The sequence below is a fragment of the Tauraco erythrolophus genome, chromosome 7 (assembly GCF_009769465.1).
Source record: "Tauraco erythrolophus isolate bTauEry1 chromosome 7, bTauEry1.pri, whole genome shotgun sequence".
NCBI lineage: Eukaryota > Metazoa > Chordata > Aves > Musophagiformes > Musophagidae > Tauraco > Tauraco erythrolophus.
In genome coordinates this window covers 44,568,339-45,721,771 of record NC_141471.1, presented here as the reverse complement: position 1 = coordinate 45,721,771, position 1,153,433 = coordinate 44,568,339, and the positions used below count along the sequence as shown (strand labels likewise).

The window sequence follows — 1,153,433 nt, the reverse complement described above, 5'->3', positions numbered from 1 at the left end:
TTTCAAAACAGCATATCCCTCAGTTAATGTTTCCTTTAGCCTTTGATGTCTGTTTACTGTTCCACATACCTGCTTCTATTTTAGGTCAGAGAGCGTTTGTATGTATCCAAGTGTATACATATCTAAGCGACTATTTCTGCATGGGTAATACAGAGGGTAATTTTAGGTCTAGAACACATACTGAGAAGTGGACAGGCTGCCAGAAGGATTATAAAACCAGTCGTGTGTGTTTCAAATCTAAAGGACAGGTTTCAATTAAGCAAAGCTAGGTTCAGCTGTAACAGAAATCGGTGCCAGGTAGACAAGACTTCTCCAATCCCTCTCCTACCTCACCCACCCTTCCCATTTTGTTCTTTTGGCCAGCTATGAAATGAACATTTGTTCTGAACTTGCAGAAACCTTTGCAGCGTGATGGACTATGCTAAAGAGTTCTAAGGTAAAGGGTTTCTATATAGCTGAAAGACTAGATTGGTGCAAGAGGCATGTCAGAGGCTGGCCTACAGCCAGGACGATAACCTACCAGTTGGCATTCTGGAGCTCCCTTGCATTAAACAGGCAGGAAGATGCTGTGTATTTTGCCATTGTATAGGCTCTGACTCTGTGCCAAAATAAGCTCCTGAAATGGATGCACAGCGCAGCATCTAAAACACTGCACTGTCCCAACTACGGTAAAAGGAAAACACTTTTTTCCTCTGTTGCTATGTACTTTGGCAGATATCCCATCCAAAGAATTGTGCTCAAAGTACTCTGGAAACACCTGCCAGGAGACTACTTGGGAATGTTGTTTAAACAAGCGTACCTGCCAACTTTCCAGCACTGTTGACTTTACAGTACCAAAAACGCGTCCTATTTTAAAACAGACTTGATGGATAACAGGAACTGGGCCATAAGGATGAAGCACAGAATGTGCTTAAAAATTTGCTTGTAATTTTTGAAGCTACTCAAAGTAACTGTCTAATGTACAGACATTTCAATATGTAGAAGTACACGTGGTTGGACTCAAGACAGGAACACATACGTAATAATGGTATGTGTTGATGTTGTGTGAGGAGAGGAAGGATATGTTTTTCCTACAGTAATTTACTCTAAAAGGGCTTCCACGTTATTTTATGCTGATAAGACATCTTTTTAAGTGCGTGTGTACAATATTTTTAGTAAAGCTATAAACATTTGCAGGGGAAAGCTTTCACACACAGTGGTTGTTCTCAGGAGAGGTCATGCAGAAGCAGAGGTAAAGGCAGAACTGTCAGATCTGTCTACTGAAGGGAAGAGAAGGTGAAAAAGATAGAGAAAAATGTCCTTTTTACAGGCACAGACTTAGCATGCACAAATACACCAGCAGAGTCAGAGTTACCAGGCAATGATGAAAATATAGTGTGCTTCATTAACATCAGTCAATGCACGACATGTGCCAGATCTTCTAATGGGAAAACTAGATTTCTCGCCATCCCCACCATGCACGTATTTCTTCTATTCCCCCATATAGTGTGTTTATTTCCAGACATGGGTAGCTCAGTGTTCATTGACTTAAAACCCATTTGGTCCCTTTCAGGATTTCAGAACTCTGTCCATGCCTTTGTTCTTGGCCCACCTCTAACATGTCCCTGTACTGGAGACATTGCAATTTTCTCTCTGTTAAGATCTGTGAGGTTCTCTCACCCTCCTCCACTAGTTGTAGTAATAGCCTCACTCCACATATTTATATTCCAGGAAACTTGAGCAAACACGGAAAATGGTGCTCTCAAAGATTCTCTCAGGCACAGGGAGGAGCTCAGCCTCTCTGAATCAATCATTCGCACTAGACGGGTCCAGTCATGCAGTAACTCCAAGAAAGGCTGCACTAACGTTCTGCTGACCCATCAACATGGTACATGGCAAGTTCTCTCAAGTTGTTTTACTCTCCCGCTAAGTGTTTCTCATTGACCCACAATAGTAAGAAATACATCTGCCACTTGTAATGCAGTATTTTGTGAATTTTAAAACTCTGCTCTAACCAAATAAAATCCAGAAGTTGGTAGAAGTTTATGTCCAGATAAAAAGAAACTGTCTGCTGTGTCAGCACAAGTATATAACTCCATCCTGAAATATTTACAGCCTTTTTGGGCTATTTTCTCTCCAGCTGAAGCTAAAGGAGTTTTGCCTGAAGACCACTGACTTTGTAGGTCTATGTATATCCAGCTTCTTTTGAATGTCAATGGAAAGACTCTTGTTGACTTCAGTAGGAGCTGGATCAAACCTGAAGTCATACTTCAGGAGAAAGCAAGCTCACGAGAATTAGCTGCAGCTATTCCTGAGCTAATCAAATAGTGTTCTAGGTAACGTTTATCGCTGATCTTTTCATTTCAAAGGCACCTGTGCCATCAGAACAGAGAGTCTCATCTGCTATTCAAGGACAATTTAGACAACATTCACAAATATTAGACACCTTTTCTCCATGTAAGGTGATATGGCTCTATCCCTGCATCTTCCTTGTTGCACAGGCACAGGTATCACTAATGATCAGAGGAGGGTGAATAGTACACAACCAGCTCCATGGAAAACACTGAAATGAAGAGCTCCAAGCTTGGCTTGAGGACGTTTGGCACTTCTTTTCACAGCATCCACCTTTCATATACAGTATACTGTCAATGACAGAGTTTATATCTCCAAGAAGGCAACATATCCATGAAAATATAAACCCCTCTCAAATCCTTAATCGACCATTGAAATCCATAGCTGCGTGGCAGGGAGAAGCAATGTCAACAGAATACCTGCATATGTTTAGGTTATCTTTTTCACTCTATATAGTGGGATTGACTTAGCTTTAAATGTGGTTTCCCTTTCCTAATATAGCATATGTAATTCCCTTTACTGCCATTACAGTCTCGTCCTAGATAGCTCAGTACATCTTCCTCCATAGTGTGGGTTTTTTTTTTGTTGTGTGTTTACTTTTCTACAGGAACACTGCAGCATTTGCTCTGTTTTCTGGCTTCTGCTTCATGAGATTTTCTTTTCTTCTGAACAATATAGAAACCAAAACCACAATTGTGTTTCTTAGAAATATTTTTAGGAGGAATAGTGCTCTAAGTAAGGTATTTATTTTTAAAAGCCTCTATGGTATTTAAAAATATTTAGTTTAGTGCACAGAAAATATATGCAGTACTTTGATATTCCTGCAAGGTTCAGATCTCTGACTTCATGGGAGGAAATTTTGTTTTAGTTATAATGAGCTCTTTTATCCATTGTCTAATTCTTGTTTCCTGTATTTTTAAGCATAGGACAGTGAAGAATTAAGCTGATTAAAGCCGGAGAAATGTTATTTTAAAAAACTAAACATAATTTCTGAGATCAACTGTCCTATACATAACATTCTTAAGGATGAGATTTTTGCAGCACTCTGGCACTGAAATGCTTTCTATTACAAGATATTGTGCTTAAAAACTCTAAAAGATGCTTGAGATACTTGGCTCAGATTTGTCTTCTGCGTGTAATGAAACCATTTAGGCAATATGATAACAGATACTAAACTACTTCAGCAAATATGACTGAGGTGTGGAGGCTGTATTCAGTACTGTTTGTGATGGAGATCAGAAACTCTCCATTCATATTGTGCCTATCAAGAACTCAAACAGCCATTATGTTTCTCATATCAAATTTTGCATTTAAAATTCCCTTATCTATGCCTGAACCTACAGTGTAGCAGTCGTATGCAAAGCCCTTTCCTTAAAAAAGGCATCATTTTTTTTTCCCAAAAGGAACAATATTTTGCAAGCAGTCAGTGAAGGCAGTTGTAATTGTTCTTGGTAATTTAGTCAGGAAAACCTTAATCTTTCACATAACAGCACACTGAATTTTCTGAGCAGGGTCTTGGAGAAACAGGAGTTTGAGAGCTAAAGGCATCTAACTAAAAAGCCTCCCTAACCTTACCAGTGGTTTGGAGAGACAAGGTTAAGAATTATGAGAGGTTCTTCCACTTTATTTCTGGGGTGACAGTTTTGCTCCATCACAAATGCTTTTATTTTCCTTCCCCTTTCCTTCTCTCTCTACCTTTAATATTTGAGACGGAGCTACTAAAGATCCAGTCACTTTACTCAAGCAGCAACTAGACTTAGCATTCCTTTCAGAATTGACTGTATTTGATTTTAACCATAAACCCTAAGTCTGAAATGCTGGCTGAGCTTGGCAACTTGAAAACAGTAATAGTAGGAAAAAACACATTCAGCTAGGAATTACAGAGCTAGTTGCTGGAACTTCACCAAAAAATAGTGTCAGATCTGTCTGTGCTGGGCAACTGGCACTGCAAGAGACTCTAGAGGCCTTTGGGGTAAATGGGTCAGATCAGGGTTGCTGCCAGCCTAGTGAGAACTGATAGCTCTACGATGACTTGCTCAGCATGGCAAGAAGGGAAGAATACAGAGAGTAGCGTGAGGAAGTGTGACATATTGCTGATGTACAGGCTTTTCTAATACTAAACCAAAAACTTGTTGAGGTTGCTCCAATGTACACTATTGGTTGGTGAATAATGTTCATTTGAGGCATCTTCAAAGGACACGAAAAATCTGCACTGGACTTTGTATCTCCATAGCAAAAAATTAAGATGAGTAGGTGTAAGAACCAGCTACCTTGGTCTTATGCCATCTGAGGACTTCTGGATATTATATACAATTTTGGCTGGACAGCCCAAGCCAAAACCATCCCCCTCAGTAGTAAAAACCAAAAAGAGCAGTGGAAAAGAACCTGTTAGTGTTTTTTTCCACCAGAAATAATAATAATGAAAAAATGATATGTAATATAATGCATAGAAACACAGTGATAAACAGCAGGGAACCATATGTAAACAGCAAAAGTAACTTTCTACACTATTACTGACCTAGTGTTTTTCTACTGAGGCCAAGAAGCAAGGGAGCAAAACGTCAGGCTTAAATCCAAGCAGACATCTATGGAGCATTCTGGGACTACAGCAATATCCCCAGCCTGTCAAATCAGGTAAGACCATACATGTGAAGGGACCAGCTCTCATCCCATAGGTGTACCATGCTTCTCCTCCTCACCTGCCTCTGCTACTGGGTGTGCTCATGGCAGGGTGGCTGTGGAATCTCTAAATGGCAGGAGGAGAGAGGGAAGGAGGGAGAGGGAGATGAGGAACATAAGACAGTATCAGCAGCAGATGCCCTGTGGGCCAGGACTCTTGGATGGTATCGAGACAGGGCACTCCTGTCTCTCCGATTGTGGCATCTAGCCCAGGTGTCATTTTGGTGACTCCTTCCATGCCTGATAGTATTGAACAGTTTTGCTGAAGTCACAACAGTTTGTTCTTCTATTGAAAAGTGCTAATCAGATTCTTTTCCAGCAACTCGCTCCAACAGCATCAACAGTCACCTTTTCATTTATGGCCACTAACCTGCTTTCTTAAAGCACATTTTATTTAGCAACCTGCTGTTTTGTAATGGCATCTGTTCCATTCTGATACAAGCGCAGATGCAAAATTTAACAGTTTTATTTATTCACAGATTTTACATCTTCAGCACTTCCCACATTTGCCGCACTCTGACAGGCAACATTATCATAGTTTACTGGGCATAAAATACCAGTCTTGAAACAATTCTGCATTTTTTTAATGAAGACACTAATGAATGTGGAAAATGTCTCAAGTTAATTGGTTCTTTTGAGAGGGACTGGAATGGGAAAAGGAAATGACAAGGGAAATAGGTATAAAAATAAACCATTCTTGTGCTCTAAATTTCCTGATCTCCTGAAATTTTTCATAAGCTGAAGTAAAGGAAAAACCTCACAGCTGGTGCATTTATGCATTTTAGATGCATATGAATAGGAATATTTATGCTTTAAAATACCAGCATAATTTTAAGCCACCATTTTCTAATTGCAGTTGATATATGCTTCATGTGTTTCTTGGCGGCTTCATTTGGAAAAGACACAGGGACCTCAAAAAGTGTAGGATTTCATTAGAAAAAAAAATGCAGCACAGACTGCCGTATATATTGAGGAGCTTGCCAAGCCTATGGGAAATCAGAGGAACAGATAAGCCAGCCTCCTTCTCCCAAGCTCCACCTCTGTGAACTAAAACCAGGAACATTTGCTGCCTGGGACAGTACTACTTTCTTGGAGAAAGCTGTATGTGCCTAGGTAAAAAAGAACAGTATGTGCTTAGGCTAAGCCAATTGCCCAAACTCATTTTCCATAAACAAGGCTCTGCTACGGAGACATAACTCTGTTTAATCCTGTCTGGATGACTTCATTTACTAAGCACTCCAGAGCTTGCCATAAACCATGTGATTCACCCGGCTTCATTCACTCTGGAAAGCATCTCTCCCTTTGACTCTGGGGTAGCAAAAAAGGTCATTTATCAAAGTAGTGGAAGAAGTACTTGTCCCACTGGATCATGAATACCCTAAAAGGTCTATCTCCCTTCCAGGAAAAGTCTTTGTATTTCATTGATTTTTATTCTTTCCCTTTGTTTTAAAATAACTTCAAAACCACCTCCAATATGGATTCACAGTTATTTAGCAATTCCAGCTACTGGATTCAGCAGTGAAGAATTTCATTCTTAATGTAAAAGAAATCTATGGTTTGATTTCTTGCCAATGATATGTTTTAGGTGCATATTACATAAGTGCTTCATGCAGCAAATAATTTTTAATTAACCTTTATGCATTTTTTTTGGCCCTTTTCTGCATCCCCTTACTCACAGCATAAAATCTTTTTTTTCTTCCTTAAAAAAATTATTTAAACACTTTTGCAGTGTATGCAACGCTCGCTGGCTTGTAGCAGAATTACAGATCAGAGGCCTTTTTCTGTAGCAAATGTTGAGTTCCGGCAACACTGCAGAAAGTTTCCCTGACGCTATTCCTCAAGCTCTCTTGAAGGGCAGTGGGTTGGGGATGAGGCTAGGAAGCAGTGGCTCCTCCATTCTACCTCTCCAGGTGACTGCACTTAGCTCCCCCATTACATGTCCAGTAGCAAAGCAGAACAAGCTGGATTTTGGGTGCCTTTATGCCTTCTGTCCTAATTCTCTGTGAACTACTACACAGAAAACATCTGAGAGGACTCACTTCAGGACAGTGAAGGTTTTGGCCTCGAAGGTGAGGCTTTCAAAGCTGCCAATGAATGAGAGGTGCCACGTGGGTTTCTCAGGCTGAACTTCTTTCCTTCATGTCCTTGAGCTAGAAAAGCAGGCCAGAGAATAACAATCCCTTGAGTCTAGTTAAAAGATCCCAGCTAGTAGGGTGGGAAGTGCCTCAGTGCTGTTCTGTCATGAATAGCACTTCGCTGCATTGAACAAATTGTTCTTAAAATACAAAATGAATGTGCTGATTGTAAATTGCAGTTATGTTTTTATTTTATTTTTACTGAACTAAGGAGTTTGGCTACATGATAGTAGCAATCATGTAGCAAGTACAATCAAGCACAAGTACAGGCTGGGCGGAGAATGGATTGAGAGCAGCCCTGAGGAAAAGGACTTGGGAGTGCTGGTGGATGAGAAGCTCAACATGAGCCGGCAATGTGCACTGGCAGCCCAGAAAGCCAACCGTATCCTGGGCTGTATCAAAAGAAGCGTGGCCAGCAGGTCGAGGGAAGTGATTCTGCCCCTCTACTCAGCTCTCCTGAGACCTCACCTGGAATACTGCATTCAGCTCTGGAGTCCCCAACACAAGAAGGATCTGGAGCTACTGGAGCGAATCCAGAGGAGGGCCACGAAGATGATCCGAGGGCTGGAGCACCTCTGCTATGAAGACAGGCTGAGAGAGTTGGGGCTGTTCAGCCTGGAGAAGAGAAGGCTCTAGGGTGATCTTACAGCAGCTTTCCAGTACCTAAAGGGGGCCTATAGGAAAGATAGAGAGGGACTTTTTACAAGGGCGTGTAGCGATAGGACAAGGGGCAATGGATTCAAACTGAAAGAGGGGAGATTTAGATTAGATATAAGGAAGAAATTTTTTACATTGAGGGTGGTGAGGCACTGGAACAGGTTGCCCAGAGAAGTTGTGGATGCCCCATCCCTGGAGGTGTTCAAGGCCAGGTTAGGTGAGGCTTTGGGCAACCTGGTGTAGTGGAGGGTGTCCCTGCCCATGGCAGGGGGGTTGGAACTAGATGATCTTTCAGGTCCCTTCCAACCCAAACCATTCTATGATTCTATGATTACGAATAGGGACTGGGCAAATCACTAGAGCTATTCCAGAGTGGGCTCCAGCAGTAATCAGAGGGCAGTGACTACTAATGAGAAAAGAAATCTGATCAGGAACATAATTGATGTGAAACTCGGCAAAATCTTCAAAGCCTGAGTTTGTCATATCTGCTGTACAACAGAGTGCAATGGAGGGGGCCCAGAGCTGGAACAGAATAAGGTAGCTCAGGAATATCCACCATGGTGCTGCACCAAACATTGCTTTGGATGGCTTGACTCCATTTTGCTAACATAAATTCATTCATGTTCACAGTTTACACTAAGAGGCCTAGAGCAAGCTTTCTGTTACTTCTATTCCATTGTCAGGTTCTTTTAGCAGATCAAGAAACCAAAACAGATACCATGCCTTAAATCTGGAAAAACCTGTGATCTTTTCCAAACAGGAGATACTAAAACCTAGACTGAAACAGTTTGTTAATCTCACACTTAGACCACAAATTCCTGGAACTGAAAAACATTTTCCAATTAAAATTTTGTCATAAGTGATGCATTATCCTTAAAAAATTTAGTTTCAGTATTTTTTTTGACTGAAAAGGAAAAAAAAAGAAAAAAATCAGTAGAAGTTTCCAAATCACCTTCCAAGAGCTGACTGGAGTGCGTAGATTTGAGGGCCAAGTTTCTCAGGAAGGGATGAGGACGGAGAGCAAATACAGGCATTGACTGTTAGAAATAGCTGAACAGAAAAGAGGCCCAGCATGTAAGGTGCTTCACAAAATAGGAAGATATGGTCAGCCAGTGCTGAGGAGGTCTTGTAAAATAACGTATATTCATGTTAGATATTTAGGAGGGAGAGGGGCAAATTTCTTATAAGGTGCAGTATGCTGTAGCTTACTCAAAATTTCGTTGTTTCTCCTGTTGGCTTTGTATTAATATGGCTTTCAGAATGGTTTTAAGTTTTTTATGATCCCAACTATTGCAAGCTTTGTTGGTTTTTGTTTATTGCTGCTCAGTTGAGCTGATCCCAAATTCTGGGACAGTGTCTCTTGCAGAGAGATCGGTATCTCATTTCTGCATTGCTGCCTTTCATAGACTTGGCTTTTATTCCATTTGCTAATCTCACTGAGATTGCCTATAAATCATTACCATCAGGGCTGTTTTTCTCATTTTCTTCTTTTGTTTCTAGGGTATTTTGCTGTCTGCCTTCCTCTAAGGAACAATTCCTGCAGGCAGGCCTAAGAGTTTCTTCAAAAGGGACTTATTTAAATGCCTCTAAAAATTGAAGACGAAATATTCAAACTTGAAACTGTCTTATTCATCATAGAAATAAGGAAAGGGAATGAGAGGTGGAGATGCCTCGGGAACTAAGCAGCACCACCGCAGCATCCTACTCAGTCTCACAGCACACTAGCCCTGCTGCCCTTGTACAGGTTGGCATGCAAGGAAGTAGTTATTCAAGCTGCCAACTCTCCCTTGGTGTCACAATAGTGAACTTACTTTCTTTTCAGATTTTACAACGCAGACAACAGTAGCTTCAGATCGCATGCATAGTCTAGTAACTCCATAAAGCACCATGCTGTCTCACACAGTAGAATTACACGGGTATACACATATGTATACATATATATACATGTACTGCATATATTTCTTTTGATGACAAATGCTGTCATCAAAATTATTAGCAAAGGCTACAGCTTGGAAAGAAAAATGTAACATACTAAAATGTGAATTATGTGCTAAATCTGTCTCCTGCCACACAAGGATTTGGAATTGTTCCCCACCCACAGTGTCACAGGCTGGGTGTATTATGTGCAAAAAGATGTTTTTTAATCAGGTTCTGCAGGTGAAAAAACCCAATAAAATCTGTTTGTCTTTTTCATGCCTCAAAAAATGAAATCTGTTTAAAAAAAATCAGTAACAGATGGTAAAATCAGAGACCAGATTTCTGAAGCTAATAAAAAAATTGTTATGATTCCCAGTTAACCTTGCATTTCAGTGGCAAGAAGTATTAGACTTGCCTAGGCATTTCGAAACTCCCAACCAAAAATACTAGAAACGAAATATGGGCTACAATCAAGTCGTTATCACAAAATGAATATTAGGAAGAGAGGAAAGAGAAAAAGGCTTTTTGTTATTCAGATGAAGCATTTAGATACAATGCACATGAGTCAATCCCACTTCTCACTGGATACTGAAACAGGGACTCTCTGGTCATGATAAATTGTTCTTCAGAACAACTTAATTGGAGTTACTGGGATCGACCTTGAAGGACTTGTGGGAAAAAACTCTAACAGTTTGTCCCCCAATTAACACTCCCAAATATGTTGTACAAAATCAAAATTTTAAGAACTTAGCCTACTTTATAGATTAGCTCTTTTATCCCATCCTGCATGAATACGAAAAAGAAAGCAAAAGTCACTTTTTGGGCTAATGGTATGTCTTTAGGACAAAGAGGGAAAGAGAAAGACTTGCATCATGATTAAAATCTACTTGTCACTGAGGCTGTCTCTCTGCAACTCTTGTGAGTCTATCGTGAATCAGTCCGGTTAAAATATCACACTATACATCTTGCTCCTTGCTGCTGCCATGACATTTTGATTTTAGGAAGAATAATGTCAACTCATGTCAGCTGCGTTTATTTGGTAGTTTCTTTTTTCTTTTTTAGTCTGTATGTGTCTCACTTTCCCAGTGTCTTGGTGATGGAAACTCTTGTACTTTTGCCTTTCCCCCTAATATTTCCTGTAAGTCTCTTTTTAAAATGACAATCGATGTTGCAAAATAAATGAGAAAAGGATACACTGTAAATATCACCTTTCAGTTAAAATCATGTGCCTGGAAAGAGATAAGACCATTTCATATAAAAAGTGAAACTGTCCCCATCCCACAGCTGGACTGAAAGTTGATGAGACACAGAGCTTTTAACAAGTGCTGGGGTAAAACGAGGTGTGGTCTCTAGACATTTTCCTGGATAACTAGAATGGACAGCATTGTAAGTCAGAGACACAGCCCCCCACACCCCCATCTTTACCTCTCCAGTTTGCTTCATCTAAAACTAATCCGTACTGCCCACAGCATGGGGCTTTTATCAAATGGACTGAGCAGAGACAGGGTGGGGATCCTGTTATGGCAGGGTGTGGTTTTTCTGTAGCTGAAAAGACTCATCTCCCTTCATTGTATTTACAGGAAAATAAAATCAATCTTTTGAGCATGTCCAGTTGCTGCACATACAGATAAGAATGAAATCCAAACTCCCCACCTCCCCTAGGCTTCATCTAATTTCTGTAAACCTCTAGATCCACCATGTATTCTAACACTAAGATATTACTTGTAGTTTAGGAAGAGAATCCTCAAGGAAGCAAAATCTTTATAAAATCATAGGTAAGTCAGGATCAAAGTATTATAGCAGATTTTAAAACAGGCATCTGAAATAGGTAATAGTAGAAATCTATTTAGCTCCTAGACACTATTGAAGGCAAATAAGTGAAAAACCAAATCAAAACCCTACAGTAAGTTTTATTTTAACTTTAAACAATCCTTATTAGGAACATGGAAAGCCATATCATCTCCAAATCTGCTCCTCTCTCTCAGCTTTGACACAGGACTCATGCCCAGAACTTTCTGTTCCTGACTTTTGCTCGGCTTTCTGCTATAGATGTAGACGAAGAGACTTGAAAGCTTCATAGCAGAGGGGAGGGGGCAAGGAGCATGCACCAGGGCTAAGCTGCAAGGGGGTATTAAAGCTGTAGTTCGGGTTCATCCTCTGGTGAAGAGAGAAGTCTAATGAATAAATTGGATGTACAAGAGCTTTGGAGGAGTAGAGCACTCCTCACAGTCCCAGTCTCCAAGAAAATTTTTCAATATTTTACTGCTAGGCATAATTAACAAGCTGATCCCAGTTTTGTCCACTACACCTCCAAAGCTCCTTTCTCCAGCTCCACCAGACTTCCTCCTCCTCCCATGTCACCCTAAACGACCCAAAGGGAGGAACCACATTCTCTGTGCCAGGGGGCAAGGAGGACCAGAGGACTTCTCCACAAGTGTCAGGGCTTTCTGCTGTGCCCCCACAGCTTGGGCTTTGCTGAAGGGCTGGTGCATACCAAGAGACCCGTCTGGCTCAGCAGCCACAGCACCAGGCGGCGTCCCTGCGGAGTGCTGCTCAGATTTGAAAAGGCAGCTTGATGTCTGGACTCCCATGTGACTTGCCCCACAGAAAACCTTTTCTGTCATGGGAACTCGAATTGCACAGACTTAGAGAGAAACAGAAATCAGAGAAATATGGAAAGAGTGGTATGATTCTTACTCTACAGAAGCTGTAAGAATACAGTTCTCCTGGTCTGTCACACAGCCACCACAGCACAGGAGTTAACAGAGCTCCTTGCTGACAAATTTTCCTGTCTTTAGGCTTGTTATTTTAGGGTACTGAAAATAGTTTCAATCCTAAAAGTAAGTTTTAAAGTGTTCTTAGCTTATTCTTAATAATAAGAAGTTATTTGAGTACATTTTTTCTTTTTCTTACAGACAATGAAACCAAAGAGAGTGATACAGTTCAGGTATTTTTCTCAAAACGGTGGAAGAATTGTGGGGAAAGCTCTTATATGAACTACATAATGGTAGGTGTATCAATACAGCTATGGAATAAAGCAGATAGATATGATCATTTTTGACAGGATATTTTGAAAAAAAGTTGCATCAGGATTTCCTCTTTTTTTTTTTTAATTAAAATGATGCCTTTTTTATATGTTGACCATCCTTTTTCCTTTCCAAAATGAATGATTTTGATCAAAAGATGCTTTTCCCATGAAAAAAAAATGTTTTGGTCAAAAAAAAACACTTTTGCTTTTTGCTTTTGTTGAAAAAAATGTTTCACAAATACCCACAGAATAGCTCCAGTCAAGAATTTGGTTTCACTCTTACAGTTAATGCTACCGCATTATTTCCCCTCACACGTAATAAGTACAACCATTAACAGCGTGGTTATTAATATGGAAGATACAGTTTCATACTGTTCCATAGAGCAGCATTCCTTACCAGAACTTCACTACCCAGAATATTAAAAAGTAAGGCAAGATAAGGTAGGAACAGCCAGGTAAGTGCTACAGAGCCAGAGAACAAAGCTGAGAGGACTTTATTTCCTGAGGCATTGTGCAGATGGAGGACAGGCAACGTGTTTGGCAGAAACGAAGTGGTCGCATTTTTTGAAGTGTGGGAGGAAGCTTATGTGCAGGTACACAGCCAAAAGGCAGATGAGAAGATGGAGGGAGTTGTCCTGGGGAACAAACATGCCTGAAAGCTTTCAGCAGCATGGCCTGACTTGCAAACTCAGCAGCCCACTGTACAGCCCTTCTATAGTGTATTTAACAGTACTGGTGTATACATTAGTGACGGACCCTGGAATACAACCCTTTTTCCACTCTGCTATTATGTTAAGCCATTGGACGGACATGTTTGCGTAAAAACATTAAAATACAGCATTGAAAACACGCAGTATTTACCAGGAACTGTCAGCTCTCTATCTCCTACAGCCATTTTGCTTCCTCATATACACATATATTTACATCATTTTTAAAATGCGTATTATTAAGCTGACTGTTATGGCTCCATTGGAGTGGTTACCGTCTATTATGTAAACATATCACTCTTACAATTTATAGCACTCCTGTTATTTACCCAATAGAATGTGTAACTGTTCCAAGTGAGCCATTACCATCTGTCACGTAAAGTAAATCCATCTTCAGCTGCTTTTGCAAGCATGAGTTATCATGACACTTAACATTTCAATAGCACCATACACGTTGGAAGATCTCAGTGCACCTTATAAACATTAATGAATCAATTCAGATTTAAAAGCAGTCCCGTGTGGCAAGAATTGGGACTAAGCCAATAATTTACAACCAGGTCCCGATTCAGGAAGAGGCTTAATCGTGGGCACCGACTTCCAACGCAGCTGCTTTTGTGTCAGAAGCTTCACACGTGCCCAGGTTCCCAGGTGACTATAATACTGCGAGGTCCACAGCATTCGTTTTTCATCTCTTTCTGTTTGCAGAACATGATCAGCTTACAATCTTAACACAGGAGGTCTCTCTGCAAACCAGTTTTAATTCTGTCAGACATTTGGTTTGCATTTCGTGCACACACCCCCACCCCGCCAACTACACAGTCAGTTCATTCTTTTCAGGTTCCTTTTATTTTGAGCTAACTCTTCCCAGAAGAGCGTTTCACCCGTTAGTCACTCCACTGCACGGTGTTCTTAGAAGTGCTGAGGGGAGGCAGACAGTAAAGTCAAGGAGAGCTTTCCTCAGATGGGCAGCAAGGACACAGCTCTACAATCAGATGTTTCTGCTGGCTGGAGGTTTGGAGTCTTGAAAGCTGTTAACAGAGAGAGGAGCTGCAGGTGTCCAGACCAGAACGTTAAAAACCCACATGTGCCAACTGAAGGACAGTGTGAGGACAGGGACATGGTAGGGAATGGTAAACAAAAATACAAAAATCACCTCTGGTTACTGATTTTTTGTCTTTTGAAATCCAAGCTTTTGGATTTCTTAGATATGCTGTGACCAAACGCTATTGCCCTGAATTTATTTCCCCATGACAGCTCATCTGGGAATAAGGGAAACAGAAATGAAATTTCATATTAACTTCATTAGAAACCTAAATACAAAAAATTGAATTGTCCTCTAAATCACACTGGCTGTTGAAACACTAAAAGCAATGGAGTCACAGCAGCACAAATAAGAAGAAAATAATTTATTTTTATTCGATTTAACTAAAAAGTCCAAGACTCTGGATAAAATGACTTAATAAATACAGTCCCTATAATAAACAGTAGTAAATTCATTTAAAAGGGCTCATAAGAGACATCGGTTTAAGTTTACTGTTGTTGCAATCTATGCATGCTCCTGTAACTGAGGTAGTATGACCTATGCATGATAGCATTTCTCCATGGGAGAAGGCATAGTAAAGTGTGTCAAGTCTTTGCACTTTAAGAAAGGGAAGAAGTATTTAAGCTCTAAAAACTATCAAGGTTGCTAGTGATGACTTATACTGGATTATATTTTGTACTGATAAACTGTTTCTACACTGCATCAAAAGCATGCAAATGTTCTCTAAAGTGTGTACGTTGCACAGCAACTCCAAGTAGAAGAGACTGTACAAGCCAACTTTTGATCACAGATAAATTTTAGAACTGAAACTCTGATACTAAAAGTGTTTTCAGGAGTAAATTCCTACATGATTTGGTGCACAGATACCAGATGATTTACTGATTCAAAGGTGCCAGACCACTGAAAGTCTCCAAGAAGAATAGCTCAGGTTCACATGCATTTATATGTGCCTTCTTAGATGGTACGTGGAAGCCAGGTTGCACATACACGGTGCGTTAAGTAAATAGTGGTTGGAGAATTGACAGATGTGCTAAAACAGTGTGTCTTGCAACAGCTTGACATTCTGTGGGCTGGCAAACCAACTGCAGGCGAAAGCAATGAGTAGCAGGAAAACAACTCACAGAAAGGTTAAAGTTAACCTCCCCCCCTACTTTATCATATCCTCTTCTGTTATTTACTGCTGCTTATAGCTTCCCGTTCACCCTGCAATGATACGGGAAAATGCAACGTCTGGAAAATTGGTGGAAGTCACTCCCTTAGCACTTAATGAACCTGGTTCTTGTGTGGCAGCTGATAGACCTTGGTGCTCCTCCATTTAAATCCATGGAGTTTAGTTTTGATTAACACTTGCGTAACTAAAGTGAACATCATTTCCATGGTCTCTCACACCTGATATTTAATTTTCTGCAGTGACTGACCAAAGACTTCCATTAAGTAGCACTCTTTGCATTAACAGCTGAATTCTGGGCTCCGTGAATTTGATGACGAAATGCTCACTGCTTTTGATTTCTTTCTGTTTTTTCAAGGATGTCTAAGCAATCTAGAATGGACAAGACAAGTGCACAGTCTCACAGTACAGACAGACACTGATGTGACAGATGAAGATGAATGATACACTCATAAAAATAGAGAACTTTGAATATCCCTTCTTCTGTAGATTTAATTTAAGTCAGATCCTTCAATATTGTATGGATGTGTTTTATATTAAAGAGTTTGAGAACAATCCCTAAGCAGTGAATTGAACACTTTATCATTCAAAAATGTAATACAAAAATGAGTTAAAAAATACAAGATATGAAAGACCTGGGAAAAAATTAATGGTCATGCTCTCATAGCTCCTAATGATAAATGGTGTCTCACATATAGATTGAAAATCGCTTGCCTTTTGCTTATGATGAGTTTTTCCATTTTAGATTAAGGAAATAAAAAAAGAGGACTTGAAATATTTCTAATTACAGGGAAATTCTGAACTGGAAAACACATCTTATTTCTTTACATGCCTCTTACTGGTTTGCTGAGAGATACATGAAGTGCCAATTTGAAATCCAGCAGATGTGGATGGATTCCAACTCCCTCCAGAGAGCAGAGGGTTGTATGCAGCTGGGCTCTGTGTATTAGCAAACATGGTTATTTGAAATGTAAATGTATGGGTCCTTTGTACTATGGCTTTGACTACAGCAAAAGACTAAAGAAAGGTTTACATTTGATCTTTCAGCATGAAAGGTACTGTACCACTAGGCGAAGGAGCCTCCCCCATCAACACAGGTTGTGGGAATGACCCTATTCCAGCTCTTCTCTCAGCTCCCACTGAAATGGCACTCCTCTAAAACTGGAACAAAAGACACAGGCAGAGTAGGGAATGCTAAAACTGTATTTTCTTTCTCACGGCCCATTAACAAAACATACTTTAGAGAGATCTCAATTTACAGTGGGAGCCAAGCAGACCTAAGAGCACAAAAATACAGGGAAATCAAAGACGTGGTTTAAAACCTCTCTCTCTTTCCCCAGTCTCTACACTAACCACAGTGACCGAAATCAAAGAACAGGGCTCATGCCACTGCCAGCAAAAATTTTGAGGTTAGAAATTCTGAACTTTTTTCATTAGACTTCTTCGAGCAGTAGTTTAATCAGTTGACTTCCAAGGGTCCCTTTCCCAATTAATTTTTTTTCTATGTTTTGATGATGATTATGTAACAATGGATCTACCAGTGAAAATAATTAAGTGACATCAGCTTTTTGGAGCTTTTAATCCATCTTCTATTTAGAAAAGTAACTTCATGCATTTCAGGAAGTAAAGCTCAAATGAGAAAATGCAGATCAGAATAACTTTCAAATGATCAGCTTCCAGAAAACTGACCTCGTCTTACATGCGTTCCCACAATAGTGAAGAGATTTACAGAGCCTTTTTTCCTTCCTTTTGCAATCGTAAAACTTCAAACTTAACACTAAGGCATCCCTGAGTAGTGCCTTCCTATTTCATTCTTTTCCAAATGCCTTTCAGGCCACACAGCAGTTTAACAGCTTCTTTTAGCCATGTAGTTTTGCAGCCTTAATTCCCAGCACTACTCCACTCTTCAGAAACAGATAGTGTTTCTGGATGAGAAATTTCAAGGGCATGTCACATACACTGATGATAACTCATTGTGTTTTCCACACCTATTTTGGGCATCAGCAGATTTGCCTCTCGACTACATGTAATTTGCTTTTGATATCCTACTGAAAAGATTATGGTTAGCATTATTTCCACCCAAATTCAGGGATTTAAGTCAGGGCCTGGAATTAGGAGCATATTCACCACCTGTGTTTGGTGAATGGCCTTCTGGAAGTCCTTAACCACCTTCACAGAGGCAAGCAGATCCTTAGGGACACACCAAATGTTAGACAGTAAAAAAGCTGCAAGTTTAGACTTGATTATCCTTTTGAAGAAAATGCGATGGAGCTAATAATTCCATGCGACTACTCAGATGCTTGCAACTAGGCTTATTTGCATGTTTCATGGGATCAGGGCGCTTGAAATTTAATAAAACTAGTATTGAGCATGTCAAGGGATAACATTTTTCTTTCATTTCTGTTGCTGCACAGCTACTGGGTGTAACAAACATTAGTGTTTATTTACTAGAATTTGGATTTCTTATTCCTACTAATCATACTTTGAAGGTGCAGTTGTTTGTACTGAGCCACGCACACATCAGCTTACTAGTCTTGCTCACATAAGCACATAACTGAACTTTTCTGCCAAGACATTGGTCTTATTGGTATATATTAAATCAATGTGCTTTGGATTTGTTGCCTGTAGTCTTGGCTTGAAAGTATAGGTTGAGCTTCTATCAGCTCTATCTCTTTTCACACCAAATCTATTAGAGTGAACGGGGTGACATGAGGTAATCACTGAAGATGAGATTTGGCCCAAAACTAATAAATGGTCCAATCTCTCTATCGAGCTACATAATAATTTTATATGACAGTTTTCTTTTTGCCTGAATGGAGATGACTGTAAGGAGAAGTGGCAACTTGGCAAAATCTAAAGCAAAGGCCAAAGTCTAATGACTTCGTATTTGTAGAATTGGCTCTGGGTAAATTTATTCTGAAAAGCATCAATTTAATTATTGCAGTCACAGCCTTTTCTAAGGAAAAGAGAAATACAAAGGTAGAGTAGAATAACCAATGAGAAATGGCACTTTTATTTTGGGGAAAAACATCTGTTTCAAAATACCCAGATTAAGGTTTACCCAGAAATTTCTTCTGTGGGTTTTAAGGCTCCTAGAAAGTGGTTAGATGCCTGTGAGATGCAGAGTAGGCTCTACTATCAGTACTAAAATGAGTCACTCTCCAGTTCTGATAAAGACTGAAGGAAAGTGTCTTTTGATAGGATCTGCAAGACTGCATTTTTCTCCAATAAACCTTGTTGCTGCATATTATCTAGTAACATTTTTGCAGAGTCTTGTGGCTAGGTTGCAACATGATCTGCATTGGAGAGAGCATCTCATAGAGGGACTCTATATGGGGGTCTTCATACAGTCTGAAGAGCCAGTGCTCCCCAGCTCACTTTAGGATCAGGTCACACCATAGTAAATATTTCTGGGAACTTAAAGACCCCCCTCAAAGTGGACTGTTCTGGTCATATTTCCCTGGCCTTAAAAAGGACATTTATATCATATTCTTTATAAACGAGAACTGTAAATAAGGGGCTGGCTCCCTGCACCCCACTGGTTCCGTCAGCATGGAGAATGCTTATGGTCTTCTAGGCTTTAAATCAAATATAGATTGCTCCAGCTCTATTGCCTTTACTACTAGGATCCTTAGGATTAAGCTATCCAAACCTCCTCGTGGAACAACAATCCCCACTTTCCCCTCTTTATCAAAGTTACCACAGACGCGGGATTGTACAGCACTGAGTCTGACTCTGCTTTACAGCATGTCTGCTAGAACACCACTTTGGCTGTACAAAGTTTTGATTACTGCACCTCTAGGACCCTTTGCAATATAGGGATAAATGCTTTGGACTTTATTTCTGCCAAATGTTGAGAACTCTTTATAGATTGTACAGCGTAACTGCAGCATTTTTTTTTTCCCTTTGTTTAAAATATATATATATATATATATGATAAGAAGAGAGGCATCATCCTGCAGGGATCCTGCCAACTGATTCTATACCCACTTTTTTTCCTTTAGTGCTTCTGAGAAAAACAGATCAATTAATAGGAAGAGGGGACAGGGGAAAATCTAGAGTTTCACTTTGGGAAATGGGGCTCATCTCACCTAACTTCAGCTGTCTTGAAGAAAGGCAATTCGAGACAGTCACACAGGACTATTCATCCTCTCTAAAGAGAGGTGGGTTGAATTACTCTCAGGAGCTGCCTGCCTCTGTTCTTCTATCTCCAGACAGAACTAAGATACTTCATGTAGATTAAAGGGCAAGCCTTAAGATGGCTGAAATGAAGATGTAATTAATATGACCCGTGTATTGAAGCCCACTTCTTGCATAAGAGAAAAAAAATGTAAATTCCAGTGAGTAAATGACAGGCTCTGTTTTCCTTTTAATGCAGGATACAGTTTCAAGTAGCTTTTTATACCCCTGTTTCTAAACTGGGATTTAAATGATGGATTTGTGCTTCCTTGCTTGCCTAATAGATTTTGCTCTTATTTACAAACTGAAAAGTCTCATGCTTGGTCCTAATATTTTGTAAACATAGAGGCATTATTATGGATATGAATAGACACCAGAGAACTAGCCTTCAAGCTGGAAAGAAAATGAAGATCTGCTGGGCTGAGGGAATATGGCCTTGCAACTGAAACAAGGCAAAAGAGAGGAAGGCAATTTTAAAGATGCCAGCTGATAAATAGTTTTGTGATCCTGTTAAGCGGTCATATTCACTCTGGAGTCAGATTTGTGCAAGTAAAAATCTAGGAAAGATGCCAAACAAAATTATTTCAGTTTGGGGAACTGTTTCTTGTGCAGAATACTAAAAATGTAAAGAACCCTTCCCCAGCTTTCTATTTGCTATTTCCCTGGCATTTTTACAGAAAGCATTATAATACAATAGTAGCGGTGTTTCTGTAGCCATGATGGTTCAGCGATATTAGTTAGTGTGAGCCTGCCTGCTCCTTCTCCCTCAGACCAGAAGAAAGGTTTACATGCGTGAAGACTGCTCTCTGTTCTTTCGGTTGGTCTAATGCAAACTATGGCCGCTCCATTCGAACATGTAGTGGCTTGAAAGAGAACATGCAGACACCTTTAGTGTCAGACGTCACTGAACAAGACCAGGATGAATGCTTCCTTAGAAGAAAGGCCTTTGAATTGAATTGAATGCATGATTTGATATAGCAAGGAAAAAGGCAGAAGCAGTGCTGGGGGAACACAACGGCAAGCATGGAATGTGAAGAGGACTTTGGGAATAACACCCGACACCTGCAGCCTCACTAGCAGGCAGATACTCAGCTCTACAAAAATGACTCATACTAATTTTAAAGTGTAGAAGAAGAGCTTTGGCAGCACAGTGGAAGAGGCAGCTCTCCTTCCATAGAACCCAAAGGTTGTTCTTTAGGACACAGCATATTTGATGTCATTTTAATCTCACCAGGATCATTTCCAAAGATTGAGAAAGGAAAGAAACCATGGGTGATCAACTAATCAACATTCATTCTCCTGCTAAAAAGTACTATTGATGAGCTATAGCATTACTCACTGATAAACAGATAATTTCAGATCTATTAAAAACCTCTAATTATTTCAAGTCATTTATGGAAAGAAAAGGTGACAACAGGATGCTGAGGAGGGAGTAGCAGAGATGAGATTTCAAAAATGCTCTGCTTTTTCCCCAAATTCTCTTCTGTAATTTCTGAGAGTGATGCTTCTGCTTCTTTACTACAAGGATTAATGCAATTAGGAGTTTGCCAGTTTGGATAGTTTCTTAATAGAAATAACAGTTGAAAAATCCCAATGTGAGAACAGCAAAACACGTGAGCAAGGTTTGTCAGTACAGATGACTGCACCAAAGACTCACACCTCTTAGGATTTGCTGGCAAGTCTGCATCCCTACATTCATTACAGCTAGAGCTTATTATGTTTGGCTGGCAAAGCATTAGCACTCTGCTGTTCCCAGATAAAAATAAAATGACATCATAGAAAAAGGACACTTCAGATTGCCTCCAGCTATTCTACCCAGCTCCCATCATTCCTAAGGCTGCAACGCTGTGGCCTCTAGCAAGGATATTCCTGAGAACACCACATTAAAAGCTGACATTTCTTCTCTGCAGGAAATTCTAAACTTTTTTTTTTTTTCTTCTTTGGAATGAAAGCGAAAAGTTCCCAAATATTTTGTTTCCAAATGGCTAAAATTACTGATTTTTCAAAAATGTTGAAGAAACTGAAGCTGGAGACCATCACAGATTCTTGCTTAATGCCCATCTCCCAGGGAAACAACAGGAAGTCAGAAACAGCAAAGCCCTAGGAGTCCATGGGTGAGGCTACAGACTGGGAGTGTGGGAATAAGCATTCCAGTTCACTGGCAAAGGTGTCCAGGGTAGAGTTTTTACACAGAACAGGCTTTTTAGTTGGCTTATTTAAGTCCTGCTTTCCACATGAGCCACCATCAAAAACCAGAAAACAATCTCACAACCTTTCTCTCAAATATGGAAGGAAGACTGTTCTGGGGAGAATGAAATGTTGGACTTGAAAAATTTGTGGTTTTTTTTTTTAACTTTAAATTTAGGTAAGAGATTTGTTGACTCTATATTTCACTCAAAGTATCTGTAAATTACTGGTATGGCTATAAGTAGGTATTTTTTCAGAAAAAAAAAGCATTTTATATGTGGAGAATTTCAACAGTGTCTACATGAAAGCCCTGAGAGAGGCCCCCAGCATGAGCTCTCAGCTGCACAACAGTGGGCCAAACTCCAAGTGGACCAAAGGCTCCTTGGGCTTCTGGCCTCCAAATGCCTGTGAGAGTGCCTGGCAGTTACAAAAGCCCATAGAAGTCCCATTGTGCTGACGAAAGGACTGTTGCTGGGGTCTACAACTTCCTGCGAGACAAACAAGCGTGAAATGATGAAAACCTCCTTATGCTTCGCTGTCAATTTGCTAAAACTGACAGAGTTCCACAAATCGTTCCAGATGTGATGAGTCACCATTTTCTGACCAAAAAAAAACCCAGTTTGACTGGAGAACATCCAACCCATTCTAATCTTGGGGTGGCTAGAAATTCCGTCATACTAGACTTCCTCTGGTTCTTTGACCTACGGCAAAACACAGCCCCAGCTAACAGAGCCCAGAGCAGCATGGCTCAGTTGGTCCGGCCTCTGAGTGCAGTTCCCACGAGTATCTCATTTCAAGGACTACCACTACTTTCAAGCTAAAACCACCTTCAGCACTGCCACACAAATGTGCTATCTCTTTCTCTGTGACTGCCAAAAACCTTTGCCCTCACAAACAGAGTTAAAAAGCAGAGATAACAGAAAGATCAACTTATATTAAGAGAATTGATCTAAGTACAGTTTACTTTTCAGAATTAGTGATTTTTAAAAAAATATTCCTAAATTTGTTCTACAAGTGAATTTTGGCAGATGGAGAAGCATGTATCAGAGTCTTACAGTAAACTGGAAGAAAGTTAATGATCCCCTGAAAATCAGGTATGTCCCACAATGTGAGTTTGACTAGCCTAGCTACAAGCAACACCGTTTTCTACCCTTGTTAGTAAGGTACTCGGCCTCATGTGACTTGTTCAGTGACAGCAGTCTTAGAGGCATTAAGTTCCTAGAGGCTCCATTGAAGGCTGGGTAGAGCCAGTGACTCCCGTGAGGTAAAAAGGTGCAGTGTTTATTAGATACCAGGAAGTGTGCAATAGCAAAAGCCCCTCTAAATGACCTGACTATTGGTAAGGCTTGAGCAAGACCTAGCATCTTAGGCTGTGAAGTCAATCACCAAAGAAATTCGTAGGAAAGTAAGTTTCCTTCCCTTTGATGTTTACAGAAAAACTGCTTTTCTATTAGAAGAAAGCAAGACAATATTACTAGGAGATTTAAATTTTTTTCCCCAACATTTAGCAGAGCAGTCTTGGTCATTTTCTGCTTCTTTACTACAAGGATTAATGCAATTAGGAGTTTGCCAGTTTGGATAGTTACAGACTTGGAGTCAATCTGGCTGTGATAGTCTCTGTGAGACAAGGTGAAAACAGCTTGCATGGGCAAAAACTTGTCTATCTTTTAACTCTGTCGTAACTGTTATCCGTCTAACAAGATCTTACACCTCCATACAGAGAACGCTTCATCAATCACTACATAGTCATAGCTGGCAGTGATTTTGAAGGAAGATTTGCAAAAACAATAGATGGCAGAATAACTGTAGGATTTTGCGTGAACAGCCATGTCACATAACACCTGTGTTGACTCTGGTTTTGGTAAAACAAAAAATTATATTAAAAATGAACATTTTGTCCTTTTTTTTTGAAAGACTGTTGCCACAAAGTCTCCTCCGTATTTTGGATGAAGTGATAAACACACTCATACATTGCACAAAGGAGAAATAGGGAAATCTGGAGCCTGTGGCAAGTGAGAAGAGATCAAGTGCGGATATTGAAAAGGCCATTATGATTTAAATCATTTTATCTAGTTTGGAGAGCAGAACGTTTGAATTGCTAAATGTTAGGAAAGAAAGAAAGCAAACTCTTCCAAGATCCTTAAGCAAATTATTGACACATAGTGTAAAATCTGCAAGGACTCAGCAGCAGTGCAAATTTGCATTTCCATAGTCATTCCTGCTGAGATGATCTCAGATGAAACAGTGGGATCCACATATGTAATTTAGTTCAGGAACTATTCAAGCCTGCTCTAGTGAAATGTATAGTATATTCAATTATTTTTATGCATCCTTGTTTGCCAAATGATGATGTTCCTTAAAAAAAATTTCTAACCAATTTAGCTTCATTCCTGTCAGGAAATTAGTATGTAATGACAACCGGCTTTTTTAAAGAAGTGTTGTCTCGACTGTTCTGATGTGCTTAGCAGGATGATGCAGTGCAGCAGATGTTGTTAGGGTGAAAGCAAAGAGAAAAAAAAAGTAACAAAATGAGGATTCTGACCTCATGCTCCTGTTTAAACACACCTTTGTTTAGCAGAACATTTAAACATCTGCCTTGCTGACTCAAGGGCCAATGGGTGTCCACTGTGTATCTAGTATGTGATTACACAGTTCTCTTTTATAATGTCCAACTACCTCTGAATTATTCATTTCATGACACACTTGATAGTGAACTATTCATTCTATCACTGGGAACTGAAGCATATGTTTCCCCTCTTTGTGGTTTTCACCTATGAGTGGGCCCATTGCCTTGGCCAAGGGGTCCAAAGTAGTGCATATTGTCACTGCTCTTGCCTAGCCACACCTAGCACCAAGCAGTCAATTCCACACTGCACACCACTTAGTGCAAACCTGGCTCCACAGCTGTCTCATACACTTTCATTTTTGCTCTGTCAAAGGCATTTCTAGCACATGGCTCGTTCCATGCACAGTACTTGTTCACTCTGTGCTTGATTTGGCAGTTTCCTTCCTTGTGCCTTAGTATAGATCAAATTTAGTTTCAATGCTGTTTTTAAACTCCTCCAGATAAAGCCACTCCACATCTCTGTAGGTGACCAAAGTCATAGTCATGAACTTTCCTCTCTTACGTGGCATAGTTTGAGGAATATTGGTCTAAAGGTCCCATCTCTCCTCCAGGTCCCTTATTGTCCCTTTTTTGGGTTAAGACATCTTAAAAACCTTTTAAAAGTGCTCTAAGCATTCATCTCTCTATGCTCTTGCAGGAGATCATGTGCTGGTATGATGCTTTCTGGAATGGCAGTGGATGACGAGACTGGTTGGAGGACCAGTACCAGAGGACCCTTCTGCCCAGTGGAACAATCTTCATTCAGACCTTATGTAACTGTTAATTTTGTGCAGAAAGAGACTTAGTTATTCCATGCCAGGTGAAATATCAGGATTGGTCTAGCAAGCAGACGGCGTGTACAGTCAGGGAAACGGGTTGCTGAAACATAGTCAGGAGTCAATCACACTAGTAAGCGCAGTGGAATAAAAGCAGATTGAGCAGCTGGTACTGAGAATCATGTGAAAGTCATTTTATGTGTTTTATTTCAGACTTGAGTTAGCCTGATTCCCCAAAATCAATGTTCCCACATTTCAAGGTGGCTTTCTCTGCGTAAGGTGTCCCACAAGTCCAACCAGGCCCAGTAAACCTGCGCAAGCCAGACACCACCCGAAAAGACAAACACTGCAGCATTTACTGCCTTTTCTTTGCATACAGCAATAAGGAATTCACAGCAGGTCACCAGATATAGGTCCATGGCAAAGCTGCTCATCAAATTCAAATTTCAGTCTAACCACTGGATTACCCTTTCACCTGCAGAAGGGGGCTTAAAGTTCTATCAGTATGTAGGTGGCAAATGGAACAAGTGGTTATCTACACGCAGAGAGCAAAGGTAGAAAATATGGTTAGCAATGACATTTTAAGCCCTTCTGTGAAATGATCCATTACTAAATACAACTTTTCTTTTACATACCATATCTTAAAGGAGGATTATGATCAAAATGTCATTTTTAATTGTATTTTCTGTCCTTGACTTTGTAACATTTAGAATAAACTCCAGCTCTTTTCCTCTAAAAAAAGAGAGACTGTATTTTTCCCAGGCATATAACATAAAATGAATTATTTACAGCTCTAGGAGAGAGATTTCTCTTTAATTAGTTAATCCTTAGTTTTTGTTTTTATAAATGGTTAGTACTTTGTAAATTCTTAGAAAACTAATTTCTACATGATGATTTGAATGGTAGCCATGTAAACCTGAGCAAAAATGAGCTGTTTTACAAGACAGACAGAAAGGCAGGAGGAAAATGTATACAAACTTTGCCATTATTTCATTTAGGATTTGGTTCATATGGTCACATAGTTTAGTACACAAATAAAAAGCTGCTTAAGGTACTACTTTTACCAATGCACATGTGAACCACAGAAAGCATGAACAGGAAGAGATGTATGTGCTGTGCAACAGACAGTGTGAACAAAAGGTAAATTCCAGAAAATGTGTCACTTTCTGCCATTCGAGTGTGTTTATTTTGACTCTAGGAAATTTATAGCTGATGTAATTTTATCAGATTTTTTTTTTTTTTTAGTAACCTGAAAACCAGAATCCCTAATTTCAGCACTAACTTTACTGTAACTGAACAGAATTAGACACAAAGAGCAGAATATTTTTGTCTTCTGACGTAAGGACAGAAGCTGCAGCTGTTTCAAAGGTACTAAAGCTTTCACATCCCTAATCAAGGGCAATGGTGTAAGAGATTAAGAACTCAAAAACTGAAGCAATCATCAGCCATATTTGGACTGCTTAAATGATAAAGAGATTCTGTTGTGTTCATTTGCATTTTGGACTTCTTGATTAGGAAAATTTTAAGGCAGACTCTCAGCCTCCTTGAAGTCATGGCACAGCTGTCTGGACCCATCCTGTATCAGGACTGCTAACACAGTACAGCCTGGTAGCACCAGATTGTATATTAGGAAGTAAAGAAGGGAAGGGAACTATGGTCATGACTTGTGCTCCTAAATACATCAGAAGTTAGGAACTTTTGCAAATATCCTTCACAATAACTTGTAATGTACAAAGCAAAACATTTCTTTTAGCACTGAGACTGATTGAGAGGGAGTCGGCAATCCTTTAAAGCTTCTTATATTCAGACTTAAGTGATTTTGTTTAGATTTGCTGAAAAAGCCTGACCGAGAAAAGCACCAAGGTTACTGACACTGTCTTCCCTTCTTCGCCAGTGGTGGGAAGTCTGGGGCAATGAAGCATTTTAAATTGCAAATCTGAAGAGGGAATATGCCAAGGCATTAGGGAGAAAGCAGTTCGTACAACGGCAAAAGTAGTCTTTTGAGGCAGAGCGGTGACTGTTACATAACTGAAGTGAACCATTTCGAGATACACAACTATCTTCTCCAAGCACAGAGCGTCTGTCTTCGTTTCATGCCGTCCTAATGTCTAAAGAACAGGCATAGCAAAGCAAGGACGGCCTGCAACTAAGAAGCAGGAGAAAAAAAGGTTTGCAGGAAAGTGAGGAAGCAGCAAATTGACAAGGAGCTGATAGTTTAGACTACTAAGGCTTGAGGATGTGTTGAATTATCAATTTTTTCTAATTTACCAGACATGGACATATGTTTGAAGCCACCTTTCAAGTCAGCAGGAGTTTTGCTATTCACTTTCAGAGGATAAGGAACTCAGGACCTCATTACATTAATTCTTCTGTTTCTTTAGATGCAAACTTCTGTTTCGATGTCTTTGCACTGCATTTCTAGGCAAGTTCTGTTTCAAGTCCAAACAGTATTATCAAGGTAGTGCAAAAGCAATATTGCTACACTTAAATTTCCAGATGGAGATATCTACTGATTCCAAACATGACACAAAACCAAGCAGCTTTTATTTGTATCATTGTTAATAGTGGCTTGGGAATCCAGAGAGATGGGGATCTATTTATAATTTTATGTGGTGTCAAATGTCATTAAGGAAATATTAATGCTTGCTGCTTTGCACCTGCAAAAGTGTCTATTTTGAAGAAAGACTTTTTTCCTCTGTCTTTGTACCAGCTAAAATGTTCATTGGTAAAATTACCATTTATGTGACCATAAAATCAGAATCAGGATCCAATCCATAAATTCCTTTGAGATAGGTAAATATTTCTTCCATTACACAGGAAAAGTAATAAGTTGTGTAAAAGCTGAGTGATTTTCCTTGAAAGGCACATATTAGAACTGGAGAATTCTTGTATGTCATTTTGTTCATGTCTCTACCATGTTGCATTTCAAACTGGAATTCTTTGAGGATTTACATTAGGTCACATGTGGACAATATGACAATCTTAAGTTGATTTTTTTTTTCTTTATTTTTTCCTGTATCAATTCGTAAACTGAGTGGCTTTTATAGCTTTCTAACAAGGAAGGCCAAGCAATTGCTTGATGGCTACAAAAAAAACCCAAACAAATCAAGAATTCGACATCAATTGAAATTGAATTTTCTCAAGTTCTTGTCTTCAGTATGTCAATTTTCTTTAGAAATATATATGCAGTCACCGTCTTCTTTCCCCTCCCCATCTCAGTCTATTCTTGTCCTTTCAGATTTTTGGAATTTATGTGACAGGGAGAGAAAAGAAAAACAAGTGAATAATTTGTTCCTCAAAACTACATAGGTATTTTCTGTTTAAATATAGGCTTGCTACATCCTTCCATCTAACCTCATCATCTCAACAACATCAGATGAAACTTTCTAAAGGTTGTCTATATCAATTTTAACACTTGTTTATTTCCCCCATTTTAGCAATAAGAGCATCTAAAAGGCTTTTCCCTTATAAACTAGCCACTAATTGGAGACTGCTCTTTGCCCTAAGGTGTCTTTGTATTCTCTCCTCCCCTTGGCCACGAGAGTGCCTGGCCATTCACTTGTCTTTTCCATCTGAAAAAATAAAATCTGTTCCGACATCCCTTTTTAAAATATTTCTGCCCTTTTCTGGTCATCTTATTCTATTTCAAAATGGAGGAATGTGGCAAATAACATTCACATCAGTAAGTTGTGCTTTGGATACTCCACAGCTGACTTAGAGTTTTATATTCTTAATGGTTACAAAGTTTTATCTCTGGAAGCTAGAGCCTATTTGAACATGTTAAGCACTTGGTTATTTCCTCTGACAAGATCTATTTGGTACCAAATTGGAAACTGTCTAACCTTCAGTAGTTTGAATGAAATGAGTGTTAAAGAGACAGAGCCTCTATTTGTTGAACTCAAAGTGAAAGAAATTCTAAACTTCCAGTAACATTCCTGAGCTCACTTGTACTTAGATTACTATCAAACATTATGGGTCAGATTTTGATCTTGTTCAACAATATAAGAGAATCTCAGTATCCTCTTAGAGAATTTTCCATAACGCAAAATTGACACTAAACTTGTATGGGGAACCTCAAGCTGCTCCCTTAGAAGACTCCAGACAGGAGTGAGGCCAAAGCAGCTGTAAAACTGGGTCTCAGGATTATTTCTAAATCAAGTAAAAATTAGCAGAAGTTACTGTCCCCAGTGGGCTGCTCTAACTTCCAGTGCTGGTAACATTATCACTAGGCCAGGCAAGGAATTTGGTGCTTTTCAAGTCAAAACATCAGAAAAAAGCAAAAGCAAAGACAAAAAGTGTATTTTTAATTAACCAGGAACATTTGTAAATGGGGGTAAAGGGGGAACCCGCTTTTTGTGGACCATGGATCTTTTTCTTAAAAAGTTTTCTTAAAAGATTTCTTCTTTTAGATAACAAACTCTCTCCTCCTTTCAAGAATATTCTGGACAAGAAACTCCAGTACTATTGTACTCAAGCCAACATTTATAAAAAAGGAATTTTGACCAGCTGTATGTACAAGTATAGCTCTGTTCCCAAGAGGTCAAGTGTGATAACCATCTTGTAGTGATTTTTAGCCAGTGCACATCCTGTATCTTTCAGCACAATCAAGGAAGCACAATTCACATTTTCGATCAATACAATTTAGCTGAACGTTTCTGGAGCAACGCTGTAAGAAAGCGCCCACATCCTCGAGAACCTGGGTTTTAACATAATTTGATTTCTGAGGAGGTATGGCTGAGACTGATGTAAACGGCACCACTGTGCTTGCTGAGGGATTTCTGCAAAGCAGCTTTTCTCATGCATTCTGACTTCACCCCAAATTATTCTTCAAGAAGAGGCCTTGTTCAGAGGTGCTGAGAATCCTCAGTTCCTCTGTAAGTTAGTGAGCTATTGAGTTTTTTGCACATTGCTACAGGATGCTAACATTCTGAGTGCTGTTTCAAATCCTACCTCTCTCAGCTGCTGTTTTCTGCTCTAATTTGGGATTTGGCCAGAGCACAACATTCACATCAGTTCTATCCTGACATCAACAGTTACTTAACGTGTCTTCATTACTTCACTTTTACCAGCTGGCCTATTATATTATAACACGTCACAAGGGACTGTATCAATTACATGAGGTTATGCTACATCTGTGAACATAATGTAGAACTGGGGTTGGGAGAATGGGGTTTTCTCACAGCTGTGGGTAAGCAAAATAGGAGCTTTACAAGAACGGGTACTAAACAGTAAAGCAGAAACTTGGAGATCACCTGATTTATGAATTACTGTTATGTGAATGAGTTATGTCACCATAAACATATACCAAGCAAATATGCAGTTAAACTGCTTGAGCAAGTCAAGGACTCTCTTTGTTTTTCTATCCAGAGGCACTCTGGAAGCTTATGCTTAATGTCTGAAGTTGAAATAAAAAATTCTTAAAAGCACTTCAAATACTCCATCGTGTAAGCTGCAGTGAAAAGAAGTCTACTTGTGAATGAGAGCACCCTGATGGGTGGGGGGAAAAACCACTCAACTTCTACATTGACTTCATATCACTGAAGAAGCTGGCAAATTCTCCAGGCAGATGAATCCTGAGCCAGGATAAAATGGCTGTGCCAAAATGTTTCCTTTAAACCATATGGTGGCATATGACAAAAGAAAGACTTGAACAAATCTGAGCTAATTCATACCGGCTGGGAATTAGCTCCAAAACTCACTGTTTTCCTTCTATTTTACAAATCATAAAGCTCTACTCACGTTTTGTGAGGGTATGTTTCATGCAGTAATACTTTTGTGCCCATGGATATTGTGAAACAACACACATTTGGTGAGAGAAACCAACATCTGCATCTTCTGCGTCCGTGGGTACAGAAGAAAATGGTACGACACATAGGACTGTACTGCGGCCTTTAGTCTGCTACTATTCAACTACTACTGTGAAGAGAGCTTTTGAGAAACGAAAACAATAATGCTACTATTGTTACCAAACAATACTGCCCAAAGAATCAGTGCTATATATAAACTCCTAAGAATGTTTTCATCAGGTTGGGAAGCCAAGTCTTTGTGAGGCTGAAAAGAAGTTTTAGTAAATGAACAAGTGTCCTTTCTGTACTGCATTCCCCAAGGGTTAGAAAAATGGCAGAAGGCTACATAGTTTATGGCATATTAGCATTTTTTTCATATGTAGAACTAGAAATATGAAAATATATCTTTGTTTTATATGGATTTTCTTTAGCCTTCAGACTACTGAGCTATTCTTCAAATGCCTTTCACTAACAAAGACCTAACATTTAACAGAGGATCGGGCAAATTCCTCAGGCATTAGAAGCTTCGTTGATTAAAAAAGCCTGCATTTAGTAATTAAAACAGAGCAACTAATCCACAACTTGAAATATTTTGGAAGCATATCATGGGGTGAATAATGCAGCTGTCAAGTAAAGAAGAGCTTTTCTCATAAAGGATCACTTCACAATATGAGCATTTCCAGATCCCCTCCAGCTATAGTTCACTTTTGCATAGTTGGAGATTTTTAATATTTCTTAATAGCCAATATAAATCACAAAATTTCATAACAGTGCAAGATTTCCTAAGGTTGGTTTAACACTTACAGAGAGCAGCAATTTGCTGTATTATCCAGCTAATGCTTACATGCAGGTGGTTTTGATTCAAGCAATGTAATTAAGATGAGTTTTATATTTTGTTGGTCTTCCTTTTGTAAAAGCTTTGCCATTCTACATGCTAAGTGGCTTAAAACTTTAGCTTATGCAGTTAGTCAAGATAGACAGGTCAGGAAGACTGTGGAACCCCCAAATTTATATGAAATGAAACTCAAGCACAAAAGGGAAGCCTACAGAGGGTGGAAGCAAGGACAGGTAGTCCGGGAGAAATACAGAGAAATTGTCCAAGCTTGCCAGGGATCAGGTTAGGAAAGCTAAAGCCCTGATAGAATTAAATCTGGCCAAGGACATCATGGGCAAACAAGAAAAGCTTCTATAGATATGTCACTGATAAAGGAGGACTAGGGAAAATGTGGGCCCTCTCTGAAGGAAATGGGAGAGCTGGTTACCCAAGACATGGAAAAGGCTGAGGTCCTCAATGACTTTTTCACCTCAGTCTTTACTGGCAAGTGGTCTAGCCACACTGCCCAGGTCACAGAAAGCAAAGGCAAGGACTGGGAGAATGAAGAACCTATAGGAGAAGATCAGAAGATTCTTCACTATGAGGGTGGCAAAGCACTGGATCAGGTTGCCCAGAGAAGTTGTGGATGCCCCATCCCTGGGTGTGTCCAAGACCAGGCTGGATGAGGCTTTGAGTAACCTGATCTAGCAGAAGGTTTCCCTGCCCATGGCAGGAGGGTTGGAACTACATACCTTTAAGGTCCCTTCCAACCCAAACCATTCTATGTTTCTATGGTTATCTCTGTACTATGCATATTAATGTAGTATACTACAACTGACACTATCTACTATCACTTTCCTATTTAAGCTAATCGAACTGAAACTGGTCCATGTAAATTACACAGCCTCTTAACAAAGGGCACATTACTGCTTACCTTTACCTCCTACAAAACCACCTCTGCAGATATTCTCAAATCACACAAGAATACAAACACACATAATCAAATTGGATCACATTAAGATGATTATTTTTGAAGTAATTGAAAGGCACTACTAAATTTCTCCAACATTCCTACAACTCACCAAAAGAGGTGAATACAGTTTCTCTGAGAAATTTCCCTGCAATCTCAGTTGTCTTCTTGGTACTCAAGATTAGAAAAATGGAAATGTAAAATATAGAGCTGAGGGGATATGAAACTCCAACACAGCAGTTATTTCCAAAGGAATAATGCAGATGAATCACCAGGCTCTTAATTGCTTTTAAATTTCACCTGGAGTTTTAAGAAAAAAAAAAATCCCAAACCTTTTCCTCAAGTCTACTTATAGCCAATTCAAAGCCTTAGCTCTGTTACAGCAGGACAAGAGAAACACAAATTGCATTGCAAGATGTCAGTGGAAAGGTAAGCATGGGAGGTCTTGACTATTATCAGACAGTGGAAAACCTTAACTGGTATTTATAACTGCTGTAGAAGATGATTGTTGATCTTGGATATCACAGACTACAACATGAACATTCTTTTCTCAGCATATAGTAAATTGTGATTATGCTTGTTTCTGCATATATTATGCTGATGACATTAAATAAGAAACGCTTTTTTCGGAAAAAGAGTACAAATACATAGACACATTTGGGAGACGGACTCAAGAGGCTGGTCATTGTGGGTCATCTTAGTTTGTGTACGTTGTATTACAGCCAGACAAACTGCATCATGACATGCCTGCTTTCTCTTCACGATGGAGGCTACACAGCTGAATGCTGACCTCCACATTTCTGTTTCCTCAGAAGGGGTGGCATGGGAGAAGGCTCTGTTGGCTTTAACCCAGGTAAGAACTGCTTACCTCCAGGCAAACAGTTGGCTGGCTGGCCAGGGTCAGAGGTTCACTCTTTGTTCATAGTGATTTGATTCAGGACTTGGATATTACACAGCCCTTATATTCTGTCCCTTGTCTTTTCATGATATTTGTTTCAGAAGCTGGGATTCAATCCTTCACGTATATGAAGTCATAGCAAGCCTTGCTTTTTGGCTTTGTTGGGAGCAGTACCCTGTGTGAGCACACTGAGCTCTATCTCCCTTTAACTTACTTGTCAACACATTCTTGCAGCTCTATAGAAAGCACTGTAATCTTAAAACAGATGCTTGTTGTAGATAAGAGGGAATGCCATGCTCTATGTTGATTCTAAATCAAAACAGTGCTACTGAGAGCTATTAAAACCACTTTGGTCGTCTTCACCAGCCAGCAGCAGTGTAAGGGATACTCTGCTGCTAGCTTGGAAAACTGTCAACCATTTATTTTCTAGAGCCAGTATTACCTGAAGTTCTTGTATAATATTGTTCGCAATACACAAGAAGAAGATATGGAAAACAGACTTCTCCAAACACTTCTGCTGTCTGCCCATTTTAATCCTTGGGAACCATCAATTAAAGAGAAGATTGTATTTTTCACTTTGATTCCCAACTTGCTTTGTTTTTAAATCAAAGAAGAGTCACTACCTCTTCACTCTGTGCTCAAATCTAGTGACAGCTTTCAATGCATTATTTTAATTAGGCTTCCAAATTTGTTCATAAGCTGTCCAGGTCACAAGGAGAATTAAAACCAAACATTGGTAATGTATTTCTGCATTACTTCTACAGGCAGCTGTATTTGACTTGCATCCAGAAGCAAAGCTAGCAGAATCCACATGACTGGAAAGGGCATCCATGAAGTTTGACATTTTTTAAGCTTCTGAAGCTCTGCTCTGAACTCTGCAGTGCCTCTGTTAGTTTGGGATTTGTATGAGAGACACAGGCTTAGTAACTCTCAAACAACACACAGGTATTAGAAATTAAAAGCTCAACACTAAACTGCAGAAATTATTTATGCAATGGTAACAGTTGTGTTTTCAACACAGACAACAGATTCCTCATTCCTATATGCTCCTGGAGACCATACATTAATAATGCTTCATCTACAATTTCCATGATTATCTGTAATTTTGCCCTCATTCTGAAATTTGCCCCTCTACTCCCCGAAGCCAAGTTTCAAAGCAAAGGCTAGGATATCATTTCCCCTAAACTTGTGGTTAGGTACAAAAGAGAATTTTATAGTTATTATATGTTCTGAGCCTTCCAGGAATTCAAAGACAGACAGTTTTTCAGCATTTATGAGATAAAACAGAAAAGCCACATTCCTTCCTCAGTTTTCGCCATCTCACAGCAAAAACATGACAGAAAAAGAGAGATACAACATGATGCAATGGATATAGCAGGCAGAGCTACACACACAGAACCAGAGTTCCCAGCAACCCATCCTGACATTCTAATTTTAGCTCATCAGCAGCTCAGAGACAGAGAAGAGCCAACCAGAAATGCAAACACACACAGAAACTTTGATCCTTTCCTGGATTTTCTGTGGAAGTACAAGTGCAATAGCTTTTTCAAATTTGCTGATTTCTTAAAGTATTTAAAAAACGCTTGATCAAAAAATACCGTTCACTACAATGTAGGTAAAAAAGAATCTGAGGTGGCGGTATCATCCATGGGAGTGAGCCAAGCAAGCTTGTGGACCTTAACTGAATTTTGAAACATTCGAGTTTTCAATGGCTTGTGAATTTAAACTTAACTCTGAATTCTCTGGGCTTTAAAAATCCATCTATAAATACCTTTCTGCCAACTACAGCATTCTTGTAGGAGTCTTGTGCTGTAACTTACTACTGTTCACACTGAAGCCAAACTGCTTTAACTGAAAAAGCAGGTTTGTTAAAGCATATGCCATTTCTGGTACCTTTTGCTTCAGTGCTTTGCTCTCCTTTTAAGTACACTGAAGATTTTTATACAATGGTGACTATCAATACCTTTAAATCCAGTGATGTTATGGGCAGAGAAATGAGCTTCTTCCTCCTGCTGCCCCAGGCAGTTCTGTAGGGTGGCATTTCCGACGTGCAGAGACCTCACACCAGCTGCTGCAAATCTTCTGTGGACGAATTAACAGAAGATGTCACTGTACAGAGCTGTCAATCAAGGACTTGTCACAAGTGCTACAATAAACTTCTGAAAATTACTGTCCAAACTAAGCTGTTACAATGCCAAAGATCACATGAAACCCTGTAAATGTTAATAAAGTAGCAGATTGTGGTTCAGATGCTGGCTAGGAGCTCTGAGGTGAGACTGAAGGACAATCATTTGCCTTTTTTGCTCTCTCCATTTCTCAGATGCTATTCATCTAAATACAGAAAAAAACTAAACACACAACCATACTCCACTGGAAATTACAACCATGAGATATCTATCTATTTTTTTTATTTCAGTTTACAATCAGTCTGTGTATCATGAACCAGCAAACAAGTTGTACTGAATTTGTTAACCACCTTAAAATTAATTTTGTTATTCAAGTTGCCATGATAACCCTGCATGTCACCAGACGAAAACCCATTCCTTCAGAAGACACCTGAAAAATATTTTTTTCATGTTTTCAAGCCTGCAAAGTGGTGAATGCTTGCATTTCCAAATTATATAGAGATTCACTTTCTACAGTCTTTTCTGTGGTATTGACTGTGAAACAGTAACCATGACATTCAATTACAAAAAAAAAGAAATATTTCAAAGTGCATTCTGCCTCATCCTTCCCATACAGCGAAGCATTCCTGCATTGACTTATCATTTGTCTGCATGATTTGTCATTTCCTGTAGTGGTATTTCCTTTCGCAATGAAATAATATTGCTATTATTTTCCCACCATAACCTAGAGATCCATTTTACATATAGCCCATTGAAACCATTCTGGTCTTAATGTTCTCTTGTTAATGAATGTTCAGGATCACAAAGTTCACCCAAATCATTCTCTACTTTTCTGTAACATTATCTACAAAGTAGTCTTTGTGAAGAACTTGGAAACATCTTTTTTGTGAATAATGACTTTATCAAAGAAAAATAATGATCAGGCAACTAAAGTATTCTACTAGTCACAAAGTTCGGCAAAAACTTTTGATTAAAAACTTGCAGAAGTGTCAAAAATATTTAAAAGTTCAATTTAAAACATTACTTTAAAAATTACAGAAAAAAAGTAAAGTAGGCAAAAAAGGGATTAAGAAACATTAAAAACACTTAAAGACTTGAAGACCTACCCTATAGACATGGGAAATACTAATTATAACAATGCATCCTGAGGAAAAGTCCATACAAGGAAGTAGTAGTCAGAGTGTTAGTTAAATACAATTGTTAAGTGTAAAATAAATACCATTATTAAATATCATAAATTGTTTAAATGAATTGTGAATATTTTTTAAAGTAAAAATTTATATCTGACAACTCACAGCTGTTGAAACATAAAAAGCAAATTGTTTTGCTGGATTACCAGAAGTGTTTAGTTATTCGCCTTCCAAAAATGGTTTCTATTTTTTACTATTTCAGTTTGAGACAACAGAAATGACTAAGCATCACCGTAGCTGGAGGAGCTACAGGATTTTCACATTTTTTTAAACAAAGACTCATAAGAAACAACACAGATTTGGAAATTCAAAGAAGGGAATTAGAAATAGAAGGTTAATAATTTTTAACTTTAGTGCTATCAGGAAGAAATAAAAATTTAATTTTCATAAAGCTACATGTTGCCTTTCCAATCTTGGAAAAAATAGTATAATAGCAGGAATAGAAACAGAATATTTTGAGCAGCAGGGGGTTTGAGAGTCATACTTTTTCACTATATTCACTTGTAATCAGAGTATCTTAAATGAAGATTAACCTTCAGCAGCCAGTACACCAGCTGTTCCTCAGATACTCAGAGTCTGATGGTCTGGTCATGTATTTAGATGTGTACTAACTTACAAGGGCCACTAAGTTTCACATCTGCAATGAGAAATGTCTTAAAAAATTACTCTTGTCCTTTCTACTTTCATGTTAAGTGTCATAACAATGAAAAGAATGAAATGAAAAAGGTATCTTTTAGGGCAGAAATCTACTGGGAGATAGTTGCACATATTACATCTCTCAGTAGGAAGCCAGATCATTAAGTCTACATAGAGCTCTTTGCTACTGGAAAGAATTTGGTGCAGAGAAATCTGTTCTGTTTGCATTTTGTCTCAATTCTTATAAGTGAAAGTAGCTTAAAGATTTGCCTGTGTTTCCCTCCAAGACAGCAAGTACTCCTGTGATAGCACCTTCTGGGGTGACAGGGCGAAAGTGCTGTGGATCGTTTTGGACAGACACTATCCTTCAGTCAACTCAAGTATTACTATTGCAACAGAACTGTGCAAGGCAGCCTGAAGAACCAGCAAACTGGGCTTAAACTTGCTCCTCTGACGCTGTATGTTGTTGAGCAGACATGCTCAATAATAGAAAGGAGGAAACACTATCAGGAAACATGAGGAAAACAGCCACATATACAGAATTACCTCACCACCTGTAAACAGTCATCAAAATTATCATTCTGCCAATATACCAAGGTCATTGCACATAGGGGCCACAGCCATCTCTGGAAGGTGCTTTGAAAGGCAGAACAGAGCTTCTCTTTGCAGCAGCTGTACACACAGTAAGCAAAGTTAAATATTAAGAACTCCAACCAACTTTCCCACAGCACCACTATCTGCAGACTGGTTTGGAGATGCAGCTTGACAGAATGAATGGAGCAAGAGCCTTGAACAAGAAGCAAGTTTGGTTGTGGACAAGCTAGACTCCAGACTAGAGGTCTTCTACTCTTTTGCCCAGTAGTAGCAGGAAACAGCAGCATGCATAATTATTGCTAAGGAATTTGAATTATTAAGTTCACCGAGTTTCACTTCCTTGAGCTTAGTAGGTGGACAAATGTCACCAGCAATATTTAAAAAAGCAGCAACATTTAAAAAGAGATAGCAGACACAACAAAAGTGTCAGATTATCTAGAAGCAGTTAATGTTCAGTCTCAGAAACTCTCCTTCCTCCACATCAAATTAAATCTATGAGATCGAAAATTAATGTCAATTCATTTTCCTTATTTTAAAGAAACAAATAAATAAATCCTCACTGACCTGTAAAATGCAAAGCATAACAGGTAAAGATCTCATTTAAGCACTACTATGCAACTAAAAACGAACACATAAGTTTCCCACAGGAAACTTGCTATCCCAAGCTCGTAGTGTGCCTGGCTATATGAACACTGACTTAATTGCTAGCAATCGTTTTCACATGCTGTTAATTAGTTTCAACTGGCATTAAAAGCAAAGCATGCTGTGTTTGCACAGCTGACCTTAGAAGCATTTTTCAGGAGAAGCATTGGCTATTTATGATATCTGAAGTGTGTAGACAGTGTGTTTTCTGTGGATGCTTCATATAAGAACCAACAGGTGAACAATGAAGACACTTAGCTGATCCTAACGCCTGAGCATTCAGTCAAAAAGCAAGTTCTACTTTCAAATTGTACATACAAAAGTCCTGAACTGCAACTTAATCATATCCTTGAGATATTCATGACTCAGAATCGGCTTCTTCTGAATGACTGGCTCTGTGTAATATCAAAGCAGAGGTTCTAACAGTCTCAGGAATAAATAACCAAGCACTTTCACTTCTGTAAAAGTTCGAGTGCTTTGTGCCTGTTCCTAGAACTCCATGCTCTACAGATAAGCTTGGTTGAGAGGACCCTTCCTGATTTCTGTCCATGTCATAACGTAGAGTAGCATTATTTTCACAGAAAAAAAAAAAAAGGTAGGTATTCTCTGCACTATCCTTTTTACTTTTGATCACTATTATGATATTTTTCTCTATCAAAATCCACAATCTCTAAAATCAGCCATGAAAGTCCTACTTTGAGAAATCTCTTTTCTTTTAACTTCACTACACATCCTGCATAGTGACTTGAGGACACTTTCTGTGTAAATACTGAAGCGGTAACCCATGTGAGGATTTTATACCCTTGTTTCCAGACAAGATTCTAACCTGTCCTTCTGCAGCTAAGCAGACCAATTGAGGAAAAATGTAGTGCAGACCTGTAGATTCTCCCAAAGTTGTAGAAAACCTCACATGGCTTTTCCAGCTGACTTTGCAGTTGATTTATAGGCTGTCACCAAATCAGTGGTCAGAAGCTGACACAAAATGTCTTCTACAAGCTTTGATTCCTTATTCATTATAATGTCTTCTTCATTTATATTCTATTGAAACAAACAGCCCAGGATTTCCTCGCCCTTTGTTACATAGCTTCCTGCCCTGCAGCTGCCTTCTGTGATGTCAAAACATGAGAGTTAAGTGTTGCCTGAGGATTATATTGCCCAAGTCCACCAAATCAAATCAGATTTGAATGTTTAATCCTTTTAGCATCTCCGAATATCTGAGTTTAAACAGCAAAACCTCCTCTGGTAATGAGGCAACTCCTCTCCTTTCCCAGACAACTTCTTGACAAGTAAAGATCCAGCGTGACTTGCCTTGAATCTTACACATTGCAATATACGGAAAGTTTCCTGTTATCTTTTCTCCTTTAGTGTAGCAGAAAAAGACTTTTTCTGCATCAAAGTCTTACACAAGCAGGTTTCACTATATGTATAATTACATATCATTCTTGCCTTCCCATTTGAGCTAAGTCAATTCTTCTAGTGGCAGAGTCTGTACTCTGACTCTGTATTTGAATAAAGAATCAGTTGTATTGAATGTGCTGGAATTGGCAGATGGTTGGTCAGTCATTCAGTTTGATATTAATTGCTTCTTTGAGATTCCTTCTAGAGAACTGAGGACAAAATGCATAGTGTCTTAATACATTAAGAAAATAATCACATCTGACATTCTTTGATGGAAGATTCGTCTGCCTGGCAGACAATGCCCTTTCTCCTTAAGAGTTAAACAATGACTAAAAAACGATTTAAAGATTATCTCATTTCCTTCCAGTGAATAAAAAAACCCTAGACATAATTTTGTTTGGAAGAAAAAACATTTTTTTTATTGCTATTTGAACAATACTTATAACCCACGAACAGAGAATGGGTATTGGTTTGGTTTCTTTTTCTTTTCAGGAAGAAGGTAATGTAATTTGTTCATTATTATTAAAATTCCTCACCTCTCATTTATGAACATGTTCAGCTGTGTTCGTGTGTGCCTTGTAATGGCTGATGTTGAAGATTATAGTAGCGAGTAGTGGTAGGATCAGGTAAAATCAAGAATATTTAGCACTTGTTTTTAATAACTGGACATGTAGAAGATGAACTAAACATCTGGGATGAGGGCTATAGGTCTGCTCTTCATGTATTATGATGGGTCCACTGCTGGAGCCAAATAATTTTCTTCAGGTATAGAAGGTACTCACAGGAACTATCCAACATACTTGTAATGATATTCATACTTCACATCAAAAGCAATTTTTTCCTCAGCATATTAAACACGTCTAGCACCTGAAAATCATTATGTATGATTTAATCTCAAATTCATTACTTCACAGATGTGTAAAATGTATGTCACATCATTTATTCATTGGCCATTAGAAATACATAAAATAGCTGTAAGCTTTTTAAAAGCGTGGCACCCTTTCTGATAGTTATGTATTGCTATTTCCAGCATAGCAATTACAGCAGGTGCCGAATGGCACCTACTTCTTGTTGATAAATGATATCTTATGCAGTATTTAAGTAAGTAGTGTGTCTGCTCACCCTAAATATTTTTTAAGAAGAGATAATCAGTTAAAACTGGAGGCTGTCTGCTTCTGCCACTGTAACACTGTAATAGATATGTGAGCTAAACGCCTTGTTTCAAAGGTAAATCTCTCTCACATCAATGGACACAAAATTCCTATGCCATTGCTGTGTTCTCCCTTCTGCACTTTCCCTTAGCCCTCTCCACAGTAATATTTTATTTTTCCATAAGCACAGTGGACACCCCAGTTTTCTCCTCCTCCTCCTCTACTTTTGAAGACATAGTGGATAATATCTAGACCTCACACTAAGACACTGCATATCATGAATGTTTTAACATCTGCAGCCTATTTACAAACAACTTGAAGGTACAACAGTAACACACCTGGTGTTTGTAATTTGAGTAAAATCCTCCACTGAGTCTCGGGGCTAGATCTTGAGCTAGCAGGGATCGTGTTAGCTCCATTAATTTTAAATGGACAATCTAAATTTACACCAGCCAACTCTTTGACTTCAGAAAGTCACAACGTCTCTTGGCACCTTACATGCTTCATCTGGAAAGATGGATAAAGTTGGGACCAAATTTAAAAAAGAAGAGATTTTGCCTCTAAGCTGAGCTTTCTTAGGTAAACAATAAAAATGGCTTAGTTGTGTATTGCTATATTTTGCTCTACATCTGCAAAAATGGGCATTAGCCAGACATTATTGACATTGGCTAAGGCTCTTCATGTAATATTTTACTACAGTAAAATATTAAGTCTACATGGAAGAACCACCAGAACAACACTGATGGTAGCTTGGATACTGTGGGCTCACTGTTCATCAGCTCACGTGGCTGCACAGGAAGAATAGTAGGACACAATCACAAAATTCTGCCTGAAGCTATTAAAAAAGGAAAAGCTATCATATTGGCTAACCTGTTAATCATTCAGGTAAAATGGCAAATGCAAAACTATGGAAGAGTTAAGAGGAAGGATTTCTTTCTTCGCAAGCTTACCTGTCCCATCCTTTCAGCAAAATGAAGCCAACAAATGAACAAGAACTTATTGTCAGAGAGAAGATCTGCAAGGAATAGTCCTAAACCAGAAGAAACGTTCAGCCACAGAAACAATAAAGGAGGTTTACACAATCAGCAGAATTTCTAAGCTTATGAATAAAGACAACAACTGAGTGAGAACAGAGCCAAAACTCAGAGTAGAAACTACATAGCAATATTCACACCTCTAACGAAGCCAGGGAATTTCTGGCTCTGCATCTTTGGTGCTTTAAATATGACATTTTTGGCATTTGCTTCTTTGTGTGTGTGTGTGTTAGCAGTGAAAAGAAATCCTACCTTTAGGGACTATTTCATTTTGCTTTTTCCAACAAAATACTCTGCTAACAAACTCTAAGGTCAGGGCCACATGAGCATCAGAAAGCTGGGCTCAAAGACAAGCAAAAATAAAATTAGGCCAGAATGAATTTTAGCTCCCTGAACACTGTCCTGCCATGCACGCAGGTTATACTTTTCATTATATAGGTCTTCAGTTTTGGGCATGCTGGTACTCCTATATGTTTCTGAAGGTACTTAGGGGCTAAGCTAGAACTGAAGTCTAAGTTACTTCTTACCAGCCCCATAAATTTGTTAGATACGAAAATGCTAAAATAATCTGAAAAATTACTCCATCAATTATTGCTGCCTTACAAAATATCTTGGCAGCGTAGTTTTATTTTCATTAAACCATCTTGCAAAAAGTTTGATGGAAACATAATGTTTGGACAGATTTACTGTTAAAATTTTTTCTAGTACAACACTTGCAACAATTTTAGCTTTTAATAGAGTACGGATGGAAAAAAGTTACACACAAATGTTTGTAAATGGTTACAAGTGGAGTCGCTCAGAGGTCTGCCCTGAGGCTGGAGAAGGAGACAGATTTACCCTCATCAAGTTTGCAGTGACCTGAAATGGATGGGAATGGGGGTGCGTGCAGGGCTGCCATTCAGAAGGTCCTAGTATAGGAGAACCAAGCTGACAAGAAACTCATGAAACTCAGGCAGGACAAATGCCCTGCTCTGTGACTGGGACAGACCAACAGCCACCAGGAAACAGACTGGGATCTCCTGGCTGGGGAGCAGCTTTGTGGAGGAGGGCTAGGTGGTGCAGGGGGACAGCAAGCTGAGCCTGAGCTGGAGGGTCACTAACAGCACGAAGTCTAAGAGTGCCTGGGACTGTGCCAGCAGGGGCAAAGCCAGGAGATGGAGGGAAGCTGTTATTCCCCTTAGCTCTGCATTTACTTGACCGTATCTGGGAGACTGGATTCCACTCTGGGCCTCCTAGTACATGACGGTTGTCAACAAACTAAAGAGAGCTCCAGAGGAGGCCAAGGCTGGAGCACTTCCCTGCGAGGAGAGGCTGAGGGAGAGGGGCTGGTTCAACCTGAAGAAGGGATGGCTTCAGGGGAGCTGCTGCGCCTGGTACCTACAGAGCTTATTGAGAGTAGAGATCGCTGAGGTGAATAGAGACAGAGATCATAAACTGGAATGAGGTGTGTTTTCCTGGGTATAATGAAAGTAATCTTACTATGAGGACAATTAAGCAATAAAGCAGAGGCAGACCTGGCAGGACAAAGCCCTGAGCAACCTGGGTCTGTCAATACTGGCCTCTTGTTGGTTGCAACATACTGTCTTCCTCCAGCACTACTGCCTGTCCTATTACCTCAGCTGCTCCAGCTGCACATTAATTCCTGTGGAGGGGATGTAGCTGATGAAGTATGTTAGTTTAAAACAGAATTTGTAAGTAGAAGGAACAAAAGAAACAAGTTTGGGGAGCAGGCATAAAAACTATGCTACAGTGCTGAGGCAGTAGAAAATAACTGCTGTATGCCAATACAGTTAACAACTGAAATGATTTGTACTCTCTGATTAGATTAATGGACATGAACTTTGATGTATGTTGGGCATTTCATCTTTTAAAATGAATTTTCATGAGAGAATGTGCTTGCCCACTCCATATTCACCAGTGATGACGATTTTGCTCATTTTCTTCAAAGGGCTTTCTTCTTTATAGACAATCCTCCCACTGACAAGCTAAGAGGAATTTGACCCACATCCTTTCATTTGGTACAGATGTCTAAACCGCTGGTGTGGAGTAGCTTGTAATAATTTCTGCTTCCCTCCCTATAGATACCTCCCTATCACCACACATCACTAGAGACTATTACCCAGATACCTTCTGATACCTTCTGGATCATCTAAGGAGATCAGGTTTGAGTGTTAAAGGAGAAGGCAGCGTGGGAAGTGCTTGAAAATTCATGAGCTTACACAGTGGTCAGAATAGAAAGGTAGAGATCTTGCTGTGGCAACGAGGAAGCTTTCACATCATCAGTTTAATATTCTATTCTGCATTCCACATCTGGAAAATGCCAGTAGATATGCTGGCTGTTCTAAAAAATATTGGTGTGCCATACTATCTCATAACAGTTCATTTAATCTGCTGATTTTACAGACACTTTCCCTGTGGAACTTCAAGGCTGAACTGCTGAATATCCTCTGCCAGCTCATGAGGACCTTCTCTCTGCTCAAGCTGAAGACAGCTTTGGGATTTTCCCACCTTGCAGTACAGTAGGTGTAGGCTCCTGGGCTGCAAGTGGGATGTACAGTGCCCGTAGTGAACATGCTGGCTGCAGAGCTGTCACTGCAGCACATGCTGCTGAAGAGAATTTCCTGTTTGAGTCAGCCAGAACTCTCCCTGGGGCTTTTCCTGTGGTACCGCTCCTCCTTGGCAAGCTCAGAACTCAGAGTCACAGCCAGGCCCTATCAGATGCTATTCTTATCACTGGTGTAGGCTAGGAGATAACAGCAGCAATATGCAAATGGAAAATCCTTGTGGTAGCTACCAATACTTTCCAGACTAAAACTTGAACCACTAACATTCAAGACATAAAGGACCGATTTCAGTCTCCGAGTAGCTCAGTTAACTTCTAGAGAATTACTCTGACCTACCCTGAGCAAAGTTTTCTCCTAATCCTGAAACTAGTTAACACAAACAGCCACACAGAAGCTGTGTAGGTCATTGATTTTTTACCTTTTTTTGTATGTAGACTAAATTCACCTACTGGATTTAATGAGTGTTGATTCAATTTTACGGACTGTTATTTCTTCAGTGGTCCTGAATCACATAAAAATTTCATAAGGAAAGAGTTCTCTGATTCCAGGCAGTAAAAATTAGCTGCATCTTCATTCTCCACCTGTTCTTCTTTTTGTTAGGATCATGTACTTTATTGTGGTTTTGTCAAAAAAGTGAAATACAATTTGATAGTTATGATTTAAGTAACAAAGATCTTGTGGGTTTGGATGTAGTAACCAAGACTGTCTGTAAAAGTAGAGGTTTGTGGAAAGTGATTTAGTATATTCAGTGAGGCAGAGCATGCTAGTTCTCATAGTTATTTAGACTAACTTAGAAAATTCAAGCCTTGTTTTCCTAACTGGAGTTTCATTTTTTTTGTCCGAAATGTATATAATAAGTGGTCTGAGCTGGTTGCACCTATTAGCTACCAGTCTGTACTCTCCCAACTCTCAGACAGCAAAATATTTTTTTCTCAATTATGTCGAAGTTAAACAACTTTCTGAAACACTTGCACTTTTGCAAGTGTTGATTGTAAGGCAGAGAACATGTAAAGCTGAGAAGAAAGTTCTGAGTATTCTTCCTCAGACAGCTCTGTAATGAAGAACATAAAGTCTCTTTAGTTACTCTTCTCTGAAAGAGACCTCTAGAAGCTAAGGCATGGATACTCAGTTATGAAGTTTGGAAGATGAAAAAAGATGCAGGAAAATGGTGTGGAAGGTAGACATTGAACAGCCTTATGGCATGGTATGCTTTAAGTATACAAAGACTTCTGAAAGAAACCCAATGACTTTTGTGGTATAAAATTACCTTTGCAATGTGGCTAGAACACTTATGCTAAATGTAAATCAATAAAAGATGAACTCCAGCACAGAACCACTGAAATGAGCCCTGCTTCCACTTAGTAAAAGCAACACTGATACTTCAGAAACTGAAAACTGATTTCTTCTCAGAGAGTTTCCAATGCTCTACTGTTTGCTGCAAACCAGGTAGAGCAATATAGCTATATGGGATTCTGCTTGCAAATTGAAGAACCCATGAAAATTGTTCTTTTTTGTGCCTGAAAGTATTTCCAGAAATATAACACTGGTATGCTCTACACTTGATCCTGTCTCTGTGCTATGCTACGACACTGCTCATGACATTAGTGAGATTTACTTTGCAAAAAACTTAACAGAGAAATCGAGTCTCAATTGTGACCAAGTAATTAAGACAAATGTTTTTCTCTTGCACAGAAAAGTAAACAAAATAACAAAGCTGTGCATTCCTGAGGTTATGTTAAAATGCATTTGTTTCTGTATGTCTCTGCTTGTGCTAACAGAACCTGTGTATTTTGACTTATTACTGCAATCTCTTGTGTTAGTCACCTTGATAAACAGTGGAGGTGGACTTTCAGATACTGTGGTGATCAGCAGGTTACACAGAACCACTTATCCACAACTGTGTTCTCCTACAATCTATGCCCAAGCACTGGTAGAAGCAACAAAGCATTTCACATGGGTAACTGCAGGAAAGATCTGGTCTGTAAGTACCATTCAAAGCAAATCATGGTCAGAGGTCTGACACCTGAGAAAAAGAAACAGTTTTAATGAACCGTTCCTTTTCTCTGGAGTTAGGTTGTACTGTTCTTGCCCTTGTTGGAGTCAAAGAAAAAGAAACATACAGTATTTCCTCACTAGCTCTGAAATACTTACAATAAATGACAGTTTTGCTGAAAGACAATAAATACCAATTTTAAGATTTCTCCAAATACAAAAATTCAAAAAGTTCTGACCTTTACTTCTTTTTCTGAAACACTCTGAATTCCAGAAATTTAACATCTACCATCCATTTTATTGCTGATGAGAATCACGTCTTCCTTTTCTGTGAGCCATCCATCTCCTCTTTCTGTGGGCTGGCATAGGTGGCCAACCATATAAATAGACTTATCCTCAGGAAGGTCCCCAGCTAGTGTAAAAAGAATTTATGCAGCCTGTTTGTTTCCTTCTTAGGGTTTGCTAAGAAACAAGGTAAGTTATAAAAATAACTGGATGAAGGAGGTTTGAGTTTTCCTTTGAATACGAATGAAAGTTATTATTTCCTGAGCATTGGTTCTTAAATTCTGTTAAAAAGCTGAGTCATCTGATTGAGGACAAAATTATGGTGATGAAGATTAATGGTTTTCAATGAATGTTCCATACTTAGTAGGAGCTGTGTTCATTACGGATGGGGTGCTTGACTGTACAATCATTACTACTGACTGACATCAGTGAAACTACTTAAAAGATTCATGGGCTGAGGACTGACTGAAGAATTGGACTGGTATTTGTTCTCATCCTCAGGTAGGGCTTGATTTTGGTTTACAGGAACAGCATGACTTTTCTGATTGATCTGAGGAGGAGCAGGACGGAGCTCCAAATTGACAGTGTGGTTAATATTGATATCACAGTGATGCTCCAGCCTGTTTCATTAAAATGGATCCTGAAATTGTAACTATAGAGCTGCTGCTCCTCACTTCATCTATGTCCCAATACAGGTCTTCTGAAGATTCAGTAGCTGAAAAAATACGTAAAAGCTAAAGGCCACCAGGTCTTTTGCTGCTATAGGTCATCGCAGCTCCACTGAAGGGCAACAGAATTTCAGCCATTCGCACCAGCTGAAACCCTCCAGATGAAACACTTCTTGCAACCTGGCAGGAAAGGCAGAGCCTGTATGCTTCAGAATCTTTCAGTTACTTTTTCTTTTGTACCCAGGGAATGCGCAGGTACTAAGGAGAAAGCGGGAATGAAGGGAAGAACAGAAACCAAATCATGATGATTGTGCTGAAGGAAGAAAGAGCTGTAAAAAACTGAGTCATAATGAAATAATAAATGGGGCAGCTGGGGTGGGGGGAAGCCCATCATGTTTGGTGCCTCAGTAAGGCTAATTAGCAAGTAAAAAATGTGAAACAGGATGCAAAAAGCAACACATGGTAAATATCAATGAAGTAACTAAGGCCATTTAGTGCATTTCCTATCAAAATTCAAACACATGCAAAAATAGAACTGCAATAATCTATTATAGAGCATATAGCTGTTGTTCATAAATTCTGTTTTATGCCTACTGGAAATTACCAAAGTACTTTTTGCATGAAAGAAACTTGAAAGGCCTGTGACTGTGAATATTTTACTCGGTTTGAAAACACTCCAAAACCTGTTAGCTGAAGGGGGGGTGCAAGTTTCACATTGCTCCGAACCTCATTCACTGAGCTGTAGGACTGTGAGCTATTTTCTCACAGAGGTGAACGTCACTTCTGTGGAGGGACTCAGAGAATTTCATTGCCGTCCACTCTTTGTTAGCATCTACGGTAACATCATCTGCTGGAGTTGCCCAGGATTATTGTGTGCCCTGCTTCCTTAGCTATCTTTCATATTTGCAAGCAGCTATGCTGCTTGGGAACCCTCTGCAAATGTATTTGCGTGAGCGTGTACTTGTGTTTGTGTGTTTGCCAATACGTTTGGCACAGACAGAATGCATCTGGCTCAAAGAAACTACAGGATATCTACTCTGACAGCATTCCAGTATTAGTAACGACATTCAACTGAGGCAGACGTATCTATGGAACAATCATGCATTTGTCTGGTCTTTTGAATCAGAGATGCTAACTTGAATTGGAAAGGGCAAGGCCCTTTCGGAGTGCTCATGAAGCAGTTGGGAGTAGGAGATCTAGAAGGCTAAGGTTTTTTTCCATCTTGTTCTTTGGAGCCTAAATATGAAAGAATGGAGCATAGCCTGAGGGAGTCTTTGCTCAGGCCTAAGCCACTGACTTCAAAACAGAGAGCTTGGAGTCAGCTAAATCTCCCTGACAACAGAGAGGGGGAAAAATGGAATTGGCACCCCATGTTATTAACTTTTTTGGATTACAATTTCATTGTCAAATGGGAAATAAATTGAATCAACAAACAGTGATAAAGAAGTGATCTCTTGTCCACTGCAAAAAACATACATACATATATACATCTATCTCCAAAGATCAGAGAGACAAAGTCTGCTTGCCCTTGCGGGCATTGCAGGCAGTGTTGGGTGTGCCAGAGCAGGAAACAGCACTTATCCTGTGGCATTTTGGTGTCCTCTTTGAGCCAGGAAATGCCATCATGACCTGCACCAGATAAGATAAAGCGGGCTTCGGAGTCTTCATGAGAAATCAGTTGTTCAAGTAACTGCTTATATTCTGTGTATTTAGAGAAGTTAGTACCATTTTCCCCACTTGGTTCTCACATGCAAGTGACACTGCCAGCATTTCCTCACAGCTCTCTCTAACCCCCATATCTACTTTGTATTGTAATAAAAGAAAAAGGAATGCTTGGAAACTTGAGGAATCCATGATGAAAACAAACCTTCTCCACCTTCTCTAGTGCAGTTTCACTACCTAGTAAAACAAAGAGTTAAAGTGAAAGGAAATGGAGTATGACACAAGACCTGAGGCCAAGTCCTTAATATGTTTTTTTTGCTGGGGCTGAACTCAAGGAAGTCAACTGGATCCTTGCCTGAGTAAGTACTGAGCAGAAATTAAGGAAGGGCTTGAAGACTGGGTCTTTGATGATCAGGTCAATGCCTTCTGTGTAATCCCAAGTGCTCAAGAGAGCACAGAGCAAAAAAGAAAACTGGACCCCTCAGCACTTCCCATTGTCAGCTCAGGCAGGACTCCAGTGCTTCTCATAGAATCAGGATTCTGTAACAGAACTGATAAAATCCCAGCGAAACAGGAACAAGATTGAGGCCGGGCAGTTGCAGCCAGGTGGCTGAGAAAGTTAAAATAAAATTATTTACAGTTTTGGCTATTCCCCTCTCTTCAAAATCACTGTGAAGCACAAGGCTATATGCATACATCTCTTCTGCAATGCTGAGCACACTGCAGGGTTCCAAATCAGACTGTAGATATAGTCTGCAAAGCAATTACCCAAGGATGTAATCCAAATGTCTACATCACCTACTTCAGTGAATTCTTTGCCTGATTCAGTGAAGTCCAAGACTGGGTTTGCAAAGCTTTCATTGAAACTATCATACACCGTGCAAGCTATGCGATTACAATAAAACAAATGACTGCTTTTACCTACCATTATGAAAACTGTACAAAGCAGACTGGTTCTACTAACAAAAAATATCATGCCAAAAGTTCTCCCTTAAAGAAGCCATCAAATACAGAATGATAATGCTCAAAAGAGTAACCAATAAGTGACTCTGCTCAGTCTCCACAGAACAGAGGAGAGCATTTTTCTTGCATACAAATGGTATGGCCAAATTTTGTATTGAGTCATCACTCAGACGGGTGATGTCTTACTGACTCCAATGGAATTGTACCAATCCCAATCAACCCTAGTTGTCCAACATCCTTCCCTTGACTCCTAATTCCTTCCCTTCCAGTCCTCTTCTTCCCACCTCATCAAGCATGCCTTGAGCTAATTCAATGGCAGGAGTACAAATACAACACTGCAGAACTGACCAGCTTTATGTATTCACAGCCATAGGATCCAGAGAGTCAGTAATCCTGGAACCATCTGATTAGACTGCACATAAAGCCAAATTTAATTCCATTGTTTTGCTGCCTGCAGCAGTAGTTGGGAAAGGAAGGCTATTAGTAATCCTCTTCTGTGTTGCTCTCACTGTAAATAAGTGTTTTTAGTGGATTACCCGAGGATGTAGATTTCATATTTTAAAACCTCCTTATTGCTATATAAACTATGAGTGTAAATTAAGCTGTAAGAGGTAACGGATATATAACCAAGAGTGCTCAGGGTATCAGTTCTGCTTCAAAGGACTTGATTAAAGACTCAGATTATAGCATCAGCGAGCAGATTTATATTTATACTGTCAGGTTGATCTGAAACAAACAAGATCTTTCTAAACAAGAGAGTGACTTAGGCAGATTAAATCAGCTTTGCACAAATATGCACACAGTTCTGGTTCACCTAATTGTCTCCCATGCACATCACTTGTTATCACGATTTCTTTATTATATTAAATGTAGGAAAAAAAATGTTCTATTCTTTAGGATTAAATTCATAAGGAACAGAAAATGCTGAGGTAGGTACTTGATGGTTCAGCTGGCTCCAGTACTAATCAGGCAGCTGGAGCACATCCTCATTGCAGGCTGTGTCAGGAACTGGTGTGTGACTCCACTTAGTGTGAAGGGGAATCTCACACCCGCACCCCCTGGTGCTGAGAGACTTTTCGTGCTGAGTGTGTCTGTCATGGAGCTGTTCTCACCTTGAGGAAGATCAGAGCCAAGTGCTCTGGGATGCCTTTACGCACCATTGGCTGATGCAGGTGAGCAAGTTGTCAGCCAAATGGGTCCAATCTGGGAACTCTGCCAGCAGGAGGAGGAGGCAGCAGAGAAGAGCCTGTCTCTGATAGCTGTAACTAAAGATGTTGTTGCTACAGGGCTCGTAAAGGATGGTTGGCAATACCACAGGGAGCTTCTAACAGAAAGTGGGACTTTAGCCTTATGAGTTTTTTTTTTTTTTTTTAAATGCTATTTACTATGCAACTGTTTGCGTTTGGAAAAGGCAGAGCCCTCCGCAGACATTTCTGCTTTCCCCTGCTTCCCTCATGAGCATTTAACAACATCAGCTTTTTGCTCACATAAAAATTGTCCACCAATTCTTTTGTGCCATGCTCTTAGGAGATGGCTTCAGGAATCATTTTGTCAGTAATAGTTTGCTTCTACCGCATGTAGCATATACATGTACCTGGAAAAGGACACACATCCAGAACATATGACCTCCCTTGTTGGCTGGCTGATCAGACATGAAGTCTACACTGCATAAGGCAGACAGATAGAAAGGTTTTGGGAACAGCAAAACTCACAGAGGCAAAAGAAAATTATGCCCATTTGGCTTCTTGCTGTTTATGGGTTGCCAACAATGAGATGAAAGCGTTCATGCATTTATCCTTTATGAACCTAGCCATGTCATAGTTATCCAGCTGTCAATCCTGAGCCATACTGGGACTTGAAGCAGAAATTAGTTTCTCTTTACAAGAAAGCAGAGTGTGCATATGTATATGCAAGACGGCACTGTACGCTGTAATGCTCATGATTCATTTGAGAACGATGCAGGCTGTAAGTAGTGCATTTTGCCTTAGCACAAAACACATTCAGCTTAGGACACATTTAATGCCAGGTATAGAATACGAAAAAGCATCTGGTGCAAACGCTTTGGGTTGAAAAGTTCAAAAGTCACTTTCTAACACTACTCCCCCTTGCCTGTATGCAATTTGATGGCAGATATTTGCTGGTTTCACCTACGTATTCACTACTGAAGTGAGAAGAGCAGGCTAATACAGAAAGTACAGAAGTATTTCTTACAAGAAAAGTAGTTTCAGGCAAATGGAAAAGATAGATGTCTCCCAGCTCAAATCAGGAACATGAATGTAGACCATGTAGATTCTCATACCAGATTCACTAGAAGTTGGACATTTAGTGCGTACAAGGGAATATATTTCTGAAAATCTCTCCCAGAGACACTTTTGTAAGAACGAAATTTCAAATCCAAACAGAAGGAGAAGATTTGAAAGAAGATCTTCCATCTTCTGATGCTTATCTAATTAGTTGTAATTGATTATACAATTCCAAGTGTTAAATTACTGCATACTGGGTGGTGTCTGACAGCCTCATGCAAGGAAAACGAATGATAGTCAAGATACAGTAAAACAGTGTGTTAGAAACCTTTTAAAATAGTCTGGTTTTATATCTCGCTCTTTTCTGAAGCTGTCAGATGAACCATTGTAGTGCTTTGCAGAGTCTGCCATGACATTATGGCATCCCTTTCCAACCATCATGCACATCAGCTGGGGCTCAGCAGCTCAGCCAGCCGCAAAGCCCAGACCAGGCACAAAGGTCTGGCTTAGCCTGTCTGCTCCCACCTGACACCTCACAGACAAGCGAGTGACCATTTGTGGGCCACAGTAGCTGAGCTGCCAACTTCTATAATCCTTAAGAGATACTGTAGGCTCTCAGAGAGGCAGGCAAAAGTCAAAATACTTAGTAAAATGCTGCAGTAAGATCGTGAGAGTTTAGTCAAGAAGTCTGAAGCTACAGATTTTACCTCAAAAGCATATGAAAATCTCACCCAGGAGCACAGCACATAACAGTTACAAGTTCCCTTTAAAAAACAAACAAACAAAAAAAACAGACAAAAACAAATCCCAGTTTATATTGAAAGAAGCAATTTTGTTTTAAAAAGCCTCCCTCCGCTATTTCACCCTTCCCTTTGGTTGCAATTGTTATTCAAATCTTAAAAGTTCTGCATCAGTCCCATCATTTTATAGAACCAAATTTCTGTTCTGCCGAGAAAATGGAATGTAGATTCAATAAAAAGGCAGAAACTCAGTGAGCAAAAATAGTTTACTTATTTCAAAAGGACATGCCCCTTTCAAAAAACAAACAAACAAAAAGTATGTGGTTGGAAGTGTGCAGCTGATAAAGAAATCCTATAATATTTTGACTTGGAAGCATTTGAACTGTTGAACAATAACATAGCAGGGCTGAAGAAAAAAATCAAAGTTCATTGGCCAAATTCTGCTCTCAGAAAGGTACAGCTAAGATCAGAATCTCTCCCAATTGCTATCTGTTCCCCTATTTTAAAATTAAATCTTGCAATCTTTCCTCAGACAAAATCATCCTCTGGGATTGCTGGCATTTTTGTATGATCTCAAAACTTGGCATTCAGTGTTCTCAGGAGGAAAATCTTTAAGAGTTAAAAGAATACAGCTGAATTGCAAAGAACTGGCCAGAAGTGGCACGACCTCATTCCCTAGCAACAGAAATCAATAACAACAAAGATAACATAATTACACCACAGAAAGGATCCAGAGGGCAGATTATGTCAAGTATTATGTTGTTAAGAAAGAATGACATGTGAAAGAGACAGCATGTTTTAAACGTGGAAGAAAATACAGAAAATGTTGAAGGTAGACAGGGAAAAGTGAAATATGAACACAGAATAAATTAGCCTGCAGACTCTTAAAAGACAAAGAAAATTGTTCCTGTTCCTATTTTCACTGTTTTATTTATTCAGTACACAGAATTAGATTCCTGGGGGAGCAGAGGAAGGCATTTTATTTCACAAGAAACATCATGCCGCAGGGAAAATAGATGACCCTATGACGACAGCCTTGTTCTGGAGCTCTGGAGACCCAGCTCATTTCCTGCTTAGGTACAGATGGTCCATACTACTTAGGCAAATCGTGGGCTTTCTGTGCCTCAGTCGCCCATCTGGAAAAGCGTGCCAATAGAAGTATAAGGATTCAGAAGTGAGATTGATCAGATACTTCTTCAGTCTGGGAATTACACAGAATTACTTACAACAGAAAGCTTCCTGTCTGCGTTGGCAGGGGACATACGTTTGCCTCTTGAACAACATGTTCGTTGCTGTTCAGGTTGCTCATACGCTTAGAAGAGGCAGGATGCTGTGATGGGGCAGTCCTCTATTTCTCTGCAGTATTCAAAGTTCCAGCATCACACACCTGCCAACGCCAAGGTTTTTTAGGAAGGCGTTTACTGACATAACTCTCTGCTAATGCTTTTCTACAGGAAAGGAAGATCTCATTTTGAGCAAAGCTGACTAGTACCAATAAAAGCTGATATGCCTATTGCTTGACATAAGGCAGTAACGTCTTGCTGCCAGATCACCTGAGCCCCCTCCCACACTTTTGCCTCCCTATAGACACTCAAGTTTACTCTCACAGCCCTTTTTGCCTCTCTGCTACATAGAGCAGTAAGATGCGGATTCCGTTACTCAAGGTTTTCCTATGTATTACATGACTGAAACAACCACCAAGTCATCTAGTTATTTTATTAACAGTCTTCCGACGCTTTTACTCATTCCTAGCCAGCCAAGCCTACTACATTTCACATTCTCACCCACTGACCACAGCAGAGGTGGCTCAGCCACTGGCACCATCCACCTGCAAGGCCTCAGGCTGTCAGCCATGTGACCGTAGCTTTCTACCCAGGGCCCCCGCAGGCTCTGATTTACGTCATCCTGCCCTTTTTAGCTACACGCCAGATATTTGCTGAAATTAAACTACTTAAACTAACAGAAAAAAACAAACAAATTGACAACAGCAAAAGGAACATTGGAGGTTAATACTGCTGCCTCATCATATTTTCTATGTACTGGTACGTAGGCTAAGCTACAGATTGGTGAACTGCATTTCCAAGTACTCAGGGAACTCAAAAGCAGGATCAGAGTGAGATGTTTGCAGTAAATTTTGGGGGGTGAAGGTGTACGCTGAGAGTGTGATTTCCACTTGTTTTTTTCTAGCATTTGTGAAAGCACCTTCTGAACCACAAATGTGTGCTCAAGAACAGTCTTAGCAGTTCAGCCAATAATAATGGAAAACCCCAAATTAGAAAGACACACAGAGAGAGAGTGTATTAGGGTGTATATGAGGTGTAACATCACACTGTGGGTTTTGTCTGGGTGTCGTGGTTCAGCCCAGCCAGCAGCTCAGCCACCACCAGGTCACTGCCTCACTCCTCCCCTCAGAGAGGTGGAGAGGAGGAAAACATAACAAAAAGCCTGAGGGTCGAGACAAGGACAGGGAGAGGGCACCCACTGACCACGGTCCAGGGCAAAATAGACTTAGCCTGAGGACAAAACAGTTTAATTTGTTAACAGTTCATTCAAAGAGGATAACAAGAAATAAAGGGAGATCTTAAAAAAAAAAAAAAGCCTTCTCCCTACCCCTCCCTCCTTCCTGGCTCTACCTTCTCCCCCAGTGGCACAAGGGGACAGGGAACAGGGGGATGTTGCAGGACAGTTCATCACACATTGTTTCTGCTGTTCCTTTCTTAAAGAAGGAGGACTCCTTACACTCTTTTCCCCTGCTCCAGTGGATGTCCTCCTCATGGGACAGTCCAGAGACTTCTCCAACGTGAGTCCTTCCTGCAGAATGCAATCCTTACCCATCAGATTGCTCCAGTGCTGACTTCTTCACCATGGAGTCATTACTTCTTAGGGAGCTGCCACCCACTCCGGCATGGGGTTCTCCACAGGGCTTCACATGCCTCTCTGTCTCATCATCAGTCTCCGGCAGCTCACGGAGACCATTCTCTACGACCTCCATCAGGCACAGGCATCTCTGCTCCAGATGGGGTTCTCCATGGGCTGTGGGTGGATCTCGGCTCCACTGTTAATCTCCACAGGCTGAAGGGGGTCCACCTGCTGTCTCACCACGGCTTGCAGAGGAATCTCAGTTCTGGCACGCCTCCTCCTGTTCCGTCTTCACTGACCTTGGTGTCTGCGTAGCTGTTTCTCTCAAGTCTCAGTCTTCTCTCCACTGCAGCCATGCCGGGCCTGACGAATCTCGCCAGTCCCAGCAGGATGAACTCCGCCCAGTGGGCGCCCCGGGAGCGGGATGCTTTGGAGGTCTCCAAGCTGCACTGTTGTGGCCATCTCCAGTTGGGTAGTGGTGGCCCAGCATAGGCAGCCGCCCACCTGGGAGGCTGGGGGGACAGCCCTCTGCCTCCCCCCCTCTCTTCAGTGTAGGTCCAGCCTCAGTTCAGGGTCCTTTGTCCCCATCTTAAATAGGGCATTCACAGAGGTACTGATGGGCTCAGCCCTGGCCTGAGCGAATGGAGTGTCCAACCTGGCCAGAGACCAATCCGACCAGTTTTGGAGGTGGGGAGGCTTTCCACAGTTACTCACAGGGGTCATTTCCGCAGCCTCTCCTGTAAACCCAGCACACTCAGTTAATGCTCAATATTTCTACCTCTGTATTGAATTTTAAATTGACGGGGTTCAAATGGCACACACGGGGACACACAAGCAGAGATATACCTGAACACAGAGCCTACATCTACAGCGGCAAATGAAGCGGTGCCAGGAACAGTCCTGGACACTGTGCCTCAGTCATCAACATTGTTTAATTGTTGTAACGTTCCCAGGCACAGCTTTGGCCCAAGGCTGGCAGCCCATCTTGCAAACAAGTCCTGGGCTCGATTCAGAAGTTGACACTGGCCAGGGATCATTCCCAATGGCAATTTGAATGCAGCCACCCTCATTTGGAGGGTCAGAGAGTTTAACAGTATGGACAGGCTCTTCCGTGCCATTTGGCTTCAAAGCCAATCCTGAGCACACTTAATTTACTTGTATGTACATAATCTATGACTATTTATGCCTTCTTACCATGGGAACTAGTGTGTTACTAGTCTCAAAGTCTTCCTCATTCTTTTGATTTTGAGCTAATTCTTAGAGAGCATCTCTTCTTGTCTCCAATCTATGCAGACTCCTACTGCATTTTTTGAACCTTTGCAGGCAAGAGCCACAACTGGGCACCCATCCAGGCCTTCTTTGCTGTGGTACCCATCTTCACATCTCTTTTATGAGTAGCAGGAGCTGATAACAGACCAATTATGGTCATTATTCCTGTCATAAGATGTAAAACTCAGTACAGATGGTATCTTATTCAACCTTAACATGATGCAAACAAAAGAACTATTTTAACACGCTGTATAAAATCAGGGGACTTTCCACACTTTTTCCCAGGAGAGCTTGAGTGCTGATGATTTATCTGTCTTGGCACCTACCCTAGAAGCACCAGCCAAACCAGACTATTTTTCCTTCAGAACAATACAATTTGCAGATATTACTAAATCCTGTTTTTTCCCCGGCTTCATGTAGAACTGTACTAATCACAGCTCAGTGGATGGGAGAATCAGTGCAGTCCATGCAGTTTCATAAGCCCTTCTCAAAGCCTGCAAAGTCAGTCTCCTCTGTTACAGTTCCCCTATTTGAGCTGCTGTTTAACTCGACTGCTTTCCCTTTGTGTCACCCTGCTCATCTTTTCTAAATCCTGAAAAGGTTCATCTAAGACTAATCAAGTCACTGATGGTGTTCCCATATGACAAAAATGAGCCAGACTCTTCAACCAGAGCTCCCTGTTGGTTAATTTGAAGCAAGGTCATTACCTGCATTTATTAGCATTTTTTGAGATGAGAAATGCTTTTGCAGAGTGAGGTTAAAAAAAATCAGGCTGAGATGAGTTAATACTTTTTTTTTTTTTTTCTGTCTGGTAATCTTGCAATCTGCAGGGACACTGAGATTACTTGTATTAGTGCAATTTACTGGTGCGTATTCACATGAAGTAAGAAGATTTTCCACATGAAGTAAGACTACTTTGATTCCTCTGTGGCAAGTACTTTGTTTTCAAAAAGATCAGATGTTCTTGCAATTTAACACAGAACAACGTAGAAGTACATGGTAAACAGGTAGAAAATATGCCAGTTTAAGCAATGCATAGATTCTGTCCCATTAACAAAGAATTTACATAGAGTATCCTGTCAGACATAACATTCATGATTATTATCTGCTGTGTTTAATATTGGCATTCCTTAAGGACACTGTAGTTATTTCATAGGTTGTTAAATGATACATTGGCATCTGCCAGGAGAAAAATTAAATTGTGATTGGTCTAGTTGGAACTGTGGAGAAGAATAGAAAATCTCCATTATTTTATAATTCAAACTTATTACATTTAGCTGTTTGTCAGTGACAATGACTCTGAGTTTGTGAATGTCCGCTGCTAAAAATGATTGATTTGATTTTTTTTTTAGAACTCACTGTAAACAACAGACATCATTAATTTTTGGTCAACTTTTTTGGAATGACTGCGTGCTTTAGGTAAGCCATATATTTCATTGCCTCTAAAATCTCCTAGTTTAGCTCAGAACTATTTAAAAATGAACCAGTGCAGTACTGAATGTATGTGTATATAAACAAGCATATTATTAGCCTGGATCCAATAAATCACACAGTTCAATAGCTACAGGAAATGACACCAGCATTTTATGGATCAAATAATGCACACAAATCTCTATAGCTAAACTGAATGTAAGTTATTGAAAAATTCCTCTCTAATTGGTGGAAACATTTGTCTACTACCCCACCCCCAGCTTCCTTCATAGCTGGTAGGTATGAAGGCATGTTGTTGCTACTCTTGTTTCCACATTCCAATAACATGTTCAAGATCACATGCTTTTATGAAGAAGTTCAGTAACTTATGATCTAGTTTGGATATAGACAGCAATATTTGTGTGATGATGCGTGAGGTAGAAATGTGATAGCTTTAAGATATATGACTGAAAGAATGCTAAAAAATGTTAACTGATTTGATGTACAGTAAAAAGAGAAACGGCTCATGTCTTGAGCTGACTGGAGAAGGGTCTGAGAAGGAGAAGAATACACTGTCAAAATCAGTGATTATAATGTTAATATTCAAGTATTTGCTGGTTTTCTACTTGCTGGAATTTGAAGTCCAATATAAAATCTCAAGTTTCATATTTTTCTGTTTGTAATTTTTTTTTTTTTAATTGTGGGACCATAAGATCAACAAACTAATAAAAATCCCAAAATAATACTAATTTATCCAAAAGGTTTTCAGGGCTGAAGGCAACACACTGCTTCCCAAACTTTCTTTAAAAAAACACAACACCCCTGCAATCTTTTAGCAAAGCTTATTGTTATAAACGCTGACCAGATTCTTCTAGAATGTGTCTAGATGATACTCCAGAGGGAAGTTGCAAGGTGCTTGTATACAGCTAAAAAAAGGGAGAAGCTATAAGAAAAGAAAAGAATCACAAAGAGCTTAAAAGAAAAAGTGGAAGATGAGAAATGAAACCTTACTAGGAACCTGAAGTTAATAAGCATGTGATCTTGGAAGAGCAAAACACTGTACATTAAGGATATAGAAATAGCATGATAATACTGGTAATTTTATTTCAAATGAGGCCTTGATTTGCCATGACTGATAATGCTGGAAGTGTTGCCAAGAGGTGATCTGACTGTCTTCCTGAGTATGTTTCCTAAAGAGCCATCAAAGCATAGAGGTGTGAAAGAAAACATCTTGCCATGCCATTCACTTCTGCTGCACAAGGCCCTGAAGAAAGCAAGAAGTCATGCGAAATTGTAGCTAAATTTGCCTTCAGCATCTGTTTCTCAGCAGGTCATTCCTAAGCCCAAGGTTTTGCAGGGGAGTAAAGGGCACTGGTATTCAAAATGAAGGGCCTGCCCTTGACCCTGCTAACCCATCTCTGCTCCAAGACTGATATTATTTCTTACATGAAGTAAGAATATGTTTGGTATATACATATACCTTGTTACAAGTGCTTCTTCCTGATTGGGAAGCCAAATAGAAAAGGCTTGCCCAGTTTTCACCCACTGGCAGAATGGGCCTGTTGGAGGAAAAGTTCTTCCTTGCCCCTTAAAATATAAAGGGTGTGATTCTTCCATTTGCAAATAAATAGCAGAAACAACTGCTGAAGTGAGTGGAGCTCAACAGCAAGGAACATGAGAACCACATCCTAAACATCAGCACAGGCCCTCTAGATTTTCAGTACTGCTTGACACTTCGACAACACTTTTTTATTGGAGGAACTCAAAAAGACAGTTCTTAGCTCAATTTTGTAATACCCCTTGGAGTTGGTAAAACGCCCAGCTAAGGGAACTTGAGTACAGAAGGGTTAAACAATTTACTGACAGTCACAGACAGTCAGTAGCAGAAACCAAAAGCCCAAATGCCCAGACCTGTGCTGTAAATGTAACAAGCAATAAGCAAATTCTGGCCATTGTCAGTAGATTTGTGTATCTATTCTTTAATGGAATGCATTGACTATGCATCCTTTGGGGCTTAAATGCTCAGTAAATCAAACTGAGCTAAGGCTTGTTTTAAATAGATGTAGATTTCTAAAACAAATAACAGCATTCACTCAGAGAAGTGGATCATAACTCACGGATAGGCTGTTGTTTTGGAAAGAATAATCAGCAAAACGCAAGAAGAATTTTTACAGTGTTGTCTAGTAACAGTTATCACTCCCATACCATATTACATTTAATAGTGAAGTCTCTGCTGAAACTGCAATACTGCAAATCCTTAAAATGCTTCTTTGTGGAGGATAGGAATTATTACATTTAGTTTCCATGCAAAGAAACTGATGTCCACTTGGAAACTAGAAAAGAACAGGATTCAGTTCAAACCAGTTTATATTCTGAATGCCTCGAGTACTGACATTAGGAAGAAAATAGAACTAAAATTCTACTCCATTTTAGAATCTGTCAAACAAGACTTCTACAAAAACTTGATGTAAAATCTGAACTTGCAGTTCAGGACTTCTGGAATTCTAGACCGGTGTGTGACCCACATTAAATCCTGTTCAACAGCATTTTCTTAATTAGTGAACTTTCAGCAAGTAAAGAAGAAACAGCAGCATTCATAGGAATAGTGAAGTCAGCAATAATTTACAATTATGGAACATCTTCAGGGTGTTTTTTGTAACCAATATATATTATAGGAATTTGCTTATTAAATTTGCAAGTGGCATGGAGCTAGGAAGAACTCTGAGTACCTTGGAGGACACGACTGGGATTCGAAATGATCCTGCCAAATTGGATAAATGGCCTAAAAAATAGGGTGTAACTCTAAGAATAAATGTGAGAATCTACAGTTAGGTAAGAATAATTAACTACATAACTGTATAATTGTAATAGGAAGGGCAGCTCATCAGATGGGAATCCTTTAGCAATGATTTGGGGTTTATAACAGTTCAGAAGCTGTGGTAAAAGTGTTATGCTGTTTGGAAAAAAAAAAGGTAAATATGATACTAGGATGCATATATAAACCAGTTTTCAAGATACAGGAAGCCATTCTCCAGTTTCCTTCAGCTGATGCTATATCACACTCTTTATATTTTAAGGGGCAAGGAAGAACATTTCTTCCAACAGGCCCACTCTGCCAGTAGGTAAAAATGGGGCAAGCCTTTTCTATTTGGCTTCCCAATGAGGAAGAAGCACTTGTAACAAGGTGTATGTATATTCCAAACGTATTCTCACTTCATGTAAGAAATAATATCAGTCTTGGAGCAGAGATGGGTCAGCATGCCTGCTTGAGCTTGATCAAAATGACACTTTGTTTAGCTTGAAGCTAACTAGGGTGGTAAAGAGAAAATGATAACCTAGAGCCATCTCATGCACAAGTACATCAAACTTATAAGTTGTGTTGACAGAAACACCAAAATGCAGAGTCAAAAAGTGTTTTAACAGATAAATCATGCCTGGCTTTGACCAGGTATATGATGCATCAAAAACATTTTGATTAGAAAAAGCTGAATGGACATATACTGTGCACCCAAGCCTATACTCCTCCAAAATTATTTTGGCTTTGCTGCTTCTTACAACTTAAGCTGACAAAAGTCTTTACACCAAAAGTTCAGACTAAGGTGTGATTTTAGAATCATCTTCCAGCTATTCTTCTCCTTGATAGTTTAAAAATATCTATACTGGCCCTGAAAAAGCAGGCATGTGTTAGCTGATCCTGACACCAATTATCTAGAATTATAAAAGCTTACAGGAAAGACATCCTCAACTGCAAAAAAACAGCACCTTTTTAAGACCCAAATTGTACTTACTACATCAGAATAGCTTTTTATTTTTGTATACCTTCAAATGTATGGATCAGAGACAGAATAACAGTGAGGGGAGACGAGGAGAGGAAGAAGAGAGGAGGGAAGGGGTGAACACTCCTAATCGTAGTACCTCATCTTTTTTTTCAAGAGACTTTTCCTTTAGTGTTGTAGACCTAAGAAGTATCAGTAAGCTCAAATCATACTGGAAAAAATGCTGTTCCATGATTATATTTGCTCTGAATTCAGTAAATTTGTATCACTGTTAATGACAAAAGAATTTGGCCCCTGAAGTTTTAGATGCTTATTTAAATTTCCTCCCATTAAAGCACTTAGAAAAAAAGACTCTTTTTATTAGATTTTGTGGCATTCACCAACTTAAAGAACAGAAGATCTCTACCTGCATTCTTCAAAGAATTCCTGAGTTAATTGCTTGATAAAATTAAATTTATTGCAGCCCAAAGGTTTCTAGGTGCTTAACAGTAAAACACATAGAAGCTTGGGTCTCGTATGTATGCTGAATGAACCAAGGCCAGAGTGTATGTCTTCCATTGTGCAAAACTGAATGTGTAGTTAAATTAAGAACAATAGGTATTTATAAATCAGCATGAGTGCCCATGAGAAACAAGTCTTCTAATTAAATAAGAAGAGAATCGGTGTTCCTTGTTCCGGGAATTGTTATTTGGTATTGAGGCAGAATATATTGATAGTTAGTAGAGAAGCATTTTTTGTTAGAAGAATTATTTTGTTTATTTATCAAAAACAACCCCCTTCCTACATAATATTAAGGTTAATTTACAAAAATAACTGATTTGGAGGAAAATCACATGCATGCTTTTTAAAAAGAAGCTTTAAAGTTCTCTTACAGAAAAATAAATCTTTGTGATCAGAATAAAACAAAAGTAAAAGTAGTATTTGTGTGGAAGCTGCTGCAGTGTTTCATTCTGGTTTGCTTTTAAGCTAAAAAAAAAAAAAAATTAAGAAAACCCAAACCCAACAATAAAACCAAGATGGACATGAGTATCCTTCCTAGGAGAGAAAATTCTGCAGCCATTTAAAATAAAAAAAAATGACTTGAATGATTTCTTGTTTTCACAATACTTCAGAATTTGAGTGGAAACTATTCAAAGTATTCACTACTGAGTGGTAAATGTGGTTTTAGGATGGTTTCATAATTTTCTGATCCTGATGCTTGATGCCTGTAGCTTCACGAGTGCAGTGAGTTACATGTTTTCCCATCATCTCAACAAGAGAAGATAGAAAGCAGCGCATTAATGTTTTCTAATTTGGGTCCTGCAAACCCAACTTTCATCCATCCAGTATGACACCTTGCAGCTCTTCAAAGCACTTAAGTAGGTTACACTTGGTAATAAATAACATGTACTTTCAAATGATAGGGACATTAAACATCAACATTGGTTTTAACCTCTTCAGAAATAGGAAAAATTCTAAAGAAACTTTCCAAAATTTGTCTACAAGTCTGCTGTTAAAAAGTCAGCTGTTATAGAAATAATTTTCGGTATGTCAGATTGACTGAATCACATTAATCATAGATTGAAGAAGGTAACTACATGTTTCCCGTACAAAGTGCAAGTACTTGGGTCACCAGTCTATGAACTGGATTCTGTTCTCACGGTTAATCTGAATTCCCTTTTACGGCACGTTAGTCTCTTGTATAGACACACTTATACGGATTTGAGCTGGCTTTGAAATTCTATCTTCAGTTTTACTTGAACTGCCTGCACAATAGTTAATACATGTAAATTCTAGTTAATTTTCCTTTATGTCCCTCAATGTACAAGATCAAAGCAGGGAAATCCTACAAAGGTCTCACCTCAGATGAGGCTAAAACTCAATTTTGAGATTGTCCTCTATAGTATTTCCATGTTAATGAACATTAGGTTGCCAGGGCACCTTGCTTGCCTAACCAAGAAAGTACACCACACAAACTGAAATATATAGTGTATATACGTGACACATTTGAAACTTTTTATTGTTACAAAGGATGGTTTTAATACATTTTGTCATGAGTGGGATTTTAGGATATAAAGGCACCTTTTTGCTATAAATGCTTTTTTTTTTAACAGACTTCATGGCTTTTGGATTAGTATCTTTCCACCCAGAGCAAGCCAGCTTCTAGATATACATTTTTGTCCTGTGAATTATAGCCCAAAAGATGGCACTTGCTTAGTATTTTCCTTGAGATTCCTCAATGGAAGAAAGAGTTAGTACTTGAATAGTCTAGGTTGAAAACCTTCAAATGAAGAAAAAAATTAGGTTTGGAACATTCTGGGTTCAAGCTGCTGTCTTCTACTCAAACTTTACATGTCCCATTAGACACATTGCATCCTTGGGTTTTGTGCCTTATCAGTGCTCTTCAACTCCAGTGTGAGTAATGTCAGTAACTTGGAAATGAGGTAACTGGCATTGTACCAACTCTCTCTGTCATCTAACTCTGGTCAAACTAGAAGTATGATGGGATTTCTAAAGCAAACTATCTTCTATTGCCACTACAAGTCAATTGGCTAAGACACTTCTGAAAGTCTTACCCTAGGACTTCAGATCATGAGTCCTGCTGGAGCCCAGTCAGTGTAACAGTGGAGGGAAACCTTTTAAAGTACTCTCCTGCTCCAGTAAGAGCTCTCGGAGCTGAAAATTTGTCTTTATTATTAGGTTACTTGCATCATTCCATGGCAGCTTCTAAAAAATTCAGTAACTTTAGTCATTCATCAATGTGCTTTGTAGATTCGTCCACAAAGTCCACAAAACTGTTGTTACTGGTATTTTATATTTTTTAACATAAAGCAGGCTTTTCTCACAAGGCTCCTTTTAAGTGAACGCTGCAGAAAAACTACTAATTCTCCAAGCATTTATATAGCTCTACCTTCAAACCTGTTGAAGGTCATCATTCACTTTATTCCATGCAAAAATAACAACTAAGGAAATGTTCCTGACATTTTTGTATTCCTGGTTTTGGCTGATTTTGGTGACACATCAGAAAGACAGAACCCAGAAGCACAAGGAGATAAAGACACGGTATTATTAGGTCCAATTCTGTAGTGTCGAAAAACTTCTGTGAAGGCTGCTTGTCCAGGTCATTCTGTTCCCCTTGAGCTTCCAGAAACCCAGAACAGTGACAGACCACACAGCAGAGATCATCAAGGGCATTCTTGCCTTTTAAAATCTTTGATATTCAGCCCTACAAATGACACTATTTTAATGGCCATTGTAAGGTTATGTTTTTTCTCTGCCTGCAGCATTTTCTATGGAGTGAACTCATAGCCCATGTAACAATTCATATAGAATTTTGCCATCATGTCACAGAGGACACACATTGTCAGTGCCATTGTACCCAACTCCAAACACAGGATGCTGGTCCGCTGAGCGTGCAGCACCAACTAACAACATTTTACAAGACAGAGGAAAGCAGTCTAAAGAAACTGAATTTAACACGAGAAAAAAAAAGCCTATGAGAAAAACCCACCCAAGCAAGCATAGCTACACTGAAATCCATTAAAAAGAAAAGATTAGGACGACATTACTATTTTTTCCCCTCATTGTTAAATGTAAACTAAGCTAATGGTCAAAAAGTCATGGAGGATGAGGGAGGGAAGTTTTAGATGATTGCTGCATTCTTTGTTACGTCCTCTCTCCATCCTGGCGAGCTGGAACATCAGTGCAGTTCTCATGCCAGCTTCCAAGTAAACAACACGCACTTCCTGGCTATCTCTAATCTGGGCAGCAATGTGTGTGAAGGGAGAGTGCTGAGTGATCTGTGGTTCTGACCAGGTATCCTGTTTTGACAAGGGTGTTTGTCCTTTACCCAACATATTGCATAAGTTATTCTTGACATTTCTGTGCTATGTTTTTTTTGGGAAAGGCCTAATTAGGTCTTTTGGGAAAGATTTAATTTGGATTACTGAGAAGTTTAGAGGGCCAGAGGTAACAATTAAAAAACAACAAAAAAGAAGCTGCAGTGATAAAACGGTTTTTGCATTCAACATTTTAAATTACAGTTAATTAAAAGATACTCTCTTTCCTCTAATTAATATATACACTAAATATTACTTGGTAGCCTGTGGTTTAAAAGCAAGATTTAAATTTGCTTCTGAAAGTTTTGAGGTGATAATGGAATTGTTCTAGCAGCTATCTTACCTTTCCATTCAATAAGTAGAGCTGCTCATAAATTATTTTCAGCAAACGACTTCTACTTTGGAAAATGCCGGTTAAGCAAACCCCCTGACCAATGGTAACCAATGCTTCTAGTGAAGATTTGCTGGCAACAGCAAAGATCTGAAGCAAATTTAAAAATTAACAAGGTGCAGATTGGTGTAATTAATTATCTGGTACTTGGATAAGATGTGGTTCAAGGTCCATGTTTTAAAGGAGGACCTGCTGTCTCTCAAGTGAGTAGCCTAATCTGTAGGCTAAAGAAAACCTTAATTTGACTTAGTGAGTCCTTTGCTATACTAAGTTGAAGAGTGCCCACAAAAGAGTTTTAAAAGTGGCTGAACACTAGAGATTAGTGATTAGGACACCTAGCTGACATGTAGAAGATCTGGTTTGCTGTTCCTCTTCTGTCTAATGTAGTGCAAAGACTCGAACGTGCGGTTCCCATATCCCACCTAGTTGCAGTAGCCATCTAGATACTGGCTTTTTCTATAGGGGAAAGAAAAACCTATGGTCTGAGTGAAAAATATTAATATTGCAGTTTTGTTTCCCAGCCAGCTTTAGTAAAATACTTCGTAATTTAGATGAAGAAAAGAAAACAACAAAGTTTACATAATCTCTATTTTTTAAACGGTCTAGTCCTTCACATGCTGAAGATTTGCTGTGTTTTATCCCTTTATGATCCCTTTGGACTTTAGACTAATTTAACAGATGACTTCGTTGGAACCCAGTTCACTGAATAAGATGGATATAACCCTCCCACTTGTGGCCCTAGTCCTAAACCGAAGAATGCTAAGGTAAGCTTGCCACTGACTTCTGTACGAGGGGAATGGAGGCCTGTATTCCTCCCAAAACAAATCACTTGTCATTTATGAAACTGAATTATCTGACTTAAATCTAACATAGCTATAGATTTCAGTAATGATAAATAGCACTGGCATCATGTCAGAGAAAGAGGAAACCAAAAGAAGGCAGGTTACTTGCATTAGAGGGATTTGAAGGATTTAGACAAGCTCTAGGCTGAGAGGGCATTTAAGCAGCTAACAATTCTGACTATCTACTGTGTCCAGTAGTGACAGAATTTAATCTTTCTCCAGCTAGCTTGCTTTATTTACTCCATGTGCTGACAAAAAGTATTAATTCAAAATGGCTTTCAGTTAGCTACAGAACCTGTTCAAAATGTTCAACATTCAGAAAAAGTTAACTCCTCAAAACAAACATGTCAAAACCAGCTAAAAATCTCTAAGATTTCCCATGACGTTATCTTAAAGAAAAAAAAAACTTTTATTTTCTTTTGAAGATGAACTTAACCTCTAAATCCTTTGAAATTGGCAAAGCTTTCTACTGCAGCCAAGAGAAGGAAAACTGGAGCCACAAGTTCTCCTTAAAATCCACCTGTTTCACAAGGGTGACCTGGGGATGACTGCCCAATTATTTTATCACTCTAGAGTTTTGCCAGGTAACTCCCCTTGCTTTCAGAAACCCACAAATCCAAAGATCTGTGAAAATTATGAAAGTGTTAGGAATCTGCTCTGGGATCTCACATTTCTAACTCACGTTTTTAATTCTTTTTGAGAATCCATGCACCTATTTTCTATCAGATCATTTCTGTACTTGAATAAAGGCAATCCAGACGCACAGATTCTCATCCATAACAACAGGACATTTCATGGAGAAATATGCAGTAAATATAGTGTCTGACAGTGATTTTATATATTGTTGGGAATCCTGTGAATAGATGAACTTCGAGCAGACCTCATTAAACAGCATTATTTTTCTTTTTCTGAGGCAAAATTCCAGTTCCCTGATACGTTGTAATGGATAGTGATTCCAGGAGTCCTTCTGAGCACACTGCTGAAATAAGGACCACTGGAGGGAACTAGTTAAAAGGATTTACTTTGAAATTATCCGGTATGAACTGAATACATTAGAAATAATGAATCATTACAAGCTGATGCTTTAGAATGCTAAATCCTCATTTTAGTTAAATATACTGGAGCTGCACAGAAATGATCTTGGAAGGTAATGAAAAGCAAAATAATGACAGATTAGCCAGCTCACTAACTTCACTGATTAAAATCTTTCTCCATAATGAGCAAGCCAAATTAAACGGAGGTGTGAGGTAAAAATATAAAACATACTCTTCTGTTGAAGTTTTAAGTACTTCAGTAAATTTTGTGAACAGATTTCAGATCCAAAGATCAGAAACGTAACCTGAGGTCTCTCCCTATATTTTACTTGGGGTATGATGATTTTCCAGTGATAAAGGCTAAATGAGTGCAACAGGTAAGGCTTACAATACTGAATTTCTCAAACTGTGACTAGAATTCAAGACTTGCAGTTAATCCCATGGCTGAAGCAAGTCAATAGAGAGAGATTTTATTCAGGTATAGCTTCCACGAGTTAACGTCACAGTAGAAACAGTAACTTAGAAACATAGAAAGCAAAAAGTCCAGCCTTGATACTGCCCTAAGTATTTTTGTTTTTAATGTCCGATTAACGCATACAAATGCAGCTAATTAGCTCATTTGAGAAGCACCATTAACATCTCAGTTCCCACAGGAGAAAGGTATGTTTTCCAAGAAAATGCAAAGCAATCCAAGAACTGCTTGGAAAACTGAGGCCCCAAACTGTCATGTTGTCTTATGGCTCATGTGGTTTGCCGGCCTTCACAATCCACCTGGTAAGATTTGTAAAACTAGTGACCCTTGTGCATTCTTTCTTATTTCACAGCCCCAAACCAGCCATATTTTAATTTCATTTGCACTGCTGTCAGTCTGAATAAATTCACTAGGTAGTGTCCTGACATTTCTTAAGTCAAGGACAAATCTGCCGTTTACTTCACTGAGATAAGGAGCTGTCTCTAAATTCAGTGGAGTTACTCCAACTCATCTCAAAGCTATCAGCTCAGTGTCTAGTATTTTATATCCTGGGGTTACAGCATAAATAAGGCAACAATTAGAGATGCAAAACAACTTTCAGTATCAATCTCGGAAGTGGAATGTGTCACCCTAGGAAAATAGAAATGTGAATCCCAAATGATTTAAGTAGAGCTGCCAAAGGGAGTATCTAGCATTTCACTAATGGAGAAAGTGAATGCTAGATAGTAGGCAAAATTGGAAAAGTACAACAGCACTTGAAGCTATATGACTGATTTATATACAGCATAACTTCAAGTATGTTCAACTGTTATTTCCTTTTTAAGGTCTTTAGCAGGAAATCATTGGTCATTTTTTCCAGGGGTCTCTCAAATAGTGACAGATATGTGGAGACACTTTTCTAGATACTTTGGTTTCGAAAATTATTTTGCTGCCATCTTTTGTTAAACATGAAAATCTGGAAAAATTACAATGCATTTCTATTTTCTTTTACCTGTTTTAGTTGTAGCAATTATCTGGGACTATTTTAGGACTCTAAGTCAATAGAGAGCAAATTATTTTAGAAAGGAAACTAAGCAACCCAGTGCCTCTTTGTTAGCAAAACTGAAAAGTCTGCCCATATCAAGTCAAGCCAAAAAGAATACTAGTTCCTGCTTATTAGGAAAGCTCCAGCTTCCCATGAGTTGCAAAATGGTAGCACCTCCAAAATCTTCACCATCTAGGAAGATTTACTGTTGGACTTCGTGATCTTAAGGGTCTATTCCAACCTAAATGATTCAATGATACTGTTTTTGTTCCTTGGAAAGATTGCTTTAGGCTATTATCTAAAGGGCCAGTTTCTGATCCTGGAACATTGACAAAGAATTTTTGGAATTTTAGATGATGAGTTGGACTGCTTGCATGCAGGATGGAGTAAGATTTCTTCCAGTCTTCAGCTTCATGTAGATCTACCCTGCACAAGCAGTGTGGCTGTGTTTGCCTCCTATACTATGTAGCATATGGGCAAGAGAAGCAGGAAACCTGGAGTCTTTATTACAGTTAACTGCTGTTACAGACCAACCCAGAACAAATCCAAATCAAGAAACGTAGACAGGAGTGGGTATTTCTGAGACATAGTGCACTTCGAGTCCCTTTTGCTCAGAACTGATCTTAAAGGGTACAATCTGATCCTTTTTTTCAATTTGTTAAAGAAATCCACGACATCATATATGTTACAAGGAAGCACTTGTTTTTTTCTGTATTCTGGCAAACAAAAATAAATCAGAAAGTAAAATCCTACTTCTAATAAAGAAATAACTATTAGGGGTGAGTGAACCATGATTTTGGCTAGGCCTTTTGGCATAAAGGTGTGTGACTGAAATGCACTGTGAAAGGGAGTAGTAATTAGTAAGAAAAAGAAGAGGTAAACATGTCTTTTAACTGTAAACCATAGTATAAATGATCTTCAAGATCTTAATTACATTTCTCAGTAGGAATTAGTTCAAAAAAGCAAGAAAGCTCACTCCACCTAGGAAGACTTCTTTCATAACACAGAGCCTGGTGGTCATAAACTACTGAAGGTAATTTGGACAGGAAACACAATATGAACTTTACAGGTAGATCGGCAAGAAACCAAAGACCCTCAAGTGCAGATAAAACAAATCCTATCTCTACCTCCCTCTTTACAGCAACAGATAAATCTGTCTCATGGTTTTAATCGAAAAACCCTTAAATTTCTCTCCATTTTTAGCTAAGATTTCTGTGCCTGGGTTACATTCTTAATGGTTTTACTTTTTACTAATTTATTTTCTGCAGTGGAATCTTCCTTTTCTCCTGTATAGTCTCCTTTTTATGCAAAGCTTGGTGCACCACAGATTATATTTATATGCCCAGCCTGCACTCCCACAGAGCTTGGTATGTGTTTTTGTCAGCTACTGGATGCGAGGAAAGCCGTTCAAGTGCCCTCTAGTGACTGAAACTCACAGTAAATTTATGGCTCGCTAGAGCAATCATGAGTATTTGATGGACCCAGTAATAGCAATAATGTGGATGTGATGTGTTGTGGGCATCAAGCTTTCCCATTTTAGTTTTTGATTTCCCTGTTGCTGTGACCAACACTGGAATGTCTCACAAGCAACATACTGCCTGCAAGCTATAGGGTACGAACCATCAACGTGATGCAGCATAGAAGACAGATGCTAAGATGACAGGAAACCACATTTTTTTTATCACTTAGTCCATCTTCGGACTAAGAGATGCAGGAAATAAAAATAACGATAATCTATAAATAGTTTATTGCGTTCTTCATGAAGTAATTTCTGCCGCTACTTTCATTACTCTATTTAAGAAAATAATGGTAGAAACGTAATGCAGTAGTGGCAGGCAAAGTTTCCATTTGACTACTCAGTCTAGAAAATGGATTGTAAAAATTATGCTCTTTGAATGAGTTCAGATTTTGAACACTTGAATTATGTAACTAAGCCACAGGCTAACAACTTTTTCTCAGAAATGTGCTATTTATTTATCAATTTATAGGCTTATTAATCTAGAAGCTTAGCCATTGGCAATAGAGAACCATATAATACAATACATGGAAGCGTTAAAGCCAACACAGCTTGATAAAATGAATACAAATTTTAAGCAGTAAAGGATGAAGAATAAAAGCAAGTTTAGTTTTAAATTTAAACCATTCAAGATGATAAAAAAATGGCAATGATACATGGAAATATATTTTTTATTTTAGGTCATAAGTAACCTTTCTAGTCTAAACAATCAGTGACATAAGGGCAACAAGCCTCATCATGGGGACTTTCTGTCTCACTATAAGACATCCTGGTAAGTGGGTTCATACAATGAAGGCAATCTGTTCCAGGAATGAATTATCTACTGCACATACAGGTCTTAGGGAAATAGCAAAACATTCTCAACCTGCTTGTGGCAGCATGGGCAAATCAATTTTTTCTCTGCTATCTAAAGGAGGTATACCACTGCTTTACATACTATTTTTTAAAATGAAAAGGTGTACTGCACTGACTTAGCCAAGAAAACCACACTTATTTATGGCACTCTGGCAGCTGTTTTACACCAGGCTAAGTTTGATTAAAAATATGTTTAGATATTAAAGCCAGCACAAGTTCTGTGAAGCCTGAAGAATGAAGAAAGTAATGAAAATTCAACAAAGGGCAGTTCTGGGGTTTTTGTATTGGTAAGGTACTCCTTTGGATACCCTTGGAGGACCTGGTATTGTCACAAACTGAACACTTCTAATAAAGGCACAGTGCTTTACTCAAAGTAACCCACTCCTCAAACTCTTGTTGAAATGGGATAGTTGGTGAGTAATTTGTGAGGCAGAATAATCACTTTTACAAGGTGTTTTGCAAAACATCTGCCTTCTTTACATACTTCAGTTTTCATGAGTTATAACAATAAATACCCATTCCTCATGTGGATGTCCTTTAAAATTTCTCTAGTGTATGCTTCAGTAAATCCACAAAGCTCAACAAAAAAGTGCAAGAAGCCACAGCTGCATGCTTGAAACTACAGCGGACAAAAAGTTTCAATGTGTTTAAGGAGAAAATGAATCTGTTTCAAAACCAGTACACAACATGACAACAGATCCTCTACAGGTGTGACTGTTGTCTGGCTTACTGCTAGTGCTCTGAAGTGCTGTTACTTTCCCTCCTTTTACCTCAAACTTTTTCAACTTGAAAACCATTCATCATATAACATTTTAATCCATATCGTCTTTTTTTGTTCTCCATCCTACTTCTTCCTTGTCAGTGTCACCCTTAAAACATTACCTACAATATTATTTTCTTGGTACTCTCATTTTCTTTTTCTTGTCCTTCCTTCTCATAATACGTAAGACAAAATGTTATATTGCAGTCCTCTTACAGAATTAACATTCCTGAAAACAAATCAAACTCAAATTTAAGGTTGAAGAATAAACCCTAAAAATATACAAAACTTCCACTCATGTTCCACGGTCTCTGTCTTTCAGAAAAGCCTGCAAGATTGGGCTTTAATAGGGGTGTTTTATTGTTGCTACAATGGAGCAGGATTTTTTATTGTGGTTTTATTTTTCAAGTTTGCCTCAGAGAAACTCTCTGAAATGTTTTCTATCCCTCTTGAAGGTCTCAAAAACAATCTTTCAGCACTACCAATTTCCCTTTAGCAGCAGGACAAGTTTGCCTGCCAGCAAGCCAGTTCTCTGTCAGAATGAAGAGCTTCTCATCAGTAAATGCAACATCTTCAACACTGCATTTCAGTCTCTGCAGTAATAACATAGCCCTACCATTGACTTGAAAATAATTAGCCAGCAGTAACGTCGGTATTTTCTTCATTGCCAGCACAGCTCTTCAAAGCAATAATTTGTCTCTCTTCAGGAGCATCAAGCTCTTCAATTGAATAATGATGGACTTGAGCAAATACTGGTCTCAGCAGCAAGATTCCTACTGGGGAAACGTGTAATCCAGTTTTCTTATGTAGCAATCTAGTGTTTTTAGAACTACAATCAAACCCTCCATAAAAGTTATGTAATTGTGTGCAATTAAAGCAAAGTAGCTGAGACCTAAGCTTCTGAGACCAGTGTTTTCCTTTCAACACACACTTCAAATCAGTCAGCAATTCTCAAACTTCCTCCATGTTACTACCATGTTCTCACACCCCAAACAATTTCAGTGACCAGTCTGCTCTTTCAGCAGTGAGAGTGCAGCAGGTAACACTGTCCCATTTGTATCGGCATGGCAATGCTCTAACTGAGCTTCTCTGACCTAGACGTCAGTCTTCTGAGCAGCCCATCCAAACCCCTACACACATGGAAGTCCTGAAGCATGTCTTGTGTGCCCAATTCAGTACTTTGATTTACACTACGTCAGAAATTCAGAAAAGAGTTGGTTCAAATGCAGGCTCTGCAAATATTTACCCTTCATTCTCTGCAGACTTTTTTTTTGCCCCCATGCACAGACTATTTTTGCCTCCAGGCATAGGACTGATACTGCGTATTTCCACTTTAGCAGGACTAAACAAGGTGCTGTCCAGCCTCCTCCAAGCCTGCAACAATACTCCAATAATTTAGGAATTACTGGTAAGAAATAAACGTCATTTATTAAAGACAGGCCTGATCTGATAGAAAAATGATGGTGAAAAGAAACATGTGGAAGGGAACAATACTGGACTTTTCATGGACAAAGTCAGGTTGCTCAGATGGCTGGATATCTTAATCTGAGTAGCAGTAAATTCCTGACCTAGTAGAGAAAGAAGGTGAGGGTCATGGAAGCAATGCACAAGACAAGCCTGAAAACAGTAGCAGGTATTCAGTGAAAAGATACTTTAGGTGAACTATGAAAATGTAAGTTCTTCCTGAGTTTGTTGGTGCTATGGTCTGAAACAATTTTCTTCAGTCCAAGTCCACTTTTTGTTTGCAGAGGGTAATTTTCTTTCTGTGTAGTTACTCAAAAGCACCAGATAAAGCAGCTAGGTATTTTTCTGACATCTTTTTTAAAAGATCAATCAAGGCTGAGCATTTATGTATGCAAATATATTTGGAATATTAACTGTGTAAATCAACAGTTGATTTCCCAATTAAGCTAACAGGTAGCAGCAATTAAGACAGCAATTGGTAAGTTCTAACAGTGTAGTCAAGAGGCTATCTCCATTTTTAAACTAAATGTATTTGTGTGTGCCTTAGTGAATAAGCAAATTGTGGTTTCTTTTACTACAAAGTCTGTTTTGGTTTGATTTGAAAATAAACCTCTTTTTCCTCTGTGCCAAGAACGTCCTTTGAAGATAGAAGTGAAAACTCAAGACATAGTCTGGACCCTTTCTAATAATCAAAGAGCTCTTGACTGCGGACTGACACACACTCCTCTAAATGGGGCTCTCTCTCAGATCTGCCTTGCAGTACAGCCCTCCTACTTAATTATTTGCATGACTGAAAGCCACTGGTCCTCTCTGCTTCCCTGCTGATGAACAACTCACTTCTACAGATGTCTAAGAGAAGGTTCTTCCCTTTTCTTCCTCTTGAGACTCTGCTCTCTTTCTTCTGTTCCTGCTCCAGTTTCTCACAATGTTCTTCTCTAGCCACCTGCCGATTAGGCAGAACTGGCTGAAATTTGTCAGTTTTAAATACCCATGTTTTGGAGAAAATAAAAATAAACACCAGAATATTCTGTCTACATATTCACAGTTTTTTTTTCCTCCATTTCTGAACCATTGATGTACTGCCTTAATGTACACAGCATGGAAAAAAAACTTGATTAGGATGCTGTTCATGCAGATCCCATCAGTTTTGAACACATATCCTTTTCTTCACCTTGCTACTTGATAAGTAGAGCTGGTCAGAAGATTTTCTAAGAAGGCCTACTCATCAACAAGAATGCTGATTGAAAAAATCTGTCCCAGTCAAGCAGCTGGCCTCTTGGAGAAGAGGAATTAATCCTTTGTTTCTCCAACACAGTGCCAGAATAATAGTGCTTCTAACAGTACTGATTCATGAACGGCATTGTTTTAGTTTAAGACAGCTACTGAGGCTACCACACTCTGTTCACTCCACCTTGCACTGCTACATCAAAGCAGAAACTCTTGTGCACTGATTAACCTTAAGATGCTGTATGGGAACTGACGCCGCCTCAGGAGTTATTTCACAAGTAGCGTGGCCATCTGTTTAGGGCTGGCTACTCTATTAGCTATGCCCAACTATGCCCTCATGAAGAATATATAGGTAAGAAATTCACTGTTGCCTGGAACATGAACAATTGCTCTTGAACTTTTGCAGTTTACATTGTACACTGGCCCTCACTTAATATGAAGCAGCAAGGAAAAGTCTACGTACTGAGACAGGTTAACTAAAACTGTAGAGCAGTCCTTTCCTCAATCTGTCCTTAATTTCTGTCCAAGCATACAAATACTGAAACAGAATTAAAACTTTAAAAAGCTTCAAAATGATTTTTAAACATACTAAAAATGGAACAACTGTTTAATTCACAAACAACTCAGAAGTTTAGGACTACGCATACTTGCTGCAAGCAAAACAAAAAAAAATAAACAGACAAGAGTGTCATAACAACAGGAAAATACGATGAAAATGCCTCCAACCACCACAAGCTAAACATTTTGATGCCATTCATTCCACCCACAACTCAGTAAAACCAATGTTAAATAAACACAGAAATGGCAGATTCACTTGGACTGAAGTCATTTGACAATTCTGAAGTAAAGAGAGTTGTGCAGGAAAATGTGTGGAACTCTTAAATTCACAGAATGCAAGTTGCCATTCACTTTCTTGCAGTAGTGACTAATGAGAATGTACATGGAGGAGAGTCTGGTAAACATTAACAGAAAGAAAAAGAAAGGCACTACTAAAAATATTGCAGGCTCCAATTCCAAGTTTACTATTTTATGGCAAATTACCTAGCTACCATTATTAAGATTCAGTCTAGGTAAAAAAAGCAGATAAACTACAGGATGAGCCCATCTGCACAAAACCCATCTTTCTCATTTGCCCAATAACTCAAAGTTTACTTCTGCTTGAGCAAGCTACTGTTTGTTCCCTTACATACTCGCCTTCTTCCATTAATATTTTAATCTAATTGGCATTTAACTGGAAATTTTCCTTTTAAGAAATCACACCCGGAAACCAAAGTTTCTGAAATAAATGTGTGTCAGCTTACTGCAGAACACTTCATATTTGAGCAGTAAAACCATAAGCTACCATTTTGTTTGCTTATAGGACTACAGGAGTGGGGTTTTTGCTATTCGTTTTAGCTGAGCCTTCTATTTCTTAATTACTATCAAAACAATGTTGCTCGTAACAAGTTCTAGTACCTGGTTCACACTGACTTCAGAAAATATACATAGATAATGAGAAATAATCGTCTACTAACAGCCACTCTTATGAGCAAATGTTTATAGACACTACAATTTACATAACTGATACACATTTTTTTTGCCTTTTGAATATCCATCCAATTCACATCTCAACAGCCTTATAGTCCTTCTTTTGCTACGTTTTCAGTGTGTTTGCACTACACTACACTATTTTGGTTTCCTGTGCAACTATTCAGTTTTGCCATAACTGACACTTAACTGCATTATTTATAAATGCGAGGTAAAACAGTCAAGATCATGGTGAAATCTTACATGACAACTACAGGTCGGTTTACACCACATCAGTGCAGATTAGGCACAATGTAGGGTTTTAATCTACCCTTCCTTACTTAAACGATATTTAGGTTAAAGGGAGCAGAAGCTTTGCCAGTAAGATTTACACTCACATTCTGTCTCAACTCTGTGCATTAAATTCTTTTTAGAGAAAACCAGCTTTTCACAACATAGACTGTAAAAATTAAAGAAAGAATTAAGAGATCAATGGAAAACAGATTCATTAGCCTGAAAAAATGGGAGTATTCTGGACGAAATTAGAGTATTTGAGAAGGATGAAGAATTAATCCCACAACACATTTTCTCAGAGGTATTTGGAACACAGTGGGAAAATAAAGCAAAGTTGTAGCAAGATGTTAAATCTAGAAGGCATTGGAGAATAGGAAAAACTAAACAGTTAATATCTTTACCACAAAGGCAACTAGGCAGAACATTTAGACTATTCAATTTCAGATATCCGTCTTATTATTTTTTGGTAAAACAAAGCAAGCTGACCAGAAAGCAAGCAGTAAAATTTCAGTTCAAACACCTCACAAATTCCACAGAATATGTACTGCAGATGTTCATTTTGCACAGACAAATCAAAACTAATCCTTTACTGAAAGAATAAGGTGATCATTTCTCAGATAAGTGACTAGTTCTCAGTTGTAGGGTGCACTGCACTCATACTTTTTTTGACTCATACTAAGGTGGAAAAGCTTATTAAATGGTTGCACTAGTGAATGACTCACTCATCACTGTAAACCCTGATGCTAATCAGGAGAATAAACATGAAAGTTCTGTAAAATGCCCTCAAGTTTCAGTTAGTCAGGAGAAAGTGAAAACAAAATCTTGACAGCTTTTCCCTGGAACGGTGCTGAGGTTATCACTGGTGATGTATCACCAGCTCTTTAAAGCTATGACTGCAGAGAAAGTGCAGTAGCCAGACTGACTTGCTACATAAAATGACAAGCAAACAAGGAGAGGCACTGAAACTGCAGTGTGCTGCGCTGCGTTTGCATATACTATCCAGAACGGGGACCAGTGACTAAACGAAACTGCAAGGAATTCCAGTTATTTCTCAGCCAACACGTAATTTTTAACACTGATCACTGTCCTAGAAAGTGAATCTGTTCCTCCAAAAAGCAAAGTGCTTTCAGTTCCTATTAGAGAAAATTCTAAAGGCAAATGACCTGAAGCCCAGCAACCTTTGTGGCCTCAGCATCTGCCTGTTGTGGAGAATTCGCACTGCTACTACTTATGATTCGAGGACAGAACTTCCCTGCATATCAAGCATAAGACAAACAGAAAAGATGGTCTCTGTCTAAAACAGCTTGCAATTCAGATTGAAAAAAAATGAAATGTGAAGCAGGCATGATAAACAGCTGGGTATCCAAGAAAACAGATGACAGGCTGAAATACTGAAAGGATTGAAGTCACACGTTCTGAAAGTCACAAATGAAATCATTGGGCAAAAGTCCCATCTCCTACTTAACTGCTCTAAACATATATCTCAAGTTACCTAGAACAAATCAGGGACATTGTAGCATGTAAGCAAAAAATCTGTGGCATCTCATGCTTAGATGCCTGCCCCTTCAAAATATATACCAAACTCATGCTTGAGTATTGAGACTCTTATAAATGACCAGCAGTCAGAATGAGAACCTACAGGCATCAAGATGGAAGAGGAGCTTCCTAGAGCAAGCCAGCAGGAAACACTAAATCTAGGGTCTATCTGAAATCTTCACCCTTTTGGTTGCCATCATGTCCTTGTGCAGAGTTTTATGCCAATCCCAAGGCCAGGAGAGAAGCACAGAGGTCTGGCAGGTTGCTGTCATGTCTCCCAAAACTATATGTATGCTTAAACTGTGGAAAAAGGAAGCAATGGAGGAAGAGTCCAGGACTGTCCATGCTCAGCTGAATCCCCTAGCCATGGATGCATAGCCTCGCACCTCTCCTTGTGCAGCTCAAGGATTGTTTTGTGGGGGGGTCATCTTTCAGATTGATCTACAAGCACTATCATCCCTCTTCTTTTACCTTTGGGAAGAGCTTATAGTCTCCCCTTCTTTAAAAAAAAAAAAAAAAAGACATCAAACCCAACAAAGATTCTTAAACAGTAAATTAGCATTCTCTGTTGAACTGTTCCTTAGCTGCTCTGTCCCTAATGCTGATGAATGTTAATGTGACCTATGAAAGCACAAAGGGAATCCAAGGCCACTGCTTTGTGCTTGGACTTGTAGGGTTCCCATTTCCTGAGGTTCTTTCCTGCTGCAGGAAGTGGCATGGCTGTCTCAGTAGAAAGATCTGAGTCAGTATTGAATCACTGCCCAACACGATGTGAGGGGGCAGGAGAGTGCGTGCGGTTTTTGTTTTGCCTCTTTTTACCGTGGTGTCTTTTGAATATAAGGATAAAATTAAGACCACAACCATTTTAAAGATCAGACACACCAAGGTGCTTTTCACACAGTTACCCTATGATGGTTGCATTCCTAAGACCATTTCATACAGATACAACATCCTGCTTTATGTACAGTGTTGCCTTAACAGTTAAAAAGCTTTGTATCCTACTTGGGAAATAACATATTTCAACAGTGGACAGGAAGAGCAGGAGAGGAAGAGTGACCTCGTGCTTCAACTTAGAGGCTTGAAAGATCTAGATTTGAGTTCTGAAGTGAGAATATGAAACTTTTTTGGTGAAGTTGGGTCAGTTGCTTAGAAACGCATTCAAAGGAGGTGTTTCATGCCTAAACATCAGCCACATCAAAACCGTAATCCTTAAAACCATCATGCCCATCAGGCCCGTCTGCCAGACTTCCTGGAGAGGCTAATTCTCAGAAGACCCCAAATACAAAACGTGTTGCAGAGAACACTAGTTTTGACTGCCCATGGAGGACAAGTAGAGAATTTTGTTTCTTTAGTTAATGGCTACAATAAATGAGCAAGATGAAGTTCCAAGTTCTAGGTCTTGCTTCAAAGTCAGCACAGGTACTTCATCCAATAGTGGTTTTACGTAAAACAAACCCTCTCCAAAGGAGTAACTTGAACCTAGTTTTTTTCTTTTCCCTGATAATTGTCAAAAAAAATACAGTAAGTATCATGTTCCCTCTCACTGGGCCAGTGAATCTGCAACAAATTCCCATTAAGTGGAACAACCTAAACAAAAGGGAGGGGAGTATGGCCAACAGCCATAGGGAGTGCTGACTTTTAGAAGATGTGGCTGCCTTCCCCGATCAGGTGAAGACAAGAATCAATCACTATCTTCTCTGTCTTGGATCAGTGTTCTAACCGCCAAGATTGTCCTACTGCAACAGTTGCCTTCCTATACTTGAAGGAAAACAATGACTCACTCTCTTTTTTGGCAGATAGATTGCAGGCAAGCTACCTTAAAAAAGAAGGTATTAGGGGCTGCAATTCCTGGGGAAGGAGTATTTTTTTCTTTGTAGAGTTGTATGGATGGAGAGGGTGGGACTTAAGATTTCATATTAATGTGCTAATATTAATTATACTATTAACTCCTTATTAACTCCTAACTGACCATTCTGGTTCCCAAATCTCTCAAGGCATCCAGTCTTCCCCCGGTAGTGTTTACTGGGTGCAAGAAGGAACCTAAACACCAGTTTATAACTCTCAGCCTGCCTTGTGTTGGAGGAAGAAACACAATGGGCTGTGCTTTGCCCAGGGCCTATGGCAAAACCATAACTGAATTCACAGTTTGTAAAATGCTCAAGGGCTCTTTCAGGACAAAGCATTATATACAACAGAAGATACTGTTGGATTGATTTCCACACCAGAAAGAGACCAAACTGTCTTCTATCGATGCCAGTGGCAAAATTCCTTCTTGTCAGTGACAGCAGAAAGAGGTTCTAGATAACTAAAAAGCCAGTATGAGACAGAGTAAGGAATACCACTCTAAGCGGCTTTGAACTGTGATTTATTACGTTATTGGTACTTTATGTTAAAGCTCTTTCCTGTTTTGTAGCCCACGGTCTAGAGAGCTGAGGGTTTGTATTCACTGCCCTGAGCCAGGCATTTTCTCTGCTTCTTAGTGATGCTTTTCAGTTGGGTGCGCCACCCTGCTGGATCCACCAGCACAGGAAGACCAGGTGCAAGTAACTGAAAATCTAGCAATAGTAGGGAGTGAAACAAAAGACAGTTGCTTCAAATTTTGCAGTGGTCAAATGCCAGATCTTTTTAAAAGTGAAGAAGATAGCTCATTTATCACTCTCATCTCTTTCAGACCTGTATGTCACAATCTTTTAAAATAGAGTTTCTCCTAGTGCAAATAGACTGACTAAATTAGCAGTGATTAATAAGGGGACCCTGGACATCACTTTGCATGCCCAGAACATAAATTACTATCATTCTGCATGAAAAGTATCCAAAGCTTTCGGATAGAAAGAATCTCTAAAGCTGTTATTCCAACAGTGGTCTGTGCAGTGAACTAAAAATGGCCTGGACAAGCTGTGCTACTATCGAAATAGTTAATTCGCCTTCCTCCCTAGCAGTCACATATAAAAAATAGGAAGCAATATTGTCAAGGCATAAATGACTTTCTAAATCCCCTAAAAAATTAAGAGTCACTGACAGTGATACTAGGTGCTATTAAAAAACTGGAACATATACTATGAATTGAAAGAATGACAATGATGTAAATCTGAAAGTGTGAAATTCCTGGGAGATCCCTAAATGATATCCTCAAACCTTAATGACTTGATGCATTAGTACAGATAATAAAAGTTACTGTAAATTATAAATATGCACGTCTGCAGCAAATCATTCTTGTTCTATTGTACTCTTGTACTATTCTATAAAATAACTTCAATTGTTCAGGAAAGCAGAGAGATTTCAATACTTCAGAGAAATAAGAAAGCCCTAAATAAAATGATTCTAGAAAGAAAACGCATGCAAACTGACTAACTTCAAAAGTGAGTGCATCCAGCAAAACACTAAAGCAGCTTATTAAGACACACATCTATTTTTGACAAAATTCCCTTTTCTGTCTAGGCTGAATGTAGACTGTAACTCCCCAATGCCAACTGAACCTAGAGGCTCCGTGAATAAATAACAAGATTAGCAGCAGGGCAGTGTAAAGCTGAGGGCTCAGACCTATTGAGTCAAGTTTTGAACTGATATGAGTTCTCATACAAGTGAGCTACAAAGCTCTGAATGCATTTATACGGCCCATGTTGACAGACCCATAACTACCAAGGAGGTGCTACTCTAAAAAAACCCGTAACATTCCAGAATAAAGACAATGCAAACAGCTAAAAAAACATCTGAGTGAAGTCTTGCCCATTAGTCAGAAACCAGATGAAATGTTTAGGTTTTGTGTAGGTTTTCTGGCTCAGGACAATTTCACTCCAATAGATGATGTTTTTCGTGCTAACACACAGCAGTATATGTTTCACCACAGGGTAGATTAAGCTGCGTTTTTTTAAAAGCTCAGCATGTCTATTCTGGGTTTGTGAGCATATGTTGGGCTGAAGAAGACAGGAAAAAGCATATTAAAATTTGGAGAGATATGTTGTTTTCCTCTCTCCAATCCAGTGTTCTTGTGGGATTCTAACTACACTTTATTTGTTGTTTGTTTTTTAACTTTTGAATTAAGACATTTAATTCATTAATTCAGATACGCAGAAGACAGCCTAACACAACTTGTAGGTGTTTCTCAGGAAAAGTCTGAATCTTTTCATGGCGTTTTATTTATTTACTCATTTTTTACTCTCACTGTTTCTTTGTTTTGCTTAAAGGTAGGCAGATGCATTATCTCCCACTTACTCTTGGCTCTACCTGCCTGTCCCTTTAATTAAGTTGCCGTTTTCTCTTTTAATAAGCTCTGGAGTCATTTGTTGTGGAAGCAGTTTTCTCTGCAAATAGGGAGTTGTTGGTTTATTCCTTCTACCTAATCTGCAAAAGTTTTTGGCATTATTAAGTGCTTGCGGTTATAAATCGTTATTTCTTTAACAATTGCAAGTCAAAACTCTTACTTTATACATCACAGGACAGGAAGGCGGCACCATTTACATTTTTTGTGGTGTCCGTCACTTTGAAAGACACCAGAGTTGCACACCACGGCCCAGAACTGAGGGAGCTGACTGGAGAGGTAGAAAGGCAAAAGTACCAAGAAGTTTTAATGCTTGAACGTGTACTTACATGAGCACAGATCATCACTGTCTGCACTATTCAAAGCAGCATGCTGAAATGTCACTTAAACAAGCCCTCTAAAATATGACCCCTCCAAACCAAGCATATTTTGTCATGGAGATAGGCCCCTTTGAGTCCCTGGGTTAAAAACAGCTCTTCAGGAAAAAAGCATCAAGGAAGCCTTAATTCCGAAGGAAGGATCCCCATATCTCCCTTCCCTTTCCACCCTGAAATGAGCCACCGCAGTATTCTTAGAGTTGCATTAGTATGCGATGTTATATGAGATTGTTTTCAAGGGCTTAATTAAGATGTTTGACAGAAGCCAACAATCACAAAAAAGTGTGATGTGGATGTGTGGTGAATGTATGGAATACAACACACATTTCAGCCTTTAAAAAAGTTAAAGTTTGCTTCTGGAAAGCATGTAGTTCCCTGGGAGTTATCAGAAACCTAACATTTATAGAGCACTGAAAATTTCTTCCCTGAAGCTGGTACTACAGTTCCAGTTATCACAGATCACCATGCCATCTGTGAGCAATTACCTTGCACTTCCTCTTAAAACATAGTCAACATGGTAAGTCCAGCCTCAGTTCTTTCCTGAGGTTTGGATGCATGAACAAAGACATTTACAGTAAGATGAAGTTCAGCCCAAGCCTTCTCCTCCAACTTGGCTATATCAAGAATTACTTCAAGATCACTCATTCTGTACTCTAAATTCTCCCTGCTTTTCTCTCTCTACTTCAGAAACCCCTTAAATCTCCATAAGAGGAATAGCACTCCTTGGATGATACTTCTCTTTTATTATGAGCCACATAAAAGGTTGTTCCTCTAGGGGAACAGATGCTGCAAAGCTAGAGTTATTTCTACCACTTTTCTCCAGGATAGACTGTTAACTTCTCCATCCTCTTATGTTACCAAGTTCGTTCTTACACCATTACATTAGTGACAATAGTAACCCTGGGGACCTGAGTGACATCATAGATTTAAAAAGACAAAAAAAAAAAAAGACAAAAAAAAGACTATTCTACTTTTCTGTAACAGTTGAACTACATCTTACGAAAGATTAAAAGTGGCTGTCAGTACGTGCTTAGTGCTGTCCAGTTTCTGGTTTATGTAGTGGAACAAAGAAGTGTCACAGCATTACATAAGAAAGGTCTTTCTTAAAGTCTTTAACTGTTTCTTCAAGGCAGGCAATCATTTTTTCCTATATTTTTTAAAAATTCAGAGGACTGATTACTTATTACAGCAAGGACCAGCAGAGCTGGGAACAACTATAATACCTGGTATCTACTCATACTTCTACAGCACCTCTACTAAATAGAGGTCCTCAAAAGATTACCAAATTTATCATATCTGAATGTTCTGAACAGCTCAGATAAGTGTTGAAAAAGCACAAGTATTTTTGAATTCACATCAAAAGTTTATCCAAATACACATTTTTTGACGTTTCCTACTCCCATAATCCCTGAGAGCTGTTTTATCACCCACTTATTTTTAACAATCAAGAGCAATAATTAACAGTATTAGCATCAGTAGACACTGTTGCCAACAGGAAACATTTTTCACAAAGATGCTTGAATCATGAATGGGATTAGAAAACCTCAAAATGGAGTTGATTTATCCTGGTGAAGCACTAAAAGGTAACTGATACTCATCCCTGTTCTTGCTGCTTGGTGGAAAAATTTTAATCTCTGTAATTTTCAGTCCACCACCAACCTCGTTTAAGAAGAACAAATGGTATAATTATGGCAGTGTTACTGTGGTCTTTGCAATGACCTTAACTACCAATGCAGTATCTGTAGAATGATCTCAAAAAGTCTCTTGAAGGTTTTCAAATAAAATATTAGAAATGCTTCTCTTCTCCCCATTACTTATCCAGCTGTAATACTACCAGTATTCTTCATTATTTTTCTAAATTCATACTATATTTCTACCACTAGTGCCTACTAGATGTTTACTCTAGAGCTTAGGGTTAAGAGAATGATGAATGATTCAGGCCTCCCTGTCAAAGACAGACAGTTCCACAGTCAAGGGAGAAACAATTAAAACTACTAAATTAAGCAGACAGTGGGTGGTCTGCTTATAGTCCCACAAGCCTTGTTTAATTCAAATACATATAACATACCACTTCTGCTGTTCACAGTAATTGTGAAAAAAATTCTATTCACTGTTCAACTATAAAGGAAGACAAAAATCCTTGCCTCAAGACATAGAAAGGCTAATTCTTATTGCTTCAATAACACTCTAATTGATAGAAACTCCCTTAGATTTTCTAAGGGAATTTCCCTTAGAAAAATATAATTTCTTTAACTGTGATGGAGTCTTCCATAGAGCAAATGTGTGAACTTTCAGTTTTTGGAGCTCTGTTGGTGAGAAATGTGTGACTTTAACCACAAAGTGACAGCTACAGGTGTCCTAGCATAACTTCTTATGCTCACTGTACCAGCACTTCTCTAATTCCTTGAGTGTTGCATAGTGTCCATCTAATTTTGCTCACAGGATTTGTTAGTGCCAACTCAAAGCATTCTATGATTCTACAAAACATCAGAACAAAAGCTAGGCTGTGAATGTGACATTGTTAATGGGTAGTGAAACTAAAATACACTGAAAAGATGTGACTGGCCAAAAGACACACTGGAGACTGATAATAAAAAAAAAAACAGAAGGAGAGTCTAATTGTGCTTCCTCACGAACTCTACCATCTCCAAGAACTCATACAATGATGAAGCAGGAAAGGTGAAATGAAAGGCACCATATATTTCTTGCAAACACTTACTCTGTCATACACACAATTATGAGCTGTCACTTCAGTCCCACATTAATTGTTCCAGCATCCTCTGCCCATGTTTCTAAGTGAAGTACTTGCACTCTCACTTCTCAACTTTTACACAGGACAGTTTCAGCTCTGTATGAAAATTGCCATCTAATGTCTCCATACTTTGTCTTTTAGCATTCTTGTAGTTGTTTCAAAAAAAGAGATTTCATCAAAGATTTGGCAAGTAATGAGGTAATAGTTTTCGGAACTGTTTAGATAAGTTTTGAAAAAAGTAAAATACTGATTCATTTGCCATGTCAATTTCGTCAAACAAGATTTATAAATTTCACACTTACTGCTGAGCTTCTAACATAAGTCTTTGATTGCAGAAGCTGAAGTGCTTTGTTCTACTTCCTAAAATAATTTTTTCCCCCCCTCTGATATTTATAATTCTGATGCAGTCTTATAATTTCTGTAACACCAGCCTATTTTTTCAAGGGTTTCATATTCAGCCTTAGGCAACAACCATGTGAGACTCTAAATAATATTGCCAGTGGTTTCTTTTTTGCTATTCCCAGAGTGGTTTCACTTGTTGGTCTCTGTACGTGCAGTTGCACAACCCACTTTTAAGCTGTGCATGACATTTTTCAGTATGTCTTTAGTGCTTCCTCAGAAACTTAGATGCTGCATTTTTACTTAAGTTTAAGAGTTTAAAACAACTCCTGCCAAGAATGACTTCAGACACCATGATGCTAAGAGGCAGTTCTGTCAGTCAGTGTCAGTACTAAGTGACGAGAAAGCTGCATTCATGGACGGGGGTTTGAAGAACCCTGAGGCGCTCCTTTACAAAAACTGACATTCTGAACATTAAAAATAATAATAACAACAAAACCATAGCATGGCTGTGAAATGAGACTGCTCAGAAGTCAGGAAATGAGAAAGCAAGCAGAACCTACAAGCACTTTCTATATGCAAAGTGTACAGAGCTCACTCTTGGACAGATACAGAAGGGCTCGACTTGCACACTAAAATGCAATGGTGTGTTGGGAGTTAAGTATGGCTGTGAAAGCATTTTGCTCAGCACCAGTGTTTGTATTCATCATGGGAACTCCTCACCTGTGCTGCCGTAACTGAGCTAAGCACTTTTGCAAGTGAGGAAAAAGCCACTGTCCAAGTTCCCTAAAAGTCAAGCATTCTTCTTCAGCATCCAGTAGTCTAACAAGGTGGAGAGAGCTGAGCCAATTGACAGCCAAATAATATTTAGAAGGTAATTACACCACTTGCTCTTAATTACACTGTGTGCCACATGCATATAGCTATACTTCTCCCTACTTACCCCAGCTCTTTAATCCAGTGTCTCCTGATTTTGAGCCTTGGTTTGGTCTGATACTAGGCTTCTAGGTTCTTGATAAAACCTTTTCTTGACTTCTGAGCTTCCCTGCCCCAAAGCTAATCATGGATGTGCACTTCCCATCTCACAGTCCACAATATGGATACTATATAGTATACACGTACATTACATAGGTAAAGAAAGGTAAAGAACAATTATTGTCTTCTTCCTAGCAAAGCAGCAATTTCTTAGCTCTCAAGGCCAGCAACACATCATACGAAGGAATTGTGCACAGTACCACTACGTGTAAGATCCCTGGGAAAATAATAAATTAAATCCTTGGATTCATGTCAAATGAGAACTTTCAGGCATATTCAGGAACTCGGCCCGCCATTCCAGGCCCGGGTTTGGTGAGGCAAGGCAGGCAGTACAGGCTACCCTAAAAGTTTACCAGGTTAATTCAGACCAACTCCTGTAAGAGAGAGGCTGCTCCATAGCGTGCTTGAACCGGCTGGGCTGTGCAGAGACTGAAGGCTAGCACAAGCCATGCCTAGGCTTCCTATGAACCTCTTGTTGGCAGCCTGAGCTATGAATGCCCGTACATTCCACCAGCCCTTCCAGCAGATGATGTCTGGGCTCCTTTAGGAAAGCCTTTGGCCATAGTCTGCCTGAGGCTGTTTTTATGGCATTTCCAAGAGGGGAAATTGAGTGCCAGGTCTATCACAGTGCATCCAACTACACAATATACAAGCTCAGGATGAAGATACGGGTGTTGTAAGATGAAGTTTTCTCTGGAATTTCCTGAGGCCGCCTTAGCCATCACCTGAGTGAAAACTTAGTATAGACAAAGCTATTGCCCTTGCATGAAGCATCATTTCCCTGTGTGCCTTTGAGAGCTGTGTAGAGCTGAAGGCCTTTTAGAGAACGTTGTGGCATCAATGTCAAAATCCACATTAAACTTAACCCTACTTAAGAGATCTCAGAACAGTCAAATGTTTTGCAGCATCTAGTAGAAAAACCAAAGCCTTATACGAACTAATTATCCTGAAAGGTTTTTTTCCTCTCAATTTTTTTACACTTTTTGTCCTGATCATCATCAATGCTTTCACTTATTTCATCCAGTGTGAAGCAATTCAAAGTAAGTTCACACATTTGTATGCTCATAACAAACACCTAAACAATTTTTTTTTAATAATTCATTTTAAAAAGCTGCACAATAAAAATAAAGCTTTCAAACAGGCTCATATGGAATATTACTCTACTGGAAGCATAATGTCACAGAAACAATTTCCAATTTCACTCTTTGTGCTATGCAGCAGTTTTCCACATTTAGTTTTATCATCCATGTCTTATTGTATTGCCAACATCTGTAAAAGAATTCCCTTTACCTGCCAACTTAAAACAAAACAAAACAAAGCAAAACACAGACAAAAAGTGTGTTTATTTGGAGTTCTACTTATTTATTTTAATTCATTTTTGCCCATTCAACCAATAAATTTTGGGTACAGGTAAATAACCCTTCCAGCTCAACTTCTGACAGGGACCAAGAGAGATACTTTAGTTTCAGAGGGAAAGACATGGCCTAAATAAATATATGAGTATTTTTAAAATCTCGTGTCAGCTTTTGATTGTGTTAGAGGGAGTTTTTTGTTGCCTTGCTATTTTACGTTTGAGTTTGTAACGCTCCTCCTTCAAAGGGAGTCAAATCTTTTTGCTCAGCTCTATATACTCTAACTCAGGCACATGTGAAGGGCTCCCCTTGTACAAGCTGCGGAGGGAGTGTGGACAGTCTTGCTTTTTTCCTCAACTATTACTGAAATAGGCAAGGTTTTCCTCAAACCATGCTCACCACTTTTATTTCTGTAATATCCGTTGAGAAGAAAGATGACAATGACTGTACATTGCAGCAACGAATTTACCTTCTGAATATAGCATTTGTCATTTATGAGGAGGTTATACCTTCAATGGAGTGGGACCAGACCATCTCTGTGGAGAGGAGACATTTTTGCAGGTAAAACATCATGGATTCTAAGAGAAGTGACTATGTCTGAAAAAGAAAGCGATGTCCTCTCTCCTTAAGGTAGAGAAAAACTTAAACATCCACATGGCATACCCACCAGCTAGAGTAAAACACTAGAGCTAGCATGCAGAGATATGCAATCATATTTTATGTCACCCCTTGAACAATAATTAGATTCAAACTATAATATGCAAGTCCAATATTTCTTGGCTGGCTTTGTTCACTCCTTTCTCCTACGTGCTTTTTGGAGCAATGAATTAGAAACAAATCTGACTCACATGGAATTTGAATAGAACTTTAAAATAAAGTGACATTGTGGGAATAGTAATTACTTTGCTAATGGTTAATAATCTAATCGTGCCTCTTCCCAGGACAATGAAATAAGAGGATTTGGTGTTGTCTTTGAATCACAGACAAATTTCCAAACCATCCAGTAGGACTAAAACATGAAGAACACAGAAGCCCAAAATCTCCATTTTATTTTAAAGTGGTCAAAATTGTCATTATGTATCTTATACTTACTAAAATTGACACCAAAAAGCTATTGATAAGAAGTGAAATGATGCAAGTGCAACTGTACTTATCTACTAAAAAAATCATATAGATATTTTACTTTCCTCCTCACCTTTTCGTTTCATCCCTACCATTTAGTGTGATCTATTAAGAAAGGACAGTTAATGTTCTTGGCAGTAGGAGACACATCTGGACAATAATGGATTCCTAGGGAGGAGCGCTTCCCAATATATCATCTCGTCACAGAATCTGTGAGGAAGCAGGTGCCCTACAAACTAGGGCAGTATATTATCTTTCCTTGTGCTGGTTGGCTGAATGGGAAAAAGGAATACTACAAGTAAGCCCCAAATTTCCTGAACTGGGAAAACACCACCATAAACTTACTGTCTGATACAATTCTGTGTGACATGCTAGAAGGAACGTAAGGAAGGAAAGAGAAAGTCCAGTCTCAGTGAGGAGCTGCCAGATTTAAATTTGGCCAGCTATGTTCACAACAACGTACAAATAAATTACTCTCTCCAACTACCAAAAAACCCAAACCCAAACAACTTCTGCAAAAGCGTAATTGATATAGCTTTTTAAGTTTCTAAGAAAAATGACAGTATGCCTGCAAGAATAACCCCTAGTTTCTGCCAAATGGTAACTAATAAAGAAACCTATATCGCTATCAGAGGATAAAAAGTTCTCAGAACAAAGCCATCCTGTTTCCAATTTTGCCAAACACTAGCATAAGTTTATTTTCCAAGGGAGCACATCCAAGACAAGGCACTTTTCGTAGTGCCTACTTTTACTAACTTATGTCAAACAAGGAAAAATAGCAAGCAAGTTTCTGAACCTTGAATACCAGGTCATAAGACTCAAAGGAGGAGAATACTTCCCTCAAAACCAGAAGAAACTGTGGCAGACTTTCTAGATTCTTTCTGCAGTGGGAACTTGGGTGTTCAAGGCATGTTTGTACAATATGGGAAAGAGGCAAGAATAAGCCAAGAAAAGTGGTGACTCCAGGGAAACCGTTGTAGAAAATGCCTGCTGCGTTCATAGTTCAACAAGGGACCCTGTGCTTTAGGAAATCTGTAAGAGGGAGCTGCAGCAGCACTGTATCTTATGAAAAAAACTTCACATACCTGAGCATTCAGAAGTGTACTCTGCATGCTTTTCTGCATACCAATGCCTTACAGTTTACAGTTCAGGACTGAAGAAACCAGTATCTCATCCCAGCACATTTCAGTGCAGTATGTAAACACAAGCGATGTGTTTTAATTGGCAGCCACCAGTGACCTGTGCTATGACAGCACAGGATGCAGCTGGACGTGTCACGAATACAGAGCAACAGGTTCAACACACATGCCATTGTGCAGAGACCACATGCCCAAACACGGAAGTTTAAAATAGCCCTTGGATGTTTTGAAACCAGGCGGAACAAAATCTGGTCTTCACTTACATGAGTGAACTGAGTTAGTGGAGAATGAATAGAGCATGCTTTTCCCTCGACTCCCATCCCAGGGAACTATCAAAAAGGCTTCCAGCTTGAGACTCCCTGAGTGCCAGGACAGGGTTCTGACCTGGTAGTTAGCTTTGGAGGTCTGTCAGGTTCCTAATTCTGGCTCCAATACCATGAATTAGCATTAGCAAATAGATGTTAGCCTACTGTTTGTTGTGGAAGAGGGAGAACATTTTATTTTCCGCGCTGCCACCACTCCCACACCTTCAAATAGCAAAGGACTGCAAGGTTATAAAATGTTTCTAAGTGTTTATTTCCCTTTAAATCTATCCACCTCCTGTGATTAATATCAATCTGCCAGGATAATTTTCCTGTAAGTATATTATTTTCAATACTAAAATAAAAATTAACACTTAACTCAATAAAGCATAGAATGCTCTGTATAGGTCTACTGAAAACCAGAATTGTGCATCTGTGTTCAAAAACATACTCCTGCTACCAAAAAGCATTCACGCTTTCATTATACTTAATTTACAATTCTTTACAAATGAATGAAAAGAAAGAATGTGTGTAGTTATTTGCTCCTTCTTTATGACACAATAAGTACTGCATTTACCACCAGTTTGAAATAAAAGATTTTTCTTCCTTTTTTTTTTGGTAGTGGTTTTACTGGCAATTATCAAGATGGCAGGAAAACTAACTAGAAAACAAGAAATCTATTTCTTTTTGCATTAAGATGGTAAAATACAAGCAGGTTTTTGTACAAAATACTGTGGTTTTTTGGCTAAGGTTTTTGTTTTTCACTTTTTAAATAAAAATATACAGAAATGTGATAGTTTGATGTGTGGGGGGGTGTTCTGGTGGCAGGGGAGGGGATTTGCTCCCTGTGCCACCAGATCTGAGTCCCATCCCCCCCGGGGGAGGTTGAGCCAAGGCGGCGCCTCTGCGAATTGCCCTATTTAAGTTGGGACAAAGGGGCGGGAAAAGGGCTTTTTTGCTCAGGAGCGAGGAGAGAGCAGGAGGGCGCTGCCCTCGCTCCCGGCTCCCGGCCGAGCGGCCGCTCGGGCCCGGGCCGGCGCCATGTGCTCAAGATGGCGCCGGGGGAGCCACATGGGGGACTCGGTAAGCACCCCGCTCCCGGGGGGCCCGCCGGGCCGAGCTCCCCCAGAGAGGATTAATATCTAAGAGAAGACAACCACAACGACCGGGTCAGCAAAGATGGAGCAGGAGGAGGTGTGCTGGAGCTGAGGCTTCCCTTGCAAATCGGTGTGAGATGGCAGGCGGCCCCCCTGCAGCCAGGGTGTACTCGGCGGAGCAGCGACCCACTCGCGGCCTGTGGAGAAACCCACGTCGGGAAGGAGATGCCTGAGCCCAGGAGAGGTCGTGGAGCAGGGGATGCGCGACCAGGTACTGTTGATAATGGGGCATGGAATGCACGACGAGGTCGTGGAGGCATCTGGAGACCGTGGGACGACCCACGCCGACGCGAGTGGCAGCAGCTCCCTAAGAGGCCGAGACTGGTAAAGCCCGAACTGGTGCGATCCATGGGGAGGATTGCAATCCTGCGGGCAGGACTTACTTTGGAAAAGTTTGGGGACTTTTTCTTTGTGAGTAGGGGATCCACCGAAGCAAGGGAAAAATGGTGTAAAGACTCCTCCTCCTTTAAGAAAGGAGCGGCAGTGAACAACATGGATGAACTGACCTGTACTCCCCCATTCCCTGTCTCCCTGCGCCGCTGGGGGGAAGACAGAGCCAGGAACGAAAGGAAAATAGGGGGTGGGGAGGTGTTGTTTTAAGATCTGGCCTTGTTTTCTCTTTTTTCTCCTCTCAAGTAACCGGTTTCGTTCCCCTATGTCCCTTGTTTAGTAACTGTTAATAAATTGTTTTGTTTTTTTTTTTAAGAAGATAAGCCTGAGTCATGTTTTGCCCGAGACCATGTTTGGTGGGTGCTCCCTTTCGGTTCTTGTCTCGACCCTCAGTCCAAAAAAAACCACGACAATTGTGGCGCCCAACGTGGGGCTGAGGAATTCGAGATAAGAATAGTGATTGGGAGAGGTAACGGGCAAAACATGGACTCCAGAGTGGTGAAAACAGAAGGACCTTAGGAAACTTTGATTGTTGTGTTTGGTGAAGGGACTAGGGGTGGATTGTTTGTGAAATGTGTGTTCTTGTTTAATGTTTTAAGTAAAGTTGTGCCTAAATAGGGAATTCGCAGAGGCGAGGGGTGGAATGTGATAGTTTGATGTGTGGGGGGGTGTTCTGGTGGCAGGGGAGGGGATTTGCTCCCTGTGCCACCAGATCTGAGTCCCATCCCCCCCGGGGGAGGTTGAGCCAAGGCGGCGCCTCTGCGAATTGCCCTATTTAAGTTGGGACAAAGGGGCGGGAAAAGGGCTTTTTTGCTCAGGAGCGAGGAGAGAGCAGGAGGGCGCTGCCCTCGCTCCCGGCTCCCGGCCGAGCGGCCGCTCGGGCCCGGGCCGGCGCCATGTGCTCAAGATGGCGCCGGGGGAGCCACATGGGGGACTCGGTAAGCACCCCGCTCCCGGGGGGCCCGCCGGGCCGAGCTCCCCCAGAGAGGATTAATATCTAAGAGAAGACAACCACAACGACCGGGTCAGCAAAGATGGAGCAGGAGGAGGTGTGCTGGAGCTGAGGCTTCCCTTGCAAATCGGTGTGAGATGGCAGGCGGCCCCCCTGCAGCCAGGGTGTACTCGGCGGAGCAGCGACCCACTCGCGGCCTGTGGAGAAACCCACGTCGGGAAGGAGATGCCTGAGCCCAGGAGAGGTCGTGGAGCAGGGGATGCGCGACCAGGTACTGTTGATAATGGGGCATGGAATGCACGACGAGGTCGTGGAGGCATCTGGAGACCGTGGGACGACCCACGCCGACGCGAGTGGCAGCAGCTCCCTAAGAGGCCGAGACTGGTAAAGCCCGAACTGGTGCGATCCATGGGGAGGATTGCAATCCTGCGGGCAGGACTTACTTTGGAAAAGTTTGGGGACTTTTTCTTTGTGAGTAGGGGATCCACCGAAGCAAGGGAAAAATGGTGTAAAGACTCCTCCTCCTTTAAGAAAGGAGCGGCAGTGAACAACATGGATGAACTGACCTGTACTCCCCCATTCCCTGTCTCCCTGCGCCGCTGGGGGGAAGACAGAGCCAGGAACGAAAGGAAAATAGGGGGTGGGGAGGTGTTGTTTTAAGATCTGGCCTTGTTTTCTCTTTTTTCTCCTCTCAAGTAACCGGTTTCGTTCCCCTATGTCCCTTGTTTAGTAACTGTTAATAAATTGTTTTGTTTTTTTTTTAAGAAGATAAGCCTGAGTCATGTTTTGCCCGAGACCATGTTTGGTGGGTGCTCCCTTTCGGTTCTTGTCTCGACCCTCAGTCCAAAAAAAACCACGACAGAAAACAAAGGCAATTGTTTTCCTGACAAGCTAACACTTACAGATTTTTTTATTTTATTACCAAAAAAAAAAATCAGATAATTTCAGAAGGAATTACAAATTTTACTGAATAAGGTTGTTCCCATTAAAATACTTTTTTGTTTTGTTTTGTTTCTAAACTAATTCAATGACATTTTCAAAATTTGACTCAAGGCCATGGGCAACCTGAGGTTAGACCTGCTTTGAGCAAGATTTTGGGCTCTGTGATCTCCAAAGTTCACTTTTAACCCAAATTTTACTATGAGTCTAAATAGCACAGATATTTCTGGTTTATTCTCTATGCAAATTAATTGGTTAAAAATATCCAGTCAGGCCTGCTTCAGAGTAAGGCTGAAACAGCTACCTACTCCCAGTATCAGTACAGGTACGATAACCTCCATAGGATACTGTATCTCATGCTGTGGTCATATCCTTGTTTTCTTTCCTGCCTCATCTTTATGTTTTAAATTAACACCTACTTAATTCAAATCCCTGGCAAGCCCTAGAAGAAGAAAAGCTTTTTTTTTTGTGAAACATGGATTATCCATATCTTCTAAGCCAAGGACTTAAAAAAAAAAATTAACATAGGTTTTTTTGCTCTTTCAACAAATTATTATGACCAACTACATTTACAACAGCAATAGGTATTATTGATTTATAAGATTAGTATCTGTTTCCACATTCTGTATTGATTTATTGGGCTGAGACCTTTCCTCCAGATTTTGAAGCGTCTAAGCTGTAGGAAACACTAGTATCCTAAAACTAGGAACATAGATGTAGCCCAAACCTAATTAAAATATTACATTTTGGACTTAAAGATGTGGCGACTAGCATGTGTTTATGCTTTTACTGGCATGCCGTGGATGTATGCCAGCATAGCTTGCTTTTTTTTTTTTCATAAACACAGCTGTTTGCAATGAATCAGTTCTTATAATTTCCCAATTGACCCATAATGAAGGAGAGCCGCCAGTTTTAAAGCACCAGTTGTTAATATCCTTTCTTAATTCAAGTTTGTGAGGCCACCTTTGCAATAAGCGTATTTTGTGAAGGTGAAACACACACATGTGTATTCTTTCTACAGAGAAACAGAAATGCAGAATGTCATTGGAAACAGATGGCAAATACATAAAAATTACCAGAGGAACCACCTCAAAGAGTGAGGTCCTGCCTTGGTTACACAGCGTTCCACTTAATGCTATGATGAACACGTCATCATGTTATGCTGTTCACACCATAGCCTGGATGTAATTCAGATCCCAGGGATCCTTTGAGGTCTCTTCCAATCCCTAACATTCTGTGATTCTGTGATTTAAATGCTTTTTAAAAGTTACATTCAATGATTATGCTGCAAGAACTTTTCTCCTTATTTCCCAGTGAAGACAACCAGGAAAATCCTTATGCCACCAGAACAGACAGCAGCAAGATTATGACGTTGGTTTGGAAGAAAAATTACTTGGATAGTTCACAGCTATTTGACATCATACTTATATCTTCCTGAGACCACAATAATGATCATGGGAACTGAAATTCTGAGTACCAGAAAAGAAGTTATGCAAGATTAGTCTCAATTCTACCTTTCTCAGTTGCTTTGGTAAAAGCCATTGATACGTGGGCAGTAGTGTTGAGCTGCAGATTGCTACTCTCTGACAGGATTTTCTGCCCTGAGAAGTGAAGCTGCTTCTGCTATATTTAACAAGTAAAAGTCAGATGTTGATACTCCTAAACAGATTAAGCAACGGTAACAATACATTTTCTGAAGAACATTGACATTTTTCCTGTGATTAAAAAAAGCTTTTCTAAGGCCATCTGTAGACAAGTGTTACATAATACACACCATATACCACACAATACAACAGTTCAAATAGACACTTAAGTTTATGAAATAGATACACAGATACTACATTCCATTTTAAGCATCAAAAAAGGTACCTTAGTCAAAAGACATACGTGTGGTATGATCTTCATAGTAAAGCTAGAACACAAAGTTGTCCAGTGTTTGACTGATCTTTTGCTTGTGGTTTCCTTTTGATGATCACTGACTGATCATATTTCCTAAAAAACTACATTTAAAGAAACTCCATGAGTCACACGCAGCAAGTTGTAAACGTCGCTGCTTTGAAGCAGCCAGAATTCTTCCAAGATTCTCTCTTCTGACAAAGTTTGGATATCTGTCAATCACTTGCCTTGGTGTTTAATGATAAGAAGACCAGACAAGTGAAAAAGATATTCAGAAAAAAGATACATAATAAAAAAAGCTATCAGACTTGATCAACACTGCAGATCCAGACCACAGCATGTAAAGAATCTGTGTTACAGGTAGTCAATAATGTACTTTTCTCATTCTACTCGGGTAACATTGTGGTAGAAGCAAGGACAACTAGCTTTGAACTGAGCATTCAAAGAGGTCTTTTGAAAGTCCAAGTAGGAAGAGTTGATAATACCAAGAATTAAGTGGAGTACATACTATAAGAAAAGTAATATATTTTTAACTGCCTCAAGAATAGAATTTCTCAAATAGAATAGTAGCATTAGAAGTGCTATAAACAGGAGTAATACTGTGGGGGTCTAAATATGTTTGGCTAATAACCAATTTTAATATATAACACATAGCATATTTATGTTTAGCTCTGTAAGAATCTGCTAATGTGTTTTCCAAGGAAGGGTGATATACCTCAAGTCAGAAACAGTACTCTATAATGAAAAGGATTTACTGACAACACCAGTTTTGCTTCTATCTGCATGAATTGGGGCATAACACTGAAACACAGCCCTGCAAAGAAAACCTATCAGTCAAGGCCCAGCATTCTTATGACACAACAAGCCTTGGAGGTGGCAAAAATATCCAAGACACTGTACACATAGAAACAAGTCTATGTTGCGATGTAGGAATTCCTCTACAAAAACAGTGTTTTGTTCAAGGGCTCTCAAATAAATGAAGATGGGAAAGATCCTTTGGTAGGTATTACTTTCAGAGATGGATTAGAAAAAAAAGGAAGACATAAGAGGCACAGGAAAGTTCTTTCTCTCAAAATCATTTTGACAAAACTCAGTGGTGAGAAATTACTTTATTAACTTCACATATTTCAAGTCAAAGGTAATTTTGGCAACAGCCCATTGACAGGTGACCTGAGCTGTAACTCAGGGGAAAAAAAAGAGAGAGAAAAAAAGAAAAAAAAAGAAAGTACATTCCAATGTTTCTTTTCCAACAGTATAATCCACATAAGCTATGCAAAATTCTCTCTATAACCTCAGCTATTTTCCAAGGGGCCAAGAAGGTGAAAAGTAGCCTAGAGGTAAAAAGTGATTTTTAACAGGCAATAATATCTCATTATCTCAATGCTACAATGAGGTACAGTGTCATGGGAAATAACATATTCCTTCATGTGAAAATGTAATCATCTACATTGTAGTCTCCATTCAAGGAGTTATTCGGGGAGAGGTGGGAGGTACGGGTTTCAGTCATAAAACAGTTACACAGAACCATAGATGTCTCCACAGATATTTGTTAACATTAGATTTGCTTTCCGATATTTTAACATGTACTAATAGACAGACTGGAGTTGGAGAGTGGAAAAAACATAGATAGATAGAAAGAAAAAGAAAATGATGAGTGGAACTTACCCTTTACCCTGAAGGGAAATTCTGTAAGAAAGTGTCGTGGTTTTAGGCTGATCCAACAACTAAAACTCACACAGTCGCTCCTTCTCCAGTAAAGTGGAGAGGAGAAAAATATAATAAAGGGACTGAGGGTTGAGACAAGAACAGAGGGAGCACCCACCAACCATGGTCCCGGGCAAAACAGACTTGGCTTTCTCAAAGCAAAACAGTTTATTAACGGTTACTTAAAAGGACAAAGGGAAACAAAACCAGTTACTTGAGAGGATAGAAAGAAACAAAGCCAGATCTTAAAACCGACACCTTCCTTCCCCCCCCCCTCCCCCCTCTTTTTCTTTTCCTCCCGGCTCTACCTCCTCCCTCCAGCAGCACAGGGGGCAGGGACTGGGGGAGTGCAGGTCAGTTCATTCTGTGCTGTTACTGCTGCTTCTTTCTTAAAGGAGAAGGAGTCCTTACACCCTTTTCCCCTGCTCCAGTGGATCCTCTACCCACGAGGAAAAATCCACAAACTTCTCCAGCGTGAGTCCAGCCCACAGGGTGCAATCCTTCCCCACAGATTGCCCCAGTGTGGACTTTACCACAGTCTCGGATTCTTAGGGAGTTGTAGCCACTCGCTCCAGCATGGGTCGTCATGCAGACTCCAGATGCCTCTCTGCCTTGTCGTGCGTCCCAACACGACCGTCCTCCGGCTCAGGCATCTTCTCTCCATGGGCTGCGAGTGGGTGTCTACTCCACCAAGGCCGTCCTGGTTGCAGGAGGGCTGCCTGCCATCTCACCACCAGCTGCAGGGGAAACTCAGCTCCAGCACACCTCCTCCTGCTCCATCCTCACTGACCTGGTGTTGATGTGGCCGTTTCTCTCAGATCTCAGTCCTCTCTGGGTGAACTCAGCCCAGTGGGCACCCCGGGGGTGGGGCACTCCCCGAGTTCCCCAGCTGGCTCCGCCGCCGCCATCCTCAGTGGGCGGCGCCGGCCCAATGCAGGCAGCTGCCTGGCCAGAAGCCAGGGAGCGGGGGCAGTGCCCTCCTCCCTTCTCTCCTCACTCCTGGGCAAAGCACCTTTTCTGGTTCTTTTGTCCTGACTTAAATAGGGCAATTTGCAGAGGCGCTGATTGGCTCAACCCCAAGGGGGATGGCAGTCTGATCTGGTGGCCAGAACCAAGTCTAACCTGGTTCCAAAACCAGGGAGGTCACAGGGAGCAAAGCCCTTCTCCTGCCACCAGAACCCCCACCCTCCCCCCCACATCAAACCATGACAGAAAGGCATATCATATTAAGAAAAGTAATTATTCCCAAATCAACAGGAATAAATTAGCTGTAGATTATATGGTTGGTTTGGTCATCAGCTGCTGTATCTGCACTATTATATGTGTTTTTTCACAGCATGATTTACTTTAGCAAAAAAGGCACAATATAAGGCAGCCTGAGTTTTATGACTTTGGAAGTAAAAGAGTGAGATCTAAATTTCAGAAGGACCACCTTTATGCGAGTTTGTTGAAGAACTTAAGCTCAGCAGACTGGCATGACCAGAGAGGACTTAAACTACTCATTTCAGTCCTGCAATACTCCACTTGACTCCCCTTTCTGAACAGATGAATGAATGCATGAATGATAAAACTTAGTTTATCTCTCAGCAGTCACACAGTGACAAAAACAGTAGAATTAACATTTAGTATGATTTTATATAAGAAATATTGTGAGCATTGAAAGGGAATGAGTTCCTTTCATGGTGATTTTATCTGCCTGATGCACACTGCGCCTTGAGAAGCTGCAGGTTGCTCCTGTCAGCATGTGGGTTTTTAAGTCCTGCTTTCAAGAGCATTTCCATTGCTGGCTCTTACAATCTTGCTACAAGGGTTTCTGCAGCTCTCGGAAGAGTAGCGCAGCTATGCTCTCACAGGTTCCTGCTAGACACGTGGCACTTGCTGACAAAGAGTTTCGCTTTCTGCAAAGCTATACCACCTCCTACGTGACAAACTAAGCCACCGAAACATCTCCAGCTTCACTTGCAGCATCCTGAACCTGTGTTATCCCAATATTGATCTGAAGCCATACTCTTCCCATTTAGTAATAGATCTTGGTCAGAATTTTTTTCAGACTGGATATTACAATAATGGCATGTTGGACAAGGACAGGGTTATGAAGCATTCTTTTGGCAAGTTTGTTATTGCAGTGGGGATAAGGAACAGCAGAATTTCAATAGGGTTAACTCTAAAGTACTATGTTTTGTATCACATGCAGTCATTTGTGAGACAAACCCACAAATGAAAAGCTACAGCTCTACCAAACAAGTACTTTTCTAAGTCTAGTAATAATTCAACCCATATAACCAAATGTTCCAGTCCATTCTGATCTAGTTCTGTCAGACATTCCTAAGCCATACTGGAAAAAAAAAATGAAAACCAAACCCAACAAAAACCATAAAACAAAAACCCCACCAAGAATCCTGAAAATAATGACTTTGCAAGCCTTATTTATTTTGTTATAAAGTAAGGCTCTTGGAAAGCTTTCAAGACACTGCTTATTCTTGAATAAAAGCCATTACAAACTTCACAAACATATAGGATAATCAAACCAATGTCTGAAGAGCAAGCATCCAGCTGAGCAAACCACGGTGCCCTACTGCCCCACTCATATCCCTTGCTCCACACAAAAGCCGGAAAACAAATTTCTTCTAGATAAAGTGAATGCTGACAATTGCCTTTTTGAAAAAAAAAATTGCCACCTTGACAAAACCTGCCCATTCGCTCTATCCCTCTGTGAAACCAAGATTGCTTTTCTGAAACACTTTCAAATTTCACTTACTGCCAGGATAACTGAATGTTTTATCTATTAGGATTGAATCCCCCTGGCCATGACATTATTCAAATACTGCTGATACAATGGTCTCCACATGCAGCTGCTTCTGCTAACACAGACCAGGAAGAATTTTATTGTGACAGCTTATGAAAAAATTTACATAATCAAAGGGAATGTGGTAACACTTTATTTTAAGTGTCCAGTAACCAGTACTTCATCACAGCACAACACCTACAGGAAGTGCATATGACATCCACATGAGTATTAAATGAATCCATTAGGATTAGTGGTATTAAAATGAATACCAGATGCATTAACAAGAGACTGTGTAAAACAAAATGCTGCACAAATGTTTGCATCCCAATCCCAGCTTTCAAATAACATCAGCATATTACCCTAAAAATCATTACTTTGCTATTCTAGTTCCTTTCCTAGGGAGCTCTAATGATAGTTCTTGCCCTACAGTGAATTCATATTGCATCTGGCACAGGAAATTTGGCATTTCAATTTACATAACTGTTTTCAATTGCACAAATTTGCTGTTCCCTAATTCTCAGAGTACTTTGGACAACAGCTTTCAATGCCTGACCGAGAAAGAGCAAAACTCCGAGCCAAACAACTTTTCTTTTCTTCCCTCCCCTTTTATCGGTGGGTTCTTGTGTTTTTTCAAATGGAGATAAAGGAAGGTTAAATGTGAGATTTCTAAGAACAGATGTTGTCCATCACTTTGCATAGTTCAATTTGGATACCTGAGACTGATTGACGGAGACTAGATCATGTATTACAAGTGAGAACCGCAGTCTGGGTGAAAATCCAGACACCAAAAAGTAGGGCATTTCCCAAGAAATAGCATTCTCCTTTATATCAGATCAAAAGATACAATGATAAATGATAGTATTTCTATGAAACCAAACAAAATCAGTACAACTTTAGTATTAACTAAGTTTCAGCTGCAGCTATGGAACACAGATATAATTTTTTAGAATATGTACACCTCCAGGTTGTAGACTGCTGGATGTTGAAGGAATTAACTACGAGCGAACAGTGATAATATGCCACAGAGTCTGTGTGAAATATCAGTGCAGGATTTAGAATGAAGACAAGAAGGGACAAGAGGTGCAGGTGGACTGGAACGGAGCGAATGTGACACGAATAAATCAAGTTCTGAGAAGCTGCAGATTCTCTAGCTTAATCTAGCGGTAAGCAAAGTCCTCAGAGGGAGTGCTTGTAAACAGAGGGAAATGCCATTATAGTGCGACCCAGGGTTTCAACTCATGCACTGAAACTATTTACATATCTTGAGAGAGAAAAAAAGATGATATGGGGAAGTTATAGAAAACTACAGCTGTTGAAAAGGAGAGGCAGGCTGAGCATAGTGAATTTTGTTGCCAGTGTCTCTGCCATTAGGAGCAGCAGTGACAAAATTACCTCTGTTTGCCATTGCCATCCCGTGGCTTGCATAGATGTTGCTCAATTTTCCAGCATTGGCTGCAGTGATAGATTCAATGCCTGTCATTACCTGCCTGTGGCAAGACACCTAGTTTTTGTAGCAGCGCGTTCTCCGTGACTGAGTCTGATGTCTGGGATGTGAAAAGAGCCAATTTGCCTTCTGAACAGGGCATATCCTGGGTAAAGGAAGCCAGCACCATCTTCATCTAGTACAGAGGAATCTACTAACAGGAAAGATAAAGGCACAACAAATGGTATTTCCTAGCAGCTCTCTATGAGATATGTGGTTCTTCTCGCTGAGACAACAACAAAGAATTGATGAGTAACAGAGCTCAAGGGAATAAAGTTTGCCAGAACTATATTGTCTCAATGTGAATCCATGTCCAAAGCCTCCAGGCCTTTTTGAAGATCACAATGGCAGCCACAGGGTGGGCTGAGGACATGGAGACAGCAGGAATTTCCAAGTGGAGGAGAGAGGAGGAGCTGAGCTCAGTGAAGCAAAACACCATGCCAAATTTCTCAGGTACATCTCAGCCATAGAAAAGACAGGAACCACTGGTCTATGCAAATCCCTTCTGTCATCCTGAAACCTTCTTGGCAGCCTGGCCCTTCCTTTTTTTCCTGCTTCTATTAACTGCTGCAACCATTCCACCCACTACAGCTGTTCAGCCATCTCCTGCTGCCCACTCACTAGTGTGTCTCAATCCTTTCCTTCTCCTGGCCTTTGTTGCTACTTCCCACTGCTCAGAAGGAAAATATGCCAACCTTAGGGTCAGCAGGTTTGGGAAGAAATGAAAAGGGCAGATGTGACTTCTCAGCCACGCAATGTCTGTGACAGAATTAGATAGAAAGCCACAGAAACACAAACTGCAACTATAGGTAGCATAAATATGGTTTTCACAGATTTCACTCCTTGATTTTTCTCTGCTTGTTTAAAAATTCACTGCACAGAATAAATTATCAATTCCATCTGGAAGATCAAAGTAAACAGTTTTCAGAGATCTTGGGACAGTAATTTTAAAGAGAAACAATATATTGTTTTACTTAAGAACTCTCCAAAACGTAGTGTGGTATAAACACATACAGGTTTCTTGAGTTCCTAATAATTGAATGTAGAGAGATGCATGTGTGTGCAGTGCTGTGGACTTACTGTACTCTGAAAATAAGTAGAAGTTCCAGTTTACATCAGAGAGATCTTTTAATTATGAGGCAAGAGCAAAATATTCCACCATTAAAGCAAAACAACATAGAGGGTGAAGAAGTTGAAGCTGTATTAGTTGCTTTGTCCCCATAGTTAAAAACAAGAAAAATATATCCAAACCCCAGAGTCTGTGTTGAGTCTGCTAATGTCACTGCCAATAAGAGTTAAAATTTCAGTTCCTATGTTTGTCTTCTTTGGATACATTTCAGACTACTTTTACAATATGTGCTCTGACAGGGAGGTCTAAAAGAGAGCTGCCAAACTCCTCTTCCCCCATACTCACAAAACTATGAATAATCACCTCTTCCTTAACACTCTCGCTTTTTTTGATATTATGGAAGCAAAAATAAATTAACTATGCCAATTTAAAAAGAGAAAGGAACAAGACAGAAAAACTGAAACAGTTTTCAAGCATTAGCATTTTCAGAACTACTAACAAAAAATTAAATCCGATTAACACTTAAAATGGCTGCAACAGTTTAAGGTGTGCTTCTATAACTGAAATTCAGTTCCAAAGCCTTTTGTAACTCCAATGAAGTCAACAGGATTTGGATGAATTTGATACACTACATTTATAAAACATGAACAATCACACTACTTACTACCATTCAAAAGATTTTTTACGATTTTAGCTTAAAGACGCTTCGAGCTTATAAAACTGGAAAAAAGTGATTATTAGTTTATCATTAGTTTATAGAAGCCTTAGTTCTTTGGGATTATGCACCTTCATGTCACTTCGTATTCAGTAAAAACGATTCTATACTTGATCGAATCCCGATTCATAAATGTGATAGGGAGAATCCGCTTTGAAATACTCAGAACCCCCCAAAAATTACAATTTCAAAGAGAGCTTGATGAAACAACCTACCAATGTTATGGGGCAGAAAGAGGTAAGATTAAACAATCCATAATTTTGTATGCTAAAAAGCCTGTATATTTGAATTACTTACATAATGTGGTCATAAAAGGCATAGTCTGCCTTTAGACATGAATTTCAATAGTTCACATCAACTTCAGTCTAAGCTGTGTGCGGGCACTCACAGGCAGAATTGCAAGGGAGAACAGTCCGTTTTCCTTTTTATCATCTCTGAAGAGCAGGTACAAATCACCTAACTCCTCCGGTTTAGTCTTAACATGGGTCTCATTCTCAGATTTAAAAACTGAATGTCAAGGAGAGTATTTCACAAATCTCTACTGCATTGCCTGTTGCTTTCTCTGTAGAAAACAGCTGCTAATAGTTAATCCGTTTTGGTGTTACCATGCTGTCTTTTCTGCAGCTGTCACAAGGGCAGTACTTTCAAGATGCTTAAATAAACTGTTGGTTTTAACAGAAAAACAACAGGGTATAGTTGGAAGGGCACTAAACAAGTACCAAACCAGTGAGAGACTATTTTCTATTTCAGAGCCTAAAGCAGACACAATCAAATACTCTTGGTTTCTGGTTTTGTAATAGTGAATAATTATGGCTTGAATTCTTCCAAATGGAAACAACATCAAACACTTAATCCTGCCTTTAGAAGGTTTCTATACTGCCTAGCAAAACCATTGCATTGTGTACTCCTCACTGGAGCCTCATAAAAAGAAAAGTTAAAGAAACAGAAAGAAATTCCACATTGCACTCTAAGATTATCTGTTTTGCTTCTCATTTATTGTTCCATCATTCTAGTTATTACTATTTTCTCACTTCTTATGTAAGCATTGTCTTCCCTACTTCCCACCTTACACAGGTTATCATAACAAAATGTTAGCTGACTGTTGGAGTTTTCCAAAATTGACTCTAAACAGATGTCAATGCATGACTCTTGAAAAGCTTTTCAGCAGGCATATTCAAATGATCTTGGGGAAACAAAGGGGAAGTTTTGACAAACCTTATCCAGAATGAACTGAAGCGCTTTATGAACGACAAAAAAAGATCTACTGGAGAAGAGCAGTGCCCTGAAGAACTGTGCAAGTGAGAGCTCTACTCACAATCTACATTCTTTTCAAGCTGAGAATGTCATTAAAGGAACACTAAAAGAGAATATGTGACTCTAAACAGAAGCAAAAACAACTAGCCAGCTGGGGCACTGCTTGTTCTGGCTACTGTCTCCCATATCAACAGTGCCATCTTAGGAGGTATAATGCATGAGGAGACTGAGAACAGACACAGAGCAGCTCATGAAAAGAAAAAACCCAAACATTCAAGATGCAGAGACTTGTGAGACTGCATACTATGCAAATTTTGAGACAATTAATTTAAGCAAAACAGAGTACCAGGTCAAGGGAGCCAGCCCATCAACATATCTGAGGAATTTCTGCTCTTAGATATATTAGCGACAATCAAAAATGCCCAATCTAAGCCATATCCAAGACAATCCAAATTTGAGTGTTCCTTGCAGAAAAGAGATCTTCCAAGGAAGACTTAGTTTAAGGGAGAGTTTCAGCCTTGTTTCCTTAAAGCTCTGTTCACTTTCTATGCTTGGTTATTCCTCCAGAACTTCTCTTCCCATAAGAGATAAATAACAGTCTTCAGGACTGCTCTAATCTGTGGTGGCTAACATTAATCCAGCTAGAGTCTGCAGTAGTAGCCAGCTCTCACAGTGATTCCTCACTGGGAGCATCATCCCAGTGAAGCATTCAAACAAGAGGAGATGCTTCATTGTTCACTTCCTCATCATTCACCATCGCAGCTCCTGGACTCCTACACATTTCTATGGACAGACCATCAAGAATGGGAGCAGACAGACATGGACATGATCAAGGAAGGATATGACAATCAATCCCAAGTTTTGATCTGGAGCCCATTGCATCAGAGACAATGGCTTCAGTGGCAGCCTACTGAATTAAATATATTTAGTTATAAACATTTCATAAGCTTTTTGTATTAAGGAGTCTAAATTGCTGCAACAGTTCTTCCTGACATACTGTCAGTGGCTCAGCACAATGCTAGAACTTGAAGCAGCCAAAAGAACAATGCAAAACTCAAGTCCCAACAACTGCTTTGCAAAACAAAGATGGAAAATCTTTAGAACATTCTATCTCCCAGAATCCCTCCCAATCCCAACAGAGAATAAACCTCTTTTCCACACAAGTTTATATTTACATGCCAAAATGATTAAAACCAAGAATCTTGTGTCATCTTTTGACTTGTAAAAATGATATCACTACCAGTAGATGAAAGAACTAAAGCAAAATGAACAAAAATATTATTAGCAGCAGGACACTCCTGTACTAGCAGAACACACCCTCATGGTCAGTAGTCCTGAAGTTCTAATGCTAGAATTGCCAGGACTATAGTGATGCATCTACCAGTAATGAATCACTGTTTAGATAGCCATTTACACTCTCAGCACGATGATCTCTTGCTTTTCCAATCTACACCGTCTTCAGCTTTCACTTCACAAGAAACGTCAAGTGCACGGAAAAAGGGATGTAATAGCTCACAATTGGGCAACACCAATAGTCATCAGATGTTCAACAGATCAAAGCAATTTTGGCTCATTATCTTAAATATCTTCTTGATTACAGGGAGGGCTTCTCAACCTGTGCTGCTTAAAACTAGTTCTAGAGGCTCATACTGGGCAACAAATAAAAAATCTTTGTATCAGGATTAACCTTAATTACTTGCTGACTGATTTTATCCTGGGCAAGGAGAAACAATGATCCACTATGGAGAATTCTCTTAAGATTTGCCTGTGGTTCTTATTAAGTTCTTCAATTCTAAAAGATTGTCTATATTTTTTCCAACAGGAAGCCGCAATTGTCACCTCCCTTGCGCCTTGATACTTACTTATTTATAATAATCTTGGGATGCCCCAAGTTTACTAGAAATAGATAGGAGCTCTTTCAGCTCTTTACATTTTCCAGTTCTTTTTTAAATGTTAAAAAGCTTCTCTGCCATTTTCTAATTCTTTTTACCATAAGCAGTCATGTTCAAACATTGAATATTCTTTTGATTTTTTTTTTGTCACTTGTGGTTTTCTACTTCAGCTTGTGAGCAGTTTTGCAGATGGTATTAATTTCAAAGCTTAAGTGAAGTGATCTTTTATATTATTACTGTTCATGCTTGTTCATAACTGGCTTTCTTTCAACAAAATGCAGTATTTGTGTGCTCTGTTCCACTAGTACATAATGTGCAAGAATTTTTCTTCGTAAGAGTCAGGAATCTCAGCCAACTTCAATCTCTCTCTATAAACATTTGTCTGCACTGTTCTGTTGTTTATCCCACTCAAAGAGAGATGAGGTGCAATGTGGGGGGAAGGGAATATAAATAGCACCATAGACTATTGCATGCAAGTTAATTAATCAAAATAGACAGGAATGGGTCATAGAGAGGGTGATGGTCAAGTGAGCACTTCTCAGAGACATTGAAAAACCTATCTGTTCAAAGCAAATAGCTTAGACTAACAAATGATATAGCCGCAGTTGTTTTAAGTAAATCAGGGATTAAACACTCAGTGAATCCATTGGTATACACAGAGTCTGCACTAGAAATTCAACCACATCCAAATTCAGAACAAACCCAGAAAAAAAACAACAATCTGACTACAGGTGTGGTCAGTCTTAAATCCCACTACTCTACCTTGAATTCCTTAGCCCTGGAGTTTGTCTTTTACCAATACGAAACACACACACTAGGGAATACAACGCCCTTAAATTACTTGTCTTTTCTATAGTGCACCAACCACTAGATGTGAGAATGGTGAGGAAAACGGCTTTATGTCATTTTTTATAAGTAGTCACACAGTTATTTTACCTTTGAAAGCCAGAATTTCCTAAGTGTGACATTTTTGCTTGTAACAGTTCACAACCTAGCAGTTAGAGTGAGAAATACTTGTGTTTTGTCTCAACCCAGAGTAAGGCACGGTGGGGAAACAATAAAGAAGAACAGATAAGGCTCTAAAAATACTTGTTCAGGTAGCGCAGTAGCTGTTGATTGCTATGGAGATGTGAATGTCATCTGGGAACTCCTAGAAGTACAGAATCTGCAAGACTTCTTTGTTGCTACAGTGGCCATTCAATGGGGTATGCTCCTACTTTCCGTGAATTATCCCCATAAACACAGTGCAAAATGAGCTGTACACTGAGTGCCTGGGTGTCAGCTGGAGAGGTACGCTAAATGCACAAAGATGTGATAAATATTTTAGGCTTCTACTCCTTCTGGCTCCAAACTCAAAATGTTAGTAAAGCCAACATACCCCATGATAGTTAAACATCACCAATCTGCTTTTTTTTTTGTTCAGGACTAAGTTTCAATTCTCAAGAAACACTGAACATGTGGCAATGCTGTAAAACCTCTCTGCACATCTGAACACAGAGAAATCTAACAAAATTTTATCTATAGCCATTCTTCTGCTTAGTATCTCTCCATTCTTTCTGTTGAAGGAGATGTTTTCTGCAAGCACTCTCACCTTCATGTTGTAAACGACCCTTGTGCTCCATCCCTGACACAGAAAGTAGGTGAACCATGCTCAAAGTCCCTGAGTGAAAGGTAAGACATTAAATACCTGGCAATTTACTATTATTCAATAGGAAGGATCAACATGCCAAGAAGTACAGCATACTAGATTCTCCTATTAATAGGAATTTCAGAAGAAATTGGAGAAAAAAGGTCTCCTGGGGAAACCATTCCATTAACCTCACGCAATATGGCAAAAGCTATCTCAATTTTTAATCCCTAACTTTCAAGATATGTGGCTACATGAAAGCAGTAACTCAATGGAGTTCAAGATGTTGCAATTTCCACTTCCTATTAACCTGGCAGGCAAGGAGGATGTGTCTGCCTGCAGTACTGTTGGACTACCACAAACATTTTGCTGTAGTTTAACTGAACTTTTTAATTTACTTTTTTTTTTTTTCCTGTATTTGACAGACAAGCAGCATGCCTATGGTCCCATTTGAACTAAACGAAGGCATTTCCATCCGTTTTGACTTTTTGCATCTCATTCGGAATCTAAGTCACTTCCTTTTGTTTATACTCCTGAACCTTGGTAGGTTTTCTTATGTAAACTTGCTTACATCACTGCTCTGTCATCAAAATATAATTTACACAACATCTGCACCCATCCACCTTGTTTTGTCCTGAGACTGCACTGGTACACACCAAGCATAAAAATAAAGCTCCAGTTAAAGTTCCAGTTGCTTGTTTACTGAGTTACATCGACACAGATTCTTTGTGATATCACTGAAATAGGTGCCAATAGATGCTAGGAATCATAGCGAAGTATAACACTGCGTGCCATTCATACATCAGTTCAGTGTACTCGCAACGGTGGCAAAAAGCGTAAGGGCATGCTTTGTTTGCTTAATGTTTTTTAGAAGAATCAAGAGATTTTTCTTTTGGATTTTTACATTTCAAGGTCATTTACTGCATGTCTTGTCATATACTTGATGTCTTGCATTTCATCATCTTGATCATGACTCTCTCATAGCAAGCAGTCCCCCTCATCACAGAGTCATACTGTGAAGGGAACTGTCGAACTTGATTGCACCCAAGAGACAGGATGCAATTCAGGATATTACAAACATCATTGTTGATGTCAACAGAGAGAGTCACTGCTAAGACAAAGTTGGCAGATGGAAGCCAGACAAATCAGAAATTGGAAAATACTACAGTTGGCTGCCAGTGTGAATTACTTTCAGGTGGTCAGGTTCATCTCTAATTAAGATGGCACCCTCAGCATGCAATCCTAATGAGCCCTCAGCAAAGGCATAATGAGTCCTAATTCTCAGCTTGCATAGTTGCATTTCTCAATGTGGGTTGGTTACTATGCAACAAGTGAGGCATAGCAAGTATCTTGCATTTGCTAAGTGAAGTGGGAGCCAGATGAGATTAAAAATTTGATTAGTTCATTTATGTACATTCTAAAGCATTGGAGAAAAAAAAAAAGAAAGGAAGTTTGGAACTTACCCTATCAGTAAGCTGGAGAAGTTTTGCTGGTTTTGTGGAAAAGTTTATCTTAATAGCGTCTAAGTAGACAAACAGTATACATGATACACAAAGATTCCTTTGAGTCTTTAGATTATTCAACAGCAGATCTCAGACTAGGGAAAAAAAAATAAACTTCCAGCATGGTTGCCTTGCAGTATAGTGAGCTTTATAACAAAGCTTTAAAAGGAAAGACGGCATGGTAGCATAAAAGTTAGGTCTTTTCTTGGGATGCATGTCCAAGAGATTATAGGGCTAGCAGGAAGAAGACCTGGCCATCCCTGGCTGAACAACAGAATTATTCTATTGACTTTAGAAAAGCTATTTTCTCTACTGCAAGAAGAACCAACTAAGTAAAGATACATATGCAGTCTCAGTTGCTGTTTTCCATCTATAACACCAAAATAGATTTGTTTGTCTCATGGGCATTTTATGACAGCTGTTGTTTACAACATCCTTGAGCAAACTAGCCTTCAGAGGTGTTAGTTAACATGACACGGTTTATCACAGACAATTCTGAAGCACAAATATTTGTCCAGAACCTATTTGACTTGTTACTTTCAAAACAAAGAACCATTTTCACTTCAAAACCTATTTGAGACCTGCAGATGCTCCTGTATATGAATGAAGAATGAAATTAATATTTGTAAACTCTGTGGATAAGAAGAAAAATAGAAAGCTTACCTTCCCTGACAGTTTCATAGTACGTCAAATAATGATGGACATGCCTAGTTTACTTCATCACATAACAAAGGCGGCTAAATAGAACAAGTCTTTTAAATGTGATATCCTCCAAAATATTTGTTCATAAGGCAATAATGAGTTTTAACAGGTATCTAGATTACTATCTACTCAAATCAACTCACTTGGTAGTATCTGGATTATAGGTATAGTAAAAGATTTGCTTGGCCTTCACGCTATATATGAACTTGCTTACATTGCATTTTGTTAAAAATATTTGTCTGCTTCTGGTTATCACTCATTCATATTTTCTTATAGGTACCAATACTTCGAGCATTTGTGAACAGACAACTCAGTTTAGTAAAAATCACGAAGTGCCAGATGTTCCATTAACACGAATCAACATTCAAGAAAACCAGTATGGCAAGGAAAATATTGTTACTGTGTCCAGGCTGGTGTGCATAAAGGTACAGAGCTCAGCATAATGGGGCGTCAAATTCCATGGCAACGTAGTCCGAAAATAAACTGGTTGATTTACAAGAAAAGTTTCCTTCTTTTTTTTTCTCCTCAGTGTCTCAAGAAGCTGCCAATGTAAGCTATCAATGCCACAGAATGGTCCTGACATTCACGCTATTCTGACCTAACACAGATATGCCGAATACTGATTTAAGAAACTTTAATATCTTCTTTTGCTATAGAGTAATCTCATACAACTATTTAACCCTCATCTCCCTCTATGTAACTGCATTTTCATCTTCCTTTACATTCTTTTTCCTTAGTATTAGGCATTGCCAGATACTAGCACACACTTTTCCAGGAATTTATACCACTGTTAGAGCTGGCTGGGATTTTCTGTGATTTTTTTGTTTATTAGGAAACATTACAAAAACTAAACAGGTCATGGGAAAGTCAATTTTGTATGTTTGATGTATGTTACACAGTTGCAAAATTGTCATATTTTTTTGACATTTTCAAAAGGAAACAGTTTATTTCCTTAGTCAAAATGAATCTTAGTTTTGAAATTAAGTTAATGTATGCCTGAACTAAAGGTTCAGTATTAACACCACGGGGGGGAGGTTGGCTTGACAGGAGTCAGGGTAAGTGTTGCAGCACAGAAGAAAACCTTCCTGTGATTATCAGAAAGTACCGTGACAGTGCTGTGCAGACATTATTCCATTTACAATAAAAGCAGACGGGAAAACCAATGCAAAATTACTAGAAATGCTTTGTGTGAATACTGAGGCAAGAACTCTGATTCTTGTGATAGTACAGCTAGAACTGGAAGGCATCTTACCATATCCCAAAGGCTAGATATCAAGTGTGCTTAACAAGGTCCGAGAAGTGTTCCTCACCCTGCTCCTAAGAGCTGTCAGTGGATGACAATGCAGGGTCCCTAGTGATTCCCTTCCAGTCTTCAAACGTCTCCAGTTTTACAGACATAGCTACCAGTAGAACCCTTTAGCTTTACTAGACCTTGACCATAAAAATTAGCCTCAGAAATGCTGAGAAAGCCTGACAATTCACGTCAGATATCTTCTGAAGCTATACTCAAACCTTGCAGAGTCTGGAAGGTCCTAGAGCCGCACAATAGCTGCCAGAACAGGTCAAGCATTGTTTTAACACAATTTATGAAATTAACTAGTCCAGAGGAATTTTATTTGTTGTTGCTAGTAACAGACTTCCTTCTAGTGAATGACACTAAACACATGTCCAAAGGGCAGCAACGAAGCTGGTGAAGGGCCTAGAGCACACGTCTTATGAGAAGCAGCTGAGGGTACTGGGATTGTTTAGACTGGAGGAAAGGAGACTCAGGGGAGGCCTTATCACTCTTTACAACTACTTGAAAGGAGTTTGTAGAGAGGTGGGCATCGATCTCTTCTCCCAAGTAACAAGTGATAGGACAAGAGGAAATGGCCTCAAGTTGCACCAGGGAAGATTCAGATTGGATATTAGGAAAAATTTCTTCACCAAAAGGGCTGTCAGGCATTGGACCAGGCTGCCCAAGGAAGTGGTTGAGTCACCATCCTTGGAGGTATTTGAAAGACATGTAGGTGTGGTGCTTAGGGACATGGTTTAGTGGTGGACTTGTCAATGCTAGATTATTGGTTGGACTTGATGATCTTGGTTGTCTTTTCCAACCTAAATGATTTTATGATTCTAATAGAAAGCACCAGCGGGAAAAGATGGCACAAGATCATACTTTTCTGTTACAACCAGCTTTTGATAGAGGTCTTACTGCTCTGACCAAATTGTAAAGACTGCTTGTTAGGACTACTGTTTTTCCTCTTGATGAATGTTCTACTTTGCCTGCTCGTGGCAAAGATATTTCAAGTCACAGACAAAATAAATAACTAAGCAATAGGGAGGTAGCCTGCTACACAGTGAGGCTAGAGAAGGCTTGAAAGGATTGCTTGGGTACATAAGCAGCACCAGGGAAAAAGCCTTGTCCTCTGCATTGTCTGTACAGGATGACAAAAAGCAGAAATAAAGCTGTTGCTTTTGCCAAGTAGGGTAGCAGTTACTTCAGGGAGAAAGTTACTTCCCAACTCAACAGCAGCAACTGTCACTTGTAAGTCCTCTTACTCTATTTCCCGAACAACAGCTGGAACAACAAACCTATTTTTTTTCCAATCTGTATCTCAAGTTCATCCTATCCTCTGGCCCTGGCTGTGACTAGAAGGACTTTGCCCTTCGTCTTTACGGCAACAAAATTCAGTTTTGCCTACTCTGCTGAAAGGCTCTAAGAAAGATCTGCTTTGGGATCTGCTAAAGGAGAAGCAGCATGAGGGTAAATGGCATTAGCCAATCTCATTTTTCTATTAGTTTCAAATAAACTTAAAAAAACAAGCTGTAATAACACCACTTAACACAAGCAACAAGTTACTGAGTCCCATCTCATAAAACTAAAATTATGTAAACAATTAGAAGTATTTATCTAAGCAAGCTGTATAGTTTTGAATGTTATAGATTTTGATGAACTTTATCACATAGGTTCCAGAGAGTAATATCTTTCTCCATGGAGAGGGTTCCAGTCCAAGGTAGACCTGAATTTCACTGAATGACTAAGGCTGATGTAGAAAAACCTCCAGCATTCTTGAAATTCCAAAGTTTATAATAGAAAAGTTTTATTAGCATCCACAAAATTGCCTTCTCCCAGCTGCGTGTTATAAAATCAATTCATGTTTCACATAATTGTAATCTCAGTTATTCATAACAATTAACTTCTTTGTTAAAAGGTTATTTACTGTTGGAATGATAGGATTTATTACTCAATAATATATTTATAAGTAGAGAGGGGCAAAGCCATAGGGGATTTCCATTTTACACAGTCATTCTTATCTTCACTTTGCCATCTGAGATCCCAAACTATTCAGAAACAGATAAACCCACAAAAAGTTCTACTGGTTCCAGTTTTTTATTATTGATCTATAGATATTCTTCCCCTTTTAAAAATGTTATTTTTCCTACTTTTAGGAGTACAATTATGACAAAAACTGAAATTCTAGTCCTTGCATCATAATAATGCAAGTTAGAATATTCAAGGCATCAGTATAGCAGAAATGTATATACAAAGAATGGCATGAGGTTTTATAGTGCATATCACAAATGCTTGCATCAATATTTCATCAGATCCAGGCTAGGAGACATCAAGCAAGAGATGACTCCAATACATGATAGAAACATTAATTTCACACAGAATCTAATGTCCCATTACCACGCCTCAGTTTATATCAGATTAATTGGACCAGATATTCACCTCAAAGCTCAAGAGAGTTAAAGCAGCTGTTAAACTTCCCTGCTGAGTATCATAACCATCCTTCTCATACTTCTATGGAAGTGGCTGTTTAAGAGACAACAAATGCAAGCTCAGATGTCACACAGACACTGAGAGGTCTTACCAATCAGCATCACTTAAACAGCACTAAACATTGTCTAAAGCACAATCAACAACCCAATCAGTCCTGAGCAGCAGAACGTGGAGAGCAACAACTCTTTGTGCCTCCAAGTCTCTGGTCCTGTGATAATCATAGTCTAACCATCAGGAGGAGCAAAAACAACTGTCCAGCTGTGTCCTCAAAGCAAAGCAGACTGGAAGCATGGTACTGGCCAGGCTAGAAGAGTGTATAGTGCCCAGAATCTGACAACTACATGCTGCTCCGCATTTCACTGCAGGAAAACATGCAGGGATATTTACTTCTACACAACCCTAAACAATTGGAAGCTTAATTTATGCACCTATATAAAAGAATCATCTGTAAACTGTGCCACCACTCAAACATGTTCATCCTGCAGCAGCCCTGATAGCTGTGAAGTTTCAACTGTAGCTTCTCCTCCAGAGGAGGAAACTTTCAAAGCCTCAGAAGTTATTGTTGTAGTAGGAGAGATCAAAGGCCTTGTAGCAGGTGTTTCAGTAGCTGTTCCTGTCCGATTTCTGCCCAAACAATTCACAGCTGGTTATGAAAGGGCCTGCAGAAATAGCTCTGAGAGCTACTCCAAGTTAAGGGAAGTCTTAGTTTCTCTGACTCAGGCACCTTTTTTTTTATAGAGGAAGTAGATTATTATTACATGACATTTTGTATGTAACAGCATGAAGGAAAACTTTTCTGCTCAGCACCTGGTTAGCTAAGGACTTACTTGGACTGAACAGCTGTGCCGAATTGTTCTGAAAGGCAGCTTTCTGTCTGGCCAAAATGCATAGGAACACTTCTCAGGGAACAGAGCTAGGTGCAAAAGCAGGGAAAAGAGAGAAAGGGCCAAATCCTTTACATGGTGCAGGACATTATAGCTCAGTTGCAATCAAGAGAGATCCACTGACCTCCTGATGTTATTGTAATGGCGTCCTATAGCAATAAGTAAACATACTCTGAGTAACAAATTTTGCCTGCTGCTTGCTAGTGTCTCTTGGAAGATTGGAAAAGGTCCAGAAAGCAGCCACACAGAAAGGAAAATAAAGCATACAATGAAAGAAAAACTCAGCTTTTCAGAACAAAGGCATTTATCTGTCCATGGTTTATACTAAACAGGCAAAAAATTTCTCATGATGAAGATGCACGAAATCCAAAGCGTAAAAACTGAAGCCAGACAGTTTGTGTTGGAAATACTGCACACATTTTAGAGTGACAATAACTAACAAATCCTTATTTAACAATCAGATGAATTCTCCATTGTCTGACACCTTTAAAGTTGAGAGGTTGTTCAAGCTATGTGCTCCAGCTTCATCAAAAGGTTTATGATGGTGGAAAGCATTGGGCTAAACTGCCTCAGGACATGTGAATGGATGCACTGTTCGCTTCCCATCCTGGAAAACTTAATACTGTCATAAGAAAATCACATAATTGGAGGATATGTGCAGTGCACACCTACATACACAACCATCCTTGGGAGACTTAAAGAGTGCCATTACTACCCACCGGGGCTGGCATAACAACGTTGTGTTGAAGTAGCTGAGCATTACTCCAATGCACAACAGACTCAATGGTCAGTACACACCAATGTGATTAACATCCAGCTTTGTGCTAGAGCTATAAAAGACCCTAGAACTCCTATCATGGAACAATTTTAGTAGTTAAATATTTGCTCATGTTTCCATTTGAAAAAAAAAAACAAACCAACCAACCCAACCAAACAAACAAAAATCCTGCACAACTGCAAAACCCGGAATTTTTCCTAAAGGGATAGAAGTTTCATTTTGGCATGAACTTTGAAATATTTATATTAAAAACTGAAATACCAATTTGAAATGAAATATTAAATTATTTCACTCCCAGTGTGAGCACCATTGAAATTTCTAGGCAGATATTTTCCAAAATGAAGTGTCATTGAAAGGTTTGACAGAAGGTTCTGATTTGACAAAGTTGCTTTTTCCAAACAGGAGACAGAAAAGTGTTAGAAAAAATTATTAACTCTGCTTAGAGACCTCTGGAGTCAAGTGGTGGTGCATAGTCTTTGACTGCAACTGAGGAAATTAAATACAGTCTACAGTCTTGAAAAAGCAACATTTTAAAACCAGCACTTTTCCCCTCCTTTAACTTCTATTTAAACAAATTTAGCACACCTGCAAGGAGTCAAGGGGACTGTCCTAGAAGCTGACCTCCTTTTGATAAAGAATAGTTTGAAAGCAAGGAAAAGCAGATTTTGCTTCCTTTTATTTTTTTCCTGATTTTGAGCAAATCAGCCCTCCCCTGAGTAGACCATCCACAGCTACGAAAAGAAAGTTCAGTATCCATCCTCTTTCATCTTCTTGGTCTACTTCCTGAGACATACAGTCGTTTTTTCATTTCTTTCAAATGCAGAACATTAAGTACTAACTCAGGCATTTTAAAGCAAACAACACAAGTTGACAAAAAAAAGTAATGGAACCAACAATGAAGAGACGTCTGCTGACCCAAGCAATCCTAAATTAAGGACGGACAGTAAGGGAACCACCATAATCCCACAGATGAATGGTAGGGCGAGGGATACAGATTCTATCCCAAAAAGCACAATTTCCTAACCATGCTACCGTAGCATTCCACTTAACCTCTGTGACAGAAATAAATTAACCACTTTTATAATACTGAGACCTACAGATTAAAGTAACTTTACATGTTATGCATTATTAATGTAAAATATCAGATAATAGCCTGAGGTTTGCACAACTTAATGCAGTACTTTTACTCTTGGATTGCAAGACACCTACGCTGCAACTGACTAACCAACCCCAGGCAAGCAATTTCAGGGAATTTGCTCTTTGTCAAAGTGTTTAAGAATGTTGCTCTCTTAATGGGTTAAAGAAGACACTATGACACATGAAAGGATAACTATGATATCTACTTCACACAACATAGAAAAAATTACCTTTGGATTTAAGTCATGTGTGCAAGGAATTTATATAAGGGTATATACAAATACATAAGTTCCTGGCACATCTGTGTATTTGGAAGAGCTCAAAGGGTTTTACAGTTTTATACGTTTACAGCACAGACTGTTCAAGGGCTTATTTTGTGCTTTGTAAACAAGATAAATAACCACCCTTGAATTGCTTTATGGACCATAAACAAACATATAATTCAAATATTTCAAAAGCTAAAATACACTGCACTAAACAGGGCCTAGAACATGTTTTTTCACAGGCACACATCAATTTTCCAGAGAAATAAAGGGAACTGTAGCCTCTGCTTATGCTTTCCTAGTTACCATTGCTGGGTGTGGCATGAAGTCCACGGCAAACAACAGCGTTAAAAAAAAAAAGGAAAATAAAAGAAAAAAAAAAGAAAACCAGCCCATTCCTGCACTATTTTCTTCTTCCAGCTTCACCATTATAACCAGCCCTTCTTGTAAAGTAACACAGACTTCCTCCTTTTTGGATGCAGATATATATGACTAGAATAGGTCCATACTACTAACCATACCCTCATATTGAAGGTAAGACCAGACAGAGGCAATGAGTTGAACGTAAAAACTGAACTCCCCATCTCCTTCCCCCAGAGGCTAGTGAAAACAAGTTTACCTCTTTTGGCCTTCTGTTTTGCTCCAGCTGTTTAGCCATGTTATCCCCAACAAACTACTCTATGAACTCTTCAAAAGCCTTTTCTCCATCCCCTCCCTCAAATCGATTCACTCTGTGCTTTAAATTAATGCTGCTGAATTGGCCTAACAGCTGAACAGTAATGTCAGGAGTAAAAATGGCTAAGTTATGAGGTCTGAGACTGTTCAGCCTGTGGCTCTTCTGATCTTGACCAATGAGTCATTACACACCAAAATCGTTTTCCATTGGGCTGGAAAGAAGATAAATCCACGGTTTTTTACCAGTTGCATGACAGCCCAAGCATCTTCAGCATCCTGGATCTTTAAATGTATGGCTTCACAGGGTTAGGAGACTCATTACAAATGTATAAAGCCCTCTGAGACTCTTGCAGGAATGATCAATAGCTATGACAGTGTCACTATTATTACAAACATATTGCAGTTTGTCAGTGTTGTGCCTAGTAGAAGTGAGGGAGAAGGGAGTCATCTAATAGGCAACTATACTTTGATCCGAGGCACAGCACGAGTTACCTAACTGTCAAATTTTAAGAAGTGCTGGCTACCTGCATCTCCTGCTGAAGCCATCTCTTGGGACTTGGCTCCATTTGTAGGGAGTATGGGACCTGCAGGGTTGCGCAATGAGAACAGGATCAATGAAGCTGAAATAGTGAAATTAGAGTAGCGTGCAGGGAACTGTAGAGCATGGTGGATCTACACAGACAGCTGTAAGAGCCCTTTTTCCTCTATAAACCCTGCTTAGTGCCTGCTTTATTACAACTCCTAAGGAGTATGTATCTACACAGCTACTATAGCTGGCACTAGCTGCCAAAGTGAAAGAGGCTTTTTATAACCAAGATGTCTTGTCTCAGTCTATACAAAAGAAACATGATGATGATGATGTATAAAACAGATACTCGACTGTAACGAGATCAAATTCAAAGATGAAATATTGCCAGATTTAAACCTCAGTGTTACAACCAGATCTGCCTGGCCAAAAAAGCCCCTTGCAGTATTCAACTGTAGCATCAGAAGTTTCCTCTGAAACCAACCCTTCCTTGCTCACATGCACCCCCCAAGACATCTGCTATCAATATTAGAAAACATAGCTTTGTACTAGCCGGTCTTATTCACATTAGTTTACCTATGTGAAAGCAGATGATCTGTAGCCAGTCATTTAACTCTCAAGCTCAGTCCTCCTGGAGTTTGATCCTAAGGGAGTTATTCCCAGACTAATCCAGTCTCACTTCCTACCTCTCTCCCAGTAAGCTAAAGGAGTTCTAGCTGACTTCACTACTCAAATAAAAAAGTAGGAGGAGAGACCGAGTCAGTGCAGTTGCTTCGGCTTCCATAAAACTGTTTCTAGTGTTCTGTAAGTGAACTATCCTGATTCCTCCAGACAAGACCATCAAGCAGGAGACTGCTGAGTAAAAGGTGATAAACTCTCTGGTTGCTTGCCTCTCTTCTGCAGAGATCTCAGTGAAGGAGAACTCCTTGCCACCACCCATGCTGAAACAGGAGCGTGTGGTGACTACAGTCGTATAGTCAACCCTGTTCACACTGTCATACTGAATCTTACCTTCTTGATATCCTTGTTTTTTTCTTAATAAACAGGCCCTTGATTTGAGCCCACTCTTGACTGTATGATAAAATTTTGGGTCCAAATCTGAGTGAGGATCAAGCAGTTTCTCTGAGGTCATCATTCCACTTCTGCGAGCTTAGAAAAGCTTGTCATTTTTCCAGGTCTATCAATATTATTCTTGTCCTAAACTGAGGCATCATGCCACTCCCTAGAAGAAAATCCTCTGTAGGCATTTTCTTGTTTGCCTCATACTCAATACCTTAAAGTCATCCAAAGTCAGCATCTGCTGCTGCTATAGCAACTGTAGCAGCAAGGATGGGGGCAGCACTACAAGCTTCCACTTTACTGCATCTGGATTTTAAAATACCATGCACAATTATTAGCTGCCTCCCCTGGCCGTTTCCTTCATTTATTTTGTTCAGGAAAGCAGGCCTTGCAAACCTGAGGCTGAGTAGCCTCAGCAGCACCAAATGGGCAATGATTTATTAAGTCAAGCTGTAGGTGCAGTAATGCTCACCAGGTGGCTAATAAACAGGCTTTGTGAAATAAAACTAGAGGAGAAGGGAAAAAAAAAAAAAACAACCTAAAACCAAAATAGTGCTCTTTTCTTGAGATAGTTTCAAAAACTTTAAATATGCACCAGAGCAGGCATACACTTTTTTTTAAAACAAGCAAACAGTTAGACATGTGCTTTGAATGTTAACCAGACATAAACTCGGCATCTTCTAAGTCAGTAAAATTCCACAGTGAAGTAGGGGGCACATATTAATGTAGAAATAGCCTCCCTTCTGTGTGGAACTGTGCTTAAATCTCATAGTGAAACTGTCTTACGGAATGAATTGCAAGTATAATCCAAAGGCCAAAGAGGGCTTCCACCACGCTTCAACGTGTTTCCCACGCTGCAGTGACACAAGGTAACTGCGAGGCAGAATAACGCTGCAGCCAACACACTGGGAGAAGTGGAAACAAAGATATACTGTCCTTTTTCTTTTTTTTTTTTTTTTTTGTTTGTTTGTTTAGTTTCTTTGCTAAACACAGCAGAAGCTGCCACAAGAACATGCGTTCCAAAAACTGTAAAACTGTGGAACGAGAGTAAAGATAAAGTGTGCTCTGGAGTGAACATAATACATATTTTAATAATAAAAAAATGGCCTTTTCAGACAGGTCATCTATCTTGGGCATACAAAAAGCTTAGACAAGTTAGCCTTGATAGCTTGATAACTATGCTGGATCCCTAGAATTTAAATTTTGATGTTCAAAAAAATTTTATATGGAACATAAATTTTTCCAGAAATACAAAACATGAAATCTTGCATTAACCTTTCGTTCGTATTCATCAGCCGTTATAAACTTGGGAGGGGAATCTTTAAATTAAAAGCAAAAAGTAATAAAGAAAAGAGAAGAACATACTGACAGTAAGACAATAGACATTAAAAACTGATACAAATTTTGAATCCAGAAATATACCTGATTACGTAGTTTCAATAAAGGAATAAGAGAATTTATTTTTACAAACATCACTTTTTCTTTTCTTTCATACTTCTTATTGTAGTAGTACCTTGCTTTGTCATTACTGTTAGCTGGTAAACAGGTTGGCATGGATCAGCTCTTGATGGGTCATTTGAGAACAGACAGCACCCTCTTTAGATGGCATCTTGTTTTACAGCCCTCTCTTTACCCGAAGGCCAGACCCTTTGGCATAGCGTGAACCTCAAGAGATAATTTGTATAAATAAACAGGAAGAGAGACTATTTCAGTGTATTCAGCCACAGCATATTTCTGTTACCAAATGTCCATCCATTTTTTATGTTGCTTGCTAATCAGCACTGAGAGAAGACATACAGCCTGTCCTGTGATCATCCATGTATTACATGTTATATGAGCTGCACAAGGCATTTCCCACAGATTGGGACCCAGCAGTACTACAGCATTTCAAAGTAACGTGCAGAAAGCATGTTTGATTACAACTGGATAAAGGTCTCTTACCGAATCTATAAATAGGTCACTGAATTTGCCGATCCATGAAATAGGCAAGCTCTATTTTGGAAAAATTAAACATTTGGGAAAATTAAACACTATAGTCTTGCAAGGCTACACATACATCACACTCTCCAGTATACTTTTATTACCTCTTTAGCACAAAACGTCCTGTTTTCCTTCTCCTGCCACTAGGATTACTTCACTGAACTTCCTCAGGTTGAATTGTTTCTTAACATGGAGCAAAACCTGATCTCAAACAGAAACAAAATCTTTGGCCTATAATCTAAGACTCTAGTCCAGAAACATGTGGTTATTACTGCCCATGTTCAGGAAAATACTTAAGCATCTACTGAAGTCGGACTGATCTGAATTAGATTAAAATACATTTAAAATTATCTCCTGAATGAAAGCAATAGGAACTCCAACTAAGCATATCCCTTAACCTGCTGGGAGACCTACACACTTCAGAGAGGGCTCGTAGCTGTGCTGGGATCAACTCACTTGATGAGCCTTCTGGGAAAAACTCTTAATGTAAGCAGTGTTAAAACAATATCTTGTATTTTGCCATCAGCTTCTCTTCCATCTTAAGTATAACACTGATGCCATATTAGTCACTCTAAATGTAGTACTTATGCAAGGTGACAGATGAACACTTTTGTAACATGAGCAGGTCTTCAGCAAGGATTTGTGGAGATTATAGTGAATCTGTGGGTACACCCAGGGTATAAACTCCAATATACAGAGTTTAATAATGTGAAATATGTATAAATAAAAGCACTGCCCACATCAGAATGACTCTCTTTCCTGGCCTCCACCATCACTTGTCAGAGGAATGACATCTCTCACTGATGTGCCAAGCAATGACCCCCTCCTCCTTCCCAATTTCAAACAAGGAGTATCATCAAGTAACTTGTTTACCTTTTCAAATTTATGATGCATGGTAAAACAGTGCTGCCTTCTGCCCCTAGTAGTCAAATTTCACAGAAATGGGTTGTCACAGCTGACAAAATTTCTTTTGAGAAATGGCCTCTTTTCTACTGAAACATCCAAATTACCAGTCCCAGTGGAGACCATAGCATCACCCTGGAGATGCAAGACCATCAGGATAAATAACCAGACAGAAGGACACTCATCTCAATTCTCAGGCAGTGCTTTGTCATCTTCTAAAACTTCCTGGTCCTGAGAGATTTAAAGTACTAACTAGATAAACTATAAAAGATGGCAAGGAATGATCTACAATGACTTGTGCATCTTTCTCTAACCATAAATAACTTTATATTTCATTTCTGGCAGCATGACAAAGCAAGGAGGTAATGAGCCATTATGGAAAACCCATCTGTTGCTCATAAGGGGAAAGGCTTTGTGCTGGTAGATTTATAGAGAAAAATTTTCAGTGAAAGTCCCGTTATTGTTAATGAGAATTGCACATCTAATTGCCCATGCTGAAAGTGTACCCCATTATGTTTCTTCCTGTCTAGATGGCTATTGTGTGCTTCAGCAATAAGAGAAAATTATTATTGAAAGAAACCCCAGTGTTCAAGTGACAGTGACATTCAGATGATGGGGGAGGGAACATGAAGCAGAAGAGGGAAGGCTGGGAGAAAAGTGCGAATATATTAGTCAAAATTTCTGATAATACAACAAAAACACAAAAAGATTATTTTTTACATGCAAGTGGATAAGCTATTTAATACCACAAAACAAACCAGGGAAGTGTAGTGCCTTCTCCAGAGCACTGGAGACCATCTTCGGGTCTTGAACACCCTGGCAATGCCTTTAGATTTCCTTTTGCCTATGATTTATTTAGCTCAAGCACATGTGCTAGACCCCACCTACCAGTTCTGTACCAGTTTGTCAAGGCTGAGCATCCTGCAGCAACTGGAACAGGGCAAGAAGCCAGGGGAGAAGGAACCTGCGCCAGTGGTTCCACCTAGACCTTTTGGACAATAAGCCTGAACTTTCCAGTGCTACAGAACAAAACAACAAGTGTGCAACTCCAGAGGCTTGGTCCTGCAGGCACCTGAATGAGCAGCTCCTCTCCCCAGATCCAAGACACTCAGCCTTGGAGACACTGACATACCCTGTGGTTTCCTGCAACCGTTTCTCTGGTACGGCATCTGGGGCCTGAAAGAACTATTCCCTGAGCCAGCCAAGAAGTCTGATCTGATATTACAAGAGTTCACCAATGCCAAGAAACGTGGAACAGGTGGAAAGAGAAGCATAAGGAAGCAAGGACAACAGGTTCCTCCTTAGTTTCATATTTGTGGAAAGGACTGGTAAGCACCATGGGAAGAGGAAGCACAAGAGAGTGATAGCTCTATCCCAGTGAAGTGAATTAAAAAACCAAACAAACAATATCTATTTCATCAAGTACCACACACTTAGTCCTAGCAACAGTGACATAATGCTACTGTTATTCAGAACAAAATAACTTTGCCCTTCTCGTTTACAGAAGAGTGCACAAGGAACAGGCCCTGTAGCCAGAGTGAAGAAACAGCAACATGTTACCTTAGTAGCATTCAGATGTGCAAAACAAGGCAGCTTTAATAGAAGCTTCTTTGGCTACAGTCCCCCAAAGATGCCTCTTTTCCTCCAAACTAAATCTGTGTCAAAAGCACTGGGCATTAAACACCACTGAGCTACTTTATCTTTCCAAAATAAAGCTACATAGGATAATCTACCACTTAAAGGAAAAGAGAGCATTGTAACCATTTCCAAAGTTTTCTCCATTAATACAGTAAAGCTGATGATATCCCAGATATGTTCTGGGTATGCTTCTGATGGCTTGATGACCACCAGAAAATTTATCATGCTGCAACAACACGATATGGATACAATCGAAGTTAACACTGAATTTAGCAAAGCAGATGTCTAAGTAGCAAAAGCAACATGACAAATCATACAATGCACATCTTTTGAGGAACTGGTATTCAGCAGCCTTTCCTACTGGGAGGCTTCAAATACTGTACAAACATGCCTTTGCTTCGCATCAGCTCAGTGAGGTAGAGATGACATTCCATATGCTATCCCTGAAACAGTCACATCTGGAATACACAAAACAGCCTGTGAAGAAATCCAATTGAATCTGCTGAATCTAACTGAAACTTCAGAAGGACTGTAAGTAATCAGAATGTGGTCAGAAGTTTGGGCAGATGACTGTTTGACATGAAGTAATCTGTGGGTCTTTAGTTGCCATTAGTTGCAATATTATCTACATTAGTTTCCTCACCAAGAACAGTTTAAGAAATAGTGGTCTGTCTGAAAGAGCTACTTATTGATTCAGTGCTACTTTAGGTGGGTGATTGTAACATCATCTTTAAATGTCCTCTGTCCAAGTACCAATTCAGACTACTCCTTTGGGAGCTGGTGCTAACAGTTTGATGTGGCACGCTACAACCAGTGATTTTGAGAAGCACTAGGGGCTCTTAACTGGATGCGGAGCATACAGAATCATCAGAGAACTACGTTGATGTAAGTATTCTCCAGTTAAAGGATCATACTCTTTGTTAGCTTGTGAAGACTAACATGGAATTTCAGAAGATCATGTGTGTGAGCTGCAGCTTTGTGAGAAAGTTTTGAAAGAAATGCTATAAAGAATGAAGAGAACTATTTTAATTTTATGTCTCAGCCTATATGTATGTATACATGCAAACATCCACAAGCCCTGAATTTAGAAAAGTTTAATTTTGTCTCAGAAACATTCTATGGGGATACGGATTAAAAGTGAAGATAAGGGCTCAGGGAAGGTCAGGGCAGCATAAAGAGAAATAAAAAGTTAGACAATGAAAACCAACACAGTACAATTTAACAGAAGCCACCTCACAACACTAAAAGCAGAAAAGAAGGATGCTGTGTCTCCAAAGCACACATATAACATGACTTTAAACAACAAAATTCCTCTGAGAGAAAAGCAGAGGAATAAAAAGCCCAGGCTGAGCTGTCAGCTGGTACATCTCCACATCAGAAGATGCCAAGTGGCACCAGAAGGAGATCTGGCACACACTTTACATAGTGTCCTGCAGAGCTCCTGTGGACAGAGAGGGAGTACGCCTTTTCCTAAAGGCATAAAGTGTGCCTTTACTTTGCTGCTGTGGAGAAAAACAGGATCGGAAAAATCTATGTTTAGGTAACAATATAGCTGCAGGGCAAGACCATAACTGGAAAGGGCAATCCTTATGCTTCAGCTGGCCAAGGTACAAAGCTCTGAAATTTGCCTTTCCTACCTGAGTCTGTGTATCTGTCCAATGTCTCCAAGCTGCCTGGGCCTATAAAAGGCAGCACGAAGAAGCACTCTGTCTGGAAATTCTGCATTTACAGCTGTGTATCTGTATTACAGTACATCCATAGAACATCCGTTTCCCTACTTATTTAGGCTTATGCCACATCTAAATTTATGTGCCAGAACATCTATGTGGCTCAGCAAATTCTTGTTAATAAATGCAGTTACAGGAACACAAAAGGATAGATCACTCCATTTAAGAACTCTTTTAAGATTCTTTCTAGTACAAGCCGTAGTGCCAGTAGCAGGATTTGCTGTTGCAGTTCTACCAGCGTAACTTTACCAGCAAATCCCTTCAAATTAGACAAGACCTTATCGCACCAGCAGAAGGCCTAAAATTGTTTTTCTCGGAAGACCTCCTCTCTTCCGTCGCACAGCTCTGACTAGGTTCAATTGCTGTCTCCCTGAGGACCTGCGGTGTGTACAGGTTTTTTTTTGATCTCTACAGGCCTTGAAAGCAGCATGATCAAATGGATGATTGAGGAGACTTGACAGGTACGCAGCTGTGTGCTGCGGCTCCACTGCCCCCTGACTTCCGCACTCATCTGTCTCTCTTGTCTCACAGCTCACAGACAGGAGGGAACAGGAGATTAAAGCCACATTACATGTTACTGAATTACAGAGGAAAGAAAGCAGATATCAGCAGAGGGTAGAGATAATGCTCCCAAGTAATAAAGTAACAACAAATTCTGCAAGTCCTTTTTCTCTGATTGAAAGCAAACCTACATTTTATTCTCCTCCAGATCTATCCGTGTATTCTTCTTCAGATTCTAGCAATTTTAGGTTATTTAAGGCCAAACGCATTAGTTCCCTATTAAAAAAAATATAACAGCTGATAAACCTTCCAGAAATGATACGGTTATCTGTTTACAAATAATCTCAAAACCAAAAGATTCTTTTTTCCTGAAGAGTTACTTAAGCTAGATCTGTGCTGAAGAACACAGTGTAAGCTAAAGAGATTTCTCCTGGATTTAAACTGACTTACTCTATACCAGAAACAATTTCACCATATCTGCATAAAAAGCTCAGTACAGGCTGACTTATCCTACAGTGGAGCATCCAGGCAGGCCTATTATAACCATCAAATATTTAAAACCTGTTTTCCCGGAACAACTTTGAGAAGACACTGTAGTTCACTCTCTATTCCTTTCTCTCAGGCAGCCAAAGAATTGTGCATACCTCACCGGGAAATTTATATGACGTTAATATTCAAGACAGTTTAAAGCCTATGTCTGGGGCTCCAGACTGCTTCTGTGTGTTGTATATCAGCTTCCATTTCTGAAGGCTGTCCCTGCAGGGTTTAACATTGCCTTGGACTTAGGACAGTTAGGCTGTGTAATTCAATGTGCAAAGGAGAAGATGGACAGGAATCTGTATCTTGAGAGCAGATCCAAAAGATACAGACTTCCTGAGGAAACAGAGAGATTAACAAGACTAATTCTTTTATTGATATGACTGAGTGCACCATATATGTTCTGGGTTGCATAGCATGGTTGTGCCTGCACAGGCAATTGGAGGACTGTACACACAGCATGGCCACATACACCTAGCTACCTGTAATGTTCGTAGACTCTACAGCCTGGATCAGTGGAAGAAACAGGTGAGCATCCTTGAGGGTCACTTTAGGCAGGCTTGTGGTTCCAAAAGCCTTCTGTGTATCTTCTGTCATGCTATTGGAAGCATGAATATTAGTTTCTTCCGTATCTTGGATACCTATTAGAAACACATCCACATCTAGTGTGTCAGCTCATAAAAATCACACTTCTACTTCCAGCAACACCTTCATAGGTTGCACTTATCTCTTTTCAAAGATAAAAGAAAAAAAAACAACCAACAAACAAAACAAAACCTGCATGTCTACTTTTGAAAATTTATAGTGAAAAGGCCCCCCATTTTAATTTCATTTTGTAGATGGCACAGCTATGATCATAAGCTGACAGTCAGTCTGCTGAAAGTGTGTAACACTCACTATAGCAAGAATGGTATGCTCAAACCAACCTCCCTGGTGAAAACCTGGAAAAATAATTAAAGTACTTTATCTCCCTTTACTAAACGAAAATGAGGGGAAAAAAAGATATCTTTACATAACCAATTTTGAATTAGTCTTTTGATTTAAGCGCCATCTACAACAAAACATTAGAAGATATCCCATAACGCGGTTGATTATCATTTGATAGCATAAAGTTCAAATTCATCAGGCAAGAAACAGATCCGTAGAAAAAGCACAAAATAATTTGGACCTGACTGCACAAGTCTGGTTGTGACACTGCAAGGTCTCGTAATGTTGGATACATCCCCCAGTATGCCCTCCTTTCCTATTCATTGATCTGACTAAGCATTCTGCAGGCCAGAAACAGCCAGCACACGTTACTCCTGTTAATATGTCATACAGTTGTATTTACCAGCTTGAAAGAAACTTCTTCATTAGACCTTTCTGCTTTTGATATCCTAAGATTTTAATTAAGCAGTGTCACAACAGGGTGTGCATTAACAGACCATTGGCACATGCCTTTGAAGCATTGTGAAGCACTGGACCAGAGACCAATTACCTTCTACCACCCAAGCAGTACAACAGCAGCCCGTTAATGCACACCCTGGTGTGGCCTGTTTCAATTAAAGTATATTTGTAAAGCAACGAAAGGACAGGCAGTGTTGAACCACCGAGGAAATCAGATGTTTTTAGGCTGGGATCCCGCTGATTACGCGAACTGTTACAAACGTACAGACTGAAATTCAGCAAACAAATTGCCCAGCTTACTTTGTTACACTGCATAGTAAGAAACGGGGCTATTAAGGGTACAGGATGTTATTTCCATTTGAACACAGAGAATTTAAGGAGGAAGCTGTGGTGTCAGCAGTTCTACTGTCTCCACTCCCCCAAAGGAGGCTCAGTTTCAAGAATTTGGCAGAGACGATATTGAGGAGAAACAAGCTCTACTCACTCCACCACAGACTTTATCCATGAGAGGAACAGATAGAGTTCATCCAATTACATAGCACAGTTAAATTCATTAGGAACTTAATATCATTCCTGGGTTGTTTTCTTTTTTTTTTTTGCTTTTACTACAAAACTATTTTTCTACTTCCATAAAAATTACATGCCTGACTTCATAAAAAGGCGTATACCCACTTAGCAAAATATATTTTAACTAAATGTAACTAAAAATCCTGTGCACATCAGGTGAGTCTTGTTTTCTCTATGGCTTTCATTTCCCTCTTCTCTCCTCACTCCTCTTCCATCTATTCATTTATGTCAGTGACTGTTTAAGATAACTATGACTCCTTCTGAGATGCTCATACAGCCCCAAATAGAACGGCTCCCACTTTTAATGAGGCGCTTTCAGCTACTCTAACGCAAATCAAAGACAGATAAATATAAAGCATAAACCTGTGGCCAGCTAGCAGAGTATAATTGCCTGTTACAAGAGGAAAGCACAAAGCTGTATTTTTTTATCACTTCCCTTCACTCTAATTCAAGTGAGCAACGACATCAACAAAGGCCATAACAATGAGTTGCAGAAAGCACAAAATAAGGTGGTAAACAGTTCCTTGGTATCAGTCTCATTCAATGCCCGTGGAAATAAACTTCTAATAGGTTAGAATAAAGGACTCTATAACTATAGTGAAACCATTGCCAAAATACAACGCTGAATGAATCCAGCAGGATCATTATACATGTCCTAAAACATCCTACCTTACTACCTACTGCCCTTGTTTCAGCTGGGGCAGTTAGATTTCTTTTTAGCAGCTAGAAGAGCTCTGGGTTTTGGATTTAGACTGGGACTCGTTCTGAGAAGAATGCTGATAGTGCACTGATGTTTATACTTGGTACTGAGACATCAAAGACCTTTCAGCTTCCCATGTTTTTGCCAGTGTGCAGGAGCACAACAGGCTCAGGGGGGAACATGGCCGGGACAAAGGTCCCACAACTCCCCTCATGATTTGACCTTCGATCTAGGGTTGAGGGCCAAATTAGCCAATAGAGTATTCCATATCATGCAGCATCATCCTCAGTGTATAGATGAGGGTTGACCGCAAGGTTGGGAATAACTGTCTTCTGAGGACTCTTTGGGACTCTCGGAGTTCTCTCTCATTCTTTTTTTCAGGTCTCTCACTTGTCTAAGATTGCGGTGTTGGGACTTATCTGTTTCAGGATCACTTGCCAGGACAGGACAGGTGTTTGTCACTGGATGGTGAGCAATTACACTGTACACCACTTGTTTGTGTGTATTATTATCATTACATATACACATATATGCATAATATTATTTTGTCATTATTATTTTTAATTTTATATTAATATTATTACTAAATTGTTCTTATCGCAACTGACGAGTCTTCTTCCCTTTTCCCCTTTAATTCTCTATCCCGTTTCCCAGGGAGTGGAGGAGGGCGAGTGAGCAGCTTCATGACATTTAGTTGCTGGCTGGGTAGGTAGCACCTACCTACCAGGGCAGGCTGAGAGCTGATGGACTGGACAATAGTCTACAAATATTTGTCAATTAGAAGCATCAGAAAAAGAACTAGTTAAGTAGCAAAAGTTAGTAAACAACTAGGAATGATGCTAAACAAAGTGATGTCTGTCAGAGTGCAAGACAATGTTTTTAAAAACAGTAACTGTGGAGAAGTACCCTGTAGGAAATTGTGGTTTTACTAGCCAGAGCATAGAAACTGGTCAAAACTCCAAGAAGTAATTGTTCTAGAGGGAGAAACTGGCATTCATAGGAAGATGAAGTAGATGGCAGAGAGCTGCTCGTCCTTCATCTTCCTGTGTTTTTAAAAGACTCATCGGCCCAGACATGTAATGAAGTGAAGTCACATACACCAGCTACCTTCTCCCAAGTCCCTAAGGTATAGGTTAATAAACCTGCAGTACAGCTAGTTAGTTACACAAGCGGCATTAAAGCCTCTAGAGATTTTCACTGCACTATTGTATGTAGCAATTGGATTTGCCTCTATATTCCAGGATCTACCTGAGCCAAATTTGAAATGAAAAATGAGCAATGTGATGAAGACACATGGCAAAATGATGAGATATTGTCCCTCCTATTTTGTTTTCTTTCCTCAGGGTATGGTCTAATAACTCTAAAAGAAGATGTCATCTCATGTCAAATACTCTTCCTTCTCTCTTGGTGTAATAATGGATTTTGTCAGTTCTAATTTGAAAGAAAGTACGCCATCTTCTTATTTTGAATCATTATTTAAGTATTAAGATACTACAAGTTTTTCTCCTGCAGTTACTCATTGAGCTGAATGCTGTGCATATTCTCAATTCCATATTAACAAACTCTTGATGCAGACACTATGCTGCCAGAGTGATGGACATGGTTGAAACATTAACAATTAAATACCAACTTTTAAGTAAAACTGCAAACATCAATTTCAAACACATTTGAGCTGATGGTGCTGTTTCTTCAGCTACCAATTGTCCTGGCCTCTTATCTGGTTTTAGGGAAATCTATTTTGTGATTGACAGACTTAATCTCCCTCCCATCTTTTCACTCTCCTTCAAAGGAAAGATCAATCTTTCAATGCCAGTCATACAGTAGTCAGAGAAGATTGGTAAAGAAGCATCTAGACCTTTCACTAGAAGCAGTAAGACACATTTCTTCTATTTTTTTCTCCACCACATTAAACAGGATGTCTTGTAGGACTTTCAGGATCACATAAGAATCAAGTTTCTTCTTTTTCCAGATGAAACAATCCTATCATCTTAAATTTCTCTTTAGATAAGTATCCTATCAAATTATTGATCAAATAAAGTGTGGCTATATATAAAAAGTATAAAGGCAATATATAAATACACTGCATACACATATCTATATAGAGAGATGAAGTCTGTATCAACAAAAGTCATAGAATGGTTTGGGTTGGAAGGGACCTCAAAGATCATCTCGTTCCAACATTCCTGCCATGAACAGGGACACCTTCCTCTAGATCAGGTTGCTCAAAGCTCCATCCAACCTGGCCTTGAACACTTCCAGGGATGGGGCATCTACAACTTCTCTGAGCAACATGTTCCAGTGCCTCACCACCCTCAGAATGAAGAATTTCTTCCTTAGATCTAATCGAAATCTACCCTCTTTCAGTTTAAAGCCATTGCTCCTTGTTCTATCACTAAATACTCTTGTAAAAAGCCCCTCTCCAGCTTTCTTGTAGGCCTCCTTTAAGTACTGGAAGGCTGCTAGAAGGTCTTTCTGGAGCCTTCTCTTCTCCAGGCTGAAGAACTGCAGCTCTCTCTGTCTTCACAGGAGAGGTGCTCCAGCCCTCGGATCATCTTAATGGCCCTCCTCTAGACTCACTCCAACAGGTTCATGTCCTCCTTGTGTTGGGGGCCCCAGAGCTGAACGCAGTACTCCAGACTGGATCTCACAAGAGCAGAGCAGAGGGGCAGAATCACCTCCCTTGACCTACTGGCCACGTTTCTTTGGATGCAGCCCAGGATACAGTTGGCTTTCTGGGCTGCAAGCGCACATTGCCGGCTCATGTCGAACTTCTCATCAGCCAACACCCCCAAGCCCTTCTCCTCAGGGTCACTCTTAATCCATTCTCTGCCCAGGCTGTATCTGTGCTTGAGATTGTCCTGACCCATGTGCAGGACCTTGCACTTGGTCTTTTTGAACTTTGTGAGTTTCGCACAAGCCCATCTCTCAAGCCTGTCAAGGTCTCTCTGGATGGCATCCCTTCCCGCCAGCATGTCAACCACACCACACAGCTTGGTGCTGTCAGTAAACCTGCTGAGGGTTCACTCAATCCCACTGTCCATGTTGCCAACAAAGATATTAAAAATAGATATGTATATCAAATATGCCTATTATTAAGTATTAAATGTGATTCCTAATTCAATTTATTTTTAAGGAAGAAGCCAAGAATAGCACATTCCAGATAGGGCAAGCATATTTTCTGCGGAAATACTATAACCCATTTCATTCTTGCTGTCCTCAAAGTTCTGTATGTTGATATCTACTGACAAAGCATTAGTGTGAGTTTGACTCAGACTAATATCTCAGTAAAACAAGGTGTAGAGCATTAAGAACTGAACTCAGAATAATATATAATGCAGTTAATTATTGATGTTTCATATTTTCTGTTTTATTTGTAATACATTGTTGTTCTGGAAAAGATGTAAAACCAGACAATACTCATTCAAGTTTAGTAATATGTTACCCCTTATCTACCTTCAAAGAACCTTTGAGTACATTTTTTGCTTTCACAATAGGTTTCTGTTCAGAATGAATCAAGGTATTAGGATATGGCTTGCCGTAAGCTGATCTGATTGAGCACTGCATATACAACCTACTATGAAGATTCACTTGAACATTTGAAGATAACCACTTCATTCACAATGTTCTTCTGTTTGCTTTATGCAACGTTTCATATGATTGAGAGCTGTTATCATAGGGAAAGCAAGTAAAATATTCCCCAGAAGAGAACTAAGTGTGCTTTCCATAAGCATTTGCATGCAAAACATAAGGAAAAGATACTAAAATTTCCATCAAGGCGTCTCATGTTTAAACTAATACGCAGTTAATTTTTAGAGATTTTGGAGTGATTCCTTATGTAACATTTCCTAAAACTTTCAAAATGAGACAAGAGAAATAAAGCATAAATTAATCTCTTTAATGGCCTTTTCCAATATGACCTAGATTAACCCCTTGAATCTCTCCTAACAAAAGTCAATTGCTAACGGCCAAAATGAATAGGCACTAATTTTTTCTTGCTGACAATCTTTTTTCAAGACAATGCAAGATAAAAGTTGAATTACTTCTTCATGGGTCAAAGACTACCTGGCAGAAGTTGATACCACATAAAGTGATATAATGGCCTTCCTGGCAGAAAGAGGGCATAAGGACTTCATTGGTGTAAGGGTATTACTTTACCAGTCCCACAGAAGAAAATTATTCTTCCATTAAGAATGTCTTTTATCAGCTGCTAATATTGATTACTTGAAGTCAGCAGTTCACTGCTGCACTGGAACCATACAAAGTTGAAGCCATTATTCCAACAAATACAGGAAGTTTTTTAAGTTCAAGTATTACATGTTGTTTAAAGTCTATTTAAAGTATAAAGAAAAAAATAAGAGTTCCTCTATTATTTTCCATGTATTGTGTTGATAGCGCTGTTACAGCTCATGAAGTATTTGTAGGTTTCAACTACCAGCTCGTGATTTTATTTTGTCCTGACACTTCACTGTTTTTTTGCACATCCTACTGAAAAGGCAGGGAGCGCTAGATTTCCATGTGTGTTTTTTAAACAGCAGCTCATGGGGTTGATCACTAGTTGGATTGATTTATGTTTTAATTTTATGGATGATATCACACAATTATCTCCAGATGGAATAATCGGGATGAAGCATTGCCAAAGAACATTAGACACTAAAGAAGTCAGCCAATGAAATCCATTCAGTACTGTAATTATTTTTGGTTTGGCTTCAGATGTTTGTACCGAGGCACAAACTCATTCTGGTAGGGCCTCATTCAGTGTCTATTTAAGGCAATGGAAAGACTTCCATAGGTGACAGGAGATGCTAGCTCAACACCCCACAACCCTTCATTCTCTCCACGCTTTCTCCTATGGAATATCTCAGAGGTATCTTCACTGTATTTGCTTCCTCTTCTCCTCTCTTTTGGCCTCAACCCCAGCTTGCCCCCTATCCCCCCCCTTTTTTTTTTCCTCCTTCCCAGTTGATATTTGGACCCATTGCTGTGGCTTATTAAACACACACAAATGAAATCAAAGTTGTTCAGCCTGGGTAAACTAGAAAAATATGAATTCCTATAACAATCCATATAGTTCTGATTTGTATTCATTTATTGGATGAGCAAATAATAACAAGACTGATCACTTCAGGTTTCTCGGTGTTGAACTCAACCAAATATTTCTTCCTAGATTAAATACGACAAGTCGAATGGATAGACAAATTTCTTTTTTTTTTCCTTGGGAAAACAAACACTGTCACTGTTTTGCTTAACAGGCTGTGCTTCACTGAGCATTCAACATTTGAATGCATATGATTAGTTTTCTAGGAGTAGATTTTCAAAAGGACCTGCCTCAGCTAAGAGCATAGATCCCATTCCAAACCCTCAAACTATATCTAGAAATTTAAATAAAACAAAAAAAAATGGATTTTGAAATGTAAGCATAGGCTTCAAGTTATAACTATTTTGGCTGTATTGCCTATTGCAGAACTTTGCCCAAAGAAGTACCTGGAGGATTATAGCAGATGACTGTCTTAGGACATGTCTACGATGTTAACTGCACTGCCATAGAGATAATCAGCTACCTAAGGAACTGGAAGCAGTGTCATGACACCAGTGGAGCTTGCTGAAAGATAGAGATAATTACTGTGGATTCAGAGCTGTACCAGTGTGTTTATAATGCTTTCAGGACACGCGTTTCATCATGATGCTGTATTCTTCTTATAGACCCACCTGGAAGTAAATCAAATATCTTCTTCAAATAAACCTGACCTGCCCATACATCTAAATGAGTTACTTTCTCTTCATCATTTGCTTATGCTATGTTAAGTATGTTTTTTTACTATTATGTATTTATATCTGGCTGAACAAGGCATGATAATCTATACAGTGTAATAACATACAGAGTTCTACTTGCTTTTGTTCCTCAGTCAATAAGCAAAGCTTTCAAGGCTTCAAGAGCCTGAGCCAAAATTCCTGAGTTTCACAGCTTCCTACTAGGTTTTGGATCAGATGCATTGATTGTCACTGACATTTATTCTTAGATGAATAGCATATTCTCTTTCTTCCTACAAATATAAACACATAAAGGTTTTGGGGTAGAGCAGCATATCTGCTTATTTCAACTAACTCCTGAAAACACAAATGGAATACTACTTTGATGGTCTTGTGTCATGTCTGGGAGTCCTTTAATGTCATTTCATTAACCTCCATTGCAGACTTTTCCCTTAAAGAAAAGTATCTTCTGAGAGATCCTTTGCAGAATATCATTGATCTAAATATAATTAGGCAGCATTAGGAAAACAAACATTTGAGAGAAGTCACTATGTTCTTTCTCTTCTCACTAAGCATTCAAAAATTCAGATAGCTGTAATGATCATTTCCTTACAAAATACCTAAGATGTTCTGTCAATAATCATACAAAAAAGTACTACTTGCTCCTCTTTTTCATAGAAAAGAAATTTATACTCGGATTTTCAGCCATAACCTAAGAACCTAGGATGAGAGTTGACAGCTTATGAGCTACTCCGTAAGTGCCCCTTTGTATGATCTACAGTAAACAGCAATCTGTGGTGGCTTATCCTTTAACACAACAGCAGTAAGCTATCTCAAAGGGTAGAAGTATCCTGTAAAGCAGTTGTCACAGATTAGCTAATGCTGTGCAAATTCCCTGAGCTTGCACCAAGCAAGCAAGAGGTAGTGCAGCCTCTTGGTAACTTGCTCTATTTCACCACACCACTTGGGTGATTTCTCCATCTCTACAAGTAACTTGGCAGGACAAGTTCCATTGAAAAGTCAACTGTATTCCACTGCAGTGCACACAGCATAAGAAAAAAAAAACCTCACAAAGCTGGGATCTGAAGCACAGAGACATCAAAGGCTAATATGTGATACCTTTTCCACCAGAAACTTATGCTGAGTTCAAAAAGTTCTTGCTGAATAAGGTGTTTGCTCTAGCCACAATACAAGCAGACCTGCTGACAAGACCACGAGTGAATTTATTAGAATAGTATTGAACCTGAGCTAATAAATCTGCTTGGAACCCCACGTGGCATAGAGATGTTCAGGTGGCACTTAAGCTTGTCTGGCTTTGAACTGCCTCTGTGTGGTCCCAGTCCTTGTGGGAAATAGGAATGTAGTACTGAAGCCTTCCTGATGACTCCACAAAATGAGCCCGGGTCTTTAGGGCTATTAGCCGGTGTTCTACAGACACAACGTGGCTAAACTGCTCACAGACGCGGTACAATTAAACCTCAAAGTAGTTAAGCATCCACAGATAACTGAATGGTGATTACACGTGAGTTCAGAATCACACAGAAGTAGTAGGGCCAAGGGCTGTATCTGTATCTCCTGCACCTACAAGAAATAGTGTAGAAGACTGTTTTCCCTTTACCAGAAAGGTACAATTTCAGTAGCATGCCAGTAGATAAAAGGTTGCTTCTCAACCCAAATTTGTTAGTGCATGATAAAGTCATAATTAACAGAAGATATCTATGACTATGTCTATGTTGCTAAATAAAAATGATACAACAAACAAAAATTAGAAATAAAATAAAAAGAGCTAGGGACCATTCCTTACACCTGATAAGTGGAGCACAGCCACCATGCTTTATAAGCAGTGCCCCTGCAGCAAACTGCTTACGTGCAAACTACATAGCATTTCTTCCCAAGTCCCCTCTAGTGCCTCCATGGCCCCAAGACATAATTACCAGTTAGTGGTTTTGTTTCAGACTCTTCAGACTGACCGATGTGATTAGTGACTGTGCTGTAAGCGGTCCGAGCATGAAGCTGAAGTCACATAAGCACATTATGAGGATGCTTGAAGGGGTAAAGCCTGCTGGGATTGTGTTGACACGTCACATGTGGAAAACACCCAGACCTATGGCAGCCTTGAGCGCTGAGCTTTCTGGGGGCAGTCCCTTGAGTGTGTTCCCAGAGTTGTACCCATGCAGCAGCTTAGAGAGCCAAGCTATGTGGCCCAGAACAGAGCCAGTGTGGGGAGGGGTGCAGGGAAGGCACTAATAATGACAATTCGTGATTCACAGCTTGAGTATTATCTGGTCTCTTTTTCCTAAGCAGTGTACATGCACCTTGATGTTTCCAAACTCACCTGGTTCCAAAGAGAGATATTTATATTTAGAAGGTATTTATGTATTCTGGGAGTGGTGATAGACAAAACTTGTGCATACTCTCAGTACATCTTTGTCATGTAAATAAAAAAGCTTTCATTAAAAATCTTGTTAAACTTGATTTCATTTCCCATCCTAGAAGTGTGCTTAGTGCCAAAAATACTGTAATAGGAAGAGACTATGAATACTTCTTTCTCTCTGTCCCCTCCCCCAGTTATTAAAACACAACATTTGATGGTGAGGAAAATAATCTGAGAGGGGGAAAAAAAATATAACTATTAAAACATGTATGTGAACTTCATTGGGAAAAGGGAATATATCCACCATGGTACTGTGACAACAGATCCCTTTGTATTTGTTTGACACACACAACGAGTTTGTACAGTACAACAACAAAAGATGAGAGAAGTCACCTTTGCTTTCTCCTAATTATTATCAAAGATTGTGCAATGAGATTGAAAAATTCCATTACTGGCTTATGACTTTATTTTTCGCAGCAAAATGAAACTGTGCTAATAACGATAACAAAGGTAAAGGAAATGCAAAAGCATTCTGCATGCATGGATAGAAGGGTAGAAATTAAAACGCAACACCAACTTAAAACATCCTGCCTGACCTCTCAGTGGAGGTCAGTGGCATCCTCCTCTGCATTCATGGACACGCATTTTAGAGGAACACAACTACAGAAGGAATGCATGGGTAGCAGAAATAAAACTACAATAATCTCAGCTAGCCCCCTTTGATGAGGTCAGAACTAGCTACTTGGTCGCATTCTAAGAAATTTGAGCTCCATCTTGTGCTGCATTTGATGGAGCATACTCCTAAGCACTAATGAAATAGTAAAACTAGCAGTAGAAATAGCTCTGGGAAAAAGGCAGTGTAGACATGTCTAGTGCTTGCGGGGAGCAGAGGGTACTGGTAATGGCTGAAACTGATTCATCACCAATGGTCTCCTGCATTACCCAAAGCAAGACCTCACTTTTCCTACTCTATGGAGTCACACTGTAACCAACAGCTTGGGGGTTGTGTTAGCTCATAAATAACAGCATCAATCTTTTGTGTTCTGACATGTTCTCTAGTGTTATTTTGGGTTTTCAGAACCAACTGCTTAAAACAACATGACTAAATATAAATTCATTCTAGAAAAGCACTTTGAAGTGTTCCTGAAACTCACATCTGCAACAGACCCAATGGTGCAGCCAGGTACCTACTATTAAAGGACTTGCAGCTCTATAACTTATCGTTCTCAAGTCCTTAAAATAAGGCATTTATACTGTAACGATGTGCAAAATTTGGGTCCCAGAAAACAAAGTCATGAACTAGGGTGAAAATCTCATGGATTATCTCAACCACCGGTTACAAGTTCCTGAAGTTAGAAGTCAATGAAACATACTTAGGAAAGACATGTAAATAAAAAAACTCACTGAAGACAATCGTATGAATCACAATAAGTCATCATGAAAAAGTAACGATGACTTGTTCTTGAGATTGTAGAATTTAAATGATGTATAGCTATTTAGAGGACCTAGACTTGTCCAGTTAAAATGTGTCCTATCAACCAAATTTTCTCCTGTGCTACAGTAACTGCCTTGGGGCTGGGGTGGGGAGAGAGGCTTAAAAACCAGCAGATGCAATATATCTCCATTTTGACACAGCCTTTCCATCAGCAATCTGTGAAATAAAGCATAGATTAAATTATCATACAGTGGGTGAAAAAGTGATTGCTTTGGCTTCCAAATTGGTTATTACAGAAATCTATTGTAGGCCTGATTCTACTTAATGCTTTCTTGGTGACCTATATGAGGTATGAGAACATATGCTTATATATTTGGGAATGAGAGTAACTGAGATTGCAAAGGGTAGGATTCATAATAGCGTTGAAAACTGAATATGATTGAAATCCACAAGTAAATAAAAAACAAATGTGAAGTACTACATGCTGGAAGGACATATCAAGTATAAGACACGAGATAAAATACGTCAGCTGTTCCACAGCAAAAGAGAAGTTGGGGAATTATAGTAGGTAATAAATATATTTTGAAGCTAGAACATGGCATTTCTTCTGGTGCACTGTATGTAGTGCTGGTGAAATTTGTCTGGTGCGCTTGGTTCAGTTTTGGGCATAACAAATTGGAAAAGGGCAGAAAAGACCAGCAAGAACGGTATGAGTGCTACAAAGCTAACCAATGAAGAAAAGTAGATTGATTTGGTGAAGAAATCTTCTCTGGAAAGAGAAGACTAAGAGGGTGTACAGTTGAAAATACACATTACAACAATCTTCCAGTATATAAAAGGGAGAAAAATCAAATGCTACTGTGGGTAGCCAAAGAAAAATTCTGAGCTTCTCAGTGTGATTAAGAATTGTGATACATTATTTAGAGAAAAGAAACAATTAAGAAGTCTCTTCCATTACAATTTAGATTTTTTAGATAGCTCCAAGAAGGACTGCTAGATGCACTCATCTTGCATCAGGACAGGGGAAATTCTCTGAAGTCCCTCCTAGCCCTATACTTCTAAACTTACACCAAAATTTATTTGTGCATGGACGAAAAAGGGTTTAGTACAGAGCTTTTATATAAATACGTTCAAAGTTGAACAGCCCTACGCTGACTCTCTTCAGTGCCTTTTAGATGTTTGTGCTAGGACTTCACAGGAGTTTAGGCACACAAACACTTCTATGCTTCAAATTATACGCTTTCCAGAAAGCACAAATCTAGATCTAACTATACTGTGTATAAAAATTATGTTTGTGGTTTGCATTTCTGTTCCGCTTATCTGGGTAACAGCATATAAGGTAAAGCATTACACTTTCTGCAGGCGGTGGGAGTTTGGTGCACTAGCAAGTGCTTTGACACTCTAGAGCAAACATCAGCAAAGGTCGAAACCCGGTTTAATAAAATACATTGTTTAAGGAAGCAATGTCTAATTTTTGAATGGCTTCTACTACTTTTGTTTCTTTGTTTAAAAGACAGATTGCCCAATTCCTGTACATTAGAGTTACCCCTGAAAAACCTGCTATTGACATATCCGTGTGTCATAAGACACATGCATAAACCAGTCTGGACCACTGACATGTGACAGATTGTCGGGGGAGTCTCTGGCTGCTACATGGGCTAAACAGAAAGCACCTGTGCCTCATCAAGACAGGTGCTGAGTCTCGTTGGTCAGCTGGAGACCATGTGACCCATGGAGGCTTAAAGGCGGGGCACTCCCAAGAGAGAGTGGGGCAGTTCCCTCCTGGAGAGGTAGGAGCCCCTGAGAGAGTGTGAGTTGGAGCTCTCTGTTGGAGATTAGAAGAGCCTTCTGATTGTGAGATACATTGTGGTCGCAACAGCTGTTTGGTTGCGACCCACTGTGAGAAGATACAGGCAGTCCGCGACAACAGATGAACTCACTACTTGTGCTAATTTCTAGGAAATCTCCCATTGACTACTGAAATGAAAAGACAGCCAAGGGGAGAAGTGAAAATGGTATTTGTAATACGCTTTCAGCTTGTCTTGAACTTCATGGACACTAAATCATTCTTTGTTGTATAGTTATGAAGTGCATATCAAAAACTTGATCTCCTAGAAAATAACCTCCAATACCCATCTTTTGTAAAGCTCAGTTCCAGATCCCCTTTTCACCTAGGGCTAAACCAAATCTGCATGGTCTGCGCGGAGTTAATCTCTGTCACCCAGTCAGCAATGGCAGTCTTTTGACTAGTCAATTGGAGGAATGAGAAACATCCTCTTCCCATGGCCGTCTAAGTTCAACTAATTAGGGAAGGGAAAGGCACCAGAAGGGAAAACTGGGACAAAATCTTCTGGCATAGAGTTTTAAATTAATTTACAACCCCTCCTTTAATTAAACCATTCCATCACCAATGCCAACTTTGATATTGTGGTAAAATACTTTATGGGGCCCAAAGTAGATAAGTATTTAAAAAGAAAAAGCCCTGAGAATGAAGGATCTTGCGAACAGAACAATGAACTACTAGCAACTGCTGCATGGCAAGCCCTGTGGCAGCTGTTTGTTGTGAGGAGAAGATATTTCGTCTAAGAAATTAATCTCACTTTAAAGGTAAGCCTTACTCCCAGTGAAGATGGAGGCAAAATCAGAAACAAATTCACCACAGATAGAATTTTACACCCACCTGTCAGGAACAAAGTCTGGCCGGCTCTGTAGTGGCACTGCCCCAGTTACTGTAGCAGGACAAAATATACAGCCTTCTACCCTAGTTGACCCTGATGATGCATGTAGAATAGGAAATGCGTGCAAGGGTAATTTAATCTATCTGGCCTGTGTAAGGCTGTCTTGATAATCTTGGATGCCATGCCATGTCTCTGAATAAGTGAGAAGCATGCCTCTTTTTAATTGAAACCGATTTCGGTGCACAGACTGCCATTACCAGGCTGTTCCCCTGAGATTCTGCTGAATCCAGGTGATGACAGCATCGCCAGTGCCGAAGTTTATTTCTGTGCAATCTTGCATAACATTGCCCTGTTGGGAAAGAGCCCCCGAAAGGACTTGAAAAAGTAACCAGTCTGGATAAAGAAAGAAAGCAGGCTTCAAAATCTGAATTCTGACTGCCTACTGCCAGCCAGTCTGAAACACTGCCCGATTGTCCGGGGTAGCCTGCAATCATGTGGGAATACAAAGCTACACTTGTAATCCAGACAAGTGAATTGGCTGCTATTTCCCACACAATGATACGGATTTAGCTGGAACGGTCTCCACTGCAAACACAACAGAGGCAGAAACCTTTAACACTATAGCAGACCAGCCTTGATTTTGTTTTTCTTCTCTCCTTTTCCATTGACAAGTATCAAAAGACTGAATCGAAAATGCAGACATTTAAAATTGGGCACGTGTCTGTTAATATTCAAAGTACATCTGCTGGAACAACCAATAATTCGTTTCCCTCTGCAGAACTTCAGATGTGATAGTCCCTATTCTGATCACCTACTTAAAATTCTAACCAAGTTTCTCTTATCTCCCACCACACTTTATACAACAGGTCTTCCTCCAATCTAAATAAACACAACCTTGCCCTACCCTTATACAGTCAAATATAATAATTTTAGCTCATCTTTCTGTTCATCTCGTGTGTTCCATGTCTTTAATTCTTTCCCTGGTCTTCTCACTCCACCAAATCCAATCCAAGCTATTTCTCTTCACTTTTTACACATACCAGAGCCTAACTGACTGGTGACTTTTATCTCACTGTCCATACCTGTCATCCTTACCTTCATTTGCATTTGGTATCAGTTATCTAAGATGCAACACTAAATAATTTGGTGCAGAAACCAGCTTTCAGTATCTGGAAGTATGAGATTTTATTCCATAACAAAAACTCTCAGTCACTACAGCAATATAAATTATAAGAGATAGCACTAATCTAACATACTACAATCTCCAATAGTCTTCTACTGGCCACTGGGTTTAATTTGTTAATTACTAAATAAATAGAACTGAGCTTACTTAAGTCAATAATATTTAATATTGATCTTTCTCAACCACTCCAGTTCTCAGCTAACCTCATTGTTGGTATTTTTATAGCCATTATCAGTGTAGCACATAAGCCTGGCAAAAACATTTTCCTGGAAAAGCTAGTTTGCCATTTTATTATAGGTGTGATCAAGAACACATCTCAAAGCGATACACATCAGTTATTGAATATACTTAAGATTCAATCTTCATTCCTAACTTTAAGGACTGCCATCGTATTCTTTAACGATTCATATTTTTGAAGAAGGAGATCTTGTAGCAAAGATTCTTACCATGTCACTGGGAAGCGTGGTGGTGTAAGAGTGAAGTGCTCAATTATTCTTTGTCTCTTTTGGAAAGAGTACACAGAAAATTTGGACCCTTTGAATTTCTCCTGCTCCCCACACTTCCTTCTGCCCATATGTATGTGTTTAAATATATCTATAAATATAGATATATAATATATATATTTATATATATATATAAAACTTGTCCTCCTGAACCTTGGTAGCTTTGAGTGGAACGTCTCTGAATTGTGGTTTTGCAGAAGTCAGAGATACAAAGTTTAGCATGCTATTATCAACTGAATTACATTTAATAGATCTAAGTATTCTTTAGATATTTATTTCAAATTTCTTCCATTGCAGAGACTACAGACTAGTAAATTGACAGAACACCTAATATTTAGTCTAAATCATTCCCACAAAACACTTTTTAACCTGTACTCTAAAACATATCTCCCCCCTAGCGTGTCCCAGTGCTCACTGACTCTAAAGTTAGCATTCTCCTGTTGGAGAAGTCAACTCTCTCAGAAATCTAAGCCCACCACTTCTCACCTGTCACTGAGACGGAAAGCAAAGCAAACTCCTTCCTTCCTTTCTACAGCACCTTTTTACATATATCCGAAGGCTGCTACGTTGTGTCCTCCCACTCTTCTGATCAAACAGCCTTAATCTTCCTAGATAATTTTTCCTGTGTCCAATGACTATCTCAAGACTGCTGATTTCTCCACATCCCTTTGCACCATATGTGTTTGCCTGTATAACACAGTAGCTGTTCTAGGAAACTCGACATGAATCCACATGAATCTGACAGGCATTTAGGTCCCCATTCGTCTTGTTTTAAAGTTTGTAGGACTCTTTACATTGCCTTTAACAGGGGCCGTATCAGATCCCATTCACGGGCAGCATGTGTGTTCAGCTTGCTTACTACAGGTATTCTGAAAGATATGGAAAAGACAAGATTCTTATGGAATAAAGGATCACATATGTTTGTAATTCCCTTTAGAGATGAGATAATCCATAAGGACAAAGCAGTAACCTTGGCTCAGACACATACTGGCTTTGCTCTTTATGTTAGGCTTCAACATTCCTATTCCTTCTGCATAGTGTTTCATAAGTATCACAGTTCCTCCATCAGTGAGGCTCAGAGCAAGTCACCAACTCACAAATCAAGCTTCCTTGGGGATCTGGTTAGCAGTTGGTCCAAAAGTACATATACAAACTCTTCAGCTGGTTGAAAACCTAGTTTACAGAATCCATGTATTTTCTGAATCATGAAGTCAAGAAAATTGCCTATTACAATTGTAATCTATCGATGAGGCTTAACATCTAACAGTACAGTAACTCCTATGGTTGAAAGGTAAAAAATAAAGTATTTTAAGAAAAACCTAATTTGACATTATTTAAAAGACTTTGAACTGATTGGAATACCAGTGGTTTGTGATTTTTTTTTTCTTCCCTGTTTCATAAGAAAATATGTGAAAGCCAGAAAGACCACCAAAGATCAGACATGGGCAGGATATCTAAAAAAAAAGAGAGAGAAGTGGAACGCAGCTTAACCTTGATCATATACATAAAAATCAAAGTAACCCCTTCAACTGTACAAATGCCAATTAAAAAAACACAGTAGTAACATGAAATTCTCAAATATCAAACTTAATGAAAAAGCCTTTGATAGTGACCATGAAAACTGAAGCTAAACAGTTTGCAGATATCATTTGATGAGCTACATGAACAAACAACTTAGAATAAGATCCTTGTAGTCTTAAATGTTTTTATCCAGCTCTGTAGTGGAAGGATTTATTTGGGCTGGAAACCAGCAAATAACTGCAATGATCAATGAAGCTGACAGCATCTAAAGAGAACTTTTTCTTAGCTTGAAAGGCGTTTATAAACACTGCACTAGTTAATTTATTTTACTCTATGTATGTATTTTGTTATCTTAATGTCATCTTTCACCTGCAGGAATTCATCACACACCACATGCTGCGAAATGAATTACTCAATCTGCATCTTAGACAGGAGAATTATCTTATTTCAACTGGACTGCAAGATCAAAATAGATGGAAAGACTGTACATGACTTGTAAAACTAGTGCTGACTGCTACTTTACTGGTCAGGATGCATCATTCACACATTCTCTTTAGGACCACCTCTCTGCAGCATTTTTGTCTACATGGGACAAGACTACTGATTAGAAACTGATTCTAGCCAATGTTGAGTCTAGTCTAGGATCAAACTTAAGTATAACTTCATGATTCAAGGCGCAAGGTGCTGCAACCATGAGTATAGTTTAGGAAGCCCATTGGACACAGTTATTACCTGCAAAAGCCAACACAAACCACAATACTAGCTTGTTATGATACAATGGGCATCAAAAGAACAGGTTGTAATCATACAAAACATCTAAAACATCCCTTCCTCTGAAATAGATGATGCTGTAAGGCAGTCAACTCATTCCCCAAACCAGGCAGCATGATCAGAATATGATTAGGATGGACAGGGAAGACCCGGATTTATGTTTTCACACTGGCTTTGATTGGGGAAGAATTCTATCAGTTTTCAAGCACAGAAATACACTGCTGCCCAGAAGGGGATTTCAGAAAGTTTGGTGGTAGAAACAACTCCTCTTTCTTTAATGGATATTTATGCAGAGTAAAAGGTATACATGCTGTCCCACTGATGCTTGAAATCCCTTCATAATTAGACCAAGGGAAGTCTCCATAACAAAGACAAATAAAACAGTTTTAGTAGATTGGGGTGGCAGGTTGGGGATTATTATTAGCTTATTTGGATAAAATTCAGCGCACACACATATACATACAGAGGAAAGAATGCTGCAGCATTCCTTTTGACAAATACAAAACAAAAACATTCTGTTTTCTTTAGACCTCATTTGCAATAGGATGTAGTGCCATTATCTCCCTTCTAATGTGTGTATTCATAGTTAAGACCTTGAAAGACAAGAGAATCAAAGCTAGCTTCCAGCCATGCCCACTTGCAGTAGGGCCTCTCTCAGAGGCCTCTGTTGACTGAACTGTACTGGAGTGCATGTCTTCCAACTTTCCCAGCAGAGACCGTTAAACTTCATGTATGTGGCCAGACGTATTGAAACAATGACTCCTATCTCACCCTCAAACAGGAGGGTACCATCACAAGTTACCTGTAGGTGTCCACTCTTTTTCTTTCTATCCTGACGAAGACGTGACAAGTGATACGTGTCTAAGAGAAGACATCCTCTGTGCACAATCTTTTTGCAGTGGCAAGCCCAACCCCTTACTCAGGCACCAGAAGCAATGATGATCCAAATTCTAGTTCAGAAGACTACCTGAGGCTGGCTGTGGTATTCATACTTTTATATTTAAGACTGATCTTTGACCACATTTTCTTAAAATTAATTCCAGTAAGGTTTCAGCTAGCCATTCTACACTCTTCATCTCTATTCTACCTTCTGAAGTACTGCAGGAAAGAAGGAACTTTTCTGCTCCAAAATATCTACAGAATTTAGGTCAGAATAACATTATACTACCAATACTATTAAACTAGAGAAGGCTTGCTTTCTCCACCTAGTGGTTAAAATACAAAGCTAATATTCTATACAAGTGCCCTAAGGAAAAAAAAGCAAACCAGAAAATTAATAACAATATGAAAGATAAGATATATCCCCTGATTCCCTAACACTTTTGGGGCTTCATTTTATCTGAAAAACTGACAAGATTTTCCTCTCTCTTCACCCTCAATAAAAGAAATTTTACCTTTTCAGTCAAATCAAGGGACACGGATTTTGTCCTGAACTAAAGCTGCTAATCTAGGATCAAATCATCTGTTTTCTCATAGAAGAGGCACAGTGCAAACAAATCAGCTCACTGTCATGACACAGATCTGCCCAGATGCGTGCTAAGCAAACGAGAGGAAGAAATGCAAAGGTATTATTTTTCTCACATTTGTGCTTTTAAGCTCACTGTGGGTAAGTTTTCTCAACTGCCATAACGTAGAGCAGCCCAAAGCTCTTGATCAGGTTGGCAAGAATTCCCTTGACCCAAAAGAACAGACTGGAGGTTATGAAGTCATAGGAAGTCACCAGCCACATTGTTTCTCAGTTACATCCTTCAGATTTACAGTAATAGGAGCAAACTCTATAGCTGTCCTGAGTGAATACCTCCAACAGGATTGCCCTTCATCTGAGTGACCCTCCTGCTTGTGTTGCTTTGTAGGAACATTATATGCTTGATCTGGTCCACAGGATTCAAACTGGTTGTTTCATGATTGCATACAAAGTTTACTGTGCATGCAATTATTTTCCAAGGCCAAATTAAATCAATATAAGGAAACAAGAATGCTGTTGGGTCCCTATCTAGAATGTGAAGCAATTGGGAAAAGTATCCAAGTTGCTGCCCAGCAAAGTTGTTCTTACTAGCCTGCCTTTCCTTCTCCAACTTCAAGTAGCAATGAACACCGGTATCACCTGCTGGGAACAGCTGACAGAAAACAAACTCTGAAAGTTTAGATACAGATGGAAAAGAAACACATTTGTGGTTCCACAAGCTGTCATTTCCTCCAAGATACAAGAGGGAAACAGTCCCTTCTCTGATTACTTTAAGGTAGGGTCTCACCTAAATCTGGGTACATCAGGCTGGACTTCCAAATGCAGTGTAATCTCCCAAGGCTCTCTTTGTAATCAAAGGAGAGAAACAGGCGCCCCCAGAGAGTGAGTTGTCTGCTCTTTCTCAGACCTTGATTCAGGAAAAGCTGCACAGGCTTCTGCAAGGTTGTTCTCCCTAGAAGAGGCCTAGAAAGATTAGGTCAGAATCAAACTGACTGTAAACTGGGGTGCTAACGTTGGGCAGATGATACGTACCCCAGCATACTAGGACCGGAATTTTTAAACGCTACATGCTTTACGTTTTAATCTAAAAAGCCACTAGCCTCTTAGAATAAGTAAGGCTCAGAGGGAGTGTTTTATTTTCAAGATGAAAGTCCAGTCAGCATATTTTTTACTCTTTCAGAAAAGGAAGGGAAGACGGGGAGGGAGAAGAAAATTTTCTATTCATGTTTCCCCCTCCATCAGCTAATCATCTAATCTAATTGGCTCTAAGTTTCAGAAAATTGAGACAGGCAAGAGACTGAGAAAATGCTGAGATAAGTTTTTTTTACTTTCTAATGGCTGAGTCCAGAGAATTCTGAGATATTGTAGAAGTAGTCTGGCTCAGCAGCTACCCACTACTTATTGACACATGCACGTTTGCATGGAGATCACAAACCCCTCACTCACTGTCATAAGGGGCATGGCACTGGAAAAAGCATCTCTACCATCTCTCCAGTAATCAGAAATGATGGAAAAAGCTTCATTCACTCTTAATATCCATTAAACCCAGTCACGTCAAATATATATATATATTTGTGCTTATTCTGAAAACCCAGGGAATTCAATGTGCTTATGTTTACAATAAAGAGAACCAGAAGAGAGTCTCAAATTCTCCACATAGAATGAACTTTGCAAAATAGCTGCAATTATTAAAAGCATGGGTTTAATTGTGGAGAATGTGTAAGGTTGGCTTGAGTTAAACGGAATCTATGTTTGCCGTTACAATCCAGCATATGGTTAAATGCTTTCCTGAACAGAGATTTAAACCTGTATTTGAATGTTTTGCAGGTCTGGATCATCTGTACATTAATGACAGTCATAAAAAGAACCATTTTTATTTCAGGACGACATTACAGTAGAGTTATAAAGCAAAAAAGACCCCACAACACAACATATGGGGAAAATAGACACTATTTTTGTAGTTTCTAAATCTATTGGGGGTGGTGGGAAAAAGGACTTGGTTTTATAACATTTATACTGAGGACATCCAGTTTATATACTACTACCTCCATCAACAGGTCATCTGTATCTTAAAGGATGAAAACCTGAATGACACCACATGTGGAAATATAAAAAAATTTATATTGTGCAAGATAAATCTGAGATAGATTATTTCTTCATTGACAGTGTCTGTTCAGAGTTGTGATATCAAGTGTCTCTGAATGGCAGAGGAAGGTGCTTCCTTAACAACATATTTTAAGAAGAAATATTACTGACCTACTTCCACTTTTCAAGCAGCAAAAAGTACTGAACAGATACTTGGACTGTTATGAAACATTCCAACAGTTTAATGCAACTTAGGAAGCACCATCACCCAATGGCTTAACACTCAGCTTAGAAGTAACAGACTTTTCTCTCTTTCTAGTTAGTAATGCTAATTAGTAACGTGAATCATAAAGTCTCTTGGGTTGGAAGGGACCTTAAAAGTCATCTAGTTCCAATACCCCTGCCATGGGCAGGGACACAGTAGTTCACATTAGTAAAACATCTTCTGCACTCAGACAGCACGGTTTAGAAAACAAGTAACCTACTTCTGATACACACGAAAAAGCCCAGGAATTCTGCCTCTACATCTTGCACTTTTCACCTGTGAACAAGTCTAATACTCAGAGGTAGCTATTGCATGACACTCCATTCACCGTCTTTTTGTGGATTTCAGTATTTGTTTTCATGCCAAATTGAAGTAAGAACAACATATCCTGCATGTTTCCATAAACCAGTGCAAGGTCACAAGATGTCCTTCAGCTCAAACAGGTTGTTATTACTTTAGGTCTTACCTGAGCCATATCCACTGGGCAATGCAGCACCAAGCCATACAGCCCTGAGCTAGAACAAGAGATGCAGTCTACTTACATGACACTGCACACTACCATGCAAATCCATCAGCTGGCTGATGTTTGGCACAGACTAACAGGAATAATCTGTCTGTGGTTGTGCAGTTCTATATCCAGGTTAATCCACCTTTTCTTTTCACAAAGCTGATAAGTACTGCTGCAATTTAGTAAAGGAACACGGTACAGATAAACACGCGCTACACAGAAGTGAACAAAGTAAGTTACCTCAGAATTTTTGCTACAAAAGACCCAAAAAATCTCTATTGACGTAGTATATTGAAAAAGTAACTCAAAAGTTCTCAAGCGCTGCGTTACCGACAATACTTTTCTACAGTGTGGGTAAGATTACTGTAAACTGCTAAACATGATGAAATTGCTAGTCACACTGACTTTCTCTCCAAAATCTAGCTTTGCATCTGCCTCTTCAGTGAAGGATAACACCAACCCAACAATATATAATAGTTGACATTGCTAGGTTAAATCTTCTTTTCTATGCTATCAAGAACCACGGTGGGAATCTTGAAGCAGCTCCTTTGTTAAATCCCTTACTAGCAATCTCCAATTTAAGTTCCCTCTATCTGACCAAAGGGATAGAAATACAGATCAATAATAGTACAGAGAGATAGAGCAGGACAACTCTTTCAAGAAATTCACAGCATTGCGGGAAGAATTTGCAATTACATTTCAAGCATGATCCAGGAATACCTGTGCACTATGTCTGCTTTGTGACTTGTCTTAATGACATCATCTCAGCACAAAACGGATTCTTCGGCCTATCGCTCAGAACACTGTGCTTTGGGCCAAGTCTGCTTTATTAAATCTTGGGCCACTCCTGTCCCCACAAAAAGACACCCCAAATATAAGTGAGGGCATTCACACTTTCGTCTAAGAAATTATCCAAATACTTGGAATCTAATACAGGTTGACAGAAGTCTCACAGGCAGGCTGCAAGAACAGAGCTGTATGCATTTCCCACTCCGACACAGGCTATTTTTAGACAATATTGGCTCACTAGCCAAGTAAGATTTACTGCTATCCTAAAGGTGAGATGGAAAGGCAGTACAACTCGTCACCGATGCAGTAAAAACAAATGTTAGTGTTGCAAACATTAGAGGTTTTTGCCTTTATTTTTTGAAGATGATAGTGAATATTCACTGAGTTACTTAAGAGGTATTTTTTTTTCATTTTGCATTTATGCAAAGATTGCTTAGTATCCTACTTAGATACACAAATTACATGTGTGTATATTCTACAGCCAGCAAAGGTGATCATGTATTCATATCCCACATTTCCACCAGGAAAAACAATGTATTGGTGGTATAAATGACAGCTATTTGCACTACTTAGTCTTCAGACCTGGCAAAGGTTATTAATAGTCAGCATGCACCTGAAGACTTTTTTTTTTCCTGTGCTCTTCTGCAGTGCTTGGGGACTGAAATAATGAAGCTGTTGGCAACATCTTTTTAAAAGGTAATTTCAGGTAAAAAATACAAGCAGAAATGAGAAATAAGAAAAAAGTCATGGCTATAATCAGTTAATTATTTGAGCAGAGGGAGAGAGAAGGGAAGCAAAGGCTCCAGTGAGCCTGATCCTCAGCCTCTGATCCTCACCAGCTCTGCTTCTTCCCAGACTGTCCCAAGCTATTTCACTTTGCTGAATCAAATTCACATTGAAGTAACTGAGACTTTCAAGGGCTGATTCCCCATCACGACACACCTTGTATTTCTACTGCAGTGCAGTTTCATTATACAATGTTTTACTTCGAACGTCTGCTTTGGCAGACAATTAAAACATCGCATCACATTAAGCTTATACTCCACCACCTACTAGAAGAAAATTCAGAAGATGAAAGATCCACTTCAAAGTAGAGCTGCTGCAAATAAGGAAGAGTTTGTAAGAGCAGAATCTTGAGACAGAAAAGAATCAGTTTATCCAAACCTGTTTTTATCCCCCAAAATACGTGTTACAGCTTTCTGAATCTCCAAGGCATTCTGATTTAGACCGGTACTTGAGACTGAAGCCATACTTCAGTTTAGATATGATCTCACAGGTCCATTTCAGGTTGTCTCACTATACATATGACTTAAAGTTAGACATATTTTAAGTGCATCAACACACTGTGTCTTAATTCATGCCAGACATCATCTCTAACACATCACCTTTTTTTGTGGCAACTGGGGTAGTCTGAACCAGTAACATTTTTACCTGTAAAAACTATTTATCCTTCAACTCCTGCCTAGCATGGTACCAGTTGTAATTCCCAGACAAATCTCAGGAGACAGACTGATGACAAAGAAAGAGAGAAGCCTGCAGCTACGCAGCCTGTGATACATGCCTAGCTCTCATCTACAAACGGTTCCTAAGAGTGGCTTAGAGTCATAATAGGCACTGATCTGATGGAGGGCCTTGTTGTTTGTAGGTAGGGGTTTATTTGTCAGTTTCTGTTCGGTTGGTTTTAAATCACATGCCCCACAGAGTTAGGCTAGCTGTAATTGACTAGTGTTGTAATCAACACCATAACATGTTTTTTGATGAGTATCACTCATTCATCCCACTTCAGTGTGACATGCTGATGCTTTTTCAGCCTGTTTCAGTGTTCACGTTTTATACTTCAGGTATAGCACTGAAGCACCTCTCAAGATGTGCTTTCATGGCCCCTTACACACTCCAAGGTTACTTCAAATTCCACGAGTTCCCTCCTCGTCTCTCTCATCTCCCAGTAGATACCCAATACCCAAAGTTAACTTGCACACAGGTTACACCTAAGTGGCAGACAAAGCACATTGTGGGTGCTCAGCAGTCCTGCTCACCAGTCAATCGACTGAGGGAGCAGAGGAGCATCTATTACACTCCTGTTCCACCCGTGCACTCAAGAATGTCCAGGACATGCACCTGCATTGTACACTATAAATATAGTCTCAGTTACGCAAAATTGAAAGGATGTACCTGACAGGTATTCCATGCTGTTTCTCTAATATTAACTAGGTTGCTGAAACAAGGACAGTAGCTTTAAGCTAAAATTTCCAAGATGCAGAGACCTGCTGCCTCCCTTGACCTGAGAATAGTGCTGCAGAAAGTTTCCTGATGCCCTGATCTTCCTGCCCTCCTCCTGCAGTAACAGGATTCGAGCATCTGTGCCTCAGAAGGGTACCTTGTCCCCCTCTCCTCTCAGTGGCTTCATTGTACCACCTTCTTGAAAAAAAAAAAAAGAAAAATCTCACTTTTCTGCTAAGACAAATACATCTAGGAATATACCATGCATTTGCAGGAGCTGTTTTCTTCCAGTCTGGTGTAAGTGTGCATTTTCAGTTTGTAAAAACAACACAATCAAACCCAAAACAAAACCACAAAACAACCCCAACCAAAAAAAAAAAATCAAAGCACCAAAGAAAAACACCAAAACCCACATAACAATCACCAGTCACTCCCTCCCCAAACCACTAGGAGAGTGATTGAAAAATAAATTATCTGAGTGGTTTGTTGCTTAGGTTTTGTTTGTTTCTTGTTTGTTTGTGGTTTGTTTGTTGTTTGGTTTTTTTTAACTGAGGAGATTTTTACATTTTTCTATTGTTTTCTGCCTGTTTGGATTTTTTAGGGAAAAAAGATATTTCTGTTTAACAGATCACAGTTAATAATTTATGAACCTGTTGGTTAACTTTACCAAATTTGAGAGTGAAGCAGAGGTCTCAAAGTAACAGTGTATTTCTTTTCCATGTGTTTTTTTGCCATTATAAGGGGCAGAAGGAAAGTTCAGACAGGAAGATGGACACCACTGGTGAAGCACCAAAAGGCTAGTTAGCCTAGGCAGGCTGGCCATTTGGCTCCCATCTATCAGGCAGCCAGTCAAACCACATGTAGCTCTGACCCAGCCATAGTATGGTGGACTTCTAGATCTAAGGGCTTGAGTGGGGATAGATTAGAGATGTTTTACAAAAGGATAATAAGAGTGTAATGGGGAAACAGGAAGACATGTAGGCATTGCAACAGGAGACTGATAAGGAGGAAGGGAAGTGAAGAGGATGCAAGATCCAAATCCGTAGGAACTCAGGCTTCATTAACTCAGTCACAACTGATTTAAGGTTCTCAGTATTCCGGTTCAGAATTACAAAAGACAGTTTCATTTATTCTTCCTGGTTTGCTGATTATTTCTATGGGAAGGACTCCAATAAAATAAATGTAACATCAACATATTAAACTTTTCACAATCACTCACACAGAAACCTAACATTCCTCTCCCATCTTCTCCCATACAGTACCCTCAGAAACATACATTAGGAAGAAGGGATGGGCAGAGATGCCATTATGAAGTAATAAGCCAAAGTAATGCTTATTACTTCGCATTGGTCTGTGAAATGAAATGTTGACATATGTTTTCAAATTCTGATGCAACACAGTCTTGTATGGTTGCACCCATAGAAAATAAAAAAGATGGCTGAAAATTAATTTTAGCGGGAGATGTGCTAGATATTGGTTAAGTGGATGAATTTGTTACTATGTTCATCTTCCTTAATATCTCTAAAGTAGGCAGGCAATTGTGTACCATTTATTTTGTATAAAAATTGATTTTCTAGAGAAAATGGCAGACTTACAAAAATATTGCAGCATCCTTGGCATTCAAAGGCAGTCATATATCATGATTTCATCTCAGAATGCATACTGACCATGTTTTACCACGTGTTTTATTTCTAGGAAGCATATCCTATTGAATATGTTGACACTGTAATGTAATACACACGTATTAAGTAAACACAGGGAATTTTTTATCCTTAGACATAAGCGTACAGCTTCCACTCACTTGAGTGACCACACAAGGGCAGGCCTGGGCCTCTGTTTTCAGTGGAAGTTCAAAAGTAGCACTAAAAGTCTACAATCAGGAAAGCAGATAGGAAATAACACTGCTCTGAGCGAAACAGAAAGGAAAGGCTAGGCTATAATTTTACTGTATGTGTTTAGTATTTCTTAATGAATGAACTGACAAAAAAAGTATAACCATGCAACTACTAGTCCAGCTAATTATAGGCCAAGAAAGTCAACTGATGATCTGTCATATTTCCACTACTTTTTACACCAGTTGAAGGTACGGCCTCTGTTATCATGGAGTAATTATTGGCCTTGTCCTATAGACCTATGAAATAATTCATTATCAGTTATTGCTGAGAAAGTTACATTCCAAGTTGTGTCTTTTAGATCATAAGAGAAAATTTGAAAGAATCAGTTCACAATTTAGAAGTTTCCTTCATTTGATTTTAAGTTTTTGGTTAACAATGGGGTTGGCTTTTCCACCAGGCTTCTGTAATGCACCAAGTAGTCATATATTGGGTTGAAATACACTGCTTTAATATGATTTAATTTCCTGATTGGAGAAAGTACCATGAAAAAAAAGACAAAATGACACCTTACTTTAGTCCCAGAAATGGTTCCCTCAGGTACTGATAAACATAAATACAAACCCAGTAAAACTACATTTTACAGTTAGTTAACTCACTACCTCCATTTTGACTTTACCTGAAATCAAATCACCTGCTGCATACTCATGTTTTAACACGTTCACCTGCCAAAACAAACTTTCTGGTCATCAAGGCCTCCTCGAAAATGCAATAAACAAAGTAATAAAATCCCTGAACCAACCAAAAAGAACCAAAACAACAAAAAAAACACTAACCCCACAACAAAAAGAAAGTAAAGTCTTGTAGCATTGGCTCTCAGTGCTGAATTACGTATCAAGGAGAAGAGTTTTATTTCCATAGGTTTGTTTGCTTTGGTAATCAATGTCTTTCCCTCTTGTGTTTTAAAAGGTGGCTTTAACAAAATGACAAGTTAAAAGCCCTCCTTATTCACAGCTTGAGGTTGAAATGGAATCAAGTCAGAGCTGGAATGGTTTTCAAATTAGCAAGGGAACCTACTGTTGAAGTAGACTATTACCCTGCATGTGTTCGTGCGTACAGCCTTATTTCCTCATACCCACAACCGGGCTAGTGATCATTTACTCACCTCACAAAGCCGTCTTATTCCTGTTCTTCTTATCAAAGAATTTAGTTAAAACAAAAGAAAAATCAACATCAAGTCTTTTGTGCTTGAAAGCACTTTGTCACTTCAAATGGCCAAGCAGCGTTACATCCTTTAGGAAAAATCAACAAAAGAGCCTTGAAGCATTCAAGAAAACACATTGGGCTACATTTTCAAAGGGACTGCACAGAAGCTCTGAACATCTCATGTCTAGCAAGTACTTACTTACACAGTGTGAGTAGCTGCACACAGAAGGGGCCAGGGCTGCCATCGCAGCAAGGAAACACACAGTGCAAATTGCATAGACCAGCTGGCTTGCAGGTCTGCTAAAGAAGCTCTTAATAAATATGCAAAGTCGAAGGTTTTTTATTGAATGCACCTGATACCATACATTTTGGTGAGACTGACAGATGCAATCACTTTAGAAATGGGAAATCTGAGTCACAGAAAGGCACATAAATATAACAAGTCCCTCAATGAGTTAAAAAACAGAGACAGAACATGTCCTTCCTCTTCTACGTTTCCTACCCTTGCACAGAAGAACCCTGAATTTCAATGGAGATTAAGAGAATTACCTAGGTATCAGGCTGACTTGCTTACAGGTGTTAGCATTCACAAAGCAGCCTAGCACACAAAGAGGACAGGCAGTGATTTGCCAAGTGTCTCTTGATCATCTCCGTGATTTTAGGTTGCACTAAAATCTACAGAGATCGTCAGTAAACACACTCCTTGCAGAGACACTCCAGAGCTCAGAAGCAATGAAGAAGGGCAAGAAAGAGCAGCAAAGCTGCTCTGCAGCTCCTGGGAGATGAAGGGAAAACATCACATGCTATCAAACTGCACGTCTACAGGCTGCAGTCATGGCACAACCGCACCCTGCAGCCCACGAGCTCTGTGCTGACAAATTTTAAAATAAAAAGACCTAAAAGCAGGAATTTCATAACAAAGCAAAAGGCAAATACAGAGCCTAAAACCACCAGTAAAGCAACAACAAACATGAGACTGCATGTCAAGAACACTAAAGAAACTGCTGACAATGATAATGAACTACCCTTAAAGAACTACAACAGAATTCCACCTTGTCGAATGAGTCAGACCACATAGCAGCCCCCAAAGCAGTGGTTGTTACTCACAGTTTCCTTTCTCAGTCACCTTGCTGTGCTCCATGGACCCAAACCACCTAGGACAGAGCACCACACCACCAGGCTCTCCCAAGGCAGCATCCAGGGCCAGGTAAAGGGGATCACATATAACTTCACACGCCTGGCGGCTCTCCTCACCAGCTGCAAGCACTTCTAATCATCCCTCCGGAAAAGGCAGATGCAGCTCGGATTGCCTCAGCTTTGCCTGCCACACGCACTAATCCCCAAAATCTGGGCAAAATTCAGCCCAGCCCTGGTGATTATCTTCTTCCAACAAGATGAGAGGCCATCAAAAGCTGCCTGATACAGGAGATGACTGCCTGCTTCATGAGAGGCCATCAAAAGCTGCCCTGACACAGGAGATGGCTGCCTGCTTCCACGCAGCCCTGGCGAGGGGGGGAGGGAGGGGTCGGTTTCTGCAGACCTTTTCCCGCCTCTTGCGGTCTTCAGGCGTGGCACAAGCCCACGGTGAGGGGACAGCAGGCGGGTGCCACCTGCTTGCCTGCGATTTACTGCGTGCACTGGGAATTTCACTGGAAAAGAGAACTGGGGGTACCTGCTGGGTGGGGAAGGCTGACAAGCTCCTGGAAGGGGGTGGGCGTTTTTGATGGTGTTCGATCCATCAAATCCATGCCTCTCCAATCTAGAGACAAGGACATTGTACGGGGTAGTGTCAAATGCTGTGGACAAGTCCAGGCAGATGGTGTCAGTTGCTCTTCCCTTACCCACTAACACTGTAACCCCATTGTAAAAGGCCACCAAATTAGTCAGGCAGGATTTGCCCTTAGTGAAGCCATGCTGTCTGTCACCAATCACCTCCTTTTTTCTCATGTGCCTTAGCATAGTCGCCAGGAGGATCTGCTCCATGATTTTGCCAGGCACAGAGGTGAGACTGTCCCACAGTTCTCTGAGTCTTTGTTCCTTTTTTAAAAATGGGGGCTATGGTTCCCTATTTCCAGTCGGTGGGAACTTCACCAGACTGCCATGACATCTCAAATATGATGGATAGTGGCTTAGCAACTTCATCTGCCAGTTCCTTCAGGACTCACAGTTGTATCCTATCAGGTCCCAAGGAGATGTGCACCTTCAGGTTCCTTAGATGGTCTCAGACCTGATCTTCTCCTATGGTGGGTCATTCTTCATTCTCCCAGTCCCTGCCTTCGTCTTCTGTGACTTGGGCTGTGCAGCTGGAGCTCTTGCCAGTGAAGACTGAGGCAAAAAAGTCATTGAGAACCTCAGCCTACTCTATATCCTGGGTAACCCCAGTTCTCCTGTTTCCTTCCAGAGAAGGCCCACATTTTCCCTAGTCCTCCTTTTATCGCTGACATACCTACAGAAGCTTTTCTTGTTGCCCTTTTTGAATCTCCTGTTTTAAAGCAGTTCCGTACTTGCAACTGATTCTCTTAGCAAAGCATCTACCTTGGGATCAGAGATCAGCAGGCTGAGACAGAGAAGCTGCTGCAGATTAATGTAGAAGCAGCAAGGACCAGAGCTGCCACTGCGCAAGCAAACTAACCTTGGCGAGGAGAGAAGGCAACGGTATTTGTGTTGTGAAAGACCAGGGCTGCTGAAACTGTAGTGGAAAAGAGACATAGGCTCCTCTGGGCAGCAAGTGTCACGTAGTACGAGGTGGCACTGCTCACAACTCAGCAATTAACCGGAGGTGTGCATGCAGATCATGAGAGGCATGGACTGTCTGTGCTGGCTCTTGCGCTCTGACACATGCTCTTCAGCCACTCTGATGTGAAAATCATGACTTGTAATAACACCAAACTTTTCCTGTCTCTCTGGACTTTCTGTTCCGAATTCTGTGCAGCACTCAAAGGGGCTCTCTAAGTACTCTTGTGTATGTCCCAGTGGCTTCATCGGTATGATCTGACTCGCCTATGGGACCCAGTGAAGTGAGAAAGATGGATTGGCTAAAGGGTATTAGAAATTAATCTTAATGGTCAGGAAAACCTGAAATGTATATTTTAAAATAGGAGTATGGCTTAATATGTTGTAATATTATATTTAATATGTTGTAATGTTATATAAAATGGAAATGAATCAGAACAATTCTTTGGGGGAAAAAATTCAGATCTACTATACATTGGGGATGGAGGGGGAAGGCCACCTTCCTGTTTTGTTTTGGTTTGTTTTTTTTTCAGGTATTCTATCAAGCAATAGAATCAGTCTTCACTTAAAATAAAAGATATGCGCCAGTGCAATCTAGTACTGCTTTCGAGGGACCTATTTTCACAACAGAGTGCTGCCTGGCATGAGTAAGCCCGCCTGCCACATTTTATCTGTCAGAAAGAACCTGCTATATTTTGCGTGCTCCCTCACAATACCAGCAATTTTAATATCCACAGCTCGCTAGCCTTTGTTCCCCAATCTAAGTCTCTCCTCCATTTCTTCTATTTATCTCCTTTTTCAGTTTTCAAGCCTCTTCCACTTGCCCCTCCCTCCTTTTGTTCTTTTCCATATATTGCAGCCCTTGACTCACACCCCTGTTGCCAGACAGTTTGTCCTCTGCGGTGCCGAACGGGCACTTCAGAAGGCAGCGGGTCTCCTTTCAGGAAGCGACTGCTTATTTCACACACGGAGAGGAGCATCCATTCAGCACAGCGGGAGAAATTACAGAACAGAGCCTGGAGGGGAGGTCGATGAGACAGAACGCTGTTCTGGAGCATTCTGGCTTCATTTAACCTCTTAATGAAAGTAGGTTAGAGCATCCTGATATTAAGGACAGTGTGAAAGGGGAAAAAAAAAAAAAAGACAAAAAAGCGTAGAGGGGGGAAGGAGGAGGAGTCAGGAGTTCTCATCTAGGAAACACGTCCTTGCTGATAATGCACATAGAAATCCTTCCTGATGTACAGTATATAGGATGGTATTATCATGCTCTGCTCAGCAGTTTCCAAGTGTGCATTTTTTTGTCAGAGTGGCAAGTCTGAGCAGCCACACCTCTAGCCATACTTCTTCTGCATCTGGGGGTGGGGAGGGGTGTGGAGACTTAGGGAAAGAGGGTAGAAAAAACATTGTCACTTCCAAATCATACGGACAAATCTAGAAAATAATCTGTGCTGCATCCTTCAAAAAAAAAAGATTAGGTTTGTTGTTTGTTGGTTTTTTTTTCCCTAACAAAGAAATGCCTGAAGGTCCCAAATACTTTGTAAACATGATCAATTATGCTTTCAAACAGGTGCTGAGAAAAGACTCATTCCCATTTTTCTACATGGGGAAAGTGAGGAGCCTTTCCTAAAAGTTAGTTTGAGACAGAGCTCTGGACTGGCCAGGCACTGGAGACATTGCCACTAGACTGAAATGCAGAATTTGCATTGTTAACAGAAAACACCCGGAAAAACATGAGGAGGCCACTGTTTTAACTTCATCACACTTATTAATGTAGACTGATAGTAAAGGAAAAAAATAGACCAGCAAGCCAAGACAGTTTTTACCTCTGAGTTATGATGGATAGCTGTGATCCAATAAAGACATTTGAGTGGGTTTTCATAATGCACTATTTCTGTTTCAATCAGGCACTATAAAGTAGCAACAGGACTTACATACTTCATAGCCACTTTGGATTATTGAACGCACACAGTAGGCTAAGAGAGCACTTACAGCTCATCAAATTAAGCAAAAATGTACAAATTAAGTACCATCAAGCCCACAAGCCAATGCATTTACAGGGAGTGAAGAAGGGGAAACAGAAGAGAATGAAAGGATGAGGCATTAAAATGTACTTTACGGTGCACTTTTAAGAAATGACATTCACGACTAAAGAAAACAATTAACAAACATCTCAGTTCATCCCTTGTACCAAGCTAAGACCTATTTCCACACCTCTCCCTGGACAACTATCTGTCTTTCCTGGTCATTGATTATTGCAGTGTTTCTGAAGAGCATGATTTATTGTCTCCCCCACATGCTGCAGCTTATATAGCATGCCTGTCGTGTGAGGCAGGCTCAGCCTGGAGCTTAACAACTGCAGCATGGATACCAAGCTCAGGACCTTGCACCAAGAGCCCATTTTGCTGGGTACTATGTGGAGCAGAGACACTGGCATGTTATGAGCCAAAATTGCAGCATTCTGAAAGCAGAGCAGCTTTCCTGTCTCATAAATGCCTTGTCCAGGTTTAACGATTGTAGGAATTACATTTCTTCTCTCTCTCTCTCGGCTACCATTGAGGGTACCCAAACAGAGACTTTCAGCTTGCTTTTTGGCATTATGAGTTTGCCAGTAACTCGATCACTATTCCTTTTCTTTGCTGCTTGTTCCTGGACACTCATCATAAAGTGGCAATGCATTTTTCTTCCTGGTGGCTCCCACGCAAGTTTTCAATACACTCAGAATTGCTTAGGCTCCCAGCTAAGGCTGGAGGCTTAGGCAGGCTGAAGATGTGTTCAGCAGGAACTGGAGGCAGCAGGTGCTGCCCGTTTCAGAAAGGGTTGGAAATTAATCCTTTAAATGTGTAGGGTGAGAAGAGGGAAGTTTCGCCATGGTGACACCTAATGAGGAGGGAGGGAAGGAACAGCTGGAAATGGCCAGAGGATGAAAAAATGCAGCAAACACTACTTTTTTTTCTATCATATACACTACCTAAGACTGTATCATTTGTGTAGTGCCTCTTATTGTTGTGACAGATGACAGGAATTACCACAAAGTAGTGATAATAGCACAGCTAAGATAGTTCTTCAAAGCATGGAGGGAAAAATATTAGACATTATGAAAATGTTAGAAATTAAAATAGCTTGGAAATGAATCACAGACCAAAAAAGACTTTATGGATCTGATAAACTGTTTGCAAAAGATAATGATATAGCTTTAATCTACATTGCAGCATGAAACAGCACTTTTCCAGCAAGGACTTTACAGTAACAATTGAATATGGTTGTCCTCAAAACCATTTACATTAATTCACACGTCTGTGAAGGCAAGACCTCAGATATTAGTCAGCTGACAAATCCCACTGAAGACTCTTCAGATCAAGGAGAGGTTTTGTTTCTAAAGCAAGCTGAAACAACTGAGAATTAAGAAAAAAATGGGAACACTAAATAACGATTAAATTTGTGTGTTTTAAATATATAACCCACAGTATAACGAACATTTTATGAGTGTTATTTGCAATTTCTTTTAAAAGGATTTCTCTGTGTGCATTATTAATTTCCACTCATCTTTCAGATCTCCGTAGTGTTCTTGGAGTGAAAGTGATCAAACTATCGAAGAGTCAAATTAAGATAAGGAAGGTAACCAGTTATGATATAGAAAATACATTCTCTTTCCATTTCCTACTAAAGCATTGGGTAGAAAGCCCATATTGCAATGTAGAACGGTTGGATTGAAAAGATTTCAAATTTGGATTCCAAAGAATAATCCTTCAACAACTGAGCTGAGTTTAAGAAAGACCATGCAGCTGGTATTGCAATTTAGAAGAAAGTGGCTACTGTAAATTGTGCTAGAAAGTAAAAGTTCATAATACGCTTTGTGTCTTTAATCATCTTTATTTTAAATAGTACAGGGTGCTGGTACCATGAATGTGTCAAACACAGAAGCAGTATTTCTAGCATGGTCTCAATGCCAGGTGTCAGTTGGTTGGTCTTTCTCCTCCTTCTGTGGTAGGATAAGCAACAGGTAAAGTCGTTGAGGTTTGTAGGTGTCTAGCACTCATACGTTTGCACCAACAAAGACATGCCCACGTCTATGTTCATATACACATGCATTTATACCAATACGTATACACACACACATATAGCTCATGGCTATGGACTACAGTCTGTGGTGCCATCTGGTGGAAAGAAGTCGGCAGTAGCTCTACTGATAACGTTAAAAAATACAAGTGCAGGTATCTTTAAAATAAGGAAGGAATGAATAAACCCCCAAAACTAGGAGGGTCTGATCCATACGATTTATAGAAGCCACAGTGTTCATCAACAAAACAATCAGCTCCAGTCTGTCTCAAAAACTAAAGCTTCTTACCTTGGCTGTCCCAGACTGTCACACTCATTGATATGGATCAGCAGTCTTTGAGGAGCTTTAAAAACCACAAAAAGCTTAAATGGGTTATGGAAAAATGTAAATACTCCCTGACGTTTCTGTCTCCATCCCTGATTCTGTCTGAGGCAGATGGGTTGGAGTCTTGCAGATTTACTGGAACGGCAAACATCTTCAACGTCTTCAATGTCTGCGTCTCATAGTGAACCCTTCTACAGTGAGTGAATATTTACATGAATACAAGCTCAATTATGTTTTTCTCTGATGCCCTACCAACTTCACCTGTCATGAGTTGTCTCAATTTCTCTCAGTAGATGCAGTTCTTGGGATAGAAACGGGCTTCTAGACAATAGCAAGTGATCATTTATTTGAAAGATTTCTGGGGAGTAACGTTTGCCACATAGACAGAGGATGGCAGTCCTCATGTTTTATTTGAAGACTTTGCGCTGCCTTTCTCAAAATTCCCTTTAGTTTTTGAAGGAAAAAAAAATGTATAAATGGACTAGTTACTTTCCAAGAGAAAGCTTTTATCTTCAAGGACAGCACTCCCATCAGAACAGACCAAGGACTGAGGGAGTCTGCCCAATAAGAATGAGGTCTAATTCTTCACCAGGTTATGCAAAATTCGATCATTTGAGAATATTCATTTATAAAGAGTTATTATATACTTATGACTGCATTTACAGTCATACTGGGGACTAAGGATCAGGCACAACATTATTAAGGTTTTCATGGCAGAAATAAAGGCAGAAAAAATAGAGTGTTGTAGAGAAACAAAACCGAAGTTGAAATGTTCATCAGTAAGAGTAGCGACATTATATCTTGTCCATATTTTTTTAAAGGTAGCTTCACCTATTTCAGCTTTTTTATTTTCAGATGAAGAACCTGAAATGTGTCAGTTAGTTAATTAAATAATGATCGGGGGTGTTTAAAAAACAGCTGGAAAATTTGTCAAAGCTTCTGTGTCTCACAAAGAAAATACCCTGGAAAGCAGACACTGTAAGCAGCTAGGTGAACAAGCACAAATACACGTCCATATACCAGCTGATAATTAGCTTCTGCAGCTAAGAAAGCTTCTACCACCTACACTTCTTCTTCCTTCCTTTTCTTTCCCCAGGCTCTCTCTACCCCTTCCCCATTCAGCAGTTGTCTATCACTTCCCTCCTTCCTTCTCAAGCTCTCACAAGACTCCATCCACGTCCCTGACAGCCATCAAACCCTCTCCATGAAACAGATGGAAAGGCAGTGGGGAAGAAAGGTGATATGACTAAGCAGTAATCCCATCTCTGCTGAGATAACATCCTAATCCAATGGCAGTTTTTCTTGATAAAGAGGCAGCAATATCTTGGATAAGATTTTAGGACTTGAGTTGTGGTTAAACCATCTTTATAGCCAGCAAATTAAATTTATTGCTTGCCCTCCAAAACTCAGTATTGTCAAAATGTGTCCTCAAAGCTCTATTAAAAGAAAAAAAAACCCTCACAACAAACCAAACAAATAAACAACAACAACAACAAAACCCCAGAAAAAGAAGTTAAAATGTCTGACTTCTGTTTTTGCCATTGCCTTATTTCTGCAATTCTTGCTTTTTGCTCATGTTCCTTTGTCACTCATTGCTTATATTGTGACGTCTGAAACACAGGCTGCTTCTTGTATCCAGTGAACTCAGCGGAATAATTCTTATTGACTTTACTGGGTATAGAATTGGATTTACTGTCCATTGCTCTAATCTGTTAGATTACTTTCCTACTGCTATTTCTTTCCTTTATGTAAATAAACTATGAATACAGGGAAGTTGTGCTAATTGGCTGATGTAGTTGTTGGAAGAATGGAAGCTAAACAAAAGCAATGGCTATTTTGAGGTACAATTTTTGTATGTTTTTAACAAAATATTTGTCCATAGTTTTGACTGACTAGGACTGACAAAAACAAACTTTCATTTACTACAGAAATTAAACCCTTCTCCAGTAACTACAGTTTGCCCTTTCTGTCTTCTTGTAACTGAGGTTCTTCTCCACCCCACTCCCATCATTAAAATACATTGGGAGAAAATTATCTATTTTGTCCCAGTTTTTCTAACCAAGCTCCTTGTTTTCTGTGTAAGCCGAGAAATAATTACTGGGGGGGGGGGGTGGTGTTCATTTGTAGGACAGTCCAGCAAGTTCAGTGGTGAATGCCTGGAAGACCTTGTGATGTGCATTGTTACTATGATTAATGATTCTTATTATTGATGCAGAACCATAAATTTATACAGGATCTGTCATGAATAAATAAGAGAGCAGTGTGTTCTGCTATGAAGAGTTACAGCAGGAAAATAGCAAAGATTTATAAAAAGTAAATCCTAACATATAAACAAACTCATTACAAAACTGTGAACACGCCTTGTGTTTCCTTTGTACTTGGGAATGTTGTCTTTTCTCTACGGTGGGAGGGGGACTGGGCTCTTAGTGGCTCTAAGAAAACCAGAACGTAAAATAGAGTTGGAATTTAACAAGGGAGCTGATTCATTTCCTCATAAAACCTTGAAAAAGTCAATTCAAGACAGTTTGTTTATGAACACTCACCTGAATTGATGTCCGACTGAAGAACCTGAGTAAATGGGAAGGTGTCACAATTTTGGGGAGCAGGGAAGGGGGTTGCTTTTTAGCCTCAGTGATTTCATTGCAGGTTCACAATGGAGTGTTATCACCCGCTGTTGCAGTGCATTCTTTTCTCTGGGGTACTGCTGCACATCCTCACTCAACAATAAACTCTGCTCGTAGGTAGTGGCACAAACCTGGAGCGTGGAAAGCAGGGGCTGGTAGTGCCTGCTAATCTGGAAGGTATTTAGGCAATCAACGGCAAAGAATATACACCTTGGGATTTGGTAGTATCTGCCTTGCAAGTTTAGATACACACCTCTGCCTAGGGCTAACGAAGAGGAGCCACTGTAATTTCCTCTGAGGCCTCAGCGACAGTCAGAGAGATACAGCAGAAAAGTCCTTCAGAGATCTGGGGATTCCATATTAAAAAATATGCTTATCCTATGGGTCAAGCTGACTTCTCTTTCAGTGGTTTTTGGTTGTAAAACTGTAGGAATGTCATCTGATTTTGTGCATAATGGACTGTATCTCTGAAGTGATGATGATGTTGCAAAATGTACTATGGAAAAAGTAAGACCAAAACTCTTGAGAAAACCTCCAAACCCTGTGACTGGATGTGGCAGTGAAATCTAGTATCATGAAAGTGTACAAAATACGAAAAAAAAAACCAAAATTCAAACCAAGTCACACATGGATGCTGTATTAGCCAACAGGGAGGGAAGAAACAGAATCAGAAGTGTTTCAAAGCTGAGGCAAGAGGGGGTATACTATAGCATTTATTCCTCAGTACCTCAAAATCACAAGAATACCTTACACTCCCACATGCATCACTCTTCTTTTGAAATCATCTCTGCCTTTCCTGTGTCCTCACACACTACTCAAAGGCATAAACTAGGCTCCTTCATGTGCGATTCTTCTGGGCTGCTCTTTACTTGTTTCCTCTGTGATTGAATTCCATAAGGTTTCCCATTACACATAGCGCTCAGTTGGCACCTCTCACACGTTGCTTCTGGCTTCGTTCTTAACACACCTCGTAGGTATTTCCATTGCTTTTTCTAAGCCTTAATTACTGCAAATGCGCCTGGGCAATATCAACCGACACTAAAATGATTTCCTCTTTAATGTCAATTGAAAAATGAGTTCCGTTTCTTGCTCCAAACATCACTTTCATGTCAGTTATTTCACGAGCCCGGGAGAGTTTTACTAGAGCAGCCAGCTGCCATGGGTGGAATCGTGCCTGGTTGGACCAAGCTCTGCTAGCGCACGCTCAGCTGGTGCTGGCAGTCTGCGTTTTGAGTGCTCAATACCGATAGCAACACCAAGTTATTTTGAACAGATCTGTATTTGGTGGGAAGTGGAGACAGTGCTGCAGGGGCTACTGTGCAGACAAAAGGAGTAACAAAATCTAGTGCAAGGAAGGGAGGATAGGGAGAGGACCAAGAAGGATTTTTGTTGCTCATTATGGTGAGAATATTCACCTATCTAGGTCTTTCTCTGACCTCTGCACAGAGATCATTTCATTTTTACCGTCTAGAGTCTTGAATTCACGTGGTTTTTATTCTCCATAGACCACATCTCTCTGCTGTGTCTGTTGCACCAAATGACACCTGCAGCCATTAAAAATGAGGGGAACAAAAGCCCAACTTCGCATTGGCATGCAGCGAGGCGGATCAGATGTACAAGCACGTTTTACACGTATGCCTTCCTACTAAGCACTATTACTATTTATTACTAAAAGTGTTGTGGGAAGAAAGAAACAGGTTGTCAGCTGAGCAATTTGCTTTTTCATTCGAGTTCTGAGGGGTGCGTTATGTTTTAAAGAAGATTGAAGATAACATAGAGAGCCTATCTCAAAAAATTATCATGGGTCTGTTTGTATACATGCACATACATTGACATCACAGAGCGCAATGACTTTCTTAAATGGCATTTTATAAATGGGCAAAAGCAAGCAGAACTTTGCAGAGGCCCAACAGCAGCCATTTTTCTCGCTTCTGGTCAGTACCTTAGCCTACAAACAAACCTCTCACATGACTGTGAATCTTAAAGAGTGTGTAATTCTTTCATTCTACTTCAATTTAGGAAGTAAGAGATTTCAGTTCTACCTTACCCTCTGCAGTAATTCTATTTATGGTTTTGTTTTGCTTTTTTTTTTTTTTCTTTTAAGCTTTATTATTTTAAATTAAGTTACTTCTATGTCATCTTTCTTGGAAAAGAAAATCAACAACCTCATATATGAATGATACCAAGGAAATAAAGAGAAAAAGGTCTGAAATACTCAGGGCTACAGCAGCCTCTTCCACTGCGTTTCTACTAATGTCTATAGTCAGGTGTAACTATGCCGATGAAATGCATGTCTGTGTGTGCTGGGGCGGGGGGCAGGCAACGAGTAGCTGAGGGAGGGAAGAGACTGTGGCTTTATTTTGTAAATCATTTATTTTAGATCACTGTAGATATCACTACTAGGAAAAGTAATCCTGCTATAAAATTTTTCATCCCATATTTCTGAGCCCTTGTTACTGATAAAATAAATGCTTGTCTGTGCTACAGTGAGGAACAGACAGTTTTCTGGGCCAGGTGTTGATGCCCTCCTATCTGACATTCAAGTTTCCTTGTTCCCTCGCTGCCTGTGTGCACCTCAGCCATCCATCCTGCTTCAGTCCTTTTCCTTTTACCTGCGTGAAGAATTAATCAAAATTATTTGCTAATTCATTCACCAGGGCAGCTCATGCTCGGTTTACCTCAACGTTCTGAGGCTGTAGCTGCCTCCACGGAGAGGCAAAACAGGGCAGAGCCTCACCAGCCTGCACGTCTCTTCCAAGTTAGGGAAGGTCATTTCCTACCTCTTCTTTCAGGAAGTTTGTCTATTTTCATCTCTTTTCATCTGATTAGCTACAGCCTTTAATACTACTATTCAGCAGATGAACTGCTTCTCTCAGGTAAACAGTCTACATTACCACAGTGAGCTTTGATGCTCGAATCCATATTTTTTTACAAGAATTCTTTCCAAGCCTAATAAAAAATAACATGCTTTGGGAAGAAATAACGAAAGAAGCCCCAGTAGAGAATCCAGTGCGGCTATAGCTTGGTGTTGGGTGCTTTTTGAAGGTTTCTCCCAGACGAGGAGTAGGCAAGTCATGGAAATCACCTCAAAAAGCTCACACTGCCTGCCAGAGAGGATGCAACACGTGGATGGGACAGAGAAATCAGCTGGGAGTAGATTGAGAGGAGGAAGTTACAATAAAATAAACTAGAATTTAGCTGAAGAGCAGAGGTTTTTGCTTTCGCAATTCCCTGATCTTGGGTCACCACAGCTGGAAGAAGTTTCTGACACCTTTTTTTTCTTTTGAAAAGGGGACAGGGAGGACTTGTTCTCTTCTACTTTCTGTCAGGAGGAGCTGGCTACAAGAGCTGAAACATATTACAGTAATAAACATATCTCACGCAGCCAGGGCTGGCAAATGGAAGGATTATTGCTGCATCCCAGGGAGGTCCTTGATGTGGAAGGAAACCATCTTTGTCCAGAGGCATCTCGCACCTCGGTGCGAGGGCAGATTCCTCATTAGGGGCACAGACACCATTGTCAGTATGCAGTGAGCACCCAAAGGCTCGTGTTCAAGGGAAAAATACAGAAAACATCTCCAAGGCAACCTCTGCCCCCAATGCGGAAGTAAGACAAAAGAAGGGACAGTTTTATGGCTAGCTCACTGCACAAGACCTTAAAGAAAAAATATCTAGGTTACGTTTAAGTGAGGACCTCTTTTACAAAGACAATTCAGCTGCCTCGTATAGAGGAAGCAACTCTGCCATGAGCATGCTGTCTCAGTCATTGCTGTTGGCAACATTCATCACTAGTCAGAGCAAGCTCAAAGCTTTGGCATCATTTAAAGGTCAGTCAGGCCTCCAACAAGTTTTTTTGGATTGAAGAAATATCTCAGCTAAGCCCTACAGGCCTGCACAGAGGTGAATCATACACCTCAAGATGATTTTGGTGGCAGCACTTTCACCAACTGGAACTACCGGGTAACTATATTTTTCTAAACAGCAGTAGATGTCTCTTCTGAAAAAAAAAAAAAAAAATAGAATTGGATATTCTCCAAAAACTGTCATCTGCAAACAGCTGTTTACATCCCAAAGCCCTCATAGTACAATCAATATGAGAAAAGGGAAATGGATTTTGGAAAGCAGTCCTCAAACTCTGTGCTATAGCCAGCTATTGCTATGAAAAGTAACCAGTAACACTGAAGCCCACTGTACTTGGCTGTGTCTGAGGGTCTAGCAGAAATATGAGTCACTTAATGGATTAAGCGGATCATTTTTCCTTCACCTCATAAGCCTAGCAGAACATGCCTTTTTTCTGTGTTTGCACAGTACCCAGCGGAGACTGGGGCCTCTGTGTGTTACTCTAACAAATATTTATTTATTTGCTCATTTGGAAGCACGCAAAGGACATAATACCAAAGAGACCGAGTTGAGAAACAGGGAAGAGACACTGCAAAAATGAAACAATTTAAAAAAAAAGAAAAAAGTGTAACTTTTCGGGTCTCTTGGAGACTCACCTCTACAGAAAGCAAGCCAGACTGTCGGGGTGCTTGTTAAGAAGACAGCTGTTCACTGCTGGAACTTGCAGCACAAACAGGAAGCATTGGATCAGATCTCCACTTCTCCTGATGGCTCACTCAGTTCTGTTCCCTGTGCAGCGGATGCTAAGGCTCAGGTGAGCGTTGGAGTGGCTATCAACAGGAAGACACGTGTTTGTTTAGCTATGCCAATGGCCGCACACTGCGCCTGAGAACACGCACACACAATTTTAATTCTGTTGGCTGGCTGTGCACGTCTCCCAAGCAAGAGAAAGAAAGAGTGAGGGAAGTTTTAAAGAACTCTGATTTCTCCACTGCTTTGCCTTCCTCAAGCAACTTCTTCCTTGCTTTTCTCCGGTGAACGATGGCTGCGTCTTGGTATCAACAGATGAGATCTGTCTACTCCTCTCTTTCTGCCTCCTCCTCTGTACTAAAAAAGGATTCAGTGGTAGCCAAGCACCTCCTTCACGTGTCACCAAGATTAACTAGAAAATAATCAGATCATGTGTGGAAAGCTCAGGGGAGCCCAAGTTCCACAACAGAGTATTTCAAATGAGATAGGCACTGGGTAGGAGTTGCTCTACCTGGGGACGAGAGCATCCTAGTGGGCTGCTGTGTGGTGTAGCACAACGGTTAATAAGGAGGAAATGATTTCTGAGTGAAAAATGTGGGATTCGATCCCACAGGAATGATGTTCAGGGAACTTAACACAATTTTCAGTTGGCCATGTATCAATGGCTGAGTTCCACACAAGATAGAGAATATATTGTCTGGTAACAAATGGTGAAATAAGTCAAATAATAGGTGTAAATCATGCTTTCTATCTTTTTCTCAGGCGCTGCTATTTTTCAGCAATATTTCAATGCAGCAGAGCTAGCCACACTATAAACCCAAGCCCATTCAACTTTAAAAACCAGCTACATCATTTAAACTAGATCAACTTTCAATTCCTCCACTTAAAGCAGTGCCCATCTCCAAATAATAACTAGATTATTTAGTTATCATTTATGTCCCTCCAGATACGTTCAGTGATGTACCAGTGCAAAACAAGCTGATAAAAGCGAGCATGCCTTTGGCAGAGGTTTATACGCACAAAACTTTAGAGGAAGGAAGTGGTTTGGTCACAGCATCTTTCCCCCAAAGTGGATTTTTTCAGGAATGTTGTAACATCGGTAAACAAACCTTGCTGACCATGTCTATGTTTCTCTGAACTGACAGGCTCTAGGAGGGCTTAAGTAGAGCTGCGTGTCTCCTGCCTGCTTCCTACCAGCTGCTGCCTGGCGTGCAGCCGCGGGCTGTTGCAGGCTGCCTGTCCGGATGTGCCGGGCAGCGCGCTCCCCGCCGGGCAGCCTCACTATGTGCCTGGCGAAATCACTCCCAGTGTCATGCAACCTCAGGACCGCTTCTGCCAGTCATTAGTCACCACCACGGCTTGCGCTCTGCTAAGGCGAATGGAGACTTCTGCACGGCATACTGTCTTCTCCTGAAGACCAGACTGACAAGAGCGGGGCGAGGAGCCAAGGCACAGAGAAGGGCTACAGCAAGTTTACCAACAGTCAGGCAGACGCTTAGGTTCATATCCTGGGTTTTTTGCTACTTTCGGTAACTTCTGCTGCAGTCCTGTCGGCTCTTGAACCTTTGCTTCCGTGTTTGCTGATCGTTATTAGCACATTGAGACCTCACTCTTCATTTGCAATCTCTGGTCACACAAAACAATACCAGAAAAATGTATTTCAATGTGGTAAGTGTGGAATTTTCCACAGTTTATTCCACACCAGTTGCTGTTCTGTTTTATTTTTTTTTCTCCATCTCTGCCTGAAATCTTCTAAGTGATAACCACAGCAAATGGCTTTCTCCACATGGAAGCCATGGACTTCCATTCCAGATGCAGACTATTGATAAACACAACCGTTTCCCTCTGGAAGCAACATACCTCACACATTACAAAGGCCCATTTGTCCTTGTTATTTTAATTCTATAGTATAGATAAGGGACTTAGTGTCAAAGACAAATCAATTACCAATTAACTTTTTTTTTTTTTTGACAGTGATGGTGGGACCAGGAAGATGAGAGGAGAAAGCCTTCTTACCCACACTTCTGTGGAAGACTGATGCAAAACCCCTTAGCCTGGTTCAGTACGCACACCTGCAGCCAACTGACAGACAACGAAACCAAAACCACTACCACCACAGTTGTCGGTCATACCTCTTGTCAGTAGAATTCAAAGTGGAATGATCTTGGAAATGGAGCAATCTCGGAAATGACAGATATGAACCTGAACACCAAAACATCGGCTATAAACCACCTTGGCATCACCTGTGTTGGTCGGATGAAGTGTTCCACTTTCTGCTGCTCTCCTCAGGCTCCTCAGCTACCAGAGTGCCAGGCAGGCTGTAGCTTCAGCCTCTTGCGTTCCTCCTCTCATCATCACAACCAGCAGCAACTGGCACTTCAACATAGGTGCAGTTGAAAAAAACCCTCTCATCTGCTTCCTCCTCCTATCCCTCCATCTTCTAAAGATTTCTTTGGGCTTTTCTGATTAGGCTGAAGGGAGAGAGCAGCTCACCCACAGATATTTCATTGGGCAGAAAGAATGAAAAGAGAAATGTGCAGGCAATCCCACAAAACACGTTTAGTGCTGAAGGAGACGGTCACGTTCTTGGTAGGTAAAAAGGAGCACTCAGTGATTTCCAACCTGTGAATAAAGCTCCTTGGCTTGGGAGGAGAGTTACTGGACACTTCTAGCCCAGCCTCACCTTTGTCATGGAAATAGCCCTCCTGGGAAGAAACGCTCATGGCAACACGGGGGTCGCCCGACTGAAGCAGCCACGGGGAAGTGCACCAAATAGCTTTCTCATTCCCCATGAGATGTGCCCGAGGAGGCAATTTACTTTCCAGTTCTCTTTCAAGATGAAGTATGGCTTGTGCCACCACTGCTTAGGCTCTACTTATTCCGTAAATAAAGATTTTCTGTCTTCCATGTGGCCACTTTTGCCCTGAAGTCACTCTTTAAAACAAGCCTTTGAAACAGAAGCAATGTTCCTCTAGCAGGTGAGCACAGCTGAGCGCCCGGACAGCAGATACCTATTAGTATTAAACACTCAGCCTTGGTATGGGAAAAAAATTCTCCTGTATCTCACCTCCTAATAGGTGGGTGGTTGTGCTGCTCACAGAGCCGTCCTGTCTCCCCGATCTTTTCCTTCCATTTGGTGGAGATGCAGAAGAGGCAGACTTTGCTGCAAAGCCTTTCTGCTCCTTCTGTGCTCAGCACCAGAGCCACAGCCTCAGGAAGCCTCTGCAGAAAGGTGCTACAAGAAGACAGAGTCACCCAGCTCTTTTCTTTCTTTATTTTTTTATTGAAAGCTTCATCAAAGAAAACAGAAGTTTAAACCTAACATCCACTGATCTACAGAAAGCCCCAGGAGTGGGAAAATGGCAGCTATTAGGATTGTGGTACAAATGGAAAACATCAAAAAAAATCATAGCAGTACAGATCTTTCAAAGACATTCTGAGACATCAGCACACAGATGCCCATATAAATAAGATTCATAATTTAATGTATCACAGAGGTTCTGTATTCTACATTTTGGCTACAGTGAGGTCTGTAAGGGCTTTAAAGAACCTCTGTCCCATTTGTGTGATGCATGTTTTCTTGATAGGAAGCTTGTCTGCTTTCAAAGCTGCTTTGATTTTTCTTACAGACAGAATCTGTTCATTCTCCTTTAAAAAGGAAAACAATTAAAAATTCCTGTATGAATTCTGTACGCTTCCTGGTTTTACATAAAATTGTTTTGCCTCCAAAAGATAGTAGAATTTTCTTCTGCTCTGGAATACAGCATATTTAGTCATACTTTAGTTACATAAACATCATGTTCTCTTCTCTAGGCTGTATTTTCAGGCTTTTAAAAATATAACTGACTGTAAATTTCACCAAATTCATATAGTTATTATCCAAGAGAAAGACACTTAAAGGCAGAAATCAATGTTGGGCAGATACTCTCTTAAGGACAACAGATCCAGATCTTGGAAGGTGCTTGGAACCTTGCAGGCTTTAGCCCTACAAAGGAAAATGGATTTGTGAACCTGTCAAAGGCTGACATTTTTAACTTCATTACACATTTTTATTACGGTGAAAGAGCTCAGCTGTCACTGTTGGGGAATTAACAACTGAATTAAACAGCTGAAATAAACACAATCATTTTTCTCATCATGGAAAGCTAAACCAATATCGAGATTATTAGTATTTTTTTTTTATTTTACAGGTTTTCTCTCATAATTTTCTGTTTAACTTTAACAAAGAACATGTTAATAAATGGAGAAGAAAGGGTCTCTTCTGCCTGCTTTGAGGCACAAAGGTGAATAAATCTATGGGGTACATACAGAGCTTTTTGAGGGGAAAATAACTCTCCTTACACTGCATCTTTGCTGCTTGCTGAGATTCTAGAAATCTGCTTCACTGAGGCAGAGAAGTCTGCTGCTCACTCAGCCCTCCTTCTGAGAAAGTGTGCGTGCATGATTGTGTTTATGTGTATTAGAAATGAAAGGAATCATCATTACTAGAGTCAATCGTCATTAAACAGAAAAGACTAATATACCAAATGTCAGCGTTTCTGTTGTTTCCTGTCTTGCACTTCCATCACACTGTGACTGTTTTCTTAGTTCACGTGGGCTACCAAGAAAGACCAGGAAAATCCCCTACCCAAGGGCACTCCTTTTATATCCGGACCAATTTCATGTTAAATAAAGCTTTGAAAGGAAATGTTGACCATGCGTGTATCAAACATTACTATCTTCAACTACCACATTTGGTCTCATCACTAAAAATGGATTGATTCATTACTTTAAGCACATTATCACTCTTTAGCATGACTCTTGCTATAGGTGGAGTTCAGCAAGTCTGTCTAAACCTGTTTTGCTCATGTCAACCTCAGCATTAAAATGAAGTGGCATGAGGAGCATCATCAAGCTTAAAATCATGAAGCATAGCAATTTGTTAAACACTTAGTATCAATCTCATCCTTCTGTACCATAAACAACATAATATAGATCCAAATACTATGACATATTAAAAATAAACTTTATTACAATGCAGGCTTCCTCAAATTTGCTGAGTTTTGGTACACATACATACATAAATAATACCCTTCGTTTGATTTTTACTTGAGTAAAAATCCATTCAAATGCTTCAGCCCGTTGCCCATTGAAAATTTAAGCCCTCACTTTTCTAATCACCAGCCTTTATCTTCCAGAGTTGGGCACACATCCATAGCAGAAGATGATACAACGTGATGCAATCGCTCTCAAATATGCCTCATTCTGCATTACGGTGGATTTCTTGACCAGCACAACCAAGGCAGTCTCTTGGCAAACAGAACTATACAAGTAAGCACAAGCTAAGGACATTTCAAGAGTCTGTTTCACTGGAAGGCAATAAGAGGACATTCACAATTCAAGGCCTGACTGTCACAGGTGAAAAGTGCTTACAAAACCAGCAGTAGAGCCAGATAGGAAGAAGAGTCCCTCAGCAATCTCACTGCGAGCAGTGAGACGCTTCAGTGCCCTGATCTACACTTGGGTCAGCACCTGCAAATATAATACTCTTTTCAGTTCACTGTATCCATTTTTTTTTTCTCAATGTTAAGCGATGAGCCCAGGTATTCAGAATCTTCTAGCCATAATTCATGCTTTTTCTGACACCCCTTCTGTATTTAACTTTTAAGGTAAAAACAAAAATACCAAACCTGAACATCCAGATTTGAATATTTACAAGAGTTCAGGTGTGATGGAAAGTACATACGCAGTTCAGCTTATGATTTGATGTTACTTCTAGACCTCTGGGCCAGGCACCATTGATTGCCTTAGACTTCTAGAGTTGTTTCTGCAACCTTTCAGGAACTCTCCTGATATTTAAAGCTAAATTGGTAAGACAGACATAGATATTGACTTTACAAATTCAGGTCTCCAAAAAAAGAAAAAAAAAACAAAAACAAAAACAAAATCAAACCGATAACAATAATAAAATTTCTGAAAAATCTTATTAGCCAGAACATAAAGAAAACCAGTTTTAGATTTCAGAGGCCACCAAGTATTCCTGTCCTATGACAACACCCATGCAGCAAGTGTGCTGCTCTTCCACTCTTCTCTTTTATTTCATCTTTAACTTTTACAAATAAGTTATCACTTTCTGAGCATTGTGCATGTTCCAAATAAGTTTTTTCTTACCTTATGATTTATGACTGCTTATACTCTAGGCTCGCATTGTTTATAATTCACAGACTTTCAAGTACCAGTTCACTTTTTTGGGGGGGATCAGTAAGATGATCAATTGTATTTAGGGGATCCATTTCCTTTCCTCTTCTTCTTCCTCTACTTCTTTGCTTTGTTTCTTTTGATTTCAAACACTATTAAACATTATAGCATGGAAAAAAAAGGAAACAAGTCTAACACAGAATGCACTTGAAACACTTTTAAAGTGACAGGCGTCACGATATCATGTTGCCTGTCTGGCTTAATAAAAAACACTGAGATTGTTTAACTTTGTTTGCTGAAAAAAATAAGAAAAATGTTTCTGAATGTATAAATAAAGCAGCAGAGTTCTGAATAGAAACAAGAAGGTACCTCAGCATATTCATCAGCCACATGGTAGCTACCTTGTAGCCTCATTGTTGATAGTAAATGAGACTTTTTGTGTGTCACATTATAACTAGCACAGAAACAAATGTGTTTATTTCATATTTAACTGACTTGTGCCTGGGGTTATCTCTAGTTGTACAAAGAATTCAGAGAGAGACAGAAAGAGGGTGCGTGTAGAAAGGAAGAAAATAAGGCTAGATCGATTTTTTTCCCTCATATGCCCTCCAAAGATAGAGGGAACTTTTATCCAAGGACAAAATTCAAGTGCCATTCTCAAAAATCAACAAGTTATGAGACAGCATGTGAAACAGAAACAGATTATTATTTATTTTTCCTGAATTGAAAACATGTTGTGGATATTGTCATTTTACTTTGGCATCATCTGGTTTTCAGAAGTTTTGAATATCAGTGACTACTCTGGAGCGAACAGTTGTTTTACCACTTCTGAAAATCAGGCCCTTTTCCTATGGTGAAGAACCACATGAACTCCAATTTCTCTCTTTTCTATGTTGCATATCTAGCAGCCATTTAATTGGGAAACCCCCACCCCCCCACTATGTTAAAAAATACGATCTTGTTTTATCAATTTAAAAAAATAATTGTGTTCTTTTCCCACTAAAAGTCAGGCTAGGGAAACACAGATCTCTTTTTAGAATTGGGCAGCTGAATCAGATTGATCCAATATATACGTTTTAATTTCATTATTTTTAATGGATACCCTGTCTCTAATGCACCACAATAAACGTGATGAAGCTTCCCCTCTCTTCTGGATGGAGGAAAGTTTAAAAATGTTTGGTTTAATTTTTACATATAGATATATGTGTATGTATGTATATATTTAAATGCTGCTTCTCTTCTGCCTCCTTAAGGAAAAAAATCATCTTTTGACTTGCTTCTCACCTTTTTTGTTTGTTTGTTTGTTTGTTTGTAAAAAAGTAAGGGCCATAATCAAGATTTCTCTATGGAAAATCAATGTCATTCCTAAAACAGATTTCAGGGGATTCAATTTAGTTAGTGTCTTTTTTTGCCTAATTATACTAATTAGTGATTGTCAGCCAACATATTAAGACAACAGAAATCATAGCAGAGAAGAATAATTTTAAACTTCCTGCCTGCATGACAATACTAAGTCATTTTCAACATTTCTGCTTGTATGGGAGAGCTAAAACGAGAACAAAGATCAAGTTTGCTTTCTCTTGCATCTATCTAGCAACTCAAACGCGTCACTGAACACTGAAAAACAAATGCAGAATTAAGGTGGCTATGCATGCTGGACGATGACAAAGACTGAGGTGAAGAAATGAATCTGTGGTATGTCGGAATTCAGAAGGAAGACTGTTGTTTCAGTAGAAATACCAAAGATCAGGCAATTTAACAGAAAAACTCACCAAAATTAAAGCCCACCTGGACAGATTAGTTGGTAACCCACTCCCCCCTGCTTTGGGATGTTCTCCAAAGCACACCATCAACAAGCTGCTAATACCAACTATTCTGAAATTTCCACTATAAACATATGCAGTATGTAAAACACCAGTGGAAGATAGTTTAAACAAACAAGAAAGTAAGAACTGGTCCGGCCATGTAGGTCAAATAAAGATAAAAAAAGAAAAAAACCTCTATCTTCTGGACTGCGTTAGGGTGTCACTTCATCTTTGGTATAAAATAGGCCATCCATAGGCTGCATTTGTTCACAACTAGGAAAGACTACAGAAATTGTCAACAATTTCTTCTATCTATTGCTTTTTTTGCACTTTTTTGACCATAAGCTCCTATCTACTTAAGTTTTTTTAATGCTCTTAAGCTAGGTTTTTGCAATGTGACAAGCAAAGCAGACTAAAAACTTCTTAAAGCTCATAAAAAAGACTGCAGATAAAAAGCACTAATGCTTTTGCTAGCGATCACGCTTTGTAAATAAAAAAATCTGCATTCTGCAAGAAAAAAACCCTGCATTCTCTATAATGCAGCAAGTTTTTTTCTCAATTCAATAACTTTACTGTAAAATGCTTTAGCCTTCTAGAATTTTTTTCTGTCAACACTTAAGACAAAGTTCATAAAAGTCCCAGCATTTTTCCAATCCTTTCAGTTGCCACAGTTCCTTTATCATCAACTTTTCTTCAAAAGAAGAAAATCATTTTCTTTTAAACTGTACAGTTTATTTTTTGTTCACCCCAAAAACTCAGTCTATTAAACTTCTGCACCAGCACCGGTGTGAGCAGTTTCAATTCATTCTCGGGTTTTCTAACAAGACGTTGACAGCTTGCCTTGAGAGCCTTTGACGTCCTTAAAATTAAGGCAATTAAGATTCAAGATAAACCTTACCTAAACATTTCTTTAAAAAAAACAAAAAACAAAAAACCAAAAAACACTCTAGATTCAAAACAAGAAGAAAAATAAAATGAGAGAAAAAGAGTAGCTTAATTTTTGAGGAAGACAATTGGTTTTCATTTCAACTTGCTCCCTCTTGACATCATCAGTTTTTCCGTTACGCAAAAAAAAAACCAAAAAACAAAACCTAGCTACACCTCCAGGTAAATTCTGAATTCAAATGTTCGTCCAGATGAAATGTCAACCCAGTGTTTTTCTTCTGGGTTTTTCCTTTAGTTAAAAAAAAAAATTATAGCAAAAATAAAATTGTCAGACTACATGACGGAACCATTTGCACAGCACATAAAAACACTGTTTTGTTTTCGTTGGGAAAGGTAGAAAAAAAAAAGCATTCATTTGACGCCTGTGCAAACTGGAAGCCAACTTCTTGTTCAGCGAAGTTTCTTCATTCAAGGCAAAGATTTCAGACCGACATTCTTCAGTCCTGTTTATTGTCTGTAAAAACAATTGAATTAAAGTGGTCATTAAGTCAAAACAACTTTGAAATAGGCTCCTCTCCTTTTTTTTCCCACCCAATTCCCTTTAAAAGGTATCCAAGCTAAACTAAGTTTGCAGCTGTTTAAATATGATACCACCACTAAGCTGAAAATAGTCAGGCAGAAATAGGGAACTCCTGCTTTGGGGACGCTAACACAACCTAGGCAGACGAATTTACTCTTGTTAATGCTGTCCTTAATGGGCAGTCTAACTACAATAAAACAACATGAATATGTGGCTTAACACTGTGTAAATATTTCAAGAGTAATACAATAAGAGAGCGAATGTTTTCATAATAATAAGTGACACCATTTATTTTGAATGCTAATAATAAAATGAATGATAAAATTACAATAAAAGGACACGTCCAATTTGCTAAAAAGAACACATTTTCTAATGGCAAGAACAGTGAGACTGTGGAGCACTCTGCTTAATGAGCCGGTTATGGCTAACTTTGTAGAAACATGCAAGATAATATTAATTAGAAAAATACAATTTTTGATCATATAGTGTCAAACCTTTCTAAATTTAGCACAAAGAATAAGCTAAACTATCAACCTTTTTCTTTACAGAACATAACTCTCATTTTCTGTTTTAGAGGTTCCATGTAATTTAAAGATATGTCACATCAAACTTATCTTACCAAGACTATAGGAGATCTTTGGGCAGACGTAGAACCTACATATAAACACTGTTTCATATCTAAGGCCCTCAGTAAGGGTTAGCTATTGCTTTTTCTATAGTCCTCAAAAGTTGCATGAAAAAAAACAAGTTTAACACAAGAAAATCTAGCACCTTTGCTTTTGCAAGCATGAATGCATTTGCTGTGCTTAGTTTTAAATTAATTTTAATATTAGGAGTTAAATTGTGAAAAATGTTGATGACATAACATTTGCCACAGAACTATTTCTCTGGCATGGTAAAAATAAAACTAACTTTAATTTTAAATATTAAATTTACCAAAGTACTTTTTCATTACCGAAAAAGTCAAGCCTGAAAATTAATATTTCGAATGTAATAGTAGATTTATGTGGAAAGCAAGAATTAATTCTTTTCTTAGGGTTCTTTATGCATAACTTCCAGTAGGCGTACTCAAGTTGGATGCTCACCTCCTGAGGTTTTACTGCCCCTCTGAGTCGAGTGGCCACCATATGCATGAAAGACCAATTCCACCAAAGGGTCACAGTACACACTCTCTAATCTAACCTGGCATTCAGTTTTCCCACAAAAGGCTCCAGGAAAATGTAATTCTTTCCACATTTAAAATCAGAGTATATCATCCAGTGGAGTTTTGCTTAGAGGTAAAAGAGTACACTTTTCAGGGGGGAAGGATCTCCATTTATGTCCCCTTCATGGATTTCACACTTTCATGTGCAAAATTAAAGATTTACAAGGAAAAAAGGGAATATGGGTCTAAAATAATTGAGGTGATTTCCTTATAAAGTAGAATCCTCTGCTCAGAAACCAAGGGCTATTTCTCCTGTATCGCTACACAATAGGTAGCCAGGGTTTTGACATGAAGTTATCATTTCTGAACACCTATGGGTGGGATTCTCAAGTACAGCAGCCAGCATATTAAATAAAAGAATGTGTATGCTGATTAAAAAAGTAGAACTTAAATTTTAAGTCTCGTGGTTTATTTTTACTTACAAAGAGAGTACAGAGTCCTTATACCACCCAGTTCATTCTGAGTACATTGCCTCTCCTTCGTTGCCTGCAATTTCATGATTGTTGCAAAGAAAATAAATATAATGAAATACACCGTTATAACTTTTCTCCTGACTGATCAGCTCCTATGAAATAATTTTATAGTGTCTTCCTTTTCCTTTGCCTATATCTGACAAGATCATTTTCTGGTCATGTTAATTACTTCCTCTCATTTTGCTTTGAAAACAGCTGTTGTATATTGGGCATGACGTTTGCTATTAATAAATGTACTCTTTGAAGAGCAGATTAATAAAATAATATTTTAATGATGAAATAACTTCACTTGGTTTTATATTAAAGGTTACTGAAATATTCCAGTAGAAGTTGTATTTTTAAGACAGAGATTGTGTATATTTTGGGTTGTTTCTACAGCTTCCCACACTTTGCATTTCTGCCTGCAACTGGCAGATATAAATAGAGGGCGCATTTCAGAAAAAAAAAACCTAAAATAATCATAATAAAAGATCAGTAGCGGATCTGTCTGTATGATTAAAAGAGAAAGAAGTCCCTCAGAGTATAAATGCCAGTGCCATTAGAAGTGTATCCATCATTGCGAAAAGGCAGTAGCTGACATTCTCTCATTCTCAGAGAAGGTGGGAATTCACCACACTGGCAAGTAACACAGCACCCATTCCAATAAGGAATTGCAACGTAGTTCCCTCCTGGAAAAATGCCAGAATCTGCTGCTCACAGCTACCTTATGAGGGCTTCTGAACCTAAGTCCTTCTGCTTTGAGACTTGAGTGAAAGCAAACTGGAAAACGGGAATGAACAGAATCAAACCCCTACAGAACACAGTCACCAAAACAAGCCAACAGGAAGGTACGATCACATGTGTTTCTCTCTGTCCATTAGATTCTGCAAGTATTTTGCCATAATTTATTTACAGGTGCTAGAGAGACTGATAGCTAGAAGGGATACACATGCATAGACTGTGTCTCTGATTAAGGGCATCAACAAAAAGCTTGCGATCAATTGCTTTTGTAATATGTACATATAGACACATATGGGTGCGGGAGAAGAAATAGTGAGGTCTTATGTTTTACGGTGGTAAAAAAGGGACACTGTGTGATCATAAACTGTTTGCCACTCTTATGCTAGAAAATTAAATGCATCTTCCACTTCCAGAGGTCAAAAATGAAGTAAAGTAATTGAGAGATTGGTATAAATCTAATCTTTCCTATATCAGCTCCTATCTTATGCCACTATAAGTACTATGTTATGATGCATTGACTGATATATCTAACATATTTATGGTCTGATTGTTTGTCTGCTTTTTTCCCCAAGATAAAAAATGTGTATTTCTCTTTTCACAGTGATGCTCGTGTTCAGTACACATGTATTAATAAAGGATTGGCTTTGGGCTTCTTCCTAGAATCTGTCCAACATTGATCAGTCCCAGTGAGCACCCTGTCGCTAAGTAACCTTCCCGTCGTAGACCAGTTTTACTGTGGCAAAGAGAAGGAGTGTTTGAGGATTATTCTGAAGATGAAGGGACTCTTTAGGAGTTCTAGATCCATCTGTCAGTGAAAAAAATCTGAATTTTCCAAGGTGTTCCATGGGAAGCAAGCAAAGGAAGCAGAAGATAAGAGAAAAACAGAGCACTACTTCTTTCTATCCCTTTCTTCTCCCTTCTTATTCCATTTGCAGTTCCTGCTCACTCGGTGTCTGCACGGCACCAGTTTTGCACAGTCACAAATACCAACTTGGGGCAATTTATACTGCTTCACTAGCTACACTTTCAGAAAGAAATCTTTACATGTCTACTGCACCAATATTTTCACTCCTACAAATTTAAGCCCTCTTTTTAACCTCTAATGTCAGATGCTGCTTTAGCCCAGCGTGATAATTGCCAATGCAGTTGTTGAGATCCTTCTGAGTCCAGAAAAGCAGCAGACAGTTAGAGAGCATATCATTGAAGGCAGGAACTCAAGGACATCAGCCAAAACCTTTTGCTAATTATGCTGTTATAGATCCAGAATTCATATGAACTTAAGGAAGCTACTCAGAATTTATATTGCTGAAATGGAGAGCGGAATGCAGACCACTATAACAAAGAAACAAAACCTTCTGGTCACAAAGCATATGCCTACTTACTTAGACTGTTGGTAAGAATATGCAGGTGCATGTTCACTGGATGTTTCCACAGTCATCTGTTGCTGTTGACCACTGGCTTCCTGTGATGAAGATGCTACTGTCTGTGGAGAAGTATCAGCAACAACACCCTAGGGAATCAAATGAGAACATGAAAAACTTAATACTCACTGCAGTGAATTATATAGAAGTGCTCAGCACCAGCTCACCATTCCTGTATTCCTCTAGAGATCAAGAGAGTTTGAGATAGCAGATCCACATGCTAATGCAACAAACTCCATCAGTTTTAAAGAGATAATCCAGCAACAAGAGGCTTCTTTGGCGTACCAGCCCCTGTAGTACTTTGTTTTCACAGGCTGCCGCGGAAAATACCTCCACCTTTGAGGGCAGTTCCCTGCCCAGTCAAAGCCAGAGACAAAACTTCTGACTTCATTGGAGTCTGGATTTTACCTCTTGTCTCTTTTACAACATATGTATGGCTATTCTGAATAGCCATACACTTCACTTCGCTACCCCAACTTCACAGCAAGTCCACATTTATTTTGTTTGATATGCAATGAGATAAAGGCAGAATCTAGGTCCACCACTCTCTGCTTTACTACACATCCAACAGAATTTTAGACACCTTAGAAAAATACTGCCCTCCTCTACATACACTTTTATGCATGTTCCCTTCAAAAATAAATTTACTTTACACTAAAGACTTTCACCTGTTAAGTCAAAGCTCCAATGAAGTTTATTTATGTGTTTGCAAAAAAACAGATAAGTAAACACACAAGAGATTGTTATGTATGATTATAACATTGTGCACTATTTCTTTTTCTATGCAGATAGTCGGAATAATATTGTTTTATGTATGTTTATATGCTTTCAAAGTAAGTGTTATTTTCTTTACTCTCACGCTTGGTGTGTTGGTCACATGAATAACACTAGCAGGTCTCTTCAGGGACCACGCTTTATGACTGTATTGCACACAGCAGAGCCAGAAGAGGGAGCACAGAGCACTTGCTTTGTTTTTATTTGAGTCTTGTGTAAACAACAGGTAGTTTACTTTAAATTATCTGTTAAAAATATTAGTTTCATCTTTCACAAATTATTAACTTCTATGACTTAACATACTGTCTGTATTGTCTTTTTCTTTCTACTTCCTGTTGTCTTTATCCTTCTCCTTTTGTCCATCCCATTTTGAGATTGTAAGCTTTCTAGGGCAGAGACTGTATTTTTTGATCTCTGCTTGTGGAGCATCCAGCATAGTAGGATCCTGGTTCATGATGCTACATGAATACAGACAAATGTCATCACTGGATCAGAGCAAGATAGCAATAGGCTATCTATTCAGATAATATTTTGACTATTATTGTAGATAATTACAGCATCATATTACTTCAGCAGGCATGACTATACCAGTTAGTGATGGAGAGGAGAGCCCAGGAAGAATTAACTTAATTTCTCATTCACTTCTGTCAGCACAGGACGCAGTCAGTACTTCTGTATGAGCCACTCTCAGTCCCATCATCTCCTTTTAATTTGGATTTGTATCTGCCTAGTTTAATACCTAAGAATAGCAATTGAAAAGAGGCACCCATGGCCTGTTTGTAAACAAACAAGGTTTAGGGCAACATTATCCCAAGGCAAAAAAGACCAAAACATGACCAGCTCAGTATGACAGAACAGCAGCAGCCTTTCCTGTGGGACCTCATTTGTGAATCTCAGTAATTGCAAAAAACTGGGAGAAACCAGGACGAGTCCACTTGACTGCTGGTGGAGCTGCGCCAACAGTATCACTAGTTCAGCATCCTCAAAGCACAGACTAGTAATAGCACAAAGTCCAAAGTCTACGCAGTTGAAGACAAAAGTACGGAGACCCTGGCACTCCTTGCATTACCCCAGAGTAGGGGAGAAATTATTAATAAAAGAGGGTAGCACCAAAGAGAAGCACACAAGGAAGAGGATGCAAGGCTCCCTCCTCTCACTGAGCTCAGTGGCCCTTAGGAAGCTTCACAGAACTGGAGGCCAAGCTGACGCTCTCCCAGCAGCTTGTGGTCTACAGGGTTGAGTAAATACTTACTCATTAGACTGTCATCAGCATGACTCAGCCCCAAGAAGGGAGGGAGCGAATCCTTCCTCAAGGATGAAAAGCACTCAGTCAGTGCAGCATCCTCCACGTCTGTATATACAAGAGGAAGGTTTCCATTGCTCAATCACTTTTTCTGGTGGCTAAATGTTTCAGCAAATACCTATACTTGCTAAGGACTGCATCAAACCCTCTTGCAATCTTCTCTTCTTGGAATCTCTTTTGGGTTCGTGGTCTGCCTGCTGGGTTTGTTTTCCTGTCTCTTCCCATCTCCCTCCCAAGTACACGGGGAAAAAACAGTCATAATCACTGATGTTTTATTCCATGTCCTGCTGTACAACAAAACAAATGCAAAACAAAAGCCCTTGCAAATAATTAAAAAAAAAAAAAAAAAAAAAAAAAAGGAGAAGGTAAAAAAAAGGAAGGAAAAAGAAAGAAGGAAAAAGAAAGAAAGAAATGTGCAGTCCTAATTTTAAAAACTGGAAGCTTCCAGCCACCATTCCATGAAGTAAATTTAGGCCCCTTTCAAACAACAGGTGGAAGAAAGCATAATAGATAAGAGTTCTGCTACCCCTTCACTCTATTTTCATAAATGGAGATAAACTTACTTCAATAGGGACAGCTGTTGGAGGCACAGGAGTGTACTGGGGAATGTAGGTCCCTTGCATAGGTGCAGCAGCAGTCATGTACTAGAACAAATCAAAGGCAAATAAACATTAGAAAACCACAATCCAGATGCATAAAACCATATTAGAAGCATGACACTGTTTCAATTTCCTATTCAGAGTTTATTGGTTAGTGTATAGCCTGTTATTTCTTTTAATTAAGGATTTTAGGCAACGGAAGGAATTACCTAGCTATTCAAAATCATAATCTTGAACTTCAAAGTCAGGTCATATCTGAATATAGGCAATAGCAAACATCTTGCTCATAGATTCAGATTGTTCACAAGGCTTTTAAAATTGAGAGACTCCTAATTGTGCTTACAAAAAAAACAGTAGAGACACGATAGCAGCACATATATAGTGGCTAGATACAAAATCAGTCTAAACAATATTTTGGAATCTTATTGATCTTATCTAATGACACATACAAAAATGAAGCCTGAAATTTGACAGGTTTATTCCAGTCTACATTTAACCCTATCAATAACAGCTGTTGAGTTTACAGGGATACAAAGCTGCAGGGAGGTGCAATCCGAGATAGGAAAAATAAAGGAAGAGGAAGATACCTCCGGGAGTTTCTCCTTTTGTACACAGAATCCCTAGCTAAATTCTTACGACTTATTCTTAATATCCAGGGATCTTTCCCATGCATTTTGAAACTTCCAACAATTATTATTACAGCAACACTTTGTACTAGCTTCTCTAAAAAATTGCCTCTCCCAAGCACTACAAGACAATAGTTTTTAAAATTCATGAGCGCATCTGAGTTTTGCCATTGGTATGGCACTAATCTCTTTATATACAGCACTTCTTAAAAAGCTCTTGAACTGAATGCAACAGATATTGTCCAAATCTTCAAATAAAATATCAATATTAAGTCGTCAGATCTGTATGTACTTTTCTTTCTACAATCCAGTCCTAACTGCATGTCTTCTCTGACAAGAATCTCAGAATGTGCCCTATCCCACAACTGACTGTATGACACTTTCACTACATGTTATCTTCAAAGACACACCGAAGATCTGAATCAGCCCAGAATGTATTTGATGAATTTTAAAATGAGTTAAATATAGCTTTGCTTCCTGGCAGAGCTAGGAAGTGCTTGCAAAATTTTGTTCTGCTGTTTATAGCAAAATTTACATTTAAAGCACTCTCTCACCTCAATTCTAAACTAACTGGATGGTTTGATATGCCTGTCACAAACATGCACTATGAAATTGCATAGTGGGGTGCAGACTCTGCAGCAATGCTGGAGAAAGGCCTTAGGGAATGAGAACAGCATATTTAAGAATCCCACAGCTAAATTCGGAAGTCTTCATTCAAATAGAAGAAAAAAAATTACTTAAATGAAATTGTATTCTACAAAAAAAAAAACCAAACAACAAAACAGTGAGGAACATAGATGACACAGAATTCATACTTGCAGTATGTGTAACATATTGTGTTGAAAACCATTACAATATTTTTGCTAAAATTCACAGTGTTTTCATTAACTTGAGCAAAGAGACAGGAGTTTCCCCGGTGTCTGTATGCCTGTAGCAGGCCATGGATTTTCTGCAGCTCCTTTTACTTGTTCTTTATACAGAGAATTGAATTCAACAGTTGTTTTATGAATGCTAACCCACCAAAGACATTAGGCCAACTATCCCTATTGTACTTTGTACAATCGGGCTATTCTCCTGCCTTACGGATTAGGAGCTAACGAGAATGTTACAGCAGGGTGTTCCAGAGCTGCTTCCACTTCATTCATTCTGCTCTGTAATGTTACCATCAGGTTGGGACGACATCTGCGGTGTAGCATTGTTCTAAATGTGTCAATATTTAACATCGACCTGAAGCACTCATTCTTACTAGTTCTGCAAGGACCTATGAGGGTTTTAAATACCTACGCAGGCTAGCTTCACTCAGACAAAAACATACAGATTTTAATTAAACCTGTTAATTTAAAGAATAAAGTGGCCTCGTTCAACTTGGACCCCCTCAGAGTTCTTCCCTGAACTTAGCAGAAGATCAGCGCTCAGACTCTTCTTATAAGATGCAGTTGTCTGCCGTTCCCTTACCTTACACACAAACACAAAGGAGTTTTAATATACAGATATCAAATTATTCAACTGCCTTTTAATTCAGGCCACTCCACTTTTTGCAAAATTCTACGGCATTGAGTTCTGTACCACAACATTTGAAACTGTCCAGGAGCTAACTGGTGTCTTTGCTGGCTCTGCAAACACTGCTTTCAGTAGCTGTGCAGTTTCATACCTCTATTGTCATTGTTTTCCTCTTGAGATAGATCCTGATTTTACTTGCGAGACACTCACACCTTCCCATGCTCTCCCAGTTTAATTTATTTGCATGAATTTTAACTGAATTCAGCCAAGTAGCAGGTGATTTACAATGCTGGATACCAAAGCCATCTAGTTACTTGCCAGACTCCCTGAAGAACTGTAGGACATAACATATTCTGCTTGTCTCAATGTCCACTGTAAGGGTGGTTCAACCTTTTGGTGAAATCATTTAGAGCTTTACAATTAAAACAAATGAACAAATTAGTTCCACCAATGGCATAGATGAAGTCACAGTTTTTGTAGCAAAGAATTTGGTTCTAATAAAAGTTAGGTCAATCCTACAGAGTACTGCTGCATAACAACTGGCCATTGACCACACGGCAGCAGACTGGTCTGTATTAAAGGTACACACGTTGTGCCCTTCAATGGAATATCTAAACATATTTAAGGTATTTATCTTTATAAATGTAAAGATACACTCATCATTTCAGAAAAGAGTAACCAGGTCGACCATTAAACATGTTATCGGGGCTTGGAACTGATTCTCACTCTCCAGGCTCTCACTGAAAGATCCATTGAGGCTTCTGTAAAAAACCTTACAAAACTATAAAGGACAACTGGCTTAATGTCAGAGATATGTAACTGGTCTTAAGTATCTAAAGTCTCCTCACATGCAGAGGGAGTCCCAGCTAAGACCACATGAATTCGGGAGTGTCTGCCTTGCTGGATCTGTTTTCACCATGGGAAGCCTACCGCTGAGAAGCTGCTTTAGTTTAGCTTGTTTACTAACAGTATAATGAAGAAGAAGGACAGATTAATTTTTGTTATAACTGACATTAACTCAACCAAGTTCACGTCTATTTCTTTTCCTTATGAACTACATAATCCTAATTCTCTGATCTCACAGAATAAATACATTAAAGATTACATAGTGCTAAGGTACAATGTCAGTGTCAATACTTTGGACAAATCAATGGCTTTGGACAATGTGAGAGTTTAATCTCTTGTCATGAATATTTACAGCTGGTTGTGAGCAGAAAGCTTCCTGAACGCTGCTTTTCAGCAGCTTCCATACCCAGCACATACTGAGTCCACTGGAGTCCGTGTCTCTCCCTGGGTCCCCCAGACACTTTACCTAGCTATTCTGTGAAACAGTGTGCTCTGGATGGGTTGGAGTGAGTACTGCCCATGCTGGGAGGTGGAAAAGAGCTTCAGAAAGAATTGTGAAATTCAGAAGAAAAGTTAAACATTTTATATCTGCCCTGCTCAAGACCACCCAGGATGAAGATTCTGCTCTAAGGACATCCCTTAGCTGAGGGACTCTGTAGTGTTGCAGTTTCAGGGGGACCACAGGTCATGCAGATGTACATGGTCTGCATACGGCTTCCCATCTACCTCAAGAAACTAACGTAACTTGGAAGGAGGCAGATGAGAAGCAAAGAAGATATCTATGTCAGAAGACCATCACTGAGGTTTATTTTCTCCACGAACCACACTCACTGAAGTTCTTTATTCACATGTACATGTGAGACAGCTTGACTCGCATGCTCAGTTTAGCAGTGGCCAGATAATTCCACTAAATATTAGTATTGTAAGCACTGAAATGAGAGAATCTGAAAAATCCAAATCCATTCTTTCTGTGTCATATGTTTCCATCAGGATTAAAAATTCTTGAGGGGTAATGCGATTGGTCATTCAACAAAATATGTGCAAGGCAGAAGAAAGCACTGCTCGTTCTTCCATAACTGTACAGGCTTTGCGGGTCTAAAAGTAGAAGCTGCTTATTTCTGACAGTAAAATGAATAGTAATTCTACAGGCACAGATGATGGATCTGGACAGTATAAGGGAGCTTTTTTGGCACTCTGATCCTTTAAAAGATGACAATTTCTACCACAGAAAGAAAAAAGAGACATTGCTGATGGCACTGTGCTCTTCATTTATTTGCAAACTATTATTGTCGTCATACAGTATACAGAATGTATGTTCTCAGCACTGAGGATGTGCACTATTATAATATAATGCACGCTTTACAACGCCTGACTGCTTAATTCAGCTTGCACTTATCAGGGCACCAATTTAGCCTATATGCTACATAAACAATTCTACTCACACCTTGTCCAATGGGTTTTTTGTTTTTACCTTTTTGGTAACTTACTGCTTAAGTATGTGAAAAAATATACTGCTAGAAATTGAGAGACTAGTGACACACACTCACACCTCTGCTCTCCTTTCAGATACTACCCTCCATAAATACAAAGAGTTAAATGAAAGGAGGTAAGAAATGAACAGGAGGTGTGTTGAGGGAACAAAATGAAACTGTGAGAAGGATCATGTTTAATTCAGAGAGTAACATCAATTCTTACAGATCTGCAAACAGTGGGGTATCCCAGCCTGACTCCAGCAAGACTCCTGTTGAGCCTGCGGCAAACACTAAACCCATAAAGGCGTCAGGCATTGGGAAGTAAAAAACAAGAGGAAGGCAGCTGCCTGAACCAGAGCATGTTGCAGCAGGATAACACGTTTCACCCATCAAAGATGGAGCTGAGTAACTTGCAGGGAATTTGCAGGAACTTTTACATCGAGACTGTGGCACAGGTAATGTCCATTTATTCATTTGCCATAGTAAGCCTCTGGCCTGCCTTTCTCGGGCCCAGTGCCTAACAGCTGAGATCCATAGCAAACATCTCTTACACCAGCTATTAGTTACTGAATTTCAACCGAGACAGTGCCTCAAAGAGTGAGGGCCTCTTACAAGACCAAACGATTTCATTTACGTCACCAGAAGACTTTGGCCACACACTTTGTTTAAATTCTGAAGGTCATCCTTAACATAAAGTATAAGAAAACACCCTAAAGTACCATCCTATTTATAGGCCTAGCTGCCTACAAAATAACACAGCTGTGATTAGAAGGCGGCTACTGAATAAACGTTAACTCTCTTGGTCACTACAAGTACTGTGAGATTTTACAGAGTGACAACAGATGATAACCTATCAACGTTGAATAAGTTTCCTGGTATAAAGAAAATCAGAAATAATTGACAAAACGAGACATTAACATATAAGTTTGCAGTAGATTTTGAAACTTTGAACAACACTTACTCAGAATTAGTAGGCTTACTAAGGACAAGGAGTAATGTGCAAGGAATAAACGTTAAAGAGGTCATTTATACAACCAATTTGCAGATGCTGCTTTCTGGTGTTTCACTTTGTTTTTATATAAATGTATATCTGTTTGAAGAATCAAAGATCGTTTTCCTTATTTCATCAACCTCCATGCTCCTGGGAAGGCATAGAGCCTTTTCAGGCAAAGTGAGAGCCAAATTGCAGAATCCTTGTACATCACAGCAGCCTGCTGAAGGGAGATTAAATGGGACATCTTATGCGAGTAAATGCTAACCCATGTGTCTGAAATAAGCAAGGATTCTAGAGTCTGGTCTTCAGTGACTATTCGTGGTTTCATATCACTGCATGAGCTATAGCACAGTGATAATGACTTAGCTTTTTAGGATTCTCAGAATTAATGCCAGGGTTTGTTTGTGTTTTTTTTTAAAAAACCATCTGAGAAGTCTAGACACTGCATCACTAACAGAATTATGTGAAAACATTTGCATTGCTGGAACACTGAAGGAAATGAGACTGTTGGCTGGATTTATTTTTATCATCTTTTTTTTTTCTCCCATGAAGGAAATCTGCCCTCCCACTTTCAAATCTCTTTCCCTGCAAAGAACAAAAATTGCATCTCTCTTTGACCATTGTGAAGCGGTTATAACTTTAATGAAATATAGAATAAAACTGCTGCTTTTTTGTCCCTGGTTCCACCTTCTCATTTGAAAATACTCTGTTCTCCTATAGAAAAGAATATTGTCTTGCTGTGTCCTCTTATCCCTTTAGTCTGGCATGGAGACATAGGAACTCACGAAGAGAAAAGGACCACCTAGTTCATCAGCGCCAGTGGCATTTCAATGACATACAATATCCAGCCACCATAGTTTTTTACTTAAACTTCAAATATCTTTTTCTACCCAGGAGCATTCTCATTTTCCAGCTCAATCCTGTAAGTATTCAATGGCTGTTATTAATCTTAGGTCTTCCCAATTAAAGAATGAGAGAATAAAAGATATGGAGTTTTTGCATATATTAAAATATTTTTGCTAATAATTACCAGCCTGGCCTAAAACGTAATAATATAATGCTATTTACCACACAATTACCATAGCTCTATCACGAATAGCACTGTCATTCAACAGAATCTCATCACTGGGCCACTGCACTCATTGTTCAGGCAGAGAATAGAAATCTTTACAAGATTTAACCTTCCTTCCTTGCTGCTCAGTAATACAAATGTATTTAGAAACACCAGCTATCGCTTCCCTTTCAACCTTCCTAATGAGATGTTACCCAATTCCCTGAGCAAGTTAAATGAAGGTAGAGAGAATAACTACTTCAAGAACTATATTTACAAACTAGTCTCCTTTTCTCTTCAGGAGTTCTAAACATCCTTCACAAATCCCTACCCTTGGAAAGCAGAGTAATACAAAGGTATAGGAGAAAGCACAGATGACCAAACTCCCTCCCCCTCAGCTAACAGGTCTTTTCTTTATTTCAGAAAGTCAGATCCGCTACTAAAACAGAGCGATCAGGACTAATCAGATAACGACTATTTAGACTAAACAAATGTTAGAACAGTCAGATCACCACACACAGCTGTGCACCAAGCTCTCACTAGCATACAAAATCCTGTGTTTGTAAAAACTGTAGTAAATGCAAACAGCGCTCCAGGAATGTCTATAGAAACAGATAAATAGAAAACTGGCTCACTCGTTTTAACCACTTCTTAGAGTCTAAAGGCTGGCATTACAAAGAAACTTGATGAAAGTCTCAAATCACTTTCAGATATCTCACTAATGTTTGAAAAGGGGGAAAATGGAGGAAAACCCATCAGGATGTGAAAATTAAGTTCCCATTTTGATTGTATGTTTCATTAAAGACAAGTGAAACTTCTTGTAGGAGTACTACTTTATAACAAATTGATCATATCATGTTTATCAGTTTATACATGACTATGGAACTTGACCTCAGGGTGCTGATCATCCTTGTAGTCCATGTCAGTGTATATAGGCCCATGCCGTTTTCAATCTTGTCTTCCTTGTGACAAAGCCTCCACTGCAGGCAGGGATCCATGGAGGCTGTACAGAAATGCAGACTGATTCTCTATGTATGAATACATACATTAATAGCCTCAAGATGTGATAACTGCTTCTTTGCATAATTCTAATAATGCCATAGGTCTCAACGATACACTTGCAAGAGAGTAAGACTACTCTCACACTTAAAACAAAGACCAAGATTCTGGTGTTCCGTTGTACTTTCAATTTTTAATTCTTCTGTTCCTATTCATCTCTCTACAAAAGAAGTATTTTTTTTTTTCTAATATCCTCCCATGAGCATGGGTTAGTGCACGATTTATTACAGACTGTCCTATCTGCAGCACCCTGTATAAAGCCAAGGTATAGTGACTATATTGTAACAAAAGAGTGTACTATTTTGTATACCAGTATGAGTCCTGGCCAGCCAGGGTCGGTAATCACTGAGATTCTATCACATTTACATTCTTTCAGATTCTACATCTTGAAGAATAAAGGGATGATGCAGCAAAATTATAACTCCTTCTTCTGATATAAAAATTCCCTCTGCACTCCTTTGGTTGGAAATTCCTAGGAATTTCCATCTGAATACAATTCTTTCAATTAGTCCCTGATGAATGGCTGCTAGTAAGATGTAGGAAGACTGTTTTGTACATTTTAATAATTTCAACACAAGTAAATAAACAAATGTGTCAGTGAAACTCTCAACATGAGCACATTAAGCTATTATTAACAACATATCCATTTATATGAACAAATAATTTCTTTCTAGAGGTAAATGTGTCTGCTAGAGGCTATTAAGTCTAAAGAGAAGCAGACTACTGCGTGCAAATGTCCGTCCTGAATGAATGAATATGTTGTTAAAACAACAGGAGAACTGCTTAGACTTGTTAAATAACAGTTGCTCATCAATCACATACACCTTCCATTTGCTCTTTCAGCAGACATTAAGAGTGGACAGCTCATGGGCCAACTGTCCAAGAATGAAGCAGATGAAAACAAGAACAATTACAAGCTAAAATAAATTTTTTAAAAGTACAGTAGAAACACAAAAAGTCACCCGAATATTAGCATTTCTAACTATCATAGAAACAGGAGGAATTTAATCCCCTCCTGCATGAAAACACAGTCATGCCTGACAGTTGTAAGGTTTTAAGATAACAGCATTACATCAACCAAGTACACCTTAGATATTCTTAAGAGCAGCTCAAGCACAGTATTGCTCTGTCCTTTGTCTCTAAAAGATCCTTAGAATCTAAAATATTTGGTAAACTGTAATGTAAACAATGTAATCATTGGCTTAAAAAAAAAAAAGTAAAGCAAAAAGAGAAAAGAACAGAAACCATCTCAAAACTTCATAAAAAACAACTGTCCACAAGTATCCTGCATCTAGAGATGAAGGAGAACTTGCTAATTCAGTGAGCACAAAATGCCTTGCAGACATTGCCTGTGGTTCCTGTTGGGGTTTACACTGGAAGCTAACAGTGGCACTAGGGATGCCTTGAAAGCTGGCCTTCCTGTATTGATGGTGAACATGCAAGCCCAGGCTTAGGTAGGGGGAAATGCATTCCCTCTGAGAAACGCTGGGCCCTTACGCCTAAGGATGCAAGGGATGTTAGCTGCCTGTCAGGCGTGTGTGGCCACGTCCCACAAAACACACACTCGTGGCTTCCAGGCTGCTCAACACAGAGGCGGAGTGATTGAGTTGGGAGTTTGCAAGCCCCAAGAGTCTGCCTAGCATCTGAGTGAAGTTCTGGGATGTCCTTGCCTCTTCCTGCACTCCTGGGAACTGGCAGTCTCTGAGACTTCAAGCCTGTGCCTTGCTTTTCTTCCAGGACAATCCCACCAAGTCACCTGCCCAAAGCCACATTCCTGGGGCTTTCTGACTTGGCTCCCAGGACTAATCTGGTGCTCAGTAAGCAGACCTGTAAGCCAACTCATTAGGAGATCTGGAAGCCTGCCCAAAGCATTGGACATGGTGGCGCTGATCTGGAACATGAAATCCTGGGAGTGCTTTGCAGCTGTTACCTGAAAGCTGACATGGAGCAGGACAGCAACCGGGAGTGATGTTTAAACCAGTTGGCAGCTGTCAAGATCTTGCGGAGTATATTTTGTATTGGAAACACCATGAGCCATTGCTTCCAAAAATTAATTTTTGTTTGGAATTTCTGGCTCGTGGAAGAATCTTTCTGTTTTGTTTTGAGTTTTCAAAATAAGAATTAGAATGAAACCAAATTTCATAAGATGAATTTTGCACAAACTGGAAACCATGGATGTTGCTCAGCCAGCACTTCTTGCTGTAACTTGGGCAAAAGGATCAGCCATGTTCATATTTGGAAAGGGTGGAGATAACAGAGAACACTAACCTCTAATGGCTAGTGGCAACTTCAATACATTTAAAGTACTATGTTTTAAAATAATGCAGTACAAAATATTGCTGCTTATTAGCATACGAAGTGGTCTGTTAAAATCTTCAAATATATTTACATGATCATTAGGTTTGCTTTAACGGCAGAGCTCTGGAAGGTGGAAATAATAAGCATTTTTGTGAGGGCTTCTTTTTTTCGCTTTCCACAAACTCTTAAAATTCTTATGGGAGAAAGGTCTCCTTAAAATTCATGTCAATGCCCTACTGATAGAGTGTGACTGGGTAAGAATATTAAGAGAGTCTGCCCCTAAGTATGTTAATTATCAGCTGTGGGAGGATCTTTGAGACACACCGGACTGCATTGGCTCCTGGGCTACATAATCAAAGGAGAAATCTTGCCTTTTAGTAGGGTGCTGGCTAAGTGGACTGAACTGTATCACCATGTTACGAGCTTGTCTACCCCATAAAGAGTTGCTTACAGTGTTGAACTCCTAAACTTACTTTATGGTAAAAATTACACAGAACCTCTTTCTGTTTGTCATCATTTCATCCAAATGACAAAGAGAGGAGGTAGGGGAAGAGGAAAGACATCCAAAAGTAAAAAACAACAACAACAACAACAACAAACAAAACAACATCAAAAGAACAAAATAGAAAATGAAAGAAGGGAAAAAAGTGCCAATACTTAAAAAAAAACAGTCCTTCCTCCTTCCCTTAAGCCTTCTTATTCTGTCATCTAATCACTAATTCCACCCTAAACTGTCCTAAAGAGGTCTCTTTAGAAAGCTCCCATTTTTTTACTACTGCAGGTCTTTCACACTATTTCATTGTACTATTTTCTTTACCTTGTACTGGGATGCTCTATTTTGTTGGGAAAGTGCGATCAGCACAGCTGATGAACCATAAGTAAAGCAGTCAAGAATGCTCACTTGATGCTTCAGCTCTGAATCTCACTTTGCTCACTTTGGTGAGCAACTTAAGACCTAGGACACCTGAGGTGTATTTAAAAAAAAAAAAAAAAAAAAGTGCAAGCACCCATTCACCATAAGACATTATTTAATATAGCTTTATGGGTGTGCTTAGTACTTATTTTCCCAGGAATCACATTAAAAATGCTTGAAGAGGCCAGTAAAACAGATGTGTTTTAGTGCTGGTGGAATAGCAGCATTCCAAGGCTGCTCTTTGTATTCCTTCGGTGCTAGCTTTCCAAAGGAGACAGAGTCAGCTCATATACATTCAAATTATACACAATTACCAATCAGTATGGATTTGTGCTTTAACATCCTCTTACAGTTTTGGACAGTATAAGCACAAATACTAGTGTGTGAATTTTAATAATTTTTAGGGCTAATAAAGTCTAGGACCAGTGAAAAGCAATTCACTTCAGTGGAGAAAAAACCCCTCTTAATCAGTTTTGTCCTCACTCTCAGTGTACTGATCGTAAATAGTTTTAGACAGGGCTAAAAAAAACATAGCAGCAATCTCAGGTAAACACTTGATAGAAGAGTATGCCATAACGGTTGTTCCTGTTACATGTTTTCAGGTTAGCACATTCTGTGAAAAATTAAAAGCAAAGCAAAATGTAACAAAATCTTCCCAACTTCCTCATCTCTGTCTAATTCTGATAGGCGATGCAATATGAGGAGGATAATCCATGAAGGGAATCAACATTGGGGAAGACATTAATACATGTACAAACACCCATATTTCCTCCTTATGAATGCCCTTTATATGACAGACCTGTCCAAACAGCACTTAAGGAGCAACAGCAAAATGCTTGACAGACCGGCGTGATAAGTTATGGCTCGAAACGTTTGCTTGCCAGACAGAAAGAGGGACTTTTTTTTGCCGCTTTTTTTTTTTTCTTCTGAAAATCCTTTAAGGTAAACTCAATCCATGTCTCCTGGCACGCAGCCATTTTTCTATAAGCTCATATTACAATGCTGTATTTCTAATGGATTGGGTATGGTGCTTTTCCATTTTGCTAATGAGAAAAGCTAAAGGCCATTACTTGTTCTGATTAAGATCCCAAGGGAAGAAATGTGATGTGTATATTACCAGGCCATACGTAAAGGAAGTATGTGGCATTTCTAATCAATCAGATGAAGGGTAGACAGAAAAAGTCTTATCCTGTGACTGCAGAGGAAGAAGATATAGGGAGGAAAAAAACCATAGAAAGTGTCTTTAAAAGGTGACTTACGGGAATCAGTTATAATGATATTAGTGTGATCAATGACTATGGCTGCTATCTCGGAAGGATGTAATTACCAAAATGAAAACTTTCAAATAGGAAGCCTGATCAAGGGCAGAGGTACCATCATATTTCTTGGAGCACTGTCAGCTCTCATCCAGGCAATGTATTACTGTGTCCATCACAAGCATTACCACACCACCATCTCGAGCCGTGCGTCCCTGGGGTGGGAGCAGATCAAGGGAGTGAGGGGTTGTGAAACTCTACATCCAGCCCAGAAACGTGGATAATCTTGGCCCAAGGGTAAATTCAAGGTAAGAAAAGGTAAGGCTGGGAAAAGGGAAAATGGAAAAGAGAAAAGTCCTAGTCATGACTGGCTTTAAGGAAAGTTTTGCAGTGGTGGACATTTATAAACGGTTTCAACCAAAAGAAAGGAAATGATGTAGATCAGTGAGCTATTAACTCTAAAGGAGATCAAACAAAAAAATGTACTAAGAGATGCACTGCTGAATTTGCAGAAGGACACTGGAATATCGACTAAGATGTTTCAGTATGGAACTTCTACATATTTAATCCTGACTGCATACAATTATACCTGGTTGAAATACAAAGTTTAGAGATTTTTTTTTCATTCTTTTTTTAAATGACTGCATAGTTACAGCTTGAAAATGCTACAAGACACATACTCCAAATGGCAAATGAAATCAGCTTGCTATCAACGTTCTTCTCAGAGCGAGCCTCTGAGTAAAACCAAAACATGGAGCTCTTCTAGCTGCTAAAAAGAAGAGCTAACTCTGTCCCAGCTAAAACCAGGACAAGCTTAGAGAAGGGTGTTCTAAGAGAGGACAAGATCTTCCGAATGTGTCATAATGCATAGTTAGAGCTGTAGACATATTTTTAATAATATATTAATTTCACAGAATATTATAAATCACTGCTGAGCATTAAAACTGACAAAAATTCTAACTTACTACATCCTCTCACATGGAATTCCATGTGACGGATTAATGAAATATTACTGTCAATGACAGTGAAACTGTAACAAGTGATAAGGCCAGATAAGGAGAGACAGTCTCATGCTCTCTCCCCAATCTCCTACAGGGCATCCGTCTTTCCTCTATGGGACACCATGGCTTCTTTGCAGATATTTGGAAATGCTTCAGATAGATCCACTATCTATCTATCTATCCACTATCTATCCACACTTGGGAGTAGAAGAAAAGGCTGTGACACTTTCCCTCATCTGCTTTAAAAGAATAGTCACAACAAACTCTGGGATTGTGGATTTGGAAAACATCTTCAACTCTTCCTTTTATCAGAAGGCAATGTTGAGAGAACATACTCTCTTAAATGTCATCGGTGACAAGGCATGGATGCCACATACAGTGTTGGAAAAAAATAAAAATCATAGCTGAGAAAGCCCATCTACATCTATCAAACTGAAATTCAATCATCTTTAGCTTTCCTTAAAGGCTTACATTTAAAAAAAATTCTACACAGGCCCTAACAGGAGTTTTCAGTGAACTTTTCTGATCCCTCTGCTCCACTCATGCGAAAAGGAACAAATGCTGCACAAGTGCATCTCAGCCTGTACAGGCAAGTAAGCAGGATGGGGGAAAACAGCCTGGCCTCTTCTAAGTGTCACAGCCCAGTCAGAGACTGTTCTTCTCAGGAGGATCTTGCAGAGTATCTATTTCTAGGCCAGGTTGTCCTTTCTGGTTCTTTGATGCACTTCTGACTTTGGCACATGGACTGACTGGAAAGCTCAGACATCTTCATTTTGCATTGATGCTCATGGATCTGCAAATAGTTCCTTTCTGCTTTCCTTCTACACTCAAAAAAAAAAAAAAAAGATTAAGTGCTGTGCAAATATTTGCAATGGAGAAAGTCCTAACTGCACGACAGATTTTCTTTTCCAAGAATATGACAGAGATGACAAAGTAGCCATTTTTCCATCAAATACATTTATAACAACACCTTTAAAATCACAGGACTTTCTGTGATTCGCCTTACAAAGAAGGATCACTGCTGACATACAAGTGTTATACTGAGCTCCCAAGCCTCACTCCTAAAATACAAATTAGCAGAGTTAACATTTAGAAAGTGTAAACCTGGCTATTTCTGGAGCTGAATAAGGGCATTTGCAGATTCCTCTCACTTAGTGGCTGATGTCAGGGACGATAAATTTAATCTTAGGAGGAAGGAGTGCGGGGGGCTGGTCTGCCAGCCTGTCCAGCTGTAATATCCCCTAATAGCCTTGAAGGGATTGTAATTGTGAACTGAGACAGCATCTGCTTAACTGTCATCCTAGCCTCAGGACTGGAACTTTTTGCTTGTTGTGAAGGATCATGAGAAAGACTACACACCACATGAAGATGAAAACAGAGTGAGATTAAAACGATTAAATACAACCAACAAGACACAGCTGTCCATACTGCTAGTGAACTCTAGGAAATACGAATGCCAACATGTATTTGACATTCATGATGTATTTTGGCAGGGGATTTTAGAACACTGAGTTGATGGCAAACTTCTGGTTTACAATATTTTTCATTATTATTATAGAAGATAGATTATAACAGACTATTTGGTGAGAAGCAAATACGTTTCAATGCTGGATGTGCATACTGAAGAGGTAAGGAGTAAAGCCAAATCTAACCAAAACTGGTAAAATCTACTCTCTTCTTACTGGGAACAAGAGGCCAATTAGTTCAGCTGCCATGACTGGAACAGTTTCTAGCAGTACATCGTGCTGAAAGTCTGGGCTTTACCTCAAATGTCCTGCTTGCATTAGTGGTACAGCTGAGCCAAACCTCGGTTTGGAATAGGAACTGCTGTCCATGCTATAAGAAAGACTACACTGTATGGAGTTAATTTTCCTCAAAGGAAACCGAAGGTCTTGCATTAATTTGCATATTTAAGTAGCACTATAAGGTTTAATTAATGCTTTAACAGCACTTTAAGAATATAAGATGCAATATAGGTGCTACTGATGTTTTTTGCCCGTTGTTTTCTCCCTCAGGGTGTCTCTCAAAAGACTGGGGTCCTGTTGTGTTTGGGAGAAATGGCAAATGCTATAGGTTCCCTCCTGTCTCACTTGTACTTCAGGGGAAAAAAAAAAAAAAGAAACGTTTGGCAGAAATCTGCATGACACATGCAGACAGAGTTAAAATATTTTCACAGAAACTCCACAGCTACATAAACTGAGCTGCCTACAAGAAAAGTGCTTCAAACTAACAGTAAGTGCTGCAATTTCTTAGTGTGCAGTGGGCCTAACTTTGCCTGTGAAGATCTCTATGGAATAATTACAGGCCAGAGACACTAATCCTTTACACTTCTGTGCCAGACTTGTAATTGCAATCATATATTACCATTCCCTGGAACACATATCTAATAGTGTATGCAATAAAGTAAAAATCCTAATATTAAAATTAAACTTGAGATGATGCTGTGATGCTTAAGCCCTATTTTTCTGTTTTGAAACACAAGAAAATATAATGCTGCTTATGACATTTGTATGAACATTAACGAAAAGGAAATGTGTATTTATGAGCCTTGAAATGTGTAATTCTTTTCTTTGCCTTCTGTTGCAGGTTAATTACTTTAAATTTTTCCATCAATCATTTTCTGATTTCCAACTCTGTTATATTCAGTGTTAAACAAAGCATAATAATTTCAGGAAGGTCAGTGGTCTTCTGCTCTCAATAGTTCAGGCACAGCTATACAAATATAATAAGGAAAACCCTTACTCAACCAGTGTTCATACATCAAATGGAATTTGTTTCTACTATTTCCATAGTCCCATAACACATCAAGGACATCTGAAGTTGTTGCTACTTGCATTATTTCCTACTTACTAGTATACTTTGTGTAATACGATTAATCTTCCAGAAAGTATCAATGAGAAAAGATAGTGCCTTCTTACATCAAAGTAGAAAGCTTCAATTAAAATAAAATATAATGAATCAAGTTATGGCCACCTTGATGAAGCAGCCATTTATTACCAGAAAACTAAAGTTTCTGAGAAAAGTCTGTTTTCTTCACAGGAAATCAGTCCTGCTAATAGCTAGTTAGGAGCACCTGCATGTTAAAAGAAAGGCAGCAAAATAGTTTCTGCTGGAAAATTACCTTTGGCTACTAAAATTCTAAACGCCAATTTGGACTCTGTGGATTGACCAGGCAAGATCATTCACAGGAATACCATCATAGCTAAATACTCACTTTACCACGTTATTATAGTTTTGTCACTGCGATTTGCACCGTCAAAAGCGGTCATCAAAAAAATAGAAATAGAACCCATTTTTTAGCCCAGTGCAGGTGTTTTAGGTGGGAAGGGTTGACAGCAGAGCAGAATCAGGGTAAACAGTACGGGATGAAGGGAATAGTCAGGTGCCTTAATGATTGGAAAAAAAAAAGTCAGTTTGGAAGTTATAACATCTTTAGTCTATGCTGCAAACCCCGAGTACAACAGTGGCTGCCAGGCCAGAGAACACAAACAGCATGAAGCTCTTCCATCAGCGAAATCAGTTTGCATCATAGAAATATTATACTGATTTGAGGGAAACTCCTGCAAGAGAAACATACTCAGCCCAGGAAAACAGGGAATTGAGGCTGGCGAATGTACAATAATTTGGACGTTTATTAAACTCCTAAGAAACTGGTTGTTGCTATATTACAATTACTAAAATCAAAAAGGCAAAATTAGAAGCACACAGGTGTGCCTATCACATTCAAAAGCCATAATGAATGCCAAAGGACAGAGTAGTCCTCCACAGGACTGGAAAAGAATGTGCCTCTTTGAGACATGATTGCTCCATGGACCCATCCCAATGTGGATGATGCTCTCATCTGCCACACAGTAGAAATCTGCCGTGTTCAACAGTTCATTTACCTTGCTAGGAAAACAACTCAATTCAGCAAACTCCCAAATTCACTCAATGCAGCTGCTCTCAACCCCCTTGTTAAAGTTTAATGAAATGTGCTGACTGAGCTGTTTCATAGTAAATATTAGTTATAGCAGAACTCTTCTCCCAAATTGAGTCTTTTAGGAGCAAGAGGATTCTACAGCACTGTAGCACTGACACAGAATCGCCCATAACTCACAAATAATAAAATACCATCTGAGGGCACAGAGGTTATTGCGATCGGCAGCTCCCTATGGAATTGTAAATCATCCAAACAAAGCTTACCTTTTTTTGAGAAATTCAGGCTGAAATCACTGTAGATACAGGATACCAGTGTCTTACACAGTGTATGAAGACTGTACCTTTAGCTCCTTCATTTAACCTTGCTTCACAAGTGAGTGAACCCTGAACAGGCTGCTCTTTCTGAATGAAAATAAGAAAGATACTGCAAAAGCACTGGCAATTTGTCTTAGAGGAAGTGTAAACCTTTGGGCTACCAGCTTGCCAACCATCTGATAAGCCATGTGGATTGGCTGTGAAATGCACTGTGCACTGAAGTTCAAGTGGATACACTATAGGAAAAGGCAGTGAAATTCAATGGAATATCATTTTTGTGAGCATGTGCAGGTCCAGGCCTTTACCCAACACACAGGCTGTGTTATTTCTGTCACTGTGATTAAAATACGAAAAATACTGAACAACCTTCAAATTAAATTCAACTTCAACTCTGTGTTCAATAATGTGGCAATGTGGCCCCTTCAGAAACACTGCAGCATTTATAACCTAGCGTTTCTGTGAAGTCCCAGCACCCCTGGAAGTGAAGTTTTCCCTATGAGATAATACTAGGAATGTAACTCCAAGGTTGCCGCTCGGAGCAGAAATATTTTGCTTAACAAAATGTACTCATCCCATTGGAGAAAAAAAAAAAAAAAGCCAAAAGCAAGCAGTGTACTTACTAATCCACACAACACATGTTGAAATGAGTCAGTCTTAACTCTTGGTCCCAAATGTTTTTTTTAAGTGAATACTGTCACTTGCATGACATGGTCACTTCCAACATACGGTTACTCTTTGTGTAAACTTCAGACATTGAAAATAACATGTTATTTTGACGTACAGCTCTTGTCTGAGTCTTGGTACATCATGCTCAGTAAACATTTTAAAAAGTTTTTATAATTTCCTAAATTCTCAGCACTTAAACAAATAGAAAATAAGAATTACATTATTATTTCTTGTTTTGAACTAAAGTAACAATGTTTCTTTACAATGAAAAACAGAGGTTGGAGATGAAAAAAGGCTACCATAACCTTTCTCTGATTAATTTCAAACACTAGTATAGTTCTTAATATATTAGCAATTTCTGCAAGATAATCAAGTTACGCTTTCCCTATTTTACTTTCAGCTCCTTATTTACATTGTTAGCACCATTAAAACCATCTCCTCCTTTCAGTGCTTAGCAGAAACTAGCCATTCTTCCATATAATTTATCATGTTGTTATTTTCCGTTGAGGATACAGCTCCTTCAAGGATTCCAGGACTTCTTGCTGTGCGTACACACACTTGTAGCATGTGGAGACATGACCACAGGACTGTTTCCCTGCTCTTGGAAGAGGAGAGCTGTGGAAGCACCACCTCTGGGAGACAGTTCTTGCTTTTCACATGATCACAGTTTTGCAAAAAAACCCTCACCTCTCTAAAATCCTCAAACTTGTCTTGGATTACAGAGGCCCCACAGAGTTTGTCTGCACCACTGATAATTCAGATTTATTACTTTTCATCATTTCTGTCACCATCACCTGAGCCTACTTTAAACACAGGCAGGACAATAAAATCAAGTTTTGTTCTAATAAAGCAAAGAGCTACAATCTTGATTACAAAATTGAAAACACATTTACAAAAGAGAAACACATTAAGAAAATACAGATGTCAGATGTGACATTTAGAGGACTTTTGTTTTCCACCTTTTATTGAGTTTGTCAGTTGTAGGTGTGGCAGGATGTTTCAAATCCAGAATTATTTTCAGCTCTTTTTAACCTACTATTTGTTCCTTTTTTCTACTTCCCTGTCTGTTAAATTAAGAGCCTCTTTCAGCTAAATCCTATACAAATCACTAAACCCAACCAAATCAAACTAAATCATCCTTCTCTCCCCAAAACCTGTCTTGTTATTTGTGGCATCAGCACAATTTGACATAAACAAATGTGACCATATACTTTTTTTCTTCCTAACATTCAAAGATTTTAGGGGAATGATCTACTAATTGCTGCCAAAATGAGTTCACAATCTTGGTTCATCTCTAGCAGACATAGGAAAAAAAATTTCTGGGAATATGACTAAAGATGAGCCTTTTAGGGGAGGATATGCTGCAGACCACTCACTATACGCCAGATACTGTAAGTTTTATGGCTTTCAATTTCTATTCACTATTGCAAAATAAAAAAGCTCATTTTATATGCGGTGCACGGCTATCACTAAATAAAAAACATGCTTTAGAAGAGGTGGCTTTGAACTACATTCCTATTGCTCTTCAACGCATCACCAGGTAGCACTTCTGGAAATCACAAAATAGAACTGCAGCAGCCATATGAAAGAAAATACTAGAGAAACAAACCTCTAAATATCATAGTTCACAGACAGGTGACATCAGCTGCAAATTAATTATATGAATGACATTTGTCTGATGCTGAAAATGAAGTTATATTAGTTATGGCTCTTTCGGCTGATACTTTTTACTTTGCTGATCCATCACTGTTGCTTTGTGTTGATTTAACTTTTTATCACCACAATCATGGAATTCGAGCCCTTCTCTGAAAGGGAATCTGGGCTAATGTCACTTTGAGTCAGTAGCTGATACCTCAAAGAGAGGCAAGGAGTCTTCATCAAAAGCACTTGTTCAATTGTGCAAGCACCATGTGAAAGTAAAATTTAACACAGAATAAAAGCTACTAACATGCTGGGCTCATATGAAGGACTTCTTGAACTGAAAATGGAATTCCCTCCATCTGTATTTATTCTGCTTTTACATTCCCCTTCTCTGCCTATGGCATGCAGTGGCTTTGAAGGTAGGCACACTTGCACATAAAGGCAAACAGTAAGCCACTACCAACAAATGGTAGGAAAGTAAAGCTGAGTTTGGAAGACAAGAGCGAACACTACAGAAATGGGATTTCTATAAACTCTATTCATTCAAAAATACCATCTAACTACAGCTACGTTCTCATACAGACTGTGGAATGTATGCTGAGACAGCTGATTAGAAAGAGCCTCCTCTGCATGAGGGCTGATCAGCCTATTTCTCACAAGAGTCAGTGGGACCTGAAGATGGTCCAAAAAGGGAAAAGATCACAACTTTCCTTGTTCACTCTACCAGGTGTTCAGCCTACATACCATCAAATTAAGAATTTTTTCACGCTGCTGTTGCACCTGCAAATGTTTCCTTACAGAAACATTGAATATATTTTTTTAAGATTGTTAACGTATTTGTCTCAATAATATTTAGTGGCAGTGAATTCTGCAAATTGATTAAATGCTTCATCAAAAAGTTATTTGTTCCTTGTTGACTGCTTGGAATCTGGTGCTTTTCAGTTGCACTGAGTGCCTCTTTTTTATCTCAAATTATGTATCAGGCAAATTGGAGCTGCCTTTCAAGAGGCTGTTTGGGAAGGAAGGTGCAGGAGTAGTTATTTTTTATAAATCTCTAGTGAGCTTATGCTGTTCTTCTTCTTTCCAACCAGAATAATTTCTCCTTAAATGGCTCTCCGGCCCCAGATAGCTCCATGTTGTTAATCACTTGCATTTGCCGTGGACCTTTGTTGAGTAAATGGACAAGGATAATCTTAGTTTCAGGCTGAACTAAGGTAATTTCACTTGCAACGGGTTCAGTCCTACATTTTCCACACAAACAGTAACTGAAACAGTCAGTCAATAAATAAAATAAAAGAGCTTCAAGATTAACACCTGATAACATGAAAGGCACAAGACTGCAAAGAAACTTTGCTCCTGTAACTCTCCAGGGACCTTGTGACATACGATCAGAATAACAGAGAGTGCTTTTTGTAACAAGAATCTGAACATCAGGGGAACGCGATGATGTTTCAGCTCCATGTAGCTGTAGTATGTGCAAATAGAATTGCAGATTAAACAGGAAAAAAACAACCCTATCTAACAAAGCAGTTATTCTGCTGAGGCCTTTAGGTGACATTTTAAACCACTGGTGACCATGGAGTATCCAAAGGAAATAAAAGATAAAAAACTTATAACAAGCTTGTTGTTCCATTGAAGGGTTCTGGAGATATCATCAAGCTCTGCTGGCAACAAAAAGAACTAACAAAGTGAAAGATAAGACTGATGTACCCGCATAACAAGCCTGTTATTCCACTGAGAGATTTCTGGTGATACTATAAACCAGGAAAGCCGAGTTAGGGTCGTTTGCAGTTTCAACAGAATCCCACATTATGTCAGTACAGTTCTTCTACCCAACTGCATTTTTAATATATAGGTATCTGGAACAATTAAACACATTTTTTTTTTAGGGTTTTTTTTTGGTTGTTTAAAAAGTGCAATGGAGACCTTATTTCGTAAGTTGCCTATTATGTTTCTAAATTAGAAAATGAAAGCTAAGTGAACCGTTTGCGAGCTTGAAGAACAATCAAACAGCAAAACTGAGCTAGCAGTTTTAGTAAAAAAACTGGCTTCTACTCACTTTCTCATTGGTGTGGGCCTCAAAGTTTTAAGATGAAACAAGCCTATGCTAAGGTAGTTCCGAATGAGAGAGTGAGAAAAAGCTGAAATTACCCCTCTGTCAACAAGGACTAACAAAGGCTGCCTCAATCTGTTGGATGAAACTGGAACCCAAGCAGTATCTGAAATGGGTGCTATCAGCAGGGAGGGCAAAGAAACTTGGACCAAGAAAGTGCAGCGCAGAAAACTCCCTTCAGGAATGAGAAGCAGAGGAGAAAGAATAAAGCAAATCTTCTTCCCACTGAAGAGGCAGATTGTTGCTGCTGATGGCCAAATGTGGAAGTGCCGCAGTAAAAGTGAGCCGAGCAATAAGGACCAACAGCAGTGATCAGACTGTTCAGTTTTTATATTTCTAAAGGTTTTTGTATTATATCCACTCAGGCCATCAATCACAACTTTATTAAACCACGAAACAGATGTCAGATCAATGGCTGTATTGGAAACATTTTGAATGACAGGCTGATGATGGAACAATTCCAGCCTTCATGCATTATTAAACACATGCTAATGCTACTCTTTCAATGCTACCCATACAGACTTGCTCACTCTGTTCTCGCTTTACGGTATCTTTTTAACAGCAGACCTAATTGTAGATGAATATTACATAGGAAAAGCAAGACTTACTGTAATAAATAATAATAAACTAATAAACAAAAGAAAAATTTCAAGGTTAAAACCAATAGTCTGTCTTCACATTATGCCTCCTGGCATTAAAATTTCGTTTTAATACAATTGTAGGAGCTGAGGCTGAATTGTCAGCCTTAATAAAAGAATTTGAAGTTATCGCTTTTTTACTGTAATCTTAACATAATTTAAGCTTAGGTTTTCTTTACATATTTGCCCACAGCCAGCCCACCCATGTAAATGTTTTCTGCTGTTTTTGAGTGAAGAGGTTTGTATGAAAAATACATATAAATAAGGCAGAAATCACCCCTCTGGCAGATTCTCTGCTTAACTCCAGTTTTCAGGCAGGTTTGGGGAGGCGATCAGAGCAGCAGACTTGCCTCTCAATTCATCAGTAACGTAAACTGTATTTTCACTGGCAGAAATCAATTTGATTTTCATAAAGGCAGAAAGGAATTATGTTCCTGGTGGATGAAGCACAAAACACAGTAACTGGGAGATTCAAATGCTGTATGCAATTCTCTCACAGCACAGGACCACAGGGTCAAGTTGCCACAAACTGCAGACCATTACCTCCTCTCTTCCCTTTGTGCCCTATACCATCCTTTGGGCTGGAATGTTTGCTGCAGCTGTATGTTTTCATGAGGTGGGCAGTGAAATCAAGTAAAGATGGATTTGCAGCTTTTCATTTGGCCTGGCATCTTGAAAGCCTTAGTGCATCCTCCTGATCAGAGAAGTCCTTAATATAGGAGAGATGTCTGATTTTACGCAGACAATTCAATAAAAAATAAGAAATAAAATGTTAAAAAAGATAATGAGATAAAATTAAATACGCATTCTTTGGGGGTTTTGGAGGGAAGGAAAACTTCTTGTTCCTATTCATGGCAAATGGTTTCCTAAACAAAATTATTTGGTTTTCGGTTCCAGTAACTGAAGGCTTCCCATAGCACAAGGGGAAGGCAGCTGGCTGTGAGAGGGACTGTAGGAAAATGACTCTGTTCTGGCTGCTGAATTAGATGCTTCCAGATGGAAGTGAGCAGCTCTGCCAGCATTTAGCCAGAAATGCTCCCCCTGGCCTGGTGACTAAATAATCAGGTGCAGGCAGGGGTGGAGGCAGCTGCCCCCTTGAATTCCCAGGGAGTTTTAACCTGTGCTTCAGGGACAAGAGATCAAAACTCAAATCCAACTTTTGGTGTTGAGGCAGGAATTGGCAGAGGCCGCTCTTACTCAAGTAACTTGCCTCACTGAAGGGCTGAAGACCGCTTCTCTGTGAAGGGTCTCCCCTCTGGAAAGGCTCCAGCCTGGACAGAGTATTTTAATCTTTAGAGAGGCAGAGTAATTCTCACAAGATACGAGGCATGCATAGGCCCTTATGCTTTTTCTCTAGCTTACTCGCTAGAGAATAGATTTTCTGTTGAAGCAATGTTTTAGAAACCCAGCATTCATCCTGAATTGGGCAAGTTGGAAGTTGGTTTGAAGTCAACTCTCACTTAAGTGACCACAGAGGTCTGTTTTGGCTGAAAAATTGCGTTATGTTAATTAGCAAAATGCTTTGTCTAAGGAAGTGAATGTATGAAAGCCTTTTAATAAAACTGTTTTGCATACTGCAAGCCTTTAAATTAAATTGGGTCAGAGTTACAGCCAACACTGAGCATAATTGTTTGTGACTTTTTGGCTTGTTTGCTTAAAAAAAATCTGGCTGGTTTCTTGAAAGATAGCTGGTGGCTCTTTATGGCACCCTGTTGCACAGTTTTAAGGATAAAATTAAAAAACATGTTCAAAACATAAATGTACGGCTTATGTCTTATATCTCCCATAAAACTTAGTCTTGCTGAGATACAGTAGCATAGTTTGGACTTGGCTCAATCTGTCATGGCTTTATGCTCTCAATGCTCCTCTCTCTGGACTGAAATTCAGACTTCAGAATAAATGAAGTAAAATATCACTAAATAAATCGTATTTCTAAATTGGTTATCCATTTCCCCCTCTTTTTTTTTGAGTGCACCCTCAGCAAGTTTGCAGATGACACCAAGCTGTGTGGTGGTGTGGACACGCTGGAGGGAAGGGATGGGAGGGACATCAGAGGGACCTCGACAGGCTTGAGAGGTGGGCCTGTGAGAACCTAATGAAGTTCAACAAGGCCAAGTGCAAGGTCCTGCACATGAGTTGGGACAATCCCAAGCATAAGTACAAGCGTAAGTACAAGCTGGGCAGTACAATGGATTGAGAGCAGCCCTGAGGAAAAGGACTTGGGAGTGCTGGTTGATGAGAAGCTCAACATGAGTCGGCAATGTACGCTGGCAGCCCAGAAAGCCAACCGTATTCTGGGCCGCATCAAAAGAAGGGTGGCCAGCAGGTCGAGGGAGATGATTCTGCCCCTCTACTCTGCTCTCGTGAGACCCCACCTGGAATAATGCATTCAGCTCTGGAGTCACAAGAAGGACACGGAGCTGCTGGAGCGAGTCCAGAGGAGGACTACAAAGATGATTCGAGGACTGGAGCACCTCTGCTATGAAGACAGGCTGAGAGAGTTGGGGCTCTTCAGCCGGGAGAAGAGAAGGCTCCGGGGTGATCTTATAGCAGCCTTCCAGTATTTAAAGGCCTACAGGAAAGCTGGAGAGGGACTTTTTACAAGGGTGTGTAGTGATAGGACAAGGGGCAATGGCTTTAAATAGAAAGAGGGCAGATTTTGGTTAGATATAAGAAAGAAATTTTTCACTCTGAGGGTGGTGAGGTACTGGAACAGGTTGCCCAGAGAAGTTGTAGATGCCCCATCCCTGGAAGTGTTCAAGGCCAGGTTGGATGAGGCTTTGGGCAACCTGGTGTAGTGGAGGGTTTCCCTGCCCATGGCAGAGGAGTTGGAACTAGATGATCTTTAAGGTCCCTTCCAACCCAAACCATTCTATGATTCTATGACTTTAACTGAATATGGTGCTGATGGTGTTTTTACCAAAGAGAAATCCTGTATCCGATAAAGTAGGGTGTCATTTGAGATTTATGAAAAGCTTATGAATATTGTAACACCCATCAATCATTTACCCTTTCTTGGTCTTACATTTTCTGTAAGTGAGTTAGGAGTTTTAAAGATATTAAACATAAACCTATATGGTATACCTCTGAAAGTATTTCAAGAAGTTGTCAGGGAATGCTGTGACCTTGAAAGATAAGACTCTGTAAATAGCTAGGAAAAGGAAGGAAAGATTTTCCTTACTTTCAATTGCAGTACAATAAATTCAGGATTTTATTAATATTGCCTAGATCACCCACTGCCTTTCAGAGTCCTTCCCCTGCCTCCTCAAATGGATTTGTTACTATGAGCATTTAACATGGTCTCAAGCTGGAAGAGGACATTAGCTGGGAATTTTCTAGTTTGCATTAAGGTTGCAAGGAAAAAAAGCACAGAAGACAAGGTTCGTAAGAGTAATGGAAATAAAATGACAGAGAAAAGGAAAAATTCATAGGAGCTGCCCAGCAGCACAACCAGAATTAATTTTCCATTTCCTTGTCATAATTTTAAATACACTTTTGAATCACAGTAATTACACATGCAGAAATTCTCACTAGTCCTAGTATTTCCTTCAATTCCATCTCTCCAGAGGGGGAAAAATAGTGATATTAACTTTGAGATGTAATTCCTTCTTTTGATTGTTGAATGAAACATTTAAAATAACAGGAATAAAAAATGAACTATCATATTCAAGTTTCCTCAGAAATAAATACAGAAGTCTCAGATCTCAACAGAGGTGTGGTGTTTTGTTTTTGTTCTGTTGTTGTTTTTTTTTTTTTTTAAGGGGGAAAAGACACTAGAGTAAGAATTAATTTCAACAGATATGAAAAAAGGAGAGGAAGAGAAGACCCAATATAGTGAGTTAAATAACTTGTAAGGATGTAACTTATTCAGTATCTTCTTCAATTTAAAAAAAAAAAACAACAAACAAAAACCAAAGTTGGAAAACTATGTCCTATAGATTAATATCAAGTAGCACATTGGTGAAATAGAAAAATGTAAATGGAAAAAAAAGTAAATAATAGATCTTTCATCTAATTATTACATAAAGGACGTGTGTGCTAAAGACATGCAAGTGTAAAGTTTATGCCTGCATTTTCCTAAAAATATACATTTACTTGCAGTGTGCACACATTCACATATCAAACCACTGTATATTGTGTGTCGGCTGTTGCATTTTAGGAACATTTCGGAGAGTTTTAATAATTTTTATTAAGAGTATTTTTTTGCCTTTCTGTGACTCTGAGAGAGTTAACTGAGTCTGACACAGCTTAATGAGAAAATAATTGTTGAAATATACATGTTTAAACATGCTACACTGGAAACACAGCTGACCTTGCCCCAAAATCACATTTCTGAGCCTGAAACAAACTAGGTATGGCTGGCTCCTATGGGTTACAAGTGAGTACTGAAGCCTACCATGAGCTGGAACTCCCATTTCCCCATGGTATAAAACTTTCTGGACTGACAAGCAAACAATTTCTGATTAAAAAACTAACTGATAGGAGTACCTCCTTATTTACATGAGAATAAGTACAAATAATTCCCGCTAAGTACAGAGCAGATTTCGTTGACCTGCTGTTTTACTACTCATACTATTTGTGATTTCTATTCTGTAATACCTAATGCTAACTGTATGATGGTTTTAGAAACATATCTATAGATACATGTTTGCATGACACAGTGATATGAGGACATCATTTGTGTAGGACATCATGTTTGGGTCACGATGAAAGGCACTTTGATATGTTTGCCATGCACTTTGAGCATGGAGAAAAAACAAATTAAACCACAGTAATACTAAACTGCAAAAAGGTGAAGCACTGAAACCCAAGAGTAATAAATTACCTTGAGAAAACTCAGTAAGCAATAAATGTTTTGCAATATAAACATTAAGTAGTATAATCTATGATCCTACCGTTCCTGTTGTGCCCAAGGAAAGGTGGTTCATCTGTTGGGTCAGAGGGCCCATCATGCTTGCTGGCTGCATTGACATAGTGTGGTCCATTGTTGGTGTTATCACAGCACCCTACAAACACACATCATTTACACTTCAACATTTCACATTTGAAAAAAAGCAGCATTCTCTAAATGAGTGAACCTGGCTGAAAACTTGACATGAATCTTGAAAGAGACTAATATATCTGTCAGGGGAAATATGTTTTGTTCCTATTGACGACCAAGCTACACATATATATTATTTGTACTACTAATGAGGCCATTTATGTCAGTGCCAATTAACTGTCATTTTTTACTTCATTGCTTCTGACAACAAATGCATATGTTCTTTCCATGATGAATGCTACTGTACATTGCAAAAAGCCTGTCATTTCTATTTCTCATATCCTATATAGAACAATCTTACAGACAGAACACATATGTCCCAATTTTCTCTGACTTTTAAACCTTCAGTCTCTGAGATCTTCAACCCATTATGGTAATTATCTTGGATTTTTCGAGTCTCAATTAAGAACCCTTACTCATGACGTTTTATAGTTGATTAAGTAAGACTAGCTATTGACAGTGAGATTGGTAGTGACACCCATTTAAAACACATACAGTGTTTAAAAGCATTTTTCTTCACTGCATGAAAACCAAAACATTAATAACAAACAGCATACAAAATAAAGCAAGAACAAGACTTTGAACAAAAAATGAAACAAAAGACCTGCCAGAGGAGCTTTGGAGAAAGCTTCTTTGTCATTCATATTCCTTGGTTTTTTGCTCTCCCACTCCCAAGGTCCCATGTTGGTAACCTCATGCCTTAGTGAAGTGTTGATTCTCTTCAGTTCTATGGTGTAAAATGCTATTTCCTGTGTTGGTTAGAGAAAGTCAGTCAGAAACAGAGTGGTCTGCTTTTTTGCTTGCATATAGTGAGACAAGGAGGTATTTCCAGCTATTTCTTCATATGAAATAATAACTCTACTTGTTCATATGTATGTTTGTGTGCACACATTATAAATTTGCACAATCACAACATTACATCTGCTACAAAGAGTGGATAATGTGGATGAACATATTTGTTTAAAAAAAAGGAAAATGACTTTTTTTCCATCGAGATTACTGATGGAATCCACCTATTAACAGGAATTTGAAATAAACTAGTTCCAAAACTACAGAACACCTGTTCTTAAGTGTCTGTTTCACATTTAAGTAGAGCTATGTGACTTCATTGCCGAGAATCTGATTAGAAGCAAAAGACTTCAAATTTTCAGTTGCAAATAAAAATAATCAAAAATAAAAAATGCTGGGGAAGTACCAATTCAATTTTTTCTCACCTTCCAGCAACATTTTGTCTATGCAGATCCTATCTGAGAAGCGTATATTCTGCAGTCTCTGTGAACTCATTACTTGGCAAAGAGGAGGTAGGCTCAGCTTGGTCAGTCCTTTCTGTAATACTCTCAGTATATGAAACATACACACTTGTTTTATGTCACATAGTGGATATGTTTCTTGCACTGACAAGAGTCCCTAGAGAAATTTAGCAAATTACAGAAACTAGCCTCCACAGAATATCTGTCATGATTCCAAATAAATGCTTATAAAACGAGCTGATTAGTGTGCAAGTATCAAACCTGCAACACTTGCAAACACTTCTGCCTCTTTCTTTGCTATATTAATTTGCACTGGTTTACACGGATACATAGATTAACCCATAGATTAACTCATTCTAACGAACTACCACGGTGCTAACCTTCTCCTTTGTTGGCATGGGTCCTTACAAATCAAGATGGTCACAAACTTTCACCACAAAATTTCTTCTAGCATAGTAAGGTTAACATTTATTCAAAAAGCCCTTCTTTCTTCTTTACATGAGATTCTTCCCTTTCATGCTGCTCCTCTTTTTTTGCAGAAAAATATCTACCCTTTTGCTGAAAGACTGTGAAAGCAAATCTGCAGGGCGTACACTCATCCAGCCATTTGGCAGTCCCTGCATAGTAGATTCAGTGTAGGAGTCTGAAGTAGCACTGTGCCCAAGGAAAATGATGTCTTGCTCTATGTTCAAAACCAATGGCCTGGAATATCAGGGCTGCGCCTCTAGAGGATCTTGCAGACACCCAGGGTCTTGGGGTTTGGACATCACTTGCACTTCTTGGTTACGGTAAGGAATCACGATCTTTATGTTCAGAATGATCCATACCACAAACCAGCATTTTTACTGTACCAAACCATAAACACGTAAACCATATTTGTCAACTGATAAACAGTTCTCAGTTCCCTCTACGAGCAGTTCTCTCCTTTGGCTTAGAGATGGACAATCGCCTCAGGGCTTTCCGTGACAGACAAGGTGAGCTCCCACTTGTGAGGTGTGATGGGTAAGCAGAAAGTCACACCGGCACCACAGCTTCACGCAGCCCCGCACTGCCGGCAGTAGCGGCTGCAATTAATTAAGGATGTCCCAAAGCCTTAAAATACCTAGCTTTCTTTGCAAAGATGTTTATTGCAAAGGCATGGTTGGAGGAACTTGCTGTGATTACAGATGTGACAGACTGATAGCTATTCCTGTGTATAAATTCAGGAACCTGGAAATGAAGAAAAGGGCAGGGACGAAGGAAGTCTTATGATTTAGTGTAGCAAACAGAAGTGCCAGACACACAGCGGAAAAATCTCATAGCAAATGTCTCTCAGTAGCAAGACAGTTTTTGCCTCTTAACTATTCAGAAAAAATATGGACTGGAGAGGAAACATATCAAGGACAAAAATTACTCACAGACAGTAAACACATTATTTTAAAATAGAAAAATACATATATTCTAGTCTCTAACACACACCGTTTAATACATTAGGAAAAGAAGTTGGGGAAACAAATCAAGTATTTGCAGCTTTCCTAAGACAGCTTAATGTGTTTGAAGCTGACGGTTACCTAGAGCAGAGAATTACATGCATTTGCCAGACCATTAATTCACCAGAGTCTGCAGACATCCTCTTGTGATCACGTAGGGAAAAAATTATACTTAATTAAGGAAATATCGTCTGGTTGTTAGGGCGACACCCAGTCTCCAGACCATTATGCATTTCATAATACATGCTGTCAAGTCCATTCATATTCAACTTCTTTAGCTGTAGAAAACAACAATGTCTTGCATCAGATGTGCCATCATATTAAAAGTAATTTACTCTTTTCAGCCTGTAATCGTTATTGCTGACAAACATCCGCTTGGCGACTGGCAAAGGGCTACAGCGAACGTATTTTTCATCATCTGTTTGGATGTCTGATTTTACTGGGATTGTAAACCATATAGAGAGACATCTTAGCATGGCATAATACTACTGAAGGCCCAACTGAGCTGAAAAAAAACTGTAGAAGAAATTATGATGAGGTTTTTGCCACTGTCTTTGCCAAAACAAGTAGCTGGACTGCCAATTACTTAGGTCTGCCCTGTTGCTTCAGTACGATTAATGTTTTTATAATTCCTGCAAGAAACTGGTTACTATAATGCCTTTTTAAATATGGCAAGATATTCTGGCATATGATTTGTCATGCAATTCTGTCAATGCTATAGAGGCTTTAAAAGAAATGAAGATAACAGGGAAAACTGGTAAGGAATCAATGATACAGAAGAAAATGCACGATTTTTGTAACACTGTGATAAACCTAAGATAAGTTCATTGACTATATCTCTCACTTTATTTGAAAGACCTTGCTGTTTTAAATGATCTAAGCTTTATGGACATACCTTTACTACAAGAAAGTGAATATATTTATGTCTGAATATTTCTAGTCTATCACTTGCAAAGAAAGAAGCCTGACCTTATTAACTACAAATACTGTATACTCTCGTACAGAAACAAACTGAAATCACAGGAAGGACGCTAAATGCAGCTCATTTATTATATTAAGTAACTATCTTAAGTACTTGCCAGTACCAAAAGGCATCAGCTGAAATAAGTTTATGTTGGCGCAATGACACATGCTACCTTTTGTGCCATGAAGGGTGAGAAAGTGACATCAGAAATAAAAAGTGTATTAGGGGGCTTTAGGAACAGAGAGTTCACTAGTTGAGGGAAGCACTTGGGAGCCAGTGGGAGGAAGGATGAGTTAGTCCAGCTTTCTAGCATAATGAACTGTATTAAAGGCTTCTGTTTTATTCCGGCATTCTAATACTGATACTGGACGTAAGGCACAAATACCAGCTGAACAAATAGTTTTTAAAGCTTACAGTAAGCATCTGCTTATTTTACAGTTTACTTTTTCTTTATTTAGGAAGTTTGAACAAGTTAAGCAAACTACAAAGTCTACTTTGTAAATACTGGGCCAACATAAAGCCAATACACATACAGCAGCAAACTACTTTCAAATTTGTTTACAGCCACATTGTGCAGTCATTTAAGCACCAGGTCATTCCATCTGAAAAGTTATTACCATACAACCAAGTGAATGTCTTTATGTTATCAAGAACATGTTGTTCTTGAGGTTTTATTAAACTGAGTGAAAGGATGACTTTCCTTATACTTATCAGACCAGACATGTCCATCAAGAATTAATATGAAAAAACCCCAACATGCACACTTTTTTGCAGATAAATGTACTCTCTCTGCATACTGAATAAATGACGACCATATTTCTATTGGTTTACTGTTCTGTCTAGATTGACTTGTCTCATCTCCTTGGACTGCCTCTTACAGGCAGCATCAAACCAGAGCCCCCTTGTCAGAGCAGGTGAGTCTGGCGAAGTGCTCTGAACTGGCTGTTAAGTGGCCAACCTGTAATGACTACAGTAGGAAGACTGAAGGTAGCTCTGAAATCCTCTCTGCCCTGTCATCAGCTCTGCTGGCAACACTTGCTGATATTCTATAAAAATTTATTATATTTCCAAAATAAAAGAAACCTATTTTTATACTTTTTTCCCCTTTCTCAATGAAAAGTTGCCAATTGCCTTGGCATTTACTAGTTGATCAGAGATTAAATCACGATTTGAGTATGGTGAGAACAAACATCAGCTAATAATGTATATTCTGCAAATCTTAGGATTTGGTTTCATTTCATTACATTGTTGAATTTAAAAGCTGCTAAAAATGAAGAAAGTGAGCAGGAAGCCCAAACCCCACACTAAATTAAAGCAGCTTTAACTTTGGAATGGGCCAACCCTGATACAGACCTTCACCAAATCTGAGTTCTGTTTTGTGGCAAGTACTAAACACAACTTCATATTGTAATAATTCTAAACTTAGGCATAAATTCGAATTCTTATCTGACATCACCTTCATACCTTAGTTGAACCTCCTTGGAGCAACGGACAAATTTGCTTTCCCTTTCTCATTTTTTTTCTGCATGTTTGTGAACTTCTTTACTCAGCTGAAAGTATATGTCACAGGTCCAAGAGAGTTACTACCCAGAAGTAACTGATTTTAAAGGATTAAGAATCCAAATATAGTGTGGTAAATAATGAACAAAGGTGACCCTTGTATATGCAACACCTTTCCTACAACAGCAGCCAAGGTTTTTGATGGTTTCTTTCCCATTGTCCTTCTTGCCTTTAACTATATGTCCCATCTCCTAGTTTGAAATACAGCTTTTGATAGCATACAGGTACTAGACCACACGTATAATTGTAGATTAAAAGGATATAGAAATAGGAACATCAAGAGATAAAGAAAACATTGTTGATGCAATAGAAAGAGTTTTGTATCAATAACTGTGTGCACAAATAAAGCAATACTTGCAACTATATTAGTACTGATTAATAAATGCACTACATCAGGGAGCACCACGGTGATATTATGTCAGTAGTTTATGCTCCTACCAGAGTTGAAAAACCAGTAAATTGCATAGCATATAGCTATCTGTTAATCTAAAAGGACTTAAAGGAAAGAAGAAGATAGCATTTCCATTGCAAACAAAAGTTATCCGTGTCACTCAGTGCCTAAAGTGACTTTTGTGTGGTGACTTAAACCTTTCCACACAAAATAAGATCTCAAAAGAAAGGCCATTGAGCAAAAGGATAGCATTTATGGAGGGAGAATATACTTGAATTGCTACAGGGACTCTGCAGCAGTTCGAGAGCCATGTGCTATAGTGCTATATCTTTGCTCTCACTGTCTGCACATGAAGGCTGGACCACGAGCCCATGTGCTCTCTCTAGGTTATGACAGAAACACTGGTTTTCATACCTTTCTCCAACTTGCCCCAGAAATAAAATAAAATCACTGGTTCTATGTGCCTGGAGAAATGGGTGTCGTTTTGCTGGGGCTTGCTAAGAGGAGGAGCCCACAGCAGGTAGGAAATGACCTGTTGCAGTGGGGCATTCATTTCAGCAAGTGCTGGAGGAGGCAGAGAGGCCATAGATGGCTCTCGCTGCCTCTTCTGACATATTCTAGAGGTGAACAAGAAATCACATTTCTTTTATTTTCTTCCTACCCTTCAGTTTGCAAGTACACTTGGCTGTATGCCAGCTTCATATATCCAATTCATATAATAGTGCTTCTGCTCTGTCAAGAACAGCCATCACTAACAAGAGCATCCTCACAAGGCTCACATAAGGCTTACCATCGCCAGAAGACAAAGAGGAAACACAGAGGTTGTGATTTGCCTGGGACATAACCACTGGAATATACAGAACAAATCTCCTGCCCTTCTAACTATCAGATCTCACAAAAAATACCTAAAGGTCTTTTCATTCACTGTCAATATATGCACAGATTTCAAAACCTCAACGTTATTAGTGGAGATAAATCTTTATTTCCTGCACAGAACTCCCAATGCTAATTAGTATGTGACACACACTAAAGTGTTTTGCTTGGCAATTCCATTCTGTTTATGTTCTTACAGATATTTTCTGATGCAGACTAATTCCTTCATCCACTGTCTCCCAGTGGCTGATGTGCCATACTAATAAATGGGAATCAAGAGTCATAGAATCATAGAATCATTCAGGTTGGAAAAGACTTTTAAGATCATCAGGTCCAACCGTTAACCTAGCACTGCCAAATCCACCACTAAACCATGTCGCTAACTGCCACATCTACACATCTTTTAAATACCTCCAGGGATGGTGACTCAACCACTTCCCTGGGCAGCCTGTTCCAATGCTTGATAGCCCTTTCAGTGAAGAAATTTTTCCTAATATTCAATCTAAACTTCCCCTGGTGCCACTTGAGGCTGTTTCCTTTTGTCCTATCACTTGTTACTTGGGAGAAGAGATTGACACCAACCTCGCTACAACCTCCTTTCAGGTAGTTTTGGAGAGCAATAAGGTCTCCTCTCAGCCTCCCTTTCTCCAGGATAAACAAACCCAGGTCCCTCAGCTGCTCCTCATAACACTTCTTCTCTAGACCCTTCACCAGCTTCGTATCCCTCCTTTGGATATGTTCCAGCACCTCAATGTCTTTCTTGCAGTGTGGGGCCCAAAACTGAACACAATATTGAGGTGCAGTCTCATCAGTGCTGGGTACAGTGGGACGATCACTTCCCTAGTCCTGCTGGCCACACTATTTCTGATAGAAGCCAGGGTGCTATTGGCCTTCTTGGCCACCTGAGCACGCTGCTGGCTCATATTCAGCCATCTGTCGACCAATACCCTCAGGTCTTTTTCTGCTAGGTAGCTTCCCAGCCACTTTCCCCCAAGCCATGTGGTTGTTGCGACTCCATGTGCAGGACCCAGCACTTGACCTTCTTGAACCTTATACAGTTGGCCTCAGCTCATTGATCCAGTCCGTCCAGATCCCTCCCCAAGCAGATCAACACTCCCACCCAACTTGGTGGTGTCTGCAAACTTACTGAGTGCACACTCAATCCCTCATCCAGACCACTGATAAAGATAGTGAACACAACTGGCCCCAATATCTAGCCCTGGGGAACACCATCACAAACTGGATTTAACTTCATTCACCACAACTCTTCAGGCCTGGCTATTCAGTCTCTTTCCTGTGGACTACTTTTTCTTAACATTAAAATGGAGTTTCATCTATTAAAGTGAAATCCAAAATTTACTTGATGGCACATCCTAGTTCTCACAAGGTGCAAAATGGAAATTATTAAACAGGACAATTAAAATATCAGTCAGCACCAGTGTTTAGCCTAAATTTTTACTTCACTGCCTTACTGGGTTCAAATGAAACTTTCAAAAAGGATGCCATAATTGTATCCTCAACAGTCTGATCTTACAGATATACACATATATACACACTTACAATTGCATATGGAAAGACAAATGATATGGTCAATCCTATTACACCCACGAAGGCCACTCTGTTTTTTTCAATATGTGGGTAATTTTTTTGATGTTTGAAACTCTCAGTCCAGGATTTATTATGACAAAAGTAACTAAAAGCAACAGTGACAGGTTTTTAAACTTCTTATTTATGAGCAACATTTAATAAACATTGAGTAAGAGCTTCTGTTACTGGCTGAATACATTTACTTATTTTACTTTACTCAGAGAAATATGCTCAAAATACAAGAAAAACAAGACTTGCCTTCAAAGCTTGTGCTTGGATGTAGAGGAGCAGAGCAGGTTGGTGGCATGAGAACACGCATGGCGTGTTTAATGTGGTACAACCTTGCCTCTCCCTGGGTCTCAAGCCTTTCGGGCAAGGTGAGGCAGCCCTGCCTGTCTGTGTGTCTCCACGAAGTCATGACAACAGACATTTGATCAGACCAAATGTCTGAGACACTGCACTGTTGATCTCTGCTTTTCTGGCGAGATTTAGTACACAGGTCATTTGCCAGGCACAGAGAGTGGCTAACTGGGTTTTGGGAGGAAATGTTTGTGACATTTCTTCTACGTGCACTTCTAGCCTCGACACTACAACGGCCAGTGGCAGGACAGCAGCTGTGATCTGTAACAGATGTGCTGTGTTTCATTTCCTGCCCGAAATCAGGAGGGACTCATGCTGTGTGAGCTGCAATCTAGCGGCTGTGCTGGAAGGAAAGATTCACTCATTAGAAGGACAAATACTGACACTGGGAGACATCAGAAATGCTGAGGAGCTGGCTACCAACAAGAGGAAAAAAACCCCAAACAAACAACAAACAGAAAAGCAGGTGGGTAATATAACCCTATGTATCCTCCAGAGGCAAGATGACAAAATGACATCCTACACAACCGCAGCCAGAGGAAAATGGTATGGCTGTGCGTGGTAATAGCTCCACAGCACTAGAAGGACCTAACCACAACCAGTTATATGGAAATATCCAAAATATCTTCAGCTTTCAGAAAAGTGACGTGGTATTACTGAATGAAGCACCAAGAAGACACATTGAGGTACCAGGGTGGTAGACAGTAGAGGGCTCCTCTCTGAAATCCCTAATCCTTGAGAGGACAACAAGAAGAATGGTCAAGGGACAGGTAGGTATCAGGAGGCCTCCCTGCAACTCCAAGATCAGATGGCCTCTTGCAAGCCAGAATTAACTAGCGATGGTCAATACAAGTGAGAATGCTTCACATGGTTGCTCATGGAATGCACGGTGGCACTTGCAATGTCAAGCCAAAGGTAACTCTTGAGCAGTTCAGGGCTAACTCCCAGGTCAGGCCCAAATCTAGGCTGCACTCTCAGAGCCATGATGATGCAGGAGCTGGCACGTAATTCAAGTATCCAGCTGCATGGGATGGGGAGAGAGCCACCTTGAAATGCTGCGGCTGACATTGCTGCATCACTCTTGAATTCAGCTACAAATCCAATGCCTATCCTCCACAAGAGCACACTGTGGAGCACTTTCATCTGCTGCCTATGTCTAAACTCATTTTTGTGCAGCGCCTGCACAAAGGAAGATTAAAGGTCTGAGGAGCGAGAAAATTATGTCCTTTTCCTCTCCATCCCATTTTCTGAACTCAAATAATTTTAAGTTCTGGAAGGCTGATGAGGGGCAGTATTATCTACATAATCTTCTCAGGAATCCTTCCTATCCTACCTATTAGGAAAGACAGATGGCAGAAGATGCTGGGAATGAAACCCTGAGTGGGTAAGGACGTTTTTCTCAAGATATCTTCTGTTCAATAATAGATTTTAGACTTGAAGTTGATAGACGGGGGAAATTCTGTACTAATTCACAGTTCATGTTATGTATCGAATCAGTTCTAGATCACAGTGTTTCATTCTGATCTTGAAATCTAGAAATGTCTCCTTATTAGAGAGGACAAATACAGAAATCCGTATCTCTGTCATGTTCTGTTAGATTTGTAATCTGTTATGTTAAACAAAGCCCTTTCTCATGCAGCAACAGAAGGAAAACTATTCCAGTCTTGTCTTTCCTCTCATTTTAAACCACAAGTTTTCAGAGCCTAAATTCCCTGCCTCAGATCTCAAATTGCATTTCATTTTCTGGACTCATAACCCCTCAGGGCAGGCTATGGGTGAAATCTATTCTTTTCTGTATTGGGATTTGTCCTTCGATGGGTTAAAGCTGGCTACCTGGCAGTGCCAGCTTTGTGACAGACCTCAAAACCAAGACCGAGGCACAAATTTGGAATAGTGCCTTCTTAACATTAAATGTAATGTGAGCCTATGCCTCACTCATGCCTTTACAAATTTTAACTTTGTTTTTTCTGATTCTAACCAGATCAGTTGCTGCTTGGACTCGACCCTGTACAAGCCAACTGCCTCCAACATGTGGCTTTTGCTGCACCTAGACAACTTGACCATCCTTGGATGATGCTTTCAGCGACAACTTGCAGTTTTCTATTGTTTTGAACAAGCAATAATATAGGCACAGTATGGAGAAACTGTGGCTGCAAAAAAGTCCTTGCTTGAAATTTACGTCCCTAATGCATGAGACCAAAAGAAGTAGGTAAAGCTGATGGCAGCAAGCACACAGAGCAGGGAATTCAAAGGCAACCACATTTAAATCAGTGAGATACAACTGATGTAAATGAAATAAAACTCAAGCCCTCTGTTTGGTGTCAATAGTCAGAAAATAGGAGTCTATAGAAGGTGAACACATTTTATAACTAAAAATGTGATATTTTAATTTCTCGTTTGCTTTAAAGTACTTCCAGTGAAACCAGCCCGTGTATTACAATAAATGCTTGACATTTATAAGTCTCCCTTCTACCAAAAACATCTCAGTGCTTTACAAACTGTGTGATATATAGAGCACTGAAGAGCTGGTCTGCTATCAAGGTTATGGGATGGGTCTAGATCTACATCCAAACTTTCCCAAGTCCATGAGTGTTCAGACCGGAGATACAGCCTGCGTCATCACCATTGCAGGCCTGAAGAGAACAGGTGGTTTCGATCATACACTCCAGTCCAAATTAATCAAGAAAAGGAAACATTTTACGTCTTGATTTATGCTGATCGGATTTGAGGTAAATAATAGAAAATGGCTAGCTTAAGTCTACTTTGCTCTACACTTTATTGTCTCTTGAAAGAAGATGAAAACATTGAGGAAAAGTACTTTAAAACTGACCCTTGTGAGTAAAACTTCATTGTGCAAGTGGTCCAGCTAGTCCAAAATACAGACATGAAAAGTTCAAAAAGCTGTAGATTTTGGCTATTATTAAGCTAAAAAGAATAAAAAGTAAATAACTGATCTGTTGAGGATTACTTCTTTTCTTTTTACTATATTTGTACTGATTAAGAATGACTAAATTGATCTATTTTCCCTTTTTTTTGTCCAGATAAAGTCACTCTTGGGCTGAGATCTTCCTTATAAAGTTTCAGCCCGGAGCACATTTTTACAGCTGAGTTATTATCCTTAAAATATGAGTTCATACTGGAAATGCTGGCAGCTCTCAACTATTGTATAGCAGTGAGTACAGCTGTAACGTGTTAAATATGTTGAAAGTACATGGCGGGAACAGAGTGGCTCAGAGGACTGGTAACAGAATAGGGAGTCTCAATGCTGGGTCACAGGGTTTGGTCATTGCTGGGACTGAAAGTCATTATCAAGCTACAGCTGTTCAGTTACGTCCAGGCATCAGCTACCCACAGAGGAACTCTCCACCAAAAAAACACATTACTGCAACTGGTGATGTCCAATAGCCTTCCCAAGGATTGCAAAAGGTGGGGGGATGCACCCCCACAGCTGCATCCCCGCACGTTAACTCTGAGATGAAGAGCACAGATGGCACAGAGGGGAGAGGCTTGCACGGGCACTGCCCTGCGTGCTGCCTCGTCTATGGAGGGTGTTCATCTCCAGCCTAACGCTACTGTGTCTTTGCAGGGCACTCCCTTTTATCAAAAGTTGTTAACCACTGAAGACTGATCCCAAAAGAGTCTGTTTTCCACATTAGTGAAGGGACCTCATCCACCCCATCACACTACCGCTTTCAGAGGAATTCTGGTGCTATCGGTTAAATGAAGGCAGAAAGCAGACGACACGGCACATTTTCAGCTCCTCAGTTACAGTAATGCCTGGAATGACCAAATACTTCATTATTACCTCTCTACACTGATAGCTGGTAACCTCTTGCTAATCACATCAAATTATAATCCATTTCAAGCTACCTCAAAGCAGTAGTCAATTTTCGCATAGGCAGATGAATGCGGAACGCTCTGCATTTCTCAGAACAAGGCTGCCTGCTCCAGTGCAGCCTTCGTCATAAACCAAAGTAGCCAAAAAAGTAGTTAAAGCAATATGGGAAAATGAAATCCAAGTTTGCTGCTTCAGTTTTGTAATGTGAATGCATTTATTGGAATAAATGAAGTAAGCCTCAGGTTCACATTTACCCATACATGCTGCAGTAATATCTATAAAAAGCTTTGATTTCTAATAGCTTTTCGGTGCACCCCCATTTCTCACCAGTCACCATGAACAAGCCCATGTGAATGTCCAGCAGTCAGACCCTGACATATAGCAAAGACATTTGCTACTCCTTTCCAGCTTTGTGTCTCCACACACAGTCTGATTTGCAGAATTCTAGGTTGAAGTAAAAAATGTTTCTCTGGGCTGCTATCCTGAATATCTTTCAGCTATTTGAATATTGTAGAGCTGCTCAGTTTTTGCTGGAAAAGATCTTTATGTCTGTTTTATTTTCTCCAGCATCTAGAAATCAAACTACTATTGCAGTCAATACACATTTCAGAGGTCCTAAGGATGAGCCAAGAAAGAGCAGTTCAAGAATCGTCAAGATCTTTTTCTAAACCGTACTCATACACTTACCCAACAGAAGGCAATTCTTCAGGCTACAAGACAGCTGACTAGGAACTGCCTACTACCAAATAATGCTGTGAAAATTTCTCAGACAATGTAGAGCACCTTGTTCTGCAGCCAGAGAAGAATAAGCTGATGGCCCACTATTGAGGTGAATGTACCAGAGTGAGTCTTCAACGCAAACTGGACAATCAGCTTTCTGGGCAGCACACATCGAGCAGCTGAGTATGCCACGAGTTCAGGGAGATGTCTTTTACATGAAGGTAAGAAAATCTCTATGCTTTGGAGGAATAAATCATAGTATAAGCTAGAGAAATAAGGCCAGCTGGACAGTATACACATACTGCTGAGATGTACAGTAAATTATTTGGAAAAAACACTTTGAGGGAGAATAAAACATCCTGTGAATTCAGGTCACACTTGGCACATAATTGTGACAAAAAGAATGAAAAAATTGGAGCTGTCAAAATGCAACGATTCCACCATATTTCAAAATGACATGTCATTTCAGAATTTATCTAAATTTGAAGGGAAAAAAAAGCTTAAAATTAGTTCTATAACCCAGAAATGAAAACAGAAAGATTACAGATATTTTGTCTTTGTTCTTCTTCTCACCCTCTCCCCGCTCCCTAAATTCTCTCCTGGAATGGAGTCAAAAAAACATTTTCACAACTTTTTCTATGTCACTGCCCTCGCCCTCTGCACATTTTAATTTCAAGACAAGTTTTAGAGTTATTATTTGATTCTACGCACAAAGCCAGATTTTATTATTCAGAGTACTATATATGTAATAGTCTTGTCAGTCCTAGCCAGAGGCAAAGGGTAGCCTCAGAGGAAAAGGAAACAAGAAACATCCAAAGGAAGATAAATAGGAATGAGATGATAGGAAAACGGGTAATACTCCCATTTTTTCTTGAGAGATGTGTGGATAGAAAAAAGAGTGCTCTAATTAATTCCAGAGTGACAGGGACTCGAGGGCTGGACTCTGTGCACTACATGCTTGTGAATCTTCATTCCATGGGAACTCCTTTCCTCCCAAACCAAACAAACCCTTGTTTTGTCTTTGACATCAAAAGACACAACATAACTAACAGCAGATGTTCTGATAAACTCCAGTAGAGACCATCCTCTTGGCAGCCATATTTCTGTGCTGCAGTGGCTTTTCCAGGCGCACAGAAAATCCATTTGTGGGACTGAAGTACATGAAATGGTTTTCTGGTAGTATTTCTTGCGGTATTTTCTGGTACTATTTCTACTATCGAGGAATTGCAGTACCATGAAAGACCCTGTTTTGTGGTGTTTCAGCCCTGTGTCATGGCACATGATTATAAACGCAGGGAAGTAGTGCAGAAATGTACAAGCTTGAAGCATAAAATTGGAACTAGATGAGGACAAATTTTTAGCAGAAGCCGTTTGCCATTTCAGTGCTTAAAACTTCCATAATCCAACAATCACAGTAACATACAGATCTTAGTTTAGTGAATTTTAAAAATTCGGCCTGCAGTCCTGGCCCCACTGAACTAAATTAGAATTTTGTCACCAACTTGAACGCTATGAAGATTTCACATTGTTTTAATCCTTAGAGACAGAAGCCAAACTGTACATTACTACGCACTATATATTGCTATGCAGGTACCCAATAGATTTTTATACCACAGACAGATTGTCATTAATTAATAATCCCAAACAGAGATGATTTTGCTCTTGTTTTCAGATTCACACTGTAATTCAGTGATTTTATTTTTATTTTTTCAACAGCCCAATTTGAAATTTGGACTCATTTTTATTTTCTGCGGTACTTGCCATAAAGGCAGCCTATGGCTGCCTGCAGACTTGTTTGATCAAGAAACAAAATCTTATTTTATGGCAAGACAGTAATCGTGTCTAGAAGCTGAAGTAATTAATAAAGATAAGGACAACCAACCAGGGAACAGGAAGGCGGCAAGTCTAATAACAACTTCCAGTATGAAACCATCTAATAAATACTTGTTATGCGCACTGAGAACAATCCTTAGGCTGAAATGTTGCCATAAATTATTCATATGAAAGTTTTGGACAGTAAACAAATTTATGAAGATAATGATCTCTTTGCAATTCATGAACAAAAGTAGGGGGAGGGGTCAATCCCCAGAATAAATTGCAATGTATAAATCCACCAGCTGTAGGCATAAAGTACTGATGCAGAGATTCGCTGCAGAAATTGTAAAATAATCCCTGTGTGCTTTCTGTTTCCAGAAAGACAGCTCTGAAGAGCAACTGCAGAGCCAAATAATTTAGCATATACTCATTTGCTGTTCTTGACCAGAGCACTAATCACAAGTTAGGAATCAAAGCCTTTGGACTATAATGGCTGAATCAAATCAGAACTGTGCACAGCATTAGCCCTGGTCTGTTTAAAACTAACAGCAAGCAAGCGTGAAACCTTTGTCAATACAGACAGCAAGAGGTTGTTGCAAGTTTGGGAAACACTGATGTACATTTTTGTTTGATGTACCAAACTGCCTTTCCTCAATTGAGGATCCATACTGAGTGCCTAGGTGGTTTAAAAAGCTGAATGAATTTCACAATGGCAACGTTTACTTCCAGTACATTTATTTAATGGCTGAGGCAACTGATGAAAGGGAAATAAAAATCTGATGAGGAGAAAAAAAATTAGACTAGAATCTAGACTCCCCCAGGACAATTTCTTGTGCTTTGTATCCTCTGTACTGACAGACAACATATTTGCTTTGCAGCTAATTACCAACAAGACTAAAATTTTACATCTTTGATGTGTATGAGATCAAAGAATATTAGGAAATATAAGTAAGATTAACATAATTGTCTTGTACAGTTATAATAAACTATGACTACATATACAATCAGGCACTCTGCTCATGAGGAAAGCATAAACTAGAATCAACTGAACTAAACAAGAATCTTGTTTAGCTTTGCTTTCTCAGCAGCTTCTCACCTCTCCTGACACCCACTACTGGATCACAGACGCAAAGCCAGGAAAGATGCCCTCTCCCAGAGGCTCATCTGACACCCTGAGACCCACAGGAGCTTCTGTTTCAGGTGTTGAGCCTTTCAAAATATGTAGCTGCCTCATGCAGATACAGCAGGCCATCAGTAAGAAAAGAACTACAGGATCTCCAGGTCCAAAATCACATATACCTACTACTTACTTGATCTAAAGGATTAACTTCTATTTATTTCTTTTGCTGCTATTGTCCAGCTATGTACACACACAGACTGGGCATCAATCCTCTCCGGGAGCATGCTTTTGTCGTGCAGCCTTTTCCTATTATGCATATAGGATACATTTTTCATCTAGTAAATCTGTGTCCTGGTTAGTGTGTATGTTTTGGAAAAAGAAAAAGAAGCCGAATTGGTGCTTTGGTTATATACCTGCATCCAATTCATACTCACTGTGGCTAAACTACTGTTAGGAGTATTGCATTTTCTTTAGACTGTCTGTGAGAACAATATTGCCCTGTAATAACCAATAACCACCTGGCTTTGACTGATCTTTCTTCAGCCTTCATACATACAGTCTGTTTCTTTACTCCAGAAATATCTAGTATTCCTACTTCCTCATCAGCTCAACTGCGAGAAAAAAATCGAAGGCAGCCAAAAGTAACTGTCTCCTAAGAGTAAAATGGGGTGGCAATGTTTGCATCGCTTCTGCTCATTAAGGTGACGTGAAAGGTCTACTTCTGGCTAGGAGCTGTGAGCTACTCCTCAGAGCAAAACCATTTTCAAGGTTTTATTTGTCATCAGGTGGCACTGACAATGAAAAACGTCTATTGCACTTCAAGACAGCTGGTAATAAAGCAGTGTGGTGAACGACTGACAGAAAAACAGTTATTGTACCAGTGTAGCTTCTAAGCTTTTACAGCCACTCAGCTGGAATTATACCATTGTATTAAAAGTGGTTTAGGGTATAAAAAACATTTGGTACAGAAGGGGTCTCTCCCTCCCCATTGCTGTATCAGGAATAAGAGTCACAAAATTCGGCAAAAGCGGGTCTTTTGCTTGATTGAGTTTAGATATTTTTACTGTGTAGTTTTGCTTTAGTTCACACAAGGGCAAGCCTGAAAATGTTTCCTTGCTGACAACTGCCTCATTCAGCACCCTTGCAAGCAGCTCCCAACAAATCACAGTCTTCAAAGGCACATTGTTTTTGTTTGTTCTCATTGTAACAGATGTTTTGTATCATGTACTTCAACGAACTAATTCATCTGCAGAGGACCGCCTACTCTGGCTGGTGTGCATCCAGCTGTGGAAATAGCTCAAGTGTCATCTGTGGCCACTTTCATTCCATTCTTCTGATCTCACAGGATCTCAGCGACCGCATCCAAGCCCATAAAAAATAAACAGACCTGAGAACATCTTTTTAAAAAATTTCCAGTGGAGGAGGAATGTTACTCCAGGCAGGAAGCCTTTCTGGAAAGAATGTAACTGATGCTGAAGGAAGATTCACTCAGCTCTGGAAGACTCCTTCAAAACATACTGCTTTTATCATATGAACTACCCTGTCAATATTAAGAGGCACTGAAGCAATGTCATGTGTGATTTTGATGGAGCTGAGGGCTTCTGACTAACTCAGTGCCGTATCAATTAGCCCGAGCACTAGGTAATCAATCACCACTTCTTCTCTAAATGTACTGAGTTCCCATTAGGAGCTGCATATACCGTGAGGCTAGTTCATCTCAACACACTGAGCACTTTTATATACTGTGAGTCTACTGTAATATATTTCTGAAGTAGAAACAAAATCAATCTGAATTGCTCTGGAGTGGAAGCATATCCCATTAATAGCTGTGCACCAAGATTAAAATGTATTAGTGGATAAAAAATAGTCTGCGTCTGTAAGAAGTCAATTACTGCTTTCTTGAAAGTGACCAAATAAAACAACCAATACTAATAAAGAATAGACTTTCTGAAAATGCCTTTACAATCAGCAGGGATCACATCACCACAAGTCAAAACACGCCTGGGATGGTACAACCATTCCTTGATTAGCTTCCTTAGAAGAAGGAGCAACAAGTTGTCTTCTGAATTTGTTGAGAAGTCTACCAGTTTCCCGCAGGAAATAAGTAGTTCCTGATAAGGCGCTGATCATACACTTCAATATCAGATCCACTGCGTTTGCTAATTACTTTCAAACCACTTAGTCAAGTCACCCATTAAGAGGAAATGATTCAATTGCAGATCCACTGAACTGAGAAACTAGGTGACCAGAACTCCTTGTGGAGCTTGAATTATCCACCTGCGTAAGAGGGCTCACAATATGCCACCAAGTAGTTAATTTCAGTTTTGAGAAGCAACTGTGGCTGTATTTAATTAGACAGTTTGGCAGGATTTTTAATATTGTACAACACCAATTATTGGAATATTTCAGAAACATTTCAGAAGCCTTTGAAAACCTTCAGGAAAATTAGAGCCTTATATCAATCATCAGAACTGATTCATCACTTTTAGGAAGTTGCATTCCAAGTCCCTTAACTCTACAGAGAAAATTTTAAAACTTGCTGGCAACTGTCCTATATTTTAGAGATGATGACTCATCTTTCCACTTCTGATCAGACATATTTGCTATAAACTCGCTATTTGGGTATACCTACGGGTCAGCTGCTTCCAGGTCTAAGCAGATCATCGAAGAAGGCCTGAACAGCTCACTGCAGCTCATGACATTTACTGTAGTTCCTAAGTTGGAGGTTGGCAAAATGGACTCGCAGTGAAGCTAAACAATTTCACATTAGTGTGTACTGATGTCACAGCAACTAATTAACTGATGATATTTAGGGTAAAAATTGGTGACTGTCAGAAGACTCTTTTGGGACATTTAAGTCTTTGTCTGCCATGCTCTAACCTTCTGATGATTCTGCTGTTGCTTGGCTTGGGCTCCCACTTTGGAGAATGTCATAATGATAGATAGCATTCTTTGAAATATAGAAAATACTTCTCAGAGGGAAACCACCACATTTGAGCAAAACTATTGTCCTTTAGAACATACAATATACAAAAGCAATGCTTATGACATGCCTAGGACTTAGACTGGATATTGGAATTATTAACTTCAAAGAGTTCCATCACTTCTATTTATCCACATTAATTTTACCAGCACAAAAGAGTTAACATAGTCTTTTCTTCTGTGAGAAGAAGAATAAATATGGCATAACACCCAGTTACATATTGTCCCAGCTTGGCCAAGAAGATGAAAGGAAAGAGCAAGGCACAGTCTCATACTTCAGTGGACAGAATAGCAATCATGGCATGTTCCCTACTTCGTTACTTGTCTGTTGAACAAAATGATGAAAAGAGGCTAATAGAGAATTCAAATACATTGTGTATTGGGGAGACAAGCAGATACCATTACAAACAGATCATGGCTAATTACCACAGCCCACACTCTCAAAACCATGAGCTGTACCACTGATTTTTAACTGTAAGACAGATCTGAATGGCATGTAAAACTCCATGAAGAATTAAAAATGAACACAGATGAACATCTAGTCCCTGTGCGAGGAAGTTCTCTTAGATTATGGTACATGAAACTCGTCAGGCTCTGTTGCAAAATCTTTACAATGAGCTCAGCTGGCTTTTAGCAAAAAACACCTCCAATATTTTTTTTCTGAATGGATGACAGTTGCATACATCGACCTATCTATATTATCCCTGTGGAAACATCTGTGGTTATTATCTGCTGAAGTTCAAAACCCAAAATCTGAAAGATGTGCACATCACCTATACAGTCCTCCTAGCAAAAGGTTTCTCAGTGTTACGGCCAAAGCTGAACTTTGTCAGCCAAGGATAAATGGCTTGGCTTTACTATCTTGGAAAGTGGAGGCAAAACGAAGGAAAGGGCAAAACTAGTATGGAGAGTCTGTGTCCTCCTCCAGGAAAGTCACACTGGTCTGTAACATGAACCCTGGCATGGATTGAAGGGAGTTTTGCTGTTGTGAGTCCAAATCTGAGCACTGAGCCCAAACTTCCTCTTGGCAGCAGCAATAGCACCAAGGCTACCTTTCTAAGACCATTTCCTCCCATCACCCTACCCTAAGCGACTGCCTAAAATTTGCTCTATAGTCATCTCTCATTAAAATCAACATACCCAAAGTGTTGAACATCTGTGAAGATTTAGGCTGAAATGTTATAAAATAAGATATCAAGTGGAGGTTGAAGACGTGAACTGGGTGTTACTATTTGTAGAAGGCAGCATGAAACTAGGGGGAATTGCATAGGTCTTTCCCTTCAAATTGTTTTTCCTGTGCTCTTTCTGAGGGAAGATGTGGCCTGTTGCAGCTTTAGCTGTCATGATGAGTGGCTTTGCTTGCTGAACGTGGAGCGGGAGTTAGCAAGGGAGCTAATACAGCTTTGCTACTTGCACAGACACGAATCAGGAAGAAACAGCACTGCATCTCTCTGTCTATCAGAAACACTCAAACTGCTCCTGACAGATGTCCACCCTCTCCTCCCCCTGTGACAAGCACCAGGAAATGCTCATTGCATCAAACACTTCATCCTCATTTAAAATAAGTACACCTGGAGCAATCCTCTCCTTTCCACAGAAATGACATGGCCTGCCAGCAGAAAGAAATGTCAGTGATGGAGCGTGTACAACCACAATTTTCTGAAAACACTGCTGGTGCTCTTGGTCCACTTGAGCTCGGGTTTAGCAAGGAGCAGTTGTGACAGTGTGGATGGACTAGCTTTACAATGGCAGGTCTCTCCCCAGACCTGCCAATGGAAAATACGCCTCTAGCCTCAACCCTGTCAGATGTGGGGCATCTGCAAATGTGGCGCCCACCCTCTTGGCTAGAGGCAAGTGATAGACTTGTAATTTCCAAAGCTGCAAGGAGGAGTTTTTTATTGATCGCACTAAAGAGGAAGGCTATCAAGCTGGGAGCTGACACACATCCTGTGTGGATTGGGCAAAGAGGGGGTGCATAATGATTTACAGATTGCTGTACTGGAAAAGTACAAAGGCTGTTTGAAAGCTGGCTGTCTGCTGTGTGAATCATATGCAATGCTCTTGTCCCACCACAGAGATCAGTAGCAGGGTGTCAACCCTGTGACCCTCAGCTTGGAAGTAAAGAAATCATCCAAGTTATCCTGGACCGAGCCCTGGATGAGGACTCTTCACATGTTTTTTCTCTGTGAGTTATATAGCTTTTTAAGAGGCAGAAGTAGACATCTGATAACAAGGAGCCCAATTTTCTTCCTGCTTTGGAGTGTGTGTGTTGTGGGCGGAACCCCCACCATAGAGAAAAGGTAACTTCCACTTGACTACTCACTCTGAAAAGCACAGTGGTGAAGGGCTAGACCTGGGATTTGGGGTGTATGTTAGAGACTGGAGCTCTCCTGGGCAACAAGGTCTGCAGTGACATTACAAAACTTCCCAAGTAACTTTTTAAAAGGCAGGAAGTGGGAAGGCTGTTCAGCAGACTTCCTTGAACTAGGTACGCTCAAGGCTATAGTCAGTAATAAGGAATAACAAATTGCATTTAAACCACATTTAGAAGAAGTGAGATTTCAACCCCTAGTTTCCACTTTCCCTTTAACAATAGGCCATTTGATAAGAAAGCCTACCCTGCTGGAAGTTCATCTCTCTTTGGCAGGTAGTCCAAAAAATAACCATTCAGTGGGTTCACTAAATAACAACTCGGCACTCCTTCAAAATTCTTCAGATTCTGTCGATCTGTCACTGTGTTACACAACTCATTCTTCTTCAATCCACTGTGAAACAGTCAAAGAATGTTCAGTGTTTATAGTATTATATTTCACTATTTGTTTTTGCAATCATGCAAGAAAGAGGTTGAAACCATATGCTCAACAATGTTGCAGCTACTACTGATTCATAACAAGAAGCTTTTTGACACAGACCGTTGAACGTATGGACTTAGAATGGATTTACAGCTAATTTCCACCAGTTTGAGAAGAAAATAAGGCCATGAGGTTACAACCTGAAAACTGTAATTAAGCAATCACTCCACTTCAGTGGGACTGAAATCAGTTTAGGAAAGATACACTTGATTTGATCGAGATTTGCCTCTGTACTGTGAAGCTTAGGTCAATATTACATTCTTTATAAAGACATTTGAACTGAAAAGAAAGCATTTTATCTAATAGAATAAAAAATGACTGGCAAATACTGTTTGACCTGACTATATTCAATAATAAGCTATTACTTATGATATCTTGGACGTTTGTAACTTCCACAATGTCAAATCAGTGTACATTTATACATTGATATAAAAAAAACCTGTTAGAACTGTCTCTGCGAAAATAATTTAAAAATAATTATGCTATTAAGATGCTTCACCAGTTATAGTCGAGGAGGTGTTAATTAGTCAGCCACTTACTCAAACACCTCAATAAAAATATCAGGAATGAACACAGAAGGGTAAAAAGAAAAGACAAAAAAGCTACATCTAGAGGTCAGAAGTAAGATTTGCTAAAAATCTGAGACTTTGCAAATGATATTCCTAACAAAACACCTAACAAAACTCCTAACACCTAACAAAAGGCTTCTTACATAGATAAATGAAAAACAAGGACAGATCCCAGAGGTGGGCTCCCCACACAGTAAGGATGGGGTACACATTAAAGGTACTTCAGAAGCAGCCCCAACAGGATGAGGACATTGCCTCAATTTCCCACATAAGCCATTCAGACAGCAGAGGCAGCTTTCTGGGAATGATGATTTGGGCGGACAAATGAATACAGTCATAGGAGATGAAAAACCCAGAGAAGTCACTGAACTCAAGGTGGAGGTGCAAGCAAAATGAGGAACCAGGACTGGATCATCTCTACTGCAAAGCAATGGAAGAGCTGGCACACCTAAGCACAGGTCCACTGGCCAGGACTAAAGTATATTAATGAAGACAGAACATAGATAAACCAAAGATAGAGCTAGCTAACCTCATTTTTTAAAATAAAATGACCTATTTTCTAGACAAAGGACATGCAGCAGATCTAAACTCTCTGAAGGTCAATAAAGTATTTCAGGCAGTGCTACACAGAAACTACTAAACTTTGGGGATGATAAAGAATTACCGAAAGAGGAAATGACAACAGGTTGTGCTAAAAGACAAGCTATACTGCTTCAGTGGGAGCGTCACTAAAATCTCCGTAAGGATTGTTCTCATCTAATATTTTTAATAATGCCCTTGAATAATAAGATTTAGGGAAATTATGAAGTTGTGAGGCACTTTTGGTAAAGAGGCAGATTGAACTATCATACAGGAAGGACTGAACAGAGCAAGGTGCAAATTCATGAAGATAATTAGGCTAATATGTGATTTCCTTTATATGATAGGAGCATTTGCTGGAAACCTGGAAGAAGGAGAAAACCTAGGTGTATCAGTGAATTACAGGATGACTGCATCACCAAGGTCATGTGCTCAGGGGAAAAAACATGTCATTTTACAGTGCAGCAAAGTAGTCCCAGTGAAGAGAAGGAAGCATTAATGCTATTGTACAAAAGGCTGGAATACATTGAGCACTGGCTGTCCCAGAAAAACGAATTCAAAGTGGAATAGATCCAAAGAAGGGTCATTGTCACAGCCAGAGGTACAAAATCTCTAGGTTACTGCAAATGCATATTAATGTTGGCATAGTAAGCCTAGCAAATGAAGATGCAGGCAAGATTTTTGACTATAAATTAATGTGGTGAACATCCAGAAGGGAGAAGAGTTACTGAAGTTAGGGGAAAATGATTGACCAAGAACAGATGGACGTAAAATGAATAGGAGACCTTTAGGTTGGAAATTAAAAATGCTGTGCTAAGCCTCAGATCAAAGGTGTTCTGAAACAAGCCTCCTGATAGGATTAGCAAGAGGCAAAAAATCAAACTATTTAATCAGGTTTTGGAAAGGATTATATAGCGTGGTTCCTGGATACAGCAGGAATCCTGAGTCTTATAAACTGGTCACTAAGTCCTTAGAGTACATTATTATAATTTTTACACAACTCCTGCACTAGATAAATCATGATGTAATAAAAAGTAATATATAGATCAGCTAGTTTCCCCTACTTATGTAAATTGGTCCTTGAATACACTTGCATAACATAATGATAATTTATGGAAGTGCTTTTGTTCTAAGGATTAGGAAGGTGCCAGTCTCCTTCATCAACTTATTGCTGCAGGCGTGATTCTCTTCTCATTCTCACTGTTTCATGCCTAGGCAACTCAATTTTCTTAAGCGAAGTTAACTCTTGATTTATAATGGTAAAAATCAGATCCAATATTTCCCTTTGTAGCTAGGACAGGCTTATTTTAATATTTAACATGAAACCCCTAAATGTTAGTAGTATCATTGTGAGGCCGTGTTTAGAAACATCAGTCAAGATAAGCCCTTGTTCTATCAGACTTTTCACAAACATCTAGTGAAAGCTATTTAGTGGTATGACAGTTCTATAATTTAAATAGATAGGATTAAAAAAAAAGACAAATGAGAAACTGAGGCTGAGAAGAAAGATGTTTTCTCCAAGGTCACACAACAGATCAGTGGCAGAAGAAAAAGTATCTGTCGCTAAGTGCTCTAAGCCTATGTGCATCCTCTGAAACCAGTGCAAGGAAAGGCAGGCTTGGGTCAAAAAGGAGCTCGGGCAAGGCTGAATACAGCTATACATTACACTTACAGCTGAACAAGTATGCATAATTTCCATTTGGAATTTGCTTCCAATAACAGTTGAATTCTCTGGGACAAAACTCCATAAGAATATAATATTTTTAAAAAATATTACAATAATTAACTTTGCAGTTTACACCTTTGATTCTTACATGACCCTCTTCCTACTCGGTTGTATATAAAAGGACATTTTGTCAATAGCTTAAAACTTGACTCGATCCTTCACTATCAGGATTCACATTTAAAACTTTGATGGGTTGTGCCAGTCTTAAAAATTCTTACTTTGGAGTCATCATACTACAGTGCTGCCCCGACATTAGTTCTATAACACAGCTGTTCCTCAATACTGCTCTTCTGGGTTCTCAAGGCTATTCTCTTCTCCAAAGCTGGCCAGTGCCTCATCTGTAATGGAAATGTTGATTTTCTGCAGTGTAGGGATGGAGTTTGGGAATCCTGAAGGAGATGTGGGTCCCTTTCCACTGGAGAGCTGTCCTGCAGCAACATCCTCTATCTTTAAACTGCACTAGGGAAACAAGAACACATCTCCATCGTGGGAAAGGGACCCACTGCTGAGTGCAGTAGGCACCCACAGTAGATCCTTCCCAGCCTTGGCACCAAGTACTGTGAAATCTCTGTGCTCCCAGAGCACAGAGTGTATTCAAAGCTTTTTGCTGCCTGTGGCAGATGAAAATTGTTGCCTTGTGTTTCCACCCTCACAGAACTTGCACGTCTGGTAACTGCACTCTATGACCATCTGTGTTGCAAACGGGTTTGTATCCTGCTTACTACATGCATATCGTCTGATTTGCTTAAGCCAGCAGAGCTCTCACTGCAGAGGTTGGATAACATGAGCATCAACTGCAAGACAATGGACATTCCTAGGCAAAAAAAAGAGGTGATCCCTGACGGAGGATGAATTTGAGAGGACTGTAATATACATGTATAACATGCCTCTTTAGTTCACAGCACACACAAGCATGCATAACCATAATGCGATACACATGGTAAAATATCTGATGGCGAGCTAAACTGAGAAATCATCTGACAAATTTATATCACGTGCTTACCTAATTCACCTCTCTGCTGAGCCCATTACTTTCTGCACACTCATTAATCTAACTCTTGGCCTATAATTAATACCATGTGCTTACGCAGTCCATCGCTCTCTCCTGATCCTATCACATTCTGCCTACTTATTAATCTACCACCTGGACAATAACTAACTTGACCAGTGCTCAAACAAGGAATTTTTGCTCAAAATGGCAAACACGATATATTAACCTTGCAGTTCATGTTCAGGTTTTTGACTTAGTGTAAATTTAAAACTTCACGTAAATGCAAATCTACACGTCACCAGAGACGTTACATATATTATGTGAAACAAATAAAGTATTAGTGATTTTCAGTCTTAGTTGATGTACATGAAGTTGGAAAAGTTAGAACAGGCTGCAGGCTTTGTACAAAACGAGAGATTGATTTTTTTTAACATGCACTGCATTCTTCCACAGAAGGCACTCTAATGTCTATTGATTAATAACCATGTTTTAAAAAAATAGCCCCCTTTGATAAAACTTACTACTTTTAAACAGTTGTTGTGTTAAGATTTTTCTTGACAACGAAGGCTGACGGTTAAGGTTGCATCTTTTCTGTTAAAAAGAAATCAATATTCCATAACCTCAACTAGAATTTCCTGGCTTCAAAATCTCTAGGGTACCTTTCAAATTTAGTGTCAGCCTTCTTCTTTTCCAAATATCTTTCCATTTATGTCTATAGATTTGTATGAAAAAAATCTGTTTTTTTCCACTAATGTAAATGTCTTTAAAAAAATCTTAGACTGATGGTTTATCCATTTAGTATTCACACTATCTGTAGAATACTTGAAAGAAGAGAAAATCTTACTAGAACTGTTAAGCCTTTTTAGCATAAACCAGCAAAGCACAAGTTCCTCAAATGCAAGGGCTTGTCTACTGGAAACGCTTGTGGTTCTCCTTTCAATGTTTTCTAAGTGAATCCACATGTGGTGTGTCTTGCTGTCATCACAAAACATGTCCAGTTTCACTAGGGGGCTCTAGCAGAGTGTCAAAAGGGTCTGGAAACCTAACTTGGATATATCTTTTTCTGCCATTCATATTAATTTGTATTAATTTCTACAACAGCAGAACAAATGACTGCAGCAATACTTTGATGTGATTCCAGAAGAGCTGTATAATCAAACGTACAAAACCCTACGCTTGAGTACGAGATGTAACTTGGGCGAATAGTTTACACCTGTTTCCTTTTAGAGGAGTGAGTTGGTTGAGCTTGGGCACTGCTTTTCTCTCCTGGGTACTTTCCTCAACGCAACAGCACTGGGCACTAAAGAGGGTCAGTAAGCCTGTGCTCAGCTGAGTCTGAAATTACCCACTTAGTAGCACTGAGACAACATCCATATACAGCCGGTGCTGGGTGAGAGGCAGGCAGAAATGACCTCATGCGAGCCTGCCTGTCCCAAAGGAACATTGCCAATTACTGTCTTGATTATCAGAGTTATAGAATTGGCAGTCCTTGATTTTCTGCATCGGGAAACACTGGGATTAAAATTGTTCAGCAGAACTTTGGCATTGGTATTTGGCTAGTTATTTCAACCTCTAAACTCTTTAGCCTTAAAAGTTCAAGTAAGTTCATGTTCAAAGGATCTCTTAAAAATACACAGCTAAAAGTTAAAAGACTAGCTGGAGATTCCAATTTCTAAGGATTATTTCCTGTTTACTTTTCATACCAGCTAGCCGAACTCTCACATTTCATCTTGGAGGCAGGACTCAACTGTCTGCAGAGGACATAGTTTGTTCCCTTTACACTCATACAGGCAAAGGCAAGACGGACTCCCGGCTCTGTTTGCTAAAAAGGTAGTGCAACAACCGGGAGGTAGAGAAAGCCGTCTCGGGAGAGCGACACTGAACGCAGCACAAGGAGCTTCTTTGTTCGAGAGCATAGGAATCAAAACACTGAAACTGCTGTGGTATTTTGGGTATTATCCAAAACAACAGAGTCACTAGTGAGAAAATGAAAACTGATATATTTCAATTGGACAGTTTGTACTTTTTATGCTACATTCATGCACAACAATCAAAAGGCAAGAATCTGGAGTCCTTACTCAGCCTCACTTCTCACCAAAGTAGGGGTTTTACTCTGCTTATGAAATAAAAAACGTTTGTTGTTGCTTTTAAAGACAGACTGATTACATTCAGCCATGGGCCAGAGGAAGACAGAAAAAAAAATAATAAGGGCATTTGTTAAGACATTGACCTTTCTAAAAGGCCTGTAAGGGCTTGAGAACTGGCCAGAAGAGAAGTTCTCCCAAACACACTTTATAATTATCAATAGTAGTTTTTCCATATGCTGCTCTGCTCGCACCCTTCATGCTTCCATTGTCATATTTCTTCTGCAGCCATTATGCAGAAAATATTCCAGACTGACAAGAATATCTATCTGTGCAAACACAGTGACTACTTATGGTCACATGTTTTTTCTTGCAACTAAAAGAGAGTAAGTGTAAAACCAGTGTGCACATAGAGTATTAGGGTAGAGCATTTCTGTTGGTTCACTAAAACAAATAAATTAGCCTTTAAAGAGGAAGAGTACACGTATTATTTGTAATAAAGATTTGAATCAAAAAAGTTTTACATAAATGCCATCATTAATAAAAATGATTATCTATATGTGAATTGACTTTAAACAACACATTGTTCAAAGTTTTCCCTGAGCCATCAGACAGCCTTCGGGGACTACAGGAAAAACACACTAATATGGCAAACGTTATAAATCCCCAGAATAACTCTTATCCCATTTATGTTTTGATTCTGTCATTGCTATCCATCTACCCGTATCCCGAGGCAGTAACGAAATACAAGACTTGTTTCAAGTAGGGATGACTGAGCACTGTACTTTGAAAGCTATAGTTTACTAAACAGAGCCCAGACTGCCGTCAGTGCATTAAATGTTATGCCGATATGAGTCCAGCCTCACACTGCCATAACTCTTCTGGAGCTTGTCTTCCATTGCAACTAGTGAGAGGGACCAGGGCACATGACAAAGCAACAAAACTGGCAAATTTGAGGCATTCTCATTTGGACACAGTGCAGTCAATATGGTCAAAAAGTCGTGAAGACTCCCTTTATGAAGGGTACATTTTCAAGAGTCTGAGTCACACATGAGCCTAAAGGTAAATTTTTCATCACGTACACAAGATTCAGGAATCTTGTTTCACAAAACCCCAAAGGTTGTGCAAGCACAAAGATGTGGGAGGTTTTCAGATGTGACCCTTCTATGACAGCAAAAGAAAATTTTTTATACTATTTTTTCTGAAATAGCAATGCTACCTTAACCTATTTGATATTAATTTTCCATGGCTTTTAGCATGAGACTAGCAAAAATCATTGATAACAAAAAATAAAAACCCTTTCAAGATTGTATTCACAGTTGGCATCAACCAATTGCTGGCAAGGTTAAAGTTACAGGAAAAATCATGAGTTAAATTGTGATATACCTGCAGAGTCCTTGACTGCCCATCTGACTTTCATTAGGAAAAAAATTACGACTGTTTTTTATTTTGGTTGCTATCTGCCTTTAAGGACATCACAAAAGTAAGAAGACAAAGGAGGCTAGGGAATGGAAAGCAATATATGCAAATGTTTTCCTGTTAATATATATGTTATTGCTATCTGTTAGGGTCAGAGGTTTATCTGGTTGTAGTGAAAAAGCTACAGAAGGAATTAGAGATACAGTCTTTTACTATAGTGGTGATTTTTTAATCCACCAAGTAAACAGATACAGAATGCACACATGCACATGTCAGGAAAATGCAGCTGACATCGATATATAAAGGGAAACAAAGGAGCAACATCTTTGGCAGCCCCACCTACTGCAGGGGATGTCACTGAAAAAAGAACACAGTATTTAAATGAGTGGGCAGGCAGGTAGCAAAGGAGAGGAGATGGGCAGGCAGAGCAGAGGCAGGCAGACACCGGGTGGTAGCGCCATGCGGCACAGCTCTTCCATCCCACTGGCAGCTTGCCAGCCTGGGAGGAAAACTGTCCTGTCTGTGCACAGGCACGTTGAATGAAAAACCTCCTCGTCTCCTCTACAGCATCGTCCTGCCTATTCTTCTGTCATTAGGGACACTACGTGCTGTTAAATTATACATAAATAGCAAGTAGGACTTTGTCGGAAATGAAAAGCTAATCATCCCGTAACATGATTTAGTGGATACTTACAATCAAAACAAAGAATAACCACCAGCATTTGAGTAATTCAGACTGTGCTTTCTGTAAGAGTTCATCTCTACTCACAAAGAATAATAGAGGCTTAACAAAATATTTTCCTTCCTGGGGCAAGGGGAATGTAATATTTATCTGCACTGTTTTCCAGTGGGACATCACGTACCACAATCAATCATCTCATAAAATATTATGAAGTAAAGTGGTGGCAATTTAGATAATACCATGGCAAACTAAGTTACATGAAGAAACAAAAAGCTAACCAAATCAGAAAGTTCCCAGTTTCATCAGCTCACATGGTTTACAGAAACTCACATCTTAAATTCTGCCAACCTTTATCATAATCTTTTCTTCATTTTTTTAAGCTATGGAGGTGCCTAGAATAGAGTCTATAGTTAGGCATGAAACTACAGCAAACTTACAATGGACACAGACTATTTTCTTTCAAAATAGGCCATTAATTCTGATGCCTCTTGAGTCCTCTGTGTAGTAATTCTCCGAAAACTTTTCAGACATTTCTAATAAAGAATTCATCTCTGAGTGAAACCTGGGGAATGGTAGTTCTGCCTTTTTGCTTTTATACTTCTTCAGTACTAAATGCCTTCATGTCCATTATTTAAGAACATAATCTTGGAAACACATGGGAAAAATCTTTCAGTGAAAAGACTGGAATTGCTACAGACAACACATGGAGGCAACCCACAATGGCAAAGACACTGGAACTAAAACGTTACACAACTTGCCCACTGTCCCTCTGCTTTTCCTCCTACAAGCACATACCCTTTCATTGACACAACCCTCTGGCTGGCAACGAACACAAATTTAACTCTGCATATTGAGGTATCCCTCACTATAAAGTTATTTTTCTTTTCACAGCCCTTTACCAAGGGGTAAATACATCCAACTACCACACCAAAATATTCACCGATTCTAGTATTGCACAAAATGCTTTGCTAAACATTGGTCAAATAAAAACCACACATATACACAAAAACTGGGATTGCTAAAGTGCTTAGGTTCTCCTTTCAGAAGGGAGTCTGTCTGCAAGGATCAGAGATCTTTTAGCTTCCACAAGTCTGATAACTCATCATATACACATATTTAAGATTTCTTGTGGTCTGCAATTAAATCCAAATATAGAATACAGGACTGCTTTTAACTGGGAGTTTGTTCAATACAGCTTGTCACCCTGCAAGTGACAGCAAAAAAACCAGCAGTAGCTTTACTCCATTGAGATGGAAACTTCCATCGGGGTCCTGGACAGAGGTGCAGAACCGCAGTGGTGGGAACTGGGCTTCCAGGAGACAGTCAGTTCCATGCTATGGTCATTGCGTGGAGAGAAAAAAGCTGAAGAACTTGTCTCCAAAGAGTTGAGGGATGTGGAAGGGGGATTCAAATGGCGATGAGAGTCCTGTGCTACTAAATGAGCATGTGGTGTAATTATACCCATGTTGTTGTATAGTAACTCCCACTAGAGGTTACTCTATTGTGAAGTCAAATATTTGAACACACATGCCAATTAAAAACAATTGTAAGCTATACACCTTCATTTTAATTTTACCCTCCTCATATAAATCAATGTATTGATGCTTATGTGGAGTGCACATTTGAATTTTGATCAATGACATCTTTAAGCGGATCCATACCTGAGAAACTGACCAAAGGTAGGAAGCGAAACTAAAGCAATCTGTACATAGTGGAATTCAGTATGTTGTTTCCTTCTGGTATATTGCTTACATTTAGGCAAAGTGCATCAAAACTCTTCTATGAGGTAAACAAAAAATCACCTGCATTGCTTCTAATGAACGTTAGTATAAGAGTAATGTAGCTTTAAGTAGGCGTTATAAATTGACGAAAGATGACAATTTACTCAGGGAAGAAAAAAGACGTGACTGGTCAAATCATAAAGCAGATTCTTCAGATTTGGCAGAGACTCTGCAAGACAGCTGTGCTTTACCCTTTTCCAGTACTTCAAATGCATTACTGAGGCATTGAGGACCCCTTAAAGTATATACAACTACAAAGGACTTTTTTGATGGATAAGCATATGAGGGAGGGGTAATTTCTTGATCCTGGCAATTCAAAGTATGCAGGAATGCAGTTATCTTGCAGTCACTGAAGCAAAGCTTCAGAAGCAACACTTCAGAGCTTGTTATTCTCTTACAGTCAATGCAATTAGATAACATATCATCCATCCTCCCCTTTGGACAAAATCAAATGGTGCTCTAAGCTTAAAGAAGCAGAAACTTTACAGCAGAGGGCTTGTCAAAGGAAGCAGCTGGCTGATCTTACATGACCTAGGACTTCAACCTGGCTGACAAGTAGAATGAGGCTGCAGTGTAAGCACTTTTAGCTGGATATAAGCAAGTATCCACTTACTGTTGGTTGCATAACATATGGCGGATGAGGCATCCATGAAGTACTCTGGACGCATATCAAATACTTTTAATTAGCACAGAAAAGTTTAAAAACAGAACTCAAGATTTACTTGAAAATACTCTTTCTATTGCAACTACAGAGCAAATTTTGGCTAACAACTTAAGCCATGTAACTCAATGCAAAACTTATTTATGCTTCATGAAGTTATTGACAAAGGAAAAAGCTTTCAAATTTCATTTGATAATGTTTTCTACCAAAGTCAGAAGTCTGAGCGATTGCAGCCCTTCTATGATCCACACTGTTTTATCTCATAAAGCAGTCTTCAATATTCCATGTTGTCCTATTTTTTCAATTGTATTGTTTGCTTTCATCCGTCAATACAATAATGAACATGTCATCCGGTTGACAGTGCAGAAGACATAAAACGTTCAAAGTTTATTTCCAAAATTATTCATATGAACTTTCAAAGGTATAACATTTTCAGAGATCCCAAAACGATTTACCCAATTTTCGTTAAGAACTGCAGATCTAATTCAGAGTTTCTGAAGCTTGTTCTAATCGAAAGCTTCCATGGCAAAGCTGGCTTAAGATGTCCCTGCCCCCCAGGATCAGCTCTTACCTTGGGCATCGTGGGCTCTGTTTCCACCAGAACTCTATATGCCTCACCAAAATCTGTCTTTGTTGTTCTGCCTTGTTACTGATACATAACAGATTCCATGGATCTACCAATTTTACTAACAACTAAATGCACTACAGAGTTCTTGTGCATTTGTGGTGGCATCTCTGAGCCGTAACTCCCTCTTGTGCTAAGTGTGAACGGCCCACAAGCTATGACAACTCATACTCAACCCCAAGAACTGTGTATCCCAGTTTCCTTTTGCATCAGTTGGCTCCACAACACACAGGAAGTACACATAAGTAGAGCTGTGCTACAGCCATCAGTGGGAGACTCACTAGCTATCCCCAAGCCCGCAGAGATGAACATGCGGCATCTCAGACTGAGCATGAGCAGGGATGACTAGGAGAAAACTACAAGGTCTCGATTCTCCAGATGCCCTGTGATTTTGTTCATGAAGCAAGTGGTGAGAATTAATTGTATAATTGTGTGCCTCAACACTTGTTGAAGATTATCAAAGTAGATTTTTTATTGAAAAGCAAGTTCAGCGAAACATCTTCACAACCAAAACCAGTGCACACATATGCAAATACACCTCTACTACAAAATTTTTTGTTGTGAATCCCCACAAGTAAAAATATATTAGAAATGCCACAGCTTGCTGCTGTTCATTGCTCCCATTCTGGCACGCTTTGCAGTTCCTTCTCTGGGACAGGGCAAAAGTGTTTGGGCTCACACCACAAACTATCCAAGGAGAATGATATGGGTTAAAGAAAAAAATTTAAAAAATCAATGTTTAGGTACAAATGCATCCAACCATGCAAGTGTATCAAAACATGGTTTCGATGCAATGGTTTGAGTCATGACGGCAGAAGGGAGGAACTGTGAACTGTAGAGCAGTGATGGGAATAAGTGGCTGAGTGGCCTGAACTCAGTGGCCTGAGAGAAGAGGGAGGAGGTATGACTCTTAAGCCAGCTTTGCTACTGAGAGAAGTGCATGTGAACTGTACTCGTGTCTCTAGCACTGACATTTCTTTGGTGTTGCCATTTACTGAAATTTATTGAATTTATCTCAGCAAAACAACTTTTGTTTGACAAGTGCTACATAGCCATCTAAAATTAAATACACAAAAAGTCAAAGAAAATTACAAGAATCAGTTATCTTTGACGATCAAGTTTAAAACACAGTAAGTGTAAGCACAACCTCCCTGAATTACCTGCGAGTAGTAGCATATTGTCTCAACAAAACCACCCCAACAAACCAACTCTAGCATTAAGAACAACTCACCATGCAGCTTTGCAATTTTAGGTAGCTTATCTCAGGTAAGGCTCAGGATTAGAGGAGCCCTGATGCTAAAGGACAGAAACAACTGAAATGGGAAAATGTATAGCCAATGACCAGCTTTAGAGTGAAGTGATATGTTGCCAGAGAACAGCTAGTAATAAAACTATACAACCTGGTTTTGACTTCCATCTCAGAAAGCCAGAGCATGGCAATAATTTCCCAGTGGACATCTGTGAGGGATATGCTGAAAAGAGAAATTCTGAACGACAAAATGTGTGGGAGACTAAAGAAGGATATGAGGATGGTTATCCTCAAGTAACTTGCTTTGTCAGGGATTACTGGATAAAAATGAGTGCTTTTAAAGGATGCCGTTACTGCAGCAAATACAGCTGAGGTCAAAAGGTCAAAATACGAGGCAGTCAACATAAATTATAAAAAAAAACATTGAAAAAAAACTTTTGGCTAATGAACGGAAGTCAAAATGACAAAACATTTCAATAAGAATGAAAAGCTTCTGCTGTTGTCAACTGGAAATGAAACAAAATGCTGTTTACTAGAGAAGCTGATTGAAATAAGAAAAAAGTACAGTGGCTTTCATTGCAAGTGTAAAGAATGCAGGAAACACTTCAACTCTACACCAGATGATACCTGAATACTACTAGAAAGTCTTTTGTTTAAAGCGTGACTCAAGAGCACAAGCACTCACACAATTTTCTGTGGTACACATTCTGCCTTCATCCACATCCAAAACATAATTAACTGGGAAACATAGTAGACAAGCACAAATCTGACGTACCTGATATGTAGAGACAGGGGAAGCAGCAATGAATGGCGTGATTGATGTCTGTGGAATCATGCGGTTTGTTGGAATACTGTATGGTGAGGAATAAAATCTGAAACAAAGAACAAAGTGAGATTTTTTGAACTTTTCGACTGCTAGGCTCTGACTAACTAATTCACTGCCTCCCGGGCAAAGACAGAAAGAGTCTACCCAGGCAATTATGTCCATCTATTTCCAAAACCCAATATAGAAGCTGTGATGGCTCCACTGAATAGATCTCAAAAATGGAAAGGAGGAGGAATATTACACCAAGCATATTTTTTTCACTTCAACTAGCACAAATATAGAACTTCACAATACAAGAAGTAATTATCTGAAATGCAAAGACAGCTGATTTCCAGAGTGCTAGCTAGTGAAACGAAATTTCTTACGCGATATCGAAGACAATATTACTGAATTTCATTTTTACATGCAGTACTGTTTTCTTTTCAGATATTAACGCTTCAGTGCTGGGAATAACACATTCCATATACATGCCTGAATTATTTTATTAAGGGATGGCTACAAAAACTCTGGCTGAAATTTCCATATTCATGTAGGCAGAGAGCAAAAAACCCACCTTCTGGTGAATGTATCATGACTTATGAGACTAAATGCCCCAGGCAGCACTGAAAATCTCAGATTTAGTTGTTTTTATTTCCACTGTTGCATGCTATGAACAAAAGTTGCACTATCTCTTGCTCAATGGTAATAAATGTTACATTCTTCTCCTTCTCTGTGAGTTAATTATTATTGATAAAATTATCACTTGGAAAATAATCACTACTCATGGATTGTGTAAGTACTTAATATGTGTGTGCTTGTAAAAATTTTGCCGTTTTTTCAGTTTTAACTGTAACCCAGAAAATAAAATTATCTAAAATAAGAATTTTTGTGGTCTTGCAGCTATCAGAATACTGATAATTTGGACTCCGGAGAGAGAAACACTCCTGTGCAGAGTTCTCTTGTCCGATTTAAACCCATGCAGATCCTTCTTGTATAACGTGCACAAATCTACAAGTAACAGAAGATTTTGCACATAGCTCTCTCTGTATCAGTGAAGTGGATTATTCTCCCTGCCTTTTTTATGTTTTTTTTCTCCCCACGCTGAGGCAATCAACAGTAGCTTTCCATGAGAGCCATGTAACAAAAAAAAATCATTACTGGTGTTTAAACAAGTGCTCTATTTCCTGATCACCCTGGCATCCCGGATTTAGTGCTAATCAGTCTAGTTCAGACTGGATGCATTCATTCTGGATGCAGGCTTTAATAACCACTGACTTTGTTCAACCAATAGCCTCAGAAAAACAGGCTGCCGTCTTTGAAGGTTGGGCAGAAACGTTCGAAGTTCGGAGGGAGAGGGAGACAGAGAAGCAATCATTTTGTTCTCTCCATTCCAAATAAGATCTTAAAATGCCAAAAGCAGCAGGTGGCGTCTGAGTGATTTTTTGTTTAACAGAAATATATGCTATTTTAGGAACATTTATCTGCCCTTACAATGCTTGCACAGAGACTATTTAAAACTGTGCCTTTGCCCAATTATATATATGTCCTATTATGAGAATCTTACAAGCATTTGTATTCCACTGCTTGTATCAAACACTGAGTTCATAAAACATTGGAGGAGAAAGAACTTTTACAGCACTAGTCAGGTTGATCTATGGCATTAGTATGATGCATATGTTATCTAAGTCCTGTTACAAGGGTCTTCTCCAAGATCAAGGTTAACCAGAAATCACTTTGGCTGTGCTGTTGCTAAGTGGATGAACTAAGAAATGCTGCGTGCGGCAAATAAAACCCAACACTCTACAGGTAAAATGTATAATAGAAATACATAGAAATCTCTTGAACTGAAGGACAGTATAAAACCAAAATTCTTTTGAGAAAATAACATATTTTTGTTCATTCTGCTCTCATTCTGTCCATCAGCCTGGCACTGATGCTGCACTCACACCGCATATGAACTGCTCGGACAAAGACAAGTGCAGGGAACAAATGACCTTCCACTTGGAAGTAATGCTGACTCTCTGGAATAAACTCTCCAATAAATCCTAGCAAATACTACCAAAGTTACAGAAAACGTGCTAAGCCAAGAAATTGACAGACAGCTAACCATTTCAGTTTCAGCTTAGAGATGCAGTTATCTGAATAGTACATAAGCTTGTAGAATATACACTCTGGTAATGTGAAAAATACAACCCTTCCAACAGCCCTGCCAATACCATTTATCTGTCACAGTTTGGAATACTCTCAAATAAGCATCAAATAAAATATACTATCAGGACATTCAGCTATATTGTAAAAATGCATGCACCAAAGCGTCAAAGTAGAGCAAGGAAGGAAATCTGATGCAGCAAATGACAGTGTGAGAAAATTCAGTTCATATATTTCAATTTTAAAAATAATAAATCAAGTTTAACAATCTGAGTCACTGTGACAGGCTGTAGGTCAATCATTTTGCAAGCAGGAATCTCTTACACCCAGAGAGAAAGGCTTGTCTTCCTGCCACAGAGTCACTTGTGCCCAAAGGGATTGAAAAAAAGGATGTGGATATCTCTGCCATGCTTGAAGTACAGTGGTATGGTGAGGATAGGAGTGTCCTCACTGGGGACAGACTCAAGCAAAGCCCCCCCAGGTGTGGGATGCTCAACCTGCCACAGTGCTGGAACCACACACTGCCCTGGCAGGGCCTTCTCACAAAGAAGGCTCAACACGCTGTCACCCATGGGACATGGAGGCATCTCCTCAGATGCCTTTTACATACAAATAGGCTTATGTCCTAATATCTAATTGGCATAAGTGACATGCTGGAGACTTAAAAAAGAGACAGAAAAAGTAAAAACACCAGAGTGTTCTGTTCTGGTGTAAACCCTGCAGCATCCCAACAAGATCTGCAGCTGCTGACCTTGCTATATTTAATCTTAGGCTTTCTTACTTTTTTTGTTTAGGCTTAGTGAGAGACGACATGTGGTGGAAGGTGCATGTTGTAGATAAATCCAAGGGAATACAGGATTTGCAGTCATCAGAATATGTACATCAGAAAGAGGGGTGGAAAGAAGTATGAATTGTACCCATACAATGGGCGTGGACCCATTTTAGATATATTGTTCAATTAGCCCCAAGTTTCCTAGCATTAAAATGTATGGTGTGTTACAGTGTATTTGAGAGCTATAGGATTTGTGATAGGTGACCTGTGAGCTCTAAGGAGAGCTCTCCAAAAGGCTCAGCTGCATTTTCCACAAATGCAGTTCACATCTTTATACTGGCCTGTGCAGTTTTTTGCAGGTGCGAGCCAGTGTCCCTGCTCCTCAGCTGCAATTGCAACGGTAGAAGCAAAAGTGAAGAAAGGCAGGTGGTAAGGACAAGGCAAACCAGACATTGCCCTTGTATTAAAAATAGATCTTTGCAGCACACTCAGATTCTATAAGCACAGGGAAAACTCATCACTAGGAGGCAAAAGATGTTCCTGGATGTTGATGGAAAGGAGTTTATAAAGGGCTCAAAGAAAATGTTTTAAAGAGATTTTAAAAAGAACCACATTCCCAATACATCATCAGGAACACACAGGCAATGCTTTAGGAACAGTTTCTGTTGCTTAACAGACAAAGCACATACTCCCCTCCTACATCAACCCTCCCTCCGCATTTGGGGACTGCATTATCTGTAGCGTCTGGTCGCTATTTCCCTGCCAAAAAATAGAAAAAAAAAATCCATATGGTTCCCATCCTATGGGGGAATGTGCAAGCTTCCACACAGAATCTGCACAAGAGCAAGACCCTATTTGCACTGCAATAAACACCATTTGCTCATGCCTCGTGCCTGCAGGCAGTACTGAAAAAGTTAGATTCATAAATAGTATCCTGGGGCTCACATAATGTAAGAGTATACCAAGCGTTATCAAGGCAGCAATTTTCTGTTGCAATAAGCCACAGAGTCAGATGTTTGAGATGAAAAAGACCTATCTGAATACTGAGCCTATTGGCCAGCAAATGCGCAGTATAGTCCCCCAGATATCAGATATTACACTGATACAGTACATCGCAATCTTAGTCAAATGGCCAGGAGGACTCAAGCCTCAGGAACATTTTAAATGAGCATCCTCACGGTGCAAGTACAAGAGCTCTATTTTGTTCTTTGTATAAGTGCATTAAACCACTAAAAACAATATTAATACCACAAATTGAAAAATCAATAGCATATTACAACAGGCACACTACTCCCCAAAATAAAACCTGAGTACCTTTGTAAATGCAATTCAGAAAAGGCTGATTATAAACCAAAAAAGGCACAGAGAGACTGACAGGGGAAAAGAGCTTATCTACTGAAGTGTGTGGTTACCACGTCTTCAGTAACTCATACTGCAACTCTATGGTACACTACAGGCCAGATTCTCCATTATACCAGTTTTTACACTGACGTAACTCCTCTGGATGCTTAAACAGAGTTACATGGGCATAAAAAAACAATATAATGAAATGGAGAATCAAGCTTTACAACGTAATAGACTCAGAAGAAAATTATCTATTCCTTTGTGGGGAAAAGATCTTAGTTATTTTTAGTGAAAGCCTCTCTCTCGTTCTCTTCTGTTTTACTCCTGCTATAGATTTTCAAGGTAAATACCCAGTTATGCAGTAATAAAAGGGATAGTACTACACCATGAGCAATGAGAACCCACCTTTTCATCTGGACAACATACAAAAGTCCAGATTCTTCCCTGAGGTTTAGTTATGCCCAAATCCAAACCCTACTATAATCCATGCCTCTTAAGGAATTGCAAATTTTAAATAACCACCCCATGCCACCTACAGAGACATGTTTCTCTAGTAGGCTTCTATTCCACATATAATCCTATGTGGACTTAGCAACTTACATGCACCGAATGCATCTGTCAATCCTATAGAGGACCCTATTAAATTTCAGCATGTGCAGTTAATCTTTCTTTTTAAGTTTTATTGGGAATTCATACCTCACCTGAATCTTCACCTCGGCTTGAGTATCTTTACATCTCCCATCTCCAGCCTCAGTTCGCTAAGCTCCACACTGGTGGACACCCAAAGGACTGAGCAACTTGTGCTTAGCACAGTACGTCAAGAACTCCTGAGCTGTGTGCAGGGTCAACACCTGCTTAGCCTGACTGCACCGAACAGGCCTGCTACAAGGAGACAGATTTTGTTTTACAGACCTTTGGGTAACATTGCCCCATGCAAAACTTTGGCTTTGTCCACCTTGATGCCAAAGTATCATGCAGTATTTTACCCACAGAGCCGGTATGGGCACACCATCAAGGCAACAGGGCTGCAAGCAGCAGCTTTGTGCTCACTTCCAGACTGTCTTCACTGTGAGGAAGAGCAATGTGTTCGGCTAATGGCCCTTCACTGAAGACTAAGATAACCTGTTTTACCTCACACTGATTAAAAGCCTTTAACTCTCTTCCACCACGGCCACGCACCTGCTATGATCCCCATGTGTTGTGTCTGTCAGCAACAAATCGCATTTGCACATTTTACAAGCAAAGCATCGAGGTGCTCCCGGACTTAGCTAAACTAAAACCCACGAGCTAGACTTTTATTGTACTTGCAAGTAAAGAGGCTTATGAAAAATAGTAAAAATTTATAACTCCAGGATATGCAGAGACTGTTAAGCAAACGCCTGGGGAGCTAAAAAGAAACTGTGTAACCAAAGGGTCCTGGTGATCCTCAGGTGACAGCAGGTGTAACTTGTGGTGGACAAATCAATTTTTCTGCATAGTAAGAGCTTCTCCTCATGATACTGCATACCATCATAATCTCACCATAAGAGCATTTTAAATGAGATGGTTTTGTCCTGATGAAATTGAAAACATTTTGACACTCCAGAAAGAGATATGTCAAAGCAGTAATTAATTGTCACTCAGAGAGATATCCAGTGCTGCAGTTTATTTCATACTTTACAAATAAAAGAACATTTAAAAAACTGCAGAGTTGAAATTCTCCATTGGGTACTATTTTCTTCTCCCAACAATCACCGACAGCATGTTCAAATAATCTAGTGAACAAACCGCTTGAGCAGCCTGAACACCTGAGAAGCATGGATATTCTCTGGTACAGATAATGTCTGATTCTGAGATAACTTTCATAATTTCAAAAAAAATATTCTTGAAGCAAAATGATATTAATCTCAAAGGATCATTCAAATTAAAGTTTCCAAAACATTCATGCAACTGACATGCAGGAATTCCTTTGAAATAAAAGCCAGTTGTCCAGATGAAACACTAGTGGATTATGAACTAGCGATAGTTTTATTTATAGCCTATAATGTGTTACCAACCGAAATGTATGACGAGAGAGGAGAAAGACTCGTTTGAGAGGTCAGAACAGGGAAACAGAACCAGAGGATTCTGAAAACACAACTATCCAAAAACCCTCTTTTTTCTGAGTTGCAATGATTTGGCCGCTTCTCCACAACATGAGAATATCATGAGTCCTACAAAGCTACTGCTTGTAAAGGTTAATTAAGTAAAACATACTAACTATTATGATTTTTCTTTTAAAATTACTAGGAATGTTATTTTTTTCCTAAATGCTTCAATTAGCAGTGCCCTAACAAATATTTCACAAATAAACCCATTCTCGCCTGTATCAATACATTCTCCCCTTCAGCTGGAGAACACAGACAGCAGTATGCATGGAATTTGATAATCATATCAAACATCTCTCTGATCAAAGAGTGACTGTCAAAGAGTTCAGGGCTGACCCTCCTGCTTCTCTTCAAATTGTTGTTAACCTATCTGAAAGGATAGCTAGATTTCAAGGCTCTGTTTTTCTAGCTCATTAAATAATTGGAAATGTAATCGCACAGGTAAAGAATCCGATGATGTATCTTCTCTGCTAAATTTGAAAAAAAGTTACAATTCTTTGTGTTAGCAAACTGTAGTTGAGAAATGAAGAAGAACGTTGCTCAGAATTTTACACCTAAATCTCATCTGCTTACACACTAATTTAAGGCTTTCTCCCTGTTTGGCATTTCTATCCAGACAATGCCATGGAAGCCAGCCAGCCTGTAGAGAGAACCCCACATGAAGTAACAGCTCTATTATCCAAAATATGCTGGAACCTTCAATGATTACTTTAACAAAACCAAAGTCAGTAAAGGGAAACTTTACTGGTTTCCATTTCATGACAGACAGATTGAAAAAACATCCACTAGCATTTGCCAAATAGAGATGGAAACTATTAGGAAAAACAACTTCCCATTCAAATGGATATTACAAACAAGAGAGCATAAAAACAAAAGGGAAACTAAAAGAACTCGACAATATAGCATTATATGTTTCAGACAAAATATGACTGAGTGAATTTGCTTCTGAATAAGTTTCACCACAGAAAGAAAAAACAGAAGATGGCATTCAAAATAATTTTTAAAAAGGCATAAGAAAACATGCATTCCTTACCCATTCTGTATAGCAGCTGTTGGATCGTAAGTCAAAGCCATGCCAGCCTGCACATAGTTAGGGGAGAGAAAAACAGTTTTTTTACTATTACTGCAGAAAAAAAAAAAAATAAAGAAAAAAAGAAGACATTAAACATATTCTAAGCCAATATGAATAAAAACTGAATGCAATTTAGACGGAAATCTAAATTCTCCAGGGAAGCTCAGATGGCCCAAAGCAGCACGGACAGATTGGCTACATCCCCTGCCTGAGAGATCCCTGAGAAGCAGATCTGTTCAGTATGTTGGTTGTCATCTCTCCATAACATTTAGGCCAAATGGTGTTTTTGTTGCACCAGTAGCAGTTAATAACTCCGCTGAGATCAATGCATTTACATCCCATTGCACACTACAACAAGACAGGGCCAAATCCTGCTGTTGCCTGTGAGACAGGTGGTTGGTGAATACTCTAACGCCAACTTCACGAGAGCTTCTCAGGAAGGAGTCTCTTCTTTCCTACAGAGTCCACACCCTGTATGACCCCAGACATCTACCATTTACCTGGGTTGTCACTCGTACTTACAGTTAATTCGTTACCATGAGACAAGAAAGAAAGTGGGCTTTGAAGCAGAACAGACCACGAAAAAAAAAAAAGAAAAATAAAGTGCTTGAGCTTTTAAACAGAGCTTTTAAAATACTTTAGAGGTCTGGACAGCTAATGAATTTGTTAATGGGCTACACAAAGCCTTTCAACTGCAGTTGACCACCAAGCAGATGGTGACCTGTGCGAAAGGATTTGGCAGTGTCAAAACAGCATCCAGTTAACAAACGTCACCACTGCCATCATTAGCAAACACATCCACAGGTACCGCAGGAAAGGCAAGGAGAGAGCAGAGCCGGAGACTGAATTTCCCGCTCCACCTTATGCTCCAAGACGGCAGTCAGGGCCGTGTGGGCAGGACCAGCCTTTTCCTCAGCATCCGCTTTAAGACCGACAATCTCTCCTCCCATACATTGCATTTGCTTTGACTTTTTGTCTTATTTATTTTTTTTTAACCCCCTTCATGAAGTACTTTCCAACACAAGACACTACCAAGAGATGGGAAGACATGTCTCTTTGTGCAGGGCTAAAAGGAGAGAGGAGAGGACCCCATTACTCAAGGTGCTCCTCTCTCTTTGAAAGCATCTGAAAAATGGCCATGGCACCATCCCACCCCAAGGCACTGTATTTCTCTCCACTTGTCATACAGACCATATGCTCGCTGCCTGAGACAGGAGACAGAAGTGTTTGTTTCAAGGACAGGTGCTTTACAAAATGTGCAGCAGGGTCCATGCTCCTGGTGGGAGTTTTAAGGGCCCTGGACCCATCTACCAAACTACTTTTGAATAATAGCATCTGCTCCCTTCCAGATGGCTGCTCAGACAGGTCAGGAAAGCGTTTGGGCTTGGCCAGCTCCCATGCAGCCAGGTGAGCACCAGGGTAAAAGCTCTGGTGACGAGCAGGCAGAGCGGGCAGCACTCCTGGAAGAGCAAGGTTAGCCCATCAGCTGCACACCGGTCTACGAAGAGATGGGCCAAGTTTCCAGAGGCAAAAAATAATTTCTGGTCTGAAAGGGTAGGCTTCACACTACCTTATCTAGCTAAAAAAAAAAGTTCATGTCATTATTAAATTTGTATATTTTTCTCATTATTCTTTTAAGCAGATGCTAGGGCAAATGCTTTGCTTATTGAAAATGTCATGATTTTAATAAAACATGTACTATCTCTCAAGCAAAGGATAATTCAGGAGACTAGATAGCTATTTTTTGAAAATGTATTCATTTCATACAAAGAAAAATGAAAAGGGCTATTTCTTTAAGTTTAAAATGTCAAAGAATCATATTGAGGGTGATTCCAACCACTGCTAATTTTGAAGTAAAAAATAAATTAGCTTAGAAAATCACAAGGGATCATCTCAACTTGTTTTTATATTCTCATGTCTTATACATTCTCAGCATATTATATTGTTTGGTAAGGTTGGATTAATTACTACTGGAAAGGTATGCAGTTCATCCCAAAAGAGAGCCAATAAAACTTTAATATCATAAACATTTTTTGTCTGCAATACATTTTAGAGAAAAAAAAATCCTCTCTTATTTTTCTTTCTCTTTTCAACACTTGTAAAATTTGTTATTGCTCTTTTCATATTCCCACCCTGGTAAAGACAACTTAAATAGTATGTACAAGCCCTAGAGGGACAGAAAAATTAGTTCCAACAATTTAAAAAAAAACCTTAAAAATAACTTAAGATATTCTCTATAAATTGAGGTGTTGACATTTTAACATCTCATCACACATCTACTCAAGACTAAGAAAAAAACCCCTTACATTCCCTTGGGAAAGGAGAGATCCAAGCTTTCTAAATAGGGGAGTTTCTAGACCTAACGGTTCTTAGAGTTGCCTGGATGAGAGGTCACTACATCCCACAGCTCGCATTAGTGTAACTGGGGGACAAAGTCACAGTGGGGGAGGGAGAGTTGGGAGGAAAGGGGAAAATGTACAATTACTTATTTTAGTTTCTTTGACATAAATAAGTTTGAGGGTGCAGAAAGGATAAACTGCAGCAGCTCTTTCACTGGAGCCCTAACAACGCTTAGTGTCCAGGCGAGACCTGCAAACACATATTTATGCTGCTCTCGGTTACTTATCTCATGGATATTTGAGCAGGCGGTTGTGCACAGCCCCTCAGCTTCCCCTCCAACCCCATCACGCCCTGCACCTGCAGATGGGAGCATACAAACTGCAGGTACTCTGTTCTTCAGATACTAGCATCATGTCCATTACATATCATTGGTGCTAGGAATAACATCATTGTGGGCCCCATTAGCACAAAATATGAAAGGCTAGATTCTCATCTCCTTACCCATGCTCCATATCCATACTGCACGGTGACAAATTACCAGAATTTGTTCAAGTACTTCAGCAGTGACCACTATAAAAGTCACTATCATGTTTGCCAGTGAATAGAAGTTTCACATCAGACAAATACGCCGCCGCGTGCGGCAACACGCGCATATGGCACACCACCTACAGTTGGCCCAGTAATATTGCTAATATTCCCCCTCGCTGAATAGCCTTAAACAGCTGCTATTTCAAATAGCTGCTAACAGAGGACTATTTACTTCTTTCTCATCAAGTTGTGCAATTCCTCCCTACAAAATTACACTGGCTGAAAGCCCAGGAGAGGCAACAGTTAGCCCAGACCAGTAAAAGATTTATGGTGTGAAGCATCCTCATTCATCAGGAATAAAAACTGATGAGCAATAATAACTTACTGGAAAATTGTCTGCACTTTCCTCCATAGCACACAAACAGGAATTCCAAAAATACCAAATATAGAATATGAGGGTTGGCCTCAGACTTCCATGTGATAGAGGTCCAACTTACTCCGTCAAAAATGCAGAACTGAATATAGCTGTCACTATGCTTAATATGGTATTAGCTATACTGAGGCACTGGCTGATGCCTCTGTAGCAGTCCTTAGTTGTGCTGAAGAGTATTTTCTTCCAGGTCTTTTCATCCACCATTTTGCTCATGTTTCAGTAGAAGGACAGGGTCTTATTCCTTCTTCTGATACTGACACTTCCTGATGAAATGCCACCTGAGAGAGTGGCACTGATGATGGAATGCCGCCTCAGGAAAATATTTGTCAGATAAATCTTCTATGAAGGAATGACTGAACCACAGAATTTTTATGTCGTTCAGCCAGATAATGGACAACATACTCAGCTACTGAGTGAAAATTCTACACCTCAACATTTCAATATGCAATCCCTTAAAGTAATTAATAAAAGGAGTACATGCTATCAGTCCCATATATCATAATAAATAAAGGTAATTCTCAATGATTACTTAACAGAATGTCATAAGTGACACAAAAATAAAACCGGCTGATTTAAAATACCGATTCTTTAAAAAAGACTATTTAAACCATATGTGTTTACTTATCGCTTATTTTTTACCAAAGTGTCTGAACTTAGGACAAAGAAATGAAGATTTTTGCTATTCTGTTGCTGCAGTTTTCTAATTATTGACATCGATAAACAAAAAGATTCTAATAACAAAAGATGCAGTCTGTACCTTTCTCTAAATTTAAGCTTTTTCCTTCAATAGAGTGCAGGAAATATCAGAAAGCCTCTGGAAGGCAAGGGCTCCCCCAGGAAGTTTGAAGGCTTTTTTTTGTTCAACGCTTTACTGTGAAAAAATTTCCATAGGCAAAGACAAGGTGTTCCATTTCTGTTTTTTTCCCTCTCTTTGTTATGATTTGAACATAAATGAGCATATTTGCCTCATTAAAAAGAGTCTTAGACCATCACATTTGCATTGCTTATGTAAATTGGATTTGTAAATCTCTCAAAGAAATGATTAAGTTGTGGAGTGATTATTATAAAAATGATCACATCTTCAATATCATGTGAAATAAAGTGGGTTTGTTATTTCTCTTCCAAATCTCTCTGAACTCTCACAAGAACAATCTTTATCAGCCCACTATCTGTTTTCCAGCAAACAGAAGTATCTATAAATTACCAAATTTTAGGTTGCATGATGTCTTCTTTGCTGCTGGGAAGTAGCTTCCACAAACAGTTTCACCAAGATATAATTTCCTACTCTCAGTGTACGGGCCTTTCCCTCACCGTGTGCAAGAATTCATCATAATATCGACCTACTACAGAGATGTCCAACGCCTCTTCCTCAGAGAGGAATCTTACCACATTGTCTCCTTGAATCTGCTCTGGCCAGCCTACGCCTAGTGCTGGAGCACCTGCACAAAGCAAGGCTGCTGTCATCACAGGATTTCTTAGTATGCAGAAGGCCACAGTCTCATTGGAAAAAAAATGGAGAAGCCTACAAAGTAAAAACGGGTGAAATTCACTGATGTAGTGGGTTTTTCAAGCAGGAGAGTCCCTGGGTTTCTCCTCCTTAAGGTGAGATTATGAAAAATAAGGTTGTACCTTAGGACTCAAAGGATTTCGTGGTGAACCTGTGTGGGAGTTAGACCAGAAGGTAGGTCTCTCTTCCCCATCTCCTCTGACTCATCCCCTCATTCTTTCATACCGGAGGATTGCCGTCCCAGGGGAATGGGTGTGCTCTTGGCTACTACAGTGGAATCAATTGAAATTTCAACACTGAAATTCCTGTACTTGTTTTGTTACCGCCGCTAATATCTGCCAGACATCACAGCACAAGGATCTCTTGTGCCCTGACAGCAGATACTCTGACTGAAACACTTTGAAGAACGAAGAGAGAGCAGGGGGAAGGAATCAATGACCCAAATGAGATTGGTTTAAAATACTGATTTAATAAAATAAGCTCAGTCAACAGTAAAGTTAACTTGGCAGAGTTCCTTCCTTTGATTATTTAAACAGCTTTGTCAGAAATATTCCACATTATTAGAAAGATTTCTGAATTTAATTCTGAATAAAAAAACACCTTTCTTTTTAGAGAAGAAGAAATCTAAAATGTAAATGTGACACCTCTTAAACATATAGATGCATATGAAAGAAATGGAGCATCTCCCAGTGATGTCTGCTCCTTAAGCAGCTGCAAGCTCTGAAACGAAAGGGGTTGTGGAGAGAGAAATAAGTAACATTGAGGTCAAACTTGGGAAGTGTTTCATGAACCTCAGAAGGTCAGAGGTTGAGCTGATAAACACAATGACAAGTTCAAATACCCAAATGAATGACAAGAAATCATTTTGTCCTTCAGAACTGGACTGGAAGTCTAATCTACACAGCTTCTGTTCTCAGTGTTGAGTCACTTTGTTCCCACTTCTATTTATCTGATGAGTTAAACAGTAAGTGCTGAAGTTTACAAAAGTCAAAAAGGAAAAAAAAAGGATAATATCCTCCTCATATAGATGTATATAATACAATATAATTATTATGTTTCCACAGCCAACTCATATATTTACTCTTGTATTTACTCTCTTCAGGTCTACAAACCATCTGCTTTTGGGGATCTGGCACACTCATTTTGCCATCAGTCTGATCCAGCGTTAAATCAGCTGTGGTTTACAGTCATATCTGCACACTAGATATGTGTGTTACAATGAGTTGAGAAGACTTTCCAGGGATGGCTTGCAGCACCTACTGAAAATGACGGTCCACCAAATATCTGTGAGGGATACAGCAGAGTGCAGAAAAAGATATGTCTTTTTCACCTGTCTCTAACATCTTTTTTTTTCTTCAGAAGAAAACACTGTCCTAGCAGCAGAATTTGGAGGAAAACTCAACTGCAAGAAAATCTCTGGGGCAAACAGTATGACATTTTTCACCACAGAAAGAAATTCAAAGCCAAAATGAAGAAAACTAATACAAGAGAGCATGTACAGTTCTGATTCTACTTTAACCAAACCATGGCCCTTATTATGAGTAAAACGGTCCCTTTTAAAATATTGATTTCAGAGACACTCATTTCACATAGGTCATTATTTTAAAATATTTCTATGTGCTTTATAAGCTCAAAACCCAATCATTTAAACTGTTTTTTGTTATTTCTGCCACTTAGGCATCTTTTCAAAACGTTGCTCACAATGACAGCATCTTGTGTCATGAAGAATTTTTAACCCATTGCTCTGTATCTTTTCACATATCTGCTAGTCACCTTTTGCCCTTCTACTTTCTCTTTCTGTGTAGGCTTTTCTTCAGGTTCAATTTATCTCTTTGTTAAACTAAGCATTTGCTGAAAATAAGAATGCAAAATACTGACCAATGTCTAACTTACACAAATGCTGAATATATAATATATATCTTTGTGCATGGTTTGCACGTGAAGGTACTACTGCATATCTGGACAGGCCTGGAAATTGTCTCCTACAGAAAAGAAAAAATTATTTGTCTAGGTATAAAATACATCGGGCCTAGACACTGAGGATTATGCAGAACAACTAGGTAGTACCTATCTCCTTGGAAAAATAAGAAGAAATCTATGTCTGAGTTATAAATGGGCCTGGAACAGATCTACTAATCATTTCTAAATGCCTGCTGCTGGTGGTAAAGAAGGGACAACTGGCACTAGAAGCAACTGCTTCAGCCCTTCACTGGTACTGACTTCACAAAAATAACGGAAAGTCTCTCAAATTACCTATTATACGTTTTTCTCTCCAAATTACTGTTTGCCTTAGATGAAATTGCAATGAGTAGTAGATAAAAAGAGAAACTGTTAACAGAAGCAACATTCCCAAACTACTAGGTCATCTTATTTTTTTAGGAAAGAATTAAAACCATGTTTAATTCTTTATAGACATTTCACCAACTAATCTTGAAAGACAACAAAGGAGAAACGGGGAAGGAAGAAGAGAGAGAAGGGGAGGAAATGGAGGTTAAGAGAATAGAGAAACAATTGAGAAACAAAAATGTAACCCAGATTAGAGAAGCAAGAAAGCAATCAATAGAAGAATGATTGGTGGCAATTATCAAATATCATTACAGACATCAGGCCAAATTCAATAAAAAGTGGGTGACATTCAATGGTGCATGTCGCTGTTGTGATATATGCACCAATACTGTAATGGTGATATTCCCTTGCAAGAAAGAAAATGCAAATATATAAATGGTCTAAATTTTACAGAAACTTGCAAATGAAGTATCAAAGTTTTCAAAATATCGTGAATGTACAAAAAACTTAATCACGTTGGGCTGATCAGATATAGAAAGGCTACCATTTCTAGAACTGTTCTTTCTAGAAGAAAGTAAACAATAATAAACTTTGGGCTGATGTAAAGCATTTAGTTTGTTTTCAGTTTATGTGAGATTTCTCCCTTTCTACCAGATAAATTTCAAATAATCCCCCTCTTAAATGCACGTATCAAAAGATTTTATTTCTGAATAACCAAAACAAAGTTTCAGTAAATCTGCAGTAAAAGATTATGTTGCAAAATTTAAGTTGCAGTTTTTAAACCAATCTGATCGCAATTTCTAACTACTCTTGATTCCCCAGATGCATTTCCAGTTAATGAACATTTTTTTTTTTGAGAAATGTCACTCACCTTTAGACTTGTCAATTGTAATTTAGAGGTAAATTAAATCAAATATTTTACAGACAGAATTTGAATATGATTACCCTCTGTCACCATCTCAACATGATCTTGTCAGGGAAAGTTTCAAAACAGAGTGCTGAATTAAACTGGTGCAAGTCAGAAAAAAAATATCCTGAAATTAAAATTAAACTAACAACTCAGTTATTAGGTCAGAATTTTACTGCAAATATTCCCAACATTTGCAGGTTTAACTGCACATTTACTGCACCTGTATGTTAGATGTATAATTTGACAGGGTTTTACAAAGTCATCAGTAATCTAAGCTCTCGGCTCCCTAGTCCAGGACTGGTCAGCCATCACAAATCCTCAGTCAAATGCCTCAGTAAATCTGCTGAGTATTTCCTGAGGCCTCAAACAAGAGTGAAAGCTAAGGAGTAGAAAGTGCTATTCAAGGTCAGGCATTCTTCCCTGGTTACAACTGGCCAAGTAACCAAGTACCAGAAAAACTGCCTGAAAAGCCCTAAAGAAATTCAGTGTATTCCTAGGCTTGACTTTAAAAGGTAAGCCAATTTAACAGCCAACTAAAGTATTTCTATATGGTTATGAAGCAATCTACAAAAACATATGATAGGAATAAAATTTTCTATTACATTCAGCAGTATGTCCTGAAAACTTTACCAAAAAAAATATTCCTCTCTTATAAAATTCCACAGACGCTCTCCATAAAAGAGAGCAAAACCTCTGAGAACAGCATGTCCAGAGAGGTAAAACCATCTCGGTCTCCTGCCATTTTCCCCCTACAGCAGAGCACTGGGCACAGCTGTCTGTCTCTGCTTTGTATGTTCAAATTTGAGGCCACTGACAGAACTGTCAGTGCCATTTCTCTGGGGTCTGCCCTTCCAAGCAATAATCCTCACGCACGCTCAGTGTTAATGCTGGTTAAACCTCTGAAGTTTTAGAAATGCCCTTCACATAAGTATTCAAGAATACACAGGCTTATCTGAACAATAGCCAAAATACATCTCGATCTAGATACCACAGGATTTGGCCAGGGTGGAAATGCTGAGGGAGTAATCTCGTGGACACTATTTCAATGCTTTTCTTAGGGGAAGAAACCAAGAAAAAGCAGAGATGCGGGGAATATTTCCAGATCCTTTTTGTAACCAGAACTATGATACTTGTCACATATCAATTATTTCTAACTACTCACTGCCTGTTCTTTTTAAAAGAAATTAAAGTTGACAGGAGTAATTGTGGGAAGGTTATCCAAGTGTTGCTAAAAGAGAACAACTGAATGGTACACCATGCTTAAAGTAGGATCATTAAAGGACAAAGATTTAGGAACCCCTATTGCATATAAAATATAAGAGTAATTACACAGAAGGATTTTACTCTGGAAATAAGAAAATTAGCAATGGTGGGGAAGAAATCCAATAAATGAGTGACCCTAAAAGAGAACATGCATTCTTGTCTTTGATGCTTTGATTAGTAAATATCCAATGTGCAGCAAGGTATTAACCAGATGCTAGTAAACAGAGAAAATCTAAGAAAATCTAAGAAAACAGAGCACATTCCTAGCCTGAAATATTAGAGTTTGCATCTTTACAATCCTTCCTCCTTCGTAGATTATACCATGACAACAGCCCTGTAGTTGACTGTGAATAGCAATAAGGAATGATGTCTCCCAGCAATGAAAACCAGTTTTTAAACGTTCATACTATAAACACACTAACCACACCCTGCCTTTAGGTCACAGGGATAGCATTGTGCTTAATACGAGCCACTCTACTAGCAGCAAATGAACTACGTATGTTGCAATAAGCTGACGCCCTGAGGCCATAGGCATAGTGGTGGCTTGTTGGCTTTAACTTTATATTCTCTTGTTTATTGATTTGAACTGAAGGAAGCATAGAACAGTGGAGATAATAGCTAAGATGGCATTTACTATTTAAACAGCGATTTAGAGGTCTTTAAAATATGGATTGTTGACCTTATTGAGGGTTTATTATTATCTCCTACATATAAACCTTTGTTTTTCAAGCTTTGTAGACAATGACCTGAGTCTACCACTTGAAACACTTCTTGGGCACTTGTTCCTCAGCAGATTCCTAACACGATAAACCATAATGGCTCCTAAGTAGATGTCTCCATTTCTTGAGACATGACATAAGAGACTGCAATGAACCTCTGGAGACTTCTGAAAACTCTCGTAGCAAATGTGGCTGCCACATTGGCACTTTCAGCCCAAAAAGCTAAAAATATTTTGGAGCACTGCTATTGGAATAGTGTACAGTAGGCACTTTGCTGGAGGAAGAAATTTCTATGCTTTCAATATGCCTTTCTGTTTTAGGAGCTCGCCAATCGTGCTAAAGTATATATGTCACAAGCTAATCGTCTGAAAAGTATCAGCTAGCAAAATCAAGTAGTAACAAACCAGCAGAAATCCTCTACAAACACGTAACTTAGAAATATAAAATAGTTTTCTTGTTTATTTGCTTTGTAAAATTGAAGTAAGTATAGCAAAACCTACTAAAAAAAAAAACAAACTCAAAAAAAAACAATCCCACAACTTGTATTCTAGTGGGTCACAGTTGAGCAACATATCTTTTTTTTTTTTCCCTTTGAAGTCTAAAACATAAATACAAAGAATAGATGTTTAGGATAGAAATACTTATAAGTCCTTCAGCCTTTATAGTTATAATCATGCGCAAGAAGGTACTATGACCAGATCTACCTCATTTATTCAAGTGTCTTTATCCGATAATAACATCCAAGAATAAATAAACTCTTGAAGAGTCAAATACGTTCCTTTCTTATTTCACCCACATTTGGAGTCACTTCACATACAAGTACACAGAAAGGAAACTCCACTAACAGACTATTTGCAGCAGAGCAGAAAGCAACTGTTAGATTTTTTTTTTTTTAAACTTTGTAGACATGATGGAGATGAGGCTACTGTAAACTGTTTTGTCTTGGACAGAATGAAGAGCCCAGCTCAAATAGGCTTTTGGAAAACTTTCACATGGACCATACATTTGGATGTGCAAGTGCATCTTTCCCTTTTATAACAACCCACCTATTTCCCGATGATGTTTTATCAGCAGGAACTATATGGAGGAAATAACGTTGTTGAGTTGCTTAAGTGTAAATTGATTTGGGGTTTATAAAAGGTACGCCACGGGTGCTGATGGCACATCAGTAAGAGAACACTAGACTCAGGTTCGGCTGCAGACAGAAAACTCATGATGGGACACGGCTGCACACAGTTCCACATCAAGCTCTGAAATTCTCTTTTCCTGTAACTTTACACTCCGCACATTATTATAAACTTCCCTCTCCCCTCTGCTTATATACCTTTTTCTGTGTGAAACTATTGTTACTTTGTGTGCAACCTGATTTCTTCGTAGCCCTGAAAGGTAGACCTCCAGGTCTGCAGCTGACTTCTGCCAAACCCCTGGAAAATAATTGCTGCGTGGCACTTACCTCTCCTTCTCTGGGCCACGGCCTTCCATTCTGTGTATATTTGCTTTGATTCTGGCGCTTCTTTTGCCCTCCATCAGCAAATTTGCACAGCAAAGGCTCAGTGGGGGCTGTGAAGACAAGAAACCCAGTCTATATTAGCATCCCCCCCAAAGAAAGTGATTATAGCAGCAACAGTAGTGCTTTGTAATACTGATCTTTTGAAGTAAAATCTTGCCTTCTGCAGATATTTTTTGCCTCTTTTAGCCTTGACTCTACTGGCAGCTGTTCTTACTAACTAAGCTTCAAAAAATATATACTGGCAGCCCTTAAAAGAATTTAGCAAATATTGTTGAAAAAATAATCAGCCTACGCAGAATGTTAAGTTACTGTAGTGGAATAGTAGAGTCAGGCATTAGTTCCAGCTAAGTTAGACACGTATTCATGATCAGCATTAGTGCAAGGATAAACACTGCTTTACTAAAGCAGATTTCTGTTTTTACTGTAAAAACTTTGCAAGAATCTGTTTAAGGAATAAGTGTTCTCACTATTTTTGTGTTTCTCGGCACACAATCCTTTAAAATTCTGAATAAACAGAATAAAGCAGAGACTTTTGCCAAGCACAGTCCAATTAGCTTTCTTTTCCTCTTAACTCCTCTTTTAAGCAAGTTGGCAGCTGGGAAAACCCTTTTCCTCTCCAACTTAGATCTGGTGTGTGTGAATACAATAGTCAGGGAGGCTGGAGCCCCAGGAAGAAAGGATATTCGGAGCACTACACACCCCAAAAGGCAGCTCACAATAGGGCCCCCTAGTGAAGAAATTATCACATGTCAAATGGGTACAACAGGAAGGGAACTTTGTGTCTTGGGATCTTTTCTCATTCACCCAGCTTTTAACAGCCTCCTAAAATATTTTTCTGCCAAAAAATTGTAATTAGCTTGCCAGTAGGAGCTTGCCTTTTCCTGCCTCTTTCTTAAAGGAGGGGCCAAATTCTAGCCCCTTCATTAGGTGTATGTCAAGACTGTTCTTTATTGCCTATGTCAACAGATAAGTTGACAATATTGGCTTGGTTGAAAGACATCTAAAAATGATGTGTCACATCTGAATTTTTTCAGGAATTTTTTCAGTTCTCAAGTATGAAAAGTAGAGGGTCCAGTTAATTAACTAGGAGTTTTGATGGAAAAAAAGAAAGAAACCTGTTTTTTTTCCTCCTCATTTCCTGTTTCTGGGAAGCTAGAAATGTTGAAAGAATAAGAGTGCAGGGACATGAAGGAAATGTTGCAGTAAGTCAAGTCAAGTTGCTGACTTCTTTATTTGTAATAAAAATAATGATTTAGTTAAAGGATGAAATAAGTTCATATAATATTAAAACAAGCTCACCTCCCCCAGTCTCTTAGTTATAGCCAGCTCAAAATGGCTATAAAGCATAGGTTAAAACTGTGATCACTTCAAAACTGCAACCAAGGAGCAATGCACATAGAGAATCTCACATCAAACTCACAATTTCTCATTGGGACAGCATCACTTTGGCTACTTCTGAAGCTTTAATGGCTTTGTTTTTTCATTACCGTTTTACCAGGCTAGTAATTTCCAAGGCCACTAGAAACTGAACTGCAGGGAACAATCCATTATTGGCAGAAAGCTCAACTGTGTGATCCCAGAGGTCCTTCCCCACCTCTGATTTCGATTATTGTATCAGATTTTGGTAGACGCAATGCTCAGCCAACCATCTGAAATTTAAAATAATGAAGGTTTAAAAGCATCCAGGTGGCTGTGGAGATTCTTTCTGCAGATGCAGAGATTTTACAGGGCCGACTGCCCTGCTTTTCACCAGTTTTCTCCACAGCGCAATGCTGTATGCTTTCAGAGCAGTTACTTACAGTTCACTTTGATGTGACTGTGAGGGAGGAGCAGGTGCTAAGCCAGCATTACAGAAAGACCTATTAAATGTCACATCTGAAGCTTCAAAAGCTTTTTGGTTTAAGCACTGAACAACTATCAAGCAACATATGATACCATTAGGAGCAGCGTGCAAAAACAATCTGCACGTTGGATATTTACACATGCCATGATCATCTGCGAATGTACACATGCGGTGTTAGCCCACATACTATGATGTGGCTGAGCAAGCTAGGAAGTCATATGGTTTACTACATATCCTCTGCATATATTAGCCAATCACAAATAGGAAGCTGTCGGTTTTCTGGACTTCCCAATATCCAGCATTACCATCTGATGACCTCTTACTTGTTAACTTGGGGCTTCCTAAATTTGACTGAAATCGAACAGAACTGCTGAACAACTTTACCCCACCCCACTTAGGTACCATGCCCTTCACAGGCAAGTTTCTGCACAGGAGTTATATTCCCCTACAGCAAACTGAGGGGAATTCTGGGGGAAAAGTCAATCCATGTTGATCAACATCAACGTAAGCAAAACGATCAAAAGAAAAGGTTCTGACAGGAAGACAGAGTCCAGATAAGATAGTTCGGGGTTGTTTGTGGTTTTTTTTTGAAAAACAGGCACATAGCATATTACATCCAGCAAGACAGAAAACTACCTTATTAGCTCTGAAGTAGTGTAGGTCTTAATGGTTTACACCTAGAAAAAACTATGATAACCAACCTCAAAATACGAAGAAATCATATTAATAAACTTTCTTCTTTCAGGACATAAGGTAGAGTGTAACAGCGTCTTAGGAGTTCAAACATGTTGCTCTAAGTAAACAAACAACTCAGATCTCTGGTTTACTTCAGTCCTCTTGAAATCCCTTGTAAGAAAGATTCTCTAGGCTTTGCAAGATCAGATGCACGTGAATATTTGACATTAGTACCATCATTCTTACGAATGGTTTCAGGAAATGCCAGAAGTGCTTTAAAAATAATAAATTTACTTCAGACAAGGAAAAAAAAATCACAATTAGGTACTATGGCTACCAATTCAAAAAGAAAATATTTAGGAACTATTCAAACAATATCAACGTTACGTCAATAATATCCAAGGGTTGCAGCAGAAGTGGGATATTTTACCTCCAAATACTTCAGAAGGGGAAGAAAGAAAAAAGGAATCTTTTAAACTTTTTCAGCTTTTCTCTCTTCTATTCCAGACAGACACTCTTCAATTCATGAACTGAATTTTTACTTTTCTCCTTTTCCTCTGTATGAACGCACCGATGGAAAATAAATGCCTGTGTCCCTGTCTCTTCTCTCACCTTTTGTACTGCTGACTTAATAGAAAATGTAATTTAGATATCTGTAGATGCTCATATTTTAAACCAATAAGCACATTTTTTTTTGTATGGTTCTTGACATCCTCAAAGTTTTGGGCATGTGTGGTATTTTGAAGCATATCTGAAAAATCTATTGTTGGTATTTTCCTGTCAGAAAAGTGAGAATTGATTCACTTGAGACAAATTTCAGGCTATTCCATTCTGATAAACTCTTCAAGATAGAAGGCACTGCTCTTTCTTTGACTTCTACCTGACAGTAACAAATAGAAATATCAAGAATAAATAACAGCTTTAACTTGAACAAGGTTCATTAAGCCATAACCCATTTTTCAAGGAGAAGATTTAAATGCTTGCTGTAGTTCCCATCCAAAGCCTGCTCTAGTTAATAAGATATAAATAGCCCTGAACTTGGCTTTCAGTCCTGAGAAGGAAGTGGGATCAAATTGATAGTGCTTCGAAACAGCATTTGCCAAGATATTCAGGGCTGTTTTAGGAGAGGGCAGTAGTTGCTAGTGTTCAAATTCTGTTCCCATGGAAGTCAATGGCTAAAGTCCTATCTCTCTTCAATCAGGCCCTGAATTTACTCTAGTAGTTCAGTGGAGGTGAAAGAGAGAAACTGGTTTTATGTCAATCAAGCCTGTCGATACTGTTGAAGTTCCCTTAGGAGATCAGCTTCTCATGCTCTGCTACTTTAGATGGACAGACTGTGCAGACAGAAGCACTGAACTGCCAAAAGGCTGCTATATCACCAAAAGCAACAGCGATATTTAAAATAGGACAAAACCTTTAGATGGAAAGAGATGGCGATAATAGTGTCCCTTCTCGAATCTGGCAGCTTCTTAGAAAGGTTCCATCTCAGGAAAGCAACTTCAATTAAATTGGAGAATTCAACAAAAAAAGCAAACTTCTAACTAGTTCTGAATACACAATTTCCTTATTCTTTCATTCATCAGAAGGCAGATACACTTGAGCTTCTACATATGCAAAAATGTATATATTCATGAGCATGTGCTCCATAAAGGAAGATGAAAGCTGTCATTTGCATTCAGAGAATCTTTTTCATTATTTCAGGTACTCTGAAACTTTTTCTGTCTTAAGAGTTACTGAGAGAAGCTTGTCCTCCACGACTTCCAATTCATAGTCATATAGCATCATCTGTCCAGCAATGGCAAGAATTACATATATAAAAATGTAGTAACAAGAATATATTTACGTATTTTAACTGCTTTCACTATGAATATTTTTGAAACCAGAATATTTTTCAGCATGTCAGGAAGAGTTTAATGTCTTTTTCTCATCTTTTGCAAAAATGACAGTAACATTTCCAGTAGACAGCCTAGCAACAAGTGCATTGTGAACATTCATGTGGGTCTTTAAACACCTTGATTTTGTTAATGTGAAGAAAAATGATGAGAAACTCATTGGTATATCAATGAATGGCCAGTGCACAGTCAATGATCTTTTTCAAAGTACGTTTTTATGAGAAAGGTAGATGAATTTATTTTTCAGCCTTGGCAAATGCTCTTTCACCATAAAAAATGAAGCAGAGCAATAATTGAGTTCACAATTACACCAAGCATCCAAATCGATCAAGCTTTGATAATTATTTTTCTTCTTAATTCCCTTCCACATATTAAGTATTTTCATAACATTTGCATATACAAATCACATAGAATATCTGATTGAAACATCCATGCAAGAACCAACCCCTTTGTCTGCCACAGAGCAATCATTCTTAATCTTTGAGAAAAACTTCATTCCATGGTAACATCAAAGCCACTTTGTAAGCAGACCTGTTTACTCATACAGTATTTCAGAGGTAGACATGAGAGATACAAAAGCTCGAGAAGCAAGGCAGGACAGAGCAAGTTAAAGTTCTGATCCTATACTTGAGACGGATGTACCTGCAGAGTTTATTTACAAAATGAATTTTGTCCTTGTAAGCTTCAAAATTGTAAAAGTTTCAGGACCCAACAATAGAGTGACTTTCTGCTCTAGTCGAGTCCACTGGCTTCTAGGAAAGTTCTGTCATGCAGTACTTACTCATCCCAAAGTCAAAAATAAACAAAACTCAAACTTCAAGGAAGATTAGAAAACACAACCATAGCTATTCTGCTCTTGGAAAATGAAGATGAAGAATTACAAAAGATGGAACATGACACAAAAGGACAAAAGGACATGCAAGGACAAGGCGTTAGCTGAGTACGGAAACCATAAGTAATGAAGCAAATAAACACATCATCCTACCCCCACACGGATGCTTGACTTGTTGAAGGACAGAGTTGGTAATTTTGTGGAGTAATAGATTTTGTCCCAGAAGTTCATGATACTGGATGTGATGTCACAGGACATTATACACAGAAGCACTCCTTTCTGCTCAGTGTTTTTGCAAGAGCCAGTGCTTTTGTACACGTTAAGCAATACTTGTCCAGTGGGTTTACAGTTAAATTTAACTACATGATATTCAGTGGATTTGTACAGCTGATTATGGAAGCAAAACAATGAGTTAACATTGCATTTTAGTTTCTACAACATACCACTTTCACAATATAATTATAGAAATTGGGGAAACAGCTTTACATAACAGAAAAGTACCCCAAAGCAACAATTAAAAAACAAACATCTGCTTGGCTAGCAAGAAAAAAAAAAGTGATTTACTTTTGATAAACTGTATTGTAGCTTACTTAAGTAATTATCTCTAGTTCAACTTTTTGTCTTAAGAAATGTGAAAAAATCCTTTCATCTTTTTTGTATAATTATTATTTCTAAAGAGCAAGAATATATTAGAAAAGGAAAATAAATCCCAGAAGGGAAATAGTGTGTTAAGCATAAAGTTAATGTTTCTATTCTGCGAAACAGAAATTACTTAGAGCAGGTAGAAGAGCTAATTGTATGCATATATTGGAGAAACAGCGTGCCAACTGTGAAGTGTGATCCGGATCTTGTTGCAATTGATGAAAACTCTCCAGCTACTACATAGAAAAGTTATACTTAATTATATTGATGTAGAAGCCCCCATAAAGATTTGTTAGAGCAGATCAGAAGCTAGAGTCTCTTTTCTATGAGAAACTGCAACATTCATTTCACAGTTTGTTGTTGTTTAAAAAAAATATTTTCATTTTTAAAATTTTCAACAGGAGCAGATTGAGACTGCCTGATTCAGGCCTATTAAAATGTTCCATTCCAATGTTGCTGATAAGGAGAAACTGTTATAACTTGATACATTATTTTATGGAGATAAACAGATGCTTCAATATGGTATTTAAACTTAAATAAAATCAATCAAAAGAGCAAAGCTGAAATGCAGTATTAAGCAGTGCTGAAAAGTTGCAATACGACGGTGTATTTTTATTTTAAGGAGCTCAATTTCTCAACCAACTCTAGTGGTGGTCTCTATTGGAGAGCATGAATGGATGAGGAGCAAATCCAGAACAGAATTAAGGAGTTCATTAATTAACTTTATTAAATAATAACCACTTAAATGATACACTGTACTTTAATGTTGGATTCTGCCTTTATTTTAAACAAAAGGCCTGAATCTGAGCTCACAGAAGTTAGAGAGAGATTCCCAGTGAACCCAAAGCCACTCTTTAGTGGCTTTAAACTTGAGGTGACTGTGATTAAGAGCAGAGTTGGGCCTGTGAGTTTTGTCAGAGAAAGCAGCTTCCTCAAACTTGATGATACAGGAAAGTTCTGCCCTGTTGGAGGTTTCAGGCATAAAGCTGAAAAATATCAGCCGTAGTTCATCCTTTGTGCCCAGTGCTATGACAGCTCTTCACAACCTTAAGCTACTAGATGAAAAGGAAGTGGGCTTTTTGAGGAGTGATTTGTTTTGCAGCTTTTATATTCTCCAAGAGGCATTACAGCAAAAGAAGAGGTCCTTTTATCGAAGGACTGTGCAATCAAACCAACTAAGTATGTGCATCAGTTTGCAGAAATCACTTCATGCACCAGTGCTTAGACCACTTTGATAGACTCCCTTGGATTCCTGCCTCACTGGAAGAGCCATGTACTAAAAAATTGAGACAGTAACATATTTTGAAGAGGAGTATTGGTTACAAGTCATTCAAAGCACTTCACCTATTATCTGTGAGATAGATAATAAATAAGTATTGAAACAAGCAGATAAAAAATGGATTTTTTTGTTAAATAAGCAAAGCCCCACGCGTGCTCAATCAGCACTGTTAAAAGTGAATGCTTAAGAAACCAACCCACCTTTCCATGTTTGAAAACATTTTGTGTGGAGCTTATGTGCCACTGCTCCCCTGTATTTCTCCTGTGCCAGAGTAACTAAACAAAACACTGAAGGAAAAAGCTATGGAAACTATGTAAGTAATTAGTAGACTAAAGATATGATAATGCAATGGTCCCCTATCAAAACTTTCTCCCCATTGATGACAGCTGGTGTTAACAGTTTTCAAAAAATAAAAAAAATATTTTTTTTACATTTTTGTATAGATTTTGCAAATGCTAAGTACTGTCTGGGATTTTGACTTCTATGATTTAAAAACAAAAGAAAAAAGTGGTTGCTTTTAACATTTTTATGCCATTAGCTTCTTGAATAATTACTGCTTCAGAGGCTTACTAGACTACACGTTTGGACAGGAGTTGATTCCTTTAAGTGAAATGAAAAAAATGCCAAACTTAAAAAATATTCTTGAAAGCATTTGAAGACATTTAACTGTTTTTCACTGTGAATTCCCAGACCATGACTTGCCACATAGGCACAAGCTTCTGCCATGTGTGACAAGGAACTAGGAAGGATCAGGTGAATAATATCCAACCCAAGATCCCAAGATCCAGTGAAGTTGATGAGAATGCCTTCAGTACCTTCATTGGGTTTTGGCACAGGCTTCCAGCCTATGACTTGAACTGGAAGTAAATATGACAGCAGTTACACTGGAGTCTCTCTTATGAACTTTGTTTTCTCTCCCAGCATTTTTCTTTCAGGGCCACCATTCAAAAAACTACAGGTGCTAGTGTTTTATTGGGTCTTTAAACTTGAAGCTGCAATCCCGTCATATTAGTAACAACATGTAAAGAAAGCCAAGACAACCACTAGTCTGTCATCAGGAACTAGTTTTCAGCAAAAAAACTACTGAGTGAGGTCCTGCAGTCTCACTGTGTTGCCTCTCATCCCAGATAAGCATTAAAACTCAAAATTCGTATCTTGCAGCAGTGAACTAGAGCACAGGTCTGAGTTTTATCATGTTTTTAAACAAGCAGCACCCTGACTTTAGTGCATTTACTTCATACTGGTGTATCACTTCAATGCTCTTGTACCAATGTACGCCAGCTGAGTGTGTAGTCCCAGGACTCCAATCTGCAGGTAAAAGACGACTGAAAAAACGTCCTCCTCTAAATGTGAACCCAAACTCACTCTTTAAATCCCCTCTGAGTTGGCCCTATGAGCTTTTAGGAAGATTGTACTTCATACACCTTTTGCCCTCTCCCATAATCTCAGAAGTTATTTTGTTTGGATGAAAATGGAGATCTTGTATTTCTTACTGTTCAATTATTAAGGAACAGCAACAGAGTCAGCTCCACCTGAAAGGCTCAGCGATTTTTAAATGATCTCATGTACCATAATTTATAATGGAAAATCAGGTGCAAATAGTGTGAGATGCTTTCTAGTTCCCCTCTAATGGAAATAAAATGAATCCCTGGTAATGGGTGACCCTACTTGCTTCTGTGGTCACCCATTTTACTTTTTAGTGTTCTCTTTAGTAGTCTCCGGAGAAAAGAGCAAATGCAAAGCTTTTATCCAAAGCTGTATCTCAAAACAATAGGTCTGCGCTTCTGCTATAAAATCTATTTTTACTATTCTCATAAACTAACGTTATTGATCACAGAGGCTTTGCTATTATTCCACTAAGCAAAACTTACTTGCACTGACAGTCCCAAGACAAAATGATTGGGATTTATGCAGTGAAAAGAATGAATTCTGGCTCTACTAACACAAAATTACTTCATGTAGCTGTTTAAGTATTTCTTTATTATTTAGTATTGAATTTATTTATTTATTATTGTTTTAATTAAATTATTTATTACTTTTTATTTAGATAAACCAGACCATTACCATCACATCATTTCTTGTTTGTGTGACACTACTAGAGCTAACACTATGGAGAAAAGAAAATTCTTTTCAAACATATGTTTTCAATATAAACAAGGAAACCTGGCCAAATGTCTTATGTCAATACAATGATTTCTTTCCACCAGTATAATGATAATTGCTGTACATAGACATTTATTTTTGAGTAATTAAGGTTAAGTCTTGGCATTCACTGCTCACACTCCAACATATGTATATCATTAATGTCCAGAAAAGCTTATGCAACACAGTGTTAAACTGCATAAGGAAAAAATGCTTCAGTTATGACCATTAGCTTATTTAATTCAGACATACATGCTTAAATACTATGTTTTGTTTACTGATTGTGAGAAAGACACATCTGTTGTGTCTTTGTGAGCAGTCACTGCAACAAAAATGTGGCTATACATATAATGCTAAAGTTATTTGCAGCTCTACTCATAGCCTTTTAAAAAGTAGAAGTAGAGAATCATTACAACAGGAAAAAAGATTTTGTTTGTGTAAAGATGCCCTGTGCATGGTCAAAGCAGTAATATGATCTTCTTGATATCAGAGCTGAAACAGCATATTCCTAGAAGCACTTATTGGTGTGGACAGATGAAATATTTGTGTATATGAAAAAATAAAAACAGTTTTTAACCAGCTATCAATCTGTTCAACAGTTTAAAAATACTCAAAAATATTCAGACTTTTTTTTTTTCTCAGACTATCTAATGAAAATCCTTTTATTTAAATCAGTTCTAATTAACACACATTCCAACAATGACTACTGGGTGCAGCAGCAAAAACTCCAAACATTTATAACCTAAAACATAGCTGAGCAATAGAATTTTGCCACTACTGTGAGATAGAAGGAAAAGCTGAAGGGAAAATTCTTTTTATTGTTATTGGCCTTCTTTCATTTTATTCTTCTGCATTCACTGCAAGACATAATGTGTATGCTCTAAAATGAGGGAGTTTGCTAGAAGCTAACACACAGCATTTCCAGCTTCCTCACTTAAATGCAAGAACACCTTTAAAAAGTGGATTTGACCCTGACTATGTCAGAACCGTGGCTGGGTATAGGCTACACAGTAGAAAGTATTTACAAGACGGTGACTGACTGATTCTTAAAGGCAGGAAGAATAGATCGCTATCGCTGCGGTAGAGAATATCCAAATCACACTAAACACCTTGGACAAGATAATTACTGTGTTCCACAAAACCTCACTGCGTGCTCGACCATCTTCTCCTGTAAATAAGCCCAACAGAACAGAAGGGATACTTGGCAAACAACATATAAGTAAGGACACTGATATCCCTTTCCTTTTTCTCCCCAGCAGAAGGGGTGAGCAGCAGCTCAGAACATTGACCATTGACTGCACAGCGCCATGGGACACACTCAAACTCCTCGCAGCTCCAATTTGGTGCATCTGCTGCTCCTCATAGCAACTTCCAAGCCGTGAGTCTCACAGACAGGCTCTTCCGGGTGCTACTGAACTGAATGTCACTGCTCCCCTCACCAAGCACCTGCAGGTAGGGAGCAAATGTGGCACTGGTATGTATGTGCCAGGAAAGGAAGAAAGAACCTTAGAAAAAAAAAAAAAATTGGCTCAGTGTCTCCTGTTTCCTTGAAGGGCAAGAAGGTAGCAAGCCCCTGAAGCACACCACCACCTGGAGCTCCTGTCAGGACACGGAGGCTTAGCACCAGCTTAAAGTAAGACTCTGCCTTCAAGGCACAATTTTACCTGTGATTTCCATCACAGAAAACTGCACAGTGGTTTCAATGGGAATTTTCCACTAAGTCACCTATTTATGATGATACTTTATCCAAGGGAAAGACAAAAAAGTGAAATTATAAACTTTTCCCAAGACAATGGAAGATCTTACTCATACCTCTTAGATCTTTTCAAAATGTGTTGATGATACCAACACTGAATCTAATGTGCTATGACATAAGGAAAATTCTAACCTTTGCAGCTTAAAGATCCTTTATTACCATCTGAGAGAATATCCTGGAATATTAAATAGATAACACTAAACCCTTCTGAAATTTTCAATTGCAGATCTCTCAGCTGAGGGTAGACAAGGAAGCAAACTTACGTATTAGAGACTGAGTGATAGCCTAATCTTCTTTAACTCTGTGTAATACATGTCTCAGAGGTTGTATGAAGGTCATGCTAGATCCTGCTTTGCCATGGGTCCAAAAATTACAAAAGGAGTATGATCTCAATGCTAAGATTGGCAAAGCAAAAATCAGTCCTCTACTCTTTTAGTTAAAAATACTGAAATAATAAGAACAGGAGTGAGCCAAGCACAACACGGAAGAATAGGTGAAAAAGAAAAAAAAAAGGTATAGAAATAGGCAAAGAAAAACACCTTAACAAAATGAAGGAAAAAACAGGAAGAGAAGGGAGAGGAATGCTTCTCAATCGCCCTTGAAAATGTTCCAGCTTCACACAAGAGCAAACGCAACTCACGTTCTTCTCCATTTCTGGATGACAAGAGGAGCCTTCACAAACACAAAGACTGCAGAAAAAAAAACATTGTAACTGAGAGAGCAACGGGCAATGAAACAGCAATGGATGGGCTAAATGTCACTGCCTATGGCAAACAGAATGACAGAAGTTTATAAAGATTGTTTGTTTTTTTCCTGAAAACAGAGATTGAAGACCAGTTCTGTTGGACTGTGAGGAACCCATTAAGACTGCAGATGGTCTCAGAGTAAATGTATGGCATCAAAACATGAACGAAACTGAGAAGATTGTAGTGTTATCTCCACAAAAATACCAAGGCTTTGTTATCAATGTCAGTTTAAAAGATATCTCCAAACTCTATAGATGATCCAACACTTATGTGACACAGGATATAAAATTAGAGATGACTACACAAAAGATGAAAAAGCAAGGACCTCTCTTCCAGATAGACTACATTATGAGAAACAGTAACAGGCTCTGACATCAAGATCCAACCACTCTTTAAGGTTTTGTCCCCATTTGGGTGGGATCCTTCCTTGGTTTACAGGCACATGGACACAGCTACGCTGGCATGATGAATCTACCTACAGCTCTATTCAAAGCATGATTACAACCAAACAGCAGTATCAGGATCTGGTCTGACAAAAGCCGTCTCCAGCTGATGTGAAGCAGCAATTTTCTTCAGAGCAAATGATTTCATGAATCAGCCAGCAGGGAGTGACAACATTCTGCCGCCAGTGACTAAGTGTATGACCTCTGGGTTGCAATTTCCACCAGCTTAATAAGAGTCTATTGCAAATGCGATCACATTTTTCACTCTGCTGTTAACAGAGATGCTAATCTGGCTCTCGGTTTCCTTCCTTTCTTTTTTTTTTTTTTCTTTTTGCCAGGTTTATTGCTTACAATGTAGTATTTCCCTGGAGACAGAGAACAAAGTCTACTCCATGTTGCTAATAAAACTTGAAGACAACACAGCAGAGTAAGAATTAAAGGGCAGCAACTTTTCTACTTTGAGGAATGTGGCAGGCCTAGCAGAGACCTCATGGCTTTCTCCTGTCAGGAGAAGTCCAGGTCAGTACTGAACTTTACAATCTGGTGAGACATAGACTGAAGTGAGAGGGAGAAGACCTTTTCTAGAATGTTTCCTGGTACAGATCCAGAGATGGAAAAAAAATCCTACAGTCCTGAGGATGGTCAGGAGAGGAACAATGACATTTAAATAAAGGGTAAGATAAAGACTGAGTAACAAAAGCATGAATACTACTAAAATTTTCAAAATTTTTCCAAATACTTCAGCTAGGATCTGCACACAAATAAAATATCCAGGTAATGAGTCCCAGCCCACTGATGTCAATATTAATGCTACAAGATTAACACAACAGCAGAATACCGTACTGCCTTGTCAGACTTCAGTGTAACTCTCAAACACAGTAGGAAGTCGTTTATTTATTATTTACCTGTAATAGCAGTATTGAGGAGAGGAATAACAGAAACCTAGATTTTATTTAGCATCAGGATTCTAGATGATTGTTGATCCTAAAAGGAGCCACAAATAATGGTTAAAAATGGTGCCATTAAGCCACATTTCTTCCCACGCACTGCAGTTCCACTTCTGGGGCTGTTACCAGTGGGGAGGACGGAGCCTCAGGCTCTAAAATCCAGCTCTAAATTGAGAAGGATGAACTTCTAATTCTGGAGATAACTAGTGATACTAAGACTCCACGCCAAGGGTGCAGGAAGCTTTATCGAATAGGCCAGCATGGACATATGAAAAATGTAAGATTTCTTTGTCTCCACCTCTGTCTGAGGTGCCCAGACAATTGGACTACTTGGACACCTACCATATAATTAATGTGCATCTATCAAATTGTGCATTCAGTGGGACAGAGTCATATCAGATTTCCTGGAAACTTACTCGTTGGCTACACGGTATGTGCACGGGGTTTTTAACTAGCCTGGTCAGAATGTATTTCCTGGACAGAAATACAAGTACATGTGAAACATGTGACATCAGATGCAATCATGGTGACCCAGGACTCAGCCCAGCCTGTTCACACCAGACTGCTTTTGCCCCTGGCTAAAGAAAGATGAAAATGCATGTGGGCAAAAGCTCTTACTTTTTGGGTGTCTTGGTGCCAAGTCAGAATAATATTGCACATTTGCACTAGGAAGATTTGCTTTACAAATACTAGAAGAAAAATATAGTTATTTGAAATGGTCAGCTTGGGCCAACTTGCTTTTATTATCAGTTTTCATTGTCTTTACATAACTTATAAAATGAACACAGTTATTCCAGGTTTAATCTTGTATCTCTTATTCCTGCTTTATAATTCTATTGTAGAAGAGACTTCTCATACTAACTGAACTATTCATATCTACATTATGCAACATGTAGTAGTGTTGCAGGAATAGGGTACGAGCATGCCATTGTAGTTGTCAAGCTGTGTTATGCCATGCTCCTTCAAGGTAACTCCTGTTGCTGCTTTTTGTATACTTAAAAAGGTTTGTCGTTGTTTTTTGTTGGTGGTGTGTTTTTTTTTTTTATGGTGCTTATCACAGACTTTGTTTGCAAACACCTCACAAGCACTAATTAATTCTTTCTCCCAGTAGGTTGTAAAGTATTTCCTTTGTTTCACAAAGAGATGAGCTGCAGCACAGGGATAATGCAAGTTGTCCAGTGTCACACAATCACTGAGTACAGATCTCCCGAGTTGTTGTGCAGTGGTTATTCACAAGATAACCCTCCTCAAAGAGCTCTGGCTAGGTGCCCTATTTTCTCAACCTCATATCCCACTTCACTCTATTTGAGGGAAGATGTCTTTCACCAATCCAAGTTTGCAACGTCACCATCAACTCTCTAAAATGCCTCATCAGAAGACAGCTTGGTCTACAGTGCTCAGGAAAACTGAGCTTGTAAAGACAATTAGGATTGGATGCCATTATAGGTGTACATATATACATTTCTCTGTGTGTGTTTGTGTCTCTGCACATAACACATATACATACACATATCTATATGTGTGCATGTTACCAGGTATCTGTGGAAAGTTATCAAACACAGAACATCAGAACAGTCAAAGTGTATTTATCTAAAGATTCAAATAAACCTGTATTATTTACTGTAATATTTAGCTATTCCGTGCTCACACTCCTATATCCCTAGAGGGCAATGTCACTTAATAGGTTGTGCTCACATCCTTGTCATCTTCACATAAAGCCAAAGATGATGCTATTGCGAAGGCAGACAGAAATAAGTATGTACATAATAAAATTTAACTTGGCTAAATATAGACTCAACCCTGTTTATTTTCAAGAAGTTTTGCAACCCGATTTCAAGAACAGCAAAGTACAGTTGATTATCCAAAATTTACCTACCTTCGCAAACCTCTAAGATTTTCCGACCATGTCCCTATGTTGAACAGTCTTAGGCACAAGTAAAGAGGTAGTTCAAGACACTGAGGCCTTAGAGAATAGAATGCACAAATCTGAATGCCTGCACAAGAGAATCTTGAAGGGAAAACAGAATCGCTTTCTTACCAGCATTTATTGCCTCACTGCTTCACAATCAATATTCTTTTTTTTTGTAAAGTCCAGTTTCCTGTTGGCGAGGCCCACGTCCATCCCCAGGTCTCATTCCACATTTTCTCTCAACATTGTTCACCTTGCATACTATGGCTCTGACAACTCTGGGGAATGTGGTTTCAATGGTCTCCTCTCCTATGTGTCTGAAGTGAAACCCCTCACGTCAACAACAATGTGTTACTTCTGAACAGAAAATGATGTTCGGGAAGTCAGGCTTTCCAGCAAAGCTGCTGTCAGTGTGACCACCATGGAAGCTACGACTGTTCAACATCTCTTAAAATTAGAAAGATGCCGTGTAATTGCTTTATTGATGGATTTAGCAGCCCAGAGAAACATAAAAATGTAGGCTTCTGTTGTTTGCTTCCTTTTTGTTTTAAATGATTGATAATTATTTCACAAATGTCTTCCCCTGACATTTGATTTGCTAGATAATACATAAACATACAGTTTCTAATGGGTTTTCCGGCCTTTTAACCTAATTTCTTTTCTCATTACTTTTCATTTCATTTCCAATTCTGATATAAAATCTATTTTCCAGATTTTTTTTGCATGATCTGAAGCTTCCTCACTTTAATAATGTACACAATGATATTTTAAAACAACAACAAAGCCAAGATCAATGATAGCAGAGAAGTGAAATCAACCCATATTTTAAGCTTTTCTCTTTCATGTTGAACTGCTTCACACACACTCTCTCCAAGATGGTTCCAAAATTATGTTTGAAACTAATAATTATTTTGTGTATGTGAACCGTTAAAAAAACCTGTCACATAAAAACAGTTGGGTGAGGACAAAACAAGACAGTTCAGCATGAGAAGACATATATTTTTCTCTCAAATACTGGCTGTCATTGTTACTCTATTGCAAGGATTTATTAGCTAATTAACGATTAGGCAGATCATGGAGATAATCATTAAGAAATGAAAACTACATCCTTTACATTTTTATAACACGGAGAGAGGAAATAATGACGAGAACTTGAGGGACATATATGAGTGTGTATAAAACAATGAAAAAAAATCTCAATGTTAAGGGAAGAGAAGTAGTAAGTGTTCCAGTACACTCCTAATTTCAGTGGCAGTGACTAAGAAAGTCCAGTAATTTATTTTCCATAACAGCATTTACACTCTTTGGAACAAAGAAGGTTGTAGTAGTAATTGTTCTGAGTATATATTTGGGACTGTATTCATTTACTCAAATTTCCTCTGCATTAAGAATTAAACTGTTTTTTTTGGTCTTCCTCAGCCAGTATAAATCTGTTGAAGCAAGTGGGACCATGTGTTTATAGGTCTTACGGCACTCCATGTCCATCCACCATTCATAAATGCATGAAAATGCAGGTCAGCTTTCTGAAGATAACTACTTAAAAGTTTAAGGGTCATTGCCCATTTTTTTCACTTTGACAGAATCCTACATGACTAGGAGTGAGACATAAATCTTTTCCGGTGAAGATTCTCAATATGCCATCTGTATACCATCATTCTTTACACAAAGGCCTACCGAGATTTCCTAGCAATACATTAAGCAAATTAAGCACGTTTTTGTATTGCTACATTATTCAAAGCATTGCTGACATGCTCTAAGACTCAGAACAGAGGAAGTCTTCAGAAAAAGAAGTCTGAAGAGAACATGTCCGATCTGCTATTCGACCTATTTCTCCATTCTAAAGCCTCTTTTTTTTTGAAGGTGTGGCTGTAGGTAGAAAGGATAACGCAATAATGATCTTCAAGCAACAATACCTGTATTGTAAAACTGCAATTTATTCAGATGTCCTTTCCAGTGTAGCCTAAAGAAATAACCTGACATGCTAACAGACAGGTTTCTATTTAAACAAAGAAGAAAAAAAGAGAAGTCCTTAAGAAATAGCCTGTAAAAAACATGGTTTTGACTTTCCTCCTTGAATTCCCCTGACAAAAGTAATGAGTGAGGTGACAGGAAACCTGATATCAATTCTGCAAGTTCTAACTAGATGTGCAGGACATCTAAGCCCAAGGAATAGAGCTGGAATGCAGAGCAAATAGGCAATTATTCTGAGCAGAAGAATTCTGTGCCTGATGATGACTTGCCTGTCTCCGTTCTCCGGTGTCAGTTCTACAGAGACTGTAATCTTCTATGTTGATGCCTATATTCAATCTTAATGCCTGATATTGAGTGATGGGAAGCTGTAGGGATTCTTGCAAGATTCATCGTTAATGGGTTTAACTCAATTGGAATGCCTGCCCGGGATATTTCATAAATACATAACCTACACTACGTGATCAGAATAATTACTTAGAACCATGCGGAGCACCCATCTCAAAACAGCGCTTTTTTTCTACAACTTTTGCCACTTTCTGCTTTACCTTTAGCCACTCACTTATCTTTTAAAAATAATAAATGCTGGTAAGAAGATATGCAATGATTTCCCCCCTTATGCATGCATTTACGTGCGCTCACACAGTTCCTGCCTTTGTGATCTGAGACTCTGAAGGAATCCTGCTCTCAGAAAGCAAATTTTTGCCACAGGCTGGGATGGCTACAGCTTTCCTTCTCTACTGTTGTGTGGACCTTTCTATACTGATGCAAGTTAAACTCAGAAAAAGAAAACTCCTGTCAAAATGACAACTAAAGATATTGCATGAAAAATTTTTGAGAAAGAAAATCCTGCTGCAAACGTGCTTTTCAAGTAGCTTAAAATTTATCCAGCTATTTTTTTCCACTATTAATCTTCTGCCTCTTGATCCTCTCTTTTCCAAATCCAATATCTGCTACCTTTGTTAGCATATGACGTGCAGATTTATTTGTCCATAAGGCCTTTCTGTACATAATGCAATTGCTACGGTTTCTGACCTATCTGAACACTACCATTCACAGTGGACTGCATTCATTTATATGAAGGGGCTTTCATGACAAGGATCTCAATGACCCACCACCAGTAAACATTCTCAGTATTTGCTTCTCATCATTATTGTAATAAACAAAAACAGGAAAATGACATAGGGTCTACCCCAGGAGAAAGTGCTCAAATTTACTATGTCAGGCATGTGACAGATGATTCAGGCATGGTGACATCATGCACGGCTCCTTCCTCTAAATCTACCTTCTGTTTTTCTGCAGCCTTCCCAGTCACTTCAAAATTAAGGAAGCATACTGAATAAAACATATGTTCCGATGTACAGGACTATCACACGATGCAAAGTGTTCCCACCCAGCCTGTATGAGCGCATTGGGTTTGCGGGGCAGGGTTTTGGTAGTGGGGAAGGGCTACAGAAACAGCTCCTGTGAGCGGCTGCTAGAAGCATCCCCGACTCCAAATTGGACGTACCTCCGGATGGTGGTAGTGCCTCTGTGACAACATATTTAAGAAGGAAAAAAACAACTGCGGGGGCCCTGCAGCAGGGAAAGGAGGGAGGCAGGGGCAGACCGTGGAGATTAATGGTGGAGCAGAGACACACCTGCATCCCGTGGAGGATCCCATGCTGGAGCAGGTGGCTGCACCTGAAGAAGGACGTGACTGTGGGAAGGCCACGCTGGAGCAGTCTCTTGGTGAAGGACTGAACTCCATGGGAGAGACCAATGCTGGAGCAGATCGTGAAGAGCTGCAGCCTGTGGGAAGGACTCATGCCAGAGAAGTTCATGAAGGACTGTCTCCTGTGGAAAGGGAGCCCCATGCTGGAGCAGAGGAAGAGTGTGAGGAATCCTCCTCCTGAAGAGGACGGAGCGGCAGAAACGATGTGTGACGAACTGACCGCAAACCCCATTCCTTGTCCCCTTGTGCCACTGCAGGGGAGGAGTTTGAGAAATCAGGAGCAATGTTGAGCCAGGGAAGAAAGGATAGGTGGGGGGAAGGCGCTTTTAAGATTTGGGTTTATTTCTATTATCCTACTCTGATTTGATTGGTAACAAATTAAATTGATTTTTTCCCCAAGTCAAGTCTGTTTTGCCCATGACCATAATTGGTGAGTGATCCCTCTCTGCCCTTGTCTCAACCCCTTGAGCCTTTCGCTATATTTTCTCCTCTCCATCCCACTGGGAAGGGAGGAGTGAGCAAGCAGCAGCATGGTGTTTAGTTGCTGACTGGGCCTAAACCACAACAATGAGAGAGTTCCATAGTTTTACCCAGTTTGCTAATACCAACCATGCTGTGGAATCGTTACAATGCACTATTCATTTCCAATCCTATCACAACACATGGCTAAAAATTATTTTCTGAAAACTGGATCTCATCAGAGAATTAATTCCTTGTTTTGCTTTGCTTCCATGTGCAGCTTTGACTTTACCTATTAGACCGTCTTTATCTCAATCCATGAGGTTCCTCGCTTTTACCTTTCTGATTTTCTCCCCCATCCTACTGGGGGGTATTGAGCGAGCAGCTGTGTGGGGCTTAGTTGTCAGCTGGGGTTAAACCATGGCAATATCAGAGTTTGTGGCTTTTCAGGAGACCAATATGAACTAGTGAACATTGGCCCCAGGAACTAAATAAAGCAAGGTTGGCATGCAAGAAGCCAACAAAGCTAAACAAGGAAAATCATATGATTTCAGTTTTAAGATCAGATTGACAATGGATTGTGTTTGTTTTTAATAGTCATGCCTAGTTAATTCCCTTCAATTAGTAATTGTTGAAACTCTAGTTTGAATTTAAAAAAAATCATACTACAAAGTAATTTAACAATGGTTATTACCTCTTAAGTCTTTCAGACATGCAATTATGCAAATCCATCACGCGTAACTCTGACTATGTTTTCTTTACTTGGTTGAAATCAGTTAGAAGAATGAATTTACATAATGGCATCTGCTACTCCTCTTACAATTTGTATTTCAAAAATAAAGTATGTGTAAGGTAACTTGTACAACACTTTCATTATTCCTCATTTAAAATAGTTACCATTTCACCTTTTTCCTCCTTGTTTAGTAAGGATCAAATGCAGAACTGAGAATAAGCAAGGAATCAAGAATATAGTTTAGGATATTTGTCAGTACTGGTCTCATTTCTAAAGCACATGTTCTCTGAAATGTGTGTACTTCATTTTAGATGTAGCGAGAACATATATGCAGAGTTAGATACAATAGAAGTTCCTGTTTTTGGAGTACCATGAAAATGCGTACATTTTACAAAATTCAAAGTATAAAATAAAAATTTAAAATATTCGACTCAATAATCTCTGCCGACTCCCTCCTCCAGTCCTCCTGAGTGGGGTATAGGAAGACTCTGGGCTCTTCAGTACTTTATCACAGGGCAAGTTAACAAAATGGTCCTTCATCCTTACAGCCTCATGCTCTGGCACGTTTCATATCAGCTCTCATTTTGTAATCTCCTTCTGATCTGATTTCCTATCAATTCAGTTTTCCCTATTGCACTGAATGACTCCATATTTGGTGACATCTTATTTTCCATTACACCTATTTCTTGACTACTTAATTGGTTGACTTGAGTCTAACATGACTCAATAAATCAAAAGTAAAAAAACTTGACTAAAAATAGCTTCATGTTTCAATAACCCTATGATTCCACTTACAGAATAACCCAAAGAAGCCTCCCTCAAAAAAAACCCAAAAACCTAAAGGCATAAATGGATCATTTTATTCCTAAAATACTGTGGCATACTGGGCTGAACATCCTGTCATCACCCTCACCATTATTACGGGTTTGAATTACAGGAATGCAAGGCAGTCTACTGAATTAGGTTCCCTACAAGCAAGGAACAAAACGCTTACTACTGAGGTATGAAACAAGAAACAACAGAAACATAAGACAATATCTGGCACTGTTCTTTATGCACAAATAATGTAACTCATGTCAATTTTCTGGTAGTGTCATCGCAAATAGAATTTTAAAGGTGGACCAAGAGAACTGTGACAGGGACTTACAGATGCTTCTGTATTCCAGATACACACAACACAGAAAAAGAAAAAAGATTGCACATTTTACAGTAGAAATGGACCAAGAAAAAGGTGTTACAGCTCAACTGAAAGTTAGTTCAAACTCATGTTCAGGACCATTGAAATATCTGAGCTTTCACTGGTCATAACGCGGGAACTTTTTGCCATTTTCATCCAGGAGAGAAATGCTAAGAAATCACATCACTTTGGGCAGAAAAATAAATACTTGGGAATAAAATAAAACACTGCACTTTCATCTGGTTCCAAGTTTTCTGTTTGTTTTCAAATTTTCTGTCCTTGTTCTCAGTTTTCTTTGTTATTTCAACTTAAAAGTTTCATTCTCAATTTTAAATGGGAAAAAATCAGCACTTCTTTAGAGGTTGTCAACTGAGTTCTCTAATGTGTGTCCTTGACTAGCGATATCTAACTTGGACTCCACCTTTTCCTGCTTTGAGTGACAAAACGAAAATTAGATCAAAGAAGCTGAAGTTCAGCATTGCTCTTGTTGACACTTTTTTTGAGAGTCCTTTTCTCACCATTTTCACCTAAGATATTTCTTTTGGTTATTCTCACTGTTTTCATTAAAACATTTAATTTTTAAATATCTGACACGTATTGCGCTTTAGAGTTTCTTGTATATGAAAACACTGAAACTGTGCTTTAACCCACCTTATGAAACAAAATTATTTAGTTATGGAACATTTCACAGAATAGTGTTTCCATTTTTTGGCACTTCGGAACTAACTCTAACATTGAACAAACAACAACTGCCTGCCATTCCCCATGTTTCTCTAGAAACAACAAAAGCAAAGTAAGGTACACACGTTCAAGGACTTAAATCCTATGTCCATATATCCTAACACTACTAACATTCAGAATGATTCAACAGTCAACTACGAATTGTGTCACACCTGTACAGTCAGAATCTCAGAAATATGAAAAGACTTAGTAGGTGATTATTCAATTATTACTAAAAGTGGCAGTAGCAGTGCACGTGTACTGCCTTGGAAAATACCAAGATAATATCTATGCCACAAAGAGTACACGATCTAAATTAGGGAGACAATATAATGAGAAATGCATACAGCCTTTGAATAGCACATTTGCACACAAATGAATTGAAAATAACACATATTCCACATAAACATTTCTTGCTCTTTTTTTGTTAACTCCTCTAAATTGACACATCTTACCACATTGCAGCACGACTGCTAAATTTGCAAAGATATTAACACCAAGAAATTCTATCTAAGTGTTTATTTATGCTTGTAGCATGCATTTGGGAACTGTGAGAGAACAACGAGGTTGGGCTGGATCCAGTTTTCTCTGAAGCCCATCCATTTAATGTGTTGTTTTATCTGTTAGCAGTTCAAAAATCAGTTTCTTTAAAAATGAGGCTGATAGCTGCTTGTCTTTGGCATTTTATGCCATGCTGCTATATACTTTTTTGGCTTTCTACTTAAATGAAGAAAATTTGTGTATGTAATAATAACCCTGGCTATTCCTTACTGTTTTCTCCACCTTCTGTAAGTTTGCTAACCCAATACTTATTGATTTGATACTGGTAACAGGCATTGCCTACAGTACGACATCTGGTCAATCAATCACTATTACCATAGCGCTACATTACAACTCGGTCCAAGGTTTTTGTGTTCACTGCACAAAGTAAATAATGTTTATTGCTGAAAAACTACCAACTCCAAGCCAAGCCTGCTGTGTTATCACATATTTTATTATAACTTGTGATACTAGACCATACTCAGCATGCTCATCTGCACACTGGCTTTCTGAGGGAGGAAATGGAGGAGTCTCATCTCTCTGCCAAAATGAACTGTAAGAGAGTCATTACAGCTAAGCCCATAATAAAAGATTGTACCATGGCATCCACAGTTCCAGTAATTTCTCGTATTCTGTTGCATTCAGTATTCAGGCTTAACACTGAACAGGTTACTTTTCTCTCTTACTGACAGGTCAGCACCTTTCCAACCACTTTTAAAAAGACCTGGCAAAAACAATGCTGCTGTTCCTCTTGCTCTGTGCAATCAGAACCAAATTTTTGTTGGAGAGAAACATGCTTAGACCTCCAGCCCAACGCTTTCTGTAGGTACAATCAATGAGTTTGTTTTCTACGAAGTAAGGTCCACGGGGAAGACTTCTCAGGATGACTTCTCTAAGCAATATCTAATGCTACAGAGATGATGGCTACCTGCTCCTGCCAGAATCTAACCAAATAAAACAAACTAAGCATGTTTCACTAGGGACAACTGTTATATTTTGCACCTAGTAATATCATGTCTCCTATAAAGACACACTCACTGGGTGAAAACTCTGCTTACGGTAGGTGTCCTCTCTCCAGATACAGAGACAATGCAGCAGAAGGAACTAAGCATAGAATGAGCAAATGGTGAAACAACACCAAGAATGAAGATGCCCTTTGACATCAGCTCCATGGTTAGTAAGCAAGATCCTCTCATCATACTGAACCACTTTTGTGGAGGATTGGTTTCACCTTAAAACAGATATGGGCATTATAGACGTCTACAGGCATTATAGACGTCTACATGCAAGCCGGTCCTCCTGAGATTCCTCTATAATCAACTGAGAAATAAAGAGCAGATTTATGACTTCGGACATATAACCAACTTTAGGACAAGATGAAACACGAATTGAAAATGCCTATTTCTTTCTGTTAACTGTAACAGCAGACCAGGTGACGTAGTGGGATGTAAGCTTCTACATTCAGCTTCTGCTGACTGAATTCTCTTGAGCCTGAAGATTAGAACTGCTACTTATAGAGGTGCTTACCAAAATGGAGTGATTAGATCTTTTCTAATCTTTCTGGCTGTCAGCATTATAAAGACAGCAATATAATTAATATAATATACTGATCATGTTAAAAAGAGGTAGAAAAGAAAAAAGGGACAGTCAAATCATAAAATCAGCTAAGAAAGTAAGCAATGATGCTTTACACATGGAAGTTAGTGATTCTGATTAAGAAAATCTGAATTCATTGGCTGCTTGCTGATGACATGGCAGGAGTTGATGTCATTGATTTATATCAATGCTAAGAGCACCTTATGCTGCCAGTATCATGACAAGTGGCCCTACTGTAAACAGAATTAATTTTCCAAAGCCAAAAAGAAAATGAACCTTGATCTTATACATTAAATGTACCTGTTTGTGTGCACGTGTGCATCTGTACGTTGGTGAAAGAGTGTGTATGTATGTGTATCAGCTCTCTTCAATAACGAGCAAAGCTGCTTATGCACAAGGACATTCTCTTCTTTGTTTGGTTTATGCTACTGTTACGTTCATTTATCCTTTAGCTTAACAGGTCTTGTTTTTGACACGGTGATGGATGAATGTGAATGAGAGTTCAGGGTGAAGGATTCCTTTCAGCCTTTTTTGTTGTGCAAAACTAAAAAAGAGTATTTAATATTAAGGAGTTTGATTAAGACTCCAGTGTGTCTCTTTTTGACTTGTCTGTGAAAACTATATGGATGGGTAAAATACAAAAATAATGACAGAAATCACTATCACCCAATTTTCTCTACCTACAGAAGACATTCACATTTGATCCACATTGCGGGCGCAGTTCTTATCTTCTTCAGAATAGTCAGTCCCTTACTTCTCTTAGCCATACGCTTATTCTTATATCACATCAGTCCAGCACAACAGATGCTTTCAATAAAAATGCTGAGAAATAGAGATGACTGCTGGTCTGGCCTGGAATTTGGAAATAAACTCAATTTAAAATCAAAATGAATTTAAATGTCTCTGGATATCGCATTGCTGAAAGAAGCACTGCTGAAGCTCTCAATTCATTCCACCAAGAAATTTCAGGCTAATATATATTAACGTACTTTTGGTAGGTCTGCAATGCAACTTTGATTTGTTTGTCCTAAAAGGAATTTATGTTTAATTTCCAAAGCTGTAGGCATCTGAAGAATGCTTAGGTTGATTTAATCATGGGAAACCAACATATACAGGGATTAAAAGAAGACAACATCGTACATAAAGTATATTTAGAGAAGTTCCCACTTGATAGCATTAAGGTGGGATAAAAAAAGAAAACAAACAAAAAAAACTTTTAAAACTTTCAATCAGATTTTTAGACTTAGAAGGTCTGATCCTGGTGTCTAACCAACACAACCGATTACCTTCAGCATAAGAGCTGAGAGAGGAAAATAGTGAAGAAACCTGTTTGAAAGCTGTCTTCACATGCTCCTGATGCATTCACAAGCCTACTCTGACCCTTCTTTGAATTAAAGGAGATGTTGGAGAGGAAGATGCATCAAGAATTTCAGCTGCAGTGGGCAAAGGTTGTGAGGCAACAGCTCTCCTCCATGGAGGACAGGATTTTTTTTTCCTATTTCCACAAAATTTGAACTAGGAGAGACAGCAGGGCCCATTGGGACTCTTCTGTCATGACGGGGATCTCTGGCATCCAGGCGTCGGAAGAGGAGAGGGCAAAGTGTAACTGTGGGAGTGGGAGGAGATGCTTAACAACTACGATTGTTACGAATGGTAACAATCACTGTATGCAGAACATTCAGCCAAAGAGCACTCCTCGGGAAAGGAGGTATGCTGGCTTTTTTGATGTTTGACTTGGGATGCCTTTTTACAATGATGTTCACTTTAACAAGGGAACTTCAAGTCTACTAACCTTATCCTGGGTTTCCTTATCTTCATGCAGCTGCCTTTCACAACACTGGCCATTGATCTCATGGTAGTTCACAAATTCATGCACAACAGACAGCAAGGTGTTAACAGAAACAAGTGGCAGGTTTCTAAGTGATCTATTTTTGCTTCTGCAATGTTATATTTTCGTTGGAAAAGCTAAAAATCCTATTAAGATAATTTGGCTGGCTTTCACTCTCTTTACTAATCAGACTGGCTAGCAAGTGACTTCTTGGTAGCTGAGAAATACCTGCCTTCCAGACTTCACTAGTAACACCAATTAACACAGCAGGAAATATAAATATTTCTACCATGCAAGTGATCATTGCAAGGCAAGCACACTCTGTTGATCAGGGTGAAAAATGACTCCCAATACCTGTGCAAGTTTTTACTGTCCAGCACGGGAAAAAAGAATAGGAGAAATGTATTTTTAACCTTTTTCAAGGAAGAATAGCTAAATTCTTAATGAAAAAAAGAAAAAAACCAACAAACTGTATTTGTCAGAATGTGAAAATGCATGTGAGATGTAATGTCTATTAGCTTCTATTTAGCGTCTTCCTCACACCAGGGAACTTTATAATAAGAAGCAGCTGAGAAGAAATCAATGTTGGCCTTCGTGGATGTTCTGTATTCATAGGGATGGCTCCTCTGATTGATTTGTTGGCAACATGAGATAAAAACAATTTAAATTTAAAAAAAAAGAGCCTAATGAGAGCTAAAGTCTATATGAGAGACGAGTGGGAGACTAACACCAAAACAAGGAAGAGATCCCTAACAGCTCCTCTGACCTTGTTTTATTAATGTTTTGTGAACACACACAAGTACAATGGAAGGAGAACGGCTTCTCCCCTAAATTTGACCCCCCCAAGGTAAATAATCAGGTAAAACCACTTCAGTCGTTGCAAAATAAGAGGAACTCTTTGGCTGAAATAATAGCAGGGAGCCATTTATTATTCTCCAGTTTACAAACTAGACAGCCATATTCTTACTTCTTTATGCTTATAATAACGTCTCCCTATTTGCACTGCTGCAAAGCACTGTTGGGACAATGCAAGAGTACACAGTAGCTGCAGGTCAATTCAGCACTTGATACTACCTTCAGAATATAATTCTCTCCCCGCTCAAAAAAAAAAAAAAAAAAAAGAAACACTTCTGAAAACTATTAAAACACACAAAGAGTGCCCATTTCCTCTTCCACGTAGAATTTTATACACTGTATTATATACATGTATGCTTCATAGCCACAGATACCTATCTCAGCAAACATTAAACAGGGAGTCTACACCTGAAGGCAGCAGAGGGGGACCTGGGGCGTTCTCAGATGTATAGATGAATGAAGCTTGAAAATGGCAAGGAACATAAATTACACTGTACATAAATTCAGCTCAGTCAGTGCCACTCTCCATGTAAAAAGATAACTGTATGTTCTTGGTGGGCAATCTTCTGATGCATATTTCTTTCCAATCGGTGTTGTGTATCTCTTATCTGCACCACAGGTCTCTGCTGTATATCCTGACAGTGCCTAGTGCACAGAAATCCTGTTGAGATCAATGAAACTTCCATGCATAGAAGGGGCAGGGAATGAGCAACAGAGATCCCCGAGGTAGATAAGTCTTAAAAATCAAGTTCAAAGAAGGTGAGTTTGCCCTGTGTGACTAGGAGAATATTTATTTCAGGCTTTATAAAATTCACTAAAAGCCAAAGAGAGGTCTGGGGTTTTACCTGTTGTCATTGCTTTTTAAGGGAACACTGAACTAATTGTATTTAGAAGCAGATCATGCAGCTTTGTACACTGTCCAACAAAGAGCAGCAACTATTGTCATCCAGCACAGACAGAGAGTCGGCATATAGATGCACTGAAGTGTAAAAATTCCAAATCGTGTGGGAGTTTCAAGCCTAATGTATAGCTGTGCACTTAGTCTGAAGTGCTTTTGGCAGAAAAGAATCAAGACATAACATTTAGGCTTAACAGCAGAGTACTTACTCTTGTCTTTTGTCTCCTGGTGGTGGTTAAGTGGCAGAACAGAGCTGGTTATAATGTAAAGTGCTTTCATCCATGCAGGATTACACCCTGCTCTTCCTCACGATTCCATTTGTGTGCTTTTCAGGATCAAGTATACTTCCCAAATGCATGACAGAATGATCGGGGAAACTGAGCTCTCGTAAGAGTTCATACCTTATTGTCACTGAGCCCATCCTACCATTTCATACAAACTTCCCTGGATCACAGTTGCTATAAACCACAACTAACTGAAGGACACCAACATTAGGCCATTGGTTGACAACACCATCAGGACACAGAGTAGAAAGCATGCTTTAAAGATTAGCTGTTTATGTGATTCACTTTGTCTCAAAGCTTTGCAGTTAGATAAATGCTTTTTTTCTTCATCTGAGCTAGTACATTCCAGTGTAACATCACAGTTTCTGCAGCTCATCCCCTGTAACTCACCACTATAATCAAAATGTTAACATGAACGACCCAGAAAGCATGCAATCACTCAGCATCGACACAAAACTACCTCTGTCAGGCCACATGGGCTTATAAGGTACAAAAGAGCTTTTTGCTGTGAAGGACAGATATTCCAGCAAATACACTCTGCTAAACATCCACCTACAAAAGTTAAAGCTTTTCATCACACAGCTGTGATCATACAAGTATTCCCAACTAAAAAAAAATATGCCCTTGTATTTTATGCTCTGCAACATGCTTCCACATATTGTTAGTCTGTTCCACTGGAGTGTTTGTCCACTCAGCTCTATTTTTTCTTAACTTTATGATTTGGCACACCTCTTACACTTTTCAGTTAATAATTTATTTTTTTTTTAAAGTAATCTTCTTCCTCCAGAATGAGGAATCACTGCCTGTTTTCTCCTGATGAAGTATGACAGCTGCCATCCACTACAGGGCCTTCTCTGTTACCAGTTGAGTTTCACCACAGGGCACCAGTTTGTAACTGTTTCAGCAGTCCACTAAATCTTAAGAGGAATTGCATATTACTGCCAAACTGCTGAAACATAGAAAACATATCAACTAAATAATGCAAATAAATGCGTTTATACAGGTACTTTCAAGAACATGTTTAGCTGAGCATAAGGTTTGTGCTATAATTCTATCCCATCCAGGTTACTAGCACAGCAACCAGCACTTTGTCATTTGAACATATAATGCATGAAATGTGGAAACCTGGAACCTGCAGCAGGGGATGGCAGGGGCCACTTCCTCATGTCATGATGTGAAATATTAGGAAATATTTCAGGAAAAATGTCAAGCTTCAAATCCTTTGTCAATCATATGCATAGCAAAATGCATCATTGTACGCAGAGCAGAGAGAGCTTTCCTCACTCATGGATGCCCACCTTGGCTGACGTATGCCCACGAGCGGTTATGGAGGATACAAGAGGTGGTTGTATCTCCCATAAGTGTGAATTTCCCATCCTGCACAGAGAGTGCAGAGTCATTAGTCTTAATGATTCAGTCAACTCACCAGAGGATACATCTGGTCATGACTGCTCGGCAAACCTCGGGAGTTCAATTCCCAACTTTGGCAGTGCAATTTATTTACATATAGATGATGAAAAATCAGCTCAAAAATGTAATACAAAACAATAAATCATATATTCAGATATAGCTGTCTGCCACGAAGAAAAACACTCCAATAAAAATCAGTGAAAAACATTTTAGACAGAAATGCTCCAAAAAGCATAAGACCCAACCACTTACACTAAAATCGGTTCTCACTAATCCCAAGATTTATACTCTATTTTGAGGGCCAGTCAATAGAGATTAGGAAGATTACAAACATTTGTTCTGGTCTCAAAATTAAGGCCCAGGTTTAGAAACCTGGAGATCTGGGTTCTGTTTCTGTCTAGGCCTCCGAGAGTCATGTTGAGAGGTTTTCACATGGACTCCACAGCAACTGCCTTTCGGTTCAGTGGGCAAAATGTAAGGGGTTCAGTTCCCCACGCGTTTCACAGAGAGAGCAGGAGGCTTTGGAAGGCCAAGTCAACTTGTGTGAGCAGGATGCCAAGTACAAAAGGTGTCAAGCACTTCTACCCATCACCTCACTGTATGCCTCAATCTCTTTACTGGGGAAACTAGGATATTTTCCTCATATACAGGAACTGAAGGAAGCTAAAATAGTTGGCATTTGGAAAACATTACCTTGAATATTGCTGACAGAAACCAGATTTCTTAACCTATTGAGAGTATCTGACAGAGAAAAGAAGATAGTATCCCTGTGCTGGTCCTAAACATGAACAACTTTGTATCCTCAGGAACAAGGAAAGAAGGGGCAGCTGCAGTTGTTGTTTGTCACTCTGTGGCACCATCAGTCACTGAACTTTCCCAAGCCCTGACCTCAGTAATAGCCATATTTTCATACAGTTCCACCCCACAAAATCACCTAGATGAGGATTAGGTTATAAAAGGTGCTCTGTCCCTTCTAACACCGATGTTGACATTAAAGACTGTAAACTTTAAGGATCTGAAATGCTGGATATTTATGTTTGGGCTTAGACGAAACCTGGACTCCGAACAAAACATGACCCAAATCTTCAGTGAGTATCACAGAAGCTCAAATCATTAAAATCCACTTGTCATTGAACACCTAGAAGAAGAGGAAATCCTTCAGTCACATAAAATTTTCAACTTAAAGCACTGACTTCTTTTGCACCAGCTTTGTAGACATCATAAACGTAATTTCTTTACATAGTGTGAACAAGATCTTCAGGGATTTAGTGAGAAGCATGTGTGCATTTTGTTTTACTCTCTCTGCCAACCTTCCCCTCTAAACGCGTAACCAGGTCTAAGGGATGATTAAATAGGTAATGAGATGAGGCATAATGTGACATCTTACTGAAAGATAAGAGGGCAAACACAAGTATTTAAACCTTTCTTCTAGCTCGTGATAGGTAAAGCAAGCACCATTATGTAGAATAGTCTTCATGTTACTTTAAATATCCTGTACATCTCTCATAAAGCTTTTGTGTAAAATTCTTCCCCGCATATATAGAAATGAATCATATCACATTATAGCTGGCTATGCATTCTTCCCTGAGCACACTATGTTTTAAATTGCAAAATCCATTTTTATTTTCTTTTTCATTTGTCACCTCACCACTGGAAGGAAGGTTTCCTGGAGCGTATTCCATTGCATGTCTGACAATATCAAGCCTGCCTTTGATACATTAGTATGAAAAATTGAGGATAAATGATTACATTTACATGAGGTCAATGAACAAGTAGAGGAGACAGAAAGCCTACACGATTCATTGTATCTTCTGCTACAAACTTCTGAGCCTTCTTGATGAGAATATAGGTATCATAAATAAGCAGTTAGCAGGGAAATAACTCATTTTTTAGTACTGTGATAATTTTCAGGTAATTTCATGAATATTTGGACAAATAAATCTGATTTGAATATGTCGTCTTTGTTATCCACCATCTCACAATACAGCAACACACTGCAGTGTTAGCTTCTCCTTGTCCTTATTGTAAGCCAGCCACTTGGAGATGAGGCACTGATAGATTTTATCTCTGAGGCATTCTCCCCTTTAATTCTGAATTACTACATCATCCCAATCAATGTATACATTCAGAACATGCTAATGCAGTAAAGCTTTAAAACTGGTGCAAGCATAGTATAATGCTTTATGTCACGCTTGTGTGCTTGAAAAAAAAAAGAGGAAAAAGAAGAAAATACTTGTAAAACATACATAAAGTAGAAAGGTTGAGCATCCTCTGCAGGGCTAAAATACTCCTCAGGATACTAAGGGAGAACCCGTAAATATGTAACATTGCTACAAGCAGAGGGATTAACAGAGTAGAGCTCTCTGATCAATACTTGCAGCATCATGTATTATTTCCAACGGGCATGAACAGCAAAATGCTATTTATTGACTAAAGTATGCTACACATCATTGAAGTTTAATACAAGGGAACATGAAATTCTCTCTTCATCAGGAGTAAGGCACTGACCTGACCGTAGCCTAATCAACCATTTCTTACACTGCAGTAGCATTTGATGGTTCCCAGTCTCATTTTTCTGAGAGCTTTCCAAACCATAGACAAATCCAGAATCTGACATCAAAAGATTGAAGTATTAGATAATTTAAGATGAAATTAAATAAAAGTGGTGCAACAGAACAAATGGAAGTATGAGCAGTGAGAGGGTAAAAAGCACAAAATCACTTGGGTTCATAGACTAATTAGGTGTTCAATTAGTAGTTCTGAATAGGAAACATTTTTTTATTATTTTTATAGCTTATAAAAATAATAGAGTTTTGGTAGCTTTTGTCCCAATTTCATTTTATGCAGTGCCATGTACACGAAAAGGAACAGCAAAGGGGAACATGGCAGCCAGACAGAAGATAGTGCTTGTTGTGGCAAACCAGAAAACATCTGATCAGACGGATGGCCAGTCTGCCCCAGACAACTCGCTGTATCTGATACATAAAAAGAAAGTTCAAGAAAGCAAACTGCAGACATCTGTGAAATAAACAGCCTGTAAGAAAACATTATTTGCCTTGTCATTCTGAGTCTCTTAAGATATATTGCAGGATTCTCACTCATTAATCTCACCGGAGTACATAAGAAATTACCTGGCACTACTTGGGAAAAATCAACCTGTGAACCTAACTCTGCTCTTTTAAATTTCACGTTCTTCTGGTAGCTGAAACGCCTTGAAACAAATGGTATCATTCCCACCCTTCATGCAAAACTCTGCTGCACATTTGACTGCAGTGGAAAAGCACAAACAAAGAATTTTACATCAGTCATTCCTATTGCTAAGACTTTTTGAAGATAAATTGTTGCAGTCCACTGTCCTCAAAGTCTGCTCCCAATCTCCACCTTTTCCGTTGTTGTAACATGCAATGTTATATTTACATAAAAGTTTGGACTATACAACATATCAGATAAAACCCCATAATAATACAAGTGCATTACTTTAAAGCCCAGCAACATACACCTGTACAGGTGCAACAAAGACAACAGATTCAAAGCCCATGTGAATCTCTTTTTCTCCCAATGTTGAACCCGGATGAATGAATTCCCTGACAGCCTGCACCTGAAAATGGTGCTTGCCTGCTACTGAAGAGACCAAACTCTCACTGAAGTGCAAAGGGAGGACTTCCAGTGCACGTGAGCTCAGCTGCCTCCAGATTCACAACCTCCCAGGGCTGAGCTGGTTTCCCATAGTTCATAACCTATATTTGACAGTGCTGCACACTGCTAACCCCAAATCTACGCTGCTTATTTCGAACTAGGTAATCTGAGTAAAACGAAGTAACTGTGCTCAGAAAGGAATTCTCAATTTTCCCTTCACAACTGCATTTTCTGTTACTCAATTTCAAGGAAGCCAAAGTGACTGAACACATTTGGCCTAATCTTTTTAAAGGGCTCATATATGGCTTCCAATCTCTTCCTCGCTGACTGACGTTGTGTCATATCCAGGAAGCAAAGAGGAGCTTCCCATGTAAACGCTGAATAAACTTTTCCAGAAAGTGTATTTCAACTCCTATTTCTAAGAAGGAAAAAGGTTAGTCATGTAGACAATCGCTATGTATTTCACTTTTTAATTTCATTTATCATACACCTCTCATGAGGTTTCTAAGCAATACATGTCAAAAGCTACATGTGAAAGTCCAAAGAAATCAGGTAGACACAACCATACATCACCTTACGTAAAATGTCATTTATTCCTTCAAGAATGATTCTTCAAGATAATTCCTTAAATTAGCATTTTATATTTTTTTTTAATTTTCAAACATAGACCTCCTTTTCCTCTCAAAGCATTTTGAGTTTCCTTTTGCAGTTATAAGCTTTTCTTATGTTTCGTCAAGAATTCCGATAACACTTTATGATTGCTTTTAACAATTGCACACAATCTTAAACACCTATAAGGGATTTCAGAGAACAAATTTTAGCAGTCACTGAAATAAGAAGTCACTGACTTTAAAAGTTTGCCACCTTAAGCTACCGGACTGACCTCTTTTCTACAGCTGGTTTAAGAAATACAAGCAATTCCACAATGCTAAAACAAATTGAACCAAACCAAACACTGCAATCATTGAAAGTACTCACAGAGGAAAAGAAACCACAAACTGAATAAAATTTGAAAATCAAAATCCTTTCCAGCACTGCAGCCAGCCCACAAGAACTCTTTAGACCGTCTGAGTAAATGATGGATATTCTCTTGGCTGATAACAGGACCGATGCGCAGAACACATTGTGTATATAAATTATGTGAAGTGAGTAAAGAGGATGAAGAGCAGAGGATGTATGCGCTTAAAGAGAAACAAAGACATCAAGAGTAAGCGAAAATATCCTGGAGGAAATTTCTAATGGCACTAAAGATATGACTCATACTTAGACTCAGAGAGACAGATGACAGCGTATGCTGAGGTAGGTGGTTAAAGGCAGATCGCAGGTATACATTCAATACATAAAAAAATACGGAAAAAAAGAGAAACAGTCATGTTAATGAACCTCTTTGCCATAAAACCCTTTCCCACCTTTTCTCCTTTTAAATGCAAACTGTATACACAAATGTGTGTACGGAATTTTAATGAGATGTACACTTTAAATGTATTAAAATGAATTATGCAGGAAAGCAGCAGGAGAGCAACAGATGTACAGATTCAAGGGTGACATGCTTAGTTTCACTTGATGAATGTTTGTTTTGTTGTTTTGAAAAATTAATGTAATGAAATATTTAAAGTGAACAAGAAACTTCAAAATTGACTTGGGGGATGGATTACTTCCTTACAAGGGCAGGGTTTTATTAAAGAAAATATGCTGCTGGCATCTGAATCAGGACTCTATGAACAACCATTATATTATTCTAGACATTTTAGGAGTGTCTTACAATGTGTTTCCAAACCATGGTATAACACCTCTCCTGGACCATGAGGCCAGAGAACAAAGTCTTCACAGCAAACTTACAGAATGGTGTTTCTAATTAAAAAGGTGGTGACACAATAATCTTCAAAACTTTCTGAAGGCTGACAGAAGACAAAGGCTGTCCTTTAATCCAAAGAAACTCTGGACTACTACTTTTACCTATACTAAATAGAGAGAGTAATAATGCTAGAAACACCATTATAATTTTTAATCATCTTCTTTCCAGATATTTAACCAAATGAAGGAATTAGAAAATCATGAGAATCTCACCATCTCATACTTCTGGTCTTAAAAGAGTCTAGTTTCTTACCCAGAGCATGATTTTCTGAGTTTCATTTAAGCAAAAGAACTTTGGATGGTCTTCACCTTTGAGAACTACCTTCGGGTATTTAAATTTAGGCATCTAAACCAAAAGGACATCTGAAAACCAAACACGAGATTCTCTGCCTAGGCTCTTCAGCTTTCACTGGCAAGAGCTATGAGGGATTCAGATACGTATGCTTGCTTCCCCACTGCAGCCTGTACAGCATATAAAGAAAAAGTAAGTACTAAGCCTCCGATTCCCCAGCCCAAAGTCAGATCCCAGAGTTGTAAATAAGAGTGAGGTTGCAATGCCCAATGAAAAGTGATTGTGAATGCAGCAACAAACAGGAATTATTAACCTTGCCCACAGTGTCTCAGGGAATCACAGAATTTTTATTATTTTCAAAGAGCAAGAATGTTCTTGAGAATATCCAGCCTCTCCTCCATGAGAAAATTGTTCATGAAGCAAGTAAAGAAGAACAGAGGAGGTTATGATGACATAACTTGCATGCCGAGCCTTTGAAATGATAGCTTCGTGAGAAAGAACATGAATCAGAAGGATTCTTTGATTTTTCCTTTAAAAACAAACAAACAAAAAAAAAGCACAACACAAAAATGTCACATTGTCCAATACTACACTCTTTAACATTTAGAATGGCAGGTAGCCAAGAAATGCAAACCAACCACATATGAATGATACAGCTGCAAGGTTGTTCTGCAAAAACAGAAGAACTTTTTGTGGCCTAATAGTGTTCCCTGACTCTAATCCATCTATGAACAGATCACCACCAGTAACGGCAGCAGCAATGAAAAACCTTCTGGGTAAAAACATCCAAATTGCATAATGTGTGGAAATTGTATTATTTTTATAACAATTTAACCTCAAGCCTCATCTGTGTATCTGATGGACATCCTCCCTCCCCTCAATATCTTGATCCCCTATACACAGGATCCACAAGCGGAACACATTTTCATGGTGGACTTCACTAAAGTATATTTTAGTTTCATGAAAATTCAATTAAACAACAGAGTGCAATTATCTGTTTACTGGCAAACAGGCAGTCCACATTAGTTCAGCTCCGCTTTGCTGAACTGTGTTCAACTGCTCAAAGCATTCAAATGTTTCATTATGAGATTTCATCAGACACCCCTGGCTCCAGCACCATGGCACAGAAAATGGAATGCGCAATGCCCACTGCTCTCCACATTTTGGCTGCCTCTTTATAAAAACTGCCTCTGCTCTCTACAGAAACTGTTTACAAGCATATCAAAGTTTAGGATAGCTTCATGTATATGTGGTTTCCATTATTCACATCTTATCTAGGCTGCTCCCTCTCTCCCTATTTTTTTTTTTAGCATGGAAAATTGAAAATTAATTGTAGTGGCTTTGCTTTTGCCTCACTTCAGTCATAATGCCTAAAAAATCAACAACTGTATTAACCACACGCATCCTTACACCCCGGTGTAACTTCCCATCAGCACACACGAAGCCACCCTGTCCCTGCATGGCTGAGCTGGCATCCACAAGCTGATGGCACAAGATACATCTGATTGAATTGCCATTTAAGCCTGAAAATCCTGATGGAGCCAGAAAAAGCCTTGATCCTGGGAAATGTTTCAAGTGAGCTGTCCTCCTTCCTGATGCAGACAGATCTCAGGTCTGAAATGTCACGCACAATTACCCTAGAGTCCTTGACTCTGAATCTCCAAATAACTCCCGGCATTAAGCAGGCTCTCCCCTTTCCCTGGCAACTTTTAGGACTTGATTTTAGTGAAGTACAAGATTTGTCCTTTAGAAATATTGGCTAAAATGAGAGTCGTGACTTAAGACAGAAAAAATATACAACATTCATTCTTACAAATTAAGCAGTAGAATGCAAACTATTAGGAAACAAATAGTAAGAACGCCTCACTATGCCGGTGATCTGAAGATTTCCAGACTACTTTTTATTCAATCCATACTTGGGACCTCTCTAATTAGGACAAAACCTCCCTCTCTGTGATGGTGGAGCATATAGACATCGGCATTAGGAATCAGGTTGTATTATGATTCAGTATTACAATTGTGAATTACAATTGCTGTTATCATGCTTGTGTTGTGATTTCCATATACTGTTAGATCACTCTTCTAAATCAAAATCCTACAGAACATCAAATATCTTCAAATACGTAAATTTGGTATTAAAACATTAAACTCTCCTGCTGCCTCAGACATGTTGGATAGATGTGACCTACAGCCTGTAGGTCAGGACTGGCAGATGCCAAGTCTCCTTGGCACTACAGAGACGAGGAAAATGGTAAGTTGTGGGCCAGCAGCAAGGGTGTATGTTTCTAAGGGGCTCCAGAAGTAAGGCAGTGAGGTGGCTCATGATATCAAGAGGCCACTTTGATGGCCACACACGGGCCACCGTCACTATGGCCATCGGAGCAGTCCTCTGATGCTCCATGTCTCCAACGAAATCCGGAGTAAGCAGGATCCAGCCAAGCAGAGGCTGCTGTCCTTCAGGTAGCGTGCCAGACAGGCACTTCACCCAGCCATGGACTGGATCATTCGCCTTGGCAGGAAAAGGCAACAGATTAAGAAGAAGAGGGACAACTGGGATGACATCTTTTGCATATGAGTCACCATCAGTGCTTGTGTAAATGATGACCGAGTGGACTCCATGGAGCAAAGCAAGAGAGCTGAACCCATGGAGGTGGGCCCACCAGCATTCCCTATAGGCATATGTTCTCATCCTCACTGTGCCCAGGCAAGAGGGCTGGTCATTCATGTGATAAATGTATCAAGCTCACTGTGCAACACCAGTGATCACCAGTGCAGGTCTGAGAAGAGGGTAGAAAATCACCAGTCAACACCTCCTTCTCCTTGGAAGAACATTTAGAGAAGATGGGCACAGATGAGGCATGTGTTCCATGGAAGATATTGGGGGTGACCACAGCATTGTAAAGAGGGCTGAACTGAGCTCAATGCAATGGGCACTGTAAAGTTTATGTAAATGGACTTCCCTGAGTTAATCCAAAATTGTGAATGTCCTCCTGACCCAGACAGACCAGCATGGACAAAGCGTCTACACATCCCAAGTAAAGTATAAAACAGGACAACTAATACAACAACCTTGGAAAAGACCAATAGGTTTGAGCTGGCTTCAAGCCACATATTCCTTTCCAGCAACTGGGGATACTCAGAATCATGATCGTGAAGCATATAGAGACCCCAGCTCTGGAAATCATGTTTCTATTGTGATTCCACTGTATATAGCAATTGCTATATCACGGTTGTGTTGTAGTTTCAGCATAGTGCTGTATTGCTCTTCAAAACCACAATCAACCACATAATGTCAGATATCTTTAAATAAGTAAATATTGTGTTAAAACATTGAAACCATGTGAAATATCTGAAGGAACCTGGTCAGGGATTATTGGACTCTGACAATCAGAAAGAGTCTCAGGAGGAAGAATGTTTTCTGTGGGTTGTTAAAATTATACTATTTACAGCCTAGTGCACAGAGACTCCAAACTTGCCCCTTTTTAGTTTTATACAATGAAAAAAAACAATAATCATAACAAAGAATATAAATAGAGTAGATTAGAATCTTCTCTCTCAACCAAGCAATCAGAACCATGGGAAAGCAGTGATGACGTCGTTAAGTGCCTATTCCCCAGCATCCTCTTCCTGTGAGCTCACAAACCCAAAGACATTCTCAGAACTGTCATCTTGCTGCACATGGCAATGAGCAACCAATTCTAGGGCAAATAAGGGGGAGGGGGGAGGAGACATTAGAAAAAAAAGGAAGGGAAGTCTTATAACCAGGAAATTAAAGGCAGGATCTAACAAAAGCCTTAAGCATGTTTCTAATTTTGGCAAAGGAGAAGACTCAGCATCTTAAAGACTATCTTTTTGTCTGGAATAGAGCTTTGAGATTTCCAAACAGGCAACAAGCAGTGAAAAAATTTCAACACACAGGAAAAAGAATGAAATTGAAGACAAAATAGCAAAAGAAAAATCTATCAGGATGTCAAATGCAAGGGAACGTGCTGAGAACTGGCTGTTTTTAAGACTGATGCAACTTTTAAAAGCTAGCACGGAAGAGGAGGAACTGTTTTAAGTTGGTAGATGCTTTAGAGTTCTTAACAAAGGAAAACAGGAAATACCTAAAGAATTGTTATTTTGGTTTTGGCAGATACTAGGGACAGACCTTTAAAGTGCCACAAGAGCAAAAGGATATCCTCTTTGAAAGGAACATGAATCCATTTCTAAGAGCTAAGCTCAATTGCAGGAGCCCGTAAAAACGAACTGATGCGTGTGAATGTTAACATTCATGGCTCAATTCCCCATCCACCTCAGCTGAGATCTAATTCCAAGAGACAGGTATTTCAGCACAAAAGCACATGGCAGCAAATTAAAAGCAGTATCCAGATGGAAGATGCAGGCAGCGACGGTCTCAAAAATCAGCCCACAATGGTAAAATACCAGGAGACTTAATTCCTTAAAAAGGATTACCTAGGAAAACAGATTTATAATCTCTAAAACCAAATAAAACCCATCACAACCATCAAAACAAACACAATCTGACTTTAAGAAGAGTTAATGAGCTTGAACTAAAATGTAGGATTAAACCTCAAATTTCTTTGAGATCTGCTAGTGAAAAAGTATATGGAAAAGCTATGCATTAATTATTATTATTATTAGCACTCTAAACCTCCTGCATGATATCAAGTAAATCTTCCCTTCTTTGGTCTCATCTTCCCTGTCATAAAGAATAGCCAAAGATTACTCAGTATACTACCCTGTGAGTTAACTCATTTGTGAGACACTCAAGTATTAGGAACATTGCAAGGAATGGAAATAGATATGCATACTGAACAAACGAAAACGTCCAGTGCATTCAAACCATAAAAAGAATAGGACTGTTTTGTAATGTAACTGGGCATCAATATGCCTCTATAAACTTGGTGGTTCAGAGGAGTTCTTCGCTTGTTCAAACAATTCAGATAAATGGATTTTCACCTATCCAAAATGATTAACTTTCCTTTGTCTTTAAGAAGAAGATTCAAAACCTTCCTTCAAAACCTCAGCAGATGTTAGAAAATGAACTTTGCTCTCTCACTCAGCTCCTCTTTCACTTTTTAAATAGAAGGTTCAGACTTGGGAGACCATTGCTGTTCAGGACAAAAATCAAGCATATTCTTAAAATCTGAGGAAGGTTTATTTAAGTATGTGCTAAGAAACCTTTCTTAATCAAGGTCATCAATGACATTTCAGGGGGGAAAAAAACCCAAACATATATATTTTTATACACACACAATCCTATGAGAATCAGCTTTGATGAAAAAATGAGCTTGTCAGCAATTCTGACATGTCACGGTGGACCACAACTCAAATTTTCCCAGATTGGTAGGCTTTATCTTCATCTACAAAAATCAACAATGCAAGGCATATTCAGTCAACATCTTTCACATGTATCAGAGCTCGAAAAGCTCAAGCAAAACAGACAAAGCAAGACAAGTAGCTGTCATACAGATTTAGCTCCAATGATACAAACTTGTTATCAAACGAGGTTATCAGACAACAGAAGGTTTCTCCTGTCTAATCTGTCACAGAGTAAAACATTAAGCAATTCTGACTCTGCATTGAGAAAAGGACAGCAATGGATAGGCTCTAGGTCCAAGCCGTTGGTGCTCAGTTTTCCTACTAAGAGTGGAGGAATCTGTGCCATGTCATCAGCTGGCAAAACCCTTCCTTCAGGAGCAGATAAGTGACAAGATGCAGACAGTGTCTGATCTAGTGCTGCAGGCACAGGACATGTAGATGCAGGACTGTATTTACAAGAAGTTCAGCGCAGCTGAGGCTGCTCAAAACCCATGTAGGAAATTTTTGAAAAGCTGGCATAAAAGAGATGGTGACAGCAAGGCAACGCTAGCTGCAGGGAAGACACACCGCACTAAGCCTGCTGGGAATGGGAGAGAGTGACGGACAACCATTTTATTAACCAAGATACTCTCTCTAAGGTGCTTAGCAGCAAGGAAGTGAGATGCAGTCAGTAGTTCTTCGAGTAGTTGCTTGTGCAGGTTAACCTTGTTCATACCAAGGAAGCAGTAGGTTAAGAAACACTAACAAAAGTAACAAAATGAGGATTAAACCAAAGAGCAAACCTATGGTATTTCTAACAGATGCAGCGCTCTCACAGAAAGCATGCACTGTGGAGTTTCTGGTACCTAACAAAGATCTATCTGCTCATGGGTCTGGTGGAAGGACTGATATCCTAGCTAACCTGGAGGTGTCTCTTCCCTGACTGAGCTTTCCCTGCCACATCCCCCTTAGATGGTGTACATAAACTGTCGATAGACTCATAGCTGGAATCCATCAGCTGTGTTAGATAACTGAGTTATTCTCATTTCTTAACTAGCGTTTGTAAGTTCTGACAGCCATATTTAATTTTATTAAATGCATTTATGCTGGCTAAAGCCTTTCACAATGCCTCCTTAGGGCTCTATTACAGGTTTCAGATTGAGACTGAACTGCTTGGCATTCATTGTGTTCCTGGAAAAAGGGCTAGATTACAATGGCAATTTTGCACAGCAGCTACCACTAGTCTCTGCCTGTATTGCTCTTCCCCTGCAGAATGTTAGAAATATGAAAATAAATAGAATTAAGTTTGTATTTGCTATTAGAAGACGTGCTGTAACCAGGCAGAAAGGTTTTCATGTTCACTGCTAGGTACAGGATCTGATGCATGAGAAATGGTAATGAGATAACAAATTAGCCATTGATTCAGACCCGCCAGTGGTGACTGAAAACCATTATGTGGTGACGGCTCTTTTCTGGGGGTCTGTTTGAAGTATGTTGGTGGTCCTCATGCATTTCCTAGGAGAAAAACATCTGCTGAACAAAACCCACTATCGAAATCAATATAATTAGCACCTTTTTGAAACTCTCAGCTTAAAGGAAGGGTGGGTCTTTTTCCAGATCCCGAGTTGATCTTTCTTATGTGACAAATTGAAGATTTCAGCTTCCAAGTTGTTTTTGTTGGATAAGGAAACAGTTTTATTTCCCAGGTCTGACAGTCTGGCTCTATCTATTAGTTTTCATACACTTGGTTATATTAATGTTGATTAAGGGTCAATAGTTTCAAGTGAGTCTAAAAGACTTCGGTACCTAAGTATCCATGCAATTTAATGGGACTGACGTACCTCTCAGTACAACTACTTTAAAAAGACCAATGATAGAGAATTAGTATGGAGCCCACTTACAAAAAAAGCATTCTATACATCACCACTCTGACGTCCAGAAAAACCTTCTGGAATTAAAGATCACACAAAATAGTCAGAACAGAAGAATCCGAATCCTGAGTCCGTCCTCTCATTATGTACTTTTTTAGGAGTAATGAACACTTTTTACTTTTCCAAAGTGAGCAAACAAGCAACATCTTGGGAAAATTTGAAATTAAACTTAGACATGCTCCAGTATCTTCAATATTTTTCATCCTGAACTATTTCTATCTCATATACATCTTTTATCTTCTTAGCACTGAAAATAAATACAACTTTGGATGAAATGCCTAGTAAACAATGCTAAAATCAGTGACCTGGGTCATGAGGTGCACAAAAGGACTGTATTTGCTTTAAACTATCGGCAGGCAAAACATATAGTTACATAAATGAAATGTTGCCTACCAACACCTCAATCCTGAAAAATTGCATTTAGGATATTTAATGACTATTCTTTTTATATTATCTGCGGTATGCTGAAACACAGATAGCCCATACGCAAAAGGAAAAACTGCTCAACCTAATCTTGCATCCACCACACACCACGCCTGTTGGAATCTCCGCCTCCTAGGGCAAAGGCAAGTATATTGGTGCTGCCACTCACACACAGCGAGAATACTCTGCTTTTACAGAATCCAGCTCACTTTTCCCTGGTTTCTATTAGAGTCACCCTTGGGGCTAGACTGAAATAAGATAAATTAGAGATGAAAATAACCAATGACATCAACTCCTGCATCAGTGAAAGACAGACTCTCACAATATGTTTACTCCTATGCTACCAGGCTTCTTTCAAAAATCCCAAATGCTGAGGTTTTCATTACACTGTAACGTACAACTCAGCTGACGGAGAATTTCTTGAAGGAGAGTGCTTTGGAGGGCAGGTGCTCACTCATGGTGCTGCTATAGTGGGTAAGCTTGGAAGGGGAAATCCAGACAACAATGTAGTTAGTAGGCTGCTGGATCATAATTTCTTAATTTGAAAACATACTAAAAAACTTTATAGTGACAGTTCTGAACTATGAAACTTTACACTTCATCACAAAGTTATGGTATTTACTGAAGGGAGGGGAGAGAGAAGAAGGGGAAGGGGAAGGAGAGGAGAAGAGGCAAAGAGGAGAATGGAAGAAAGGAAGAAAGAAAATTAAAAGGAAAAAGGAAAAGGGAAAGGGGAAAGAGGAAAGGGAAAGGGAAACGGAAACGGAAAGGGAGGGAAAAAAAGGCTCAGAATCAGTGAATTCACAGTGTAATCAGTAATCTAATTGAGGAAGATGTTGATTGTATTCAGTAATGTCACTGTAACTGAAGAGCCACCCATGACAATTGTAACATTTAGTTAGGTTTTTTTTTTGTTGTTAAAATTTGCGTCTTTTGAAATGGAAAAATCTTATGTGAAGTAAGGCTTATAAAACTTGGCCTTTGAAAAGTATTTTCTCATAGCATATCCGTGCAATCAAAAAATTAAATCACTCCTTTCCCCCTTTCTCTCTCATTTTTCAGTTTCTTTTTCTTTGCTGAACACCAGCAATTCTGGAAATACTCTCTAGTCAAGGACTATATACATGCTGGTGGGGTAATGCTACATATAAACCACTGTTTTAATGAGCTTTAACAAAAAGGATAAATGTGGAATCAGACATCCAGCACCTTTCCCTTCCCTCTTGATGTCTCTTACATTGTAGAAGGTAAATTGCAGACACATCATAGACACTAAGGCAGTCCTAGTAAAATGTAGGCTGTTTTGCCCCTCTTTCAAGTTCCTGTGATTGAACTTGGGAAAGACCTTTCTATGATCTTGTGATCAAATGCTGCCATTCAAACAAGAAAGACTAACAGAAATAGCCAAGAAACGGGGCTTTTACAGCTGCTAAGGACTGCTGACCAGCATAATGACATTGTTGTTGTGACTGAAAAAAAAAAAATCAAATAAAATGTTAGCCTCCTGCTTTTCCAGTGCTTTCAGGCTGAATTGCTTTTCTCTGTTGTGCAGTACCATTTGAGGAGGAGAAGGTGGGGGGGGATAGAGAGAGAGAGAAAGACTTCAATTACACAAGAGGCTCCTGATATTCAAAACATATGGAAACTGCTGTTGTGACACCACTCCTCTTATTTTGTCTGGATGAATAACAGAGGCAAAGAGCTTCACACGCTACTTCAGATACTTCATGTCACTTCACGCTCTTGGAGGGGTAGCCCCGCGGAAGGGTCCTCAATCCCCTCTGGTGGCAGAGAAAGTTTCGCTTCTAGAGGGAGGGAGGGAGGGAAAGTGGCAGAAAGGCAAGACTAGGAAGGGAGGACAGGCCTCATATACTCCTTTCTCATTCTATCTGCCTTTCCTCTCTCATTACAGTCCCTTTCTCATAACACAATCCTTCCTAAAGGCATCAGCACCAAATTTCTCCCCAAACACTTAAGCATACATTAAGCATGTGTAGGCTAACTTTTGTTCAAAAAAGGTACTCAGAACTTCGGATACATATCCTCTCTTTCAAGTCACATAGTTCTTCACAAGCACTGCCAGTAAAAAAGCATTTGGAGAAAACCCTCCATACCAGCCCTGCTGGTGCGGACCCACCCGAGAGCCTCCATAAGGCTGTCTGCCACCCAAGTGTGCTCGAAGGCAGCAGCCACCATGCTCCCACTGAGCCCTGCAGGCACCACAGACCAGCTGAACGTCACCTGGATGCTTACTGAATTACAGTGGCTTTCCAAAACTTGTGAAAAATCAATGCTTCAATTTTATTGGGATATCTGAAAAGGTTAATCCCAGAGGCCTCCACTTCTGGTTGAAATATGGATGTCATAGAATCATAGAATCATAGAATCGTTAGGGCTGGAAGGGACCTTCAAAGGCCATCTAGTCCAACCCCCCTGCAAGGAACAGGGACATCTCCAACTAGATCAGGTTGCTCAGGGCCTCATCCAACCGGGCCTTGAACGTCTCCAGGGATGGAGCATCCTATCACAACTTGCCCTCCTGAACAGCCTCTCCCCATCTTTCTTGTAGGCCCCCTTGAGGTACTGGAAGACCGCTATAAGGTCACCCCGGAGCCTCCTCTTCTCCAGGCTGAACAGCCCCAACTCTTTCAGCCTGTCCTCATAGGAAAGGTGCTCCAGCCCTCTTATCATCTTCGTGGCCCTCCTCTGGACCCTCTCCAACTGGTCCATGTCCTTCTTATGTTGGGGACTCCAGAACTGGACGCAGTACTCCAAGTGAGGTCTCACGAGGGCAGAGTAGAGGGGGAGAATCACCTCCCTCGACCTGCTGGCCACGCTCCTCTTGATGCAGCCCAGGATATGGTTGGCCTTCTGGGCCGCAAGAGCACAATGTCCAAAGGAATGTGTCAAAGGATACCTATTTATACACTGTTAAGCTTCAATAAAACTTTTTTGTTCAGGTTATCTGGAATTTATGGGGCAAAGGTAGCTGAAACTTCTGACTTGAACTTTGACTTTGGATTTAAAAATGTTTAATGTGAAAGCAAGGGGAAAAGTGTGAGGGAGGGAGGAAGGAGAAAAGAAAGGATTTTTCTATTGAAAGGGCTGAAAGGGAAATGATTCCTCTCAATTAAAAAGAAAAAAGTTCATGGAGACCACTTGCTGGATATTATTGAGCATAGCACACTATGAGCTCAAGTGGTTAGTCTGTGCTTAGTTAGATTGATATCCTTGCTCAAGTTAGCTTTTTAAATGAGTTTTAAACTAGCTGGCTCAGGTGTGACAACAGTATACTGCAGCAGTAGGGCCTGCAAAGCAGATGTACTCCATCATTTGAAGTGTCCTGAAGGGACTAATAAAGTAATGCAGGAGAGGAGGAAACAGGAGGAGTTGTGCCACTGCTGGCCACAGCTGATACAAAAGCAGAATTCCTCCCTGAAATCTGAATCATTTACAAATGACTTTACAATGTTCCACGTTGTTTCATGCTCTGATTTGCATGTTTTTATTTGTTTTGCTTTGTTTTAAATTGCCAGCCCTTTAGACCTAAACAATCTGAAATTCAAGCTGTGAATCTTTCTGGCTCATAAATTTTGCCTGCCGTAACACCTGCGCAACTCGTCTGTCTCGTCTTGGATTTTGCAAGTGCATCCAAGGAACAGCACTGTCCCTGGACCAGAAACTTGTCGACACTTCTCCTGCTGATGTATGAGGCACGACAGAATTCAGTGCACATGCTCTCAGCTGTGTTGGTTATGCAGCAGTAACATATAGAAGAGACTTTTTTGTTCATAAGCAAATATATCTGCCTTCGCATACAAAGTGAATGGATTTGTTGAATTAGAAGATCTACATAGTCAGTCTTCAAAGCAAAAATGCACTTTGAGTTAAAAGAAAAATTGTATATATTAAAATTAGTTTAGATAAACTGTGACACAGTTCATTACCACTAGATATTACAAATGAGAAAGGAATGGGATTCTCCATTTATGCTGCAGACTTCTGGAAATCTTACTAAAGATATGACAGGTGATACTGCGACAGAAAGAAACAAGGAATGATCTTTTCTCATTTATATGCCATATTGTTCTCTAACTTCAATCTTATAAACCAAGGGAAAGATCTTAATCTAAACTGCAGTAATGGTGTTTTATACATCACAACCCGCATTACTGCAATACCACAAACAAACTGATCTTATGCGTTTTTTATTATTTCCAGTTACAAAGTAATAAAAAAATCTGTGAAAGGATTTCTCATTAATTATAAAGCCAGATTACAAAAGTCAGTATTTCATAATATGGTTATTTAAAATACAAAAATATATGGTTATTTTCCTAAGAACTTACAGACATAAATATTTAGCACATCAGATCTTTAAGACCATCCCCATCATCAACATCTTATATTTCTGGAAAAGCAGGCCTTAGACAACGTCAGCACTCTGTCTTCTCTCACACAAATTCCCTGAAGAGCTCAAACTATATGATTTAGCGCTGATGCACCTCTCCTAATATCTGAAATACAAATTAATCCAACTCATGCTCCTCCAAGAAATAAGTACATATCAGTTATTGGAGTTTACTGGGTAAAGATCTCATTTTGTATCCTGCTAGTTAAAGAGAGTCTTTATTTGAGCTAAATGGAAATGAGATCAAGTCTTGAGTAGACAGGGGAACTTTTTTTTCCTAGAAAGTATCCCTTAAAGTATCTTTAAAGAATATACAATCTTCAAATTCCAAGACATCTAGGAAATTTGAAATGGATCTTTGCAGCAAGACATGGAACGTGTGCTATGAAACCAGAAGCATCTACACAAATGTCAGCACAGCAAGGACAACTGAAGGTTACATAAACATAATTCTGAAGGGAAAAAAAAGGAGCTAAAGATAGAGAAACCTGTGTTGTTTAATGATCAAAAATGACACACTTCACATTTGAAATTCTCAAGAATGCCATGAAGCATTTTAAAGGCTGTCTTTGAAAGGAAGGAGGCAGTTCAATAAAGACTTGATTTCAGTTGGAATGACAACCTATAGGAGATCTGTGGCTGAAGAGTCGGTACAGGCTGGATTAACTACAAGCAATACTTGGCCGAGTACCAGAAGGAGGGCAAAGCCAGGAGCCTCTGCCGGCAGTGTGTGACAGTCACGGCTCTAAAGGGGAGAGCAGAACACACAGTACTGATGAGGTTGGCCACAGCACAGAAACCTGCATGAGCCACAAAACAAAGCCACAGAGACCTAAACAGGGAACTGCTTTCAAAGCAAAAAGGTTTGTATTTTCTACTAATTCGATATCTATCCTGTAGTGTCTTGGTTAGAAAGTCCATCTTTACAGCCTTCTCCTGCAAAGTCTGTGTGATCTTAAACATTTTGTGATGTCCAAAACATGAAACTCTATTTGCCTAGGGACACTCTCTTCTGACAGCTGTGTATACCACCGAGGCACCTCTTAACATTCAACATGACCCACACAACAGGTCCACAGAGCCCATTCTGCACTGGGCAGTTTGACAGAGAGACCTGAGCTGAGGACTGCTGCCTGCACCTTGCAGAGGATGTGGGAAGCAGCTGGGGTCCAAAGCAAGAGGAGCAACAGTGGCCTCATGGCCATCACCAGGACTCAGGCAGGACAATAATAGAAGGAATTAAAAATGTTAAACATGCATCAAAGATGAAGACTGGGAACTGATGGAAGTTAAAAGGATGTTTAGAGGGTTTGAGATGTAAAAGAAATTTCTGCTAACAATGACCTGAGCACGTGCATTCATGGAGCACAGAAAGTGAAAGATAACAGTGATTTCATAAAAAACTACAAACAGGAATTGGAAATAGGATAAAGAAATAGAAAATTTGTTACACAGGTCTTTTTTACAAAGGTCTTTACATGGATTGTATTTTCTGATACAGAAGGGAAGGATTTATATACTGTAGCGAGCAGATAATGAAAATATTTACAAAACTGAATTCTTAGAAGGTAGACAATATAAAAGATTCAGATAACATTAACGTCATACATGTTAAAGGAACTGAGGATACAAATGAGGGAATTTGGGTTTTTTGAATAAAGATTATTTCTGAGGATAACAATACGTAAAAGAAAAACCCCTTTTCTAACCAGCTCCATTGAGTACTACCAGTACCAAACATAGCAGAATGCCCTTTATTCTATTTAAGCTCCCTGTAGCACGCAACAAATGTTTTAAGCCAACTACAAAACAATATCTAGTTTCTACCTTTGGCTTCTGTTTCGTCTTGTTTAAAATGTCAAATACATACACATATTTACAGAGAGCGAGATAGAAAGACAGGGATATTTATAGTAATGTACCACTTACCCTGACAAAGTGAGGTAAACTCCCCAAGAACATAGTTTTGGACGAGTTTCTCAGTGTTTTATGAACGAGTTTCTCAGTGTTTTATGAATATAAATGAAGAAACAATGAAATAAAAAAATAAAGCACCAAACTAAGAGAAATGGGCTAAAAAGTTATAAACCAAAACATTTGAAGTTCATTCATTCAGCAAAACAATTTACAGCATCACTAATGAAAAACAAGATATCATTTGTTCATCCACTAAGAGAAAAAGGAGAACCGTTTAAAGTGTTGCTACTATCCATTGCACAGTTAACTGGAATACTGTTTTCTCATTACTATTTTAGCAACAATCTCCTAGAAAGCATGTTGCTCTAAATACATTATTCCATGTTCTAAGTCTACTTCTCTGAAGCAAAATTAAGTATTTGAATTTACTCTCCATGGTTGAAGAATCTAAGAGATGACCTAAGAGAAATATTTAAACTAAGGAGAGAGGCAGAAAATATCCAGTCATTCTGGTGAAATGAGTCCGTAAAAAGGCTGTGCTTCTGCCCTTTTCAAGAGAAAAATTCATGGCCAATAATTATTCAAGTAAGATATGAGGTATTTGCAAACACATCTCTATTGTTGATGATAATTTCTTTCTATTTAAGAGTTTCTGCTCTAGTAAAAGTCAGTCCCCAAATGCCACAGGTGCTTGTTACTTGTGGGGTTCTTAACCTACACAGGAATAGTACTTCCCTCTTCTTCCTTTTTGTCAGATATTTTTAACCTGGCATTAAAATTAGCAATAAAGCCACACAGAGCTACTATGAAAGAGGAAGATTCTTGACTGTGCATTGTATCATTCATGAGTCTCACTTTCTTGGAATTTTCCCTGAGACAGGAACAGGCCCAATGTTCTCTGACAGCCCAAAGTATTTACAAAGCAAATGAAATTTATGAAGTACTATAATGACTAGAAAATGCTGTGAGGGAGCATAATGGACGTAACAGAAGAGGATAATTACTGCAATTGGGGAGTGTTTCTGTGAAATTCTAGAGAGCGAAGTAAGAACTCATTAAGTCTTTGCATTTATTCAAAAAGAGAAAATTAAGTTTTCTTAAGACATCCAAGGATACTGGGAGCTGAACAAAAACTTTTGTACCCTAAGCTTGCCCATCCAAAGAGAAGTCAATTCGTCACTGACAGAAAAACTGGTAATTTTTACTCAAATTCAGTGATAGCAAAATGTGTTAGACTAGCAGGATTATATAAAAAGTCCCCTACTCACCAACAAAAAGACATGCAGCACTGAAAGACTGAGGGTGAGCTACCTTCATCATTAATAGTGCCCTTCACATCTTGATGGAGACATACAGTGCTAGAGTCTGATGCATTCAGTTACTGACTTCTCTTTCAGAGTGGCAATACGGGGCCTATACAATTGATTTCACGTGGGGTGCACTCTCTACAGGAAGAAAATATATCCAGTAGGCCCTAGTCTATTTAACTCAGAAAAGTAGTGCTGATAAAGCGAAAACAAAAACAAACATAAAAAAAACCCACTAAAAAAATAGTCACTCAAAGCTACTCTGAATATTTATGAAGTTCATACGGAATCTGCTAAGCATTGAGAATTTGCAGATTTCTGGAGACAACTGTACATTCTCAGTCTGGAAGAAATGCAAAGATGTTAACTCATTATTTATGGGACAATCAATTATTTTGTACTGTATATTTAAAACCGATCATGAAATGCTTATTAGTTGACAGGACAGTGGAGCAATTCCCTTTGGAATGGAACAAAGCCAAGGAGTTGGACAGAGAGGTGCCCTTACTGAGAATAATTCACTAACATAGACACAATAGTGCTCAATTTACCTAAGCATTACACATCTGACCAGCAAGATGTTTCAAGTGCCAGAAAATGACCTTTACATTGTCACTGGGTTGAAGCAGAGTGATCTGGAGCTGCAAGTTCTCAGCTCTAGAATTTTTAAGAGACAACAGATAGAAGTTGAAGTTAGAAAGACAAACAAGGAATGATATATTTTTGCCTTGGGAACATACAGAACACAGAGCCTCGGGAGGGCCCTGTGTGCCCTCCTTTCCTTGCAGATGCAACACGGCTTTACCCTTTCCTGCCATATTATTGGCCTGTTTCAGCTTAGATGTGTGACTCCTGGCTGGGCTCAAACATCCAGGTACCCAACAGCGACTTTTCTGTAATTTCTATCTCATTTCCAACAACAAAAAAGTACATCCAGTTAAATTTACATCTCATTTTCCAAAGAAACACTAGTTGGGAAAGAGCTCTGTATTCAAAATGAGGGTTTGAGATAACTCTTTGGGAGGATAAAACCAAGCCATGATCCATGGTTTATTCGTTGTGAAAGCCAGAGCCAGGATTCCCAGTCTTTATGATGGGCTGTCCAGCATCATGTTAAAACTACCTACTCTAGTCCTTCTTCCTGCCTGGTAACCAGGCACAATCCTCCCCACAATATGTGAACATTTTATCCTACAGACATCATATTCCCACACACATACATCCCACTGTGTCACCAGGATCACATCTCAGGAAACAACTGGGAAAGACAACATGGACGTAAGCTAGCTGCCAAAAACGGTTTGTCTGGTCCACAGTCCTGCTGCCTCAGGAACAAGGGTAGTAAAAAATGGCAGCAGCCAGGCTGATTTCTTTCCTGATGGGCCTCATGCAACCTTACATCAGCTGGCAAGCCTGAACTAGAATATAAGAGCTTGGGTGAGAAGAGATGTGGACAAAAATGTAAAACCCTCCCAGTTCACTGCTACGCCTGAAAGAAATCCAGCTGAAAATCCTAAATCAATTTAATTTAACCTTAAAAGGATTGATTAATTTTCTCTCGCAGTAAGATCATGTCTTTGAGCAATAGAGGTTAATAACAGATAATGTTGCATACTTCCGCTAATGTTCTCCGGTTCCTCATTTTTTAACTGAAATCCATAAAGAGGTCACAGCAATAACTAGAGATTATTTTCTTTCTATGCCAATTACTGAGATGCTCGAAGGATAAATTTCAGACTCTGATTGTGATTTTCCAAGTACACTAGGAGACTTGATTTTCCTTCCTTCTCCATGCAGGAAGATAAGCAACTGCCAGGAGGGGGATAAAGCATGACTCTTCTATCTTTGCTGAGAGGCTTAAATACAGGTTCATAGCACAGATGTATAAACTCGATAGAAGCACATACAGGAAACTACGTCAAGAAGAAGAAACTAGAACTGAATGGTTTTTGCAGTGGATCAAAAGTAAACAAATATGAGTGGCCAGTATCACTTGTATCACTTGAATTGACCCAACTGCTCAAGTGATCGTTTGTCTTCTGGCTTCTTAAGAAGAACAGGAATGAATACGAAAAATCTTTTAAATATGTATTTGAGGAGTGCCCTACTCTAATAATGAGACATAAATATTCTCTTTTATGTGGATCAAATACCCTACGATAATTCCTAATTATCAGTGTTTGGAGCTACAAAATCTGTCCTCCAAAAATGGATGACAAAATGAGATCTTGCAGATATTTAGTGTATAGTTGACTGAGTTCAGTTAGGGGTTCAGTGGCTTTGCCCCAAGATGCATTATGCTTTATCTGCATCTGAATGGTACTCGGGTAAATGAAAACTCTGAAAAAAAGTGACTTTCCAGGTCATCCTTGCAACTAAATGCCATCTGATCACAACAATCACAAGAGAAACACAGTAAACACTTTTCCCACATGGACATCTTCTTCAGGAAACGGAGAACTGGTTCATGTCCTTTAATTGAGAGAGCAGCAAAAGTTAGAACTATTAAAATCTAATTTCAGTGTATCTCTTGGAATAAAAGTAAGTAATTTTGCTATCTTATCAAGACTCCTATTTTGATGTCCCACATTGTTCATGTTGAATACGCAGTACATTCCTGAATAATTTAAAAATAATAAAAAAGAAAAAAAGAAAATTAATTTCAATTTCTAGCTTTCATTCTTCACCATGTAGCCTTTTTGCCTGAGGCACGCACTGTAAGAATATTCTACTTTATTTCTGGCTCAAATGATGTGTCCTCTCTGAGACAACCGAGAATGTGACCACGGAGCACACAAGGTTATAATGTTGAAGCTGCACTTACTGATTCCTTGCTATTCACACTCTTTCCATTGGGTGTTGCTATGATATTAAACAGATTACTACTGGGACTCAATGTATGCGTACAGAAAGGCATGCCAAAGGTTTAAGGTCTTTGCCTGTGTTGCTTTGCCCATTGTTCTACGCAGGCCGAGTCTGTTGTACTTCAAAAAGTTGGTGTTGTACTTCATTAGCTGGTGCTGAGAAAAATTGTCAGCGACTACTTTCGAAAAATAAATCCATAAAATGGAGTCTTCCAGCTTGTACTAAAAGTTTTACACTTTCATGAAGGTGATCTGACTAAAATTTATACGTACATTGCAGCATTCAATTACTGTACACAGCAGCTGTGCAGATGGCTCTTTTAATTAGAGTATTTAGTGTATCTTCTGCAGAAAGAACCAGGCAATGAAAAAGGAGAAATTTAATGAAAGTAACAAAAAATGGAAATAGTTTAATGAAAGTTAAAAAGAAAAAAGGAGAATAACTTAGGATGCAATTCTTGCAAGGATTTCCTGCTCTTTGAAGGTAGCTCTTTAGACAATCTGAGGGAGAAATCTTTGCAGATTTGTTGCCTCGGGAGGTCTTGTCAAGCACTAAGAATCAGGTAACTGATCACTAAGCTTTGCCCAGCTGATGACCACGTAGATGACAGCTGAAGACTTCAAAAGCAAGATACTGTCTGGAACTCAGTTTTTGATGGGGCATGGACACATCACTGAATGCATCCTATGGCTATCGTCAGAAAATGGCTGGATCACATTAAGTCATAGCACGTACAAATGCTATAAAATCACTTCATATCCGAAACATCCTGAGTTAGTAACACTAACTACTAACACCATGTAGTAACTGTAAAGAATACAAAGCTATTAAAATCAGAAATCCTGGCTATTTTTTAACCTATAATGCAGTTGCTGATCTAGTTATATTCCTCGGTTGTTAGAACAGCACCAGCATTTACTTATGTGGCCTTTGCTCGTATTGGAAAAAAAAATCACACACAATATATGTATTAAAAAGGAAAAAAATGCACTAAGACAACACGATTTTTATATATACTTAAATTTACTACTGTCAAACATAAATGCTTGAATAATACTAACTTGGGCAAGGAAGACGTTTTTAAGGGTCATAAATGATAGGCTTGAACCAGGAAAGCCCTCTTAGCAGGACCAGTAATACAAGCCACTCTCAACATAAATTCCAGCATTTCAATATTCTAAACTCTTCAGTGAATTTAAAATTTCATAATTATGGCGAGCCTTACCTGGTAGACCGGGTGGGGTTTTCAGATATTTGCCATTAAAATGTTGAATTACTACTTCACATTTTTCTGTAGACTCCATTCTGGAAAAGACAAGAGGGTGGGATGGGGGAAGAGGCAATGTGTGTTAGCAGACTTTTATGAAAGTGCTCAGTCAGCAAAAACAAAAAGCCAAAGGAGAAATAAAGGACAAGCACAGATGCTGCGAGAACTCTTCAAAGCTGTTCTTGCTGATTTCTGCAGAGAAACTGGTTGAGCTCATTATGGTACGGTGTGACTTGCAAGAAGGACCTGCCACCCTCAAAGCCTGCAGCTGCGCTCCCGGCTGTGTGTGAGCTGCAGCGATGTCAATGAACCGTCCCCTTTTGGCTCCGGGGATCACCCTGAACAAGGACATTCTTTATGCTCTCACGTGCTGCTTGGAAAGGCAAAGGACATGTTTCTAGATTCCTTGTGTACCTAAAATAACTTCAAATGGCATGAAAAAAAACCCACCAGGATTTGGAGAAGAACCCAGAGGATTAAGCAACAATTATTAAGGATTACAATGTTAAAAAGTAACCTGCAAAGATTGATTGTACAGCAAAATCAAAGACAATGCATATATTCCTATTAAACCACAAAGCTCAATTTTGGGTTAAAACAGTCATTCACATGTAATACTTGTAGGTGAAATGCCTTACTGTTCATCTTATATGACCTCGAGATAACTTTAAGCATTGAGTGAACTGGTACATATATTATTGAAGGAACTGTAAAGAATACAAAGCTACGAGTCAAGTCTCAAAGCACCGTTATACCACACCTGGGAATTCACCATTCTTTCAGGTCTTGTACACAGACTGCACGCTAGTCCAGAGAACAGTTGTCTTTGCTACAGAGTGAGCATAGAAACTTTAAAGAGAGGAAAAACAGGAAGCTAATAAGGAAGCAAAAAGCAAAATCATACGGCTTTTGTTTTTCTTAGAAAAACTGTGTTTAAAATCCATGTTCAATGCTCCTTCAATACACCAGTGCCCGCCTTCAGGTACTGTAAAATCACTCCACTGACATAAATATTGTCTACGTCTCACGAGTCTGGATCTTTTTAAAATGAATTTATCTACCACCCTTCCTGTCATGTGGTTTAAGGAAAGAGTAACATGCGTTCTGGGTGGCTCACATAGAGTTCAGAGCAGCAGTTTGTTTCCTGGGGTACAAGTTTGCCAGAGTTTAAAGGACCACACCACCATCACCAAAAAAAGAGAAAAAATAAAAAAATAAAATTAAAACAAATAATCCTGATTCCCAGATTAATACTCTGTGCAAATCAAAGCCTTTTGTCAGTTTGTTTCAGGTGGAATCATTACAAATTATTCCTTCCAGGTTTTATCACTGCATATCATGTGGGCTGGGCTATTTCTACACACACAAAGACAGCAACTTAGATTGTTCACTTTGGCTTCATTCAGATTTAACTAAGTGAATGTCTATACTGAGCCTTTAGAGACTCTTGTCTCTGAAAGAATAAATGCAATAAAAGTCTGTTTTCTGTAGCTGCAGGCGCTTAGTGTCAAACCATGTTATGTTGCACCACACAGCAGTGACAATTTCATTTTAATACATGGGGTACATTTTAAGCAGCCAAAGCAGCCCCTGCAAAGAACGCAATATATAAGCTGCCAAGTGAAAGAGACTCAGTGCACTTCATGCATTTTATGTGGGAAGAGAACAAAAGCGAAACCCACAGTGTTTTGGGATAAAAAGGCCATCATTCGAATAGCACTCTGAAAAAGAATGTGCACATTTTCTTCTCAAGTTTCACAATTAACGGCTCTCAGATGCCATTGCTAGCTATCTAAGCTGGCACACGCTTCGCTTGAAACCGACACTGGCATTATTGACTGAGTGTGAAAAGGCAGCACAATAGACAAAGCCGTCTATACGCGCTCCCCTCAGATGTGCTGCTGAGTGACAACTGCACCCATCCTGCCTCTCCCCTACCTGAGTCCCCGCGTGCTTTCCGCAGCGTGGGCCTGTAGGGTAGACCTTCCACTCGGCCACGCCGAGACCGGCCCAGCAGCTGCTCACTAATCAGGCTTGTGTCTACCCTGGGCCACCTACCTATGAATTATAATTTTCACTTGCCCACGATACCTGTTTTTTTAAGAAATAACCCTTTCAACTTGTGTTCGTCAGGCTGGTTAGCTCACTGACTGGTTGGGAACAAGGGAGGCAAAGTAACCAGAGATATTACTAAAATAGTCCGATATTTGCCATCACAAGACCCTGGGTTTAGTTTATTTAAAATTCCCATCAACATCAGCCTCTTAGGTGGCAATTCCTATGGCGGGTGCCTACCCATAAGCTGAACCTATCTGCACACACCGATTCAGACAGTGCTCTTTCTGTTCTTGCTTGGTTTAGCCATAAAGACTAGCCATACCTGGGAAGAGGCCCAATAAAAGTACACTTTTCCTAGGTCCACGCTAATAAATTCTACCTACTTTTCCTTCAAAAAGCCGTGGCGCTTCTCTATGGTAGAGCATGTTTGGAAACTTGGGGGAGATGGACAAAACATGCTTTTTGTCATGAATTTATTCTTCTCCTCTGAGACAGAAATGTTTCAAACATTGGTTGAGACTGATATTTAAGCAAAATAACAAAAAATAACAAAACTGTCATTAGCAGGAATGTTACATATTCAAAGTTAGCCTCCAGGAGACAGGTTTTCTACAAAAGAATGTCATTAGAGCACAGGTAAACTTGGGGGAAAAGCACTCTTAAAACCATTTTTTTAGTGTTGTTTTTTTTTTTTTCATAATTGATAGAACAAAGATTATAAATAATTATAAATTATTATAAATTACAATATGCAGGATAAAAGATAAAGATATTAGATGCTCCAAAACCTTCTATTGAAAGACACAGATATTCAATCCTCCTGCTGGAATGTGGAGGACATCAGCTTCATATAGCAATAGAAATTTACTTCTGATCAGATCGTTCACAAAGTATCATTTTCAACTTCCCTTCACAGTATGTTTTTGGTGCTGATCCTAAGAGGATCTTAGATAACAATTCATGTTTAAATGCAATTTGGAGATAACTATCATGCACGTGAGTATCACTTTGAATCAGGGAATGCACTGCAGAAAATATCAAAGTCACAGGCCAGATTCTTATGATATTTTTATGGGTACAGATAATGATCTAAAACAAAGAAACTAACAAAACTATAAGAATTTATTTTCACCTGTGTCTATATATCTCCATGTTCTGGAAACTAAGTTGTAAAGTTCTCAAATACAAGATGAGTAACTAGACTGTCTATATTTTATCCAATTGGAAAGGAAGCAAATTTTAAAAAATCTGAAAAGTAAGACTGTTTTTATTATATTTTTCTAGCCATAGATTGCAAACTTTTAAGATATTTCAAAATAATTAGTAAAAGAACAAAAAAATTGGGGATGCTTAAGCAAGTATCCCCAACCGAATAATTTGATGTTCACATCTTGCTATTAAGCATTTCTTTTAGATCATTGAAAAAATGTATATTACTCTCTCTACAGACCATAGTGGCTCCAAAGTAGTCATTATGTGTTGTTATAAGTAATAGGGAATGTTTACCATGAAAAAAAAGGAAAAGGTTGAGTTTTTTTTAAAAAGAACTAAAGCTCTTATACATGCTTATTATAAAGAATGATACAGTGTCAAGAAACAACTTCATAAAATTTATATACAAGGAATAACATGATGATTACATAATTATTACATGAGAAATGTTCAGTACCATGTAATTACCAGTTAGTGGTAAAATGTGGGTTTGGTTTACATATACCCTGTAGTCACTTTGCTTAATAATAATAATAATGTAAATGAAAATCAAGACTATATATTTTATATCCAGAGTAAATCATAGAATCAGAATGGTTTGGGTTGGAAGGGACCTTAAAGACCATCTAGTTCCAACCCCCCTGACATGGGCAGGGAAACCCTCCACTACACCAGGTTACCCAAAGCCTCATCCAACCTGGCCTTTAACACTTCCAGGGATGGGGCATCTACAACTTCTCCGGGCAGCCTGGTCCAGAGTCTCACCACCCTCAGAGTGAAGAATTTCTGCCTTAGATCTAAGGGAAATCTCTCTTTCAGTTTAAAGCCATTGCCTCTTGTCCTATCACTACATGCCCTTGTCAAAAGTCCCTCTCCAGCTTTCTTGCAGGCCCCCTTTAAGTACTGGAAGGCTGTTAGAAGGTGTCTCCAGAGCCTTCTCTTCTCCAGGCTGAACAATCCCAACTCTCTCAGTCTGTCTTCATAGAAGAGGTACTCCAGCTCTCTGATCATTTTCATATATTTAAAGATTAAATTGTTACTATCACATTTATGTTATGATCAGCGTACAGATATTATTGGGGTTTTTTATAAAAGCAGGAATAATAAATCATGGGGGGCAATGTTTCTTTACTATTTAAGGCATTTTAAAACATGGAAGTAGGTAGGTAGTAGCAATATTATACAGTAGAGTCATCCAAAGAACTGAAGTCATAGTTAGAATACACACCAGAGTTGTGACAAGAACCAAATAAATTTGAAAGAGAAATTAGGGAGAAACATTTAACTGCAAGGAAGATGATCCACTGGCACACAATAGATAGAAAAGAGGTGGCTTTTTTTTTTCTGGTTGATGTCTTCAAATCACTTCTGAAAGTTGTATTTTACTAAAAGACAAGTGTCATCTCAATATTAGGTAACTGGGAGTACTTCAACTGCCTGTGATTTGAGAGAGGTCGGGGAAAATGATCTTCAGGTTTTAAATACCCTAAATCTACAAAATAAGTTTGGTTTATATGAGGTTTTCTTAGCACCTCCTATGTTCTACTCTTCATCCTTATATGGTAATGTGTTCACTAATTAATTTATTTTGCTAATTTAGTTCCAGGCATTCTAAGACTCTGATATGGCTACAACCTCTGATTTTCTTTTCTCCTGCAACTGGCTTAGGTATCTTATGTCCCCAACTTTTCAGCTGGTAAGATGTTGCTTCAAGATGCTTGTTCTTTTTGGTTTGAATCAATTTTATGCTGGAAAACTGTTCCCTTTGACATTTACAGCCTACGGAGAGATATTAATTTTGACAAGTTCTCCTGATAGCTCATAAATTATATCCTTTCCCAACATGTCTTGCCTGTATATTCTTCATGTTCAGTCCTGTTTGCATGAACAACAGGAGATTGTTTACTATCTCAGATGAATACACAAAGTCTGCAGAAACCATTCTAGTGAGGACAGGATAGGGTCCTCTTCTCTGGGGATATGGTTCATACTATACCTCGCAACACGACCCATTATGTCAAGGTGACTGTTCTGAGCTGCCTGAGTGAGTATCTCTGCACAGGGCTATAGTGTTCTAGACAGAGAAACCTCTTTCTTTGTTTCAGAAGAAATTCAATATAACTAAATGACACCTACATTATCCTGAAAAACCCTGAAAGGTGCGCAGCTTCCTTTGAGGAAAAGAGAATACAAATTAAAGACTTGGCTCTCTCTTTTGCTTCAGTGGAAACTGGAGCACATCCATGTCTACTGAAAACCATGCAAAACTTCTATAAATAGAATAATGATCCTGTGGGGACTCAAAATCTTTTTTCCCATTTTCTGTTGCTCTCTTTCAGTCAAATACTGTTTCCAAAGACTAAACTTAAGACACATAAAACAGAGATAAGCAGGAGATAAGTTTATTAAAAAACATATGCAGGCAGAGAAAAGCATCCCATTGAAAGCTCTTCCAGAAGAACAAGGTAAAGAAAAGACAAGGATGAAGCCCAAACTCCCAACAATAAAATGGGTAAATGCCCCACTACAGATCCCCCAGCTCCGTCAAAAAGGGATGGAAATATCTCCTTGCTATATATTTTTGCTCTGAGATGATAGAGACAGCTAATGGAGAATCTCTTGACTTTGGTCATTTGCTGGGAAGAGCATCATAACATTCTTTTATGACAGTTTGTGTTGGACAAATTTTCTCATGTTACTGGAAAAGAATAGCATGAACACACAGTCATTTCCACCTAGACCCAGGCTGATTTATGCTACTGTCTTCACGGTCTCAGGTTAAGTATTATACTGGTGCCCGCCAGCAGTGCAATACTTGACTGTCTGACTGTCAGCATTTCCATCATAAATTTCTGTTTTCAGAGGCTTATGACTTCGTTGTAAAATGTCGCTCGGGGGGTGAATCTTGCAAGGTCGTTTTAAGTTACAAGACAGCAAACAAAATAAAAAAGTTAGTGGTTTCTAACTCTTTCTTTGCACTTTATCATTTAAAAGGTCCTATAAAACGCTTGCTCCACTGTTCAGCTGACTATGGTACATGTATGTATGGTATTATTAATATTACTATCTCTATAGGGAGGATACTTAAATAACACTTGAATAGTATTTTACTTTGCAGTTATAAAATGCAATTTTTATTTCACTGATTCAGTGGTATCAGTAAGTCCCTCCCCAAGGTATATACCAATGCCTCCTTGCCCTCTTTTCCATGTTCCAAGGAGTTCTTCAGTTAAACTCACAGTACCTCAGGCTTGGATTATGAAAACTGCTCAGCTAAATTATCTGGTGGCTCCTAACTTTCCTTGTTCCTCCCTCTTCACCTTTAAGGGCTTCATATCCTTTTTCATGTTATGGAGTCCCACCGATATTTGCCCCGGGATCCTGTCCCACCTGCCCCTCTCTGGAGTTTGCTTCTCCCTGAAAGTGCAGCTCCATGTCTGGCAATTTTCTTAGGGATGTACTGAGTCTACCAAAATGTAGTCCAGGTTGCAATGCCAGGTGAAAATATGAGGGTCTGGGAGACAGATAACATTCTCCTGCAGACTTCCCCAGCACCCTGCAGTGATGTCGTGAGCCCCTTCCAGGGAGGCCTTTCCATGGAAATTTATCACCACAGGCACTGGATTATTTTACAGATATCTCACAAAGTCTTTGGGGCATGTTGGGATTTCCAGTTTCATTTGAGATATCCAATTATAAAGTGATTTCCTGTGTAAGATATAGGATGTGACAGATTATTCTTCCGACTGAAAGTAGGAATGATCCTCATAATATCTGAGCCTGCGCTACCGTCCCAGATGATGGATTTGTTCAAGCTAAATTTATAGCACCTTTTCAACTGCCTTCAATTAAGCCCTTGAATAAGGAAGAAAAAAAGCATTTTCCCACTTCACAAATGCATCCTTAAACTGCCTGGATGTTCTCTATCCCTTGGTGCTGCTGACACTTCTCTGCCTCCAAAGCATCATCATCACTGATTCTCTGAAATCTCCCTCTGAATACTCTACCTTTCATTTAGCAAAACAGCACCGCTGCTTTGGCTCCACTTTGATTGTGTTACTTCTTCCACCTTAACATCTGGAACTCACCCTTTACAGGCCTGTGGAAAGGCAGGTCTTCCAGCACGTAGTTACCTCTTTATAAGTAACAACACATCTTCAGGATGAAGTTAAGTATTTCCCTCCATGCTTTCAGTACCTTCTCCTATCCATTAATTCCAGCCTTCCTCAAAGACTCTCTCACTTACTACCTCTGATCTGCTTTTTACTCACACCAACAACTATATTGCTAACATCCTGTTCGCAAAACTGAAATCATAAGAGATCAGCTTTAAAATTATATCCTGAAAAAAGTCTTCAAATTAATTTTCTGTGGCTTTTTTTCCTTTGATTGTTTGTTTGTTGTTTTTTTTTTTTTTTTGAGGATGAAAGACGATGCTATTTTTCTAAGCTCTGAGGAATCCACTTCAACTTTTAAAATGAAAGATCAGAAGCTGAAGTCATTAGATGACTCCCAGAAACAGGGACTTAAGAGAACCACCTAAAATTTTAAGTCTTGTGATGAAATCCGTATGAGGGCAACACTGCGTCATTCCCTCATTCGACATGCAATCTTACAACAGATTGAACTCAAAGCTTCACATCCGCACTGCCTCCTTTATCCAATTCCCTACTTCTAGTAAGTATTTCCTCCCCCTCCTCCTCCTCTTAATTTCTCTCTCTGCTATACGATAGGTTGTGTTTAGTCCCAGCTTCTGCTTGCTGGCCTCAGCAGAAACCCACACTGCCAAACGACAAGAGCAATGCAAGCGCCGCAGAATGCCAGCTCCCACGGAGAGCCTGGAGCCAGGTAGCACGGCTTTGAAGCATAAAGCACGGGCAAGGGGTGAGGCAGAGCTGGGTGCCCAGAGGTTATGGCAATTCCCTTTCAACTGGATGGACTTCTGTGGAGCCATAGTCAGAATCTAAAGCTTCCCTTCTCTGGCCCCTTGCTCATAACTCTCCTCCCCAAAATCTCCCCTGGGGCATACCTAGTCACAGTCAGGTTCAAACCACAGTGAAATGCTCTGGAAAGTTTCGGGAAAATCTGTTCAGTTGCTTTTGAGCGACGCAAAAGAGAGGAAATACTTTCACGTCTTAAAAAAGAGACCTAGCTTTGTACGGGAATACTTTAAAGGAGGCTGAACTCTAATGTGGCCAGACATTACTTGAATAATTTTGATCCAAGAACATTTGAAATTATCTGGGTTATAAATGATTAAGTAGCCACCTGTAGTACTATGAAACTGATAATCATATGCATTTAGGAGAAAAACCCGACAAAAGCTGTCTACCGTGAGTCTTTACTTCGGTTGCTTTTTGAATACACTTATTTCGAGATTGACTATTCACATAATTGAGCAGAATCAAAAAGTGATTTTTAATCATCATAGCGCTTAATTAATAACTTTGAAACACCAAATTGCAAAATTGCTGTATGCTGCATCATTTTAGCATATGCAAAGTCAACTTTTTCTCCTGTGCTTCTGTGGCTCAGTTAAGAGCTACAGTAAGCAGCATGGCACATTCCACAAGCAGGCAAGATATACTGCGATAAAAGGACCCAGGTCAGAAGGTATAACAGCCAGCATCACCACATGGGTTGCTGATCTGAACTTCTGAAATCTTATCTGGACTGAAATACAGCTGTCATTCCCTACCTGTACTGCATTTATACCCACTCAGCATGAGCTCCCACTGTAGGTACACTAGAACCTTCATGACTTCAAGCAAAGCTAAGCAAATTCATCTGTTTGGATTAACATGCAGGAAAAAGATACCAAATAGCACTTTATGCCAAAACGAAGGTCAGGTGGTCATGTAATTAAAGCTTGTATTGATAATTCTGCAAAGACAAGAGTCAGCATTCCACTATGGATCTAAATTCCTGGATTAACTCTGGCCTCATTCAAGTCTATGGGAGATCTGCTCTATACTTTGATGGAGCAAATGTTTTACCCCTCCGTCGTTTGCTTGGTGAATTACACAACCTTCATGTTGGATCACTAAAGGTTTCTTGAAATATGCCACATAATTAAATACATTTCCACAAACAAAGTCATTTTTTAAAAAATGCAAGTTTATCCATGAGTTACATTAATCTATATTAGTGAACTAGAAAAATTCATGTTATTATCTGCAAGAATGCGTAAGGAACAGTGTGCCATCTTTCAGCGTAAATGTTTTGCCTTTTTCCATTTGAATTCAGACAGTATTATCTTAACATTCTTCGTGCATGATGATCTTGCACATCAAGGACAAAGGTAACACTACAATGTCACTTATCTTGCAAGCTACCTTTTTATCATACGGTACCTCATTTCAACTCAGTGGTGTTATGACACTAACAGGAACGCCACGATATACCAAGATATGGTGTATTTCAAAGAAATTCACAAGATGACTAAGTCATTTTTCCTCCTTTAAAAAGCATAATGTTATGAATATTCTGTAGAAACAAAGATTGAGGATTTTTTTTTCTTTTCTTTTGAAGCAGAATACTGATTTACAGCACAATTCCAAATTTCTCTTCATATTTGCTTTTTCAATACCTTTCTATATAGCTCTTTATTCTGTGTTTTTTCAAAAGAATTATTTGATTTAAGAATGTTTCAAGCTGAAGAGAATCTATGTAAACATTCCCTGAGAGTAAACATGGAAACTTGTCTATCTGTACTGACAATGAAGTACATGGTAATAATATGTTGCCCATTCTGTCTAAAATATCTGACTACTCTGACATGGGTTGTTATATGCAAATATTTCATCTCTAAGCTCTTCTCACAGGCTTGAGTTCCCTGCAGCTTTCAAGGAAGCCACGTTTCTTCAGTTACAGTTTCTCCTCTTTGCTCTTCCAACTGCTAAATTTACTTTTTCCTGTTGCAAAGTCTTTGCTAAACATTTAAACAGTTTCTTCACCAAGTGTGTGCTTTTGGCTGTAGGACATTTATTATTATCCAAGCTTGGTACTGCATGCATAGCCCACTATTCCTACTGATTTTTATTTACATATACAACCATACAATGAACTATTTTTTAGAGCAATGAAATGAACATCCATCTGCATTGGTATTCTTCAGCCCAGTGGAAAGAACATACACACAATCTGATAAAGGTGCTGCTCTGTATTTTCCATAGCTATGAAGCTTCAGAGTTACAGAATAGACAGCATTTGCAAAGGACCAAAGCCAAAAACTGTGCATGAATCGAAAAAGAGTAAAGGTTTCACCTGGCAAAGCCGACTCCTCTGCTGACTCCATTAGCATCTCGTAATATTCTGGTGGAAATGACATGCCCAAAGGGTTTCAGCATATTCTCCAGCTCCTGCTCATCCATGGAAACGGGTAAATTTGAGATGTATAGATTTGTGGGATCTTGCTCTTGTTGCTATGACAGAATAAGAGAAATATCCTCAGTTAAGCTTAGCACAATAGAATAGCCTATGGTTCATACAACAAGGGCTACTCAAAATAGGACCAAGCCAAGAATTTACAGCTGCATTACAAGCAAAGCTGGACAATTTGTTCATGATGACAACACGTTTGCCAAACTTCTGCAAACTCTCATGCATGTACTTAATTCTGTGCGTGACTGCTCTTACTGAACTCAGTGACACTACTAATTTATAGAAAATTAGTCTCATGCACAAGCGTTCTTGGGTTGTGTCCTAATTCAGCAAACAGATCAAGAAGAAGACATGTATTCCACAAATGTACTCACTGTTAACATAAATAAATAAAGAAAACTCAACACATGTTTTAAGCAGATGTGCTTTCCAGCCTGCAGACTTCCCATTCAACCTGTTCATCATGAGCAAGGTTGGTTGAAAACACAGAACGCTTTCCATAATATCTTTTTCCCTACCAAAAATGTCTTGGTTGATAACATGTAACAAGACCTAACTGGGTAGGGGGAGTTCTGCAGTTCAATCTAAGGGCCTGGTGAGATAGGTCACGTGTTTATTCTCAGATTGAATTGAAATATCTTATAAAATAAATCCTGTAACATGAATAATGGAGAAAACAAATTTAAGACAGCTTTCTTGTTCTTTTTCGGATTTTTAGGCTAAACTTTCTATTTGGCAACCATTCCAACTTCTGTTCTTGCTTGCCAAAATACTGCAAAGAAAAATGAGAGAGACATATATGCTGTATGTAAAATAAGTGTATTAAAGCTGTAATAAAAACCTTGTCTACAGAAAACTAGGTCTTGATCACATTAAATCAATTTAGTTAAGCTCTTGCAAATTTTTATGGCTCTGGTTCCATTTTCATTGATAACAAGCTTTACATAATATTTGATCACCTGTCAGTACAAGCCTGATCGGGATCAGGCATGACTACATAGTTTTAGCTAATTCTTAATAACCAAAATATAAGATACAATCTTTATCCTGTGCAGTAAGCCAGACAATACCTTATCTGACAAAGTCTTCTGAGACAGATTTTTGGATTCTTTTTCATTGCACATTTTAACGGGCAGAATTAATTCGTACTTGTTCAACACTGAGATTTATATGATGACAATATTACCTTTTTTTGCTGTGAAGTGTCCTAAAACCAGATTAATAATCTTGCAGCAGCACCACAACCTTACATTGAAGAAATTACACACAGTCCTGCAGCCATCTGCCCTGGCTTAACTAAACTAGTTTCAAATTACACTCCATTAAAATCGGTGCAGATGGGTCTTGTCAAACACAAAGAATCACACGTCCTATTTCTAGAAGACATATGAAGACAGACCAGAAGCAAGATGTCTGCTCCATCCCTGCCTTGCACATTCAAGACCTCGAAAATGGAAGAAGAAATCGTTTCAAGCCGTGATCCATAACCCTCATCTTTACAGGGACAAGAATGACTAAACAAAGTCTAGCTTAGCTAAACACCAGAATCAAAAGTCAAGAAAGTTTTCAGTTTCCCTTACCCCAGGCTCAAGGGAAATTTTAGCCTTTTTGGATGTGAAGAAAAGCTGCAAATGGATACCCCAAAGGGTCCAAAATCAGGAGGCGTGTAATACTGTTTTACTGCATAATTTGGATTCTGACCCAAGAGCTGTGAACACTTGCCTTTGGACATATTGCTTAATGCCCATTGCATTCTAGCTTTGCATCTCCATTACCCCACAAAACAACACATTACCATGCAGGTTGAATTCCCCACTATTTCACAAAGCAGAAATAAAAGAACAAAGTAGACACATTTTCAGGCTGCTGTCCATAGAAATGTACCCAGTTATTACCACACCTTACAGTAAGGGGCAGAGGAGAAGAAAACCACACACAAACAGCGAGCCTACTGCAAATTGAACTGAAAATACCAACTCCAAATCTAGAAACATTCTTTCCCTTTCCAGTCATCTTGCTTTCTCTCACTTCAGTTTACATTCATACAGATCTGAAAGTTAGTTCCTCTCTGTTAACCAAAAGATATCAGTGAGGGGTCAGAACTGGTACAATATTGACAATGCAAAGAAAATCATGAAGAGTCCTGGAGGGGAAGTAGGCGAGAAAAAAAGAGGAATATGAGCTTCAAATCACACTTTTAGCTTTGGGAAAAACAAACAAAACCCCGAAACATTTTATTTCTCCTTTTTTTTTTTTTCCCCACGTTTTTCCCCTTTTCTGTATGCAAACTATTTAAGTTTTATTGCTTGCTACATTTTTTTTCCCTGCACAGGCCACAGAAAAGAAGGAAAGATATAGGAGATTAGGAAGCATCTTCAGTGTTACTAAGTACTTTGAAAACGTGAGCAATGGAGGCAGTTAGAGCAGAGGCATTACAGAAGCAAATCAAAGTAGAAAAGTTTGCAATTCCAATAGGCGGTTTTTCAGAATCTCATTGTTATGCAAACCTCTACCCGTTGATTGGTTAAGGACTTTGATTAATCAACCAGTCGGTGGTCAGCGATTGACATTCCTTGTCAATATTTAGAAAATAACCTAACAGCCTTATGCAGATGAGATCCCCATAGCCAAAGCACAGACTAATACGGAAAAAGCAAAGTTATGCATCAACACCTGCACAACAGCCTTTGCTTTCACTGAAGCAATTCAGTCACGCAGAATATTAAAATAAGAACTTTTCTTTTGACTACTCAGTTTTCAAGCTGGGGCAAACAAATAAAATAAATAAGAACCACTGCCAATGTGTCTCACTTCTGGAGTAGGAACACATAAGCCTTTTAACTGTGTTAGAGATTAAATGCCGTTGTTTTAAATACCCGTGGAAAGTTTAGCTACACTCTGAGGATGAATGAAAGACTAGCAGGCCATAGTCACTCTCTCACAAGGATTTACCAAGCCTATCTTTTATCAACATGATAAACAAGAGCTGCAAGCAGAGAGAGACGGATGACGCTGCTCATGCCACCTCCACAACACAACAGTGTTTTCTAAGAAAGGAAGAAAATTCCACCTTATTTTCCTTACTATACAAATATAACATTTAGAGAAATACTCCTTTCCTTTACAGAGGAATATCACCCCACTGAAGCCATATCTCACACCACAAACTGAAACAAGATGAAATGCTTTCCCAGCCACGACGCCTGGAGCTGAGCAAGCTTTACAGAAGCGGTGCGGAGTCTGGCTGCCCTGCCACCGCGCAGACAGACCCCACGGCCACCTACCCTCGTAAACCCCTGTTTCTCAGGCTCGACCTCTGCTCCCAGCCTCTGGCACTGGGCTCCTCATGATCTTTTTTCAGTTGTGCAGGGATCCCCTCTGCAGCATGGAGGTGCTGACACATGCTCCTCGTTTTGCCTGAGCCTTTTCATCCCAGATTCCCCAAGCTCCTGCGTGACATACTCGCTTCCCCGGCCCAGGGTAACTGCCGAGTTTTCTAGTGTGAAAGACAAGCGTCCTACTGTTCAACATGTGTCCATTTGTTGACAAGATGAACCTAACCAGAACCATAAATCCAAGCACCCTGCAAACTCCTAGCCTTTCATAATCCCAACTAGTAGACAGATAGGTTTCTGCCTTCAGTGAAGAGTCACATCCCAGTGTTGCAGGACTGATGGTGACAGCGGCATCTAGATCCACACAGTGTGGCCCAGGCTCCCACTGGTTCATTTAATTCTTTCTATGGCTTTTCACTAGGTGTTAAAAAATGCTACTTCCCACCTTGGGATGCTGAAATCCCATTTATTTTTGTGTCCAGTCCCAAGCTGGACTGACTGATCAGTCATCAGTGAGAGAGCTGAAAGTCATTCGTGTGATACTCACAGTCACTTCAGAAATGCATTTTCTTCTTACGCCCCCAATATTTTGGACGGGAACAGAAGGGGTGGGGTGGCAGAAAGTCACACGCTCCCCACAAACACCTCCAACAGCCCCGTGCCTTGGACACCTCGCAGCTGTCGACTTAGAGCCACTGCAGTGAGGCCACCAGCCAAACAGAGCCCCACTATCACCTCAGCTTTGCGGTCCCTGTCCCACATTCCCCCTCCAGACCACACTGGAGGCACCAGGTTCATCCCACATCACCAAAAGCCTGCTCCTGGCCATCCTCACTGAAGTTCCTTTTACCCAAGATCTCCCATCTGACAGCTCAAGGAAGGTCACGTTTTCCAGGTACAGCTTGCACTTGCACTGCAGCCCCAGAGAAAGACGGGTGAACTTGCACGGCCAGCCCCAACCCTCTGAAACCCGGCACAGCCTCACACCCTAGACTGAGCTCATTCCAGGGTCCTGGTGTGTGCCAGTCTGCAGGGGCACACTGAGAACCACAGAGTGGGTCAACAATAAAAAAAGTGATTAAGACAGTTGAAGCTCCTCTCCAGACAAGTGCAGGGCTTTTTGCAACTCGCTTTGCTCCCAGCCCAGCCTGTTTCACCACTGCTGTATCCCAAATACCTCAGTTGCTCTGGCCTGTGGGCTCCAGGGGCATTAGCTGCATGTATACATTGTAGTTAGGCCATTCTGGATGGGGGATGTACGTGACAGACACTCCCAACTGGCCAAAAGCACAGCTAGGAAGGTTTAATATTGTGAAGACTAAAAACAAACAGTAGGTCAAACCCAAGTTTTTTATTAGCTCAGAGCATTTCCAGCATTCAGCAGCAGGCGTCCTGCTGCAAGGCTCTGGAGTTCAGCAGTCAGGAGCAATTGTACTGGGGAAACTGCCAGAAATTTTGTCGCTGCCTTTTAGCAAGAACTGGCCCAGTCACTCAGCTCTCAAGGCCCGTGCCAAGGAGGCAGAAGAAGTTTATAATGCAGAGCATTCGAAATGCACTACATCAACAGCATTTGAAATGGATAAAACCCAGCGGAGGGCGTGCTGCAACTCAAAGTTGCTGTTTGCTTTGCTGGACACTCCCAGCCACTCTTGAAAGAAAGGACAATGCTCAGATGGGATTTTCCCTCCCATCTTGAGATAATCTTTGGAAGCAATACATGAGAAGCTGAAAGAACAATTCCTGCTGGTGCGAGAAGAGGCTGAGCCCCTTTACGTAGTACATTTAGTAACGCATTCTTCAAAGACACATGTGTAGGGAGGGGCGGGTAGATTTTAGCTACGCTATTTTTTCCCAAAAGGAACTCAAACCTCCTGTAATCTCAGTAGGACTGGCAAACGACTGTGTTTGGTTTGTTTGGGAGCCCCATGTGTCAATTCTTTTTATTCAACCTAAATTATTTCTCCTTAGAGCAGCTTGCTCTAGGAAGCTAAGCACTGACTATTAGTTCAAATGATTCCATTTACCATCTTCCAAACTCATTCAGGGAGTATAACTTTGTATGTGGATCGATATGAGATTCTGAACTCTTCTTTTAAAGATATGATCAATATTTATATTAATAGATCATATGCTTTTCCTGTCTTTAATAAATTGAGACTTCATCATATTAACACCGACACAGGTCAATATTACAGCTCACCTTTAGAAGCATGGTCCTGCCTTTTTGAACATTTCAGATCCTGCTTCAAATCACATTCATTTAGTATTTTCCCCAAACTAGTTAACCTCTGCCTACTGACTACTGCCCAGATCTACAGGCTATGTATGTACCTTCTCTCCTTTAAAGGTCTGGGTTGAACTTCTGTCTCCTCTCTACATAAAAATAGTTATGCTTTTTATGGAAAAGCCATTTATGTGGAACCATTTATAAGAAACCAGATAATTTATATGGAAAATTTTATATGCCATTTCATAAATTTTCCAGTGTTTGCTCAGTATTTTGAAAACAGTTGTACGTTAGCATCAGTCTCATCTTCAGTTTTATTAGATTCTTCTAAACTGGATTCTATACAAGCCACTGAGCTTAAATGAAATTTAGAGGAAGCATGCAATACTTCTCTCAGTAGATTCACATTCAATATCTCTTCGTGTTGTTTATTATTTAATATTACTTTTTTAGTACTGCAGATCATGAGAACTTCCAGAACATCTGAAATAGACATTCATTTGAAAGCTGATTTGAGATGCATTTGATTGGATTCACATACCAAAAATCTGAATTAAAAGGTTTTTTTCCCCTAGTTTCCTATTGGTTCTCCACTTATTCCTGCTGTTTTTTTCACATTTATGTGGCATATTTTTGCACATATGTAAAAGAGGCCTGTTTTACAGAGTAAGCTACTGATTTTATAATTCAGGTGTTTAACTTCAGATCTAATACCTGACATTTGCAAGTAAAACTTGGAGACGTTCTCTTTTGACTGACCTATCCAAGCATGGCAGGATGCTCCTAACACAGTTATCACAGTTAGGTAGGATGGAATATGGGCTGGTGGTGTGAAAGTTAAAAGAAAGTCACCCCAAACACCACCACCTCCTGTACCAGAGAAGCGATGGCAAAAAAAACTTTTGCTCCCTCTCAGCGGGGGTGGGAGGGAAGGTTTTGTGCAGTGGCTGGGGACTGGGATCTGCCGTGGCAATATATGTAGCAATGGTCCAGACCATATAGGCTTTCAGAATTGTTAACGACATATTTCGAGCCATCATTGCAGTAACATGAGGCAAACAGACTGAATCAAGTGCAGCTGCCAGGGTTCCCTTTGACTTTTTACTGGCTTATTTGCTTCCCTTTGTGTGGGCACATTTTTAACAGCGTAGACAGCTAAATCAAAGGCCAGTTAACTATTGATCCCTGGCTGGTTTCACTCTCTTGTTGAGCAGCACACCAAAAGGCTTACAAGACTGTACAGAAAGCCTGAACTTCACATGGATTTTATTAGTGCACTAAGTACCGATAATCCAACAGATACTGTAGAAGGAAACTGGTAATGCGATGCTGGCTGCCTTGTCAAAGTGTCCTTCCAAAGCTCTTTGCAGCAGGCACTGCCAGAAGCACGAGCTATCTCCTCGGCCAAGACTGTGTCTAAACACTGGAGGTTTCACAGGGAGAATACTGCGAGCAGAAGACATTGGTGTATTCAAAGAAGCTTATTTTGTCTTAGGTATCTTCAAAAGAATCTGTTTGCTGTTGATGACTTTCCAAAGGCTCCAATAAGTCAAGATTTAACATTCTGAGATATTAAATCTCTTGTCTGCTCTGATTCATCTACTTCACAGTAGTCACTGGGCCTTTTTAGACTGAGTGCTATGTTTCCTGAATCATCTTTCTTCTGTACCCAATCCTATCTGACTTTTACACTGCCATGGTTCAAAATTTCAACGTGTTTTTTTCCACAGCACTGCAGGACATTTGAACTCAGCATAATTACACACCTATTGTACAGCAGTAAAGCCCAATCCATCAAATGTTATAAATATATCTAAAATTGTAACGACAGCATGCATTTTCTGTATAAGGTTGATTGTCAACAAGTCATGTCAAAAGCCTGTTAACAATGACAAGGACACTTTCTGAAAGACCACAGTGGTTTCTGCACATGAACACAGAAAACACTCACGAGTGCTATTTTGAAGAAAGCCTTTCCCAATGATCTTCAACACCTTTTTACAGTGATTTGCATAAGTAAATTTAAGCACTTCTGAGCTTTATAATGACTCAAGAGAAGAACTCCTGCTATTAGGAGCCCTTTGTCTGGGATAACCTGATCAGAAAAGAGAGATGTGACTTGGGCGACCAGCCTTACCATGCCAGCACTGAAACACTCTTCACAGTTACTTCTTAAACAAAGCATAGGTTAAAATTTTCCTCTACTAAATTTTGTCAAAAACTGCAAACAAGCAAATTCCTAAAACCCATGCCCTATGAAGAGAAAAAGAACAAAAGTACTGTAGGAAATTGTCACAAATATCACTACCAGCTCCACAGTGAAGTATTATTTATAAGCACTGTTTTAATTAAAACCATGAACTTTAAAAAGAGGTTCACAGTTTATATATGCTTGAGATTTCTTTCTCACTGTGCAAACTATCAGACTGCTGTGATGTGCTGTGCAAGCTGGACTCAACTTTCTTTTAATTAAGTTTGTTCATGGACAGCACAGCATTTGCTAAAGCTAAATATTGCTGGAACTGAATTTTTATTGGTTTGTGCAGCGCAGAGCTGCTGCAGAACCTTCCATCATGCATGTGATCTGCCAATGGTGATTTGATTTGCCCTTCATCTTGTGTGGCAAATATGGACTTGAGTTGCTACAGTTGTTGCCTTTAGAGCATTGTATAAAATACATGGTATCTCCTTTTATTTCCTCCTAATATGATCATAACCAGAACTATCACAGACTGATATAAAACCTGGTTTCATAGTTCTGCCATTATAAGGTGAGATTTTTAGAACTCCTTACTTCTTAGTTTTCCTAAAAACAAATTTCCACAGTTTACAACTTGTACAGGGCACTGCAGCCAAAAAGGCAGCTCAACATCTGCAAAAATCATTGTGTCACTCTAGCTTTGAAAGTGTTCAGCTGCCTTCATATTCTCTTTCATACTGTTTTAATGACCACTTTGCCATTTATATTGCTGTTAAGTAAGAATTGATTAATCATCTCAGATTACCTGAAGCCTGTCTATAACAATTTCTGGAAATGCTACAAAATCTCCTAGCCAGTAACCCTAAATTAGAACTCACTGATGACCTCGGAAGCAAAAGGCTGATTTGCCAGATGAGCTGCAATCTAAGTTGAACACCTTATTTTGATTTGTCACTGACTGTGTATTAGTGAAGTTAAGACACAGTGTCCTATTGCACGTTAGACAATATTGTATTGCATATGTTTATTTGCTTTATGCTATGCCAGGCAAATTAAGAGCTGATTGATGTATATTTTCCAGGATTTTCTTACCAATATTTAGACAGGAGTCAAGTCCTTTGCCCCTGCACAGAGTCAATGTTATCTTGCAATTTAACTCCTACTATTTGCATTCTCAATGAATTGTGTTTTACAAAATACTATCCCACAGAAAAGGTGCATTTGTACATGTGCATGTAGATATTTACACAAACAGAGAAAGAAGACGTCACAAAAGAGATTATTTGCTTTGCAAAGGACATAGCATGAAATCAGGCCACAGTATAAACCTTCTATTATCAATAATGGAGGAAAGAAAGCTAATTCAAGCTAAATGCCATATGTACTAGATCAATAAAATTAAATTAACAGCTTAACTTAAAGTGCACTTGAAAATGGTCTTAGAAATATGAACAAAACACATCCCACTGTCATGGGTTCTTGTGATTATTTGGCATCTTGAAGAATACAATACACACAAATAGTAAGTGTTTAGTAACGTTACTTTCTTCATTCTTTAAAAAAGATCTGCAGTGCCAGTGACACTAGTTAGCTGAAGTGCAATTTTTTTTATATGCAAAATGTTCAGTACAAACATGTCCAATTCTAATAATATCTAAAAAAGAAAAGTACAATGATTTTTGCTCTACTTAAAATTGTAATACTCCCAAACATCTGACATAAAGAGTTACAGGATGGAACTCAGACAACATAAAACTCTTTTATGAATTCTACAGTTCTCTTTTGCACAAGCTGAAATCTGGAAAAATATGATAACAGATCCTGAAAAGCAGGATTTATGTACAAAGCAATGGAGATTCTAGAGTAAGTATTTAAAATTATTATGGAATTTCTAGAAGATCTCAATTTTTTTCCCCCTCCATTTTAGTCTACATTTGTCAAGGCAACAACTCTCAAGCCATGGTCTGGTGACACCTGGAGCTGATTGGACTGTGCTATTTCTTCCCTCAATGTTTCAAGCAGAACGTCTCAGTTCTCATGACAGTAACACTGGACAAAAAGGATTACAAATAGTAGTGGAAATAAATAGGTTTCTCCCTAATTTATCTCAGGATACAATAATATCACTTGCTTAGTGCAGACAGAATCTGGCCTTGTAGAGAATAAAGTCGGGTTCCTCAAACTGTAGATGTAAGCAGTCAGATCAATCTGTGGATAACCCTGCCTGTGTAATTTGTGGAGACTGCGTCAAGTGTTAGAGCAGACACTGCACTTTGCTCTTCAACCTCACAAAAGGAAGTGACGGGACTTTCTAAACGACAGGAGAGTGTGGCAAAGGGGAGGGCTTTGCTGTCTGGTCTTCCAGTGGCTGTAGGATGTCATAATGAAGCTGCAGAGGCACAAGTTGCAGATGTTTTCATGAATCTGTAACCTGTACTTGGTTTGGGTGGCTTTAGGACTTTCTGTCCACTATTTCTAGCAGCTGTTCTCCCTACGGACAGAGTATTTGCTCTATCATGGCCTGATCCTTCTCTAACTGAATCCTACAGCAAAATTTGCATTGGTCTCACTTGGCAGTATCAGGATCTGTGCTTGGAAAATATTTTCAAAACTATATTCAGATTAATAAAGATGCAAAAAAACAGATGGATGCATCTCTTCCAATGATTGTCATCCATTTATTGTTTGCCTTTAATATTTCCTTTCAAAGCTGACAGTAAAACAAAGACAACATAGATTTGAAATGCTACATATGCACACGGGTGCGTCCATCTGTAGATCAATAGGAACTTAGGTGTTTCTCTTCCAAAGCTTCTCTAGGTTGGGGTTAAGTCAAGAAATTCAGATTTCTTCATGTAAATTCAAAGTCTTAGCATTTAACTGTCTACACTTGCACTGGAAAAAGACCTGTAGCTATTAATGGTAGTAAATTATCAGCACTGAGAAAGCATTAGAAGCTTTAAGAGGACTTTTTGGGACAGTATAATGCTTTTTAGTATTTGACCTATTGACCCAAAGGCGAATTCAAGCAGCACACATATCCCATGTGATTGCTTGTGAAGAAAACCGAATGCTTTATTTTGTCATGTTTTACGTTACTTCCTATAAACCATAAATGAAGTCAGAATTTCTTGTCTGGGAATTCCTGTTGGGAATAAAGGTTGAGGTCTACTTAGCCTGAGTCTATACAAATTGCTAGAGAACAGTTATTCATCTTGATGTACACGCCAGAAATGGAAACCTACTAGTCCTTGAGGATGTATCAATTTCAGGGAGTCTGGATTCTTTAACTACTACAGAAACTTAAGAAAAAAAATCTACATAGATACTGCTTAAGGAAAACAAAAATCCACCATAAAACACAGCCTTGAGACCAGTTTATTTGAGAAATCTGTATTAACACAGATAAAAATACCGTTCCCATTTAAGTTCAGGCACAACTCACAAAACATATGCTGCAGAATACTTATGCTTTTCCTAAATGCATCAGATATAAAAAGGCAACCAAGTCTTGTTTCAAATGTGACAAAATGATGGTTATTGCTCAGAAGTATGGCAGACACAGCAATATCACATTTTCCCTGTGTGTGGAATTCCCGGTGCTAAGTCAGCAAGTCCTAGCAGAAGGTTAGCAAAAGGCCATGAAATACTCTATTTCCACCTTTACAGATGGAAAATGAGGAAATGGTATTAGTCAGTGAGGAAACTGAAATTTTGCTTTTTTTAAAACATAAGATATTAAAAAAGAACAAAGGCAGGTTGAATTGCTGTGATTATCACCGCTGAACCCCCTTGCACAGGGCAGCTGAGCTGGCTGTGCTCTCTTCAGCACCCATCAGAACAGCTCTTGCTCCGTGTGATGAGATTGCTCTGGTAAATGAAGTTGAGATTAGGAGCCAACAGCAGGAAAAGCAAGAAAAAGGGCTAATGCACAGTGCTAAAACCCTGCCTCTTCGCTAAATCAAGCAGGCATGGTCCCATGCTCTCCAGGTTGCAGTCTCGGCGGCGCTGGCACCATCGCACAATGTTTTTGCCGACAGAGAAGTTCACTGTCCCACAGCTACAGTCAATGTCGAAAAGCAGAGCCTAGACAGCAGGTAGCCTGCAGAGGAGACTGGGAGGTGTGTGGTCACCTCCCTTCCTGCTCTGGCCTCAGCTAACCTGGGCTATGCTCAGCTCTAGAGGAGCAGAGGGACAGCCTGCTCACCATGGGCTGCAGGGGAATCTCTGCTCTGATGTCCTGGAGCACCTCCTCCTTCACTGACCTTGGTGTCTGCAGAGTTGTTTCTCTCACATATTCTCACTCCTCTCTCTTGCTGACTGTTGCACAGCATTTTTTTTCAGTTTTGCTTAATATGTATCCCAGAGGTGCTACTATTATTGCTGAGGGGCTCGGCCTTGGCCAGCGGTGAGCTCGACTTGGAGTTAGCTAGCATTGGCTTTATTGGACACAGGAGAAGCTTCTAGCAGCTTCTCACAGAAGCCACCCCTGTAGCCCTCCCTGCTACCAAATCTTTGCCATGCAGTCCTAGTACAGTGAGGGAAATCAATAACCCATGGTGAAGCAGCAGAAGAGGAGGCACTACATCAGTCTCCAGACGGACTGGACATAGGGAAGAGGGCCAGGCATCTGTCATTCCTCATAGCCCTTTAAGGAGAGGCAGACAAGCAAAGCATCAAAGTTTCCATTCCCTGATACAAAAACTTCCCATCACTGGGAAGAAAGCATTATTTAAGGGTATATTATGCTTTGTAGGACAGAACATTGGGAGCTGGTGACCCAATGCATCAGCTAGAGGTTTAGGGAAAGCCAGACGAGAGTAGTGGCTACTCCTACAATGTACAATATTGGGGAGGAAAATAAGGATAGAGAGGGCAGTAGGAGAAAACATAATTCTTTTGCCAGTTGATGAAAGCAGAGAGAAGATGGAATTTATGTGCTTTGCCATCTGCAAAGAACATAGCTTCTCCACAGATGTGGGGCAGTGAAGCAGAAAGGTGTCTATGAACTCTCTTACTTCTCAAAATGAAGGAAAGCGTGAGTTCTTCATGAGTTTTCTACAAACCTTTCATTAGTTCCTTCCACCTTTCTTGTCAGCTAGAAGAGTGCGGTTTTGAGCAATGAATGCTGACTCAAGCTTTCCAAGCCAATGAATGTTCCAGTTGCATATTCATATAGAAAAGATAAAGTCAACAATTTTCTGCAGAAGGAAGCAGAAAATCACTCAGAAATTAGAACAGGTATAGCAAGGTGGACAACGTGGCCAGTTCTATCTACTCAGTAAGGCTCAAGACAGCTATAAAGCACATTTTGCTGAGCCATGAGGAGCCATAACCTGGTCCTACCATGGAGAGAAAATTAATTTCCCTCTGCTCACAAAACCTATGTGAAAGTGCACATGTGCTATTCTTGTGGCAGAAATGGAAGAGCTTTGAGAAGGCCAATAAGCAAAGATATCTGCATTTGAAATGAAATACTGCAGTTGTCTGCAGTCAGCTGGTGAGATGCAGCAGAAGTGGGGTGGCCAGACAGGAGCTCTGCAGCACAGGACTGTTCACAGGACAGCAAGGACAAGCTCAAAGGCATTGCTGCATGAAGGATTGCCTACCTGCAAAAGCTCGTGCAGTTCAGCTCCTTTGTAACCAGAGACCAGGAGGCAAACTATACAGGAATGGCACAAAATGATATAAGAGAACAGTATAGCAGAGATTCGAAGATACTACAAGTTGAAATTCAAGACAGAACACAATGCTGGAACCTGAGTACATGTGATTGGTCCCTGTGAGGAAGAGGAAAGGAAGAAGGAAATGCTCCAAACCCTGTAACTCTGTCTTTCCATCTATTTCCATAAATCTGGACTTGGTCACCCTGCCTAGCACACAACTGGCTATGACTGCTCACGTGTCAACAATTTGCTGTGTTGTACTAATCTAGCTGTGAGAAAACACACTAGAATTCCAATACTGAGCTCCATGGCTCAAGCTTATCTGTTCTTCTGATGTCTATACAGTATTTCAGCTGTGTCTAATGTATATATGTGTGTGTGCGCACCCATGTGTGTGTACATGCATGGGAATGACGTGTTTAAGTACATAAGTACAGCTCTATATTACATATGTAACAACAAAATATATTACATACATAAAAGCGCATTCCAGTTTAAGCATGCTTTCAGTTTTGAAGATCTGGGTAAACAGATGCCTATGTGTCAAGACATACCAGCCTATACCCAGACTTCCAAGAAAGAAGGCACATTTGCAATTATGCATACGTATGAATGAGTTACTGTTGTATACGAAGAGGGTATCCCCATACACAGACACTTAATGTGCTTAGCTGGTGCACACTTGTGAGTGATTAAATATATCTGCACGTTATCATATTAACGTATATTTGTATATGTGTATAAACTGTTCATATAAAAAGTGATGGCTCTATCAATCCAACAAATGAAGGATGTTATTATGCCTTTCTCACGTACAAATCATAAGCAACTCTAAGAACTTACTGCAGTAATAAAACTGTGAGACAAGATACACAGGCATTCCTCGAGTCCCAGACAGGAAAGGAATTACAAAGAAGGCATTTTGGATGTAGTGGATGGCTGGGAATTAAAAAGCAAAGGAGAATCTGTGGCAGGGGGTAGAGGGAGTAGTGTAGGTCTTCTCCTAGGATGCTGAACGCTGGACCTGGCTCTTGCACTGGTCCTTAAATGATCCGAGGCATTTTGCTCTGGTTTTAGAATAGTTTTTTTAACTAAATAGCCGTGTTAAAGAAAGGAACTGAACTACTTGAACATTTTAGCCTTCTGGATTACCTCTCCCAGGTGCTGTAGTTGCAAATTGTTTTCAAACTAGTTTTAGTGAAAAAGAAAGCTGAAGGCTTACACACAAACATCTTAAACTCTCATCTATCTAATATTGCACCACCAGGGCAAAGAACTAGAATGAGAGCGGGACATTTTATCATATAAATTAAGAGTGTTTTGTCAGAGGTAGACTCCTTCTTCTAGTGCTTACCCTTTCTGATACTGGTATCAGCAGTTGATGACATAAGCAGAAAATCACCGAATACTCAGAAACAACTCCAACCATGTTCTGAGGAGGTAAAATACAGTTGTTCCTAAAGAGGTAAGACTGAAGGGTATCATTTACAATGCCTTTAAGTGGATGCCTGTGAAATTCCAGAATTTGCTTGTAAAGTTCCCATCATGACTGTAGCAATTCCTGGTGGCTCATGGTAAAACACATAGAGCTGTGGACATCTGTGTGGTTTTTTACAAGTCATGTAAACACTTTAAACCTAAGGGACCAAACTTGATACTTTGCAGTCCTGAGAAATTTGCGGTCAGCTCAACTTTGTCAACAGACCAAGCTCATGTAACATGTATTCTGAGGCCACTTGCAAAAACCTCCTCAAAACACCAAAAAACACCTCTATGTTCTAGTATGGAAGTCATCGTATCTACACAAAATCCCTTAAAAACTCTCAGGTTCCTCAAGAGAAAAATAATATCCACTGGGATCCCACTGAGTAATGTCTTAGACTGATGTCGACTCAGTTGTGGATCTGCAGATCAGTGATTGTCCACAGATGGATGCATATCCAGCAGCCTCAGGATGGATTGATATTCAGAGGCTTCCCAGCCTACCCTGCCAGGGAGGGGATGAGGTTGGCTCCAGAAGAAAAAGCATCAACAACCTCCGCAGCTTGTCTGCTTGTAAGGGAAATAGTTTTGAGTTACGTGACTTATTTTTATATATCAATGAACTTAACCTGCTAGGCTGCCCTTTCACAAGTTTTTGAGATACTACACTGTTTTGAAAGATGAAGCAATTCCCAGAGAAAGTGAAAGTTAGGGAGTAGAGCCATTGCTTTTACTCTGATATTAATTTTAAGACCTAAAATAATAATATTTAAAGAGCTTAAAGTGGTGAAGTGTGGGGAAAATATTTTGAGCGAGCCAACCAAATCAGAAGATGATGCAGTGAATAGGAAGAAGAACAAAATAACACAACCGGCTTCTGTCGCTTGAGATACAATTAGAAAACTGTTGCACTATCCCCAATCCTGCTGATCCCCATGTAAGTAAAAATGTCCCCGCTTTTCAATTCTGCTAAACCTGCCATCCATTCTATAAGCTACAAAATTAACATGAAGAAAAGAAATACTATTCAGAGACAAAACACACTTGAAACCAAGGTCCTGACTACTTTGGGACAATTAAAGTGAAGCCTGGGTATATTAATCACAGGTCTTCTGGCCTGGTTCCAAGCTGGGCAATTACAATCTGCCTACCTCAAACTCTCCCCAGAGTTTCAAATGCAAGACTTATTTGTGATTTCCTTCCTATAAAAAGTGTTGTTTCGTGCAGCCAGTAAAGACTGGTTTCATTCAAGTGATGGGTGAATGACCCACATTGACTATAGAAAATGTGTAAAAAGCACTTTGGGATCCTTCAGGAAGAAGGACACTATTACATGCTCACTTTACAGTGCTTTTATTATTCTAAGAGGAAGTACTCCTATCTAGATGTTTCTTCACTTGCCTCTTAGTAACCAAGTAGTTCAGAGTTTGGACTTGTTTTTCTAAAAATTAAATTAGGTTATTTTTTCTGTACATTTAAGATGATAGATTTGAAATGCAAGCACTGTATCACAAAGACAGTTTAGGAAAACATACACAAACTTCTTCTACTTTGAAAACTATTCAGATCATTTTTGAGCCAAAAAAGATTAATGATTTATTATGGGGCTCATTAATCAAAAATTGTGTATGCATGTTTTTTAAGGACCAATTCCACTGTTCGAGTCAATTAGGTCCTCTAAAGCTATTACATCAGGAAGGAGCCGCAATATTACCAAGACTTCCTGCAATATTGTTGAGACTTCCCCGAGCGTATTTAGAGTATAAAATAAATGCTATTATTCAGGAGATACTGAATTGCTAAGCTTCTTAAATTTGTACAATTGGAACTTGAAGTACATTAAAATGCTGAAACTCATTAAGAGCCCTTTTCACAGCTGCAAAAGCGTTGGCATTCACAGCACCGTGCAGAACAATAAAACACTCCCCACACCTTTGAACGGGGCGACTTCCGTTCCTGCAGCTCTGCTTTAATGAATCACTGAGGCAGAACTGGTATCTAACCTCTCCGTCAACCTCCTCCATTGAAAAGGAGAAACAAAAAGCCACAACAACGCTGATATTCCGAACAGAAAAGCAAAACGTAGCTGCATACTGTACTCACCCTCCCCCAACACAAAGCCCTCAGCTATTGCTGCTACTTTGTTAGAATATAATTCAATTTTCTCCATCACACCAAACAAAACACCTTCAGAGGCAGAAAACAATCCATGTTCTTCTCCCAAGCCACCCACCAAACTATGCCCAAGTAGACTTTATTTCCTGGGTGTCATTTTTCTGGACCCAAAGAACAGGACTCAGCATTTTGGTGAGCATTTTCACTAATGCTAGTTGCATACGGTCACTCTACATGCCAAAAATGCCGAAAATGTCCTCCGGCCCTGTTCACCAAGGGGCTGGATCTTGTGTCTGCAAAGTGATGCCACAACAAACAGCCCAAGTCCTCAGTAAACCTGTAGATGCCCTGTATATGTTTCCTATACATTTTCCAGCAGATACACAGCATTGATTCTGATGGTCAGAAGACAGCACCTTTCCAAGATTCAGCAAAATCACATCTTTCTCTGAGGGCATCAGGATAACCAGTGCTCAATCGTTCTCAGCTAGAAGCCAGCCACTTTGCATAACGAGTGATTGCAAACAGCACTTAAAAACAATCCTTCTCTTTGATCTGGTAACAGCATTTCCTTCCTCCTCCTCAGTGAGGAGGATCACAACTGCACCTCCAATATCGACAGGTCTCACCAACCCCAGGACAAAGAAGCCCCAGTTTTTATCAATGCTATTTCGCATCAGGCTGATTTCTCCAGCTGAGGGATTTGTCTCTAAGTATATCTCCATTGGGCCACCTACCACACTTCCTTTGGTATTTGAAAAACAGAAGACAAAAAAGCCAGAAACTGACCAAAAATGAAGTGTGAGCAAGAACTATGAGAATAGCGACTACTCTAGAGATTTCACAAGATTCATCATAACCTTGGTGCTGGACAAAAACTGAAAGAAACAGTCTTGGGACTATTATTTAGCTTGTTAAATTCTATGTGCAAACTCTCTCTATTTATTCCAAACTATTCCCCAAAGCAATGAGTGGATTGTCTCCCTGAGAGGGGGAAATTGTTCCCTTTCCTCCTCAAAACATTTTGAAAGAAATGGAGGAAAATGCAATGCCAAACTGGTGAAGAAGTTAATGTATTTCAGAAATGGGTTTGAAAGATTCAACAAGAGATATTCTCATTAAAGATTACAGAATCAATTACAGAAAAAAAAGGGCTGGGGTTCTGTGTGGGTGTTCCTGTCTACATCAAACAAACTCAAAGAAAGCAACATTATGAGGAAAGATTAGAGTATGATAAAAATAAGGCATGCGGTTAAAGCAAAAGATGCTTTGACAGTGTACAACTGAGGCAGTTTTGTTATGGGCAACGAAAAATATATCTTCCAAAGCTTAGCTGAAGAGTACTACTCAAGGCCTATGGTTCTTGACAAAACATAATACAATTGCTCTTGAAATCCAACTATTTCGTCACACGATTCTAACTCCATATGTTCAGCTGGGACTGCCCAACTCATGCCAAATGAGGAGAGCAGGAAAACCTGCCTGCTGACTGACACAGGAGCGCACACACATGCACCCCTCCACCCTGCACTGTGATCACACTTCTCAACTTCTTCCCAGCCACAGAGGCTTGGGACCAGCCACCCTTGGTGTTTGGCCAGCAGAAGCATGGGCAAAGGAGGGGGGGGTCTGCCTATGTGTCAAACACTGCAAGTGACACAGCAGTGGTGAATCCCAACTTTTTCCCTGAAAACAGGCCCAGTAAGAAAGGATTGTGCCAGTTTCAGCTGGCCAGATTTTGGGAGTCTAAATAGATTGATACTTGAAAGGAGACAATACAAGAAGAAAGAAGAAACCATCTTACTCGTATTGGGTCATTTCATTACAACAAACTGGGGTGTCAAAGCTGACAGCTTTAAGATATAAATAAGAGTGGATGCGATGAGGTTTTCCAGGAAGAGATCACTCATCATCTCCCTTGCTGAGCCCAACAGAGCTCAACATCTTCCACCTTGAAGTCATGCTGCAAAAGATGTCTTTTACAGACAACTCGAGGCTTTCCTTGTCCTATAATTTAGAAATAAAATCTTGTATTTTTCAAAGACTTAAAATAGAATGGTAATCTTCTATCACAATCTTAAAAACAATCTTAATTTTTTTAGGTTAAGCTTTTGTTCTCTTGGAAAATAACACAACCATGCTTATGTGCAAGCAGTACAACTAAGCATCCCTCCTCTGCAGTGTGATCAAGTACACCTTGACAGGTATGGTAATCTAATTTATTCTAGAGAATGGGTCAGTATTTTTACACAATAGTATCCTTCCAGAGAGAAGATCTGGCTTGCAGAGATTTCTTCGGATTCTTTTAAAAATCCAAATTAAAACTTTATATTTTGCACCCCAAATCATTGCAATAAAAGTGCAATGCACTGCAGTTGAATATACTGAGCATTTGGAGCTGAAGGCACATGGTTGCACTTAAAGCTACTCGCTAATGATTGAAAAGCACACAAAAGGCAGAAGTATGCGCTCAAATGTCTGCACGCCTACACCATGGAGGTTCAGATGTGCACTATGCACCTGGCTTTGTATATCCCAGTCTGACTCTTCAAGTAAAGGGAAAAAGACTTCCCTGATTTTAAACACAGTGCCTTTGAGCAGAAAACATTTCTATTTCATGACTTTTAAGAACAGTTTGAATTATTCACTTTATTTATTAATTATGTTTTGGCCATTAATGTGGGCTCTGCTTTCCAGAAAAAAAAAAAGAAAACCTGAATATTTTCCAGGCGTTGTTCAGACCTGCACACTGTGGAAAGAAAAGCATTTACTAAGTTTAAGGCTAAAACCATAAATATTAATATTTTTGTGCAGTATTTGGAGTATTTGGCTAAACTGAATAGTAGTGTAGGAGACAAAGCCCCTCAGGCCATGCTGGAGATGACAGCCCTTTCACCTTGCCTGTTTGCACTGGGGCACAGTGGCAGAAAGGAGGAGAGTCAGGAGTACCTCATCACATATAGTTTACCTCCAGTATATGTGAGAGACATTTAAGAGATGTTTAGCTTAAGCTATTGTCATAAGGGACCTCAATTAACCTAATACAAAACTACTCTGCTTTAGCACCTGCACCTGGTGCTAAAGTTCATGTGAACAGGCAAAGAGGACTGCGTGGATTGCAGACCCCAGCCTGAGGATCGTGTCTCGATTTTAAAAGCTTTTTTCTTTGCACTGTCTATGCTTAACCTTTTAGAAATGGAAATGAGAGGAAGAAGTAGTTCTAAACAACTGAACTAAACTTAACTTTGGTATCTAAAGTCAAGAACTTTGGGTAAGAGTTTGGTTTATGCTTGCTTTCACTCCTAAGTTCCAGCTTGATCCTAGAAGCTCCTTGCAGCAGCTGAAAGCGGTACCATCCCTTCAGACCTCATCCTCATACAGGTCTCAATACTATCCTCTGCAATTCCCTGCGGTTTTGAGCATCTGGCCTTTCCTTGCCTAATGACGTTAAAGGGACAAGCGGAAAGCTCAGGGTGGGGCAGATGAACAGCTCGTTTTCACGAGCAGCCCCTGATGTGCAGATGCAGCCTGAAAAGTATATGCAACACCAGAACCTGTGTTTCTAAAACAGACAGTAAGCAGAAAAATAAACAACCAAACAACATAAGAACCCAGGGAAAAAAAAAGAAAATGTGAATGTATAAATGGATTTCCGTTTCAGTTGTTTCAAAATGATGTCTTAATCAGCAGACCGTTTTGCTAATCTAATTTACACTAGCTATTTTAAAACCTCTGCCACTGGCAGGACCAAAATTAAGCTGTAAAGGAATACCTTTCCTAATCTTTTGCCCTAAACACTGTACACATAAGTAAATCTGGAAATGAAAGGCTTCTTACATTTGTGATACAAAGTTGCTATGCTTTGGTCCAACTGCATTCAAGCAGTTTGTCAATTATCCAGGTTTGAACTGACAATAAAAACAAACAAAGAGTAAATATTAACTTGGCCAAGCAGGTTCAACACCAGATTATGCTGAATGGGATGGGTTATGCACAAGCTAAAGCACAATATTTGTTTGTAAATCTCATGATGAAAGGCTATAGAAACAATAAAACAGTGCACATCACTAATCTCATAAACTCCTAAAGAATACCTAAAAGTAAGGAACATTCTTAACCAACATTGGGAAAGTATATATTGAGTGTTGTTTTGAATTACTTTTGAAAATGCAGCCCTCTGCTTTTGGGTTTGGGTTTTGGGTTTGGGTTTTCTTTTATGCTAGTGCCCATTCTATTATAAAGAACCTTTTTTGGTTTGGTGGTTTGTTTGGTTTTTTTTTTTCATTTTTTAACAGTCAAACTTCTAGGTATACTAGAGCTACTGGACTCCCATGTTTGCATGGTTTTAACCAAACTCTTTAGTTTGTCAACACAAAGAGGACCGAACTAGAAAAACATGTTCAAATCTAGGAAAGATTTCTGCTCCCTGCAAGCTGAAAAGAGTTCACTAGTTAGAATTTAAGCATAGTTCAAACCTCCTGAGAAGAGTGCTACAAGACCACTTTCCTTCTGAAGAGACATAAATAGTTAATAGAGGAGTTAACAGTAAATGATGCTTAAAACGCGGATCTTAATTCATGAACTTTATGAGAACAATAAAATATAGTGATGGGCTTCCTAATGGCTTCCACAGTTCAGCCATCATCTCTTAACGGGTAGGACCTCAGGCTTTATAGTAAGCATAAAAAGGCAGCCTTTGCCATCCTGCGTGAGGCTGCCAGTCCACCTAACCTGGAGATGGCATCCCTTTGGTATCAGCTTTGTCATGGCAATGTAAGAGCAACAGCAGCTTTTACCAATATAACAGTGGAATTTACTCATATATAAGGGAAAATGAAAAGATGAGAGTCATCACTGCTTTTATAGCACATACACAATAGCCTAAATTAACTTACATTTCAGACCAAAAGTTTCTTCAGGACTGCTCCTTGATTGCCATTAAAATTGAAGGCTGGGTTAGGAACGTCCAAGGTCATCCGTACATCATGACACTGGGTCCTGCCTGGCCCCTGTCTCGCTCAGCATGGCAGCGGCAATGATTTAGGAAATCCACTGTTCCCCTTTTTGGAGACCCCAGGACAACACCTCGACTTCTGCCGCATAGAGGAATGGCAAAATGTTTTCAGCAAAGCGTGCCTTTCAAGTTGACATCATCCTTCCAGAACATGTCAAATACAGCCACTAAAACTGCAACCTACATATGGTCTAGATTAAAACTAACAAACAAACAAACCAGCCCTTAAATTAGGAGGCCTTCCAGAAGCAAGAAGCCAAAAGTACAATCAATAATTGCTTTATACTGTACTGCAGGGACTGACAGTGGAGTCGGCCACGAGCGCAGCGCTGCAGCATATCCAGCACCACTCAGAAAAGAGATCGCTCGTCGTTTCCTGCGAGCACCATGGCGTAACACCCGCTCCCGGGGCAAAAGGGCTGCCAGGTTGCTCTCCTACACGCCGTGCCCTATCTGGCACACATCCCCGAGAGTGTGTGCACTGCTGAAGAAGACAAAAATGCAACACAAACCACAGAAAAACACTCCGTGTAACTGTGTGCAACAGGCTTCAGACCTCAGCCTCGAGGAGCGAAGAGCTCCAGGATGGTTTGGTATTAATGACAAAAATGAAGAAATTAAATTTGTGCAGCTTCCTACATTTAGTAAAGGAAATTATGCATTTCCCACAAAGCCTAATGCCAGCTCCACAGGGATTATATTACTATTTATTGTTTTGTTTGCTCAAATAAAACACCTGTCAAGGTCAGCTATTCGAAGAATTTTTAATATACCAGCCTTACACTATAGAGAGTAAGAAATGTTTATAGAGGCACTCCTGGTAAGATTGTTGGCTTTTTTTTCCCCCCAGGTAGGTGCATAATGATTTAATAACAGAAACAGCATGCCCACAAACCTCTGAACCTCAGATTTAAATAAAAACTAATATATCTGAAATCTGGATATCAGTCTCCACAGCTCCTTCAGCTTTCCCTGTTATGAAAGGAGGCGTAACCCTAGGATACGGCATCTTTCTTTTATAAAGTCCCGTCTTAAAGTGTCAGGAGTCAAGGAATTAAAAACAAAAGTGGCATAAATCGCTGTCAATCATTAAAGTCTTTGATCTGCTCTTGCTTCAGAAGGCATTATGCCTCCTAAATAGAGGGATCAATCACCGTGCGCCAGACCCGCTGCTCGGTCCTCCTGCGCTGTGCGGCCCGCGCAGAGGGCAGCTCACCATGGCGCATTCCAGCTCGCCTTTCACATAAACTGATGGGCAAAAACGTGCCAGCAGGAAAACAAAACAACACGACACAAATCCCTTTGTGCGGCTACACGACACGACCTGCTTCCCTTTTGGGCTTCTTTTTAGGCTTTTCTATCAAACGGCAGCTCGTTTCGGCCTGTGTTTCCTGGTACGTCTTCACCGGGCATTCCACCATCACCATTCCTTACTCACAAACAGGATTATTGTATTTTTTTAAAAAAGGAAAAACATTCACTCATTCATAATCATATGAAATACTATGCTGGCCAGCCTTAACTGGTTTGCTGTTTTTTTACAGTAACTAAACAGGCTGCAGAAGTAAAAGGGGGAGAAATTTATTTACCTCTTCTTCAACTGCAAAACCTCCCAAAATGCAGCACATTTGTCTCACTAAGAAGAACGTACAGTTAAAAGAGAAAAAAAATAAAAAAAGAGATGAACTTTCACTGAAAGGTGCGACAGTTGTTTTGGTATGACAGATACATATGCTGACTTGGAAAGCCACGGTTAAACCCAGACAGGCCCTGCTGTCCTATGGGGATGGATCCTACGCGAAGGCTCCAGAGGAAAGCAATTGCAATGCTCTGTACCCGCGCACAAGATGCAATGTGATCCAAGTAAATACAGCAGGATTAGGCTTTTAATTACAATGCTGCTTACTGGTAGAGTTGCCTGTATTTGGTGAAAAAAAAAGGATTGTAACGATAGCAAATGAGATCAACTGCTGGCCAAGAGACAGCATAAACAGAACACCTGTTTAACAGGGGTGTGCTTGCCTGTGACAAAGGGTTAAACAGATTTTCATTCTAATTGAAACAGGTTTGTCACTTTAAGACTGCTGTTCCTCACATGTCTCTCTCGCCTGAATTCTGCTGCCCTTATTACGAGGAGTACTCTTTTCCATAAACATTCCCTTTAATTTCAGATTATGGCAATCATGGGCACAATCTGGTCTTTATAAACAGGGAGTTGAAGAAAAAAACAAATGTCAAACAGAGATAAAACTAGCATTGTACTTTTAATTATCAAAGTATTTTATTTCATTTAAAGGAACAGATTCACTGGTCTTTTCCAGCTGCTTGCATCATCACAGCAATGCAAAGCGTTGTAAATCCAGTTCACTCAAATGGTTACAGTGAATTAGCAGCTGCTTTACATCACTGGAGCAGCATAAAGCAGCAAGCACTTGAGCATAACCCATACTCTTTAAAGGCACTTTTCTTTACTAAAAAAACCCTGAAGTTTTTCTTCTCCATCAGTGACTGCTGCTTAACTGAGACAGCAGAGCCATCAAGTCAAGAGGAATATAAGATACCAGAACAAATCTCTGCAAACAATTTTGAGGTAAAATACGCTCACTTTACTCTCCTTGGCTAGCAAGAACATTTCATTCTCATTGGTGTCACTGATGGGAGGAAACTGTTTAAATTAACATGCCTCATTTTCAAACCTGATTTTAGACAGTTCCAAACACAATGCTTCAACGCAAGGTAGAACGGCAGATTCACTGTTACTTAGGACTCAGAGCACAGAGGAATCAATACACAGAGATAAAGACAGATAAGCACTTTGGGCAGATATGAAATAGGAAGAAAAATATCGCTCTCCAAACCTCCCTGCTTAGCTAATACAATGTAAGTGGAAGTGTGGTATCTTCCACAAGGTGACTGCAATGCTTCTTTCACTTGCTTTCAGTCTTATACCTGTCCGAGGCTCCCTCTGTTCATGCATTGCACTGCAGCATGATTAGCTGAGCAATTAACTATGCCCTGCGTTGTTCTTTTTTCACCTAATTATTGCTTCCTTTCTCAATTGGATGGAGCCATTGCTCCTGTTCGGCTAAGCTCTTAGGAACTACAACTACTAATTTCCCAGATTTTTTTGCCTAGTGAAGACAATCTGCGCTCAGAGTGAGTGTTTTCTTCTATATGAATGCCAGAGAGAACAGGGGAATAGTACCATGGGAATGGCCTCCCTCAACAACATGTGCTCCACTCTGCGTGCGTGTGCACACACACACACGCGCTCATTCACTTTCAGTTGTCTTCTTTTACCCTGCCGCGTTTGGAAGATGACTAGGAAAACAAAAGTAAACTTCATTCCCTTTTCCTATCAGCAAACAGTGGCTGCTTTATCTAAGTTCCTAGGGAAATAAGGCAAACATGCTGTTTGTCTGTGTTCATAATTTAACATAATGGCAGCTTACTGCCAAACCCAACAGAAAGCTAAGGCTTTAAAAGATAAACTGAAGTTCTACATGTCTTCTGCTGTAAAGGGACATAAGAGACCAAGCATGTTCCCCCAGTTGTAAGAAAAAAAGTAGTATGTGTTCAGATTTTGTTAGACAGCAGAGTATCTATGTAGGTGAGGTGCCTTATAAATACCTTCATCATGAAAACGTTTCACTCAGATCTTGTGAGCTTCTGAAACTCCCCCATCAACCAAGTTTCCAACAGAAATCTGCTGGAAACTAAGCTTTGTTAGTTCTGGTGCTCAGGGAATGATGCGTTAACAATACCGTTGCAGCTAACTGTGCAGCATCCTTTCTTGGCTCCACTCTCCAACACGCCTGAACCATGGGTGGCTGGCTTACAGAACACTCAGGTTGCCTGAGTTACCTCTGTATTTGCATCCCTATTGATCTGCACCGATGCTGCAAAATGCTGAACTACTTGTACACACTGGGCTTCTGTGCATGAAATTGTTCATCCTTGCATCCCCCTCCCACCAACTGTGGCATGTCTTAGGTGAGGCTGGGCTGGGCACTCTACGCTGGCTGATGCGTCACTCCTGATGGATGTCCCAGAAGCACTGTGCTGGCTTCCCAGTCTAGAAAGGGAATATGGAAACTTGAACGCAGACAATACTTCCTCCAAACGACAATTACTTGAGTTCCTTCTTGCAAGCCATTTCAACTCAATTACTCCAGTGAGCAGTAACATTTAATTTTACAGCCTGGGAGCACAGTGATTCTGTAATTTAAATGTTCCTGGCAATTTCAATCACACTACGGTTTTCATGCAATGTTCTGTTCCCGACATCCAGTGGCAGAAACTGCAGAATCGATGCCACTTGCCTCAGTTGCACGCACTCATAATTGTGCTGTCACAACAACCTGGCAGCCTGGCGCCCGTGCCACCAGGGCCTGGGCATGTCCGTAGCTCAAAACTACTGTCCAGACGGACAAAAATGACACCAGACGATGGGGAAGAGGGCAGAACCCTCACCAACACACCTGCTGCTACTTCAGAAAGCCAACAGCAGTAACAATAGCAATTCACCCTCCAAACGTCCCATTTTCTGGATTCCTTATAACCAGCACTTTACATCCCAGAGATTTCAAGCTCAGCCCATCACACCAGACTGCCAGCCTCATTTCCTACTGCTGGCTTTACCCTCCCTGAATTTGCTGGAGGGACAAGCACTCTCTCTTCCCCTCCCTGCATCACAAGGAGGGGCTCAGTGTGGTGGGGCAACGTGGCAATTCACGAGGTGACAACACAGATGCGCAGCTCTCACAGTCACATCTGCTCCGTATGAGAAATGAGGATTCTGTCTTTGGAGACAAGTGGAGCTGCTGTCACTCATAGACAGGAAATGTGTGCACTCATAGTGAATGTGCATACCTTATTACTAGGAAAAATAATAATTAAAAAGACATCCCCATTTTAGGTGTTAAATCAGGGAAAAAGCGTAGCTTTTAGACCTGTCTTTCCCTTTTCTACAATTAAAAAGAAAAAAAAAAAAAGAAAAAGTCAATTTAAAACTTCATTTTGAAAACTGGTCGTAAACATTTCTCATGACTTTGTTTGGACTGTTTGGATTCCTGGTTTACCAGTACTAACACTCTCACTTTGTATTTTCATGCCTGAGCAAGGTAGCAATGAGTGACAGACATGGACAGTGCCCATTCGAGGTAGGCACCAGTCAGAAAATCAAGAGTTCATTTTCCTCCTGTCCCTGTCAAAATGAACAGGAATGAGATGTCTACCACGGCAAAATAGTGGGCAGTTGAACGAAATACCAGTGGCACCACTGTCATTTTGCATAGCTGCTCTTTCATTCCTGTAGCTGCAGCTCCCCTTGCCACCTTGCCAGCATGCAGCAAGGCGAGATGGAAGAGAAGCAAGGGATGCTGACCTGGCTGCCAAGCATGGAAAACTGCAGGGATGGCTCAGCGCCAGGCACAATCCTCCTCCCTACATCTAGGCTAGACAGGGAATACCATTTCCCAGCCTTCCTTGCCTTCCCTCCTTCCTCCACTCAATTCCTTTCTCCCAGAGGACAAGCATCTATCACAACAAAGGTCACTTTAGAGATGCAGAGTTTCTCTCTGGCCGAGAGTATCCTCAGCTGAAGTTAGTGCACATAGATAATGCTGGGCGTGAGGCAGAGCCCTGCAGACCAGCTTCTATCCAATCCCCAGCGCTATAATTAGAGTAATTGCTATGTCCAATGAAAGAGCTTTAATTTCACAGGAATTCAAGCAAAGCCAGAATGTGTCTTTCCTTCGTGAAGGCTACGTAACAAACTCTAATGTCATGGGATTTTTCTTTTGTCATTTTTATTAGCTATTAATTTCAAGGAAAACACCTCAAATGTTTTCTGCAAGTATGATCAAATATGTTATTCTGTGGAAAATGTACTATCTGCAACCGAAAACAATCACAGACAATGTAGAGAAATGCACTACAGCAAGTCACTTCTTTTAAGAAAAAAAAAAGTCTACTCCAAATGAATACGCAGCAGTAGTTTTACCAAAAGAAAATTTTTGGAGCTGGAGCAAGTATTTAGTCTCGCAGGACAACTATTCTTTGAGTTGTTGATGTCAAAATTAATAATACAAATTAAACGTAATGAAAATTACAAGCAAAAAAAGAGACCCAGTGCATGACATCAATGACATCACACTACTTTTTCTACCCAAGCCTTATGAACTTACTCTCCTGTGCAGACTCCAACAATTTTATCCAGGAATTTTTGGAGAGAAATCTATGCCCGTAACTATTGTACATGGTAAACTCAGTTTAGGAACATCATACTCTGTATGTTCTCTACAAACAGTTGACATGTCCACATGTAAATCCCGACACAATAAATGCTGGATTTATTGTTTTGTACAAATCATCCGGTGACACATTCATGGCTCAATGCTTTGGATTTACTGTGCATTGCGACACAGCATAGCATGCATGAGCAGTGACTCCAACCACACCGCACAACATCTGCACGCTGTGGACATGGCCACGGCCCACGGAGTTGCCCCAGGGATCCTAAGACAGTTGGCAGTGAAAGTGGAGTAGAGTTGAGTTTAACAAAGGTCTCATACACTCCCCAAATAAAAAGCCTTGAAAATCTCCCCAGACAATTCTGTTTAGAGAAGAAAGACATTAACGGCGAAAAGTGGGTTACACTCCTTTTACGAAACTCCCCTCCGTATCTCCATTATCAAGGGTTGACCATTGCATGAGCAGGAGGACTGCTTGGGTGGTTACCTGTTTCCCACAGAGGCACAGGAGCTGTCTGCAATGCACCAATTCCTGAGAAGTAAACTCAAAACATCTGGAGTCTTTCTTTCTTTCTTCCCAAAGAAAAAAATGAGCTAAATGCTTAAGAGCCCTGGGAGAGTTGCCGTTCAACTACACATGAAACATCCACTCCCCTCAGAGTGTGAATCAGCTGCTTGATAGAGCTATGTGGAAACTGGGGGACTAGGGGAGCTGTTGGGTAAAAAGGATGAAAGTACATTTTTCCCTGAGGCTGTAGTTTCAGTCCAGCTCCAAAAGCCAACGCTGTTGCTGCCAGACACCATTTCAGTTATTCCCGCAAAATGATGGATGGCCTCAACCCGTTCCTTAATGAAGATTTCATCAGGAAGGTCACCATTACAATTACCTTCTTTTTTAGGGTAATCTTAAAGGGCAGGCTAAAGAAGGAAAAAAAAACCAAAACCAACCACCACGCTTCTTCCCTATGCACTGATGTGAGGGCAATTTTGTGAGTCTAGAGTTTAAAACAAGAGGTAGGGAAGAGTCCAAACTCCTGCACCACAAGTTGTACCTGTTTTGTGGGGAAAGTACAGCCATGGCTGCTGAGGTCTCCCTCTGCCTCCTCACACCACTATCATCTACAGACAAATCCAGGGTCTCAAAATCTGACACCATCTCTATACACTGCTGAAAAACAAGATACTAAATGGCAGCAAGAACTTATTTGAGAGGTTCTTCTAGGTGTTTACTAGTGTCTCCTTGAGAGGAGAGGAGAGGAGAGGAGAGGAGAGGAGAGGAGAGGAGAGGAGAGGAGAGGAGAGGAGAGGGAGAGGAGAGGAGAGGAGAGGAGAGGAGAGGAGAGGAGAGGAGAGGAGAGGAGAGGAGAGGAGAGGAGAGGAGAGGAGAGGAGAGGAGAGGAGAGGAGGAGGAGAGGAGAGGAGAGGAGAGGAGAGGAGAGGAGAGGAGAGGAGAGGAGAGGAGAGGAGAGGAGAGGAGAGGAGAGGAGAGGAGAGGAGAGGAGAGGAGAATAAAATAAAAGAGGTCTCTCCTATAGGCTAACATACCTATTTTTTCCACCTCTCAGCAAGAAAGGCAATCTTTAAAGTGTAGTATTCAATGAACGCTAATAAAAGGCAGTGGTGGAGGAACCAAACCAAGCATGTGGAACAGTGGCACTTAACCTTCCCAATACAACACTGTGAATTCAGGAGGCCAGCCAATTATAATGACAAGGAATTTCTATTAAATTTTACAGCATCGTAGTGGTCAACAGGAAACGTTTCATTGGATACTCTTGCAACAGTTGCTGCTGAGTGCTCCACCAAAACCTCTCTCAGGTCCCTCTTCTTTTCTTCATTGTGTTTGAAACAAACTTGGCCATGCTTTACATTTTATCTGAGAGAGAGTTAAGAACAGAGGAAGGCTATACTCTTGTATGCAAACTTATACATTATATCAACCTGTAAACTCATTATAAACAGAAAAAAAAAATACCCTTTTTTGAGTCTTTTTAATGGTAATTCCTACACTAATTGAAAGCGCAAATAAAGATAGGCTAGTAAAATTAGAACTGAGAGTGTTCATCTAAACAATAAAATAGAAATTATTCATGCCTAGTAGCATGAGTGATGTATTTAAGAAATATCATCACAAAGCACCATCATTGTATTTGCTGCAGTGTGCAAAGTTTTTGTTGCTCCATTTGACTTAGGAAAAAAAAAGATCCATCTTGCTCTGTGCTTTTGGCAATAAAATATGCTTTACATGTAGAATACATAAAATGTTTACATAAACCTCTGAATATTTTAGAATAGATCTGTCTCATTTGATTCGCGGTCCTGCAGTTGTTGTTCACTGAACTTACACTCCCTTTTTTGACACAGTCACATACCCTGGTTCTCAGATGGAAGATGACATTCAAGTAAATCAATTTCATTACAAGTTAAACTATTCTGGTTGATTGCTTTCAATAAACAGGGTATGCGCCGTTTCCTTCTCTGTCTCATACAGATCACTGAGGTCTACCACTCGCTTTAGACATTGTTTACTCTTATTCATGATCTTCCAATAAAAGCACATACCATTCCACCTCCTCACTCCAATTCTGGTTACGGCACTTAGCACATGGAAAATATGACTGGCACACATCAGAAATAATGTGATACAGATATATGAATTATATTCGTATGGTCTATTAAACTATATTTATCTAATTCACCAGCACGACCACCAAATAGGCCACCGCAGCTGAGGTCTGTCTATGACAGTTTGACCCATCCCCCAGCTCTGATGTGTCTTCGTTAGCAACTCCCTCTCTCCAAAAATCTTTTCAAGACTGTAGACATTCTTGAACATCATCACAACTGTGTTCCCGACTCCCCTGTATTATTGTCGGTGCTTACAGTTGTCTCCTCCAAATCTCCTGATGGTACAGCAGAGAAAAAGCCCAGAATTGCTCAGAGAGGAAACGAGGGTCCTGCTGTTGCCCAAGAAAATATAGCAAAGTACAAAATTTGAGTTGTAATTTTAATGGTTACCATCCAAATTTCTAGCATGTCTGTGGCTGGTTGGGTTCCAAAAGAATGAATGAGGGTTCAGAACATTTCTAATATTATCTGAAACAGGCAATGCAGCCCTACTTCATATAAAAAGGACATAGCATAATGAAACACAATATTATTTTAGCTGATGAAAACAAAAAAGCGCAATTCTTACCTTAAACAGCCTCTGGTATTATCCAGATGTAACAAGGACGGACAAAAACTCAGCAAAATAAATACATCCAGTCATCTAAAATTAATGTTTATTCTTTTGGCCATATTCTTTTATCTCAAGTACTATGATCATCTTTATCCATCTTTTGGGGAGGAATAGGAGACTAACCTTTCACCAGTGTTATACAACTTTTTCAGTCATTGGCTACAACATTAAAAAAGCTAAGTGCTATTTAGTCATCTCCTCTATAATAATGTTTTATAGGAGGATTTTCCTCTCTAAGATTAAAGACAGAATAATGCAAGTAGACATGGCACATTTTTTCTAAAGAAAAGAGCACTGTCTCCCTTAAAGTAGAATAAAGTTCTAATCCTTCCACAAAGCCAGCAGCTGAAAGTGGCACCAGGCTGCTCCCGTTGTCTTCTGAGAAATCACAGAAACTTCTTGCTTTCAAAGCTTAAAAAGCATTGTTATTTTTAATGTGCATCCAAAAAAATTCACCTTCCTTAAATTTGCCCATTCATAAATGGGCACAGACTGGTCATCCCACCAACAGCAGACTAGGTGAACAATTGATTTGTAACACTCCTCCAGATGCAAATAATTAAGTTGAAAAATGAGCAGCATCATAGCTGAGGCAGGTGTGATTTTAAGAGTGCTGAGACCTGTAGAGTCCAATGTCCTGTCTTGACTCAGCTTCCACTGTTGTTAGCAGGGGTAAATGCTACAAAGAACATTGGTAGTCACTGTTTTCGTGGCTCAAAGCCTAATGAAACATTATCGCTTCACTTTCATTCCCATGGCAATGGGTTACGAAGAAGCACTGTTTCAAACAACAGCAATATTGATAACACTAGACTTCATAACGGTGGTGTACACATCACAACTTCAGGGCACTGTATCCAAAAGCGCCTGATGCACTCTAAGTGCTACCATTAATGACCAGTTTCAAGTTCCACATGAAAACTTTAGGGAAAACAAACGTGTCCTCAAGATAACTACACTCAAATACAAAACATTCTTTTACTTGATGCACATTTTGAAACAAACTGCTGGGCTGCAGACTGTATTTGCTAGTATATGCAAGGATGTAGACTTTAGCATCGTAAATAGGGGGTGGCTCTTTTAGGAATGTGTTAGTGTTTCCAACAATCATATTATCTGTTTTGTTATTACTCACTTGTTTCCTGTGTGGATAAGCTTTCCTTGTTAAAAAGTGTTTACCAAAAGCAGAGCAGAGAGCAAGAACAATTAAAGATGTTTCAAAGTTTTATAGAAAATTCTTTTTCCGCAGCAATAATATAAGTATTTAAAAGTCTAAAGTAATTCAGGGATAAAACCAAATCTTAGATCATTGAGATGCTGGGTGTTTCTCTTCTCATTTTATGGAAATAAAAATCCCCTCCTAGCTACCAAAATGTGTGTTATTATAATACTGCTTAGAGAAACACCCTATTATACTTTCACAGTGCTTACGTCTCTTCCTTAAGCCTCTGCTAAAAGCCACTCTGATGAGCCACTGCACTTGGCCAGCTTCAGCGCAACTGCTCTTACTTTGTAGTGGACAACAGTCCAGTCCAAAATTGTAAATTCCATCCTTTTTAAAGTGAAAATGAGATCAGAGCAGAGAGAGTACCCTCTCCTTTTCAGATCGCCAAAGTGATGTGTGCTTTATGCTGTTCAAAACCTTCGAATATGAAAAACAAATCCCAAGAAAGACGAACTAGAGGAATCTGGAGGTCAAAATGTCCAAAATTCATCTTGTACACAAGCTGGTATACTCAATGCTTTATTTTCGTACATTTATTTTCCCTTACGTAAAGCAACTTCAGAAGTAGCTGTCATATTCTGCAGTCAGAGGTATAGAGAGACATGTACAGACACAATATTCCCTTCACTGGGAGCTGGTATTATACTCTAAAATACACTTGTATAAACATACTTGTTTAAATAATTCTGGTTGCTGTTCTTTTCCTTTTCGTATTAATCCAAATTTTTACCTAAACGTTATTTTATTCTTACTTATCAAATCCCTTTATCAAGCAAGAAACCAGCAATTGCTCTCTTTACTAGCCCCATAATATTACAAATGCAATACAACTAAACTGTAATAAAAGAAAAGGAATAAATAATAAAAGATGACAAACTGGCATTTCTTTGTAGCTCACTTGGGTGTTGTGAGGAGCAGGTCCTACCTCAGGAAGCAGCACTTAGTTTCAGCACATTGTAAAGCTATCTCATGTTGGGACTTGGGGAGAAATTGAAGCTTCTATTCAACTCAATAGGCCATGTCAGAAATTCATCCTGCCTGGTCTTCATTAAAATTGTAAAACGTGAGTGCTAGAGTGCAGTGCATGACACCTTCTAATAACACAGTTTAAACACCAGTCAACACAATAGAAGAGGTAGAGAAATGTGACAGAAGCATTAAAGCTAAGTCAGCCCTGAAATGTCTGGAGCTGTTTAAATGCCTATCCAAATCTTTTTGGACTTGGAATCAAGAAGAGAAGTCTTGTGTGAACACAGTGATGTTTTTCTCCAATACCTGTTTGCAGTCGGGTTTCAAATACAAAGAAAAACACCCCAAGAATACCAAGGAAAAAAATAAATCATTGGAATAAAAAGAACCATTCTTGTTTTATTCTTTTTCACCTCTCACTGACTGAAATCACTCCGTCACCCGACAGAATACTTAATTCCAATGAAATGTTTCACTTCAAAGAGTTCCTCTATTATCTTAAAAAGGAAATATGAAGCAAGTATTCTCCAAGGGAGAGTAAACAGTAACCTAACTTGCTGCTGCATTTTATAGTGTGGGTTGGGAGAGGCAGCATTCAGTAAAAAACAAAACGAGCCCCAAATAAAATGAAAACAAAATTAAATTAAAAAAAAAAGCATAAATAGCAAATCCAATGATAAGGTAAATCGATTTTGAAAGAAAAGACACTTTTCTCCTTACTGTTTTAAGCATTAGGACAATTTTCTCTTAAAAAGACTCTATCTATTATTTGTCTCTGAGCATTTTGAAAGAGTATGTGTGGGCTTTTACTCTAGCTAGATTACTGGCTTATGGCATTATGAACGAAAGGTGACACTAAGGGGGTTCAGTTTCAGAGAGGTATGTCTAGTCAAACTTGTAAGTTTTGCAGGAAAGAGCATGCTTGCCTTCAATGTTTTTAATCTTGGGAGAGTCTTCCCCTTTGAAGATGAGATCTAGCAAAATTTCAGTGCTGTTGACTTCATAGAATTTATTTGATTTCAAACTTCAATATTAATAGAAATTCAGTGGAGATATCTGAAAATGGATTTATTGAACTTATGTCAATCTATATTGATGGATAGGAAAGTAATGTCCAACGCATAAATAAATGTATAGAGTTTTTTTAAGGATCTGAAAGACTCCCGTCCAAAAGATGATTGTTTCAGTACGTCTTTTTCTATCTTTCTTGCTTAAGTACTACAGGCAATAAAATTATTTCCACAATGTTTCTTCATAAAGTAAGTGTTCAAGTGAATCAGTACTTGTAAACAAGCTCTACTGAGGATTCATGCTGCCAATTTAAGATAAACTGTTTTGTATATTCAACTCCATTTCTCTGGTAAAATTTCCCTAATGAAATGTAGTAAAACTCACAAACCATCAGATCAACACACACCAGCAAAATTAAACCCCTGAGAATATTCACTGCTTTATTTTTATTAGTACTGCTTTAAATATTCAAAATGTATGGGTCATAAAATTATGCTTAGGGCAACATTTTCTCATAAGTTCATTTGTGCATGTTTTAAAATAGATTTAAAAACTAAATAATTTCAATCTCAACCTTAACGCAGAGACAACCAGTAGAAGTAGTAACGGGGACAAATCTTAATAACCCCCTCCTCAAATTGTTAATTTTAGGCTATTTTAGGGCTAAAGAATGCCCCAGGCAGCAAAAGGAATGTATTTAAACGCCTGAAGCAGTTTATACAACGCTTCAAATTTCTCGAGTAGCCTCCAAATTCCCTTCCTTACGAACACAAGATAAAATTACTTGGAATTTCCTTATATTATTACTGAATATAGGACAAACAATAACACTGTCGAGAGTCAGACAAGGTGACCTGTGATTATTTTTCATGGAAAGATCACAGGACAATATAAAATCAGACCAGCTGGACAGAAAAATTGGTTTCCACGCAGTTTACACACATACCCCTCGGCATACAATTTATCATGTCATTACCCGGGTCACAAAATCAAAGAAGAAAAGTTCACATCCACATTCTTGTAGGAGACGCAGTGTAAAACCATGCTCTGGCATGCCGGCTCAGCATGCCCAGAGCGAGCAAAGTGCTATTGGCAGCGCCCAGACTCGGCTCCGCAGACTTGTACTCCATGTATCTCATGGAGGTATTGATCGGCATCCCTGCAGCCCCAATGCACAGAATAAGCGATGGAAAGCCACAATGTGATTTGAAGGGGAAGGTTTTGATTTTTTTTTCCCCCTCTCAAGTGAGCCAAGACAGTCTGTGATGCGATATGGATAGCTTCAGGAGAGCTTCAGACTTCGTTATCTGCAATCTCTGGGAGAAGGGTGTCCTTGTGTTCACCCCAAGAATCAAAAGACGCTAGACCCCTGCTGAGTCGCAGAGGACAGCCCCACAACTACTCACGAGTTTTTTGCCAGCTCTGAATGTAAAAGCAAGGCTGAGGAAGAGTTGCAGAGAGGCAGCAGGTTGTGCGGGGAGCCTGGCACTGGGGGAAGAGAAGCTGCTGCTAGCGGGATCTGCAGGGGACACGACACCTTGTATTTACCCACAAGAGCTTGAAAGCATCAGGGAGAATACTCAGCGCAAGCTACGCAGCTCCATAAAGCACACTCTAAGTTGAGCTGTAGTCTGCCCAACTTTTGGGTTAATGCGTGCTAGAAGGTAGACAGGGTCTGGTGAGATAGGGACATCATGAGAAGGCAGTGATATATTGTTGCAGGACTGTGCGTGTCATCAGGGGAGTATGCAGAAGGTTCAAGAAAATCCTCTATGCACAGCCACCTCAAGCACACGAGAAAGCTTTTCCTTTCTCCGTCCCTTCTCTCTTTCTGTCTCTCTCCTTCCCCCCACCGCGCCCCCTTTTGTCTCATCACTCTGTCCTCTAGGAACAGACATTAATTTTCACTTTCTTTTACCCTTTGCTTGCAGGCAGGAGCAGAAGCTTCCACAAACAGAAAGTCCTGATGCCAGTGACTCCTGGATACAGACAGGGCAAACTGTCCAGTACTGTGAGGGATCTCCTGTGTGAAGAAGTCACTTGTGGATACCTGTATCTTGACTTTTTAAAAAATGTTGCCACAGTGCAAACTGGCTGGAGACTCCCTAGAGCAGAAGATTGCCTGGCTGGGGCCCTTTTCAGTTTTGAGACAAACGTATTGCCCATGGACAACACCAGTTGACAGCCCAATTGGCAGCACGGTCAAGGAATCCTGGGAAGGAGTAACAGGTCAAGGGTTTGGATCCAGCAGTTATCACCAGGAGAAGTATGGAGCAAATCCCAGATTGCTCCTTTGATCTTGAGTCAGATCTAGGTGTGGAGTTTTATCCTTCCACGTTACAAAGTTTTGCATCCAAGAAAAGTCTGCCTTGGCTCTCCCTCGTGACAGGTCCTAAACGTAATTTCACGGAAAACTATTCTTGAGGAGAATCTGAAAGTGTACATCTGATTATCTCTGCAGTCCCTATGAAGAATATCATTTTTCTAAGGAAAAGGAATGAAATCCAGCACCCATCACACAGTACATGACCTTAAGAGAGACAAATGGATCCGAAATGCACAGCTTATGTAGCTTCTCTTTGGCTTCTTTTTTGGTTCAGCTATCCCATGCCAGAAAACTATGATAAGAGAAGAATCCAAACTGACTGGCAGTACAAAAACCATTTTATTTGACTACACAGTGATGTAAGAAGAAATTTCTGGCTGAGAGTTTAAAAACACTTCTTGGGGAATCCAGTGAAGTCACAGAGCAGCCAGAAGAAGAAACAACATCAAGGAGGTAAAGACTTTTGTAAACTTTCTCTAGAAAGTTCTCAATATCAAAAAATGACAGGACACAAACCCACAAGTGAACACGTACAGAGACCATCCCAGAAACACTGCATGATGTTACAGCTGGTTGAAAACCATTTTTAACAAAATAAGTCTTTCAAATGCAGGGGGGAATATAACAGCCAACAAATCAGCTAAATACTTTTCATAACAGATTCTCAATACAATATTATTTAAATATTAAGACTTATAATTGATGAAATTACTATTATAATGTATTATGTTAGCAATAATATTTCCCAAAACCTCCTCCTTGCATTATACTGCTCTTTATTCTAATTTCAGGCAGCCTGTCTAAGATGAAATGCCAACATGGTACACATCAATGGCCTCGAGGGTATAATTAACACTTGTTATTTACATTTATTTTTTAAAATAATTAACTAGGAGCATGTCTAATGAATGGTAATGGGGTTTAAATTGAGACACAATATGTCAACTATCTTGCCATTTAGAAGCGAACTCCCATGCAGCTCAGGTCTGATCAGAAGGACTGGGCTGAAGCGAGAGCCCTGCAGATAACACTGCTGAGTGCGTTCGCCTCTCTCTGCTGGTATAAAGTCAATGACACAACATGTATTGGCTGCCTATCAGGAACTTTGTAGAACCTGACTTTCACATACGTCAAATAGCAGTGAGTTAAGGCACTGGTTTGTTTTTCATAAGCTTCAGAGATTAAATGGAGTCTTCCCCATAGGTTAAGCTAAACCTGTCGTGGCCCTTTGTTACTGCGCTCTCCCCGCTTTCCACTACTCAAAGGTATGTCCTCAGTTGACACAGTTTATAGGACGTGGCATAAGCAGCTACTCACGCCAGAATAAGCTTCTGACTCAGAAAGAAGCTATGCATAACGAAAATCCTCACACGGTGATGTACTTTCGAAATGCATGACCTCATTCTTCTCCAGTCAGGCTCTCAAAGAGAAACAGACCCAAACAAAACATTTTGTGGAGTGAAACATGAAACCAGTGTCTGCTAGTTCACTTCCAAGAGTGAAAGGCAAACTGCAAATGTGTAATCGATGTAACAATGTTTCTGTCCACTTAGTAAAGGAATAAATCCATTTTCCCCGCATCTTGAAAGTTTTTGCCAACACAGTATGCTTGGGGTAAAAGCAAAGAATTGACTTATAACCGCATATTCATTCAAACCGGAGCACTGGCTGGGGAGCTGGTGCTAATCATGTCCATGACTTAAAAAATACGCGATCTGTGATGTTTCTCTAACAGACTCACATAATCAGCCCAACTCTTATAGGTTTAGACAAACTCACTAGTTTTTCATGTATGGCTACAAATGCATTTTCATAAATGATGAGCAGATGTTTACGTGTAATACAGGTATTCTAAAAAATCACAATGGGAAGAGAAGCAGAAGGTCCTTGTGCCAAAAGCAAAACACCTACCACATATCAAAATATCATATGAATGAAGCTCCAGGTTGTAAATAAGTAAGAGAAGGAAGTAGAAGGAACGTGGTATTTTTCAAACACAGCATCCATAAGCAGAAGAGTAGTTGCATACATATATATATATATATATCACTAATTATATCTCCCCCTGCCCCGACCTTTAACTTCTTCCCCTAAGTCTGTCCATCTTTAGGCTATTTTTTCTTCCTTTCAAACTTCTGTTTGTCCCCCCTCCTCCCAGGTAATTTTCCTGGCCTATTGCTGTGGGCTGAAGTGCTGATATCTGAGGTAATCTACTAAATTTAGGAAATTCTTGCAAATAACGATACTCAAGAGTTAGTAGTAAAAGCTGCAGTACCTAGCAAAGCTAAGTTGACATCAGCACAACTACTTGAACTACATAGAACTGTATGAGGACAAATTAAAGAAATGCAATATGGAGATTAAAGAAATACAGGGATTTATTTCTCTAGATCCATATTATGCTGCCTGATATATACTGGGACACAGTAGAAACCACTCCCAAGTAATGGGGCAAAAACCATGAGTGAGTTCCTTAACACAGCTAAAGCAAAACTACAGCCCTTGCAATTATCACTTCAGACTATAGCAAGTCTATTCCTTCTGGTCTGAGGGTCTATTCCTCTTTTTATATACATAAATGTGCATGTATGTGCCTCAGATCAAAGTAAAAACAAAAGAGAAACAATAGTCCTTTTTCAATCCTAAATAGTTGAAGTTTCAAAACAGTCAAATATTTTTGAATAATTGTATAAGCAAAGGCATTTGCTGTAACTAAAGAATGATGTTTTGACTACCAGTATGATATACAAAAAAGGGAAGTGCATTACAAACACATATATACAACCATGTGCATTTCTATACTCCAAGTAGGAAAATAGCAACAATAATGCTTATGCTAACAGAAACTAGAAGGTGGTATTCTAGACAGAAAATGTACTGTACCTGTAATATCTGTCAGTGTGAATAATTTCTTGGCTGCTGGCTAGAATATATTCTGAAGTTCATTTTGTTTTATCACATTATTCACACTTTTTTCTGGAACAAGCAGTTCTCTTCTTATAAGACTACACTCTAGTGGAACAAATGAGCTCAAGCCTATGATTGATTCTCTAACATAGTTGAGATGCTATAGCTTTATTCACTTTTTTTTTTAAATGGCTTTATTCATTTACTACCTCCAGCATGACTCCAGAGTGTCAGCTGCTGAGAAACTACATTGTGAAAGGTTCTCTACGTGCTCAAGGAGGTGGCAGTGGTTTTTTTTTAATAGTAAATTCCACGATAAGGAGGAGGAGAAGTGCTCGATACAGACAGACTGTCTCTGCTCACCAGTTCAAAAAGTGCACTCCCAGAAATATTTTCTAAAAGCTTATCACTCTAAACATTCCTCTTCAGCTCTGTTTCCCTGATGAAATGCTGTGCGAGTCTATTTAGATCAAGGCAGCAACTCCCTGTCTTATTTCCTGCTGGGGAACTGGCAGGCATGGGAAACCAGCAGCATCCTGACCAGGGCCTCGTAACAAGTTAAAGTCATACTATGGACGAGAAGGTTTTCACACAATGCTGTTCTGCTTTAGTGCCACTGGAAAATAGCTCTTTAAAAATATATATACATATAAATAAATAAATATCTTTTTATTTACCTCTTTAATAGTCAACAAAAATACAGGTATTTGGGGGAATAACACAAGTCACACAGAAGTGACCACATGTGCTTCTTGCATGACTCTCATGCTATGAGTAGAATGACCAGGACTGGGGAGAAAAAAAGGCCATTTGTCTAAACCCACCACACGTGGGCTGAATGGCTCATGCACTGATATTTCTGCTCAGGAAATCCCATGAAGAAGTATGGGGCAAATTTATTCAGTCTCATTTTCAAAACAGGCTCTCAGAATAAACCTGGACAAATAACAGCATTTCTGAAACATCCTAGTAAAGCAGAGATTTTCAAGAGGCCACCAGGAATACAAAAAATTGTCGTATCATCTGCTAGTTTTACGACTCAAACAAACAGTAAAAAGATCAAAGGAAAATGTGGAGGTTCTTCAGGTTTAGGTACAATCTAAAAGTGACCTAAGTTATTTTTCTTTATGACCAAGGAAAGGAGCTAAACTGAGTTGGGCTTCATCAACTGGAAACAATAGCACCATACAGTGAATTCTACAATATAAATGTTAGATGTGTGCAGGTGAAATGCAATGGCAAATAAAACTGGTATTAGTATAAATGGTGAAAATAATGATGCACATGTGGAATGATAATATCCACCGATACTTTATACTATGTTTTTGCTCCTACTTATTCCAAAGAACTTATTTTTTCTTTTAAATGCAAGAACTTTTCATTGCATAGTAGACGGTTTATAAAAATGTAAGCCTCTAAAAGGGAGACAAGAAGCAAAAACATGCATGTAACTCAAATTTCATGTAACAAAATGACCTTTTAAAGTTCCACTTCAAAAAAACAGAAAAGCAGCTGCATAATTTACACTGCCACAATCTTGAAAAGGCTCAGAGAGTTGGATAAGTAAAAAATTCAAATATTTGGAACTCAACCACTGGATTTTGGACTCCTTCCTTTTCCAACGTCTTAACTTTGTTTATCAGCAACTCTTCTATTGTACAAATAAAATTATAACCATGTAACTGAGCAAGCAAGAGATGCCTTAAATGAAAAGCGCTCTGCGAAGATAACAACTGTGTAAAAGCAACATGCAAACCAAGAACAACTAGGAGCAGAAGCAAGCTAAGCAAGCTCATTAGCTCCAGGATCTCAAGAGGAGAAAGTTTTCATTCTCCAAAAGCTCTTCCTCCTACTTTTCCAACATACAAGACATGAGAAATGAAGGGAGCAGGACTTCCCAGGGACTGCAGGGGCAAAGAAACAGAGGAAGCCACAGCTGGTTCTTGCTTCTGCTCACAGAAAGGCGCCTTCCTTTTACAAAACGTCTCATAATGTCAGATACTTAATCCTCTTGTAGGGAGAGACTGAGCCCCTCTCTCTGCTATAAAACTAGTACTCACTAAGTGCTATAGGACTGGAAAAAAAAATAAAAAGAAGAAATAGCAAATATCACCTTCGTCTCTCTGAAGGACATAGGGGTGAGAATCACTGACTCACAGAATTTCCTTTAAACTTGACTTGTAGATGAACACCAGATCCATTCCCCTGCAGCAAGGGAGCAGCCTTGCAGCGCTGCACCCTGCCCCTGCTGTTACACACTTATCTGCCATTTTGTGCTATTACAGTTGGTATGATTCACCTCAGGTTTGTACTAAACGTAAAGCCTTTTTCTTTCTTCCCATTTTTTAAATCACTAATATTATTTTCAGCTTAGGGGAGAACCTGTTACTCTTCTGGGTCAGCTAGAAGCCATTCACAACTTGCGGTTCGCCCGTTTTCCTCATGTTGCTTCGCTTGCCGTCCTTGCCAGCAGTTTCAGAAGAAGGGGAGTTCACAGCTACCGAACTGCCCGGCACCCTTTCGGCCCATCCCCACTGCCGTAGGCTCCGTAAAGCGGCGCACCGCGGCACGAGCATCTTCGCTCTCTGCTTGTAAAAGGGGCTGAGCATTTGGCACTCTGCTCACTGTTTAATCCAACTACAGCTAACCGGGAAGAAACGTGTGCTTGATCTCAGCCTCCTCCTCGCAAGCAGGGACTTCTCATCTCTCCTCCTACCCCTTCAGTGCTGTAATTTAGAGCACAATTCTGGGTCCGTTGTACGCTACTTGGAAGTTATCATTGCTCCAGCTATTCATGGCTCATAAAGTATTGTGCTGTCAATTGCATTGTACGGCTCTTTGTGTGGAAATGATGGATGAAATGGGATACATATTACTTAATGATTAGACTTCTGCAAAACATGTTCAAACAGATATGCCAGGCTCGATGATACCTTATTATCATCAATGAAACAGAGACAGCATAATGGCGCCATGTATGTATTTCTCGGCAATAAATGAAAGCGAAATGTTTCTGTTTCAAACCCCAACAGTTCCTTAGTCTCAGTTATTTCAGCTCAGCTAAAGATGACATGCAAAAATGAGGGCATTTATTACTAAGTGGCATTAAGAAGGGGGATATTTAACCTACCATTGAAATGCTTACAGCAATGTATGGAGAAATCATCTAATGTGTGCTGGCAGTAATTTATGACATTGGAAAAAATGCTATCATCTTTTTTTCCACCGTCTGTGGTCTGGCTTTGCAAACTGCAAGCCCTGAGGAGCAAGTTTGATATAATACAGCTAATGAGAATAAGTGAGCACACTGCAATATTCTTAAAGGGTTACACTGCTGAGTCTTTGACTCTTTATACTTTTTAATTTCCTTGTACAAACAGTGCAGCAAAAATGGCAAAATCCATTTGGCTGGTCTGTGCTACAAATTAAATCCTTGATTAAATTTTGGCAATTACTTCTCCGGGTCTTTTTCATTTAAACATTTTTAATTCATTTGAATAAGCTTCTTAATCATGATTCTGGCAATCCATTGTATAGTAAGACAAACTCTAATAAATACTATAACGTGGCACCAGACAAACAGAAAGATGGATGGATGCTGAAAAGGAAGGGTTCTGTCTTTTTTTTTTATTATTTTGATAAGTGTTGCCTATACCCATCTTTTGTTAAAGCTGTATTCCAGTCTTCTGTGATGTTGAAATTTATCTCATTATGGGTTGACATTTCCCTTTGTGATGTCAAAAGCTAATAAATACTCCAGGTAGGGTTTCAAACCCTCTTAATAAGAGGGTGGAAGAAAGATTAAATCATCCTTAATGCACAAATCAATACTATAGTCAACCAAAGGGTACAAATTAAGAGGGAAATGTGAAGGGCTGTCACTCTGCTAGCAGGAAAGATGCTAGATGGACATTTTCAGCGAAGGTGCTTGAATTTAGGTACTCAGCCTTTACTGCACAGCATTGTATTACCTATTGAAAAAGTATCCCACAACTTGAGCTATTCTCTGGAGGTTTGGTTTTTTTTTTTTCCATCTGTGGAGACAGACGTGAGATAGCAGGCGGTGAAGTACCTCCTTAGCTAGAGAGGAAGGTCCAGAGCCCTCTGAGCGTGGAGAGCAGCACCATACCATTTTCTGTGCAAAAAGAATGTGAGGAAAAGCAGTGGCAACTGCATGAGCAGTAAGAGGTAAGAAAGAATAGAAATTAAAATAAACCCTTCAGGACAAACAAAAATGAGTGGAATCAATTAAATGTTAACCATTTATTTTTAATTATTGTGCTTCCAGTCTACTGCTGGTATAATATGTAGAAAATATTGACAAATATAGAGGCTAAAAAATTCACACAATGTTTATCAGTGGCTCTAGAAAAGAAAGAGTTAAAGTCTTAATGCAAGGACAGCTCTCTGTTGGACATGAAACATGCTAATATATAACCTGCAGCATCCCTACTCCTGTAACCTTGGGAAATGCTTAATCTCACCAAAAGAGAAAAGACAACCTCTGTGATGCTGAGAGGATAAAAAAAGGGATATCAGGTGCCTTGTTTTTTCCCCTTCCCTTTAAATCAGAAAACACCTGTAGATGAATTTGCTTCTTTTTCCCACTGCATTCCAGAAGCTTGGTTTTATGTAGTTCAGAAAGGCAATGAATGTAAAAGCCACACATTTATTTAGATGCACTTAAGTGTAATTTCACCTACACCTTACATTGTGAGCTCAGCGTGAAATAAAGGTGCAAAGCAGCCAGATAAATAAAAGACCAAGAAAAGAATCCATAAATTGTATTAAGACTTAAAAGAGGGGAGATGCTGACTCTCGGGAAGCAGTAGTAATGCTGTATCTGCCTCTTCTTATCTCCAGAGACAAGGAGACAGTCTTGAGGACATAGGTTGAAAGATGAAGGTTCTGAATACTGGCTAGTTAGCATGGAAGGGATATAAAGAGTGGGTAAGCTCAGGTGTTTGGGATAAAACAGCTGGAAATAATGCTATATTAACCAAATAAGAAATCTGTCAATGCCATACATGTGTACTTATTCTCCATTTCACCAATACATAGAACCATTTTGAACTTCAAATGTTGGGCCACACAACTCAGTCTACAAGTTAATAAAATCATGGTTTTCTTTTTAAAGCCTTTTCTCATGTCAGAATTTCATTCTCTAGAGTGTTCTTATCAAACACGTGTTATGATCCTGAATGAAAAGCTAGTGCCTGAGTACCACAATGAAGAGGGGGAAAAAAAAAATCCCAAACAAAGCAGAAGAGAAGAAAATCCTTACCAAGATAAAAACCTTTGGTGAGTCACAACAAACTATATTAGAGCACAGCTGACATCACACTCCAGATCCATCACCAGCAAACAAAAATAAGCCACCATGATCTATTTATACAAGTATAGTGATAGAAAAGGAACAAGTAAAGAAGAATTCACCAGGAAATTACAAGCTCTGGGCTTCTAATTTTGTAGATTATTCACATTTTCTCTACACAAGTTGGCAGAGAGAGGCTTCAAGAGCCAACTTTAACCCTCGATTCTCTTCTTGCATAAATGAGGGACTATAAGCCTCCCAATACTGGATTTAATATAATCTGAAAATTAAGTTTGGCACAAGTGAAAGCAAAACGCCATGTATAAATGTTAGTGTGTCAAACATTGGGCCTCATACGTCAATTTAGATGATTGAAAGGGGAAGACTCAGAAGTCAAAGATAATACCTTCAGGATCAGTATTCTATTGCAAACAGATTTTGTTCCTGTAGGATTACTTTCATTTAATAAAGACTGGTAGAAGATGCAAAGACTTTCTCACCATGATTAGAAACTAAGACCCAAATTGCACTTTTTGGTGCATAGCAGTATCTCTAAACGAAGCACGGCAGTGTAAGGGAGATATTCAGATCACCATCTTCTATAAGTAACCAGATGATGACAACTACGGCAAAACCTCAAATTCTGCTCGCAGGTGGGCTCTTCAGATATGCCTATCATTTGCTGGTAAGACACTTCTATTTTCTATGCAATCTGAACATTACTTTAGTTTTGGTGTGAAGGAAAAGGTCCTTTGTTTAGAAAGCATTGGGAAATATAACTACTGGCTGATTAACTGGTGCATCGATAAATTTTTGACATTGATTTTTATGTATTACAAGCTTGGCAGCAGGAGCGATGTATGACTTCCATGACCAAAGGCTGGAGAAAGATGACACTACGTTCAGACAATTCCCTATCTCAACTAGCCATCACCTGGTAAGCTTTTTTCACGGCTCCATTTTTTTTTTTTTTTGTAATTTTAAAATAAAATCTTCCTATAAGCTTCATCTCCAGCACATCACAGCCTGCCAAATTCATTTGCTTTTAGCCTTAGGCTGAAACTCTTTTAAATCTCAGTTTCTACAAAGCCCAAGAAGGACAATTCCTATGCCTGTGTTGTACCCACTCCTTCTCTACCCTACCCTGCCCAGCTGGCACCTCCTGCCCAGCCGGAGGGGCACCTTCAGGATCCGACACTGGCAGAGAGACACTCTTTGTTAATAAACGTTGGGGGCAGGCGCTCGTCAGGACATTACCATGCAAGCCAGCATGTTACTCTTCTCTATTCAGTCCCTGAAGGAATCGTGTTTGACAGAAGTGAACAGCTGCTGTGTATTTAGAGATGTGAATGTATTGCATTATTTAATGAATTGTGTCATTTTAATATAATTATTACTAAAAGTCTGAACGTAAGCCTATTTTTACTTATGCTTTGAATTTTTACCCACTAAGCATTTTCAACTCCGTTTGCAGCCAAAAGTGCTTTCTTTCTTTTCCAGACAGTACCAGGACTGTAGCCGCACTGCTTGCACTTGAGCCAGCTCCCCTGTGTGCCACTAATACTGCTATCTTGCGTACAGTATTTCTGGGCTTTTCACAAATTACATCCACGCAAGGATTCCTCTTCCTCCTTTGTAAAAGTCTTATTACCCCAGTGCCTCCACCTACATATTCTCTCTTACTTAATACCATGACAGAAGTATCTATGCCAAAAAGTCTTGCGCATGAATTATTCCCTCATGTGCGAAGCGAAAGGATGAATTTCAACAAGCCACTTGATGCTACCAGTATCTTAACACACTTGCAGCCCGACAGGCTCCACTGCAGTTCAGCAGCTCTCGCTGTCAAGTCCTCGTCGGAACTTGGATCCCACCACATCCAAGGACACGACATGACAGTCTTGATCCTGGCGTTCTCTTTCCTTTCAGAACAGCACCACTCATAAACTCATGGGATTTTCGAAACAAGAGGGAATAAAAAGGGAACACAGGTCGTGATGCTTCACTTCCTTATTGCTGGAATCCAGAGCGTCATTCAACTTTGCCTATGTGCCACTTAAAATTACAGCGAGGTAAAAGGCTTTCAGAAGAGCCGCTCTGCCTCCAGCAGGGGATGGATACAAAACGACCGGTCACAAGGCTCTGGTGAGCACATGCATTTGCAGGCGTCTCATTTTATGCACTTATGCAATAACCTCATTTTGAAAGTCATCTGGAATCCTTCTCTGGGGCCGGGACCCTGGGCCTGACACATGTTCTTTTTGGAAGGTGTTTCTGGTTTCCCAACTGTTCTTCTGCATTGCTCTAGGGCTTACCAGACACTCCAGCACTGGACACAGCCTCATGCCTCATTCACATACCTTTATATTGCTACATTACTGGGTGGACACCAAATTACTCATCACCATGGGTCAACTGAAATCGTCACCTATTACTTCATTTGCAGTAGATGTTCCCGTGGATGCAGGCCAAGTTAATGCTGAATATGTTTTTCACTTGCAGCATTAGACAGAAGATGCCTTCCTTTTTTTCTAAAATACCTCTTGCTATCAGAAGAAAAATATATCTCTACGTATCTTCCCATATATACCGCATACCTCTAATATCTGAAATTCATCAATTAAAGTCAGGAGTGTTGCTAGCCTGCCTTATAAAATGCTTAAAGGTAAAATGTGTGCACATCAAACTATTCCATCCTTTTTTTTTTTTTTTTTTAAGATACCAAGTAAGTGTTTAAAATAGTCAGACAGAATGACCTGCTAGCATACAAAATCCAAATCAATCTTAAACAGCATAGAGCAGGTGACTACAAAAGGGTGATGCCCTGTTTCTCTCTAAAGAAGTAGAGAACATCACATGAAACTATCAGGCAGCAGGTCTAAAACAATTACACAGAATTTAATCAAACTGTGGAACTCACTGCCACAGGACGCGTTAGATGTGTGCATTCACGAAGTAATAAGCATGGAAAAAAGATCCAATCTGTGTGGAGCGATTCAACCCAGAGACCTCGTTATGCACATGCCTGTATTTGCACGTACGTTACACCGTACCCTCACACGCCTCAGAAGAAAGACACGAGCACATCGAAAGCCTCTTGCATCAGTGCAGCCAGGCACGCTGCTGTTTAATGTGTCCCTTATTACTAGTTTTCATTTGCAAATTGAAAGGGGGAGCTGTGGGCAGGAGGGATGCCACTTGTTCCTCCCAAAGGGGTGCTTAAAATCCAACCCCCTTTCTAAGCAGCCGTGAGCGCAGAAGGCAGCAGAAAATCCTGACAGGCACTCTAATGAAAACGCAGTCTGTTGTAGTCCCTGTGATACAGAGAAATTCAAAGAAAAAGAAGCAAAAGCCAGGGGGGCTTCACAAGCGACTACTCTGAGGATTTAAAAAAACTGGGTATACTGGAAATAGAGAAAGTCCACACAAAACTACAGAGAATCAGTTAAGACTTGCACAGAGAGTAAGAGTAACAGACAAGCAAGAGGAGTTCATGCTAGACAAAGGGATTAAGGGGAGCAGGAAAGGCTTTTACAAATACTTAATGTCAGGCAGAAAAAAAGATGGAAGAGGTTTACCAATAAATGAAGCCTCGGACAAAGAAAAGACAGTGACTCTAAAACGAATAAATAGGCTTTTAACAAGCGACATAAATAAGAGAAAGTTGGATAATAAAAGGAGTGACAGGAGAAAAGGCAGGTAGAGGAAAGCCTGGAAAGCCTGACAGCCTCAGCCAGCGCTGAGGGTGCGGAGGTACAAGGAGCACGGGGCAGCAGAGGAGTCTCTGGAGTCGGTGCCCTGTGGGCACTGTCCCCAGCCGCGTGGGGCAGAGGGGATGGCAGGGCACAGCAAGGGCTCCCCACTGCCCTTCTAAGGCACAGCGTGTCTGTGGCCATGCCGCCTCTTCTTCCCGCTGGTAAGGAGAGAGTGCAACAGCTTTCCTCCTCCGTCCCCTTCTCTTCCTCCTTACCTACCTCAGAGCCCAATGGAAGGAAGGGGAGCTCCTCTGGGATCTGGCAGAGATAATTGACTGCACGAAGCTCAAGATGGGAACATCTGAAGCCAATAGTTCATATCTTTGACCCAGAACCATGTTGTGAGGCAACTGGGCAGAGGATTAAGTGGGGGATTCCCTGCCTGTAATGTCAATATACCTACAGGCACTTCACATACGCTGTCTCCCTGTGAAGATACACTGGTCCTAACGTCATGATTTACAGATCAGACCTGTTGCAATATGTCTTATGGCAACTCCACCAAGAGTTATGAATTTAACCTCTTGATCGAGCTCAGGCCTTTTTCCAAGGAAACACAAAACCTCAGTGGATAGCAGAGAAGGGGTAGCAAAACTCCTCCAGTAGACTTGGCTCGGCAGTCACCAGTGGTGCACACCTGTGGAGGTAAGTGGCACAAAAGGGCTAACAGCTCAGGTAGTTGCTTCCAGATCAAAGATAATCTCATTGTGAAACATCTATAATACAGGTAGCAACAGACCAAAATCATCCATTGGTTTTAAACTGCCCTTCAAGCTTGACCTTGAAAAATGCCTCTCTGGAAAGGATCAGACTATCAGCATAGAAGAATGCTACAAATATGATGGAAATGTGTGTATCACTTGGTTGCTGTGTGCCCTTTACCATCTCTAAAACAAAGCCAAAATGTTAGCAATAGTGTAAGACGTCAGTGCCTGAAGAATCACAACACAATTTCTGAGAAACCTTGAGAAACTGTCTGTCAGAGGTTAAGATCTTAAATAATTTAAATACATTTATGGAAGTTTTCATAATAATTATCTGATCCAAAAAACTAATAATTTGCTAAATGTAAACTCTGTTATTGGACTGTCCCATTCAGCTATATTAGTTTTTCTCTGGGAAAATTTTGCAGTTCTTGAGTGTAGCCCAAATCAAGGCAGGGGAACAAGCCTGCAGTTCCCAGCCCTCTCACCCCCCTATGGCTCAGATGGTAAGATGGTTTGAACCATAGCTGAGTAAAGCAATGCTCCACAGAAAGCGGCTTCCATCAAACACACGGCTGTTAACCCAAAGCGACCCAAAGGCTGTTACCCCACGCAGTAAGCCTCAGCTTTGCCTGCAGGAGTGGCGGGATGATGCCTGCAGCCCTTGACCTCTCTCACGTGGCCTCCATCCCTCTGTGTGAGCACTGCCTGTTTCTCCTTCCTTTTCAAAAAAAGAGTCTTTAAACAGTTTATCCATATTCTGCGTGGAGGCTCTGGGCACAGGCAAGGAGGCTTGCTGAGCCCCACTGGGAGGCACAGCTCAGCCCTGCTCTCAGCAGGTCTGTCCCCAGGGATGCCAAGCACACCCCCTCCACTGCTGCATTTACCGCTGGTTTCCTACTAATGATCTTCTTCAGCTCCATAGTAGCAGACAGAGTAAGACAATTTACACTGGCAAATGAACATACACATAACAGATATTTTGCTCGTTCCCCGTAAATTCTAATTTCAAACGCACCCGGACTCTTTAAATTGCTGATCAAGGATGATTAACTCTGAGTACTTCTTTTCATTTTGTCCAGCTTTCTCTTTGTTTTTCCCATCACACTCCAGATGAATCCACTGAATTTGTACAGAACTTTTACTTATTACTTACAAAGAAGAAGCAAGAATGGGTGGAGCCCTAATACAATTTGCACCAAACTGAAAGTAGTCAGAGTTGAGCTATCATATTGTTGGAAAATACGCAAACCCAGCCATTTACACTGAATCTTTCTCCATATATCAGTCTCTTGACAAAAGCATCTGAAACTGCTTCTCTTGTTTCAGACAAGATATAAATTAAATTCACTTTAAACCAGGGTGAATATTTAAGCTTGGGATGGATTAAAACCTTGAAATCTGATTTCAAGTACAAATGAGATTGTTCTAAGTAATATCACAGTACACATGAAACAATATATGTCACAGGCTCCAGAAATTTCCAGGCATTAAGACAAAAGAGAAGAAAATGCTGCTAACGCACTGACCCAGATTAATTATTCTACTGGAATCGTAGAAGCAGTCAACATTACTCTAAGAATGGACACAACAAAATATGTTAGAGAAAGAAAATGTTACCTCAAAGGCTATCCATTATTCTTTGTTAATACCCCTCACCTTCCCCTAGGTTTTTTGATAAGCTAATGACACAAGCTGCTGGGGGAAAAAAATCTGCCGTGGAGAGAGAATTGGGTAAAGTCAGAAATCACAACTCATGCAAGAGTCAGAAAATCAAAACCTTTTTTAGATATTTAAACAGACTAATTTATGCACTAACTTTGCTTTTCAGAATAAATTTGCTGCTGAGGCCCCAAGGACGCCTCTCACCGAACTAGAATATTATCAAACAGGAATGAGTGCTTTGCTTTCTCGAAATCCCAGACAACTCTAAGAAGAAAAGCCGAAGCTTATTTACAAGCATCAAATGTGCACCCTCAGCCATGAGCAACAGATTTCCATTAACACTCTGAAAAAGAGCATTTGATTTTTATAGACAAGCTGCAGGCTGCACTTCAACTTTGAATGCAGTCAGTGACCAAGCGAGATGCTTCAGTGATTAATTTTTATGTGAATCACAATTATTATGAGAATGTCTGTGCTGTTTTCTTCATTTTCTGATTTTTCACTTTCATTTATTTATGTCAGAGACTTCAACAAAACAGATTTATAAACAGGGATTCGCATTATTACCCTTGACTCTTTCATCTTCTGAAATAATCTAACATCTAGTGTAAACTTGGACAAAACCAATATGATATACACAGTTTATCTGTTCACAATAAAATTACACAGAATAAAAATGACTTAAAGATTATTTCATCTTTTCTTATCTTTCATGTAAATTGAATTTTGCTACTGTGAGCCCTTTCTACCCACACAAGGGGGAAAAACAACTACTTTTTATGGCATAATGAACACTTAGATAGCTGCAGAGAGAGGCATTCAATTGCATTTACATTTGGCAATTACTTAATGTCACCTATTAACATCCAGCTACTGTCTCCGGCAGTCCTACCTTGCAAGGCGGCTGAGCATGCTAAATGTGCTAAAAAGGAATTTCCTCCTCATTTCCATCTTCGCTATACCTAACCAGGGCTCCCACAGTACCTGTTTGCCCCTGGGAAGGCAGCCCACCTTTAAGTACCCCTTCCCTCCGTGCTGCAAGCCTGCTGCCAGCACACCGCAGCAGATGCGCTGCTCGGCTCTCAGCGCCGCTCCTCTTTTCTGCTCGCACATTACAGCCCCTTACTCTTTCTGTGTTTTTTTCTATAATCACTACTCTATTGTTGCCTGGGTGGTTGAGTTCCTTGTCTGCCTTGAAAATAAAAAAAAAAAAAAAAATAAAACCCCATAGATTTGAATCTCCCAGGTTATGATCTTGTCTTATCTTTCCATCTGAGCAGAGTTGGAAGATGCAAGTGCAACATTGAGACTCAGAGAGCCAAGTTCACACTGTACCACTGGTGTTCCAAAGCTAATTTTCTGAGAAGCAGGCATCTGTCTAAGCTGATCTCATGGCTAAATTCCAATTTTCATAGTTTGGACCCCCACGTGCCTTACCTTTGAGTACTATTTTCCACCTGCCTAAAGCACTGAGTGGTACTGTTGTGTCTTGAAAACCTTGTGGTGTATCTGTACAAAGATGCAGAGATTCATGTAAAACTGTGCACAGAGTGATGTGAGGTCCTGCAGTGTTAGAGGAAGCTCGCAGTGCACTTTCGGGGTTTTACCATATTATTGACCCTTTTCTCTCACTTAATCAGCTTTCAAAGTTTTAGTTTCTTAACCCACCTTCCTTCACCAAATCCACAAGTTGATTAGCGTGTCCCTCAGGAGCCCTCATCTCGCCTTAAAATGAACATACACGAAGTCAGATCAGCTGGTGATTAATCCCACTATAGTTCTTAAAGGGTCCAAATGCTGGCAACAGCATAAAGTCAAGAATTACTTGAAATCAATAGTTAATCTTTTAATGACCTCAGCAGGACTGTGATTTCACTGGTACAAGACAGCTTACACAGAAAGCTTGCTACCATGTGCATCTGCTTTGGAGCCCCAGGGTGTTACAGAGGTGGGCAGCCAGAGCAAAGATGGGCAAAAATTCTCTTAGTCCCATTTGCAGATGGACTTCTAAGTATGCTACAACTAAGTCTCCAAAAGCAGAAGAAACCCTGGCTTCCTAGTATCATTTCATTGCTGATGGTTGTCAGTATCTTTCAACTCTTCTCCATTATCTACTCTGTTAGGCCATTTGCTCTACAAAGACTGTGCTAGCAGAATAGAACTCAGTACCTGAATCCACAAGGATCAGCGGCCCAAGATCTTGACGTCTATAGACTCACACTCATGGTTGAAAGATGTTGTGCGAGTGCAAAGATGGTTGGCATCCTCTCATGGGGAGAGCCCAGACCAGACTAGGGGAGCCTCTCCCCGAGCAGCACAGATAGCCCATATCACATCACCTGGCCGGTGGCCAGATCTGAACTGAAAACTTGGAAAAAATCTTCCTTTGCATTTTACCATCTCAGTGCTAATTTTTCATTCCATTAGTTAAAAATTTATAAGATGACATGAGGAACCTACAGTCCTGGGTTTCTCTGAAAATTACTTACAAAATCCACCAAAATCAGCATCTCCAAACATGCAGCAGCTTTTGTCTGTTTAAGTACATGTATCAGTAAAAAAAACCAGCAAATGAGTAAAAAAATTAAACTTAAGTCTCTGCCTTGCCCATGTCCATTTTGTATGTAACAGTTGTTTCTTCTGTTACTCCTAAACATCCCCCCTAAAGGAGACTCGTAAATGTCTGCTTTGGAGGACTGAGAAGCAGAATAGGAGACAAGCAGAAGAAATTAGCTCTTACAGAGAAATCTAATGGCAAGTGATTTCTTTTATATTCAAGCACCCTTGCATATATCAGCTATGGCAATCTGGCATCTTACAGAGCATTAGTTTTGAAGCCACTCAGCTCCCTGACAAATTTGCCCATTTTGAGGAAATGTCAAGCCCCTTTGACACCAGCAGAAAAACTTTCCTCAGCTTCAGTGGGGGCAGAAATTCATTCCTTAAGTTTCATTCAAAAAGCCCCAGGTTTACTCAATACTGTCCCTCTGAAAACTCATAAATGTATTTGGGCGAAAAGTTGAAGAATTCCTGCAAGTCTACTATGTACCATGAACAGCACAGAAAATATGTTGATTTTAACTTGGAATATGAAAACAAAACTGCAGAGAAAGGCCTATTGTAAACCAACTGCTATCATCTCCAAATTATAAGAGAGATCAGCAAATATTTATGCAGATTGTTCAGCTTGGAGAAGAGAAGGCTCTGGCAAGACCTCAGAGCAGCCTTCCAGTACTTAAAGAAGGCCTACAGAAAAGCTGGAGAGACTTTTGAAAAGGGCATGTAGTGATAGGACAAGGGGCAATGGCTTTAAACTGAAAGAGAGTAGATTTTGATTAGATATAAGGAAGAAACTCTTCACTGTGAGGGTGATGAAGCACTGGATCAGGTTGTCCAGAGAAGCTGTGGCTGCCCCATACCTGGAAGTGTTCAAGACCAGGTTGGATGGGGCTTTGAGCAACCTGGTCTAGTGGAAGGTGCCCCTGGCCATGGCAGAGAGGTTGGAACTAAATGATCATAGAATGGTTAAGGTTGGAAGGGACCTCAAAGATCATCTCACAAGCCTGTAAGGGATCTTTAAGGTCCCTTCCAACCCAAACCATTCTATGATTCTATGATTAGTGGCATCTTCTTTTAGATGGAAATAACTATTCTAATGCTATCTACTGCAGTCACCTGGCTGGGAATTTATTTAGATACGCAGGTCTGGAAAGAGAATTTAAAATTCAACAACTATACACTTAGTTCCACATTCACAAGGTACATACTTCTTGGTGTCTTACATGGTATTCAGAAGAGTAGTTGCTCATATTCATTGCCAAAGACCTTATTTTCATCCTCTGCATTCTGGTTAATCCCTGTGTCCAGACTCAAAGCAATCAATATCAAGAAGCAGCTGATACCTGGTTCTTTTCCAGGCTTCAACTCCATCCACAACCCCCTTACCCGGACATTTTGAGCATTTCTGGGCCTCATTAATTTCCCTCTTTCTCTTTACTTTCCACTCATATTCTTCTTTCCATTTTCTCTATGTACACGTCTACAGTACCTGTTCCTCACTAGGCACTATCATCCCCTCTGTCTTCCAACCAAGACAGAAGAAGAGAGCAGGCTTTCAACTTCAGAGCTAGTAAATCACAAGTGGTAGGTAGCAGAACTGACAATAAAACCAGAATCATTGCTTAAAAGCCTGAATTTCTATAGAGTCCAGTGAACCAAGTGGAAGCATGTGACAACCCCAGGAAATATTTCAGTCCAGATCTTGGAATGGCTTCTGGGTGCCCTGTTTTACAAATCCCCTCTTACTGCTGGGTGTTGTAAAAAGCATGTAAGAGAAGCATCCAAAATTTTAACACTTTCCCAAATCTTTGCAAAACTTCTCCAGATCTTTGTGGAAGAAGACTGGAGAAATGCTGAGAATAGACCACTTTACAAAGTTTTCTGATACTCTGGTTTGGAGAGGGTAGGCCAGCAGCCTGCCCAGACGTAATTCTCAAGAGTCGCAGACAGGAAGGATCATACGGAGTGCATGAAACAATCTCACCGAAAAGCAAAAATGCTGAAGAAGTTACTGTGCCAGCGCAAGGGCTCTGTACCATCAGTACTGAGCCCATTCTTTCTGAAGAGCATTAACTCGCAGCCATGGAAAGACAGCAAGGTTTCCATGGATGTAAGGAAAATCTGAGATGCAGTTCGAAATGGAAAGCTTTCAAGAGAGGTATAGCCAGCACTACAAAGCCTCTGTACTTGTTTCTGGAAGGGAGTTTTGTTCCTTTTGTTTCCAGTCCCAGACAAAACAAGGAAGGAAGATAAGTTCTTAAAGATTCAAATTTGGGTTTAAAATAAATGTCCCACTGTCTGGTGAGAACCAGTCTTTGTGGAACCAGCGTCTCTCCCTCATATGTGGAGAAAAAAGGGAAGGTTTTAGATCTTGACTAATAAAACGGATCTATGAAATACTGACCAGAGCTACTCCTCCTCACAAAATTGCTTCACAAAGACATCATTCTGTGTTGCTGATATCTGACCAAAGGCAAAGAGGCTGAGCAATGTGCCTTCATGTTAGGAAAAATAATGCAATGCTTAGATTGTGCCAAGAGTGCGGTAGCCCGTTGGGGCCATAAAGGAAGAAAAGCAAACAATAAGCCTTTAGTTTCTCACTCCACAGTGCTACTCTGAGGCTGAACATCCCAGACTCATTCCAAGTGCTGCCTTTAGAGCCAAAGTTTTCCTTCTGCATGGCTGAAGGAAAGCTTCCCTTGCTCAGGGTAAATAAAAATAAAATAAAATAAAATAAAATAAAATAAAATAAAATAAAATAAAATAAAATAAAATAAAATAAAATAAAATAAAATAAAATAAAATAAAATAAAATAAAATAAAATAAAATAAAATAAAATAAAATAAAATAAAATAAAATAAAATAAAATAAAATAAAATAAAATAAAATAAAATCTGTGAATCACAGGTTACCCTTCTTCCTCTGAATCACTAGGCATTACTATTAAATCAATCAGATGGGGTTTTTGCCCAAGCATCTTGCAGCCTGAGGCTCATCCTTGAGAGCAGTTACATTCCAGAATGTGCCCCCACAGGTGTCAAGAAGGCTTTAGAAACTGTTAACCTGATATTCCTCTTCCAAAACTCACAGCTAGAGTGCTACTGAGGTACTACTGATGAAAAAAACAACACCCAAATGTCCCAAACAGAACAAAACTCAGAAACACCGCTCGGCCACCATGTTTCTGATAGCAACTTAAAAGCTCCAATGCAGCCTTCTTGTAGATTAAGTTTTGAAAAAATTAACATTTTTTTGACATATTTAATTAAAAAGTGAATTAAAATGAATTAAAACTATTTTTGAAATTAACCTGTTTACCTCTAAACTGAACAACTACCTTGAGACAAAAATGTTCAACACATGTAAAAATGAATATTAAACTCTTAGTATAAAAGTACCTCCTGTGGATTTCAATTTCGCTTTTAGTTTCCTCTTGGGAAAATTATTTTAAACACAGGTGCAGATAACAGTAGGCTTAGATAAAAAAACCACCACACCCCAAACGTTTTTCAATAGTTCAGGGCTGGATTAAGGGCTAGTAATTCCTCTATAAAGCCACAATGTAAAGATAGCCTGGACAGGCCATGCAAGCATACATATGCACCTTATAAATCTTGTGCAAGATTAGATATTGCTCTTAAGGGTGTTAAGAACCTGACAAAGCCCCCACAGCTATAGTGAACTGAGCCAAGAAGGACTACTAAAACTTGCTGTTTCAGACACCTTTTCCTCTCACAAGAGGTTGAATTGTCTGAGAGAGGAATTCAGAATATACCATTAGCCCAAGACTTTCCAAACAGGCACTCTGGGTCATTTTTTTTTATGGAATTTCCATGCTTAGGAGTTAGGTACCTATTTGCTTTTTAAAATCTCCTTGCAAGTCTATTTGCATCTTTAGACACCTAAATAAATTTAAAATTCTGGCCAATAGTGTCCCATCTTCTACTATCTAGCCTCCATAACTTAATCAGCCAACTCATCACTTTGAAAGCAAGAGCAATTAAATCCTTGTATTAGAACTAGGTCCCATTAGATCTCCTCCAGCAGAGCACCTTCTTAAATGAGATCTGCAGGAAAAAGACATCTGCTAGAAGAAGTGGGCTGTAAATTACTATTTGAATGCTGATGGCATTTGGAAAAAAAAAAAAAAAAGAAAAGCACTAAAAGCATTTAAATTTCTATAGCTAGAGATGTGTGCTTTTTAATTAGATGAGAGAGTTGACAAAGCTTGGAATAAAAATATTTTCATGTGCCGTGCCTGCAAATATAACTCACTCTCTTCAATTCTAAGAAAACTATCATTTGGATACGACTGTGTGCTAACTCTATTTATGGTGTAGTTTAACACATTCCACTAATGTGTTCCAAGAGACGTCTCCCTGGGAAAAGCCGGCATCCATGCAAGCAATCGAAAAATTTGCCTGCAGAAGGCATGCCTTGCAGTGCAGTGGGAGCAGACGACATGTTTGTACGTACTGCTCCACTGTACCTGTTTTCAGACAGCCCAGTGCTCTTTGAAAGCAGTTAACTATCTCCAAAAGGAGTAGTGCAACCCTAGTGCTCCACATAGTAAATCAATTTGTCCTGAAGGAGGCTGTGCTAATGACGGCAGCAAAAAAAAAGGGTTTTCTCATTCTTTGCCTAGTCTGAATTTGGAAATAAATCTGTGGCAAAGGAAACATTTGTACCTGACCCAAGTAAGTTGTTACTGAATGAGTTTGACAGATTGACAACACTTTCTCTGACGCAGTAATAAAAATTTTCAAACAGAAATCAAGATGCCTCCTTTCTGTTTTTAAACAAGGATCCTGTGAGGTCCAGCATATTCAATTCAAGATTCCAGACATATATGCAATTAAAAACAGCTCGGTAATAAACACTCGTATTTTTTTGTAAAGTACTAAAATTAAAGAATGCCGTGGAAGGGCACCTCTTACCTCTGTACCCTGTAGCGAGCACAGAAATGTCTTCAAGAGGTCTCCCACCTACCAGCTGGCACAAAGCTGAAGCACAGTTATTCACTGTCCTTTACAAGGCAGAATATGGATTTCAAGTGCTGGATAAGCAACACAGATGAGTTCGAGGGGAAACCAAGGTTAAGGAGATAGTTTGAGGGAGCATTATTATGCAAACTGGATCTCTACCCATTTGGCAGGCTGTCTGATGAGAGATGAAGGGAACCATTTGCTCCCATGAATCTCTTTAGGGTCACAGGGCATCACCTCTCTTGTGATGAGCAGTAAGAGATCAAAGCAGATCTCTGAGGCTGCCACGTGCAAGATGCCAGATGAGCAGAAAAGTCTCTTATGGTCTTCCTAACCCCAGACCTTCCTTCTTTCCTTTTTTTTTTTTTTTAAATTCATAGATACCCGAAGATCTCTGACATTTTAGCAACCTGCTGGGGACTGCTAGATGAGTACATGCAGAAGAGCCACAGTAACAACCTAAACCTTCTTCTCTTGCCTGGATTATCAGGTAATGCCAGGAGTTTCATACACCCTGGGAACTCAAAGAACAGCACGGGTGACTGACTGTCTTGTGAAATAAGGATGATTAAGTCAGATCAGAGTCATTGTTTGCCTTTATGACCCACGTCTAGTCTTTCATCACATGTACAACACTTAATCCTTAATAGGAAATGCTCCATTTATTTTGACCACTGATGTATTTAGGACAGTCTCAAGGGTCAACATGGTTACCATCTTTCCTCTCAAGGTACATTACTATTACTGTCCCATGGGAAAATCAGGCTTCAGCTTATCACATCGGTTTCTTGCAATCTGATGAAGGAGCTCCCTGAGAGGAAAGCGAGCAGGAGGGAAAGCCAGGCACCTTCCAACAAGGGCTTGAGCTCTTCCCCACCTTAAGTGTGTCTGCTGAAAGAGCGTGACATGAGCTTTGGTTGCTAGTTCACAAAGAGTTGCCAGAAAGGCTTGGCTAATGTCAACAGTATTTCCCCCAAAATACAGACTGTGCGATATTTTCATGCCACCTCAGATTGAATTAACAGTGGTATTTACGTAATAGAGCTAATCTGGGGTGATCATCATTGGCATTAATAATCCTGTTCGTATTATTTAAATGTTTAGCATATTTGAATGATTCACATAAGGAGAATAAAGAACACATTACGTTTAGGGAAAAAAAATACTTATTTCGCCTCTCCATATCTGTTCACAGAAGACCAAGATACACAGTTTTACATCATCACATTATTACTGAGGTCTGTTCATTTGTCAAGTTTTGAAGTCAAGGATTTCACATCTCAGAGACATTCAGGTTCTCTAAAGAGACTTCTCAACTTCTTTTACAGAGTTTTTGAAGAGGATAAAATATTTTGCCTCACAAACACAATGTGACAGCTTTGCACTCCACATATTTTCTGCATTTAAAATAATGCAAGAGTAGACAACCAATGGAAAACCAACAGACTAAAATATATAGGCTTGTAAAAGAGGACTGCATAGACAGGTACATTTAGCAAAGTAATTTTCTACAAGCCTACGAGTATCGAATATCTAAATTCTTAGCTCTTTATTCATTCACCTTTGGAAGGTTTAGGTGCCAATTCATTTTCTCAATCTCTCAACTTCATAAATTTTCATTATTTGCATTTTAATATGAGCACGACCTTCATTCTAGACTCAGAATGGGTTAAGATAGGACAACAACAAAAGAAAAAACTCTGCTTATTTGCGGTAGAAGTAGAGTGAAAGGAATGGAAGGAAAAAAGGTTGATCACAGATATGGAAAACTTTAAAACATCAGGGAGAAAGCTATTTGTTAAAAATTAGAAAAGAAGAGAGAAAAAGCAGAAATAAATGAAGTAACAGTTAACAAAAATATATTCTACAACAGGAAGGAAAGACATTTAAATCCTTTTAAAAGAATGAAAAATAATATAAATATCAGAAGAAACCATAGGCAATGGACAGCCTGAAGACGAGGCTGCAGATGTCAAAACAGAGAACATGGAGTGCAGAGGAAGGGCACCCTTAAAAGGTCATTCCTTCCATCCTTTGCATAAGTTTGACTTTGCCACATATTTCCAATACTCAAAGCATTTTCTGTGGTATGTGCTGACCTTTTAGGTTTGTCTACTGTAGTATTTTCTTTTACTTCAATATTTTTCTTTAAACATTTTGAATCGATGATTTAATGTCCTGTTAGGTAAAGCTCTAGTAGAACATACAGAACAAAAAGAAAAACCAAGAAAAATAGCCCTTCAGAACATTTCCAACTTTGGCTCTGGATAGGGGCATAAGACCTCTACCTCAGGGCTTACTGGGAGGCTTACTGGGGTAGCTTTAGAGTTGTGTTGAAAAGCTGCCTGGGATAAACACTTTCATATGCAGCATCTCTTAGGACTTCAGGGTTGACACAGCAAAGGTGCAAGCCTGTGACCGGTGTGGCACCAGAGTATTATGCTGGGAGTCAAAAGACTTGGGTTATAAAGCCAAGCCCTGACACCATGGCCTCAACCAAGTGATTTAAGTTCTTTGGGCCTCTTTCTCCTTCTATGGTCTTATAAATACTACACAGACGACAAACCCTTTCGTCTCTCGATGTTGCCTGCTCACACTGTACCACCTAAGGTATGCACAGACAGCCACATAGCGATCCACTGCTGATCTTGAGGAAGACGGGAAAGTGAACATTTTTCACACAGAGCAATACTATTGGTAGCATTGGTATTTATGGTCTGGCAGGAGGATTGAGCAAGTCTGACAAAAACTAAACTGATAAATGAGTCTGGAATTCACGGTCTGGTTAAACAGAAATGTTATAGTTTCAACTCAAAGTATTTCCACTTGATGGGGGAAAACAGATTGAAAGGCTATCACAATGACATGGATTAAATCAGTCAGGAATGTGAGCATGGATTATTAATACAAAAAAGCCAAGTGAAGCAAACAAGTTAAAAATTGGATAAAAATGGAAGGACCTATATATCGCATCAAGATTTGAAATGATAACTCCATCATCATTTTCCAGAGTTCTAAGTCCACTGTTATTTCCTTGTACAAAAAGGCAGATTGATAATTTCCTTACGTCAATTAAGCTCTTTTTTTCCCCTTTACTCTTTCCACAAAGCCCTTCTTGTCACTGCGAAATTCCTTAGACAGCAGCAGGCCCTCTTGTTAAGAATGAACAAGACACAAAGCTCAACCTCTGCAAAGCACTGCTCATTCAGCAGATATTAATTTGAACACTGAAATCAAAGTGTCTTCTCACAAACAGCTCAACATCACTGGAGAAACATAAGACCCAAGGTATAAAGCAGTGAAAGGACCTTCAGATTTGCACATACCTATGCATTGTTGCTGCACTCTTAAGCAGGAGTTTTAAAACTCATGCTCTTGAGTCTCAACATCTCACTCATTAATCACAATTTAAATAACTAATTAAAATGGACCTCAAAAGACAAGGAAGCCTTTCACTTCTTTCTCTCCTGAAGCTAAAGTTTGTAGATGCTTTTTTCTACTTAATGAGGTTGGTTCCACAGGCCCCTATCTACAGATTGAGGTAATTTTACTTAGAAAAGTTATTTTAAGAAAAAAAGTCAAGCAAAGCATATGTATCTTATTTATCCACATAGGGAATATCCAAAACAAAGCACAAATCTCTAAAAGCAATAACAAGTCCTGCTTCTTTCAATACACTGGTTTCATGGTCTCAAAAAGTCAATTACATAAGTAAATTGAGCACACAGGTAGACTATCCAAGAGTAGGAATTTAATTTATTTGCACTTTGTTAAAGAATAATAATGAAAGAGGGTTTCTGAAGAACTTCAGAAGGGAAATCTCACTAATAGTCCTAAAGGTTACAGATGACCTGTGACCAGGAAAAAATAAACTAGAAAGGAAGGATCTGAGATTCCTGAATATGAAATAATTCTTACAAGAACCATATTTGCATATTAAATACATTGCTTTTCATTGCTACTTGTTATAAAAACATAACTACTTTGGGCATATTAAAAATTGCTTACATGACTCTACAAGATCCTGGTACATAACGCTAGCACCTTCAGTTCTTAGAGGTGGTGTGTAACCACCATTTCCACTAAGTTAAAATTAAAAAAGGACCAATGCTTTTGCACAGCAGGCTCTTACATGCTTTGTTTTCAATTTTTGCAAATGCGTTTTTGAAGATCAGCTCAGATCTGGTACTCATTTGCAAGTGAAATTCCAAACTTGGCATGAATTTTAGCTTGATTCATCTTGCAGGGTCATTTATTCCCATTTTCCCTTTTGGCGCGTAATGCCTCCTTGTTGACTTCTATTTAGTCACTAGTGTTTCAAAGGAGACATTGGTATCTCTTTTTAAGGAATTATTGTTATTTTTAATTAGAGCCATTTGTCCTTCTGAAAAATCCACATCACTGATGCCAGCTCCTCCGTTTCTGACCTCCATCACCTCCCTGTCAAACTGGAATGGAAAACAACCAGCTCTTCCATTTAAATCAGCTCCTGCTGTCAGTGACAACACCCAGAGTTACACAAGTAACAGGAAAGCTGAAAAATGCATGACCAGTCTGTACAGAGTGCTGCTGCAGAAACTGTCTTCACTCAGTTCAACCTCTTTAATGCGAACAAGGTGAGAAAGATGAAAGGAATTCAGCTAAAGCAGAAATCAAATTGAACTGCAACATCTGGATCCAAAGCGTTGTTCTTATGTTACGATTGGAAGGAGATACAAGGATTTTTGGGACAGAGCTGAGAACCAATTTAAAGCTCATTGCATGAGAAGACCACCAAACTTCAACTATTTTACTAATCAGGCGTTTTCTAGAAATAGGAGGAAATCTCATTCCTGGCTTTCCAGGCAGAGTTGATGTCCTGGCCTGGCTCAAGAACAAGCAGTCTTGCAGGCAAGTCAGGTGGATTTGCACTCTTCCAGTTAAACAAAGCTTAGGGAAAGGATCTGACAGTGCATTTTTTTTTTCTTCACCTTTTTTTCTTTTTCTGTTTGAAATCTGTTTCTGCTTTATGTACGGATATCTAGTGCACGTAACATGATGCTGTCCAGAGGCAAAGCACTGCAGTCCCACAGGGAATTAAAGCCACAAGGTGTTCGGTGCTATCTAAACCTTCAGGGAGTCCAAACCCTCTCCTGTCAGAGGAAACGTTGAGAAGCAAGCACTTAAATATCTTCCGGCAGCCCCGAAGAATCCTCTTTCAAATACCAAGCGTAGGAAATACACATACTTAGAATATATCTTTCTTCTTCTTCCACTGAAATAAGAGTAAGACATATCTTGACCACTCACGAGAACAGGGGTTTGGACTGCAGAAATAAATAAATACATGACACCACAAAGCCTGCTGCCCTAGCGAAAAATGATGAAACATTCAGAGATCAGCATTTTTCCCCCCAACTACTTACAATCCAAAGTAGATATTTCAGGCTGGCAAGTTATACCTCTGAGGACGGAGTTATGAAATAATTTCTCCCCCGGCTCGACAATAAAATGTGGGGGGGAGAAATGACAGGCAGGATAAATGTGCCTGTCACACAACTACCAAACAGTAGAATCAAGCCTTAAGCACTGTTAAATAAAAAACAACAAAAGCAGAAACCCCATACCTCTGAACTTTTGTCACAAACTAAATGAATTTTTCTCCTTGAATAATCCCCCCAACCCATCTTCTATACATTAGATACGTCATGTTGTCTGACAACTTGCCTGAAGATAACTTGACAATCTTTGGCTAAACACTAAGGCTTTTGGGGTTTTTATCCACTGTGCCCCTTAGTTTACCATATTGTGGGCATTAGGAAGAAGAAAACAGTATGGAAAAAGGACAATTTTTGACAATGTTATCAATGGCAGAGGATGAATCTGTTTTTCCTTCATCTTGAGATATCCAAAATGAAAAGATATAATTTGTAATTAATGACTGATAGTGAACTGAGAAATTATCAACAGAGGGTTAGCTCAATGAGCAAAACCAAATCTGAACAGAAACATCTTATCATAATTAAGAAAAATCAATCCGACAACAAACAAAGCCAATGACACGATGCTCCTCTTGTGTCTACCATGGACTACACTGGGCTAAGAGCTCATCCCTAAAAGCTCTGTATGTGCAGTTGCTAATGCATGGGAAATGTGATTAACTGACTGAGAAAGGCCTAGAATTACTCCCATTCTGACTAGATTACTGGGTAATTAGATTGGTGGCACTCTTCCCTTACTGGGCTGTCAGATTAAATCCTGCTGGTTTTCTTCAGATAACTGTCATGTTCCACAATAACAAACAGGGACTGACACCAAGTGCTTTTCATGTTCAAAGGATGTAAATGTCTCTTCTACCTCCACTGGAACAACAAGAAAAATGCCCAGTGCACTTACTATTTCATTGAAAATGTCATTAAATTTGATTAAAACATAGCCAGTTGATAAACCTGGTCAGAAACACTTAATTTGACTTGATAAAGGCTTTGAATACTCATCTGGTCGATTACTTAATGGAAGGGCAAAATCAAATTAAGCTTTAAAGGGGGTAAAGAAGGAACATTTTAAAATTCTGTTCCTCATAGAAACAAGTCTCTCATTTACATGTTCTTTCTGGGGGTCTGTTCAGTCCAAGAAAGGAGCTGGTAGGTATGTTCAGATCTTCCATGTTTGCTTAAAGTGGAAAGTGAAAGCTTTTCATATTCCTGAATTCCAATAACAGGTACTGCACCACATGTTATTAAAAGAGTAACAGATAGATTTATAGTACTGGGTTGCTCTATTCTCTCCTTGAAGAGCTTGACAGATCTTGACATTAACTCTGTTATCTGACCAGACTGGAAAGTTGAACAACTAGTTCCCAAAATACACAAATAATGTTACTATTGTCAAACCTGTACATTTGAATCTCATGAAATTGGCTAAAAAACAAAATGAAAACAAACTCAAACCAGGACAGGAACTGAAACTTCAAGAGTTTAAATATACGTCAAGAAGTATAAAATCCAAAATGGATGACTTTGATTCTGTGAGTCCTTATGACGTCATACTCAGCAACAAAGAGGGTTAGAAATGTACTGCCCCTTTTTCTGTTTACGTAAAAGCTGAGATTTTCCACAGAGGTTCTTCAACAAATGGAATTCATTGAGGATAACTTCCTTCTCCAAGTGAGCAAACATTGAGGAGAGATGCTGTGCTGGATCTTATTCTCATCAACAAGGGGGAGTTGATGGGGAATGCGAAGCTCAAGAGCAGCCTTGGCTGCAGTGACCATGAAATGGTGGAGTTCAAGATCCTTACGGCAGCAAGGAGGGTGCACAGCAGGCTCACTACCCTGGACTTGAGGAGAGCAGACTTTGGCCTCTTCAGGGATCTGCTTGGTAGAGAACCATGGGATGAATCCTTGGAGGGAAGAGGGGCACAAGAAAGCTGGTTAATATTCAAGGATCACCTCCTCCAAGCTCAGAAGCAGTGCATCCCAACAAAGAGGAAGTCGGGCAGAAATGCCAGGAGGCCTGCATGGATAAACAAGATGCTCCTGGACAAACTGAAGCACAAAAGGGAAGCCTACAGAGGGTGGAAGCAAGGACAGGTAGCCTGGGAGGAATACAGAGAAATTGTCCAAGCAGCCATGAATCAGGATAGAATTAAATCTGGCTAGGGACATCAAGGGCAACAAGAAAAACTTCTACAGGTATGTCAGAAATAAAAGGAGGACTAGGGAAAATGTGGACCCTCTCTGGAAGGAAACAGGAAACCTGCTTACACAGGTCTCACAACATAGTTGGGTATCTTCCTGTGGATTTCAAGGCGGCTGCTATTTGGAATAAGGCACAAAAGCTGAGGTTTTAGACACTCTGGTAATTTTCCTTCTCATTTTAAATTATGCAATTCTGCTATATTTGGAGTCTTTCCACAAGTAGTTAATACAGGTAAAGTTTTCTGTACATCTGGTCTCACTGGCAAATTTATGCAATGTGATGAAAAAATGTATCTTTTGAAGTTTGTACAAGAAAGAGGAGATCGGAATGAAAGAAAAGGTGCAACATCTCTGATAACGCAGGTCAGATATGAAAAACATTTATATTTATATCTGCATTTTTTTTTTGCCTTCTAATGACTTTTTAATTTTTTGATTTATTTTAAACTGTAAAAATAGTTCACACTTGTATGAGATTGTTTTCCAAAAAAATAGGGAAGGGCAAAGCTATAAACAACAATGGCAAAGAAGTAGAAAGCAGACAAGCAGCTAAAACACCGAACTATAAATGTACAGAGCAAAAGATAATGTTAAGAAACAAATCACTTATATAGTTTGCATTTACAATAGTAATGTACATTTATCATATCTGATATTAATAATGGTTCCAAGGACTGGTAACAATAGTTAGAATAACAAACTTAATCACATTAATGATGGAGATATTTATCTAGATAATTCCTTTTTTTTTTCTCCCACAGGTTCTGCTTTTTAGAAAGCTAGATGAGAATCATTTGTCTTTTTCACTTATGGCTGAAACAGAACCACCTTGCAGGGAAAATGCACTGGCTGATTTACAGTGTCCAGTAACATCAAACAGCAAGTTTGGATAAGAAATGAGCGACACTTTGCCTAAGGAAAACAGCAGAGGGATTATAACAGGTTTCTTGAATTAGAATTTGACCAAAATGTTCAAACGAATTCTTTCCAATCTCGCAGAACAGGATGGATGGGAAGTATTTTGAGATCCTTTCTATTCAGGTGCAATAAAAGGGAATATGTGCTCAGACATTTATGTTAACTCTATTTGTGAATATGTGTTAGCTTGTTATCTTTATGTTACGAGTCAACCAGAGAAGAGATTAGCAACACAGCACCTTGAAGAGACCTTGCCATTTACACACATCTTTTGGATGCTACAGAAAACTAAGTTCTTACAGAAAACTGAAGTTCCCAACAGTTAAGGCCTGTGTGCACCTAACAGAGAACTGGTGTAAAACCTCAGATCTCCATTCACTTCAATGGAGCCAGGCTGATTTATATCCATCAAGGGCATGGTTTATCACATACCCTCACCCATTCTCATCCCAGAGCTATGACATTTCTTACAAAAATGCATAAGAAAATTGCTGATGGGCCAGAGCCTTGGGTTGATAATTTTGGGCTACTGGGTATAAACATGTTCTGATCACTACTCAGTGGGGTGGGATTAAAATCAATACAGAAAGGAGTTTGGAGTTATCTTTTGATAAATGTTTCTTCATCTGAGGAAAGGAAGGAAAAACATCTTTGCTTGACAGAAGCAAAATGTCATTTATTTAATGTTGCTCAGGGAATTGGAATGGCAGAAAATGACCTGTGAGAGATGGATTAATATAAAGTTAATGCCAACATAAGTACAAATACATGATTCACCTGTCTATGCTGTTTATCAGATGGATAGATACACACACATGCAGTCAAGAACTCATAAAACCTCAACTAAAATTTGAAATACTCTACTTTTCCTTAATTACACTGTAACTCTTCCCCCTTTGAGGCTGCTTTGATAATGCTGTTTGAAGGAAACTTTTTCTGTCAGTGGCAGAAGGGGAACTCCACCTCCCTGGGCTTTAATTCTTGGGCTCGTTCAAGAGCATGTGTGTTTGTGCTCACTGCGATGGAGGTCTTCTCTGATGTGGACACTTGTCCAACGTGAGCTGAACGGAAACCACCGACATCTTTCACAGTGCCTAACAACTATCAGATGTTAATAGATTTTGGCTGATATCGAGTAGGATTATGATTAAAGCCAATACAGTAGGAGTAGGAGGGTTTTAATCCTGTTCTTATGTGCTCTGGGGAATGAGAGCTCTTCAATTTGAAGGGCTATCATCCAGTCCTTTCATGAGAACTAAACGCACTGTGAATAGTATCCACCACTTCACGTACTTTGGGTGGCCTTATTTTAACAAAAGGTTATTCATGCTGTTACATTATAAGGATCCCTAAAACCTCATTAGCAGCAATGAAGCAGATCCAGTGGCAGTAATAAACTCTAGTTTAAATTAGAAACAGCTACATTTTCCACATCTACATGCATACATATAACTGATAACCCAAGTTATCTGATAACCCAAAATGATCAATTTATTAAAGTTTGCATAACTTAAAAGTAGAAAAATAATAATAAACAACCTCTGCATCTAGAGCAATAAATCCTTTATTCACCCTACAGCTGAGCCATTCCTCTGGTTGTTAAGGAAAAACTAATTAAAACAGGGCTTCACACACCTTTGCAGAAAATTGCATCCCAGTGTGAGATGTGGTAGAACCAAAGTATGCTTACATTTATTTGCAGTGTGTGGTCCCTGCTGTGAAAAACTACACAACTTACAAGAGTCACTCACATTTTAAATATTTCCATCTTGAACGTTCACTGCAAAACACCATTGCTAAGTTTGTATTCAAAAGGAACGGCGTAGTAAAAGTTCTCTTTAAACACAAAAGAAATGCATTTTGGTTTATAGCTAAACAGCCCTCTCCCTTTATTCCACTGAGCAAAACGTTACACACTGCAAACCTGAATCAAGTCAAGTTGGCTTTCCTCTACAAAAAATTCTATTTCAACATCACAACTGCTATTAACTTCAAAGGAAGCTGACAGTTCTCCAGTTATTAAGTTAAAAGACGGCCAAATTTCAGCTGGAGTCATTGCAAATTAATTCTGCCTTACAAGGCCACGTTAGGTCATTTCCTGAGCTGATGGTAATAAATAGCCCTTTCCGTAATGTAAGAACAAATGAGTCTAGTGAGGCTGTCCCGAACTGAAAAAAAGGAGGACTGGGCTAGGCTGGGCTCAGAGAAATGGTGTAGGACAGCCTGACCCAGTCACACTCGAGACCTGCATCCACCACAACTCTACCTGCAACTCGAATCTGCCTCTCGGTCTACAATGAACTCAGGCGTGTGTCCAAGCTGGAGTGCCGCAGTAGGTGTGATCTGACAGTATCTCTTCTACAGCCCCCTTTACTTTCTCATTTTACATTTTGTCCCGTGCACTTGCCAGCTATGGGAGAGAGCTGGCAGACTGGAATCAAAACAGGCTGAGATCGGCAGGTTTTCTCTTGCAGGCTTGATCTCTACCATGTCCTCAACTTTGAGGGGCATTTATTTACTAATGGATATATAGGAAGAAATAGAGTTGGCAGGAACATGCTGCGTAAACAAGCATCAAACTACTGACACTTTCGCTTCTTGCTGAGTGATTTGTCACAGTCATGTGAAAACGCTGGTTAAAAAAGCCTAAAAATCCAGGATTTCTCTTCCTACTAAACTATTCTAGCAGTGAACTCCAGGCAAAACATTTCCTCCAAAGGTGGGAAAAAGTCCTGCCTCAACTTTGCACAGCCTCAAGCTTGTGCGACCCCCTCTCTCTGCATAGAGACGGCAGCGAAGGTGCCACAGCATCCAGGTATGAGGCCAGTCTCTAATGCATGACGAGTATTATCCCATGTCTGTCATCACCTGCTGTCTCCCTCCTGAATCTTTTCAACTACTTGGGGCAAGAGTTGCTCTTCTGTTTTGATTGGTACAGGACCTAGTGGAGCCATGGGCCTGATCCATTATTACTCTAACATCAATAATAAAGTCTCCATGGTGTCCATGTAAAGGCTGAAATCAAAGGACACAAGACGGTGCAGAGTCAGTTTTTCTGGAAACAGAAGCAAAATGTAAGGGAGTTTTGCCATTACCTTCAGTGAAGCCACCGCTTAACCCAGAAGGTCCACAGCTCTTATTGCAAGTTGAATTGCAAGAAGTCTGCGCTGGGTCTCCGATATCTGCCTGTCATCACGGGAACACAGATTTCCCCTCTCTAGCATTTCTGCTTTTTATCTACTGAAACCTCCATACCTGCGCTCTACACTGGTTAAGTGAATTTCAGTGATTCAGATTAATTCTCATTATTACCATTATTATGATTATCACTGAGTTAGTACAGAAACAGAAAAAAAAACCCAAAAACTCAGACTCCCTGACCACCAAATGAGTGTAGGTTTAATTATAAACAAAATGGGCTTGATGGAAGATTTTTGCACAGTCTCAGACAATTAAAGCTACTGATAAACAACAGGCATCACTTACGATGGGAATAAACTATTTTTTGCTTTATACAAAAGAAGGAAGCCCAAAAGCCAGGAGTGCAACAGGTTATCTCCGTGGATTAAATAGTATGTCTTAGAGCACACAGAATATTAGTAAGAAAACCTATAAAGAGATGGCTACACGCCCATTGTATTGTCTCTTTGAGGGAGTGAGGAGAATGCAGGTCAGTAAGAACAGCTGGCGTATTATCCTGCCTTTGCCCAAACCAGAAAAGAACACCAAGGCACAGGGCACAATCTGACAGCACGAGGTCCTACAGGGACTTAAGGTTTCTCCAGCAGGATGCCGGAGCTCTGGGTTCAAGGCCCTATATCCCTGGAATGTAGCAGGCTATAGCTTTACTCTCTTGTGCTGCCCCAATGACTACTCAATTATTCATATAAGGTAGGAAAGGTCTGGGGTAAGAGAGAACAAGAGTGGTTTCGTTAAAGACAGCCAATAATTTGATGGAAGGGTATTCACCTGGCATGACAGAGACCTTCCTTAAAGCACCTGCTTCAAATTAGACTGACACAGGACGGAAGCCAAGCCACTGAAACCTAAACAGGTTCTTTGAGCTCTGAATTATTAACTGCTCTGAAGAAAAGAGATTCTTTCACTACTAAAATTCATTTTGGAAGCTCTAGGGTTTTTTCTCTAAATACATTTCTACAGCTCTTTTTTTTTTTGTGAGGTCAAAAAACCCTCATCATTTTCACCACCATATTTATCTACTGTTGTAAGTGGCAAATCAAAGTGAGGTTAGGTGGTCCAGTGAGATCCATGACGAAGAGTGCTACACAGAAATAAGAGAGATGTAAACCAATTTTTTTAAGTCCAGGAAGAAGAAGGTAGAACTATTGAAAACTGATAAACAGCCTACATAAATTGAAGTTTCATTGATTCTGCATTCAGAAAATTGCACTGGGAAGGACTTCAGCAGTGAATTGAAGTATTAGAATGTTTAGGGTCTTGATAAATAGAATTTCTTCATGAAAAATAAATTCACCTAACATATTTCAACAAAGAATACAGAGACTCATCAGGTGATACTGTAGATTAATATATACGATCAGGATAAAGATAATTCATTCACACAACACATTGCAAAATAAATCAAGCAGGCCGAGTATCTTCCGGTACGCTCAAGTCACAGATAATTGCTAATACATCAGCATATGTTATTTATCATAATGCTCATATCTTCCATCTCAGAAAGTAGCCATTGTCCTTTGCAAGCATGTAGTCATTTCCATTGCTTTGTGATCTTAATATTCTGGTTGTCGTATAAAACGCATTATGGCTACTACACAAATCCTTTGCAATCACAGTCAAATTTTCTGAAAATGGAAAGAAAGCCAGCAATACAACCAAGTGAACCTCCAGGAGCTTGAAGTCCCAAGAGAGCTGTACAGTGCAGACAATTAGTTTCTGCTTACCGGTAATGTTTTCCAGGCAAACGGGGGAATCAAACCAAAAAATCCCCTCATAAACAAGAAGAATGGATAAGAACTCTGAAAGAGGCAAACTGCAAAGCACAGGAAGAAAATAAAAAAAAAAAAAAACAGAAAAAATTTTTGAGATCCTCAAAGCTTGCCTATGTTTCACCTCTGTAAGGTCTCTCTCTTTATTTCTACCTATCGATACATATCCTGCACTGATGTTTCAAAAACAACATGAAACAAAGCAGGCTTGTTTGGAACAGCATCTTTCATTTTTTATTTACTTATAAGCCACAAACTGCTATGCAATGCATTTGCTGCAATTGGAAAAAAAATCCTTTTTATTACAGTCTGAGTCATTTCCTATTTTCTTCCATTACCGAATAATAATTTAACACAGTAAACAAATATACACTCATTAAAGTTTCTTAGCAGACTAAAGCTTTGAGTCATTGTTCTGGCAAAATTTACTTCTCTGAAGGCCTTAGAAGTGCTTCGTGAGCAATCTTACACAGGTAATGAACATAGCACATGAAGATAAATAACATATCTTCTGTGTTTCAGCACACTGAAAATCCTACCACAGGCTGCAGAAGAGCTGTACGTTCATTAAGCCATGCTCATTTCACAGTCTCCCTTTGGCAGCTCTCTGGCTGGCAATCACTAACTAACCTGGTCACCACCTGAGCCCGGATCAACAGTAAGTGGGTCCCATCAGAAAAAAAACTGCTAATTAGCAGGCAGCTCTGGGAAGCAAAGTCGTGGGTCCATGGTGGCCACAGAGATGCTGGTGAATAATGCTGTGAACAGCACACATAACATGGGCAGTGATGACTGTAAAATCACAGGAATTGATTCAAGAGGACCTCAAGACCGCCAAGGTTCAAACCAGCCATCTGGAGATAGACAGGGGACCGTGACCAGCTTTGAGAGACCTGTATCTCATCTCCAGTGCAAGTACAAGTTTGCACGAGCACGTACCAAAATTGAGAGATCAAGAAGGAGAACAGCAGTTAAAAAATTTGGTAGGAAGAGGAGAGGAAGCAGGTAGCCATTTCTAGATGCTCTTCAAGACTAGATGTGGCAGAGACCACAGAAAGTCTGAAGGAATTTGGCCTTCTCCTAAAACTTAAAGGAGAAGGCATGTGCATGCACTTTTTGTTTAGATCTGTCTTCTTGTCAGCATTTTGGAACTCAGGGAATACTACTTGGGTTTAAGCAAGCTTTTTGCCATTTCTGATGGTCAACGTTTATGGTACTCCCAGAAGGCAGAGAGCTGCAGGTGCCGAGTCCAAACCAGACCTGCTGAGAAAATCACCAACACATGTTCCTGCTCGGCGTATTAAAATCCAAATATGGAAAAACTGCGTAATCCTCTCCCAAGACAGGCAGTAATCAGGAAGCTGAAGACTGGACAAGCTATCGGGAAAATGTGGAAGCAACAGATGTCAACCTGTTGCACAGACTATTAAAAATCCTGATTTGAAAATTAGAGAATAAATCCTCTTGTCCTAGATATCTATATAAACTTTCAGGTAAGGATAGGAAGATAGTGCTCATTTATCCATGCAAATGCAGTGGAGCAGACTTTGTATGAGAGAGGCAAACATGGCCCAGCCCGAGTGGCTGAAGTCAGCATTCCTAGCCCAGGAGGACAGGCTGCAGGGTGACGCTGGTAGTAATAGCTGAACTTGCACCTAAAAACCCCTCAGGAGCAGAGCTGGGAAGCCAGGGGGTCTTCTTACAACTCTGATTTATTTTAGGTTTCTTGTTGCAGGGTTAAAACATCTAGCGGGCTTAAAATGCACACACGCACCCTCACTGTCATGTACAGTGAAACCAGTGACGCTGAGGAGGTTTTTTTCCATTAAGCATTTGGGACTGGTTATTTCTCAAATCAGCCAGAAATTTAACAAAGGGCACCTCTTCTCCTCTTCCTCAACTCTTTGCAAAATGTTTCTCTTCCAAACCATAATCAAAATTTGTTCAGCAGGTATTTCAGCATCTGGAACTCAAAGAGGCTGGGGAGGAAGGAACAAGCTGAGAGAGATAAGGAGGTAGAGCAGAAACAACTGGATCGAGAGGGAGGAGGAGGTTCAGACCAGCTTTGCACATTTCAAAATATTTCACATTCTAAGATAGGACTGTGAAGCTCCAAATGACATGGAGGGTTACGGCAATACTTTCCACCACGGTAATCTACAGCACTGATATAAAATACCAGGGGAAGAACATATGTAGCAGCCAATCATTATAAAACAAGAAAATATCTGATTTTTTTTCACCATTTTTTTAAAAATCCTGAGAACTCAGGAATCGGCAATCTTCTTCAGTCAGGAGTGGCTCCAGAGACTTCTGAGCTCTGTTTTGAAGGCCTCCTTGTTACTTTATCATCTTTTCCTCTTCTTCAGCCTTCTGTCTCCCCATTTAATTATAGAGGTGTCAATGAGGTTGATTAGAGCACAGTTTTTGGGAGCCAGGGGACTGCCATGATAGCAAATCTAAGGAGAGATAGCCCAGATGAGAATCACTTATAAATAGCTACAATTTGCAAAAGAGTTTCAGTCTACTTAAAAAAGGAGGCCAGAGGAAAAAGGCATCTTAACTCTGCTTACTTCTCTGCCACTGACCAGCTCTGGCACCACACAGGACACCTAACTACACTTCGTGATCGAGCCTTTGAGTACCTTGACACACCCATCTTTTACAAAGGTCCCCAAATCCTTACAATATAAAATACAAAACCATTACAGCAATCCTCTAGTAAATGTGTATTATATCCGTTTACGTGTCTGAGTCCAGGAGCCTGCAACCCTACTCAACAGGAGCACTGAGCACCTTAGCTCAAGCTGTACCACACCATGCTTTGAACTCTGTGGGTCCTCAGTCCAGATCCTATTCAATGAGAGACGGTGGCAGACACTATAATAAGGACAAAAACATTATCGCCATGATAATATTACTCACACATAAATCACTGAAGTAATACATTACAAGGAATTCAAAATGTAGGGTACATTTTTTCTTCTCCATGCTTTTAGATAACTGTTATTCCAGACAGTACATGCTGTGTTATTCTAAGGATATACCGAGGAGGAGTTTTGTTTCAAAGGGCCATCACACACCAAGAGCTCATGTAACTGAAAACAGAGTCTGCACTGCAATGAACAGGTAACGATTGCGGAAAAAAGCAATCCAGTATTTCCTTTTAACCTTATAAAACAATCTACTCGCTCTATTAAGTTCTTTTTCCTATAATGGCTGTATAAAGTTATTTACAACACAAATTAAGGCAATTACTAGCCTTGATTCTCACTTACCCAGTATGCAATTATTTCCATAGCCTAATCTACTCTTACTTGTTTCCTTCACGTTTTCCAAGAGGTGCAAAGTAGCCCGAGTATAAATAGGCACGAAGCTTACTGAGGTTGCATCTACATTTGCGTCTTTGATGCAAATTTCCTAATTATTCCCACTTGTCATGTGCTGGTTCACATCACAAAGTGGTTGTGCAGCACAGGAACTCAGGCCTTTTCAGATTAAATTTACCCAGAAGTTCAGTCCCGGTACTGGACTACTACACTTGGTGTATTTCCACCACTACCAGGAATGCAGTCCTCAGGACCTAACGAGAACTAGTGCGAAATAAAAGTTCACTGAAATGCACAATGTGGATGTCAGCTCTGCAGCACTATTTCTCTGCCCAGATCTGCTCCCTTTAGTCCATACTGCTTCTTACTGTAGACAGAACCTGACTGCTGGACTTGGGCAAAGCCCTACAGTTCTCAGCTCAGCAAATATTGCTCAGCTGAAAACAACAGACTAATTTTTCTCTCTATTAATGAATTTAGCAGGATTATGCTGATGTAAAGACGAAGCAAGTGAATTAAGAGTTCAGGATCAGAAACCATTTTGGTCCCCGTGCCTCAATCCAGCATCATTCTCAGCAGCAATGTCCAAGAAGGTAACATACAACACCTTTCAGTCCTCACCTAGGATAGTTAAGGATAGAAAGGTCGACTGCTCACTACTGTCCCCAGCTACAGACAGAAATGTTTAATGCTTTGGAGCACCAGTTGAAGAAAAAACCACACTGATCCGGTTGCTAAAAATTCCTTCATAAGTTCTGTGGGACTACTAGTGCTACTTTCAGAGAAAACTTACTCAAGCATTTATACTCTTCTGGTAGTGTAACATTGGATTGGTTGATCATTTCCTTTTATTAAAAAAAAAAACAAACAACCAAATAAATCTTGTTTTATTAACAAGGACATAACTGTTTCACAATGAACATGTCCTGAAAAGTATCAAAACCATGAAAAACACATTATTGTAGGTCCCACTTTGAAACAGAACTTACAGTAATGTGGTCCTAGTGACTATTAGACAAAATCTCCTTCCTTCATGGTCATGGCAAATATGTGAGCTGCCTAGAGTAATGAAAAACAGGCTTGCTGGACATAATGCAGACTTAGTATGTCCTGAACTGGATTGTAGGACATTTAGTAGCACTTGAATTTTAAAAGTCAGCTTAAATTGGTAAGATAAATAACACAACTGTACCTAACCTTTTATAAACATAATAAGCAAATACCTGTAAAGTTTGCGCACATATTTGCTGTCTACAGAACACAAAGTATCATCATGCCTTCTTGGAAAAAAAAAACAACTCTTTTTGACAGGGCTTTTCCTTGTCAAAGACCGTACAAGGACAAGTTAAAACACAGACCACAGAATAAATTTAAATGCTTAGAAGAAACCTCAGCCTATCAAGTCATCCTTCTGTCTGTATAGGAAGTGGCTTGTTTAAAGATGGCAGGAGCATATCTTGTCTAATTTGCCAGTTCTGCACCATAATTACATTAATTTTGTCTGTTTCCTGGCAGTTTTACTATAAAGGATTTGCACCTATTCAAACATTCTCTTTTGTTTTGATCTGTGTGGGTTCCACATAGATCAAATTCTCCCCCAAGTCCTCCACTCTCTATTTGCCTTCATGGAATGGAATGAAGGATTTTCAAAAGTGTATCCAAGAAAACATTTTCATTGCGGTAAATTACAGAAAAAAAAAAAACCAACTAATAAAGCACTGTTCCAGCAAAAAATTCAGCTTTTTTAAATCTTTTTTTTTTTCTCTCTGGAAAGGCTGAGCAATAAAGCAGGTGCACTGGGGAAAAACACATCTGCTGGCTTTGCACAACGGAACGGAAAGTCCACTTTGTTTTATTACCATTTCAAGCTGCTTACAAACTTCAGTGTGGAAGAAAAAAAAAAAGAATGAACAAACCCCAGAGTTTTCTTGTATATTCTTTCAGAAATTCCCTTGTTAAAGCAGAGCGGTAGAAGTTTTTCTCTTGTTTCTCTTCCCTCTCCTTCCTTTAGAAAGGACTGTTGTGATCTTGAAAACATAATCCGGGAAGAAACATCTGGTCTTCACTTTTTAATTACATTTCAATCACCTCAAATGCTTTCCTGGAGGTAGACATACCTACAAGGGCTTACTGTCAAAACTATAGGACTTACAGGGCTGCTGTATAAATGGATAAACTGTGAAGGCAGATCTGGGACCAGTCTAAATAAATAAGATCATGCCACGTAAAACTTCCTCTACAGAATTAGGAACTGCATACAAACAGACTGCGAGTTTTTGATGCTGACAGAAGCATGGCTTGGGGCAGGGCAGGGAAACCTCCTGGGGGAAGACAGAGCCAGGGACAGAAGGAACATCCAAACTGGATGGTGGGAGTGTCCCGGACACCTGCCTCTGGCTGCTGCCCAAACCTTTTCACGTAGAGAACAAGAGTAGTCTCTTTTAAACAGCAAAAGTGATGCCCTCCCTGACCATTTGTGTTTCTCTCCAAATGAAGACAGGGGAGGACAGCGCAGCGGTGGTGGCCACGGGGCTGGGAGCCAGGCAGGTGGGCTGCAGCAGCTTGCCTTGTGCCTGGTACTTGCTTCCTGAGCCTCCCTCATCCCAGGTGCTGACACTCTGGAGACCACGCGGGGGGAGCAGGAAAGCTGCCAAGTACAAGGTGTTATCCTGGACACTCAAATGCCTTGCTACAGCTCTGAAGCACGCAGCAATGTAGATATGAGAGGATAAGGAATTCACAATTTGTTCGGGCTGCGATCCAGCAAAAAGCACTTAAGCAGGTGTATTACCAGCAGAGCCACCAGCTCCACTGCTCACAGAAAGCTAACGTCCAGCTTCTCAGCAGTGAGATCCACACGATGCCAAGGGAGCAAGGGGATCACTTTGAGAAAAACCCTTTTTCTTTTCCCTGCTGTCCATTTCCAAATTTCGTGTCAACCTGGCCGCAGTATCCCCTAGAGTGCAATGGAAACAGCACTGAGTAACAAGCAGAGAAAAGTGCTTCTTTCTCTTCACTGATATTTATATCACAGTAAGTGAAGCCAAGAACATTGCTGCTCTGTGCTACATTCTGCACACACAAAAAGTAAGGAAGTGTCCAAAAGAGAAATTTTCCAAGCGTGAAATAAAGCTAGAGGGAGTAACAAAGATGACGAGAAGAAATGAGTTGACCGGTGTCACACAGTAGACCAGCAACAGAACATAGACCAGCATCTACACTACCCCAAATTTGAGTCCAGTAGGTTCTGTCACCTCTTATTCTAGGGGATCGATGCTATCCACTATGTCATCCACATCCCGGCAGCCTGGAGAGAAGGACCAAAATCTGAAGTATCAGAGATAGATATTGTTTCTATGCTCAACACAACCCCCTCCATGCTTCAGAGTATTTTTGAGATGACGTATCCTACACCACAGCTCTGAATCCTGGAAAGCATTTCACCATTTTAAATTATTTAGTAAAAAAAAAGGTTAAACGTCCTCTCTCTTTCTAGAGCTATGTGTGTGTGTATATATATATATGTACCTATTTGGATATTAAATTTAAATAGTATGTATTGACAAGACAAAGAAGTTTTCCACTATTCTTTATTTTACCCTTTTATGAACCTAATGAGGTTCTGCAAGCAGGTTAAGTCTTGAAGTACTATCAGTAATGGAGTGGTAAATAAATAAGCGTTTCATCAGCATCCCTTTTAAAGAATTTTACTCACAGTGTCTCTTGCTGGTAAGGTCAACCTGATATAAACCAGTTCTCAGCAGGCATCTCCCAGCTTTCAAAGAAGAAATAGAACTCAAGCTCTGCAGATGATAAAGCACCTTGTGTCAAAACCAGTGCCTTGTGACTTTGGTCTCGCAGTTAAACCTCAAAGGTCTGTTCTGAAGTGATGTAATTCACTGAAATCTTTGCTTATTACTGCTTTTAAACTTCATAGTGTTGAATAAAGAATATCCTTCAGACTAACGGAAAATCATGACAGGCTAGAAAAATACATATGGGTAACAAAATGACAGTAGGAATTATTTTTTAATTTTCATTATATTTCCTTACTACAGGTAATTAGCCAGATGAAAACAGGAGATGCAGTTCTAAGTAGCCTAAGGCATGATAAACAAAAAACTAGTTACATCTCCCACTTTGATCAGCAAATCAAAACCAGCCTAGTTATCACAGTTTTTTGGTGTTCCCAGGTGGAAAGGAATGGGTATGACTCTTCTTGTCCAGAATAGAAGCATGCTGACCCTGAACTTTACTCAGCCACGTTCAGGGGATGATGTTTTCCGAGCTATACAGCCTTTCAGTTAGATACACAAGACTCTTCAGTCCTGAGCTTGCTCCATAGTCCATTTTACAAGCAATTTTCTACGAAGGAGCAGCTCTCATCACATAACACCCTTGCAACGTGATCCTGCCAATATTCCTATTCAGTTGCTTGACCTGTAGTGGCAAAATACTTCATGAACCTACTACTCCTCATCCAGTAGACTTGCATTTGGCAGTGATGGATAACGTTGGCAGGCTGTGCTGTTGGCCTAGTCCAGCCATAAAAGAAGGCCAGTTGGGATGTGTATGTGGTCTCTTCACTACACTGATTAATTTCAGTAGCTTAGATGATATGTGATATTTATGTGTTAGAGACAAAGATAGGAAACGTTTACTTACATTTTAAAACCACCGAGCCTTAAATATGGTATGAGAAAATACAGAAGGAATCTCAGCTCAGAGGGCAACTTGCTTTTGAAACCATCCCAGCCAGAGAAGGGTGTGTGTTTGGACAAGATTTATTCTTACATACCTGAGGACTGATAGAGAGTAGAGCCCTGTCACACTCCTTCCAAAAAGCCCACAGAGAAGCAGCCGAGAAGTCAGATAATTTCATTCTCTCTCCCGTTCTCCTTCAGAAATCCTGTTGCGCACAGGTGATACTCTTGACGGAAGAATGTCAGGGAGACAGAGGAGGTAGATTGGCCCCAAAAAGTAGGATCATATGCATATTATCTATCTTAATAACCATTTACTTAGAGAGAGAACAAAAAAAAAAAAAAAAAAATCACAAAAAAAGGCCTGGGGCTGAGCTCTCCTGAACATTTTTGGGAATAAACTCTCCAAGAATAAAGGGTCCTGTATACTTCAGAGTGAAGAACTGTTAAGAAAGATAAGGAAATAATCCCAGATATTTGGGGTATTTCAGAAGCGCAGAGTATTTGAAGCAGAGTGTTACACCACAGGAAGTTTGGTGCATCGGTTCTGTAGTGCCCTTTGGATTTCCATGGAGGAAAATCCTCCATGGAAACATAAACACTCACAAAGGCGCACAAAACATACAGCTGAGGGCGAGATACAAAGAAGCTGGCAACGCTGCAGTTAGGCCAACACCAGCGACAGTGGCATATGGCTTTTTGTTACCATAACATAAAAACATCTATACAATACTTATATCCTGCTCCGGAGAGCCTAAGCCCTGCAAGCTTATTCTGGGGTGAGAAAACCAGTACAGAATTTGTAATCCGAATGTAGTCTTAACAGGCACAGTATTTGGGATGAAGAGTAACGAGGGCTGGTTATCGGCTTGCTGCATAACCTTTGGAGGGAATGGTGGGTTACAGCACGGATGAGGGCAGCAGCTGAGAGCACTAAGCCTCCTTGCCATGACATGATCCAGGCACCAGCGGCTCATTTCCCCACTGCAGTGCTGGGCCTCCGATCCCTCTTCCAGTACTCAACAGCGCTCCAAATGGAAACACAGTTATGGGAATTTGTTTCAGCGTTCTGTGCAATCATTTACACGTTTCTTTCGCACTCCTTTAATCTTAAAAAAGGAGCTAATGATTCTAAAGATCATTGGCATGTCTCCCTCCTTCTGCATTGGCCCATCCAGCACAAGACAAGTTACCAATCCCTTCATATTTCCTTCCAAAATAGTCTCTGGTTTCTAAAAAGCAAGGCAAATGAAAGAGATGGGATTCTTCCCTAAAGTCTCCGTGGATATTTGTTTTCTCTGGATGACTATTTTCCTACATTTCAGCAAACGGCCTGGCTGCGTGACCCTCCCCCTCAGCACCTGGGAAGCACATTGTCAACTCTGGAAGTGTTTATTCTCTGTAGATTAAACAGCATTTGCTGGATGGTGATCACAGAAAGTTGTAAAAACAGATGGACAACGATCTGTCCAGACTTCCAGAGCTCACCATGAGAAGGCTACTTACATAAAAACATTTTGCTGAAGGATCAAAGGATTTTCTTTCCCTCCCTCTATACTCAGTTACATGAGGTCTGTTATATAAACATGGGAACACAAAACAACCATCTCAAATAATGCCAAAACTCTGACTTTTGAAACTCATATTCAAAGTTAGGCTATTACAATTACTGGATTGGCTTGAAAAAATCCCCACAAAACCAAACCAATCCTATGCATCATCCTTTTCCCATTTCACCTGCATCTCAAAAGAGTTGTGTTTGTGGTTTTTTTTCAGACATACAATCACTCCTTGGTTTCAGTGGAAATAGAAAAACTATTTATTCTTACTAGAGCTTCATATCAAACTGATTTAAAAGTTGACATCAGTGTGCTCTCTCGTGCATCAACATAACCAAACAATGTGCTATTTAAAAAGCACACAGGCTATTTAAAAAGCATAGGACTAAGAAATAAAGAGCATTTTTTAAAGTGGTGAGCTCAACCCTGTGCTGTGCCTCTGACAAAGTCTCGAGGTCAAGCTAAGCAACAAGATGAACATGAATTCCTAGTGTAACACTGCTCCAAGAGGCTAATATGATGAAGGGGAGATACAGGGTGGGTAAGTACAACGCTGTCTCTGCCTTTGTCTCTAGTGCTCGCAATACAGTATCTGTGAAGTCCAAGTTCTTGTCTCCACACTAAGAAGAACCTGGAAAAAACTAGAGTGGTTGCAGGCGAAAAAGCAACAAGAACGATGAAAGGATCGAAGCATTTTCTTCACAGTGTGAGATGCAATATGATCAATTTATTTAACTCATCAAAGAGATGGTTTAGAGGTGACTTGATCTCAGACTATGAGTACCCATATGGGAAACAAATTTAATATAGGGCTTTCCAATCTAGGAAAAAAAATATTGAGTTCAAACAGCTAGAACCTGAAGTTTGTTCATATTATAAAATCATTCGCTCACTCGCTGCCACCAATCCTGATCCTACAACCATTTGGTCTTTCTTCACATACTTAATCTTGAAAACTAACCAGAAAACTAATCAAAGAACTAAACAGAATAAAATGGGAAAGAGAATTCAAGAACATACATGAACACAAAAAACACCAGCAATCTGAGCTTTATGCAAATAGTATTTTCCAAGCACTGACGTCCCTTCCATCCCATGTTCATGTTTTTCTGCTTCCTACTACATAGCAACTAAAGATGAATAGTACCTGTATATCTTTGTATACCAGGAAGCTGGAGCTCATCCCTAGCCTGAGGAGCAGCAGTTTTCAACCTGAGGATGGAGGATTGCTGCTTTAGTGGCCCTTGAGGAGGTTATCAAGGGGTCAAAACGACTAGCATTTCTGATCCCACCCACAATGTGGCCTCCCATGCTTTCAGGAATTTTGGGGTACTGTTTTGCAGTACCCATGGTGACTGTATCTTCGCACAAACATTCAACCAGGGAAGAGCTTGGGAAAGTTTACTGTACAGAAATGCCATAGTGCTACTGTTCAGAAGGCAGGTGGTATAAGAAACGCTTGTTTGTTTTTTTTTGCTAAACAGGAATTTTGTATGGTGAGGCACTGGAACAGGTTGCCCAGAGAAGTTGTGGCTGTCCCATCCTTGGAAGTGTTCAAGGCCAGGTTGGATGGGCCTTTGAGCAACGGGTCTAGCGGAAGGTGTCCTGGCCCATAGCAAGGGGCTTGGAACTAGATTATCTTTAAGGTCCCTTCCAACCCAAACCATTCTGTGATTCCATGATACTATTAAAAGGTCTGAGTAATACTGGAAATGTGTGTATGCAACGTTCAGTAAAAGTCCATTAATTTTTTACAGTAATTGCTGTTGTTTATTTTTTCTATTGTGGTCGCTAAGCATTGGACTTTGACAGACAATTTAAAAATAAAACATAAGGAAACTCCCAGAAAAGGTTTAAATGTAGACAAGGAAGATAAAGGCTGGGAAAGGGCAAAACCTCATGTCAAGAACACCTTACTGCCTGGCATGCAAAGTAACAGCATGATTGTTTGGAATTGTATGCTTTCTTGGTCACACCCTCAATATCAGCATGCCCTATCCAGAAACACGTAAGGAAGCAGGTGGTATGCCAGCCCTTATCACAGGAGAATGCTGAATGCTTCAGTACTAAAAGCCGCCAGCGCAATATAGCTGCATGCCGTACATATTTAATCCACAAGCATCAGTACTGTGCAAGCTCTTCTGGACAAGTATTTTGCCTTGTTTGTTTGGGGGTTTTTTTGTTTTTTTGTTTTTTTTGTTTGTTTTTTGTTTTTTTTTTTAATACATTTAAAGCACTTTGTAAGAGTAATAGTCCTGGGATACACGCAAAGAAAAGTATTTGCCATACCAGTGTGTGAAAGCCCTGAGCTGACAAGCTGTATTACAACACAGAACAGAAGAACACCCTACACTTGACTTACCAAAGAGCTCATGATGAGTGGCACGGTCAGACTCAGAGCCCTTATAAAAAGGCTAATTAAGAGCTTTCTGTTACTAAAAGTTAGGAACAACTAGAAGTACAACAAGGGAGGACAGGGTAAATGAAAGTCCGTCCCTCCGCCTGCATGATCCATGTAGGGCTCCAGAGTGTGGGGAGCCCAGCAGTTGCTCTGTACCCGCTCCAAGCCCACGAGCAAGCAGCCTGCCCCTCAATAAGCGGGACAAGGAAGCCGGCAGTCTCCTCCTTCCCTGTCTGTACTGTCAGACTGCGAAAACGCAGACACTCCCTCTGAATGAATAAAATAACAGCTCTGCATCCAGATGCAGGGAGCAATGAGAAGACAGTCCTCTCTCAGAAGGTCCCTCAGCTTCCACTCCGTGCCATGAGCTGCAACCTTGGTGACACAGTCATGCCCCTGAGAAAATAATAATTAGATGAACATCCTCAAGGAGGAGGAGAGAGATCAATTACCTTTTTCAGTGGTGACATTTATAGAAGATCTCCTCTGGATCAGGCCAGAGCTTTGCTCCTCATAGCCCTTGCCCCACCAGCCCCTGGTGTGAATGCCCACTCTGTGGTGTGAGACCGGGGCCACTCACTTTCTGATCAATATATGGAAATGGCTCACTCTGCCTGGCTGCACCTACATGTGCTCGCCAGAAACACAGCGTGAGGGAAACACGGGTATTCGTGTCGTTACTGGCGAGCGGAAGGAAAGAGGTAACCATTTAACCTGTGGAAGCTGGGGAGGACTTAAGCCTGTCTTCCACCTTCCTAATGAAGTAAACAAACCAAGTTAATTCTTCTTTTCCTCCCCATCTGTCTCTGCCCTTCACTTCCCTACTGTTGAGTAATGCATAATGCATTACACATTAATACAAGTATCAAATAGGGTCCCTGCCCCCGACAATCAGCGCTCTTCTTGCTCCCTGCTGCAGGAAACACGAGATGTTTGGCTAACTCCCCTCTTCTTCTAATTTATGGAAAAGAACTACAATGCTGACTAGCAATTATAAGCAAGATTAATGATTTGCCAAGAGACCTCTTTGTGCTTTCAACTACCTATACAAAAGCTGCTCTTTGTTTACAGAAAACAAACAGTGTTTTGAGAGAAAATACAATGCAGTTACCAGTTTGGAAATTTTCCCCAGAAAACTACAGGCTGAATATTTTAAGCCAGCCCTATGTTAAGCCCTGCTTTGCACAGCGCCTGTTTGTATCAAGTATACCCTACCATGCAGAAACTCCTCCGGCTTACTGGAACCCTAACACCGCAATATTTTAGAGAGGGAAACCTCGGTCAGAAAGCAGCAAGCATGACGCAGGTACGTCATGTAGCCAGTTAAGCTGCCTTAACATTGATCAATATTTTACTCAAAATACTGCTATTCCAGAAACAGTTATTGGATCACTTAATTGTAAAATCAAGGGACGATTACTTATTAAGTACCTTCTCTCTGTCACTGAAAATATTTTTTCAGAAATTTAGCAATTTTTGTAGGAAACAAGGAGAAGAGTGTCACTGCTTGCTATTGCAATGAGGCAAAATATATTTTCTTTTCTCCAAGTCACTAGAAAGCACCAGTACGCTTTCTAGGTGTCACTATGTTCACTGTAAGGCTTCCTGAATGTCCTTTCTCTGTGTTGAATTATTCATCTTTGTGCAGCTTAAAATTTAAACAAATCCTTTACATACCGCCGCGTGAAAACAAGCCAGAGGCCTATGAAAATGCAACTAGTAGTTAAATTTTCTCAATGTATCTTTCTTGTTGCTTGGATTTTTACCTAATTTCGGAAAAAAAATATATGAGCAATACTTAGAAAAATAAAGAGCAGCTATTAAAAACAGATAGTGTGGTGTAAAACCAGATGTATATTCAATAGAATTATACATAATGTGCTCAATAATGTTTACTTCTACCAAATACAGCTTTAGCCTCCCGTATACAAATATATAGAGAGAGGACAGATATTTTCACTCTACACAGTATCTTGGAAAGAACTGAAAGCTTTCCAGTCCTACTAAAACTGGTGAAAATTATGGGCAATTAATCATATCCTGGAATTATTCCGTGACTTGAAAGAATAAGCACTAGGACAAAAGAAATACACCCAGTGACTAACATAAAAATATGAGTGATTTGTTAATAAAACCAAATAGCTTAACAGGGGATCGTGCTTCCTGCCAACATCTCTCTTTTTTTGATGAAATCTATGAAGGGAAATCACGTCAGGGAGCCACTGTAGGTATTCTCCTTGTGACTACTTATCATTTCCACAATAAATCTATGCATAATTTCAGTTTGCTACTGATAGTTTCAGATTACCAGCAAAATGGTGTATATATCAAACACCTGCATTTGCTTTCCAATACACACAGTGATGCCATTTGAAGACAAACAGGTCTGAGTCTTATGTCTTTAAACACTCCTACCATCTACCTGGGAAAAATTTCCAAGAACTGCAATTTTTGCCATTTCACTTTATGCTGGGTACTAGACGCTTCAGGTAAAAATGATTTCATCAGCTTTTCTCCTGTTATTCCAGGTGGTTAAACCAAATAGAATCTAATATATTTTCTCTCACTCAAGTTTTGGAGGAACCACAGTCAGTGTAAACACAGAGGCAAAGGCTGTGACCAGCTCTTGCTTATTCATAATGACCTAGAAGTCACCATCCAAAACTGCTACTCAAGCTAACACAATTTTGGAATCCTCGAATTTAGTGCACTGAATAATCTCACTGCATATGAATCCATGTTCCAAGGGCAGTCTCAGCCTTTTTTTGTTAGCAAGGGGGCTGTGTTTACAGGGTAATTTTGAACGGATTTCGACAGGAACTCATTCTGCCCATGCTCTGAGTGAACTGGAAATCAGAGCGCTGCAGTTAGAAGAGAGTTAGGCTAGAGATAGAAAAGCTTGCTGAGCAGTTCATATTCTTCATTTTAAACATAGTTAAGCTCAACTTCTCCTGAACAAAAATATGACCAATTACAATACTATAATTGCAGCATATTTTAAAATATTTTGCTGAACTCATTGAGTTTCAATTTCTCATAGAACCTGTTAAAAGATGTAAGGCTTTTCTTGCTAAGCCCATTCAGACATGTCTTGTAATTGACTCATAATTCAGTTGCTGCCAACAATAAAACATTTAAGCAGAAACAATGCAAATGGACAAAAAAAGACTAGAAATTCAAATGTAACCATAGCATTGCAAAAGCTGAGAAAATAGGGAATGAGATTTAATATTCAATCACAGCACTGTTTCCAAAATGCAAACTTTTCTTCTTCTTTTTTTTTTTTTTTCCCTTTTTTCTCTTCAACATTTGATCAGTGTGTCAAATAGAGGAGCATGCAGGGAGGGAGTGATCATTGTAATGATTATTTACACAGCATTAACTGTTATTTTCAAAGATGAAATAATTAGCCTTAAAATATGACATTTCAGAAATGACACGACAAATACTGCTGGTTAAAAATGTTTGACTAAGCTAAAACAATTCATGATCATTTTTATTAGCCTCAGAGCAGAGGCTGCAAAACCACAGGTAGTTTGTAGCGGATTCTAGAGTCAGACTTTTGGAAAATTCGGCTTTATACAAAATAAACAACTCTAACAAATGAAGACAAGTTGTCTATTTAAATAAATGCTTTCTTTCGTCATCAAATAAAACCCCTTGACTCAACATCAATCTTCCTTACAAAAATGTAAACTTTCAAAACTTCTTCCTACCTCAAGAATAGCTATAGGTTACCTGGCTACGGATAGTAAACACACTGTATTATACTTTAAGTAATTATTTTTAAATTCTGGGCATAACACCCAGGCACTAAAGAAAGTTATTAAGGCAGTATTGTTGCAGCAGACAGTTTGCAAGTCAATTAGTGGAACTGAGCATATTCCCGACTATCCCTATTTCCGTTTTCTGCAAAAGAAAGAGAGTATTTATGATTAAAAATCGTAACGCATGCCATGTATATCTATAATTAAAGGTTCACCTGCATTCCTGTTCAACAAGAGAGTGAATCATTTACATCCTAGCATCTTCAGAAAGATTAACATTTCTTCTACAACTGCTCTCTTTTCTGTGTTACAATCCTAAGGTGCTGCCACACACTGGAAATGGGAATTTAAACAGGGAAGAGGAAATGCAACAGATGTACAGGAATAATGGAATAAATTTCACCTGTTGGAAAGCAAAGAGTATTTCTTTTCTGGATAAGAGAAGGTCAAATTTTCAAAGAGGAATCATCTTAGGCCCTACATCTGGGCTACTACCAGCTTTCACTTGATGTAAAACAGTTTATGCACAAAGATCAGCACTTCTTTATGGAAAAAAAAACAAACTACTGCAGAGTTCAATTCCCTATATGCATAACCATCTCCAACCATTTCTTTATGCTGGCAAACTTTTTGTGGATTACGTACACAAGGAGGAATCTTACTGGGAGTGCTGTGAATTTACATGGCTTTTTATCTGTCACCTAAGGATCTGACTATTCTCTCTGCATGAAGCACACGGTACCATTTATGTATTTGAAAATCCTTCTGCCTGTAGTAAACCAAAAAGTAATTATTTCTTTTTTATATCAGTTCTTCTTTTCAAAAGTTTCCTTTTCTTAAGTTTCTATTCCTCACTCTTGATCCTTTCTTAACCTTATTTTATTTTCACTTACGTCTTTTATCAACTTTCCAGTAAACATATTCAGGAAACCTCTAGATAAGAAGGTGACAGATCCAGGAGAAATAAAAAATGCATAGCACCAAAGGCAAAAAAATACATGAAACAACATGAAAATTGCAGAGCAGGCAAATGCTCTCTTTTTTCAAAGTTTCCCACAACCAGCTTTAACATACTTCTCATAAGTAATACTATCTCACAAACTGCATAGATAAGGCAAAAGCCTTATCATGTAATTAGACAAAATCTTGTAATGCCACAATGTGCACTAAATGTCCAATCTGACACCCAATAAATATGTGGGAGGCCTTCCATTTACTTCAAAGGTTGCTGGACTAAACCCTGAGCGTGTGGGCTCACTAATGAGCAACCTGACTTGTGCCCATGAGCCAGGAAGAGGACAGCTACAAGCAAATGCAATCCCTACAGCTCATAATTGTTTAGATGCTGGGAAATGGAAAACCACAGAAATAATGAACTGGCCAAGACACGGCCCAAGACACATTTGCTTTTCATGTATTCCACTAATCAAAATTTCTGACACTTGATTGGAAGAATAAAAGATTTACAACTAGAAAAAATTATGCTTAAATTTTCTGTCTAGAGTGGATTGACAGCTCATTCACAACCTTAGCAGGAAAGGCAGGCATTCACACCAGTGTGGAGACAGCGCAGAGGGAGGCACGTTTAGGGGCATGGCTACACTGCAGTGCAGGAGAAACCCAGCCATGGTCCTGGAGAGTTCTCCACAAGCTCATTTAACTTGCTAAGCAAATTAGGTATAGATCTAACAGGAATTATTTTCCCAAAAGTAACTTTAACCCTCGCACATCCACTAAGTAGTATTGACCTAAAGCTTCTTAAAAGCATCAAGTCTTGAAAAAGATTAAGTTGAATTACAAACTTGCAATTGGTATTTTGATTTACTTTGTGCTAAAATACAGCCAGCAAATAAAATTGGCTTTTTACTGCTTTATGGAGTATACAATTACATGAAGTACACATCAAACTCATCTAAATAGCAGGCCATTTAACTGTCTGTTTGGAGCAGTTGCACGTTCTGTCATCCCATGTGATCTAAAGCACGAAGTCAAGTCTGTCTGCTGTTTATAATTTAAGATAGGTAGCTCTGAACAACAGGGCCTTCCCCCCTCCTCCCTCCCAAGGAAGAGAAAGCTCTTAAAAGGTCAGGCACCAACGCAGTTTACTGAATAAAGCTCAAGCTTGAAGAATGTGCCTTCTAAAGTGATTTTACTACCTGGGATGTAATGAGTTTTGCAGGCTCTCTTTGTTAAATTGCCTTGACAATTTCCATTTCCACTTCCTTCAATCATATTAGCAGAAGCTAAAGTTCACAAGTAGTAAAATATTTCAGTGTACTGAGTTGGGTCTCTAAAAAATAGATCACACACTTGACAAACATATAGGCTGTAACGTTTGGCATTCCATTTCATGTTTGGCTTGGCATGTCTCGTTTAGGGCAGGACAAGATGCCCTACCACAGTATCTCATTACTCATGGAAACAAAACACAGCTACACCAAGGACTTGACAAATCCCATTAGATATGTTAGAAGGACAAGATTGTCCCAGTGAATTGGTGAGGGAAGGAAAAGGGGAATACGGAAGATGTTCCACTGAAGGGAAACATACTTAACATCATAAGACTCAAACGTACAAAATCTGGGTAAATATGCAAGAATTGAAACAGGAAATCCCTCACTGAAATGAGAAAAGGGAACAAAAAAGCAAAGACAGCAGGGATAATTCTGCTTCTCATTAGAAGTTCACACACACACAACTCTGCTACTACCTGATTGTATATTTGCCTTTGCCTTTTTAAATCAAACAGTCCTTAAGGGACGGGATGGACCTTCCTCCGTCTTTGGTAAGTGTCTAGTGCTCCTTGGAAGGTACTGCAATCTAAATAACAATGACCAACAAATGACAGCTTCCTCTTTTGCAACGCTGAAATAGTTCAGAAAGTTTTCTATAATTTGCAGAACATAGGAAGGAAAACTTCAGTGAACGATTATGAGATGCAAAGGAGGACTTGAAAATGATCTTGCACTAATTCAAAGCAAAAGCTTATAATGTGTAGCACAAGAGGCTCACTCATGCCTTCACAAATTTTCCTTCCTATTTCTTTCCTAATGTTTTTCTACATTATTTTCCTAGACTGCCAAAGCTCCGACAACCCTGTAGGATACATCAGCACTATACTGAGATCTAAACTGATTTACTGTGACTTCAATTTAAATTGCAACTTGGTGCAATCGAGAGAAGAGCTGGGCCAAAAAATGTTTTTGCTAAGATGACCCACACTGAGTGATGCACATAGCAAATGGAGCATTTTGATGTACGTGAAACATCCAACAGCAATCTACAAACTGACTGAGTGAGGGAGTCTGACACAGATCTTTAGGAAGCCGGTTAATGGGCTACTGAGGCTCTTTGGAGACAAAAAGGTAAAAGGAAAATCAATGCTTTCAAAACAATTCTAAAATAAAAAAAAAATGAAACTACCCATTATAATCAAATCATTCTCATAAACATTAACAATGCTGAAGCAGGTTCAGATACAGTCAATACTTAACATAAAAAAGAAGTAGTACTTAAATAAATGCTGTCCTCATCACTCATTGCTCCTCCTGAGGCCCAGAACACAGTAACTGGCTTGACAGCATAGTAACCAGCTCTGATGTAAAAGATCTTTATTATGTATACTTATCTGGCGGCACTGACTGAAGGTGGCAGACCGTATGTGAAGGGAAGATGAGTGCATAATGGGAATACGGTTCCCCAGATCCCAGGAGGAATAAAAACCTGTAGCAATCGAGGTAAATCAAAGCTATATGAAAAGAAACGCTCAGCTCATTTAGATGCAAATATATCCAGACACCACGATGTACCACCTCTAAACAGTATTGCACATCCAGTATTACTTCTATTGTACCGACAAATGTCTGTCTTCTCTGTAATAATATTCTCTTTGATGTACATGCTGCGGAAGAGTTAAGGCATATTTACATTCAATCAACAAAGCTTCATCAGCACAGCAAGACGAACAAAGATCATATCCATTGCAGACATCTGACCTTTTCCTCTCTCTCTCCCTGAATGCACGTGCGAGGCAGGCAGGCACGCACATACACACGAACAGAAACAATACATAATGTTGGAAATCAACTCCTGGCCAAGGCATCCCAATATTTTCTCCTATGGTAAGTATTTTCTTTACTGCAAGCACTGGATTTAGATTTGTACCATCTACAGAGCTATGCACAGAATTGGTGCTCAAGTAAGGAAGGAGAACAGAAAACACATTTGTTAAAGAAATGCAATTCCTTTTCACTTAAATTACTTATTTACTAAATTACTTATTTACTAAATTACTTATTTACTAAATTACTTATTTCCTAATTCACAGTATTCAACCAGGACGTGGCCTACTCATTACAGACCACTAACATTAAATGTGTGCATATTGCGGGACTTCAGCCCAAGAACAGGTTATTGCACATGGGCCACTCTTCAGAAACCATCTACTTGCGTATTTTCTCTGAAAATACGTTAACCTTTATATTCTCTGAAAATACTTTAACCTTCAGTAAAGGAAGAATAAATCACCAATTTATTAATCTGAAATGATTTGCTGATGTGTCAGAACCTTTACATTTTTTCACAGTTGCTCCCCAATCCAATCTGTCGTTCACCATCTAGAAATAAAATCTTTACACTTCGGGTGGGTGGTAGATCATAATAACGTTCTCGGTGCTACTGTTTAAGCTTGAACAATACAGGGCATAGCACACAGTAATGGTCTGACAAGGCTCTGGATGGCCAGCTTTGGTTAACAAGGCTTCTTTTTTAAACTCTGCAGACTGTAAGAAGCTATCGACCTCTAATTTGCAGCAAGTAGATTAATTGAGGGTTTCTACTTTGTTAAGACTGTTTTTGGAAACTCCAAGCTGTCTTAAAACAGCTGAAAGATTTGCTTTAGTGTACATCACTTATACAAATCAGATGCAATCCTCTTTTAAAAGTGGTTCTTGAAGAAATTGCAGGAACTTTACCTAGGATCTAGGTCCCAACATGCCTCAGTTGCACCTCCTTTCAGCTCTTCAGATTCGAGAGGGAGGAGACAGTTCGTGGATTCAGTGGGCCAAAGCGCACATCATTGACTGTGCCTGATAATAGCAGAGTTGTCCAGAAGACCAGACTCTTAGATTTTGGTTCCAGTTTGATAGGCCAAGCTGACCTCTTGGCACAATTCTGTTACCTCAGCTTTGCCTTTGGGCTTCCAACTATCCACAGTAGGCATGCAGGACCCCACTGACAGATGCAAAAAATTGTGGACTGATTTAATAAGGATATTTTCTTCTAGCTGGTACTTGAGTCTTAAAGGCAAATCTGATCCCTTGTTCCTAAATTATTATAGAATAAAATCTTGTGCCATGCCACTAAGAATGAAAAATAAAAGCAAGGTCTTTCCAAAACCAATGTTTGTTGTTTGTTTTTAAAGAAAAAAAATGTTAGGTCTTGTGGGGTTTTTTTACCGATAAGTGGGAGTGGTTACATTATTGATCACACAGAGCAGTATCAAATATTTGAGATTTTTTGACCAAATACATACTGTCTTGGATTATTTTTTTAAAAATTAAAGTGAAGAACAAGCACTAATGCAATCAAAATGAAAAGAGCAACAGAGATCATTTGTTGATCAAAAACCCCAACATTCCACTTCTGCTGCTGCTGAAAAAAAAAAACACAATAAGCATAGATGAGGGAGCAAAGTATTTTACATAGGTGGAATATGAGCTAGAGAAGCAAGATGCCAAAATCTTGAAACAATCCAGCACATCTTCCTAACAAAAGACTTTGTATGCCAGTGTTGCATGCTGAATGCATCTGCTAACTTAGGGTCCAAAATATAGGCCTGTATTCTGAACCAGCAAGCTTCAGAACCACAAATCACTGCTATGTAGCTCTGAGCAATTTCATTAGTAAACATGATTAGAAGTAGTCGCACCCACAAAGCTGAGGGTCATCTAAATCATCTGAACTTCCAGATTTGAGCTCCTGCTCACTAGAATTGAGTTCTGTCTTAAAACAACTGAAATTGATTCCCTGAAAAAGATTTGTACATGTATCTGTCATCTGGATAGCTATATTGGGACAGCAAGATTTCATAGTTGTCTAAAACAAATATTAGACACAAATATAAATCAAGAGTGCATCTCTCAAGACTGCCAATTGGAACAGGGTAGTTCATTCTTTTAGCAAATATGTTTTGCATGTCTCAAGGTTTTTCTACACACAACATTTACGTGAACAGTAATTCTAACAAAAAAAAATCAAAAACATGAAAAGAGAAGTAGTAAAATACCCATTTGCTTCTTACAAATCTATAACTCAGGCCTATATTTCTCACCATTCTATCCTCATGTTAAAACTGTAGTAAAATATCTGTATAGATAATGCAAAGTTGTTTGTTTGTGTTTATTTTTTTTTAAGTAATCTTGAAGGTAGTAAAAACCTGCCAACCCCACGGAACCTAATCCGCATTTCTTAAAGCATGTCAGATTTTATCATGATTGAAGTAAATGTTCCTTAGAGCAAAAATACCAAGATTTAATATGTTAGAAACTCATCAACCCTTTACTGGCATTTTCTCATTTCCACTTTTCTTTGTGAAATGCAGCATTTTAGAAAGCATTTAAAGTTTAGAAACACATAATTTAACTTACTTTTTATATGTTCTATTCAGCTTATGATGTTTTTGGAATTATACACAGCTAGAAAATAAACTCTAGGACATCAGGCAAGACTTTTCTGGCATAACTCAAGATATTGAGCTGTCACATTTATGGTGCTAAACAACAGCCAATCAGTTGATACAGTTGCTAAAGACAAGCCAAAGAACAAAAATTTTAGCTGTGAACATTTGCAAACAATTGAAGGGTCATTTTAAAATTTGTACTTATAAAATAGACCATCTGCATTTGACTCAAAGCCTGGTAAAGCATTCTGAGATTTAACTTTAGAGAGCAAATGAAATTTAACGGTTCAACATGCAAAATAATGCAGTTTATACACTTGCTAAAAATAAGAGTTTCTGCTGCAAACCCTAGGGTGCTCATCAATTGACTAAAAGATAGCAAAAAAATACGTATTAGGCAAGGTACTGCCCAACTGAGAGATGGTATTACAACACTGCAAAGACCTCTCAGAAAAATAGCGTACAGTTCTGCTCAACCACATTCAAGAAAGATGGATTGTAAGTGGAAAAAGTACAGAGAAGAGCTATTAATCAGTGGAAAATCATAAGAAGAATTAGTCTCTCCTCGAAACACCACTTCACTTTGCCTGCCTCATGCAACATCCAGATGCAAGCCAGTTTGGATCCAAAATTCATGTAACTGCAGCAGGATAGTGACAAGTGTGTAGGAATACCTTGAAAAGAATACAGTATATTTACAATAGCAAAAGGAAGGATGCATATAGGATATCATTCCACTTTACAAATGTTTCATGTGGATCGACAGAGGTAGAAAAGACTAAAGTGAAAGGACTGCACTCTCATGGGAATAAAGGGGGATGCTACAGAAGGGAAGACATTTGTGAAGGCACAGATCACTATGAAAAATTTCCAAAATATTAAGGGATTATAAAAAAAAATACCACAAAACAGGCCATAAACAGTATTTACAGGTATCAGTCAATGCCTGAGCTGATCTATGGACCATTAAGACCCGGTAACATAAGAGGGCTGTGTTTTTTGAGAGGTTTTCATCACAGTATAAAATGACTGTTTCAGGTCTCAGCTACTAAAAATTCAGAAGACCTCTGACCAAAGAAACGCAGAAACCTGTAGTAAAATCCAATATAAAGGATAAGATACTAGATGATACTCCCAGGAGGAAAGTGCCTAAGTTCCTACTTTATCAGACTGTGTCCTTTAGACAAGCCTGCACCAGGTTTCCCAGGTGTCTTGCCATCAAAGGCAGCAAGTACAATAGTCACTCACAGGAGTGCAGAGAAGTACCCTGGTAACTAACCTAATTGCTGACTGGTAGCAAATGTCCAGCCTCTTCAATGTATTCCCGTAAACCAAGCTGGAATTACTTCTACACTCAAGTGAAATGGATAGCATGTAACAGCGCAATCATGCAAGGTGAAACCCTTTATTTGAATTTCCAGAAAAGCAACGCAGAGTCGGTATCCAACACTCCTTTTTAACATAGAAAGCCTGAGTTCAAGAAGAATTAGAAGACTGATCATACAAAAAGTAAGCCATTACGGATCTCAGTTAATGAAATTTTTATTCTGAAGGGGAAACATTTCCATTACTGTAGGCCCAGCAGCTCCAGGAGAGAGGGCAAGGCACTGAGAGCCCTGTGACCCCATTACAGTCAGATTTCCACCTGGTTTGGAGCGGTTCTAGCTCTTTTACCAAATCCACAGTGTTCTATTTGAAATATGCTGTACGGTAGGAAGGTGGTCTGACATGAATTAGGTCATGCTATTAGCAATAGGTGACCTTCCACTGATGAAAGAGTTTTTAAGCAAGGGAAAAGATTTTTTGGAAGTTAAGACATTGCAAAGACCCTCTCTGCACTGACTCCACATGCTGCTTTATGCTGCGTCGCTGTAATAAAGCAACACAGTCATATAAATGATAGCCCTGGTTTTCCATAAAAAGTTATAATTGGAGTAGGTGACTAGGAAAATGTTTAGATAAATGGTGAGATCATAACCTTTTATGCAAAATGGACAAATAAGTTATGGAAATATGTGGGAAACCCTGAGGCTGTGTAGCTCTACTTCAAGCCACAGGCACAGTTAAAGCAGACAGTAAATCACTAAATCTCATCTCAGACTTGACAATTTTGTTGTTGTTTTGTGGGGTTTTTGCCAGTTTTTGCTGACAGATGGAAAAAATAGAGGCTGAATATGACCAAGAATTAATTTATCTCCAATTTCCTTCCTATTTCTAAAGCACATTCCTGAAAAACACATAGCATTTTACTCCTGGTGCTTAGAAGATGTATTAGTAAATAGTGGCACTCCAACAGTACATACTATAAAAATACCACTGTAATACTTCTTGTTACTCATGAGAATTGCATTACATTATAAAATTTTCTCAAGAATATTTCTAAATGATCATCTATAAATGTGTGCATACATTTGTATATAGTTACTGAATACTTATCAACTATGCATGCACATACTAAAAAAACATATGTCCATATCCAGAGAGACAGAATGTGATACTGCACTGAAACAGCATCCTGTATTAACTGAGTGAGATAGTAAAGTGGTAAAGATACCTCTGAAGATGGGGAAGCCTTTCTTCAAGGCATCTTCTCTTTCTGTACCTATCAGCTGACTTTAAGAACCAAGAATGATTTAACTGGATGAAGAAACGATGTCTGAGGCACAGACTTTAGTGGCAACTCTCAGAAAGATACATCCACTTGTTCTGAGGAATTCAAAGTCAAGCTTTGCAGCACCAAGCCTTCACCATTTCAACTCCAAAATTTTCTGATTTTAGACATGAAACAATCCATATGCCCTTTCTTCACTATTTCTTTTCCTTTTTGAATGTAGATACAAATATCATACCATCGGTGTCTCTAAATTGGAGAGACATGGATTGATGGATGGACCACTCGGTGGATAAGGAATTGGCTGGATGGTCACACTCAAAGAGTTGCAGTCAACAGCTCGATGTCCAAGTGGAGGTCAGTGACGAGTGGTGCTCCTCAGGGGTCAGTATTGGGGCTGGTGCTGTTTAACATCTTTCTCAGCGACATGGACAGTGGGATTGAGCGCACCCTCAGCAAGTTTGCTGATGACACCAAGCTGTGTGGTGTGGTTGATACACTGGAAGAAAGGGATGCCATCCAGAGGGACCTTGACAGGCTGGAGAGGTGGGCCTGTGAGAACCTCATGAAGTTCAACAAGGCCAAGTGCAAATCCTGCACATGGGTCGGGGTGATCCCAAGCACAAATATAGACTGGGTGGAGAATGGATTAAGAGCAGCTCTGAGGAAAAGGACTTGGGGGTGCTGGTTGATGAGAAACTCAACATGAGCCGGCAATGCGCGCTGGCAGCCCAGAAAGCCACCTACAACCTGGGCTGCATCCAAAGAAGCGTGGCCAGCAGGTCAAGGGAGGTGATTATGCCCCTCTACTCTGCTCTTGTGAGACCCCACCTAGAATACTGCATTCAGCTCTGGAGTCCCCAGCATAAGAAGGACATGAAGCTGTTGGAGCGGGTCCAGAGGAGGGTCACAAAGATGATCTGAGGGCTGGAGCACCTCTCCTATGAAGACAGGCTGAGAGAGTTGGGGTTGTTCAGCCTGAAGAAGAGGAGGTTCTGGGAGACCTTCTAGCAGCCTTTAGTACTTAAAGGGGACCTACAAGAAAGCTGGAGGGGGACTTTTGAAAAGGGCACGTAGCGAAAGGACAAAGGGTAATGGCATTAAATTGAAAAAGGGTAGATTTCTATTAGATCTAAGGAAGAACTGCTTCACTATGAGGGTGGTGAGGTGCTGGAATGAGTTGCTCAGAGAAGCTGTGAATGCTCCATCCCTGGAAGTGTTCAAGGCCAGGTTGGATGGGGCTTTGGGCAACCTGGTCTAGTGGAAGGTGTCCCTGCCATGGCAGGGGGGTTGGAACTAGATGATCTTTAAGGTCCCTTCCAACCCAAACTGTTCTATGAGTCAGATTCTGCACCGATCTGATGAACAGTAATTACTGAACACACCTCGCTTTGTTATTTACTGGCACCCAAGTAAGCAAAGTAATATCCATTCTAACATTGGTATCTCCTACCAAATATTATAAAAATCCATTCTAATTTCCTGTTCATCCAGGGAAGGTTCCACTTTTCCAACGACAACAATGCATTTACAGCTGCTATCATCAAAGTTTTCACTGTTCTCCATGGTTTCTGAGACTGCAAAGTTACGAGGCGTAGTACATCCATTACGGCAGTGTAGGGGTGTCTGATAGTTGTAAACCTCCCAGACATCCCCAGGACATACCTTTGTATAGGTTTTTTGGGAATCAAACAAAGACTCCTTCTGCCTACACAGCTAGAGAAATTGGCAATTTAGGGTGTGCCAGGTGACCACTATTTTTGGACTACGACTCATAAAAGGGTCATTTTCCTCCATGAGCACTAAGGAAAGCACAACATCATTAATAGACATCCTTCCTAAATAAAGATTCATCTGCACAGCATGAGATCTGCTGCAGTCCTTTCCCCCTTTTAGATATGAAGGCACATATGCCACAGTGTCACTGGTAACATCATGCCCAAGCAGTGAGCGCAAGATAAAAGCACAGGGGTACTTCAGTAGTCCCTGGCAAAGGTAATGTCCTCAAGCCTGTTGAAAGAATTGGCCAGACATCGATGCACCAGTGACGTTAGTTTCAGGTATTGTTCACCAATACAACAGACACTAATTTGATCTAAGATTTAAGGAAAGCTGAGATGAAACAATCTTAGAATTTAAGGCAAGCATTTATAATGCCTTATTTATACACAGATGGGGGGGGGGGGTTGGGGTATATTTCCTTTTGACACAACATTGAAAATATGTCCTCATACTTGGGGTTGTACTTTCTTCACTTACTGTTTTAAAGGAATAGTTAATGTTACTTTAACACCTCAATTATTTCTGGGGTACATTTTTCTAAAGCTGACAGTTCTTATTTAAAAAATTGATCTTCCTGAGTTTAATCAGATACGTGTATTTATCCTTGCAAAAAATGAGGTACACCTTACAAAATATCCGATATCAGCCAAACGTACCCTTCAACTGTTTCCAATTTTCCCATTTTCCAGGCTGCAGCACTAAGCAGCATTAGCAATACTCAACTCATGTCCAGCATATTGATATAAAATGACCCTCTGAGCTTCCTATCAGCTGTGCTCTCGTATTACAGAAACACTTTACCATGCTTCATGTTCATTACTTAGCAACTGCTCCTTGCTTCTAAGAACCGCATCCTTATTTACACATGCACATCCTGGCATATCTTTCTTAAAAATGGAGAAAGAATAGGGATTAAGGGAAGCTATGACTGCGTTTTATAAAATTGTTAAGTGGCATGAGAAAGAGTCGTGGGTAACAAGAGCCTTCTATCTCTTCCAATGCAAAAATTAGTAGGCAACCAATGAAATCAACATTGCAGGCCTAGAGATGGTTTTCCAAAGAACATACAGATAAACTGAAGAATTTCTTGTGGCTGGATGTTGTGCTGCCAAATTTTAAATGCAAAAAAGGCAAGATAAATTCTTTATTTGCAGGTGGGGAGGCAGTTCTGCAGAAGGCTATTCAATACAAGCTCAGGAAACCCCAACTTGCAAATTGATGGAGGCTAGGAGAGCACACTGGGGAAGTATCCTTAGATGCTTGTCTGGTTCTTATACTCCTCTGTTGGCAAGTGCTATAGCGCACTATCAGAAAGAGAATCTCATGTCAGAAGGACCTTTGTTCTGGCCTGATACGGCCAGTTTTACATTATTACATCACTTCCATTTATTTTGATCACATCAAAGTTAGTCTAACATAACTACAAATACAGTTCAATCCTTCATATCATTATAACCTCCTTTTCTGAGCACAAATACAAAAAGGGAAAGTCCAAGGACTAAAAAATGCAATGAGTTGCCATCATGACTCAGTTTGTTGCACGTATCATGAGGAGAGCATGATCTGATAATTTCATACAATGGAAATATAGAGGGGTTTTGCCAGCTACAAAAATTATCATTCATTAGCGAACAAAATTGCTTCTAAACCTAAATTTATTTAGATTACAGTCAAACCACTCAGACATGTCGGTTGAATGGGAGACATTCATTAATAAGGAAATAACAAGCAGACTGTTCACTAATACAGTAACATTTAGATGTTCAGAGGGGGATGCATATGTGCACAGGGAATATCTATGCATATTACTGCTAGATTTGTGTTTACTGGCAGAACATGCACCTGTGTATTTCCAGGCTGATGAGCTGTTACGTAGGCACTCACATCAACTCAGAAGAAATGCTACTGAAGTTTGCACACCTGCTCTCCGAATCAAACAAAATAATCTGAAAGTGGCCTGATTTTCACACAAATTGCATTGCTTTGTTGAATTTGTGTCTCAGTCCATCTAAGTGGTACTCTAAAAAGCATGCACATATCCTCCCGATGGTGGTCATGCGAATCATCTCCTCCTCCTCCTGAGGAAGCATGCTAGATACAATGATTTTTTTGTTTCTCACCTTAAAAAAGCATTGTCCTCATGCTGAGCTACAGAGAACTTGATTAAATGATATGTCACTGAAAGAAAGGCTACGTCCATTTTCTACCACAGTAATATTTCCTAAAACCACTGGTTTTTGATCATTTCAGAGTGCACTGGGTTTTTCCTGGTGAGTAAAGATGTGCTTACTGAATTTAGAACATAGTTTCTCTCAGTCTGAGCTGCAGATTCCCAAGTTGCATAGTTGTGGTTGGATAACTCCTCCGTGGGGCATTTGGAGTTTCCTGAGTATGGAGGGAGAAAAGAATTAATCTGACTCCAATGTTTTAACTCATTTGCAGGACTCAGATTTCCTGTTCTGCGAACATAAAGGGTTTGCGAAGAGAGCGTAAGAGCTTCCAAGATGTATAGCTATGTGACTGCTACAGATAGGGAGCCTCATTCTTCTCTCTGGCTTAAATTGCCAAAGCTCTGTGGATTTCAGCTGTATTATTACCAATTCAAATGTGTTCCAAGTCAGAGGAAAGTCAAGAACAATGTGTATTTATGAAAAAAGGCCAATTCTTGTTTGGCTGAAGTTCATAACCCGAAAAGAACTCAGTAATTCCACTATTTTCCAGCCTAAAAGTTGGCTACATCTTTCACTTATCAGCATCTGTTCTGTGGTGCACGGCATTAGCAGCATGGAGGTGGATATATTTACTGATTATTTACATTGCCATTTTCAAAGGCAGAGGAATGTTTTAATCTTAGATGAAGTTAAAGTACGAAAAAAATCAAGTCAATCTAGAAACTAAAGCAGCGCTTGAAAAGGGAAGTAAAATACCATGGCAAGGTCTATTTGAGGTGATAGCTAGAGAATAAACATGATTGTATATGCCATAAAATTTTCTAAGCTAACTTAGTGGTTAGAAAAGTGCTGAGCTAAGATTTTAGGGAACAAAGGAACATAGCACTGACCTAATTCCTCTCCATTAATCAACAGTAAAGTCCCATTCACTTCTAGAAAGTAGCATTATGCTAAGATAAGCACTTCTGAAAAACTCCAAAGAAATTTTTGCGTATGAATTTGGCAGGTGTGGTACAAACACTGCCGATGCACATCCCTTTACATATTGACCTACAAGCTTTAGGAGCAATACGTGCAAGTGTGAAAGGACCGTTGCATTCCAATATCCTCAGGATCACTTCATGTTGTTCTTTCAAGAATGGCTCCAGCTAATGCATTCTATGTTGGCTTCTGAATGTGCATCTAAAAGCAGTAACAGGATCATAAGCTCATTTCACATTGGCTACCATATAGTTCTCAGGTAGAAGCATGAAATTTTCCAGGCTAGATGAGACTATGAAGTCCTTCCATTAATGTCATATATCTTCACTATCACCCAATCCATCACTGCTGTTAGAAAGCTGTTCACTGCTTTAGTTTTGATTGTCTAGGAAGCTCATAAGATGCAGTCATCTGCTACTGCAGATTTTCTGAAATTTAAAGTTAGCACTTTGTTATAGCACATCTGTGATTGGAATCCTGAATTTAGACAGTGTTTCGTCTGGAAAAAAACTTCCAGGTTTGGAAAGACACATCTTCCTAAAAATTTTTGTGATAAAATCTGATACAAACAAATAATTTAGAATCTTTTATTTCATCAATCATTATCCTTTAAGGAATGGAAAAATATCCTACATTTACAAAACCTGCACTTAAGGGCCAGCTCCATCTGGGAAACTATGATTCCCTGTTACAAGAGAGAAAGAGAGTTTATGCAAAACAACACCACAGGTAAGCAGGCAAAGAAGGATGAAGAAGGCATGGCTTTGCTAAGTGGCACTACATGAAACTTGGGGCTTGCAGTTATGGCTTCTGCAGGACTCGTTTGATATGGTTGACTTGGTAGAAGAAATCAAAGGAGAGAGACACTGGCACCTGTTATTTCCAAATCTAAACCGAATCACCTTTCACTTCCTCACAGCTGTAACTTTTCATTGTCATTTAACCTGGGATTGTTATCGATTCAGGTCAGTGTTGGTCAGTCAGTATGTACCGTGCAAAAACACAGGCAGAGATAGTTAACATTTTAGGAAGATAAGAGGAGCATTCACTGCAGAGTGCTCCACACACATACACTCAGTTGTGCCAAACGTCTCCGACAACTGGTGAAGCAGCAGCCCACGCCTGGCTGTGCAATTCATTCGGAAACGATGTGGAAGGTGGCCAGCGTCAGCACGGCACAGTTCTCAGCTTCTCCTACGTTGCTGAGCACACTGGGGTTTCCAGAGTCACCAGCTCCTGCTCTAGTAGCAAAGGAAGAAAATCTTTTATAGAGCCAATACAAATATTTGACTTCATAGAGCAGTTTGCTGGGAGGGGGCAGGCAGATCAGATAATTAAAGAACAAGATTAAAACCAAGCCTGATGATTTCAGTATTGAAGTCTAAAAATCCTAGCATCCTGCTTTGGTGTCAAAAGGAAAGTTAACTCAGTCAATAAGGCTGTTATTCACAAATATTGTCCAAAACCACAAACAACCAGTATCCTGAAGTTTGGTTAGGTAAAATTTGCAGACATTTCAATCACGAATTAAGAAACCATTTGTAGGGTTCAGAGTATCAGATGTTCGGTGTATAGGCTGTATTTCGTATCTGGCAAGGATAGCATTTTTATTATTTTTTTTCATGAATTCTTAAACTGCAAAAAACAAACAATTAACATTTTCCATTAAAGATCTAGATTAAAAGTAATGTTTGGAAGAAGGGCTTTCACTGAAGACTCTTTCCATTTTCTGCAGTTTCTATTTTAAGGAACAGCCCTTTAGAGTATTGCTATATGACAGAGAAAAAAGGGAAGCAGTTTAAAAAGAAGAGAAAATGAAGCTGAAAAATGAGCAGGCAGAATGAACTTATTTGGTCAGCTGACTCATACCAGAGCAATTCGTGAAACCTACGCAAAAGCCTGGAAAATAAATAATGTTCTGTGGGATTTCCTTTTCCTTGGTCCTTGGAGAAAAAAATGTCTATTTAACTATAGAGCAACCAGCTCTCTGTTGCTCTTCAGAAGCTCTTATGCTTGGCTCTAGTTCTGTGAGAAACAGCTCCCTTTTATGTTTCACCTAGATGGTGATTACTCCCTGTATTTAAGCTTCTGCGTGATGGAGAGATGAGAAAAACATCACACAAGAAGCAAAATCACATTCTGTAATTCCCTTGTCCAGCAAAACACATCAGAGCCTATCAGCAGAGTCTTTTTTCAGAACCAGCTCCTTCAGCGTACCCTCTGGATGACAATTACTGCGGCAGAGCAGACAAGAAACCTTTCTTGGACTTAGACAACTGCCAACACTAATTAAATATTTCTTCAATGTCCACTTTCCTCACACAGGTGCTGAGGATGTCTAAATACATTATACATACAAAAGGAGGAGCTGGAGAAGACGCTTATCATCATATACATTTTTTTTAATCCTTATGAATGCTCTTGGAATAATAGCAGGATTGAAAACCCCTCCTTGGTGAATGAGTTTGTTTCAACACTCCTGATGGGATGCTAGATACTAAACAAGCTATTATATACTCTCTGCAAGAACTTACCTTTGCCTGAACTTCCACTTTAAGCAATCTTACAGTAGACTAGAACTGGAAATAAAAGATGGTAGGGAGGCCTGTGAAGGTCCCAAAATGTCCATGAAGGTATAAACTGATTGCACAGTTCACCTACTTCAGGTCAACACAAGTTCAGACACTCAAATTTATTTAAACAGACTTCTCTTGACTCTTCAGGTGATTTACATTCCTCACCATCATTAAAAGCTTACATATAAAGCAGATTAAGAAATGTTCTCATGAATATGTAATTCTGGGTGAAGGACTATTGCAAAACCCAAGAATAGATGTGGCTACGGCTACAGATTTTATTAGAACATGGATATGTTTTGCATGTGTACTAGCTTCCTTGTCTACTTGTCTGAACCAACTCCCATATTACTAAGATTCTTCTTGCTAATTTTCCATGTTCTGTCTATAACATTTTTTCTAGAAAATGCAGGAAAGGAGCAGATGGAAAGACCTAAATTGATATATAAACCACGCACATAAGCACTGTCTTTTCTGTGCTATTTTGTGTAGTCCCTAGCATAAAGAGACAAACAAATCAATAATTTCTGTGAGATTATCCAGTGGCATATCAGTTGTGCTGTTTTTAGTAGGAAAACAAAAACAAAAAACCATCTGGACACTGCAAGCCTGGACAGGCAAGCACTACATACATAGAAATGAATCTGCACGTCTGAGTTACTTCCAAAGGCAAGCAGGAAGCACATAGTACAATAAGCCAGGCCAACTGAGAAACCATCACTCAGCAGCTCCATAGCAGTAATTCTTCTCAATAAATGAAATTGTTAATAAGCACTTTTGATAACGATGGACAACTTAGATGAACTTCATCAGACATAGGACAGCGGTAGTAGTCAAAACTTCTGTGTGAGGGAAAGGCTAAAGAGGCAAGGTGACAACACATGTGGGTACAAGAGCCTCACGCAGATCTCACAGGGGTGGGAGCCTGTGAGCGTCCTTGTCCCACCAAGTGGGCAGCCATCCAGGGGCCCATGAGACCTCACCTCCTAGCTGCCACCATTACTTCAGCAGGCATAATACTGCTGCTCCTCTCCCTCAGCCAAATCCTCTCCTGACTACTCTACACTAGGCTTCAGCATCCAAGAGAAGGAAAAGAGAGAATCAAACACGTTTAATGATGGTTTTCCCTGCTTAGAGTTATGGGGTGTATTAGCCTCAACAGAACATGTTTTCCAACAGTGATGGAACTTGGAGCATTGATCCACCAGAGTTTAACCTTCTTCCAGAGGCAGCACTCTGAAACAAAACCAGCCAAAAAGGTGTCCAAATGCTATAAAAATGAGGGAGGTGGCTGTATTTAAGCATCGATAAAATGAGTATATTTTACTTAAGTATCCACAAGATACTTCTGCTAGCCAATATGGGTGGGGGTTCAGTTCTGCTTTTTGTTTTTCAAAGAAGATTCCTGGATTTCAATGAGAAAAATTATATTGTGTTAAAACTGAGAAAGAACTTCTCTTTCCGAGCAAGATTTCTCTCCAGGAAAACATCACAGACTATACCGACACTTCAGCATACTTTCTCTTGCTACTGGAGAAGGCCAGTGAATAGCAAAAGCTGGCCAACGTCTCTTTCACCTTTATTCAAAAGCATCCACAACTGGACTGAAATTTTTGACATTCACTGAACACAGGTTACAGTCTTCTCCTGGACCTCTACATAGGCATAGTTTCACTGCTTTGCAATGCAGCACAAAAGACACAGGACACTGACTGTATTTTCTAAAGGTATGGCATACAAAAGGTTTAGGTAATTCCTTCACATTTACTCTTTTTTCTTTGATATCATTTGATAGCCACATTGAATACTGCGTCCAGTTCTGGTGTCCTCACCATAAGAGAGACATAGATCTGTTGGAGTGTGAACAGAGGAGGGCCACAAAGATGATCCAAGGGCTGGAGCACCTCTGCTACGAGGACAGGTTGCAGGAGCTGGCATTGTTCAGCCTTGAAAAGAGAAGACTTCGGGGGGACCTAATAACTGCCTTCCAATACCTGAAGGAAACCTACAGAAAGGCTGCGGAGGGACTTTTTACAAGAGTGTCCACTGATAGGACATGGGGAAATGGGTTTAAGTTGAAGGAGAAAAGATTTAGATTAGATCTTAGGAAGAAATTCTTCAGTACAAGGGTGGTGAGACTTTGGAATAAATTGCCCAGAGAGGTTGTGGATGCCCCGTCCCTGGAGGTGTTCAAGGCCAGGTTGGAAGGAGCCTTGAGTAGCCTGAGCTAGTTGAGAGGTGTCCCTGCCCATGACAGGGAGGTTGGATTAGATGATCTCTGAGGTCCCTTCCAGCCTATGCCATTCTATGATTCTATGATTCAATGATTCACCACTAATTAAAGCAGTTCTTGGAACAAAACTGGTCTGGATAAACTTCCAGAAGTGGAGGCTAAATTCTACTTCTGTCTCTTTCTTCAAACCTCTTCTGAGCCCTTACCGTTAACTCAGACACTGGCAGGTAACATTGTCTTTCAGTCCTGTTATGCAACTTGGCTTCCAACATGAGCAAGAACTAACATCTTTCTCCAGATAGATTTGCTTTCCCAGGCTCCTGCCTTCTCAGCAATGTGAGGTACTTTGTGTAGAGTAGTCTGAATTTCCTTTGAATCCTCATTTTTCTAAATACTTGGATTTTTTTCAGAGATAGGAAAAGTCAGTTGTATATTTATCTTGAACTATCAAACGTAATAAAAAGAACTGATCTGGGATTCCAGGCACCACGGCTAAAGAATAAAAATACAGTCAGCCTTATGCAAACAAATGTGTACACAGCAGCTGACTTAAAATCATGCAGGGCAAAAAACTAGTCCTGTCACAGTTCCCCCAGAAAACAAACCTCAGTGGCTGGTACAGCCCTTCCCACTTTGAAAGCATCAGACTTTACTTTTGGCCCCCAAACTACTGGATAATCCAAAACACAGTATTTCAAGTCACCTTCTGTTTTGGTATTTCCAAGCATGCAAGTGCTGAAATTGTTCTTTGTTCTGAATCATGGGAATACAAAATACAGATTTATTTTTCAATCCCATCTTGAAATCTCTAATTTTAAATCTACAACTTTACAGATTTATGCAGTTAAGAATTTACTCCTCCCCAGAAATGGCTATTTGATACCAACCAGTAGGACAAACCTATCTCCTGTCTTTGGTTTCTCTTTCACAGCTTGATTAATGTGTCAAATGGCCTATATTTTAACAAGGAGATGCAGTATATCTGAGAAATAAAATAGCACAGTCCTCAGTAGGTGTTCACATTCTTCAACTTGCCATCTTTTACCCATTTGAAGCAAATATTTTTTATTGCCACACGTCAATAAAAACTAAGAGCCAATAAAACAGCATAGCTTGCATTGTGGGGCACTGTTAAACAGAAATACATGGATGACATCCAGTTACTTCAAGGCACAGGGTGTAATTCAGTAGAAGGCAAAAGAACCTCACTTACCACCAAGGATTTTTTTTTTTTGTAAAAAAAAAAGATGGTTTTAGTATGATATTGTTGAAAAACAAAGGCTTAAATCACCATCATTCTTTAAAATGAGAATCTTCATATGTGGTGATTGTTTATTAGTTGATTTGCCTCTGTTTAGTAATTACCTGTTTGTTTTTACTGTTTGAGATTCTAGGCCGGCATCATTTCTGCAGAGACTAAATCAGACAATATTAAGGGTTTTTTGTGATTCTACGGCAAGGCATTTTAAAAGTACAAAACAACAGTTATTTTTGCTGGCCAACACAGTCTAGAGCCCAAAGACACATGATTATGCCTTTAGAAAAGCAACAGCTGGAGCACATGACAGTCATTTATTATAACTCCCATCTCCCTATCAGCCTCTTTGCTTGGGGACAAGGGACAATTCCAGGACCAGAGTATCTAAGCTCACTGCACTTGCTGCAAGATGTACAACATGGTTCCTGCAGCCTCTCTGAACAACAGACACTAGCCACCTCCAGACAATCTCCAGCTCATATTCTTTGAGCAACCTGCTACACTTCCATTTACATCCTCAAAACAAAAAGACAGGAGAAACCAAACTAAGGCAGATCAAACAAACTTTCCTTATGTTCAGTCAATCACTCCTTCAGAGAAGTCCACCAGGCACGTCAGAAAGAGTAACTGTTCCAAGGCAAAGGAACCAAACAAAGACAACTCCAAGGTGAAGAAAAGACAACTCTTTCACACTGCAGACAGCACGAAGGCATTTCCAACCCCTCTGCCTCTCCAGCACTCCCAATCTTATAGCCCCTTCCAGAGAAAGGGGCAGAGAGAGAGTATCAGAGCAGAAACCATCGCATGAGACACAGCTCTCAAGAACAGCAGCAAATCATAGGATGAATAAGGCGCTGGAGCCAAAGGACGAGAAAAAATTCATTGGAATAATCAATCCAAAGCCTTAAGAAAAATAGGAGCAAAACAAACTCTTGGAAAGTTAACCCAACAGCTCAGATAATCCTGTAATAACATGGTTGCTCTTACCTTTGCCATCTGTGCCTGCACGCCATTTGCTTTGAGAGATGCTACTGCTTTCTGTGCTGCTGCCGGACTGTCAAAATCTACAAAACCGTAACCTGAAAAATAAACAGATAAATAGACGTTTTCATTATTATCCATATGCATGTGCATAGATGAAGATTTTATTTTTATAAAGAAGGAAATCCTTTCCATTCTCTCACATTATCTCATAGTCTTCCAGTAGCACTGTCACCACCAACAACCATCACACCTCTATTTCTCACACCTTTCCTCCTGAACCTAGTGGAGCTTAAGGAAATGCAATGACCTGAAGCTTTGAAGTGCAGGAATGTCTGCAGCAGAGGGGGAGAGAAGGCAGCTCTTTGTCTGTCCTATCAGATAAAATGTAGGCAGCAGGAGGGCACATACTTGTTGGGCTCCAGTGCTCTGGACTCCTGCCCCATCTCTTCCATAAGAGGAGGCAGGAGTATGGCCCTCCCTTGGATGCGAAGCTACAGCTTGCAAAGGTTAGTTTCATGAGAACACAACACCCTCTCCCTGTCCCTTGAACCCGTAGGAGGATTAAGCTTCAGAAGAGGAGGGCAGTGGATCTCGGCAGCAGGCTGGGGCCATCTGTGTAGGGGCAGAGTGCAGTTTTCCAGCAGGTGGGAGCAATTAAGGGAGAAATCGCAACCTGTGCTCTACAAGTGACTGCCAGATAGCTCTAGAAGATGGTAAGATAATAAAGTCGAAGCCTGGTTAAACCACATCCCTTTCATCTCACCACCCTCTCTGCTGGAACAAGGGCCAGGTCCCTACCAGGAACTGCTTGAGGGTATCATCTGAATAGCAGCTTAGTGAGGTTAGATTTTAGGGATTGGCAAGGGATAATCATCTGCTTTTAAGTGGCTTTGCTACTCCCAGTATTTCCATTAGTTTAGTTTATTAATCAGCCAGTCACTTCCTATCTTCTCTTCTTCCTACTCCATTTTTTATTCCTTTAACCAGCAAGACTGGTATGTTCAAGCAAGAGCAGGGTTGTTAAGCCCCTACTGGGTATCAAAAACTCTGGAAGTATTTTTATTTTCCTAAAGATACAAAGGAAGGCAAAGTGGACAAGGAGTGGACTTTTCACAACTTCCAAGCACTGAGCTATCTCTCATCTTCAACAGCATTCAAATGTCTTGCTTATAAAGATTTCAATGGAGTTAGGAAGATTTAAAAATCTCACCAAGCACCTATTTAGGCAGCTGCACATATTTCACAGTCCATCCAGGGAAAACCCCAGTCAACATCTTATTAAGCAACTACAGCCCAGGTAGGCACGTGCTGCTCGGATAAGCTGTGGCCAGGGGCCACCTCTTTGGCATCTCCCTGAGAAGCCATATGGACAAAACTGAGCTGCCTGAAAGCTTTAACAATATTAGCACAAGCATATTTATAGCATAGCAGCTCCTTTGCAGACATCTTCATTTACTAGGTCAATACACATCATACAGAAGGCAATCACAGGTACACTTTCCTGCCGTATCCATTTCTATTTCTCTTGCCAGCCTTTCTTCCTGCTCCTGGGAGGCCTTATTGCCTTCCGCTCTGTACCAGCTCTAGGTATAAGAGTGCGTGTTTGTGATCACCTTGCCCCCCAAGGTATAAATCTCTCTTTACTATTATTTTGGTATGTATGCAATACTTGATGCAGGGGTTAGTCCAATGTTGAAGGTATTTTGTGTACATGGACTTTTTTGTTTTCTTGGTTTAAATCTCATTCGCAAAGTGTTAAGAAAATGAAAAAGAAGTAAGAAAAAAGAAACAGCCAAAATTGTTAAACAAACTGCTGACTTACTTAAAGAGTATGAAAAGCACTATTTGGATAACAAAGTCAAGATCTGAACATTGCTGTTCTTTTCTTCTCTCAGTTTTCTGGGGTTTATTTAGGTTTTTCATTTTGTTTTGGGCGATTTTTTGGTAGGGCATGTTTACAAATTGAAGGAAAGCCTAGAACAACTGCACACTGGGACAGCAGATCTAATAAACACCACCATGAAGAAGTGCACTGGAGATTGGTCAATTTGAGGAGGTGGGGGGTGTTTTACCTGCTCAGACCCCCCCATTTGATTTTCCCTTTTTATTGCTACTGAGCACGTCATTTTTAAATCAGGTGTTCTACATCACATTTTGCTTTGCAGTGCTATCCAAGCTCTCTCTTCACTGCAGAGTGGTAGTGAAGCTGATGCTGCTTGGAACCAAAAAACATGGTACAAGAAAGCAAGGGTCCTCCCTGGATTTCTCCAATGCCTTTGCCCTTTGGGAGAGCAGCTTCTGGGAGGAAGAAGGAGACAGAATTAGATGCACCTTCCATCTTGCTAGATGAGAGATCCTGGCAAGAAGCCAGAGCTGTCAAGTGGGAAACCTGAAATGCCTTGGGAAGTCATGGGATGGCTTGGATCAAACACAGAGCAAATTATTTTTTAGGATAGCAAGGTGTTTTTCTTAGGAGACTAAATTTCTTTTTATTTCTCACCATGTTCATGCCCAAAAACTAGGAGGTCAAAGTGCAAAAATAAGTTTTAATATTGGCATTAAAAATAGATAATAGAGTTAGATTTTTATATTTATCATCAATGTACAGTGCAAGATTCATGTATGCAGTAATAGAAGGGAAATGATTTTTAATATGACTTTCTAGACAGCATAGTAAGAATTTACATCTCAGTTAGTATTGCTTGTAAATATAAACCAGAATGTGTAAGACTATTCCAGTGTTGTATTATAGAGATCAGGTATATACTAACATAGTGAATTATTGCAGATTAACAACAATCCATAATATCTAAAACCATGAATATCTTCTGAACGTTTATTCAGTGGGCACAAGGGGCTATATAACCATATCAGAGATTCGGTGGGAGGCTCGAGACAAAAAAACCTTGCATCTTTAGCTGCCTATTATGCATTCTAGTATTACTACTCCCAGCCTCACTGTAAAGCTGCTCTTTTTCCTTCTCTCAAATTCATTTTCATTCCAAGTATCTTTTTCTGGCCCTCCCCGCTCCCGACACATCTCTCCACCACACACAGAACATCAGGACAAAATCACTCCATGGCTGAAAACCCGTCCAAAGAACATCAATCTGCCACAAGGGAAGCCAAGTTCCCAGGCTGTTTCAGCATTCAAGTATCCTTACAAGAACCCTGCAATGCTATATAACAGAAAACCAGGCATGCTGCCTTCTTCTACAGTTTACGTTCTTCCATGTCGATGTTTATAGCCTATGTTGGTGACCTACACTAACGTATTTCATTTGTTTATAATCTCACTCCATTTTTTGGGGTCTCAAGCACACACAAAGTATCGCTGTTTTTTTTGTTTGGGTTTTGAGCCGTTTTGCTCAGTTGCTTTTTTTTTTTTGTTTTGGTTTGGTTTATACACTTTTCAGGGTAGATCAAGTTTAGTCCCCATAGAAGCTAAAGCTGGGTCCTGAAACATCCCCTCCAGCTCTCCCCACAGCATAAACGAATCCCCAAACTCCCTGTGCCCAGAGTCCTTCCCTCCTTCCCGGCACAGGCTGTGCTCTCCTCCGGCTGCTGTGGCTGCCCCTGGCAGGTGCAGCACAGGCGGGTTTGGCTGCTCAGGCATCAGTCACTGCTCACTTATAACTTATATTCCCTGGCTCCTCCCGGGAAAAGGCAGCAGGCTGGCTGGAAGCATCCCCCGGGATCGATTCAGACCAGGGTCTGCCAATCAGACGCTGCTGCTCTGAGAAAACGTCTACATTTCTTTTTCCTCTTTTACAAACAAGTGCAAGCCTCACCAGCCCCACCCTCTGCTAGTCTCAAATTCCACAGCTTTTTTCTTTTCTTTTTTTTTTTTAATTTTTTGTGTGTGTGTGCGCGCGCACACTGCCTTGTAAACATTCTGGTCAGAGGATTATACTTTTTCCCTCCACACTTTTTGTGCAGAACATAATGAAAAACGCACTTGGATTCTAAACTGGGACCTTCAGACTCCACTTACAAGAATCCATCACAACCACAGGAAACCAAAACCAAAACTATTTCCCCTTTTTTCATGAAGCATCCTGCCCTTTTCCTTTAAGAACTCCAAAGGCAAATAGGGAAAGCTGCATTATCCCCTGCTGCTTTGAGAGAGGAGAATTGAATTTATCACTAACGTGAGCCCCTCAACTCAAGTGTACTTACATGGAGGGTGACTTTGGCACTCCAATGCTACAAGTGTTCCAGGATCCTGAGGGTTTTTTTTTTGTAGAATGACATATTACTAGCTTGTACACGCAAACACACACACATGCACAAAACCCCAAGACAAGACTATCTAGATTAATTGTTAAACCTTTCCTCTAAGAAATAAAATACCTGTAATTCTGTTTTGGCTTGATGCCATTAGAGCTAAATAATTAAATTTAAGGAACAAAACCAGCGTTTTTGTACCTATGGGGGAAAGAAAACAGCTAAGCATCAGCAAGCATGAGTTTATAGCTAGCTGAATAAGTGCTACCCAAATACACTGGCAGACACTAAACATCTCCGTCTCCTATAACCTAAACGGCTGGGGGCCTCCCGGTCTCAGTTTCTCAGTTCCATAATTAAGCTTGGCAGCAGGTTCAAATGAATTAAAACTGAATGTCACTATTTCCTCAACAAATCCCTCATCCTTGTTTTTTCTTACTTGTCAGGAGAAGACCAGCAGAACAGCAATTAGTGGTAAGCAGTGCAGTGAAAAAGAACCAAGTACACACTAATTAGGTCACTCGCCAAACACATTCATTTCATTGGCAGATTTAATCAATGTTTTCCTGAAACGTCTTAAATCTCCTATGCTAATTTAAAGTTTTGTTATTGTTGTTACTTTAAACACAGATGGGATGCCTGGAGATTTTCAATTGCTTTCCGCAAATCCATTTCAAAATAACAACCCCTCATATAGTATATCACCAAAATTTAGGCACAGGTTTTAGGAAATGGCCTCTAATTTTACGCCAACATTTTTGCGCCTGCAAATACCTATGGGTGCAATTTCGTGGATTTAAGTAATTGCAGGTGTGTGGAGCTCTCAGACATCAAACTCTGAATTGCCCTGACTGATCCGGTACTTAAGGATAATGCCAAATAATTTGAGGGACTGTCTGCCACTCGCAGTTCCCACGATTATGGCGAAGTGCCGGAGTGGTGGCACACAGCAAAGGCTCGCTCCCACCGGCTTCGCAGCCTGCCTTCGGGGAGCTCCGCTCGCGTAGCGACAGGAGCGAGGGCCTGGCTGTCTTTTTGGAGAGTTGAGGCAGCTCCTCTACCGCTGCTGAACGCTGCTTTAGTTACCACAAGCGAACGGGAACAGAGGTTTCAGGATATCCTGGAAGTTTGGTCCTGCAATTAGTACTTAGAGCTAGCACACCACGGCACTTTTTCGCATGGAAGGCTCTCCGTCGGCAGACGTCATCGCTGACGCCATCGGGAAGCGAACGGTCACGGCTGCTGAACTAATCCGCACCCGCCCGGGCCCGGCTCTGCCCTCCTTCCTGCCCTGACTGCGGGGCCCCGGGTCCTCACAGCGGTTCCACTGATGTCAACAAACTTCATCAAAAGTTTTAACACTTTTTGTAAGCTAACATCTTTGCATTGATAGGAGAACACATCCAGCCTGACAGACGGAAATGCTGACTGACAGCTGTCCCAGGTCCCTCTGTAGCTAGTGGTGGCTGACATGGGAATTTAAGAAAGCTACACCAAAAGAGAGACTCCAGTGCTGCCATTTTCCAACCTTGAAGAGTTTGACTTTGGCACAATGACTTCTTTTGGCACCACAAAATTTGTGTAAATTTTGCATAAAATTACATAATAGTGAAGAATTTTCTTTTCAAAGATAAACCCAAATTTGCTTATGTGCAATTACAACAATTTTGTTATACTCAAATCCGTTTTTCTAGGTCCGATGCACCAGACCATTTGGAGCTCTACTTCCCGCCGGGATACATCTTTTTAATGTAAGGAAGTTCCCAGTCCTTGTTTCTGGCCATCTGAAATTCAATATATCAGATCTGAAATCCAGAAGAGACAAGACTGAGCATGTCATCCGTGTCGGGACTTCAAGACGTATAGGGGTTGTTCGGACAAAAAGGAGGATAGAGCAATTTTAAGAGAGTGCTTGCATTTTTTTCATTGATGTTTTTGTTAATGTTGCTTAGGGATTGGAAATAGAAAATCACTCCAAAAGAGACTATGATGAGGGAGAGGAATACCAGCCTAGAGAAGAGACTGCAGTCAAAATTACTTGTTAAACTGAGAAAACATGAAATAAAATATATTTATCACAAATATCTTTTTTTAACTTCATGATGTCACCTCCATACATATCTGTATACATATATGCATACACTTGAAGACATCAGCACAAAGTTTTCACACAAACACAAATATATAAACACAATTAAGTGAATATATAACAATCAGTGTGACGTTTCTCCTTCACGCTAGATGAAACCACTTGGATTTCATGAGAACCTAAGCCAATTTGAGTTGTAAAGTTCACTTTTGCCCAGGACTTTAATTTAGAGTGTCTCTTAAAAGGCAGTATTCATTTTGACAATCAGGTAGTCTACAAAAAAGTGATTATCCAGTAATTTACTATGCGATTCTCAGACATTGTTTTATTCTCAGATAAAGAATCAAATTAAAGCCTTATAAGCTTTGGAAAATTAGAGTTAGCAAGCAAAGAGTTTGAATCACCCTTGAACACAAAATTACTGAAAACAGCTTTTTCTTTCATTTTTCAAATTGTGCTAAAATATTCCTACAGCTCCAAAAGCTCAGAGTAATAGTAAAATAGTCTACATTATTACTATTTTTAAACCTCTACTTTATAAAAATGTTCTTGGTGCCTAGAAAGTAGTGAATCATCATCTTTTAATTAAAACAGCTAATATATAGTTAGAAAAATAATTGCAAATAGAGTCTCAAATGCAAGAAAAAAGATAGTCCCTTCATTTCAGATCACTCCCCAGAGACACACCTACATTGTGTGCATATACAGCTGATTTTTTGTTTGTTTGTTTTAGCTTGATATGGAAATACGGCACAAAACTGTCACTTTGATTATGTTCCTGCAGTGATTTCTTTTGCCTCTTGCATTATTTGAATCCCCTTTATAACAACAGAACCAGAGAAAAACAGCACTGTAGGTAACTAACTAACAATTTTTAGACATCTGTTTGCAAACTCATTCTTAATTTGAACATTCAGTTTCTTTGATTTCAACAGACTGTATATGAATGCTGGTTGTTATTAATTGCACAACTAATTTATGATAATATTTAAATACAAAATCGAAGTATGGAACCCGTGATGATCTTTTCTTATATTTTAAAATGTTACTAAATTGAAACATTTTTGCAATCTCCAATAAGTAAAGGTAATAAAAGTATAAAGAAACGTATAAAACTTTGGTATGTGGGAAAGAAGTACTTATACAATAAATTACTGTGTGTATATGCATATGCATGTGCATTTTTCTGGAAGGTAATCCTTCCAAAAATATACTATCTGAAAGAACAGAAGCAGACTTCAAAACTGACAAAAGCTCTCTGTGAAATATGGTTGCAATAACAATGGCAAGGGGGAGAGAGGTGAGCAGTACAAATTTAGCAAACACACCTATCAAGAAAATGACATTGCACTTGACTGCCCTCTCTGAACACTTACACTGCATTTGGCAATTCAGAACCACCAAGACTGGCAACCTGGAAAAAATTCGGGAAAGAGCACAAATATAGCCATAAAAATCCAGATTTTGCAAACGGCAGAACTTTATTTGGTTACCTCTAACAATGTGCCAAGTGTTTAGGGCCTTAAAAATGAACCTAGATACGAGCGAGTACCTATGGGCAACTAAACTGCAGCACATGACCAGCATAAACAGTGAGACGTGAGACTTCATGAGGACCTGTCGAAGATCGAAAATGTTGGTGCAAATAGACCGAGAGGGAAGTTGAGAAATATTTCCTGGTATTCTGCTAACAGTGCGAACTTGGATTAATCACACAAAGCCAATGATGGAAAAGTCATTGCTCGAGTTACTAAATATGGACTGAATAAAGAAGAGAACATATTGTAAATCTTGCAGTGGCAGAAGGACAAGAGATAAACACACTTTTCCATCTTTAACTTTGAAGTTACTCTTTCTGCAAGTCCCGTTGATTCACTGTCAAAATCCAAAATGAAGATTAACTCTATTTTTAAATACAGGGATAGCTCATGTCTACAGTTTCCATATAAACCAATGTATGATTTCATATTACAGTTATTTAGTATCATAACATTTTTAATAGGTGTATTAGTTGTAGAATGTTCTCATTAACATTTTTTTTACTAGACTTGTTTAGCATAAGACGTTCACTGTGGCTCTGCAGCTGAGCTAAATTTCACACTTGAAGCAGTGATGGAAGAAAGCAGAATGTTCTCCCAAAAAACAAGCACTCCAAGAGCAGTGCTTAGTTACATATTTACACAGAAGGGAGGGAAAGATACAATAGCAGTTTCTTCCCTTGACTGAAGAAATACTCGGTGACTCATAAGTGATAATATTTTGCAATACTCAGAACAAAATAGCCAGAACTTGCAGCTTCAGATTAAGATCTCCTACTTTCAGATACAGAAGTACGGTCTCAATTGATACCTTCACTGAAAAACTAGAAAGGAACCTCACACTCGAACTTGAAAAAGGGTTCGCTTTTAAAACAATTATTTTTCACATTCATTTTCCTCTCTGATTACACAGACGTCCAGATGCTGAAGTTCCAAAATACCACAAGAAAGACTATTTTCTTGGTATTTCCAGCCAGCAGGAAACAGTGACACTCTCATGAGAAAGTCTGTTCTTCTGAGGTTTCATGCTCAGTTATGCAGACTCCAGGGCTTTACTTAGCTTGGATAATGTTTGGGTAAGATATGAAACCAAATCTCTTGAGATTTGTCCATCACTTATTTTAGAGCTGAGCGACTTGAGTAAAAAACCTGGTGTACAGAAACAGTTTAGAAAAAAAATATTGGGCCATTATCTCTGAAAGCTCCCAGCGTCTGCGTAGACACAATTTTCTCTTCTAAATACTGGACCTCAGTTTACCCAAAGCTAAGCAAGTTATCCACCAGCTGTTCAACAAAAGAGCATATAACCTAAGAAGCTACAAGACTAACTCCAGTGCTCCCACGGACTAGTCAGAAATGAATGTCAATGTCATCATGCTAAGCACCTTTCAGGCACTGTATAGCACTCCAGCAGGCAGTTATGGACAGACATGGACAAAACAGAGTATCAAAGGGAACTCTGCTTTCAGTGTATGGTACCTATGGAAGACAGCAATGAAATACTGGGGGAAAAAAAAAGAAGTCCGGCACACAACTCTTCCAGCATTACGTTTAAACAATGGTACTATTCTAGGAAGCAAAGGCGTATGTTCTGTATCACCCACTGCTCTTTGTCAGAAATGAAATATTTCATCCTTTTCCTCCCAATGCTGGATTGCTCAGCAATCATAACATTAAGTAACTGCAAATACTCACGAGTAGGAAGAAACAATCTGACAAGAGAAGATGCACTTGGTGATCACACTGTGATTACTGTACTTTATTAAAAATAATTTTCATTTCAGTATGTTTTGACAAGAAAATAGAAAGCATCTTGTGCAGGCTTCAGGAAATATTAAAATAACCCAAGGTGATGAACATGTTATTATCCAGCCTGTTCCAGGGGGAGGATGCTCAAGTACTGAAATGGTTTTCATTTCAAAGAGACATTCATTTTCAAGACACCACACTTGAAAAATTGGACTGTATATTTGTCATACAGTAAGCAGCGATAAAGAGCACAGCAATTTATGTTTCTTATGCAAACCACTTGTAATTCAGAAAACAACTATAGTTTCTAAAAAGCAGCAAAGTGATAACACTTTCCCAAGAAGTGAAATGTTTTTTTCATGCCAGTTGGCCAATTCTGGCATGTCAACCTTTGCTATGATAAACGTTTTGGATAACATGCAAAGAGCTCCTATTCCAACTCATCAACACTCATGATGTCTTGGTGGTTTAGGCAGAGATGAGCCATACCTTCTGAATATTTCATGATTGTGATACTAAGAAAAGGATCCTGATACCACCATCACCATAATGCTAAAATACCAATGACCTTTTGAGCAAGAGGGCAATGTGCTTTCAAGAAACAATTGGTGGAGACAGGGCTTCTTTCACTCTTCCTCCCTTGCTTCTCAGGCAATCTGATTTCCTTTCAAGGCAAGACTAGACCACAGAGGAATTCGGTGTAGGGGCGTTGCACAGCAGTGTACTAATGCCCAGCAGAGCCCAACCCAGATTGACCGCTGCAGCATAACCTCCTCCTTTATCTATTGTCCACCCATGGATCTATTGAGCCCTGTGAAACTATGTTGTTCTAGTATTTTGATAATGGCCAAACAGAGGGAAGCAGAATGTGATCATTCCTCAAACTCCAACCTTCACCTTTATGTAAGCAGGGATAGAGTTGCTGATGTTACACGTGTGCTATGGAGGGGAAGACCAGCAAGGATGGCAGGATAAGCCACAACACACAGGTCAAAAAAAAAAAACAAACAACAGGTTAAAGATACCATGTAGATTCAGTGCCCAATGATTTGGGTCTTACACAATATTTCAGATTATCAGAATTTAAGTATCCGTATAATGGTATAGTTGTATTGCTCATCACGGTTTAAAGAGTGTTCCTTTTCTTTTGCAATAGATCCTTTTGTGGTTAAATACCAGTTGCCCTTTCTGAGCCTCTCGTCATATGTGTACCACATTTGCCTGTAGCCTAGAGTTCAAAAATGCCATTATTATGGTACCCCAGAAATGGCTATTAGCTTTCCAGGCTGAGAAACAAAAAAAAAAACAAAAAACAAAAAAAAAGAATGGAGAAGAAATCACATCAGAAAATCTCTTTTCAAGATCTCCAATCCATTTTTAAGATTCACAATAGTTCTACAATCTAGGTAAGTGGAAGATGCAGATAAAGTGGTTGAAATGCTGGCTTTTAATCTAATCTGAATTTCTGAACCTGTAGAAATTTTCCTATCATTACAAATCACATACATCAAATATATGAAAAAGAATCAAGTGAATAATATAATGTTTTAATCTTAAGTGAACACTTTTCTTTCTTTCTGTGATTTAAGGTAGCTATTTAGTGTTATTTTGAATGTCAGCTTGCATTTAAAATCACCTACTGGTACAGTACATGGCAGTCACACACGACAGAGATATGATGAAGGATGCTATCTGAAGGCTGTACTGAAGCCACTTGGATGATGAACATGAGGCATCAGGAGGTCAAACCAGCAGAAGGACAATGCCCTGTGCACAAATGCCAACGTGTAGGAAGCTTCTTGCACACTGAAATTCACATCCACAACAAGCCTTCACACAGCTTGTAGAGAGAGAAGGCATAAATGTGAGACTGGAAGAGGCATCATGGGTCTTTCTGGAAAGTGAATGACTATAACCCTACAGTAGATGACCACATAGGGTCAAACCAGTGACTCACATAATTTCTTTAACATTATCCTATACCTCCTGGAAGGATCTCACTTGAAACATCCTTGTACCATATTTCTTGCCTTCACAGCTGTGCCCATTTTTGGCTTGGGCACTTACAAGATCATCTAATACTTTTGTCATCCTTCTCCTCTATACCCTATAGACAAGCTTCCAACTTCCCATGCAAAGTTTTTCCTATTACTTCCTAAGCTGATGATTTGACCATTGGATTTGTCCCCTCTTTCTCACAATCCAATCTTCAGGACTATCTAATTACCTTTTTGTGTAATTACCTAATGCTTTCCAACTTTGTGTAACGAGCAGGTATCGAAGGAGTTTTGGTAGCAATATCATTACAGATGAGATGGCAAATCTGGTATACGCCTTAAGAAGAGAAAGGTAGGTGCATGTTGCCAATGATGCTGACTGACATGTCCAAGCCTGCATCCAGATCACAGCATCAGCAAGGAGCTACATCAGCAGCGACTATCCTCAGTAGCAATTTCTAAATGTTCAGGCATCTTTTGAACAGAAAAAAACATTTTGTTTAGGGTCTGTGAAGAACCTTAAGAGCTTAACTAAAGAGTAAACTCATTGGCATATGTTGTCAGTGAAAGGTCAAATATGCAACGAAGAACAACTTTCACCCCATGAAGCCAGTTTAGGGAGAGGTATGTATTTCAATGCTTAATAACAGAAGATAAATGGGAGGGAGTGGAAATTTATGTGCTAAATTACTCTTTTTAAAAACGAAAGTGAGGACAGTTCAGATATAAGAATATTCTCTTATTTACAAGGGATATTTATTTTTTTAAAACTCCAGAATTTTAATGAAATTATACAGGAAATGTCTGAGAGATGTCCAGGTCTGTAGTAGGATCTAAGTTCATTTGCAGAGAGTGGTTCTGTATCAGCTTAGTACATCAAATAAACCAAAATGAAAGTGAAAGCAGGGAGATTTCCAGGACACACAAACCCAGCAAACATGTTTTGTCTAGGAAACCAAAATGCCTATAAAGAGAAAAAGACATTTTAAATACCCAGCAGCATCCTCATACACTGTACCAAAGAAATAAAGAACCAGTAACCTACAATTATTTTTCAGTCTTTCAAGAAACGGTGCTGAATCTCACATACTTGTGTGTGTAGGTTCTTGGTCAGTCACTTGGTCTATGCTGGCTATAGCAGGCAAGACAGCTAATAGTCAGAGGGACTGCAGCGCATCTCTTACGCAGATGCCAAACGCATGTCGGTGTTGTCAATGCAGAGACGTGTAAATGTTCTGAGACTGCATGTCTGCTTCCTGTCAGCAGCAAGAATTAGCCAGACAAGTATCGGGCACGTATGGTTGTGCTTTCTTAGAGTATAAATATTGTAGTACAAAATTTGCAGGCTGCTTGTTTTATCTCTGGCTTGTTGTTCTCAAAGCCATTTGTGTGACCAAACGCAAAGGAAAGCAACTTCCCATACCCACACTAGACCCCGGAAGCAGAGAGGAGTGTGGGGAGGAAGATGATGAGGCACCAGTTGGCGCAATTAAGGGAAACACACAGTTACTCAGGGCCCATGACCAAAAGGGTGTCCGCAAAAGGCAACCCCTCTCATTGCCATTACGCAGAGCTGACAGCCTTGGCAGCAGCTCGCTACTCTACAGTTACGCCTTCCTAGTCGGTATTTTGTATTTCTGGGGCAGACTTGGGACTCTTTCTTCCAGAGCTTCCATCGGGTGACAGGCAGGTGGTGTATGAATCAGCGGATGGCATATCCGTGCATTTCTGTATATAATGCCATCAGAAGATCCTGTACTGGGTATTTCTATTACATAGAGATGATATTGTGTTATATGACTCTGACAGCAAGTACATTTTTCACTGCTAAAGGGCAGGGGTGAGGGGGACATGGACCTACTCACTCTATCTGCCTGGGAAAAAGAAAAACAGTCCTTGTGTTCTTACCCCTTAGGGTCGCAGGTGTCTAATTCAAGTATTCATTCCCCAGAGGCACAGATTCCCTCATATGCCAGCCTTGGAGCCTTTCGAGGAAATAGGGATTGCCACTCTCATAGCTAGTCAACGGGAGCAATAGCCTCACGCTCCCCAGTGCTCTCCCCTGCTTTTGAAGACACTGTGAGATTCCAGCAACAGACATGAGAGACATTTGTAAAGAGGAAAGCTTCCAGCCTTCTAGAAACCAGACCATCCTGTTCTCTCCTTTTACCGGGTTTTTTCTTTTTTCTCCATGGACAGCTGGGACAAACATTGCACGTGAAAAAGAAGTAGCCTTTCTTTGCCTTTATCTAGAAACAAGCAGATGTGGCAGATGAAGGACCACATGTAAAACATGATGGTGTGACACGATGGGAGACAGGCTACTGTACTAGGCAGCCTTTTTCCTCCCTTAGTCTACATTGCAACTACATCTAACTTAGCATGCCCACTTCACCTTCCTATCAGGCATTTTGTCACTAAGGAAATTTGCATTTATTGTATCACACCATTTTTGTCCCAGATAAAGAAAATCCTTTAAAAGAAAAAAAGTACCTAGCAAATCATGTGATTCCGATGCTAATGCACACATGTGGCACAAGTGTATTGCACTTGTTTAATGGGCTAACCAACAGAATCAGGCTTCCCTCGGGAAAGTCAACATTTTAGCGTACACTAGGAAAATTGAGAAAAAGTCAGCTTCCAACCAAAAAATAAACTCCACATTTAATAGTTTAAAATGAAGCCACTGAAGGCTAAACATCTGGGCTTTTTGGATACCATCCCAGATACTGCGCGTAGCACCAAAGCTCTTCATCACTATATCCTCTAAAGAATTTGGATAAAATCATTCCCCCAATATATGCTGTTTCTCTGCAGAACATCACAAAAAAGTGCCTGTTGCAGTAAGATCTTGGGGCAAGGCCTAGTTTTTACTACGCGTGTGGAGAGCGTGCAGAACCACAGCACTTTGGTTTTCTTCAGGATCTCTAGAACTTTCCATAATACAGCTCACCATTCTGCAGCAGTGGCAACAGCAACAACCCGCATGGATCACAAAAGAAGCCAATTAGAGGAAGATTATCAGAAACACTCCAATAAATCAGTAACACTTTTAGAAGTGTCACTGGAAGTCAATGGGATTTTCTGCTCCTGAAACACAACAGGCATATCCACAGCGCATCACACCAGCATCCATCAGAGACCTTCCCACCGTCACTGAACAAGGTAGTATGCCCACATGGCACAGAGCAGTGCACTAACAGTATAGTCCTTCCAGGATATTTAGGCCTGTTTCTCATCAAGTATAAAAGACCTAGCAGAGCACCACCGTGCCACCTGTTTAAGTGGTAGCTTGGACAGGTCTACTCAGTACAGCACTACGCTGTGTGTTCCAAGATGCTCAGGAGCTTCTGAAAACCCCAGTTCCTGCACAACCTGCTTTGAGATCTCCACTATTCCCAGCTGCCCCACTTCACAGTGAGTACCAGTCATGCTCAAGTGCAACCCAGATTTACTGGGACTGCTCAGGGATGGCAGCACAAAATTCTGTAGCCGGTTCTGCACAGGAGGTCAGATTAGATTGGTGCATACATTTAAACTCTGCAAACTGCTGAGAAAGAGCGTATGGAACACGGCCACTGGAAAGCAACTGAACCAGCACAACATTTCATAAGCCAGAGGCACATGGATTATAACTACAGCCAAACTACACAGTGCAAGAGAGCCACACAAAAGACAAAAAGCATTGGATAAGGCTGAAACAGAATTAGCCTTAAGAGACAGTGCCTCCCTAGAGCTTTTACGCTCACGGCCAAACAAAACGGTTCTGAGCAGGAAGACAAGAACTGCAGACTTCTGGCATGGCTCTTGAGACACAAACAAGTATGAGAGACTTATTCCCATAGTGGAACAAAGAGGTGAAGCAGACTCCCTTGAAACAAACAATTCCTGGCCATCGTACCATCCAAACAAGCACAAATAGAGTTGAGTGTTCCATCTAAGTTTTCACTTTATTTTTATACATATAAAATAAAGTAGAAAACTATAATTTTAAAAGTTGCTAGCCTTTTTTTAAAAAAAAAAAACAACCAATCTTCCACTACTTCCTCTAGCAAATCACACAAAACCATATTCTCCTGTTTTTATGAGATATATTGGTATTAGGAAGCTCTGTAGTAGGCTGTTCTTTTTGTTTCTTTTTTTTTTTTTTCCAGCCAGCCTTGTCCATTTTCTTTCTAGTCCTGAGATGATCACTCCTATTCTTCACTTTCCAGCTCCTCCTCTCCCTCCTCCTCTAAGGTGACTTAAAAAGAGAAAGACTCATGCATAGGCTAGGAAGATGACTTGATTAATGGCTTTTTCACTCCTATAAGTCACTTCAAAGGAATCATTCTATCCAGGGATGACAACAGGGAAGATGTTTCCATAAAACCCTGTATGCTTCCAGCAAATATATAATCATACCAACAGAGGCAAGGAAAAAGTGAAGACCTCATGCTCTGGCAATGCAGCTCTTTTCCTTTTCTGTTTGCTTGCTTTCTCTCTCCATGCTTTCTGTTTTTCCCATACATCCTTCTATGTTTCAAACAGATCTTTCCTTTACTGCATTTGATGTATTTCTGTCGGTTTCTTCCATCATCTCCTCTTTCATAGTCTGTTTTTTGAGCCTCTCCAGCCCCCAACTTCCCTTGTCTGCTAATTTCAGCTATTAAGATGGAAACAGTAGTTCTCAAAAAAATCAAACCAGCTTCTAAAGTTGAAACAGGAAAACTACAGAGGCAACAGATGTCTTAGGACTCCAGTACAGAATATAAGGGCTTTGAAAAAAGGTGAAAAGTAAGCAGAAAGGTCTGTTTTGAAATGATAGTGCAACAAAGGAACCAATTAGGGAAGAAATAAAGTGAAAACTAAGCCAAATCTTTGCTTGGAATTGAAGGTTTTTTTCAGCCAGAGGGGGAAAAAAAAGTTAGTATACTATATCCCTTATTTTTCTTGTCCAATATATTTCTGTACTTACTGATTTTATCCAAAATTGGGAGTAGACGTGCCAAAATATCATTAGAGTCTTCTTACTAATGAAACTTTTAGACAGAGAAAATGCCAGAATTTCTAGATTAATTGGAAACAGAAAGTACTAGGTACTTATATGGAAAACTTCTTTCATGAAAGAGTCCAGCCCCATATCCCAAACAAGACTAAGTCTATGAAGTGCTTTCTTTTTATCACACCAACATTTTAACCAGCTTTGTAAGATTCGGTCCAGCTGCCTCAGGAGGGGCTTTGCTATCAACACCCCATAACACAAAGGACAGCCTGGCCCTAGATGAAGGGTCAAGGGCACTGAACAACAAAACTGAAACCTTATCTTGATGGATGCTGCAGTTTAGGTTTGCTGCACATTTCTAGGGCAGCATGAGAAAGCCAATACTCGGCTGGTGTCACAGCCCTCGGTTGCCTGCTGCAACAATTCCCTGCTGCAACTTGTTTCACAGCACTTGCTTCTGTCCCATAAACACAGCTAGAAAACACTCAAGACAGAATTGAAGCCTTGGAAAGTTTTTGAATACGCTTAAAATAACTAATTTTTATCCAAGGAACATATATCAGAAGATTATTCCTTTGCTCCTCAAAGTATGGTTGATACAGGAGACAAGTTGTTCACCAGGTTGGACAGCTCAGCCTCCCAACTTCAGTTCTGCCCAGCTTCAGATAACATTGACTAGTTTAGGAGGGTGGGAACCCCAGGTTCCTCACATGTCAGTGGAAATGGAGAACAACTCCTCCATAGGACATTTCAGAGCACCACAGCTAGATTCATTACCTGAACCACCTTCTGAAGAAGCCTCTCTCTCCAGGTTATATACAGAGCTTTTAAACTGAGACTTTTGTGTTTGTTTCTAAAACTGGGCAGGGTGAACATTTCCCTCTGCAAGTGTCACTATTCAGCTTTTATCAAGCTTACAGCGCGGTGCAAGAGCCAGCTCATGGCATGTGCCAAAGGGAGAAGAAAGGAAAGGAAAGGAGGACGAGACTCTCACGCTGGGATTGTACACAGAGGAAGGGACAGGGCAGCGAGGCACTCATGCAAGGCATGGCATAGGTGGATAAGGAAAGGGAAAAAAAAAATTCAGGGATACTCGCACATTGGATTTTAGTTCTAAAAAATAAAAACTAGAGCAATGCAGCCATTTTTATCACAAGGCTCCGCTAATGAGAACACTGCTAATGAGAACACAACATGGACAAAAGCTTCTCTCAAAGCTCGCTCATTCAACACCAAACACTTCCCAGTCAAAATCCAGAAAGACTTCCTAATAGGGATTAGCTCATTTTCATTGTGAGCCAGGGGCCTTTGGAACAAAAATACCAAGTGTTTGGTCAGGAAAACTAATTTGGGCCAAATATGGTTCTCATTTGCTCTCTGTCGTTCTTCCCCCCCCCTCTCTTTTCCCTCCCAGTGATGATGAAGGGTACAACTGTCACCACTACTTCTTACTTTTAGCACACAGAAAAGTCTCAGGCAAACAGCTCTTGCTCGATTCCATTCATTGCAGCTGGGTCATGCAGGCAAACCACAGAGAGCCGATACAATGAAAAGCAAGTATGAGCTCGTAAGCATGAACTTTTTTGCCTCGAATTCTTCTGCTCCCTTACATCTTTTAAAAGCAACATACTACTATATATATTTTAAGAAGCTGAATGAATTAAAACCAATTAATCCTTTCTTCTTTAGCTTTTTTTTTTCTTTATAAATTAGGTAGAGTATATGAGCATGCACAATATTATATGTATGCATAATAACTTTTAAATAAAAATAGGTCAAGTTCTCAGTTGCTATAATATGCCATACTGACTACATACCCCCTCCCTAGTATTCAGCATCCTCCTAAATCCTGAAGTGACTTGTTAAATTTGCATAATACTTATGCACCATCACTCAAATCCAAATGTGGATTGATACAGACATACCAAGGAACAAACAACTCACTGCATAGATGCAGATATAATCATTCTGATTATGGCTGATGCCCAACAGACTAGCAAGCTAGTGGAAACAACTCTGTATCTACCAAGATGGCTCAATTTTATGAGCATTTCACTCACCCTCAATGAGATTCTCTTTGAAATAAAAACGCAGAAACCAAGTGTTGTAGATTTTGGTGGTCTTTTACTTACCTGAGAGAAAGCGGAAGAAAGAATTACAGACTTCAGGTACATCTGCTGAAGTTCATCATTACCATGGGAGATGAAAGCATTTTCTGTAATGTCTTTTTAACTAAAATAATTTAAAACCTTTTTCATTGTTACTTCCCCAGGCTGTACCCTTTTTCAAGGACAGTTCCACTGTTTCTAATCTCAAACACAATAACCTGCTTCGCACACAACACACATAAATTTCCAAATCTCTCCGTGCCAGGCAAAGGCAGTAAATTGAGAAAAGGACAACGACAGTAACTTCACATGTGCAAAGCCTGTTTCCTAGCAGGGGATCAATAACAGCTGACTACATTACAGTCACGGGGAAATTGGCACCAGGTTTGCTGTTTTGCTGCTGGAGGTCACTAGAGCCCTCAGTACAACCAAGCCTGATGGTGTACATATATGTCACAGGGTAGAAATGCGCAGCAGAGATCCCCGAAAGAGCTTGGAACAAGGCAGTCTGGGTGCTGGCAGCAACACAGCTGCAGAGCCCAGGGAGACTGGTCAGCGCAGACGCAGGTTAGCCCAGCAAGTGCCTCGCAAATAGTTTGACTCTTCGCATAGCCTAAGTAGGGCTTTTTTCTTCTTCTTTAGCTCCACTCACATCATAACTTTATCAGCTACGTCCAGCTTCCTAGTAAAAATAATAATTCTAAAAAATCTCTGAAGTATTTCTATCTCTTTGAGGGAGTTACTCTTTCCTCTCGGAAGGGAAAGACTAGTTTGTCCAGCTCACAGGGCTACAAACCAAAGGGTGAAATGAAAGATACAGTTCTCAGTGATTGTCCTAGATCACCGATGAGGGAAACGTTACCTTATTTTATACCCCCTCCTATTTATCAGCAGAGCTTATCCTTTTTATTCCCTTCACTACACCAATGCTAACCAGTCTGCAGACCTTCCTGCAACTTAACCTCTTGCTACCTCAATTTCTTCTTCTGTAAAATGGGAGTAATAAGTTTATATTTACCTTTTGGCAATTAGACTAATCCAATTAACCAGTTATTGTGCATTTGTAAAGCACTGTAAGCTCCTCAGATGCAAAGCATTACAGTAACACAAAGTTTTATATTTATTGTTGTAAAAATAATCAAAATTCAGAGGGGAAGGGGAGATGCCAGCTGGCAGATTGAATATCCAGTCTCACTTATTGGCAGCAGTTTCATTGTAATAGAAGCAGGACCATTGCTGATTATGCAAGCTTGTGCTTCCAGTCTTCAACTGGTTAAGGAGCTGTTGTCAGCTTATTTCACAGCAAGCTCCTTGTTGCTCAAAATACTGTCTGATCAGCTTTTTTCCATAGAGCCAGGATTCCCAAAAGCCGAAGTCCTTAAGCACAAGCTTAGATTAAAACTAGCATTTTGGTGCTTTGGTTAATCAGACTCACAATAAAATAACTCCTCAACATAAGAAAACGAAAAGGTTTTTCCCTCCCGAAGATATAACTATGTTAGAGTATTCATGGCCAAAAATCCTCTTAACTCATCTTTGAACCTCACATTTGCTTGGTGTTCGTTTCAGCTAAGCATATGCATATATATACACACATGCAAACATACATATACATATACGTATCACCTATATTTCATGTAAATAAATCTCTTCCTTCGACCTTGTGCCTTGATGTTGCAGAAAGACTGTAAGACTCTCCTAGGCTTTCACTCCTATTCATGTATCTGAAGTATGCAGGGATAAGAGGTAGATTCCAACTAAAAAGGCCTTCCTGGATGTCTGAGAAAAGTTACGCTAGCCAGTGGCACAGTAAGATGGATGCGTGGCACATAACATAGTGAAGTAACAGACTTCATATTGGCAAGCATGGACTCTTACTGAAAGCCAACAAGTAACAAAATCTCAGAGGATGTACTATAACTTCTGAAAGAGATTTTTGGAACATTTGGGCTATGGCTGCATCAGTAAAAGCCAAAAAAAGGAGTCAACAACTCATCCTGGAGTAATTACTCTTCCAGGAATAAGCAATAGTTAATAATGAGAAGCAGACAGAAAGCCACTGAAAAATGAAAATAAAAACACAATTTACTCAAAAAGACAAGATGGTTACCACCCACAGGAAGCATCATTAACTAGAACCTCTAAAAGAAGATTTCTCGTCTTGTAGGAACTTATTAGCAACTGATTGCTTCAAGGTTGGTTTCAAAACACGTGAAAATGACAATTATATAATGTTGCTAACTCAACGACAACTATGATGAGATTAAAGATTAATTCTACAATTTTTATTGGCAAATTCCCAAGAATTAGAACTTGAAAATTCAATGTAGTGTAGGGGATGTTGACAACTCAGTAGAGAAAACAACAGACAAGTCAGACACTGATAACTACTGTCTTCTCAGTAAAAGGCCAAGCTGACTGGCAGAGCACTGTTTCCCCACATCTGTACCTGCCGTATGATTTGAAACGTATCTATGTATTAGACCACCTCCCCAGGATATCAAAGGAACTACAGTCATGAGCAATCTAATTTCTGATTAGTAAAACTATAAATCAAGCTCTCACAGTGTTAGGAAAAGCAAGAGCAGAAGACTGGAGGATCCAACAGAAAATTTGATATTACTTGAGAAATCTAAGTGGAACTGAAGAGCAGGTTTCAGTGTTCTTAGGCTTAGTTCAGATCTCAGGAAGTCACTATTGACACACCACAATTTTGCCTATATGACAAATGAAAGATAATGTAGCAGCTACAGCTGCAAATAGTTTCCAGGGAGGCTCATCTGAAAGCCTGGATAAGCGAGGATATCAGCACGAGAAAGAGAACAAGTCAAACAAAATGTTAATTCCTCAAAAATATGTTCTCAAACAAAAGGGCAGGAAAATATAGTGTGTAAATCAAAGGCGATCTAAATTATTCTGATTACTGATGACTGGCAAAATAGATGACCCATATTAGCATATCTAAAGGAAGAGCAGACTGGATTTCACAGTCCAGAAGATCATGTGCCTACCAGATTTTCACCTTCAGAACAGTTACTAAGAAGCACATCAAGTGGCAAAACAAGCTCATTAACTTAATCAGTTTTTGATAGCATCTGACAATCCCCATCACTGCTCACTCAAACACTAACAGGCATCTGAAGGCTGATCAGGAGCAAAACAGACCTTTTTTGTTGCAGACACGAGGGGCCATGGCTGGGTTGCTCCTGTCATGGGAAGAGAACGGCACAAACTAATTGTTGTTTTTACTGTCTTGAAAGACAATGTGGAAGAAGCCCCATTACCCTTCCTCCTATCCCTGTAGCAGCCACCCTTTTGCTCATCCCAACACCTGTTGGCCATGGCACCAAAAAACATGGGTTCCCAGGGCACTACCACTGGCAACATACGCAGCTGGGCCACTGCCACTCTGGCCCAGGCTGCTGTGTACTTTGCCCACTTGTAGCAACTCTGCATCTTTATATACCATGGGTACCTATTAAAAGTAATGACAAGCCTTAAAACAAGCTATCGAAGTGAATCAATGAGATAAACGCATGGGAGAAAAACATATTGTTTGTCTTCTTCAGGACACTGCCACGGATTCTGATACAAAGAATAGATCAATGGATACCATCTAAACACTGGCTTAGCCCTCTGGTAGGAGACTAAGGTTTGGTATTCAATGCCAGAACAGCAAAGTCGCAGTTCAACTATCACACAGGCACACCTCAAAACTTCACAGACAGTAATGACAAGACAAACGAGATGCTGTTAACTATAAGTTAACAAAAGTCATAAACTACAAATGAATTTAGAAAGTAAAGAAACAGAAAACATGACAGGATTCAGATATGTTGGCACTGGCAAGAATGTTAGGAGGGATATTCATAAAGACCTATTGGCAAACTGTTAAGCATTCACTCATTAACAAAAATTCTGGTCAAACTCAACACTGCAGTACAACAACCAAGACTGCAGTACAAGTAGTCTTCACCTTAAATATTGGTATTGACAAATACCCTTGAAAGACATATTTGTTGTATTTTGTCTCTCTAATTTACCTTAAAAATAGGATGAAAATACCTAGTTCACTTGCTAAAAACAAAACCTTACCTTCCATGTTGGCAGTAGCACCACCAGGCAGCTGGGGAGCATGTACGGGAGTCTCTCCATTGGCCTTTCTTCAGGAAGGGATAATACATGGGACCTGGTAGACAGGTTGTACCAAGACCAGGCCAGGGGTGTCACATGTACAAAAGTGAGCTACTGTTTGATATTACAGGCTGTATTCCAGTTACAATATATCATTTATATACATTTATTATCCTTACTCTATTGTTGTCTATACTCCGCAGGATATACCACTAGACCTACAAGCATTTCTGAGGTTATTGTGTTGCTATGAAAAAAATACTGGGTTTCTACTCTTGGCAGCTCTTTCATCTCAGATTTCTTGGTATTGGTGACTTACCTAAAAGTCAAACTCAAGAATTTGTTTTCCTAATCATTTGTGATTTGCTTTTGTTTTTGTTTTTTTTTTTTCATGTTTGGGTTTGGCAAAAGATGAAGGTTGAGGGACTGGAATAAACAAACCTGACTAAGCACATAATGCTACCTCTTTGAGTGTTATTTTAAAACACGATAAAAATAATAGGATGCTGCAATAATCATTGATTATTTGTGTTACAGTATAGAAGAAAGGCTTACACTAAGCTTGGGCCTCACATTGCAGAGTCTCGTAGAAACCAAAAAGGGAGATATATTTCACGTCTCAAAGAACTAGGGATAAAACATGCGTGACAACTTACACTTGGGAGGCCCAGAAAGGTTATTTATTTTTCCTGTCTGGGAAAGAGTTATTTGTTTGTTTAATTGTACTGTGCCTTTTAATAAGAAATGTTAAGGAATCTTCTGTTGACAAGAAAAACAATACAGTCAACCATTTCAGCAAGCATGCCTATTATTCACTGTATAGTATTATTCACATGACATGCGTTGTATTTGCTGCAAAGAGGAGAGACGCTTGCTGTTTTGCTCAGCTGAACAGAGAACAGCATCTCAGCCATGCTTTATCTGTTTTTTTCAAATATTAAACATTACATCACTGTGAAATAAATTAATTGACCTGTGCTGTGAACAAATAAATTACAAAATTCAATATGCTGCTTTGAATTTGCAGCTCATTTCAGCAAGCTCGTTTTGCAGTAGCTCTAACATATGAGTTAAGTAAGCCTTTCTGACAGGTGTAAAAGCCTTTCATACCACTTGCAAGGTTATGCTAGCGAAATATGACAGAAAACGTGGACTAGTCACAATATCATATGTTTCATATCAGCAAGTATCATAACAGAAAGGCTCACTACACCAAATAAAATGTACTATGTGGTAAAACAATGGGTGTGCAGAAATAATGACATAACAGATCAGGCAGGAGCTGGGGTTCTAATTTGGTCAGTTGCTTTGCCATAGGATTAACCCAAATGAGACCTCATTATCTGGGAAAAATAATATAATGACCTTATCCATCAGTAGCAGTACACTGTTTGGCTAAGGAGGGAGGAAGCAACATATATTTATTTGTTTGCTTTTTTAACGCTATAAAGACTTACACAAGATTTTGGCAGTTTTCACACACCTTGCCTTCCTCTGCCATCCTGTTCCATGTGCTTTCTCAAAGGGACTTTACCAACTTCTCTTCCCAGATGTTTCGTATTTGAGGAAGTGTCATAAATCACTGCTGGAGCAGGAGAGATTTCTGGCTCTGACCCATACAGCGCTCCAAATCCGAGTTTGATTTTGTTTTGCCTAATTAGAGGCTCATGCCCACCCCTTGGCTCGGGTGCCTGCACCCAGCTCATCCAGGCAATATTTGGCATACATGGCAAAGAACATTTTAATGGCCTTGGCCAGGGGATGCTTTTGGTTGTTACCAAAGCTGAGTGACTATGCTAAACACCTCCATTCAGAAGAACAGCAAATGCTGGAAGGGACTATTTCTCTATCATAAAACTGAACAGCTGATGAGCCAAACATCGTCTAACTACTCACTTGTGCTCTGTGCTCTTGGAAAGAGCTCTGTCCTGGAAAAAATGAGTCTATGTGGAACTGAAAGTTGGACTTCAATCAGGGTGTCTCTGCTACGAGGCCAGCACTGCATTTGGTATGTGATCCAGAAACTTCTGCAGAAGGTTCATGTGAATTATGCCTTGCCTCATGTTGAGAGTCAGGCAGCCAAAACATATTGTTCTAAACATCCTTGTTCACATGAACTTCAGACACTATTTACTAGCATTCAAGGAAAAAAAATAAATAAAAATGACATCAACACTGATCTAATGCTTCGATTTTTTACTAGGACAGCTGTTTATAGCAGTCTGCGTCACATCCATGAAAAATCACAGCTTACCAGGACAGTTAAGGGCTGGCAGCAAGCAGAACTGCAAACCAGGTGTTTTAAGCTCCTCAAACCCGAATTCACACAAACAAAACAGATTTTTTTCTGCCTCCCTTAAAAAAATACCAACCAAACCCTAACACGTCTTCAGAGCAGGAAACAAGAACGAGTGATGTATCAACAAACAGAAAATCAACCAACCCACCAGGATAAACAAACTAGGGATTAATTGTTTTGCTCTATGGCCATCAAAGTCTATCAGCTAGCATCTATTTCTAGAACTTCCAGTTCAAATTACATCAAATGAGTTTACAGTACAATTTTTAAAGGGTCTCGCCTGAGTCATAAAGACTGAAGCAACCATTAAGCCCCATTTGTTAACAGCTATGATAACTACACTGTCATTACGCACACTGTAGGACACTGTGCTACACAAAGGACTAACATTATTGCACCAGACTAGAAGCACTTTAAAGTCATCTCGTGCAACTAGTAAGACAGGCAAAACACATTCTCTGATCATAAAAAGCATTCTGGAAATTGCTGAAAATCATACTTAGCATCAACTGTACATTTAAAATATTACATTATTCTACCATTTAAATAGACCGCATTCACCTGCCAAGTTTAGCTTTGCAGTTTCTGTTAACTATAGTTATCAAAACACACAACTGTCGTGGTTACATTTTCATTTGGGTTTGATGATACTTTCACCCTCTTACTCCCTTTAAATTATTTTCATTTGAGGCAGCAAATTTGTCCTCCTCCTTTTTTTCTAACAACATTAATTAACATGTTATTCTTGTTATAACTGTTCACTGAGTCTAGACAATGATGTGTTGTGTCAGCAGATATGTTAGCAAAAGCGATGAAAACCGTGGAGCTAAACTTGAAGCTTGATGGGTAATCAGAGTTTATCTACTTGTAATTAATCTGTCACCACACTGAAGATTTGAAATTGAAATCTACTGACCAGACTGATTTTAATATATACCTGGGGAATACTGAGGATATGAGAGACTATTCTAATTTACAGTGGCATAGCTAACATTGGATTCTGTGGGTTTGTGCCTTCAGTTCTAGAAAATCAGGGATTTCGATAGCAAAGCACATGCATCTTCTATATTGTTAGAAAAAACAGCTTGATCTCAGTCTTCAGGAGATATTTATCTTTCCGCTCATTTAAAGAAAATTAAATGGAACAATGATACATCACAAGATTGTACAATCCCAAGCACAAACACAGGCTAGTTGGAGAATGGATTGAGAGTAGCCCTGAGGAGAAGGACTTGGGGGTAGTAGTTGATGAGAAACTCAACATGAGCCGACAACGTGTGCTGGCAGCCCAAAAAGTCAACCATATCCTTGGGCTGCATCAAAAGAAGTGTAACCAGCAGGTTCAGGGAGGTGATTCTGCCCCTCTACTCTGCTCTTGTGAGACCTCACCTGGAATACTGCGTTCAGCTCTGGAAAAGAGCACAGAAAAGACACAGACCTCTTTGAGCAGGTCCAGAGGAGGGCCATGAAGATGATGAGAGGGCTGGAGCACCTCTCCTGTGAAGACAGGATAAGAGAGTTGGGGTTGTTCAGCCTGGAGAAGAGAAAGCTCCAGGGAGATCTTCTAGCAGTCTTGCAGTACCTAAAGGGGGACTACAAGAAAGCTGGAGAAGGACTTTTTACAAGGGCATGTAGTGATAGAACAAGGGATAATGGATTTAAACTGAAAGAGGGTAGATTTAGATTATAGATAAGGAAGAAACTCGTCACTCTGAGGGTGGAGAGGCACTGGAAAAGGTTGCCCAGAGAAGTTGTGGATGCTCCATCCCTGGAAGTGTTCAAGACCAGGTTAGATGGGGCTTTGAGCAACCTCGTCTAGTAGGTGTCCCTGCCCATGGCAGGGGAGTTGGAATTAGATATCTTTAAGGTCCCATCCAACTCAAAGCATTCTATGATCTTGTGGCCATGATATGTCATGCTAGAAATCATATAGGAGAACTTCAATAGCTCTTCTATATCAGAAAGGAGGTGGCTCTGACAGATAGCATTGGCACAAGGCATTGCGGCGGTACTGGATCAACGTTGAGAGGACTGGTATAATGGATATTGAGTGGTAATGGCTCTAAGCTACCATCTAGGTGTTCACCTCAAGAAAATATGTTGCATTCATATAGGCCGTGCATGGCAGAGAAGTGTATGGTTTCTCTTCAACATTTCGCCCAAGGTATTCTCACAAAGCCTGATGACTTAGGTCCAAGGGAAGCAGCTGTATTGTACAGGATTCACTATTTTATTATAGAGACAGATTAATTACAGCACAGCATTCCACTTTGCACAGATGAATGTGACAGGAAAGAAAATTTAGAATAAAATAATTTTTAAAATTCAAGTTTCTGGAATCCCCAGTTAATGATAAGTTTATATACAGCTTTGACTATGATACCGAAACAACTTGTCTAGATAAAAGGGAAGAATTAGCACACTTCTTATATAGGCTTAGCAAAGAAAGAAAGAAAGAAAGAAAAAGAAAGAAAGAAGGACAGACAGACCTGGTCAAATCTGTATGTTGAAGGTTGCTTTTGTATTCTAGAGAAGGAATTATCACAGCATTTGTTTATACACTTCAGAATAAACAAGGCTTCACCACAGGGAATGAGTCTTTGTCCTCTCTTCCTTAACAAGTCACTTTATCATTACCATTTTCTGAAAGAATTATTTATAAAAGATTCTCTATGGATATTCATTTGGGGACATACGCCTAAAGAGATAATCACTTAATATAACAAACATCTTAATTTAGAGTTAACGTTCGACAGCATGTTCCTCTTAACGTTCAACTGGTGATCACTAAAATGTCTCAGCGTAAAGAAGGACTTTCATCTGAGGAAAGAGGATGGGAGGTGCAGAATGTGTAATGGTAAAGCTATGTTTTAATCCTCTTATCATTCACAAGCTTTCTGTTTTACAGTGTTTACTAGCTACTACAGCTATTTAATTTCTAAATCAAAGGCTTTCCTACATTTTACCATGACCTCTTGCTAGATTCTCCTGCCTGCAAGGTTTTGACTTCTCCTACTTCCCAGTGCAGTCAATATCTATCTTTTAATGTCCCACAGTTTCAGTGGTCAGGGTCACAACTTGCTGTGTGCTGGCTGTCAATTCAAGTCTAAAAGTTGGATGCATACTTCTCATTAAATTAAACTTCTAGGCCAGATTAGTGAACTTCTTGCTGGTTTGCTCTGATTCCTTCTAGTCTTACACTCTCACTGCCGGTACAGACCATGCCAGCCTGCTTTGGGCTTTCCTCAGACCGAGCGCAGCCCACGAGCAGCCTTGGACCCAGGCATGTTCGCTCTCCTGAGCTATATAATCCAACACTTCGACTCTCCAAGGCATTCATCATTTTGCTGCAACTTGTTCCTAAGGCAGACACAAATATTGCAAACTCAACAGCGGAATGGACTGGGAAGTTGCCAGACAAATAGTTTTCCTCTGAAAAATACCCCAATCCATCTAAAACTAACACAAAACAATGTAGTGGTTTCCACAGACCTTTCACCTCCCCATTGTAATTTCTACTCAAAGTTGCAACAGGGTGAAGGGCGGCAGAGCAGCCTGAGGGTCAGGACACCCTTTGGGGGAGTGGAAGAGGTCAGGCTGGGCACTGGTTCAGACCCAGAGCTCCAATTTGAGTATTCCGCCCCTCAGCCAGCTGTTTCTGGCAGTTATGACACTGTTACTGTGCCAAGCAAAGGACTGGAGAAAAGCAGGTACAGAGAAAGTATCTTTTACTACATCAACAGGTGGCTGGAAAAGATACTTTTGCACATGCAAGCTTTTCATAGAATCATAGAATCATAGAATGGTTAAGGCTGGAAGGGACCTTCAAAGGTCATCTAGTCCAACCCCCCTGCAAGGAACAGGGATATCTCCAACTAGATCAGGTTGCTCAGGGCCTCGTCCAACCTGGCCTTGAACGTCTCCAGGGATGGAGCATCCACCACCTCTCTGGGCAACCTGTTCCAGTGTTCTACAACTTTCATGGTAAAAAATTTTTTCCTAATATCCAATCTGAATCTACCTCCCTCTATTTTAAAACCATTACCCCTTGTCCTATCACAACTGGCCCTCCTGAACAGCCTCTCCCCATCTTTCTTGTAGGCCCCCTTGAGGTACTGGAAGACCGCTATAAGGTCACCCCGGAGCCTCCTCTTCTCCAGGCTGAACAGCCCCAACTCTTTCAGCCTGTCCTCATAGGAAAGGTGCTCCAGCCCTCTTATCATCTTCGTGGCCCTCCTCTGGACCCTCTCCAACTGGTCCATGTCCTTCTTATGTTGGGGACTCCAGAACTGGACGCAGTACTCCAGGTGAGGTCTCACGAGGGCAGAGTAGAGGGGAAGAATCACCTCTCTCGACCTACTGGCCACGCTCCTCTTGATGCAGCCCGGGACGCGGTTGGCCTTCTGGGCCGCAAGAGCACATTGCCGGCTCATATTGAGCTTCTCGTCCACCAGTACTCCCAAGTCCTTCTCCTCAGGGCTGCTCTCAATCCATTCTCCGCCCAGCCTGTATTTGTGCCTGGGATTGCCATGACCCAGATGTAGGACCTTGCATTTGGCCTGGTTGAACTTCATGAGGTTGGTACGGGCCCACCTCTCCAGCCTGTCGAGGTCCCTCTGGATGGCATCCCTCCCTTCCAGCGTGTCAAGGGCACCACACAGCTTGGTGTCATCGGCGAACTTGCTGAGGGTGCACTCCATGCCACTGTCCACGTCACCGACAAAGATGTTGAAGAGGGCCGGGCCCAACATGGACCCCTGAGGGACGCCACTCGTGACCGGTCTCCACTTGGACATTGAGCCGTTGACCACTACTCTCTGAGTGCGGCCATTGAGCCAATTCCTTATCCACCGAGTGGTCCATCCATCAAACCCATGCCTCTCTAGTTTAGAGAGAAGAATGTCCTGTGGGACAGTGTCAAAAGCTTTGCACAAGTCCAGGTAGATGAGCTTTTCTTCAGATTTGAAAAAGCAGCAGGCTGTTCAGCTTTTTTTCCCCTCTCTATTCTCCCTGGCCTCCATTTCAAAAAATCTTGGGTTCACCCTGGTACAGAAGAGGCGAAAAAAATCCTCAAAAAAACTTAAAAGATGGGAAACACATTTTTTGCCCTGTTTCATTCAAGAGTAGTTATTCACTGCTGACTGCAGCTGACAGAGAACTTGCACCTTGAAGGGAAAAAATTACTGAAACAGCACTCCAAATGGACATAGGAAAGTACTAGGCAAAAGCTTACTTCTAACTTTAAAAAATTCAAGGAAGTGGTGCTCCAGCTGACACTGTTTGCTCATATGCATCTTCCAAAAACAAAATAACTGGTAAAAAAGAGAGAAATTGGACCTAAAAATGTGCAGAGATTTTGGGCTTTGAATCTTCTGTTTGAGATGGATATCTGTAACTACACCTACTTATAAGTGAAATATTTACAGATAAGAACATTTATGTTTGGGAATGGTTGTGTTCCTGGCTTTTTAAAGAAAATAGTCATTCCATTAGTTCAAACTCTGTATTGACACATCAGCTTTGCTATCCAACCAGTGAAAACACAACTCAGCTGAGCTGTGCAGATGTTTTGAACTAGCCTAAAAGGCCAACCAATGTGATCGACATCCTACCACCTTAAAGTTGTTTCCCTGCGCATTCAAGCACACATCTGTACTGCATATTTCTTCCTACACCAATGACATCCAATAAAAAGCAACTGATTTAACAAGCTTGCCAGTGGATGCTTCAATATTTCACTTATGTCAAAAAGAAATAGATTGTTTTTTAAAAAACACAGCTATTTAATATATCATTGCTGCTTGGACCTGGAAGCTGGGCATCAGATATGCAGCTTACAGAAGTCACTGAAACCAGGGAATAAAAATATATTTGTAAAACAGTATATTGATTTTATTTTTTTTTTCTTTAAAGGATGTGTGGAATTTTCCCATGGCACAATTCAGCATGGCTTGTCATAGAAACATTTTCTTCATGTGTGCAAACTGAGTGTTTATCCTTTCGTCCATTTGGGAGTCAGTGGCTTTGTGTTCTTGATGTCTCTCGTGTCATTGCTGTGTGTACATTTTCCTCAACCATTTCACACCAGCCTCCCAGTATTGTGACCACTGGGGCCAGACTGAAGGCTTCCTCTTAATTGCATTCACTTCTGATGTCATTGTGCTTCCTTCATAGTCCTTCAAAACAGACAAACTTTGAAGAAGCCCTCTAATGCTCAAACTTTGAAAAGACCTGCTGCGTTCTCAGCTTGCAGTCACCACTGGTGCCCCACTGATCTTGCCCAAAGACCAAAAAAATATTTATAGCAAACACATACATTGCCTTTCTTTTCACAACCCAATCCCCTCTCTTTTTTTACCTCTGGATATTTCTAGAGCAATTTGGCCCATTACTTTTTACTATACTTGATCTATTAGCTGCATAACTTTACAGATCAAGATTTAGGTTTCACAGTGATTCTCAGGCACCTAAAACCTCAGAAGCTGAGGGAAAGAATGGACTAACAGGGGCTAATTTGTCTGTCTGCCTGGGCCAAAACCATAAAGATAACATGAAAATCAGAGAAATAACTGCATAGATATGTGGTCTGGCTCCAAAGAAGATGGTTCTTGAGTCCTAACATCTGGGTAAGCGATCATTTTCCCCATATAATAAGCTCAGCTATTTATTAATATAAAAGTATTTGACAAAGGGAAAAGTAGTGTGGAACAAACACTAAAACACCCAGACCCAACAAAAAGGAAAAGATCTAAGCGTTTTAATTTTCCATATTTAATAACGTTTGTTCCCATCAGCATAAAGTATTTGTTCTCTCCCTTTACGATAATTTGATAACCGTGATATTAAAAACACAATGATACCAGAAATGTATCGAGGGGGAAAAAATGGCAGCAATAAATTAAATTATATTGATTAATGATAGGAGCAACTAATCATAGAATCATAGAATGGTTAGGGCTGGAAGGGACCTTCAAAGGTCATCTAGTCCAACCCCCCTGCAAGGAACAGGGATATCTCCAACTAGATCACGTTGCTCAGGGCCTCATCCAACCGGGCCTTGAACGTCTCCAGGGATGGAGCATCCACCACCTCTCTGGGCAACCTGTTCCAGTGTTCTACAACTCTCATGGTAAAAATTTTTTTCCTAATATCCAATCTGAATCTACCTCCCTCTATTTTAAAACCATTACCCCTTGTCCTATCACAACTGGCCCTCCTGAACAGCCTCTCCCCATCTTTCTTGTAGGCCCCCTTGAGGTACTGGAAGACCGCTATAAGGTCACCCCGGAGCCTCCTCTTCTCCAGGCTGAACAGCCCCAACTCTTTCAGCCTGTCCTCATAGGAAAGGTGCTCCAGCCCTCTTATCATCTTCGTGGCCCTCCTCTGGACCCTCTCCAACTGGTCCATGTCCTTCTTATGTTGGGGGCTCCAGAACTGGACGCAATACTCCAAGTGAGGTCTCACGAGGGCAGAGTAGAGGGGGAGAATCACCTCCCTCGACCTGCTGGCCACGCTCCTCTTGATGCAGCCCAGGACGCGGTTGGCCTTCTGGGCCGCAAGAGCACATTGCCGGCTCATATTGAGCTTCTCGTCCACCAGTACTCCCAAGTCCTTCTCCTCAGGGCTGCTCACGATCCATTCTCCACCCAGTCTGTAATTGTGCCTGGGATTGCCATGACCCAGATGTAGGACCTTGCACTTGGCCTGGTTAAACTTCATGAGGTTGGTACGGGCCCACCTCTCCAGCCTGTCGAGGTCCCTTTGGATGGCATCCCTCCCTTCCAGCATGTCGACGGCACCACACAGCTTGGTGTCATCGGCGAACTTGCTGAGGGTGCACTCCATGCCACTGTCCACGTCACCGACAAAGATGTTGAAGAGGGCCGGGCCCAACACGGACCCCTGAGGGACGCCACTCGTGACCGGTCTCCACATGGACATCAAGCCGTTGACCACTACTCTCTGAGTACGGCCATTGAGCCAATTCCTTATCCACCGAGTGGTCCATCCATCAAACCCATGCCTCTCTAGTTTAGAGAGAAGAATGTCGTGCGGGACAGTGTCAAAAGCTTTGCACAAGTCCAGGTAGATGACATCCATTGGTCGACCCTTGTCCACCGATGTTGTCACCCCATCATAAAAGGCCACCAAGTTGGTCAGGCACGATCTGCCTTTGGTGAAGCCATGTTGGCTGTCACCCACCACCTCCTTGCTCTCCATGTGCCTTAGCATGGTTCCCAGGAGAATCTGCTCCATGACCTTGCCAGGCACAGAGGTGAGGCTGACCGGCCTGTAGTTGCCCGGGTCCTCCTTGTTCCCCTTTTTAAAAATGGGGGTTATGTTCCCTCTCTTCCAGTCATCGGGGACCTCGCCAGACCGCCACGACTTCTCAAATACAATGGCCAGTGGCTTGGCAACTTCATCCGCCAGTTCCTTCAGGACCCGCGGATGGATCTCATCAGGTCCCATGGACTTGTGCACCTTCAAGTTCCTCAGATGTTCAATGGCATTCTCCAATTAGAAAACTGACCAGCATTTTTTCTCCTTCATTTCTTTTTAAAATTAGTATCAAGAACTATTTATGATTTCCTGTGTAGACTGTTTGAAAATGTTTAATTAACCCTATAATTGCCCCTTATCCTCCAGTCATTGGAAGCAGGTATCTTGACAGTGGAGAATTATCTGCAAGTACTGAAGTGTTTAAGATTGGAAAAAAATGTGGAAGCTAGGTTGCTTGCTGGATACTGCCCTAGCCTTTCACCTCTGCTGAGTTGAAAAAAAAAAAAAAAATCTGTCTTAGGTCATAGGTCAAACGGGCTTCGTGGTATGAAGAAGTCCCTCAGGAACACAGAGAGAGAAATGAGGAATGAGATAGACACATGCACTAGGACTCGTAACCTACTTCTAGGAAGCTGGCTCACAGCAATACAGTAAAGCATCCCACAAGAGTTTTCCATCCTATTGAATTTTATCTGGATGCATCCTAGGAAATTCTTGAATAATCTAAGCTTTCAATCACTGAAATCATACACATATACACGAAAAGCCCTTCAACAGTCTTGGGACCTACATCCACCTTTATTCAGTGGGCTGAGCTCTAGGCGTGGAAAATGCTGGGTTAATTCCTCCAGCCTCTGCCTGTATAAACAGGCATTTGTGTCCCATGCCCTGCTGTGTTCAGTGAGGTGACACCAACCACAGGGCTCCTGCCACTGCCCTTGGCAGGCTGTGCCACAAGCCTGCTCTCAGAAAGCAGAGGTTGGATATTCAGCCTCATCTTCCTTCTCTTCGTTTAATCCTGCAAGCCTTCATCTTATTCTCCTGAATCATGCACCAGACTGGATAGTTAAGGAATCTCCTATTCATTTAAATCCCTAGTAGCTCAGGACAGCAGTAAAATACCTGTATGCCAGGAGAATGGTGCACACAGGATTAACTGAGAGCAGAGAGATTTTCACTACAATACTTTTTCTCTCTGCCATAAACACTAAAAACGCAAGGCAAAGCCCATAATGTTTGTAGGGAGTAGCAGTGACTTTCTCTAGTCCAGCTCACATAGCTGGAAGAGAAAAGCTTTGGGGCACAAATAACTTTTTCAGGGCTCCCTGTATCATCATTGCACTGCTGCAGCTACAACTGTATTTCTACTCCAATGAAAACACTAAAATTGTTACGCATCTTCCTATGTGCGTATATGGAACTATGAATCACACACGTATATAGCAAAGGAAAAGAGCCAGACAATGAAATTTTACAGACAATATGATGGAACACATCATACTACAGGCTTTGCATTAAAGGACAACTCTAAATAGAGTTCTTTCCTCCAGCTGCTAAACACAGTGCTTAGACTAGACGTATTGCAACAGAGCTGTAGCAACTCTATTAAAATTATATCCTGACAAATAATAGTACTTTTTCACAAGGCTTTACACATGGTCAGGGATTCAACCCTGCCATTAAAGAGAACAGTCAGCCAGTAAATATCTTGTGCCATTCTTCCCTAGCAGGAGCGTAATTACAACCCAGCACACCAAACCGCTCTATCTCGTCCTTGTGACCTTTGTACTTTAGCAAACCCGGGGTGGGGGGGGGGGGGGAAGAAGCAAGCATTCTTGCTCCGAGAGCATCACATACTACTTTAAATCTGCTTCAAGATTTCACTGCCCTTAGAAACGCTGAACTCTCTCTGTGTGAACAACCTGACAAGAAGCCAGGCAAAGGGCCGCGCGGCGGTCAACAGGAAGTAAGCTGGGACAAAAGGTCCAAGTTGAGGAACGCTGCTCTGGGCTCTCTGTCGATGCGCAGCCTCGGCAGCCTGTGCTTGGGGCAGAGCCAGCATAAAAATGTACTCCGGGTAACTGCGGGCTTTGATTAAAAAGCCACAGTGCTTAATAACAAAACCTGACTGGGGAGAAGAGAGGACCAAAAAAGAAAGAGCCGAGCTTACGAAAAATAGCTCGTGCCTTCGGGCTCGTCTTAAAAATATGTTTTATTGACTTTTTACTCGATTAAAGGATATTCTTATTCTCTCCTTAGATACTGTCCACTGCTTCATACTGCGCATCAATAGATGGCGAACCAATGCAAAAGGCTTAGTTAAAGCAATCCAGAGCCACTGTGAACGAGTTCATGTTTCTCTCAGCATCTTGGAAAAAATGAGCTCTTGAACTATTCAGAAATCCCATTAAACCCACACATGGATTGAAAATAATTGCATTTCCAGAACGTCTGTGTGTGCACTGACACTAAATACTAAGTACATGTAGACCCAACTAGTTTCTAAGCACCTCTAAGTTAACTGTTGTGAAAAGCAGAAGCTTCCAGGCACCTGAACTAAGTGGCATAGCCAGTGCCAAAAGATGTTTGCTCACTAAAAAAATCTCCAAAGTTGCACTTTGGGCAGACATATGAAGACTCTTTTTATTATCATAACAGGTGTTCAAAACTAGCTGCTTAACCACAAAACCAAATCACTTACCTCACTTGCAATAGCCCTTTCTACGTACAGAGAACATGTAAATGTCTCTTGCGTGGGAAGATCCGTCTGTAGACATCCCTGCAACTTTACTGTTTGCGGTTTTGGGGGTTGCAATCGGATGCCTGTCTTTTTTTTTTTCTTTTAGAAAAACTTCTGAATTTCTTTTGCACATAAGGAAAAAATATCCTTAAAATGAGACTCAGAGCTCAAATATGACATTCTAAAAGAGGACTGTGGATTCCTCTCCAAGTAATTTTAACTGGATGACTAAAAATTTCAGCTGAATTATTAAAAATAGAAAGATTCTTCTTCCTTACTGCCAGAAAATTTCCAAGTGCCCTAAAGTCAGTTGGCTCAAAAAGTATCACTAATAAATAGAAAGAATAAAAATAATTCACAATTTAAAATTCCTCATTACAATTTTTAATTTTGATGAGAAACGTTTTCCACTACATTATATGCTATGCTTATAAATGCCTTTGTATTTAAAACATGGTTAACTAGTTTTTCTTATAGTTCAAGATGAAACCAAACTAGCAATACAGGAACAAATTACTATCCATCACCTGTTTGGCTACCCCCTTCTGCAAGTTCTCACTCCATGAAAAATGCAAAGTAGTTTGCTGCTCCTTTGCTGAAGGTAACTTCTCTCATAAATAACTTACATTTACCCCAACATACTGGGTGGTGTGGGGACTTGAACAGTCACTGAGGAACATGCAGGAACTTGCTGCCTTACGGTAACTTGCTGATATAAGCCTTCACTCCCTCTCTCCTTCCTTTGTTGACTTTGTGGTATAAATGGCAAGAATAAAAAGCGCTAAGAAAAGATTTTGCAACAGAAGTTATCCAATATGATGCTTAGGTCATACTGCGGGCATACTTTTAACTAAGAAGGGGAATGACTGCCTGGCAAAAGCTTTGAAAAAACACATGCTGGAGTTCACAGTGCTCGCAAACTGAAAAACGCCATAGGAGCACCAAAGAGCAGATCTCACTGCAATGTGTAAACAGGAAAGTGATGCAAAAACCACGTAAAATAATCCTTCCACTACTCGGTTTAGAGGTTTGTGCCTATTTATAAAAACCATGTTTCATGACCAACTGGTGAAGTCTAGAGTAGAACAGAAAAATAATTACAAGCCTATATAGCGTGAGCTAAGAGGAAAGACTGAAATAATCGGGGTCAGTTATTGGAGAAGGCAGAGGAGAGACAGCATAAGAGTCTTCTCGCAAATTAACAGTTTTTGCAATGTGTAAAGGTAAAACTATTTTTCCATGTTCATTGGGAACACTAACCTAAAACACAGCAAGAAAACAGATTAAATGTCAGAAAAAAAAAAGTGGGTAAGCATAGCATTCATTGTCTGGCATTGTTCAGGAATCCCAGTCATGGAACTTTTTGAGGATAGGATGTAGGAATAACTGTAGGAAATAAATCAGATATTGTTAAGTCTGCCTTAAGGTCAGGTGGATGGACTACATAAATTCTAACCAGCCCTATCTTCTGTAAGTATTATTTTTATAGAGCCTCATTTTAATCTCACTTGAAACCACTAAATTTACACTAATATTACACCATGTAACAACACAACAGGTTTATACAATCTAGCTGACATTGATAATTTCACACCTGTAATAAATATGTTTTGTAGCTAATGAAATGTTACACATATTAAGCTAACTACCAGCTGAAGAAAGACCACATATTTCATTGTAGTGTTTTTTCACTTCTAAGGACACCCACATTTTTCTCATGTTAACCTCTAAATTAAAAGACAGATTAGCATTTGAAAGCTTATGTATGAAGTGGACCTACAAGTCTCAATTTTATCGAAAAAATTTGCATAGATATAAATTTCAGGCTATTCAGGCAGTCAATCATCACACAGCTGGCACTTCTGTTGCTTTGTCCGTTACAGTCTGTTTGGAATTTCATTCATCTCCCACTGTAAAAGCTTTCAGAAAACTTGAGAATGGTTTCTGATCCCTCTTATTTTCAATGGCCAGTAACAAGACCCATGAAGGCCACCTGCTTTTACCTTCTGGACTTAACTTTCTGCAATTTCAATTTGACTGGTAGAAAATAAACAACCTCAAAACATCCTGATACCAGTAGCCAGCTCTGTCATACTGATTTTCCATAGTCATCCATTCTGGAAGTCAGACCTTAGATAGATTTATTAGGAAAATCTGAAAGATATTCTGGAGTACAGTGTCTGAAATACAAGGAACACTGATTTTCTGTTTCTCTCTTTTGCGTATTTTGTATTGTTTTCCCTCTTGTTTGTTCGTGTGTTACACTGTCAGGCACATTGGAATTAACCAGAAGATATGACCCAGATGTTAGTGCATTTGTAGTGGAAAAAGGCAATTTCAGAGTCTAGTGCTTAATAAAATTTTTGCATGATTTCCTACAGCTGTTATCCATGTGTTATTTCAGGATAGCTGAATCACTGCACTGTTAGAGAACTGAAACAAACATGCAAAACATGCCGAAAATGCAGATCCACAAGTTACTTTAATGTGGGATGTAAGTGTAACAGAGCATTTGGGGCTAGCACTGATAAATAACCACTACGTTATGCTTGCCACCACATGCTGGATTCCAAACCCAAAAACCTACTAAACATATGTATTTGGCGTATGTAATTATAACATCCTGATTTAGTCACTGCAAGCTCTTCTTTCCCTTAGGTTTAATCCTGTTTACTTGTGACACAATGTGGGTTTTCATTGCACTCTAGAATCTAGAGACAAAATAAAAGTTTGTGGTTTAAAACAAAAGTTAAATAGAAATTCTTCCATCTGAACACTGTTTCCAACAATCCTAAGGGCCAGAAAAACGTGTAAGTTTCAGATGATAGTCCTGGAGCTTTAAAAAAAATAAAACATATTTTTCTCTTGAAATGTTAAAGAGAACAGGAGCTGGTTTGCCCTATGTTATGAACAGGGTTGTGATCACTCTTCATTGCCTACACCGCCTGTAAATAAGGAACACTCGCCCCAGTCTGTCACGACAGCAACGCGAGTTCAACAAGTGTTAAGCTTACCCTAAAAAACAGATGAAAACAAACATCTGTGCTTATGAATACACTGCTACTGCACTTGGGTGGCCATGTGTAGGAGAAGAGATGCTGAGACCAAAGTCTCCTCTGGTATAATTCCAGTGACCTCAAAGTTACACCAAGACCTACTTGCCCACTGCACTTACTGATACGCATCAGGATTTTTAAATAAAAACATCTCGGGTGAGAGAGTTCCAGAAACAGATGCACAAAGCCTTAGAAGAGTTTTGTACACAGCATGGTGTAACCAAGTGATCCTGTCCAGCAAAACACCAGAAAGGCTCATTAATCAAGAGCCAAAAGCCCACACTCTGGATTTTTTTTTGTTTATCTTCACATAATTTGTTTACATAAACTTTGCACAATATTTTTCAACCCACTGTTCCTTTGGTATTTACTTATCTTCCTAGAAAAAGCTTCCTGCCAAATAAATAATTAGAAAAAAGATTCTCCCCTTCCTAATTATTAATTATTGCCAGTAGTAAGAGAGGATATTTAAAGAGATTTGATAGTCAAGAAAAGCCTACTCTGATATGTTCTTCAGCAGTCCCACACCATTCTAATAAAAATATAGCATTAAATCATTAGAAAATATAAGGCTTATATGAAGACAGATGGCTGAAAAGACCATTCCAGGTATGAAATACTAGGTGGCAGTTTAAGAAGACCTCTCTGGAGGAAAGGAGATTCTGCAGCATTTCAGCTGGAGAGGGTTGCCTGCTCTGTAAAAGCAGGCAGGGTTTAACGAAGCAGAGAGGAAGGGACAGTGAGGGAAGGGAACCAGTTGCATAGCCTGCACCTTAGAGGTAGCCAAATATTCATTGCTGCAGAGCAAGGAGTAGAATCTGGATCAACAGAGAATCCCTACTGTATCTCAGAATCATCCTTCCATGCCTTGAGCTCTGGCTATAATCCTAGGTAAGCACTGACAAGGCTCCTCTCACGCTTCAAAGCAGAACACAGGATCTGTGACCTCTAAATGCCCTACTGCTATGTGAAAAAAAAAAAAAAAAATATATATATAAAACTACTGGAAATACCCGTGTCATTCAAAGTCATTAGGGATGGAGACCTAAATGTCCACACAGAAACGGTGTCCCGCAGGATGAGTCACTATGGGTGTTCACAACAGAACTTGTTTTTCTCTTTTAACTGAAAAGACACCTTTGAAGCAGGTTTTATTGTTAAAAAAATGATGGCCTATCAATAACAAAATAATATTCCCCAAAACCCAGCTGCTTCACATTTCCATTCATCAATCTCTCGGTTGCTTATATCAAACATTGACAGGTTTAATGCAGAGAGAGATAGGAGTTTGTCCTTGGCTCTAGCAGGAGGGAGGAAATGAAGGCTGTGCACCAGCCCACAGCACACAAACTGAAAAGCCTTAGGAGTAATTTGGGGCCTTGAAAACACTCATCCTTCTGTGCCCTGGGATCACCCCATGCAGACACCACAGGAGACGCAGATGTGTGTGTGCGTCACCCTGAGCAAGGGCAAAAATAGCGATCCCTGAACTAGAGCACCTTCTTTTGGATACACTTTGGGCAATGCAAGAGTAACAGGCATAAGTCCTAGCACTATATCCTGGGCAATTCCAACATCTCTCCTAGGCTTTATTAAAAAAAAAATAAATCTGTCTATACAAACACATCTATCAGAATGTTCTGCATTAACACAGCAAATAGATCCTGACAATGCAAGCATACACTAAGCAGCCAGACTGAATTCTCTAATTTCAATTTTGTGGGCAAATCCAAAGAGTGCCAAGAAAGTACAAGTATCTTCAAGATACACATGTCCCCTAAGTCATGAAGGTCTTGAAAAGAAAGACTAAGAGCAAGTTATTGTACCTGCTGCCTGCTGAGAGAGCTGATAGAGGAGAAAAAAGAGGAACAAGTGTGGAGTGCTGCTCGACCATCCCAACACATTAGGAAATAAAAGACAATGGTGATACTGAATTAGGACCTGTGCTTCCTAATGACAGAGGGTTTGGGAAATCATTTGATCACAACATCCACTGGGACTTTATCCTGTCTTGCAATGACCCTGGCAATCTGCTGGTTGAAGGAAAAGAGGCTGCAAGGCCGAGCTCAAGTCCAGATCCTGTTTTCCCCACAGAACTGGGAGCATCTCCATCACTTCTCAGGATAGTCCTCACCTTCCTTGAGGATCTTTCCCCCGAGCTCCTTCATAGCTTGCTACAAGAATCAGGGCAAATTCATTCCTGTGTACACATTCATCAAGATAATTTGTTTGGGAAAGGCAGGCATCAGCTCCAACCTCAAAGACAGCAATCTTTCCTGTAAGTTTGTCATACCACGAGGTGAGCCCCTCTGGTGCTTCAGCTCTGGGGCCCCCAACATAAGGACATGGAACTGTCGAAGCAGGTCCAAAGCAGGGTCATGAAGATGATGAGAGGGCTGGAGCACCTCTCCTATGAAGACAGGCTGACAGAGTCAGGGTTGTTCAGCCTGGAGAAGAGAAAGCTCCAGGGATATCTTCTAGCAGTCTTCCAGTACCTAAAGGGGGCCTACAAGAAAGCTGGAGAGGGACTTTTTACAAGGGCCTGTACTGATAGGACAAGGGGCAATGGCTTTAAACTGAAAGAGGGTAGATTGAGATTAGATCTAAGGAAGAAATTTTTTACGAGGGTGGTTGAAGCCCTGGCACAGGTTGCCCAGAGAAGCTGTGGATGCCCCATCCCTGGAAGTGTTCAAGACCATGTTGGATGGGGATTTGAGCAACCTGATCTAGGGGAAGGTGTCCCTGCCCATGGCAGGAGGGTTGGAAGGAGATGATCCTCGAGGTCCCTTCCAACCCAAACCATTCTATGCTTCTATGAAATGCACTGACTACATTACTGTAGAAACAGCACCTTCAACCACCCAGCTCTAATCAGATTAGGAATAGCCACAGCTCATTGAGGAATACCAGTGGTGTGGTCAATGTCATGGCCTATTTCCTGAAAGACTGTCCTGATTATAACGTAAGCAGGGCCTGCCTTGGCTAAGATAGGCAATAGGTTCAGAGTTAGCCAACTCAGCTACCCGACTGCCATGTTCACCCAGAAGGATAATAAAAAGTAAAAGTTACTTTCAAGATCCTCCACCTTCTCTAGGTATTATATATGGTTGATCAGAGGGGAAAAATGTCTCATAGCAAATACTGACCTGGAAAATCTGCTCTATCATACACTTTCTTTAAAACTCTGTAAAATGGTATTAATGGTACTTCTCCCACATCCTGGGATGTTGGGGGATCAAATGCATCCCAGACTGTGAGGCACTCTGTTACTTCGGTGATGCAAGCCATGGAGGAATCCAAGATAGACAGATAATCTTCATTTATACCAGATGGGGAAACACTGAAGCAGAGAGAAGTTAAGCAACCTGTCACTCAAAAAAAAAAAAATTGTGGAGAGTGCCGCAAAGAGAATTTCTTCCCCCTCTCCCCAGTACTTCAGACATTTGGAACAAGCTTCAACATGAAGAATATTACTGGGCATAACAGCATAGGAGACACGTGACTAGCAGATTCCCAACTACACAGCCCAATGAATATAAAACATCATCTCCTCTATCCTGTCACTGGTGTAAGCATACATTACCACACAAAATGACTGAGTGCAGAGTGACTACACTCATTTTGATAGCGATTGTTTAAGTCAGCGAAGGGAAGAGCTGGCTGTCACTTCTAATCCTTTACTATGAAAGGTGGCAGCACCAGCTTTGCCTCGATCTTTCTGCAGGGTCTCACACCTCCCAGTACTGAGGGCTCGCTGCCACCAAACAAGTTTCATGGCGATGTAGTAACTAATGACATTGGAAGAATGACTCTTGATTTCCACTGGCAACACCTCTGCCTGGATGATTTCAAGAAAAGTGTTATCAGTCAAGGAATAGCAATTTGGAAACCATAAACGTAAGGACAGAGATGCCCATGGGATTTGTGTGTGCTAGCTTTGCCTGCAACAATAGATTAGGAAATCAGATCGAGAGTTACACACACACAAAAAAAAAGTGTGAAAGAGGGAGAAACTAAAGTTAGACTGATGGGAACTGCTGCAAACTCTGGACTTTTGAGAAGATAGATCTGATACTCATACGTTAAGAGAGTTTATGCCTCCCACATTCAATCACAACAGTTACCCAGCTATAGTATTTCCCGTGTGGTGATTTAAAACAAGGAAATCCACGCTTTATAGAATTACTATTTTTAGTCCCAAACGTTCAAATGAAAACTCAAGATTTTTGAAAAGAATTTTCAAATCAGAAAAATGTATTGTCATATCTCTAAATGAATAAGCATCAATATTTCATGAGAAATTTTATTATTAATTTCTTCAAGCTCAGCTCTCCAGAAATGTCCAGTTCAAAACAACACATTTTAAAAAGGGAGCTGCAAAACCCATGAACTTATAGTATTAATTACTTATGGAAATTTTTTCTGACAACACTATTTCAAAACTCAATGATACAGTCAGGCAACAAAGCAGCGTACTTAATATGAACTTTTATGTACATTCTCACATCACATATACATATATATTTAAGCTTTTCCATGAATAACATAGACATTCCAGTCAGTCATTGAAAAAGTAAATACACTTGTCCGAATTTTTTTAACTATCAAAAACCTGCCATTGTGTAACATTACATTCTGATTCTCTCTACGAAAAAAAAGTGCTGAGCTTATCAAGTTGAAATTTAAAACAGCAAAGTACCATGACCAGTCTTCTGCTTTCTGATGGCAGATGCTGATGGAATACTCTGCTTCCACCCAGACTAAAATGTGTGTCTCACTAATTTAAATTGTACTATCCATGACCAACAACAGCAGTGAAACTCACTGTGTACGTACAGAATGACCATAAAGATGTATGGCCACAATAAACTTATTATAAATTCAAAAGCATATGTGTGGGAACATATCTTTGAGCATTTACGCAGCACTACTACTACATTTTTATTTACCTGAGTCACTGTAGCTACTATCTGCATGAGAGGTACTGCTGCATATTTTAGTAGAAAAATTTGGAATTTTCATAGCAGTTCTAGTAGCTTGCATGGCCAGAAATCAGTACATTTCCTACAACTCTGCAACACAAAAAATATGAAATTAAAGGAGCCATGTCCATTTTAAACTCAGTTTTACTGCACAGGATTTTAAAATGCAGACTATATATTTATCATTCAGTAACTGTATGTCACTTGCTGGGACTTCATGTTTTGGTTTCTTAAACCAAATAATGCAGCCTTTTCTGGTTTAAGTCGTTTTTATGAATTCTTTACCTCCTGGAGACACTTGCAGAGAGTTTTGTGAGATGCACATGGAATAGCAAAGAAAACTCAGGAGGTTTAATCCTGGTTTTGCCAACACTTTCCTCTGTGATTGCAGATAAAAGACAACCTCTCCCTCCCTCCTCCTGTAGCTTCAGCTTCCATGAAAGGATCTCAAAATAGACTAATAGACCTCCTATGACGAGATCTTAAATTCATTAAACTATTTTAAGGAATAAAAGTTCTGACTATTAATAATTTAGTCCTATTGCTTATCCATTTAAATACAGACACTGCAAAATCGCTTCACATGCCTATTAACTACAACCTCTCAAGCTAATAGCAGTCCATTATTTCTGACAGTTCTCCAGTTTGAGCTTACTAGTTGCTCCTGTTGCATGAATTAGGAGTCTTCCATCACCTCTAAGGTAAGGATAAGAATGCATGACTCTACAGTATCCTTTTGGAGTACTCCTTATTCTCAATTCATCTGCTTAGCATTTATTATTAGCTAACAGAAATTTTCCTCAGGCTAAGTAGTATCATCACTACTTTCACACAGCTTGGCCTTTCCTCCAAATCAATCTTCCATGGGAATATGGTCTAGAGAAGATTTCCTCTTTGTCAGGTGACAGAAAACCACAGATACTATTTTCATAGAATGATTAACAGAAAAATAAAGCTCTGTGGAAACTTTAAGTGATAATTTACAGGACTTTTTGCAGAAAGAGTTGGCTAACATATCCTAACAGACAGTCTCTACTAAGTGATTTGTTTTTTCCATGCAAAGCTCACATCATTCCTGCTTTTTGTGGTGGTATATACCATATTTGCCAGATGACAAGGACATGCTCTTTCCAGCCTTTATTTGCTCATCGTCTGGGACTTGAGCTTGGGTTTTCTGTTTGACTTTTTTTGTTTATTTTTAACATGATTGGTAATACATGATGGTACTGTGCTCCCTTTGTGACTGGAGGGCAGACTTTTAAATGGAAAAATTCTCCTCAGTCCCCTTTTTGGAAGAAGTAAGAGAAGAAATGATGGTTTGGTCAAGATTCGGATGACTAATGACAGATTAAGCGTTTGTTTCATTAGTGACGTGCTTAAGTTTACCTGCACTGGTATATTACATCTAGGACACAGGCAATAATAAAAGGGAAAAAAAAATGAGGGAGGGCAGATATGATAGCTGTCTACAAACACATGAGAGAATGTCATTAAGGAACAGAAAGGCTGATTATTACCAAACTAAGGGCAGAAGACGAAAGAACAGCCTTCACAATATTTAGAAATCATTCCAGAAATAGTGCTGATTGAAAAGGAGACACATGCAAATCAAGCATTTTCAAAGGTTCATGCCAGGTTACCCATTTATAGAACACATTTTGAAAATCATCAAATTATTAAAATCAGCTATGCCCTAAATATTTATTAAACAGGACTTCCTAAGCACATTTAAGTAGTGTCTGACACTTATTTGATTTCAAAACAGATCATAAAAACTACGATTAATCTCCTTCCAAAGGAAAAAAAAAAAAAGAGCCCAAGAGAAAGCAAACAAAAAATGGTTTAAGGGCACTGATATATAAATTCCCAGTTTATTATGTCACTCACACACTTACCTGGGGTAATGAATCTTGTTCTGATCACTTTGATACCAGCAATTTGTAAACAAACCAGAGGGTTTGTTCACTGATGAACAATAACATTGAATAGAGGTCAGCAGGAACAGTTTTACAAGAAAAGATTGCTGGAGCTAAAATATATCTGTTGTGCTGAGTAAACACAAGAAGAGAGGAATGCATTTTAACATTGAACTATAATATTGAAGGGTAAAAAGCAAAAACCAGAGAGGGAGATGAATTAATTAGCGTGGTACCCAGAGGTAGAGGAGGAGGGATAATGAAGAGTAGCGGGATTAAATTAGGAAAAGAAAATTTAGGCTGAGTATAAAGAAAAAAAATGTACTAATAATGAGTTTTATTATTTCGGGAATTAGTCTCTCAGGTGAAATGATGGAAACACCTGCCTAATATTTAGGACTTTTAAATTTAGGTTGCGCAGAGGCATTAATGGATGATATATGAAGTATACACAAAGGCATATAAACTTCAGGGAATAAAACAGTGCTGGTGAGGACAGAAAGAGCGGATGCGGCCACATCCTGTCACATCTCTATGACTGCAGTACAATTACCAACATCCTCTTCAAGATCTGCCCAAACACAGCCTACGCCCACGTCGGACAAGCTCTGCTTTGAAGCACTGCTCACATGAAAAAGAGACAGGCATGTACACGAGGGGACGGGCACACAGGTAGGTGACAGAAGCAGGTGGCCCAGTGTGGTCCCAAGCCTGGCAGGGTAAGGACGCATCAGCACGCCCAGACTTTATTCCCAATTCCAGCACTGATTCTGCCACTCTTCCAGGCTTTCCTTAGCATGTCCATACCTGTCAAACGCAAAATAGTTTGAAGGCAAGAGGGAAATTAATCAGCAAACAAAAACGTAGAATTTCATTGTTCTAATTTGAGTATTTTGTTACTTTGGAGGTTAGCTGGCCCACGTCACTGCATTCAGAGGCCAGGCTTGGTGCTCTAGACAGAGCACGCTGTTTTTCAGCGTTTTCCGGAGTAAATACAGCAGTTCAGAGGCACGACTGCTATTGCTGCTGCTGCCTCTTCATTTAGTTCACGAAAGACAAGCTAATCCCACCATAGAACAAAATATAGCATCCCTTTGAAAGGGCTGCAAGACGAAAACGCCACAGTGCAGTTGGCAAACTGATTTCTTGTTCATAGCCATTTTCCTGCTATTTTGAGCAGGAAACATCACCTGAACCCGTTTTAACATTTTTCTGGGTTTTGCTCTGCTTATCTCACACAAAAGTAAAAATTAGCAAATGCTTTGCAGGCAGTTCTGAGAGCACCGCAGGGAGCACAACTGGATGAACAGTATGTGCCTAATAAAGAGCAGGTCGTTCACCCAAGTGAGGAAAAAAAAAAAAAGGAAGGGTTAAACACTGTAGCTTTATCAGGAAATTTGAGGCTTTAAACTGGAAGCAATTTGTTCAATGGCTATTTTGACCATAGAACTTCCTAATCTCAGTTCCCATAAAGCTTGGCTTGGAGCCAGCCAGAATGTTTCGTTTCAGCTGCACAGATATCTTCCACAGAGGAAATAAAAGGATTTCAAACCCCGGAGTCATTTCCTTTGGTTCTCAGCTCATTCAGAAAAAATGTCCTTTCGGTCAGTGATATCTCCAACTTAATTCCTGCAGCATGACTTTAAAAAAAAAAAGTCTTTGTGGGAAACTTTTTCTGAAGGTCTGGAAGCGTGCCCTGTAAGCTCTTTGCCAGTTGGTGTAAAATACCTTCTTCCCTCCCAGAAGCTTGCAAAGCAAAAGGTCCTCTCTCCTCTTCTGCATTAACTCTGAGCTTTCCAGAAGTTCTCACTGATCCTGCAGTCTCATTTAATAATTACAGGAGGTATTCACGCTCATGGAAGAGTTTGCAGAACTGCGCATCAAAATAATCCCTTAAATGTACTTGAATCACAGGAAGTGACTCGTGCAGCTTCAGGTACAGTAGTGTAAGCAGAACAAGTAAGCATTTATCAACAGCAGCAATGTATTGTTTTCCCAAAAGTACCAATAGGTCTTGAGGCCTGTAAGCATAATATATTGCATGCCACTGTGTCTCACTTTTGAGAGCAGTTGACAAACATTTGAAGATTCAGCCCCAAATGTGAAAAGTGATCCAAAAGATCCAAATAGGATATGTTTAAAACAAGCACACAGGCCAGCCAACATAAATATCAGGAGTGTAATGCCCCTTCCAAGTGAGTGCTATACCTACTCCTTGAGGCTACCATCTTAAGCATGTTGTCAGGGTTTCACTGAAATAATGGAGATAAAGTTTTTGACATGCAGACTAGCTGTAATGACCAAATTCATTCCAAGCGTGTCAGACCTGGGAATACTACTTTACATCATCACAAAAGAGAGAGGAAGATTTTTAAAATATATCCTCAGGCCTGTGATATTTCTAACTGTACTATAAAACCAAATACTGAGGTGGAGGGCTTAGCATAAACAGGAGCATTTGTGGGTCCTAAAACAGCAAGCTTACGCATCCTTTGTCCTAAAATGAACTTTGAAGCAGCAGGACGCATCAGAGCTGACACATTTTTATGAAGGAGATTGATTTTAGTGAAACTCAAGTCCTTATTCAGTACTGTGCTTCAGCAGGAATGTAATGCTAAGTATACATATCCTAAGGTGGCCCTTTTCATATACAGAAAACTCAGAAGGCAGAGAAAGGACCTATGCAAAATGGTAACATTAATGAGCTGAACCCTACTGTCAACTCCAAATGTCAATACTGATCTTAGGATTGATAATTAAATTACTCTTTCTAGGAAAGTTTATCACTAGACCAAAATTATATTTTTAGTTATTATTTACAAATTGTGACGTGTATAACTTACATCTAAATGCTCACAATTGTCAATTACTGCATTTTAATGATGCAAGGTATTATGGACTGATACATCAACTTCTAATAAAGGAGTTCAACACATATATACATATTTTATCTCTCTCTCTCTCTCTCTCGCAAGCTCCTTGATAACACTGCTGTGCACAGGGCAACTGAGGTCCTACAACTGAAGGCCTTCTTCACCCTAACTCAGAGATTTTCTTACAATGCCTCGAATAGCAAAGACAAAATCTGCAACCTACAGCATGGACCTCTACTAGAGAGGAGATAAACTATAATATTAGATCTTCCTTGTGTTTTCTGTGTTATCTAATTTATAAAACAAATAAAATAAGTAAAATAAATAAAGAAGCACACTTTTCTATATGCCAATCCAAACATTGCTGTATTGCTAAGTTTTCTCTTAAATAATAAAAATAAAATAATCCTTATTTAAATAAATAATCCTTATTTACCAGGAAAAAATAACTGCAGAGACATTGATGCAGTATATACAATGAAAGCCATAGGGAGGTTTACAGAACAGCTAGTGTTTCTGAGGTTAAGGATACTAGTAGTTCTGAACTACTTAAGGATATGGTTTAATGGGAGATTAGGGATGGTTGGACTGGATGATCTCTAAGGTCTTTTCCAACCTAGAAAATCTATGAAATCTATGAAATCTATAAAGTGGACCTACACTGAAATGATAATGTTGCTTTTTTTCCTTTTTTCTTTTTCCCTTTCTTTTTTAAAGTTAGATGTAAATTCAAACCAAATGTTGACTGGAAAGTTTCTCCCCTTTTACGTTCCCCTTCTCCCTTCCAGGAATGCCAAACCCAGGAGCAGAGTGTCAGTAAAGACTGTCCAAACCGAAATTAAATTTCTGGTTTCACTTAGTCCTGTGGGCAACATGTGCTTCCACTCTTTCCTAAAACACAGTGGGAACATGGAGCTTTAAAATCATAATCTGAAAATCCCATTTTCTTATGAGCCTTATTAATATGAAATGACTGAGTGATAGTCTCAACTTCCAGTTAAAATAATAGAGGAGCATTTCATAGCCATTCCTCTGCCTTATCCTCACTCCCAAAACAGAGCAAGCTCACCTTGCTGGGCTTTTGAAGGTTAACATAACGACATGCTTTTTGGAATTATGTTTTTTTCTTTGATGTGCACACCTACAGACATTTCCTAGGCCTCACACTGGCAAACACATAATTTGCAAGGAGATGAACCATAACAGAGCCATACTTCACTCCTCCAGCTCCTGCTCCCCAACATTTCAGCAAACCATCGCAGCTCCCCTTCTCCACTCCCACACACCCCAACGCAGCCAGTGAGCCTGGCTAAGGGCGAGCGAGTCAGCTACCCCTCACTTTAGCCCAAGAACCGTGCTCCACTCTTGAAGGAGGTGCCCCAGGAGGCATCCTCCGGGGACAGGTTTGTTTAGAAGGGCAGCAGAGAGCGCAGGAGAGTGCCACAGCCCCAAAAGCCCTGAGCCAGTGCCCACCAGCGCCCAGCTCCCACATTGGCTGCAATGGCCCCAAAGAGAGCATCCCCAAAGGGAGTACGCCCCCAGCTCCCTCCCCAGTGTTCCTTGCGGAGGTGCAGCTATTTAGATTATTGTAGCAGTTGAGTGAAATTATGCATTAAAAAGCTCCAATATACAATATTTGCCTGACTCCAAACTCAGAATATTGGGGGAGGTCTATGAAATAAATGCATGCATTTAGACAAAAAGTTGGTCATTGAACCCTCACCCCACTCTCAAGTAGCCTCATGCCAAAACTCCCATCATAAAAACTGAGCTTGCTCCACCTCCTGTACCAAAACTTTGCTGCTTTGTTGGCCAGAAACTCTCACCCATATTTCACCCACAGTTTAATTGCAGCTCGTTTACCCTCACTTATTCTTGCTGCCAGCACTGTGCACATATTTTATTCCCTTGTCTAATACCAGACACTGATTTCTTCATAGGCAGTGCCTTTCCTAATTTGTTTCGGCTTTTCAAATGTTCTCTTAAATGCTATATCTTCTGTTCCTCACCAATCCCTCTCTACACTCTTTTGATTAAGAAAAGCCCAAGAACTAAGCTGACAAGAGCATGAATTTGACTACATGGAAGGAGCAGACAATTCTAGTTTTTGTCCTTAGGGCAGCAACAGGAGGGGAGGTCAAACAGGTTATCTGGATAGAAAGAAGTTGAAGAAATGACCCTATCAAATACTCAGGGAGAAGAAATTAAGGTGGGGATTACCCAATTTACTACGCCAACTACAGTTTCCATGTCTTCCTCATGGGAAATCTGCACACCTAAGTGTACTGTGCAGACAACTTATGGTCTTCAGCAGAAGATTCTGGCTCCTGAGAGCAGGACAGCAAAATAAGAGGGACTGGATGAGACAGAGAAATTGAGCAGATAAACCTTCAGGGACATCATTTCCAAGTAATTGAGCCAAATCCTGCTAAGGGAGAGGAGGGAAAGGTTCACAGAGGATAATTCAGTAGTCTCATATAGCAGGCCTAAATTGATCAGGGCAGCTGCCAGCTGAAGACAACATTCAGGTGGTGAAACAGGATGCAATCCAGTGCTTCATCTTCCCCACTGAGAGCTGCTGACTTTGCATCTTGTGGCATTAGCTCTAGAACTTGGAGCTAACCAGAAGGAAGGAGCCGGTTGGAGTGATGGCAGTCTCTCTCATCAGGCAAACAAACGGAGGAGCTGGTAACCTTGGTAAAAATCAGCGTGATCACAAGATCTTGCAAACAAAACAACAGGCCAGAAAACATTAAGTGGACATACTGGGATGGAAAGTAACCAGAGAGTCACTTAAATACAGTGCCAACAACACAACTGACACACTACTGGCTCCCTAAGTGTTTTAAGCCTAAGAAATTAGACAGGTGAACTGGAATATGTACTATAGTAACACTCATGTATTAGAAAGACTGTGAAAGTGAGGCAGTGAGCAGATCACTGTAACGCTAAGGATATAACATGTGCAGCACAGAGTAGGCCATGCTGGTGGTGGAGAAATGATCGGGCTAAGCATGGCAGCAAGTAACGCAGAACCTGCAAGAACTGAAATCCCAGCCCTAAACATGAAGAACGGTGATTCCGCATTACTGGAGAGCTACCTCTGTACTACTGACTGCCCCACCAGGATGGCAACACCAACTGCCACGGGCAGAGGAAGATGCAGAAAAGCAGTAAGGGTAGAAAGCAAGTGGAGTGCTCACAGGGGACTTTAATTATCCCTACACAGATTGGGCAAAATGGGATATAACGCAAAGATCACATTTTTAGGTGCTGTTTAGAGAGCAGCTGCTTAGGAAGCCCAGAAAAACAGATGCAACTCTTAATTTGAAATAACCACAGAGGAGGTTATGGGACAAACTGACAAAAGTGAACACTAACAAATTGCAACAACAGATGGTATCCTCGCTCCCCGTTTGAAAAGAGCTCCAGGACACGATAGCTGACTACACATGCTAGTAAGTGGTGTGCAGCCTCTTTTCTAAAACCAACTTTGTACCTGAGGACCAGGATGTGGCACACGTGGCGGCAGTGCTCTGAAAAGATCCTAGGTCTGTAAACTTGGTGTCAAATTACCAAAAATTACAGAAACAGAGTAAAATAAATGAAAATACAATATCTGGAAAGAGTTAACCTGATTTTTGTAGGTTTGCCTCGCAGACCTATTGGAGTTCTTTGAAAAGGTTAACAAGCCTGTGGATAAGGGCGATCTCACTAATATAGTCTGCTTGGATCTCCGAAAGGCATTTGACAAGGCCCCCACAAAAGATTCCTTAGGAAACTAAGCAGCCATGGCTTAAGATGGAAAGTGGATAAACAGTTGGTTAAAAGATAGTAACAGAGGGTAGAGGGCATGGTCTTTCTTACAAGAGGGGAACGGCACAAATGGACTTCCACACGGAGCTTTGCCAGGACCCTTATTGCACAATCTTTTTCTAGATGACAAGAAGAGGTTAAAGAGTGAGGTGGCCAGATTATTCAGGAGAGAAAACAGGGGGAGCATTGGTGAAGAAATGCAGAAGGACCTTATTAAACTAAGCAACTGGGTAATAAACCAGTAGAAGAAATTAAATGTAGATAAATAGGAGAAAATTCCAGTTTCACATTATAAAATTATGCCCTTTGTCCATAGAAATGTCAGCTCCATATTTGCTCAAAAAGGCAAACTGAATTCTACAAATTGTCACAAACAGAGTAAAAAGCAAGGCAAAGAATATACTGCAGAAACATCTACACATATTTCCCGGTCAGCCCCTCCTTGCCCGTAACTTTTGAACTGACTAACCCCATTCAAGCAAATTTGACAGAGAAAGCAATCTCAAATACTTTAAGTTCCAAAAACTCAACCTCATTACTAGACACTAGAGAAAACACAGCAGAGTCACAAAACAGAAGCTTATTAATCCCTGCAGCCTCAGAAGGATTTGCTGCATGGTATACACTGCTCTCCTTTAAGTGAAACTATTTTAACACTTCTACGGCAACGGCCCAAGAAAGTAGAGCATGGCAAGCAGCAGCTATGAAATTCTTTCTGATGTAATAACTCAGATTCACCCAACCTGATAAATATGTATCTGTCTCCAAAACTCAAGGCATATTTAATGTCTGTTGCATGACTCTCTTCTCTGATAACTATCTGTACTAGCAATAAAATATTTTTATTAAAAAGGAAAAAACTACTAAAATAATATGCGACAAATAAAAAATAAACACTAAAATTTTGAACACTGATTTTTCCTCAGTTTTAGAGGTTTTTTTAAAGATACTTTCCATCAATTACATGGAATTTACCCTGCAATTTACTGTGAGCTGAAGTGACTGACAAGAGGAACCAAATACCTCAGGCAAACCAGGTCACTCAGACTTTTTCTTGCTGTTTCATGATTAAAGGTTGACCACAAAAACCTTTACTTTCTGCAGAATGACATGCTTGGTTGGTTAAATATGCAGGCAATTAACATAGAGATAACATGCATTTAAATGGAGGTTCCATTGACCCCTATCTCCTGGCTGCAACCTTTGCTCTGAAAGCAAACAGCTTCCCAAAAATATTCAATTAATAAAAAACCATGAAGGGCAACATGTCCATTTTAATTCATTTAAAAATAAATGGTGTTTACTGCTCCATATTTAATAAGTTAATAAACAATAAACACCATGACTAATACCGCAAGCAACAAGGGCATGTGGCTGAAAGATCTTTATTAGAGATCGTATTAAAAAAAATAATTAAATTTCTGGTTTCCTCCTTTGTTTAGAATAAAACAGATTATTCTACAAGCAATGAAGACAACAAAGCCTGTTGTCTTATACACTTGAGCCCCATCTTTCTTGTCTCTGCCTGTGTCCTGTCTCAAGTGTGTCACTACAACTTGCTGCAGTAACTCCAATCCCCCAGCCCAAGTGTTCATTACTGCTTCCACCCTGCCCTTCAATACCCCTACCTCCCTCCCAAATTCCTTTTTGGGCAAAACCAGCACAAACACTGGCTCCACCACAGATGAGCAAGTGGTGATTTACTGTGGTTACTTTCGGCGGAGTAAAACTAAACCCACCCTGCACTTCCTTCTGCGGGAGCACTGAGCCTCTACATAGCTGCCCGTTTTCTGAAAATGTTGAACTTTGTTGTATTTGAAAGACTCAGTCTTCTGGCACATTTGCTTGAAACCAGCCAATAAGTTGTAAAATTCTACATGAATAAAAAATTGAAAACTTGGAGACTCTGAAATTATAACCCAAACTAAGAGACGCGTTTTTTTTTTTAAGTATGAAAAATTGAACCATTTGTAATTTTTAATCAAACTTGTAATTTGGGGGTCCAGAGAAACCACATATCACACCACTGCCATCTAATGGAAGAAAACATCAGCTGATCATTGGTCCTGCAGAAGACCCAGTCAGACAAAAACTATTTCACCAAGTAGGAAAGTCAATTCTACCATCCCTAACATGGCCTCCTCCTTTCCTCATTTATAAATTCAGCTCTCCTCAAAACACTCTGAGTTGAAAAAAACTCACTAAATGTTATCCAAATGTATGACTATTCTCAGGACAGTTGAAAGACTGGTTTGGGCTTTTCTTTTTTTTTGAGAATTAGTGTTTAAAAAAGTGTTATTTAACTCCACTCAAAGCCATGATTACTCACGATACCTAACACTAATTGTGGATACTGATCTTTTTCAAAGCCCTGGGCTGCAAAGTCCGTAGGACAAGGTTGTCTTTTAATTAATTTTGTACAGTACCATTGTTTTATGTATCATCGATTAGCACCTAGAGCTTTCCTGCCGTACGGCTAACATAACCTAAATAGGTGGAGTAATTATAATGCCCACCAGTTCCTTCCCCAGAATGAGTGTGGGTGGGCTTTTTGTTCAGCGTTGAGAGTTCTACATCTTTACTGCTAGAGGTTATGATTTTTCTCCTGTGTTGCACACATATTCCTCCTCTAGCAAGCCTACACCATCTCTAGACAGGCAGCCCTCGAATACCCAGAAAGACAGATTGAATAAAAATGATGGCACGGTCTATTAGTGTTTTACTTTCACAGTATATTATCTACCAAGAAAGAGAACATTTACTTAATTCACTTGGGTAAGAGAGTTCTACTCTTCTAAACAAAAGCCAGGGACATGCACTAAAGGGGGAAAACGAGAAGGGTGACTTCTCTGATTGCTAGCATACCGCAGAAGTGAAGTCATGCTGTAATTAACAGATCTGATTCAGAATGGTTCCTGTTGAGAACTTATGTTCAATGGATCTGCCAATTGGATTTATTATCAAATTGTCACTATATCAAGCGAGCATTTGTTTTGCGTATGCTGTATACTCTGAGAACGTGTAACGGAGTTGGCTCTAGCAAAACTAAGGAGCCGGCCACTGTCCTCCTCTGCATCTGCCTGGGGGATTCCACAGGTCAGCTGCTGCACTGAAGCTCTTGAGACTTTTGAGAAACCAACTTCTCAGCAGAGTAGCACTGCTTTTGTGAGAGATGACCTGCCTTCAATCAACCTGAGGCCAAAGAGATGCTATATATATCTATACTGATACACGAGATGCTATATCATGGCATCAGAGAAAAAAAGTTTAAGCAAAGTGATTCTGCAAGACAGTTGAAAAAAACAACGCATTGCAAGTAAGCTTTCAACAAAGATGATTATGAGCTGCTGTTCAAAGAGGAAAAAGAAAAATTATCTTTTGTTCAATTCTGTGATATGAAATAGATATTTCCAAGTCTGCTGAGACCACTAAGAGCCTGCTAACATTACCCAGTCCCAAAATGCACTTCAAACGCATGCCAAGCTATTGGCAAAGTTTTATACAGACCAGTGAATCAAAACATTAATCACTATGTATAAATGGAAATTTTACTTTTTTATTTCTCTGGAAGGAAACAAAATTAAACCAATTATTTGCCAGTGATATAGGCTGGTAAATTTTTGGAAGCAATAAATTAAGAATAATCACAGATTAGATATGTCACAGAATACTTGAGCATCTTGAGGCTCCTTACAGAAAATATTTGCTAGACCATGAGTTCATTTATGAAAAGATAATGACCCAGGAAATATTTTCCTTAATTGCAAAGAAGCCGTTTAAGAAAGCGTCTGGGGAACTAATTAGAAAGGAGTTTCCTCTGTAGAGGACCTGGCTTTAAACTCAATAAGCAATTTTGAGAGGACTTGCTTGAGACAGAGCACTGTTTAGATGCCATCAAGAATGTTTGCTGAGGTGCAGCAACATTTTGCAGACATGGAGGCGGGTATGTCTCCAAGTCCCCATCACGGCAAGGCAGCCACCAGTGCTGGCATGCTCCAGCTACGGTGACTTGCTCTGCACGACTCATCAAATTCTCTCCTGTTTCACTACAGCAGATGTAGAAAGCATTCAAAACTACACAAATAGGAGAATCTCTATCTACAAGCTGAAGTGAGATTTTGCTCAGCACTCGCACATTTGCCAACACATATATAACGCCTGCTGGCCAATGCAATGGGTGCCAGGAAAATAGTTCCCCCAACGGCATCCCGTGCTCCCACTGAGTGCCACTGCTTCATTACATTACCTAAAAACCTGAAAACGCATCATCCATAAGTTCAAGGGGATAGCTACATACATACTCTTGAATATACACGTGCACTTTTTTCCTCCATCTAGTGCCTGGTAATTTCTTGAAATAGTCAAATTTAGAGAGCATCACGGTTCATGAGCCTGCAAATCAAACAAGTTTTCATTTGATAAGGCAGGGTGTGAACTTACTACACTTCACTGATGAGCGAACAACCTCATGATTTCTTATTGACAATTATTTTATTTTGATTTATGTCTGCCTTTAGGGTATTTAGATGTCCTCTTTAGGTATTTTTCCTAAAGACTTGGTTCCTAGTCTCATGTCGTTACAAAGTAATATCACTTTTCAATTTAAAAAAAAAAATATAAATCTCAACCTTTACTTATGAAAAAAACATAGGAGTGAAACTAAAGTTAAAAAAAACGGGAAAAAAACCCCTAAAAAAACTCTCCAAACATTTACAAATTTTAAACAACTAACCTCATGATGTTTAAATGTACCTCCTGCAATCAAAAAAACTCAGGAGATGTGGGTTTATCAGCTGGCTTGCTAACCAAAATTGGCACAACTCAGCATAGTTTGCGCTCTCTGTCCAAGGGAGCCGAGACCAGATTAGATGGGGCTGATACAGGTCAGCAGTGAGATGGATCAACAGAGCCATGCATAAAACTTGCTAAGCGCCTACCCACACTCAGCATCTATCCAGCCTTCACAAGTGCCTCACTGTTAGAAAATCTGCCAAATTAAAATATTCCATATTGCTACACCTTTAATAACTCGTGAACTATTGTGCCATGGATTACATAAAACTTTGGAATGGATCGAAAAAAAGAAAAAAAAAAGAAATGCAAACAAACAAACAAAACTAATGCACAAAAAAAAAAATCACCACATTTATTGTCTATCCTGGCACCGAAAAAAGGATTGATTTATTTTTTACAGAAGTCTAGAGCTTCAAAATTAAATAAGTCTGTTTTACAAATTATTTACTTTCTACAAGATCCATCTTCCCCTTGAAGCACACTGTGCCTGCCCTCCTGGTGTGAACAGTTTACAGTCTGTGATCAGGCACAGACCTACTTGGCTTGATTTTTTTTCTCTCTCAAAATGGCAATTCTGAGAATCATAAATAACGCCGCACAGTTATTACAATTTGAGCTTATTCACAATAAATAAAATTTATTAACTAAATAGCTTTCTATGCAGCTTAGCTCTCTCCACTAGCTCATTATTTCACATAGACTTGCTTCACGTTGCTAGGCACAACCAAATTGTGCCATCTCAAGTATAATAGTAATAGGAATTAATAAATATAAAGTGAAAATGTATAATTTCACATGATCACAAACAACCTTTAGTCTTCAAAGAATACATGCAAAAAAAATCACTTTCTAAAATTTAAAGTTACAATATATTTTGTCTAACATACACACCAAGGTATATCTACTATAGGCTTATAAGCTTTGTTTATCAGAATACCGGAGCAGAAGCCTCCTGCTCGTTAAGCTCCAATACATCATGGTACTTCGGGATGCTGGTGAACTTAAGCAGATGAGTAGCACCACTGACACAAGGCAGGACAGACTCCTTTTGGGAGATATGAAGCAGCACTTTATCATGCCACTCCAATTATCTTCAACACTTATAGTAAGCCTCCTGTTATCCCATTTTTGTTACACAAATAAGCTATTAATTTATAATAAAATAGGTCATGGTAAACTTTAAGTCCTAGTCTAAAAACAGCAAAGCAACTGAAGAAATAACATTGTATGTGATATATGGTGGGTTAACAGAGACGACCTCATGACATTTTTTTTAGCATAAACCCATTGCAATTCTAATGACTGCATATCTGCATCCTGAGTTTTTGTATTTTAAAAAATGAATAGATCATTACTAACATTTCTCAACAAGAAAAATGTCACCATGAGATATTAAAATTATAAATAGCGTCTCTATAGCTCCCCTCATCACGTTAGGCACATTTCTCTCCTAAGACAAACGCTGCTGTTCAACAAATCATGTCACACATAGTTTGAAAAAAATATACATAAAATGAAGAATATGCAGTTGAAGTGTTTGTCTCCTACACATTACTGTGATTCATAGGTTTTATTTATTAAAAAAAAAATCCCACAGGTGGGATTTTGGACTTTTAGTCATTCTCCCATGCTCATCTTCTAAGGTCCTAGCAAAATGCTCAAAATCATATGAGCTCCTGATTAAACCAGGAAGTAAATCTGCAGGCACGCAATTAAAGTGTCTGCAAGGGCAGATGCAGATGACAGTAATTCATACTCTAAGAAATAGGCTTGTGTATTTGGCAGATTAACTGTTCTGTATTCCATTGCTATGAGGTATGGAAACTGTACTGTGAAACAACCATTACTCATTCCCTCAGCTCTAAGCACGTAGGTCTATCAAAGGCAAGCCAGTCTGGAGAGGGCGGGGGGGGCGAGGGCTGGGAAAAGAAGAGTCTATGGGTTTCAGATTAACGCTTCTCTTGAATGGTTTCTTTTATTTCATTTCCCCTACTTTTTAAATTAGCAAATACAGTAGACCCAGAAGGGAAATGCGCAAGGGGGAGAGGGAAAGAGGGGAGGGAGAGGGGAAAAGCAAAAGCAGCCAAAACTCTCCAACTTGTTCATTAGGAGTTTTGTGTTTGAACATCTGAATGAATCATGTGTCTGTTTTTCATTATTCTCCATATGGGATTGTTCCTTGCTTTGTTCAGTGATTTCTGGCTGTTTTGTCATGACTGTGCTTATTTTGTTTTATACATTGTTTTATTACAGGGTGGCTGTTGCTTCTCCTCTGCCTCACTTAGCAGTTATGCCACCAACAAAGAGCAATCTGAAAATGAGAGGTTACGTCAAAAGGTCTCCCTAGTGAACTCCCTTGCATCATATATGATTACTTTAGACCCGACAGCTTAATTCATACCAGGGAGGAATCCTCAGATAACACTATTCCTTAGCACAACAGGAATGTAGTGTCTTTTTAAAAGTCTGAGGAATACTGGAGAATGACTTAAATTCCACTGCACAGTGTTTTCCTTGGTCTTCCAAGAGGAAACCTAACACTCCTTGCTAAGCAGTAGCCTACTTTAACAGATCTGCACATTGACACACGGCATATTCAAAACCGCTTCTTTGCTATATTAACTATTTTCCATTTTAGCTCTACTGATACCAAAATAGATTTTGAAATCTCCAATCCCATGATACTACTGCTATCATCTCCGTAAATGTTATCCACCCTACCACACTGTATAAACATCACAGGACAACGCGTTCATTTAACAGAGTATCTCATACTTTGTGGTAGGTGAACGAGATCTACAAGACTGGAAAGGAGCAAACAAAATGCCTAGGGGTTTTTGCTTTTATTCATTTTTTGTGTTTGGTTCTGGTTTTTTGGTGTTTTTTTAAAAAACAAATGGATGTGGGCCTCAGTGAATTAGAGACACTTCAACGCAATTTCAACTTTTGAAAAAATCTTAGAGCAAATATGTATACACATCCATTCATATATATATATACACACACGTCCATTCACAGAACCTCACAGGTTAACAGATGATTCGTACCACACAGTATGGATTTAGCATGAACAAATAGTGTCACATCTTACTTCCATCTAGAAGTAGGTAACTAGTCTTATGGAAGTACTACGTATTTTAGATAAACCTTGGTTGTCTCTCATAACTTGAGCAAACGGGACAAATACAATCTAGCTAAAACTGCTGTGGTGTAGGTGCCAAACTGATTAGCAGACCCAATTTAAAAAAAGAAGTTCTCAATGGTTCACTGTTGCACTACCCGGTATACTGAGAGAGTTTCCTAAAAAGTCTTCCTCGAGTCTGTTATTATTCAGTTTTTCTCCACATTATCTTGTCCAGTGGATTAGAGAAATCGTTTATTAACTGTGAAGAGGATACTAAAGAGGTAAGTGCTGCAAGCACTCTGGAGACTTAAGATTTGAGAATAATCTTCGCAAATTAAGGAGTTGCTGGAAAAAAAAAAAAGGATAAAATTCAATACAAACAAATGAAAAGTACTAGCCTTAGGAGGGAATAATCAACAGCACAGAGCAGAGCACACAATAAGGAATGCCTGGCTGGCAGCAGCACTGGAGAAAAGAATAACAGAACTGCGGGCTGCAGAGAATCTCTTAGCATAAATCAGCATCACTGTTCTCATGCAACACCCTGTGCCTCAGAAATATATCTATATTTTAAATATACATAGTTATTTACATGGATATATCAACAAAGAGGAGAGTCACATGATCACAGAGAAGACAAATGAAATAGCTTCTGCACACTATTGAAAATGGTAAGATTTAGGCTGCCTGCATCCTGAGCCTGACTCTAAGGTCTTCAAGTAAGAAGTGAGCTAATTAGAGAGAGACTAGCGAAGTGGAATGTAATCAGAAACTTAAAACAAATTGCCTTTAAGGAGAAAGTGAAAGGACTAGTGTTTAGTCTAAAGAAAAGATATGACAGATGCATAGCAGTCTTCAAATATATATGTTTGCTGCAAAGAGAAAAGGAATAAACCGTCCTCCATGTCCACTGTGGATTAAAAAAAGAAGCAATAAGCTTAAATTGCATCAAGGGAGATTTGGGTTAGACATTAGGAAACACTTCATTATAGTGAGGAGAGGGAACACTATCACAGGTTGTCTGAGGAGCTCGAGGAATCTCCACCGCTGGAGGCCTTTGAGCACAGGTAAGAGAAACACCTCTCAGCAGTGGGTTAGAGCTGATCCTACTCCTAGGCAGAGGAATGGACCAGTTGAACTTCAGGTCCCTTCTACTTCCCATTCCTGGGAAGCTTTTTTTTATTTTAATCTTGTTTTTGGCAGCCTTACCGAAGAGGAAGGAAATTGTACCCAGCATTTAAAGCAGCAAAACGTCTATTCCTTTTATGCCATGAAGCATACTGTTAATAAATCCAATTATGTTTACGATCTTTTAATGGCACCACTTACATCTTAAAGATCCATCTTTGAAAATATCAATAAATATCTCTACCCTAGAGTGTATTACAACAGCGTGAATGCAAAATTTTACAAAATTCCAACTCACTGTTATACGGCTCCTACTAAAATAATCTCAAAGCTAACTACAACGTAAAGAACGTAAAACCCAGATGTTTTTCTTTCCCTAAATTCTACCATTCAAATTCTTTACAAACTTTTAACTTCACATTTTGTGTTTTGCAAACAGGTCCATTTCTTTCCTTGCTTACCACTGACAATGGGAACAGAAGGGGAAGTTCTGATCACACAGCACTACATTTGGTTTGGTTACCAGTCAAACACACATTTAAAAACAAAACAAGAAGTTAAGGACAATCACCAAGCACGCTTCCCCCAGATTCTCTCCACCAACCTTTAGGCACCCAGCTGAAGCATCTATCTACGCTGACAGCAGTGGTCTCAGACAACCTAAGATCAGTGGAGACAAATACATGTCTCTCTCCCATGGACTTAATCTCATTATTCAACATACAGCTCAGTTCGAATCCATCTGCTTGATTTGTGTTGCCATTTCAGATGGACAAATTTCAGAAAAAAAGATGTTGAAAAAAGATGGAGTTGACGCATGAGAAAACAGAGAACACCTCAGTCTTGTATGGTAGTGGGAAGGAGGACAAGGACCTACCCATCCCTATAGGAAGGTCTTAGTTTGAGTGTAAGACAGTGAAAAGTGGCCCCAGGGTAACTCCAATCTACTTGATAACAGACGACTTCTTCTCATCCCTCATATCAGCAGCTGAAGACTCCCCAGCTCTCCTAGGCTTAAGCTCCAACTCCTTGCCCCAGAGCCCCATCCTCAAGTGCTCCTACCCCAAAGCCCTTCCTGTCCGACCATGGCACTTCTCCTCCTTGTTGAACCAACTCAGAGCCCATTTGATCCGCTCAGCCCCTTCATAGCTCCATCATAATGCAACTTCCCCTCTCCCCACACTGCACCTTGCCTCCAAAGCACAAAACTCCCAGCCACACAGCAGCCAGCAGCAGGCATGTCCATCTCCTCCCAGCTCTGCAATGGAAGCGCTCACCTCTGTGCTCCCCCAGCCACCCTGCCAGGGCTTTCTGCTCTTGGTCTAGCCTGTCTTCCCACAAATGTACTCCTTCATAATACAGTTTGTTGTGTTTTTTTAAAAAAAGAATAAAAAACCAAACAAACAAACCAGACTGAACCAGGTCTTTTTCCTGGCGTGATATTCAAAGAAACACAGAGTGATGTTATCAGAAGTCTGTCAGAACAGTGCTCCAAGGAAAGGAAACATGCATTCAGACAAACGCAAATGCACAGCAGTGCCACTTCTGATGATGGCCCATGACTGATCTGGTTCGTGGAGTTTTCTGAGACTAGAATCGCGGTCTTCCAATTTACTTTTTTCTTGAGTGGCTAATGAATGCTGCTGCTGGCAGGCAACAGATAAAAGCACATGCTTCTACAACTTTAGGAACATCTTTGGTACAGATGGCAGGATTTTGCCCCATCTCATGATTTCCCCAAATGTCTTATCTGCTACTTCTCTTCACACCCTATCTGGCCACTCATGAGATATTCCAGAACTGCAATACTTTTTCTTTTTATGAACTCATATAGAAACGCTTCTTCGTATTCCATTCATCGTATAGAATATGTTCTTATCAGAAGGACCCACCCTAGCAGATCTTACTACTCCAAAAGGATTCTGTATAGCACTAGTGTAAAGTCATAGAGTCATTTTAAAGCACAGCTCCTCCCCTACAGGCTTGATGGCTCTTCACACTGGTAAACGAACAGCAATTCTAGTCCTGAGATGCTACTAGACGTGTTAGTATTTATCCAGGCAAATATAGCTATATACCCACACACAAAACATGCTATATTTCACTACAAAATGTTTTCATACTTTAGCAGAAAAATGAAGAACATAAAACTAGAAGAGGAATCATTTTTATATCTTGGTATTACAACTTGTGGATCTATTTTTGTCATAAAGAATACTTTCTTCTTCCAGTAGTGTAGGTTAAGACTTCACAAAAATAGAAAAATTAAACCAGGTTTTGCTTGGGAAGCTTTTCCCAAAGGTTTCTTCATTTTTATATAGGAAATCAATTTGCATCACTGATGATATCATTCAAATCAGACAGCACTATGTGGTTAGGAGGTAATTTACTTTTCTGCCGAAGCAATTTGATACTTGTTCTGATTTGTGATTTTCATTTTGTTTGTTAATGAAAAAAATTAATGAGCAATGTTACTGGAAACACAACTCAAAGCTCTGGCATTATTAAATATGTTTGTAATATACCGTACATTATGTTGATTGCACAGTTGGAGCCAAAGCCTTGGCAGTCAAGCCACCAGTCAATCATTCAGACAATGAACTCACAGGGTGGATGTTTCGCACGTACCTTTGCATTGATTTGTATTTTTGTCAAGAATCGCCTTTGTGGATACAATTTTCCCATACCTATGGAGAAAACAAAATCCAGAAATACATGTTATTATATTTTAACAATGTATATAGTTATTTTTGCGTATATTATACATCTATTAGGAAGAGGTCTACTGCTCTTGAAAAATGTTTTCCTGATACTCCTGGAGAAGTTCCTTCTGCCACTGCAGTTCAACAAACACCTTTAGAGTTCACCTGAAAAGCACTGGCCATTTGCCCCACCCTGTCCATCTCTGCTCACTGCGCTGCACTGGCAGCATACATGCCGAGGATCTATGCAAGGATTTTAGGACATCAGCACTAGTAAAGAGGTTTCTTTGGTTAAATTAATTAGGTTTGCTTTAAAAATATTTTCTTCATTTTTGGCTGCCAAACAAAAACATTGTTTTAATACAAATGGACCATATTCTTCCAGGATTAACAAAAATGCAGGAATTATGGTGATTTTTGTATATGCATGCACACAGAACCGTGCTTGTGTGTGCATCCATGCCTGTGCATATATACTCTAAACTTCTGGTTTGGATATACAGAAGCTTTGAGGTTTATGTGCATCTTCTAGCTCTTTCCAAGATGAATGTTAATACTTATTTGAATTTATATTGCCTCCCACAGATAGCATGGCACTGCACTGCAATTCGATACACTTAGTATGATGAAGAGGGAAATTGGGAAGCTACAACTTGTTGCATTAAGCAACAAGACAATAAAATAGGTACCTGTATTTACCTCACAGAGGTTAAGACTAAAAATGCAGACTTACTATTAAGTATCACAAAACCCTGGTAAAAGATAATGGAAGATGGCACTTATGGCTGAATATAAGGACTTCAGGAGAATAAGGAAAATAACTTTCTTTCTCAGGTCATTGATAGGTCTTAGTCTCTGCTTCATTGAAGGGAACTTCCTCAAAAATGGCCTTTCCCAGATTTTTTTAAAAAGCATTACTGGTGCTTTGAGAGATTAAGCTTTCATTCGGAAGACTTCCATGGCAGGCAACCTTCACCATCAATGAAGGACATATTACTATAAAAGATTATAATAAAATTGAATCTTCTAACGACAAAGCAACACTCACGGAAAGTAACCAACAGTTTATCAATTATAAACCACTGAAACATATGGCAGAGCAATATTTATTGGGCTAGTCTTTATTAATAGCAACATACATTTGGTGTTAGTGACTTCTACTTGAAGTCCAGAAACCAGGATGTGGAAGACATTGCTGCAATTCCCTTCTCTGCCTCAGGAGGAAACCGATGTCTCCTACTACACAGAAAAGGACTCTAAGGGCAGCTAGAGCACTGTAATACATATTCAAGGCCACACTCTTCTCTGTCCTACCAGTCTGTAAACATACCCAGTAAAACGTAAAAGAAAAAAAAAAGAGAAAAAAAGACAACAAGAAAAGATATAGAGCCAAAGAGGGAATGGTACCATAACTCGTAGGGGAAAAGGGACCTTTGGGTTTCAGTCTGGTACCCAGCAAACAAATATGAAGGAGGAACAGCACCAACAGGAAAGACTGAGAACAGCCTGCCTAAACATACTCTTTGGTGCCAGCAAAGAAGATTTGAGGCAATTTTGTGCCTGACAAAGTTCTCGGCTGAAGTTTCCACATTGTGAGTGACACGTAACCACTCAGCTTTATCTAAAGGCCACTGTCTATCCATCTCTCTTTACTTTGTTTTCGTGACTGATGCAAAGTGAGACTTTCCATTCCACTGTTTTTCCTTTCCCTAAGAACCCACAAAGCATTTGTTTCCATTTGACTTTCATTTTGGGGAGGAAAAACATGTTTTGCTTTGTTGTATTTCAGTCTGAAACCAGCCAGGAGGAGGCCGAACTGACCCAGAGGCATTAACAGTTTGTACAATCTAAGTTAAGCCCCGATTCAGCCATGTTTTAGGAATCAAAAGAATTGTACAAGCCTTCCTCCCCTCCACACCTGCCCCCTTTTTTTTGCTGGCTCTGTAGACAGGCAAGATTTTGTGGTCTGAAGGCAGGCATAATCCATTGTACACTCCATCACGATGGGTAGGTAGTTGTGAGCCTACTTTGCCATAGCTGGCTCCACTCCAAACACACATAACAGATTTTCTGTTAACCATGAGATCACATGCTTTTCTAACCTCAGGTCTTTCCAGAATTGGGGCCTTCATACTCACTTATGTTCCACTTAATTTCATAATTCTTCATGGTATACCTGAAGTTGACTTTGGCCTCAAAGACATTAGAGCACATATCTTAAGAAGGAAAAGCCAAATTCTCTGGCAGGGTGATTTATGGCTGTTCAGTGGGCCAACTTACCGAGCAGGAAATTTGGTCCATGCAGTGCATCTTCATTTATTTGATTTATTTAGATTTAAAATCAAATACATGAAAAACATGCAAAAACATGCCTATCTTGTACCGTAAAGGGCCTCTGACAGATATATGGAAAAAGAATCCAACAAAAATCAGCGGCTAACCCACAACGACCTCAAATAAAACACAACCTCTACCTAAACTTCCGCCAAAAACAACTAACACCCAGTCTCCATTTCAGTCCAGCCACTCCGAATGAATTGATATGTTGTTTCATCCAAGTCACGTGAGAGCTAGAAGTTAACATTTCTGCCAGCAGAGACAGGCATTTGTGGTTCCACTGCTTTTACTACAGATTTCCCAGAGTTATTTGCTACGTACTGTGATCCTGCAAACAGTTACACTAGAGATTTTACTCACAGAAGTAATTCTGTTCAGTTCAGAAGAGGTTTCCTCCTGCAAGCAAAGTTATGTGCACACCTTCATGTTTGCAACAAGAGACACCAGAGTGGTAAGAGGTACCACAATAACAAACATTGTTATAGGCAATTAGCCATATGCAGGCAATCTAATCTACAGCTATAAACCTTGAGCACTACCACAAGAAAGTAACTGGAATTAATTTGGACACAGTTTTCCTACATATTTCATGTAATTATTTTACAGTAATCAGAACATGAGTTCTGATGAAGAATGTTAGGTTGTGTGCTGCCTGAAATCAGGAAGGTATTTCGTTCCTACAAATGTAGTCATGTTTCTTTCTTGCATGTGTAGAGAGTGGTTTCGAGTTCTGTCTCCTCTTCAAAGTTGCTTGGCTTTCTGTTTGTGTGACCTTTAACTGTGATTTGATTCACCCAGAAGTACCAAATATGTATTCTTCAATGGAAACACCCACAGAAATAAGGGTAAGGTGATCACAAGAGTTGGCCTCTTGTTTTCTTACATTTAAATGGAAACTACTACAAAATTCAACAGCCTGCACACCTCTGTTCTACAAACTACTGATATCATTAATGAAAATAAAACCAGGTAGGGTTTGTTTGTCGTGAGAAAACATGAGCACTGTTTAATTTCCTCCTGAGTTATGGTGCATGGAGGTATTTTTTCAAAGATTTTTAATAAAATATTCTGGTCAGAAAAAGGTAGTTGTGGAATTGAGTTCATCTCAATGCCTTATTACCAACCCTTCAACATAATGACTGTATCATTAAGGATAACTTACTGCATCACAGTATCCAAGGGAATAGATGTAATGAATACGTAAGATGGCCATCTCAAGCATGTGTCTACTGAACACCTGAACTGAAATTGCTATTCAAAAGATTTCCAGACATGCAACGTGTTGTTTTTCATTATGCTCTTCCCAAAGCATTATCTAAATGCATAGTAAGCACAAATAAAATTATTTACATACTTTTTTAAAAAAAACTTTCAATCCCTTATATTCAATTATGCTTTTAATGTTTTTCCATGTAATAATTTTCATCTAAAACCAGATGGGCAGATATTTGAAAGAGCTTCCATGTGAGGAGGATCTACACAGACTAAGACTTCAGCTCATTAAAGAAGGACCTGTGCAGTGAGATGGTGACTAGTTGTCTTCATTGTTTCTCCTAATACACAGGGACTGCCAAGAAAATTATGAGGTTTAAAAACTGCAGAAGGTGGTAGTTCCCCACAACAGAGAGTTACTTGTGGAACTCACTGTCACAGCCTGCGCTGATGCCCCACAGAGCCCATCTCTACAAAAAGCTATCAGACAGCTTCTAGGATGGACAATGTGCCATGAAACTAAAAGCAAAGACATTTGTGGCTCTGGAAATCACGTACTGCCAGAAACTGGGAGAGGATACCAGAGCAGTATCATCACATGTTGTCCCTGTTTTAACATCAGGCACCTCCACAGCTGCCAAAACAAATTCCTGTCTGACCCAGCCCAGTCTTTTTTACATTCCGAGACATCATTAATTTGGGGGCAGAAATACCTTCTTAAAAACATAAACATTTTTACTTTCTCTTGTATATATCGGTTCGGGGTGAAACTGTTCAAGTCATCTGATATCCACTATTAAAATTAGAAAGGTCACTTAAAAACACTTCACTTGAAACCACACACTTCAAACAGTGGTAACACACACCATGTCACACAGAGGGTGGGACTAGGAGAAGCAGTTTCCCTGCTCAGTCCTGGCTACAGAGCTATGTCAAAAACCACTCTCAAGAGCCCCATCCCATTGTACCCCACATTTTCTGACTACTCAGCAGACTCGAGGAAGATGCAAACAATGCAGAATAAACCCTTTAACATACATCAAAGTTGCAGTATCAATAGATCATTTCAAGAGCTTCCAGGCAGGCGATCAGCATTTACACTGCAGACAAAGTTCGACCAGGAAATTATTTGATAACTGCTGTTAAAACAGAGAGAGTTCCTGAAGGAAGCACCTCAGCTGCAAGTGATGCACCTCAGCCTACAAATACTTGAGAAGGGATGGTGGGGAGGTAGGGGAAGGGCTCTTTACATTAGTGATGGGTGATAGAACAAGAGGAAATGAGTATAAGCTTAGTCAGGGGAGATTCAGGTTGGATGTTAGAAAGTATTTCTTCTCTGAAAGGGTTGTCAGCCACTGGAATAGGCTGCCCAGGAAGGTGGTTGAGTTCCCATCCCTGGATGTGTTTAAGAAAAGGGTGGATGAACTACTTAGGGATATGGTTTAATGGGGATTAGGGACGGTTGGACTATCAATTTTTCCATGACGTTACAGGAAACAAAAACCTCTGGGATAGTTACGTCTTGTTCTGTCCTTCAAGCCAGCCTTCGGCTAGTCCTGTAACGTGAAACAGCCATCGGACCGGATGGGCCAAGTCTTGCTGCTCACCCGATTCAGTGCCACATGCACACTGCCATCCTCATCAACAAGGTGGAAGGTGCACAGACCTGTACAAAACATGGCTTTTGCCCAATTCCAGTTACTGCTGGTAGGTTTTAAACAAATGTGAAACTTAGGATTTAAACCCAAGTAACCAGTGCACAAAATTCTTCATTGCTTAGTTAAACCCATGGAGTTACCATGTAATTTCCAAGTTGAGAGCTTAATAATTATATCCCCAGTTTTAGGGTTCACTCAAGGCCTCACGCGTTGCTCAGAGCACAGTTCACCCAACTGAAAACAGTCTGCATTTCTGGGCATTTAGGTAATATATGTTTTAATCTCGGAAACTTTTGTACTGGGATGAATTTGACCAGCAGTAATTGGATTTAGATAAGCAACTCTGAGGCTCTTTCATTCTTGTGAATTAATATATAAATAGCATAACTGAGTTTATTTTGTTTAAAGCAAACTCTATTTGGAAAATCATGGATTTCATGAGGGGGAAAAGAAAAGTCCACATTATGAAGGCTTAAAGTATAGCAGGAACTGCAGCTGGGTTTCTTGGAGAGATGCTGTTCCTATAATACACTGCCACATGGACCAAAGACATCCAAATACACGTAAAAGAAAAATTCACTCAGAAAGAAAGTTCTGATCTGCATGATCATTTCTGGGCATTTCATGTACTGCATTGAAAAAAATTTTCAATGCTTGTATTTTTTCCTTAAAAATACAACACATTACTATTCTATCCATTAACAAAGACTGAGCTGCTTTGTTGTTTATCTGGATGTTATTTTTAATTTAAAAAAAGGAAAGTTAAGACTAAAGTCTTTTATTCACATAAAAATACAACTAAATTCATGCCAGTCAGAGCACCTTTTATTTTCACAGACCAGCACATGGCTTGGGGAACAAACAGAAGGATATAGTTACAGGGAACCTACAGCGTACTGGATTAACAAGACCATACCTCTGTAAGAGTTTAACATTCAGCTGCTCTACATTCTCTACCTATGTAAGTCTGGCTGTAAACCTTACAAAAATCATTCCTTCACTAAATATAATACAAATTAGTACAGCAATTTAGAGTAAAAATTTGTCCAAGAGTTTCAAAAACACCACAGAAAAAGCAAGGAGTGCTTCTTAAATCCTTTGATTGTACATCTAAACCAGTCCTGGACTTTCAGAAGGGTTCCTGAGTCATTAGTATTTAATTCTGTAAGGGCAGGTGTTACTGAGCAATTTTGAAACTCAGACCATGTATTTCTGTTCCTAACAACACAGTTAGGAGCCCAGTTTTAAGCAGATAGTAATTAATATAGTAGCATCTATGAGAAGTGAATTTTCAAGAGAATGCAAGGTGATGAACCACCAAAAGAATGTATGCATATTCAATAATATCTTCTGGTACAGGTGTTTACTACTAAGGGTCTAGTCATTTGACTCATACATGGGCCTATTATTCACCATCACCCCATGTTCACTGAATATCTATTTTTCAGAAGTATCAGAGAAAAAAGCTGCAAAAAAACATAAAATAACTATATGCACATGTCTATGAACACAATTATTGCTTTAGATAAATAAAATCCAAGATCATCTCATTCTCTTGAATAACTCCACGTTAGGAGGAAAGAACCTAAAAGGCTATTTCACATTACGGATCATGCCATTTACTTTATACGGCATTTACAGAACATTTTCAAAATCCTGCTTTTCAGAAGAAGATGCAAGCACTGTTTAGCTCAAATCACACGGCTCTAATACAGCCTTGGAGCAGCTTTTTAGATCCTTTGGTCCTCTTTTATTGAAAAACATGGAAAACTTGGTAGTTTTAGTGAAGTTCGCTTCTTCAAAAATTTCAATAACCTAGAGCAGAGAGTACTGTAAATAAACATCTTAAAATGTGTGTAGAAATATCTACAGCCCAAAAAAATACCTCTGCTGTTAAAACGCTAGCTTTTCTTCCCAGTGTCCCTAAAATCTACTGCTATTAAAATGCAGAAATAGATCTCACCTTCATCTTCACTAATACAATAGAGGTGCCTCACACATTCAAGTTAGAAATGCATTTACAAGACAAGACAGATATTTACCCAGAAAGTGAGTGTCGTCTTTCCTATTCAAACTAATCTGCATTCATATACTTAAACATTATATGCACATTCACCTCTGGAAAAATAGTTCCATATGAAAGCGTACAGGCTCTAGAGACTTATTGTAACAGTTTTCAGTACTTGGGAAATTAAGCCAGGTAAAACAGAAGTTGAAGTAAACGAAATTTAAAGACACTAAATTTCTGGAAATAGAAATAACTTGAACTTTCAGACCTGTAAGAAGTATATCACTTTGGTAGTTCAAAGGTAACTTTTCCTGCAGCCTTGTTCCTTTCCTTGCCAAAATAGAAGAAAAGATTTTTTGTCTGCATGTAAATGAAATTAAGTGGCTTGATGCAACACTTGCAGAAATCAAAGGCAGTTTTTTCATTGCCTTCAGTAGGTACAAGCTCAAATCCTATTCACAGTGCTTATAATAAGGCTACAGATTTGTCACACTCTTGATACCCAAGACAGAATAAAACGCCACTTACTAAAGTGGCACTTCCCATAAAAGCCTGACATTTTACAGTGCTTTTCCCTAGTTTGTTGCAAGTGAGACACTTGGCTCTTAGCTGCAGTTTTTACTCAGAACAGGGTTTATTCTCAATCAGTGCTATATATTATATTCCTATTATATCTGTTTGTTTGAATATGGAAGCTATTTAAGGCTATTTAAAACATGATTACATTATTATATATCATATTTAAATTAAAATTCTGACATTTATATTTTTGCTTTGATAGAAAGCTATGTTTTTCCCCTCACAGTTCTGCCATGACAAATAACCAGTGTTAATAATTAATTATCAAAATATTCTACAGTTGCTAAATTAAGTATGGAAAACGAAACTCATGCACAAATTAATAACTATGATTTCATGCAGAACACTTCAGCCCTTCTTCTGGGCCATCATTAAATCTTCAACTACTAATTATTCCATATTTGCAAGAATTCAGATGTCTTAAAAAAAAATGCAACTTTTGTCTGCAGACATTCATCAATGCTGCTAAATTTTCTGTATAATGATAGGATGCATTATTGGAAAGACAGCTTAGGGATCTGAAATCCTTCACAGAAAGAGATGTGGTTTACTGTAGCCTGTCACAAATGATAATGCCAGGCATACTCTAATTTTCAAAGACCAGAGGGTGAGGGAAATAAAAAATAAAACAAAACCTTTTTTTTTTTTTTTTTTACTATAAAGACACTGCTCATAAGCACTGCAAGAAAAAATTAAGCAGATCTTCAAACTTGAAGAATCTGCTCTAAGCAACAATTCAATTATCTCAGATACTGTGGAAATAAACCCCTCCAACGTATCATTCCTGTGTGTAGAATTTATTTATTTTGTATGTTCTTGCATGCTGTGCTGTCTTGTATCCAATTTCTTATTCACAGTCCTGCTTACTTACGGAGGATTCATTGTTAAATTACAGTTGGTATGAACCAGCATGCCAACATACCATGATATTAATTTCTAAAGTATTCAATCATTTAACAATAGCCTCATTATTCAGGGGAACTCTGAGCATTCACTTGGTGCAGACTTTCTGACATTTCACTAAAACAATTTACTCTTAAAAGAATTCAATGACTGCAACATACTGTAAAATATATATATACACACATATGTGTGTCTCAATCAGAAGGTTTCTCTCCAATAATAGCCAAGTAAAGAAAAGGAATTAAAAAGAAAAGGAATTAAAGCAAGAACTCCAGCTAGCACCACGGACCGTGAACTCAAACTGATAATTTAAAACTAAAGCATTTTATAGAGTTCACACAAAGGCCATTTGAATCAAATGTGAGTGAGACTTCTTGAGTTCACAGAGCTCTCATTTCATTATTTACAAATTAGAAAAATCCAGGTACTTGGAATGTGTTTGGAAACAACATAGTTTTGAAAGGAATTGTTTCTTCAGATTTTTACATTGCAAATTACGTATTTCAGGAACTACATCACCAAATTGTTTCTTTTTCCTCAATATATTTATTTTAATTCTTTTATTTCCAAGGCTGGAATGTCACAGTTGCATTTGTTTTCCAAAGGCCAAACTTTGACTAAAAGTGGTGCAGAGAAGCACATTTTTCTCTGCCTGAAACTTTCAAGGAGAATCAACAAGAGCATGGATTTGGATTTTTATACTTAAACAGACAAAAGTTCACACTGCTTGCCGAGGACTGGGACAGAATACTTCAGGTTTTGAGTTACTTTGAATTTTATTTAACTCCATCAAGTATATTTTTAAAAGCAAAGATTTTTTTAGTCCATTTATTTGGGACCAACTCTGTAACATAAAGACAGCCTCAGGAGAGGGTGTGGAAATGGATTCGATAAGCTATTTGTCCATGATATTTTTAGATACTCATGCATATGTACAACTTCAGGCATGTAAGAAGCTCAGTTGAACTTCCACAGGACAATCCACGTTTCTTAAGGCTAAGGCATGTTTGTAGGCTCATAAATTATAGCGTGTGTTTGGTGTGGAAAGTCCTCCCTACAGCCCTGATACAGTAAACAGACTTAACACAAGACACACAAGTGCATGTTTCCAGTCAGCAAGTGCTTTGCTTTCCTGCCTATAACTACTACGGTATTCAGAGGACAACTCTGTTTTGCTGATAACTCACCAAACTCCCAGGCCAGGGTTCCAAACCAGGTATTTTCCAAAACTTTCTCTTAAGTGATAGCTTTGTCAACAATAAAATGTGAACTAGGTAAAGCTGCCCAGCATGCAATATAGATAGATGATTTATGAATCGTGTGTTATTATTTTTGTATTTTCAAAACGCTTTAAAATCCTGCAAGTAAATATAGCATTGAATCAAGTCATCTGTTACAAAAATACATTTACAGGTTTAAAAAGATATTTAGTTTAGAGCCCTTGTCTATTATATAAATAATTCTTCATTCTTCATTGTCCAAGGAAAGATGGACATTATTAGCCTCACTGTACCAGACTGGTCAGTATCTTTGCAGAGGGAGGGACAACTTACTGAAAACTGCACTTTGGATCATGCTCATGCTTTCCAGAAATCTGGTGCCCTCCTTCTGGGTCCAATGGGCTGCCCTAATTCACACCAAAGAAACAGCTGCCTCATTATCTTCTTGTTTTGAGAGCTGAAGATACACTTTAAGATAACATCAAGGGGCAGTGAATATATTAGCATGACTTGTAGCTTGCTCGTCAGTCAGCACTTCTGAAAACCAATGAGCCCAACAAAAACAAAATCTTAGTCAACCAAAAGCTCCTCACTCAGGCTTTGTGTCAGCTGCTCTCACTGGACACCTTGGCTGTGAGTCTCCTACAGAAAAGCCAACGTTGGCAATCGCTGTGCTCTGCTGTGGTTCAGCTTGCACCCAGAAACAGCCAACGCGGAACAAGAAGGGGTTAGATAAGCCATGGGATTCACCAAATAAATACACTCTTTATATACTCAGTGTCTCCTTGTACTTAAAAGGACACTTGGTTAGTCCTGCCAGGCAGAACCCTCAAAAGAGAGCTATGGAAAAACGTGCTCTGTAACCCATCCTTTCTGAAATATACATGGGCAGATCTAGAGGAAGGAGAAAGAATTTAAACATTTTATGCTTCTGCTGAGAAATTTTACCCCAGGAATGAAAGACTCACTGAAAAACACAGCGAGCATACCTTGAAATCTGATCAGAAACACTGGATTTGGAAACCAATTAGCTTCAGTAGTTTGGGAGCCCTCAAGAAGAGTCTTTTGTATATTGCTGGCTTCAGATGCCTTCCAATAAACTAATTAAATAATATACAATCTTCAAACCAGTGGAAAAACTGAGACTTCATTCTGAGTATTGGGCATACTTTGAGAGAGAGAACAGCGATTCACTGGAATAAACCCACAATTCTTCCTGTAATGGACCAAGTAGTACAGTACTGACAATTCCTATTTCTCATTAATACACCAAAAAGTTATGAAATTAACTTTTGGTATTCAAAAATAACTAGGAAATAAATATATTTGAGATATCCTTTTGTTTTTCATATATATTTAAAGCCTTTGTGATAGACTCGGGTTGTATTTTCATGCCTCTCTTTACAGCTATGAAGGAGAGAAACCTAACATTTCTCAAAAAATTGAAAGCCGAGATTCCTACCTTATCATATGCCTCAGGATCTAAGGGTTTAAGAAACAAATATTGTGAACCTCGCAATAAACTTCTGAGGGTTGGCAACACCAAGGGCAACATCTTCATCAAATATTAGTGAATATCCTCAGCTAGGGAAAAAACATTGGTTGATAGTTGCATGTTTTGGGTCCCAGAAAACAACTTTGCAAAGAAAAAAAAAATATATATATAAAATAACAAAAATGAACAAATCTGCCCTGTGTTCTATTCCCTGCTTCATAAAAAGAGCTGGAATTAAAGATTCATGAAATCCCAAGTACTGACACCCCTCACTTTACTACTGCTATCATACACATAAACGGCAAGTATATCCTATATGGATAAATTATATTCCAGCAGCCAAAATATAATCTGCCAAATGTGTTGGGTTTAAAAATTAATAACACAAAATTTACAGTAATCACCTCTAGCAGCAAGAAGATTGCCTTTTGAACATCCCATCAGAAGCAATGAGACCACAAAACCAACATAAAAAGGATACAGCCAGTCTTCATGGAGTCAGAGACACATTCTACAAGAAACAGAGCTATAGTCCACAAATATTTACAACTATGAACAACTGAATTCATACTCTGTACAGCCTTGAAGGCACTCAGCCACCAACCCTCATAAACCAAACAGTATCAGGCCATGTATTTACACCCCCCTGAAACATCTTATTCATCAACAGCATTTGCACCCTTTCCTCCCACTTACTCAGACCATGGGAGTTTCTGACCTTTTTTCTTTCTGCTGTTCAAGAAAGGAAGTTCTCAAAAGACCAACATCTTGAATAAGAAGCCAAAGCAAAAGAAAAGGTCTGCTCCAGCTATTCATTTCCCAGATGCCTCTGCCCTTTGCTTTCTTTGGGCTTGGTCCAGAGACCACTGAGATCAAGAGAAAGACCTATGGATTTCCCCTGTTCTGTAATTTCTGAAAGTCATTAAATGTTACTCTACATGTAACATTTCATTTTGTAAGACAATTTCCTAAGTTCAGACTTCAATTTCTTTTTGATTCCCACATTCTCAGGACAACAGCTCCTTTGTTCAAGCTTCCATGTTTGTGGGAATGTTATCTTATCTCTGGTTTAGCCTTTAATATTGAGCAGAGTCAGAAAAGAATCATCCTCCTCTTTGAGATTTAAAGATTTATGTCTGCTTACATTTTTAAGATACATAAACATACTAACATACTTACGAATTCTAAGGAAACTTAATCTTATTAAAGCTGTTATCTGAATTATGATATTTAACACCAGTTACAGTTTAGTTCCCTTATCTCCCCCGTGAAATTTTTTTTCCAAATTCTGTTATGAGAGTAAAATGACAGCATCATAGGGAAAACAAGGTTTCTCCATCCCATCTGTAAGGGAGCAGCAAGGTTTAAGCAGCAGGAAATCAGCAGAAAAAAAGAGAGGGAAGCAAACCATTGCAGTGCGGGGGAGAACTTTCATAGCCACTGGGCCACCCAAAGCTGAGAGAGACACTCAGTGCTGCAGCAAACCTGAGTGATTCAGAGAAGAGACATGAACATGTAAGAGTGGAGAATGGCAGAAGAAAATGACCCTAGTCTGAATTTTCAGCTACACCCACACACGATGAGGAACACAAGGACCCGTCCACATCACAGTCACTCCAGTTCTGCAGGAAAGCATGGAGCTCCCTCAGCTAGCTTTAACCTAGCCCCAGGTTTCACTGCATGGCTCTAAAACCCAGAAGCATTGGCAATATAGATGCTCCTTCAGGAAGTTAAATGCACAGTACTGATTCAGTTCTGCATGTCTGTTCTTCATCTGAAAGAAAAATGTGCTTTAAAAAAGAATCACCATTTGTCTAAACCCCAGGCAGTCTTCTCCCCAACCTCCCCATGTCCCCCATCTCAAAGCTTCTCCAGAAGCCCATTCTTTCTCTCATCTCTAAGATTAGCATGTTCAAGACCTGCTCAATTTTGATGGGGAGGTGGGGAGAATCTACCTTGCACAGAAAGCCTTTTGAGCCTTCCCTCACTTTTGAAGCCTTTGTATTTTTTAATCTCTGCTCTGCCAATTTTGTCTCCCCTTCCCCTCCTCCCTTTCAGTGGAAATTTTCTACTCTTTACAAGCCTGGCTCTCTGCAGAAAATTGATTTCCCCTAGGATACAGCCATCCTACTGTTCTATGCATGGTCATTAATGACCATCCTGTTCACCACAGAGACAGACACAGTGGCACTCCTCCCTAGCTCCTTAGCACAAAAAGAGCATAGAACGAAAATCAGAACAGCCTCAGAGCTTAACCATACCAAGACTTCATCATCTCCAGAAAATACCATACAAAAAATCTCCAAACGAGCTACGAGAGTAAAATAATTCTTGCTGGTTTCTGTCACTCTTTACTTCCACTGCACTAGATTAAAATTTTTAAATTTCCCCCTAATAACGACCATCGTGTAGTTCCCTCCCTCCTAAAGCCTCGCGGGAATGAACTCTAAATCAGTTGTGACTCAAGCTCATGTTGGTTTTACTTGGGCACTGGTATCAGGGTATCCTAGCACAAGAATGCATTTCAGCACAGCCTGCAAAACCTGCCTGAAGATGTGAGAAAATATCTGGGTGCTGCACTTTTTGCTGGTTTAGCTGCTTTGCAAGCAATGTGCCTGCTGGCTTCACCGTCCTTGGGAGATCTGCAATCTCATGTTTGATTGCAGTGAAGTCCCATCCTTGGAGTGACAGACAATTCTTCCCTTATCTCTTGCTTGGCTCTGATGCCAATAGGTAAAATAAAACAAATGTACTCATTAAACAGTTTAAGCCTTCTCTATAAACTTTTTGTGGATAGACTGTAAATTGACTCCCTGCTCCGCCCTGACACATGGGGTCCTTGCAAGAACTTCTCCTTGTCCCTGCTGACACTAGGAGGTACGATGGAGGACTGGAAGCCACGAGGAAGATGATGGGGTAGTCAACATCTCTTCTTACATTCCAAGGATTTTTATGTTATGAAGGTTATCTTGCTTACTGAGTTGCACTACTAATTTCAGCAGGATCAAAAATGAGGAAAAACATTAACAATGTTCAATGATGAGTATAGAACTTTCCCCCCCCCCAGTATAATTCATCTTAGTTCCAGTGACTTTACCTCAAATCAACAGAAACAGCATCTTTAAATCAAAAGGTAAATTTAAAACAAAACATATTTTTCTGAGTGACTGTTGAACAGAAATAAAACAACCCTAAAAATTAGTTCTGAAATTGAGAGACGGGCTTAGCTACTGAACTACAACTTGGTCTGAAAAAAGTTAACACAGCTAATGCCTGATGCAGCGCTTCAGAAATGCTGGGATGGGTAAACCGCCCAAGTCAAGAAATGCATATTTAAAGCTCACATTGTCCAGCTACGCTCTGTAAATTGTGCCAGGATTTCTTTATAAAACTCTCACTAACGCTGGCTGATGTCAGCCAAGGAAATCCTCTGCAGACAAACAGGACAATCCACCCCACCGTAGGTTCCATAAAATCACACGCTCTATGGAAATTTCCAAATACCTCGGTACAATATGGGTGAGTTAAGGATAAAGTTTCAAGCCTGAACTCCATAATTTCCTGTCTTTTGCTAGTCTACACAGCTCTTTAATGTTATGTTAATATCATTTTTGTGGGTGTGATTGAATTACCCGCCGCTCTTGATGCCAGCATTAGTGGATTTCTGTGTAATAGGAGAGCATGCCTTACTGCACATACTGTTACTAAATACCATTAAGCAGACCAGCTGCAGACCTCCTGATAGCAGGACTGGAGGGCCACCTCATTAGGAGGCGAGGAGCACTTTACTGCTGGCACACGGCCTGAATCCTGCGAGCCCTCAGCACATCGAACTCGCCTCGCGTCCCCACCAGACGGCCTGCCGCAGCAGGTTCCCTGGCCGAAAAAAGCACCCAGCCCTGGGAATCTGCAGACAGTGCCGAGATCCCTCTCATGAGCTCAACATCCCAAGTCCTGTTCAGTGCTGCCGTGACTTGGCACTCTGAAAAGATAAAGATGTATTTACTTGGCGACATTTTGACTCCAGGTGCAGCGGAGGGCTGCTAAATTCTCCGCTGAGAGCGTGCCTCTCACACTGGTGACAGCTACTAACTAGTGGCACAGTCCTTCAAAAATCCCTTTCAGGAATCTTTGCGCAGATTCAAGTGCCGCGTGTACGTGAGCTGTAACAATTCTAGGGCAGCCTCCAAAGGGAGATTCCACACAAGCTTTCTCATCAATATTCTTGCACCGGTAACCAGCACCTACTAAGCAAATGATGAGCCTGACTACTGTGCAAAATATGCCTCTTTAGAGGAGGATTGCATTAAGGAAGAAAATGGATGGGGGGTAATGGAAAAAAGAATGAGGGAGGACAAGGAATTTCAGTCTGTTCCACATAGTTGGCTCAGTACACGCTGAACTGTATTGACAGACATCATCCAAGGAGTTGCAATATATTCTAGTCACTCTTCTTGCCACTCTGACCCACCTCTTCCTCACCACGAAACACCTCATATGCTGGCTGGTAGAGCTATACTTACCCAGTACCAGTGGGAGTTTCAGCTGCTAGTGCACACCTAACAGCAGCCCCATGTCCCCAGCATACCATGGGGACAAGCATGGCAGGGACACAGCAAGGATAAGTAATGTGGTCCTGTGATTAAGAGAAATTCTTGTTTCTGTTTCTCTAAATCTAAGCGTGGTAAGAACCAACAAACAAAAGCAGGAACCTGACAAGAACTAACAATTGCAAATCCATGTTAACAACAAAGCCAGGTTTTTCTTACCACTTGCTGAAAATAGAGATGAAACAAGCAAAAGTCCTAAAAGTGCTGATAGTATTCAATAACTGTATCATTATAGCCTGTTCCCCACATCTGTAAGACTTGAAATCAAGCACACCTTCAGTTCAATTCTTATGTTAGGCAACGAGTAAAATCACGGCATCAGTATACCGCCCCGCTTTTATTTAAACTCCAGCAATGACTTGGTTGTATTCCATTTTGTTCCACTGTAGCCATCAGTTTTCCCTTCCGTTTAAAAGCAATTGCTTTGAGCTTGTTTTATTCTGAGTCAAGAGATTGCCCTGTGTGAATCCTTCAGCTCCTTGAACTGCCTGTATGTTTGTATATGCGATAGGAATTCATGTTATGCAGTCCATAAGGCACTTAAACTTTATCTTGAAATGTTTGCTCTAAATTATTGTGGCGTAATTAAAAAACTTAATAGCCATACTCCATTTAATTGACAATCCTAAATTTGGTGTTGATTTAAGTAAAGCAGAGGGGACAAGAAACATTAAAGATGAGTAGAGAAATTAAGTTCTACAAAATTAAGTTAGGTATGGCTTAGATCCAAATTCTTTACTTTTTAAAATAAAACTTCAAGGATCCTGCAGTTTTCTCATCATGTGTTTGTTTGTTACTCAAAGCCAAGGATGGACGGACATCTGATTTACAATTAAAGGTAATCAAAACCTTTAATTTTGATTAAGAGAGAGATGAGAGATGAGCTTCTCTCTTTGATTAAGAGAGAGAAGAGAGATAAGCTTCTGCTTCTGACGTAGTGCCAGTACCAGCGTATTGTGATCTCCACAGAGCACATATTGCACCTCCTTACACTCCTGTTAGGACACCACGGCAGCTTTTGAATATCGTTTCTCCTGCTTAGGAACATGGATGTTCCAGTGACATATTTCATCCACTTAAGGACACATACAAACGCATAGGGCTACATAAACTACATATAATAATAAATCTCCATAAACAGGAAAAGGAATTTACTTCTAACCTCAAATAATTAGTTTTAAAAATGTTTAAATGACCAATGCAGTCCTTGAATAAATTATTCAAACGCTAGAGAAAACTGTCTTATAATCAGAGACTTAAACAGCTCCGTCTATTTTGATTATTAAAGAAAAAAGTCTGAAAAGTGACTTGATTATGGTGCAGAAGTACATCTGGGAGGAGGACAGGGGGCGAGGGAGAGAAGGTCCTTAATCTAATTAAGCCAAGAACCAACAGGTAAAATTCAACACCACAAAGTTGACTTGGAAGTCAGTCAGAAATTCTGACCAGGGAATGTGATTAACAGCAGTAGGTTTGCTGTTGCTTTCGTATCTTCAGATCCAGGATGTGTACTTTTTTGGAACGTATTCTTTGCATCAAAATAAATTGCTACATTCAAATCTAGGAGGAAATAAGGGAAATTTAAGGACCTGAATCAACCAGAACATAGTGGTAGACCATCCCTTGGTCTCTTCTGGATCTTAAATTCTATGAATCTGAATTATTTTATCCCTTTTAATTACCAGTTCCCTACTATAAAGAAGCAAAAAAGTTAAATGTTCTTCTTGAATCAGTGAATTATAGAAAATAATTGAAGTTTCATAATTGGATTACAATCCCAGGAGTATAGGGAAATGCTGAACTGGGAAGCTGAAGTAAGGAAAGCGTGTCCGTTTTCTTTTTTTTATATATGATCAGCAGGCAGTAATAGCCATAAATACTGCACTTATTACCTGCATTACACTGAAACAATAACATGGCTGTGATCCTGCAATAACTGCTATTTGAACAGACTGCTGTGCTTCCATGAAGCTTATATGAGGCTGGGTGTCTGTTGGCAGAGAGCTTATTTTGGAATAGGACCTATATTTCCACATTGCTGTTACCTTCATTATTTTATTTGGGATTGCCTCCAAAGCTGTGGCTAGGTACTTTCCAAGAGAACCAGAATCCAGAGGTCTTCACTTTCCCTACAGCTCATGATGGGAACACCAAAAAATACATGGCCAAAGAAAGATAAAACCTTTTCAGATTTCTGTCAGATCAACATCTTTTAAAAATTAGGCTGAAAACATTCCATCCTTCCTGTTTCTGTTTTGTAACGAGGCAGACATAAAACCTCTGACGTAGTTACAAAAATTCTAAGAAATTCCTTTTCTAGTGAACATCTTTATTTTTTTTCCAAGACTTTTCAGTTTTTAACACAAATCTAACAGCAGCACTTGTCACACAAATAATTCTGGGAAGTTACCAAATACTTGGAATGAAGGACATTGCATGCTGCATAGCACAGAGCTCTTGTCGATGCTTGTTTGGAATGGTATGGGAAAGTCTAGCAGCTGAACACAATGACATTTTTGTTTTCGCACTGATAATATTCAATTGCTTTGCCATCAAAGTTGGCCTGCCACTTCCCCTTGTATAGAAATTACAGGCAAGCTCTAAGGTTCTTGCCATTAGCTGGAAGCAGTGCCCAGGTTATTCCTGTTTCGGGGGGAGGGCAGGGGGGAGATTATTAAGTAGAGCTGGTATTGTTTCCTTCCAGCAAAGCTTTAGGACAATGTACTTCTCAAACAGATCAGAACATTATCTGCGTCATACCTTCTAGAGAAAGGTTACAGGAACATTTCAGCCACACAAATATCAAAATATGAACAGTATGTCTCCATCCTCTCCCAAAAGTCTGTGACTCCTAATGAGTATGAACCACATCCCAGTCAGAGAAGTTCCTACTTCCTTCTCTGTTCTCTGTGCATGTAATACACACATCGATTCTGCTCTCCCACTGCTGCCATCGATTCTCAAAGGACAACAGACCAGAAAGACCAACTGAACTTGACACCACAGACTTAAGGAGAACAAATATCAAAAATGCAGACAAATCTAAAAGATGTGAGCGAGCTTCAAAATAGAAGAATCAAACATAACCAGAACTTTCATTGCCATTATTCCCGTTAAAGTAAACCACAATGACTCTAAGAACCTCAGTAAAGGACCCTTTGTCAAACCACCAGCACACCAACCAACAACCTCACTGGAAAGCAGAAACATCAGAGTTTTACAGAATGCTTTAAGAGACTGGAAAATTCAGACTGTCAAGAGTCCCATGGTCATGGAGTTCTTTCCACAGAGCAACATCCACATAACCAAACCAGGCATTTGTCTGAAGGACATGCGCTGTGAAGGCCTTGCTTGTCCTTTGGACAGTTTTTGGCCATGAGCATTTTCAGACTCTTAAAAACTTACACCAATAAGGTGACAATAGTCTCCTGAATGGATGGTGATGCCACGGTTGACTGGTTGCACATAAAATATACTGGAGAAGTGGAGAAAGAAAGAGGACAGGGAAAGACTAGAAACACGCACATCTCAGAACAGGTCAGAAGCAGCTCATTAAGTGTGTTTGCCCTCTATCTCAACACCCTTCCTGCACAGTAAGCAAAACAAGTGGCTGTTACATTCAAGCTCTTCACACAGCTATACAGAAGACTCAATATCTCTGTTATGAGCTCCCTGTTTTGTTGTGCTTTGTTGTTTTTTTTCTCAAGGACTTTAACTAAAATTCATCAGAAGAAATGTTTTCAGCAGTAGTGTCTAAGAAGGTTGCCTCCTCCACTATCTTCCATTAAATCAGATTCATCCAACTTGAAAGGAGAAAAACTCTCACTGACACTCTGTCACACTCCAGTGAAAAGACGGGCCCATTCGAAACAGAGAAGAGTGCAGGTGCTCATTTATTACTTTTCGCAGATTATTTTTCTGCCTTTTTTCCTGACAACGGGAACGTTCACATCCCAGACGGAGCTCTCTGTAGTGCTGTGGGCATTTGCTGACCTAGAGTTTTATTTTCCCTGATGAAAGAGCCTAGGTAAGGAAAAGGTGGGTTCATTGACCACTGGGGCAACTTTAACAATGGAAGACATTTGGCGATTATTTTAATGGGGAATGAATATGCAAATAATTTTTTAATGATATCAGGTAGAAGAGAAAAAAAATACCTGTGCACATCCATGCCCATATGTACACATTGCAAAGATACAATATTTATGTAACTGAGTGTAAAACTGCAAATCAGCTGTCAGAAACCAAGATGTCGCTCAAATGAACACAAGTTCACAGAGAGCAACGCCACAATGTTTCTAATAGCATTAATAAGAACCATCACTATGAAGATGTCTTGAATGCAAGAATTAACAAATCACATCCATGGCATTAGTTTCCTCTGCTTTTGTGTTTACTTTATGGATCCTTAAGGTTCATCATTTGGTTCCTGATCTTTTTGACTTAAAAGTATTAACCTGAAATTAATTCCTTATCCCTTTCTCAACCCTTTTAATAAACTTTTAGGAAAAGTCCTCGATACAAAGAACTCGAGAAAAATAACGATTTCTCCAACCTCACCCATCAGTGTGTTTTCCTCTGGTCTGAATAACCACATTAACAACTGAGAGGAAGAAATTCATGTAGGTCCCTCATTGCTTTGAGTCAGCATATTTAGTCCAGCAGGACACCTTTGCTGTGCTGGCCCAACAGTACATCCTTCTTGACACTTTGCTTTCCTGATTTTACTTGGAATAACAAAGTATTTGGGGTTTTTCAGAGCTTTGTTTTTTGTTGTTTTGTTTTTTTTTTTTTTCCATTTAAGTCTGGGCATTTCTTTGGTTCCCACAAAGACTGATCTGTTCAGCAGATTTCAGAGCCATTCACAGTTCTCATATTACCAGGATACACTGAACGAAAACATCCATGAAGATTTAAGCAGGAACTACTCTATATGATGCCACATGGTTCCTATATGAGCTAATCCCACTGAATGAGCACTCTCACCTTCATGCCCTTTTAATCTCTTCTATATCACAGAGCAACAGTGTCAGCTGATATTAATTGCAGGTGAGACACAGATTATGTAGTTCAGTTTGAATTAACACTGAAGCCACAGTGCACCTTGCTTTAACATACACAAAGTTACAGAACACAATAAATTCCTTTACGTGTCCAAAAATTACTACTTAAAAATACAGAAGCAGACACAGGCTAACACTCTACTGCTACGTAAGTCTCAGACTGTTTGGGTTTTGTCTTCACCAGAACCAGGATAAGAACACCAGTTTACACTGGGTACAAATTTGATCTGACTTGAGTACAGAACAAAGAATCTATTCTAGGAACTCTTTTGGTCTTTTTGGTTTGCAGCCAACTGTAGGGATTTTATTTGTGTTAACCTTTATTTTATTTATAGTTCACAGTAATTATTTTAATTAACATTTCAATAAAAAAAAGGAAAGTAAGTGAACTTACTTTCCCCACATCTTCATTTCATGAGTTCTTATATAATATGGACTTCTTGATATTTTCACAAAAGAAAGAGGAAAAAAAAATAGTCAGGAATGTCAAACTCTTGCTGCCTTAACAGACGGCAGAAATGGCCATCATGAACTTCGCATAAAGCTTGGTCTAAATGAAAATGCTGTACTTGTTGCAGCTATTGACAAGAGACCTTGTCCTGAAAGGCACCTTGAACCCCTCTGAAACCTTGATGAACTCCACAGTTTTCTGTGGGGCAAAAGGAATGCACACAGATCATTTCAAAAATAGTCTAGGATTTAAGTAATGTATGTATTTTCAATTAATAACCTCAGTTACATTATCCTTGGGGCTAGCCCTTTAATAGAATTCAAATAGTGGTAGCCTAAATATTTATTCAGACATTCCAGAGGGACAAAACCAAGGACAGTTCAAAATGGAATGAGAGGCTAAAATCTCACACTTGAGGATTTGTCAAGGAGACAATCAGGATACCTTCAGGAAAAAAAAAAAAAAAATCTTCCCTCTCCCTCAAAAAACCCCACCACTCCAAAATACAAAAAAACAACCCAAACCCTTGATTAATCTACATGAAATGTGGATCTAGAAAGTATTTAGAGAAAGCAACACTCAGGACAATCATGACTCAGTAGGGATTTCCCATACCTGGAAAAGCATTTATCTGGGAGATTCTGGCTCATCTTTGTTGTGGGTTAGGCCACTCCGGCAAACAAACCACCCCCTCCACAGTCGTTGACTCACCCTCCCCCAGCCCCAGGAATGAGGGAGAGAATTAAAGGAGAAACGGGAAACCGGTGGGTTGAGATAAGAACAATTTAATACAGATGACTTAATACACAGTGTAGATGCTCACCAACCCCTCCTATGCGAAGCCCGTCTCGTCCCGAAGCTGCAATCCCGGACGAACGCGAGGCCCCGAAATAGAGAGGGGCAGAGAGAGAGAGAGATGGTATCCGAGAGTGGGAGTACTGGGAGAGAGAGAAAAAAAGGCAATAGAGCAAAAGCGCAGCAAGCGCAAAAGAGGCGAAAGAGCCAAAGCGCAAAAGCCCTTCTGTCCGGCTGCCCCTCACTTTTATACTGGGCATGACGCTGCATGATATGGAATACTAATTGGCCAGTTTGGCCCTCAGTCTGAAGTTCCACCACAAATCACAAGGGGAATCGTGTCCCCCTTGTCCCAGCTATGCTCCCCCCTTATCCTGCCGTGCTTCTGCACTCCGGCACACTGAAAAGTCCTTGGAGTTTCATGTCCAACCACAAACATCAACTTGCTATCAACGTTCTTCTCAGAGCGAGCCTCTGAGTAAAACCAAAACACGGAGCTCTTCTAGCTGCTAAAAAGAAGAGCTAACTCTGTCCCAGCTAAAACCAGGACAATCTCCCACAAAAGTCAGCCTGAGCAGCATACAGACTTGCTGCTCTTTAGGTTTAGATATTTTTACTATTGGTTTTTAATTAAGTCCTTTAATTTTATCCTGGACCACAAAGAAGTCAAAACTTGCTGAAAGGTGATGAGAGCTAATCCAAACCAGAACAACAAAACAGATGGAAACAGATTTCTGAAGCTACATTATAGGCACAAGGTGGGAGGACTAAATCAGGGTAAAAACATATGTAAGTTTAAACTATCAGACACTAAAAGTTTGAAGTAGCTTTCTTAGCCCAGTAGACTGAACATGAAAAATTCATGACTGAATCAAGATGGACAGGGATTATCTTTTGAACACATGCCAATGTCTTAATAGTGCAACGCACAAGGCTGCTTTTTTTTTTTTTTTCTTTTTATGTTGACTTTTTAAGCCAACTTTTCAAGTTTATTAGGCAGGAAAAGAGAGGAAGAGATAGTTTATATTTCTTTTCTCAAATTCCCTTTCTCTTCTCCAAAACTTACTTTATCTTTCAAATAAGTTTTGGGTCTAAGTCTTCTTCAGTGCAAACATGTAAGAAAAGACAGTCAGAAAGACCAAAATCCTGAAAGACAGACCGAGGTTTTGAAATGAAAAATGTTTCAAAGTAATAAAGCTCAAATGTTTAATTTCTGTGTTAGATTGAAGGAAATCTATCTCCACTGGGATGTGGTTACTAAGAATGAGATGTGTCCAGTATACCAACAGGGGACTAAGCCATCTGTGTATGTTTTAAAGAGAATTTTGGAATTCTTCTGGATGAACCATAACACCATGCATGAAAATGAAGAGTGACAGATTATGAGTATTTCAAAGATAATTATTTATATTTTGCTTGTACAGTGACACACCATGCACATTTTTTCTGCCTGTTTTCTGTAATTTTACATCTTAAGGTTGATTATCTTTCCTTTTAATGAAAAGAGTATTTTAACTAGGAAGATACATGTATAATGGTGTGTACCACCGCACCAGCGAAGACTGTGTATCCCAGAAAAATAAATGTTAATGATGTGATATTTATTATTTTCATGAAATATTTAAAAACAAAATTTTAGACTAACAAGTTCTGATGATCAATATGATCATAGATGGGTATAAAGTCCCTTTTTAAAAACCTCAAGAAAGGTTAAGAGAGGCCAAGGTTCATGTTCGGAATTTCTGTTACTCAATGTTTATGAAAATCCAGAAGATGATACATATGTAAAAGAGCAACATATTCTTGCTTGCCAAACACTCCTATTCGCTTTTTTTCCATGTAACCTTTGACAGAGTCATTGCATAAAGTCCCAAAAGATACAGTGCAACCTAACAGCTCCCTGCTGCAAAACAGAATTTGATGCACCTTTGCTGGACACACGCTAAACCAAATACCAAGGATCACAACTACACGAAAAGAAAATCTTCCAGTAGCATTTTTTTTTATTTACTCAGTGACTGTGCAGTCTATGATGACTTGTTTTCCTTTAGTTATATGAACAGTCTGACAGATTCCTGTGACAAGGTTACTCTTAAATTGATAAAAGGTTTGATAGTGTCAGAACATTTGTCAGAAATGTCTGACATCACGTGTAATGGACTCTGCACTTCAAGCATCAATGGTACTCCAGCCTGCTGTTTTAAGTGTTTGATACGCACCACCCAAAAACACACAGCAGAAATACAGAAAAGCAGGCAGGATTCACCAAAACAGCCTCGTGCTTCATCAAACAATTCTGATCAATGATTTCTCTTCCATAACCCACTTGGCAAAATGCAATTAAATAAAAAAATGTTACACGTCACTTAGAGGGTGGCCTCCTTGCTGCAATAAACCTGGAAATGGGATGGGCTATGACAAATATACATAGCTATAAGCATTTCCAGCATCCCTTGTACTTCTGAGAGAGAAATATTGTGGGTTTAGAACATTATTCCTCAGACATGCCAAATGTCAGACATCGCAAGTGACAGTTGTACTGCTGGCAGCCTTGTCACATGCTAGAGCAGAGGAAATGGGTTCAGAAGGGTTCATTTCAGGCACTGGCAGCTAGCCTAGAGGAACTAGTGTCCTAGGCATAAGCTAGCTTCGGTGAATACCTTCTTTAAATGGAGCTCTCCAAAAATCTTGTACTGCAAAATAAAGTTATGGTTTATGGATTCCAATTCAGGTTTATACCTCACATCTTGTAGCAAATTACACTCATACTTCTATGCAGAAAGCTTAAGAGCCAGCACCTTCTGCTATTTTGTGAATACGTGTCCACATGAAGTCTTTAGCTCATGACAAGACCCCAGCCACGTAAGCTGAGAGAGCTCTGTAAAAGACAATAATTTCTGAAGAGACAAATGTATGTCTTGCTCATATACCAGCAGATTGCTGCTACATATTCTGCATTTTTGGAAAAAAAAATAGTTAAGAAAGAAGGGATTTGGACCTTTATCCACCTCTACTATGTAACTATCTGCAAACATAAAGAAAACATCTTGCGATCTATTACTTTAAAAATTTACATGTTGCTATGATAAATTCTTGTATTTTCAGACGTTTAAGTTTCCCTGTATTGTCTTTCCCTTTTGCTTTGACAAATACTTCCAATATTCTGAAAAAAGACAGAACAACTATCTGGTTTCTCCTTAATTCTATTCCGCCAAAGGGTAGAAAATCAGCAAAATTAATGTCTGCATTTTTCTTAAAGAGCACCTGTTCACACAGGACCTCCATGAAAGCAAGACAAAGCCCTCTTATCATAGACCAGATTAAGTTCAGCAGAGCACGTTAAAAATTTTGCCACAGTGCCGAAAGAAAGCTCTCAGATACTTGATGTGCACTTCCCATATGCAGACAAGGGGTAGGGACGTGCTCTCTGAATTTCATGATTGAAGTAGCACTGCTTGTACCACAGCCAACTTGTGCCTCACACCATGACTGCAGCACTAAGCACCAAAGCCGTAAGGCTCCTCTAGGAATAGTTAGTTCGTTCCTCATCAGTTGCTCAGCTGAAAGCATTTGTCTGAACTTGGAAAGGGTTAGACTGCAAGAGGATGTAGAGCAAAATAGCTTTCTGAATGTCAGCAGACTACAGTCAGCTTATACCTAGAGAGGATCTAGCCCTTGAACTGGGATTATCTGTGACTGTCACAAGCAGGAAGAGTCAATGAATGTAGTTTGTGCAAGTGTCAGATAGGTACACTCACAATTCAGCTTGCATGAAATATGTAAAATCACCAGCACGCTATGCTCCTGTGAACAGTGAGTCGGTTCTACCTGTAGCAGCTTTAGTAGGTAGAAAGTCACAGGGAACAGTTCCAAACTCACATAGTTTTGTAAAAGTTCGGATATCATTTCAGTAAGACTGCTAGTTCCAGTCCTGGCCAGCCACGTCCACATAAAGCATACTTAGCAAAGTCTTTCAGCATTTTTGGTCAAAATCAGGAAAGACAGAATGACCTAAAATTGTAACATGTCATTAAATTGTTACTCCTATTGCAAGCTTCAAAACAACAGCCATTTGGATTCAAGTCAGTTGATCAGCCCAAGACTCTTCCTTACTTGACTAAACTTCATTTATTGATCCCTATTGAACTGTTGATTTGTGATGAAAAACATCAGAGATGCTGTTGTCTTCTGCAATAGACTATTCTATGGAAAAAGCACTGCATTTCTGCATCGTAACAAGGGTGGATTTTTATTTTTCAAATCTCTCCATGTTCTTTTTTCAACACAAAAAGCCATATTATCCTGAATTCCAGCTGGACGATCTCTGGTTGGAATATCAAACTGCATTATTCCCCTCCCACATATCATCAATAATAATCAAGACTTTGGAAATCCAATCAAGTTCTCATTTCTACTCGTACTACCCACTACATTCAGTCGAGCGAGTAGGGGTAACAGGGTGCAACATTTTAGGAAACCATTCTGTTGACGATGTGTGAGGAGCAAAGAGCTCCTTCCTGCTGCCTCTCCAGTTTCAACAGTAATAAAACACAAAAAAACTGATATTTATCCATACGACCTGCAAACATGACTCTCAAGATAAATAGGGAGGTAGAAAGTGCTACTTTCTACATCATCAGTTTTAAGTGGAACTGCAGTTAATTAGATATTTACTATGTGGCCACCTTCAGTGGGTTTCATATTTCTCAATCTTTGAGCCTGGTAATGTGCAACACAGCAATCAAAAGATATGACAAATGACTGAGGAAGGAACACCCATGTTTTGTTGTGCACCAGGTTATGATTCACAGATCATTGTAACTATAAAGTCTGCCACAAGGGAGGCTTTCTTGCCATACAAATTCTCCTTTTAACATAAGAAAGAAACCAGATTAAGATAAACATAAATCTATGTGAAAGCCCTCACCTCTCCATCCCCCAAAACTCATTACCAGAAGGTTTTCACCAGGCATTAATTAGCTGTCCAAACGAAAAATATAATGGTTAACCTTCAAGCGCAGGAGGCTTCTGATGTCTTTTTGTGGACATACAAAAGTGTAAACCGAAAGGCCACCTTTGACGTTTTCCTACCCAAAGACACTGAGTATTTTAAGTGCACTTACGGCTGGCACAGCTTGATAAGGTCCTGGTCAGTGGTGCCGGGTGGAAGGCCTCGAATGTACAGGTTGGTTTTACTCAACTGCTCTCCGCTGCTGTTGTTGCTGCTGTTGTTGCTGCTGTTTGTGCTGGGGCTGGGAGGAGCCATGGGGTGGGGAGCTGGTGCATAGGACTGCTGGAAATAAAAAAAAAAACAAAACACACAACGAAAAGGATGTTACTGGAAAACAAAAGCATGGCAGACTCATGTGCTTTACCCAGGTAACTCTAGAGCTATGCATTGAGGGATGCTTGTCCTGTGCTCCCTGCCCCACCTCCAGCTGCCCGTGTCCTCAGCACGTGTGCCCACCCCAAGCCAGCAACGTCTTCCAAAAATGCAAAACAGGGTTGAGATTTCAGGTTTAGTCATGTCTATGAAGTGCATTATTTTATTTTTTTGAATCTGGAATTAAAGTAGCTAATTATGAGCCTATTTTATGCAGATCATAAAAAAAGCTCTGAAACGACAGATACTTGGGAGTAACTGGTATTAAAGAAAGAAGTTAAACACAACATGCTTTAAGAATACTCTAAGACCAAAATAAGAGTATCTGGCCAAAGGCATGGGAGCTGATGCCAGAAGCCTAGTAAGCCTTTTCTAAACATGAGGAGCATCCGGCACACTCACAGTCAGGTAACAGAGTTAGCCTGACAGGGGGAAAAAATCCAAAGTACCCTGAAAATACTGTCATTACGGATGTCTTTCACGATAGAGAAAAAGGGTTTGGAAAAGATGATCAGGCTAGAACCTCCTGCTCTCAAAACCTTACCACAACCCACACACAACTGAGAAACATCACTTAAAAAGGGAAGCATTCTCACAGGGAAAACAACACACTCCGTAACTCCCTGGTAAAGACACGCTATGAAAGACGACACACGCAGGCTATAAGAATTACCTAAGCACCTCCGATCTCAGGCAGCAACAGGGCATTTAAGCTGCTGCAACTATCCCCAGCTCACTGACCATCAGAGTATTTACTCACAGCATAGAGTGCTTGTCAGGAAACAGAGGAGCAGTTGGAAGGAGGAGGCCATATCCTGTCACCGCTGTGAACTGCGCAGAAAAGCTGAGATCTAGGGGAGAAGCTGGAGAAGCCGGAGGATGCTGTGGGCCAAGGCTCTGGCTACACAGCCAGAGTAACTACAGTCAGAGCTCCAGGAACATAAGCATCTGCTGAGAGGAGGGAAATCCCACTTCCACAAGCTGATCAGCTCATTCTGCTAGCAGTATGCACGGTTACAACTGCAGGTAAGTGCTGGGCCAATGCTAAGTTAACTGTGATGTGCTAATGGACCAATAAAAGCAAAACATATACAGTTTTCACTATAGTAGCGATGTCACTTTCGGGACTTCTAATATGCTCATTCTGGATTTGGCCTCAAACAAACTAAATATTTAAGTCTGTGAGTAATTCTGATCACACTAATCAACTGCCCCTTTCATTTCAGTGGCCCTACTTTAGTGCGTATAATTATGCACACACTAAATCAGAGCCTCAGTAGATGGATATTTTTTAATTAGTAGCTCTAAACTCTTTCAAACTACTCCCTTTACCTAGAAGAACCAAAAAAAAAGTTGAAGAACATAAAGGGACCATCAGTGATAGGTGAAGCTCAGAGGCTTTGATGAAATACATAAAACAATACGCTTGCAGCAATTCTTTCTCCCCAGTTTCTCCCATTTTAAACAGGAGAGGGGAAACATATCATCAAGCATGAGGACATCAGAATTCCTCTGTAATATAGCTTGGTTGACTCAAGTAGGACCCATTAAAAGGAAAAATCAGTTTAATAGACAGTGCAATTGCCATGCTAGCAAGTAATGACATTCACTCTCATCTACAGTAAAAGAGAAAGGGCAATGAGCTTCCTTTCCCGAGTATCTGTGTAGATACTTTTGCTGACAATCAAAAGCACTTAATGCATACGGATCATATTTCTCTGCACACGCATTTTATCACTGGGTAATCCCCACTCACCCAAGCTTCAATGTCATTCCCAGAAATAGAGAGCTGTAGCAGCAGCCCTGGGTAGCAGCACAGGGAAAGGACTCAGCTGAGCCCCAGTGCCGGCGGCACATCCTGGAAATCAGCTCCACACCACAGCCATGACATCACTGGTAAAACTGGAGGTGATGGTAACATCCAACAAATACATTGACATGTGCATCTTAAAACATCCTGGTTGAATACTGATTTAAATCTCTGGGCACTCCAGGGCAACAGCAGAGGTAGATGTGACTGCATTTGGCTTTAGCATATCAAGAGCTCAGGAAATATCCTGTGGTAATCTTGCACGTTTTGAGCATTTGTAGTGTAAAATTAAAATAAATAAATAAATGAAAGATTTTTAAAAGGTCAAGGTAACATTCTTACTGTTTTACTCCACACCTCTAAGTTTACACTGAACGTACATTAACAACGTAAAGCAAGGACAGAATTTTCTGTAAACCAATAAAGTGCTATGTACTTTAATTATTAATTGTTATTATTATTTATGTCTTAGCAGGGGATAATGAGTAAATGGCCTATTCTCACACCAACCTAATAAGCAAGAAAAAAACAAGTGGAAATATACCTTTGAAATACAAAGAATAATTTTCATTCTACTATAAGATCTTTATCCTCACACAGAGGAAAGCACTGGGGGCCTAATTCTAATTTAAGCTTAAGACATTTCATCCCTCTCAACCTGCTGAAAGGGGACCTAGAAGTGAACATGAATTACATTTACACTGATTTTAAGGCCACAGCTACTAAAAAACCAAAAAGTCCCCAGTATACCCAGAGAATTAGGCCATGGAAGAGGTGGTCTCTCAGGCAAGAGCTGCTCAGACAATAGGCACACACAAAGTCCCAGGTTCACAGCAGCATCCACAGAGATTCTTTAAGGGTAAGCAGAGAGGCGGCCGTACTCTGCTTCGGAGGATGCTGATCAGACCAGCAAGCACTGCTGTACTCCAAACCCTCCTCACTAATAAATCTCAGCCACTGCAGCGCACAATAATTTCCATGCATATCCAATACCCCAAAATACCATCCGCAGAAAGATTACAAAATTGCCTGTACTAGGGCTGATGACATCTTCTGGCCACTTGCCAGACTAAAAGCTTCAGGTCAGAAGAAAGCTTTGAATTCTTGTTTCCTGAGCCGACAAGTCTATGACTGATGGCAGAAGTATGTGTTTTGCCTCCAAATGAGCAAAGGGTCTGGTTCGTTAATCTCCACATAATAACTGGAGCGAAAAAAAATGAATGGCAACCTGATGATGATCCCAGATATGGACCACTTGCTACAGGATCCTGGAGGATGCTGAAGGAGGGTATTACCTGAGGAGCTGCGTGCACACCCAACGGCAGGAAATCTGGCCCTTGTTTGGACCTCGCCCCCCCTCCCCGTGGCTGGGGGCAAAGCACTTAACTTCTCTGCCATGAGAGCCACAAGGAGCACCGCCTTCCAGACTGGCTCAAAACACCCTGCCCCCAGCTGTAAAAATCTGGGAAAGACATTTTGCCAACACAGCCGAGCGCAGGACTCGCAGCGCTAGGAAAAAAAGTATTAGGCAAAATGGTTTTGAAGTACATGGTTTACTTCAAAAAGGAGCTGGAATTCAGAGCTAGCTTTGCCGTTAATTTTTCAAACAACCAATGCAACCAACTCATTTTTCAATTCTCATGCTTCATTATTCAATGGGGAGTGTGGGGGGAAGGAACTGGTTTGTAGATCATTCCAAGCAGCTTATTAATTTAGCATGGCTGGCTAATAGGATTTGTTTTCATCTTTGAAAAATGAATGAAATTTCTTCTTTTTCATTATTTAAAAGTAAGAAATTAATGTGCTTAATTCTTATTCAGTCTCAGAAACACACTCTTGTGCTTAAACTCTACCATTGTGCTCTCTGAAACAGCGTCCCAGGCAAGCAAGCAGCTAAGAATGAATAATGAGATACCTTGGTCCACCTTACTCAATAATCTAGAAATGCTGAACCAGAAGCCTCTTGGTTACTAAATGAACAACAATCCTCCTTCCAACATCCAACCTCCTCATGCAAGAACAGTATTTATCTTCCTGTGGCAACCACAGCACTCTTACGTAGTTTTTCACTTGTTGCAAGTTTAGTCTAAAGCATTTTTCTTTCAAAGCAAAACACTATTTAAAAAGACAAATTTCAAATATTTTTTCACATACAATTCCTTTTGGATGGGAATCACATGCCCCAGATGCCAAGTATGTAGAGCCTGCTTTATTAGCAGCAGCTGGCTCCTTGGCAGGCTTCTGAGGCGGTCGGGCTTGTGGTTTTGGAGTGGCCTCAGAGCCTAGGATACAGCTGGACAGCTATGCTAATGGACTAGCCAATTTGTTTGTATTCACCTTTGGCCATCCCAAATTTGTAGTCTTTTATCCACTTGAAAGTAAGGTCTTGGAAAGACTCTCCATTAACACCGATACATTGGCTTTTCATATCACAGTGGATATTTTGAATTAAAAAAAAAAAAAAAGAGTACAACACATAGCCCTACATTAAAACATGCTATTTAAGCAATTGTGAACATACACTATCCATTTCACTCTGAACAGAGCGTTTTCCAGCTGCTAGATTCATCTCACTTAGAGCCCAATTGCTACGCAATTCCCTCAGCTCCTGATTGAGAGGATAAAATAAGGTAAGGTAAATACAAATAAGTTGCGCAAATATCAGTTTACAGCTCACACTAGCAAAACACTGTTCTCTTTACACCCTACTGTACAAAGGAGTAATTTTTGAGAACTGGAGGGCCAATTATAGTAATGATGAGAGGATGCCACCAACTCACCAGTTTGTTTATGGGATTTTGGAGCTGACTGAACAACAAATCTCATATTAAGCAAAAGACAGTCATCACAGTTGCAGAGAAAACAGAGAGGTATGGCAAATATAATAAAAAGAATTGGATAAAAGCTACAGCGACTCTTCTGCCTTCAGCTGGCTTCCTCGGTGAGGAGCAGCACTAGAAAGCAAGCTGAATTTCTCATCCATAGCTAGGTGGAATAGAAAAGCGAATGAAAGATGAACATTGAACTGGCAACACAGAAGCCTTGTGTATTTTAGAAAGGCTGCAGTTACAGGAGCTTGAGTCATAATTTTCTTCCAGAGTTTGCAGGGCATTCACCAGTCTTGCAGAAGCCATTCATGACTATTGTCTAGTTCCTATCTGGCCAACGAAGACCTGGAAGACAAAGTTCCTCTTGGATGCTTCACTACAGAGGCAGATCTTCCTCTAGACATCTAACATAAAACAAACAGATGTAATAGTGCACATATTTTCTAACCTCTCTGCACAGTGACAAAGCTTCCTGGACTGTTTCTGTAGAAGCAACAACCCACCACTTGGAAACGTTTCCCATTTGTAAAGGAATGGCATGTAACAATGTAAGTAAACTCAGAAGACACAGACAATAAGCTTCAAAGTCTGTTCCATCACAGCCCTTTCAATGGGGAAAGCCAGAACACACCTCAAGAGGATTTTGATTTCTCTAAATCACTTCCAAGACCTTTAAAAGCCATTTGCTGGATATAAGACGTCCAGTGAGTCAGAGCTGTCGGGTTACGCTCCCTGTACTGCCACTACATCACTGTGCTACCCCAAGCAAGTCATTTAGATTCCTCGTGTCTCAGTTTACCAATCTGTAATGATTCTTCCTTACCTTTTCAAGGCTTATATCATGTTCTGTGATTACTGGATGAAAGACACTACTGAGGACTGCAGTATTACTTAAAGATTGGGAAAATATTACTAAAATTTAACTTAACAACCAAAGCTATTCCTAATTCTTTTGCAGATAAAAATGACTTTTGCATACAATGATTTTTCTACCCTGTATCTAAACTAAATGATAAAAATAATTTTAAAGCTTAAATAGAACGCCAATCCAATCAGCTTCCTCCTTAAAAATAATTATTTTTATTTTATTTAAAAAAACACCTTATAATTATTCAATCACAGTGCTCTCTTGCTTATGGTTTTTATAAACATTCAACTTTTTTTTTGTTTCATTCTATTCCAAACGGTACCTTTAGTCCATAGGAAAAGGTATCATTGTGTTTTGCTTACCCTTTCTTTTCACACAGAAAAAAAAAAAAAAGATCACTTGTGAAAAATGACAATTATGGAAAGAAAAAAAAAGTCCTCCAATAGGCACAGTAGTCATTCAACAGTCAGATTAAAATTGGCATTTGATGGGTCGATAAGATACTTTGAGATCTTTGTTTCACACACAAAGCTGTTGAAACTAGTAGGCTAAATACTCCTGGGGCTTACAAGTCCCTTGAACCCGGTAAAAAGCACAGGAGCTCCATAAAGCAGGAGCTCAGGAAGAATTTGGCTCCATTTATTCTGTTCTAAAATACTTCTCTTCCAAATCAGAACTGCCTAGCATTTAGCACTTTCATAAGAACCTAGAGGTAGACAATACGTAGAAAGCAAGGGATCCAAGGGAAGAAAAGTCCGTCCTTTATTGGACAGGACCTGCAAAGCACGTCTCATTTTATACAGTTTTGTGCATTAAAACAAACCAATCAACTTCAAAAGCAAATTAGTCAGGCAGAAAGCAGCTTATTTTGAGGTACGATGAAGCTTAAATAATAAAGAGGATTAGAGCCCATATCACTAGGATAGACTGATGGTCATCTCACCTGAGGATAAGCAGGCCCCCGTGAGAAACCAATCCAAGACAAGGGAACGGTACAGAGATGAAGAGCATCCTTTGCAGACTGAGAATGCCCTGGTCACTGCTGCCCCCCTCGGTTTTGGTCACTAAACAGATGTGAGTTGCAGAGCCACTAGCCTCAGCCCTTCACCCTCTCCTCTCTACACGTTGTTATACCAAAGATAAAGCCACTCATTCCTCATAAACAATTTTCTGTTTATCTGTTGACTGCCTGTCGCTCGGGACTAAACTATAGTAGCTTTCCTGAATTCAGGAATACCCAGACAGGAGAGTACAAATTAGTTCTTACCACTAAAAAGCCAAAGACTACAAACAAGAGCTCTGTCACCAAATAAATATTTTCCAGAGTGGAAAATAACCTTCACAGCCTTGTCTTCTCCCATTTATTTCATGGCAGGAGGCTCTCATGACAACCCATTCCTGTGGCATTATTTATTTCTCAGCAAGGGAGAAGAAGAATTCTTTCTATAGATAAAGTATTTTGGCACTTTGGCAAACTCGTAAACCATAACCTATATTCTTTGACATAAATTAGTGTTATTGCTTCATTATCCAATCCATTCATATTTTATTGATGCACTGAGACTAAATGTGAACAGAATCTAGATCTTAAAAATACTAAATCTGGGCAATCTGGACAATAAAACATTGCAATTCCTGTAATAATATTTTAGAGCACAGATCAAAATATGACAGCAATTACTGCCTGTGATACAACAACTTTGTGGTAAAAAAAAAAAAAAAAAAACACAAACAGGGAGAAAAATAACAAAGTTAAGCAGAAATTATTATTTGTGTTTACATTTCTATGTAGCAAATTTTTGGACTACAATCATGAGTTGTCAGTCCATTTGAAGGTTAAGAATAAAAATGCAGATCAAAAGGCTGATACTTAACTTTCCAAATGTTTGCAAAAACAAACACATTCTGAGAAACTAAATTTACTCTCTGGGTATTTGTTTACATGTGGCAGACTAAAAGTGTCTTGGAAATGAGATGTAGGAGGCACGTGCTTCATTGCATTGCTCTTCTGCACGCAGTCTGCACATACCACAGCATCAACAATGGTGAAAGAACCTGAGTATAACAAAAGCCCATCACATAAAACTGAACTTAAAGCACAGAACAAAACCAAAACATCGATATCATCTCTTTTCTCTGCACTTGAGAATTTGGCGAGCAGAGATCAGAAGCAGATGTGTTTTCATTTTGCAGAATGAAAGCCCAACCAAAAAGGTTTCTCAAAATCCAACCCAGGTTTCCTCAGCTTTTCTTTCTTATGAAAAAAAAAAATATTGGGAAATCTGCCACTGTTGTCATGAACATTGGTGGGGTAGAGAAACCAGAGGTGGCAGAGCTGCCCAGGAACAGCTGCCATCATCTCCCCACGTTAGCACAACAATCTTTTGTAGATGTATACAGGGAACCTCTGCCACCTCCACCCAGTGCTATATAAAGATGAGCTGTGCCTTCTCTCCTGTGGCTAAAGGAATCCGTAGAACACCGAGTTTGGGAAAGGTTTGTCCCAAAGATAACAGTGTGACACCATCAGGATATAATCTGGGGCATTCCACAATAGCCGGAGTTTGTGCTTTCTTCAGGGCCCCTCGGGCGACAGCAATGCACTGCTCCCAGGCCAGGGGCCAGAGGATGCCCACAGAAGATATGAGCCACCACAAACCTCACATTTTTGCTTCCAGTACAAACTCCTCTAACAAGTTCATGATAGTAAATAGCTTTTAAAAAAATTGCCCACACAAGTCATTACAGTTGATACCTAATTCCTTGCCTAGGAAGGAACCAATCTCGTAGGACTGATGTCTGTAATATCATTTTAAGGACAGTCAGAAAGCCCTCTGACAGTAAGCTGATATAGTTGGGACAAGCATCCGATGGTAGCAGTTAGGATTTAGGTGTCAGCCTATGAGGGTAGTTGGCCAAGGCGGTGCTGGGCACCTTCACGCTTGTGACAGCCCTGAATCCTGCACTGCTGAAGTCTGAGGGAGGCAGGGAAGCCGGGGGGAACATCTGGGATCGCCACAGGCAGCGTGCTGCAGGAGGCAGTTGGTTCCGAAACTCCACAATAGGAACTTCTCTGTTGCATTCTAGGTACTCCTCTACATCCTTAAAATGAGTTGTCTACATACAAGAGAGTTTTATAATGAAGTCACCATTACACATGAGCTAGGAAACTGTTTGCAAGCCTTAAAAGGAACCTGGTTATGAGGTGAGTTGCAGACCATCATCAGGACAAAGGTAGCTTTGAGTGTCACACTACCAACATCCCAGGAGCATACAAAATGTTAGGTGCCTGGGAAGGTGAGCAAGATTCACCACAACACATTTTGGGATTTAAGTGACACTAGCTGTGAATGGAAGCGCTAAATGCTTAAACTCATACGCTAAGGAAGTTGAATATAGACAAACACTCTTCACTTTGTTACTGTAGACTCTGGTGTCTTATAAAATCTACATTTTCTCTCGATTTCATTCATCAGACATGGGAGGTAGTGTGGGAAATGCTATTTAATTTTCTTTGGTTTAACAAGCATCTACTACAATTTATGCTTAAACTTTCCTCCAGACATCAATCTAATCCAGTTAAGGCAAAATTTTGTAAATAAACTAAATAATTAATGCAAAAATAGAGAACCTCTTTATTCTATTTTTTTTTTAATTTTCAGAATTACATTCCATTCATTTATAGTAATTTCTACCTTTTTCCGTGAAATTCAACTTTCTATAAATGATACTGGTTTTAAGGACGAATTTACTCAAGCATACTATGAATGTGTAAAAAAAAATCCCAGCACTGCTGTCTTTCTGAATCTATGAAATAAAATATTTCCATATTTTTGCTTCCATTCACACTCTTATTAGGAAACCATATGTACCTTCAGCTGAATTGAAGCCTGAGCACTAAACCCTCAGGATACATCTTATATTCAGACCAATGCAGACTGAGGCAAACGGTCCAAACCGATCAGCCAACCCTCAGGTGTATTTGACCACCTGTGTAACTAGATGTCACAGCAGTTACTGCCTACCATGCACTTTGTTGTCATGACTGGAGAGTCCTGGGAATGTCCACAGGACTACTGAATGATCAAAGTCTTCTCCTCAATCTTATAATACTTAAAGTCACTGGAAGATGACAACTATATCTTAGCAGCTAGTGAGATTTTGAACATTTGTTTTCACTAGAATGTAAATAAAATCATGAACTTTTTCAAAAAGCAAAAACATCTTCAGAAAGTCCACTTTACTTTGAAATCAGTAAATCTGACTACACAAAGCTCTGTCCTGCTGGTTTCATATGCAAAAGACTCATCATTCCTTACAATGTAATTCAGTATTATTCAGCAAGCCCTTTTCCTTCTAATTCCTACTTCTTTCTTCAATGTTTCTACCATCTTTGGTTTTTAGCACTTCTCAGAGGGGAGGAGCGGAGGGGAAAATCTAAATTTACTATGGTATTAGTTCTCAGTCTCTTCCCATTTCTTCAACAACAGATTGTGCTTCTGTGCTTGTCCAAAGTTTCAAATGTCAATTGACTCATGCACTCAGAAATGTTGACTCAATTAAAATATCCATACAAAACTAACTTGTAATTCGGTAGAAGTAACCTACCCTCTTTTTTCTCATATGCTTAGAATGGCTCATAAGCAGGCCAGAAATTTAATTTCATCATGACAACTTTCTTTTCTCAGTTCCCTGAAATGACAATTATTTTCTCCTAAATGTTGTGGGATGATGAGCCAAGTATCTTGCTAACATACACAGCTTCAGCTGAAGACTATCACTTAAACCATTTTGGGCTTTGTGCCATGCACTTTTTCTGTACTGTACATAACAATACAAAGAACCTGAACTTATGTGGATAGAGCCAAGAGGTGAAGAGCCTCGAAATGTGGGGACTCAGCTGCTTCATTACGCATCTGTGTAAAATCCAAGGGAACACTAATTGGGATAATGAAGTACTCCTGTTGCAAGCAATAGGAATTCAGAGTAACAGGATAGGCATGTTAAAATTCCTGAAACAAACCATACAGTTTACAAAAAAAAAAAAAAGAGATTCCAACACATTCATCTCTATTTACTATGTTTTTCATCCAAATTATATATTTCCTGATAAACAAGAGCTTAAATTTCCTTCTGCACTGCAACACTGCCTCCAATCTCTTCTGTTAGCTTTCTGGCTTTTTGACCTTTTAAATATTCTTCATTCACGCACGATTTATTTTTTAAGTCTTCATTTTTTTCTCTCTGGAAAAAGTACGTATTTGAATTCATTTCAAATGTTTCAACAGGATAAGTAAAATAAGAAACTCTCCTTAATATGTTTCCATAATAAATGTTGTATCTAGCTTTAGAACAGAAGCTTTAAGAATGTTAGCATGTAACAATAAGGTTTCTATTTCACATCAGATACATACAAATCCTCTAAATGTCTTAATACCACTTTCTTAGAATCACATGCACAAAACATTGATCAAAAAAAGGGAATTCAAATCTAAAATGAAAAATAATTTACATCCTAAACCAGAAGAGTGACAGCTAATATCACTTCTAACAAAATCGTAATCAAATTTTAATAGTAACATGCTGCATTATCAGCTGGAACAGAAATTGGTTAGGAATACCAGGGCAATGTCTATGGGCACATTGGAAGCAAGAGGAAGACTAAGGAGAACACTTGCCCATTGCTGAATAAGGCAGGGGACTAGTGACAAAGGACACAGAAGAGAGAAGCAACTAGTGCTTTCTTTGCCTCAGTCTCCACTGACAAGGTCTGCTGCCAGACCTTTCAGGTCTCTGTCTAGCAGTAGGGCCTGGGGTAAGAGGTGCTACCCCAGAAGAGGAGAATTAAGTTAGAAACTACTCCAGGAAGCCATTTATAGGTTACTCAACGACTACAAGAGAGACAGTCAGTGACACCGTGAGGCTGCTTTCTCTCTCATCTTTGAAAGGCTGTAGCAACTGGAGGCGTCAGGATGTTCCTGATGACTGAGAAAAAGGCAAACATTACACTTGGCTTCAAAAGATGGGGGATCTGGGGAACTGCAGGCTGGCCACAGCCCGGTAAAACTGAAGAGACTCCTGAGAGCTGTTTCTAAACACACAAGGGACAGGGTAACTGAAAGCAGCCAGCAAGGATAAGCAAGAGCAGATAACACTTGGCCAACTTGTTCGCCTTCTGTGTTGAAATGACTGGCTCTACAGATCGTGGGAGACGAGTTGATGTTGTTTACCTTGACTTTAGTGAGACTTGCAACATGGTGCTCCATAGCATCCTTTCAGTCAAACTGAGGAAGGCATGAGCTGGAGTAGTAACAAAGAAGATAAAAAGTTGTGTAGAAGGTCAGGCTTGAAGAATAGTTGTCAATGGTCCGAAGCCTAACTGGCAGCCAAGCACAATCGAAAGATTGTACTACTGCTGGTCATGTGGTAGGTACCATCACGAAGAAGCTGGACAATGGGAGGAAGTGCACCCTCACAGAGATCGCAGATAACACCAAGCTGGGGGGAGTGGCTGACTGACTGGAGAAAAGGGCTCTCTCAAAATACTAACATCAGTACATCCAATGCTATCAGGAGGAACTACTCAACACAAAACTCCTTCACCTGATACATTATGTACATTTAAAACCCTCCAGGTTTACTTACAGAACAAAAGTCTAAGTGATTTCTGCAGGTGCAGACATATCTTCTAATCAAATTCAACTGCACACAAAGGATTTACTAAAACTGAGACATCTGAACTTTATTCCTTTGCCGTGCTTTGACCTCAAGTTTAGTTCATTTGCTAAAGTCATTATTAAACAACAATGTTCCACACAGATTTCAGCAGCAGTAGTATTTACATTAATGCAATATCCTAGGGTTAAAGGAATTAGAAATGCTGAAAATCCTATTCCTCAGCTTCTTTGAAGATCTACAGTGTAGTCTAAGGAAACACTGTCTAAGGAAAAGCAGTACCATTTTAAAGGCAGTCTGTTTCTCAATCATTTGAAATGAATACACTGGCAGAAATTAAATACACTGGTAAGATTTTAAATTAAATACATCCCTAATTATAACAAAAACAATTTTTACCTCCTTCTTAAAAAGGGGAAGACAACCTGACTCCCCCAATCATATCAAGGCATAGCTCCCAATGGGCGATGTACTCAGAGCATCTAGGCTCAATCTCAGACATAAAACGTCACACACAATAGATCTAAAGTGGTAACTAGAACTTAAGCCTCAATTTTGGGGAATCTGGCCCAAGAAAATTTGACAAGTCAGTACTTCAGTGATCTTAAAACTGCAACAGTATACTGAAAGACATTAGCACAAATACTGCAGGTCTCTAAGGTGTGTCTGAGGACAGCTGCAGGACTGAATCCTACTTACAACGCAAAGAACTAAACTATCACTAAATACCTCTGCAAAGGCTGGGGTCTTGTGGAAAGCAGAACATATCTAATCAAGTATTTAAATGACCACATGATAGTGACGACTCCCACAGGATCCAAATCCAGACTGCGCAGGCTCGTGAGGAAGTCCAACATTTCCTAATTTCTGACTCCTTGCCTGTATAACCTTGACTCCCTTTGGCATAATTAACAGAGTCTGATAACAGAAGTTGACAGTTCTGTAAGAAATATCACATTTGGGAAAACAAAAAGCCCACCTAGCAGAGAGCTCTACACTTGGGAGCTGTTAATAACAAGCATTTTGGGAAATGGCATAAGAAATGCAAGCATAAAGCAGTTATTCCCAGTGTATGTTTCACACTGGGACTTCCCAACCAGAGGCTGCACGTAGGCCATCAACCTAACACATAGTGAAGGTCCCACCACTTCCATGATCTGGACTATTTAGACTTTAGTCCTCAAAAAACCTCTTTCTGGGCATCAGTTTTATAATTTAATTTGATATTAAAGAAAAAAAAATCCTTTTATTTTAAATCTGCCACCAAAATAATTGGTGCACCTTTCCCCTCATTCTTGTTTTACAAGGAAAATTCTGCAGTGTTCTTTTCCACCTTCTTCCTACCATTCACAACATTTTATTTGAAACTCTGCATACTGTATCCAGTGTCTTACATGGATAAGCCTCAAAAACATGAGGAGGTGGCAGTCACCCAGTCAGGGGGATTGCTATCACATCTTTTTGCAAGTAAATAGAAACATCGTTGACATGGTGATGCATGTGTCAAAATACAGAGTGGGACTATTAAAAGTGCTACATGTTATTAGCACGCTTTGAAAATTCAATGTCTATATTAAAAAATTCTTCTTCTTAGGGTTTCCTCCTAAAAGGAAAACAAGAAAAAGGGAATCCTAGACTAAAATCATGTAGATACTTTTTTAACTCTATGTGTGTTAAATATCTGTGCTATCCTTCATGTGAATAATATTTTGTTTACAATGGCTTGCCATTAAATTCCTTTTCTCGAACCTGGGCTAATGCAGCTCTTGCAGGGCAAAGAGACCTTCCATGAAAGAAATAGTCTATTATCAGGTTATTATATATTTCGCTGAGGTCCATTTATCATTACGATTCCCTCATCCTACCACTCTCAACAGACAAAACTCTGGTGCAGAGGAGGAAACGCATGCAACAACACGGCACTCCTGGGACGGACCCTGCCATGCAGAGCTGGGCTCTCCCTGCCCAATCTCTGGCTCTCCACACTCAAGACCTCACCTCACTCCCATCACGTCTGGGAAAGCCTCTGTAGCCAGCAGACCTTTGACAGTCCACTGGTCTGGTAAGGGTGACCACAATTTCAAAGTTCCTTTGCAGGTTGTATACTGAGGGTTTCTGAGCCACAAGTGACCTCCTGGCATCCTCCTGCCTTTCTCTCCCTCCCCGCTTCTAAACAGCAGCGGCTGCATAAAGATGCCTCTGAACATCTAGAAGGACATGAGTTGTTCAGGTTCTGATGGTGAAACAAGCAAGTACAGGTGAGGGTCAATATGCAGAGCAATTCCTGCAATTAGTACCATTGCTTTGAAAAATACAGCAATGGCTACGAAGTTACACATGCACATTCATTGCGTTTCTTGGTCTCCCTATCATACATTTATCCAGCAAAGAAACACTTTTTTTTTTTTTTCTCATTAATGGTTTTTACGGTCTTTGGTAATTCTTCCGCAGGAAGCTAACCAGTACATTAAAGCAAGCCAGGAAAACAAGACTTGGAAATATTTCCCCCTCTGCAAGACATTGAGTACGATGACACACAGTATAGCTGGGTTTTCCTTAAAGCACTACCCTCCAGAAGCGTTAACTGCCAGATTTCTGCAGCGACAGTCTGCAAGGCTAAAATTAGCAAGCAACACCTTCCCTTGCACCTCATCACATGATAGGAAACAAACATAAATAGGGAAATACAATATGTTCCTAAAGGTGGAGTCTGAATACTTTCATCCTTGTAACAGTTCAGAATTAAAGGACACTTACACAAGTAGTTTCTCGTGATATGTCATCTGTTACTAGCATTATAATCTGCTCTTTGTAGTTAAAGAGACAACCACCTCTAAACACGCTCCTTTACAACCCAGTGTCCTGAATCAAAATTACTTCATGTCTATGCTACAGACAAATTGTTTTATTAGGCACCACTGTGTTACCAGACATCTATTTATTCCAGCACCCTTCTGCATAGATAACACAAACCTTTCAGTGGATCCATCTCATTGATAACTGTTATTCCACATTTCACCCAGGAGCGTCACAAACTCTTTCGAAGGCCACATCTCTCCCTCCTGCACTACTGAGATGCAGCTCATTGCAGGCTGGCTGGCAGGACTTGGAAGATAAAACATCGGGTCTTTTTTCTATTTTTTTCTTCTCAGCAGTGCCATGCAGCCCTTAACAGCCATGCAAAGCAGCTTTTTCTAAAACCTTGTCCAGAGGACACACACAAAATCAGGCGTATTTAAGTCAATTTGCTAATTCAAACACAGCGAAGGGTAGAATTAAACCTGCTGAAATTGCATCACAGTCTGCACACGAAAGCATAGCCAAATTATCGACTCACTTGGGACCTTTATTCCTCCTGCATAAAAGAAGCAGGAATAGTCCTTTGCACATACACAAAGACCCAGACATATGTCACAGTGTTGCATAACATGCCATAGCATACAACAGGAGCACATATAGCTAATACGATTCAACTTACACAATGCTCTGACAACCTGCTTCTAAGCTTATCATCACCTTGCTGGCTCAGTTCTAGCTCAGCTTGACTATCTCATCTACTCTTCTCGCTGCAACAGTGTGCCTGGGGCTGAGGAAAAGGGATAACTTCTCCCTGAAGCAAGGCTCTGGCTTGGCCACGAATTCCCAAGGCAGCACCCTGGATGTGCTGAAGCCACAGTGATTTCAGCAGACCTGAGGTAGGGAGAGGCAGAGAATTTTCTGCAAATCCTCAGGGATCTGACTGCTTCTATTTTAGTATCCCTAATTACAAACATGGCTATTTTTGGTCCTAAAACGTTCTGAGCTTTTTTAACACATTTTACTCAAAGACACCCTGGCAGAGGGCAACCCCACAGGCTAGCAGCCTGCTTGCTAAAATAGTGTTTATCAGCTACTCACTTAAACACAATAACACTTCTAACAGTTTAAATTTGAGTCTCAATTTACAGACATGTTTAAAAAAAAAAGATCAGATCTCTGGATTAGTAGTTCTCACCCAATATCCCAAATTTGTGAACTGACCTTGATGTTTAATAAGAACCATTTATCCCAAGAAAAGGGAATTAAAACCAAACACACAAAGCCCCTGCCCCTGCCAAAATGGCTAAGGAGCAAACAAGCATTGCCATCGATTCCTTTCAAGCCATTCATCAAACTACTGGTAACAAAAATAAGGACCAGCTTCATTACTAACAGAACAATAAAGAAAAAGGAAGTTGAAAATTAAGGAAGAAATGCTCACAGAAAATACATGGGATTATGTAGTTTTATTTATTTTTTTTTTGTCAACAATCCAGGCACTAGAGTTTTCTTCAATGTGCTGAAAAATTACTGACAAAAGTACTAACAAAATTATGTGGCTGTTTCTGATTAATTTCACAACTTCGAATTTCAAGTGGTTCTTGCAATATTTCATTATTTATCAGAGCTCTTTTAAACATATACAACGTTCATTAATGAAATCAGGACAGGACAAACCACTTTTATCTTCGTAAGCAGTAGCTGATCGTACTCAAACAAACATCCAAATTAGCTTACTTTCATTCCCCATGATCCTATCATTCCTGTTTACAGATTTTTAACATGAGCTCAGCTTCCTTGCAAACAAAAAAAAAAACCCTACAAAACAAAAATCTGCCACCAACAAAAAACTCTCAACACTTTATCCAAGCTAAGCCCACAGTATTTGCCTTCAGCAGCCAAGGGCTTAAGAGTGCCTTAGCTGTATTTATTAGCTACAAGGTGGCATCAGTTAGGAAATGCACACGACATCCGCTCCGTTCCCATCTCATGCACCCTAAGAGACAGACGTCCCTCCCAAGAGGTTATGGTCCAAGGGCTCAGTCATGCTTTCATTGACATCAAGGAGGGACACACAAGGACCAAAACACTCGCCCACAGCAGGCAAGGCCAGCAAGCAGGGGTGGACTAGGCAAGATATGTAGAGAAGTCCCCATCAAGAAGGGGACGCAGATCTCTGGAATTTCAGCGCAGCATCACTCAGCTGAAGCCCGCTGGCTTGCAACAGCACGCAATACTTTCTTCACATCCTTCACTTTGCGCTGGAGCAGAATCTCAGAAATGAATGTGGATGGTGGGGTTAGCACTTTGTATCAATTAATAAACTTTACAATAAATAATATCAGTTGCGTGACAAGGCTGATAAGTGATTACTAACATGCCTCATAAATCAATATCAACTTGCCATATTTTGAATTTAAAGTAATTAAGGATATGAAAGGAGAACCTTTCTTCAGGGAAGGTAAAGTTGGCAGAATAGAAGGTCTCTTGACATCTAGTACCAATGTTAACACTTGAGCATGAAGCAAGGTAGCAGGATAATTATCCTTACTGAAGATCTAGTGATGGCGGGTCTCCCTCTCTAAGCTGACAGTTTATCCAAATAACTGACGCTATTGTTGTTATCATTAAAACAGCTTCCATTCAAGCTGCCATTGTTTAACAGCCACGGTCTGTGTATACAAAAAGAAAATCCTTTAAAACTCATTTTGAAGATGTCTGTTAACCCAGGAAATATTTAACAGCAGCAGTAGCTATGCAACAGGAAGGTTAAGCCAGTTAGCACTTGTGACAATTGCACGTAGCTATTCTATCCAATGGCAAGAACATCCTTGTATCTATCAAGGGAACAGATTTAGTAAGAAACTGTACACAGCACGAAATAAATGAGAGATGCACGAAAAACTCGTATTACTGTGGCATCTGCTAGAGCTATTTTAGAACGGTGTCCCCCTGTGCTGCTCCACTGACAGGCTTGTGAGTATTCACTAAAATTAAAATCCATTTCTCAGGCATTCGTAACTAGGCCACAAAAACTTAACAAGTCTCAGAGTTTTTTTTTATGGTGCCATTATTTTCTCCATTGTTTACAAAACATTACAGCCTAGGCTTTGCAGTGGTCTTTGTGCCCCGGACCTGCTGCGAGAAAGCCTCTGCACTTCCCTCCTCCTCTGCCAAAGAAGATATTCCTTGTGGCATGTCCTCAGCCCTCTTGCATACAGGGCCAGTCTCAGGAAGAGTTGGCTCTAAGGGCTATTCATTCCTCAAACTGGACTTTAGTATTAAAACCCAAATTTTTGTAAGCAGGTTCTTTGTTCCCAATGGCTTTGTGCATCCAATTTCCTTAAATGCATGTGAAAGCCCCAGTTCATCTTCTGCTTTGCCCATGCACAGGTACTCCTTGCACAGGCAAGGCCAAATATTTATGTCCTGGGGGCTGATTAAGCCCTGATTAAGGGCTGTTTCACTGTCACATGAAGCAAGTCTACTTCTTTTCAAAGCAAGCTATTCAACTCACCAACATTTAACTACGTTTTGACTCCCATTAGAATGTGGCAGTCTGATCAGACAGCCAGAAGGACATAAATGCAGAAACGGCTTCGAGCAGGATTGTGAGCCCTCTGCTCCCCTTGGCAAATCTGAGCTACTCACACAGGCACTGAAATAATTGGGGGGGGTGAAAACATACTCAATTGTGAGAGTAACAGTTGTGTAATTCAGCCACAACTAACTTATAGAAAAATGCATATACCATTTCTTATCCCGAGTTTTAATTTTTTTAGTTGGAGTTACATGCTACAGCAAGGTCTATGTTACCTCAAGAAACAAAAAAAAAAAGAAGTATTGGAAGCATATGCTAATCTAAAAGCCTCCTTATTACGTGACTGGATTTGGAATACAAAAAGCAGAATATATCATGATTTGAATAAGTTGCACTTAGCAATATGAAGGATAACTGCTGAATTCCTGACTTCTATTTCTGGAAAGATAAAGTTTATTCTGGTCCTGGCTATACCAACACATTAGCTCATAATGATATCAGTCTCTATACGGTAGTATCAAAAGGGCGTTTCTTCTTCATCAATGGGAAGATAAAGGAAAATCCCATTCTCAGTCATATAAGCATTCCCTTAAAAATCAAATTGGTGACTTTTTGGTGAAAAATAATTATATCTATATCATAAAAATGGCCATCAGCTTAGGTAGAGAAAATTATTTGGACACTGAAGGAGGAGAGTGCCAAACTGGAGAACAGAGCATCTGCTACAGAGGCAGCTATAATTATCTCGTGCATCTGAACACCGCTGGGCATTGCAGTTACACTAGCTACTTTGCCAGATACTCTGTGTTTAGGGCTCTTACGTGACACCAGCAGGAAATAATCAAGAGTTTGTGAGGCCTGTCAATACAGACCCTACGCACTTTGAAAGGCTGTACTTTCGATGGCACATGCCTGGTCTTCTTGCTCTAACGCGGTGAAAATCTGAACTGTTTTGCTGTCACTGTCTCATACTACAAAAGGCTGTAACATTGCTAACCATGGCACTTGCAGGCTAACAACTACTTCTATACCATCCATCCTGGCGTGCTCTGCTGGTTAAGCGCTTTTAACGGGGGTCTCAGAGATTTCAGAGAGAGCACAAAAAGCAGTGAAATGACCGCTCTGCAGCCTTACCTCCATCCAGCAGAAAAAGCAAGTAAGTGGCTTCCCTCAACAGATGTACAGTAAGTGCTGTTGCTGTCACGGGAACTTCTCCCCTGGGGATGTCGAGCGGAGGAGAGACTCAAGCCTGCTCCCAAACCTGCGTGCAGGAGCTGTGCTTCTCTGCCTCAGCAGAGAAGTCCCAGGCCCCACAGTCAAATCCTCTCAGTGAAAGCTTTTTACTGGTGCATTCTTTAGTATTTTGTTAGGTTATCATGCACTTCTGGTCCACTCACAGAGAACATATCAACCACAGCTGATCCTCAGCAAGACTTTTTGAAATACTCTCCTCACGCCTGTCATCAGCAGATCACACAGCAAAACGTGGAAAAATGCAATAAAGCTGCTGTTCTTTTATGACAACAAATAGCTACTGTTCTTTATTTCCCTACAAGTAACATGTATAATTGTTCGTTTCTCAAAAAGCAACTAAAAAATACAAGTAAACCACATTTCTCCCTGTTAATTCTCAGTCTGTGAGAAATTCTATGCCTTTCTGAGAATGGATCAGGGAAGAAAAGGAACAAGAAAAATACAAACTACAGCAAGAAGAAGAGTGTACAACAATTTCCTTTGATTCTGGGAACACTAGAGGCTAGAAGAAATTCAGCTGCCTGGGTATCTCAAGGACAGATTCCCACGTGAGACTCCAGCCCGGCTGTGTCACAGACACTGACAGATGGGTTTCCCCAGCCTTGAACAACCTAATGGAGCTTTTAGCCAATTTGCATACTGGCTGTCGCTGGGTGAAATGGGTATGTGTCAAGGACATTAAGCAGGCCAAGACAAAAGTGTAATAGCCTTGTATACAATATCACTTCTTACTGCTTGTTATTCCCCTTCCCAGAGCGGGGAAGAGATGAAGAGAAAAAGAAACAAGTAGCTTCACTGGCAGCCGGTTCTGAGGCAGCCAGTTCCTGATCCTGGGAATGGGCTGAAGCAAAGAGACAGCTTTCTCGCAAAATGGAAGAACAAAGACACTGCCCAGATAATTACTGGCTAGTTCCTTTTTCTTTTTTTGAAGCAAAAGATTGTTGTAGTCTCCCAAAGCCTGCCTATATTAGTCATCTATTTTGGTCCCAACCCTGCAAAGAGAAGCATGTGGAGTCAATTCCTGTGCCTAAACGGAGTCCAAAACAACACCACTAAAGCCCCACACAGGTACGAGAGCCCAGCTGCTGCCGCGCCATGCAAGAGCTAAGCCTAAGGCTAAGCTTTCTCAGGCCTGAGTCCAGATTTTCTTCCATATCTCCTAGCACCTCACACATGGCTGCATCTTAACAAATTAACAAGAACAACAAAAAATTCAAATTGGACTCCCAACAAAAATTTACAGCCTGATATTTAATATAAGGTCAAGCCTGAGGGTGGCTGAATTACCTGCTGAGTCGTTGCAGCTCTCACTCACTCCAGAGAAAAGCGCGCGTACTTCGTATTTACCCAGCAATCACCACAGCCTCCCGGCTAGATTCTGCTCTCGGTCACGTTAGAATAACTTGGCTACCAGGCAATAAAGCGTGATTGAAAAGTGGGGCTAAACTGTGACTTGCACAAAAAACAGCCCCTTCAAATCACTTGAAATTTTGTTGCCGAGCCGCCTTCTCCAGACTTGCTCCTCTCAGCTTGCCTGTAATGCACATTGGAGGGTCTGCCATTGTTTAAACTCACTTTTTAACATTTGCTAGAGATCAGATTAAAAATTAAGCATGCAAACAGAGGCTTCCCTAAGGAAAGCTTCAGCTTTGGCAACCAAACAACAGTATAAAACATACACTGGAAAGTGTCGAACAATATCTTTGACAATAACAAAAACCATCCCAACAAGGCTCAGAATTTAACCCAGTTGAGACATACTACTTCAACGCTGAATGAACACACTCATATGTAAAGCTACTAGACACTAGAAATACTTGGCAAAGAAGCATGTGCACATCCGTGATCTGTTTATGACCCCCTTGCTCATATTAAGTCAACATCTATCATGAGAACATACAGAGGACCAAGAAGGTAGGTCCTGATTTGGGGTGCAGCTACCTCGGTGCTATTTCTGATTTTGTCACTAGTTAGCTAGGTGATTTTGACTAAGCTGTCACTAGGGACTTCCATTTCTTCTAAGCAAAATGAGAATAATAACTTGGTTTTAGGTACTTCTGAGATCTTTGGATAGAAAAGCTCTATAAACGAACATTATTATTGTCAGTGATACTGTTCTACCATTTCCACGGTTATTCAAAATTGGACCCAAGAGTAGGGCAAAAAAAAGCTGTCTAATACCTAGCTGCAAAACTAGGCCAAAGACAGAGGTCAACACTTTAACTGTTAAAACACTGCAGGATTTCCAGATGAGCATCTTCAGTCATCGTAATATCTCAGGCTGGTTCTGAAGTCCGTTTAATTAGAGGTGGAGAGGGATAAAGCCCAGAAGGTGTTTTTGCTCGGGTTAAGTGTATACCTCTGTTTGTTTAGTGTTACAAAAAATTTTACAAGCTTAAGTGTAAATTATTTCAGCCTTTGGCACTCTTCAATTATATATGCTAATTTTAGCAAGAGTAGACTGTACTTGAAATAACAGGATTGCATGTGAGCAAAGCCTTCTGTGGTGAAATCCTGCTGATACTCTGTCATATCTTCTCCCTTGCTGAAAGCCACCCTTTCTCCCAGCTGATTTTAATCTGTCAGACTTTTATTGTGAAGAGAAGACCCACACTCAGTATGACGAATAAGCAATTCAATTTTAAATTCCTCATTCAGTTCAATTACATAGAAGTATGAACATATCTACTCAGTAGCTAATGACAGGTTTTTTTAAATGCTCTTTCACATGACTTGATTTTAAGACTTTCAAGGATATCAGAAATATATAATTCACTCAAGGTGGAAGTCACAGAATTTCTACAAATTAAGTGAAAACGTTGTGGTCACCTTAAAATAAGTTGAACAGCTTTTTTAAAACACGTTCACCAATAAAATATAGCATTTCAGCCCTTCCTCATTTCATCTTTCCTACACGAAGACTACACAACCAGCAGCATAAAGGCCAGTATAGCCGAGTCAGAAGTAGTAAGACTAAGGCTTAGTCATAATACGGCTAAGCCTCACAGTAAAGTTAAACTGCTTTTTGCACCCGAGTTGGTTGCTCAGCAGTAGTGAGCATCGACCAAGCAGCTCATTTAAAGTGAGTTGAAGTAATTTAAGGCTGCATTATGCCAGTTAGACAGGTCCTCAGACAGTTTGAGAAAGTAAACAAAATATAAAAAAAGGTATTTTATATGTAACAAGAATACGCAGTCCAGCAATATGAAGTGTCTAAAAATCTGGAGCCTGTGTAGAAACCTATCTTCCCAACGAAAACATCAGAATAACACTCAACAGTGTTAGCGTTATTTTGCAAGTGACATTGAAACAAGGGAGATTTCCTGTTTCATAGAATCATAGAATGGTTAGGGTTGGAAGGGACCTTTAAGATCACTTCGTTCCAGCCCCCTGCCATGGGCAGGGACACCTTCCCCTAGATCAGGTTGCTCAAAGCCTCATCTGACCTGGCCTTAAACACTTCCAGGGATGGGGCAACCACGGGTTCTCTGGGCAACCTGTTCCAGTGCTTCACCAACCTCAGAGGGAAGAATTTCTTCCTTCAATCTAATATAAATCTCCCCTCTTTCAGTTTAAATCCATTGCCCCTTGTCTTGTCACTACACACTCTTGCAAAAAGTCCCTCTCCAACTTTCTTGTAGGCCCCCTTTAGGTACTGGAAGGCTGCTAGAAGGTCTCTAGCCAGGTCTGTCAGCCTGCCTGTCTTCAGTCTGTTTCTTGTAAGTCTGTCCTGAACTAGAAGAAATTAAAGTCAAATCAAAACAAAATTATTCTGGGCTTGGCTTTGGTCGGGTTTTAGGTTTGTTTTGGTTTTTCGTTTAGGTGGTTTGGTTTTGGTTTGGTTGGTTGTTGGGTTTTTTTTAAGTCAATTGCATTTACTTGATAATACAAATGTCATTCAGATAATGTTGGAATAGCAACGGAACTGTAAAAGTGGAAATATTATTAACTGTGCTTCGTTCACTAAAGAAGGTTTAAGAGTTTTATATACACAGCAGCGGTCCAAAACGCTGACCTCCTTTAGATCTCAGGTTCACACCTTCAACAAAGCAAGGCAGGTTCAAGATTTACAGCTTAGTGACAAGTCTGCCACTTCATCACCACTAAACCATCTTGAGTCCTCTTTGGAAGTGGCACAGGTCAAAAGAGGAAACCACCAGCTGCTGAAGAGATCCTTTTCCAAATAAATTTGTTCCACAACTAGCCAGCCCGGCACTCGCACGTGCACACACAAACTCTCCATCAATATCTGTGCTACAGTTGAGGCATACAAATCTTGACATTTCCCACTTACCTTCCAAAATTATAAGTGTTGGGGTTTTTTTTAAAGCGTTACTGAACTTCAAGATGAGTTCATACAAAGAGGCAAGAAGAGAAGAAAGCACCACTGCTAAGCTCCAACCCATCCGATGGTTCAGTTTTCTCTGAAGACAAGAGCAGCTGTCCTGTCCATTCTCCTACAGGGTGTCTAGGTCCAACAGTTGGACTCCTTAAGTCAAACAGTAAATGAATGACAAAATTTACTTCTACCTTCAAAGGAAACTACAAAATAAATTAAACAGCTTGTGGAAACACCCAAATAGAGGGTTTTCTGTGGAACTAATGCTGTTCTGACAAAGAAAACCCAGGGAATTTAAGCTGGTCTGACCAAGAAATGCAAACTTGTATCTATGCACCTACAGTACATCTACTTGCATTAAATTTTACCAAATATACTCACAATTCAGTTAAAGAGTGACTTACTTTACCTTAGTTTAAACTTTTGTCCTAATTAATTTAAACCAAACTGCTATAAAGCCAAGTGAATGTTGACTTAGGCTTATGCATACAGTCTTTTGCATCAGTTTAACTACATCAGTTTGAAATCACACCATTAGTCAGACTAGCATCAATCTGCATAAGTTTAGCTCTGGCAGTATCAGACAACCGAACTCTATTGAAATGCAGTGACAATTCTTTGCTTAATTCCCTCAAATTCTTTAGGAAATCCTAGCCTAAACTGTGAGCAGGAAGCAATCACACCAAAACCCATCAGAGATGAACTGGGCAGCTCATATCTCTACCAGAGCTATTGCTCCTTTCTTATAGCCCCTCATTTAACAGAATTCTTTACCCTCGTGCTTAATATTTTGCAGAAGAGCAGGTTTGTTACTTACATGTTTATGGATAAGTTATGCTTACATTCTTTGCTGGGACCTCAGAAATTACTGTTTTGTGTACCTCTGCACCAGTTTTAATACTTCTGCTCCTAAAAAATCTGTCATCTAAAAGCACCAAGGCAGGCTGAGGATTGATAGGCTGTGGGCCAGCCTGCCAGTTCATCTTCCCATCCAGTGTCCACTGATAAATATGATGGGGAGGGCTAGAGTGCTCCAGGGCTCATCTCTCCCAGTTAGACCCACATCAGGAGCTACTAGAGAAAACACACAAACTCATTGAGTGGCCCAACTGAAGAGGCACTCCTATTTTGCCTCTCCATCACTGCAGTTACACTAAGGCGGCTGAAAAAAAAGGGATCTGATGGCTGTTAGCCTATAACTTTGCATACCTCACCACTGCTATTTCAGGAACAGTTTTCAGATGAGTAATTTGGCGAGATTCATTGTTTGCAAACTGCATACTTGGTCTAAAGAGCACTTACAAGTGATGTCTACAGCACCAACGTTCAGTCTGTAGGACTCTGTTTACCGTGCTTTCCAGACCACCCATCCAGCCTGCTTCCTCACAGTATAGATTACTTACTCTTATAAAAGTTCAGCTAACGACTGTCCTGATACATGGACTATTTTTTCGGTAGAAATAAAGGCAAGGAAAAGAAGAATGTTAAAAAAAAGTCCAGCCTAAACTAAAAAAGTTCATGTCCTGTCATTCACCATCTAGGACAGCGCAAGGAGCAGTGGGATATAAAAAGACGAGTTCTCTAACTGGCAGCTCTCCACCAGCTTTTACAATTAACAAGCTAGCTCATTGTCTAGGTTGTTATCTAAATTACAGTCTAGGCATTTTCTGCTAACATATTTTCTGACTTTTTAAACACTATACTGTACAGTACCTAGTACAAAGGCGTCTTTCTCTAATTCTATTTAATTCTCTTTTTTCCTGTTTTAAAAATTAACTACTGTAACCATAGCCTTAAGCAAAGAAAGGGAGAAGGGTGGAAAGGAAAAGAGATTGTACTTTTAGCAAGGAGAGAAGAGTTCAGGTGCTGGGGTTTTCATCAAGGCAGAGGCAATGAACACTCCCTACTTCTAGAAAGACTCAGTCAAATTAAAAAAGATCTGAATCCGTAACTTTCATTAAAATTGAAGATTCACATGTTTCTATTTTTGGTCCCATCACTTTTATCAGCACTCATCAACAGCATGGCAGCAGGATCAGCCCTTTCTTACGAAGTTTCTGAACCAGAGGGTATACTGTCACTTCTTCATTTCTTCTTTTTTGTGTTTTTATATCTAGCCCTATTAGAAAAAATTATATTTAAAAATTAAAAAGGAATCATATAGTAGGGGATCAAAAATAACAAATGCTAAGTGTCATTACATAAATATATTCCATTGTATCTATTTTAGATACAGTAAATAAAGGATAAAACACACAAAACGTGGGAAAAGTATAACATGCGTTTCACTAAAACACAGAAATAGGCATCTTTGGATCAGCCCCCAATAACGGGCACTTTTGCTGGTTTTATTTAACTGCTCTTTTTTTCTTGAGATCCCCCTCCCAAGTTATCCTTTGTACACACAATCTTGTATGTACAGGCAGGTATGCTTTTCAGCAGTTATATTTTTATTTGAGATACCAGAACTGCTTACAAAACATTTTAACCACAATTATACAGATCTCATTATACTCTTCTTTCAGCCAAGAGAAAAACAGAATACATAAAAATGGCACCTGCTTCATCAGTCATCTGTTCATTTCGTGTTTGTAGAGTCACAAATGTTTCACTCCAAGTTAAAAAACATTGTTTTCTTCCATTCCTGAAACCATAATAGTAGCAAGACTTTTTTCACCATGTATGTCATCAACAGGAATATTACTTATGAGACTGAAGGCAAGCTAGAAAAAAAGAGTTTGCCTTAACTTTTCATGATGAATTTATAAGATAGTCCATCAATAAATCTATTAAAAAAAAAAAAAAACCACAGGAATAAATACAAACCATTGACAACTATAAACAAGATTGCCATGATATCTTTTATGTTTGGTTTTCAGCACAGAGTTTTACCAGTGCCACTTGTCTACTCTGGCTGTCATTCTTTAAACTGGAGAGAAACAGAAGTAAAGCTTTCTTTGACCCAGAAAGATTACAGATATGGGAAACTTCTCAAAATTTACTTCATCCTTTTACTTAATGATTGTTCTGACACACTAAATCATTACGTTATAGGAAAACACACTGACTTCTGAAAGCCTCCTTTACAAGATTCCTACCAGCAAGTTGGCATTTGCCAAGGAACCTGTTTTTCCTTAAAAGATATACTTGTTTTGATTCTACAGATTAATTCAGATTATCTGATATACCAGTAATAAACATGGATTTTATTTTGCTGAGTTCTTCCCATTTTGTATGGGATGTGGTGCTGTGTTGACAGTCTTCCCTCTAAAGGTGCAAACACACTTAATTTAACATGATTAACTGGGAAATTTTTCTGATGCAAAAGCTGCGGTTTCAGACTACATTGAGACATCAGTAATTTAAGATACAAATTTAAGACAAACCTTCTAACTACTGAATGCATTGTGGTGGTTCTCATAATTTTCAAGAACTCTTTCATTCTCGCTTTTCCCAAGCAGCTTTTAGTGCTAAGAGACGTTACTGTCCCCTTGGTTACGACTCCGCGCAGTCAGACAGCATAGGTGCCTCATAGCAAAGCCTGAGCATCAGCAGCAGGGTGACACCAGCGAGGTATAAATTGCAGCAACTTTTAGTCTGCTCCATCTGGCACCTGGAAGCAAACCAGTCCTCTGATGGAAAGCTGTCATAATGTTAAGCTAATTCTGACCCATCCTTTCAGCTCAACCCCAGCTAAAGCACAGAGCTGCTTTGGGATCAATAACTTAAAAAGCTGTTCACTCTGGTTTGTAATCCAAACAACTATGTCAGAGACAAAGACCTGGAATATTGAGTCCAGACTCATTTCTTCTGATTTTATACTTGCAGCAATTTTCCTTAGCCACATTTACAAACTAGTCTAAAAAACACCCACATTTTGGAGGTTAAACATATATAAGTTGTAAACAGAGCGCAGCATATACTAACACAGAGGTTTGAATAAATATTAAAGCTTCATGTTCCAAGTGTAAGGCTTTTATGTGAGAAAATAATAATATCTTTTCTCAGCTGAAACATTTTTAAAGGTTCATCTTCTCTGAGGAAAGCAGTAAAATGCAGTGTGACAGATAAAAATCCAGTGCACACCATGTCCACATTCACATATAAAAAGATATTTTCAACATCCCAATTCAAAGACCAGCAATAAAAAAAAACACCTCTCATATCCTTAGGATGCCAAATAATCATTTCATCCATGTCTCAGTATTAACTTACAAAGGCATGACTTGCCTTTGCTGTGTAGTTTTCACATACAAACGAACTGAGGATAACTCATTGTTACTGAAGTCAGTGGGATTGTCAGCTCCTTTACAAAAAAAAGGAGCGAGCCAGCTAGATGCAGCTGGCTCAGAACTCTGGAAAAAATATTAAAGATGGCAGAAAGAACATGATGTTTTGGCTCTTCTGCAGCCATTATGATATTGAGAAATATGCAGCAAAAAGCTATTGCAGTAAAGTGCTGCAAGACCACCTCTTTGCTGAATAAAGGTCAAGCAAGGACTCTGTTGACTACTCTAAGCTGTATGGCTAAGTCTGCATCTTCTGAATTATCTTTTTTTATACATCTTTCTACCACAAGTTTTGGATTCTTCACATACTGACAGAAATGCCATGGCAGTGAATAAGATCTTCCAATTCAAAACATCACCAAAAATCTAAATTATTTGTTTCATCTTTACAATCAAAACCATATTAGCTGTTCTGCTCAAAATAGACAGAAGAGGCTCTCCATGAATCCTGCTACAGAGTGGAGACACACAGGTGTCGTTCTTGCCTCAAGGAGAGACAAGGGGATACTGCTGAGAACTCTTCTCCAGGGAGTATGCTGGTTATCAGAGATCCCTGTCCACCTGTCTCCACCACAGCTGGTGGTGATGGCCAGCTGTACAGAAGGCAGTGTCCTAGGACACCCGCCCTGCCCATCAGGCCAATTTTGACATCCACCCTGTCCCTGCTCCATTCACATGCTGCTGCCCAGTACCCAGCACCCATCACTAGTCTGGGACCCAATGAGGTTTATTTGGTCTGAATGGGCTTCTTAGTTTCCCTCTCCTCTGTTTCGTTTCCACTGTGCTATGTTACAGCACATATGTAAGAATATAATGTATACATTACATAGATACAGATATGTATATTTCTGCCTACATAGCGTATACAGCATATATATATACACATAAGATAGAGAACACATGCATCAGCAAAAGGACTCTTCATATTACAAGCAGGGATTGCATCAGTCACATTAACAGCTGACATGGTAAAACAGTTTTGCAATGTGTACTGCCTTCCATATTTTATATTTTCAGAAGGGGAAAGCAAAGCAGAGACTGGAATTTCTCCCTCTAGTTACTCAGACCATAGAGCCAATGTAATTCTGTTGCCTTCATTACATTATTTTTCCCCAGAAACAGTAATACTCCAAAAAGATTAAATTAAATAATACTTTAAAAAAATCAAGCAGTTCTTTAATTTCATTTCAGTACCATCCTACTCTTCCAACAGCCTCTCAGACGTGCAGGAAATGGCTTAATGATGCGCCTTTATTAAAGGGAAGTGCTGAGGTATCTCTGCAGGTTGCTCCCATCCCCCAAAAGTTTGCACAGGCACCACTCAGAGAATATATATCTGCCAGCGAAAATGTCTTCACTAGAGCCTCCTTTTATCACAGAAGCTGCAACAAAAACAGCACTTAAAGGACAATCATCTCTACTCACAGTACCTCCTGAACTGTAAACACAGTTTAAAAATTGCACGCCATGGAGCTCAGGCGTGTTATCTAATCCTTTAGAAACTCTATCCTACTGCAAACACGGGGCACAGCGATGCCAGCCAGCACCATGTGCTTCCACTTACTGACCCGCTCCCTTTCCGCAAGCACGCACCATCCCTCAGCCCTCGCCGCCCATCACGGAAACACTAACACTGCTCTCAGGGCCAAAGCGACGGGGGCCTCACCTGGGAAGCCCTGCTCTGCCTCTCACCCGCCTCACGCCCTCAGAGTTAAGAGCAAGCGCAACCGTGCAATATATATGCTGTTGTCTAGAGCCCAAGGAGCTGTATTCCTTCCCCCTTCCCTGCACCCCTCCAGTACTGCAGCTGGAACATCTAATAAAAGGAGTGCTTTTCTTGAGAGTATCTGGGGCTGCTCTCCTTGCTCTCACCGATGGCTGTTTGAAACACCGCTCAGGTGAGCAAGCATTGCAAGGCTCTCGTGACACTCGCTTTGTTAGCGGAGCAGCCGGGCAACCCAGGCGACTTTGCAGCCGCCTCGCCGGGCAGCACTGCAGCAGATTGGGCTTTCACAGCCAGACCTGGCAACACAAGGAGAGCACAGCATTTTTTTTCTTTCTTTTTAATTTTTTTTTTTAAATCTTTATTTACTCAGAACAAGTAACTTGAGCTGACTAGAAAGCCATTCTTCTCTTTTTTGATTTATTTTTTTTTTTGCTAATAGTGCTGAAGACTCCTGACAGCATACGTGAGAATAAGCTTCCCTCCAAGTGGCCTTGGGAGTAGCAAGAAGTACTTGATATCAGTTTCAGAGCTTGGAGTGGCTGGGACAGGCCTTCACACATCCTCCTTCCAGCCACCAGTACGCAGCCAAAATCTGCAGCACCGATACACCTGCAGCACCGATACAGCTGCTCATCACAGTGATGCTGTCATAACTTGCAGTGGGACGTGGCTACTCCATAATAAAAACCAACATTGGCTGTCAGGTGAATAATTCTTGGCAACACGAGTACAACCGAAGGGTGTGGGTTTTACCACCTGCCCCAAATCTTGCCAGATCGAACTCTGCCTGAACAAACTATCCCTTTGGTAAACCCTACTGATGTGAAAAACTGTTGCTTTTTACGAAACATCAACAGAGCTGCTTTTTTTTCCTTGCCCCATACTTTCCACCTAGCTTATATTCAGTAGTAGGTTCACTGAGGACCATATCACATTTTCTAAAAGCTGTTACCCATTCTTGCCTCTGTTAGTCTCTGTCCTCACACTCTGCATATCATCTGAAGTGCTGAACCAGAGAGCATTTAAGTCGTAACCTGCATTGATTTTTAAATTCTGCCCGTAGAGAAAGAGGAATCCTCCTCTACAGATCAACTGACAAGACCATCATGGCAGGAAGGTCACACACAGAGGAAAAACCTTCTGCTGTGCCGTTACCCTCTAGGACCCGATCTAGCTCTCCATGTGAAATCAGCTTTGTCATTGAGAACGTACAGGACCTTGGTTAGGGTTATAAGAGACTCAAAAAGTACATTTCAAAACCACACAGCAAAGAGGAGCACAGTCAAAAGTTTATCATTTACTACAATTTCTTACACAACACTAGCTTTAAAAAAATAAATGTACCTTTGTTAAAGGACAGACGTACCATAGATGATGTCCATTTGTACTCAGGCAAACACCACACTGATCAGCTTCATTCAACAGCTCTAGTGAATGACAGATCACTTACTCAGCAAGCTTAACTTCAATACCAAATGACTTTTCCCTCAACTATTTTCAATGTTCTCTATAAACTTTACAAGAACTGAGACACAAGTCAACATTTATCTATACAGGAACAGAAACTAGAGCAGAAAATACTGTATTCCTTTGCCTAAAATTATATATCTTAAAATAGTTCTTATACTGTCCCTAGATTAATTACTTGCTCTAGCACAGAGTAGCTTTTACAGATTAGTATACATTGGTCTATATCTAGGGATATGAAAAGTTTTGCTTGCTTCAGGCCAAACGTGACTTCCAACCACCATTGGAAGCCACACACTAAGCTAGACCTTAGTGATACTCACATGGCGATACAAGTCATGTTGTATTAGATGATATGAAGTGAAATCACAGGCCATATCCAACATGCAGATTGTGTCCTAGCAAGCCAGATACTACACGCATGATTAACTTCCAGCCTTCCAGGGGAATGCAATGAGCATACTTGTATATGTCCTCCACTCAGGTTGCCCCTGAAAATCTGTTTTTTTTACCCTGTGAAACAGAGTTATGCTGCATTTCAAATAGATTATAGGTGCAGTTTGACTCCCATTGACATCACTTACGGGTAAACTGATCCACAGCAAGGAAAGGCAGTACCAGCTCCCACAGAGCAGGAACTGCCCTGCAAGGTCCCACTCTGGAGCTTTGTTGGAAGCTACGCATTGATGTGCACCTAGCATGCACTGACATCATCACTCAAATGACATAATGACCTTCGACTTAACAAAGATTAATCATAACAACAAGGAATAAAGACACCTTTCCAAAAGTATCGCTGCGTTAACTATTTAGAGACACACACCCTCCACTGATTCTCATGAAAGAGATGGGGACCTAGTAACAAAGCTAGGAGTCAAGGGAATGCAAGGGGAAAGAGTTGCCACAAAAAAAAAAAAAGAGAGAGAAAAAAATACCAATATGTTTCAGAAGGATCTGGAGCATGAGGCAAACTAGACAAGGAAGAATGTGAAAAATCTCTACTGGCCTTCACACTTGAGGCACTCAAGATTAAGAATACAAAGGTGCTAATCTGACATGCAAATTTTTGGAAACACCATTTGGTTTTATTCTTTTTATGTAGAAAAAAAGTTTAGACAGCACAATGTTTAAAAATGAATCATAGATTTCTTTAAAAGGTTTCTATGACATAGAGTGTGAGCAAAGGCCTTACAAATCACACTTGCCTGAGAACTAACGAAGACCTTAGAGAAAGCTAATTCACATTTTGTAAGTGAGTCTGAAGACATTGTATCCATGTTTATCTTATTAGCACCAAGCAGCAGACACTACCATGAATGCTGCAGTGCAAAAGTATCATGAATCTGTACCGTTCAGAAGTGTTTCTACTGTACAGCTGAGGACTTAATAGACAGAGCATCAGAGGAAGGAGGAGATTTGTCTGCTTCCTAATTAGCTGTCAAGTGACACAGCGCTCCTTATTGTCTGCAAGAAAATTTTGGGAAATGGCTCCTCGGTACATTAGGTCACATAATCCATAGAAAGCCAAAAGCCCAGTTACCGCCACTGGATGAAGCTGTTTTGGTTTTCACCAGAACTACTTACTCTGTTCTTGTTAGCCAGCTACCTCGATTTCCTCCACATCTTACTATCCATCTGCCCCCCAGAAAGCTAATAATGTTGATTTTTGAACTCTTGAACAAACACGTTGTGCAATGTCGATTAACTGTTTGTCCAACAATTCTCTGACATCCCTTTGCAGTCACTTGATGTTCCACTGAATTCTCTAAAATTTTAAAGCTCGCCAGCAACACGTTGAAAATTTCTTACCAGTACACACTTCAAATGTTAGGCAGGACATATAAGAAACTACCAGATGCACAGAATGTAAAGACATTAAATTTTGCACTCTTGGGGACAGAAAAGCAAAAATACTTTTAACTATGTTGCTACCTCCCCCTCCCCCAGATATCAGGTGAATACCTGTAACTTTTTTGGTTGCTTTAATTTCTAAACTATTGTTTGAGACCAATGCTTCAACTGTCTTTAAAAAGCATTAAGCCAGTTCTGCTTGCATTTGTGCCAAGTTGTTGAAGTCTTCAAGTTAGCTAGCTGCACCTGTAGGACACCGAAAAATAAGCCTTCATCTAGAAGCTTTCTGCATTACCCAGTAAAGGAATACCTCAAACTGGTTACTCACACAGGGAACCACAGTTCATGAGACTGCAATTCGAATGCTTACCACTAGTTGAGCAGCATCATGAACCCTTCTAGCTCATCAGTCTCTAGCATTTCATGATTAGTTATACTTCCAGATGACTTTTGATTATAGCTCAGCAAGTAATTACCCATAAGTGCATTCATTACAGACAGGCACCAAAAAACTGCAGTATGAACATCAACTATGCTTTCCTAAGTGACAAGGAGTCCCTCAAAGCTCAATTACTTGCCACTTTTTGCTCCATTTCAGACGTTTGCAGTCCTACACTTTCTAAATGGGTAATAACTACCGATAACCATTTACAAGCAGCAATTAAGAGTTTTAAACAGATACCAATGACTTCTCTCAAAACTGGGACCAAGTTTTGCTTATTTTTCCCAACTTCATAGATAATTGTCTGTGCATTTCATTTCCCACATGATTCACTTCAGTAAGATTTAATTCAGTAAATCACTATCATTCATAGCATACACACAGCTAGAAGTTTACCAAAAACGCCTAGCCTGTAACAAGGATTTCGTCTGAAGATGAGAGGAATATTGGATATATCAGATGAATTTTTCTCTATAGCCTAGATCCAGGAGCAGTGATTAATAATGGATGAGACCATGTCCGTTCCAAATATCTGCTTATACCTAAGTGCAATGCACAAAACAGGACCAATGAGCTCTCAGAGCCTCATCTTTCCTGTTTCAACAGTAGAGCTTAGTCTATCAAGCATACTTCCAGCAGACACTGGAAGAAATCAGTATCACATAATGATTTTTCATGTACTAATTAGTTAATTGTCTATAGCACACCCACATGACCACACTTGCATGGCTTTCCTGCTCCTACACTCACCTGTTAGCTGCACAAACGCATTCAGACAGGAAACAGCAACAACAAAAAAAAACCAAAACCAAACATGACTTGCCCCAGCAGTCTCAGAAACTGATTAGCCAAACCAGAGCCCAATAACACACTCTAGATATTGACAAAACATCCAAATGTCTGACAATCTGCAAAAGGAGAAACTTCCAGAAAACTTCCAGCAGAGGCATCCGAGCTGATCACAATAGCGAAGCTGTCAGTTCAAACCACAGCAAGTGGGAGCAGAAGCAGCAAAGCTCTTGCCACCACAGGCCAGCAGATTGCCCTCAGTGATATAAAGTCAGGTGTTTCTAAGTGTTCATCAACACCCTTTAAAAACATTTCCTTCATTATCTAGAATATTTTATTTCTTTCCTTTTACTCTGAACAGTGTGGCACTTTGCATTCTATTTTATGCATTTATTAATGACTGTTTGACTTTCATCATTTCCATTAAGTAGTGCCATCTATATACCAAACAGATATTTCCCTGGACTTGTAAAGAAGGCAGCGGGTAGGTACAGCAGAAAGTATTTTGAAGACCGCGCAAATTTTGCCTGTGTTTACAGTGAAGAATGTACCCTGCTCACATTTCTTTTATTTAGGACTCATTCTGGAAGGGATTCTTACTCCTTAAAATTTTTCAACTGATTTTTTTTTTTTTTGAACCCTTTCGTACCACCTGCATCTCTCTTCCCCAAGGTTACACAGCTTGTTGCAAAGCATACATATAGAAATGGAATACAAAAAGTCCTTTCATAGTTGTTACCCTGAAACTTAGTCAAAAGCCAGAAATAAGAAAAATAAACTAATTTTTTTTTAAATCATATGTTCAACTCAAATGTTTAAGTTAAAAAAAAAATAAAGGAAGTTCTCCATTTGAAAAAACAAACAAACTAAAATGAAAACCCCAAACAATAGGGAGGTTAGACATAGTGCTTGCCTACTTGCCTAGTGGGGTTTTTTTGTGTTTCGTGGTTTTCTTTTTTCTTGTGGTTGGTTTGGGTTTGGGGTTTTTTTTTGGTCTATGGTACTTATGTACTCTAGTCAGAGAGGGAGAAAGAGTAGTAAGAGAGAGAATAATACTTTCCTCTTCCTTCAGAGACACATGGAGATGTGCTTGAATGGGGCTAAGGGAAAAAAGGAATAAAAGTGATGTCTGCTTTACAGCACAAACTTTCAAATGCATACTACTTTAAAATAAGGTATCGAAATACAGCATCTGTATTGGCCAACAAAAAAGTCAGATCCAGCCAACAAGATTCTTGTTATTGTCGTGATCTCTGGTGCTGAGCTCACGCAGACGCTGACTCGAAAACAATGAAAATTAAAACTCGTAAGCAGCAGCAGTCAAACTGCTCAAGAATGTTGATACCTCTCTCGCAGAGTGCCATCAGCTCCTGACAGCCGGCTTCAGACAGGCAAGGTAAAACATTTCAATCTGTGCGTCCCTCTGGTCTGTCTGCAGTGCAACGTACAACTTCAAACAGCCCTCAGTAAACAGTCTTCTCATCACTCCAGCCTGGGCTGAATTTTAATCAAGGTCCTTTAAATGCCATTGAACAAATCCATATACTATGGATTGCTTCTTTTATGCCTCTGGGCAACCACTGTTTGGAGGGTCATTTATTATTTTTAGAAAACCAAAACAACCCAAAGTAACAGTACGAATTATAGCCCATCTCAAAGCAGGGTGCAGTCATTTCTGGTCATTTCGTATTGCACGTGAACGAAGCTTTTAATTATTCCTTTAATGTGGCATAGTGGATGCATCCATCTGTCAGCGAGAGGAGGAGCTAGATTTATCTCATGATTAAGCAGCAGTTAAGTTTTCAGGCCACTCGTATGTTAAACTTGGATTCTAAAATTCATGTATTGTGCACTAAAGGCAATCAAAGGACAGAAATATGGGAAGACTTCTCAACTGTAATAGTAGCAGTAAAGAGTCCACAATTCAAAAGAGGTGCTACATATGATGAAAACACTAAGCCTGCTTGCAAACCATTTTTTTGCAAATCTGTCCCAGGGAACGTTAGACTCTGCGTATCAATTACCAAACCAGGAATATGTCCCCACTAGATCTACAGGCTCAGCAAAAAACTCATTAGATAGTGTGTGTGTGTGCAGGGGGGGAAACGTGGTCATCATTTGACTGCTCTGTTCTGCAAAGAACTATATTAGGAAGGTATAAGCCAGCAGACTGCTGACTGCTACAGTTCTTTCTATCTCCCATAGATAAGTCAATTAATCAAACTTTGCCTACTACCTGTCAAAAGCCTGTCTCTGTCCTCTTGTTGAAATACAGAAAGAATGCAGGGGCTCTTCCTCCGCCTGCAGGTTCTCTCATACTTAAGGAGTGGTTCCAGTCATTTGGGGAAAAGGTTATTCCATGCTGTTAAACAGCTTTACAAAAATCTCCTTCTCTTCTCTGTATTTCCTGCAAATAGAGCAGCGGATGGGCAGGGAGGGAAGACTTTCACCTGAAGAGAGGAGAGAGGCTTAGTACAGCATCTGAGCACAGCCCTCAAAGCCACTGTAGCGATTCTGACACCTTCCTCTTGTAAACTGCTGCCCACAGGTTCGGACCAAGCATCAACACAGGCCACCCTGTGGCTTTTCTAATTTGTTGCAGAGTGGCACTTTGAAGTCATGAGAGGCCATGTGGGGCAGACACTCATTTTGTGGCTTTAGTGTGTTGCCTTACAGAAGAACCTCCCCTTCAGGTTTTGAATTCCTCACAGCAGAGGTTGAGGTCAAGTCTTCAATGCGCTCCCCTTAACTTCCACCCCGACTCCAACACGGCAGCCAAAGCAACGTGCTCTAGCAAGCACAGCAAAGGAGCACGAATCAGAAAGCCTGTGTGTTCTAGGCCTTAACTCTCCTCTGGCACAAAGAACGTAAAGGAGACAACAAATGTAACTCAATTTCCGTTTTCCTTTCTGTAAGGGATAATACCAACAGGATTGCACTCTGACATCCAAAAAACAAGGGAACCACATGCAAGCAAGATGCAAATTCTGTGAAAATAAGCAATACAAACAATATGCAGTATTTATTCTTTCAGCAACTTTGTCCAGGTTGATGGAGTTTGAAGGCATGGGCATCATTCCTTGACTTTGCAATTGTCAGACTGGGAGGGTTGTCTCAGAGTCAAAAAACTTTGTAGTTCTGCAAGCTCAGATGAGGATAACCAAAGCAGATCTTTCAAGGAACGCATGCCTGAGAAAAACGTTCTCCCTGTCTCTCCATGTCAGAAGACCATGATACAATCAAAACAGCAGTACAAGATGGGATGTCTGCCATTACAATTACAGGCGTTCACATCTGTTATGGAAAACTTCTGTGTATATTCTTAATTGGAGACTCAAGAAGTACTCTTCGAGAAATATATTGAGTCCCTTCCCAGAAGCAAAGAAGAAAGAGCCTTGAAAAGCCTGAGGAACTGGATTTGTACACATCTGGAACTCAGAAATCAGCTGAAAGCAAGTTACGTCTTTTTGTTCAATTGCCGACAGTGCAATCAGTCAATGTGCAAGCAGCCCCTATGGCTCTTGGAAGGTATCCTAAGAGAAGGATGTTTCCCAAAGACTTTGGGGAAGACGAATGGAGTTCCAGTGAGACTGGTTTTCATCCAGACTTGAGGAAGGCATTAAAAAAGGCTACGTGTATAAAACCTGAAAGATTTACATCAGGCAAAACAAATGCAGGTTAAGGCCATTATTGCCATTGCTCACTCAGGCCAAAAGGAGAGCAGGAATCTGGGCAGATAGTCACGATACAATGAGTTGAGAGTCCACCAAAGCTGATGGAAACACTACCCCTTGTTACCATTTGTTCCATGCACCTTGGGATTTTGCTCTGTGATTGACAAGGTTCTTGAATACTTTTATAGTAGATATTTCTTTCATGCTATTGTCTGATGAAATGCTAAAAATTACCAGTTGTTGAATACAACCAATTCCCAGAATACACTTGTTTTGGATTAGTTTCTGAATTGGGTTCAGACTAAGCATTTTTAAGTCTATTTTTATTTGTGTTGAAATAGATGTTTCAGTGTTTTTAGCTGTTTGAGCAGCAGCTGTTGCCACAGACTACTTTATGGCAGCATGAGCAGAAGTTGGATTCAATGTTATTATTCGGAAAGTACTTAAATTTTTTTCTTCCCTGCCCGCCCCCCTCCCCAACTCTCCTGCATATAGTTTTTTTTTTTTTCCAACAGTTCCTGCAGTTTGAGAGAGAATCAAAATGTTCTTGATTAAGTTAGTCAACTCAAGCATAGTGAGAGGCCACACTCACATTGTGAAGATATCATTCTGGCTGTGGTTGAAGCTAGTAAGACGCATTTGATTTGAGTTAAAGTTGTATCCCTTCCTAATTTTTGTTTGCCAGACTTTCTGACTAAACTACTTTATTTGGCAATCACAGCATAAGTTATCAACTAAGAAAGAAATTTCTAATCAGAAGATCCAGCATCCTCCATAATCATAACCTCCAAATATTAAAAAAAAAACAACACATAATCAAGCAAGAAAGTCTAATTTTCTTAGCTTTTAGGCAGCGTCCTTCAACTCACAATGATCAATTTCATGAATTGAATTCTTCCATTCTGATAAAAATCAAAATTTTGGGGATGGAAGAAATCACAACTTTTGTCTAAATACAAACACTTTTTTCCTCTCTAGTGAAGTCAAAGTAACTTTAGTTAAATTTATGAGGGAGCACTCCACATCAATTAGTCAAAGTATATAACAAATTCTTAACTGGAAGATAAAGATTATAGTCTCTTTGCAAACCTCTCTCCAACTCTTCTACTATTTTTCTCATGTATTTGTCTTGCCTCATACATAATGTGCTCCTCCCCTTCCCTCACATGCATGGCACTGTCAAGTACTCTGACATGAGTTAAATAATTCAGACTGGCTAAAGATAAACTTTTTCAGGTCAAGTAGTTAATTCTAGTGGTTCTAGAAACATTAGTTTTTGACAGAACATGAAGTATATTTTTTGCTGCTTCTCACTTCATAAACTGTGTGATAAGCACCTTGAAACATCTAAGCAAGTACACTCATCAAATGAAGCAATTGAACATGAGCAAGATGTTTTTGGAAAATCGATACTAAAAGGCAAAGTGAGCCTTTCATCCAGAGTCAACTGCAGATTCATGCAGGCACTAGTCTCAGAGATTTTCCCAGGAAAGTATTGTTTCCATTAGCTCCTTGACTTTTGGATTCTTGGAGTTACTCTTCTAAGAGATGTTTCTCCAGTTGCAAAACCTGTTGATCTCCATTTGTCATCCTGATTATGCAATATATGCAAAGAGTTCATTTTACAATATAATATTGACTAAAATATTAATAGAAAGTGATGACAGGAACCAATCCAAAATAGCAACATGCACTTAGTTATTAGCTGTGTAGTTTCCACTATTAAATAGTCTATTCCCCTTAATTAGATTTTAGCTGTTGCAAAGCTAGGAGTCAAGAAAGGAAAAGAACCTTTCAAAGCGTTAACATCTCAAGCTCTGCAATGCATTTCAGGAGCCAGTGCAGCCCAGTGACTCATTATGCATGTAAAACTTTACAGAAGATCACTGATCAGCTCCAAAGTCTCGTTTCTTTAGCCCTTGAGTTGAAAATTAGACCATGGCATATAAGGAATTTTCACCTGAAGTTTAAAATGCCTGTATACATAGAAGTTTAATTTATTATTCTAATGACTTTCACAGCTTGAGATTCTCACTGGGAGACATGCCTGTATGCATTTAATAAGGCTGCAGAGATTGGGACTATTCCTGAAGGACTTTCTGAATCATTTCCAAAGCATCTTTTTATAGCTAGCAAAGTATAAATTATGTAAAAAGACATTTAGATAGATGCCATTGAACCTATTTGACTGTTAACCCCTCTTTGTTGGATTAATCTATAAACCTGAAAAGAAGCCACTTTTAGCATTCCAAGACCATGCTCACATATTTAAATGTGCCGATGTAATCATTCAAATAGCTAGGGGAGGGCGGGGGGGGCAGGTGGGCAGGGAGAGGCAGGAAGTCTTCCTGCTCTTCTCCTTTACTCTTGAGACCTAAACAGCACGTTCATGACAAATCTTCTGTCTTATTACTGTGGTGTTGGTAACTCACAAATATAATTAATGATCCCAGCATTAGATTTTTTGAGATCTAGTAAAGAGATCTGATGCACTCACCTAGTAAATGGATGTTTATATCTGCTCTCCTTACTGATGAAATCAGAGTTCTTTGGGGAGGCAAGAACAGAGAAGAAACGTTCCCACAATTCAAATAAATCATCCAGTAGCAGAGAATGAAGAGAGCCAGTGGCAGAAAACAGAGTTCCAATTAAGCCAAGTAATTTTTTTTTCCACAAGATCTCCCCAAAGATAACAAAAGATCAGGGTTGGTTCAACAGCTCTCTGCTCCTTTTCATAAACCTTCATCGTCTCCTTAGAGTTCACATATCATGGCAATGAATATTAAATAAGGGCTTCACAGAGAGTGCAGGAGTGTGAAATTCTCTAGATCAGCTACCAGGTGCTAACTCCAAGTCAAAGATTTATCTTCTCCCACAAGGAAGTTAGAAGGAACACACTGCGCGTTTCTATCATTTGAGGCCAAAATACTCCCGAGAACTGCACATCTCCAGCTTCGGTGTCCTTGAAGCCACACAAGATCATTCAGCCTCAAACACGGACTGAAGCTTGCCTGTAATCCAGACCCAGATCTGAACATCATCATCTTCAACCATCTCTAATTATGGGTAATCTCCATTTGCTGTTTAGTTGGGTAAACAGACAAGCTGGCTAAAGCATTTCTCACACCATGGCAGAAGACTAGATAATACATACATCAGAAGTGCTCTCTTCCCCTTCACCGCATGACTTCCGTTTTGCAAGGCATGACCAGAAGCAGAGATCATGTTAAACCATTTGACAAGAACAGTCACTATTTTTTCCCCCCGTCAAAACTGGCTGCAAGATTCGAGTTACAAAGACATTTTGTCAGTTCACCGCTATAAGTGGCCACTTTTCATACGCGCCAGCTAAGCAGAAACAACCTGAGAGGTATGAATACTTATCAGATTGTGTGAAAGTCACAGGCATCACCCTGCTGTCTGACTCTCAATAGCAGGGGACTTCTGGGTGTCATTTGGGAATGAAAGGATGCTGTCATTACTCCAAGAGCAGAAAGAGAGCCAAATGAAACTCCTTGTGAAAGCGGCCCAACGATAGAACATTTTGATTAGAACAGATGACACCAAGAAATTGTCTGCTGGCAACCACATATTTTCCCATTACAACAACGAGATAGAATAAAAGGAAATTTTTTTTCCAACTCTGATTCTACTGGGAGGTTTCTGAAACCTCAAGTTTCATGAGGCAATGGTCTCTAGAGCCGAAGCAACAGGGGAGAGAAAGTATTTGCCGGAAATATTTTTCCAGGAAACAAAAAGAAATGTTTCTTTGCTTGTATACATATGCACTTCACTTCCTGCAGCTGATCTTGTTCCTCCACAGGGTAAAATCTTGTATTTCAAAGAAAACAGGCTACCAAGAACATACTCCAGCAAAAACATGCTGCCTGGCCTGAGATGAGTTCATCAATATTAGCAGTGAGCACAGTCAGCACAACAGATGTCAGTGAGGAGCAGAAGATGGACGCATGGAGAGCATTTGTGAGCTGTTGGTACCTAACAGCATTCAGAACTGGAGCAAAGTCCGTCTCAGAGCTCTCTGTGCAGGGCCAGGACTGCACCTCAGCGACTGTCCCATCACAGGCCCACGGCTAGGAGGTGTCTGTGCTCTGCTGTCTGCCTCTCTGCCTCCAGCTCTTCTCTCTTCTCCTCCACGTTTTATAGATATTGACAGTATTCACATTAAAAAAAAAAAAAAAAGGGCATTGTTAATACATGTCTGTATTTGGGGTGGGATTTATTATGAAAACATAACTCATGTCCTTTCTCCACCAGTCTCTTTCCCTCTCCATCACCAACCAGACGTTGCACCCTGGAACAAAACTATCTTCCAGACTCCTAAAACGAACGGAAGGATCCAAAAGAGGTCATTCTGCTGTGTGCGCCATGGTAAGCACTCAAACCATGCAGTCAGTCCCTCTCAAATGGATTTACACTAATTCTACAAAACAGAACCAATCTAACAGATGGAAAATATGTTGTTTTGGGTGCAAAAACCCCAGAATATGGGGCCCACAGTCAATCTGGAAAGCACCTGAAAACCGCACTGTGATCGTCCACTCTGTAAGCAATTACTCAAAAAAAGGTGTTGGCGACTATGCTGAGGACAGCCTTCCTCTGTCTCAACTGAGAACTCACTGTGCACCTTAGAAAGGTTTACATAAAGAGTTTTGTTGAAATTGGTAGGCACTTGAGTGGGAAAAGCTTAACTTTGGAAGAAGAGGTATTGTGTGACAAAACGGTCTGTAACTTCCTGCCCAGGTTTGCATGCAACTCTCTCCAAGTGGTCAGTCACAGTGAAAATTGGCTTAAACGCCCACTGAGAGCCCCAGCAAGCCTGAAAACTGAACTGACCTTGGATTAAGTTGAGTCACGGTTTGTAGGAAGCTAATCATGTACCTGCAAGTCCAAATAAAAATAAGCACATAACACTTTCGGCTAGACCGGGGAAGGGGGAGGAAATCAATACTAAATACACTGGAAAACACATTTTGTATTTTGAAATACAAACAGAAGCTATTGATGGTTCAAACTCAGATAATAGTTTCAGTGAAAGAAAGGTTTCAGCTGCTATATTAACTGAAATATTTAATGCATAAAACAGTAACGTTTTTCTCCACATTTTTCACCAAACTTTTCATCAGTTCACTTGAAGTTGACACTGTTTAAGTATTAAAAACCCAAACTAACTCAGAAGCCAGCAATACACAGAATGTCCCAAGCAGGAAAGGTGGTGTTTTTTGATCTAAGCACCTTTAAATTAAAGGACAAAGAATCGTTAACTAAGATGGAAAAGCTCTAGATTTATTTGGTTCAATGCAAATCAATTTTTCAACCAGTTTTTTTCAATTCGTCAACAGATTTGAAAGCCCTGTGTACATCTAGCTCTACAGGTAACACACCTCGCTCCTTGGCTCAGTCCTCCAGCTCTCCTTTGGGTCACTTTCTACATGGCTTGGGGTGGATGTCCTCAAGTGGTTGTTGCACTCAAGTACAAATGAGCTTCTGAAAAGCCAGTGGGTAATTGTGGCAATCCTACATCACTGCTGTTTCCTCAACTTCAACTGCTCAAGTTTCTGGTAACTTGCAATGGATGAGTGCCCAGGACAGAGTGGTTTCAGTGTGCCTCAATCAGGAGGCACCTAACCCAAGTACCTCATCAAAAGGAAGAGTGCTGTGTTGCCCAGTCAGGGCTCCAGTGCTCTTGGGAAGTCACCCAGGTGGGAATTGCAGTCTTCCCCTGAGCACCACGCTCAAACGGTCTGAAATCCAGGTCCTGTGAGCAAGTTAAAGCTGTGCAGCCTTTTTCACATTTTAGGCCAAGACATCAGTCTCCACATCAGCTCCTTTCTGCTGCATCCCAGAGGTGTGGTAGCATGAAAGCTTTCCAGCTGACCTGTGAAAGATGCCCTGAAGATGCCTGAACTCAGAACAGTTTTAAGGCCACTGCAAGTACTGCATTTGTCCCAGGCATTTACCCTGTGGAAAGCTGCAATCTTCTCACAACATCGCTCATGCAGTGACGTGACTGATCCAGCTTCCAACCACACGGTCAATGCTGAGAACCTTTACTGGAGCTCTTCACATAGGTAAGCCTGACAGCAAACGCGTGACAGCTTTGCATGAGCACAGCCACCGTAAGCTCCACAGAATATGGACGCCGTCTCACTGTTTTATAAAGCATCATATACATCTTTGGGACTAAGGAATACACACTACTAGCAAGAAACATTTAAAATTAAGAAACGGTATTCCTCCTGCAGTTGTCTTTGATCACAGCAAGGCACTCTCTCAGGCACAGAGGCCTTTCTGAGCAGAGTTCACCTCTGGCAAGCACAGTCATATTTGTAAGCTAATACTATTATTAGAAACTAGCCATTTATATCTTTGAAGATACAAAACCAATGACATTCTGTGACCAAATCATATTTCATAAAGGTTCGGCTAAAAATTCAACTGCTTGTAATTTAATTTAGAAGTTTGGGTTTTTCTAAATGAATTCTCCCAAAGGTGTGCTAAATTCCAGCTAGATACACCACTTTTAGCACTATTCTCGCACCGTTTTACCAATATTCATTAGTACCATACACTACAAATAAATTCTACTGTAAAGCAAATGCAGAATGAAAACTTTTAGTGGCACAATGCAGATATCAGACATTCAAGTAAAATAAAAGTTGCAGACCTCCAGATGTAAAACATACAAACGGCAAATTGAAAAAAAAAAAAAAAAGAGGGCAAGAACATGGAAAGTCTGTCTTTTACATTAAAAAGTTACTTTTGTTACAAAAAAAGACCAAATCAAATAGTAAAAATTCCTGCAACTCAAACTATATTATATTAATGTGGCTCCACAACAAAGCATGTTGCTACACTGTATAAATTAACTTTCATTTTCTGGAGACAGTAAGTGCCAAGTGTTTTGTCTAGCTATATGGACCACGAACAATGTAGCAATTTCAGAGCATTCCCTTCACTGGTAAAAAAAAAACCTGCATACTATTAATATATCCTGACTAGATTAAAAGTCTTGCAAATGATTTTGCCTGAAATGCCCTAGTATGAGATCTCCTTTAGGGAAATATCTTCAGCACCAATTAGTTTAATTGACAAGGAAGCCAAGAGAATAGCAGCAAAGAGACAGAGACAGGAGACCAGGAAAGGCTCCGTTTCCACATTTACCCTCACATCCTGGAGTCTATTTGCTATTAGTATTTGCAGCCTTCCCCCCTATAACTATTTATATTACTACCACTTTATGGATATTTTGAAACTTTAAATCATGGGAGATCAGTGGAGTAAAACTTAATAGGTTATCAGCACCACAGCCATGCCTTGCTCACTTTTTTTTCTTTAAAGGCCCCACTTTCATCATTTGCTGTCCCCAAATAGCTGGTATGCTTTTGAACAATTTTAGCACACCACAATTGTTTTTCTCCGCTCTCCAGGGAGGAAACTAAGAGAGCAAATTTAACCTACACAGTGAGATAAAAACTGTGAAATCTTCCGCTTTCCCTCCATCACTCCCCCATCATGCCCTCGAGAAGTAACCGGAGCCTACCATCCCATCAAATCAGTGACATTTTAGGGCCCCTGTGCAAGGGGGGGAAGAGAAAAAAAGTTGTTTCAACCTTGGGAATCATGTGGAATCCACATAATTCACTATTTCCTGTGATTCATCAAACTTCCTTCTTCCCAAGAGTAATTGGTCACCACTTATTTATACACCACAGAAAGGCTTAACTCCAAAGGTCAGTCCAAGATTAAAAAAGGCAGATCATTTGTTCAAGATATGGTTTGGGGTTGGTTTTTTTTGGTAGTGGTGGAGTTTTGCCTTCCCCACCCCCCCCCCCTCCTTGAATATGTAAGGAAAAACTAACATGTTTTAAGCAGGCATTCAGTCTCTCAGAAAATACATGGGTTACCATCGCTAAGGCAGTATCACGCAATAGATCTCGGACACAGAATCTTTGGCAAAGACAACTGCTCGCATACGTAGTACGCTGCGAGCATCCTCCATTTCCGGCAGAAGGACTAGGAAAAATGGGAGGGTGCAACACAGCATCACGCCCTGGCTTTGGCAACTTCTTTGCACATTTTAGAAGAAAAAGATGTTACACATATGGACCAGTCGTGCCTTGACACTCATGCAGATGGGACGAGCTTCAGTGTCGAGAATACTTTTGCAGGAAGAGCGTGTGTGCGGTTTTGTGTTTACAAAGCAAAACATTTGATTCCTCTACAATAAAAGCATTTTATCTTTACCATAATAAGAAGTAAGAAAAAGCAATTATAAAGCTAGAAGCCCAGAGGGGAGAAATAAAAATGACAAGTTAGTCCTCAAGCTCCAAATTTCAAACAAAACTGTCATTCTAACACTAAACATCTACTCTAAACATATGTGCACTTTTAATATAAAAACACTAAGACACTATGGAATTGAACACTTTCTCTAGCTAAACTTCTGCCCAGTTTTAATTTTCTCTCTGCACCTTACAGCCCTATAAATCCTGCCTACACAAAGGTGTGAAGCAGTATGAAAACAGACACTTGACTAGGTTAATACCACAAACTGCAAAACTCAATTTGTGTGAGCAATTAATATTATCCATGTTAAAGTTTTCAGCAATTAAATGCTGAAATATAAAACCTGAAATCAAAAGGAAAGCTTACATATATCAGCTTAAATGCATATATAACAGCATCCATGAGAATACAGCATGTGCCATAGTTGACATTAATAGAAGGACAGACTAATTCACCGTGTTTAAGAACTAGAAAAAACAGCCTAGCTCTTCTTTTAGGATATAATTAAAGTATATTAAATATATTTAATTATTATAAAAAGAAAATAAAAGAAACTAATAGAAGTTAAACCAATTGTTATAGAACCACCATGTATTTTTTAACCCTCTTACAGATTCCAAAGATCTCCTTTATGGGAAGCAAAGGAATTCCAAACATCCTTACAGGGCACTTTGCCCCAGGCATTAACTGAAATTCCCACCATGATCCAGACAGGGAGAAAAAGAAAAAGAAACAGATTTTTCTTAGATTTATATATAAGTGTGTCTATACACAGATAAAAAAATACACATATATTCATCAACCAACACATAGTCAACTGCATTTCAGATAAGGAAATAGATGGAACTAAATTCAGACAATTTAACACCTTAATTACGATTTTAAATATGATTCTTCACAACAAAATGGCACATGCAGAAACCCCTAGAGGTTTAGGAAAGAAATCGTATATAATTTCTTTTGTTCGCATGTTTAGGTCAGGTTTTGTTTCTTTTCTCTCTCTTTTTCTTTTTTCCTTCTTTTTTTTCCCGTCTTCACTTTTTTCTTAGGAAACATTTGATGTCTGAAGAAACAGAAACATGAGACAAATTCCCTTCTTCAGCTAAAACACTTCTTCAGTTTTTTTTTTTTTTTCTTTTTAGTATTGCTATGTACCTGCCTAACACCAGTCAGATGTATGGTCAAGATCATAGCCATTTTTTCAAATTAGTTCAAAGTACTACTTCTACTCCAAATTAATCATTTTAATTATGCTGTCAACAGCTGCATCAGGGCTTCAAATCAAATCTGTTTCGTTAATGAGATCCTGTTACCATACATTTTTTTTTTACCCACTACCCTTTTAAATAGCTAAACTACATGTTGGGAGATTCCATTATAGGTATGTCTTCATATAGACAGTCACTTCAAATAACTTAAAGAACACACTCTGAATTTTCATATGCATATGGAAAAAAAACACAAACACACAAACAAAAACTAAACAAAAACACAACCAAAACTGTCCTGGAAGTCCTGTTTCAGGAAGACAGGAATTTTTATAACTTTCATTCAAATTCTCATAAAAGTAACCGGGGAAAATCAGTTTAAATGGAAGCATAGCAGAGAAGTCAGACAACCAAGGAAAACTTGCTGTAAGAATTTATTCCTTTCCTTTTTCCTCTCTGTGACAAGTTGCACTCCTTCCTGTTTCTGCATTTGCTTCAGTGAAACCTTTCTAAATTGGCATAATTTCGATGCAACAAAAATACCTACCAGTAAGGTCAGGATTTTGCTCAGCTTTTTTCCTCCCATCCCTGGTGTTCCTTTAAACCTTACAAAAGAGCCTGTAGACAAGACTGTCAGGTAAAATTCACAGAACAAAAGAATGCAAATTGCCACCTATTACCTCCCAGGCACATTTCAAATAACCAAAAGAAGTCTAGATAAATGATAAGATTCCAGTCAATAGCTCATTTCTGCTATAACCAACCACACAGTCCTGAAAGGAAATATACTGCAGTTAAGCCAGTAGCGATTACTGGACAAGAAAACTATAGTTACCTTTTAACCATGGCATAATAACGTTTACAGATCAAAAACATGTTATTAAACTCCCAGACTGGCCACTCTCCACATTGCCTCAGAAATATTTCTCAGAAGCTTAACGTGTTGAACAATACAGCACCTGAAAGCACACATACCTCGCATTTTCTTTCCCACTTCAGCTTCCATAAATCCCATCCGCCTCTCTATGCGACTAAATCACTATCCTTTTAAGAAAAGTATTAGCTTTTGTAAAGTCACACGCTTAAATCTGCCACCGAAGCAAGGTGCTTACAAGCACTTTGTGTCAGCCTAACCCCTGCTCTTTTGAAAATACCACCCTCGGGCAACTGAATCCTTGGCCTAATTTTCAAAATTGCTGAAGATTCAGCAGTTTCTAATCACTGTGCAGGAGCTACTGGGGCGTTAGCAGTTTGGGAAACAGGCCACTTATTCCAGTCCCTTAGGAAGAGAGCTTGGGACACCTAATTTTACACAACCATTTTAAAAAAAAAACACGCCTTCGTTACACTTTTCACCCAAAATTTGGCCAAGCAGCTTGTCTCTTATTATGAGAGGCTATAAAGGCTGAGACAGTTGAACCTGGAGAGGGGGATGGCTGGCAGGGGGCTGGGCACTAATAAGAACAAGGTTTACAAAAACTGCGTGGACAGTGGATAAAGTGAACGCACAACTGTGAATCCCCAAATCCTGTCACAGAACGGTTAGGGTTGGAAGGGACCTCAAAGATCATCTAGTTCCGACCCCCCTGCCATGGGCAGGGAAACCCTGCACTACATCAGGTTGCCCAAAGCCTCATCCAACCTCGCCTTGAACACTTCCAGGGATGGGGCATCTACCATTCTATGAATCAGCAGAGAACAGTCAAAACTAGCAAATAATCAGTTGAAAACATAGAAAAGAGAGAACTTGGCACTACAGTGGCAAGCTTGTGGAATGTGGTGTCCCCAGAGGCCGAGGTGGCAGATGGCATAAGCAGGCTGAAAAAGGGATCAGAAACTACGGGACAACAAATCTGTAAGCAGACACTAAAAAGCAATAGGCAAGATGTCCTCTCTCTCATGCTGCATCCAACAGCTGTGGATGCTGGGGCCGTACATGAGGAATAGGTCAGGCTTGTTGCGCTCATGCCACCATGAGCAGACGCATATTGCGCTCATAGGGCCCCCCTGGCCTGACTCAGGAGGGTATTTCAGCTTTCTTATGCAGAGGTGGCTGGGAGCAAAACACTAAACTCCAAGAAACATATCAAACCTTTGAAGCCCTTCCCTGCAACAAACTCTGGCTCTGGTATGAGGTTAGCTCGTCTATCTTTCAGCCTCAGAATGAAATAGGAGAGAGTCAAACAGAGACCCAAGAGGAGCAGGAGCATCTCTCCTCTGGGCCAAACTCCTTTTAGCACAAATTGGTCATGTGTGATATTCAAAGCAGGGAAGGGTAGGCGAGAAATAGAACAGTCTATCACACATGCATCACTCAAAGCAAGAAGACTGCAGCTGATGCTGAGAAAACAAAACAGAAAGATCAATTAATAGAGAGCAGAAGGAAAAGGCACAACACTTCCTCCTATATTTGATGCTGTCATTGTCACTGCTTCATTGCAGTGCTGATGTTACTCAAGTGATGGGCTTCACCAGTATCACACAGAACAAACCATTACTCAGTGAGACATCCTGAGACTCACTGTGAGTTACTTGGCTTCCACACATGAGGGCCAAGACGCAGTACTAGATTTTACCAATATGCCAACCTCTGGCATTTACACCAAGATCAGGTTTTTGGTCATCAAATATAAAACCAGGACAACTGGCAGTTCACTACAGCAAAGGCTATTATATTAGATTTGGGTGGTGGTGTTTTCTCTATTGAAATACTCCCTTGAACGCTGGGATTGGCAAGTGCCAGAAGGCAAGGAAAGGAAGCAAGTAAAACCATCATGAATTAGGTTTTTGGAAATGCAATATGTGTGTCTATCCTACAGGAAGACATAACACAGGGCTATAGCCCTATTGGTGAGGCTCTATGCCAGATCATAAGAAAGGTGTGTTACAAAAATGCTGCTTTCCAAATGCCTCAACTACTCTGGTCTCAGTATGCAATACTGCTGTGGCAGAGCATTCCTCGAGGTAATTGCTGCTGATCAGCTATCAGCAACAGCTAGTAGAGCATGCTAGGATTCCTGATGGAGCTAGGTGCAGCTTTGCCCTGGCCTGCCTAGGCTGGGGGGCAGATAAGGTTGGAGGCTCCTGGGGCACTGAGAAAGGCCTCTATACAGAACACGGCATTTGCAGCCACGCAACAAGCACCAACTCAGTGGAGGTTAATGAACAGTCTCAAGCTGCTATTGTACAGTATTTTGCTTTGTATTACAGCTGCTTAAGAATTAAAAATGACACACACAGGAAAGGACAACCTGCCATAAAGCTGTTTTCTTGCTAAAATATCAAGCATTTGGGGTTTGTACGGCAAGAGGTGGCTCATTTTAGTCACCAAATTTCTGATTATTTATTTAGCGACAATAGCTGATACTTGACAATGCTGGCATGTAAAATCAGCTAGCACCTGAATGGCAATGAGCAATTAAGAGGGGGAAAATAACTATATGTGAGGTCAAACTCTAGGGATTTCTACAACTTTTACGCAGATCTGCAATGTCTATTTTCATTCACAGAGTAAGCCGTGAAAACAATAATCAAGGCTAGATTTAAGTCCTTTTAAGAACCCACAGGAAGGTGTTTTATAATTCATCGAATCTATTTAGCACTTTGAGAACATCAGTGCCATCAACCAGCTAACAATGAAGTCAAAGCATTACCCACACAGGCAAATTATGCCTCCTAGAAGTCTGGGCTGTATTGGAACATACTTTCTATGTAAACGTTACTAGTGTCATCCAACAAATTTATAAAATGTATTCTTAAAAGATTGTTATCAAACAACATAATAGTAAGAATGATGTTATGTTGTGCTTTATGGTAAGATTCTAAGGTAAAATTTTATTTTAAATGCATACAGTAAAGTGGTCTAAGCATTATTTTGGCAACTTCATCTGTAAAGAATTCATCTCTATCCCAATTTCATAGTATCTTTTGTAAGTTCTTGTAGACTGAAATTGTGCCTAGCAATTATTTAAGAAATATGAGTCAAGAATCTATATATAGTTTACAAACATTGCTGAAGTGTTTGCCAGCAAAATATTAGTGTCTTTCGGCTTTCCCCATAATGTAATTAGATTTCTGTTTTGTTTTTTCCAGTCATGGAAAATAATTTTTCTCTTAAGATTAGAGATAAGTTCAAAGGACAGGTCCTGTCTTGGTTTAAATCAGGCAGTTCTGGGTAAATCTATTTCACTCAGCTGACAATCCCCCTCAAAGAAAACTACTCTTGCTTTTTATGTTATCAAACCACTTTTCCCCACCATGGATTTCCATTGCATCTTTCTTCTATGGAACCTAAACTCCAGCAACAGCCTACACGTCCCTTCCATTACGAGTTCCTTTACTGCAAAGTTTCATTGGCCTCTATTCCCTCCTCCTTTTCCCCTGTAGTAATTGCCAGGATTTGTGGTTTCTTTGAAGCATCCTTCACATGCAAATGTTGGAGTTAGACAGGCTGGGCACTGAAATAAAGAGGGTTTACTTCTCTCCCCTCTGGAAAACAGGAGAAAAAAAAGCCACCTGATACTATGAATCAGAAGACTTTTATGCCATTTCTATTTTTAACATCTCATGTTCAAGTAGTGCTGATCACAGCATTTTCTTTCCTAATTACCGTTTCAGATGAACTATATGATTTTTAGAGCTGGTGGAAGAACACCAAAAAAGCACAATGAGCAAGCAGCATTACTGAGAGCGTAATGCAGGCTAGCACAGCAAACCCAATAAATACAAGATTGAAAAAGGGAATTAAATGTATGCATCATTAAACAGTTTATTCAAGGCAAGATAGTTTCAATAAATCAGGATTTTAACCAAAAATGTTTGCCTCTGATGATCATATAAGTCATGTTCATGTAACTAAATTTCTCATACATTACCTTGTCATGTATTTAGGAAGAATTAAATATTTGCCTACCAAGACAAAAACAGTTGACTATTTTGCAAAGCTGTAGTAATTCTAAAAAATATATTTCTAGTTCAAATTTGGGTCTCAGAAAAGCAATATAAGATAATAAAAATCTGTACTCTTATATAAAGGTGTTTCCCTTCCCACTTGAGAAGCACCAGAGACAGAGGGCAAGTTGAAAAACTTCCAAACAAAGAAATGAAAATAGAGCAAATTTCATTTGAAATGCATTTCCAGCTCAGAAATCTTTCTCCAAGTCTCTCTGCGTGCCACAATCTTAATGTAATTAAGAAAAAACACACGTACAAAAATCAAGTGTTCATGTACTAGCATCTAGAAGTAGCTTTTAACTAAGAACATGACCTGAGAAATCAGATCCAAAATAACACTTCACTGGAAGAAGCTTTCAGAATTGCGGGTCAGCCCAGCTGTGGTTGTTCTGTCCGAAACCTGCGTGTGTGCAGATTCTTGCTACAGACTACTACATGTTGTGCTTCCCACCACATCCACACGTGTGCATATACAAGAATATACATAATAGCTTAATTGAATGAGTTACAGTTACTAGCTTTTAACAAAGCAACTATTCATGTATTTCCACAGTGCAAAATTCTACTGAGATAAATTACTTCTCAATTATCAGGCACACTTTACTTTTTTCAGTGAAAGAAAAGCATGCCTGATTTTCAGTATCACTGGTCACTTTCTTTGTCCTATAATTATTTTTCTTCTCATAGAATTTAGCACTATGAGCTTGCCAGATTGATGCCATGCAAGTCATATTTATTTATTTATTATGTAGTAGATGTCTAGGCTATTTGGAGTCAACCTATTTACAGCATACCCTACAAGAAGTAAGTCCACAGAGCACCTGGAACCCAGGTTAGCCAAACACAGCCCCTTCTACATCTCTAAATTACGGGAGCTATGGGATTTCAGCAGAGTCACTTCCAAGAATCAGGGTGCAAATTAGCTTAAGTCTCATTACCACTATTAGACAGTCAATTACCAACAGTGAAGGTAAGCACGAATCCTGCGGTCATATTTCTCTTAATTTTCAGCAGTCTGAAACAAAGTGTTCTTTATATATATATATATTTAATACAGAAATTCATATGCAGAAACTCACAGATCTTTGTTATCTCTGTCTCTATTGTTAGCTAGAAAATATTTTGATGTGCGCATAGTTAGGCTGACAAACTGTGGTATAAGGAAGACAAGTATTACTATGTAGGGAAACTTTCTTCAAAAACTAAAGAGCAGTAAATCACTTCTTGCAGTTCAGCACACCTGATTAGAACAAGTATACAACATTCAGCTCCTCTTTATGGCAATCCATCAAGAACTGAAGACTTTGTTACCTGCAAATTCTGCAAAATATGTTATTCTGTATGTTTGCCTGGCTCATTTGCTAACGTTTTAGGCTGACTCAAACACAGAATTACATAGCCAGGCAATGAATGATCATCCACAAAGTGTAAGTAGTCTTTTTGCCCTACTTCAACAAGCCAAGTCTAAGTTACGGAAATGAATGGCAATCCAGACTGGCAAAGTTTTCTTTTCCCCATACTGCACTGGAGGTATTTCTAAGGAGTACTCAATAATCATGAACTCTCATAGACTCTAGTCATAGTCTTACACCTTGATCTTAATAAAGGTTTTTTTTCTTGCCCACTATGGCGAAAAACAATTTTCAGGACTTGCATGTCATCATGCCCGCTCCTCTTTGTGGAGCTGACCTCTTTGCATCCCTGAGTCTGGAAGCATCAGGTGAACAAAATGCAGAGCAGCCTAAGCAGAAGTCAGACATCACCCATACAGACCAGACGAGGAGACTAGAAATCATATTCACATCAGTGACGCTGCAGTTAAGATACAAAATCCAGTCCAGGAGTTCTCTCCCTCCTTCCTGGCATTTTTCCCTCCAGTCATTCTCACTGTTAAAGCTGCACATTCCTGAAAGCCAAGTGTGTGCAAGGGTAAGATGATCACTTCAAATCCTCAGAGTTGAGCACAAGCCACAGGTTAAAAATGAAGATTTTCTTTTTTGGGCTTTCCCAACATTTCAGTATATTTCCCAGAGGAATTTTCATAGAGGTCCTTTTCTCATCAGAATAAATCAAGAGATAGACAAGTCATAAGGAAGCAGTAAGCTACTGCAGAAACGCTCAGAGAAGGGAAGACAAGACCGTCAGATGAGCCCACCTGAGTTCCCAGGCCACAGCTATGACCACAAAGCCAGAACAGCTACTGCTGCCCATTTTCCTACCAGGGCTGCAACTGGAGACAGGAGTCAGGGTTACAGCCCAGCTGTGCTATGCAGACAGAGATCTTTAAACTCTGCCCACGTCTGTAGCATAATAAAGTGAAAACACAACTCAGGTGCATTTGGAAATGAATTGCATCTGCTGAAAGCATGTTTCTCAAAGCATGTAATCCTGGATTATTTTCTTGTCTTTTCTACCTTACACAAGCCGTAAATTTTGAGTGACTCTGTTTTCATCCTTGGATGCAATGTAACCATCCTTCAAGACCCGGGGAGCATTTAGGACTCACACCATGGTAACACATAAGGAATCAGTATTCCCTGATAGCACCTGATTCATAGTTAGACCAAATGGTTTAAGATGTGCTATATAAGAGGTAGGTATTATTACTGTCATTTCTCTCTTCTGTGCCAGACAAAACACTCTGAATTGCAGCTTTCCTTGTTTACATGAAAACCAGGAAATTAGCTTTCTATCAATGCTATCTAGGGGAAGGCACAAAGGATGCCCTAGAAGACAGGCTTTCTGAGTTTGCCACCACAAAAACATACTTAACAGGGCAGTAACCTAAGAAAACATCTTTGAAGTGGCAAGTGTGGCTCAAGGGCATCCTGAACATGAAATACATTACTGTACCTATCCAATTATTCTATCTACTAAATTTTACCTGTATATGAGTACACAAGCACATATATGCTTGCATCTTTTATATTGTTGTTATAGCTGCCGATTATATTACATACATATTTATATATATAAGTATATACAAATATCATATACATGATATATTACATAAATATTTATATTCGTAAGTATAGCAAAATGCATTATCTATATAATTATTATATTGTATATAGCAACACATTTCTAATTCAATATACATATATGCATAACAGGATGAAAATTATTTCCTTAACATTTTAGATACTGGCTCTCATTATAACTCACATACTCGCATAGCTCTTCTCTGATTGCCTAGCTTTCTTCTTAAAGGAGTGTACGCCAGACACATCATATGAAGAAACAGACATCTGGACTGTTTTCTTCTTGGGTTTTTTGGCAGGTTTTGGTGTTGTTTTTAAACATAAGTACATTAAGGAACAGGAAACACTATTTTAATTGTGCTGGCCAACAGGAATACTTTTTAGTTACTTGCACTTATGTTTTCTCAGGCAGCTCAAACACTGCCAAGTCAGAATCCTCACAAAGTGGGAAAATCTTATCTTTTCAAATGAGAAGACAGAAACAAAGGTGAAGTGACTTCCTTAAGGCCACTGACAGACAGGAGAACAGAAAGCAGGAGAGTCAGTCGTTCAACCATTTGATCTGTTCTCTCACTTAGAGGCAGGCCTCCTCCTCAGCTGAAACAGGTCTACTTTGGGGACAGGTAAAAAAAAAAAAAAAAGCTTCGGTGAAAGAATTCAGGGGTTTTTTATTTCGCTTGCTGAGTCAGGTGGAATGGGTAAGTAATGAAGAGACTCATTAACTCCTGTGCTTTTCACCACTGCTTTCAAAGCAATCATGGAATTAGCTGAAAATTGTTCTCTGGCCCATCCATGTTTTCTATTGAACGATTCTCATGATGGAAGAGCCAAGATCTGCGACCTTAACTTGGCTCCAATAATGCAGAGAGCAGCCTCTCCTCTGTGGTGAACTGAGCCTTGAACAATTTCATTAAAAGGAATCATTGAACAGATGAAATCGATGCTCTCATAACACAATAGTCTAAATTGTTCATACGGATCCTAATTTAAAGCAGGCAAGAATGTAAATTTTCCCTATCTTCTCCTCTCACAAAATGACATGTGTCAAGCTTCCGCAGGAGGCATACACACACCTGCAGTATTGATAGCACAAGTTCAACATTTCTTTTTGGTGTTGCTGAAATGGATAACTGGGGCATGGGCTCCATTTCCCAACATGCAACTGTCAAACCTAAGCACATAACAACGAGTAGGCGGTCTACTTTGTAAATAAGATAGATGGATGTAAAGAAATCAGCGTGTTTGTCACCAAACAATACTTCTGCTGTGAAGCAATGCCAGTCCACACACAAAGATCCCAAGTGCTTGTCACAGTAGAGCATTCAGTTCAGTACCGAGAACCTTATTGTATTATTTCACATGAAGAAAAATTATACAGTCAAGCAGTCTGACAGCTTTGCATACGAAGGACAATTTCTCCAAAACAAATGCCAGTGGCTTATTAAGTTACCAATACATTGCTAAGCTAGAATGACTTAACGTCACCAGGCCAAAATATTTTCAGACAATTTTTAAAGGGCAGCACACCAGGAAGCTTGCAAATCATACATTCACATTTTAATGAAAGGTGCAATTACCAAGCATTTACCTTGTATTTAATTAGAATGAAACATCAATAAGGCTCATTTAGCATCCCTCTAATATGTCAGCAACTTTCTTTAAAAGGTGGTAGCAAATATTAGGTTTTGATTTATACAGTTACGCTGCAGAACAGCATTGCATTTGCTGGGTTGCTGCTAAATGACTGAATAACATACAGTGCAGTTCTGTCAGTTCTAAGGCAAAGGTAACTTGGCTGTGGTTCCCACACAGAAGACAAATCAAAGATTAATTTAAAATCAGTGTAATTTCCTTTAAAATAGCAACAATGGAGAGGATTATCATATGCAATTATGGTGAAGGGACGAATCTGTTTTTCTGACCTAGCTGTCACTGTTTTGACTGCTTCCTAATGCATTCAAAATTAGAGATAGCTGGTGTGTGTCTTCTGAAATTAAAAAACCTAACTAAGATAACGGTAAGATGACATGAGAAAACCTTTGCTGAAGACATCACATAGAACAGAACTGATTCTACTTTGCCAGTCTAATTTCAGCATGAGCCATTTCTTACGTTGCATACCCCAGAAACTCCCTTCCAGCTGGTGGCACAGTAACAAGCTAGACACATGGTCTATTAATAAATTTTCTTCTAGCTCCACAGTCTTTTGCTGTCCCAAGTACACTTCTAGTCACAAGGCTTTAGATCAAAGTTTCTACCAAGATCAGCTAATCAAGGAGCAATGCAGTAACTCCAGTTCCCCTGGACCAACTGCTTTATGGCTAAGAACAGTAGGAACAACCTGCAGCTTCTCCCAGGCACAACAAAGTGATGAGAGTGATGATGTAATATAAAAGGAAAAGACGACATATCTGGATCCTTAGAAAATTTACTCAAGGTTTTCTCCCAGCCTGGAACTGGACCTGCATCTGTCACCCAAGTATTCCTTGTATGAGCTTGCCACATAACACTGTGGCAGCTAAGATGTGCAGGTACTCAAGAGAAAAACCATGGCTGGTTTGGCCAAAGAAAATTCAAGCGTGTTTGGTTTACATCCTGCTCCAGGAAAGTCCTTACACCAAATGCCAGCACGGGAGATGTCCCACGAAAGCCAACAGAACAATTTCTGAGCCTTTACCCTACAGTACCAGCTGCAGGTGCTCGTTGCCACTGGCCTGACTCAAGGAACACGCTATTATGTGATTATTTTGAAATAAAAGACTTAATGTCTGGTATAGCCACTTAACTATGAAATTACAATAGCAAAGTCTTACTTTCAAAGACTTCAATGCTTGTACATTACCAAAAGACACCCAAGCAAGAGAAGAACTTAAGAGAAACTTGTCCTTCTAATTCAATACTGAGCAGCAGCCCATCAGGCAGGGATATATATCTGTTACAGGAAATTTTAAATATTTAACATCCTGTGCGATAAATATCTAATATTTACTCAAGCTTATAATAAATGCTTGTCTAGGAGGAAGATACAAAACCGCACTACAAGTATGTCATTACTTAATTAAATTTCCCTTTTTAAAAAATTCTAATTTATCAGCCAGCTTGCTAATGATTTCATGACCATGCTACATAAATATTACTTCTCTGATTTGCTTTAGATGTGTTCAAGCAAATATTAAAAGGGCTTAAGGATTGCCAACAGCCTCTCTGCTCTCACTTACGGAAACCTATGACAAAAAATTCACCACAGAGGGCTCAGAAATGAGAGAAGATGGTCAGAGACATTCAGAAGACATCCTGCACAGGTCAGGGGATTGAAATAAAGCATAACAGAACATCTCAACGCTTTCTGATTATTTCCTGCTCCTTGCAGGTCACCTGTACATGGCCAAGACACATTTAAACAGGAACATCTTTGAAAATGAAGGACTGCAAGCGACAAAAAGAACAGGTCTTTGATTGAAGCTCCAGACCCAATCTCTTGAGTTTTGAGATCAAATTCAGGATTCTGCCAGGCTGACTGTGGGACTTGAGATGCTTCACCCACTCTGCTTGTCACTTCCGATAGGGATTAGTTGTACTCCCTAGGCTTTTTATGAGGCACTCATCTACAACAGAAACAGGGTTCAGCAGCATACACACCCCTGGGCACATTCTCCAAATAAAAGTAGAAATCAGTAAGTTTTGACCAGATTGCAAGTATTTCTGTGCTACAGGAGAGGAACAATCTGTGAGCATGTGTGTGGTAACACTGACCCCAGCTGCCCTCAGAAGCGGGTGCCAGGTCTCCATGTAGTTCCACAGGAATTAAAAGCTCTTCTGTAGAGTCAGCCTCAGCCAAGTGCTAGACATCCTTCTGCCTAAGCATACACGGAAACTTCTTCTGAGTCACACTGGCAGGTCAAGTTCATTTTTTCCAACCAATGCACACACACAAACAAAACAATAAATAAATGAAGCTGGAGTTACAATTTTTTGATGGACCCAATGTAATGGGCTGCAAGGGGAATGAAGCCTCTGAAGGAGCCTCTAGCAAAACCATACTCGTATGTGTTTTTAGTTTATAACAACGTCAAAATCCAGGGCAATTATTAGCTTGATTTGTTCTCAGTACATGCAGACTCTTTTCTCCCCAGAGTAATAGCTCAGTATTTTTTCTTGCAATTAGCATGGTCTCCCAGCCTCATCGCAGGCGAAGTTAATATGAGGAATGAAAGTGCAGGTCTGCCTATCTTTCTGCAGGTAGCAATTTTGTTACATCAACCTAATACACACCTGTCTCTGAGACAACTGCTCTGTGTCACAGGCCATCTTGTAACCATCAGATGACAACTTTTCAACACTGCTGATCTGAACTGCATTCAGGTAATGACAACATTGACAATTCTTCTGATTTTCTCATATTTGATGTTTTATTTAAAACCCCAGCTCCTCCAAACAAATGATCATCTAAGAATGTCAGCTTTCACTTCCTAAAGCATACTTCCAGCCCTGACGTTGTACATAAAAGCCTGAGAACGGGAACCAAATGTACCTTGATGTCTCAAAAATTCAAAGCAAAATGAAAGAACTCAATGTGTACTTTACATATCATCATTTTAGGGGATCAGGCTCTTTTCCACTAAGATTAGGATGTTTTTCTAAAACAATGTGACTAACTAGAAAGCTTACTTTGAATTTAAATGAAAAGTTTGCTTGTAATAAGAAGTGTTCAAAAGGCAAAGTTGTACGAGACAAGCTTGAACAAAGAGTAGTTTGGTCTTTGGTCTTTTTTTTTTTTTCCCTCTTTCATTTTTCCCCTCCTCTTGAAGAGTGCTCATTAATTCCATGAGATGGAGGACTTCATATTGGCTCAGATTTAGTGTTTACAAGGTGCCTGTAAACTTGAGCATAAAGTGGATCTGTTAGGAGCTTGCACTTGATGCTGTGCAGGGACTTGGAGATGGACTGTTTGGTTGGAAGGAGCATCCTGAGGATTTTAACAAAATCTCTAAAGCAGGAAAATACTTTAAGTCACCACAAAAGGAAAGGACAGCACCATGTTACTGGCCATAAGGAGTTAACTTCTGACAGACTTGCACTCTTTCCTCATGTTTCACTCAAATACTAAAGAACAAATTTATAATGCCAAGTTACAACTTCGCAAAACACCACTTTCCTAGCATTATGCATTTTTTAAAACTGGTTTAATAATATATTCATGGACAAACCAATGCTATAATTGTAGATTCCTTAGAACAATGGAAGACTAAACAAATCCTTAATTTATAAGGCTTCACAGATGCTATTTAAGGACATCCCTCTATAACTGAAGAGTTTCAAGCCAACTCTCACACTCAACATGTGGCGAGGACCTAGCTAGTTCTACCCAGCATGGCATTTTAGGAACCCCTTTGCAATTAGTCTGAGGCCTGAGGTGAAGCAATGCAAAGCTATCACCTACCTCCACCCCATTTGCTTTGGGATGTGACATGGTCGAACTCAATAAGGGTTAGAAAGCCCGCATCCTTCTGGCAGAGACCCGAGGAAGACAAGAAGAACTTCTGGCTGGGCTGGATGTGAAGACAAAGTCAGTCGCTGATTATTTGTGTGGCACTGGCTGAACAGCATCATTATTCACATGCCGACAGCTCACATCCAGACCCCACCTGATGCTGAGACACGAGCGACCTGCACACACACAATTTGCTTAAGTCTTTGGTAACAGACCATCCAGGAAGGAAGACATCACAAAGGGAAACTTGAGCTTCAGTTCAGCATCCAGTATGTTCATTCTCAAGGGATTTTAATAAGAATAGCTGCTCAAAGAACAGAACGGTTCGCCAGGAAGACAGAAGTCACCACAAGCAAAGAGATTTCAAGTCAGACCTATCAGTCAGGCTTCGTTCTCCTCCCCTTTGCTCCAGTGCATTCCCAGTAACGTACCTCAACTCAAAAGAATTTCACAAGAAAGGACACAGTATGTAAGTAAAAAATCTCATCTGAAGGGACATATTTGTTAGATATCTAAAAGGAGCAATTATAGGAAGATAACAGGTATTGCGGCACTTCACATTCTCAATCAAAAGGTGTTAGAGTAAAAAAAAAAAAACAAGTTCTAGGTCTCTCCAGCTCATGTATTATCCACAACTGCAAAAATTAAATTCAAATTTGGAGGACAAAGGCTCCTACCCCTTCCAGTGAGTCTGTACGTTTTCCATGCCTATTCCACTACAAATCTGAACAATTTCAGAATTAGTTTAAGAACACTGATTTTGCGCTGTCTCATGTTACAGTCCAATGCTTCAGAAGTCACAAATGAAAAAGTAACATGCCATACTAATTTCTCATTCAGGTTTTTTAACTCTGTAAACAAATAATGTGATTTGCACACTTATCACCCACATGCTACCTTGAAACTTCTCCCCAAACTGATTGCATTGGAGGACGTTATGTTCTTTTCCGCTAAAACTGCTTTTACAATGAGCCTATAGGAACAGAGTTCCCTGCACCCATGCAGTCTCATGGTTTAAAAAACACAAAACATTAGTAAAAAATAATCAGGAGACATACAAATTGTTTAATATTTGGAAGAAGTAGTGATGATTTTTTTCTTTTCTAGGGCTATTAATATTTCACTAAACTATGCTGTAGACCTATGACAAGTAAGATGTTTGCAACACCGATTAGACAAATTCACAAATTACAAGAGATGACAGAAGTCTTCATTTACCCATGGTCGAACCTCGTTATAACTTCAGTTATGTGATATATAACTGAAACCAGATGTGTCCACAAAATTTCTGATCAGCACCAATCTGTGTTTTAAGGCAGCCCTCACAAAATGCTCTCAAAGAACTGCACGACATTGCCACTGATGGTTATAAATAAAACCCCACAGGATGAGGTATCAGTGGGAGCGAAGGGTTAAAGAAAGAGCCTTACTTTAATGTAAGGAAAATCCTTTCCCACTGTTGTATAAATACAAAAAAAAATAAATTGAAAGTTGTAAGAGGGGAAGTGTTACAGGAGGCAAAAAGTAGCCCTCGACTCTCCCTGATTCTCACGGAGTAACCCTCCCATTCACTCCAAACAGAATCTTTCCTACTTATTATTTGATGGGGGTAGAGAGGAGAGAGATGTACAGTCATTTTAAAAACCTTTGATAACGTTTCTTTTAAATTTTATTAAAAACACATGGATATTTCTTCCACTCAGCAGCCAACCTAAAGTCAGTTTTTAAATACTAGCTCCATCTTAACTTCCCTTTTATCAGGGCAGCAGAGCAGTTGCTACAGAAGAAATAAAGCCAGATGCTGACAACTGGGCCATGCACTAATGCATTTCTTAAATCCTAAACATATATACCTCTGACCTCCATGGTATCTCAGGGCAGCTGTATCTAGTACACCTGTTGCACAAGGTATTACTTATGATCAGGTACCGGCCAGTGTGAGGAATGCCACAGTCGTGCACCTAAAATTTTGAAAATCTAGCTCTTCACATTTGAGGCCTGGATAAGAATCAGAGTTCAAGACAGTGTATTAAGCAAAGACCCAGCAATATATTTTTAGAATTGAGAAAGAATTTTATTGAACCATCTTAAAACCATGCGCACAATGGCAAAGTCGTCTTTCTCTCTCAGTTGCCTTGAAAAAGGATACCATTAGCCAAGAGAGACGGGGAAAAAACCTGGTACTAACAGGGTCAGATTCCTTCGCTTTCAGAACATGACTTCTGTATTACCGAGGGAACACATGAAGGAAGAACGAGGCACTGATAAGGAAAGAACTTCCAAAAGTTGGAAAACAGACCTCAGTACTAGTGTGTTTGGTAATCCTGCCCTTTGACCCAACGAGCTTAGTCATGGCTAATATGGAGCTGGGAGCTCCGGCAGAGACAAAGTTTCAAGGATGCGGCAGTGACGGAGAGAAACGTTCCTGCCTTTTACAGGCACACCGGCTCTGGTTTGGGGCAGAGTGTCTGGAATCGACACCACCTTCCACAGTTGCAGAAAAGGTGTAAACAGTTTCACTCTGGGTACCACCGCTGATGCTCACGACTCTTCCTCCCCTGCCCTCCCTAATAACGGGAAGTAGACAATGACCCCCAGGGAGCGAGTTTGCCAGAAGGTATTGCTGAATGTTTTCTTCAGCCACATACCATGAATCCTACAAATTGGATAGGAATGGAAGAAACCTGATTCTATAGCAATGCCTTCAAATAGCCTACAGAAGCAAGCAGAGATTTACGGGTCTGATCCGAATCCCTTTGAAGGCAGTGGAAAGACCGCAACAGGGTAAGGCAGGAATTCTGTTCCTGCTGTGGAAATGCACAGAAGAGATGTTATCCTCTGTTAACTATTTTTCTTCTACAAGAAGGTCTCAGGAAAGAAAAACTTGGCCCTAAAACATGAGAAACAATATATATTACTGAACTTTTTCATTCTACAAGAATTGATTAAGTTTCTTTGAATGGTATTGATTGAAAATAACATCCAAGTTTACTTTAGCAAATCAATAGGATTTTCTTTATCTATTTTTCAATAAAAATAACAATCCCCTGCCTAAATTACAAGTATTTTGATATTATATCACAAGTTTAAATCAAATGAGTACTTACAGTTATAAACTCTTCATCGTATTATACTGGTAGGGGATTAAGAATGATACTAACGGTTGTTTAACACCAGCCATTGAGTAATCCCATTTGATTACTTCTTATAGATATACTACAAAAATTACACTCTCTTACTTTACTATATTCATTGTATTTGTATCTTTATGATGTGCTTAGGAAAAGTTCATAAAATTTCTTCTTAACTATTTTTCACTACAGTTTTCACATACCATTTGAGCTGGATGGACCAAAGGCCAAACAGAACTTGAAATGTGGTTTGTTCAAGTTCCACTTCTAATTTGCATTTTTTCCTCCCACTTTTGGTGATTTCCCTTCTCTTCAAAAACATTTTTTTGTTGTTTTGTTGGGTTTTTTTTTCTAGCAGTACAAGTCCAAGCCAAACCCCTGCTCTCTGCACAAGCTCAAAATTAAACATCTCTGCTCAAAAAAGTTTACAAACTTAAATAATAGGAACTTTAAACAAATGGATAGAACAATGTCCACTTGTTTAAATCAACATTCAGTAACAGACTGATACTGGAATCTAATGACGGTTCTTGCATACATTTCTTATTTGTTAAAAAAAATCCTTAGCAATTCCTTGGGACCAAGAAGGATAGAGACACAGAAAAGTCTTAGTCAAAAAAATAATTTATTACAATACTAAAAGTTATTTTCTTAATGAAGACTGGATTCTGCTAGCAGCCATCTACATTGCAATATCTAGGTTTTAAGGCCACTATCACTTTATTCCCTTACTTTTATAAATGCAGAAAAGGTAACACTGCATTAAGATTAATTTAACTAAACTGAGTTCTTATAGCGAAATGTCATCCTCCTTTATTATCTTTATTCTAATACTGCTTGCAAATCATACTCTGGTTGCACAACTATTTATTTCAGGTTTGCCTTCAGAAAGCTAAATAGAAAAAACAGTTTGCCCCATAAAACCACTTTTTTTGTTAGCTTTGCTCTACAGTATGAGGAAACTTATAAAAGCAGAGATTTCACAAGGAAGACACACAAATTTCCATGGCTATATTTTTGTTCACTAATAGATGAAGACGCATGTAGAAAACTAAAACATTAACATTTGTTCCTGGTTTCATTCTTCGCAATGAAGGCCAGATTTTGCTGGGGCTACTTGTGTGGCATCCCACTCCACAGGCAGTTCTACAGAAACTGCTGGGTTTCTATGTTTGGCTCAAATGTGACTTACCACCCAAAACGAGCACAGAGGCCCTCAGCAAACGGTCGGGTATTTGTAACCACTGCATCTTTACTCAAAAAGGAATCAAGATTTTTCCAAACTGTTGCACTGGTTCTGCAGAGCAGTATGTAAATGCTGCCCAAACATCTCCTCTTCTGCATATCTGAATGCTGCTCCTAGTGCCAGCATCACCTCCCAGTACCATCATCACCAACAGTAATATCAAGCTGCTGAACCCTTGCCCTGACCTGTTCAAGATACCTGTACTCTGAAACATCTCCCAAGGAAAAAGGTATTTTGTTTAGAGATCAGCAAATTTCTGCTTTGCTTTTGTAAAAGCTGTAGTACTTGCAGAAATACACACAGCCAGCTGCATATTTTTGGAGTTTTAATATTCATGATGTATTATGTTGGAATGGAAATCAGACAGCCAATTTCCACTGAAGCTCAAATAGGAGCTAGATACCATACTCTTCTAGGATTCCATGGGGAACGGAAAAAAAAAAAAATCTTCTAGGATTCCATGGGGAAAGGAGCTAGATACCATACTCTTCTAGGATTCCATGGGGAAGGGAAAAAAAAAGACTCACAACCTAGCCTTGTATCTTTTCAGCAGGATCAGCGGCAACGGGTGAGGGGGAGGAAAGAGAACGGCATTCAAGAGATGGCTAATGGGATATGAAGGCTTTCCTCTCCAGCACAATGAGACATTAGTAAACAAGATGTAAGGTCCGTGATGACACATCATTTTTTACCAGGCCTACAAACATATCACCTTTTGAACCTCAAGTTTTTGCTCTCATAACGATTCTTAACCATCGTAGTGAGATTCAACCATGCTGGGGACTGCCACTCGTAACTTTCCTCATGCTGTTCAGCTGTACTATTTATATATTTATATAGTATCTTTGCACTGAAGACAGGATAAAGATTTAAGATCAGTTAAGGCTAAGCTAAAGTTGGAATACTACTCTAGCATGGCGAGAGGCAGTTGTCCTGATTTGCTACACTACTTACCCAACAGCATCAAACTCTCAGAGGAAAATTAAGGTTTACACCAGGCACATCCATACCATGCAACACAGCCGCTGTTCAGACTGCAACTCCTCAAAATGTAACTAAACCTGTAAATACTGCGTTGAGCATACCCTTCTCACGCACAAACAGTTCACTGAATACCTATCACATTCTGAGCAGCAAAACTAGAGATTAAAAATAAACACTTCTGCGTAATGCAAAATAATGTATTACTACATTATTAGAACCCTGGCGAGAAACACAGTCCTGCCAAAAATCACTTGTACGCGTAAGAAAATCTACAAAAAAGAACTAACGTATAGACTTGGTCATGGACATATCAAGAAAATAAAACGGCAAACAGGAAATTTGATACCTTACATATATTTGATACCTTGGTAATAAAGAGGTTAAAGGCACCTCATAGACTGTAGATGTAAAGACAACTTTCATCTCTACAAACGGGCAACCTGACAAGCAATGCATGCCTGCATGCCCATCTGTGAGCCTGTGCGCGTGCGAATGAGAGAAACAGTCAGTGTCCTGTATGAAACCAGAATAAAAGGACGTTATTTGTTTACAAAACTTTTAAATGGGATACTTTGTTTCTTGGTCATTTCCTACACACAGACGTACACATCAATTTCCAAGTACAAGCTGGGGAAAAACTCATAAGCAACTTCAAAAATTATTATAACAGACAGTCTGAATATATGAAATGCAGAGGATGCATTCTCAGTAATAACGACAAAGTCATTTTCTCACTCTCTCCTCCCTGACCTGTTTATCTCTAGCAAAGTTGTGCTTGTGGATCTTCCTGTTCAAAGAAAGAGGATTTTAAAGTAAATACAGACGCGTTTTTTTCCTATCAATCATGATTCTAGGGATCAAAGATCCTTTGTAAAGAGAATTTCCACCTCTTCCTCTGAGATGCATTCCTTAGAATATAAATATCCAGAATGAGACAAGTTGTATATGATTTTCTCTCAGTAAGCACCAATGCACAGAGAAGACTTTTAGAGACACATCCACAGAACCGGTGGCAGATTAAAGCAGCACAATGAGTGAATTTCTGTATCCCTAACCCTGAGGCCATTTGGCCTATGTCACTCCAGGCAAAGTGACTGCTCTGCCTTGAGTGCCTAAAAGTTCCGCGAGACTACTTTTTGAAGTTTAGCAGAAGAAAGAAAATCTCTTAAATTTGCTTCAGAAAAAACTGTGAATCAGTTGAGGAGACTACTACTCTGATTTCAGGGCATAATATTAGGCTTCAAAAACTATCTGTCTAGAAACAGGGCCTCCAAACAAGTCTATCGTGATGGAAAAAGTAGTATAATACTTATTTTTGCAGGTATTTGACCTGGACAGTAACATATGAAACAGACTGCAGTTTCCAAATCATATTCAATTACTCTGTAGGACTAAGGAAGAACAGATCTTTCTTGCTTGGACGGCATTCTACATAAAAACGCAAGCCCTCCTGGAGGAATTCATTTAACATGGTCTTTAAACAATGTGTTTTGTCCAAGCCATTACTATATGTCTACTTTTCTGTGTCTGTGAGAATAATAATGATTTCATTCAAATATCCATTTCAACTCATCCAGTCCTGGATTTCATTGCAGCAGACCAGCTCTGCAAGCTCAACGTACCATATATCCAAGCATATGTAATCCAGATAGGAACTTCAGCTCAAAACCAGCACCAACAGCATAACACTGTTCTCCACGGAGTTTGAAAAAAGTAGGTGAAGAGATACGGCCCAGTTTTGTGATTCATACTGCACTCTGAATGGAGAGGTCACAGGGTACGTTACTGGTCTTTCAAGGTGCAAAGTGATCAACTACCAAACTGGCGTGGGGGGACTGAAGGGGCACAACACAGGGAAAGGACATAGATTTAGGGGTCAAGTCTTCATTCTGCTGAGTTTTTCCTGTATTAGGTAATGTTAAGAGATACAATAAGCTTTATATTATCCGGGACAGGTTTACTCAGTAAATCAGCACCAGTTCGAGTAAGTTAGATGCTCGCAGAAAAAGCATTGCCCTTAGTGAATCACTACATTCAGGTGGATGGAGGTTTGCCTTTTTGATTTTGGACATAGACGAGCATCTCTCCTCTCAGCATCTGAAATGAGGATTACACTGACCACATCAGAGTCATACACTGTATTCAGCCAAGACAGCAGAGAAAGAATAAAGATTATGATCATCATAGCCAAGGTATCTTATAATGTGAAATGGAGAAGGGATAACAGGAATTAATGGATATCTTTTTGATTCACAGAAGATGTTTTGTGCAAGAAGAGCTTTCCCAAAGGCTTCAAAAAGGATGTGTTTTGATTTTGTGGCAGTAGATCTTTTTCTTCATAGTGATTTTCATCTTCACTTAACACTGATCTGAGCTGAAACATGTTCTTGAGAGCATTCATCCCTCTGTGTCCAATGGTTATCACAAATCCAGGAAGTCCTTTCCCATGTATAGTTCCCTCAGCTCTGTCTCTGGACAGAGCTCAGATGAGGGGGAAAACATCCAAGAGGAAGTAAAAGTGAATATGCTTCTACTTCATCACTTCATTAGCTTTAGCTGGAAAAACATTCAAATGGTAGCAACCAAAGGTGAAAAACAAAGCTGCAATTCATATTAGACCTAAAGAGAGACTATGAAGATGCACCTATTTTTGGAACTTACCTAGGTACTCATCAGACAGAGCTTTAGTCAGCTTGTTCCCCAGCCACATGGAGTTAGAAAGAGAATGCCAAATGGGTTGCACTTATCCAAACTCAGGTAGCTGAAATAAACAGCTTCATTCATCTCCATGCAAGTCCACCAGTAACAGCAATAGAACATATTTGCACTTCTGATTCTTGCTCATTTTCAGAGCACAGCCTTGATGGACAAAACTTTCATGATGATAAATATTACAGGTAGCAAGCACCCACAAAATTAAGAGCCAGGCAGCACAGGTAGGCATAAAAGAGCTCAACTCTATAGAAGCAAGACTTCTCACACCATCTTAATTTCTTTCCATGGAAAAGAGAATTTAAAAATCACTTTCCTCCTAAGAATAAATTATGGTCTTCCCCAAAGCTCTCAAGTATATCACTTTACAGACCAGAAACCTCATACTACCCACAAAACCTGCCAAGCTCTGCAGCGAAGAGCTTGGTAAGGGGAGTGAAGAGAAGGACAAGAACATTTCCTTTCATCTTTGGTATATCTCAGCTCTCTTTCCTAGACATCTGCAAGACCAAAAGGTGCCACAAACTCCAAGAACAGCAGAATTAAGGGAACAGCCTCCTTGTGAGACAAAAGCTGTCCTGTAATATAACCAGGAACAAGACACTGATACAGTACTGCTAGTCCAAAATCTAAGTGTCTCTAATAATGATTCAGAAACACAAAGACTATTTTGAGCCAGACAGTAGCTCAGCACAGAACATTCATGGTTACTGCTGTTTAAAGTTCCCCCTTACCTTAAATGATCAGGCTGAAGCATCGTTTTAGGAAGAGGACCTTGACATGATGAAAAAGAAAAACACACGGCTCACATAATACTAATTATTCATGAAAAGTGAGCTTACAAATAGGATATTTGATAAGAAATGTTTCCCTTCAACCAACGTTCTGGGTTTTTTCTTCTGCTCAAACACGTAGTAGTGCTATAGCATTAGCCATGTCAAGACAAATGCACACTAACACAGTGCAGCAACAGCAGCAGTAACGAAGAAGATATCTGGGAAAAAAAGAAGTCGCTGATGGTAGGAAAGTTACTGAGCATTAAAAGAATAGCCAATATAAAACTAAATTGATTCTCTACCTTATTTCTGTTGGGGAAAAAAAAATAAAAATCAGAAGTTGGATTCATTTTTCACTGGATCATTATTATGCTCCTCTGGAAATTGTGTGCACTGACTTTCATTCCAGGAAATAATATAAATCTAGTATTAGAGTTGAACTCAGGAGTCACACACACTTTAAAAACACAAATTTAATTGGGTTCTGGGATCAAAGAGTTATATCCGGGTTGCATTTGCCATTCTTTCAGCCTCCAATTGTCCTTTCCAAATCAGAATTGCTAATAGAAACTTTTACAAGTCTATAATAGTGAAAACTCTCACATATAGATAATGGGCTGGATTGTGTCTGGCTCTGTGAAAGTGTGCAAAGGGGAAAAGATCACCAAGAGACTACAATACACAATACATTTTCTGCAGAGGCAGCCAGGACTCGCAGCCTTCCAATTTATGAAGCGTAGACCAGCGCTAGACTGTCAAAAGCACTTGAGGAGGGTTACGGCTTGTTACTCCTGTAGCAATCAACTTGCCTTGCACAAGGGAAAAGGACAGGCATGCTGCACCTTCTCAAAAGGGGCAATAATGGCCAGTCTTTTACAGAGCAACTGAAAGCTTTCCTTCTGCGCAAGCTGTAATGGTCTCCAGATCTTTCAAATTGTAGTAATCTCACCCCTACCTTTAAGAACTCTGAAAATTCTTATCATTGAGTTTTGGCCAAGTCAGGGATGCTCATGTTGGTTTTGAAGAGAACGCAAATTGAAACTCGGTACTTATTACGTGCTGCTCCTGGAGAACGGCGCTCCTCAGCTCTGATTGCACCCTACAGAGCTCAAAACCACATCCCTTTCTGTGCCAAGAGGATGATAAGCTAAGCCTAGCTGTTCTCAGAGAGGATGCTAGAATGTGGAATTGGACTTGCAGTAGCTGGCTGACAATAATAGTTTTAGAAGAAACACATGTTACAGTGACAGTAGCAATTTTAAGCTCTGGGTCATATTAGTGACACTCTACAGTGCTGATAAAATCATAATGCCAAACTGTAGCTAAAAGACCAATGGTTTACGTAATAAATGTTCTTTCTCTATTATACAACAGGCACTTAACTTTTATTTCCTCAGAAAAAAAAAATAGTAAGAAAAATATCTTGTCTTTCCAATCAAAATAGTCACCAGTCTTTCAAAAAAGACTAGGAAGTCAAATCATCAGGGGAATTTGTTGGTATTTGTTTTGGGAGTTTTATATTTGCAATTCAAATTATTTTCTAATACAGTAAAATTTAATTTCATTTAAGATGCATATTATTTGCCATACAAATATTCTGAAATGCTTGCTGAAGTTTCAGTCACTCGACAAAAATACAAAGGAAAGGAATGAACATCAAGAGGGGGGAAAAAAAGTCACCAAACAAGAATTAAATCCTACCACAAAGGTGTCCCAACGTCAAGAAACAACTCAGGTGAAGTTGCAGATTTTGCCCCCATCTCAGCAAAAGTGTGGGAAGGAATACAATTTACCTTGTTTGTGGAACAATATCTCAACATTTTCCTTCTCTGTTAACATGTACTGATAAATACAAGTCCAGAAGAAATCCATCAGCTGCAGGGAGTGCCTGTACTTTCAACATCCTTCACCAGTAATGAATGTTTGCCATTCTGCTCAGGAAGTGCACCCCTTTATAAACATGAGAATCAAAGTTCTCCGTTCTTTAACAAAATATGTCTCAAATTAAAGCATTAAATCTTTCCTTAATCAAAGGAGCAGCAGAGGTTGAACATCTGAGCAGAATCATTTTACCATTCAGATTTATCATTATTATTACTAGAATAGTGATTAGTGACATAAAATGGACTGAGAGCTCCTCTGAGCAAAGCACTGCATGTAACATAGGGGACACACTGGCACAAAGGGAAGCCAGTGAGTTGGCACACCGTGGGACACTACCCCATCTTACCCAATACATGTGTGCTCCTGACCTATTACAATTTCAAAGTTAGTGTAAACCATTTTCGTGGCAATGCTTCAGGATAGTTTAATTTAACCTGCTTTAATTTACATGCACAATGAAATTAAAGCATTCACAGTCAGCTACCAAATTTCAGCTGAGAGGCAGAACATCCAGCAGTGCAGAGGTAAGTCCTTGAAACGCGCTGCCTCGCTTGCGGCTGTGCAAACGCATCCTAAGGAAGTCCTCAACTGACAGAGCTGACAACTGAAACGGCAACATGGATAAAAGGCGCGTGCCAGGAGAACAGCAGAGTCGAGTCAGGCAGACAAAATAACTTGTCCCAAGTTGAACAGCATACTAATGGCAAAGCTTAGAAAATAATTGATTTCCTTCCCCACTGCCTACTCTATCAAGGTAGCTATCAAAGCTACCAGTTTGTCTCACCATAACTTTGCAAACAACTTCTGTGACCAATGCACATCAAACACTCCTATGAGGACAGGACTCCCAGATGGTTTATCAGAAGAGCTGTCTACACCAAGCTTTCATGACTATGGTTACGATACTCTACTCACTGGATTCTGCCTACTTGTGACAATCTTCTCCCTTCAAGTCACAAAAATGACTATGCTGGATCAAAGCAGAAGTCCATCTAGCCCCAAATCCTGTCTTTAACAACAACCTGAAGCAGATGCCAAGAGAAGAGCACAGGAATGGAGGAAACTCATGGAGATATTGCCCTTGAGCACACTTCCCACCTTCGACAACTTGTGAGTTTGGCACTTCACAGTCTTTTGGAGGCAATTCCGAAGTATTTAGCATCTGCAGTGGATTTCTATGCAATGAAATTACCCATTCTCATTTCGAATCCAGGTGAACTTTTAGCATCCCAATACTCTGTGGCAAACCACGCCTCTTTCCTTAAACAGTGCTCAAATCCCCAACTCTTCAGATTCAAAATCTGGTGCTCAAGCCATACAGCTACCCAACCTGACCCATCTTTATGGTTCCAAACCATCTTAAGGTTTTTACTCCCATTCACCCAGTCAAAAGTCATCCTTGTCTACAATCACCACATTCCCCTAATCTTCGATTATCCCTGTCCTCCCCTTCCACCAAATATTCAGCCAGCGCCATCAAGAATGATGCCAACATAGGCCACAAGAGTAAAACCAGCAGGGAAGAAAATCCTCTTGCAAAAAGAATATTGCTCAGGGTAGGAAGCAAGCTGTCCATCTCTACGCCTGTCATCTCTCTGTGTCAAGCCTCTAGCGTACGAGCAAATAGGCACTGCCCTCACAGCACACGGAGATGAGTAATAGCATCGTATCGGTATAACTCAGGTAGAGAGAGAAATCCATTCCACTTCTGAAGTAAAACCATTTGTGTCATTTTTGGTAACCACGTGGTATTGCCACAACAGTGACAACAACATGCAACTGCTATCAAGGCTACCAGTTTGTCTCGCCATAACTTTGCAAACAACTTCTGTGACCAACACACATCAAACATTCCTACGAGAGCAGAATTCCCAGATCGGTTTATCAGAACAGCTGTCTGCACTAAGCTGTCGTGCCTATGGTTACAAGAATGTGCCATGGCTAATCTGGATCTGGGTGGGATTAACTCCCTACAGCTGCTGGTACTGAGATTTCTGGCTCTATTTAATTTGGCAAAGAACCACACAGGAAGCTGAAAGACTCAGTCATTGTAGTGAAGCTTCTGACATTTTTGTCCCTGGACCCCAGAGAACCCAAACACAACTCCTGCCAGAAATTAGTAAACTATTCAGTTTACACAAACAGGCATGTAAACTCAGGTTGTAGTTTTGTTACCGATTTAAGCTGCCCAAAGTGCAAGTTGTCTTTCACAGTGGAGTCTTGCTCTCACCACCTCCCTTGGCTGGGTGTTCCCACTCTCTCTCTCGGGTGCCAGCACTAGTACTTGCTTGGCCATGTGTCGAGCTGACTCAGGGAGCCCAAGGAGAAAATAAAATAAAAAAACAACACCACCTCCCCAGAAAAAAAAACAGAATGCCTTAGCTTTCAGCCAGATCTGCTCCCTAGCTTGATTCACTTGGTAGCCACACAAAAGCAAGCACCTGCACCAGGGAAGGAGCAGCTGCCAGCAGGACTGAATTAAATAACCATGAGACAGCAGCATGGTAGGACTGTGCTCACTTTCTACAGAGCTCAGTGGAGTTGCAGTGAAGGAAGGGAACAGGTCTGTGTGTCTGCAGCACTGCGTACATCGTGATCTTGCCATGACTCTGGACAGTCACTTCTTAAAATGATTTAAATATCTATAAATACTGCCCATTCAAGATTAAACAAATTAGTTGGTCTGACAGTGCACATTTACTAATTACTTCACCAACCTTTGGATAGTTTATAGAAGCCATTAAGCCTGCCTCAGCTTTCTTAATAAAGAATATACTTTAGTACCAACATGATGTTCCTATCTCAGCCTAATTTCACAACTTTACAACCTCCCATCTTCATCTCTGCTGGATGGAGAAAAGGACTACCTGGCATCCCTTGCTCTCAGCCTCTGGAAAACCACAAATGTCTATGTGAACCCAGGACACAGAGCAACTTGTTTTCCACAAGACCTGACCTTTCCATATGAAGATTACAACAGATTATGAGGGAGGGATGGGAGACTTGCACTGACCATGCCTGCTCTGTGTTAGGGAAGCTTAGGTTGCTAGGAATGCCTACCTGGTGCATATCCGTAGCCAATTAGTGATAAAAGCAATCTCCTGCAGAGCCCATCAAAGCCAGCCCACTCCTAACAGGGCTGCTGCACAGAGATCTGAAGCTCTGCCTTCCTCCTAAAGGGAAGCAGGGATTCCCTGCACCGTACAACACAGTAAAAGATCAAATCCAGGAATCAAACTCAGAAATCTATCTCACTCACGAGATTACTAAGGCTGGCAGAAACGTCGATTTTAATCAAAATCAAACAAAAAGTGAGCCAGTGAACCTTCAGAGAGCTGCCATGAGCAAAATATGTACAGCTTCACTTTAAAAGACAACAACAACAAAAACCTCATAGTCGCATCGGTACTGAAATACATTTGACATTGGCCACGTTAGCCATCCCACTTGACTTATTCCCACTGGCACACGGCTGCAAATTGCATCCCCTTATACAGTAACGCCTAAGAGGATTTGCCCCAAGAGAGAGCTGACATGACTACATCAACCTTCCCCCAAGGGTTTTTCCCCAATAGAAGAAAGCTTTAATTTGCAGCTAGCGCTCTACAATACTTTCTCCATTAGAGGCTGCAAGGAAAAAAAAAAAGCTAAATCTGTGCATCTCTATGCAACCAGGACTAACTACATCTGCTCAGTCCTGCAGAGGAAAGGAAACTTTTCCTTTTTCTACCAATACAGTCATTCCTATCACCAGGATCTTTGATCCAATGTCCTCATCAATGAGGGGTCAAATCAATAGAGGTATATTCTCAAATATTTAGTGTCTCTAGTATGCCTTCATTTACAGTTTTGATATCTCAGGCAACTTCCTCTCCAGGAAGCTTTACAAAGGATTGTCCGAGATATGGCCAGAAATGGTTTCCCACACATCTCCTTCAAACCTTCCATGATGAGAGTCTTACATAATGCCTCCTAAAGACTTTTTAGAACCAAAATTAGAGGCAATCTGTAAGATACTGCAAGTGAAGCTGCTGAAGTAGATTTTAGGAGTAAATAGAAGTTTAAGAGTCTTTAGGTGACAAAGAAAGAGCTGCAATGTCCACATTTAAGTACTGCAGCATAGTCTTCAAGGCCTGCCAAGCAGCATCTTTTTTTCCTCCTTTACCCACTCCTTTTCATCTAAAGCATCCTTCTGCACATAAAACAATTTTTCAGCTCCTTTGCACGCCAATGGATTCCACTAAGCAAAAACAACTGAAAAAGAGCCACAAGAAGATGTAGTAGCAACCCAGACTCACCTTCAGAACTGGCCTTTTCATTTTAGTTAACGAGTTTCATCCTTGTTATGGAAACAGGGACAATTATGTTCTCCAATCTTTAAGGAGGGTGGCTCAAAATCATTAGCAACACCTGCATCTGCAAATCATTTTGTAATGCTCTGAATGAAAGATGATAATAAATTGCACTGACATTTATGGAACATTTGCAATTTCATCATTCAAGAGAACACAGGGATTCTGGAGGAGAATCACAATAGAAAATCTTATATGATAGGAAATAATATGGGTAGTTTGCATTTATATAGCTCCCACCACACGAGAATATTAAAAAAAAAAGATATCAGCTGCATTTCTGAACATCTTTCATAAAGTTCTATAGGCATCTCACCAATCTCAGATCAGAAAAGGAAGACACAAAATAGCAACTTTTGCTTCAGTTCATAAGCAGGGTAAAAGGCAGAAGAAGAAACCGATCAGGAATTCCTTGCTCTACCTTCTCCATGGCTTCTTACATGCTGAGGTGCCAACATCAGAAAAAGAAAAATTCTCTAAAACACAATGAAGTGGCACAGAAATATTTATCAACATTGCAATCTGGGATAGAGTTTAGCCTTTTAGCAATACACTCTGAACCACAAGATAAAATAAGTTGCATAGCATCTATGTAATTTATTCTTAAAGCAAATGCTACTGTAACTTAATTAACATACAAATACAATTTTTCTTTAATTCAATAATAAAAGGAAAACTCTATTCTGTTTTCTAATGACCTACAGTTAAAGTTTCCTTTGTGTCAGCTCTCCAAGAATGGAAGTGTTACTAGGTTATTTCTTGACTTTTTCTTTTAACCTTCATTGTTGTAGGAATTTTGAGGAGTACAAACAAGCATAAATTGAAAAAACTTCCTACAGCCATTTGGACTTAATTGTTTTCAACACAGCAGTTTATATTTCAGCATTACCATGTTGTCTAGCCCCCTTCTAATTCTCCCCAAGACTCAGAACATAGTTAGCTGGGGAGCAGAGAAGAAACCAGGTGGCTTATGAATAATTATCACTTTTTGCAGTACTTCTCTACACGCATTTCTACTAGCACACTGTTCTAAATTTAATGGGATTCTGAATACTGTGAACATAAAGAGAAGTATTTACACGGAGCAGCATTTTCTGACTTGGTTGATTTACTGTTGGTAGAAAGAACTCATTAGCTGTCAGGCCAGTTGTTGAAAAGACCATAATGCCAATGCACAAAGTTGACATAATGAAAATAAAGGAAACAATCTGGGCCAAATTCAGAGGCAATCTGTAAGGTAATGTAATTTATACCCACTTATGCTCACTCAGATTCCCTTAGAACTTGTTCTACCCAATCTATTGATGCATGAGGGACTCTAAATTGATGTAATTTATATGCCAAAGAGTCAGAAACACTATAAGGCCCCAAAGTCGAGGGTACTTAAAGTCATGCTTTCTTACATATTGTTCTCTTTGTTAATCTGTCCTGAATCCTCTCTCCTTTTACCGTTTCAGCCTGTGATTCATGCCATCGAGAATCCCTGAGATGCAATGGGCCAAGTGAGAGGCAGGGTGTAGGCAAGTGAGCATGACTCTAAGGAAATCTAAGTTGACGTAACACAGAAGCTAGGGAGGCCAGGTGTCTCTCACATGCACAGCCACTCTCCCCATCACTTAGATTCAATTTGAGATTTGGCCCTGCATGTCCTCCATTACCACCAGCAATTGAATTTGTTATTCAAACAATACGAGCAGCCACAGCTCACAGACTCTCATTTTAGGGCCAGAAAGAACATTATGATGATCTAGTTTGACTTTCTGCATAACAGAAGCCACCAAATATCACCCAGTAACCCCTGGATCAAACACAGCAAGTTGAGGATGAATGAGAAAGACACCCAATGTTGATTTAAAGACTTCGAGTGATAGGGTAATCTGCTGCATCCTCAGCAATCTGTTCCAGGGGTAAATTACCATTACCTTTCAAAACATGCACCGTGTCATCTCTTGACTTTTACTGGCTTCAACTTTCAGACATTGGCTCTTTCTTTGTTCTACTAGGCTGGATAAATTTGGGGTTGTATTTCTTACAGTGAGAATATGAGATTGCCTCTCAGCCTCCAGTTCAGTGTCTCATATTTTCTAGATCTGAAATCAAGAGAATACAAACATTGTAACCAAAATAGTTTTAGAATGAGTTGAGCTTGCACTGAAAAATATTTATATAAGCTATCCTGATAAAAGCCTTTTCATTTTGAAGGGGAAGCAGGACAGCTGGAATCTGGTGACCACAGTTTCCTTCTTCAGTTTCTGAACACTCCAGGTTACTATCAGTTGAAATGTTTACTTTACTCTCTCCACTGGGCTATCTGAACATACTGGGAGGAAGGGAAAGAGAGCCAGAGCTACAAACAGCTTGATTGTTAAGCTACCTCTCCTCAGTCCCTTCCAAAGGTCTCTGACTGACAGCTATTCTACTCTAAGTGAACACTCCATCACACACAAAAATGTTGTGTGTATCCCAAAATTCAGATTTTGTCACTATCTGCTAATATATAGAGGTATGTGGTCAGCAGTAACTCTGGTGGCAATGATATACAGTCATATTTTCTGGTTTCCTGTTGAACTACAAAATACTGTGTAATAAAAAATCCTCACACCTCAAGGGAAATCTCATTTCAAATTCCATTACAACTTGAGGAGTTGCAGGAACGTGAGAGAAACACACAAAAGGATGCTCTGGAGTAGTGTTCTGGTCTTCTACCAATCAGTAAATGGGATTATCCAGAATGGGATGTTTTCACATGGTTTGCATTCTTGTTTCTAAGCCCTACAAGTAGATTCATCAGACAACACAATATGCCACTGTTTCTGATTTCAGAGGTCAGTCCACAAATCCGTTCTGCACAGGAGCACTTGATGCTGCCTGTCCCAGACAGAGAGATGTCAAAGGTTTACACTCTATATGAATGAAAGGGTTGAAGCACAGACTAGGCTGATTCTCTTTTGGTCAGAAATCTGACTCCAGGATAGAAACTAGCTGGCTCTCAGAATAGTTAACGTTTTTCTATTATCTGTCAGGTTAGCTGCTGTTCCTTTGGGACATCTGCTCCCCAGGAGAGGCACAGCCTTCTCACAGGAGCATCAAACGGAACCATGAGGAAGCACATCACTGTGGCGAACCACAAAGAGCAGCCAGCATCAAACTCTGGTTCAGCACTTCCTATCAGTTAATGTCTTTCATCCCATGGCCTCCTTCACCTCCAGACTTGGCCCCTGTCTGCATTTACACCTTCCCAGAATAAAATCCTTGCTTCCTCCACCCACTTGGTAACCATCATTCAGCTAGTTTGTGTATGACTCATCCACTTCAAAACCCTGCTGACTCACAATCCTCAAAAAAGAAACTTGCCCAAAGAACATACTGAGATGTGGGTATGCCATCCACGCCAGCGAGGAATTCATCCAAGTTGACCCAGTCTCTTTACTAGCAAAAGGCAAGAAAGATGCACTTCATTTGTCAATCTTTATAATTTTAAAATCTAATTAGCTCACAGATATTTATAGCCAAAGTATACTTTAATGGCCTGATTTCCAAAAATATAATGTACCCTGTAGCTCTCACCAAACCTAATGGGCACTAAATAGTCAAAAATAAGATAAGGCTACATAGGCAGGCTGACTTATTGAACCCACTGGTAAAAACTGTGACTTTAGCATGTGATAATACATGTTTAACACTTTTGAAGAGTATTTGAGGTTAAAACAACAGCTGCAGGGGAAAAAAAAAAGTGTATTGGAAAAGATAATAGTTAAAGACAATTCAAGTGGAGCTGTCACTCTCAAGTTGACTGCACTCCTTCACTTCCACATATTTTATTCAAAATGAAGTGTCTTTATGGGGGAGGGACAATAGGCTCTCCTTAAAGGACAAAAGTGAAAGAATTAGACAAATTTGCCCTTTTTTTTTTCTCTCACTATAAAATTATAAGCGCACTGGATGAGGTACCTGGGGAGGTAGCAGAACCTCTTTCACCAGAGAAAGAGAGCTTCAGCAGCTTCCTCAGCCATGCCTCTCATGAGGTAGGAATTCCTCATGTCTTATTATAATACAAGCCACTGACTGAGAAATGTCTGATAGAGATACTGCAAATGCACTTGATTTCACCCCTGAGGAAGGGAGATGGTCTGGATGACTTCTTGAGGTTTCTTCTAATGCTGTAGACCTTCTAACAAAATGCTATTAAGACCATTGAGGAAATAAACCAAACTTTTCACTGCAAGATTATCCTCCCCGCTCTCCCCATTTCTCCTGGACTCTACCAAAATTCTTCCTTCTCAACAAATTGTCCATTAAATGCACTCTAGTTCAAATCTCTGCTTTAATATTCAGTGGTTTGCCTTCAACTCTCTCTAGCTACTAGCAGCACCATTTCTCAGTCAAAAGTTACCGAGACATCTATCTTCACTAGTACGCAACTGAGAGGCACTCATACATGTTGGCAGCGGGACAGGTCTACAAGCTTGCTCTAATATCTGGAGCTTACAATCACACGAGATTAAAAAAGAAAAACAACAACAAAGAAATCATGATAGGACTGGTCATCTTCTGAATTAATCACAGACTTTTTACTACAAGCCAAACTTCTTCAAAAATTTCTTACTGTTCGCACCCAAGGAAGGCACTCACGCATATAAACTAAGTATAAACTAACCTAGGTATTTCTCTGACAGACTGGAAAGACAGACAGAGAAAACCATGATGTTATTTTTACTTCTGTTCGCAATTATTTGGGAAGAGCTATCTACTTTGTTTAAACAGGCAGATTACATAGCTGGATAGATAGATTAGCCACACAAGACTAATATTGAAATGGTTCAGAACTGAATATCTAAACCAGTCAGCAAATCCTCTCATTGTAATCTTGCTAGTTTAAAGAATTTATTCCTATCTACTAATTTAAACATTTACTTTTACTTGAATCATTTTAAAAGATAAAAGACTGCACCTAACTTCTCATAAATGGATATAGAACTGGTATGCATCACCTGTAAAAGCTCAAATATTATTTGAATGTTTTAAAAACAATCCAGATAACATCAAACAAAAAAAGAAGACCACCGTAACATCAGCTATTTGATAATTTGTCCCTTATCTGCTTGATGTGACATTTAGGAAAACACGGGTTTTAAAGTCAGTAATATATTCTGACTTTAACAGTGGTGCTTCTTGTACCCCAGAACCTCAGTAAAATCATGGAAAAAAAGGATAAGGAAGAAAAATGAAAAACTTCAGTAATATCTCTCAAAACAATACTATTATAATGTAAAATTAAATAAGATTAATTTTATTTGAAAAATCCCACCCAACATATCTTCTCAACCTCCTAAAGAAAGAAGTGCCAAAGATTGCGGAGTTCACTGGGGACTTCAAAGTTGCTATCAATCTCTATATAGAAAGCATTCAGATACTGCAGTGACGGGCAGCAGTATAAAACACTAAGAGAGAGAAAAATAGATAAAGCGCCCTCAGGAACAAGTTTCTTTCCAGAGAAACTTACTAAACCAAGGCTTAAATTGAAACAGTATTATTTTTCTATGTAGCAGCAGTTTTTCATCTCTTAACTTTCTATTGTTCGCAATATGCTCACAAAATGAAATTTCCTTCCTAAAGGCCAAATTCTGCCAGTCCTCTTCCCGCTGAATAATCCCTCATTGCGTATGCAGTGCTGTGGTTTCAGCAGAGTTGCTCACGAGGTGACGTCCAGCTGCGAGCTCACCCGGACGGCAGGATGGGGCCCAAAGGCAGAGCACCTCACAAGTTAGCAGTCTCCTAACACGGGTACCCCTTTGGTCAGTAAATCACTTCCACCAACAACAATGGGAAGAAAATTAATACAACTAAATGAATCAGGCATAGGTGTTTTTCCTCTAGATGTCTGCTTTGGATATTCCCACTGTTAATGCTAAGTAAACAAAAGACAGCAGCACTCAGGAGCAATGTGAAACATAAACCTAGAATTTCAAAATACATCTCTAATTTTATAAAAGTCAATGATTATCAGCTGAGTGTTAACCCCAAAACCTCAGTTTATAAACTCAAGAAATACTCAGGACTGCAACCTACATCTAAACCTAGGGATACCTGGTGAGGCTTGCTGATACATCCCAAGCTTTTTAGAAGACTGCATTCTGCTTTTTTTTTCTTGTGACTTCTGAGCTTTTTAGGTATACTTGGATTAGACATTCAAGCTTTTCTTTGCAATCTAGAGGAAGAGAAAAACTGATACATACGGAAACATACATATTGAAAATTTAGATTCTTTTGAACTAGTGTACCCTTAGGAATAATAAATTTCTGTCACTTAATATAACGATGAGAGCTGGTAACAGACAAAGCAGTGAGTATTTTTCAAAATGTATGTTCCATAAAAAAAACTCTACATAACTGCTAGAGAAGCTTCTGTCATATTTCTCCTCATCTAACAGATAATAATTTTCTGACAGCCCTTGCATCCCAAACACTACGAGATTCTTAAAAATTAAAAACATACAAGGGAAGAAATTATGTCCATCCTCATTAACCAATCTAAGTTGCCACAGGCAAATGAACAATGAAGTTATTCAAATAATTAACATTATGCTGCTAACAATATGAAGTGTTACCTGTAAGAGATACAGAAGTATTTGCTTTCGGAAACACATTCTATTGCTCCTGTAAAAAAAAGTTATTCCCTTGGTCTCCCAACTCCCTTTTCTTCCCCTAAGAAAAAATACAGTAAAAGTGAGAGAAGGTTTCCCTGTCAGCTTGTAACTGCTATTTAAAAAAAAAAGGTAACATTTAAGCCCTAAGGACCTCCTGGTCTTCAAAAGTGCAAAGTACATACGGTTCTAGTTGAAGTTAATAGGAGCTGCAGGTGACTAGCACTTCTGACTCTGAGGCCCCAAGCTACTGTATCAAGCAGTGTCCCTTTGAAATTTCAGCCTAACGTTTATCAGCAGTCAACTTGCTGAAGCGCAAGACATAAGCATCCTTTCCCCTACAGTATTTACTTTTTAAAAGCACTGAACAGTTGTTGGGAAACATGGTTCTCCTGCAACATTACAGCCTTGGTGAAACGGGAAGCAAGTATGAAAAAACATCAAGTCTAATCCTCACCAAGCATGAGCCCCCAGCCATGGCACACCACGGTATTTCTAGAGCTCTCGTGTGCTGGGAATAGACTTGCTGTCTCACACTGACCTCAGCTGCTTTGCTCTTTGTCTGGTTCTGTTTTGTTCCCCATGAAGCCAGACAGCAACATCAGCTAAGACTATTTTTGAAGTACCAGCATACTGATACAGGCACCTCTGGAGAACTGCACCGCGGCTTCCTTCGCCTTGCCGACAACACCTTAAACCTGCCAGACAGCAACACATGGGACAATGGCCATCAAGCAGCAAAGATGGAGAAACCAAAGCCCAGGGAAGCATAAAGGTAGTTCTGAACCAACTGCATGCAACCACAACCCTAAATATTAGGAAAGAAAAAGAAAAAAATTAGCAATGCATGAACTGAGAAGGTAGAGTGACTCATTCCCAAGGTGATGGAGTAGCACGCTGGGTATGGGTAAACAATAGACACTAGTTACCATCTACCATCCAGGTCCTGGTACCGCTCCGAGATGCAACCTCCCACCAGGCACTTCACTTCTCTCCGCTTCTGTTCCTACCCACCTTTGCGAGCCTGCCTTATTTACATTGCTCATAAACTCTTGCAGGCAGGGACTCTCTCCTACTCTGGTTTTGTATGCAGCTCAGCACAACAGAACTGCACAGTCAGAGGCAGTCTGCAAACACTAAAACATGATTAAAAAAAAATTGGCGAAGAGTACAACTGGCTTAGGAAATACAATTGCAATATCTATACTGGAAAAAAAAAAAAGTTGTGATAGTGAAATGGCAGAACAAACACCATGACATACACGTAAGCATTAGGTGAAAGAAAAACGAGAATCGGAAGAGCTCTTAAACAGATGATAAAAAAAAGAAAACAAGGGGAGAAAAATCCAAAACAGAGAGAAAATGGCAAAGAGGTAGATTTGCTAAATCACAAAAGATTGTCAAATCATAGAACGAAAACAATGGATTTCTGGATTTCCTTCCGTTAATTTCATCCTAATGGTGCCAACACCTTGTGCCTCAGCTTTTTCAAGGTCTGTCCTTGTCACCTAAATGTCAATTCACCTCTGCCACTCAGGCTGGTTAAAAAGAAGGCACGAACTTACCTGACAATCTCTCCTGAGAGCAAATGAGAACATGGGAAAGACAAGGAAGGAAATAAAATTCATGTATCTCTACCCCAGAATAGCTGACTAGCATAAAAAGGAAGTCACCCACTGAAGGTTAAGAAATAATAAACAACTAATAATTTACTCCCTTACTAAAAGACCAGGAGAGATGAAGCATAAATGCAGTCTACTTCATCGGCTGTTGTTGGAGCATGACAGTCATACTTCATTTCTCAACACACATTGTAAAATCCCAATCTACATCTTTGTGGCCATTGGCACAGTTCCTTGTTCTGCTTTAAAAACACCAATAATCCACCCTTGTTTATCGTGTTTTCACATATTTAAAACAAAACCCTTGGGACACAAGAAGTTATCGGCATGGGGAACATCATCCATTTCTCTCCCATCCACTACGTACCTTTGAGTCAAACAAGCCGTAATTTTTAAAAACACAACTACTTCCAACACAACAATAAGGGAAGCATATATGATAAAGTTACAAGCCAAGATGAGAGGAATAAAAAAAGCAATGACAAAAAAAAAATCTGAAGTAAGTCCTGGCAAGACAAACGATGTCAGCATGAGAAAACCAAAGCCAACTGGCTCTGATGAAACTGTATCTATCAACTACTATTTAGCTAACACCTATCCATAAATAACTTCTTTGCTATTCCCTTACTGATTAACAGGGTGCTGTAGATGGGAAAAATTATCCTGCAGGACTTGAACACAGACCAGTCCTTACATGATGCTGATCAAATCGTGACAACCGTTTAGAACACCCTTCCCAACAGTGCCTCACAGAAAGCTCCACAAGAGCCAGCGAGGCTGGGGGCTGTGTGAGGGCACTGTTTGAAAGAGTTTTTCCCTGTTACTTTGGAAGGATGAAGTCCTTTGCATCTGTATCCAGGTGTCCACTAAGGTTTTAACATCTTCTGGAAAAATTTGGGCCAAGCACTGTTTGAATCTCTACAACAGCGCAAGCTGGGCCCTGATCCACCCCTCACATCATTGGTCACACATCATGAACATCCTTTTCACCTGGGCACCTTAGTAGGACTGCAGACAACCACCTTCCCCAACAAAAAAAACAACAAGGAATTATTCTCCTCCAGAAAGCGCATCTGTTGACCCTGATCCAATTCTCCTCTTCCCCATTAGAAAGGCTCAAGGGCTGGAAAGTGCAACATCGAATCAGCTAGACTGGTTCAAGCACTCACTTCAGGTAAGTGATATTTGAAAATGCTCTGTAATTCTGGATGCCTCATCTGGGAGTAGTATCAGGTCTGGTTTCAAATGTTTTTGAGACCTCCATCTGTTGGAGTTGTTCTCAGCAGTTCTGGATAACCAGAGATTAACATGCCACCTTCTGCAAATGTTTTCCCTTTATTTTCCCAGCTTTGCCTCCACTTTCATACCTCTCATGCACTGTATTTGCTCATAAAGCAGCAACAATGTTCACCACCTCCAGATTCTGCCCCAAAAGAGAAGGTGTGGATGTTACACAAATCTATCCCCCAAACTCTCAATGATCTGGTAGAGGCTTCTGGAGGCCGAGGCCAATATTTGCACGCAGCCATTATGTGAGCAAATAAGGTGTTTAAGGCACCTCTCAGAATGGGCTCTGAAGATTAGTTAATGTTTATACAGCCCGCTGAAAATTGAAATGACTGCTACATGCTAAGTATTACCATCACCAGGGATCCATTTAAGTAAAAGCAGGGCAGAAAGTGAAGGAAACGAAACTTATTTCTCTGTCCAGCACAATTATTGCCAGACTTATGCATGCTAAAAACACACAATAACCCATCTTACACAGTAAATTAATGTTTATGCTATTGAGTTTAGACAATCTTATGCTGAAAGCTTTTCAAACTACAGGAAATTGCACGTTGCGCAGGGACAACTGTATACAATTACAGTGATTTTGTAAAATGGCATAGATATAAAGCAGAAACTGAGTGGCCAGCAAGGCTTCTAAATCACACAGATAACAAGTATGTCCTGGCGAGCCAGCAGTCCACAGCTTTCTCACGGCTGTTTCTAGAGATGGGAATTGTAACCATAATCTCAAAATTCAAGATGACTCAGTGCATTGCACACCTGTATCTGTGAGGCAACAACAGGCAGGTGGGATCAGTGTGTACCACTACCACCACCCTGGACTCACCATACATCAGCCAGAGTTATTACCATCCCATCTTACACCACCAGCTGGCACCCACAGTAAAAGCACCACCGAAAGACACTTTTTACTGGAAATATTTGGATCAACCCCTGTGTTTCTTTAGGACACAAAAGCTCCAAAGAGCACAAACATGAAATCCAGTGAGTGAGATGCTCTCCCAGGCAGAAAGCTCCCAGCTGCTTTGCTAAAGGCCACCGCAATATGTCTGCTTTATGCTTGTTTTCACGGAGGATTGTTTAACAGTACTTCGTGCAGCTCTACCTTGACACAGTAAACGCTGTCTTAATACAGCCTAGGTAAAGCACTCAGCTTACCAAGTCCTACCGCATGCTTTGTCAAACATCTGAAGGACTGCAGTGCCTCTGACTTTTTTTTCTGATGTCTTTCAGGTATAGAGCGGTATTCAAGGTAGTTTTTGTGAATGCAAAACCAGGCGGGGACTTGTGTAAGAGCTACCGATCCTATTCTTTACCTTATTCATTGTACCGTTCACAGCTCTTTCCATCACCGGTCTCCCTTCCGCTAAACAATTTCAGAAGTGTCATTTGCACACGAAACGAGTATATATTATACCGCTCCCTTACATACGGTAGATTATCGGTTTGTGTGTATCAGCTCAGCAGAACATCGACAGCTGTGTAGACACATCTCAGCTGATACTAAAAGAAGTCTTGTCGGCAGTTTTGATCTTAAATACACCAAAAACCTTAACTCTAATTAGGCTGAAAGGCAGATACGATTTTCTGGAATGAACACTAAACGAACGCTGTCGATAACACCATCTTTGCAAAATATCTTGTTTGGTTTGTCTTAAGAAGACTTTCAAGATAAAACGTTCTGACTTACGAGTGATACATCCCTGCTGTTTGTGTGTTCACAAAATCTGAAATTTTGTATTTTAAGCTGCGTTACGCTTCATTAATATGAAATCACCATCCTGCATCACAGACATATTACCCAAGCTCCAACTGACCTAATTCATTTTTAATATTTCATAGTTTGTTAAAAGCTGAAACGAGAGATCACTAACACAGCTCTGACACCCCCTGTCATGAATCAAAAGATGTAGGGAAAAGGTCATGTACTTACTAACTGGCACTAAACCAAATTCATCACTATAAAATGAGAGAACAGAAATGAAGACTGCATTTCCCATTATGCTTCTCTCCTCGTAAGAGCATCCATCAACTCGCACGATACCAACAAGCAGAAATTATTTATATGCACGTCCCCCAACGAAAGGTCAGAGAGATGCGAGAAAGAAGAAATAAGGATTGCAGCGTTTCTCTAAGCAAGTAGTTGCTTCCCTTTAAAGCAAACTCAGCAACAACAGCCTTTGAAGACCAAAAGGAGAAACAATTCCCAACCACATAAAGAAACTAACAAGTCCCTTATATGACTAAGAATTGCAATGCCATTTTTTCTCCACAGCCAGAAAAATTAGAACAAGAGGGGAAAATAGAGCAAACTTTAAACAGGCAGTTCTCTGAGCACCAGGGAATTCACACAGGCACATCATTCCAGCTTTAAGAACTGCCAGATACTTTCTTCTTTAAAGGGAAGGAGGACATTACACCAGGTGAGTCCCTGAGATCTAGATTTTAACTCTCCTGCTGTAACTATGGATACCTAGCTTTAAAAACCTTTTGTGATGTAGCGGTACACCAGGCTCCCTTATCTCCTCCTCTGGTGAAACGCCTCTGTCTGAAGTCCCTTAATCTCCCTTTATCTCACAGGTCAACCATGCACCACCTCAAGGTTTTGCCAGCTCTGGCTCTGCACGTCCAAACCAGTCCTCTGCCCTACCTCCTGCACCTGCAGCCTGCCTCTCACCTTCCTGTAGCCCTGGGGTGAAGGTTACCAGCTTCTCACCCAGAAAGGCAACCAAATTGCATCGCATGTTGTTTCAAACAACCGAAGAGTTTCTCGCAAGCAAGTCAAACGGGACTCGACGGCTCATCCAGCCCCGCTGCTTCCCATCGGCGTGAGGCCGCGCGCGGAAAGGTCAGGCTCCCGCGCAGCGTCGGTACTGAACTTTGAATGGCTCAGCCTGGCTGGCCTCTAAATATAGCTGGGCAGAGGAAGGACTGTGAAAGGGGGGTGGGGAAGGGAGCAGGACAGAAGCCAAATGAGCGATCAGTTAAATAAAACAACAATGCGCTGGTCCGCCGGTAAGACTCTCCCGCTCTCCTCCGCCACGCTCTGCAGCAGAGTAAGTGGAGTATTTAAGCGCGGCTTCAGCATTTAGTCTGTTACTGCAAACTCACAGAATAAGAACAAACTCGCTGCTTGATTTACACTTGAGGAGGGGGGATACAAATCTGTTCAACAACTTTTCTTCTTGAATAAATTTGGATCGTGCAGGAATGACATCACTTCCACTACATGACAGCCCATAAATCATCATCAACCACATGGTACCATCCATAAAACATGTGTCATGGAGACACCAACAAGGAACAAAGTATCAGAGAGCTTCACATCGTAAACACGCAATCGTATGCGTCTTCAGGCTTCTACTATGATCTATGTAAGTCAGGTGGTTTATTTCATTCATTTGCATCTGAATGAAGTCAATACAATTAACAGAGGAATCCTTATAGAAAATCTGTCCAAATAATTTCATCTGCATAAATTTACCACAAATGAAACACTTAAAAATGTAAATATTTACTTTCAAAATACATGACCTCTTTGATACTGAAGTTGACTTTACAACAAATAAGCAGAGAGGGAATTTATTCCTACTAAGGTTGCAAGCAAGCAAGCACAGAAACAAACAAGGAAGACAAGAAGAAAGAAAGGAAAAAAAAAAAAAGAAAAAAGAGATCTTTGCATTCAAGAATAGAAAAAATAATCTTTTCCTCTTATTTGACAGTGTCAGGCCTGAAAAGTCTTTCAGCTAATAAAAACTTCTAGGAGAAGAGATTAGACTTTGCTGTAAACCGACAAAAATCAAGACGACAGTACGGCTGGGGAATCCAACAGGAGCCTCCAATCTGCAACTGCAGATAGGACAAGCAACCTTTGCTTCACTTCTCCGTTTAGAAACACTGTATCCTCAGGAAAGATCTACCCAGGAAACTGACTTGTTTCAAATTTCAAAGAGGCTACACAGTATTTTTATCTTAAGAATTATATAAACAAACGCAAAACAAGCACTCGGCTCTATCCTTTTCTTTTTCTGGATTAACTACACTTACTCTCTCACAGAAATTGCTAATCTTCATTATAGGCACCGGGCTCCATGCGAGACATCTCCTATGGCAATTAGACCTCCGCCACACATAAATCATATCTCAACTGTGGCAGAGAAAGAGACAGACAGAAAGACAGAGCATCTGGTTTTTGCTGCTCGTTCTCTAAAATTCTAACTCAGAATAAATAACATTAAATAGAAATTATAGCCATAGAAAACCCAAAATGCTGTTAAATATCAGATGAAGTATGCCCTCACCCACTTGTCTGATGTAGCATCATTTCGATTAACAGTTCTTATTTCTTTTGTAATCTGTATTTAAAAAAAACACACACACACACAGACAAAACACAACACAACTGTATATTGTTCAGCTGTCCTGGTTTTGCCAAGGAGAACAGTTTGTGCTTTGTGGGCCTGATTCTGCCTTACTGAAGACAACTGAAGCTCTTTCATTGATTTTTTCAAGGGAAACAGAACAGACTTCTGCTATAACTTCTACTCGATAATATTACTGTTAATCAGCTACTTAAAATATTGGTATATCATTCTGCATCAGTAGACACCATTCTCGGGCTGATACTCTGCACACAGAGTAGCTCTCTGTGTAAAAGTGTTTACTTCTAAACTTCCCTCCATCACTCAACCTTGCCCATACAAGTGGGAAAGCATTTGCAAAACATCACTAGACAAACACTCACCATACAGGCTGTGACAATATCTGAGTAAATCACTGTTCTCCATCTCCCTTCTTTGCCCATCTGCAGTCTTCAGTATGGAACAACTATACCATAAAAGCTCTTATTCACACATGCTTTTGATATTACATTATTTAATCACATACAGCTGTAGCTGATGAGACTGTTACAAAACACAATTTTAATGCAGCACTGGAAGCAAGTTCTGGAGACACATCAACCATTTTCCTCTACATAAAATTTCTAACATTAAAAGACTTTTCTACAAGAAAAAGAAAACAGAAAAAAATTAAAAGAAAAAAAAAAAAACAGCCCACTCATCTTTTAAAATTTGCTTCTCTTCCTGGACATTCCAGAACGGACTTGTTTACAAGTGAACTCAAAGTCCCTGCTTGGAGTACAGATAGTGACAAACCCACTTCTCCCACATCAAAAAAAATAAAAAATAATTAAAAAAAAAACCCACAACTCTGCTTGCAGTTTTCAAAGGGAACACTATCCAGGCTGCTTACAGCAAGACCTGAAATGAACTCCGGCATCCTACTTGGAATACATATTTTCTTATCTGTTTTTTAATTCACGGAAATTTAAAAACTGGCAGTCTGATGATTTTTACTGAGATACTTGAATTAAAGTGCGAATATACCATCAGGCTTACTTTGAAAGGTCCCCATGCATTAAAACCCAAATCAGTCCAGTTTTGAAGCATTGTACTTCACTTTTGAAGGTGCACCTTATGTAGGGCATTCTAAATTATGACTGGTAACACACAGCATTTGCCACAGCAAGATCTATGTAGCCTAATCTGACAAACGCTTGTAACTTCCATCTTTTGTTATGGAAGTAAAATATATGCTTGCAAAATAAACCTCCGTAGCATACAGTAATAGACAAATGTTCAAAGGAGTAAAAATTAGAACTTTCCTTTCTCACAGTTGGTTGTTTGGGGTTTTTTTTATTTATTGAGACAACACATGAAAGGAAGATCAACTAAGAGATTCAACGTTATTTTAATATATATCATGGTGTCCCTTACAGCAGCAGAAGTATTTTTATGCAGACATGTAAGGATAAATGGTAAACAGAAATTGAAAACAAACAAATTCATATATTTCTGCATTTTTCAGAAGAACATAACTTTTATCTTCCTTATTATTTAGAGCAACTGGCAAAATACTAGAGTTAAATATTAATATTACTGTCAAAATTACAGCCAGGCTTAAATATCTTTAAATGGCATTTAAACAAATTCATATTTATTTCGTGCAGCTCTCAGAGGCATTTAAAACACGCTGCAACGTACTGAATCAAACAGGGGCTAAGTGCGAACGAACTTCATTCCTAGAAATGCATTTCTCTATTTGCAAGTGTTTGCCTTTACTTTGGCACGATCACATGAGCTCCAGCTAGACTTTTGAGCCCTGGCAGCAATCCAAGCTGCAGATGGTTGGAAATGCAGCCTGAAATCAGTGTGTGGTTGATGAATTACTCCTTACACCTGACCCCTGCTTCACACCAGGCACCAAACACTACCAGCCAGAGAAGCCCTGTCAGGCATCTCCGTATCTGGAACGCTTTCTTCAAGGCCTTCTGTATGGCCAGATGGCCAAAAGTGGGGAATGCGGTAAACTCGCTAAAGAGAAACGTGAGTGACAAAAGAGCACGGGATTGGTAGGTACAAGGTGAAGAGAGGCAAGAGCTTTGCACCGATTCCAAAAAAATGGTTTCTAAAAGAGGCTGACGGAGCGAGGCATGCTCGTGGCACACAACTGAAAGAGGTCCCTGACTCTTTTGTGTCAAAGGATGTCCTAAAAACCTGAAAGGCAAAAAGGAAACAAAACACATACACATCCCCAAATGTCTACCCGTAAAATGACTTTATGGAGTTGAAACTCTTCTGAGTACACCTGTTTGAATTTCCCAAATGTTTTTTCCTCAGCTGGGGCACGTATCCCTCACTTCACAGGCATGCTCATTAAGCCACTCTTGCCTGCGGGCCAGTCTGCACACTTTTCACATTCACAGAGACAGGATTTTATTCACATAGGTGTTGGGAAATCACACTTCTTCCTTTTGCATGTGTGCACGTGTGCATCAGGCATACAGAGATGAGGAGGTACTGTGGGTACAGTAAACACCGCCTCTCCATTTGGGGTATTCAGCCTTCTGACGAGGGAGAAGAGTCGACACCATGAGAGTTAAACTACCAAAACCGAACCACGACTAATAGGTCAGATATATCTGGAGAATGCATGAAAGTAAACCACATAGAAATAGCTGCTAAACTGGCATATTTTTACCGCAAATGCAGGTACAGCGATCATAAACCAAACAATTCCTGTCGGCAGGTAACTGTGACACCTCCTCCTTTCTACCCAAACGATTCAGGTTTTTTCAGCAGACTGTTCGGAGAAAGAGCTTACTCCAGCTCTAGATCTAATCATAAGCTGCAGAGGACAAAGATAAAACAGTGTCTACTAAATTAAAGAGACACTTTCAAATAAAGTAAAATAGTTCAGTTAATATTCCACACACACACACCCTTTTTCATGTCATTACATGATATTTCATGGTACTTAGCTTTGTTTTCCATGGTGCAAAACAGCAAAGAGAAAAGAATTTGCTTTCGCAAGCAAAAAACTAAAGAAATAGATTCAGACCACAATGTAAGATTTGGCATCGTTATCATTTCACATGTGACAATTTACAACATATGCCTGTAAAACAGTTGTTTGAATAGCTGTGCCATCAGAGAGGATGCAACTAAGGAAATTCACTTAACATCTCAAAAAATAAAAATCTACTACAGAGTCTCATTGGATATACATGAGCTGAACCACCTCCATGCAATATTCTTTGCAGCAAGAAGACAAGACTGTCCTTCACTTAAAACAGTAACCAAAAATGTTTATTCTGAAATAAACTCCTAGGACAACTGGACGCTGCTCTCAGGATCTGCCTAAAGAAGTTCCAACACTATACTTTCAAAGTGCAGTTGTCAGACAGCCTCATGCCAAAATGAGAAAAATAAGGTTATGTCTTTCCTCAAACTCAGTGCTTGTCCTTAAGAGACACATTAAATCCCTTGCAATTGTCTCTTAAAAATTGACCTTCCCCCGCCTGCCTCCCTCCCCTTTTCCTTTCTGGATGAAAACGGGTTTGTCTAAACCTGCAATTAAAGTTTTAGCTTCAGTGGTGGCACCTGATAATGAAGGAGCACAAGCAAACTGGAAAATAAGTGTGTGCTTCATGTTCCACAAAGGGCCACGAAACACTAAAAACTTAAAGCAATCAGACAAACATATGGAATCCATTTTTTCTATTTATAATCCCATTACCCATATAGCTATTCATTTGCACCATTTCTGCACAACAACATGCTATCTGTGTTAGAAGACACAAACACAGACTGTAGACTGAATCTTGCGCAGCCTCGCGCTCCCCCGTGAGAAGGACGTGATGTACAGTAACGCGGCACTTCTCAAAGAAGAACCGAGACAACTTCACCAAACAAGCGAAGAAAAAGCAGCACTTCACCCAAATCCTGTGCAGAATACGAATTTCCAAACTTTGCCCGTTGAACACGCTGCCACTCTGCGTTTCACGAACTGTACGCAAATGCCATAAGAAAGCCTAGAATTTCTTTCTAAATTACAAATGAGTGCAACCCCCTGTCAGCGAGCATGACTATCAGCATAAAAATACTTTCTTTCTGGAGAACTGAACCCTACCATACTCGGTACAAAGAGCAGTTTTGGGAAAATAAAAAGCTGGAGTTCACAGGATGGCTGGGGTTTATTAACGTATGTTGCTACAATAGGCATGATAAAAGATACAGCTCTCCACCATAACGTTATTTGATTACCCGACTATTAGCTTTAGACACACAATGGATCTAACTGCTTTAAAATGTCCCAGAAGCTGATGGCTAGCTTTAAGGTAACAAAATCCAGATGCTGCCTGTCTGCACCACTCTAAACTCTTAAGGTCTATAGAAGAGAATACTTGTATGCGTTTTATATATACGCGCATGTATATGTGTTTATTATTTATGTTTCACATAGGCACTTAACTGTGGAGGAAGGAAAATAAGAAAAATTAATGTAATATAAAACATATCACTGATTTGAAATTTTACCTGTCCTTACAGTAATAGTGCCTGTGTGCAAAGACAGACGCACATGACTTTTCACAGGGTTGATAATTTTATATACTGGCTATAAAAGTGCATTTAATCTATTTTTTTAAAGCATTGTGTTAAAAAAAAAAGCCACAGTACAGAAAACCTATTGTTACTATTTTGAGCTCAAACACAAGGTTAATTTCCTCAAAAAGCTTATTTTACAAAGTTAAAAAAAATGAGCAAAAAAGGAAAAAGAAAAAAAAAAGACTGGCAAAATGTAAGGTACGTGAGTAAAAGGCATGGAATGTCCAATATTTCTCCTCCAATACTCGAGGCTATTGTTCTTTCAGAAAAACACCATCAATTGTTTCATGTCCTTGGCTTGCCAGGTTTTGAGGAATAGCATCAGCCTGTGTCCCCCAATCCCCCAAACAGTTAAAGCTATAGGCAATATTGCAGTCAAGCCAGTGACGGGCTCCTGCTGCAACAGCAACAATACACACTAAACGGTCACAAAGGTAAAACGCAATTTGGATCGACCTTGAAAGGAAGAAAAAAATAAATAAATAAACGATAACAATCACTCCAAAATGGAGAATTAAAAAGGGCTAAATTTCATACCAAAAAAAACCTGCACAATACAGAAAGAAACAGCAGAGCAAGAGGTAACCCTGCCATGAATTACAAGGCTGTAATCATATTGAGTGGCTCTGGTGTCATCGCGACTCCAACCAGCCTGAATCGCAGTTGTGACAATTAGTTAATTTATATAATGCAGTAGTCAGGCTATAAACATTAACAGGAGAGTAATTTTATTAACAAGGAAATATAACTTATCCTTTCAGAACTGCAGCCAGATCAACGTGCTTCAAACCAAAAGTCTGGAGAAGTCAGCCTCCCCCGTGGCACTTCACCACACACAGACGCACACGTCAAATGTCCCATGTGTTACATGTGCCACAGAAGCGCGATGTGTCCATGTGTATGCAATGCCATACGCACGTGTGTGCGTCCTGATCGGGTTTTTTTTCCCCTCTAAAGGATGTTTGTTTATTGACTGAAACTGTTAATCTGTGGCTGTGAGGTCACACTTCAGAACTGGGTGTTTGTTTGTTTTTCCTTTTGTTTTTCCTTTTTATTTTTTTTAAATACAGTGTCCTAACAGGGTTTGCAAACTTTCGGTTTAGGGCTTTCTTTTGTTACTGTCCCTTGGTCACACAGGAAATCTTTTCAGAGAGCAGACTATTATACAATAGCATTAGAAAAAAATAAAGCTTTAATTAACTAACTCATGACCAGGTAGCATCGACTTCGCTCAGCCTCTTCAGGAGCTGCAGGCCTGCTCTCCAGTCTGCTGGCATTTTAAAAATTATGAAGAAAAGAAGAAAGAAAAAGGAAGAGTCCGCGCTTGAATACGCTCTCCAAAAGTAGCGACCCTCTATTTCTAGACCTTTCAAATGCAACAGAGTACAGTCGTATCATCCCGTATAATCCTCAATATTTAATAAAAAATTAAAAGCAGTGCTCTGCACTGAAACAAACTCCACCAGATTTACAGCGGGCTAGCTCCGAGCTCTCCTCCAGGCTGCACAGCATCTCCTCCTCAGCTGATTAAAAGTTTGAGTTGCCACAGACAGCTTTTCTAACAGCAAAACGCTTTTAAGCTCCGAATAAACTGTAGAGATCACTGGAAGAGCCACCAAAACAGCGTTTCGAGCCTGATGCTGTCCAGAGCAATCTTTATCCCATGCCATAATAAACACACTACCTGCCCGGTGTTACGATAGCGTTAACCGCATCGGTCTCCCCAAACAATAAAAGGAATTAGCCGACGCCAACAGCCCTCGGGAGAAAAAAAAAAATAAATAAAATATTAAAATAAATAAAGAAACGAAGGGGAGGGCAGAGACCTTCCTGCCTCTCTCACGCCTGCTTTCTGCCAACCGCCTCGGCTCTGCGCGACACCGAACGCGAGGAAGCGACGGGAAAAATCGCCAAAGAGAAGCGGCGAGCCCGCAATTTGCGCCGCTCCGCTCCCCATCACCCGCCAAGCGCCCGGCCCCGCCGTGCCCTACCTTGGTTTGGAGATAGTGGGGGTAGTAGTAGGTGTACTGGGGGTACATTGGCTGCTGGTCCAGGCGTTTGCCCATGTAGCTGGAGTCCTTCTGGCTGGTGCAGGGAACTCGTTGGCAGGGTGTAGTGCCCCAGGGCCTTTCTTCCTCTCACGCCGCTATTCCTGACAGCGCGGGCGACAGAGGCTGCCCAGACTTCCTCGCCGTCTACCGCGCGCTACTTCCAGCGCAGCCAAAAACGCGCCCGCCCGCACATATATGTGCGTGTGTGAGGAGGGGGGAGCGCGGGTGCGCGCGAGGCTGGCTGGCTGGCTGGCTGGGTGGCTGGAAGCCCCCTGCCCGGCTGCCCGCGGCGGAGCAGCCCGCCTCCCCCGCTGGCAGCAGCGTGCCTCCGGCGGTGCCCGCTGCCCGGCTCGGGAGGGGAACGTCCTGCGAGAAGAGCCGGGAAGACAGTGCAACTCCAAACCGCCGCAGAGCCGCTCGCTCTTCTCGTCCTCTCCTCGGCTCGCCCCGCTTTCGAGCCCTCCCCTCTCACTCCCCACCCACCCCACTTCCAACAAAAAAAAAAAAAAAAAAAAAAAAAAAAAGGGGGAAAAATAAAGAAAAAAAAAAAGAAAAGAAAAAAAAGGGGGGGGGAGGGAAGAGCCTTCCCCAGCCTAGTTGCCGCTGCCTCCCTCACGGAGTGACATGGAGCTCAGGGCTCGTCCTGTCTTTCATTCAAACCCCCTCCGCGCCGCGCCGCCGGTGGGAGGGACCTCGGCGCGCCGCTCCCCCGGGAGGCCGGCGCAGGCCGCGCGGCCGCCTCCGCGCCCCCGCCCGCCCCCGCCGCCGCGCCCGCGGCTCTCCGCGCCCCGCCGCCGCCGCGGCTCCCGCCCCGCTCCGCCTCGCCGGGCCCGGCCCCGGCCCCGCGGCCGCCCGCGCCCCGCTGTCCGCGGGCCCGCCGGAGCACGGAGCGCCGAAAAGCGGCCGTGGGACTCGGGAAATCCTAACGGCGGGGGGGAGGCGGGGGGTGTGGGAGGGGGAGAGAAGCCTCACACGGCATTTTTATTTTTATTTTTTTTTTAAGAAACGGGCAGGGGAAGGTCACGGAGCCCGGTCGCCGAGCAGGGAAGTCGTTGTCCTCCCCTCGCAGGCCTCCTCGGAAAACTACTCCGTATCGTCATCCGGCACTTCGCGGAGAAGCGACCCGGGGCCAGACATATTAAATGCATACTTTGTTGGACCGCTTATATAAGACTTGGTTTATTTAAAGTTGGAACAAAATGGAGGAAGAGGGTAAAGAGGAACCTCGCCCGGCCTGACTTAACGGGTGCCTTCAGCCAGACGTGTGAACGCACCGCAGTGCCACAAAAGTTACCCGCCGTTCCGTTTCCCCCCGGAGCGACCGGGCTGCCCGGCCGCAGCAGCAGCACCCCATCCGACGGCTGCCACCCCGCGGCCCCGGCCAGGGCCAGGTGTAGCACCCGCGCCCGGCGGGGAGCCCCGCACCTGCCACAAATCCCAGGTGTGCTGGACCTGTGTCAGCACAGGGGGCCCAAATATTTATCCTCCGAAATACACGAAGGAAGAGTATGTCTTGCAAGAGGACTGCAAATCACCAGTGAGAAAGTGCGTGAATAACAAAATGTTTCCTCTTGTACACAAATCTCAGCGTTTCTCCTTTTTTTTTAATCACTTACTCGTTTAACACGTCATCAAATTCCTGGGCCTTTCTAGAGCAGCTTTGCCTATTTATAAATTCAGGGGGAAAAAATGGGGGGCAGCAGTTTCTTTTTGTTTTTATTTAAATCATCGGTAGTATTGCAGCAGGATTGTCAGCTGCTGTATTATCAACCAAATTGCTTCAGGGGAAAACAAAAAAAAGAATTATAAAAAGAATTTCTTTAAAGGGACACTTCTCAAGGCTGGTAGAGCTAAAATTAGACTTGCCAGCTGTGTTTTGGTTTGTGGGCACGTGCTCCCACATGACAGGAACATGGAAATATCACGCTTTACTCTGGCAGTTTGCTCTTCTCGTAAGCAGAGGGGTTTATTACGGACTCCTGTAACTGCCCCATAGCCTGTTAGTCCATGAGCAAGAAAAGCAGCTGAAGGAAACGGGCAGTGTGGGAAGCCATCCACATGCTCAAAATACTGCCTATACTACACAGATACACCATGCTTCCATCACTAGGCATTAATATTTATTAATCATTGGTATTTAGGTACCAGTCCTGTGCCATCCAGTGGGAACACGCCATGCTTACACAGGTAGTTGCCCCCTGTTCCGGGAGACAAACTTTTGTAAAACGAGTGCTGTGTTCCCAGAGCACTGTACAGGCATTAACCAGGCGCCCTCGCCCATTCAGAGGAGCACTGCTACCACCCTGGCTTCCAAACCTGCCAAAGCAGATTCAGAAAAAAGGCCAGGTTGGGTCAACTATTGAGTTATTTTCAATTCCTACTGAAGTCCAAGCTGGCCAGTACCACGTGGTCCCTCGGAAGCTCAGAGCAGAGGTGAACGAAGAAGAAAGGATAGGAATGGGAAGAGACACCTGTGATTCCCGGCTCCCAGCCCTATGCTGCATTTATATTGCGGCTCAGCTTTAAATACGCTGCCTCTCACAGTAGCGTGTGATACTCCAGTGATACACTTGCTTACGCTCTTTTTTCCTTCTCCCTCCGCTTTCCCCGAGGGTGAAATAGACTGTTTGAGGGTTGATATCTGCAGAAGTGAATAGTGATTACTTGACGGTACGTGATACTTTGAGCCTGACAACTTTCAGATTGTTCTTTCAACTGCCAGCATTAAGTTGTAGCGCTTCTCTCCCCACCTTCTCACTTTTCCCTCAGGATATTAACGCAGTTTTTCTTTCTAAGTAGTTTGCTTGTAGAAGTGGATGTAACTAGATTTGGGGGAAGAAGGAACCTATGTGTACAGGGTGAAATAAAAAAAGAAATGCTAAGGAAGTACAAAACCACACATTCTGACCAAGAGATCTGTCTGAACATGCAAAGTTGGCTGTGGCCATTGTTTTAAGTCCAGGAAGGAGCATTTTGGCTATGTCACCTGACTACCCTGAATATTTCACATCATGCCATAAAATTTCAACACAAGGTTTCCACCCCCACCCCTCCCATCAGATGCACTGGCCAGCAGCACCAGCAGTTCTTGCAATCAGGAAAAGGTCAGAAGCTGCCAGAGAAGCTGGACTGTTACCTGAGTGGGTAACAGCTCCACCTTCCTCCTGCTCCCTCCCAGAAAAAGTGTTAAATATGCAGATGGTTTGGATTTCTCTCTTCACCTGTAATCCTGACGAGGTGCTGAGCAGTCTCTGCTGTTTGTTCCGAGTGCTCAGCATCTTGCATGATTGAGCCTTCAGAGACACAAGATAGAGTAGAGGCAGCAAAAATAGGAATTCAATATAAAAGAGTGGGGGGCCAAGGGGAGAAGACGGGAGGCAATATAGCACAGCAAAAATGCAAATGAACAGCCACAAAGGCAGATTTAGATAGCACACAGCCTCTGAACAAATGCTAGCACTGGAAAATGGAAAATTTCCATTTGCAAAATACAGACATCAAAAAGATCATCTGTGACTCGGGAGCACACTGTTTAAATAGAATCCCCTTCATTTTCTGGCCTGTGCATTTGAATAACCGAATCCTCTTGCAAACTGAAATAGCAGTTTGCCTACCGAGTGTTAAGTATAAATGTTCCTCAAAAGAAAAGGCAAGCTGTTCGATCCCAGTGAGCAACAGCAAGCAAACTTCACAACTTTTCTTCCTCCTATCAGAGGCTCGTTATCAAGCCCAAGCCAGGCCCACTCATGGGAATCCAGGGAGCCAGCCGAGCCCCAGCGCACCCGACAAGGTGCTGCTGCCACTGGTGCTGCCGATCTGGGGGGAGATTCACAAGACAAGCAAGCAGTAAGGATCCCTCCAATGGGAAATTTAGAAATGAAATAAAATAAATGGGAGCAAATCAACTGTAAACCAGACAGCCAAATACATTCGAAGGCAGGCGCCAAAGGATATTAACTCGGCAACAACCGAAGCCGTGGATGAGAAACCCAGAGTTAACTGACAGGAAAAAAAACCACGATGCTTCTCCTGGCAGCCTGAAGTACAGAAATTACATATGTTTGGATGTATTTTTACCTTTCATAAAATGCGGATTTCTTCATTCACAAAAAGTGAGTTAAAAGAAAAAAGCAGACACCTAGCAGAAGAACTAATTCAGGGGCTCTTCTTTGCTAAAATACAGTTCTACATACACTTTGTTCTTTTTTTTTTTTTTTTTTCAAGTAAGCTTTTTACCTATCCTGTGAAAACCTTCTGAAGTCACAGGTATCAGAATCAGGGAGTAATTGAAACATTTTCTAGCTCCTTGTTCTTGAAAAGCAGCAATATGTATTCTAGAAGTATTAAGTTTTGACAAATCATGTCAAAATTGTCTAAGTCAGAAATAGGGAAAATTTGCTCATTGGGCGGCAGAAATACAGCTACCACCATCTAAAGCAATATAATAGGTTAAAGGGAAAAAAAAGAACAATTATCTTGGGCTTACATTTTTGACATTGTCTCTCTGCTTTTATTCTCTCTATTTACTCATTAAAGCTATATCAAAGGAGACCATAGTGATGCTTGACAGCTTGTTTACAATGGGTTACAAGAAGAATACTGATTCTATTTCTAGATCTGTCAGCTCCTTCAGTCCAGGTACCTTAAAACTATATTGATGAACAGAGAGTCCTGCTATTTAATAGTTCATTTATCAAGCTGATTTGCTTAAGGATAGCTAACTGAATTTCCAACAAGCGACATATCCTGGTGCAACCATCAGTAAAGATGTGATAACCATGGAGGAGGTGGGGAAAGAAAGACACAGAGAAACAAAACACTTAGCTTAACAATGACAGCGTTAAGTGTCTGGGATCAACGAAATCCCTCTGAGGTGGAGGATGCCACCATTTTCAGATATCCTCCTCTCACAAGAGGCCAAACACCACTGAGGATGGCTTTCCCCACAGATGCACACCTCCCACCTCTGTGAAAAACAGGCTAGGTTTGCCCCCCACACTTCAGCACTAACCATCACACGCCACGAAGTCTAGAATTAGGCAGAGCTGCAGACAGCCCATTGTAAATCTGAAAGAGTTCATGTGTGAGATTTTGGAAAACACCAAAGGCTTGCCATCTATCTATCATTAGATTTCATTATTTTTCCCTTTATCATCTTCCATCTTAATACTATGGCTCAGGTATTTCCATTGATCTATTTTTACTTAAAGGCCCAATCATGAAGGAAATCTTCAGACTGCAGCAGAGTGAAAACTTTTAGGAAAATGTGAACATCAGTGGACATTCACTGATACCAAATTGTTTGTGTTTTCCATCTGATACAATCTTGTACCTGCACAAGTGAATGAAACTAGCAGCCAGTTGTAGAGACGGCCCAAAGTTATGAGTTAAAGTTCTCTTTTTGCAGATGTTAATGTATACAACTAAATTAAATAATATTATTATTCTATCTACAGTCTGTTTCCTAAGCATCTCAGAACGCTTTGCAAGCATTAATTCATTCTTTGATGTGGAAGAGAATTAAGTAACACGACCAGTCAATGGTGATGTCCCAGTTGTTGCAAAGAACGGTGGGTTCCTCTCCTCACAAAACCTCATTGCGTGGTAAAGCAAATACAAATGACAGGGAGAGAGACTGGAACTTTCTTTCAGTTCTGATGGAGGTTCATGAGGAGAGAAAGCAGTGCAATGGCAGAGAAATGCAACGTGAAGAAACGGGAGAGGAACATTGGCTGTAGTGTATCATTCCTGTACCCTTAACTAGGATCCCACATCAATAATTTAGGGCTTTCAGAAAGCACCAGGATTTTGCACAGGTTAGAAGATATGCCTTTCAAAGGTTATATTTCCTATGGCAGCTCCACATCACAAGTTAGTAAATGTTGCATCTGTTCTTGAGTCTAAACTCTTAGGATAAAAAGGGCAAACAAACCTCCAAAGAGTAAGAGGACTAACCAAGGCAATTTCACTCTCGCAGCATATTAACTTAATACTACCAGCATTACATGCAGTATGATTTCAGAGGGATAAAATTCTCGACTTCCCATCTTCCTCCCTCCAAAGTCCTGCTTACTAGTCACTTTCCCCACCCCTCTGTTTACTTCAAATCAGATTGTAATCAGGGAACATGAGATTTTTTTCTTAAGGAAGTTTATTTCTGAAGGTAATGGAGAGACGTAAATATGCCGCCTGTTTACTGAGGCTCATAAACACATAAGAACACAGGCAATTAATTGTCACTGAGAGAGTTCCAGCAAACACGGAAAATCCTAGCTTTTTAGGGCATGTTTAACTAAATGTTCACCCATCATGTACTGAATTACTTAGTGAGATATTAATTTTGTGCTCCAGCTGAGGGTAATCACAGAACAAACTGGCATTATTCAAGTTGCTCTATGAAATTACAGCGCGGGTAAGCTTAAGAACAAAGGCCAGCAGGAGTCGAGCCTCTCAACTTGAAAGGAATTATCTTTTCCTCTAATTGAAGTGAGGGCTGTTTTGTTTTGTTTTTTCGTTCCTTCCTCTTGCTAGATTTCCAACAACACTCCTTGGCAGAAGGTCTCCTTGCAACGGGGCTGTCGCGGTTAAAGCCCAGGAGCAGGGGCTCGTCTGCCTGGGAAAGTTTACTAACGTAATTCCACCAGCATCCTCGACAGCTGGAGTTATACCCGCATAACACCTTGTATGGGCATCCTTACCCGGGAGCAATTACGCTGGTAAATGTCCCTATTTACGTAAGCCCAGAAAGACCAGAGTTCTGGGTCCTGTTCTGCTGCTGGTGCTGCCCCTGACCTACACCGTGACCTTGGACAAACTTCTCCCTCCCTTCTGGCTCCGTCTCGCAAGCTTCAACTGGAAGCTCTTTGTGGCAGGAACAGTCTCTGGTTTTTTACAGTACCACAGGGAAACCTCGATTTTGGTAGGGCACCAAATCAACACATCATCAGAAATCTGTAATAACGTATGTAAACAGCTTGTTCTTCCACCGTCTGGACAGCTGCTGTTAGAGAACTCACAGGCTGCGGCATTTTTCTGCCTGGGAAAAAGTTAACAATAGGCAAGAATAAAGGGTCATCTCAGGCTAAATTCCATCACTATCAAATATAATACTTTCTGCTTTCTCCATACTTTTCCTCCCCAGCATGCCAAGACACATTTCTTCTTGTCTCTTTCATATCTGGCAGGCTTATTTGCCCACTAAATAACTCTTCATCTAATACTGGCTGTAAATAAGGCCTGAAGCAGCCTCTGCTAATAATGTCCATTTCATCTGCTCATAGACCCCCTTCTAAAATGCAGTACAATAAGGGCAATACCCTTGCAATTTAGCCCAAAACTTCATTCAAAAGTGTTTGCAAAGATGATTTTTCATTATGACTGTTGCAAATTGTATGGCCTTGATGAAATCTCAAAATATGACTTTTTTTTTTCAGTTTAGTTCAAATTTTGATTTTTTTTTATTTATTTTTTTCACACAAATTCTGCCTTGGCCCAACTGCCATAAAAATTTCTCTACTTGGTTCCCCTGAAAAAGGAAAAATCAAAGTCTAAAAAAAAGTCTCTCACATGTTTTCAAAAATATCTTAAGCAAAAATTCTCTTTCTCTCTGCACATGTAGGAAAATATTGTTTAGGAATTATACAGATGAAATACCACTATTTAAATCAATCTCGAGGGAAATGTGTTCATCAGTTGTTTGTTTTTAATTGAAATTCATGACTGGGCAAAGCAATCTGCACTTTAGCTTGCCCCAGTAAGCCCTACAGTAATTCAGAGTTTATTCAGTCCAAAGTATTTTATAAATAAAGAAAAAACATGGGTTATGAGAAACTGCAGTCTTCAGCCATAACAAAATGCTGTTCTCCTTCTCACCTAAACACAATCGGGAAGTGAAGTGGACCTTCACTTACTAGGACCTCTAGTGCCTTGTTATCAACATGTAAAGCTTCCCCGTGACATTACAAGAAAAATTATAAGTGTCCACTAAATATGGAATCAAAAGATTGTGCATAACGATTCCCAGCAGAGGGGGAATTTCCGGCTCTCAAATTCTGTCTCATCCAGATAGGGAGAAAATGCATAGCAAATGGAGAAGTGCAGTACTGGGAGTTGGGTAAAAAGTTCCACGTGCAGGTAAGCTAGAGACTCGAAGCAATTCTCCATTTTTCAAGTCAGTTTACTCTTTTATAGGAATAATGGCTTTTTTTTTTTTTTTTTTGTAATGGGCAGCTTCCATTTAGCACAGAACCAATGCAACCTGCTGTGCAAAATCAAACCTTATGTCACGCCAGATTACTGTCCATCACAACCAAAGAAAATGTATTGAACTGAATATATTTGGTTCAGGAAATCTGTATTTTGTCAGCTGCAGTACAGCTCATTGTCCATTAAACAACACCAAGCCCATTCTGAACAGAGCACATGTAGAAATGTTTAACTTCCCACTCCTGTACTTGTCAACTTTCCAAAACAAAAGGGAGGGTGATACCTGACATCTAACAAAAACAGAGTTAGGACTGCCGCTTTCCTGTACCAGAGAAATTCTTTGGGTAAGAGATCATTTATTTCCTGCAAACAGACAAATGCTAATTGTAGCTCAAATCTTCCCTCTTTTTTTCCTCTACCATTTTTTTCTTATCCTTCCTCCCCTCCCTGGTGCATCTTTTCTTCAGTCTTGTCCGTCAAATATCTTTTGCCTCAAAAAAAATCTGATCAAATCTTTACATTCTCCTTCATCTTAAAGTTAGCTGCTTTGAGAATAATTTGCCTGCCGCCTTTTATATATTCCAGCTGGAGTTTTTAATATAGCACAAGGACTCAAGGCTACTTTATTTTTATTAGGAGATGGTGGAAACTTTATAATTATTTCTATTCACATTCAGAAAACGCTCTTCCCTATTGTTCTACCCTATTCACCTCTCGCAACATCCTATTCCCAAATCGTTTTTCCTCTGTAATCTTTCATCCTTTTTGTCTCCTCTTCATTCTTGTCTCCACCTAACCCCTATCCTGCCAGCACAAGTACTTTCCTTAACCTTTTCTCTTTTTTTTTTTTCCCCCTGTTGCCCTGATTCCTCAGTCACTCCACTGGTATTTTCTTACTTACATCGCAGTTCTTTGAATGTAGAACCAAAATATTCATGAAGGGAAATAAATACCACTGAGCTATTCTTTTTAACTTGGAAATCCATCGTGCTAGATGAGAGAAGAAAGCACTGTGTGCCATAAACATCTAAATTCATGTCAGCTGAGGTGCCTCAGCAGGGTTGTGGACAGAGTTAAGGAGTTTAAAGTGTAGTAGAAGGTGAGAGTATTAAGTTCATTAATAGGGGAAGAATTGTGTCTTATAAACCGAGGATCCAATCAATCTCACCTCTTACTGACTCATTTTCAATAAAGGGATTCAAAGTTGTTTCTGCTAAGTATAGATGTACACAGCTTCCCTTCTCACAATTGCAAGTTGCACACCCCTGACATCAACACGCTTGTCTTTTCAGGATCCTGCGGCAGCAAAATATATCAGCTTAAAAACATAAAAACAGTCTTTGCCAAAGATTTCTCACCTCACATACAACAGGGTAAGACTGACAAGGAGAAAACACTAAGAGCGAGTAGGAGTGAAATATTAATCTTTTGATACAATTTTCCAGCTGAAATACCGACACAAATTCAGCTTGCAGATAATGTGTGGTTTGGCCATTTGGTACATTCCCCAAGCAAAGGTAGCTGTTTCTGTACTGTGAAGAGCTTGAAGGAGAAAAAAACCCCAAACTTAACTTCATTTAATCTGGGAGTTGTATTTTAGCAATAGAAACTTCTTTGCATTAGTCATCTTATTTGAGTGCTTTATCAGAAGGGCCAGTAGTGTTCTGTCACTATGGGGGTTTGACATTTCCCATGGTATCAGACCTCCATTTGAGTGAACTACTGGTTTGTCAGGTCTCTACCATTTCAGCTGAGTATTTCCATCCTGCAGATCACATCCTTCCTTTGAATTCAGAGTGAGAAATTTCAGTCAAACTGTTTGTCCTTTTCTTGTTTCTCAAGAAAGATATGAGATTTTTTTCTCCTGTGTTGGCATAAAGTGGTGCTAAACCGTAGGCAAAAATGTCCATGCTCATCCAGCTGCTTCTCCTTGGATAGTGGCTGGAAGGAGCCCAAAGGAAGGCAAGGTTTCTTTCTAGATATGAAAGAGGGATCTGAAATTTGGCAAAATGGGGGACATTTTTTTTTTGCTAGGAATGTGCCTTTTGCCTTTCTTGTGAAAACTTTTCCAGATTTGGCCACATGAGAAACATTTGAAATCACATAGTCCCTGCATGCCCAGCAAATACCTCCCTGGAGTTTCTATAACAGCTTCTCCTCTGCAGACAGACAGGGAACAGCATCTATCTCCCTCTTAGCTGAGGGGAAGTCTGCGCACAGACAGAGGAGCTGCGCAGAGGAGCGCTGGTCTCACCTGAGCAGCACAGCATGAGGCATGAATTGCAGATTCGGCACCTAACTGGTAGTGCTGTGGGGTACTGCATTATTTTTGTGATTATGGTACTGGGGTGGTGTTGGGGTGTTGCCTAACACTCACTGAGATGCAGAGTTGTGCAGAAGGGAGCACAAAAGGAGACTGAAAAGGGGGATATGCCTAGGTTATAGGGGGAGACGAGGACAACACATACATCAAGACACTGGTGTTGTAAAAGGAGCCCAGGGTGTGTGAGTGTTACAGTCTAGAGTGGAGAAGAATCAAATGGGGAGCTCAAAACACCTGTGCAAAAATGGGACATGAGATTAAGAATCAAGTAAAATTAAGAATGAAAAAGCAGCAGCGATGGCAACCAGGTAGTCAAGAAGAGCTGAATTGATTTGAGGGGTGAGACAGGACAAGAGAGGAGACAAAATGGAATGGAAGGGGCAGATACATATATGAGGAAAGAAGAGGGCAATCCTTTCCCTCTGCATCCTGGCTATAAACCTCAAATTCCTGACGTCGACCACTCCTCTATTGTCAATAAAAATCATCTACGCCCAGCTGCAAAGCGCTCCAGCCCCTTCTAGCACTGGTCCGCATACACAATTAAAATCTAATGCTGCCAGACTCTCTCCATGTCTCTGTGATAAATAGAAAGATTTCAACATTGCTGACAATCCATTTGTCAATATGCCATGGGATGGCATTTTCAGGTTCTTTTTTTTAAAAAAGCTAAAACCTTTTTCACACATAAATTAAATTAAAAGAACAATGGGGAAAATTCCATGTGATCCCACATTTAGGGTTAATGAGTAATGGGATAATTAGAATGAATAATAAAAAGATAATGAGTGTTCACAGAGAAGCCCATTACAACTGTGTAGACAACCATTACTCTGTAATTTTATACCTTTTGAACACTTGACTTTGCAACCTTAATGCTTTTTTAACATTGTTTTTGCCTGTGTAATGATATATAACAATCTCCAGACACCATCTGCAGTCTTCGTATTTCCTTGATCTCTTTCAAACAAATTTTAGTACTGTGTATGAGAAGAGGCGAGTGATTACCCCATTGAGCAACAGCCAGGAGATAGAGAAGGATTCATTTGCTTGTTTCCTCTCCGCACATTCGTAATTCCTATCTCAACAGCTGGGACCACGCTACAAGCTCTTGGGCTTGGTTTGTCTCCTTTAAAGCCTCTGCGTTTACGACAGTTCTGTCAAAATTTCTTGATTCTGCAGTTTGCTTCTCCCATTGGTCTAACAGCCAAACCCAGGTTAATGAGGTTTCAGGACACAATTAAATATTTAATGGTTCAGTTAGGGTTGTGGCCAAGAGCATGGCATCAACCATTTTCTTGATTCCTTTTCATCTGACACTGTGCCGATTACTTTAGTTGTACGTGCTGTCCTTCACTGCTGGACCCCTGCTTAGACATGGTACTAGGCTCATTTTTTTAATTGGAAAGAGGCATTGCACGCTTACAGACTATCATCATATTTCAAGTTTACTGCTAGGAAAAGCCAATATTAATAAGGGTTGCTTTTGCATTTCTTCAGGCGTTACATATTTTAGCTGCAAATGTCAGCTCGTAGCAAGTTCTTAGTAATTCTTCTTGTTTCCAAAGTAATATTAATAAATGCCCCATAGGACTGTCCCAGCTCCTTGTCACTCTAGCAACTCTAGGTCATCTTAAAGCCACTGCAAGTCCCTAAACATCTGCATCATTCAGACTGGAATCCTAATGTGTATTGTGTAGCAACCATCACTATACTACCTGCATGCTTATATGCAGGTGGTTCTCTGGGCAGCTGAGATTTCTATTTGCAATAAAAGAAAAAAAAAAACTGTTTGCAGTAAAGAGCAGACACTTTGGGGGACCAGCTCAGTGAGTCGACTACCTGTGGAGCACACATTTTCATTTTCACCCACATGACCCTGAAGCAGTCATAGCAGTCTGAGTGGAAAAGGGGAGTTAACGCTAAATAATATTAGATAAGAGCCAATCTCTGCTCAGCACTCTTCAAATAGCAAGAGAAACATGTCGTCGGTGTAAAGTGAGAGATCAAGTAGGAGGAAACAGTAGTGAAGAATGATAGGGCAAATGAAAGACCCTCTCTGCATGCCTCTCTGAATTGGTCCTTTCTATTATTAAGTTCTTGGCTATAAGAGAAAGGTGACAGAGATCCCATGCTCTCACTGTCCCAGCAAGTCATTCACTTGTTCTTCAACATTACAAAGAGTGGTATATGAACCTCATAGTATTTGTATCTCTAATTTTATGCAATAATTTAATTGCCTCCTCCTTACATGAAGGAAACACGGTAACACCTAATTCAAGAGCTAGCCTTGTAACAGCACTAACCAGTAAGGCAAAAAAAAATCAGGTGATGTATGAATACTTAGTTGTCTAACTCCTATAAAGATGAATGGAAACAGAGACTCTAAATTCCAATGTACTGCTTTGAAAAGGACCGTCTCTGAACTGAAATGATGGATGGTTTTCTCTATACAAACACTTATACAAATGCAACCCATGATCCAAGTAGGCCAGTAGATGACCGTGTGCCATTGCACACTTGGGTCCCATAGGACTGTCTGGAAGCAGTTTGACCTAGTTCAGCAGAACTGTCTCTTAAAAGCGTAACTGTTTCCTGAACGAGCTATTAAAAACCACTTCCAGCAGCGGACTTAGCAATCTGCACACCCTGCCACTGGCTCCCTCTCCCCTAGGAGCCACAACGCCTGTGGCTCTGCTTGGTGTGTGGCTCCGGTACACCTTCAGTGCTCAGGCCCCAGCGCTGGCCTCCTTCTTAGAGCTGGCGGTTCTTGCACGTCTGCCAGCATGAATACCGGTTGCTTTTGGCCGGGGAAGAGGTGTCATACCAAGCCCTGGATTTCTGGAATATGATACTAGGATTTCTACATTAGCCTGATGGAGCTTCTAAATTTCCCCCTTAGTCGCCTTATATAACACAACACAAAGTATATTAAAAGAGAAGTTGCAAAGTAAACAGCTGAAATTTCTGGAGTACCAGAATTAAGACTGCTTATTCCACCTTAATGACCCCCCTTGAGCCTCTTCATTAGAATAAAATCTGCAGATTTACATCTAATTCTAATGTGAGGCACCCCTTCCTTGTTCTCAGTATTGGATGGGCATTGCTAATGAATGACAAAATATTTCACATTTTATTTTCTCATCACTTTTTAATACCATACCATATTTACTGTACAGCATTCAAACTCTGCTCTGAAGACAGAATTATTAATGTTTGGATAGACTTTCAAGCAGGTATTTTTCACTACAGTGACAGCGTGCTTTATAACTCATGTAAATTTATCTTATCACCTGAGGAAAGAGAGAACTATGTTCACCTCTAGTTAACAGGTATGCAACTGAAGCGTACACAAATTTAACTAAAAAGTCAGTACTGGATTTTGGTGCACATTTTGAGGAGGGCCTACATTTTCAGAATAATGTGCATCACAGAGCACGATCCTGCTCCAAGCCCGGCCTTCCAGCAGGAGACATACACCCATTGGTCCCAACTCGTAAGTAAACCATCCCTTCCATGGCTCCTCCACAACATTAAAACCTGCAGCTCTTTCTCAAACAGTCCTTGGTGATGAAGCTAACAGAGTGACCAGTAGCAACAAGACCTTTCTGTCCCGTCCCCCGGGGTCAGCGCACCAAATCACGGCAGTGAGCCCTGTGGGTATCCTGGCAGCAGAGACCCCTGCTGAGCCTTGGCAGGCGGGTACTGCTCCGAGCCTCGGACCCGCATGCTAATCTCAATCTTCTTGCTCAGTAAACTTAATCCTACTCTTACAGCAACTGAAAAGAAAGACTTTTAATGGGAAAGGATGGGAAATCTTAACAATAAGACGTTCCATCAATCCTTTTCTATATATAAAATTAATGATACTGAATTATAAAATTATCAGAGAATGAAGCAATAATTTTATGAAATAGAGAGCTAAAATAGACTCCAAAGGATTAACATCCACAGTAGATTATCCCCTCCATACTAAATTGGGTAATGGATTTCTCTGAATAGGATATTTCTTTACAGCAGAAGCTATACTCTTTTTAAAAAGATCTGTAACATCTCACTTTACATCTGCCTTTTGTTTTCTTCTGCTATTTGCTACAGACATTTAGAAGCAGCGATCTTGACTGATGACATAGATGCATGTTCTTGTTGAGATGTCTTAATATAACAGGGAGGAACACACAAGCCACACGTGATCCTGTTTAGAAAGATAGAACAGAGTTCTCCACTTCAAGATTTCTGGTCGCTAATAGAGTACAGTGGGACTCACGTAAGCAAAAATAGCATTGTGGTTAAGATATTGGACTAAGCTTGGAAGATATCTTCTGGTTCTTGGCTCTGCTGCAGACATCCTGTGTGTCCTTGGATAAACGCCTCTTGTGAGGCTAATTTCATTTATGTGCTCGTGTACATAGTAATGAGCCTCATAAACAGCCTATAAATATAATCACTTGAAATAATTTTTAAGGTGCAATCTCTCACATTCAGTGAGGGATTTCGTATTCTCTTGGGAAATGGGGAAGTGTTTGCTAGGCTAAAGGCATGAGATGGATTTGTATCTATCTCGGTTTCAGTGGCATCTGTGTGCACATTTAAATTTGGCATGTGCAGACCATTACGATAAAAAAGAGTCTGCATTATTTGCACTATTTCTCATCTTATTTCTCAGACTGGGATTGTTCCCAATTATAGGAAGTCAGACTGTAGGAAACCAGGAGAAACACACGTACGGATGATGTTATCTTTGAAATATGCACTGGCTCTGTGTCCTTTTTGTTCAAAATTCTTGGAAACATCCTGAAAAAATCTGTGTGCATGCACAACAGTTGTAATTATTCATATAGAGCCTACTGTAAATCACAGACTCGTATGTACATCTGGCAGTTACACATCTCAACACACACGATGTATGTGGCTATATGGTTCACAAGTAAACTTCTACAGGCACAGTGGTTTTAGAGCAAATGCAGATCTGTCAAATCTGCTAGCCAGGGTGGTATTTCACAACTTGTGGTGCAAGCTACCACTTCACTGCTTCAGGGGGTTTGTTGGTGCTCTGGCAGCCTCTGCTACAGACATCTAGAAATCCCAGGTAAACAACTGCTGCTCCCAGCAGGTCTGCATCAGGTGGGCAGAAAGTGCAATGCCTGGACCCTGGGACTAGCCAGCAAACACAAACTGTGTCAAGGTTAGATCACTATAGTACTCCCAGTTCTGTTTCTCAATCCTTATTCAGCCTCTTCCTTTTTGACAAGAATTATCTCCTCCAACATACATTTTTATGCAGCTGTTGACCCTCTGTGGCTTACATAAAGCAAAAAGTAATAGTAAGAAGTAAATTAAACAAGTACATTTTGTAAGTTTGTATCTATTGTCTGCATCTACCCACCTACATCTAACATGGATTTTGTAAAAATATGGCTACCACTTTCCAAGGCTGATGTGCCTTACCTGGGATATGTCATTATATAAACTTTATCTTTTTTTTTTTTTGTTTTAACTTAATATATCCAGTTAAAAAGCTACGCACATGCAGCCATTTCTGAATGGATTATTTACAGGCAAAACAGTGTCTGTGTTTGAAAACTCATCCCATCAGGAATATGTTTGCCATAAAGCAAAGAGTTTCATAATATGGAAGTGTAGCTGATGATACTCTTGATGAAAAGCTAGGAACTAGTGTTCATTATTTATTTTGTAAAGTAACTATTGTTTCCCTTCAATCTCTATAGCATTCCTTGTATCACATTTCTGTTCTCAAATAACTAGAAATGCCAATACCTTAATGAATCAAACTACTACTAAATAGCCTAAGATTGTTAGAATATCAAAAAATTATCGATTTCCAACATAAAAGGGATCAGGCAAAAAGACAAAATTAAGGACATAAGCAAAAGATACCTGCTATCTCCAATGAAAAGCACCTGTTTCAATGAGATGCAATGCAACTAGAAAACCTGTGACTTCAGCTTCTACAACAGCTGATAATTCAAATATGATCTCTTATATATATATATATAAAAAAAAAGCGAGTACATAACTACTGTGTTAGGTTTGTTGTTTTTTGTTTTTTTTTTTTTTTGTGGACAAGAGCCCTAGCGAATCATAGTTACTCAAGCAAATTTAAGTTCATTTAAGGGCAAATCTGTGTTTCTGGAACAACTTCTGCTGTCTGGTCTCTCGGAGAATTAACAGCCTTAGCAATTAAGAAAAGAGCCTCACCGAGCAGCACTGTCTTGTAAGGGAAAGGAGAGAAGACGTGAAATGAAGAACCAGTGCCCTCTTTCCTTGCCTCTCAGGAATGGTCTGAGCTATTCGTTAAACGCCTCAGCACTGGGATGTCTCAGTAACAATAAGGCCTGTGGCAAAGCAAGAATCTTGATGCTCTCAAGAACTTGTTAATTTTGGCAAGTAAGTTATGTCTGGGGAGCTGAAGTGGAGAAAATGAGGATGTAATAATGTCGCAATGCAATATTATAACATTATGAATAACATTCATAATGCCATCGGATACCTTCCAAAAGAAGACTACCAATACAGCAAAAAAAAAAAAAATATTGGCTCATATTTTATTAAAGCTGAGGATACAGTGACAGCTCAACAGTAAACTGTATGTAACAATTACTCAATAACAGGTTTTACAGCAGGCTTGGATAGTTTCTTGCTTGTATGCTTTTGGCATTCACTTTTTTTTTGCTAGTAGTGTAATGACAAGGGCATTGCTCATGTTCACTGAAATACCTCCAACTACATACAAGCTGTGATCAGTATCGCATTTACCACTGTCTCACACTGCTCCTATATTGCTATTTTCTATTTTTCAGGGAAAAACATTTAACATACATGCACAGAGTGAATCCAAAATGAGCCTTAAATAATCTTGTTCAGGGTAACAGAGAATAATGACTGTGTCTTCAATGAGGGGCATAATTACAACAAGCTGTCAAAGGAAACTTTAAGAAGGTTTGGGGACAGGGGGAATTAAAAGCTATTTACCTCTATCAAAGCAGAATGAATAAGGGTAATGAGTAATAACCCTGAGAAAATGACAACAAAGGGGAACATTCTCAGCACCATGAGTGGGAAATTAATCAAGTCCCTCTTTTGTTAACAGGTGTTACACAATAAATTCCCTGTGTTCCACCCTGAAAAAGCATCCCTAATATCAGAAGGGAAAAAGTCCTAAGAAAAAGTAAACAAGAAAAATGCTAACTTGTCCTTACAATGTATTGTTTGCAAATATCTCAAAGCACCTTTCAGTTCAACACAGTAAAAGAAATATCAAAGTTCAGTATCTCATGGCGTTTTGATTTAAAATCACAGAGAAAATACAATGTCCTACATTATCAGTAGGCTGGATAATGACTACAAGATCCATGACTACGAGATCCATTTGGACAATACCAAATGATTTTCAGGAAGCTTCATGTAACAGCTAACAAAGTACTGGTGTGCCTACTGGACATAGGCAAACTTGGACATCTTGATTACAGCTACAACAATTCGGTCCCCTAAGCCAGGGAATACTTAGTTCAAGAGCAGCACAGTGCAGTTGTGTAAACAGAAAACTGAAAATCAGGAAATCCTTAGTTCTAAAATGGGATCCAACTGTGCCCCTTTTTCCTGTCCACAAAAAAGTTAATGAAGCAACCTAAGTCACCCACCCTCTCCTCCCTCTTGGTCAGAAATAGTAGTATGTAACTACCAGTCTCAGTGAAGTGTTGGATGGATTAAATAAATTAACACGGATGGATTAAATAAGTTCACATCACACATTTGGAGGAAGAAAAAGGCTCTATAAGCACTAAATATTAAAATAATGGGCAGAAGATCTCTTCAAGGGGGAATTACTACATTTCCTTTCTTTATATATCGACTACTCATTAATGCAGCAAAACAAAGAAAGATTAGATTTGGCAGTTCTCAAAGAATGGTTTTCACTGTTACATATGCTCTTGATTTGACACTACAAATAAAAACGTTATTGAGTGTAGCCCTGATCATGTTTCCAAACCATTCCTGAGGGCTACAATTTTAAGACTTTCTGTGTAAATTATCTTCTCTAACATTCAGTTCAGCTTAGTCAGATACTTAAGAAATAGGCATGCACAAAGCATGTTACTGCTACTCCTTATAAAATTATTTGAGGACAATTAGTTTAGACACTTAGTCATTTTGTAGGATTATGAAATATGCCTTGCACCTCTGCACCTTCAGATTTATCTAAAAAATCTAAATCTATTTGTTAAAATAAAGCTAAAAATTTTGAAAAACAAAGGCAACTTCTAAACAAAAACCAAACGCATTAAACATTCTGTATGAAAAATCTAATGTGAATGCCCAAGAGATCTGTGTGTTTTAATGAAAAGCTATGAAAAAGGCAGGTGAAGGCATTATATCAGACCATAAAACTGTGAGCTTAAAAACAATTCCAGAAACTGAAACACAAGAGGGACACCTTGCCGAGACCATTTTGCCCTTTACATCAAATATCAAATGTACAAATTGCAGTAAATTAAGGTTAAAAAAACCCCAAACAACCAAACCAAACCAAACACCATCTTTTCTTCAATCACTTCTTCCATTTCCATTTAGGCAACTGCTGTGGTTGTGGTGAGGGATGTAGGTAGCTAAGTGCCAGTAGCTAGTATAAATGAAACTGAATAGGAGGGTGGCATTTGAAAACGACCTACTAGCAAGAAATGAGCCATGCAGAGAAAACATGAGAAACCTTTTGCAGAATACAAGGCAAAAAATTGCTTTTGAATTTTGCTCTTCTTTTAGAAGCTATTTGAAAATAAATAATGTTCTTCTAGGGACCATAAATAACTTTTAAAAGGAGAACGGTCCTGTATAAGCAATCTCAGTGTCGAAGTCCAAAGAGAAAGAGAGGGTTCCAAAAGGTGCAAAGTCCAGTTCACTCTCAAGCCAGGCACCTTCCTCCTCTGTCTGCTTTGAAAAGTCTTTCCCAAAAAGCTTTCATAGCTTTTTTATTATGCAGTTTTTCTTCATGTTGAACAAATATAATTAAAAGTAATGGTGCATAAATATGAGAGTCACAGGCCTTGGGTAAGTCAGTGAACCTATGCCAAGTTAGTCTAGCTTCACATTTGGCCCTTAAGTGAGATTTCACAAGCCTTATATCGCGTATTAACCTGCTCTGTTTAGAATAAGACAGGAAAGTTGATCCAGTCCCACTAAATTTTGAAGAACCAATATATGTCTTGAAGCACAGGAAATCTCTGTTACCCAAATGACATGTTTAGAATACATCCAAACTTCCTGTGTGTCATCAGCCATGCTGAGCAGGCAGGCCTATGATTTCTAATCTAATCAACCTCAGAGTGATTGTGAAACCAACAGCTGTGTCTGAGCAATTGGAAAAATAGATACAGAACAACGGGGAAGACCCATCTCAACAGGGCTTCTCCCTCAAGTGCATAAACTCAGCTTCAGTGGAAAGTATAAATATTTCATTCACTATTTTGTACTGTATTTCTCCTGTGATTTGTGCTCCAACTACTTTCTTTTAAAGGTGCACTAATGTCTTCTTTTAACAGCATCCCTTCTAAACTTTTCCCCTTGCTTAATGGGCCTGAAGGGACTAAACCCTTTGCAGAAAAATGCATCTGTTGTACATAACATCACAGTATTAGACTATCATAATACCAACTCATTTATTTTCATTTTGTGGAAGTATATCTTCCCTTGAGAATGATGCTACAGGGTATATTTCCTTCCTGATGCTTCCTTTCATGTATTGTATGATATTAAGGAGAAACACTTGTATTCAGACATCAGAAGCCCAAGGCTCGCTTTTTGCCTTGCATTTCGAGGCCACATTATGCCAGAGAGATAGCTAGGCTGACTAGCAAAGAGCTCCAGAAATCCTGCCTGTCTCAAAGAAAAGCGATGCGTGTTCTTTGTGCTTTTCACAGCTCTGGACACTGACCAGACTGAAGTGACTTAAATTTGCTTTTGGTCTAAGTGACTTCCTTGTGAATAAATTAGAGAAAGCTGAGCTTAACATTTCAGTGAGGTCAGCTGTGATCTCATTGCTGGAACACATACCACAACAGTCAACACCAGCACAAACAATGGTGCCATTCATCTTGTATCGTCGGGCATGGCTTCATCTACATGCAGTTATAGCTACGGTAGTCCTTTGGTTTTGCATTAAATAGGATTCTCTGCAGGGACCGCTCATAGTCTCCATCATATACAAAATCCAGGCAAGGTAACCAAAATAGCCTTGAAATCAAGAAATTTGAGGGACTACAGTTATCAAAACTGGTAACTATGCTTGGTTACTTCAGTAACTTAGCTTTGGTAAACTTCCCAAAATTTTTATAGTTCATCTGAATGGGAAGATGTTACTTCATCTTTAAACTAACTTCACTTTAAGCCTGCTAAGGGAAGTTGTGTGCATTTGGTGCCAGAATCATAAGGGTCTTCTATTTCCTAAACAGATCTATGATGGTTCAGTAGGATTTTCAAAAAACAACTGGATACCCACTCCAGGGTACACCTGTCTAGATTTTGGGCAACTGTACATCTTCAATCACTAGCATCTAATTTGGCTCATTTTACCCCTTTCACACTTACATGCCAAAGCCTACCTGACTTCCCAACACATTTCCAATGAGTACAGTAATGGCAAAAAGTATTGCACAACTGCTTGGAGAGCAATGAAACTCTTTCAATGTTTTCTTTGGAAGAGCATAGGCACGGTGCGAAGCATCTCCTAGATACCCACAGGGGCAAACTCTGCTGGAGCTACAGCTGCTGCAGGCAACAGTAGGAGCAACACTCAAACCCGGGAGCGGTTCTCCCTCTTCTCAGTGAGAGCTTAAAACAGCCAGACTTCCTCTCATTGCTGCAATAAGCAGGATGCAAAATAGTATTTCAGAGAGAATTACAAGGAGGCAATCACTTTTATTTGTTATATAGCAACTTTACATAGCATCAGATAACATTATACACAGAGGCTGGCAGCCTTTAGGACAGAAATATGTGATGTTAGAAACAATATAGTACCTCACTACTTTAGTGTGAAAATTATCGGCGGGGGGGAATGGGATGACAACCACCTCAAGCATTTAGGTGGATTTGAAATGCATCCATTCCCTACTCAACAGCAACACGAAGTAGCTGATACACTGAATGCTTCCTGCTAGGACTTGTTGGAAAAAAAAATTATCAATGCTCTGTAATACGTCAGAAAAACTGAATTTTTTCAAACATGCCAGATTTTCATACTTTATTTTGGTTTTATTAGCATACTGTGAAGAACTTATACTTCGTGATATAATTCCACAAACAAACTACGTAGAAGGATTCTAGTTTTGTAGAGAAATTGCAGAGGTTGCATGTTAAAGGATAACAACATAAGACAGCTGCTTTCCTATTAGGACAAGAGAGGAAGGACAGCCTTAGGCAAAAATTTCCAGGGGCAGTTTCGAAGAAGCCGTTTGTCGAATTGAGTGGAGAAGGGTGTTTAATTCTGCTAGCTAACATGATAGCGATCAGGAAGAAATACAGAGCCAATGCTTAATGGTTCAAATGGAGATGTTGGCAAGGAGCTGTTTTGGAAAGAGATAGATCTGCAGTGGTTTTGACTCAATTTTAGTCCATGTTGAACTGAAAGCCCAAAGTGCTGGAGAGTGAAAATGTACCAAATTCTCCTGACTGTTTCTTCATCCTAGCCTTTTTGTAGGATCCTGCACTCTTCCAGGTCTAAGGGCAGTTATCAATCTTACCTTAAGAGAAATTTGAGACGTCTGGTAAATAACACAGGCAGAGGATGGAGGAGAGTGCCATTACTTCTCCCACTCAGTCAGAAAGTGGATTATACAGCCTGCAGTACATTCGCAATGCGACAGACACGAGCGTGTTGATCTACAGTTAGGATGTCTCTAAATGTATAACGACCTTCACCTTTCAAGAACTCATATTATCCAAGAGGGGTTAATGAACATTAGCACAAAACAGAACTATGGTTGCAAAATCCTAAAACGACAAGGAGAGGAAAATAACATCGACTTGGAATCACTACAGGCTTAGCCAATGAATGATGCTGAGAAGAGCACAGTCCCTGTTGACTGAAACTAGAGATTAATTCCAGCCATACAAGTTCCAGCTCAGTTTCAGACTTGCCATTATTTTTGCAACCCTGCACAGATGAGCAATATTCTGTGACTGGACTGCCCTTGCTGTTCTTCTTCTTCCCAGTGCAAGCAATAGAATAGTCTGCTCTATCTAATGCACAGAACTACTGAGGAAGAAATCTGTGCTTCTTGCCCCTTTCCATGACTTTCCTGTTTACTGTAAAGCTTTTTCCATTAGCAAGAAGAAGCAAATACATTTGACTTCCATCTTGCAGCAAAGTATGGTTGCGTAATCTTTCAGTCTGGTCAGCTTTCCTGGTTGTCTTTCATCTTCCCTGCATAACATCTGTTTTTCAAAGACAACAGATTCTCCACTGTTGTCTTGGGACAACACTGGGACATCATCTCCAAGGAACACATTTTCTTGCTGTTTTGCCTTGTGTAAATTAGCAGCGGCATCTTCTGAGATTCTTGCTAAACCTTCGGGGCTGATTTTCCTTTGTGAGGTGTCTGACTAAAGTGTCAACTGTGTTTTCACACTGAACAGACAACACATACTGCTTTGCTGGTGTTTTCCTTATGCTGAACTATATAAAACCCAAGAAACAGCGTGAAAGGCAGAGCACACAGTATTGTATTAACGACAGCATCTGAAATATTTTCATGTTCATTTATCTCAGGATATTGACAGGATACCAGAGTTGGAGTGGGAACCACTGTTAGATGACTGTTTTCCATACCACCAATACATGTCCAGCAAAAATACACAGCCGTATTACGCAATTTTATGGTCTCTTTTACTTTACCCTCAGCTGATGGTTCACATTTATTTTTTGACATCATATATAATACAGAAGCTTCCAAGACAAAGAACTTTACTAGGAAATAAAAATTGACTTGTATCAGTTCTTCGTCCATTATGGAGAAATGTCCAATTAGAATTCCTCAAAAGAGACCAAATCTTTAATGTTTTGCATATTGGCACTTTTAGAAAATCAAGCCATTCTGAGTTCCCTCTTGTTAAGCACTGAGGATCAAATTTGCTTATCAGTTTTGAAAATATCTATCTGTAAAATTCCTTTTATGTCAATAGTGCTATCCTCACAATTAATAAATCTGAGATGGGTCCAAGACTATATTGATCTTCATATGTTGGCTATGTATGTTAATCTCTACTTCTTTTTTCAAAGTGTATTTCACTCATTGACAAGGTAATTGAACCACTGGGTAGGCATAATGCTACAACCAAGACTGCTTCCATAGAAAGCCCCTTTCTGATTTCATTTTAAGTTACTTTTCCCCAAGTCTCCTTTGTTAATAAGTGTTGACATTTATGCAGCAGTGGAGGATTACCTGAATGATGTAGAAAAGGAATATATGAAATTACCAGGCACTTGTGATGGCTGGCCAGAAAGGCTATAAAAGCAACAAGCACCTGAGTCAGGCAAAAAGTTTGAATATGCATGTAATATGAGAATATTGCCAGTCGTGAGTACTCTGTTCTAGTCAAATCTGCAATAAACATCACTGTGCAGGCTGGGTTTGAACTTGTCAGGATGATCAAAACACAAGTTCTGCATATGAACCGAAAAGTAAGAAAAAAATAAACCTTCATCAGGTAGTAATACGTAGTTCCATCTTTCAAGTGAGGACATGAGTCTGCATGCATGCCTTTCTGCAGGATGACGAGCGCAGGAACACAGGCAAAGATAAGACCCTGGAGGTTAGATTTACTTTCTTATCCCTTGAGCTGGCACTAACAACAGCTGTCCTAAGGATTACTAATAGGAAACAAAGCCTGGAAATTCTGCTTAGATTTCAAGGTACCATAGGAGCTAAAGGTGAAACGACTGAGTCAGTATTGGGTCAGTCAGACCAGCATCCCTCTCACTGCAGAGAGAGTGCTAGCCCCATTTCCTTCTCACTGAAAGTCAGGAATCTCCAGACGATGAAGTTTGTCATGCTTCAATACGAAGATCACTTCATTTTACTGCTAGGGTCAAATTCTAAACTCTGATGCATTAATATAGTGCTACTCCATTGAAATCAGAAAAGCTGCTTTAAATTATTATATGAAAGTAAAATTACTATTTTTACCTGAATGTAAGGATACCATGATTTTTATTTATTTGCATGGGTACACATCTCTTTTAAGAAGGCAAGTGTGACCTTGAATTCAAAGAGACCTCAACACGTTTATATTCTGTGAAAGAGAAACAGCCTTCCTACACCCTCCTCTGCTCTCCCATCAGATCCCTGCCTGATTTTCCAACTCATGATCGTTGCTCTCCAAACCCTCTCCTTCCCAACTCATTTTTAAGTGCTGAGTGAAACAGCAGGAGCTGGAGCCTGCACTGAAATCCTACAAGCCTACCTCATGCAAGGGCAAGTTGGATGCTGAGCAGCAAGATCTTGCTGAGCTCCTGCTTTCTGCCTTGCACAGCTGCAAGAAAGTGCAACCCAGCTGATCGACAGTGACTGACTCCTGACTCATGCATGGATGGATAAGACATTGCTCAAATGTAAGGCCAGATGTAGATGTGTATTGTAGAAAAAAATTCCTTTAAAAAAGAATTCTCTTAACGCTCAGATTAATATGGCAGAATTGAGAACTCGTATGTCCTTTTGATTTCTATTTAAAACCCTCAACTTCCATTTTGGGGAAGCTTCAAGAGGTAAATCCCCATCTCATAGAATCATAGAATGGTTAGGGTTGGAACGGACCTCAAAGATCACCGAGTTCCAACTCCCCTGCCATGGGCAGGGAAACCCTCGACTACACCAGGCTGCCCAAAGCCTCATCCAACCTGGCCTTGAACACTTCCACAGTCTAAACCAATAAATTCACAGAAGCTTGATCAACTTCAGAAGTTATTCAGAAATTGTATTGGGCCAAATGAACACATAGTTTCCATCTTTCTTCCTAGTTAGCTAGTTAAGTAACCGATTTTTCTTAGAGAGACTCATTTCACATTCCTTAACTACTCCTGTTGCTCTTGTCCCTAAGAAATTTAATAAAGAATAGATTCCTTAAAAATGGTAATTTAAATTGACCACCAAGAGTAATGCAGTTTTCATATTTCCTCAAGAGGAAGAGGGTAATAGATTTTATTTTAGCACAAATTTCATCCAAGCTATATTTCTTTTAAGTCAACATTCTTACTACTCTCCAAACAACTTCTTTTAAAAATGATCCTGATATTTGCCATATCTAAGGATCCTACCAAAGCTTTGAAGTGATTTAATAGCAGACAGCCACTAGCCAAAAGAAATAATTTGCAAACTTCAGAAGCTATAGAAATTCATTGCTTCTTTTAGCTGATTATATAGCTAAGCTTGTATAAAACAAATTTTAATTATTGCTAAAAAGCAATAAGAATATAAACTCAATCTGGATATCGAAAAAAAAATTAAACAGTCTATAAATAGTATCTCGAAATAAAATGCACTACCTACAGTCTGTGCTAAAAATAAATTATCCCACTATTATTCAAGTGAAATTTTTAAAAAAATCTTTTAAAGTCTGATCCAAGGCCCTGGGATTCACCCAGAGCCAGTAAAGCTGGTTAGAGAGAGAGTAGATACAGCTCACAACTACATCGTTACCACAAAAAATCCTAATTTTTTCTTGTGGAAAAGTACAAAATAGTTATCTCTGCTGTGTGATAACATACCTTCTTCCTATTTTTAATGGCAGTCAGACCACTGCAAGATATCTACAATAATTAATTTCCAATTCAGGCAATAGGTTTAAACTCACCAAAATACTAATTAAATGTTTCTTCCCAGCAAGCATAAATAAACAGTGGAACTCATAGTTCACTAGAAGATAGTGAACAGACCAAAAGCACGGAAAGGTTGAAAAATCTTAAGGCCATCAGCCGTTACAAAATACTATGATTTGCATGTAAGTGGGATAGGAAGTCATACACTGCTAAAGGCTGAACACTATATTAGTGGAAAGCTCACTACACAGGTCCCATTAACAGCCTGTTCTTTGACTTCTGGGCTGGCCTGGGCCTGCCTGGGTGCTCCTGCATATCCACAGGCACGGCCAAGAACTTCTGTCCACCACTCTCCAAGGCACCTGGATCGGGACATTATGATTGAATTGAACTTGCTCTCTCCTGAAGCCCCAGGATGTCCAGGTGTACACACTTCAAACTGAGAAAAGAGTTGATAGAGCAGTAAACATTGTGGAATTAATGGAAATATGGAATTTGTCAGTGACCTGCTAGGAAAGAAAAATTATCTGCCAAGGACCAAAATTCTGATCAGAATATAGAGCCTGTTTTGCAAAATGATTTAGCCAAAATTCATCCCATACAGAGTAACTATACACTATAATTAATATACATTGTATGTATTATTTATTTTATATCTAATTTTAATTGTGCATTCTATTTAATTATTTTCCCTCAAATTTAAATTAAAAAATGAATTCTTCTCCTTCACGTACCTACCAGCATGGACAGTTGTCTACCTCACTGAATAATATATTAGTCCAAAAAGAAAGAGGAAGAAGATAACAGATGTACTGGGAAATGTTTACTTAATGTGACAGTGCTCCATACATATTGATAGTCTCCATACTTTGACAAAGCAGTTCAGAGGTTCTGATGACATAATTAAAATTGAACCTAACTTTTTGTCCTAAAAACAAAGACTTTGCTATATTTCAATTTTATTCAGAAAAATATAATCAGAATAAGAAGTTTTTAGGAAAAAAACTATTAAATTCTGCAATTATTTTTTAAAAATATTTCTCCTCAGATTTCAAGCTATTTGTTACACTTGTTCATGAAGGTGGTGGTACGTACACCCAAGAGTTATTGATGACTAATGAAACACTTCACTGGGAAAAGACAGAAGTATTTTCAGTTCAAGTGTTTGTTCAGATGATAGGTATCAAGTCAGTTGACAGCAGCTTAAGGAAAACCTCAGAAGACACTTGAGTCCTTCCACCATCTTAGCTATTCAATTCCTAACCCATCAGCCCATGGGTAGTTTGACTTCAGTGTAGGTACAACTAATGAGCTATTACAGCTGTTACTGCTTGGGGCAGCATCTCTTCTGCTTCAAACAGCACAGGAAAGAGAGAGATCTCAATATAGGCAAATGAATCATTTCACTTCCACCAGCAACAGCAGCAATCTATCTTTCTAAGGAGACCCTCACTGTCGCATGCAACAATTACGTATCCTTTCTCATTTTGTACCAGTAAACCAGCTCCTACTTGCAATTTTCATCTCAGTCTCCAGTAACCATGTATTGAATTGCCAAAAATACATGTTTCCCTCAGGCTGTCCCTCACAGGAACTGCCTACAGGAGGAGTTCTCCATAAAAATCTGTGAGAACAATTGTTTTTCCCTTCTTTCCTTAGAATTGCTGCAAAGTCTCCAAAAACGTTGATAGTTTAAAAAACCCAACACTTCTGGCTCAGAACGCGCCTCAGCCATAAGCTCTCGGAGGCTCGGAGAGCAGCAGTGTCCAGCACTGCGAGTTTGTCCTGCTCCCATATCATGGTCTTAGTCACCTGTGTTGCCACTGGTGAGAAGAGGTAACTGGATTAGATACATCTTTGTTTTGCTCATCTTACATTCCCACACCACTGTGCCTGTAATCTTGACTCAACACCATCGCATGGCTTCTTTGCACCACTCCGTCTCTTTCTGCTTGCTGCCGCTCACGCTGGCCCATAACCTGTTTGTGGAGAGCATGGTCTTTTTCGCTCTTTTCCAGTTCAGAGGCAGCCTGGCAGGGGCTGGCTGTGTGCACGGGGGCCTCAGGCTCTGAATTTATGAAAATGAAACGCAACAGAAGCTGCAGGGTAATTCCCCACCAGATAATCAGGCTATCTTTGAGGTAACATTTTGAGACACAGCCACAATCTTCTTCGCAACCCTGAAACTTTTCAAGAGAACTGGGGAGTCCAAGTAAGGGGAATAACAAATGAAGCCACCTCATCTCAAGCAAGTTGTTCCTGCCACTTCACTGGCAGAAACTTTCAATGCTGCCCAGATTACCCGAGCCAAACCCACACACACTCCCTTAGCTCTGCCCTTTGAAGAACATGTGGGAAAATGTCTCAAAATGGAGAGAAGTCTGAAGCGCAAACTGGCAGATCCACACTACTTGCATGAGAATCAAGGCTAAAATAAATGCCAATGTATGTATTTGGGGATTTATATTAGAGAACAATATTTAACAAACTGATTAAAATTGTTACTCTGTCACGACATTACTAGTGAAGAGCAGGTAAAACTAAGGTTACTTCGCTGAACTCTCCTTCACCAAATAAATACTCTTCATTTTTTCAAAGTGTCCTGTGTCTCAGATATTCAGGCAGATAACTTGCTTTTTTAGGATGGTAAACTATTGCCAGAAACACTTAGACACACCCTAAACTTCCTGTGGCATCAGATCAGGACTCACCATCAAATTCTCAGGGCTATTTGCTTTATATGCTTATTTAGATTTGAAACTACAGTTGTGCTGGTGGCTGGCTTATGTAGCTCTCTCAGCTTGCTATTTATTTACAGCAAATAGAGCTCAAATAGAAAGTGCTTCTCCTTCTGCACCCTAAAATTAATCCTGATAGATGACCACGGCTCATTACAAATAGTTTAAAAAAACAAAACCAAACAAAAAAACCCACAAGCCTCCCAAGTACAGCAACTCCTGTTTATATGACTGATGGTAGGATGTCCACATATGCAGGGAAAGGTGGATCTTCAGCAGGAATGAATTGACATATTAATGGAAAGTGGAAATTTGCCATTTAAATCTGTAGCTGATTTCTACGTCATCTGAAACATAACAAATTATATTTCTCATTATGAAGAAAAACAAAATCACTTGGGCAATTAGTTTTACCTCTCACCCTCTTTGTCTTAAAAGCAGAATGTAAAAATCTGAAATGAAAACCAGGAATAATTGACACTTTTTCCCCAGTGAAGGGTTATTATGAGAACTTATAAAACTAGACAAGTATTCTAAATTCATCCTATAAAAAGAAAGGCAAAAACTTTTTTTGTTTGTTTTGTGCAGGTACCAAATAAAAATCTTTCTGTCCTACAGATTACAGACTTGAAAAGCCACTCTAAAATATTCTGTTAAGATCTCACTTATCATCAGTGCTGAATTCAAATGAGTTTCAAACATACTGAACTATCACTTTGCAACATATTATGTACCCAGGATTATTTTAATTTTCATCCAGTGCTACTAAAAATTCAGCTCTCCTCCTTTGCCACATCGTTGTGTACATAATGAACTTTTATGATTTCTTACAGGCACAATCTATTGCTTTTGGTTTGACTTTCAGGTAGTTCTTCCCAAGTCATTTTTCAGTAAATGAAGAAAGCCCAAATAGAACAACTTCCCTTACAAGATTTGTCATCTTATTTTATTACAAGACAGAATACTTGGGGTTTTAAAGATTAATGTATTGAATAGGTCTTTGCAGAACATATGCTTCAGAAGTGTTCACCCTCATGTCACCTCTAGTATGTCCAACAGCACACTCTTTTGGAATTCAAAAAAATAAAACTGACTAAACAAACAAAATCAAAAACCTATGTAACTTCTCTAAACCATAGATCAAATTTGTGAAGGCTTCTGCAAGTCTATTGAAAAAAAATACTTTACTTGACCAGGTCAGATTTCATTTGACTTTGTACTTTGACTTTCAAAGTGAGAGATCAAGCATATTGGGGAAAAAATATCTCAAATGCTGCAGGGAGATCTGTGTGGGGAGCCCACCTTCATCCCTACCTCAGGCAATCGTCACTGTCCACATGGGTTTAATGCTATCTCAGAACTCATATTAGTTTTAAAACATCAGGATAGCTAATGGAAAGTATTACCACATCATTCTGCTATGGTGGAAAATGCTATAGAAAAAAAAGCAAGTGAGTAATACTTTCTGGTATGTTCAGCCAGGTACTAGGTAATAAGAAACACGAGTTCCAATCTCAGTAATGCTCCTCATCTAATTTCACTGCACATCAGTTCTCCTAAGCTATAAAGGAAATGTTCCCCCATTGAAATACTGAGGCTAAATGCCAATTCTTGTAGGATGCTACAGAATCCTTTTATTAATTAATCCAAAAATTATTGTCAACCAAAGCGCAGGAGAACCTCATAACTTCTGGCTCTAGAGCCTAGACTTCTTTCAACAGCCCACATTGCCTCAAACGGGGCTAAAGCAGTTTGAAAAAAAAAAACAACCAAACAACAAAACCACAAAAACAAACTGATGAAAATGTATGTTCCACAACCACTAAAATAATTTCTAAAAATAAATTCAAAAAAGTGTTGAAGTAACAAAAGAAAACAGTGAAGGTGTTTCCATTAGACAGTTGTGTGCTGAGAGGAGCTGAGGGATGAATTCCACCTTTGTAGAGCTCTGCAAGAAGGTGGCTGTGTTAAATATATTTTATTCCAGCATTTTTAAGCATTATGAACACTTCTAACAAAACAGTTGGAAATAAGAAGTATCCACAATTGACAGAGCAAATGTAAGCAACAGCCACCATACAAGCAATTATGTAAAACTTGTCTAGGGAATTTCCCTCCATCAACTGAGAAAACAACACTGAAGAAAACCATACGGGGATGGAACATAACATGAAAATATTTTAACTGTTGCATCAATAGGAAGAGCACAAGGATTTTCTGTGGGAGCATTCTCATAGATGCTACCCCTTAGAGACTATGCATTTGTCTCTTTTACCAATTGCAGGAATACTGTTATTTTTGTATTCATATTATTTAAGAGCAGATACAGAAATGAAAGGTGAATCTCCTAATCGCATTCTGAAATATTCCAAACATTACTACTTATGCATTCTGGAAGTGATGCAGCAGAGAATTATCAAGGCACCTTGTTAAAATGAATAGTGTTACTACCTCTCTCCCCACCCATCCTAGAAAGTTAATTATCATGCTGTACTCCAGGAAAATTATTCCTATGTTACAATTTTATTAATATACTTTATTTAATAAAATACTACCAAGATAAAGAACACTTTTCTCCAAATTTTTGCGTTTAAATTGACCTATAATGAAAACAAATCCTTTGTAGAATTTCATTTTATGAGATTTGGAGACTTTTAAGGATTCATCAAAATATTCAATGATGTTAATGTCTACACTAATTAATCTCAGGCAGACTTATTATTTTTTTTCCCGTTGGGTTCATTTGCTGTTACTACTGCACAGCACTCTTCCCTCTGATGCATAAAATCCAATGGAAGCAAAGTGACTAGCCAAAAATAAGTTCATTTTTGGGTGTACACTCCCATTTACAGGTGCTGGTCTTTGAATTTTTCACGGTTTGCTAAGCACTTCATTAGGGTTGGCAGATCTAGTGGGTCATATGGTGACAATTCTCATTTTCTGCAGCATCTGAAATGTCCACTCATTGCATCATTGACAGCTAAAATTAGGCATTTGGCAAAGTAGTCCTAGGAACTAAGGGCTTGATTAAGTTGCCTAATTATAGCTGCCTGGTGCCATGTGAGATGCCCTAGAGTAGCCCCAGCAACCACAGCAGCCTGGCAGCTATCTCACAAAACCTTCAGGAGACCTGTGGCCCTCCAGAGCAGGAGCTGTAGGCAAAGAAGGATAACCCCTACGACATTTCGAGTGGCACAGGGAACTTTTGTTTAGACTCATTTAGGAATTGAACACTGTGCTTGCTACCAGGATATTGAAGAGATCAGTTCTCCTGTCTTAGCTCATTCTTGCATTGTATTCCTCCTCTTTGCAGGCAGGCACGTGAACTCCTTGGTGCTGCTCTGTGCCTGCTCTCCGGCACGCAGCGCAGGGAATACGAAATATGAAAATAGGTCAGAACAAACTTTAAATTTTTGAGGGGTGAGAAGGATGGAGGAGAACCTCTTCCAGGCAATGGAAGGGAGGGCTTGCATACTTTCTCCATATTCATCTCCTCACTGTTCACTCAGAGGGAAAAGAGATCTACTTAAGGAATTGTGCATGCTAGTTCCTATTGTATCATGAGTTTTCCCTGGAGGTGTCCAAAGCAGAATCCAGTCTTGCTTAATTTGTGAAATTTGACATGATTACAGGCTGGGGTTGATAAGGTTTGTGTTCAGGGAGTTTTGATGGCATCTCTGAAGATTGTAATTCTTCATCCATCTCTCTTTCTCGACAAGATTGTATAAAAGTGGAATAAAAAATTGCTTTATTCTTCTTTTCCACATTAAGCAGAAAATGGCTTTCTTGAGAGTATGCATTTGCACTGGACTCAAGAAAACAGACCCCTGTGGAGCATGAAATGACACTGGGGAATATATTTTCCTTGACACACTAGGTATTTTTCATCTGTCTGAGGCAGCTCTCCACCATCCCCCCACCTTTTTTTTTTTAACAAAGTTATGCAGTACCCTATATCAGCACTCATCCTTATATTCTCCTTAAAAAGAAAATGAGCACCAACAGTACAGACGGATAAATAATGCTTATCATAATAAAAACAATATAGTCTCAAAGAACCAAGCACTACTTGGAAAATGGTATAAAAAAAACCCAATACTCATATAGTTTCCCAATGCCCAAAATTTCACATTTACTCATGAAGGTGTAAAATATTTCCTATAAACCTGCTGAAATTACATGAAATCTAATAGTTCGATGCCCAAGGCAGGGCTAATAAACTTTCCCTGCTTCAGCCCAACAATTCTACTGCCTGAATAAGCAATACTCAACAACTACCACAGCTAAAGAGTCTCCTGAATATCAAATGCCCTTCTCCAACAAAATAACTCTCATCGAGGCCAATATTTATTCTGACGGGCATATATTTCTGTTCAGATAAGCAATTTGCTTTTTTCAAATCTGAGTCGATGCACAAGTCTTATGTTTTTACAACTGGGAAACTGCTTCCAAACCCCTCCACTTTCTGCATTAACCTGATCTGTTCAGCTGCACAATAGATTGGTTAAGATGATTATTAGCGATATGACTAAAGTTATTCTGCCCACCGTCATTATTAAATAGCGCATTCAGCACAAGAGCTAGAAATAGCATGCTTAAAGAGTGACTAACATGGAACAAATGTTTAAAACAAGTATGTAGTTAATGAACAATGATATCCATTGCAGTACTTCTCAGTCAGAAACTGAGATTAAAAGCTTGCTGTTGAGCAAATATCATTTAAGATATTTTGGGAGCCAATGTAGACTGATGATGGCATGAAAGCCATAACAGGAGTCCCTGGTGGTGGGTGACTTTCACAGGGTGAATTGTCACCAGCTGGCACAATCTCATGGGCCTAAATCCCACCTCGCTCTTGCCTCTCTAAAGAAGGATGCGTACCCACATTCAGAAGGAATAAGCCCATGTAAAGCACAGTGACTAAGGCATAGACTGCATGAACACGGCTAGAGGGATTTTGTTAGAGTTGTTTTGGTCTCATTTACACATCCTGGTTTGAACCATTTAATTTTCTTTTTAACTGTTAGTCAGGTTGTTAGAACAACAGCATCCAAGAAAATGTCTTCAGCTTGACTGAGAAGCACATCTCAAGTTTTTACTGTCTTAACACTAAACTTTAAGGAAACTTTGAATTTGGTTCAATATTAGTAAAGTAAAATGTAAAAATATAAATGCATTGATACTCTATTTAATAAATATCCAACATTTAGCAGTCCCAAATGGTTTAAAGCCATTCCAGACACAAGGGATAAGATTTGAAGAACTTTAAAATATACGTTAGCCTATTAGACAAGGTTTTGAACAAATTTGAATGAATTACATTTGGATTAAAAAGATCATGTATTCATTTATTTATGCCTTATGTTTCAGCTTTGGTCTTAAATCTGTCATAATGCTTCAGAGAAGAAAAACATTTTAAGATGGATGAAGATGGGAGAGTAGGAGAGAAAATGAAAAAGTTTATGAACTGCTCTCCGTTTCCTACACTGTAAAAGAAACACACACACTCTTCCTATTAAAACCCTGTGGCACCCTGATGTGACTATTACTTCAGTAGCATCTGGCTATGTCAGGTAGAGTTTCTTGAAGGCTCAGATCTTTTGGCATCTGAAATAGCAACAAATAACTTAAACCAATGCTTTCCTGAATCACCATATCAGACTGAAACAATCTGTACAGGGAGGAAGACTTTTCAAGGGATTTTGTATGTATGACACTAAAGAAATGACGTGGCATTCACATTACTAATACACAAGCGATTAAAAGGTTCCTTCATTTGCCGTGTGCCTTGTTTAAAAGTAAATACACAAAGAATTTGACAATTTTAGTCTTCTGTTTGTCTGAGAAACTGAACATCTATTCCTCATGCTTAGAAAGAGATTTCCTGTCAGCATTCATGAATTTCTCTCTTGACCCTGAGCAGTGAGAGAAGCAGCCTGAGATATATTGCAAAGCCCAATGTTTAAAGTTTGTATCAATATACACGTGGGACAAAGGTAATTTACTCAGTGAAGGAAGAATCCCCTGCTACATTTAATCATACTCAAGTACATGGGAAAGTGCCCTTATGGTTGTTGTTTCTCCCTGCCTTTTTAACCCAACTATTGAGAAGCCCTTTTCTCATGCAACACCTTAAACCCAAAGCCTAATTAAACTAGTAAAAAACCATTAAACCTGGTGAGCAGGCTTATCTCCAGCCACTATAGTTCACAATTAGATTTTGGGTGAGGGTAGAGGAAATCAATGCTATGTTCATCCCTTAATGAGAACATAAACACTTCCACATTAAAGGATTATTTTCTTAAAATCCCCACCGGAAAGAAAATAGTGGGAAAAACAGAAAAAACAAAAACCAAAACCAAACAAAACAAACTCTTTGCCATATATGAAAAGGTATTTTCCCTTCTTGCATGATCTCAAGAAAAGCCAGAATGGGACAGAACGCAACAGCATATATATGTGATTAAAGCAACATGGTCAAGGCAAAACTGAGAGAGCAAAGTCTTTTTAGAACCACAGGACCCAGGCTTGTTTCAGTGTATCGATGCAACAGATAATACAGTGTTAAGTACATTACAAAAAAGTCCATGTCAGAGTCAAACACACCTTTCAGCTACTTTTCCTCATTAGACCATCAATGAATAATGCATACAAACAGGAATGCCTTGATTGAGGCCAATGGGATGTCATCCCCTCTGGTCATCTGAGAGCTTGGCCAATTGTATTCTCTACACAGAAAGAGCAAGTGTATACTTTGGGGTTTTTTAAAAGGGAAAAGCAAAAGTGAAATATCTGTGGGAGACATTCTGTGTAGCAATACACACCATCACCTCTTCAAACTGGAAGAGAATATCAGCAATATCCAATATATCAGCAAGGTGTCTTATAGGCAGCTGCTGATCTGCCGCTACCACAGCCATCACTGGACATCACTGTAGTAAGCATTTTGTTGAAGAAACCTTGCCTTCCTTACAAAACTCCAGTATTGTGAAAAGCAAGAAAAAGGCTTCTCCTTCCAGCTATGTAATTTGTGCAGGATGACTCTCAAGTTTCTCCTCCAGTTCCCCATTTGGACCATGATCATTACTCTTATTTACATCTGCTTTTAAATTACATTTGGTTCACTTTAGTTTAAATCAGAATGAAGTATTTTCACTTTGAGTGTAGGAAATTGGATGGTTTTATTCCTCCAGACATATGACTTCTGAAAACGTTATCAGGTCAGTTTAAAAAGCACTACTTGAGTGGGGAATGACATCTCTGTTGGGTCTGGTTTTTTGTTGGGCTTTTTTCAGGAGTGGAGGGTAGGGTGTTGAGTTTTTTAGGACTAACTTAAACATGGTGAAAACAAAATTATTAATTCAGAATGTTACAGATAACAATCTAAGTTCACTTCTGCTGAAAGAGATTATATTTGGGTTTTTTTCCCCTCCTTCTTTATATTTGACCTGTTGTTTATAGACAGTTTAACTGTTTCCCCAAATACATAACTTAATCTGCATTTTTCCCTCTGTGTGAGTTTATCATTCCTTTTTCAAAGGAAAAAAATCTTTCCTCTCCCCTTCCTTGCTTTTTTCTTGAATAACTAAAAATATTCTAAATCACACAAGTTACTCTACCCAGGGAGATCACCGCCAACACCAATGTTAACAAGACTGGCAAAAGGGTTTGTTCACACGGAACATCTTAGAGTAAAATACCAAAATTAGATGTACTCCTTCAAATCTTTTAATTTCTTTGTAGTCAGTTAACAAGATTTCAATGCTGGTTGCCCTTTAAAAGAAGTTATTCACAAAAAACATGCAACTTAGGCTTCAGAAAACTGTTAACATGCCTGGCTTTCTTTTATTAATGTTATGCGATTTTTTTTTTTCTACTTCACTAACATTTCAAGAGAAACGAAGTGATTGTCATGTGATACGCTCAGTCCTGGAACAGCAGCACAGCTGTTTATTCCCAGACTCTGAGCATTTTTTTAGATCTACACAGCAGTTTGTATTTTCTCTGAAGGGAATTATACATCTTACCATAAGCAGATATAGTTTCCATACTCAGTTTGCCTATTGTACAGTACTTGGCTGTAAGAATAACAAATTGAATGTTTGTCCTTCTTCTGTTGTCCTTCATACCTCAAATTAAATCCTTTGGTGCAAGAAAAGAGGACAAAAAAGCCATAGCAGAGAATCACAGAATTACTTCATTTTGCATTTCAGAAAAATCAAAATGACCAAACATCTGCTTCAGACACCCTCTACTGGAATGGATCAAGTTTATCTCTCTGCTCCTGAATTAACTGATCATGTGTAGGAGGTGTGGTGCACGAAGAGCATGAACATTTAACTGCCTGAAAAGACTGGTATCTATTCTATAAATCACTGTCTTGCATTTAAGGGGAGGAAAAGATTTGACGGTTAAATTATTTATTTCAACAAAGGTGGGAAATGTGTATCTGACTTCTTTGACAATGAAGCAGCAAAAAATTCAAAATTCTGTGGCAACTTGCCTTTAGGATTAGAACAGACCTGATAGGTTTCTCCCAGAAAGGTGCAAGTGTCATAAACTTATCAGCAAGTAAAAACAGGGACTGCAATGAAAAGACTTAGCCACGATACATACAAACAGTAATCTGACAGATTTTCCCCACTGGTGAGAAAAAAGGTTTTGAAACTTGAACTAAATATCTTTAAATTAAATCTATTCATTTTGTGTAATTCTCAAGCAACAAGTATGCTGGGACACAGCTGCTCTGCAGTTGTAAGTGACCACAGCTAGAAACTCTGTTAGTTTACCCAGTGCAGAATTTTGTTCTGTAAACAGATCTGTTCCATCATTAATCTATTAAATATCTATTGAATATATTCACTCTGGGCTGAAACCTCTATGTAGTCAGACAGAGTATCTTAACTCAGTGGTGGGCAGGGTTGCTCTTTAAAGAAAGGGTGAAAACTTCAGAAACAAATTCTGGGCTATATTTTTGAAGTCTTGGCCCCCATTATCATCACAGTGAAAGAAAAAAAAATAAGATTAAATGATCTAAATAATGACAGATCTACTACTACTGCTTTAAAATCTACATCCCAATGAACTAATTGGAGAACCTTCACACATCCTTTTCCTCACATAGCAGTGCCAAGAGATTTTGTCCTTAAAAGACTGAAAAGACAATTCTATCAAGCTGCAATCTATAACTAATTCTTTTACTTTTCTACTCCCAAATAACATATTAAGATAAACAGCTTGACTTGGTACCAAGCACTGTTCATCATATGCTCTCCTTGATGATGCTACAGCTTTCACAATTCTGTCTGACCTGCATAATGTACTGTATATGGGGCAGTGAATTACATTCCTTTCTAAGAGACCATGCTGAATTACAATTTCTTTCCCAGGACTCAGAGGTGAATAATTGCACCTGTCCTCCTTAAGCAGACAAAAGACATTAAGTAGCGGCCGAAGGGAAAGAAAGATTTAAAAAGAAAATCACTTTATAGTTTGGTAGGAAAACAACTCAATCCAACCTTTCATCCAGCTGTATACAATATGAGGATTTCTACGAGTGCAGCTTCCGAAGAAAGGGAAGCTTTCAATCAAAGAAAGACTACTCTGATAACAAAGCAAAAATTGAGGTGCTTTCTAGAAGTTTAAAAGAGTCTACTTTTAAAATAAATCATTGACGATAAAAACAAACAAACAAACAAACAGCTGCACATCCAAGTGTTTGTGAGGCAACTTTCTCATTTACATGATTCAAATGAAGAAATAAAGTAAGATGAGGGAACAAGTAAAGCCGCATGGCTTTTCCAAAACCACACAGAGAGGCAGTAATTGAACCTAGCATAGAGCAGAAGTGAATACGCTGGAATAGACCACAACATAGATCTCCTGAAAACCTTCACACACTGTTTCATAGAATCATAGAATCCTAGCATCATTTAGGTTGGAAAAGGCTGTTAAGATCATCATGTCCAAATGCAGAGAGTTTCTGACCACGCTGAGCATAAAGGCTGAGTTTTGCTCTGACTGACCGCAAGTGCTTGGCAGAGAGATCCGCAGTGGCTCTGGTTTCATCACAGCCGTGCTGGCAGACATCCAAGGAAAGGTCACCAGGCCAGAAGGACAGAGCCTCAACAGTGCATTTGCCTTCAGTGCCAGGAGATTCCTAGCACCTGACCATGCCAAAGGGCTAATGCTTAAAAAGATGAGAAAAAAGCACAAAAGGTGAAAATACTGTAGGGAATCTCCACAAAGGTTTTTGTTATATTTCCAGGTCCTTTCAATTTTTTTCCTCTTGCATGGAAGCTGCCTGTATACTCAAGGAAGATAGGTATTTGCACACGAACGGACCAAATGGAAAATATCCTGCTCCTTGTGGAACCTAAAAGTAGTCAAAATTAGTCAAAAATTTAGCAAAAGTAGTCAAAAAATTAGTCAAAAGTAGTCAACAATTTAGCAAAATCTAGGCAGTCCATCTCGCAGCTATAAAGAGGAAGACCATGGAAAACTATACTAAAATATTGACAGTCCCCAAATAAAAGAAAAGAAACGAAACAAAGGAGTGATGCCTTGGAAGGAGGTGCCCTTGCAGGAAGCACGTCTCTTTTTTCCAAAAGCACAAATGTCAGTATTTAACATCCTCAATGAGAATCTGATATAGCACGGAAGAGAGACACTGATTAAAAGCAAATAACATAGCTAACCATATCTGCTTTCAGCTGGAAGTTTTGGTCTTCAGGAAACACCTCCATCACCTTACAGTTACAGGTTTTAGAACAAAATTAAACACTGCCTCGCTATATACTTGGAAAAATACAGAAAAAACAATAGCTGGTTTGACAGATAAGGCACCAGCTTGAAATTTAAGAAAACCAAACCTTGCTGCCATTCTTTTCCATCAACAGCTGCAGGGCTTTGGGTAGGATCCCTTCTCTCACCGCCCCCGCTTCCCTTTCTACTTTCTGTCTCATCTAGTTACATGCTTCGGGACAGGGATCTTCTTTTACAGTATGTTGGTATAGTTCTGACGTCAACAGAGTCCTTATCCAGCAAAAAGTCAAGAGAGCACTGTGACGAGTTGCTCCCTAAGTAGCAGGAAACAAAAAGCCTAGTTGTGGATTTCTATTTTTCCTCTCAAAAAATCCAGCGCCCTCCTTCACGTGTCCTGTGAGAAGACCTTCCACATGATGCTTCCAGTCTCTCCAATATAAAGTAAGTCTTCCCATAATAACCTTCATCTTGAAACTGGCCAAAAGTAGAGAAATGACTGAAAAACAGGCCTAAGACAGACACACAGATCACATTATCTCCCAAGGTGATTCATTTAAAGGAAACCCAGCTAATGAAAGCAACAGTAAACATTTCAACAGAGGTGATAAAGATCAAAATTCAGATTGCTTAGCAGATTAATCATGGCCAAGCAAGGAACTCTAGGGTTTTGGTCTTTTTCAGACCCTGTGCTCTCAACAAAGTGTCTAAATCACTGGTGGAACATATGCCAGAAAACAGCAAGGGACAAATGATCTTTAGTCAGCATTTGGGTTTCCGGTAAAGCAACAACATTTGAAATTTGTTAAGAGAAAAAAACCCTGAAATTTCATCAAAACAACATTTCAAATTTAACAAATCAGTACTTCCCACGGACATGCATTTCTTCCAGCTCCCTTTGTAAACAGAAGTCGCTGTTGACAGTGCTGTTGAATATCATCCCTTTTGCAAGACTGGTGAGGTACTGGAACAGGTTGCCCAGAGAAGTTGTGGATGCCCCATCCCTGGAGGTGTTCAAGGCCAGGCTGGATGAGGCTTTGGGCAACCTGGTGTAGTGGAGGATTTCCCTGCCCATGGCAGGGGGGTTGGAACTAGATGATCTTTGAGGTCCCTTCCAACCCTAACCATTCTATGATTCTATGATTCTAAATAAAACTTCAAGGCAAGGAGGTAGGTGTAAGTGCAAAAGGAAAATTTTCATCCCCTATACCTTCACTAAATTGAGTGAGTTTATATTAAACCAATAGCCCCAATTAAAACTAAGAGAAGATAAAGACTCATCAGCAAAATCATTTGAAGCACTATTTGTTCAGATTAGTCCAAAACTATTCACCCTTGAGAGCTGCAATACAACAAGGAAGTCTTATGAGTTTGTTAATTATTTAAAATGAAAGCAACACGGTTGCTGGCCTTTTGAAATAATCAATCTTTCAAAAAAGTGTCAGGTGTCTCCAAAACATGTGACAGGTTGGCAGTTTGTAGCATCTACTCTCAAGCTCTAATACCAGGATTTTCTCTGGAGCCTGGAGGAACACATCCCCTTTACTAACAAATCCTAAAGACAACCTGTCTGGCTCAGTGAAAATGAGATGAAGTAGCTAAATTAGAACCACAGGCCTTCTATTTGCTAAATTAAAGTAGAAAACCAAAACGAAAATAAACATTAGAAGCACATATATACATATATATAGACACACACACACATATACGAATGCAGACACAAATACATGTAGAGATATGTATAGGCAGATACATATCTGTAGCTGTAAATTATAGACATTTACTGAGATCTGTATTTACTGCCTCCTACAAGTCTCTTTTACAGTCTAAATTTAGGGAGTTTTCTTTCCTTCTTTCAAAAAAAAAAAAAAAGAAAAAGAAAAAAGAGAAAAGGGAGCATCTGGTTTGTATTTTTCAAGTCTATTCAAAAATACCTTCCTTCTGCTGTATCTGCCACTCCAATATGCAAAAATAAAAACGTAGAATCAGCAAGAAAATTCCTATAGAGTCTGTTTGCAAACAAAAAGTTCCAATCTCCAAAATGGTTGACCTTATTAGCACTAGGAGATGATGATAAACTTTTCAGCAGTATATATTCTACCAATACTGTGGATATATATCTATATGTATTTTTCGGTCGTTTCAAAGAATCCAATTATATTTGCCACAAAGAAATCTTTCTTATGGAAAATAAGTGCACAAGAGTCACATACAGAGGATTTTTTCCCAATCTTCTTAATACTAATAGTTCAGAAAAAAAATATTTTTTCCTGTGTTTTTTGTGGAAAATTTGATTTTTTTGTCTTAAAATACAAGCTAGAGACAAATCTATAAAAGACATAAACGAATATCAATCCACAACATTCTTGAATTAATCTGTTGGGAAAGGATAACAAGACATAAAATACGTGATGTGTAAACGAGTAGTGGATACAGGAAAAAGTAACATTAAAACATTCACACGCACACAAAAAAAACAGAATTCTGAAACCAAACACCTCCAAACTCAAATTTAGGTGGAACTTCTCCATATCGTCAGACTTTTTTGAAAAATATTTGTGGCAAGTCAGTTGAAACATTTTGCATTATCAGTGCTCTCCTTTCTGAGAGGCCTTGCCATTTCTGACCAGAACAATCAACTTCAAACTGTAATTGCCATCTATCACAAGAGCATTTAATACAATTATCACAGCATCATACATATATTTTTAAATAAAACTACTCTTTGAGGTAAAATACTGTAAACTACTTTGGCTTAAGTCCTATATCACTGGTGGCTTTTCCCTACAACCTTTCACAGAAGTTAAATTTCAAAGCTTAATACACAAAACAAATACATTGGACACCTCAAAGGCTGAATGTAAAAGACATTTGTGGATTTTGTGATTTTTTTGTTTTTTAAAGGCCTGACCAAGTTTTAATGGGCTGTCACACACGAATGATTCTGAAAGCGCTACAATGAACTGAGCTGATAAGCTGATCTGATCGGAATTAACTGCATGTGATCGCTGCTTTGAAAAGCTGGCCTGAAGAGGCAGCACTGAAAGCAATCTCACAAGTCACTGGTACCGCTTGCCTCGGCTATAAGTAAGCACAGATGGTGAGAAAAGTTAATTAAGAGACATATTTGTTTGGGGGTTTGAAATTTCCACCCTCTCTTCTCCAAAGAAGCCAAGCCACAGTGAAAATGTGTTTTACGTTTGCGGCCTAATAAGTTCATGTTTTTGAGGCTCTGTTCATGTAGATGGAGGTAATAGATAAACAGAATAAATAATTTATGTCAGCAGTTAGCATATGGATTTGCACTTGATCACCAAGCTACTCATTGCACCTGATAGCTACAACATCTTGTAAATTAAAAATATTCCTTTCTCCGCAATTCTTCCTTTACTTTCCTCCTACCCAGCACAGCTTCTCATACCACAACTGACACCCAGCAACGGAGATGTTATCCTTTTCATTCTCACTTTAATGACTGCCTCTTTCATTTGCTCCCTCACTTTTTCTTGTAGTATTTCATAAGGAACACATCAGCAATCACAAAAAATAGCTTCTAGTGATAAACCTTTTTTTTTCTCCTGGTTGGGAACTCTCTTCCCTGCCTCTCTCCAGCCCACACTTGAGCTTTCCCCAGATTCTGCAGTTGAGGCTATGACAGTGCTCTGTAAAGTGATCACCATCTTTAGAGGATCAAAATACATCCCTTACACTTTATATACTGAAAGACTGTGACCAAAGTGTCATGTAGCAGACATTTTGATCACTGGTCCTTCAACAGTGTATGATTCTTTGGATTCATTTCCATTTTTTTTACCTGTGACTATTATAATGACAATGGCCAGTAGCACCAAAGAAATACTGGCTGCAGAACGGCAGGGATCAATCTGGTGTAGTGGAGGGTTTCCCTGCCCATGGCAGGGGGGTTGGAACTAGATGATCTTTGAGGTCCCTTCCAACCCAAACCATTCTATGATTCTATGATTCTGTGAATCTTACAAGAGGCCCTTGAAGGTAAGAATAGGTTAACATTAAGACCAGAGAAAACTGAGATTTCGGAACTTCGGGTGAAATTGAGAGGTTCTTAGAAAGACATTTCCAATTCATGCCTACTGTACTATTTATTTCCTTTCCCATCATTGCTGATTTTAAGGATGTGCACGTGTAAAAGAAATTTCTTCGTCTCTAATCAGACCAGCTCCACTCCATGAATCCACAATCCACTGTTCGTGACACTACAAAATGAATCAGGCAGGAGGCTCAAGCCAGATCAGAACGTGACAGTTTCTGTTTAAACAGATATGTTGGAAATTAGTGGTGATGGAGGACAGTGTTATACTGCATAAGCATTTAACTCTTAGCACTGTCTCATTCTCTAAAAAGAGATGCAACAGAATTACTCACTGGAAATATCTTGGTATAAAAAATAAAATGGAGTGCTGATCTGTTCTACTTATATTTCTAGAAAAATAAAGGCCTGTTTTGAATAGGACACCCATGCTATACGTATTGAACACTCCCTGGATTTAAGGATATTTGCTTCTTAAAATATTATCTTTGCATTATAGTGTATAGTCACATAATTTATGATCTATCTTAAGAATTTGGCATGTATCAGTATATTGCTTCTGTCAGTCTTATTTCTGTGCTACAGAATCAATTTTGAGTAGGATATTACACTTCTTACAAGAATGTGTTCTCTAACTAGGTTTACATTTCTGATGACAGGATCACATTAAAGGCAAGAGATCGACACCCAAAACCAGCCCTGCACTGAGAACCTTCGTATGTCATTCTGTAAGGATTTTAGCCAAAAACTTATCTGTGTACAGAAACAGATATATACAAACTAATAATTTAGCCAGTAGATATATATGTGTATACATAGAAATTAATAATGGCATCTCACATTCCCAGGTGGTCCCTAAACACTGTAATATTTAATCACATAAAAATGGCACATTTTCTTGTTTCATAAATGTATACAAAATAAATTGTTAAAAAAATCAGTCATTGAGAGCTCGGTACAGATGTTAATCCAATTTGTGTGGTAATGATCAAAACAGTCAGTTTACATAAAGCATTACAGCTGTGCAATATTGCAGTCCTGCAGTTCTGTCACCAGCAATAAGGGCTACCTATCTGCCATCAGAAATTTTTGCAATAGACTCTGCATAGTCATGCTGACAGTGAGTAGGACCTTCCATTAGTGCTGCCCACAGTGATAGCCTTGCTCCTTTTCTGCTTTCTGTCCAAGAATTGTCAGGGGAAAAGTGTAAAGGGAGCTAGAGCTCCTTCTACTGGGTCTTAAGAGTCCTAAGATTAAAGATTTGAGATCCTACTACGGCTCAGAGAAGAGAGTGAAAGAAGGCCAGTAGTGTTTCGTAGATCTCTACATCACTTTTTTTTTTTTTTTTAATTCTTCTTTGCACATTCCCACTAACAGCATAATTTCAGAAGCAATCACGCATTTAAACAAGTTAGCAGAAAGAAGTCTGGGGACAGACTGTTGGAATGGGGACAGGAGAACTGCTAAGCAAATTGATTGTCTGATCCACATATGACATCTCAGATGTAACAGCTTGTAAACATTATCTGTAGAGCTCCAAATAATAACTTTACAGATTTAACCAATCATACTTTGAAGGCTGTCACTGATCTAGCAGAGCATGACCAAATCCCGTTAGAGTACAGAATAGACTCTAGCAGAAAGTCTTACATATCCTGAGTTGCATATCTAGATAAGCAATGCAAAGACATCACATGCTACAGAGATATATGCACATGAAGAAATTAATACATGCAACTAAATTCATCGTCCCATGGGCCTACAACAAAGGTTTCAAACCCTGCAGGGTAACTCAGTCTGCGATAGTACTGTGTGCTTCATCAAAGAGTAGCACATTGTCAAATTCCTTCATAAGTAAGGACTGACTTCTCCATAAGTGAGCACAGCAGATATCTGTGACTGCTACATGAATATTCAAGATAGACATAAGAGACTCCTTTACAATTTCAACTGAAACAGTCAAAAGCACATGAGATCTGTGTTTTGTTTGCCTTACGTATGTACTTCTTTAAAATTACTCCACAATCTAAGTAGTTGTCAGAGTTAATTCACTGGACAAGGTTTCCTAAGATATCCTGAAATTCTATCATCCTTTCAGCAAAACGTGGAGAAAGGGAAATTAAATGAGTCTTTGAGACACTGGAAAAAACATAAGTAGGAAACCTGCACAGATGTGAAAATGCTCAAAGGACTGTTCCTATCTTGCCCAGTGGGGATAATCAGAATTACTTTTACTACGTTTTTATCTTCCTTTTTATCTTCCTGTGTGAAGAAAGTTCAAGAGAAAAGCATGTTAGATGGCTAGGTGTCTCCTCCTATTCTGAGCACTACATGCTGAATTTTTCTGGCTGCAAGCCTCTGCATGTGAATGCCAGGGGAATTTCTAGCCCCTAATATCAAAACCAAGTTGTCATATACTTTGTTAGGACCATCTACCACATTATCACCCCTATTAGTATACACAGATTCTACAGGGTATCCTGCCTCCCAGTATAGTTAGGAGAAGTTAGCATTTTCGTGTTTGTTCAAAAACTGCATTGCACTATTGACTGGGATGATATGCGGTCTTTTTTTTCTCTTAAATAACTCCAAGAGCTGAAAAATTACTCTGTTTAAACAAGCTTCCTGTTCTTTTCTTTCCTAAGGTGGAAAGACTGCTTTTAATCAACGATTGTAGCACTATGGCACAGAGATGCAGAGTGTGCTCTCAAATAAAATAAAATAAAAACTCCACCTTTGGCTCAGACATATTTCTCGGGACCAGCCTGAGTCATAAGGGTCTCTTAACACTGCCCTTTGTATGATATTTTTTCTTTCAATTAGAGAAAAAATGAATTAGAGGATTTTTTTTTTTTTTTTACGTCACAATTGGCCCAATTAACATGAATCTTTTTTGTCTCCTTCAGCTTTTCTCCAAACAGCAGAGAAATCTAAAGCTTTTCTCTTAGCTCTCTCCAGGGACTAATATCTTTAAGTACTTCAAGGCCAGATTCAACTCCCTGACATTTGTCTGCCTTGAACTTGCAAAGCGCTCGTGAGTTTGTTAGCCTCCAAAGTGTCAAGAAACTACAATGATCTTTAGACATATTCCATGTGGGAGGTTTTCCAGAAACAGCTTTATACAGCAATGAAACCTACAGCTTGTTCTGGTGAACCTGTGTCAGATGAGGGCAAATAAAATCCTCTGAAGTAGAGCAGATATCCATTTGAGTGTGTTACACTGGGGAGATTCATGAATAGAGGAGATCCTCCATATCCAGCTCTTACCGTTGTCATTTGCCATAGGAGTGTTGGTTTGAGTGCAGATTAAACAAATCTAGTCCAGAAACAGGAACCAGACTAATTCTAACTATATCATATACTCTGCAACAGATATTCAAGCAAATACTGAAGCATCATCTTCTCTTGGAAACTTGACCTTCATCTGATGCTGCAGGAGGGAGGAGCTGAGTTTGCCAGAGTGCCTTGCCCAGGCCCCCTTATGGCCCCACCCTCTGAGAGCGCAGAAGTACGGAAGGTATGAAAAAAGTATGTGATCACAGTGGTAGGCACTGCAATGGCAGCTAACCCGTTACGTCTTACCACCAGCCTAGGAAATCAGTCCAGTCATCTGCTGAGTAGAGCTGCAGCAGAGCTCCTCAGATGAGCAGAAGCCAAGAAATGTGACAAGTTTTCTAAATTGTTGAACCCAGGGACACTGAGGGCAGGACAATCTGCACAAAGGTTTATGCAGTTCTGGATATTCTGAAGTCTCTACTTCGCAGCAATCAGCTACATCAATTTCCATATTGAAGCACCGTTTCCCATGACTACATATCAGAGTGCTCAATGAAAAAAAATGTTGTACAGGTAAAGCAACTCTAGTTGAGGTAGTAACTTTAATCTAAACAAAGGAAAGAGGAACTGTGGAATTAGTCTAAAAAAAGACTCCTGTGCCTTGATTGACATTTTAATTTATATAGATACAAAGATGTCTTCATTTTTAAACCATCTTATAGGTAGTATAGCATTCTTCCTCTACACTCTGTTGCTACATAGTCAAAGCTTGACTCATAGAGACAGTAGTGTTTATTCTAAAAGATCAAAGGAGCAGTTAAAGACTTGAATACCCACAGTTGAAGTTAAATTAAGCTGTACAGGAACTCTTTTTGAGCCATCATTCTAAATGAGGAAAATATCTGTGCCCTTCCGATGCCAAATAGTGTTTTTCCCCTCACAACAGTTTTTATGATTTTCAATGACACCATAATGGAATTGAACAAACAGCAGAATCCATAGAGATGTTTAATTCACTCTGAGTTCTCACCGCCTCAGAAGAGATAAGATTTTACAAATTCATTCCTCTCTTTTATTTCAAATACCACCTTAATGCTTCAGACAATTCCTAACCCAAACTTCTGGCCAAAAGTCTGTTGGCAGCTAAGATTGCAGATCTGAATCAAATCACAAAGATTGTATAGCACAATTTCACCTCTTTGCATAGCACAACTTCACCTCTGTAGTAAAAGCTGCACTTTCTCCTGTTTTCCTACTGGAACTCACTATAGGGTGACAAAACTTCATTGCATACACATGATAGGATGTTAAGATAGTATGTCCTTTAAGAAGTTATAACAATATCCAAAGCTAAGTTCAAATCCAAACATTAAAACAACGAAGTGTAGAGTGGGAAAAAAGGAAGATTGCTTACACTAATGAAGTCTTCCCTAGTTAAATCTCTCAGAGTCTTTCAAAATCGGATACTAAAAGAACTAAAGGGCTCTACTATAAGCAGTCTGCTACACCAATATAACAAAAACCACTATCCCTTTCATGGTTGTCAAATTAAAACACACAACAACAGTGAGACCCCCTCCCCATTCTTTTTGGCCACTGGTTCATGCAAATTACAGAAGACCAGTAGTCTTTGCCTAGCAACAAGATTGCATGTTCACTACTGATCACATTAATGATAAAGTAGTGAATATTAAAAAATGTAATGATGAGAAGAGATGCCCTCCTTCACTGACTCATCCATACTGTTTTAAATCTCTGAAATAGAAAGAATAATTCATTCATCTAATAGACTCACTAGAAACAGAAAAGGAGTCATCAGTAATACTGCTTTCCAGCCCACATCCCTGATGCTGAAAACCAGGCACAAGACAGTAATTTCATGCGAGGAGAAGGACTGCTAAATGTACAAAAAATATATGTATTTCTATTGAGCCATGAAACTTTCACATTTGCTTATGCCTTAGACTCATTCTAATATTTTCTAGAGTTACGGTTAGTACACATGAGCTGTCCTGACTGCCATGGGACACAAAGAGCGGCGGCAAAGTGTGCTGAACTGGCAGCCCTTAGCACCTCCACCTCCCAGGGAATCATACAGCTCATTCAGGTAACTGCAGAAAAGGTTATAATTACTTACAGCAGGATGTCCAGCACAGTAGGTGTAGCTAGCATGAGACTGGTAGTGCAAGCTTGCTCTTGGAAAGGTGTATGTATTCCAAGCAGGTTGGCTGCTATTCCACTGGGAGCTAAAGCCAGGGCTCATGGTCACTCTCGATTTACTGTTTTGGTACGTTCTCACTGTGGAGCTGGACTATCAAAAAAGAAAGAAATGCAACGTAAAAATAGCTTTTAGGGTAGAATACAAACAATGCAGCTACATATCATCATTGTGCACATACATACTGCCACACGGTCTGGAACAAACTTGAATGTTTCTGGTAAGGAACTGGGAAAAGCAAAAAATTGATTCCTTCAGAGATATCAGTGAAACAACTATGTCTCTGTAATGCCCAAAAGAAAGACTGGTAACTGTTAGACTTCAGGCTGGGATGTAAATCAAATGGGCAATGGATAAGTGACAGAGATAAGGGGATGTTCTGAAAATGTTTAGAGGGTGCAATTCTGCAAGATTAATAGTTCAAACTTCCATATTTATTTATTATAATGAACTAAATATTGTCATTTATTGAGCTCCTGATCAGCTATGTCCATTTGACAGTAAATGGCAGTTTGGGGTCAATGTTTAGACGTATTTCTTGAAGTCTTGAAATCCCATCTAGTGGCTAGGTAAGGCCAAGTTGTCACAAAGCTACCCCTACATTTCAAATATGTAATCTTCTAAACAGACTATGAAACTTCATGACATTTCTAAATGACTTAAAATGCAGAAGAAAAAACACCCCAAAATATTAAACTGTTTTTTTAAAGTTAATTCAATAATTTCATCTGAAATTAACCCAGACCATGCAAGTATAATTCACTTTCATTCTTTCTGACTTTCTCTCATTTTACTTTATTTTAACTGCAGTTTTCTGCTTCTGGTCCTCATTTTATAAAAAAAATATTCCTAATAAATTCTTGCACTAATAGGGGCAGGAAAAAATATCCATTTTCAAAAAGAGTAGAAGATGCATTAGAAGTGGATGCATTTTTAGCAGATATTTAGGTTGGTCTTAAAATACATGCAAATGTACTTATCCCACCATATTCTGTTCTGCATTTGGGTTTTGCTTACTTTCTTTTTATTGGCAAAGGTGTTCTCAATATCCCATGCAAACTTACACCAACTAATTGTAATTATTATAAACCTCAAACTGTTCTTTTTAAAGCAGTAAATTCACAGTGACCTCAGTAATACAGTGAAAGTTTAAGAAGTATGAACACAGACAGTATTTCTTAGAAATGCTTATAAATTTCCCTGTTAGTAAATTGATGCTATCAATTTCAAAAGCTATATTCAAGAATGAAGCTTCATTTATTTTTACACTCCTTTCAAAGATAACTTTTATACACAATATATGTACATTAACCAAATATCAATATGGGCCACGATCGAATAAAGTGTTTCACACGGTCCAAGATCATCCTTACCCCAAAGTGCTTATAAGATAAATGAGAAGGTCAGGAAAAGGATGAAAGAACAGAGTCTGATGCAGAAGCAAACAGCTTTGCAAATGAAACTTTCAGTTTCATTTCAATGCTTCAACACAGTTTTATTGGGAGAGGATTAGTGAAACGGAAGGAAAAGGGGACAGAGAGAAGACATACAAAAAGGTTTCAAGGACACATTCTAGCTATAAAAATATATATTCTGTATAATTTTTCCAATTTTTAATACTGTATTTAGATGAGTCGATTGTAGAAACTACAGGCCACGCTGGCATCGGCTGAACATGCCCTCTTTATTTCATTTAATTTTAAAAAGTGTAAGTACACAAAGTTTGCCTCGGTTATCAATTGCTGTATAAACTTTAAGTTCAAGAAAAGGCCAAACGACTTCCTGCATGTGTTTATTTCCTGCGCCGCCGATTAGGAAGCCTGAAAAGAGCAGTTTCCGCTCACCAGTTCTCAATATCTCAACGGATTCGCCTCCCGCCCCCACCCCTAAGCGAAGGATTCCTGCGGTGTGATTTCTAAAGATTTAACTTACGACTAGCTGAACACAAAGCATATGAATGAACACTAAAACCCACACTAAACTCTCATTAGTCACTGTGTGTGACAAGTGGTTACTTTGTTCTTACAAAAGGCTTTAGGGGGGAAAAAAAAAAAAATCTGCCCCTACAGTTAAAGGGGCTTATTTGAAATAAATCTTTTTGTATGAATTTAAATCATGACAAATCAAAGGAAGGAGGCTATGGCTACAGCTAGAGAAAAAATGAAGGGGTTTAATGTTATTTTTTTTTGATTTTTTTTCTTTTTTTTCCTTCTCCTTTTACCCTCTTTCCCCAAGGAGCAGAAACTGCATTTTCTTTCCTTTGACATATTACTTATCTTTCAGATCGCTCCTCAAAGACAAATCTCTCTTTCTGGGCCCTGGTAGACTTGCTTCTACACAAGAGATGAAGGCTAGGTTTTGTTTCGGACAGATCAAGTAGGTTTTTAGCCATAATATACTTCTCCATGTACATTTCTCCCCTTTATAAACATCAGATATTCAAGTGTGGCTGCTTATTAACTCCTCTCGAGGAGTTCATCTGCAGCTGAATATTCTGTGAATATTGAGCTGCTGTATCCTAACAATAGCTTATTTCTGATGGGTCTGCATTGTATGGGCCAGTGGAAAATATCTGTGGCTGATGGGATGTGAAGATGCATTATCAGCTGTGATAATTGTTACCTGATTACTTTCACTGCAGCAGCAAACTCTGCTACAGCAAGGAGAGATGTGCTATTAGCACTATACAGACGGGCACAATACCTGCTCCTGGATAAGAGAAGAGGAGCAAAAATAAGCCTGTTTTTTAAACAGCCTGCCTCAGATGCTGAACCTCCTTCTGCCTGTTGACTGAGTTTTGTTTCGTGCTTGTGTGCTACACAAAACAGCTTCCCATATCTGCCACTGTGCTGGAGGCACGGCTCAGCCCCGGCGCCAAATTCGGGCAGAGATGAGCCTCTCCGGCCCCCTTCTGCTCCTCCACCCAGCTCCCACCTCATGGAGAACACATTACAAACAGTGAGCCATCCAGACCACCAAGGACATGCTGGGTGGCCCAACCATGCAGGTCACTTGGGACACAGAGTTGGGAATGGACCTTTCTCCCCCCCGGAATGACCGGGCAACTGGGAGAGGAAGGTCCCTGCAAGGAGAGCCCTCTACTCGGAATGGCTTTGTAGGGGGGGCTGTTACTTCTGACCCGATAAAAGCTCCTCTCTCTTTCTGCTGGCTTACCTCCGGTAAAAAACAAAGCAAAAGTCAATACGCAAAGACACTCCCAGGATAATTGGCTTTGAAATCTTGAAGCTCTGCAGGTTGTCAGCCAGAGAAGAGAGACATCTGCGTCACCAGCCCCCAGGTCCCAGGGCAGCCTGGTCACCTGGCGGCTCCGACCTGAGGTGGTTGAGGAGCCAAGACATCGCACCCAGAGACCCCAAAAGGCGACGTGTTGAATTTGAGGTGTCCTCTGAACAACAAAACACTGCACATCTCCACAGCCTTACCAGTTCAGCACAGAGGCACCTGTGGGAAAGACACTGGGCTAACTGGTGGAACTGGGAGGGAAAACGGTACACGGTGTGCTGTACCCAGGTGCTGGCAGGCAGGGGGCTCTGTGAGCAGGGGCTGGGGCTGCCCCGTGCCCGGCATAGCCACTTCCATCTGGGTCCCACCAACACATCACAGGGCACAGCAGAGCCCTTCAGCGAAGGTGGGGGCACCTCTGGGAAAAGGTATTTAAGAACGGGCAAAATGCTGCCTGAGAGGGAGGAAAAAAGTGAGACACAGCCAAACAGCCCTGCGAGCATCCAGGGGAGAGCGGGAGGAGGGTGAGGAGGCTCCTCTGCAGCCTCTGGAGAGCCTGCCTGGAGCTGGTACTCTAGGACAGGATCCGTGGACAATCCTATGCCGGAGGAGGTGGATACGTCCTGAAGGAACTGTGGCTCACACTGCAGCAGGGAAAAAGGGTGAGGAGTAGAAGAGAGGAGCTGGTCTTTCCCAATCCCCTGTGCTGCCAGGCCTGGGGAGCAGGCACAGGGCTGGGAACGGAGGAGTGAAGCTGAGCCTGGGAAAGAGAGGTAAGGGAGAGGTGCTGTCTTAATTTTTCCTTCCTTCCTTCTCACTATCCAAACTCATTTTAATAGGCAATAAATCCATTTTCCCCAAATTTAGTCTGTTTGAGCCTATAATGGTAATGGCTAAGTAATCTCTCTGTCTTTATCTTGACCCACGAGCTTTTCCATCTTATTCTCTGCCCTCATTTTGTTGAGGAGGGGCAGTGAAAGAGTGGCTGGGCAGGTGTCTGGCAGCCAACAAAGGTCAGACCACGACAAACTGGCAGGTCTTGTGGTACACGAGCTTTTATTCAGGTTCTGAAATTGCATCTATTTCCCTCTAGCTCTGTTGATTACTCCAGTGAAAGATATCACCTCTCCTCAAAACTCTGTCTTATTCATATCTCTTAGATTGTCAATAGTAGACCACTGCTGCCACTCCTGGAACAACCTGATCATCTTTTCTCAGAAAACTTCTGCAGAAAATTACCAGGTTAGAACAAAAAAGAACTGTTGCCCTCCATGCTGTTTTGCCAGAAACAACAAATATTACAAAGGAGAATTTTCTTTTCCTTGAATAAGTCACTCCAGTACCTTTATACCCTAAAGGTCTGAGGTAATCTAAAATGGAAGTCAGTAAAATTTAAATGTCTAATCATATTTTTAAAAATTACTCTTTTTTTTCTGTGCCTTAATTTCTCTGTCTTATAAGTAAGGATAATCTTATTTTAAAACTTCTAGGCTAACCTTTTCCTCATGTTTGTAAAAGTTTTGAACGTTTTTGAACATAAGCATGAGTGAAGTGCAAAGTACTGTTAGTATTATTACTGTTTCTAGAGCTTAACTGCTTTTCAGTTCTTAGTTCCTTTTAATAGCTGATGTGTGAAGTCTAACAGTGAAAAAATAGAACATAGTATTTATGGAGCATGCTTTATCTTCAAAGCACTGTGCAAATGTTAAATGATGGCAAATTTTTTGACTGGTGCAACATTTACAAATTTTAAAGCAGTTTATGATAGATGTAAGAACTAGCTGCCACTCCTTCCTATTTATATGTCAATAAAGCACACCGTTTGACTAGGACATTAAGCAACATAAACAGTTCTGATGTAGACTTAGTCTTCATGTCATCACACTCCTGATCTCCATTCTTTTATAACACGGCCTCATCATGCAGTAAACCAACAGCAAAAATATTGCTAATTCTGAAATTCTACATCACGTCAAAGGCAAGACTGACTAGATCTAGCAGACACCCTTCTGCCAACTATTCCAAAATGCTGTGATTACTATTGGCTTTGGCACTCTGAAGGAAGACAGAGGCTCAAATATTCTGCTCTATGTTACCTCTCTACTTGCCTTGACTTAAAAAAAAAAACAAAAAACAACAAAGCAAAAACCCACAAACATAAAAAAGACAAGTGTGATTAAAGAGGTGTAAATAACATCTGAATTCAGCCTCCCACTACCTCATCTTTTAAGCAACTTCACAGAGCTATGATGTCATTTTCATAGCCTACACAATTTGAGCTGTCTCCAGTCCCTTGGATTTTGATTACAGAATGGTTCTGTCTTCAGCTGCATCTTTTGGGTTTTTTGTGAAAGGAATTGTGTTTGAAAGGGTGTCCACCCTCTTCCCCCTATCCCTTCAAGGGATTTGGCATCCCTTTTTTGCATGTCAAAATTATTACAGGAGTTGGGAAAAACCAAGTAGAGAAACTGCCTTTCTGGAGATAACTGCTTGCAGGAGCTCTATATGCCTGTCTTTGGATCAGATCATGATGCAAAGCACAGTCCTATGCTCTTAAAAGTTTGGATGCTTTACAAAATACTATGGTTCCCATAGAAATCAAAGTTTTCCTCTAACCTGGAAAAGTCAGAAATGAAAATAGCTGCCCTGGAACATTATTTCATGAGGTAAAATGATGCATTTGTTTTCTTGCTCAGAGGAAATATGACACGGGCAAACTGGCAAACCAAATTTGAAGTTAGTTCATCACAAAATCTGCCTGAGAGAACTTAAAAGATTGTGGTAATTCTGAAATTGAAGAGTGAAGGTGGTGTTTTCTTTCTGGATTGTTATGAAAACAAAACATGGAAGATATTCCAGATTATTTTTTTTTAATAGCAGGAAAGAGGAATTTTGTGCTGCTACTTTTCCCAACATAATCTTTCACTATAGCTTGCAAATCTCTTACAGTCTAGAACCAAATTCTATCTGTCCCGGTAAGAATCGTGCTTTTAATATTTGGCCACTGCAGATTTTGAGTTTATCATCAAGTTTGTCTTATAACCTTTATGAAAAAACTTCAGAGACAAGACCACATTTCAGAGAAACATTGTTTTTCCAGACATGTGATTGAAACTCAATACACTATACCTGGAAAAACAGGATCAACTGAGAGAAATAGCATTCCACTGAAACCACAGAGAAATGATGAGGCTATATTTCATATCTCAGCATACATGTAGGGCTATAGCTCACCCAGTGGATCCAAAAGTGCTGAGCACTAGCCCACATCACGCCCAAATGCAGGGTGTGCAGCCCACCTGCCCCCTTCTGGTAGGTGGGACAGGAATGCTCTCCATGGGCTAGCTTTGCTCCACAGGCTCCTCACAAACAGGACAGAGGGGACCCAGGCCTGCAGGACACAACTAGCACAGCTGAATTACTTATGGCTAGGGCTCAACAGGAACGCTAAGTTGAGAGACTTTTTAGGATAGGTTCCAAATTATCTAAATAACTCTTGAGGAACGTATTCTAGAAAAAAAAAAAAAGTCTGCCACTCGTTATTTTTCCCGAGAGTTATGCCTTGAAAACAAAATATATATGGGTTTTGCACTTTTCTGGTTAGAATTGCTGTCATTTCCAGTGACTCAGCACTGTAACTCATGCTGTACTTTTAACTGTTACTTGAATCCTAGGAGCACTTTTTTTCCTGGGCAAAGTACGAAGCATTGCTCTTGTAGTTACAGAGAGTGAGCAGGGGACCTTAAAAAATGAAGGCTTTCACAGTTTGAGGAAGAGGCCATGAAGAGCCTGGTTTTCTGCCATCTTATCATCCATGTCAGTGCCAAGAGGCAAAGAATTAGTAAAAAGAGACAGTCCAGTGACAATTCAGATTAAAGCCCTGAGGTCTCATGGCAACCTGTGTGGAACACCTGGGTGCAATCAAAAGTTGCCATTACCTGATGGTTCTCTAGACAAGAGACCTCTGGATTTCAGTCAACTTCTGCACACATGCACCTCCCGAAAGGCATTACCACCACCAGTATCTCAGCAGGCAAGCACAGTGTAAAGACCAAGTAGAAGTCACAAGAAATGCTCCTGTGCTTCAAACTTATTCCTCCAGAACAAGAAAAGGAATTTTGTATGCATAAGAGAAACTTGTATTGGTTTTGTTACCCATGTTGTACCTGGCTATAGGAAATGGGGACGCTCATGCTGCTGGACTGCTCATTTGTACATCTTCCTTCCACAGAAGGAAAAGTGAAGGGAGACTTACCAAAGAGTATTTTTTGTTTGTTTATCTTGCTTAAGTGATTTGTAAAAAAAAACCTGAGATTAAAAGGCATGTTGTTAGATGGGATTCTTATTGGTCTAGTTTAAACCTTTAATGTAGGTTTGAATACAGTGACTATCTTGCCTCTAAGCCCCCTTCTCCTCTGCCTCCTTCACTTTGAAAGGAGTAAGGGCATGTCAAAGCTTCTTCTCTTCAGAATATTATTTAGTCAATCTATTGTGAGAAATTTAAGTCATAGCAACCTCAGAAGGACACTGATTATGACCTTGTAACGGTAGGTCATTAAGTAATTATTTTCTGAAAATAAAACACACTGGTAGCTGTTAAATTTACTCCAGCATTTTTTACCACACCGAGGTTACAATTTAAAGTAGTGAAGCATTAGGTTAACCCAAGATGAGCATGATCTAACTGTTCCCAGTAAATTCTAGCAAGATAGCACTGGTTAAGGTCGTGCCACAGATAACTTGCACGTGCTGCACAATTCTGATTTCTAAAGAAGCCACCCATTTAAAATCATCACTCAATTCAATATTCCTACAAATGCATATATAGCTCATCTGTACAGAGTGACTGGAGAAAAGAATGTTCTTCCACCAGGAGCCGGACAGCACACAAGTCAGAGGCAGGGAAGATTTGTGCCAGGTAAGAAAGTCTAATGGTAAACACCAATCTTAAGGAAAGCCGTTGACTACATAGAAAACATATCATATTAAATCTCTGATCTTGGCAGATCTCCAGAGTAGTATTTTTACAAGGTCTAAGAATTCCTCTCTCATGTACGACAGTTGCTGCTCTTGAAGTCTTTTCTGCAAACCACACAGCAGAATTTGGTACTTGCAGCATTCCCTTTGTAAAATATAGAACACAAAGGTATGATGCAAAAATTGAAAAAAAAATTAACTTGTGATAAGTGCATTTCCTAGGATCACATTCCCAGGTACAGAGAGTTCTTGTACTAGTTTGACTATAAGTCAACAAACCACTTTTACCTATATCTTATTTTTGCATATGAACCTCTGTACTGCTGACTGAAACACAAGTTTAGGCGCTTTACTGATTAATGACTGATTTTAGCATTTACCTGTCTGCTAAACTGGGACTTTTTACAGAGAGCTAACACCTTTTGTGAAACTCATTATTTTTTGATTGTTCACGGAGAAAAATAATTATTTCATTAACACTTGAATTCCTCTCCTTTCACAGTACCCAAAGGTATGTTTCACTATGTTCTGCAGTATCTTAATGTTTTCTCTGATGTATCTGTTTACTACATGTATATTGAATTACTCCCTGAACAATAAATCAACCACTGTCTTGGACACAAAATGATTTTCCTCACACTAGATCTGCAATATACAACTTTTTTTAGACAATCCCAAGAGTAACAGCTGGCTGACAAATTAAGCAAGTCTGCAACATTAACCAGTGACTGCAATCCAGACTCACATATAAGGGAAGAAAGATGCTTATGAACAACCAAAAAATGTCCATGGCACAACATCACTTCTAGAATCCTACCAAATAAGAAAAGTCAGACGTCCTTCCTCAGCTGCACTAGGCAAAGTGTTGATTCCAACATCACACACATATTACAAGTCTTCGCATCCACAAAATGCTTACTTTACTGAATGCAATGTGGTTATGAAATGCATTTGGTTACTGGGAAGAATTCTATAAATCCTGCAAAGCTACCCAATGTACCACTCTGTAGCTAACTCCTGTGGATGGACCTGTCTGCTTTTGTAAACCTCACTGCGGGATTAGGACATTTATCAAAGCTACGATTTCTTTCCCACAATGTTATATCTATTGTATACCAGGAGTTCTGCAGGTGCATGATTTATCCATCCTGTCATTAGCTACAATACCCTGCAAACAGTTTTTACTTTGTGCTGGAGAAACAAATATTCCTCCCATAAATTGTTTTACTGCTGATTGGGGAACACGCTCCTGCTCCCTTGACAATAAACCAGCTTGCTTTCTCTGACCACGGAGTTATAATTTCCAGCATGTCAATCTGAAGCTCAGCACAATTTCTTATGGAATTGAGTAATACAGGAAAACTACAGCTTACTTTTTTTCAATATCACACCTGAAGTCTCATCTGTTAAGTGGCAACATGTCTGAGGGACATTACAGACAACACAGCCCCTAAAGATCCAACTGAGAGAACACAGGAGAAGGAAGCAAACATCAAATAAATCAAATGGACAAAATTCTCTTTTAAAATGAAAACAAAAACTCAATATGAATTTTGTTACTGGCATCAGGATTCGTCAAAGGACTTAGTTTGGCTGAAAATGTTCAATGAACATTTTAAAAAGCAAGGAAGCAAACTGGATATCCAGGAAATCCGGAAATGAAAAGCGATTTCTTACTCAGTGAAATCATACTCAGACAGGCCTTTCACTCAAATTAAATATTCATAGAACCACATATATTGTGTATGACACATTTGAATGTGAAAAGGCTAATATGCTCTGGCTTTTCCAGTACTCAACTAATCCATTAGAAATGTAATAGTCAGTCTAATCATTCCGTGACTTCAGTAGGAGGAATGGAAAATAAAAGAGAAAGCAGAATAAATTACAAAGAGAAGAAGAAAATAAGAAGTAAGACATACCCAAGACCAGCTCTCAGGGTATTCAAAATCAATTTCAACTGCCCAGATATCTGTTGAGTATCAAATACAGAACAGAGGAACATGCACACAGGGCTACATAGTTGCCTCAGAAAGCTGCTTTTTCTTCCCTTAAGCTTTGGGCCCTCATGCTGGAGAAGAGAGAGAGATCATTAATTTACTAAAAGGGATGAGCAAATTATAACTGGAAAGTTGACTATAAGCTATTTGAATTCAGTGTAGCAAAGACTGGTTTTCCAGGCTACATCAATACAAAGTTATAGATTTCATTTAAAAAATAAGTAAATCTCAATGAAAAATTACATTAGAATTCTCAATATAAAAGACAACAGAAATACCTAAGAGATGGAGTGGTAAGGCACAAGAGCTTATGGGATTTTGCTTTTTTTTTTTTATTTCCCTGAAAAAATAAAAGCAATGAAAGGCTATTAAAATCTAAATAATCCTGCCGATTATTGACAATCCTGCAGTCTAAACTAGTGGGAAGGAGATATGAGCATCAACAAACAAAAATACTCTTAAGTCAATAAAAAACTTAGTGAAGATCTTAAATGAAGGAATGAAGCAGAAGGAGGTAATATGCTGAAGGTTTGACCGTGTGAGGCTTCTCTGGCCTTGGTCAGCACATCATTCAATGTAACAGGACCACTCATGACCTTAAAGTAAACCATGAGTACAAGCAAACCAATCCCTGACAAAGCTTTGTAGAAACTACTCCTTAAATTGAACACGGTTCTCTCCTGCATAATTGTCTACTGCACGTAAAGCACTATCAGATCATAAAAGAAAACTTCCCTCTAGATAATGTCAATCAAATGTTTCTAGATATACAAAAATGCTTTTACTTTTAAGTATCAATGTGAATGCAGATAAGCAACCATCCCCTCATAGTATCTTTCCTTCAAAACATAAATCACTCCTTTTATTCTTATCAGCTAATGATCAAGAGTTTTATTGGCTGACCTGCATGTTGGCAATGCTGCCAGTTTCAGATTGGCATTTTATACTCTATGAACTGGTAAACAAACCAATACAACAACAAAACACCAATAACTTACATTTTAGTAAGGTTACTGCAGTAAGGAAAGCTCGTGCAGGTCTGAAAATACCTTCAGCTTTCACCAAATTACACTGCTGAGAAACAATAACCCCAACACATTACACATTCAGGGCTCAAAATGGAATGCAGAGATCTTTTGAATCCTGTTGGAGGGTGCTCAAATAAGAGAAGTCATCGACCCTTCAGAGAGAAAATCCAGCTGAGGTCCCTCAGAGCCTGGCATGTGGAGCTGCACTTCTTCGCTTAGGAAACACTGACAGCTAGGGGAATAACTCAGTGCAGCTCAGCCTAAGGGATTTTTCTGCCCCAGTACCCAATGGTATGAAGAAGATTCGGATCCTTCATATTGAAGTTCTACATCATAAACTTGACAGGCAAAGGAGAGGGAAAAAAAGGAGGAATGCTCTGCTTTTGTGTTTCTCCCTGCTGTAACCAGAACCCCTTTTCCTATCCCCAAATGTTTGTTAAAATGTTAAAATTGCGATTTTAAAATGTAAGTACAGCAGTCATGTCCAGGCTGCAAGAATCAGATCAGAGATGAGGAACAGAGACTGAGGACAAGAGAGAAGATGACCAGAAACCACAGCAGGAGGCTCTGAGGATAAACAGATGCTATCCTGTCTCATCTGTATTTTCTGTTTTGTGTTCTTGAGACTACTTCTCAAAAGACTAGACATGGAATGAATGCAGATGGAGATATCTGTCACATTGTTCCCAGTTGGTTTAAAACCTCTGCTTCTCAAGGCAAATACTTTCTAGACTTGATGACTGCATTTCCGAAGCCTGAAGATGGGTAGAATTTCTTACCGCTCTATAAGGCCCCTGGTCTAAAAAGGCTAGAGGATTAACAGCAAATTAAACTAGTACAGTTACCATAGAAATTCCTTTAAAAGGTGTACTTTGAATTTCATATTTCTATGTCAGTAGATAGTCTCTGCAGCTCTGTGCCTAGAATATACATTTCAGGAAAATTCGCCATATAGCCTATTCAGTTGTACATTGTATTTCCTGACACGTGTGGGTGTCATAACCTTACAGCAGAAACAGGAAAAAACAGTAATATTAACAAGATTTGTACAGAAGCTTACAACAGTTAGTTACCCTATTATCTACCAAAACAGTTCAGAAGGACTGGTGGGAATATCTTTGAAGATTGCTGAAAGTTATTTTTAGAGATAGATTATTTGTACAGTTAAAAACATATTTAACATCTCCAAGAATCACCTATGCATAGCTTCATTATTATTATTTAAGTGCAACTTTTAGAATCTAGTGAACTGTTATGTAGATACTAAGTGAGAAAGTTAATGGGTGTAGATGTAAAGGAAAAGAATGTCACCTACTGTACTTAAAAAAAACAGGATGGTCTTTCACCCAAAGAGGAAAACTACGGTTTGGACGATCAAAAATCATTATTAGCTCTGAAACAGGCTTCTTATTGTGACTCCAATTTTCCACAACTCTTTCCTGGTCTCTGTAATGGGAATTTAACTACTTCTTCTTATGCACCCCTTGGGGGAGGGTATGACATCTTTTGTCCAGTCATATAGAACAGCAATGTCCCAAATCACCAAATCAATCGCCAATCACCTAACCACCAAATCAAGTGTTTTGGTGAATTTTCAGTTATATAATGAGTATGTAAGCCACTATAATTGGGAATAAACACAATGAAAGATATAGAGAGGCTTCCAGTAATTCCCATGCACATATATAAGCATAATTAAGTGAAATAAAGAACAACACAGGCAGAATACAGAGGATATTTCCAATGATGTTTAAACTATTGGCAGAACATTTCTTTAAGGAAGGCAATAGAACCATGAATTAGGGGGATTTAAGAAATCCAAAGCACATACAAAAGCAAAGACTGGGGAAAGTAGATTTCAGGAGCTGAATCTTAATAATAGAGCCTTGCTCCATCTCATTTATCTACACACATTTACATTTATACATCTCTGTATATATTACATGGAGGGGGAATGTGAAGCTATTCTTTAATTCATAGAGATTAAAACCAGATGTTGTTACAACTTTTTTATATTTTAAAAGAAATATCTAGAGACATTGATTTCAGGGAAAAAGGTAATTTATTTTTTTTAACATGCTGCTGCTAATATTTTTTGTAACATGGATGAGGAAGGGCACAGGAAAAAAGATGATGTACTACAGCTTAAATATGGAAGAAAAAATGTATCTCATATCCTAAAACCTGAACATATTTATGTCCCTAACCACTCTAATTTTAGAAATATCTGTTGTAGACTGTCATTATACCCAAACTGTTTGCAGACGCTACTGCACAATAGAATAGTCAGAGTTAAATTGTGCTAGTTACACCAAGATTTGAGGTTACAAATGGTTTTTACTGTTCTGTCTTTCATTGTGGACACAATACAGAAAGATGCATATTTTCTAACTAGACTTAGCTAATGAGAATTGTTAACTTAGATAGACAGATGAAATTGATAGAACATACACAGATTTTTTTTGCCACCGCCTAAAAAATCTAATTCAAAACAGAAACATTTAATTCATACCAAATTCTCTAGATAAATTATTTAATGCAAACCAATTTAATTTCTTTATATAAAATTATTTTTATTTTTTAAACTTAATTTTAAGAAGCAGAATATTTTAGTCTCAAAAATGAACATTTTATTGTAACTCCAAATTTAAGAAGAAATATGCAGGAATATAGTTGCTATAAATAGAGTAGAAATCTGTTATGGTACAACAAATTTTCAGCAATCATTTGATTTCATGGATTGAATCTAGCTGATCAAAGGATAGCAAACTTAGCAGATGAAGCAGCAGATATACTGTTTATTTGTTTCTTTAACATCAGAATCATACAGTTTGACAAGATTCTGCTAAACATTCACCTGCAAACATTTGATAACTTTAGGATATGCCATTCAGGTGCTGGATGTCAATTTTGTTGGTCCCAGTGCATCAAATCCTTATGCATATGCATAACTGTAAGCACAGTGAAGGTGCACTACTGAAGCCGAAAGGATTCATTATATTCTAGATTCATTATATACTAGAATCATACACATCTTAAACATCTAACGGAATTGATCCTGCACTGAAGACAAAAATTTTATTTCTATGCAAGAACAAAAAGATGGAGACTTAGATAGGAAAGGGGGGGGTTTGTTGTTTGTTTTAAAAGGATATAAATCTTCATGATGCAGGCTATAAAAGAAGGCTAGGAAGATTAATACTCTCTAGGCAGCATATTCCACTCTTATTATCTACAGGATATCTTGCACCTTGTTCTGAAGCATTTAGCAATGGCTCACGGAACAAGAGATGTTTAATGGTCTGATATGGCCTTGCTGCATCGATCACTGTGATACAGCAATCAAAACCAGAAGGTAGGTATGGCCCTATTTGATCTTTACAAGAGAATTCCACTACGCTAATCTCTAAAACATATTGTCAGATTATTCATTTCTCTCCCTCGTGTATTTCCTTACTTAAAAATAAATAAATCAATCAATACAGCCATCATGCAAAATTTCTGAACTTAAGGGAAGTCAATAGTCTTTGTACGTGCTTGGCAGAACACTGCCTGTGTGCGTATTGGGGTTGCAAATCATGAGGAGCCCTATTGACTGTTTTCTTTTAATAAACTCATTTTTGGAAGAAACATACACATTCATTATGTCTCCTACTTCCTGGAGGAAATATTGGTGCAGCTGAGGTCTAGAAACAAAAGACTCAACAACAGGAACAAACAATTGAAGTATATCACTGTCTTGCTTTTTCCTTCAATATTTTTCTACACTAGCATTCTTCTTACTTCTACTTACTTTCTATTACAGCTAAATTGTTCAAAAGATGAGTCAGCTACTGTATCTTGAAAAAAAATTCCACATTTTTGCATGACAAAAGAAATGGTTGTTTAATTTATACTTGAACATTTATGTTTACTTTTAAAAACTCAAGAATTTGCAGACAAAGTAGGTGTAAGTAGGCAACTTGTATCTAGATTTGAAATTATGATCATCTTCAGGCTGTTCTTTAAAATCTTGGGTACGTCTTTCAGTGTACCCATGTCTCTTCCATTCCTCTCTTCACTGATTTGCACACATTTCTTGTGAAAGTTTTTTCACTTTTCTTTATTTAGATATTGTTAATAGTTTGAAGTTAGGTCAATATATGAAGAATTCCCACCTGAAAATTTGTACCCTTATCTTTTGACTCTGAAGAAACAAACAACAATTTAAAGTACAAGATTAAATGGGTAATAAAAATGTTCACGGTGGATAATGGCCAACAAAGCTTCAGCACCCAAATGCCTGACATGAAAGAATCTACTTTTATTAATTGCCTTCAATAAAGAGCATAGACATCTCCCCTGATCTTAAGAGTTGATATAAACTTTCCTTTTTTTTCTATTTTCTTTTTTTTTAATTCTTCAGAGTTGAATAAGTGAGTTATGCAGAGATAGATATCCACAAATTCAAAACATTTTTGAGAAGAGAAATTGACGACTTTCTATTTAACTATCAAAACTTGAACGTACAGGTTACAGAGTAGTTTCCCTAAGGTTCACTTTGCATTTAAATAATAATAATAATTATTATTATTACTGTTGTTGTTATTGTTATTATTTTAAAAAGAAAGCAAGACAGTCACAAGATTGTCCCAGTTGGAAGGAAGAGGGAAGTTAACCGGGTAACAAAAATTCATGCTAAATTTCCAAATTGAGCAGCAGCACCGGGAAAAGAGTTTCAAAGAGAAAGCCATCTGCAATGCACTGTTACATGCTTCATTGTCACAAGAAAACTCAGACATGCTGCTACTTACTCTCAAACACGTTCTTGTAAGCACACTCTATTAGTATCTTACAAGAGTTTAGTATTTCCTTAGAAAAAGACATCTTACTGCAATTTGGTAAATAGAAACACCCAGGGGTAGCCCTGCTCCCACTTAATAATTGACAACTTTCCTGATGAATGCACAATCTAGGGTTTTCCTTCTTCCCAGTACAATTTGATGTCTACAATGAACAATATGGGTTTGTCACCAATTTTTCAAGTATCAGTGAAGAAAGAGGTGATAAACTGAAAAAAACCCACAGATAAACCTTGGTGAAATTTTGAAAATGACAGGAAAACAGCTGGGAACACTTCCACAGGGACTTTGTTATGCAAAGATTATAAAGAGAGAAACACTATTCTTGCTTAATAATATCTACAAACAATATTAAGCAATACTGAGAGCTATACAATCGTGGGACACTCCACCTAACATTAACTATTCAATAGATAAAAACCATTATAGGCCACTGTGAAAACTAGAAAGTTTCTTCTACTGAATGTTCCCTAAAGGTCATAAAATGGCCAAGTCACTCTGGGTGTGTTATCAACAACACATAAGTTTCTTCCTTTTAATGTTACCCCAAACTAGAGAGAAACAGGAGGAGCTAAGTAGAAGACCTACTTTTTGATTTTTTCTTCAGAGGGGGTGCAACGAAGTATCAGTCTGACGTTAGCAGATGCTAAATGAATTCTTTTTGCCTGTTGTATCTAAGAGAGAAGGTTGTAGCTGGAGAACACAGTTCAATTGCTAAATTAATATTCACACTGTAGTTCCACATTTCTACCCCAGAATGAAAAAGGTCAGATCATGTGCAGACCTGGGGGGTGAAGGCAACTACTGAAAGGAGAGCTAGGAGAGCGATAGCCATATTGGGTAGCACAGAGAGTGGAGAGATCATGCAATGAAGCACTTAGACTTCTTGCCAGGTATACCCCGTGAAATGAATTTCAAAATAAAGTTTTGAATTACAGATGGCTTTTCCAAGCCTTTGCTGGCATGACCACTACTGCGGAAAAGCTGTCACACCAGCAATTAGGGATAGCAGCGTCTGAGATATTAAGGGAAACTTGTCGAGCAGAACTTAAAATATCTAAATATTTCTCCTAAATATTCACCAAATGAAGAAATAGAAATTTCTTTGGCTCTGCTTCCCTTTAAGTTTGCACCTTCTGGATTTTTTTGGAAAATATTCACAGACATTAGTTCAGAACTTCTATAAACATAATACTAATTCACGTCTAGAAGTATCAGGAACAGGAAGGCTAAAGATAGAATTTTTTAAAAATATAGCATGTGGTATGCCAGCAACACAGTCCTACGAATTTTATGTTTGTCCTATCTGTCCAAGCAAAACACATTGTGAGCATCTAACCAAAGCTCCTTGAATCCCTCGCTTAATGTTTGCAAGGAATGCAGATGAAGTAGTATTTGCCAAAAGAATTAAGTTGATGAAAAAAAAGCATCCTCATTTAATGAATGACAAATAAGGCAAAGTACTTCAGTCCTGTCTTAAATGACCCTTATCCCATATTAGAACTAACCATTCATGGAAAAAAAATATCCAAACTAATAATTAACATTTTAAAACATCATGTAATGTCTGCACAAAGGCTAGCATCACCATCAGAAGTGATCACTGCAATGAAAAGTGTCATATAATTTTTCCAGAAAACCTTGAACCCTTTTACAGAAAAGATGTATTGAATAAATGAGTTCATGGTACTTAACAGAAAATTATGTTTGTCCTTAATACGTATCATGCACCAGCTAATGAGCCTGTTTTAAAGTAGGCCAGAAACAGTTCTACAGTCTCTAACATTGGATTCCAGTGACAAAAATTATTTGGTACCCTTTAACTTCCACGAGAGGATGCAGAAGATATTAAATGCAAATACAAATGACTGGGCTGGCTCCTGGTTTCATGGGGTCAATGAAAAATTGCCATTGGCACAGTTTCAGGAATGACTTATTTAAAAAAAAAAAAAAAAACAAATGTTACAATATCCCTCTAATGGCTCCATCAAGCTGCTTGTCACTGTCTCCACCAGCTTAGTCAGGTCTTCTAGGGTGAAGAAGTAGAAGAAAAGATGTCCAAGCCATGTACTGGTTAACATGAGGTTAAATTCACACAGTTCCAGTTTGCTGCAGGAACTATTTCAGCTCTTAGTAAATCTCCCAGCACACAGACTTTGCCTTTTACTTCTCCTGCTGGGTCTAGCTAAGGATTGAGCCCCATAGCTGAATTTTGAGTATCCTCAAAGTTTGTGGATCACAAATTGTAACAGATGTCCCTGCTGTGCAGGGAGTTTTGTTTAAAGGTTCATCTGCCTGCAGACTGAAATCTGGGATTCTTTGTTCGCATCCTGCAAAACCAGATCTTTCAGACCAGTCACTATAAAAATGCAGGGACTTTTCTGAGGGACAAGGAAGATCAGTATGTTGCGTACATTCCTCCCTCTAAAAAGAGAAGTTGCTGAGAGCGTCTCAGGGTTCAGCAGGACACAATCTTATTTGTGTTACCATTGCTTCCACAGAATTGGCTGCCTGCTGCAGGAAGGAAATGAATATATGCACCTATGTTTTTTTTTTCTTTAAACCTCGTAGGTCAGAATTCAGTGCTCTCCACTTCTAGGGTGTGTGGGGAGTCACCTCTGCACTGCTAGATGGGTATGTGGGCCAGGTAACTGGGCGACAGGGTCCAGACTATGGCCATTTAGAGGAGAGGCACAGACACTAGAGCACTTAGCAAAATGATTTAGATATGTTTCCAAAATCAGAGCAAAAGAAGACAGGATAATGAAATGACAGATGAAACCAGAATGGAAGAGAAGAGACTATGAAGGAATGAAAATCAGGAGATGGGAAGAGAAAATAACAGAAGGGGGACATGTGAAAAGAGAAGGAAAAAGTATTTACTATGCCATTAGATTTCATGCGGGGAAGCACTCACTTCCTTCCTCTGTAAAGCTTACAATACCACTTTTCAGAAGAAATTCTCCACACTCCCCTTGGCATATGAAGGGGGAGCGCGGGTGGGGGAAGGGCTTCTTCATCCCCGTCTGGCTCCACTGCCCTTTTCCAGGTTCCTCCATTAGATCACCACAGTTTGGGTTTCAGATGAGAAACTTGCAGGAGTGAATGGGGTACTTGTGCTAGAGCAGAGCCAACCACAACCCTAGGGGCTTTCTGTGCAGGCACTCACAATACTCTTAGGAGAAGAGACTCCAGTTTCCTTCCTTGGCTTCCTCAGCTCACTTTCAGCCCAGCAGCTCTACGTTTCCTTACAGAAATAGCACCTCACTGTCTCTAAGTTCTCCAATCATCACTAGCTTCCAGTGGGCTGACTTCCCTACTGCCCATCCTCTAATAGCATAAGGATATCTCCTCCTCAAAGTTCATGTTATCCTATTCACAGCTCATCTCCTTGGTGGCCAACAGGCAGGCCCACAAGCTTGACAAGGGTATGTACAGACAGCCAAGAATTTTTTTTTTCATGTTCTAAACAGTCTCAAGTGTTGTCTACGCTTAGGTCAGACCTTCCTAAAAAAGTCCTTATTGCCCTTCCTTTGACTCCTCTACCAAATCATGCATAGCCTCTGCTTTGTAGCCAGTTTCCTTCCTCCTGGATCAGGTTCTGCATATGCAAACGTGTCCAACACAAGCATGCCTCTCTGTTTCTCTCCCCTGTCCAAGCTGAGGAATGACATACCTCTAGATATGAAGCTGTGAATGATACATCAATTTTATAAAATTAACGAGAATTCACAGGCTATGACAATGTCCGCTTACTAGAAACTGGTTGCAAGTGTCCTTGTGTTTTCAATTCTTTATTATCTTAGAATGGTGCATTTTAACTCCACTGGACAGCCAAAGGAAGTCAAAGAGTGTATCTTGCAGCTATTTCAGAAAACATTCAGCAACAGGAAATCTATTTTTTCAGACATTTATGGTAAATGTTTGCCATTGTTTTATAATCGGGCATCCTGTTCACCACTTTAGAGGTAATCTATTAGAGAACTTGGAAAAACAAATCAGTAGTACACACCTGGAAAACTGGGAAACATTACTGATCATCAGAGGATTCTTTTTCAGATACATTTATATCTTGAAACATAACAATAAATTATTTTTATATTTAAATCTTTGTAGAGACAGAAGGTACTGGTCATACTAATCACAAAGTGGCCACAGCTAATATTCTCCTGTACAAGTATCACAACTTCACTATTTTCTGCATACAGTACCACTTTATTTTTATGGAATGCCTTTATATTTGATCGGAAATCAGATGCCCGTGTTCTTTTACTCCTGGCAGAATTAGAAAGAGGAATAGGTCAAGTCGTCAGCATGGCATTCATAGTTTTTCATCTATTAGTGAAATGTTCTGTACCTCCTTTCCAAGTTTATTCTGTCATTTTGTCAGTCATCTATACTGTCCTTTTGTTCACATTTGAAAGGAATGGAAGTCCTCTAAATTCTTGACATTTTCCCCCTTTTTCATATCAGACAATTGTGACTCTTCACATTAGGTTCATGTGTAAAGTAGTCAAAATTTCTTACAAGACTTCTTATAAGGCTTCATCAGTGGCAGACATATTCTCTACTCTTCTACTTCAAGCATCTAGTTAATTCATTTGCTTTTTACTGCTGTTTGCCCAGTAAGATATTTTACTGTCTGTCTGTGACTGCACCTCCTAAACTGACAGATTAGGCTTGGAAAATTTTTAATGGGCATTCAGTCCTACTGATAGCTAGAGAGCAGTTCAGTCCTCTTTCCAAGGAAAGAGTCCTCAGGCACACTAGGATCTTTAATTGTTTCCATAGTCATTCAATGTGTCCAAGATCCAGAAGCTGCCATACAACTCCATTTCCCATTTATACTAGTGGGTGACAGGCGTGCTGAAAAAGGGTCAGATTTTAAAACAAGGAAATGATTTTTTTACTCCCCAAAAATAGAACATGCACACAAAAGCAGACAAAGAGAATGCATGCCGAAAACTAAAATGAATTAGCTCCACTCCACTAAAAGAAACCAACAAATGCTTTTACGACAACAGTGAAAAGCTGACTAGGGCCTGAACTTGCTCTTGCTAATGTCAGTAACAGTTTGATTCAATGGGAGCAAAGTAAATCCCATTAGAGCCTTTTATAGAAAAATCCTAATAAAAGCAGACACTACAAAGTAAAGGCCCCATCCAGCCCTCGCTTACACCATAGCCATTGTAAAGTCACACCATCCTGGCTGGGATCCTCATTCAGACCTGAAGCGTTTCGGTCCTACGCTCATCTCGTCGCAGAAAGTCGAAAGGAGATGCTGTACCAAAATGGGAATTTTAAGTCTCTCCTGGCCATGGATTTAATACATTATTGTTAGGTTTACAAAAGATCTGGCCAGGTCCCAAATGTGCATTCCTCGACACTCACACTGCCTGATTTATGCTGTCTTTTTTGGCTGGTAAAAGAATCAAATTGGTGACTGGTTTTGAATGAAGGCAATTAGGGTGGTTGATTGGTTTTGTAATTTGGAGAACACCACTCTAGAGTATAAGTCAATTGTGTAGAACTATCCAGGTCTTTAATCACTGGTTTCCCTGTGCAAAGAGCTGATGCTTTACATCATCTGAAATTTATACCAGTTATAATCAATTCCATTCTCCCCATTACCCTCCTTATTTCTTCCTACCCTGCCCCGCACCTGGCAAAAACGTGACATTTTACTGGAGGAAAAGTTAACTATTGTGTGGCCAATTACATTTCAAAGGTGTACCCAAATTTAATTTACAGGGTCAGCCGAGTGTGTGGGGGTAATTAGCTTTACAGAGCATCTGACAGCTGTTGTGATATAGTGGTTCAACAGTTCCTGCTAGAAATCTGTCAGGAAGCACTTGTTTAAATTTGGGTAAGGTTAAACAACAGACTTCTGTCTGTAAATCCTGCAAGACAGCATCATCAACAAAGACACCAATTTTACGTAAGTCTCTTGGGTTCCCCCTGAAAGACTGGAAATTCTCGATTCAAAGAGTTTTCTTTCTGAATGGATCCTAAAATAGGAAGATCTGCAGGTATAACACACAAAAATTAAGCCAAGCACAGGACAGGAAATCATACATAATTTGCCTACGTATAGTAACCATATACCTTTATGAAACACAGTTTCTTACTTAAACATACAGGCTCAAGAAATTCCAAAGCTGAGACATAAAATTTCACTCAAGAGTCACCTCAGGCAATTTTTAATTCTCAACAGTGGACAGGAATTGAAGTGTACATTCATGGGATAAATATGCAAAGAAAAATTCTGAAGAGTTACATGACATCTAATTGGCTTCTAGACAACAACTTCTGTTCCCTCACCGCAGTCTGCATTTCTGACATTTACTCAGAACAAGGCTCTGTTTTGCACAATGGCTTTTGGATCATTAAGTCCCAAACTTTTGGGCCAATGGTCCATTGATGGTCTTCACCAATGATCACTGACCATCGTGAAATTATACCAAACATTTAACCGAAATGTCGGTACATCTATACAATGCTATAAGCAGATGTGAAGTCCTGAATTCCACTTCTCAGCCAGGGTGTATAATAAATAATCTGTGCTTCACTGAAGGCTGCCATGAAACCTCTGGTCAGCTCAGAAGAGGCAAGGCAACTTCAGGGCTTTCCACAATGTGCCATATCTTCACAGTCCTCGTTGAAAGTCCTCACTATAGCTGAACCCTGAAGCCCTGTGCAAACTGATTACTACTGACAAACCACAGTTTGGGGATCCAAAAGTTATATTAGTAGTTAATTAAGTAACTAATTGAGTTGTATTAGCAGTAGGGTTATGTATCTTTGTACAAATTCCCTGTATACACCTTTAATTTATTATGGTCTTGATAGTCCTGAGATTTTAATGAAGTCTGTCAAATAGAGGGAAACTCTGGTTCCCACACTCAAGAAAGCAGCAAATCTGACTGATTATGAGGCAGTAATAAGACCATGTCAAAAGGCTTGTACAGCATGGAGTAGATGATGTAATTGTTAGCTGCACTCGATACTACTTACAGTAAGCAAATTCCATAGCAATTGAAAAGATCCTATTCCTTGAAATAAAACATAGAGGAAAGAAGAAAAGCCTTGGATTACTGTTTTGTTTCACCACTTCTAAGCAACAAGGAATAAGTGAAAATTCATCATCGTACTGGGTATATTGGTCCTCTGGTACCGTTCACAGCTGTGATATTGCTGTGCAATTTAAATACCCAATCTTCTCATTCCACCTCACCAGAACACTGCATGTAATATGTTCGAGGAGACTGCTAAATTTGAACTTGACTTTCTTTAAAGTAGCTGCTTACCTATGAACATTCACACGCAACACTACACATAGTAGTACTGACTTAGAAAAAAATTGGTTTTACCACTGCAGCCATTCTGAAATTGCCCAGCATATATTTTTAACAACCCCTAGGAGCACTCTGGGTAAAAAAACACAGATGCTTTGATGGAGTTTCTCCTCCTAGGTGACTGGGCTCAATGGAGAAAGGGTGAGGAGTCACATTGCTGCCAGCTCCCCAGGTCACTGTTCATGCCTGCATGACATTACAGGGTAGCACGTGGAGTCGGCAGACCAGCATATCGAGCATGCAACAGATTAACTTGTGTCTAAAAAAATATCTCAAAGCTTACTTGAGTACTTTCTTGTGCTTATCGCATCAAACTTCAAAGAAGAATGGCTACAGTCCCAAGCTAGGCTTCCTGGGGTCTGCTGTGAAGGATAGAAGGTGCTGCTTCTTTCAAGGACAAAGGCACAAATGGGTAAAAATCAGCTGTGACTGTGCCTCAGAGACCTGGCTGGAGAGTATTAGCCCTCTATGAGAAACCCTGAGTTACTTCTCCTCTTGTATTCATGATGCAAGCCTGAAGGGACACACAGCGTATTTGTGACTGAAGTTGCACGTCTACCAGACAATTGTGCTTTGCTGCCTTCCTATAGCTAGAGAGTAGACTCAGTAACTCAGATCCCAACTAGAAAAAAGAAGTGAGGACAAATACAAAAATACTGTCCTGGGGTCAGGAATTCACATCGTCAGCAAACCACAGATTATGAAGCTACATCAGGATCCAACAGCGAACGAGAGGACGGTACAGGACCTCCCAGTGATCCCCTGTTTTGCAATGTGTGGTTCAGGTGTTTGTAGAAACGAAGAAAGATCCAGGAGCTCTGGATGCAGATAAATTGGTGACAGACCACAGGCCGTGCCATGTGTCTTGCTGAGATAATGGGAGGCAGGGTGGAACAGGGCTATTTCCCAAACTGCCTCCAGACATAACAAAATGAAGGCGCAGCTCCAAATCAAAGGCCCCAATGATACCAGCCAGAAGCACAACCTGGGGCAAAGAAAGAAGCATGGAGCAGCAGCTGGCAGGATGGGGAAATTCTTCCTCATGATTAGTGGCACTTTCAGCAGTGTATCTGAAAGGGATGGTGGCAGAATAGCTTCATGTCTCTTACTTGGCAGTGAGGAGGCTGGCTCCAAATTAGTCAGGAGACTAAGGGATCCCATCCTTTGAGGGGGGACAAAGGAGAAAATAATCTGCCAGAGGCCTCTTGGGCTAAAATCCTTTCTACAAGCCTCTGTTTAGGGCAGCAGCAACTCAAAAATATTAGGAATATAAAAGGATGCTGGGGAGGAAAGAGGGAGGGTAAGAGAAGGTGTGAGTCCTCCTTCTAACACCAGCCTCCCCCAAGACCGCAGGCTGAGCTGTGTGCAGAGCTCGAAGCTACTAAGCTAAAGGGTCTGAGTAATATCTGGGTACAGGTACAACAATAGGAATCGTTCTTTTACAAGCACATGACATTGTGACTCACAAAAAGGTAGCAAAGGGGTAATTCATCCCAGCACTGCCCACTTCTCATTGAAAAATCAGACCCCAAAGAGTGGGGAGATTTAGAAAAGAGCAATCCAGCACACTTGAAGCTGACTTTTGAACTCCCCTCTGGCCCTCCTGAACAAGGTGCAGAAGGGAGGAAACATTAGCTTTGCAGCCCGCAGTTGTGCTCACAAGCATTCTTCATGCCCCCTGCTGCTCAAATTTAGTTTTACCTTCAGGCAAAAAAGCCATCATCCCATGTCTTAATAATACGAAGAATTTTCTTGACTGCTCTGTTAGCTGCTCCCTGCAATCCCTAAGAGCCATACATTTCTTCACAGAGCAGTAGGAGGCAGGAGGAGGAGGAGAAAAACTGCTGCCAACTGATTCTAATAAAAGAACTGCTGATTAAAAAAAAATAAAAATTAGAAAAAGCAGCAATTAAAAGTGCCATAGCTGGGCCAGGCACCAGCATTTTCAGATATTTTCCCTAAACCCCAGCTCCCAGGCACCAGGATTCTGCCCACATATCTAACAGCAAGGGTGGGTTCATGTCGTCAACTCCAATGTCCTCGCTAGAGATGTTTCCCACTCTGTCCCCAAAAAGCCTCCTAACAAGTGAGCTTCGCGCACTGCTGCAAGGTGCCAAAAACCACACAATGGCTTCACAGGAGATGGCTAAATGGTTCCTCTTGAAATAGGAGCATAAGGACTCCCCTAAGAGACACAGGAGAAAGCTGACTTGCAAATGTTTAAGAAACTTGTCAAAGCATAACTGACTGATTCTGATTGATTTAGTGAAAGTGGTCTGTACTGCTGAGGGGATATTTACAAAAGCAGAGTTTAATCTAGTGAGGCTGTCTTCCCACCAGAGCCAATGAATAGACATAGGCTTGCCCTGGGCAATGTAGAGAATGAAGTCATGCTAAAGACTGCCTTTGTGAAAGGTTCCGCTGTTTTCCACCATGCACTGAATAACCATTAGCCGACATGGACCATTTCATGTATCATGCACCGTTTTTGGAAGCGCTTATATGATAATCTCAAGAACAATTAACGTAGAATGATTCCAACTAATTAGAATAATGAATACACTAAAGAGGTCAACTGTAAAAGATGCTCATTTCTCCACCAGCTAATTTGCAGAGAACAAACAAGGAGGAAGTTCCAGAAATCATTGTTAAAGGTGAGTTTTCTGAGCAGAAAAGATCTGTAAAAGCCTCCTGACCCATACAGATTAATGGAAGGTACTAGAGGTAGAAAGATGAAAAAGAATCTGAAGGAAAATAAGCTTTGGGGATCCTGATCATATCATCTTCAAGTAAGGCCAGAAGATTTTTTGGATGCATCTTGTATCATGTAAGATGTGTCACTGTCCACAAAAGCACATAAATGTTAAGATCCTGTAGATAAATACTCATCTTAGTGGCTCCTGCTACAATAAACCCTATCGGTTCAGATGTTCTAGATATTCTATAGATTACTTAAAAAGTTACAATGCCAAATGAAAGTATCAAAATGCTGTGAGTAACATCCAAATGGCACATGTCCTGTAGTGGACAATTTGAGCAAAAGATTGTCTTCTGAAGGCTGCCAGGCTCTAGAACAACTCATACACTCCATTAGTTCTTTAAATAGAAATTGCCTAATTGCTTTTGAAAAACAACACAAATACACTTCTGAGAAAGAAAAATAATTCAAAAGTCTGTCAATCGTACAGACTAGTACTACTCTAGATAATCAAATATTGGCAGAAGTCTTGGCAAACTCACTCTACTCTTACCACTACCACCAGATCACTTGGGCTAACCTGGCTTCCTTCCACAGGTAGACGCAATTCCAAATATTTGGTGAGCCCTACACATTATTCTTCACTTTTAAATTATTAATATAATCTTTATGTGATATTAGATGTAGAGAAAATGGCCCGTAAGTATTCCTCTATACTTTTTTTTAACACAGGAGAAATTCAATTTCAGTTAGTCTTACAATTTCTGTCAAGGAAGTCTACAATTCTTGCTATGCCGTTCTCAATTTAAACAGCTCTTGATTAGAGATCCTACCCTAGAAAGGCCTTATAAAGCAAGTATATCTTTCGTCACTTCATCTGTTCACTCTATACATTCAGCTCTCTTCAATAACTACCTTTGAGTCTCATGGGTTTCAGAACATCACTACCCATGCTTATTTGAAGAAAAGAAAAATCCTTTCATATTAACATCCTTCCTCCTTACAACCAAGTGCAAGCCTCTATTTAGTGCCTTGAAAACCCCCAGAGTCTGTTGTACCTGGTTTTCACGTAAATGTGGCCAGTCAGAGTTCATGTTCACAAGCAGCAGGATTTGGCAATTTTCCACGCTGCATTTCCTATCCAAAAGCCTAAACAACATAACTAGCCTGTCCCTGCTGCTTAATCTTTTATATTAAGACTGGCTGACTGAATAAAAATCGAAAGGATCTTCTCTGTATGATTCCTCTCCAACATATAATTCCGGGTCTTCTTACCTGCTTGATCCATAGCAGAATTCATGCACAGTTATAACAGGAAAAGATCTTGTTTGCTTGCTGAAGTCCCAAGGCAGAAAACTAACCATAGCAAGGAACTAGTAGCAAAGGCAGCAAAAGAAAGCATGTACTTTGATTATTTCTGATCGTAGCCTGGTATTCCAGCTAACACTGCTGAAACAGGGTTTTCCTGAATCAAGGTTTACCGGGCTGGCTAAAACCACTGGCCTCGTTATCCTTCTGCTGACTTTCCTCTGTCAAATCCCAGTGCTGCACGTTTGAGTGTTCCTACTTGGAGTTTTCAATGGCTGCCATGGGGTTTATCAGAGTTCCCCTGCCAGGTATGGCTGCTGAGCAAGACGCTCCATGATTCAGGAAGAAATAGGTAATGGAAACATTTAATGAAGTAAACCAAATCAGCTCATATCTTTGTGTTCCTCTCTTTCAGGTACGGATGCTTGTGAGAGATCATTGCGAGCTCTACATCACCTGAAATTCTCATCTGAAAACTGTTCTGAAGAAAACTTAGTGGGAGTGAGGCAGGTACGTCTTTTGGGTCTGAAGGTAAACACTGCAGAGAGCTTATCCATTTCATTCAATTAACCTCAACAGTGGAGATGCTCAAAAAGTGCTAATTAATCAGCTCATTAGATTATGCTTGGATTATGGAACCAGCATTATACAGATCAATTCTGGCTGTCAGTTCTACATTTCATTAGATTCCAAGCAGATGGTCGTTTAAGGGAAACACACTCAAGGGAAGTTACTTGCGAGAGCAACTCCCTGCCATGGGGTCACATCAGGGTGCAGAAGACATCCTCTGTGCGCAGAGAGCTTACCTCAAACCTAGAGACACCACCAAGGACAGCCAGAGAAATCTGCAGCCAGTAAGACAACAGAAAACAAGACTCATTTATCATTACCAAAATAAAAATTGTGAGAACTAAGGGACTCATATATAAATATAACAATAAATAAACTAGCAGATAATTCTGATTTCTAAAGCTAGCAAATTGACACAGACACTAACCATCTGGCCAAAATACTATTTGAAGCAGGAGAGGCAGTGAAGAAAAGGTTATTATTTTAATAAATATTATTAATATACAAAAAATTTAGTTGGAAGAAACAACAAGAGGAACAGAATGAAAATAATTTTGGACTGTAGGAATGAGAAACAAGAAAAAAGTTTTCACTTTTGAATTAGATAGTTCCTCCCCATTCTTGCTATTTCCTTGAGTCAAGTATTTTCACCGGATAATCTACTTCACCTTGAAGTGCTTTTCAAGGCAGCAGATCTCAAAGTCTTTTTTTACTGTAGAAAATTGAACTAAAATGGACTTGCATTACTAGTATTATTAGTCCTGTTTCATTTATTTATACTCAGAGAAATTCCAAGGTCATATTTTGGAGATCACCACGTAAGACTAGAGAGTAGAACAAGACTCGATGACTTCTCCTGATACTTGCACTGACTCATTTGTGATTTCTAGGCAGCGGGCAGCTGGAGCACAGTGTGATAATATTATGTAAGGACCTCATCGGGCAGCAAGAAAACAAGTTGTTTTTAAAGCATGTTGATATCATTAAGGATTTTACTAGGGGTTATGTTACTGCAGCAAAAATTGCTCAATTGTTCCCTCTTTCCCATCTTTATAAGTTCCCCTCTCCTATGAACTCTAGCTGCAAAAGGAGCATCTGTAATCCTGAAGGGAAGGAATAAACACAGACTGCACTGCCTCTGATCCTTCCCAAGTTCAGATTCAGTGACCTTGCTAATCTCCCTGGGTTAGTCCTACTTCCTTCAAGGCCGGAGAAGCAAGGAAAGACGAGATGGCAAAGGCTCGTTTTAGGCAAATGCAATATGACTTTGAAAAAACGTAACATTTGAATTGAGAGCTGGTGTAAAAACAACTGTATACCATATTAGCTCAGGGTGACAAATTTTCATGAAAAAAGTATTTACAAACCAGCCTTCTTTCTAAAAATGGCTTTGTGCAGGAATTGTTGATAAAGAAGAAAAATAACTTATTTATTAAGTATTTATAATAACCTTTATCTTTCAATATTTTTAATAATAATTACAACAATGTTATCAAGAGGGTTCTTGGAGTAAAAAAACTTGAAAAATTCTACAAAATTGAGAAAAAAAACAGGTTGCAAACTATAAAACAGAATTATTGTAATGTTTAGCAATAGAGTATTTTTACATTAAATTGCAGTAAATAATGTGAATGGACATATGGACATAGATAATGTGAATTTATAATTTCTGTCGTATAAACTGTATAATAACTAGTAGTCTTGGGAAAAAACTCTGGGTCACAGATGCTAAATTCCTGAGGCTACTCGTCAACACCTCTTCTTGCCAGCTGCAGCAACTGTCCCTTAAGAACAGGAAAACTCCCTGCTTGCAGCTCACTTTGTACCACAAATGCAATGATGGGACTAAACACTACATATATCGATACCTAACAATGTGACCTACATTACCTATCAATTATTATTAAATTAATTAATAATTATTACACTAATTATCTAACAAAGCTCTTTGCAACTCACTAGTGCAACAAATTCTTGTAAGTTTGACTTACAAAGACCTAAAAGCACTTGTGACACTACTTGTGGTCTTCCTCAGCTGGAAATAGCCCCATTCAGTACTGGAGGGTTTGGATTTTGTTGGGTTTTTTATTTTAACTAGTTACTAATCCTAAGTGATGGGACCTTGTTATTGCTATTTCATTTATGTGCACAACATAAAACATCCTTTCAGGGAATTTAATGAACCACACAGAAAGAAGAAAAGAAAATATCAAAGGAGTTAGTGACCCTTGCCCCAAAAGTAAATTGTAAAGCCTTTCTAGTGCTTTTGCTGAAGCATCTTTCTATATTTGTTCTGTATCTATGCTGGAAGTGAAGTTGTTATGATTAAAAAAAAAAAAAATGATGTACAACTTGGGAAAGCTGATTGAGGTGTCAAATGTCCACAGGTTTAGAGAACGATGTAATCAATATGAGAGTTACAGGGCACGCAGTTTGTATTGCTGTAGCTTGAGTCTTCTGATGCTTTGTTTTTTATTTACAGCAGATCGGAAAGCTCCTCTCTATTTGAACCGACAAGTGACTCACTGAAGCTCCCACATGAAGGTCAGATGCTACTTCCAAGACAACTTCAGAGGGTTCTGCCATCCTTCTCCTCCTTTTGCAGGAAATAGCTTGGCATAGATATCACACTTTCAACAGCAAGAAAACGACTCATCATTCCAGCTCAGAGCTTGGGAACCAAAATACTGGAATTTAGAAGTCTGGATCAAGATTTTGCCAGTCCTTCTCCAACTTGTCATTCTTTGCTGCAAGCAGGAATAAATTGGGCAACTATAACTATTTGGCTAATTTTAGTTTTCAAGTATTTAAGCTCCATGGCTGAATCAAAAATGTAGCTGTTTTTCTTAGGACTATCTCCATAATACCCTGGTAGCCAGCTTGTGCAAATAGCACATTTCCAATAATTTAGATAGGATAGTTTTAAATGAAAATAGATCATATCACTTGAGCACAGCAGTTTTGATTTATTCAAGCTGAGAATTTGAATTTAAGCAGCAATTTAGAGGTTAGTTTTCTTCGTTTTTGCTACCTCTACTTATTTCCCTGCCATAATTTGTGAAACAACCTACCAATATTAAAAGGTTGTATTTTCAAATCAATTTCTGGGGTTTCCTTCAATAAAATCCCCTACACTTATTGTCAGTTTGGTGGGGAAAGAAATGTTACACATCTAGCAATCATTTTATAAAATGAAAACACTTCTTCAGCATTGTACTTTGTCAAGAGACCAAATGCAACAATAGAACCAGATTGGAAGAAAAACTTTCATTACAGGCAGAAAAATAGTCTGAAATTATAATTAGTCAAATCTAAACCTCATAGAACCATGAGAGGAGTCTTTGGGTAACAAAAACATTGCCTTAATTTATGTTAATGTGCTATAAAATGCAAAGACATGCTGAAGAACACAACAAGTTTGACTCCCTCATTTTCATGCTGACTGATACAATGATTTGGATAAATGGAGCTGTTACGTCCCCACCGGAAAATCAGACACTTTGTTGGTAACAGGAAAAGTGCAGAAGAGGAGGCAGGACACAGACACTGTCCTCGTACCTCAGTAGTAAGGATCATTCATGTTCAAACAAAACAAAATGGAAAAAAAAAAAACAACTCAAAAACAAAACCTGTTTTTCTATTCAAAATCTGACATTTTCATGTAGCATTAAATGGCAATTGTTTCTCTTCTTACACATCATTGAAAGCCAGGTGCTTTTGAACAGTGTCTGGTTTTAGGACAGAAATAAATCAGTATCAGCAACACCTCACTCTTCAGAAAGGCTCAGATTATCATCAGGGTTATTAGAATAAGGGATAAATAGAAAAGTGAGGAATGCAAGACTGCAAATCTACAGTTTTTAACGAGCTCCACTACAAGAACATAGGTGGCTATTTCACGCCAAACCACAACTCTGCCACTGGCAAATAGCAGTGCCTTGGGACCGTCCTTTTGGAGCTCAGCGGCACAGGAGTCCCCAGCGCAGAGGGGCTGAGCCCTGGGCTAGAAAGAGAGATGGTCTCCAGAGTGACAGAACATGGCAAATTCTTTAAGAAAGGGTATGAAACAAAAAGAAAGGGCCCTGTTATGCTCAGCTGCAACTGCATCTGAAACAGTGCTTGGCTGTCTGAGCACCTCATCCCTTGACAACCATATACACGAACCAGAGAAGTTAAAGGAGAACACAACAAGTCATCAGAGGCTTGAAACAGCTTCCACCCTGGGAAAGAGCCACCACCTGGAGAACGGAGCAATAAAGGTCTATTAAAGAAAACACAAGCAATGTGGATAAGCGGCAAGGAATACAAGGATGAAGAGCTGACCAAAGAAGCTACTCAGCAAACTTAAAGCCAAAACAAGAAAGAACTTTTTCAGTAAATGCCCAGTTAAGCTGTGCAGCTCACAGTAACCAGATGCTTTGGTAGCCAGACGTATAAACAGCTTCAAAATGGATCACAGAGAACATATCCAGTGGCCACTGTGAAGGCTAATAGCCAGGATGCAAAAGTGAGCCATTGACCCATTTATTGCCAAGAACCGGGAAAGTAAGCAGCACAGCAGGATTGCTCTCGACTAGTGCTTTTCATATTCAATACATATTCAAGTTTATACATGCAATAGCACTATATTTCCATGAGAAATTCTACCTGGCTTTTTCCCAGCAAAATTTCATCAAAAAAGGAACGTTCCCATAAACGCTTCGGTTTTGACAAAACTGGCTCTTTCCACCTAGGGAAAAGAAGTAAATAAGAAAATCTGACAAGTTCTTACACTCCATGCAACTGAACCCAGTGGCAATTTTCTTCTGAGCTGCATCAAACCTGGAAATGTTCCAGTCAAACCAATGAAGATACTGAAGAGTTCATAAAAAGAAACTGCCCACGTGTACGGAAGCTGTGTATAAGGTGAACGCTCAATTAACTCAGTTAGGTCTGCTGCTTACCAAAACGCATTGCATTTTGAGTTGACAATTTTAAATAACAAGAACAAAAGTACAGCCTTTATTTAAAAAGATTTTTTAAAGACAGTTAATCCAAATTACCAAAAAATGGAAGTCATCCTCTTTCCTTGCCTTACTTTTCCCCTCTGATGCACTGGCAAACCAAACACAGCAAAAGAAAGAAAATATACCATATATGAATTCTCTTTCATGGTTTTACACAAAGTAGTTTAAGTGCTATTTCCAGTGCTGTTGTCAGCCATGACAGGGATGACCTGCTTTAGTAGAAGCAGAGAGAGCTTGCCGACTGAAGGCAAAGGGTTTGAGAAATACTAACTATATTTAAAAAAAAAAAAAGGGCTTTAAATTGCTGGTGCTTACATATGGTGATATTCCAGCAAACAGCTCTACATACATTCAAGTCACTATGCATAAACTTGAATATTTACTTGTTTGATCCATTAGGGAATAATAATAACAATAATAATATTAATAATAGTAGTAATAATAATAGCAATAAAAACAAAGTAAAGTTTTAGAAAAGGCTTTTTACAGAGAGAAAAGAAAACAATAAAATGTCTCCTTTAAAAATTACAGATGCTGCCGGGGAAAAAAGCCTTCCTCTCTCCACTTGGAACAATTCTAAAATCAGAAGAGAAGGAATGAAGGAGGTAGAATGAGGAAAGTTCACCTCAGAGCTCAAATCAAGCAATCACTTCTTTGGAGCACAGTTATTTTTGAAGTTGCTGTATCATTTTTGTTAATATTAAAGGATTCTTAAGATCAAAATCTAAGACTTTAAAAGCTTTTAAATCTTCTTTTTAAAAAGTCTTATTTTTATAAGTGACTCATCACCTCACTGAACTGAACACAGATACCGTGCTAAAGATCAAAGAAGACACATCGCAACCCAAATATAATTTAAACTTGCAGTTTGTCAGGGTACCACTTTACAGAAACCAGCATGGCTTTTGCAAAACTATTAGCAGTTCCACCCTTAGTGTGCACTATGATAGGATCAGCAAGAACGTGTCAATGTTAGAGAACATGCTCAACTGCATACCAAGTCCTCTCCATATTTTAATTTCTTTCTTTGCGTGTAATTCTCCTGTTTTTAAGACATTAAAAGCAAGACCAGAAAGCAATGTTGAAGGCAAAATACCTTGCCTTGCTCTTGAAAATATACCTGCTTTTATAGAAGAAAAAATGCCACAAAAATTAGAGAAACTCTAGGAAAAAATATCCCATATTTTTCAGAGAAAAATGCTAATTTCCATTCCCAGTTGTGTTGAGGCAGTGCCAATGATTGACTCCATATGTTTCAGCAATTGGAGCCATATTAACATTCTTACAGTTCTTTTGCTTTCACATGCTTTGTCTTGGTTACATTATGCAAACCTGGGAAATCTAGCATTTCTTAACACCCTCCTCCCCAAACAAAGACTGATTCAGTTTCCCAGCTACAGTGGTTTCTCTATCCCACTCACAACAACAATGATTTCTCCGGACAGTGCAAGGAGGTAGAAGGAAACCCACATTTGGCTTCCAAAACATGTTCATATTTGAGGAAGTTATGGTTGACTGCATAGCAACAGGCAAAGATCACTTTTAAAGGAAGAGCATCCTCGCTTCTTGTTACAGCAAAATGTTAACAGATTCTACTTGTATTTTTCCTTGGAAAAAGATGAGCAGAAGTATTCCTCCTGATCCAGTGACAAACTAGCAGTAAAATGCTAGTTGGCCTGAGACAAAGCAAACTAACTTAATAACTGTAATTTTCATCAGTACTGGAGTATGAGTGGTAGGATGGAAGAATCGCTTTTCAATGCATAAGACCGGCAAAAGTATTTTTCCAAGACAACCTGTTTTTCTAATGCTGTTGACCACAAAGCCATTCAATTGCATGGTTTTCTTCAGAGGAAGGTAGATCTGCTTAAGATTAGCAACACTACCACAACATGAATTTTACATAGGTGGTTCAAAAAAGTTTATTTTTCGTCATAAAAAGTACGAGATGATCCCAGCTGTGAGAGAATGCAATACTTCTCTTTCAAACAATATTACTAAAAGTCAGTGAGTCAAATCATGAGTCTTTTGCCCCATTAAAACTTCTACTGAAGTTAGAGCCGGGAGCAGGGATGTAAGTCAGAGCAGAGCATTGAAGAAAATACTGGTTTCTTGGATTTTACTGCGTAGCTGCTTGTAAGATAGCAGATTATATCCCCACTCCTAACTAAGAGATGGAACATTATCATAAAACAGGCTGGCATGGAACAAGTGCTTGTGGTCTTGCTGGTGTGGGGTTTTTTAACTTTAAAATCTGACAAAAACCAAATCTGATTCTGACTCGCATTAACTTAAAGCAAAAATTCTTGTGTGACTTCCAACCAGCAATTTCACAACCCAGCGCTTTGAAGTGCCACCTAACTGGCAATAAAGGGGGCGTCTATGCTACGGAAACACAGGGGAATTCAGAAAATTCCTTTCAAGGACGGTGGAATTTTTAGGACTCTGCTCCATTTAGAAATACCACGCATTTTCAAAGAAGTAAAGAGGAGAAAGGAAAATAAAAAAAAATCTCCTCAAACTGAAAGCAAAAACCTTCTCCTAGCCAAACCACAGATTACGGATAGGCTTTCTGACATGTGTTTTATGGTATTTAAAGAACTTAACTCGTGAATCTCTCAAGCCGTCAGTGACTGAGATGTTGCTGCAGCAAAGCCTTTAAAGCATCTACTTAGATTTTAGTCAACTGGAGCGAATGAGTTCTGAGCATGCATCAAAGATTACTCAGGTTATAAAGTCATGAGGATATGCCAAAGGAACAAAGTAAAGCAAATGACAGTTAATCAGATGATATTTATGAACCACACACTTTCAAGTCCGAAGTCATTTCTTTATAAAACAATGCAGAGAACAGTCAGAAAAGGGGAAGAAAACCACCCTAAAATTTTGACAGAAAATAACCGACAACTCCAGGCAGCTGTATCACTGAGGAAGAAATCATAACAATTACTGTTATATTCGACAGATCTTCTTCCCCCCACCTCCAAAATGTGATGATGGGAACTAAGCAGACATAACAGATTTGAATTTTAGTGTCACATTTGTCACATTTCGCAAATGCCATTGTGAAAATCTTACAAAACTATTCAAGTTTGTTGGCTGTAAATAGTGTCATGCAGACTCTTCTCAACAAAAGGCACCTGGGCTAAAATCAAAATTGAGATTGTGCAGAAGCATTAAACAATGCTGGCAAACCAAAAGACCACAGTCTAGGCAAAACACATCATCTCCTGCAAATGTGTTTTGGAGATAAATATTACTCACTGTCAGGGCATTTTACTGAATCAGGTAAGAAATCTTCACTACCTCTAACTTCTAAAATCCCATATTCTATCATTTGCAATAGACATCTCATTTGAGAGTTGCGTGCAAATCCTTTTTTACGTAGAGCTCCTATCTATTTGAAATGATTTTCAAAAGATTACGTAAGTACTGAATAGGCATTAAGGAAACCTATAATGTGAATATAAATGGAAATATTTACCTTCAGCAAAGATACTTCGTAGTTTTAGAAGATCTGATGAGCACAAGTTATATTTTGCCCAACCATCCTCATTTTACAGTGGGGAAATGGGGGCAGTGCAAGTTTGAGCAACTTGTTATGGAGCTCTGTGACCTTAAGGGAGAACAGGACCTAATCCTCAACCCCCAAGGCCCTAAATCTAAACTCAGACTATAGCGCTTCCCAGTGCCCTGCTCTTTAGGTTATGCAGTTGGCATGAAGACAAACACACAAACCACACAACCTTTGGCCTCTTACATAGAGGATGCAGTGGTGTTACCATTTGCCTCTTAGGTCTTTGGAAATCTTTGTTGAATTTCCTCCTCTCTCACTTATAGTAGCCAAACAAGTTAATACAGGTCCTGCTCTACACCAATATCTTCTCAGCAGATCCCTCAATTGCTCTGAAGATGATGGAGGAGAATGGTGTCACATGCTGCTATTTTAACCAGACAGTTCTAGCTCAGGGAGGAAAGGAATCGGTTTTCTTCCTTTTATTTACTTATTTGCCTGCAGGGGGGCTGCTGAGTATCCTTGAATGGGCCCAAGAGAGCAAGGCAGGCCCTGAAGTATAAAGAAGCAGAAAGTAGCAACATCTCCCATAGTAGCAGAAGCAGCAGCAGGAAAGCTGAAATAGAAGTTGGATTAGCAGTGTTCAGCAGAAAGTTTCAACAGCAGTCACCAACTGGCTCTTCTCTCAGGGATGACATCCCAACAGGGTGTACCCATTTTTCTCCTGTGTCCAGTGGCACATTTATAAGCTGCAGAACAAGGACAAGTGACCATTACACACAGGGATTCATACACCAACCTTAAAGAGGTGACAAGTTGGTTTTTCCACATGATCACACTCACAGACATTACTTAGCAAAATGGATAATGAAGCAAAGCAACTTGGTGACAGTAAATAACCGGTAAGGTGAACTCAGAGTCCTTTTATTTTGCAAACAGTACGGCATGCCATTAATTATGGGCAAGGTGAAACAAGAGTGTACCTCCAAGGGGGATACTTGGAGAAGCAGAACACGATGGCGCCAGAACACTTCTTCCCAGCGAAGAAAGGATGCACAGGAGGGAGGTACAAAAACCTCAGGCAGGAACCTTAACACTGCCTGAACCACTTAGTTCATCAATAAATTTGTCTGCCTAACATGCGCACTTGATCAAAAGCAAATATCCTGAGAAACAGAGGGCTTTACTGCTTTCAGCACAGATGTAACAAATTCGTATGTATTTCTGTAAGAAACAAGCAAATTAACAATAAAAGCTCTGTTCTGTGTTTGTAAGAGGCCAACTGTCTTTAATATGAGGGACAATAGCATGGGGTTTGGCTTTCGCAGGGTCTCTTACTTATTTTTTTATCACCTTTGTTGATAGCAGTATCAGTTTTATTTACGTTTTTAAATTAACAAATAATCACCCTGTTTCAGAAATCTGTGAGACAGGGACTCCTACTCCAAGCGTGGGGAGACAGCTGTGTTTACAACAATGCCATCAGTACTCTACTGTCAGTAACTAATAGATCTCTTCAAGACTCAGCGGTCTGGTGGTCGGGACACGCTACGGTGAGAACTAAGCCATGAAAGGCCAAGCCCAGAGATGTTATTCATCTGCCTGGGTTCCAGAGAGACCTGCCAGAACAGAGCCACATCGCATTTCCAGGGTACAGCTCAAGGGGAAGGGCTCTCGTAGAAGACAAATTAAGCTATCACAGCAGGAGACCGGAGTGACAGCAGGGAGACGGCCCTTCTGCGGGAGCAAGCAGCCTTGGGAGCAGGTCCAGCTTTTTGCTATCAAACAAATCCAACTTCCCTAATGGGCAACGTGGAGGGTGGAGAGTTTCCCCCTGCCACAACTCCCTCCCATGTGATTCACCCCAAGCAGAGATAATCTGGCCAGAGTTACCAGGAAGAAGCCAATTCAAAAAGCAAATGGTATATTTTGGTCTGCGCATGTGAATATTAATGATCTCTGACCGACAATTGCCTCTTAACGCCAATGTAAGAGGAGCATGTGATGTTGTTGTCAGGCTGATACAACACACAGTTTCAATTTCCAAACTGGGGATGCTGAGCAAATGAGCAATTTCATACACTCCCACAGAAAGCTAAATTATTCATTCAGAACACCTTATTTTTATACATATTTGCATTCAAAATCTGTTTTCACCTGTTTGCTTGAGTGCCAAAATGAAAGTCTCCACTTGCTCTGTTTTCTATTTTTACATCAAATTTTTCCACACAGCGGAATGTAGCTCTCCGCTGCTTCCACAAAAATCTTGTCAACAGCCCACGATTAATGATACCGCGTATTATTTCACCAAGATGAAATAATACCATCCACCCCACCAACATTTTAAATAAATGTCCATCACTCAGAACAAGGGGGAAGAGTGCGTACGGCTGGCATCTGCTAAGCCATCAGATTTATTATACCATTCCTATCGGAAATACTTCCCAGTTCTGATAAGATTTAGCAAAAGGCATCTCAAGGAAAAAAAAGAGGAGAGCGGTTGTCAGAAAGGCCCCTTAAGTTCCCTACGGGAGTTTGAGCACACTCCCATTTGCCAGGGTCACTTCAAAGGCTTTGCTTCCTACCTTGTGGGAAAGAAGGCATATGAGATGGACCGTGAAGGACCACTTCACCGCCTCTTTCCTCATTTCACTAATAGCTGCTATGAAGGGCACTCAGGAAGAGGAGTGGAATTATGATAACCTGTTATACGACCTTTTGTCCAATGCCAGAGGCAGGGGTTGCCGAGGCTGCGCACCCAGGCTGTGCAAGGGTTACAATACATGGCCAAGGACATGCAAACTTCAAGGGCTGCCTTGTTTTCCATGGGACCCTTCAAGAAAGTAGGATAAAAAGTGCCTAGATCCCTCCACTCGTGAATCATTTCCATATACCACAACAAAAGGCTCTCGAGACAATAATGTTTTCAAGGCAGCTACCTAATTCATTGACTTTGCTGGGGGATCTGTGTAATTTCAGTTCACGTTGAGGGAGAAGGTAGGGGTAGCTGTTTAAGAAGAATTCCAGACCTAAATACAAAGAGGAAAACAGGCATTTTAAAGACATAGATCTCATATGAAACGAAACGAGATTACAATCCTTGTTGTCTCCAGCAGCCCCCCAACTCCCAACAACCCCAAAAGCGGGGGTTATTTTTCAGTTCAAGAGTCTCAGGACCCTCTCGCTCACATTTCACGTGTGACATACAGGCCATTCCAGAATGGGGTAATAACATTTCCTAACGTGCCTCTGTCTCGTTTAATTAGACTGAGTGGTTTGTGGAAGTCTCTCTTGAGGTTTGGGCAGGGAGCTTGGAACAACAGAGCTGTGATTTCTACTGACACTTCTCGTGAAGAAAGGGTAATGCAAGCAGTACACTTGCAAGAAATCTACAAGACTTTGTAGAAAAAAATGTAGTTAACATCTAGAGTATCTATTTCTTCTGCTTCCCACTACAACTGAGTATGTGGGGAGTCAACAGTAGTAGTAATTAGTGGACCTAATGTAGTACCAAAAAAAATTAACATCCCTTTTTGGGGACCCCAAACAGTGCCAACATGACCCTCACTTAGACAGTTCACTCGCAACCTTCAGGATCATTTAAGAGCGTCAATAACCACTTGCTTTTTTCACGTTTAGGGAAGGAGAGGCAGAGGACTTGACAGCGACTTTGCACAAGGTCACACAATTCCTTGAATAGCCAAGGGAAGGACAGAACTCAGGTGCTTTATTCCTAATAAACTGCCTGGCTCTCTAAATCATTTTTTATATTGCCATTTCCTATGTACACTGCGGCACAGTAAACTCATTAGTTTACTAACAACTGTTAGTAAACATTTTCCTGTAACATTTCCCCAGTTACCAGCTAATGTTTCATTTGAAAACTGAAGCTTTTATTGACAAAGCCATTTAAAACATAAAACGAATCACGCAAACCTGCAAACAAGAGGGGAAGAGTCATCCACAGAAAAATTACGTGGAGACATTTCCAAATATGAGAGAGAAGGGCTGAGGAGACGTTCCTCAGCAAGGCTAGCAGAGAAGGAGAGATTTCACCTTTAACTGGAAGCAGCTGTCGTAACCTGCCTAACTAACCCCGTTGGAATGCATGTGCCGGGGCTGCGTCTCGCTAGGGCTCTGGCACTGGGACCGTGGCAGCTTTCCTGTGGGCAGGCAGCTAACTCACATTTCTGTTATTTTATCCCAAAAGAAGTTACCATGGAGACTGGCATAAAAATGGCAATTGGCCAGCCAGATAGAGACGGAAAGCGTGGGAGGCACAGAGTCCGCTCTTAATAATCTGGCCGAGATCTCCAAGTCCTCACTCAGGCCGGGCGCTGGGCTTTCCGAGCCCGTGAAGTTTAGCTCCGTCTCTCCCTCCTAGCAGCAGCCTACCAAAGAAGGTTTGATGGAGGAGGTAAATGCCAGCCATTAAAAGTAATCTATCACAGCTCATGAACACCTAGTTAACAGGCATCGTATTGCTCCATACGTATTTGCGTGTGCAAAAGTTGTTAAAAGCAGCGTTAAAACGACACAGTAAAGGTAGGTGTTTATTTCCCAGGACAAAGTGTAAAATGCAAAGGGCTTTCCAGGAGAGTCTCTTGTTGTCTTTGGTTTTTGTTTGAAACAAAGTAACACTGATCAAATATCAATCTTCGATTCCCTACTTGCAAGAGTGATCTAACTTTCTGAGGGAATGAGGAAGAAGCTCTGATGGATTATGGGAGAAAGTTTCATATTTCTGGTTATTATGGCGCACTTTGGGGAGCGCTGGTGAGAGCGGCAGGTCTTCACAAGAGCTGTGTTTTCTGAGGGAAGGATCTGAAGGAACTGTCTCCTCCGAAGACTTGGGAATAGTTTAACCAAGCCTGAATATGCACGGTGGAGAGAAGGAGGAAGGGAGGAGATGCCATTCCCACCCGGAGGTACTGGGAGCCTGCAGAGTGCTGGGTGCGGGCTCCGGCATCTGGAATACATTGAACCTGAGGACTGAAACACACTCCCCATCCTGTCCTATCTGGGCATCACTCTTTAGGAAACGTTTACCTAAAATTCAAAGCTTATGAGAAAACAGAAGGAACAAATGCTCAGGATTAGAAGAATTTCGCCCTATATGCAAGGTTTTTTTCCTGTGTGCTTTTCCCTTTTCTTCTTTTTCTAAATGAAGGCAGAGCTGATGAACCGCAGGCTCCCCGCCGCTGAGTTTAGCCAACGAGCACAATAGGAATCCAACACACATTTCTGCTTTTCAGACCCATTGTGAACTTTATGGACCATGTTCTTCCTCTATCCACAGGGCAAAACGTTCCGGGAGTGATTCACAAGCCCTGCCGCTCGGTACCAAAACATGCTCCCCTGAGCTGGTTAATTTAAGGCTGGAATTAGTCACTTTGTGCTGACAACCTTTTTATGAAGGCAGCATAATCCCACAGAGCACTTACTGCAAGCATTTCAAATCCTGATGTTTATAGTGCTACTTTTACAACATATGTGTATATTGAGAAGTTTCTTTGATACATTCCTTTACCGCAGTACAAAAGCATAAAATACAACCCACAGATCTCCACTTACTGACATTGCTCCTTGTGTTTGCGCACATAATGGCAACATCATTTAAATTGTTTGAAGTACAATTTACAGCATTACATAAACGTTGATTTTTTAATACACTTCCAATTTTACTTTTGTACCACAGTGCAACTGCTAGAGTCTGTCTAGACAAAAAGGTAATTCAATCCAGTAATCTTTCTATAAACCATTGAAATAATGCCATCTATTTCTGCCATATGTGTCTCTGGAAAACTAATAGAGTTTCTGACATTTCTGGAGATACCAAAAAAGCCATAAGTGACATGCAAGTATTCTCCATAGAAGTTCTGAGGTCAGATGAGGAAACCAAAGTATTTTAACAGACTGAATAGCTGCAGTTCGCATTTTATGACACTGAGTAACCATACATACCCTACAGTTTTACATCTCTACCGTAATTCCTCTTAAACTCTCCTTAGAAGCATAATAAATGCTGTATGTCTACAGTGGCTGAGCTGGTCCCGAGAGCCCTAATGGAAACCCATCAGTCATGGTCACCGGGACGCATCTATCCCTTTTTTGAGGGCAACTTCGCAGACGGTAGTACCGGCACAGCAGACCAGGCAGCAAGTCATGGGGTTGGAGGTGCTGGAGCATGCAGGAGCGACTTCTGCTCCTTTTGCCCCCAGATAAAGTATGCTGAGACTATACCATAAGCTAAAAAAAAGGCTCTGTTCTCTTCCTGTGCCTAAAATCTTCACCTTGATGTACCACAAAAGCTGCAATTTCAATGAATTGTCCAGTAAACAAGACTAGTTGGCCTTCCTATGTAGCAAAGGGCATCAAATAATTGGGAAGCAAGTTGCAGACCTGATACTTCATTACATCTGGCTTCCAGAGCGAAAAAAAAAAAACAAGGAAAGTAGAGAAGGGGAAGGTAAATATCCTGTACTTCAAGATAACAAGGAGTTCTTTCCATCCTGAGCAGTCTAAACCAGGACAAGCTTTTGCAAACTGAAGAAAACCAAAAAATGCAATTAAAAGTATGTTTATGAACTTGTGGAAAAAAAAAAAAGCATGCTTTTACTAGCACACTGCTCTACAGGAAGATGCATTTTATACCTGATTTTCTGAAAAGGCCAAAATAAAATATGCCCGGAGCAGCCGGAAGGGGAGAAGGGCATGCACAGTCATGCAGTTAGTTCAACATGTGCTCCTTGAACACCCATACAACAGTGTTGTCCCCTTTAAAAGCCATGCTCAGTTGCAAATTTCTCCTGTGAAATATCAAAGGCGACTCCTTCCTGCTTTTCCAGTAGAATTCTGATTAAAAACTTCTAGTTGGAGAAAAAAAAAAAAAAGAGAAGAAAAAAATCCCTTGAAATTGCAGGTCCTGAAGATCTTGGAATTAACAGCAAGAACAATAACTGATGAGAAACTACCCTGAGAGAGAAATGACTGCTCACAATCTTTGGCTAGGGTGTCCCCTACTGCACTCACCTTAGGGTCCTATAACTCTGCTAGGCACCTGTCACATGTATTAGGCAGGGCCTTGGTTCACTGCTTTCAGAGCGTTGCAAATTTCAAAAGCTAGAAGTTATTATTACTTTTTTTTTGCATGTACACACATAGGTGCACCATTTTTAATGCCCTCCTGTCTGGCACTCCTGCAGATGTTATTTGGGACTATTAAGGACTTCTTTAGTGCACCTTGCACATTAAGTCTCCGATTGCTGAAAAGTCTTTTGGATGTGGAAGAAGTTGCTATTGAAACAGAACAATAATTATTATGTCCAAAGAATTCCTTCTACCCTTTTTATTCCTCTCCCCAAATATATCTCAGGAACTGTTCCTACTCTTCAACTCTCAAGCATCAACACATTGCCGCTGTAGACAGAATACAATGGCAATCCAAAAAAAGTATCACCATGGCAGAAACGCCTCTCCATGAAAAAAAAAACAAAACAGGCAGACATAGTTTTGTTCACAAGACAAATTTACATATTAAAGACTGTATTTATCAATATTTGATTTAAACGTCTGTGCCTGCACATTTATTGAACAAAGCCAGATGGGTGCAGGCAGTTTCACATCTGCATTCATTAATAGAAAGGAAGAGAGACATTCACAGACAGCCACAGCCACAAATAGAGGAATGAAAAGTATTTGGTTGGACTGTAAGCATTTTACCTCCGTTCATCCACAAAAAAATGGAGCCTTCCTCATGCCTACGTTCATCCTTAACTTTAAGGACCAAAGTACTGTAGTCAGAAGAGTAGCCGAAGCAATCAGTGGAGAGATGCTTGCAAAGGTGTACAGCCCACTTAAGACATGATTAAGTAGACCTCTCCTCCTTGGCCACACAGGAAAGCTATGATTCCTCAGTTAGCCAGGATAAATTTCAGCATCAATATTTAACTGCCAAGAATAAAGTTGTGCTTATAATGAAGTAAAATGATAAAATGCCTTCTATACAGTGAGCTCTAAATTGTCACAAATACAATTAAGTTTTCAAGGATGTTTTTAGCATTAAGGATCGAAGCAAAAATTTCTACCTGTCCTTAATTTAAAAACTTAAGTGGACTTTCTGACTGAAGCTGTGGCTGCGCTACTTATATGAGCATTGGAAAAAGATTTACAACCAACTTCTCTTACATATAATCTCTACTGACAGAACCAAGATAAAATGCGTTCTACAGGAATTCGTCAGTGTATAGGATGAGGCCATTTGGGATGACCCGCCTTTAGATACCAGACAAATACCTTTAGGCATGCAACACAGCCATCAGTCACACAGCTACCATCAACAGGAACAGGCAGCTGTTCATATCCAGATTTTCAGTAGCACCTGAAGACTCAGATCAGCAAGCCTCACAGTTTTCAAGAAACTCAGTTTTGAAACCAAAACTATCCATGAAACTCCTTCTAATTGCTAAGCATGGTGGGTACCCCGACTTTTCAAATCAAAGATGTTTTCTTGTTTAAGTGGGAGCCGAGTTCTTCACAGAAATCAATGGTTTCATAGTGCTGATCACCTGTAAAGCTTACAGTACTCTCTTAAGACTAGACTACAGGCTGAGGAAGCCAAGTGGAGTTCACCCTGCGTTAAATACAAAAATGAACCATTTATTTACTAGGAGAGAGGACTGAAACAGGCAGTGCGCGTTAGCTCTGACATACCTTTCTCAAGGGGAAGACAAGGGAACTGGAGGGCGAAGTGGCTACTGTGTTCTGCCAGCGCAATGCAAATCAAAAATGAGCCTGGCATAAAACCAAAGGCATCATGAGGAAAGGTCATTTACATTTGCATCCTTCTTACAGTACTTGCACATGCTTCCAAATTAAATGGGATAACGGAATTTACAGGTAACACAGCACCAGTGAGAGATACGCCACCTGCTGTTGCACTGAAAAAATGTCTTTTGGATAAACGATTGAGATCACAGAGCCCAAAAGCATGCATGGCTTACTCTGGAGAGAAGAAAGCTCTATGCCTTTCAGCCTAGGTCACTACCACAGACAGATCTGCTTCCTAGGAGAATCATACACCAAAACGTAACTGGACACATTGCTGTGTGTAACAGAACTTAAAACTAAACACTGATATAACAAGGAATTTAGAGCATAACAGCCTCCTGCCAGTCTACAATATTGTGCTTAAATCTGCAGTAGAACATAGAACACATAAATATTGCATCAGTGCTTTGGAGCTTACAGCATGTTACAACTTTGCTTCACAAGGAATATACTTCATATACTCTCCAGTGGGAGCTAATAGTAATTTAGCAACCCACTGAAGTGCTTTATGCTGAATAAAGGCAAATACCTTAATGCCAGAAGAAAGGAGTTACTGTTATATATCAGTTATGGAATAAAACCATCCAGCTTCTTATTTCTGATTTGCTAGGAAGCGTGCAATGAAATGGTGTCTCAGCTCCAGCAATGGGCAGCAGGGACCGAGCAGGCAGTGCTGCCGTGGGAATTGCTGTGCCTTGCAACCAAGAACGCTATCTCCGCAGAAAAGCCTTAGCTACTTATCTTGGTTGCTAATCACCACGTCTGGGAACACAACAATGCGACAGGAAAGGCTTCAGTTTTGTTCCAAAATCCTCAATACAAAATGGCAAAAAAAAAAAAGCACCTTGAAAGACTTTTAAAACTCCATGTTCCAATTATTTTTCTATGTCTCAGAAATAAAACTCAAAGACAGAAACCCTGCTGATACCCCACGCTGCCTGGGAGCACACATCCGATTTTGGAGGGAGGGGTGTTTCCATATGCAGCATAAGTAATGCACAGTCACAATCTGCATCAGCTTCCCAGAACCACCAGTAGGCTTCAGGCTGCAGCACTGATGTCTGGGCAGGCTCCTCCTGCCTCCAGAAGCTCTGCTGGTCCCTTGGGTCTCAGAGGCTGCTCTGCTCATCGAGGATACACGTGCGCCTGTGTGCCCTTCACCTCTCCTTCCCCACATGCGCTCTGTGGGAACCTGCTGAAGCTCCACCCAGCTCGTGATTACGCTGAAGTTTTAAACAGACCTCTCCTGACATCTTCTCCTCACACACATCCCCCCCTTGTCTCCCGAAGAGGACATTAGAGCCAGATGATAGGTGCCTGGGGCAGCATTTCTCAAACAAGCTCACAGGAGCTGTGTGCAAGGCTCTCCAGTAAATTGTCAACCTCCAGCTACAGTGAAAGTATTATACTTGTAGTTCTTTGAAATGGTATGTTTTCACATGGTGACCACACATGAAGTCTCTCATGGTCACACATGGCCACCAAGGCAGTAATCGAGGATGCCTTGTTTACCGGCACAACTTTATGGGCCTTTACTGCCAGGAAACTGGGATGAGGAGTACTGAGGGGGAGTAGAGTGTTTACATAAGGAAAAAATATCTCTGAGCCTGCCAGTAGCACAAGCCTTTCATGCCAGTGGTCTTGGCCCTCCTTTGGTTCTTGCTCATTTCCTTGTGCTCTATTGGAACCCAACGCCCGCCATTCAGCAAGAGAGCACTTGCTTAGTAAGAGGAACCTGATGAAACCCCAGCTTCACTGCTGAGCAGCTTCTTCGAGTCTTTTCCTAAGGGATAGATCTGGTCTTGATTTAGCTTAAGTCACAACTTTGTTTTCACACGATGGTAAAGCCTGAAGAGTACCATAAGGTACATTTACTCTGTGGTAGGAATCATGGCAGCTTCACCGCTCATCTTCTCTATTATTTGCTCTTCACTAGTAAACAGCACAGCCTGGGAAAGAGGAGATGTTTCAGTCTGTTTTCCCGTACCTAAGAAGTGCAATGAAGTTGCCTGAGCTCACTTTCCAATCACTTTTCCAGTGATTTCCAGCCCCTGGGCACCACTCCTGCTGAGCCACGTGGAGTTGTCTCAGGCTGCAGCCTGCACGGCCATAGCACTTAGAGGCAGCCACAAAGAGCAGGCCGCTGGCGAGTCTTCAGCTCAGAAAACTGAGGGAAAGCAGGTGGAGCAATGCCTTGTACTTATTGTACACTGAAAGCAAAAAATCTGATTGACTGCCAGGCCTCAGATCAGAGAAGAGTTGCAGCTCCTGATTTGGCTCCAAAGAGAAACTCTTATGCATTTAATAATTCAACTCTCCACAGTGTGTCATGGTAGATGAAATCACATATACTTTCCTTTCCAGAGTGCTTTCAGTGGCTATAAAATTTGCCAGTGTTGCTTAGACCAAAGGCAAGGCTTCGGTTCCTGCGCCGGAGAGGTAAGCTGTAACCAGACTGCAGCACACGAGTGTCCTTGTTCCAACACCTTCTCTCCTCCACAGACCAGGGCAGCCACATCTCGGCAAGAAAGGCCTGGAGGCTGCAAGCGAGCGCTGCTCAGCCGAGGCACTGCCCCTCTCATGGAGTGACCTCAGGAGCAACTGGTTGTCTCCTGCCACTCTTACACAAGAGGGGGTACCCCTGAAGGTGCTTCAGTGGTTCTTTATAAATCTAACACTGGAAGATTGGCTGCTTTGACTGAAGGATCAAGACTAAAACACGGGGCTTGGTTGATTTTTGATTTCCTCAGCAGAGCTTCTCCAGCTTTTCCTGCTGTAACTAAAGAGAAGTCTGTCTCTGCTTCTTCAGTGGCTCCGGCCGCTGCAAAAGCTCCTCTCCTCTTTCTCAAGAATCATTCAAAACTGCCTTGTGCTACACAGACTAAGAGTACACAGGTAATTAAATAGGGGAAAAAAAAAAAAGGCAAATTCTAAAGGAGTTTTTATTACCTTTGATAGTCAAAAAACTAGTCATGTTTTCTTCTTGAAAGTAAATCACTCCAGAGCAGTCAAAGTGCTTACATGGTTTTAGGCCAAGTACACAGACAAGCTTGGTGCAATATCTTGTGAACACCTGAGATTCCACCTGTGAACACATCTATTTCAACTCTTTTGTCCCCCCTCACCTGCACTGGATGTAGTCAAACACCTCTTGCTTGAGACCTTGCCTGTGCTGTAGTCTCACAAACAATTCTGCACGTAAGGAACAAAGAAACGATCATCCCGTGAAAGACTTGTTCCCTCAAAATACCCATACGCTTGAGAGGTACAACAAATCAGCCATCCTCAAATTAAGAGAAAAGTTACTGAAGGCAGCTGCCCGCATGACACACTTTGCTGGTTTCCCACACACCAGCAAGCTGCAAACACACCAGCTCAGCATCTCACCACAGCACGGTTCACTACTAAGCTCCTGAGGGCTTCTGCTTCAGCTTTTTAAGAGCTCACAAAACCCAAACTGCTCATCTTCACAGAAAAAAAAAAAAAAAAATCTTAGGCTAAAATTCTTCTCCTTTGGGGGGGGGCAGAAGGGCATGAAAGGCAGACCGTGGCAAAGCCCTTCATATTAAAGGACTGATCCACCACTCTGCTTCAAGCAAAACTCTCGCGCTGAGATTGGCATGCACGGAGTCCAGGGTCAAGTTTTGTTCCATTTTTTGTTATAGGAATTGCTTGGAGCGAGGCTTCTTTACCTGCATTTTTGACAAATGTGATTCGCTATTAAACTATACCAAGGCCCGCGTGCTTCTCTCTGTTTCAACAACTTAAGTCATTGTCCCCGGGAAATAAGAAATGTGCACAGTGTGCGTTGTAATCAATATCACAGGAGAATTCTGCTCCACTTACACACAACTTAGCCAGTGTCATTTTAAAAAGACACATTCAGCATAGACAGGTAGATACACAGATATCTGTCGATACAGATCTATAATCTCTGTTTACGAATGCAGAGAACCCTGAATACAGCTCCCTCCTTCATCTTGGGAAGAAACAGCTGGGCAAATGGTTGGCAGTAAGGCATTTTATAGTTCAAGCAACACACACAATCTGTAAACACAATACCTACCTGAGAAAATCCCATACTGTGCATTGACTGACACGTCTCCTGAGGTCATTTTAAAAGCTACTTGTGTCCTATGGGTTTATTTTGTTGTAGAGTTGTTCGTTAATCTCCCAGTACCTATACATCAGGACCGTATACCATCTGTCAGTTAGCTGATGGGCTGAGACAGGGTGATGCAGAGCAGAAAGTGATGAGATTTCAGTGCCTCTTGTCAGTCACTGGAAGAGGAGGCGTGATTTTTCCCTGGTGGAGCATATAATGAAAGGTTGCCCACCACCACATACTTAAGAAAGACAGCATGATGATGAGCTTCTCTGAATCTCAAACAATTTCAGCACACATTCAGGACTTCGGACTTCAGTGGAAGAATATATCCAGACCACTAGAAATGTCACAGTCATCAACAAGACTCACTCAGGGATGAGGGAAGAAGCCGTAGCTGAAGAAACAAGAACTTTGGAGAAATAGCCTAGTCTCTTCCAAAGCTATATGAGACCATGTTTTCTTTTTTATTGTCGTTATTCGGTGTCAACAAATAAGAGAGGCATTTAAAAATAGTTCATTGCACGTTAAACACACAGAACAGTCTTTCGTTCCAAACTCACAAGGTTTCAGACCACAGATGTTCTCCCCTGCCACAATGAATTCTAAAGAGCCTGATGGTGCCAGGACCCTTAGAGCTTGCTTGGCTCATCATTACTTCTATAGATTACATTTATGAAAACAAAGCAGGGCAGCCTAAATGAACTGCTTCTCTAGGAGCAAACACAAGCAGTGACACTGCTTGCTGTGAAAGGAAGCATTTTTAGTATCTCTTTTGCACGTGAAACGGTTTTGCTTCTCAGACCTAAGCAACCTGAATTTTCCTATGCTGGGCAGTCTACAATCCCAGAGTACACCAGTCAACGCGTAGGATTCTGAGGTTATACAGAAAGCTTGCATAAAGCATATTTGGATATGCAGTACCCTAGCAGGAGCTCTGGGAAACATTAGAGCCCAAAGCCTCAGAGCTACAGGGGCAGAAAGAAGAGAACAGATGTAGAATTAAGTTGAACGTAGAGTTCTCGGATCTGCAGTTACTGAAGTGAATGGGAGGAATGTAAAAAGGTAAGGGATTTATTTCAGCCACGATCTCATTCGCTCTACGTTTCTGCTAATGCACACAAGAATTTTGCAGTTTTGCTTTTCAATGGCTGCGGTTTCCATGGGCACAGAGCTAGTTCTGGTCTGCACAAAAGCAACTCCTCTGGCTGTCCACTGAAGGCAATGGATACTCCCATCAATCATTATTATTAAACTAATACAGTAGTATTCACTAGTGTCCCCGTATATAGCCACAGACCTTCCCCCAAAAAACATTTGAAAATGCAGCATGCTAGTTCTGTCAGTAGTGGTAAATTCATACAGACACATGCTCAGAAAAGACTGATTTGTGCTTTATTTTTGCATGGTTGTGAGTGCTTGCTTTCTAAATGCACCCACATAGACCACAACATATGGCATACAGCTTTTGCTAATATTACATTGAGGGGCACATTGAGGGAGTTCACTGGTGATGTGGCTGTTGTAACTTCTCCAGAAACCAAGATCAGTGGCCTTGTTCTTCCTCTTGCTGTGTAACTTGGTACAATGATATGTACTGCTTTTGTAGAAGAAACATCTGTGTTGCTTTTGTTCGCTAAGTGCATACAAGCAACCTAATGTCATCATATGGATGCACAACCAATTAATGCCAGCATTTCCATTAGCTCATGCAATACAAATGACACCATGCTGCTTCTGCACTGTTACGCTTTCAGGTCAAACCAGACTTTATGTATCAGATCCTAAGTATATTTGTACTTTACTATGACTGATCCACTACCAGTGATGAAAGTGTCTTAGTTTTACAGCTAATTCAATTTTAAATTTATCCTCATTCACATTTACATGTAGACCAAGTCACTTCAATACGCATCCTTTGACAGGACTTCTTTCATAACTAAAGATCTCCAAACATGTAAATGCCCATGACAAAACATGCCTTCTTTCAGATGATGTCCTCTTTGGATAACGATAACTTCTGCCTACTTCTTTCACCATTCAATGTCTTTTCTTAAAAAAGTTATACTCCAGCATCATGAAATTGCTTGATAAAAATCCATATTTTTTAGTAAAAGTTAAAATTTAAGCCATTATGAGTAGAAAACCAAATGACTCAAAGTCACAAGAAAATATAAAATATATATATATAACTTGAAATTAAACAACTTTGTGAGATTTTGAGAGGAGGTGGACTGCCATGTGATTTCCTATTGCTGTGGCTGGCTTTCCTCAGAAGGGCAACCTGCGTTTCCACTGCCCGGGCCAAGTCACATGTGGCTGCAGCTTTGCTGCTACAGTACCTGAGCTAATAAGCTGAGGTAAACGGGAACTCCTGCTGCCACTGCAGGACAGATGTGATCTAAGACTGTGTTTAGAAACTAAATCCAGAGCATTCAAAACCAGCTAGAATCTTTTGCCAACATCAGTGGGAAGGGAGTTGATGACACAGTCTGTAATGTACATAGAGTTAACTCCCATTTTCTGTATTGCCTAAATTAACCTTTAACAACATTGAGAGATAATTACTCCCAAACAGGCTTATTTTCAGAGATGTTCTTCAAATTTTTCATTGACTTCATTGTTTATAAATGATGCTGAATTTAGGTGGTTGGGCGGGAAAACAAAACACCCGCTACCATTTCTCCATGCATATGAACCGCACAGTCGCATACCTGCTGCGGTGGTAGCACAATAGATGGTGGGAGCTCTCTGCCTTTGATGCCGTCTTAATGAATTCAGCATAATTGCCTTTGCGAAACAGTGGCAAAGAGCACAGAGGTATTTGAATACAGCTACACTTAAGCAAGGGCTGCTCTGGTAGTGTGCCAGATTCCCATCTACAGGTCCTTCGTAAGTCTGTCTCTCCCTTCTTTCAAAACACTCCTTTTTTCTCCAAAAGACAAGGCCAGGATCTCAGCTGATGTAAAACGATGCAGCCCTGTGTGATATTTACTAAGACAAGAAGAGATATAAGCATATCGCAGCCTTCTCCACGCTCCACACCCAGTTGTTCCAGCTGCCCAGCTCTCTCTAATGCCCAGTAGGCCCACATACCACACGGGATGAGGTTTCTTGGGAGTATCGGTCTGTTGGGATGGGAATAGAAATCTGCAGCTCTCACAGCAACTTTCCAAAGCAAAACACTTTCTTTAATTAAATATGAAAAATTGATTGGCACAGCCCTTGATTAATCTCTATGTTTATTTGATTCTGCAGTTCAAGTTTTCGGTATGTTCCAATATTACAGGTCACCAGCACACAGCTGTATTGCACACACTAATAAACTGAGCACAAGCAATATTTTGGGCTAACCACTTATTTGTGAATGCTTGGTGATTACTGTATTACAAAGTGAATATGACAGGAATGTTACAAAGAAATCATGCCTTTTTTGAAAACTAAATTCATACCTGAAATCCTAACTATGCACAGAGGGGTATACCTGTCATTCCTCATTTGGCAGTCAATGGGTTTGGCTGATCGTCATTTAGAATTCAAACATTCACTTTATGAAGGGAAAAAAGAAGGCTAACTCTTTTAAACCCGGCAACTGAAGTCAGATACTTAAATTTGAGTCTCATCAAAATAAAAGTGCCCTGGAATATACCACTCCTTTCATCTTACATGGATTTCAAAGTTATTTCAATAGACTTCTTTACTGAGGAGGCCACGCACAGCGGGTCTCATGAAACCTTCAGTGAAATTGGTGATCATTTTTGTGCAGACCCAGTGAGTACTCAAAAGCAGGGCTGGGAATAGTGGATATCTTCACACTGTGACTTTTAATCCAGGTCTGACACTGCTCACACCAACTGAAGTCTTCTGATGAAGCTGAGACGATCTGAGATACACCACTGCATGATCAGAATGATTGTTTGTCTTTAGACTTCTCTCTAAATCACCTACGACCTTTGCATGCTATATAAATAAATTACAACCAGTATTTAGCTTCTTTCAGACATGGCCATTATAAGAATGTCACTGACATTTTAGTCAGGATATTCTATTTAGTTTGAAATATGATAGGAGCCTAATGAGGTTTTAACCAAAGAAAGGCAAATGCTAAGAAGCCTGAATCCAAATATATCTAGGAAAATTAATGGAAAAAGCCTATAAAGACTATATAGAGAGCAAGTTGATGGTACCTAATGTTGAGCACACACTTCTTATCTGGAGCTCTAACAAAAAAAGCAATAGCAGGAGGACTATAGCAGTAGAGATTATGCTCTGGCTGCAATACATTTACAGTAAGACTGAGTACTACGGTAAGGGCACACTGATTGCAGCTGGTAAGTCCTTGGCTGCACGAACAGGATCACATGCGGCATGGTAAGACAACGTATCCTGCGGCACATTTTCCCTCAGGTACTGGGCAATACAAACCAAGGGATGAGCTGGACATCCTGCATGACACAGCACCAGTTGGTGCTTCCCCAGCGAAGAGTCCTTTCCCCACTGGGTCAGAACCAGCATGGAAGAAAACACTCAACTGTCTTCTCACTTGCCTTCATCTAGTACAAGGCAGGGTGCAGCAACCTCCATGTCTTTCTACTGTTGTATTCTTTCAATTTTTATGGCTTACTACAGTATGGGTTGCATACTGTTTCACCTAACAACCAGGCACTCCTTTGTTTCTGCTTGCGAAAGCTGCATACAGAGGTCTTTCATACCATTAAATATCCATCAGTAACAGCGTAGTTACTGAAGGATTAACACATTCCAAATATCTACGTGTTCTAAAGTTAATTAATTTCTAACTACAAGTCATTCATATGACCATTGGTTAGAAAAACCTAAGAGCCATGCTTGAGCAGTATAAGTCCAATTAAATTAAATTAAAAAACCAATTCTGAAGCTGTGTTTTGAGCAGTGCCCCCATAAACCTGTACAAAATTATAAAAACTAGGAATTAGGAACAAAACTCTTGACTTGACATTCTTTTTCTTAGTTTGAATTTAACTGGATTACACATGAATTACTAATTGCTGTTTCTAGTGACCCATGGTGATAATATGAGCTCTGTATTACAATGACCTGACATTTAATTAGTTTATATGAGCAGATTATGCAGAGTTTTATCATAAAGTGATTTAAACTCATATTGCCCTTGGTAATGCAACGTAGCAATAGTGAAGCTTATGCACTGGTACAAACATAAAATTTCAAAGAGAATCCATTAAAAGAAAAATGAATTGATTAAACGTAAAACGAAAACAAGCTCTGCAGAGTATTAGGCACTAAATTCTATTCATCCAAGCTTCAAACTTTGTAATCATCAACTTGAACTATGTAAAACAAGTATTAGTCACACTTCAACTACAAAATAACTCAGTTTGTATATTACTTGCAATTCAAAAATTTCCAGAGAGCTCCATTAGACATTTACATGTGAGTTACACACATGTGACTAGAAATGGGTTTCTGTGGGAAGCATTTGCCTGACTGGTCCTCATATGGAATAACGGCAGCAATTTTGACCACCTTAAAACACTCCAAAATGAGTAGGGAAATAAGCTGGCATGGACATTACACTGCAGGAGGAAAAAAAGAAACCACTCCCTGACAAGTATCTTCCCAACAAGCTACAAACGTCTCTGAAGAGCTAATAGCAGGCTCAAACAACATAAACCAACTAGAAAGAGGCACGGATGCCACTGAAGACCATGCACCACTTGATTTACTGCTCTCCATCATTGTAGTATCTGATACAAATCAGCAGAAAAAAAAGTTGGCCCTTTCTGACCTCATTTATCTTCAGGGCATTTCTGATGGGAGCTGAAATTTTGTTTTGAGATTTTAATTTGGTGGGTTTTTTAAGTACTTAAAGATTTATTAGAGAAGAGGGAAGCATTGATTTGGAGAACTCCCACTCTTACCTTGAAAGAATTTTCCTCCCACTGAAGAGGAATTTACATAGATTACAGCGTTCCTACAGGTTTCGTCTTTATGTCTAAAACTTGTTTCCTTGCTGAACCATTTGATTAAGATCGTATACAGCTGCTTGTTGAAATTTTGGGCATTTTGACAGAGAAATGAGTCCAGGCTCCAGAGGAAATGCTTGCTTGTCTAGAACAGCATGGAGTAAGAAAGGAGAGGCCAAATGTCGGTTTTGCAGCCAACTATTAGGGACACACTATGATATTGCCAAATAACTGAGACAGTTGTTGAGCAATAACCCAAGGCCTGCCATTGGAAAACAGATGCTGATCTTTGGTATGGAAAAGCAAGTGATCAGATGGTCAGGCTGTGCTGAGGATCGGTATCTTCATTTTTGTTGCTTCTGTGCCAGGAAGGATCATTTGATCTGTGGGTCCTTCCTGGAAAGACTCACACAGCAGCCCTCTCACTGGGGCCAGTCTGATGTAGCCTGAAACGTTTGGCATAGTAAGTCTCTAAGGGAGTACTTCCACTTTGTATTTCTTTCTCAGGGTGTATGCATGTATCTTTCTAGTTTCAGATTTCCATCAGTGCTCACAAATGAACATACACTTTCAAAAATTATCATTCCTGATGACCTTATTGACCTTATGTCCGTTAGGATCCACCATGGTACTTAGAAGTCACGAGCAGTCAGTTTGATTGGAAAATGACCTTAATACAGGCTTGGTAGTGGCCACTAGCAACTCCAAACCACAGAAACCAACGGTCTGTAAATCTAGCACATTGCTTGCAGCTAGGAAGGTTTATCCAGGACAAAGCATGTCACATCCTGCACTTGCTCCCAGATCCCTGTGCCCCAGGTCATCTTTGCCACCGGTGCTGGCTCAGTGCAGAGCCGGGCTCCCACCTGTGCAGGCTAGTCTTTCTTCACTGCCCCATGGGATGGCACATCTCCCTCAAACTGGCTTCAACATACCTCAGCAGCACCCCAGAGGCCATCTTGCCTCCACCAGGCCTTACTATGTCTGTCTTGGTAGCAGCCACACCAGACCTGAGCTGACCTCTTTAAGTATTTCCTCACTTTTCAGCACTGCAGCCACCCAACCCCTTACTGCCTCTGGTAAAGGAGAGCTGACCTTAAAGGAATTAATTTTATTTTTGAGTTAGTCTCCTCTACAGTCCCCTGGAGAAGAGGAAACAAATAATCAAGAACCTGAGTGTCGCAGACCACTTCAGCCATATAGTTTGCCATGCCCATCTGCCCAGTGCCAGAAGACTTTAACTTCTCCCAAGGAAAACACAAGAAACAAAAATCCTACAAGAACTTGTGCACTCACTTCCCATTGGTCTTACGAGCACAAGGGTATTTCATTCATTTGCCCTTACTCTGACAAAGATGTCTGTACTTTGAGTCAGAGTGTCTGTAACATTGAGTCAAGGCTGGTAATTTCCAAAACCATCTACTGGCAACACCGTCATCCACTTCTTATTAGATATTAAGTCCTTAAAACACATATCTGGCTTTGAAAACTCCATGTAAAGTGTATATCTGCAAATTGTTTGTAATATTTGAAATCTGCCCTACAGTCTGAGCTTCAGAATTGCACACAGCTAAAATCTACCCCTATTTACTCATTGACTTCAATGAGACTATTCATGCAAAAGGTCCAAGGCAGTTTTAGGGCTTTCAGCAATAAGTGTGTACGTATATCTTCTTACTTTTAAAAATGAAGAGGGATTTTAGAATAAGTATGAAGATCATAAAGTGGGTAAAGATTTTTTAAAACCTCCACCAAAGCACAATCATGCGGAAGAAGCTGACAAATTTCAGCAGCTCTTTTCATTAAAGCACTTCACTTTAAACAAAACCCCCAAGGCAAGCTCTGTGAGAAGTTTGCCATGATGAGAATATACTCATGCGAAAGAAATATAGCACAATCTAGCACATTCATAGAAACGTCACTTTTAAATATAAAGTCCATTATTCATTATTAAAAGAAATGGATACATATGTGAGAAAAACACCCATCTTGTGGCTACATGCCTGCCAGCAGCTTATATTCTTTGTAGAGTATTTTACATCCACAATAAATGTGAGAGAGACATGTATATATCTAGCTTTTAGGATGTTTCTTCAGGTTTATAGCCATTGGGAAATAGTCATGTCTGATTCAAGAAGAAAAGAAAGCTGTATTTATCACGTAAGTCAAAGTGCCAGGAAATTCAAAGATGTGGGAACATTGGACAAGTTGAGACACAAATGCCAACGGTTGCATTACACTGAAAGACACACCGTATCCCCTCTGATAACAGAGGGGCATTGTCAAGAGCTTGAAGAAACAGATTTCATAAAATAAAACAGTGTAAGTCTGATTTCATTACGGTTACAGCAGTTTATGACCAAGGTATTGCCTCAGCATTTTGTGGGGGATTATTTTGGTGTCCTGTTCGAAACTAGCCAGAAAGATAGATGGATATTAATAGCACTGAGGCACAAGCAAGTTATCAGAGTGCATCTATGTTAATTGCTGTTGTATTTCTTAACACGTAGCAGGGCAGTGCAAACAATGAAAAATGGTTTCTTGTGCCAGAGAATCCACGTTTAACCAATACCTCAGGTTAAGACTCAAAATTTTCTTCTGCAGGATATTCCCACTGTTAAAATTTACAAATGACAGATGCTCTGAAGTTTTCCATAGTAAAGAACATTTTAAAGAATGTCATTAACATTTTTTAAGTCATTTTTTGCCCTGAAATGGCACAGGTGGCAGCTCCTTAAGCCCTCATGGTCCTCTCTAGCTGTGCAGTGAGACGGGGCTTGGAGAGTGGGTAGCTCTTCTGGTTCTGGAAGTTTCTCAAAACACACTGCCTTGATGAGTGACAATTTCAACATGTTGGGGCTTTTTTTCCTTCCCTTCAGCAACAAAAGGAAACTTATATCTGGGGAACAGAGGGAGAGTAGAAGGAGACAGAAGTCACTGTGGATTGTTTGTTCCCATCCCAGATGGAAGGAAAAGTTAAATGGAAATAGTTTTTTCCTGCATCTGACACAATGAAAGGCTTGATGATGAAGAGGTTGATTTTGCAACCACTGCCTTCAGAGTTGAACTTGGTTAGATTCAGAGTTGAACTTTGGTTGAACTACATGGAGACTAACTTGCACAAGGTTTACATATGTGAACATGTACTGGAAGCGAAGTGCATATTGCCTTGCACATGGGATAGTATCAAAAGGAAAGAGTAATCTCCAGAAAACCCTGCCTCCACAATATCATACAGAATGGTTTTCAGTTGGGACCTCTGTTAAAATTAGCAGCAGCTTTTGCTGGGGTAGAAGCATCAGACTAGACTTAGCAGGTGATGCACAGAAGGGGCAGGCTGGCTTCTGGGTGCACGTGAGGGACCAGATGACTCAAAAGGTCATTCTGAGCAGTTGCAGAGAGCCAGTGTCTGTTGAGGAGAGCAGCAAGGATCCATTTGCTTCAGTAACATGGATCAGGTTCAAAACAACTAACCACCCAGCCACCTTACTGTGCTGCACTCAGGAAATTGTTACTCAGCTCATAAAGGTGGCCTATCAAACATCTCCAGTGCTAGGCTTTACGATGGCCCGGTGCAGCCTGCATTTAGCCACCTCTGTGACAATACAGACCATCACCTACTATGTCACTGGACTTTGTCTTTCAGAGTGCATGGGCTGAATGTATGATGAAGTTTCGGACATTCCTGCTTGGTATGTTTTTTTCCCAAGATGAGGGATGGTTAGAGGAGCCAGGTCCTTTCACCGACATCTCAAGAAGCCCTAGCCCTCAAGTGGTACATCAGAGGAGCATGAGCAACAGGCTGCTTGAAACTTGCATCAGGAGAGACAGTTTCTCTCTGCTTCCTGGAAAGCAAGAAGTCATTTTTAACCACTTAACTATAACTAATACGTTACCTTTCTAAGACACATAGTCCTTTCTCCACCTTTGCATTTGTGGCACAAGAGTCAGTTTTCAATCTGCATTGTGATTTTGGTGGGCTGCCAGCACTTCTTGAGGCATGCAAGGCAACAAAGTGAGGTGGCTATTTTTCATATTTGATGTCTCGAAAGAAGCTGCATGTCATTCTGTGGAAGGAGAGAAGAAACACCTACAAAAAGAGTCCTTTCCTTAGCCAAAAAGCATCCTTCCTGCTGCCTATCAATGATCCACTGCAAATAAGAGAAAGACGGGACCTTGTCAAAGGAAAGGCTGCAAGCGTCTTTTATAACAGAAAGCTTTAAGCAGCGTTTACTAGCAGTAGGCACTGCTAATGTCTGCCCCTATAAAACATGAAAGATAAATCAGTTAATCTGGAAAAAAATATCCAAACCAAATAAAGAAAGGAAAAGCTTCTGAACAATTCTATTAAAACTAAGAGTCGCTGATCTTGCATAGGCCCTGCTCCCGATTAGAACTGGCAAGTCGAGTTTGCTACAGTGCTGTTGTTCTGCTCTTGTGATTTTGAAGCAGCGCGAAGGGCAGAGAGACAGACATTGGATTTTAATAGGAATTACATCTAGACTCTGCTCATCACTAAAGACAGAATGTAATCACTTAGTACAACTAAGGACACTGGAGGAAGATGGTGAAAAAATTCTGGAAGTCAAAGTGTTGTCAAAGTGACAGCTATATTGCCATGAGAACAAAGCTGCAGGAGCAAATCTCAGCCATAACCAGATCCTGACACATTAGGAACCTTGAAAAAAACAAGGGGTAGATTTAAAAGCTTCAGTCATCCAGTCACTCCCATACATTTATAAAGTGCAAAACCAAAGCAGAATATGTATCACAGATTCACAAGCCTGAGCATAAATCTGCTTGCTGTAATTATGTACCCTTTCTCATCCCAGTTAGGCTGAAGAGAAGTTCCCATGCCTAACTGAGGAGAAGTCTATTATCCCAAAGCACTGAAAAACTAAATCTTTCCCTGTGGCCTGAATGGACTAGGTTCAAAAGGTGGATAGAGATGGAGGCCAGCCAGCCAGTACTGTTTTTGTAGCTAACTGACAAGTACCTTGAAATTTGGGACTGGAAATCAAGTACACGTTAAGCACAGATCCTCTGCCGAGAAGCATATCCACAGCAAAATGCAAGCAGATGGGTAGACAAGCACATGATAATCATATGAAGGAAACCTTGATAAAATGTGTTTCCCTTTTTCAAATACCTTGAGTAGCCTTACAGATTAATCAATTTAACTTCATATCCCAGAAAGATACCAAACAAAATGAAATTATTTGCAAGCAGTAATTAAGCAGACAAGGAAAGTTATAAACAAACATAAATGACTCACAACATATCCAACAAACCAATCTTAGCATGTCAGGATGTGCCTTATGGAGAATGAAAAAGCAGTGGCAGTATTAGGTCTTGACTTTAGTAAGGGTTTTGATTCTGGTTCACAACGTTATCATAAACAAGGCAATCAACTAGGGTTTAGGTGAAACTAATCAGTTCATGACTATTTGAAAAACCACACAAGCAGTGGTTCACTGTCAAATAGGAAAGCTGAATTAAATGCAGGAACCTGTTTTCATTCTGGGACTTTTCAATATTTTCATTAATAATTTGGTATTGTGAAAGATAAAGCCCTAGGTCTGAAGAGAGTACCAAGCTGGAAAAGAGTACAATCAATCCTTTACAGGAGAGATTTAGGGCTCAAAGCAATCTTGAGAAAGAGGAAAAAGTGTTTAAGAAAATGAGGATGCACTTCAACAAGTATGAAGTAGCAGACTATGAAACGTGCCAATCGCACATACATATGGACATCTGTGCAGCTGACAAAAGATATAAGACAGGAAACAACTGGACAGGCAGTGGGTCTTCAGAAAAGGATTTGGGAATCATCATGGATCACAAACTGAATGCAAGTCAAGAATATTTCGCTTTTGAGAGAAAGCAAATATCAAAGGGGGATATATAAGCAGGAGTGCTGCTCATAAGACAGCTGAAGTAAACCTTCTGCTTTGCTAAGAAGCGGTAAGGCTCCCGCAGCTGGAGTACTGCAGCCGGCTTTGGGCGCAGTATCTAATGCAAGAACAACGCAGGCCAACTGGAAGGAGTTCAGATGAAAAGAATTATCACCAGAGGTCTTGAATCCTGTCCTCAGAGGAAAGTCGGGGAGAAGCAGAGTTGTTTAGTCTAAAAATAAAGATGTCTGAAGGGAGACGCGATAACAATCTTCACATACAGGAAAAGGCTGCTAGAAAGAGAAAGGAAATAAGCCTTTTTCCATGTTTGCTGAGGGTAGGACATGTAGAAATAGGCTGAAACAGCAGCAAGAGAGACTGAGGTTAGACTTTAGGAAGCGCTTTCTAATGATAAGGATAGGTAAGCCCTGGAAGAGTTGGTCTGCAGAGATTCTGTGATCATCATTATTTAAGCCTTTTAAGAACAGCTATATAGACATTTGTCTGAAATATATCGCTTATATCTGTACTGTCTTGGGGCAGGTGGATGGTCTGAATGACCTCTCCTTTACAGCCTTCTCTTCTTTCAACTTTCACTGTAACTATGAAAAATAAGTGTGATTGGAATATTAACACGTTTGAGTTTCTGGCAGACGAGCTCTCTCTTTGAAAATGTATGAGTGCTCACTAGACCAGCGCTTGGCGTCTTCACCACATCACCTCTGAGCTTTGGTACATGGACCAAGGCGGCAGAGGGGAGCGCAGCAGAACTCACAGCAGACTCGAGTACAGTTTGCTACAATAATTGGCTTCTATTCTGGAATAAAGAGGAGACAACATGACAAGCTCAATCTCTCTTCCTCCCCAAGGAGCAGGTATGCAACCATCACCTCAGCCCAGAACCAGAGGCAGGGAGACCATAGAAGGGGTGGGAGCTGGCCTCTGTGCCACACCACCCAAGAAACATTTTCATCCTTCAGTTTAGCACAGTAGCTCTGAAAACAAGACTTTCTCTGTCAGTAAATGCACAAGTGCAAAAACTTGGTCCGTTTACCACTAGGCATTTACTCAGAAGACTATAAAACCTCTGCATACCTCTTGGACCAGTATTTTGTTCTCTTGTGGGAGTGCAGTAAAACACCAGCTGCTGTTAATGTACCTTGGTGAATAATCACACTCAGCTAATTTTCTGCTATGAATGATTAAGCACTTCATACAGTATGTGAACATAAAGTGCCATTTCCTCACACTTAAAATATATTTGATTTGAGAACCCAGTGGAGCAAACCCACCCCATGCCAGTATAAGGACAAGTTGCAGAATTAGGCAATTACTCTTATGCATCCGTGATACAGTGTGATATACAAATTCTGCAGGAAAGCTGTGACATCCCTGCACAAACTGATACTCCTGCAATGCTATTCAAAAGCAGACTGCAAGCACTGCATGCGTTTACCTTTGAGTTGCCATGCATGTATTACACTTCTAGAAATACCTCTAGAAAATTTCAGCACAGTTTACAAGGAGGAAACAGTCCGAATTTGTTAGGTGACTTAAGATCCAATTTTATAAGCCCTACTTGTTACTAGCAATCACTGCTGCAAACTGTTCTCTAGAAGCCAGTTTGACCAAAAAAAAGCATTCAGTGACCTGACACAGAAATTGCCGAATCATACTATTAGCCTACATGAGGACAACTACTGTTGCTTTAGCATAGACCTGGGTTTAGGTTTTCAGCCTCTAGTTAACCAAAAGCACACACTTATGAAGTTTTATTGTGAAAAAGACATTTAACATTCTTCTGAAGCTAGGTAAGTCAACTGACCCAACTGTCTAGAGAGAGCTCAGCTCTGTACTCCTTCATTTGCTCTTGCTTCCTATACGAATACGTTACTAAACAGGAGTGAGTATTGTGGGCTTGGTTAGGTATTGCTCTCCACTACAAAAAAGTAAGAAAGATGCTGTACTCTTCTACTGCTAATAGAAATTTTGGAAGTCACACCCCCTGGAAGAGTCCTTTTAGTTATGAACGGTAGATGGTCATCCTTTCGTGAGTGGTTTTTTTATCCTCCATCCCCAAGAAATTCCTTTGTATGACACACGCAACATAGCTACAACAAGCACGGGCTGTCAGGAAAGAGCCATTCTGATTCTGCACTGCCAAACGGAGGTCTGTACATATGGTAATAACAATTTACTTTTTATAGAATAATAATAGGCTTGGGTAATTCCTGTGCCAACAGATCGGCGGCTACTGTTTCCACTTGGAGGTTATGAAAGATTCTGCCCTCCCCCCTTTCCAATGGCCTCTTGTTCCAGAACAGCTGAGCGTTATTTTTAAGTCATAAAATTGTAGGAGAGCGGCCGGGCAGCTATTATTAACAATCATACAGAATTCTGCATAATGTGTGTCTCAGTCCACTTTATATTCTACTACTTAGACAGCGGAGATAGCGCAGACTGAAATAATTTACAGTCAAATGACATTTTGCATATATAAAAGATACATCTATTTGAACAAGATGGGTTCAAATCTGTGGTCTCTGTTCAGAGAAAACTTAAATATAAGTCAATGAGAACAATGTCTGTCAAAATAGGCCCTGCCTGGCTGCCTTCAGAGCATAAGATCAAGTTTATTCTTTCAAAAATTCCTCAGCATGCAGCTCAGGAATGGCTCTTTCATCTTTAGGTTCTCCGTTCTCCTGATGGTCCAGCTGCAGTTACTACTCCAGCTGTCCTTTTCCCAAATATAATGAGTTTTTCTGCCATTTTATAGTTCATTCTCACTTGCCCTCCATTCACTTCCAACCTCTTTCCTGACAATGGCATCCTCCTCCCCTTGTTCATCTTTTTTATGACACAGGACTTGAGAGCAAGTAAGTGGAGGAAATTGCAATGACAACTAAAGGAATAAACTGGCAAAGAGAAGAATTTAGGTCTTTTGGGGAGGAGCAATGGCATCTCCTATGCAGATTTTATGGGGATTTTTTCTTTTTTTCCTTCTTGGATTTGAGAGGAAAAAATCAGAATTGAAATCTTTTCCTCTGTCCTTTCAGATCCACCAGGAAATAAGCCAAAAAGCTAACTGCCCACCCCACAGCCCTCCCCCGCCACACCGTATGAATGTCTCCAATTGCTACAGTTTGTTAATTGCCACACGGAAGTTACTGCATTACTGCAACTTGGATGCCAAGAATAGTTTAAACGAAGCTAAATGCGTAAAGCATGCCTCGGAGTTTCCATTGTTCAGCCTCATAGACAGGCAGTGAGTTGTATAATTGGGCATTCTGACACTTCCAACTCATTTGTTTCATTACACTGTGTTGCTTGCGCTCAAATAAACATCTGCAAAAATTGTGAACGAACAGATCTAGGAATTCTTCTTGGGGAAAAAGCTGCATTTTACTTGGATTTGGGTTGATTATGCCCTAGGAACTTGTAGGATTAGGGGGGTTCTTTTGTTCAAAGGATGAGGTTTTTTTCCTCCGGAATGAAGCACGTCACACAAGAGCAAGACAGGCCATTGAAGTCAAAGTTCTGAGTATCACGCAACAGACATCATTTTAAAAGCAGACTCCTGTAAGATCCTGAGTTTCTCCTAACATCACATCCCGTTACTACAACATAGGTACCTTTTACCCTACAGGGACATGCAGCACGTTGCAGAGTCAGATTCCCACAGCCAGATTATTGCAAGTTCCTGGACTTCCACCACTCCCATGGGTGCCAGGAGGTATTCTGCACTTAGAGACAGGCATTCATCCCCCACCAGATAAAATACTCTTCAATGGATATAATTCACCGTTGTCTTTTTCTAGCTTTTTACTGGTATAGCTCCCCTGACTTGCACAAATTTTCCCAGCACAGAACTACTCTGACAACAATAGTTGCAGAATTGTCAAAATAGGCACCACTCATTGTTGTGGCCTAACATGACACTGGAACCCAACAATGACTCGCTCGGTGTCTTCACACTGGCATTATAGGACGTGCCAAAACAGATCAAGTCCACTTCTACATCTAGTTCAGTAACCTGCCTCCAGCAGTACCTTCATGCTTCAGGGGGAGACAAACCTTTTGTACTGTGTATAATGAGAGGAGAATTTCCGTTCACTAGCAAGTCATACGGCAATTTATGGATACCCTGACGGATAAGAATTGATTAGCAAGACTTAAAAGGTCAGAGGTATGCGCAAACCTCACATGTGATATAAAGGACAATTTATCCTTTATATCACAGGAAGCATATAGTGAAATTTTCATTGTTGCTGATATAATATGTAACATATTGCAACAGCAGGTTGCATTCTAACGCAGCCTCTATCATTAAAAATCCCACTACAGTTATGTTATCCTTTTAAGCAGACATTTCCAGCCTTCCTCAGTTAGACAGTTGGTTTTTTGAAAGCTAGTGAATCTCGCTTTTATTTGCTAAAATAAATTCACACATCTTCACCTTCTTGAGAGGTATCAATCAGCTGGCTGATCAAACCCCCTCAAAGTCCTAGCATTAGAGCTGATTAATTTTATTTCTACATGGTCTTACTGAACTTTCCTCTTCTTGAGAAATGCTATTTTCCAGAAATAAAAAGATCAAGATTTTCTGCAGAAACGCTTTCAATCTCCAAAATTTCATTACGAAAAAGATCAAGTGAACACTGTATAAAGTACTGAAACAAAACTGCATGGCAGCAGCTGACAATCCAAAAGCCCAAGACATTTCCAGTTTGGAATGACATAGTTTAGGCATTAACACGTCTACAGAAAGGGCATTCTGCATTTAAACCAGGTCTCTTCTAACATTATGAACCTGTGAATCTATGGTAGGTTGGAGTTTTTTCTCATTTGGTTAGTTTGGTTTTTAACTCCAGCAAGTTTCACAGCATTTGACATGAACACCATAACAGTAGGTTTAAGTCTCTAGCCCTCAAAGTTGAAAAAAAAAAAAAATAATAACCATGAACCTGAAGGTTTGAAATCCATATGTAAGAAAGAAGAACAGAAAAGTTGATGCTTTGCAGTTTCTAGGAGTTTTGATTCAATCTCATCTTCTGGGAGCTGGAACTGTTTTCTTGAATGAGAACATGAGTAAAATGCTGAGCAAGGAAATGAGCGGACAGCGTGCCATACCACTTACAAGTTTTGCACCATACAAATACTTTTATACAACTGCAGAAGCATGGCACAAGAGTTTTTGTGATGAATGCAAAGAGCGAGGGAGGGAGCTAGTGAAGCTAATACCTGATCACCTAAGATTCAAAATAGTTCTTGCTTGTTCTGTCTCTTATTTCCTATATATACATATATGCACACGAACACACTTTAAATAGCATTTATAGTCATTTTTTAATATTACTTTAACGTTTCAGAATTGGAATACCAAGCATCAAGTGTTGGAAAGGCTTCCACACAGCCATGCCAGTGCAGTCAGTGGGACTATGCCAACAACATAACACTTGGAGAATCGGGCCCTAAGGTCATAACAGTTGATCTCATAGAAACAACTTGAGCAGTATCCCTGGGAATGCTGTAAAAGTGGCAGATCATTACATATTTTTACACTTTTACTTAATATTTTTGTTAGTTACTTCATTCTTGCACTCTTCCTCCCGTGTTTCACAACTGTTACAAATATTCCATTACCATACCTAAAAATATTTAGTTTCTGAACTTGCAGTCCCTGCATGAATCATCATTTCCACAATAAGGGAAGGAACAGCTACACTAACTCAGGACAGTGCAAAACTCTTAGAAACCTCCATACATAATTCACACATGTTCCCATCTTTTTTTATTCTACAGCTGCATCCTTTTCATTTCCCCCCTGGCCAGGAAAAGTCCGTAACTGTGGCACAATGAAGCCTCACAGCCTGGCAACAGGGCCCATTATTTATTTATACAAGAAGCACATCATATGACTTTTAACTGCTTTATTCAAGTCCATATGACAGAATTTTCTGGTATCTCCTAAGGTTTATGTTTAGTTAAATACACTGAATGCTACTCTAAGTGTGGCACATGGATAACTGAGGTAGAAAATGGAGTTTCATTTGGATCCAGCCTCCTTAGAATAGAGGTATTCCGTTGTTTAAAAAGAAACCTGTGGCTGATAAACTCGAGGAAGTCAAGAATAAAATATGATTTGACTACGATTTGATCTTGGAACAGGGAATCAGACCCACTATGCTCCAAACATTGTTTCAACTCAGGACTCATTTTGTAGGTTTTGAAGAGCCACTACTGAAAGAGAGGAAATGGATTTAAGTTTTGTATGTGTGCATAACACAGACCTAGGTGAAAAAAAAAAAAAAAGCAACAGTCCCACTCAACTCAATAGTAATTTTAAAGCATTTCAGAAATATCTGGTTAAATCTGCATTCCCTGCCCCCATCCCCAGTCAGATTTTCATACATTCTTGAACCTTAAACTTCTCATAGGGCAAAATTTTTTCCCACATGAACCTCACACAGTAGTTGTAAATATAGGAAGTACCAGAGTGAAGTTCTTCAATATTTTGAACTAAACATAAGTAAAAATCACTTGAAATTATTTTGTTAGTGGTACTTAATTCAAAACTGATTAAACTAAAAAAGTAATGTTAAAGTGACTAGAAGTTCGAGGTACCCTGTTTACAATGTCCTTTCCAAAGATTAAGATATCTTCCAAAATCTGAAGCTTCTTAAAGCATCTTGCATTTGGCACTCAAAGAAGGTCCCTCAGTTAAATTTCTGAAGGTCTAAAACAGCCAATGAAGTGTGTAGGCATGCTGGAAAGAAAATAAACAAACCGGGGGGAAAAAATAAAGACCTGAAGAGAAGCAGCATATGTGCGAAAGGTAGAAGAGCAGAGGGAAGAAGCAGGTGAGGTGGGAAAAATGGGTAATAAATCACAGGCCTGCTGAACCAGCAAAGATCAGTAGATTTTAGCTGAAGAAAAAGTCAGCGTAAAAGCTGCATATGATTGAAATGAGATTTTGAGCACCAAAAAGTTTAATGAAGTTACAAAACTAGGCTAAAATCAGAATTTATTTCTTTTTTTAAACACATGATGCAGTTCCCATCAATGACAACAGCATTGCCAGTAAAACCAAGTAAGGTTGGTTAAAACCAAGCAGATGCTGCTTTCGCTAATTCTTGGTTCATAGTACAGGGGCACAAAGTGTCTGCAGTGAGTAAGCAAGCCTGGAGCCTGGTGTAGCCACTCGCTAAGATGCTGAGCCTTTGGCCTGTGCCTGGGTTACAGACTGCATTACAACCTGAGTCCATAGATTGGAAGGAAAAATAAATTAAAAAAAAAAAAAAGACAGAGGCACACACTGTCACCAAGCAATATTATATTGTCATATGAATTTCACAACACATGCACATATGTAGTACATACCCGTATAGACATGCACAGACGCCTATACATTATTCAACTAGGAGCAGACTAGTATCAGCTAAAGAAAAATGTACACACAAATTTCAGAGAAAAACCTCACAAGGTACAAAGTGCTTGCCTGCCTGTGGCATCAGTTTAAGAATAAATACAATAATAAAAATCATCATGAAATGGCATATGGTACATTTTTGTACACATATTATTCACTCTTTTTTTATTGTATTTGACTTTACACTGACAATATATCTTACTCATTAGGGGAGCTTATATTTCAGTCTCAGCTGTATGTTAAAAATCTCCCACTGTTATGTGGCAAGAATACATAAAAAACAAATAGGCAAAAGCACGCTCGCCTGGAAAGACTTAATATTTCTCAAAATGTTCAGAAATTATTCTTCCCATTAAAAATCCAAAGTCAAAAGGGGAAAATACAATTGTTACCCTTGATTTTTCCCTGGTGTTTCATTTATTACATCAAGAGTTCCTTGATTGGATTCAAATGCAAAGTTGCTCCCATGGCTTCAAAGTCAGACTAAATTGAAAAATGCGCTTCGACAGCATTGATAGTGAAATAATATCCCAGAATACTGTCTTAATGGCTTTACCCTTATTAAACAAAAACATAACAAAACTTTGGGGGTCTTTTCAAATGAAATAATAGGATGACAATAAAAAAAAATAACGAAAAGAACCATGTACTAAAGAAAACCTTGTCCCCTTTTAAAGGCCCTCTGGAAATGCTCCCAAGTTTCAGTTTTCCTGCAACTCTGAAGTGCAGACAGTCCGATCCGCAGGCACAGACATCCACACACAGCATCCAAGCCAGCACGCCAGATACTACAGGGAAGGCTGCCACTGCGGGCAGCGCTTGGAGGAAACAGTTGAGCGTAAAACCAGACCAGAGCTGGGGAATCCCAGGAAGCACCATGTCTCGAATGGAGCATTTAGACACAATTCTCCCCAGATTTCTCTCTGGATATATCCAGCTGTCTGCAGAAAAACAGGCTGGAAAGGAGGTCCATAAATTGCTGCTGAAGAAAAGCTCTAAATTCTCAAAAATCATTTAAATAATCTACATGTACAGTTGGCCTATAGTATCTACTATATATAGCACCTACTGTCTATTTTAAGTTACGCTCTGGTGGTTTAGACAGCTGCCATCTCACTTCATTTCTGTAGAACAGAAGAGATGGAATATTTTGGGGAAGGTGAGGAAGTGGCCCAAGAGCTGCTGCCCATTGTAAATAATACCAGATGATGCCACTGCTCTGACTCCAGTCTTTTGGGACCCCACAGAGGATGAAACCACATTAACTCCAACCCTTCCTTCCTCTTGGCAAAGAAACAACATGGGGAAGGAGCAATGACACCTCGGCTGCTGGCAAAGCACGTATTACCTTCCCATGAGGTCACCCCCTGTCCCTCTCCCAGGTGAGCTTCCGTCTGGCATGGCTTTCTTCATTTTGACTGGCATTTTCTTTTTGACTGGTCCAATTCAGGCAAAAGCAATGTGTTTGTGAAAAGTAAATGAAGGGAAAACACTATCTTTTCCTCAACCAGATCCCATCTCTGGGCAAGCAATCGGAGAGCACAGGAGGAGATTTGGCTGGAGCAGTGAGGCCACCCTGCTCAGCTGGAATGAGTATGTCATTCCCCTAATGACAGGGGATAAAGATGGCAAACAGTCACAAACATACCTAACTCGGATGGTGTCACTGAAAAGAATCAGCTGGACAAAGCCCTTTTCAGCCACATGAACACATTTGGACGATGAAGAGGCTCCCAGCTCCTTCGTATTGCTAATTCACTAGCTGTCAGGATGTCAGTTCCAGAGACTGTACCATGTAAGGACAGATGCACAGGACAGTGTAATGTTTCCTGAACTACAGCAGGAGTACAGACAGATGGAGATTTTCTACAAAAAGCACGTACTGCTCAGAAGAGTAGCAGCCAGAATAGTTTATTTTACTAATATTCCTGGCTCAATAAGAAATGAGTATTCTCTGACTCCTTACCTCTGTTATAAAAAACATTTTTAGGTGTTTTCCAAGGATAAGGATACATAGTGGGTAAAGTTAAGCTAAGTCTAAACTCTGAACTTGAACAGTGTTATTTCTACATCATATAACCCTTGGAATTATGGCATTTTACAGAAGGTATAACACAGTCTGACTTAAATCACAGTGTGATTAAATAGATTTTCGGTCTTCATTTTTGTCCCTCCAGGATAACAGGCCCAGACTATTGCAATTGAGATACCTCAATTCAACAATACTGTGATGCAGCATTGCATTTCCACCCACAGAAATAACATTTTCAAAAATGATAGAGAACCTTCACCAGAAGGAGAACACCAGGGTTAACAGACCCTAAGTTTAGGAGCGCATCCATTGTCACCCAGGTGTCCCAGCACAAAAGGATGCTGCAATCTCTGGTAACTGAGATGCATGAGGGGACTGTATCTCCAAGCCAGATATGACTTTCATTACATTTATGAATTATGTCTGACATTTAATATTTGAATGTAATATTTTTTGTTTTAATAAAGAATCACTGGATCATCAGAATAATGGATAGCACTGGTGCAAACATAATGAAAATGCCAAGCTTTAAATAGCTTGTTTAATTATTAAAAATGTTACCGGAAAAAAACTAACTTTGCATTGCTGTCAAGATCAAATGAACATGAATTTCAATCAAAAGAGAGGCTATTGTACAATATATTAAAACATGAGGTTCTGCCTACAGTAATTATTGTGCACAGCGCACAAAGGGGAAAAAAGGCAAAACTATCAATCACAGTCTGTCCACATTCAGTCAATACGAGTCCCTCCCCTGCTTTGTTGCACAGTTTTTCCTTTGTTAGCTGTATTATACAATACATAGGGCTTTCAAGAGCTTGGCCTTAGTTGTGCATTAAGGAAGGCTCTTGAGATCCTTCTTGAAAGAAATTCAATATCTTTTCTTGTTTGAGAAAATTGCAATAAACTATACAGCATCTTCTTTTTATTTATTTATTGTTTTTTATTGCTAGATCATCAGTCATCTGCTACTTAGCACGTTATCCTTTCTATATGATCGTGGCAACATGCTACACAGAACACAACCTCCTCACATGTTCATCTGTGTCTGTCCTGGTTTCGGCAGGGATAAAGTTAGTTTTCCTCTTAGTAGCTAGAAGAGCGCTGTGTTTTGGATCTAGTATGGGATTTGGTATCAGAAGAATGTTGATAACAAGCTGATATTTATAGTTGTTGCTGAGACATCCAGGACTTTCTCAACTTCCCATGTTTTGCTAGTGCACAGATGCACAAAAAGCTGGGAGGGAGCATAGCGGAGCAAAGGACCCACAACTCCTAGTTTAGGATTTGAGCTTAGATTTAGGCTGGAGGCTCAAACTGGCCAATGGAGTATTCCATATCATCCAACATCACGCTCAGTATATAGATTAGGGTTGGCTGTGAAGTTTGCTCTCTTTGTATCATCCTCTGCAGATCTCTCTTCAGGGCTCTCGCTCTTCCACAGTTGCGGTTTTGGGACTTGTCTGTTTCAGGATCACTAGCCAGGACAGGATGCGCATTGGTCACCAGGTCATGAGTGATTATATTGTGCATCACTTGTTTTGTATATATACGTATTTTCAATATTATCATATATTATAATCATTACTATTATTTTAATCATTATTACTTATAATTTTATTTTATTTCAATTATTAAATTGTTCTCATCTCAACTCATGGGTCTCTTCCCCTTTTCCCCGTTCTTTTCCCCATCCCCAGAGGTGGGGAAGGGTGAGCAAGTGGCTGTGTGGCATTTAGTGGCTGGCCAGCCACAACAGCATTACAGTGACAGCACAAGCAGCACTCATTCAGGCTGCTGAAGGAGTTATTTCTCCATCCAGAAGAATCGCAAGGATCAAGATTTCCGTTTTGCACCACCATGGCAGGTTTGCTGACTAAGTAGATGCTCTTAATTTCCATGCTAAGCAACTGCTGGGAATAATACAGAACACTCTGTCTTGCAAGAATCCCACCACTGCATCTGTGCATATTAAAAAACTGAAATCGCATAAGCATATCAAGTCCAGTGGCTCCAGTATTTTTCTTTCGTTTTCAGAGAAGCAGGAGGTAACACTACAAATGCACGAGCATTTAGTTGCATGTCCTTCTTGTCCATTTTTCTGTTTCTATCTCCCAAAATTTTGCCAGTAGGCAATTCCTACATCAACCAGGATTTGTAGTGTGTATCCTTGGCAGGATTCCACTGACACTTCAGAAATATTTCTTCTGCTGCTTTTGAAATTCAAGTTCTTTCCCCACCACCACCAATTTTTTCCTTTTTTTCCATCTGCATTGTTTTCAAAATATCCTTTAACAAAATTGACTAAGAGGTTGACTTTTATTTTCCTATTTTTGCTAAAAGTTTTATTGTGTTATGGCAAAGACTCTTGTGCTGTATGGCTCATTTGGATATCATTAAAGATAAGTTTCACATTTTAAAGGGTGAGCTTCAACATTTACAAAGTTATAGCTTTATGGTTACCTAAGTATAAATTCTAAGCTATATACAAACACGTACACTGAACACATTAAAATGCAGATATACATTTTCCTCCAATTGGCAACAACACATCCCATTTCTATATACCTCGCTGCATCTGTGGATCTAGTAGTAAAAGATCCTCTTTCAGAGTGGACTTTCTCTTAGAGAAAGCATCAGTTTATGCTGAAGTCAGTGATAATTTTGTCCTCAGGCCTCCTACCAAAGTTACGGCAGCCATGAAAGCTCTAGCACATCTGTGTTAAAAGAGCAGGACTTGCTCCCATTTCACTGAACACAGAGGTGCTTGTTTATTTACCCATGTCTGTGAAAATCTTTACATACTCTAAACTGAAGATTCACAGACGTGCTTGAAATTCAACAGCAGAAACAAAATGTCCTCGTGCACATGCTTGAGGGAACGGTCACAAATTCTGTAACCAGCTCTTTATCTCAAGAGAGCTATAAAGCCGTAATAAAAACCATTTTATTGCGACGCTGTGCCATGATGGGGCTGCTGTCCTCTCATGAATATTGGAGATGTCCTGCACTTAGCCATAAATGCCCCCAGCATTACAAACCACTAAGCGCTTGGCTCATTCCAGCAAAACACTTTAAACCCACACAATCTGAAGCATGTATCCAGCCCTGTGTAAACTATTTCCAAGTTCATTTTCAAATCAGTGCAGGGGAAGGCTGTACGGTTAGACCCTATACCAATGCTATAGATAAAAGGAATCAAAGAGGGGTAAGGACATTGTCTCTGTATCAATCCACTGGATAAAGCTTGTAAGCTGAAACCAAAACTGCTGACTGAGTATATTTTTTTCCCCTAACTTATGGGGCAGAGTTCATCTCCTCCAACTTCTAATGATTTTCCTGGGAAAAGAGCAGCTATTAGAATATCACCATGCCCCCTTATCAAGGTAACCATGAAAGTTACTGTCAAAACATATGAGATGGATTAAAGAATGAGTGAAATGCATTTAATGAAAAGCTTGACATTGATAAGACTTGCATAAAAGCCTTAGTTTTCTATCTCTTCCTGCTATTCATACCCCATGCCCACCACACAAAGCCAGAAAGAGCAGGATCACTTGGCAGAACTCTCACTGAAGACAGACACAGATTTCATAGCACAGCACATTTGTGCAGCTAAACTACTTCCACCCAACAACTGGTTTACCTGTGGCTAGTGAGGGGCCCAACAAGCTCAGCCTCATCTGCTTACAACTACACAGACTCACGCTTTTTAAACACCAGTGCTGACCCTATACTGGCTGAGCCCTGAGCATGGATTTCCATCGTCAACTAGAGCTGTGTTAGGACTAACAGCATAGGAGCTGCTTCATCTCTGTGTAAGTCAAGGGGAAGGAACAAGTTCAAAGCAAGCTGGGAAAGTGCCAGGTATTAAATTAATAATTACTGAAACACACACCCCCTCTCCCCTCCTCATCCCTCCACCCCATAGCTTTTGTGGACACAGCTTCTAAGGATCAAACAAGTGTAACTGAAGCATGCAAACTTGGCCAAGGCATCTACCAAAGCATCAGGGTCTCTCTGCTCTAGTTAAAACCTCTAGTAAATCTGTTCTGTGAAATTTTTTAAACATTAGTTCCAAGTTTCACGGATCTTAATGCAAACATTTTAACTGAAAATAGCATGAAGAAACTGTTTGAGGAAAGTCACATCTTGTAGCTACTTTAAGACTCTGTCTGAGTTGTCCCAAGTGAATTAGTTGAGAGGACAGGGGCAGAACACTGAATTTATTAAACATGTTTGGCTAAAAGCAGTAATTGGCTTCACCCAATATTCTGCAGACCTTGTTGCATTATGCAGTATTAACTTTTCACAGCTTCACACCATGCACATTTTTTGACATTGCTTCTCCTTGTCCCCATGAGAGCAGTTTGTCTATTCATTCATCTTTGTTTATATTCTTCCAATAAGTTATAGAGATAACTCTCTGTTTTGACAATTCTTCACTACTGGCGTTTTTAGTTTTGCATTTACATAAGACATTCTACGTTTATGAATTGAATTGGAGGTGATAAAGTTAAAACTAACAAGGCTATAAAAATGAATTTGCTTTAATACTGCAAACATGCTCACAGCAAAACATTACTTGCAGCAAGCTTTTCCTCATTTTCTCCCGCTTCCTCTTCTCATACAGCATTTGCCTCAAGCCACGAAGGCTCCTCACCCAAGCCCTTCATTAGCAGAGTCTATCACAGCGCATAGAGAAGCATTTACCGTTTATCAATTTAGTTCTGGGGCAATCTAACAACCCATCTACAGCCAGAAGATTCTGACACAGCAGCATCACTGCCATTTAACATGGCACAGTCTGGGGCTAAAGGAGCTTTCATTATGTGTAATACAACTGAAAATGCACTAAGCTGCTGCTCAGAAATTTCCCAGTAACATCCCTACAGCTGGCCAGAAGAGAGACTTATAAAAATATTCTGGGAAAAAATAAATTAAAATAAATTGAGATTTTGCAATTGGAGAAAGAAAGGCAATATTTCCTCAAGAAGAGCTGCTAACACCCATACCAAAACAAAGGAAATGAAAAATAGAAGGGGCTAGCAGTCTGCTCCATAATTCAACCTTTACAGCATCTCTCTGGAAGGGTGGGTGCCAGTCAGTAACCGCATTTTCACATAAACGACACATATCAGTTAAGCATTTTAGAAAAAAGCAGACTTCTGCTCAAAACCAAGTCTTGTGCTAAACCACCCAAAAAAAAAAAAGAAAAGCGAGGCACTGCTGAGCTCCATTTAACCTGCTCTACCTGCAGACACAGCCTGCACCACGGCTGGGAGATATGGCCCCAGGGAGGAGCGGGAGGCGAGGCAGAGGGTTCGCTTGCTCTTAAACCAGAGAACTTGCACGCAAAGCTGTAAGTCTGTGCTAGCTGAGGAAACTCAGGCACTCGCAAACCAAGGTCTTCCAAGATTCGAGGCCAGATACATAGATTCAAAACTGCAACACATGTAGTTGACGTCATACAACAGAAAGTATTATGGAACAATGGATTAAAACGCTACTTAAACACATTTTAGCGACACATTAAAACCTTGCCAAAACTCTAATGTCACCTAAGAACCCAAATTCAAGATGACAAGAAATTCAGTGGGATTTAATCATGCATATAGGGAGGAATTTTGTGAAAATACTCTGACCAAAGAAGTGAGAGCCTAATGGCAGATCCGATGATCTGATCCTCAGAAACACTGCAGAACAATTTCATGTCATTGATATGAAACCAGTTTCTAGCTTAAACAATCAAAGCTAATTTGACTGTTTAATATATGAGTTATTAATTACAATTAGAAACACTTGTCATATTCCAGACAGAAGATTATTTCCTTGATTTACATGGTATATTATCCTGATATTATCTAAACCTACAGCATAAACCAAACAATAGCAAGAAAAGATCATTCCCAAGAGCACAACAACAAAACAACCTGTTAGACTTAGTTGAAAGGCTATTTTTAGCCAAAATAATGGATTAGTTTTCTCCTGTGATCTGCAATTAATTCGCATTTAATTTTTGCCTGGCAAAGTTTGCTGGTAAGTAAAACTTCCAGATTATAAAGGACTTTTGTTAACACAACTTGAGAAAAAAGTCCAACTATCTAAGGTAGGGAGCAAAAGTTTTATGAGTTGTTGATAAACTCATCATTTTCCAAAATAACGTTTCCATAGGAAAGCTCTTAGTTAAAAATGGCACTTATAAAAACATGATTTTATTCAGAAAAAAAAACCAAAACATTCAGGTAAAGCTGAACAACTTTGACCTTTTCAGAATGCAATTTGTAGCTTTTGTGTTGTCTTATATGAAGCAAAAAAAAAATAGACATTCGAAACCAAATTATTTACTTTTTTCTGAAGAGGAAGAAAAAGTAGTAGATCTTTCATATGAGATTTTGAAGTTTTGTTCTTAGTCTGCTTGGAAGAGTTTTTTTTTATTTGTCCCAAAACTTCACATGAAATGGAAAAATCCAGCTCCCCTCAGCTCCGATGTCTTCATAACCTCTTGCGCTGCTAGAAGGTATGGGTGTGTGCATGCATCATCATGGGAGCCACAATCAGAAATCACAGCTGGGGACCTGCTGTTCATTCTTTCAAAGGAAAGAGGAAAGATTATGGTGGGTTATGGGATGATTTATTTCTTGCATCGTTGCTGAAAGAGCTCACTAGAAAAAAAAAAAAAAAGAGTCTCAGAAGGTAGGCAGTCCTCTCCAACTACTTTTTAGTAGATCAGGGACCCTAATGTGGATGGGAAAAGCTGTGCAGATACAGCTCTGGTCTGTCCTGGTCCGTGTTGGTAGATAACAGCATGCACTTTCTCCTGCAGAGGGGTGGCAGGCAAGACTGTGGGGGACCCAGTCGCCTCTGTGTCACAGCGCCACCACTCAGAAACGTAGCAGTCACAATGTCCCAGGACAGGACAAAGAGGGCATCCTCCCATGTCCTGCAGCCAACCTGTCCAGCAGGCGCCCAAAGACATCCAAGAGGAAGTCCTTGAGGAGCTGGTGCAATTACTTGGAGGGAGGAAGACTGGAAGCTGGATAAGGCTGCTGGAGGTTCTCTTCTGCAAGGCCAGCTCTCGGCAGGGCCACATTCAAAGCCCAGCTGATGGATGGAAATCCTGCTTCAGCTATCGGGCAGTAGACACCAGCTCCTCAGCAGATGAGAAGAACCACCAATCCCAGTGGCAAGAACAAGAGAATGCCTTCTTGAAGAGCACTGCAGAGCTCACTGTCCTCATCCCCTGTGGAGTCAGGACAGCAGCCATAAGAAATGCGATGCACAGCTGTTGCAAGGGGTCTCAGTGTTTTGGAGCACCCACTGGTGTCCTGCCAGGCACAGAAAGGATTCTCGTCCCCAGTGTCGGTCAGGTTGGCATTCAGCCACTCTCAGAAACCCAAGATGGCTTCAGGTTGAGGGAGAAAAGGGCTTGGGCATCTTCTGGAATGCATGACCAGCCTGTGGAGGCAGGTCTTGCTCAGATGGTCAGAGAATAACTGATTGTCAGCTATGGGATCAGGAAGGAATTTTCCCCTAGGGAAGACTGGCAAACCCAGGGATTTTTTGCCTTCCTTTGCAGCATTGAGTATGACCACTTGTCAGGACTCCCTGGTCCATTTTGGATAGGTCACTTCCTGCTGCTCATGCACCATGAAGATGATGAAGACAGCCTCTCATGCCCTGCAGTTGAAGGGAGGAAGGCTTTTTTTCCCCTAAGGTGGGCTGGCAAGTGGCTCCAGGGGTTTTTTTGCGTACCTCTGCAGCACTGAGCACAGTCCCTTGCCTGGGCTCCTTTAGCGATTTTGGCTATGTGCCTGCTGCTTGTGCTCCATGACGATGAGCCTTGTGCCCGGCATCCAGGGACAGGAAGCTTTCTCTTGCTTCTTTTCCTCTGTAGCATTGAACACAGTCCTTGTCAGAGGTCCTCTGGTCCTTTTTGGCTAGGGTCTTGACTACTGCTCTTGCACCTCCAAGGCACTACTCATGCCCTGGCTCTTTCCCATTGCAAGTTTGCAATGGGAGCAAGCTCTGCTCTTCCCTTGGCTCCGTTTCTCCAGGTGTTCTTGCTTGTACAAAACAGCCTGTGCTTGGAAGAGCTCCAGGCTTGGAGCATCATCAGGAGCTGCCACTTTTCAGCCCTCCCTGCATGCAATATGAGCGCAGGGCAGGCATGAGAGCGCTTTTCATGCATCACTAGCCAAGAAGCACAGCAGTGGAGCAAGTTTTTTGAAGGCAAAAAGCATGCTTGTCATCGATACGTGTCGTACTTTTGAAAATACCCCATGGTACCACACACGTCTTTTTTTGTGTGTGTGGTCAGTCCTGATCCTCATTTTCAGCTTCTCACTCTTCCAGAAACAGGGACTTCTGCTACTTTCTGTAGCTCTGTCACTTGCCTTTGCCAGACTGCAAAGAACGTTTTTTTAATCTAAACCGAAAAATGCATCAGCCTGCTCATGGCTACACATACGTATTGTGCTAATGCTTGTGAGCATCAACTCCGAAACAGATTCAGAAAAATAAAAGAAAAATCTTGTTTCCACTCATAACCTTTGTGATATGTGTCCTTGAAAGTGTTTTTGGAGCTGAAAAAGCCCTGGCATTTCAGACAAATAACAGTCTCATCGTTATTCAAGTCATGGGGAAACACAGTGAATGGAATAGAACAGAACATTATAGTTATGCTACGTTATGCCTAGTTATGCATGACAAGCTATGACCTAGGCCTCAGGGGTCCATCCAGGAGAGCAGCTATCTGCAGTGCAGCTTCCAGGTCCACCCAGGAGACAGGCACACATACAACATCAGTCAGACAAGGATTAAAGGCCCCAGGCTCAGCTGAGGAATGTCCCCTGGGCCCTTAGCAGGAGAAGGTGTGGGTGGGGATCCCAGGGGAGGCCAGTCCCAGTCATTGATGCCTATGAGCACCCACAAGACCCTGAAAGAAGGAGATTTGCACAGCTCATATGCTCTCCTTTAGACATTTATGGTTGGCCACGTTGGAGATAGAGTATTGGGCAAGGCAGACCCTCATGCTAATGCAATACTGTTGTTCTCAGACCATGGGGAATTGAAAAGGTATTGCTCACATCAAAAATATTTGCAACCCTTTAGTTCAAGAGCACATCCTGCTTCAGACAGGGCTTGATCTTTGGGTCTCACTACTATCAGAGATGTGGGGTTTTTGTCATTCTGTGGAAACCAGCTAAACTGGATGAACACACAAGACTTTCAAAAACTGCACTTCACAGATGCTTGTTCAGATGATCAAATTACCTAAAGACAATCCACAGCTCTCACCCCCATGAGAAGGTACATGCCTCCTTCCCAAAAAGTGACAGAGCCAATTCCTAGGATGGGACATGATTACCCATTCAATGACTTCTGCCAGCGCAGGGCTGGGAATAAACATCATCAGAGATTTCTCCTCAGCATGTACTGCAATAGAAAGGAGGAGGTAGGAAGAAGAACAGAATAGAACAATTCAGCTGGAAAGGTCCCACAATGATCATTTAGTCCAGCTGCCTGACCACTTTGGGACTGACCCCAAGTTAAAGCATGGTATTAAAGGCATTGTCCACATGCCTCTTAAACACTGACAGCCATGGGGCATAAACCACCTCTCCAGAAAGCCCATTCCAGAATTTGACCACCCTCTCAGTAAAGAAATGTTTCCTCACATCAAGTCTGAACCTCCCCTGGCTACCAGTTCGTTTTCAAGCATAACTCAAAGCATAGGTTTTAGCTCATAAATCCCATGTCATTTGAAATCCTTGCTACTTTAAGACTGTCTTTCTCCTAAAAGCCCTCTGGACAAGGGGCACTCATGGCAAGGCAATTTTTCTCTAGTTTCACTGTGCTTGCTGGTCTATCAGATCCATGTTTGGACACATTGAGCTTGCATCAAAGTACTAAGATTCTTTACCTGAACAGACATAGTCTGGCAGCTTTCTGCACTCATCACACCAGCTGTGTAAACTAATTACTATGTGTATGCTACAAGACTGTTCTTCATAGTTTCTTTTATTAATTAAAAAAGAAGTTCCTTTGTATCTCAATAACATCATCAGTAATTTCACCACACTGACATTCTCAGGTGGCCATATAAAAAGCAAATTCTTCAGTCCTCCTTTGCAGCCATCTTACAGGTACATAGGGACTCCTAAAGAGACACAGTCACCTTTCAGTGTCAGATGGCCACCTGGCCAGCCAACTCCTTACCCATATCAGCATTATCAGCAGCCACCTTTCTTTTCAATAAATGCTTGCAGATTTCCTCTCAGCAACTTGTATTCACACTCCTGGCGAGTAAAGCATGTCCCCACAGACAGCAGTGCTGCTAACTGTATCACATTAACCCACCAGAGTTTGATCTCTTGTTTTTTCAGTGTCTGGGCTGATTTGGCACTGTCACCAATTGAACTTCCAAAATGGAAGCTCTGTTAATGCCAGCTGTGGTTATTTTCTTTCCTAAGAAGCAGCCAGCCATTTCAAAAGTGCCTAGACCACCGGATTCATTTTCAGAGCCCACCCATGCAGTACAACCATTGCTCAGCCAGCCAGCAGAGAGCTGGATCTGCTGGTTGTGACTGCATGGAGCTGGACTCCAGCAGGCTACTGATGGAGGAAAGTCTCATTAACACATCTCTTGAGCTCCACCCTTCATGCTTTGATGTCATCAAATGTATGAAACAATGAAGTTCATGCCCAGGTCTTTTGAATTTAGACTGCAGAAAAGCATCATTCAAGAGATTAAATTTCCTTGTCCGCATCATATTCTGGATTTCATGGCATCTCAATAAAGTAATGCATACCAGTTGCTGCCCCTTATTAAGCTGAGAAAAGCAGTGTTCAGAGAAGATCAAAACCTCAAATGGAGGACCTCAGCAATGGAAAATTAAGGCCAAAACCAAAAATTCAAAATGTTTTTAAATGTAAAAAAAAAAAAAAAAAAAGTTACTCAGTATCTTACTTGCCAGTGCATAAGCAGCTAGGATTGAAGTCACACGTCTACACATTACCTACAAGACCACACACTGGATTCAAGCTCTTGCACAAGCTACCTTTTCTTTCAAAGGTAGAAGCCGTGCAAATATAACTCAACTTAAAAATATCATCTTTATAGCCTTGTTTCCCATTACAGAAAAATTCAGTAATTTCTTTATTGTTATTACTTTTAGATTTCATGTATAATATCCTGCAGAACATTAGTCTCTGTAGAAATTTTTCAGACATTAATATTTGGGAGTAAAACAATAGAATCTTGTTAAGAGCTCTAACTACAACACATTCCTTAGTTATGTTTGAAAGCTTATCTCACACAGATTGAAGTTTCAATTTTTTATTATTTTTCTTTAAAATGTTTTCCTAATCCAACCTCATTACACTGGTGAGACTAATTAAGCTAAATTCAGCATGTCCTGGAGATCCAGAAAGACATGAACAAAGAGCCACACTAAAAGGCAACTCTCCTGACTTCTGCTCTCCATAAACAGATCACCCAGGGCTCAGGTTTAAGCACTCCTCTACACCTACGTGCAGAACTAATTTGCACGCCCAGATCTTGACAGCTGAACTGCGGCACAACATGCACCCAAGCCCTCTCCCAGAAGTAAATAGCTTTCTTCAGACCCTGAAAATCACAAGCTACCAAACCCCATCAACTACACTAATCACATGCACAGCCGAAGCAAGATCTTCTGCACCACCACCAAAGTAGCTGGCCAAAAATGTGCCAGGGCCAGGGGCAGGAGGGTCATGCTGAGTCTTTGTGCTGTTTCTATCCACAGCCCATCACACATCTCTGCAAGGCTCTTCCGAGCCTCCGCAGCAGTCATACAACTGAGGGCTCTCCCTCATCCTTCTCAACATCCAGCACCCTGAGGAACTCTTGCTAAAAGACTGGATCATCTGTAAAATAATCTAAGTACACACATACTAAACAGGAAAACATACACAGTGCCATTCTTCCACCTGTGCTATGACGAGCGTTTTGCATACACATTTTTAGGCAGCAACTACCACTTTCACAACTGGAGAGCTTTAAAGCCACAGCGATATGCTGTTCCCTGTGTGAAACGGGCAGCCAGCTGTTGAGTTACACCTCAGTATTCCCACAGAAGACAATCAGTGGGACACTGGGGTCTTCCTTTGTCCCACCTTCTGGTGAGGCAATATCAGTTTCATAATTTCATCTGCTTGGCCTCTGGGTCTGCTGTCAATCAAAGACAACTACTAGATGCCTCACTTGTGGGACTTGATTTATTTTTTTTTCCCAATCTGCATGCACTACCACTCCCTGGTTTTAGCAAGTGTGCTTGAACATCTAACAGACATCCAAACTTATTTTGCCCGCAATGGGATCTAACCCATGTGCTCCAGAGTCGCACTATGACTCAAGCCAGTGCCTTGTAAGCAGGGAGGTTTAGCAGCCTTGCTTCAGAGCTGCACTACCGCTCTGAACAAAAATGCTAACATAGGTGCAACCTGGGATACGCTTCACGTTCAGCTGTAGTTGGAACAAATCTTTTTCCAAGCAGTTCAGACCTAAGACTAATGTCAGAAGGAAAAGTAATTTCCACCAGAAATGCTTCTAGGCCCAGTCTTATGCGTTTCTGCACTTACAAAGAAGGTTAAAACTAGCCCTGAAACAATTAACCTGTGTATCAAGCACCAAATTAGCATGCACTTGATGTCTGCTCAACTCAGCAGAAAAAACAAAAAAAGTACTTCTGGCTGTAGGAATGTAACCAAGTGGCATCCTATCCTCTTTCAGCAACACAGCCTACTAAGGGGCATCCATGTGCCAGGATCTCCGCTCCATTCCTCCAGCCGGCAGAAGGACCAGCAGGACCAGTTACTCGTTTTCCATGTTCAGTTCTGTTCTCTTTGGAGCACTTTGAGCTAGACTAGTCTAAAGAAACCATCATAAAAAGATATTACATTCACACGTAATGCAATGCCTAGAATGAAATGCCAATTCTTAAGTTTTGTTAATTTACTGTATGGTCCTTGACTAAATATTGCTGTAAAAAAAATAAAGAATTATATATACATAAAGTCTCTCAGGTCTCTTTTCCTATTTCACTGTTCAGAAATAAAAAAGCAGACATAATTTCAGTTTCCTAAATAAAAAAGAATAAGTGAGACTAGTTAGGAAAATAAATGTTAATCAGGCGTTTTTCCATCCTCTCAGAACAATTTATATAGTTTTCATTTTGAAAATAAAAGTTTCAATGTCTTAATAGTGAAAACTGAGCTCTTTTACTGCACTCTTCATTGAACAATTCTATTTCTTGACTTTGGCTTTATTCTAGTACAGAAAACCTAATTGAACGAAGACAGCATTGGTCCCATTTCTTCCAGAGACTGCCAAAGTAGACACACTGCAGGCCAGTGTGCTAATATCCATACCATGTATCCACTCAGAGCATGATTGCTCACTAACAGAGCAGTCTATATATTCAACAGTGTGGCCATTCTTTTACTAGAGGCTGTGAAGTACAAGGTAGGTCAAATAGTGATGCGAATATTTTCTTTCATCTCCAAGCATACCAAGAGCATGGATTTCATCGGCTGTCTGCTAACAGATGTATCGCTGTTTACTCCGTGTCTTTGCTTGTGGGTTGCCCCTCTGATCTCTAACAGGATCCATTGGGGCTTGCCAAACTTCAGCTGCTCAACTCTCATACGTGATATCTCTTCTCACAGGAGCTTGTAACGCTCCTCACAGGAAGCCATGTAAAATTCAGCTACAAGAGCATCATATACTTACTAAAATCCAAGAGGGACAAAATCAGCCCTCAGATGACAGTGGGCAGATCTCAGTTTCAAGAAAAACAGCAGCCACACACTTAAGGATGAAATACAACCAGGGAATAAATCCTCAGTGCTAGGAATAACTGAGAACAATTTCCAGAGTCAAATACCTGCTTTTATAATTTTGTATTTTCATAGGTTTCATATGGAGTTTCTCTCCTTTTATTCAGCAGCAGAAAATTTATAACAGTGGGAGCATCATTATTTGTTATACTTCCTTAAAGGCTCTGGTTGATTTATGCAGTGAGCAAACCAAAACAAAAAATCCCTGCTACTAAATTTATGAGTTAGTGCTACAGGCTGACAAATTTTTGCACAAATATATCGAAGTGGCTAAGAGAGATAATCAACTCTCTTGCAACATTAAGATATTTTAAAGCTATTTCCCCTAACAACTCAGGCTGATGCTGTAGTAAGTTGTCATTCCTATACTGTACAGTACCTTCTGGGGTGTATGGGCAAACAAAGAGATTGACATTGTTTATGGGTAAGAAGTAAACTTCTTCCCATGGGAGATGTAGAATTTCTAACCCAGAACAGACAGGCAGAAATGCTGGGGGCAGAACTCCGAGATCCGAATATATATATAAGGATTAAGGCTTATAGGAAATTTCCTATATAAAATTGCCATATAAGACTAGTACAATCACCCATACAGACGGAAAGCAGCTATGAGCAACTGAATTATGCCCTTCTTCTGATGAATATCATCTTCACTGCTGCCATGCCCTTAAGACCCAGTTAGCTCACACTGGATAATGATCAATGTCCTGAAAATACGCTCATCGTCAATGATAATCTCAGATTTAGACATCAGACCCTTAGCTAGGCTAATAGTCCAGCCTACTGCAAGGCTGATATAATTAGCAGCAGGTCTACTGCTAAGATACCAAGTGTTAGCACTTCTGAGCGTGGTACCCCAGAGGATACCGGGGTTAAAGTTTTTGTCACTGTACTGTCAGCAAACTTGCACTTTAAAGAGCAGGTTGCCATAGATTTTTCAAGAACGAGACTCTCGCATTTCATCAACTAACATAGCATATTAGGATCTTTCTACTAAAAAATGGCAAGTATTTTTATTTTTTTCATGTATAATTCATTGACATGTCTCTAATTTTCAGTAGTTTTAATGAAACGTGCAAGAAGATTGAGCTAAAACATAAAAGCCTATACCTATGACAAGGTAAACGCATTAACCAAGACAAGGCATGCTCTTGGTTAACAGTTAAGACACCTCATCAGCAACCTAACCCTAACAGCAGAGACCATTTTACCAAACATGATAAAAGGCGGACATAGTGGAAGTCACAAAAGCAGCTGTCAACTTCTGAGCTCACAAGAAAGTAGGTAACCTTGGACACACTTTCCGAGCTTGTGTGCACGCAGTTTGCAGCACGATGATGAGTACTGTGGAAGAACTTGAATGAATTATAACACACGTCTTACTGCGTTACTGGCCAGATTACTATCAGATTATTAAATTCACTTTTCTTTTTATTATACTCATCAATATACTAAACTTCAGGCTTACTGAATTTGAAACCTGTATCCATAACTTTGAAGAGATTAGATAACTCTTCCTGAATCTTAAATCAAAATACGGCAGGCTCCTAAATAAACAAGAGCATTTTCCAAAATATTCTACAGGAAAGTAAATAATATTTCATGTGGACCTTGATTTCATTGCAAAAAGTCATAGGAATCATAGGAAAATTCAGATCGGAATGACCACAGGAGGTTTTTAGTCCAGCCGCTGTTCGAAGAAGGGTCAGCTGTGAGCTCAAACCAAGTTGCACAGGACTTTACCCACTTGGGTCTTGAAAATATCCATGGACGCATGGGTAGACACTGACGGCTCAACCTCTCTGGGCAACCTGCTCTGCTGCCTGACTGCTGCCATGTCCACCTCAGCCTTTTTCCCCAGAGCCGCTTCCCAGCCAGGCATCCCTAGCCAGTGTCATTGCAAGGCTCCTTTCCCGGGTGCAGGACCCAGCGTTTGCTCTCGTTGACTTTCATAAAGTTCCTCCCAGGCCATTCCCCCAGCCTGTCTGGGTCCCTCTAGATGGCAGTCCTGCGCTCAAGCATGTTGATCCATTCTACCCGATTTTATGTCATCTGTAAACATGACAGTGTCTTTCATCACGTTCTCCAAGTCACTAATAAATGTGTTAAACAGGACAGGCCCCAGTACAGACACCTGTATTACTCCACTCAGCTTAGGCAGCATACAGCTCTACCCGGATTTTCCTTCTAGGCCTGATCATTCAACTGTTTTTTGGTTTTGTTTGTTTCGCGGTTTGTTTTTTTTTTTACAACTAGTTAACTGCCCACCTCCACTTAGATACAAGAATATTGCAGGAGACCGCGTCAGAAGTGTTGTTAAAGTCAAGGTAAATGACACCCACTGTTTGTTCCTTGTCCACAGACCTTGTCATCTTACCCCAAAAGGTTGGTCAGGCATACTTTACTCTGGGGTAAATCCACGGCAACTGTTTCCCCAGTCACCCTTTTTTTCTTTCATCTGCCAAGAAATGTATCATTCAGTTGCAAAACAGATATAGAAACGTACAGCTTTCCCCCCCACACCCCCTTGTATGGTGTCAATTCAACACCCATGATAGTAGTCCAACGGACTAGGCCAGCAGGTTCTAAGAACAGAAGTAAGGCACTATTTAAGGCATTCAACACTGCTCTGCTCTTTGCATCATAGTCCAAATTCAAAACATTTGTGCCATTTCATATTATCTTCTATTTTCAATAAAGAGCAAAACCTGGTAAAACATTATATCCGTCCAATGTGCGCACATAAAGCTTGAGCGGAGCCTTGCAACTAGTTTACGCTTGAGACTCCTAGAAATATTCTGCCTCCAACTGAGCTCCCAAGGGAAACATCAGTAAGAGCACATCTTTAAGTGTCACATTCCCATTTATTACCACTGATTTCAAGGATAAATCAAAGTCTTTCTGCTTGAACTATTAAACATTCACAGCCTTTAAACCAACAGATAATCATCATTTTGTTAATGCTCCTTGAAGCCAATAGTACCAAAACCTAAATACTTAGGAGCAACTGCAACGCTTGTGAATAAACACTAATTTGTAAGTATCAGCATTTATGACTAATGCAGCTTACTTTCATATCAAAAGAACAGTGTAGGATACTGTGACTGCTTAATTCCTGTTGCTACAGCTATTAACATAACCCCACTAACTTCAAGGTTACCGGATGACAAATAGCAAATTATGTGACAAATATTGTCTTCTAATACAGCAAACTTTTTATTACATTATACAGAAGAGCCATGTCTTCGGTCCTCAAGTTAAATTGATGTTGTTTTAAAACCTAGACTATTTAACTAGTGAGTCGTCAGTATCTTCACACATATCCTATCTTAGTATGCTTTGGAGAAACCAGAAAATCCAAGTGGCTAGCTTTTAGCCTTGAATTATCAATCAAGTCAGTATGGGGAAAATAAAAAAAAAGGTTGTGTTCAACATGAACACATGCAGGGAAGAGCCCTGACTTTAATGTTTGCCAGTAACGTCAGTCAATCCTGTAAGTTTGCTCAGGACCCTAAGGTTAAGTATATACCTAAATACTTCCAAGATCAGACCTTCATAGCTCAGTCACAGAGAGGTCAATATAGCACATTCACATATTATTGGAGTGCTACACTAACATCTCATATACTTAAAAAAAGCCAAAACAAGGTCTGCATCAGAAACAGGCCAGAAGACAGACACATCCACTTTCTTGCGTGCAGCCCACTACCTCATATTTAAAGAGGACCAAAAAAAAGCAATAAAACAGGAAAAACACCACCAAACCAAAACCAAACCTATATTTACAATTGCCAGAATCACATGAATGGAGATAAAACAGATTTTTAACACAAGAAACTGTGGTTTTCCAGGAACCGTACTTTCAGAAGGTATTTGAAAAGGGACCACAAAACACATAAGGGGAGAGAGAAAAAAAGAACATTTCACTGTCTTGCTTCTAACACATGTTAAACATAAAATGGGAGGGAAAGCCAAGGCAGCTCCTACAGGCATGCTATAAGTTAGAAATTACGAGTTCTGAAAAAGCTGCAAACATTCAACAAAAGACAACAACTGATTTCACACAAGATCTGTGTTAGAGCAGATTGATGTACATGCAAATATGTTCATTAGTAGAATATCTTTTGATCAGAAAATGAAAAAAAGAAAAGACGTTCAAATTTTTAAAATTCTTAAAGGGATAGATAAAAGGGACAATAAGAGTAGTTCTACTCTTTAGTCATAACAAAGCTTGTCAAAACTATCTGCACATTTTAATAGTAGAGAGGAGGACCAGTAATTGCTATGAAACCCTATGCAGGTACATCTCTCAACATAAATGCCCTCTCAGACATTCTGGAGAATCATGTTTCCAAAGAGCATATGATGGTAGAATCATATATAAATATTAGCCCCACAAAAATTAATCTCCCCAAATCCAACTGAAATACAATCCTTGCCTGGAGAGCAATAGGGTCAAGAGCCACTTTGCCTCTGTAGGTACGTCTTCACTTGCAACTAGAACAAGCTCTGCCCGAGTATTCCTTGCAAGCACCTTGTCAGTAGCTATGCTGAAGATATTTCTTCTCAAAAGAATAACTTTTATTTTGGACTGCAACTTCTCAGGGAAGTCAGACTGTTCAAGCTTTCTCTTGTGAGGTTTTTGATTACCAGGAGCCCCTAGCAGCAAACTGTTGTGGAGGAACAGTTTGCAAATTTTTCTGTAATTTCACTTAGGTATAGTGAATCCATCAGAAAAAAAAACTCCAGAGACTACTGGTGTTCTCCTTGCTTAGAAGGCCTCATTCTATCCTGTGGTTTAGATTGAGTGCGTTGCTGAGTGTCAGAATTTGAGGCTTCATCAGCATGTCTAAAGGAGGAAATGAAGGGCTAGCAGGAGAAGTGTCTGCACATGGTCTCAAGAAATTCCTAATCTTTCTGCCTCCGTTTTAAAACTAGTCTTGTTCTAATCATCATAAGGACTAAGTCTTAACAAAAAAAAACCCAAAACATTATAGCATCTTTATTAGAGAACCACCTTCTTCCATGAAGGGTACAGGAATCAGGAATTTCTACAAAACTTTAGCATGTGATTTCTCTTGCTCACTGGTCACCTTGGTCAGGGACTAAAACTGGCATCACACTGGTCTCATCTTGCTTACAGTCATAAAATCATTCAGGTTGGAAAAGACCTTGAAGATCAAGTCCAACCGTTAACATAACACTGCAAGTCCACCCTTAAACCAAGTCCTTAAGTGCCACATCTACGTGTTTTTTAAATACCTCCAGGGATGGTGACTCAACAACTTCCTTGGGCAGCCTCTTCCAAGCTTCACAACCTTTTTGGTGAAAAATGTTTCCTGATATTCAATCTAAACCTAGCCTGGCGCAACTTGAGGCCATTTCCTCTGGTCCTATCACTTGTTACTTGGGAAAAGAGACCAACGCCCACCTTGCTACAACATCCTTTCAGGTACTTGTAGAGAGTGAAAGTCTCCCCCAGCCTCCTTTTCTCCAGGCTAAACAACTTCCAGTTCCCTCAGCTGCTCCAGTCATGATGGGCTAAGTGACCTTCAAATAGTGAGTAGGAAGTAGAAGAATCATCCTTCCACAGATGACAGCCTTAAAAGAGGTTTTCCTGAAATAGTCCTGGAGGCAATGCTACCAACCCTATTTAGTGTAAGATTTAAATGCCTACCTAGAATTGCACTCTCCTCCCAAGCAATACAGGCAATGAGAGCATCTATGTGACTTTAAGAAGTAATTGCCACACATAACACCAGGTTAGAAATCCACAGGCATATTAAAGCCATACAATGATGGCCTAGTTAAAAAACAAATACATTGAGATCTGTTTCCAGGAGTGGTAGGAGGGAACTCTGAAGAGGAACCTCCCAGATGTCCAAATATAGGAGATGACTAGAAGACATAGAGCTGTATCCGGAGACAAAGAAAAGGAAGTCCAGGGGAATGAATTATGCCACAGGTTAAAAGGAACTGAAGAGAGAAGGGCACTGCCTATAGTATGTGTAGGAGGGGGTTTACATACATAGTGGCTAAGGGGAGCATCTTCTGGCTTTCAGGGCTCCTGCATAGCTACAACAGAGTAAAAACATATCGTGCAAACACTTCAGGAAAAATAATTTCTGACTGACAATAAGGACAAGAGATACATAGTTGTGAAGAGAGAACTAAGAAGAGACTACAGTAACTCCACCAAGAATTATAGACATGGGAAATGTCAGAAGACAAGTTCACACTGAACTCCATGAAGCTGAGGAAGTAGGCATACAAATAATTCACTGAGTGAATTATTTTACACTGAAAAGTGTAAAAAAGAAGGAAAAATACAGAGTTTGCACAAGACACAAGGTAAAAAAAGTTAAACAGAAACGCAAGGAGTACGTACAGTGGAGAAAAGCCCATAGGAAAGACTTTGCATATGGAATCAAATCTAATAACTATGACAAGAAAATTATACCTATCCTTGCAAATCAAGGGAAAGCGTATAGCAGCAAGAAAGTACGCAGTCCCAGAAGATGAAATACTTTATGTATATGACAAAACTAAAAAGAATAAGAGCAGCTTTAAATCACAGACTAGGATCAACACCAAGGACATATTTGTGTGTAGCAGGCACAAAACAGATAACACAAGTAAATGGCTCCAGAGACAGCAATGGAGATCAGAATTACATCTTCACCTCTTTGCTACAAACAGCCAGGGAAGTAAAATACAAGAAAAAAGAAAAAGAGTGTGAATCTCTGATTAAGAGCAGAACTATGTACCCAAAGATTACACTGTTACCTGAAGGGGCATGAGCATTAAAACACCCATCTTTCCCCAAAATAGATTAAGTAAATTCAAAGGTTATTTAGCTTTATAAGCTGTAAAAACACCTTCTGAAGTTTTTAACTCTGCAAACTGCGTTGCAGTTACCTAACAGTCAGAAAGAATCGTGTCTCACTGAAACTATGTCAAAAATGCATCCCAGTCCTTAAATTCTTCAGTGAGGAAAAGGGACCTTTCAGCACACATTCCTGCAGCTCCCAGTGTCCAGAGCTTTTATGCCATAGTCACCTCTGCTGAGGGAACAAATGATCGCCCAAGTGGAAAAAATAAAAAAAATCTGGCAAATAGTTAAACTCGCACCATACCACTGTAATAATTTTCAAGAGAGGGAAGTCATGCCTAGGAAGTATCGTCAACAGAGAGGGCTTCAGAGCAAAGCCACTGCTAGCACAGCTAGAAGGAAAAAAAATAATCAAGGGATATAATGCTGACTTCTGCAAGACCATCTCGTAACAGGAAAGCGTGGCAGCTAAATGGGAACGTGAACTGTTAAACTAAACCAGTTTCAGACCACTTCAAGGTAACTGCTAGGGAAAAAATAAAAAAAAAGTTAAAAGAAATATATAAGGCAAAATTTATATCAGTTTCACTTCCACAGTCAGACACTGCAGAAAAAAAAAAAACCCTTGACACTCAAAAACATTTTAACTCTCAAGGTGATTTGAAGAATACTTCAAGGTTACACACAGTGAGACAAAACGCATGGCCTGTGTACTATAGAATACTTTTCAAAAAGTTTCTCGGAAGGACGTGGAAGTCACTCTGAAATAGAAGCATTCCTCTGGAGGCTCTGAAGTTACAGCGTGTTCCTCAGCAGGGCCACGACTGCCCAAGACCCGATGCCGAGCTGTGACGTGTGTCAGGATACCTAGACTACACAGGCTACAGCCGTGCTGCGACACGCAGCAGATTGTCAAGCATAGTAGGAATCGCCTGTTTCTCTACAAAAAGCGCACAATAACATCATCATCACAGACTATTATCTAGGCACCTGGGAACTAAAAAAAACCCTGTCAGACATTACCTCAGTGACCACTGTAATCAAGGCAATGGACCGTTTGCTCAGCCATGATATCTGAAAACGTGAAGTATCATTACAGTAAACTGGGCCCCCTTGTCTTTGTGTGATTTACCTGGAAATGGGAAGTCAGGCATATCGCACATCATTTCCCTAACACAAAAGTCAGTCAAATGGCAAAACTGAATAGCAGTTAGAATTGTTACGGCTAGTCAAGATGAGAAAGAAAACATGTGGCAGGCCCTTCTTAGCTGGGGAAGCTGGTAAAATGCTGCAACGCCAGAAGAAGCAAGTGTAAGGCAGCCCCTGTGCGACAGTAAGACACATACACTGTCATCTGCCAAACATGCACGAGATGGTTTGTGCAGCGTTGAGACGTGCAAGAGCAATCCTCCCAGATACAGCAGAAGAAAGGTCAGTTGCCAGAAAGGTTAAGTGATAACTTGTATTAATAGGACAACGTAGAACTTATCAGTCATAACAGGACATTAAACAGCTTATGTATATAAAGTGTTTATCTTATGCTCCTCATCGTGGTTTTGACAGAGGTCTCTCACAGGAAACAAGTTTACCCATATGTAAGGCCTATGGCAGAACAACAGATAACATAGATTTTTTTTTTTTTCCCTAGAAGCACCTGATGAAAGCATGAGAAAGCGCGAAGCAAAGGAGAAAGCCTGAATGTTAAACTATTTTGTCTATCTCCCTTTTAATGTTTAACAACCAATAAAATGAAAACAACAGCAACAACAAAAAGACCTGCATTGAACTGAAAAGTTCAGAAGAGGAAAACAATTTCGGGTCAGAAACTGGAATTTGTTGAAGCTATTTTACTAGAAGTCTGTGATTATTTACAATCCAAAACTTCCATAAAGCTGGAAACAAAATCAAAAATCTCCTAATTTAAGAGTAGGTATAACCACCCTTTGATATATACAGTACCTAAGAAAGAATGTAAGTATATTGAGGCTTTATTTACTTACCACCTTGTATATAGTCTCACTGAATATTAATTAATGCATGAAAATGTCCAGTGTACTTAATAACTAATTACGGCAGAAGCTAGATGATGTGGTCCCAAATTCAAGCCTTGGGCTGCGTAAAGAGCTGCCCTCAATATGCTGCTGAAATATAAAGACAGCGCTTGCAGCACATGAAGGTTACAAGCCCCACGTAGTGCAGCACACTGCGTTCCACCATCTCTGCTCTGCTCGAGTGCTGCAGCAGAAGTGGGGGAGCGCAGGGCTGCTCTCAGCAATTTGCATTTGTGGTTGCATATAGGATGATGGCGAAACAATAGGCTGTTTTACAGAAATGCAGATTTGCTATCAAATGCCTTTTTCCTTCCTTTTTAGTTGTAAGCCACTAAGCCACAGGAACATCGTGACTGTACGTGACTGATTGCTGCAAGAGTATCAGAAAGCACCTTTGAAGTGTCATAATCTGTAATTTAAACCCATAATACATCTTTATACAATAAGACTGCAACATCCCTTTACAGGCAAAAAAGGTTTTCCTTATACACATGTTTTTATCCAGGAAGAAATTTCTCTTTTAAGTGGATTTCAACACATGAACTAACTTAACATTAGCAGTCTAAAACATGCAGCAGAGGATTTGTATTTACAGTCAGCTAGATAAAGTCTGACACAGATGGTAACATCTAGGACATCTGACATTATGGATGATACCATGTCCTTAAACAAATTCCATGACGCCCAGGTACGTATTGAGCTGCAGTTGTTTCAGATAACTAAGTGACCTTTCTGCCATATGTGCTGTGATACTTAAGTAAAGCAAGCCAAATTAAGGACAAAATACTAGCTTTCACTTTGAATTTTGCCTCCCCTTCTCCATTTCTTTCACGTGCATTACTGAGAATAAAAAGCATATACAATAAAACACAGTCGAGCTTTCAATACTCTGTTCACCAAGATTCAAGCGGGATTTCATTCGCATTCAGTACCACTGCGCAGGGATCAGACTCAATTAAACCACCGACGCTTTTTAGAATTCTCTATAGCTTTCCTCTAAGAGAATTATCACAGTGCAATCAGACCACATCCTCACCAAGAAGGTAGTCTAGAAACAAGAATATGCCATGCTGTGTTTCTAAATTACCACAAGCAGCTGAGTAAGCAACATATTAGCTGAACAGGAAGCCAGGCATGTTTGAAAATACAATTACTGGAATGTTAATGTGTCTCTGTCACTGATCTGGACTTAAAAGTTGCCTTTACAAAGGGTAAGTGACCAGAAGTGATAACTATGAAATGCAATGAGTGGGAAACTGCCAGATAACTGGTGCTGGGTGGGGAGATGGGGGGATGTCTTTGTTTTAATTGCTGCTGGTATGTTTTTATAATGATTTTTACAACCTATCAAAACATCAAGTAAACCCTACATAAACATGAACTTGTTTGATGCTTTGAATTCTCCCCTGCAACGTTTCCCTCTCCTCGATCATCTGTGTACATCCAAAGAAGCTACAGATACTCGAAAGCATGGTTTTAATCAACTGAGATACGTATCACGGACCAGGTTTGAAATAATTTTAAGATTTAATGCTTCTGCCTCCCTGTGGCAGACACTGGCATGAGCCTCCCTCAAGAGCCAGCTCAGCTGCAAACGCATCTGTCAGCTCTGAAAAACGCAGGAGAGTTGGCTCGCCTCTAAAATTATCGGAAAGTAGCTTACAGTTAATTTTTTAACTGAGTGAGAAACCACAAGAAGTTGCAGGGCAAAAAGAAGCAAGAAAAAAACCTCACTGGAAAGTTTGTGGTGCTTCCCCTCCTCTTCCCAAGTTTGCGGCTGTTTAGCAAATCTCTGCAGGCACCAGCTCAAGGGAAAGCAAAACTGAGCAGTGTTCCAGTACTCATCTAAGACCTTACCAAGCTGAACCCAAAGTTCTCCAGCACTGTCTGAATGCTGACTTTACCTCACTTATCCTTCATAAACATTGTGTGGGAATTGGTGGCTTTGATGTGGAAAGCCTGAAGTTCCTTGAGACTTGTTCTGTGTGATGCTTACTTCTCTTTTTGCTATACTGACACAAATACAATACACCATGGTGACGGATTATTGTCACATTGCAGCAGAGGCTGGAAGAGCTGGCCTTCCCTATGTGTGAAAATTATTATCTAAAACTTAACACAGCCTTCACTTTTGAGACACAAAATGCATTTGAGTAACAAGAGAACAGCTGCAGCAATTCAGAGTAAAGGTCCAAGTGGGTCCTATACTCCTCCAGTCCTGAAGAGTAGCAACTGGTTCAAGAAAAGGTATGAGAAACAGTGCAAGCCTGGAGTGGTACTGCTCCAGAGGAAGTAATCATAGAATGGCATAGGCTGGAGGGGACCTTAGGGATCATCTAATCCAACCTCCCTGTCATGGGCAGGGACGCCTCTCAACTAGACAAGGCTCCGTCCAACCTGGCCTTGAACACCTCCAGGGACGGGGCATCCACAACTTCTCTGGGCAATTTATTCCAAAGTCTTACCACCCTTGTACTGAAGAATTTCTTCCTACGATCTAATCTAAATCTGTTCTCCTTCAACTTAAACCCATTTCCCCTTGTCCTATCACTGGATACTCTTGTAAAAAGTCCCACCGCAGCCTTCCTGTAGGTTCCCTTCAGGTATTGGAAGGCAGCTATTAGGTCTCCCCGAAGTCTTCTCTTTTCAAGGCTGAACAATTCCAGCTCCCGCAACCTGTCCTCGTAGCAGAGGTGCTCCAGCCCTTGGATCATCTTTGTGGCCCTCCTCTGAACACGCTCCAACAAATCTATGTCTCTCTTATGGTGGGGACACCAGAACTGGATGCAGTATTTGAGGTGGGGTCTCACAAGATCAGAGTAAAGGGGGAGAATCACCTCTCTTGACTTGCTGGACCACGCTTCTCTTGATACATCCTGTCCTCTCTTGATAATCCTGTCTTCTGACCTCTCCTAAATCAGCAGCTTTCAGAGCCAAGTGTTAGATATGCATCATTATGTTGATTACACCTCAGTAGACTTTTTTGTCAGGTCTTGTTTAATCAAAGACTATTATGCTTTCTGCATCCACAATACTCCACAGCAGTGAGCACCCTATGCTATTTACTCCTTCCATGAGAACAGTCTTCCTTTTGTTCTGGAACAGGTTGCCTGATCACTCCCTCGCAGGCTCCCGAGAAATCACAGAGAACAGGAGATGGATTCTGTTAGTCTGGGTTTTTTTCCAAGTAACTGAGATTCCAGTTACCACCTTAATTCAGACCCCCTTAAACTTTTCTCAGCACAGTTGAGCTTTCAGCCTACTCTGCCCAAGTACTCGATTTGCTAGAGCTGTACCATCTCACTGTTATTCCACTTTTTCAGATAATTTAGGAATGTACTGATCACGGGCATGAGAACCAATTCAAATGGCATCCCAATGTTAACTTTTCCCTACTGTGAAAAAGGATATATTTTTCCTGTGCTTTCAACATCTTATTAATCCACAGGAGGACCTTTCTTCACCTTACAAGCATTTAGTGAGTTTTTCGATTTGTTTTAGGCATGTTCACTGAAGGATTCCAGTTAAACTCTTTAAAACATTTGAAAGCCAAGTGTGCTGCAGGACCCATACCACTTCTACCTAGGGGTCTGCCAGTTCCTTGACAGAGTTCAGGCAGATGCTCACCTTCCCTCAGAATATGCCTTCGTGTCACTTCTAAATTACAGAAGAGTTTTTAACCTATTTCATTACTGGCTGCAAGTTCAGTATATATGACACCAGCACCTCTTTGGGAGATTGGCATCATATTCAGCATCTCCAGGAGAAGTGACAAAGAATAAGCTGGAGTTGGATGTCTGATGGTTTCAGTTTAGTTTACTTGTGGCTCTTAAGCGAGCCCAACTAATAGTGATAGTCTTATTCTATTCAGGGATGAAAATGGAGCAGTTCTTGAGAAAGATCCTATTAAGGGCAATATGGGAGAGAGATTGAAAGAGTCAAAATTCACTTCACAAACGCTTCTATGCTGTAATGCAGTGAAGTACATAAGGAACTGAAAATTAACTTTTATTTGGGGATTTGCTGTACTTTCTCACTGAAGACAACACGTAATCATTGCAACCTTAAACATGAGGAATAGTTCTGGCACAAGAGTAAAACACTTAACTGTCACATGAGAACACACCAGTTCATGGACACTTCCCATACCAGTCAAAACACATGGCCTTTTATGATTTATTTCTCATACTTCCTAATACAGCTATATCAACAGTTTTACAGCCATTATTATAGGTGGGGTTTCATATTAATATTTGTGCTGCAAAGGCTGGTGCAGCTACTATTGCTTATTAACTATAAAACTTCTCAGATCGTGCTTTTGGGAAATAACATCACAGAAGAAATAAGACTAAGGAGAAGTTAGGAGAAGACTCTGGATTTCAAAAAGAGCAAAGCTTAAGATAAAATAAGTATCTATTTCAGAATGCAATTTGGTTACTTGAATAACAAACTGAAATCAAAGGATGCCAGACTATTATACTGTGGACCAGTAGAGTAGGACTTGGGCCTGGTTACTAGAATTGAAAACAAGTAGCCAAAGGGCACAGAAAGCCTTTCATTCTGAACTGGCCTAAATCAGAACTTAATACTATTTTCACTTAATTCTCCGTAGTTATTTTCCAAAATAAGTGTTTTGGCACAACATTCCTACATAAAAACCAACATGCAGAAAGTCATACAAACAAACATCAGATGACATCCAGCTCAGATAATGCTTCACAACCCAAGTTTGTCAATATATAGTAATTTGATACTAGCATCGTCCTATTGCGCAGGAGAACAGGGAAAACAAGTCATTGAAGCTCAAAGTAATACATTCATTTTGCCAAACCGCAAACTAACCCTAGGATTCACGCTTCCCCCTAAAGAAGTACAAGATCTCATGAACAACTCCTGCAATGTCCTTTTCTGGCCAATTCATGCTTTTAATTTTTACTAGCTGATACCCATATTATGCTTCATTGAGTAAAATGGAGAAGCTCCTCCTTCAGAAGTTCACGAGGTAGTACATGGAGGTGTACTACATCCTTCAAGGGAGATAGTTTTGATGTAGTTTTATTTTCAAAAGGAATCCAAACAGAGCTTGCTGGCCTACTGCATAGGGTGGCCTACTACAAGGACTAAGTATTCTTCAATTTTCTCCTTGTATGGTCTATTTTCAGTTCAATACAGTTAGATTTCCACTGAGACCATAACATCATCTGTTTATGTATTCTGTCAAGTGTTCCCAAGACCTACTTCAATTGTTTTTCTAAGTGTAGGGCCTCTGCTGTAGGTCCTTAAATAAAGTGCGTGCAATATTGATCAAAGTCCTGCTCGCACTCCATGTGAGATTCAATATATTCCTATTAGATGGATACAAGCAGAGTTTGATCTTTAGCAGGATAAGCAAGCACGGTACTGCAGGAGAAAATAGAGCTCAGTTGTTCTAAGCGGCTCGGAGTTTTGTCAAGTCTTTGGAGACCTATCTAAAAGTCACTAGGAGGATTAACAACATTTCCCCCCCCCCCTCCTTACAGCCAGCCATGGTTATGGAGGCACACAGCACAATTTTGCTTATTATTTTCACTGCCCACAACTGCAAAACATGAAAAGAAAGTCTGTGTGCCTTAAATCTAAGACACATTATCATACTCGACCAGATTATCTTTTTCCTCCACAAGTTTTGGATGGTATGTTAGCAATCAGCACACAGTATTCTAAGTTTTCCCTTGTTAATTTTGGAACTAGTCAATTAACATCTGCATTTTAACCTGTGCATGAAGAGGGATTCAAATCAATCTCAGCCACTGAGGCACTGTCACTCATTCACTGCAGTTCAGATGCTTTTCCCATTGTAGCACCATCTACACTTAATAGCAAAAACAAACAACAAAACGGTTCATTTTGTTAGAGTCAAGTTGTTCTTACATTGTGGATCACAACTTTATTTCTATTGAAACCCATACAATTTCTGGTTTTACTGCTTCAGTCTCTTCCATACCTTGTCTGTGTCTTTTCCTTCATTTTTGAAGGCTTAATTCAAGTTTTGACTCCTGTGCAAATTTTCCCCTGCCACATTAATAATTATCTTTTACTCCACTACAGCTGAAACAAGAAATACAGTGGATTTATGACAAAATCTAAGCCAAGCTGATATAAAATTGCATTATCATTTTTTTTGAAATATTCTTTCTGTATATTTCATTTAGACTAGAATTAGGGTCCTGGCTTCCAACATCAGTGAATTTTGAGGTATTACTGTAAGTTATTTGTAGGCCCTTGGCTTTTTTAACAATTCTGTCCCTCAAATGTGTGAAACATGGGTGCTTATTAAAATAATCTCAGTCAAAGCTGATAGCTCACTTCATAGACAGGGTGGTGGTCACACTACAGAATGTTCTCAGCACTGGCGGAACTTCAGGGTACTAAAGATAATCATCGTGGACCTTGGAAACAGAACCCTCTTCGATGGGGTATCAAACTATGGATAAGATAGAGTAATGCAAGCTTTGGTGAATTCGGAGAAGACAAGTTTCTGCTAGGAACATATCAAGAAATTCTCAAAGAATTTCCCTCTAGATCTAAAAGCTGATCATCAGGATGACACAGGATCTCTAGATATGCTGGGAGAACCATCACCTTGAACCTCACATTGAATTCAATTGCTGATATAAAAGTCTCATTTTCTTTCTAGCACCATATTTACGTGTTCCAGATAACTTCTACCAATGCTTAGCATTAACCAGCAAGTAACTGATTCACCTTTAATACAAAAGGGGAAAAAAGCTGACATTTCCTTAGAAGTACAGTTTCGTTTCAAATATCAACATAGCTTGACTCAACAAAAAACGAGCACTCATACAATCAAGATCTTAGAAACCAATCTGTACTCTGAAAGAGGAAGGCCAGTAAGCATCCTAATATAACTGAATTTCACCAGCGTTCAATGACTATTCAAGCTTACTTAGAGCCATGTAGTGGACAGCAGAACTCAAACTGCTGAAGTAAAACTAAAATATTGAGATGTCTAATTAAGGAAAGATTCTTAGCCAAGACAAGCTCCAAGATAAGACAAAGAGACTCTAAAAAGAGTCCACATTCAAAATATAAACCAGGACAAACAGACTAACTTTGAAGACAAAATATATTTGCTGACTTTGAGTTAAACTGAATTGTATCTATTGAAGATCCATATGTTCAAGAGGTATTTTCCATTTCCAGCTTTTATGATTCATACATAGATTGCAATTTCATTGCTACAGGGTAAATACATTTTAAATTAGCCTATATAAAGAAGCTCTAAAGTTGTCATGACAGGTGCAGCAAAATGCCTTGTCATTTCTCATTACAAAGCATAACCTACCTATCTTTATAACCAAATTAGCTTTTTCAGCCATTTCCCCAAATGTAGCCTGCAGATCTGTTTTTGCTGATCCACCAATTGTTTCTTTCAGATTTGCATGGTTAATTTTCAAACAGAATGATCATCATTTAGATTATTAAAACAATCAATGTCAGCTTTGTTCTTTCTTGTGAAAGATAGGAAAGGTGAAAGATTTTAAAGAACTTTGTCAGGAGCTTGTTTAGAAAGGCAGAGAAACAGTTCTATGCCACCAGTCCTAGTCTGACCATCTTCTCTAGACATGCCCCCAACCCCAGACCTGCCCCTGGACACAGCTTGATGCCAGCTGGTTCTCCTCTGAAGGTTAGACCTACTCCTCAGCTAATGTTTGTTCTGGAAAATCATCAACCCCTTTGTTAATGCAGCTGATGGTGGATCCAGCTGTGGTCTTTTGGTCATACTTCCTTTCCAGGTTTAAGGCTTCAGGAGTATGAAAGACAAGAAGCACAAAGAGCAGAGTCCCTCTTTTAAATAATAGGACAGGAGGGCAAAAGCCTCCTGAAAATAACTTAAACTCTTCTGCTCCCACCTATCTTCCAACCTTTAAAAACATTGGAACGCTGAAGAAAGTGGGGGGACACAGTAGTACACATGTAGGCTGCAACTTGTCATACTAATTATCTTCTGTATCGAACTGATTGCATAACCAGAAAGCAGAATTTAAAAAAAAAAATCTCTATGAACTGTTCATTCCAAGAACAATTAAATCTAAAGTTAGGAGAATCCTGATGAATTGCTGACAAGTGTTAAAACATCATCTGCTGGCAGCTTCTTTTTCTTTTAAGATGTCATAGCAAACTAAAAACCAAGAAGTCTACAATAGAAGATATCAAATGACACATTTAATAGAACATGAGGCAAGACATTCATGTGTAAAATCCTTTGTCAATCTTTGCTATTAGTCAACACACACACCAGGGATATTACAGACAGCGTAATGGAAAGAATGTACTGTAAGATTATGTGCTGCTTCAAACAATATTATCTGAAGTTTATTCCTGGCTTTTCTCGAGGTTCAGATCTTGTCAGGTAGTGTTGCTAGATGCAGCAAGGAGATAGTTTCCTTAAAAGACTCACAGATTTAAAGAGTTTTGAATTCAATCAATCCAATATAGAATTTTGTTAGAATTCAACTGTATAGCTGTGTGAACAACAAAACTAATTAAGCCTGATAGTTAATGTATGTGTCTTACAGCTGATTGACTTTAATTGAATTATTCCTTAAGCTCTGGGGTGAGCTCGTCCCTTAACCAGAAAATCTGCACAGGAGAGAAAGTTTAACCTCATTCTTGCAAAAATACAGACAGGCCAAGTGCAAGGTCCTGCACATGGGTCGGGGCAATCCCAAGCACAAGTACAGGCTGGGCAGAGAATGGATTGAGAGCAGCCCTGAGGAAAAGGACTTGGGAGTGCTGGTGGATGAGAAGCTCAACATGAGCCGGCAATGTGCACTGGCAGCCCAGAAAGCAAATCGTATTCTGGGCTGTATCAAAAGAAGCGTGGCCAGCAGGTCAAGGGAGGGGATCCTGCCCCTCTACTCCACTCTCTTGAGACCCCACCTGAAATACTGTGTTCAGCTCTGGAGTCCCCTGTTGCTCACCAACATAGGCTGCAACTCCAGGGCAGGTTGTTGCATCTCCCACAGCCAGGAGGGAATGGCTCGCCTTTTGTAGGAAGGGCCTAAACCTTAATTAATTACATAATTACAAATTCATACCAGCTTGATGCATATCCATAGTCCCCAACACAAAAAGGACATGGAGCTGCTGGAGCAGGTCCAGAGGAGGGCCACAAAGATGATCCAAGTGCTGGAGCACCTCTGCTATGAAGACAGGCTGAGAGAGTTGGGGCTGTTCAGCCTGGAGAAGAGAAGGCTCTGGGGTGATCTTATAGCAGCCTTCCAGTACTTAAAGGGGGCCTACAGGAAAGCTGGAGAGGGACTTTGTACAAGGGCATGTAGTGATAGGACAAGGGGCAATGGCTTTAAACTGAAAGAGGGCAGATTTAGATTAGATATAAGGAAGAAATTTTTCACTCAGAGTGGTGAGGCATTGGAACAGGTTGCCCAGAAAAGTTGTGGATGCCCCATCCCTGGAAGCATTCAAGGCCAGGTTGGATGAGGCTTTGGGCAACCTGGTGTAGTGGAGGGTTTCCCTGCCCATGGCAGGGGGGTTGGAACTAGATGATCTTTGAGGTCCCTTCCAACCCTAACAATTCTATGATTCTATCAACAACTGAGTCTTTTGCCCCAGTGTTCAGAAATCCGTAACACTACCCTCCCTCATGAATTGCCTGATGGCTACTGAAGGGTGATCTCATGCTTTCCTTTGTTGTAGCATTACCAGCCTCCTTCCTCTCCTGTGCTCTTACAATTCACATAGAAACCTCACATCTGTAGAAGGTCCAAGAAACTTGAACTCTTCCCTTTCTTCACCAAATTCAGTCATAATAGGGCAAGTTATAGGGAGCAGTCAGCATTCACAGACAGAATATCAATGAGCTTTATTCAGTAAGAAAAACATGCAAAAGAGTTATGGGAGGAACACTCCAAGAAGTTCTCAAATTGACTTTCCACAGTTTTGAAGTTAGGTTTCCAGAAGAGGTAGGACAACTTTCAGTGACAATACAAGATGTGACACAGGGAAAATTTTTACTTTATTGGTTTAAAATTAGTAGAACCCTATTGGTTTCAATCTTACAAAATTCTCTTGCTAGAAAAAAATAGTTCTGAGTGACAAAATAAGTGCAGCTGACAGACAGTTTTTGGAAATGTTTCATGTCTGTGGAAGTCATCACAAAGGCTGTCACTTCCCCCTCATCCCTAGCACACACTTCTCTATGCAAACTTGAGCGTACTGAGCAGACACTTAGCACAATACGCTCATTTGGTATTTGTCATCAAAAATAATCACATAACAAGTGAATAGAGTAAAAAAAGTTAGCTGGTCTAAGAAAAAAATATTACGGCAGCTGTTTGGAAACATGTTTTGAACAAAAGCTTTTTTTCCCCTCTGCATGCTGATTTTAAGATTAGCCAGGCTATAGATGGAATCTTCTGAACCTCAACCTGAAAGTGCAACAAAATACCAATGGTATTTGACTTTGAGTAATGACCAGAAAGGAAACACGTTTTATTTTCCTCTCTTACACTTGTAGAAGAGAAAACACAATACTGCATCTTAGAGTCCTCTTGTGTTTCCATAACCATTAGACCTAAAGTTTCAAGTTTAAATCCCATAATCAGGAGAAAGCTCTAATCTTTGAATCATCAGGTCATTGTTGATATAGCAAACATACAGGAAACCAGGCAGGCAGGGGAAATCATTGAAAAGACCAATTAGACGAAGAAGAGCCTGGTTTAAAAAAAAAAGTTGTAACAATACATTAGATAAAAAGCCCTTGAGAAATTTGACATAATTAGTTTACCAGGACTTAGGTCATCGTAAGTCAGCTAGCTGACTTAGATCAACTTCTGCAAAGCACGTAATCTCCAGACTTTCAAGTACTGTAATACTAGACTCATGTAGTAGTTGTGTAATGGGAACTAATTCCCAAATCCCAGGTTTGGTGAAAATATATATATATAACCCACAGAGCAGTCTAGAGGGACCAGTCATATACATTGCATAGGACAGTTAACCCACATTTTGTCATTTACACTAACCCACGAAGCCTAAGTTCTGCTTTTAAATAGAGGTTTTAGTTTCTTAAAGATGCACAACTGCTAACATAGTACCTCAAGGTGAAGACTACTGATGCTATCAGATATGAAGTGTTTCTCCACAAGCAGTAAGGGAAAGAATGGGGTTAGACTTTATCTACTGCTTCCCTCCAGGTACAGGGTGTGATCCTGCTTGCAGCTTGCAATGCAGTTCTACATTCAATTCAGTAGACTGCTTGGTAATATTACCAGCACAACAGGTAGCACACTTGGATGAGCAACCTTTGAATCACACTATGTACATTTACTTATATTCTGCCACTGACGAGAAGCAATCAGTTCCCTTTTTGAGTTCTTTGCTTCTTATTTTGCTTGAAAATGCCTTAGCTTTTCAAAGCTAAGTTTATGTTGTACTTTGCTTGGCAACAGATACAACAGCTCCCAAGTCTCATTTGGCTGAGTTCGCTTCATACAATAAAAATAGCTTACACATCTTGCTGTACCTATGCATTTAACAGAGTAGCCAGCACAGTGTGCCATTCCCTCTTGTTATTTGCATAGCAGTCACAGATTAACAGGTCTGCTCCGCCCTTGCCAATGACCTTGGTGAAGTTAGGTTTGTAGGCTGCAGATTCCCACTGCTTTAAAAAAACAGCTGCCAATTTTGATCTTCTCTTATGATGGCTTTCCAAAAGCATAGAATCATAGAATCGTTAGGGCTGGAAGGGACCTTCAAAGGTCATCTAGTCCAATCCCCCTGCAAGGAACAGGGAAAAGTGTCATGCTGGCAGCAGTGGCCTACAGATTTTACTGACATAGCATCAAACTGGAGTCAAGCAGAACCTTTAACACCAAGTTTCCAAGTGACTGGAAGAAACCAACAACCTCTAGCAGAAGAAATGAGCAAGTGCTACAAGAGGTAAGATACATGAGAAAAAACAGTATCTATTAGTCAGGGTTGTACTTGACTTGGCTGCCTACTACATGGGTCAGTCTTTATTAATAGTAGGCAAAATCCCACAAAATTATAATGTGCATAATGTGGCATATACTAGGGATGCAATAACAGCAGCAAACTTGGAGTACTGACCACAGAAATTTGATTCTTCCAATATTTCAGTTAACTTAGAAGTGTAATAATGCTTTTATACGCCATGCCTTGCAACAAGTATTTCACTGGTTAAACTTGCTTCTGCAAGGCACTGCCTCCACCTCAAACTCAAGTTTAATGGATTACCTAAGGTAAGCCTAACAAAGGCTTGTTGAAATTCAGTGAGTTCATTTGACATGTCAAAAAAACTTTAAGAATTCAGTTCTTTTCATTCCATATTTAATTTTATTCCATGTGCTTATCCAAAGATGATTTAAAAACAAATGTAACTAGGATCAAAGTGCTATGAGAACCAGGTCCAAAAGTGGTACAACTATGATGATGTATGGTGCAGAGGTGTGTATAGTTCTGAAAAAGATGTATTATGTAAAGGAGGTATTTCGGGATTTTATACTCAATTTATTGCAAAACTGACAAATTCCCCTCATTAACTTTGATTAAGCCTACTGAATTTTGCTACAGTTTTTTGGTTATACGCCAAGTGCCAGGAGGCAGTAACATATTTCTGTGGTTTGGGTTGTCTGGTCTGCTTTTGGAAAGTTGCCAGATCTCATTTGACCTTTATAATAAGGTTTAACCCTAATAGTTGGACTACGTCACTCATTTAGATGAGCAGACTGGTGCAGCTCAAACCTAGGTCAACAGTGAAGGAATTTTGTTGCCTCTGACAGCTGTTCAGTGGCTTCTGGGAAAATCGTTGGTGTTCTCAGTACATTTTCTAGTGGACAGGCACTTAACCTCAAGTTTACTGCCACAGTTTGCAGTGCTCAGCAGAAAGGCAAATGGCTGAGTCATCAGGGAGACAGTGACTTTCTCAATACTGGCTTTTTCCAAGTCAGACTTGAGGCACTGAAGGGGGAAAACCCAAAGAAGATTCAAGAGAGCCAAATACAGCAATCTTTACAGTATTTAGAACTAGGTATCTTCCAAGAGTTTGAAAGAAAAGTCACTTAACAGAAATGAGTCTTCCGAGCCATTGCTAACAAGTACTTCGATAGCCTTTATGTTTAGGTAACATGTCAGATCCCATAAAGGAAACTCACCATTACCCATCTCCCTGCTCTAACAAGTGATGAATTCCACCTGCAGGTCCCTGTTAATTTGGATACAAGCAAGCTGCAACAACCCCAACTGCTATCAGCAGCCATACCCAAAACAGCTTCTTAAAACTAAATAAACACTCTGCTCATACTGAATGATTGATCACAAGATTCACTTTAACCTCATGTGCTGTGTAAGAGACTACTGAACTGACAACTACATCTAATTACCTGTTTATCAACACATTACTGCTTAATACATATATAAGTATATAAGGGCAAAAATAAGGCAAAGGGAAAGCAAAGACATACATCAACAGGGAGGAAGCAAACGAGCTAAGTTACTTATACTGAAATCACTAACCTGGAATTCAGTGAAACAGCTGCTATAGTAAAACTGCAATATCACCCTTCCTAGCTTCCGTCTTCTTGACCGGTATTTCCATCATCTCAATCACGAAGAAGCATGGTAGAAGAGTTGGCCTGTTTAAAACTTAGATCCTACACTGAGTGTTTATCAACATCCACTGTCTGTTCTGAATCCTCTAAGAAAACTGCTAATCACAGCCAATCACCAGGTACTAAAACATAGTACTTACCTCTATGTTAAAAGAGCAGAATATTAAAGAAAAAAAACATTCTGACCTTAATTAACACAACAATGCCAAGTTCAGCAGTGGGCAAAGCTTTGATTATCTGCAAGAAACCAAGCAGCTTGTGTTGCCAACACCAGAAAAGCAGCAGCAGCAAAGTCAGACAGAGGAAAATTATGAAAGTTCAGCTCAGCATCGTCCTATTCTGTGGCCCATTGGACATGGTTTCACTTTCTGCGTTTTTACTTCATTAGCTCATAAGCTAATGCCTTGTTAATAGACATGGGGAGGGGAAAGATGCTGAAGTGTTCTATATTATTTTTGATGGCATTTAAGACACACCAATTACTCCACAGGCTCATTTAGCACCTAATACTAAAGATGCACTCATATAATTCTAGGAAGTAATATAATCCAAGCATCTCTAAAGATACTCCTTCTAACCTTTTTTTTTGCAAGAAACCTGGAAGATTGCCACAAAGATGCCAGCCAACAGTGAGGACCAAAGGAATGGTCTGACTTGACCAGCTCCCTACTGTGCCTACATACAAGAAAAGACAGCCTATCTCACAGCCAGAGGGAAGGTATCACTGTCCTCTGCTTGCATAGGAGGTGGATTTATTTGTAAGATCTGTTTAGGTGCTACCCACCTTTTTCCTCTCATCAACAGCAGGGACATAAGCAAGTTAGGACGGTTGTTGTCTCATTCTTTTAGGACACTTTACCTATGGTTTCTTTCAATACCTGCAACCTTAAGCTCGCATCTGAAATACCGCATTTTTTATGTTTTTCTAAGAAACAAATCAATTTATTTTTTCTTCATTTTTACATCTGCATTGGCTATACCACCCCAACAGTTCCCAGCACTTAGTTCTCAAATCATTAATAGTAATGAGTGAATTGTTTATGTTAAAACTGTTTCTAGGGACAGCTGAGCTGCAATACTGAGTGCCTCACCCTGCCTGTGTACCTGTGAGTCCTAATGACAGATAGACCGTCCCACACATGGATATGTCATCACTATAAGACACTCTGTCTTGGCTGCCATCTCGCTCAGCAAAAGCAGCATCACATTAGAAATCAGCTACATCATCGTGCCTGATGCAAAGTGCCACTTCCTCTTTCATTTTCATCAGCAGTAAGAGCCCGTTGCACTTCAAGAAGAACACACAGTCTTCAGAGTACCACAGAAGGACTAAGTTCACTTCAGAGCATCTCACAAAATTGCTGAAGACTTCTTCACACATCAAGTGATGCCAACTAGCCAAGAACAGCAGCATAGGCAATTTCAGCTCATTAGCTACAGTTTGTATGTTCTCCTTGATTCCATCCCTCAAGCCAGTTTAGTGCATCTGAAGGCAATAGGGTACAACACAGCTCCGTGGATGCCAGTTCAGAAGCTGAGATTTGGTTTGGCCTCCCTGCCCACCACCCAGTCTTTTAATTAAGAAGATTAATTCCTTGGCTACAGAAAAGATCAACCTCTTACACTATTGGCTTCTTATTCTGACATTGAGAAAGTGGAGTGCTTGAAAACAGCTAGCTTGAAGCAGGTAGTAATGCCTCTTTCCCAGGGTAGTCAAAAGGAACCTCTTAATCAAGTTTTAAAGACACCTCCCCTGCAACAAGACACTTTCCCAGACTCAAGGGGCAGGAGAAAAAAAAAAACACAAAAAAATACACCACACACAACCAACCAAAAAGACCACAACATTCCCTGAACAGCTTCACATCAGAAAAACTTCAGCACACAAATTCCACATGTCTATGAGAGCGATGAGTTAATAGGAACTTATTAAAAACCTTCCCCAGACAGCGTATTTGAGATAGATAAACATGTTTCAGCTTATCCAATACAAAATATAAGCATGTCTGGGTAGCACAAAGCAAAATAAGTCAGTGAAAAATGTGTTATTTTCAGTGACTCATTGACCCCACCTGCAAAACCCTTTCAAATCTCTCACCCAATGGACCTTCAAGCTTCACACAGATAGAGGAAATGAAAAAAGAAAGCTTGGGGGAGGGAAGGAGGAAATCAATTTAACTTTTAACATTTTAGATGCATCAAAGGTCTCAGCCATGTAGTTCTATTAGGTTTCCATGTGGATTCTTTTAAGATGTACATGGAAAAGCCTTTGCTGGGTTCACTGCATGAGACTGAAGAAAGTATAGACAAAATGAATTTGAACTTTGATCTTTTTCTTTCCTGGAAAGTCATTTAAAAAAATGCTTAAATAATCTATATATAGATGCTTGCAAGTTGAAAGGCTGAATATAAATCTCTGATCCAATACAAATATTTTGCCACTCAGCTCATGAGAGTGCACAGCAGTATTCAGGTCTCCCAAACAGAACCGCGACATGGCTATACACCCTCACAGTTGGTACTGGTATTTGTAATATCCATGAGGCAAGTTTATAAGCTTATTAAACCCAAAACACAGAAGACAAAAGCTTACAATAAATAAGGATGAAAAAGAAAAGATTAGAGTGTAAATGACAAAAGAAGATGAGATTAAAACATGTAGGGTACTACATAGGTGGAGGAAAATTACCACAAGCATGCTTTAAGACAGTACAAAAATTTTTTTCCTCAGATGCTGGATAGTCTAGACACACTTTCAAGCAACATTCCTGGTAGGTAGTCCCTCAACTCTGCTAGCAATTTGACAGGGTTGTAACACTACGAACAATCTTTATTATGTACTTATCTTCCCCTCCCTCCTCAAAAAGGAAATCAAGTGTGCAGAGTCTAAAGTGCATTTCATGTGATTTGTTAGAATGATCTCCTCCTGACTTAGGAATGCATCTCCCATTAACATTAACGGGCAACTGCAGACATGCAGAAAGCGGGGAACAGTCATTGCTGTTTCAGCCTTGTACATATTAGTGGTACTTCATGAACTTTCTTTTCCTCACCATCTGATCCCCTAGGATGAAGCAAGCAATAACCACTGAACAGAATTAACCTTCTGCCTACATATTCCTCATTTTTACTCCCCAACAGTGAAAATTCAATGTTCAAAAAGTGAAAAAAAAAAAGCCAAAAAAAGCTGAAAACAAACACGATGGAAGCCTGAGTGAGCAAAAAGAACATACTTTTATATGGAGAGGAGGCACAAGACTTAAATACTTTGTGAAAGCAGAACTATTAAGACTGGAAGGATGGTGATACAGGTAGCTAACTGCCCCTGAAGCATTTAGACACCTTCTTTCCCATCCGCATTTGAATATGAATGAAATTCATAGTTTCTTTGACTTTAGTTTTTGAGGCCGAATATCAATGTATTGGAAGTTCCCTCTTAGTGTATACATTCCTTCATTTAAAAAAAAAATCAAGGATTTGTTCACCAGGACAACTTAAATTTTTCATAGTGTCAAGGCAGCAGTTGGTTTGGGTTTTTTGTGTTTGGTTTGGGGTTTGTTTTTATTTTAAAGAGGAAGGTAGAAAAAGGTCAGAAGGAAGCAAAAGTAGAGGTTGGGAAAAGCAACATTAATACAATCAATACTGAACAAACACTTGAAGAGTTTTTAAAGAGGAAGTTACTTTCATTGAAATACACTGTTCTTTGATTACTAAGCAAGCCATGTTGTTGTCTATAGTCAAAAAAGTCTTTTGGTTTTCATAAAGTAACAGAAACCCTGAATAACACTCAAATCCTTATTAAAAAAACAACAAAACAACCACAAACAATAATATTGCTTCCTGGCTATCACTGAAGAGCTTTACAGCTTCAGTCTGGGTTTATAATAAGTTTTCCTTAAAGTTTTGGCCATTGTAACCACTTCACAACTAGGTCATTTTAAGTAGTGCAAAAAATATTGGGGGGAGCAGCATAGGAGAAGGTGACTTCACGCATTGCCAAAAAGCATCAAACACACTTTTAGTTTAAGTGACAAGATGCAAAAGATTGGGGAATCCAGCCATAATAACCATCCCCAACAACCCAGAGAGGCATCTCTGCATTAGAGGAGTCACAGCTGTACAAGCCCCTCCATGAGCAGCAACTGCATCTAACAGTTTGCTACTGGATATCCTGCAACAACCTCAGAGATCAGTATGACCTAATAGGGCTAATGCAGGTAGATAACAGTCTCAGATCCCCTCACCGATTCATTTTAGAAGGAAGCATGTGTCAACCAGAGCTTCATATTCTTTTTGACAAGGACATATTACCTGATGGGGCTGTGAACTGGACCATCTGCTGTAGGAAGGAGCACCAGAAGTCTTATTGGCTGTAGTTCTCTGCAAAATAAAAGACAAACAAGTCAAATATTCACCAACGTCTCTGTCATACACATAGCCAGCTTCACCAATATCAACAATGTAAACTCCAATAGTTAAAAAAAGACGAAACAAAAACCTCAAGAAACCATAAATATGATACAGTAGCATTAAAATCAGAGAAGAAAGTGTGCTGAATTTGCTACCAATGCTCTGTTCAGCCTTAGACCTCAGAACCTCAATTTTCATTTCAACTTCTGCATGTCACCTAGATTGCAAGTGCTGAGCCCTAACCTAAACTGGGGCTGCAAAGCGTTACCCTTCAGCCAATTGATTCACTCAAATTAAGCAAACATGCTCTAAATTCACATTTATTCCAGAAAGGCATCATTAAAGGGGTTTGCCTGCGTGTTCTGAGAAGTTACATCTGTACTTTTTCCCTAAGTCATAGAGATGTTTCATTCCACACTATACACTAGTTTTACAGAAGCTGTTTTTAACTTGGAAAATAAAGCAAAATTGTTCTTTCAGAATCACTTCACCTTACTCAAAAATGAAACTCAGATATTTTTAGAATAGGTAATGAGACATTAGTTATTTCTCAACTTCTTTCTGAATAAAACCCACGATCTTTATGATTTAGCCCTATACTTTCACTCACTTCCCTATATTTGTTTTCTGAAGCATTAAGAAAAAAGACCATTCCATGGACTTTCACACCCATATCATGTCATATATAGACCTTATAATCAAACTGCCTTTGATATTACAGAAGAATCAATGCAATATGGTGTCAAGTAGAACACCACCAGTTATTTTAATACACATTATCCCTGGTTTCAAAATTATTTAATACCATGAACATCTATGCCATTTACTCCTAGTTTAGACTAGAGCCTAGTGTAACACAGAGCTCCTTCAAATTCACCCCTCACTTAGGTGAATTTGGTGCTTTAAAAAAAAAAAAACACCACATCTCAGTAAGTAACCGAATATCTTGCAAGTATATCACTATTATATTGTGGAAGCTCAGCTATTACAGAAACCTTGTGACAACAAGGCTATTTGTATCAGGAAGATCAGGTAGATTTGAGTTACCTACTGAATTTGAACAGGCTTTCCAGACATGAGATCCTAATTTATCAGTACATTATGTCAGCAGCAGGATGCTAGTACGGGGACAGATTCATATTTGAACCATATGGACATAAATTATATTTAAAAAATGCAAGTAAGACAATCCATGTGAGATTTACACCACAATGTAGTATACTCTTTGTAAGTATGAAAATAAATAGCTTATAGCTTTTAACACCCAAGGATATAGTACATTTCTATGTCAATTATAACCACTAGGGCTTACACATCATTATATATTCTAGAGCTGGCATGTCATTCCCACTAACGGGAAACAGCCACCACTGTAATTGTGCTTTTGTATTAGTCTATGAAAAAGCAGTTATTTTACAAATTTAATTATTAACATTACTGTATAGTGTATTTAGCTTCTACTATACACCCTTAGAAGGACAGGCATTTTTGAATAAATAGATACACCATGCAATAGAATAACAGGGTTTTTTTGACAGAAACTTCAGAAAAGTCAAACTGAACACTACGTGGATTTCGGCTTTGTCAAAACTTATGAAAACTATCTCCATCTGCTTCTGAAGAAAGACTGGCCAATCTCTGAATAACGAGATGGCTGGAGTTTTTCTGGAAGCATCTGGAAGTTGTTTTCCAGCAAGATGCCTTTTGAGAAACATCGTGTACCTCTCAATTAATATATATAAAGTACATCTGCCTTTAGTTGCATCCAATAAAAACTGCATATTCCTCCTGTCTAAACACATAAACAGCAGTCTTTGGTTTCATTACTTACTCCAACACCTGTTGCCTCTAGTAGGTACGTTCCCTCTACAGCAATCACTCTTTTGAACGCTTCCACATGAGTTTCAAGAACATCTCAAAGAAAGATATCCCACAGAGAAAAAGTACCACAATATTATAGAGAAACAAAAGAACCCTTTCCAGGTCAGGCAGTCAGCAGACAACTACCTCCAAAGACAGAAGATAATTTTTTGCCTAATTTCACAAACAAGAAAGAACCAGAGCCTCAGAAGTATTTAGAAGCTGACCTCCATCTTCCAATTTGATTGAGAGATAGGCACTTTAAAAAAAAAGAAATTGTAAAAAATAGTAGTATAAAAGGTATAAGATCAGCATTTATTTCCCTTGTCCTCCCAGGCTTTTTTTTTTATTCATTCATAGATCAATGAGTAGGATCACTTGCATGTTCCAAGGCAATCAATACATTAGGTTATAGAACAAAGGCTTACACTGCTCACACATAGGAGCCTCTATATCAGATCACTTGGAGAAGATTCTGAAAGATCTGGAAAATACTTCCATCTGAGCTTCTCTCCAGTTTCTAAGGGGCAATAGAAAAAACCTGAAGGCTAGACCACATCCGCTGCTTGTCTCAGCAGTTAAAATATTTGAGGCAGGTGACTTAAACATGTACAAACTCCAAATGCACACACATACATGCACACTCTCACTCTTACTTGACTGCAATCAGTAGAAACTGGACAACCACCTACCTTTAGGAGTATGGCCCTTTAGATCTAGCAGCCAAGATCACAAGCTAGACTCCACTCTCTGCTGAATAGCTTTTGCATGTAGTTTGCACCACAAAGGAGACCTCAAGGGGTTGCATTTTCACTAGATATTTTACCAGGGAGAACATAGGCTACATTTAGCCCCTTAAGACACATGTCTTTCTTCAGTTAAAATCACCTTCCTCATCACTGTTCCTTTTAAGAAAGAAGGAGCACATATACAGAACATTTAAGGACTCTCCCTCTAGCACAACTGACACTTTAGCACAAGCCCTGGACATTAACTCCCTCTCTGGTTCTGAAGAGCTCCCTAACAGCATCATTTGAAACATCTAAACCAAGTAACTCTCAACTCTCCAAGGACCTACATCAAGTTCCCACTCTTAGCTAATTATATACCTAGTCCTTCTACCTTCCCAGCTTACTTCTGCTCCCTGCAAGCTGTCACTCAGCCATATGCAGATACAGAAAAAACCCTCCCCAACTATTAAAAATTAATTAGGACTGTTCTAATTACCTGCTTGTTCAAGCTGTTCCTTTCATCCTTGCCCCTCCTCCTCATTCCCCCACCTGTGAAGAGGGGTTAAACACTCACAGCTGCAGGTGACCACCAGTCACTTTAAAAGACCAATGAACTGCTGAAACCTTTAGAAAGGTATAACAATTTTCACAGTAGACTGTACTTCTGAAGGCAATAAAACTGCCAACTGGGCATGTGGGTTTTGGTATCTGAGATGGAAGTTACAGGAAAAAAGAAGCAAGAGGAAAGCTGATGGGCTGTACACTGCTGCCCAAGCAGTCAGTATGAGAGGAGAAAATCTGAAGTAGGTTCAGGTGCAAGACGTCCTCTGAGCACACAGCCAGACCCAAGCCTGAATATGAGGAATGTTGACAAAACATCAGGCTGCCTCCAAATCCCAGTAAGATCAGGAAAAAAAAGCAGTTTTCATAGCAATAAAGTGGCACAGATAAAAGAAGAGCAAACTATGTCGTGTATGTGCAAAGCCGCTGTTTTATATTCAGTTTGCAGGAAAACTGTTTTCTCAGAAGATTCCTACTACTGAACACAGTAGATAACATAGCAAGAAGTCAAAAAATAAAACTTTTAGGACAATACATGCCAATCTGAGTATGGCTCAACAGGAGAGCTCATGAAAAGATATGCTACTGTTTCATTCTTGGGCTAAGGCTATTAATGACTGTATATACAATACAAGCCAAGATCATATAAAGTCCAAAAATAATTTCTCATTCAGTCAAGGAGAGCCTCAATGTAAGGCCACACTTCAAAATTAGGAAAAAAAAGGAGAGCACAAAGAGTGAGTTACAAGTGTTGTTACTCTGACAATATTTCTAAAAGCAAAAAAGAGTGTATCTTCTGGTAACAAAGCCAAAGTTTACAACTTGTTCTACAGGCAAATAAACTTACAAAGCCTTCTGATGGGCATGGCAATTAATCCCATTATCTTGGAAAAGTATCTAAAGATAGGATGAATTACTGTCTGGAAGTACCTGTGTCTCCATCTGCTCACTGGAGAGAGGGGCTAACCAGCCAGTTTAGTTGAGACATCTAACTTTGCACGGCTAATGTTAAGCGAACGCAAACCTGCCCACACTCCCTGTTTTCCTTCCTACCAAGGGATCTACACAATTTGTCCTCTTCTGAGGTTTAAAGGGTTATTACAGTAGCAAATCTGCTATGTAATCAGGGTACTTTTGAACTGCCTTGTGAACTCCTGTGAACATGGTTAATCTTTCAAATGCAGCTTGCTTGTAAAGACATGAGGTACTCTTGACTTTCCGAACTTCATCAGAACTTTTTGGCTGGGCAAGAAGAGGAGAAAAGACTTTTATTTTTAAATAGAGAAAATACAATATGAAAGTAAATGGAAGATAATACTAAACATTTAATCATATAAAAACCATTTTTTTCAGAGAAAAAACTACTTAGACTTGTACCTGTAGTTCTTTGATAATATAGTTATAGTCACTCGACATATATAATATACTACCAATTTCTTGGCTCTTCAATTCCCTGGCCTAAAATCTTGCTGGCATTCAGCAGGTATCTTGCTCGAATTAGTTTTACTCGAGATGTTGCTTGTTTAAAGAGTACAGAGTCCAGCCATTTATGCAAAGGCTGACATGAAACTCAGGATATATTTTGCACTGTGCAATATCTAGATTACTTTTTTCCTATGGGATTTCCCTGATTTTTTCCTTAAATTCAAAAATTCATTTGCTGAACAAAGTAATAGTGACATCTGACAACACTGTAAGATGGTAAGGCACTGAAGTTCTTTCTTTGAAGTTTGTTTTCTTTTGTTCATGGAGTTTTGTATATCTGTGACTTTTGCAAAGAGGAACAAGGAATATTAAGTTAAAAAGGAACAATATTCAATGGCTTCTTATTGACAGATACTGGCTTTTAGGTTCACTTGTTTATTTTATTTCACAGCAGGAGTTTATAGAGAAAAACACAAGTGAAATACAAAGTTTTAACCTCTCAAACTATAAAGGGCTATAATGTCCTTTATGACTCTCCAGAAACAAGTAGTGGGTGAAGTCCTTTTGCCATTAACCGTAGCAGACTGAAGAGGGGAGGGAGGGCTGTTTTTTGAAGCGTTGAGTATTGTTTCTTGTTACTGGTTGAGATTACTCCACAACAATGCAGTATAGAAAATGACAAGTTATTAATTTCTATATAGCAGTTAAATAGAAGAGGTGACAACTTATCTGATTCTATCTGATCAAGAATAGTGCTTAGAGGAATTACAGAGTCTCAAACTTGAACCAGTTCTCTCTTGAAACAGCATAGACTTCATGCCTGCATATCAATCTATCCTTGTCTCTGGTCTGGCTCCAGACACCCTTAAGCCTTGTCGAATCTCTGTGTGGGGTAAGACCTCGCACACTTAAAGATACTAAATCCTTCACAGCCCCTTCCTCACCAATGTCATCTCAACAGATCAGAGCAGTTATCTCTGTGCTTCCAATCTGGTATCACAACTGGCTCCACGGGGAGACAAACCTCACTGAAGGCTGTTCATTACAGATGTGCCGCTTACCCATGAAACCATTTTCACTCCTGTGTCACAAATATACACAATTCCTTGCTCCCTTCAAAACCCCATCCCATTTTTCAACAATACCAATACTATGCTGGAAATTCATAGCTAGTGCCACTCTGGATATAAGACAAAACAAATGGCAAATACTTCAAAGATCCATGGTTTCTTCAATATAATGCAAGTAAAATTCATTTTCAGGTTCTTATTCCTTACAGTTAAAAGCCTTCAGAACTGCCTTGAAAGCTACCTGCTTTCTAGTGGGACTAGCACTGTGAAATACCAGAGAGATGATTTATTATTTTTCTTTTGGTCAGAAAAAAGAAGACAGAAAAGGTTGATAATTAGATTAATAAGAGGAACATCTTTCCATTACAGCTATGCAGCAATTTTTACCACTCAGTAGAGAATATTGCTGATCATGGGATTAGGACACAAAATGAAATGTAGTGGTGTTGGCAGCAGTGGAACGACGGTACACGGCATGACAGTATGGTCTTCTCTTCCATGCAAAGGGCACATGATGCATTCCTCAGCTAGCTTGGCAGCTGAGTGAATAGCATATGTCAAAGTGACATCATTGTTTTGCAGTGATGAGATGATGCAGGAGACTCATCAAGTGTGTTGTACAATAAAAGCATAAAATCAAGAGGAAAGCATTAAAAAAGCAGCTGATCTGGACACAGTGGTCAGGACATAAAACATAACAGAATTATGAGACCTAAAGTTTGGAAGTAAGTTGTAAATGAAATATGTTTACAAGTTCTGTATGAAAAAGTGCGCAGCAGGAAAACAAACTTTTCTTAAGATTGTTGCACAATGTCATCAGGGATTACTTCCTCTAGCTTACAGAAATCAATGTTATGACAGGAAGAGACAGAGCAGGAGAGATATTGACTGAGCTGTCAACCATAGGAGTACATCTCTCTGAACCTGTGGGTTTGAGCTTTGATGAAGCAAATGCATTCAGTAGATGATTTTAAAGGAACTCAGGCATTCACTTGAAGCACTCACTTGCATTTTATATCCACTGTCTACCCTTGCTTAACATAGTGACTCATAATTTTTAAGGTGAAATTGCACAAAGTAGTATAGTTCATCTAGTACTCATCCCACCAGTGGATTCTTGACAGTTAGCAATTTGACATGGGCTCTGAACAATAGTGTAGGGCTTGTCATGACACTGTGATTCCTCCTCTTTTTTCTCTTTGTCCACTCCTTTTCACCAATTTAACATAGATATTTTGGCTCCCTGGAAGGAAACAAATTCTGGACAAAGCCAGGGATGAAGAAATCCTCTCTTCAGAACCTCTCTTTACACTTACCAACCAGGAGTTCTGTGTTAAAAAATACCTCACTTCATGACATCCTATATCCTACTTGATTGTATTTTAAATTCAAAATATATCTTTAGACAGGGATGAAGCCCACAAATCTTTTCTATCTCACAAACTGAAAAAGAACTGATATTAGAGATTGCACTACCCATCGCAAATCATGTCTACATTAGCAGAACTGGCTGGTCAAGCTTGAGCCAACAATACTGTAGCCATTAATTCCTTCATTCCTATTTGTATTGGCCAACGAAGTCTAACACACTTGAATCACAAATAAGCTATTACAGTTGGTGACAAGCAACTTCGTTCTTAGGAATTTTAATATGGTGAAAGGACTTATCTCTGTGGAGATGCTACATACACATGATTTGCTGTGCAGTCAGCACTTTCTCCAAAAGCCACAGAGTTTGAAAATAAGCTGCAAAGAGATCAAGGAACAATCTTCAAGTCTCCCAGTTCGAGTTAACATAAAATTGACAACCTTATCCCATAAAATGCACAATTAAGAAATTGTAAGCAAATCACAAGACTTGAAAACACGCAATAAGATAAGGAGGAGAAATAATTTCAGCTTGAGTGGGGGGAAAAAAAGGAAAAAACAAGAAAAAATACGATATGGAAACATTTGATGCTTTGAGGTCAAGAACTCTCTCAAGCATTACAGAGAAGGTAGGAAGCACATCACAATCATATAGAGGTATGATAGTCAGAAAGGCAATTTTTAAAGTTAGGGGCTGCTTCTGTGAAAAAAAGATTACAAGGCAGGAAGTAAGTATAGCATCATGTTGAGCGATGTTATATTATCAGCAATCAGTAACTTTAAACAATCAGAAAGGGAACACAAGAGTATTGATATTACCAGGACATCCACTCCTACTGAAAGAATGCACAATGAAATATAAGATGCATTATCAGCAGAACTTGAGGGAACATATGACATCTCTTATGTCCTTTGGTCTCTCATCATTTTCCTTAGTAAATCAAATGCTGGGGTGTTGCTCACCAGCCTGGGCTGCAGCTCCAAGGACACTATTGCATCTTCCACAGCCAGGAGGAAATGGCCTGCCTTTTGTAGGCAGGGTCTGTACCTTGGGTTAATTAGTTAATTATATTAATTATATTAAACTCAGTCCAGCTGGGTAATAATGATTGGATGCCATAATTCCCCCTTTTTGCTTTACAGTTTTTTGTTTTTAGAGGTTTTTCAAGAAGGCTTTGCAGTGAGCAGAGACCCAGTCCATTCATTCCAACTCCAGCACGCTTCCCTCCCGTGAATATCACGTCGGGGCTTGCAGCTTTACCTTCTTCACTGAAGGACTCTCACTTGGGCTCTGGCAAGGGAGTCGGGGCTTCTCAGGGTCTCACGGATGTATCACGTCAGGGTCACCAGTTGTCGCAATGGGAAGGCTTCAGGCAGCTCCAAGCAGACCAATGTTCTAATGCAAAGGCTTCAGGCTCTACTCTAAGGCAAGCCCACACTCCTCCAAGGCTCAGGAGGAAACACCTCCCTTTAGGTGTAAACACCCTGCCTTAAATAGTCAGGAGTCACGTGGTTTACTAGATGGGTCAAGGCTATTGGTCACTTGACCATCCATCTCCCAGAGTGACTGGCTGAATGCCACAGCACCTGTTTCAAGGCAACTTTCCCAGTGTAATGAGCCACAGGTGTTTCTTAGTTAGCCTGCATAGGGAAAGAACTTTCAGAGGATGCTGCAGCAGCCAAAAGATTTCTCCACACTGGGGCACAAGCAAGGGTAGGGAACCAACTGCAAAAAAGAGTCTCGGTTATGGTAAACTGTGGAATGGGATTTGTTTTGTGGGATTGAAAGATGTACATAGGTCTGCAAAAATGGAATTAACAGGTATATGCTGATTTGCGACAAAGAAGCAACACCAGAAACCTGAAAAAATTTCATTACGGTGAGAGCTGTTCTCTTCCAACAGCAATTCTGAGAACGATATCTGTTCCATTAAAAAAGCAGACAAGGAATATGAAATGTGACCCAGAATCTTTGAGTAACATCAGGTCTAAGGTGTTAAAAGATAACAAAGTGACCACACAGAAGACTGACGCTGGGCAGGAGATCTTCAGAGATAAACTATAGAGAGTATCAAAAATCATTAGAGGAACAAATGCAAATATAAAAACAATGGATGCTTTCATAAAGGTGGGGAGTATCTTTCCTTCTTTTATTAATGTTCACCAAAGATAAGAAGAATTCAGAATTATGCTTACACTGAAGATTATAACAAAGCCAGAACAGAGAAGAGCTTTGATAAGACAATGCAAAAGACAATAGTGCAGAAACTGAAGTAAAAGATGGTATACAGTGGATGTACTAATCAGAATATTTTACATGCATTTCAGTATTGAGAGGCAAGGACATGAGTCATGAAGGTTCAGGAAGCACAAAAATAAAAATCTTCATTTGCAAACAATGCAACAGAAAGGTGGAGGGGTACTCTAATGATGTCTTTAATGGTGAGACAGATAAAAGTGAACAACAAAAGGCCATTTTCTAGATAAATGAGTCAGTCTCAGAAGAACCAAATTTTTCAAGTATTCTAAAGGCAACTAGACATTCAGGAAAAATGCTAGCAATTCCTGCTAAATTATTAAGATCAGGATGCAAAATGCTTAGTCAAATTTTTTTACAACCTAATTTTGAAAACATTCTTAAGGAGTGGAAAGAGAAAGTTACATTTCCAATTTCAAAATAGGGATGTATTCAAAATGTAAGAATTTTTTGTACATTTCTTTTCATTACAAACTCAAAAATCCATCCTCCATGCCTTTTACAGACCCATACTCATTAAACAGAAGAAACAGTGAGAGACAGCGAATATTGGTGTCTGGCAAAGAGCATGATGTTCCCTCCCAAGATTAGTCACAAAAAATGAAAACAAGCAATCCATTTCAGTTAGATGTTGTCTCAAGAGAAAATGCTGACATAAACACAATTAAGGTGTAATGTCTTGGAGGATTAGGAAGAACATGCTAGTGGGTCTTTGGCCTATAGGGAGACATACTGACAGAAGACTATATTACATGTGGGCAACTGTCTGATGTGTAGAAAGTTGGGTACTTTCTGAGTAGTGAGACAATGACATTTCTGCTCTGTTTCATTGCAATCCAACACTAAGGTGGGAAGAGGAAGGAGCCCCATACTTTTCAGAGCAGTCCAGTCATTGGGAGTGTCTCGGGCTGGAAGGCACTGAGGCAACCTGCCTCAACTTCTGAGCAAGTGGCTGCAGCAGGAAAGACAAGGTAGGAAGAAAAGAGTGTTTTCAGGAATATAAAACCAGGTAGATATCTGTGTAATTAAAAATTTTGAACAAGCTTTCTATCAGGCAATGACATTAGGTTGAAATGAGTTTGGTAGCTTAAACACCTCGAAGCATTAAATAATAGTAAAAGTTTGTGGGAGGAAGAAATTCAATTATTTGCTACTCTGACCCTAGTGACAGTGGGAAATTTGTCTTTACTCTCTTATTTTCAAAAAAAAAAACCCTAAAAAGTCATTGAAGTAAAAAAAGGTATCATTTGGCTATATTAGCACCGATACAGCCTAATCGTTCGCTGTGACAAGGAGCTGACAAACTGAAGGGGTGACATTGTACTGCAGTTTGACTGTCGTCGGTGCCAGCGTCATGTAACCAGCACGGGTGACAGCCGCGCTGACTGTGAAGCGATACAAGGTTGACTACCTGCCATCCACCACGGCAAGCTCACCAGGCTCCTGGGTGCATGAACTACTCTAATTTTGTTGCAGACATTTCTACAGAGAATTACTGAGAATACAGCTAGCTGACTGTTTTGCGCAGGACCCACACCGTCACTTTTATTGCCCAAGCAATGCATTGGGCACAATTTTTATAGAGAGATTCTAGCTGTCCAGATAATACTCTTTCGCAAAGGGCATCCTCGTTTTTCTAAAGAAATGCTACACTTACTGTCTTCACCTACCTTCCTCTTCTACCATTATGAGCCTTCAGGTTCTCCTTGTTTGAGCCCCTGTGCTTGCTCCCTGCATTCAGCTTGCGCTCCATCTCCCCCAAGCCTATCACGCAATCTAAATCCCGACACCACAGAAGGTGAGACAGGCATTCAAATTCGGCTGTCACTGCAAGAGGAGGGATGCGACACAGCGGCTAGAGCAGCAATAACGGTGAAAATATATCATTCCGGCTTCTTCAAATGTCCCTCCCTGCACCGTGATCGAGGCACACCACGGCAATAAATTCTTCTAAGAGCCCTTAAATCTATCACACTAATTGCTAAATGTGGAGTAGCCATTTATCTTTCCTGGTAACATTGCAATTCATGAATTTGCTGTAGGATTTTTTTTTTTTAATGTTTCCTTATGATTAAAGCATAAAATAAAAATAACATCTCTCTGTCTACTTTCAGGCTAATGCTTCTTTTTGGATCCTGGAGAGGAGTTCAGGACGGTAAATATTTAAGATAAGGAGAACTGTCAACAGAAAGGGACAGATATTTCCCTGCTCTATTCACATGCATTCTTAGCACTTAAGGCACTTATTTCTACACCGCAGTATGAATAAACAACACCTGTACTTTCAGAAATTTCCTAATAACTATCCCTTTAAATTTCTTTCTAAAAATCTCACAGCAAGTCTCCATTCATTTAGCACAGAGAGTAAGTGAAATTGGACTGTATTTTAGCAGAGAGGTCAAATATTTAAAATAACAATATTTTTTGGAGTTGATTGATAAATATATGTGGAAAGAGACTTCAAGGAAAACATAGGCAATAATGAGAGGCAAACTTGGGATCGTGAGCACATCCTTCATCAATTTGTTCAGTGTACTGTAACCTTGCCAAATTAAGAAAATTCTAAGTGCATTAGGAAAGGCTGCCCTCTTCAGACAAACTTACTAAAAGGTACTCAGAAGAAGTTCTATCTTGAAGTTAAAATAAAAATGTGGTGAAATGAACTGTGCATGCAATATCTACATAATATCAACTTTCTTCTGCTTATTAACAATTTGCTACTACATAAAGAAAAGTGCTTCTTGTCATTAGCTACGTAATAATATGTGTTTGTTATACTCACTACAGATCCATTTATAGATTTTCTATAAGAGCATTAAAACTTTCATTCATATGCTGAAATATAGAGACAAAATTAATTAAGCAAGCTATTGAGTCTGAGCTTTCCCTACACTCTCATATGGAATAATAACCCATTTTGCAGTGCTGAATTTCTATCACACAGGAAATTCATTAAACATAATAAACTTGCTTCTTTCCTCTAACAAAACTTGGGGTTTAGATATATTTCAATCTCCCTAATGATCCCAAATAGTGAGTGGAGAAATACTTTTGTCACCACGATTGATGTTTTATACTTGATGGCTATTTTTATTCTCTTTTCCTTAAATCTTTCATGAAGAACTAGGAAACTGAGCTTACTTAGTCAAAAATTACTTTTATTTTCATCACTACTGGTCATTTAAGTGTCTTCACAGGTAAAATTGTGCATTTTTATCTTGCATCACACCAAGATGATGTGATCAAGACCAAAGGTACTTTTCTGGTGATTCTAAATGAGTTTTCATAAGGAAGATGACCTGTATCTGGGTTTACTAGTGTAAATAACAGCTTCCAATTTATTGGGGAAGGTGAGGTAGACATAAATATTTTAGTGGTTGTTTTCTTTGAAAACTGAAAGGTGTATCATGTAACCTGCTGAGGAGATCCAGAAATACAGATTATGGTCCACAATACCAAACTTGATACTTGCCTATCAAAACTTCTCAAGTCCTTTAACAGGACCTGGGACTGTACTAGGCAAACCTTTTAAAATAGTCAGTAACTGTCAATACAGCCCCCTAAAGTTGCTCTAGAACAGGGAGTAGAGACGATGCTACTAAGAGAGGAAGTATTACTACTGACAGAAAGATAGAAGGGATTTAACTGGCAGCTTGATGGAAGTCTCTCCATTCATCCTCAGACAAGGTCTTTTTTCCAGCGTTTCAGCACAGCCTCCAACGTCATGGTGTCTCGGGGGAACACACCTAACTGCCCAATAAGTTGGTGAGCTGAGATATGGCTCTTTTTCATTGTAAAACCCCTTTTTTTTGGTCTCAAAGCACTTCCCCTAAGCATGATAAATCCAGTTCATTCTATATTCTGCTCCAAAATTTTAATGGAGTTTCCTGCCTCCTTCACTGCAATGCACAAGCATTCTGGACAACAGGTAATATCTCCTTTAAACATCCCTTTCCACATGAAGTTTCCTTAGCCTGTGATACAGGCAGCATTTCTAAGCTCACTTCAACAAAAAACCCACACTCTTCACTTTAACCATGTGGGAAAGTCCCTCTGAAGGCTTCTCCTTTTTTTGCCTTTGTTAAATAGGATTCAGTTGAAGATGTACTTTAAGTTAAGCATTACTTAAATGCTTTGTTGAACTGGGGCCTGAAATTGGACTTTAATTTCCTTAACAACTCTCAATATACCATTACTAGAATAAATGTAGAAAAATCAGATTTTCTGAAAAAATGTGTCTTGAGGGCACTAGTACAAGCAAATTATGGAGAAATTAAATAATGCCAAGCTATAAATCTCATTCATATCTACCAACACTTATCCATCTGTCTTACCAGTATGCTAAGGAGCAAGTCTTATTTAAAGACTGAGATGATAGTGCTGGAAATGAATACTCGCCTTTTAGTCCCCCAATACTACGGTATTCAGCTTCATGTATAATTGATGGGATGAAATTTTAAGATAGATAGAGTAAATAAATTATGAGTATTCAAAATATCACCCTTTTGCCAGTAAAACCCTATTATTCTTCACACTGACTCAGCCATCTCTTGTGCTGCTATCTTTATTTATAGGAGCAGTATTTTCTGTGATTTTGTGGTAGGCGCTTACTAAAATGATTTCACTGGAAAACATAACTATGATTTTGTAATAATCAAAATACAGTACAGTTTTGTTAGGGTATTTTTCCCTCATTCAGTTGAGACATAGTGTCAAAAACAGGCATATTAGTTGAATACCAGCATTTTATACGCTATTGCTAGTTCTTGTACAATAGAATTCCTGAGAACTGTGCTGTAATTCTTTCCTGCAGTGAAACACAGGGGTGTCCACATTGGCATTCTTGAATTTTCTTATGCTGTTAAATTATAAGACTGCTTGTACCATGAAGAAAGACTGGGTTATGAATTTTCTGAAGTGACAGATTCTGTTATATAAACCACTGGTGAGTCTGGGAATGCCGTTCAACATTTTCAGCTTTGGAATTAATTTTATTCTCCTTCTTCCCCTGAGGAAATTAAAAATGTTCACAATTTTACTGGTAAGGAGTTCAGTTTCCATGACAAAGTCACATGCCTGGGAAAACCCCAAGTACTTCTTCCAGTCGTGGGAGGATAGAGCCGTGGGCGCACAGAGGTACAATTCTGTCTTGATAGCTGTGCATCTGTTGTGAGTTATTGAGAAAGCCAAGCAAGCATCTTAAAATTAAAAGGCTGCTCTATAAGATAGCCGCAGAATACCACTTGTAAAAGACAAGGCTAATGGACTTAGAAAAATAATAGAATAAATAGTTTCTGTGGAATGCATTATAAGACCTTTTTTTAAAAAAAAAATAAAATAGTGGCCTTTTCTCCCATTACATGCAAATCTTTCCACTTCTTTCAGGCCCAGGCTGGTGAGAGGACTGGTCAGGTATGTCTGTTGTCCTTCAGCATTACAGATGTGGCATTAAAAGTGAACTGTGAATGATCTTGTCATGGTTTGATGTGGAGGGGGGGTGGTTCTGGTGGCAGGAGAGGGGTTTTGCTCCCTGCGACCTCCCCGGTTTTGGAACCGGGTTAGGTTTGGTTCCAGCCACCAGATCAGACTGCCATCCCCCTCGGGGTTGAGCCAATAGGGCGCCTCTGCGAATTGCCCTATTTAAGTCAGGACAAAGGGACCGGAAAAGGTGCTTAGAAGGGAGGAGGGCACTGCCCCCGCTCCCTGGCTCCCGGCCGGGCAGCTGCCTGCGTCGGGCCGGCGCCGCCCACGGAGAATGGCGGCAGCGGAGCCAGCTGGGGAACTCGGGGGCACCCCACTCCCGGGGTGCCCACTGGGCTGAGTTCACCTGGAGAGGACTGAGATCTGAGAGAAACAGCTGCATCGACAGCAGGTCAGTGAGGATGGAGCGGGAGGAGGTGTGCCGGAGCCGAGTTTCCCCTGCGGCTGATGGTGAGATGGCAGGCGGCCCCCCTGCAACCAGGACGGCCTCGGTGGAGCAGAGACCCACTCGCAGCCCGTGGGGAGAAGATGCCTGAGCCTGAGGACGGTCGTGTTGGGGTGCACAACGAGGCAGAGCGGCATCTGGAGTCTTCGTGACAACCCACGCTGGAGCGAGTGGCTACAGCTCCCTAAGTACCCGAGACTGTGGTAAAGCCCACACCGGAGCAATCTGTGGGGAAGGATTGTTTCCAGTGGGCTGGACTCACGTTGGAGAAGTTTGTGGATTTTTCCTCGTGGGTAGGGGATCCATTGGAGCAGGGGAAAAGGGTGTAAGGACTCCTTCTCCTTTAAGAAAGAAGCAGCGGTAACAGCACGGAATGAACTGACCTGCACTCCCCCAGTCCCTGCCCCCTGTGCTGCTGGGGCGAGGAGGTAGAGCCGGGAGGAAAAGGAAGGGGGGGGGAAGGTGTCGGTTTTAAGATCTGGTTTTGTTTCTTTCTATCCTCTCAAGTAACTGGTTTTTGTTTCCCTTTGTCCTTCTAAGTAATCATTAATAAACTGTTTTGCTTTGAGAAAAGCTCTGCCTGTTTTGCCCAGGACCATGGTTGGTGGGTGCTCCCTCTGTTCTTGTCTCAACCCTCAGTCCCTTTGGTTTTTTTTTTTTTTCTCTCCTCTCTACTTTACTGGAGAAGGAGAGACTGTGTGAGTTTTAGTTGCTGGATCAGCCTAAAACCACTACAGATCTGATACCACTTATAAAAGTTAATATCATCTTCTTACATAAATTACTTAGTTCAGTGACAATTTGTAATCACAGCCTATGGAGTCTATTCAAGACTTTGTAAATAACTTGAGCAGTAAGAACTCGTCTATGGACAGCAATTTTCAGTAAAAAGAATCTGACAGGTAAATGGACACCTGGAAATTTATTAATAGAGAAAGAACATAAGAAATAAAAGTTTGTAATGGGATAAAATACAAATTCATACTGAAACATTAGAAGAAGCGTGCTGGTTTTGACTGGGATAGAGTTAATTTTTTCCATAGTAGTTTGTTTGGGTCTATGTTTTGTATGGAAACAGTGCTGATAACACAGAGATGTTTTAGTTACTGTCGAACAGAGCTTTCACAGAGTCAAGGCCTTTTCTGTTTCGCACACTGCCCCACCAGCGAGTAGGCTGGGGGTGCACAAGAAGTTGGGAGGGGACACAGCCAGGACAGCTGGCATCAACTGACCAAAGGGATACTCCGTACCATATGATGTCATGTTCAGGATATAAACCTGGGGGAAGAAGAAGGAAGGGGGGACATTTGGAGTGGTGCTGTTTGTCTTCCCAAGTAACCACTATACATGACGGAGCCCTGCTTTCCTGGAGATGGTTGAACATCTGCCTGCCCATAGGAAGTAGTGAATGAATTCTTGTTGTGCTTTGCTTGTGTGTGCAGCTTTTGCTTTCTCTGTTAAACTGTCTTTACTTCAACCCATGAGTTTTTTCACTTTTACCCTTCTGATTCTCTCTCCCATCCCACCGGGGGAGTGTGAGTGAGTGGCTGCATGGTGCTTAGTTGCTGGCTGGGGTTATATTCAAACCACAACAGGAAGCCAGCAAAAATTCAGGGACAAGATAGAGACTAATGATTTTTCCTTAAATAAAGCAAGAAAGCAACCTATCTGTGTCCCAAGTACTGGCTGAAAAATTTGCTCAAAGAATAAAGTTTGATTTTGCCTCTCTTTTTTGTAGGCAAAAGCCATAAGAACATAGCAACACCATTGTTCCAAAATCTGCAAGCTTCACAGTCCTCTCAGACACTCACTTTTAGATATCTAAACAGAAAATGGGGAGAAACGAACAGCACCCCTCACTAAATACCCAAACCTCTCAAATAACATTTCTATGTAATCTCATTACCTCTGCTCAGAATTACTTTATATTTAACCCCCTAAAAGTAGAAATATATAGAACTTGAGGCTTCTGAGTATTCCTCCAGGTCTGTGGACAGAAACTCCCTAGGTGAGCACTACATGACTTCTAACACCTTCTTGTCACATCAAAGACAAGTGACAAACTCAGGCTGACCACCAGGCTCACCCATGGGCAAACGCCAAGTCAATTTTCACGTCGCTTGACCTCTCTGCAAGCATCAGCATGGCCATTCACAAAACGTTCACAGCCTGCTTTCAACACCTGAACACTTTGGGAGGCAGAGTATGAAACTTTCCACAACCTTAAATGTAAGCTTCAGTCAGCAGATACAACTCTTGAGTAAGACAAGTAGATCTAAACATCTTAGCACTGGATTTCAGGAAGCCAGGCATGTGGAACAGGAAAGCTTATGCTCATAGATCCAAACTACAAGTTGTCTGGAATATCACAATAAGAGCTAAAACACAGAGGAAAAACAGTTCTCCCTGGCACGTGCCACAAAAAATGTATGCTCTTGGAAAAAATCAAGAGGGAAAGTGAGCTGATATTCATTAAAGATGGAAGAGATTGCTCAACACAGTTTTACCGTACTTAAATGCAGTATAAATCCATTCAAATAGTTGGGAGTGGGACAGGGAGAGGTTAGTTTAAAATTTAATCTGGCTGTTCAGACTGTAGGCAGAAAAGCCACAATTCGACCTACACAACCTGCTTAAATTCAACAAAGAAAAATCATCAAACAAGGGCAGAGATCCAGTGGAGCCCCAGTGAGTCCTTCGCCAGGTGTGCAGAAGTTTCAGCTGCGTAATATCAGCGGTGTGCTAAGCCCAGCCCTGCGTCAGGGTACTTGGCTAGTGGAAATACAGCCTGCAGTTGAAGCAGGCCAGCTTCGTTTATAACATAAAAGTTGTATTCAACATGATGCATATACACTGGCTGCATTAATATGTTTAACATCAGGACTTCTAAATTCCCATTTTAACCAGTGGTGTTTTGGCACACTGTACTGGGGAATGATTCTGTGCTTGGCCAACATAGCTTATTCCAGCTCCCATGAAGAAATAGCCACTTCTCTTCCCGCTGTGTGATGTTGGTCTGATGTCAGATTTCATAACGCCCCTTAGGTCCAACTTAGGTACACCGACGTAAGATCATCGTAGAGGTTGGGACCCTACTGACAGTCATAGATACTGAAAGAGGTCTTGGCAAAACAATCACTGAACTCACATTTGGCCTGTGTCCTTGTACCTTCAAGCTGCGATTTTCAAAGGAGTTTGAAATTCTCTGGTAGATGAACACATAATACCCCTTCATTCCTTTGAAGAGGCCAGTCTGAAGCTGTAATGAGCCTGCAAATAGTGATTAGCATTTAAAGTGGCACCCTCAATAATAAAATCTCTGTGAGCCAGATTCTGGTTTTCTGGAAGTGAAAGTCACTATTCACGATTACCTCTCAGGAGCCCAATTTTGGTCTCATACTGCTAAATGAGAGGTCAGAAGGTATCAGCTCTAGTGAATTGCTCCTGGGCTCTTCAGGTTTAATTCTTGGTGTCTCATTTGCAAGCTTTCTGGAGACTGCAGTTTGCTGCTCCCTGCTCCATTCCCCTTCCAGCTTGAAGAGCAGTACCTGTTGTCAGCCAGGCTGCAGGAGGCTGGAGTGATACCTTCCTAGTCCAAAAACTCGTATCTTCACCCAAGCGGGCATGAATAATCATCTCTGAAGTCTGACTTTGGCTCAAAAATCCTGCTCCTCACATCTGGAGCCTGACAGAGCTATGGGGCTGTGAGGATGTTTGTGGTATGCTCAGTACCTCTCCTACCTGCTCAGACCAAGTCCACAGCAGCCACTTACAGTTCAGCTCAGCCTTCGGCAAAGCATTTCATCGCTAAATGTTGTACGGGGCCAGTTAAAAGCACACGGGAAGGATTTATCCTGACATCAAATAGACGCTTAGTAAAGCCAAAATAAAAAACGAACAGAACTGCAGCCAGGTAAAAATATCTGAACCCACAAGTAGGGAAGTGTTCAAATAACCGTAAAGCTTTCATTCCTAGCTGCTTCTGCGGAAGTAGGTGTTACGCAGAAATGCCTCATGGAAACAAATCTAACCTGGGCAGGCTCTTTCGAGAGAGTAAATAGACAGAAAAGTCTTTTGATGCCCATGTAAACGCCATTACTTCTTCTACCTTCTGCCGCAGCCCACACAAGGACATTGGTCAAACAGTTCAGTGAAAAGGCCAAGCGCGGTCTTAGGATCTGTACGTTCCCCAGAGAAGACCTCCTCTGCTCTGATTTTTAATAAACGTAAAGTGTCTTACTTTTTTACATTAATCTTGAAATCTGTTCCATTTTCCACGCTTGACTAGAGAAACCCTTTCTGAAGTCCCTGAAATAAAAATATTAAGCAGAACACCAAAGCGTTTTTAAAATACTGTAGCACTCGAGTCTCTGCCACTCGGTGGCCCACAGCAATTTAAAATTATTGAAGCTCTTAAATTAAGTGCTTAAATTTGAAGGTGATCACCACTCTGAACATGTGAATTGTACAGCTATCTGAACTATCAAAGAGCTCCAATTTCCTCTAAGCAGGTCATTTTTGGAAGTGATAAGGGAGCCTGTGATTGCCCAGTCTGCACTGATTTAAAGCCAGTGAAGTTTTCTATTCATTTTTACAAGTACTTGAGCAATTCTGGTAGCTTATAAGAATCCTGTGCTGAACACATTTGATCAAATTGGGGGGTATGTGTGTGATTTTTTGTTTTGTTTTGCTTTTAATTAGCAATTTTGCATCAGCATTTTCCTTCAAGAGTTGAGCCAAAGCAAGTGTTTTTCCCTAGTTCTTCCACAGTTGTGTGGATATAAAAATTGAACACTCATATCCATTTTCAAAGTCTTCAATTCACTTAATATGCAGCGTACAATTTTCTGAGTGTACTGAAAATTTCATTGCTTTGTAGCTACAAATTGAAACCTGTAATGCTCATCTCCAGGAAGCAATCATTAATGCCTTTTTTTACAATGGAATATATTTCGTCTTGCAATTTGGGCACACGGTGCCTTTTGAAAGTATTTTCTTAAATGAACTAGTAATAGCTAGTTACCCCCTGTAATATATTACTCAGTGATGAAACAGTTATATTCCATACAAAAACCTTTTATAGCTGCAAGGACTATAGAAACACAAGAGATCCTTAAACTCCAGGATGATTCTTTCCTTTGCCATCCAAAGTAGCTTAGGGCCAGAATGAGGCCTTGCCAGTTTTTTTTGGATTTGGACAGCTTTCTACATATTCCCAGAATTGTTAAATATTGCACTATTTCCCACACTGCATAAAGTTCAATTAGAGAGATTCTTTTCGTGGGCCTTTTGCTTGTGCTCCTCCAATTGCACCACGGCGGAGCTGTCACGGCTGATGCCCTGCCTTGATTCACAACTCCCAGAAAATATGTCCCATTTTCCTTTCTGAATAGCTTTAATGATAAAGCATAATTATCTGAAAACTCTGATGAATTCTGGTATTTGCTATAAATTAATTCCACTTAATGCCTAGTCTTTTTAAGGCACTTTCTTTATCAGAAGTAATTTCCGAGTCGAAGATTTGTCAGTTAGCCTTCCAGTTGTAGACTCTTGAAAATCAAGTCTCTTTTAAGTGGAAGCACATTCTGGCTATTTGACAGCATTTCCTTTTACACATCTGTACTGATCCATAATCTACTGCAAAGGATGTGCATTACTGCTTGTATGCTCTGCCTCCTAAAATAATGTGTGAGCTGGGACCTGGGGGTTCTTGCTGTAATATCTGCTGTTTACTCACACCTGATTGATAACCAGCTCATGTTTATGATGCTAAACAGTCCTGAACTACACGCTGGGGGGGGGAATTTTTGCCATTTGGAAGATTTTTGCAACCAGCAAAATCTAACTAATTCCAGTGTACGGCTTCTGAGTTATACAGTGCATGTCCGTCTACATTTTTCAGCATAATGGCCAGTCAAATACCAGAGGTGAGATAATACAACCATGCTTGACATCTATCTATTATCAAATCATTTGCTCAAGTTTACATGGATTTAGCTGTGCACGCTGCACCTTGATAAAATTACTTTTATTTGCATACAGTGACACATCAAGATGTTTCAGAGTAATATAAAAGAAATCCATCACATGATTTCAGGAAAAAGTATGAAGGTTTTCTTTAAGCCATTTGATGTTCTCTTGAATGATTAACCCTCATGTGAAAAATCAGTTGACAGGCTAATTTTCCAGATCAAAATCCAGGCTTCAGCACAACCACTTCTTTCATTTTGTTTTATATGACAATGTGGAAGAGTTTGCCTGTCACTGGAAGAAGTATAACAGTCGCAGCTGCTTAGTTTGCTAACTGCTATGACGGCTTACATCTCCGCTCTTTGGTATTTTGGCTATAACGCTGCATTCCCCATTATTCTGTGAGATTTTCCTATTCCCTCACTTTGATGAAGACTTCAGTAACTTATCAGTCATCTCATTCTCACAAGCATTTCCCTAATGGTCTGAGCTTCACCTTAAGTTTTCTCAAGTTTATGAATGTTTATCATATCCTTCTACTGTACCTGTAAAGCAAGTGCCATAATAGCAACTTCAGAACGGTCAAAGTCTTAATCAAGTTCAGTAGCTGAGCTGGTAGAATACTTCACTACAATCCCCTTAGCCAACTATGTCAACTGCTTGGTGAAATTATCCTTGTTGTTCCCTTCATTTCTACTCATGTTGCCTCATACTGTGCTGTCCTTTGTTTTACAACTTTTTGCTGTCTCTTTTTTCAGAGGTATTTCTGAGGAGTTCATGCTTTTTTTGGCTTGTTTCTTTTCTGTCCCTCAGTTATGCAGACGTCAGAGACACCTTTCTGAAAATCAATAACAGCTGTTGCAGCATCTATGATATGATTATTCAAAAAAGACAACGGCACATCAGGGCTGACTCGCACAGGATCTGAACCTCAACACACGTAGACTCCTTTCATTAGTACAACTGGAAATTTGTTTTGTTTCGTCTTGATTAGCTTTATCCTTATGTTTTTTTAGGATAGTAAAAAGAAGAGCTGGAAAAGAATTCCAAGGCTGTTTTGGCCCCACTCTCTGCATTAAGTTGGGATCAAGCAATTGTAGACTATACCTGGCAGAGTTTCCTTTAACCACTTTTTAAAACTCTCTAATGAGGAGCCCTGAACGACTGTCCCAGTGTTGGAACAATTGCTCACTGTTCCTTCCCATCGTTTACGTATCTTTTGGGAGATGAAGTTTCCCCTCAGGCCTCTTTTTGCTAAATTAGACAAATCAGTTCCTTCACTTGTTTCCATAAGCAGGTTTTCTAATCCTCTTTTCCTGTTACCCTCCTCTGAGGTCTATCCGGTCTGTCTACTATTAAGCTCGGCTCCCAAAACCATATTTCAACTGCAGCTACACCAGTTCCAAGAGAGCAGAGCAGTTTTCCTGCCGCTGACAATAAAGTTAAAACATCCCAAAGTGTCATTCTTATGTTTTGCAGCAGCATTACAAAAAGAGGTGCTTATTTTTAATGAATGTGTTCTTCAGTCTTAAGAAACAAAAACTCTGGTAACTTTTAATATCAGCTCATTTATACCATCTCATGTCTTAAAAACTTGATCTAAATTTCCTTTTAGGGAAAGTTAAACCAATTAAACCAATTCCTGGTGAATCCATTTGGATGACTCCCATGACTGACAGATATTCACATTTAACAATGGTTTCCACTCACTCTGAACTCTCATACTGGGCACAGATTATCGTTTCTTCCTCATGCTGATCTCAAATACAAGGATTGCGCTCGCTCATTGCTTTCTCCAGTATGATTTGACCACACCAACTTTTGTTATTGCCGTTATCACAAAGATATCGGCCTAGAAACGATGTCAGTCAGAGCATGCTGGTGAGTAATTCCACAGTCATAATGGCTCTTAGCCTATGGGTGATGATGCTGTTTCTGAATTAACGTTGTGCTCACTGAATAGTAACTATCTTGCATCCTTGGATTACAGAAACATTACAGATTTTTACATTTTTAAATTGCTTTCTGTCAGCACTGATGTTTGCGAACTCCAAGGATTTAGGGCTTGCGTTTGTCCATTTCTTTCATTATCGCTATGAACTTTTATTATTGCAACTGTTGTTCTAACGCTCTAGAAATGTACTTACATACTTAACTTCGGAAAAGGCTGTCATGGAGGCCTGGCTTCACCAATGACTGACATCAAGACTCGCAAAAATTGTGAAGTCCATTACCTTGCTAGTCTGACTACCTTAGTGTGTTTTTGATGCTTGACTTTATCTTGCTAATGAGTATACGTTATAGAACTGTCAATCATATGCCAGTCTGGCAAAACAGTGAACTTCATTTCATCTGGCCTTTTTGACCTGTTAGACTTAAGTGGCGCTACCAGGAGTTAAAACTCCAGCCAGCAGAGATGATTTGATCATTGAAACACAGGCTTTCTCATTACTGTAAGGGGCAGCCCTCAAAGACTGAAATCTCAGTGGTGGTGCTTGTAAAGATTAACATTCCTGCTAGAAACGACCGCCCAGCATTTCAAAACATTTCTACCTCAAGATAGTGCCTGAATGCATACTTAGGAGATGAAATCAAAAAAGCCCGGTTTGGGAAGGTGCTGAGCACTCACAGCTTTCAGCAAATTTTTGGAATTAAATGAAAACAGTAGGTGACATAGCAGACATAAAAGAGACAAACACAGTTGCATACAGCTATACTCTTTTCAAGACAGAAATAAATCTTTGTATGAACTTAAATAAAAAATTCTTAAAATGTAAAGTGACTAATTGCTTCTTTTTATATAGTTTAATTGATGACCTAAAGCCAAGAACAGATTTTAAATTAATCAAGGTTTCATAAATAATTGTGACTCCATTGTGACACAACCCTGAATAATGGACTGAATAACAGGTTAATCAATTGACTGATTCTTCCGATGAACAGAATATCAAATGTAAACACTCACCTATTATTTATATTCATTTATATTCAGATGCAAGCACGTACAAATCTGACTCCTTGCCGTATTAAAACAGGATGGAGTACTACAGCATGAAGTGTTCAGAGAGAATTTGTCATCCATCTGCAACTACAGGCAAGGGTGACCATAACACCTCCTCTTAGCACATGCGGCCCAGCACACACTGCGTTTGATGTGCCAAGGGACAGGTACTAACGCTTACCCGGCCTCACTACAGCTTGCAGGTTTGGGGTGGATGTAGGGCAACCAACGCACTAAAGAACCTCTGCCAAGCAGAGGAGTGTATACCCCTATAAGATTGATACCACTGCCTCTCTGAAGGTTCCAGTGTTCCCAGATAACTTCATAGAAGCAGGTTTTGAAGGTGCTTATTATGAAAGATTCAAGCCAGCTTATAGTATGCACGAGCACAGGCAGCAGCTGTTCAAAAGGGTCCTGAATGTAGAGGAAGACATGGAGGTAACTGTGAAATAAATAAATACATCGATGAATCTGCTTGTTAAAAAACAAACAAACAAGTTTTGAATGTAGGGGAGCTGTAAGTCAGGTACTAAGGTAACAGGTTGGCAGGCCAGTGTGTTTTCTTTAACTCTTTTTGCTAGTTTTTTGTTATATTTTCAAGCTTCAAGTCGCATCTCAGATGAGCGCTGCATAGTTTCTTACCAGCAAAGCAAAGCAATACTGATCTTCTAAAATAAAAGTGCATATTTATTTGAGAGCACCCTGCAATACACCAGCAGTCAAATTAAACTGCATTTAATATTTCCTGTGTTGGCTTTGTATTATTTATCAAATGCTTCAATTTAGTTATATATATATATTATATGAGTATCTTTAAAACTACATTACCATTTCTCAGAACCCTCCAACAAGGGCTTTGTTGTTCAAAGCTGCCGTAAAGAGAGCTGCACCAAAGGGAGCTATTTGGACTGCGCAGCAATGAACTTTATTGATCCTGCAAAAGCCATAAACACTATTACATATTTCTGAGTGCCATCTATGGGCACATTTGCCATCAGCTGATAATGGGAGTGTACGCGTGCCTATGTATTGTTCTGAAAGACAATACCACTATGCACTGAAGAATTCAGCCAACTCCAAAATTTCCAATTCTGGAATGTGATCTTTGCAACCTTAATGTTCTCTTACTGCAATTATATAAGTGTAATTGGCATTGACCCTGAACCCACACTAGAAGTGCAACCTTATCCAAGACAGCAAAGGTTTTCTGGCTTTTTATTTACAGAAGGTTAAATTGTTCCAGTTGTGGCCTTGACAACTATACTTGTGTGCCCGTCCACTCACTCCCATGCAAAAAAAAAAAAAAAAAAAGGCCTGAGCATGCAAGTGAAATAACTGTGCACCAAAATAAGTGTTTTCACAAATAATAATATGGCAGGGTATTCAGGAAGCATCATATTAGGATAAATCCTATGTGCATAAAAAGCACTAAGATACAAAGTAGTATCCGTGTCAATGTATGGATTTAACAGCAAGGGTACATTAATGTATAACTTGTATTCCTGCTCGCCTGGTCTGGCAGGACATCTGTTAGAGCATGTCTTTGCTCCTACCGAGGCATGGTTCCTTTCCTTAAAACCCTAGCTCTGGGAAAACGGCATACTCGCATGGCCAAGTCTCATCTCATATGGAAATAAACCATGGGTAGTTTGTGTGCCCAGACTGGGAAGCACAAAAAGAAGAGCTCTTGCAGTCTGGTACCATAAACATAGCCAATGTCAACAAGGTTTATTTTACAGTGAACATTAAAGAGGAGATTTTCAAAGAAACATAAGAAAATCATGAGCAACCAGGGATCAAACACCTTTAGGCTCTTCTGAACAGCACAACGTAAAACAAAACAACCAGTACACTGCCCCATAGCAATTGCCACATTACAATGCTCCCTGAGGCTTCAATCCAGGAAACCAGGATCCTGCTTATGGAAACATAATTAAAGCACTTTCCTTTCATTCCTGTAATAGACACTTTAGCACCCAGTAATCAAAGGGAAATAGCTGAAAAATCTGTCCTTGAGTTTCCCTAAGACCATGCATTAGAAGCCTATTTGCCTTCTTGGTCCCAAATTCACATGCCAGGTCTTCTTTGACTCCTTGGCAACAAATGAGACTGCACACCCCTAAATCCTTGGTTGCTTGGTGAGCCTACCTGCAGCAGCTTCCTTCTCCTTCCCACTAACAGGAATTTAACTATCTGTCATGCATTTTTAAGAGGCTCAAGTGCTTTACGCTGTCTAAATGTTTCGACTCTTATACCTGCTGCGATGTCAAGAATATCAAATGGGAATCCTGCCCCTAACAAACACAAGAGATTCACATCCATGTTTCCTTTGGCTCAGACTGTGCTCAGGCCCATCTGTTTGAAAGCACCAATCCTGCTTGCTGGTCCAATGCTCACACAGCAATGCCAAGGGACGGGAACACAGAGCAGGATAACGCCCACTCACATAAGGCTACAAGAGACCTTTCCTTTGCTTCCACCTCTGCAGTCACGCCACGTCACTTCTCCTGCAAGTCTCGTTGAAAAAGAGTCTGCATCTGCTCATGCAAAGCATGCTGCTATGGAAGGGAGATATGGTCCAAGGGAGCTCCAGCTATACATGGTGGCTGCTGCAGATGAAGCCCATGTTCACAGGATTCCCCAGGAGCTCAAACCCTTAGCAGAAATCTGCATTTCAAGAGACAGAGATTCTACTCCTTCTTATCTGAAGGAATTAATGCAGTGGAGGTGCCACAGGGAGCTTCACAGAGCTCCCCACACACATACTTGAGTCCTAAAATTCTAATGAAAGACACAAGTCAGAAACAAAAGACTCTGAGTAATGAAATGATTAAAGAGAAAATACAGTTGAAAACTCCTGGAACACATTATAATTTAATATCTCATTATTTACTAGGCACATTGAACATAACATGAATTTCCCTCTGCTCTACCAAGCCCACTTCATATTCCACAGAGCCTACGCTTCTGTATCTCATCCAAGTTGAGATGAAATTGTCTTGTATATCAGAAAAATGTACTAGAGAGTAGCCTACACTTTGATAATGTACAATCTGAATGTTCCCAGCAGTCCAACTTCCACATCATTTAGAGAATTTGCACTCACGCATTTTCAATGCATAATGAGTGGCTTTAGCAGTTCATAATTATTAAGTAGTTATTTTACATGCCCTTGTGACTGGTAAATAAAACCACAGAGAAAAAAGTAACCTAGGGTTTTAATAAACGATTCTGTATAAACCCAGAAGTTCTTGTTTTAAATCTGCATTATCCTGTTGGTTCAGATTTGTAGGCTTAGGTCTGAACAAACATGAACTTGAGGGACATTCGAAATTCAGCTCTGAATCCTGACCTGGATTTTTTTAAACGACCTTTGAAATTTGGAACTAAATCCAAATGTTGCAGAGTTTCTACCTGGAAGCCATTCGCTGATGGATTTTCATTCAGCCTAATGTAGGTGGCAAATTATGCCGGGAATAAGTCATTTTCAAGTGATCTAAGGTCTGGCATACAGACTACTGCATCCAGCAGGTTTAAATGGAAAACAAAGGTTCTTCATTTACCTCTGAGGCTTCTGTCTGATTTATTTTGCTTCTCTGGTTTGCATTTATTTGATTGTTTTTGCCAGGTATAACGGAGAAAATGCAGGTACTGCTAGGGACAGCTGTGATCTGCAGCGCTCTGAGGAGGCAACCCTCAACCACAAATGACCTCTTGAAGATGCCTCTGAATCAGAGCAGAAAGGAGAGATGGCAAGCCCCAGCTGGACAGGCCTTTGCAGCTTGCCCAGATGTCAGCAAACTGGTCTTTACTGGCCAAGACGGAGACAGCCAGAACTTTTTACAAAGCAGTGAAGCACATACTTAACTCTACTCATATATTTAAACTTAAGAATGCCCTCGGCTGCTCTGCTGAACACAGACAGGCACAGCCACGTGCCGTGCCGCTCTGGGGATGTAGGGTCTGTCGCTCTCAAAGCACTGAAAGCTTTTCAAAAAATCCTGAAAATGGGAAATACACGAAATACTATTTATCAGATAACTAATCCAGTGTCAGGAGACGGCAATTAGGAAAATGCCCATTTTGCAGTCTCTGACAGCATCTGATGCTACACTACGACAACCTCAACAATCCTCTACCCTTCTCCATGAAGGTAGACATTCAACACATATTGGTAAGCCAGCAGATCTTTCCTGAAGAGAAACTGAAGAGAAACATCATCACAGTAGTTCTCTTCTGAATTGAACTACAACTAAAATGAATATATAAACATGATTCTGAAAATCTGACTTGTACTTACTATCGTCTTCATTATATAGGACCATGCATGCACAATTAAAAATAATAACAAAGATAACGTATTTTACAAATGCACAAATATTCAGAACCAGAAGTCAATCACCTTTTCAGATATTGATCAGTTGCTGTGGTAATATGTTGAAGAAAATAAATGAAGAATAAAAGAAGTCAGTCTAGTTACCTGCAAGAACTGACTGTCCTTTGAAATAACTTCAGTTTCATGAAGATGTAAAATCCAAAAGCTTCAATACAGATTGAGAAAAATTTCGAAGTTCCAGGGACAAAAAGAAAGCTACCAAAGAAAGTATTTTGTTTGCCTTTCAACCATTTCTGCATGCAGAACGCCCCGCAGTGTTGTCCAGCTGTTTCCCAAGTGGTTACTGTTAAAAAGAAGCCATCTACCTTTGACCATGCCTTAATCTGCATTTTCAGGACAAAAATTTCTTGAACACTGTGCTGATCACCCAACTAGAATTTTTAAGTACCCTCTGAAATTCTCCCATCTGAATAGCACTATGTCCTCTGCACATTTTGCTATATCACTGTTCATTCTCTTTTCTGAATGTTAACTATGGACACATTTTATTTTTGCTGTACTGGCAGAAGATTTATGTATTTACAGATTCTTCAACGTGATTGTCTATGCATTTTGTGTAAGCAGTGGTGATTTTTTTAATTCCATTGTTTTAATTCATATTTTGAATAGAAATTACATGTAGATAAATAGAACTAAGTTCCTACTGAGATGAAGACCACTAGAGTTGGGATTATCATACTGTTTTTTGACTAGTACTATGTGTGGTTCAAAGATGACCTGAACTTTCTTCCCTCATCTTCGAAAAAGAAACATGAATCAAAAGCCAGTCTCCCACTTTAATCAAATTGCCCTAATTATCTGGTATGGATCTAAAGGAGGAAGGTTTAAATAGCTCCTACAATGGAAATATTTCAGAACTAATCTGACAGTGCAAGCAAAAGAAGTAATTAATAAAAGCAAATGAAATTACATTGCAGTAATCAGGGAGCAGCTCAGGAAAAGGCACAAAGATTACAAGAACCAGCTGATTACTGTGGATTGTTTCTACATTAAAAAAAAAAAAAAATGCCCTTCAGACTACCAAAAAGGAAAACAGAAAAAGGAAAACATAAATCTGTCTGTCTGTTCAAATGCATTACTGGATTGCAGTTTGCTGGACTTCATGTAAAGAAAACAGTTTCATATTAATGAATAAAAAAAAAAAAACCCCAAACAAAAAACAGATTTGATGATATAGTTTTCTTTCTGGGGAATCAGAGATGGTTTTCTGCAATGGGGTTAATGTGGATGTTAACTGAGTGGTAAATCCTGAGCCAGACTTCCTGCCGAATGCTTAGGAAGGAAAATGAAAATCCTTCACTGAGGACAGAGCTTCCATTTCTCACCCTTCTTATCACAGCTCTTGGGAATAATAAAGTTTTATATTGCCCCAGAGCCTCTTACCTGGAGATATTGCTGATAACTCTGTCATCTTCTCGCCCGGGCATAAAAGAGGAAAGATACTGGGGGAATTACATTGGGCTGTGCAAACAAAGAGCAACAGCTATGGAACAGTTGAGGGAAGTTCACCTCACATCAAAATGGAGGCTTGCCATTGAGCTCTGGTCAACGTGAAACTTGACAAACCATTAAAAGACCCTGTGAGCACTCCCTGAGCCCTTCTTTAGCCATTGAGAAGTGAAGTATCTATCTCAGGTGTTCTGCCTTGAAAATGCAAACCAATCATGATCCTTACCATAAAGTGTCAATGAAAAGAAATTTATATATCAAAAATTATAATTCATCAAAGGTCAGACCAAATCTACCACATGCTAACAGATCAGTATCTTAAAATATTTTCAAAGTGTTTTTGAACCTGACAGATTAATTAGCAAACTACAGAGTAAACTGGTATTTGAGAGGATATGTTACAAGGACATAATGGGATTGCCTTTAACAATTAGTTTTCCCTGTAAGATTCATGCCTTAGTTTTTCAAATGTTTGTTACAGGAAGAAACTAAAGCAGAGCTAGATGCAGCTGTAACCCCCTGGAAAACCCTGTTCTGTAAGAGGATCAAGTTAGGAGACTGCAAATTGAAGAGCTGTAATATGAAACTTCATGTACAGTCATCACCAAGTGAGGTAACTCAGAAACTGGGCAGCCTTGTCTTAGAGTTAATGCCTTAATTCCAACATATCATTCACACTGTGAGAAAAAATGTCAGAAACTGAAAATCCATGAAACAAGGTTATGGAAAAACGAAGAACAAAATAAACATTGTGACTGACAAATGTGCTGATATTGATTTATTTTCATTCCTGCAACAGGTACTAACTTTCTGGTTTGCCCAAATCTGACAGCATCCTTTATGTTCAAGTTATTCTGAGGCCTGATCTAGTATATCTTTAACTAAATATTAATTACGAGTATCTGTGCCAACCATTGCCACTAAAAAGGGGGTATTTATCCCATCCAATGCCTGAGCTCAGAGGTATTCATCTCTCAAAGTTTTGGATTGCCATAAAATAAAACCGTGATGGTAAAAGATGTGGTTATGTGGTAAATAGTGGAGAAATTTCCTTTTAACTAAACACAAAGGGTGAAAGAGTCTCCTGATTATTGATGATAAGTTTGTGCTTGGGGCCTAGCTAAATCAAAGCCAAGTGTTCTCAACCGCGGAAACAACAAAAATTATGACTGCATGATAATCATATGTGTTTTGATTATATGCATCCTACAGGCTCCCACAGATCCTCCTAGCACGTAGCCCAGGACAACCACACCAGCTTCAAACCCACCAACTTTCATGATTTTGTAGCTAAAGAAGTGAGGAGGAGGTGGGCAAATGTAGCCTGAGGACCACTGTTTTGCCAGGGCCCTGCCTATACCTGCCTCCCTGGATCAAAGCAGGAGACAGCCCCTGCAAGCTCAATCACACGTGCACTGACATGGAACAAGACTCAGCATCATCTGTGCCATGACTGCCAGGCCAGGATTCTCCAGCATGCCCCATGAGATCCTTTCACCATTTCCCAAGAGAATACAGAGGAATTTGGATGCCCTCCCCTCAAAGAGAGCCTTGGTGTGTGAAAGGAAGAGAGAAAGGGGAATACTTTTTCTTGGATTTTCTATTTGTGTACATAGTTTTTGTAGGACTTTTTGGACCTTCCCAAAACCACTGAAACATGAGACACCATACCATGGACAAGAAATAGGGACAGATGTTGGAGAGGTGTCATAAAGATTCAGTGAAGGAACACAATAAGAACACTGCAACAGCCATGTTGGTCCTAAAGTTTTCTGTTTAGTGTTTGGAGCAAGGGCTGTTCTTGATACATACCAGATACTGGCCAAGATATTAGAGAGAAGCAAATTATTTGCCCTCAAGGACTACATCTACGCTGCTAAAATAAGAAGGCCTGGTCATGGGCTCCAGCACTTGCATGCCATTAGCCATTCTGGATGTTTCCTTAGTCCCAAGCCTCATGTTCCCTACAGGATGTTTGAATAAGATCACCAAGTTTTGAGGGACAAGAGAGTTTAGCAGTGTGCACACACATTGTGCCATACTCCTTGGCTTCAGGGCCACCAAAGAATCTTTGGTACAACTTATTTCTCAGTACAGAGACCTGGATGCATAAAAGGAGTCCTAAAACGCAAAGGGAGAGGCAGCCATAGTGTTACCAGTGATGAAATACAGACGAGAACAGTACTCATCTTCAGTATGAATATTAGTAGCAGAAAAGTTCTGCAGTGCCCTGGTTATTCCTTCCTCCATAGCAAGAATGCATTCTGGCATGAGTGCTTGTAGTGCAGGTGTTCCCATACCACAAAAAAACACGCCAGCACTGATGCTTGCACCATTTCAGAATGGGAAGGAGTCAGGAACTGTTGCTGCTGCTGATGGTGGTGCCTGCTGCCACTGCTAACTGTAGCACCCTTCAGAACAACCCCTCCCCTAAGAGACGGCAGAAATGACAAATTGAAGTGTTAATTTGTTGAACTGCAACAGCACTGTCAAATTAGCCTGGCTTAATGCTAAAAATAATTCCATTCATTACTACAGAGCCAAAACAAGCATCATACCTTTTGATAGTCCAATTCTGTGTGCAGAGCAGTCTTACAAGTCCAAGAGAAAAACCAGGGAAACGGGTAGGCGGCTTAGAGTATCCACCTCATATAAACAGAGCAAGTCCGACAAGGATGTTGCCTCTGAAGATGCTTCAGAGAGTGGGCACATGCATCTGCTGAACACCCCTGAGGTTCACCAAAGAAGCGTCTTGTACCCTAGCCTCTCCGACTGCTACACTGGTAGCATCCAAGACTGCTCACTCATGACAAAACCAACAAGTACCAAGTAGTGAATTGCCTTCTAACATATCCAGAAAAAAATACGCTGTCACAAATTTTTTGTGGATGGAGGCCAAGCTGAGCCTGTTCCAAGCATCAGGGCCAAAATATCATCTACAATTAAAGCATTGCTGACAATGTTGTTGAGGCTACACGAGACAGAGCAGATTACAGGTCACCCTGCAGCTCGGAGGTATGTTGGCACTGTGATGGTAGCAGTAATAAAAATGTGTTTGTGTCAGTAAAGTAAGCAAATATGACTCAAAGCACACAGGCAGTAGACAGGCTGAGTAAGAATTCACTTTTCTAAACACAATCACAATGTGAAGTGCCAAGGCATGGTGGCCCACAGAGCCTCACCGCTGGACAGCTGCTGTGGAAATCTAACAGGACATAATTGAAATTAATGGTAGAAGAAAGCAGCACTCACAAGCCTACCACAATGTCCTGGTTTCAGCTGGGACAGAGCTAGTTAGCTAAACATGCAGTTACTGTTTTGCAAAAGCAAAAGTTCTTTTCCATCACTGATAAATTCAGCAAGACATTAGATAAAGTGGATCTATGCCATTTGATAAAATACCACTGTTAGGGGTACTTAAATAGGGGGGTAGGTAAGCACAGGCACTGCAGAGGCCCCACCATATTCTCACAACATGAAATACAGAGTTGTGGGGAAAAAAAAAACAAGTACAACTGGAACAGAGAGCACAGGCTTCTCCATCTGGGAACTTACTCGCCTTGTCTGGGGATGATCTCTAAGCCCACGTTAAAAGATCAATGAACTGCAAAAGATGTCTCAGTCTGCCTGGGAATCTGAAGAATGAGTGGAATTTGGTTTTCCTTTGATTTCAATTTACCCTGCCCACATTACAATTTTGTAACATATTGTCAACCTAAAAATATTTGTTCTGTTGCCAGTGTCCTATCACTACAGAAAGGGAAACAGTGATATTTTGATCGTGATGGGTAAATGGCAAAAGTATATGAAATAAAGTGGAAGTGCGGTGGCGGTGGGAGGGGGAGATAGCTGGGGGAAGAGTCATTCCCTAAATAACCCAGGAAGCCAATACTTTAATACTCATTGTGAAGCATGATCATGCTGCTAATGAAGCAATAAATCCTCCCTTGCACTGGTGCTTCAGGGAGGAGGGTCAGAAGGTGGAGAGAGCTCCCTTTACTTTCTCATTACAAGCAGCAATGCAGAATGCTTTAATAAAGCTCAGTAATGTCCTAGAAGGAATAATCAGCTAATGCATCTCCTTACAAAATAGTATGGCTCCTTGGCTCCTCTGGCTTTCCTCTTAAGATCCCTGTCCTACTGCCAGCGCCAAGCCTGGCCCTGTCTTCCCCGTCCTCCCCGCCAGCCTTTGTCCACTTTGAGATTTTGATACTTGACTTCCAGTCCTGCACCTGCCAATTTAAGCACAAGCATCACTGACTAAGGCCTAGCCTGCCCCCCGCCACCCCATACATCTACTAAAATGTCCTTACTTGAAATTGTAAAGGAGAGAAACATTTACTTTCCCCAAAATTGGAACTGGCAATGAAAAATGAGCAAAGCTTCTCTCTAATTAACGCTAATCTGTCTGCCTTGTGTACGCACTAGTGAGGGAGCCACAGTACGCCGCAGATCAGAAGATAAAAAGCACACTCAGGAGTTCAACTGCTTTAGAAGCACAACATCTGTTAGCCATGTTATTCTGCAGCTCCCCAACAAGCAGAGCACTCTTCATAACGCTTAATAGCTTATGCATTATGTATGCAGCCGTTGATACAGAGGCTCTCGGGTTCAGGGTTTCATTCTGCGCAAGTCTCAAATTCGAAAACTACGGGCAAATCTGGGGAGTGTCTCTCTCTCCCCCCTCTTCCCTCACAGGGTAAGTGAGAGCTCAAGGCCAAATTCTGCTCCCAATTACACTAATACAGCTCTACTCAAAATCAGTTCGGTGTCACACAGAACGGTATCTGACTGACTCCATCCTTATTCACTCAGTGTATGCAATTAGAATAAAATTGCAAGAAATCTCGCTAGAAGAGAACATTTTAACTCACCTATTGCTGTAATATCCTTGATTGATTTATCCACTACATTATTATTACAAATTAATAAAGGAAGGGCATGCATTAATGGAGTTTATAGGTTTTTCAATGACTGTTTTCCTATTATTCTTTCTATTATTCAATTCAGCAGCTTCTTCATATAATTTACTTATAACTCCAATGCATTATAGTGCTTCAGAATTTATGAAGTATATACAAAGCATATAAATCCTATTAACTCATCCTATCATACTTGTAATTGAGTCAATTAAAATGTTCTGTGTGCCTACAGTATATAAAGGGGAGGAAGAATAAAACTGAGACCAAGGGGTTAATAAATTCTTGCTTATTTATATTTTCTTAAACTTCTCTGCCAAAACGGAGCCAAGATGCAGCATGAATATGCTGCATTCTGCTCCTTAGACCCTACAGCCCAGGATGCACTGTCCAGGGAACATGAGAGACAAGAGCAGCTTACAATGATTTTCATATTCAAGGCCAAAGGGACCATTTTGTTCTTCTAATATGACTACTCACATGACACAAGCCCATAGGATTTCACTCAGGGATTCCTTTATAAGGCTAACAGTTCCTGGAAGAGGTTTTTTTTAAAGTAACCAACCTTCATTTAGGGATTTTCAGCTATTTGTTCCAATTCTGTAACGTAGCCTCACTGATAAAAATATACATCCTGGCAGGTTTTCACACCATATATGCATTCCCATGTTAGGTATCTAGCTTAGGAATGATCCAACAGATCAAAGTGAAGGACTCGAGTTCCCTGTCTAGTCAATGAAAAGAGACAGTCAGTCAGCTCCAGCGTATTGAGTCAGAACATCTAAACGAGACGCCTGAAAGACCTAAAAGCAGACTAAGAGAATAAATGCCTACCCCGACCTCTGTTCTGAACTGCTCGGATCTCCTCCTTCTGAGAGATGGTCCTTCCAACTATTGGCAATATACTTCACACTAGACCGCATAGGCAGCTACTTTCTCTATAGCCATACGTACCACTCTGTAATAATTAAAACAAAATGAATACGCAATGTGATAGCAATTCAGATTTTCCAGAACTCGGGTCATTCATAGAGGTCTTTCCTCATCTCTTCCCTTTTTGCTGCTATCTTTATTTCATTGCCAGCACACACTGCAACTCAACGCAGGGTTTAGGCAACAGCATCGTTAAGTGCCACTGAATTGAATTTGCGCTACAAAGTCATCTAAGTGCTTTTGAAAATCACACCCTTGAACTCTCGATAGGACTGCAGCATTATCCTGGCCACAGACTCCCTGTGCAACATGAATGTATTAATTCCTATTTGTAAAGCACTTTGAAGATGCTCATACTACTGCATTGCGCCCTGCAGATTTTCATTGGTACTAACACGGTACAACTCTGTTTTCTCCCTCCCCCCAGCCTGAACCAGTCTATTGAGAGCAACAAGAAAGACCAGAAAATGTGTTTTTCCCATACATTTGAGATGACAAATTTTGATGTCCCAGCATGAATTATTCCACACCACACAAAAATGCTAATTAAGCCTTTATTCTATAACCTGACAGATGTTTCTGATGCACTGTTCATTCATTTCATACTGTACAAAAGCTAAAGTTTTAAACTTTTTGTATTATGACAAAATTAGCATTATTCATGAAGACAGCCATCTAAAGTCTACTTGAAGCACTGTCCTATTCCTCAGAGGGAAGAATATCGAAAGACACAGCTGAAGATTGCCCTCCCTTGTGCATTAGGTAGACACACCATATCCAGATTTGCACACAAGGAGTCTACAAGCCCCTATTCCTTCTCCCCACATACAAGACATTGACTTGTCATTCCTACTAGGAGCATCTTCTGTTGCACATAAATTACAATCCTGGTGGCTTACACTTATTTTACATCCCCAGTTCACACAACCTAATGCTATTTGTACAGAGCAGCAGTTCAAGCAAAAGAAATGGCTGCTTTTGTGACTGTAGCACCACAGGGGAAAAAGGTGAATTCAGAGACTTTGTGCCTGATCATCCTATTCCTCCATGGCATGGAAGTTTGTCTCAGTGCTCTTCTCTCTCAGCCAGTGGCCACCAGGATCAACCTGCTCTGCAGTCCTGGTGCATTCCCCAGCGTAGCACTGGTTTTGGCCGATGGCCATGCTGCACCTCTCCTGCTTTCAAGCTCACCAGGATGGACAGGCAATGAGAAGCTCGTATTTGCACTCAGATTGCTTTACAGCTCTGTCTCTCCTATCAGTATGGCATGTATACCCCAGGGAATGGCTCATCCTGTCCCAGCCTTGTCCTGTCCCCATCCCCAGAGAGGAGCCCAACACCGAGGGCTATGGCTGCCCCAGTGCCCCCCAGGTGCCTTGCTCCTGACCAGGGGGGTTGGACGAGCCCCCGGCTGCTGCCAGACCCCAGCCGTCGCTGTGCCCCAGGGCTTCCCCTACGCAAGCCATCATTGGCTCCCATCATCTACTTCCCTGCAGTGTCACTGCAAACTCGTCTTCATCTTTGTTCCTTCTACACATCTATATAAGTTCTTTCTGTATTTTTGACTCCTCTTACATATCACTTCTCACTTTTCTCCTCTGTTCCCCTAAAAAAAAGCACACTAATACTCCAGTCTTCTCAGTCTCCTGCCCTTGTCACCAAACCAACATCTGAGAAAATACTTGTCCTTTTCTCTTTGCTCTCTGGAGTAAGTGTCAGAAAAAGAAAGATTTCTTTAAAAATACAGATTCAGCAACTACATACTGTTAACTTGGAAGGAAGGTTGTCCCTGGGGTAGTGATTATACATATAAAGACAACAATAAGACTGAAGGCTGCAAAGCTGTGTAGCAAAGGTAGAAATCCTAAAGTCCGCCTTTACAATTCTCCGGAGGTTTAATATAATAGCATAAAAGAGCCTATTTTACACATATGTAAGTGCCTGTTCACCACAAATTACAGTACAATGCATCTCAAGAAATGCATCAGTAAGAGGATAAACAGAAACAAATACGCATGAAACAGATGCACAGAAATGAACATCTCTAATAAAAGATCGATCTATTTTTTTCTATTTGCAAATTTTTGAAATTGTATATTAACAATATACAACAGAGTTGTTATTGTCTGTTACTATAAAGCTGAAGATCTAAGGGATGTGTTCTATTACTTATCAAAGAAAAGCTAGAGCAGTCACCCAATCATTGCTTTATGTACTTACGTAATACATCAGTAGATAATTACTCAGTATGAAGAAGATTTCTAAAAGCAGAATTTAATCCAGCAAAAATGGCCCATGCCAACTTCAGGGCCATACAGCAAAGATAGAGCTAGGTAAGCAAAATGTGGAAGCATGGCAGTGATGATTTAGCTACAAGTTTATCAAGAATCATGATGGAACATTAGACTAAGGACGTGACCAAAACAAGGAAGACATGAGGACTTCCCTATTAGAATCTTCAAAACCTAAACCTGATGTCCTTTCCTCCTGCCAGGTTGAATCCAAAGACCAGATTTATGTACAGGACCCCTGTACATGGGAAGAAATACAAACTTTAAAGAGGTAGTCCAAAAATTCCATAGACTGAATGTACATCTAGAGCAAGCAACGAAGCAATGCTAAAAAGAAGCATGTGATGCTGACACTATCCTTCCTGTGAACATGTAAGAACTGTCAGAGCCAGAGACAGTCATCATCTGCTGAGCTGGATGGATGGCAGGGAAAGCCCAAACCCAACTACTGTGCAGTTCAGGATTTGTAACACCGGAGAACGAGAAAAGCAGGGATGAATTTTCAAGTACCAGTTGCACAGCGATCATTTTTTCAATAGCCTTGGGATGAGGGCAGTCTTGTCAGATGCAGGACAGTGGGGTTTGAGTGAACTCAGACTGAGACAGGAATTTACTTTTGTTTTCCTACCAAAAAAAAAAAAAAAGTTTGAAAGTGTTCCTAATAAATATGCATTTGTATGGAAAAGAGCTCCCTTTCAACAGCCATATCTGCCTCCTAATGAAGGACCAAGCCCAACCAGCACATGTTCAGCGGGCTCGGTGTACCTACAAGATCGTGGCCAGCAAGAGGTTTGAGAGCACTCTGATCAATCTCAGCACCGCTTAGGCAAAAGCTAAGAGTCTAGGAGACTGAACATTTAATGGTGTTCCCTATAATCCCTGTTCCTGCTTACCCAAACAAAGGAGCTACCAACACGTACTCCCACATCGCCTGCTCACTCAGCTTCCCTCCGAAAAACCTGGGGCAGCCAGGAATGGGAGCTGTGCAGAGTCAGGCTGCTTTCCCACACTGAAGCCTTTTCACTGTCTCAGTTTAGAAATGCTCAGTCAGACGAGGGCAGCTCTGGCCGCACATACCAGACAGAACTGCAGCACCTGGAAGTCTCAGAGCCAAAATACTTTGTAAGTTCAGACACCCCCAAGCTATGGTAGTGACTGCTGAAGAATTTATTTCACTATTTTGTGGGATATATGAGACACCGTAGGATTCATCTAACCTATATTTTGACATCCACCATACTGACTAGTCACACTCAATTCCCTTTTTAGTCTATGTACCTTTTTAGTCCAGGTGTCTTTAGGACACGGTTGATTTAAACTGGTTTAGATGTCTGTCTTAAGAGAGCAGAATCACATCCTCCCTCTTGACAGAAGAATGGGTCTAAATGGTCAGTAAGAAGTAGATATTCACTGTACACACATTGATGTACCATCAGAGGCTGGATCTGATTTGTTTTATATCACTATATCCTGTGGAGCTAGATCTAAAAATCACGACAACTTCTTCTCTCCTTAAAATCTATTAATCTTCTAATTAGAGCTAATTAAAATGAAATGCATTTTTACTTTTTTTTCCTAGACAACTATCTCTTTCATCATTAAAACACTGACATTTTTTAAACGAGTTCCTCTAATAACAAGAGAACATTAATATACCTTATTAGTATTCTTTTCTAATAGTAAGACCAGAGGCTTGTCCAATTACACATTTTTATTCTAAGAGAAAATGACGTGTGAAGTGTGTGAAGCTACTGAAGGAATAAGCTACATCTAATGGCACACTCTGGTTAGCACAAAGAACCCAATGTAAACACAAACCAACCAATTAAGTAACTCATCCAGGTATTGGGGACCAGGGGAATGCATACTGCTGGGAAATAGTCTGCTGTAGTTCATGAATTGTCTTTAAGTGTGCACGCAATAATTTTGTATTAAATATTTAGGATAAAATCGAGTGATGTAGAAGCAGTAGAACAACAGGAGGAAAGCAAGGGGCTGCATATGTCTCTTCTCAAGCTTTCAGCTCTCTCTTTATGGCTCTTACAAAAAGCTTGCAACAGCAGAAGACAACAGGAGATGTGCCATATAAACACAGGTAGGCCATTAATATATTGTTTAGAGTGATTCAAATGCATTGCACAGGATTAGTTGCCTGCCAATCATCCCAATTAAGCAGGCGTGTCAGTGATCAGGACAGAAATCGATATGATAGGATATCACCAATTTATTCTTAACGGCCTCAAAACTAATTGCTTTCAAGCCCAGAATCAGGTTCAACATTCTTTACAAAAAAGAAAAGAGAGTTATTGGAAAATTTCTTGTCCTTTTCCCATGAACTACCTATGGGCTAAGCTATGTTAGGAGAATTTACAATACTCCAGAGCGCTAATAGAGTAACAAATTACTCCCTCATTATCTGCAGTTAGCGATTGGGAATGACAAGATAAAACGGAGTGACACGGTGGATATTTTAATCTGGATTTGCAATGTCCCAATAAGTCAATGAGGAATTCGATCTCTAAAACCAGCACATGGTACAGCGAAGGCTCTGCAAGACAGCCAGTGCTGTCCTGCAGGTTCTTTGGGAATGAAGAAGTGCAGCCTTGCAAACCACCAAACTCTTGTCATCCATCCGAATATGTCCAGTTTCAAGGCAGTGGATTCTCCCTGTAGTTACATGCTCTGGTTAGTGTCCTTGGACTCAACACCCACTAACACCCAGGTCTAACCTTTGAGAAGGTTGATTAGTTTGACTCTTGACTGCCTGCGTTACAAGCATGTCAGGATGCTCGGTGGAGGGCCCAGGCAGGTCTGTGCCATAGCGACCGTGCTCAGGAAAAAAACCCTGTGCAGGCAGGTGAGACCAAGAGAGCAAGGCATCGCACTCCAGGTAGCTCAGGGGCTCCCAGGAGCTGAGCTGCTGCAAGGATGAGTTGGACAGAGAAAAATGGCTAATTAGATGGGCAGACAGAGCAGAGCTGGTCCACAGGAACACTGAGGAGTCAGGTTTGGTCATAACCTCAGCCTTGGCACAAATCAGAAGCCTAATGAACCTCGTTAAAGTTACAGTGAGAATCCTTGTGTGTGCTGCAGCACATTGCTCTATATTTTTGGAGGTTTTTTTCACTTTTTCTGTCATATCATTTCAGTTCATATAGCTTTTTTTCATGTGCATCAGTAAGGAAATAACAAAAATCTTAATTGGAATATTTCCATTTTTGCCTTTTTTATTGTTTCAACACCAAAACCACCGTGAACTAAGTGAAGAAATTAAAAAAATAAGTAACACTTCCAAGAAGCACACTGATGATATTTGAATGCTTATGTAGAGCAACATATATAAATATTATTTTGAAGTAAGTTTCAAATCTTTGCATAATATTTTACCTTTCTGAAAAATAAAATATTTGGTACTATAGAAATACATTCCCTGTCTTAAAATACTTATTATGCGGAGAGCATAACGTTTGCCGTTACTTATAGGATACATTAATTACCTCTATATACATATGCTGTTTTACAAACGACTCTTTACATAAGGTGCATTTTACCTCAAGTGCGTCATTTCCCTCTACAGGATCTGCAGTGCCTAAAGGGAGACGGCAACAGTGGTGCAGCCCTCCAACACAGCGGAGACAGTAAGAGGAGGAGGGAAACTTCTCCTTCTCACTCCTGGGAAATGCCAGGTCTCTGGCCAGTTCAGTCTAAAACCTCCAAACCCTTACACAGAAAGTACGAACTTTCTGGTGCAAACAGCCCACCAAGCTGTATTCTGGCTTCATCTCCATAACAACACCTAAAAAACCTCCTTTCTCTTCCTACCTGAATGTAACCTCCCCAGATCTCTAGACTAGGGAATTGCTAATACCCTCGTTTTTGAGATGCGAGGCCCAGAATGACTCACTCACTTGAGATCACACAAGGAGCCTAGGCAGATCCCTGAATGGCATTTGGAAGTCCAGAGCCTCAGAAGTCTACTGCCCAAACTCCTGAATGTATAAACCAGGAGTGTTTTTAAGGAGCATCTCTTCTCCTTTAACGAGCCTGGCACTTCGCCTCACGGTTCTGCTTCAGGTGTTGTTTTGCAGTCTTGGACAAACTGCAATGTCTCTCCCCCAATATTTGTCCCTGTAAAATTAACATTGCCATCTTTTTAAAAGGCTTTGATATCCTGGCCTGACAGATGCACTTCCTATTTATCCATTAAACGCTATTTGGCATAGTGTACCCTTGCACCCAGAGCCGAGAAGGACACCCTATTAACCTTCTCGTAGCCTAAACAACAATAATTGCAATTAAATTTCAAATCGGCTTTCGCTGAGGTCAGTGAGGCTGCTGTGGGTAACAGGGGACAGAAAGTGCAAAACTAGCAATTAAAATAGCCTCAGTCTTTCCTAGCAAAATGTGCAGGAGGATACTGCATATATACATACTGATTTTCTAGCCAATGCAAACGTCTTTTGTAAATGTATATTTGGCAACTCAGCAGGTAAACAAATGGGTCAGTGAGTTAAGAAAAACTGTTTCTTTGCTCTGTCTTTTCAGGAGAGTAAAGCCTGCAACAGCCTGCATTTTAAGTAAACCAGACTCTTTCTGCTCTCAACAGTGGGACTGTTGATTTACACAGCTTCACAGCTAAGCATTTGCTTAGAAAAAGAGAGCACAGCTCTAGTCCCCAAACCAGCTTTTTCCTATTAATTTCACTTTGCTTGTTCTATGTGTAATGCAGCCATTTGAAATCCTTCCATCTTGTTTGCAACTTGAATCATGTCTCTATTTTTAGACGACTTGAAGCTATGCTATGACTTTACCAAATGGAAAATGTAATCCTGTCTGTGTTATGTATAACAAAGTGTGTATTTGCCCTGAGCCAGATGAACTGCATCATCAGGATTGTGGACAGAGTCAGATTTTGGGGATAGTAACAATCCTAGGAACGAGCCCTGCCAGCAACTTTGCCTTCCTAACTTGCATTAGCTGGGGGTTTCTGACAGCTCCCCAGAGAACAGGGCTGAGGCAGCACAGCAAGAAAACACTGTCTCAAGAATGCATGAAACCAAATTACTCAATTTCTCCACGTAGCGGATCGGGATTTGGACTATTCAATGAGAAGGGACACAGCTGACTTGGGAAAAAAACCCACACAATTTCTTTAGGAAGAGCATGTATATGACACAGTTGAAACTGACTCTCAGCTTAACTAGTGCTGGCAGAGATTCGAGAGGGCGAAACACTCCTCCCAAACTCCACGAGGGTTGATTTATGCCACTGGGCAGCATTTGCACATAACGAATTTCCCTCCCAGTGGATCACATTTACTCCTTCTGCCCTGCTCTAGAGGCAATTCACATCTACCTTCCAGGCTCTGCATTTAACAGCAACGAGAACAGTGAAGCTGACAGAGAAACTGAAGAAACATATGGCAGTTTTGTGCATATGGAAAGGAGAGGTGTGACTGGGAGCGTGCTGCGTGGTGTTGCTATTGGAGCCTCTCAAAAGACCTATATACAGGCAATAGGTAACAGGAAACCTAAGCTGTTTGGTTGTATGCTGGTTTTCAAAGATTCTTCAACAAACACTTACTAGATGTACTCAAAGCATTCCAGATCAAAAAACAGCCATTCTTTTTGAATGCTTAAAACATATAAATATATAGCGTGCCTTTACTGATGATAATAGAGAGGCATAACATAAAAACAACTGCATCCATCTAATCTGGTTTTCCTCTCACAGCAGACTTATACCAGTGTAATTTCATTGATCCCTGAGAAACTGCTACAGATTCAATGGAAGAGAATCCTGAGGGAGAAGAATGAGCCAGCGAACATCACTGCCTTAAGACTGGTACATGGTATTTTAAAATGCCATAATAAATGCCCACAGAAACCACAAAATCCCTTGCAAAAGGAATTCTGAATCATCCACATGTGGAACAATTGTTCCTCAGTAGAGTGGTCTTCCCTCAGTGGAGGAACTGTCAGCATACAATTATAGATCTCTGAAAATCATTAAATCTCCATGTTTACTGGAAATGCATTAGTGATAAAACACCATTCTATTTCTCCAAATGTCTTTTGAACATAATAGCTTTTCTTCCTGAAAATGAAATTTCCAAATCTGCTAAGAAATTACGACAAAATGTCACATTTCTGTAATTAATATTTCAAGTCTTTTCCCTACCCAAACCCATAAAGAAATCAAAAATACAATTGAAATGTTGTTAGCCTGGCAATATGTATTCTACTTCACAGCAGCAGTTGTCACAAAAATACTTTTGGTGTTAAGAAAGACACTCTGGGCTTGGTTTACAAACAAATTTTTGCTGGCACAATTGACATAAATCAGGCTAACTACATGATTTACATCAATTGCATTAGATCAAATTAACTGCTATAATCGAGCAAAACCATTCAGCTCTCCTAAATATTGCTAAATGAAGAAAAGCAATTCACATCAGGCAATTTGTAAGCACTTCCCAGTTGTATGAAAAGTTATGGTCCCACTTCAGAAATGCTGCAAAAAGTATTTGGCATAACATCACGCTACCATACGGTAACTTTGCTCTGTATCAATTATAATCTTTCCTTAGCACTTCGCTCTTCAGCAGTTCTGATGCTCTGCAATTTAACTTTGCCTCTGGTCCCACGTATGGGAATAAAGGAACAGAAGGAGCAGGTTGAGCCACGGACCCAGCCATCTTCCAACCTTCTAAATAAAAACGTTTGCCAGCCGGCACAGCTGTGGCAGTGAAAAGACAGGATAACTTGCACAGGTAAAGGACACTAACAAATGCAAGGGACCAGGGATCCATCAAACACATGACTGTCAAAACAACCTTGTACAGAAAAGCAGACCTATTTAGAAACAGTTACTCGCATCTTTCAGTGCTCTGTGGATTTGGATGAGCATCTGATGCTGTGAAGTTGGCCCTCCATCTCCAAACGTTAGTCCACTCACAGACAGACACGTTGTAAAAGCCTGTCTGCAACTGAAAACCTCTTCTCTTTGGAGACCACATCGATCCACTTCTAAAGTTCGTGGTATAATTTTGTTGGATCTCACAAAGCGCCATCACTAGGCAACCACTTTTTGGTGGGCTCCAACTTATTGCTTAAGACAAGTTTTTCTGTGCTATATCCATTGTCTACCACTCCTTCCCTCGAGGTGTTGAAATCTGTCAACATTTCTTAAGACAGAAGCAAACAGCTTTATTTCTACTTGGCCCCGTGGCAAAAATTCTATTCTCTCCTTCACTGCCCTTACATTCCTTCTCAGCATCCATTTGCTTCGTATCGAAACCGCATCAGTAGTTGCCAGGAGTCTTGTCCATTGAAACAGATTTCGATTCTAGTCCATGACTGTGCCAGACTTTCTTTTAAATAGTATTTGAATTGCATTTTAAAGGTACCTAAAGCCTTTGATACCTGTGCTGTGTGCAACAGCAGCGACAAAAACAGTGCGGTAAGACAGCATGTCCTTCAGCAAGGTGTGTCTGCTCTGCAGAGGCGTGGAGCCCAGCGTGTCCCCCAGTGCCCTCCAGCTCCCCCCGGCAGAGCACGACCCGGAGCATGTGCCACGTGCCCGGGGGAAGGCACGAGGGCCAGAGGAGCGCAGAGGTAATTCAGCCCCTCAGTTCCCATCAGCTGCAGCCAGTGTGGAAGGGTAAAGCCATGAGTCTCTTCTGCTTCAGAGCCCAGGCATAGCAAAGGGGATGAGGAAAAGGGATGTGTGCTTTACCACTCAAAGTGAGAAATGCGATATTTTGAAGAGGATCCCTCCTCAGTCTCCTTCTTTCCTCCTCGCTTTAATAGCTTTTTTCACCAATTTATTCTGACCCACCTCTTCATACTTTCTGATGCTCTCTCAGCAGCAGAAAAATATAATTTAGAAATGTATTTCATCTCTCCAGTCCTATTGTCAGAATTGCTGGAACTGTTTTGACTTCTAAAGAGCACCATGTGCTGCTGATTCTTGTTAAGACTGTGCTTACATTTTATAGATGGAACAAGACAATAGGAAACATGTTTATATTGTATATAATTAGCCTGTGGCAACTCAGCTCCTTGGATTACGAAGTTTCCTAAAAGAACTATGAACCTATTTCACCCATTGCATATAAAACCAATACTTTCTGGAGAAGATTCTTAGGAGGTAAAATTTTCCTGTACGTAGGAATTTTCTCCATGCAGGGAAATTATACCAGGTTAGGAATCTTGCTGAACTTACTGTTTATAATTTTTTTTTAGGTATAATTATGCATCTGCTTCAGGGCATATGTTGACATCATGTTTGGACAGAGAAGAGTTTTCCATTTTTCAAAAAAGAGGATTATTTTGGAAAAGTCTTCCATTCCTGTTTGAATGATCCAGTTTTACCCATTGTCAGTGAAGGCAGATAGAAAATGCTGTTTAAGGATAAACATCCCTCTCGTGTTTTCTTTATGCGTGTATGTATGTAATCAAATTAATCCTTGAATGACTCCTTTGACGTCAATTTTGCATGATTCATGGCAAGACAACCAAGGAAAAAGCAATTCTTTGCTTGTAATTCGGAAACATGAGAAACCTGATTGTAATAAATGTATTGCCTTCTGCTGAACATGCCTGTATTGCCATTTTGAAAAGCGTATGCTTTTGGATCCCCAGCATTTACCACAAGGAGGATATAAACCTCACAGAGGAAATCACACACCCAGCAAAGCCAGAAATCCCATAGCAGTTGAGTGGAAATCCCTTGCCAGTTGAGTGGAAAGTTAAAGCCCTGACTGGTCAATGCTAAAGTATTTATCTTGCAGATTTTTGAGTTGCCCAATAAAATTATTTAAAACAGCTATCAGGAGGCGTTTTTGCGAAAAGAGGCCATATAATATTTCATCAATGCCAGCAAAGAGGTACTGCTGCCAGTTTCACACTATTCCCAATGCATCTTGTCCATGGCCTGTGCAAGGTATTTATCATTTGCATGGCAGTACCACATAGAAGCTCCAGTCAATGACCTGGGCTCCACTGTACCAGCCATTACATGGATACAGGCTGTGCTGGGTTTATGTGGTGGAGTTTTGGAAGAAGAGCAGGGGCTGCAGAGATAACCCCTGTAAGGAGATGCGAGGAGCTTCCCCAGCTCCAAAACCGGTCAGACTGGCCTCTGGTCAGGTCAGACCCCCCATCCCCTCCAGCCAGGGCCGAGCAATCAGCGCCTCTGTGAATGCATTATTTAAGAATGGGACAAAGGATCCTGTGCCATGCAGGACCTGCTGTGGGGGGAGGCAGGGGGTGCAGGCCCTCCATCCCCGGCCTCCCAGGCTGGCAGCTGCCCACACTGAGCTGCCACCACTCAACTGGAGAGGGCATGACGGTGGGGCTCAGAGACCTCCAAAGTGCCTCGCTTTGCCCCCAGGGCACCAGCTGGGCAGAGTTCATCCTGCTGGGACTGCCGAGGTTCATCAGGCTGGTCGGGCTCGGCACGGCTGCAGCAGAGAGAGGACTGAGATCCAAGAGAAACAGCTACGCAGACATCAAAGTCGGTGAAGACGGAGCGGGAGGAGGTGTGCCGGAGCTGAGATTCCCCTGCAGCCCGTGGTGAGACAGCAGAAGGCCCCCCTGCTGCCATGAGAGAAAGAGTGGAAGAGAGATCCACTCACAGCCTGTGGAGAACCCCATGCTGAAGCAGAGATGCCTGTGCCTGAAGGAGTTCACAGAGGACTGTCTCCATAGGAAGGACCCCCACATTGCTGGAGATTGACAGTGGAGCAGAGATGCATCTGAAGCCTATGGGAAGGGACTCCACACCAGAGCAGGTGGCTGCACCCTAAGAAGATATGGCTCCATGGGAAAAGCCCATGCTGGAGCAATCTGATGGGTAAGGACTGCATCCTGTGGGAAGGACTCACCTTGGAGAAGTTTGTGGAGAAGTTTGTGGAGAAGTTTATGGAGAACATTCGGAGAACTGTCTCCTGTGGGAAGAGGCCCCACGCTGGAGCAGAAGAAGAGTGTGAGGAGCCCTTCCCTTTAAGGAAGGAGTGGCAGAAAAAGCATGTAAAGAACTGACCTGCAAACCCCATTCTCTGTTCCACTGCACCGCTGGGGAGAGGAGGTAGAGCCAAGAAGAAGGGAGGGGTGGGGGGAAGGTGTTTTTAACATCTGGCTTTGTTTCCTATTATCCTCTCTGCAGTAACTGTTAACAAATTAAACTGATTTGTCCTGAAGACGAGTCTGCTTTGCCTGGGGCCATGGCTGGTGGGTGATCCCTCCCTGTTCTTATCTTGACCCTCAGTCCTTTTATTACATTTTTTTCTCCCCCTCACCCCACCGAGGGGGAGGACTGAGTGAGCAGCCATGTGATGGCTTAGCTGCCAGCTGGGCTAAACCATGACACAGGCGAAAGACTATTTCTTTCCTACAGAATTCAATTAAGGGATCCAAAGCAGAAGATTGACCTAAGGGAGGAAGAAGCATTTTAGAAATCTATCTAAACCCAAACATGTATTCTTCAAAATGTAAATCGTCATTCTTACATTCACTTCACTCTGTTCTGAATGCTTAAGTTTCTACAGTCCAAAGATCATCAACAAAAAGCCTCTTTTTGTTTTGCACAGCTACTAAGGAGTTTGATAGACCTAATTATGCTCTCTCCCCTCCACAAATTTAGGGTATTAACTAGTTAAACTAATTTAGGCAAAGTTTCAGCAAGTCTGAAAGTTATTCAGAGCAACATCACTTATAGCAAGAGATACTCAGTATGAAACAGAGGTCATGTGGACAGCAGTAATTCTAAACAAGGACATTTTGCAACTCTATCAAAACATTAGGAAGCCAGAAACCATATCTAATTAAGCAGGGCAGGTTACAACGCAAACTCACTGGTAGAAGGAATGAAGAGAAAAAATTAGTTGTGGTTGTAAAGTAATCACGGTATTATACTATTAGCATATGGGTTTAACAGTTATGGTTAACCATTACACCAGAGGAAATAGTTCCAATGCCAGAATACTTAAAATCAGCATTCAAATGTGCTCTGGTCAAGATACAACTTATGAGTACGTCTCAATCAAACAATCTACTTTGAATTAGCTAGGACTGAGCTGCTGATATCTAATGTTTATAAAAAACTGATAAATATTAAACTAGCAAAATAAAGGTCAGTTTTAGGGAAGTTTTCAAATCAGTAACAGAGTGATCTTCCCTTCATTTTTGCCTTCTTTAAACAGCAGAAAAGCTCCATTTGTTCAAGAAAACAGAAGATAGATCAGAATCAGGTCGTAAGTGGATAAAAAAATAGCAGAAACTAGAGTAGTTAGGAGGCAGGACTGACTAAAGCAATTAAGAAATAAACCTCTATCACTCCTTGGAGCTCTAGGTCAATATAGAACACTGTATCTAGGCCACCAGATCTGCAAGTATTTGTTAGAGAAGTGAGAAACCTCTTGTGCACAGTGATAACAACTCTGAATGTCCCTTCTTGCTTAAGGAAAGAGATGGCCTCAGGCAAAGCGAGAATCTTGCAGTGAAAAATCCCAGTGTCCATCAGATTTTGGGGAGAGGATCTGAAGATGCTAGGCAGCGTACACACAGGGTGGATTGCTTCTGCCCCAGAAGGCTTAATGTGAAATGTATTGCCAGCTTTTGATTAGCAGCAATTGGAGCTGGTTTATTATTTTAGTCAGAAAAAGCCTGAAAAATCCTATCGTGCTATGTGTTTTATCTTCCATTGCAAAAAACTAAAACAGCAGCAGCAAATAAACCTTGTACTGATTCAATTTGGAAATCACAAGTTCAGCAAAAATGAAGAGACACAACAAATTATTGAAGTTACCAGGTTTGAAAAGACCTTTACAGAGAGACAAGGTGAACTAGAGGTGTAAATAAGTTTTTAAAATTGAATGAGTTTTCTAAGATAGCTTTAAAACAGACAACTTACAAGGTGAGGATAAAACAAAGATTTAGAATGTCATATAATCATGGGAATTCAAACCAGGGAACGAGGCTTCTCACCTCTGGAACTCACTAAGGAAAATGCTAGGGAATAAGAAACTGAGAACTGCCCCAGCAGCAAGTGGACTGTGGTCACACAGAAACTCCTTCCACAGCCATGCCTATGAGGACACCAGAAGGAACTGAAAGCCTGCTCCCATAAATCAACAGGAATGCAAAAACACACGAGGCCCAGGACACACACATAAACTTCTCAAAACATGTCAAATGCCCCAAGCGCAAAGGAGAAATGTGTAAGAGAGGTTGCGTGTTATCTCTACAGCAAGAATGCTGGTGCGACGAGGATGACAAAGGCCATAGAACCATAGAATCACAGAATGGTTTGGGTCGGAAGGCATCTTAAAGATCATCTAGTTCCAACCCGCCTGACATGGGCAGGGATACCTTCCGCTAGACCAGGTTGCTCAAAGCCTCATCCAGCCTTGCCTTGAACACCTTCAGGGACGGGCAGCCACAACTTCTCTGGGCAATGTCTATGTTCTTTCAATCCACAAACAGACTCATGTAACACTGCAGACCCATCACTTCTGCCTCTCCCTATCATCTAGAAATTGTCCCCAAAAGCATTATATTTTGGTGATACCAGTGAAGGTGACAGAGCTTTTGGCTCGAGATCAAGCTATTGAAAAACTTCTCAGACCATCAGAGCTCCTTCCAAGACTGCCCTAATTACCTCTACTGCAAACAGTGAGTCACCAAAGAACCACCTAAAGAACTCCATTTTTGCAGTTTGTGAGCCTTCCCTCCCCACTCATCTGTGCTGGCAGGTTGATTTTCTCCTCAATCTGTACTAAAAAAAAAAAAGACATCAATTTATTTTTTCGAATACTAACAAAACCCAATGGGAGAATCAGGCAAGAAGAAAATTGCAGGCTTTTCAATCTCCTATTGTAGGGAAGTATGCTGGAAAGACATTCATAAAACGAAATGAATGTAAAGAGTACATCCAAGAGTGCAGATTAGTGAGGAACGCATGTGCTAGGATTTGCATAATTCCAGCTGGTTGGTGAAACGTTTCATATTAACAATAATGCTAAAAATAACGTAGTTTGAATATACTTGAATAGACTATGCTTAAGCACTGCTGTTTTCTTCACCGTCGATGGGTACTCTACGAGAATCAAAGGCAAACGCAGGACAGGAAAATTCATCCTCAGTGTGAGGTGGTTGCAGACAGCATTGCAAACAGCTACAGCTATTGCAGTGAAAAATGCCGACACATATAACCAAACAAGACGAAACTCCTCCACCTACTCATCAATAATCCTTTAGTGCCTGCACGAATCCAGACATTAAGTTCTTGTTCAAGTGTTCAGACCTGTTTGATAGTGGGTTTAAATTAAGCATTGCAAGGCTGAGAAACTCCTGAAACTACACTGTCTTAAAAACTCACATGGGTTCAAGGGTCTTTTCTTCAGTGCCTCTAAGCTTTGAACTGCTAAAAAGATATTCCACTTCTTATGCTTTTAGTTTGTTCTTTGTACAAAGCTCCTCTACCTCTAGCTCATAATTTTATTTTGTCTTTTGTTTTGGTGTTTTTCTTAAAGCCCAGCTCCTTCAATGATATGTTTATGTAAGGATTTCATTTTTTGCTTTAAAATAAAAACCCAGATGCTCTTAGCCTTCGTTATTGAAAAGAGGAGTTTTCAAAACATCTCTAAGCTGAAGATAAAAGATCAAAAACCAGAAAGCAAATAAAAAGAATGCACATTTTGTTTTAAAGCCCCATATTTTTTTCAGCCAACATCATGATGTTTTTGAAGTATAACATGATTTATAAAGGTTGGAACTGGAGGAAAAAATACAAAGAAAGTGCGTTTTCCTGCAAGCAAGAAGATACCTGTTTAACTGTACATATCAGTATTCCCAACAAGTTACTGAAGCTACTCACATGTGTAAGTGTGAACATGTATGAACATTCACAAAATGTGACAAACATTAGTGGAAATAGCACTTTTTGCTAACTCAGGCTGGATAGAAAGTTTTATTCATTTTTGTTTCTATGTATTAAAAATGAGCATCAGCCCTGAGGATATAACCATGGCTCAGCCTATGGCATTCAAAACCTAGACTGGAATTGTTGTGTGTGAACATGCAGTATGAAGAAAAAAAAATAGAACATTCACCAAGCTCTGGAGTTACCAGATGCCTAAACCAATAAATAAAATGGAGGCAGTGGCCTGTGAACAGAAAATACCAGTTACATAAGGCTGAAGTCTGGGTGACAAGGTGACAAAAAGAGGAAATTCTCGAATTGAAAATCTCCTGAAAGACAATGTTAGCAGCCTCCATTAAACTCAGAAAGACCCAGTTCGGAAGTCTGACTTACGAATGAACAGTAGATATGTGATTGACTCATCCATACCTCAGCTTTAATTCTTCAGTATGTCAGTAGCTTGATTTTCAGTCCTGGAGCACCTACAGCTCCAGTGAAGTAGCAGGAGATGTGAGAATTCAGTCTCTTTGAAAATTCAGCAGTTGGAGGTATGAACAAAATGCAGACTCAGTTGCACGCCCATTACTGTATGATCATTAGGACTACTCACAAATTAGGCACACAGTCGCACACATGGTCTTAGTCACATGAGGGAGAGTTTCAAAGACACATCATGGGATGATAGGAATCCAACTTCCCCTAAAAGCACATGTCTTTGAAAAGCTCACCCTGGGCTTTGAACAGCTTTTCACAATTGATCTCTTCTAGGATTTGGTGGTAATATAAATTGTTCCTTATATATCACTGGATAATAACTCAAGATTATTGAAAAAATGCTTAGTTTTTCACAAAAGGACGGAAATTTCACACATTGCTTTTGGGAAATGTATGTTGCAACAAGCAGAACATGCAAGAGTGAAAAAGAAATTCAACTGCTATGCTGCTACATGAGGGACATGTCATTTTAGTCCCCTATTAAATCCCTCGTTTGTTTACAGAGAATTCATGCCAGAGGGGGCAAGAAAGTAAACTACCTTCCCATTAAGCTCATTCACAAAATTAACACAATTTTGAACCATCCCATGTATGCTTTTGTTCCATTACAGTCTAAAATTAACCTAAACTAGTTTATTGGTTTTTCATCCTCTTCATCCTTTTTATACTAGACCCAACACTTAATTATAGGGCACATAACTGGGGGGGTGAGAGGAGAAAGTAAGTAGCTTGATTAATCTCAGTCAAGGGGCTCAGTCTCAGTCTCACTGAGGATCCAGCGTATAATCATACAGTTAGCTATTAAAATCACCCAAACATATTTAAAATGTTTGCTTAGTTGAATCTGTTACGGTTTGATGGCGTTACTCTATACCATAAGGGTATGGCAAGGAAATACGAAGAAGAATTTACAAGAATACAAGAACACGAATGACAGCATTAATAAATGATCATTATAAGATACAACCATGCCTTTACATGCTCTTTTGATGTTCACCGTGTAAAATGCATTTAGGCAACAGGTAAAACAAAGTTCCCTGGAGTATACCATCTTCCGAGATGTTCTGAAGGAATGGAAAAACAGTGGTCCACAAGGTAAAGCTATGATTTCATGTGCAGTCTTAGCTCTGACGAAGTCAATAGGAATTTTGCTGCTGCGTGGGGGATTTTTTCCCCTCCAGATACTGTTATCTACATTTTTTCTGATCTATCCAGACACTGTTACCTACTTTTTTTCTGAATACAATAAGTAACATGCAGCTAAGCATCTAGTTCTGAAAGAGGAGGATGAGAACAGGACAAAAAGCTTTACAGCCCATGTAGGATAACAGAGTGAAACCACCCAGAGTCTATGCAATATCTTTGCAGGAATAACCTTTACCACCTGTCCCAGAAATCAGCATATCAGCCCACACTTCTAGCTTCACGAGTTTCTCTCTTCCTCTCTTCCTCAGCTAATGACAAGTTTGGCCTCTTACTAGGGGAATTATTGTTAAGGATAGGTGGATTATTCAAATCAGTTTCAAGATGTTTTACAGTAAGCCTGATCTCTAAGAGATAATTATGAAACTGAGAGCTGGACTCATAGATTCATAGATTCATAGATTTCTAGGTTGGAAAAGACCTTAGAGATCATCGAGTCCAACCATCCCTAATCCAAAAAGTCCCAAAACTGGACACAATATTCCAGGTGCGGCCTCACCAGTGCCGAGTACAGGGGCAGGATCACTTCCCTGCTCCTGCTGGTCACACTATTCTTGATACACGCCAGTATCCCATTGGCCTTTTTGGCCACCTGGGCACACTGCTGGCTCATATCAAGCCGGTAGTCAACCAACACCCCCAGGTCCTTCTCCGCCAGGCAGCTCTCCAGCCACTCTTCCCCGAGCCTATAGCGATGCTTGGGGTTTTTATACCCCAAGTGAAGGACTCTGCACTTGGCCTTATTAAAGCTCATGCCATCTGAATATTTTCTTCCCAAAGTAATTGCTCCCAACTAGCCAACTTTTACACAGAGAACTTAAACAGGTAGCTTGACATCCTGGAGACCAGATTTTCAATGTGAAAACAGAATATAACATGAGATAAAGATATGTTGGAACACTATTAAAATATTACCTGTCCATAGAAAATGTGCACAGATGAGGGAAGAAATATTTTGAGAGTCATCACTAATTGGTTACCCATGATCTAAGGAAAAAAAAAAAATGAAGGCCACATTTGAAGACTACATGATATAGTTTAATCGACAACTGATGATGTATTACCTGGTCTAAAAAATGTTAGCCTTCCTTCTCTGTTCCTTCTATTTTGTCAAAGTCTGGGTTTAGCCTGAAACTTTTCAGCAAAGTATTTTTTTTCAACTTAGTTACAGGAATAGGAGTTTTATATTTTCTGAATTGGATGCAAAGGACAGATGGCTATATATGCCACGGTACAGGTGATTTTCTCATAGTGTTTATACCAAGACAGGAGAGAGAATAGCATTTTGCAGGCTTTTTTAGAAAGAAGAATACTGGGGGAAGACTCACAGTTACACATTACAGTTCAGTCACTGAAGCTGGACTAAATCCATATAATTTGCTTACATCTTTGCAAGATCTTCAAGGCATATCAGCTGCAATGCGTTATTCACAATGTCAAATATTCTAGACAGGCCAGGAATAAATCTGTCTGTGAGCTACGACTAAGAAATCACCCATGAGCAACACAAAAGTAATCTCTGCTGTATTCTAGTCCAAAGTCCAGTTGAGAAGGTCTAACATATTGGCCAAGATCAGTTGCTTCTGAGGTTGGCTTTTTGCCATTTTCTCAGTCATCTCAGAAAGAAAGAAGAAATTAGGCAGCGTGTTAGCTTGCCAAACCAATGACATCAAAAAAACTTCTAGTGCTGATTGGATTATTGTGTTTTCAGGAAAGGCGATAAATAAAAAGAAAAAAAATATTTTGCATTACGTATGTAATGGAAAGACTTGTTAGACACTCTTCATAATCTGAGGCATATCAGCTGTTTCTTCCCCAGGTTCTTCCTCTTTCACAAATACTCTCCAAAGAACTGATACACACCAGATTCTGAAGATCAGAAAGTCCTTTTATGAATTTATCACCTTATCTTCCTCTCAGGTTAAGGGATGAGTTTGGTTGCAGACACAGGAGAAAGCATGGTACACGTAAAAACCTTAAAAAGGTGTACTCCGACATTTTGATGGTCTATCATGTGTCATGATCAACGGTAAGCACGCTACTGATACACAGCAGGCTTTCGTCTTAGTTGCGGAAATTAAGTGACTTGAGTATGGCAACCATTGTCCAGAGGCCATTAGCACCTAACCCATCCCAGAGCAGCTCCTTGCGCCTCAGCGGTGCCGTGTTCTGCAGTTTCAGTGCAGATACCCCAGCATTGGCTAAACTGGGGAGAAGGAAAGCAATGAGCCAAGGTCCTATTTCGTTTCTCACAATGTGATATTGCAGACCTTTAAGACACGTCTAAAGCAAAAGAAAGGAGAGATATAGAAAAATAATTTAATTTGATACATTGCCTTTGTGCCTGTAAGGATGCAGTGCATAGCAATTGTTTTAAATAAGAACTTGGTTTTACTGTAAGCCTACTGATAACAGAGGGGTTTAAAACCCACAAGCATTCGTCTCTCTATCTGAAGGACTCCTGCATGTAGGTCACTGTTAGAAACAGCTAGTTTTGAAGGGGTGAAAGGGCAAGGTATGTTAAATATTGCTAATTTCTGTTTGTCCAGCATACTTCGGATTCCCTCCTCCTCCCCAAGTCCTGTCCTTCTGAACACTCTGGACAAACAGAACATCCATTCCTGTCCTCTCAGTTTCTGTCAACAGCAAACGTCAATACAAGCCTAAATCTGCTGCCACTGAAGACGATGAGTGCACGGCTTTAATAGGACTAGCGTGGGTCACTGCTGCCGACACAGCCTTACAGCAGCGATCAGCCTGCCCTCACACTACTTCAGGTGAAATCCCAGTCCCTCCGGACCCTTGCCTTCATGACAATCGCCAAGCGATCGCGGAAAGCGCAAACTCTGGGTATTTCCTTCATCTTGGTTTTTTTTTTTTTTTCAACAAAAGCAAAACAGCCAGCCCATGAACTTCCCTCTAGAACAGGGTGTACTCAACTCATATGCCTCAGTCTCGACAGCAAACAGCCCATGTTGCTAGGCTTAATTGCTATCTGGCAGCTCTAACCACACAAACTTCTCCAGCAGTTTTCAGATGCTGCAATTCCGCAGCTCCCTGAAAAAACATCAGAATCCATTCCCCATCCTGTATTTTGGACGCCCCTTGTCCTGAATGTTTTTCTATGCAGTTTACACCGGGTAACAATAGTCAGTCAACACAAATACTGGTTTGTTTGACTACAACTCCACACGGATCACATCGCAGGAAGGTAGCATGTTTGGGACAGGATCCCTCTCACCTAACTTACTTTATTTCAGAGTTGGGGCATGTATCCTAGGCTAGCCAGCTAATTCCCATTATAGTCAGTGAGGACACAGGCAGCTGAAGATTCATTTAATTCCAACACAGGCTTCTAAGTTAAGTGCAAAGAATTTACCTCCTTAACTCTTTGACTGTAGAGGGAACTCAGAGAATTAGCTCGGGCTAGTTGCTTCCTTTTTTAGATATGGTTAAGCACCAGTTACATGATCTGAGCTCCATGCAACAGTGTCAGATCCCAGTGGGAATTTGATTGGCGTATATATTCCAAAAGATTTCAAATAGCTTCTTAGTGGCTCTCTGTTTGCCGAAAACACCATATGTTCGGTAACTTCAAGCCAACCTCTAAGAAGTCTAGCTGAGGTGTTCAAATATCTTAATCTGTTCCTCTTAGAAACTGGAAAAATATGTTTTGTGAGATAATATAGCAGAGTCCATCTTTTCATATGACAATATTTTTGTTTTATACTCAGTTTCAGACATGCATAGAAAACGAGGTACCTGCATTTTTCAATGTACGATATTTTTCAGCCTGATTTTTCATCAAGCTTTCAAATCTGGATGTAATTTTTATTTTTCAGCCAGCTGAAGATACAAATAATTCTGTAATTGATTTTGGCATTCAACAGAAGAAATGTAGTCTCAGGTGTTTGGAGGCTCTATTAACAAAAAAACATTTTAATTACAATTTTTTAAGACACATTAAAAATTAATATGCAAGAAACTATAGTGGCATGCTAAATCTTTAAGACCTGAGAACAAATTAATGATTTAGTGGGTGAAAATGTGGAATGCTGACAACTGCAAGATAGACTTCTGTAATGTACTGGTAGCATGGTTAACAGCCTGCAACCAAAATGTCTTATAATCTTTATGTGAACCATCAATTAATGCCTTTAAACTTACACTGCTATTATACCATAAGATTTTTTTTTTTCCTTGCCAAAGCTTACTTTATTTTCTTGGGCAAATTCTACGCTAACACAAAATGTTGGCCTGGGGTTGTCTGAAGAAACAGGTGTATATAGAAAAGAAATGAACATCAAACTTAGCAGGCATTCACGCAGGGTAAAATAGATTTACTTTGCATGTAGAGATCCTGGAAGGGGGAAGTATCTGAAAGAGTAATTAAGAATAAAATACAATAAAAAGCCATGCATCCCTTTATCTTACATCCTCTTTAACTCTCTGCTTTTCCTTCAGCCTCCTGTCAGTCAGATTTTCTTGGATGTAACTTACATATTAGCTACTTTCATGCTCCATGTAAAAATAGTGTCAGGTTTTACTAATTTCTAGCAGGGAAATTTGCTGAGACATAGGTGTTGTGAAAAAAGGAAGACTTCCTTCAGAGCCTTGTCACGGACAAGGAGAAAACAGATGTTGCATTTATATTTTTTTCCACTGCTACACTATTATTGTATCCTCCAGCTTAGGAAGTTCCCAAATCCAGGAAAGTAAAAGGACAAGGTATCAACGTAAACTCACCGAGACATCCGCTGATTCCTAGTGCTGGAGATGGGCATGGGCAACATGGACTTTCACTCGGACCTGTTTCTGGCTGTTCTTACACCCACTAATTCCCACCTGATGAAACAGACCCAACAGCCTACAAAACCAGGCAGCTCTGGGGCTGTCCCTGGCATAAGACATGCTTGAAACCAGTCTAAAGTCATTTTTTCTCCTTGTAGAAACCTATGCCAAGCCCCTGTCTTTTTGAAATCTCTACTGTAACATTTCATGGCCATTCCAAAAGACACCACTGCTTACAGAATGTAGTTATAAAATACTATCCCATAAACCCTGAAAACTATTCGGGGACTATAAAAATCGTTACAGCAACTCCCTTTTGTATTACTCACCAAAAATAAAGTGGAGGAAGAGTAACAAAAATTCAAACTTTTTGCAGGAAGGATAGTGAATACGTATTTATTTGAGGGTAATTAACTCCATCTCCTTGCTACCTTCAGACCTTTTAAGGTGTCACTCTAAGTGATAATTACTAAAAAGTAAATTTTAGCCATTTTTAAAAGGCAGAAAATCTACTTCTGAGGAAGAAAGCTAAAATGCTTTTCTTAAAACGAGATATTCAAAAAGTCTTACGACAAGTATATCCTGACAGAAATAACTGTGTTTAAGACCTAGAGATTCTACTTTGGTTTTATGTTTATAGGGTGATATCCTATTCCCGCAAAAGCCAATGGAAATTTTGACATCCATTTCAATGGTGGCAGAACTTCACTCACTGAGTTTAATGAAATTTATTAGATTTTCATGTTAAATGCTGAGGAAAATCCTGTTCAGATTTCCTGCTAATCCAGACTCATAGTTTCGGCATGGCTAAAGCAAGTGAGTCGGTAACCTCAGATCTTTTCTAAACTGTACAGAAATGACCCAATTTCCCACATTCTTTTAAATACTAAATCTTTGAAGCCTGTGATGTAGGGAGGAACTGCTATGTTGCACTTTGAGTTTCACTCAGTATTCTGACTGCAGTCTGCGTAAGTCTGCAAGGATTTACATTCATTGTCTCTCCAGAGTCACTTGCAATATGATTTCTAAAAATTTTCTCTTTCAACTACTATTAGACCCTGTCTAATACAGGAACAAGGAATTCCTGGCCCAAGGGCCAGATACAATCTGCAACTTAATTTCAGGCAGACTGCAGCCAGATGAGTTTGCATGCATGTGTATTTATTATGGGATGAAAAACAAAGGCACTTTTTAATATATGACTTGCCAAATGTCTCTGAGAGACCTAGCTGGTCCTGCTCAAGAAAAGGGTCTCTGCCCCAGATCTAATAAATTGCATCTCGACATTACAGCTACCAGCCAAGCAAGACAGAAATACAATATTGCAGATTATTACACAATGCAGAAATGCAGTATTCCAATGTGACTGTCCAGCAGGTTTGCCGCGCTGGTACAAAGGGCACCATTAGCAGACTGAGAAATTACTCAGTGCTGGCAGCTTCACTTTAGTCAATGACAAAGATGAGGAGGGAGGGGGACAGAGGGAAGAAACTACTCTACCTTGAGCTTCAGGGTCCAGAGAAGATTTGGGGACTGCGAGAAAAACAAACAAACTAAAAGTATCCTTTTGCTTTCAAACTGAGCATTTGATACAGAAACTGAGGAAGAGACAAAATGAATATAAGTCTCAACAATGTCATTTCTACAAAGTTCCTTTTTAAGCAGAACTGTACTTTGATATCAAGCAACGTTAAAAGCGAATGCAATAGATTAAGAGGGAAAAAAAGGTTTCAGAACTGTAGGAAGTTGCTGACATTCTACTGTCACTTGATCTGAATCATCTCATATCCATCTAGGTTTTTCTGTTTCCTGCTGTCACTGATAAATGACTGTTCATGTAAGACCCAGTGTCATGCAATAGCTGTCCTTTAGTGGCCATTTTAAAGCTCCTTGGGTTGGGGGAAGGAAGGAAGGAAGGAAGGAAGGAAGGAAGGAAGGAAGGAAGGAAGGAAGGAAGGAAGGAAGGAAGGAAGGAAGGAAGGAAGGAAGGAAGGAAGGAAGGAAGGAAGGAAGGAAGGAAGGAAGGAAGGAAGGAAGGAAGGAAGGAAGGAAGGAAGGAAGGAAGGAAGGAAGGAAGGAAGGAAGGAAGGAAGGAAGGAAGGAAGGAAGGAAGGAAGGAAGGAAGGAAGGAAGGAAGGAAGAGGTGGAGAGGTAAACAAGAGAGAGGAAAATGTAATGGGTTTACATCATCACCCTTCATAAATCTTGATCATGTCTTCAACAAGATCTAGAAAAATCACAATTTCATTCCAGGACAGGGATGTTCATTACCCAAGTTCAAACTGTATGAAAAATTACTGTGGGAAAATCATTCACAATTGATTTATGGCTAAATTGAGGGAAATGGAAGTGCCATGGCCAATCCGCTGCCTTCAAAATATCTTCCAATCTTGCACCCACACTAAAAGCTTTGCACAAAGCTGCTTCTATCATTTGAGTACCCAAACATAAGGCATTAACCCAGCACATCCCATTAATCATTCCAGCCACCTAGAGATGAAAGCTGCAATAAAATGGAGAAAGGGGAAAAATGAATAATTTAGTAATTGATCTCTATCTGGAAAAACATACCATTCTAAAATAAAACAATTCTCTCTTTACAAGCCTGAGAGAGTCCTTAACAATATTTATAGTAAAAAATCAAATAAATTTATTCATGTTTCTTAAAGAAAAAAAACAAGAACAAAAATATTTCCATCAGAGGGAAGACTCAAGTTTCAGAATTTTCATGTGTCTTATTTAAAAAAAAAAAAAAGAATAATAATTTCTTGAGAGCTGTTCAGAGCAAGCTAAACAGAGGGAAAGCTCTGTATGACAGATCTTTTCTGAGATCAGCTGTTCAATCTCTCCATATACTTCAAATCAGTACAAAGGGCACATGGATGTTTAGATTAATTTCTGTGTTCCAAGAAGTGCAAAAATATCTAAGGCCATGCACTAGCTTCTATGCTCTCCAGCAAGTTTGTTATCAACAGACATGTCCCTTTAGAGCTGCATCATGCCTCTAGGAAAATTTAACTCGAGCACTGCCATGGCACAAGGAATGCGTGGATGCAGAGCAGCAACAGAATATTTGGGAAAGGAAGGGAAAAAGGATGACTGTTTCAAGGAACAATCTCTCAAAGCAGCAGCCATCCTTCTGACACTGAAGGGAACTAGCACCCACTGGGGAAAGAGCCATCTGTGTACAACCCTGAAAGAAGGAGGTGATGAAAGCCACGGGAAAAAAAAACAACCAACCGTGTTATTCTTATTTGCATCCTACTGAGAAATCCCTGATCATGTTTCACTATAAATTCATTTGTGTGTCCACACACACACACACACACACACATTCATTTCATGTACACCTCAGTAAGTGGCTTTAGGCCAGCTAATCAAGAAATTAAATGCACCAGCTTTTTTCACAAACTAGAATTATGAGACACAGGCACACAAACTAGAATTACGAGATACTACATATCAGAAAAGACATTTTAAAGTTGCACAATAGCTGAATGACACTGCAACAGCACAAGCACTAGACATCTCTATCAAAGGCTTCTTTTTTTTTGTAAATGAGCACAGTACACTGAATTATTAACTCCCCTTACAGAATGTAAACAGGATTGAAGAAGAGGGATGAAGCAGGAAAAATTGAAGTAACAGTTTGAAAACTGGAGCATAAAGTAACTAAGTAACAATCCCTCTGAAGAGGCGCATTTGTCAGGAGTCAGGCTTTCATAGGACTGTGGCTGTCACCTATCCTTTCCCTCTCTTAAAATATTAAAGTTGAGTTTACAACATGAAGCCTGAACTATTACTATCACCTCCACAATTAGTCATAATTAGTATCTTTTTGAACAACTGTGAAATTTCATCCTGCGCCCCTGTGGGTCTATGTTACGGGATGAGAAGAGTAAGCTCCTGATGTCTCGTCTCCAATGTAATCAGTGGCCTCCATGCTTGTATTGTTTCTCCCCTTCTCTATCCTCTAAGGCTAAATTTTTAGTCCCTTTTCTGGCAGGAGTTTTCCCAGGCTCTTGGAATTTTCTTGTCACCCTTGTCCCAATCCCCCTATTTCAGCCACGTCGTTTTTGAGCTTGGGAGGCCAAAATTGCACGCTGTGCTCTAGCTGAGACCACAGGCACAGCTTTATACAAAAGGCTGTATAATACCCTCCCAGTTACTCAATTTCTTAATAGTCTTGAATGATATGCAACCTAATATCACAGTTGGTTTTTGATTGTTGTTGCAATTTGAGCAAGTGTCCCCACTGATCTCATACTCGACTCTTCTGGATCTGGCAGGACTGACTGCTCACACTCAGTCTTACTTTCTTTATTCACCACTGATCTTCATCCAGCACTGTTCGCCCCACTTGGTGGAAAACTTTACAATTCTCAGAAGGTATTCACAGCTCTTACTGCTCCCGAACAGACTATTTCCACTCCAGATTTTGCAACTTTATGACTCCAGCCCTGTCTCAATACCAGCAATATATGGGTTAAAAACAGGAATCTTAGTTAATTTGCAGGCGTCCAAAGCCCAACTTTGGTCTCTTTCTACCCCAGCAGATTAGCCTAACCCTCTGCTTTTCCTCTCCTCCCCAGCTTTCAGCCATAGCAGCATGTTGCCTCTCACTCCACAACATTGCAGTTTCTGTAATCTTTTGTCCAGAGCTTTGTCAAAGACCTGTCACTCACAACACTTTGTTTGCAACTACTCATGACTTCTCCAGCACGCTAGGAGATCACTGAAACATCAGCTCTCATTGTGGAAAAAAATGCTGGTGGACTACATCATGCCATAATCTCTCTGGTACTTTACTATTGTTTTTAAATGAGGATTTCAAGTTGGTTGCCAAGTCCAGATGTAAAGTGTTACTTAAATATATCACTGAATTAACTAACTATGCCTGTAACTGGTTCACAGACGAAGTTCTGCTTTCGGCAGAATTTATAGAAGAGACACAGCCTCAGACCACTGCTAAACACAGCCACAAATCAAAGTCCTCTGGCATATGGGACCAATCGGTGTAGAAGAGGTTTGCTGCTGGAGCACTCTGCAGTGCGTGCTCAACTCACAGCTGTTAGCCAAACCATTTCTTCTCACGGGGCTTTGCTAGCTCCAGTATTACCTTGTTCTCCTTTGCAGATTTGCCATGCACTCAGGCAGATTCACTGGTGTTTCTGTATTACTGCTGGGATCCAGAACACGTCCTGCTATTCTAGAAGTCCTTCAAGGGCTCCTCTTGCCTCAAAGCCCTCCAGAATTTGAATTCCCTTCTTCAAGGAGAGCAATGGCCAGGTCCAACTGGCATTCAGGAATGCAAGATTTTGATACAGGATGAGAATCAGGAATCCAGGAAGGACAGAAAAAATGAGCAGGACACAGTGTCTTCCATGATCTATGCTGCACCAAGGAGGCAGCTCTGTCAAGGAGTTTTATTTAGTCCTTCTACTCTGAGGAAAGGTCATCTGGATGCTGTTGTATCTTTGAAGATGAACGCTTGGAAAGAACAAGCCAGAAGAATCCCATTCACTCAAATAGTGTCTGGGAAGAAGAAAAGAGGAAGAAAGTAAACCTAGGATGAATGTAATGGTCCAACTTCTCTTCCATAATCTTGGAGGGAGAGTTAGAGAGTACTGAAACCATAGCAGAGGCCAATATGACAGCAGGGTTATTGTAAATGATAGCCATAATAAAAAATGCAATAAAATTACAACTGGTGTTATTACACTTCAGAAATTAAGTTCCAGCACTGAAAAAATCACAAGCATAGACATACTCTGAAATCTGTCAGACAGCTCTCACAATGACAGCATTGCTTCCTCAAGGCTCAGTCCTTCCTTGCCTGAAATCAGAGTCTGCCTCCTTTCCAGTTTCAGCAGCTGCAGGACTAGGACCTCAGCATCTTTGTCCCACGTGAGCGTTCACATACGGTCAGTGGAAGGAACTGCAGCCGCTCTCCCCTAGATCCCTGTCCCGCACCTTGTTTGTTCAGGAGTTTCAGACGTTATTGAATGTCTCATTATTGAACAAAATACCACCACACTGATTGAAATGCAGCTCAAAAGTAAGCATTTCTTGTTTATTTAGCCCAAAGCATAGAGCAACAGAGCAAAAGGACAAGAACAACAACAAACCCTATGTGTGTGCTTCCCCTTCTTCATCACAGCTGCATTTCATCATGTCATCCACCCTAGAGTCTCTATTTCTGGGTTGGGAACATAGCTCTGTTCCCAGCATGCTCCCCATTTGACTGTCAGTTCAGCGTGATGGGTGCTGAGTAACCCTCCTTCTTCCTTACACCAGCATCTTTAAGGCTTTAATATTTTGTTTGATCTGTTTGAGGCTAGGTAGAGAATACTCCCTAATAAATGCATTCTGTAGCATTTCCTTCAGACCTTTTATCTGTGCCATTGTTCTGCCTTTTTTTTTTTAAGACTTTTTTGTTTAACTTTACGCATTCAGGCAAGTGGATATAATGCAAATAACCTGAGAGCTAACGTTATTTATAACATTACTGCACATAACACCCTCATTCTCCCCACCAGCCTTTTACTCTATAAAAATATACAAGAGTAAACAGGCACTCCATAAAAAGAAACCCAGGCATCCAGTGTTAAAATGAACAGCTAAGAACTTAGCAGCAGCAAACATAACCTCAACTCTTTGTGAATAATGCCACGCTATTTAGTCTGGTTACGTCATGACGCACCGTACTGCAAATACTATGCTGTCGTATCAGCTTTTCTCTACAATCTTCAGTACAAGTCTAGAAGATTATGTCTGCGGAGGCCACACAACCCATTCGAAGGATTGAAAGACAGCAAATATGTTTGAAAATTGGGAGTGTTACAAAAAAAATAATAATTACACAAATCAGAATAAAAATGCTGAATCATAGGCAGTGTAACGTGAAAAAAAAAAAAGACATTCTTCAAAAGGCAGGATGTCGCTGCACATGAAAGGAAAGGAAAGAAAAAAAGTAATTACTTGAGCTGAACAGCTTTGCCCAACTTTCTGCCCAGACCTTGTAAGCAGAGAAGGTTCACATCAGTTGTCTTGGCAGTTTCTTTGGAGGTACTGATAAAGGGGTAACAGTGTGACTTAAAATAGAAACATCTAATACTCAAGTCTCCTGCTCACCACAGATGAGGTATATTCCTGGTTAACAATGTGGGCTTCATCTTTGTGGAGACTTAGAATATTTTCAGAGCGCTTGGCCAAAACTCCCAACAACGCTGCCACCAGGCTAAGAAGTAATGAGGCACCCGTCTGCTTGTTTCGTGTTGTCTCATGACGAAAATATTTAGAAGAATTTTACAGGGAAGCTTTTAGAGAAAATAAAAATATTTATTTTTTCCTCTACTGAGGATTTCTGGGTTCACACTGACATTTGACTGAGCAGTTACTTAGCATGCTGTACACCATATTTTACTTACAACAACAGTGGATACAATAAAGATCCCTTTTTCCCCAGAAGACGACAATAAGGTATATTTTTCATAGAAAGTCACATTTTTTCAAGGGTTTGTTTTGTGGGGTTTTTTAAGGCTCAAATGAGGGAAAACACGTTTGGAAGGAATGATCTATGGTGAGAGTGACACTGAGTCTGGAGGTACAAAACTTGTTTCTATGAGATATTAAATATCCTACCATGGTCAAACAGACACACACAATATTATTTATATGTGTAAAGGATTCACAGCCACAGGTCTGCCACCTCCTCTAGAATTTGCTTCAGCAGCAGATTTCATAGTCATTGCCAGGCACCTGTAAGACAAAAGAATAAGGATCAAATGTTAGCAGAGAGACACTTCTCCCATCCACAGCTTGTTGATCGATGGAATCTGCAAGAATCTTTAACATCTATCAACAAGGATGACTAATTCATCTTCTTGTCCTGCACTGCTCTATGATCAGCAGATGATGAGATCTGATTTATCTGTGATCTAGGGGAAGCACGGCCATCCATGCAGAGGCTCGTGAGTACCCAAACCTATAAAAGCTTGAGGAAGTGCAGCAGCATCATGCCTGTTGCCCACATTCGGCCATTTGGTGCGCTAAGTGGTGTTCCCACCCGCTTGTACAGAGGTAGCGAAAGGACGTAGCACTACGTTTTGGGATCGTGTTACTCATGTTGTTCACGGCACGCTGGGGAAAGGTAAGACAGCCAGCGTGCATTTGTAATACACCGTCTAGCTCACCGGAAGGAGCAGTAAAACCTTTTAAACAGACACAACAGCAAAAACAATTAAGGAAACTCCTTCAGTTCAGAGCTACCTGGGGCGAGCATATGAACTGGCATACAAGCTGCTTGGAGGCCCTGGAGAGCAGTTGCTGAATTAGCAAGGATTGGAACGACTAATTGGTGATTGTTTATCAAATAATACACCAGCAATTCCACTGTACTCTAAGGGAGAAGGGAGAATAAAGTTATTTCAGGTGCCACCACTGTGAACTTAGCATATTTCTGAGATATGTAAGACATATTCTTCAACTCTTTTAAGTGTCCATATGCAGACTAGACAGAGGCTGGCAGGAGGCATATTTATAAGTGCATTTATTTTGAGTGCCTCTGCTAGTTCAAAGGACTTAAATATAAACAGTTGTCTAAAAAAATATAGATGTGTTTTGGAGAGGAGAAAGAGGAGAATTTATCATTTCTGAGGTGGGAGGAAGGGATGGCAAATATGGTGTTGATTAATATAAAGCCTTCTCCTTCCTTGCTGCCCCCTTGTCTCCAAACACAAAATCAAGAGCCTACTCTGGTATGCTCTCTCAATACCCTTGGCACGTACCTCCTTCTCTCTCTCCCTCACACTCTCTCTCTCTCTCTCCATAAAGGGGCATGAAACGAGAAATTTTAGCAAGGTTTCTTTACAGAAGAGCGGCTTGGCTTCAAGCCCAGTATACAGATGTGGGAGAGAATCTTCAAAGAGAGACTCCCTCAGCGCTGCCCAAAAAAGTGGTATTTCTCACGGTCCGGAAGCAAAGCTTTCTGGGACTCACCATCTCAAGCCCCACCAGTAGTACCTAGTCCCTCAGAGACTAAAAATGCCTAAGGAGGAAAAGACATCTGCATGATGGTGCCTTGAATTTATCTCAGCTTGAACGTTTGGTAAAAAGTGACTGCATATTGAGAGGGATGGAGAAAAATCTATCAAAATCAACCAAAACCAAACACCAAACAATCTTGTGGCAACCCTGGCTTTGGTATTTACTTTTTACATACCATGTCCAGTCGTATGAATTAGCCAATTTATACCAAGGATTATTTGTTGTCTTTAGCTTCAGATAGATTATTTCTTTTCAGCAAGTCCTTGTAGACTCTTGTAACAGTTTATTGGTATAGTTATACAAGCATAGACAATTTACACTTGCAAAAAAGCCTTTTGCAGGTACAGTTTTGCAACATTTCCCTGAGTAAATTAAGTTGTCCAAGAAAAAAATCCTTTTTTTTCCCCTGGTGTAACTTCATATATACTAGAGCTTTTGCTAGCATAGCAATGATGACAAAAATATAATAAATCCCTTCCTGACACAGCTGTGCCAGCAAGACTAAAGCCTTCATCTCAATGAGATTGAACTACTTCATATTTCAGCAACATTTATATTACAAGCTTTTCCCCTCATGGCACGGTGCATCCTCCTCAATTGCCTGGCTTTGTTTTGCTTCCTGCCCGTACTCTGACAACTGTGGGTCTGCTAGGCAACATTTACAGTATCAAGTATGCAACTGTGTGCTCACTAAGATCATTTAAAAGGTGTCTATTATATACAGTTTAAAAAAAATTTCTCTCCATCATGCAGACAGATGTCCCACAATTTCTGATGGGCCCTCAGCCCCAGCTTACAGCCAACTCTAACCCACTTCTTCGTATTGCGGCAGTAGTAAACGCTGTCCCACATGGCTGCAATATCTGTTTGCTTTAGTTACGTCGTTCCCTCCTGTTTTAAAACGCACAACATAAATCAAATGCATCTAGCTTCCACAACCATACTTCCACTTTGAACATATCAGGAGGTAAAGAAAACAGCTAACTTTTAATTGACTACTCTTCTGTAAATAAGAGGGAATTTCTTACCATGCTCTATGAAATCCAGAATGTGAAATGTTTCAGTGCCGATGCCTAAAAAAGAGAAAAGAATCTTTAAAAGACAGTCTCTTGCTCAATGAAACTCTAGCTCTGAAAAAACTATTGCCAGCATAATTCTATAGGTTGAGTTAAATAAATAAATACTTATCTGATTAATTGTTGCCTGGAATCCTTTTGTGCTTGTATCTCTTGAGTTAGAGGCCATATTAAAAAAAGTGCACAGGAGATTTGAAATCTGAGGACAACCTACAGCTTGATTCTAAGAAGGCTCAGTGCGCCAGTACTTTCCCATGGCGTGGGTGAGACAGGTTTAGTCATCAGGTGTGACAGAGAGCAGCCTGTTGCAATCCAACATTACGTGGAGAGCCAACTAGAAAGCAACGCATTTAGCACATACACTGCACACATTACAATACCCTCCAAGAAAAGAAAATCAGGTGTTTCAATACGCAGGTTTTATTCAGGTCAGCTGCATTTCAGTCTCTCTGAAAAGCTACAGCAAGTGCCTGGATACAAAGATGTTCACAATTTGGAGATTATCACCAGACGTCAAGATCACTGTTCTTCACATGTGGGTGACACACTAACGTACTACGTATAGCTATTAAGACAAAAAGACCCTCCAAAAGTATTAAAATATCTTTGCAAATTGGGACTTCACCCAGCACACATTTTAGTTCATCTCAACCTTTTCTTTTTTTAAATTCTTCTGCCTCTCTTCTGCAAGGACACTCACTGAAATCCTTCCACAAAAGCTCAAATTGATTTTTAAGGGCAGGAGCTTCTTTTATCATGTGTTTAAACAATACCCTGGCACAAGGTGGGTCTAATTACACAGGAATAGTCAAACGGGATTGACTCAGAGGCTGAGGAAGTCAAGCCTCCTATCATGCTCACAACTTACACTTTTTCCTCCTCAGCAAGTGCAAATGGCCGCAGACCCTGGGCATCCCAGCCTTCCAACCTCTGGGACTCCCCAGCTCCCAGCAATCTCTGGTGAGGTGATTCCCTGAACCAGAACTGCATTTTTGTGTACAACAACCCCCAGGGGAGTTTTCTTTAAGGGGTATGTCCAAATACCACTGTCAGCATGGGAACTTTTGGCATCTACAATATCCCAAGGCAATTTCACAGCTATAGGAAGCCCTTTTTGCCAGTTCAAAAACTGTCATCTAACCATTCACTTGAGGCTGCTTGGCTCCCACGGTATGGGAGAGCGAATAGTCATTTTCTATTTGCTTTCTCCATGCCACTTGAGAGCTGATAGACCTTTGTTTTCCTCCTGCTCAGATAGGAGGTTGAAAATCCCCAAGTGTTAAGTCGTTCTCCATATGGGAGTCACTTCACATCTTTTATCAACATTTCCTGTGTCTTCTCCCCTTCTCCTGCATCCTTTCTAAAATGAGGGAGCAAGGATGCAATATTCAAGTGTGCCATACACTTACTCTGTAGCATAAAGATCCTCTTTTCTGTTCTTGGTTCCTTTTACCAATAATTCCTAGTATTCAGTTCTTTTTTTGTTTGTTTTCTTACTCCTACTGCAGATTCAGCAGGCATTTTTATACGATTATTATAACCCAAAGTTTTTTTCCCAAGGGATAATTTAGATTGCATTGCTGTGTATTTCAATTTAGGATGTTTCTCCTCCTCTGCACTATTCTGTATTCATCAACATTGAATTTCAACCGTCAGATCACCCTTCAGTCACTCTGTATTGTAAGGCCTTTCTGTGGTCCCATAGTACATCTTCACCTCAGCTGTCCTGCCTGACTTGGTACCATCTGGAGGCTGCTTTGTCTCATTCTCCATCTCTTTCAGGACTATGCTGAACAGCATATGACCGAAGAGAGAGATCTCACTGGTCACTCCATGCCTTTTTTAAAAGCTGGCCACTTTTTCCCTAACCTTTATTTCCTAAACTGAAATTATTATCAATCCATGTAAGGACCTTGCTCCTTAGCCCATGACAGCTTGATTTCATTAAAAGTTTTTGAAGAAGTATATATCAAAAAAAAAAAAAAAACCACACTTAGAAAATTTGTCTATAACAAAAGCGCAAATATTCTGAAGCTCAAAAATCTCTGCTACTGTCCAATCCTTCTTTAAAGAAACTCTCATCCTTCACATATCAAGCTTTTTACTTCTTCTTAAAATAACAGTAAACGTTATCTATACTCTGGAACTTCTCCCCAGCCACAGGAGCTGCCTCCTGTGTGGGGAATGTGTCCCTCGCCTTTGAAGAGAGTTTTTCTCACCATGCTTTCTTTAATCTCAGTGAACTACTAAACAGGAAGGCTAATTCCAGTTCCTTGGGATTTCCATCAGTTACAGGCTGCAAATGCCTCATTCCTTCCAGGACCATTAAGCCAAGGTATGTAGTAGGAGACACCAGCTAGCTCTGCAGAACTTTTCTGAAGAGTCCATCTGGAAAGATTTTCTTCCTGTTCTTTCTTATTTTAGAAAAGCTGCAGCTCCTCTCTCCCATTCTCAGCCTTCTTGTACACATGCATAGGGTGAACAATGGTGCATATTCTTACACTGACTGAGCTATATTTTCAATGACATGTTTACACAAACCCTCTGGTTTTGAATGTCATTCAAGCAACGCAATGCCACATATGGTTTCCCAGTGTTCATAGCAGCTCAAAAGTCCCAATTTAGATTCTGAGGCCCACCAAATAAAAAAGAATGTGATGCATATGTTCCCAGATCTAGCTGAGCAAATGTAGCCTAGAGGAAAAGAAAAACATCAACCCTGGTTACTTGATATTACAGTAGACGAATAAGTATAATCTTCTAAATAAAAACAATTGGCTCAAATATAGTGCCAATAACCCTTTGAGGACTAGAGCTGGTGAGCACCTTTAAGAATAATAAAGGAGGCAATTCTTATTGCATGCATGCACTTTAACTACAGAAACTCAATACGAGAATTTTAATTCAAATTATTTGGATAAAAGTGGCTACCTTGAAACAGAAAACAGAATGCTCTCAGAGGTATGGGAGGTATGACAAGGAACTGCTTGAGAGAGTCCAGCACAGGGCCACAAAGATGATTAAGGGAGTGGAGCATCTCCCGTATGAGGAAAGGCTGAAGGAGCTAGGTCTCTTCAGCCTGGAGAAGAGAAGACTGAGAGGGGACCTCATTAATGTTCATAAATATGTAAAGGGTGACTGTCATGAGGATGGAGCCAGGCTCTTCTCAGTGGCATCCAATGATAGGACAAGGGGAAATGGATATAAGCTGGAACATAGGAGGTTCCGCTTAAACACGAGGAAGAACTTCTTCCCAGTAAGGGTAACAGAACACTGGAACAGGCTGCCCAGAGAGGTTGTGGAGTCTCCTTCTCTGGAGATGTTCAAAACCCGCCTGGACATGTTCTTGTGTGATCTGATCTAGGTGGTCTTGCTCAGGCAGGGGGATTGGACTAGATGATCCTTTGAGGTCCTTTCCAATCCCTAACATTCTGTGATTCTGAGATTCTCTGAAAGTACAAAACCAAAAGAACTGCCAGCTTCAGACAGCAATTCAACCTCAGCCAAGCACAACTCCAGGATAACTAGGACAACACATGAGGTGATGGCTGCACTACAATATGAAACTTCTTCAGGAACAGGACCTCTGCCACATTAGGTACAGGCCCATGGCAGAGACCAGCCCTGATGCAGCTGGATGGTCCTTGCAGTGCGGTGTTGTGAATGGAAAGGTGTCCACTCAGGCCCTGCATGGTCCTTTACCAAAGTACTGCAACAGAAGTGGTGAATAATTGCTCCTAAGCAATAAAGAGTAAAAAAAGTAAAACCTGAAGAAAAAAGATATTGGTCAGATTCTGATTCTACCTTCTCCAGCAGAGCTCTGCCCATTGCAACCCTACAGCACAGAAGTAGCTGGTACTTTCTCTTCCCAGGAGACCACTCTGGTGACTGGTCAACACCAGAGTTAAAGGACACGCTTATTCATTATACACACTCTCTAGATTTCCCCAGGGCACTTCATCTTCCCTTTTCAAGGACATAAACACTGTGGGAAGCGAGCAGTCAACCCCCTGCCAGCCTGGCCAGGACTGCACCTCCTGCAGCACACATTGCTTCCCGAGGACACGGTGCAGCAGGGAGCAGGGAGTGGATTCAGCCCAGCTCATTCACCATTTAAAAATTAATGGCAAATGCAGGCTCTCTAGCCGCAGATAAGTCACCCCAGAGACCTCTGGAAACTAATGTCAGCCCTCCAACTCCTGTTCCTATTACAGCGTTAATCTTCGAGGTTCATCCACTCGCCGGTAAACGCTTACAGCAACCTGCTGGCTCTGCCAAAGGACTGATTTTCACTCAGATCACATAAACAGAAAGGTAAATGCAACATACCAATACGCACATTCCACTATCAAAGAACGACTTAGAAGTGTCAAATTTTTAATATCACATCCTTATTTACTGATGCCGGCCTTAGTAGGCATATGTAACCTAATACTGTATTTTACTGATATTGCAGATGGTATAACCAATCTCCTAAACTCTCTACACTCTCAAAGGATTAGTATGATGTGTGGAGCAGTTTTAGCTTACAAAGCACTACTTTAGTGTGTAGGGTTATTGATTTAACTTAGAAATTCTGCTATATAATGTAGTTTTACTGATTTACCTTTTACAGTAGTGTGAGAATATCCTTTCTTCCCTAAAAACTTTGACACACTTCATTATCCAATACAAAATATTGCTCCAGGTAGGATTTCAGGGCAGGCATTCAGTAATCAAAATTATAGACTTTTTGATAAATTCTCTGTGTTGCAGGGCTCCTCCCTCCTTACCCATATCTTTTTTACTAAAAAAAACCCTGGCATACTCCCTAAGCTTTCCAGAAATTTCCCAGAGAATCATCCACAGTTATATAGCAGCATACTCCCTCCCCTCTTCCAGTCACAAACCTTGGGCCCTATATCTGTTTTGATATAGGGCAGATACCGACAGAGGTATCTGGGAAGAGGGAAGAGGTTTTTTTCCCCATCTGGAATACATCCCAAACACGCTGATACACTTTCCTTCTTCTCAGCCATAGCAGTCATTCAAGTCCCTAGTCTCCTCTCCTCTTCAACACTGCAGGAATCTCCTGTGTGCCACCCCCAGTCCCAGCTCACACAGTTCCAGCACATATGGAAAGCTGCAGCTGAATAGTGCATACAAATGACAGCAGTAAGATAATCCTGCGACATTGCTAAAAGCTTATTTTGAAAGCGCATTTTAAAAACAAAACCAAACCCCAGAACCACTACCAATGCCATTCCTTTCTAGCTTTTCTTCAAGATCAGCTTTCTCCGCAGCCATGCAACTCGTGACTCTTACCTTCCGCCCTGCAACGCTCCTCTTTCATCACTGTTCACGCAAGCACATTCTCATCTATTAACTATTCTATATGTTTAAATCCTCCTTTATTCTGCTGTTAATCGCTCCCTTCCCCCTGCCTTTATCTTTAATATCTGCTATCAAATGTGATAGGGAAATTGCTTCAATTTTACCTTGTGATGACTTCACATGGCACAAACCATTACCAAAAAGAAGCCTAGAGTCTAATGTCAATAGCTATACTTTCCTTCCTTTTTCTTTACAGATTTAGAGTTACATAGAGAGTTAAATCCATCAAAAACCTCACCTCGTCTGTATCTTGAAGTATACCAACTCACCGAATTTTTGTACATTCAATGAATTATAGCCTTTAACTGTTTTAATCCAAAACCTACATATTAGCCCATTTCCAGCAGCCAGTGATACAATAACATGTGACTGTAGTATGGGCTTAGACTTACAAATCAGTTGCTGCACATCTGTTGATTCCCATCAACTGGCCATATGTATATTTTTTTTTTGGCCTAAGGCAAATGCAGGATAATTCACATTAGCTTGAAAAAAGACTTACCCGAAGGAAAGAATGCCATATGGTTCTATCCCACCCCAACACCACAAGGAAACAGTCAATGACAGGTAAGAATTACACAAAGGTATTACTTTAGTCTCAGAAATTTTACCTTGTTTTATAGTGTTTTCACACCTTCACATTTTAAGATAATACTATCATAATATCTGGACACTCCCAAACTCTCAGTGTACTAAAAAAAAAAAATAAATATTTAAGTTTATACCTAAACCTCTATTCTGCTAAGGTAAATAAAGCACTGTGATTTCAAAAGGTACATAGATCATAGACGAACTGGTCTAGCAACCAAAACCTTCTCTCTCACAAAATGACAAATTGTGCCATTCCAGCAGCTATTTAGACCTCACTGCCTGAACTCACGCTGACCCGAAACATACCCATTCCTTCATTACCCCAAGCTTCGTGCCGTGTGCGGCATCAAACAACTTGTCTTCTTCCTGCTTATAACACCTCCAGCAACAGTTTTCGTTTCAAATAATAAAAAAAAAAGGCAGATTATTTAAAATGGACTGTGGTTCACAAGTTAAAACAAAACAATAGCACAGCCAACTCTGCTCTGTATTTTTAAGCAGCACAACATCCTGCAGTGGCCTCAGCCAGCTGGGCTCTGTGACCCTCTGAGTGATCCCTTGAGTGTGCTCCCATTTTATCAAGCAATGAACTCTCTGGCCCCAAAGCCAGCAAGAAGTTTGTCACTGACTTCAGCTGGGGACAGGAACTGGCTCAATCATAAGAAACCTTGAGCTAAATAAAGCAGCAAGAAAAGGCACAGGCGGGAGGCGGGAGGTGTCAGCTCGGAGTACCATGGAGCACAGCTCCGCTTGTTACTGAGGTTACTTGATACTTCCCCACGTAAAATTTCATTTTCAGTTGCCAATAACTCTGCAAAACTTTGACCCCCTTGAGTGGGAATCTGGGGTGGAAATGCGTTGAATATGTGCTGCAGCCTGATTTGGGGTGGAGGAAAATGTTTCTAGACATAATATCACAATGCAGTTTTGAGAAGGAGGTTACAGGGAAAGGTGTGGAGAGAGAAAGCTCTTTTCCAAGAAAGGCTCTCTACCACCTTCCTGCTTTGGGTATGATAACAAATACGACACACCAAAAATTTTCCATTTGTGTCAGGAATGCATCTAAACAAAAACCTACCTACAAGGCTCAAGTCCTCAAACAGAAGAGAAAAGAAAAACTTCAGTTCAAAAACTGTCGATAAAGATGTATTTGATTTTCAGTTGTTTCAGCCAATAAGCTGCTTAGACAATTTCAGCCTTTCTCTCAAGGATCCCAACCCAGCAGGTTCACTACAGCTGGAGGCTGAGCGGGACTTTCCTTGGAACTGCAATTGTAGTGTACTGAATGCTGCAAGATTCAGACCTGAAAAACAAAAGCGTGGATACCCTCTTTCCCCCATCAGTGTTTTCCCAGCCAACATCCCCTGCTTGGTCCAGGGAATGTAACAGAGAAAGTTTTCAGAACCAAACATAGTGGGGACAAAAGTGTTGGGCTTGCAACATTTAGGGAGAAATAGAGGGGGACAAAGTATGTAGGTGGGGAAATGTCTCCCTAAGCTCTTGACGACTGGCCTGGAGAGGCTGAAATAGGAATGGATGAGAAATCAGATCCGAGAGTCAGGGAGACTGAGATCATTCACAAGTCTGGCACTGAAATTTGGCAAAGAAAACTATGGCAAGGAGTCAACACAGTGTGGAAAAGTGCATGAGAGTCACAGCTCTGATGGTCTTGGATGCAGAAGAAATGCTGAGACTATGTCCAAGGGGTACCAATCGGCTGAGGTATCTTTGGAAACAAGCTCAGTTCTGAGGTTCAGAGGGAACAAATCAACACATCAGAAAATACCAAAGTCCAAGCAGAGACAGATCAGAAGAAAATCCATGATCAGGGGACTTCATGTGGCTGAGCCAAAAATTGAGATTTCTGTCAAATATCTGTGAAGTGACTCCTAAAACAGACTGATGCTCCTTCACGCCAGCCTATGGGGAAGATGCTTGGTAGCCACCAGTTACTTTGCTAGCCCAAGCAGCCCTGCTCAGTCTGGTGGACAGGAAGAGCTGCAATCTGTCCAATGAGTCGCAGAGGTGCATGTTTCACACTCTATCATTAATGTGGTTTCCGTAAAAAGTGCATCAGCAGGGAGCAACTTCTTCCCCTGTGCCTTTCACCTCCCCTGTTCCTTTAATGTAGGTTTATTTTAAAAGATGAGATTTGTTTACCTACAGCTGGACCCATCTCTATGGTGCCTTACCCTGTGCTCATCTACCTTCACTTGAAGCTTAAAGAAAATTACGAAATTCTGTTTTCACTTGCTGGGAAATGTATGTCCTTGCACAAAGTCCTTGCACTGTGGAGGAGATGAGAAAAGGGACATTTTACATGCTTGAGAAATAGTTATGGCCATATTTAATAGTACAGCCTCCTTCCTCTCAAAGGGATTTTTAATCCTAATATCATACAAGATGGTCACTTACGTACCAAGGTGAAAGCTGATCTGAGCAGTCTCATTGACTGAGGACAGCATTCCTTCTCATGAACAAGCATAGACAGTATTGTTCTGGGATTCATCCATGAATTTATTTAAAACATAGTGATTTTAAGTTTTGCATGGCACTTTCTGTCAGTTACTTAAAAACACTTTGTTAAATAAAATCGGTAAGCATCGTTACAGATGATAAAAACAGAGCCCCAAGAGAGAAGATATTTGCCCTAGGTCCCCATACAACCCAAGAGGTGAAGTGGAAGAGAAGAGCAGTGCAACATAACTTCCTGCAGCACAAGCCATCTGTATGGGAACAAAAAACCCAGATCCAAGTTTAGTTCATGGTGACACCTGCCCTTCAGTAAAAGTGCTGAAAAAAAACTTTAATCACTGTCATAGTTCATGAATTCGCACAACACTGTCCAGTTCAAAGCACAAAGTATATCTGGCATATCTGGAAACATGATCCTGCCTCACCTTCCAGTCTGAGAACTACCAGGTCATTTATTTCCTGGAAGGAACATTTCATTCAGACTCCGACGCCATTTGCTTCCAGTGCTGGTTGCATGGCTGACAAAGGCAAAGACAGTTCTTGCTAAACCTGTAGTATCTCAGAAGTTTGATCACCTCCAGAGGAGGTTCTTCTGTTTCCATTACTCCTCCTTCCCCCTTCAGATGCTGCTTCTTGATATTCAGTACAGATGTGCTGTTTGTTGCACAGGGCTTGGGCCAGCACAAGCCATTTAGCCCGGCAGTTTGAAGAAAAACGTTAGAAGAACAAACATTGACTCATGTTAGGAAATCCCACTTGTGCGATGCGCTATTTTGCAAGACCACCATGGTTGCACTGCCTCACTCTGATAAGCCACATTAATATTTGAATACTGGATGACAACAGTTGGAAGATTAATTCCAGTAAGTTATTCATGCCTGGAGGTTCAGATTTCCAAGCAAAAGCATGTGGGCGTTTCACCACAGCCCCAAGGAAAGTGCAGTGGGAAGTCACCCAGCCCCAAGAGGGTCAGAATAGTCTGTACCTTTGTAAAATAATCCCTCTTCCTGCTTTTCTGTATCCAGGATGCTTCACTGCAGGAGGTGATATGCCAGGGGCCTTTTCTTGCTCCCAGCCAGCACTGCCAGACAGTATGTTTACAAAAGGGGGTGTAGGCATACTCAACCTTGTACCCCCTTCGGAGAAAGAGCCATCATTTATCTACCCAGGGAAGCAAAAAAGGCCATTCTCAGACAAGCCTTCCTTCCAAGACCAGGATGTGTCTCTGTGACTGATCAAGCCAGGACTAGTTTGGCTCTACGCATTTATTTCAGTTCCACAGTCCTTACTTAAGAGTCTTGAAGCCGAGAAGGACTTGAGAACATGACAGTGTGAGAAGACAAACTGTCAAAACAAACACATGAAGGCCTATGTAGCTAAGAGCCTCTCGAGAATGCTTTCTGCCACAAGGACAAGCCGTTTTCCTTGGACTGGTACTGACGCACAGGGAGCATGAAACTGATGCCCAGGAGCATTTCTGGAAAGCCAGTGCAGAGGGGTTTGGCCAGTCGGCACCTGACCCTCTGCAGAAAAGAGTCAAGGAGTGTCTGCCTCCCACCACTAATTCTTTCCTAGGGTTTGAGGAATATATGCAGCAGTGAGGTTATTTCAAATACTACTCATTTTTTCCTGAAATCACCATATCCACAAATTTTTCTTTACCTATTTTTTTAAATAAGGAAGGAGAAGTAGCCTACTTTTCAGAAGTCCCCAGCAACCCCAGGTCAATCACAGCAACCTTCAGCGTGCAAAAGTCCACTGAAGGTAGGACTAGAAGATAGATATTACTTGCTGATTCCCACCTTTGAAATGGAAGTTCAGAACTAGCAAAAAGAAAATCTCTCTACTATTGTATTCAATACTAACAAACCACTATGCAGAAACCACCAAGACTTCAACCCCACTGGGTCTTAAACACACAAATCCAGCTATTATTGTTTGGCTGTCTTGAAACTCTCTGCCTGACATCTCCATATAACAAGCAACAGAATATGGAAATGTTGGCTACATATTAGGAGATGTGCAAAGGGGTACACACTGAATTCTTTAACATACTGAATACTTGTTTAATGACTGAATCTGTGTTTATGCTAGCCAGAAGTTCATACAGAAATCACCTTGAGACAGTTCGCAAACAGGGGAGGACTACAATAAAGCAACTATTAAAAGTAGGGGCAAGTTCTCTACTGGTTGGTACTCAAAATCAGAGTGGTTTTTAAAATAACTAGTAAGTGTAAGAAGTTTTCTTAGGCTAAATACAAACAGTTCAAAACATCGATCTTCTAGTCGCTCTGGAAAAAAAATAATCCAAATTTAAAATCTTCTCCTCCTCCCTTCCAGAACCTGGGCAGAGACAGGAGACATTTACAATGATATGTAGTAAAGTCAATTTTTTCCATTGCTTTGCAGTCACGTATGCCTCTGTAAAATGGACAGAAAAAAGCCGCCAATGGAAAGGCACAGAGAATTCTGGTTGGTGCCTTTTATCCCGCATTATTTTACAGCAGCATGGGCATGAAAGAGGCTCACTGCTCTCACAGATCATTACAAAAGTCCAGGTCAACAAAGATCAGGCTCCTTTTCTAAACTGTCAGTCGTGACCCCAATGCTGGGATTACTTCTTTTAGTCTTGGGTCTCTCTGTTTCCTCTCCCTTTCTGCTAAGGATGCACACTGAGCAGCAGCAGCCAAGATGCACCACCTTCTTCTGGCTCCCTCGGACTAAGTGGCCAGCGGCCTTGCTTCCATGATGCCAGGCTACTCAGCAGTGCCCAGCACCACGAGGATTCGAGGGTTGCAGATATCCCCACCACTGAAACACACAGTGCTACGCTGGCAAGAGACTGCTGGAAGTGATTCAGTGCTGCTGTCTGTTGAGATTACAGGAATTTGTGTTTGGATTGTGTCTACTGGCTGCCACAACCACTCCAAAGATTTCTACTGGCTTTAAAAGGCACCGCTTTCACATCTATTAGCCAGCAGCTGAGGTTATTGCAGGAAATTAACCATGCTGTAAAGACAGTTTTATGCAGCTACAAGTTACTCAAGATCACCAACACCTCAAGGAACCAAGGAAAAAAAAAAAGAACCTTGAACCTTCAAACCAGAAAACCAGCTTCACCTTTATGAAAAAGCAGCAAGGTCAGGATTTCAGCCTGAGATATAGACAGTGTTAAGAAAATGGGTTTGCTTCAAATTCAATAACTAATATTTACAAGAGGAATTAAGAGGTTCAGAATGTAGAGCAGGTCAAGTAAAACGATTGTGCAAAATTTAAAACACCTGCGAGGTGGGCACATGTGGAAGATGTGGTGACTACTATGGAGTAGATAGAAAGAAAAAAGGGGCTTGGATTATGGCTGGAGTAAAAAGCTGTCTACTACCATGAGCTGGCATCTGAGACTGTGCAACCTGCTACAACCACATTCCAAAGCAAACAGCATTAGATGGGGCTGGGCTTAGTCTTCATGGTTTGCTGAGAAGGGCACAGGAATTTACTAGAAAGAGAGTCAGGTTCTTTCCTGTTCCATCTCAGTCCTTTCCAGTTTTCAACCTACACCTCCTAGTAAAGAGCAAGTTCAGGTGTGAACAGGCATTTGGGAAAGTATTGATAGTCATCTTGCTCAGGCTTCCTCCAGCTTGAAATAAAGTTGGGCAGAGACACAATCGCTTTGAGTAGACTGTGAATAAAGTATTGAAAAAAGAAAAGAAAAAAAAAAGAAGAAAAAAAAAGATGTATCTAAACTACAGGAGGAAATGCAGTGAGCTAACTTAATGAGTTAGGGTTTTTTTCCCCTAAAATTTTGCATTAGAGTCAGTTACTGGAGAAGCTAATGAGATTGGGATAATTCAGAAAGAACAGCTGAAAAGATCCAGTTTTACAGCCTCTCTTTCATAGTACTTTTTATTAAAATAAAATTGGCTTGAAGTACCAATCTCAAGAAGAAAACTTAGCTCTGTTCCTCTTCTACTGCTCATAAAGGGTTTCTCACCTCTACCCACAAATGCAGTCCCCTGGCGTGTTTAGGTGCTGATCGCAGCAGCCCATATGTGTAATCAAGTCCCCTGATAGTAAATAAAGGCATGAATTAATAAATAGATGATTAGGCCTAAGTATTTTCATGATCCAATTCTATCCTGGCTCTTGCTACACTAATCCATACACAAATGGCCTCAAAGCGTAGGTGATTAACGCTGCCTGAAAACAGACATACGACTTCTGTACTTCGCAGCAGCTGAGCAGCTGAAGATGCAGTGTATCCGTTCACATTAACTGAGGCTCCTCCTAATCAGAAGCCCAATGGAGCAGTAATATTAGAAATGCCACTTGATTAGTCTGTGACTCGAGGAGAAGAGGCTTATTTATTATTAAAGCAAAAATTCTCATTAAACTGTATTTTTCAGTAAACCTGGGACAAGATGATCTCCACGGCTTTTTAGCTTGTTCTGTTACAGTCTTAAGCAGCACACCAAATACAGCATTTCCCAAAGCTGGCTGGAAAGAGCACGTGGAGCCTTTTTACCTCTTTTGCATTTTAGCTGGTACAATGACATGGAGATATAAACATTTAGCGAAAAAGTGAACTAATATATCTGCCTTCCCCGAATTCTTACAGAACTTCACTTTGGGGGCAGTTGAGCTTCCTTTCGGAGCTGCTCTTAAGACCTTCTTAGAACAGATACCAGTATTCAAGATCTGGAAAGTGAGAGGTCACATAACGCAATGACTTGAGATAATCAGATCTGCAGACTTACTGAGACATCAGCATGTTTGTCACTGTTTCACAGGAGCTTAAAGCACATAAACAAAATCAATTCCAAGTCCAGAATCCCAAATAAATAAATTGGTTGCCTACACAGATGAGAGAAAGGGAAGCTGTTTTCCCTGAAGCCGCTCAGATTTACATCAACAGAGCACAGTAACCTACTGCTTCCAACCACTTTAGAATTGTTAAAGGCAAAACATAAATTGACCGTGTTAAACCGTAACATAGTCTTAATAAATACAACCAGCATCAGTATCACAGTCCTATCCTACCTACCACTGGTCCAGCCTACCACTTTGAATTTATTATTGAGCAGAGAAACAAAATGTGAAGGTGCTCGTTTGTTTGGTTTTGAAGTTAATTGGTGAGTCAGTATTCACCAGCAGGTAAGTCAGTACAAGAACACTTCCATGCATTGTCCTAGTCCATGATGTTCCAGCAAACTTTCTGCAGAAATCAATAAGAGTTGTGTCTGTGTTAGAAAGAGTTCAGCCAGGTACTGTGAAAATTACAGAGTACAACACCTATTCTATTAGAAATAAATGAGCTCATTTACATTTTAATTCTGCGGAACAAGCCACTCTCAGCAGCGCAGTTTGTTAGAGTTACTGCAGATGTACAGAAGTTATAATTTTCATCATAAATGCACATTACAACAAAATCTCATCAGACAAACCAGAGAACCAATAGGCATATTAGAGAAACTGCCTCTCTGGGAGGTCCCTCCAGACCTTCGTGAACACCGTCTCTTCCTATCTCGCAGTATGTTGTTGCATTGCTAAATACCACGAGAAGTCTCATTAGTCAGAATGGAAATAAGTACAGAAAATATTGTACTTTTCATTGACCCTTTGAAATTATTAACACCATACAGATGGAAATCACGCCAAAATATTTAAAGCTATAAATAATTTAACTGAACAAGCTCAAATAAATACATTACAATAACTACAGAATGTACTAATTCTCCTCTCTCTTACTTAGGGTTTTATTTCTATGAATCTTGTAGTCATTAAACTAAGAACCTGCCATCCCAGACTAGACCAGAGGGTGAAAAGGCAAACTCCAGTGTGTTAGTGCTGCAGTGCAACAAAATACCATTTCAATTCTTTTTCTCTCTTAGCAGAGACTGCAATCGGGGCTGAGTCCAAGTCTGCTAGGGGGATGAGGATGTTGGTTTTATCACGTCTACTAGATTCACTGTGATCTTAATATTGCTTATGAGAAATTAAGGTAATATTTGGCAAATAACTATGGCTCAATAAAACAACTCAAACTCATCACGCATTGAAAGACCTTGGAATACAGCCTTTGTAAGTTATGATCTCCACAGTGACAGTCATGTTTATGGGGTGCTAGTGTTTATGACAAACAGAGAGACAGAATCCTCATTTTAAGTTGCTGTTTTTAAGTAGGGAAAGAATATTAATCCAGGGCTTTCATTTCTGAGAAGACAGACCTAATCTTTGGGTTGACAGCTATTCTGAGGTAGATTTTTCTTCACTATTTCTACCTGGGCTTGTATCACTTTATACAGAACAATCATGGAATTCAAAATCAGGAAACTTCCAAGTCCCTCACACTTTCTTTCTGGCCCTGCAACCATTAGCATTATTGTTTTCATGATAGAAGAGCTTCAGGATAACAGCGCCCCAAGAGAACCCATGGCTCTGTAGTGAGCGCATTCCCAAAACTGCGTGAGATGGTTTTGCACAAAGTGAAGATCTGAGCGAAGGCCAAGCACAATCCAGACCCAGTCACTGTTTCCCCTTCTTTCTTCTCTGTCCTTCCCACCTGTGACTTCAATCCTTTGGTGTTCTTCAGAAAACCTCAAGATGAAGTGGGTTTCCTTAGGGCTGAGTCTATTTGTTACACACAAGTGACTCCTGTAAAAAGTTTTTTCCCAAGTTTCCCAGAAAGAAAGAACAAACTCGTCTCCCAAACCCCTCCTCCCTGACATCCCAAAAGAAGCAAAGAGGGCTAAAACAGCATTATCCACTGATTCAGCATTCATTATTTATTGAAAAATGTGATGGCAGTCAGACCATTTTCAAGAAGCCATGAATGGTAAAAAAGGAGTGTCTCGATGAAATATTTTCCTAGATTCAAAATTTTACCCGTGAACAGAGAGAATGGATTTAGCAGTTCTGACCACGTAAACCTTATAAGTACACTATTGTCAAGGGAAACCATCACCTCAAGTAAACATTCTTAAAATTGTTTTATAAACTCTGGCTTAGAACCGGGGCATCTCAGGAAGGGTACCTTGCAACTGCACGCGTATGGACGAGTGCCACTGTTGTCTGCTCTAATCACGCACTGAAACATGCCTTGAAGCAGAGAGGGAAAAGGAAATCTGTAGCCTACAGAGGGAGGAAAGAGTCGAGATTATTTAGCTCATTCGCGGCACCCCCCCCCCCCCCCCAACACACACTCTGTTTATCATCATGCAGGAGGAGGAGGGCGATCTATTGATACCGGGTGTAAAGACAGCCATTCTTCTGATCCAGTGTTGCTTTTGTTAACAGCAGCGAGCTGGTGAAAGAGAACAAACGGTCTCCCCTACGTGCATTGTCAGGGTAGGAGACAAAAGAATACCTGTTTTGAATCACTGAGGACTATTACTGTAACAAAGTACAAGATAACATTTCGCCAGAGGATACAAGAGACTCTGAGAGGAGCAACAATGAAACCAGACAACCTTTCCATCACTTTATCAAACTGCTTGGGGTACTTACTGAACAGTGCGGGGAAATAATAGTAAATAGAGAGCAAACACAGTTAATCTCTATACAAAGGCTTTGTGATAAATAATAAAATAGAGCTAAGACTGGCGTGCTGGCCTTTGCCAACTCACATTGCTTAGAAGACAGGATATAAGACAGGCCTAAACAATTTTAAATAAACAAATACATACGCAACAGGGAAACATTGCATGAATGAATTTCCTCATTCTCCTTTTTCAAGCAATTCAAGAAGCAATCAAAGCACTCTGAGGTTTGGTATGCTTTTACATACTTTTTTTGACACGTTGCTTTACAGAAGCTTCATAACAGCCCACTATCAGTAGCTTTGGTGTCACTGTATGGTATGTAAATGGAATAGGCAGATCTTTGACATAAAAATAATAATCTCTGGTAAAATTACAGTACTACAGTGTATCATAGCATCAGAACTGTGGAAATATTAATACAGGGATCTTTGACAATACAATGTAAGATGTCACTTTGAGCAGTTATTATGCTAATAACGGATACTTATTATAAAACAACATGAAAGAGGTAAGCTATGTGGGTGTAGAAAGGGATACTTAGTATTCAGAAAATGTATTAAAAAGGAAGAAAAAGCAAGGGCTTCATACAGCATCTAATCCCACATTAGGCAGATGAGGAGTTCCCTGGCAGATGGGTGTTGGGGTACCCTGGGACTTGGATGAAGCAGCGAGTTATCTCTCAAGAGAACACACATGCCAATGCAACTTAGAGCATCCTTCCAGCTTCTTTTTGTTATGCAGTGGGCCAAACTGGGGCTGAAATCATGAAGGCGATGGAAAAGTGGCACTAGAGCTTTGAGGCTTAAGCAGAAAAACTGCTCATCAAGTCTCCCAGGGTTTCCAGAGAAGGTATTCTGCTCCGTGCTCGCTGACTTTAGAATAAAATAAAAGAAACAATCTGATACTAACGAAAGAAAGAAAAAATTTGATACTAACGAAAGAAAGTAACATACCACAATGACGTAAAGGTCTCATACCAAATTCCCTATACAAAGCAAGCAAACAAGCCAGCATCATGACTGGTTCCATTTAAGCTACAAGAAAGCGTTCATTTACATTATGGAAAAAAAAAAGAAAAAAATCTGCGACTATGAAATCTTGCATTTAAAGCCAAAGGAAATATTTACAAAGGGTTGTAATATAACGAGGAATCCAAGGAAAGAGAGTCTCTGTTGGCCTGATGGCTAAAGAGTAAATTTCTCTAGGGTTTGCCTACTTGGGGAAAGAGCAAGTTATAGCTGTTCTACATTAACTCTCACCTGGGCCCTCTTACTCCTCACTAAGGCCCCCTTTTTCCACCCAGTCTGAACTATGGAGGCACTGTGGGGGCAGTCACCCATTTGGCGCAGTGCTACTACACTCTAAATTCAAATCCTAGTTGTGTTTTACAGAAAATCTTTTCATATCACCAAGCCACATGCAGCGTGTTCATGGGCAACTGAAACCATTCTCACCCTTACATATACACGCTTCAGCCCTGAAACACGTGCACCACCTTTGTGAAGACAGAGCATAAGATGCAGCACTTCAGACAACAGCCATAAATAAAATTCTTACATGCACAAATGCAATCCATTTCAAACAGGAATGTTGGTACTTATGCTGTAGTGGTTGGAAATACCTGTCTTTCAACATTAAGCCTTGCAAGAAGAATGCTTAGCTGCAATCTAAACCTTAGTGATTGCCGCAGAAGAACTAGAAGAACCTGTGTGATTACTTATCACAGCTCCCAGTGTGGGAGAGTCAAACCTGCTACATGGCTTGCATGCAGGTATAAAGAATAATGCAGAACCCTTACCTCAAACAAATAATGCAGGGAATCATGTGAATTTTGCTTACAGTAGCAAGGATTTCCTTACCCATACTTCTATGTACAGATGCATTTCCAGGACAATTGCATTGACCATGGGCTAGATCATAGATCCCTCTTTTAATTATTTGGCAATTTTCCGGGTCAACTTTATTCAACGACCCACCCACTCACCCACCCACCTAACCACCCACCTACCCCCTATGCTTCCCCCTCCTTTCAGATTCCTACAACTTTTCCAGGGTAGATGCAGGCTACCTTATAACTTCGTAGCCTTTTATGTGGTTTTAGTTACCTTTTGTAGTAGAGAGAAGGCAACAGCCACCTGCAAAAGCTATCAACAGAAACCTAGGAGTCTGCAAACTATAATGAAAGTTACTGCTTTAGTAGGCCAACACTAGGACACAGCTGTGACCTGCCACTGACGTGTTCCAATTCCTGAAGCCTCACAGTCTACAACTCCTGGGGCATGTCCATTGCAGAAAGAAAACTTGTCTTTCCTCTACTTTTGATTCTAAATTTGGTTAATGCTCAACATATCAAGAACAAGATTTGGAGACTGGCAGTTTCTTCCAGTAGAAAGCACTACTGCAGTTATCATCAGTTAGATCTGGAATAGGCTGGTAACACGATGAGAACAGAGGGCATATGTGAGAGACCAGTAAGAGTTTTCCACTATACATGCCCTTTAGAGACATACAGACTTAGCAGGGGGGAAGAAAAAAAAAAAAAAAAAAAACCCACTCAGGAACATTCCTTCTAACTCTCATGATCAAATTCTTACTTTTACAGTATTTAAGTTGTTTGTTTTTTTCCCTAAACTTTCAGCTCTAGTAATCAAGGTATTCTGTTAGACTTGCAAATTTCCCTTAAAGAAAGGTGGTGGGGACAGCATAAGAAAAAGCTTGAAAAGAAGATTCCTGCAGAAGCTAAAAAGCAGAAGTCATTCATAAATCTTTCATCAGTCCTAAGACATACTCATCACTGGGATCCTGATTCATGATTTGAACAGCGAAGTCTAGCAGAACTGCTGAATTTCCCTTCCTGACAGGTGAACATAATTCTTTATACTCTGTGTGCCAGTGAGCCCTGGAAGTTTTCTTGGCATTTTAAGATAAACTGTCCCGTCAGGCTCTAACAGTCTCCTCTTCCCTTCTAATACCAAAGCCTCAATTAGACCATGATTAAAGAGGCTGTACTTACAGATACTAGCAGCAGGTACAGGTTGTCAGTTTTATTACGGGTCAGGAATTTGTTTCTCCATGTCCTCTATACTTCAGAGTTTAATGCAGGAATAGAGTTTACTAAAAGGCAAGTCAGATTTGCTAAACAATAGGATTCAGCCTTGATTATCAATTAAACAGGCATTAAAACATCTAAACAGACGGTTTCTGCCAGTCAACAGAAGTCTTAAGGGGAAGAGAACTCACATTCATTCACAGAAATATCTTACGCAAAACTGAAACAAACCCAACAGAAGATGTGCCTCACTAGATGCTTTAAACTACTTTGCTTAAAAAAAAAAAAAAAGTGAAAAGAAAGCCTGTATATTGCAAAATATTGGTTAAACAATAGAATTCTGCAGCTCTATTTCCTTTGTGAATTTGTTTCTTACAATTCGGAGTGATCAGGTTTTAGAAAAATATGATGCAAAATTATTAACTACTGTTGCTGCTTGGGAGTGCGAGATTAAGGATCTCAGTCTCACTGCACTAAGTGTGTCTATACACGCACTCAAGCAGCTTCAGCCCCACAAGACTACCAGAAGTAAAGGCATAGGAGCCCAGTGTTGGAGTCTTCACTCCATTTTCACTGAGGCTCAGCTCCGGTTATTCTCCTTTACTTTCGACCAGTTTCCCTCCGCCTTTCTCACACTTCAGCCTCTGCACAGGTTCAAACAGATACCTATTTTTTAATTGCCAAAGAAAACGTTGATTTCTCCTGCACTGTTCATCATGTGGTTTTCTCACAAAGATGACACTGTCCCATAGTGTTTAATGGGCAACATTCAGTTTTGGATCAGTAACAAGCTGGAAGTCTGGTAACGCGCACTCTGTTAATTTAGAAATGGAGCTTTATAACACTGAAATGCTGCAAGGAGCTCCACTGCTTGCCCTTCCATTAATTTTGTTACTTACTGTGTTGGATTCTCATCAGCAATTCTTAATTGATGTACTGTGAGCCATGCCATCAAATATTCTCTACGGACCTAATTGGCAACAATGGTTAGTTTCTAAATTTTGGTAAACTACTGATTATTTAGTTTGTGATTACTTCAGAGTAAAGATCTTCTTACATTTTGGAAAGCCCCAAAAAATAGTGGGCACTGCCACAGATAAATAATATACTATAATAAGGATTCTTATGGTGGTAATGTATGATGCACAACCATTTTCCAGATGCTACAGAACTAATTGTGCTGCCAACTGAAGGAGACAAATCCAAAACAGATCCGTAAGAGGAATTACTGTTGAATCAATCTCATCAGTGAGAAATGTTCCAGTCCTACAAACCGTTGTTCACATTAGCATAGTCTTCACAAAGTTAATGAAACGCAGTCTGCCCCTAATACAGCTGTAAAATCAAAGTAACTCCCATACAGGTGAATCAAATTAATCTGAGTCAGAACTGGCGTAAAGGAGAGCCAAGATTAAGAACGTTTTCCATCAGAGCAAAAAGCGATCTCCTAACGCAGTGATGTGATACTATTGCAAAGCAGCCACCGCATGGAACAAGAGATACCTGGCCCTGACTCCACCCTGACCCAGGAAAACAATGTAGTGGCACAATCGTGTTACTGGAGCTGTATCACCCCTCAAACATCCTTTACACCCACAAGTCTTACAGCAGAACTGGCCCCGTTGGTTTGTCTGTAGGGTAAAATATTTCTCCATGTAGAGAAAAGCCATGTTCCTCCTCAAGTTTTGAAGAACTAGAAAAGCAAGGTGCATGGGCTTTAAGACCAGAAAGGATACTAGAACATCTAGTTTGACTCTCTTGAAATAAAAGCCAAAGAACTTCACCCAGAAACACAATCTGAACAAAAACACCAAGAGGCGGACTTATACCACACCCTTTCCTAGTCATCACTTAGCTAATCTTTAGATTTTTAGTCCTTTTAATCTCCCTCATAAATCAATACCTCTAGCTCCCAATTATTTTCGTAGCAGGCTCTCTGAGCTGTATCGTGTAAAGAAAATTAATGACCTTTAAAATAGAAAGTTTACTTACATGGACATTAATTGCTATTGTAGCGCAGATGAACTGTTAAGCAGGCCCATGAAATGTTTTACTCAAGCACCTAATTCCAGAGAATGTAATACTTTACTCGGATCCTTGGAAAACAAAAGGTCAAGTGTGATGAAGTTCCTACCAGAGAAATAACCTACTGAGGTCTATTTGCCAAGTTCCGCAAACAAGTTAACCACATACATCATTAAGTTCCGAGTCCCGTTATGATCACCTGGCATAAACCAGAGCGCAGTTACAGTGCCTTAGGCAGAAGGTGTCATTTTAAGCAGAGAATCACTGCTGTGGACAAGTTTTATAAATGATTCTCATTGATTATAATTTCCAATTAGAGGAGATAAAAGCATTAAATGGCCACTTTGATGTCAGAATTGACCTTTCACCTGGACTCTTTCCCTAACAGATGAGGGTTAAATGCAGTGTGACAGCACCTAACCACATTCGGTATGGCCTGTGGTTTGATAGTACCGGTATCACAACAGCAGCAGGCTGAGCTGGTAAAACCATTATATGCAGTGTTTGCATCAGGACTATGCTTATTAGTATCCCAGGGAGTTGGAAAACATAGGCATTTTCCAATTACCTGCTTTACATTTCAGCAGCTAAAAAATGACACATAGCTATACTATTACCTACAAAGGGATTTTTCACAGGAACACACATTTTTCTCTTTTGTATTTTTTTTTCTGCTTGATAGATCTCAACTTTATTAATTTCAGCTCCAAAATGTTAGCATTCCCAATAACAACCAATAACCACAAGTAAGCAAATCATAGGTAACATCCCCCTCTCCAAACAAAGAAAATATTGTATTTCTAACATAGTACTGCCTCGTTCTGTTAGCACAGCCATGTGAAATTAAATATAAAAGCTCTAGTGAGTGTTTTTTTTACTAATCCTGAGTAACACATTTTGCAAAAGTGTCAAAAAGAAATATAGTTCAGTCGCTGAATAAGGAACGGAAATTATTTACTTTACAATCCAAACTTCGCTATTTACATAAAAATAACCTTGCTACAGCAGATATTTTAGGCTAACACACGAAATTAACGGAGTCCAATCACATATTATTCTAAAAGGTTTATTTTATAGCCATCATAACATTAGATCTAAATACAAGACACACTCATACTCGCAGTATATTTCAGCGTGCAAATAATATTTCAAAAACGTGCAATAGGTAAGCATCAGAAAAGGGCTTTTCTAAAACTGCCATCCTCTCTAAGAAGTGTGTTTGTATACATGCACAAAAGTCTTATTTCAGTATTAATGTTACTTAACTCAGAATTACAACTGATACTCCATAAGAAAGACTGACAAAAACTTCCCAGCTGCAGAATGAGCTATGTATCACCTTTGTTTTATTTCTTTGCTGACATTTTTTTAGTGTTCCTTTTACTGGCATGGTTTTGTTTTATATTGGTTTTACTAGCGTCCTAGCACTCATCAATGCTTGTTACGCGTGCCGCTCTACAGTCCGTCCACGAAGGAAATGAATCATTACAGCTTTTAGTTGCAGGGCCTGACTTTTTAATGCGAGCTGTAAGGCTCGTGCTTCCATCCTCAGCATCATCCAGCACACAGGCCTTTCCATTAGACTGTGCTATTAGCCAGGAGTCCTCTGAAGAGCTTTACTTCCACTGGGAAGAGCCATAAACACAAGCTGCAGTGAACGCCAGCTGGGAAGAGAAATGCATTGCCGTATCTCTTTAACGGGAGAAGTTGCTCCCCAGTGCAGCTGGCAAGCTGCTCTCAGGCTCCCCTTCCCCAAGAAGACAGCAGTTCTTCTTCACCAGGAATTACTTTCTATTTGTTTAATTTTCCTTTAGATTGAAGCAATATTTTAACTAAGAGAATAAAATTTTAAAAGCCACCACCACCATGTAGCTGGGACAGTCAACAGGCTGCTGCTTTGGGAGGGAGTTGGCCCCCCACCACCTCTCTGAGGCTGAGGGAAATTGATATTTTTACCAGCAATAGACACGAGCCTGAGGAACACGCTGTTTTCTCTGAGCAGCTGCCAGGCCTCCCAGGGCCAGGGCTGCAGCAGAGCCGAGCACCCTCCTGCAGCCACATCGACATGGGCTGGGAAACCAGAGCTTCCAGACCTTTGGTCCAGCTGCCTCTCCAGAACTAGCTAAGCTTTTGAAATACCCAGGCTTTCTGCTGAGCAGCTAGGAGGTAAGCACCATTTATTTCTGCGCCTTCCACAGTTTTCAAAGTCTTGGCTCCACCTCACCAAGTGTGGAAGTGCAAGGGTATCAGGCTTTTCTGCAAGGAATATCTTCAAGTAACAGGCTCCTCTTCAGCCTGCCATGAGTCCAGATGTGACTGTGAGAACCTATCTGTGATTCACCGAAATCAGATCAAACCCATCATGTTTCCAATTAAATATTTTGGAAGAATTTTCTGATCAGCTCTCCTTGCCCATCTGCTCCTTAACTCTACCTCCAGTTCTGCAGGCCAGATGAAGCTATGTCCTCAGAGATCCACAAGGAAAGACTAGAAGAAATGGAGGCGAGGAGAAGGAGGTAGTAGGAAAAAAGGAAATTTTGACTCTCTCTTGTCCTATGCCTGACTCTCGCATTAATGAAGAACAGTAGAACAATAGCAAAACAAAAAAAAAAAAAAAAAAGGAAAAATACATCCTTTGTACATAAAGGGTGCTTCTCAGCCTTTCAGTGTGAGTGGGTCATTGTCAGAAGCCTGTAACCCTGTGGAGTACACAGTTCCTGAGAGACAGTCAGAAGACTTGGTGCACAAACCAGACCACAATAATGAGCGATGGCAGATCTGCATGCCATGTCTTTCCACCATAGCCCAATTAGTCTATTGATGCTGTAAGCATGACTAAGGATGGCAGGATGTGAGGGTAGATGATAGGGACAAAGTGAATGATTAGATGGCCTTAGATCTAACTTGTGACCTCATTCCATCATAAACAGCAAACAGTGAGAGAACTTATGTGTGGATCAAACAACCTGGCAGGGTTAGCTGAGCACATGAGACAAAAGAAACGTCACACTGCACGCATTCTTGGGCTGCCACAATGTGCAGTCTGCAGCAGCAACACAGACAATCCAGGTAGCAGCTGAGTCCCAGAACAACCTAGCTGCCTACCTGGGGAGATGATTAGGCTTCTTCCACAGATAACAAAGCAGCAGCTGCTGACTAAGGAGAGCCAACAGGCAGCACAGACACCCTCAGTGTCTGCTGCAGAGCAGTAAGCAACAAAAAGGCAAGAAGCCACATGAAAAAGAAGTCTCTTTCCAGACCTCTCTTCCCTGTAGCACACAGTTCTCTAGGCTGAACTGAGACTGATCCAGAAGTGCTGGTTAACTCTGCACTGCAGTCTTTCCTGTTACCTCCACAAATTCGACTTGGAAGCCTGATTCCAGGCTCTCCTGCTTTGATCAGCAAAACATAGCCCCTTTTAAGCTCTAGGAACTGTGTCAAATGGGTGGTTTGTATGTCTAAGAGTCTAGAGTCACCAGTGAAACATTGAAAGTTTTCCAGGCCTGTCCTATTTCATACTCTAGTAACCAGACAGAGGTGTTTTCTATTATCCAAGTATAGGGGAGAGACAGTCACCTTTACAGAAAAATTTCCAGCATTTGCTCCTCAGAAACAATGAAATGCAGTGATTCGAACTACTAGTGAGAATACAACAGAGTTTGCTGTAGCTTTTAAGGCATAACCAGACATGATGAGCTCTTGGAGGGAAATGGGTACAACCGTGGTGATCTGTACAGGAACAAGAAATTGCTACTGGAGATCTACTCAGCCAGAATCTTGCAACCAAAAGATTGCACAAGTAGCTGTGTATAGGAAAGACACAGGGAAAAAGTCCTTTTGACCTCCTTAATAGTGGGCCACCTTGAACCAAACAGGCATTTATCTTTTCCATCAGTCTTTTTGGTTTTTTAAGCCCTACCATTGCAATTGGATATCCTTGTTACCTACATAAACAGGTGAGTATACATTAATATCAAGCTTTCTAAGCATCAGCATGCTCTTGCACCATCAAGCTGCAAAGCTCTTTCCTTCTCCCTCACTTAAACCTTCCCATTCACTCAAATCAAGACTAAGCCTACCCTGCATATAACTCTCTGTTCCTCTGGAATCCTGTTAAACTCTTGCCCTCAAAGATACCTAGCAACAGTGAGTTCTGTCAGCAAATAGTTCACTGCATGGCAGATAATTTCTTTTTACTTACTTTTCACTTTGCCACTTTTAAGCTTCACCGAATGCTCCTTGTTCTTCCCTGATAATAGAATAGCATTTCTTGCTCTGTAGAGCCTACACCTTCATTGTGTGTAAGCTTTTATCATCTCACTTCTGATTCATCTGATTCATTTCCTCTCCAAGGTAAACAGTCCCAATCTTCTCAATCTTGCACTATATGAAAGTTTTTCCTTGTCTGTTTAAAAACTGATTTAGGCAAACAGTTAAAAACTTACTCTGTTAGCTTAGCTTATACCTCTAAATTACCTGTGCGTATTAAATTTGTATTAGCTAGGTTTAACTGAATTAAGTGTATCTACACAGGATTTCTCACCAAATTCCTAAAGTCAGTTTAAAATCATGCCTTTTGTTAAAGCAGAGCAAATGGAAGTGTAGTTAGGCCATAGTCAGTTTCTGATCCACAAGGACTTCCAAGAAGAATTCAGATAGTGCTTTGGGAAAGGGCATATTTCAGCAGACCCCTGAGAGATAGTAATCTCCATTATCCTGAAATTCATGAAGCCCCCATGCATAGCAGGGAATAATTCTTCTGGAATATTTTCCATCAGCAACACAGGGATTTTTTACAGAATTAACTTACCATGTTTTATCTTGATAGCGCATCCATTTACGGGAGATAGTTTATTGCCTAGGCAAGTCAAACTGCTATTAAACTGCGGATTCTAATTCAGCTGCAAGTGAGCTGCCCTATTGTACCCCGAACACAACAGAGATATAATGAAATCTGCTATAAAAATTAATTCTGAAAATATCAAATACAAGCATTGTTAAGTTTAAACAAAGGATATTTGCTAGTTCATTTCAAGACTTAGCTGCATTCAAAAATCCAATGAAAACTGGCTTTTACAGACACAGACTCGTGGAATAAAAGTTTTAAATTATGGCGATTAAATGCATGGTATTTCTTAATGATAGCATTCATTGTTATACTCGTAATAATACATTTGAGAGAGGAAAAAAAGAAGAATTTATCGAAAAGCTGCCAATAGATTTTAATAAAAAGTACATTCCAATAGAAGGCAATGTCCTTATCTACTAGACTACAAAGTGCTTGAGTGTTTCACAAGGAATTTAGAGGCACTATTTTGCAATAGAAACTTACCAAGAGTTACAAAGATGCAAATAATTCTAAAAACCAAATATACAGGCCACTGAATTGAAAGAAAGTAATTTCCCACGTTAACATTAAGATCTATTATACACGCATACAAATATTCGTGCAAATCAGACTTCACTTATTGTGGGTTTTGCCTTATTTAATTAAAAATGAAAAAGACAAAAGAACACCTTACACCCGCCACTTTGCCTATTAAGTTGTTTCTGTCAACAGGACACTCATGACAGTGTTTCCACTGAGGCTAATCACAGAGAAGAGGTGTGCACATAAACGCAAGGCGACTGATGCTCAGGTCAGAGAGAGCAGCCGCCCGGCATGTCCATCACGTTCACCTCTATTCACACGGTAATTGCTGCACTCTCTGGAAAGCTGACTAGACCCATCATAATCTCAAAACACTAGTTATCCCCTACTGAATCATTTTTGAAATTGGTAAATAATACGGCTAATATAAAAGGAGAGGATGTCAGACAATTCAGCCTCGGAGGCCTCACTTAAACCATACGCAGAGACTTGGTGAGAGCAGCTGAAATACGCACAGGTCACTGCCACAGCTGCGGTCCTGGCTGAGATGCCCCTTGTTCAGACTTCTTCCTATCCACCCCACATGTGTGTCCCCTTGACACTTCCCTATAACCTTCAGTCCTCCTTTCCCAGCAGGAAACATGCCGGCAGCCTCCTGCCCTCGGCTGCTCCGCACCAGCAGGACGTGCTAGCTGGATGGGCAGAGCTGCTGTGGGGAAGGCTTCTGCAGTGCCCCATTTAGCTTCAAAGCGCCTTCCTGCCAGCTCCCTTCCCCTGCCTAACTCCACTATCTATAGCTTTCGAATGCCTCCCCTTCGTAATCACACCTCCTACTATTCTGAAGACTATTTTGTGGGAACGCTGAACATATTTGTTGGCTGACTGGCCCCTAGCACACTGACTGCTCATTCAATAACATTCACACAAGACTGGAAAAGACTTGTCATCCTCTTACTATCTGGCACTCTGTTACTAGCTTACTACTGTTTCCCTCTGCAGTGCAGGTCCAAATTGGATGTCAGACACCAAAAAATGCCAGCAAAAGCTCTGGTTCACAGTCAGGAATCAGCCACCGGACACAGTCCAAAACCAGACACACACTGGCACGTTACCATTAACACAAGGTTTGTTATGAGTAAGCCATTTGCCATTCATCATTTTTGTAAGGGAGGATGGGGAAAAACAGGGTTAGTGCAATATTTTTGAATATTTGCGAGGTGCTAACATCCTGTACTGATGGCATTAGTCAAAAACTCAGGCAGACACGAGGACAAACAGATTCTCCTGCTTTGTAGCCAAGTCTTCTCAGGAACAAACTCCCACGGAGATCACACAACCTACAGTGTAATTGTCTCCTGGTCGTCTAAATATTCAGGCCAGGAAGGAAGGGATTAGGTCCGTACGTCTGCCTGCTCACTAGCCAGCCTGCCAAGCGCATCCGCCACCCAGCCCCGTTCTTCCCCTCGCTGAATGGTTCTGCGACTGACTGACTTTCCTGGACTCGGCACAGCCACATCAAATACACCTGGGGCATTCCTGCCAGTGGCTGAATTGTCAGCTAAAATAATCACCTGGCTGTCACCCAGAGCAACACAGGTAGGGCAAAAGGGAACAACCCAACACACATGCTTTCAGTCGATATGGTAAACAGCTGACATATGGTAATTTTAAAGGGGTTGACATGCTGCAGCAATTACAAAAAGGCTGACACTCAGCTGAAAGAGCTGACAGTTGGAAGTTACGCCCTAGCACAGAAGAGAAAAAATGAAAGTGAAATGTGACTGAACTGCTGTCTCGCATGCTCGTATTTTGTTGACAAATGTATTTGTAGGTATGAGAATTCGGCCCTTTCTTAAGAGTGTCACCATCAGCTGCTGATAAAAAGGCAGCCTGAATCTATTACAGATGTGTTAAACTTCAAACTGATGCTCCTGCGAGAGCAAGAGGACAAAGCATTCTGCTCTTACAAATCTGTTGTGCCGGCTAAGGCTCTAGTATCAATAGCAACATTTGACATTGTTACACATCCCTCCTACACAGAAATAAAGAGGCTACTTGGAATTTGAAATATCACATTATAATGAAATACCTCTTCAAACGTATCACCCTAGGAAGATGTAAGTTTGCTGATGGTTTCAAATTTGAAATATATTTTCTTTTTAAGGTGCTTCAAACCATTGTTCAGTTATTACACCCGTACTTTATATCTACTACCAAAAATAGACTCAGGTTAGATACAGCCTTTTAGGATATCATATCCCCAGCACACTTGTTTTACTGACCTCTGAGACCGTTTTTGACATAGTAGGAAATACAATTTTACGCTGTTGAAATATTATACTTAGTGCCACATGAGCATATAAGTATGCAGGTTTCATTGTAGCAGCAATGTTTAAATACACAGAGAGAGATGGTACTTCCCCCTCAAAAGCTCGAAATTGCAACATGTGATCCTGCAAGTGTGCACACCTGACTGTGAGACTGCCGTGAGTAATTTTATTTACAGTTGCGTTCATTTCATACAATTGTCAGGTAATTCATATCAATTTTTGGAGTTTGAGTGCATCTGAAAACTCTGCGTAGGTGCAGTTTCATTTTAAAAAGCATCAAAGCATTTTCCAGCACAGAATCGCACAAGAACGAAGTGAAAGATCGACAGCATTCTCTCACTTCAAGGCAGGATAATTCCTAATATCAAACAAAATCTCATCCAGGGTGTTTCTGTCTTTTGTGTGGAATAGAGTAAGATCTGGACTATGCATGTTCAGTAAAATTGTTACTTTAACAAACTTGAAACCCCTACATTTATTTCAAACTACAACCTGTCCATGTTCCTTCCTTTTTCTCCCAAGGTGAAAATTACTCCCAAAATTATACTAGGCTAAACAGTTCTTGTACAGCCTCAAAGAGCTTAATGCACAGAAGGGAGTTTCAATTTCCCATTCATGCTACAGCATGTCCTTCTCCCAGTTTTGTTAATATAAAAATCCTTTAAACAGCTAGAGCACTGACAATGCACATGTGACCACCTCATCTGAGCCTACTAATCCACCTTCCTCTGGATTCCTTTTAACAATCTGTACCTCTCCACTTCATTCTCCACAGCTTCTACTCATAACAAGTTTTACTTGGTCATAAATCATTTCAAGAAGGTAAAATATAACATGCCTGTGAACAAGTGGTGAACTTCCTTTGCCAATAGCATATAGAATTTGTGTTTAGCCTACTATGAAGTCAAAAATCAGATCACATCTTTAAAAATGTTGTTAGCATTTTAGAAGCACATTTCCAAACTCTGTGGTTTTTTAATTTATTAACTTATTAGTCCTTTTGACGCTTGCACATCTAGGCTGATGCTATATTACTAAAGTTGCTGTCAGAGAGACATGGTAATACTCATATCAAGGATGCAGTCTCTGCCCTCTGTTCCTGAGTCCATAGGAACATTGCCAGCACAGGTTCGCACTGATTTGGAAGAAGACAAGGAAAGGGGACAGCAACAGACTACAGATCAGAGATGACACTTTGTCCCCCACTATGGCCAGTATTGCACTGGCATCCAGTACCACCTGGGCAGATGGAGTACTCAAAGAGTATTTTACCTGTGGTGAATGTGCACCCAGATACTTCAGAGCAAGCAGTGGCCTGCCGTACAAGCAGGTCCCACTCTCTCACGATTGTTAACAACAGAAGACGATGGACAAACCTCCTTGTTATTCTTTTCCTTAACTTTGCACCTAAAATTTATCACTAGATCCCATTGCTGCATTTATGCGTTTTCTACTGTTTTGGCTTTTAAATGTGAGTTTTATTATTCTTGCCTAACTGTTGCACATATGCTTTTTCCCCATTATCTCACACGCCATTATAATACAACAAGCCTTGGTTGGAAGCAGAAGTCAGCGTTTTCTGCCTTTACTCTGCACAAAACATACACTTCTGTTTGTGCACAGAGTAGCCTGGTGCACAGTGCATTTCTGTACTTATCATTTGGTACCTCACCTTTTAAATTCTCAGCAATGATCTCCATGCCATCTTTCAGAGGTCCTGACCCTGACTGCTGAAGCCCTGTCCTCACCCTCACAGCCTTCTGGGTAGCTGTGACAGTCTCTGCCGCAGCATTAGAAGGGAACCCATGATGTACGACAAAGCAAGAAGCACACTGCATGCTGAGACTATTGATACCACAGAACTGTGTGTCAACAGGTGCAGCTGCTCTGACCTGCATCTTAAAAATGGCAAAGGTTCTACCTGTGACAGAGCCATCTATAATTTTCATTTGCGTAGGCGAGAAACATGTCAGCTGTATCAGCAAACAAGAGAGTAATGCTTTAGGCATGTGTTTACTGCTTTACTACTGTGTCTTCCTGCTCCTAGTTCTTAATTATAACACACAGTTCATAGTACATAAGCACCTGTTACCTATGGTTAACTACTTTTAATGGCTCTGGCCTTTCCAGTTATTACCATCAGATCTGAATGCATGACTAAAAGGTGTCATGATACGATCATAGGCAACATGCACAGACACTTGTGAAGTGCAGACTGGTATTGCAGAATGACATATTCTTATGGGGGTTTTGCTTATACCTGCAGACAATGTGTGTCACAGATAGTTCTGAGGTACCACCAACAAAGCCCCAGTCCATGAGACAGTGTGGTCTAACAGCCTGTTGTGAGGATCCAAGTCTAACTCTAAACCAACAGCAGTTAGGTATCGTTGCAACCGTGTTACTTTACTCATTAGCAAGAAAGACCTTAGTAACTGTTCTGAAAGCAATAGCATGCAAAGGGATGTACGAAACATGGCCTACAGACAGAAAGTTGGTGAGTCTTACCAACAGGCAGAACATGCACGGCAGAGACCAGAACAGACAGAGAAGCCAGAGCCTTGACCCTGCCCTGAGCAACATCTCCCAGCACTGGGTGATTCCAGTTCTGACGTAGATCTGGCTGATCATCTCATCACAGTCCTGCAGTATGACTTTTCTTGTAAAGGTTCCCTGAGCCACAGTGATCTTGATCGCCTCTGACTGTCCAGCCTCCACATGGCTTCTCTTAAAATTGATTCATCATTTATTTATCTTCTGCACAGGGTGTGTCCTCTTGACAAGTTGAAGAAGCGGTGAATTTGATCCCCATTTTAAGGTCTAAAAAGGCTGTGCTTTGCCTAAGACCACAATAGCAGGTGACAGTAAGCTTACGCTGCATTAGCCATCTCCCTACTGTGGGAGGCAGATAAATTCAGGTTCTGGATGAACGTCCGACCCTTTGTTACTGCCTTGCGCCTCTTGGTCTCTTGAAAACCTATGGCTTTCCTTCCCATTAAGCTTCTGGTTTCCTCCCTTCTCCCTCTGGAAACATATTCACGGAATTCTTCAAACTTAAGTGTTCTCTGTTTAAATGAAAATTGTCCCAAGTGCACAAGAGGCACACTTTAACTGCACACACTTCAGTGACTACAGAACATCTGTGGATGTCTGTCTTTGAGGTTCTGCCAGCAAGCTCGCCATTTCCCTGCATCCATCTTAACAGCCATCTGATAATGGTGTGTCATTTCCTGTGTCACACTGCGAGTGCATGGATGTAGCTGATAGTGTGGATAGCGGCTGCTCCGCTTAAGGCAGAAATTAGTTTATCATTTGGAAATTTCAGCATGTCTCCCCGACACAGTAAAGTTGAAACATGCTTCCAGATACACAGCAGTTCAAACTCACACACACACACACTTCTCATTCTCTAAAACTGGACTGATGTTCCTGAGATCACTTACTAGATCAGAGAAAATTCAGTCTAAGAGCACATCATATGGGAGTCATGGGAGAAATAACACAGGACACTAAAAATGGGGATTGTTTCACTTCTAAGATCTTTTAGGATACCCCTTCTAGCCTGTCATATCTCAAACCTAAATAATCTAAATATTATCATATTTGTTGGCTTTGGCAAGAACTCACTGTTATCTTTTATTAGATATGAAGCAATAGGTGGGAGAGAGCGAGCCAATTAATTATTAAAAGTGGCTTTCACATACTTTGAAAGTCTGCATGTCCTCGAAGCACACTCAATAAAGTTAAGGCTAACCAGGGCACTGTACAATGTCTGCGAAGCCTAGATAGGCATTTTGTGAACTCTGTGAGATTCTGCTGTATGCTTCCTTAACTCCACATGGACCCAATACACACTTCATAAAGTTCTTTCGTCTCAAAATACTAACTTTACAAACGCCTTCCTTCCAGTCCTACTCAAAAGTTGCTGGTTTGAATTAGCTTTCCGGCAAGCACTCCCTCTTTGCTCTCCGTGCCACTCCCTTTCACTCTTAATTCACCTTAAGAGCAGAAGTTATCTACATCTATCCCCACACAACATGCTCACCTGCCCCTCTGTGAAGACTTGTAGTTATCCTTCCTGTCTTACGTCCCATTCACATGGTAACTACCTCAAGGCAATAATGTACTCTTTTTGAATTTTCAGCAAAGCACAATGAATAGTTATTACACTATAGCTAGTTTCAAATTACTACTAAATACAACAGCTACAACAATTATCTTTGGTAGATACTAGCCCTTTAACTCCCTTTCCACAAAGACTGTTCTTCAGCATGTTAGTTTGGATCCAAAAAGATATTTTCTGCTATGGGCTCTTGGAAATTAGTATAGACTCACTAATAACCTCAGTGAGACAACCATCATTAGTTAATAGCGAAGAAGAGGTGTCAGTAGTGCTTGAGGCACTTGTTGAAATCAATTAACACAGACCCTATGCTAACGGAATGGGCATAGGTTCCACATCATTTTATTTTCATCCTCCAGTCAATGACAACAATCCTTTGCAGATGGTCTAGAACTAAATGGGGAAATACTCATTTTATTTCCCTGCAATATTTTCAGTTGTCATTATCTTTATCACTTTGAACAACTTGTGTAGGGTATCTTTTCAGAAAGAATAAACTCTGAAACTATAGGCCCAGGTGTTCAATGGAGTGAATTCAGAAGCCCAGGAAGGATAAGTATATTAATGAAGCTTCGGGGCTTAAGTCTGTAATTTTTATTACCTAACACTTGTTTTTCAGTCAAGGAAACTATTTCTATGCTGGTTCTATAGCATGATTGGCCTTCATTTAATAGAATGTATATGAAAATAGCAGCTGTATTTAAACACATGGCAGAAGCCATTAGGCATGGAAGAATTACTCTTTTTCTAGTAAATCATGGCTGTCCAACAAATTTTATACATGACTGTCCTTGTCCATACTATGAGCCAAATTGTCTTGTTTTATCCCAGTTAAGATACACTGGATACTACAAATCATATTCCCCTTAAAGTTCAGAATGCAATGTAGGGAAATGAAACTAAACAGTAGTTTTTGTTATAGATAGTGGAGAATTCCAGAGCCATGGAGACAGGATAAGGAGCGAGGAAGGAAAGAAACTATTGTAGAATACTTAATATCTGTAGTATCTTTCAGCTATGTCCTTTTTTCTTCTACATGTTTAAACATCGTGTTAGAACCTGATCTGAGCACTATTTTCGTGGAAATTACTATCAGTGCTCCTGTTGTCATTTTTCCTATTTACAGCTGCAGTCCCATTTTCTTTACTATTTGAGTATTTTCTGAGACAGGTTGTTAGAAACTAATAACTCTACTGAGACTGTGCAACTTTTTATACCCTTGCTGGATAATTACTACTGGCAGCTAGTCAGTACAGAAATCCACCTAGCACAAGCTGCTGGGAAATAATCCCAGTCACTATGTGAGCAGCATGGCTACAGCCAGGCAGAGAACAACCAAATATGGAACCAAACAAAAACTGAGCCACTTCACACATCAGTAACTATACTTCCCTCTTAGCTCCAAGCAATTAAGTAAACCTTTACCTCAGTACAGTAAGAATTACCGTGCCGTAAGGGTGCAGTAGGACACAGTAAGCCTTTACCACAGAGAGAGATGGTCTAAAAACACTGTGAGCATCTAGCAAAACACTGGGAATAGCATGCAACAACATGGGTATTGTTCTTTTCTAGCTTCATTGATTATCCATTGTTTAAAGCCTCAGATTCGTTACAAGCTGGCACTCAACCCTTGGACAGGAATTCCTGTGAATACTGGTCTTTTGAGAACAAGCTCTACATAAGTGAGAAGGATATGCCATGCACGGGCCAAGCTCTGGGCTGTCATGTGCAGTCCCGAATAGGACTGCTTTCCAGTCTCCGCACATGGGCACGAACACATACCACTGCACCTGAGTCAAAGCAACATCCCAACTGCTCAAGAGGAGATAACAACACCATTTTCAGTGCTACATCTTCCTCCGAGTGGGAATCCTCGCCACCCTTCTGCAACCAAGACGAATTTGCCTTTAGCCAGAGAGTCAGTTCTGTGTCTTCTACATACAAAATTTGTGGTTGTGTTTCCGATGACTCAAGAGTGTTGATCTCCCACTCATGATGTTCATTGTTCATGTCCTGGATTTGTTACCTAATCAACTACATATGCACTTAATTTCATTTTGTCATAACTATAAGCAGTACTTACTTTTCACGACATCTCTGCGTTACAATGGATATTTCTGCGTTTACCCCAGGAACCAGTCAGAGTGTGACCAGCTTTTCAAGCTTCATCCACTTATTGATCAGCTGGTTGAAAATCTTAAACAGCTGTTCGCCCTTTGCCAAAACATTTCTCATGCAATTTATCTAAACAGGAGGACTATTTTAAATAGCATATTCTTCTTTCAGAAGCCTCAGTACTGTGTAAGACTAAAGAATCATTCATACGCACTATCAGGTATGTTGTTTTAGCACAGACACAGGCAAAGCGCAGAAGTCCATTCCACCCTGTCCAACTTTATGCTTTAACTCTAACATAAAACCAGTACTGGACCTCAGACTCCACATTCCAGATTCTTAATATGTCACCTGAAAATAAATACATTTTAAATGTGTATTTACTTTACTTTAGGTAAGATTCTTTCCCATGTCAGTAAAAGGAATTCTCAGAAAAAGAGATAAAAAGTAATTTTGGAGCTATGAAAATTATGAAGCCTGATTGCCAGTACCTCTTCTCCTTATGGATTCTCTGACGTCTAATAGAATATCAGTTTATTAGTCTTGCCTTCAGTTGAGGTACTAATAGTTTCTCTTTTTCTCTCAGTTCCTCTCATCTGCTCGGTTTTGTAATAAAGGCACAACTCTAGTTTCATCTAAGGATTCTCTCACTAGATGGCAAGAGAAGTGTGAGAGGCAGAGTACATCAAATGCATTGAAATGCAGAAGTAGGTCTGCCTACAAAGCAAGGTGCTCAGTTCACAATGAATTTACTCTTTTTGATTATTTTTAATCTGTTCTGTTGGTTTTTTTAATTCTCCTCAAAGCAGATGGTCCCTGGGCCTTGCTCACTCAAGCAGGTTAAGGGCACACTTAATAGCTTTGCTGACCATAGCAGCAATACAAAGGACTAAAACCTCCCTTCCAGAGGCACTTGCCAGGCACTGTGGCTCTGGGCAGCTGTTCTAGGTAGACACATCTGGGAGCCTCCCCACGCTGCCAGGAATTAGAGCCTGCCCTGGAGTCTGGGAGTCTGCAGGACAAACACCTGAATAAGAGAGACTCAGCACGCCCTGAGTCTGTGGCTTTGCGACAGACTCACCAGCCAGACAGCCACCAGGCTCTGGGAACTCTGCAAGAACAGGATGCTAGCACAGATTAAGCTGTTCTTCAGACCATTTCTTCAGGAAGACACTGAACTATGCAGATCAATACCAATATCATGACAGAGAACATAAGGAGCAGCTTAAGAATGAAGAATAGGTGCCTAAAAGTAGACCTCAAAAAGACAGAGTTGATGTTGCTGGGCCAAGGAATGGTTTCTGAAACATCCTTAGCAATGAGTTAGAGAAACATCCAGCTCTGTCCACACTGTAAAGGTACACTGGAATTTCTGTCTGACATCAAACTCTCAGAATAGCAACAGCCGCAAGTAAAATTTTCTGCCATCTCTGGGTGGCTAAGAATTTGTCCATCCAGGCAGACACTGGCCTGACCTTGACTATTCATGCCTGCATTACATCTTGGCAGGGTCACAGCCCATGATACACCTGGCACAAAGCCTTCAGTACTTGGAAACTCCAGCTAGTACAAAGTGTTGCATTTTAGATGACTATCAGGAGAAGCTGTTACCATCAGCAACTGGTAGTGTTATCTATCTCTGCTTTTTTTGTCCCACACACCCCAAACTCGTTTCCCTTATCCACAACTGATTTCAGTTTCAGCTTTTGGATCTTAACTTCAAGTTGCTCAATGGGCTGCGACCAGGTTATCTGAAAAAACACCTAAACCTCCAGGAAAGACGACAGTGGTTGACAAATACTCTGCTGTGCACAATGGAACTGCCTATGGTAAGATAAGCACATCTGACCTGAGATTGGAGAGGTCGGCCCCCAGAAAGAAACTTTCCACCATCTGCTTCAAGCACAACGGCATTTCTTAGACCTTCTCTTCTCTAAATGTAAACACATGGTGACACACAGCTTTTCAAACCAAACAGAACTAAATATATAAGCAAAATTATTAAAAAGGAATTGCCCCTGAAGAATTTTCTGCTCTTCCTAACCCACTGTGTGTGGAGGATGAGTGAACAACCACTGTATTGTTGATGTCAGTAGTCCTGTAAATACACTAGCGGAAGGCTTTCAGAGACTGACGATTAGATCAGATCACGTGTACAGCAGAATAGAATTCCCAAGTTAATACCAAGTGCCTTTCCCCAAAGCACTCAGCTTTTCCCCTCTAGAAGCTCACATCTGGGTACCACTCTCACACAGCAGTATCACAGGTGAGCATTCTGGGAAATAACATACGAATAAGCCCACAAAACACTTCAGAACTCTTATATCAAACACTGTTAAATTGTTTTTGAACCAGAATACAATGTACCCAGCACAGATCGGCTTGCCTTTGCTGTAACCTTGGTGTGCTCATTTCCATGTAAATACACAGAAGGTTCTTCACCTTGGAGCTATTTCACAGGGGGTTTTGTATCTGGAATGTAGGTATAACGTGAAAGCTCTGGGCGTGCTTGTAAATCATTCGTGCTAAATGATTTGTGCAAATCTCAGACACATTCCTCTGCAGAAAACAAAATAAAATACTCTTATCTGGGTATGCAATATTACATTACTAAATCCATACCTAGAACCAAATTCTGGAGGACTTGGGGGCTACCCAGTACTTTGGAGGATGGAAACACTGTAACACACTGACTGTAGCTAAGGGCTTGAAAGTCCTCACTCAAGATACCACCCCTGCGAAAATTGTGGTCATAGTGTCAGCTGTGACAAATGTCATCTGTAGTCACCAATCTGCAAAGGAATTGCAGAGTTGCCTTCAACTCTCCTCAGTGCTCCCTACACCAATCCTTGCAAAGATGCTGTCACTCCAATATAATCTGGAAAGGATCCTCGGTAAAATTTATGGCCTGCGTCCCTTTGCACCAAGTCACAGAGTGGCAAGACGGTGCGACAGCCCACCCACACAACCTGTCGCAGGTTCAGCTGCACCTCCAGACAGGAACAAACAGCCAGGACAGCACATTGTTCTTTACCCCAGTCACCCACTTTGCCGTACTGGAGAACGTCAACCTGCTGCTGTATATAGGGTTAGACCTAAATGCTTTTAACTAAAATAGCAGAAAATATTGTAGGAGCATTGAAAAATATTTTCTGATGTGTTTTTCTTTAAGAGGAAAAAACAGTATCCTTATAGAGTCTTATACTCTTTCTGCTTAATTTTCTCCCACCTAAACGGCAACTATGCTTTAAAGCACCAAGTACTGTATACTTAATAAATTATAAAGTCAATCTTCGTAATTTCTTTTCCCATACATTGGTCCGAGATGCTTTCAACACAGAAAGATATATGGGAGGCAACCTAAGTTCTTCCTCCAACAAAGCACTTAAGCATACACTCTAGCATGCCAGCATCCCAGCTGAAGACAGTGGGATATATTTCAAGTTATGAACACGTTTCACAATTTTACTGAAGTTCAAAGAAAAATAACAAATTAACATATAGCAGAAAAAAACCACCTAATATCTACATAATTGACACTATGGCAGTACCTTCTACTGAAATTCCATAGAATCAGGAAAATACTTTCTTTAGTTAATTCAGCAATATTCCTTTTGGAAGCAGTGACAAAAAAAATAGCTCTATTAGAGCATAAATTTGACCCAGCTCCATTTAGGTGGAAGCAAAACTCTTTTACCTCAGTGGAAATTGAGCTCAGTGATAAAATATAAGACTTCTTATAACTTACAAAAAGCAAGTCCTGACAGTAGATTCACATTAAGACTTTGTAAAATCTTAATACTTAATTATTCATAAGTATACACGTGTCAGGAAATCAGCTTCTAATGTCCTTTACAATTTCCACATAGAGTGCTTACACTTCCAGGATGTATCAGTGTGCCTCTGACATTTGTTTAAGGGTCAAATAAACAATGGTACTGTTATTTCAATCCATTTAGAAATTTCTTAGGTGATGTTTCCAGCAATACTTGGGTTTTCTTTTGTGGTTGAAATGTTTTTTTCACAATAGTGTTGGATTTTATTATCGCTTTGATGGGCTTTCCCCTTCTCATCACATTTCTGGTGCCACTATTTTACCAGATATCTGAAATACTTCTGCACTAACGAGAAGTACTGGTTGTCCTGGGACAGCATCCAGAAAAGATACATACATTTAGGGAGGTTTGAAATATCACAGCACTTCCCAAAAATGCAATCTAGTCATTGCAACCACCTTGGCAATGGTAAGCCTGGAAAAGCTGATAGTGGATTAAAAACCAGGAATATAGCACGATACCTTAGCATGGCTACAATGAGGATAAAAAAAAAAAAAAAAAAAAAAGGTAACACTTTTGTTTCTATGCCCAGAAAACGCTGGCAAATACAAGATAAAATAGTGCAATACTGAGTTATCTAAACACATTAATTAGCCACACCATGGAGAATAATCAGGCCTTCTCTAGTGTTCATTCACCTTCAGTCATGCCTTGTTTGCCTTCCTCATGTCCACGATTGGTAAAACATTAGACAGACTGTGTGGCACATCAGAAAGTAACTATTGAACATGGATTTCTGCTGATGGCAGTGTTTTCAAATGCTCAAGGCGCTGACACAATCCTATAAATGGCAACCTTGGCTCTACATTTTAATAATTTTTTAAAAAAGCATTTTAAGTTCCAGTGAGTAACATGATGCAAGGAAAGGGATCCTAGAAACAATCACACACACACAAATCATTATTTAGCTACGTACAGTAACATGCAGTCACGACAATGAAATATTCATTAACTCAAGGGAGACAAAATTCTGTGTTCATCTATCACAACACGTAAAACACCAGTTACCATTTTAAAAATAAAGCCCTCATATCCACCTTATTAAGATGCACAGGCCCTGTTCAAATGATCCGTCGTTGACACTCTTTCCATTAAAACAATAGGACAGATTTTACCAAACAGTAACAAACCTAAAAGCACAGGAGGTAAACACTACCAATTTGAGGTCTCCAGTTAAAGACACCATTTTTTCAAAATACCGTGTATTTCTCACGATAATTGCAGCTCCAGTCATGCAAATAGATGGTGTGACATAGTTGTTGCATTCATTTATTGCACTGCTGGTTTACATTCCTTCATTGTGTTCTCTTACACGTTTGTAACAAAACCAAACTCTAGTAAAACTAGTTGAAGAAACACGGCTGAAACCCAGTACATGGCAACATTTCTTTTTTTCATTTACGCTAGGATTATAATTTGTTTCAGGATGTCTGCCCATTCAGAGAATTATTCAGATTTCAACAAGATATAAACGGATGTGGTTTACGGTCTAGAAAACGCGGATCGCTCCTTGCAACAATCACCGTATTGCGATGAAACTTACACATTTATCAGTTTCTGCCTATTGCAGACCTACAGACCCAGCAGAATTCATCGGCTTCAGTTTGGTAAACCCACGCCGAGAAAAATGAATGGAAACGAAGACACTGCCCACAGACAAAAGCACTGATCAATGCACTCTGCTGACATTATCTTAATGGCAACCTTTTTCCATCCCATCCTCCCTACTTTCCGATTCTTCCAGCAGCAGACATCCCCACTAAAGGATGCGATCTGACCCATTTCTCGTTGAACTCCGTCACCCACAGGTTTTCACTCGGCAGCGAGCAGCCGTCCCCCGGTCCGCAATGACACAGCAGGGCTGGAGGGACCGGGCTGCTTCCCCCCCCCACCCCACCCCCTTCACCGGTGACTCGCCCCTCGCCGAGAACCGAGGCGAGGCGAGGGGAGCCGGCGCTGGCCCCGCGAAGTGAGGTAAACTTTCGCGGCGGCACCCGGGCCGCCGCCCGCGGCGCCGCTCCCGCAGGGCGGCCGGAACAATGCCCGGCGCCCCGGGCCCCGCGGCGGCGGCCCCGCGCCGCGCCTCGCCTCCCCTCCCCTCCCCGCCCCGCCGCCCCCGTGTCCTCAGACAACCTCCGCCGCCGGCCCCCCGCCTCCCGCCGCCGCTGACAAAGGGCGGCGCGGGGCTGCCCGCGGCGGCGCGGCCGCGGCCGGGCGGGAGCGGGAGCCGGAGCGGGAGCCGGAGCGGGAGCGGGAGCCGGAGAGGGAGCGGGCCCGCCCGCCCCGCCGAGCGCGGCCCCGGGCAGCCGGCCCCGCCGGCGGGCGCGGCGCCGGCCGGCCGGCGGCGGAGCGGACCTACCTTTTTGTCCTCTTTCTCGCTGCCGTGCCTCCGCTCCGGGTGGCCGCTGTCGGCGGCGGGGGCCGGCTCCGCGGGCTGCCCATCGCGGTGGTGCGGGCGCTGGTGCGGGCAGCCGCCAGACCCCGCCGCCGGGGGGATGGGCTCCGGGCACGGAGAAACTCCCTTAACATCCATCTCCATCTTCCAGTTCACTGTATTGCGAGACAAAAGCAGGCAAACACTTTCCACCAGCCCGCGTCTTTCTTGTGCTTTCCTTTCTCCCTCTTTTCTTTTTTTCCTTCTTTCTGTCCTTTTTTCCCCTTCCTTCCTTCCTTCCTTCCTTCCTTCCTTCCTTCCTTCCTTCCTTCCTTCCTTCCTTCCTTCCTTCCTTCCTTCCTTCCTTCCTTCCTTTTTTCCCCCCTCAGGAGGCCGTGACACGCATGGCTCTGGCCGCCGCTGCTGCACCGATCCGGCGGCTGCAATTCTCCCCTAGATCCTCCAGACTTTTGTATCCAGCGTGTGTGTGTGTGTGTGTGTGTGTGTGTAAGAGTGAGTGTGTGTGTGTGTGCGCGCGCGTGCCCTTGGTGCGGTGGCCTTCAGTCGCCCCGAAGCAGCAAACGCTAACTAAGCAGATCTCTCGCCACGAAGATCAACTCCCGGCCCCGGTCTAATTGTGGTGGTTATTTACTTTACGCTATCTATGTCCCAGGCCCGGACAAGCCCTTCTGGCTGCAGCCCTTTGAACAAAGTTAACTGGAGGGAGCCGAGGCCGGGGCGGGGGGGGGGTTGAGGGGAGGGGGGCGGTGAGGGGAAACCACCGGGGTTTCACACGGGGGAACTGACAATAACCCGGTAATGTCAAGTAAAAGTTAAACCTCCCCCTCCCTCCCCTCCCCCTCCCCTCTCCACATCCCGGGCAAGCGCAATACAGCAAAGCAAAACAAGCGATTTCAGACCTGTGCAAGGTGCCGGTGGCGAGAAGGGGCGAGCATTTACCCGACTGTTGCTTTTATTTTATTTTCCCCTCGCCTCCCCCCCAGCACCACCCGCGATTGCAAATGTGGGCTCCTTGATGTTAATCTCCTCTCCGTGGTCGGAGCGGAGCGTATCGTATGTGTGTGACTGGAGCTCCCTCTCTCTCAGGCTGCCAGCGCCACGCAGCACTGCACAAGGAGAGCTGGAGTAGGGAGAAAAACAAGAGCAAATCCAGGCTGGAAATCTAAATCAGTACCAGCCACTGGCTCCCCAATATTACCAACACAAATACAGGAGGAGAAAGGACAAAAAAAAATCGCCTGTGAGCAGCTAGATCGGTCGCGACTGCACTGCGCACACGATTATTTTAGTCCTTGTGTTAGCTTCCATCTCAGGCTGAAGTTAGACACAGTAGGGAAAAATGCAGTCTCATTAAGAGTGTTTTATACCAAAACGCGAATTTCCTTAGTGGCGCCGGAGCCAAGCCAACTCTTCAGCTCTTCCTCCTTTCGTTTTGAAGAGATGAATGGTGAGCACAGACCTGATCGTTCTTAAATCAGGACACCATCAGGTGACCAATCTGCACGTCTAAATATAACACATTGTCCTGAGGAGCAGCTGCTTTGAAAGTTAACTGGAAACATCTACTGAGAGCCTGCAGTGTCCAGATACATACCTGATCTATACCTGATCTGTCTGAGGCAGGTGCTGACCTCTCCAATAGCAACTACCTGCTCCGCAGAGGTACTGGGCCACATCCTCGGGAGCCGGTCTACATGACACCAGGAGAGAACCTGTCCCAGGGTATTTCAGGAGGCGGGTGACTATCAGGTATTACTATGATGCCCTTTTGTTCCTCACCTTGGGTTCCCTTATTCCCCAACAGGATTGTTACTGTGGGAACCTGAACAGATCTTATTGCAACAATATATTTGGACAAAGGGCAAGGGCTAATCTTGCAATAGAGAAAAGAAAGTCTTTGTCACAAACCGAAGCTGTATTTTAAAATACACATATCTAAAGATCCTTTAGTATTATTCTCAAAGCACATTTAGTGCCTGTGGGACATGCTGTCTTCTCAGATTGGTGCAAATAAGGAGCATTTCTACTGAAACTGTCAGCATCAATGTTTAAAATTCGGATAAATAATAAGACAATCAAGCCTTGAATATTACAGTTTATAATCAAATACTTTAGACTACTTATAATCATTTATTTATAATCCTTTAAATATAGCCTACATTTTGAGGTGGAAGGATTTAAACCTTCTGGATGCTTATATAGTTTTAGCCTCGTTAGCAAAAACCGATACTAAGTGCAGACAGGCACTTTTGGGGGGATCTGTTTGCACAGCCACGATGGCCACAGAACACGTACAAAGGTGGACTTTGGTGCAGAATTGCCCAGAGCAAAGCAATGAGCCCACGCAGATGACAAGCCACCCCCCTGTCAGTCCGCCTGTACAGTCACCACCTCTCTCCACACACACCAAAGCACACAAGGAACAAAATTCTGTGCTCGAGAGCTTTTCCAGTTTGGGTCAAAGTACTTCCAGTATCACAGGTTAGAAATTGGCAAGATCAACGTGAAAACAAAAATATCATTCATTCAGGTGCTGCAGCGCAGACTTACAAAATTGCTGATAAATGACACAGAAACCTTCCCGTCGTGGGTAATACTAAATAATGCTGTTAGAAAATAACAATTTCCAATCTACCATCTCCAGATCTATAAAGTAAAATTCAAAGCAGAACCAAACTATCTAAAAATAGATAAAAGCTAACCCAAATACAAACATTTCACCATGTTCTCTGAAGCTTACTGGAGGTGGACATTGGCAGGCAACCAAGGAAAACTCATTTCAGAGATAGGGGTCCTTGACTCAGCTCTGCTCCTAATCCTAGAGAGTTAACCCCCAAACCCAATAGAGGCTTCTTAGATGGTTTGAGTGAACATGATCACACATAAGAAGAGAAGGGCAGGCTCCAGACTATATGAGAGTCAGAACAAAGATTTGTGCTTGGCTGCTGAATTTCAAATTTCCCGTTCTTTCTTTTCTTTTCTCTTCTTTTCCCCATCCTTCCTTTTGTGCTGCAAGAGATTTAGCATATTATTGTAAAATAAAATTGTTACAAATAATTCATCAGAACAGTGTGCTTCCAGTTGTGCTCTGCACAAACCAGCTTTCTACCTGGCTGCTTGTTATTCAATGGATTTCAAGAGAATCCTAAGTAGAACATATTTCATCAGGTTGAGGTAAAGTTCTAAAAAATCATCACAAATTTCTGTGAGAGAAATAATGGTCTTCAGGTCAAACATTCTTGGAGATACAAGCAGTAACTACAAATGTAGGAGCACTAACAAATTGAACAGGAAAATGAAATCTGAACCAGCAGGCTCAGGAGATAAATATGACATCCTTCTAGTCTCCTAAGTGGTCCTTCTGACAAGTGTTGGGTTCCTCAGGTCCAAGCAGAAGCAAGTGAACTTCTACCCTGAATTATTTTTGGTAAGCACTGAGAGAAGAGTGGGACTAGAGACTGTAATAACGCAACAAGCCACAGAGCTGAACAGCTGATCAGTATTACGTAATGAAAAGTTTTCAGCACCTTCAACTAACTTTGTGCATACATTGAACTCAAAACATAAGTCCGCAGAACAGTATGTAGAGCTAAGGTGGAGGAATGGCGAGCCAGAATCCTGCGTCACATGGTAACTGTCTTGGAAAACAATGCATTGAGAAGCAGAAACCATGGACTCTCACTGGAAGGCAAATCAATCCACACCAGGAAGGCTGTGTTCATAAGAAAGCAACACAGTGTTGAATGCTTTCCAGATGTACTGACAGATTGAAAAAGATTAGCGTGGATCCTTCACTCATGTTCACTGTGGTAAAATACCATATATTTTAGCTTCTATGTAGAATAATAAAGTACATTACTGAATATGGACTATTACTATATACAACATGCATTAAGAATTTCTGAGCCCAGATCTATTGTTCATTTTCCAGGAGAAATGGCATTAAAATATTGCTGATGAAATCAATACTACAACTCATTAACACACACTCCATGCTCCTGCATATTTTGCTCTTGTGGATTGTGCTGTAAAACAGGTGTAGGTGACTAAACAGATTCCAGAGACACTGATGTTCTAAAACGCAAAAGGAAAATCTTTCAAGACCAACAGCATTCTTCATGTCTCAAAAAATTAAAATGAGGGAGTGATGAGACTACGAGTCTAATTACAAGTCAAGTGTCGGAACAATTTGATGGAAAGGGTCAAAGATTGCATCTTGTAGAAAACAGTGTCATTTTTGCATTCTTATTCTTGGTTATGGTCAGATGATAGTACAACATAGTGTGCAAGCCACATGGCAGGGCAATCCTCTCTGGTCCTAATTAATAAGGCTAGAAATGGTGGGAAGACATACACAAATTAAATGATTTGCCTATGATTATAAAGTAGTCCAGTGGTGGACCTAACAGAACATTTATGCCCTTTCCATGTTCTTCTCTTTCAGTCATCTGTTTCATTTAGCAATTTGTCACTTTTTTTTTACAAATACTTTTAAGATAACTGCTCAGAAACTAAATCATTTATTGATGTTTACTCACATAACAATTGTTGCTCAAAGGTATTTCAGGTCTTTCTCAAGCATATTTATATTTATATTTATATTTATATTTATATTTATATTTATATTTATATTTATATTTATATTTATATTTATATTTATATTTATATTTATATTTATATTTATATTTATATTTATGTTAATGTGGATGAACTGAAGATGTTGCATGTCAAATGTACAAAAAATGGCTATTACAAGTCAGCAGCATATACACAATCTTCATAAAAACACAGCTATCATTGTGTAAGAGTCACAGCATTCGTCTTTCTGCTGCCTCATATGTCTGTTGGTTCAGGATTCACCTACCCACTGCATTCAACATTTGAATAATTTTGACCTTTTACCACCCTTAGACAATTCAAATCAAAGGTTTCCTGTTGTCAACGCAAGCTCCTTGGGGCCTCACTCAACACTGTACCTGTCAACTTGCATTCTAGGCTATTTCATTCTTGCTTGAGAGTTGCAAACAGAGTTGCTTTCTCATGAAGACTCTGACCTTATCGATAATTCCCTCCATACTATACATTTCAAAGTGGCTGACGCAGATGTTCATTGAGTCATCTTCCCACCCATCGATCTCTGCTTCTCTTCTCCAAGGTACTTTACTGGAAGTATGCAAACATTCAGTAACATGGGGGCTCCCGTAACTTTCGAAATCTATCTATGCAGGTATTTCCTGTCTCAAAGTCTGTAATTGCATGTGTTTAATAAATGCTATCCTAAAAGAATTACATTGCACGAGGATATAAAGACGTGCTGTGGATATTCTTAGAGAGTAAAAGCTGAAAATACTATTTGAATTCCACCATTCTTTACAGTCTGACATGAAAATGGATACAAGCTGCATTTTCAAAAGCATCTTGTCTTCTAGCTTTCCACTCACAATTTTGATAATATCAGTTCTCCCGTGCATTCCAACATTCTTGCTCGCAAGTACTGAAACCACAAAGAACAGCTATACAGCTCAAACCGTGAATGATATCTTTTGAGCCTTTTAAAGACTTATCTCCATTCCTTTTTCGGAACAAAAAATCCTGTAGCCCTTGGGATGTCTCCTGAGCTCCTACAGCTCCTTTTCTAGAAAGCCATCAAAATAGAATTGATAGCCTTCATGACTTTTAAACACTAACATAACTCCTTGTCATTTATGTTCTACATAACTGATAAACAAAACTATTCTGGCCATAGCCAGAGCTTCATCCTTCCTTGCCCAAGATATTGCAAAGAGAGTAACGGCCATGCAGACCCTGCACACATTTTCCAAAGCAGTGTCATGATTTGAGCGTGTAAGTATCTTTTCTGCAAGGTGTACGGAAGGCGTTATTCCCCTCAAAATTGCTGTATGAGGCAGACAAAGAAGCAGCTATTTCTGCTGACTTTTCTGAGAGCTGGCCTGGGCTCACAGTCAAGACATCACCAGGTGGGACAGAAGGCCTAACCTAGTAGACTCAAAGAAAGGAAAAGCAGCTCTGAGGCAAACGGGCAGGCAGCACAGCTGCACAGACTTGTTTCACACAATCTGAAAACATCTGTATTTCACTGGGCGATGATGTAGTCTTCTCAGTTCCTGTGGTAAGCCTGGATCTGTGCCAAATTGAAAAATTTGACCTAGTTTTTAGTTTTTTGGAAAAGAAAACATCCACTGAGTTCACTTAACTTAGAAAATGGGGAAAAAAGTAATTTGTCATAATAGTCATATGTTAGAAACAAATAAACAAAAGGGAGATGCATTCAAACAAGGAAAAAGAAATGCTCTATATTATTTCTTAATAGATGCCAAATCTTCATTGCCAGAGATTAAACTTTCAGGAACAGATGAAACCATGAGAATGCGCTACAAGGGATACAACATCTCCAGTGGCAGCCAAGGGTCGTTGTGCAAGGACCAGTCCAATGAAGTTCAGAGTCCCACTGGCAGGGACAGATGGAGATGACAAGAGTATGCGTGGGTTTAGCCCTCAGGCTTTTCTGCTTCACCAGCTGACCTGAAGCCCGCACACTGCACACAGCTCTGCTATGGAAAGTGCAGAGATTTGTGCAGGAACTGGCGCAGGTCTTAGGAGCACTAACTCCTGTCTGATTTTTCATGCTGTGGAGTGTTCCTACATGTCTTTATTTCTGATATTCCCAATGGGATCCTAAAGAAACATCCTCAGAGCTGGAACATGCCATGGGGTAAGGAGAATGCCCAGAACAGTTAGATGTTTAGCTCCACTGATCCCTTTCTTCCTTGTTCCTTTTTTTTTTTTTTCTGACAGTCTCTTCTCACTGCTTCTGTCCCTTGTAGTAGAGAGAAGCACAAGGGCTCAATGTGCTAATAGTATCTTCTTTTTTTTGTAGCAGACTGCATATATACATATACAAATATAGTTTTGAGCTGGGGTGGTGGGTTTTATTTAAAACTGTCAAAATGAAGTCTGGAGAATTTTCTTGATGATGAAAATAGATGAGTAATCCATTTGGTAGTATCTGTGTGAACAATATGCAAAAAAATCTCTTTCTTAAAATGTTTCTGCTTTTAATTTTTAAATTAATGCATGCGGCTCAATTTGACTACTTCTTCCAACTTCTGCTAACTCTCTGGCTCTGCTGAGATGTGCCCCATTCTCTCATTGTTCCTTCTGCAGATTGGAAATACTTTAAATTCACCAAATTTCTTAGAGTTAAGTATGTTAAGCCTAAATTAAAGAAATTAAGTATGTTTAAGCATAAATAAGATCAAACACAGTTCATTACGTATTCTTAAATCTAAAGATTATACAAATATGTACATTACCAATTACTCTTCTGTGTATCTGCTGGGACTTGAGTCTAGGGTTTTACAGTTTTGTCCACTATATTCAGGTCTTAATCTGCAACTGGCTGAATTCAGTGAGTCAGTACGTTTTTAAACAGTATAGTCTTTGCCACTTTAATTAATCTTTAGGAAAGAGTCTGACTTTGCTGCCTTTGCCTAGGATAAACTTGTTGTGAGGTCAATACTACAACTACAAGGTGGAATGAAGAACTGGTCTTTGAAGGAGAAACACAAAATCTTGAACTTTCCCTTTCCAAAATAATTTTAAATTCCTTAAATAGTTTTGATATGCATACTTTGGAGCTAGCAACATCTTCTTAATTTTAAAGGCCATATTTTCACTATTGCTGCTTTTGCAGGATGCTATAGGGAAAAAAAAAAAACAACCTAGTAAAAATTTTAAAGAAACATTTGCTGAGTGGGATATCATACATTTTCTAAAAGCAACATAAGAAATGTATTTTTGTTTAATTTTTCTACCCACAATTGTAGAGTTAGAAATAGACATATGAACAACTGAGTATGAAGCAAGTTAATGAAGATACATGAGAAGACTGTAAGATGCAAAAACTTAGGAAATTGATGAAAGTGAAAAACTCTGCAAACAGCTTTCTGACTTTGAATGGCAAACTCAAGAGAGATGAAAGATGAATGCATCAAAAAGAACGTCCTTTTGTTCCTTCAAAGAATAGGTTATTGTCTGCTTGTATTTCTTGGACACCATCACTGGTACTGAACTCACAAAAAACAATGGAAGACACATCCCTGCCCCAAGGAGTGTACAATCGAAAAGCCAGTGGAAAGATGTCCAGTAATTTCAAAATGAGTAGGATTAGACCCAAAATTAGGCAAATGTACTTGAATAGCAATGCCTGCCAGCATATTAGCAACAGCTCAGCAAAAGACAACAGTCAGCCTAACCATTCATGTTTTGATGACAGATTAAAAATAAATAGACCTGGTAATGGATATAAAGAAAATAAACTAAAGTTGCAAGGAAAAGTTTTGATTAACAAGCTGATGTTCTCAGGTCAAATATGCTGTCAACAGGTTATGACACTTAAGGTCTCAAAAAGCACTCAGGGCTAAACTTTAGCTTCGTGCATGCAAATCACTAGTGTGTACAGTTGTTTATCACTGTCACTTGTACAAGCAAATGATAGAATTTACATCTGTAAAAGTCCATTTGTGCTGTTTGCATTCTGTAAGCACATACAGCTGAGCTTTGTATGCATATCTGTATATTTTATCATTTGCTTGCAGAAAAAGCAGTGCTTAAAACTGTACCTGAAAAATAGATGTCATATTTCGAAAAGCTGGTTCTGACTTGTGCACAGCGAAAGCAAAAAACCCCAATACAATGCTGCAGATACAATCTAATCTATTTCCAGCAATGACAAAATAAGGCAACATAATTTAAGATCAAACAAGTTGCCAGGCATCATGTAGATGTGAGAGTGTGTTTGTCTGTTTCCTTTCTTGTGCCCTTTAATTGACAGTGAAGTAGTTCATAATTTTGAGAGTTGATAAAGGTCAGTTAACTTCAGAGAAGTTACTACTCCTTTGCTACAAGTAGGCACAATTCATAACTCTTAGTACTCTTGTTTGATCCTGCTGTGAAGACTCATGGCATGTCTGTACTTTACAATGGTGCCAGTCACGTAACCAGAAGTAAAATTCCTGGGTCAGAACAGGCGTGAGGCTGAGTTAGTCAGCTAACATCTCCCTATGCCATCTTCAGCACTGAGCTAGGTCCTCCACTGAATTTTGCATCAGCACAGTCTCGGCTATCCCAGCCCAATGGATCACAATCCACTGGGATCCAATGCGCTCTGCCTATTTACCTTTAAAATACATTATTTCATTATTTATTTGTGTTTGACAGGATATTGGAGCAAAAGATAGAGAAAATTTATTTAGAGTGAATGCATAAATTCTGAAATAGAAGACCCAACTGCCAAGGAAAAGAACTGGACTGCTAAACAGTTCACTATCCAGTTTAACTCTTGCACTTGCCTCTGAGAGACAATGTTCTCTCTCATATACTAAATCACATTCACTCATAGTCGGTGAGCTTATCTGTCCAACTATTCGTCTCATTTCATATGAACACCAGGAGAACTCTCAGCTGCAGAAGATAGTCAGTCAGAGTTGAATAGCAATCTGAGAAACTTATTTTTACTTCTTCATCAACCACTTAATCTAGTCTCAACCTCCAAAAGGTGCTTTCCTTTGATCTACCTGTACTACCTCGATTGAAATTTAGTTTCCAGAGTTTAAGCTCTAGCCCTCTGGGAACACTGTGCCAGCATGTGAAACCTGAGTCATCCCATCATTCTGCGTACATGTAAAAGTAGTCAGGATTCGAGCCCTGAGAAATAATAGCTCTTAAAATACCTTGTGTTCCCATGAAAGTCAGTTCACAGCTGAACATCGGATAAAGGGTATTCCACCAAAGCAGAATTTAGTATACTTGGAAATGGAATTCAAGTTTGAGAGCTAGAGGGTATGTCCATGAAGACAGAGCCTATGTCAAGTAGATCTAGTGAATGGTTTCTTGTTTATTGCAAGAGCTTTGTCTGCAAGGCAGTCAAAGAGCTGAACAGCTATAATCAGAAACAATAGAGCTGTACATTAACCTGAGCAGGTCTGGTCCTGGGAAAACCCCTATCTTCTGAGAACTGAGCAACAGCAAGATGCCTGCTGCTTCTCGTGGCATTATCACACTGATTTCTCTCAATAACAAAACAATTGTGCAGAAAAAAAAGTATTTTGTGTGCCTTCCGTGAAATCAATTTGCATTTCTATGACTTTCTAATGAGAAACACTACAGTTTACATACTTGGCTATATTTATACAGATTTTATAAGCATGTCAAGTTATCTGTTTTGCTAACCCTACGCTAACTGCTCTGGAATAATTATTTGTATGTTTACTATATTAGACACTTCTGTCTTTTCTAAAGCAAATTAGAATAAAATTTGGATTTGACATCCTAGGTAAGACCAACAGGCCTCCTGCTCCAGTATCCTGACAGTGCTTTGTGCCAAATGCTCTTCAAAGGAAAATAAGGAGGCAGAAGTATTGAATAAGTATGTAATAACTAGTCTGTGCTAGATATTTCCTCTGTATTCCCACCACGCTGTCATTAATTTACGCCAAAAATAAAAAAAAATATCTACAGTGTAAAAAACATTTCTTACTATGACTCCTGAAACTGTTGATGTTCTCCTTACCGATGTGAAGGTCTAATACTCTAGAATCTTATAAGGCTTTTTAAAAATCCAAAGTAAGGTACAGTAAAGCAAATGTCAATCAGTAGACATTACTTTTTCAAAAAACATGGCTAATGACTCAGTGTTTAGATATGCATTTTGATTTCTACAGCTGCATCTTCCAGTGCAGTGCTATCAGTCAGACTAAAGTTCTAAACAATCTAGTGATTCCACAGTCCTGTGACATCTAATAGCTGATTTATTTTTTATCTGTCATAAAAACATAACAATCTATTTAAGGAGAACATTCATGCTTTTATTTAAGATTTACCTTCTCCTAAAGAAACCTGCATTCTGGGACATGATTCAGAGGGATGGGAGGATTAAATAGGTATGAGCAGATAATATTGCCTTTTGGTCATTCTTTTTCAACAAACTGACTTAAAGAACGCCAAGTTGAGAACTTTTTTATTCTCTGTGTTGGAGATACTTCGTAAGTTTCCTCTTAATGTTCAGGTGCTCATTGGTAATCAAATTTCAGTTTTATTTCTCATCGTTTAACATCTTTAATAACCAGGACACACTCAACAGTTTATTATCTTTAAAACTTCTCAGATCTCTGATAGCTCTAAGTTTTAGGAGAAAATATTCATCCTAACTGCAAAAGGTAATTAACCTGTTCAGTTAGGTACAATTAAAGGCTGAAGAAAACGCAGCTACATTACATCACTTAAACTGGCTTACAATTAAACCATCTTAAAAAAATCCTCACAGTGATATTTCAAGATTTTCACACAGTCTGAGAAAAGTTGTACCTAATACAATATCCAAAAGGATTAAGGCACATTCAATTTTTATAAACATAAAATAGTCAAAAGGAAACATTTTAGAAGCTTTATTGGAAGGCTTCAGAAAGAGGTAAGTACGATCTAGCTTCACAGACTTCCAGCTACCAGAGGATTATTTAGCCTATTTGTAAACAAATGGTTATTCGTCAGCTATGAGATCCGAGAGATGAAGATTGCTAGGGATTTATGAGTAAGTCATCTCATTTCTTCTATCCATGGCAGTGATTCAATTTTTCTAGCTACAGTGGAGTTTCAGTACGTTCCACCAATCTCGCAAAAGACTTCCTCACTTGAGTATTCGGATCTTTCTTAATTCTAAGCAACAGTGGTTATAAGTCATGATATCCGTGGGGAGCGTTTACTGTGACAAAGCATCGCGTACTTAGCGGAATTGTAGTCAAAATATGCTTTTCTATTTCATTAAAAAACTTCATCTGTAATTTTATGTAGAAGTAAATATCAGTGCTATTTAGAATGACAGCAAGCAAGAAATGGTAAATAGTAAATAGTAAATAAAGAGAAGCATCAAAGTTGCATAATAGCCCAGTTAGTGCTACTGCACAAAGGCAAAGGAAACTCCTCAATGCTTACCAACACAACCAAAGTTTGTAAATACAGAGCACCTCACGGTTTGTGGGAATGGGTCAGTTCCTGTCTCCAGAGCTCTAGTAAACTGGGCAGCATAGCTGAATGACCAGAGAGAAACGTACTGAGTTTCTGTCCTTGGTCCTTGCAAGTTTCTTATCACTAGAACATTTTCCAGGCAGATGCATTTTGAGCTGACACATATATCCCTGTCTTTTAAGGTCTATGAGCTTGAATACATCTCAGATATTCTGTTTCCTTGGATATTCTGATGCAGAGTTTCCCTCCTCAGGTACATGTGATGACAGAAACACAAAGCATGTAGACTCTAAGGGTATTCTAAGAACGACCGACTCATATTGGATTTCAGTGAAAAACCTGCCATTATGAATTTTCAATCGAGTATACAGTATGAATAAAAGCCTAAAGAACAAAAGACTATGTTTGGAAAGTCAGTGCAACTTCCTGGCTTTTAAAAAGCAAAAATTATAACCAGGAGTTACATCACCTGCACATAGTCTCAACTGGTTTGAGTTTTCAGGTGCAGCACAGACCTCTGACATGTAATCCAGAAAAGCATTTGAGCAGTGAAAAGCTGTCGCCCTTCTGTGAGTCAGCCACAAGAGGCAGGCGAGACATGCATCTCATCTGGTGGTCAGAATTACCACCTGGTGAGAGCAAAAAACTAGTTCTAGAGGGCAGGCAAAGGTATATACCCATCTATCATTTTCCAAACATAAGTCCTCCCCTTGTGCTATCTCCAGTATATCCATATTACAGTCATAGATTCCCTGCTGGCCTTCCCAGTCAAAGAATTCCTTTCTGACATCCAGATTGTTCCCACTCCTCTCTATTACATTTTAACTCCACTTTCCTTGGTCTTCACATCTTTTGGCTAATAATTTCAGTTACTTCCTCTTCTCCTGTGCTTCATCGTTGTCCCTGTCCTTGTAACGCTCAGATCCAGCTCCTAAAGCTCCACTTAGGCAGTTTTCCTTTTATTGCTCTGGCATCAGCAGGGGTTCTTTGACACTAAAAGAGAGATAATCTCCTTCTACAAGCTCTGTTCTCCAAACCACAATACTTGTCAAAGAGAAGAGGAATCGCAATGTCCCTCTCAGCCTCTTCAGTCCAGGCAAGGAGCAGACCCAGCGAGATGAAGCTTTGGAGAAGATAGCTGCCAAACCCTAATGGATAAAAACATGGAAGCTTTTTTTTTTTTCCCAGCAGGTTATAAACGCAAGCCAAACGTAGGCAGTTTTCACAGGATAGCTCATGCCAAATCTTAGGCCGCTGCTCCAGAATATGAAGATAATACTGTTTCCTTGGTAATTGTAAACATTTTTCATAGGGGCAAAAATTTTTTCCTATGAAACCTATTGCGAGGCATAGATGTGCTCTGCCTGCCAAAAGAAGTAAAACGCTACATGCATTTCAGCCTGAGGCAGACACCTGCCGCGGAAAACTTCGAGTGTTTAAAATTTAGCAAAATTGTATTATATCTTAAGACATTCAAGAATGGGAAAAGACAATGTCTTCAATACAGGGATTTCTTATTCTGCCAATTATATGTGTTTATGTTAGATTTTGACTGTACCAGTATTTGCTCTGAAACCTGGCATTATGGGGATCGAGTCATTTCCTCTCAACGATCCAAGAGTCATTTTGCAGACAATCTTAAAAGCAGTGTTTAACTAGAGTTGGCTTCTTTGTTCTTCAAGAGCATGGGAGATGCTTCAAAAAGGCTAAACTGTGAACTGAACAAAGCTTGTTTTAATAATTTTTGTTTATGCATTTGCAAGGCATCTGAAAAAACACCCATGTGAGTTGCAGTGATGCTAGATGTGTTTCCCAGGATGAGATTAGGCAGACTGCCTTGGATTTGCTCCACAGGGGACAGGTCAACTACCTTTATTGCATGCCATCAGCAATGTGCCACCGAGGCATTTCCAAAAGATTAAATACTTCTCAGGATTAAGAGGCCTGGTTAAAATGGAAAATTTCCCTTTTTGTTTTTGCTGCATGTAATACCTATTAGGGGGCTATAAAGGGGATTATGGAATCTTAAATCATCAACAGTATCGTTTGCTGAGGTCTTTTTGTTCTTTTTGCTTATATGTATGAAAGTATGTGCATGCCCAAATTGCATATGCATGCAAGTGCCCATTAAAATAAATGCAGAATAACACGTTGTTTAGCCTCTCTAGACAACTGCTGCATATCTCAAGTCACTGGGCCAGTTAAACTTTGCTTTGCGGTTGGTGTGGGGGTTGGTATGATTATCAAAGAAAAGAGATTTTCAAAGATTCAACCAATTCCTTATCAGCAAGTACTTCATGCAACTCCATGATATTTCCCTGTTCTTTAATAGAGGTTCCTTAAAAATTCCTTTTACAATCAAGAAAAAAGAAATTGTAGAAGTATATTAATAATGGTAAACTCCATTTCTTGTTAATTATTTCTCAGTCTCATCTCGTCACTCTTTCAGTTTATATTATCTGAGTAAGTAATACAAGATTCACATATTTTGGAATTTTCTCTTTTTGCTTGAAATGTTGAGTACATGATACGGTATCTCAGTCAATCAAATAATTAAGTGATTATCAAAGCTTTGCACGACACTTTGATATTTTTAGTATTGAACTTTTCTTGGTGGAAATGGTGGTAACCTCCTGTCCTTGTGTTTTCTCATCACACAAATGAAGGCTGGCACAAGGTATGTGATTTCACAACATGAAAGGTCAGTCTCAGAGACTGCAGGACTATGGATGGAGGATCTTATTTCGGGCAGAAGTCTCACACAGCCCCCTCCTTTATCTTTCCAACTATTTTACTCCTGAATCTGACCCTGTCTTTAAAATAGGAGTCATGCAGTGAAGCATAGAAGCTCAGACGGCATAGATCTATTTTGAAACTTTTACTCCCAATACATCTCCTCTAGAACTTTTTTACATAAGAAAATAAGTCTCAGATCAGGGCCCCATTGCGCTAGGAAATGTACCAAAAAGGAGAACAAAGATGACTTCTACTCCAAAGAACAAATATAAAAAAGACGACATGGGGGGCTGTAATAATGCTAGTAGATTTTAATAGGCAGTTAGGCATTAGTACAGGCGTTAGTAGTGTTAATGCTTTATAGGAAGATAAATCTTGACATTAGAGACCATGGTCTATAAGTTTAGGCTTTTAATCTAGGTAGGACAAAAAGAAATGTCTAAGGAAGTGCCAATGGGAACAGTCAGTGACAAGTAACACTGTACTTTCCATTTCTGCCAGAACTAATCTCAGAGTAAGTGAATTAGTCTGAGGTTTGACTTAGTCTAGCTGGAGAAAGGCTGAAAAAAATAGGTACATCCACTTGCCACATTTGTACTAACACTGCTTCAGGTTTGTGCATAGGCAGTAGAATGAGGCTCTGCCTTGAGGAAACATTTCACTAGCACTGATTCCATGCTCATGCTCAGCTTCCCAGCTGCACATACATTAAGATCCTTGCTTCTTTGCAGCCTAGTGTTTAGAACTTGGATAAGATTTTTCCCTAACAGCTGGCCAACTGTTAACATTTTTCTACTCTTTTAGAACTTTGTTTTTGTGATAGGGCTGCTGTCTGTGTGCCAAGCTTATCAATAGTGCACTGCATATGTATTTCTTTTACGAAATATTTATATTGCAATGGTTTTTAAATTATTTATTCTGTCTCACATGTCCTGTTTTCAAAAATTTTTTTTTAAGACTCAGTCCTTTGAAATACTGTGTTTCTTTAGGGCAGGAACATTGAACTCTTCCTGATGCCCAACTCAAGTGTGGAAATCAACACGACATATCACATATAGTAAGTTTTGGATATTGAAATGTCAAGTGCAATTCCGAGGAAGGTATGAAGGACACACAGTGCCTAAGGAGACAGACTGAACTACCATTTCCTAAGATACCTGCAGCCAGAAAGAATGAATGCAATCATGGCATAAAATAAAGCTGTTCAAACCTGGCAGCACTCTTGGAACATGATAGCTGTGCAAACTTTCTATGTTTGGGTATATGTGCACAACAAAATGACATGCAACTGTAGAATATTCTAGTGACAATAGCAATGGGGATTTCCATTCCATGCTTTCACATGCAGGGTACATATTTAGGATGTTAGCAAATGCTAACATCCTAAGATTGTCTTCTTGTTTACTATTACTCATGTTAAACTGTACAGGTAGTCTTTCATATGACAACTTCCATTTTATTGTACAGTATATATTTTGTTAGACAACGCTTATTAAGTCCTCTTCAGTTACCTATCAGACATGTTATATAGGCTTCATCTCTGGTTTTGTGAAGTGCATGTTTAAAGCCGATTTTTTAAGGCCCGTAGTTGTCTCAGGCCCATGCTGTTTGGATATGAATGATACGTTTACTGTGAACTTTAAGGGAGATAGATTTGAGGCATGCTACGGACTGAAAACTTAGATCAGTTCGAGCAAGTTGGAGCATGCTTCTGTCTGAATTATACACTGGCCAAACATTAGCTGCCTTGCAGTGACATAACATGGTCAATGACAAGTCAACTATATCAATTGTCCCAGGAGGGTCCCAACGTTGAGAAATACAAAGGCAGATGGTTTGTAGGTTGTTTGAGCTCTAGAAGCCTCTCTAAGCCTGTAGGCTATGCTACATATGTCCTATATTTGGCCATGCAAAGCACTGAGACACATCAAGGGGCACAGCAGCTTCAGTGAATTCCATGGTCCAGCCCTTAAGGTGCAATGTAGACGCAATCATATTCACGAACATAGTCTAGTTCTTTTACTCTTTTCCACAAGCCAACCCTTCCCATATCAAAAAGTTTTTCATTTCCACTCTTTCTTGTAGAGAAAAGAAAGCTGAGATGCTTGTAGCTAATAATGAAGTTATGTAGTGTTATTATTATTACTGCAGTGTTCCACCTCCACTCCCAGTTCTCCACCATTGCACCAGCAACTCACGTGTTCAGTCTTGACTTGATTCACTGCAGTTTCTTTCTAGTTCCTCCAGTGCTGAAGAGAAACTGCAGTGCTGTGCAGCACCCAAAAATATAAGTGTGAAAAATATGCTTTGCAGCTCTCAGGTTGGCAGCGTGCCCCACCGTATGACCCAGTCTGCAGGGAGTGACCCGAAACAATGAAAATGGGACACAGCCTCCCCCTCTGCCATTAACAGCTGTACTGCATCTACCTCTGGCCTCAAAGATACGGTGAGGGATTATCATTTCTCTGCTTATAGTAATGTAGCTCACATCATGCATTAACTTTGTGCACGATAAAAATGCTGCATTGTGGTGATACATCCTCTTTTGCAACCAGGTCACAAAATTGGCGAGGTAAACTTGAGAGAACAAGATGCACTACTCTGAAAGATGATACAGTTTATTTATGTGCTCTGCAGATCAGAGAGCTGGAAAAGGGAGTTTGCCTCCCAAATCAAATTGCTTGTTTTCCTCCGTGTTCTAGTTCACATTCACATACAATTTGCAGTTCAATTATTGTCCCTGTAGCTTTAGTGTTATTACTACTATCCATATTTCTAGTACTGAACTTTTTTCATATGATTTTTCTGTATATAATTAGCTTTGAATTTTCTAAGCAAAACTTTCCTTGTTTTACTTATTTCCTTCCCGTGTTTGTAACCTCCTTTTGCTCTTCTATATTATCTCTGTTTTCACTAATATTTGCAACACCTCCTAATTTAGCACCACCTGTGACACTTGCTATCCTCTTTTTAACACCCCCCCTTTCAGATTATTAAAAACAGTGTTAAATAAGATATGTTTAAGAGATTGTGCAGCTTCCTTCCTTGCATTCTCCATGACTATTTGCAAGATGCAACCTGAAGAAATCTGTTTCCCTAAAGATCAATCTGAATAAATGGTGGCACAGATTGCCTGGGGATTGCACTATGTTCTGAGGAACCGACACCTCTCTGATCTTCTATCAACAAAAAACACTACTACCTTATTCTCAAAAAGTTCACAAACTCAAGTTTACTGTATTTAAGTAGAAGATTCGTAGATTGTAGGTGTAGCTAGAGACTTTATAAATCCACTGCTCTGAACAAAGTGTGCTCTTTCCAGCCGCTATCCATCTATTAACTCTGACCTAGACCACGTCCATGCATGCTAAAATACTGCTATGCATGCTGCTTTTGTCCAGCACTGAAGGCCAGCCAAAACAAGATGATGTGCTGTACGTCCTCTTGCAAGGCAGCCTTATTGCTCACAATACTTTGCCTGTCAGTCACCTGCTACGAGTACCTTAGTAGTGAAAAAACTCAGAGATGACTTCTCTCCAGTATCCATTACTAACTCTTTGATCAAAACATTCAGGTGTCATTAAGATACCAAAGAACCAGGGAATTTTCTGTTACATCTTTCTCACCTCTACACTTCTTTCAGTAAAAAATATAAATAGGTTAGTTAAGCTATTTATTCATTTATTTATTCGAGTGGTGAAAAATTTACTGCTTTGTTGAGGCCTCCGTGTGAAAGATGACTCTCAGACTAGCATTTAACCTAATCAGCTTTTACTGTCTTTATTACTACCAACCAGTTGAAAAAACTGAAGATTGATTTTTTTAATATATGTGAAATATTGTATTAATATGCATGCTTCATGCAGTACATAGTGCATGCTTATATTTTATTTGTAAACTTTCATGCATTCTGTAGAGTTTGGTTACACTTTTCAGTATTTCGAATCATGATGCAGAAAAAATTTTGCTAGCTCAAATAATTTTTTACATTTTTTTTAATGATCACCGATTTGACTGTTAAACTTAGGTGAAGTGAAATGGATTCCAGTATAACTGCCTGGTGAAAATCAGTGTACAGCTCAAAGACATATCCTACTTTGTTATGGCCCTTTTAAGATATCGCTCATCATTGCATTTATCACAAATGTCTCACCATTTGCATTTACATCTGTACTAGCAATTAACAGAGTTCGAGTTTGAACTGGATATAAATGTTCTCACTACCTGTTCTGTTCTGAGATAGCCACGACTTCAAAAATAACATGAAGCATGCGTAAACAGGAACCGTCATCAAAAGGAATCCCCTGCAGCCATTATTTCTGCCCTTGCTCTATTCCCTCTCTTATGACATCAGATGGGTTTTTGTGGCTACGTGGTGAATTGAATCAGCAAGGTAACCTGGCAAAACACTAACTCTTTGCTGGAGTGGATATGGAATTAATTTTGACCCAGATTGCTTTTCTGATCTAATTTACTAAACGCTCTCACAAATACTCGAGCTGCTTCAAGTGACACTGACAAAAACAAAGCAGCAGAGTCGGAAGGACTGAGCTGCAGCAATGTCAATTTGGTGCTTTGAAGCTACGATATTAGAAAATAGCGTGATTAAAATCAGATGGTACCTAAAACACATCGGCGGTCCTACCTCAGAGGACTGTGATGAAAAGGCGACGATGAGACATTTCCCTGAAATCGCCAATCTAGGTAGCGTAATTTTTAAAACAGGGTAAACTATTAGCTATAGGGAAAAGCATAAAACCTTATTTTTCCCTTGTTTCATACTGCTTGCTAAGAATTCCTCCCTAGTCTGTGAAAAAGCTATTTATTAAAACCTTGTTTATTTTGGCTTACTTTTAACCTTTCTCAGAATTTTAGCCTTACCTCACAGCTACTTTATTTTTCTTACTAGTTTCTTATGAAAGATTTTATCAGAAATACTTTTGAAAAATCAAAGTAAATTACTTCCTCAAGATGCCCTTTATACACTGTACTGTTGACTAGAAGAATTTAGCAGGTCAAGAATGAATGGTTTATTCTTGTGGCAACCGGGCTGGTTTGATCTTATCAGCATATATTTATCCAAGCATTTCATTACTTCGTCCTTAATTATACTCTGTCAGTTTTTCTAATACTAAAGAGAAGTTTGCCAGGCTGATATCTGTAGTAATTCTCGAATCCTTTTAAAAGATGGGAACAGTGCTAGACACTTTTCAAACATAGAACTTCTAATTTTAAATAATGTATAGATTTTATAGTTTCACATTTTATGTTACTGCTCTGCTCTTAGAGTTCTTTTCTCTTTTAGTCACAAGCAAAATATAGCAAAGAAGGAGTATTTTCAAAGATAACAGGTTTACTTGAGGCCATATAAATTACTATAAGGCAACTGGCCTAAATGAGGTGACGTTTTACTTAAAATGTTTCTTAACACTCATATGTAATTATCTGAATCTTTAAAAAACCTCAGTAACAATAGTTGTCAGAAATAAAAATGTTTTAAGAACATTTCAGTAATACTTTTATTTTTAAAAAGTCTCAAAAATAATTCTTTTTTATTATGCAAAAACAGCATAAAATAATTTTAAAAGACTTTTCATTGAAAAATTTTTGTGGGGGTGATGACCATCTATCCTGTAGAATAGCAAAGTGAAAGACTTCACATTGAATATTAATATTTTATCTGTCTCTTTCTGCCTCTTTCTTAATTCCATTTTTATCCACTTTGTTCTCTTTTCCAACCCTGCTCCTGGGGGTCGGAGGAAAGAGATGTGCTTTGATCTTTATTATATTTTGTGGGTTTTTCTTTTTTCAGTATCTTTCTAGTTGTAGGACAGTGAAATGAGCACACTTTGGATGCTTTCTAACATATCTAGAAGTTGTGTAGCAGCTAATACTCCTCTCGACAAACGTACTACTTTTGAAGTGAAAAAAGTCTTAGAGACAACTTGGAGTTTGCAAAGCTGAATTTTCCAGTACTGAATTTAAACCTAATGTTAACCAAAAGGGGTTATATATGCGGATCAAAGCACAATGAAACCTAATTATTGTTTCATATTGAAAAAAAGAATGTAATCAAGATTATACAGTTGAAATGCAGTTTTCAACTGCTGAAAGATTTGTGTAAATCAGTTCCAAACATATAAAGATCCAGTATTTTGCTAGAATGCATTTAGAATTGAGGATGTGTTTAGAATCAGAGAAGCTTGTCTGATGTTATTTTAACAATTACCTGAACAGTTGTATTTCAGTTACCTAAAATTTTGTAAAATCTCAATAAAATATTCTTTGTGAAAGAAATAAATACAACTTCAGTTTTCAACCTTAAACGTGAACATACACCAAGCTTGCTAGCAATTGTATCATGGCATGTAATGCTCGGTTAAAATAATTATTCCTTGGAATAGATCAAACAATTCTACTTGATTAAGAACCAGTGAGTTTGTGAGAAAGTGGACAATATGTGAGTATACTTCAGCAGGGGAGTATTGCAAGCATAGTGGCACAGGTTGCCTAACTGACTCTTCGATGGCTGAATCCCAAGACAAAGTAAATGCAAAGGATCTGGCTTGGGGCAACCTGATCTAGTGAAAGATGTCCCTGCCCATGGCAGGGGGGTTGGACTAAATAATCTATAAAGGCTCCTTCCAACCCAAACCATCCTATGATCCTATGCAAAAATAAACCTAATAAAGCAACATTTCTTATATTCTGTCATTATTTCAGTATCATAGCAGCATACGAAAAATTATATGCAAAAAACACCCCAACATTTACCAAGAATCCTGCGAAAGGTATCTCATGAAGGCCTACAATGTTATTCTGCACTGTGCAAAATAACTGTTTTTCAAAACGTGGCTAATTATATCTCATTTTTCCCATTACCAAATTCCAGAGTACTCTTCAAAGTTGAGATATCGTGGTTCTGAAGATGGTACCGAGAAAAGAGAGCAAAAAAGTGGCTGCTTATATAGCACATGCTTCTGAACAGAATTGTGGTAGGAAACAGTATTCAGTGCATCTCCATCTTCAAAACATTCTCCCATTAGGGATAACGAGCCAGCAATGTGCCCTCATTGCAAAGTAGGCTAATGGTATCTTGGGCTGCACTAGGCAAAGCACTGCCAGCAGGTCAAGGGAAGTGATCCTTCCATTCTGGTCAGCATTGGTGAGGCCACACCTGGAATGCTGTGTCCAGTCCTGAGCTCCCCAGTACAAGAGAGATACGGACCTACTGGAGAGAGTTCAATGAAGGGCCATAAAGATGGTTAAGGGACTGGAGCATGTCTCCTATGAGGAAAGACAGAGAGAGCCAGTATTGTTCAGCCTAGAGAAGAGAAGGCTCAGGGGGATCTTAGCAATGTATATAAATACCTGAAGGGAGGGTACAGAGAGGACAGAGCCAGACACTTTTCAGTGGCGTCCAGTGACAAGACCAACTGAAAATGGGCACCAGCTGAGATACTGGAGGTTCCCTCTGAACATCAGGAAACACATTTTCACTATGAGTGGAACTGAGCACTGGCACAGGTTGCTCAAAGAGGTTGTGGAGTCTCCATCCTTGGAGATATTCAGAAGAGATCTGGACATGGTCCTGGATGAATGGCTCTGGGTGGCCCGGCTTGAGGAGAGGAGTTGGACAAGACAACCTTCAGAGGTCCCTTCCAGCCTCAACCATTATGTGATTCTGTGATAATCCTATCACAACAGAGTCATTTTGCCATTAAAAAAGGCAAAACTGCAATGGTACAAAAGCACAAAATTTTCACCCAGATTATCCCGCATCTCAGAGTTGTCCTGAAATAGAAAAGCCTTTCAAAGCATTTGTAGTTACAGATATTGAAGAACTGCAGCAAGAATATGTTGAAATAAAGTGCTATTGAATGAGAGATTGAAAACTGCGTAGAAATGAGAGAGGCAACACTTTCTGAATGCAGCACACTCATGACACTGAACAGCATTCTGTGCTTTATGAGGGTCACTAAACTATATTGATAATTACAGAGATCATTTTTCCTTTGAAGATTATATTAGGGCTGTGATCAAGTGGGTACTGAGTATGAGTACAGCTTCTTCTGCTACTACTGCTCCTCCTATTTTCTTTAAAAGGGTTTGTGGAAGAGGTCAATCTTCTAAACAAATTTTAGATAACTTAACCCTAATTTTTTGCATACACATGCTCACTTTCAAGAAACGTGATCAAAGTCTGATATATGAATCTTTGAATAACAAATTACAGTACAATTATTCTTACCATAATTGTTTTTAAAAGCTGAAAGAGAAAATAATCGGGCGATTATATTCTCAAGAATGTAACACTACAGCAAAATCATCCAAAAGACAAAGAAAATTTAATGAAAATTTTTAATTGTTAGAAGGCCTTTCAGGAAACGCTGGAAGAAACCAGCTTTTTCACAGGAGATAATGTAAGTAGTGAATAACAAAGTTAGAATTTTATCCCATTTTGCTTTTAACATTTGGAGATAGTTTATTTACACTGAGAAATAACGAAGGAGCAAAAATTTCTCTTCCTTACTAACATAGGATACACCACTACTATAATTTTAGTTTATTATATGTCAGTCCCTGTTACAGTTTTCCTCTGTCACAAATTCAAAATCCTAACAGAAACTCTACACCTAATGTATAAGTAGGTAAAGCCTAAAAGACCATCACTTCTGGACTTTCTCCTCTGAGTTCTGTCCCTATGTGCTGGATGATGCCTTGGGTGAAAAGCCTTCAGGATAACTGACTTCATTTGTGAATACTTATTGCATTCAACCTAGTCAAATACATTTTATTTGATCTCTTGAAAGAGAACTTTTGGTTTTGTGCATTTTGGAAAAGATTTATAATCAATTTCAGTTGAAGAAATGCCTTAGGCCAATATGGTTGTCCTCAAAGTATACTGCACTAATAGATGATGTACAAGTCTAATGTATCTCTTAAAGATTATGACCCATTACCTTATAAACAGTATTAATTTCAATCTGATCTCCCTCTGTACATAAATACAAAACCATCCTGCCAAAAGAATCAACAAAGCTCTCAGATCATGCAGAATACTTAAACACTGTACAGCCCTCTCCAGTCACTTTTATAAGTAGATGCACATCTGTAGAAAAAAAAAAGCACATGAGTTCATGACACCTTTCCAGGGGACAGAGGAGGTGGGAAGGGTGGGAAGCACCTATCCCTTTCAGACTACAGTATACTTTGACTCAAAAATGGCCCCTACAACACAGGTAAAACAACTAACTTTCAAAACATGCCCAAGAGCCCCTACAAGCAGTGTGCATGAGGATATTTTTCGATGCTAATACATGTAGATTACATAAACATAGCCTTCCTGTGTCTGACCTGAAGAATCATGAGAAAATAAAGACAAGAAACAAAAGAGAGTTGAGAGAGCTCAAATTCAAATATGTCAAAAGCATTTCTCGTACAAGGCCTTCCTAGAATAAATAACATAATGGGAACCAAACAGCCTAGCATAAGATATAACAAACCCTGGGCTCCCTGGGATACTCCTTCCAGGAGGCAACAGCAAAAGAAACGTACTCTCATGTCCAAAGACAAGGCAGACCACTAATGTTTCAAGGGCTGCAAAAGCAACAAAGCGCAACAGAGAATAACAGATTCTAAAAAGTGTCCAAAGTTACAAGCATCATTTTTCTGAAAAAAGTTAATTTGCCATTTGAATATTACCCAAAATACTTCTTTTTCAAATAAAAGACAGTATATGGAATGACAAATAATAACAAATACTGAGTTATAATGCAGTTTTTAAAATACGCTGCAATAGGCTGAGACATCTTCATGAGATATGGAAATTTTATTCTTCAAAATCAATCAGAAATAAACTGCATAAAAAAGGCAGTCAAATACACGTCCCTTCAGATTCCCAATATTTTATAATGAATTTCTATGGCAATCAAAGGGTTGAAGCGCACACAAGAAGTGGGGACCTGCTTGGGCACTATCTTTTCCATTTCAAATATTGTATTTTTGTTCAATTTTCATTGTGTGCTACTCATTGTTAAGTTTGTAAGCACCATCAGAACAGCAGGTCTGTGTAATCAAAAAAATTTGCTATGAGTTTGTCATTCTCATTTGACTCTTACAGTTGATAATTTCCACATATCACCCTATATAGTGAGACTATATAGGTTATCATTATTCTCTGCAGTTCTTTAATTTAATTTCCTATTCACAAGGCAGAGCTTGTATTGAATCCAGTTGAGACTTAGAAAGGCAGATCTCAGGTGTAATATTTGGGCAGACAATGAGGCAGAAGGGAGTAGCTCCAGCTTCTTTTCTAAAGGTTTGAGCTTAGAAGTACACCCAAAACATTCATTACAAATAAGATGGCCCCACTTGAAGGCTTACAGAAAATGAACACAGCAGCATTCCAGTCCTGCCTTGTCTGAGAAGAGCAGCAGAAATGTCTATACAATGTGAAAATGAGTTTCCATATCTGACTCTTCTTGAAACACCAGAAAAAAAAAAAAACCACAAAAGTCTTTCAAAAAAGAACACAGACAGGATGCAGCCGTTTGGAATGGCAACAGTCTGGACTTGGTCCATGTCAGAGTGATCAAAGCAATCAATTCTCACTGATCAAATGAGTTACACGTGGACAGAGTAGTCATGCTGGCTAACGTAGTGTATACAAAAGAACTAAACTTGGGCCAAGAGTTGTCTTCCTTTTTACAGACAGGTCAAATAAGTGACTTCAGAACAGGTAGTACTGCACCTCTTAACAGACTTGGAATTGCTGCATGCCAACAAGAAGAGATTCAAATTTTAGTACCGAAAACTCCTCATAGGAGCAATTATTTATTATATATGTAATGCTCAGAGTTCTTGCAAACATAACTTATTTTTAGAAATAGTTTTTATTAATTGTAAATGAATTTTAGAATTTCATTTCTTAATTACAAATAAATATACTTCCAAAATGCAAAAATGCCTGTAAAGTATGTGTCCTTTGTATCTTTTTTCCCTGTCTCTTCCTTGACAGGCTGAGAGAGTTGGGGCTGTTCAGCCTGGAGAAGAGAAGGCTCCGGGGTGATCTTATAGCAGCCTTCCAGTACTTAAAGGGGGCCTACAGGAAAGCTGGAGAGGGACTTTTTACAAGGGCGTGTAGTGATAGGACAAGGGGCAATGGATTTAAACTGAAAGAGGGGAGATTTCGAATAGATATAAGGAAGAAATTTTTTACATTGAGGGTGGTGAGTCACTGGAACAGGTTGCCCAGGGAAGTTGTGGATGCCCCATCCCTGGAAGTGTTCAAGGCCAGGTTGGATGAGGCTTTGGGCAACCTGGTGTAGTGGAGGGTGTCCCTGCCCATGTCAGGGGGGTTGGAACTAGATGATCTTTAAGGTCCTTCCAACCCTAACCATTCTATGATTCTATGATTCTATTTCTTCTCTCTATGACTTACTGTTTTCAAACAACAGCCCTGCAACATGCCTCAGAATTAGTTCCAGATCTTTTGAAATAAACTCTGTCTCAGAGATAACTAAAAAGCAAAATGTAGCTAGCATATACATTATTCTTTTATGCAATATTATTTGTATTATTCATCACTTCAAACAGTGGTTCAGAAGGACACAATTTGTAAGAAAAATTATTATTTTTACCACAAAAAATGGGTTTCACATTATTAAACCTTGTAGAACTAATAAATAAATAAATAAATCAGCTCTCATTGATACTGACGTGAGCACAGATCAATTATCTTTGCTTTAGGTTAGGACTTAACTTACCCTAGAGTTCTCATTTATCTGAAATAAGTGAATAATATTCAAATAACTGTATTTGAATATGAAATTATTGAGTAAATAGTATAACTGCCATTAGTAGAAACACCGTTAAAAGCAAATACTGAAGACAAACATTTTATTTGTATACACAAATCAAAAAACACATCTTCAACCTAAGGAACTTTACTTTCTCATGTGGTGGTTTGTAATCATTCTTCCAGTGTTCTGCCCAAAAAGGTGAACTCTCTGGAAAGGGTTACGGATTTTTTGTTTGTTTGGTTTTCCCTCATCTTTCTCTCAGATACAGTAGAGTAGCTGTGGAAGTTCTACCAGGAGGACAACTGTTTCTGGGGACAAAGGACTATACATGGCCATCTTCTGTATTTCCATACAAGGGTATAATACAAGTATAAGGAGAATATACATTATTTATATATATATGTTTTTAAAAATTTGGTTTATTTCATGTTTACCACAAATATTTTTCAGTTGTGCCCATTGAAAATAAGATCCTTTTAAACTGATCATACTAAACATGGTTAAAACATTTCTTCACAACTAAAAATCACTTCTGTGGCCAAGGATCACATTGGCATACAAGAAATCATCATTAAGAAGTATTTTACTACTGTACAACATGTTTACATGAACTAATTTTATAACATACCTGCAGGGATGGAAGAAGCCAAATAATTATTGCTGATAGCTATTTTTAATACAATGTAGTCAGCAGATAATTGTGTTTGCCTTAATGTTAACTAATGCCCCTCCTACTGTGTTTTAAAAGGAAGCGGATCAGCAGGAAACATTTCATTTACAGCAGTTTCTTGCTGTTTATATGAAAATCAGCTATCAGAAAACCAAACAGTTATTTTATGTATGATTTATTTCTTCCTTATTGATAAAAATTCCTCTTTTAGAAGAAAACTTATTTACCAACTAACAGGGCAAAATATTTTAAAAATACATGAAATGTCAAAAGTTCACTTTTTTGCATTGATTGCAGCCTATACTCAGGCCATTTCAGAGTATTACGAATATTTGTGAAACTGGGTCCATCAAAGCTGTAGCTTAGGAACCATAGTTGCACACAACAATTATATATCATACAACAATGTTATTAATAACTTCCAACGTCATTACTGAGAGTGCTTAGCAAGAAATCTGAAAAGCAAAAGGAGAAAGATATTTTGCTTTTGTTATTTTAGGACATTTTCTCTTGCTTTCTTTTGGGGGACCTGACTTCATTTTCTTTTTGTCTGATTGCCTGCAATGCATGTATTCATAAACACCACCTGTGGATGTGTTTACACAAAATTCTAGACAGTATTGTCAAAGGCTTTTCAAGCTGGACCACAGCTAGCCAGTTTGGAATGCCAGACAAGTAAACAGGAAAATAAAACAAATAGTTGCCATTTAGCCTCTGGTATATTGATAGTATTACACTACAGGGTTATTTCACTTGGTTTTATTTTATTACACTTTTACTTACTGTAATTCACAGTCACCTCATAGGTTTATCTACAAAGGTTTTTGACCTCAAAAATACATGCTTTAAAACTGGTTGTGAAGTCTAGCAGGTTTAAGAAAGTTTTAGTGTATTTGAGAATGGAGTTTGGTCAAGCAGCTGTTTTAATTTCCTGTTTCTGCCTGTCAACTATTTCCCTGGAAATCACAGACACATCTAGCAAAAACAAAACTGGCCAAAGAAAACAATACAAGAGATTGAAAAGGTTTACACATAAACAGCTGGAACTCCACTTGGAATCACTGTGACAAAACAACTTGTGAATACTTCCTCATGTAAAATTAGGGGGGAAAAAACCTCTTACTGACACTGAAATTACTTCCGTGATTATTGTTTATTTCAAAAACGCTTTTATAATTAACAGTACAGATGAGGTTCAGGTTTCCTAAATTTCACTTCTTTGACCTTCTACAGATGGAACACTCCGCTCTCATCCTTTCCAAAAAAAAAAAAAAAAAAAAAAAAACAAGCTATTTGTATAAGAAGAAAATCCCAAATGATACATCTGGGAGAAAAAAAGCACTAGCATAGAAGTATTATTCTTGGGCCTGAGGTATACATCTGACTTGCCTGCTGAAACATTGCTATATCAGAAATAAACTTTTTCTCCTCTTAAAGAAATTATTAAATATTTCACATGTATTTGATGGTAGCTGTATATGAGTAATTTCTGATAAGATGACCCTCATAAATAAACAAAAGACTTCTATGTATAGAATCATAGAATAATATCTTACATAGCCACGACTGTTTCAACAGAGCATCTTAGCACACCTTTCCCTTAAAAAGATTGTACTATTTTGTGAAATGTCATTAAATATCCATAAGACTCACAATTTAAAAAACTGAAATATGATCTCCAGCCATATCTTTTCATAAGAGAGCTAGTGGCTGGACATCAACTATGAAAAAAGACTCTTTCTCTTCACCATTTAGCAATAATTATAGTACTTAGCTTATTCTGCTGCAATTAATTAACTGGGCAATGATTCCACAGTTCCACATTCTGAAAAACAGCTTTTCTGTCTATGAGCAAAGAGGCAAAACTCTGTTGCTTAAATGTCTCACAAATTAATCTAAGTTATATAGATCTTTAAGCATTTAATTTCATTGATAAATGAGACATTTCAAGGTACAAATGGTCTATGCTGTTACCCAACAAGAATTGCATCTGCTATTGTTTTCATTGACATAGCTTGGACCAAAAATTAAAGCCTTATAAAAAAAATCACAGTGAAAATCCAACTCATTAGAAGTAGCAATAAGCTATTTAGCAAGGTGAGCAGATGTGAATTTGGGAAAAAGAATTCTTACTTAAGAGTGTTTCTAACTTCTGAATAAAATAATTTTATACTTACTCTTTAGGGATCCTTAAAATTTTTAACTATTGCCCTATCTGTGTCTCATCCTTCAGAATTCTTTGCTGTAGGGATCTTGCAACCACAGGAGGTCTCTTCCTTTCTACAGTGTTGTGAATTTACTACTAAGAAATAGTGATTATATCTCAGAACAGGGCTTCTGCTTGTCCTTACTCACTCCTCACTGACATACACTAAAAGCACACATATCAACATGAATCACAGATACATAATGACTAGCTGAAGAATGCAGAAATAACTTAGTAAGTTATCCTGCATGTTAGTCTCAGTGTTATCAAGTAATGAAGTTATTAGTTTATATAGTCTATTAGATGATTACATAGAAACATTTTTAAAAGCCTACTCCAAAACTTTCTTTTGTCCAAGTCTGTATCTATTTTTATGAGTTTGTTCTCCTTTAGAGAATAAAACTAAATTCTGGTATTTGAGTGACAATTAGCTGTAATGCTTTATTTATTCATATTGTATGTTAGTAAATTTGGCTACAAAACTGAACTTCAATCTACATTTAAATCTATAATTGTGTTTTTCTAATTAAAAAGTAAATGAAATGCTACATCAAGCATGTATGTGTAAAAAGTCAAGATCTGAGAATTTTGCTAATACAGTTAAGACCTAGTCTTGATACTTCAGCCAAAACACAGTGAGGTTTTTTTGTCTATAAATACCAGAAAGGGAAGGTAAAGAAAAACACGTTAATAGGGTCTTTACCAAAAGATTAGACTTATTGCCAAAGGAAACAAAACCTACTTAATATAATAAACTGCTCTTCATCACCGGTTTTCCTTAGAATTGCTTATTAAAGTTTCATGATATAAGGAAAGTAAACTCTGGACATTTGGTTAGGACAGTCTGGTGATGTGGATCTCACCTCTGGCTCTGCCACTGACCTGTTCTGAAATATTGAACAGCATGTTTCAATTCTTTGAGTCTCCATCTTTCTTCTTGATAATCTGTCATGTCTGTTTATACACATTTTGAAATACTTGGAACAAGTTACCTTTCAGTGTATTTCTACAGTGTCCCATGGAATAGGCTTTTCAATAGTTTATATATATATAATAAAAAATTACTATTTTAAGATTTTCTAAATTAGTGTACACTAAGGAAAATCAGGTAGATTTATTGTGGTATTTCCAATAACTGGTAGATAAGTAATCATTAAAAAATATTTATGGTTCACAATCAGTTCAGCACAAATGAATCAAACAATAAATAGCTTTCTTTTCAAGTGCTGCTTATGCTAACACTTAAAATCTGAAGCTACTTCTTGATTTGTCAGCCTGTGCGTCGAAGCCAGCTTAAGGAGTTCACACCCACATCGAAACTGGAACCAGTCTGCACAGCTAAGATTTGTCTTTGTAACTGTTTCTAGGACCATAACATAAGCCCTATGAATGCTTTTGTGCAAACAAATAAAAACCTATGGTCTCTGACTTTCACCTGTATTTACATAAATACTATATGTAGTTCTCAGAAAGTCTCTATTTTAAGAAAACTTGTAATTTAATTGTGTCTCATCCCTTTTTCTTATGTATAAGACAGTCATGTTCCTTTTCCTTCTTCAAGCCTTTCTCTCATTCCCTACATCTTACAAATTTCAGATCCTATTCACCTTGTCAAAAACATCTTTGGGCGTCTGTAGTCACTCACAAGAGAAAAATCAGTAGTCATCCATACTTGTTTTTCAAATCCCTAGAAGCACAAGAAGTCTTGAAGTTTGTACTTAGAAACGCGACCTCATGAAAATGCGTTACTGTTCTCCAGGTCTGTTTTTTCCAAGTCTTCTACAGTCCTACCAATGTTACTGGTTACAATGACAATTATTACTTTATCTCCTTATAATACTAATGATTATACAGTTAGAAGAGTGTGCCTTATATCTCAGTATCATTTATCTGATTCTCCACACTCTCAGCCCTACAATATTGTCCTGTTAGGTTCTGTTGTGAGTGTAGCCCATACTCTTCCTGCTATAAATGTATTCAACCACCTCAGCTTTTGCATTCACATTGTAGTTCGAAGAAAGAGCAATTTACATGTTTTCAAGATGTAAATTTAACTTATTTGTAAGGTGCTACTAATTATATGCCTTTTTAACACTTCTTTCACAGTAGATTTGAACTCTTTACAAGTTCAAGCAAACAAGGACTCGCTGCCTAAACAGTAGTATGTAAAGTCCTGCACTTCTGTTTAATAAGTGATTTTTATAAAGTGATGCTGTACAAAGAAACAGTTGATTTCCTATCCTTAGATCCTCAAGATTTTTTATCAGATTCGTGACACATCAGTTTCAACTTTCTCCTAGTGGCATTGTCAATTTATTTCTCTCAAAAGAGAGCACTAATTAAACAGTTTTGGTATTAAGGGTATCTATTAATCCATCTGTTAAAGACTGCTCATCCATTTTTAGTTCTCTCACCTAGGTTAAGATTTCTCTTAAAAAGTCACCGTTAATTCAGTCCTCTGACTTTTTGTACAATGTCAAGGAATGTTACCACAATAATCAGTAGTTCTGTGTTTTTAAAGTGAAAATGTTCCTAAATTTAAAAAAAACAAAAACAAACAACTATGTTTGTCTCTGTTCATGCCTCTTTTTCTCAAGTGATGATAACTTTTGAACTGTTCAAATATCACATAAACAAACGATATGACATGGGAAAACAGGAAAAGAAAATGATAGAATGAAATATTTTAAGATGCAGTGTTTTTAAGCTTACTCATTTTTATTTCCTATTCCCTCTAACAGTTCAATAAAAATTTATTCCTTAATTATTCACTATCTAATGAAGTTCGTAGAGATACAGAAGGTTAAATAATTTTTCTTTTTTTACACCGAATGGTAAGCATAAAGCATAGAACTTTTAAATTTTTGTTAAAAAAAACCCCAGAGATCATCTCGCCAGAGTCACTTCAAGCACTGGCCCATCTACTCCTACACTTTGTACAGCCGAAAAAAAATCAGCATCACTGCTATTCTCTAAGCCCATATTTCTCAGTGAATCTTTGTCTGTCTCCACAAAACTTGGCTCCAAAAACCCTCGAATACTTCCCTATACAGTCTACAACTGGATTCCCACATACAACAGAAGTGCAATATTGTACTTTTTTAAAGTGACTACCAATATTTGTAAAAATACTATTTTATTTTTATGGTCTCACAGCAGAAAGAAAGCAATGCTCATTTGAAAACAGACTGACTAGGAATTAATTCAGGCTCAGATAATCTTGACTAAATTACAAATTTCGTTGTATTACAAAAACAAGAAAGTGTTTCCAACAGTTTATGATTATAAAATGCCATCATTTGCCGATTATCAAGGCAGGAGGGCAAGCAGATTTCATTCTGTAAGGTCTTTTCTTCCTAAGTATAGAAAATGAAGATACCTGCATTGTACGTGGCAAACTGAAAATAGAGGTTAATGTTATTTCATTTCTTTTGCTTTTTGCAGGGACTTGTTTTATATTTCAGAATTTTAACAGAGAAGTAGAAAAATATTAAGGCCAAAAGGGACTGTAACTAAATTAGCATGACCACACTTCCTATACGGGCCAAAGAATCTCCTGCTATTAAATCAAAACTAAATGCCTTTGTAAAGATTCCAAGTAATGACAGCCTAAATCACGTGTTCCAAAGGTTAGCTACCCTCATTGTTAAAAGATTTGCACCTTATTTATTAGTCTGAATTTGTCTACCTTCAGTTTCGAGCTTATGGACCTTATGATATTCTTTACTGGTTTAAGGCCATAAAATACCAGAAACCTCCTCATTTTCAAGCACCTATTTGTGCACTCTGATCAAATTACATCTGAACATATTGAACAGATTGAGCTTTCTAAGCCTCTCATTACAACTCACATTGCAAGAAGCCCACAAACATTCTTATAGCTATTTCTAAACACTTTTTCAATAATTTTTCCTTTTTGAAATATAACAACCATAACCGAAAATAATATTACAGGAATAGTGTAACTTATGCCATTAGCTAATGCTGTCCTACTTCTCTATTGCTATACCGTTTCTGTGCCGGCAAACAGTACAGAAAAAAGTGATGTACACATCTAAACACATTACTCTGATCTTAGAGTACAAAAGGTCTAAAACAACTTCTGAAGAAAATAAACCATTAAACATATGACGGTAAATGGAAAATGAGATAAAATTACGCGACTACCAAAGTAATCCTGTCAGAATAACTGGATGTCTTTGATAAAAGAGCAAATTTATGGACAAAGAAAAAGCAGGATAGGATTTATCCAGACCTCTGTAATACGCTACAAAGGAGTTTTACATAAAATGAGGATTAATGCTACAATTGTAAGCAGCAAAGAAGTGGCTGTGGAGGAGATGTCAACTCCTGTGTGCTAGACGTCTGCCCTAGAGTGAGGTTAGTAGAGGAGTTGCTCAAAGACCATCTTTGGGAACAATCTTATTAAATATTTTTAAGACTGCCCAGCATAAAAAGTAGGAGTGATGTCAATGCCTGCTAACCATGTGTCAATACAGAGAACTGAACTATGATAAAGGAAAAACTGGGTGACTTGGGGACTGGAGTAATAGAAGTGTCATGACATTTAATAATACAAAGTATGAGGCTGGGACATAGGCTCAGCGCTCAAGGCTTCTTAGCAGCATATACCAAATTGGATTTTGATACCCTCAAGGAGAGGATAAAATTACTTATTTTCTCAGCATGAACAGGCATCAAAACTATATTTCATGGTGATGACAGAGGAACCAGGACAGGAACCTCTTCCCTGAGTTTGTGTGTTGCTGAGCTAAGAAACATCACTACCACCAATAACAGATGGCTACAGTCCCACCGCCTTCTGCACAAGTCCCTCTCTGACTCGGGGCTGGGTTGGTGCACCCTTCCCAAGGAAGACAACGGAACACTGCTGGCCATGGCAGTGAGGTGAGACAGGCCCATCCCAAGTCAAGAGAACTTCCAGTTCCAGTATCAGATAGCCAAGATCCCAGTGTCTGTTCTGTCCTCACCTCTATCAATAGCCAAATCCTCCTAGAACACTGTGTTGCCTCCAGTCTGGAGAAAAGAAGAGGGGAGAAGAGCCACAACTGAGCAAAATTTCCCAGTCGCAGTAGTACATTAAAAAACACCCAGCCCTGCCAGAATTAGGGGCCAGCTTTAAGCCCTTAAATCTATCTTCTACTCCCCGATGCTGAAATGAACTGCTCTCTATTTCGTTATCCCCTCTGGCAGCTGAGTTGACAGGGCTGGGGAAGAGGTGTGGGCAGAAGGGTCCGAGTACATAGCCAGCATAATTTCATGTGACTGCTGCTAATGCTTGCATGATCTTGGCACCCTGAGCTGCTACAAGTGGATGAGCTATGGGAGCAATTCCCTACCATGATGATTTTGCAAACACATCAGTCTGTCACCATACACAACTATTTACGCCTAAATCTAGTTCTGTGACAGTTCCTCAGAAACTAATGCATCGAAAACCTATTAGGGAAATGAAGATTATAACATATTAGTCAATCTCAGGACAACTGAGCCACCAATATGAGGCAAGCCTACGAGGCAAACACAACCTTAAATCAGAAAAATTTCAGCAGAGTAAGAGAAGTCTTTATGCTATTTTACATTGCACTAATGAGCCCCTGTGTATACAGCCATGCAGAATTCTGGGAACTTATATTAAAGAAAAATGGATTTAAGCTGGGACACGTGCAGAGAAATGTTGCTAGGATGATCAGGGAATGAAAAATCCTCTGTTTTATAAGAACCAAGTAAAAGAACGTATGCCTGCATAAAGTGATGTCACACTATGTTTTTTCCTTACCCTCAATTTCACCATCGTTTGTTTCTGCCTCAGCATTACCTGCGCCTTTCTACCAACCCAAATGCCCATGTAGCTATGCAGCTATCTGGGTCAAGGAACTAATTAGTCATTAAAAAAGCTTTCAATCATCAGTTTCCTAATGGGGTTAATTTTCTGAGCATGTAAGTCTATGCTGGCAGACAGAAAAGAAGGCCTGAAGCTGAGGAAAGAGGAGCAATTCCAATTTATGGTGCAAGTGGAGATCATTGTTTGCTAATAAATACATGTTGAATGGCAACACCAAGAAGGAACATAGCTGTTTAAACATGAGGACAGCCCAAGCCTGAAGAAAATATTTATAAATCTACCACAAATCACTTCAGGCTGGAAACTAGAAGGCTTTTTACTATCACAAAAGTACAATTGCAGTTCCAGTTAAAGGGACAAGAGCATAACCAGTTCCTACAACAGAGCAACTGACTATCTATGAGTATTTCAGTTCTTTTTCAAATCCATATTTAACAATTGTTCTGTATTTTTGATAACAGAGATACATTTTATTGTGTTGGAGTGTAGTGTATTAAAAAAATTTAATTTTCTAGGAAGTCCAGATTGGTTAATTAACAAATTAAAAAATGGTATCACTTGTAGAAAGTAACATTATGACATCTGGAAAAGCTACTAATAAGTACTATTTACTCGTAAAATTAAAAGGAACTTCAGACCAAGTATCATTTCTCTAAAACTCCAAAACTACTCGTTTTTTTTTTTCAAATTATTAAGCCTCTGTATGTGGTATAAGAATTTTAGACATGCCTTGTAAGCCCTGGGATCCATTACAATACTTGTGACTTGATTTTTAAGAGAGCTTGGTACTCAATATTTTGATTTTTTGGAAATTTGTTCACCTGTTTAGGTGTCTAAAGCCATTGATTTGACGCTAAAAAGGCAAAATACGCAAAAATAAATATACATAGTTTAAAAAAAATACATCACAAAACCAAAAAAAAAAAGCTAAAATGTAGGCAATCTGTTTTCATATATATTAAATAGGAGTTTAAAGTTAAAAAGAAAAATCTTTATTGCAAGTTTTGGACATAGTTAGAGCTCACCATTTTGCATAAGAAGCTTGACAAACTGTGCTGTCTTGAAGCACACCGATGGCAGCAAATCATTTATATTTAACCTTACATGTCCAGGTCTCACTTTCCATACCAATGAGCTGTACTGCTATAGCTCCTTTGGAGAGCCATGCTGGGAGCAATGAATGTGTATTGCTTTGTTTGTTTGTTTTCACACTCTTTGCAATGAAGTAGTGACTTAGGGATTTATTTTCCTAACAACTTGGAGGAGATTGATTATTAGATAATAGAAAAATGGTTTTTTACCATCTTAAAGACATTCTAACAAATTTAATTAAATTGAGACACAGTTTAAGGGTTAGCTGAATTATGCTGTTGGGCATAACCACACAAACAAAATATTTCATGTCACTTGTTAAATAACATTCATATGTGACCACATAAGCCTGAACTATGTGTAACACACCAAAAAACACTAACCAAGTTTTCAGATTTCAGACTCGATATTGCTTTCTTCTGCCTCAAAGGATGCCCCATTTTGGCTCTACAGTTCTACAATGGTACACTTGAAATATCGACTTCTAAAATACAGAAAATGCACACAAAAAAAGCATGTGAAAAAAATGAAAAACATATGCAAAAAATAGTAATATGAAAGAAATTCAAAACTCAAATAATATTTACAAATATAATTGCTTTTATCATATCTTAAAATGCATCATTATAGTCTTCTAGATATCCTTTTTTTTTAAAAAAAAAAAAAGGTTATTCTGTCATAAAGAACACCAGAATTGTGGTTTTTTTCCAGCTGTTTTTTCAAAGTACCTTAAAAGCTCGAAGTCTGAAAGTGGTTGACAGCAAAAGACATGGATATGGCAATTAAAAAATACAAACCTAATACCATGCTTATCAGTTTTAATAAGAACATTAGAAATTTATGTTTTACAACAGACTTTATAAAAGGTCTCACTCTTATCTTGAGCAATACTGTGTCACTATCACCTGCTTGTTCCTCTAGAACTGCCAAAAAACATTTCTAAACCAATATAAGCAGAAGCCAAATACTTCTGACAAAAAAAATTAAATATGTTATACTGGTTATTCATAATATAAATGTGTTCCTTACCTGTTGAAATATTAATACAGTTGTTGTAATTGATTTATTATGTCACACTAAAGAATAGTAAAAAAAAATTTCAGCTTGATTGTCAAATCACTTCCTTTTTAGATGCATAGATCATGGTCTTTCTTACTATTAATATTACTTCGAATAAATAATAAATAATATACAGTTAATAAAAACAATTTTTTATATCTCATTCTTTTTCATTTATTTGTGTATGTTTTATAAAGTACATATTAGTACAGTAAAACATAAGTGTATCTAAAAATATTTATAAATTAATATATGTTCATATTTTTACTGAGAGCTATGTGATTGAATTGTTTCTTTTTAAAAAAAAAATAATCTTTGTTTAACACTTTGTGATACAGCAATTTGAAGGTCTGATTATAAGTTCAGTTTATTTCAATATTTGGTTTTAATGGGCGTCATAGCTGAAAGAGATACCTCACAAAGATCGAAACGGAAGAAGTGCATCATTGCCTACACTTACTAAAATCATTATAGTAATTTTTCAATTCCATCCACCAATTATGAAAAAGTTTTGCTGGAAATGGGGCTAGTAAGTGACCATCTTCCCTGATGTCAATCAATTGTTCTTCTGAACTAATGGGAAGGTGCTGTATGTTTATGTTTTAAACAAATAGATTCAAAACCCACTGAAACTCTCATCTGGAAGATTTTTAAACAGGTTAGAAAATTCTGGTTCCATATTTTCAAAGTGCACAGATGCAAGACATTTTATAGGTGACACACTTGCATTGTGTTCAGCAACAAAAACATTCACGCACATACACAAAAAAAAAATTCACATAAAGAGAGGAACATATCCAAACATCTGTTTTCAAAATGCTCTCTCCATAGCACGAGTTTCTTTTGAAAAGCAGTTACTTTCTCACTCATTGCTAAAATGTCACCTTCACCTTGAAGGGACACATTAAGTGTATTTATTTTTTGGAAATATCTGCTAGTAGCAAAGTACTCACAGCTACCTGTCATCACCGAAAAGGTCAGCAAATTTGGAACACTTGTCTTTGGGTAAATGAAAAACACGTGAAGTTTGACGACCCTGTTAAGCACTTTGCCACAAGATGGCCAGCGAACCTCTGTGAGGTACAAGAGATTTTCGTGGTCCCTTCCCACGTCATTACAAAGTCTGGTAAAGATGCTGCTATTGGAAGGGCTTGTTTTTATGAAGTTGACCACACCGATGTCATCCAGTGTCACTTTGTGCACTCCTGGCTCCAATAGCTCGCCTACGAGTGATGCAGCGAAGGAGTTCCACGTGCGGTGCTCTCTCTGTGACCTTACCCTGGAATCCCTTTTTTATTCATTCCAGTCAAAGCAGACGCTCCATCAGTGGTTATGCTTGCACAGTTTTTCCATAAACCATTAGTTGTCATTGAAAAAGCTGCTTCCCACTGAGAATATATCTTCTCTGGCACAGCTGTGCTTTAGTGGCTCACACAGAAAATAAGTTCCTCGTGTATTTCATTATCGAAATGCCAGTACCGTAAGCAGACAGAAGTTAGACACACCTGTACTGTCCTCCAACTGTATAGCAAACCTCCCACACTGTAACTTGTTCTAATGTTTGTTTCTTCAAATCATAGAATCATAGAATGGTTAGAGTTGGAAGGGACCTCAAAGATCATCTAGTTCCAACCCCCCTGACATGGGCAGAGAAATCCTCCACTACACCAGGTTGCCCAAAGCCTCATCCAACCTGACCTCAAACACTTCCAGGGTTGGGGCATCCACAACTTCCCTGGGCAACCTGGTCCAGTGCTTCACCACCCTCAATGTAAAAAATTTTTTCCTTATATCTAATCGAAATCTCCCCTCTTTCAGTCTAAATCCATTTCCCCTTGTCCTATCACTACACGCCCTTGTAAAAAGTCCCTCTAGCTTTCCTGTAGGCCCCCTTTAAGTACTGGAAGGCTGCTATAAGATCACCCCGGAGCCTTCTCTTCTCCAGGCTGAACAGCCCCAACTCTCTCAGCCTGTCTTCATAGCAGAGGTGCTCCAGCCCTCGGATCATCTTCGTGGCCCTCCTCTGGACCCGCCCCAGTAGCTTCATGTCCTTCTTGTATGGGGACTCCAGAGCTGAACACAGTATTCCAGGTGGGGTCTCAGGAGAGCAGAGTAGAGGGGCAGAATCACCTCCCTCGACCTGCTGGCCACGCTTTTGATACAGCCCAGGATACGATTTGCTTTCTGGGCTGCCAGTGCACATTGCTGGCTCATGTTGAGCTTCTCATCCACCAGCACTCCCAAGTCCTTTTCCTCAGGGCTGCTCTCAATCCATTCTCCGCCCAGCCTGTACTTGTGCTTGGGATTGCCCCGACCCACGTCTTCAGCAGTGTCTTCTATGCATCTTCCAACAGCATTTACTGACAAAGGAGTGCATTTTAGTTTGTTGCCATATTGTTTTGCACATCCTATTTCAGTTATTCTTACCATGGCAGGAAGTTTGTTTCCCCAATGGTATTTGGTCTTTCGCTATTACCTAAGAAACTTCAAAGGAGGCTTCTAGATGTTTATCATTAAGTTTCATAGAGTAATTGAACTGAGCATCATGACTTGAAACATCACTGAAAAAAAATTGTGAAGGTTTGTCTTCTTGTTCTGAATGCTTAGTTTCTAAACATCTTGCTAATCATGAAGGCTTCATACTACCATTAGATTCATAGATTCATAGATTTCTAGGTTGGAAAAGACCTTAGAGATCATTGAGTCTAACCATCCCTAATCCCCATTAAACCATATCGCTAAGTAGATCATCCACCCTATTCTTAAACACATCCAGGGATGGGGACTCAACCACCTCCCTGGGCAGCCTATTCCAGTGGCTGACAACCCTTTCAGAGAAGAAATACTTCCTAACATCCAACCTGAATCTCCCCTGACTGAGCTTATACCCATTTTCTCTTGTTCTATCACCCATCACTAATGTAAAGAGCCCTTCCCCTACCTCCCCACCATCCCTTCTCAAGTATTTGTAGGCTGTAATCAGGTGTCCCCTCAGCCTCCTCTTCTCCAGGCTAAACAGCCCCAACTCCCTCAGCCGCTCCTTATAAGTTTTATTTTCCAGTCCCTTGACCAGTTTAGTCGCCCTTCTTTGGACTCGCTCCAGGAGCTCAATATCTCTCTTAAAGCGAGGGGCCCAAAACTGGACACAATATTCCAGGTGCGGCCTCACCAGTGCCGAGTACAGGGGCAGGATCACTTCCCTATTCCTGCTGGTTACACTATTCTTGATACACGCCAGTATCCCATTGGCCTTTTTGGCCACCTGGGCACACTGCTGGCTCATATCAAGCTGGTAGTCAACCAACACCCCCAAGTCCTTCTCCGCCAGGCAGCTCTCCAGCCACTAGCTGGTATCTCAAGACACAATACACGTTTAGAGTAAGGTTCATTGTTAACGATGGGTATTTCAAATAGTCTTTTTAATGTTTTGATCAACTCATTGTCAGATCTATTCAGATAACTACTGTTTTTCATCTCATGCAGCTGACAAAGAGCTTATACTAGGAACAGGAGAAGTGTCAGCTTGGTCATTTTCTTGTTGTTTTCTTGTACTCAGTATTATCTTCCATCATAGCTTCTTTGCAAGAATCTTTTTAAGCCACTTGTCCATTTTGTGAGGGTTAATGTAGTTAAAACTAGATTATATAAATCTGTAAGTATACTTAAGCGGGCACATGTAAACTGCAATATATTGCAATACGCTGAAAATGAGGAAGTGAGGGTGCCGTTGTCAACCACTCTGGGTTGTGGAACACCTGCTTCCCCACCAGGTTACCTTGTGTACCATGCCTGACATGAACATCTGACACACAGACCAAGTGAGGGCACCAGCATCCATTTGTATATTAAATATTAGTAAAACTTAATTTCTCTTTTCTTTTTTTTGTTATAGAAAATAAATGCAAGTGCTAATATTGTTTTCCCCACATGCCAGCGGATCACCCTGTGTACCTCCTGGTATGTGCGCACCCCACTGTGGAGACCACTGGTCTAGATGATCACTAACCAAATTATTACATTAATATAAAATTCAAATTCTTCTCATTGTTTTCTTACAGTTACTGTTAAAAGAGAAAATGTTTCTATCACTATCCTACAGGCCCTGCTTCAAGTAAAAGAGTTTTCCAGTAGTATCAGTTTCTTGACAAAGCTATCAGATGTAGTGTCAAAGAGGTATTGCTACATATATTTAATTTATTTTTTAAATAGCAGCACCAAGAATTTCTGGAACAAAGGCAGAGAGGGAGGTAAGTGAATTATCTCACTCTACAAAGGGGTTGAAACTTCCAGGTTTTGGTTTTGATTTTTTCCCCTTTTTGAAGGCAGATGAGTTAGAGAAGCTACAGCTACAGCAAGCATGATCAGGCGACTACAAGGAGGATAAATGGCAACAGAGAGGTGATGTTGCTGGTGGCACTTTTTAATCTAGAGTTCTACTGAAGGGTGAGGAATTTTCCCAGCGAGGCCTAATAAGTCTGAACAATTTGAACAGTTAAGAACAAGCTTGTGTGTCTGAACGTTGGCTTCTTCAAACCCTGAGATGCCATCCAAGTGAACTCTCAGTTATTTGTGACCAGTTGCAACTACATTCCTATGGCTTGTTTCTCAAACCCAGTTAATACCTGCCTAGTTCTGCATCCTGCTCCTGACTAGTCTGCCTGCCCAATTACTGCATCTTGAAATAAACTCTTACCCTGTCCTTGACTTTTGCACACATTTCGATTCTGCGGCTTTCTCATTCCAAGTCTAACTCCCAAGTATGCTGCTTTCTACTCCTAATTTCTATTTCAACTTTGGCTCACCTTAACTTTGTTTCCAGCCTTTATTCTACTCTAGCAGCAATCTCTGAGCCCAGCTGCCTATTTTTGTACCTGCCTCCCAATGACAGTTGTCTGATATTGCATGGAAGTTGACTGTATAAATCAAGAAGTGAAACTTTCACAAATACTGGACATGTTTAGAAGCCATTACTTGAAAACATCATCAAAACAAATTGAATTGAACACTGCTGTAATTTTCTATATAGCTAATGAAACGTGAATATTCTTTAGGCGTCTGTAGGAAATCTAGTGTAGTTCTCTATTTTCACTACAAATGCTGTTCAATTTGCATGACATAATCATTTGGGGAGCATTAGGCCTCTGACTAACTAAAAAGTTTCAGCAGGTAGGGTGACTTGCATGCTATGACATTACTTAAACTAAAATGCAGGTTATTTACCTACAATTTCGGAATTAGTAAGATGCTACTCATAAAAGCTGGTGATTTTGAATCTGAAAAATTTTAAGTCCAAAACAGAATATAATTTAAAATTAACCTTTTCGGTAACTATTTCCAAATATGATACGAGTCCCAATACTATTACTTATTAAGTATAAAGCATTCAATATAACATGTTACATTAATAAAACAATAATAAAATCTATGCCTGTAATCTGCTTGAACAGACGTACAAAAATAACAGACCTATCGTTTCAAAATCTACTTCATGGCTTCTGTTCAAATCTCACATCCTTTTCAGATTTCTGGTTTAGCAGCTTTGAAGAAGTCTATCTGAAATTCTCTGTAGTGATAGAGGAGCACTGAACTGAATCTTAGTAACTTGATCTAAAAGTCTTCTATGAAAGATCAGAGCAGATGGGTTTGAGGATCGTGCTTTCCACCTTTTGACAGGAAAAGAAAGTGAATGCCTGTAAGTTTTTGGCTTCTAAACTTAAGAAAACTTTCGCATCAGAAAAGAGAAATAATCTTCAATACATTCATGGTGCGCTTAGATTTTGCTATACCCACATACCGGGACTTGGATCTGAAAAGGCCAAGCACTGTCCATATGAAGTGAAAAGACTACTTCAAAAATACAGACTCATACTTGCAATTTTTCAGATGGCACTGTAACCTGACAGTTCCTATTTAACATGATGTTTACCTTGACTAGAAGGTAGTTTAATCACACTCTATCAGACCCATAGTTGTAGGACACTAATGCAAGTTCCATTAAAGCCTTCCGAGAGTAGTGTTAGCAGACTAAACTTTGATGGTTTGCTTTTCTCCAAAACCTGTCCCCTCAGGTTGCTGAACAAAATCAGTCTTCTGCTCCATACCACTCTTTATGGTGGAGCTTTTAATGAACTACATCCTGCTACAGCGAATTAAGAGAAATAAATCAGCACCTTAAGAGAGTTTTGAAACTGGAGAGACTAAGTCAATAGGAGAATAAAGATTCTCAAGCATATCTTGCTGAAGAACATTTCCTGTTAAGAGTTACCTCTGTGTATTCTTGTTAGTGGATTTAGCAGTCTCTGATGATAAGGTTACAAAATCCTTAACAGATATCAGGGCCACTGAAATAAGCATTTGAAACTGGTGTTTTGTCTTAAATCCTATTTCCAAATACAAGTATATTGTAAGCATAAGCAACTGGAAAATCACTTTTTGCCAGTTTAATATCAATCTTTTTTTCTTTCATCATTGCTCAAATGCTAGAGCAAGGACAAGCAGGTTGGCGATTAGGATGAGCAGTCAAAGGGAAGGATGAGAATGCCTCCTCCAGTGGCACTGTTCTTGGAAGCATTCATAAAACATGACTTGGGAATATCTGAGAGTGAAGTGGACGCATACTCTTCAACTGTGACATTACCTTGAGCAAAATGAACTTTGATGCAGAAGATGCAGTGATAGCATGGTGATAACGATTAGAAGACCACCATTATTAACAAGAAAGCTATGCTTCTTCAAGGATCTCTGTATATTTTTACGGTCAGAAATGCTGCGCAGAATGTAAGGAGGTGTAAGTTGTTCTCCAGTTAAACACAGGAAAAAGTATTAAGCAAAAGACAAAGCATAATATTTAAATGGAATTACTGATTAAGGTACTGTCTACTGAAGAAGAGATGTCAACTGTTATGGATACTCTACATATTTTTATTTGTGCGTCTGCGATTAAGGCAACAGTACCTAGAATAAGTCCGATTCCAGACAGGAACTTCAGTCAGAGTTCCCAATGAAAATGCATCAGTTAAGTATGTAGAAAATCTTTGGATAACCCATCAAGTTTTTCAGGGAAATAGGCTATAATGTTACCCTGTAACAGTCTAACATGTCATCTTAAGGATAGTCAAACTGATACCTCAATTCTCTCAGCACTGCATTCAGAGGGAATAACATAGGTAGTAAGGAATACGTATTTTTTGAAGTTTGGTATTTTTAAAGCTTTGGGGAAATAAAATAGTATACATAGGTTGATGCAAAATGAGACTTCAGAAATTCAGTAAATTAACTACTAATCCAGAAAAAAAGAAAAAAAGTTCAAAAGCACAGAGATCAAACAAGGCTCCTTTAAAAAAAAAAAAAAGAACAAAACAAACAAAAAACCACTAACAAAGTCACTAACACCAAAACCCCTAACTATCTACCCACAAGACAAAGGACTTCCTTTTTCACTCAGATTATTTTCTGATCGCAGATTTTCCACTGAGTGAATCTCTAAGACCACAGGGTGGCAGCATACAGCGTACAGCGTAGTGCCAGTAGTGCCATTTTTCCTTTCAAAAGAACTTGCATCAAAGAATAATCTTCCTATTCTTCTGCTTTTTCTTAATGCTAAAGTCGTATAACTGGGATAGATAATGCCATGGCTGAGGAAACATCCATAATAAGAGTGCAAAAGCTGTACCAGATGAGTTTTAGGACAAAGTGCTGGAATGTATGGCACTAGTGTGGAGAAAACAGATGTACGCAGAGAAGCTGAATAGCTGCTTTTAAGAACCACTGTTCTTCAAAGCAACCGCTATTCTTCAAAGATCCTACATCTGATGAGAATACCTAACCACAGCTTACTGTAGAGAATTAATACAGACAGAAAGATTGTTGCTTCCACTTAACTCCCTGAAGAAGTCTGCAAGTATCAGAACAAAGAAATCAAGTTAATACAATCTCTTGGATTTCCAAAAGGCACTTAGTTCTTTACCATAAGGATCTCTTAAAATAAGTAAGAATGCCATGGAAGATGGATCCTCAAATGACTAAGTCAATGAAAACAAAAAGACGTTTGGTCTATTTTCTCGGTAATGGCATTTCACTAATGAAACCCCAAAATGGTCTGTTCTTGGCCTTTTCTGTGCAAAATGTTCATAAATTATCTGGAAAAGAGAGTAAACACTGAGATGAATCTCTAAGTATCCTCTGATGAGGATACCAACTTGTTCCAGAAAGAGGAAAGTCACAGGGACAAGGAACTGAAACAAACAAAAACCCAAACAAAAAACCCCCACACAACTTTCTAGTCCTGACTGGGCAATAAAATGACAGATAAAATCCAGTGAAAATTAAAACCAAGAAGAGATGAATATGTGAAAGAAATCTTAACTTTACAAACATGACAGGCTCTGAACTGACAATTGGCACTTAAAAGTGAGATTAAAGTTCTGACAGCTGTATGAAAACATTGGTTCAATGCTCAGTAGCAATCAAAAAAGTCAACCAAGTATCAGGAATTATTAAAGACGGAACAGAGGAAAACATCACCATGCCATTGTGAGATTCCACAATGCTCCCAAATCTTACAGGCTGCATGCATTTTAGTTCCATAATCACAAGAACAACATAGCACAAGAAAAGTCAGAGCAAGGCAACAAGGAATCAATGTATAGGATGACTTTCAAGTACCACTAAGTGAGGCAAAATTCTTTAGCTTGGCTGACAAGGCGGTAAAACGGAGAGCTAGTAAGTCTTGACTAGAGCAGAGAAAGTGAACAGGGAATTTTCTCCACTGTCTTTTTTAGCATGAGAACCAAGCGGCATCAAACAACTTTTGTGCACTGTAGGCTCTAAACTAACAAACGAAGATAATTCATACAATACACAGTTACACGAAAGAACTCCTTGCCACATCACCTAAAAGTTTATATGGGTCCAAAAGCAACTGAACGATTTCTGGAAAAGAACAAACCACGACAACCTTTGCTTATAAAGGAAGGCCCTACAGCTACAAACTGTGAAGGCTGGGAATGCATCTTAGGGAAGTACTACTGCATGCTGGCATTGTTTACGTACTCCTTGCCAGACATTCTGTATTGACTTATCAGAGAAGGGGTGGTGGGCCAGGTGGACAAACAGTCTGACTTGCTAAAACTGTTCTTATGCTATAATACTGTATTGTGTATGGTCATTTCCATCACTTCCCCAACCTCACATTTTCTGTTAGTTTTATATGCATAGCCTAGTGTTCTTTCATAAAGAGAACATGTCCAGTTATTTGGGGGAAGAATACAAAGACAGGAAAAATGAAAATTTTGGAATAAGGAAATAAAAAGTTCACGTTATGCAAGACAAGCAAAGAAAGAAAAGAGAAAACAAACAAACAAACAAACAAACAAAAACCATCACATAAAAGAGGGATATATGAGAGTACCTTTCAAGAGGTGATGAAATAAACTGACAGTAGAAAAGAACCACTGGGAAAACTGGATTAGTTTTTTTACAACAGTAAAGGTTTCGAAATAGAATTCTGTGTCCAGCAAGAGAATTCCAGCCTGAAGACTAGTGAAAGGTCACTGAAGAACTCACCCACTGGCAAAATATTAGTAAGGTGACAGCCCTTTCAGAGATTTGCCACAAGCAACAGGGAATCAAGAGACTTCCAGAATTCCTATGTGTTATTTTTTAATTTGCATTTCCTATTTCACTATGTCCTCACAAAAACAAACATGTGCAACAATAACAAAAGGGGAAAGCTACCGCTTAAAAGAAAAAGTAAAATAGCAAAGATGTGAAGAAAGTCCAAACAAATGTTCGTCACAGTCACAAACCAGAAGTATTTCGACTACCAAGTTAGCAAATGGAGAGCAAATGATAAAGGCAGCTGAAGATAGAAATATTTGCCGCTAAGAAACAAACATTCTCCAAAGACAATATTAGAATTTCGGGGGGGGGGGGGGGGGGGGGGGGGGGGCGGAGAGAAGAAATCTTTACAAATATGTTATTTTTTTTAAAAAAGCAATGGTGTGAAGCTGTGTCACGCATTCACAATGGGTGTGTGACATCTAGTGGTCAGACAGTGTAAATGCAGTAAAAATATAATGCTGTAGAGCACCTTTAGCTTCGCTTTTGCTATTAAAAGCAGAGACTCTGAAGCCATGATCAGTGATGAGGGGGAAGAATAAAATCAGGACTATTCACTACTTATATATTTTATATATATATATATATATATATGGTCATTTTTTCTAAAACTTCAGAAGAAAAATTGGAACAGATTACCCAGAGAAGTTGTGGCTGCCCCATCCCTGGAAGTGTTCAAGGCTGGGTTGGATGAGGCTTTGAGCAACCTGATCTAGTGGAAGGTGTCCCTGCCCATGGCAGGGGGGTTGGAACTAGATGATCTTTAAGGTCCCTTCCAACTCAAACCATTCTATGATTCTAAGAGAGGTTATTAGGAACACCTGTTAGATCTCGAGTTTTACAGTGTCAAGTTCTAGAGTGATACATGGAAGAAAAAAAAAATAGTGGACAAATACTGTCCTACCATTAAAACAGACATGCTTTCATCAATACTGTTGAATACAACCTCAATTATCGAGGAAAATAGACTAAATTTTGAGCCTAATCTGAACCCAAAAATCACAGACCACCTGCATAACACTCCTTCAGGTGTGAATGGAATTGGATTTGAGTTACAGCACATACATACGGTATGGTTTGAGCAGACACGAGGACACACAGAATCTTAAAGACTCACATGTGGGAAGCAAGACATATCTTTTCATTTAGAAACACTTCTGGAACACAACTTCCTCCTAGCCCTTGTTTTGGCTCTGTGCACCTTTTAACAGCCATTCAGCTCAGCACTGTGAAAGCAATACTAATAATTTTATTTTGAGATCCTTAAAAGAAGGGGGTATATAGAATTTGTCAAAATTATAGTGCAAGCTTTCAACTATTACAGATACTTTCACTTAGCTACTTCTAGGTTTGAGAAGTGGTTGAATATTTCATTTTAAAAGTTTATGTTATCATATAGTTAACATTGAAATGTAAGTATATTGGATAATACATTCACTGAGATACCTGTTGAAGTGCAAATTTCCAATTAATCTTAAAAAAAAAAAATTACTCTAGCTGACAGAAATATTAAATCAGAAAAACAATCTCTCTTGAATAAAATACAGATAAAGTGACAGGAGGTGTTTTTAAAAGCCATTTTATCTACTGTGCTAGTTTTGGCTGGGATACAGTTAGTTTTCTTCATAGTAGCTGGTATAGGGCTGTGTTTTGGGTTTGTGCTGGAATCAGCATTGAAAACACAGGGGTGTTTTAGTTACTGCTGAGTGGTGCTTACACAGAGCCAAGGCCTTTTCTGCTTCTCATGCCACCCCACAAGCATCTCATATCTGAGATGTCTCTGTTTAAAGTTGTCGGAAGAAAGGCGTATTTTCAAGTAAAGGCTTATTTTCAAGTAAGGAATTTAGTGAAACCTGGAAGTGGAAGAATAGCTAGATTTTTTCAGTCACCCTCATTCGCTCTCTCTACTCCATATTTTAAGTGGTGAATGCTCCTTTGAGAAAAGTGGAAGCTTGCCTTTTAGGGACAGACAGTATTATATGAGCTTTTCTCATGACAAACAGTCTTGGGATGTACTTTCTCCTGAAGCTACTGTGTTGTCTGGCTTCACTGAATCTCTCCTGTTTTATTCACTTACAATAACCACAAAATAGTTCACATGTTTAAACAGTTCTGCAAAACTTTTCTAGCATTTGTTCAAGAAGAATTTCTTCTCCCAAAGTCTCAACTGGTATTTGGTCTGACAGTTCAAAAAATGTTTATCTATGACAGGAGCTCGGTAGTGTTGCAAATCATATTAACCAACTTTTTAAGTAACTTATAATCTTGACAAAAAATTAATATTAACTAAATAAAATGAGCATATGTATTCAAGTTGGCGTTTAAGTTGCACGTCTGCTTTTCCTAGATGAGAATGTAATATATTCCTGTGGGGTACAGCAACGTAAGGATTAAAGTCTCCTATTCCTTTTTTTAATAAAAGTAATAAAAATGCTGTCTTCAGTAACACAAGCAAAGAGCATTCTGAAAATTTCAGAAGAAAGAAATCTTATTCTCAGCAATACGATGAGGTCATGTAACAGAACAACTTTTATGACAAGGATTGAAGTATTAGTAAAACCTTTCAGAAGACTCCTAGTCGAAGCATGAGGTGAGTTCAGTGGGAAGACAGAAGTACCTGAATAAGAGTCCCAGGGAAACCAGAAATATCTAACACAATAAATAAATTACTAGACAGACACAGAATGAGGGGGACTACATTGCTCTACTACAAATACGCATTTTCTCCCAAGCATAAAGCTGTATAGAGTACACGTTTCCAGATAACATCTCGACTTACATACAGAGTCAGTTATATTCAGTGTTATATGAACTAAGCCATGACATCAAGATAAGGAACAGACAAGCTTTTCTGAATTAGCCATATGGAAAGGAGATATTGGTAAGACAAGTGAGAAAATGTCTATACCACTACTGTCAGATCTGTATAGAAGTCGTGATACATTGCAATTCACAGTGTACCTGTCTGATCACTACTGGAATGGACAGAAACTCACAAAAATAAATCCAACACAAAACCATTCATGATCAAATTTCCATCTGCCCATATTTGACAGCAAAAACTGGGAATACTTCCTATCCATCAGGTCCCAGTTTACCTACAGAAAGATCATTGCACCTCCTGAACAGCAAGTCTAGCACAGTAACACAGTCTAACCAGCACTTGTCAAATCTTGAAATTTGTGATTGAGTCCTGCTGGTGGAGTTTTGCATCCGCTTGGCAAAGCTGGCATCAAATATACTTGAAAAGCCAGATACCAGTCTCGAAGTGCTACCAGAATGAAAATAAATATCCTCTTTTATGTTCCTCAAAATACAGCTTTCTTATTTGCATTGGCTCCTGAAAGACACACCTCTTGCTCAGTTTTGAGGGAGGACAGAAGGCGAGGGGTCAGAGTTCTGGAACACTTACATAAAGCTGCATTGCCCACCCCGCCCCTGTCTCAGTCAGAGACAGCCTCTCCAACAGGGAGATCAGATGTGTCTAATGATCAGACCAGATGGATGTGAAAATTGAAATAAAGTCCTGAAGCATATTATCTTGGAGTTCTCACTAGCAGATGGTTCTGAGGACTTTTGGAGGAACGCTCCACAGACCTCATGTATAGAACCCATTTGGAGTTAATTTTGCTGCCAATCAGTGCTGTAGGTAATCACCTTCTCGGACAGGTATGAGGAAAAAGACTATGAACAAGTTAACAGGAGTATTGATCTCAAGCACAATCTTGCTCAACTTGCAGAGTGGCATAGCAAGCTTCCTCCCCATCTTAACCATGATACATGCTTCAGCCAAAGGCAGGAACACAGTAATTCCTGTAAGAAAGATTTTTTTTATTATTTACAATAAGACACATCTTTACTGAGACAGAGAACTGAAGTGTCTGAAAATAACAGAAATGAGTGTACTAAATGTACACTCATGTACATTCATGTAAGAAATACATGAATGAGTTGGGTGAATTAAGCAGAAGTCATATCAGGCACCTGGCAAATATTTTCAGTCCAGCATAAAGGCCAAAGGTTCAGCTTGTCTCCACACACATAAAAAAATTATTTCAGCCAATCCAAGACAAGCTGGAAACCATTTAAATTTTCAGCTGTGCTTGAGGGCATATCTGTCCACACTCTACACCTTAACCTTTTAACAATCTGATGGAGGTTCTAAAGATCAGTGACGACATGCTATCTTTCCTAAAGAAACCACTCAAACACTTCTCAGAGGCATAAAAGGACAGATGGCCATTTGTGGGGTCACAAGTCCCAGCAGCAAACCTGCTCCAGCGTGGGCTTCTCTCTCTACAAGGTCACAGGTCCTGCCAGGAGCCTGATCTAGCATGGGCCCTCACAGGGTCACAGCCTCCTTCGGGCACATCCACCTACTCTGGTGTGGAGTCCTCCATGGGCTACAGGTGGATCTCTGCTCCACCATGGACCTCCATGAGCTGCAGGGGGACAGCCTGCCTCACCATGGTCTTCACCATGGGCTGCAGGGGAATCTGCTCCAGCACCTGGAGCACCTCCTTCCCCTCCTTCACTGACCTCGGTGTCTGCAGAGTTGTTTCCTCTCATATTCTTGCTCCTCTCTCCGGCTGCTTTTTTGCAGCAGTTTTTTCCCTTCTTAAATATGTTATGACAGAGGCGCTACCATTGTCACTGATGGCCTCGGCCTTGGCCAGCGACAGGACCGTCTTGGAGCCAGTCGGCATTGGCTCTGTCAGACATGGGGGAAGCTTCTAGCACCTTCTTACAGAAGCCACCTCGTAGCACCCCCCTGCTACCAAAACCTTGCCACACAAACCCAGTACACCTTTTGAGAGTTTTCCTCTTAGAATAGTAGTCTAAAAGCTAAACAAAAACAACAAAAAAGGACATTCATACTTAGGTTGGCAAAGTTGCATGTAAACAAGAAAAGTTCATAGTAATGTTATAGAAGTTTTAAAGAAATTATCCAAGACTCATTTCTGCACAAAATACTACATTTCTAAGTACTATTTTTAGTTATTTAAAAGCAATTTCTTTTTAATTTCAACATTCAAAATTTCAGTTTATTGGTATGTATATTGGTATATATCCACAGATACAAAGCTGTGCCTAAACACTCAAAAATGACAGTACTTCAGCGATTTCTGGCCCCAATCAGTGAATATTGAGAGTTAGACTCCTGTGCAAATATACTAGCACTCTGCTATTTCTATCAGTATAAAATAAGCACTGGCTGTGGATAACATAGCAAGTAACATGCAATTGTAGTGTTATTGCAAGTAATGAATGCAAATAATATTACTGATCTATTGAAAATTAAGGACATGTGAAAAATGGTTCAGATAATATTAAACAAAAATGTGGCACTTTTGAGCTATCTGTTTTGTATTTCTGTAAGTGGGACGTAAGTAGTAACATCTTCCATAAAAACATGTCTGCCACAGAGGAACAAGTGCTGATACACTGAATAACTGAAGGAAGAGAGGATTATAGTTGATGACAGCCCACAGAACACACTCTCTTAAAATATCCATAAGCTATTTTACATTCAGAATTCCAAAATAAATCAGACAGATTTCGTATTTGATTTGTTCTGGCACAGGTCTGGGTAAACTAGAGTGCAGAGCTACCCAACATGAAGTTATTAAAAGAAAATTATACCCACAGTCTAATCTCTGGCAAGCACTCAAAAGCAGTCAAAGCAACAGTCATGAGATAGTTTTATTTTATGGTAAATATCTGACATTTTCATTAGTATACACTGGCAAGAAATGCATACTGATGTTCTCAATGCCTATAAAAAGCAAAAATAAATATACATACAAAAAAAAATTGCAAATAATTTAGAAAGAAAGTGCTCTTCCTTTTTCATCTTAATTGCAAGCTCCAATGAGGTTGCCAGCAAGTACTAGTAGAAAAATATTTTGGGGAGAAAAATGGAAGCTTTTATATGCAAGAACTTTGTACTCCTAAGTGAGACAAAAAGTTCACCTAGCATTGTACTCCAGAGTAGCAAAAGGAAATGCAATTTAGGGAGAACACACATCTAGTCTGTTTCTCCCAGCACACTCCCACAGCACCTACAAATGTTTGGTTAGGGAAACTAGAAAGCACTTACTTTCCTACTCCTTTTCTTTGTTTATGACAACAGTTCCTTTCGAACCTACTTACACTACCGGCCCCTACAATCTCCAGTAAATTCCAGAAGTTCAATATCCAGTGCATAAAGCAGCACTTTGCTTTATCTGTTTTAAATTCACCTCCGACTACCTTAATTGAGTGCCGTCTAGTTTTAGTACTGTGAGATTTGGTGAGTAACTGTTCCACATTCCTTTTATCCACTGCCATCGTGATCATAGAAACTTCAATCATATTTCTGCACCTTCTTTTTTCCAAATTGAACCTACAGCTTTGGTTACACATTGTGGTTTTTACACAACTGCAGTAGATAAACACATGGTCTATCTGAAAGTATACAGAAATTTCATTTTGAAATCTACTTTGTATTTAAATTTTACTTTTCAATAGAATCTTTTAATCCACTTCTAAAATACAGTTTAACTTTTCAATTTTTGACTTGACAGTCAAAAAATCTCCAAGTTCTCTAAATAATTGGCACATTGTTCTTATGTCTGTTATTACCTATATACAAAATCAATTTCCAACTACCTTTAAGCACAAATATACAGAGTAACTTATATCTGAAAATATTCTATCAGTCATTTGTGTATAATGTAATTATTTTCCCAACCTTAAAGGAGTTTGAAATAACTGTTACTACGTTTTGCTGCAACCCAAGCTCTGGAAGAACGACTAAGCAGGAATTCAACATGACAGCTTTAAACAAAGCCATCTAAATCGTATATTATGCACTGTCTGCTAACAAGGTCAGGACAAAGTGTGTCAGGCCACCCTAAAGAGTAACTGAAAGAAAACACACCTTTACAGGTAGTCTATTTGGGAGATGTATCCACATCTCTGTTCCCACCAACTACCGCATGGAATGCATTACAAGGAAGAAATAAAGTACTTATCTTACTTTGAAAGCTCTCCAAAGATGAAGAATTATAAACATTCATATTGACTTCGTCTGAATTTTGTGATAAAACTCTGTATCAGCGGAGAGCAAATCCAATCCGACACATTTAACAAATTTAGTTTCCCGTTTCATTGATACTCCTGCAGTGGCAGGATACAATAGCTGTTCATTTTTTAAATTCATGCATTTGCTTATTATAACTTAAAACCACAGAAAATTCAATGATCAAATTTCCAATTGTGATTGTCTTTATGGACATTCAGAAATTCTTACCATAGATTTGAAAGACCTGTCAATGCTAAAATCCAATAGCACTATGACACAAATATCATGGTTCTGTAATTTCGCTCAATTAGGGATCATCTTAATACCATCTACTCCAAAATAAGTAACAGTTATTGCTTCAATGGAAAGAACTTCCACCAGAATAGCGTACAAGATGCAAGGTTTGTAATTTCTACATTACTAACATTGTTATAAAAGCAAAATTCACAAAAAGAATTAGAAAGCTTTCCTGTTCCACGGCAAAGCCTATGCTTTCTGTCAACGCTACCATCAGCAAGCAAGAGCTAACCTTTGCTCCAAGAAGTGCCGCAGCCATTTAGAATCAACACAAACGGGCTTGGAGACTGGGAGCACTATAAAAAGCAGCGCTGTAGACACTGCTTAAGAGATGGTGGTGCTTGGTGTGGGGTTCTCCAGAGAAATGGACAGAAGAACAGTTGTCTGTTAGAGAGCATCAGACAAAGGTTTGGAAGAGTTCAACAAATTCATTTGTGGGCAAGAAAACAGTACGATTTCTAAGAGAGTAAAATGAATAGAAAGCCCCAAGGAATAAAAGCTTTGAAAATGCAGGGATGGGGTGGAGAGGTCAAGTCAGATTTTGGTCTGTTGAAAGGATAAGATTAGTTCGCTTGTTTCTGTATACCTAAAAACAAGTCTTAGATCATCAGAAAAGTCATCTTTGCTTAGAGGCAACTGGTACTGGAAACTGAAAATCTTTAACAAAGACTTTTTACAAAACATTAGTCGGTAAAGTTAAATAGGTGTCAATGGAGACAACATGAAGTACAATCTATGAAAAAAACATCACTGGTGCTGAAAATTAGGTATAAACCATCTCATCATAGATTCAACAGTGATTGAGATAATATTAAGTGATTTCTTACAACTCATTTTTATTTTTTTATTTTTCGTACTAAAGCCCACTTGAAAAAAAGAGCTCTACACATAATACAAAGTAAGTACGTGCATGTCAAGAAAAAAAGATGGCGATGAAAAAATTAAGATTGTAACACCCGTAATCTTAACTTGGCCATCTGCACACTTCTACAGAACTAATTCCTAGAGGAAGCTCTGGACAGATATACTTACTTCCATTTTTAAGGAGCTCAGACTCGTCAGGAAAATACTTGTCAGAAATCAAACATTTATTTAATCATGGACGAGTATCCACATTGCAATACCAAATACCATGGATAATTTGTATAAACTTTTATAGCAACATCACTTGAAAACAGTCACTGGTTTAAACATTTTCCGTTTTCATTTTGAGTCCACACTTCAGATGAAATTTTCATTTCTTTCACCCGCAGGAAAGTCAAATTTTTGCTAATCCTTAACAACAAAAAAATAGTGTTGAACTGTATTTATTCTAAAACAAACAAACAAACGAACAAACAAACAACCAACCACCGCACAAAAAAACCCTCAAAGTTATAGCAGCTGGTACAACAGATTTTTTTTTTCCTAAGGAAGATTTACTTACCAGTAAAGTTATTTTTAATTTTTTATGATTCGGAAGTAACATCTTGCAACAAAAGCATTTCATCTTAATACTCAACAAGGATACCAACAAAAGATTAATTGGTGGATATGCAACAGATTACTTCGGCTACTTATTTTTCTATCAAGTAATGAAGAAGGCAGAAGTAAAAAGCCAAAGAAATGCAAATCATGTAAAATATATTTGTCAATAGTCTCCTGAGATCTCCATTTCTCCATAATTCTTACACGCAAAAGAATATTAGATATTTAAAATGTCTAACTAAGTATATGCATACTAATGACATTTCAACAAAAAAATCATAACATAGCCTTCTGTTTTCACTGGTTTTGTAATTTACAAAACCCACTGGGTCTTTTTTTTGTCACAGAAGCATGACTATATCTTAGCATGTTGTTTGCTTTTAATTTTGTTAAATCAGAACATTGCACAAAAGGAGCAAGGAAGTCCTCTTAAAATGAATTGCTCTGATGCTTGAAAATGAGATCAAGTGTGACAGCAAAGACCCTTGGCCATTTTACCAGGTCAGGGCAATGATCAGAGAGCACGTTAGGCAGAATTTAAAACCAGGACTGTTTTAAGTGGCTCAGCTGCAGAATATGACATTGTTGGTACATGTATGCAAGAAAAAAAGGAGAGTGGGAGTGCAGGGCTGGGAAATCAACAAAGTATATTGATACCAGGATGCAGTGCCTGGTCCAGACTCTATTGTTTTTCTGTCAGACGCATTCAAGACTATCAGGAAAGACATCCAAAAATGCATTCTCGTACAAGAGTCCAGAAGAAGAAAGCAGAGGAAAAGATAAGAAGTGCAAAGAACATGTAGCCTACCTCCACTATACTGAAGGTATACCTATCTATACCTCTTTCTCTTCTCTTGGTTCAAACAAGATGGAAGAGAGCCTCCAGGAATATGCTGCTTTTCTGGGGAGTGTATCATTCTATTCTGAACTGCCATTACGCCTCCAAAGCTAACAAAATGAATTCTCATTCCTGGCCTTCTGAAACACACTGTAGATCCATCAAGGAGCAGACCAGGACATCTCTATACAATTTTTTTCCACACTTAACTTACGGCTTTGAAACTGCCATCTTGCATCTTGAGTACATCCTAGATTTAGTTATTTCAGAAGTATTTAATTGTATAAAACAGAGTGGAAAATCATGCCAAAGGACTTTCCTGGTTCATGAAAGACCTATCCCTTAGCAGTAGTTCAATGCTTGTGTTATCAACAGAAGGCCCCAAGAAAGCAGTTCAGTTTTCCTGAGCTGAGAAGTCACAATTTTCTTGAATCAGCTAAGATATTTAAAACATTGAAGACACTGAAAAAGAGTTCCATTGGTTAGGGAATACTTGAGAATACAAAGCATTTACAATATGCATCACTGAACTGGAGACTTATTAAGCCAGTCTCTAATTCACATAACTGTCTCAGCAGAAAATTACTCATTCTTCATGTAATACCAAATCAGCTCTTTACCATAATATCACTTAACTTCTGGGAATAAAGAGTACAAACATTTCCTTCCCATAATCTTCCTCCGGACAAAACATCTCTTCCCCAAACACAAAACAACTCCACAAATTCTTCTCCTTTCCCTACACTTTCCTAATGTATTTCACTAAATTTTGTACAAGAAATCAATGGACAAACAGTCAAACAGTAAGAAAGCCTACACTCGAGCAAGTTCTGAAGACCTTAGCTACAGAAGTAGCCAGATTTCCAATTCTAAACACTCGAAAGTAAAAGATGAGCAGTTTGAGTCTAACACTGAATTAATAAGCTTAATCAGAAAAGGCTAATGAAATTTCAACTGCTTTTTTTATCATATTAGCATATGGAAGCTCAAACTTGTTGCAACTAATGAGAAAGAGTTTACACGCTCAGGACCAGACCCTGTTCTCTTTACTGAGCTGGAAGGCTACCAGAACACATTGTCCTGACAGTCAACAGATATCCCTGGGTCACATTACATTGGTTACACACTGCTAAAGAGTAAAAAGTTATTAGACAGCCAACTAGTTCAGAGTATTCCAGAAGTGAAGACAGTGCTATGACGCAGGGTATGGTAGGTTTTGAACTCAGATAATGTAGCATTTTCAGAGAGTTACACTTTCTGTACATTTCTACTTTGTATTTTCACATTTTAACAGAATAACAGTTTGTCACCAGAAATAACAACAACTTATACAATGTAAAGACTTCCTATCGGAAGGCTTACAAATAAGATGACAGAAGATACTAGGCTACTTAACCATAGGTCATTAACCTGTACTGTAATTTAAATGAAAAGATATACAAAACAGTAAAAGTACTTCACAAAGAAAGAAAACTTAATTAGCCATAAGAATTCTGCCTGTGGAGTCAAATGAACAACAACAAATGAACAGTTTGCTAAGCAAAGCTGTCATAGCACACCGGAGTTTTCTGAGGGTATCATTAGCTCTTACCACCTTCTTCTGCTGTAATCCTTGAAGCTAACAGTAAACAGACCATAGCTTTAATTTAGGAAACAATTGAGAGACAAATTAAGTCAGAGCTCACTACTACCTTGATAACAAAAACATAACTTATTCAGCTTATGAATTTCATTATATTAATAATTACATATGTTTCTTTATCCTACTGAAAGTATCTGACTGTGTTCCCTCTGGCCCATTTGTGCCATATCCTGTTTGTACTGCAGGAGAAAGCTGAATGCATACACGAAAAAAGGTAAGAAAAAAATAAAAATAGATAAATGTCGATTAAAAGAATAAATGTTCAGTTAATTTGACTCCATACTTATTAAGCCAGTGGCACAACTCAGGTAATACTCTAAGGTTCCTCTCCCCATCCCTGATTCCCTTATAATCGCAAACCTATTTCTCTAAAATCTGTAACAGAAGCTTGTAAATTGCCATATCCGGAACAGCAACACTGTAGTGCCTTGAAGTTTACTCATTTTGCTGACTGCATTTTCTTTCAAAACACTGCCTCCTTCGTGAAAATGACAGACCATTCTAAAGCACAGTGTTTACCACCAAATTAGTTCTGGACGGACCTCTTTCCATTTCCATTTCTCTTCTCATTCACACATATATTTACCTCCTGGTGACATCAAACAAAAGTAAAAATATGACTTCGAAGAATCTTTTCAAATAATTTGTAAAATTGTACAAAGCTTGAAACGGATAGTTCTTTCTAGTCTACTTTGTTACACAGAACAAGCCTGATAAACTTAGGTATTTTAGCTGCACAGAAAGAAAAGGTAGTGAAATTTCCTAAACTCAAATAGAGGCAAATTTTTTGTTTAAATCTCAAAACAGACAAGGAACAAAGTAGAAGTATCTACAAATAATATTCATATAAGCACAAACAAGAAACGTCTACCATACAAAACAATTTAGCGTTTCAAAATCTATAGGCATTAAGGGGACAACAAAGGAAATTCGGCCCAGATGAATTCAATGGAAGGTCTGCAATCGATTTTTCAACAAAGAACCTCAACTACTTAAACTATAGATGACAAAAGTTCAAACTTCAGTATTTTATATTTTTAGCTTCTTTAGAGTACTTTCTTCCTAATAGGAATTAATTTTTCAGCTGCCAAAGCATCCATTCTCTGCAAGGATTCTCCATTTCAACTAACACGGGTTCCAAGGCAGCAGCATTAGTACTAAGCAAGATATACGGACCTATTATGATTAAAAATATTCTTCAGCTCCAGAATCCTCCGAGAAGCTTGCTAGTGAGCTTCCAGAAGAGCTTTTTAGGCAGAAGGAGGAGGAAAGAAAAGAAAGAAAACCCACAACAACAACCAAACAAAAACCGAACACACCACTAATTCCTATCTGCAACCACTTCTTCCTTCAACCTGTCACGGTCCTGGGCGGGGCAAAAGGAGGGAGGTTTTCGCGACGAAACCAGAGGCTTTCCGAGCTGCCGGTGCTCCCGCTCCCGCTCCCTCGGGGCTGGGCGGGCGCCCGGGGTGGCTCCGGAGGGGCGCGACCGGCGGAGCCCGCGCTGGGGCTGCCCTCGCCGGCCGACCCGGCCCCGCTCCTCCTGCCCGTTTCCACCAGTTTCAGGGGGGAACCGAAGCGGGCACGGTACCTGCGGTGCTTCAGCAGCGCCCATCGCCGCCAGGAAAGCCGCCCCCGAGCAGCGCACGGGTACGGCGTGGCCGCGGGCGTTCGAAGGGAGGCTCCGGGGGTGCGTGAGCGGCGGCGGCAGCGCGACCCTCCCTTTCTGCGATCGACGCCCTGGGGCCGCCTGGCTCCCGGACCAACACCCCCTCCCGCAGCCGGCCAACGGAGCCTGTGAACGAGCCGGCCCGGCCGCCGCCTCAGCGAGCTGCCCCAGCCGAGCGCAGCCCCCGCTGGCGGAACGCGGCTCAGGGGCGGCCCTCGCGCTCCGAGCGGAGTTTCCCGCCGAACGCCGCAGCAGGCGCGTGCCCGACCAGGCGGCCGCCTCACCGGGACCCGGCAGCGGCGCTCCGCTCGCCGGCCCTCGCCGCCCCGCGGACCCGGGCTCTCCAGCTTTTCCCTGGGCTTTGCGGGGGTTTCTTAAACTGTTGACGGGTTCCCTGCTCCCGTCGGGTAGTGCCCGTCCTTCGCCGGGGGCTGGTTGTGACGGAAAAGGCGGCGGGAGCGCCGGTCGTGAGGTGGGTGCTGCACCCAGGTCCGGCTCCTCACCCGCTCGGCCGTCCCGGAGCTCGTCGGCTTTTTGACTTCAAGCTTCATCTTCTTCGCTGGCAGCTGCGTGCGACAGTGGCTAGACAGAAACACGTCGTGTAACCGCTGCCACTGTAGGACTTGCTGGCGCCCAGGCCAGCAAGCCCTGCCTAGTAAAAAACAGTTTTTCACCTTTCTTTCAAACCCTTTTTTTCCCCTAAACCTTTAGAAATTATTTCCCCAGTTCTGTTGGTACTGCAATAGGAATAAAATTACTAATACATACTGTAAGGTTCAAAGTAAAGATGTTCTCTTTTGCTATAGTGCCTGTAAAGTTCTTTTCTATGCGCAGCTTGGTTTGTTAAAAGTGTCGCCCACACCTGTCCCCCACACCATACTGAACTTGTGCGGGTTTTTTTCAGTCGTGGTTTCCTTAAGGAGTTGAAAATACTTCAGGTTTAACCATGGGAAATGTACCACGTTTCATAAGAAAATAAAGACAGAGTTTGCTTTTCTTTCGTTCTTCGTCTTCACTTACTCTTTGCCAGTCATAAAATCACCCAGATACACTTATGCATTTTAATTAACAAAAATTCCAACAAAGTTAAGAAGTATATCCTAAATTGTTTCCTTAAGAGAGACTTATCTTGTACGTGTTTTCTTCCCATGTTATCAAATCCTTCCTTTCATATCCTGCATCTAACTAACAATAGCCCACTAACAATAGCCAAGCTCTACCTGACTGAGTCACCAAACACATGAAGACTTACCTTCCAGCATCTTCTGCTGAGTCTGCCAAGATAGCCAGGAAAAAAATATCAGCCTAGTCTCCTTACAAAGTTCAGCAATTTTGGCAAGAGGTGTGCTGGTTTTATGTTTTTGCATAGCCCAGAGTTTTCTAGGAGGTCTTACTGCTTGACTTTTTTTCACAGCTAATAAAGGTCTTTGTTTTGTTAGAAATCCAAAAACAATGGACTGCAGAAATCACATTGTAAAATGTTTAGAGTCAGGTGTGTGTGTGTGTTCCACTTTTGTCTACCTCTACTGCTAGCTACTGACCTTGAACAAACCCATATTGTTTGAAGTCCTGATTCTGCTTACCATGCTTTATGGGTGTAGAGCTGTGTTCCCATCTATCTCTCCATAAGAAATACTCTGCAGACAGGAAAATTCTGCACTTCCACTGTTACGGTGTTTGAAGGATTAATGGAGCAGTCTCCTGTTTTGCATAGGTCTGTGTATATGCTATTTCTCTCTGAAGGACTTCAGTTCATTTGTTATGAATTTCTATTGTGAATAGCCTGAAGATCCTTGATGAGTTGATGAAACTTAATATTGTAGAAATAGCTTCGATCTAACGTGTTTGAAGAAAAAGTATGCTGTGACTTTGAAAATTATATTCAGTGCTTCAGTTTGAGGGATATATCTTGAAAAAGAAAGGAATTACTCTTGTAGAATAGTTTGTGCTTAATATAATACAGAAGGGTTAACCTATAACTAAAACTCAGCAAATGCCCATTGCATTTAAATATTACTTGTGCTTTATCAACAGTCTAGAGAAACACATGGCAAGTATTTTAAATGCATACATATACATATTTAGTGCTTCCAAGTTTTTATGGTAACGCACGTTTGTGTCCTAACTTGAGTGGTAGAGGGAGATTGCAAAGAGAGTGTAAAGACTGCTAAGGCATTACCTTTGGGCAGGACATGTTCTATGATCTTTGGGCTATTTCTCTACAACGCCAAGTACAGGCAAGGATCTGAGGAGAGCGACTATGACTTATTTTAGTATTTGCAAGGATTCGCACTGTATGACGAGAAAGTAAAACCTATGATTACTCATATTTATTTTGGAGGCTAAGCTAATCTGAATGAATAGACGGGAGTGTTTAAAACAGCTTTTGCATCTGCCAAAGCGAATCTAACTTAATATGTTTTATAGCATGTTGATTTTTATATCACGTTCATTTTATTCTAATTATATAGAATAAAAAAATTGTATCATTCTAATTATACATTATTTAAATCACATAATAGGAATAGTCAAGTGAATTCAACGGAGTGCAGGGAGTAAGCTGTTCTAGGCACATACTTCTAATGCATCAGAGTTATTTAGTTGTCATCTGGGGCTTTAACATTTCTGAATTTTATATCTCCTATTTACAATTTTCTGGAGGAAAGTCTGATGTGGTTTGGTTCAACATAACTTGTACTAAACAATATTTTATTGCTGATTAGTGTTTTTTCCATGATAGAATTTTTAACTTTTCTGTTTTGTAGTAAAACACACAGTCTTTCCATAAATCCGAAAACCAATCTATGGAATCAGTTTCTTTAAGGGACATCCCTCTCTGGTGGGTCATCAAACGGGAATGTATTTAGTGCTGAAAAGTTACTAGTCTCAGATAAAGATACACGTTTTAACACTGGATGTTTCAGCCCACATTCCTGTGGCCATTTGTTGTGTTGAATTATTTGCAACAGTTTAAAAAGATTTGGGGTTTGGTTTCGGCAGAGTTTTCTTCTTTTGTTTAAAAAGCCCAGTATTCAGGTTCTGCAGGCTTACGCTTGTGACTGGCAATATATTTGACTATATGTTCCTAACGTGCTGGAATTAGGATGTCAAGCTGCAGTAGAGGGAAGTCTTGCTAGTTAGATAATAGTGCCTGGTAGCTTGCAAGACCTAGCCTACACAGTTTACAAAAAGCTATGTAGCAACATGATGGTGTTTTAAGAAAAAACTGTCAATCTAATGGTACATTTAATTTTCTTGGGTTTGGTTTTATTTTTTCAATCCCACAGTTTTTCAGTCGAAACACTGTATGCCTCTGTGAAGCTGAACCATACGTTTTTACACTTTACCATTGGGTTTTAAATCCATATCCTATTCTAGTACTTCCTGTAAAATGAGGTGATAATACATTAGTTTTTCTCTCTTCAGAAACTGAAGTATTTGGTTTCTCAGAAAAGATAACTGACACCATGAACTGTTGTCCACTTAAATATTCAATATTTCAAAGAAAATAACCAGACTCTCTACTATGGGAATAAATTCTGACATTAATCCTAATATTACTGTTTTTAAGTTAGTTTTAAATGTTTACCACCAGGTTTTACAATATCGGCCATTGCTTGGGGCCAGTATTTTTTTAATTGCTCTGCATATATGATCCCAACAGTAGTTTTTTATGGGGAAAAGACTACAAATTAAATATATGGACAAAAATAAACATAATTGATGTATTAATGCTAATCACAAAAACAGTGGACATATTTGATAGCCCAAATCCTTTTGGGCTATATGTGTTTTTCTTCTGGATTTCATAATAGTACTATTTCAAATCAATGTTAATTTCTGTAGTGAAACCTCTGTTCTGTAACTTAATGACATACAAACACATTTGTATCCATGCCACATTAATTATCATGATACTGAAATGGTATTTTTGGACCTTAAAAGAAGGAAACTGCTTTTGGTATGAAGGATTTTAAATACAGCTGTAAACAGAGCACTGTACTATTTCGGCTCATTAGAAAGCAAAATTTGTATCTAACCCAAACTTCTGGTGAAAATCTTAATAATGGCAGTATGCTGAAAGCTTGGAAAATTTGTTTTGAGGTTTATGAACATGATTAATGGAGATCTTGTGGGTTTTTTCGTTGTTGGTGGTGAGTTTTTTACATGAGATTCTTGTCCAAACTACAATTCCCTACCCACAGCAGATTGTGAGGTCCTGTTTCCATTTGGCCTTCAAGTACTTAAGGAGTACACAATATTGCAATATGCTTCCATATATAGACCAGTTTGGCATGCTAACACGCTTGCCTTGCTCCAGCTGACTTTGTGACGCAGTTGCAAAAGGCCCTTTGGGACAAGACTGGAGAGCGCTCATAACATAAAAGCAAACTGCTGGGGTTTTCGGCCAGAAAAGCAACTCCTGCCAGTTTTAAATTAGTCTTGAACAGTACAGCTGCCTGCCCTGTAAACCTACACTGAACTTGTTCAATCAGCTTGGTCTTATCCTGAAAACAGAGGTCCCGAATGGCGATTTAGATTTATTCTTGCTTCACTTTGAACTTGGCTGAGGAAAAAAAGCTGCGTTTTCGTCAGATGAGGCTACGATCGGTGATCTTGTCACCCGCTGCAACAACAGACCATCTATTGTCCTTCACCTCTGCCCTTGCACTTGTCCGTGCCTGTTGGGAAAAGAAAAACAGGAACACGAACGAAGAATGTTACATTGCATCTTGCTAGCTCTTCAACTGTGCACAGGTGTAAGCTTCTCAAGAAGCAGGAAATAGTTTGAAGAACGTAAGACGAAAAAAAAAGCCGTTCTGTCGGGGAGGGCTCGGAGCGAGCCGTGCGGTCCGTCGGCGGGAAACGCCTGCTGAGCGGGAGCCGCTCCCCAGCACAAGGCGCTGGTCTTCACCGCTCATTTCGAACGGCGCCTCTGAAGGGCAGGCTTCTGGCACCGCTGCCTTCTAGCGGCCATGCTCCGCGGCGCAGGGGCTCCTGCCGACGGGCGGCAGGTCCGCGCCCCGGTCACAGGAGCGTGCCAGACGCGGCCACGCTGCCGCCTCCGAGCTCCGCACCCATCTGCTCACGCCTCCTGCACGGCCGCCGCCGCCGCGGCGCCGGCCATTTGGAGCCGTGGCTTCGCCTCCGGGGCAGGAGGCGGGTGGAAGCCGCTGGAGGGCGGCGGCGGCAGCAACCGTCGCCCCCGCCAGGCGGAGCCGGGCCCGGAGCTGCGCCCTGGAGGCGGAGCGGCGCTTCCCGGGGTGCTCCGCTCAGGGCTCGGCCGCGTGCGTGCCGGGACGTGTAGTCCGCCCGGTCCGGCCCGGGGGCGGAGCCGCCTCTCTCCTTCCGGGAGCAGCGAGCGCCCGTTGGAGGGGAAGGACCGCGGTCCGCGTCACGTGACGCGTCTGTTGACTTCCTCGCCAGGCGGGGGGCGGCGCCGGCGCCCCGGGAATTTCCCGCGGTGGCGGAGGTCGGTACCGCGGGCGGGCCGGCGGCGATGGGAGCCCGAGGGGCTCCGAGCGGAGACCGCGACGGGCGGCGCTGCCCCTCCGCCGAGCTGACCGCCCGTTGGTGACCCGCCCGGCCTGAGGAGGGCCCGAAAGGTTGGTCCTGGCGAGAGGGAGGGGCCCCGGGCGGGCGGCGGGCGCATCGCATCGCCGGCACGTCGCCTGTGGGCCGCGGCGGCGGCGCGGCCTGCCTGTCGCGAGGGGTGCCGGAGGGTGCCGAGGAGCTTCGTGCCGCGTTGGCGGTGGAATAGGAGCGGTTCCCCCAGAGGACAGAGGCGGCTCTGGCCGAATTTTAGTTTCTGTTCTTGAGAGTCGTTCTCGTAGAAGGAGCGGGTTGGCGGAGTCCTGCGGGATGTCCCCGCCGGCTTTTGCTCGGCAGGCGAAGGGTGACAGCGTGAAGGGGGTGTCGCGGTTTAACCCGGCCGGCGACTAAGGGGCAGCAGCCGCTCGCTCACCTTCCCCCAGCCCCAGGGAACGAGGAAGACAATTAAAAGGGAAAAGGGAAAGAAACTCGTGCTTTGAGATAAGAACAACTTATATAATATCTATGTATTTATATATTATTATTATTATGATAACAATATACACAAACAAGTGATGCACAGTGTAATTGCTCACCACTCGGTGACCAGCACCTGTCCCATCTCGGCAAGTGATCTCGGAACAGACGAGTCCCCACACTGCAATTCTGGACAAGTGAAAGACCTGAAAAGACAGCGAGAGAGAAAACTGAGAGAGCCCTCTGAAGAGAGTTACAGACTTCCTGGTCAACCCTCATCTATATCCTGGGCATGACATTGCATGATGTGGAATACTCCATTGGCCAATTTGGCCCTCAACCCTAGATCTAAGTTCAAATCATGAGGGGATTTGTGGACCCTGCCTCCTGGCCGTGCTCCCCCCCAACCTGTTGTGCTCCTGCACACTGGCAAAAACATGGGAAGCTGAAAGGTCCTTCCTGTCTCAGTGCCAACTATAAACATCAGTGCACTATCAGTTTTCTTGTCATAACGAGTCCCATACTAAATCCAAAACTCAGAGTTCTTCTAGCTGCCAAAAAGAAAAACTAACTCTGTCCCAGTCATAACCAGGACAGAAGGGCATCCCTGTTGAGGCACAGTGAGCATAGTTTAAAAGTACTGCTAATGAGTTGGGAGTGGGTCTCAGGCAATAAGACTAGCCAAAAACCTGCACCTAATGAAGCTGAAAAACTAGGTGAGTTCTTAGGTGAGCAGCAATTTGTGTGTTAATACGGGGGAATCGGGCAATGGAAATTAACCAAGTAGGATCATTGGCACAGGGTGTGAAAACAGAAACATGATTAAATACTGGAGCAGACTGGAATACAGGTGTTGCAGGCGGTGTTGGTTTGGAAGAAGGGAATACAGATGTGTTGAGAGTCTCTAATACTAGTGATGATTTCCACTTTTAAGAAATTATAGCTTTAAATCCTGGTGTTTCACCTAGAAGGGAAATTACTCTGACCTCCTTAAGTAAATCTGTCCCCCAGCAATTTACAAGTGAGAGTGGGTTGGGCTGTAAACTGTTCTAGTGAGGGATTTTAGGAGCTTTTGCCTTTCTTGAGGAATCTCTTAATTCCCCTGCTGTCCTACACCGTGTAAAATCAGCGTACTGTGAGCCAGCTCTGGAAAAAACAGACTGAGGGGAGGATTACTGTCACAACAGTCAAGTCTGCTCTGGGCTCCAAAGGTCAGGTGTGAGAAAGTGTTTTCTGCCAAGTGGTGTTGTGGACTATGGGAAGGATTTAATTTCCTAGGTGTTGATGTGTGACCAAATGCTACTACTTCTAATAATACCAGTTATCTGTTAGCATGTGTATCCTGGAATTTTTATCATAGAAATCAAAACAAATACAAGATTACTGCTACATTTTGCTCTTTGAGTAATTGGTATTTTGTAACAGAACTTGGGATGAAAGTTAAGTGTTGATCAGGTGATTGCACTGTAACAAGTAGGAGACTATTGCCCCAAATTCTAAGCACAATTTTTGAGCCAACAACTCTAAGTGAAGTCAGAAGGCAGAAAACACTGGTTAAGTGAACTCTGAATCAGATTATATCAGGGTTTTAGCCACCTCTTCCTCCCAAACCCCCACATTTTAATTTTTTTTTTCTGTAGTCCTTGTATGCTACAGTTTACAGTTCTGAAAAGTATAAAGTGACCATTGCCAGGATATAAGATAGGTTATGTTTTACAATGAAAATTAAGTGGTAAAAAGTTCTTTGAAAGAACAAAGGAAATGAAGTGGCATCTTTGTGCAGCAAAACCAGGTGATAAATTGGAGATAGTTTTAAGATAGCCTAAATTTCACCAAATATTCTGATTTGGTTTTCTATGCGATAGCTAAAAGGTGGGGAAAGCATGAAATTATCCGGTCAAATTCATGAACCAACTCTATTTTTTATACTCAGGTGGAAAAATAGAATAATTTAATTTCACAGTGTTGGAAACAATGTACGTGAAGTTGCAAATCCAGTAACATTTGTTCTTATGGTATCAACAGAAGCATTCACTTGGGGATTGTGCATTATGACTGGAAAATGTTAAATGAAGGATGTCTACTTAGGAAAGTGAAAACTACCCTGGAAAAAGTGCAGACCTGTTACTGTGCACGCTATCAATATCTGATGTCTTTAGAAAAGATTTTGAAGAAAATAAGTGGAAAGGTAGAAGTAAATGGGATAAAATGGAGTGTGGATTTACCTTTTAAAATATATTTTTTATTCTTTCACAGGTAATTTCTAAACAGAGAATGTCTAGATAGAGAGTCCATATTAAATAAAACAATTACAGTGGCAATGAGATCCAGTTTGTTAAAATAGCAATGACAGGATTACTACAAGAGTCAAACTGGTAAATAGCTTGGTAGAAGCTTTTAGAGTCTCCACGTGTGTGATTTATCCACAGTCAACTTTGCAATCAGTCTTCGTTTTTGTTATGTTTATAGTATAGTTGCATTAATTAACTATTATTTAAACGATCATATCATATTTTTATGTGGAGTTCTTAGTGTATAAAATGGTAGATGGTACTAAAATTTGACAATACATTTGAGGAAAAGAAAAGTTTGAGAAGGGGAGCGAAGCATAAGTGACGTCAAAGTCATCCACTGACAAGCTGCTAACAGGAACTTGTGTTCCACTGACCAGGTTTGTCTGAAATAATGAGGCGTGAACCTGAATATGGAATCATAGGACAGCTCAGATTGGAACGAACCTGGAGAGATCATCTGGTCCAGCCTTTTGTGGAAAAGGGAGCCTAGATTAGATTATCTAGTACTCTGTCCAGTCGTGTCTTGAAAACCTCCAGATGTTCTATTAGTGAATGGCAGGATGACAAAGGGCCATCGGTGCAACTGGGTTTAACTTGCCTTTTAATGGGTGTAACAGGTGAGGTGTCTTTCCAGATGAAGTAAAAGTTCATGTAATTATACAAGGCTTTTATAATGCCTTCTCACTGAGCTTGTGAACTTGTTGAACGTTAATTACTCTGACGGTTGAAATGAATGGGATGAAACTTAGACTGAGAGGTGGGACCTACTGTTTGTTTTACAAAAGAAACAAAACAAACCCTCTTTTTAAAAACCCTCTTTCAAACAAAACAAAACAAACCCTCTTAGCTTTCTTAAATAGTTGTTCCTTATGAATGTTTTGAAGTGGGAAGGAATGAACACCAAAAAAGTGTCTATTAAAATAACATTCAGTGTTAGCATGAGAACATATGTTTTTTTCAGTAACCTTTGAATATACTTACATTTAGTGCTATAAAGGTTTAACAGCCGGAAGCCATCTTGTTCCTACTTGTGTTTCTTTGGCAGTATTGCTTCTGATTAGCTTTAAGATTAAATTTAATAGTTCAATAAACAGGATTATATGATGCTGAGAGGACAATGTTTAATTGACTCCAACTTTTTTTTTCTCCCCTTTCCTTTTCTGATGGTTGTCAGGGAAAGTGACAGCATCCACAGAAAGGCAAATTGCATGTTGAGGATGCATAGGGTTTGCAAATTAGTGATGAAGATACTGGAGTATGAAACTGTTCAGAGAAAGTAAAATTTATCAAGCACCGTTGTCATAAAAAGGGCTTTTTAGTACCTTTCTAGCTCTTGAGAGAGTAGATTATTTAGTGTAAAAAAACTTGAGATTGAAAAAATTGCCTGTTGTATCTAAGGAGATTTTGCTTGGCTCCTCCAGCTTACCCAGATGTTCACTGTAGATGAACTACGGTGAGCTGATTTGTGAGCTTAGAGACAGTAACTTTCCATTTCTGGGAGGCAGCAAATGAAAGCGATTTGGAGGGCTGCTTTAACTGATGTGCTGACGTGTTTCTGAAAGAGGCTGCAGGGCTGTGCCCTTGTACGCATGGACTCTTAAGGAGTGCTTTGGACTTTGTCCATACGGAAGGACAAGCAGTGGCCAAAGCTAGCAGCTACTGAAGTGCATGTAGGCAGATGTTTTGCCCTGAAAATGGAGCGTGTATCTCTAAAAAGTGATGTGTCTTTCTGTAGAACAGACAGTTCATGACTGGAATCAAAGAGAACCTAAAATTTCTGAGGGATGCAAAATGATAGATGCTTAAAGAGACTGGAAGTCCTGCCTGTTTTAGTGTCATGTGTCATATACACCATATACTTTGTGGAGTTTTTGATTCTGACTGCAGGAATTCTGTATTTTTCATTGCTGTGCTGGAGTGTCTTTTAAAAGGCAAGAACAGTGCAGCTTTTCTCAAATTAAGATGAGGCCTTCAACACACGTGTTCAGGATTCCTGTGGATGAAAGACATTTCTTGAATTTTATGTTTTATCTTTTTATCTACCTGCATATATACACCCTTCTATGTAATGTAAACCGGTATAAAAATTGTACTCTTATTATTAACAGCTGGAGACTGTTAATAGTACCATTATGAAGTCAAACTCATCAAATCTGGAAGGTAAACAAAGTAAAATGATTCAGACTCTCAGTAGCCTTCGAAAGAATCAGGAAAATACCGTCTTGAAATTATTTGCATTTGACATTTGGAAATATTTTGAAAACTGCCTATTCTCTTTCAAATCAAAAGATGGGGCAAAATAGGAATCTGCTCAATACTGGGAAAAGTTTAATGTAATCCTGCTCTTACTATCTCTCCTCCTGAATAAGGAACAAGATTAGCATTTCAAACTACAGAAATCTGTTTGTGCAGTGGTCTGTTTGCTGTTAGAGCCTTTGCATCTAGTGTTTCTCGTATGTAGAATGTTTTATGTTTAACTGCCTCCCGTTGTGTTAATTACTAATATTTGTAAAGCTTTATGAAGAGAAAAAATATATTTATGCCAAGCATTAGTAAGAAATGGGAAATCATTCTTACTCTCAGGATATTAAATCAAAGCTGGTTTATAACCTACATTAAACATCAATGAACAACAGAAGTGGTTTCAGGAAACCATTCTTTTCTACAATATGTGAGAGAAAACTGAAGTAGTTCCATGTCTTCAAACTTCTTTTAAAGTTCAAACTGCTTTTAAACAGTGGACATAATTACTCCTGCTAGAACTTAATACTAAGTCCTGTCAACACTGTATTTGAGTTGTTTGGTTCTTTTTTTTAGAACATTAATTATTTAATACAAACATTAATATTGTTCATTTCATATTTTTATTTTTGAAGTAAATATTAAGGGCCTTTTAAATATCTGTGTTTCATGTGCAGAAAATATAAATGTGACATGTTTATTTGTTGCAGCAAAAGTATTGGGGAAACCTTTCTTGAGATGTGTGGTAAGTGGGATTGTAAAGCTTGCTGTAAGTAGGCTGACATGGACATCAGTTGTATTCATAGACATTAACTTGCCTGTATATTACTTTAAATATTTTAGTGGGAAATCTTTCACTTTAACCAGTTACTCTAGTAGAGATTATCTTGTGAATCGCAGCTCCAGAGGGATCAAAATTCACTCAGCTGCTTCAGAGTGACAGCTCTGGGGCACTTGCATCAGCGCATGCAGGCGCAGCTTTGAACTGGAGAAGCCAAACAGGATAAAGCACAGGCAGAGGTCTGTGGTTGGGCTCAGGAAACCATCCTGCGAGCCGTTCTGGGACTGCCAGATTCGGAGAGTCGTAACTTTCGGAATAATCTAATGCGTATCTTCTGTCAGAAAGCACTTCTTTGATTGTTGCTTATGGTTCGTGTTTTTTAAATGATGTAATATAATACTGGAGAAACTAAATTTTGGCTCCAGTCCTAAAAAAGTAAAAGTAAAGGCTACAGCTGTAGTTGGGGATTTCTTACAGATACAGTCCTGTTTTGTAAGGTTTTGCCTTCTGATGGTTTCTGTTTGTTGCTTTAATATCATGACAGAGCTGCTTATGGAGAAAGAACTATTTATGAGAATGCTTTTTTTTTTTCTGACAGCACAACAAAGAGCTGGGTGAACTGTGCATTTCACCATGACCTTTAACTGCTGATCTCCCACTGTTTAACAGCCAGATTTTATTCTTGTAGGAGCTTATATATTTTATTGGCTTTTTAATACAGGCTCAGCAGGTGCTGGAGAAGCAACTTTGCCCTTGTTTTGTTCTTTGGAAGTACTTCAGAAAGTTTTTTGCAGCATAGAGATCAACAGTTTTTTGTTTTTTAGGTTGTGTTGGTTTATTGAGATCTATTTAGCAATGCTGCTGTAATTTTTATAATATGACTTTTTCCTCGTGCTCATCTAATGTATACTGCAGTTAGTGGTGCATGTATTATAACTTACTTTTGAGTCATCGAGTACCTCTCCGATACAGAGGTCATAGCACACTTTTTCTTACAAAATATCTGTTGTATAGTTCTGTAGACTGTGAGAGTTAAAACTTTCTGAACTATGCAATAAAAGGAATATTCAGTAAGCACAGGCAACAAACTGATGTTTACTAATGGAGTTAACTGTTAAAGTTATTTTGTATCAACTCATGCCTGAGATCTGATAAATACATTTTTTCTTCATTTTTTTCCTCTTCTATAAATGTTAGATTTTTGCAGTTTGGTTTGTTGTTGTTTTCCTTTTTTAATTTAAGTGTGTGATTTTGTAGAATAACTATTAATGGAAAAAATTGGGAAACTATTTAGAATAAAATATGTAAAGACTTATCCTTTCAGATTGACTGACAATAGCGTAATGAAATCTCTTAGAAACCATAGTGTCTTGTTTATTTTGTGAAAAAAAGGTGCTTTCGGATTTGAGAGTAGTCCTCCTTTCCAAAAGCAGAAACGTCCTTTAGGAGGTAGGGGAAAATCTCAAAATACCAGCAGCTTTTTGTTTTCTGTCTGTCTACGCTACGGCTTTTTGAAGTGATCTTATGCTAAACTCAGAGTAATGTAAATATTTTATTATTATATTTCCTTCATGAGATGCTCTGAAATTCTGACTAAATTGGTGTACAGTGGCATCTAAATTTCAGCTCATAAAAATCTGTACATTTATTTGAAAGTATGTCTATCTGAAGTCTGGTTTTGTTTCCATGTTGTTGGGCATAATTAATGACTGGTGATTTGAATCGTGTTTCTTGTAAAGCTGAAACAACTGCAGTTTTGTGTGGTCATGGCAGTGTAATACAGTGTGTAAATATTATTAATGCTTTATGTTAATAGAGAAAATGAAAGATAAAAATAAAGTATATACATTGTGAATGTTGTGGTGATTTTCTCTTCTTGACAGGCTGTTGAGCTTCCAGTCGAGAAGCATGTTTCATGATAATTTTATTTATTTTTAATAATTGAAGCAAAAAGTTTTAAAATCGCAGAATTCCTTCTGAATATCCCACTTACTTCATTTAAGCCTGTGTAAGGTGTGTTCCCTCTTTCCCTTCCAAAGCTCTTTAAAGAGATGAGCCGAGAAGGTGGCTTATTTGAACACCTGTCTCTTAGAAGTAGACTTTTGTAGGCAGTTTGTTGTCATTTAGTTGCAGTAAGACTAGTCAAAAATGAATCTTTCTTAAACCGTTATCTTGTGTGTATAAATTTAGAAAAATGTATATGACAAGCCCCTTTGAATTATGTGGAATTATATAGTTGTCTTGTAAATGGCATCCAGCGCTGGCTTAGAGAGCAGCATGAGAAAACCAGAGTTGAATAATCCTGTAAATTAAATGAGATCTTTAAATTAAAAAAATGTTAGTGTAACTAGTCCTCTTAGTAGGTGCAGGTTAAGTATGTACCTGAATTTAAAAAGTAGTATTTGTGTATGCTGAGTCTTACTTGGAAGGTCTTGCTCTTTCAGAAGGTCATACAGGCAGTAAGTTTTAGTTAGCAAAATACAGAATAGATACAGTCTTGTCTTTTGATGTTGTCTCCTCTTTTCCCTTATTGCCATCTCTGGGTGGAACTGATGTGTGCAAGAAATAGGGAATGCAAGATGCTTAAGTTTAGGAGCTATAAGAAACGGTGGGGATAAAGATGTATTTTATGTACAAGGTCACACAACCTACTGCTTTCTTCAAGAGGTGATGATAAGCTGTGACACTTCTTTAATGACATTTGAGTCTAGTATTCAGAGAAAAGGAGATGTGTTGCCTTGAGAAGGCAAGCTCTTGGAATTTGCTGAGATGGGTGAGAAGGCTTGCAGGGCCCTTGTAAAAGGGGGGACGAAAAGCTAGTATGTTACGCTCATCTTAGGCTTATAGGCAAAATGAGCAATTCCTTCAGTCAGTTCATGCAGTTTGAATGATGCAGTGCTTTTGGTCAAGGTCACCTTGAGCACAGAGTGATATTATGCTTGCAATGAAAAGGAAGCAAACCTTTCTACTTAAGTATGAGGCAGAGCAACAGGCAAGGGACGCTTAGGCGACCTGTTTTGTTAGCATACATCAAATAGTATACTAAGGCATCTGTTTGCCTCCTGAAGATGACCATTGAAAGACTTGAGTTTTGGTTTGTAGTTTTCTTGTCTTTTTTTTACTGTTGCAACTCCATTGCTGTCTGTTTAGTATAAATGAGCTGTCACAGTTTTTTATCGTGTTGTCTAACTGGCTTGGAGCAAATTGAGACAAATGTGATAACAGCACCATTGTTCAGCTGTAGCTGTGCTACAGCTCTTCATAATGCTGCAGTCCATGTAGCTTTTCCATTGCTACCACAGTGAGAGAAATCTGACCACGCAGGTAAGCTCCAGGGCTGTTGATCCCTGTTACCTCTTAGTGTCGCTAAACAAATGGAAGTCTAGATTGAATTTAAATAGCAAATACACAGTAGAGGCAGCGATTGTGGCTGTGGATTTTTCCCCTACTTTTCCCCTGCCTTTCCTGCAAAGTTGTTTTGATCAGGTCAGTTTTCTGTTGAAATAACTCTTTCCTACAATACCAACTGTCTTCATTATGCTAATCTCTTTCATTCCAGCATTTCTATTGGTTCATTAACTAATCATCATGAACCTAAGGATTTGTTCAAGGGAGGGAAAATCTGCTTTTGATAGAAGTAGCATCAATAGTTTATTTGAGGAGAGGGAGAAATGTTCTGAAGTACCATATAGCATTTGTTAGTATTGCATGTAAGTGCAGGGAATCTTGATCTTCATAACTAAATAAGAATAAACTGTCTTTGGTTGGTTGGTTTCACTTTTGGTTTTTTTTGCAGGTTGGTTGGTTTGTTTTTAAATCAAATCCCTGAACTTGTTCCTGATAACTAGTAACGTTAAGGAAAATGCTGTTGGGGACCTGGAGTTCAAGAAAGTATATGGAGTTTTTTTAAGGTGTTATGTTCTTATTGAATGTTTTGCTGTGCCTAAGTGATGTGTGTTGTAACAAAAACTCAGTTACTTTGCATTTGTCATTCAGGTGGATTTACCTAGTGTTTTAGGGTCATACTTTGCTTACGGCCAGATTATTGTCAGTTTTCTCTGTGCATGATGAGACAGATCGTGTTGTTATGTTTTCATTCTCACCATGTTTGCAGTCAAGAACTACTGTAATTGTTGTACAGCAGGATATTTTCTACTGTGCCCAAGTGAAGAATAGCTACTCATGCAACCTCTTTAAGGACTAATGCAAGTGTACCTTAAGATGTCATTTTAAAGTTTGGGAAAAGTATAAATATTTGCATTCAAGAATGAAGGAAATGTGACATTTGTGCTCATGAACCACAGTAGTCAGTTGATTTCTTGCAACATTTACTCCTCAGTGCTGGCTTGCAAACTCTCTAATACGATATTCCTGTGGAGTTCATATATTTAGTACCAGCCAAATCCTAGGATGGTATTATGCATTAACAAAAATGAATTTGGGGGTTTGTAAATCTCATGCATACTCCAAATATTTTTATCAAGTAACATTGAAAGATGCTGCTTTTCTAACCAATCTATTTTAAATGTGTAATGGATTTCGAGATTTTTCAGCAAGATTAAGATATTTTCTGATTATTCAGTCTTGTCATACTGAGACAGAAACACCCTGCAGTATTATTTTTGGAAGGTTTTCAGACTTGAGAGTCTTGATGAATTTGTCTCTGTGAAAATTTTGCACTCTTATCTGTCTTTTTAACAGCTGTCATGGAGGAGTTGGTAGAGGATGACATCTGTATTTTGAACCATGAAAAAGCAGACAACGTTCATAAAAGAGACGGGGAGATTCCTGTTTCATCTTACAGTGGAGATGAGTCTGTTGCCTCACACTTCGCACTTGTCACTGCATATGAAGATATCAAGAAACGACTAAAGGAGACGGAGAAGGAGAACTCCTTCTTAAAAAAAAGAGTGAGAATTCTAGAAGAGAAGGTAAGAAAAAAGTTGATTTACCAGCTTCTGGTAGCAGCTACTGTTTTTCTCCTGGCTGGATGGCAGAGCAGATGGTTAAGTATTTAAAATATGTACTTAAAATAATTTCCAAGTTAAAAAGTTTTAGTAAACTGTTGTATTTGTTTTAAGTGAGATACAGTTTGTTCCTCTGGTAATCGAGTTACATCATACTGGGATTTTTGGTGCTTACTGGGCATGTATGTGGTGCAATGCAGTAGTGCCCTGCAAAGACACTAGCTTTGATTCAGAAAGATGTGTAGTTGGATTGGATCGTTACTGTATTTCATCTACCTCTTTATGATATTAACTTGAGCACGTGTGACTTAGTATTGTTGAATAGTGAGGGGCCAAGTCTATAAATTGTCAGAATCCAGGAACCGTCCATCAGAAGAATCTCTTGGGCTCAGCGTACTGAAATGATAAGGAAAAATGGGTTGTTAAGAATATCTAGCTAGGTGTAGCTAATAGCAGTCTCAGACGTGAAATACAAAGCTGCAATGCTTAACATAGAGGTGACGGCTTGCTGTTTTTTGATGCAGTAATTCTGAAATGTAAAGGAATCTAGGAATTTGTTTTGTATGCAGTTTCTCCTGGCCTTAGTCTAGTGAAGTTCATTAAAGCTAAAAATTGGCCATGACATAGGCTTTTCTTCCTGAGTAAAGAATGCTATTGCTAAAACGTGTATCCATTGTTCAGTACTGAGTGTCTTTGTACCGCAAAAGGTCTCTGCAAAAGGACTTTGATAGATTGCCTTCTTATTAAGGCAAGATAGATCCTAGAGTTAGAGCTGAGACATTTAATAGGACTAAGTATGTGCTACTGGCTCTTAAAAGCCTACAAAGTATGTGCTATCTTGTGGCATCGGAATGAAGAGCTTGAGTCACACTCCTTACAATTTTGAAACGCTTATTCAGGAATTACTGGTGACTAGTTTGACAGAATTAACTTTCTGTCAAAAGGCAAAACTTTCTCAGTATGTTCTTTATATAAGGCCCTCTAGGGGTGATGAGGATAGGAATGGAGCTTTACACTGAATATGCCAAGGTGCATAATGATAGGACAAGGGGCAATGGCTTTAAACTGAAAGAGGGTAGGTTTAGATTGGAGATAAGGAAGAAATTCTTCACCCTGAGGGTGGTGAAGCACTGGACCAGGTTGCCCAGGGAAGTTGGAAGCACTTCCAGGTTGCCCCATCCCTGGAAGTGTTCAAGGCCAGGTTGGATGAGGCTTTGAGCAACCTGATCTAGTGGAAGGTGTCCCTGCCCATGCCAGGGGGGTTGGAACAAGGTGGTCTTTAAGGTCCCTTCCAGCCCAAAACCATTCTATGAACCATGCTGAACCATCTTTTATGTTGCTCAAAATCACAATAAACAGGACTTGATCTTGTGTCTTTTGGTTTGGCCTGGTTCAACTTAATCGTCTTGAAGATGATGCTTTGTTTTCCATAGAGGAAACTTTTGGTTTAGTATGTGAATACCATAAAAATGTTTCTATGAGAGAGGGACATTGAGAAGGCCTACACTGTTAAGTAGCAGAACTGACTTTTAGTCTTTGTTAATGGCTAGTATACCTGTACGGTAGAAAATACACAAGGGATTACCCTTCTTGAATTTTAAATTTCAAAGTGTATGGAAACTTCTGGAAAGTTTGGTAAGGCTTATGTTCTATCTGAATGGCTTTATTTTGAGGAGGAAAATGTAAAGGACAAAACTTAAAATGAATAGTATGCATACTTTGAAGGTCAATACAAAAAGCAAAGCACAGAAGCTTCCTATATTTATGGCTTGCTTTCCCATACTTTCTTTTGAGTGAACACCTAAAAGAGGATGTATTTAAGGTAGATAGATAACTGTCACCTCTTTGATTTTTGTAATTTTTTTGTCTGACTCATTTTTTTGAGAAAACATTTATATATCTGTTGCAAATATCTATATTAGGTACACTGAACGTGTTTAAATGCCTCAAAAATTTAAAGCAAGTGTGCAGGATAAACAGAGTGAAAAGGATAATGCAATACTTAGTCAAAACAAGAACTTTCTATGTGGAGAGATGTAATTTGATGTAAGACTTACATTCTTGCTGTCTTATTGAAAATACTGAATACATTTTATTTCTGCTCCCCTCTTTCTGACAATCTAGTTGGTAGTGCTTATTCTCCCTTGCTTGTCTTGTGCCTTAGCAAGCAATGAGATAGCAGTGACCTGGAAGTTAATAGTTATTTGTAAAATAATTCTGCTTTGGCTTTCCTCACATAAATACACTGGGAAAAAAAAAAATCTTTGTTTAAATTCTGAGTCATTAAAATCTTATGTTTGACTTCCTCTGAATTTTCTATATGTTGTGGTTTTATATACTTAAAACTCTTTTTCCAAAAAGCAATTTGTACATCTTCAGAGCCTGGAAAATTATTATTAAGGGATTATCAGTGTGAGTAATCATGACTCGTGGATGGTTTTTAAATACTTCTAGCAGTAAGCTAGCGAGCATTAAGTATGATTTGAGATTGCAGACTTCGTAGCCAGCCTTTGTTTCACTGTTGTAAAAAATTTTGGTCCATATCAATATATTTGATTAATTTATTTTCTAAACTAAACTAAAACAAATGCTGTTAGTTTAATGTTGCAGGCTGTACTACTGCACTTTTTTAATTTTGCAGTTCTCAATATAACATATGAAAGTTCTTATTTCTCGTATCTCTTAAACTTTTAGCTGCTTGGCTCCCGATTGGAAGAGGAATGCAGTTCAGTTGGACGTGAACAAGTGAATAAGGCATATCAAGCCTATCGAGAGGCCTGCATTGACCGAGATAATCTAAAAAACAAACTGGATAAAATGGTATGCCTTTTTAAGTAATGACTGTTAAATGCATGTTATATAAGTCCTGCATAGTTAGTAAATGTTTACTGTAGAATGAATTTTATTTGCTGCAGATCTGTGGTGTTTGCTTTAGGTGTGGTGTGGTGCACTTTAGGTTTCTAAAGTGCATGATGATACTTTATGTAGGAATAATGATTTTAAATATCTCAATTTTATTACTGGGCTAGGCTAATGCTAAAAAAAAAATCGAAGCAATATTTTTCTTGGTGTTGTGGGGTGGTTTTTTTGTGTGTTTGTTTTTTTGTTGTTAAAGTTGATTTGTCAGACATGATAGAAAAAAGCTTCAGAAATGGTTTTGGGTTTGTTTCCCCACCCCTCAACACCCTCCCACCCCCCAAAAAAAATAACACAGAAGAAAGAAAGTATGGAATCCCTGAAAACCTTGAATGAACAGCTGCAGTCGAAAGAAGTAGAGCTGTTACAACTAAGAACTGAAGTGGAAACTCAACAAGGTATGCATTTGGTTACTTCATCTTAACGTATGTTGACTAGTCTTAGTTGTTATATTATGATCTCAGGGTGTGAAGAGGTTTAACCCTATATAGTGGCTAGGTAAGAGAGGCATATGCTGCAGTGAGGTGCTTTGAGCTTGTGTGTGTGTTCTTGTAAATGATAACATGCATGCTAGATTATCATAGGCAAGGATCTCCATGGTAAAGATCTGAGGCTGTTGTGCTCTTCCACTGTAGATTATTTAATTATTTGAAAAATGTGCACAACCTGACAGTTTAATAGGCTAGTCGTGTACATCTCTGGACCCCACCCTCTTTTCCTGAGAGTGGAGCAAAGGTGTACTGGTTCAAGCATATTATCAACTATCCAGTCGATAACACTTCCTCTGGTACCTGCAAATGATTCAGTGTATTGCTTTGTCTTGCTCTTGAGATATGACAGGTACAAGAGGATGTTGTATAGCAATAGCTGCAGTCGATAACAGTTACTTAAATGGCTGGGGAGATGAGGAAAGGTAGAAAGATGCTGGTTGTAGACAGCCTGGTAGAAAGAGGAGGGAGAAACAGTGTACCCTGGCAATTCCAAAAGCCCAAATCCAGCTTCCATTACTGCTGTTGTACAGAGTGCTTTGGAGATGATAGGTACATAAAATAAAACGCTATAGAAGAAAAAAAAATCTTTATTAATATAGTTACAAGAAAAGAGAACAAGAAAATGCCATCTGTGTAAAGTTAGAGATATGGACTGGACTTAAGATTCTGTACAAATGCAGTCATTTGAAGGGTGCTTGTAAGTATTGCTATGCTTGAATTGGATCACTTTTGAAGACGATCTCAAGCATGTAATGCACGACTTCATTTGTGCAAGCTTTTAAACCTAGAAGAGCAAACTACATGTAGTAGTAGTATCATTGTTGAGGACCTCATGGTTTCAAGCCTTATTTAGTAATCAATTTTACTCATAAGTGGGCTCTGAATACTGTGTTTAAGAAAAATCAGTGTAGCTTAAGCTTGTTTAAACTGTTAAATCTGGAAATGAGTGAACCATGCAGTTGGAAGACTTGGGGGTTGTATTCCTGTCATGTCCATTCTTTTCTTGCTGTCTAACTAGCCCTACTACTGATTTGATGCTAGGATTGTTCTTACTAGCAACCTTGTGAATTTATTCTTTCTAATAAGAAGACTTATGTAACTTCTAGGTTTTATGCTTTTGTTTTGATTGTATCTTTTGTTGTTCTTTTTGGAATTTCTTGATATTAAACTTGGGGAAAACTTGTAGTAAATTATGTAATAATATAAACCTGAGGGGGAAAAAGACTCGTGTTTTCAAAGCATGTAAGTAGTATGCAAGTTAGTATATGTTTGCTATTAACTGGTTTTTGTATTTCCAGTGCCTTTTTATGCTGTATTTTCTTTTTCTTTACATAAAATTTCCAGTGCATTCCTGGAAAGTAGGGCTCCGTACTTTAAACTCAGAAAATAGACGACTGCTCTGCCAACAGCTTTACCAGTGTTACTATTTCTCTGTTGTCATAGACTGCAGTTTCTTTAGAATGTACAGGATAACGTTTTTGTAGGGCATGGGCTGGTTGAAGTGAAACCTTACATCCCGAGTGATGTTCCTGAACTGAGACTTAAATCTGATTGTCTTTCTTGTTGTCCTTACAGTGATGAAAAATCTGCATTGTACTCAGTCCAGCTGGGAAATAGAGAAGCTGAACAGTGACCTGAAAGTGCACAGTCTGGAACAGAATCTAGAAAAGCTCAAGCAAGAGTGCAATAGTCTCAGAAAGGAGTTGCAAAAATCCAAGGAGAAGGTACCTTTATTTTTAGGAAGTTTTTTGTATTAATAGGTTATTTAAAATTCCACGTTCAAGCAAAATAAAGAGTAAACAATGAAATATAAAGTATACAATTGAGTGAAAGATGAACATCTTAGTAAAATAAACCTTAAATATTCTCATATGCTTTCTTGGAAATAGTAACAAGCTCCCCAAGAAAAGTGGTCACAGCACTAAGCTTGTCAGAATTCAAGGAGTGTCTGGACGAGACTCTTAGTCGTAAGCTTTAGTTCTAGGTAGTCCTACAAGGACTGTTCATGTGTTGAACTTGGTGATCCTTATGGGTCCCTTCCAAATCAGGTTATTCTATGATTCTACACAGGTGAGATTTCCCAGCCATTGCCCATATAACAACAGAAAATAAAGCTTTATTTATGCTTTCTTATTAAGTAGCCCACCTCTCTTGCCCCCTCCTCTTTTTGAAAACTTGCTGGAATCTCAAAAAGAAAATTAAAATAGCTTAACAGTATTAAAATGCATTAAGTTTAAAGAAAAATGTCTAGTGCATGTTTACTGCTTTTAAAAGATTTAAACGTGATTGTTTGAAGAGGCAGGCTGTTTTAGGCTCCTTATGGTCATGAATAATTGTGATTATGTAATCTTGATTCACATAGTATTTGAGTGAGTCATTATTCAGAGTATGTAAGACTCGCAGATAGAAACCATCATCTGTGGCCATCTCCTGCCTGCAAACGCGATTTGGTCATTAATTTTGGGAATGTTTCTTTGGCACACTGTCTTTTGGGCACATTTATGTTAGTACAGAACTGTACTTCTGAAGCAAATCTCCTAATCACCGCTGCTTACCGTGCCTTGCACTATGAAGCAGTCGTGAGTATGGCAACTGGATTCCTTTTGGATGAAGCTAATTAAGACGCACCCCAACCTCTCCTGGGCATTCAGGAGCCAGACTAGAGCTAGCGTGAAGAAATGTCCTCTCCTGCTGCCCCCCCAGCGTATATAGTCGGGGTGTGTCTCTATAGATCTGCTGCTGTCATGCCACACTCCTGTCTTACAGGGACGGGCCTACATGCATCGACTGTCTTGTCCCAGGTTGAGTCTGTGTTTTTTCTACTAGGTAGGGATTAAAACACATTACCTGGAAGGCACGTGAGGTGTTTTGTTCACAAAAACGTTGGTGGTTGTTTTCACTTGTATTTGGAATTCTTTTAGGTGTTTTCAATAACTTGTATGTCTTCAAAATTTCCTTGTATGCAGTTTTAGTGTCTTCAGGTAACTCTATGGAATAGAGTAACAGCTATATAAATAATTGAAGATTGCACATTTTATTGTGAGCATGAATGTTGCTAGAAACAACAGACTGAAACAGCAGTTGTAAGGACTAGACGTGACACTGTTTAAAAAATGCTTATGCCAGCAGCTCTTGTTGCAAAGAACAAATACAAGGAACAGCTTTTTTCTTTTTTTTTTTTTTTTAAAGCATCATTTCTTCTTGCTCCTGATAACCGCTTAATATAGGAAATAAAAAGGTACAAGTTTTCAAATGTGGAGTAATATGATGCAACTGTTTGTTTTTTGAACTATGAAGTTGAATCTCTGATGGCTGGGGTGAGAAAGTTCGGAAAAAGGAAAAATTGTCAGGTGAAATACACGGATGTGCAATCAGTGGGCAATGACAAGTCAGCATTGTTTCAAACCCAGCTGCTATTTTCATTATTACTGTTTTTAATTACATTAGTTAGCGTTTTAGATGTTTTCTCCCTTAGGCAAGTATACTTCCTAGGTTTTTTTTCTATTTTTAGATATTCTTATTTGGGTTTTGCATTGTGCGTTATATTGACAAGTTGCTTGAAACTTAAATAGGCCGTCGTGAAGCCACAGTAACAGGTATCGAATTCGTAACAGTTTTTGCTAGAGGGCATGGCAGTAGGAAGGGAACATGGAAGAGAAGGGATATGAATGGGAACTGATCACAGGTGAGGGTCTAATAGAAACACGACTAACGAAGTGAGCCCAATGTTTGATTTGTTAAACAGTCCTGTTAACTGCAGTGAGGCTGCTTGTATGCACAATTTAAAGCAGTCTTTCAGACTCAAGGGATAAATTATGTTCTATCATAAAAGTCACTTGTGGAAGTAAATCTATATTGATACAGTTGTCTTTAATTTAGAGGTCTTTATGTACTGGGGCAGGGGAAGAAGAACAAGACAAGGCTGGTTACTTTTTTTTAATGGAAAAAAAGCTTTTTCTCAAGTTTTGCTTTTCAAAGAATCAAAAACTACAAGAGCTCAGCTGTTTAAAAAAAAAAAAAGAGGGGGAGAGGGGAGAGTATGGTTGGTGGCTGAGCAATGCTTTCATGTAAGTAGGTAGTTTAAGCATTTTTAAGTGGAAATTCTTAGTAGAAATCTTTATATCCATTTTGAAAACCACTGCGGCCAACACAAATGAAGACTACTTTAATTCTGAATTTTAATATTAGCAAACTTGTAGTTTCACTGCAGTATTTGCAGATAGAAGATCTGAAATCGTATGTTCATTCTGTGCCTATCTTCCCCTCACTCTGTTACGCAGGACCAAGCTCAAGACAAAAATCCGTTAAATGGAGACCTCCTTCAAAGGCAAGACATCCAGAGGTATGAAAATCAAGTGGCTTTCATGTTTTATGTTTAGTTTACTGAGGGACAGTTATTTGAATAAGTAAATATTCTTGCAGCCTGTTCAAATTTCAAATTACATAATATAATTTCAAGTCTAGGTATACTGATTTAGTAAGATCATGACAACTTTTTTAAATTTGTTATGTTGCTAGTCCAGGATGATGATGATAAGAAAACATTTACATCTTCAGATTGTTGCACAGAAAATGAAAGTTACATTATCTTGGATTTAAAAATCAGCTTTTTAATAATTAGCTGACTTGAGGAGGTGGGGGTTTTTTTGAGGGGCCATTGTGTGACCTATTCAAAAAGAAATTGCAGTTTTCCAGAAAAATGCCAACATATCAGAAATTTTTTGTTCTCATTTTGTATCAAATAAAAATTGTGCTTATGATATGCAAACTCTTATATTATCCTGTCTTGAGTATGTATATATATCCTTTAAGTCTTTATGCAAAAGAACAATTCATGAATGCATAAAAGTTTGCAAATGTTCTGTCTTGCAGAAATTAAATACTAACTGCATCTTTTACACCGTTATGCCTATTTGTGTACTTACACGATTTTCCACAAGAGGGAAGAGTGGTCCTTTGTAATGGCAGATTGTTTAACGTAATATCTTGTTGCTTACTTGGCTACTGAAGAGATGGGAAAGGAAATCGGTCACTGAAAGAAAACAGCCCAGATATTTCTTTTCATATGTTCTCTGGTGTAATGATGATAATATTATACACGCTATACACAATTACACTTTCACCTTTCACCTTGGCTGGACAGCTAGCTAGCTAACGCTTGTGGATTCTGGAGCTTCATAGCCAGTCTTACACGTCTGAAAAAAAAGGTGTTATCTCAAGGCAAAGCAGTTACCTCTTTGATCTTCCAGAGCAGATTTATTCCATGAAGTGACATTCAGGTGGCAACCATCTGAATTATCATATGTACAGTATAGCGTTTATTGTAGTATGACATAAATAATGAATGTGTGATGTCTACCAAAAATCTGTGGAAAAACACTTGAAAAGCCTCCTATGCGAAACGTTTGTTGTGGCAAGCAATCCTGCTGTTTACGGGAGATGGAGGCATTTGCAGTTAGTTAACTTTCTGGAAAGTTTTTTTTTTTTTCACTTTTGCCAGCAGCCTGCAAATCTGACTTGAAATTCTTAGTTTGCAGATCTACTTTGCTCTCAATTTAGATAGGCTATCATATTCAAGGTTTATATTACATAGAAGGCAGTATAGGACAAACTTCCAAGCGTGTGGAATCCTCAGTTTTCAATTGCAAATTCCTTGAAAATTAGGCTTTGCAATGGGATTCTAGATCAGTATCTATAAAAACAGTTAAAATATGGTTACGTGTGATTTAAGTGAAATTCTGTTACCTGCATCCCTTTGCAAGATGCTTTTAAAGCGCTAAATGCATGTTAGAAAATTTATCCGAGCACTTTCCTTCTGGTTGGTGGCACACACTGAGCTGTTCTTATGTTTACCACTTCTGTATATAAATATATTTAAATATTGGAAAGTTCTGTTTTGATGTAACTAAAGGTTGTTTGATGTTATTTTTGAGACCAAAACATGTGAATAAATGAAGTGTCGTTACCATACCTACTGAAAAGTCACCTCTGAAAAGTTCAGAGAGCCAAATGGATTCTGCAGTAAAAAGGCAACAGGTTTAGCTGAACAACTTGAAATACCAGTTCTGAAAATTTTAATTTTCTATCAGAACTGCTGATAGCTAACACGTTACCTATTAAACTGTCAGTTTCCTTGGTTCTTTAACAGGTTTTGAATCTGAATTTTTGTATTCTGGAGAAATGTTTTTGTGCATAGAAGGAACTTAAATTTCTTGGTTTTACAAGAACTCTTTTAGTGTTAACTTCCAGAACAGAATAGTAGCTGTTTCTAAGAGTGCTTTTGAACATTCATGTCTGATAAATTTCATGCAGAAATGATCCTAAATTGCTATTTTAGAGGGACAGGTATCTGTATATATGCAAGTTTGAAAATACAGTTGTTATATAGCTCAATAGTTCTTGGTCATCTCAACAGCAGTTCGAGTTACTGAAGTGTTTTCAGATAAACATCTTTTAGGTTAATATAGTGAGGAAGAAAGAAATATTCTGAAAACTCATCCATGATACTTGTCCTCAATAAATGTGTTTTGGTAGAATGTTAAGCATTAAAAAAACATTAAATCATTGATTTCATGTTTAAGTTTAAGTAACTGCCTCCTTATGTCTTTGAACACTAAGTTAATTATTAATCAACATAAATTTGGTGTTCAGTGAGGCTTTGCTTGAAATTTTACCAAGAGATATATGGTGATGCTGACTTTTCCAATTTTTTTTTGTTGTTGTTCTTGATTTTCTTACTAGCTAATAACCTGAAACTTCGATGTTGGAACAGTGCTGCTGTTGCTAATTATGTTTCTCATATTATGCTGTCTTACCAGAAAATGAATTAGGTCTCTATTTTTGACACTCTGATAAGGCAGTGTAGTAACATAAATCAGAGGACTTGAATATGAAACAGTATGTTTTGTAGTTCAATTTCATCTCTGTGTGGGTGCTCAGTTTGGATCTCGGGTATCTAGTCCAAATTCACTGTAGCAAAAAGAATGGTGTAAAGACCCAAATACTGATTTTTGACTGAATATTTAAAACTGTGATCAGTTAACATTACTAGGATCATAACATACGATGGTGTGTGTGGTCATTTATCAGAAGCCATTCAAAGTTAATACTCTACCTCGTTTGCAGCCTAGTGTCCGTTTAATGCATTTTTTAAGAAGTATTCCTTGGAGATTACTAATGTTATGGTAAGATGGTTAGTTTCAAATAATGAAATTGCAGCATATGCTTCATATTTGTTTCCATTTGTGGAACTTGACATTATTAATATTGTCTAGTATGTTAATACCTAATACATTATTTATTGTAATACGCAAGAGTCAAAATATACAAAGGTCCATCAGTTTAAGATAATTATCAGTACTGTGCAATTAATTTTGAATTAGAATACTCTAGTAAAGTTGGCAGTGTATGTCAGGCAAAAATGATTTATTAACAGTTAATGCTTGAGAAGCATGTTAATTGGCATAAAGGTACTTTAGAGGTGGCAATTATTTTAACTTTTTTAAAATTTTTGTTTTGAAAGTGTCCAACAAACATATTGGGATCTGAAGAGAGAAATGTCCAATTTGCGTCTAGTGACTGACGTGCAAGCTGAGGTTCTACGAAAACTGAAAACAAACCCAACAGTGACCAAGAAAGGCAAGTCAGGGTTTGCAGTAACAGACCGTGCAAACACAAAACGTTGATTCAAGCTGTACCATTTTGAAAAGAAGCTAGCTATCATATCTTATCAGAATCTCATCAATTGAAGCTGATAAGCTAGACTATATTATGGTTCCAGCCTACCCATTTTCTGCTTTTGCTTCTGTCTCATACTGGTCAACTTCACACATAAAGGTGTTGCTGATGTGTTTTTTCTTCAGTACTGTATTCTGTTCCCCTTGTGGCTTTTTTCTCAGTCAAGTGTTGCTTATGTGCACAAGGCTGAGGTGTTAAGTTTACTCGTATTTGACCTTTTACCACAACTACTTCATATTGAGGGGGAAATCTTTTTGCAAACGCAGTCTTATTTTCCTAATATAGAATATATAAAATATTAACTTGGCAACATTTTAAAATCAGACTTTAATAGACTGAAATTCCTTCATGGTAGCATATTTCTTTATGTTGGCATTCAAAAGAGTTGTCTTTTCTAGCAAAATGCTATGCAAGATGACATTTTCTGAATGTCAGATACTGAAGCTGCAAAACTGCCTTATTTCTGCTGCTACATTGCAAATAATTAAGTATATTCCACATAAAGTATGTGTAATTTCTGTGAGCAGTTCAGCAGATGGTTCTTCTGTTTAATACATGTGTTTCTCTCAAGCCAAACACTTCACGAGAGAGCGTTCTTACTCCGGTGGGGCCAGACTGTCCGTCTGACCGTTCATCGCAGTGTTACCTTATTTGTTTTCTGCTTGCCTCGGTTGTGGCATTTATTGTGTTGGGAATACAGAAGATGCTGGTGAGAGGCAGCTAACTTAGTTACAATATATTAGTGACAGTCTCTGATGTCCCTATCCAGGACAAGATCAAGACGTTTTGTTTCTAAACAGCTTTGATTAGCTCAGTGAGCTAATGATGGGCTTCACCTCCAGGTCAGTCACTGCCTTTGTCTGTGGCCAGCAGTGATTAATGGTCACTCTCGGGTACTTGGCTGATAAACTATCACCACGTTTTGTAGACTTGGTCATGTTGTTACCAACTGAGTCTGTCTTCCTGCAATTCTAAGACACATTTGTCAAATAACTTCAGCAGAGAAACTAGGAAGTGAATGAGTATCGTGGTTTTTGGACTGAGGGAGCACCCACCAACCATGGTCCCGGGCAAAACATGACTCAGGCTTTCTTCGTAAAACAAAACAATTTATTAACAGTTACTTAACAGGAGACAAGGGAACGAAACCGGTTACTTGAGAGGAGAAAAGAGAAAACAAGGCCAGATCTTAAAACAACAACCTCCCCACCCCCTATTTTCTTTCCTTCCTGGCTCTACCTATCCCCCCCCCCCCCCCCCCCCCCCCCCCCCCCGGCGGCATAGGGGGACAGGGAATGGGGGAGTGCAGGTCAGTTCATCCATGCTGTTCACTGCCGCGCCTTTCTTAAAGGAGGAGGAGTCTTTACACCATTTTTTCCCTTGCTTCGGTGGATGCCCTACTCACGAAGAAAAAGTCCCCAAACTTTTCCAGTATGAGTCCTGCCCGCAGGATTGCAATGCTCCCCATGGATCGCACCAGTTTGGGCTTTACCAGTCTCGGCCTCTTAGGGAGCTGCTGCCACTCGCGTCGGCCATCCCACGGATTCCAGATGCCTCCACGACCTCGTCGTGCATTCCATGCCCCATTGCTAACAGTACCTGGTCGCGCATCCCCTGCTCCACGACATCTCCCGGGCTCAGGCATCTCCTTTCCGACGTGGGTTTCTCCACGGTCCACGAGTGGGTTTCTGCTCCGCCGAGTACACCCTGGCTGCAGGGGGGCCGCCTGCCATCTTCACACCGATTGCAAGGGAAACCTCAGCTCCAGTACACCTCCTCCTGCTCCATCTTGGCTGACCCGGTCGTTGTGGTTGTTTTCTCTTAGATATTAATCCTCTCTGGGGAAGCTCGGCCCGGTGGGCACCCCGGGAGTGGGGCGCTTACCGAGTCCCCCATGCGGCTCCCCGGCGCCATCTTGAGCACATGGCGCCGGCCCGGGCCCGGGCAGCTGCCCGGCCGGGAGCCGGGAGCGAGGGCCGCGCCCTCCTGCTCTCTCCTCGCTCCTGAGCAAAAGGCCCCTTTCCCGCCCCTTTGTCTCAACTTAAATAGGGCAATTCGCAGAGGCGCCGATTTGGCTCAACCTCCCCCGGGGGGGATGGGACTCAGATCTGGTGGCACAGGGAGCAAATCCCCTCCCCTGCCACCAGAACAGCCCCCCCCACACATCAAACTATCACAATGAGGTTTTAATCTTTAAGTCTGTTGAGCTCTGATGTGATCATGTATCTTTCTGTCCTTATATTTAATTTGGAGTTACCTGTCTTGCCACCACGCACGGACTGGTTTTTCTCTTCTCCTGCCTGGTGAACAGTCTGATTTTCTGCAGTTGCTAATGCAGAAGTTTTTGATTGATTGGGAAACAATGAGGTTTTGCCGTTTGCTCTGTCAGCTTTTTTCAGTGATCTTTCAGAAGTATGTAAGAGAGGATAGGTTCACCAGAAATGAAAACTACATTTTATTTTATTTGTTCACCTTGCTTGTCAGCCACACTTATGAATGCAATGCAGATATACCTATGCTTTTATTTATAGAAAAATCTTGGCTTATGTAAAATATGGGTAGAATTGTCTTAAAACTTCCACTTCCTATAGCTGTAGTACTAGCTATTTTACCATATACAAACTACTTGCCAGTATAAGAGGTCTTAAAGTCTGCAGAACACAACGTATTTATTGCTGTGTGTATGATGCTAACAATACCAGTTAACATGCGGTTTCTACTTGAACTGTCCCTTATGTATGGAGGCATTTTCAACAAACGTGTCCACTTTTGGGGTTTTTTTTTATGTTTTCAGTTCATTTTTCAGTGGATTCAATTTTTCTTGACTTCTTTAGACCTCAAATTGCTTTTTACACTTGTCAGTACAAAGAGGCCAAATGCAGTTCCTTAGTATCTTTTTCAGATATGATGCCTGTGCTACTGGAAAGTGCTTTTGGCTGACATTTGCAAATTGGGTACCACCTTTTAATTTATCATGACAAATGCAAGTTGTATTCTCCGACCAAGATACTTGCTCCTCTTTCTGCCCCGTAAGCGCTAAAGTTACAAATCACAGTTCATATTCAAGATTTGTAGCTGTCCTAGAAAACTACCTTTAAGATGTAGGTTCCTTCAACTGCAGGAGTCATTATTCTACTCCCATTACATGTTTATGTAAGTTATCACTACAGTAAATGACCTGGTTGTATTTGGCCATCTGTTCAGATGTGCGTTGAAGGTGCAGCTCTTTCATTTCAGGTAGATGCTGTTGTGTTTCAAAATCCTTCCGTCCCTCTTGTGGTTTAAAACTCCCCTGGAATTTCAGATGGCTGAAAATTGCAGTCTGTTGCTTTACTTTGGAAGTCAGACAATAGTGGAGCACAGAGAACCTGTGAATGCCATGCATTTCTCTTCCTGCTTCGACATTCTGAATCTGGTTGATTTCTCCAAGTGCATGAAAATCCTCTCAGTTTGAGCATTCTTTCCAGTCTTGTCAAAAAGATTCATCAGTTCTTGTGTTCAAGTAGGAACTTGGAGGTTTCCTTGGTGTTGGGTATAGTTTAGACATTGCGATTTCAGGATCTCCGGTTCATCTTGCAAAATCAAACTGAGGAGGTCAGTACGTTTAGTTCATAACTTTTAAGTAGTTACTGAAGTAAGATATGGTCTGAAAATTGGTAGCTTGAAAACACTGGGTTTAATATACCTGCTGTACTGTAGCATGTTTGGAGTATATGAAAAACGCATTAGAAAATGTAATTTTAAAATTTCTTTTATCTTCTTTCTTCAGCTGCCTCTACTGCACCAGTACAGTGTGTTGACGCGAACATTTCGAAACTGAATTCGACATCTGGGGTGGTCTATAAAAAACTCTTACAAAGTGATAAAGTACTCTGCAATGCCGTGTCTCTCCCTCTGCCGAGAGATGAAAAAATCCCATCTGAAAAGGTGACTCTACAAGCATGGACAGATGAGAGACCTGTTCCAGGAGATGGCAAAACGTTTCAGGAACACCATTCTTATGGAAAGAGCTCTCTGGAAGATAATTCCTGGGTATTCCCAAGTCCTCCAAAGCCTAATGAGAATATGTTTTGGGAAATGAAAAATAAAACAACCTTGTTAAACTGTCCAGCAGATTACCTGGATCAGTGTAATCAAAACTGTCTGCACAAGAGTTGAACAATTTTTAGAACCGAGGCATTTTTAGAATGGTTCTGAATAGGCACCTTAACGCTTGAATTTTTGAAGAGGGAAAACACATTGCCTGAAATGTTCTTTCTTTCTTTTATTTTTAATTCTAGTTCTGAAACAGAAAGCCTAGTCTTCCTCTGCTGTGAATCAGAAGCAAGTTCCTTGAAGTTAAAGCTGTGCTGGTATAATGTAAATATAAAGAAATCTAGCATGGGGCCTAGATAGTCTTGTATTGCAAATGGCAGACATTTGCAAAAGATTACACTGAAAAGTGAGTTCTTGGAATAAAACAGAATAATCCAGGTCTGTATTTGTTTGCTATTTGTATGTTATCAAGAAAATACTTCATATCCTATGTCAAAACCTGCAAGAGCTCTGAGTTTATTTTTTGACAGTGTTGTTTTTCAGAGTAAGATATAAAATGAAGAATTGGACTCTCTCTCCTCCTTTCAGTTAACTTTCTGATTACTCTGGTTTAGAAATGCATTTTAATGTAATTTTTAACTCTTGATTTACATTGACAGTGGCAAGAGAAAATTGACTCCTAGGCTATCCTGTTTAGATGGCACCATTGTGGGCCTCGTTGTGAACCGTACAGGACGATCAGCAATGCTGCTGAACGCTGCAACTCCTGGATGTTCAGCTTTATTCCCACAGTTCGTGCTGTAGGACACCGACTCAATTCTGCGCACAGCGGAGCCTGCCACAGAATCCTCCTGTGGGCAGCGCTGTTATCCTTATCGTGCCTCCTTTGCACAGCACCAGAACCTTGACTTTGTGTGGTGGTGAAGGCTACCAACTTTTCTTTAATAAAAGAAACAAAGCCTTAATTTAATCAGACTATAGGTGTTGTAGCGTTGTTGATATATACAAGAAGTATTTTTGTGGTATCTTTAGTATGCCACTGAGAACTAGAGTTATTTGAATTGCAACTTCCTGCTTTATAGGTTTTGGATGTCTAAGTACTTTTTTTTCCCCTCTTACAGCCAAGAAGTGTTTATAGGCAAATACAATTTATGTCTCTTTTTTTTTTTTTTTTTAACCAGCTCTGCTTCATATCTGGCTTAATATGACAGGGTTAAGTGAAATGCCTTGACTGCTTATTACATTGAAAAATGCTTGGTGTTTTAGATCCATGATACCTAACTTGTAATGGGTGGGAAGACACTTAATACTAAATATATTATTTACAGATGTGTGGGTGAAGTGTTCAACCTCACAGGTCCAGCTTAGGATCAGTGTAATAAAAATTAATTTCACAGCTGTTTAAGTAGCAAATTATCTTAAAATTGCTTGCAAATACATGGGGAAGCTATGACTGTAGCATAGCTGTAGTAACAATAGGTTGTAAAAGTGTTACCAAGGTGCTACATGACCTGTGTGGTTCCAGACACTCTCTTCCCTGTGGAGTAAGTACTTCATACAGTGCCCATCTTCTTGTCTTTCAGTTTGTCTATCAAAGTTGAAAAAATGCTTCCCAGATACCTTCCTACTGTATTAGTGAACAGCATACATAAGTAATGTTTCCCGTTCACCAGGTACTGTTTTATCTTTCTGTTATCTTGCTCACGTACACGGGCTTGTCTGTGATTAATGGAAATGGTGTCAGATGCTGGAATTTATTCTGACCAATGAACACAGCTGACTCAGGGGAGTACAATCTCTTGGAAAGTAATAGAACAAAACCCAATATGCATAAAACAAATCCAAGTCAGTAGGCTGGAGCTGATAGAACCAACTACCTGTGTAATAACAAAGCAGCAGAAAACATTTCTCATGTGGCCGCGTAAGCTATATGGTATCTAGTTCTAACGTAGCTTACTTTCTGGGGTCCCCCACCTCAACATTACAGAGGTTTTTTTTAGTAAGTAAAGTATTATCCAACAGACATCAACGTGATTAATACTTTGATTTGTGCAGTGAAGGAATTTTACTGTGTTAAGATTTTAAATAAATTTATTTTTGTGTGAAATTGGTTTCACTTACAAATCTCCTTTCAGTATTTGGCATGAATTTTTTTACTCAGTTTTAAGTTCTGAATTGTGTATAAAGGTCATTCCAAGCACAAACAATTTAAGTTTGAGGTTCATCCTCTTTCATTCAGAAAAAAAACAAACATCCTCTGTGGACTTCTTCAGTGTATTCTGGGAAAAGTATTCTCTTGGCTGTTGGAACCCGAAAGGCTTTGTTACCTAAAGCTATGTTGTGTTCCTGAGGTTTGACTACTTGTGTGAAAAGGTTCCTGGTCACCCTGTCCTGTCCTGTGTGATGGGGAAACTTAAAATTAAGCTTCTCTCTACAGTGCCTGAGAATTTCCGGGCTTTGCCTTTGACTCTGGGTTTATCATCTGTGCTGCTTCCTGTGCTGGAGAAGGGAGCAACGATGTTTGCGGAGAGGGACTTCAGAAGAGCTGAGATGAGGGTGATGATGGAGAGCTTGCTGTAGGCAGCATTTCCAATCCAGTCACTCATTGCTGCGGCTAAACCATCACATTTGAAAAGGAAGTCCCCAGATTTGAGGTCACTTGGGAGCTAGATGGCTTGTGAAGCATCTGTTGGTCTGAAGCATACAATCAAATTTTGACTGAAGATGGGAAAGTCATTTAAATCCATGCCACTAGTGGCTTACAGTGCTATTTCCATTTTCAGAAGTGAAAGCTCTTCATCGCAGTGACAGCAAATGACATGCAGAAGTAGCTGTAGTAAAGGGGTTCTGGTGTTTTGTGTGCACACACGTGTGTTTGTCATATAAACCCATAAAAACGCATAAAGGAAGGACCAAAGTCCTCAAATAAGTATGTTAAATGACACCAAAAAAAAAATTCACTTTAATGAAAACTTTGAATGTTGTAAAACTTCAGCCAACCCACAGATTTGACAGTTTTTAATTCAAGGAAGCACTAATTCCATTTAACAGAAATGGAAGACAGCTTTTGGGGCAGGAGGAGGTTGTTGCTTTGCACATTTCAGTGAGCATATGGCAAGCTGATGAATATGTATTTGCATATCTGGAGAGTTGGACTAACCACCTAATAACTCATATGTAAACTTCCACTGTTTGGTTCATTTTAAATATTTTTAAAATCTGATCATTTCAAGTCTCCCTGCCAGTTTTGTGGGTTTACAACTGATTAGTTTTCCTCTGAAGTGACCTAGCTGTATTGAAGAAAGCAAATGCCCAAATTAGCTGTGATGCATGGTTGAATTTTTACAGCTGGAAAAGGACGAGAGCAGCACTAGACATATGGTGGGGTTACAGTAAGACAATACCCATTCCAAATAATTCAACAGAGGCCCATGGAAGTATAACATGAATGATGCTGGTGATGGAAAGCAGATTTAATGTTACTTCAAAAACTGCTTGCAGTAGCCTTTGAGACTCTTCTGCTCAGACACCTCTATTTTTAACGACGCTGTGGCCTGGCAAAGGAAGAGTGAAAAGCTCCGGTACCTGACTGACTCGCCCGCATTTTCTTCTGATCTTCAACCAGGCCCTGTGAAGAACAGCGGTCGCAGAGCGGTCGCAGAGCGGTAAGGTGTTTCTCTGTTGCTGTGTGTAGTTTGAATATGAAAAGGCATGTGGGTTTGGGGGGTTTAATGTATTGCTCTGAGGTTTTCTTAAGGGTCAGGCTTTTGTCTCTTTCTGCGGGGGAGTGGTGGGCTACCTGCAATTGTATGAACATATGAGAGTGGAGGAAAGTATTCAGTTTTTTTATTATCAGCATTATGAGTTGCAAATTCCCAAGTCTGATGAGCAGTTGAAACTTTAAAAAAAACCCAAAACAGTAATTAATAGAAACGCTGAGTATGGATGTTTGATCAAGGGGAGAAGCATGAAAGAAATTACCAGGTACCTACTGTTACTGAACTGATTTTTAACAAAATGGAGCACTTGCATTTCAACTGTTATTTGACCATTTTTGGACCAGCAGAGTAAACAGAGAACACAAGCTTGTAGGAATTATTTGAGGAGGTGTAAGGCAGCACTAAATATAAGGCAGAATGGGTTTCTGGCTCACAGATGAATCACTGGCTGAGACTGCAATGGTAGGTAGTTCCACTCCTCTTAGAAAATTCTGTGCATTACAAACTGCCACTCATTTCTCTGAGTTTTCATTTTACTCTAGGAAGGCAAACTTTTAACATGAGTATATGGCACCCTTTTTTCCTCCTTCCTTTTAGATTTCGCTTTTGTAGAGGACTTGTCTCAGGAGTTTGAAGAGAGCTTTAATACACTGAAAAGAGTGTAGCCTGAAGTGAAAAATGTCGGTGTTTTGGGTGCTTGTCAAGTTCTCTCTCTTTGCCGCAGAAAACTGTGACGGGTGCCTTGCTGTGCTGTGTGAGGGTGCTAGGGGACAAATCAGTCTTGTAGCTTTAAGACCTGATCCCACCAGTGTCAATCAACGGTGCTGCATGGAAGGTTTTAAAGGGTTCCTGTTGCAGGAGGTCAGTGCGGGGTGCAGGCTAGTTGGACAGCTACAGTGAAAGTCGCACAACTCCGTAAAAGCTTCTAGTTGTAACAGGCAGTCTTAAAATTGGAATTGCAAACACTTGGTAATGCCACCTTAATTTTTAAGAAAGTCACGTGTTAGAAAACAGCAGGCTGTTACACAAACACTAACAAGTACGGGCTAGCGGCTTGCCATGCTTCAGACTTCGGCTGACCTACCTGAGTCAGTCCCTGCCTCTGCACTTACGTGACCTTTTCATATTAATGGACTAACTTGAAAACACTGGAGACACACCGATAGTAATTCCACCAATTGTCTACTCCTACACAGAAGAATAGTTTCTAGGAATCCTGCAGAATTGATTTCAAAATGAAAAAACATATGAAGAATCATCTAATTAACACTCCCTAGAGTTGTAAACCCTGGTTCAGGTGGAGAGGGCTAGGTGAAGGACTGCCTGTCTGCACCCATGTCCCTCCCTCTCTAAGCACCTACAGCTGGCTACTCCCAGAAAGTACAGGCAGTTACACGTTTTGTTTTGTTGGGAGGTGGAGGGGCTGAGTGGGGAAGACAGCCAGGCTTCTAGAGCTATACCCTCTTGTCATTTATGCGTTAACTTCTGATAAAATAGAATTGCTCTTTTAAAAATAGTCAACATGTAGCAAAAAAGCTTCCAGTTCCCTGCTGAGGCACAGCTGAAGGCTTTGGCAATGCTACTGATGTTCTCTTACGTTGACTAGGATCTAGGGCTGCTTCATGTTAACCTGAGTAGGAAGGAGAGGTTGCGGCTGAGGCAAAAACAAAACCCAAAGCAGTTTACTAGTATGAGTTTGTCACTTAGTACTCATTCTTTTATTTAAACTTTAAATAACAGATGCAAATGCAATTAAAACACAGGATACTACACAAGACATTAAGAAGGTGAAAGGTGTGAAATGAATTCAAAACTAGAAACATCAAATTAAGGCCACGGGAGTATTTACCTGAAAGCTGATGCCAAGGGCAGAGCCCAGCTTCGGTGCCACGGTGAACAAAGGAGGAGCTGCAATAACCCCGCCCCTCCTTGCACAAGCAACAGTGCAGGTAAAGACAAATGAATGGCTGACAGCGTAATTCAGTACACGCCATTTCAGACCTGACAGCAGAGCTTAGTCATCAGTGCAGAAGTGAGCTGTGACGTGCTTTATGTGAAGGACTGCACAGAAGGTGGGGGAGTAACACCCGCAGGTTGAAGTGGGCAGTACCAGTCAGTGCACTGGGGTTCCCCCTCACCTGCTGAGCATACCTTCTGCGAAGCCAGAAAAGAAGCCGCCCGTTGCTGGTGCTGTTGTCTGCATTCACCAGCTGTAGTGGGGACCTGAGTATGACTCAGGTGAGTGCTTGGTGCAGGCACATACCACTGGCAGCACACAGCACTTGCCTCTAAGAGAATGTTCACCCGCCCAAATCCTCTTTGGAAATCCTTAAAACACATTCCACTGTGTTTCCTCTTCTTTTTTTTTTTTAATACACACAGGGAAACAACTAATTTTCCACTAACTGATTTGGAATACTTTTGTTTTCCAGAATGGTTGAACTGAGAAGCTGACAGCAAGTACATATGTAAGAAAGTATTCCACAGAAGTTACTTCAAGGTGGTTAGTTCTAGAGCTGAGTGCCACTTAAGTTTGCCTCACAAGCGATAATGCTACACATCTTTTCAGTGTTTCATTCACAAGCACTCCCTAGTCCTTCAGACAATCTGCTGTCTAATAGCAGAAGCAACATTACTATTGATTATTCCAGTAAAAGGTGCAGAATAAAGAGCAAGGACTAACCTGCAACATGAACTTAAGTACTTGACCTACATGTGTCATAAAGTCTGATTTTAATTTCCTACTTGAATAGCTTTAGAGCAGTATTGGTTTTGTGGTGAAACAGTACTAAAATAAACAAGTGAAATTTTGCATGCTCTAATGGAAAAGTAACAAATCTTACAAACCTTTTTTTGTAAAATCAGGGCATTAAAGTTACCACGTGAGTAAGTTTTCTAAGTGCAGCCTTCCCTTACTTGTAAAATATTTTTTTGTAATTTCAAAATGCTTCAAAAGATGCCCCAAAATAGTAACATAAAGTTTCACTCACTATCTCTAGTGAAGCCATTTATGCATTTGGGAGCTCAACAATAAAGCATCTTCAAGCATCAGTATACAAAAGATCCTTTGTACGCTCCTTTTTAAATAGGGACTTGCTCACCCTTGGCCTTTGCGAGAAGTGACCTGCATCTTGCATATCTAGTTTAGTTGTTTACTCACCTCTGCCCATAATGATTTTGTAAGTGTAGTTACTCACTCACTCCTGGACTGTAGAAGCTTATGCAGTCCTCTTCATTCTGAAAGCAGAAAGCAGGGGAGGATACTGCTCTCAATGACTTTGCCTTCCACATGCCTTCTCAGGGAAGGTCTACATCAGATGACTTTTCTTCTAGAGCTGAAATGGTCAATCTGGGCCACACACGGGCATGGGGCGTCCATCTCTTCTGACAATGTAGACTTAAAAATGAGTCAGTGTAGGCAAAGGTACTATCAGGCTTTCATATGACTCAATGTTTCAATGAAAAATATAAATCAAATAGGTCCAAGAAGCTCTTCTCTTCTGCATTTGCCCACCCTTCTCTTCTGTCAAGAGTATCAAGAGCATCTCCATTCAGCTTCAGATGACAAATAGACCAATTTTAATGTATACCCAATTTGTGTTCAGTTAATACAGCTTAAATTATTCACCTTTAGGTATTTATGTAGCCTGCGGTACATAATTAGACATGAGCTTTAAATTCCAAAAGGCCATTTGCAAATTGGTAACAAAATCTCAAGTTGAGACAGAGGAACAGACCTTCGCCAATTCTCTTGCAAACTGTGACAGCATGCTTTAGATCTTTAATTATAGACAATTTTAAAAATTTACTTTTAAATTCAGAGATTATTTTATTCTTCATTCATCTCATTTTGTGTATTTCAGTTAAATTCCACGCAGAGGGGTACAGATGATTTAAGTCTATTTACATCAAGTCAAATCAAGTTTGGATATAAAATTTGAAAAGTTCATTTTAAGTTTTAACTACACATTTGAGGTAAGCTTCTGTCTCTTTTTCTTAATTCCAGTTGCTCTGTATTCTTCTCTTTGCTTCAAATATTCTGTTTTGCATTCTTCATAGAATAATGGATCAGAATAGCTACAAGACAAATACATAATACTGTTTTTCATCTTGGAACATAGAACAGATATTGCATGAGTAACACTCATAACTGATCCTACTTTCACACTCAAAGAAAACATGCTTGCCTTCAATAATAAAATACCTTTTTTTATAAAATACGTAAGCCTTAAAGTTATCCTTGTGAACTCTAAATACCGCGTTGGTTTGCATTCTCTCTTGAGGCATAGTCCTATTCAAGCCTCTACAGTGAAGCCATGAAGAGGAAAGGTAGAAAAGAGAAAGATCTTCGGTATTTCAGTTGAGCTAAATAATTTACTGTTATGCGCAGTTACATGCCTCAGCATAAGAATTGGCTACAGCACACTTACATTTATGCATCCAAGCAACTACTGGGGACAGGTTCAAGTGTATGTCCTGAGCATTAAACATGGAGGTCCTTGATCATTAAATTCAAGTCATTTTTCTCATCATTTTGATTTTAAGTATAATTATTCAAACACTAAACAGTTTTTTTTCAGCAGTGTGTATTTTTTTGGGATGTTGCTTTTTTTGTTAAAAAAAAAGGCAAAATTTACTGCATGGATGCATAGACAAGTAAGACTGCGTTAAGTTCAGCAAGTTCTCACTGCAGTTAGGCTTGAACTCTTGCCTGACTGTACATGTTTTTTCATCAATTCTTAAATACCTGAGAAAAACTGTCACTAGTTTAAAGGCATTTAATCTTAATCTCTGGTTAAACAGGGCAGGACACACATTCCACCAAAACCCAAACCAACTTCCTTCTCCCTCCCAGTCAAACTCTAAAAATCCCCAGCTCTCACCCTGGGAAATTCAAGAATCTAACACTTCAGCCTGATGGTGCTGGGGATAAATTAGGACTTCCAAAAGACACATTTCAATCTGCCATGGCATCAAGTTGATCTCTCTAATACCTTACAATGTCTCATTGCTGCTGCTATTGCTGTTCACAACAGCAGGACACTTCCAGGACAAAGACTAAATCTTAGAAAACAGTTGAAGAAGAAAAATCAAAACAAACTTGTCCTGTCTCACTAACAGAGTGTGAAGGTGCTTCTGCCCACACCCATCCCCACAGTGTAGTGAATACAGGCCTATATGTCATCTGGGCTGAAAATCTAAATCCATCACAACTGATATGAAAAAGAGAGTCTTTATGGCCATAGGACAGCTTTATTAAGGAAATAAAATCTTGTCAGGTAGGCCCTGATCAGCATGTTTTTTTCTAAAGCGAAGATACAATTTTCAGAAAATACATCAAAGTCACTGACCTTGTAAAAAACTCTTTTGAGAAGATTTACGATTTCTACTCATTTCTAGATTAGTATAGGCCATACAACAAAAAAAAAACCCAAAACTCACGAGGGACTTACTAGCCAACCAGACAATCCTTCAGTGCTGTGTTCTCTTGACGACACTTCACCACCATAAGAAGACCGGTTTCTTGACAGCATTTAGTAAATGCTGCAAAAAAAGAAAAAACAAAACCAAAAACTAAATTAAAGTTAGAAAAATTACAATCCTCCTATGTGTATACTGTTCCATATAAAAAAAACCTCACAGACCAGATCTGATCTATCATTAATATAACCGCGGTTGGCCTGGAGTCTCATACTGTTTGCAAGGTCTTGTCACTTGTTTAGCAGCAAGATTTTAATTGGGATTCTCCCCTCATATCACGTAACACGTTCACACACATACTGCTGCTGCTAATACCAACAAATTTCTGAAGTTATTCTTGCAGCAAATCCATTATTCTTGTGCCTGCTTTTCATACTGACTACTCAGGGCTATCACAGAGAAGGGAAAAAAAAAAAAAAAAAAAGGAAGCATGAAAAATTAGGTAAGCCAGGGTTGTTAGTGTTTCCTCTACAGTGAAAGCTTTTAAAATTACTGAAGCACGTTCGTATCTACAAATTAAGAGGACAGTAATCTTGACAGCAACTACTGTCTCAAAGAGTGCCACTGGCGTTTCCAAAAATCCCGCCTCCTCCTGGGAGTGCAAGGAGAAAGCCAGCAGCTTATCAGCTGGGAGTGCCAGGTTGTGCTCCATGGCACTACAGTGCTCCAAGAAGGGCTGTTATCTTCTCTGTATCTTCTCTGCATTGTGTAGTGGGCTGTAGCTGTTCTTCAACAGCGAGTTTCTTTGAAGTCCAAATGGCTGGTAAAGAGCATTGCCCACAAAAATACTGATCATCAGCTACATTTCTGGGATCATCATCTCTGGCATTTAAGAACAAAGGAATATAAAAGGGAGGAGACACAATTATCTGTTTCTTCTCCAGAGAAAACAATCTTGCCTCTGTTTGCTCAATGAAGTGAAAGTACCCAGTCAGTCTCAAGGGTCTCGAGACTTAAAAACAAGTCAGTGAGATACTTTAAAAGAAGTAGCACTGGGGGCTGGAGGGGAAGCAAAGTCGTGGTTAAGGGTATGTTTTTTATCTGGAAGTAACTGAAATTATGCCTCATTGTTATCAGCACCCTGTTTCACTAAATAATAAACTGGGATAAAATTAGCTGTTATTCTTATCAGGAGATTTCAAACTGTTTTGTTATAAGGGGTCTGAGGAGTTAGTAATCATCTGTGTTTTAACAGGTGGAAAGAGGGAGACTAAGCCAATTTTCCAAGATCAACCAGTGGCCAGGTCAAGAACAAAGTCAAATCTATTGTGTCCCCTTCCAGAGTTCCATCTGCTTCTCTTCCGAGCTCTTCCTGGAAGTGATTTAATATCAAACAAATTTAGGGCATACAGAAATTGTTATATTCTTGAACATCTTTAGCAAAACCTACAGCTAACTCAGTGACACCAAAACTTAATGATGCTACATCATACAAAAGGTAAATCACATTATCTATAGTCAAGGTACAGGTACCTTGAGTATGTTCACGTACATTCAGTATGTGCATTGAGTATCATGTGTATATATATGCTCAATGCATTGCTCTTATTCTGCTTTGTCCAAAAACTTGTACTTCATATACTCACAGTAGAATCTTCCATTTTTTGTACACGGCGATCGGATATGTAATATTTAAAGAAGTTGCAATTTTTTTATCACCTCCATTATCTAAATGTACTGTATAGATACAACCTATCAAGTCACACTGGAAATCAAAAAGGAACCTCAAACACCTGCAAGTTACTGACCACATGAAAATACGGGCACAACTGTTAAAAATAACAACTGTAGTGTAGTCCTGTACCTGTCCTTTTATGTTTTCAAGACATTTAGCTGAATTTTCAGGTTTGCCTACTAAGTTAACTGTTGATCTTGTATTATGATATAACTTCCATTACATCAAAACTTTAAAATAAACAAGAAAACAGAGATTTATGCCTATAAAAAGCAGCAATCCTGTCCTTTGCTCATAGAAGACGGCCACTGAAATGGTCACTAAGCAATCGCAGACTTCAGTGGAACAAAATCCACCTTCTAGTATCCTGGACACTATTAACAAAACTTAAAGGAGAAAGTGATCCAACAGCTGCAAGCCACCCCTAGGTGAGGCTAATCTGCCTGCTCATGGCTATATTAATCAGGCTTTTGACAAAATAACTTACAAAAAAAATTATTGTTTGCTGAAAGTGTTGATGACAGTCTTAAGTGTCCCTACATTGCCAAACTTACAGATACCTTTGCAAAGAACTTTAAACATTTTCTTGATGAACACTTTCAACATGCTTCAGTGCGGCATCTAATATTATGCACTGGTAACATCACCATACTCCACTTGTATAATGTACTAGATGAAAGTATGCAAAAAATGGGTTTAAATTAACCAGTTAATTACTAGTTGGGAAGACACTGTAACCTGTGCTCAAAGGTATCTATTAACTACCATACTCAATTTCTAAGATCTTGTTTGATATATGTTTTAGTTTAGACTAAAAATATCCAAATACACATGCACAACTTTGAGGATACTTGTGAACAGCTAAAGTTTATGAAGCAGTTTAAACTCAGAACGAGATGTGTGCTATTAGAATATCAAAATGTTTCTCTGGCTTTTAAAGGCGAATCTGACATTTCTTCTCTTGTTTCCTGGACTGTACACTGAATGTCCCTACATCAGCATCTCAGAAAAATCATACCTATTATCACATTTCTAAAAATGTCCTTTGTTTTTCTGGGAAAAAACATCTGAAGCCTTTGAGAACAGGATTTGTCTAGTGACCAGTTTGATTTCTACTCTCTACAGGCACTTCCTTAAGTGCTGTGCTGTTTTTTTTGTAGTAATCATTCCTTCTGGAAGCTGTGAAGTAAAAAAACCACTGAAGACAACAGGAGGTCCCTCTCACTTGTTAGCTCACCAGTCTTGATTGGTTAAAGGCGCGATGTCCCAGTGAACAAAACCTGAGCTGCAATCACAAGCACTCCCTGGCTTCAGAAGGCCCCGCCTGCGGTACGTGGCCAGGCACTGTTGCAAAGTGATAAAACGGCTTCCAGCTATCTAGTTTTAACGCTGCTGATGCTTAATAACAGAGGAGAAAAAAGGACCAGGTTAAAGCACATCAGGCATGCTCATGTGAGCACACAAAACTGGATTATCCCTCTTTCCTCTTACTTCCTGCACTTTAAAATCCCTTTGGCAGTCACATAAGGACTGTGGTGCAAGACAGGTTTAGTTATAAATGTTTACCAGGAACCTTACCGGAGTCTGGAGAATATTGTTTTAATTTTAATTTTATTTTAATTATGCTCTGTCTTGCTCACAACTCTTGCATGAAACAAAGCATCTCAATATCGACCAGCACAAAGAATGTTAAAACTACTGGTCTGGTGAATAATCTCACAAATAGCGCACAATAGTTCCAGATATAATCTCAAACCAAGAATTAATCTCCATCTCCATAATCTTGACAATCACCGCTCATTCCTCATTCGAGCAATATCTGCATTGTAGACCAAAGGTTCAGGGTGCACAGCACGATACCACAACAGGAGCGGATACACAGGATCTGATTACAAACCCATTGTAGTTTAACACTTTAGCAGCTACGAGCGGTAACCAGAACGCCAGGGCACCCGGGCTCACGCTCAAACCAACTGCTTCCTGACACTGCACGTGATACAAAGAACAATTGCTCTTTCAGAGCAGAGCAGAGCTGATCTTCAGAAATCTTGCACATCGACCAATCTTTAAGACTTTAGCAAACGGCTTTCCATGACTTTACAAGCTTATTGGCTGATACAATGTCTTCTTTCTCCTTGCAAGCAGCAAGCTACCAAAACAACCTCAGGCAGCAGCGAAACTCGATGCAGATTTGAGCGAGTCTACAAATTCAGTGCAGATTGTCACAAAACAGAAAGGTTTCAAGCAAATAATAAAGGTTATCTCCAATATTTACAAATGCAAGCTAAATAAAACAAGAGACAGAGTTCAACACAACAGGAGTGAAAATGCCTTGTTAGAAAGGGAAAAGAAAAGCTTGCCCTCCACAAAATGAACCCTGAAGAGGCTTTGCCAGGACAGCTACGTATGTCTGTCACTGAATGCTCTATGCACGGATACGGACAGATCCAGTAATGCGTCAAAGAGCTGCAGGTGCCTACCAGTTACCACGGAAACTGGCTAGGGACCCCTCTTTCACCTACAGCAGTTCTGGTTCATGACATCATATCTGACATAGGTTAGCCCCACGGGCTCTTCTCCGTGCCACAGGCTGTGTCTAAGGGGATGCACACTGAGCAAAGACCTCTTCTCGAGGATACAGTTCACTGAACAGTTCATCACTGATTCAAGACCAGATTTTGTCTTCTTTCTCGCTTTCACGAAGAAAGCTTTGCACTTCTGTTTTAAGGCAAATCCAAAATGAGTTTTGGGCACAGTTCTGAGGATTTTTAAGTCTCATTACTTTCTGGCCATTACAGCCACGTAGAGAGATTTTAACTGCTAAAGCAAGCTTACAATTTAGAACCTTCTCTAAATCAACCAAGTATGTAAGGCCAAATGGTGTCTTTGCCAAGACAAAGGTCTGCTTTCAACCAAACAAAACCTGAACAACCATATTTGAATACAGAGCAATACAGTTTTTTCAGTTCTCACCTGCTAACTACGGCACGCTGGGATACAGAGGTGATCTGCCTAGGATGGGAAGACCACTTGGCTCCTACAGTTTTCAGGGACAGACATGAGGGCTTTGTGGCTGAGGTCAGTGATGAGTGAGCCCTTCCATGGACCAACTCTTCAGCAGGGAGCACCTTGGGCCCAGAGTACCTTGGGGAAGCTGCTGAATTTGGTCCCTGGGCACTTCCAGATCTCCAGCTGCCCAAGATCCAAGAGCAGTATTTCACTGGGTCTCCCTATCTCAACTTACCTACTTGAGAAAGCAGGACACAGAGAACAAGGGGAAAACAGCTGTTTTTGTAGGTCCTGGCACACGTAAGGTCACATGACAACAGAAAAAAGAGCTTTTAAAAGCCTTCTAAAATTATTTCTAAAGCTCTCTGGACATATATGCTTTTATTTTTTATAAAAATTTCATTCCAAGTCTTTGTATAATTCTGTTCAGATACAGAATTGTACAAATAATGTTGGAAGTACCAAGAAATTATTTTTGAATCATAGAATGGTTTGGGTTGGAAGGGACCTCAAAGATCATCTAGTTCCAACCCCCCTGACATGGGCAGGGACACCCTCCACTACGCCAGGTTGCTCAAAGCCTCATCCAACCTGGCCTTGAACACTCCCAGGGAGAGGGTATCCACAACTTCTCTGGGCAACCTGTTCCACTGCCTCACCACCCTCTGAGTGAAAAATTTCTTTCTTATATATAATCTAAATCTACCCTCTTTCAGCTTAAAGCCATTACCCCTTGTCCTATCACTACACGCCCTTGTAACAAGTCCCTCTCCAGCTTTCCTGTAGGCCCCCTTTAAGTATTGGAAGGCTGCTATAAGATCACCCCGGAGCCTTCTCTTCTCCAGGCTGAACAGCCCCAACTCTTAGCCTGTCTTCATAGCAGAGGTGCTCCAGCCCTCGGATCATCTTCGTGGCCCTCCTCTGGGCCCACTCTGGCAGCTCCATGTCCTTCTTGTGTTGGGGACTCCAGAGCTGAACGCAGTATTCCAGGTGGGGTCTCAGGAGAGCAGAGTAGAGGGGCAGAATCACCTCCCTCTACCTGCTGGCCATGCTGCTTTGGATGCAGCCCAGGATGTGGTTGGCTTTCTGGGCTGCCAGTGCACATTGCCGGCTCATGCGTATGTTGAGCTTCTCATCCACCAGCACTCTCAAGTCATTCTCCTCTGGGCTGCTTTCAATCCATTCTCCACCCAAGCCTGTACTTGTGCTTGGGATTGCCCCGACCCACGTGCAGGACCTTGCACTTGGCCTTGTTGAACTTCATTAGGTTCTCACAGGTCCACTGTCTGTCTATTATTTAATATATTTGATGGTTGATTAAGAACTGCTTTAAGTAACAGAATGCTCTTTTTTAAGTTTTTTTTTGATAATCAGCTAGAAAGTTGACACAGTAAAGAACTTTGTTTACAAAGATCTTTAAAGTCCACATAAACCTTTGCTGAAAAACAGTCAGTATCTAAGAATGTTTTTCTTTATTATTTTTAATAGCTTCTTCCCTGAACTCTGTTTTATAACTTTACTACAAGATAATATGGGAAGCAGATGAAAGCCAAAGTAAAACTTTCCTCTATAATGAAAATAAAAACTTGTAGGATTTTGACTCAAAGGCACAAACCAGGATCTGGCATAACACAGCTCTGCTGCATAAAGATAATTATTTTCTTCCACACCATTAAACTAGAAAAATATTAAATTTAACATTCTTAATCTCAGTGTCTGCAGACCTACAAACAATGGACAACAAAAACAAACCACTATATTTAAGATGTGACTGTTTTTTATGTAGCCTACCACATCCCTCCTCCCCCAAGCAGAGGTAGGCTGGTCTCTCCACTGCGCTGCAGTCAAAATGAAATAGCAGAATCTGTGTGTTGGACTGCAAAAGTTTCAGTTACATATATAAAGGAAAGACTTTATGGAAAAAAATGTAACATCCTGCCCCAAGAGTTAAAAATAATCAGAAAGGTGGGGTTTTTTTTGTGGTTTAATAAAGGGAAACAACCAGCAAGCAGACTATATTTGAAGGAGATTTTTTAAAGTTGTGGGTTTTTTAACTTCAAATATTTAAAAATACTAGATACTTAATTATTTCTTTCAGCAAACATGAAAGTCTTTCCATGTGCAAAGCAAGAGAAGAACGAAAAGTGCTTGGGCCTTATCTCCAGACAACCAGCATGGAACCTGTGTTGATTTAACAATGCCAAGGGATCATCATCATTATTTTCAGGGTATGAACTGTATGTAGCATGAAGGCTATTTCTGAAAGCTCATTTTTTGCAGATTATAACAACACTTGGTGCTCTCCTATTGACTCATATTGCAAAGTGTTGTGCAATTCATGTAATATTAGAACTGTATTTTTATCAATCATAATTATGTATCTATTTTGCAGATGTTCTTGTACACAAAAGAAATATTTGCCATTATCAAGACAAATTGATCCTCTCAGGTCTGGCTCTAGTTTATTTAAAGACTTTACAATTTTACTATTTAAAAGAAAGTCCTACAGAGGTGTTATCTCACCATTTATATTTTCTCAACACTTATGATACTGCTATCACACTCTTAAAATAAAAAACCTTGTATCATGATCCAGACCAGGCTTATGTTCTATTCCTGGGGTAGGTTTTTTTCTTTACACACACACACAAAAAAATTGTTTTTGTGTAACTATTTGGTTCAACGTTTGGGTCATTCCTTGAGCTTTACCACTCAGTGGAGGAAAGATGCCCAAGTAACAAATGTGGATTTAAGGGGCAATGGCGGAAGAAGGATGAAACGGTTCCCTTTAAAATGTAAACAAGATTTTAAAATCCGTGTTGTACAATGTGCACAAAAACATTAAAATGATACAAAATATTATCAGCAACATTTTATGGCGAAGTTGTTATGCTTTTAATTTTGTATTAAATTGTGATTTATTAGCTTGTTACTTTGAAGATTACTCAGTATGCACAGAACAGATTGCTGGTGCGTTTAATGAGCCAGAGGAAGTAGTAGGATGAACATGAAAAGATTGTTTTACATTGCAGAGTACGAGCTATTTGATATTTCTAGCACAGTACAAAAGAAAGCTTCTCTGTAGATTGATCATGGTTCAGTTAACATCACTGAATATCTAATACCTCCAACTCAATTAATTCTCACCTGATTAAGATCAGCCTGATATTCAAACTAAATCATCTCTCCAGTCAAGTAGAAATCAATATTTCTGATTTTACTTTTAAATTACAATAACAAATAAAATACATGCATCGTCAGTATGCCATGAGTAGCTTTCCTATTCTAGCCTACTATGGCATGCATAACACAGCTGATTAAAGAATTATTCTAATTTGAGCAACAATATATATAAGACAGATTAATTTGAATAGAGGGAGATAGCATGAAATAATTAAATGCATCTTACACAGGGCAAAGAGAAAATTGTCATACGATAACCTTGATTCTTTCCAGTGAACCTCTGTTATCAGATCAAATACTTTGTCTCCACAAATGTTCATTTGCTATAACATAAAAATAATCATATACCTTCCATTTTCCTGCCCATCACCACCACCCCCAAAAAGCTGCTCCATTTCAGCTTTTGTAGGTCCAACATACTGCTGGGGGCATCTGTATTGGGGCAGATGATCAACACATAGTGCCACACAACGCAGAACCAGGGAGCAGAGATGATTCCAGGAATTTTAGGAAAGGGATATTTACCATGTTAAAGATCTCTCCTCTTGCCCAATCTTTTCCAGGGCACTCTCAGCACAGAAAAACAACTTTGTCTTAAAGTATACAATGCAAACAGAGGATCCTCCAGGAGACTACAGAGTCTCATGCACTCCAGTATGAAATGCTGAAAAGTCACTTGTCTCGTGATTGGGAGATGAATGTACACAAGGAGAGAATTGTCAGGCAGGCAGATAGCACAACTGTGATCTGTAGAGGAAGAGTATTTCCCAAAAAACTAGAAACTGTTTCTCTAAACACATTGCCTTGGGGGTAAAGAATACTGTTATCAATATCCTAGAAACAAATCTGAAGACTTTGCTTTAGGGGACACTTAAAATTAGAGATGAGAAAATAACATACTGAATCAGAGGAAGGGCCCACTTGTCCTGTACACCATCTTTCTCAGAAACCAGCAACAGCTGCTTCAGAAGAAGGCGCTGGAAAGTCTACATTACAGAAAAACATTTTCTCAAGTGAAGTTTCTTCCTAACCACTACTAACTGCAAGCTTGGCTTATACCTTGAAGCGCAAAGTTTTCACATGCCTTTTAAAACCCTTAAAATCACTTGCACAGTGGGTCTAAACTGACAGGCCTCCAAGAGAAGGAGGAAAAAACCACTCCAATATCAAAAAGATCTATGCTAGCCTGAATTCCTTCAACATCTACCTGCCCCGGCTTGCTTAGGTCCTGATGAAGTCCCAACTATTGCTATTGTGGTTATTTGTGTCATACCATGAATGCCTTTTTCATTAGCGAGTTTTCAAAATCCCGCTGCAAAAACTAACTGGCCTCAAAGCATTCCTTGGCCAGATGTAGAATAGGCCAAAGCAGTTGGGAGGAATGGCACTCTAAGCAGATAAAAAACGTTCAAGGGTTGTTTTATGTTGTTTTGGTTTGTTGTTTTGTTTTTTTTCAGAACACTCCAGTTTCTTGCTCTGTAAATGCCATCTACCTTCACTTAGAAGCAAGAGTCTCCAATATTTCCATCTCTTAAATGCACAGATATTACCAGTCTCTGGTTTTGGTCAACTGCTCACACCTGGCAAGAGCATTTCTTTTCTGAAATTAAGGCTTAGAAGGGGCTTTTCAAATGAATATAGGAAATCAAAGGCTTATTTAAACTTTCTGTTTCAAGAGTTATCAAAAAATTGTGGTTTTTTTCGTTTGTGTGTTTGTTGAGTTTGTTTAGAAACCACAATACCACACAAATCCTGAAAACACATGTAAGGCATGTAGGGATTCTCCAACATCACTTAATTCAAAACATAAGTCATTGCTCAGCTGTTGATTTACTTTTTATTACAGAAGCATTAACAGAGGTTCTGCTGTTTTCAAACCCAACAATCATTAAAGACTGAATTTCTGAGAAAAATAGGATATTATGAAACCTGCATGAAGGAATGACAAATAAACCAAGAAAGCCATGAACGATGAAGACACAGTCCCATTCTCATCCGATGCAGAGGCTCACTCTGGGGAAACCTCTCTCGCTGGACCCACTATACATGCTCTACAGCCTAAAATTTGCTCCCATTCAGGCTGAGAATTGGAGATGTTTGTTAGAGGTATATCCAGAAACCCTGACATAAGGCACACCAAGCAACAGCAGAGAAGTACTTCTGTCTGTCCCAATTAACCCACACTTGTCCACAGCAGATTGTCGAACCTTTTCTTCCTAATTTCATAATGAGCACTTAGAGACAGTGAATGAAACCAAAAAGCAGCAAGTTTAAGAAAGAGAAAAATTGTTTCCTTTTTTGCTTTTTTTAAAAAAAGACTAACACAGACAAACACAGTAATTCAAGCCAACTCAATCAGCACGACTAACAAAAAACAGACAAATACTTAAAACAGATAACAAAAATGTTCCAGATTAAAGTAATTAGAGCTAAAAAAATCAGAGTTCTGAAAAAAAATATACACATACAATCTCACAGTATTTTCAGCAGCTCAGTTCTGCTGCTTGGACAAGGACAGGTCAGCTCTCCTCATTCTACCTTTCTGTACCAGTACTACACGCATGAGGTCGGATCAAAATTACTTTTGAGGTAGCAGGGTTGAAAAGATTAAAGTTAGTTTTCAGTTTGATAAAAATTCGGAGTGTACGTATGAAACTTGACTAGGGAAAATGTTTTCCTAAGTAATGACAGAGCCAGAAAAGAAGACTTTAAAAACACACACCTTAAAATGTCAGATAGTACTTTCCTGTCTTGCTGAATGCTGATGAAATGCTGCGGTAGGCACAATTTATTAGTAATATGCCTTTAGTCACTAAAATTTCAACAGGAATTGGACTTCAACAGCAAATGGAGCTTTGGCACAGATGATGCAGAGAAATACCTACTTGTTAGCTTTAGTGTAGTGGGCACAGCTTGACCTGATGTGATCTCTCATCCTGGATTTCCAGATTTGTCAGCATTTTTTGTATGTGTGTCTATACGTGGGTGTATTTTGCCCCAAACACGCAGAAATATATATCACACTGTCATATTTATGAAGTTCCAGAAATCCAGCTCTTTAAGAGCTAAGAGACAAGTCCTCCTGCCCCTGCCCAGAGCACAGCAGTACAACGAGAGTTTTGTCCTCAGAAGACAGGGGAGAAATAGCAAGGACACAACTATTTTGCGTACGGTTTTGCAGTGACTGTACTTTGTCAGACAAGGCAGATTTAGTGTTCAAAGATGACAATCTGCTGGGCTATTCAGACAGATTTGTCAAAAAAAGCAAACCTTTTCTTCCCATAGAAATTACCCAAAAAAACCCCAAAAAGTCCTTTTAAGCAAAGTAAACACATTGCTGTGAAACAGTTTACTTGGGTAAATCGTGATTTGTCTACTCAAGCTACTTGCTTTAGCCATGCTCCTGTCAAGTACAAGCACTGCCGTCTATATAAGGTTTCGGGTAAAGCACACCCAACGTGCACAGCCACCTAGTTAAACTGCACTGCTCTTAAACAACTGCTTTCTTTAAGACTGACCTGATCTAATTTTCCTCCCACCCCGCAGTAAGTATCCCTGACATCAAGCGTTACCACACCAGGCGCTGGAAGAGGCAGAACTGGAACAAATGCAAGTTCCCCCATGGCTACTGTCTGTCACTGCCTGCTTCTATATAAACAAGTGCATCCAGCTTGAGCTGCGCAGAGTAGCCTCGCTGCTGCTTATCCTCCCACCTCCTTCGGGAGCTGCTGAGCCACTCAGGGACAGCTGAGAAGTTAGCATAACAGATGATTAAAAGAAACAACATCCCCCTCCCCCTGTCCCATAGTGACTGACTCCTTAGCTGAACTCCAAAGTTTTAAAAAAAAAAAAGAAAAAAATCTATTTATAAAAGACAGAGATCCATCGAGTAGCAGAAACAGCGGTAATGTCCTTCTACCACACGGTGGAGATAGAGCAGGTCGTTTATGTAACTCTTGAAGAGGCAATTGCACAGCTATTCCACCATGACACCAGCTCTAATTTACAGCATGCTGTTTTGAGGATATTTATTTCGTCTTCAGTTCAATTTATTTTATGTCCAAAAGTATGTTTTTAACTGATTTTAACTCAAAACTTCCAATACTGAAGGTTTTTTTAAATTATTATAATTAGTTCTCCCTCCTCTGAATGAAACAAAATATCCTCTAAGCAAAAGTGAAACTGATTCCAGGGTTCTGCTGGAGGGTGGAGGTGGGATAGGGTCAAAATTTCAGGCCTTCTGGGTACTCCAACACAGTATTAAAGATTAATACGCTGGCACTCTTTTAAAAGAGGAAGTGACTTTCCCTTGCAGGTCACAATTCATCCTGTATTCCTTCCCAACCATCATTCCAACATCTCCAAAACAGGCTACCATGTACTTACCCTGGTTTGCAGCACGTGTTTAGTCTCTGTCTTTTTTCAAAAACTACTAGCCTTCAGTGTATGCTGGTGTGGAGCTGTGGGAAGAATTCCTGCTGAATGAGATAATACTTGGTGTCTGTAAGGATGATAGAACCAGAAGTGCAATTTTTCAGGAAAAAAAAAAAAATTGTGCTGTGTCTATACTCTGAACTGAAGAGTAACTTGACCCATTGCAATGGTGGCAAAGGTGTGATAAAGTATGTATAATTACTTTTACAAAAGAAAGCGCATCGTTGGCTCTGTAGGCAGCCAGAATTTTAGACTTTCCTATTAAGTCAATGATTTTGAAGAGATGAGTTTTAACAATGCGGCAAGAAAGCATACTACCAAAGCTTAGCAACATCTGGAAATCTGGTAGTAACTGTATAACGTTTATCTTCCATCTTCTGTAAATCAGCACTAGTTTTAAATAAATGACTGTGATAACTGGGTACCTAAAAAGGACTGAATTCCAGACAGCAAATAATCCAGCCACCATACTCTGCCTGTATCTTTGAAACCACTGCACAATAGCTTTTTCAAATGACAAAGCACTACAACTCAGTATTTTGTTTGGGTCCTGGAAAACTCTCCATGAGTTGTGAACACTGCTCGATGCCCTGCAGGAACAGGGCAATTATGATTCTCTCCTCCCTCAGCACCTCCCCCATGCCACACCCCCTCCCCAAGCTAGTAATACACGTTTTCTTCAAACTGTTCAGAGACATTGAAGTGAACAGATGAGACCCAGGCTACTCAGAACAATGCAAGACCGGCAGCTTATTACAACCTTACAGAGCAGTTCCGTTGTGGACCGACCAAAAGCTTGGATAAATATAGCAACCAGCTCAAGTGCTTCTACTCATGGAGGGAAACTATCATGGAAGGGAGGAAAACCAGGATTCCCAACAACCACCAACTCACCCTCCTGTCTAACTTCCCATGCCTTTTGGTCTGATGCACAGCTTTCAGGAATCATTTACTGCCCAGATTGGGCGTGGACATCAACCATGAGAGAGCAAGAGGAGAAGGCAGAACTGATGACATAGAGCTCTGCTGATAAAGTCATTCGGTTTGACAAGGAAGGCTGAAGCCGTGATGTCATGTCTCAGCATACAGCAGTTAACCAGCCATCAGATGCTTCTGACTGGCTGTCAGAATCAAACACTACCAAAGCCAAAGAATTATAAGTGTATAAGGGGTTGTATTAATAAATGTAATTACATAGAGAAATTAAGAGAAGCGGCCATTTCTCCATAGGTTGGAGAAATGGTGTAACTCCAAAGGTTATAATTTTGAAGACAGTAAAATTAAATACTTGTAGGCAGAGGATTTACAAACAAGCCTTTGACAAATCCACAAAGCAAAGCAAAATGCACCAAGAACTCTTCGTCAGTTGTGAAAGCTCCTCAAAAAACAGGAACTGTTCTTCAATGTAAGACTTAATGGGCAAATCTATATAGCACCATGGACTTTATTGGCACTAATCCAGAGTTAGTTTGGTATAATGAAGCCTTGGGGACAGTGCTCTAACTTCTGACAGTCGACTACGCTGCATTCCTCAAGCTGTATGCACACATGTACTTAAGTTTGGCAGGAGGTGCTTGTTTAAGTGCGTCTGTTCTGCCTGCTCCAAGTTATCTTGTTTCTGATGCAAAACTATTTCAAAGTAATACAGTCTCAACACTGTTACAAAAGAAACAGTAAAAAAAAAAAAAATCACATAAACATAGTTTCTGTATTTAAAAAAACAACTACATGAATTTATTTAGCAATTTTTCAAACAAATATTAGCAATGCATCTCCTACAAAACCATTGGCAAAGGAGACATTAAAAGTTTAGACAAGGAGAAATATATATGGGGCTTTAATTTAGAAGCCATATTACACTTCTTCCCATGGCATGAGGATGCTTCCTGTGAAATATCATATTCTACTCAAACAAACATGAACCATTCACTTTTTGTCAACTGCTTTCTAAACAAGGAAACAAAGTTCGTTTACAGTGACAACAGAAAAGAAACAGAAGTTTCTAACAAGTTCAGTCACAGGATCCATAAACAGGGCTCAAGCGGCTGCAAGGCAAGATGCAACAGCAGACCCCTGTGCCATAGCCAGTAGCAGCTGAGGACACTAAGAACTGACATCAGCATTCAGTGACCAGGACACAAGCAGGAACTGGAGGTCTTAATGCTGCCATTACCGTGGCCTACTCAGCACCACTATTAAACCCCTGTGTAACCGTCTGTCTTCCATGCCTACTTAGGTCTGAAAGTCCTTTGGGGTGTATCCTGATTTCTGTGTAAGGACCTTTGCTGGTTGGGATCTCTCAGTGCTATGACTGGATGACTGTGAGTACCTTCTCCATTGATACACTGAAATTACAAGACCATAATCTGGCTAAAAATCTTTTCTCTGTTTTCCGCATTCTGAACTAAATGAGCTTTACTCACTGAATGCAGATGTACACATGCCTCCACCACCACAGATCTGTCAGTAAGTTTTTCCACAGGCTTCTCTCACCTTTATTCTGAAAGAAAAAAAAAAAAAAAAACACCACACACCCAAAAGCTAGCATATGCTGTATTAATGTAAAACCCCTAGAGGGCAACTAAGCTTCAATTTCAACCTGCATAAATATTCAGCTCCTTAACTAGTTTACAGATTATGTAAACTATTTCCTTCAACCTTGGGTTTTTTCCCCTCATTTAAAAGAAATGAATCCTTTTCATTCTCAAATCACATTACTGCTGCCTGTTTAGTGTAAGTTAATCATTATTGCCCAACCAGAGACTGAGTTCTCAACAAAGCTCAAATGTGTGCAAAAGAGAACAATAAAGAAAACACATGCAAAGGCCTCCTTTAAATAAAGACAGAAAACAAGCATATGAAAGTCTGAAATCACTTTCCTTGCATTGAAGACCTTTAACAATACATCTTGTTTATTATTCATTTATTGCATGGCATCTGTTTTCTTGTACAGCAGACTGATTGCAAATCTCAGATTGATGAATTTAAGTTTATTGGGATTATTTGTCTGTTTTCCCCCACATACTATGACTTTAGCTTTATATATAGTAAGTATCTGGGATGGGGGGGAAGTGACAAAACAGGAAATGAGATCTCACACTAGTTATGGAAGATAGTTTCATTTACTCTCTAGTCTTCAACTAGAGTCTGAGCCTGCTGGTGGTGGTGAAAGAAAAAAAAAAACAAAACAGGAAGTAATTTGAGCCACAAAAGTAAAAAACCTTCATTGAATTCCAAGTATTCTCCCTAAATTTTAATCTCGGTAACTCCTGTGTCCAGCTGAGCCTTGTTTGAAATGAAGTAGCAGGCATCAACTGCCTTTCCCCTACTTTCCACCAAATCTTGGTTGGAGCTGAAAGGCACTTAAATATCCTGCCAGTCCACATGTGCACGGAACCTGCAGACACACTGATGTTTAACGTTAGAGGAGGTACTAACAAATCAAAGGGACTCCCAAGTGATGCGGAAGCAATCTGAGATAGGGAGGAACAACCCAGCTCGAAGGAGTCCTTAGCAAATGCTCACGAAGCTCAAGGGTTTCCACAAGACTTTGTAGTACATTGAATATCCTCACAAAAATTGGTAGCATAGGCATCCTTTTACATCAGAAACTAGCGAATTCTACTTGCCTCGCATAAAGCAATTATATTCATTGTTACAATTCACCCTTTAGTGAAATGCATCTAGGAGGACCTGAAATAAGGTAATGCAAATGCTAAACTACCTTTAAGTACTTTTAACACACTCGCAGAGGTGATTTTTTTTCTCCTCCTTATTAGAGCGGCTGAATTAGCTTCCAGGCAAGTCAGGTCATTGCAACTCAAACACTAGGGCAATGGAGATAAGTAACATCAGGTCTGGAACAAACAGTACTGCACCAAGACCACTGCTTATGCCTCAGAGCAAAAATACTTTTGTGAACGACAAGCTTTGGCTAAGACCATCAGATGTCAATTTGGTTGCATTAATAGAATTGTCTGTGAAATGTTGCATTGGTTTCCTAAGCTCAACTAGTTATCATTTAGAAGATAACTTCATTCTGTCTTCATGCCAATTCAGTATTTTTTCACAGAGGCAGTAATATATTTTTGCATTTAAAAATCCAACATGGAATCCTACCTTTCAATAACAATAGCAGTAATGAGACACTAAATTCAGGTACGTAAATGCATATTTAAATAGGAAAGTAGGTATCTAGAAGAGAATGGAACTAGCGTATTTAACTTTGGAAAAAAAAAAAAAATCACATGCCATATTTTCCTGAATTGATATTTAAACAGCAAGAGCAGAAGAGAAAAAGATGAGACCAGAACTATTCATTTGATTTATTAGTCTGCTGGGAGAATGCACCTAAAACAAAAGTTGCCAACTCTGTTAAGCATCTTCCTTCTATAGAAGTGCAAAAATTATTTTTTGGGTTTGTAATTTATGTAAGTATTCTCTGCCCCAACAATGGACGTTTCTCAGTTGTTTATGCACAGTCAGTAACTAGTATTTACATGAGTTTGACAGCAGAGTGCAGAGGACAGATTCCCCAAACAATATTCTGTTTTAAAACTGAAGTTTCACAGTTACTCAACAGAGGAAGCATATCAAAATGAACTTACACAATGGCCTTGCTGAAGCAAGAAGATTCTTTTCCACATCATTCTCACTCCCCACGAAGGACTTAAAACTTTCTCAAGCTGTTTTAAATGTATAAAAGTAAAAAAATCCATCCCATATACATGCATATGCTTTTTATTTTCCAACTAGTTAAATCAGGAATAGTTTTCAAAAGTAAAAGATGAGGACACTTCTATTAAAACGAGAAAGCTAAAGAAACGTTAGTACTATTACTCAACAGTAATGAAGCATCATTAGATGTATGTAATATAAAATATTTTAAACATAGGACATTGGATAGAAGATATTGAAGATGCCACAGAAGCTCTGAGCTCTGTTAATACTCTGCTAAAGATTAACTAGTTAGTTAATCACTAATTAATTAGTTATTTGGTCTTTGGTTATATAACCCCAAACAGTATACGTTCTTTTATATTCCTCTTTTCCAGAGTCTATGGAAAGCAAAGGTAAGTTTCTGTTCATTAATGAGATACACGGCAAAGCCTACATTAAGGTAATAACGCAGAGCAGTGCCTTAAAATAATGTAAGAATGTAAACGTTATGGCCTGACAGAATTTCATCCTGAACTTCCCGGCCAGCAGAAGGAATATTGCCCATTGGCATCCCTGACAGTCTGTGTGCTTGCCCTGCTGTACTGGGTCTCACTCAGCATGGCACACTTCTTCAAGCATGTTGACTTTTGCTTTCAAATATGTCCCCCACTGAGTTGCTCTGCAATCCGGAGAGTAATAGAAGGGATGTTTCCTGTGCACTTAAACTTTGTGCAAGCTGCATTGTTGAGGAAGGAAATGGGATGATACACAAGCCAGGCGCTATCTTCTCCAGGTTACTATTCTACAGCCATACCCAGGATGGGTATCACGGACAAATTAATGCTTGGGCAAAACCTCTAGCACATGTGTTTTCAATATTTAGCAGCTCAATTTCTTCAGCAGTGTTGAGACTATACTTTTGTTACGCTGCTTAAACAACAAACTGAAGGCACACTCTTAAGTTGGAGAGTTTATACACATTAAAGAAGAAGCATTAAAAAAAACACTCAGAAAAACAAAAAGCAAAGAAACAAGAGGAAGAAATCAGGACAGATGATGAATAACAAAGATTATTTATACCAGAAAAAAATAAAAGAGTACTTTTCATCATTGGCCTTATGAATTATTTTGACTGGGCCGTCAGATTCACTGTAGAAAATCACCACCAGAAAAAAAAAGTAATGGCAACAAAGTATAGTATTTGAAGTTCTCACTGTGGTCACTCTTGTTTACTAGATATCATTCTCTTCAACCTGAAATCACTAGTTCTCTCTGTGAATTTAAATGTCATTTTTTACATCGTGACATTAAGGTTTTTTGTTTTAATTTCTCCATGTTCTTGAAAACAACTCTGGAATCTCAGGGTCTAACACCTTCCCTAAGCCATCTCAGGGACTCAGTTGCAGAAATAGCTTTCCAGGATGGTTATTGAACAAGTCTTTTATTTTCCCTTTTCTTTTTCCACTTTTTGCTTTTTTTAGACAAAATAGATTGTCCTATTTCTTCAATTCCAAGTGCTTTTATGCAGATCACTAGCACGAATTCGTCCAATGTCTGAGAACGCTGCTAGGGCAGGGGAGTTGGAACTAAATGATCTCTAAGGTCTCTTCCAAACCAAACCACCCCATGATTCTATGATTCTATAACATAAATGGCTTGATATACAAAGAAAAGTTAGTTTACACATTAAAAAACCTCAACACTTAGAAAACCAAAACACATTCTTCCAACAGTAAAAAATAACTAAGCATTGGAACAGCCTGTCTGTAGAAGTTGCAATGTTAATCAGACGACAGACACACTAGATACGGCCAACAAGAGAAGATCATGACCCAAAGTGTCTTCTAAAAGTCCTTTCCAGCCCTACATTCCCCTTACATTTGATAAATGCGCCCTCCAATGCAGAGGTAATTTTCTGTAGCACTCAGGTATGAAAATCTCTTTATAGAATTGAAGCTAGTGTTATTAAAGCATAGTCAGACCAGTCTAGATTGCATTAAGTTCTGCTTTCAACTCTCTCCTATGTGCTTCCACATTATACACTTCCTATACATTTTGCACATATTAAACAATAGCATTCAGCAGTCCTTTTTGCCAACATAAGCTGTGTCTCCATAAAATGACTTTTAAACGGTTAGATTGACAAGTCTACAGCCACAGGTGAGATTACATCTCAAGCCACACTTTTGCAGTGCTTTTTCACCAACTTCATGAGTGTCCCATTGCAGCAGAGTGTATAGGATACTTCTGTCACCAAGAAACAAAGCAAGACCTGTATCAAGCCTGGTATGCAAATGTAACGATGAATTTACACATACAAGCAGATCGTATAATTTTGTGTTTCAAAAAAGACTATTTAAATATCCTTAAAATATGCTGTTGATCTGGGGGCTTGGAAGGTATATTTAGTTTACATTGAAGAGGAGGAAAAAGAATAACTTTCTTGAGAGATTCTGGATCACAGACAGGAAGAAAGAAGGCTATAAAGTGCAAAGACACGTGATAAAATTAATACAAAGAAATTCTGAACTTGACTATTAGAAGTGAAAAGGCATTTCAGAGTTAAAGGAATCTTTCTTTAAACTCTTTTTAGAAAAAAGTAAGAAGGCAGATTGTTTAATACCACAACTAAAGTCCAAAATTCCCCACCACTATTTAAACTCCTTCCCAATACAGTGGATATCAAGAGAAGAATCTGTTCACTCCAAGGGACATTTTCATGCACTGCTCTTTATGTTCTCCAAAATTCCTCATGTAAGTTCCTTTCCTACTTATTATCCCATCAGAATGATTACCTTCCATCCCTTACATGATTCCTTTCAAATCCTTTACTAGTATCCCTCTCAAATCCAGATACAGCAGCTAAATAGTTTTTCCTGCTCCCTGATCAAATATTGAAAGCCTCGTCCATACTTCCAAAGCTCCGTACCGCTCTAGTATTCCTTGTCCATGCCCTTTCACATCCTCTGACAAGCTCTGCAGCTCTTGATTCCTCACGCAAAATACTTCTCGCTTTGTCATACGCTTACACTTCATGTAAACTTATCTATCCTGATCATAGGCAGCACATGTTCCAAGTGCTCTTCTCTGCAAGGTTCCTTTCTTGTCATTTTTGAGGGTGATAAAACTGTTAAAAATAAAATTCAGACAATACAGCACAAGTGCTTTATGATCTTTTATTTCTGTAGCATTTACTCCCTTCTTAGGCATCAGACCTGTGAGACATTCTTCAGAACACAGATCTCCCTACTCTTTTTCTATGCAGCACCCCAGAGATGACTATTGGAAAACAATTACAATAGCAACAAAATTAAATCTGGGGGTGGGAAAGAAGGGGATTATTTTTTGTTGCAGTTATTAAACGATCTGAACAACAATGTACAAGATTGTGGTTTTACTCAGCAACAGACAACATTGCTTTTACTTTAAAAAAAAAAGTTGTGCATGGTCAGTGTTGTTACTACAGGATCCATTAACTTTATATCAAAGACTAAGTGCCGGAGGGATCACTCAGTTTAAGCTAAGCAATCTTTGTAACTACTGTTCCACATGGAAAAAAATAGTTTAAAATGTTTCCATCCCAAAACAGGATGAAAATTTGAGATTTCATTACACATGCTCCTGACGTTTCCAGAATATCAAAAAAGCATGAAGAACACTTAGACCAGCACATCTTGCTGAAAGTTGTTTGCTTGCCAAACAGTATTTCAACTTTAACTTGCCTGACTGTCTGATAAGGCCTGTGATTCCTGCCCTTTTTTTTTGATTGGCTCTGCTGACTCGTAATATTCCACGCAAAGATATGTACAACAGGTACAGCCCTCCAGTCTACCGGAAATAATGGAGATCAAAACTATAACTCTCATAAAGCACTGCCTCATAAAATCATACCAGATGAACCTGCAACTATTACTCTGATTCTCGTGTAGCTCAATTGGAATTAATACTTCATTCTAATTTTTGTGGTTTGGATGAGCAATTTTCTTTGGCATATATACTTGTCAACTTCCTGCATTTTCTAAAGAATGGTGGGCAGAAGTTTCCCCCTGTTACCTTACCTGGGATATCATATGTTCTTTACAAGATCAATATACTGCTTGTAGGCTATCGGAAAGCTCACTATTTATTGTATTTCTGAATACACAGTAGCTACTTTTTGATCAAACTAAGTCCTGTTTTCCAATGCTGAACCTAATGGTATCTAGACAACACATTCTGACTTCAACAGTTGAAAAATAACCTATTTTCTGTGTGAAAGTAACCCCAGGGTAATATTCATAATTCATATGCAATATAAATATTTATACACATGCAAAGGGAATATAGTATGACCTCTTAAAAGTATTAGATTTATTTACACAAAGTGCTAACTGTGTTACTGTTGAATGTAGTATCTAAGAGGGGTTTATAATCCCAAACTGCAAAGCAACTACTTAATACACCATTCAGGACATGCAGTTAAAATAAGAGTTGCCGTAAGTCACATGCACTGCCATTAATAATGCATTGCTATGTGCCACTGTGTCACAGTAATTCAGTACTGTAATACTCCAATACATAAACTACGATATCTGTAGGTTATCATCACCATCAATGAATGGATACAAAAAGCCCTACAGAATCCCAAGTACGGCCTTACTTGCTGGCAGCAAGGGTGACTGACAGAAGAATCAAAATATGTCAACTGAGAAAGAAAACTGAGAATCAGTGAATACTGTATATAACTTCTAGGAAAAGATAGAAAACCGGTGTTAGTAGGGGGCTGCAACAATAACCATCCTAGCCTTTCCTTTTTGTTAGGAAGAGAACTTGACCATGTGTCCCCCATCCACTGGCTGCTGCCCTAGGGACACTCACCTCACAGTCAGTCAGCAAAAGTGGTTCTCTTAACGACTGCTCTAAATACCATGAAATACCCAAGATCAGTAGCTACAGGCAAGTTTGAATTTCTCTATTTTCACAGCTTGTGCCAAACTGACCTCACCAGGATCCTAAGATGCGGAACCAGCTATTCAACCTAACAGTATAGAGTTTACCAGCGGAGAACTGGAAATAACTAGAGCACATAAAAGGCAATCCTAGTCTCAAAGAGCTAAACACCCCAAAAATTAATTTCTTCAAAAGTCACAGGATATATATTAATACTAGTGTCCTTCCTGAAAGAAATAAGTTTGAAGAAAGGATGTCAAAGAAGAGACTTTTAGACTTTTCTCATCACTGGGCAAAGAATTTCCAGGTACAGAGGTCACATGAAGAGAAAAACAATGATTCAGATTTGATGGGGAATTTGTCAGGGAGTAGTGATATGACTAAAGAGCAGAAACAATTGATCTTGGATCTTAATTTCAAGTCCAACACTTCCAATAATCCAAGAAATGTTAGAAAAGGATAGAGGCAATTGTTTTCCCCCTTTCTTTATATACAGTTAAAGTTCTTCCATTCTGCAGTTGTTAAAACACCATCAATCCACAGTCTGAAAGAACAGTTTTCCTCCTAAAACTGGATCACCAACTTGACAGCATAATATAACAACTGTATCTCACCAAGAATCAATCTTCAGCAGTTAGCTTGGTCAGTGCTCTTGCCATGACTATTACTACCATGTGCTACAATAATCCAGAAACACGCAGGCATCCTCTAATTAAAACATTATGTGTTAACATCATGAAATTAATCTATGCCACGTTAATACACTTATGCTGGACAGGGAAAACAATTTGAAATTCAGGATCTTAACTGGAAACCAATAAAATGTCTAACTTGAGAAAATGAAATTGAAAGACTGGACAAAACATAGACAACCTCTTGAGGTTGTCATCTGTGAGCTCTGAACTACCAGTATCACTTTAACAAACATAAAAATCTCTACCAGGTAAGAGAATCAAAATGAAGACAGTGCTTGTAGGATACGGCAACCTGGCTGAAATTGATATTCATTAGAGTACTCTTTGCATGAATAGGAGCATTTGGACTCTGTGGTCTTTATCAGAGCCCCAGCTGGTAATGGTTGAAGGTTAATGCCTTACCCCATTCTGTTCAATTTTCTGTCCTAATTAGTCCTCCAAATCTATAGCTGTGAGCACCAAGTGTCTGTGCTCAAAAGAAACTAATTAATGCTAGCAAATTAGATCAAGTCCAAAGATCCAACAGCCAAACTCTTAAATGCTCCTTGTTAATAGGAAGTGTAGCTGTCAATAACTGCTGTTGGTGGCTATAATGAGGCCTCTTTCTTTCACTGAAAGTGATTTCATTTCTCTTTGTCCCTGTAAAAGCTGTTCCATTGCCTAATAAAAAAAAATAAAAACCACCACACAACTAAGTTGCAGTGGTAAAGCTAGCAGTCTGACCCATTTCTTGTCATCAGCTGGGTTGAAATGACATGGAGGGAGGAAGGAAAAAAAAAAGAAAGAAATCAAATAGGGTAAGTTCCCTCCCTGAACATTTTCTTCAAAGTCCTAACACTAGTTGGAATACTTAAATTTCCATTGCCAAGCAACACAATATGCTTTCATATTTCTTTTCTATAAAATGCTCTAAATTAGCTTAGAGTAGTTAATGCTGAAAGTATCATTAAAAAAAAGACCATGAGATCTAGGATCTCATTTCTTCAAATTGTAATTTACATATAGCTGTTCTCTCTGCCCAGTTTGTTGGAACAAAGCTCAATATACCATAATCCCTCTAGAGATTATATTAATTCACATAGTTAAATGTGATGAGAGTAAATGTTCATTGGAAATATATAGAGCCGAATCATTTCTTCAAAAGAAAAGCTATTGTGCATAAACAAGAACAAATTCAGCATCTTACTCTTGAGAAACACTAGCCAGGGAAAAAGATGTAGTAATTTATTACCAGTATTAAATATAGCTGTACACTATCAAAACATTTAAAATAATTTAAATAACTGACAACTGCACAACACATACAACAGTAATCTCAATAGTTTCACATACGGTCATGGGATCACACACAATATTACCATAACGTACTTTAATATTCAGATAATAAACACAGTAGCAGAGGATAACATTTTTCTCCTCTTCTGCACCTGCAATTTTGTTGTTGGATTTAAACTATGTTCTCAAATTATACTAGCATTCCTCTCACGAAAATGAAGCTGCAGGTAATAAGGCAGCACTCTATTTTTCATCCTCCTAAGCAAAGGCTATTTGAGTCATAAAATCTATGATTCCTCCCATGTAACCAGGCTGTCCATCAAACTCCAAACAATATGTACACAAGCACATGCGAGCAATTTCTGGTCACAGCAGCTCCAATAAAAATAAGTGACCAGGAGTCGTCATGTTAACTCACTGATTTTTATCAGTTACTTCATCTTTTTGATTTGGTCAATTAGAAGATCACTGTATTCCCAGATACTCCTAAAACATGTGAATTAAAAAAAAAAAAAATTGTAAGGACTATATTTTCACGACGAGGCAAAGCAGATCAGCAAAGTTCAGTTACAAATGCTGGGTTTAGTTCTAATTTGCTTCAAGAAAGTAAGACTCATCCAAATTTTTATATGTCAGCTGTCATGTAATTTCCCGCTACTATCAGTCTTTGCATCTGCCAGGGACAAGCTCGGAACCATGACCGCAGGTACCAACAGGTTAATCCTCCCCCAGCATTCAGCAAGGGCTCGGGTCAATTAACAGAAGTTGGCCTGCAATACAAAGGAAAGGAGCAACACCGCTGAGTAACATCAAGCTGAAATTTGCAAGTATTTCACACCTTTCATTAACTGCATTTCTGATAAGAAAGTATACATAACGACTTTTTTTTTGAAGGAGGAGTATCTAAAGGTGTGCTTGGGCATTTAAATGTGCAGCATCACATGTAGCTCAGTAAGAGACGTCTTTGGTTTTATGGGCCTTGAAGTGTCAGGTGTAAGGGTCACGGTCTAGACCAGGTGGCCCCTACGGGGACAGAGATAATGTCAGTGACAGGACTGTTGAGTAACTGCACATTATCAAAACTCTGGTTGACACTGGTCATGCTTAACTGTAGAGAAGCCTGCAGTAGTGTTGCATCCCATCATTTTCACTAAGTATCAACATGAGCCCTGAGGAGGAGAGGGCTAATGGGGAAATTGGAGAATAGGAGGAGGGTGGCTGCTTGGCAATGTCCTTTTCCAGCCACACTTTCCAAACCATTTTTTAAAGCCTTGCCAAGTATCAAAGAGTTTTTTCAGCAGTGTGAATCCAGTTGCCTTAATTACACAGTTCTTACAGACAACAGAACCAACATAAACATTTTTTCCAGGGAAGGTCCTCAACTCAGCATAGGTGGAAACATTCCCCTTTGGTCTTCCTCTCATTTAAAAAAAGAAAAAAAGAAAAGACAGAAACCACGTTCTTATTTGCAGAATCACAGGCAGGATCAGGTCCAAATAGTTTGGAAACTATCCAAATAGTTTCCTTCACTGCCTTCCTAATGGCAGAACCAGGCTGATTTGAGCTATCCATCCCTGTATTCACCCTCAAAAGTGTGTAGCTCAGTTTCCTACTTGAATCTTTTGAGCCTTACAAATGAGTCAATTACAGAAGACATCTACAAATCACTCTTGGTGACTGGTGACCTTGAAAGGCTCAAACACAGACAAGGTATCAGTAGTAGACAAGAAAATTTAGGAAAAAAAAGTTTAGAACTAAAACCCCTTGTGTCTGGAGCAAGATTGTTTATCTTCCAGCAAAAGGACTGTGAGGTTTTGGAAGGTGGGCAGAATTGCTTTATAATACAACAAATACAAAAAACATATACAACAAATACAATACAGAATTATGATCTCATGACTGACTCGGTGATTCAGTAATTTCTTTTCAGGATCTCAACTTAAGACAACTTCTTCAGAGTCCACAACCTACCGAAGTCTGTCAGCTGCTTCTGTTTTCATTTTCCAAGCTTAGTAACCCAAAATCAAACTGAACTGAGTGTACAATCCTTAAAGCTTGTATATTTCTGTCCTCAACAGTTCTTCTCTACCTAAACCCATCGAGTTAAGTTTCAGAATCGGTAACTCCGAACAGCAGAATAAGCGCTCTTAAGAAATGGAGTGAACATTTCTGTAGATATGATCAAGACCAAGTAAAGGTCTTGCAGTTTTTTTTCCCCGAGTGTCCCTAGTTTCAGAGCAGAGAGGAGTCATGGAAGGCACTACAAAAACTACAGAAGTTTTGACAAGCTAAAGATAACCTCTCTGATGAAAAATGCTAACTTCAGGCTCCTGAAATTTGCTATGATTATGCTTTAAAGAAGTTTATTCAAATTTAAATTTTTTAACTGGAAATTAAAGCCAAAAACTTGATAATTTTAAAGTAAAACAGCTTGCCTAAGAAATTATTTCATAAAAGCAACGGATGAGGCAATGGCAAACAAACATTCCTTTTAGCTACCTCAGTTTGAAAGCACATATTTTTATATGCCAAGGACACACTGATTCAGAAATACATGGATTTAATATTATTTCAGATGAACTCATGCTGCAGTTCGCACAAATATAGTAAAAAGTACCTGTATGGCAATAATGTTGGGGTTTTTTTGTTTGCTTGTTTTTTACACTTTTGATACTCCTACGATAGTCCATGATTTCACACACATACAGCGCATGGATATTAACACAATAAAGCATATTACAGAGTGATCATGGAAAATCCATCAGTGTTTTGAAGAAATCATGTTTACCTTCTTAACAAAATTACTAACATAACCATTTTCACTGAAAAAGTGCTTGAAAATATTAAACACAGAAATTATTCTGCAACTGAGTTGTACTAAATTTTTGAGAAAAATGCAGCACACACAAGAACTATACTGGAACGACCTGAAAAAAGGTCGAAGTAAATTTAAATGAAATTTAAATCTAAGTAAAATGAAATATGACCAGACACAATACTTAATTGTTCTTAAAAATTATCAGACGGACACATTTTCCTAGTTATTTCATCCCTAAACTACCCTGGCATGCTAACAACCAAGCACAGCAATGGGTCACCCATTTAACTATGCCAGAGTTGCAGCATCACCTCCTGAGTTAACAAAACCTTTATTTTTTATTTATTTTTTAACTCTTGGGGTTTCTTTTCCCTGGATGGCTCTTGAAGGCGTGCTGGACAGGCTGTCACTACTTGCCTTATTAGCTCTGCTAAGCACACAGCTCTAGGTGGTGTAGCTGCAGGCTAAGGTAACGGGCTGTACACAGATGGACCCCTGTGCTCACGCAGAGCACTACTGAATGTATAGGGGCTCCCCATCGGGACACAGATGAACCTGGCGTGACCAAGTAATTTGTAAAGGCCCATACTTGGGGAACGGCTTTATTTCCTACATTACCAATGCATTTATCACCATTTCCTGAAGACAAAATGAAACAAAGGTGTATTAATAGGAGTTGTTCAAACAAAAGTAACATAAAGCAGAAAAATCCTACACTGAGAGCAAGTGACATGAGTCACTATGCCACTTAGTGCAAACAGCACAATTTCATGCACGTGTGTAACTCTGCGGCGTACAAACCGTACCGCAGGAGTTTTGATCACTTGATCACACAGCTTATGTTCATAGCTTATAATTGTTTACAGCTCGAAAACCATAGCCTATTTACTCTGATTAACACCTATCCCTGTGTACTAACAAGATAAATTTATACTAGGAATAATTTCACAATGGATTTAAGAGATGATAAATTCTTCTGTTCACAAAACTGCTTAAGTTTCATTTCCTATGGTTTGGTCTCTCCACTCCTGTCCAGACTAAAAGATATAAAACAAAATAGCTAAACTTATGCTACCATCTTTTTTTTTTTTAATAGAGATATCAATGCAGGTTTTGCTTGTTTATTAGATAATGAAAATTGCATGAGAAATATTCCATTTCCACCTCTAACTTCTACACAATTTGGTCAAAGTTGGCTTACAGATGACAGGAATGACAGGGAGACAGATGCACCCACAAACCTCACTTTCCTAAAGATCCACAACCGAACTCTATTTGGGAGAAAGAAGAAAAAATATACAGTTTTGCCTAACATCACAGAAAGAAAAAAAAGATAACATTTTGCTTTAAAATTTATGGAGGCAAAAACATGGTGCAGTTGCAAGGTAACGGTCCACAACTCACAGCTCAAGAATCTCTAATACAGAGATTAGAGAAAATTAAGATGCTGAAATCAAAGTCCTCATCTTACACAAAGAAAGTTCAGACGAGAAAAACACACACACACACTCTTTGGTCTATCTTCAAACAAAATTATACAAATAGCATGTTCTCAAAATATTTTTAACTGACATCCTCTTTCAGTGACCCACATTACTGTATTTGCTTTTCCTCTTCGTTTTTTTTTTCTCCAACATGCATAGAGTTCAAAATAAAAATGATTCAACAATCATTCAAGTGAAAAAAAAAAAAAAAAAAAGGTGTATTAAGTCCTTTTGGCAGCACTGGAAGCTACCTGCCATGTGATGTCCCCCTTCTTTTGGCAGATACTCCCAAACCTTCTCCCACTTACTCATCTCAAAATTGTCATAACACTACTCTTAGGTCTTTTGGAGAACCGCTAAGAGCAGTTGCTTGAAAATATGCTGGTCCACTTCAACAAGACTTGACTTTAAACCTAGCAATCAGTGTCTAAAAGCCTCCTTTGAAGTTTCTTAGGTAATAGTGAAAGACAAAAAGCCAAACCATTGGGGAAACAATTGTCCTTCCTGCCATGGTGAAAATCACTGAATTAATACATGCAAAACAATATAACAAAGTAAAATGCACTCCTTTGTCAGTAAATACTGTTGGGAGATGCATAGAAGACACTGTTGAAGATTTGAAGGAACAAACATTAGAACAAGTTACAGTGTGGGAGGTTTGCTATAAAGTTGGAGGACAGTACAGGTGTGTCTAACTTCTCTCTGCTTATGACACTGGCATTTCGATAATGAAATACACGAGGAACTTATTTTCTGTGTGAGCCACTAAAGCACAGCTGTGCCAGAGAAGATATATTCTCAGTGGGAAGCGGCTTTTTCAATAACAACTAATGGTTTATGGAAAAACTGTGCAAGTGTAACCACTGATGGAGCGGCTGCTTTCACTGGAATGAATAAAAAAGGGATTCCAGGGTAAGGTCACAGAGAGAGCACCGCACGTGGAACTCCTTCACCGCATCACTCGTAGGCGAGCTATTGGAGCCAGGAGTGCACAAAGTGCCATTGGATGACATCGGTGTGGTCAACTTCATAAAAACAAGCCCTTCCAATAGCAGCATCTTTACCAGACTTTGTAATGACGTGGGAAGGGACCACGAAAATCTCTTGTACCTCACAGAGGTTCGCTGGCCATCTTGTGGCAAAGTGCTTAACAGGGTCGTCAAACTTCACGCGTTTTTCATTTACCCAAAGACAAGTGTTCCAAATTTGCTGACCTTTTCGGTGATGACAGGTAGCTGTGAGTACTTTGCTACTAGCAGATATTTCCAAAAAATAAACACACTTAATGTGTCCCTTCAAGGTGAAGGTGACATTTTAGCAATGAGTGAGAAAGTAACTGCTTTTCAAAAGAAACTCGTGCTATGGAGAGAGCATTTTGAAAACAGATGTTTGGATATGTTCCTCTATTTATGTGATTTTTGTTTTGGTTTCATTGCTGAACACAATGCAAGTGCATCGCCTATAAAAACCTCTCACATCTGTACACTTTAAAAGCATAGAACCAGAATTTTCAAACCTGTTTAAAATATAAGAGTTTCAATGTGTTTTGAACCGATTTGTTAAAAATATAAGCATGCAACATCTTTTGATTAGTTTGGAAAAACAACTGATTGAGATCAGGGAAGATGGTCATTTACTAGCCCAGTTTCCAGCAAAACCTTTGCAAAACTTGTTGATGGGATTGAAAAACTAGTATCATGATATAGTAAGTGCATGCAATAATGCATTTCTTCCTATGGAATCTACGCATCTTTGTCAGGTGTCTTTTTCAGCTATGACGCACATTAAAACCAAGTATTGAAACAAACTGAACTTAGAACCAGGCCTTCAAATTGCTGTATAACAAAGTGTTAAAAAAGGTTTTAAAAAATAATTAAGCATATTCAATCATATAGCTCTCAAAAATAGTTATTAACAGTAATATTTTTAGAGTAACAAGGTTTTTGTACCATTGATGAATAACGTATTATTTTATGGTACTGTATATTTCATCTTTATCTCATCCTTTTTTAATTTCTATTTTTGTGTTTTATAATGTACATTATATACTAGTACATTGGTATGTGTATATCATTTATAAATAAATATACATATTAGGATTGCACACTCAGAGATATTTTACCAATGGGGTGTGCAATAAAAAAGGTTTAGAGACCACAGATCTGGATGACAAGAGGCACGTCCCCTCTACTGAAGGCATGACACTTGCATAGAATAATTCTGTGCCTTAACTTTTTTTTTTTCCATTCTTGCAGCAACATTCTCAGCTAACCTGTGTGCAACTAGCTCTATCTTTCTGGTACTTCAAAAGTTCCAGATTTCTTCCAGGAACACATGAACAGTTGGGTGTCAGAAAATGTGGTGATACCAACTTTAAAGAGTTACTGTCCAGTACTCCTCAGGAGAAAATGAAAACATGCAAAAGTGGACTACATCATCCTATTTCAACGTCTGTCTAATAACTCGTGTGTTTCTGTGCATGTATCATTAGAATATTGGGGGAGGGAAAGGATGTAGTTAGTTGGGAGTATTTAAATAAATTTATCATAATGAGGGAGGCTCCGAAGGCTTACATGAGGCAATTCCATTTCTGTAAGTATCAAATACGATGTACAAGAACATAGCAACTCCTATTTTGCTCTGTCATCACATAGCCTAGACCGAGATGTGGGAAGTTTTGTATTAATCATACTAAATTCCAAAGCTCTCGAGAAGTCATTTTGGAAAATAGTCCGTGTCACCAAGCAGCCAAAGCCAACACTGCAGACTGATATGCTTTACTACTGGTTTCACAATGAACAGATAAGATGCAGATCATACATATTAATTCTCTGACTACTTGACTTCAAAAACAAAGATTATATTCAGGGCACAAAAGTGAATACATCTGATCTCCCAATCAATGTTTGACTCTTACCTTTCACTTTATCTGAACACAGCTCCTTGGCTCGCTCCCTCATTATTTGTGGAATCAAAACATCTTTCTCTACATGTCTCAGCTTAGAATCTTCTGCAAGAGTGACAAAAAAAAAAAGGAAAAAAAGATTTTTTTAATCTATACATCACAGAAAGTCAATCTACAGAAATAACACTGCACTGTTTAGATAAGATACACTAGTATACTAAAACTGTCACGAACTAGCAACAAAAAATACCATGGCAGGACCACACAGATGAAAAGGCAGGGAAGTCCAAGATTTACAATTCTCAGATATGAATATAAGCATTATCCTGACCATTTCTGTTCTGCTCTAAGTGCTCAATGAACAGAGAAAATTCTGACAGCATGTTATAATTTCTGCCTTACTAAATAGAAGGTCTGCACACAAACTGCACAAAGGTTGATAATTACTTTTATTTCAGGATACTAGTATTTTTCTATGTACATTATCTCCACAAACTGGCTTTTTTACTCCCTGTCATGAGGCTAAGAAATATAGCACATATTAGAGCACAACCTGAAATTTGTATTGCTACATGGAAGACTTCAGTTCTTTAAAAAAAATCCTGAGAAGCCTCCTAAATGGAGGATCTAGGAGTTTTTTCATTGAGAAATTCAACGTAACAAGAACAAATGCTGCTGCCTGAATTCTGAACTTTACAGTTGCAACTTGCTTTCAGTTATCTCAAAACAGAATTCAGTACTCCGAGTGCAACCAGTGACTTTGAATAAACACCATGTAGGAAAAAAACACTGCATTTCCAAATTCACTTTCTTCAAAACAAAGGGATGAGAACTTACCAAGCACAGCTTTTTGAGTTAAAATCTCTTTAAAGGATATTTGTTCAAAACATTGTATAGTCCAACACAGTTATATCAAATACCTGGCTTTCCTCCTCCTCCAACACACTATTATTTATTCACTCTTTGTTGTTAGTATTATGCTTCAGAATAGCATCAGCCGAGATGCTCACTTAATGAAAACTCTAGTGTCAGATAAGTTATTCTGAGTTACGATCATTTCATTTAAAAATTTCTTATTTAAAAAAATAATGAAAAGAAAGAAATTAAAAGTGTGGTATATTGAAATTAAGGAAAGAAGTAGAATTTAAGTTCCGCACCACTTTCAAACACCATCTATTTTTCAGAGTATCTGCAGTTACTTCTAGATCAAAAGGCAACAGAGACTAACATTCCCTAGTCATCTCTAACTCATCACGTTTTAAAGTTTACTAATGCTATGAGGTTACACAGTATTGAATCTGTGAGATTACTAGAGGAATCAGGTAACAAAACAGGATTACAATGAGCAATATACAGAATCTGAACTAAGGACTTATCTTTCTCCTCAAAAATTTATTACTTGGAATTTCTACATCAAAAGAAAGAAAACAAAGTGTCTTCTGTAAACACAACAAAAAAGCCCAACACAAACAGCTCACAACTTAGATTTGCTTCTATGCTCTGATTTTCATGATCGAGGTAAAATAATTACAATTAAATATCCCTCATTTTAATTTTCTGCAGAATATCAGTACAATTACTGTATCAAGCATTTATTATGTTGCAGACAATACAAAGCTGTCAAAATTTTACTCATGTTCTTTAAAAAGTGTGACAAATCAGCTCAGCTGAAGGACATGGCAGGAAACAGCACCACCAAGCTATGTGCCTCAGCTCTACTTTGAGCATCTTCAGTCAAAGCAAGCTGGCGCGACTGCAGTCCTGCCTCTCCTGATCCCTACGATGGTCTCTCCCCTCTGCCCACACAGATGTGCTCTGCAGCCCTGCAGCAAACTGAAAGAGGAAGTTAATTTGGTTTAAAGATTAATAAATTTCTTGTCAGGCAATTTTTCAGCCAGCCACATTCTCCAATCCAGTTCACTATATAACAGCATTGAAGGACTAGGAAAGGGAACTGTGTGAGACTAGGAACAAGCAGAGGGAAGACTACAACTGTCATCAGCACGACTGGCTCAAACTATAGCCTAAGCTTTTGGCTGGCATTTCCCCCCACTTCCTTCCCACCCCCAGTCCCCCGAATTAGTTATACTGGTGCTTAGAGCAGGCAGAAACTAAGCAGATCTATGAGTGTGGATACAGGTAAGCAAGTGGGTTGCCAGCTGCCACCAAAAGGAAAGTTTTGACAGTTTCCCATTTCCCTCACCCAACCCTATTGTATGAGCATTATTACGTACTTCACCACACAGTGAGCCACCAGTTCAATACAGAAAACTGACTCTAATACCTGCAAAAAAGTGCTTCTCAGCTGGTTTACACTTGGGAGTAAATATATCTAATTATCAGAGTTTTAATAATTACTCCATTTAACTTTCACATATCAGTATCTACCCCAGCATCCATGGAAACTTAGCACCTGGGAAGGGCGGCTGGGCTTCCCCCACTGACCAAGGTGGCTAGAAGCAACCACAGCTCCTGTAAAAACGAAGCACAGAGGCCCAACACAAGGATCCGCCACCCACTGCTGACAAAGAGAAGTGGATAGGAACACAACTGAAGGCTTGAAAGGAAACAGGACAAGAGCATCCTCCAGGGGGGGAAAGGAGGACTCCCTGTTAGCACAGAACAGTAAAGAAGGATTTTGGGGTTTTATCTAAGCTTAAGCACTCAATTTTCTGTTTGATTATTCAAAAGGAAAGGGGCATAAGACTGATAGCAAGAAGTAGCTGTAGTGGTGTTAACATCAGCTCAACCAGTTCCATGACAGAGCTATGCTCCAGGCAACCTCCTTTTTAGTCCCATGTTGTCAAACCTGCAGAGGCTGAAAATGCAGGAAAGAGAGTGCACATCAGGACACAGGGCAGTGTCCAGTACAAAGAATCAGAAGAGAGCTACAACAGTAATTTAAAGGTCATTATTCAATGGTACAAAGAAAACAGGAATAAAGACCGCTTATAATTTCATCTACAGTTTTTAAAATAAAGTTTGTTGGTAAGTATCAGTTTTTAAACTATGACAAGTATAAGCAATTCAAATCATCTTATAATGTCTAGGAAGTAGTTTTAGGCATCTGGCTGCAACCATCTCTCCAAATAGCCTCAAATGCATATGTTCAGTTTGAGCAGTACTGTATCTACTCATGAGTTGCAACTGGAAAGTCTTATGTGTTTTAATATTCTTCCTTGATTCTAAACTATCCATTGTATTACAATTACAGAGATTTTCCTTCAAGGATCTTAAAACACTTTACTGAAGTTGGTATCTCTAGCACTTATACAAAATAGTAAAGAAAAACAACGCACAAATAGTAACAATACCAGATACCAGCTACAAAAATATGTTTACATGCAGAGTAACTGCATTTCTGATACCAATGTATAAGCACTTGCAAGATCATCATCAATCCAACATAATCACCTCTGCTGTAACATATATGGCAAGAACTTTCAAAGAAACAACACCTCAGAAGCAAGACTTCATCAAAAAAAAAAAATGAGACAGCCATGATGTGAAATCATCAATTCCTTTTGTCTTTTTTCAACTATATTACAGTTTCTAGAAGTACGTTTTTTCCTCTTTTGAAAAGTTCACTATTCTGCACTAAGAAAGATAATTCAAATACCAGATTTGCTGCAGACTAGTCCCTACAGAAGAATCTGCATTACAACAGACCTACTATTGTTTTATTTTATCTTCAAAACATCAATAAAATTAACCCCAGACAAGCAAGAAATATACTTTCCTATAGTTTGCCTTCTGCATTTGAAAGTTGATAACCTTTGGTTCCCATCCCACATCCTCCACACACTTTGCCTGATCTTCTGGGAAGGCTGCTTGAGATGATCATGGCCTTCAGCTGCAAAGTGAACCAACAAGAAGACACTACCTCTCAGCTTCCAAAGGGCCAGACACATTAGCAGCAGCTTTTCCTTCTCTCCCTGTCAGCCAAAACTCAGGCACATTTGTTAGAGTAACTTAATACTCTGAGATTCTACCGTCAGACAGATGGGTGAACACAAACTAATTGAGTAAAGGTTACAAAAAGCAGGCTAAATACATTTAATAGTAAAAAGTAAGTATTTTGTAAAAACATACACCTAAGTTAAGCCAGAATTAAAACCAAACACAGGCTTGCAGGTGTTAGAGCATCTAAGTCACTAGCTCCTTGAAAATGTGAATAAGCCTACAGTCAAGCAATCTGTGTGGTGAAACTACTGAATGTTTCCTAAAGACGGAGATCAGCACACTCCAGAATGCTGTCCTTGTGGGGACAAGGAACAGAAGAGAGGATAGACAACAAGTATAGAGGTTGTAAGCTTGCAGTTGACAGGAAAAAAAAAGACAGAAGGGGAGAAAACTACAGAAAAAGGAATACCTCTGTGAAAGACATTGTTTTCCATACCATCTCAGCCCAGTGTAAAGAATTAAAGGAAGGAGAGAGAGACTACTAAACTTTCTGAACAGGAAACATCCCTATTCAGCAAAACACTAAGAACACGTTTAAGACTTTTTTTTTTTAATAAATAAAATCTGCGGGTTTTGGCAAATCTCAGTGCTCGAAATGGTTCTCTGGTTGCATACAATACGTGGGGCACAAGACGACAATTGTAATAGTTTTCTGTGGTTGATCAAAACCCTCATCTGCAAAAGCTAATTATTGCCATGGAAGGCCAAGGACCACAGCCATTCAGTTTAATGGTTTTCACTATTTTTGTAAGAATGATCGAAAAAAAACTATCAGGAAATAAATGCATCAACACTATCAATCATAACTGCTATACCAGCACAGAATACACAGTAAATTCACTCCACATGGAAACGGGAAAAACAGACGACAAATACTCTCCTGGCTTCCTAGCCTCTGACCACAGGATCCAGGAAGGCCTTGAGAAAAAGAGAACCACGGTGTAGACCTGTGATGGAGACAGCAGACCTTTAAGAGGACAAGAGGAGAATGAAAGACAAACCTGCTTTACAGTCCTAATAATGAAAGGGACTGTGGCACCTTGTCATATTATTTAGAAGACTATTACAAAAAGAGGATATCAAGACACAAGCTTTCCTAGAAGAGTGTCCTGAGAAAAGTCTTATCATCTCCTCTCTTCATTTAACATAGTTTTCACCCTTTGTCACTATGTCCTTTTGGTAGTTTACAGCCATCTCTTTGATGATTTTAGATAGCAGGGACACAGCCTACTCAAAAAAGTTGAAAACTTGTCTACGCAGGTGTTTACAGAGGACTCATACCTTCTGCATCCAAGAGCAAGCGAATCAAGCAAGTCCAGTAATAGTTTTTGAAACACGCATTTCTCATTATACAACATGTAATTTGGATTTTCTTGGTTCAGTTTACCTATGTACATCTTAAAAAAAATAGTTCAAAGTAGTACTTTAAATATTACAGCTATTTCAGAAAGAATCACAGCATATATGAAGAACAGAGAAAGTTTTAGTAAGTTTTTAACACTTTCATTAGCAACTGTTATGCTTCATGTTTTTCTTGAAGTCTCAGTTATATCAACTTTTATACATCAGTTATGTTATTTACTAGCAAAAACGCTAGTTTCAAGGTTCAAGAATCCAAGTTTAAAAATATAACACTCTTCAAAATATAAACATTTTAAAACAATCATTTTCGTTATTTTGGGGCCTTGCTTCAGAAATGTGGAGCCATAAAATACTTTTTTTTTTTTAAATACACCTTACCATTTTTTTTCCTACCAGCTGCCATCAAAGATAAGCAGTTGTCAGTTGATGGATTTCCAAGATGCCTTTCTTTTTCAAGATAAGAAATAGAACCTGAAGAAGTATTAACGAAAGCTTCAGCAGCAGTAGTAATTTATTACAGTGAAGAAAAACAAGAACATACATGCAGAATTTCCATTCTTTAACTTACACCACATTTAAGGAAAATCTCCTCTCTAAAGATAGCACGGTTCTTTTCCTGGAAGGGAAGGTATTGCCTTCATCTGTGATGAGCCTACTAAACTCCAGTTTACCAGCCATTCTCTTTCTTTTTCCATAAGCAGATCCATAGTACAAACAATGCTTACAGTTAAGATGGGCTGGAGAATGAGTAACAGGTTTATAGCTAAGTAACGTAAGTGCACTAACTTTGGGGATTCAGTTATTTTTTATATCACTTCGTAAAAAATATTTCTGTGCTGTAAATACTCCGTTTCATCCCAAAGTTTTGTTTTAAAACACTTGCCTATGAGCTAATTATAAAAATATACTGAAAAGGTACGCTTTTATTAATAACAGAAGTAGCAGCACCATGTTAACTGCATGCTTATTGGCAAACATTTCTTTCATCAATCAGACTATTGGCTCTTAGAGGTTCAATTTTTCAAAATTCATTTCAGATTCATTTCAGTGTACTTGTAGCAGTGTTTTGAATGGATAAATATATTTTTAGCTTACTACTCCTCTGGGAAAAGAATGTCTTCAACTCAAAATTTTGATCTCCTTTATTCTGACTAGTTTATTCACTTTGTATTAAGTAAAAGTTACCAATCTTACATTAACTCATGCTAAATCATTTGCACATATGTGCATCATAGAAACAGTTATCAAAAAAATCTGTATAATTGAATATATTATCAACCACTTAAAATCTCTTCTAAAGCACGAAGTTACACATGGGAACAAATTAACTTAAGAGATAGACCCACTAAAGTCATGGCAGGAAAAAAACATGTTTCTAAAATCTAAGGTTTTTTCCTATAATTGTAATTTTAGGCATCAATGTAATTAGTACTTTAAGTACCCAATCCTATAGCCTGTGAGGGGCTCCTGTGCCCTTACTGGCAAGAGGTTCATGGGGCCAAAGTGACAAAGCACACTGCTTGGTAACTTGGGTCCCACAAAAACATTCAGGATCCTGTTAAGGGTAACGGATTTTATCAGTCAAAAACATCCAGTGTGAACTGACTTATGATGATGGACAACATCATTCACCTGCACACGTGAAAAGCTACTGAGCTTGGTAATTTCGTTTGCACATACGTGTCTGCATAGAGTCTTAAGTACTTTGCTCTCTACTAAGGTTTTAAAGTACAGCAGGACATGAAGTGACAGAAATGTCATAATCCAAGTGAAACAACATACGTGATATACTGAAACCCTGACTTAAAAGCAAAAGAGTATCAGTGCAGCTTCTCTACGCAGCAACCTTTTTTCTTCTTTAAATGTATATGAATAGATTTACTTGTATTTAAAAAGTTACAGATTTTGAGATCTTGCTATCTAATACTGACATAATTTTAAATTAAGATAGAGTACAGGGATGACAACACCAGGGAAAATTTCCAAAGCTTTAACTTCTCACCATTCTATCATCACCTCAAAGTCAATTTTCACCTTTTTCACTGGCTGAATTTGTTACCTTACATTTTGCTTTGGGGCTCATGTACTTGCAATACAGCAGTACTGGATTATGACAATACCGACAAGCCTGTTTGCTAAAAATGAACAATGGCTATATTACAGCAGATCAGTGATACCTAGAAAGAAAAGGAAAAGCAGATCTGACAAAGCACACTTATTTGTTAATTACATGTGGATTGCAAATGCTCATGCATCTAGTGAGTAGTAAGTAAAGCAAAGCCTGAAGTTGCTTGTGAAGATTTTTGACACGTGGAGATTTTTTTACACTCTTGATCACACAGCAAAGTCAGCTACAGGACCCAAAAATTAATTACAGATCAGAGCTTAATATTTACTATGGAAAATAATGCAGGTTCATGAACACCTAGCCTGAACTATTGTTCAGGTATGACAGACCTGCCAGTTAGGAAAACTCAGGGTGTGAACTACCTGTAAGGGGAACAGCCCACCCCATCTCAAATCCCTTCTGACAACTGTAGATGAGGATTCCAGCAAAATGCTGGAAACAGTCAGTAATGGCTGAGGCCATGGACGGGTAAAATAGCACTGCCAGCCTTAATTCTGCCATTGTAAAGCTTCTGAATGCTTCACTTGGTAACTGATATGAAATCCTCAACACAACTTTTTGTCTTAAACAAAGACATCATGCAGTAATCAAATATGCATTTCGTTTTTTTTTTCTAGGAAGGCAAAAATACAGTAACGGCACATGCTTTTTAAGTGGAGCTCAAGCTTTTAAGGACCTCTTGTCTGAAACCAGTCTCAAGTATACAATCCCTATTTTTCCTGTGTCCTTTCTAAATAATAACGGATGTTGTCCAAGAATTTATTGCTTACTTCCACCTGGAGTAAGAAATAGACAAAGGTCTTGCAAAAATCACAATCTTAAGTATATAAACAAAATAGACCATATGAAATAGAGCTAAGCAGTGACCTCAAGAACTGTGCAATAATTTGCATCAGAAACAAGAGATGAGTAACAGGTAAAAACGTACATAAAAAGAGCAAAGTACCCCACATCTGGATGAAGGGATTCAGTAAAATCTAACAACGCATGAAATCACCCAATTATTATGAGAGGAGATGCTAACCACCTAAGATTTCTCACCATGCCCAATAACGCTGATCAGTGGCTACAGTACTACATACTCATCTTTGCTCATTTCCAGAATTGTGTGATAAGGTGTAAAGAAAAACAATGTAAATCATAAATAAAAGTTTCATTTAAAAAAAATCTGCCCATACTCCCTAGGGACTTGAATATTTAGCTCTTCAACCTCTCATTTCAAGATGCAATTTATGCCTTTCGTTCCAAATAACGAAAACCACACACAAATTAAGAGCAAGGCTTTTGAATAACAGGTCCAAATACCATTCTCCCTAATTTTTTTTTTTAACTGGAAGTAAAGATTAATAGACAAGAAAAAAACAATGCCTAGCTTTGATTGCTGTACATATGTATTTAACGAACAATCAGTATGTATAATACAAATAAGTGAAAATCTTAGAAAGTAACATGATGGATATGATTAAAACACACCAGTGTTTTCAAAAGTTGCAGAGAATGAGGCATTCTGACATGAAGAGAAGGCTCAAAGTCTTTTGGTTATATTAACCCAAGGATTGTAGCTGTTATTCTGGATTTTAAACTCTAAAGAACCCTTTCAAACCACTCAGTATTACAAAACTCGCTGGAGCATCCCAATATATCTTTCATTTTTTAGTTCTCTTCCCAGAACAGATCTCTCAAATGTGGTGTCAAACAACTTCAGGAAATCACAATTATCTTTTCCCTTTGTGTTCCCAACACAGGTCAAAGACACTACAAATATCAAAAAGGTCATTCTCATTCAACTCCCTTCTTGATGGTGGCAACTTATGTTCTCAGTCACAAATATCGTCTAAAGGAAGTTTAAAAGCTGAAATTGTTCTTCCTTTTACTTACATATTTTTAGGCTTTAAATTCAACACTGCTTTATCTCCCATTATTTTTTCCTTGCTATCTTTTGAAGCTATAATCTCATTCCTTTCGGTATATTCTCCTAGCTCTGACTGCCCATGCCACTTTGAAACAAGTCAACCATTCTGCAAGCCCAATTCTCTTCTTCCACTGATATACTGCCACTGTATTTAACAACCTAGATTTCCACATGACAGTAAGAAACAGACATTTTAGGTAGCTCAGGAAAATTATGAAATCAGCCTTCAACCCCTCTGTTTTTAAGACCCACAAAAGGGTCCAGGATAGGTACTAAAATCTGTATTGTGTATCTAAGCTACTGATAATAACCCTACTTTTCTCATCCGTGAATCTTCAACTACAAATTAGTGTAACCTAAAATTTTGTCAACAGATCTATCTACCAGCTTATTTTCTGGATGCAATCACCTAATGACACAGTCATAGTTCCTTCCCTAACTGTGGCTGTCAAAAAACTCCTCCCATACAAATCACAACATAATTCACAGGTTCTACATTTTGAGCTTCAGAGGACTCCTTGATATTCACCCTCCACAGCCTGGCAAAACCATGAGAGTATGTGTCTTTTGTGACCATAAAATGAAGCATCAGTCACGGTTAACAACTTACGAAGCTGAGATTCTCCCTCTTTTTTCTCTTATGTGAGCCCAGAAGCTGTCAACAATGACGACACTAAAAACTACCGCACCAGAGTATCCGAGTTAACACCTTACTGATAAGAACAGGGCAGCTCACATCTCTTGCAGCTATTGTTCCAGTTTCTCTACAACCTCACTCAGATATCTCCACTTTCAGTTCACGTTCTGAGGTTTTCAACAGAGCCGTAACAGCCAGAGACTGATGGTTACGAGGAAGTAAGCAAAAGATATTGAATATCTGAAGGTAGCAGATTTAGAGAGGTGTCAGTAAGCAAGACCACTGCTCAGCAGATAAATCTCAGTATTGGTGTCACATAGCATGTTCCCAAAGTGCATCCTCAATAGTCATACTACAGCTAACACACATGAGTTGGGAGGGACATATACTGTCATTATAGACATAAACAGGGAAGCAGAATGCTGATGAATTTCAGTGTTTGAAGCCATCCTTTTTGCTAGACACTGAATGCACAACAGCTTGAATTGAGATAACGTCATAACTAGACTTTTTCCAATTGAGAACTGGAAAGGAAAATGACACTGTAGATGAACAACAACAACCACTTGAAACGCAGCGGTAAGTTTTATAACATTTTGTTAATTTAGTAACAGATCAAAGCTTAGATATGATGAACAAAACCAGAATTTCGCTATTCTATGAATGCCTCGTTTGCAGAGCCTGGAGAGCCAGGCCCAGGACAGGCTTCCATAAGGAATTCAGAGCTTGGCCTTGGCTGGCACCCTTTGGCTTTTGAAGAAGCGGTCACAATTCGCATGGACCGAGGGGCGCAGTCGCAACCACTGCAGTTCATCCACCACCAGCTACAGGCGTTTCAACACTTTGCATGAGCTGAAGCGTACCGACGCCTCGCTGGGTTCCCTCCTGGGCTTTTAACACAGACGAACCTGGCTGAAGGCTCCTGCCTCAGGAACTGAGTGGATGAGTGAATATTACGTGGATGTAAGGACATGGGCTTAAATTCACTTCCGGGGTTAGGTGGCTGTAACCGTTTGGACAAAATGTTGGTAACACGATGCCGAGGCCCACGTAACCCTAGTTATTTCGCCCTCACAGCCAGGGAGGCTACGGCAGGCCGGGCGGCGGCAAGGCCCGCGGGCACCTCGGCGGAGCCTGCGCGGCCGCTGAGGAGAAGCCGGGCGCCGCTGCCCGCGCCATGCCTTCAGCGGTCACGGACACGGCGAGTGCGGAGGACGGGAAGGCGCGGCAGGGAAGGCGCTGCCCGGAGGGCGCCCGAAGCCCGCTGCGGGCGGCGGGGCAGCCCCAGCCCGCAGAGCCCCTCAGGGAAGGCCGCCCCAGCGCCCGCCGGCAGTAAGGTGCACCCCGCTCCCCTCGCCGGCGTGTGCGAGGGGGCAGCGGAGAGAGGCGGGGATTTTCCACAGGAAGCCCTGGCGAGGCAGCAGCGGGGGAGGGGGGGAAAGGGGGGGGGGGCGGTAGAACGCTCCGCCACCGACCCCGCTCCCCGCTGCTGCACGTGCGAACCGCCGCGCGCCGCCCGCCCGTCCGCGCGGCGGCCCCCCCCTCCCTACCTGCTGCGACAGGGGGAGGCTCCATCTGCGGCTCCACGTTGCGGCGGCAGCTGCGCACGCCGCGCAGCCAGCCTCAGCCCTGCCGCGCAGGCGCGGCGCCGCCGAGCCCCGTCCCTCTCCCCGCACCGGGCAGAGACCGGGCACGGGCGCGCGCAAGGCGGAGGGCAGGGAAAGCAGGCGGGGGCGCGCGCGGAGGAGGGGGGTGAGGCGCATGCGCTAGCTGAGCCGCGGGAGGGGTGTGGCGTGTCTGCGCATGCGCCGTGGCGTGCCGTGGCGTTCCGTGGGGCGCGCGGGCGGGCGGTCGTGGTGGTTGCGGTGGCTGAGGCGGGTCCCGCCACCGGAGCGCGGTGCGGTGCAGGGGGCTGAGGCGGCGTGGGCGGGCCCGGCCTCTGGGCGTTACTGAGAGGTTCTCACAGGTCCGAGTATAGGGTGTCCGAGGCTTCCGCAGCCAGGGCTTGAAGTGGAAGATGAGGATTAGAGTGGTGGCCATTTTTATCGGGTCTTACTGGTTTGTGCCCTTTAAAAAGGCCTTCCCAGCGTATGGGCAAGACTCTGCCGTGTGTTTATGTCTCTGGGGCCACTTTCCTGCAACTGATGTTCAGCTGATGGAGGAAACAGGAGCATAGTGTACCACCAGGAGCTCTAGCAAAACGCTGTTAGGGAAGGTTCTGTCTGCATGTGGTCTGCCTAGTGAAATGGGGGAATTGGGTTACTCCATACCTCAGTTACTTACAACTTACGGGTTTTTACCTCTGTGCAGTTCAGTATCAAGGGTTTCAAGTTACCTCCATTGTATATTGCGTCAATGTCATTATTTTCAAGCATTGTGCACGTAAGAGAAGGACCTTGCCATGTAAAACATTGCATAATAAATGCTAGCAATCAAAAGGTCAAATAGATGCTTTTGTTATGCTATAGAGAAATTAATATCGGCCACTAACTGCCTGATTATGAAAAAGATGCAGATTTTAAGGCAAAATTTGAAGAACAGTGTGGTTGCTTATGATTTTTTTTTTCTACAAATTAGGAGGTCTATAGGAAGAATACAAAATGCTTTTGTTTGGATAGCGTCACTAAAAGTTTGATACTGTTAAAAATGACTAATTTGTCTGTGTGTCCTTCTGATCTGGCTGTGTAAGTAGACATTGAGACATATGTGGAGTATACTTTAATGGCAAAGGAGTCATTCTAATGGTATCTTTTACTTATGATTCTGTAGTATATTTAACTCACCCGTCTTTAGTTACTAGTGGCATGAGGCAAGGTTGACCACTTCCAAAAACAAAACATGGAATAAAAAAAACTGTGAGAAATTACCATACATTTAAAAACCTGAGAACGTGATTCCCCAGAAATTAAGAGAGAAATGAAAAACAAGGAGAAATAATAAGGGCTGAAACTCAAGACTTATTTTAACAGATACAATCCAGAATTTTCAAAGACACTACTCTGTTTTCCTGTCTTCAATATTTTAGACTGTCAGGTGGTATGGAAAATTAGTTGATTCATGCAGTAGCCTCTTACACGAGGCTGCAAAAATTCTTCTAAATATAGCATTTTCTCTGATATCCTGCATTGTTACATCTAGTTCAGCGGAAAGGTGAGCTTTAAACGTTACATTCTCAGGGAATTGAGAAGTCCAGAATTTTTCCCCAAACACCAGGTAGACCTTATATGCTTCTGGAAGATAACAATAAGCAGTCTAGAAAAAAAAATCAGTAGGAAGAATTTTGATCAATTGAACAATTACAAAATTTGAACAATTACCATAGCCTTAAAATGAATTTTCATTAAAGGTATGAGTTGCGAGTCCACCATTTTTTTCCCCAGATTTACTTTATTTTTCCCATATGAAAATTCAGTCCCGTTATTTGAAGATGGATTGTTTCAACTTGAGGCCACACTAAGAGCCAAGTTCTTCATGCTGATACGTTCACAGAAATTAGTAGAGCGTGATGTAGGCAAAATCTTCCACACGAATGCTTTTGGCTTTACTGATTTAGAGCATTTCTGTTGTAGAGCATTAAGTGTCTTTATGGTTCTGTTTTTATTTAATCCACAGGTTTGATCTCATTCCTTAGAGTAAAATGTGGATGTTACAGTTGTTTTCTGTAACTTCAAACTATAACACTTCAGTAAATGTTTGTACACTGATTTGAGAATTTTAATTGAACAGTGCTATGAAAATGCAACATATCAATTTATTTGTATTTGTTAAGGGGTTTTGGACTATGCTGCTTCTGGAATGAATGTAAGAGAGTGTTAAAAAGATACCAGCCAATCTGCGAAGAGTTATCCTATATATGCAATGAGAAAATACAAGAAAACACATGATACAAAAAGGAGCTTTCAGCATGAGAACCAAAAAGGAGAATGTACACTTAAAATAGTAAGTTGAATTAAAAAAAAAAAAAAAAAAAGAATTGAAGTTAGTAATTTATGCTGCTTTTAAACTCTTGGCTACTGGTATTTATATATGCACTGCAGAATCAGAACTGTGAAGATTTATTTTATGTAATATGAAGATCTTTGAACTTAAATGTCAGCTCTGTCTGTTGTGTTCATTTGATTGTTTTCAGGCACAGGATACTAGGCTAGACAGAATGAAGAACGCTAAGAACTGCAAGGGAGTAAGAGAAAGTTTGGGGAAATAAAAACAAATACAAAGTAAAAAAATGGATAGAACAACTTTGTTGTGGAGATTTGAGGGGTAGAAATAGTTTTTGAGTGAGAGAATATGCAGATGTGGGTCTGATAATAGTCTCATGCCGTTTGGTGCTATTAGAAAGTATTGGAAATGAGAAAGTATCAGAGAAAGTGTTATCTTGACAGGTAAGGAAATGAGACTGGCATGATGTGGGGCAGGAATGGCATAAAACAGGCAGAAACTGTCCACAAAGGGCTTTAAATTAGGATAAATAGCTTGTGTCTGACTTGGAAGTCAGGACCTTCATATCCTTCTTAAATTGTGGGGCCCAGAACTGCACACAGTACTCAAGGTGGGGCCGCACCAACGCTGAATACAGCAGGATAATCACCTCTTTTGACGGTCTGGTCGTGCTGTGTTTGATGCACCCCAGGATGCAGTTTGCCTTCTTGGCTGCCAGGATACACTGCTGTCTCGTGTTGAGCCCGCTGCCGAGCGGCACCCCCAGATCCCTTTTTGCAGGGCTGCTCTCCAGCTACTTCTACCCCAGTTTATGTTTGTGCCTGTCACTACTCCATCCTGGGTGCAGAATCCAGCATTTCAACTTGTTAAATTTCATCCCATTAATCATAGCCCAATGTTCCAGTCTATCCAGATCCCTCTGCAAGACGTCTTTTAACTCAAGAGAGTCAACAGCACCTGCCAGTTTGGTGTCATCAGCAAATTTACTAATGGTGCATTCAACTCCTGCATCCAGATCGTTGATAAGTAAGTTGGACAGAAATGGCCCTAGAATTGAGCCCTGAGGAGCAGCGCTGGTGACTGGTCACCAGCCAAATGTAGCCCCATTCACTACAGCCCTTTGAGCCTGGCCGTTCAGCCAGTTCTTCACCCAGCGCACTGTGAACCCACTCATCCCACAGCTGGACAACTTGTTCAGAAGGATGCTCTGAGAGAGTGTTCCTAAAATCCGGAGAAACTACATCCACCACCTTTCCTTCATCCACTTGTCATAGAAGGGTGTCCAATTAGTTAAACAGGACTTGCTCTTTGTGAACCCCTGTTGACTGTGCCTGATGATTGCATTACCCTTTACTTCTTACTTCATTCAGGTGGAAATGCCTGTTATGTGAACTCCACCTGTAGGAGCATCCAAGGGTATAAAGGGATGCTTTGAATAAAAAAAAAAAAAAAGAAAAAAAGGAAAGAAAAAAAAGTGCAAAGTTGGTCTCCCTTAAATATGAGATCTAACTTGCATCTTATCCCAGGAGAGAGTTTTGAAATGACATCTAGAGTATGTAATTTGTGTTTAGTCAAACCTTTTTAAATAAGAATCTTGCACAAGTTCTGCAGCCCTGCGAAGTTATGCTGAAATGTGTGCAGCTTTTGCGGTGTAGCGCTTCGATACAAGCTAGTGCTGTATGCGTCATTTAACTGAGATGCTTGTCCAGAAAACTTCCTTAATTGAGACATCTCCTGGGGCGCTCATGTAAGACCAGTAGTACTTAATACACACAACTGTTACATAACAGGGCTGTAATGGGACAGTGGCTCCTGCTTACTGGTATCTGTCCCTGGTTATTCAGTGCTGTTTATGTCATCTGTCTGTCACAGGCTCTTGGAACTTGTCTATACAAGGAAAACTTTTGCTGCAATTAATTTCCTGAGAGTAAATTGCTGGGTGCTATAGTGAAAATAGACTGGTGATGATGGTCACAATTTTTTACACTGATTATTACAGTGGGGAAGATCTGATAACTTCCTTTATAGTCTTGAAGGATGCTTGAGATAATGTTTGTCTTATAAAATTGAAGTATAGTCATAAGTAGTGTTTGATTGCAGTCGTTTCTGTTTTTCTAAGATTCATATTGTCATTTGATTAGTTAATCGCCCATTTTCAAAAGTGTGAACATATTTTCACACTTCAACCAAGACAGCGTTAACAATGAAGCTATAGATAGCCATAGAGATTAATTATCTCTCGCACAAGTCTCTGCACCTTGTTCTTACCAGATAAAGAGAGCCTATCTGTCTGCACACAGGTGTGATTTTTTTTTTTTAAACTCCAAACAATAGCCTTGGTCAAATGAGTTCAAAGGAATATTTGCAAATGGCACCTCTTCAACATGTTTGCTGTTGACATTTTTGATCTTGTTTCATGAAATATAACTTCCAGTAAAAGGCTGTGATTCTTTGCTAAGCTTACCCATGCGAAATACATTCACTCGTAGGTGAGAGATGTGGGGGGGCTTTAAAAGAGAATTAACATTTAGAATCAAAGAAACATTTCCTTCTCTTCTTAAGGACTGAGTCTCCACTGACTGGAGACACGTTTTCCAGAAGAGGGAAAAGACGAAGGAGAAGTTTGTAGTGCCGTTTTGTTGTGCAAGTTGCAACATTTTATATTTATTCCCTCATATAAAATTAAACCCATCCATATGTCTGGTTTTTAAAGGTTTAAGGATTGGAGGTTTTTACAGCAGAATCTGCTATTGTAGGAAGAGGAAGCACTAAGCATGTTGAACTATTTCTGTCCTGTTTTACTAATCTCTAATTCTGCTTTTTGTAATGAGTAGATACTAGTATCTTGCAGACCTTTGAACCTGCAGCCTACCAAGTCTCACATAACTGGTGTGAGACTTTTGCAGTATCTTCATTGTGCAAGCATTAGCACTGTCTTGCCCTGGCCTCTCTCTTGCTCTAGAAGAACTGCAGCTGGTGTGTCGCTGCGTGGCACGCTCTACGGTGGCAATGCCTATGTCAAGTCCTGTGGCCTGTCTCTTACCACTGCACCGAGAATGAAACCTTTCCCTTCGTGGTCTAGGCCTCTCCACTCATGTTTCAGGGGAGTTGGAAGCATCCAATCATGGTGACTACCATAATTTGTTTGTTGTCTTTCTAGCAAGAAGTCACTGAAGTCGTGTCTAGGGAGCTGGCCATCTGTGCAACTAGAAAAGTTGCATCAAATAATAATTACGTTTGCCAGTCAGTACTAGATCTGATTGGCAGAGTGAAAAACATTTTGGTTCTCTTCCTTTTCGAAGTCCGCACGCAGCAGCACAATCTTGCACTGGCTTTTGTTTCCTTGAAACTGCCTCTTTTATCTCAACAGATTCAGATGTACCCCAAAGTTACAAGCTATATACCAGATGTAGATGACTTGACCAGCACCAGGATTTTGAAATCATAGCAGTTCAGTAATGTAAAAGGAAGGGAAGGTCCCCATCAAAACGAACCAGTCTATAAACTTTCATCATTTGATTTACCCTGCTTACAAGAAAAATTACTTCTCAGGCTATGGTCAGAATGTTTTCTTGTCTGAATATATTAACAACAATTATAGAGTGACTCTCACTTGCACTGCAGGTTTTATTTGGAAACTTATTTCAGCCATGACCGAAGCTTTGAATTTTCATTTTCCCTCCTTCTGGCTCTGCGTGCAGTCACAAGTGTTCTTTCTGTTTATGATTTTCTTTAAAGAACTACTTAGCCATTCTCCTGCTTTATCCTTTCCCATTTTTTAAAATGCCATATAGAGAAGAGCTAGTCCCTGGTCATAAGTGTTTAAAAGGAAATGATTCAATGTTCAGTGTGGGCTTCTAGGCTACAGTAACCACTATGTTACTGTAAGAAAGAGTTAAGCCATTAATAACTGAAACATGCTATGTAGTCAGTCCTGTTTGAGCACTAATCTGGTTTGTACATACTCTTTTTATCTGGTAAATTCCTGCTTAGAGATACAAATTCTCTTAACTGCTGGTTGATTCTCTTAAGAGTCATTGTCTGTTCCTGTAGTTCTGGAAATGTTTTCTTCTTATAGGCCATGCCGCCCTGTAATGTAGGATCACCATTCTGCCTTGAAGTTCAACTGTAGTAGTTGCTTTTTTCATCTCTAAAACTCAAAAGGCCTTGTAGATAGGGAAACAACAGCACAAAGAGCTTAAGCTCTTCACCAGACTTTGTGGAAGAATACCAGTGGTAGAGTAGAGATCCGAAGATCAAGCTACTGAATTTATAGTCTATTGAGATGACATGAGATCGTGACACTACTCATAGTTCGGGAAATTAGGCCTAAGTACAATCCGTATTGTTGCATTTGGATTGATGTTACTGGAAATAGTAAGATCTGAGTCATCGGGGCAAAAGACAAAGGAGGTGAAACAAAAGATACTTATTAATGTATGTAGAAAAGGATACAGAAGTGAAAGAGGAAAAACTGTAGTTGCTGAATGTGATCCTGATACTGTCTAAAAAAATCTTTCTGTTAACAGATGGCTTGTGTTTTTCATGCATCAATATTTAGCTTACAGCAAATCCTTATACCTATCTGTACCCAAATATATGATAGGATAGTGTTATATAATTATCTGTGATGTTATATTTGCATACCTCCGTAGTTTACATTGTTGAGAACTCTGTGACTGTTTGTCATCTTTTCCATAAAATATAAAACTCAGTCCGCAATACTGGGATTTATGTTCCTTAAAACTTAAAATAATTAAATATATTCACTACACTTTCACTTGTTTCAAATTCAAACTTGACACTTAAAGACTGATAAACAGGATGTGAGTAGAGGAAGATGTTTTTCCTACCATGACAGATACGATCAAAACATGTTTTTTTATAAAAGCTTTTCCCCTCTCTTTTAGTTTTTGTTTGTAGGATGCACCAATAATAATGCTGAACACTTAGCTTCTCCATATTCACCAGTGTGGAAAATGCAATCTGACTTTAAATTTAACACTGCTCTGCTGAGGAGCCTCAGCTGACCAGCACTGATTCTGTGGTTTTACTTACTGAGATACAGATGTTATCAAGAGGTAGTATTGGCAGTCATAAACCTCCAAAACCTGAAGTTCAGTAAGGGGAAAAAAGTCTGACATGCTTCTTTGTGTTCGTCTATTGCTTTGGAAGTCAACTTCTCAGTTCCTAGTATCATATCTATGTCGTGCAGTTAAACTCTTGCGTGTTTGTAAGTATAGGAGTCTTATTGCTGAAGGCAGTGAAATTACCATGTCATATATTTTTGAGCTGAGAAATAAATTATCATTGTAGCTGCAAACAAGTGTGATTTCTATCCCTATCTTCTTTTCTCATCTTTTTTGTGTTGCTGAGTATGGTTTTATACTTTCATCTACTGACATTCATTTCACTGTTGAGGAAGCACTGAATGCAGCGAAGGGGGATCTGATTTGAAAACTCAGCTCTCGACAGGTATTTCCCAGCAGTATGATTCTGGTATGTTCCTAATTATCTACCTTATTGGGATATTTACATCCTTAAGTAACACAGGTTTTGTGCAAATCTGGTTCTGATGGCTGGTTTGTGGGGCTGTGGCAAGAGTTCGTTGCTGTTGGTGTGGCAACCCATAGTATCATCTATAGAATCCTGAGATACTTTTCAGACTGATTAATGTGACAAGTTGTAATACATAGAATCCAAATGAAAACTCGAAAGATTTATCCCATTGATTCTAGTTGTGTTTAGAAGGTCATAAGAGCCTGACAACTTCCACATTGAAATTCTTTGCTGCAAATCTCCTTTGCTTTACAACCAATGTTCAACCTGTATGCACAACTGAAAAGTATATGAGGATATGTAATATAGTGAAGCTGGATACAAAAATGGATACTCAATGGAAACCCTTGGCAAAGTTAGAAAACCAAATCTTTTAAGATCTTGGAAGTGCTAGGAAGTTCTGAAATTTCAGTGACAATGGTAACAATTTTAAGTTAGGACAAACTGAAACTGGGAGTGGAATACAGATACTATGGTTCAGTGTTTCATAGTCAATCTCTTTGCTCTCCAATTAAATAAGTGCTTAAGGTGTGGCCTATATTTCTCAACTTTTCCTAACAAGCTGCAATTTTGGGTTATAGATTGTATAGATTTTATATAGATTTTATATATAGATTTTATAGAAATGTTTACATTATTTATCTATCTCTGGCATTAGTCTGATCATTGTGCGTTATTAACATCCACATCAGGGACTGGGGTCTGTTTCTTCAGGCATTATCTGCATATCTGTTCCAAAAATCTCATAATATAAACAATTGGAATGATATAACAGGCAGAATTGAATGAGGGCAAAGATAGCAAGAAGACATTACAAATGTCATATTTGGTATGAACTCATCTGCTGCATCTCTGTTATCATTATACATAGGTGATATATGTGGAATATACTATATGTATTATATGTATAGGTGTTTAATTCTCTTTTCTACCTATCTTATAGAATTAGAAAGGAGCATAGCACCAAAGAAGGCATGATTGAACAGCGATGTGTAAAAGAAAGTGTAACTGAGGTTTAACTTTGTCATGTTTTTACATAACTTGGGCTAAGTGTTAATCAACTCAGAAAAGCAGGGATTTTTGGTCAGGCTATTTCAAATTCATTGTTTCGTTGAGGTTTTTTACCCCACTTTTTATAACACCTTTTATTTAATTTCAGTGACTAATTCACATTTTAGAGAAAAGAATAGTCAGTGCTCTAAATTTTCAGTAAGATTCATAACATCTCTGAGATTTCCCAGAACTTCTACAACAAAATTATGGGAGAGCAAATTTGATACTTCTGGTAAGTCAAAGACTGAAACAAACAGGAAATTATTCTTTTTAAAATTAACAATTACATAAATTAGCATGGAGAAGTAAAAAAGCATAGAAAACAATTAAAACACTCATCCTCCCAATTTTTCTGTTTCACTTTGAATGGGAATTTGGAAATATAACTAGATCCACTGCAGAGGATAAATCAACTTTTTCTTTTTTTTCCTGAGCTCGGTGTTCTATGACACAAACATGTAAATCTCCCTCAGTATCATAATTTGTATTCAGTTAAGTACCAAAAAGTTGATTGCAGAGTGTGATGAATCAATTCCCATGCTAGGATAAGCCGTAGAAAGGGGAAGCTGAAGTTTGAATTTCATCATTGTCTGATATGGAACAGCAGATTATTAAGCAAGATTTTAACCCCTGGGTTCTCAAAACACATTGCATTTGGGATTTCAGAATAACTCTTTTTCACTTGGCTATGCCACATACTGCTGGTAGTATCTATAGAAATGAAACTTCTATTTGTTCTGAGGGTCCTTTCTCCTTGTTTAGAAAAGAAGGTTTTAAGGTGTGGAAATTTGCATAGCTTGGTATTTATTTCTTCAGCTAGGAAATCTTCACAAAATGAAAACAGCAAAGTTAGCTGGAGAAATCATAGCGCCCTTAGAGAATCACAATTTTCTTTTCTTTTTTTAAGTATTTTTACTGGGTTCTTAACAAGTGCTTCTCGCACCTTCTTGTTATGCTTCTTGATTTTTCATTCCGGAAATAAACACTTTATCTTAATGTTACATCTTTTCTTCCATTGCTATTTCATGCATGGAAAAATATTTGTTGTTTTGTTTTCTCTCTATTACAAGTGTGACAGCTTGACCTTGCATGAGGGTCACTTTTTGTCAATTTTAGCAGGAGAAGAAGCAGTATGTTGCAAAACTTTTTCTACCATCTCTGGCAAATGGTATTCCTGTTATGGTTCCAATTTTGAACCCATTGGTATGCCAGTTATGCCATCATCCAGTATCCTCCAGTTTGTGAACATCATTTAGTTTTTACCACAGTTCATCTTCAAATTTGTCGTATTAATTGTCTTTCTGGCCATCCTTTGTTGTCCATGAAAGTTTTTGTTTACTATTTTAAACATAAAGGTTTGGTTGGTACCAGTATTGGCAGATGTATTAATGCAAATCAAGTGTGTGGCTGATGCACTTTTACAGTCCCTTCTTATTCATCAGCTTCTTGCTTAGCCATTTACAGGTTAACTTGCTTTTTACCATGAAAAGCAAACCCTAATCTGGAATGTCAAGTCATTAAAAATTCTGCATACCATTTTGAAGTTTTGAGATGCATTTGCGCTTTTGCAACGGTGATGGTAGCTATTAATACTGTAACTGAAAGTAAATAAATACCTGTGTAATTCAGCTGTTGTATTCTTTGAATTGACTTGAAATTAAGTCTTGTTAGTCAAAAAATTAGGGGAAATTTTGAATTTAATTTTTTTTTAAGATCATATGTGGTTTACACAAGCAGGAATATATGTTAATTAAAAAAAAATCAAGCAGTTTGGTATATCTTTAAGCTTCTATAATCATATGATTATTAGCAATGTCTCACATTGATTTCATTTGTAAATTTCATTGTGGAAGACAGAGCTACTCACATGTACGCGACTTAGAATACAAACCTAACTAGGACCATCCAGCATCAGTTCAAGCAAAGGACCTCTAGAGAGGTGTAACCAGTTGTGGTGGCAGCTTAACCTTCATTCACATTCTTCTTGCGTCTTCAAAATAGATAATTATTCCAAAGAAAATATTATGGTACCTAGCTTTGTATAATTAAAAGATCTTTTTGGACAATTTAGCATTAAACTAAAATGACTGTCCAGATGATAATTAGGGCATCCATCTATTGAACACAATTTGCATTTAATTCTGTCTTGCGTAGCCCAAGTTCCACCTGAGCTAAAGCTTGACTAGAAGATGACAACAGCACAGATGTAATTCTTTTGATATCAGGGGAACATATGTTGACCATTTTATTGACTTCCTATTCAGCAAGCCATGTTCTGCTTTGAACATGAAGAATTCAAAATGTCCACTTCAGCATAATTTTTTCCTCATAATTTCATTCCATTGGCATAGCAAAAACCCCACAGTGTACCACTGTCTGGAAATTCTGAGTATCAACCAGGTTAGGCCCCTGCAGGCTTCCAGCTGAGGAGCTATGGTTCCTAGACAGGGGTGACACTCAGTCTCCAGGGTCAAGGCCATAGAAGGCACCTTAGGGAGACCTCCTGCTGGTGGTGAACCAGGTTGAGAAGCAGCTGCAGCGAGAGCCAGTCGCCAGCCTGCCTGCTGGAGGTACAGGGCTATGGCAGCACAGAGCCAGGCTGGGGAAAGTGGCAGAATCTCAGCAGCGCGGTTCTTGCCAGGTTAGGGAATGTGTAACGGAGCAGCTGTTGGATATGCAGTGACAGTTACCACGACCACCATGGCTTTGCTGGCTGACAGCATGTCTCCCAAAGGGGGGTAAAGCATGGGCTACTCTAATCAGATGTTCATTCTGAGAAAAATGAACTTTCTGTCATTCAAGTCCTTGTGGGTACTGCAAAGAGAACAAAAGAATACAGTCATTAAAAAAAAGTCACTGGCTACTGACCTACCTGTCAATAAGCATTAAAGAAACGTGATGCTACTGCTGGGAAGCTATCACATTTGCTTTGAAGAGCAACGCTAACGTCAAATCTGAAGTTAGAATCGGTGTCGATTTGTGACAACCATGTTGGAAACCAAGGGATGCTTTTGCTTTTATTGTGAAGGAAGAATCCTCCACAACAGATACTTGCATTGACAAGGGAGAAGATCTGCTGCTGATATAAGGAGATGACAGAGTGGGGGAAAAAGGTAGTTTTTCATTCCAGGCATAGTTTGGATATACTGTATTCCTCATAGTTCACAACAGCAATTAGACTCTGGAAATTGGCAATAAACCCTGAGAAAAGCTGAACATACTGCAGAATAGTTGTTTTTTAAAGAGGTACATCCAGTCTGCCGCAGAGAGAGCTGGAGTCTGTGGCGAAGGGAGAGTAGCAAGCACGAACATACTTGTAACTCATTGGAGTCAGAAACTGCGCTACTGTAAACCAACAATTTTTCTAGGAAGCCTCTACAAGACCCTCAGAAGAAGACGTGCACACACCAGTTCCATTTCTGCAGACTTAAATTCATATCCTGTTTCAGAAAAGAGCTTTGTGGTCTCACTTCAGCTTTTACTGTGTTTGATGTGCATCAGAAATACCCTCCTAGCTTCTCGCACACTATCAGTCAGAAGACTACTGTAATTCTGTAAGTGCTGTGCTGTTCTGGCAAGGTGGTTTTGCCATAAACTCCTCTAGCACTTTTTCATTCAGTTTCTCTCTCCTCTGTCATTTACTTCAGACCACTTCTGACTTCCTCAGTAAAAAACCCCAACTCGTAGTGTGTATATACATGACTGATACTTGCTTAAAACAAGTGGTTTTTTTCCTTCTGTCCATTTCGTGGTCATGTATGAGGCTTCTACCTTTTTCTTGTATTTTGGTGGTTAGTCAGAAGGCCATATAGACATTTGGGCCTTTGGGAGAGATTCTTCCTGCTTTTCATTTGAAAGCAGGTCACTGCTCTTATTGATTTCTGGACTACCAGATATTGTATGTGTCAATGTCAAGTTTTAAGTCTCCTGTTGGTATTGGTGATGAAGAATCAGTATTTGGGTTGTATGGGGGCACGCATAGGTCATTTTACCATTAAAATTACCAGAGAACCAGAAATGCTCTCCTGTTTTCAACTAAAAATTTCAACATTGTTCAAATATATTTAGAAAGTTCATTTGTATAATTGTTTGGGTTTTGTGGGTTTTTTTCTTTTGGCATTTCTAGCAAAAATGCAACAAAGGACCCTTTTTTTTTTTTTTTTTTTTTTTCTTTTACTGTTTTACAAGAACTAGGCTCATTCCTGGAATGTTAATATTAGTGTTACCCATCTTAGAGAAAAAAATTGAGATTAGGAGAGGATGAGTTATTTTCTTGCAAAAATGATGATGAATGATAACAAAAATGTCCATGGGGAAATATGTAAAACTATTAAGGTGTGCAGGAATTAAATGGTGGTTTATTCGAGATTTGTATAGTGTGTCTGAAATACAGAAAACTTTAAAGAATGTTGCCAAATTTTTAACTAGAAATGTATGAATTTCTGTCCAGATCTTATTGTACATGTTAAAATCAATTCTGACCCACATTTGAAAGGAAATATCTTGTTCATATTCAAATTTTTTGTATTTTAATATTACCAGGAATATTTATTGATAAAGCTTATAAAACTGAATGACATTTTGACTGGGAAAACTATCTTCTCCCTGTCAGGTAGCACTGGGTATGTTGCAACATCCAGAAGGACAGTCCAACAGCAGTCTCTTTGAGGAGAGGATCTCAGAAGATTCAGAACCCTTAAAACTACTCGAACCTTCCCATGAAACTTAGGAATACAAACCACAGAATAAAGTGGGTATGTTTACTAATAACACGCTTTTTTTTTTCCTCTCTTCACTTCCAGTGTCTGGAGACTGTAGCAGGAACTGTGTGACCAGATAATTGCCTTTCAGATAAGTTCTTGAATTAACCTTCTTTCTTTGAAAACATAAGCGAAACTAAGAATACTTTAAGCAACCCCAAACATTTCCAAATGTGCGCATGCATTTAGTGGGACAGGCACATACTACTTCTTCTAAGCATATATAAGTGTATTGCAAAAAGAAAACCTCAACTTAGTGCTTGTATGTATAAATTAAAGAAGAAATTCTTGTAAGCAATGTAGGAACCGGTCATTCAGATGACAGGGATTTTGTCTGAAGTCTGCATATGAGGTGCAATGTGTTGAATTTCCAGTCTGAAGTTCAGGCAGCAAACTACTTCAACAATTACATTCAGGTATGGAGAGAGAAATGGACACTTTCTTACTGACTTATTGAGCTTGGCTTTAATTGGCTGGTTTTGGACTGTAGAAGCAAACTTTCTCCACTTGTGCCATGTCAGTTTACCTTGTCTCAGAGTTCCCTTTTTTCGGTAGAAATGGGATAAAGTTACCAATCTGGTACTCTGTAAGCCATCTTTATATGGTTGAATTGATTATTTTGTCATGTTAAAGTGCCTTTCTGGACTGGTTGGAAAGGAGCTCTGACAACATCATTGCTTTAACAAGTCCAACAGTAGGGTAAACTCTGCCTGCCTTTAACAGCTGTCTTCTTTAGATTCTTGCATTCCCTTTTAAGCAGGGTCAGACTTTATTTGCCTCACGTGACCTACAGTGCCCAGTGGTCTACTCTTCACAGTCACAGGCTTTGAAAAGCGTCCTTAAATACTCACTGTGCTTGAGCTGTGCGGCTGTCCTGAGAAAATAGCTTAAGAGAAGATGTGATTATTTCAGAGTTTTCTGAAAATCTGAATTGTAATATTCCAGGCAGTTTTTTTAACACAGTTTGCTTTTGTGCTATATTATCTTTTAACAATAGCTGCCTGTTTTTTTAATGTCATCTTTCTGATGCACCTGTTCTGTAATTACCAAGGGGTTGTCCTTCTTCAACAGAAAATAAAAATGGCCCTGTGAAAATGAGTTCTGTAATCTTCTTAAAACTGTGAGTCGAGGACAAGAAGGAGAGGAATAGAGGAGGCATGTTCAGCAAGGAATGAAGAAGAGCAATAAATGACTTACAAGTTCACCAAGATATTGCACAGCTCTTGAGATAACTGAAAGGGCTACTACCAACCACTTTGAAGAAATCATGTGGAACCTATGACCCACCAGTAATTACAGTGGCCAGACAGCTCTGGTTTTTGGTGTGAGAGCACAAATTTTTCCATTCATCCCACTCCAGCAAGGCAGTGTATTAAGCCTTCTATTCAGCTGGAGGGGAGAACAAGCATTAGCATTCAGTTGTTTTCATAGGCTGTTAAACGTCTCCTGGAAGTGTTCCTGTTTATTGCTGAAGTGTCTTATTTTGTGAAAGCAATGATATGTTCACTTTGTTTTGAAAACAAAACAAAACAAAACAAACCCTCTGAAATCCAAAATCTAGTATCCCCCACTAAGTTTGTAAAATTTACCACCTATTAATTGCAACTCTAGACCACACCAAGGCGAGTGTATCAATGAAGTTGCAGAAACTAGTATTAAGTGATGTGGTGCTTGACTATGGCATGTTGTCAGCACTTTTAAGACCTCCTCTTTGCAGTTCGGCACCTCAATCTACTCGGGCAGAATGACCAGGCGACCAGTCTGTTTGTTGTGACAATGTGTATCCCTCTGCTCCCGTAGCTTCACAGATGCTCTAAACCCAACATGCATCAAGAACAACAGGAGTTGTTCTAACTGCTGTGTCAGTCCGACAAACAAATATGCAATATGAAGTTAGGAATGGAGAGAAGCGATTTTAGGACTTTCTTCTTCCTTGAGAGGAGGGCTAGTAACCAGCAGTGCTTTGGGAAAACATTCCAGGAGACAGTGGACTGGCCTGAGGAGTAAGGGATGCTTGAGATAAGTATTCAGATAAAGGTTCTGGGTTTTGCCCTCAAGCCTCTTAATGCAAATAAGAATATGCTGTATTGGTAAGGAGAGTGAACATTTTGTGCACTTCAGTGAGTTTAGACTGTGGCTGGCTGTCAGCATAAATACACTGATAATTTTTTCTATTTTAACCCATTTTGGTGATAGTTTCAGTTTGACTCTTACTGAAAGATTTAGTGATGGAAACCTCCAGAGCTATGAGAGATGTGATCTCATTAGTAATTTTGTGTTTGCAATGTATGCTATAATTTTAATTTTTAGTAACTTGAATTCTTTATAGTAAAATGGCCAAAGTATCTGGGCTTCCTATCAAAGTTTAATTATAAATTCTTACAAAAATGAATAAGTTACGTGAAGCTAATTAGCAAAGCTTGTGGAAAAAGCTTTTGGCAAGAGGGTAGCTTAGGACATATTTTATGATCTTATCTAGAGGTGTCATGTTTTTGGAAAAAAGGTAATTAGAGTAATTAGGAAAATTGTAAGTAAGACAGGCTATTTGTGTTGAGTAGCAGCACAAGGAAAAACAGTGTCCGATGAAAGGTGGCACAATTTTTCTTCTTATTAAGTTTCCTTTTAATTGTATGAAACATTTTGGGTCTGTGTTTCCTCAAGATAAAAATGTAGGAGGCTGAGAGATACAGGAGGAGAGAGGCAGAAAAAGAGGAAGAAAAGAGTAGTGAAGGCATTGGTAGAAAATAATATTTGACATCATAAAATCAGTAATATATGAACTTCATAGTTTGAGTAAGCACACAGTATTTTCATAGGTTTACCGTTTCAAATGTTTGCATTTGAATTAGAGTGGCTTTTTATATTTATCTGGTTATGCCTGGTCTTATTTTTTTACATGAAATATTTGTGTTGTATGTGCTTTCTAAACTTTGGAAAGTATACCCAAAATACAGGGACAGTGGTGGTTCTGTGAGGCTTGCTGAAATTACATAAGCTTTGTGCCCTTTGGATAAGATCATTTCTCATCTCATTTTTTGAATATTTACCTGTTTTCCTAAAATACTGAATAGCCTGTGTCAAATTCTGGTCTTCAGTGCAACAATAGCGTCCTGCTTTGGGACCACTGATAGTCATGCAGTAGGGAGCAGAATTTGTTGCTGTGTGTTTGCTCTTCTGTTGCTGTTCCTTCATATTCTCCATGATTTGTTTGGCAGCACATTAGGAAGAAGTCTTATCTAGTGGTTCATTTAAAAGAACAATGTACTTGAGTTTGTTGAGGAAATAAGTACTACTTCTAATTTGAAGATCCTAACTGTCCCAAGATGAGTCCCCAACAGTCAGTTGCCTTACATAGTAATGCCCAGTGGAAGAAGAATCTGTCTACAGATAGTTACCACATGAGAAATAATTCAAAACTGCAACAAAGAGAAAAATAAAAATAAGTGGAGCTCCAGACAAATTGGCAGCCTGGGTTGCGTAAATAAAATGGCCAGCTGATTGTATTCCCTGGTGACTCCAGTCCAAATGGACCAGACGGGCTGAGTGCATAATAGAACACGTGCACCACAGTTTGAAAATCTCTGGGAATACTGAGCTGTCTTGTGCCACCCCTGATGGAGCTGAAATTGTAGTGAACAGAATGCTGGAACCGTGTTGTATTATCAGAGGACGTGGAACCACTTATTTGAACTAAACACTTAGTGCTGTCATGCTGGTGTGACAGAAAATGGCACTAAAGCACAGCTGAGTGGCTATTTTTGTCTGGATAAATACTCTAGTTTGTCAGGCTCTGTCTTCAGACCTGCTAAGCACAAAGGTAGAGTTCAACATCAGACGTTAACAAATTTACTTTATGTTAGCTCAGGAAGAAGTATTACCCCCCACCCCCTTTTTTTTTTTTTTTCTGTACACAATTCCAAGTGTCTAATAAATCAAAGTAACGGGTCTCAGGTTATTCAAAGAGGATACTTAAGTCTATGATTCATATAGTATTACATAAAAGCAAATTTTGTATGAATTTACTTGTTACTTGATTTCAGGTCGTCAGTTTCTGGCCTTGCTGGTGGTGGATGTAGTCTCCAGTTTAAAAAGCATCCCTCATAAGAGATGGTCTTCATTGCATGAGTATGGTCATAGTTCCTGCAGATACAATTATTCATACTGTGCTGGGGCATTTAGGGTACTTGCTTTTACATCCCAAAACTAACAGCAAAATATAACAAAGATAATGGTTACTGATGAAAAGATTAGTCTTATTGGCTGAGCAACCAGCTATATCCAAAGGCTTAGGATATAAGTAGGAGTTCAGGGTTTCTGCTCTTGAACTAGAAGTCTAAGTTTAATACTTGCTTAATAATTCTGTGAGGGCATTTGTTATTACGCTTGGCGAAAGTTGGGGTTCAGGTAGATCAGGGGAAAATCATAAATTTGGGATTCATGATTTCTCTGTAGCATTTTCTGCAAGTGTATAAAGATGGACCAATATTCCAAGACCTGTTCACGGCACCTTGCAGCTGGGGAATGCTCTGTGCCCAGCTGGAGAGGATCAGTGTGAGACTGTTGTCTAGTGTTGGAGTGAAGAGCCCATAACGAGTAGATAGATGGTAGAGTAGTACTTCAGGTAAATCTCAAGGCATCCCAAGGGCATATCTGTCTGGATACACACCTGAAGAGGGAGCTTCAGTACATGGGCTACCTGTACAGAAGAACTGTGCTTCTTTGCAGGAAATCTCCTGGCATTCTAGCAGGACTGCTCGAGTGGAAATTTTTTGTTTGATCAATAATCAGAACTGTAATTTTAAACTGAGATAGTACCTAAAACTTAAGAGAAAGGGCTCCATAATCGTGCCTTGATTATAGCTAATAGGTGTTCTTGCTAGGCTTGTGATTGAGTGCTACTGATGTTGCATGGAAGCCAGGAGCACTATGCCCTGGGAGAGCAATGGGAAAAGATGAAGACAACCTTTTGCCTCTCTGGTCCCCGAAAGGCAGGACTCTCGAACTTTCACTACCCTCTTCCTGCAAATGAAGAGAAAGCGGTTTGGTCAGTGAAGAGCTGTTCTCTCTTCCTCTTTGTTTCCTTTCTTTTCATTTGAACTTTTCCTTACCTGAAACTGATCTGTGTAATGTAAATAGTGATATCCAAGATACCAAAGTAAAGAGTTGAATGTTGCTTTAAAAATGTTTTTTTCTAAACCTTTTGCACTTATAATTTTAAGAATTTTTATAACCCATTTGTAAACTCTTCATAATACTCAAGCTGATTCACAAATGTTGTTTCTGAATTTTTAGGCCAAAGCATATTAAGAGGTAGAATATCTTCTAAAAAGTTTTGCTTCTGAATGAGGCATACATTGTCCAGCCAGATTGTGCATGAATATCTGTGGGGAAATTTTGACCTCTGGTCAGTTTTGAGCTGACTTCTGGGAAATCTCCTCTTGCTCGTTGTCTGGTAAAAGTATTGCCAGGCAGAAATTAAATGAAATGAAAGTTCAAAATAATTAGATTTACTATATTAGCATATTATCAGGGATCTAGGATCGAAATATTTTCTTTAGCTGTATTTCCCTGGTTTCATTGAAAATAGGATTAATAGCTAAGGCCAAGATCTGCCAAGTGTTTTAAAGTGCATTTGGTTAAATCACCTAGTCCTAATTATGAATTATAAAATATATTAGCTGCATATCTACCACAATTCTTGAATATAACTATTCAGTGCAACACTGTTGGCCATTTTAGTAGCTGGAGTTATTACACGGGTAGCTTAACTTTTGTTCATGGCATTGCTTGTGGCATTGCTGAAAAAAAAACAGGAAGCCAGGTTGAAGATAGGAAGAGAGCAAAGAGGAAGTATGATGGAGAATCAAAAAGCTTGGGAAAAATATGTTGTTTTCACTGTGTATTTGTTTGCTTAACTGCTGCTTTGCTGAGAAATTCTGTTGCCTTAATGTTTTCAAACATCACAATTTTCAGAGATTTTACAAATCTGTTCAAGATTGTAAATCTGTTACAAACAGATTTTGCAAATCTGTTCAAGATTGATAGCATTTTAATTGGTGCATGCGTCTAGGGAATGTATACTTTAAACAAAGATGTCTTACCATTTTACTTTTTCCTGAACCAGAAAGGTATGGAAATAAATTGGAATCTTTCTGCCTGTGGGATATGTTCACCCCTGTTTACCCACACAGCTCCATTTGGTGCATGTTAGAAAACATAATGCAATTATTTGAGCAAATCAGAGTACAAGAACCTGATCAATTTAGCTTTGATTGATTCTTATGATCAGGTCAAAAGGGAGTAGTCGGAGACTATAGCATATGCGCACCTGAAAAAAGCAGGTTGAAAAACCATTATTTCATTATGGATTTTTTTGTCCTGACCTGTAGTTGGAATAACTACATAATAACTTTGTTTTTCTTTTGTTCTGATAATGCAGTTACTTACTTATTTTTAAGGAGAAACAAATGCTAATATTTTGAGGCAATTGACTTGTAAATGTTTATTTAAGTTTTTGGTTTCGCCTTTGAACAGGAAACAGACTCCTCTGCTACTAGGCTGCATCTTGTAACTAGTAACAGTGACAGATACCGTGTCAGAATTGCTGTATATTCCTCAGGACAAACCCAAAGCAAGTGTAAACTTCATTATGTGTTGTGCTCTGTACACAGTTTTACATAGCTTTTCCACAGGCTAGACAGACATTTCCAAATGAATTTGTTGAGATGGTTCACTCTTGAATTACATGGTGCCAACCTAGAAAATTGACAGGAAGCAATTACTCAGATTCTTCTAAATTTTTAATTTTTAAAGCACATTGTTATGTATTTCTCTACTAGGTAGGGTAAAGCATCTTCCTGGCAATACTGGAATGCCCTGAGGATCCCCAAAAGCCTTTTAAAGAATATTTTATTTACTGTGAGGAGTACTTGAGATAACCCTTTTAGGTGTCTGCAAGATTTGTGAAGTATGTTGAGAACAGATTGGCAGTGGATGCCTTCATCTCAGACTTTACTGCATAAGGTTTACCATGTATGGTTTCAGGCTACTGGCAATGCTATGAGCGTTGAGAGTGCCTTTGTAACATTAGTATTGATGACACGGGAGCCACTCTGCCCAGCTGAGGCTGAGTTCTGTAGATGCTGATCCACCCGGAACTCAGAAGTAGGTTTCTTTCTTTCCTGCTGCTCTGTGATTCCCAAAAATCTTATTTTACATACTAAATCCAAAGAAGGAGGTGCTCGGCAAAGCCTTACCATGGTGCTACTGGTTTAAAGAGGTGCCATGAATATAATTTATCTTCTTGATATTTGACAGGGCAGACAGAACATGAGGCAAAGCACTTGTTTATTGTTTCTTTGTAAACCAAAGGAAACTTGCTTTCATTTTTTATCAAGCCAATATCAAACCCTTGGTAGCAGGTAGAAGATACCTGTAAGGAAGAGTGTGGCAAATTAGCTATCTGAGTTAGCACAACAAATGGGATTGAATCAGGGCATGCACGTCACTGGAAATTAAAACGTTTTTAACTTTAAGAGGAGTGAGCTCTGGAACAACCACTTTAGAATATTAATGGAGAGAGGAAACTGGGTTGATTTAAAGATGGCATTTCGTCAGTTTATAAATAAGATTAAAGGGTCCAGCTGCCTTCAACAGCAGGAGTCTGACTTGAACCCTTTCCAGTCTGTGTTCCTTTTTTTAAAAAAACTTTCTTTTTTTTTTTTTTAAGGTACATCTTAGGCATCTTATGCTGCATAGAAGAACGTAATGTCACATGAAGACTTTTTGAAGTCTTTTCCAGAATAGTTAGTTAATGAGTAATACAGGAAGACTCTTTGGAGATCTGTGTATTACCAGATATTATAGTTCTGGTTCTGCCCCATCTGTTTTCTTCCACATCTTCTGTTTTGCAGATACCTTTTCAGCTGAGCTAACTAAATGGTAGGGATCACAACATTTGTGATCCCTATATAAATACTATTTTCACAAAGAAGCAAGTTCTGCATAGCAGAATTGGAGCAATTCTACTGTCCTCGGGTCTGTCAGCACAGAGCAGGTTTCTTTCTCTGGTTAATATGAAAACCTGTAATTGAGGGGGTAAGCTGCTGATTAGGAATATTTGTCCAGGCAACAAAAACATAGTCATTCTGTTTAAATGGTATTCAGAACCATCAGAGTTCAGAGCTTTTGCTCCTGATACCTGAAGAAATATTTTATGAAAAATACAAGTTTTAAGTAACAGCTTAATATTGATCTCTCTTTTGCGAATGAGTAATGAAGTTGGAAGTTGACTATGCCTTATTAAAGTACAGATTCATTCAGTTTAATCATAGAACGATAGAAATGTTATTTGGAAGGAACCTGTGGAGGTCACCTAGTCCAGCTTCCTGCCCAAAGTGGGACGACTATCAATGCTGGAGCAAGTCAGATGTGGTGTTATCAAGTCAAGTCTTGAAAACATTCAAGGACGGAGATGCATAGCTTCTCTGAGTAACCTATTCCACAGCTACAGTGCTCTGCTGGTAAAGAAGTCTTTCCTAATGTCTGTCATTAGCATTTTAATTAATACATATTAACATTAAAGTTAATATGAAGAAAACTGCCTCTCAGGCTCTTTGTTTCTATCTGATTACTTTAAAAAGTAGGAAGGAATCATTTTTTGTGTGAAAGTGATCATTCGCCTTTAAAATGCATACTGCCAGACAGAGTAACTTACTGCTAACTGATAGGTAAGTTACCTACCAGTTAAAAGGAAAAAATTAAAAAGACTTTGCATTCATCATACTTAATCTATGCAACATACTGCTAAATGAAATTTAATTGTGAATGTAACTGAACAGATTTTTTAAAAATTAGTTGTGTCCAATTATGCTGCTTCTACAAGATGTAAAGTAACTTCATTCATGCTATGTTCTTCTCAGCCCATTAGGTTGAGATTATTAAAGAAAGAATGAGATATTGATACTTTCTATAAATCTCTTCACTAGCCTGAGCAAGAATCAATTTCTAATTTTCCCATAGAAGTTTTCTGTGCCAAATTTCACGCAGGTGAACCACCACAGGTATTTGCACATTTAGAGATTTGGGGAAGTCTGTGATCCTTGCCTGCCTTTCCTGCACATATCTAGGCAATAGCTCAGTTCAACTAAAGGATCAATTTAAAATGTCAACTTGTAACAGAAAATATAAAAAGAAGCATACAAAATATGAAATGAAAAGTAGTACATGCTCTACAAAAAAAGAGTGAAAGTGCTTCACTTAGAATCATAGAATCATAGAATGGTTAGGGCTGGAAGGGACCTTCAAAGGTCATCTAGTCCAACCCCCCTGCAAGGAACAGGGATATCTCCAACTAGATCAGGTTGCTCAGGGCCTCATCCAACCTGGCCTTGAACGTCTCCAGGGATGGAGCATCCACCATCTCTCTGGGCAACCCGTTCCAGTGTTCTACAACTCTCATGGTAAAAAATTTTTTCCTAATATCCAACCTGAATCTACCTCCCTCTATTTTAAAACCATTACCCCTTGTCCTATCACAACTGGCCCTCCTGAACAGCCTCTCCCCATCTTTCTTGTAGGCCCCCTTGAGGTACTGGAAGACCGCTATAAGGTCACCCCGGAGCCTCCTCTTCTCCAGGCTGAACAGCCCCAACTCTTTCAGCCTGTCCTCATAGAAAAGGTGCTCCAGCCCTCTTATCATCTTCATGGCCCTCCTCTGGACCCTCTCCAACTGGTCCATGTCCTTCTTATGTTGGGAACTCCAGAACTGGACGCAATACTCCAAGTGAGGTCTCACAAGGATAGAGTAGAGGGGGAGAATCACCTCTCTTGACCTGCTGGCCACGATCCTCTTGATGCAGCCCAGGACGCGGTTGGCCTTCTGGGCCGCAAGAGCACATTGCCGGCTCATACTGAGCTTCTCATCCACCAGTACTCCCAAGTCCTTCTCCTCAGGGCTGCTCTCGATCCATTCTCTGCCCAGTCTGTATTTGTGCCTGGGATTGCCACGACCCAGATGTAGGACCTTGCACTTCATGAGGTTGTCACGGGCCCACCTCTCCAGCCTGTCGAGGTCCCTCTGGATGGCATCCCTCCCTTCCAGCGTGTCAACGGCACCACACAGCTTGGTGTCATCGGCGAACTTGCTGAGGGTGCACTCCATGCCACTGTCCACGTCACCGACAAAGATGTTGAAGAGGGCCGGGCCCAACACTTGATAAAATATAGTGTATCTGAGTCTTAGGCATGCAGTATAGTAAAATACTGACAGACGTATTCTTTAAATATTGCAGGCCACAAACTTCTAAATCTGAGAGTTCTGTCATGAGTATGGATTACATAATGCATTTGCATTAGCTGAGACAATTCTGTGAATGAGTAGAGACCACAGAAAGTTATCTGACTAGCTACAGAGATAAACGAAGTGAGATTTAACCACTTCAGACTTGCAGTTTGTAGCAGCACGCAAACTAATGAATTGTCCCCCATTTTGCAAGTGTGAGGCTACACATCTTGATATATAGAATGCCAGTGGGCTGTTGGATTCACAATATGCGAAATGAGGAAAAGTGACCCTATTTAGATACAAATGACTGGACTGTCCAAAGTTCAAACTCAACTTAAATATTTTTTAAAGTTCAAAAGCCTAGAGTGATAATTCTCAAATGATACCTACTGTTTTATTTTCAATAGAATTCTGTCTAGAACTAAAAAGAATAAGTGGCAAAAAAGGTGATTCTTCTGACATAAGCAGCAGAACAAATGATCTATAGTCTTTCTGGAATGTCTATTTTCCGTTCAATTTTGCAGATTCAAAAAGGTCTTGTAGCATGAGTAAAACTCACAGAAGTATCCCAATTATATAAATGTTTACCTGAACTGTGTACCTATCAAAATTAGTTTAACTTGGATAACTGTAAAATTATTAAAAGTTAGACATATAAACAAAAAATAAATAATCAAGGCTTTACCTGTATGTTCCTTCTTTTATAATAAATATTAGATAATCTTATAACAGCTTTAGCTGAACTTATTTTAGAGTGAACATAAAATCAAGACAGTCAACACAAGACACAAACTTAGTCATCAAGTATATAAAAGTTATCTACTTTTCAGTGGCAAAGTACATTTCATATATGTATTCAGAGTGATATTAGTACTTATGTAATTACTTATGTAATTCACAAATATATAAAAAAATAAGAATTTCATGGTTGTATACTTCCAATAGCAAAAATTATTCTATACATCTTCTTAATTGAAATGCTTGCAAGTTTTTTTGGAGCAGAGTTCTATCTTTTAAAAATTTCAGATATCCTTTCGTTTCAGATGGTAAATGTTCCTTCATTTACATTTCTAGTCTTGCAAGAACAGTAGATCAAGAAGGGAAAAAGACAAAAACAGCAAACAAAACCTAGAAATTCAAGACCTGATATTCAAGGTACAAATGTTTGTTTTTTAAAGAGTTTGTAAAAAGTTAGAATACAAATCCAATCACTTTCTTCGTAAGTAAAGGCACCCATGTTTTTTTTTTTCTTGTTCATAGCTCTTCTGAACCATTCACAAGTGAATTTCAGAACCACTATGCATTCAGATTTCTGTATTTCCACCCATACTGTGTATGCTGAAATGCATTCTAGAATTTTAAGATTTATCAGGAGTGCCAATATGTGTTGGGTATTTATTTCAGTTTGAAAGAAAATACCAAAGAAATTATTCTCCCCAGTGTTTTGAACAGCCTGACACCAGAGTTAGTTATGATACGAGTAGTTCCAGACGTTATTCTACAGTAATTCATATTCAAGTTCCATTCTAGTTCAGATGCATTATTTCACTGCGTCTTTTTCAAATATGCATATTCATACACTTGCCCATTATCATCATAAATATATTCTTTCTTTTTCACATACTTGTGTATTAATATTATCAATATAGTCCTTCTCAGCAGATGATGGCAAACACATCTTTCCATTCCAAATTACAATATGCAAAAGATTTCTTTAATTATAACATTTAAATAGGTTCTTGGTAATAGCAGTAACCAGCTGAATAAAACATTCCTTTTCTTTAGCTTCTAAATTTTCTCTCAGCAGGCTTGCATGCGCCATATGAGTCAGATTTAAAAAAAAAAAAAAAAAAAGATGTGCAAGTTCTTTGACTCAGGCTATACAGCATATGATTGAAGTAAAGAACATCATCTCCTTTGTTCACCAGGGTTTTTTATTATTATTATTCCTCTCTGGTCTTCTACTTCTCTGCTCCTCAAATAAGGCTAATTACAAAGGAAAAAAGTTGAAACTGGTGGAGAGAGATCCTTTAAAGCCATTCCTTTTGCAGAATGGAACAAAAGAAAGTACCAAGGGCATGGATAGGCCTTGAAAAAAAGAAAAGAGAAAAACCATCTAATGAGGATGTTGAGATAAGTGCTTGTGAAGAAAACTGGCAAAAAAGGGCTTTTAGACTAAAATCCATAAATAAGTGGGCATTAGATGGGTACTAGAACATTTTTAACAAGAGAGGCCACCAAACTGTATCATCGTATGCAAGAGCTACAAACTGAAAAACTCTTCTTCTTAACAAGATAAGGGTTTTTCTCTTTGCAATATTAATTTGAAAAAGAAATACTTGAAAATTAAGGAGTATTATTCATGTCTGTGAATCCATTATAGAGGAAGACACCATCAAAGCTGCTTTAGATATAATTATGAATGCTGTAGACTTTCTAAAGGTCAAAGATCCTGAACAGTATGAAGAAATTGTTCACAATATGTGATGGTTCAGACAGGATTTGACCTCCGATCTCTCTTTGGGTCTTCTAGGCTGTGCTAAAGAAGAAGCATGTACAGCGTCGACTAGAGAAGAGTTTAAGAATCAAATCATTTGCCCATCCTCCAAACCTGTTTCTTAATACTCCTGGGTAATTGGGCACTCAGACGTGCTTGATATCCATAGATGTGCAGGTCAGGTGTTTGAGGCTCAGTCTAATTACCAGAGAATGACTGCCAGCTAAGCATTGTCCATTTCAGCTCTCAGTACTGCTCTTGTAACACATAAAGGAGAAAAACAAATCTGAAAGGGAGGGAAGATAAAAGGAGAGAGAAAAATAAACTACAGGACCTGATCCAAAGACTGTAGAAGTTAATGGAAAGTCCCATTATCTTCAGTGAGGTTAAGATTAATCCTCGTTTTTAACAAGACTGGCAGTTCTTTATCCCATCCTGCGTTAGATCTCCTTTCACCCATGTGTACCAGGAAGTTCACATTTACTACCAGTGATCTGATTTTTGAACGTGTTCTGACAGATTTAGTATTTATGAATCAGGGATTTATTTACTTTGTTTTTTTCAAATGTTTCTCTTAATGTGAAATTTTGAGGGCTTTGGAAAAAGATTACAGTACAACAACAGTAGTCCCGAAAATATAATTCTAATGTCTTATAGATCCCTTTGGCCATAACTGAAAACCTGATGTTTTCACTGCCGGTGGTGCATTTTGAGAGTGAATAAGAAAAATAATAAAATATGTAGTGCAGATCTATGAACAAAGTGTTTCCCAAACATAGGATACACTTTACACTGCTCCTTTCTTATTCACCTTTAGTGAAACTTCTGGCACGTGTTCTGTGCTGCAGATGGACCAGCAAAATACATGTGTATCTAGTGATCAGGTGTTTGAACTTGATTGCCAGCTAGCAGCTTTTGGTGTGATAGAAGATTCACCCACAGGTGTCCTACACACAGGAGAGTAAGCTCTTGGCACTAACTTTTCACAGCAGGCTACCTATGTGGCCGATAGCCATTGGCCCTTTTACGTGACTTGCTGCAGCATTTACTGAATTCTGGGTCAATGATGAACAAATACAGCAGGATAATACCAAATGGTTTGGTAATATCTCCTGCAATAATTGAGGTTTATTTATTATAGTTTATAATTCGGTTTACTAAATAGTGAAGCTGAATTAATGTGAATGTTAGGTTATTTGCTTTGTATCAATGATTTTCCTTGTATCTGGGTTTTTCCTGAACCATCGCTCGTAAAACTTATGGTTTATGAGTTTTTGAGAGCACAGCTATTATGATAGATAATATATTCTACATAAAGATTAATAAATCAGCAACAGCTGCGTAAGAGATAGCAAGAATATTTTTGTGCGAGATTCAAGCTGGAGAGATTAATAATGTTCTTTACTTGTGAGAAAGTCTTTTATTTTGCTTTATATGGCACACTCAGTATCAGTGAAGCATCACAAGTAATTCCATAATTAAATTCTGTTGATACTTGCTTTTAAAGCAAAATTATAATCCTTCTTTTTCACACATTAAAAATTGAGTTCAGTCTCTGAATAGTGCAGTAACTCTTCAGAGGACACTTGAATTTTCTTTATCACATTTTAAGAAAAATATTTACTGACTGTAGCAGAAGAAATATAAATGCTCTCTTATTGACATTTTGCACATTTTTCTCACATATCTTTGATTTCAATTAGCTAAATAACCACAATTCCCACAAACTGCAGACTTCATAGCCTCAATAGCGTCTTAAACATGAGATGCTTTTGAACTATGAAAATTTTATGTGCAGAGCTATTTCTTTTATTCCTTGTAACCTACATGAATTTGACCAAAGATAGTCAATGGAGCTACTGAGAAATAAGAATTATTTATGTTTTCCATGGGGGAAAAATAAAACCTCCTTTGGCTTTTTTTCATCAAGGTGTTATAGAAGTTATGTAGTGAGATTGAATCCCACCTCAAACAATCTATATGCATGTTGTGTTGTAGCTAGTAGAAGCCCTAGGTGAATGCTGATTGTCTGAGACAAAAGGGAAAAATGTGGATTTGAGTGGATGATGCTGACTGATGTTGAGGAATAATTAAATGGGGAGACTGTTAAATGTTGTATCTCTATTAAATGTAATTGAATTAGGAAAGGGACAAAAAGGCATGCTGATGTAAGTAATTTAGTTGCTCATTTCTTTTCCCTTAATAATTTCTCTAGGCCTGATTTTTTGTGTGTGTGCAAATTGTGTTAAATTTCTCTTTGGTTGAAATACTCTGTTTGTTGGTGTATTTCTTCACAAAAGGGATTACAGAAGGTTGGACTTGAGATGAGTTATTATTTTGGACCCTTTCGTTCTAAAGTAATGGAATAAAAAACCATTATTCCTGTCTTATTGCCAGTGAATATTGTTTTTTCTCAAAAAGACTTTATTTCAGAATATTAGTAATGCAACTTTTCTGAAGTGTGGAAATGGGGCCGTGAGTTCTGCAATAAAGATGTTCTGAGGTACATATGTAGTCAGTTACCTGAGCATGTCGCAGTCAGCTTTAAATGGGCTTTTCCAGAGGCTGCCCCTGCTGGTAGCGGTGATCTCTCCGCTGTGGTGTACGTTGTCTTACGTGTTGGTGCTTGTTGTATCATACCGTGTTTCGGTCACTTCCTTCACCCAAACCGATTACTGGTACCTACCATAATCAGGATAACAGCACAGGTCAGATAGATAAAAACACACTGCGTTTTTGCTTAAATGGCTGCTGTCATTAAAGGAGAGGCAGCAACTGGAATTGTATTATCTACTTAATGTTCAAAACTATTCAGTTGATGTGGAAAACTACTGAACGTACTTTCTGATGGCTTCCAGTGTAAGTTAAAAAGGAGAATAAAAATCTGTTAATTTTTAAATTTATTTTCCTAGCTGAGATCACTTGGTTGTCTGAAAATAAACAAAAATGACTCATTGTGACAGCAGTAGCAGTTTTCTTTCAATTTAGAGATATTATGCAACTTAGGCTGGAAAAATTGCATATAATGAATTACTAATCTCTGATTTTGAAATGTGGGGCTTCTTCCTCATATTTATATTTATTTTCTTTAAAGTGCCAAACATAGCTATGTCATCTCTACTCACCTCAGCAAAACCCTTCCCAGGTTCACCTTCAGAGACTGCAATCTCAGCTGCCCTCCTACCTCAGTAAAGCAGTGTCAACTGTGCTCAAGTTACTCAACTCTGCCTATATTCTTTTGAAAGGACTTGTCCCTGGGGTTTCTGTTGTGTGCTCTTTTGGAATTTCACCCAAACAGGGTAAAAAAAGATCATTTGGGGTTATGATTTCTGTTTCTTTGTGCAGAAGAAAATGTAGGAGGAGATGGGATTGCATTTTGTATGCTTTTATTTATCAATTTTCGTGATTTTGATAATGCTGCCTTATTTTGGCCTCTTGAAATAGCTCTATTTAGGGTCTGTTGGTGTGATTGTTTGAAAAATAATGAAGCTCTTCTGAATTCTATATTAGGCTTTACCTTCCCTTGAGTATATTTTGGAGAACTAAACTTTTACTTTGGTATTCTGGGAAGCTAACGCTTCCCTATCTCAGCTGTGTTGCTTTCATTGTATTTCAAATTTAGAACTCTAAGTAATTTCTTCACCTGCACAAATTAGATTGTTTTGTATGCTCAGGTGAAACAATCTTTCAGTCTCTAGATGAAGCAAAACAATGCCAAATCATCTCAGACTTTAAGACTCTAAGATTAGTAGGAGCAATTTCCTCGGAAATGCTGACAAGCTTTTGCAGATTTGACTAAGTTTTCTTAGATAAAGGCACTGTTCAGTAAAATGCATCATTTAATTGGAAACTGTGTAAGAGATATGAACACGGTGCATGCCCTGGATATCATAATGCAGTGAGCTGAAGGGTGCATTGGGAATGTCTGAGAAAAAGAAACATTGACAAATTATGTTCAATAAGCAACATACAAATATTAAATAAATTATTCTCAGCTCTGAACTTTTTGTAAATGAAAAGATCTGCTTGTGTTTCCAGTTGACTTATGAATATATCTCAGTGACAGTGTGATCCTACCCTGTGCATGTGACTTTTAGAAAACATACTTGTGCTTCTTACTGTGCCTGAGATCCGTTATTTTGCCAAAATATGCACTTTGCTTTATCTTTTTGCTGAAGACAAACACTTCTGTGATGGTTGGAAAGTTTTCTATTGATTCTTCTTTTCTCACCATTTAACACTGAAAAGGTGAAAACCAGAAAAACTAATAAAAAGATACTTGAACTGGCTTTAAAGAAATATTTGGCTGGATGCAATAATAGTATCTATATGAAACATGGCAGAAGCAGTCAGTGTATTTGGATGCTTGTTACACAGAGAAATTTCAAAACTTGTGATACAGACCTCTATTCTTCCCTGTATGTAAATGTCAGCTGGAGTTAGTGTAGAATGGTAGTACTTAGCATAAGAAGCCTTTTGTTCTAGTTTCTACCAGGAGGGAAAGTGAAGTCTGTAAAAGCTCCTGCTCTGTAACAGACCCTGGTTATTCTGCTCCCTTGTTATCACGCTTGCCCATGTCACAAGTGCTGGAACCTCTCTGACATCTTTCTCTGCTTTGAGTAAATATAGGGCAACTGGTTTAGGAGGCACCAGGGGATGTGCCCTACCACAGGGGGAGTTTCCTACTACACGCTGATTTTGTGGTACAAAGTGGCTTTCTGTGATTAGGCAATCCAGGCAGAAGATAAATTATTTAGAGAATATAATTTCATTATAACAAGGGAAGGGACAATTTTTATTTTATTAACCATTCATATAAGCAAGCTGGACTATAAATTATCATCTTTACCTAGGTCAAAACCAGAGCGAATTTATCTAGTTAAAGGCACAAAAATGTCTTTCTCTTCTAATTATGATGCCAAGTGGCTCAGTAATTTAAAATGGACCTCTAAAAACATGGTACAACTAGTCAGATGTGTGTTTGCAGTGAAACAATTGGTCACAGAAAAAGAATAATTTCCAAAAATAGTTCACTTCAAGAAACAAACGTATCATCAGACATTAGTAGAATGGTGTAATTATATCTTGTTTCACCCTAAAAAAATAATAAAAGAGTTTTTTTGAAGTGCAGTTGTAGAAACCTTATTATGTTAATTCTGTTAAAAACCTTCTTCTGGAGAAGAATAAATGCTGGGCTTGGACTATCAGGAGGCTTTAAACATCTAACTGATGATGCTATTTGAGAGTCTCAAATACCACTCTCAATGTGAAAAAGAAACACTTTTACTTATTCCATTTAATAAGTAACACACAGATGGTTGACAGTGAAACACTGAGACCCAAAACATTGAGCATTATTATACATTGTCGTTGGATGTTAGAGTGTTGTCAATTAAATGATTTGTGAATTACTATGAAGCATTAAGATACAGAATTTTAATAGGGCAGCCATTGGGTAAAACAGATTTCGTATAAGAAAATAAATGCTGGTTTGTGGTAGGTCTAATATTATCTAATATTATGAATTTTTATTAACTGAACGAGCATAGTCTCCTTAAGCACAAGTTTGATGACAGTTATAATTAATTAAAACTCTTTTAGTTGCTACTTTAAATTACTTCTTCTGCCACCTGCCCCACTCTCTCAATTAGCCACTAGCTGTGTGTTCCAGTTTTAGCTGGGACAGTGTTAGCTCTTTTTTTTTTAACAGCTAGAAGAGCTCCGTGTTTTGGTTTTACTCAGAGGCTCGCTCTGAGAAGAATGCTGATAGCAAGTTGATGTTTGTGGTTGGATGTGAAACTCCAAGGACTTTTCAGTGTGCAGGAGTGCAGAAGCACGGCGGGATAAGGGGGGAGCGTAGCTGGGACAAGGGGGACACGATTCCCCTTGTGATTTGTGGCGAACTTAAGATTGAGGCCAAATTGGTCAATTAGTATTCCATATCATGCAGCGTCATGCCCAGTATAAAAGTGAGGGTCAGCCGGGAAGAAGGGCTTTTGCGCTTTGGCTTTTGCCGCTTTTGCTCTTTTGCGCTTGCTGTGTTTTTCGCTCTATTGCTTTTCTTTCTTTTTTTTCTTTCCTCTCTCTCTCCCAGTACTCCCACTCTCGGAGTACTATCTCTCTCCCTCTCTGCCCCTCTCTATTTCGGGGCCTTGCGTTCGTCCGGGATTGCAGTTTCGGGACGAGACGGGCTTCGCATACGAGGGGGTGGTGAGCACCTACATTGTATTAAATCATCTGTATTAAATCACTCTTATCTCAACCCACGGGTTTCACGTTTATCCCTTAATTCTCTCCCTCATTCCTGGGGGTGGGGGAGGGAGAGTGACCGGCTGTGTGTGGGGGGGGCAGTTCAACCTAACCCACGACACTGTGTCTTGGCTTTTACAATTCCTGTATGAACTGTAGAAAATTACATGGACTACAATGCATGTTTTGTGGTGATTCGTGTGGTAAATGTGCAGGATATATGGCATTAAAATGTATGCTGAAGCTGTCACTTTTAAACCACGATGCATAACTGGTTGTTAAATGTGTTTGCCAAGGTAAAAGGATGATATGCAAGTTGAATGAGTGACAAAAGTGGCCTGGCTGGACATTTGGTTTGATTCTTGGCTGTAACTCTGTTAATGGAACCCAGTCATGGAAACAGAGGTAAATTCTTTGAGAGTGAGAACTAGCCTACACTTAGTGCAGCACTCTGTGCTCTCACGGTGACGCAGGTTGCAAGCTCACACATTTGATTCTAGATCCCAGAAGTACCCACTGTTTGCTCACATTCAGCCTCCTCTTTGGTGCAAAACAGCTGGCTCCCGCACAAGAAAGCTTTGACTGGAAATGTGGAGCATACATGATAGTTGCTCAGAATTTGTGGTTCACTTAAAACTTGAAGAGGCAGTTCAGTAGGTCTGTCGTGGGCCATCTGAGCCTATCATGCAAGTCTCAGGAGTCTATCTAGATCTAGACAAATGCGAAAGTACCCTCCTTGCTGGGACTGTGCCTAGACCTAGCATGATTAGAGTAAAGAGCAAAGAAATGCTCTGTCCTGTAACTCCAGGGATGTCAGCTTCAAGGCAGGGGAGCCACATCATCCTGAAGCTTCTTATTCACATCCCAGACTTCATCAGCTCTGTCATGCAGTTTGCTTGTGCAGCGAGTTCAGTCCTGCCTGCACCAGCCAAGAACTGACGTGCCAGGGAGATTCTCAGAGTGTGCTGGGAAATCATAAGACGTGTGAAATGCACAAGAATCATCTCACGTTTAATCCTGGAAAGGCCAATGCAAAAGCAGATGAGCCCCACATGCCTGTTAAAGTGAGTTGAACGCAACAGGCATCAGTTGCGAATGAATGCGGGATGACGGTGTGAGCACGATTGGCTTTAGCCATTTGGCTTTGGGAGCTTGAACCTGGCAGCCAAGAGCACGCGGACATGCCCATAAAACGTGCCAAAAAGATGTGAGATTACTAGCCACTTTTTTCTTGGTAGTGCAACAGATTTACAATGGTATGCTGGAACAGATTCATTGTGTCCACACATAAACAAAACCTAAACGTATCGTGTGTTAACAATTACAGAATTGTGTTCGGAGATGAGTCTGCTTCATTCCATTTTTCTTACTTCAATTATCTAAATCCTATAGCCCATATAATATCATTAGCATCTTTCTACAAGACACTGGCGGGTTTGATAACCATCGTTATCTCATGTAAGCAGAATATTTAGGCCTAAGTGTCACATTTTAGTTGGTGTTAAAGGACTGCAATAAATACTAGGAAATAATAGGAAAGCAAAAATGAAGGAACGAAGTTAAAACTGAGGATGGCAAAATGAAATGAAGAGGAAGGATGTGCAGCGCTCTTTCCACCGGTACTGCAATGTTTTAGTTAGTCATCATTGTGGTTGAGTTTCTGCTTCTGAAAGAAGTTGGATGGGATGAGGTGTTCAGAGCTAGGGCTGCTTTACTTCTTTCAACTGACTGTGCTGCTAAATCTGCAAACAATTGTGTAGGTAAACATCATTTGTGGCAACAACCTGTATCCATGTACACATGCTGTTGGTCCAAAGGTATCATATGGATAGCTACACAGCATTTGTAGTAAGTGAAGCAGAGACAAGGGGAGCAGAAACTTTTTTCTGAGTGGCATTTGGCTTGAAGAGTCCAGGAATCACAGCTCCTAGGTATAAGCACTACATAATGAAAATGTATTTTCCAAGTATATGGTGCTGCATTTCTCTACAGACACTAAAAATATTTACAGAATGTATAGGCTAGATTTTTTTAATTGTTTAGTGAACGAGTTTACAGACATTATATAGCCAAAAGTATCTGTACATTTATATACTATATAAGTTGCACTTGCAGTCAGTGAATCACCATGTAAATTAGGCCAGTATATTTAGCTGAACTTTTATGCTTATGTTTATACAACCAAAGGTTTGAGAATATCACCAACGTGGTGTAGGAGATTTTCACTGACCATCCAAATATGGCTACTTTGAAAATAGAATGATTTGCATCAACATTACACAATACCATAGGACAGAAAGTGAAAGAAATGCCCTGTTCAATAAGTCTGAAGAACTTTCTCTTTTAAAATTTACCATGTATTAATTATGTATGACATTTCAGGGAGTGAGAGTTGTTTGTAGCCTATGGCAATGAGCTAGTGAAATGAAACATTACTGAGACAGAAAATAAAAATGTGTAAGCGTATCAAATTACACAGATATTGGTAGCATAGATGTATTTGCTAGTTTGGAAGGCTATGTTTGATATTGTGAAATTAAAGCTCTGTACACTGGTTTGAGATAGCAGTACCCCATTTCTTTAAAAATAACAATACTGAAGTAGTTGGGTGAGAAGAAATGGAATTCTCATCTTGCAGCATCACTGCAGAGGGAACCAATAAATAAAATATCTTCTCTTAACCTATTCTGCAGCTAATAAAAATGATGATAGAATTACTGACATGCATTTCAAAACCAAAAAAAAAGCTTAGCAACCTCCTTCTTATTCAACAAAATAAGGAAAAAAGCTTATTGAGGGTTTATATACTGTGTGTAAATATTTTGGTTTTCCCCTTCTTTGGAAGAATGTCTTTCTTTAGTCGTGCACTTAGCTACAAAATTCAAAAGGCACGTCTTCCTTCACACAGAGGAAGGAAAGATCAGTTATTGTTTTAATTTAATAATGCTATATTTTACAGTATGTTGGTTGTTGCATACTGTATTAGCTGTATTTTTACAGTATGTTTGGTTGTTCTTTTTATATTTTTTGATCCCATGGAAAGAGAAGCTGTCTTTCTCACAGCCAAAGACAAGCTGTTGAAATGGCTGCCAGCAGAACTGTAGTGTTAAAAAAAAAAAAAAAACACTGAACAAAACAAAAACCGTCTTGCAAACTGGAAATGGTTGAGCCAGTGGGAAGCCTTTTAACATTCCTCCTATCCTACCCACTTGGGTGCCTGTCTCCCTTCTCCTGAAGTGTGAGCTTTGTGAGTATTAAAACAGCCACTTTACCAATAGTATCTGAAGACAATTTCCTTCTAGCACCTCTGATGTTTTAAGGACGTAATATTTCCCCTTCTCTTTCATGTTGCTATGATCTCCATTGTCTGCTTTAGTGTAGGGGAATTTGGATGGGAATTCCTCAAAGTCTCAGAACTCACCACTGCACACAGCAAGATGGTCCACCCTAAGCCTGTGTAAACCTCCTGATCTGTGCCGATATGCTTTATTGTTAAAGATTTGCAGTCCTGCAGCCCATCTCAAGGTTTAATCAGTTAGGTACGTATGGCGCTCAATGAACTTAACTTTCCAGTTCATCAAAATGTGAAAGAAGCAGCCTTTATTTTAGCAAGCAAAAATTTAAAGTGGGAATAGCAGTTCCTACAATACGTGCAGACTGGGGCTATCAGCTAGAACGTCAGTGTCCGTCTGCATGCCTTATAGTGTTTTGTTTTCAGTGCTGCCCCTGTTTGGAGTTCTCTGGTTTGTGCTGTCCATATTTAGCACTGTCAGAGCTTCCATATTCACTGTTCTTATAAGAGGCTTTGAGATTTGTAGGAGAACACTAACAAATTTCATCCTTACTGACTCAGTTTTTAGATTCTCAGTTTTTAGCATCTTCCAGCTCATCATTCTCATTTGGTTTTAAATGTAAATTTTAGACAAATGTGTTTGCTGTAGATTTTAATTATTTTAACAGTTTCCAAAGTACTTCACATTTGTTTTGCAAAAGTAGTGTATATTGTACTGTGGTATTTATAACAATTCAGTATAAAGACCATATGCTTTACAGGAACTATGAGTGCTTTTAATTTCAATGACTGTTAGTACGTTACACTCAGCTAACCTTTACAGAGGTTTCTCTGTTCCTACATTCTACAATGCTAATGCACCTCCAGTCAATTATATCCATACTGAAGTATTCTGTTCTCTTCTTCGTAGTTTTTACCATTGTATCCATGTGCCTTCCATCAGTGTGTTAAGCAGTGTGCAAATGACTAATGTCTGTCGTATTTGTTCTTGGACTCAGAGAGGCAGCAGTGTGTTCAGTAAGGTGGCTTTATTTTGAAAGGGTTATATTGGGAAGCTAAAAAATATACAATCTAAGTTAAATAGACAGACATGAGGTTTTTGATGATCTGTAGTTTCTCAAGAATTTGTGAAATGGACACTGCAAAATCTGCATCATCTGTGCAGATAAGATTTTCCTGATTGTTGAAAGCTCTGTTGAGCCAAGCAGAAAATTGTTGTCAATGATCATCTGTCTGCATTAGGCCATCTTTTCATATTGATGCTCTTTGTGTCAGCAAACGAATGCCCTAACTTTTGATATTCAGTGGCAAACCAAAACAAGGGGTGGAGGATAGGTTTGATGCACCTGATACACTGTTGCTGAGAAGGCACACTGCAGTGTTTTGTATTGATTATGTCATGCATGGTTTATAGTATTGCTATAGCAGTCTAACAACCACATGGCCAATGTAATTTTGAAGAGCAGATCATGGTTTATCAGGATGGAGAAGTCACCAAACCAACTGATGATACTGTTCAAAGAACTACTATGCAAATATTTAGTGTTTGCTTGCTAACTACATACCAAACTTGTCAATTGTAGAATGCAAGTCATGAATTGTGTGGTTGTACAGACAGTGGTTTCTTTATAATAGAGATGTTTATGATATGTTTGTGTAAAAAATTGATTTACTAAAGTAATATTCCACTTCATCCTTAACTGAATGCCCCAGCTGAACAAGAGGAGCTGTGGTAATAGTGGAGGTACTATTAAGTGCAGCAAACTGTGCAATGGCTATAAAGTCTTAACAAAAGGATGGTTTTTGAATGGATTTGGGAACATGCTGGAATTAACTGACAGCAAATGGAATTTAGTAAAATTATTGCTGTTAGAAGTGAAAATCATGGTAAAACATGCAGTTGGTTCTTTAAAACAACAGCAAAAATTTCTCTTCCATCTTTAACCAAAATAAAACAAAAGAAAATGTAAATAACATATGGAAGGAAAAGTGACTACACTTTAGGCATTTATACTGCATTCATCTCTGTCATATGGAACTGTTACTGTGTTCTCTCTTACTTGTAATAAGTAAAAAAATAGAACCTGGTTTTGACAAAAGCTAGGAAAATATGTGAGGATTGTTCCTTGACAGTGAAAAAGGAAAAACGGCTCTTGCTTACTTAGTCTTCCTAGTCCTTTATGTCTACAAGGACATGCATTACTTCACTCTTGTTACCATGTCATCTTCCTCTTCAGTCCCTGTTAATGTCTTCTTCTGGTCTTATCCTGCTGTGACTGAGCATTACAAAGTTTTTCACGCCTCCGTGCGTAAGTCCATCAACCAATTAGTTTTCAGAGCACATGGTACATATAGATGGCATGGCAGTGGGTTCAGACCTAGGTCAGCATACTCCAAGCTTTCAGTCAATATGAAAAAAGTATAAGTCTACATTATCAGTTGTATCGATTCAGAGAGTGGATTTTTCATTGTTTCTTTTTCAAACTTACTTGCAGCTGTGATCACTGCTGTTATTGTGATTTTTATCTCAACATTCACCACAGAATTGCTCACCGTGACAAACACTGATTTTAAACAAGCACCTGAAATGTATCAAAGTACAGGTCTCATATTGACTCTTTATAGGTTTTTGTTGCACATCTCGCATGCACATCTTTTAGAACGTTCCACTAAGGTATCCAATTTTTACACCTAATCAGCTTCTGTTTTCTTCTGAAGTTTGGAGGACTTGTTGATGAGGACTTCTGTGGTGAGTCTGCCTCAAAAATACGTCTTTATTGTAAACTAATGTAGAACATGGTGGATAATGTATTTTAATTGAAAAATTAAAACTAAAGCATCAAGTTTTCAAAGTCCAAATTAAAATAATCAGGAATCAATTATTATTGATTGTGTTTACTGTAGATAGAAATAAATGTGAGTAAAACAGGGAGACATCCTTGATTAGAATGAACCCACCTTGGCATTTTGATGGAGGCAATGAATCATTGTACAAATATATTGAGGATTTGGGATCGAGTGTATCTCAGCAGAAAAAAAGGAAAATGCTTTTCTGAAAAACGTGGTGTCTATTTTTTTCCTCCATTGTTATCTGCAATGTTAGGAGTTAGGAAAAACTTTTCTGTTGGTTGCTTTGTCTTTTATTTTATAGTAAAGAGGGAGATTATACCTGCATAATTTCTTTAATTTTATTTAGTATGATGATGCATAAGTCTATTTGGCTGTGATCTACCTCTATCTTGTATTAACTTCATTTTTTTCTGATATAATTTCTGTTTTGTCATTATAACTAAAATGAGAAGTAGGCCTAATAGTTTAGAACAAATACAGCTTTATATTATTGTAAAATTTTGAAATTAGATAATGACATGATAGTAACTACTGTTAAAGCAACATAAAACTGGAAACAGCTTCATTCAGCTGCAGTCGGGAAGGAGATGAAAAGGGGTGTCTACAATTGAAGGGTACTGCTTAGGTGGGAACTACTACAGCTTCGTTCTCTTTCTTTTCATTTCTGCTTTCTCCGTTCTTCTTCTGCTCTGAGGTAAATGAGATTACAAGCTCCCCTGTAATCAAAAAAATTTTGATGATTTATATTAATTCTGAAAAAAAAATATTTCCAGTAATTGTGGGATTTTATCAGGGTAGGTAAAAAAAATATTTATTTGTATTATTGCTCTGGTTTTATGCATATGATAATGAAGCTCTAACGATGAAATCTGTGACTCACTATTATTTCTTTCAGTGGGGCCAAAAGTTTAGCTTAGATTTAGGAACTTTTTGGAAATCTGCTTTCTGTTCTCAGTTATGTGTCTTTTTGTCTCATCTGTATGATAAGTATTCTTGCGCTGAGGCATAGTTCCTCTGGATTTAAATCCAAGACCACAAGGATCTCCTTGCAGGTTTTAGGTAGTTTAATGGATCATGCATATATGTTTAAAGAGCTATATCTATTTTTGTTGTTGTTGGTAAGAAAAATGGTTGCAAAAAGGCAAGCTCACTGAAACTTGTAGCTTTGAATTCAGAGTATGATATATTGGAATCAATCATCAGAGCCTTTCCTTATCCAGAGTATTTGAAAATACCTTTCTAGTCCATATGTAGAGTTGATCTGAGAAGGAAGGTGAAGGTGCTGTTACACCTCATGAGATTCTCTGGGTAAATCAGAGTTTTAAACAAATACAAGATTATCAGGCTCCCACAGATCATTTCAAAATATCCTCAGGCCTCTGAGATATCCATATTTCTACAGCAGATAGTGGTAAAGATGTCTTTAATGAAAAGAACAAAACAAAACCCACAACCCCTCCACCTCTAAATCCAGACAGTGATATGTCATAACAAAGACTGGATCAGGGCACTGCCTGCCTACATAGAACTAAAAGTGAGCATCCACAATCAGATACACAGCCAACAACTCAGAATACTTCTGGAAAGCCTTTTTAACTTCAGTCACACTACCTTTGCTACATGTTGAACTTCTACTGTATTAGTAGCTTCAGTTCAAAGAGAGGAGCTTGAAAAAATTTTAAACTCTAAATAAAATCATTGACCCTTAGTACATATCAGGTACATACTAGGAGTTAAAAGAAGAGGTTTACCAGGAATATTGAATAAAAATAATCCCACAAATTTTCACATCCCAAAATCAAACTGTCAAAATCAACAGATTGCCATCTTTTCTAGACAAATAGCCTCTGTTGGTTCTACTTTCCTTGATGGAGGCTGAGCTATTATAACTCCATATAATACACTGAATAAGTGCGCTGTAATGCAATACACATTTTAAAATAGTTCTGATACTACTAAAAAAATAATGTAGGGTTTTACATATATTTTTCTATGGGAATGTTGATTATCAGTGACTGTGCTAGAATGAGATTGGTAAAAATATTTTTTTCTGCAAGTTAAATAAAATGGCTGCTCAAGATAAACAGCTCAATCCATATTTAGGTGTCCAAAAATTATTTGATATTTTAGAAGTAATGATTACTTGTGGGCAAGGTAAATGGAAGCTGCTGGGTAACTATCCGTGTTGATTATGAGTCTGCCAGACTGAGTAGTTCAATATAAAATATACATGTTTAAGTTTAGACATCAATCAAAACTAAAAATAAAAGGCCTCATGTTTCTTCCTTTATCGCCAACTGTGTCCTGCTTTGCCTTAATTCCCAAATCCACTGAACTGAACTCATCATCTCCGGTCTGTGTGAACGTAGATGATTTGTTCTTTTTGATAAAAAGAGGTAAATTTTGCCCAAGTATCTACAAAAGAAAGTATGGAATTCTGTGCTAGATAGTGGGAAAGATGGTCTAGAGCCAGTTCACTAAAGGCTTTTTTTTTTTTCCTGTTTACTTAATTTGAACTATTGACCTTGCAAAAATATTCAGCTTTCTGTGAGGTTTTTTTTGGAGTGGCTTTTGGTGCCTGAGCTTTGAAACATGTATGATATCTCTGAGGCTGCTGGGTTTTCTAACTCACCGTGCTGGAAAACACACCAATCTTGGGAAATCAAGCTAATGTCTCTCAGCTGTGCAGAAAAAGTGTGAACAGCTCTGTCAAATGAGCTACCCCCATCTCCTTTTTTTCAGGCAGCATCTTATACTTGAGCAGTCACTTCACATTTGCCATTTGAGCTGCTGTGATATAACTGCTGTTTTATTGCCTATAGGAGAGTTTCTGTGAGGAATCAGAAGCTGGTCTTTCAGCTACCCTGGCCAAAAAAGGTTTTAGTCACAGGACTCTATTATTGGTGAATGAGTAAGGAGTCCTGACAGGACTACAAGAGAATATGAACACATAGCTCTGGCCTAAAGGTTGCTAATTGACCAAGTGGTAATAGGAGGGGAAGTATTTTCCAGCCTCGAATCTCTTTACCCCCAGATAAGTATATTAAATGCCATCAGTTAACCCTTTGAGTGCAATGACCCAGTGCTGCCAGGGACATGCTCAGAATGAAAGATCCTCACGCTTCCTAATCAGCGGTGATGTATAAAGTACAGTCATAGGTCCAGATGAGTCATAGGTCTGTTCCTTTGGATAGAAAGACGTCTCTGGGCATTTAAAAGGTTAAATACGAAATTTCAAGTGTACAGCTACAGTGGCTTAAAAACACTTGAAACATATAAAGCAAAAGAGCAGTCAAGAAAGAAATTAGGATAATGTAAAGTAAAAAAAAAAAAAAATCAGGAATTTTGCTTTGGAACTGAGTTGATGCTTTTTTTTTTCATTTGTTTTATCAGATATTTACTATTTTCTCCAGATAGTTTCCTGAAGACTGAACGTGCTGAGTTATCTCCAGTTTAATTCCTTCCTGTACTTATTCTCACATCATGGACATTACTAAATTTCACTGAAAATTATCAAAGCTATTATGTCAAGTGGGGATAAATTTACGAATATGTTAGACTTTGTAAAAAATTTCCAGTTCTACAAGATGTATTTTCTCTACTGTTTTCTTCTGTGACATCTTTTTGTTTCACTTCCAGGCAGAATATTCTGTTGTCAAGATGTCCTCTAAATCAGTGTTTTTCCTGTGCTAGAAAGATGTAAAGATCTGCATCAATTTATGTGTGCAGAAAAAGACATTCAAGACTTCCCTCTTATTGTCTTAGAAGATGTTTAAAGTCAAAATTGTCCATTCTGGGAGGTTAGTACTGCCCTCCCAGTTTAGTGAAGACTAGAATCTTCTTTATACTTACATTACGAGGGAGTTTACCTCTTGTCTAATTTCACTGAAATTACTGGGGTTACTCATGTAATATGGTACCAGTCATAAGATATATCAATGGCAGACTCAGCCATGTGGAAGCTGTAGTTATTTAACAAAGGTTTTGTCTTCGCTGACATAGAGGTATTTATCTATTTTTTACAATGTGATGACTAATTCTGTTGTTTATGAAGAGTATCTTACAAATAATGTATATTTGGCCACCAGAAACCATCTCAATTGCCTTGAGGCACCTCACATGGTTGCACTAATGGATAAAAAATTACATTTGCCATTTCGTAATTTGTTTCAGGTTTTTTCATGGTTTAGCATCAAGTCTGATAAACTTAGAAAGCAGTAACTCATAAGGTATGTTGTTGACTCTTAGATGTGAGACGTGTTACACAGGCTTAATCAAAACCAACACTCTTCATTGGAACAATTAAGAGAGCCAAGTGCTGGTTCTTCAGGCCAGGCCAAAGAGCAGAGCTAGAAGGCAAGAGTTCTCCTGAGATATGCAGTCATGAGACATTGTAGGCTTTGTGTGTAGCCTTTGAGCATGAGCTGGTACGGTAATGGATATGGCACTGTCTTTTAAAGACGAACACTGATAATTGTTGGGGAGAGACTTGAGCTGTGCATTACACAGCAGGGCATGTCAGCAGTTCTGTAGTGTGGGAGGCTTTTTAACTTCTAATTTTGAAAAATCCTTCTTTCAAAGCTTCAATCAGTCCTCCTTTGATCACATGGCGCTGTATTAACTCAGGCTAGAAAAGGCTATTTCTCAACCTGATTCTATGCACCCACATTGTTTCCAGCATCCGTACTGTATGACTGCAACCTGAGCTGAGGCTTCCTGCAAATACTAGTTACCAATCTGGCAGGTGATATTCTAGAAGTCTCTCTGTCGTGTGCCAACTGCACACACTTCAGGCTTATATGTGCTTGGACTCAAACTAAAAGGCAGCATGAACCTGAAGTCTTCTGCCATGTTGAGAGTTTCCAAGTTTGGACTTTGAGTACTTACCCAAACCCTTGAGGAGCGATACTGCCCAGTATCCTGCCTGTGATCTTTTTGGTGTCTTATAGCTCCATATACACACTCATGAGAAGTTTTAGCCTGGAAACTGCTGAGGAGCATGGCAGCTGGGAATCCATGCTTGAGTACTCACCAGCCAGTTGCCACATTGTGTAAATGTGTGCCCATCCTCTACAAAACGCAGCATGGGTACCAAATAAAAAGTGGGTATCCCACCTACAAGGGAATAATTGTGCTTGTGTTTCACTGTCTGACTTACTTACAAGATCCTGCTTTACAAGTGCAGCTTGAGGAGATACCTGTTTCACTGCCAAATGTCTGTTTGCAGTGGTTGGCTTGGAGACGTGCTAACGATGATATAATAATATTAATATCCATGTTAACTGTAACCTCCTAAAAAGGTGCATCTTGTCTTTAGAGTGCTAATAATTAATATGCATGTTAATCCTGTCTTTAAATTGTATTTTTTCCAATTAGGGAGGAATCACCACTTTAAATGTAACTGATGCAACTGGTAGGGTGGGTATTTTCTTGGAGGAATAAAATAATTCTCCTTTTCAAATGTCAAGCTTTAAATAGAACAAATCCTAGGTTTGTCTTGCATACTTTGAATTCCGGAGCTGCCTGAGAGCTGCATTCTGCCTCCCCCATGTACATGCACTACCAAGGTCCGTTTCTTCCATGAGACATCAGAGCACACCAGTCGGAAGTCATACTTTTTATATTTGTTTTAATTGGTTTTGGTTTCTGCATTATAATAAATTTAATCAGATTATGGTCACTTGACCCCCAGGGGCTCAACTCTAATTTGCTCCTACTGCCTGATCCTTGGTTAACTAGATCTAGACATGAACCATTCCTGGCAGGGTTCTCTACACATTAGTTTAAGAAGCCATCATTTTTGTATCCATCACCCTTGCCTTCATTCAATCACACCTCTAAGGTTTCCCAATTATACAAGAGATAGAAATTCCACGTATCAAATTGCCCTTTGCCATGTATGCCATCTTTATCCCATCACGTAGTACACATCATTCTGAACTTCCTTGTTTCTCATGGGAGTGGTGAGGTTTGTGCCATTCCACAGGCCAGCAGAATTTGTGTGCATGTACTGTACCTTGCTCTAACTGTAGATCTCTTTGTCCATCACTCCTTTGAAATGTGTTAACACAAACTCACAACTGTTCAGCAAGTAATGGGGTAAATAGACAATCTATAAATATTCTGATCTGGTTTTCACATGTCTCTTTCAGCCTTATATTCTGAGGAAACAAGACTTCCACAATTTCCTAGGGAATATGTACACGTTTGTCTCTCTTCCCTGAACCTATTGACCAGCTTCAATCAAATTTGACAGAGAAATCTCAAACTGTAAAGTTCATCAAGTTGCCTGAAACAAGGCATCTGAGCTTTGTGATAGACTGCAATGCACATGACAAAAACCGCAGTGTAAATTCAACTAAGATTGGATCCCAGAGAATCCACACAGGGGAAGCTAATTAGAAAGGCCTGTCACAGAAGAAGCTTTAATTACTGATAAAACACAAAACTAAGACAAACCAGGAGACATCAGTTCTACTTTTCCTGGAATTACTAATTTTTTCTTCTATAAGCAACGTATCTTACTATTCAAAATAAAGCTGTGTGGGTGATCAGTAAAGAGTATTATCCCCAGCTTTACTGTAGGCTTCATTACATAGAAAGTAGCTTAAAACATGACCTAAAATGTGAAAGAATATTTTGTCTGCTTTTTTATTCTTCCTTGTTAAGAACATTGTACTAGAAGGAAATATTGAGTACTGGGTCCAGTCCCTGCTAACTGTGGAGATCACACTGTGTAATCCTTTTAAGAAACTGGCCAAGCTCCACATATAGAACAACAGTGTTTCTTGCCATGCATCTTGCCATCTACACTGGGCACACTTGATGCGTTACAAGGTCTAGTTGATGCAGTGAAAAAACACCATTTAGTAAGGCATAAAACTGTTTGGTTCATGTTTACTGCTAATGCCTATTTTACCCAACAATTAAGATGGAATTTTGCTGTGTAATGCTTTTTACATTTCATCTCTGAATTTCAGGGCTGAAGCTCAGTCACAGAAAATTATTAGCAAAACTGGAGCTGCAGGAATGCTTCCCAGGCACAAAACCAACACTCGAAAAAATCAAGAACTCTATACATAAAGATAATGTGGAAAAAAATGGAAAATACAGTGGAGATTGCAATAATACGGGGTAAGAAAAGGATTCACAGTCAAAGACATAGAATCACAGAATGGTTAGGGTTGGAAGGGACCTCAAAGATCATCTAGTTCCAACTCCCCTGCCATGGGCAGAGAAACCTTCCACTACACCAGGTTGCCCAAAGCCTCATCCAACCTGGCCTTGAACACTCCCAGGGATGGGGCTGGGCAACCTGTTCCATTGCCTCACCACCCTCTGAGTGAAAAATTTCTTTCTTATATCCAATCTAAATCTGCCCTCTTTGAATTTAAAGCCATTGCCCCTTGTCTTGTCTCTACACACCCTTGTAAAAAGTCCCTCTCCAGCTTTCCTGTAGGCCCCCTTTAAGTACTGGAAGACTGCTATAAGATCACCCTGGAGCCTTCTCTTCTCCAGGCTGAACAGCCCCAACTCTCTCAGCCTGTCTTCATAGGAGAGGTGCTCCAGCCCTCGGATCATCTTCGTGGCCCTCCTCTGGACTTGTTCCAGCAGTTCCGTGTCCTTCTTGTGTTGGGGGTATAGAACATAGTTAAATGGAACTGTCATTGCTTAATTCTTTGCTTGTTCCTAAATCCCAATATCCAGAAAAAAAGAGGTCAAAACTTTTTAATACTATTTCTTACTTCCATTAATTCTATTTTATGCTTTCATGTCACACAAGACGAGTTTAAATTTTCTGATATATTTTATTGCTTCCTACACCTAATGTAATTAGCAAGCATGAAATGCTTTGTTCTTTTGTTTTCTTTTCTCGGTGAATGAACAGTTGGAAAAAAAAATCCTGTTTCTTCTAGAACAGTCTAATTCCATTGACTTAATTAGTGTTATTTCTGATTCATGAGAGTGTTAATGCATTTATTTTCTGATAGAGTTTATAACAAATCTTAACACGATAGTTACCATCCTCTGTAATTAATATGTCTGATTATGTAGTAAGAAGAGAACTTTGCTATCCCACCACTTCAGTTACTGGGAAGCCTTTCTTACTGTTCTCTCTTTTTCTTTTTGTTTTCAGAGGTCTCCCCTCACTAATTATAAATATACTAGACTCTGAAATTTTGTTACCTCTTCCATCTGGCTGTTCTCCGTTTCTCTCATTACTTTGCCCAATTTATTCCTGATTTTCCAGGTTTCAGTAAACACATTTCCAGGCACACACAACTAAAAACTATGTGAAACATTATTTTCTGGTTAGCTTGTAGAGTCATGAGATCCCAGTAGTTATCTGTTCCCTTGAACTCATAAAATAAATCAAATTCTCACAGCAAAATACAAGTGATTCCAGAATCACTAGTTGTAGGTAGAAGGATGAAATAGCCAACATGAGGAAATATAAAATGGAGTTAAACACTAAAATCTTGCCCAGAAACTTTCAGAAGCTTTGTTAGTGGGTTTCATAACATATAATAGAAACCAAAATGCTCCTAGGCTTTCTTCCCTCTTCCTGTACAGAATACAAAAAGGATTTCAAAGCAGTAAGATCTCGTAAGATTGGACAGTTTCAAGCATGAAACATTACTCTTATAACCACCATGCCCTTCTAGATTATGAGCCTAAAATCTAAAATCCAGAACTCAAGAAGATGGGAACAATTTTGAGAGAGACATCTTAGACTGAAGCAGCCTAAACCACAACAGCCTGTCAGTGGTACCTTTCCAGTTCTTTGTGAGTTTGTTCAGATCTAAACAATGCACATAATGGCGAGGGGGTGGGAGGGGGGAGAATCACAGAGACACCTGCTTTAAGTTTCTTAAGTATTAAAATAAAAATAATAATATTCATATAATTCCCATTCAACGATCAACACATATGGGGGAGTGTTTAGAAGATACTGTTATCCTATCAAGCTCGAGGAACTCTACAGTTGCTTAGGGCTGCTACTGAAGAATATTTTTAAAAGTTATGAATCCTATTCCAAAACTCTACTTTAACATTTACTTTCATTTTTCAGATAAAAACTATTAATTTGTGCAGTGAAATCAGTCTTAGCTCTACAAAGCAGTACTGACAGTCTAACATTCTTAGGTCTGCTCATTCGTTCATTACTCCATTCAAAGGCAAACAAGAACAAAAAGAAACTCCAGGGGAAAGCTTGAGGAGATGAGGGACTATTTATATCACAAGGCCCAATCTCATAACCCCTTGCACATGTTTTCATTTTTAAACGTGCAGGTAGACCTGGAGGGTCTATAGGGCTATCATTGCAGGATTCACCAAATAACAGTATTTGTCAAATACATCTTTCCTATGACTCTCAATTATTTGAGAAACGAATAAAAGTACATCGGCTGCATTAGCAAAGTATTTCTCTTCCTTGAGCCTTATTGAGAGTTATCGCGCATTATAGTTTGGTGACAGTGCTAGAAAAAAGTGAAGACAGAACTGACCTCTCATAGCATTTTTGTGACCATGGGGCTCACACAAGCAGCTTGGCATCTGCCGGCACATCTTTAGCGAGTTGGCAGCCCCAGCGCCCTTTGCAGGTTGCAATCAAACCTGCCTTCTACAGCAGCCTCTTTCTGGCTGATTAAGTTTAATGTAATTTTAATTAAAAACCACAGTGTCAAAGGGTTTAGCTGCTCGAGAAATGAGCACAGATTGTGGCACAGTGGCAGCAGTCACTTGGAAAATGGAAATGCATCCTGACAATATTGTGTGGAGGCCAGATAAACAAAGCTGCAGCTACTGTACCTTGCAAAAAGCTGGGAGAGACCATCATTGCAAGGAACCTTATTCAAAAATAAAGTATAGAGCAGTTCAGATTCTTGTCTTTTAGCAATTTTCAAGTGCATCTCAGTGACTGAGTAGAGTAATAATTGCCAAGAGTCAATTTCAGCCTTTCCTCCCCGTTTTTACATTTCTTCAGTGGGATGTATAAATGTAAATTTCAGATTTCAGTCCTTATTTATTTTGAGCAGAAAAATATTTGCTTCATGTAATAGACTAATACAACTTTTCTCCTTAGGCTATAAAGAAAAAAAAAAATCACTAGAGATTTTACCAGTGCTGAACACAGGTTCCATTTTAGGGAGTTTTTTGCTTTTATCTGCTTCCAGCCTTTCTTCTCCCTTGAAGCAGATCACAAGGAGATTTTAATACTTTACATACTGCAGATATTGAGCAACATTTGGAGAATGACCAAAAAAACCCACTTGACTGACAAAAGGTTGCATCATAGCTACAAGATTTAATTTCACTAGGTCCCAGTATACATAGAGATATTGTTAATAATGGTTTTCCAAAGATGTATCTCCATAATATTTTATTTTCTTAGTTGCCATATTTTTTTGAGTAAAGAGAATTACTTTGGAGTTATTAAACACCCTTGTCTTGGCAGAAGTTGCTGGTTTTTAAACCTGTCTTTGAACGCATGTATTTGTGAAATGAAGGCTTGATCCAAAGTCCACTGAGATCAATGGAAAATCCCCAGTGACTTAGGCTTTGGATCAGGTCCTGAGAAGTATGCATGCAAATAGGTAGATATTGTGGTAACGTTGTTCGCAGGAATTCCTTTCAGCAAGAAGCCTTTTTATTGTTTGTAAATGCTACTGATGCTCGGAGGCCAGAACCCCAGGAGAATTCCACCTAGTGACGTCAATTCTGTAGAGGAGAACTTCCTCCGTCCCCTTTTAGGTTTGTGGGACATTTTTGAACAGATGGAGCCTATATAGGTGGGACGGGTTCCATCTGAACAGAAGGGTCACAAATGCACCGACTGAGAGGATAGACAGAGCTATGGGGGAGAGTTTAAAGGAGTGGACAGGGGGATGGGAAGTCTGTACAGAATCCAGCAGAGAGGAAGAAGCAGCTAAAATAAGCAGATGGGTAGACAAGGGGAAATAATATTAAGGATTGATATATGTAACATAGCTACAGAAAAGGTTAAGAGAGAAAATCAGAAGACAGAACTTCTGTTGCAATACAGTTAGGAGTCATAGAAAAAGCATAATTAAATGACACACCTAAGAGGTCTGACAAAGAAAGTCCACTTTTAAAAGTAGTAATATTCCAAGAGAATGGTTGTCCTGAGCATCACGTGGTAGATGCAGGTACTAGAATGTATTTACAGACATTGCAATTGCTTTGCTACATAGGGGGCAACATGATAGAAAGCTCGATGAAGACCTGAATTAGGCCTCTCAACTAGAATTTACTGACAGGTAAAGCACCTTGGCCATGAGGGAAAGAAAGGAAGCAGAACGAAACCAAAATAACATCCCATCACAAAATGTGAAATGCAGACTACCCTGAAAGTAACAAACCAGAGGATGGACAGAAAAAGATGCCTGAGTATAACCAAATTATATAGGAGATATACCCTGCAAAGTTACAAAAAAAAAAACCAAAAAAAAACAACAACCAAAACAAAACCAAACAAAACACCACAAACCACACCACAAACCAAACAAACCCCAAAACTTCAGCAATATAAATAAAGAAAGAAATATTTCACTTCCAGTGACACTGACTCCGGATCTAGGTGGAAAAAGATACTTGAATGCACCTCCATTTACCAATGATTTTAGATACTGGTTTAAAAAGGAGTTTCTCTCACCCTTAGCCTACCATCACTATTAGCTAAATGAAAATCTAGATAAACATAATCAGCTTTTATTTAGTAGTGGTTATGATTCTATGATAAGGTTAACTTGTTAGTATAATTTTGCCAAGTGCAGCATTTCTCCCATAAAGCAGCTATGAAATAAAAAGCTATTTCAAATTAAGGAGTGCTACCATCCATTACACATACTACTATTACTTTATGAATCAATATCCAGTATTTTGTTTGTTTCTAAATAAATGCTTTTAGTCCAAAGCATTTATAACTTGTAAGTAGAGATGATTCTGAATAACAGAAATGTCAATCAAGTCCAAAATTAATGCCTGGCTTTACAACGGGCTAGAGTGAAGCCCCAGAGCAGAGCACTGCCAGGCATTTAAGAAGAGTAAAGTATCTTCTATTATTTGTAACACATTGGTATATACACAAGAACTTTCTCCTCATGGTTATTATCTCAGAAATCCTTGGGGTGCCAGAACCACTCAGCTTTGCTTCTCAGTTCTCTCTATGTTTGTGAACAAGGTTCTAAGGAAATTCTGTGTGGAAACATGCAAGTGGTGCTTTTATGATCACCAAGGGAAGATGTTTCCCTGAAGCCTTTATATGTTCTCAGGAAAAATCTGAGCATCTGCCTGGAGCCCATTTGAATCATATACGCAGTTCATTTCTACAGCAAAACCTGACTGTGAATATAAAGGAAAATGCTCAAAGGGTTACACTGCACAACAGCAGGATACAGACAGCATTTCACTGGCATGCATGTAATCTTTTTATGAATTAAGACGTAGATGTTTATCTATAATTGTACAAATAGCTAGTTACATGTGATGAAGCAATGAACTAATTAATATCTTAGCAATAATAGGTATTTTAGAACTTCTGAAAGGTCAGAATATTTGACTTTCATGCATGCTGAAGAAAAAATGCTACTATTACCTTGTTAAGAATGGTTGGGTAAAAATAGAAAGTAATCAATACCCTTCTTTATCTCGTTATGATGGCAAAACAAATATAAGACATAAGTATTAATATAGATTCCAAAGGATTGACTGGATACACAGGTAAATCTGTATTCTATGAAGTGTCTCAAATTTTAGTAAAAGGACATACATAGTTTTGTCTGTTTCCAAAATGCTGTAGATGTTATATTGCACAGTATCATCCTGGGCATGTCCAGTGCTTCCAGTTCTGTTGCACGAGTGAAGCAAACACAGGTTAAGTGGCTGACCAGCCATTATTTATTGAATGTATTTAACATCATATAAATTACACCGAATATGCCTCAGCGAAGCCAGTAAGTAGTGTGAACCAGTTCAGCTAGTAAGATTGGCTGTAGACATGCATGGTAGAAGGCAAAGTCGTATGCCTTTTCTCACAGATGCATTTTTTCAATATTCCCAACAAATGACTCGATCCGTCTCCTGTGTTTGTATAAGCGTAACATTTTAGATTTGTGGAAGATGTGATTATATAAGCAATAATCTACAGAGTATAAATAAGGTGCTTTTTTTCTTTCGTGCTGATTCTTGCAGAAAGTATTTGCTAAATTGTTTCCAGCTTTCTATAGCTCATGAGGGTTTTTTTTAATATTCCACTGACATGGAGATAACATTATGATATCAGTACCAAGTTTAAGCACCAAACCACTAAAAATGACAAACTTTGACCAAAACATGTGACTTTTATAAAGCTTCTTCATTGAGGGGTTTTGGTTTGTTTGGTTTGGGGTTTTTTGTTTGTTTCTTTTAAGTCTGCAGTTACACACTTTGACTGTTCATTTCCAGTATAGCAAAGTATTTCAAATTTGTTTACAATGTTAAATGAAAAGTCATTTTAATATTTTTTTTTCCCCACAGGTACCTCAGAGCAAGCTTGATGACAATATCTTCTCTCTTGTGTAAGTAAAAACAATTGTGTGAGTGAATTCCCTTCTTCTGCCAGTGAAGCAGTTTTCTCTGCTATGCTGTTTGCAAGGAAGACATTGTATGACCCTGCTCCTGTTTAAATTATTTTAGAAGGTTTTTTAGATTAGTTTTGCAGCTTCCTTTCTGTCTTTCTACAACAATAACAAAAAGATCGTAAATTGGAAAAGTGTGTACTGTATACTATTTTTTCAGTCCTTCTAAATTAAATTAAATCCACTCAACATAGCAAAAGAGCCCTCAGGCATAATTCTACATATTACTTATTTGCAGTATTAAATATTCAGTATTTTTCCTTTTAAAAGCATATTTTTTACAATTGTAATAAACTTCCATGCTAAATCATATTCGGGTTTGCATTTAACCTTTTTTTTCTTTTCCAAATTGTCAAAACTAAGCTTTTCACACTCATCAGTCTTTTTGATATATAAAAAACTGAGTTGATATGGAAGGAAATTTTTAAGTAGCCTTTTGTTTCTATATTGAGCTTACATGCAAGTGTTCTTTTTACATCATGTAGAAGAGCAAATAAATGGGTACATTAGACCAAGCAGTTGCATTAGTCTGATATACTCATGAACGTTCATGATTCTAAGCCATTGTCTGTCTGTTTGGGTCAGACTGATCTGTACATTTCATATATTCTGTGGACTGACAGTCACACCAGTATTCATGTTGGAATCAAACATAGACATTTAGAAGCGTAACAACATTAAGACACTACTACTAAGTGGCAACAAAATATTGATTCCTAAGTTTGAGTCCTTTGACCCTTTATTTATGTGCGCAGTGGCTAATTTTGGTAAGGATATTATGCATCGATTTGAAAATTTGCCTTCTAATTTCCTCTAATTATCTCTCAGATATTATGTGGGACTTTTAGGAGCTGTCAGTAGTGTGCTAATTATCATCTTCGAAACATAAGACTACTAAACAAGGATATGATTTGGTTATAAATTCCACCTACATTTATTACAGAACTTGTGTACGCTGTCCAGTTAGAATGAGCAACTCTACTGTCTTTTGCAAGGATATGTAATGAATTTTGAAGGCTTAATGCATATCAGAGTACTTTACTGATACAATACAAAGTAGAATCATAGAATCGTTTAGGTTCGAAAAGACCTTTAAGTACCTGGTGAACTCCCAAATTACCTCATTGCCAAATTTCATTTTCCAAATTCAAAGTATATGAACAGAAGTAGTCTTCAAGAAAGCTTTTTTAATGCTAGTGTGGCTACATTTTTTCCCATCTTAGATTTTATTAAGAAATCCTGCCACTGGTCCACTGAATCAGAAATTAAATTTTGTCATTAACTAATTATTCCTTAATTTGATTCTGGTTTTAAAACTGTAATGATACAGAGTTCCAGCTGTTGGGGTAGAGCAGTGGCCAGGGCACTGCAGGCGAATGAGACAGGGGCCTGTCCCACTGCTCCCAGCGACAGTGCAGGGCAGACCCAGAAACCATGGCCAGGTCCAACCAAGAGTGGAGATTGCCAGACAAGTTCACACTGAGAAGGCAGCACTGAGGCCAAGTTCAGGCAATGAGTGAAGGCCCCAAGCTGAGCTTAAGTGGAGCTCCTGGGCTATGGGTTAGGGTAACGGCCTCAGCTGAGGGAGGTCAGGGCCATTAAGTCCTATAGAGTCTGGAATCTCTAAAGGGCAGGCATGGTGCACAGTGAAAGGAGAAGTTTCAGGATACAGTAAAGGAATAGATGTAGTAAAGGAACAGATGTTTCTGATCAAACATCAGCCTGAGCAGGAAATCAATAGCTGCTGCAAAGGATTGAAGTAGATTAAGGGCAGGGGAATCACCTGTGGATCATAGCAAGAAATGAGAAACCAGAGCTGCTTACTAAAACACTGTCACACAGATGCATCCCTGCATGATGTTCTAATAGCTTAGGTATTAATAACTTGCAATGACAATCACTTCACACTCTTTTGGCTGCTGAGTACAGAATTGACTGGGAAAATGAAGAACCACCCACCGTAGGAGACGATGAGGTTCAAGACCATCTAAGGAACCTGAAGGTGCACAACTCCATGGGACCTGATGAGATGCATCCACAGGTTCTGAGGGAACTGGCAAATGAAGTTGCTAAGCCACTATCCATCATATTTGAGAAGCTGTGGCAGTCCAGTGAAGTTCCCACCAACTGGAAAAGGGGAAATACAGCCTTCATTTTTAAAAAAGGAAAAAAAGAAGACCCAGGGTACTACAGGCCAGTCAGTCTCATTGTGTGCCTGGCAAGATCATGGAGCAGATCCTCCTGGAAACTATGCTAAGGCACATGGAAAATAAGGAGGTGATTGGTGACAGCCAACATGGCTTCTCTAAGGGCAAATCGTGCCTGACAAATTTGGTGGCCTTCTATGATGGGGTTACAATGTTGGTCGATAAGTGAAGAGCAATTGGCATCATCTACTTGGATGCTGTCCCACATGACATCCTTGTCTCTAAATTGGAGAGACATGGATTTGACAGATGGACAACTTGGTGGATAAGGAATTGGCTGGATGGTCACACTCAAAAAGTTGCAGTCAACAACTTGATGTCCAAGTGGAGACTCTTGGTGAGTGGTGTTGCTCAGGAGTCTGTATTGGAGCTGGTACTGTTTAACATCTTTGGTATAAGGCAACATGGACAATGGGATTGAGTGCACACTCAGCAAGTTTGCTGATGACACCAAACTGTGTAGTGTGGTCCACACACTGGAGGGAAGGGATGCCATCCAGAGGGACCTTGACAGGCTGGAGAGCTGGGCCTGTGCAGACCTCATGAAGTTCAACAAGGCCAAGTCCAAGGTGCTGCACATGGGTTGGGGCAATCCCAAGCACAAATACAGGCTGGGCAGAGAATGGATTGAGAGCAGCCCTGAGAAGGACTTGGGGGTGCTGGTTGATGAGAAACTCAACATGAGCCAGCAATGTGTGCTGGCAGCCCAAAAAGCTTACAGTATCCTGGGCTCCATCCAAAGAAGTGTGGCCAGCAGATCGAGGGAGGTGATTCTACTCCTCTCCTCCCATGAGACCCCACCTGGAGTACTGTGTTCAGCTCTGAGGTCCCCAACATAAGAAGGACATGGAGCTGTTGGAGCAGGTCCAGAGGAGGGCCACAAAGATGATCTGAAGGCTGGAGCACCTCTCCTATGAAGATAGGCTGAGAGAGTTGGGATTGTTCATCCTGGAGAAGAGAAGGCTCCAGGGAGACCTTCTAGTAGCCTTCCAGTACCTAAAGGTACAAGGCCTTTGTAGACCTAAAGGCCTACAAGAAAGCTGGAGAGGGACTTTTTACAAGGACATGTAGTGATAGGACAAGGGGCAATAGATTTAAACTGAAAGAGGAGAGATTTAGATTAGATCTAGGAAGAAATTTTTTACGTTGAGGGTGGTGAGGCACTGAAACAGGTTGCCCAGAGAAGCTGTGGAGATCCCATCCCTAGAAATGTTCAAGGCCAGGCTGGATGAGGCTTTGAGCAACCTGATCTAGTGGAAGGTGTCCCTGTCCATGGCAGAGGAGTTGGAACTAGATGATCTTTAAGGTCCATTCCAACCCAAACCATTCTATGATTCTATGGTTTATAACTATATTGTTGTATTCTCATATATGACTATGGATTGGCTTGTAAAATACACTTTGAATGCTATTGAGTAATACACTTTTTTTTTTTTTTTCAGAAATAAAAGACTCTGGCATACCATCCTCCAAAAACTGTTGATCTGTTCATCTGCAGCAAGGAGAGGAAAACGGTAAGTGTCTTCCTACTAGAAAATTAATATAGAGATTTGAATCTTTCTTAGTATTGACTTACTTTGAGATTATGATCAATTTGTTTTCATAACATAAAATCATGAAGATAAAACAGACACATTAACACTTCTGTAAATATGTAAAGCCAAGCACTCATGCACAAGTTCATACCCATTTTAACTTCCTGACCACAAAGGAAGTTGTAGAGAGGATAAATTAGTACATTGTTTGTATTTGGTGAATGTCTTTTTGTTAAATTCTCCTTTTAGAGTAAAATAGCAACATTTGGAAGTGAAATCCTCTTTATGGGTATAATTTTATTATAGTAGCAAGCATTGAACAATATCAATGCTGTATAAAATAAAGATGAACCTCTCTCCAAAGATCTTATATCAGAATTTCAGTCTGCAGTGTTGGCTCTTACGCTATCCAGTTCAATTAATCTGTCTTCTGCCATGATCTTGATGTGCTCTGAAATTGCACCAAAGTATAGCTGGTCGCAAATTTCACACTTACCACTTTAGACAAGTGAAAGGTCAAGGGCTTACAACAGTTGAGCAGCTTCTTATCGGTACCACAACGCACAGACAGGCACGGAAGTGACTGCAGGTCAGATCAGCTGTAATTTATACTAACTCCATAAGTCCATGCAGATCCATCCCACTACCCTCAAACAGCAGAATTTGTATGTTTGAACATTGCTCACTTGTCTCACCTCTCATCTGCTCTGTGCAACATTGCAATCAAATATACATGCACACTTTCATTTAGTGCTTTTCAGGATAAACAAACATTAAGTGGCTCTTTCAATTAAAAGCTTTTCCATATTTGGAGAGACCAGTTTAACTCTGAAGACAGAATTAAGACTTTAAAAGAGCCAACTAACCAAAGGAAAAGCAGGAGATGGAACTAGATGTGGTCTAATAGCTTGTTGAGAACGCTGCTAGAGGGAAAACGTATGATGACATATTCAGTACATTCTAAAATCTGAAAAAATAGTTCTAGTCTACAATGACGAATGGTACTCAGTGTTGGTTTGAATACTATAAAATGGGATAAAGAAAACCTAAAAAGTGCTAACTGAATTCCCTTGAATCATATTACCACGCCCCATAACAGCTGGCAACACTGGTTTTGTTTACAGGAACCCTACAGTATAGGACTGTTGTTGATTATTTTAATATTCATGAGTCACAGGACTGAGTTATAGATGTCTCCCAAATAAGGAGGAAAACCAAACATAACATTGATGACTTAACTTTCATTCCTGAATAAACTAAAAACAGTGACTGAATCTAAAAAAAAATTAAATATTTAACTTCTGATGTGTAGCTACTTTACAATTTGGTTTTGTCCTACAAAGGCCTCAGTTACAGATTCACAACCAGTCTTGGCCTAGAAGAAATGAAGACCCCTTTGTCCTCCGAAAATTCCCATTAGTCTCCTTTTTTAATTATTTTTAGAACCAGAGTTGTTAATGTTTCAATTTTGAAGTAATTTCTTTTCTGAATTAGCTGTCATGTTTTAAAACAAATTTAAATATATGACAATCACAGAATAATAAAAAAATTAAAAATTCCTTTTTAAGTATATTCATACTTTGGTTTGTTTTCAAAATTTGACACTCAAGTCAAACAATTGGTTTTCTTCCTCACATTGTTTACTCAACAGTGCAGTTCAGCACATCAGTTTATTCCTGATCAACAGAATCTGTTTTATAGATATAAAATATTTGACTTTGCCTGTCCTGTTTCGCTATTAGTGGCCTAGCAGACTTGTATTATACACTGTTATTCTAGCATAGATTATTCTTTTTGTGCAACTGTTCTGTAGTTGTTATTATCAGACACTATAAAATATATGAAAATTTCTTTGGAATAGCTTTTAATCATATGGTATACCAAGAAGCTAAGTTTTACATAAACCATGCAAAAAGCACTTCAATTATTTATTAAATTGGGATTAATTAGTCTCCCATATCCAAACTAGCTCTGAGTACAGATAACAATAATAGCTTAAACTTTCAATGCCAAGGTCTGGCAAAAAAGCATTCTGGAGTCAGTTGGAATTATCGGCTTAGTACGCACCACATCCAGTCTGTCCATTGCATAATACTTCAAGTTCTGTTCAAGCAGAATATATATGTATTTTCTCTTGGACAAGAAAATAATTTCAAGATTTTTTTCAAGCATGATGTTGGCAAGGCTGTACGATCTTTGGACTATTGCAATACAAACCAAGAATAATGAATCTTGGCCTTTTATGTCATCAGACATATCTGATGGAATACAGACAATCAGTTACAACTGGAATAGTTGCTGGAAATAGATATCAACAAAAGTAAAGCAGAAGCCATCACTAAAAGTAAATCACAACCAGCTACTCATCTGACATTCATCTTTGGAACTCAAGGAGAACTGGATCTTTTGAGCATAACTGCCCATCTTTCACATCAAAACAGTGGCATAAGTACACATAGGAAAATATTTCTTAAGAGATAAGGGCAAGGATTTGCCTCAGATTGTTGCTGCACTCCATGTGAACTTAACTAAAATTCAAATTGTGAAATAATAAATCTGACAGAAATTAAAAGTTTATTCTTTACCTCCCAGTGCGTGCAGTAACTTAAATCCAACACCAACAAGCAAATTGGCAGCTGGCATTTAGCATGTGAGGTGTCAGACATCTGGTCCCACAAAATAAAACATTTATTTCGTTTGTCTTAAGTATCTAAGTTAAGAGATTACCAAGATGCGAAGGCATTAAGATTTTGCTTTCAGAATGTTGGAACACCTTTTCCTTGGAATTTCATCAAGAGTATACGGACTCATTACTATGTATTTGTCCATGCTAAGTCAGATGAGGAAGTTCTGAACAAAAGTTGTCTTCAGAAATTCCCATATGGCTTGGAGTAACAGCTGCTATAGCACAATCCAAGTGGCACACTCAGCTTTATATAACACTACCTACATTGTGCTTTCACTCGCTTCTCTACAACAAGTACACTGGCCCCATCAGTCAGACTATCCAAAGGAATTTCTGTTTCATGAGATTGCATTGCTAATGGTTTCTGCAGTACTCCTGATGTCCTATAATATTAAAAGCTTATGTGAAAAGTTTACAGTTGCTAATTTTGGTTTCAGCAACAAAATAATTTGAAGATACTACTGCTACATCTATCCTTCATATGACACTGAAATGGTTGAATGCCAACCTAATATTGACAAGAATCTGAAATCTACCAAGAATGTTTAATATTACTCTGTCCTGAACACACCATTTGCCTGGGAATGTTTCACCACTAGATGACAGGTGATGAAACTAAAACAAATCACCAAAAATGAAACTTTAAATAGCAGCAAATTCTACTTTGGTAAGATTTGGCAGTGCTCTGTTTCTGTTCAGCTTGCTCAGGGTTTTGGATATGCACAGAAGGACATCAGTGATACCCTTGCTTTTCTAATGCCAGAGGCTTTACTGCAGAGCAAAGCAAGGACTACTTACAGCACCTTTTCACTGAAATTCTGTTGAAATTAAAGGCTTAGCTGCTCAGGTTCATGCAAGTTATGCCCACAGGCCCTGAAATGTATTCTTGTATACCACTGTTCTCTAAGGCTCTTACACTTATTTGCATAAAGTCATCCAATCCCAGCCAGGAATTTTTCTGCTGATGTGGATTATCAATCAATAAAAGCTTCCCATAGATTTTACACACGCAGAAGAACATAGAAGTTTAAACTCACTGACTAGTGAGCAACAGAAGTGTGTATATTTCAAAACATCAATGGGGTAGAAAAATAATCTAAGAGTAGGTCTCAACTCCAGCAGCTGTACAAATAAATTCCACATAATTTACAACTACAGTTGTCCAAAGAACTTAATTTAATGGTTATCTCAAAGCATACTGAAGGGCAGAGTTAAGGTTGATGGTTTTGTAAGCTGGTTGAGGTTTTCTTACCTTATGCTAAAGCTGGAATCCTTTCAGATGAACTGCAGGTACAGAAGGGGAGACAGGATGCAGAGCAAATCAAACTACTTTCAGTTCTGTTACCACACAGATGTTCCACAAAACTGAGGAATGATGGGTTGTAATTCACACCACAAAATTTCTTCTCTAGATGAAGTGAACTATTAACCTTTTCCACAAAAGCCACAAGGTATCCAGTTCCAAGGGGGAAACCATCAAGTCTACCAATACTAAATTAAAGTTCTTCAACCAGAGGACTATCACTTATCACAACAACATGGCAGAACCTAACAAGGCACTGCAGAGAGGGTATGATGCAAGAAAACTAATACTTAAATCAGTAATACTTAAATAAGCTTTCAAAAGTAATAGAGAGATCAGTAGATATTAAGGTTAGTCAGCAGTCTAGAGCAGTATGGAAAAACTTGAAAGGGAAACAGGTGATGTTTTTGAAAGCTTCTCTTTTGCAGTAAAATTCAAAGTGCTGCCTCTGCTGTGTTCACAGTAATGCTTTAACTATACACTTAGCTCTCAGTATCATACATTAACTATTTTTAGTTTTCATCAGGGAGCTGCAAGGGCCAGAGGGTTCCTAAGGGGCATGGAGCCAATGGAAATAACAAGGTCAGCAGGGCAGGGGTCTCATCAACCAGAGACCACCTCACAGCACCCAAGCAGGGCAGGTCCAGAGAGAGCAGCCAGATCCAATCAAGAGCTGAAATCACCAGGCAAGTTCATGGTGATGAAGCAGCTCTGAGGTCAGGCCAGGAAGTCAGTCTGCAGGTCAGAGTTAGGTCCAGCAATTGCCAGGCAGACCCCAGGTCAAGCTGGGAAGTCAGTCCGCAGAAGCCAGGGTCAACTGGACACATTGCCAGGCAGGGGCATAGCTGCCACTGAGCTGTAAACCAGTGCTCCTCCAGAGTGACTTAGGGAAGAAATGAATGTACAGATCTGAGCTTAAATAGAGCTCCTGGGCCCATGGGTGTGGGTGGAGGCCCCATCTGAAGCAGGTCAGGGCCATTAAGGCCTGTTAGTGCACTAAGACTCCCTGACTCAGTATTATGTACTACCTAAAATTTCACTACCTGCTATGTTTATCACATCTGATAAATATTGTTGACCCTTGTGCTAAGGTAGGAATATTTTAGCTGATATGTTTATGCTGTAACTCAAGCACTTCTTAGCTAGATTGGATGGTACTTAAAAGAAGTTCATTTCTTTCACGTAGCAAGGTAAACCCCCTAAAATCTATATCTGAAATGCTCTTTCTGTGCATTTATAAAGAACACCTAGGAGTATAATGGTCTATTCCTCTGTTTGAATAATCGTTAAAATGGTACAGACTGGTAGGACAGGATGAGAAATAGACATGACCAGACAGAAGCAGTTGTAAGTCTTGGACTCAGACACTAAAGGCAGGATTTAACTGTCTAAATGCAAGTACTTTCCATTTGAGGTGCCCTAGAGTATCCAAGATATCCACACATATGATCTTTGCCAACAGGCTTTAAACCAGGTACGTCAGGGGATGGTGATGACAGCTTGCAGATAAGTGAGGGAACAGAAGTCGGGGCAGTAAATACATGGGACAGGGTGACGGGAGCAAGAGAGCCCTCAGGAAGGACAAGGCAGGTTTAAAGAAGATTTGCCTCAAGTGTTTGTGTACAAACACACACAGTCGAGGAAGCAAACAGGAGGAGCTAGAGTTCTGCGTGCAGGTGCAGAGCTAAGACATCATGAGAATAACTGGGATGTGGCAGGAGCTTTGTGTTGTAAAGAGCATATAGGCTCTTTAGGAAAGACAGGCAGGTAAGACAAGGAAGTGAGGTGCTGTCTATGTGAGGGAGCAGCCTGGGCCCACGGACTTCTTTTGTGGAATAGAAGATAGGGTGACTGAGGGTTTGTGAGTCATGAGCAGAGGAGAGGCTGGTAAGAGCAACATTGTAGTGGGAACCTGTTACAAATCATGTGGTCAGTATTAGCAAATGGATGAAGTCTTCTATAAGCAACTCAAGAAAGTCACCAGATCACTGATCCTGGTTCTTACGGATTGCCACCGTAGCATTGGGAGATTCGGCTGAAAAGGACCTGAGGGTCCTGGTGAGCAGTAGACTAAGCATACTGGAAGTGGTATAACCAGTAGATCGAAGAGTGATTATTCCTCTCTGCCACTTGTGAGACTGTGTCTGGAATACTGCCTTCAGTTTGTGGCTCTCAGGTACAAGGAAGATGCTGGTAAACGTGAGCAAGTCTAGCAGAGAGCTACCGAGATGGTCAGGAGGCTAGAGTACATGCCTGTCGCTCACCAGCCTGGGCTGCGGCTCCAAGGATGCTATTGCATCTTCCGCAGCCAGGAGGAAATGGCCCGCCTTTTGTAGGCAGGGTCTATCTATACCTTAGTTAATTAGTATGATGCCACACAGGCCATGTCAGAAGAACCTGAAGGAACTTTTTTTTCTTGAAAACCAAGATGCTAGTAGCAGCTTTCTGATACCTAAGAGAAGGTTACTAGGAAGACAGATTTCTTTACTATGGAGCACAGTGAGAGAATGAAAGCCGTAAATTGAAACAGGGAAGGTTGTAGCTGGAAATACAGAAAAACATGTTCCACTGTGAGGATGATTAAGCATAGGAACAGAGGCCCAAAGAAATTACGGAATTTCCATCTTTGGAGTTTTTCAAAACTCAACTGGACAAAGCCCAGAGCAACCTCATCAGAATGTGGTGTTGACCCTCCTTTGAGCAGGGTGTTGGATTGTCAACCTCTTGAGGTCCCTTCCAACTGGAAGGATGTGTACTTCTATTGTGTGTGGGACATACATGGTGCAGAATCCACGGGAGACTCTAACTCTTCTGGAATGATGCATGTAGGCTACATGGAAAACCCAGGAGCATGTAAAATGGATTTAAGGCCTTGTGTTTAAGCAAATGAAAGCCTGTTTGACTTTGCAAAGTGGCCAGGTCACAAGCTGATCTTCCCATTGCAAGTAATATATATGCAGAGGACTATATGCCTACCTCTTCTTTTTCCATGTCTTTTTAGCTGTTTTATCATTTTAGAATTAATTACAGGGGAGTTTATCATTACAGTCTTTTGACCAGATAGAAAGATGTTTCTGGCAATTCCTAACAAGTGAAATTGCCTTTTCAAAATGCCATTCAAACTAGGGACCATGTTTCAAGGTTGGATCAGCACATTGTTGATGAATTTCAAGTCCATGCTATAACAGACACCACTGCAGCTAAAATTAGGGACAGGAGTAAAATAGACTTTAAAATGTTCAATCAAATAAGTAATAATCCAATGAAAAGCAGTCTGACTTATGATATTATTGTGGACAGCTCACCCCAAAATCTTTATTCTACTGGAATTTAAATGCCGATGGGCTTGTGTTGTATGTTGCTGCACTAAGGGTGTGTCTGCTGCAGCTTCCCTGACATAGGTCTTGTCAAGGTTGAGTTTTCGTGTTCACATACCAGTGTATACCAGTGAGATGGGATATTACTTCCAGCTGATTTTTGTTATTTATGAAAATATAAGGGAAACAAAATGCAGAGCAGGGATTTTCTAACTAACTTCAACAACTTAATGCGTGTCAGAGCAGGTTCAAGTTTTGTTTTCACTATCTATATATTATGCTGTAGTGTTGCTTGTTAAATTCAAGCCGAGCAGAAAAAAAGGATGAATTTGCATATCCATTTCCATTCAAGTTATGGACCTTTAAATCCATGTTGCCTGTGTCTATAGACTAATGAGTGTACCATTATGGAAGAGGCTTAGTATGTCACTGCACTTGGCATGTCCAGGTTTTTGCTCGGCATATAATATTTTGAGAGCCATTTTTTTCAAGCATAGCGTAATAGGCTTTAACTTTGCTAAGCTTTTCTGCCAGGCCTCCAGTGCCCTGCTGTTCTATTATATTGAACTTGTAAGCAGGACGCTCTGCCAGGCTCACCCAGATTACTGCTGCAATAAGGGCCCTGCTGAGTGACTAGTGTCATGATAAGTGCTAGGGAGGGAGTTCACCATCTTGGCATACTGTTCTCATCTTATTAAATTCAGCTTTGTGGAAGCAGGGAGTCTGCCTCTCGGCCTCACTGGCTCTGGCTCAGTCCAACTGCTACTGTCAGACAATATGAAAATAGGAACCACCACAGCTAATGGCAGGTGCTGCACCACCACAGCTGAGGAAAAAAGAGAGCGAGCTTTTTCTTTTTCTCTCTTTTTTTTTTTTAGAGGCACTTGACTGGATTGATTTGAAAACATTTAGCTTTTTAATATTGTTATAGCCCTCATACCCACAGATACTTGCTGAGCCACTGTTCCTTTTGACCATGTTTATTCTGTCCACTTTAGACAGCATCCTTTGTTCTTGTTTACTTACATTCAGGAAATATAATGTAGCAAACAAGCCCTTGGAACAGGTCTGATACCATTCAGATTTGGTAAAGGATGGTATTGTAAAGATCCAGTCCTGACATCTGTATTCAGGCAAAACTCCCTGCTGGGTGTTGCCTGAGGTAAATTTCCAGAATTCCAGTCTTGGGTTTCTCCTGGGAGGGAAGCAAGTGAGCTGTTCTAGCCCCTCTGAACTCCTGCTTACCTGATTCTCATATTTCCTTTAAAAATCTAAACTTTAGTTTTGAGTGGAGGACTCAGAATCTTTCCAGAGCCCTAAAATGACCAGCTGTGATGTGAGTGTAAGCTATGCTGCTGAGTGCAGCAAGAAAAGTGCAATGTTCATTGCGAGGAGAGAGAACAGGGGAATATGTGTTTGCAAGGCATCAATATGAAGAGGAAAAGAACAAAAATCACCCATTTTGTAGTATGAATTTTCACAATAGTAAACATGGCATAGTTCTAAATATCAATTTCCAAAAGAGTGTTTGCCCTTTATTTTTGAGCCTAAGGCTCTTTCGAGCTAAGAATGAAAAAGCCCTTCCCGAATGCTTGTGGATAGATAAATTAGTTTTGCACTTGCTGGTGTCTGAGCGCATATAGAGTGTTCCTTGACACCAGCAAATACATTGTTTCTCACTGTTCAACAATAAATGTTAAATAACCCCATTATTGTCACTTCAATGTTTTGTAAATTGGACATGATCGACACATGCAGTGTAACCTTTCTGACAGAAATATCAATGTGGTCCAGCTACAGAAGTCATTGTATAGCAAAACCAAGTTGGGATCAATAGAAAATCCAGATTTTAAAATGTGTTTATGGCAGGAGTTGCTAAGTCTGGCAGGTTGCAGTTCAGCAGCACACTTGTTGGCCACGTCGGTCTTCATAAGAGTGACAGATTTGATTAGACTCTTTGAGAGAGGCTGATTTAAAAATTCAGATGAAATAAGATCTTTCTGCCAACTTGCAATACCGCATTCACAATCCATTCCAGACTCATCAAAGGTAAGGAATAAAGGACTTAACATTTTAATCCCCCCTGAGAAAATGAATAAGGAAATTATGTGTCCAAAAAGTGTGATTTTTTTTTTCTTGAAAAACAAGAGTGAAGAACTATTAGTGAAGCTGACTACCATGAATATTGTGTGTCAGATCGTTCAAATCCCAGGCAATTGGCATGCGAGGGAATTCTTGTCAGAAGTCAAGGCTAAATGAAAGAATAAAACAAACCTATCTGGTCAAGTTCATTTGTTAGACAGGTCCAATTTTTTTATACCTGTTCTTCAATTCTACATCGCATTCATAAAGCTGTCATTTGTAAAGGTTTAAAATGTTCCTTCTAATTCACACTTTTTCTTCTTTTTTTTTTATTCCTTATGTCTTTCTTGTTATCCTGATTCACTGTAATGGTATTGGGGGGGATGGAGGGGGTGGTGGTTTTGCTCTGGTCACTGTGCGATGCACACAGAGCAAATTGCCAAGAAAAATATGACTAATTTAGAAGAGGTTTTAACCTTGACTTTTCTCTTTTTGTCTGCCTCTTTCACTGCAGACTTAAAAAGTTTACTTGAAATTCAGAACACTGCAGCTAATGAGTGAATTACAGTGGAATGGTTGCTGGAAATTGTCCAAGAGAAGTGTAGCCAAGAGGTGAGTAAAGAAAGCTAACTATCTCAAGTGAAGTTTTTGCATTATATAAAATTGGTTTTATTTTGTTTTACTCTGAGAAAACACAAAGATTTCAGGCTTAGATCTTTGCCACTGAAGCCAGGCTTGGAATCGATACATGTAGGGTGATTGTGGCGTGTCTTTGAAAATATTTTATCAGGAATGCATGGAATCTACTCCAACTTAGAGATTAGACTCATCTCTAACCATTGTGCCTGTGAACATGGAACAAAGAAGGTGTTAATGCTAATCAAGCAGATTTGTCTTTGATTTTCATGCTGTAATTTAAATGATTCAGAATTGCTCCTCTGTCAGATTCTGAGGGCCTTGGGATGTGACCTTTCTTTGTGACAGGGATCAACTCAGAATTCAGATGTTTCAGATTTTTGTTTATTTCAATATGGAATAAGAGTGCCTCTGAGATATCCCAGCTGAGCAACCAAATTTTAACAGGATAGCAGAGCTGGAACCACTCTTTGTGGTGGTAAATCTGGATCTTGAAACTTGATTCCATCTTCAATGACTTTGCAGCTGAAGAGTCTAGTGCTTTTAAATCGAGACAATAAAGTGGGCAAGACATTCTGAATGAAGGTGGGCCTACAAAAAAGTATTCACACTTGTCTTCCGTTCATCACATAAAAATAACATAGAGTGCGTTACCAAAGACAAGTGCGCCTTACCATCACACTTCAGGCATCCTTTGTCCTGGTTAGCTGACAACCTCTTTTTGCAAAAGACTTGTCAAGTACAACAGATAGATACACACCAGCCATATAAGCCCAGGTATGCCTGTGGTATGTTGGGAAAAGTAGTAAACATTATTACCAATCATGTAGTCATTTTAATAAAGTCAAGTTATTTGTGTTTGGTTTTACATAAATGTATATCTTTTTCTAACTATACAAAACCAGCATTTTTGGATATGGCAGTTTGGAGATAAATATATCCTTACAATGTTTGCAGCAGAAACACTTAATCATTATGCTAGTGCACAAGAGTGAAAGAGAAAAACAAACGAATCTGTTTTCACTGTCCAAGTTGAATGAAATGTGAAAAATAAACAAACAGCACAGATGGTGAAACAGTTTAAATTTTTAATACTCTTCCAGTGTTAATCATTTCCAATGTTTATAACAGCATAATAGCAACATATATTAAAATATGTTATTTTATTCTTAAAGAACCACATTTAAGCAGATGAGCAATTCACAATTTTCAGCGAAGTCATATTTAAAAAAATATTTTTGGAACATAATCAGTTTAGATTTTCCTGCATGCATATTAAACAATCTGTTCAAATGCTAAATCTTTGGCAGGATCTTATTTCTGTCCACTGTGGATAACATATCCGAAAACTTGCAGTTCCGTATGCTCATTTCTTTTTCTTTATTCACTTGCTAAATCCAGAAATGTAAGTGTAGACAAGTAGAACTAGAAATCCCAGTAACTCTCTTCATTGTTTTTCAGTATTGTCACAAACAGAACACAAATTTTGGAGAGAATCCCAAATGGCAGGTGCTGACACTAAGTAGAGACAGGAACAGTCTTCTTGTTAACATATTATCTACTCCTCACCTACCACTGCTCTGTTACAAAACTCATTGACAATGAAAGCTAAATGAACTAACTGAAAACTAATTCAGTACTGTTACAAATATTTCAGACAGCTGCATAAACCTTTCTGCATAAACCTTTGCAGCTTAAATGCAAACCAAGCAAAGAACCTCTGAAATGTTTGCTATGCCTAACCATGTTGGATAACATCCAAGCAACTATATTTTCTTTCCAGAGCAAATTTAAAGCATTCTTCGCAAAAGGTGGTGTCCTGGAGAGATGAACTGGGAAAACAGAAAGACAGATGGAGGAAATCAAATGAATCAGGTACTCCTGCTTGCACAAGTGAATGAGGAGGACAAGTAGTTGATATGACCTTAGTAGATCCATATTGCTGTGTAACAGACCCATTAATAAATTAGATGATGTTAGAGTTTACTATACACTAAAAGTTGATCTAAATAGTTTCATCCTAAGCTACAAGAGACTCTCCATCTCCTTGACCACCATTTCAAATGTCTGTCTTTCATCTCCCTGAGGGATATTATGACTTCTAACTTGTTAAAGGGAGAGAAGATTAGAAGGAGTATGCTAGTTTATACAGTGTTTCAAGTAGAGAATGTAAAGATATTTGTAATATTTCTTCAAATTGCTTCTGCTTTTGATACCAAAATGGCAAATACTGAGAAGCTAGTATCTAGGTCTCCTAAGTAAAAGAAAAGTATCATGGGGCCAGTTCTGTGGAGGTGAAGTTTTCTTGTCAGAAGCAATGGAATTGTTGACTGTCTCCCCAGTAAGTGAACAGAATATTTATCAAGAGAACAGCCAATCTAAACTGTTAAAAGGATTGGGGGAGAGGAGAGGGAATTACATTTCTCACAAAAATGCTAATTTTTAATTTTTTACCCCTGAAAAATTAAATGTAGAAAATTTATTTTGCAGTGACATTTTTGAGTTATCATTTCCTCATTCATATGCCTCTTTTCTTCCTTCCTTTCCCATTGGAAACAAAGAGAGGGGAAAAAAAAGGGAAATGGAAACCAGAAGCTCTTTGAACCGAATTCATACCAATGGCAGATGTAATGGAAAGCAAAGGAGAAAAGCTCTGACAGCTTCCTACAACTACATAAACCTCCTTTTCATTGTTCTTCTCTTTCTTCTGTCAAAGTCCAGAATGTGCCTTTTGTTCTCCTACTCTGAAGAGCCAAAGAGCTGTTTTGCAGTAAGATCAGAGACAGGTATGTGGGCAGTGACTATGAAGGATATCTTATTATTTAGAGATCCCCATGTAGGATCATTCTGTCGAAGCTACTGACTGTGCAGTTAGTACATAGAGCTTTCTCTTTTTATTCTCTCATTTGAGGATTGAACTTCCATATTACCTAGCTGAATAGTGATGTTCAACTCATCCTAATTGTGTAGCATTTTGCTATTATGGAGGTGCTATGTCTCCTTAATATGCCTTACATTTCCTCTGAGGAAGCTAACATCCTAGTTTCCATATTCCTTTTGGAAACTGTGGTAGATGCTGTCGGCCTTCTAAGTTTTACTGGATAAATACGAAACCATAGTCTTAGCTTGCTTCTAGGCAAATGATACAGGGAGGAGAGGATGCTTAGTGTGTACCCCCCAAACAGGTAGGAACATATTGCAGTGCCAAGATTTTCCAAAATGGTTAGTGGCTGAAGGTGTTTTGACTGATGGGTGCCCCAGCTGAGGTCTCTTATAATGAGCCTGATTTTTGGAAAATAGCCTTTGAAACCAGGCCTTTAACAACAAGCACTAGTCACTCTCAGATGCTTGGCAATATGCTGCCTTGTTTTCCACCTTGATTTTTGCAGCCCTCACTGTGGACCATCTCTGGTCACTATCACAAAGCGCTTCTATATTAAAAGATAATTTAGCTGATACCTGTGATAAATTCACATCTTTTACATATCAGCCACAAGAGGGGGATGTGGAATACTCACTGAATAGTAGGTTTTGGTCCACTGTTTCTGACAGTTGTCAGTGTTATTAGTAACTTCTACGATTTTTACCATCCAGCCACTTTTAGCACCAGGCTTATTTTCCTGGAGATCATGGCTTGCAGCAGTCTATTTTTAGTTAAGAGCAACCTTTAGAGGAGGTTCAGATGGAAATATTCTGTCACCTAAATTTGACCCCCTTTTATGCTTTAACAGAATAGTTACAGTTGTTTAACACTTTCAGAGAACTATGCAGCTATCTTAACACAGAAAAAGGGATTAATGATATAACACGATTTTTTCCAATAAATAAATTCTAATTTATACGTAGGTTCTAATCACAGGAAATCTGATTTACAGCAACTGTGCTGTGATGGGCTGTTTTAGGGGCAGAGTGGTGCACACTGTAGAATATTCCTATATGAGGGCAAAAGGAATAGACAATTGCTTTTGGGGACTGTGTAGATTAGTACATCATTGCATACTAACAAAGTGCTAATTGCTCCTTTTGACCACGGGCCCAGTTTACAGAGCTTTAGCACAAATGTGCCCTGTGCACTAAATTACAAAACTAACACTGCATTATTTCTTGGTACAGCTTGCAAATTCTTGTAGGGCAGTACGCATTAGCTTTAATTGGATTCAAAGAAAAAAGATGGCATAGAGATACTCACTTGCAATTTAGAAAGAACAGCCCCGGTGCTAATTATGCAGGTTGCAAATGTTATGTTTGCTTTGTGAGGATAGCAGTAAAAGCAAACAGTACACACATTTATATTATTTTAGAATTATGTTTTAATATTGTACATAATAACCACACAAGCAATAATTTGTCTCTACTTGGTATGTTAGCTAAAAAACCAGATGTGAACTACTTTGAATAGGTTGTTGGTACTGATTTTAAAGAAATTTTAAAATAGCAGCTGTTTAGAAGATTTGTCAATTAGTTAATGACCATTTCACAACAACTGAGAAGGTAGAACAGAACAGTGCAGAATAATCTCTCTTCTTTGTCTTCATTAGAAGCATACTCAGAACCACAGATGTTTTAATTTGCAAAAATAGTATATAATCTTTCTGCTCCTTTTCTAAAAGCCCAGAATTATTTGCTTTCAGACTTTTTCCACCCCTCAAATTGGATAGAAAGAAGTATCACGACCAGATACATGAAGAGTCAATAAGAGACTTCACTAGTTTGAAAAGGCATAAATCTACAGGTGTCATTCCCATTCTGCTGCACATAACTTAAACCTTTCCTGCTCCAAAGCCTTGCTCTTATTGGTCTAAAATTCAGGGAAATTTGAAGATAGGGCTTCCTTCACATATTTGTTCGGTCCATTTTTTCTTTTCATACAGGAGTTCTTATGGGTCTGACACTTTCTTTAGATAGGCAGTCTGGCACTAACTGAATTTAATTCCTACTATAATTTAATTCTAGCTCTCTTCAGATCCTTCAGCTGGGATCAAAGACTGTAGTACTAGAGGCTCAACCTGAGACTTCAAGCATGCATTGTAGTGTTTGAGGGTAGGGCATGTATTACCCTATTTTAGTAAGGAAAAGCTATCTGGAAAGGGAAAAAAAAAAAACCAAAACATGCTATAGGGAATACTCCAGTGTTGTGAAAAGAATAGACTAAAATATTTTGTGGGATTTCCTTTCTCACATTGTTAAAACAATGTGGATTCTGAATAACACAAATTCCACTCTCTGTCTTTTGTAATAAATGAGTTGATTAAAAAAAAAAAAAGTATAAAAAGCAACTGAAAAGGACAGGTATGTGTCACCATAAGGGCACTCTGTGTCACAAAGCGAATATGCCTTAGCGCCAGCCAAAACAACCACCCACTCAGGGTACTGAAGGGTAGGCATGCTGTTATGACCCAGATTCAAATGGTGAGAGTAGGAGTGAGAAAGTGAAAGTGTTAATAATACTTCAAGCACAGAGCTAATGGGAGGGGAATTTCTGGGATTCCCCTTTCATTCCTGTTCTCTCTCAAAAGAAAACTAGAGTTCTCTCTGAAAAAAAAAAAAAAGTCTCTTTGGCTTATCACCAAATGTTGAATTTTTAGACTGAATGATGTGCAGCAGAACTGTGTACCTGTCCTGACTGGAAATACATGTGTGAGTACTGAAGAGAGATGATGAATTGAGAGATATTAAAAAATGTCAGAGGACTTGAAACTTTAACTAGTGCTGAAATACTTTTTGAGAATGGGAAAAGATGGATAATTTAAAATACTGACATACTTCTTTGTTTTGCTGCAGCTGTCATAAATTTGAAGGACAATAAATCTGTTGCAGCTGTCAACACCAAGTCCAGCAGCCTGCCTCACCAGATAGCTTGAACAATGGCTTTTTGGAGAGGATAGAGCATATGCTTACCATGCTGCTGCAAAAACTCCTTCTTCTGACTCCTTCATGTGCCTAACTCCTTTCATTCTTATTAGGATGAGCATTGTTATGTTGTTGAAGTACTTAGTATTTTACATTTTACAGAATTATTAGGAAGCCTTCCAATTCATATAGGCTTTATATCATACTAACACTGAATGTGGTTAAACAAGACTTAACATTAGTAAATTCAAGCATTTTACAGTGGTTGCCTTTTTAGTTTTTAATTAAGTTTAATAATTAAGAAATTAAAGCTTGATCAGAGCCTAGCTGATCCTGTGTTGAACAATGCTCATAGATAAATATTACTTGATCCATTGTGAGTAGCGGACTCATGTAGGTAGATTCTGTATAAGAGACATAAGGATTGCAGCATCAAGCTCTCTGAGTACTTCTATACCTGAGGAATTCCTGTATTCAATGTATTTTCACATAATAAGTATAGGGCATTAAAAATAATCATGTGGTAGTTCTCTCTTTAACTTGTTAAAACTGAAGTGGGTTACAGGGCTACCACTATCTCTTTCTCTTCATGTTTTCTTCCTTTGATGTAGGCAGCTTTTCGGTTGGAAACAATCAGAAATGTCAGTGTGTGGTTGCTTGCTTACAATATTTAGAATGACTCCAATAAATATCACTTTTTTTCAAAATAAAAATGATTTATTTACATTATCAGTTGTGCTTGCAGAGAGACTCCCCTGAGGTAGAGCATAAATGAATTAAAGGTGGGGCTTAAGGGTGACTCATTAGCCTGCCTTTCTCTGAAGCTTTCCGGTGTTTGCAGGAGGGGGTGATGGAAGGCTGAGGAGAAGGAGGAGATTCTCTCCTTTTGTGGTGACTCTTGTCAAGGCTTTTTCTCGCAGTGACTGAGTGCAGATATTGAAAGTCTGTTCTATCTCCCCAATGTCTGATGTCAACATCAGATGTCATCCTTAGCAGCAGCAGCAGCAGCCGCTGTGACAGTAAAAGGCAAACAGTGGAAGACATAGCCAAAATGTTCAAGTCCCTGCTTCCCTCCTCAGGGCTAACAAAGCATGCAGAGACCTACATTCTGAACTTGGGACGCAGCTGTTAAAAGCACTTTAGTTTTCCAACCTGTGTGTCTGGAAAACTTTGTGATTGCAAGTTATTCGGACAAGTCTGGCTTTTGAGGCAAAGCAAAAACTGGATTCTGAAAGTTTGAAAGTGAGTAAGAATGGCAGAATTTCACACCTCTTATTTCAGATTTTCAAAAGAGACAAAATCATGTGCCTGATGTTTTAACTCAGCTTTGTTTTTAATAAAATAGAATAAAATATATGACAATATAAAACTTTATGGCTGGAATTAAATGAGCCATATAATATAACCCAGAAACCATAACGAATTGCATCTGCATAGATATCTTCATCTAAGGGTCAGTTTAAGAAGTATTAACTTCATACAAAAGCTGTTTATTAGTCTCGTCTCATTTCCTGTTACAATGGAACTGTTAGTAAAATAGAACAATATTGGAAAACACTTTAAAATTACTGAATCCAAGGACTGGAGTGAGTTGCCTTACATTAGGTTGTCATGCTGTTTCTTTTTCTTCTTTTTTTTTCAACTGCCATCTGTGCTCCAGAATTTAGGTTTTCATTAAAGCAAAAATCAGCTGTAAGGATTTCCATCTCATTCACATTAAAACCCCTTGGAATAACTGAGAACCTCATCATATAGTTACAAAGAAAAACTCTGAAATTCCATCCTTTTCCAATTTGTATGTGATCCTCATCAGCTTAAAATATGGGCAGTTCTAAAGCTGTATGGAGTCATCTGGAAGCACAAACAGAAACCAAATACCAAGTGTTGTACTGAAGCTCCTTTACCCTTCTGCAAGCTTGCACTTCCATCTCTGGGAGGTCAGAAATCTAAATGCAGTATCAACTTGCAGATCTAATGACAGTAACTTAACTGTCATCTCTATTAACCATTTCATTTTTTATCAAAGTGTATGACATTAGGTGTATGGTGATTGGCATAGGTTGCTCTATGCAGTAAACATGAGTAACCAGAGAGAGAAATTACCAGCAGTCTAAATTGCTGAATAAGACAAAATCTGAAATTTCCTGTGATAACTTTAAAAATATGTTGATTTTAAATCCATTGGACTGGTTTTGTGGGTGGGTTTTTAGGAACAGCACTGCATGTTTCCCATCCTTGTGTTTTTATAATTTTGAATTGTAGAAGAAGTCAGGTGGAACACAAAACCTACTAATAATTAATGTTACTATTTCCATTGATATCACTATCCAAAACATTGAGGGAACTCGGTAGTGGTTCAGATGTTGGGTTTGTACTTCATATGAAAGAGAACACCTGATGGTGCCAGTATCAGCGTTATCTCCAACTTGTCAATGGTGCTCAGGAAGTGATGCCATCATGAATTGTTACAAGAATAACTGTAGATCAAACCCCAAAATAACCAGTGAAGTAAATTGCCTTCCCCCCCACCCCCCAAACTCTGTGTTGATATTTTGAGGGGATGGTTCTTTTTCAAACATTTTAATCAAAATTTTTGTATTTTGTTTGTTAATCTTTGTTGTTGGCTTCCCAAACAAAAACATAGGTTTCTTACTGTTTCAAGAAGCTTTTAAAACTGGCATTGACAAAAACAAGCTCAGTTTAAATCCATGAAAATTAGAGCCTTTTTAATCTTCTGAAAGTTTGTATTCTGAAACGGTTTTCTCTTTTTTTGGATAGCACCATCTGTTGGATCTCTCAAATAATTCCTTTCTGAACTTCTGGGATCTGGCAGGGGCAGGAGGGAAGGTGTCCAATCAGAGTACTAACTAGGCGTGACCTGATTTAAGTTGTAAAACCCGAGATTCACGAAGACTGAATTAATGTTTGCACAGCCCTTGAAAAGTATAATTGCTGAGTGCAACATAATTGTTAATTATTTTGATGTGGCTTCAGGCAACATAAAAACAGCAGTGTACTCGCACTCTTCATCTGCAGGAGACGCCAGAAGTTACAGGATTAAAAAAAATACGATATTGTATAGGCCAGTTAACAGGAAAAAAACTATGCGTGGGTGAAATCCTGACGTTCTGAAACACAACTGCTGAAACACAGTATTTCATGGGAGATTTGTATGGTTCTCTAAGATAAAATGTTTGCCAGTTTTATTCATATTACCTTGCAAACGGGAAATACCAGTTCTGCTGTCATTAGTTAAAGTGAAAGGGTGCAAGGCAGGTTCATGGTTAGAAAACAGTGTTCAGAAGATTGTTTTTCTTTACTAATGCAACATAAAATGAGGCAACACTGGTAAAGGGAAAAGAGAGCTTTGTGAGCAGAACCAGTGGCTTGACCAAGTGGTGGTGCAGTTCATGCATTTTCCAAGTAAATTCCTTAGAAACTGGTGTAATTGGTGAGTAATGTTTTGCTGAATTGATCCCTCTAGATTGTCAGTGGAATGAAGTGAGAAATGGCAGCGTGTGAGTGCCAGCTGCATAAGGCTGGGTCTAACTTCTTGCCGAATGAAGTCTGGAGAGATGGTAGAGGCTTAAAGCTCCTGATCCTCCTCACTAACCTGCAACAGAAATGTTCTAGGGTGAACAGAGCAGGAGCTGGGTTACACCCTGTTTTTTGCTCTCAGAAAAGTAGACACTGTGAGTGCACTTTCGTATCTCTGTGAGAATCATGCTTTGTTGTGACTGTGGCTGGGGAACTTGTAATCAACATGGGACCATGCTTTTTACCTTGGAATTGACACCCATCTTGTGTCAGCTCCATGTGTTATTTCCCTGCTACATGGTAGTGACAGAGCTCATATGCTGTGAGAAAGTCAGAGATTGCTCTCCTGTCGGTCTCCTGTGTGGATTCTGATCCATGGAAATGGAAGGCGTTTGCAGACCGCGCTCACCACTGTGCCACGGGGAGGAGTTGCAGGCTCTGTGTGCTGCAGACGTGGACAGATGTGAAGTTTTGTTACTGTAGTTGCTCTGGTCTCCAAAGGTTTTTTAGGTTTCAACTCACGAGTATGTGCAGGGCAGAAAGAGGTGATATGAAATGATACTCAGAAAAGATTTGGTTCTTCATCCACACATATCAGTGCAAAATTGAATAGTAAAGAAAAGCTATTTTCATAGGGCCGGCAAAACCGAAAGTATCATTTCGCAGTACAAGATCACTATGTAATTGCCAGCCCTTGTATTAATTTGGTTTCTATCACAGAGAGTAGTGTGCACCAGTGAAAAATTAACAACTGGGTATTTTGAAAGGAATGGTACATATTGCTTAGTTGTGGGTTTCATGTTGGAGACATTTTTTCTGATATTGGAGGTACTTTCATATGCAAAACCTCACCCACAACAAGTGACTCAGACCTAAGAAAGCAACCCCAGTGAGAAGGCTGCTTGGTAAACGATGAGCTGGCAGGGACATCCTGATTTTATAGAGAAAGCAGTTTGAATACATCTCATGTGACTAATGGGATATGCTATCACTCACAGTCACTCTACAGAATATAGCATGTGTACAATATAAAAACACGTTATTTTGCAAAACTTTTATGTATCTGGGAGATATTTAGCAGCACATTTACTGGTGGAAATCTCTTCAGCTAAGTTACCTTTCTTATCTTGTAGCTTGTTCCACTTCAAAGATTAACACAGATCCAACACAATGGTACGAGGATGCATGTATTCAGCTGTTAATATGTAAGTTTACATTAGACCTGCTCGTCCTTATACCGTTTGTGGAAGCTTTGTGGGGATCTTTTTCTTAGCCACAGTAATTATGTCTACTCAAAACTGTTTTGTGTCATGGTAATATCCTTGCAGATTACTGCATTTATCGGACCAACCAAGGGGGAAAGTAGCTAGAACACTGAATTTCTGATGGGTTTAACAAAGTGTGATATTCAGGGGAGTTTTAGATCATCTTCTCTGGTTTTTAATGTACAGTGAGTAGGGCTTAAAATATTCAACTGTTACTGTAGAGATATTTACATTAAAAAAAAAAACTTAAATGTAGCTGTATTTAGTATGCAAAATGCTTAAATGTAGTCAGACTCACAAATGATTCAGATCAAATAGCTATATAGCTTTAAATAGTGCTGAGGTCAAATATGACCCATATACCACTTAATAGTCAAGATAGATCAGAAGATATGGCACAAAAATAACTGATTGACCAATCCTATGTTAAAGAAATTGGAATTCAAGTGATGATTTAACAAGAAAACAAAGAAAAATAAACTGAGCTGTAATTATTCAATTATTAATTGTTATTAGGGGGCCTACAGGAAAGATGGGGAGAGGCTGTTCAGGAGGGCCAGTTATGATAGGACAAGGGGTAACGGTTTTAAAATAGAGGGAGGTAGGTTCAGGTTGGATATTAGGAAAAAATTTTTTACCATGAGAGTGGTAGAACACTGGAACAGGTTGCCCAGAGAGGTGGTGGATGCTCCATCCCTGGAGACGTTCAAGGCCAGGTTGGACAAGGCCCTGAGCAACCTGATCTAGTTGGAGATATCCCTGTTCCTTGCAGGGGGGTTGGACTAGATGACCTTTGAAGGTCCCTTCCAGCCCTAACCATTCTATGATTCTATGATTCTATGATTATGCTCATACAGAAAGACTATGGAGAATTATTTGAAAGAAAGAAAATTAAATGCTACAAGAACAGACTTTTTTTGACATTCTTTTGAGAAATATAAAAAAGCAGAGATAACAAACTCATATCACAGATTTGCAACATACATGTCAACTCCAGAAGATATTCTCCATTTCCAGAGACAAAAGTTTCTAATGTAGTGATTGGAAAAATCTTTGAGTTCACTCTAGGCTTAAGTGGATGGTATTACTTATAATTTAGATAAAATTTCCTCAGATATTTTAGAAATGTGATGGAAAGAACTAAATCTGCATGTGAAGAAATACACCAGCCATATTAATATAGCAATCACAATGGCTCTTTTAAATTAAAATAGAAAAAAATGCCTATTTATATGAAAGACTAAATGTGTTAAAGTACTTAAAAATAGTGGAATAGTTAAAAAGTCTTATTTAAACCATAAAATGTAGGTACTTTTCTATATAACCAAGAATATAGCTGCTTTTAAGAGAAGTAGACTCCAGTGGGTATGTCAGTTCAGTTATTGCTTAAAACATGAAGTTTAGTTATTGTGGCAGAAACAGAAGTCCTACTTCTATGTTAGCTCTTTCCTGCTGGATTCCCATGATTGTATCAATCCCAATTACACGGAGGCAATACCAGAAATGGCACAGTTCTAAGACAGTTGAATTATAAACCAAGAAAAAAGAAATGCCAGTTGACCAAACACAGGAAGTATAACTCTGTCAGTTTCTTAGTCATTATGTCTCTCTTACAAATGAAAGTAGTATAAAGAAAGTCTGTTATTTCTAGCTCCTGACTATATTGAAATATTGCTCCCATATAATAACACTGAAATGGTTATCTCCGCTTTGTTGATGGTATTTTCATTTGACTTTGTTGGTATTTCACATGTAGATTCATCATGTTACCTTCTGGCTTCAGTCACGAGAACTAACCTCTAAGCCTGCCTGTGTAGCAGTTACTTGTCCAGGCCGTGTTACCCTACCTGACTTACAAGATTGTCACAGAAAATAGTGGCAGAATCCAAGTGACGTTTAATTATAGCATGGGTGCTACTTCTGTCCTTGCTAAGAGGCCTGTTACTTGTCATAGCTGGAAATTAGGTTGGCCTGACCTGATTTATCTCAACAAATGTATCCTAGCTCTTGCTTTTCTCTTTATTAGATGCTGGGTTTATAAATATCTTATGTGCTTATTTGTTGAGCTGAGTTAGGCTAGGCAGCTGCTGGTATGATTGTGCGATTATGTTACCAAAATAAGCTTGGGCTGGGCTGTTTTCGTCCCTGCACATCATTTGCTTGTTCCTTTTTCTTGTGTGGCATTGATGTCCGCACAGTCACATACCAAGTAAAATTAAGGATTTGATCCAACAGAACTGATGCAGCTGGGAGGAGAGGGATAGAGAGGGAGGTGAGGAGAGGGATAGAGAGGGAGGTGAGGAGAGGGATAGAGAGGGAGGTGGGGAGAGTTTTCAAACAAATCAGTTCCTTGACCTGGCTTACCACACAGCTACAAAAATGCCAGTGCTAACGCTACAGAGATGGCCAAATGTGTTCGAAAAAGTATGACTGCCCTGCCCATTGACTACCTACACATAAGTTGGGTTAAAATGACTATCAGCTCCTCTTTCTCCCTGTGCAAACCAGCATGGTTGTTACCTATTTCCAGTCTTTGTATCCTTGAGGTTGTAAAAAACAATTGCTAATGGCTGTAAGTTACTTTATCCAGTTCCCAATGAGCTCTAGACCACAGCAAGTTCCATCAAGTGTACACAATTTAGAAACCTCTAATTTATTAATGTAACCTCTAACTTATTCTCTCCCTTTACCAGCCTGAGTTCTTGCTTTACGTAACTGTGTTAGTTCTCTGATCATTGGTAACCTCTTGAGGCTACAGTTTCATGTTTGTTGGCTAAATAGTATTCCTGTCCCAGTTGCTCTGGTGTTTGTCATGGGACATCACCCTCCACGTTGTGCTGGTGCAAGTGGTTGGGAGGCAGTTTTGTGGATTAAATCAGGGAATTGATCCAAGTTGAAAAAGTCATGTTTTATTAATTGTTTTATTTTAAGCCAAATCCCCGAGGGGACAGCATGCCAGTGAAACCAAGCCAGGGATTGGGAATACCTTAACCCACTGACGACTTTCTATTGTGAAAACAGGCCCCTGCAAAGACTTCAGCAAAACAGCTTCAGACTTACATGATTGCAGCTGAGATTAAAATCTGGCCTTGATGCATCAACCATCTGTTTCTATCCCATGAAAAAGAGACTCAGCAGGAATATTTGTAATTCTGAGGATAGGATTCTGGTTTCATTCCTGTAGTTATATATCACAAATAACTCTGCTGTTGGTGTTGGAGTTATTTTCTTGTTTATTCCATTGTATATCGTTTGCGAACCTACTCTCCAGAAAATTACAGAATGAGAGGCATGCTTTAGGACAGACTTGGATTTCAGTCTCTCCAGTGGAGTGCTCTGGATTCATATAAGTATAGTTCAGAGTATAGCCTTTTTTAAGCAATATGAAATGTGTATAATTTTGTCACAATGACTTCAGAGGAGTGTACCTCACCATGGCTATCTTGGTAGTCCTAATTAAATGTGACATTTTTTCACTCCTTGAATTTTGCCCGTAGTTGAAGTGACCTGCACAGGGAGTGTATTAAATCTGTGAAGAAAAGAACACACAGATGCCTGTATTTTTATTTTCTGCAAATACAGTCAAAAACATGTAAAATAGAAATGAAAATACATATAACGAGATTAATTTCAATTAAAATGATCATCACTCTGAGATCTCATCTTGCTGACCATTGTGTTTGCTAGCAGTTCTAGAAAAAGTTTTGCACTTAAAAATATGGATAAGCATTTTGACTAGGGTGCTGAATTTCCTGCTGTTCTGTTTCATCTGTTTCTGTTATTGATGTCTGGTGCACAGTGGTGCCCACTGATTAAAGTCACCGCTGTTATGATGAAGTATGCACTTCGGTCTCTTGATAAGAATTAAAAGAACTGGGAACCAGTGCTTCTAACACATGCTGGAGGAAAATGTTACATATCTGTTGACTTAATAACTAAAAGAATATAGCGCATAGCATAGGATAGATTTGTTCAGTATGTATTTGTTTTAATAGTGTCTTCTTTTTTGTCACTCTGTTACCCCTTCCCTCCTGACTTTGCCTCCGTTTTTGCCTTGCACCTTTCTTCTTCCTGCTATGGAATAGATTTGCATATAAAGGCAATTAATAAATATGCCACAGAAAGAACATCATTTTTCTCGCGGTCTCCTCTCTGGAACTGGAGATATTTACAGATGTGCCTCTTTTTACATCTTCTCCTCCCGCAGTATCAACAAGTCTTGCCACATTCTCCTTCCACATCACCACACAGGAACCATCTGTCTCCCTTACAGGCTTAGCTTCAGTCTCTCTGCTTCTGCAACTTCAGCAAGCATATCCTTTTTCAGCTTGCAAATTCACAGGCCTGATTCTCCACTCTGCCTGTAGAAGATTTCCTAAAAGGCACCATCAGCAGAACTGGCTTCTTCCTTCTTTATGGACCAAGGCTGATTCTTCACTAAATCCCTACATGTCACTCAAGGACTGATACTGCCCAAATCTCATTCTGAAGGAGGAAACTTCACATGGAAGCACACGTAACACCACACAGTGCTGAAAGAAGATACCACTAATTAGTCTGTTAATCCATAGCCAGTTTGTGGGTTTTTTTTTCTTAAATACCTCCTAGAACATTGTAAAGCACTGCTGTTTTCAGGCTTTTTTTTTTCAGAATGTGTCGTGAGTCATGATCGTTATTTTTGTAGGTCATCCACTGCAATCGAAAGAAGAGAAAAACTGCAAGTATTTTATTTGGTATTCATCGACATGTGTGATAGGTAGGTATTTTGCATATGTGCTATAGTTCTGGCAGCTCCAGGGAATTTCTCAGTAGATGTGACTATGTGGACTAATGGCAAGATTTTTGTGTTCTCACCATGTTATGAGTCTCTAAGTCTTCATATATGTAAGTGTTCATAAGACATTCTGGTCCTTAACCATGAGTCAACAGTGTGCTGATGAAGGCTACCTGCATACTGCACTAGTAAAATGGTGGGCAACAGGTTGAGGAAAATGACCATATTCCACTATTTGGTACCTGTGACATCACTCCTGGAAGTCTACATCCAGTTTGAGGCGCTATGGTACAAGAAAAATCCTGACGTATGGAGGGTCTATACTTTGCTAAGATATGCATCTTACCAATGTATATGGGGGATCTTACCAATGTATACAAATACCTGAACGGAAGGTGCGAAGAGAACAGAGCCAGGCTCTTTCCGGTGGTACGCAGTGACAGGACAAGAGGCAATGAGCACCCACTGAAACACAGGAGGGTCCCGCTGAACATTAGGAATCATTTTTTTTCGCTATGAGAGTAATTGAGCACTGACACAGGTTGCCCAGAGAGGTTGTGATGTCTCCATCCTTGGAGATATTCAAAAGCTCTCTGGACATAGTCCTGGGCAACCAGCTCTCGGTGGCCCTGCTTGAGCAGGAATGTTGGACCAGATGGCTTTCGGAGGTCATTTCCAATGTCAGCCATGCTGTGATTCTGTGACATGCACAAGTAAATCCAGTGGAGAGTCTGAAAGGTGATTAGAGAAGCATATGTTGTAGAAAGCTATCAAGAGGATCATAGTGAGGGTGGGCAAACACTGTAACAGGAGCTTAGACTGATCATGGAATCTCCATGGTGATATTCAGAACATGACTGGTCAAAGCCCTGAGCAACCTGGTTTAACCGTTTGATTTTATAGGCAACCTTTAGGTCACTCCTTAGGCAACCTAGACTATTCCATGATTTTATGTAAAATTTAACCAAGACTTTTCCGTCTTTGCAGGTCTTAATGAATGCAATGATATTTAAAGCAGAGCATAACATAAAACCTAAGCTGTTGGCAAAGATTAATAGTATGAATATATTTTGACATCTGTTATTATTTTGCACTGCCTTTGTGGAGCACAAACCAGAACTGTTGAATGTGCTACATGAGCATTATGTGGTATGACCAATATCCATTTATATGTTATTTAACAGAAAAGTGCCCTGAAAATGTGACTACAAGAAGCTGTACAACAGGCTGTTTTGGTTGTTAATACCATAGAGTTTAAAGATATGTCTTGAACACGGCTTTCCAGTGAAAACTTGGACAGTTCTCCTGCAAAACCAGCTTATGGTAGATCCATCCCTTCCTGCCGTTTCAGCTGATCCTTTTCTTCTCCGGCTTATATCCGCACTTCAGTAATGCATGTGGAGAGAGCAAGTTCCCCTGCACAGGAATAAGAAGTTGGTGAGCAGAAGTGTCTTTGCACTGCCTCTACTGAGGCTGTCCTGATTTTGGCTGGGATAGAGTTAGTTTTCTTCTTAGTGGGTAGAATAGCACTGTGGTTTGGATTTAATATGGGATTAGATATGAGAAGAATGTTGATAATATAGTGATCGTTTTAGTTGTTGCTAAGAAATGAAGGACTTTACCACTTCCCATGCTTTGCTAGTGTGCATGTGCGCACGGAGCTGGGAGGGAGCATAGCCAGAGCAATGGCCCCAAGCTGGCCAATGGGATATTCCATATCATGTGACATCATACTCAGTATATAAATGAGGGTTGGCTGGCAGCTCACTCCTGCTTCTGGGATTGTGGTTTGGGGATTTTTCTCCTCCAGGATCGCTAGCTAGGGACAGACTGGTGAGCAATTGCACTGTGCATCACTCGTTTGTATAGTCTGTTATTGTTGTTGTTATTTTTATAATTTATTTTTTATTATTTTATTTTATTTTAATTATAAAATTGCTCTTATCTCAACTCATTAATCTCCTTGCCCTTACTGCTCACGTTCTTCCCCCATCCCACCAGGGGCAGACGAGGGTGAGTGAGTGGCTGTGTGGTGTTTGGCTGCCTGCTGGGTTAAAACCATGACATAAGCCTTGGCATAAAATTTCAGGCAGGACTGATTGCATCAATACCTTCTCATAAACCTATGTTAACTCTGGATTCTAACTATCTACAAACCAAGGAGGGGAAAAGTAAGTGCTGAGAAGGCAGTTAGTGAAATTTTCTTTAGGATAAGATCGGGAGAGAAGTAGTAATGTTGAATTTGCAAGAACTGATAAAAGTCAGGGCACTTTGTGTCTGCTGAATTGATCCAAGCTACTAGCACACACTGGCATCAACAGTGGACCACAACCTAGGACCGCATCCTAAGAGGCAGTGGCTGCTGTATGAAAAGTCTTCAGGATTATATGCACACCTCATGAAAAAAAGGACTCCCTGAAAGACTTTCTGAACAGCTACCTAGAAGCCATTGGTGCTTCAGCATGATCCTCTGCTTCTGAGTACACTGTGGCGTTGGTCTCCCAGCTGTTGCTCTGACTGGTAACTATGACTGCACGTGTGAGTGAGTAAGTGAATATGTTATATAAATAGCTATCTGCTACCAATAATAACAACTTAATGGTCAAAGAAATATTCATTGTGATCTGCATTGCCTTCACTCAAACCCCTATCAGGGAAAAGGGAATTTACAACACTACTTCTGCAACAAATTAGAACTATAATGAGGCAGAAAAGGGTTTTATGCTGCTGGTTTCCTTGCTTTTTATTTCCAGTTAAAAATAGATGGAAACAGATCAAGCAGCAAAGTTTTAAAATAAAATCATTCAACAGATAACTTCAATGTCAATATGCATGCTGTGCAGTACTAATAATTATTTTCCAGTAATTATCCATAGAAGTGTCCAGAGTAAATCAGATCCAAGGCATGTTGTCCTACCTTGAACAGTCGCTAGTACTAGATATGTCAAAGAAAGTGTAAGAAGCCTGGCAGTATATTGCTAGGGAGTTGGTTGTCTGTGTGGAAGCTTTCAAAAGCTCTAACTGCTGGTTGATATATGTCCCTGAAATAATTATCTGTTGTTTAATATTTAACATTGTAATTATAATATATAATTTTGCTTTCTGTGGAAAAGAGTTTCCTATTGCCACTTCGAAATTGTCACTAAATTTCCGTTTCAGTGAATGCTCCCTTGTTCTTGTATTGAGAGCATGTTATTTATTATTGTGGTTCTTTTCTTGTGTCTCCATTTACTTGCCTTCTCTCTAAGGCAAACACAGGAGAGTCTTTCAGTGTGTTTCTACTAATTTTTATCTCAGTTAATTCTTCTGTCCCCTTTTTGGTAGGAATAAATAAAATTATGCACAGTGTTCCAGCTGACAAGTGATTTATTTAGTTAACTGAATTACAATACATAGACATACATTATTATATTTCTGTTCTATTACCATTATATTTTGTGCATAGCACAGTAACTGTTTACTTTTCCTACCACTGCTTCTTCATGAGTAATGATCTTTTTTAATTTATGTACAGTGTTTGGTGAGTCTTTTTTTGGGATACAAATAGTTTAGAACCCGGGAAAGGGAACAGTTCCAGTGATTTCCTTTAAAGTGTGCTAAAGAGTTTTGCCAGCATTTGATTTCATCTGCCATCATATTTTCTATTCACTCAACTTGCTTAAGCCCTCCAAAGTTTTTCACAGTTTCTCTGGTCTTGATCAACTTAAATAATTTTGGAATGTCAGCAAAACATTGTCCAGATAGCTGATGAACAACAGATCCCCAAGGATGGAACCTTGTGGCACAGGACGGATAGCCTCATGCCATAGCAACCATTTTGCTTTCTTTTTGTTTCTTACTACTTCACTATTTTTGATCTGTGCAACTACTTTGTCTCTTCCTCCTTCTCCTCTTTGCCTCCTTAGCTTCTTTAGCTGCTCTTTATAAAAGGTTTGTACAAAGGCATTTTGAGACCTTCATAAATTGTCAGCCTTCTCTTTTACCTACTACACTACTGACTTGCTCAAAGAATTTTCGCAGATTAGCTCCTAGTGTATAGATTCTATTATATTCTGAGTGTTTTACAGTCACCAATGCAAATAATTTACCAGCAAAAACTATTGGCCTGCAATTCACTGAAGGATTGCATACACTTTTATCTAATTGCACGTGCAACACTGACTGTCCTTCAGCCCTCAAGTATGGTAGTTGATCCTGCCTTCCCACTCAGGAAAGTGACATACTGGGTGTATAATGTACTGTCTTCCAGTACTGTATGTTTGTATGAGCATATGATACTATCACATTTAATGCAATGAACATCGCAGACCACTGAGATGTTGGGTTATGCTGGTGTGATTGCATGTGTTGGCACTAACCTTTTACTCTCTCCATTTGAATCTCACAGTTTCCTCCTTTTCTTTCTGTATTATTGTCATAACAACTTTACACTCTTGCAAACTACCTGTACAAACATGTGTTAAGTTATGCCGGGCAGGAATTTACACACATCAATTTGCAGCTGAGTCCAATACATTCAGCCACTTTCTTTTCCAAAATTCTTAATCACTAACAAATCTGTGATCAGCTTCCTACTCTCTGCTCTTTCTGAGGAACACATTGCCAGCTTGTCTCTTACAGCTTGTCAGCATTTGCTTCTCTAGCGCAGATAACGTAATGTCCAGTCTCTCCTGACTACAGGGACTAATCTGTCTGTACGAGAGCCTTATGTACTGTATACCAACCAGGCTGTATTGACTTCAGTGCTGTTAGATTAGTCTATAGCACCAGATGGCCTTCTGTCTTTTTGGCACTCTCACAAAATGGCCAATCTTACTCTGCTGCTCCTGGGATGGAGAGTATTTGCACATGGAGGATGACGGTTACACTCAGAATTCTTTCCTTTTCTGCAAGGTTTTTTTTTGATTTAGAGAAAATGGAGTCCTAGATGCTCAGGAAGCAAATACTGACCCAGTCTGCCCCTTTCAGATCAAAGAGTTATCCCTCAATACTACAGGGAAAGAATCACACTTGACTTTTCTACTGCATCTGGAAGTGAGGCTGTAGAGTTTTCTCTTCTGGGCACACACCTAGATATACTGGAGCTCAGAGTAAGCAAAGATGTTGAGAATGTGCAGTAAGCAAAACAAAGAGTAAAACTAAGAAGAATTTGTTAAAGCAAGCTGGGGATTGTTCAGCTTTGTGTGTTTTGATCTGATGGTAAATTGCTAGCTGAAAATCTACTGTCCAAAAATGACTCTGGAATAAACAGATTCGTCCTCCTGGAGGATCCAGTCAGAGATGCCACTGCTGTGACAGCTCCCATGCAACTCTAATTGCAACTTCTGTCTCGCAGCATAGAAGCGTAACTCATTATATTGTCTCTTATGGCTGTGCAGGTGCAGCAGCTCTTTGATTTGCAGGTGCAAGAAGTTAGCATGGTTACAGTAACTTTGAGCCTCTGTATTCCACAGAAGAAAGTGAACTTAGCTCTGAACAAGACATTGTGATTACATATGACGATTATGGGCAGTAACGGTGATGTGTTCTGCATCTCTCTAAGCCCAACTGCATGTTCTTTTGCAAATTTGGGACATTTCTCCCTATTCACCAAACTAGGGAGAGATGATCTCTAGTAAGGAAGATAAATGGGCTAAAAAGGTGGGGATATAAGTCATGACAAGGAATTTGTAAAAATGTAGAAATCAGAGTGCAAACTTTTGTTTTCCCAGGAGGCAAGATCCTGAACTCTTGCACCTTGCCTCTTCAATGACCCTTACCTCAGCAGTCCTCCTTTTTCCAAAATGACCTCACACTCGTCGTCTGGTCACCTTCTGTCGAACCAAAGTGAGAAAATAAGATGGCATTAGATCTATTAACACATTTGCTCAAGTGAAACAGAGAGATGAGGAGTCAAGGCCTTGTCATATTTTGTGCTGAGCTGATGCAACAGGCTCTGCTGGGGCGCTGAGGTCTGAAGCAGTACCTGTCTAGGAACAGTTAAAACTTTGTTGTCCCTGGTTTTGTGCACTGCAGCTAATACAGATAATTTTGTGGCTTCCACAGTATATGACAAGACAAATTATTTGCAGTGAGCTCCTCCTGTACAAATGGTCAACACACATTTCATTACAGAGCCAGCAACTGGCATATCAAAAGTGAAGACCTGGTACTTCATTAATTCACTTTCCATCATGTTTTTTCCTGCTGTTCTTTTTTCAATATTTAGTTGAATATTTGATCAAAGACATCTCTTTGCTGACTTTATGGAGAGATGACTAGCAAAGGATTCTTGGCCTGAGTGCACAGTATGTTAGTAGATGGCTCATCCTTGGTCTAAGCGTACAGTGTGTTAGTACTCTCCTTATGAGCTTTCCCTCTCCATTTTCGAAACCTCTTGAGGAGTTTATGCCAAAAAGATACTTTCCTAACCTAACTGGTAGATTACTGTCTTTAAAGCTGTTGAGGGAAAAGACTTAAAAAGACAATTACATTTTTAGAAACATGTTCTTTTCATATCATATAGGAGGTAGTGGTTGATTTTTTGGTTGAGTTATCTGAGATAACTCGAATGCTTTTGGAAGCAAAACACTTAATGCTGAGGACTGTCTAGGCAAATTCATCCGTCGTCACGCATGGGAATTTCAAAATGCCCATAGGGTATTCAACACGCAAGTACAGGGAAGTAGCTGTTTAAATCACTCTTACGGCTTAAGTCTACACGCAGTCAATGTCATCAGAACATTTTTTTCCTTGAGGGAAAGAATTTAGCAGAGAGACTGTGGTGTTCCAATGTTCTGAAAAGTTCACTGAGTTATTTTCCCTCTATAGGGACAAAGGTGCTGAAATAACTATTTTAACATCAGTGTTTCCTAGTTCGTTTCAACATTATTCCATGGCAATTTTCTGTGAATATTACTGTTTGCCTGTTCTTTCTCTTTTTTTAATGCATGGTACATTTAAGTTCAGTACAACCCGGGAATTCTTCTTTTTCTAATGTGCAAAAGCAGCTGTTTGAAGCTCATTATCACATGGCCTCAGCTTTTGTAGTGTTCCTGCAGAACACACAAAAAGTATTGGAGCACTCTTCTGACCACGTGACCTTCAAAAATGTCAAAAACCCCCTCAAGCTATAGAAGAACTGCTCTTTCACAAATGAAACTCCAGGCTACACAGAAAAGTAATCCTAATTCTCTGGATTATACGTTTGAATGTGGTCTAAACAAGTCTTTTTATTCAACTGTGTAAAAATAAAAATAATTTTAACTACAGTAATCTCAAAACAAAAAATCTTTACCAAAAGTACCTATATTTTGCAAAGATTATTTCCAATTAGCACACTTCAGCATATGCTTAAACCAAGTGTGGAAAAACATTTGCCTTCCCCAATTGTAAGCAAGCAAGGACATTAGTATTTACGACAGATTTTGATAGCAAGAGATAAGGGTTGGTGCTGTGAAGCAGGGATACTACATGAACTGATGTCCTGCAATATTACCATGAAAATTTACTCCCAGAAACTAGGGAGCTACACAAAAAATGAAATAAAGACTTAGAAAAGTTTGCACTAAAAAGCTGTAGAATAAAGAAATAATTTATTCTTCTGTCAATCAAGTTCTTCCTAGTAAAGGCACCTTTTGACTGACTGAAAGGAAAAGGGATCACATTACCATTGCCTTCAAATCCCTGTTGCTTAGCTAAAGCATAGCACTGAATTGAGAGGATAGTGTTTGCATGTTGTAAGATTATGGAAACTGTGTGCAATGGAAGGCTGGATGTTAACTGGGTGAGTGAGTAGATTCTGAACAATAAAGCATTGGTGTATGACAGTCGAACACAACACTGAAGAGGTATCATATCACATGGGCTTCTCTAGACCGGAAAGGCAATGTAGATCAGATAAAGTCTAATGATGTTCATTGCTTGTTTTAGCCTCAGAGGGAAGTTGCTGGTAGAAGAGATTTTTCAGAAGTACTCACAAGCTGAGTTATTGATTAATGCTAGCTATTTACCTCTTCAGATAAAATCCCAGTTTGCTTTGCCTGGTAGCAAGCAAAAATTAAATAAAAAGCCATTTTACTCAAATCTAGCTAAATAAATATTTTTAAAACTAAATTAATAGAGTTCCTATGCCAAGATTTTCCCCTTTTTTTTTGAGCATAGTGGCCAGCCAAGGATCACCATCAATAAGACGACTATCCCTATTTAGATCAACTGGCAAACATAAAACCCATCTGTGTGTTGCTTAACAGGTGCCATTTTAGATCCATAGGGAGCAAAGCAAGCTTTGTGCAGATGGACAGTCATTCATTGGACCCTTGCTAGCAGTAGAATATTTATTCAGCCACTGCCTGCCTGCAGGCTCAGTATTTGAAAAAGCCCGTGAAAAATGTTTCTGGTAGAATATTTTCATGAGAGGCAAATAGGAGGAGGAAGCAGAGAAAATTCCATTAAAAATTGTTGGCTTACATTCACTAACAGTGCTGTTTTGATCAAGAACTGCAAGTTCTGGGAAGTCACTTGATGCTACCCTAAGGCTTTAATTATTACTAGAAATACTACTAAACTGTATACTTGTCATGGAAAGGAGGGGAGTTCCTTCTGCAGACAGCAGTTGTATACGTTGGAATGAAAACTGGCAACTCCCATCCACTATGCCAGGTAGCGAAGGACCCTTTTCTCCTTAGGTCATCACTACCTTTTTTATTTTACGGATGACCTAGAGAACAGAGAGGAGGGTATATGAAAGTTTTAATTTATAAAATATTGAAAATATATGTGAATGATGCCAGCATTTCAAAGTGTACTTTGCTAGGTCTAGTGAAAAACAGTCAGCCAGGCTGACTTGGTAGAGGAATGCCTTTTGCTGTGGAAAACCCGGAAGAAATTCTGTAAGTTACTGTGAGTATACTGTGCTTGTACTGAAGTGATCCTCTTGTCTGCACATTCGCAGAAATAACTAAGTGACTGGTGTAGTTTGCAATAGCAGCCTGCTAATTTTTCTGTAGTCTATGCAGGAGCACGGTCACATGTACGTTTTACACTGCTTAAGCTTAGTAAAGGCATGTCAATGTAAATGAAAGTAAGTCTCCAGTATGGCAAGGCAAGCAGCATGTCCTTGGAGAGAGGGGGAGAATCACCTCCCTGGACCTGCTGGCCACGCTTCTTTTGATGCAGCCCAGGATACGATTGGCTTCCTGGGCTGCAAGCATGCTTTGCCAGCTCATGTCCAGTTTTCTCAGACTTTGTTTTGTGCAAAGGTAACATCCTAGGAATTCAGAAAAGAAAAATTTGGAATCTACTTCAAGCTATACACAATTTATATAGATACTACTTGCAGGTAAAGAAAGACTTAAAAAAAACCCCAAACTCAAAATCCCACTTGGTGGTTCTTTTCAAATTTAAAAAAGAACATCAAACCACAGTAGAAGAGATATGGTAAATTAGCTAAAAAAAAGTGTTCAGGAAGGTCATAAGATTCATTCTCAGAAGAAACCCTTCAGGGTTAAGTTTTGAAAGTGCCCCAAAAGACACAGTTCTCATTATACCATGAAGAGTTGCCTGTGCTAAAGTCACTGTTCAGTCCGGTCACTGGTGTGCATGCATTAGGGTAGACTCTTCGTATAGTTGGACGAACTTTACCTGTGCTTTATTCCAGGGTTTAAAAAAAGGCCCTAATCAGAATTATTACCAACTATTCATACAGGTGAGGCTGTTAAGGAAAAAGTATGAATCAGATTTTCTTATAGGCCAGCAAGTCAGAGCAAGAGGTAGAAAATCAGGGGCAACCAGAGGCATTCATGTTACATTTTAGAAAAAAGAACTTCTGAGAGTATTTGTAAAGGACCCAGCTGTGGCTGTCAAGTTTCTGAAATTACCTCACTGGGCTTTTCTAAACCCTCTACATTCACTGGTCAGAGATAGAGAGGAGGAAGTTGAGGTCAACACTAAATCAATATCATATCTACAACAGTTCGGTTTTGATGGTGTTAGTCACTATTTTTTACTTATAGGATTCTCTGCGGCATTCTGATCTGCCAAGGATCATGCCTACAGTGCAGATAAAAGATGAAGATGAATATGTACAAGAAAATATTTTCAGGTAGTTCTGTCTTCTTACTACAGGGAAGATTGTTGCTTCAGATTAGCATTAGGAAAAACTTGAACTCATGAGGCTGCCAGTTGGCCCCAGCAGGTCATTGCAAAGCTCCCTTGGACATCAGCACCGGATAGTCTGGCCTCCAGACAGCTCCACTCTCATCCTGCTTTTGGTGACCGCCTCTCCTGCTCAGACTCCTTCTCTTGCGTCCTGGTGAACGTCATACATGCAGTCCTGTCTTCCTATTTCTTTGCTCTTTGACAGTCAGCCATCTCCCACTGTGCATGTGTTGGGGGAGTCCTTTCTCCTGCTCCCTCTCCTGGCAGGTGTGAGAGCGCCCTGATTTGCTAAATGCTCCTCTTAACCACCACTTCTTTTTTCCAGGGCCTACTCTGCTTTCTTTTCCTTTGGAGACCATACGAGGCTTTCTCAGTATGCTCCATTGTATTTTATATCCAAGTTCACTTCTTATTTTGTATTATTAATTCATTTGTTTTCTTCGGCTTTGCTAAGTGCAGCTAGCAAATGTGCATGGCTCATTAAGTTACTTCTAAACAGCTTCAGCCAAACCTCAGCCAGAAGCCCCTGTTGAAGAACTGGTATTTCTCTTGCTTGTTCTCTCTGCTCAAGGAAAGTAATCCTGTTTGTATAATTCATGTTTTAAGTTCATCCAATAAAAAAGGAGCTTCTTCAGCCTGTTTTTTCTTTTTATCCTCCAAGTGTGAAAATTAGATTTATCAGTTATTAACTTGTTTATTTTTTTAAGGTATCTAGCTTTGTGTCACTGTTGATTTCACTATTTGCAAACTGGCTTTGTCATTTTATTGATAGCTCTTGAGTGAAGAACTCTCTGATAATATATGCAAACTCACAGCTCTCAACAAGCTTTACAGCTCCTTTAATGAGGGGATTAACAAGAGCACTGCAATGTATTTAACCTGCGGCACTAGCTCTGTTTCAATAAGACTTCAACAGCCTATTAAATGGAGTGGGGGCTCAATTAACCCAGACAAAGGCCACTCTACAGAACATGGCAGGGAGGACCACAGTTAGCATCTGCCTAAGCAGCTTGTTCCGAGCTGGAAATAAAGAGGGTGACATGTTCTCGCCCGGAGCTATGATATAACTGAAATGGTGATTCTAGTTCATCTGGGCTGACTGAATAGGTGACAGCATTGAAACCCACCACTATCTCGCCATATGACAGTTTGCAAAACCAGAGTGCACTCAACGGTCACCCCAGAGCCTCCTGCCTGGTAGGACGGAGGTATTGTTCTGAGGGTGCTTGGTGGGAGCTTTCGCTAGCACAAGGCTGTGGTGCCGGCACGGTGTTACGTTAGGACGGTCGGGGAACATCGTGTCAGAAGATCTTTCAGGGAATGTTTTAACAGTCTCCTGCTGGAGAGGGAATGGGTGTAGAGGTGTTATTGGTCTTTGTGTAATCTGATAGTTCATTGGGGGTTATTATAAGAACTGAAAAATGACACGTAAGCAAGGTGGGAGAAAAACATGATTTTGTAAATATGCAAATTGTACAATAGTGATATACCTACGTTTCTTGCTAAGTTCTAGGTTAAATTTCAAGAGTTTGGTTTAAAAGCTGCTCATGCTTATGATTAAACTTGTGCTGAAATTGCTTTGCTGGATAAAGATCTAATTCTTCCCTTGCTTTTGGAATGCGAAGAAAGGACTCTTCCTGTTCCTGTGGAAGAACTATGCAGAAATTAGCTAGTTTGTGAATACTGGCTATTATTTTATTTGGCAAGCCCAGGTTTAGTTTTCTCAGTAGACATTGTTACAAACCACAGGTCTCCATCAAGAAATGGTCACTGATGAAAGAATGACATTAAGGTATCATTATGGTGCCCTGGTGTAAGAATCTAGAGCCATGTGGCAATTATTTGCAAGAGAATTGAAAAAAAAAACCAAAACATTTTTTCTATTGGAAACAGTAGAAAATAACATTTTCTAGCTAACAACCAATGAGAAATGCAGCAAGGTTGTAGTTATCTACCTCAGACTATGCTATAGAGACAAAAAACAGGTAAGAGTTGTCTTTGTTCCTAGATTAAATGTAAATTCTTTCAGAAAACACAACACTTCTTTTTTCTTTTCTTTTTTTTTTAACCTGTGATGCTCCTATAGCACGTCTGCTCAAAAGGGTGAGATGGTTTTCTTTAATTTCCTCCTTTCATTGAGGAATGCTGTGTGTTCGTTAGAAAAACACATGCTCATGAACATATATCAAGCAGCAAACTTTCTAGTGACACATGCCATAATCTGGTGTCAAGGACCAATAAAAATACTTGCATTATTAGCAGAATTAATTGAGGAGCCAGGTCTACCAAAATGATTTGGAAGAATTGTATGGACTCTCTAGGGTGCATGGGTGAGTGATAAGTCCATGGCTTACCTGAGAATAAATGTGTATAAATGTAACTCACTCATTTCTAGGTTGAACAATCCAAAATGCATCTGTTTCTTGTAGATATCAAGCATGTGAATTTATCTGCCTGGTATATTGTGATAAGCATGCATACTGCTTTTTCCCATGACCATTTATTCTAGTCCTCTGTATATTAGGTTTTACGTGAGATTCAAGGCCAAAGAAACATAAGAATCCTTCCCTTTTCTGCAAGTCACTTCCAGGTTTTTGACTCTTGTGAAGTCTTAGGTCTCAAGTCTTCCAAGGCAGAAAACATCTGCATTTCTAATGCAGAAAACAAACAAAAGACAATTTTTTGTATCCCCTCCAGAGATAATTAAGAGACACAAAAGAGTGGAGACCCAATTACTTTTGCTTTGAGGTCAACTTTAAGTACTTCTGATTATCATAGTAAGGACACGTGCTGATAATTTTATACTTTTATACGGAGGGTAATTTTCTTTCCTTGCATCTGTATGTCATTATGGTTTGAGGATAAAATAGGTGAATTACCATAGCAATGTATTGATTTCCAGCAGAGAAAAAGAAAGGGAAGTTATTAAACGAACACTGGTTTTCTGTTGGGATGTATTTACTTTACCTTTTTAAGTCTAACCTGAGGTTAATAGGGCATTATCATCTCTAATCACATCTAACTGGACATGCTTCATTGGCAGAATGCGTTCATTATTAAAAGTTCTAGATGCAATGTTGAGGTTTTTTTTAAAAAGAGAGGGGAATTTTGGAGCAAATTATGTTGTCAGATAATTGGGAGCTACGTCATGCCTTCAGCAAGCATGTTATGTAGTTTCTGTAGACCTCTGTATACCTTCTTAATGTTTATTTTGATTCCTTGCATCTTTGACACAAAGAGGTCCCCATTGTGCTGGGAATGCTGCAAGCACATAGAAATCAGGATATAGGATGCACATATAGGATGAGATGATGATGTTAATGATGGTCTAACCCAACATGGCAATTTCTGATCTCCTTTTCCTATCCAGCACACTGTCCCCACCATGACAACAGCAGATGCTATCTGGGAACAGCATGCAACCCTAGCTGCTCTCCGTGGTCCTTTACCCTTGTATTTCCTCACCATCCACAACTGCTGGATAAGGGATGTTAGAGAGTGCATCCCTGCCTGTTTATTTTAGTGTCTGCTTATGGACCTGTTGTCCATTATTTTATGCAGTCCTCTTTGAACCTCTTCTGCCTCCACAGCCTCCTGTGGCAATAGATTCCAGAAGTTCATTCCTATCGTTTAAAAACAAAAGAAATATTTAGAAAACCGTTTTTAGGTGGGTCTCTTATTTGTTGTGTGTCCCCTTGGTCAAATAGTATGGGACTTGCTGCATAACCACTCACCTTGTCCACTGCCATCACAAGCTTCCAAACCTGCCCTTCAGTCTTCACCCATCTGCTGTCCAACTTGAGGAGTTCCAGCCCATTCAGTCTCTCACAAAGGAGTAGCTCCCTCTACTTAATTATTTTATCTGCTATTCTCCATACTTTCTCTAACTTCTCAGCCTCTTTTTAGGTAAGGAATTGCAAATAGTACATAAAGAGCTACAACAAAGTCTTGCCTATCATGTGCATCCTTTTCTACTCATTCTTCCCTTTTAAATCATGGTCATTGAATGATAACGATTTAATCATAAGGAGAAAATAAAGCATTAGGCAAAGTGATGTGACAGAAAAAATGCTTAGCACACATTGCTACTGCTCCTCTTCCAACTCATTTTTTGTCATTAGGAAAAACATATGCAGTATATAAGCAGCGCATAGATCTTTGCTCCCTGTCAGTGCCATACTAGATATGCTGGCTTCAAGCCAGGCCAAGTTAACTGGAACTCAATTAGCATCTTTAACACTTTAAGCAGCTATTTTCTCTACTTTTATTGGCAACTGATTCCCTGCGAGTTGAGCTGCACAAGAGTGAAGATGCCTGTTAATTTTTCAGCGTAATACATGGCTTCAGGAGAAGACAAAAATCAGTGTGGTATTGAAGGTTGATGTGAGAACGCAAAATGTACGAGTTTGTGATGGACAAATAGTAATATTTCAGAATGTCAATAATGCACAAATTAAGTGAAGTATAAATCATAGGAATAGCCATTAGGAAATCCATCAGATTCACTGCTAACGAAAACTTAAACAGTGTTTGGCTTAGATTCTTATCAAGTGTCAGAGAACAAGGATGCATTGGAGTGTGGGCATTTGAATGAGGGTAAAAAAAGAAAGAGGATGAAAGCAAAATGGAGAATGGAAGTTGAAAGAAAGTACACAAAAATCCCAGTCCGTGAAGATACATCTCATAGCCAATTTATTCCCACAATTAAGAATTATGTTTTGTGGAATCAAACCAACATTCCCTTATTTCTAGCCCTTCAGATGAGAATTGTTTCCTCCAAAGGATCACCAAACCTGGTGAGAGGTTAGATTGTGCAGCTTTCGGCTGTCACAATAAACCAGGAGTTCAGGAAGAGACTGGGAAGCCTTTGAGCAAAGAAAATGAACATCTTTCTGGGATACTTGGACAGCTGCCAGCTCACACATTAAGCTCTCTTTTCCAAACCAATTGTTCTGTTGTTTCAAGTGCAAATAGTCTTCATCCTCTGCCTGGACTTCTTGTTTTTCACAAAATGAAATTGCTAGCCTAAGCACATGGGATTTTTTCCTATAACCTCCTGATATATCAGCATTTACCATGGTGTATACCTTTATGTAAGTTACAGAAATAGGAGATAAAGGTGATAGGTAAGCATTACAGAGATACTCAAAGATACTCAGGAAATACTGTTTGATCAAGTTTTTTGCTTCTTTTTTTTTGTTTATTAAACACTGTAGTTTACAATGAACATAACAGCTATTGAGCTAATACTTATAACACTGCAATCTGTTTCAAAGCTAAATACTGCTAAATGCTCCTAAATCTCGCTAAATCTGCAATATTAATGTCTGCCCAGAACTAAAGCTATTAGCCAATATGATATCTGTAATTATACCATTAATCATTCATATCCTGAAAAATATTTGCAACAAATGCCAAACGTAGTTTTAGATATGTGCCAGTAAAGCCTGACTTATGGATTGTTTTCAAATACTGTAAATTACTTTATGATCATCAAAAGGATATACATATGAGAAAATGTGCGAATGAGCTTGAATCTTTCAGCCACATAAGAAATATAGAAATTGCTTTACCAGATCAGACCTACAGTTGGAGCACAACATGCAGTATCTGACAGTGAATGACACTAAGGTATACCTTACTCTCTAATCATTAAGTTCTGGTAGACCAGGTTTAGCATCCCTTCAAGATTTTTATAATTAGTTATGATATATCTGGATTCTCTTGATATCTGTGTAATAAAGTCCAATCCTCAATTGCACTTTCTTGTGTTTTTGCTTCCTTGGCTTCCTGCAACAGTTCTACAGTCCAGCCAGACCTTTCGTGGAAAAAAAATACTCTTAATTTTTTTTTAATTTTTAATATCTTTCAATGTAAATGAATGTTCATATTTTCCTTGTAAGGTGGATCTTTCCTGTAGTATGCATTTTTTTAATATACTTCCACTTTTATTTTTGTGTTTTCCTGGTTTCTACATAGTCACAAGGACCTGAATGCCAAATAGATAGTTCCCTGTACTTCTGCATATTGTCTCTCTGCAGGTGAGGAGGATGAACGAATTAGGCTAAGCGTGTCATGGTTGTTTCTGTGATTCTAATCAGAGAATTTACTTAGGATTTTATCAATTAACCTTGTAGTTACAGGGATTTTATGTCAATAGGAGCTAGAATGGTGATCATTGACCTTTGCTTTTGTGCTTTCATTTGAGTTGAAAGAAGTGAGATGGGAGAGGACCGAGAAATATGTTTTTCCTCTCAGCCTAGTTGAACTACTTTTGATCCTTTATCCTCATTGAACCTCTATCTATTTTTTATTCAGAAAATTTTTCGTGTTTGAAAATATGCGAGTTCTGAATGTTTATGAAGAGTGACGTGAGGTCTGTTGTACTTGTGATCACATAAGTGATTTTAATTCTTTTAGCCACTTATCTATTGAATGTGAGAATAGATGCTAGCCTATGTACATTCAAATTAATTACCTTAATTAGGCTTTGGAGCATTGAGCATAGTAACAATAAAAATTAACAGCTCTCAGCTAACAATTATCTCAGGTAATCTGATGGAGCAATGGTAAATTGATCCACTGGTTTATAATGTTTTCCTCACGTGTATAGACAGGCACATTGGAAATCTCTGTGTTTTGTAAATCCATAGGTGGTGATGTTCATTCTGCAACAGTTATTGTGCAAAGCAGCACAATAGGCCCGAGCCTCTTGGTCCCCTCTTGTCTTGTGACGATCTGGCACTGCCTTGTCGTGGCCCAGCTACAGGTGAGCATTACTTGCTGGAACCAACCCTGACTCTGTTAGGCTGAATCTAAATCCTGCACTGTTTTTAGGTTGACCCACTCAAATGCAATTTGACGTTAGGGGGAAACAGAGCTGAGACAAGTAACAGCAGAAGGAAAAATAAGAGAAGAAAACATCTGCGATGAAACTACCAGGCTTAGACTGCTTGCAGAGGCAACTTGTTCAGAGTTGATAGTTTTTACTTTATTTTGGCTTCACTGGTTTGCACTGTTACTATGTAGGCTGCCGCACTCTTTGGCTTTCTATGTTGCACGCATCACTGGTGAGAAGTGGAATTTTGTTTTTTCAAAAGATTGTCCAGCAGGTCAGGTCTGCGCATGGGCTTTTAGGAGCAAAAGCTTAGCACTTGGATTCAAACTGAGAAAATACTGCTGCTACTTCTTTAATGTTAGATAAATTTCTTTGGCTTCCATAACAAGATTTTGTGGTAACTATTACAAAGGTAGTTTGCATATATAATGCTACCTCCATTTTTTTCTTTCTAGGGAAGGTGGATTTGTCCATCCATGCTGGCCCCAGCTCATGAGTCCCTGCTCAGTCTATCTGGAGCTGCTAATCGCCAGTGTAATTTTGAGTGAAATGGCAGACAGTTAGTTTGAAAGTTCTTAAATTTGAGTAATCTTAGGTTTTCATCCATTTTGTTTCTTTTTTTTCTTGTATAGATAGATATATCTTCACCCCTTTTTACCAAGGAACATCTGCCCCTATAAACATCTCAGCAAGCTAGGGGTATCACTGATGCTGGTGGAAAGACCAATAATGTGTTTAATAGAGTTTGGTTAAAGATCCATGGGGGGAGAAGTTTGTATTAACTTCAGCTTATGTTAATATACAGGGTTTTTTTCTTTTTTTGTAAGAAATTAAATTCATCCCTGTGAAAAACACTTCAGAACCTGGTACAACAGAGAAGGCTTGTACTGCAGACAACCTCCACTTCATGCCCAAGCTTTTAGTTGAACAAAGATCTCAAGGTGAAGTGGTGCTTTGCTCTGTCTGCCTTTTGCTAACCTCAGTCCTTTCAATTAGTTGTAAAAAAGGAAAGAAAGGACTTTTCTAGATACTCTTTTAATGAAAAGTGTTAACTGTAGCACTGTTTCTACTAAGGAGAAATTGTAGTATTCATTTGGCTCATTGGGGAAAGACAGCAATTAAGAAGTAAACAGAGTTACTTTTTTTTCTTTTGTTATTTGTGACAACAGCAGTGACTGGACCATCATGATTCTGAAGACACTGAAATACTGACCATAACAGTCATTTTCATACTCTTTTCAGCCTTATAGGGTGGGGAAATGCAGATGTTATTTCTTTGTCATCAAGGGAAAAGAGACTGACACTTCATAATGTTAAGACAGGACTGTCAGACTCCACTGGAAAAAATGAAACTTGACAGTTCCTGGGTTAATACTGCAAGTACCGATCCTGTAAGTTTCAATTAGCCCTGACAGCAGTAGGGTTTAACGTGATGTTTATGTGAAGTGGTATGTCGGTAGCTTTCCTTCACACTTACCAGGAAAAGGATCTCTTTCTCTCTCTCTGACACAAACACACACACAGAGTAGGGTTCAGCTTTCATCCTATTTATTTCTTGAGATGTCATGAAGACACTTTAAGTGTTTCAGACTATCCCTGTGGACAAACTTAGGACTCCAGCTATTCAGAATATATTTATCAAGCTTAAGTGCCTAAAACTTGCCACAAAATACTCACATTTTAACATCTAAGATTTTTACAAATGCTTCACTACGTGAGATCTGTGTGGTTCTTGTGATGGCAAAACATCAACCTGAGGCTCACCTTCCTGCGTAACCCTGGTGCTGCCGTAGTCCTACTGTTGCCTTTACTCTAGGAGATGCGGCTTTCACCAGGAGCAGCTTTGCCAGTGGGACTGACAACGCTTTGTCCCTTCAGTCCCTTGCCCCGTGATATGAACCAGTCCCAGACGTGTGCCGGTGTGATACGATGTGATCACAGCTGTGCACCCACTTTGTTTCTATCACTATTGACGTCCACCCTAACTTCTATCAGCAAAACACCTTTGTTTGCCTATATTTTGTTTCAGTTCCCAAAATGAAATAAGCTTTTATGGGCGAGAAGTAGTTTTTTAACTGTGTCTGTGCTAGCACTCTTGCTGACAGTAGCGATGCTGCACTAAAGTCACACCTCTAACCAACTCTGTGCTACACGCTGCTTTACCAGCAAAAGTTTCTAGCGCAGTCCTGCTGTCATGCAGTCCTCCATGTCAATTTGGTGCTAAATATAGGTGTTATGTGTGAAAATTTTGGCCTACCTGCCGTGCTTAAGAGAAGTCAACGATAAGCCTCAGTTGGGCTAAGGTTCCTCTAGCAAAGTACAAACATGTCACCAACAAAACCAAACCATATCTACGCTTGAGATGAGCACGCGTGTGTTTTTTTAAAAAACAACAAGCAAATGTGACGCATATGAAAGTGTGGAACAGATAACATTTAGATGGGCTTAGAAGGCACTGAGCAGTGTACTTCCGTCAGCGGCTTCCCTGTTAGCTGTCCGGACAGACATTTTGTGTGTATGATCACAGAGAGCCCAGCCTTGCCAGGACTGACTTCCCTCTGCTCCCACTGAGACTATCAGGAGATGAAGGTGTTGAGCACATTGAACAAAAGAAAAATAGCTCTAGGGCTGAGTACTTTCTTAACAATTAAAGATAGTAAAAACATATGTTAAAGACACATATTAAAGATAGCAAGAGCCTGAGGTGGACCTACCGGCACCCTTTCCACCCTGCACCAGCTCTGGTGGTCTTCTGATCCCATGCTGCAGTGGCTGAAGGTGCTGAACCAACAGAACATTATGCAGCAAAATTATCAATAGTTTAGTGCTGAATCTGTGAATCAAATTAGCTCCAGAGCTGCTGCCACAGAGTGGGAGTGTAAGGCTGGAAGAGGTGATATGGGGGCGGGAGGTATCAGTAGTGGTAGAGCAAGAGGGAAGGAGATCTCTCCTTTTGGATGATAGCAAGTTATTAGAGCATCTCAGATGTGAGTTTCACACGTATTTTCAGCGGTCAGACCTTATTTCAATATGCAATTTTATCAGTCACAAAATCAGTGAGGTACACATAAAATTTTGTGATAATACAATAAACCTAGGCTGTATTATGGGTGTTCTTACTTTTCCATAGGTCTTGGGCACCAAAAGTAGCTGTCAGTGGAAACATAATTGAGTTATTCAACAAGTTGAATTTTTATTTAACTGCCAAAAAGCTTGCCATTTTAGAATGGCTCCTACATGGATATAAGTTAATCAGAATGGGATACTGAAATTTAAGGAACAAATTCTGAAAAGTCACAAATGTGAAAAACATTTTGGATTTGAAATGAAGTGATCTGATGTTAAAATAGAAGCTAAATTTAAGGCCAACATACAGCATTTTCTCATTTCAATCAATTGAGTTGGAAAGGTGGAAAGATTAATCAAAATCACCACTTGCATGTGGAAACTGTGAAAGAAATACATACTTCTAACGGGAAAAAAAATTAAATAGCTTAAATATTGATGTACATATTCATTATGGCATTCTGTGTATGCTTTAATTTATCCTATAGTCTGTCTGTCTTGTATCCTTCCGTTCTTCCTCTTCCCGCCTCCCTTGTTACTTGTTAGGTGATTTACTTAACACTTTGCAAGTGCCTCTCCCTTGCTATGCATATTCAATTTATCAGAGCTTCTCAGAACAGGTGTCCTCAGGAGAGGAAGTCTTTTTCTTCCTAGCCACACTTTCTCTTTACAAACAGCAAAGTGCAGTAATTGTCTCAAGAATTTAGAGTCAGACAGTAAAGGCGAAGGCCCTCTTTTTTGCCTTGTCTAGCAAATGTGCTGATTCACTGCTGTTACTGACTTCAGAGCATTAGTTCCTCTTCAGAAGTAAGAAAAGTTCCTGACTGGCAATAAAAAAAGAGTATGTTTTTCCTTACTGTTTGATTGGGGACTTCTACTGCCCAGGCAGTCTCTAAGTTGAATTTCTTTTAAGAATCAAATTTTCAGAGGTATGCAGTCCTGTTACAGCTTTGCTCTGCTGAATTAATGAAGGTTTTATAATTAGCTTCATTGGGACAAAATTGAACCAACAATGGGTACACTGCAAAATCCAATCCTGTATCTTCTGTATTTTCACTGTTGTTTTTCTGTGTCTCTCCTGCCACCCCTGTTTCTGCAGACTGTTTCGAGGAAGAGACAACCATTGGACAGTGAAGTCATGTTCTAGTGTGATGGAAGTCTTCAGCTCAGAAAGAAATTTCTCTCTCTTTGCTTTCACCAGTTCGAATGTATTTTTGGTTTTCCAGCCTCTCTTGCACCAGCGTTGTGCATGAGCATCTTTGAGAAACCAGTCTATTTCTACATCTGGTCATGCAAAAATTTAGGCATCAAAAATTAGAGATCACTTGTGAAAATGTGAACCTTGACGATGCCATCTTTTTCAGTGTGCTGTCAGAGCCTACTGGAAAAACACGTTTTACATACTGAAAAACAAATCGAACATCTACAAAGTCACAGAAACTACACAAGGGATTTGCTTATCATAACCAGACAAGCGTTTAAGATAAAAATTGGTTGCGTTTTCTGTTAGTGATGGCCTTTGCTAAGAAACAAAAATTGAAAGTAGCATAACTTGAAGGCAGTGAGGCTGCTAAGAAAAGAGAGGACATGGGGAAAGCTTGAGACCTTTTAAGAGGTGGGCTCTGATGGATTTATTTAGGGTGTTTTAAGACACTGCTGACCCAAACACCTACTCTGCTCTTTGGCTGGAGTTTGTATCTCCATTTGTAGGGGACAGAAAGGAGCTCTTGCTTGTTCATTAGCAGTCCTGGGCCTCATTTCAGCTTATAAGTGCCAGCCCACCTCTTCTGGTAAGAGAGCAAATGGGAAAGAGTAGGGGAAAATTGAGAGAGAGGTGAGAAGTATGAAGGAAAGTAATTTAAATTGGTACTATCCTACATCTGTCAGAAAAGAAATAGAACAATTTTGTGCTGTGAAGATGAAGAAAAACGTGCACTTAGTAATTTTCTTTCAGCATTCTGGGTCAATATTTTTCAAAGTGTAAATAAGCAGTTTAACAGAGAAAATTAAGTGAAAGACTAAGTCCTGTAACACTGCACTATTCTTTCAGTTCAGCACAATCTGGTTTTAAAGGTAGCTGAGTCAGTCCCACACAGATCTCCTGGAGTGTTATCAACCTCTACTGGTAAGGAGACAACTTGGTGGTGATTTCTATTGCATTCAGTAGCTGCCAACCTTATAACAAGGAGAAACTGGTGTGATTGGGAAGTCAGGCAATTGCTGCAGTGACTGTCAGCCCCGATTCTGGCCCTTACGGTTGTAGAAGCATCGCAAGAGTCTCACCAGGACTGTAAACTGTCACAGAAATGGTTTGGCAAGAGAAGCACCAGAAACCAAGTTGAGTAGCACAAGCTTTATCCCCTTCTGAAACAGATGGTTCACTGTCTGTTCACTGAGTTTTTGTGGAAGTTTTACTGGAGTTGGGAAGGTGGAAACTGGCTTCTTGAGCCCAGTCCTGGTTTGGGGAACATATCTATCTTCATACCATTGCGAAAATCTCAATATGCTTTGATTGACCCTGGTGATATTGGTCACATGGGAATCTTGTGGAACTAAGGACAGTATTTTTTTTATTAAGACTTGTCTATCTTTACTTTGAGTTCTGTTTTTACTGTAAGGCAAGCCATGATGAAGTGGCGGAGTTGTGAAGCTTTCACCTTTGTTTCATGGTGGGAGGAAAGAACAGAGAAGAGGACAAAGAGGGCACCTGCAGCAGGAGACACTGTGTGGGCGAAAGTATTTGTGCTAAGTGAGGTTTCCCTAGTTATGTACTTGCTCAAGGTGGAATATATTCTGTTACACTTTTTTCTCATTTGTTTGAGCTTCCAAAATGTGTTCATAATTGGAGTTTTTGGTTGTTTTTTTTTAAGTGAGTAAATGTTTGGTAGAAAGATGACAAAACAGGTTTTGCAACAACCTTCTGCATTGTTACTTCGAACTGTGTTGATTTGCTCTGAACTGGTCACCTGCTGCCACATACTCATTACGGTACTTTTCTGTCTGATGCTGAAGCCATAGACAACTGCCACGATAGGGTAGCTAGACTTCCCTTGCTCTTCCCTCACTACTTCTCTTTGTCCATGCCCCTTCCCTTATTGCAGCTGTAGCAGTTGTTGGGCTCTCCCATGAGCCAATTTAATTTACTGAAGCAACAGGAAACTGTCCTGGGTTTTTGTTTTGTTTTGTTTTGTTTTTTTTCCATTTTAGTGAGTTACACTGGCTCACATCAGACTGGACCTGGTGTGCAGAATAGCTGGTACAAAGTCATAACTGTCTTGTAAAACCAAGCCCTAAGAATGTGTCCTCCTATAGATATCATTGAAATTATTTTAAATGGTGGGGTTTTTTTATCAAGGGTCTGAGAGTTAACCTTCCTTTGGTCTCAGGAAGAGACAGTTAATGATACTGTGTCAACCTTGCTACCTATGCCTCAAGAGGCTCCAAATAAGCATCCATTCTGTCCTCCTTAGATCTCCTGACATTAGAGAAACTTGGTGCTAAGACAAAAGGTAAAGGGACTTAGGTTGATGTTTCTAATGTTCACACGGCAACATTAAATATCTTGTAGGGAAGTCAGTGCCCACTTTTGGCAATAATCAATTGCCAATTGGCCAGAGAAGTGATCACTGCATACGTACAGAGAAGCATCTGTGGCTTTTCAACATGTTCCAGACGCTGGAGATGCACAGCACATGTGGAATAGAGTGATCTGAGCATGGAGAG

The 1,153,433-nt window shown here is 39.6% G+C and overlaps 3 protein-coding genes across 8 annotated transcripts; 1 reads left to right on the top strand and 2 right to left on the bottom strand.

Moving 5' to 3' along the window:
• Window positions 1–183,595: 183,595 nt before the first annotated feature.
• On the bottom strand, window positions 183,596–904,692 carry RBMS3 (RNA binding motif single stranded interacting protein 3). 2 transcript variants are annotated; one of them, XM_086614511.1, is made up of 16 exons: window positions 904,507–904,692; window positions 794,527–794,595; window positions 682,927–683,100; window positions 536,397–536,566; window positions 508,869–508,927; window positions 444,410–444,501; window positions 334,735–334,892; window positions 324,157–324,236; window positions 269,647–269,753; window positions 258,169–258,215; window positions 250,716–250,812; window positions 248,019–248,081; window positions 215,648–215,758; window positions 188,410–188,490; window positions 185,731–185,858; window positions 183,596–183,641 (listed from the first exon to the last, which is right to left on the bottom strand). In XM_086614511.1, exons 1-16 carry the CDS (start codon window positions 904,684–904,686, stop codon window positions 183,596–183,598), a joined length of 1,662 nt encoding a protein of 553 aa, XP_086470637.1. In that variant the 5' UTR covers window positions 904,687–904,692. The 2 variants fall into 2 exon arrangements, with proteins under 2 accessions (XP_086470637.1, XP_086470636.1); XM_086614510.1 differs by lacking the exons at window positions 183,596–183,641; window positions 682,927–683,100; window positions 794,527–794,595; window positions 904,507–904,692 and adding an exon at window positions 633,532–633,606 and having other exon boundaries at window positions 185,727–185,858.
• Window positions 904,693–970,129: 65,437 nt separating this feature from the next.
• On the top strand, window positions 970,130–997,060 carry AZI2 (5-azacytidine induced 2). Of its 3 annotated transcripts, none has more exons than XM_086615144.1 (8): window positions 970,130–970,220; window positions 980,641–980,870; window positions 983,601–983,726; window positions 984,121–984,220; window positions 985,889–986,037; window positions 988,594–988,655; window positions 991,836–991,951; window positions 995,820–997,060. In XM_086615144.1, exons 2-8 carry the CDS (start codon window positions 980,646–980,648, stop codon window positions 996,206–996,208), a joined length of 1,167 nt encoding a protein of 388 aa, XP_086471270.1. In that variant the 5' UTR covers window positions 970,130–970,220; window positions 980,641–980,645; the 3' UTR covers window positions 996,209–997,060. The 3 variants fall into 3 exon arrangements, with proteins under 3 accessions (XP_086471270.1, XP_086471272.1, XP_086471271.1); XM_086615146.1 differs by lacking the exon at window positions 970,130–970,220 and adding an exon at window positions 988,945–988,947; XM_086615145.1 differs by lacking the exon at window positions 970,130–970,220 and having other exon boundaries at window positions 988,594–988,640.
• A 4,448-nt stretch (window positions 997,061–1,001,508) lies between these two features.
• Window positions 1,001,509–1,047,969, bottom strand: CMC1 (C-X9-C motif containing 1). 3 transcript variants are annotated; one of them, XM_086614553.1, is made up of 4 exons: window positions 1,047,904–1,047,969; window positions 1,036,364–1,036,456; window positions 1,005,258–1,005,348; window positions 1,001,509–1,003,881 (listed from the first exon to the last, which is right to left on the bottom strand). In XM_086614553.1, the coding sequence occupies exons 1-4, from the start codon at window positions 1,047,926–1,047,928 to the stop codon at window positions 1,003,767–1,003,769; spliced, it is 324 nt and encodes a 107-aa protein (XP_086470679.1). In that variant the 5' UTR covers window positions 1,047,929–1,047,969; the 3' UTR covers window positions 1,001,509–1,003,766. The 3 variants fall into 3 exon arrangements, with proteins under 3 accessions (XP_086470679.1, XP_086470681.1, XP_086470680.1); XM_086614555.1 differs by lacking the exons at window positions 1,036,364–1,036,456; window positions 1,047,904–1,047,969 and adding exons at window positions 1,020,010–1,020,086; window positions 1,021,311–1,021,344; XM_086614554.1 differs by lacking the exon at window positions 1,036,364–1,036,456.
• Window positions 1,047,970–1,153,433: the final 105,464 nt, after the last annotated feature.

Bases quoted from the DNA above. Each gene is read 5' to 3' on its own strand.
- CMC1 (XM_086614553.1), bottom strand. From the start codon at position 1,047,928: ATGGAGCCTCCCCCTGTCGCAGCAG. The intron at 1,036,457-1,047,903 runs GTAGGGAGGGGG...TCACTCTTGCAG, and splicing joins GCCTCCCCCTGTCGCAGCAG to AAGATTCTAAGCTGAGACAT. The intron at 1,003,882-1,005,257 runs GTAAGTCCCTCG...TTTGTCTTGTAG, and splicing joins AAGGATTGTCTGGTTGGCTA to CTATTCTGATCCATTATTCT.
- AZI2 (XM_086615146.1), top strand. From the start codon at position 980,646: ATGGAGGAGTTGGTAGAGGATGACATCTGTATTTTGAACCATGAAAAA. The intron at 980,871-983,600 runs GTAAGAAAAAAG...TTAAACTTTTAG, and splicing joins TGAGAATTCTAGAAGAGAAG to CTGCTTGGCTCCCGATTGGA. The intron at 991,952-995,819 runs GCAAGTCAGGGT...TTCTTTCTTCAG, and splicing joins CCCAACAGTGACCAAGAAAG to CTGCCTCTACTGCACCAGTA.
- RBMS3 (XM_086614511.1), bottom strand. From the start codon at position 904,686: ATGGAGATGGATGTTAAGGGAGTTTCTCCGTGCCCGGAGCCCATCCCC. The intron at 794,596-904,506 runs GTAGGTCCGCTC...TTTATTTTGCAG, and splicing joins GCGAGAAAGAGGACAAAAAG to AGAACTACAGCCAATAAGAC. The intron at 269,754-324,156 runs GTAAGGCTCGCC...TTGTCTTCACAG, and splicing joins AACCCCACCCGGTCTACCAG to CCCCCACTGAGCCTTTGCTG.